Source organism: Narcine bancroftii, chromosome 7 (assembly GCF_036971445.1).
Source record: "Narcine bancroftii isolate sNarBan1 chromosome 7, sNarBan1.hap1, whole genome shotgun sequence".
In the NCBI taxonomy this organism is placed as follows: Eukaryota; Metazoa; Chordata; class Chondrichthyes; order Torpediniformes; family Narcinidae; genus Narcine; species Narcine bancroftii.
The window spans coordinates 160,881,408-162,034,840 of record NC_091475.1 but is presented as its reverse complement, the minus strand read 5'-3'; the positions used below and the strand labels follow the sequence as shown (position 1 = coordinate 162,034,840).

Sequence of the window (1,153,433 nt, the reverse complement as noted above, 5' to 3'; positions counted from 1 at the left end):
GACTAGTGGGTCTGCTTTGATACTCATGTGCTTTTTCAGCTGGACCAGTCCTGGTGTCATTAGCCATGCTGGAAGAGTGATGCCCAATGCGGATTTCCTTGGGAATGAAAACATAAACTCGTGAGGAGTCACATTGGTTGAGGTGCAGAGAAGCAACTTTATGGAGTGGAGTTCGATGGGCAGAATCTCTTGCCAGCATGAGTCTGGAAGGCCTTTAGACCAGAGGGCTAGCTGTACAGCCTTCCAGACCACGGTGTTCTCCTTTTCAACTTGTCCATTTCCCTGGGGGTTGTAGCTAGTCATCCAGCTTGAGGTGATGCCTCTTGCGAGCAGGTATTGGTATACCTCTTTGAGTGCAGAGATCTGATGACTGTGGTGGTGGAGGTGTCTGGACAGGGGATAGCGGATGGAAAACACTCATAACGTTAAGAAAGTACACATATCTGTTAGTAGAAGGTAGGGGCCCCCTTGAAATCGACGCTGAGTAATTCGAAGGGGCGGGAAGCTTTTATCAGGTGGTAGAAGTGCGGTTTGCACTCAGTGCAGACCTGGCATGACCTGGTCATCTCCTTTACGTCTTCGATAGAGAATGGCAGGTTGCATGCCTTGATGAAATGGGTCATGCAGGTGATGCCCAGGATGACAGAGCTCGTTGTGAAGTGACCACAACTGGCTGATATGTGCAGCAACACAGCTTCCTCGGGATAGGGCACCTGGAGGCTCGTTGAGTGGACCAGGCCTATACACTATCTCATAGTTATAGGTGGAGAGTTTGATCCTCCACCTCCTGATCTTGTCATTCTTGTCATTCGTTATTGAACATGAAAGCTACAGATCGCTGATCAGTGAGCAGAGTGAATTTCCTGCCAGCCAGATAGTGCCTCCAGTGCCTGATGGCCTCCACAACGGCCTGAGCCTCCTTTTCCTCAGACAGGTTTTGGAGCTCGTGGCCTTGTATGATGTGAGAAAAGAAAGCTACTGGCCTGCCTGCCTGGTTAAGGGTCACGGCCAGAGCTACGTCAGAGGCATTGCTCTTCACCTGGAATGGTGCATTTTCATCCACTTTCGCAATATAGCTTCTGACGTAGTTAAAAGCCATCTGGGCTTCAGCCGACAATAGGAAGGAGTTGGATTTTAAGAGGGGGCAGTCCTTGTCTGAGGTACCCACTGGGTGTAGTATGAGAAGAAGCCCAGTCACCTCCTTAGCGCCTTCATGGTCCACAGGATAGGAAGGTCTAAGAGGGGGCTCATACGCTCGGGGTCTAGGCCAATGACACCGTTCTCCACCACATAGCCCAGGATAGCTAGGCATTTGGTCCTGAACACGCACTTACTGGCATTGCATGTGAGGTTCAGGGATTTGGCTATGTGGAGACATTTCTGGAGATTGGCGTCGTGTTCCTCCAGATCATGTCCGCAAATTGTGATGTTTTCGAGGTAAGGGAAGGTAGCCTTTAGCCCATACTTGTCCGTCTGCCTCTGGAAGACCGAGACTCCATTCGTAATGCCGAAAGGGATCCTCAGGAACTGATAAAGCTGTCCGTCTGCCTCAAATGCAGTCTAGGGACAGTCCTTGGAACAGATTGGTAACTGGTGATATGCAGCTTTCAGGTCGATTGTCAAATAGACCTGGTACTGTGCAATTTCATTCACCATGCCCAAGATTTGGGGGAGGGGGTATACATCCAGGAATGTGAAGTTATTAATAGTTTGGCTATAGTCAATCACTAGCCTGGGCTTTTCTCACCCTCTAACAACTACTACCTGGGCTCTCCATGAGCTGTTACTGGGCTCAATTTTTTTTTCCTTAAGCAGCCGCTGTGTTTCTGTTCTAATAAATTCTCTGTCCCCTGCACTGCTCTTTGTGGCTATCAGCTTACAGTCAGGGGTTAGGTTCTGAAACAAGGGGGGGGGGGAAGGGGGTTCAATATTCAGCGTGGAGAGACTGCATGTAGTGTCTGGTTTTGGGACCTTCTGTTTTGCACCGAGATTGGAGGAAGTGGTCACACTTTTAAGGTGGCACAGGAAGTCTAGCCCCAACAAGACATGACAAACATTTCAATATATACAGTTGGAACTAGCAAAATTCCCCCCCTTTTACTGTCAAGTTGTGACAGATTATTGATATATTTTTGGGAGATAAATTGGGGCAGTTTTTTTAGTGTAGGTTACATACAAACACTTTCAAACAGATCTTATTCAAAATACTGGAGCTCTGTTCATGCTAGACAGGTTGGTACTGAGCTTTTGCAAAAGCTTTGGAGAGTGCCCAAGAGACTTCACTAATGGATTGTTGTTTATAAAAAGGCAACTGATGAAAGAACTTGTTGGACACGCAGGCTGTCTGGAGTGGAACTTGGTGTTCTAAGAGTGTCATGTGGTTTTGCAAGCAGAGAGGGTCAAACAGGTTTCTCTCAGAGAGAGAGAGAGAGAGAGGGAATTGAGTTCTGCAGTGCTACAGTCAGCAGCAACAGCTGGGACTGGAACAGGACAAGCTGGAAAGCTTGTGGAAAACCCCATTTGAAAGACAGGTTGTGAGTGTTTAGTTCAAGGTCAAAGCCCTTGTGGTTCATGCAAGAGGAGAGGACTGGCTGCTTAATGTTTCACTTGGAATAAGAGAAACAAAAAGGAACTCTGTGGTGACCTGAAAGAAAGAGGTTATCATCTGGAGAACCCTGATGGGGTGTTTCTTTGGCAAGACACTAAAATGGCTGTTTATAAGGAATCAGTTGCGGGGGTCCAGCAAACAACAAATCTCTCTCTGAGAACCGAAAAGAATCTTCCTGAGCAATAACCATTTACCTTTCGAGCACCAAAGCCTGGTGAACTTCATAAATGATCAATTCTGTGCACAGTATAAGAATTGCCTGCAACCAGTAAACTTGGAGGAATGAGAAGAGAGATTAGACTGTGAATCAAATAACTTTTCTGAACTTGTACACACATTACATACATGTGAACTTAGAATTAGAAGGGGATTAAGTTAGGTTAGTTAAAAATAATAAGTTAAAGTTTGATCCTGTTTTCATGTTTAAAGATAATTAAAAGCAATTTTTGTTTAAATTAAGTAACCATTTGTCTTGGTGAATATCTATTGCTGCTGGGTTTTGGGTTCCTCTGGACTCATAACAGGGGCCTCTGGGGACAGGGGGTCAACCTGGAGTATGTCTGGCTTCAATAGGGCTTCCATTCCACCTTCAAAAGTAGGTTAATAAAATTGTGACATGTTCATTCGTACTCAGAGAATTGTGTGGAGCACAAACTCACTTTTATTAACTTACAACAAATGGCCAATATTTAGAGTTCAGGTGAATCTGGGGTAAGGCGGGAAAACATGGTTTATATCAGGACTGACGGGGGTGGGGGGGGGGAGCCAAGAGGAAGGGTCGGCCATCAACTTTACACATAGACAGTGAATTCCAGTTCACTGCACAACCTTACCTCACTGGGAGCACTTCCTCACACTCTGCTCGCTGAAGCCTCTTGAGCCAAAGCCTCGAAGTCGCACTTCTTCTCTACACCACTCACTCATTGGGCCACTCCTTGCTAGCTGTTCCTTTAACTAACTCACCATTTATTGGTCATTGTCAATTAACTCAATTTCCCAATTACTCAATTGGAAAAGCTAAAGTCCTGACCCAGCACCCTTTATAAACTGTCCTAAAATCTACTTACCAACCCGACACACTCGACCCAACATTAATCATCCTTATAAAAGTAGAAGATCCAGTACTAAAGGTACTTACAATAAGAGGATTACAGCAAGAAGCATTTTGGTACAAAAATTATCCCACATTTACAGGCAAGTGACAGGGTAGGCAAATATGAAGTCTAATAATATGCTATACTCTTCTCATTCAATGCTTCATTTTTCATAACTAATCTAAACAGAGTTTTAACTTCATGCAATGTGACATGCAACCAGTAGCAGGAATGGTATCCTTCCCCCGCTGGAATTTGGGTTTGCCAACTTGTGGAAAGGCACACACAATCACATGCATGTATCCACGATATCACATATGCATCTGAAGACTATTGGAGTGTTCCTGCCTGCCCCTGGTTATGCATATCCCTAACATCAAGGGACTACCTAACTCCTTACAGATTAATAGCTGGATTACTCCTTTTTAACATGAAATATTTGAAAGACTCAGTGGTCAAGCAGCAACAGAACGAGAAACTGGTGTCACTCCAGCTTCATATTTCCAGCAGTTTTTTTTAAATTTCTTCTGAGCAAAACAGGAATAGAAGCTGAGCAGCATGGTTAGCACAATTTTATTCCAGCACCAGTAACCAATGTTCAAATTCTGTGCTGTCTGTAAAGAGTTTGTACATTCTCCCCATGTCTGTGTGGGTTTCCTCTTGGTGCTCCTGTTTCCTCCCATCCTTCAAAAGCGTATGGGGATTGTAAGCTCATTAGTGTATTTGGGGGGCATGGGCTCATGGGCCAGAAGGGCTTGGAACCATGCTGCATTTCTAAATTTATTATCCATCAAACATTGTAGCATTTTGAATTCCATTGGATTGCAGATAGAGGTACCGTGCAATAAATAAATGGCTGAAGCTGTGCGCAAAGCTCTGTTCCTGTTTTGTGTTGAGTCTATCTATGGACCTTAACATTGAGTATAGGCTTTTTGGAAGCCCATGTAGTGTACCAAGCATTGGATTGATTACATTCATTCCCCTTTCTGTAATTTAACCCATCTTGAAAATTGAAAGAAAACCCTGCAGCAGGCCGGGGACCATTTTTTGAAAGTAAAAACAAATTGAAGTTTCAGTTCTTTAGAAGACTTTCAACTTGAAATGTTAATTCTATTTCTCATTCCACAGGTATTGCCTCTCCTGTAGGTGCTTGCACAGTTTTGCTTTTTTGTTTTTATGGAAGTTCTGAATTGAATCTTCTGGTCTGGAGCAGAATTAGCATTCTATATCATGCTTGGTTAAACTCGTATCCATGTTAACTGTTCTTCCTGCCCCTCTGCCTGGCATCAGACCATTTTCCATTCCCCCCAATCGCACAAGCAACTCCCCTTTTGGGAACCTGGAACAAATAGTGAAAAGGTGTCTTGGGTAAACTTATACCTCTCATTTTATTCATTTTAGATTGGTCACAGTGTTTGAGCTACCGAAAGAAAATAGACACACACACACCGAGAGCAGTTCAGTTTGTACAAGTCTTTATAACTAAATCGAAAGCTGAATTCACACTACAACATGCAAGCCCTTCCCAATTATACTTATCAATGCCTGGACTTGTCCCAACTGCCAAAGCGAGGCGACGACTGCACACTTGTAGTAGGTTGTCTGGGCACCGGTAGCAGCTTCTCCACCTCCCTGGACTGGGATGTTGGTTGGAATCTTGAAGTTCTTCTTCTTGCTGAGAGATGTTGCCACCTCTTGGAGAGTCTCAAACTTCAGCAGTGGGACCATGGCTTATATTACCCAAAAGTTGTTTACTTCAGACCTTATCTCTTTGAACAAATGATTTAATTATGTTCAAGGTCTCCTAACAGACTGCAACCAACAAAAGACATCTCTGGACCTCATGGTGGAAGTTGAATAATGTCTACTGATTCATAAGCATCCCTGGACCCCATAGTGGAATTTAGATTATGTCTTCTGATGCAACTGCATCCCTTCTCGCAGAAGCTGGTCTAAATCCTCCATTACACAAGGTTTGGGTTGTGGTGAGGCAAGAAGATATTATACAAACCATATGTTTTCATCCTTTCTGTGCTCTCAATCAGAAGTGATTGAGGGATGCAGAAGAAATGGGATGAGACAAGATGGATTAGGCACTCAGATCATTTCATCATTGCTTCAACATTCATCAACCATGACATTGTGACGATCCTACTCATGAAAATCAGCAATACACCAGTGTCAAAAATTATAGATGCATTTCTTCTCCATTTCACTGAAGTTGCCTTGTATTGTTGGCTTTCTTTGCCTGCAAGAATGAATAGCACTGAGCCTTGATCAAGTGACTTGACCAGCAAAGTTGAATAAGTATGAACTGTGAATATGAGGTTTCCAGCAGTGCCCTGTGTATGAAAAGGTGAGTCATAGGTTCATGCTGCTTCTACGGAAATCTAGTCATCATAATGAGCCCATGCTGAACATGTTACTTATTTGCACAAATCTGATTTTATTCTCCCATATTCCAATCAATTCCCCTTGGATTTCACCTACACACCAGGAGGAAATTTACAGTTGTCAATTAACCTATCATCTGCACATCTTTGAAAATGTGGGAGGAAATCTGATTCATCCATCACATTCTGAAAGCCTTCCTGCACCATTGTTGGTGAATAACGAATAGTGATGAGTCAGAATATAGAATAGAGATTGAGAATCTGATTAGGTTGTGCCAGAATAATAATCTTGCTCCAAATGTCATCAAAACCAAGGAGGTGATTGTGGACTTTTGGAGTGGGGGGCGGGGGCCAAGGGATGACATAGCTGTCTTTTGGTGGGGCAGCAGTGGAGAGGATCAGTATCTTCAAGTTGCTGGGAGCGCATATGTCAGAGGACTTCTCCCGGAGCCAGTACATCCAGGCAACCATGAAGAAATTATACAACCACTTCTATTTTCTGAGAAGTTTATGGAGATTCGGCATGTCATTGAATATCCTGTCGAACTTCAAAATGTGTAATGTGAAAAGGGTACTAACTGGTTGCACGATGGCTTGGTTTGGAAACTCGAGTGCCCAGGAATGCAGAATATGGTAAAGCTAGGAAAGTCCATCATGGGCACTGACTTCACATCCATGGAAGACATCCATGAAAGAAGACAGGCAATATCATAAAGTGAATATAGAGCCCTTCGTTAAGGTCAGGTTCTCGCTTAAAATGTTGCTTACCTTTTACTTCTTGTTGATGCAGTGACCTGCTGAGTTTCTCCAACATGTCTGCATATTGCACTTGACCCCAGTGTCTGTAGACTCTCTTGCTTAACTCTTTTCTGCACTATTGCAATTATTAAAATTTATCCATCCTATTATATTCATTATCTTTTTCTTAAGACATATTGTGGTAATTTTAATTTATACTATTGCAGATGTGTACCTCTTGTGTGGCTGCAGCAAGTAAGAATTGTGGTGCTATACATTGTACTTGTACATATGACAATAACTCTCATATTCATTATCAGAAAACATTGGTTCACAAGCTCTCAAATATTCAATCATTCTTCAATCTATGACCGCAAAAATTTCATTCAGAAGGAAATTCTGTCACCACTTGAAGCTACATTGCACCTATCTTCTCTTTAATGGCTGAAGGCTCTGTTTAAGCAGCTGCAATACCAGACGCCTGGCTGTAGCCAGCAGCCAAAGAAAATGACACGAGTTGTATGCAGTTATTATTTAAAACAGCAGGCAGCAAGAAATTATCATGATATCAGCTTTTATTGGAACTGATATGAGTTAATCATGCACTGTGATCTCTAAGCTCGTTTTCCTGTCTTATTCACTTCCTCTCTGGTTCCATTCTTCTAATTATCTATAGGTGTTTTTATGCTGGGCCTCTGCTTCAAGACCAGCTCCATCTGCAAAGAAAAGTTTAAACTTACCTTTTTATGGAGTAGCCCGAAAAGCCTGTTCCAGTGATGCTTTTGTGAGGAGCAGCACCTTGTCACATATGGAGGCAGGATGAGTGGTGTGGTAGCGTCGCCCCTTTGCCGTGAGGTCTAACATATACGCCGATCAATGGCCATCTTCAGTACCTATAATCCTCCCATGCAGCTGGAACTGCTCTGGGAAACTCAGAGCTGTTCCAGCTGCGTGGGGGATTATAGGTAATGAAGACGGCCATTGATAATTCTTCTGCCCAAGCTGCCAGACATTCAGGTCCCAGAGACTCAAGTATTAGTTATCATTGCCGCACCTGACGTCAACTGAAATAAAAGACTGAGATTGGAGTTTTATCATCGGTGTGTTCCCCCACAGCATACCCATGAATCACCTCCTACTCAGGGAAGTATCTCTGATATCTTTTCACCCAAGATCATCCTTTCTAACTAAAGTTTGAGCAAGGCTCTGTCTCTGCCTAACACATTGTGCGCCTGCCATCCTGATTTGTTCTCACTTCTCCATCTCCATGCATCCATCTTTGGCTCTTGCTGTGCTCCTCCATTTGTCTGCATTCTCTACACCTGTCATGAGGAGTCTTGAACATTATGTTCAGATGCGAATTTGAGCACAGAGGGTTGGTGACATTGCTCATCACAGCCTCACCAGATCTGCCCTTCTCTCCATGTTTGATATTATTGGAGGTATTCTTGGGTTGCTGTATCTTGGTCCAAACTGAGCGGAGGAGTATTGGAAAATGTATGCAGTGTTCAATCAATATGTAGCAGTTTCCAGAAAACAAGACTGCATCGGTTCCATCTTCTATTGGGTCCTGGGTTATCGGCTGATGCCGACATCACAACATTAATTTAACTTTATTCCAAATATTAAGCAAATGCTTCAATATTGGAGCATCTCTATCCATTGTTATTAATTTTGGTTCCCATTTATAAATGAACTCTTCAGATATAGTTTCTCCAATTTTATTTAATTCAATTTCCACCCCCAGCCAGCCGCTTGCAGTGGCAGTACATTTATGAAGCGAGGTGGAATGCTCCGCCAACCGCTGACACTAGGATGAAGAGCGATCAGAGTCGACACCTTGAAGCCACTCACGGAGCATTTATGATGGTAAGTTCTGCAACATAAGGGCAGAGAATCTCCACCTTTAGTCACATTTTTAATTCTATAGAAGGGCCTTATGGAAAAAGGATTGCTGTTCTCCCAGTAGCTCTCACAGTCCTGGATTCAATCCATAGTGAAAATAAATTAATTAATTTTAGCTGGGACAAGAGCATTGATAGAAAAACTGATCTACACGTCCAGATATACAGTATCTTATACTCCCTCCAGCACATCAACATGATCTCCCGGACAACTTCAGACAACAATAAGAGGGTATGCAAAATCATTGAGGACCCCTTCCACCCTGCACACAGTATCTTTCAGCTGTTCCAATTGAGAAAGAGATGCAGAGTATCTCTGAGAAACAGCTTCCCAAGGGCAGTGAGAATGCTGAACAACCAAAGGAACTGCTCACACTAACCATCCGAAACTCTCGTATTTATGAAACAATATTTATTTGTATCTATGAATATTTGTCCTGCATATGTATTGTTTGTCTGTATGTGTGTTATGTCTGGTTGTGTGTCAGTGTGTTTTATACTGAGGATCGGAGAACACTATTTCATTGGGTTGTACTTGTGCAAGCAGATGATCATAAACGCGATTTGACTTGACTTATAAATGTGGAATTGTGGCAGTTGTAAGTTGTATGTTATGGACATGTTGAAATAAGATGAATTACAAGACCACACCTCAAGTTTCAGCCAGAGAAGAGCAAAAGCATTTATTGACATACTGTCAGGCTTTTTTTTTAAACTTTATTTAAAATGTTATGACATGAATAAAATAAAAATTACATTTAAAGAAATAATAAAAAATAAGATAATAAAAATTAGAATACTACATCATTAAACTACACAAATTAACCCCCCCCCAATAATTATAACACAACATTAATCATCGAATTTAAAATTAGTCCAACCCTCCCCCAAAATAAAGAGTGAAGAATTAATTAACAATGTTGTAAATAAAATAGAAAAAAACCCACTTACAAAAAAAGGATAAAACTTGACACAAAAAAATTACTAACAACAAAAAAAATCAATATTAAAATAATACCCTTAAACATATATTTAAATCAAACATAATACATGTATTTAACAAATGAAATCCACTTTAAAACTAAGTTCAAATATTAAAATCATATATCAACCACATATCTGTTATACAAAAAATCATAATTAATAATACATTAATTTCCATTAATACCAAGTTTCCTTTATAATTCATCGAGAGAACAAAAACATCCCTTAGAAAAACAATCAGATAAACTTTTTATTCCCTTCCCCTCCCCTTATATATAAAAAAAAGAAAAAAAAGAAAAAAAAGTTCAAACTCTTATAAAATTCTCCATATTCTTCATTTATAACATCTTCAAAATTCTCTATCGAAATTAACTTAATTTTATTAAACTCTTCTCCCTCAATGTATTTGTACTTAATTTTCTTCTTTTTCTTCTTATCACCTTTCCCCTTATCTTCCTCTTCATCTAATTCAACATCCTCAATTTTTGACTTATTATCTTCTGTGACATCATCCTGTTAAAAAAGAAAGAAAAAAGAGAACCCCCCCAAAAAAAAGAAAAAAAAGGAGAGAAAAAAACCTCCTAATTCCCTCTCAATTACAATCAGAAAACAAAAAGAGTTTAAAAAAAATTATTTATTTAAAAAAAAATTTTTAAAAAAACCTTCACTTCTTAACCCAAAAATTAAAAAGAAAAAAAAACAGGTCGGAGGTCACAACTACCTCCTCCTGTTTAAACCACCCAAAGTGGTAACTCCTCCAAAAAATTGGGTGTGAGATAACTCACAGGTAGCTGATGACTTCTGGAAACTAGTGCCCACCCAGTTCCCTCTCCCAACTCCCATTTCATTAAACTATCATCATTATTTAAACTATTTAAACTCTTCTCAAAAAAAAGATAAAAGATTTATTTTTTTAAATCAACGTTACCACTTCGGTCACCATTGCTTCCATTTCTTTTAAAAATCTGGATCCCACCTTACATCTCTACTCTCTTTGGAGACCTTGAAGGACTACATCGTTCCTGAAACTGCATGAATGGTAGAGACTGAGCAAAGTCCATAACCTCTTTAGGATTGTCAAAGAACTTTGGCTAATTTCCATCCTAAAAAATCTTCAGTACCGCAGAATACCTGAATGTTGCCTTATGTCTTTTTTTCCACAACCGTTCTTTCACAGAATTAAATTTGCGTCGTTGTAACATAATTTCTTGACTCAAATCTTGATAGAAGAAAACAGGATTATTCTGAACCATCAAAGGAGATCTATTTTGCTGGGCATTTCTAATAGCTGTACGTAAAATTGTCTCTCTGTCACAATAGTTTAAACAACGGATCAAAACAGATCTTGGATTCTGTCCTGAAAAAGATTTTCTTCTTTAAAACTCTATAAGCACCAGTATTAAACCTTCAGGGAATTTATCCTGTCCTAACACTCGTGGAATCCAATCAGTAAAAAATTTTCTTGGATCTGGTCCTTCTATGCCTTCTGGCAAACCAACAATTTTCACGTTGTTCCATCTAGATTGATTCTCCAAATAATCAACCTTTTTTGCTAAATTTTTATTTTGGATCTGCAATGTTTCAATTATTCTATTTTCATCTTGCAGTTGATCCTGTGCATCGACTAAACCTTGATCACACATTTCAAATCTTTCAATGGTTTCAAGCTTAAAAGCTCCATTAATGACTTCCGCCATCGCATTAATCTTAGAAATAAACAGGTTCACAAAATTAGCTAAGTGACTCGATACAGAATATATCTTATCTTCAAGATCCTTAACAGACATTTCAACAGAAGTAGATTCAGGCATAATGGGGTCTTGCTGTTCCTTAGAGACCACGGGATCTTCTGTCCCTTCCCTTAATTTAGTATCTTTTCTAGCAGTTTGACTTCGTATAAAAATCCCTCTCAAAGTCCCCCCAGCAATGCCAGGAGACTGAAGATCAGAGTTATCTTTAAGCCAAATCTCTTTAATCATCTTCACTGAATCGATGTCTGGAAAAACCGTTGTAATTGAAGATGCATTTTGCAGCGCCACCACTGTAGCAGTTGAATGACAGCTCTTTAACTCTCCAGCTGGTGGCGCTCCAGCTGATTCAACTGTCAAAGTCTGAGTAACAGCACTCACAGTGGCCGTTGTGTGAAATACTGGCACCCGTCCAGCTCTTTGGTCTGAAAGCTGTTGAATGCGACCTTCAAAGAGCCTCACCGGCTTAAAACGGAGTTTCAATGCCGAATTCTGTACGTCTTCCTCTGGATCCATTCTACACTGAGTCCTGGCTTCTTGTAAACAAGTAGGCTCAGACAATTTCGGAAAATGTAGTTTTTTAACAGTCTGTTGATGTTTTCTTTTACCTTTTGTTTTGCATATAAACCATTAGGCACTAATCCAACACCTCTTATTATTTATAAACTTTTAAAAGAACTTTAATGGGCACTTAAAGACAAAACAATAAATCAGAGTCAGGAGAGGTCTGGAAGGCACGTCTGTTCCCTACGCCATCTTGCCACGCCCCCGACATACTGTCAGGCTTGATGTAGATAAACAACAAGTGATTTGGCGTCATGACATCTGGGATACGTACTATCTCATGATATTCACGATGAGTAGGCCAGGGCTTCTCCGTAGACCTCCGGGTGCTGCTGAGTCACTATGCCTCGTGGCTGTAGTAGCTGGTTGCCAGTAGATAGGAGCATGTTGTGTCTAGCTGTCATGAGTTTGGGGCTGTTAGTGGTGGTTCTGCTAACTCCCCCCCCCCCCCCCTCCCCCCAGCGTACTACTTCAGAATCATAAAATAGATGCTGATCTTATGGCCACAGGCTTGGTCAAATTGTATTTTCAGGAAAACCTTAAACAGGATTGAGGTAGAGGAGGAACCGCAGAGTTCAGCATAAATGGAGCAAAGCATAGGGAGTAAAGCACATGATATCCACCAAATTGCCTGATCTGCCAAATAGTTCCAACACTCTCTGATTTAATTCCACATTTTCAGCTTCTGCAATCGCATTGCAGTTACCGAACTAGCATCTGGAGGCCTGGATAATTAATTCAGAGAAAATGTTCAGTCCCACAAGAGCAGGGAAATTTAAATTCAAGTAATTAATCTGCAGTAAGATGGTTGCATGAAACCACCAGATTGCCATAGCATCATGATTCAGGAATATCCTCCAGGGAAGGAAGTATGCCTTGCTTATTGATCTGGCATTTATGTGGTGGACTTAACTATTGTCAGTTCATGGACAACAAGGAATGGACAATGAGTGAACAAAGAGAAGCTGAAGGGACTCAGTAGGTCATGGAGCAGTCATAGAGAGAAATGGTCAATTAATGTTTCAGATGGAGACCCTTTACTGAGATTTTATTGAGTCTCAATAAAGGGAACTGATCCAAAATGCTGACTGGCCATTTCTCTCTATGGATGTTGCCTGATCTCCTGAGTCCCTCCAGCTTCCGCTGGTTCACTAAAAAATCCAGCATTGGCAATTTTTGTATTTCTCATATGGGCACATAGCATCACCATTAATATTATCTGGCACAGTGCGAATGAATAATACAAAATAGCTAGTCAAAGTTCTATAGGCAGATGGAAAATGTGGAAAGATGTTCAACCATGAGATTACAGAAATGGGAACGGTCATAGGCAAGAGAGAGAGCTAAAGTGGGATATAAAGACATTGAGAAGCACTAAATTTGACATCAAAGTACAATTACTAAAGATATCAAAGACAGGAGTGCTAGACAAATCTGAGAATGTTGTTGAACATCTAGTCCCTTCATTACTCTTTCAAAAACATATTACCTGCTATTAACACCCTCTCAAGGATGGTTGAATGCTATTATGCTGTAAGCAAAGGAGGTTACATTTTGGGTTTGTTTATCATTTCCTAAAATTTAATTGTCTCTGGTGCCAGAAGAAAACCTGAACTCAAAAGTGGATGGGATGCTAAATGAGTGGAAATCTTTCACAATCACTACTTTACCCTTCAGGTTTATGCATTTTACATTAATTAATCAAACAAACATGATTTCTTGGAAAATCTACTCACATTTCTACAACATGCACAAAATATTAAATTTTTTTTTAAAGAAAGAACTAGTCAATGGTACATTTTACTCAAAGCAATACATTCTTTTGATAAAAAGTTGTACAATATTATGTGCAAAACATTAACAGGAAATTGAAAAGACATTTTGCTAAATGGATATCCTGATTACATTGAATCTTGTCTTCCTTATCAGCTGCTATTATTCATGCAGAATGCTATAATTTCTTTTTGATATCAACTACACTTTATTTAGTTTCAAGTCTTCCTCTAATTTAGTTTTCAATTACTACAATCAACAGTCTCTAAGTTAGGGGATATATTCACCGTGTGAAACATGATAGGCTGCAGATGCTGTGATTGTAGTCTTCTTCTTTGGCTTGGCTTCGCGGACGAAGATTAATGGAGGGGTAATGTCCATGTCAGCTGCAGGCTCGTTTGTGGCTGACAAGTCCGATGCAGGACAGGCAGACACGGTTGCTGCGGTTGCAAGGGGAAATTGGTGGGTTGGGGTTTGGTGTTGGGATTTTCCTCCTTTGTCTTTTGTCAGTGAGGTGGGCTCTGCGGTCTTCTTCAAAGGAGGTTGCTGCCCGCCGAACTGTGAGGCGCCAAGATGCACGGTTTGAGGCGATATCAGCCCACTGGTGGTGGTCAATGTGGCAGGCACCAAGAGATTTCTTTAGGCAGTCCTTGTACCTCTTCTTTGGTGCACCTCTGTCTCGGTGGCCAGTGGAGAGCTCGCCATATAACATGATCTTGGGAATGCGATGGTCCTCCATTCTGGAGACGTGACTTACCCAGCGCAGTTGGATCTTCAGCAGCATGAATTCGATGCCGTCGGCCTCTGCCATCTCGAGTACTTCGATGTTGGTGATGAAGTCGCTCCAATGAATGTTGAGGATGGAGCGGAGACAACGCTGATGGAAGCGTTCTAGGAGCCGTAGGTGATGTCAGTAGAGGACCCATGATTTAAACACACCAAAATGCTTCAGGAACTCAGCTGGTCTTTCAGCATCTAAAAGAGACAAAGATATATTGCGGATGAAAAGGCAATAGTAGGATACAACAGAAAGTTCAGAATTCAAACAATGGGGGAGGAATCCAAACCAACAAAACGTGTTAATTGAATCTGATAAGGGACTAGAGAGAAATTATTATGTCTGCAAAAGAACACAGTAAAAGGTGAGACAACAGAGGAATTGGAAGGTGGGGGGCAGAGGAGGGTTAACAAAAGCCAGAGAAGTCGGATATTAATGATATTCGGTTGGAGGTGTTGTTCCTCAAATTTACAGGTGCTCACAGTCTGGTAGTGCATGAGACCATGTACAGACATGTTGGCAAGGGAATAGGATGGAGAATTAAAATGGGTGGCCACTGGGAGATCCATGCTAGTAAGGCAGACTTCCAAGTGAATCAACATTTCACTTGTCAATCTGCAGGGGTCATCTACTGTATCTGGTGCTCCCACTATGGTCTCCTCTACGTTGGAGAGACTGGATGCAGACTGGGAGATCGCTATGTTGAGCTTTGTCTACCACAATAGCGTGTATCTCCTTGTGGCTATCCATTTCAATTCTCCATCCCATTCCCTTGCCAATATGTCTGTCCATGTTTTCATGCACTGAGACAACCCATAAATTGGACGATCAAGAATGGATACCGAAAATATTTGGAGAAGAACATTTTGAGGATAAGATTTTAATTGAGAGAGCTCATAGAGCCTTGAGATCAAAACCAGGTCCTAACCAGAGATCTTGATCTATCCTGATTAGATTTTTAAACTACCTGGATAGAGATAGAATTCTTGGTTTAGCGATGAGAAGAGCTAGAGAGCATGGAGCTTTAAGTTATGAAGGGGATAAGATTTTTAAAAATCCAGATTTGAGTCAAACTCTCCTGAAGAAAAGAAGAGATTTAAACCTGATTAAGAAGGTTCTATATGATAAAGGTTTTAGATTTGTTCTCCGCTATCCAGTTATTCTGAAAGTAGTTTTACCAAAGCTGCAGAATATGTTTTTTTACAAGTCATATACTGGCTAAAGAGTATGTGAAGAGCTTGTCTAAAATTCAAGTAACAAAAGATGTTGATTTGTTGCAATAAATCTGATGTATAAGAGAACGGGTGTTATTCCCCTTTTTTTCTTTTACTTTTTTTTCTTCTCCTTGATGGATAGAGAAATCTCATATTGGGAAGAATTAGTTGAATATAAAAGATTTTTTCCTGCGGGTGTCAGGGGATGTGTTCATTGATTTCTGGTGGCTGCATGTATTTTCATGCTTTGACCATGATCCGTAAAATGGAGGATGGTAATGCTAGCATCTCTAGCATTTTGGAAGGGATTTTTGTTTTATCTTTCTTTTTTTGTAATAATCATTTATGATGTGCTTACTTTGAATAATACTGATGTCTTTGGATTGCAGATACTGACGTTCAGGACCAAATTAATTTGTGAGAATTCTTCCTGGATAGGAACTTTCTAAAATTTACAGATAACAAAAAATAAATAAAGCATTTAAGATTATGAGTTTCAATATTAATGGAAGTAATGGAACAATAAAAAGAAATAAAATTTTGTCTTATATTAAGAAATTAGGAGTAGATATCACTTTTTTTACAAGAGGCTCATTTAATTTAAAAAGAACATTTGTAATTAAGAAGAGATTGGGTAGATCAGATGTTTTTTTCTTCATATATTTCTAAAGCTGGAGGAGTAGCAATTTTATTTAAGATAAATTTACCTCATGAACCCTACCTGTGTTGTAAGCTAATAAAAGCATTAGTTCTCCCTCCAGTCGAGTGTAAACTTTTATCTACACTATAATTTTATTAGCTACAAACAAGGATGGAGGCGTTATTCAAGCCCAGTATGCTGTTGATAGACCCGTCCGTCCGTCACCCCCATCCCCCAATGTGGCTGAGGAGTTTGCATATTGGCTAGACTGCTTCCAGGCCTACCTGAACATGATCAGGGACGTCTTCCACACAGACGAGCTCTGGAGGTGGGCACTCATCTCAAGGGTAGGGACAAAGTGGTACGCAGTCGTCTGAGGCTGCCCAATGTACGCAGGGATCCACTCGCGGTACATGAGGCAGCGACTGCTCAAATCAGGAAGGAAGAACCTTGCTAGCCATGTCGAGCTGGCCAAATCACTGAAACAGGCCAGTTTTGAGAACGACCACCTGGAGGCCAGCTAACTTGCGCTCTCAGGTAAGCACCTCCAAGGTCCGGCAGCTCCTGCTCTAACATCTGTCGCTTTCCAAGACCGGGAGTGCTTTTTCTGAGGCGAGGGACAGCACCCCTATGCCTGCTGCCCAGCCAAAGACTCGGCATGCTCCAGCTGTGGGAGAAAGGGCCATTGGACGAGGGTCTGCCATGCAAAGGGAGGTCTGGGGAAGTCCACAGCCTGTACCGCTCTTGGATCCAATTCCAGCCCCAAATCATCTACCCCGGAGATTGCCTGCTGTGCAACCCACTGCCTACAGAATGGCGCATAAAGGCTCGGCAGCCATCTTTCAGTGTCCCGATTTCAAATTCAGCGCCATTATCATCATCAGAGAAGGAAGGAGGGTGGCCATCTTGCCGTGCCACGAGGTCAGCACCATCTTACCTGCACAGGTCAACTTAGGACAGAGGGGGCCACTCGAGGGAAGAACACGACGTCTCCAGCAACCTGGCATCGCTGGTCATCGACCGGAATAGACATCACCAACTTAACAACTCACTGGTAACGGTGAAGGTAAACGGATATTAAACCAAGTGCCCGATTAACACAGGCTGCATTGAAAGTTTCATAGACTCACGGACTGTGCAAAAATATAACTTAAAAATGTACCCCTCTAATTACCAAATCTTCCTAATGTCCCAGTCCCATTTGACAAATGTACAGAAATATTGTATAGTTCATCTGTCATTTGAAGGTGGGGGGGCAGTTTTGGAAATTTCGCATGAATTGTGTGCTCCAGTATTTTGATGGGTCTGGACTTCCTGTGTCACCTTAAAGGCGTGACGTTGGAGTTTTCTGGTTCCCTTCCCCTGGTAACGGTTCGGAACAGAAGGCCCTCAAAACCAGAACCCACGCAGTCTCTCCACACTGAACATCGACCCCCCCCCCCACCTCTGTTCCCAAATCTGTCTGCCAACTGTGTAAGCCCATCGCCACCAAGAGCAGGAGGTACAGCACAGCAGAAAGAGAGTTTATAAAGATGGAGACCCAGCGCCTGCTGGAGGAGGAGATCATCGAACCCAGCATCAGCCTGTGGAGAGCACAAGTGGTGGTAGTAAAGGGGGAAAACAAGTCCAGGTTAGTGATTGACCATATCAAATAATTAACAAATACACATTCCTGGACATAACCCCTCCCTTGCATTTTGGATATGGTGAACAATATCACGCAGTATCGGGTCTATTCGACCATCGACCTGAAAGAGCTGCCTATCACCAGCTCCCAATCTGTTCCGAGGACCGCCCATTCACAGCATTTGAGGCTAACAATCGACTCTATCAGTTCTGGAGGGTCCCTTTTGGTATTACCAATGGGCTGTTTATTTTCCAGCAGCAGATGGACAGGATGGTGGACGAGTACAGGTTGAAGGCTACTTTCCCCTACCTTGACAGTGCCACAATCTGTGGCCACACCATGGAAGACCATGATGCCAATCTCCAGAGTCTTCTCCATGTGGCGAGAGCCCTCAATCTCCCCTACAATTCTGACAAATGTGTATTCAGGACTCCATGACTGGCTATCCTTGGCTATGTGGTGGAGAATGGCATAATTGACCCCGACCCTGATAGGATTGCCCCTGTTAGAGCTTCCCCTCCCCAGAGCTACAAAGGCTTTGAGGAGCTGCCTGGGGTTTTTCTCATATTATGCCCAGTGGGTCCCTCAATGCGCCGACAAGGTTTGTCCCCTTTTAAATGCCACCACTTTCCCCCTTTCAGCCAAAGCCCAGGCGGCTTTTAATTTCCTCCAAAGTTACATTGCAAAAGCCGCCATGCACGCGATGGTCGAGAATGTACCTTTCCAAATGGAAAGTGACGCTTCGGGCGTAGCCCTGGCTGCTACTCTCAATCAGACGGACAGACCAGTTGCCTTTTTCTCACGGATACTTCAAGGCCACGAGGTCCGGAACCCATCTGTGGAAAAGGAGCCTCAGGCCGTAAGGCATTGGAGGCATTATCTGTCTGGTGGAAGATTTTCACTCTTCACAGACCAGCACTCTGTCACATTCATGTTCAGCAATGCTAAGAGGGGCAAAATCAAGAATGACAAAATTGCTAGGTGGAGAATCGAACTCTCCACCTACGGTTTTGACATCTCCTACTGGCCAGGGACCTTTAATTACCCTCCAGATGCCTTGTCCAGGGGATGCAGTGCCTCCACACACACTGGTCAACTGCGGATCATACACAATGAGCTCTTCCATCCAGGGGTCACCCACATGGCTCATTTTGTTAAGTACCACAATTTGCCCTACTCAATACAAGACGTCAGGGAAATGACCAGGTCATGCCAGGTCTGCGCTGAGTGCAAGCCGCACTTTCCTCACCCAGCGAAATCACACCTGATTAAATCATCCAGGTCCTTCGAATGGCTCAGCGTCGATTTTAAGGGACTTCTCCCCTCCACGAATGGGAACACCTACTTTCTCTTGGTCATCGAAGAGTACTCCCATTTCCCATTCGCCATCCCATGCCCAGACACATCCGCCTCATCCGTTATGAAGGCCCTAGACTCTATTTTCACCCTGCTCGGGTATCCCGGCTATATTCATAGCAACCGGGGCTCAGCCTTCATGAGTGACAAGCTGCGACAGTACCTGCTGGTGAAATTAGTTTAAACCCTTCCTAACAGCTATATTAAACCTGCCTGCCAGGATATTAGTCTCTTTTGAGTTCAGATTTAACCTATCCTTTTTATATAGGTGGTATACCTATATCTATATCGTATACTTAGCCCTTTTCTAAGAGTAGAGCAGAGGGCTCTGAACACAACCCTGTAGTAATCTGGTGCTGCTGGATATTGTGGAGGAGACTGGGGTGTGGAGGTGAGGATATCCGGGATCCATTTGCACAGTAGGGTATTGGTGCCCTGATCTTGGACTTTGCTGATTAGTTTTGCAGAGATGATGATGTCGATGATATTGATTGCCAAACTGTAGTCGATAAAGAGCATCCTGATACTGTATATGCGTTAGCTGCCTTTGTTCCTCTAAAGTGGGTACAAATCAAATTTTTATTGTGACAGGATAGAACTAGTTGCTATTTGGTGAACATTGCATGTAATGCTTCAAAGGCAAAGAAAATAGTAATGCTGAATGAATTCTATCAGTCATTAGTGGCTGCATTCCCTGCAGAGAGAAGGAGAGCATTCCTTACTGCATTGGGGGCTGCCACTTAGTGTGTTATTGGGAGAAGATCAATCTTTTTTTTTGCAAGATCATCAATCAAAATTATTAACTGTATCTCCCAATTGATGGTGTCTGGCCTGGTGAATATTTCTGGTATTTTCACATATTAGAGTGTTCTTTATTGTCTCTAAGGCTGTACTCATAGAGGCAATTTTTTAAAAAAACAACCTTCAATGCATTTAAAGCTGTAGGGAGCCTTTCTTGTAATGCTTTGTAGATGATGGAAAATCTTTGTGATGCCAAGAGTTGAGTCATTCGCTACAATGTTCACAGTCCCTGGCATGCTGCAGCAGCCATACTATTATAGGGTCTAGTCCAGCTCAGTTTCTGGTCAATGACGATCACCAGGATGTTGCTGAGTAATAATGGGCAAATCAAGGTCATGGGAAAATGGCAAGGCTTCCTGTTAACGGAGAATGTCATGGCCATGAGATCATAGAAATAGGTTGGCTGATCGGCACTTTATGTCTGTTCCAATTCACAATTAGATAATGACTGGCCTTTTACTTCAGCAACACTTTCCTATGTCAAAGATTAGTATAGATTGTCCTCCTTTTGGAGTTTGGAATCAGATCTGCCCAGTGGAGCCAACTAAGCATCATTATTGCTTCAATGATGGGGATGTTGGACTGGGAAAGGAAGATGATGGTAGTACATGGATCTTTTCAGTAGGTTGGAGAATTCAGGGGGCAGCAGCAGGTATCCAAGAAGCATAAAGAAGGGCAGGGATCATTTCTGTCCTGTAGACCATGTGTTTTGTTTTGTCTGATGTTTTGATCTTCAAACACACTTTTCCTCTCGCAGTCAAAGGCTGCTGTGCACTAAAACCAAGAGCGAATTTATCAAGGGAAACCAAAACAATAATTAAGACTATAAGATATAGGAGCAGAAAAAAGCCATTTTGCCCATCAAGTTCACTCCACCATTCCATCATGATCTGATCCATTCTCCCACTCAACTCAACTCCCCTCCTTTCACCCCTTTGATATTCTGACTATTTATATACCTATCAATCTCTACCTTAAATACACCCAATGACTTGGGCCTCCACAAGTGCCTGTAGAAGCAAATTTGAGAGGTGCACCATTCTCTATTTAAAGAAATTCCTTAGCATCTCTGTTTTAAATGGATGTCCTTCAATCCTGAATTTGTGCCCTCTTGTCTTAGACTCTCCTACAACTGGAAACAAATTTTCCACATTCAAAATACTTCTATGAGGTCCCCCCTCATTCTTCCGAACTCTTGGAATACAATCCAAGAGTCATCAAATATTCCTCATATTGCCAATCCCTTCATCCCAGGAATCATTCTTGGGAATCTTCTCAGAACCCTGTCCAATGCCAGCACATAATTTCTTAAATAAGGAGTCCAAAATTGTACTCCATGATCCAACTGAGGCCTCACCATGCTTTATAAAGCCTTAATATTCATAACCCTTCCCTTATATCCTAATCCTCTAGACATGAATGCCAACATTGCATTTGCCTTCTTTTTCATCAACTCAAACTGAAGGTTAATCTTAGGGTATCCTGCACAAGGACTCTCAAGTCCCTTTGCACTTCTGAATTTTGAATTTTCTCCCCATCCAAATAATAGTCCATCCTTTTATTCCTTTTACCATACACTTTCCAACGTTGTATTTAATTTTCCACTTCTTTGTCCATTCTCCTGATCTCTCTACAGCCTCTCCATTTCCTCCTCACTGCCTGGCCCTCCACCTGTCTTTGTATCATTTTATGTTTGGTTGTTTTCCTGTATGTTTTGCATCGAGACTGGAGAATGCTGTTCACCAGGTTGTACTTGTGTAATCTAATGTTAATAAGCTTGAGCATAGTATTTAAAGTTAAAGTGAAGTACATTTTAATTGTAACTATCTCTCCATATTCTACCTGCCATCCTGCAAAACAAATTATATTCACCCTCTTCTCACTAAACTGCTTTCGATGCATATGTGTTAGAAGTATTTTAATTTATAATGTAGAAATGAAAGCTGACAGCTTCTGATAAGTTAAGATTTCAAAATACCTACTCATCCTCAATCCACCCTGCCTTGGGTATTAAATTATCCTATATTCATTTTAAATTCAGATTTTTAGGAAAGATTCAGATACGATGAACTTCTGAAAGCTTACTAATATATTACCATGAACTATTTATTTAAATGCAGAAAAGTATTCTATTGTGTTCCTTTAATTGATTGGCACTGCCATCTGGTGGTTGAAATCAATATAGTTTGGCTTATGCTCTGACTGTGTGGAGTTTGCACATTCTCCTTGTGACTACCAGTTTCCTGAAATCCAAACATAGATTGGGAAACACAGTCAGTAAAAGGCCAGGATGGCTTAGTATTTATGCATTGTGTTCAGGATTGCTTTTTGCAGCAATACGTTGAGACGCCAACTAGAGGGGGAGTGGTTTTAGATGTGTTGTTTTGGAATGCAGTGGGTCAGGTGACGGAGGTAAGTGTTGGAGAGAACTTCAGATGCAGTGATCATGGGTCCATTAGCTTTAGCTTAATGGTGGAAAGGGATAGGTCAGGTCTGAGGTTGAATTTCTTTGAGTGGGGGAAGTCAGATTTGGAGAAATGAGAAGGGATTTGCTGTGAGTTGTGTGGGCTGATCTTTTTGCCGGAAAGGATGTAGAGAATATTTGGGGGGCATTTAGGGGTGAGATTTTGAGAGTACAGGATCTTTATGTTCCAGTCAGGCCGAGGGTCGAAGTTCGAGGGAGCCCTGGTTTTCTAATGAAATTAAGAAGTTGGTTCAGGACAAGAGGGAGGGCTATACCAAATATAAAAAAAACAAGGGATTGAAGAGATGTATGGTCATTACTTAGATTGCAGGAAGAACCTTAAGAGGGAAATTAGAAAGACAAAAAGAAGGTATGAGGGGTCCATAGCTAATAAGGCAAAGGTGAATCCTAAGGGTTTTTACAGATATGTGAACAATAAAAGGAGGGTTAAGGATAGAACAGGCCCACTGGATGATGGAACTGATGAACTATGTCAGGAACTGTATGAGATGGGAGAAATATTGAACAATTTTTTCTCGTTCATATTCATGAGAGAAAGGGACATTGGGCTATACGAGATAAGAGAGGCAAAGGGCTTAGTTATGGAAAGGATAGGGATTAGTAAAGTGAGAGTTTTGGAGCTTCTAGGGTCAATTAAGGTGGATGTCTCCTGGTCCTGATGGGATTTTTCCCAGGACTTTAAGGGAGGTCAGGGAACAAATAGCGGGGGCACTGACAGTGATTTTTTCAAAGATCACTGGAGGAGGGGGTGGTACCACAGGATTGGAGGATTGCAAATGTTCCATTGTTCAAAAAAGGCAGTAGGTGTAGGTCAAGTTATTATCGGCCAGTAAGTTTGACTTCAGTGGTGGGGAAGGTTATGGAGGGTATGAAAGGTTAATAAGGAAGGTTCAGTCACTAGGAATTAGTGGAGAGATTGTGACATGGGTTCAGAGGTGCCTGGGTGATAGACAGCAGAGAATCATGGTGGACAACTGTAAGTCAGGTTGGAAGCCTGTGACAAGTGGGGTGCCTCAGGGATCGGTGCTGGGTCTCTTGATGTTAATCATTTATATTAATGATTTAGAGGAGGGTGTGGTTAACTGGGTAAGCAAATATGCAGATTATATGAAAATAGTGGAAGTGATGGATAGTGAGGTAGATTTTCTTGGATTACAGAAGGATTTGGTTTGTTTGGAAGAGTGGGCTGAAAGATGGCAGATGGAATTCAATGTAGACAAGTGTGAGGTATTGCATTTCAGTAAAAATAACCAGAATAGGACATATACAGTTAAGGGAAGGGCATTGAGGCACGCAGAGGAGCAAAGGGACCTGGGGGTTATGGAACAGAGTCACTGATGGTGGATTCCCATGTAGACAGGGTGGTTAAGAAGGCATATGGTATGCTGGCCTTCATAAATCATAGTATAGAGTATAGGTGCTAGGAAGTGATGCTGCAGCTGTTTAAGGCATTGGTGAGGCCAGGTTTGGAGTACTGTGCTCAGTTCTGGTCTCCAAATTATAGAAAGATATAGATAAGGTGGAGAGGGTGCAGAGAAGGTTTACAAGGATGTTGCCTGGCTTACAGCATCTGGATTACAGGGAGAGTTTAAGGAGATTGGGACTTTATTCATTGGAACGTAGACGACTGAGAGGGGACTTGATAGAGGTATTTAAAATTATGAAAGGAATAGATAGACTAGACATAAACAGACTCTTTCCCCTGAGGGCAGGGGAGGTTGGAACAAGAGGCCATGAGTTAAGGGTAAGGGGGCTACACTTTAGGAGAAAATTAGGGGTGGCTTTTTCACTCAGCGAGTGGTGGCAGAATGGAATGAGCTTCCGAATGAGATAGTTGCGTCAGGGTCCCTTCTGTCATTGAAGAGAAGGTTGGATGTGTACATGGAGTGAGGGGGTTGGAGGGTTATGGGCGGTGGGCGGGAGGTTTCAGCTAGTGGAGTTGTTCTAGTGAACTGGTGCGGACTCGAAAGGCCGGCACGGCCTGTTTCCGCGCCGTAAACGGTTATATAGTTACTCTGAGAAATGTGCTGGTTGGGAGGTTATGGTAAGCTACTTTCGGTGTTGATGGGCAAGTGGGAAAATAGCTTCTAGGGAATGGGATTGATGAGAACTGAGTCAAAATATAGCCTCCTTATAAGATATTTGAAGAATGAATGTTTAATTGTTTTACTAATTTTGAGGTCATGGTTAAGCAAAAAATATCAGTGCCTGTTGTAATTGCTATGTGTTTCAGTCTAATAACATGATTTCTTCCAGTGTGATTTACTGCAGTAATTAGTGGGTTGGTGTCAGCCATTAAGAGTCAGTTTTAGTGAACTTTATTCAATTGATTTGAAACTAAAGTATTTATGAAGTCATGTTGGGCACTGCACTGAAATTTTAAGCTCTCTTTACACTACATCCACGTGTAAACCCTGTTATAACAACAGAAAATAGGTATTGTAGATTATAATTCTCTATGATAAATGTATCAAAATATTATAGATTTTAAAATAGTTTACAATTTTTAAAAACCTTTATTGTTAATATTCTTCCTTATTCAAGTATGTATTTTTAAATCTTTTATATAATGCTCTGTAAAATGTCTGGATAATTAACTAAATATCATTATTTTAATATGCTGATTTCCTGTAACTGTCTATAACGTGATATGCTGCTCACAAGCCACATGATTGCTGTAAAATATCATAGATCCTGATGTATAAATGCCTGAGAGCAAATAATGTCCAAGTCTCAGAAATCATGATTAGACCTTTGTTGCAGCTTTCCTTCAGGGTTGGAAATAAATACCATCACTTCCCTGCTGATCAGAACATCCTGTCATATTTGTTCATCCAAGTAAAGTACAATATCATGTAAATATATGGGCAACAACAATGAAATAGAGAGTTTGTATTCCAAGCAGTCGGTTTTGTAATTTTCAACATCATGAAGCTGTGTCATCTGCATATGCTGCAAGAAATACAAGTTGAAGAATAAAATTGTGCTTATTAGTCTACTTTTCACATACATTTCATAAGAATGAAATTCTAATCTCTATCACAGATTTTGTTGGTGATTTATGAATTCTGAAAGGTGTATTTCCATGGCTCAAATTGCCATAACAGGGGGTCGCCTGTACAGTATCAATGCGGGACATGGTTGCAGAATTTTCCATAAACATTATTCCTTTTAAAGTCAAGGCATTTTCCAATTTCTTGCAAACTTAGCTAAGCACAAGATGGATGATGAGCAAGAAGTTTTTTTAGTGAACCTATTCTAGTTTTGACTCACGATTTTTCAATTCTAAGCTATGGCTTCTTGGAAAGGTCATAATGTTTTCAATTGGAAAAACAAACAATCTTTATTTGATCCCTTTGTTTCCATGATCTTTTTTTTTTGTGCTATCAAAGAGGAAGATACACTCACAATTCTAATTAAATGCAAAATACAGCTGTTCTGCAGACATTTTTACTGTTGGTCCCTGGAAACATACTTGTTGTAACACTGCCAAAAAAAATTAGTTACCTTTCTTAATATCTCTTTTTTTGACTCAGTATCCATTTAAACCTGTCGAGACGTTTTCTTCGATAAAGATATAATATAAAAGCAAGTTCTATAAATTATAAAATCAATAATAACCTTCATTCCACATCACACATTATCAATTTCAAATTCAGAATTAGGTAATCCTTCAGACTAAGAAACACAGCGACAGAAAGAAAAATAATATTTTAAGTGCCTAATATACTTTATGAATAACATATGTGCATGTAAGCTGATTTAAAACAATAATCCGTCTCATAAGTTTGAATGACATAGAAACTCCTCAGGCTAATGCTCACTCTTTGATTTATGATGTTATCTGAAACCTCAGATTGGATTACAGCCTAATAAATCACTTGTTCTTCGTCATTATCTTGTAATTATGTATTAGGACGAGTTGATACATGAAAAATATTTATCAATACAGTTCCTGCAATTTCACCAGTCACCCAATGGAATAATCTCTACTGATTACAGATGTTTTGAAGCATTATCCACTAATTACTTTAAGATGCAAATAGTAATTTGAGGGATTCTAAAAATTAGGCAATTGGAAAAAGGTATATAGAATAAATAACCTGACTTTATTACATATTTGTACTTTTACTTGGCTCTTTTATCCAATGGATCTTCATTATTTTCTCTGAAGTGTCCCAAAATTGCTTTTAATAAATATTTTATGTCAAGTTCAATAATTACTGCAATCTCATGGTAATTGTTTTTTGTACTTAAAAATATGTTTGTTTCATTACTTGACTTAACATGATTTAATTTAGTCCAATTCTACAAAACCTTGTACTTTGAAACTCTCTAAAAATAGCTTGGGTTGAGGTAGCAGTTGCATTTGTTGTGTGTTAAACTAGTTCTTCGTCATTATTAAATCTATTAACAACACAACCACACTTGCAATGTGTGACAAATTAGATGTAATACTGAAGCAGACAAAGATCATCTTCTTACACAGGGCCTCATCTGTTAAATCCTCATATACAAGTACATATGCTTTTTACATTAATTGTCTAGAGTGGAATACTACCACGTATATTGAATTACTAATCTAGTAAAATCAATTTCACTATTCCTTCTCAATTCCACACCCTCTTGTATCAGACCACTCAGATCCAGCAGTTAATTACTCATGCAAGCAGTTAATGCTCACATGAACTTTGGACATTTGCTCGTGTTACTGTTTTGGCAGTTGTGCTGCTATATCATTCATCATTAATTCAAAAATATGAAAGATAGCCTCAAATGGATTCAAATATAGCTCCAGCTGGTTTGATTGCTAAAACAGCTCGTCCAGACGACTGCAATTCACTTAATCTTGTTAAATTGTTGGTGGAAAAAATTGTGCATTTTAGTCTCTTTGCTTTTTCACAAAGGCTTAACCATAAAATATTGCCACCATTATTAATAGAACAATTACAATGTTGATAATTTTTTTATTTTTCTATTATGCTTTCCTAAAGAAGGTTAAAGTGCAGCACAGTCCCTTTTTAATAGATCTCACTGAAGAGCAGTGCGAGTGAAAGTGATGCTTCTTGCAGCAATTTAAACCCTTGCTTTTGCAGTGTTTGACAAGCTATAATAGGTCAGAACTTCCTAGTGATGATGCGTAATTTCATCCTCACCACTAATCTACAAAAAAGTCTGTTTACTTTTGCAACTTTCTGATTCACCTGACTGCAATGTGCCAAATTCAATTCTTCCCCCATGCAATAATATTAAATATAAATGAAGACAGCTCCAAGAAAAGTGCAGAGAACAAAACAAAGGACTCTACATCACCTTTGTTGACCTCACCAAAGCCTTCGACACCGTGAGCAGGAAAGGGCTTTGGCAAATACTAGAGCGCATCGGATGTCCCCCAAAGTTCCTCAACATGATTATCCAACTGCACGAAAACCAACAAGGTCGGGTCAGATACAGCAATGAGCTCTCTGAACCCTTCTCCATTAACAATGGCGTGAAGCAAGGCTGTGTTCTCGCACCAACCCTCTTTTCAATCTTCTTCAGCATGATGCTGAACCAAGCCATGAAAGACCCCAACAATGAAGACGCTGTTTACATCCGGTACCGCACGGATGGCAGTCTCTTCAATCTGAGGCGCCTGCAAGCTCACACCAAGACACAAGAGAAACTTGTCCGTGAACTACTCTTTGCAGATGATGCCGCTTTAGTTGCCCATTCAGAGCCAGCTCTTCAGCGCTTGACGTCCTGCTTTGCGGAAACTGCCAAAATGTTTGGCCTGGAAGTCAGCCTGAAGAAAACTGAGGTCCTCCATCAGCCAGCTCCCCACCATGACTACCAGCCCCCCCACATCTCCATTGGGCACACAAAACTCAAAACGGTCAACCAGTTTACCTATCTCGGCTGCACCATTTCATCAGATGCAAGGATCGACAATGAGATAGACAACAGACTCGCCAAGGCAAATAGCGCCTTTGGAAGACTACACAAAAGAGTCTGGAAAAACAACCAACTGAAAAACCTCACAAAGATAAGCGTATACAGAGCCGTTGTCATACCCACACTCCTGTTCGGCTCCGAATCATGGGTTCTCTACCGGCACCACCTACGGCTCCTAGAACGCTTCCACCAGCGTTGTCTCCGCTACATCCTCAACATCCATTGGAGCGCTTACACCCCTAACGTCGAAGTACTCGAGATGGCAGAGGTCGACAGCATCGAGTCCACGCTGCTGAAGATCCAGCTGCGCTGGATGGGTCACGTCTCCAGAATGGAGGACCATCGCCTTCCCAAGATCGTATTATATGGCGAGCTCTCCACTGGCCACCGTGACAGAGGTGCACCAAAGAAAAGGTACAAGGACTGCCTAAAGAAATCTCTTGGTGCCTGCCACATTGACCACCGCCAGTGGGCTGATAACGCCTCAAACCGTGCATCTTGGCGCCTCACAGTTTGGCGGGCAGCAACCTCCTTTGAAGAAGACCGCAGAGCCCACCTCACTGACAAAAGGCAAAGGAGGAAAAACCCAACACCCAACCCCAACCAACCAATTTTCCCTTGCAACCGCTGCAATCATGTCTGCCTGTCCCGCATCGGACTTGTCAGCCACAAACGAGCCTGCAGCTGACGTGGACTTTTTACCCCCTCCATAAATCTTCGTCCGCGAAGACAAGCCAAAGAAAAGAAATGAAGTACGCAAGCCATTCTTAATGGGAGCCATATAGCCATAGCACATTGTGGCAGTGGGGGGAGGGGAGCATGGACTGAAATCCATGTAAAGTGTAAAGGAGGCATGGAAACTGAATGGATTAAACATTTTTGAGGGAAGGAAAGGACTCTGTTGCTAGGCTTTGATATATAGTTGCTAAACAGCACAAATTTTTTAAAGGTGGGAGACATTTGGAGGCCGCCTAGAATGACGCAGATGAATGTGGAAAATAAACTGTTTTCAGAGCATTGCTTACTTCAACATGATTGTGATTGACTGATATGGAACTAGCCTTGGCTATGATTTGCCCTCCATGTATTTTTCCTCTTTTATTTTATTTTTCCTCTTTTGTTTTATCTCCTTCATTTCCAGGAACTAAACGTGCAGGCGTAAAAGTTTTGCTCCATATTTCTCATGTTCATACGTGGCCTCATAACCCTTCAAGTTTTCATGATGCATAGTGTAGGGTTAAGAACTTCAAATACCTGGTTGTCCACATCACAGATAATCTGTTCTGGACCTCTGTGTCAATGCAATCATGAAAAAGGCTTGCCAGAGGCTATACTTTGTGAGATGTTTGAGAAGACTTGGTATGTCACTGAAAATTCTCGAAAATTTCTACAGGTCTACCGTGGAGAGCACTCTGGCTGGTTGCATCACTGTCTGGTACAGAGGTGCCAATACTCACGACAAGAAAAACTTCAGAGGTTGGTTAACTCAACCTGCAAAATCATGGGCACCAGACTTCACTCCATTCAGGACATCTACATGAGGCAGCATCTTAAAAAAGCAGCCTCTATCCTCAAAGACCACCATCACCCAGGACATACCCTCTTCACTCTGCTACCATCGGGAAAAAGGTACAGGAGCCTAAAGACAAACACTCAGCGGCACAAGGACAGCTTCTTTCCCTCTGCCATCAGATTCCTGAATTGTCAATGAACTAAAGACACTGCCTTACTTTGACTTTTCGTGCACTATTTTTATTTATTGTTGTAAGGTGGTTTATATGAATGTTTGAACTGTGATGCTCTCACAAAACAATGAATTTTGTGACTTGTTCATGACAATAAATTCTGATTCTGAATATATGTGTCCTTCTGCTAAGAGGATATGCATTGTTCATTATTTTCCATAAAATTTAAGCCAACATTTAAGCTAACCCTTGCAAGAGTGCTTTTGTTTTGTAATAGTTAATTTTTGCTATTTTCTGAAATAACTTTACCCATGAGTTTCTCAGCTCAACTTCAAGAAAATTTAGAGAGAAGGCCAACGTTCAAACAGATGATTATTGAAATGTCACAAAAATTAGAAAAGGGTCTTCTTGCATCATACACTTTAGTGGTTGTCATCACACACCAGAAAAAAGTTATCTTCTTTCTTCTTCCACTTTGGCTTGGCTTCGCGGATGAAGATTTATGGATGGGTAATGTCCACGTCAGCTGCAGGCTCGTTTGTGGCTGACAAGTCCGATGCGGGACAGGCAGACACGGTTGCAGCGGTTGCAAGGGAAAATTGGTTGGTTGGGGTTGGGTGTTGGGTTTTTCCTCCTTTGTCTTTTGTCAGTGAGGTGGGCTCTGCGGTCTTCTTCAAAGGAGGTTGCTGCTCGCCGAACTGTGAGGCGCCAAGATGCACGGTTTGAGGCGATATCAGCCCACTGGTGGTGGTCAATATGGCAGGCACCAAGAGATTTCCTTAGGCAGTCCTTGTATCTTTTCTTTGGTGCACCTCTGTCATGGTGGCCAGTGGAGAGCTCACCATATAACATGATCTTGGGAAGGCGATGGTCCTCCATTCTGGAGACGTGACCTCCCCAACGCAGTTGGATCTTCAGCAGCGTGGATTCGATGCTGTCGGCCTCTGCCATTTTGAGTACTTCGATGTTAGGGATGAAGTCGCTCCAATGAATGTTGAGGATGGAGCAGAGACAACGCTGGTGGAAGCGTTCTAGGAGCCGTAGGTGATGCCAGTAGAGGACCCATGATTCGGAGCCGAACAGGAGTGTGGGTATGACAACGGCTCTGTATACGCTAATCTTTGTGAGGTTTTTCAGTTGGTTGTTTTTCCAGATTCTTTTGTGTAGTCTTCCAAAGGCACTATTTGCCTTGGCGAGTCTGTTGTCTATCTCGTTGTCGATCCTTGCATCCGATGAAATGGTGCAGCCGAGATAGGTAAACTAGTTGACCGTTTTGAGTGTTGTGTGCCCGTTGGAGATGTGGGGGGGCTGGTAGTCATGGTGGGGAGCTGGCTGATGGAGGACCTCAGTTTTCTTCAGACTGACTTCCAGGCCAAACATTTTGGCAGTTTCCGCAAAACAGGACGTCAGGCGCTGAAGAGCTGGCAAAGAAGTGAGCTGCCCACCAGGCTCACCTTGCAAAGCCATCCTGGCCAGAGAAGAAATGAGCCTTCCGTCGCGAATGCAGCCATTTTCAGTGCAAACTCTGGGAGATCCAAAATGAGTAGTGGCCTAGCCTCGCCAAACGAACCCAGCTCAGCACGGACATTGGCGACTTCTGGGGTTTTTACGAGGCTCTAAAGGTTGTGTACGGCCCCTCACCCCAAGTCCAAAGCCCGCTGCGCAGCTCAGACGGTAAAATCCTCCTCAGCAACAAGATCTCCATCCTCAACCGATGGTCAGAACACTTCCAATCTCTTTTCAGTGCCAACCGCTCAGTCCAAGAATCCGCCCTGCTCCAGCTCCCTCAACAGCCCCTAAGGCTAGAGCTGGATGAGGTCCTCACCCGGGAAGAGACATATAAGGCAATTGAACAACTGAAAAGTGGCAAAGCAGCAGGTATGGATGGAATCCCCCTAGAGGTCTGGAAGGCTGGCGGCAAAATTCTGCATGCCAAACTGCATGAGTTTTTCAAACTCTGCTGGGACCAAGGAAAGCTGCCTCAGGATCTTCGTGATGCCATCATCATCACCCTGTACAAAAACAAAGGCGAGAAATCAGACTGCTCAAACTACAGGGGAATCACGCTGCTCTCCATTGCAGGCAAAATCTTCGCTAGGATTTTCCTAAATAGAATAATACCTAGTGTCGCCGAAAATGTTCTCCCAGAATCACAGTGCAGCTTTCGCGCAAACAGAGGAACTACTGACATCGTCTTTGCCCTCAGACAGCTCCAAGAAAAGTGCAGAGAACAAAACAAAGGACTCTACATCACCTTTGTTGACCTCACCAAAGCCTTCGACACCGTGAGCAGGAAAAGGCTTTGGCAAATACTAGAGCGCCTCGGATGCCCCCCAAAGTTCCTCAACATGGTTATCCAACTGCACGAAAACCACCAAGGTCAGGTCAGATACAGCAATGAGCTCTCTGAACCCTTCTCCATTAACAATGGCATGAAGCAAGGCTGCGTTCTCGCACCAACCCTCTTTTCAATCTTCTTCAGCATGATGCTGAACCAAGCCATGAAAGACCTCAACAATGAAGACGCTGTTTACATCCGGTACCACACGGATGGCAGTCTCTTCAATCTGAGGCACCTTCAAGCTCACACCAAGACACAAGATCAACTTGTCCGCGAACTACTCTTTGCAGACGAGGCCGCTTTAGTTGCCCATTCAGTTAAATTTTGCTATTTTCTGAAATAACTTTACCCATGAGTTTCTCAGCTCAACTTCAAGAAAATTTAGAGAGAAGGCCAACGTTCAAACAGATGATTATTGAAATGTCACAGAAATTAGAAAAGGGTCTTCTTGCATCATACACTTTAGTGGTTGTCATCACACACTAGAAAAAAGTTATACCTTCATCTTTATTGTTCATTAGAAGAAGATAGTGGTTAAAACCTAGAAGGATGTTTAGATGCTTCAGTTAATTGTCATAAAGACTGTAAACTTTATAAAATCACATTCAGAGCAACTGTGTGAAGAAAATGATAAGCATTTCCAGATGTTGTGCTGCATATCAAGATGAGGTGGCTGTCCAAAGAAAATTGTCTTCATTTTGTTGCTCCCTGGGACAAAATTGTTTCCTTTTTTATCATAACAACATAAAGAAAAACTCATTGATGCAAGGTTGAACATTTTCATCTGGAAGATGTTTTTGACTGACTACATTTATTGAATAAGACCTTTAAAGGTGTTGTGAGAATGTGGCTGCTTTCCAAGCTTTACTCAACTTAATTGTATAGTTACAGTCTGAAAATGAGAAATAAAAACTGCTTAGCTCATACAACACATTCCACACAAGTGGATTTAAACTAATTCTTCTATACCAATAGAAATAGTATGAAAACAAAGCTAATAGAACGGCAGCAGTTGGAATTTTAAAAAGGGTGTGGCAGCAGCTAGAAGCTGATTGGAGCAAGAGAGGTCAGGTGACCTGAGGAAAAGCAGCCACCAGGATCAACTAAATATAAAATGTTCATTAGCAATTAAAGAATAACTTTGTAATATTACATTCTTCCCTCCTAAAAAAAACACTTGCAATATCAAGCAACACTTTACCTTACTAGTCCCATCCATATCGATTGGGAGGTTTTGGTACACGACCAGATCTTCTTAGTTCTTATGGAGCTACTGTTTCATCATCCTCAACACTATGGCATGTCATATCTTCCTCCTACTCTAGTATAGGTACCACCAGATTTCTTTGATCTTGTTCCACAATAGAAGATGGACTGGGTTTCTGGACAGACACAGTAGACTCCTGTCCATCTGGGTACCTGATGTTTGCATATGTTGGATTACTGTCAGGGAGATCAACTTGATCTACAAGTGGTTTGTTCTTGTTACCCCTCACAAACCTTCTTAGTCGTGTGGGTCCAGGGGTCATTAACCAGGAGGGCAGTGAATTCCCATGGGATGAGCAGTGTTGGAATGCAAACAAAAATATTCATGGGAGGTAGTATTTGTTACTGTACACAACAGTGATCTTTGAGATGGTAGCACCTCAGAAAGCACCAGTTCCAAATGCTTCTCGGGTAAGTTACGTGATCTAGGGGCCAAAACCTTTCCACAAGACCACATTGAATGCAAAAAAGTCCATTTTTATTTCATACATCGAAAGTTGAATAATTAGGATTAAGTTTATTTAACTTATGTGGAGTATCATACAATTGATGAAGAAAATTATATTGAACCATTTGATATCTAACATTTACTGTATTTGTAACACTTTCATAACATAATTTTGACCAAATCTCCTCCTGAATTTGTATATTTAAATCTTTCTCCCATCACCATCAGTTGAATCTTGTTCGAAAACCATGAATCCATTTGACATAATAAGCAAACATCCCAAGGGGATGGCAAGTTTTCTGGCGGAGAAGGCTCTTATGGTGGGTGGTCTCTCAGGATCTAGCTTAGTGACGCCATTCCCCACCCAGTATCTAAGGACATTAATGGAATTTACAGACTCCACAATCTGTGAATCGTTAACTTTTAGGTGCCTCTGACTGATGGTCTTTAGGAATTTATTTCGATTTTGATCATGCCCCTCTTATGTGTTATCAAGGTAAGGGAAGGCACAGAAGAAACATTTCTGTTTTGTATTATAAGTGGCAGCCACAGCTGGTTTCTCAAGAGCAACTGGAAGGTTATCAGGTAGCACTGCTAAAGAATCCTTCTCATATACCTGCGGTACCTGTGGTGGTTCAGGGTTCACTGCAGCTGTATGGGCCGCTTAGGTAGCATTATTGTGTTGAACTACATCTAAAGCAGAAGCTTGGTTATAAGCAGACTGTAAGTCCAGTGTTTTGCTTTCCAAGAGATGCTGGCATATTGCAGGTGAGGCAATCCCAGCGATGAACGTCTCACGCATTGCCTTGTTTCCACACTGCTCCGCACTATGATCTCGAAAATTACAGTTTCTTTTTAACATTTCCAACTCCCTGAAGAAATTATTTCCTGGCTTCTGCTGCCTGGTAGCCAGTAAATGCCTGTCAAAAACCTCACTGGCAGTCTTCACATATAAACCGTCCAACTTAGAGATAGCTAAGTCAAAATTTTCACATCCTTCTCCTTCTATGCATTCAAAAATGTGGCAGCTCACATAGCCTAATAGTGTTCTGTACTTTTTCGGTATCTTGTTCCTTTAGTCGTTGATGTAGTTCATGAAAATCGTACGCCAGTGTAGCCACTCCTTGGCAGCTGTCAGTGAGCTGGGGTCGATGTCTAAGTTCTTGGGCCTCCAAGCCATCTCCATGCTTGGATAATTAAGTTGAGTAAATTTGAGAAATATAAACTTTGTGGCTGATTTCCAAGCTTTACTCAATTTAATTGTATAGTTACAGTCTGAAAACGAGAAATAAAAACTACTTAGCTCATACAACACATTCCACATGTGGATTTAAACAAATTCTTCCATACCATATACAATCAAAATAGTACACTAGCAGTTAGAATTTTAATAAGGACGAGACAGCAGCTAGAAGCTGATTGGAGCAACAGGGGACAGACAGGTGACCTGAGGAGGAGCGGCAACCAGAATCAACTAAATATAAAATGCAAGTTCATTAACAATTAAAGAATAACTTTGTAATATTACATTGTAAGGAGGCCATTGTTTCTTTCATTAAAAAGCTCAAAGTCTTTTGAAGCAATGTCAGACATCATGAATTTTTACAATTTCCAAATCTGAACAAGAATGCAAAGGCACTGAAGGACAATGACATTAGTATTTATGTGAAACACCTAAAGGAAATACACACAGATCTGCAGGTACAATTTCTTTTCTTCTTTGGCTTGGCTTCGCGGACGAAGATTTATGGAGGGGGTAAAAAGTCCACGTCAGCTGCAGGCTCGTTTGTGGCTGACCAGTCCGATGCGGGACAGGCAGACACGATTGCAGCGGTTGCAAGGGAAAATTGGTTGGTTGGGGTTGGGTGTTGGGTTTTTCCTCCTTTGCCTTTTGTCAGTGAGGTGGGCTCTGCGGTCTTCTTCAAAGGAGGCTGCTGCCCGCCAAACTGTGAGGCGCCAAGATGCACGGTTTGAGGCGTTATCAGCCCACTGGCGGTGGTCAATGTGGCAGGCACCAAGAGATTTCTTTAGGCAGTCCTTGTACCTTTTCTTTGGTGCACCTCTGTCACGGTGGCCAGTGGAGAGCTCGCCATATAATACGATCTTGGGAAGGCGATGGTCCTCCATTCTGGAGACGTGACCCATCCAGCGCAGCTGGATCTTCAGCAGCGTGGACTCGATGCTGTCGACCTCTGCCATCTCGAGTACCTCGACGTTAGGGGCGTGAGCGCTCCAATGGATGTTGAGGATGGAGCGGAGACAACGCTGGTGGAAGCGTTCTAGGAGCCGTAGGTGGTGCCGGTAGAGGACCCATGATTCGGAGCCGAACAGGAGTGTGGGTATGACAACGGCTCTGTATACGCTTATCTTTGTGAGGTTTTTCAGTTGGTTGTTTTTCCAGACTCTTTTGTGTAGTCTTCCAAAGGCGCTATTTGCCTTGGCGAGTCTGTTGTCTATCTCATTGTCGATCCTTGCATCTGATGAAATGGTGCAGCCGAGATAGGTAAACTGGTTGACCGTTTTGAGTTTTGTGTGCCCGATGGAGATGTGGGGGGGCTGGTAGTCATGGTGGGGAGCTGGCTGATGGAGGACCTCAGTTTTCTTCAGGCTGACTTCCAGGCCAAACATTTTGGCAGTTTCCGCAAAGCAGGACGTCAAGCGCTGAAGAGCTGGCTCTGAATGGGCAACTAAAGCGGCATCATCTGCAAAGAGTAGTTCACGGACAAGTTTCTCTTGTGTCTTGGTGTGAGCTTGCAGGCGCCTCAGATTGAAGAGACTGCCATCCGTGCGGTACCGGATGTAAACAGCGTCTTCATTGTTGGGGTCTTTCATGGCTTGGTTCAGCATCATGCTGAAGAAGATTGAAAAGAGGGTTGGTGCGAGAACACAGCCTTGCTTCACGCCATTGTTAATGGAGAAGGGTTCAGAGAGCTCATTGCTGTATCTGACCCGACCTTGTTGGTTTTCGTGCAGTTGGATAATCATGTTGAGGAACTTTGGGGGACATCCGATGCGCTCTAGTATTTGCCAAAGCCCTTTCCTGCTCACGGTGTCGAAGGCTTTGGTGAGGTCAACAAAGGTGATGTAGAGTCCTTTGTTTTGTTCTCTGCACTTTTCTTGGAGCTGTCTGAGGGCAAAGACCATGTCAGTGGTTCCTCTGTTTGCGCGAAAGCCGCACTGTGATTCTGGGAGAATATTCTCAGCGACACTAGGTATTATTCTATTTAGTAGAATCCTAGCGAAGATTTTGCCTGCAATGGAGAGCAACGTGATTCCCCTGTAGTTTGAGCAGTCTGATTTCTCGCCTTTGTTTTTGTACAGGGTGATGATGGTGGCATCACGAAGATCCTGAGGCAGTTTACCTTGGTCCCAACAAAGCTTGAAAAACTCATGCAGTTTGGCATGCAGAGTTTTGCCGCCAGCCTTCCAGACTTCTGGGGGGATTCCATCCATACCTGCTGCTTTGCCACTTTTCAGTTGTTCGATTGCCTTATATGTCTCATCCAGGGTGGGAACCTCATCCAGCTCTAGCCTTAGGGGCTGTTGAGGGAGCTGGAGCAGGGCGGAATCTTGGACTGAGCGGTTGGTACTGAAAAGAGATTGGAAGTGTTCTGACCATCGGTTGAGGATGGAGATCTTGTCGCTGAGGAGGACTTTGCCGTCTGAGCTGCGCAGCGGGCTTTGGACTTGGGGTGAGGGGCCGTACACAGCCTTTAGAGCCTCGTAGAAACCCCTGAAGTCGCCAATGTCCGCGCTGAGCTGTGTTCGTTTGGCGAGGCTAGTCCACCACTCATTTTGGATCTCCCGGAGTTTGCGCTGAAGATGGCTGCATGCGCGACGGAAGGCTTGTTTCTTCTCTGGACAGGACGGCTTTGTAAGGTGAGCCTGGTGGGCAGCTCGCTTCTTTGCCAGCAGCTCCTGGATTTCCTGGCTGTTTTCGTCAAACCAGTCCTTGTTTTTCCTGGAGGAGAAGCCCAGTACCTCTTCAGTGGATTGCAGTATGGTAGCCTTCAACTGATCCCAGAGGGTTTCAGGGGACGGGTCCGTGAGGCGGGTTGCAACGTCGAGCTTTGCTTTGAGGTTTGCCTGGAAGTTTCCTCTCGCTTCGTCTGACTGCAGTTTTCCAACATTGAACCTCTTTCTGGGGGCTTTATTGTTCCTGGGCTTTGGCTTGAAGTGAAGGTTGAGCTTGCAGCGAACCAGCCGGTGGTCAGTGTGGCATTCCGCGCTAGGCATGACCCTGGTGTGGAGCACATCTTGTTTGTCACTTTCTCGCACCAGGATGTAGTCCAGGAGGTGCCAGTGTTTGGATCGGGGATGCATCCAGGTGGTCTTAAGGCTGTCCCTCTGCTGAAAAAGGGTGTTTGTAATGACAAGCCGCTGTTCTGCGCAGAGCTCCAACAGGAGGCGCCCATTGTCGTTGCACTTGCCGACGCCATGCTTGCCCAGGATTCCTGGCCAGGTTTCTGAGTCTTTGCCGACACGAGCGTTGAAGTCGCCCAGGATGACAACCTTGTCGGCTGTAGGGGTACGTTGGATGAGGTTGCGCAGGTCGGTGTAGAACTTGTTCTTTTCTGCTGGTTCCGCCTGGAGGGTTGGAGCATAGACACTGATGAGGGTGATGTGACGCTTGTTTTGAAGTGGGAGTCGCATGGACATGATTCGGTCCGAGAGGCCTGTCGGAAGGTTTTCGAGTTTGGAGGCAATGAAGCTCTTGACCATGAAGCCTACACCAGATAGGCGTCGTTCATCCGAAGGCTTGCCAGACCAGTAGAGTGTGTAGCCCGCGCCGCGTTCTTGGAGGCTGCCTACATCTGCCAGGCGGACTTCACTGAGAGCGGCTATGTCGATGTCAAGTCTGAGGAGTTCATGTGCAATGAGGGCAGACCGACGTTCAGGTCGGTGGCTGTCAGTCTTGTCTAGCATGGTTCTGATGTTCCAGCATGCTAGCTTGAGTTTGTGAGCATCTTTTGAGGGGGAGGACGTGGAGGGGGAGGACGTGGAGGGGGAGGACGTGGAGGGGGAGGACGTGGAGGGGGAGGACGTGGAGGGGGAGGACGTGGAGGGGGAGGACGTGGAGGGGGAGGACGTGGAGGGGGAGGACGTGGACAGGGAGGACGTGGAGGGGGAGGACGTGGAGGGGGAGGACGTGGACCTGTCCTCGGGCCTGCGCAAAGGAGCTTTTAGGTGGAGTGCAGTGCGCGCAGTACTGGCCCCACCCTTTACACCCATGGTTCGTGTGCCGTGGCCAAGCAAGCTGGGACGTGGCAGCGAGGTCCTTGGGTCGTAGGTTTTATATCGGAGTGGCCTTCTCCTATGCAGGTTTCTTACCCGGGCTGGAGGGGCCTGCCTCCCCTCCTAGGTCGGTCCATACTGCCCGGACCGGGGCCGAGGCCGCCGCAGTTCACCCTGTGCCTGGACTGGGGCCACCGCCTCCCACTCCCTGCCCGGACCGGGGCCTCCGCCTGCCTCACTCGACCGAGGCCGGGGCCGCCGTCTCCCCCTTGCTCCTGCCCGTATCGGGGCCGCCGCCGTCTACCCTTCGCCCGGACCGGGGCCGGGGCCGCTGCTGCTCTCCCTGTGCCCGGACTGGGGCCGCCGTCTCCCCCTTGCTCCTGCCCGTATCGGGGCAGCAGAATAGAGCAGCAGCGGCCCCGGCCCCGGCCCCGGCCCGGGCGAAGGGTAGAGGTACAATTTAATGTCCTGTTAAACCTCAATATCCCATATTGAATATTTAGATTGTTACATCATAGACCAGCAACAATAGAAATTCACCGAGAGTTATTTTTAAAACAACATTTTATTAATAATTACTAATAATACATCTTTTTTAAACTTAACCCCAATTATGCGCAAATATGTGTGTGTGTGTGTGTGTGTGTGTGTGTGTGTGTATGTTACCCAAACCATTACAGCTTTGGCACAATTCTGTTAAGTCAATTCCGAAAGTTCAATCTTAGAAATCCTGTGTTGAAACTCAGAACTTTTATATTGATGTTCCAAAGTAATTGTGAAGTAGATGAGATACTGAGTGATCAAACTGCCTTTAATTCACAAATCCTTGTCAAGTTGTTTCCAGAGAATTTTTTTTTAATACGAATGATTGTCACAACTCTTCTCTTTCTTGCACAGGGGATACAAAACAAGTGACTTCTACGATGCTTCCAAAAACCCAGGCAAGGGTCAGACGAAATGACCATCAGAATAGTCATGATCCAATGAAGCAATACTCCTGCTTCTTTTACCCAGATATGGGTCAATCAAAGTGACCTTTACAATGGTCACAGTGGATCATTGTTTCCCCTGACAAGGAGAAACAGCAGAAGTGTCCATCTCAAACAAAGTCACTTCATTACTCTGTTTTTCCAGATGACTTGCTTGATTGCAGCTTCTTCAAGTGTTTCAAACACAGGAGTCATAATCATATGACTTTTAAATGTCCCATCTGGTTTTTTTTGAATAAACAATCACTGTTCTTTTGTTCTTCCAAAACATTAACTTTCTTTTGGACTGGATGATGGCAGGCTGTCTGGAAAATGTCATGAACTCTGTGAGTGTTTTCAGCCTGAATCAACCCCCAAAGTAAACACTCACTAAAAAACAGATGCTTGCAACATGATCCATTTGAGTAACAACCCACTGACGTTGACGTAGAAATTCAGGAAAGTTTGATTGATCAGAGTGATATACTTGCATGCTGTCAGTTCGATTAATTTAAAAAGATATTTGGGTGAATAGTAATATGCTGAATAGATTTCCAAAACAACAAGACCAAAATATTTTTCATTGCTTTGTAGTGGCGCTATGGCAGCACTACAACTCCCAGAAAGCATAGAACCAGCCATATGATGTCAGTGTGTGATGACATCAGCATGTGTCAAGTGCACGATTCAGACTTTTAAAAGGTTGTGTAGGCGATTAAATGTAAATTCATTTGATTCACTCTAAAAGCGCCTTTTTTGGTTATTTTGTTGTGTTCACTGCAATTCCAGTGGCCACAATTGGTGACTGCGAAGAATCCAAAAACATATTTTTGGACAAACATGGACTCTGCAGCCATTGCTGTGAAACTTCCACCTTTCTGGACAGCTGAGGCTGAACTATTGTTCCAAAAAGCTCAAGCACAATTTCACCTTCGCAAAGTCAAATTGGACACCATCTGGTCAGTGCCCTGGACCAGGCCACTGCTAAAAGTGTTAGCGACTTCCTATGGGATCCACCACATACCGCAAGTATAACACTTTAAAAACACTTTTATTTTATGTATATGTTATGTCCAGTAGGGAAAGGGCAGCCAAGCTACTACATCTCAATGGGTTGGGAGACTGCGCCCCTTCAGAACTAATAGATGAAATGCTGTTCCTGTCAGCTGGTGAAAGACCCAATATGTTATTCAAGCAGCTCTTTTTAGAGTGAATGCCAGATGATTTTAGGCTCTTGTTATCCAAGTTTTTATTTGAAGACCCAAGGGCTATAGTGGTGGAGATAGACATTCCATGGCTGATTAAAAAACACAGCAAGGAAAGACGTCTGCGCAACCAACCCCTCCGATATTGACCCCGTGTCACACTCTAGTGCTCTTAGCACATCGTTCCCTATAAGCAGGCGATGCCCCAAAACAAGCAAGCAGCCTGTGGACACCTCGTCTTCGTGTTATTATCACGTGTTGGGGAGTAAATGCCCGCAAATGCCTTCCACCCTGCTCGTTTGCAGGAAACACCCAGGCAAGCCGTTAGTAAGGGCTTCGGCAATTGGCAAGAAACTTGAAAGCCTACGTTATGCAGGAGACCAATTGTCTCAGCAAAAATTTCTGGTGGACACAGGTTCAGAAGTTAGTGCACTTCCACCCACCAGTTTTGACACACGCCATCCTACCCCAGACCTACAACAGCTCCAACATTCCAACCTTTATCACCAAGAAGATGAATGTCAAGTTCAAGAATCATCTCTACACTTGGCCATTTATTAAAGCAGCAGTATCCCAGCCTTTCCTTGGCGCAGATTTTCTTTGGGCTCATTCATTCCTCATCAACTTAAAATGGCGTTGGCTAATATATGGAACTACTTTTCAGGCTATTCCTCTGGCAGACACCTATGCCTCTCCTTTGCGCCTCCAAATATTAAATAAAACAGTAGATGAATTTTCCAAGCTGTTGGAAGATTTCCCTGATATTACTTCTCTACAATTTTCTGCCTCCACTGCAAAGCACAGTGTTTCTGCATTTGTATGAAGGGCCCACCTACCCATGCTAAAGCATGCTGCTTGCTTCCAGAGAAGCTGCGTTTAGCTAAGGAAGAGTTTGTCAAGATGGAGGAACTAGGCATAATTCATAGGTCTGACAGTCCCTGGGCATCTCCATTACATATGGTCCCGAAACACAATGGAGGTTGGCGACCTTGTGGAGATTACAGGCGGCCTAATGACGCCACCCTCCCAGATCGTTTTCCGATACCTCATATGCAGGATTTCTCAGCTAATTTGCATGGAGCGAAGATCTTCTCCAAAATAGACGGTGTGTGGCCATCACCAAGTACCAGTAGAGCCAGAAGACATTCCAAAAACAGCAATAATTACCCCGTTTGGGTTGTTTGAATTTTTACGAATGCCATTCAGATTAAAGAATGCTGCTCAAACTTTTCAACGGGTGATGGATGCTTTAGGATGGGGTATGACCAATGTCTTTATTTACCTTGATGACATTTTAGTGGCCAGCATGACCAAAGAGGGACATTTGGAACATCTTTGTACACTTTTTATTCGTTTTCAAGAATTTGAACTGACCATCAATCCAGATAAATGCATTTTTGGACAAGAAATGACTGATTTCTTGGTGCATAGGATTACTCAGGAAGGCGTGCCTCAACTGTCATCCAAAGTTGAGGCCATTACCAATACTCAAGGCCTGCTATGGTTAAAAGCCTGCAGAAATTCTTGGGAATGGTAAATTTTTATCATTGGTTTCTTCCGGGAGCAGCTCATATCACAAATCCTCTTTTCAATTTACTGTCTGGAAATGCCATAACCGTCCATTAGACTGAAGGGGGAAACAGTCTTTCACTATTGACAGACTTAAACCAGTTCATGTGGACAAGTCTTCCCCACTGCAGAAGCCAACAGTCTATTGCAGAGGCCGACAACCTAAACTACAGACAAATCTTTCTGCCAGTTCTAGGGGGGAGTGGGGGGTGTGTTTAGCAGCAATGTGGCAGCATGACAACTCCCAGAAAGCATTGAACCAGCCATGTGACATCTATGCGTGATGATGTCAATGTGTGTCTGTCGAGTGCATGATTCAGGCTCTTAAAAGGTTGCGTGGGTAATGAAGAGTAAATCCATTTGATTCAATCTAAAAATGCCTTGTAAGATTATTTTGTCATGTCCACTATGATTCAATTGGCCACAGCTTGATATTACAACAAGAGGTGAGCTTCGATCATCAGTCTCCAGTTTGGAGCCTGACATCAAAAAAACTTGCACAGGAACATCAAGCACAAGGATTTCACCAACATTTGAATTTTATAAGAATTATTTTATACAGTTATTTTTACTAAGTCTTCACATTCTCAAGATTATTCTTAAGGTTCCCTAATGCCTCACTGTGTACAAACCATTGTGCTCTAAGAAGCTATTTTTTGGTCATATGTGTGTTTATGTTTTCTTCTTTTCCACATGTTTAATAAGAATGATTTCCTATTTGTTTCTTTGCTCTGGAATCACAAACCACAGTTGATATGCTCAGAGTCAAAGCATTATTTTATTTTCACCTCGCATAACATAGATTTTGTTTTCTGTTTTTTAGGTAGTCAGTCGAAGAGAAGCACAGAAGAAACAAACTAAATTTGATTGCTTCACAGGGAAGGGGGCCCATAAAATTTAAGTAGAGTTCTAAAGGGGCCATAGCCAAACAAAGGTCATTAATGCTTGTTTTTTTAATAATTGTATTAAATAAATGTTATATGCAGGGAAGAAAATAAATTTTGCCTCAGTAGTATTAAGGAAGATTAGCTTCTGGTGTCAATGACTTTAATAAACCATGAGAAAATGATAGAATGAGAAGCAACAGAAATTAGAAATGTAATTATTAAGTGCTTATAGGACCACATACCTTTACTGAGACAATCAGAAAGAATGTACCTTGGATGTACCTTTGATTTTAGAAGTTCAGTATATTATCTTTAAATTTCAGTTGAATGCATTTATACTTCAAAATGTCAGTTCCCTGCAGTTATGGAATGATGGGCTTTTTATGCTTGAGCACAGCAAATTTACATTTGGAATGTGAATATGAAAGTAAAACATATTGTTCCCCATAACTTTCAGAAGCAAGGTGCTGAAGGCTATTCAATTACATTTTGAGATACAAAATGAGGGCAAATATATTGGTCAGGAGATGAGAACATAACAACATTAAGAAATAGGAGCAAGAGTGGCCATTCAGCCTGTAGAGTCAACAAAATGATGGGTGATCTGACCATGGACTCAACTCCATATACCCAACTGTTCCCCTATAACCCTTAATTCCCTAATATGCAAAAATCTATGCATCTGAAATGTATTTAATAAGGCAGCCTCTGTAAAGTTTAAAACTTTGTGTTTTTGCTTCTTAGCAATTTTGTGCCTATCCCTTTAAGGAATAAGCATTTATTGTACAGTTACTATGACATCATATGTCATAATATCCATGCAGTCTCGGAGATTGCACTCTCATTCTTCGAAGAACCATGGAAGATATGTGAGTTCGAAATATTTTTCTTTGAATTCATCTTAATTCATCTTATTATTGTCTTAATCATTTCTTATTGTCTTAATCATCTCTTATTATCATTTTATATCATTACTTTTTTAAAATATAGCCAAATGTTTTGTTTATTCATCTTTATGAAAATCTTGATGGAAAGTTATGCAAAATGTTTATCTGTTTATATCAATGAATTAAAACTACATAAAGCTGCATCTACAAAGTTTGGTTTATTGGAGTGATAAGATATTAATTTGGAATATTGTCCTTACATTTCTCTGAAGATGAAAAATCTTTAAATTGTAAATAATAAAACATAGAAAGGATCATCTATATTATTATTCAAAGAAAAGTGATAAAATTGTGAACTTTGTTTGGAAATTTGTCTGAGAGAATTTACAACCAGATTTAAAATCAAAAAGTATTCAAGCTTTAATGAGGTTCCGTATCTGTGAGAATATATCTACCATGCATGTCTGATTGTGCAGTTTAAAATTCAAACTAAGAATGTTTGACTGAAAGTCACCTGTAACCTTGGAAAGGAGATAAAGAGCTCTGGTTTGCAGGAAGCCTAGAAATGTTTTGAAAAGTGTAAAAACAACTGATAAGAAAAGTTGTGTGAAGAAACACAGAGACAGAGACAGCCAGAGAAATCCTCTTAAAGGGACTATGGAAGATATGAATTTGTTTACAATTCCAAGGAACCAGATAAGCCAGGAAAGAAGAAAGACTGCAGTGTGAAGAATCCAAGATGGAGGAGAAGAAATCTCATCAGACTAAAGACCTCGAGCAAGCACCTCCTCTCAAAGAACTGTTTAATCATGAATTGAGCCAGCAAGCTGGACTGAGAATGCTTGGTGAAAGATTGGAGCCACCCACCATAGAAGAAGTGGCTTCAACTACCAAGCTAGAAGAGGACCAGGATAAGGTACTGCAGACCTCATTCGCTGATGTAGAGGTTAGAGGAACTGGAACAGATGAATGTACATTGCAAAGCCACACTGGTGCTGTACCAATTGAAATGTTGTAGATAGAGACTCAATCATTGGTATCTGAATGTTCAAATGTGAATCCTAATGATAGTATTTCCAAGATTATGAGCACTGGAAGATCTTCAAAGTCTTCAAAGGCATCTAGAGCAAGTACAGATTTGTGTGCTTCAAACATATCAACTCTGCATGCTAGGAAGCGAACAGACTTGGCTACTATCTGTGCACAACATGAGTGGTTTGAGAAAAGATGCTTTAGAAGATATGGAAGTTGAAATGAAGAATCAGCAAGAACAAAAAAGATTATTGAATAGTCAAAAGAAAAGACTAGAGCTTGAGGAACAACATGCGATGAATATGGCCAGAGTAAAAACATTAGCTCAGGCATCTGCAAGATCTATCACTCTAAGTGAAATACCCAAAGGGCTAGCACCTAACATTCCAGCAGATCAATGGGTACCGCAGCCACAAGAAATGAGTCTACTCAAGCAAGGAGCTATGGGTGGCGCTGCAAGTGCTCAAATGACAATGACCAACCCTGTGGGAAGGGCTAGCGACATTTAATCTTTTCTGAGTGCACAATATAGGGATCTTCCTGAAAGGAGAATATTTCAAAAAGGTACAACCATGCGAATTGATCATACTCAACAATTGATGTCTCTTCGTGTTGCCGAAGAACCAGCAACAAGTTAAGGAACCCCACTAATGCCATCAGTTATATACCAAGGAACCCCATCAATGCCATCACTTGCAACTCAAGGTCCTACGCCTATGGCACCAGTTCAAGTTCAGCCAGCTTCATTCGCAAAAAGATAACAAGTCATAAGCCATGCTCGTGCTATGTTAGCGCAGCAACAAGGTTCATGTGGTTTACCTAAGAAGGTATCTAATGTTCATAAAATCCTTTGAACATCACATTGAAATACTGGAGGACAGGTGAACAAACTAGTCAAAAGTTGCCAATATATGGATCCAGACTAAGACAATCTTTAAAAGGAAAAAAGAATTATTGCATCATCATTATGGCAATGAACATAAAATTGCAAGGGCCCACATCGACAAGATTCTTTCTTGGTCAGCGATAAAATCAGAGGATGCAAAGGCTTTATACAAGCATATGCACTCTTTCTGAGAGGATACTGTAATTCAATGGGAAGTAGTATACATTTGCAAGAGCTGAATTTGCTTGCTGATTTGTCGATTTTTATAAACAAATGACCCTATAAGCTGAAGGACTTCGGGAGAACCAAAGTTGCGGAGCTTAAAATGATTCCTGGAAGGGACACCACTTTTGAGGATGTTGTACTATTCTTGGAATGGCATGTATATGTTAACATCATACCAGTATTTAGAGATATTAAAGATACTTCAATAGTTCCTAAAAATGTAAAGAAGTCTAAATCATCATTTCAACAGAAACCAAAGGGAATTACCTTTGTTACTGCTGTGTCAAATACAAGCACAAGAAAGAACAAGGAAACAATGGAAAAAGATCTGACTGTTCATGAAAGCTGTTTGTATTGCAAAGATAAGCATGCTTTAGAAAAATGTTCACAATTGGAGAAAAAGTTGTATGACAAGAAAATAACCTTTTTAAAAAAGAATGGGATATGTTTTGGTTGCTTGTGTAAAGGCCACATCAACAAAACTTGTAACAAGTGACTCAGTTGTGATATATGCAGTTGAAAGCATCCCAAGTTACTGCATACTCAATTCAGTGAAGTTGAGAAGGATGTCAAACAATCTGAATCCAAGACTAAAGACACGCTTCAACTTTGGTTCAGACAAAGCTCTTTCAATAGTTCCTGTACAGGTTAAACTAAAAAAGGAAGCTTCATGCAGAAGACCTATGCATTTCTTGATCCAGGAAGTACGACATCATTTTGTACTGTTGAGTTAATTAATAAACTTAATCTTCATGGTAAAAGATCACAAATCTTGTTGAAGACAATGAATGATGAAAAGAACATCAAAACTAATATAGTTTCAGGGTTACAAATTGTTGGATTGAATAGCAATGAATTTTGCGATCTCCAAAGTGTATATACTCAGAAGACTATGCTTGTGAATAAGGGGAATATTCTCTATCAGGATGATATCAAACATGGGATCATTTAAAGGATGTTTGCTTACCCAAGATTGATGCCAGATGTTAATTGGATTAGATATACCAAAATCTCTTGAACCTCCAGAAGTAATAAGGAGTCAAAATGATGGACCTTATGCCATTAAAACATTGCTTGGATGGACAATTAATGGACTATTAGGAGGAAAAATGAATAATAATCTGGAGCTGTCGAATGTAAATGTCAACAGAATTTCAGTTGTCAAACTTAACTTAATTATCTATGGGAACAACAGTTTAAAAATGATTTTCCCAAAAGTCTCAGATATTCAAGATATTCAAAGGAGGATAAGCAGTTTTTGGATTTAGTTTCAAATTCTGTTAAACATGTTTATGGTCATTGCTGTATAGCATTACCTTTGAAGAAATTAGATATTTGTATGCCATGCAATAAAATAATTGCATAACAGCATATGCTAAATTTGAAGACAAAATTCAAGAGAAATTCTTCATTTCAGTTGGAATATACCAATGAAATGTTGGACATGATAACCAAGGGTTATGTGGAAAAGGTATCAGAAGATATCTTGGAACGTAAACATGGTAGAAAATGGTATTTACCTTTTCATGGAGTTATACATCCACAAAAGGAGAAACCACATGTAGTATGTGATTGTGGAGCATCATTTTAAGGAGTTCAATTGAATTATCAACTTTTACAAGGTACTTTGATAAGATTTTGTGAAGAGCTTATTGTAATTGCTGCAGATATTGAAGCGATGTTTCATCGTGAAAGTACCATCAGAAGATCGTGATTTTCTATGATTGTTATGGTTGCCTAATTGCAATTACAGTAAAGATATGATTGAATACAGAATGACAGTTCATCTATTTAGAGCAACTTCGTCACTGAGTTGTGCAAATTTTGCTCTCAGGAAATGTGCTGAAGATAATGAGCAATTTAGTTCTCAAGTTATAAGCATCATCAGAAATAATTTCTATGTTGATGATTGTCTTATTTCAGTGTTTTCAGAAAAAGAAGCAATACATCTTTATCATGAATTAAAAGAGATGTGTAAAGATTTTTTTCCTTACAAAATGATGGATTAGCGACAGTCGAGATGTGATGGCTGTTATTCCTGAGACAGGAAGAGCAAAGGAATTAAAACATCTTGACTTGGATTGTGACGTTCTACCTGTCAAAAGAATTCTGAGAGTGCAATGGTGTGTTCAATCTGGTGTTTTCAAATTCAAAATTGTTTTGAAAGAACGGCCTTTAACAAGAAGTATTCTTTCGATCATAAGCTCAATATATGATCCTTTGAGAATATTGGCATCAGCCAAGAAAATTTGTATGTGTTAATACTATACCAGATTCCATCACACAAGCTTGGATGAATCTAAAAATGTTAGAGAGTTTTGAAGTCGACAGATGTTTTAAACCAAGACTTTGGAATTGCCACATTTATTCAGTTACACCATTTTGCTGATGCAAGCGAAGGTGGTTTTGGTCCTGTCAATCATTTAATACTGCAAAATAATCAAGAGCAAATACATTGTGGATTTGTAATGGGAAAAGCCAGAGTGGCTCCATTAAAGCCAGTCACCGTACCTAGAATGGAATTGACTGCCGCTACTATGGCGAGCAAAATGAACACTGTGTTAAGAAAATTACAGATTGAGTTAACAGGTTCTATGTTTTGGACTGATAGTACATCAGTGCTTAAATACATTAATAACAAAACCATGAGGTTTTGTACCTTTGTGACTAACAGAATTAATGAGATTGAAAAGGTTTTGCATGTTAATCAATCGAGATATGTTAAAACAGTGGATAATCCATCTGACATGGCTTCACGAGGATCAAAAATTCAATCATTTCTGAAAAGAGCCCATACTTGGGTGTTTGATCCTTGATTTCTTTTGCAATCTCAAGAAGGTTGGCTGCAAATTCCAGAAGAGTTAAACGAATTTTCAGTAGAGGATCCAGAAATCCAAAACACTAATGTGAAATCTTTTCAAATATCTACTGAAAAAGATCCAATTTTTCGATGAATTTGCTATCATTCTTCATGGTTTAGTTTGAAAAGGTAATAGCATGGATTCTTAGATTAAAAACTGTTTTTACATTATAGCAAAAAAGAAAGTCTGGTCTCAGAAGAGCTGTTACATAACAGTTAATGAATTGGCGAATGCTGAATTAGAGATCATTTGTTTTTGTTAGAAAAAGGCATATAATGATATCAAAATTGAAGAAGAATCTGAATATTACAAAAGCAAGTAGGGTTAACAAGCTAAATCCTATTCTGGTAAATGATTAGGAGGAAGATTGGAAAAAGCAATAATGCCAGAAGAAATGAAAGATCCAATGATATTAGCTAAGGAATTTCCTATTTCTGATTTGGTTGTTCAACATGTACATGATAAAAAAGGTCATGGTGGTTGTAATCACGTGCTGTCAGAATTGCGCCAGAAATATCGGATATTCGGTGCTTCGAGATTGATCAAAAGAATTATATCAAAATGTATTAATTATTGACATGTAAATGCTAAACCTGGACAACAAATGGTAGATTTATTTTGGAGAAGATGGATAAAAGAATATCTTTCATTATTACCAGAAAGACAAAAATAGTCTAAAGCTAAACACAATCTTGTATGTGGAGACACTGTAATTAGCATGGACAATTCAGCACCAAGAAATTCTTGGCTGCTGGGGAGAATTGTGGATACAGGTCCGGACAAAAAATGTTTTGTTCGGCAAGTGCGGATTAAAACCAAGACTGGTTACTTAAATCGACCTATTAATAAAATCTGTATTTTACAAGAATCAGAATGTTTTGATTTCTAATCTTATACTTAACATATTTACTTTTGTATCTGTGATAGTAATTATTATGTATTAGTCATTAATGACTATTATAATAATTAGGGACCAGAATGTAAAGGTTAAAACCTTGTGTTTTTGCTTCTTCGTAATTTTGTGCCTGTCTCTTTAAGGAATAAGAATTATTTGTAGTGTTACTATAGTTACTATGATGTCACATGTCATAATATCCGTGCAGTCTTGGAGCTTACATTCTCGTTCTTCAAAGAATGTGAGCTCAAAATACTTTTCTTTTAATTCATTTTAATTCATCTTATTATCATCTTAATCATCTTATCATCATTATTGTTTTATATTGTTATGTTTTTTTTAATATAGCCAAATGCTTTGTTTGTTCATAGTTATGAAAATCTTGATGCAAAGTTATGTAAAATGTTTATCCATTTATATCAATGAATTAAAGCTACATAAAACTGCATCTACAAAGTTTGGTTTACTGGAGTGATAAGATAGAAATTCAGAATATCGACCTTGCGTTTCTTTGAAGATGTCCCGTCTTGAAATTGGAAAATAATAAAACATGGAAAGTGTCGTCTATAGGCTCCACTGCTTCTTTGAACAGATGAATCAAAAAGAATTGACCATTTTCTTCAGTGTCAACACAAACTATACTGGAATGGTATCTGCTATGATTGTTCTATACATAGTAATGCCTCACATTACACATTAACATGCTGAAAAGAAAGCTTCTCATGTCATTGGAGATTATGGAGGTAAACATGAAAAAATAGTGGTGTGGTATACCACTGTATGTATGTTTAGCTGTCTGGACACGCCCTACGGCTAAATGCATCTGTGACTCCTCCCACAGATTCCTCAGTAAAGGTGAGTGTCCTGTAGCCCCCTCCCAAGTTCAGGACAGTTCCTCCATTCTATTGCTAATAGAAGCCTATCAGTTTGACATAATTTCTAGTCTTTTGGAGTTATTGATGGTGCATCAAATGGCACTGCCCAAACTGCAGAAGAGCAGCAAGCAGACACACAGTGCTGCTTCGCAGGGTCCTACTGCCCAGTCCTAATGCTGAAAGCACTTTATGAGCTTTAAACGGCCATTTAAAATCCTGCAACCACAAGGACTGTAAACAAGTTAGCGGCTCTGGTGTTGGGCAGCAAACAAGGGGTTGTAAGCTCTGGGGAAGCAGTAAACTGCCAAGGGCACCAGAATCAAGGAGAACACCCCTCCCCATTGAGAAGGGGAAGCATAGGAGATGACCCTACAGGACGGGGTGCACGCCAGCAGACCAGCTAGGGGTTCAGCTGTTGAAGGGCCTACACTGGTTGCAGGCAGTTAGTAACTTGTTAAAAGTTTAGATGTATTGTCAAAGTACATACAGAGAGTCACATTCAACCCTGAGATTCTTTTTCCTGCAGGCCAGGGAGAATTTCTACTCGTCGGCCGTGCAACTGTACTCAAGAAAAGATATGTACACAAAAGAGAGAAATGCACACAAAGAAAGCAATGTAAACAAACTGACCGTGCAATCCTGAAAATAAATATTCAATAATACATAATATGCAAATGAAGACTCCTTAAATGAGTCTCTGATTAGTTTATTGTTGTAGAATCTGATGGTGGAGGGGGTAACACCTGCTCCTGAACTTAGCGGTACAAGTTTTGTGGCAACTATAATCTCTCCCTTGATGTCAACAGAGAGAACAGGGCATGTCCTGGGTGATGTGGATCCTTAATTATAGCTGCTGCTCTCTAACGACAGCGTTCCATGTAGATGCGCTCGATGGTGGGGAAAGTTTTGCCTCTTATGAGCTGGGCTGTGTCCACTACATTTTGCAGGGTTTTCTACTCAGAGGTATTGGTGCCCCCATACTATGCGTTGATGCAGCCATTCAGCATACGTTCTACTACACATGTGTAATCGTTTGCCAAGGTTTTTGATGATATCCCAAACCTGATGTGTTTTCTTCACAATGGCATTATTATGATGGATCCAGGAAATGTCTTCTAAAATAGTCCTCCCCAGGAATTTAGATTTACTCGCCCTCTCCACCTCTGATCCCCCAATGAAAATTGAATTTTACACCTCTAATTTTCCCCTCCAAAAGTCCACAATCAGCACTTTGGTTTTGGTGGCATTGAGTGCAAGGATGCTGTTAGTACACATGCAGCCAAGTTTTCAATCTCCCTCTTGTATGATGACTCATCACCCCTTTTTATGTAACCCACTACAGTGGTATCATCAGTAAATTTGTAGATGGTGTTATTGTTATACTGAGGCACACGGTCATAAGTATAAAGCAAGTAGAGCCGGGACTAAGAACAATGCCCTGTGGTGCTCCAGAACTGTTAGAGATTGTGGAGGGGATGTTCATAAAAATCCTCACTGAGATGTGGAAGTGAGGAAATCCAGGATCCTATTACATAATGGGATATTGATGCCCATATCTTGTGAAACTAATCCTTCTTCTACTGATAAGAGCTTTTAAATATGAGATACACTTAAAGCTTACTTAAGAGGACAAATAATCTCTTATACAAAAATTCTTGCAAGAACATGCTAGAGATGGATAGTTTAGAGAAAGATAAAACGAAACTGGAAAAAGAACGGGGTTAGTAGAAAAATATAGATTATTAGAGAATAAAAAATTGAGATATAACACATCACAAAGGTATAAGGTATAGAATAGAAAAAAATTGTATTATAAACTAAATTAAAATATTATGAATTGGGGAATGGACATATAAAATTTTATCTTGGCAAAGGAGTTATCTAAGATGATAAATGCAATAAAAACAAAAACAGAGGCTGATATTCATATCATCAAAAAATACTTTTTTTAGAAAATATATGAAACTATATAAATCAGAATTATTAGGAGATGAAAATTGGATGGATGAATTTTTTACAAATATTGAACTTCCAAAATTAGAAGATAGAGAACAGGTTGATTTGGATGCTCCTTTCACAAGAGAAGAAATTGAGAGAGCTTTGGGCATTTTAAAAGCTAAAAAATCTCCAGGGAGGATAGGTTTTCTCCTGAGTTCTGCAGACAATTTAAAGATTTATTGATGCCTGTTATGATGGATGTATTGGACTGGGCGGGGGGGGACCCAGACCCTCCCAGAATCCTTATCAACTGCTATAATTAGTGTTTCTGAAAAAAGTAGAGACCCATCATATAGACCAATTTCACTTCTGAATGCTTGTTATAAAATATTGGCAAGGCATGAGCTAATAGATTGGGACAATATTTACCAAAATTAATCCGGTGGGAATTGTTAAAGGAAGACATTCTTCAAATAGTCTGGGTAGACTATTTAACATAATACATATGGCAAAATCAAAATTGAATCCAATAAAAAGTCTCCCTAGATGCAGAAAAAGCATTCGACCATTTAGAATGGTCACTTTTTATTTAAAACATTGAACAAATTTAGTATATGCAGAAAATTTATAAATTGGATATAACTCTTCATCATAATAATCAGATGTCAGCAGGTTTTCCCTTGAGTAGATCGAGTAGACAGAGGTTTCCTGTCCCCAGCGCTTTTATCCTTGCAATTGAACCACTGGTGAAGATTATAAGAACTCCAGATATTAAGGGCTTCAAAGTTGGACAGCCAAGAACATAAAATTAGTTTATTTCCTGATGAGGTGCTATTATAGATGTCTGACCCAGCTGAATCTTTGATAATATTACAAACAATATTGGAAAAATATGGAAGAGTATCAGGTTATAAAATAAACATGGACAAGAGTGAGATAATGCCACTGAAGAATTTTGATTATGGAAGATATCAAAAAGATAGTAGATTTAAATGGAAGATAGATGGAATCAAATATTTAGGAATAATGACAGATAATAATTACAGAACATATAAATTTAATTACACTTCCCTTTTAGAAAAATAGAGAAATATTTACAGAAATGGAAAGACTTGCCGATTACTTTAGTGGGAAGAGTAAATTGTATTCAAATTGAAGGTGATGCCAAGATTATATTATCTATTTCAATTGTTACCTATTGCACTACCTAAAAATTTCTTTAAATTATTGAATAATTGCATAAGGCAATTCCTATGGAATAACAAAATGCTGCAAATTTTATTGGAAAATCTAACATGGGATTATAAACTTGGAGTACTAAGACTTCCGGATTTTAAGGGGTATTATTAATCAGCACAAGCAGGATTTTTTATCATTCTTCTTTAAAGAAGAGTTCCCCCTTGTTGGATCCAAATGGGATTGAATTCAATAGACAAGGGGACAGCGAAGGACTTTATTTACAAGTGGAATGTTAAGTTAAGAACAAAAAATACAGATAACCCATATGATTAGAATATGGCATGAAATAAATGAGTGTATTGGAAAAGAAGCAGGGTTGTCACTAAGAACACCATTATGTAAAAATGTGTTACTGCCTAGGAATCTGGATAACAAAATATTGAATTCATGGTATGATAAATGAATAAGATATATTGATGACTGTTATGGGAGGGCTCTCTTATGATTTTTGAACAATTAAGAAATAAATATGGAGTAGCGAATGGGGCTTTCTTTTGTTTTCTCCAGCTAAGATCATTCCTAAGAGAAAGATCGCTCCACCTGAAATTAGTGAAATGGAATGATCGATTTGGCTGGGGAATACATCTAAATCCATAAGCAAGATGTACTACGCTCTCCAGAATGGAAATGCAAAACCAGGTTTACAGAGATCAAGAGAGAGATGGGAGTCAGATCTTAGTGAGGGAATAATGGAAAGATGTTGGTCTGATTGGTGTTTGGATAGCATGACATCAATTATAAATGCAAGAAAGATCTCTGGATTTTTTTGGTATGTTGCTTTTTGTGATTTTATTTAATACCTGATTTAGATCTTCCCATAACTTTTCCACTTTCTCACATCCCAAATTGGATGTACTGTTGTTCCCGTATCCTTCTTACAGTGAAAACATCTATCTGATACTGTTGGGTCCCATTTATTTAACTTTTGGGACATGATATATAGCCTGTGTAACCAATTATATTGTATCATGTGTAACCTCGTGTTTATTGTATTTCTCATAGTTCCAGAGCAAAGCTTTTCCCATATTTCATTTTTTATCTTTATGTTTAGATCTTGTTCCCACTTTTGTTTGGGTTTACAGCTTATTTCATCATTCTCTTTCTCTTGCAGCTTGATGTACATGTTTGTTATTAATTTTTTAATTATCATTGTGTCTGTAATCACATATTCAAAGCTGCATATTCTTCTAAGTAATATAAGAAGTAAAGAATTAGGCCTCAAACTGGATGAAGCACAAAAAAGATTTATTATGATAGCCTTAGCTGTAGCAAAAAAATGTATAATGTCAACCTGGAAATCAGAAGAGAGCCTAAGAGTACAGCAATGGTACACAGGAATGAATAAATGTATTCCATTGGAAAAAATAACATATAATTAAAAAAATAAAGTCACATTATTTGTACAAATTTGGGAACCATACATGGAACACAACAGAGAGGGCCTACCACGGACCTCCACCCCCTAAAATGATAGAATGAGAAGAAGACAAAATGAACTGACCCGGTGTGTAAAAGTAGATGACACAATTTTCTTGTTTATTTTCATTGTGTGATGACATTGTTTAATGGGTTTATTGTATTGTATATGTTGAATGTTTAGTGGGTTGGGAGTAGGGTGGGAAGGAGGGAGGGAAGGGGGGGAAAAGGGGAGAAAATTACACTGTGTATATTCAAGAGGGAAATGTTTGTGTGTATTTTGGTTAATATGGTTCATAGTGTGAAAAATAAAAAATTATAAATGCAAGATACAGATTAGTGTAATATAATTTCCTACACCAATTGTATCTCATACCACAGAAGTTGCATAAGCCTAAATCTGAACTATGGGAGATGTGTTTTAGGTGTGGGATGGAAATAGGAACTTTTTCACATGCTATGTTATTGTGTGTGAAGGTGAAACCTTTCTGGAAGGATATAACTGAAATATTAACATAGGTGGCCTTCATGGGTGACCTGGAACTTTATCTTTTGGGTGACTTGATTGAAATAAGCAATGAATTAAATAAATCCCAATTTTCATTTGTTAAAATAGCCTTAGCAGTGATTAAGAAATGTGTGGCAATTATTTTGAAATCCAACTCCCCTCTACATATAGCACAATGGACTGTTGAGATAAATAGTAGCATACCTATGGAAAAAATTACATATAACTTAAAGAACAAATATATATTTATCAAGATATGGCAACCATATTTGGATCATTAAGGGGCCCAATTATAACTATAATAATAAAAATAGTATAAATGCAAGTGACTTCCCAATTGAATTTTTGATGGTTAACATAAATGTGAGGCCTGATTGTGAGTGGATTTATATTGTGAAAAGGGAGGGGGAGGGAGCTGTTTTGCTTTGTTTGTTTTTTGTAAGAAAAAGTTTTATATACATATAACACACACACATTTTGATATTGGAGAGTTTAATGTTTATATTTATGGAAAAAATAAAATATTTTTTAAAATGGGCATGGTCTTCTCATGTAAAATGAAGCATCTGCTCAATGATGCCCATCCTGTGGAAGCCCCAATTTATGCATTGGATTGAAAATGATCAGAATAAGTGAGAGGATTCATCGCAACCAATCGCTTGCACAGTATAACACTACATTGGTCGCATCCAGTTGCTGTGAAGTGATTGATGAATGGAGCTTTCATCACTGAAATTTCAATTCTATCCATGTGTACCTTGAAATGGTGAATTAGATTAATGGGTTGAAATAGATCTCACTTGGAGTTCATTCATTCTTATCACTTGAGTGTGGGCTTCATTGGTGTGAAACATTGGAAGTCATTACGTTTCCCTACCTTTTGCATACCGTTTTGATAAAAAAAATATTGTGATGCCAGCTGTGTTGGCTGCAACAGTGAATTGCTACCATTCTCTGGAGGAAAGTTTCTTATGCAAAGATCAGAATTATTTTCAAGCAAGGTGCCACTCATGCCATTCAAGTGGTTGGATCAGAAATTCATTCACTGATGTATTGTAATCATGTAGGTGTTCATGTAAAGCAATACGGGAGGAAATATTATGCATCAGCTGTCCATTTCTAGCTGATAATTAGTATAATATGTCTGTGCTAATGACTGTTACAAGGAATCATTATCTGTGCTTGACTTGAAGATGATTTTGCATTCTGCTTAGAAGCATCTTTCTCTGAGGGAATTCCTTAATCTACATTAGCTCACAGGGAGTGGGCCAATGATGTCCACGTGCACATGGTCAAATCAGCATTATGCCAGGTTGAGGAGGGGCCTTGTTGTATCTGTGCACTTTGGTGCACTGGCAGTCCAAACAAGACTTAGCCCATAGAGTTACGTCATGGCGGAGGCCGTGCCACATAAACCTGTCAGACAGCAGGTGGACCGTGGACCTTATGGAAGGATGTGACAGGCCGTGAATTTGATTGAACACCCGCTGCCACCAGGACACGGGTGGGATGGGTCTGGGGAAACCTATGGACATGTCGCATAGTAAAGTCCCGGTGAAGGAAATAAATTGCTGACCTTCAGGTTGATGATGGCAGTCCAGTAGGCCTGGACATCAGCATCCTCTGCTTGGTCTTTGGCCAGTTGAGCAACATCAAGTCCTCCTGAGATAGCAGAGATGGCTGGTCTGGACAGCACATCAGCCACAACATTGGACTTGCCTGTGACTCTGAAATGTATGAGAGATGTTGTTGTGGCCTCACCGACCATGGGTCTGAGACCTTGCTTAGTGCATGAGTGAGTGGTTTGTGGTCTGTGTAGGTGACAAAAACCCTTCCTTCTAACATGTATTGCCAGGTACAGGGGTCAACAGTTCGCGGTCAAACATGCTTTATTTGAGTTCTAGTGTCCAGATATGTTTGCTGAAGAAGGCCGGGGGATGCCACTGTTCATCGACCCACTGATCAAGCACTGCGCTGACCACTCTGTCTGATGCGTCTGTTGTAAGGGCTTGGGGAGAGAAAGAATTTGGATGGGCCAAAGATGTGGCCTCCACTAGTGCCACTTTAGTTGCCTGGAATGCTTCAATGGTTTTGTGTGTCCACTGGAGTGCCTTGACACCACGTTTGATGAGGTTGAATAGGGGTTCCATGAGGGTGACTGCTCCTGGGAGGAAACGATGATAAAAATTCACTATCCCTAGGAATTCCTGTAGGCCTTTGATGGTGCTCGGCCTGGAGAATCGCTGGATGGCTTCTAGCCTATTCGTCAGCTGTGTGGTTTGTGTGCCCATTCGCTAACGCCACCATTTCGTGCATGAACCAGAGTGGTTCCTATTGCCCAGGCCTTGCATATTCAGGATGCTGCAGCGTGCTCGTGCCAGCTGAGTTCCAGAGAATCGAGGAGGAAACGCCAGAATTGTTTGTGCTAACGCTCCATTGGAGGATTTTGGAGCTTATTTAGCTGTGGTAGCAGCATCCAGGGTGCTCACATGCCAGAACTTGTTGTCCTCTGAGACAATGCCTCTGACCTGGAACTGTGACTCAGCCAGTTGTAACCAATTCCTGGGTTGATTTGCCCAGAAGGGTGGAAAATGCACGCCCACAGCATTTGTTGCAGCCCTTGTAACTATAGTGATAGCAGCATCCTGCATTTTGTCATGTTCAAGGTGGGTTCCAAAGACAGGGTCATCACTGTAGTGGTTACTACTGAAATGAAGTACATCCACACAGCATGAAGGTGAACCAGTAACTGAACTTTATTTGAATCTCTCGTGCTGCTTTAATGGGATGGCCCACTTCCTGTCTGGGACGCACTGGTCGAAGGGAGTGACATCAGCACGTTGTGGAATCACTGCTTGACCAATGATGCACAACCAGGAAGGGGCGACCTCTCCCGGGCAATGCGTGCCACCAAACACAGGCTTCTCTTGAGAAGAAAAGGGAGACCCACACCATTTTGTCTCAACAGACAGGGGCACCAATTTGGCCCATCTAACCACATGGTCACTCAGCCCACTACACCATTATCAAATTTACTTTGACAATATCCTCTTGAGATGTTCCACATTTCTATAACTGTTTACACAAGAAAGTGTTTCCTAATTTCTCTCCTGAATTCCCTAGCTCAGATTTAAGTTATGTGAAATGAAGTTTATTTATATGTTCCATACTATTCTTTATTCCAAGAAATGGTCTCACCGTTAGTGTAATGGTGGCACAGGTAATATAGTGGTTAGTGCAGCACTATTACAACATAAGCAACCAGGTTCAAATATGGCATTGTCTATAAGGAGTTTGTATGTTCTCCCCATATCTGCATGGTTTTCTCCAGGTGCTCCTGTTTCCTCTACCCTTCAAAAACATATGGGCCTTGTAGGTGCATTGATGTACTGGAGTATGGACTTGTGGGCCAGAAGGGTCTGTAACCATGCTGTTTGTCTAAATGATATATTAAAAATTAAAATACAAGTCTACTTTATGTAACTATCCCTCATTACCTTAACTTTGGAATCGTGAATGGTCTTGTGTTCCAAAACATATATTCTCAGGCTAATATAGTCTTTCTATTGTGTGGTGCAATAGTTGTGGACAATACTCTTTGTTGTGGTCTCACTAGAACTGTATGTCAAGTAGGTTTGACACTTTCTGTGATCTTTTTATGGCTCTATTAAAACCAATAATTCTATAATCCTTGTTATTAACTCTGGAACAGCCCACAACTAATGTCCATGCAATTTGAACTTTATGGGGGAAAATGTTTACATATTTATCTTAATTTCTAGTACAGATTCTATCACCAATGTGTATATGTACAGATTGTAGTGTAGGATTACTGTGATTGGCTGAGAGCGTAGCCACACCTACTGGCAAGTCTTAAAGGATTTCTCCTCGACAGACCAGGTTATTCTGGACTGGTCGACCTACTTGTGATATGCTCCAGTCTTTTAGTTAATAAAAGCCTTGGTTTGGATCAACAAGTCTTTGGTTCTTTTGACGCGCACTACAGCTACATGAAACATCAGGTACAGACTGTATTTTTCCAAGATATTGCAAGAAGACAAAGGTAACTTCTAAGCTTCTCTTCATTACCAAACGTTTTCTTAATGGCTGTATCCCTACTCTCACTATCGTCACCTCCAGGAAGCGCAAGGACCACAACCACTACGTTACTGAGATGGAGAGTATTAATTCATCTATTTGAACTACTTCAGCTCAGACAACATGCTAAATTTCTTTCAAGATTCTGCCTGCTCTCTGTGTCTCCTGCCTCCTCTCATGCCTAATTTATTTTTCTAAATTGACCATTAACATTGATGGTTTTCTCTCCCGTGGTTCTGTCCTATTTCTCCTGCACATCTAGTAAAGTCATAACTCTTCTCAAAATCTAACCTGATATTCATACAACTTACCACCCCACATCCAAACTTACTTTTCTCTCCAGAGCACACAGCCACCTCTCATCTGTGCTATTTGTAAAGTCCCATTTAGATTTTCAGTCTACTACACCCCTGAAACAGTCTATATTAAAGTCACAAAATACATCCTATATGATGGAACATGATATCATTCCTTAACCTTTGACCCAGATGATCACATTTCTCCAATGCTAACTCTACAGTGGCCAGTTTGTTACATTCCTATCCAGATAGGCGCTTGCACAGAATAACCTGCAGTTCCTTCACTTTCCACTAACTCACCAACTGGGAAGTTGACTCCTTTACTACATTACATGCTCAATGACAACACACTCCCCACCACTTCCCTCAGACCTTTAATTACCCAGGTTATGGTGTCCTATTGGTTCAGTAGAATATCCAGTAGATGACATTGAAAATGGCGGCTGGTGTGGACCCATGGAGAGCGAGGAGCAGGGATACAGTGCTCCTGCGCGGTCCAACTGCTCAGTCAACTGCTGTCAGCTCCACACAGGCTTTGAACGGCCCATTAAACAAGCCAATGACTGTTTTATTTAAAATCCCGCAACCGGTGTGCCTGTAGTCAAGATAGCAGCTCCTCTGATGGCAGCAGCCATGAGGAGTTGCAGACTTCAGGGGAGTGGAGAACTGGCACAGGGCACCAGAAAATGGGAGATCACCCCACGTCTGAGAAGGAGAAGCAGAGATGACCCACAGGACAACAAACACAGAAGGCAGACTGGTGTGGGGGCTCTGTAGCTGAAAGATCAACACATGCGGCGGGCTGCTGGTGATGGGATGAGGAACTCACGGAGGCTATGGACTCCTGGAGACTGTTGTTGGGAGACTCGCGCCAGGCTGCGCACTGGTGGAGACTGGCACAAAACTGGCTAAAGGGATACCCGGTGTTGGAACCGGGATGCAAGGGGATGCCGAAGAAGCTGAAGAGTTCCTGACTGTGTCAGAGGTTCAGATCTGGTGCTCAGGTTGCCAATGGTTTGGGCTGGACCTTGTGTGTCTGCAGAAGGCGCGGAGGTTGCAGAAGTGTTGGAAGCAAATCTATGGACACTGGGTGATTCTGGGGGGACTCTCTTTTTCTGACTATAAGAGGTGCTTCAGGCAATTTCTGTCGATTGCGAATTCTGTCAGAATTCCCAAGAGCCAGTCTCCAGCACCCTGTAGCCCAGGGGTCTCAAACTCAATTTACCCGGGGGCCGCTGGAGGTAGAGTCTGGGTGAGGCTGGGCCGCATCAGGTTTTCCACAAGAAAAGCTCTTACAAAAACATTCCAATGTTATCAAATGTCTTTATTTTTATTTTTTAACACAAAATAAGATGAAAAAATAAATAAATTAACAAAGAAAAAAAATAAAATCAATCAGTAATAAATAAATAAAATGAAAATAATAATAATGGAAATAATAATAATACAGCAGATATAGAAGACTGAAGAAACCACATATAGTTGCTGACTGGAGAAATGTAATTATTATTATTCAGATTCAAATGTCTGTATTAACAGTTCTTTAACCTTTAACTTTCTGAACATGAATGGAACATTGAACATAAACTGTTATGAACATGTCTTCTTCTGCCTACTTCTTACTGCTAGAGATCTGGCAGCACTTCCTCTCACAAAGCCGAGCCACATTTGGCTTAAGGGAGGAGGCAGTTGCGACCCTCAGTAGGGCTTGAGGATGATCATCAGTAAGTCTGGACCTGTCCTTGAACTTATTGAAGTTCAAGGTAGAGAAGAGCTTTTCGCACAAGTATGTGCTCCCAAAAAGACACATGGTCTGCTTGAACATTCGGGAAAGCTCAGGGAAGCTGGGGGGCAATTCTCTCAAAAATTGTCCAAGCTTGTCTGCTTTTCCACTCACCTCCCTGAACTTGGTTTTGAGTTCAGAGTTGCACTGCAGGTCAATGAGCTCCATTTGAAGCACAGGAGGGGCATCTTGCACATCAAAGAAGGGGTCCACAAAAATTTGAAATGTGTCTCTGTTTCAGTGTTTAGCCGATGCGTCTTTTCTGCTTCCTTTTCTGTCCCGCTGAGCAACAACTTCCCGGTTCAGACTGGACGCTGAAGCGCGTGAAGCGGGAGCGGCCACAGAAATTGCGCATGTGCCGCGTGCATATAATGACATATAGAAAATGCTCACAAATATGCTTATATTCACAATAAGCCCAGCCGATGTCCCGCCCCCGAGAGCAATATTGGTAGGTTCGTTCAGCTCCGCACACAACACTGAAAAGTGCCAATCATATCAAACTCGCGGGCCGCACTAACATTAAACTTTCATATTAAGGCGGGGCCACAAACTATCGTCCCGCGGGCCGCAAGCTTGAGACCCCTGCTGTAGCCCATCCGGATTCCCCAGCCACAAGTTGCCTGCAGCTTGTGTGGGTCACTCAGCCATTGAGCCCCTCACTGGTCAGCTTCCGTGATGAATCTCCGGTGCTTCTAAAGAGAAGCAAATGAAAGCTTTGTGTCCTTAATAAATGCTGCTCAACTTGGGAAGTATTTACAACATTTTCCATTTTTAATCACTTATTTGATTTAGAATTTCATTTAACTTTCTTAAAATTCTTGGCCTTGTAGAAGCTGGGCAGCTCAAATAGTGTTGCTGCCTTGATGTACTGACACCCAGGTCTGATTTTCTGTCCTCCCTTGCTGAAAGCATGAAGTGTGCTGTTTGCACACTCACTGGGACTCTGGATTCTAACATGCTACTTAAACAGGAAGCTTTAAGGGCCTATCAGAGAAAATGGGCTGGAGAAATAAGGGTTGGCGTAGGCTCAATGACTTCCTTCAAAATTATAATGGCGCAGAACAGTCCAACTCAGGAACTTGTTATATTGAACGTGATGTGTAAATCAAACTAGAATCCTGCTGGTTATACTTTTGTGCCTCTGGAAGGTTCTTAAATACTACTATTGTACAGTATCTGCTTCCACCACCTCTCCTGGCAGCTCTTTCCAGACACATACCATTCCGCGTCTAAAGTTTTAAACCTCTAAACTTCATTTTCTATCTCCACTGAACCTGGCACTGTCGACGCCGCCTTCACATTTGGTCGTTGTGAACCAAGTAGATTGGACGCTATTAAGGTTAACATGAAGGGCCTTTGTCCCGTGCGAACGCTGCAGGCGACTTCGGGCAAGCGCGCGAACACCTGAACAGAGCGGCGCTCCGGACGAAGGCAAGGCGCGCGAACACGGGAGCAGGGCCGACCCCGCGCAGGCGTACGAACACGGGAACAGGGCGGGCGCTGCGACCCCGCGCAGGCGCGCGGACACGGGAACAGGGCGGGCGCGGCTACCCCGCGCAGGCGCGTGGACACGGCTCAGATTGAGCGTGGGAGACCATTCGAGTGGATGGCCGCCGCGAAGGCGGGTTCGCGGCCTGCATGGCCCGCTGGTAACGAATTCTGGGTGTTGGCGGTGGAGCGATACTTGCTGAAGGAGGCCGGCCTCTCCCGATACGACGTCACTCTCTGTGGCGGAGTGCTCACCGAAAGGGCGCCACTGAAATGCCTGCTCGCCCCACGATTGAACCGTTTGGTGCAGAGGAATGATCTGCGTTCGGGCTGTCGCCTCAGGGTGGCGAAGCTGCGGATGCGGGTGGATGGTGTGAGGGTGTTGGATGAAGTGGAGGTGCTGGAGGCTCGCTCCCCTCCCCCACTCCTGAGGACAGCTCGGCTCTTGCCCTGTCCTTTGCTCAGACCCTCAAGCCATTATATGCCACTTTGGGAGGAAAGTGACTATTATGGGGAGGAGTGGATTGGACAAACGAGCAGCCAAGAACAAAGCCTCTTGGAAGGTGTGCGCGTTATTTCCATTTAAAATCCCACAATGGGGTCAATCCAAATTGACCTCATTAAAACATGTAACTATTTCATTTCCATGCAGTTCGTTTGCTTAGAAATTGAATTTTCGTGCAAATGAATACATGCTAATAGACCCTGGTGAATTAACTACTAGGTGGGCCCTGCCCCCTGCTCCCTGCCCCCTGCTCCCCCCCCTCTGTTGAATAGAATCAATTGAAATTGTTTTATTTATTAGACTTTGGGCATGATGCCATCACAAATTCTAAACTTATCTACCAGGTATGTGCTGGAAATACACCAGTGGTGTTTGGTTGGAGGAGGACAAACTTAATTAAAATCAAACAAAACTTTACAGAAGCCATTTGCTAGCGCTGAATAATTTGAAAAGTCTGTTAGTTATGGAAGGATAAGTAAAATCAGTTCTTAAAAAAAAAAGTCTGCAAAATAACACAGGAGAAGGGAAAGTCTTTTTTAAAAAAAAGTAAACCTCTGCTGCAGGAGGCAGCATTGATTGACAGGTAGCATTGGGACCTGTGGAGCCTGAATTGATAGATGGGACTGAGACCCCCGCTGCTGATTGACAAATGAACATGGTACTTTTTTGTAAGCCTTGATTGACAGTGGACCCAGGACTAATGCAAGCCCATATTGACAAGTGGCTTTGTTGGTGTGCAACTGGTTGTGACGGGTGCCCTTATTTTCTGGGCCCCAAAGCTTCAGCCTACTCAGTCTTATGGTTAATCCACCACTGCTAATGAAATAGCAGTTAACTTGGTCCATTGCAAACAATGATGAAATTTACTAAAATCTCATTTTGGTGATGATAACTTACTTGGTTTGCACCCAGAAATGTGTCCAAATGGGACTTGCATGTCTTCTAAGCAGACCAGACTTCATTGAATGAAGCTTCAAACAATTTGATAAACATCAATCTGAGCAGTGTGTCATCTTTCAAAGACAAATCTCTGAGACGGCCAGTCACCAGCAATATACAACAGGTGGGATAAAGGAGATCCTAGATTCATTCAAAGGAATGTGAAAGCCTTATCAAAGAAATTGTTATTTGCTGGGAGAGAGATCTTTTGGAAAAGGGATGGATAAAACCAAGACCCAGCAGAACAAATAGGCAGGAGTTGTTTCCGGGTGTCAAAATCCCCATTCATTTGAGGAGCTTCCTCACAAGATATGTCAGATTAAAAAGCAAAACAAGAAATAAAATTCTATAACTCTGATGCAAAAACAGAATGTTGGAAATATCAGAGGAGAAAAGCAAACAATGTTTGTCATAATATAATGGTCTTTCATTGGCACCTGCCAATTTTGATACAGCTTGCAAAGCTTAATTTTGAACCAATTAAATTCAAGGCTAAACACTGAGTCAAAATGTTGCTCATGCTTACATTGGACTTAATTGTGGAAGTCTAAGAAGTCAAAGAGGTCACTGTGAAAGTAGGGTGGAAAACTAAAGGGATAATCAAGTGGAAAAGACAACTTTGCAGACTGAATGAAGGTGTTCTGCAAAGCAAGAACCTATCATATGTTTGATGTCTCCATTGCAGAGGAGATCATATGAGCACTGCGTACAATGTAACCCTTTGGAAGAAATGCAGACAAATAGTGCTTTATCTGAAAGTTATATTTGGCCCTGGGTGGTGAAAAGATGTAAAAAGCCAAGTGGTTTTTTTTGTCTGGTAAAGACAAAAGAGTGAAGTAGGAAGTTGTGGAAGAAATGGTCCCTTCAGAATATTGAAAGAGGAGGGGAAAATGTATCTTGGCCCTGGAACATGTAAAGATGTGGAGGGTGATCCATTAATAGTGTAGTGGGCAAGGGCAATCCTAACTATGTGTCTGAAAAGAAGGCACAAGAGCAAAAGAAGAGTCATAGTTAACAAAAGGTGGGATAGATATGCTTTCAATAACTCAAAAGACTGGAGTTACAGAACAATAGGTTTTTATTTACAATAAACTTGAAGGTCATCCTGTGCTGTGACCCAGTCTTTCTAAGGAGGGGTTATGGTGTTGGAGCCTTTATACAGGGTCAAGAGGGAGGAGCCACGGGTACAGTCACAGAACAGGTTGGAGCCAGATAAATGAGTGTACAGCAGTTCACAGAAAATTTGGAAAACTAGTGCACTGGTGGAAGTCTTGTTCATCCTACCTGGAAGACTGGCAGGTATGATGAGAAGAAAGAACAAAAGCTGGTTGTTTGAAATGCAAAGTTGCAGTTTCAGGAAATCTATAATTTAAAAAAAAAAGCCCTGGAGCAATAATCTCATCTTCCAGTGGATTATTTATAAATAGAGCTATGCAAAATGGGAAAATGGAATGAATCCTTGGAAGACGTGATAGGAGATGTAGTTAAATAGCTGTGGGTGTAGAGGCTTGTAACAGACATTACCTTTATTTTGTTTGCATTTTTTGATCGATTCTTTGCTTAGTTGATGTAGTTGGATAATATACTAGCAAGAGGATCAGGCTGATAGAAGGCAGATCTTCTATTTTGGGGAGATGCTGGCCACAAAAAGATCAGGATAGTCCATCTCCCTGAAGATTAATGTGTGGTTCATGGAAAAATGGCACTGTTCATCCTGAAATTCTGTGATAATCCATAACCAGCAAATAGGAAATAGAAATATTCCCTATGAGGAAAAAACCAGCAAATAGGAAATAGAAATATTCCCTATGAGGAAAAAAGTCTTCATTATTGATTGGGGTCTTTATGGGCAAGAGTGCAATAAATGGTTGCCGGTGTTGATGGAAAGCCAACAATGCTGGCAATTACAAATGTCAAAGGTGCCACATATCCTTCATTGAGATCAAAGTTGATGAAATATTCTCTGAATACATTTCCAGGATGAACTCTCTGATAAGCCTGTGAGTAGAAAATTTGAATAGATGGCAGAGGTAAGTTGTGGTCATTTTGAAAGATTCTATTGTAAGGAAGTTGAGAGCCAATGTGACCTTCACCCCGATGCAAAGTCAGGCCTGAGAATGATTTTGAAGGTATCTCAGTGATTATAATTTCAAAATATGTTCATTTGAGGGATCCAGGTAGAATGGAGTATCTCAGAAGTGCGTTTTTGCAGATAAGCTATCCTTGCCTTCTGCCCCAAAGTCCCTGATTGCCCTTGTTCTCCCAAAGCTATCAGTAATGTATTCTTGCCAGTGATGTCACCATTCAGGCACTTATTGAATGAATATGTTGGCAATTAATAGTGCGGGAAAAAAAATCATGATTTGTTATAGAATGTTTAAGAATCATACAGACAGACATTTCAAAAGGGAAGACATGGAAGGTTACGGTCCACATGTGGGAAACTGGAATAGTGATGATGGGCAAAAGTTGGCATGGCAAGAGCTGAAGGCCTTATTTCCATGCTGACTTGTTGAAGATACAGAAGCCAGCCTGCACAAATCAATCTACAAATAATGAGGGACAAGGTAATCTATTGTTTTTGTGACCTTAATTGTAGTGAACATAAGAGGGATAACTGCCTTCATCTTCAAAACAATGTTATGAAATCTTTCATGCTCTTCTAAGAGGTAAGATAGGGTCACATGCTTAACATATTTATAAAATGGATTCCAATTGTGCAGCACTTTGACAATGTAGTGCTAGGTTTTCACCCTAGATGATGACTAGGCTGCTGGAATGACACAACTCACTCAAATCCTGGAATTAAATTTGAACTCCAACTTTGATGTAGAGATGAGATTGGAAACAACAAACTTGTGACATTTAGCAATATGACTTAAAGCTTAAAAAAAAGTAAAGAATAAAAAGGAGAGTTCAGGCAAGGAGTTTCAGTTAGAAATATAAAAGACATATTTAAGAATGGGAGATGTGGAAAGAAGAGAACCAGTAGATATGTAAGAGACCATACTTAGAGAAATATAAATGTTTGCAGGGCGGGTTTTTAAGAGAGAATGGTGGAGCTGGGTGGATGTATCAGAAGAAATTGACACCATTTCAAATAAGCTGAAAGCAAATGTGCGCAGGAGAGCATTGAGATGGTCAAATCAGGAATTTGAAAACAAAATGAGCACAGCAGCAGATTTGCAGAGGTGGTTGATGAGAAGGAAGTTGTTGAGAATATTAGACCTGATCTTTGGATCAAAGCCAAATAATTTCATAACTCTTAACTGTTGCTCATTTCAGATAAGGTAGAAGGTTGAATTAGCAGCAAGAGTCGGGAAAAAAATTGCAGCAATGCCAACTAATGACTTCCCATGATCACCTGAGAAAATTGTATTAATTTCAATTCATCTATTGAACATTACTGATTTTTTGAGAAGATGTGGCAAGCTGTCTTTTTAAAGCACTAAAGTCAATCGAGTTAATGTATTTTTACAGTACAATGGGGTAGAGAGTACCAGAATTTGAACCAAGCAACAATGACAGAATAGTGATTTACTTCCAAGTCTGGATGGAGAATGACTTACAGGGAAATCGACAAATTATATTGTTTCCAACCCCTGTAATTTGATGAAATGGCCTTATGTTAATTAAGCAGTCTGGCAACATTAAATGTTTGGGATGATAGTGAGTAGGGAGAATTGAATATAGATATAGAAGACAATTCTCTGTCTTAGAAATTCTTGACATGTATTTTTAGGACCCTCAAATTAACTCTCTTATTAACTGACTTAAATTAAGTGTGGGTGTTGGTACTGTGTTGAAGCTGTCAATTTTTATTCTAATCAAACAAGTCATAAATACAGGACATGATTGTATAAATATGCCATGTCGTTTTTCAACACTGATATTGTCAGCTCACACATATTTATGAGTAAATCTAGATTTCTTCTTTTATAAATTTACGACATACAGGTCTGAGAACAATCACATTAAAGGAATTGGTGTTTGCCTACAGAGGAGGATTGAAATTGGCTCCACTGTTGGTGAGAATAATGTATAAATCCAAATTACGGCATTATGGAAAAACTGCCAAGAACATTGATTGGCCTTATCTGGTAAAGCCTTATTATGATTTCTTCTTTGATGTAAAGAACAACTTTATTTAAGGACCAAGTCTTCTAAGTTTAAGATTGCAGACATCTGCAAGGAATGATGTTGACAATTCTGACAAAACAACAAATTAATAATAATATTTGTAGTACAGTATATGGTATCAATCCCACCCTGCAAAAAAGTAATATATGAGATGTTTCACATGTGAGGAAGGGTATTTCATTAATTAAGCATGTACTTATTTGCTTGTAGTTCTTACGTGTTGGTTGATATCACCTGATATATTATCACCTCACAGCTTCAGGGACTAGTTTTGATCCTGACCTTGGGTGGCATCTTTGTGGTGTTTGCAAGTTGTCCCTGTGATTGCATGCTTTTTCCAGTTTGCTAATATATCCCAATGTTATATACAGAGGAAACTTGGGACTATTTTATGCTGGAGCATGAACACTGCAAGACTGTAAGAGCCACATCACACTTGAGTAGTGAGCATGTTCAATGAGACACTGTAAGAACCACATCACACTGAGTGGTGAGCATGCTCAGTGTGACAGGTTATGAATACATGACCAGTACTGATGTAAGTAAAGTTTTGTGCTCCTAAACTTTCAAGCTTTTCTTAGTGTTTATTAAGACCTCGGATGGTACAACCAAGGACATGGTGGCAGCAGTGGGATTGATAGAAACCTACACCATATAGAAAAAAAAATCCCTATAAACTAAAATAAACACGAAGAGAAGGAAACAAAGAAAAAACACCATTACCTGATTACCAGAGCTGGAGAAGAAAATGGCGGCAGTAGCAGCGTTACACCCAGTAATGGACGAGGTGTAATAGAGGCTTTTTAAAAGTTCAAGCAGAAGTGCAATCTGGTATTCAAAAGTCTCCTCAAGGGAATCACACCAGAGGAAAAGGTTAGTTACATCTTTGGACAGGGGAGAGAGAGGACTAGACCTGTTTAATAGCTGGGAGCTGGCTGAAGAGGAAGAAAATAACCCAGAAAGGATATTAGAAAAACTTTCCTCTCTGGAACCGAAATCCAACCATAGAATAAAGCTTTATGAGTTCCAGGGATCAAACCAAGAGCCTGATAAGTCAATAGATAATTTCCCCACAAGGCTAAAGAACATGGGAGCAAAATGCAAGTTCAAAGAAGTAGAGGAGAGAATAGTAGACCAACTAATTTGGGGAAGCATTCATTCCGAAGTGCAGAAAGCTCTCAGGAAAAAGACAGCTTGAAACTAGTAGACGCAGCTAGATCCTTCAAGGCCACAAGGAGGCAAATGCAATCCCTCTCCATGCAGGCCAACATGCAGCACAGAGAAGAAGGGTTGATGCCATAAAATGCACGCAAAGAAAGTTGCAGACATCAAAGAACTGCAGGAGGTGCGGCAGAATACACCCCTTCGATGACTGCAAGAAATGTCCCGCGTATGTTTCGAAGTGCAGGACCTGTGGGAAGGTCAATCACTGGGAAAAGATGTGTAGGTCTGACATGAAAAGAGAGAGAAACCAAGAATACAGAAGGAAAGTACACCACATCGAGAGAAGTGACAACAGTGACTCCGATTCACTAACGCTCGGCATCGAAACAATACTCCTCCATGAGACGTCCAAGATAGGGAAGGGAGAAAAAAATGAATGACACATCACGATCCAAGTAAAAAGAAAGATCAGAAACAAACCAATGATATTCAACTTGAAAATAAAGTTGGATACAGGATCACAAAGCAATGTCCTCCCACTTAGAGGAAGGCACACTAGAAGCTGTAAATGTCACGCTCACAGCCTATGGTGACCCCGGAAAAATCCAAATAAAAGGTAAACATTAAGGAAAGAGCATCATATGCACATTCTTTGTGGTTGAAGCCGATGGTCCAGCAACCTAGGCCTGAATAGTTGTCAAAAATTACAGCTAATCTTGGTAAACAATGAGATCAGGGAGAAGAAAATGTCCAAGAGGATCAACACCGACACCCTGCTTGAGCCACGCCCTCCGATCACAAATAAGTCCGAGCTCATGGACATATACCTTGAATGTTTTGATGACACAGTCAGGTGCTTTGGGAACTTTGAATACCACATTGCTATAGACCCAAAATACAAACCAATAATCCATACTCCACAGAAGGTGCCAATAGAGCTGAAACAAAAGCTAAAGCAGGAGATGGAAGAAATGGAATGAAAAGTAGTAGAGCCAACTGACTGGGTAAACTCTATAGTAGTAAAAGAAAAACTGAATGGTGGCCTAAGAATATGTCTGGACCCCAAATACTTAAACCAAGCAATCAAAAAAGGGCACTATCCAATACCAGTGCTGGAAGACATCACTTCTGAACTCACGGGATCCAAAATCTTCGGTAAGCTCGATGCCAAGAATGGATATTGGAATGTGAAGCTGGATGAAAAATCAACACTGCTAACAACATTCAACACTTCATTCAGCCAGTATTAGTTCCTGCCCCTACCTTTTGGCCTAAAGGTGAGCCAAGATATCTTCCAGCAAAAGATAGATGAGACCTACAAGGGAAGCAAGGGCACTGTCAGCATTGCAGATGACATCCAAATCTTTGGCAGAGATGGGAAAATCCACAATTTTTACCTACATGAGGCCATAGAGAGAACAAAAGGGGCCAGCATCAAACTTAATGCAGACAACTGCATCATTAAGGTGGAGGAGTGCCACTTCTTCAGAATGGTGAACACACCTGAAGGGGTCAGGCCAAGCCCAGAGAAGGTAACAGCCAGTGCTGAAATGGAACACCCAAAGGACATAAAGGAACTAAGAAGCTTCCTCGGCCTGGTCCAAAATATGAGTTCCTTCACCCCACACATGTCAGACCACACAGCCAACCTCAGAGAGTTGCTGAAAGAGGATGTGGAGTTTCAGTGATCACCATCGCATCAGCGAGATTTCGACAAGCTTAAGGAAGTGGTCTGCAGAGAAGTAGAACTGAGCTACTATGACAGGAAAAAAAACTGTCACATTACAAGTAGACACTTCCATCAGAGGCCTTGGGGCAGCATTGGTTCAGGAAGGAAAACCGATAGCCTTTGCTTCAAAAGCCCTGACAACAGCAGAGACCCAGAATGCCAATATTGAAAGGGAACTGTTGGCAATCGTATATGATGCAAAAAATTCCTCTATGGGAGACAGTTTGTGGTAGAGAGTGATCATCTCTCACTGGAACACATCCAGAAAATTAACCTAAGCAAGGCACCAACCAGACGACAGAGGCTACTCCTCCGGCTCCAATGTTATGACTTTACCTTGAAGTATAGGCCAGGGAAGGAAATGGTGCTTGCTGATGCTTTGTCACATCTTTCCCCAAATGAAAAATATAAAATGAAAGATATGGAGATCAAGATACATCACCTTGTCAGGGTAACCAATAACAAACTAAACCAGATTAAAGAAGAAACAGAAAAGGATGAGGAACTGCAGCTGCTTCTCCCAACAGGTGATACAGGGATGGTCAGAAAGGATAAAACAGGTACAGCCTACAATACGCCAGTATTGGTCTATCAGTGATGACATATCCCTGGAGAACGGTGTGGAGATCAAGAATCTGGTTGTGTGGTGCCAGGACAACAATCTTGCTTTCAATTTCAGTAAGATTCCACCTGCATTGAATTCGCCCATCGTTATTGAATGAAGATCTACTGGGACCAGTGCCTGAAGAGGGCGCACAAAATCAGTGAACCGGTGCCTGTTTCCGCTCTGTAAATGGTTATATGGTTACTGCTGGCAGGGTCTCGGCTGATAACACCAGAAACAATGAAAAAATAAATTCTCCTGAAAATACACCAAGGCCACATGGGATTGGAGAAATGCAAATTTAGAGCAAAGTCAGCAGTTTACTGGATAGGCATGTACAAGGACATTGAAAACATGGTGGCTACATGTCTGGCATGCCAGAAATACACAACAAAAAGAAGAGCTGATACCTGCGGAAATACCCGCCAGGCCATGGGACACAGTGGGAGCAGACCTGTTCACAGAAAACCAAGAATGGTATCTGATGGTGTCCTGCTACTACTCCAAATTCCCGTTCATCAGGAAAGTGAAGGACCTGAAAGCATCGACCATCACTATTGCAGCACGTGTGCCCTTCACAGAATAGGGGATACCCAAATAAATGATTCGTGACAATGGGACCCGATTTACATCGCGAGAATTCAGAGAAATGGCTGCTGAATATGGGTTCACCATCACTACTTCATCACCACATTACCCCAAGGGTCATGGATTCATTGAAAGGCACGTACAGACAGTTTAACCCACTCTCCCAAAGTGCCGAGAGACAAAAGGAAATCTCTTTCTCGCTCTTCTGTTACTGCGAACAACACTCCTGAGGGCCGACTTGAAATCCCCGGTAGAGCTTCTGAATGGCAGAAAGTACAAGACAACCCTATCAAGCAAAATCCATCCACCAGACGATCAAGAGGAAACAAGAAGAAAGTTGACTAACATACAAGAGGAAAGTCATCAACGTTATAATAAACATGCACAAACACTACCAGAACTCTTCAGAGGGCAGCATGTGCATGTTCAAGAGCCAGTGATAAAAACCTGGAGTCCAGCAAAGATTGTTAGAGAAGCTGAGACACCAAGGTCATATATCATTAAGACAGAATCAGGCAGGCAGCTGACACAAAACAGGACCCACATTTGCCCAACACCAGATCTGACATGGAAAGTGCCAGAAGCACCAGCAGCTTCTAAAAATCCAACAACTTGTGAGGGAATACGAGTAGAAACCCCAACCAACAACACCGTAAGAACTGAACAGCGAGCAACAGGAGAACGGAGGCAAACAACACCACTACCCACAAGCACACTAACACCACCAAACCAAAGAGATGCAACAAGGTCTACGTGGTAGAGAAGCAACATCCTATCACCAGTGCGATTCCGCTGAAAATAATATAGAACTGCAATTGTGTAATTAGAATAATTATTTCTTAATGGCAAGTGCAGGTAAAGAAGCAGTAACAATTTATTTTTATTAAATTTTAAATCTTAATAAATCTTTTAATTTTTAATACATTTTTTAAAGAAGATGGGATGTTATATACAGAGGAAACTTGGGACTTTTATGCTGGAGCATGAACACTGCAAGACTGTAAGAGCAGCATCACACTGAGTGGTGAGCATGTTCAGTGTGACAGTGTATGAATACATGACCAGTACTGATGTAAGTAAAGTTTTGTGCTCTTAAACTGACAAGCTTTTCTTAGTGTTTATAAAAACCTCCGATGATACAACCGAGAAAATAACACCCAAAGATGTATGATTGATAGATTAATTGTTGGCTGAGCATTTCCTTGAGTGTACGTGGGTAGCAGAGGAATTGAGAGTTAACAGAAAATGAGAGCGATCAGGTGATAGGAAAACAATTGGAGGAATATGAATATAATTATGACTGACAAAAATAGAAGTTGCAATTCAATCAGTGCATGATTATCAGTGTGTTATGGTGTTTGAAGTAAAATACAAGTGAAGTACATTTGTGTTTCATGTAGATGAGATGGATCTACATTGAAGACGATGGGTGAATTGTCAATGTGTAGCGTCTGACCTTTTGTGGCCACTCAATTCCAAACAACTTTAAGTTTTGCTTATTGCAACCAAAGTGGAGGCATCTGAACTTCATGCAGCCAGTCCCAAGGCCTATCCTTGGATGCATTCATGATATTTTGACAATTCAGTGCTATCAAAAGCCTTTTTAAAATAGTCCTGTTAATAAGAATCATTTAAAAAAAATCAATCAAATATATTTAAATAATTTATAAAAATAATACAAAATAGAATAAAAATTGAAAAGCCTTAAATCAACAAAAATATTAGAAATACATAAACAAAGTAACAGCAAGCAAACCACTTGTCTACACTTGGTCTTTATTCAAAGACAGAGACCCTACTCAAATGTTGAGGTAGCACCAGTTATGCTGGTCAAACCCTGAAGTAAAGCTAAGCATCCTTCTGGTTGTAATCACTGGAGAGGGAAGTCTGACCAAGCTCATCATTGACATTTGTGTTTTAATGCATAGACACAGGAATGAAATGGAGGATATTACCTACAGTTCTCTGTGGTACAGCAGAATGTCAGCCCAATTTCTACATCCTATGTATGTAATGTTTTCATTAGATTCATTAGATTTAAACATCTGCATAAATTGCATAGAAAAGTTTTCAGATGATGAATACCAGGGTAAAAAAAAAAATGGCAGAGTTTTAGGGAGTAAATCTATTGATTTCTAGGGTTTTCAAGTTCTTATTATCATCTCAGATGAAACTTTCGTCAGACCACAGTGCACACACGTGCGTGTGCACACAATGCACAGAACATAACCACATTTCTACTTAAATATATTATTAAAATAAATATATAAATATTTTGGAATGCTATGCTGATTTACAGGATATTGTTCATCAATTTCACTGCCCGTGGGAAGAAACTTTTTCCCAACCTGGCAGCCCTGATTTTGATGCTCCTGACCCTCCTCGATACTAGTGAGTCAAAGATACTATGTGCTGAATGGAAAGTCTTCTCTCGTTCTTTGAGCAATAATATTTCTTCCAACAACTTTCATTAATAAAGTACATATAATCCAGCAGAACTTCCAAAGGCACTTTATAAGGACATTGACAAAGATAAATTGACATTGAGAGTATATTTGAGAAGTCTGAGTGCATATGTGAAGTCATATCTTAAATGTGTAGATACTATAGAGCTGTGGAGAAAATATTCCTGAGTTGGGATCTTAATGCTTGTGAACAAATATTTGTCTTTTTAAATGGAATGAAGTCTTGACCAGGAGGGAATACTAAATTAATATTCTAAGAATTTAGTTCAGTACTTGTTTTAATTTGTTTATATATGTCTGAATGATGACTGTTTATATTGAAATTTTAAAATTGTATAGGACTATTTTGACATTTGATGCTTTTGTTCTGTCTTCATACATTTTTTTTGTTCTCATGAAGCTTTTAGGACATTTTCAAATATTGATGGATGAGGGGCAGCATGCACTGCATGATATTATTGATGTTGTTTTAATTTTCTCTTTATGAGATGTTTTATTCTTTAGGCACACTTTGAAGTTGGTGACTCTTCTGGTATGACATCAATGGTTCTGTGGAACTCACTGTGCCCAAGATTTTTCAGGAGTTTAGAAGTTGGCACTGTAATATTTGTGCAACAGTATGCAGTGAAGGATGCATATCAAAAGAGAACTCAGCCTTTTTCATACTATCCAGACTTAACAATTTACAATGAAATAGGTAATGTGATAATGTTATATTTATAATAATAAAATGTAGGGTATTTAAGGAAAATTTTCTTTGTTTTCAAATGGACGATATTGTGTCATTAGAATGCAATTGATTGAAAGTGATGTGACCATTGCATAACTGTTGAATGCTCTTCTCCCACACGAAGTAAAACTTGCTAAGTCTTTCATGATGTCAGTGTGACTGATTGGAGCTTATGAAAATGACAATAAAATTACAGATGTTAGAAATCTGACATAAGGGGAGTCTCCTACTGGCAGAGCATGGAGTAAGTTGCGTTTAGGCACTGCTACAACCTTTTTAACTATATCTCACTTTTGAACAGCCATGTGACTTTTTTTTGAAAAAAAGAAAGAGGACTTTCTGTTCAACTTCTGAAGATGTCCGTTGCAAGAAGTGGTGTACCTTTTGCGGAAGGCAAGAAGGGGAAAAATAGAAAGAAGGATGAAGAATCAAAGTACACCAATGACTAGAGTGGAAGCTGCCAACTTGAGTTGAAAGAGACTCATATTCAGATTTTAGACATTAAAAAGGATCTTGAAGGTTTGAATGACAGAGTGGAAAAACTGAAAAAAATACCTGATTTACATAGTAACCAATTCAAAGAAGTTAGCATGAATTTAAAGGAAGTTACAGTATTGTTGGAGAAATACAGACAAAAATATATTGATTTGGAAAGCAGGAATCAAAGATTGAATTTGAGAATCTTTGGTCTGCCAGAAAACCTGGATTCGGACAAGGAGGCAGTTCTCCGTGAAGCTTGAAAGCATAGGACTATAGAATATATAAAGGATCTGCTATTCGCTTCGTGGACGATTACCTGCAAGAAGTTAATGAATGAGGAAAATGCAAAGAAATAATGGCTGAGTTCTTCAAACAACAATGCAGACCTTCCCTCTGCTTTCCTGTGTGTTTGAAGATCTTTTCAAAGGATGATCAACCTATGTAGTTGAATTTCCTGGAGGCTGGATGGAAGTTCCTCCGAGAAAAATGTTCTTTCCATCCAACCTGTTTGATCTGTTATAATTAATATGCTGGTACTGTTAAATAGATCGGACTGCATGTTGCTCGGTGCTGATTTGAATTGAGCTATTTCATTTAATATAACCTTTCTTATTTCTTTTTTTAATTCTGTATAATTCTTTTCTCTTTATCCCTTCTTTGGTGTTATTTACAATTAATGTAATGTGTCATGTAAGTTTTTTTTAGAATTGGTTCTTTACCATTTAATTAAATTACTTTATTCTTTATGAAAGTATAGAGAGTCATTTTATAAAGGCAGAACATTCTTCTATTTTTTTTAAATTTTCAGACAGCTGTGGTTATCATTCCAATGTTTATGAATACCAATCTGAAAATTGTTTAGTTTCTGTGTCCATCCAGTTGGACCCAAGGGCACACATAAGCTGACTGCTGTAATCAAGGGCATACTGCCTTTGACCTTGTAACTAGTTGTTGCCAAAGAATGGAATAGACAGGAATATTTCAGTTTTATTTCAGATTGTAAAATATACACATTTTTAACCCTTACAGATATAGATTGATAGGTATCTGAATAGACAAGTGTTTAAAAAGGTTATGGGAAGAAGGCAGGGAGTTGGACTGAGTGGCAGAATGCATCAGCTAGTGTTGGAAAGGCAGAGCAGATTTGACAGGCTGAAATAGCCTACTGTTCTTGTGTATCTTATGTTGAGAAAGGTCCTGTTTATGTACAAGATATTGAATGTTAACATAGGAGTGCAAAAAGCAATCATTGAACTAGATTATTTTTTTCTTTATGTAAGTTTATAGAATCATATTAAAATGGCGGAATACTCTTCTAAAGGCTGTGAGAGTCAGAATTAAATATAATTTTGGAGGCTTGCCAGTTTCAGACTGGGGATTAGATTATGTGTAGGTTAGCATGCAGCTCCATTGCAGAACTGTTCAGCAGTGTGTTGAGCGATAGGGCTTTGCTAGGTTAGTTTTATTGTAGCTGTGAGAGTTCAGTCTTAAATATAAATCTTTTCAATATTTTGGTATTTGCCATTTTTTTGGTTCCTCTTTTGAATGTGGTCTATGCATGCGCAAAAATTTTTACTTTTACAATTTTTAAATAAACTTTTAAATGGATGTTAAAAAATTATAAAATTATAACTTTGTTGAACCATCCAATTAAATGAAAAAAAATATTTTTAAACGTTTAAAATGTTTCAAGCTGATATTATCTTTGCACAAGAAATGCACATTCGCAAAAAGATTGGTTTTTAAAGTGCTAGAGAAGTCTACAATTTCATTTCTTGTCTCAGATTAAAGTTAAAGGTGTATCTATCTTTATTGACTCTAAAGTTTCCTTTGTGTATTTTAAAATAATTATGGATCCCATGGCGAGATTTTTAATATTTGCAGGTACACTGATAAAAAAGTAGCCTTGGTTAACATATATGTTCCTAATGTTGACGATCCAGATTATTTAAGAAGATATTTGTTTCTTTACTGAATCTAAATAAATATAAAATGATTATGGGTGGAGATTTTAACTGATGTCTTAATCCAATGTTTGATAGGTCTTCCTCTAATCAGATGCTTCCTAATAAATCTGCTACTTTTATTAATTCTTTTTTGATTGATTATGGATTGGTTGATAATGAATGCTTTTACATCTTAAGAATGAAGATCCTTTTTTCCCCCCTCATGTTTATCATAGTTATTCTAGGATTGATTATTTCTTTATTGATATTCATCTGGTTCCCTTTGTAATGGACTATGTATATGATGCAATCACGCACCCTTGAAACTCTTTAAATTTTCTGATGTCATTTCCAGAGCTCAGCAGTGGCAGTTCAATTTGACTTTACTTCGAGATGAGAAGTTTGTAGACTTTATTAAGGAATAAACTTCTCTTTTTTAACAAATTCAACTGAAGGAATGTCGAGCCTAACTGGGATACATTTAAGGCATACCTGCGAGGACAAGTAATTTCTTATTCAGCAGGGTTAAGAAAATGTACTAAAGAACAGTTGTTATTACTGAATAAAAAAATTAAAGAAGTTGATAGAGAATACTTGAAGAAACCTAATATGGATTTCAATAAGGAAAGAGTATATCTCCAAATGCAATATGATTTATTATTTACATACCCTATCGAGAGAATTATTTAAATCAAAAAGCTAGTTTTAAGTACATGGAAATAAATTAGGTAAATTATTAGCTGGACAATTAAAGGCAGCGATGGCTGAAAGACAGATTCCTAAAATTTCTAAAGGAGATGGCAATATTGTCATGATTAAATATCGATCATGATTAAATTAATAAGGCATTTCAGGATTTCAATTCTGATCTATGTGAATCTCAGTTTCCTGATAATACCATAAGTATGGATAGATCCTGCAATGAATTTCTTCTAATGATCAACTTTTATTGGAAGCTCCAATTTCAGAAATGGACATTTTTAAAGCTATTTCCTCTCTTCAATCCGGCAAAACCCCCAGATCCAAATGGTTCTACTGTTGAGTTTTTTTAAATGCTTTGCTAACATACTAATGCCACGGTTGTGTAGGGTGTTTAAAAATTCTGTATCTCTTGGAACTTTGCACATTAGGGTTAGGACATTTTATGAAGCATCAATTTTGTTAATTCCTAAAAAAGATAAAGACTTTTAGATTCTGCTTTCTATAGACCAATATTGTTGTTGAATGTGATTCCAAAATTGAGTAAGGAATAATATTGTTCAATATATTATATGTTGCATTAAGTATTGAAATAGATTGATGTTTCTGTTTTTACTATAAGACTCTGTATTCTACTCTCCTCATGTATTGTTTACTTATAATATGTTTAATAAAAAGAAAGAAACCTGATATAAGAATAGAAAGTACTAAAAATTATCTTCAGGCAGCATCTCTGGAAAGAGCAAGAGAGATGACATTTCAGATCAAAGGACCTTTGTCGTGTTCTTATGAAAGGCTTTTGAACTGTAAGATTAACTCTGTATTTCTTTGTATGAACGCTGCCTTACTGGTCAGTTGTTTCTAGATTTTTTTTTTTGCTTTTATTATGAAAGATCTTGTATCTTTCTAACCATATATATCATTTTATGGAATTTTAGAGGTTGGTAACTTTCATTTATTTTCTGCTGGTAAGAAAGACTTAACGCCCAAACCTCTTGTATTGATTTCTTGTTTTGTGCACCACTTTCATTTGAAATAAAAGGAATAACATGCTTCTAGATTACTTAAAAGAAATATAAATGTTAATACCACAGAAATAGTCCTGAATCATATTCTGTCAGACCTCTTTGAACCCATCATTGGATTTAACTGCTGATTTTGGAGAGAAGGAAAGCCCTCATAAGCCACATCCCAGCTTTGATGTGCAAATCCTTATTTTCTTGAAATAGTTTGAAAAATAATGCTATTAGAAGATTAAAAAATACAATTCCCAATATAATTGACTGAATAGTACTTCCAAATCATGGATCTTTACGTAGGCTCACAAACAAGATCAATTTCTAAATTTTAACTTATAATAACAGAGTTGTCAGCAAAATATCAACAGCAAGTCATTGATTTTGGGGAGGTGACTCCTTCAATTAATTTTTAATGAAGGCATGAGAGGACAATTCACTGCATAAATGCTCTTTTAAATGTATTAGTTTTAATCATTAATGCTCTATCATTAATTTTGGTTACTCAGAATTTCAGTTACTGAGGAAAAATAATAATTTAAAAAAAGAATGAGTGGCAACAATACAATCACATTTTTTAAACTAACATAAAGATTATTAACTAACATAAAGGAAAAGTTTATAGGAGAATAGAAATACTAAATCAAATATGGGAAAACATGAAATTAGTTATATGTACTCTGACAATAAATCTGAACTTTAAACTAATTTCATGTTTTCCCATATTTGATTTAGCCAATTATCATTTAATATTATATAGTTTTCCATTTCTGTTTGCTTTTCAGAAATTTCTTTGAACGCTTCAAACCCTGGAGTTTGTATTAAAGTTATTCCACGAAAACAAGTTAAGCATGAGTGGGAACTTCCTGATGTCAAGTATCAGTTTATTACAAGGTGAACCACCATTGCAATTTTCTTACTCACAATTTATTAATAGAGAAGATATGTTTTTATTGATCTAAAATATGAATTAAAATAAATTTTATTCTTTGCCCACTACTCCATTTTTAATTGACTTGAGTCAGTATAATTTGAGCAAATTTAAGAGTTTCAGTTAACATAATTTTTTAAAATCAGAAACAATTTTATTTATTCAAATAATTTCTCGTACTCATAGTGAAAAACAATAGTTGATAGATCCTCATGTTGTAGTGTGGAGGATCATGTAATCTCTCCATTGGTAACAAAATCAGAAGCCACCACATCTGTCAATCAGTCAAGACTACCCATGCTGAGCACTCACCTTGTAATTGGCCTTTTTGAAAAAACGCACATGTCGCCACTGGCTTCGTTAATCACCTGCCCCATTTTGGGCATACCTGTGCCGCACTGACTTGTAGAGGAGATAAAGCCTAACACGTGGAGCATTCTTTTCCCTGAGGAACGAAACCCAGCTCCTCTCCAAGTCAGGAGCCAGAGTCGACTTTGGGGAATCAATACCAAGATCTGTGCCAGGAATGGGTCCAGGGCTTTTGTAGAGCACACTAACATACCATCGCTTTACTGTGTTTCTTTCTAACTGTTACGAGCCCAAAGGACCCCAAAACCCAGCAGCAATAGACATTCACCAAGACAAGTGGCTTTCAAAACAAAAGTTATTTTTAATCAATAGAATCAAACATTAACTTAACTCTATACTTAACTAACCCAAATTAACCCCCTTCTAATTCTAAGCGTACTTGTATGCAATGTGTATAAATTCAAGAAAAGTTATTTGGTTCACAGTTCAATCTCACTTCTCCTTCTACCAAGTTCTCTGGTTGCAGGCAATCACCATACTATGCACAGAATTTAACATGTATAAAGTTCACCAGGCTTGGGGCTTGAAAGGTAAATGTTTACCGCTCAGGAAGGTTCTTGTAGGGTTTACAGAGAGAGATATTTGTTGCTCCAAGATTTCCACAACTGAGATACCACCACTAGTCACCTCAGGGTCTTGCTGATGAAACTTGCCCCATCAGGGTCTTCTAGATGGTAACCTCTTTCTTCAAGCTACTACAGAGTTCCATTCCTTCCTCTATTTCAAGAGAAACATCAGACAGATAGCACTTCCAGCCATCTACTGCTCTGGAACTTGGTTGAATCAGTTTCAAGCAGTTTTCCCTGGATTGCACTTTTCAATTACTTGTCAGTGTCCCACACACTGACTGACTGACTGAACTGTTTACTCTCTCTCCCAACTGAAACTCCAAAAAGAGCATGTGACTCATGTCTTGCAAAACCCCCACCTTCCTGAGCAAAACAACAGGAGTTCTTTCTTCTGCTCCCATCTGATAAACAAAATCCAGGAGTGACCTTTCTGTGAGCACTTTGCAGAAAGGGTACTGATAGACAGCATGACTCCAGCAAGACAATTGGGAGTAAATTGGGCAGCACGGACTTGTGGGCTGAAATGGCTGCTACGGTGCTGTATGTCTAAATTTAATTTTTTTTAAAAACATAAATTTAAAAATCATTTGAGAGACTGGGAAAGAGTTGAATTCAGATGCACCTGGGTGATCAAATGACTGAAAATATTTGGTTATGTAAGCAAACAGTTAGGATAGCAAAATATATAGTTCCCTTTATTTCAGAGGTTGGTTTATTAAAGTCATTAACAAATATTTAGAGGCATGGTGAGGCCACATCCAGAGATTGGACTGCAGTTTGGTTCCCTAACTTAAGAAAGCTTCTTGACATTGCTCTGAGATGTGACCAAAATTTGAGTAGATTTTGGCCTATTACCCCATTATTTAGAAGAATAACAGTTCACTTTTTGAAACAATTCTTGAGGGATTTGAGAGCGGATGTTGAGAGGATGCTTCTCTTTTTGGGGATCTAGTTTCAGAGTAAAGAGGTAGCCATTTAGGACAGAGTAATGGAGTATTTTCAATACTAACTGGAGATATCTCTGGATGCTATCTTGTTGAGATAGTTCTTTGGATGAAAATGCTGCAGGAAGATAGAGTTGAAGTTGATGATCAGCCATTGAATATCAGAGAAACATAAAACTGTTACTGTTTCTTTGTTAATTCCTTGCATTGTACTTAATTTCTTTTCATAAAGTCTTTTCATTATTTTCTAATTGGCATTTGAGAAAAAATTAAAATAAATTACAAGGATGCCTAGAATTGATTTTGAATGATCCATTCAGATATGTAGTTAATATATTTGACATTGATATTTGCTTTAAAACTTGACCAACAAATTTTGACAGGAACCAATGTAAAACAACATTTTCTGCAATTGACTTATTTCAAGTTGTCACCTTTATTTATCGTTCATACCATGTTCGCACGGTAAAGACGAAATATTGTTTCTCCAGGACCCTGGAGCATATTTACATAAATATAAGTTAAAATATAAGTTAAACACATTAAATATTAAGACGTATACTGCAAGAGTCTCCGGTACCAAGGTATTCTATGCATATATGTTCTGGGAATTCAGGAGTCCGATGACCTGGGGGGGGGGGGGGATAAACTGTTGTCCAATCTGAATGTATGGGCCCTAGTGCTAGAATACTTCCTACGAGATGGCAGAAGGGTGAACAGTTTACTTGAGGGGTGTGTGGAGTCCTTCACAATGTTTATTGCCCTTTCACCTGCAATGAGTGTTGTAAATGTCCTTCATGGTAGGAAGAAAGCCCCCAATGATCTTTTTCACTGACTTCACTATTCTCCACAGGGTCTTGCAGTCCTAGGAGGTGCTGCTACAAAACCAGATGGTGATGCAGTTGCACAGGATGCTCTCGATACATCCTCTGTAGAATGTAGTGAGGATGGGGAGTGGGAGATGAATTTTCCTCAGCCTTTTCAGGAAGTAGAGGCGCTGTTGAGCTTTTTTGGCTATGGAATTGGTGTTAAGGGACCAGGTGAGATTCTCCACCAAGTGCACTCCAAGGAACTTGATACTCTTTATGTCCTCAATGGTGGAGCCATCAATGATCAGCGGAGCAAGGTTCTTCTGGACCCTCCTGAAGTTGACAACCATCTTTTATTTTTTTAGTATTCAGATACAGGTTGTTGGCTCTGCACCAGCCCGTTAGTAAGCTACCATCCTTTCAGATATTTCTATTTTAACTTTACAAAAAAAAAACATGTCTGTTATGTATGTTATAACTAATTCTAACTATAAAGCAATATCTTTTTCTCAGGGATAGGCTTGACACTGTGCCTGATGGTTACATTTGTGATGTAATTGGCCTTGTCACCTTCGTTGGAAGATGTGAAAGAATCAAAAAAGCAGGTAATGTGTGCACAATGCTCATTAAAGAATGATAGTTTATTGTCACATATGTTATTCAATGTGCATATGCACCAAAATTCTTGGTGCAGCCAAATGGGTAAAAAATTATATAATAGTAAATTAATTGAATTAAATTAAAAGAGACAATATATACATAAAATAGATAAATACTATTCTTTTTGTTAAATCTTCCTTTCACAGTGAAAGGATAGATTGGACTGGGATGAGAGATTCTATTTAAACACATGTATGGGCTTATGAAGAAATGTTGCAGAAGATGGATACTCCTATACATGCTATCTTATACAGTAGAAGTTATTTTTATTAACTAGGGTGTCTTTTCAGGAGGTACAAATATCAATAGTCTTACACAAGCATGTGCAAAACCCTTGGACTTTGATCTTGAAAATACAGTAGTTCTTTGAGTTCACAATAGAAAAAAAAGCTGTACTGTATTTTTGACATTATTCAGGCAAGCACATTAACAATTACCTTTCATGCCAAGAACACAAAGAGTTTATCGGAATTGTCAAAACCATCAGCCATCAAGATATCATAGTACCATAATCTATACATAATTTTCAATTGTATACTTCATTTTCTGGTAGATAATTAATGATTAAGAATTATAGAACTTCCATGGAAGGGAAATTTGCAGCATCAAGATCTTGGCAATATTTGACACCAAGAAATTTTAGTGTTTTAGCACTAGTTACATTTTAAAATCTTCATTGGTTGTGGATAAATGGTAGGAAAGTGGATTTGAGAGGAAAAATGTACCAGTCACACTTTGAATGGTGGAGCAGCTTTGATGGACTAAATGACTTATTCTGCATCTATATCTTATGGACGTTATGGTCTTTATCGTTGATCAGCAAAATCAAGTGCATTTTGGTTTTGTGGATTCAAATTTTCCAACAACCCAACAAAGTACCTTAAACAGTTTGAGGCCCACCATCATAGCCCCCTTCCGAGATGGAGTAAGTGACCCAGGTATTGTAATTGACTACACAATTAACATTCATTAAAAACCTATTAATTAATTTTAAAGTATGATAATGACATTCTTTTCTGTAATCCCTATTATCCAATTTTTGATGTAATCAGTTCTACTAAACTTGGTTCTTTTCCAGCTCCATTCCTGTCCATTTGAGCACTTCCTTGGTGATACCTGCCTTGATTAATTCCCTAATTGAGTTTACAATACATCATGTCAACGATTGATGTCCCATTATCTAATAGACCAACATAAACTGACATATTGTTTAAGTATCCACATTACTTCATGAATAGTTTAAAAGCCAAAACTATGAGGGTTCATAATGTACCTACCTAATTCAGTTTCACAGTTGAAATATTTGCATTTGGGTTATGAAAGAATCCTCATTATAATTTTTTTTAATATAAACTAATTGGGAAATTTTTGCCAAATAGGTCTTTGTTGTTTTCAATAGATACTAAAATGTTTATCTATATACGCTAATCTTTGTGAGGTTTTTCAGTTGGTTGCTTTTCCAGACTCTTTTGTGTAGTCTTCCAAAGACGCTATTTGCCTTGGCGAGTCTGTTGTCTCTTTCGTTGTCGATCCTTGCATCTGATGAAAAGGTGCAGCCGAGATAGGTAAACTGGTTGACCGTTTTGAGTTTTGTGTGCCCGATGGAGATGGGGGGGCTGGTAGTCATGGTGGGGAGCTGGCTGATGGAGGACCTCAGTTTTCTTCAGGCTGACTTCCAGGCCAAACATAACCACACTCCTGTTCGGCTCCGAATCATGGGTCCTCTACCAGCATCACCTACGGCTCCTAGAACGCTTCCACCAGCGTTGTCTCCGCTCCATTCTCAACATTCATTGGAGCGATTTCATCACCAACATCGAAGTACTCGAGTTGGCAGAGGCCGACATCATCGAATCCACACTGCTGAAGATCCAACTGCGCTGGGTAGGTCACGTCTCCAGAATGGAGGACCATCGCCTTCCCAAGATTGTGTTATATGCCGAGCTCTCCACTGGCCACCGAGACAGAGGTGCATCAAAGAAGAGGTACAAGGACTGCCTAAAGAAATCTCTTGGTGCCTGCCACATTGACCACTGCCAGTGGCCTGATATCGCCTCAAACCGTGCATCTTGGCGCCTCACAGTTCGGGGGCAGCAACCTCCTTTGAAGAAGACCGCAGAGCCCACTTCACTGACAAAAGACAAAGGTGGAAAAACCCAACACCCAACCCCAACCAACCAATTTTCCCTTGCAACCGCTGCAACCGTGTCTGCCTGTCCCGCATCGGACTTGTCAGCCACAAACGAGTCTGCAGCTGACGTGGACATTACCCCTCCATTAATCTTCGTCCGCGAAGCCAAGCCAAAGAAGAAGAAAATGTTTATGTTGAATCAACTTTGAAGATATGAATGAAAAACTGCAATTTTTATACTACATTTGACTGAATGAATTTCTCATTGGTAAATTCTCATTTTATGTCACTTTAATTAGCTGCAGATGGTCCACTGCACTTATGTATACTATATGCATAAAATTGGTTTATTTGGATTAATAATTACCACATAAGCATATCTAATATCAAGCTTCAACCATCTGAAATCTTGGAGATCTAAATTAGTAGAACAGTCTTAAAGTGTGTTTCCAGTGAATGAGATTTTATCCTCTTAAAGTTGTGCCATTTTGAATCAATCCACTTGGATATATTTTATATGAAAGAAAAAAAAGTTTAAATTGTATTTATTTTTCAAATGGTGTACATTGTAATCCTTATATTTTAATCTGATGCTGAGTTTCTGCTTTTACTTGAGGCAGGGGCTGTTTGGTTGCTTTGAGTTTAGCTTCAATCAAAATAAATTGGTGTGTGATAGAAACCAAACCTTTATGTAGCATTGGAGTGGCATTTTCTTTCTTCATAATCAATTTTCATTCATCTGTGGCATATGGAAGATAAATATAATTTGAAACATGAATGATGTCAAAAGCTAAGTTCAGATTTATTGTCAGAGTACATACATTGACATCACATACAACCCTGAGATTCTTTTTCCCTCTGGGCCAGGCAGAATTTCTACTTATTAGTAGTTCCAAAAAACTACTCGAAAAGATATGGGTACGAAAAAGAGAAATGTGACATATAATGTAAAAATTATCTTTCTGGAATTAGAAACATGCAAATTTCAATGATTTTTTTTCATTAATTGTTTTTTCCTAATAGAATGCGGTGATGAATTTTGGGTTCGACGATTTGTTGAAATGGTGGATGAAACTAGTGCAGAACCATTTATTCTGGAGCTTTATTGTACTTCCCAACCAGAAATTTACCAACGGCTTCATCCAGGTAGTGAATTTTGAAAATGTTTCTCCAAAGTATCATATTTTTATTACAATATGTATGCAGAGTAAATTCACAGAGTCTGTTGCAGTGTGCACAAAATGTAATACTCCAACCTATTGCTGAAAAATTATTTTAATTACAGTGCGTATATTTTAGATATTTTTAATTGATTCTTTAAAGGTACTCTTAATGGCTTGAATTTTGTGATAATAATGACAGAAAAACTGCATGAAACAGTAACTTGGATATATGCACACATGGTTTTATATGGAAATCCCAAAATTGCTTTCAGTACACCTCTGAAGTCTGTGTCTGTTTGCAAAGTCATTTAACTGAAGTTTGAGGTGCATCATTATATAAGAAATAAGACTCAAGTTAGAGACATTAAAATTATACTCTATCCACCCTGATGAGTGCAGCCTAATGACTAGGGACCTCTCAAGATGCACTGTGATTTGATTGCTTGGCCTTCGGTTCAGCTAAGAAACACTCCACGTGCAGAAGTGAACACCTGGAGAACATTCCAACTTGAGCTTAATGACAAATTAGATTCATACCATTTAAGTGGACGTATGTGATTTCTCCAAGAGAATGATTTTACTTGTGAACATAATGTTTGTGCACCACAATGAATTGATGATGACACAAACATCGCCTCTCCTGGTTTTTCCTGATGCCAGTTTTTGGTCAGCACGATGGAGGGTGTAGCCCTTGGGCTGTAGTGCCATGTCCAGAATGTCTGCATTTAGCCTTGTTTCTAAAAACACATCACACAGCACTCCCTGATGCCTCTCTGATGTTGAAGACTGGCTTGGAGTTCATCGTTTGTACTCCAAGGATCGTACATTGGCCAGGAGGATGGAAGGGAGCGGAAGCCTCAGGGCTTGCGTCTCAGCTTAACATGTAGCCACCCCCCCCCCCGCCCCTGCGTCCATGTGGTCAGGTCTTCTTTACATGGCCCATAGGTCCACTGCTGGTAATTCCTGCAATGTTTAAATGGTCCTTTAAATCTCCTGCAGTGTTTAAATGTACTGAATGTCAGCTGTTTGCAACTCTCGTGGTTTAAGTGGCCCGGCTGTTTAAAGGCCCTGCGTTCTGACGGAGACTGCCAATTCTTTTAATTCTGAGGTCTGCCAGAGTTCTTAGGATACCCTTATTAACAGATAAGTTTGATTTTGTGTTTCTGGTTCTGTGCTTGTATTTTAGTAGTTCTGAGCAGGAATATTTGATAATTATTGTCAGAGCTGCATGTAAAGAGTCGCCACTGTAAGGTGCCATCTTTAGATCCTATCAGTGAATTCATGTCATCATCAATTCATCATGGTGCACAGACGTGACGGTCATGTCCCAGTTCTGCTTCCCCAACATGGAACATCTGGTGATCAAGTGCCACCCAATCTACCTGCCGAGGGAGTTCACTATCATCATCCTCGTCACCGTGTACATTCCACCTCAGGCTAACATCAGACTGGCACAGGAGAGACTGAGCACTGTGATCAACAGCCATCCTGATGCCTTCCCGATCATTGTAGGGGACTTCAATCTGGCCAAACTGAAGAAGTCTCTGACAAACTACCACCAACACATCACATGGAAGACCAGGGGAGCCAACACACTCGACCACTTCTACACCACTATGAGGGACGCCTTCCGAGTCATGCCATGACCACACTTCGGCAAGTCTGATCTACTCCCAGCATACAAGCAGAGACTGAGGACCACAGCATCAGTTGTGAAGATGGTGATAGTATGGTTGAGGGAGGCAGAGGAATGTGCAGGACTGCCTTGAATCGGACTCTTAACATATCAAGAACTCATCCATAGACTTGAATGAATATGCAACAGGTGTCACCAACTGCATCAAGACCTGCATGGATGAGTGTGTGCCCATGTGCACATACTGGGTGTTTCCCTACCAGAAGCCTTGGTTGAATTAAAGGATTCACAACCTGCTGAGGACAAGAACAAGGGTGTTTAAGGCAGGGGAGCAAGATTTCTACAAGAAGGCCATTTCTGAGGCAAAGTGGCAATTCCGGAGGAAGCTAGAGACAGAAACAGACAGCTATGGCAGGAGTGCAGGCCATTACAGCCGACAAATCAAGTATGAACACCATAGATGGCTGTGATGCTTCATTACCTGATGACCTAAACACCTATGCCCACTTTGAGAAGAAGAACCAGAAGAAGAAGTGCCTACTAGAATCCCTGCAAAGGGTGAGGACTCTGTGATATCTGTCTCTGAGGTCGATGTTAGAACATCATTCAAGAATGTAAACCCTCACAAGGCATCAGGCCCTGATGGCATACCTGGCAGGGTACTGCACCAACCAACTTGCAGGAATGCTCACAGACATTTTCAACCTTCTTCAAAAGAGCATCAATTATCCTGGTGCCCAAGGTGAGGGCTGCCTCAACAACTATCATCCAGTAGCACTAACTTTTACTGTGATGAAATGCTTTGAGAGGCTGGTCATGGCCAGAATTAACACGTTCCAAAGCAAAAATCCAGATCCGCTGCAATTTGTCTATTGTCACAATCACTCCATAGCAGATGCAATATTGCTGGCTCTCCACTTAGTTCTGGATCACCTTGAAAACAGCAATTCATACATACGACTGCTCTTCATAGACTACAGGTTGGCCTTCAGTACCATTATTCCCTCAGTGCTGGTCATGAAGCTACAAACTGTACACCTCAGAACCCCCTTGGATCCTTGACTTTCTCATCAGAAGACTACAGTCAGTACGAATCGGAAACAATGTCTCCTCCTCACTGATTAACATTGCAGGCACACCCCAAGGATGCGAGCTTAGCCCACTGCACTACTCATTATACACCCATGATTATGTGGCACAATTCCAATGCTATCTACCACTTTGCCAATTACACTACAGTTCTTGGCAGAATCACAAACAGCAATGAGAAAGTGTACCGGAGGGAGATAGATCAGCTCATTGAGTGGCGCTCAACATTAGCAAAACCAAGGAGATGATTGTGGAAGTCAGGGGAACATAACCCACTCCTCATCGAGTGCTCAGTAGTGGAGAGGGTCAAGAACTTCAAATTCCTGGGTGTTAACATCTCCAAGGATCTGTCCTGGAACCTCCATATTGATGCAATCATGAAGAAGGCCTGCCAGCAGCTATACTTTGTGAGGTGCTTCAGTAGATTTGGTATGTCAATGAGGTCTCTCGAAAACTTCTACAGTTATACTATGGAGAGCATACTGGCTGGTTGTATCACTGTCTGATATGGAGACACCAAATCTCAAAACAAGAAAAAACTCCAGAGGGTTGTTAACTCAGCCTGCAACATCACAGGCACCAGACTTCGCTTCATCAAGGACATCGACATGAGGTGGTATCTTAAAAAAGCAGCCTCTATCCTCAAAGAACCCCACCACCCAGGCCATGCTCTCTTCACCCATCTACCATCGAGAAGGAGTTACAGGAGCCTAAAGACGAGCACTCAATGGTACAGGAACAGCTTTTTCCCTTCTGCCATCAGATTCCTGAATGATCAATGAACCAAAAACACTGCCTTACTTTTTGTGCACTAGTATTCTTAATTCTTTAGATACTATAGTTGTAAGATGGTTCCTAATGTGAAAATTTGCATTGTGATGTGATGCTGCTGCTAAACACTGAATTTCATGACTTGTTCATGACAATAAATTCTGATGCTGAATTTTAGTGTTAGTGTTAGAAAGGTACTCTCATGGGTTTTGAATGGTTGCACAGTGAATTGTTTTTTAAAGTGCAATTTTATTGATGTGCTACAGCTGGGAGTTTAGCTCGCACAAGAATTTGATGCAAAGGGTAGTAGTTTTTTGTACTTATGTTATTTGTTGAAGTTTCAGACAGTTATTTAAAAGTGGTATAAGTTGATATGTTGCTGTGATTGATGGTTGCAGACATGGAGATTTGCAGCAATTTAATTTAACAATGAAGCAGTAAAAGTCTACAGCTTGAAACTTGTTCATCTTCAATTTCTAGCTCTGAATGTTATCAACTATTTTTCTATTCAAATGCTGTATTCCCACTTCTGTATTTATTTAAGATTTTCATCATCCCTATTTTGTTTTGTCAAATACAACCATATATAACAATTACAGCACGGAAACAGGCCAATTTGGCCCTTCTAGTCCGCACTGATCCAAGTACCCTCCTCTAATCCCACCTACCAGCACTCTGCCCATATCCCTCCATCCCCCTCCCATCCATATACTTATCCAACTCTTTCTTAAATTACAAAATTGACCCTGCCTCCACCACCTTTCCTGGAAGCCCATTCCACACAATAACCACTCTCTGAGTAAAGAAGTTCCCCCTCATGTTACTCCTAAACCCTTGCCCGTCAACTCTCAACCCATGACCTCTTGTATCCATCTCTCCTACTCTCAATGGGAAAAGTCTTTCCACATCAACTCTATCTATCCCTCTCATTATCTTAAACACCTCTATTAAATCCCCTCTCAGCCTTCTACATTCCAAGGAATAAAGACCTAATTTTCTCAATCTTTCCTTGTATTCCAGATGCTGAATCCCAGGCAACATTTTTGTAAATCTTCTCTGCACTCTCTCTATCTTGTTAATATCCTTCCTATAAATCAGTGACCAGAACTACACACAGTACATTATTCCTAGATCTTTCTGCTCCACTGCATTCTTTAGTGGCCTCCCATTTACCACATATGTCCTATTCTGATTCTTCTTACCAAAATGAAGCACCTCACACTTATCAGCATTAAACTCCATCTGCCATCTTTCTGCCCACTCCTCTAAGCAGTTTAAATCCCTCTGCAATCTTTGAAAACCCTCTTCATCATCCACAATTCCCCCTATTTTAGTATCATCTGCATATTTACTAATCCAATTTACCACCCCATCCTCCAGATCATTAATATATATGACAAACAGCAACGGTCCCAATACCAAACCCTGAGGTTCACCACTTGTCACCGGCCTCCATCCTGACAAACAATTATCTCCTACTACTCTCTGGCACCTTCCTTCCAGCCCACTGTTGAATCCATTTGACTATCTCCAAATTAATACCCAAGGACTTAGCCTTCCTAACTAATCTCACATATGGAACCCTATCGAAGGCCTTACTGAAGTCCATATAGATAACATCCACTGCTCTACCCTCATCAACATTCCTAGTCACCTCTTCAAAAAATTCAACAAGATTGGTCAAAACACGACCTTCCATGCACACATCCATGTTGAGTGTCCCTGATCAGACCCTGTCCCTCCACAGATGTCAAACTTACAGGCCAGTAATTGCTAGGCTTGCTCCTCAAACCTTTTTTAAACAAAGGAATGACATACGCAACACGCCAATCCACTATAGTCTCCATAATATCCCCTTTGCTTCCTTTACCCTGCACAGTTCAATATCCTTCTCAGCAAATACTGAGGAAAATAAATTGTTCAAGACCTCCCCATCTCTTTTGTCTCCACACACATTTGTCCTTTCTGATTCTCTATTGGACCAATTTTATCTCTCACTTTCCTTTTGCTATTTACATATTTATAGAAACCCTTTGGATTTATTTTCACCCTGCTTGCTATAGCAACCTCATACCTTCTTTTAGCTTTTCTAATTTATTTCTTAAGATTCTTTTTACATTCAATATAGTACCCAAACATCTTTTTTCCTTGTTTCTTATATTTATTGTAGTATTCCCTCTTTTTTCGAACCAAGTTTCCAATATCCCTTGAGAACCATGGCTCTCTCAAACTTTTGACCTGACCTTTCAACCTAACAGGTTTATAAAGATTTTGTACTCTTAAAACCTCTCCTTTAAAAGACCCTCCATTTCTCTATTACATCCTTCCCAGAAAACAAATTGTCCCAACCCACCCCTTGTAAATCCTTTCGCATCTCCTCAAACCTAGCTTTTCCCCACTCAAAAACCACAACTCTGGGCCCAGACCTATCCTTTTCCATAATTGCCTTGAAGCTAATGGCACTATGATCACTAGACCCGAAGTGCTCCCCCACACATACCTCTGTCACCTGACCCATCTCATTCCCCAACAGTAAATCCAACACAGCTCCCTCTCTAGTTGGTACCTTCCCGTATTGATGTAAAAAGCTATCCTGCACACATTTTACAAACTCCTACCCATCAAGCCCTTTCACGGAATGGGTTTCCCAATCAATATTCGGAAAATTAAAATGCCCCACAATCACTACCCTGTGCTTATTACAAATATCTGCTATCTCCCTAGTAATTTGTTCCTCTAATTCAAGTTCCCCATTCGGTGGTCTATAATACACCCCTATAATTGTAGCTTCCCCTTTCCCATTCCTCAATTCCACCCAAATAGCCTCCCTGGACGAGCCTTCTATTCTATCGCAACTAAGCTCCGCTGTAATATTTTCTCTAACAAATAGTTCAACCCTACCCCATCTTGCCCCCCTGGTTCTATCACACCTAAAGCAACTAAATCCAGGAATATTTAGCTGCCAGCCACATCCCTCCTGTAACCATGTTTCACTAATCACTACCATGTCAGACTTCCAAGTGTCAATCCATACCTTCAGCTCATCCACCTTCCTTACAATGCTCCTAGCATTAAAATATATGCATTTTAGAGATCTCCCACTTTTTACTTCCTGTAGGCCCCGATCTTTACCAACAGCTCTCTTATGATCTTTTGCAATCGACCTCTGTCCAACTTCGTATAGAGCATCCCCCTTTTCTATCACCTGCCTTTCCCCCCCAAACACTGTCTACAAGCTTTCTCTGATCGCACTCTAACCTTCTCCTTGCTGTTCTCCTTCATTTGGTTCCCTCCCCCCAGCCATTCTAGTTTAAAGTCTCCTGAGTAACCCTAGCAAACGTCCTTGCCAGAATCCTGGTCCCCCTGGGGTTCAAATGCAACCCGTCCTTGTTGTACAGGTCACACCTACCCCAAAAATGGTCCAAGTGATCCACAAACTTGAATCCCTGCCCTTTGCTCCACCCCTTCAGCCACGCGTTCATCCTCCATCTCATTCTATTCCTGCTCTCACTGTTATGTGGCACAGGCAGTAATCCCGTGATTACTCCCTTCACGGTCCTTCTTTTTAACTCTCTACCTAACTCCCTGTACTCACTTTTCAGGACCTCTTCTCTATTCCTCCCTCTGTCATTGGTACCTACATGTACCACGACTTCTGTCTCATCTCCCTCCCCCTTTAGGATGTCCTGGACTCGAGCAGCAACATCCCGGACCATGGCACCAAGGAGGCAAACCACCATCCATTTCTCCTTGTTCTATCCACAGAATCCCCTGTCTGAACTCCTGACTATCGAGTCCCCTTTGACTATTGCCCTCTTCTTCCTTTCCCTACCCTTCTGAGCCTCAGAGGCCAACCCAGTGTCAGAGGCACAGCCACTGACGCTTTCCCCAGCTGGGCTGTTTCCCCCAACAGTACCCAAAGAGGAGTACTTTAATTACTTTAAGTACTTTAATTACAGTACTTACCTCTCCTCCTGCCGACCTCGTGCTCCTCCGACTCCTCGACACACAAGGCCCAACCACCGGTACAAGTTTATGTACTTACCTCTCTGTCCGTCACTCCTCGACCCGCCTCTGTGATCTGATTGAAAGTAATATACTTTTTAAAAATTTGGTACCATTTTATGAAGTATCTTGATGGTTTATTCTAAAATATACTAAAAGTTTAATAAATTTTTTTTGTGTTTTTAGTAACTTTTTTGGTGTGCTGTCAGATGAGAGTTGTCAAGAACAAATTTAACAACACTACCTATTTAACTTCATCCTATGAGACACAAATTTATATCACAGGTAAATAGTATTCAAATAAAACTCTTTTGTACTTTGGTTTTAAAACTATTGGACTGTGGTTCTGATCTGTAATTTAAAAGCATTTTAGAACGGTAGAGTATTGTAGCACAGAACAGGCCCTTCTGTCCAACTTGTTCATGCTGATCAAGTTGCCTACCTAAGTTAATCCCTTTTGCCTCTATTTGACCCTTATCCCTCTAAGACAGTGGTTCTCAACATTTTTCTTTCCACTCACATACCACTTTAAATATTCCCTATGCCATAGTTGCTCTGTGATTAATAAGGGATTACTTAAGGTGGTATGTGAATGGAAAGAAAAAGTTTGAAAATCACTGTTTTAATTGTACCTAATTGACTCATTATGTGCATGGTTTCATAACTCTAAAGCAAATGGGTCTATGACAGTTTTTCTCAAACAAAATATTTCAGTAACAATTAGGTCTAGAGCAGTGATTCCCTTCCCTTCCCACTCACATACCACCTTAAGCAATCCCTTACTAATCATAGAGCATTTATGGCATAGAGATTACTTAAAGTGGTATGTGAGTGGAAAGAAAAAGGTTGAGAACCACTGCTCTCAATGTTGTAATTGTACCCACCTTTTTCCCTTCCTCTGGCAGCTCATTTCCACACCCATCATCCTTTATGTGAAAACATTACTTCTCAGTTCCCTTTTAAACCTGACCTAAAATTTACACCACCTAGTTTTTGACATCCCTACCTTGAGATAAAGACTATGACAAATTACTTTATCTATACCTCTCATGATTTTACATACCTCCATAAGTGAGATAGATCTTTACAATGAAAATGTAGCTCTGGTGACTCAGGTTTGACTCTGACCTTTGGTGATGTCTGTGTGGAATTTGCTTGTTCTCCTTGTAATCATATGGGTTTCTATGTGGGTTTCCCCGGGTGTTTTGTGTTTTTCCTACCTATTCTTTATTTTTAAAATATTTTTATTGAGTTTAATAGCTGAAACCCTGTGTATGTGATCTTCTAATTAATAGCATAAAACAGGTCATAATCACATACACATTATCCAAAATTAGTATTGAATGAAAAATAGATCAGATACAATTGAAAATCCCTTATATAAAAAAAGTATTTTTATTTTATTCTGTGTTATGATCCATAATAATCCGCACTTAAACTCATCGTTATCTAATTATCTCTACTAACAAAAAATAAATAAGAAAATAAAGGATAAGAAAATAAAGGAAAACAAATCTTTCCTCCTCTTATGGAAACCGCCGGTGGATCATTAGAGGATTGGAAATAGGCAATTTGTATGTGAGACAAAATAAATTTGAGGGAAATAAGTAGGAGAATGGGGACTGGCATTGATTTGAGACATAATTATAGTATTTCCAAAGCATAGTTCATAAAATAATGACTAAGATTCCAATCTCGAGGCAACTCCCAGATTACAGAAAGAATGTGATTTTTCCGTAATGTTCCAAAAATGCGAGTTGAAAAAAATATCTCAAATTTTTGGGTTGTGATTTGTGATCTGTGAGAGTAACATGAATAGCTTAATGTGGCAGTTGTCTGTATTATTTTTCTGGTACTGCCTTCAGCGTTTTAAATGTGAATTCCTGCGCCACCTTCTATTTGTTTTATTACTTCCCTGCAAATGTAACTTTAAATTTAATACATCTTGCAAAAATTGCCTCAAGTTTTCTAACCCTTGTTTCACTATAAATCCATCTGGCTAATTTGGATGTTATTTTCTTTTCTGCTTATGTATTCTAATTCTGATTTTATTCCAATTTCTGCTTTATTATTTTATTGAAGAAAATAGTGCCCTGATAAATAAAGATAATGCAGACAGAGAAAATCTTACTCTGTTCTTTTGATTGAACATGGATGAAACATTTTTATTCAAATCAGACATGTTAGTAAAATTTTTCAGATAGAAATTATACTTTAATTAATTTGTAAAAAATACTGAATGCAGGTTATCACAAGGGAAGACCATACACAACCAATACCACAGTCAAAAGATTTCTTCAGTGGGCAAAATCACAGCATGAAAAAGATTTTCTGAAAAAATCTCTGATTGGAGGATATTATTCTTTTCCTCCACTCCCCTCAAGCTTTCAAGTCTACTGTCAAAATATGAAAGGTATAGTTAGAAAGTTGAAACTTTGTAATAAGGTTCATTGATAACTGAAAAAAATCTTTGTGCTTCTGAATTCAGAGTTCAGATTTATTGTCAGAATACATACATATACCACATTAAGATTCCTTTTTCCTGCGGGTGTGGAAGAATTACCACTAATTGGTTGTGCAAAAATAAACTGTACACGGTGTAAACAGATAATGAATGTAAACAAACTGTGCAATACAAAGAGAACAAAAAGAAAATCAATAAATCCTTAAATGAGTCCCTGATTGATCTTATCATTGAGGAGTCTGATGGTGAAAGGGTAGCAGCTCTTCCTGAACCTGGTGGTGTGAGTCTTGTGGCACCTGTACCTCTTTCCTGATGGCAGCAGCGAGACCAGAGTGTGTGCTGGGTAGTGTGGGTCTTTGATGATTGCTGGTGCTCTCCAACAGCAGTGTTCCCTGTAGATGTACTCAATAGTGGGGAGAGTTTTGCCTGTGTGGTCCTGGGCTATATCCACCACCTTTTGGAGGACTTTACGCTCAGCGATATTTGTATCCCCATACCAGACTGTGATACAGCTGGTCAGTACAGTTTTCACCACACCTCTAGAAATTTTCCAGAGTTTCTGGTGTCATACCAAACCTCCGCAAACTCCTGAGGAAAGAGAGGCGTTGACGTGCTTTCTTCACAATGCCATTTGTGTGCTGGGTCCAGGAAAGATCTTCTGAGTTATGTTAGGTCTGCTTTGTTCATGAATGAGTGAGTCAGACACCAGACTGAGTCGAAATCAAGGTTCTTTGTTCTTTATTACCGGATTGTAACACTTGCAACTAACAGTGTTAGTTGGAGAAGGCGCATTCTGCCGTTATCAGCAAGTGGTGTTTTTTTTATACATCAGGATACGTACTTAGTAAATTTAATACCATTACATTGTCCAATGAATAAACTGTTGCTATCCTTCTCTGTTAGTCTGCTGCACATCATTCTTGTTAGTGCAAAGCTTATCTTGAGTTTACAAGGTCACATCTGCATTCTGTTACTCCTTAGTACTGGGTGACTCCTTCTCCGGTCCCATCTCATGATGTTTTTACCTTACAGTTAGTAACTCGCAAGAATTTCTCACTCTCACCACCTCTGATCTCCAATGATCACTGGATTGTAAACCTCTGGCTTTTCTTTCCTGAAGTCAACATTCAGCTCCTTAGTTTTCGTGACACTGAGTGCAAAGTTGTTGTTGGCGCACCATTCACCCAAGTTTTCAGTCTCCATCCTATATGCTGACTCATCCCCCTTCCTTTATAAAACCCACTACCGTGGTATCGTCGGCAAATTTGTACATGGTGTTATTGTCGTACTGAGCCACACAGTCATAGGTGTAAAGTGAGAAGAGCTGGGGACTAAGAACCCAATCCTGTGGTGCTCCAGCACTGATGGAGATTGTGGAGGAGATGTTCTTACCATGCTTCACTGATTATGGTCTGGAGATGAGGAAATCCATGATCCAATTACAAATTGGGGTGTTAATTCCCAGGTCTTGGGAGTTCCTTCTATGAAGCATCAAAGAGAATTTGTCTCACACTAATAACTGTACCCAGATCCCTAACCAACTTGTTCCAGGTGCATGACACCATATTCTGTCAGTAAAGATTTGTGATGAGAATAAATGTGGATTACTTGGTACATCTCTGGAGCCATCTCCCTGCTACATCAGATAATTTTCATAAAATCCACGCTGCGTTCAATTCATTTGCATTGCCTTTGCCACTTGAACAACCAGAACTCAGGATATGCTAACCAGCAGTGATGTGCTTTCCAATATGTTTCAGACACCATGGGCAGTTTAAGTAGGCACTTCAAAGCACTGGGAAAATACCACCAACATTCTTCTTTAAAATCTTCCAAATCTACGAGCAGACTGGGCAAACTATTGTCCATGCTCTCTCCCAGACTACATCCCCAATCTCGTGGCTCTGCTTATACTTAACCAGCTTTGATGAGCAGGCCTCTCATCACAATAAGTGATTTGTTGAAGAAAAGAGAAAATGATTCACTGTTATGCCAAAAACCTTGAACAAATGTAACATCCTCAGCACAAGTTACTTCAGAATTTCATTACAAAATGAAAATGACAAATGGTTTCAATTTGAATAACATTGCGTAAAATTAATTTAGTATACTACATTAATATTTCTGTATTTAATATTGGCATTTTATAATAACTGGAAGCAATAATTATATTATTATTTCTTAAAATTTATATTTGTTCTAATCATTATTGGTGTCATTATGTTTTCAGAAAATTATTAACCATTTTTTCTGAAATTTCATATTTTTCTCTGCAAAAATGTAAGTTAAACTACAAGTATCCACAAGACTGTCTAATCATAATGTATTGTCATATACACACTGATGATTGCATTTCTGAAACACAGGCAAGTTTAAGGAAATGTACTTTTTGCAAAACTAGTTTTTTTTCCTAGCTCATGAATTCTGAAAGGAAATATTTTGGTTTATTATACATTTTTGAACAACGTTGAGTTTAGTCATTAAATCTAAACTGATAGTTTTAAAAATGCATTTATTGTTGCAAACCACACAGGTTATTTTTTAAATTTCAATGTATTGCTTCATAAATTAGAGTAATGAGATTTCTTTTTCAACACAGCAGAGGTCAATTTCATCACATTGCATGAGTTCAAAGAGAAAATAGAAAGGTTGTATTACAGAGAGCATAAAAATATAGTAATTCAAGGAATCATCACTGCTGTCAGATATATTACTCATACATCTTCAAATGAAAATTTAATGCACAAGAAATACATTCAGGTAGGAGCTAAATTTATAACTGCATTCCTTATTCCCTTTCTAATTGCCTTTTTGATTTGTCAGACAAAATCCCATTCATGTTTTCTTGTTCTTTGTAATCTTTCTGATTATTTTGCATTGATTCAGCATGACATGCCATGTTTCTCGGACTCTATGATCATCAAAACAATGCTGGAGACCTGAAATTAAAAAAAAAGGCTGGAAACATTTTGCACAACAGTCTTTCTATTTACAAAAGAGATAAAGAGTTACTTTTTCAAATCTGACTTTCATCAAATTGATGATACCTACATGTTTCTACCATGATCAAGTATGAAAACTCAATTACAAATGCTGAGATGTCTTCACCTTGTGCTCTACTCGTGTATAGTTCTAAAAAGATAATTCTTCATGGCATCATTAGGTGCTTTCAAATTGCAGCATCTGGGTAGCCCTCCTGGGACCCAGGTGCAATTACTGGGTCGTGGATGCAGGATGCACCTTTTAAATCGCATCCAGACGCACCTGATAATTCACTAACCCAGCAATTTCAGGGGGATCCTGCCCCTGCGATGATGTGGTGAGTGACCTGTCACATAGTCAGTTCCCTTTCTGTTTTAAAATACTCCTAAACACCCCACCCCCAGCTGTCAGTCCCCCCCCCCCACAGTGATGTGCCGCTGCTGTGAAGGAGGTGGGTTGCTGCAGTGACGTGCTGCTCTGGTTCATGGTGACGGATCAATGCGGGAGTGCAAGAGAAATAGCTGTCTTCTTTACCCATAATCCCACATGCCTCAGGAACAGCTCTGCGCCAGAGCGGCATACGCAGCAAATCATGTTTACCACCTGTCTTGGGTAAACTTATACCTCTCATTTTGTTCATTTTAGATTGGTCACAGTGTTTGAGCTACCGAAAGAAAATAGACACACACACCGAGAGCAATTCAGTTTATACAAATGTTTATTACTAATTCAAAAGCTGATTTCACACTACAATATGCAAGCCCTTCCCAACTATACTTATCAACGCTTGGACTGGTCCCAACTGCCGAAGCGAGGCAACGACTGCACACTTGTAGTAGGTTGTCAGGGCGCTGGTAGCAGCTTCTCCACCTCCCCCGACCGGGACGTTGCTCGGACTCTGGTTGTTCTTCCTTCTTGACAAGGGGTGTTCCCACCCCTCGGAGAATCTAAACTTCAGCAGCAGGACCACAGGCTTATATACCCCAAAAACAATTAATCATGCGCCTACTCCTTCTAATATTTGTCAGTCAAAATCAAAACTGAACATTACATTCTACAATTTAGAAGATTAATTATTATGGAACCAGGATGTTATAATTTCCTGGTTTATCTCGTAGATACAAAGACTTATTAAAACTTCTCGAGCAAGACAGGTTGTGACCAATTCGTCAATTTCAGAGTGTTGCATTTGACAACTGCTTTCCCTGGGCCTCACAGTGGAATTCCATTTCAAAGTGTATCTTCAGATAAGTCCCCATGGCTGAGTTTAATTACATCTGCTAGTTCTGAAAGTAAGGTGACCTGCGTGTGGACCCAGTGTCGTCAGTTCCACATAAGCAAAAAGCATCTGGGTACATGGTTTTAATCCTCCATTACACCACCCCCCCCCCCCCCCGCCCAGTCCCGATCACGGCAGCAACCACTCCCTTCCACCCACCTCCTATTCACAGCAGCAGCACATTGTGGCCTCTCCCCCTCCCTCCCCCCCCCCCCATTCGCATCAGCGGCACTTCAGCCAGGGGTTTCACTGTGACGCACGCATGCAAGCACTGACATCACCAGAGTAACCAGGTCGGCCATTTCCCCTAGGTCCCCTGACCACCTCTGAGGTAGGTCTGGGATTTGGTTGGGTTTTGACTGGGTTGACCTGGTTAGACTCTTTCAAATTGCCTGGTTAACCCCATTTTACATGACAGTTTGAAAGGCTTCATGCTTTGATAAGAGATAATTTTGGAAGAGATATGAAGTGACCTGAATTAACAAAGTTTGAGTTTTTGATTTCGCAAACATTTCTTCTGATATATTCTTCTGATATCTAAGCTTTGTTACAAGATAATATGAATAAGCCAGATTTAAATCTAAAAATAAATGGGAAGAAGATTTATGATATACCTCAAGATGGGGGTGACTAAACTACTTAATGTAAGATATAGTTTAGTTAATTATAATTTCTTACATCAATTGTATTTGTCTCCTGAGAAATTGAAAAGATATGGATTGAGTAATTCGGATTAATGTTTTAGATGTGGATTACACACTGGAACATTTTTACATACAGTTTGGCTTTGTGATAAAGTTCAACCTTTTTGGGAAAAAATTAGAATGCTTTTTGAAAAATTATTTAAGATTAAACTGCCATTAGACCCAGAATTCTTTTTTGGTTTATACTGTATCTGACTGGTTTGGGGTTGGACAAGTTTCAGATGGCTTTTGTTCGTCTAGCATTGGCAGTAGCCCGGAAATGTATTGCGATTACTTGGAAAGATAATGTAGATCTGAATATAGTCCACTGGCATAATGAATTGAGATCTTGTATTTATATGGAAAAAAAACGTAAAATTTGCATGATAATTATTCCTTTTTTGTTCAGATGTCGTCTCCTTATTTGGAATATATGGGTTTAGAAATAGCTTAAATTTTTTTGTTATAAGTTTGAGATATTATACAGTTTATGTATGTAATTAATTTACTTTTTTTTGCTCCCCTTACGGGGCTTGCTGAGGGTGGGAGGGAGGGGTGTGTGGATTTATATTGTTTGTTTATTTTGTTATTATTTTTATGTAATTTGAAAATTAAATAAAGTTTTTAAAAAAAAAACAATTTGAAAGGGCCTGTTGAGTGACATGACAGATGATTTGGATGAAAGTAGTCCCTTTTGGGTGATCACACTTACACTTCCTTTCTTTTTAATATATTTTTATTGGCATTTAATATATAAACAATTGAACAATACAATTATACACTGGGCAATACATATAAAAATAAGAAGATTTCAAATATGAACATAATTCAAGGACCAATGCCCATTAGTAATAGTGTAGTAAAATATAACATCAAACAAAAAAGAAAAAAAAAATCAACGCAAAAGAAAGAGAAATAAAGGAAAGAAAGGAAAAATAAAGTTTTTCAAATGAATTATAAATTACTTTTTTTTAAATAAAAGAAAAGATATTCAATTGTCTTTCCTTCTCATTCTGTCAGAATTGTTATCAAAAGTTATATTATTCATGGTTGAGCAAAGCCATTATCAGTTATCCAGCTTAAAAAAGAAAAGAAAAAAATTGAAACCTTAGCTAATTATAAAAAAAGGAGGGTGGGGAAGGACCCCCTTCCCCATCTATAGCTCAAAACCCCTACCACTAAGCAAGGTTAGGAAATAATACATGGAACTCAACAGCACAGCACCAAAGCATGTTGGCCACCCTAACGCTTCAGATTATGGTAATAGTCCATAAATGTGCCCCATATCTTTTGAAAGTTAATTTTTTAACCTTTAATAGCATATCTAATTTTTACACTGCCAATTTGATGTTCTGTAGCCTATTCTGCCTATGTCTATAATAGAAACATTTGGTACAACCATCTCAGTGTGAATAGATTATGTATTCTATATGGGCTACAAGTACATGCCAAAATGAAGATAAATTTGGTTAGAATTTTAATAGGCCAGATCTTCTGCTGAAACTACTGATGTTCATTGGACCACAGTGTTTCTTCCTTGAGTACAATCTTTCTATAGGAGGTCAGATTCCAGTTGATTGGCAATGTCCTTCACAATATGGGTCCTCTCTGATATCTCCATGTTGCAATGGAGGAACAGTCAGCCGCATATGCAGCAAGGTGGATATTATCCCATCCATCTGAAGACCATGCTAATGCTGGACTTCGGTACTTCTGCTGAGAAACCTTGGTAAGCCCTCGCCTACATGTTGACATCAGAGCAGAAGATCTGTCCCCAAATGTCTAATGTCATTATTTAATGGTGTTTTTTAAATGCTGATCATCTGTTTTGACTGCTGCAATGTATTAACTACATACAGCCTGTAAACACTAAAAATTCTGCCAACATGGAATCCAGAGACTCATCCACTGAATATAGACATTCTGCTAATAACCAAGTAGCAGAACAGGAATACTTCTGTAATTTCCGTGACACATTTCAAACTTTCAACCAAATATTGGAGTCCGAGGAAGAAGTATTGACATTTGGAAGAAAACTGTACAATCTAAGGTAATTTACTTTTATTTCCTTCAGCAGATGTTGAACTTAACACCAGGAGTAAAAGCAGAATGTGGCCAAAAGACCCCTTGAGCCAGTTCTATCATTCACTGGGAAATTGGATAAACACAACAACAATTTTCCCTTTCCCAATGTGTCCCCAGATAGTTTGACTAATTTAGTGCTTGAAAATAAATTCCTCTTAGTCTTAAATAGTCAAAGATTTATAATCCTTGAAGGGAAGAGATTTAACCTCATCATATATCCAAAGAACAGTTCTGGACTCTTCAATTAGGAAAAACAATTTCTTATGATCTAGCCAGAAAAACCACCTCAGAATTTTATAGATTTCAATATATCTTTGAAATGTTTGTTTTATAATAATTGGGGCAAGATTTAGGAGGTGATCCAGAAATTGTTATGTTTTATGTCTTTTAATTTATTTATTGGCTTCACACTCATACAGCATGATCTTATTCTTTGTGTTAGCTCTTTCATGAGTTATAACAACTAGATTGTTCCCCTCTATCCATTTTCATATTTTTTTCTATCATCAAAAATATACGTGAACAACATGGGCAATGCACTTATAGTCATGGATGTAGGAAATAGTTTCTCTCTGTTCTGGGGTGGCATGGTTAGCCTAGCAGCACAAAGCTATTGCAATGCCAATGACCTAGGTTTGATGCTGTCAATGTCTATAAAGAGTTTGTATGTTCTCCCTGTGACTACATGGGTTTCCTCTGAGTGTTCCAGTTTCCTCTCTCCCTCCAAAAATGTATGGGATTTATAGGTTAATTGATGTATTTGAGCAGCACAGGGCTTATGGCTGGAAAGGCCTTTTACATGCTGCATTGCTAAAATTAAAATTTACGAAATTAAAATCTCCCTGACTACCCACAATTTGACCCATCACCTGCCAGCCTTTGATCCTCTCCCAGCCTCCACCCCATCTTCTATATGACTGTTTTCTCTGTTCTTGCTACTCCTAATAAAAATTTTTTGCCTCAAATCGTCAACTATCTATTGTTGTCTATGAATGCTGTTTGACCCACTGAGTTCCTCCAGCGCTTTGTGTGTTGTACCACTTCATCGACTATTTTTCTTTTTGTTCCCTCCACTTGAAGACCCTCCTTTTGCATTTCTTTTGTAATATTTATCATTTTAAATATATTTAACAATCAATAATCATACAAAATACAAAACATCAAGAGAACCTCTCCTTTCACTCCTTCCCTTCTATATGTTCTGTTAAACAGAAAGAATGAAGAAAATTGAAACACAAAAAAAACCTTCCCATTGTCAGTGTGTACATTAAAACATTTGGGTTATGACAATACCACAGTGTAAAATATTTACAGAGGTTTACTGGCTAGCCAGTAGTGCTCATAAAATTATATTGGTACCAATGAGGTATATATATCTATATGCTCAAAATAAGGCTGCCAGATTTTAAGGAAAGTGTAATATCCCTTCTTGAGTCTGTGACCTTTTCAAGTGGGATGTAGCTATTCATCTCCGAAGATTACCTATCCACGAATAGATGGGAGTCAGACTTCCATGTTACAGTGATGCACTTCCTGGCCACATACAAGACAATTTCTGTGAATTTAATTTGAGAATTAGTTAGTACTAGTTCAATATAATTTTTTACATCAGTTATACCTTACACCACAAAAATTGAATAGAATGATAACAGATCAATGTTTTAAGCATGGTGAGGAGGTGGGAACTTTCTTGCATTCAACCTGGTCATGTCCCAAGGTGAGACCTTTTTGGGTGGACTTCGGGAATATTTTACAGCAGATTACAGGTGTTGTATTTCCACAAAACCCAGATTTATTTTAATGGGGAAATAGAGAAGAAACAAGACCCAAGTTATAATTATCAATATAACAATTGGAATTTGTTAAAATTGCATTAGCAGTAGCAAGGAAATGTATTATGGTTCGCTGGAAATCAGATTCATATTTGGGAATGGGAAGATAGAATGCAGAAATTCAATGTTGTATTCCCTTGAAGAAAATTACATATAATTTGAGAAGTAAATATATATTTTTGCAAATTTGCAAACTTTAGGTATAAATATGTAGTAGTGTTCTTCCTGTTCCTCGAGACTGGTGTTAATCCTCTCTAAATTAATTACTATACAACTCCAATTGTCAAAAATCAGATTCTCTGAAATCTTAAATTATCTGAAATTTTTTAAATTTCGGTTAAATGAGGTTATCCAAAACAAATCAGAAATCCTCATTTATCTGAAATTTTTCAGAGCTGAACTGACAGGGGATGTCAGGCTGCCAGAGGCAGCAGGGATGTCAGACTCCCAATGGCATCGGTGACTTTGAGCTCTCAGCAGGAGCAGGGACCTTGGGCTCCTGGCAGGAGAGGGGATGTTGGGCTGCTGATGGCAATGGGGATGCTGGGCTGCCAGCAGCAGCGCAGACTTCGGACTCCCGGCGGCAGGAGCAGGAACCTCGGTGGGGAGGTGTTAGTGATCAGCGGTGGCTAGCATTTTGTTGGTGAGAATTAAACTTTATTTTAATGCTTAAAAGCCTTCCCTTGTTGTTTAAACACTTTTACAAGTGATTTGCCGTTGCTGCTGGGCTGTTTTTTAAAAAATGTCCACTTGTCCGAAAAAACCGTTTATCCAAAATAGGCCTGGTCCTGACTATTTCGGATAATCTGAGTTATACTGTATATAGAAATTATTTTGGAATTCTGTGTGTTGGATGGCAATTCTCTGAGAAATCCTTGAAGTTTTTTCTTTTTCTTTTTTTCTATATTTGCAATATTATATTTTTCTTATATTAATTTCTTTGGGGTTGGGGTTTAGTGGGGAGGGTGTGGGGAGGTAATTATAACCATCATGTGGTGATTGTAACTTTTTCTTATATTTCTATTGTTATTTATTAACTACATGTGTGGAAAAATCTTTTAAATAAAATTTAAAAAAGAGCATTAGTTAGTGATCTGCCAACCGTGGTAAAGTTCTGCAGAAGACAAAGCTCTGGATATACTAGGAAGGTGACTCCCATGATCTTGGTTAGGGTGTCACAGAGGTCATACCAGAAGGGCCTCACCTTTGAGCAAAGCCAGGTAGAATGTAAAAAGGAACCAATCACTACATCATACCTAAAAACACATCTCTGATAATTAGAGTTTATATTGGTGTAATTTCTGGGGTGAGGTTCAGTTGATGGAGAAAATTATTATGGACCAGTCTATACCTGGCATTGATAGTGGCCAACAAACTTCCCTTAAATAAATCTGACCAGAGTTGTTTATCAATTGTTCTCTGACTCCCACCTCACCCTAGATTTATGCAAACCTGGCTTTGAGCTCTCACTCATCAATTAAAAAATACAGTACATTTTAGAAATAATATACATGTCATTTATGGAGTAGTTTCTCCTTTTCAGTGAATCCAGTAGAGTAATTTCAGGGCCCAAAATGGCCCTAAAGTAGAATTGTAAACCAAGGGTATCAAAAAAGGTCTCATTGGACAAGTAATATTTTTTCTTCAGCTGTTGAAATTACATGAAAATTCCCTTTACATAATAAACCTCCAGATGTTGTATCCCCTTATGATGCCAGGTTTCCAAAATTTTATTGTTCAAAGTCATGAGTTTGTGGTGGCGTCACGTCGATGGAGTAGTGGCCAGAGAAGAATAGCCCTCAGCAGAGAAAAGAAAAAAAACAAAGCTGGACAGAAAAAAACATGAAGGCCTGAAAGATAAACCAAGAAAACCCAAGAGATGGCACCAGAAAAGGAAAAGACCAGAGAGACAGATAAAGAAGAAGACAGGAAAACAGCAGAAAGAAAAGAGGTAGGCCTTACCTTAAAAAAGAATGTTCGATCCCCAAAGCTGTTGGACGCCCAGCTGGGCAACGGCCCTCCTCAAGTCGAACTACAAAAAATGGCTCACTTAGCCTCAAAAAGATGCGTAGTACAAATGACAAAAAAGACACTGATGAGGGGGGGGGGGGGGGAGCCAAGCAACGAGACAAAAACAAACTGTCAGAAAGGTGGCAGATGACATCGTGGCAAGAAGAGATGAACAGAAGACAAAAGAAGGAGTTAGAGAAGAAGAAGATAACTTACACAGAAAAGAGGAAAATAAAAAAGATAAACAGTTAATGGATAGAGAATACTTTGATGAGCAAATGAAGACATTTTAACAACAGAATTTAACACAATAAAAATAAAAATGGAAATAGCCGAAGATAGAATCCAAAAACTTCAACTGGCCATAGCAGATATAAGAAAAAGAACAGATGAAGTGGACGAAAGTCAGAAAGCTGTAGAATTAGAAATGAATGAACTAAAAGAAAATCTGAAAGATAGAAACAAAGAAATTAAAGAGATACAAGATCAGTTAATTCAAGGAACTACAAGACAAAATGGAAATTGAAAGAGCAGATAGAACATCGGCACACACAAGAGAAAAAAATAGAGTGGGCAAAGGATAAAGTAAAAGAAAATAAACAATCTCTGGAATATAAAGGACAAAAAATATTTTCATACCCAGACATTAGCTTCAAGCTCTTAAAGAAATGGAAAGAATTTAACTTGACAAAGCAGATACAATATATAATTTTATAAAGGATATAATTTTAATCTACGATATCCAGCAATATTAAAAGTATTTATTCCAGGGGAAAGAAATAGACTGTTCTCAGATCCGAAAGATGCCCAGCACTTTGCTGAATAACTGCCAAACAGACACGAAATGAGAAGTATTAAAAAAAGACTATCAAAACAATGTATAGAGATTAATTGTAAAGATAATAATGTAAATTTTGCCGACACGAGCGTTGAAGTCGCCCAGGATGACAACCTTGTCGGCTGTAGGGGTACGTTGGATGAGGTTGCGCAGGTCGGTGTAGAACTTGTTCTTTTCTGCTGGTTCCGCCTGGAGGGTTGGAGCATAGACACTGATGAGGGTGATGTGACGCTTGTTTTGAAGTGGGAGTCGCATGGACATGATTCGGTCCGAGAGGCCTGTCGGAAGGTTTTCGAGTTTGGAGGCAATGAAGCTCTTGACCATGAAGCCGACACCAGATAGGCGTCGTTCATCCGAAGGCTTGCCAGACCAGTAGAGTGTGTAGCCCGCGCCGCGTTCTTGGAGGCTGCCTACATCTGCCAGGCGGACTTCACTGAGAGCGGCTATGTCGATGTCAAGTCTGAGGAGTTCATGTGTAATGAGGGCAGACCGACGTTCAGGTCGGTGGCTGTCAGCCTTGTCTAGCATGGTTCTGATGTTCCAGCATGCTAGCTTGAGTTTGTGAGCATCTTTTGAGGGGGAGGACGTGGAGGGGGAGGACGTGGAGGGGGAGGACGTGGAGGGGGAGGACGTGGAGGGGGAGGACGTGGAGGGGGAGGACGTGGAGGGGGAGGATGTGGACCTGTCCTCGGGCCTGCGCAAAGGAGCTTTTAGGTGGAGTGCAGTGCGCGCAGTACTGGCCCCACCCTTTACACCCATGGTTCGTGTGCCGTGGCCAAGCAAGCTGGGACGTGGCAGCGAGGTCCTTGGGTCGTAGGTTTTATATCGGAGTGGCCTTCTCCTATGCAGGTTTCTTACCCGGGCTGGAGAGGCCTGCCTCCCCTCCTAGGTCGGTCCATACTGCCCGGGCCGGGGCCGAGGCCGCCGCAGTTCACCCTGTGCCTGGATTGGGGCCGCCGCCTCCCACTCTCTGCCCGGATCGGGGCCTTCGCCTGCCCCACTCGACCGAGGCCGGGGCCGCTGTCTCCCCCTTGCTCCTGCCCATATTGTGGCCGCCGCCGTCTACCCTTCGCCTGGACCGGGGCCGGGGCCGCTGCTGCTCTCCCTGTGCCTGGACTGGGGCCGCCACCTCCCACTGCCTGCCCGGACCGGGGCCTCCGCCTGCCTCACTCGACCGAGGCCGGGGCCGCCGTCTCCCCCTTGCTCCTGCCCGTATCGGGGCCGCCGCCGTCTACCCTTCGCCCGGACCGGGGCCGGGGCCGCTGCTGCTCTCCCTGTGCCTGGACTGGGGCCGCCGCCTCCCACTCCCTGCCCGGGCCGGGGCCTCCGCCTGCCTCACTCGACCGAGGCCGGGGCCGCCGTCTCCCCCTTGCTCCTGCCCGTATCGGGGCCGCCGCCGTCTACCCTTTGCCCGGACCGGGGCCGGGGCCACTGCTGCTCTCCCTGTGCCTGGACTGGGGCCGCCGCCTCCCACTCCCTGCCCGGACCGGGGCCTCCGCCTGCCTCACTCGACCGAGGCCGGGGCCGCCGTCTCCCCCTTGCTCCTGCCCGTATCGGGGCCGCCGCCGTCTACCCTTCGCCTGGACCGGGGCCGGGGCCGCTGCTGCTCTCCCTGTGCCTGGACTGGGCACAGGGAAACACAGAAACCTGGCCAGGAATCCTGGGCAAGCATGGCGTCGGCAAGTGCAACGACAATGGGCGCCTCCTGTTGGAGCTCTGCGCAGAACAGCGACTTGTCATTACAAACACCCTTTTTCAGCAGAGGGACAGCCTTAAGACCACCTGGATGCATCCCCGATCCAAACACTGGCACCTCCTGGACTACATCCTGGTGCGAGAAAGTGACAAACAAGATATGCTCCACACCAGGGTCATGCCTAGCGCGGAATGCCACACTGACCACCGGCTGGTTCGCTGCAAGCTCAACCTTCACTTCAAGCCAAATCCCAGGAACATTAAAGCCCCCAGAAAGAGGTTCAATGTTGGAAACCTGCAGTCAGACGAAGCGAGAGGAAACTTCCAGGCAAACCTCAAAGCAAAGCTCGACGTTGCAACCCGCCTCACGGACCCGTCCCCTGAAACCCTCTGGGATCAGTTGAAGACTACCATACTGCAATCCACTGAAGAGGTACTGGGCTTCTCCTCCAGGAAAAACAAGGACTGGTTTGACGAAAACAGCCAGGAAATCCAGGAGCTGCTGGCAAAGAAGCGAGCTGCCCACCAGGCTCACCTTACAAAGCCGTCCTGTCCAGAGAAGAAACAAGCCTTCCGTCGCGCATGCAGCCATCTTCAGCGCAAACTCCGGGAGATCCAAAATGAGTGGTGGACTAGCCTCGCCAAACGAACACAGCTCAGCGCGGACATTGGCAACTTCAGGGGTTTCTACGAGGCTCTAAAGGCTGTGTACGGCCCCTCACCCCAAGTCCAAAGCCCGCTGCGCAGCTCAGACGGCAAAGTCCTCCTCAGCGACAAGATCTCCATCCTCAACCGATGGTCAGAACACTTCCAATCTCTTTTCAGTGCCAACCGCTCAGTCCAAGATTCCGCCCTGCTCCAGCTCCCTCAACAGCCCCTAAGGCTAGAGCTGGATGAGGTTCCCACCCTGGATGAGACATATAAGGCAATCGAACAACTGAAAAGTGGCAAAGCAGCAAGTATGGATGGAATCCCCCCAGAAGTCTGGAAGGCTGGCGGCAAAACTCTGCATGCCAAACTGCATGAGTTTTTCAAGCTTTGTTGGCACCAAGGTAAACTGCCTCAGGATCTTCGTGATGCCACCATCATCACCCTGTACAAAAACAAAGGTGAGAAATCAGACTGCTCAAACTACAGGGGAATCACGTTGCTCTCCATTGCAGGCAAAATCTTCGCTAGGATTCTACTAAATAGAATAATACCTAGTGTCGCCGAGAATATTCTCCCAGAATCACAGTGCGGCTTTCGCGCAAACAGAGGAACCACTGACATGGTCTTTGCCCTCAGACAGCTCCAAGAAAAGTGCAGAGAACAAAACAAAGGACTCTACATCACCTTTGTTGACCTCACCAAAGCCTTCGACACCGTGAGCAGGAAAGGGCTTTGGCAAATACTAGAGCGCATCGGATGTCCCCCAAAGTTCCTCAACATGATTATCCAACTGCACGAAAACCAACAAGGTCGGGTCAGATACAGCAATGAGCTCTCTGAACCCTTCTCCATTAACAATGGCGTGAAGCAAGGCTGTGTTCTGGCACCAACCCTCTTTTCAATCTTCTTCAGCATGATGCTGAACCAAGCCATGAAAGACCCCAACAATGAAGACGCTGTTTACATCCGGTACCGCACGGATGGCAGTCTCTTCAGTCTGAGGCGCCTGCAAGCTCACACCAAGACACAAGAGAAACTTGTCCGTGAACTACTCTTTGCAGATGATGCCGCTTTAGTTGCCCATTCAGAGCCAGCTCTTCAGCGCTTGACGTCCTGCTTTGCGGAAACTGCCAAAATGTTTGGCCTGGAAGTCAGCCTGAAGAAAACTGAGGTCCTCCATCAGCCAGCTCCCCACCATGACTACCAGCCCCCCCACATCTCCATCGGGCACACAAAACTCAAAACGGTCAACCAGTTTACCTATCTCGGCTGCACCATTTCATCAGATGCAAGGATCGACAATGAGATAGACAACAGACTCGCCAAGGCAAATAGCGCCTTTGGAAGACTACACAAAAGAGTCTGGAAAAACAACCAACTGAAAAACCTCACAAAGATAAGCGTATACAGAGCCGTTGTCATACCCACACTCCTGTTCGGCTCCGAATCATGGGTCCTCTACCGGCACCACCTACGGCTCCTAGAACGCTTCCACCAGCGTTGTCTCCGCTCCATCCTCAACATCCATTGGAGCGCTTACACCCCTAACGTCGAAGTACTCGAGATGGCAGAGGTCGACAGCATCGAGTCCACGCTGCTGAAGATCCAGCTGCGCTGGATGGGTCACGTCTCCAGAATGGAGGACCATCGCCTTCCCAAGATCGTGTTATATGGCGAGCTCTCCACTGGCCACCGTGACAGAGGTGCACCAAAGAAAAGATACAAGGACTGCCTAAAGAAATCTCTTGGTGCCTGCCACATTGACCACCGCCAGTGGGCTGATAACGCCTCAAACCGTGCATCTTGGCGCCTCACAGTTTGGCGGGCAGCAACCTCCTTTGAAGAAGACCGCAGAGCCCACCTCACTGACAAAAGGCAAAGGAGGAAAAACCCAACACCCAACCCCAACCAACCAATTTTCCCTTGCAACCGCTGCAATCGTGTCTGCCTGTCCCGCATCGGACTTGTCAGCCACAAACGAGCCTGCAGCTGACGTGGACTTTTTACCCCCTCCATAAATCTTCGTCCGCGAAGCCAAGCCAAAGAATAATGTAAATATAAAGTTGAAGTTTGAAAAAGATAGAATGGGGAAAAAAGATAAGAAAAAAAAAGGGAAAAAATAAAAGCTTTGTTACATTTTTGAAAAATATAGTGTTTCTTTGGGGGGGGGCTAGGGAGAGGAAAAGAACTGCTACTGCAAAACCTGTTGACACCTGCGGTTATTACCGCAACCCAAATAGATAAGGGAATTGTGGTTGTCTGGCAAGATGCCAAAGACAACCCTATACAGGGGGGACTTCCATTATTTTGGATGGGAATATTTTGTGTTAATTTTAGTAGGGTTTCTAGGATAATTTGTTTTTTAACCTTGTTGTCGTGTATTGAGATGTGCAAAAATTTTTTTTTAAATTGGGAAAAAAAAGAGATGGAAGTGTTGAGACGAGAGAGAATTGAAAAAAGAGGTAAAGATGGGTACATTAAATTTCATGACTGTAAATATTAATGGAATACACACAAATTAAAAGGAAGAGGTTACTGACATTACTTAAAAAAAGAAAAAAATCATCATTGCTTTTATGCAAGAAACACACGTAACCAAGATAGAACACAGTAAATTGAAGAGGGACTGGGTAGGCCATGTAGTGGCATCATCATACAATTCAAAATCCAGGGGAGTAGCTATATTTGTCAACAAAAATCTACTAATCAGCATAAAATAAATAATGACAGATCCAGCAGGTAGATATGTAATGACAAAGTGCCAGATTTATTCTGAATTTTGGAATTTACTAAACATCTATGCACCTAACAAAGAAGACCAGCTATTCATGCAAAACATCTTCCTAATGATAGCAGATACACATCTTGCTTGGAGGAGATTTCAACTTCAACTTGAACCCAATGATGGACAAAACTGTGAAGACAATTAACAATAAAAATAAAGTAACTAAATTTACACTAAAAGCAATGGAGGATATGAAACTAATCGATATATGGAGGAAACAACACCAAAAAGAGAGAGAATATTCACACGACTCAAATAGACATAAGACCTATTCAAGAATAGGCATGTTTTTGTTATCAGCACAGATCCAAGTAAGAGTATAAAAAACAGAATATAAAGCAAGATTTTTATCAGATCACTCTCCCCTGTTGTTAACAATTGAATTGGAGGATACCTCACCAAAGACATATAGATGGAGATTAAATCCTACACTGTTAAAAAGACAAGGTTTCAAAGAATATATTGAACAACATATTAAAATATACTTTGAGATAAATATGGAATCAGTAAAAGATAAATTCATTTTATGAGATGCAATGAAGGCCTTTATTAGAGAACAAATAATTAGCTACACAACTAAAATTAAAAAGGAATATAATCAGGAAGTAGAACAGTTGGAAAAAGCGATAATAATCATAGAAAAGGTATTAGTGGAAAGAGAAGATACAGAGAAAAAGAGAGAACTGGCAGAGAAAAAATTAAAATATGAAACATTACAAACATATAAAGTAGAGAACAATATAATGAAAATAAATCAAAAACATTATGAACTGGGAGTGAAAACACAAAATATTGGCCTTGCAACTTAAAACAGAACAAGCTCAAAGAACCATTTTATCAACAAGAAAAGACAATAACCAGATCACATATAATCCATTGGCGATTAATGAAAATTTAAAAAGATACTATAAACAATGATACCAAACTGAAAATAAAGGAAAAAATGACAAAATTGATGAATTTTTATCTAACATTGAGCTACCACATCTACAAATAGAAGAACAAAATAAATTGACAGAACCTTTTAAGTCTGAAGGAATACAAGATATATTAATAAAACTACCAAACAATAAAACACCAGGTGAAGATGGATTCCCTATAGAGTTTTATAAAGTTTTTAAGGATCTATTAATCCCTCACCTCCTAGAAGTAATAAATCAAGTAGAAGAGACCCAAAACTTACCAGAATCATGTTCTTTTTTTCTTTGGCTTGGCTTCGCAGACAAAGATTTATGGAGGGGTATGTCCACATCTGCTGCAGGCTCGTTGGTGACTGACAAGTCCGATGCGGGACAGGCAGGCATGGTTTCAGCAGTTGCAAGGGAAAATTGGTTGGTTGGGGTTGGGTGTTGGGTTTTTCCTCCTTTGTCTTTTGTCAGTGAGGTGGGTTCTGCGGTCTTCTTCAAAGGAGGTTGCTGCCCACTGAACTGTGAGGTGCCAAGATGCACGGTTGGAGGTGATATCAGCCCACTGGCGATGGTCAATGTGGCAGGCACCAAGAGATTTCTTTAAACAGTCCTTGTACCTCTTCTTTGGTGCACCTCTGTCTTAGTGGCCAGTGGAGAGCTCGCCATATAACACTATCTTGGGAAGGCGATGGTCCTCCGTTCTGGAGATGTGACCCACCCAGTGCAGTTGGGTCTTCAGCAGCGTGGATTCGATGCTTGCGGACTCTGCCAGCTCGAGTACTTCAATGTTGGTGATGAAGTCACTCCAATGAATGTTGAGGATGGAGTGGAGACAGCACTGATGGAAGCGTTCTAGGAGGACCCATGATTCAGAGCTGAACAGGAGCATGGGTATGACAACAGCTCTGTACACACTGATCTTTGTGTGTTTCTTCAGGTGGTTGTTTTTCCAGACTCTTTTGTGTAGTCTTCCAAAGGTGCTATTTGCCTTGGCGAGTCTGTTGTCTATCTCGTTGTCGATCCTTTCATCAGATGAAATGGTGCAGCCGAGGTAGGTAAACTGGTTGACCGTTTTGAGTTCTGTGTGCCCGATGAAGATGTGGGGGGGCTGGTAGTCATGGTGGGGAGCTGGCTGATGGAGGACCTCAGTTTTCTTCAGGCTGACTTCCAGGCCAAACATTTTGGCAGTTTCCACAAATCAGGACGTCATGCGCTGGAGAGCTGGCTCTGAATGGGCAACTAAAGCGGCATCATCTCCAAAGAGTAGTTCACAGACAAGTTGCTCTTGTATCTTGGTGTGAGCTTGCAGGCGCCTCAGATTGAATAGACTGCCATCCATGCGGTCATGTCAAACAGCAATAATTATAGTAATCCCAAAAGTGGGAAAAGATCCGCTATTGCCATCATCATACAGACCAATATCATTATTGAATACAGATTATAAATTAATAGCAAAATTACTAGAAAACAGACTGAATGACTGTGTACCGAAACTAGTAAGGCATGACCAAACTGGATTTGTTTAAAAAAAAGATGATCAGTTTATAATGTTTGTAAACTTATTAATTTAATTCATGCAGCACAAATAAATAAAATGCCAATGGTAGCTGCTACGTTAGACACAGAGAAAGCCTTCGATAGGGTAGAGTGGAACTATTTGTTTAAAGTGTTACAGAAATTTAAGCTACCGGAAAAATTTATTAACTGCATTATATAATGGACCGTTAGCAAAGGTAGTAATAAATGGATATGTCTCAGATCACTTTAAATTAAGCAGGATAATGCCCATTATCCCCGTCACTGTTCACTTTAGTTATTGAATCACTAGCAGAGTTGATAAGGAAGGAAGGAAACTATGATAAAAGGAATACAAATAAAAGAGAAAGAATATAAAATCAGCCTATTTGCAGATGACATCATAGTATATTTAACAGAACCAGATAAGTCAATAAAAAAACTACATATTTAACTGAAAGAATATGGAGAGATATCAGGGTGCAAGATTAACGCCAATAAAAGCGAAGTGATGCCATTGAACAAAATTGATTATTCAGAATTTTTAAAAGAAACTCTTTATAAATGGCAATCACAGGCGATACGTTACCTTTGTATCAAAACAAACTAAACATTTATACAAATTAAACTATGAACCACTAATTAAAAAAATACAGGAAGACTTAGAGAATTGGAAATAACTACCGTTAACTTTAATAGGAAGAGTAAACTGTTTTAAGATTAATGTGTTCCCTCAAGTGCAATATCTATTTGAAATGTTACCAATTCCCCTGAGAGAGAAAGTTTTTGCAAAACTGAAGAATAAAGTAAGGAAATTTTTATGGAAAGGTAAGAAATCAAGAATAGCGCTAGAAAAATTAACAAGGAGTTACAAAAAAGCAGGGTTACAGCTACCAAACTTCAAAAATTACTACAGGGTGGCACAGTTAAGGTACTTATCAGATTTTTATCAGAGGAGAAATACTGGACTGGACTAAGATTGAATTAGACAAATTGGGAGAAAATATCCTGGAACACATACTTTATAAATGGGATGAAAAATTGGTGCAATATAGCAATTCACCAGTACTACATCACATACTTAAATTATGGAAAAGAATACACCTGGAAGAAAAAAAAGATTAATTATCAAGTAGCAAAAATGATATTAACACAAAACCCATTAATCCCCTTTACAATAGACAATTTATTTTTCAAGGAATGGGATAGAAAAGGAATCAAGAAAATAGAAGATTGCTTTTTGGGAAATAATTTATTAACATTTGAGCAATTAAAAGATAAATATGGAATAACATATAGTTACATTGCATTACAATGTTTACATATTACCAATTGAAAACTTATCTAAAAGATATACTGGGAAATAGTTTGAGATTACCAGAAAGTAGCAACTATGAATATTTAATCACAGACACAATGATAATTATAAAAAATTATTACAAACTTGTACATCAAATTGCAATATAAAGAAGAAGATGAAATAAAGTATAAACCAAAACAAAATTGGGGAAAAGATTTAAACAGAAAGATAAAGAATGAAACATGGGTGAAGTTATGTAGAGGAACATTGAGGAACACGATAAATAGTAGATTATGTATGATTCAATATAACTGGCTACACAGATTATACATTACTCCTCAGAAATTAAAAGAATGGTACCCAACAGCATCGGATAGATGTTTTCATTGCAAACGAGATTGGATCAACATTACATGCAATTTGGACATGCTCAAAAGTAAAAACTTTCTGGAAAGATTTAAACCTAATATTAAACAAAATCACAAAAAATAATATACCAAAAGATCCAAAAAATTTTCTGTTAAATAATATAAGAGACAAAAATTAGGACTAAAATTAGACAAAGCCCAAATAAAATTAATTATGATAGCATTAGCAGTAGCAAAAAAATGTTATGACAACCCGGAAAATGGAAACAAACCTTAAAATACAACAGTGGTTTACAGAAATAAACCAGTATGTTCCATTAGAAAAAAATTACATACTATCTGAAAGACAAGTGTATATTATTTGAGCAAATTTGGGAACCATACATAAAATATGTCGGAGAATGCCAACCACAAACCTCCATCTCTTAAAGCAACATAATTATAAGCATAATAAGATTTAAACATGCGGAAGTATTTTTCTTTTTTGTTTTTTTGTTATTTCTTTCTTTTATGTTTTTATAATTTATTGATTTTTGATGAAGGGTGGGGAAGGGGAGAGAGGAAGGAGGGGGAAAAGAAAAAAAATGTCACTATATATTGATGATGATCATTTGTGGATGTTGTTGTTGATATGAATCATAGTACAAAAAATAAAACATTAAAAATAAGTCATGAGTTTAAGTTTATTCTGTCTTAAAGGTGTCCTCAGTGACAATTCTCTTTACAGTCCAGAGCCTCCGTTCATCACTGTTTGCATTTTTGCTCTGATTCTCAACTACACCAATAGTACTTGTAGCTTCTAGACAATGGGAGCCACTGAAGCTCCTCCCTGATTGAACTTGCAGTTCTCTTATTTGATTGAGTTGAAATCGTGACATTACATCTTATCAGAATACTAAATCTCCGCCTAACTAGAATATGACTGTTGTTGGGTAAAATATCTTGAAAACATTCAATTACAATAAATCCAAATGAAATTCAGCTCCTGGTTCCTCAAACTCCAAACACTTCTAGCAGATATTGTTATCAGGAAACATTCTGATCTCGTGCTCCAATTTCAGTACCTCCCCTTCATTACCTACTCAGTTTAACCTCATATTTACACAATTAAAATGTCATGAATGTAATTTACACATTTTGAACATTAATTCAACTAAAAGGAGAAACTCCATCATCCCCTTCCCCCTATAATAACTTCACACTGTTTAGTTCAAACTGATACACTGTCTTAGCAATGCCTTGTATTATTTAAGAATTGGAGAAGTTAAGACACCTCTGTACTTGAATTACTTTAATAATAGCCTGATGAGGAATGCACTTCTGAGATTTCAGTTTATTATTGTTGAACTCTCCTTTTAATTTTTTTCCAATAATTACATATCATGTAAACAATTGATTTGATATTTTCTTGAACATACTTAATTTTGTGAAAACTAACTGGTTCACATTACTGATTATAGATCAATGAAAAAAGAATATTTTCAAAGTTATGCCTTGGAAACTACTGCTCAAGATCAAAATTTATTATCCAGTAGTGAAGAAACAGAGGATGAATATTTTACTGCTGATGAAGGTTTGTTTCATCATGGGCTTCTCTCCTTGATTAATGGGCTTTCTTCCAGGGAAGGTGGGTCCGATAAATAGTTTGCATCTGAACCGGAGGGGGCTAAGATCCTTGCAGAAAGGTTTACTTGTGCTGTGTGGGGTGGGGTTTAAACCAGACTTGCAGAGAGATGGGAACCAGAATGCCAGAACAGATAGTGGAGTGGAGGAGATAAATGATGTTAAGACTGGATATTCAGACAAAAAAATCAAAGGGTTGTGCCCAGTAGAAATAATCTTCTCATGTGCATCTATTTCAATTTAGGAAAGGGAGACGAGCTTACAGGATTGTCATGGGGAATTATGATATTGGGGCCATGAGTGAAACTTGGTTGCAGGAGGGGCAAAACTGGCAGCTCAATGTTCCAGGATTCTGTTTCAGACACAATAGAATGGGAAGGAAGGAGTGGCATTGCTTGTCAGAGAAAATATCACAGCTCTGCTCAGACAGAACAGACCAGAGGGCTCGACAACTGAGGCTATATGGGTGGAGCTGAGGAATGGGAATGGTATGACCACATTAATGAGGTTGTATTATAGACCACCTAAAAGCAAGAATTTGGGGAGCAAATCTGCAGAGATAACAGATAGATGCAGGAAACAGAAAGTTGTGATAGTAGGTGATTTTAACTTTCCGCATATTGACTGTGACTCCCAAAATGTAAAAGAGGTGGATGGCTAAGAATTTGTTAAATGTGTTCAGAAAAATTTTCAAAATCAATGTATCGAAGTACCAAATGGAGAGAGTGCAACACTAGATCCTATTAGTGAATGGAGCATGACAGGTGGCAGAAGTATGCAAAAGGGGAATACTTTGGGTCCAGTGACCATAATGCCATTAGTTTTGAGATAATTATGGCTAAGGATAGGCCTAGTCCTCAGGTTAAGATTCTAAGTTGGACAAAGGCCAATTGTGAGGAAATGAGAAAGAGTATTAAAAAGTGTGGATTGGGCTTGGTTATTTTTTGGCAAGGATGTACTAGATAAGTGGAAGCCCTACAAAGGCAAAATTTTGAGAGTACAGAGTTTGTATATTCCTGTAAGGATTAAAGGAAAAGTTCAAAGATAAAAGGAACTGTGATTTTAAAGGAATGTTGGAGATCTGGTTAAGAAGGTATATTAGCAGATAAAAGCAACAGGAGGTACTTGAGGGGTATAAAAATTCAGGAAAAAGTCGAGGGAAATTAGGAGGCTAAAAGACATAGTACATGGAATTGCTTTGGCAGATTAGGTGAATGAAAATCCAATATGTTTTTTGTCGTGCAAGAAAATTGAATTTTTGGTCACCTAACTACAGGAAAGATATCAATAAAATTGAAAGAGTGCAAAGATTTACTAGGATGTGGCTGGGACACAAGGAACTGAGTTACAAGGAAAGGTTAATCAGGTTAGGACTCTATTCCCTGCAGTGTAGAAGAATGAGGGGAGATTTGTTAGAGGTATACAAAATTATGATGGGTATAGATAGAGTAAATGCAAGTTGGCTTTTTTCCACTGAGGTTGGGTGAGATACAAACCTGAGGACATGGATTGAGTGTAAAAGTGGAGAGGTTTAGGAGGAGCATCAGGGGGGATTTCTTCACACATAGAGTGGTGGGAATATGGAATGAGTTGACAGATGAAGTAGTGAATTACGGGCTTAAATTTAACATTTAAGAAAAATTTGGACAGGTACATGGATGGGAGGGTATGGAGGGATTTGGAATAAGTGCAGGGGCAGAATAATAGTACGGCATAGACTAGAGGGAGAGAAGGCCTTGATTTCTGAATTTTAATGTTCTATGGTTCTATAAATGCATCTGATGTTACCAAGCAGGTACTATTGTAAAAAAAATAACTACAATAGTATACATCAAATTACCCCAATACAGAAAGAGGTAATCAGTATAAATGATAGATAAGAAATTTTCAGTTACAGTTACTGCAAGAGAAAAATATTCAGTAAACGATATTGTATGATCTTGCAGATAGTAGTACCAGAGTAATTTATGGTTAGAGTAGTAAAGGGAGGTTCAAGAGCCTGATAGTTGTTGCAACAAAAAGCTGTTCTTGAATCGGGAGGGGCTGGACTTCAGCATCCTGTACCTCTTTCCTGAAGGTAGAAGCAAGAAGTTGTGTCCAGGATGATGGGGTCCTTCTTGAGGCAGTGCCTGGATCATTCTGGATAAATAGCAAAGTATACACCACCACCAATAAATTCACATGGTGTAAAATTCTGATTTTTAAAAGAAAATCATTAATCCTTTTGGTAATGGACTGGTCCGGGTAAGCAGTTGTTCTGAATTGTATTTATTAAGGTTAACTATCATGCTCACTTGCCTATGAGATTGATTCTGAATACAGATATCCAGACAAGATGTGAAACATAGCTATAAGAGGCTAATAATTAAATTTAGATGTGCAGCACGATAACAGGCCCTTCCAGCCCACGAGCCCATGCCATCCAAATTAACGTACAACCCCCGTATATTTTGAAAGGTGGGAGGAAACCGGAACACCCGGAGGAAACCTACACAGACAGGCACAGAAAACATACAAACTCTGCAGACGCACCAGATTTGAACCCAGTTTGTTGGCGCTGTAATAGCATTGCACTAAATGTTATGCTAACCGTGCTGCCAAATTATTATGATTATTATTATTAACAATACTGAAAGAAAGGGCATTCTATAATTTACCATATCTATCCAATCTTGTATTTTAATGTATCCAATACTCTAGTATTTATAAAGCCTCAGAGCAAATGAAAACAGAATATTCTGGAAATACTATATCAGACAGTATCTAATACCAGTTGAGTATTTACATTAACTGCATTTGCTGCATAAAAGCAACCAAGGATGGGGAATGAAATGAAAACAATTAGAGCTTTCCTGAACAACCTTAAAATCCATTCTCACTGGTTGCATCATTGCCTGCTTGGAGGTGACAATGCAAAGGACAGGAAAAAGCTACAGAGGGTTGTAAACACGGCCAGTGCCATCATGGTCACTGATATTCACTCCATTAAGGCCATCTTTAAGAGGCAGTGTCTCAAGAAAGCAGCCAAAGGCCCTCACCACCCAGGTCATGCCCTCTTCTCACTCCTACCATCAGGTAGGAAGTACAGGAACTTGAAGACACTTGCCCAATGTTACAAAAACAGCTTCTTCTCTTCCACCATCTGATTTCTGAATGGATAATGAACCTATAGACATCACCTCACTTTTTTTCTCTTTTTGCTCTAGTTTTTCATTTTTAATATTTTATTTACGGAATTGTAATTTATAGCAATTTTTCACCTATAATCCACAATACTGCTGCTGCAAAACAATACATTTCATGACATGTTCATAACAATAAACCCAATTCTAGTTTTGAAACACACAAGTATGTAAATAGAACCAGGTGTAAATAGTTCTTCCCGATTACAACAATTATCATTACTAATAATTGTAAACTAACAAGAATGTAAATTTGCATATTATTAGAAAATTTGATAGGTAAACAAACAAAACAGCAGGATTAGTGATGATTATTGGAGGCAGACTTCCCATGGATTAAAGCATTTGTAAACATGACCATTGCTTTTTATTCATGACTGTTGATTTGGCAGTTCGTTGAGAGCAGGATTAATTTTAGTGTTACTTTAGGTGCTTGTGGCATTTTAATTTCAGGAGGAAATATATTTACTTATTTTATGTTGGAACTAATTAACTTTACTGTTACTTTCTAGTTCAATTAAATTATTCAGTATTTGTGCTTTTGAATGACTGATCAGTATAATTTATGATACAAGGTTGAATTACAATTTTTCCACTTTTTTCAAAAATGGAATACATTTTCACCAGTATTGCAGATACTTTGATGCACCAGACAAAGTGAAATATTTTGTCATATTAAGAAATAAGCCCTAAAGCATGTTGGTTTTAGTTTTTTTATCTATTTAAACTTTCCATTAAATTGTAGATTTCCCTGAAATGGATGATGATGCAAGATCCAAACCTTTAGATTGCACTTGGGAAAGTTCGAAGTGGTCTGAGATTAAACGTCATTTGAAAGAGTTTTTATCATTTGGTCAACTGCTTCATGAAAGTTGCCCTCAAAAGTTTGATTATGCAAAGAAGGAAGCAATAATGAGCCAACATAATCTCCATCCATCAAGATTTGACTCATATCAACTTGATTCCAACAGCAGTGATGGGAAGTTCACAACAACTGCTTGGACTCATTGTTATTACACAGTAACCATTGTTGGTATGTATTTAAGGTTGTAATCGGGAAGAACTATTTACACCTGGTTTTATTTAACATACTTGTGTCACCTTTGACAGATCTAAATCAGGAAGTTGCAATGGACGTTGTATTTCTACCATTGGGAATTGACAAGATCTTCAGTAATGCTGCAAGGATTAGCAATTTTATCTCTATCCTTTCTGGTGATTGTACTTCAGAAACCCCATCTTTAAATGGTAATGTGAATTCTAGCATCCCTTGTTAAAATTACATAAATTATGGATCACACATTAGTGGGGTACAAATCAATTCTATTTCTTAATAATTGTTCGACTGTCGAACATGTTTCCAAGAATATAATTGAAAGATTATACTTAATGCCAACCTATATCAGTAATTATGTTATAATAACATTGCAACACCTGCTTGATACTAATCATATCAATTAATTCCATCTTTATATTAACTATTCTGTTGGAATTAATAATTTGTTTTAAAGTGTCAGAAACAAAAATTATATTAATTGTAGAATTTTTATTAAGCATTTCTTTGAATTCTTCAAAATTATTAATTTCTCTAATGAGAGATACCTGATGCTTAGTGATATGTGAGTTATCTATGTTATATGTTTTATTGTAGTTGTCTTTTAACATGTTGATGAGTTAATTAATTTCTTTCTTGTCGAATCATGGAAACAGGATCGGAGCTAGAAGGAAAACACTTTTGGTGCGTTTTGGATGTCTACCATCATGGGAATGATCAAACGGAGGTTATTTTAAACAGAGCATACAAAAAAGAATAATTTATTTCAAAACAAACAAATTCACTTTTATCTGGTGCTTGCCTAAAGCAGTAGGATATTTTGAAGTACTCCTGAAGGAATACAAACAAATAAATGGTGTAAGTGATGGGTAAAAAGTTGACTATTTAAAGAAAAATGTTTGTCTTAAGTACACATTTTAAAAAGTTAAAATTTTCAAAAACTACAATTTGCTGTCATTACTCTTACGTGTTTACATTTTTTGTGAGTGGCTTAAGAATTATTGAGCCAGATAATATAAGTTTAAAAATAATGGGTTTTAAATGTTCTTGTCTATTAATTCAGTTTGCAAGTTAATAAATTTTGTTAGTGGTTTTACAGATAATTCATAAAATTAATAAAAATAGAGACAATTTTGCTGATTTACCAACTCCCTTTTTCAAATATCACATTGCTTGCTGAATATGTGGCATGTGCAAGCACAGACTTAGAATACTGATTACTTTTCAAAAGAAGCCAAATCTGTGCTTGCAAACAGGAACAGAAATATGTGTGAATATTTGTTATTTCTCACTGACTGTTGTGGCCAATTGTACCACTCTAAGTGTTTCACAGCTCACATAAGTTGTCCACATCGAATGATGATCTATTCTCGATCTTTCTATTCTTGTCATATTCAAATAAGCAACATGTGGTCCAATAATTTTGTAAGCCAGAAGATTTTATGAAAAGATTGGAAGTAAATTTTCTGCATTAATGTTAATTGAATAACATGTAGAAGTGAAATTATAATTTGCAATTCACCGAGAAGTATAAATGACTGGCTTCAGAAGCTCTTGCGTAATCCGTATCTTGGAAGGTATGATGAATTGACCCTTTTTATCAGTTAACTTTTATGCCCATTTGTTGAAGTACATCTCAACTATTTAATTAACAGACTAATTGTTGAAAATACATGATACAATGAGATAAAGGTGGATGACTCACAGCAAAAAAATCTACTATTTAGCAAAGTCAATTGACTCAGAAAATAAAGTTTTAGAAAAACTGCAGCTGCTTCATCCAACAATAAAAGCAGAGTAATTTCTTAAGAAAATGTGGAAAATACATGCTTATGTGTATAAAATCAATCTCTGTTATGAGCACAAAGCAAAATGAGTAGAAAATTTACGTACATTGTCTGGCTGCAACATTGTCACTAAATGCAACCTATAATTTGAAATAAATAATGCCAAGTAAATTAATATTTCACTTCTGCAGAAATAATTTTAAAAATTTGTTTTGAAAGATCCCATTTTATAAATCTAAATTCCATGATCCATTAATTTCTTGCATCTTAAAATTGTGGGATAAGTCCTCTATACTGCTGTAAGAGAACAAAGGTAATTTAGGATGACACTCAGCTTTTACTCTTTCCTCATTCTCCGTCATGGGTCTTCCTGATAGCTGCAAAATTTATACCAGGTATAGTGCAATATTTCAATAAATATATGCCAGTAGTTCTGTTTTCCATTCTTTTGTGTTTGAGATCACCCAACATAACCTTTATTTTTCTGGCATAAAAATTTGTGAAGATTGATGGATAACATTGCCTATTGCTTTCTACATTCTTTCCGATAAAAACATGATTGTTAATTTATATTTATGTATGTTTATTTTAAAATTATAATTTCTACATTGTAAATAATAGAATTTAATGTACATTAACAAATGGTACATTAAATATTGTGAAAACTTAAATTGCGAAATATATTGAAATTGAAAATGTCATGTTAAATGCAAATAATCTGAGCTTATGTTTATTTTAAAATATAATAAATTGTGCTGTAACTCAGCAGTATGTTTAAATTGTTAGCTGTCATTTAAAATTTTATTTAATTTGTGACCAAAACTCCATCTATTCCATTTTATTGCAGAATAAGAATATACAGAACTAAACATAGGAGAAAAGATAATAAATTAGTATTTTTGATTTTCATAATGATTTTCCTTTTCAAATGATTTAAAATAAAGGAAAATAATTGTATGCTTTTCCTTCCTCAAAAATAATATAATGGCTCAAAAGTGAAGTGATTGGCATAGGGTTATGTACAGTAATAACTTCTTAAGCAGATGCAGTGAACTGATTAGTTATTTTTCTAATTTGTGTTTTTATTCTATAAGTTATTAGATAGACAAGACTAGAGCCATGCAATGCAGTAACAGGCCCAACGTGCATGCCAAAGAACATGATCTCCAGCTTTAGTCCAATTTGCATGCATCAGAATCATAGTTCTCCAAGCCCATCTCATTCATGTAGCTATCCAAGTAAAGGAAGCTAATATACCTCCCTAAGAACTTTGTGTGGCAGTTTGTTCAAATGCTCACCAGCCTCTGAGTAAAGAACTGTTCTCTCACATCCCTTCTGAATACCATTACCCTCACATTATGGTTATGCCCTCTCATCTTAGATTCTCCCACTCCAGGAAGCAAGCTGTGACTATTCACCTTATCTATGCCCCTCATTATTTTATTGATCTTGATAATATCCCTTCTCAATCTCTCACAATTACTTAACTTCCATAATCCTGGCAACAACTTTGTAAACCTTTCCAAATTTATACTTTCCTTCCTCAAGCTGGATGCCCAAAATTGCACACAGTATTCCAAGTGTACCCTCACCAACATCTTGTTCACCTTGAATGTAATGCCCTAAATTTTAATTTTTTCCACCCGAAAAATGTATTGTATTAAAAACAATTATGTTCATATTCCCCAGATGTTTATTTTTCCTCTTTTTTTACATAAAAGAAACAAATATATACATAAATGTTCACATAATGTGAGGGACCCAGAGGACCCCAAAAGCAATAGAAATTCACCAAGACAAATGATTACTTAAACAAAAGTCACTTTTAATTTTCTTTAAACATAAAAACAGGATCAAACTTTAACTTATTACTTTTAACTTAACCTAATTTAACCCCCTTCTAATTCTAAGCGCACGTGTATGTAATGTGTGTGTAAATTCAGAAAAGTTCTTTGATTCACAGTCCAATCTCACTTCTCACTCCTCCTATCAAACTGCCTTCAGACAGATTGCAGTACTAGACCCAATCTTCTGAGTCCATTCATCTGTTGCTTTCCAAAACAATAATCCATTACTCCACAGCATATCCTATTAACACCTACTTGTGAAGTCCTTCAGCAAAGCAGTTTCCATTGTCTTTCACAAAGGCATTGGGAGCCTGGACTGTCTGGCTTGAGCAAAGCTCTGGCATTTTAAATGAGATCTGTGTTGTGAACTGTTTGTGTTTGTTTGTGGCCTATACTAAAAAAACCCACAATTTATCTCCTTTAAAACATATCTATATACAATATAAAATATAACATAATCTGTCACAGTTCACCTGGAGACCCCATTTCCTGATCTCCTTGGCACCTTTGCTGACAGTATCATCAGTACATATTACTGATTGTACTAGTACAACCATCACAGTTAGACATTTATTCTATAAGCACTTGTAATCCAGGGAAATAATGCATAAAGTGTTGCCATTTATAGAAAATTTTCCAGTTGACCCTTATAATATTACATTGATTTTGTCCAGTTTTATAAAGAAACAAATGACCCTAATCAAGGACACCTATCAGACCTCCAGTGCAACAAGATTAGATGCTTGGCTAATAAGGATGTAAACGCTATTACTTCTTTCTGTAGAGAATTTGGGAGTTGTCAGAGATTCCAAATATTACAGTTAACAGGCAAGGTTTAAAATTAACATCAAATATTTTGTATAATGTGCTAAAGATTCCACTCCAGAATGCCTGTATTTTGCAGCACTGATAAAACGTGACTTGGGTGGCAAGGTGAGCCATTATACCTATTGCATTTGTCCTCTATTTCAGGATAAATGTTTGCCATTTGGACTCTGTGCAGCACCTTAAACTGAATAAGTTCCAACTGAGGGCAGGAGGTGGTAGAGTGGATTCTACCAATAGCCTCTTCCCACAGTTTCTCTTCAATTCCCATTTCCAATTCTTGATCCCATTCTGTCTTTATTTTGGAAAGTGATTGTCTTTTGATTGACAAAAAAGAACTATAAATTTTAGAAATTATCGCTCTCCCTCCTAAGTTAACTGATACTAACTCTTCCCAGGGTTGTTTGGCAGGTAACTGAGGGAAGTTTGAGAAAGACTTTAAATATAATGTTGAATCTGGAAGTAGTGAAATAAGTGTTTTGATGGTAAGCCAAAGATGGTGTGACAAAGAAGTGAAGTTGGTAAACACTCCATCTGCATAAAAGTCTTGAAGACATTTGATACCTTGAGTTTGACATATATTAAAAAAGGGATTAGTAACTCATGGTGAGAATAAGTGATTGCTTTTTAAAGGACCCTGAACTGATACAACTGCCCACTTAAAATGGCATCTCATTTGTACCAAATTTTAAATATATTGAGCACAACTGGATTGTCAGTGTGGTTGGAAGCTTTTATAGGCAATGAAGAGTATACCACTGCAGCTCAAGAAAATGATTTCAAAATGACCCCTGTTTACACCAGGAGAGCTCAGGGGAATGAACCCATTAACATAGGTTATGTGTTAATGTAAAATTGGAAATGGGGAAGAGCGAGTCCTCCATCAATCTTACAATTTTGCAATAATTCTTTCCAAACCCCTGGAGATTTCCCATTCCAAATGAAGGAGGACATTATTTTATCCAGAGAGGTAAAAAAAATCTTGGAAGAAAGAAGAGAATAAAGTAAAGTAATCTTTGTATTATATTCATTTTAACTACATTAATTCTGCCCATTAATGACAAGGGCGAATTGCCCTAGCTCTTAAAAAAAAACTGATTTCAACTGGTCACTAAGATAAGTAAATATTTTTATTTGGTTGGAAAATGTGCATGTGCTGTTCACACCTAGGTACTTGAAATCAGACCATCCAAACCAAAAAGATGGGTCGAATTGATTAAGGTGCAGAGCTGCTGTGTTGATGGGGTAACATTTGTTCATTTGAAGATTCAATTTATAACCTGCAAGAGAGCCAAACTATTCCAAAATGGATAGAATAGAAGAGATGCTTCTCTGTGGATCTGTTACAAACAGCAGCAAACCATCTGTATATAATGCAATTCTATTTTCCAGTCCATTTTGGACAATCCATTTAAAAGTAGAGGAAGACTGTAACATAATTAATAATTGTTATATAGTCAGGATAATGTGAACTATTTTGTAACCACATAAGAGTACACCCTTCTCACTGTAGTAACTGTAGTGCATCACTGTGGGGCGTATGTTTATGTATATCAGTGTATGTGAGCAGTTTCCTGAAATGATGGAAGGCATCAATAAGTAAAGTCTCTTATTATTTGTATCTTGCATCTCTAAGTTATTTAAGAAGCCTCCCAAGTAACACGGAGACAACAATAATAGTTCAATTGCAATGGTGAAAATAAGAGATAATGGACATCCTTGATGAGTACCACATTCCAATGCAAAATAATCGGAGTGAATATTGTTTGTCTGAACAGATGCTTGAGGTGCAGTATATATAAGAGAAATCCAAGAGATAAATTTGTTACAAAATCCAAGTTTATTTAATACTGCAAAAACATACTTCAAAGTTACCCTATCAAAGGCTTTTCAGCATCTAGTGAACTCACAATTTACGGGTACATTGTAGAGTGTTTAGAGTACATCTCCCCAATATTCTATCTTCCCCAATAATGTCTTTAATTTTTCTTAGGTTATGGATTCTTTTTCACCCATGAGTTGCATTTTTACAGACTGTAGCTCCAATTTGAGGGCAGCTAAATTCTCTCTAATATGTGTCCTTATCTCCATTTTAATAGTCTTTACAATGCTTTTGCAAAGTGCAGCTAACACTTCTAGCTTTAACACCTCAATGTCAATTACCAGTTATTCCTAGTAGGATGATGAACTGCCTGGTGAGACAGAATCAGACAAGGTTGAGACTTCAGTCTGCAGGGTAGTGCCTTTATGCCTTCTTGTTAGGCATTTCAAATCTTCAAAATTCACAGCTATTACTACAACACATTGCCAATTATAAACGAATGGTAGAACACTACCTAAATTTTTAAAAGAGCTATGTACCTGCACCACTAGATCCTTCTGCTCCATAGCGTTGTTCAGGATACTGCCATTGATATAGTAAGTCCTGCATTGGTTCAATTTACCAAAATGCAGCATCTTACATTTTTCTGCATTGAACTGCATTTGCCTTTCTTTAGCGCAGTTCCCTGCCAGAGACACTCCACGGGTCACAATTCTCCAGTCTGAAAAACACTTGACTAAAACTTGTCAACATTTGGATGGTCAGGGTATTATTAATATAGATTTTAGTAAAAGTGTTTGATAACAGCCCTCTACAATGACTGACCCCTATCAAAGTCAATTTTTTTATCCATTTGCCAAGTTGGCCTATCCATGTGCCCTACCCTTCCATATCATATGGGACCTAGATGTTTGTCAACCCCATTACCACTCATTATTTTTACTTCCTTCACTGGTGGTATGGTACTTTGTGTAGTGCATTGGAGGTTTGATTTCATGTGAACTATTAGATTTTTTTTCTATCATGAATTACCTGATTTAAGAGAAGATATTTGAAAGTCCTATTGTCTGGGAAACTGAAATGTGAATGCTACTCAGTCCAACACCCACTACCTCACCTATTTCCCCCCCCCCCCCACCTCTACAAAAACAGAAAATGCCTATGACATTATTTGCAGAGTGAGTATTCCAGCTCGCTCAAGGAGAAAGTTTACCTGCTGTTTTCTTGGAAAGTGTTACTTCAGTATTCTAAGGCTCTGGGAAAGTCATCCCTATTGAAAGGCTTGTATGCATTTTGTATCTGATAAGTACTACACAAAATACTTCTGAATTTTTGAAATGGAATTGCAGCTAAAGATACTGAAGGAACATCCTGGACACCAGCATTAATTTACTATATAAAATGATCACCAAAAGTTTCTACACATTAATTGCTCGTGAAATTATATGAAGCTTTGGGTTCTTAGGGATTACTATAGATTATTCCGCACTTCTGTGAAAAATCTGCCACTCTACAGTTACTAGCTTGTTGCATTTTATTTGATTTGAAAAATAAACATGATGTGACTTGTATCAAGAGAATACCAGTTAGATAGATAAATAACCTTTATTGTCGATTCAAATGACATCAAGGCACTTACTCCGAATCATCTCTTACTTCTTAAATCTAAACCTCTGGGTCAATTTCAGAAAGAAGATATTTATGCCAGATGAAGATAAAGACTCAATCAGCAGAACCTGAATGTTCAGAGGTGAATCCTGATGATAGTATTTCCAGAGTTCTGTGTGTAGGAAGATCTTCAAGGACATCTAGCACAAGTACAGATTTGCATGGTTCAAGCTATGCATACCAAGGCACAAGCAGACTTGACTACTATTGAGACACAATGTGAGAGGTTGGAGAAAAGACCTGCTCGAGAAGATAAAGAAGCTGAAATAATGAATCAGCAAGAAGAATGAAAAAGATTATTGAAGAGAGAAAAGAAAAAACTAAATCTAGAAGAACAATATGCTATGAAGATGGCCAATGTAAAAACATTAGCTCAGGCTTCTGCAAGATCTATCACTCAAAGTAAAATACCCAAAGGGGTATCACCTAACATTCCAGCAGGTCAATGTGTACCCCAACCACAAGAAGTGAGTGTACTTAAACAAGGAGCCATGGGTGTCGATGACTAACCCTGTGGAAAGGGCTAGCAACATTCTATCTTTTCCAAGCGCACAATTTATGAATCTTATTAGGTACATTGTATTGGAAGAGAGATTGGTATGAATTTACCAATGAAATTGATCATTCCCAGCTCTCAATATGCCTTTTTTTTGTCAGTGGGTCTGGGCATCTCTAAAATTGCTTTCACCTTGCACTTGTCTGACTCCACACCTGCCTCTGACAGTTTAACTCCCAGAAAGGTGATTTCTTTCACACTAAACTGACATTTTTCTCTGTTAAATCCACACTCCTGGATGTATTGTAGCACTTTGATGAGCCTCTCATCGTATTGTTTTTGTGTGGATCCCCATGTCATCCGCACATACATGTACCCCATTTATGCCTTCAGTTATGTACTCCATTGTCCTGTGGAACACATCCAGAGCTGAGGAAATTCCAAGACATCCTCAGACAGGAGCATCGGCCAAACAATGTATTAAATGTCCAGTATATTGTACCATCATCATGCAGTTTTATTTGCCAGAATTCCTGGGATGCATCCAATTTAGTGAAAGACTTTGCACTGGACATCTCACAAGTAATTTCATCCCTGGTTGGAATCTGATAATGTTGCCTCTTTATATTGGTATTCCAGACTTTTGTGTCCATGCACATATGCAGGTCGCCATTCTTCTTTTTGACACACACCATTGAATTCACCTGTTCTTTGGGCTTCTCCACTTTCTTTATGACCCCTAGTGCCTTCATTTGGTTGAGTTCCTGTTTCAGCTTTTCTTTTAGTGGCACTAAAAGAACCCACCCTAAGGACATGAACTACTGGCTGCATGTCCTCTTTTAATTGTATCTTATAGGAGAATGGTAGAACTCCAAACCCCTTGAAAATGTTGGGAAATTGATCCAGTATTTCCTCTACACCCTCTTGACTGGTAAGTTTTTACAAGTATTGTCACCAAGCAGTGAATAATGTCCATCTGGGACTACTGTGAACCTGAGGTGGTGCTCTTTATCTTTAACTTTCACCTTGTGTTTACATGTACTCGTTGTGTGAATGCTCTGTGCCTTGTAGACATTGAGCAGAACAGGATTTTCAGGAATGTATGGCTTTATCTTCATTGCTCTGATGCCGCGCTCAAAATCAAATTGACTTTTGACCCCGTATCTAACTTGAAAGGAATATTTATTCCATTTGTATACAAAGACACAATCCATTTATCCTGCTCAACACTGTTCACTTCCTGCACCACCATGCCCATGAAAAGTGTATCACTGAGAGCAGTTTCTATTGTGTGTACAGTGTCTTCTATAGTGTGTCCACTTTTACTTCTGTTTAGTTTCCCTTTGGAAAAACATTGCTTTACGTAGTGATTCTGCCCTTTGCTCTTGTTACAGACTTTTCCATAAGCTGGGCATTGCTTTGGCACATGTTTAGTGTCGTATCATTTACAATTGAATGTTTCTCCATCTTTTTGTTGTTTCCTGTATCTCATTCTTTTGTTAGTGTGTATGTCCAGACACTGTGGCTATGCCTATGCTTTCATTTCCACTGGCTTTTACACTATCACTGAAGTTTTTCCATGTGCTGCAGAGCTAATTACTGGCATGGTATATCTTCATAGTTCCAGCTAAGGTCAGCTCTGTCTCTTGCAGCAACCTCTCTTTCACTTTCTTATCAATAACCCCAAACACATTTGATCGTAGCGATCCAAAATTCCATGTTCTTGCTTTTAATTTTGTTTGTTAAAAAAGTATCAAAGCTCTCTCCCTGTACCTGTGTGCACAAATGAAATACGTACCTCTCAAAGGTTTCATTTTACTTTGGTAATCAGTGTTCTTCAAACATCTCGATAACCTTGACAAATTTGCTCTGGTCTTCTGCCTTGGCAAAAACAAATATTTTGAAAACCTCTAGAGCTTAAGGTCCGACCATGGTAAGTAGTAGTGCAATCTTCTGTGTATCTGGGTTGGTATCGATTCCAATGGCAGTTTTATTTTCCACCATTTTGCAGACCAGAAATTCAGAGCTGGTAGTGGATTCTACAATTTATGGCACATACCCTTATATCTGAAGGGTGGCTCTACAACATATAGTCAATTTTTAAATAAGGACAAATTTTATCTTCAGGGATCTGGAGACTAATTTTTTGAATGTAATAAATGTAAAGGTACTGCATTTATATAGTTTACAATGGTTTATTCCTAAAAGGTTTTGTTTTGTTCCATTCAGATGCTTAATTGTTTTTAAAGTTTAGCGTGTTCCACTCAATTGTTCTGATCACCAGTATCGTGACTGAGAACAGGAAAGCATTGACAGTTCCAAGAAAAGTGGCATGGAGCGATCAGAGTGGCCAAGGGCTGCTATTCTGAACTTGTCAAGTGGTGAGTCCAGACATTTGAGATATACATTCAGAGAAATAAATGTAATTTGTTCCACATTGGCTATTTTTTTCACTCAAAAGATTCAGGTGTCAAATTAACTGGATGTTCTTCAAAAACATTCGTTTGATGAAATCCATGAGAAATGATGGGTCAACCATTTGTATTTTTAAATAACAATAATTTTTAAAATAATGATTTAAAATATTTTTTTATTGGGGACAAAACCCAAACTGTCAGCAAATTGAGCTATAATGTTAACATTGCTGGTTTTTAATTGTTCCTTTATATACAAAAGTCCAAATGGGTATGTACAACAAATCAAGAAATGATCTGTACATTGTGAAATATCTTGGTATAGATCATGAGATATGTCTCCCCATATAAAACATTTTTATTTCAAATGAACAAAATGACCTCGTATCGATGTGGTTTATGATCATTAAACTATCACGAAAGACAGAGTGACAGGCCTGTCTTAAAGAGTATCATTTTGGTTTAGCTTTGGATGGAAAATTTAATAGCCAAAAGATGTTCCAAAAGACAGTCATACTCATAACCCTATTGAAAACTGAAGACTTTACGGTTACAGAATTAGCATATGCGTGAAGCATTATTGAGAATGTTGAAGTCACTGTGCACCTCTCATTATCTGAAGTGTTCTAAATCTGTGAAAAGACCCATACATTCATGATTTATAGTGGATACCATAGAAATGAAGAGAGTCTGCATATACTTCCAGAGTCATTGGTTTCACTGTTTCACTTCTCTTCAGACCATTATAAAAGGTGCAGTTTTGACTAAAGAGGTGAAAATGACCAAGTTGCCATTGCAGAAAAATAAATGGAGTAGGAAAATTCAGACATGAATTTACTCATCTTAAAATAGTCTGGTGCCACTCTCATTAAATCTCTTTGGATGTTTGAATGAGACCATTGTGCATAACCCAGAAATGCAGATACATAATGTTTTATCCAAAACGCTTGAGAGCTGAAATTTTTTTGGAATTCTGAATTTTATGGATAATAGAATAATAGTAATGGTGGAACATTAAGTAATTGTAGACATTTTCAACCTCTCAATACGGCAGTCAGAGGTTCCCACCTGTTTCAAAAGGGTATCAATCATCCTGGTACCCAAGAAGAGTAGTGTGAGCTGCCTCAGTGACTACTGCCCAATAGCATGAACTGTTACTGTGATTAAATGCTTTGAGAGGCTGGTTATGGCCAGGATTAACATGTACCTAAGCAAAGATCTAGGCTGGCTGCAATTTGCCTATCCTCACAATCGCTCCACACTAGATGCAATATCGCTGTCTCTACTCTCAGCTCTGGATCACTTCAAAAACAGCAATTCATGCATATGGCTACTTTTCATCGACTACAGCTCAACGTTTAATACCATTATTCCCTCAGTGCTGGTCAAGAAGGTACAAACTCCAGGCCTCTGATCCTCCCTCTGCAACTGGATCCTTGACTTTCTAATCAGAAGACCACAGTCAGTATGAATCGGAACCAATGTCTCCTCCTCAGTGATTATCAACATAGGCACACTCCAAGGATATGTGCTTCGCCCACTGCTCTACTCATTAAACACTCAATACTGTGGCCAGGCACAATTCCAATGCTATCTACAAGTTTGCCGATTACAACACAGTTGTCAGCAGAATCACAAATGGCAACGAGGAAGCATCCAGGAGGGAGATAGATCAGCTCGTTGAATGGTGTAATGTCAACAAACCTGCTCTCAAGGTCAGAAAAACCAGAGATGATTGTGGACTTCAGGAACACGACCCAGTCCTCATTGAGGGACCAGTAGTGGAGAGGGTCAAGAACTTCAAATTCCTGGGGGTCAACATCTCCGAGGATCTGTCCTGAAGCCTTTATATTGATGCAATCATGAAGAAGGCTCACCAGTGACTATACTTTGTGAGGAGATTCGGAATGTCACTGAAGATTCTTGTAAACTTCCACAGGTGTACCATGGAGAGTATTCCGGCTGTTTTCATCACTGCCTGATATGAAGGCACCAACTCTCAGGACAAGAATAAACTCCAGAGGGTTGTTAACTCAGCCTGCAACAACACAGGCACATGACTTCACTCCATTGAGGACATCTACATGAAGCGGTATCTTAAAAAAGATCTATCTTCAAAGACCACCACAATCCAGGTCGTGGCCTCTTCACTCTGCTAGCATTGGGAAAAAGGTACAGGAGCCTAAAGACCAGCACTCAACGGCACAAGGACAGCTTCTACCCCACTGCCATCAGATGCATCGATGTCATGCCTAGATAGGGCATCGGCCAGGGCATTTGCTTTTCCTCAGATGTGCCATAAGCCTGATGAAAATTTTAAGATGAAGTCCAAGTGCTGAATCTCTCTGGGCAAGTAGAGATATGTGCTTGTACTCATGGTATGCGTAAGAGGCTAGTGGTCTGTATAAATGGTGAAAGCATTCCAGTAAAAATCAGTCTATGCCCAATTCTTGCACATGGTTGAATTCTGATTTTGCGATTTTAAGATGGTCCAGTGGTAATCTACGAGCCCACGCTACCACCGCAGAACCCTGAGTCTCTATATGATGAGTTACTGTATCTTAAACATCTGTATCAAGTCAAGTTTATTGTCATCTGATTGTACAAGTACAACCAATGAAACAGCGTTCTCTGGTCCTCAGTGCAAAAACATTCAGACACACAACCAGACTTAACACACCTACAGACAAATAATACATATATAGGACAAGTATTATATCTATAAAAATAAATAAATAGATATTGTTTTGTAGAAATGAGAGTCTTGGATGGTTAGTGTGAGCAGTTCCTTTGGTCGTTCAGCATTCTCACTGTCCACAAGAAGAATCTGCTTCTCAGCTTGGTGGTGCTGGCTCTGATACTCCTGTATCTCTTCCCCGACAAGAGCAGCTGAAAGATGCTGTGTGAAAGGTGGAAAGGGTCCTCAATAATTTTGTGTGGCCTCTTCAGAAAACGATCCAGGTCGATCAGGTCCATGGTGGGGGGGGGGGGGGGGGGGGAATTGAGTCTCCAGTGATCCTTTCTGCCACTCTTATGGTCCTGTGGATTGACCTCCAATCCATTTCTCTGCAACACCATACCACACTGTGATGCAGCCGGCCAGGATAGAGCTCCCGTACATGGTTGACATAGTGATGGCTGGAAACCTTGCCCACATCAGTTGCCTCTACTGCCGGGTCTGGTCATTTCCTGGCTGCCATTTGTAGAAGTCGTAAGGTGGCTGACAGGACCAGGCAGCGGTACCAAATCTCCAGTGCTTCCAAGAAATACTCTGTCCATTGCCTCTGCCCTGTCCTTGACCACCATGATTCCACCAGGTCAACGGAAGAAATTCTATTGCATGCCCAAAACGTGGAGCTGCGTAGTCAATGCTGGTATTTGCTGCTCCAACTCATTTAAATTTGATTGATAAGGTGCTAGTGCTTCACCAGGCACAGTAAGCAGTTGTCCCAGATCTATTTGCTCCTGTTGACTAGTAGAAGAAGCTAATCCTTTCTTCCATGCAGAGGTTATGGACATAATGAAGTTGGCACGATCCGCCAACTGATCGAGGGTAGACATTTGAAAGACCCTCACCAAATGTTCTTGGATGTGATGAGGTAAACATCAAAGGAACCTCTGTTTCCAAAAATCACCTTCAACAGGGTTTGTTCCAGCTCGCCTGTGCCACCTCCTCAACATCTGTGACAGTTGTCTATCATATAGGCAACAGAGAGAGCGTAAAAACTCCTTACGGACAGTGCAGGATTTGAACTCAAGTCCCGATTGTTGGTGCTGTAAAGGCGTTTTTGCTAACCGCTACACCAACTGTGCTACTGAAGTGAGTAGCAACAGGGCCACAAATTATTTTGTTATCTCATAAGACAATGACACATTGCTCTACACTCTATGTTACTCCATCCACTTCACTTGACCTTGCATGTCTACTCTGACAAACCATTCTCCAAATGGCCACCTTTGGAAGTGTACACCCAATTCTTCCAGACTCTGCAGTGCTACACATTCCAATGCCTACACTCATAACTAGCAACCAACCTCATCTTTATGTAACATTGTGCTTTTAGTTCATTGATTCTCCCAGTTCATACTTTCCACCTATCCAAAATACTCCTTGGCAGTCACTAAAGGGGCTCACCTGAACCTGCTTGTAGTAAAGAGCATGTCAAGATGTAGCAGTTAGGAATACCTCCTCATAGCTGTAGGTTTAATCGTAACTGCCAAAGCTGTTTGTGTGGAGTTAGCATGTTCTCCCTGTGACAGCATGGGTTTTGTTTGGGTGTTCCAGTTTCCTTTCATACCCCCAAGACATGAAATCTGTAAATTGGTCTGAGTATAGGCTGGAAGCTGGAGAATTAGAAGGGGTTTGATGGTCACATGAGAGAGAATATATTACTGAGAACTAAGTGGAGAGATGACAGCAAGAGGATTTATCTTTTGTAAGATAGCATAAGCTCAATGTGCTGAATCACCTCCTACATCATAAGAGTATATGGCCATAATATAAAGCACAATTGTGAGACAGAAACCAGGCCTCCCTCTCCAACCATTTCTCCTGTACACATGTGGAAGAGGATGTGTTGAAGCATGATAAGAGTTCCTGTGAGATTTGGTCTTAGAGAGTCCTGGTGATAGAATACAATATTAGCCAGCCATCTTGCATGCGCAGAACTTATTTACTATATACATGCATGTAATAGTCAAATTCTGTGACCCAATTTTAGGGTAAAATTTAAGGGGTTGGCTATTACACGCACACTACATATGGCCGCAGTAAGTACCTGCTTCATCCGAGGTGTTGGGAGTTCCGATGGGTTGGTGGGCAGCTGGGTCCAGGTGGTATGTCCACATTCAAGGCATCAGGAGCTCGGAGAGGCAGGCAGGCAGTTGGGAGTTTGGGTGCTTGGATGGTTGGGCGGCCGGAGCCGAGACAAGAGTCTGCAGTTGGGGCGTCAGATGCTCCGATGGGTGGGCGGCTGGGGCCAAAAATAAGGGGGCCACTCTTATACATAATATATGGAAAATACCAGATTTTTGGGCCAAAGGAGAGTCGACTACTACACGCATATATAGGGTATGTGGAAACGAAAGAAGCAATAGTTAAAGTACAATTGCAAAACTAATAATAACCAAAAACGATGTTATCTTGGCAGGTCTAATTCACACCTTTAACTTCCATCAATGCTTTCATTCAGCAACTACTACTTGTAATGAGAGGAAGATGAGGAAGTTATTTAATCTGGAGATGCATTGTGACTGCAGTCATCCTCACCTTGCATCATTTCACATATTCAATAGTGAAATCCTTTGAGCAGCCCATTGCATGTGGAAAATAATGAGAAAAACAGATCAGTAATTCCACAGGATGTTTATGTAATGTTAGGATTTTAAATTGAATTTATTTTGTTTCATAATTTCTTAACACCCCACTTTCTGGTCTTCCATATTTTTGGGTGTGATCAGACCACCTGATGTGTTTTTAAGCATATAATTAGATTGTTGAAAATGTACTTATAGAGGTTCCCTTCATTGTCAGGACCTGTGGACTAATGTTGGCATGTTTAATGTCACGTACTATTTTTTCAGTAGAAAAAGCAAAGCCTACAGATAGCAACAGCCTCTGTAAATATCTAATATCACTTTCCACAACTTTTTGAGTATCTTAACTTAATGACATTCAGATATGTAATAAAAGGTTAGAGAGAAACACAAAATTATGCATCCGCTGTGATTGTAATAAAAACACAGAAATGCTGGAGGAACTCAGCTGATCTCGCAATGTCTGTAGGAGGTAAAGATGTATTACCAACTTTTTGGGCCTGAGCCCTTCTTCAAGGTATGGCAAAAAGCTGGCAAGTACTTAAGTAAAAGAAATAGCAGGGGGAAGAGTACAGACCAACAGACAAGAGACAATTGAATATGGAGAAGAAGATGGAAGGAGAGAAGTTGAGAATGGGGGATGGGGGGTTGGCTCTAAAGGAGACAGAGGGAAAAGGAAAGAGAGGGAAAGAGAGTGTGCTACAGGTAAGGAGACATGAGGGGGGGGAAGGGCTAACGGAAACTGAAGAAGTCAATGTTAATGCCATCCAGTTGGAGGGTGCCCAGACAGAGTAAGAGGCATTGTTCCTCCAATTTGCGGGTGGTCTCAGTCTGGCAGTGCAGGAGACCATGAACAGACATGCCAGCAAGGGAATGGAGAGGGGAATTGAAATGGGTGTCCATTGGGAGATGTCCACTATTGCGGTGGACAGAGCCATGGTGTTCAATGAAGTGATCTCCCAGTCTGCGTCCAGTCCTTCCGATGGAGAGGAGACCACAGAGGGAGTGCCAATTGCCGTATATGACCTCTGCAGGTGCACAAGTGAAGTGTCTGCCTCGTCCACTCCTCCTTTCCCAACATCCGCCCCCTTGGCACGTACCCGTGCAACTGCAGGACATCCTCCATTTGTGGCCTCACTTCCTCCCTCACCAACAATCCTTCTTTGACTCCACCATTTGTTTTCACATTGCAATCCCACCTGCACCTTGCTTTGATTTAATCCCTTAATTATACTTACATACTCTCAATTCTGAATAAAAGTCTGTGACTAATCTGACAAATATTAAGATGGGGAAACATCAAAGCTGTAGATGCTGGAATCTTAAGCACATTAAAAAAACTGCTGGAACAACTCTGCATGTCAGACAGTATTCATGTGTAGAAATGATCAGTTCACTTTCCAGGTCTGAACCCTTTATTAAGACTAAGATAAAAATAGGTGAAATTACATGTTAAAAGGTTGGATAGAAAATGGTGGAGGAAACCAGAGGTGATAGGGTATGGGACAGAAGATGTAAAATGTGGAGAAACAGAGGCAGAAAGCATGAGGAAGAGAAGGAGCGGGTCAGGAAAGAAAATAACTATAGGAGTAAGTAAAGAAGAAATGGGAACAGTGGAATGATATGGGGCAGGGATTACCTAAAATTAGAAAAACCATTGTTCATGGTCTTCGGTTTAAGGCTGTCAAGAAGGAATCTGATCTGTTTTTATTCATTTACATTGAGCCTCACCCAAAAAATGGACAAGATTAGGGACTGACGTGTCAATGTATGAATGGTTTAGAGACTTTAAATGGTTGGCTGCAGAAATCTAAAGTTTAGACCCATCACAGAGCACAGGTGTTCATCAGAACAGTTGCCCAATCTGTTTGTTTCCACTAATGTAGAGAAGACTTTTCAGATGTCTGTTATGCAGTATATTTCCACAACATGTTTTCAATATTGGCAGATTTTTAAATTTAAAAAGCCATTCCAACTATTGTTGCAACAATGAGAAAAGATCAGGCCATCTTGATACAGCAGCTTCAGTACACCTGCAAGTGATAGATTTGCATCTGTAATTTCAAATCAAATATTAGTTTGCACAATGGTTTCATCAAATGATGAAAAATTATGTATAAGACGCGTCATTCCATCTTTTTTAAAAAATACCAAGTTAAGTTAAATCCAATTTTTATATTTACAATTTAAAAATTACTTGACTTATACCAGAAAACACCAGCATTGTTTGACGAGATGTTTATATTGTATTTTCTTATCGGCTACTTGAACATTTTTATCTGTGAAGGTTAGAGTAATCCTCGTAGCCTCATTTATCAGTTTTACCTGGAATATTGTAACCACAATGGATCAAATCCAATAAACGCTGCAACTTTTAGAAAGGTATGAAATACACTGCTCGAAAAGAGATATTGTTAGGCCTCACAGTTCAGCGGGCAGCAACCTCCTTTGAAGAAGACCGCAGAGCCCACCTCACTGACAAAAGACAAAGGAGGAAAAACCCAACACCCAACCCCAACCAACCAATTTTCCCTTGCAGCCGCTGCAACCGTGTCTGCCTGTCCCACATCGGACTTGTCAGCCACAAACGAGCCTGCAGCTGACGTGGACATTATCCCTCCATAAATCTTCGTCTGCGAAGCCAAGCCAAAGAAGAAAGGAGAAGAAATGGTAGAAAATTATTGATCAAACCTTATAAAACACCAACCAAAAATGTTCAGGTTTCAGATTTATATACAAGGCATCATGTAAACAAAAAATGTAAAAAAAAAGCTGTGCAATATAGAGAGAAAAAAATGAATAAAGTCCAAAAGTAAGAGTCCTTAAATTAATCCCTTATTGAGTTTGTTGTTGAGGAGTCTAATGGTGAAGGGGTAACAGCTGTTCCTGAACCTGATGTTACAAGCCTTATGGCAACTATAGCTCTTTCATGATAGTAGCTGTGAGAACAGAATGTGTGCTGGGTGGTGAGGATCCTTGATGATTATTGCTGCTCTCTGACTGTAGCATTCCCTTTAGACATTTTCAATGGTGGGGAAGATTTTGCCTGTGATGTCTTGGGCTGTGTCCACTAACTTTTGCAGAGATTTATGCTCAGTGGTATTGGTGTCTCATGATGCAGCCGGTCAGCACACTTTCTATCACACATTTGTAGAAATTTTCCAGGGTTTCCAATGTCATACCAAACGACCACAAACCCATGAGGAAGTAGAATCACTCATGTGCTTTCTTCACGATGCCATTATTGTGTTGGGTCCAGTAAAGATCCTCCAAGATAGTGAGTCCTGTTTCAAGCCCAGAGGACCCCAAAACCCAGCAGCAACAGAAATTCACCAAGACAAATGGTTACTTAAACAAAAATTGTTTTTAATTATCTTTAAATATGATCAAACTCTATCTTATTACTATTAACTCATTTAACCCCCTTCTAATTCTTAGCGCACGTGTATGTAATGTGTGCGTAAGTTTCTTAGCCAATCTTTTCCTGTTTCTTGTTATCTTTCACTTACTTGATTTTATTCCTGGAACTATCTTCTACATTCTCTCAACACCACAGAGTCATCAGGTCTCAGTGCTGCTTAATGTTTCTCAGCAGTTGTCAACAGGATTCATTATCTCCCATTTCTGGCCCAATCCATTCATAGCTCTTAAATTTATTTGCCATGAGATACCAAGCACAAGGAGGAAGGTTTCTTCTGTAAATAGACTAACAGGTAATCTCTAACATTCATACAGCTATGTAAAAATCACAATTTTCGGAGTATAGGATTAGAGGGAAGAGCAATATCAATTAACACCAAGCAATGGCGGAGCAGGCTCGAAGGGTTGAATGACCTACTCCTGCTCCTATCTTCTATGTTTCTATGTTAAGGGCAATGCCACTGTTGTGGGAGTTTATTCCAGAGCCTGATTGCTGTGGAGAAGAAACTGTCTTCAAGTCTGTTTTCACACATGAGCCCTCTCTCCAAGGGGAGAGGGAGAAGAGAGTGTGTTGGGGTTTGATGGGTCTTTAAGTATGTTGGCTGCCTTTCCATGGAGCAGATGGTTTGCATTACATTGAGGGCTGCATTCACTGCCTTCGGTTTTTGAGCAGAGCAGCTCCTATACTGTGATGCATTCAGTAAGAATGTTTTCAATTTATCACCTGTAGAAGTTGTTGAGGGATGGGTTAGTCCACAACAAAAGTAGAGGCATTAGTGAACTTTCTTGACCATTGCATCAACATCCTTGACCCAGGTCAGATCATTGGAGGTATTTAACCCCATAAATTTGAACTCCAACACCATTAATGTGGACCAAGATGTGGACTCTGCCCCTTCTCCTGAAGTTAAATATCATCTCCTTCATCTTACTGACAATGTGAGAGAGGATGTTATCTTAGTACCATGCCACTAGACTTTCAATCTCTTTCCTGTGTTCTATTTCATCATTATTCGATACATGGCCCACTACTGTGTTGTTATCAGAAAGTTTGAAGATGGAGTTGGAAAGGTATTTAGCTGTACATTCTTTGGTGTAGTAGGGGACAGTACATATGATTGAAGACCATCATTGTTGGAGGAGGTGTTGTTATCCACCTTCACTCACTGCAGTCTGTTATACAGGAAGTTAAGGATTCAGTTACCAACTGGGGTGCTGAGGACTAGATCCCAAAGTTTGAGAAGGAATTTGCTTGGGATTAGAGCAGTGGTTCTCAACCTTTTTCTTTCCACTCACATACCACTTTAAGTATTCCCTATGCCATAGGAGCTCTGTGATTAGTAAGGGATTGCTTAAGGTGATATGTGGGTGGAAAGAAAAAGTTTGAAAACCACTGTTTTAATCATACCTAATTGACTTGTACTGTGCATGGTTTCATAACTCCAAAGGAAATGGACCAATATCAATTTTTCTGAAGCAAAATATTTCAATAACAATTGGGTCTGGAGCAGTGGTTCTCAACCTTCCCTTCCCACTCACATACCACCTTTAGCAATCCTTTACTAATTACAGAGTACCAATGGCATAGAGATTACTTAAAGTGTTATGTGAGTGGAAAGAAAAAGGTTGGGAACTACTGGATTTTGGTATTGAAATCAGAGCTGTTATTTACAAACACTTTCTCTCTCTCCTTTATTATCATAATTCATTCTCAAATTCCACAGTTTTACATTTTATCATTGCTTTACTCCTGCCACTTTATCTGCAGTTCTCACTATTAAGTGTTGTTTCTCCATTTGTCACTGCACTGTCTCAACTCTCACTGTTTCTTTCTCTACTTTATCTTGCCCTTCTATTCATGGCTCTCACTGTCTTCTGTATCCTCATGCTGGGTCTCATTATCTCCTACTAACTTCCTCTCATTATTTTAACCTTGCGAATCCTCACTCAGCTCCCATGCCAACACATCCTTTGAAGTTTGATCTCCTCTCGATTTTCACTATTCATTATTTCTTTCTCTCTTTGGCACCAAAGTAGAAGATCCCAAAGCTTCATTCCCAGATGAACTCAATGCCTTATATGTCCAATTCAACAAGAACAAGAGCCACTACTTGTGCAGTGCCATGTCCTCTGATGAACACATGAGTACAGTGTCGTAAATCAATCGGAACATACACTGCAGGTGACGGCTGCCACTTAGGAGTAGGTTGTAGTAATCTCATGTTTTCCAAAAGACAATCAACATAACTAGATGGATCATAGAGTGTTGTTCCTGGACTCGGATTCACAAACTCACCTAGCAAGGTTAATGTATTGCCATACACTAGCTCTGCCGCAAAACATCCAAGAGCTGCCTTAACAGCAGTACGCACTCACTCCAAGGAGAACCATGGGCAAAAGCTCATTCCAAGTAGATCCATCACCACCTGCTGTTAATGCTGCCTCCAACTGTCAATGGAAACATTCCACAAGGCTGTTGGCCTGCCATAGTGCAAATAGGGGTAGTGCCAGAAGATCAGTGAGAGCTTGGAACAACTCCAACTCAAACTGAGACCCTTGATCCATTGTAATAGTGGCTGGAACACCGAAAGATGGAATCCAGTGATCCACGAAAGCCCTGGCAACCATCTCTGCATAGATATCAGTGATAGGAATGGCTTTCTGCCACCTGGTAATCCGGTCTTCACACATGAGCATTTATCTATATCCCCGAGATGGTGCAAGCAGGCCTATCAAGTCTAGGTGCACGAGCTGGAAATGGGAATCTAGAACAACAAAATACCCCAGCTTGGATTTCGTGTATCTGAAGACTTCAGACCATTGACATGGCAAGCAGGTCCTTGCTCATAATGCAAGATCCCATTTAACATGATGCCAGGTAAAACATTCCGTAACTAGTTTGATGAATGCTCTTCTACCAGATTGGAGATATTAAAAAATCTCCCTCCTCATGGTTGCCAGTACAAAAGGCCTTGACATTCCTGTGGAAAAATCGCAAACTATCTACTGTATTCACCTGATTCATCCAGGGTCACATCTTGAAGATGGAGACCAGAGTTGATTTGACAATACCGGATGAGATCGGGATCAGTATGCTGTGCACAAGCCATGGCAGTGAAATCAATGGCAGTAGTTGTATATAAGGCATCAATATCTCGCCTCAACAGGGTGTCAACTACGGCATTCACTTTTCCTTGGATATATGCCCATTGAAAGTTGCAGGATGAAGTCCAAGTGCCGAATCTCTCTGGGCTAGTAGAGATGTGTGTTTGTACTCGCAGTATGTTTAAGAGGCTGGTAGTCTGTATAAATGGTGAAAGGATGACTTTTGAATAAAAATTGGAAATATTTCACTGCAAGATGGCCAAGAATTTTTGACCAAGCGTACTATACTTTGCCTGAGCCAGTGATAGCTTGGCTGAAAAAAATGTCAGAACTACCAATTGTCCATGGACTCATTGTTTTGACGCTGCTCCTGCAGCACCAACAGATTCATCTGTGGAACGAGAGAGCAAGGTGTTGGGCTTTTGATGTACAACCATCATGGCATTCACAAGTGCAGTCTTCACATCGTTGAAAGCACACACAGTATCATCTCCCAAAGTTAATGGTCTTTTAGACATGGACTTATTGGATCTTTTTAGTAGTTCATTAAGGGGTAACAGAGATGCTGAAGCATTTGGCAGGAATCAGCGATAAAAATTCATCATGTCAAAAAAAAAATTCTCAACTGACCAAACATAACAAGTGTAGGAAATTCTGAAATCTCTTGCATTTTCAATTCATTGGGAAAAATACCATGTTGCGTAACTCTATGTCCTAAAAATATAAGATCGGCAGTGCCAAAAACGTATTTACTGGAATTGATCACAATCCCAAACTCATCAAGGCTCTGAAACAATGGGATAAGGTGGCGCTTGTGCTCCTCTTCATCCACACTTGCGACCAGAATATCATCAATGTAAAGAAACCCAAAATTGAGGACGGAGAGTACGTGGTCCATAAACCGCTGGAATGTCTGAGTTGCAGTCCATAGACCAAAGGACATCTGCAGAAACTCATATGCGCCGTAAGGGGTATTTACTGCCGTCTTCGTGACATCAGAATGTACAGCTGGAATCTAATAGTAAGCACGTACTAGATCTATTTTCACAAATACATGTTTGCCTTGGAGGTTTGCTGAAAAGTCTTGTAAATTGGGGATGTCGTATCGTTCAGGCATGGTAGAATTGTTCAGGGCATGATAATCACTACAAAGCCACCAATCCCCGAACATTTCTTTGGAACCATATACAAAGATGAAACCCAGCAGCTGTCAGATCTGCGGACTATGCTAAGTCATCCTCCACTTCACAGGCAATCTGCTCTGGAAGATGCTCCACAAGTAAACCATACTTTGTCTTCTGACTTGTCACACTGAGGGCGCGCTTCTAGGATCATGAACCATGCTGGTGCCTTATTAATAAAAAGGGGGGAATCTTTAGTTTGACCTCCCCAACTGCTCCTGGAAGGGGTTTATCCTTATCACTATCCATTTCAAATTAGAAGATATGGGGAACTCACGGGTTCACCACTTGTAACAGCAGATTATCCTCTTTGCTCCTTTGTCCTGACTCCGAACGCTGCTCTACTCCAGGATGAGAACTGTGGGCGTCATTGGAGGACTACACTTAGAGCAGGACCATTGTGCTGTGTGGGAATACTTAGCATTGAATGTGCCCCATTGGAACAGGAATCAGGAGTGCATATTGAAGTCCCTGTAAAGTAATAGCAGGCTAGTTAGTGCATGGGTGTGAGAGAGATTGTAAGCAGCCATTGGTATCGAAATCACTGTGTCTGATGTGAGTGCCTACATTGTTTAAAGTGAATATTTAGTATTGATCTCTACCCCTTTGGACCAGGAAATTGGAGTACAGATTGAAGTCCTTGAATAGTAAGAGTGTGCTAGTTACTGAATATTACTCTACTATGCACCAGTGTTTCCTTGACAGATATAAACAAAACTAGTTAAGGTAATAACATGAGAGAGGGAGAGGGAGAGAGAGAGAGAGAAAGTAGCCACTGGTATCAGAGGTCACTGTATTCGATGTGACTGCTTATTTAAAGTACCAAGTTGTTTTCTGTCTTCTGCATTACTATTTTCTCATATATGCAATAAAGATCATCCTTTGTTTTTTTAGCCTGTGCCTGAACATGTTTCTGTGAACCCACTGGACCTGATTTGAATTGCTGAAAATCATTAGTTTGTCTAATTTTAAACTATTCTCCAAATTAGAAAACATCATAACAATAATTGAGACTGAGTGAAAGGGTACCAGGTGTCGTAACTGAGATACAAGAGGGTTCCAAGGGAGCTGAGGCCTTCCTGATCATGTTATATCTTTGGATATGGAACTTGGGTTGCCGATGGCTTGGACTGAAGTCCGTGTGGCTGCAGAGGCTGCAGAGATGCTGGAGGCAAATCCATGGACACTCAGTGACTCTGGAGGGACACTCTTTTCTATTCTTTCTCTGAATATAAGGGCATTGGGCAATTTCTCCTGATGGCAAACCTTTGTCTGCCTTATGGTAGACTAAATTAAATTTTTTATAAAATTACATTCTCTGTTTTATTACATGAAATAAATGGATCTTGAAAAATAATCTTGAATCTTGTGCTAAAATGTGCATGAACATATATAAAATTCCAGCCAATCCTTTATTATCGAAACAAATACTGCATTAGACCCATTCATAGTTTCCATCTATTAAAAAACATGTACTTATATTGATGCTTTTTTTCACATAAACTACTTAAGTCTTTGCATGCAGCCTTTCCTGTTCCTCAGATTCTGGGAGATCTGCTATCAGGATTCTGTCTTATTTACTTCTGACTAGAAAAGTGTCAGACAATAGGCAGATGTAACTGGAACTTTTCTCTTTCTTTCTCCAGTCCCTCAAATAATTGCAACATTTAATTAGAAATTTACATGGAACATAGAAATCTATAGCACCGTACAGGCCCCTCGGCCCACAATGTTGTGCCAACATGATAAATGACTCTGCCAACTGCCTAGAATTTCCCTATGACATAACCCTCCATTTTTTCTGTTCCATGTACCTATCTAATAGTCTCTTAAAAGAGCCTGTCGTATCTGCCTCCACCACTGTTAATGGCAGCACATTCCATGCACCCATTTACCTTTTGCATCCCTCCACCACCCCCCCCCCCGTACATACTCCTAAGTTATACCCCCTGGTGACAGCAATTTCAGACCGAGATAAAAGCCTCTCGTCATTTTGTACAATTTGTTCAGATCACCACTCATCCTCCTCCAATCCAAAGAGAAGAGATTTATTTCACTCAACCTATCTTAATAAGGCATGCTTTCTAAACCTGACAATATCCTTGTAAATCTTCTCTGCACCCTCTCTACACCATCCACCTATTTCCTGTAATGAGGAGACCAGAACTGAACATAATATTCCAAGTGGGATCTAACCAAGATTCCCTCTATATATAATTTGTGAGCTAAAAAGCAATGTACTACAATTTGACAATTAAAAGTGAATGTTGCGGTATCAACAACTAGTCTCACATTTCAGACCCTCCTAGTTAAAAGGTGAACCTGCTCTAATTTTGTATTTATTTAATTTGATTATATCTGCCCAGGTAATTTTTTAGATTAATAAGATATATATTCAAAGCAATATTTTAAGGCTTTATTGTCCTCATATTACTTTGTTCAATATTTTTTGCCCCATCATCAAAGTCTTCTTTCTTTTCTTTGGCTTGGCTTCGCAGACGAAGATTTATGGAGGGGTAAATGTCCACGTCAGCTGCAGGCTCGTTTGTGGTTGACAAGTCCGATGTGGGACAGGCAGACACGGTTGCAGCGGTTGCAGGGGAAAATTGGTTGGTTGGGGTTGGGTGCTGGGTTTTTCCTCCTTTGTCTTTTGTCAGTGAGGTGGGCTCTCATCAAAGTATATTGTAAGTAAATGTTTCATGTGCAATAGTCTCAAAGTTATTAATAATATTAATATTTTCCCTAATATTGACTGGCACCTCCTTACTGCAAGAGGGATAGACAGGGCAGAATTTGTCATGTGTGTTCAAGAAAGATTCCTGACACAGCATGTGGATAAGCTGATGAGAGGAGAGTCCATACTACATCCAGTACTGAGTTATGAACCTGGTCAGGTGACAGACCTCTCCATGAGGGAGTATTTTGGTGATAGTGACCACAACTTCTTGACCATTCTGGAATTCAATGACACTTGAAATCTCCTCCTCTCATTAACCAATTCTATCTTGAGCCTCATTTGACCCATATTCTCCACTCTGACCTCCAGTCTGTGCCAGTTTCTAATAGATTTCTTCAATAATCAAAGAAATTTAAATTATCAAAAAATCTAAATTAAAAAAAAAAGTTCATCTGAACCATAAGATCTGTGATTTCAATGTTAGGGCAATCCCATTCCCTCACTAACCTTTTGTCACCGATTCCCTCACACGTGTTTATTAAAACCTTAACCCTCTCCCTGATTTTCCCTCTCAGAGCCAATTAACTTGCCAATTTAGGATGATATCCATTGGTTTCTGCATTGAGGTATTTTATAAATGTACACTTTTAGTCATCATCCTCTCCCTCCATTGGTTGAGGTCCAGATTTGAGTTGTACTCAGATCAAGATCTGATTTTTCTCTTTTTGATCCAAGATTATTATAGTTAGTTGCAGCACTCTATCTGCTATCCTGCTTGATATAACTAGCTTAATATATATTAAGAGCTAGACTTAGGAACCTCCTGATCTGTTTGGTTCTGCTACTAACCTGATAAAATAAGTAACTGTGAGAGATCACTTGTCTATTTTGACTACCTCAATAAGTAATCAGTAAAAATTACAACTGTAGAGACTATTATTGAAAGAAGCAAGTTCATGGTCTGGATTGAGATACATTTCCATTTTCTATTGCTCTCCATAAAGAGCTCCTATGAGTTCAGATAAACATTGTACAAAGATTTGTGTAATATTGCATATGGTGCAATTTTAAAGATTAAATAGAATCTTAATACTTACATGTCATTTTGCTACCACTTTTCCTTTTATAAAGTGTTTTAAAAGTTGCACATATATTTATCTGACATCACTTTTAAATTTTTCAGCAGTAAATGTTTATCAATAGATTACAAAGAACTTGTATTTGCAATCTCGCAAAGGTAACATGCACATAATACAGAGAATACTTTATTTGTGAGTGGAGGGAGAATAAATATAAAACAATTTTTTTAAAGTATAGCTTTTCAAATCCTTTCAATTCAATGTGTTATTTAAGTAGAATTTTTCTTCTGTTCCTTTGTTACATTTTCTTTCTCCTTTCAATTTTTACAAATCTTGCAGTAAATATTGAGCAGACAGAGAAACAATTTTCTTTTCATCACCATTAGTTGTTCAATAGCACAAGGTAGCCACATGCAAATTGTTTCCAAACCTCATCTTGTTGAAATACTCTGAACTGTTATTTCAAGGTGCAGACTGTTGGATTACATTGGGTCCAATGATTCCCCATCTGGTGAAATTTGCCCCTAACTGTGCAATCACACAGAGCAGGAGAAAGCTGAGGAATTCCCTCAGGGTAATAGAAAGAATGACTGCTCTTGCATCCACTTCCATCAGACTAGTAAGACTTTGAAAAAACAAAAGAATGGGTGAGGAGAACATCCATTGAAAGAGAAAAGATCGAATAATATTTTGGATGCAAGTCTTCCTCCTTCCAGCCTCATAGATTATATCATAAATATATGCAGATTTTATTTGCTGCTCTGCGGCAGAGTGTTTGTGAATTTCCCTGTCATCTCTTCAGAAATGTATATGGACCCTTGGAAAAACATTGAGGGAACAAGTGGTGCAAAGATGATGACTGGGTAATGGCTGTGCAAAGGGAAATTGTTTGGGAGCCATGGGTGATCATATTCTGTCAATACACTGCTCCACACAAAAGGAGTGCAGTTCCCAAGTGAGAAGATGGTGACCCTCCTCCAGGCTGGAACTGTCCAAGAGAGGAAGATTGAGAGATCGTCAGCATACAGGCAAAGTTCATGCCAATGCAGCTGATGGCTTCTGTTAAACTCTCATGGAGAATCCAATATTTAACAGAAGGAAAGATTCATTTCTAGGGTTAATCAATTACTTGCAGGTGTGCAGATGACTGAATGTTGGAGGGCTGATTGCAGTTAGTTAATAGGTTTTTTTTTCAGAATTCTTGAGAATTTGGTCCAGAGTATTGACTTCAAGAATTTCCAGAATTCTATTGTTCCTATAAATAGTGCCCATTCCATAATGAGTGCACCACACTAAGAAGAATGAAAATATTGTGTGCTCACTAAGGCAACCTGCCAGTTTTGCTAAATTGACATTATATAAAAAGGGTAATATTAAGAAAATGAACATTCCATATTAAAGGTTCCAGATTTTTTGGAAATTTTTAATTACCTTTTTATTCTAGAGTATGCATACAGTTCAATCACACAATGGTTAGCACTTAAAGGTTGATTTTCAACCTGTCATCAGTCAAGGATTGTTGAATATCCTCAACAAGTCCACAGAAACATTCAACCATTCACTGGAAGAAGGAGGCAATAGTTTTGAATGGAAATGTAAGTCTGTGGTTTTTGTTTGATTCCTCAAATAGGGGTTGACATGCAATTTATAACATTTTGTGCTTAATAGTAAAATGAAGTAGAATGGAATAGTTCAGTTGAAGTCACATGAGAGATTGTAGATGTTGGAATCTGGAGCAAAAAATAATCTACCAGAGAAACTGATAGATCACCTACTTATTTGCAGTGACTGTATTACAAAAAATCTATTTGTAAAGAAGAATTAATTTGAAAAACTTAAAATTATGAATTTCACCTTTGCTTTCAAAATTAATTTGAGAATTCCTTTTTTTTTAAACTTTATTTAAGATTTTATAACATGAATAACATATAGGATTACATTAAAAAAAATTAAGAATAAAATAATAAAATTACAATACAGTATCAGTAATCTAAATAAACTATACCCTCCCCAATAATTATTACACATTAATAACCCAACTCAAATTAGTCCAACCCCCCCTTTCCCCCCAAAATAAAGAGTGAAGAATTAATAAAGTTAATAATATGTGAGAAAAAAACCCACTTACAAAAAAAAAACATAACCGATTAAAATACTAACAAAAAGAAAAGTAATTAATACTAAAATATCAGACTTAAAAAACATATTTAAATTAAACTTAAATGCATATATTTTACAAACGGGGTTAAGATGAAACATATATTTAACTCAAACTTAATATAAAAAATTAGTAAAGTTAGTAACATTATCTATCAAAAATTCTTAAACAATAATCAATTCTTAAAAAAAAATTGTAGCATGAAAAAAAAACTTTCTCTATAGAGATAAACATTCACCAAATATCAACTAACTTCACATCTATCATCATATTAGTCACATAAACCACCATCTTAAAACAAAATTCAAACCTCATTAAGCATTGTACAATTCAATTTTAGTACTCTTCCACCATTTTTCCCTTTTACTCTTGAATAGTTATCCAATAAAAGCTCCAATACCACATTTAAATATCCCCAATCATTACGTTAAAATTCAGATATCCAAATAATAAAAACACATCTACAACAAAATCTATATCTTCAACAAATGGAGCATAAACCACAAACAAAATTCAAGCCTCATTAAGAATTGTACAATTCAATTTATAACTTTCACCATTATTCCCTTCATTCTATAACTAAAATAGCAAAATAATATACACCAGAATTACCACTCCTTTCACCTTAAAGTTAAAGAAAAAATATTAAAAAAACTTATCCATCCCATTCACATTTAAATTTCAAATATTCCTTATCTACTGAATAAACTTTACAAAAAAAACCATATCAATTTTTAGTTTTTTAAACAATCAAATACTTTCTTATGCTTTTTTTTTATATTAAACAAAAAAAAACCCCTTCACTCTTTAATTTAATAATACAAAAAAAAGGAAAAAAAACGGGTAGGAGGTTAAAAATACCCCCTCCCGTCTAAACCGCGCAATGCGGTAACTCCCCCAAAAAAATGGGTGTGAGATAACTCACACATAGCAGATGACTTTCAGGAAATAGTGCCTATCCAGTTCTCTCCCTCAACTCTCACTTCATCTTAAACTAACATCATCATTATTTAATATTCCTTTTTTTAAAAAAAAACATTAGAAAAAAAAAGGACAACTCTTCTTTTAATCAGCTCCAACTGCCGAGTCACCATTACAACCATTCCTTCTTGGAGCACGGCTCTTTTCTTCTATCTCTTGTCTCCTTAGAGATCGCGGCGGACTATGTCTCTGTTGAAACTGAGTAATTGGCAGCTCTTGAGCAAATGCTATAGCTTCCTTTGGAGAATCAAAGAACTTTGGTTGTCAACCATCTTGAAAAACCTTCAAAACAGCTGGATATCTAAAGGTTGCCTTGTAACCTTTCTTCCACAACAGCTCTTTAGCAGGATTGAATTCCCGTCGTTGGAACATAACTTCTTGACTCAAATCCGTATAGAAGAAAACTCGATTATTTTGAATCATCAAGGGTGATTTTCTCTGTTGTGCATTTCTAATAGCCACTCGTAAAATTATTTCTCTGTCGTAATAATTCAAGCAACGAACCAAAACAGGTCTTGGACTTTGACCTGAAATAGGTCTTCTACGCAAGGCTCTGTGAGCACGTTCCAGTATTATACCTTCCGGGAAATGTTCTTGACCCAGCACCTGTGGAATCCATTCAGTAAAAAATTTTCTTGGGTCTGGTCCCTCCATACCTTCCGGCAAACCAATAATCTTTATATTGTTCCATCTGGATTGGTTTTCCAAATAATCAATCTTTTTCACCAAACTTTTATTTTGAGTTTGTAAATCTTCGACCCTTTTGGTCACATCAAAAACTTGATCCCGTATTTCGTCTATATCTTCTTCACACGAATTAAATTTATCTCTCACTTTAAGCTTAAAAGCTCCAAACTCAGCCATCTGTTGAGAATGTATTTTCACCAGAGTATTAAACCTAGTACCAAGTTCAGTCATAATCTTGGATAATCCCTGCATTGTATAAGATAATTTAGATTCAAGATTCACAAGTCGTTCATTCATAACATTGCCGTCAGATGCTACTGCACATGTGCGAACCTGAGTAACTCTTTGTTCTAAAGGCTGTTTGGCGCCCTCTTTAGGGGGCTCTACCAATGTAACATTGATCTCTACATCCGAAAGCTGTACCTCTCTCCTGGGATCCATTTCAGGCTGAGTCCCAATGTTTTTTCTGTAGGTAGGCTCCAAAACCTGAACTTTTAGAAAATGTAGTTTTTTGATGATCTGTTGTCGTTTTTTTTTTGCTCTTTTTCACCAATTGTACTGTCAGTTAAATTAACAGCACTGAAGTTATCTAAACTTTTAAAGAATTTTAACGGGCATTTCTAGACAAAACAATAAGATAGAGTCAGGAGAGGACTGGAAGGCACGTCTGATCCTTACGCCATCTTGCCACGCCCCCCTTAATTTGAGAATTCCTTTGAGAGATCATTTTCTTGCCTTGTCTGCCTCATTACAATCCTTGGAACTCATCAATTTCCCATCGATATTCTATTTATAAAACAAAGGTGTCAGGGTTCAATTATTGTCACATAATACTACATTTAGAATGTAACCTACATGAAATTCTGAGCAACTTCACTCAAAAGCACATCAGCAATGCCCACGTGTACATTAAGGACACACCTTTCTCTCATCTTCGTAATGCTCTCTAAATTGTTTTGGTGCTTGTCCAATGTACAAAATTGGATGAGGAAATATTTCTATTGACTAACTATTTGGTAGTCTTTGATCTTAGCTGCCAACACAAACACTCTCATTATCCTGCTCTCGGGCAGCAGTCTCAACTGAACCAGGTTGTTCATAACTGGCTTTATATTTTATCCAGAGATTTGCCATGAATTCAATTTCCGCATCACCACTAAAGCTGCTTATTTCCACCTTTGCAATATTCCTGAACTCCAGCCTGCTTCATCTTCTCTATTTGTGTTACTTTTCATCTTTATGCATTCCATCCCAACCCTTTTTGTTCTCTCCTATGTTAACTTCAGATCATCCAAGTAACTGCTGCTTTAGTCCAAAATAATGTCAATTCCTATTCATCTATCACTTTTGCCATAGAGAGGGACATACTTGTACAATGCCTCAAATTTGAAAAGAAAAGACTAGTTCCCGTTTCAAAATCTGTCCATAGACTCACTCCTCTTTAATCCCCTCCTGCATTAGCACTCTCTAAGGTGCTCTGTGAAACTGGCTTTTTAATCATTCCTGAATGTAATTATTCCAACCTTGGCAACTGACCATTCAATTGTTAAACCTCTCATCTCTAAAATATCCTTTCTAAAGCTTTCTCTTTCTCTTCACTTCTTTAAGATGCACCTCAAAGCCAATCATTTCAGCAAAACCTTTGGTATATTACCTTAACATTTCCTTAAGTAACTCCCAGAAGTATCATGGCATATTAAAGTCACTACATATATTCAAGTTATTATTTTGTTGCCGGTGCTTGTTTTGGTACACTGCTCAGTGTGGCTGCATTGAATTTTTATTGGTACTTGTCACATTTCAGTACTTTTATCTAACTTTTCATGGAAAAAGATAGTTTTCAAATGTTGGTCTTTAAAAAATAATGAATTCTTAAGCACCATCTTCACCCAGTTGGACATGCTACCCCGGACAGCCGACTTTGTCAATAAGGTCTAGCAATATAGAGTTTTTTCGACCATTGACTTCAAGTCGGCTTACCATCAACTTCCCCTCCGCCCGAGCAGGATTCGAGGCCGACGGCAAACTATTCCACTTCCTGCGGGTGCCTTTTGGTGTGACTAATGGTGTCTCTGATTTTCAGAGGGTTACGGACCAGATGGTGGAGGAGCACAGACTGATGGCAACGTTCTCATATCTTGACAATGTCACTGTCTGCAGCCACGACCAGCAGGACCATGACGCTAACCTCGCCAAGTTCTTACATACGGCCAAGTCCCTCAACTTGACATACAACAAGGACGTGCGTGTTTAATACAGATCTCCTGGCCCTTCTTGGATGCGTCGTGGCACATGGTGTCATTGCCCCAGACCCTGATCGCATGCGACCCTTCATGGAACTCCCAGTCCCAAACACCCTGAAGGCACTGAAGAGGTGCCTGGGGCTGTTTTCCTACTATGCACAATGGGTGCCCAATTACGCTGATAAGGCCCATCCCTGATTAAGTCCACAACTTTCCCGTTATCAGCGGAAGCCCAGGCTGCATTTCACCAGATCCGAGAAGACATCACAAAGGCCACAATGCATGCTGAGGTTGAGAGCAATGCCTCTGACTTCGCACTGGCCACCACACTTAACCAGGCAGGCAGGCCTGTAGCGTTTTTTTCCCACACCCTGCATGGTCCCGAAGTACAGCAGTCCTCCGTCGAGAAGGAGGCACAAGCAATCATTGAGGCAGTGCGCCAATGGCAAAATTACCTGGCCAGTAAAAGATTTACCCTGCTGACAGACCAGAGGGCAGTGGCCTTCATGTTCAATACAAAACAGCAGAGTAAAATCAAAAATGACAAGATTCTTAGTTGGAGAATCAGGTTATCCACCTATAATCGCGATTTCTTATATAAGCCGGGCAAACTCAACAATCCCCCAGATGCCTTATCCTGAGGAAAGTGCGCCAGCGTACATCTCGACCATCTCCAGGCCCTTCACAACAATCTGTACCATTTTCGGAACCTCCTGTACTCCATTGAGGACGTCCAGTCCATGACCAGACGCTGCCAGATCTGCGCCAAATGTAAGTCGTAGTTCTACCGGCCAGAAAAGGCACACCTCATTAAGGCCACATGCCCCTTTGAATGACTCAGCATCGATTTCAAGGGCCCCTCCCAACTTCCAATAGGAACGCTTACTTCCTGACGGTGGTGGATGAATTCTTCAGGTTCCCCTTTGGTATTCCCTGCCCGGATATGACCTCGATGATGGTTATTAAGGCGCTGCGCAGCATCTTCACCTTGTTCGGGTACCCTGACTATATTCATAGCGACCGGGGGTCCTAGTTCATGAGCGAGGAGCTGCGACAGTACTTCCTAGCCAGAGGCATAGCCACCAGCAGGACCACCAGCTATAACCCCAGGGGTAATGGCCAGGTGGAAAGGGAGAATGCCACTGTCTGGAAGGCGTTGCTCCTAGCTCTCATGTCTAAGAAGATGCCAGTGTCCTGCTGGCAGGACATTTTGCCCAAGACTCTCCACGCCATCCAATCATTGCTATGCACCACTACTAACACCACCCCGCATGAACGCCTCTTTCTTTCCCTAGGAGATCGGCGAATGGTTCATCCATCCCTCTTTGGTTGGCAACCCCAGGGCCAGTCCTGCTACAGAAGCACATCAGGGGTCATAAGATGGACCCACTGGTGGAAGCTGTGCACCTCATTCATGCTAACCCCCAATAAGCGTTCGTGAGGTATTCTGTTGGCCACAAGGACACTGTACCAATCTGAGACCTGGCGAGGGCCAGAGACCCTGAAATGGCCCTGGAGGCCACCGACCAGACTGCGGATCGGATCGCATTGCACAGGAGCACAACTCTGGAGTCCACGCCGCCTGTCTCACCACCGGACTTCCAGGAGTCTACCCCCCGTGAGGCAGCGGACCTCCCATCCCCCCAGGAGTCCCCCGCCAGCACTCCAACCCTGACGGTTCCCACCTTGGACTCTCCTGCAATGGCCTCCTCTCCGGAGGAGCAATGCACAGACATGCTGGCTCCTCGGTGATCTGGCAGAAGAAGGAAGTCGCCAGTGTAACTAAACCTCTAGTGTGAGGGAGCGTCCACCTTTCCATCCATTCCCCCCCCCCCCCTTTTTATCCTTCTCTCTCTCATGATTGTTCCCGGTGGTTTCTATTTAAAAAGAGGGGGTGAATGTAATGATATGTTTGTATGTACAGGCTGGCCCGCCCTCCTGATGACATCCACTCCTAGACTCCTCCCTGGACTCCTCCCATGTGACCCAGGCCATAAAGGTCGAGTCCTCTCTTCCGCTCCTCATTTTCCCTAGCCTTGACCCAGGCCATAGGTAATAAAGCCTATTGTTCCCCTCAGTCTTTGTCTCTGTAATTATTGAGGCAACTGGTAGCGCCCAACAGAGGGGTCAGGGACTGGATGAGTGAGAGGTCAGTGACAGGATCAGTGAGGTCAGGGATTGGATCAGTGAGGGGACAGGGATTGGATCAGTGAGGGGTCAGAGACTGGATCAGTGAGGGGTCAGTGACAGGATCAGTGAAGGGTCAGGGACTGGATCAGTGAGATCAGGGACTGGATCAGTGAGGGGTCAGTGATGGGATCAGTGAGGGGTCAGGGACAGTAGTATATAAAAAAAATACAGAAAATATCTGTGTCTGAATAAGTACAAAAATAAAATTTTTCCTCAACGCACGGTTTAGATTATGTACCTGACCTTTCTTGCCAAACAGTTATACACTAATGCAAAGGTGTACATGAGTAGAAACTGTGTGTGTTTTGATTAAGTGGTGCTGACTATCTCTGTGGATAGGCCTGAGAAATGTCCAATTTTCTGAATATTTTTGATCCATAATTTTACAGTGGACAATGGATATTAATAATCATCTATAAATTGATTTGTAACGATTCATATCTCCAAATGACTCCACACCTGCACTGCACTGTGTCAGCCTCAGGCACAACTCTGATCTACGTTACGTGACTCACTGCCAAGTTTTCAGGAGTACATCCTTCTGTTTTGGTCTAGCCACTTTTTTTTTCAACCTCGCTCTTACGAGCTCCAGAGACCAGTCTAGACTTGCTCTGGGATGACTTTTCAGGTGGTCTGTTATGAATTTGTGCATTGCAGATTTCCAACAATGTGTCACAATGGGATTATGAAAGCCAGTGTTGAAAACGGTCTTCCAAACTATCATTGGTTTTCTCAGCAAATTTTTTTTTTAATTAAATTTAGTCTATTCAGAGTTTTTTGCAGCTATATTTCCTGTCTGTTGTATGGCATTCCAGTTTACCAAAATAGGTACTTAGTTTGATATAAGTAAAAACACAGAAATGCTAGAGGAACTAAAAGGGTCTTGCAGCGCACATAGGAAGTAAAACATATAAAAGCTACATTTTGGGTCTGAGCCCTTCTTCATGGTATGAGTAAAGAGTAAGCAGGTGCCTGAATTAGTTTGTAGCTGTTTCCATCAATGATATCTGTCTAAACTTTCTAAAATAAATGTCTTGACTCTACTGAATTCAGTTATCATTTGAATTGCCACTGAACTTTTGTTACTTGCTACCTTGGATCGGCAGGTGGTTGAACTGTGAGGGATCTGCTCACTGCCACACAGGAGCAGATTAATGTCCTTGTGCAACAGCTATGAACAGCCCATGGTTCTCCAGAAGGGAGGGTTGGTACATGGGGGCACGAACAGAGATGCTCCACATTGCTATCCTACAAGAGAAGAGAGATGACATGCAGTTCCTCTCCCATTCATGTTCATCATATTGCACAGGCAGCTGTTTCTATTGAGAAGAGTGAAACACCAGGGACCAGACATCTGTGATTCAGAGCCTGTCAGCCAGGTCACCTCTGGATCTGGAAGTTGATACAATGGTAGACTGGTCTGAGTGCTAGCCAATCACTGGTCCATTGTTGAGCCAATCCCTGCCAGGCTGCCTAGTGTACATATTCAAGTATTGATGGATTAGTTCATGAACAGACCAATGTCACCTCCCACCACATACTCCAACATAGCATGCTAGCTCTGTGGACAGCCCCAACCCAGATTTCTCCTTTAATTGGCCTTGAGAAACAGCCTGGAGGTGGTGATAAAATTTCAAAGCTCAAGTAAAGGATAGTGAAATCCGAAGGCATTGGGTATGAATAGTTCTGAACACACCAAAACCTTCAACATCTATCCTCATTTCTGGAACATCCTTCTACAAATATATTTGATACTGCTGAGGCACTACTGTTATTATTACAAACAATGTGTATCTCACCTGGAATGATTGCTAAAGGAGTGCTGGCAGTGAAGTCACCATCAAGACATCCATGGAATGAATAATCAATAATCAAACCTGAAACTATGAGCTGAAGCAGAATTAATTTTGAAAGGTGTTTGGGCAGCTACTGAGGGTTGGTATCCCAAAGTCTGCTGAATGCATATGCTAGTTAACAATGAAACAGTAGGAAGTTGTACTGTCTGATTACTGTTCAAACACTTCAGATTATGTCAGCAAGAGGGGAAATGTATGGTGTGTGACTTGTAATATTATTAGCTGCACAACTGATGCTGGTAATGCACAGAAGTGTCTTAGCCAGTTTCCTGACTGGCATGGTTCCACCTGGATATTATCAACACTGCAATTTACTTCTGGTAAAATCACTTTTATATGCAATTTGTGCAAAAAAAAAACCCAAGCTCTGAATGATTTTCCTTCCAGCCTTTTGCATCTTCAAGCATGTCCTCCAGGGTTACAAAACAGATACACCACATGATACTCCTGTCCAACAGGACCACAATATGTCCACACACATGGATACATAACAAAAATAAAATATGCCACACAGGGGAGGCCTTCAAAGTGATGAAGATTGTCAATTCAGCTCTTTCTGTAAATAGGTATTTACCATTGCTTTTAGCAGTCTGAGAATCATTTATTTTAAAGGGAAATTAATTTCTATTGCCCAACACTTAGTTGCACAATAACGCAGAGATTAATTAATATTGCTTGAACCTGGTGTTTGTGTTCTTTCCACTTTCTTGTTCAGTCAAGCTGACAGCTGGGGATTTAACGTCAACAAGGAGAGGAGAGAGAAATAGAATTACCATTAATAACACTAACTAACAGCTCCCCTATGTTATTTTATATTACTGGGGAGTAGCATCCAGTCCCTAATCCCTTACTGATCCAGTCACTTCTCTTTCTGGTACATTTGCTGAACCTCTGTTGCTCTTTTCCAATCACCTAAATGATTTCCATAAAATGAAGTGTCCATAATATCAGGCAGCATGTGGAGACAGAAAGAGAATGCATAATTGCCTCACTGTCCTTCATTCAACCAGATGCACATAAATAGATAGTAATAGTTTTAGCTTGTGAATATTAAGCGCAAATATTGCATTTTATACAGTTTCTCTCCAGATCACTACCAAACAGCAACAACGATTGTACAATGAGCTGTTGCAGGAACTCTGGGATCAGGCAGCTTCCATGGGCAGAAATGGTCTGTGAACGTTTTGGGTCAAGACCCTTTATCGAGACTAAAGCAAAAATGGGGTGATGTGTGAAGGAGGAAAGGATCTGGGGATGGGCCCAGAGATGATAGGAGATTGGATAGAAGGTGGACCAAACACTTGTATTCTGTTTGTGAGTCTAAGCTTGAACTTCCTGCAGCCAACCATTTCAACTCGCCTCATTATTCCCACAAACATGTCTGTCCTCAGCCTCATCCATTGTCAGGGTGCTGCCAGACATAAACTTGTACAAAATCATATTCCTCTTGGACAGCCTTAAATCTAACAGCATGAACTTCCATTTTGGATAATCGTCCCTTGGCCACCTCAATCTACTTTTCTCTATAACCTTCCCAATGATCTCCCCTTCTGCCTGTCTCTCCTCCTCCTGACTTTCTGTCCAATACCCTTTTACCTCTGGGCCCCTCCTAAGCTTCTTTACATTCTCATACACATAATAACACTGCCTTTTTACTTTGGACTGAATAAAGGGTCCCACCCTGAAACATTGACTGATCATTTCTTCCATGGATGCTGCCTGGCTCATTGAGTTCCTCCAGCATCTCATTGTTTACTCAAGGTTCCAGCATCTACAGTTTTCATGTTTCAGCAACAAGAATATAATGGTTTCCTCATTTGAACTACAGGAGATAATCACTGGTGTTTTATTGCGCTTAATACCATTGCTTACCGAGTACATGAAATTATTTTGCAATCATTATCTGCCTTGGAGATTTAATAACGGTGAAGTTTCCATAATAAGGTAACTTCCTGCTGTTAATTTTAATTTCTGCACCACACAGACCTTTTTGCAAGTGATCCCATATGAGTACAATCCTCACTCAACAATTGAATAACTTTCAGGGGGTCCACATTAAAATGATTGCTGGTTTGCTGGATTAGGAACAAGCGTCTGGGATACATTATGTAAACTTGCTATTGTTTGCACCAGAGAGGTTTAGACCATTGTCTAAATCAGCAGCTGGGGAGAATCAACACATTGCAATTTGTTACGGTAGGTTTTGATTCTTCTTTTGCACTAACACCTGAGCAATGTGTTCCCCACATCACACTGCCTTAACAAAGGATATTGAGTTATAAATTGGAGTGCATGGTGTTAGGCCTTTATGCCTGAGTGTGTATGATGTCACTCATATCAGCATGATGACATCATTCATTCATATACTGTGTATCATGGGGAACCATTTTAGCTCTGCATTAAAGAATGAATGAAGTACCACGTCTCAGTGTGCAGTGTTTGTCCTTGAAACATCAAATACATAACACGTGGCTTGCTCAGTGCAGAGTGAGGGGCACATCTGTGGCTCAGTGTTTAAAGGAGTCTGTAAGGAGTGGAGACATTTAAAAGTATTGGGCTGCGTAGAGTTTTGTTCTGTCAAATATTTGAATTAGCACAAGTATGGCAACTACCTGGCCTGAATCAGAGCCTCTGAGGATGGTCAGAAAGAAATATCCGGTGGTTCATATCTCTCATGCACACAGAATGTTGGACAGCAAAAAAAGTGAATTGCACAGAACTAGAGAAGGTAGTCATTGAATGACTAATATTTAAACATATTTTATGATAATTATAGCCAAATGAAAACAGCTAAATATTTAAATTGCAAACAATATTTTAAACTTCAATTTATATAACTTTGGTTTTTAATTCATCTAGTATTTCTGAAATACTTATCTCAAAAAAAACTACTAACCACTGATCTGACCACCTACCAATAATATTTCCATTTGATGTGAAAAGGAAAAAAATGCGACTTTAGCAACAATGGGCCTGATAAATCATTTGGCCTGCTGCACATGAAGTGGATCAAGGATTTTGTTCTGCTTTCGTTTCTGCTTTTGACATTGCCGAAGGAACTTGGGAAAATTGAATTTGTGCTTTACCAAGAGAATATCGATACCAAGAGAAATTCAGCAGGTCACACAGCATTCAGAGGAAGGAAAGATACACAACCAACATTTCAGGCCTGAGCCTTTTGACAAGGTATGAGCACAATGCAGGCTGGCACCAGAATAAAAAATGTAGGGGAGGAGGAGGAGCGCAGGCCAACAGGCAGGAAGGAGATCATAGCCAGATATGGATGAATGAGTGGGAGGGCAAAAGAGAAAGAGGTAGGGAGAGGGAGAGGGGATATCTCTGAAAGGAGTGCTGGAGAAACTCAGCAGGTTATGAAGGCAAAAGTAGAGTAAAAGTCTGAAAATATAGATGCCAAAAATATGGACCACCCGAGAATCTGAAATTTACGCCAATTTTTCTTCAGAGTCCACTGCAATTTTTTTTGCATTTTCCATTGTACAGCTATTTGATTTGGCAAAACCATTGTGCTGTCCATTCTAAACTTAAATATACATACACATGCTTGTGCTATCTGCTCTGGTTTATAAAATGGATTTTTAAGTCTGAAAATTAGTTATTGAAAATCATTTACTTTCACCTCAGAAATAAAAGGCAAGCTTAAACAATTTAGTTCAACTTCTTCTCATTGCAGGTTTTGATAGTCTATTGGCGTTATTGGATACTGCAGCAGATATGGATGTTTACTTTCAGTGTGTGTCCACCCTTGTGCATCACTTTGTGTTTCAGGTAAGTTATTTGCTAGATATAGCATTATCCTCATGCTATTTATTTGGTGGTTTTTATTGGTCTTATAAATTTATTTTAGTCCCTTATATCTGAACATTTGAATGTAAATACTGCATTATTTATCACCCATTCCATTAATAAAAAATACACTTTATTTTTCAAGAGACTTAGTTGAAGGATGCAGTGCTACACAAATGTATTAAATCTTGTAAATTTCCTTTCATTTTCCAGCATTTGTAGTACTCGCTCTGTAAAATTTGTACTTATATTTTCTTAAAGACATAAGAAAATAACTGGTAAAGCTGCCTTTGCAAAAAGATGTCCTTTTTGGCCACGAAGCTTAGTTGCCAAATAACATCCTGAATCTGCTGGTGAGTTTTGAGATAGAAGGATGTTGAATGGCTTAGAAATTAATAAAAAGTTGCAGATAATTCTTGGTTTGTTTTGGAGGTGGGGGGGATTGTTGCAGTGAGGTGATGGTGATGCAAGGGTGGGGAAGGAGGAAGTGGATTGCATGTGTCAGGCACAAGCCCCCACAGCATACTAACTCATCCTGGCAAACTGCCAACTGATTCTGAATGGAGCTTACATCAAGAAATAGGTACCAGTTATATTCAGAATATAAACAGACAGCTAATAGTTATGAATGCATGTTATATAGTCAGGATAATGTGAACTATATAAGAATACACCCTTTTCACTGTAGTAACTGTAGTGCACCACTGTGGGGCATATATGTGTGTGTGTGTGTGTGTGTGTGTGTGTGTGTGTGTGTGTGTGTGTGTGTGTGTGTGTGTGTGTGTGTGTGTGTGAGAGAGAGAGAGAGAACAGTTTCCTGAGATGATGGAAGGCATCAGTAAATAAAGTCTCTTTTGTTATTTGAATCTAGCATCTCTAAGTTATTTAAGAAGCCTCCCAAGTAACACAGAGACATAACAGTGCATTGCTCTCTTTCAGCTGAATTTGTTCTTCACACATATTATTTTAATGGTAAACCCAAAATAACATAAAGGAAAATGAAAAAGATATGACACAAGAGCACATTATCTCCACCACAACCTACTTCATTTATCTTAATCATTCAACTATTAGTACAGATTTTTTTTCTTTCTTCTATTTAGAAGGGGTTTAACTATATCTGTGAACCTATATGTTGCAGATAAGGTTGCCACACCCTAACAAATGTGTCATATTTTCTCCTTAAATTGTACGTAATTTTTTTCCAGGGGAATACAACTCTGTATCTCCATATTCCACTGTATAATGTTTAGTTGGGAGTCAGACTTCCATGTACATTTCCTGGCTACTGACAAGGTGACCTTCATAAACTGAATTTGGTATCTGTAGTTAAAACTCACATTTCCCAGAAGGTACAATTCCAGATCCTGTGGAAAATCCAACTTTGTAATTTTTTTTCAGAATGTCCCCCAGGTCCTCCCAGAAGGATCTCACCTTTGTACACAGCCATGTTGAGTGGATAAAGATTCCAATCTCCACACCACTTATGAAGCACATTTCCAAAATTTCTAGTTTAGATTTATGTCATTCTTGTGGTGTGAGGTACAATTGATGCAGAAAATTGTATTGCACCAATGTGTAGCTGGCATTAATAACTGTTGTCATGCTGTCCAAACATCAATGTGACCAGCACCGCTCGTGGATTGTTGTGCCCATGTCCATCTCCCATCTTTCCCTTGACTTGTGTAAGCCCGGCTTTGGACCCTCACTTTCGAATAGGAGATACATCAAAGGGATGAACTTACAACTTTCGAGTTAGAATCTCCATGTCACTATACACAGGCAAGCCCATAATCGTTCCCAAATTATCTATTAAGAAAGATCTTAGCTGGAGATAGCAGAAGAAAGTTTTATTGGACAAATCATATGTATTTCTTAGTTGTTTGAGTGACCTAAGATGCCCTTGCTCATAACAATCCTCGATTACACCTGATCCCCTTCTGGCACCAGGTGTCCAGGATTTTATTATCCAGAGTCATTAATGTATTATTTCCATTCACTCTTGCAGATTTACAAAAAGGTAAATACTGTTTCTAAACTTTTTTTGAAATAATCGATTTAATTGTAATTTTTTTTATTGATACAGCACGGTAGAAGGCCATTCTGGCACATGAAATCCGGGCAGCCCGATAACACCCAATTACCCTATCAAACCCATACATTTCTGGAGGATGGGAGAACACTGGAGCGCCCAGATAAAACCCATGGAGGCCATGGGGAGAATGTACAAACTCCTTACAGATAGCACCGGATTCGAACCTGGGTTTGCTGGCAATGAAACAGCATTTCACTCACTGCTTTGCTAACTGTTTATCGCCTTAACTAAACTTTATCTTAATGAATAATGTCTACAAATCAAACAGGTAATTCGTTTACAACATATGAAAGTGCATTTGGAGAAGGTCCTTGAAATTTAAAATAGGCAAGCACCCATAAATGATTAAATGTAAAGATCACATTGCTGGTTAAACACAGAATAATGTACAATTTTCAATATATAGATAGGAATATTGATGTCAGTGATAAGATATTCTTAAAGTGTAATGATTAAAGTAAAAATATTTTTATTATTCATCAATAAACATTTAAGAAACAAATGCAATTTTTAAACTATATTGTAAATTTATAGTTGTTACAGCAATTAAAATTACAATTGTTTAGAAACAAATATTTCCAAGACTGTATGACTACACAATTCAAACAAAATACACACACACACACACACACACACACACACACACACACACACACACACACTATATATTAGGATCTTGTATAGTACAGAAATATGTGATGAGAAGTGGCAATTTTCTAAAGAATCTTATGCAATAGGATATTTGCACTTGGTGAATCTTCTCATTTCTGAGTACCTGACTCATGTCCTTTGGTCCGACATGGAAGAGGAGATTGAAAAGTCAGTACCAGAAAGCAGAGATCATCTCTCACGTAGCACAGTTCAGTACCGTGGCTTGGAATCTGTTCTCAGAAATGTTTCAGCACCGTCCAAATCCCTCAATACAAAATTAGAACAAAAAAGTGAAAAAGATATGCAAGATAACACCATCAAACCTTTGGGATTTAAAGTTGATACTTCGACTGGCCACAAGGTAAATTTAACCTAATTAATAAAGGACTGAGTTTCTCATTGTTAATAATACTGGACAGCCGCTTTTGCTGAATGCACTCATGCAGTTAAACACCAATCTCCAGAAACTAACAAAGATGTACAGCCAAAGCAAAAACATGTCACTGTCTGATTCCTCATTGTGTGGTATTAAACAGCATGTCATTCCTTTATTGACGTCATAGATTAGAAATGAACTTGCCTCTAAAAGATAGTTATGACAAGTAAATTGTGTCATCACTTCAACTTTTAATTAATCCAAGAAATTTTTAAAATGAATCGAATACTATTATAATTAATGTCATTCATCTTTACCTTTCCATCAGTTCCAATTTTACCATTGCCTTCATGCTATATGTGGGTTTGAATATACAGTAAATCCCCCAGTATCTGGCACTTATAGGGATTGGGGGATGCTGAATAAGTATGTTTTCTGGCTGCTTGAGACTTTCTCTTATAATACACCTGCATTAAGAATAAACAGTTTAAAAGACTATATTGTTCTTACACTGAACAAACTTCACTTGTATGAATATATAAACTTAAAAGCATTTTACTTTATTTTCAGTCACATCCTTTGAAAAGATTTAACCGTTGCTGCATCTGCAGGTTCCTCCCCCTCCACAGAGCCATGCGAAAGATGAACAATAACTTTATAGATAATTAACTCCCATCCCTCAAGTTTACAGAAAAAGCCTATGATTGGGATGATTACTAAGCAGAGATAAAGAGACATTTTAAAAGAGTCACACCAACGGCAAGTGGCATCAACCACCTCTTAATCTGGGGCGATGCCATTTTATTCAAACACAGCTTTATTCAAACTTTATTCAAACAGCACCTGTGAGCAAATTATGCCAAGGCTGAATATTTGCTCCCATCTTCACTAAAGGTTTCTGTGTTACTTCAGAAAATGTTTATTTTTACAATTTTAAACGTGTATTTTTACCTATTATTTTATTCTTACTTACTTTAATTTTTAAAAATTATTTTCCTCAATTTTTATGTCAGTTGCGTGAGGCTGCCAGTTGCTTGAATTCCAGATAGTGGGGGTTTTACTGTATAATATAGGATGAGTTAGCTTTCTTCAGCCAAAAACTGGGAATACGGTTTTCAGTGTATTCCTCCTGCAAATCTTAATGCTCATCCATCACTATCAGTTTGAAGGTTCACAACTTTGGCATGTTTTTAACCCGGGCTCTCTCTCCTGGCTCATACCTCAATCACTTGAGGGTGTTTTTTTTTTCAAAATCTGTAATGTTGCATGCATCAGTATCAACCTTTGAAACATTCACCAACCTGAAGATCCAACTATTTCAAATGGTTTCCTGGCCACTCTCCCTTATCGTAAATTTAAACAAATTTAAAAACATTTTCCAAATTTTATCCCATGCCAAGTTGCACATACCCATTATTCTGGTGTCAATTAATCTGCAATGCATCTTGCTTCCCTGTGATCCAAAATTGAAATACCCATTCTTGTACTTATAGTCTTACAAGCCCTTAACTCTTTATTTCAATACAAAATTCCAGTTCTAAAACATTTTCTTGTGGTCACCTCCTGATACAAACCCATTCCCTGTACTTTACCCTTATCAGTTGTATCATTTTCCTTCCTAAATCTCTTGATTTCTCTCCATCTTTGTTACCTTTTTAAATTAAAATTCAGAACCACAGAACACTACAGCATGGACACAGGCCCTTTCAACCATCTACCCTATGCTGAACTATTATTCTGCCAAGTCCCAGTCATCAGTCATCCCTCCTAATATTTCTTGCTTTGGCTCATCAGCTTATTTTTTCGCCTATGCTTTTTAGAAGTGCTTTAGGGCATTGGCTTGCAGGTCCTACTCAATGGGAAGTTTAAATATGGTGGTTCTGTGTGTCAGTGATTCACTATATAAATAGGCAAATGGAGGGCAGAAATTCAATGGATTATGGATTTTTTAAAAAGGCACAATTCATTCTGCTGTCACTACTTGTAAAGATCAAAAGAATGCTTAAAAAAGTTCTGATGCTTAAAAGCATGTGATTATTTCTAGCAGTTAATTCCAGCTTCGGTTGAAGATGATCCAAGCATCCTTAAGCTGAATCTGTCACTGGGGAAGAAAGCAGTTGTCACATTAAAGAAAGGTCAGATATTTGAAATCCACATGTTCAGGATGCAGCAACTGTTTGTTCCTGATATGCAAAGATAAATTACGTTCAAAGAAGATTTTCAAAGCACCAAAATAATATTGCAGGAAGAAGATTTGCTCAGGATTGCTGAGATTCAGTTATAACTTTATAAATTACAGTAAGGTGTGAATGTAATCATCTCTAGAGATCTAACTTTAAAAAATATATACCATTGTTAACTTTATGTAATATAATTTACAAATGTTTGCTTGTTTGGTCAGAAATAGAGTTGAGGCATGGGGAACTGGACAGGAAGAAGATATTACAATACAATTCAGTACATAAGATTTATACGATTCAGAATAAGGAGTAAACTGTTCAGGCATGTTGCAGTTTATCATTGATCTGCCCAAAAGTAGAACTTTCAAATGGGAGCTTTTTTTCCAATTCAGACGGAGTGTAAACAAAGGGATCATATAGCATGTTAAAGAAAAAAACAATAAACATAACATAAATAAACTCTTCATTATTATTTTTAGTTATCTTAATAAGGATTGATTGTTAACAGTGAAAATTAGAACCTATTCGGTAAATGGCACCACTTTTTGTCACCAAAATAATGAGATAGTACAAAATAAAAGTTCTAGTTTGTGTTGAATTAAGTGGTTCAAGCCATGGGAGAAAAATCAACTATAATTCCTATTCTTCGGACTTGTGCATTGCTGGATATCAGATATAATGATAATGAGTTTATTGTCATACACACAAGTATAATGTACATACACAACAAATTTTTTACTTGCTGCAGCCAAACAGGTATACTTAAAAAAAAATGTACATTGCAACTGTACAGAAAGATAAATATAAAAGATAGATTGATAATAAATATTCTCAGTTGTTCAAGAAAAGGAAGAGGTGTTTCAATAGTGCAGATAGATCTTTTTGTGTTCCACAAGTAGTTTGTGGTTAGGGTAGTACAGCGAGGTTCAAGAACCTGAGAGCCTTTGAAAAAGATCTGTTCTTGAATCTAGCGATCTTCTGTATCTTCTTCCTGAGGTGAGGAAGGGTTGCGACCAGAGTGATGCATAAAGACAACTGAGCTTATTTTGATATCATCCAATATTTTTTCAAGCACTTATCGATGAAGAATGAGCACCTGACAATGTAATAATGGAGTTACCTGGCCAGAGAAATATCCCTCCAGACTATTAACTCTGATCCTCTGTTACAGGTGTTGCCAGGCCTGCAGAATATTCCCATCATCAGTTGTATTTTACTTTGGAATAAGGATATCCCATTCAGGCTGCAGAGTATCTTCTACTGTCATCTATTCCTCCCTTCTTCCACTATCCCTTAGTTATTTTGATTAACAATGGTACATCAAGGACAGATTTAAAATTAATGATTGACCTGCTATTAATTAATATTTGTGTAAAGGAATTCTAAATGTACCATACTTTGTATGTAAAGGCTTTACACTGAGATTTTGACTCTCTCGACATTGTTAGAAACCCCAAGATGGGGAAGTGGTTTATCTCTTCCAGTTCCTTTTAATAGATCAAAAATTTCAATCAAAACAATTCCCAATTTTCTAATGTCCACAGACTATTACTGCAGCCTGAGTACTTCCTCCTCACAACTTAGCCATTGAATTCCAAATATCTTTCAAATAAAGCTATGCTATATGGCCAGAATTGAACAGGGCTTTTCAGGCACAGTCAAACCAGGGCCTTGCAAAGCAAGAGCTTAACTTCAAACCCTTTGGATTTTAGTCTTTTAGAGGGACAGGCCAATATTTCATTAGACCTTTAGATCTTGTTGATCAGTCCATGATATTTTAATAGATTTTGTTGCAAGTATGTCTGCTCCATATGGACCACCACAGTTTCTATTTTTATAGCAGTTAGAAGGTATTCAATCTTGTCCAATGGCAAATGGATTTCCTGACAATTATTGAAATCAAAATCCCATGATTTCACATTCATACTTTCTACTAATGGTATTTTAAAACTTCCATTGGCAGTTTACATCAACACCGATCTTTAAACCAATAACAAATTTGAATATGTGGCTTCCTATCCCACTCTTTACATAATTAATAAATATAGTGATCAGTTTAAGTACCAACACAGCTCAATTCTGGATATGGAGTCAAATCGATCAAGGCAGCTACTTGCCAATTTATCTTCTTTCTTATTGGAGTGCATTCAAATGTCCAACCTAATTAAATCATCTGCCCTCAATTCAGGAGGTTCAACTTTTGCTAACATTCCTGGTGATAGGCTTCACTGAGTACCTGCTGGTGGTAATGAATCGGAGCCACAGATAATCCCATACCTACTACTTACGTCACGTCTGCAACAAAAAAAATCAGTGCTGAATTGTTCAAGATGCCCTTATTTTTAATTGTAGACTTCAGATGATTGACAGGGCAATCATTAGTGGATTAAGAATTTAAAGGCTAGTGATGCCAGATGAATCACTAAACCACAGTGGCTACAAAATGTTGACCACTTTGGCTCTGACCACCCCAATAGTGGCTACCCATTTCAGATCCCCATCCTATTCCCTTCCAGACATGTCCACCCATGGTCTCATGCATTGCCAGACTGAGACCACCTGCAATTTAGAGGAACAACCTCTCTGGGCACCCTCCAACCGGAGGGCATTAACATAAACTTCTCTGGCTTCGGTTAAACTTCCCCACTCCCCTCTTCCCCCATTGCCTTTCCCCCAGCTCGGTCTTTCTCTCTCCCCTTTTCCCTCTGTCTCCTTTCACAGAGTCAAAATCCTCTAATGGAAATTCTTTCCTTATCATATCCAATGAGCACCTTTTGACTTTTGATCTGGATTCCTCCCCTCCCATTCTTCCCCCTATCTCTCTTGGTCTTTATTGAAAGGCCCGTCTGCTTTTTGCTTAAACCTTAATGTTGGTAATTTACCTTTACCTGCTACAGACGCTGCAAAACTGGCTGAGTTCTTCCCACATTTCAAAATTCCATTTATTATCATAGTAATAAAACAGTGTCATATTACATGAACTTTTTTTTGCCTGCTGCAAGCCAGATAGATTCACCACCAGCAGGAATTACCTAAGCGCATCTTACAGTCTGACGTAGTCTGAGAAGAGCAAAAGAGAGTTTCCACCCCCCACCGAGTCACTGAGTGTCCATAGATGTGCCTCCAGTCACCACAGCAACACAGAGTCCAGTCCAAATCATTGCCAGGTACCCATCCATCCAGTTCAAGTCAGTCTCCAGCAGTCTACAGTACAGCAAGAGTCTCCCGACAGCAGTCTCCAGCAGCCCACAGCTTCCATGGGTTCTTCATCTTGAGTCGCCAGCAGCACGCCGCATGCACTGGTCCCTCAGCCGCAGAGCCCCCTCACGGGTCCGTCCAAGTGGTCACTTCCTCCGCTTCTCCTTCTCAGACAGTGCATGTGACACACAGTAAATAGATTGAGTGGATGAGACTGAGTCACTGATCTACAGGCTTTTATTCACAATGGGCAAGGACCTTATCCTGTGCCATGACGAACTTTATACCAGGTCAAAAGAGGGAGGGGCTGCGGATACAGTCACAGGACGGGGCGGAGCCAGGTAATCCGGAATTCAATACAGTTCAGCAGCTCACAGGGTGGGATCGTCGCATCCTTTGGTACTCTGCTCCAGTCTGCCATCTTGGGCGCAGGATTTCTAATAAAACCACCGTCGTTAGGAGCCGACCGGGCGGCTGGACCCGCGGGAGCGCTCCGTCTCCGCTCCCCGCGGGGTTGTGTGTTTTTGATACAATACTTCGTCCTGTCACACAAAAGAATCGTCCTAAATCCGATCTGTTTTTTTGCATTTTCGAACCAGAAAGGAATAATCTCATTACATTAAAACTATGCCCATTCACTCTATTTCCGATAAAGGAATCTGTCCTCGTTCTCAGGGAAGGGAGAGCTCATTTAATTTTGCAGTTGGGTGCCAAATAGATTGTTTGCCAACAAATGGCAACAAAATGCAAGAAAGATTTTGGCGAGCACACTTCAATTAAGACAGTTCTCCAAGGGGAATTCTTACTCATTCTGGGGTCGAGGCGCTACCTGCTGGAAGCGGGGCGAGCGCGTCTTGATTCACCACCAGATGGTGGTGCCTTGAAGTCGAGCGGTGCCGGGAGAGAAGCTGCACTTTATCGAGGAGCTGTTTACCAGCAGGCGGGAGCCATGGCCGCGTTGTCCCCGTTTGCCCTGGTCCTGCTGGCTTGGCTGGTGCACCACTGCCGCGGCTATGTGATCGTCAACTCCGTGTCCTGGGCAGTCACGAACCAGGAGGAGACGGTGTCCAGCGAGGACGAGGAGGAGGAGGAGGATGGGGACGGGGACGTGCTGCCCAACCGGCTCTTCCAGAGCAGTCGCGGCGGCCACATCTGGAAAGCCTCCTACCCAGCCGCCGTCTACCGACAGCAGCAGGATGGCATGGGGGAGTCCCGGGCCGCGGCCAGGCTCCAGAGTCCCAGGGAGGTGCTCGGCTTCCCCTCCAGGATGTTCTCCTACCGCAGGGACGCGCTGGGTGTGAAGGGCGTGGAACAGACCCCTCCCGAGCCGCCCCGGCAGGGGAAAGCGCGGATCGCCCGCCGCCTGCTCCACTCAAGTAGCTGGGGCTTCTTGGCCACTCTCTCCGCTCTGGACAAGGTACACCCGCCCCTTCTGCACTCTTTCGGGCTGCCCGGTTCGAAATGAAACCGACATTTCTCTTAGAATGCAAAGTTGGGAAACTGAAAGATTGTTTCTTCCCCTTGAAAAATGATAAGTGAGCCAGTTGAGCCCTATTATCCAGTTGGCCCAAAAAACCTCAACATAACGGGTTCTTACAGCGCGGTTCCCAGTCGAATTATGCGCAAATGGGGGAGAAAAACCTGTTGTCATTCTAATTATGGAAGGCTGAATTACACTGATACATGGGGGGGATAATGTTATGGCAACACGTCCGCAAAAGAAACGGGAATGTTCTCACTGGAGAAGGAATAGAAGGGGCGTTTATCGTTTTATACCAGGGAATCGGGGGGGGGGGGGGGTGGGGGTTCACTTCCAGCTGATTTGGTGTGTTCAGAAATATATATATTATTGGCCGGCTCATTCCTTTAACGTGTGGTTATAATGATCTGAGAGCAACCTGTTGGGGGATGTGGAATTGAATGCAGCCCTTCAACACTCGTTTCTGGCTGATGAGAACGTTGTGGGGTTGAAGAAAGAAGTGGGTAAAGAACAGTGTTTGGACTGTTTGTTGGACCATTACCGTATATTTCTGCGTACAAGTCTTGAAACCCTCAAAAATGGGGAGGGGGGGGGGTCGACATACGCCAGATACGCTTTTGAGACCTTAAATTAAACTTTTAAAAACTGCTCAAGGTCGATTTGGCGTATTATAATATGACCCTGCAAACACCTCCCCACTATAACCCACCCAGACATTCTACAATCGAAGAGCCTGCCGCTGCTGCTCGGGAACCACCACCGAGGATGCTTGGGCAGTGAGGCGACTTCTTTGATGCAAACGTCATCTGATGTGGAGAATTTGGCTGTAGCTAATGCTGAAGACTTAGACCCACTGGCATCTTTCTGGCCAGAAGCAAAGGTGGTTGTTTTTTTTTTAGTTGCTTGCTTAATTTACAGATTTGTTACTTGGCGATTGGGGTCTGTAACAAAGTTTGGGTTATTTCTGGGATGCCCAGACACCAATCTCTGGCATGTTCCTTGCAGAAAATTGGCGGATTGACTTGTTCGCCAATATATGATAAAACCATGAAAATGAGACTGAAAATGGGGACCCAACTTAACCTGAAGGTCGACTTGTATGCTGAAATATACGGTAGTTATATTGACTGTGGAACAAATGGTCTGTTGGCAGGAAGGACTAAAGAAAGAACCTGGGTCTGTCATATATGAGAACGGGTATGTTGCTGCATGCTCCAGCTAGTTTCCCAGATAGAATCAGAATTTATTGTTATGAATGTGTCGTGACATTTATTGTTTTGCAGTAGCATTGTGCAAAAATTGCTATAAATGACTTTTTAAAAATAAATGAATGGGTGCAAAAGTGAGGTTAGTGCCTGTAGTTCAATGTCCTTTCAGGGATATGATGGCAGAGGGGAAGAAGCTGTTTTTGTACTGTTGGGTCTTTGTCTTCAGGCTCCTGTTCCTTCTTCCTGATGGTAGCAGTTAGATGAGGGCATGGCCTGGGTGGTGAGGGTCCCTGATAATAGAAGCTGCTCTCTTGAAACACTGCCTCTTTAATGGATTGAAGACTAATGCCCATGACGGTGCTGGCCAAGTTTACAATTCCCTGTAGCCTTTCCCTTTCCTGTGCATTGGTACCTCAATACCAGATAGTGATGCAACCAGTCAGAATGTTCTCCACAGTATCCCTGTAGAAATTTGCAAGAGTCTTTGGTGACATACTGAATCTCCTCAAACTCCTAACCAAGTATAGCCTTGATGAGCCTTCTTCAAGATTACACTAACATGAGGGCCCCCAGGAGAGATCTTCAGAAATGTCCCAGGAATTTAAAGTTCTTTACCCTTTCCACTGCTGACCCCTTGAGTTGTAGAAGAACATAACTAAAGCATAAATAGGCCATTTGGTACTTTGATTAATGATGTTTTATTTTGTTCACTTTCTTAGTGCTCCCCAACTTTCTTAATGACCATGCCTATCAAGTATTTGTAAGGGACCCCAATTATGTTATTATATGGAGGAGCTGGCATGTAAGGCCAAATTTCACACTCCTGCCTTTGTTTCTTGTGTTTTTTTGTTTCTTATGTTATTTCGGCCCATGAGCTCATGCTGCCCAATTACACCTAATTGACCTACAACCCCTGATATGTTTTGAACGCAGGGAGGGAACCAGAGCACCCAGAGGAAACCCACACAGACGTGGAGAAAATGTACATATTCGTTGCGGACAGCGTGGGATTCAAACCCCGGTCCAGATCGCTGGTGCTGTAACAGCTTTGCGCTGACTGCTACACAAACTGTGTCACCTTGTGGTTTAGAAAATGTTCAAACATTTACAAGATTATATTTTCTTTATCTCTTAGCTTGAGCTCCAACCTGAACTTCAACGGAGCAAACAGTCTGTATCATTTACTGTCCGTCCCTCCAAAGATCTAAGTTGTTTCAGTAATTTAGGTCCTTTGGCTTGGCTTCACAGACGAAGATTTATGGAGGGGTAATGTCCACGTCAGCTGCAGGGTCGTTTGTGGCTGACCAGTCTGATGCAGGACAGCCAGACACGATTGCAGCAGTTGCAAGGGAAAATTGGTTGGTTGGGTTTTTCCTCCTTTGTCTTTTATAAGTGAGGTTGGCTCTGCGGTCTTCTTCTAAAGAGGTTGCTGCCCGCCGAACTGTGAGGCGCCAAGATGCACGGTTTGAGGCGATATCAGCCCACTGGCGGTGGTCAATGTGGCAGGCACCAAGAGATTTCTTTAGGTAGTCCTTGTACCTCTTCTTTGGTGCACCTCTGTCTCGGTGGCCAGTGGAGAGCTCACCATACAACATGATCTTGGGAAGGTGATGGTCCTCCATTCTGGAGACATGACCTACCCAGCGCAGTGGGGTCTTCAGCAGCGTGGATTCGATGTTGTCGGCCTCTGCCATCTCGAGTACTTCGATTTTGGTGATGAAGTCGCTCCAATGAATGTTGAGGATGGAGCGGAGACAACGCTGGTGGAAGCGTTCTAGGAGCCGTAGGTGATGCCGGTAGAGGACCCATGATTCGGAGCCAAACAGGAGTGTGGGTATGACAATGGCTCTGTATTCGCTAATCTTTGTGAGGTTTTTCAGTTGGTTGTTTTTCCAGACTCTTTTGTGTAGTCTTCCAAAGGCGCTATTTGCCTTGGCGAGTCTGTTGTCTATCGGATCCTTGCATCCGATGAAATGGTGCAGCCGAGATAGGTAAACTGGTTGACCGTTTTGAGTTTTGTGTGCCCGATGGAGATGTGGGGGGGCTGGTAGTCATGGTGGAGAGCTGGCTGATGGAGGACCTCAGTTTTCTTCAGGCTGACTTCCAGGCCAAACATTTTGGCAGTTTCCGCAAAACAGGACATCAAGCGCTGAAGAGCTGGCTCAGAATGGGCAACTAAAGCGGCATCGTCTGCAAAGAGTAGTTCACGGACGAGTTGCTCTTGTGTCTTGGTATGAGCTTGCAGGTGCCTCAGATTGAAGAGACTGCCATCCGTGCGGTACCGGATGTAAACAGCGTCTTCATTGTTGAGGTCTTTCATGGCTTGTTTCAGCATCATGCTGAAGAAGATTGAAAAGAGGGTTGGTGCGAGAACGCAGTCTTGCTTCACGCCATTGTTAATGGAAAAGGGTTCAGAGAGCTCATTGCTGTATCTGACCTGAACTTGTTGGCTTTCGTGCAGTTGGATAACCATGTTGAGGAACTTTGGGGGGCATCCGAGGTGCTCTAGTATTTGCCAAAGCCCTTTCCTACTCACGGTGTCGAAGGCTTTGGTGAGGTCAACAAAGGTGATGTAGAGTCCTTTGTTTTGTTCTCTGCACTTTTCTTGGAGCTGTCTGAGGGCAAAGACCATGTCAGTAGTTCCTCTGTTTGCGCGAAAGCCGCACTGTGATTCTGGGAGAACATTTTCGGCGACACGAGATATTATTCTATTTAGGAGAATCCTAGCGAAGATTTTGCCTGCAATGGAGAGCAGCATGATTCCCCTGTAGTTTGAGCAGTCTGATTTCTCGCCTTTGTTTTTGTACAGGGTGATGATGATGGCATCACGAAGGTCCTGAGGCAACTTTCCTTGGTCCCAGCAGAGCTTGAAAAACTCATGCAGTTTGGCATGCAGAATTTTGCCGCCAGCCTTCCAGACCTCTTGGGGATTCCATCCATGCATGCTGCTTTGCCATTTTTCAGTTGTTCAACTGCCTTATATGTCTCTTCCCGGGTGAGGACCTCATCCAGCTCTAGCCTTAAGGGCTGTTGAGGGAGCTGGAGCAGGGCGGATTCTTGGACTGAGCGGTTGGCACTGAAAAGAGATTGGAAGTGTTCTGACCATCGGTTGAGGATGGAGATCTTGTCGCTGAGGAGGACTTTGCCATCTGAGCTGCGCAGCGGGCTTTGGACTTGGGGTGAGGGGCCGTACACAGCCTTTAGAGCCTCGTAAAAACCCCTGAAGTCGCCAATGTCCGCGCTGAGCTGGGTTCGTTTGGCGAGGCTATTCCACCACTCATTTTGGATCTCCCGGAGTTTGTGCTGAAGATGGCTGCATGCGCGACGAAAGGCTCGTTTCTTCTCTGGCCAGGACGGCTTTGCAAGGTGAGCCTGGTGGGCAGCTCGCTTCTTTGCCAGCAGCTCCTGGATTTCCTGGTTGTTTTCGTCGAACCAGTCCTTGTTCTTCCTGGAGGAGAAGCCCAGTATCTCTTCAATGGATTGCAGTATGGCAGTCTTCAGCTGATCCCAGAGGGTTTCAGGGGACGAGTCCGTGAGGCGGATTGCATCCTCTAGCTTTGCTTTGAGGTTTGCCTGGAAATTTCTTCTCACTTCGTCTGACTGCAAGTTTCCAACATTGAACCTCTTTCTGGGGGCTTTACTGTTCCTGGATTTTGGCTTGAAGTGAGGGTTGAGCTTGCAGCGAACAAGCCGGTGGTCAGTGTGGCATTCCACGCTGGGCATGATCCTGGTGTGGAGCACATCTCGTTTGTCTCTTTCTCGCACCAGGACGTGGTCCAGGAGGTGCCAGTGTTTGGATCGGGGATGCATCCAGGTAGTCTTCAGGCTGTCCCTCTGCTGAAAAAGGGTGTTTGTAATGACAAACCGCTGTTCTGCGCAGAGCTCCAACAGGAGGCACCCGTTGTCATTGCACTTGCCGACACCATGCTTGGCCAGGTTTCTGAGTCTTTGCTGACGCGAGCATTGAAGTTGCCAAGGATGACAACCTTGTCAGCTGTAGGGGTGCGTTGAATGAGGTTGCGCAGATCAGTGTAGAACTTGTCCTTTTCTGCTGGTTCCGCCTGGAGGGTTGGAGCATAGACACTGATGAGGGTGATGCGACGCTTGTTTTGAAGGGGGAGTGGCATGGACATGATCCGGTCCGAGTGGCCTGTCGGAAGGTTTTCGAGTTTGGAGGCAATGGAATTCTTGACCATGAAGCCTACACCAGATAGGCATCATTCATCCATAGGCTTGCCAGACCAGTAAAGTGTGTAGCCCGTGCCGCGTTCTTGGAGGCTGCCTACATCTGCAAGGCGGACTTCACTGAGAGCGGCTATGTCGATGTGAAGTCTGAGGAGTTCTTGTGCGATGAGGGCAGTAATTTAGGTATAGCAAGTTTAAACACTATGCTGGAAAAACTCAGCAGGTCAAAGAGTGTACTTTCTATAGCAAAGATAAAGATACATAGCCAAGGTTTTGGGCTTGAGCCCTTCATCAAGGGATGAATAAAAAGTAGGCAGGTGCCTGAACAAAATAGTGGGGAATGGGTAGGGAGAAGGTTCACAGTTTCACGAGCAAGAGGTAACTGATGGAAAAGGAGGGAGACACAACAGCCAACAGGGGAGGGAGAATGGCCTTGGGAATGGAGGAGGCAGGGGCGAAGAGCTGGAGGAAAGGGGACAGAGGGATGGGGAAGAGAGGGAGAATGGGGAGTGGGCTAGCAGAAACAGGAGAAGTCATTGATCATGCTATCTAGTTGGAGAGTGCCCAGACAGAATACAAGGTATTGCTCCTCCAATTTATGGGTTGCCTTGGTTTGCCAGTGCATGAGGCCATGGACAAACCTGTCAATCTGAGAGTGGGACATAGAATTGAAGTGGCTGGTCATTGGGAGAACCCTGTCATTGATGCAGTAGAGCAAAGGTGCTCAGTGAAGTGATCTCCCAGTCTACATCCAGTTTCCCTGATGTAGTGCAATAAATATTGGTCCAACCTTACTAACTTGTAACCTTTGGCTCCAAGAATATTTTTATCCTCAACAACGGTGAAGTCGAGCACATGAGTGCTGAAGAGCAGGCTGAAACATTTGCAACTATGTTCAACCAGAAGTGATACTTCTCAGCTTCCTTTTGAGATTGATTTTTAGTTAATTTTGTGGCGGCATGCCACTAGGTAGGTGAACCGGCCCCACTTGTAATCCATGCGGCGGGGCAGCCGACCAAAATGGCGCCATCGGGGGTTTCCCCTTCTCAGCACGGGCTCAGAAGCCCACGCTGGGGGACCACGTGATGCCCGAGTGACGTCGGCGCCCCCCAGCGCGGTTCTCAGCGCAGGGAGTATAAGTCCAGCCTGGCAGGCAGCAATAAACCAGTTTTCTGCTCACTGAGCGCAACCCATCTGGTTGTGTGTTCTTTCAATAGCAGTGTAGCTGCCGCTACAATTTCATACTATTACATGAAGGCTGTTCTGAGACCACTGAATGCATCGAATGCATGGAAACAGGTAACATCCTGGCTGTAGCACTGAAAACTTGCACTCAGGAACTATCTTTGTTCTGGCCAAGTTGTTCCAATGCTGGCATCTCCCTGACAATGTGGAACACGTCCCAGGCATGTCCTGTTCATAAAAAAGTAGGACAATTCTAATGCAATCCAGGCCTTCAACCCCACCCCAATTAGTTAAGTCAAACATTAACAGTTATAAGAAGTGTCCCTAACAGTGCTATCAAGCAGCACTTGCATGTCAAATAACTACTCAATGCTGACCTTTTTTTTCATTTTGTCAAGGTCACTCAGCTCCAGACCTCATCACAGCTAAGGTTCACACATAGACCCAATGAGCTGAATTCCAGAGGTGGGGTGAGAGTAACTTCCATTGAAATCTGGGCAACATTTGACTGCATGTGATATCACTGAGCCCTGGTTAAAGTCAAGCCAATAAGCATCAGAAAGAGAACAGTCTGGTAGTCTTCATATCAGGGAAAATTAGAGTGTATTAAATGACAGTTAATAATCCCAGCCCAGGATATTGCTGCAGCAACTGAACGCAATCATCTTCACCTTCTTCATCAATGATCTTTCTTCTATCCTAGTTAGGTGCAGATGTTTTCTGATAATGGCACAATGTTTCAGTCCACTTGCAACAACTTGACAAATGAGTACAGGCAGCAAGATTGAAAAGAACATTCATGCATGCACTGTCCACAGAAGTCCACAAAATACTGTCTACAACAAAGGAGACTAATCACAAGTTTTATGACATTAGCATTGCTGACAACATCCCGAGAATTACCATTGACCAGAAACTGATTAGCCAGCCAAAGCTTGAGCAGGCAGAAGCTTGGCATCCTGCAGTAAAAGACTCACCTCCAATAACATTATGCCTTTCCACCATCAACATGTCATGAATCAGGGAGTGAGATGACTCCTCGCCACTTGCCTGGATAAGTGTAACTTGCAAAAGTGCATAAAACTCAACACCATCCTGGACAAATGATTAGCACATCATCCATCACTTGAAACTTTCATCCCCTCCTTCACTGTGGCTGCAACATACATCATGCAAAAATATGCATTGTTAATCCAACTTCCTAAATCTGTGACTTCTATCACCATGAAATACCAGGCTGGTTGGAGCATTAATGCATCACCACCTGCAGATTCCCCTACAAATCTAACCATCCTGCCTTGGAAAAGTATAAGCCAAAATTCTGGAAGATTTAACCTCAAGGTAATAGTGGGTTACACTATTACCTTGAAGAATCAACTGACTGAATCTAGTGCTGATTCCAAGCCCAGGTCTCATATTCTTTTTTTTAAACTTGAGTGTGAAATTGTACAGTGTTCCAGGTCCAATTTTAAATAAAGCCTTTTACAATTATACCAAGATGTCTTATTCTCCAACATTCTTGAAGAATGGTCTATGTACGAGGTCATGTGATGGTGAGAGTCAAAGCGCTCCCAGACCTAGATCAGAAAACAGCATTAAAAAATCCAAAATCCAGGACAAAAAAAAGAGAAAAAATATCCTGTCTGAATACAAGAAGAAGATGAGGAACTTCAATCAACGAAAAAAAGGAAAAATACAGTGAGGAAATGGGTGGCCCGACAAGGATCCAAGGCAAGTGGAGATGCCTCGTGGTGAGAGTAGTGGCAGTGCCGACCCGAGAGACATCAAGGAGGATGCAACCCCCCTGACCTCAGCACCAATGGGAGTTTCAGGCTGTGCCTAGAGTGGAGGAACGGTCCTGAGTGGCAAAGAAGGCAGTAAGAGTCTTGGAGCAGGTGATCAGGAGTGAAGGAGGACAACTGCCTCTCCCTTACAGCTCATGAGTTTGCATGCCAAGCAGTGATTTCCCCGACAGTCAGAGTCCGCTAGCGGTGTGTCAAGTCAGGGTGCACCAGGCTTGAGTGGAGCCAGCGTGAGCTTGGGCCTAACGAGTTCCTACGAGGATGCGGAGGAGGTCGACCGGGACAGCTATCACGGCAATCGCGAGGGCTATCAAGTCAAAGATGAGGGTCGGAGGGGCGACAGTAATGGCAGCGGCCGAGTGTGTGAGGGACCCAGCCACGAGGCCAGGAGAAGCTGGAAGGCCGGGCTGCTACAGAAAACAGAAAAGGGAGGAGGAGGGCCCGGAGCCCTCTTTAAGAGACATTTTACAGACTCTGACCCAAATGGAAAATAGGTTAGGGAAGGTAGTGGACAGAAGGGCCAGAGACATGTCAGAATAATTGGACCGGATGGAGGGTCCCTGGTGAATATAACCGGCAGGGTAACAGAGGTAGAGGAGAGAATGGGGGCAGGGGAGGATAAATTGCCACAATGGAGCAAGAAATTAAAGCTCTCCTTAAAGAGATGAAGTATGGGGGAAGTTGGACTTTCTGGAGAAGTTCACAAAAAGCTGCAACATTAAAATAGTGGGATTGAAAGAAGACACCGGTGGTGGGGGGGGGGGGGGCGAGTTCTTAACTAAATTAATCCCTGAAGCACTAGGAAAGGAGGTGCTGGGAACCCTCATTAAAATAGAAAGAGCCTTTAGGCCCCCAGTCCCTAAGCCAGGACTGGGACAAAGACCCCGGTCAATCATTATAAAGTTAAAATATCTTCAAGATCAAGAGAAAATATTAGGGGTGGCAGCAAAAGGGACAATTCAGAGGGGAGCTCCCTTGGAGTACAGGGGGTCGAAAGTGTTCTTTTATCTAGATATTTGTGTAGCTCTGCTCAAGAAGCAGAAAGACTTTGAACCAGTTAAGCGATTGGCAAAGCAAAAGGGCTATGGTTCTGTTTTACATCATCCCACTACCTTGAAAATTATGTTGCGGGCGGGGGGGGGGGGAATTTTTTACAGAAAAAGAGAAAGCGCATCAGTTTATAAATATCCTGCCAGCACTACATGGTGGACCAGGTGGGAAAGAATAAAAGGGGCAATAAGACTTTAAAATTATTAAAACTGATAGATTGGAAGACTTGGATTTCTGTGTAATATAAAGAATGGGTTTTTGGCTGTTTTCTGATTTTTTTTAAAAATGACGATAAAAGATGTTATATGTAAGAATCTGGGAGGTTCTGGGACTTGACAGGTGGAAGGTGCTGAGGGTGAGAATGGAGAGTCATGATGACTGCATGGTAAGAGATAATGGCGGTGAGAGGAGGAGAGTGACCAGCAGAGGTGTGAGTGGAGGGTGGTTGAGACTCTTATGATGTGTGTGGTGTGTGTTCCCTTTTATTATTTGGAGGGGTATGGTTGTGAGCAGGTATGTACATTGTGGTGTTGTGGGAGAATGAATATGTGGTGTCTTTCACACCCCCCCCCCCCCAGGGCCTGTTGTAGTTTGGATGGAGTGGAGCAAAGGGCAGATGGAAAGAGATTGGGTCTGCAAGGGGAGTGGCAGTGGAGATGGAGGGAAAACATTTAGGGAGGGAGCCCTGGTGTAATGGCTAAAAGTGTAAAGTATGCTACTTTAAATGTTAATGGCTTAAATGGAAAGGTGAAACGAAAAAGGGTCTTGGCACACTTTTAAAAAAATGGGGATAGATCTGGCCTTCCTCCAAGAGATGCATTTAACAAAGTGGGAGCATCAGAAGCTAAAAAGGGGATGGGTGGTCAGGTCATATTCTCCTCATTTGGTTTAAAGGTAAGGGGGGTAGCAATTCTAGTGGGAAAGAGTGTTCTGGTGCAGAGGGTGATTACAGACAAAACGGGAAGATTTGTTCTGGTGCACTGTCAGATATATTCAGAATTCTGGACCCTAGTGAATATCCCCAATTATGATGTTGAAAAATTTACACAGGACATTTCCCTACGACTGGCAGAGGCAAATGAAAATATTCTAATGGGGCTGAGTTTAATCTTTGTCTGGATCCGGTGCTGGATAAATCCACAAAATGAATAACTCAGACTAGAGCAGTGAAAGCCACCATTAGATTACTCATTTTATTGAAAGCAACATGATTTCTGCTCTAAAATAGAATTTTTTTTGGATTCAGCCCATATAGAGGGTCGGATCATGGAAGCTGAGTATGGGGCAAGGCTTCTCTTGGACCATTTCCTCTCTGGTTTTGACTATAGAAATGCCAGATAAGCAGGACATAGTATACAGATGGCATCTTAATACTGTTTTTGAAAAAGCCGGAGTTTTGTAGTTTCATAAAAGTCGAAATAGCTGTTTTGTGAGGCCAACTGCCCCTCTACTCCAGATAAATTCCTTGTGTGGGACACCCTTAAGGCATACTTGAGGGGCCAGATAATTGGGTACACAAAGACGGTCAAGAAAAATTATATGAAGGAGGTGGAGGAATTAGAAAAGGTCATTACCCAATTAGAGAAAGATTTTCAGAAATGAGGCTCAGAGGACCATGATAGAGCTCTTACAAACAAGAAATTGGAATATAATATGCTTCAGACGTATAGTATGGAGAAGGCCCTTACGAGGTCGAGGCAAAAGTATTATGAGTTGGGGAAAGAGCTCATAAGGTCCTTACTTGGCAGTTAAGGGCAGAACAAGCCTCTAGAACAATCAATGCAATACAAACAGGTAATGGCCAGATCTTGTATAAATCAAAGGAAATTAATGAGTCCTTCAGACAATTTTATGAAGGATTGTATAAATCTGAATTGCCTGGGGATTCTAATCAAATGGACAAGTTTTTGGCCAGATTAGATCTCCTAAATTTAAGTCTGGAGGAGCAGGAGGGACTAGACCTTCCTCTTACAGAGGAAGAGCTGGGGAAAGCATTGAGTGCACTACAAGCTGGCAAGTCTCTGGGGGAGGACAGATTCCCACTTTGTGTTCTATCGAGAATTTAGGATTTACTAATGCCTCTGCATATGGAGGTGATAAAGCAGGCAAGGGAGACACGGACCCCCCCCCCCGGAATCTTTTGCAACGGCGATAGTTATGGCGATCTTAAAGAAGGGTAAAGATCCACTTTTGCCGCCTTCTTATAGACCAATCTCCCTGCTGAATGCTAATTATAAGATGGCCCTGGCAAATAGATTGGCATTTCATTTACCGAAATTAAGAAATAAAGACCAGGCAGGCTTTCTGCAGGAGAGGCAAGTAGCGAATAATATTGGCAGACTGTTGAGTGTAATGATCTGGCACAAATCAGAAATGAGAAGGGATTGGCTGTTTCCTTGGATGCAGAGAAGGCTTTTGATAGGCAGGAGTGGGAATTTTTATTTCAAATGCTGAAGAAGGTGAGGTTAGGGCCAACTTTTTGAAATTGGACTAGGGTGCTATACCATGCACCCAAGGCAAAGGTTATGACCAATGGACAAATCTCTTCAGCTTTACTAATTACCAGATCTAGTAGACAAGGGTGCCCGCTATCACCGGCTCTCCTTGTGCTAGCAATGGACCCACTGGCTCAGGCCATTCGCCAGGATCCAGACATTATATAGTGGGCCAGGAGGAGCAAAAAAATCAACTTATTTGCTTATGACTTGCTGATCTATCTGACAGACCCTGTGGCTTATTTGCCTCGATTGCATGTGGTATCGGAGAACTATGGGAAATTCTCTGGATATAAGATCAATTGGGAGAAAATATGAGGTGATGCCAATCACTGAGGGGAATTATAGCCAACAAAGAAAATAGCAATTTAAAGTGGCCACAGGAGGGGATCAAATACCCTACAAAGGTATTAGTCCCCCTCCAGTTCGGATGCAAACGTCCCATCAAAACAGGTCCCACTTCCCTTAGAAGAGAGCCCAATGATTCAGAAACCTGACGGCCTCCCTCCTGCTCTATGTCTTTAGGTATGTGTTAAGCTGCCTTATCTTCCTATTTCTAACCTCATTAGCATGGGTAGCAATCTTGAGATCTCAACCCTGGAGATCCTTCCTGAATGCTCCGTGCAGGACCTCCTCACCCTTCTGACCCATATCATTGGTACCTATATGGACCACAACATCTGGCTGCCCACTCTCCTTCCTCAGAATACCATGAATTCAATCTGAGATATCTTGGACCCTGGCACCAGGGAGGCAACATACAATCTCTTTCACATAACTTCCTATCTATTAATATTGATGACAACTTGAATAATTTGTACAAGTTAAATTATGCCCCCTTCCTGGAGAGAGTCGAGGAGGATTTAAATAGATGGATGCCTCTGCCCATAACATTAGTGGGCAAAGTTAATAGCATCAAAATGAATGTGTTGCCAAGATTCCAGTATCTTTTTCAGACATTGCCTGTGCCGTTGCCCCACGGTTTCTTTAAATAGCTGCTACACACGGTCGGAATGTTTGTCTGGAATGGTAAGGTGGCAAGGATCTCTATGGAAAAATTAACATGCGACTATAGTCTAGGTGGATTGAGGATTTCAGACTTTTAAAAAATATATTATTGGGCAGCCCAGTCGAGATATATCACCTCTCTCTTCCAGGGAGGAGATGTACCATCCTGGGCACAAATTGATCTGCACCTGGTGGGCGAGAATATGGCAGAGGAATTTATTTGTAAATGGGATGCTAAATTACAGTCAGGAAAGAAAGGCAGCCCCACATTAAAACAATAATTAATATCTGGAACAAAATTAATCAATATTTGAAAGTGGGGCTGTCTCCAAAAACGCCCCTGACTCCTAATAAATTAATACCACTAACGGAAGGTAATAAGATCCTGGACACCTGGCGCTGTAATGGCATCAGGTGCATAGAGGATCTTTTTACGGGATGTATTGGGTCCAAGTATGGCCCTACCTTGGTGCAATGCCATAGAGACCATGATTTGAAGGGGGAATGGAAATAAATTCCATTTCTGCAATGTATTTCCTGCTCCAGTCGGATGGACCCAAGAAAATAGCAATTTAAAGTTCTCCATAGATTGAGAGAAAGATGGGAGTCGGACTTGGGTATTATAATTGAGGAGGGATGCTGGTCTGACTTAGGCCGGGACAGCATGACCACGGTCATCAATGTAAGGTACAGGTTGGTGGATACAATTTCTTGCACCAGCTGTATCTAATGCCGCAGAAAATAAACAGGTCAAAACCTGAAATCCTGGACCAATGCTTCAGTTGCTGCATGGCGACTGGGACGTTCGTGCACACGACCTGGTCATGTGCCAAGTGTTAGGTCTGCTTTGTTCATGAATGAGTGAGACAAACACCAGGCTGAGTCGAAATCAGGGTTCTTTGTTCTTTATTACCGGATTGTAACACTTGCGACTAACCATGTTAGTCGGAGAATGCATTCTGCCGTTATCAGCAAAATGGTGATTTTTTATACCCTTGGATATGTGCTTAGAACATCATCATATCATTACTTGTCCAATGACTAAAACTGTTGCTATCCTTTCCCTGCTAGCTTCCTGCCTCTCAATCCATCAATGTCTCTCTTATCTTGTAAGTACAAGGATGCATTCACATCTTGTTACAGCCCTGCACATTCCCATCTCATGATGTTTTACCTAACAGGAGTACAAGGACACCTCCCCTTCTTGTTACAGCCCTGTACAGGGTAACTCCTTACACATTCCCATCTCATGATGTTTTACCTTACAATCCCTCCTTTGTCCTCTTTAGAGGACAATCTCGCCCTGACTATGCTACCACCGCGTTACATTAGTTCGCCTATTATTGCCAAGCTCTATACGGGTTCTGTTCACAGGGCAGTTCGGCTGGTGGGCGAGGGCTCCCCCAACCCTCCTTTGCGTACACCCCCCATCCGTCACCCCGATCCCATTGCCCGTTTACAAGTTTCATCCCATTTGCCCCCAAGCAAAAACTAGCTAACCCCCCGTGCATTAGTAAATTCCCAAGTTAACATATGGTCTACAATCTAATTCATAATACTTGTTCTACAATCTGATTAATAATGTTTGTGTTACAATCAATGTTATAATATTTGTTCTACAATCAAGGTTATAATATTTAGGTTACAAGCAAGGTTAAAATTATATGTGTAACAATCTAATTCACACAAGGTGAGGTCCTTTTGGAAAGAACTAGGCTAAGTCCTAGAGAAAATTATAGGTAAACAATTCCCACAGGACCTAGAGTTGTTCCTGTTGGGAAACATAATGGACATAAGGCTTACAATGAAGCTATCCAGATTTCAAACCCAATTTGTGTTAATCGCATTGGCAGTGGCCAAGAAGTACATTGCGGCTACCTGGAAGTTCAACTCATTTCTTAGTATCAAACGATGGAATATGGAAATGCAGAGCTGTGTTCCCCTGGAGAAGGTAACTTATAATTTGAGAAACAAATAAGACACTTTTCAAAGAATTTGGCAGCTGTACATAGGCATATGGTGGTGATTGATTCCCCCATTCCCTGCCATGGTGTCCTCTTCCTTGCACTAATCCCGATCAAGGAAAGCCATATATATATATATATCGGCCCATCGATCGTCCACTGAACAGTGACAATCCCTGTTCCCTAATTATTATTTATTATCCTGGTGTAAAGTTTTCTGTTGTTGTCAAAGTCTGAATGAGCTGTCCTGTGTTAGACGTGGGGAGACTGGAAAAGACGCGAGCTGGTGTATGCAGTCAATAATGAGAATGGAGTGTATGTAAATTTGAATATGAGCTGCCAGGATGGCACTAACAATGTATATGGCTGTACTAGCTTGTGTGAAAGTATAAATAAAATATTTTTAAAAAAGAATGGTCTATGTACCTTTGCTTTCATGTGGTTTGTGATCCAATGGACCAGTGCCTTGTTATTAAGAAATGTTCTGTTTTTTTCTATTTTCTAAAGTGGATAACCTTGTATTTTCTCACATTTTACTCCATCTGCCTCTTGCACACTTTTTTAACATGTCCATATCCATTTGTGGCTCTATCGAGTTCAACAATTGAAGACAATGGCACAGTTGATTGGGTCTTCAAGTTCAAGACAAAAGGGTTGAAAAAGGAGAGACTCAGCAGATAGCAGTTGATTGGACAATTGAGTTCAACAATCAAAGTCAGGTGACCCAAACATCACTATAAAAGTGAGAGACTTTCTAGCAGTGGGGTCATTGAGAGAGAAGGGGCTGAGTCAGAGTGGCAAGGCTTTGGCTGAAGGGGCTTCAGGGAGAAGAGGCTGAGGTGTGGGAGTTGAAGTAAGAAAGAGCCACACTGTTTGAAGAACAAGAAGGATTCAGCATATATTTTTTCCCTCTGGACATAAACAGTGGGAATGGCAGCCAGGACAGGGGAATGCTCCTCTTGCAGAATGTGGGTTGTCAGGGAAGCCAGCAGTATCCATGACTACTTCATCTGTGAGGAGTGCATCCAGCTGCAGCTTCTGACAAACCGAGTTAGGGAATTGGAGCTGGAGTTGGATGAACTCTGGTTTATTTGTAAGGCAGAGGGGATGATAGACATGATCATACCAAGGAGAAGGGTAGATGGTTGATAGTCAGGAGAGGGAAGGGGAACAGATAGGCAGTGCAGGGCACCCCTGTGGCCATTCCCCTCAATAATAAGTATACTATTTTGGATACTGTTGGGTGAGGGGGGCTACCAGGGACAAGCCACAGCGATTGGATCTCTGACATGGAGTCAGGTCCTGCAGCTGAGAAGGGAGGAGAAGAGGCAAGCTGTAGTGATAGGGGATTCCATAGTTAGGGGGATAGATAGGAGCTTATGTGAAAGAGATTGAGTATCCCGGATGGTATGTTGCCTCCCTGGTGCCAGGGTCCAAGATATCTCAGATTGAATTCATAGTATTCTGAGGAAGGAGGGTGGGCAGCCAGATGTTGTGGTCCATATAGGTACCAATGATATGGGTCAGAAGGGTGAGGAGGTCCTGCAAGGAGCATTCAGGAAGGACCTACAGGGTTGAGATCTCAAGATTGCTACCCATGTCCCATGCTAATGAGGTTAGAAATAAGAAGATAAGGTAGCTTAACACATACCTAAAGACATAGAGCAGGAGGGAGACCTTCAGGTTTCTGAATCATTGGGCTCTCTTCTAGGGGAAGTGGGACCTGTTCCGATGGGACGTTTGCATCCGAACTGGAGGGGGACTAATATCTTTGTGGGAAGGTTTGCTAGTGCTGCTCCAATGGATTTAAAGTAGTTTTTCAGGGGGATGGGAACCAGCGTGCCAGAGTAGATAGAGAAGGGGAAAAGATGATGTTAAAATTGCATGCACCGTTAGAATTCAACAGGTTGTATGTGGTGGAAATGTTTTCAGGTGCATCTATTTCAATGCAAGGAGTATTGTAAGAAAGGCAGACCAGCTTAGAGTGTGGATTGGCACATGGAATTATGTCATTGTGACCATTAGTGAAATTTGGTTGCAGGAGGGGCAGGACTGGCAGCTCAATGTTCTGGGCTTCTGTGGCTTTTAGGCACGATAGAATTGGGTGGGGGGGGGGTGGAATAAAGCAGGAGAAGTGACTTGTCAGGGAAAATATCACAGCTGAGCTCAAGCAGGACAGACCAGAGGGCTTGTCTACTGAGGCTACATGGGTGGAGCTGAGGAACAGGAAAGGTATGTATGACCACATTCATGGGGTTGTATTATAGACCATACAATCGTCAACAAGAATTGAAATCAGTAGAGAGATAGCAGACAGCTACAGGAAACACAATTTTGTGATAGTCGGAGATTTTAACTTTCCACATATTGACTGGGACTTCCATACTGTAAAAGGGCTGAATGGCTTGGAATTTGTCAAATGTGTTCAGGAATGTTTCCTAAATCATTATATAGAGGTACCAGCTAGAAAGAGTGCAATACTGGATCACCTATTAGGGAATGAGAGAGGTCAGCTGACAAAAGTATGTGTAGGGGAATATTTTGGGTCAAGTGATCATAATGCTATTAGTTTCATTTATGGAGAAGGATAAGTCTGGGCCTCGGGTAGAGATTCTAAATTGGAGAAAGGATCTAGAATGTGTGGATTGGGATATGTTGTTTTTGGACAATTTTGAGAGCACAGAATTTGTATGTTCCTATCTGGATTAAAGACAAGGTTAGAAGGCACAGGCAACCTTGATTTTTTAGGGATATTGGGCATCTGGTATGGAAGCGGTGTATAGCAGATATGAGCAACATGGAGCAAATGAGGTGTTTGAGTATTTATTTAAATGCAAGAAAAACCTCAGAAGAAATCTGGAAGGCTAAAAGAAGATGTGAGGTTGCTTTGGCAGACAATGTGAAGGAAAGTCCTTGGGGTTTCTACAGGCATTTTAAGAGTAAAAGGATGGTAAGGGACAAAATTGGTCAGCTTTGGATGAGGCCAAAAGAGATGGGGGGGATCTTAAATGTTTTTTTTCATCAGTATTCACTCAGGAAATGGGAATACAGCCATGGGAACTAAAAGGAAAACTTAGCCCATGGAACCTACACAGAATAAAGGTGGGGGGGGGGGGGGTGAGGAGAGTGCTTGCTGTCTTAAAGCAAATAAGGGTGGTTACATCCCCAAGGCCAAACAAGATATTCCCTCAGGGCTCAGGAAGAAATATTTAAAATGTCCTTCGTCATAGGTGTGGTGCCGGAGGATTGGAGGGTAGCTCACATTGTTCTTTTGTTTTAAAAAAGGTCTCAAAAATAACCCTGGAAATTATAGGCTGGTGACCCTGATGTCGGTAGTGGTAAATTATTGGAAAGTGTTTTAAGAGATTGGATATACAATTATTTGGATAGCCATAAACTGATACTCACTATGGCTTTGTGCATGGTAGGTTTATGGATGTTATCTTCATGGACTTTAGGAAGGCCTTTGACAAGGCTCCACACTGGAGATTAGTCAGAAAGGTTCAGACGCTAGGTATTCATGGTGATGTTGTGGACTGGATTCGACAATGGCTGGATGGAAGAAGATAGTGAGTAGTGGTGGATGATTGCTTCTCAGACTGGAGGCCTGTGACTAGAAGTGTGCCTGGGACCATTGTTACTTGTCATCTATATCAATGATATGGATGGTAATGTGGTAAATTGTATCAGCAAATTTAGATGACACTAAGATTGGAGGCATTGTGGTAGGTGAAGGTTTTCATAGCTTGCATTGGAATCTGGACCAGGTGGAAAAATAGGCTGCAAAATGGCAGATGAAATTTAATGCAGACAAGTGAAAGGTGTTGCATTTTGGAAGGACAACCCATAAAAGGGCATACACAGTAAATGATAGGGCACTCAGGAGTGGGTTAGAGGGATCTGGGAATACAGGTGGATAAGGTTGTCAAGAGAGCTTTTGGCATCTTGGCCTTCATAAATCAAATTATTGAATTTAGGAGTTGGTATTTTATGGTAAAGTGTATAAGGCATTGGTGAGGCCAAATTTGGAGTATTGTGTGCAATTTTGGTCACCTATCTATGTATATGAAAGGCCACAATAAGATAGAAAAGAGTTCAGAGAAGATTTACCAGGATGTTGCTTGGACTTCAGGAACTGAGTCACATGGAAAGGTTAGGACTTTATTCCCTGGAGTGTAGAAGAATGAGGGGAGATTTGATAGATGTATTTAAAATTGAGAGGGATACACAGAGTAAATGTAGATAGGCTTTTTCCACTGAGGGTAGGAGAGATACAAACCAGAGGACGTGAGGAAATGTTTAGGGGGAAAGTGAGGGGAACCTCTTCATGCAGAGAGTGGTGGAAGTGTGGATTGAGCTGCCAACTGAAGTGGTGAATTCAGGCTCAACTTTAACATTTAAGAATAATTTGGATGGGTATGAACTAGATACAGTTCAAAGGGACTAGGCAAAAAAAGGTTCAGAACAGAATAGAAGGGCTGAATGGACCTGTTTCAATGCTGTAGTGTTCTATGGTTTACATAACAATTTTCCACTTAATTTTCTATTATCAGTAAGCATGAAATATATCAGGTCAATTCCAGGAAATTGTTCAGGCTTAATCCCTGTAGTTTCTTCAAGAATTTCTCTTTAATAATATTAGTTTCTTCAAATTCTTTACTATATCATTATACTCTTGGTTCGCCACCACAAGGTCTTTTTATGCTTTTTCAATATATTGTGCATGCCAAATAATTATAATTTATTTATTTCCCACCACAGATTTTCCAACCTTTGCTTCTGCACTTTCAATCTTTTTTTATCTTTCCTGATATTCTATTCTTTCTCTCGTGTATTTTTTGATTCTCAGTTACTTGTACTAAAATTCTCAAACATAACACATTTCTTGGCAACATTTTACTCCCTTCCTTTCACCTTTTTCCATTAGCCAACCATCTTTCTCCTCGCCTTATTTTTTCAATTAAATGAACTTTAATTGAGGATTATAAAATATTTCTTTAAATGTTTGCCATTATTTAGGAGGCAAGTGGAATGTAACTGGGTAACTACCTTGGAGGCAGAAGGAAGGAAAGGGAATAAGCAGGCAGAGCAGGGTATCCCTATGGCCTTTCACCTCAGCAAAAAGTATACCCCTTTGGATACTGGTGGGGGGGGTGGCAAAGAATTACACTACCCCCCCTTTCCCCCACCCCCAAAGTAGGCAGGTAGCAGCAGTCAACCATTAGCACCATAGTAGGCTCTGAGCCTCAGAAGGGGAAGTGTGAAGTCAGGTAGACCATTACTTGTAGGGGGCAGACAATCAGTGGAAGAGATGGGAGACTCCAGGATAGTGTGTTGCCTCCTGGGTGCTTGGCTCCAGGATGTCTCTGACTGGGTGCAGAATACTGTTAAGGGTGATGTGATCATCCAGAGGTAATGGTACCAATGACATAAGTAGGAGGAAGGTAAATTTAGGGAGTTGGGACCTTCAAGGAGATAATCTTCGGATTATTCCCAGTTCCATGAGCTAGGGAAGGTCAAAACAGGAAGATGGTGCAGACAAATGTGTGGCTGAAGGAATGGCACAGGGGGCAGGATCATTGGAATCTTTTCTGGGGAAGAGAGACAGGTTGCACCTGAACTCTAGTGGAACCAATCAGTCACTTTATTGTCATTTTCATTCTCCAAAGCATAAAAATGAATCTGCATTTCCCCGAACGGTGCCCATAAACACGTCCCAAACCAAAAACAATCTCACCAAACAAGACAGCACATGCACACCACTCAGCCTATCACAAAAGCCTCTGTGAATCTACACATTGACATCATGAGCAAGCAAAACTGCAAGCATGACACCAGACAGAACATATAACCAAGTCCTAACCACTTTACCTGCCCAAAAAGCTGCTGTAAATCTACGCGCAGCCGTAAGAACACACTAAACAACACAAAATTCACAAGGGACCCCAGTTAACAACTAACATCCCTTGTTACTGCAGTGACTACAATACAACAATCAATAGGACCTGACAACAACCTTGATACCACAACATAGTGGTAGGCAAGATCTTAAACGTCCACTATTTCCAGTACTGATCTGCCATCCAGTCAATTGACCCCAGAGTTCTGCAGAGTTCAGTGACTTTGCGCCATTGTCCAGAAGGGGAAACCCCCACACTGTGTTCATGATGGCCAACGTTGCCACCAACTCCCTCCAACACTACCTTCCTAAGTGCCTGCCATGACCGGTAGTCCCATCACCCGCTTAGCCGACCTCACCATCACACTCCTCCTTTGATTTCTGTGATATTCTCTAGTCCTCTCAGCCACAGCTTTCCATGAGAGCCTGCATGCAAGGGGTCCCAACTCCCGTCCCTCAAAGCTCCAAAGCTGGTCGTTTTGCCACTGTTTTATGAACTCATCCTCTGCCAGCTGCACCTCACACCACATCCATTGCCTCAGCTGCAGATGCCACTCAACACTGAGGACTAGAGGCTTGCTACTGCAGCAGTGAGCCAGTTCATTAGCAGGGTCCGTGGACCCCGGTGCTGTTGTTGGGTTCAATGTGTTCCTCAACGCTGCAGTTGTCGAATCCTCCTGTTTGTCATTTGTGCCCAGCTCTCAGACCCCACTTCGAGTTGCTCGTGCTGCTACCATCTTGGACCAATATTTTGGCAGGGAGGTTTGCTTGTAGTTTTCTAAAGTTGGGGGGGGGGGGGGGGGAGAGAGTATTTAACCTGGATTCACAAGGGTGTGTGAACCAAAGTGAAGAAGGGGTTGGCACACAAGTTGAGACAGCTGGTAGGGAGTTTGTGCGGAAGGACAGGCAGATAGGCCAAAATTGCAGCATTGAGAATGCATTGCAATACCACAAGGACACAGAAAAAAATATAACAAATAAAGGGCTAAAGGTTTTGTATTTAAATTCTCACAGCATAAGAAATAAAGTTGATGACCTTGTAGCAGAGCTACAGGTTGGTCGGAATGATGTGGCCATCGTAAAGTTGTGACTAAAGGATGGATGTCATTGAGAGCTGAATATTCAAGGATACCCAGTGTATTGAAAGGATGGGGAAATGAATAGAGGGGCCTGTGTGGTTCTGTTAGTAAGGAACAAGATGAAATCATTAGAAAGAGGTGACATCGTTAGAAGATATGGAATAATTGTAGGTTGAGTTAAGAAACGGCAAGGGTAAAATGACACTGTTAGTTGTTATATACAGACCTCCAAACAGTAGCTGGAAAGTGGACAACAAATTGCAACAGCAAGGAGAAAAGATGTGTCAGAGGGGCAATGTTTTGGTAGTCATGGGGGATTTTACCATGCTAGTAGATTGGGAAAACCATGTTGGGATTGGATCTCAAGAGGGAGATTTTGTCAAAGCATATGAGATGGCTTTTTAGAGCAGCTTGTTGATGAACTCGCGAGGGGATCGGCTATACTGGATTGGGTGTTGTGTAATGTAGCAGAAGTGATTAGAGATCTTAGAGGAAAGGAACCATTGGGGGCAGTGATCACAATATGATAAGAGTTCAATTTGAGATTTAACAGGGAGAAACTAAGGTCAGATTTGTCAGTATTTCAGTGGAGTAAAAGAAATTACAGTGGTGTGAGAGGGGAACGGGCCAAAGTAGATTGGAAGGGGGCATGAATTGGGAGGATGGCAGAGCAGAAATGGCTGGAGTTTATGCAAGAAATGGGGAAGGTGCAAGATGAATGTATACCAAATAAGATGAAATATATGAATGGAAAAATGTCACAATTGTGGCTGACAATTTTTTAAAATTTTTGGATAAATGAGGATGTCGGAGAATTTCATTTCGGATAATCAGAGTTGTGCTGTAAATGGGCAATTTTTAAAAATTGAGAGAAAATTGAAAATACACAGATGTAAAGGGACCTAAACTTGCATGTTGAGACAGTGGTGAAAAAGGCAAATGCAGTACTGGCATCGATTTCAAGAGGAATAGAATATAAGAGCAGGAATGTGGTATTGAGGCTTTATAAGGCCCTGGTAAGACCTCATTTGGAGTATTGTGAGAAGTTTTGGTCTCCTCATTTAAGAAAAGATGTTCTGACTTTGGAGAGATTCAAATGAAGTTCACGAGGATGATTTTGGGAATGAAAGGGTTATCATATGAGGAGCGTTTGGCCTGTGTTCATTGGAGTTTAGGAGAATGAGGGGGGAATCTCATGGAAACATTTCAAACGTTGAAAGGCATGGCCAGAGATGTGGAAATGTTGTTTCCTATAGTGGGAGAGTCTAGGACAAGAGGGCTCAACCTCAGGATTCAACAACATCCTTTAGAATAGATGCTAGGAATTTCTTCAGATAGAGGATAGTAAATCTATGAAATTTTTGCCCCAGGTCATTGGGGGTATTAAAGTCAGCAATTGATAGGTTCTTGATTAAAATGATTATTGGTAGAATGTTGGGCATTAGGGTTGAGTGGGAAATGGACCAGCTCATCATTGAATGGTGGGGCAAACTCAATAGGATGAATAGCCTATTTCTGCTCCTCTGTCTTATGGCCTTATACTTATTTTTTCTAAAGAACTGTTACTATTTTAATAGAGAGATAAATGATGCATGGGAGGATCAGATTTGTCCTGCAGATTATTCGTCCTTAAAAGTTAAGTAAAGCAAGATTTTGGACAAAACCTTTGTAGTACATAATGTTATGGGCCCAGAGGACCCCAAAACCCAGCAGCAATAGAAATTCACAAGACAAATAGTTACTTAAACAAAAGTTGCTTTTAATTACCTTTATACATGAAAACGGGGTCAAACTTTAACTTATTATTATTAACTTAACCCCTTTCTAATTCTAAGCGCACGTGTATGCAATGTGTATATAAGTTCAGAAAAGTTCTTTAATTCACAGTTCAATCTCACTTCTCACTCCTCCAAGTTCATTGGTTGTAGGCAATTCTTATACTGTGCACAGCATTTAACATTTATGAAGTTCACCAGACTTTGGTGCTTGAAAGGCAAATGATTAGCACTCAGGAAGGTTCTTGTTGGTTTTCAGAGAGAGATTTGTTGTTCGCTGGACACAAACTGATTTCTTCTAATCAGCCAGGCCAGTGTCTTGCCAAAGAAACTTGCCCCATCAGGGTTTTCCAGGTGATAACCTTTCTTTCAGGTCACTACAGAGTTCTTTTTTTGTTTCCCTTATTTCAAGTGAAACGTTATGCAGCCAGTCCTCTCCTTTTGTATGGACCATAAGGGCTTTGACCAAGCAGAACTAAGAATTCACAACCTGTCTTCAAAATGGGGTTTTTCCACAAGCATGCCAGCTTGTCCTGTTCCAGTCCCAGCTGCTGCTGCTGAATTGTAGAACTGAATTCTCTCTCTCTCTCTCTCTCTCTCTCTCTCTCTCTCTCTCTCTCTCTCTCTCTCTCTCTCTTTCTCTCTCTTTCTGTGTGAAAACCACATGACCCACATAAAACGGCCAACTGCACTCAGATAGACTGTGGCTCCGGACCTAATCTTCCGAGTTCGTTCATCTGTTGCTTTCCAAAACAATAATCCATTTCTCCAAGCATGTTCAATTAACACCTACTTGTGAAGTCCTTATAGGTACCTAGAGCAGAGCTCTGGCATTTTAAATGAGATCTATTTTGAAGTGTTTGTATATGACCTACACTTAAAAAAAAAACCTGCCACAATTTATCTCCTTTAAAACAATATAAAATATAACATAATCTGTCACAATGTATTATTTTATTTTATCCTGGTTCATACCAGTATAAAAGAATTATTTTATGTGATTACTTAAAATCATTCCATTGAACTGTGAAATGTCAGGCTGTGTAAATTCTTCAGAACAGCTATTTTGCTGTTTGCAGTGCTCAGTTATAATGCTTGTTATATCTGGCTTTATTTTGAATCTACTCAATGTCCAATTAATTGTTTCATAGCATAGAGCATTCTGAATTATATTTTTCAAAATGTATTGTGTCAGATAGATTTTTTCAACTTTACTTTTTTATTATTTTCATATTTTCCTCTGCTTTGGACCTGTCCATGAGGCACGTCAGCCCATTTTTATGATCTTTGGCAAAGTAATTGCAGTTAGTGCTGGCAATGAAGAAAGCAGCACCATCTACTTACACAGTGTTCATTATTCCTTTTCCATCACCCATTGTTGTCAGGCCTCAGTTCATAATGAGCCCCAGTGTTGCGCTGAACAGACAATTACGTTGGAGAATTGTCACACAACAGGTCAGGGTGGAAAAGGATAATTGTGAATAAAAGTATTAATCACCTAAAAGGCAATTAAAGTGGAAATAAAATAGAAAGATATGATTCTGACATAAAAATAAACTAAGAATAAAACTGAAGTTTTATTTACTAGTATGTGGATTGTAAATACTGTTTCTGGTTTATTAATTATGGGTAATATTCAGTGAAAGGTTCACTTGGATCACTGCAACAAAGCATAATATTTTATGGTGGGACAAGTTCTTAAATAGGTCCTTTCATACCATTTCAAGTGGTTTCTCTTGATTCTGTTGGAGAAAGCTATGTATGCAGGAGGACAGGATCGCTGATCGTAACTTGGGGTTTCTGCCTTGAACTCTACTTTCTGATTAAATATGAAGTTACCAACATCTTAGTGGCATAATGAAGGCAAATATAAATAGTTTATGCCGTCATTACATTGGCCAATTCTGGACCTTTTTGACCCTGAACTTATCCCACTCTGGAAACTCGAGATTCCATTTTCTATAAGCAGAATACTGTACACAAAAGTCTTTTCCCTTCATTTGCCCTGCATAGGCACACAAAGAGGTGCCATCAATACAGCATCACTCTCTAGATAAGAAAGTGAATCACGTGTCTGTGGATCCTGCTGTCATCTTCTGCACTTCCCTAACCTCTGTAGCTGTACAGTCTCTTGTCCTATCCAGCAGCGAATCTGAGCTCAGGACATCCATGTCACTCTCTGAGTCCTGGTTCTGTACCCCTGACACATTAGAAAGAAATCTGCACCTGATGCCCTCAGGAGCTCTGCTTGCCATTGACACTTTCATGATTCCTGAACCCAGTAACTGGTTACCAGCAGTCTGTGGACGTTGTGAGTCCATCGACCACAAACCCTGACCTGGAATTTGTACTCTATTGTAGGGTCCTCTCTGAGGGAGGAGGTAATCTCTCATTCCGGTGCTCTATTTCAATCTGCTCCTTCTTCAGAGCCCATAACCATCAAAGTCTAGGTTGCCAAATGTGGCCACCACCATCTTGGACATGATCCTCTGAGGATGTCAATATGAAAAAAAACATCGTCAGCCCTGTTCCACAGGCAGTTTAAACCTGCAAGGGTCATCGAGTGGGACAGCTTGGAAATGAGACCCTGTGGAGAAGCGTGAAAAGGCCATGGTTTTGCTCCTGGTCCTCCTGGGTCCCATCAGCTGCAGCACTGCAATTATTGCAGCACTGCCATCTTGATACGAACTTGGCCGAAGGTGCAGTGTTCAAGGAAGACACAATGGCACAACCAGTGGAGCTGTTGCCTTGTAGTTCTAGCAATCCAGATCTCCTCTGTGGTGTTTGCACATTCTCTCTGTAATCATAGGAGTTTCCCTGGATGCTTTTCCAACCCTAGGATGTCTGGGTCAGTAAACTAATTGGCTCCGTAAATTGCCTCTAGTGTGTAGGTTAATGGTTGAATCGAGGATAGCTGATGGGAATGCATGGAGAGTGGGTTACAAAAAACACTAGAAAGCAATGGTAATGCTCTGAGCTGGCATGGACACGAACGGGCAAAATGCTGTCCCTCTATCGAACATCAAACATTACAGCACAGTTCAGGCTCTTCAGCCCATGTTGTGTTGACATATGTAAACCTGCTTCACAACAATCTCATTTTTGCCTAGCTCACAGCCATAAACCTATTTTCCTTACACACATGTGCCTATCTAAGAGTCTTTTGAATGTTCCTTTTGTACCAGCCTCCACCACATCTGGCAGTCTTTCAGGCACTCGTTTATATATTTTTTAAAAACTTACCTCTGATGTCTTCCCCTAAATTTTCCTCCACTCCTCCTGAAACAGGTATCATAAGAAATTATGGAAATGTAGAGGTGCCAGTTTTCAGGTGAGGTGTTTGTTAATTATCCCGTGTTGATGCTTCAAATAAGAGGGAGAGCTATACTTAGCATGCATGATCTTCAAACACCAGTTCAGAACTGACTGGACATAATCCCTCTGTTGTTTGTGGGAACTTGTGGTTGTCAATTTCCTGTCTCTCAACAGGAATGAAACCTGAAAAGTACTTTAAGATGACCTAAAGTTATGAAAGGAATCGGATAGGATGAGTTTTTATTGAATAAAACAAAGTGCCAAGGGTCCAGTTATTCCGTACAAGTCCACAAGGAGGTACATGAGAGCCATCACTATCATTTTTTTCCTGGGGAAAGTGTATAGAAAACTTGCAACTTCAAACTCTCAGCATGAAGTATTATTGCCATAAACACATACTGCATTTGTGCTGAATCATCACTATTCTGTACAGCAAAATGGATAAATAAGTAATCATTTATTTGCAGGTTCATTCAGCAGTTTAAAAAAAAAGACAAATGCAATGTTAGCATTCATTTCAAGAGAACTAGAATATAAAAGCAAAGCTGTACTGCTGAGGCTTTATAAGACGTTGGTCAGACTACAGACATTAGGAATATTGTGAGTACTTTTCAGCCCCATATCTAAGGAAGGATGTGCTGGCATTGGAGAAGGTCCAGAAGAGGTTTACTAAAATGATTCTGGGGATGATAAGGAATGAATAAGGGATGAGATGAGGAACTCGCTGGAGTTTAGAAAGATGTGGGTGGATCTCATTGAAAATTTGCGAGTATTGAAAGGCCTTGATAGAGTGGACACGGAGAAGATGTTTCCAGTAGTGGGAGAGTCTTGGACCAGAAAGCGCAGCCTCAGAATAGGAGGGAATCCCTTTAGAACAGATGGTGGTGAATCTATGGAATTCATTGCCACAGCCAGCTGTGGGTGCCAAATCATTGGGTATATTTAAAGCAGAGGCGGATAGGTCATTGATGGGTGTCAAGGGTTATGGGGAAAAGGCAGGAGAGTGGGGTTGAGAGGAAAAATACATCAGCCATGATTCAAATGTCAGAGCAGACTCAATGGACTGAATGGCCTCATCCAACTCCTTCATCTTATGGTCTAATATAAACGAGGGTGATTGGATCTAATATTTTCAGCTTCATGCATAATTATGCAGCGAGAATTAAACATTAAGGACTTTCTGCGTACTTCACTTCCAAACTATCCTTCTGCTTACCCATCTAATATGATAGACACCCCTTTTCAGGTGTATCCACTTCAAAAAGGTTAATAGCTACAATATATAATTGGTTACTTGTGACCGACATCCAATGATAAAATTAAAGGTGCTTGGGATTTGAAATTTCAATAATTGCTTCCGGGCGATCTATTTTTCAACTAGTAAATACTTCATCAATTTGTGCCCGTCATTCTTTGATTCGGTTCAAGGTGGTACATCAGGCACATATGTCTAAAGATAACTTGGCCTGTAAACTCGAGATTGGTGCTAAGTTGAGGTAGCCACTTTAACTCGTATGTTATGGTCATGTTCAAAACTAGATCATTTCTGGAAAGGTGTCTTTGAAACCCTAACAAAGGTTCTAGGATGAGAATTACAACCAAATCTATTAACATCTCGTTTTGGAATCATACAAGTGGAGACTGGATATGTGCCTGTTCCTGCACAGCAAATAATTGCCTTTTCATCATTATTAGCTAAAAAAGCCTTAAATGGAAGGATCCCAACCCACCTACTCTACTTCATTGGCTCGCTGCTGTCAGGTCAGATTTAAGTTTGGAGAAAATTAGGAGTCAGACATTTGATACATCTTTTAAATTTGAAGAAGTTTGGCATCCACTTATTCAATATTTCCATATAGTTTCAGAATCATAATTTTGATTTTAACCAGAAAACCCTTTGTTTTCCTACTTTACTCCGAGAATGGTCTGCCCAGTCCCTTTTTCTTTTATGTTTGGATTAGTTAGAGGGGATTTTATAATAATTTTTTTTATAATTCTTTTTTTTTCTTTTGATTTTACAAGAAAATAAATTTATGGATAATATATATTTGTTAAATATAAATGTTCTTTTTCTTATACGCTTGTAAATACATGAATGTAATGTCACTCTCGCCCTTGTCCATGTTCGATATAACTCAATGAACAGACAGGAAAAGAAAGAAAGGGAAATGCACATGCAGTATTACATGGCAGACTAACATCAGAATTGTAAATCTATATTTTGCAGAAAAAGTCCTGACCCTTGATATTGCCCTTTCCTCTCCTGTCATTTGAATGTTTGTTGTATTCATGATATCCATGGGCATTTTTTATGAGCATTGTTCATGTTTCAAATTAAATATTACACGTATAAAGCATTGGTATGCTTGGTTAGATCTGAATTCATGGCTAGGTGTTCATTCAACGCTGGTTGCTATTTATTTTGTTATGACCTTGGGGTGCATTGTTTAAACATGTTACTGACAGCCACGTGGGGTCTGTGCATCAGACTTGTCAGTCACCAACGAGCCTGCAGCAGACGTGGACATACCCCTCCATAAATCTTCGTCCGTGAAGCCAAGCCAAAGAAAAGAAAGAAGTCCTTTCTAGAAAACTATAAGTATTCCTTTGTGAAATATTGTAATTAGTTCTTCAGATTATTATCTTTCATCCCTCCAGTGTTATGTACAGCTGGCTACTATCCATTTGAAAACCTGGTACTATTAGCAGCGTATCAACAGTATGCCATTTATTTTCAATGATTTCTGGCGAGTTAACTGAATGGTTGAAAAAAAATGATTGATTTCCTCAAACATTAACAGTGCCTATTTGTAATCATTTTCTTTGTATTATGTATTAAAGTACCAAAAGCATTCTATGACTTAGATGATCAAGATGGCGGCGCTGCCAGAGCCACTGTAGTAGCAGTGCTGACACTGCTGCGGACCTGAGGGGAACGAGATAGTGGCAATGCAGCGCTCCTGTGGGGTCCAGCCTCTCAGTCAACTGCCGTCAGCTCCGAACGGGCTTTGATCGGCCCATTGAGGAAGCCAACAGGGTTTTTTTTTTAAATCCAGCGACTGCGGGTCTGCGTCCAAGATGGCAGCGCCTATTGATCAGCGGCATCTGGGGAAGCAGAGGGCTGGTGCAGGGCACCAGAGGATAGGAAGACCTCGTCCTGTCTGAGAGAGAGGAGTGGAGGAGATGACCCATGGGGACAGTGACCATGGTGGCAGAACAGTGAGGAGGCTCTGCGGCTCAGGGACCAGTGCATGCGGTGGGCCGCTGACAACTCAAGGCAAGGAACCCATGGAAGCTGTGGGCTGCTGGATTCTGGCTTGAGCTGGCTGGAAGGGTACCAGGTATCGGAACCAGAATGAGGAAGTGCTGAGGGCACTGAAGAGTCCCTGACTGTGTCAGAGTTCGGATCTGGAGCTTGGGTTGCTAATGGGTTAGACTAGACTCTGTGTGGCTGCTGGGGTTGCAGAAGCGCTGAAGATGAATCTACAGACACTCAGGGTGGGGGGGGTGGGGGGGAAGAATACACTTTTGCTTCTCTCTCTGACTGTAAGCGGCGTTTAGGCAATTCCATCCAGCAGGCAGAAATTTCATGTAATATGACACTGTTTATTACCATGATAATAAATAGAATATTTAATCTTGTCAAAGCCTCTGATAATAAACAAGCCCACATGTGGGAAGAAACACTATCATTAACCAGGCAAGCAGAAAAATTGTGGCGTTCTGTTAAATACAAAATCACAAAGCACAACTTGCTGGCACAATAATGTAAAACAAAGGCTTTAAAAGGTCATGTTAAGAAGAACTGTCTGATGACTAACGGAGTAGATTTTTATCTTTGGTTTGTTTCCTGGCAAGAGAATAACAGGGAGAGAGGTTTCTGGTAATTTCAGGAGTGGAAGGGAAGTCTGGAGCTTGAACGGCTTGGCTGTTCCTGCCGCTCCATGCCAACAAGGAAGTTAAGTGTGTTAGCTGATCTTGGGTCCAATCCGCATCAGTTACCTTGGTTGTGGTCAGCTGACCATGGAACCTCAACTCTTCAACTATATAAGAAGCACAAGAGAATGCAGTTGCAGGAATCTGGAGCATAAATCAAACTGCTGGAGGAACTCAATGTGTCGAGCAGCATCTTTGGAAGCAAAGGGGTAGTCGGTACTTTGGGTATGTCCTGATGTAGGGTCACATCCAAAACACCAACTCTCCTTTGGTCTCCATTGAGTTCCTCCATCAGTTTGTTTTTCTATCAAATATATCTATGCAAATGGCAAAAGCTTCACATTCTACCTCAAACCTGCAAACAGAAATAAGCGTGGATATCCGTGATTTTAACTTTGTCTTTGCTCTGTTTTCATCAATTGATAAGCTCCAACATGTGGAATTAGCCTGACCTCCTGTTTACAAGCTGGGTCCTTTGTGTTGCCTAACACTCACCACAAATGCATTAGGCAGAGAGTCCTACAGCTTTTTTTGTTATTCTTTTGTAATATGTTGTCCTTTGTGTGAATGCATTTAGAATCATTGATAGTAATCTTCAGGAATTGCTATTTTGGCCTCTTAAAAGGCTGCAGTCTTTGTGATTATGGTGTCGGTAAGGAATTCCAGCGATGATTAGAGATAAATGGAGAATTCAAGTTGAAGTATCTAAAAGGGGAACATGCAGGTATTGATGTTACCATGGCATTGTGCTCTTATGCTTCTTGGTAGAGATTGTAGGAAAGGGAGGTATTATTAAAATAACCTGGTGAATTGCTGTAATGCAGACTGTAGTCAATACAGATAGCAATGATGTTGTGCACAGTGTATATTGAGTCCTGTGGCAGGGAAAAGTTGTGGATGATATTGAGCTCCTAGTGTCCTGTTACAGCTATATCATTCCAGAGAAATTGGCAGTTTTCCATGATTGACAGATGAGCCAATGGAGCTGTTAAGATGGGTCAGCAGATAAGCTACTCATCACATGCTACTCCATTTGATTTGCTCGGGTAGTCATGATTTTGATAGGCCCAATCTTTATAAAGAAACCACTGCACCCCCTGAATTTGGTGGGATGGTGCTGTTCACTCTGAGCTTTTGTTTAGTAAAGGTACTTATTACGTGCCACTTGAAGTGCATGTACTCTTGTAAGGTGGTTGTGATATTGGAGGCATTTCCAGAACTAGTGCTAAGTGCACCTTATTCAGTATTTCCAAATATTACAGTCTTGAAATGGCTGGAAACTCCTGTTTATGATGATAAAGATCATAGGAAAAGACTGATTATAATCATGCCCTTTTTATGTCTCAGTTGGGGAAAAAATCCAGCAATGACTTAACCTGTGATTGGCACCTGCTTTTTGTCCACATCCTTCATAATTGGAATGATGTAGGAGCAAATTAGGCCATTCAGCCCATCAAGACTGCTCTGCCATTCAAATCACAGCTGATGCATTTTTCCTCTCAACTCCATTTTCCTTCCTTCTCCCCATAACCTTTGACATTCTTACTAATGAAAAATATAGATGGTCACTGTGATCCTTGGGTTATTCGATTGTTTATTTTTGCCCTTTTATCACTACTGTAACTGACACTTAATCTGCAGATAAACTACTTACTAAATTTGACACATTTGAACTCTATCCAACAGTTCTGTCTCAAAAATACCTTTGCATACCTTGTGTGAAACAGGGTTGATCTCCAAGTTAATGGTGAACATGGATTGATCATTGTGTTGTAATTTAACAATTTGTATTGATGCTTACTGTATATATTTGTGTAATTGCTGATACCATTAAATAATCAACCCCCTTTTACTTTTTGGCCCAAAAATCGGGTGTTTTTGGATGACTTTTGTAAATATTGACCCCCCCCCTTATTTTTTGCCATGACCACCTGCCCACCTGAGCTCTTGACACTCTGACAGCAGACCTTCACCCAGACGCTTGCCTACCGGAGCTATCAGCACTCTGGCCACCCGCCCATCAGAGCTCCCGAATGCCCTGACAGCATACTCTCACCCTGGTAATCCATCCATCAGAACTCCTGACGCTCCGGCCACTCACCCATCTGAGCTCTCAACTGCAAACCCTCACCCTGGCTGCCCGCCCTTCTGAACTCCAGACACCCTGGCCGCTGCCCGTCTGGGCTCCCCACGCCCTGACCGGGGACTTGCCACCTGGACCCAGCTATCCAAGCTCCCAATGCGTTGACTGAATCAGGTACTTACAAGATCAAAAGTTTGACCCACGTAAAAGTCAACACCTCAACCCATTTTTTGGCCTGAAAAAATGGTCCAAAAAAATTTGACGATTACACGAGTATATATGGTACTTATTTCTTAATGACAAACTACAGGTTGCAAAATCTTTTATTGGCCTGGTTTGTTCAGGATGTTACTGATAATTTCTAATTACAGTAAAATTCCAATAATCTGGCATCCTTGGGACTTTGGAACAAAAACAACCCCCAACCCACCCCCCCCCCCCCCCGCATTCTTTTGTCTTTATACAGTTCATCTTCCCTTTCCAATATGTGTCCTGATACAGGGACTTTGCCCAAAACGTCAGCAATTACCCCAGAGGAGCTGCTCAACCTGCTGAGATCCTCCAGCAGTTTGTTTTTTGGCTTCAGATTCCAGCATCAGCAGGTCTCTTATGCTTCCAACTTTGGGATTTTCATGGTGCCAAATTAGCAAATTTTCAAGCATATTGGTTATTGATTCTGTTAATAATCCAAACATACTTTTGCTTCACTTTATGCAATATTATAATACATTTTCCAGTGAACTCAGTGAGCTTAAAGGAAATATGCAAGAACTGCTGACCATTAATTCGGCCACAAACCCGTCATGCCCTGGACCCCTTTCTCCGAGTGCATACCCTGCTTACGCTCTGGACCTTTGACTTTAAACGCACACCCTGCTTACGCTCTGGACCTTTGACTTTAAACGCACACCCTGCTTACGCTCTGGATCTTTGACTTTAAAAGCACACCCTGCTTACGCTCTGGACCTTTGACTTTAAACGCACACCCTGCTTACGCTCTGGATCTTTGACTTTAAACGCACACCCTGCTTACGCTCTGGACCTTTGACTTTAAACGCACACCCTGCTTACGCTCTGGACCTTTGACTTTAAACGCACACCCTGCTTACGCTCTGGACCTTTGACTTTAAATGCACACCCTGCTTACGCTCTGGATCTTTGACTTTAAAAGCACACCCTGCTTACGCTCTGGACCTTTGACTTTAAACGCACACCCTGCTTATGCTCTGGACCTTTGACTTTAAACGCACACCCTGCTTACGCTCTGGATCTTTGACTTTAAAAGCACACCCTGCTTACGCTCTGGACCTTTGACTTTAAATGCACACCCTGCTTACGCTCTGGACCTTTGACTTTAAACACACACCCTGCTTACGCTCTGGACCTTTGACTTTAAACGCACACCCTGCTTGCGCTCTGGACCTGTGTCTCTAAACGCACACCCTGCTTACGCTCTGGACCTGTGTCTCTAAACGCACACCCTGCTTGCGCTCTAGACTGCTGGCTCTCCTTCTGGACAAATGAGTGAGCCAGTTAATGGACCTTCAGTTAATGGACCAATAGTCAAATGCTGGATTATCGGAGTTTTACTGTACAAAATGTCGAAGTGTACAATGTCACAAAACTGTACAGTCCAAATAAACAAAAGTAATAGGAGACTACGAGAGACTTCAGATGCAGGAATCTGGAGCAAAAACAATCTGCTGGAGGGACTCTGTTCCCGATGTGGCCTCTACATCAGTGAGACCAAGCGCATATTATGCAGAGCATCTGCAATCTGTTTGCAATGGCCATTCCGTGCTCTCAAGTTGCAAGCTATTTTAATTCTCCTTTCAATTTCCTGGCCCTCCCTGCATTGACCTGCTTATCCTTGGCTGCCTTCACCACCAGAGTGAGGTTCCAGCGTAAAGTGGAGGAACAATTTCTCATATTCTGTCTGGGCAGCCTACAATTTCAAATAACAAGTCCCTCTCTTGTCTTTCAAGCTGCTTCCATTCTCTCCCCCCTCCCCATTTTTGACCCCTTTCCCACACATCCCCTTACAACAACAACAACAACAACACCACCCCCAACATCGATTTTCATTGCCCTGCACCTGTGGTTCCACCCTCTTCCACTTCCACTTCACTGACAGAACTACCCTCTCCCCTTCATTTTCATCTGGTCATATTTGTACTTCACCTCCCCAGTGGGTTTCGTTTCATCACCATTTTCACCTTATCAGATTCATGCACTGGTCGACTTTGTATCAACATTTCACCTCTCTCCAGTCATGTTCAATTTCACCCTCATCTTTCTCCACCTGACCTTCTCTCTCCCTTTTTTGTGGCACCTGCCAACCAAATCCCACCACTTCCCCATCTGTCCATCATTCTACACCCCTTCCTGGTTTACCACTCACCTTTGTTCAGCCGCTCCCACCCTGTCCTCACTATCTTGGCACTCTCTCCTCTGCAGTCTCAATCTTGATGAGGGGTTCCAACCTGAAGCATTTTCTCCACTGTTGCTGCCTGACCTACTGAGCTGTTCTAGCAGATTACACTGGACAAAGTTTTTTTTTCCAAAAGGTTTGCTTCCTCAAAAGGCATCGGAAACAAAGATTATTTCAGATTTGCTGTATCACATATGAAGTTGGAGAAGTGTCAAATTAACTTAAATTGAGCATGTTTAATCGCATAATGTACCCCCTCTGAGCCAAACTCTCAGGTTGAATTCGCATGTTGCACAACAATTGTGAGGAGCTCAGGGTTTGTCTTGGTCACAAATTTTACAACCAAAGTAGAGCTCACAGGTTTTCTTAATAAGTGCTGCATCTTTGAGCCTTAACCATAAAATTGTCACAAATGTAATAGAATGGATCACAGCTGTTGCATCATTGACAAGACATTTCTGCTGTATTGAATCTTCCTGAAGAAAATAAATGCTATTGCCTGAAGAACATGTGCATAAACATGCCTTCAATCTGTATCAATGTAATGCACAGCCTCTGAATATGTGAGCTGTTTTTATAGCCTGTATACATCTATCCTGACTAAGCATGCCCCAGCCTAAGGCAATAGTACCTGCACAGGGTGTATGCCCAGGCATGTTTGGACTAACCAAATCAGCTTGCTTTGTGGGCAATATATGACTTAAAATATGACAGGAAATTACAAAAATAGGTTTTATCTAAAAACATAGTACATGATAGAAAGATTTTAAGGTGATTTCTGTGATCACCAGCCTAAAATCCATAAAATAGACCCAAAGTGTTCATAAAGCAAAATTTTCATTGTCTAGTGTTAATTTTTGAAATGATATAGCATGCTACAAATTGGCCATCCTTCCATCGTCATTGAAACTAAATTATGAATGGAGTTGAATTTTACTGAGAAACAACCAAATAAGTCAAAATCATTGCTGCATCTTCAATCATAAATGCCTCATGTTCACTAATGTTTTCTGCAGCTTGGATCTGGATAGAGCCATATGTATGACCAGCTGTCCAATCCACTGACAACCCAAAGCTCTTGTTATGAGCACAGGGGAAAGAAAACATGCACCACCATCCTCTCACAAGCTGTTTATAGATGAAATTTGGATAGTTTCATAACCTTGATTATGGCCTGAGTTTTCTGAAAAACTTAACTAAATAATGATCATGACTTTGTTGTCATGCACATAAATACAATGTACATATGGCCAAAAGTCTTGCTGGCAGTCAAATAGGTACTTGGTTTAAAAAAAAATCTCAAATGGTTTGTATTAAATTACCATATGGAAAGATAATTATTATAAAAGATGGATAATGAATATTCACAATTACAGTCGTGGGGAAAAATAGATTTTAATAGTGCAGACAAGTCTCAGTGGAGTAGAGTAGTTTATGATTTGGGTGATGAGGAGATTCAAGAGCCATTAGATTAAAAAAAAATGTTTTGAACCAAGAGGTGCTAGACTTCAGGCTTGTGGTGCAACCACTGTATAGCTATTATGTATGTAGTATATGAGCTGCCCTGCCCTCTGCACCTGTGACTCCTCCCTCCCCAGAAATCCCAATAAAGGCTGATACGCCCAAACTCCTCCCTCAGTACCTGTCTCGGAACCAGGTCAGCAACTTGTAAGATGTGTTGATGTCTCAAGGTGATTATACCCTTTTAATTACAACTCTCAGTCTAATGTGGTTGATCGATAGTGCTACAAGGCTTCTGTACCTTCTTTCCAAAGTTAACAGCAAGAAGAGGTTGTGACCAAGGTGATGGGGGTCCCTCATGATGTTGGCTGCCGTCTTCAGGCAGGGCCTCACATAGGTGTCTTCAATGGATGGGAGGATAGAGCCTTTGAAGTTTGCTACTTTCTGCATTCCTACACACTCTAATTACCATACCAGGCTATGATGTAGCCAACCAGTATTCTGTCCATGCTACACCTGTAGAAGTTTGATAGAATATTTGATGACATGCCAAATCTCCTCCAACTTCTTAGAAAGTAGAGGCGTTGATGTGCCTTCTTCATCGTTGCCTTGATGTGTTGGGTTCAGCCGAGGTCCTCTGATATGTAGACTCTCAAGAACTTGAAGGTATTAATCGTCCCCACCTCCGTTCTTTCAATACGGATGGGTGTGTGGTACTACCCCTTTCTAAAATCCAGAGTAACCTCCTTGGCCTTGTTGGCACGTGGTTGTTCTGGTGCCATCCAACCATATTTTTGGTTTTCATCCTGTATTCTAACTTATTCAATTAGGCTCAGTCCAGCCATTCATACGAAGAAGAAGTATAGTATTAATAGTGCAAAAAGACACAAATATCTCATAGTTTACTCCTAGTTTTCATCTTTGCTCCTTCCTCCTGAAATGAAGAGCTGAGGTTTGATATGTATGAGGTAGAAGAGCAAAAGCAGGATTTTCCTTTCTGGGAGCTTTGCACCTGAGGCTGACTTGCCTTCAAACCACATGACTCGGGTATATTTTCCATCCTAAATTTGCTAATCAGTGAAGTTGCTATTTTTATGCTGCTTGTGTTTATGCTCTCTTGTCCTCCCACTCACGATTTCTCTATTCCCATGCCACAGAAGGGAAATGCACAAGAGGTTAGTGCATGTGTTCAAAGCTGCAGGAGGTACTAACTACGTCACACAATTAACAGTCACCGCCTCTGTTTCCCTGAAATTTCAGGAAAACAGTGCGTCATGTCATTTGGCATGCAGTGGAAGCTGAATGTTGCTGGCTTTTGTACAGGGTTGTGTACTTCTGTCAGAATTGTCTAGACTGGCTGGTGTTCAAGTCACATCACAAGCGAATGAATTTTGACAATATAAATCACATTCTCTCTTCTGTGTTTTTCTGCTCTGGAGCACACCAGGTTCAGTAGAGCATTGAAGGCTTTTATCCGTTTCCCCCACCAATAAATTTTGCCTCTCAAAGATAGCTAAGAGGTTGGGGCTCAATCTGCTTAGCAACTATTTAACTTTGTCCAGAGCAAGAGTGCAGATGTGAACAGCTGTTGCAAGAGTTTAACTAACACATTTCTGGAAGTGAAACACAGAAGTCTGTGGTCACTGTGATTGAAGTAAAAACATAAATGCTGGAGGAACTCGGCAGGTTTTGCAGAGTCCATAGGATACTAGAAGTGCCTGGCTCTTCGTTTCATGTTTATAGATGACACTATACAAGCTGGTACCCAATATCTGTATAGTTTTAGAAAGCAACTTCACCTCCTAAATCAGATACGATGTTAAGCTATATTTTCCTTTTTGACAGGAAGGAAGCACATTCTCCAAAGGATTCCCTTGCTCCATCTTTGATCTGAAACATGATTCTGTTTCACTCCCTGTAGATGCTGTCTGACTTGCTTAGTGTTTGTAGCCTTTTCTTTTTCTACCACCTCCTCATTTAGGACTTCTCATTAGCAATAAACCCTCAAAGAAAAGAAAACAAACAAGGGTTATAACGGCATTTGAAGACGTGTATTTCACAATGCAATTTCAAGTATTAAAGCAAGAATTGTCAGACATGTGACATAATTGTCAGAAATTCTGCTCTTTGCTAAAAAAATGAAGATTCCTTTTGTAGATCCATATGTTTCCACAGCTTACAGGCTTCACTTGCTTCTCCTGTCACCTTAACCTTACCCTGCTTGTTATTTTTGGTATTTTGGCTGGGGGTAAATGAAAGGAAAATGGTCCGATCCTGATGTGGAGCACGCAAGGAAGAGGTTTGTGTGTGTGTGGAAAAACTGTTGGTGCCATTGCATTATGGTGAATTCTACGTGATACAGCAAATCTGAAATTATCTTTGGTTTCAGCTTGAAGTTGTCTATTGTAATGTTCACTTTTTTTCAGGAAGAAAACCTTTTGAAAAAAATTGTCCAGTGTAATCAGTGTAAGAGCCTTGCCAATAAGCATGGGTGATCACGGCTCTCCATCCATCACAGTCTATGACCCTCAGAATTATATTTGTTGCCTCCCCTGTTCTCTTTCAGTGAGGGCTCCATCTTTAAGCTGAGACCGTAGTCGATTTTGAATTCATGATGATACAAGGGAAAAATACTGAGTGGTTTCCCGTTGCCTTTTTCAGTTGCAGTGTCCATACTGGACGGGTAACCCTGTCCATATATCTGCAGATTCATCTGCCCCGCGTTTTTAGTTTTACAACCATAAATTCTGATTTGTAGAATCTGCTTGTAAAAACCATCCACCAACTGCAATCCAGTGCTTCACGTGACCATGATTGGGAGGTTAAACAAGTAGTACACCTTGCCCAAAGGTGATCTGCAGGCTATCGGATGGAAGAAGCACCTACACCATCTCCTCTTGCTGAGCAATTGTGCAGCACCGACACAGAAATCACATAAATACATTTTAAAATAAATATAAATGAATATTTTGGAATTTTATACTCAGTTGCAGGATACTGTTCATCAATCTCAGTCTGTAAGAAGAAGCTATTTCCTTACCTGGCAGTCCTGATTTTGAGGCTCTAGATCCTTCTAGATGGTAGTAGGTAAAAAAAAAAGCGCTGTGTTGATGATCCTCTGTATTGACTTCTGGTCCGATGCTTTGCAGCTACCATAGCACACAATGAATCAGCTAGACGTGACATTCTCGATTGTACTCCTGTCAAATGTCGTCAAGATGGGGGCCAGTAGCCTTGTCCTCCTCAACCTCCTTTGAAAGTGTAGGCACTGCTGTGCCTTCCTGATTAAAGAGATGTTGAATCTCTGTAAAGTGCTTTGGAAATCTTTCTTCATTGATGACATAAAAGTAAGTTGCTATTTGTCATTTGTACTGATGAAGTAGAGTTATGGTGAGACATGTCCTGCACCAGGTGCCTGGCAATCAAGGATAAAAAAGTTACTGCAGTGTTGACTGAAGAATTAATAGTTTTTATGTATGTAACATGAATGAAAACTTATTTTTAGATCAAAAGTCTGCCATTTGGAAACATTTTTTTGATAAGCGATGGCTCTGAAGGCAACAGTACTGGTGTTCCATTCTTCCACATCAGCCAAGCAGACAGAACAGTTGCAGATTTGATGAATAATCCCATTGCTTCTTTAACATTGTCAGAGGCTGAGCCAAATTACTGCAGGTATGTCCATCTCTTTTCTGTTGTACAGACATAAATATATGTTGAACTAACAGGATAAACTTGTCTTTCTTTTTAAAAATCCCAATCGAGACATTTTTCTTCAGGAACAGGAAAGAGAGTCAACTAACTTTCTAGAACTTTGAGAGCCATCAGCATGGATCTAATACTACCACAATTACGAGAAAATCTTCTGGTTAACTCTTAAATGCTTTCAGATTTATCTTGCAAAATAGAGCTGGGAAATGAGGGAGAGCCATGCTCAAAATCAAAGAGTTAGTTTAAGAAGTAAAATGTTGTTGCAGTCACAGTTCAACTGTTACGAATATCTCTTTAACCTGTATTAAGCAGGTTGAGTGGACTTGTTAAAGAGGGAGTGGAATGGCTTCATTTGTTCGAGGTTTTGGGAAGATTTAACTTGGGTCCTGGATTTATCTCTTGGCTCAAACTAATTTACCAAGCTTCTGCTGTGGCGGTTATTACTAATAACAATAAATCTTCTTATTTTAGGTTACATTGGGGTACACATCAAGCTTGACCTCTTAGTCCCTTATTATTCAACCTAGCTTTTGAACCCTTGGTAATTGCACTAAGAGATTCTACAAATATCCATGGTATCCAGAAAGGGGAGAGAGTATATAAGGTTTCATTATATGCAGATAATTTGTTGGTATTTATCTCCGATCCTAAAAAAAATTGATTCCTTCTATTATCTTTGCTTATTATATTTGGTATTTTTTTCAGGCTATAAATTGAATTAAAAGTGAACTTTTTCCTATTAGTAATCATTTACATTTATATGTTCAATGACCTTTTAAAGTTGTTAAAAATCGATTTACATATCATGGTATAAAAATTACAAAACACTTTAAGGATTTATACAAAAATATAATTATCTCCCTTTGATTGATTATGCTAAATAAATATTATCAAAATGGTCATCATTAAAATGATAATCTTACCAAAGTTCTTGTATACATTTCAAGCTATCCCAACTTTCATCCCTGAAGTATTCTTTGATAAATTAGATTCTAAAATATCATCTTGTATATGGAATAATAAAAGTCCTAGGTTGGCTAAACCATTACTACAGAAAACAAAAAGGGATGGTGGTCTGGAATAACCAAATTTCCAGTTTTATTACTGGGCAATTAATATATGATACATTACATTATGGACTCGCTATTCTGAGATGCATGATTGCCCTTTATGGGTGGAATTGGAGAAGAATTTGGTTAGAGGATACTCTATCTTCTCTTTTAGGTACTTCTCACCACTTTGCATTAGTTAAAGTATATAAACAAGATATTAAATCAATTCTCAGGCATACATTAAAGATTTGGTTTCAATTTTGCAAGTTTTTTTGATTTAAATAATTTTGTTCTGTCCAGTAAAATTTATTCCAATTATTTTTAAGATCTCATCTGACCAAGCTTTTGCCCTATGGAAAGATGACCTTTCTTGATATGTTTTAAGGAAATTGTTTAATGTAATTTGATCAATTAGCTGAAAAGTTCCATTTGCCTTAAATGCAACTTCTTAAATATTTTCAAATTAGGAGTTTTCTACACTCTACAATTTTCCATTTGCCTTTTCAACTAATTTGATTGATACTCTTCTTCAATTAAATTCTCCTGAAAAGGATTGATAGCTAATATTTATAACAGCTTAATTTACATCCTATATCCAATGATAAAATTAAAGGGACTTGGGAACTGGAATTTGAGCAGCCACTTTCTGATGATTTATGGGAAAGAATTTTTCAACTTGTCAATACTTCTTCAGTTTGTGTCCATCACTCTTTGATTTAGTTCAAGGTAGTGCATAGGGCACATATGTTAAAGGACAGATTGGCCCATATTTTTCCTAATATAAGTCCTATTTGTGATGTTTTGGTCCTGTACTAAGTTGGATCATTTTTGGCAAGGTGTTTTTGAAATTTTAGCCAAACCTACTCACAGCTATTTTTAGGATCACAGTATTGGGATCAGGCTTTACACCTGCTTCAGCCCAAAGCCTTTTCAACATTCATGGCAAGGAGAGCTATACTACTCAAATGGAAAGGTTGCAGTCTGTCTACTTTATTCAATGGCTTTCCTCCATTATGTCTGCTTAGATTTAGAAAAAATTAGAAGTCGGACATTTGATACTACCTTCAACTTTGAAAAAATCTGGCAACCATTTATTCAATATGTTCATATGACTCAAACTAATAAACAAAATTGAACCATCCAGTTTGTTTTTCTTCCAAGTGTGTTGGGTTTACTCAGAAAGAATCTCTTTTTTACCTACTTTAAAATTACTCTCAGAATGGATTGACCAGTTTTTTTTTGTTTGTTTTTTAATTTATTTTTCATCGGAGTTAGATTTTTTTGTTTTATGCATTAACTTTTTATTACTTAATGTAACTATCAATATATTGGAAATATTGAATTAATTTGAAAATGCTTGATTGTTATATTCAAGAACAATGTATATTACTTTTTCCCTTATTATTCTGTACATTGTTTTTTTCCATTTTGTGGAAAATGAATTTAAAAATTTAAAAAAGAAAGAAATCTATCAACTTCTGCTTTAAATCTACCCAGTGACTTGGCCTATGCAACCATCTGTGACAATGAATTACACAGATTCACCACCTTCTAGCTGAAGAACCTTCTCCTCCTCTGTGTTCTGGTTTATTCTGAGGCTGTGCTCTCTGGTCCAAGACTCTTCAACCATTGGAAACAGCTTCTCCAGGTCCACTGTATTCAGCCCTTTTAAGTTTCAATAGGTTTTGACAAAATCCACCCCTCATCCTCCTAAACTCCAGTGAGTACAGGCCCAGAGCCAACAAATGTTAACCCTCTTATCCCTGGGATCATACTCCTAAACCTTCTCAGGATCCTCTCCAACATCAGCTCCTCCTTCCTTAGATATGGTGCCCAAAACTGCTCACAATACTCCAAATGTAGTCTGACCAATGCTTTGTAAAACCTCAGCATTACATCTTTGCTTTTGTATTCTCGTCTTCTCTGAATGAATCCTATCATTAATTTGCCTTCCTTACGACTGACTCAACCTCCAAGTTAACCTTTAGAGATTTCTGCATTAGAGCCCCCAAATCCCTTTGGTCTTCTGCTTTCTGAATTTTCTCCCCATTTAGAAAATTGTCTACTTCTACCAAACTGCATGGCCATACACTTCCCTATTCTATATTCCATCTGCCTCTTCTTTACCCATTTCCCAACCTATCCAAATCCCTCTGTAGTCTCCATTTCCTCAACAGTACCTGCCCATCCACAAATCTGCAGATCATCCGCAAAACTTGGCCACCATACCATCAATTCCGTCATCTACGTCATTTGCTTACAGTGTAAAAAGTTGCTGACTCAACATTGGCCTCTGCAGAATTGTACAGCCAACTCGAAAAAGCCCCCTTATTCCCATCCATTGCCTTCTGCCAGTCAGCCAATCTTGTATCCATGCTGGTATCTTTCTCATAATGTCTTGTTTACTAGCCTTGTGTGAATCTGCACATGACTATTGATATCTTTAAAACCAGCTCAGAGTTGGAACTAATTATCAGAATTATGATTAAATAAAATCCATTTGCCTCCTTCTAAAAAACACGTTTTGAAGTGTTTGTACCGATTTCCCTATTCCCCTTGAGAGATTAATCAGACTTCCTTTTACAATTCATTCTGATGTTGATGCCATTTCTCCATTGTATCTTCCTCTTGTGATTAATTCATATAATTGCTTGGACCCCTTAATTACTTGAGGAGAGAACTTGAGTCAACAGGTCATGGTGAACAACTTAATAATTAGCACATTGTGTGAATTAAAAGGACAAGGCAAGGAAATCATCACTGCCCACTGTTTCCTTTGTAAATGTTATTGCATTAAGAATGTTTGCAATAGCAGCAGAAGGTGTGACTTTGCCCCAACTCCCAGCTCATCCCTGGCCCATTTCCACCTCCCAGCCTATCCTCAACCTAATCATAGCCCTCATTTCAATTGTGGCTGGTGGCAGTGCCGAATTAATTTAGTAGTATTAAGCTACGGGTCCCACGCTAAATGCTTACAAGCTACCAATTCCGATTTGGTGTATTGCTATACTACGATACTGCCTTCAAATTTTATGAATGACAGGTTAGCAATTTTAGCCAATTATCACCTTTAATTGGGGTTATTATTTTAATACAGTAATTAATGTTTGTCGTATTATCTGGCTTTTCAGAAAATGAAAATATTTAATTACTTGACTATGCAATATTTATATTTTTAAAATTTGTATATTTTTAAAATTTGGGGCCCCTTTATAACATAGGCTACAAGACCTGCACTAATTTAATCCGGCTCTGGCTTGTAGTTGGCTCTAGCCAATCATGGCACCTGGGTGTACCTGGAATTCTCTGATCTGGCTCATCCTAGTTGGTTCATGGCTCAGGGAGCCCGGGGGGGTACTTTAAACCTCACTCTCTCCCAGAGGACAACAATTTACCTTTGATTTCCCCTCTTCATTCCATTTCACACACATCCATCCCAAGCAACCACATTTCCTTTATTGGGAACCTGAGCCCTTTAATAGTGCTCACCCCATGGGAATGGCAAATGCTGTGATGATGAATGTACCTGAAAGTATATTGATTTATTAAAGCAAATATGTATCAATTTCATGATTTTTAATTTTTTTGGTTATGTCCGATCTGCCATTAAGGAAAATATTGGCATCAGTTCAATAATAGTAATGCTGTAGGATATCTGTGGTTGATATTCCTGTTCCTCAAATGACAGAGTAGATAATGATTTCAAGGAGATGTAAATGTATTTTTTGGTTTAATTGAACAGGAATTTGGTGAGAAAATAATCATAAGGTGCAATAAACCTGCTTTTAATTACATTTATAGAGTATAATATATCAGAAACCATACCTTCCTCTTTTGGTGCCATTAAATTGAATTGAGTTGTTTGTTACCATGAGCGTGGAGATACAGTTTAAAAAAAACTTTTGTTTTATGTGCTACTCAGGCAAGTCAACCAGTGCTATAAATTTTAGTTTAGTTTAAAACCACACAATAAAACACATAATTAAAGATCACAAGAGGAAGATGCAATGGAGGAATGGCAGCCCATGCTGAAGTACAACAGTTGCCTTGATCTAAGAAATCCACCATGATCTTACTGAACGACAAGGCAGATATGAGGACGGGGTGTGGCAAGATGGCGTAGAGGACAGACGTGCAATCCCACCCTTCCTCAGCTAGTTTTTTAAGTACCCGTTTTTAAAGCTTATAAAAGTGATTAAGAATTATATTTTTTAAAATTTTTTGGAACATTAGTGGGTTATAATGGCGACTAATGTTAAAGAAAACCACAAACTCAATTGCAGAAGTGTAGAGCTCGTCGAAAGAACCAAAGACTTGTTGATTCAAACCAAGGCTTTTATTAGCAAAAGACAGGAGCTCTTCACAGGTGGCCGACCAGTCCGGAATGATCCGACCTGGCTAGGGACACAACCCTTTAAGGCCCAGACAGTAGGCGTGGCTTAGCTCTCAGCCAATTGCTGTAAGCACAGTCTAGATACTGTAACTATATACATTGATGATAGATCTGTACTATCACAAGAAGAAACTACCTTTTAAGAGTGCTGAAGAATTGAACCTGCTTAACTGAAGCCACGGAGTCAATTTTGGGAGTTCCTAAGGCACAGAGGACCCCTGCCTGATTGAGTACGACACCGGCTCCGATCCTGCTGATGGCGCTGGCTCGACAACGAGCTCTGTTGGTGCTGAACTGCGCGCCCGATGGTGACTTGGTCAAGAGAGGAGCCCGTGAGCCCATGCTGCTGTCAGGTGGGCCGGGGATGCACAGAGTGGTGTTGGAAGCCGCACCTGTGCAGTCCCTGGCCTTATCGGGCATGCGCGGTGCCTCTAGGGTTCGGGAGTTGCTGGATCGGGTGTGGGCTGTGGGGGGGGCCCGAGCAGTGGCGTTCCAACATGGTCGGGGTGCCGTTGTCAGGTGTTCAGACCCGCAGCTGCACCGACCGGAAAGAGACCGACGACATCTGAAGAGGAAGAAGACTTAACTTTACTGGGTAGCACGCAGGAGCAACTGGAAGTGGAAACTAGAGAAGGTAGGCCTCAAAAAGAGGCACTGGAATCTGGAATGGAATCTATGTGTGCTGTTTTGGAAGAGATTGCTTATCAAATGAATAATATGTTTAAACAAATGACTCAAGGATTTTTGGAAGTGACAACTAAAACGAATACTATGTCTGAAGATATGACGGCAGTTAAGAGTGATGTTAATAAATGTATCAAATCAGTGGATACAGTGCATTCCTTTAAAAAAAAATTGAAACAGCTTTTTTTGAATGTAAAAATCAGGTTGAACGTAATAAGGAAAAAATGGAGAAAGTGGAAGATTCTTTTGTGGATTGGGGAATTCAGAAGAAGGAATTATTTTAAAAAATTGATTCACTGGAAAATCAAAGTTGAAGAAATCATGTGAAGATTGTCGGTCCTCCAAAAGATATTGAAGGTCCCGATCCAATAATTTTTTTTAAGAAATGGATTCCCGAGATGTTGGGCAAGGAGTTTTTTTTGGAAGGCCTAGAGTTGGACCGGGCACATAGAGCATTGTGGAAGAAACCTTTTCCAGGACAACCGCCAAGAGCAGTTTTAATTCGTTGTCTGAAATATCAGGATAGAGAAATGATACTACGGTTGGCAGTGCAGAAGGCACAACAAAGTCAAACTCCAATAATGATTCAAAATAACAGTTTTTTTATGCAGATCTGAGTCAGGAGATTATTAGACAACATCAGGAATTCAATTCAGCTAAAGAAGTGTTGTGGCGGAAAGGTTACAAATTTGCTTTTCGTTATCCTGCAGTGTTAAAAGTCTTTTATGGTCATTTTCAATCTCAATTTTTTGAAAATGACCATGATGCATTAATTTTTGCTAATTCACTACCAGAGTTGTGAGGAAATGGTCGATTTTCGCCACCGTTGCCTAAAAGAAAGAGAAATGGAAATGGGAATGGGAAGAATGGGAGAAATGGGAAGAATGGAAAGAAAGAAGTGTTAACTCAAAGTCTTATTGACGTTGAAGACCCGGAACAATCATTGAGATTGGAGTCAATGGGTTGAATATATTGATTATATTTGATTATGTTGATGTAAATAATGTATCTCTGGTGGGGGTGGTGGGGTGGATGGCACTGAAATCTTTGATAGTCATCTGCCACTAGTGGGGTTCACCACACCCAGTTTTTTTAGGGCATTACTACATTTGGGTAGTTTTTGTTAATAACAAATTTTTGTTTTGGAATTTTAAAAAAAATTTTTAAAAATATTTAGGGGCGGGATAGTGATTTTAAGATATTATAAGGGGAGCGATTTGTAGAGAGTGATTATATTGTTAATTCATAGGGATGCCTAATCTGAAATTTGCAACTTTTAATGTTCAGGGGTTAATTAACCCGATTAAGTGAAAATGAGTTTTGGCTTATATTAAGAAAATGAAAATTGATATTGCTTTTTTGCAAGAAACACATTTGACTGAAAAATAACATCTCAAATTGAAGAGAGATTGGGTTGGTCATGTTTTTTTCTTTATTTAATTCCAAGGCAAGAGGTGTAGCGATTTTAATTCATAAGAATTTGCCTTTTGAATTACAATCTATGGAAGGAAATGCTGGGAGGGTTTTAAGGGTGAATTGTAAAATTTTTGCTGGATCTTGGACTTTGCTTAATGTTTATGCACCTAACGTAGATGATGAGCTTTTTTATTTCTGATGCTTTTTTGTTGTTAAATCAGGCTAATGAAAATATTTTAGTTGGGGGAAATTTCAATTGTGTTTTGGATCCTTTATTAGATAGATCTCCAAAAAGTATAAAGAAATCAAAGATGGTGATACAAATTGGAGCCTTGATGAAAGACTTAAATTTGGTGGATATTTGGAGAAGGGTCAATCCTACGGAGAAGGATCTTTCCTTTTATTCTTTTTGACATGATTCATTTTCTAGAATAGATTTTCTTTTAGTATCGGCACATTTACAAGGAAGAGTATTGCAGGCGGAATATAAAAGTAGGGTTATATCAGACCATTCTTTATTATTTTTTTCTTGTGTAAGTTCAGAAGTGCTACGTTCATCTTGTAGATGGAGATTTAATACAATGTTGTTGAAAAAAACAGAGTTTGTTACCTTTATTAAAGAACAGATCACTTTGTCTTGACTGAGAATGACAATTCTGTAGATTGTCATTTTGTGTTATGGGATGCACTAAAAGCTAATTTAGGAGGGCAGATTATTAGTTACACTTCTAAAGTTAAGAAACAGTATATGACAGAGAGTTTAGAATTGAGGAAGGAATTTCAGAAAGATGTGACAGAAGATAAGAAAGTGGTTTTGGCTAATTTGAAATTATGTTATAACATATTGCAAACTTATCAATTTGAGCATTTAATTAATTGATATAAGCAGCGTTATTATGAGTTAGGTGAGAGAGCACATAAGGTGCTTGCATTGCAGTTAAAGACAGAACAGGTTTCACGGATTATTAATGCTGTTAAAAAGAATTCAATGGTTACCTATAAACCTCAGGAAATTAATGACCAGTTTTATTCATTTTATCAAAAATTATATACTTCTGAGGGGAAAACAGGACAGTGGTGTTATTGAATTTTATTTATCTAAATTAACATTACCAGCATTAAAGGAGGAAGATGTTGTGGAATTGGAAGTACCGTTTACAGAATTTGAGATTAAGGAAGCTATACAGGAGATGCCAAATGGAAAGTCACTGGGGGACGACGGGTTTTCTGTGGAATTTTACAAAATTTTGTATGAAGATTTATCATCTGTGTTTGAGGATGTATTACAACAAGTAATTGAAGAGCATGAGTTGCTGGAATCTTGCTCCAGTGCTTTAATTACTGTAATTCCAAAAAAAAGATCGAGATCCATTGCAATTGTCTTCATATAGAACTATTTCTCTACTGAATGTAGATTATAAAATTATAGCAAAAGTGTTAGCAAATCGACTTGCTAAGTATTTACCTAAATTGATACATATTGATCAAACAAGTTTTATTAAGAATAGAAATGCATCAGATAATATTCTTCGATTGATTACTTTGGTCAATGCATATCGACAGCAGCCCAACCAATCCTTCTATACCAACCCATGATAGGGTTGAATGGGAATTTTTATTTCAGGTGTTGGAGAAGTTTAAATTTGGCCCTTTTTTATTGGTTGGGTTAAAGCTTTATATACAAGCCTGATTGCCAGAGTGGTGACAAATGGTCAAGTTTCATTACCGTTCAAATTGACACGTTCAACTCGACAAGGGTGTCCATTGTCACCAGCCTTGTTTGCATTGGCTATTGAACTGTTAGCTCAAACAATAAGAGAGAATGAACAGATAAGAGGGATGAGAGTTATTGATGATGAATATAAGATTAATTTATTTGCAGATGCTGTTTTGATATATTTGACAGACCCAGAATGATATTGCCGCATCAGCAGGAATGTTTATTGCAATATGGAACATTATCTGGATATAGGTTAATTGGGATAAGAGTGAATTTTTGCCAGTTGGAGAAGGAGATTATTCAGAATATAAAGATATTATAAAATTGAAATGGTCTGATAAAATTAAATATTTGGGAATAATTGTAAATGCTGATCATCAATCTTTATATAAGTTAAATTATGTTCCTTTACTAAAAAAGATTAAAGCAGATTTAATTAAATGGAAAGATCTCCCGTTAACTTTAATTGGTTGTTAATTGTATTAAGATGAATATTTTTCCTCATATTCAATATTTATTTCAGTCAATACCATGTCCTCTTTTAAAGTGATTTTTTCAGCATTTAAATAAAGCCGTGAGAGAATTTTTATGGAAAGGTAAATTATCGTGGGTAGCATTACATAAACTTACTTGGAAGTATGCATTAGGTGGGCTTCAATTACCTCATTTTCAAAATTATAATGAAGCAGCCCAGTTGAAATTTATTAGTAGATTGATGGATTTGGACCAACCCCCAAGTTGGGAGAAAGTTGAGATAGCTTGCATTTCTGAAATTGAGGTGCATCAATTTATATACAATGGAATATAATATGCTGATATTAAAGCATTTATTAAAGGTGTGGACTAAAAGAAATAAGATTTTAGGATCAAAAGATAAAATGTCAATTTTAACCCCATTATATAATAATCAGCTTATTCCTTTTTCAATATTTAATAAATATTTAAAGATTTGGGATTTTAAGGGTATAAAGACATAGCAGGATTGTTTTGTAGAAGGGCAGCTTCTTTCCTTTAATCAATTGAGGGAATGTTTTGATATTGCTGAAAATTCTTTGTTGGTTTACTATCAACTTCGAGCCCTGGTGAAAGACATGTATGGTAGAGAGATGACTTTACCTGTATTGACGGAATTTGAATCTTTGAATCCTTCTATACCAAAAAAGGGATATATTTCTGTTATGTATCAAGTGTTACAAGACAATATGGATAAACCGGAATGGGAGAAGTCTAAGCTTAAGTGGGAAAATAATTTAGCTTTTGTTTTTCCTGAAGATTATTGGGCAGCTATGTGCTACGACAGTGCAACTAAATTGACAAATGTATGGTATGGAATGGTTAATTATTTTTTACATCAGTTATATTTAACTCCAGAGAAATTGAAAAATGATGGTTTTAGTAACTCGGATTCTTGTTTTAGATGTGGTGTATGTACTGGTACTTTTTTACATGCTTTTTGGTTTTGTGTTCATGTACAACCATTTTGGGAAGAAATGAAGTTAATTTTGGAAAAATTATATAACATTAAGTTACCATTAGATCCATCTATTTTTTTAATGGGTTACATGGTCCCTTTAAAGGGACAAGGGCTGGATAAATTTCAGATTGAATTTGTACATTTAGTACCGTCTGTAGCTCACAAATGTGTAGCAAGTACATGGAAAGATAACACAGTGATTAATATAACACGATGGCATAGTGAATTGAAAGCTTGTATTGTTATGGAAAAAATTACATACAATTTGCATGATAATTACTCTTTTTTTTGTTAATAAGTGGTTACCGTATTTGGAATATATGCATTTAGATGTACTTTGAGGTATTATATATTTTTCCTTTTTTTTTAGCTCTCCCTAAGAGAGCTGGCTGATGGGGTGGGATGAGTATAATTTTTTTTCTCTTTTTTTGTGCTTATGTTTTTCTTTTTATAAATATATATATATATATATACATATATATATATATATATATATATATATATAAAATTACTTATATTGGACTGTATATTATTTTTATATTAATGATTTTCTTAAATAAATAGTTTTTTTTATAAAAAGGCAGATATGAGGACCCAAATAGCCCACTTCTGCTTTTGGTTTTCTTCTGATAAATTGGTCTGATAAATACGAGGCATTTGATGCCAGAAAATAAGATTTTTTTTTGTGTATGGTGGTCCTTCATGAGGATGTTTAGAATCAAATCTATATGAGTGAAGGAATGTTTGCAGGATTCAATGTGAGATTGGCTGAGGCAATGTTTTGTACTGGGCAAGCTGCTTCTTTGTGACGAGAGGTTGGTTTGAAAACATATACTTAACCAGAAAACAAAGTTTTTGAGGAGGGATCTGGCATCATTGGAAGGTAACTTGATGTACTGGGTTGAATATGATGACTTTGACGTTCAGCTGCAGAAAACATATCAAAGACATTATGTTGAATAAACAGAGAGAGAGAGAGATCTGGAGTTAGAGCAGAATGCTATTTATCTACAAATTGAAGATACTGTGTAACTACAAATGATGTTGTGAAAGGGAACTGTTTAAGAGTGGAAGCTGAAGAGGTCATGAAAGAATGTTGGGTTGACATTGGAGGTGATGTGGGGAATGGGAAGTGATTTCATTCCAAGATATATTGTGGTTGTACCTGTCACTCTTTTGAAAAAGCAATCTGTTGTAATGAACGGAGGCAAGGCTCTGGAGGAACATCGAACATCATAACCTCGCAAAACAATTTTACCTGTAACCTTGGTTATATTCATGGAAACCAGCTTGGAAGGTCTGAAAAGGGGAGTTTTAGGAGAGATGAGTGGGGGGGAAAAAAACATGTTGAATGGATGTTGGAATAAATGCATTAATAACTAGGAGCTGTGAAGCTGATTCTGCATTTTACAGGAAGGCATGACAGTGCCTCAGAGGGAGGCATTGGCAATTGCTGCAAATATGGGCGACCAGAATTAAGCAGAAAATGAGAGAGGGGGAGAGGATGAGAGAGAATGATCTCAATGCTGCAGAATGCCAAGGCTGAGGGAAATTTTACAGTAAAAGTGAATGTAAAAGGTGCAGAGCTGCATCAGTCTGACGTTTGCAGCCAAGCCATTCCATAGAGGCAGAAGTACACTGAAGGATGAAAGGCAATAGTAGGTGCAGGAAATAAGTAAAAATCAGCTAAGTGGAGATACTGAGCTGGAAGGGACTCAGCCGAACTGTGTTGCCCATGAAATAATTGGATATTTTTAACCCAAAAAGGCCTGGTATATATTTAGAAATGCAGCATGGTAACAGGCCCTTCTGGCCCACAAACCACACCTCCCAATTAGATCCATGTGACCAATTAACCCACTAACTCATTTATCTAATTTGTGAACTGTCTGAACGTGATGAAGTAAGGGCAGGCCAGTAGAATTTACACTGTATATGAATTGGTGTTAATTTAAAGACAATCAAAAGTCCAGTGTTTATTGGATTCAGAATGATAATCTAATGAAGCAAAACGAGTTAGTCCATTGCAAGTAGGTGAATCTACAAGGTATTTTGTTGTTCATTCACTTATGATATCTAATCTGTGCAGACAAAATCTCATTAATCCTGAGGATCCAAGATGCAACAGACTGACTCTTACAGGCCAAATGGTGACTGTACCCTCTGATGAAATAGAATTTGCAAAGCAAGCCATGTTTTCAAGGTTTGTCATTTTATCATTCATGTGTGAACTAGTATCTCTCACATGCACCTCATTTAAGTAGAAAATCAGAGTGGCAGGGACTGCATGCACATTGACAGATTGTTTCAATGACACTATATACCATTAAGAATGATGGTATATACCACTCCTTCATCCCGCTCCCATCGATCCACCTAAAACTTGCTAGCTTGTGCCCCTCTCCCTTCCCCTTCCACCTTCTTACTCAGGCATCTGCCTGATTGTCAGCTCAGGCTTTTCGTGGATTCTACATGACCTGCTGAGTTTTTCCAAAATTGATGTATCACTTTGTGCATCTAATTAGCATTTTCAAAGTATAAGTGATTGAGAAATAACAAAAATTAATACTGTGCATTTTCGTTCTTTGTTTATTCTTTATTTTCTTGGTTCTTACAAGGCACAGGCAGTTTTGCTGACAGATTAAGAGAAACACAGCAATTTACAACATGCATTTAATGATAAGATGGTCAACTAAGTTAACAGTGGAATCCTCTGAGAAGGCAAAACGACTAAAGTATTTAAACATAAGTATACTTGTGGCAGGACAGTTAAGGATGAGAGAATGTTCTGTAGTGAATGTAATATTGAAACTTTTTCTGTTTGTACTAACAGGCATCCAGTGATGAAGAAATGGCCTCCAGGACACAACTGGGTCTTTATGAAAATGAATATTCAACAGGCGTGGCTCCAGAACTGGATTGGAGGGGTTGCCATGATCCAAGTCGAAGATTACTTCAAAGCCAACCCAATGAGTATTAAATAGTTTGTAAAAGAGCATATCTAAGATAATAAAATTTCCATTACAGTTTTTGCAGATGCCCATTTTGAAACTTTAGGTAATTTTTCCCCCTATAGGCATAACCAGTTGAGTATGGAAGGCACAATTAATTAAAATATTTATTATTTTCAATCGCCAATTGTCCCGGTGTAGGTGGTGATTAACCTATATAAACCACGGTGTAATTCATGTGGTGAAGAAGGTACAACTATCGTCCTGTTAAGAAATTCCAAGAATTTGAAGGACTTGTGACATGGTGTAAAATGGAAACTTTACTACTTCTTCCCAGTATTTCTTGCTTCTGCCATTAGTGACCACATTGGTGTGCTAGCCTGTGCTGCAAGGAATGTGTTAACATACCTCAAACTTGAATCGTCTTAATATCCTGTGTAAGATTGTGCTTTGAAACTGCCAAATTTACTTGCAGTACATTCTGCAAGTTTTCTGTGGGATTTCAGATTTTCTTCCTTGAGATGAATCCACTGCGGCATGGAACCTTCAGAATTTAATTACAGAATATTGTGGCTTGCTTTATTGGTGTTAGTAGGTATTGACAGTACTGCTGGCTTCAAAATATAAAATTTCAGGGCAGAACATTCATTAGTTGGTTGCAGCAATTTATGATTGCTAAATTGCTATTGAATATAACCTTGAATTTTGACATTATTGTTATATAATGGACTATGCGGTCCTAGCAATCTATTTGTTGGTGATGTATAACATGTTCCGATGAGAGAATGTTCTGTAAGGTACTTGGTATTTGGAAGGTTCAACTGTTTGTGCCAGCAGACATCAATTGCTGAACAACTAGCTTCAGGCGAGCCATTACGTGAAGCCCTCATCCAAAAACTTCAAATTTGCAGAGTGCACCCTTCAGCTGCAGCCGTTATGTTGAATAATCTATGGTAAATCATAATAATTTGGAATAAAATGACATGTTTCACATTTATAATTTGGAATAAAACTGCATGTATCACATTAAGCAGTTTAATATTAATGTATTATTTAATTATGCCTACAAAATGTATTAGAAGGAAAATTTTCATGATTGTACTTCTTCAGTGCACGAAAGGCACACAAATAGTTCCCTGAACGTAAATAATGGTTAAAGCATCATTGAAAGGAGTTAGTTTTCTTTCTTTGCATTCTTCAAGGGTTAACTAAGCCTTGGAAGTTAATTACAGGTGCTCCCCTACTTACAATAGTCTGACTTACGATTTTTTTAATGTTATGATGGTTCGAATCTGTACTTCCAACTTCGAATTCTGATGTGTTCCCACACTTGTGATATGCGAATATGAGAGTGAAATTGATAACCCTGTTGCTTCATCATCCAGCAATTAATTTTAGTTCAATGCTTCAAACATTCTTCATGCCAAGTGTGCATTAATGGTTTTTTTCAGTGTGGAATAAAGGTATTCAAAACTTAATTATAAAAAATGGTAGGTGCAGCATTCTTTATTGACGTATGATTTTTCAGCTGACGATGGGCTTGCCGGCATGCCACCCATTGTAAGTTGAGGAGAAGTTGAATAGATATTTTCAAGTTACACCAGTGGAACTTTGTGAGAATGTTTCAATATTTCTTTAGCGTTTGAATCCGCTATATTTTTTATTACATAACTATGTCTCTCTCTGTCGTGATTCTTATAAACTCCGGTAACTGCATTCAGCCAATCCAGCCCTTACTCCAGCCAAATTTCTGTAATGGCCACAACATCATAGTTCCACATTCTGATCCATGCTTTAAGTTTAATCCTAATACACCTAGCATTGAAATAGACACATTTCAACCCCCTTAACTGGCTACATTTATGTTTTTTCCCTTGTCTGTCCTTCCTCACAAACTCAGAACATCATGCTTTTGTCCTTCTACCCTAATCTCCGCACACACATTCTGATTCCAACCCCCACAAAACTCGTTTAAACCCTCTTCAACAGCTCTAGCAAACCTACCCACAGGTTATTGGTCTCCCTCCAATTCAGGTGCAGCCCGTCCTTTTTGTACAGGTCAAACCTCGCCTAGAAGAGATCCCAATGATCCAGAAATCTGAACCCCTGTCTCCTGCACCAACTCTGCAGCCCATACATTCATCTGCCACACTTTTCTTGTTCCTACCCTCTCTGGCACGTGGCACAGGCACCAATCCCGAGATCCTACTTTTTAACCTTTCCTAACTCCCTATATTCTATCTTCAGGACATCATCCCCACTCCTCTCTATGTAATTGGTCCCCACGTAGACCATGACATCTGGCTGCTCACCCTCCCCCTCCAAAATGCTATGATCTCGATCAGAGACATCCATGACCCTGGCACCTAGGAGCCAACATACCATCCAAGAGCCTCAATCTCACTCACCAAACCTCCTATCTGCTCTCCTAACCAACAAGACCCTAATTACCATAGCTCTCCTCTTATCCCTCCTTCGCTTCTGAGCCACCCCCTTCCCCCAGAGACATGACCACTGTGAATTGTCCCCAGTAGATTGTCCCCCACCAATAGTATACTTATTGTTGAGGGGAATGGCCTCAGGGGTTCTCTGCACTATCTGCCTATTCCTCTTCCCTCTCCTAACAATTATCCAGTACCTGTCTCCTGACTTTTAGGGGCAAATGTCTCCCTGAAGCTCCTATGTCACTGCCTTGGCCTCTCAAAGTATCCTGAGTTCATCCAGCTCCCTAACACAGCCTCCCAGGAGCTGCAGCTTGATGCACCTCTTGCAGATGTAATCATCAGGGACAAATTTAGCTGTCCCAGATTTCTCACATCCTGCAATTGGAGCACTCAATTGCCCTAACTGCTGACTCAATTAATTCCTCACAATTTAAATTCAAAGGTCTTATCTCTCCCTCCCTATCTCCCTCCCCCCCCCCCCCCCCCCCCAGTATCGCCACTGCACCTTTTGGATTAACTACCACTCTTTGCCCTAATACGCTCCTGAGGAGGTGAAAACCCAAAGAAAAAACCAGTGGCCAATTTCAGGAAAATCTTTGGGAAATTCCTCCCCAACAGCAATCAAGCAAAGCTCCAGAAGATCACTGAAATTTGTGATACATTACCAGCAAGACTTATTCTAATAACTAGCATCAAATTCCCTCTGGACACCAAAGAGCAGATTAGCAGTCAGACCTTGGAATGGTGCAGGAAATAAAGGGTTGTAGTTATGGGTGATTTCAACTTCCCTAATATTGATTGGCACCTCCTGACTGTAAGAGGGATGGATGGGGTTGAATTTATTAGGTGCTTTGAGGAATTCCTGACAGAGTATGTGGACCTGCCGACGAGAGGAGATCTAGTTCTGGGTAATGAACCTGGTCAGGTGGCGGACCTCTCGGTGGGGGAGCATTTTGCTGAGAGTGAGAGTGGTATAGCTATGGAAAAGGATAAAAACAGACAAAATAGGGAAGTGCTTAACTGGGGGGAGGGCTAATTATGAAAGCACAGAAGTAATGTGGAGGAAGTTTACTAACCACTTGTGCTGGGTTCAAGATGGGTTTCTACCACTGGGACAAGGAAAAGATGGGAGGAAAAGGGAGCCATAGCTGTCAAAAAAGGTGAGGCAACTAGTCAAAAGGAAGAAGGAAGTATATGTTAGATACAGGAAGCAGAAACTAGGAAGAGCTCATGAGAAATATACAGTTGCAGGAAGGAGCTTAAGAAAGGACTTAGGAGAGCTCGAAGGGGTCATGAGAAAGCTTTGTCACGTAAAATTAAGGAGAGCCCCAAGGCTTTGCACGCATATGTGAAGAACAGAAGGATGAAGAGAATGAGGGTGGGGCCGCTAAAGGAGGCAACACGTGCCTGGAGACTGAGAAGGTTGGGGAGGTCCTAAATGAATACTTTGCTTCAGTATCCATGAGAGAGAAGGACCTTGATCACGGTGAGGTTGAAATTGAACAGGCCTGTGTGCTGGACAATGTTGAGATTAAGAAAGCGGAAATGTTGGACCTTCTTATAAACATCAAGATTGATGTCTCTGGTGCCGGACACAATTTACCCCAGGCTGCTATGGGAAGTGAAAGAAGAGATAGCTGGGACAGTAGTGACGATCTTTGAATCTGCTTTGGCTGTGGTGAGGTGCTGGAGGATTGGAGAATTGCAAATGTAGTCCCCTTATTTAAAAAACGTAATAGGGAGTATCCTGGGAATTATAGACTGGTTTGCTTGCATCAGTTATGTGCCACCTTTAGAGATGAATCTTAAGGATAGGATTTATGAGCATTTGGAGAAGTACAGTCTCATCAAGAATAGTCAGCATGGCTTTGTGAAGTGAAGGTCGTGCCTCACGAGACTAATTGAGTTTTTTGAGGAGGTAACAAAAGAAATTGATGAGAGTAGGGTGGTAGATGTGTAAATGGATTTTAGCAAGGCATTTGACAAGGTCCCCATGAGAGACTCATCCAAAATCTCATGAGGCACGGGATCAGTGGAACCTTGGGTAAGTGGACAAAATATTTGCTTGCAGAAAGAAAGCAGAGAGTAGTAGTGGAAGGAAAGTGATCTTCCTGGAGGTTAGTGACTAGTGGAGTGCCGCAGGGATCTGTTCTGGGATCTCTGCTCTTTGATATTTTTATAAATAACCTGGATGAAGAGGTGGAAGGATGGGTCAGTCAGTTTGTGGATGATACGAAGGTTGGAGAAGTTATGGGTGGAGCTGAAGATTTTCAAAGGTTACAAGAGGATATAGACAGGATGTAGAGTTGGGCAGAAAAGTGGCAGATGATGTTCAATCTGGATAAGTATGAGGTGATGCATTTTGGAAGGACAAACCAAAAGGCTGAGTACAGGGTTAATGGTCAATTACTTAAGAGTGTGGATGAACAGAGGGACCTTGGGGTCCAAATCCATGCATCCCTCAAGGTTGCCACACAGGTTGATAGGATAGTTAAGAAGACTTATAGGATGTTAGCCTTCATTAATAGGGGGATTGAATTCAGGAGTGGAGAGGTCATGTTGCAACTCTACAAATCTCTGGTGAGACCACACTTGGAATATTGTGTTTGGTTCTGGTAACTTCATTATAGGAAGGATGTGGAAGCTATGGAGGGGGTGCAGAGGAGATTTACCAGGATGTTTCCTGAATTGGAAAACAAATTTTATGAGGAAAGGTGAGCAGAGCTGGGACTTTTCTCTTTGGCGTGTAGAAGGATGAGAGGAGATTTAATAGAGATCTACAAGATTATAGGGTGGACAGCCACCGCCTGTTTCCCAGGGCAGGAATAGCAAACACCAGAGGGCATGTGTACAAAGTTAGGGGAGGTAAGTTTAGGGGAGACATCAGGGGTAAGTTTTTTTACACAGAGTGTTTTGGATGCCTGGAATTCCTTGCCTGGGATGGTGATGGAGCCTGGAGCATTAGGGCCATTTAAGAGACACTTAAACAGGCACATGGATGAAGGAAAAATGGAGGGTTACAGGGTAGGGTAGGTTTAGTACTTTTTTTTAGGAAGGGATATATGGGTTAGCACAACATTAAGAGCCAAAGGGCCTGTAGCGTTCTATGTATGTGGGTAATGATGATACTGTTAATGTTAAAAAAATATTGTACATCATTTTACAACATCTTCCTTAGCAGTACAACTTGAAACTTACAGAAAAATCGAAACAGTAGATACTGAAGTATCTACATATGAAAGGTGCAAGTGAGATGTTGCCAGTTGTTTAGAAAACCAACTGAAAATTTTAAATTGTAAAGTATTTATGTTGTTACCAATATGTCATTGTAGAAATTTTTTTTCTCTTTTCAAGTTGTTCATTGATCTACTCATGAAAAATAACTCGGGATATATTTTATTTTATCACTAAAGAAGAGCTGATATTTTTGTAGGAAAGAACATGGGACAACAATTTTTTCTCAAACCATATTCCTAATCCAGAATGTGATAACATCAATGCTTGCATGGTCAAGATAGAGAAAATAGTTCTATTGAGATAAATGCAAGGAGCTTTCTGTTTTTTTTAAAATCATGGTCTCCTAGTTTTAATTGTGCACTCCCACTTCTGCTGTTGAACACTGTAAGGAGTGTCCATTGCTTTCTTATATTAACACTGATCCTTTGATGCTTGAACATCTAATTATAAGCACAAGTTAAGAATAGTCTTGCAACAGAACTAACCAGCTAAAGGCCAAGGAATATACAAATGTTTCAGTGTAAAAATGTTATCTGTAAATTTATGGTCTTTTGAAGAACTCTGATTCTGGGAGTTCAGCTGAACTGCATTACTGTACAACTGTGAACCAAGAACAAAATACTTTTATTGTACCATGATACAATTATATGCTTGATCTTAAAAGGAATTATGCCTCAAGAGATTATCCTTATCAGTTATGAATTCACAGTTGGATAAAAGTTGATTTTCATTTTGCCCAAGTCATTGCTTCGAAGACAGAGATCAGAATAGAAGAACAAATTCTAAATTATTAGCCCATATAGAATGGAAACAGACCCTTCACTCAACTCATCCATATCAACTAGGTTGCCCATCCAAAATAATCCCACGCATGAAAAAAAGGAAAATATATCTTTAAAAAGTTAAATATGAACAAATAAATAAAGTTCTTCATTTGGAATAGAAAGCAAAGAATTAAAGGAATGTATATTTAAATATATTAAATTCAAATTTTAAATATAAATTTGGACATGCAGACCACAAGCCTGTGCCACCCAATTGACCTACTACCCTGATACATTTTGAACAGTGGGAGGAAACTGGAGCACCCAGAGGAAATCCATGCAGGCACTGGAAGAAAGAGAGCACGGGATTCAGAACCCGGTCCCAATCGCTGGCATTGTAACAGCATTGCACTAACTATGTTTTTTTTCCATAATCCTTTGTCTTTATGAAAGCATAGAACTGTTCTTTTGAAAGCATAATTAAATTGATTCTTCCCTTGTTGCAAAAACAAAAACCTTGTAACTCAGCTGAATGTGATAATCAGAAATTAAAAAAAAAAAGAAATCTGAGATAATAAAGAGGTGGTCTGTAATACAGATGGCCTGTAATTTTTACTTGCTACAGCCAAACAGGTATGTAAAAGACACTGCCAATACTAGTATAAATTAATTCATCACAATATGCCAAGTCCAAAGAAGAGATAAAAAATATAAAAGTATACATAAATAAATATTCACAGTCACAGTTAGTGCAAGAGTTTAGGGAGAAGATTAGAGGGAACTTCTTCACACAGAGAGTGGTGGAGTGTGGAACGACCTGCCAGGTGAAATGGTGAATGTGGGCTCAGTTTTACCATTTAAGAATTTGGACAGGTACGTGAATGAGAGGGGTATGGAGGCCTATGGACTGGGCACAGGTTAGTAGGACAAGGCAAAGTAATAGTTCAGCACAGACTAGAAGGTCCTGTTTCTGTGTTGTACTGTTCTATGGATCTAAGAAAAAAAAGTAGTTTCAATAGTGCAGATAGATCTTTGGTGGTCCCGGAGTAGTTTAGGGTTAGGATCAGAGTAGTATGGGGTCATTCAAGAGCCTGATATCTGTTGGGGAAAAAAACTGTTCTTGAATCTAGAGATGCTAAACCTCAGGCTTCTGTACTTCCTGCCTGAAGATATCAACGAGAGGTTGTGACAATGGTAATGGGGGCCTTTTACAATTTTGTTTGCCTTCTTGAGGCAACGTCTGACAGAGAAGTCTTCAATGGACAGGAGGTCAGGCCTCGTGATGCATTTAACTAGGTTGGCCACATTCTGCAGCCTTCTGTGTTCCTGAGCACTCAAGTTTCCAACTCGTGTTGTGACCATACTTTCCAAATAGTATTTGACGAATGGCCAAATCTCCTTAAAAGGTAGAGGTGATGGTGTGCCTCATTGGGCGCAGGAAAAACCCTCTCCAGTGCTGTCCTGTCAATAAAGACAGGCCTGTGATTCCTAGGCCTCCCCCATAATCTCCTTGGTCTTGTTGACATTTGGAGCAAGATTATTATTCTGGCACTACCCAACCAGATTCTCAATCTCCATCCTCTATTCTGACTCATCATTACCCACTATTCTGCTAACAATAGTGGTGTTGTCAGAGAATTTCTGGAATGTGTTGGAGGCAAACTCAGCTATGAAGTTGTGAAAGTAGCAGGATTCAAGCAGGAGATGAAGCACAAAGCCTTGGGGTGCTCCTGCTTTGATGGTCAGCGAGGATAAAATTGATGTTGCCAACCTGCACTGATTGGAGTCTGCAAATTAGAAAATTGAGATTCTCATTGTAGAGGGACAAACAGTCCAGATCCTTCAGTTTGATTATTAATTTTGTTGAGATGATGGTATTAAATGCTGAGCTGTAGTCAATGAACAGTCTGACATAGGTTTTCTTATGGTCTGGGTGATCTAACACAGAATGGAGGGCCAGCAAGATGGGATCTTCTGTTGACCTGTTGTAATGAGGGCGGGTTATAGTGGATCCAGGTTGTTCCTGAGATAGGTGTTGATTTGGTCCAGACCAACTTCTCAGAGCACTTCATCACAATACATGAGGTGTCACATTGCTTTTCACCCTCTGCAGGGACCACTCCCTCTGAGACTCCCTCGTCCCCTCCTCACTCCCACTAGTTACCTCTTTGGTACCAATCCCTGTAACTGCAGGAGGTACTACACTTATGCCCACTCCTCTTCCCTCACCACCATTCAGGGCACCAAATAGTCCTTCCAAGCGAAGCAACACTTCACTTGTGAACCTGCAGGGGTCATCTACTGCATCTGGTGCTTCTATTGTGGTCTCCTCTACGTCAGAGAGACAGGATGCACACTGGGAGATCGCATCATTGAGCACATCAGCTCTGTCCCACTGGCCACCCATTTCAATTTTCCCACCGCATGAACTGCCAGGCTGAGACCATCTGCCAATTGGAGGAAAAACATCTTCCATCTATAAGCCATTGACTATGACTTCTCTGGTTTACATTAGAACTTCCCTCTGCCACAACCCCCCCCCTCCCCCCCCATCTTCTTCCTGTTGTCTCCTCTTGCTCTGTTTCTCTTTTCCCTTTTCCCTGTCTCCTTTCACAGAGCCAAAATCAATTTTCACCTTTCCTCTTATCACATACAATTAAATTTTGTTTGTTGGTGTGTATCGTACCCCTCCCATTCTACACCCTTTTGTTTCCCGGCCTTCAATTTGGATGCCTGTCTTTTTGTCACATACCTTGTGGAAGTGTTTTGACTGGTTTAATGAATGTCCTTTTGAAGTAGGTGGAGACTTCAGACCATAACAGCAAGGAGTTGAAAATGTCTGCAAACACCCTAGCCAGCTGGTTCATGCAGGTTTTAAGGACATGGGAGGTACACCATTTGGGCTGGATCCTTTCTGAAGATTCACGGTCTTGAAGGGTGAATATAAACTCTTTAAGTCCTCTGACAACAAGATTTGGAAAATTCACAAACCGTGAACTGTGTAATTTCATAATTTCTCCCTTTCAGAGATGGGAGAATTTAAAATTGGGAATTAAACAAATATAGGGTAATTTTTGTCTAGCCTCATGGAGGATTCACATATAACCGTCAAGACAAATTGGAGATTCCAGAGTGCCATAAAAATGACAAATTATTGTTGAATTAGGTGTCCAGCCTATTGGTTTTGTGGAATGAGTGGGTGGTGAAAGTAATGGTAAAATAAGAATGAGAATAATTTAATATGAAACATCAGAGTGAATTCTTGGGGAGAAGTGGAAAAAGAATGATAATGATTATAAAAGGGTAAATAGTTACTTCCATAATCCTGATAGAGATGACTTGGTGGAGGGGCATTTTGAGATCATGGGAGATTTAATGAACAGTGAATAGAAAGAATGTGAGAAATGTCTCCTCGTCACCCATTCTCCCCTCCCCCCCCCCCCCCCCCTTCCAACCTCAGCTCTCATTTTATTGGGGAAGTATTTAATCCCAAAATGGATTGCAATTAACTATTCAAATATTTTGATCCTCTCAATTTTAACAGATCTCTCTCCCCACCACTCCCCCCCCCCCACCCCAGTCACCAGCTATATTGTTTTTTTCTTTGTTTTTAATTAATGTGGATATTCTGGGTATGGCTGGCAAGGCCAATGTTTAGTTTCTACCCCAATTGACCTTGAGAAATGGTGTTACCTTCTCAATCTGCTTCAGCCTTCTGATGAAGGAATTCTCACTTAGTTGAGGGGTGCATAACGATTAATGCAAGCTTTTTATATCAATGTCCATTCAGTGCTCAATTTATTCATTGCAAGTTCATGCAGGACTTAATTAAATTTTAATTAGTCCCTGAGGAGAGGAAGTGTAGTTTGATAGTGAAATGCTCTGAGTACATGATCTTTACTCCACGAAAACTTCATCATTATGATATGAATTATGACCTGGGGTCAATCTTGTATCTGAAAAAAATAACTTAAATACTGTTTCTTTTGATCTCTTCTCATCCTTTTAAATATGAAAGTGGGTCTGGTGATTTTTCATAGTAGATTAGGAATGTATTACCTGGACCATTGGAGAATGAAGGGAGATTCGATAGAGGTGTACAAAATTCGGAGGGGTATAGATCAGAATCAGAATTCAGAAAAGATATTGAACCAGATGGAGGAAGGTAATGAAGAGGGATGGGTGGAAAGAAAAGAGATTGGGGGAAAAAAGCAGGGTTGTAGGTTTTCAAAAAATGGAAAATTCAAGGTTCATATCATTGAGTTGTGGGTTATCCAAGCAGAATATTCCATGACAGTGGAGAAGGCCAAGGGTAGACAAGTTGGTGTGGGAATGGAAAGGGGAAATTCAAAATGACAATTGCAGAGACCAGGTGTGCAGTAAATTGTTACCTAATCTATACTTGATTGCTCCAATATACTGGAGGCCATATTGTGAGTACTGAATACAATAGACCGGGTTGTAGGTGTATCTCTGCATTACCTCAAGAGGTGTTTTGGTCCCTGGATGGTGGTGAGGGAGTGTTATATGTGGATTAAGGATGATCATGGGACCTCCCTGTCTGCAGCCTAGTTGGAAGTTGCATCACCTGGCAATCAAGGTTGGACTCCACCCAACCATTAGCGCACACCTTACCATTGGCTCATTTGAATGATGTAGCATCATCATTGGCCAGGCGGCCAGCTCAGGACCATATAAATTCTTACACATCCTACAGTTCAATCTCTCTGCTCCTTCGTCCTGACTACGAATGCTGCTCCAAGCCAGGAAGCTTAACTGGACATTGTTGGCGGAGTCATTCGTAGGGTGTGCACTACAGTTAGAGCAGGACCATGCTATTGTTTGGTATTACTTTGCATTGAGCTGCCCCCACCCTGTTGATACAGGGAACTGGGAGTGATCGTTTAAGTCCCTGTCTTGTTAGAGTGTGTTACTAACTGTGTATTACTTAACACTGAGCCGCACCCCAAGGTACGTAGTCGGGAGTGCCCGCTGAAGCCCTTGTCTATGAGTTTGTACAAGTGTAGAAGAGTACGGTAGGGTAAGCAGCCAATGGTATCAAGGACCCTTTCACCCAGCCAATGTGCCTGCATACACCATTACAGTATTTAAGTCTCATACCATGTAGAGGAATAGGCTACTACCAGTATCAGAATCCAACCTGGATCCAATGTGAATGGCTATAGTTATTGAGTAGTTGAGTAATTAAGTATTGTTTGATGTCTTACCCTGTTTGATTCCCGTGTGTACAAAAAAGTTACCTTTGATTGTAACACTTGTGTTCAAGCTTCTCGCTTTGTGAATCCACCAAACCTGATACTATTCCCAATACAACAGGGAAGGGGGTGCAGAGACAAGTGTGGCATCTCATAGGAAGAAGTGCCAGGGGACGGTGTATGAGAAGGGAGAAGCAAAGCAGGGAGAGGTCCCTGTGGAAGCCAGAAAGGGGAGGAGAGGGCCATATGTGACTGGTGGTGGCATCCCTTTACCTCACAGATGCTGGTTGGCATGCTAAATTCTTCCAACAATTCATTTTTGCTTCATATTCCAGCATCTGCAGTCTCTTGTATCTCTTGATTCTTCACTGCCATCTGAATACAGAAGCAATCATTGCCTATGACATTCATTTCCAATGAATGTATAATTTTTTTTAAAAAATGAGTCATTGTGCCTCATAGCATAAATTGAATGATTCAGCCCTTTCAGAATCTTGGGTAGTGACTATAATATGTCCTTAACTTCTGTCCAAGCATGTGAGAACGATTTCACAATTCATATCAGTATGTTTTGACAAGACATAGAAAACATGCTGGAAACTGTAATAAAACTGTAATCACTTGAGAATTTTGAATTGGGAAATCCGAAACTCATTTATCTCCTACAAATTGAAGTCTTCTAGGTAAAGAATTAATCCATGTAAGTAACAAACAGTACTCAAGAAAATATCACTGAATGGTAAATGGGATTACTTTAATTTCAAACACTGAGAATAGGGCATAAATTCAGACTGAACATGGATGATCCCCATTGTTTCTTCCTCCCCTCATTTTAAGCACTCATTGAAAGCCAAATTTGTTGCAGCTAATGGAATAAGAACCTTTAGAAGGTGGATCCTGTAAAATCTTCTGGCCTAGACCATATAATTTTATGTGCCCTTAAAACCTGGGCAAACCAACTGGTTGGAATTTTTACATACATTTTCAACCTCTCACTATAACAGTAAGGCTCCCCACCACAGCAATTGCACTATGATGAAGTGCTTTGCAAGGTCAAATCCTGTCTCAGGATGGAGTTGAACCCTCTTCATTTCGCCTCTCAACAGATGAATGGTATTCACATCTTATTGGCACTCCACTCTGTGGTAGATCACCTGGACCACAAGAACACTTATGGCAGGCTGAACCTCATTGACTACAGCTCAGTGCTCAATACCATCAGGCCAGCAAAACTTATGGCCAAACTAAAAGGAGTTTGTGAAACTGGTTGGGTGGTGCCAGAACAACAGACTTGGTCTCAATGTCACCAAGACCCAGGAAGCAAAGTGACCATGTCTGCATTGATAAGAGGTATCAATGTAGATAGAGAGGGTTAGTTTCCTGGAAACCCATCAGACCTCTCCTGGAGCCAACTCATTGAGGCTTCCTTGAAAAAGGCACACAAATGCCTAGACTTTTTAAGAAATCTGAAGAGATTTAGCATGGTGTGGAATACTCTATTAAACTTTTACAGTTGCACTGAGGAAAGTAAACTGATAGGTTGCATGGTAGGGTAGGGGTGGTTGTAGGGTTGCATCATAGTCTAGTTTCCCAGGAATGCAGAAGGCTGTAGAAAGTGGAAAACACAACCAAGTCAATCACAAGATCCAACCTCCTATCCATTGAAGGCAGCAATGTGAGGTGCTGTCTCAGGAAGCAGCCAACATCATAAAGGACCCTCATCACAACCTCTTCTCACTGTTACCTTTGGGTAAATGATACAAAAGCCCGAAGATCAGCATCTCCAGGTTCAAGAACAGTTTCTTTCCAATGACCATCAGGATCTTGAAACCTCCCTTTGTCACATTAATTATGGCCTATTGCAACATCACCACAGGCCTGTTTTTCTCCTGCACTGTGATGACCAGGAATATTTATTAACTATCTTTTCTTTGAATTTATTATCTATTTTTAATTAAACATATACTATTGTATTTTTCATGAAGTGTCCGTTCAACTGTAGCAAGTAAGAATTTTGCTGCAAATGTACAATGTACTACGTATAATGCAATACATATAATTATCTAAAGTTAATGAAATAGCAAGTGATATTCTTGTACAAATGGCAAGTGCTGATGACAGAAAATTGCTAGTTAGGATTCTTGGGCTCCACATTGCTGAGTTCTGGGTTTTTTTGCAGGTTTTTTGTTGCCTTTGTGGTTTATTGAGAATTAAGTTCTCTATGTTGTGTTGTGATTATGGTGGGGGGGGGGGTGGTTAGTTAGATTTAGGTTAGGTTACTAATGTTGTATTGTAATTTTATTATTTTATTTTTTATCTTTTCTTTAAATGTAATTTTTCTCTTTATTCTTGTGATAAAATCTTTAAATAAAGAGAATTAAGTTCTCTCAGTGACACATTATATATTGTTCCGATAAAACATCACTGATGCCACAATTATTATTCATAGGAAGTCTTCAACAACGCTTTTTGATACAAATGATTAATTTTTGGTCTTCGTCATTCTTTCTAAAGGAACTCTATTAAAGAAGAATGCCGACAATTCTGCCGTGCAATAGCTCATGGTCGTGAAAGCGAAGTGATCCCCCAATCCCTACCTCCTCTGTTCCTCCCTTCTCTCCCACTCCTTGCCCACCCCCTATTCATTGCTGTGAATCGGAGAAAACCTCGAGTTTTTAATTTAATAATGGGCTTCTTTTCGCCATCTGGGTAATGACTCAGATTCAGTCCCCAGATGGCTGCTGCCAACCCCGGTCAGTGGAGCTAGGTCAATTATCCAAGAAAAACGCGAAATGATCCGCCCCATCAAGTTGAAAAAACACACACACACACACACACACACACAGATGCTGGAGAAACTTGATGAAGGGCTCAAGCCCGAAATGTTGGTGATATATCTTTACCGTTGCTACATCAAGGCACTGTTTGACCTGCTGAGTTTCACTTAACCACGGTGTCAGCAGAATCCTGTGTTTTACCCCCGCCCCACCAAGTTAATTCACAAATAACCATTCCCAATCGGGTCTATGATGTCATTGTGAAAGCGAATGTTGCAGTTTTCCAAACATTGTAACAGTTGAATAACCTTCACCAAATACTTGGTGATGTCATTTGTCTGTGAACCAATGGTGACTCCTGGGACCGGCTGTTCTTCTCGTCGTGAAAGGATGGCAACACCAGCTTTATTACCATGACGTTCTTTGAATTCAAAAAAGGAACAGAACGCAATTCTGAACGATTCTCCTTGATGCTACTTTAAACACGACAGAGGAAGAAGCGACGATCGATTTCCTTGCTGCTCTGGGAGCATCGGTCCGGGTTAAATTCTAGAGGCATGTAGCAGATGTTTTCTGCAACTTGCAGCGAGTGTCATTCCTCGCCTGATCGGTCCCTGACGTCAGGTTAGCGAGTGTCAACATCAACAGGTAGGCAAACTGCAACAGGAAGAGTCAGCAGGAAGGAATGAAGTCTCGAGGCGGAGTGCAGCAAAGTCACCAGTGAAAGACGGGGCTGCGGCGACCCAAAGTGGTGCACTCAGAGTGGGGTCAAGCCTCGGCCTCGCACAGAGACGCCCAGGCGAGCGGCCAGCGAGTGGGGGAAGATCAGGCCCCCGTGGAGCCGAGCCGCTCCGAGGAGAGTGTGGACCCTGAAGGTCGGGGTTGCACAGACCAGGAGACTGACGCTCATCTCACGGGACCGCCGTGCAGAGGCGCCCAGCCGCAGCTCGGAGCACGGACTCGCCAGCGACGATGGGACGACGGGCGGCCGGCTTCGGCTCCTGGCTGCGCTTGCCGTGGCTCCTGCTCCTGCTCCTGGGACCGGTGTTGGGCTCCAAGCTCGAGTGGTTCACGGCCTTTGTCGGCACCGCTTACCTGGACCCCGACACCAACGTGACCGTATCAGCCAGCAGCGAGAGCGGCAGGTGGGAGCTGAGGGTGCGGGGCAGGGATTCCGAGGGAGGGGGATGACACCGGGGGGGGGTGGGGGGGGGGAGTGACACCGGGGGGAGGAGTGGGGGGGGAGTGACACCGGGGGGAGGAGGGGGGGAGTGACACCGGGGGGAGGAGGGGAGAGTGACACCGGGGGGAGGAGTGGGGGGGGGAGTGACACCGGGGGGAGGGGGGTGGGAGTGACACCGGGGGGAGGAGGGGGGGAGTGACACCGGGGGGGGAGGGGGGGGAGTGACACCGGGGGGGAGGGGGGGAGTGACACCGGGGGGGGGGAGGGGGGGAGTGACACCGGGGGGGGGGAGGGGGGGGAGTGACACCGGGGGGGGAGGGGGGGGGAGTGACACCGGGGGGGGGAGTGACACCGAGGGGGGGGAGTGACACCGGGGGGGGGGAGGGGGGGGGAGTGACACCGGGGGGGGAGGGGGGGGAGAGTGACACGGGGGGGAGGGAGGGGGGGAGTGACACCGGGGGGGGGGGAGGGGAGGAGTGACACTGGGGGGGAGGAGGGGGGAGGGAGTGACACTGGGGGCTTGGAAAAGGTTTGGGAGGTGTCAACGTGACATTAAATAAACCAACCTTGAGAGGTAATTAAGGTTTGTTATTCTTTTTTCTCAAGGTATGGTGATAGTTCTCCGAAAGATAGTGTTCAAGGAGTGATTGGCATACCCAGGAACAGTCGGGATCAGCTGGGATGTGACACCAACACTGAATATTTTATCCCAAGATCAGGGGAACCATGGATAGCTCTGGTAGCCAGAGGGAATTGTACTTTTAAGGAAAAGATTTTAAATGCTGCAAAAGAAATGGCATCTGCTGTTGTGATTTACAATTTTCTTGGAACTGGAAATGCAACAGTCACCATGAACCACATTGGTAAGTTGTGTTGTACCATGATCATTTGTGCAAAAGGCGAAGTAGAAATGACTAAATTTTCTTTCTTTACTGTTAATGCAATGGTGCAAATTTGTTACCAAAGGAATTTAGATAATTGAACATGTTGCCACTTGAATGGATTTGCTTTTGTTGGTAATGTGTGTTAGCTACAGGAACTGTTACAACCTAACAATTAAACTGTTCAAAATCGCTAGAATTTTCATCACCAACGTTGAAGAGGTTGACAGAACCATAATTCTGTTTAAAGATGGGATGTTTTCTAACAAAAAATTGGACAATTTCCTTATATTAAAAGTGGGATATTTACTTTAGAACAAATAAATAGGTTCTTGTATTTTTTAGGTTGTGAAGTGTATGTAATATAATTTTTCCCTTTCGTACCTGAGATTATATATTTAACACGTGGTACAGTTGTCCAGCAGTTTGTGTGGAGTTGGGACTTTTTCTCTGTGACTACGTGGGCATCCTCTGGGTTTTTCCATTTTCCCCATGTCAGAAAACTTAAGAACTATGGATAGGGTTCCGGTGAAATATGATCTGTGGTATATCCCATTAATCAGTTTCTAGTCTTAATTTCTGAATAGGTGTAGTTCAGTTTTTCTGGCCAAATAACTTTGTACATTTAGGTCATTTGTATTAATATATGTATTTTACCTTTGAATAATTTCTGTTCAGAAGTTTTATTTACCAGAATTGTGTGAATAAGATCTTGGGGACAAACTGCAAAAGCTCCATGTGGATAAGATTTACATTGTGTGAAAGACAGAGGATGTGCATCTTTGTGCTCTATTAAAAGGAAGAACTGATAAATTATGATTTATCAGTTGAAGGTTTTGACTTTGCTTTCACTAATAAATGAAAGCATATTAAACTTGGAGAAAGGAAAGGGAAATGCTGTGACTCAGTTCGCAGAAGACCAGTAAATCTTTGAAGCTAACTAACTAATTTGTTGCTAATTTGACCTGATTCATGAAGACTGACTGAGGAGGTCTCTTTTGCCAATTATAAATAATAATGTTATTTATAATAACTTTCAAAAGAATTCTACTTGAGATGAAGAATGCTTAGGGGCAAACAATGTTAAGAGTGGGAACTGAAGTCTCTTCTCAACTTTGAGAAAATATAAGGTGAAGGAAGAGGGAGATAAATGGAGGTAAATGTCGATTGCCAATTGCTTTGCACGGATGCAACAAGACCTGCTGAGTCTCTCCAGCAATTTTATGTACTGAAGGTAGAGGGAGGGTGTGTGGTTAGAAGGTGATTGGGAATGCAATAGTGAGCAATAAGATTTCTCCATTCTCTTAATCCCAAATTCTGGTGCTTGTGGCTTCTTCTCCTATCCTGCCCTGTTTTATTTTGCATCACTTCATACCACAGAAGGAAGAAAAAAAGACAAAAGAAAAATATTGTAGAATAATTGAATGCAGTGGGCATCTGACAAAGGAGAAAAAGTAGAGAACATTAAGATAGCAGGAAGAAAATTGCAATTTTATAGCACATTTAATGTAGTAAAACATCAGAAGGTGCTTCACTATAATTTCTGAGCACATGACATATATGATCAGAATTTTAGCGCTTAAGGTTGGGCATATAATAGCTAAGTGATTAAAATTTAGGGAGGCCAGTTTTGGTAAAATGTGGCTTTTTTTGTAGATTTGAAGTTTTACAAATTATTCTGTATCAGTTTATTTAGGTGATCAGCGCAGCAAACTCTACTAGGAACATCTCACTGGAAACAAGGTGGATTGTTTCCAATTTTTAAAAATGATTATTGTCTGTGTGTGAATATTTGGCTCAGTTTATTTCTGAACAGGTTATCCATGTTGGTTGGAAAAATTGAATGTTGGAATTCAACACAATATAACAGAAATGTGTGGTTCTCAATAAAACTAGTTTAATGGATCTAATGTGTTTGACAACATTGACCTTTACAAATGCAAATAGTTAGGTATGTATGTAAAAGTTGCACAAATTGCTGTGATAATCAGATATTTGTTTTGGGTATCAGTGCTTGTTGAAAAATGATTGCTGACTAGAATACCGAGATAACTCCTTTCTGACCCACCCCCACACAACTACATGACAGGCAGAAAGTGTCCAATCTTATTTCTCAAATGAAATAACTTCTGGACTTTAGTACTGAGTTGGAATGTTAACTTGGATTGCATGTTTAGGAGAAAGTATATGGAAAAGCAAAGGGCAACTAATCTATCTATTCTGCTTGTATAACATTATAAATAATCTTTCATAAGAATCATTTAGTACACGGGTATAAATTTAAAAAAAATTAAATTTAGACATACAGCACAGTAACAGGCCCTTCCGGCCTATAAGCCCATGCTGCCCAATTAACCTACAGCCCCCATACGTTTTGAAGGGTGGGAGGAAACCAGAGCACCATGGAATAAACCTACACAGACACAGGGAGAACGTACAAACTCCATGCAGACAGCATGTGATTGGAACCCTGGTCGCTGGAGCTGCAACAGCGTTGCACTAATCCTGCCAGCCCCATTTCTGTAGTAAACATTCAAGGTAATCAACCCAAATACAAAATCAATTTGCCCCTACAAATCACATCCACTAGCTTTACAGAGATACAGTGCCATCATTATATTTGGGACAGTTTGCTTTACAGGTGTTTGTGAGTACTTGGGCATATTTAATTGCTTTATTGGTACAGGTGTAAAAGATTTAGGCTTGATCCTAAGCTTTTGATCATGTTTGGAGTCTGTAGTTGCCATTTTTCAACATGAGGACCAGAGTTGGGACAATGAAAGTCAAAGAAGCCATTGAGGCTGGAAAAGCAAGAATAAAACATTAAAAGGCATCACCCAAACCTTAGGATTAACCAACATCAACAGATTGGAACATAATTGAGAAGAAAGAGTGTACTGGTGGGCTCAGTAATCGCAAAGGAGCTGCTTGGCCAAGAAAGATCTCCAATGCTGATGACTGTAGAATTCTCATCATAAGGAAGAAATATCCCCAAACATCTGTCCAACAGATTAGAAGCACTCTTCAGGAGGTAAGTGTGGACGTATCAATGACTACTGTGTGCAGAATACTTCATGAATACAGAGACTATACTGCAAGATGCAAATTAGTGGTTAGCTACACAAACAGGATGGCCAGATTACAGTTGGCCAAGAAGTATTTAAAAGAGCCTGCAGAATTCTGTAAAAATGTTCTTGTGGACAGATGAGACCAAGATTAACCTGTACCAGGATGAAGTCAAGAACAAAGTGTGGAGGTGTAAAGGAACTGCCCAAGATCCAAAGCATTACACCCATCTAAAAACCATGGCGGTGGAGGTGTTATGGCCTGGGCATGTGTGGCTGCCACAGGTTCTGGTGTACTTATCTTCATTGATGATGTAACTGCTGATGGGAGTAGCAAAAGTAATTCTGAGGTGTATAGAAACATCTGCTCAAATTTGTGCTAATGCCTCTAAACTCATTGGACAGCACTTAATTCTACAGCAAGACAATGGTCCTAAACGTAATGCTAAAGCAACAAAGGAGTTCAACGCTAAAAACTGGACAATTCTTGAATGGCCAAGTCAGTCACCTGATTTAAATCCAATTGAGCATGCCTTCTATATGCTGAAGAGAAAAGTGAAAGGGACAAGCCCCCAAAACAAGAAAAGCTGAAGACCAGTCCAGTAGAGGCCTGGCAGAGCATCACCAGAGAAGATGCACAGCACCTGGCGATATGTATGAGTCACAGACTTCAAGCAGTCATTGCATGCAAGGGATATGCAACAAATTACTAAAACAACAGGAGTACTTTAATAAGCATAGCAATTCTATGTCCCAAATATTACAGTGCCCTGAACTGAGGGGACTATGTATAAAAAGTGCTGTAATTTCTACATGATCAAACCAAAATATATACAAATAACCTTGAATAAAATCTGGAATGTGTACTTTAATCATGTGAATTTTTTTATTACAAATTAAAAACTGTTGTGCACAAGGGAAAATAAAGGAAAAAAATTGTCTTTTCCCATATATTATGGAGGCACTATATGTTCTTCAATTACACATTTAGGAGTATTTGATCTTCAGGACTTATTCCTCTGTTATTATGTAACTTTAATCTTTTGGAAGAATTGTTTTTTTTCATTTACGAACATGTATTTGAATGCTTCTGCATTAAATACTTTGTGGCAAAATATTATTTATTCAATCCCTGTTAAAACTGTCACCCCATTCTCTAAGAATGAAACTAAAATGTATATTTACATTGTGTAGCAAGGTTACTCCAGGCAATCTTTTCTATTTTTTTAATTTGTAATTCAAATGCCAAGATGATGCAGTTGCTTTACTTTGAGCTATGTTTAAATACCAGTGAAACAAAGAAAGTTATTAAGGTATTTTTTTAAATGCAGAAAAAAATGTTATAGCAAGTATAAATTTAAAATTGAAAGGATTTCTAAATCCCAACCCCAAGCTCCCAATTACACCCTTGTGACTAATCAACCTACTAACCCCTTGTGTCTTTTGTAAAGTGGGAGGAAACCCACATGGTCACGTGAAAACATACAAACTCCTCACAGGCAGTGACGGATTCGACCCTGGGTCGTTGGTGCTGTAATAGTGTCATGCTAACTGCTACACTAATCATGTATCCTCTGTGTCGACAGTTTCTGCCTACATCCCAAAGGTGTGTGTTGCTAATTTAATTGGCCATTTTAAATTGTCCCTAGTGTATAGACGAGTTGATAAGAATGTGGGGAGAATGAACAAAAATGTAAAATGTGTCTTTCTTAGTTAGCGGGAACTGCAGGGTACATTCCATACTGTGTATCTTTCTTTGACTTGAATCTTGGAGAATTCATCAATAAGAATAAAAGACCACGAGGTCAGCAACATGAAAAGCCTATGTTGAAATCTAACAGTGTAAATTTGTGACAACCATTACCTTAATTCAGCTCACTCCATGAGAGCTGGTCAATCCAAAGCTTTGTTGACTATCTTCAATGCTACACCATAACTAGTATCCATGGTCCAACATTTATATTCCTTCCCCTGGCAATGTTTAAGATTTTAATTTTCTATTTGGATATCTTTGGTCTGAATGCTTCTGCAGCCTTGGAACCTTTCCAGAATTTGGCTAAAACTTGTCCTTTCTGACACTGTTGGCATTTGTGCCTTTAGCAGTCAATTATTTTCTACCGGCACCACCTACGGCTCCTAGAACGCTTCCACCAGCGTTGTCTCCGCTCCATCCTCAACATCCATTGGAGCGCTCACACCCCTAACGTCGAGGTACCCGAGATGGCAGAGGTCGACAGCATCGAGTCCACGCTGCTGAAGATCCAGCTGCGCTGGATGAGTCACGTCTCCAGAATGGAGGACCATCGCCTTCCCAAGATCGTATTATATGGCGAGCTCTCCACTGGCCACCGTGACAGAGGTGCACCAAAGAAAAGGTACAAGGACTGCCTAAAGAAATCTCTTGGTGCCTGCCACATTGACCACCGCCAGTGGGCTGATAACGCCTCAAACCGTGCATCTTGGCGCCTCACAGTTTGGCGGGCAGCAGCCTCCTTTGAAGAAGACCGCAGAGCCCACCTCACTGACAAAAGGCAAAGGAGGAAAAACCCAACACCCAACCCCAACCAACCAATTTTCCCCTGCAACCGCTGCAACCGTGTCTGCCTGTCCCGCATCGGACTGGTCAGCCACAAACGAGCCTGCAGCTGACGTGGACTTTTTACCCCCTCCATAAATCTTCGTCCGCGAAGCCAAGCCAAAGATTTTCTTTTAAGGACACGACTAAAGTCTTTTGACCAACTCCACTCTCTTGTGTTGAATATCCATTTTTGTTTTTGGTAATTACATCTCTAAAATTGGTAAAAGCTATTATTTTAACTTTAACAGAATTAAGGTCTTGTTTTATATACCCAGTGTCTTGAGGTGCCTGTAGTAGGTAGACCTGCTTTCAGAAGCCAATAGGAAAGTAGGGATAATTTGCTATCAGTCAGGGTGAACTGAAGTTGATGTAAGGTCATGCTGACAATCATGGTAAAATCTGGGCAGGAACCCGATCCTGTTGGTCAAACAAATTTGGTTCTAATCCATTGCTCTTCCAGTGTGCAATTGACCAGTCATATAATGAAACTTAATGTTTCTCTGCTATCAGAAGGTTTGAAAACCAATGCCAAAAGAAAGACAGAATATACTGACTATCAGAATTTGTCATGAGCAAGTCACAAAATTGGTTGTTTTGCAGCAGCCTTCATACAGTGCCAACATTTATATAAACCACCTTACAAAATAAATGAAAAAAATAGCGCAAGATAAAGATAAAGGAAGGCTTTATCAATAAATTTCTGACACCGTTTTTACTTGCACTTAAATGCCATTTTATAAAGCACCTAAATGTTTAATGGGCTTTGTTAGTTTCTGCTGACCAGATATATTCAGTGAGTGGTTTGTAATCCATATCTCTTTTGAAATTTTTATAAATAGACATTATGCATTTTGTGTGTGTGTGTGTGTACTGTATATCCAAAGTTCACATTGAACAAAACCTCTCTTTGTACTGTTTAAAACATGTTTGTCATTTTGTTGCCTGTTGCTTGTCCATCTCACCATTTTATTCTCACTCAGCACCAATGTTTGTAAAATTTCTTCTGATTAAAATAACCAACCAATTTCCCAGACAACAACTAACTGTAAGATAAGGTAGAATTCATTGAGTAGTAAGGATTTTGAGGAACATTTTAAGATTAAGGAAGATTTGATTCAGATCTTGTGAAGATCTTCCTGCGGACTGAAGATCTATCAGTGTCTAATGAATAGGCTCTGCTCAATGAGCATATAACAAGGTAAACTAGGCAGTAGACTATTTCTTAGAAGTGTTGTGAAAGGCTTTTGTTTTTGTTCAGCTTTGTGATTGGTATAAATTTTGAAGTATTCCCAGTGAAGAGTCATTAATGTGAAACATTGACTGCTTCTCTCTCCAGGGATGCTGCCTGACCTACTGAGTATTTTCAGCCTTTTATTTGTTTCCCATATATTCTGCTACCTCATTATTCAATATATTGGTAGCAGGAAAACCATTCTGTTAATCACCATTTTGTTTATGATCAAGCCAATGTTTAATCTTACTCTTCAAAAGTACTGTAGATCTAGTGAAAATAAGTTTTTTTTTATCATCTGATTATACAAATACAACCCAACAAAACCAAGTTCTCCGGTGTTCAGTGCAAAACACTGCAAATACACAGACAGACATAATACACATACAGACAAATTATGCAAATGCACAGTATATATAAATATTGAAATAAATAAATATTATAGTAGAGTTACAGATGGTTCATCAGTTGTGCAGCATTCTCATTGCTTGTGGGAAGAAGCTGTTTCTCAGCCTGGTGGTTCTGGCTCTGATACTCCTCTATCTCTTTCCCAACAGGAGCAGCTAGAAATGCTGTGTGCGGGCTGGTAGGGGTCCTTGCTGATTTTGCAAGCCTTCTTTAGTCAATGATACCGATTAAATCACAGCAATGGGGGGAGGGAGGCTCCAGTGATCCTCTCTGTTGCTCTTATGGACCTTTGGATTGTCTACTAATCTGATGCTCTACAGTACCCTGAGGCAGCTGGCCAGGATGCTCTCAATAAAGCTTCTGCAGAAAGTTGACAGGATGGTGGCTGGTAGCCTTGTCGCCTTAGTCTTCTCAGGATGAGCAGTTGCTGATATGCCTTCCAGACAAATGAGGAGACGTTGTGTGTCCAGGACAAGTCACTTCTTAAGTGGACTCCAAGTAACTTGGTGCTCTCTACTCTCTCCATTTCCCAAGCTATTAATGTTTTGTGGAGCGTGGTCCTCCTGGTCCACAGTCGTTTCCTTCATCTAATTCATGTTGAAACTCAGGTTGTTATTCATGCACCATTCTCTCCTCCGGTGGTGAAATGGGCATGCTGTTGAAAACGTGAATTCAAATTTCTCAGCTGAGTGGTTGAGTTTGATCTCTGACCTCTAATATCAGAATCTAGATTACCAATGCAATAATTTTACAAATGTTCCATTTCAAAACTATGTAAGATCAAACAACTATTTGAATATTAATGTTGAAACAGAAATAGGTTGTTTTAGGATGACATTGCATTAACATGTTTATGATTTTAAAAGTAATTCAGTAGCCACCAAAATATTAAACTTCTGATAGAATGTGACGATATTTTGAAGATAGATTTCTTTAGATTTAGAGTGAGATATTGATCAACTGAGTTGATCCAGTTTAAAAAAAAGCAGAATGAAATTGTTTTGATATTCTGATGAAAGCAAATTCAAGAATATTCCAGAGCTCTAGTTTTCTTTCTAATTTTTAAAACTTTATTAGAAATCCATTGATTTCACCCTCTATGCAATAAAATGGATACAAATAAAGATTTTAAATAAAGCAGTTTATTTTAGAGCAGAGGTTTTCAAATTTTTTTTTTCCACTCACATACCACTTTAAGTAATCCCTATGCCATCGGTGCTGACACGATGTAAGTGGAAAGAAAAAGTTTGAAAACCACTGTTTTAATCGTATCTAAATGACTTGTTATGTGCAACGTTTCATAATTCCAAAGGAAATGGACAAATGACAATTTTTCTCAAATAAAATATTTCAGTAACAATTAGGTCTAGAGCAGTGATTCTCAGCCTTCTTCTCACTCACATCCCACCTTAAGCAATCCCTTACTAATCACAGAGCACTTATGGCGTAGGGATTGCCGAAGGTGGAACGTGAGTTTGGGAGGGGGGGGGGGGGGGTAGTTTGAAAACCACTCGTTTAGTCAGCAAAAAAGAAAACCAGACAATGTCAATTTACTAGGTTTTGTTTTACAAACTACAATAAATGGAACTCATGCCAAAACTTCTGTCAGCAGCTCTATACCCCCTTTTTCACTGGCATCCCAGTTAATTGGCTGTGCCATGACCCAGGATAGGAAGCTCTTTGTGCTGTTTCCACCCTTAACTGGGACACTAATTGCTTTTCCACTGAACACAACTCATCCCCGGGGATCAGAGTATTCGACCTTCAACTGGAAACAGGTGACTTTCTGTGGTCCTTTTTCCACTGTTTTATCAGCATGCCGGCGTCAGCAAAGAGGGATATGAGTAGGGGTAGAGGCAGTTAATCCCAGGCATGGAATGATCTCATTTGATGTTGGCGTTTGAACAGTGTTCCTTTACCATTGGATCCTGTGTAGTGCGATCAATGACCACTCACAGAAATGAAGAAAGGCCCAAAGGCTTTATTGATCTAAAGATCCAAGCTGCTGGCTCAAGTCCGAGGGCAGGTATGAGGGAGGAGACTAGAGTTCTTGGCCTTTATTAGGGGTCTTAAGAGGAGGGGCTACAGTTCACCAGGCCATCTCAGTGGGGAACATGTCCACAATACCATGTTCCACCACATTCACCCCTCCTTTTTAGATAGAGTCCAGCAGGGTGATGTGGGGCACTGTCTTTATAGTCCATGAGTTGCACTGCAATGTTCACAGGTTTAGTCCCTTCAGTGGTTTTACCTGTCGTTGGGACCTCTGCAGTCCTGCTGGCTGTTTTTCTTGCTCTGGTGGCCCAATAGCTCGATCATTGAGTTGGCTGTTGGGGGGGTTGAGACATGTCAGTGTCTCCCATGTCTGTGGGAGTTGGGGGGGGTGGTTAGTCGTAACCGAGGGGGGGAACCTCCAGTGGGGGGAAGCATTTAGGGGGTCGTGTTGGGAGTGGTCCCCCATAGTCCTCATCCCGGGTGGTCCCCCTAAGTCCTCAACCTTGGTGGTCCCCAGGGCCAGCTGATCGCTGCCCAAGGGAATCGGGTGCACCTCCTGCGCTGGAATTCCCTCTTATGCCAGGTACAGAATGGACACTATGTCGACCCGTCCCTATGAGTATCTTACCAGTACATACTGGGGGTTTGTATGCAGGAGGTCCACTTCCTCCACTAGTGGCTCCACCTTGTGGGTCCTAACGTGTTTCTGGAGGAGCACTGGTCCAGGGACATCAGCCAGACTGGCTACATGCTTCCTGACGTCGACCTCCTAAGGAAGGAGAAAAATCTTTCATGGGGCTTTGCATTTGTAGCCTTACAGTGTTGGGACCTGGTGGGATGCAGCGCTTCTGGGAGAACCTCTTGCTATTGGGACACATTCATCCCTTTCGCCTTTATGGCCAAGAGGACTGCCCTCCAAATGGGGCCGTTTTCCCTCTCCACCTGGCCATTCCCTCGGGGGTTGGAGCTGGTGGTTCTATTTGTCGCTATGTCCCTGGAGAGGAAGTAACGTCGCAGCTCCTCACTAATGAACACTGAACCCCACTCACCATGCATGTACGCGGGGTACCCGAACAGAGTGAATATGGTGTGGAGTGCTTTAATGACTGTGGCTGTGGTCATGTCTGGGCAGGGAATGGTGAATGGGAAGTGTGAGTATTAGTCCATAATGTTCAGGAAATAGCTGTTGATTTGTGGATGGGAGGGTCCCCTTGAAGTCTATGCTGAGGCGTTCAAAGGGGCGTTTAATGAGGTGGGCTCTTTCTGGCTGTTAAACTGCGGCTTGCATTCCGCACAGACTGGGCAATTGTGTGTGGGCCATCACGAAGTGGTAGAGTCTGTGACCCCGGGATGGCAGAGCCTATCATGGAGGTGATCTATTTGCACCCTGGACAGTGCATCGGGCATCTTGTTGAGCTTACCCGGCTGGTACAAAATCTCATAATTATAAATGGACAGCTCAGTTCTCCATTGCATGATCTTGTCATTCTTAATTTTGCCCCACTGTTTGATATTAAACATAAAGGAGACAGCTCTCTGGTCTGTCAGCAAGGTGAATGGCCTGCCGGCTAAGTAGAGCCTCCAATGGAGCACAGCCTCCACTATAGCCTGTGCCTCCTTCTCCATTGCAGAGTGTCTGTGATTGGGGCCCTCCAGGGTGCACAAAAAAAATGCCACTGGCCTGCCTGCCTGGTTCAGTGTGGCAGCCAGGGCGAGGTCAGAGGCATCACTCTCCGTTGGGAAAGGGACGGACTTGTCGATGGCGTGCATTCCTGCCTTGATGATCTCATCCCTGATGCTCTTGAAAGCCTTATGGACCTCTGCCAATGGAGGAAAGGTCATGGTTTTTATCAGGGGTTGGGCCTTGTCAGCATAGTTGGGGACCCATTGTGCATAATACGAAAAGAGTTCCAGGCACCTTTTTAAAGTCTTGGGGTTCTGTGGTAGAGGTAATTCCAGGAGAGGGCGCATGCACTCAAGGTCGGGGGCAATCACACCATGCTCCACCTCGTACCCCAGGATCACCTGCCACTCCACGCTGAACACACACTTCTTCTGGTTGTATGTTAGGTTGAGGGCTTTTGAAGTGGTCAGGAGCCTCCACATGTTGTTGTTGTGTTCTTTCTGGTCATGGCTTCATATAGTGACATTATCCAAGTATGGGTAAGTGGCTTTTAACCCATTGTCGTCTACCACGCTGTCCATTTCCCTTTGGAACACCGACACCCTGTTTGTGAGGCCGAAAGGGACCTGTAAAAATTGGTGCAATTGACTGTTAGCCTCAAAAACTGTGTAGGGCTGGTCCTTTGAGTGGTTAGGGATTTAACGGTATGCTGACTTGAGATCTATGGTTGAGAAGACCCTATATTTTGCGATCTCATTCACCATATCATCAATTCGGGGCAGGGGGTAGGCATCCAATAGGGTGATGGTTTGACTGTAGTCAATCGCCATCTGGTTCTTCTCTGCCCCCTTTACCACCAGCACCTGTGCCCTCCATGGACTATTACTGGGCTCTATTATGCCCTCCCTCAGCAACCGTTCCACCTTGGACTTAATGAATCCCCTGTCCTCCGGGCTGTACTTGTTTACTCTCAGTGGCCACCGGCCTATAGTCTGTTGTGAGATTTTTGAAAAATTGGGGGGGAGAGACCTATAGGGTGGCCAGGCCACAGGTGGGTAGCACTGCCCAGCCTCCTGGTGCATGATTGGGCCTCTCTATAAAGGGGGGGGGGGTGGGCGGGACCTCCCTGAACTGGTTGTTCGTGACTGTGAGTGGGGGATGGGGGCTGTTGAACTGTATCAGAACCCCTTTCAGCTGGCACTGGAAATCCAGTCCCAAAATGATGGGGGCGCAGAGATGGGGCACCACCAGCAGTCTGAAATTTTTATATTTTGTCTCCCTCACGGTTAAGTTCACGGATCACTTCCCGTGGATTTCTGTCGAGAGGAACTCTGAGGCGAACGCTACCCGACACTTCACAGAGGACATGGTCAGGGAGTAGCGTTCAGTGGTGCCTGGGTGTATGAAACTCTCAGTGCTCCTCATGTCGAACAGGCAACCCATGGAGTGACCGTTTACCTCTATGTCCATCATGGCACATCCCAGCTGGTGTGGTTGATTCTGGTCCAAGATGATCGAGGCTAATGTTGGTTTGCTGTCTGACTCGCTGTTGCCGTGTCGTTAAATTGGCGGCCACCAAGATGACCGCCTGGGAGATCATGAGGATGGCCACCCCCAAGAAACGACGCAGTGGAGCCTGGAAGCAAAGTCGGCAGTGATGTCCCTCCTTGTATGATGTGGGCCCGGAAGTTCTGCCAACTAGAAGTAATGACTTGAGCTGCTTGATCCAAAATGGCGTTGCGGGATGTGGGCTTCACGTGGCGCTGCTCACAGGAGGCTTGGATCGGCATACCTTTTGTGCCGGCAGTTCGAGCAGGTCGTGCTTTGTGCAGGACAGTACTTTTGTGGATGCTTGCTCTGGCCACAGTAGTTGCACCTTGTGTGCTCGGCAGTTGCAGCGGCAGTCAGAGGTGATGGCATCGCTCATTCAGTGTATCTGTGGGCCACATGTGCCATGGTGTAGGCCTCTGTGTTCTTCTGGGCCATCTCCATGGCCCGGGCCATCTCCAAGACCTGTAGGGACCAATCGCTCTTCTCCAGGAGTCGTTCATGGATGTGTTGGCAGTGGAACCCAGCGACCAGCCCATCGTGGATGACCTCCTCCTGGTACACAGCCACCATCATGTCTCAGCACCCACAGTCTTGTCCCAGCTCTTGTCGACTGACTCACCTGGGCCTTGGCTTCAGGAGCCAAGCTGGAAGCGCGCGTACATTGAGTTCCTCGGCGCCCCATACTGCTGCCAGAGCAAGGCCATCGCCTCTTCATAGTCTGTGCAATCGCAGATCAGTTGCTATGTGGGATGGCCTACTGCTGCAAATAGTAGGTCATACTCGTCGCTGTCTGCTGTGATTTCATGGCACCTCATGTAGGCCTTCAACCAATGTAGCCACATGTCAAATTTCATGGAGGCCTCTGGATCCTTTGGGTCGATCTCCAGCTTCTCCAACTGAATCGCTTTGTCCATGGTGCTTAAAATTTTAGATCAATAAATTGTAGCGAGATCAATGACCACTCACAGACATGAAGTAAGGCCCAAAGGCTTTATTGATCTAAAGATCCAAGCATGCCTCTGCATGCAGCTGGCTCAAGTTCAAGGGTAGGTATGAGGGAGGAGAATAGGTTCTCAGCCTTTATTAGGGGTCTTAAGTGGGGGGGGGGGGGGGGCTACCAGTTCAGCAGGCGGGCCAGCCTGCCCAGTTCTGTGGGGAATGTGCCCTCAATACATATTTCCCCACACCCTTCCCAATAAATTCCCAGTTAATTCCTGGGACAGTGGAAAAGGGGGCTAATAAAAGGGCAGCAATTTGTCCAGTAACCAGCAGCAAATGGAGATTAATTACATGATACAAATTATGAGTGAACTAAACTCTCATAATTTCCACTTGAGATGCATTTATGGTGAGATTTAGCTGATCATTTTTATTCTTGCTGGAAATAATGGCATCACTATGAGTACGCTTTTTACTTGCTGCTCACTGTCTTTCTCTACCTTGTTTTTGCAGGGTTCTAGAAATAGCAATCCCCTTTGAAAAATAAGCCATAAACCAATTTCTATTTCAATAGAAATGGTGAAAGTTTCAAAAGTAACAGATATTAGAGCAAGGAAGTAGGGATGGTGTGAAGGGAGAGGAATGAAAGAGCAGATCTGTGATTAAGCTGGAAGCAGGTGGGATGGAATTCTCTCCTGCTCAAGTGTGCAATCAAAACAAACCCAGGAGGCCATCCTAACCTTGATCAACAATGGAGTCAAAGGATATTTTTCTTTTTTCTTTTAGTTAGAAACTGGTCTAGTTTTTGCTTGAAGCAATTCATTGTTTTCATAGGAGCTGGAAACCTGTTTAACAGGTTCTCTATTCTCTGTTTAAGTATTCCTTTAACACCTCATCTGATTCTGCTATTTTATGGCTATAAAATGGCTTCTGACCCTTCCTATTTAAACAGATAATCTGCAAAAATAAAACCTTGCCCCTTTAATCAACTAATCAAATCATTCTTAGTTTTATCTGTAACCAAAATAGCTTAAACTAGGAAGTTATCAACTTTCCTTGCTTTGGGAACACAGAGCTCTGAATCCCGAATAAATATTTTACATCCAAAAATGATGCAGTTTGTTATAACAAATTGTCCTGTAAATGAATGATAGAACTCTAAATGCTGTAGCTAAAGTACTGTCATAACATCATATAATTAAATGCCCCTCCCAGCTATAAATATGTTGCTTGTGAATGATCTCTCAATATAAAATCTGTATTTTTAAATTTGTCTCTTCCACCTGTCATATTTTTAAGTCAGTGTGGAAATGTATTTTGGCTATGGTTCTCCACATAGCTGTATTTGACTGGAAATATAGCCATAATAATTTTAACAGAACAAGATTGGTGGGATTGTGGATAGTGAAGAAAGTTGGCGGGGATTACAGTGAAATCGAGATGAATGGAGAAAATGGGCCAAGGAATAGTAGATGGAATTTAATTCTGGCAAGTGTAAGGTGTTGCATTTTGGTAGGTTAAACCTGGACAGGACTTGTCCAGCAAGTAGTAGGGCTCTGGCGAGCATAATTGAACAGACAAATTTAGGAATACTGGTACATAATTCCATGAAAATAACAACACAGGTAGACAAAGAAGTGAAGAAGGCTATTGGTACACATTCATCATAAGGGGTCTGATTAGTAGCCGTGCACAAGAGTGACCTAATGGCATGGAGTGCCTTGGGGAGGGCCTCTTGCCAGTAGTCAACAGACCAGCCTTTGGATCTCAGGGCCAGGAGGACTGCCTTCCAGATCACTCCATTTATGTGTTCCACTGCCCATTGCCCCTCGGGTTGTAACTAGTCGTACGACCTGGGCATATGGCTTCTGGGACCTGATGCTGAGCAGGTACCGGACATAGACCACGTTTGTCGGAGGCTTGTACATGCTCTCCAGGACAGCCATTGCAGGTTCATAGTCCGTGCAGTCCTTGATGGCCTGGAAAGCGCATGGGCCTAGCTTGGTGTGGAGCACATGGTGTTGATCACCTCAATCTTGTGCTTCCAGATCTCAAAACGTGCCTGTGCACCTGGGTGTTGGGAGGTTGATCTCCAGGCTCCCAATCGTCAGAAACTTCTCCATGGTCTCCCTTTAAAATTTTTACTGGAATAAATTGTGGTGCACTGAGGTAGCAGCAAGCAAGCACAAGCTCAAGACTGTAGAACAGTAAAATTCTGAATACCAGTTCAAGCCTTGGTAGCTCCCCATGTGACTGGCTCAGGAGGGGCTGGCTCAGGTTTATATTCAGGTCAGCTGATTGAGAGCTGACCAGGTGGAGTCAGCCCCTTAGGTGGTCTTCCTGCAGGTACGGAGATCGTCCCCTGCAGTAGACTGGTGGTCATATCACCACAATCCTGAGTGGTGGTGAGGGAGGAGGTGTGAACACAAGTGTTATATTTCTTGTGGTCACATGGGTGGAACTAAGGGGACTATTAGTGGGAAGGGATGAGTGGACGAGGGAGAGAGCAATCACTGCAGAAAGCAGAGAGGCGAGGAGCAGGGAAGATGTGTTTGGTGGTAGGGTAACATAGGCGATGAACATCAATTCTCAAGTTTCCATTAAACCCCTCTTCGAGTCTCTCTCATTCCATATCCCTCTGTCTTCTTTCCTCCAGTTTCTCACCCTCTTCCTTTCCCTCTCTAGACAGAGCACAACCTATTCCTCTATCACTTTTTCTTCTATCCTATTTTTTCTCTTCTACCCTCCCACCTATATCAGCGTGACTTCTTGCCTGTACCCATTCTCCACCTCCTTCATCTGTACTCATCTCACCCCACTCTTTTATTCAGATATCTGCCTGTATTTTGCTCATATTTCCTATAGATGTCTGAGTATCTACAGAACTGTTGTGTATTGCACTATAGGTCCTATTCCTGTGCTATAAAACTGACAAAGTAAAATACCATTGATGTTAGAAATATGAAATATCTGGGATACAAGATAATGGGATTATATCAGTGAGGGAGAAAAGGGTTTCAAATAAATGTCCTTTGGAAAAAAATGGGGGTAGAGAAAGAGCAATGTGATGGCGGAATGGGGTTCCAGTGGTAGCAGGGAGCAGTGTGATGGGATATGGTCTTCCAGTGGTAGGAGAGAGCCGTGTGATGGAGATATGGTGTTCCAGTTGTAGTTGACTGTGGGTGGAAATTATAGTAATGCAAGTGGGTAGAATTGGAGGAACACAAATTTTAAAGGCTTGTCGGATATTACAAGAAGATGAAAATTTTGAAATTAAGGTGTTGGCAAACATGACAGTTTAAAAGTAAACACTGTTTCAATCTTTGCAGACTAGAGGTGGTGTAAGATAATGAGATCAAACTGAGTGGTGTTGGAGAGTACATAGAGCCTGATGTTTGTGATAACCTTGACCGGTGAAATGTGAAGGAGAGAGTGCAGATGTTGAATATATATCTTATGGGGTTCTTAACGTTGGTGTGGGGGTCAACTGAATGATGAGGTTTGCTGGAGTGTTCAGATAGATTGGTTTGAATTTGTAGTCCTGGAGAAATTATAGATTGGTTTTGTTTACTAGAAAGAAAGCTCAATAATTGAGTTCACATTTTTACAACGTAAATAAGCAGTAATGACAGTTCTGAGCCCTGCCTCATTACAGTTTATGCAAAAATTGCACTTTCAATAGTGTCCTGAAAAGGCACTTTATGCAAATGAATTTAGGAACAGAACAGGCTCTTTAGCCCATGATATTGTGCTGATCTATTATAAACCTACCCCAGAATAATCTAACCTTCCCTGGGCTGTGCTTGCATTACAAATGTAAATTCTTCTTACAAATGCACTGTTATATTGAATAGGTTTTGTTTTGAACCTAGTTTGTCATGTGTGGTGAATTTCAGTTTATTTTATTGTTAACCTTGAACTGTACTTTAAACCATCCTGATGATAAACAGTGATGTATAAATGAGTTTAATCTTTATTCTGGACATTTGGCACTGTTCAATTAACCCATAAAGTTCCAATTGGAGATTACAGTCATTTTTATGGAACTATGTATCTGTACCCTTAAGACTCTGTTTTCCTCAACATTCTCCAGGGCATTACTATTCACTATGTCAATCTTGCCCTAGTTTAACTGACCAAATGCAACACTTCGCATTTGCCCAAGTTAAAATGGATCTGCTGTTCCTTAGCATACTTTCCCAGTTTATGGAGATCCTGTTGTAATCTTGGATATCATTATTCATTGTTCACTGTACCACTGATTTTGGTGGCGTGCACATTTACTATGCTAACTACATGAACATCCAAGTTGTTAATGTAGATGACAATCAACAATAGACCCAGTACTGATTCCTGTCACACATCACTGGTTACAGGTCTCCAGTCTGGGTAACAATCCTCCATTGTCACCTTCTGTATTTTATCATCAAGCCAATTGTGTATCCAGTTGGCCAGTTTTACCTCAATCGCCATCACTAGACACATATTCAGCTTTCCACCTTCCTCAGGGACTGCTCCCTCTGTGACTCCAGAATCCACTCCTCCCTTCTCACCAATCATTCCCTTGAGGCCTATCCCTGTGACCGTAGGAGATGTTCTACTTGTGCCCACACCTCCTCCCTCACCACAATTTGGGGCCCCAAACAATCCTTCCAAATGAAGCAACATTTCACTTGTGAATCTGCAGTGGTCATCTACTGCATCCAGTGTGGTCTCCTCTACATTGGAGAGATTGTTCACTGTTATGAGGCCAGAGGACCCCAAAACCCAGCAGCAATAGATATTCACCAAGACACATGGTTACTTAAACAAAAGTTGTGTTTAATTATCTTTAAACATGAAAACAGGATTACACTTTAACTTTTTATTATTAACTAACCTAACAATCCCCTTCTAATTCTAAGTGCACGTGTATGTAATGCGTACGTAAATTCAGAAAAATTCTTTGATTCACAGTCCAATCTCACTTCTCATTCCTCCAAGTTTATTGGATGCAGGCAATTCTTATACCGTGCACAGAATTTAACATTTATGAAGTTCACCAGGCTTTGGTGCTTGAAAGGTAAATGGTTAGTACTCAGGAAGGTTCTTGTCAATTTTCAGAGAGAGATTTGTTGTTCACTGGACATCCACAACGGATTCCTCTTAATCAGCCACGTCAGTATCTTGTCAAAGAAACTTGCCCCATCAGGGATATCCACATGGTAACCTCCTTCTTCTTTCAGGTCATCACAGAGTTCCTTTTAGTTTCCTTTATTTCAAGTGAAATATTAGGCAGCCAGTCCTCTCTTCTTGTATGGACTACAAGGGTTTTGACCAAGTTGAACTAAACACTCACAACCCGTCTTCCAAATGGGTTTTTTCACAAGCTTGCCAGATTGTCCTGTTCCAGTCCCACCTGCTGCTGCTGACTGTAAAACTGCAGAACTAAATTCTCTCTCTCTCTCTCTCTCTCTCTCTCTCTCTCTCTCTCTCTCTCTCTCTCTCTCTCTCTCTCTCTCACATACACACACACATAGAGAAAGTATGTCTTTATCTCCTCTAGACAATGAAAAGACCAACTGGGTTCCTCCAGTATTTTGGTGTGTTTTTCCTCATCTGCAAATGAAATATACACTTGATCAGGTCCTGGGGTTCTATCTATCTTCATTTATTTTAAGAGCTCCAGCAGCTCTTGTTCTGTAATGTGTACTCTCTTTAAGGCCTCAATTATTTACTTCCCTGTTTTTCTCTACAGTAAATGCAGATGTAAAATTTATTTTTAGGACTTTGCCCATCTCCAGTGTCTCCACACATATGACCTTGTTGTTCTTTAAGGGGCCCGATTCACTGCCTAGTTATTCTGTGCCTTAATATTCTTGTAGAATCTCTTAGTGTTCTTGTTAACCTTGTTTTCTAAAGTCATCTTGTACTCACTTACATCCACAATTGCAAAATTGAAGTTGGGAGGAAAACTCCAGAGTGTGCCTTGTGAGAGCCCAATGATGTGTTAAGCAAGCCAGTTTGCAGTTTAGTCCATTACTGTTACTTAAGGGAGTTGATGTTGGTTCAGTGCATGCTTGTTAAATTTATGATCATGTGGGTGGAACATGGACAAGTTTTTTAGTTTTGCTGCAAAGAAAGTGAAGCCATCACCGTCAGCAGCGAAATAAAATCTGTTATCTTTGAAACTGATATTCTGGTCTTTGGAAAGAGTTGATATATTGGAACTTACTGAGATTGCCTTTACTTGTAGTTTTTGTTTTTTCCCACTATTATGGGAAGATCAACTCTGTAATTAAGAAGCATGATCTATTAAGGACAGTAACAAAAACTTCCATTTATAAAGCCCCTTTTAATACAAGTAGAAGATTGAGTAGAGGGTAGCGTTTAGGGCACAGAGGAAGATAGGTTGGTTGAGAGTGAGAATTTCAGAACTCTTTCAGGTCTGAAAGGCTGTGTGGATTTTTCTTGCCCATTAGAGAATTAAGCTGTGTTCCTCAGGGTAGTATTGGGCTAGATACATTTGTTACCTGCATCAGACTGCCTCTCCTCATCCCTTTTGCTCTATCCAAGAAAGAAAGTCATGAAGTTTATTATCATCTACTGTGCATTTACAACCAAACGAAACAGCATTTCTACAGAAGATGGCGCGCACAAAAGTCAGTACATAATAATCACATATATACAAAATGAATATATCTAAATATTTTGGAATTACTTATTCGATTAGAGGATACTGTTTATGAATCTCTCAGCCTGCTATTTCCTAGCCTGGCAGTCCTGATTTTGATCTCGAACTTCCTACCTAATGGTAGTGAGGGTTCTCAATAATTTTTTTTAACCCTATTTGAGCAATTCTCCAAGTGAATGTCATCAGTAGAGGAAAGGGATACCCCAGTGATCTTCTCTGATGTTAAAATCATCCTGCGCATTGACATCTCGTCCGATGCTTTGCAGCTATTATACCACACAGTGATGCAGCCAGGTAGGGTACTCTCAACTTTGCTCCTGTAAAATATTGTCGAGATTGGGGGCTGGTTTCCTTGCTCTCCTCAAATTCCTTGAGAAGTAGAGGTGCTGCTGTGCTTTCCTGACTAATTACGAGGTGGTGTGGGTCGTGGATATGCACACCAAGGAGCTTTGTGATCTCCACGATGGAGCCATTGATGTGTAATAGAGAGTGGTCAATCTTCAGCCTCCGTTGGTCCACAATCATCTCCCTTGTCTTTCCCATTTTGAGATTCGGCTTGTTGTTCTCGAAGCATTTTACGAGCTTCCCATCCTCCTCTCTGTAATCCGACTCATCATTTGTGGCCAATGAGGCCAATTACTGTTTGAACTGAATCTGGCAGGCAGTGCAGTCATGAGGCTCGTAACAACTGAAATCTGCTTCTAATTATATTTTCCCAGAAGAGATGGCCCAAAACATCTGCTGTCTGTAACCTGGCTTGCAAACTTTGCCGAGGACAAGGAACACCTCCCATCCTGTGGCTTTAGAGGGTGCTGTTTCCATGAGCATCTTTTAAAATTCCTTGGGTGATATCTGTTAGAACAATCTGTTACAGTTGCCTTAGTTGGGAAGGAAAATAAATATGAAAGGGAGCAATTTAGGTTTACTGAATTAAGTGGGATAAATGCATTGTCCAAGGAAGAGTGAATGGGGAGAAAAAAAGCCTATATGCTCAAGTTTAGATGTTGGAACATTTGAAACGAAAATTAGCTTAATGGGGTTAATTCAGAGTCTGATGGAACAGGGGATCACTGTGTTGGGATAAGAAACCACCAATTTCTTCACCAGACCGAGGAAATTGGGGGAACTGAGATGGGATGAACACGTGGAATTGAAATGGAATGTCAGCTGTGATTTTCTAGAATGGCTAAATAAATTTGTCGAATGTTTTTGACGTGTTCTTGTGATCCAGCAGAAAACACATGTCAGCAAAGGATTTTTTTTAAAATGCACATGCTGGAAATCTAAAATAAAATTGGAAAGTGCTCGAAATGCTGAGCAGGTCAGGCTACAAATATGGTAAAGGAAATAAAGTTAAGGTTCAGTTTAAAGGTCCTTTGTCAGAAAGGGGTTATTATGTGTTGGGAGGGTGGTTGATATCATTAATAAAGTGAAGCTGGGGTGACAATGAGGATAAATCTAACCAGGCTATGTGTTCAATGAGCGAATGGACTCAGTTGGAGAGTAGAATATCGACGAAAGACCAAGACAAGAGACTGCAGATGTTTAAAAAATGCAGAGCAATTGGATGTGCCTGGCAAGTTAGGCTAAGCATGTTGTACATGCCAGAGAGATGGGGAGGTTGGTGGGGTGGGGCGGGGGGGGGAGGGGGGAGAAACAAGGTAAAAGCTGAGATAATATCACAAATGAATGATTGATGTAGAGGCCTTGGACTAGAGGCAACTCTTATTTAGACATGTTATGACCATTAAGATGCTGGCAGTGATACATTTATCCCGGTAGGAAGATGCCATCAAGATGTAGATTGCACATAACTGCACGGGATGCATTGTTCAGTTATCTAGAGCAACAACAAAATTGTTGTCAATGCTACCATTATTTAATTTACTATTCAGATATTTGGAAAAACATATGGTAAACCTAAGATACCCTTTGAACTTTGACTAATTACCACAAATTATAACTGCAATGTAAGCAATATTGCAGTTTGCATAATCTTGTGAAAACAACTAAAAGCCAGGACTTTCCCCTTGAAGTGGAATGCTCTTTCCTGCATCCATTTCAAATCCACTTAAAAGATGACTTTCTCCTGTCTGTGGACGAATACCTTAGAGAAACTATAATTGATCATTTGCTCAAATATTTGTCATCAGTGGGCTCAGTCCAATATCTCAAGCTTCTGTTGAAAGAGGCCAATGTTGCATCTGCCTTGTTGTTTCCTTGTCATGTGATGGAGAACACCAAGTGATTGATCTTGGTGATCTTTTAGGCCAAGACAACATCTCCTGTCATTGATCAGAGGGATTTTAAAGACAGCTGTGAGAACTTTGGCTTTAGAACCTGGAAAAAGGGTGCGATGTTAATTGAACATTACTCCTATTAGGGGATCTCTACTTCTATGAAGGAAATGTTACCACTACAGGTTAAATTTGGAACTGTCAATGGGGACACTTTCAAAATTTTATTTATAGTTTTCGGGTCCTCCTTTTTCCTTCCTCCCTCCCCCTGTTATTCACTTTCCCTCCCATTCAACCCAAACCAAAGCATAAAAAAATTAGTTATTAAAAATATTAATATGAATATATAAGGAAGGAAATCCAGCAGGATTTCCAAATTGTTTCCTTGTTCTCCATGTTTCAAAGGTTGTGAGATCCAATTGTTCCTTTGAGAAAGGCTCTGGGAAGGCCAATCACACCTGCGTTTCAACGTGCCGCAGGTATGGTTGTCATACCTCAATGAATGTGCCATATCTCCCCTTTGTATAAGTAATTTTCTCCAGAGAAACACAGCTCTGCATCTCCATGCTCCATCTTGCTCTGCTTAGCTGAGAGTTAGATTTCCAAGTAACCATTATCCATTTCTCGGCCACTGCCAAGTGACCTTCACAAATTGAATTTGATGTTTAGACCATCTTGGACACACATCCATAATGTCTCCCAGCAGGAACAAGGTGGGTCCTACAGATATTCCACCCCTGTGATTTTTGTTTTCAAAATGTTCCCTAATTCAAGGGTCTCACCCTGGCCCATAGCCATGTCAAATGCACAAAAGTTCATGTCTCTACGCCACATCTAAAGCACGTCTGAAATTTCCAGTTTGACCTTATGTAATCTTTGCTGCGTGAGATATGACTGGTGCAAAAAGTTGTATCGCGCCAGTCTATTTGGCATTAATAACCATCTTTATGCTGTCCTGTCAAAGGTGGGACCAGCATTGTTCAGAAATTGTTGTTCCCAAATCTGACTCCCATCTTTGCCTCACCTTATGGAGGCCCAGATTCAGGGTCTCATTTTGGAACAGCAGATAGCCAAAATAAATTTATGTGTGATCACCCTTTGAATTAGAGCCTCCACATCACTACACTGTGGCAGGGCCATAGATGGACCTAATCTGTCCCTCAAAAAAGATATTAATTAAAGATAGAAGAAAGTTTTGTTTGATAAGTCAAATTTATTTTTTAGTTGTTCAAATTACATGAGCTGTTCCTTCTCGTAGCAGTCCTCGACACATCTGATTCCTTTCTGGCACCAGGTGTCCAGGATTTTATTACACATAGTCATAGGGTTTAATTTATTCTGGGTAGGGGTGTTTTTGAGGACAACCCTATTTTTAACCCAACAATCTGGTTTACTTTTTGCCACGTTCGAATTAAGTGCTTTAGTATCGGGTTGTCTGTTTTTTGCGTTATTAATTTTGTATCCCATTTGTAAATAACGTCTCCTGCTATCTCCTCCCCTACTGTGATTAAACCAATTTGTGCCCAGGAGGGTAAACTGTCCACCTCAAAGAACAAGGTAATAAACCTTGCCTGAGCCACCCAGTAATATTAAAAATCCTGGAGCCTCATCCCTTCAAGGCTATAGTCCCAGGCCAATTTGTCCATGGAGACTCTAGCTACTTTGTTCTTCCACAAGAATTGTCTGACACATCTGCCAAGCATTATGAAAAAGAACTCCGGAGCAGTGGTATGGGCAAAGATTGAAAGAGGTATTGTAGACTTGACATCACTTTAATTTTAATACAGTTAACCCTGCCCATCAACGTGATAGGCAGGTGCATCCACCTGCGTAAGCCCTCCTTGATGTTTCCAAGTAGGGGAAGATGATTCATTTTATATAAATTTTGTAAATTCTTATCTATCTATATTCCTAAATATTCCATCCCCCTTTGTAGCCACTTAAACTTGCTCTCCCATTGGTGTTTCTCGTACTCCCCATCTGTTAGTGGAATTATTTCACTCTTATCATTATTAATTTCATATCCCAAAATTTTGCCATAGATCTCCAGTATAGTCCGCAACCTGGCCAATGACCCTGTTGGCTCTGTCAAATATATCAAAACATCATCTGTGAACAAATTAATTTTATTGTTCTTTCTGACCCACTCTAAACCCTGGATCACAGGGAATGGCTTCTGCTAATGGTTCAAATACCAATGCGAATAAAGCAGGGGATAGCGGACAACCCTGTCTACTCGATGTGGTCAGTGGGAAGGCTGAAAATATCTGCCCATTAGTGATAACTTTGGCCTTGGGTTTGTTGTACAATGCTTTAACCCGATTTATGAATGAATGTCCAAATCCAAATTTCTCCAGCACTTTCACCAAAAAAATCCTACTCCAGTCTATCAAAGGCTTTCTCAGCGTCAAGTGATACAGCTATACTTGGATCTGGCCTTGACTGTGCCAGGTTATTATATTAAGTAACTTACTTATATTGTCTGCCGATTGTCTTTTCTGTATGAACCTCACCTGATCCAGATTTACTAATTTTGGCAAGTACTGAGCCAATTTACTTGCCAAAGCTTTAGCTATTATTTTGTAATCCATGTTCAAAAGTGAGATTGGTCTATAGGAGAACATCTTTAGTGGGTCCTTATCCTTTTTGGAAATTACCATAATTATTGCCATCGAAAAAGACTCCGAGGGGGTATTGGACTCAGCCACCTGTTCCACCACATCCATAAATAGTGGCATTAACAAGTTCCTGAATTCTAAATAGAACTCGGGAAGGAATCCATCATCCCCTAGGGATCTATTGGGCTGCAGTGAGCTCAATGCTTTTATTATTTCTTCCTCTGAGAATGGTGTATCTGACCCCTCTCGCTCCTCACATGCTCGGTTAGATAATTCCAAGTTTGACAAGAATTATTTCATTTTGTCCAAATCCCCCCTTCAACTCAGATTTATATAATTCTGTGTAGAATTGTCTAAACACTTCATTTATTTCTTTTGGTTTATAAGAAATCTTGTCTGGCCCTGTTTGAATTGCATTGATTAGTCTTGTGGATTCCTCTGCCCTCATTTGCCAGAGCAATACCTTATGGTCTCTTTCCCCCAGCTCATAGTACCTTTGCTTAGATTTTAATATTGCTTTTTCCATTTTGTATGTTTGCAAAGTGTTGTACTTGAGCTTTTCATTTATTAATGTTCTGTACATTCCCTCAGAGCTGAACTTTGGTAGTCCTTTTCCAATTGAGTTAATTCTTGTTCCAATTCATTGACCTCCCTGATGTTCTCTCTTTTAATAGTTTTAATGTATCCAATTGCTTGCCATCTCAGATAGGCTTTTAATGTATCCCATAACAAAAATATATTGGCAGTGGAGGCACAGTTAGTCTAGCAGAAAATTTCTATTTGAGCTTTAACATAACTGCAAAACTCTGGGGATTTTTTTCTCACTAGCAACAGATTAAGATGCCACCTGTACACTGTGGCTTGTTTATCTGGTATGACCATAGAGTCAAAGGTGAATGATCTGATAGTAGCCTAGCCGTATATTCAGTTTCTACAATTCTATCCTCCAGCTGACCCGAGGCAAGAAACAAGTCAATTCTGGTGTAATAATCATGTTGTTTCAAGTAGAAAGGATAATCCCTCTCCCTCAGGTGCCATCGTCTCCAAGTATTCACCAGATTTACTCTTCCATGAAAACCAGAGTTGATTTTACCGCCCTAGCTCGTCATTTTCTTGGCTAATTTATCCATTGCCAGATCCAGGCAAAAGTTGAAATCCCCTCCAATTAAGACATTTTCCTGCCCTTCCGCTAATTGCTAGAAGACATTTTGTATAAACTTTTCGTCGTCAAAATTAGGGGCATATATGTTCATGAGTGTCCAGGATTTGGAATATATTTGACAATGTACCATTACAAATCTACCCATAGGGTCTATGACCGTGCTTTTGTCCTTTACCGGGACATTTTCCCTATTAAAATAGCTTCTCCCTTGACCTTGAAACTAAAGGAGAATGCTATCACTTGTCCCACCCAGGTTCTTTAAAATTTTGATGTTCACTATTGTAAGGTGGGTCTCTTGTAGGAAAGCCACATCCACCTTCATTTTTTTAAAAACATGTGCCAAGACTCTCTTCCCCTTCACTGTCCATTTAAGCCATTAACATTAAAGCTCAAGAACTTGATTGTTTCATCCATTGCCCCAGCACTTTTTCCTTTGATTGCTTCCCCCCACCCCACTCCTCTCTTACTGGATACTTTCCTCTTGCCCAATCCATAGTGCTTTTTCTTTTCATCCTGCCAGCCAAATATAAAATAAATCCTAAAAAAAAAAGACAAAATGTAAAATTCCCAACAAATAATATATGACCTTTACCCCTTCCCCCCCCCCACCCCAGATGTAATACTAGTTTCCCCCATGACACCAGCACAAAGCCTCTTGGTGCTACTGCCCTTTTCATCCAGGGGTGTGCCCAATGCACCCATCTTCTACACTCTCACCTACTTAGTCGCCCCGGAGCTCGCAACAAACTTTTTTTCCCCCTTCTCTCTTTTTTAAAAAGAAAAAACGTTTACTTTTGTTAAACCTGTATAGCATTTGGTTCAATTATTTTTACATTATTGACAGCCATGGCTTGAAGCCCCTTCTCTCCCCAACTCCCTTGGGGATATTTTTTGGATGAGGGGCAAAGTATTTACATATTTCAGTGCTTCTCTGGCCTCAATGAAAAATGTTATCCCTTCTGTGGTCAGGAATATTTTCAGGGTCGCTGGATACAATAAGGTTAATCCAATTCCTTCATGCCTTTATGTTTCCCTAACCAGATCAAATGCCTTATGTTTTTTAAGGAGCACTGTGGTGATGTCTGGATAAAAGAGGACTTTGCTGCCCCTCTCCTTTGCTCCAAGGCCACTGCCCGTAAGATCTTTTCCTTCTCCTGGAAGGTAGCCAATCTAATCAGGACAGAGCAGAGTTTCTGTCCCAGACCTGGTATTTAAGCCCCCCCCCCCCAACTCTGTCTCTTCCCACTATTTTTGGGATCCATTCCCTAAAGAGTGTTATTGAATCCCTCCCTTCTATCTCCTATTCCACTCCCATAATTTTTGTTATTTCTTTTGCTAAGATTCTTAAGGGAGTTTCATCAGTCCCATATTTTTTATTTCTCCCTTGCCCAGGTTTCCCTGTTATTTTCCAATCTCTCCATTCTTTCCACTCTTTCCTCTACAATAGTCACCCTTCCTGATAATTCTCCCATAGCTTTCCTAACTTTTCCCAACTCCAATGACAGGTTTCTTAAAACTTTTTCTGTTTTCTGAAGCCTCTATTACAGTTTCCATCATCACCTTAATGTTTTTTCATAAAAGGTTCCAGTTCTTCTTTTCCTCTCTGCTTTGTTTTTTTTTCTCCTGTCTATCTGCATGGTCAGGTTGTACATTTCATCTGCGCTGCTTCCCGTGCTACTGCTGCCCGACACCATCACCACTGGATTGGAATCACTGTCGCTGGAGAATCGCTGCTGCACCTGGGATTTTCCCCTCTCTGCAGGTGAAGGTTAAGTCTATGGTGCTACTTGCACCTTTTCTTGTCTGTAGTTCTTTTGGGGCTAAGCTTTCCTTCGCCCTTGCATGGGTCTCTGCATTGGCGGTGCCCTCGGCCATCTTTCCCCTCTGCGTGGAGGGTTCGCCCAACGGCGTGGGCATCTTTTCTTTTGCCGCAGCATTCATGTTTTCTTCCCAGCCAGCCTGCCTGCTTCCTCGGGGATCCCAGGAGGTGGCCTCAGCGGCCTGTCTGCCTGTGGAGTGGGTCACGGCTCCACCTTCCTCCCCTGGGGGCTTTGAGTAGTTTCTAGAGCTTTTGCTGACACAGGGCTATACTCAGGGCCGCTTCCACCATCACCGTTACTGTCGTTGACCATCCTTCTGTCATTGAGACCATCACTGCCGACGCAGCTCCCCTCTCCACTCTCGCCACTACCTCGCCAGCTCTTTCGCACCACAGGGGTAACGGGTGTGGCCTCCTCTTCACCTCCACTCTCTGTCCATACCTGTTGCAAACTACTGGGTTCGACCTGATGCATTGGTACCAACTCCACCTTCAAGATAGCCATACCAGTGCCTGGGCCCGCCATTAGACAAGACCTGCTGCCTTCCAACCCTGAGGGTCCTCCAGGTAGGATGTTGGTTTTCAACTCTCACCTCCCACCATTTCCCTCACCACGATGCTGGCTCTCTTGGCGGTTGTTAGATGTCTGGGCTGTTTTCCTTCTTGCCCATTCTTCTGACTTTAATCCTTCTACCAGGCACTTTTACCGTTTTCTTCCATGTGTTTTTATCCACATTCGTGCTGGAGCTCCGATGAACCCGACTACCCTCTCCACTGCATCACGTGACCCCGCTCTCAATGGGGACATTTTGCTTTCTGGTGAAGTAACTATATACTCCTTTCATATCCACAATGAAGAAAAAGCTCTCCTAACAATATTTATAAGCAATATAGACTTCCTGTTGGGGAGACCTCAGGCAGTCTGGTTTGGTAACAGCACCTTCCAAGACCATCACACTGAGCATTAGGGCCCCCCAGGGCTGTGTGCTTAGTCCACTGCTGTTCATTCTGCTGGCCCACGACTGTGCAGCTAAACACAGCTCGAACCATATCACCAAGTTCACAGACAATACGACTGTGGTGGGCCTAATCAGTAAGGATGATGAGTCAGCATACAGAGATGAGGTGTAGCTGTTAACATGGTGCAGAGCCAACAGCCTGTATCTGAATGTTTATAAAAACAAGAGAGATGGTTGTTGACTTCAGGAGGGCCCGGGGAGATCATGCTTCACTAATCATTGTCGGTTCCACCACTGAGGTCATCAACAGTATCAAGTTCCTTGGAGTGAACTTGGTGGAGAACCTCACCTGGTCCCTTAACACTGGCTCCATAGCCAAGAAATCCCAGCTGTGCCTCTACTTTCCTGTGAAGGCTGAGGAAAGTTCATCTCCCACCCTCCATCCTCGCTATATTCTACAGAAGATGTATTGAGAGCATCCTGTTTAACTGCATCATGCCTGGTTTGGAAGCTGCACCACCTCATACCTTGGAAAAGATCATGGGGGGGAGGGGTGTGGCTCTCTTCCGACTATGAAGGACATCTACCACACTCGATGCAGGACTCCACACATCACTTGTGTAAACTGTTCTCCCTTCAGCCGTCTGGTAGGAGGTACCGTAGCACTCAGGCTCTTGCATCCAGATTGGGCAATAGCTTTTTCCCCCAAGCCATCAGGCTCCTGAATTCCCAGAACATTTGTGGATGGGGTACCATTGACAGTGTGTCTTAATATTTTAAATGTGTTAAACTTCTATTCTAACTTATATTTATGTAAATATGCTCCAAGATCCTGGAGAAATACTATCTCATTTTTACTGTTCAAGCATGGTAAGAACAATAAATAAAGGTAACTCATAATCAGAAATATCTGTTCCTTGACATCCTTGGAAACAGTCTCCTCACAGGTTTGATGTTTGCATGTTGGCGTCACTGATCTGAATCCCTCATTTCTGTAGATAAGGTACATCTTCTGCTGGGAAGTTGCCATTATTCTAGCCCACTGCCTGCTCCTTCATTTCTCCTGCTCTGCAATGAATCCTGCTATGCTGCATATATTTCTTTAACACGATAATTCAGCCAGGAAATATAACATTGATCTAATGCAGGGTTCGTAGGAAGATAACAAATGTTTTAAGAAGGGTTAGATGAAGGCTTGGCAAGATCAAGCTTCAATGACTGCTGTGCATTTGTGTTCTACTACTTATATTATTTTCATCGTTAACCAGTGGGGCTTTTCATTTTCTTTTTCTCAACTTCACCTTTGTTAACGTTCAGCTCCACTTTTATCATGGTAGATGATAAAGCTGAAAAGAATAACTGAGCTTTGCTGCTGCTTCAGGGGATTGCCATGACAACTGCATAAGTATGCACCCAGTCGACTGCCAACGGCCCTCTGATGTTGGCAACTTTGGAGAACTGATTTAATTTGCCACTTTCACCCTACTCAAATGACTCAAAAATCCCTTCTTAGTCATTTGTTTACAAAAGTGGGTGCCATAAATTATGAAATACCAAGATATTGGCCCTCCTATTTCCAGTGTATTCCAAAGAATGGCTTGTGAAGCTGTTAGTTTTAAAGAATGGCATTTACATCCCCAGTGAAATAAATGGATCAATATTTTACTGTGGTGTCTTTGGTGTGCTTTTTTGCCTCTTGCTAAGTTATTGTGCAAATTTTGCAGTGAAATATGATGCAGTCCTGAGCAACTTTGAGACCTTCCCATTTTATAGCTCTTCCATTGCTTCTCACAGTTGCTTCCGTTAGGTTGCTTATCCCCACGTGGTAGATGTTGACTTACTAAAACCTTGTTGCAAAAGTCCTAATCTCTCGTTTTATGTGTCAATTCTTCCTCATTTTCAAATGAGCTTTTGATTTAGATACAAGACAGTAAAAGGCCCTTCTGGCCCATGAGCCTGCACCAAATAGACCCATGCGACTAATTAAGCAACTAACTCTTGTGTGTGTCTTTGGAACCTGGGAGGGAATCTGAGCACTCAGAGGAAAAACACCTGGTCACGGGGAGAATGTACAAACACCTTTCAGACAGCAATGGATTTGAAACTGGGTGGTTGTTGCTGTAATCATGTTGCACTAATCGCGCAACCCCATTATTTAAAATTTCACCCCCTCTCGCGTGCTCTGCCCTACTTTGTCTGCACCAATCCCAACTCGCTATCAAACCTGCAGACAAGGGTGGCACACTGACATCTATCTTGTTAAAGCTGAACAAAAGCTCTCAGACACCTCCTCTTACTTGTGCCTTCAACAGGAACCCACCAAATAGCATCAAGCCACCGTCCCGTACACCATCTCTGACCTCATTACTTGTGGTCATCTCCCTTCCATGGCCGACCTGCCTGGTTTTTCCTCCTGCCCAAACCTAATTGACCCAAGGACCCATTGTTTCCATGGGCTCCTGCCCAACTGAAGAGGCTTCTACCTACCCCAACTTCATTTTGTCCCCAGTCCAGTCCCTTTCCACCTACATCTGCCATAATTCACATGCCCCCATCATATCAACAAATTCTAGTTCCCTGAACTTGACCACCTCATCTTAATCATGGACATCCAATCACTTCACATCACCATCCCCCATATCGAAGGCCTCAAACCTCTTTGTTTCTTCCTCAACAACAGACCCAACCAGTCCCCTTCCACCCCAACCTGGCTGGAAGAACTTGTTCTCACTTCAATAACTTCTCCTTTAACTCATCCCACTTTCTCTAAATCAAAGGGGTAGCCATGGAGCCATGGGTACCCACATGCTACATATCTACACAGGTAAGGCTCCTCAACTCTTTCTCTGCAATATTGGTGAGTACATTGGTGCTGCCTCATGCACCTCTGACCTCATCAACTTTATCCAATTTGCTGCCAACTTCCACCCCAATCTCAAATGTATTTGGTTCATCGCTCTCCCCTTTCTCAACCTTTCTGTTTCCATCTTAGGACACAAATTCTCGACTTTTTTGTTTTGCAAACCAACTAACTTCCACAATGTCCTCGAATACACTTCACACCCTGTCCCATGTAATAATTCTATTCCTTTGTGCAATTCCTCTGACTCCATCACATCTTCTCCCAGGACAAGATCTTCTACTCAAGATCATCCGAGATGTCCTACTTTTAAATTAAAAAAAAGTGGTTTCCCTTTCACTACCAACAAGTGGGCTCTCACCAACGTATCCTCCATTACCTGCATATCTGCCCTAGCTCCCTCCACACCCAGATGCAGCAAAGACAGGATTCCCCTTGTCCTTACCTACCAGGCTCCTCGTCCAACATATCTGTAATTTCTGCCTTCTGCAACATGATTTCACCACTGAACACATCTTCCCTTTTCCCCTCTCTGCTTCCCGCAGGAACCCCTGCCCCCATTCAGTGGTCAGGAACTGGTACCCAGCCTTGGATGCTGTCTCCATGATGCCCTCATCCCTTCCAACCAATTGCTCCCTTGGTACCTACCATGTGACCGCAGGAAGTGCTACACTTGCACCCACACCTCCTCTCTCACCACCATTTGGGACACCAAGTCAATAACCAAGTGAAACAACATGTGAATTTGCAGGGGTCATCCATTGTTTCTATTGTGGCCTCTTCCTCATGGGATAGACTGGATGCAGGTTGGAAGATTACTTCATTGAGCACCTTCAGTTTGTCTGCAATTCCCTGCCATCCCCATGCTGATAAATATGTCCATGGTCATCTGTCCATGGTCATCTGTCCATGGTCATCTGTCCATGGTCATCTGTCCATGGTCATCTGTCCATGGTCATCTGTCCATGGTCATCTGTCCATGGTCATCTGTCCATGGTCATCTGTCCATGGTCATCTGTCCATGGTCATCTGTCCATGGTCAACTGTCCATGGTCATCTGTCCATGGTCAACTGTCCATGGTCATCTGTCCATGGTCATCTGTCCATGGTCATCTGTCCATGGTCTAATGCACTGTCTAACCCTAACCTGCAGATTGGAGGAACAACCCCTTGTTTTCCATCTGGGAACCCACCAACCAGATGGCATTAACGTTGACTTCTTTGGTTGCCATTGCCATTCCACTCCCTGTCTCTCTTGCTCTTTATCTTGTCTCACACTCTTTCTCTATCTCTGTCTCCTTTCCTCCAGTTCTGCATTCACAGAGCTTTGCCTCCCCCACCCCCCCCCCCCCATCAATCCAATCAATTCTCAGTTTTTCTCTCTTATTCTCCCATCTATGCTGTTGGCCTTAGCTCCACCCACTGCCTCTTCTGCCCTCATCCTTCCAGCCTTTTTATTCAGGTGCCTGCCTGCTTTTTTCTCATGTCTTGACAAAGTCCCCAGGCCTTCTTATCAGGCCAAATGATATGGTTGTACATCTTTGCCTCCCATGGATATTGCAGGTCTTGCTGAGTTTCTCTTGCACTTTTGTGTATTTACTACAATCACAGTATCTGCAGACATTCTTGTTTCGCCACAATTGTCCTTTTATGGCTGTTATTTCAGTTTTAAAAATATTGGTACATTTATGCTACTTGCCCAGCTGCCGCCAGCAATTTTCATCCATTCTAAGTGTTTCAAAACTTTTAGTTCTCCCGTGCCACATGGTAGTTGGGTGGGTAAACACTTGAACAGCTCCTGTTATATAGGATGGGAAGGACCTTGGGGTAATATCACTTCTCCAAGCTGTATCCTTTTTTACTGTGATAGTCATAACAGAATTTTATCATGTTAGCAAATGCATCTGCTTGGATGAAAATCCATATTTAATGTTGTTAATTCTTTTATTTATTTTTCTTTTAGGATTCTTTCTGTCTAGTCATTTTCCTTTATTCTAACCTTGTATTTAGATAGTGCCTGTCGTCAATGTTTATTCCGTTTTCTTTGTTTTCAGGAACTAGAAATATTGTTGCCCTCATGATTGGCAACTCGAAAGGATTGGAAATACTGGAGCTAGTCCGTCGAGGTATCCCAGTGATAATGTCTATAACAGTTGGGTCCCACCATGTGGAGGAATGGATGAGTTCTCAATCAGTTGTGTTCGTTATTATTGCATTCATTACAATGATGGTAATCTCCTTAGCTTGGCTCATCTTCTACTACATTCAAAGATTTTTGTATGCAGGATCACCATTTTCAAGCCAGGTAAATATTTATTAATTATAATTAAAAGTGCTTTAAAATCCTTTTTAATTAATTCAAAAGATTCAGCTTTGGGTTTCATGTGTGTTTATTAAAATATGACCAGTTAGTGGTATTCCTGGTGACTACTTTGATGTTTTCAGATTTTTATTTTAATTAATGTTAAAGAAATTTGGGGAGTTAATGCACTATGTTTTGTAGAAAGATGCACGTTTCCAGCTGCCTTGTAGAGGTGAGATAGGAAATGAATGTTAGGGCTGAGAATTTGGTGCCAATCCACTGGGCATTTACACTATTGCTGCTTCACTTGGAGTTGGAGCTGAACTCGTCCAGGTACATGTAGAATGGTCCTACGTGTCATCTGCAAAGAAAAGCGTTCCAAAACATAGCCATTGTCGTAAACTTGTAGTTCACAGCATTTGCGTGGTTGATCTACTTACCGGTAAGTCTGTGGTCAGTGGCGATCTAGCAGTATTAAAGGAGAGGATTTGATGGTTCAGGCAAGGCGGTTAGACTTTCTTTAATTGGGAATTCTTATTGTGTCTTATGAATGCAACTTGTCACTTAGCAACCAAACCTGGCTGCTTCATTATCTGAGCAAATGTGAATGGGATGAACATTTTGGTTTGTCATGATATTGAGTCATTTGCACATGATTCGAAATGAATGTTTAAAATGTTACTCTTCTTTTACTCCTAGGCAAGGAAGGTCAATGAAATGAAATTGGGCTTGTGTTTTATCACACACCTGCCAAATGCTGTGCAAATATGGCCTTTGACAGCTTTTTTAAAAATGCATTTTCAGTTTTAGTTTGGCTTTCTTTAAATCAACTCCCTACATGCAAATATGGCAATTAGTGTAATTTTCATGGGTGTTGGTGGGTGGTAAAAGTCTGTTCACTCATTTTCTTTAGGTATTTAGAACATTTCTATTTTATTATCGCTGTAAAATGATGAATGCCTTGAATTTTTATCTAATCTGCTGTGATTCAGAAAGAACTTGAAACTCCACTTTATTTAATTATGTTGCAGTTTTCCATAACTTTTAAGCCTTTTGATTTGGAAGAAATAGGATAATTCAAGATTCCCGAGAAATGGCAAGAAAATACTATGATCGTTTGAATTACACAACTGGAATGTCTCAACTCTAATCCAGAAGCAAAGTTCTGCAGATACTGGAAATATAAAATAAGAAGAGAAATGCTTGGATAATGCAGCAGATTAGAAGCATCTTTGGAAAGAAAGAATGTTTAAAAGTTATTTTATTTCTGACATTACCCAGTGTTATTAAAGATTATGAACCAGAAATGTTGACTTGTATATCTCACCACAGATGCTACCTGACCTGATCAATACTCAGTTTTTATTTCATTAGAAATATAACACAACACGGAGAAGTTTTAAGGGGGAACTAGAGAGGAGTGAAACACTAACTCAAACCCTTGTTAAAGCTTGAATGCCAGTTAGGAAATGATGTTTGAGAGTTCAACCTTTGTAGTCTCAAGAGACCATCCCTCCAGGAACCCCCTTGTCCATTCATCCTTTCCCACAAATCATCCCCTCCATACCTACCCTAGTGAGGTGGTCTAGACCCAGTTCAACCAGAAGAGTTTAACTGATTGATTATCCCATTTGTGCAAACAGCAAGGCATCAGGAATAAATGAACTAAAATTAGAGAGTTCCAACTTTCTGGCTCAAACTGGAAACAGAAAATGACTGTATCCGTTGGCACCCCATTTAAACATGTCCCAGAACATGCTAGCAAAGCTCATTTAACATGTGGGTAATAATCCCTGGGTAGCTCCTCTAAATCATTTGTTTTTGTGGGGGTTTTTAAAAAAATCTGTCCACCCCACCCCATAGTCCTTTTGTGCATTTGGTTTTCTCAGCACCAGTCGCTTTCAGGTTGTGATGTAGTCCTGAAACAGATGTTAGGTGAACTCTCTTTTGATATGCCTAGGGCCTAGCATCTGTTTCAGTTGTGGGTCCAGGCAACTAATATGAAGGGTGGCACATTTCTAGTGCAGTATTGCAGTGTGGGGCATGTCTTTTTTTTAAACATGGATGAGCAAAATCAGCAGAATTAACATGGTTGGGATTTGGCACATGGTCTCCAAAGTTCAAAATTATATTTGTCTCAATACTGCCTTGTTTATTTTTAAATCTAAGTAAACATAATGGTGATTTGAAGCTTGTAGACCATCAGCCAGAGAATGATGATGAATGTAGACCCATCAATCTGCTATGGATATTCGGCTTATCATTTACTTAAAATATTATTTGTCTAGAACCTGATTAATGTGATGGGTATGAAAGAAATCTGTTCATTGCTTTAATAATAATCAATATAAAGATGACAGTCTTATTTTTTCTGTCTATTACAGAGCAAAAAGAACAAGAATAACAGGAAAGAAGCCAGAAAGGCTATCAATAAGCTTCAGCTTCACACTGTCAGGCGTGGAGATAGGGTAAGGCGTGATGGAGAATTAGAGTTCCTTCACTACAACAGGTGCTCTCAACCTGCAAGTAGTTTGGGGTTTAAATGTTTATCACTTTCAGTATTTTTATCTAATTATTATCAAAACATTGAGATATTAATTTTAAAACTCCACTTCCCACATTGAATCTCAATGTTCCTTGTTTTCTGTGCTACATCTTTGGCATTTTCTCTGCAGTAGCTAGTCGTACTTTGTTGTTTGTTATTGTGAGATACAATGATCCAATCTTCAGATCCCATTGAGAAGAGTGGTGTGTTTTATTACCATGGCTTGGACCATTCTTATCCATTATAACATTTCTGCAGCTTTTTTTTATTTAAATCCCAACCTATCTGAAACCACTGATTCCTTTTTTCTTAGTAATTCCCCATGGCCATATCTAACCTCAGTTGAAGAGAGAAAGCTCTCCACTTCTAAAGCTAATCATTGATTCAAGATTATTCAGGAATGCAAAGGTTGCTTTTCTTAAATATAAACCACTGTAAACTACCTTCCAAAAACTGAAGCGAAGAACTATTTTATTGTTTCATTAAAAATCAAAACTATTTGTTTCGCTGTACCTGCCATTTCCACTCTGTTTTCTCTGTTTTGTTGCTGGTTTGTCATAGAGTCCTTCATTTCTAGCCAAGTTCTAGTCTTCTCCAGCTTGTCCATAACACTCACCACCTGTTTACTTGAATATAGTCCACATTGATTACACACAACTTTCCTTCTTGGACAAATGTAGCTTGATATTTTAAATAGTACTATTCATCCCACTCTCATTCATCCAGATATTCCTCTTGTCACTGAAACAGACATCCTTAACCTTGTGATTGTTGCCCATCTCTGTGCTCCCTCTTTCTTCAGTTGAATGCATTAATGTGTGTCTTTTCCTCAAGCTGGTGTTTAATCCCTTTTAATCTAATTTCTGACCAGCAGTAGTTTTGAAACTGCCCTTTTTCAAAATCACACTCCATTCTTTGAAAATGTCTATGATAAACTATCCCTGTATACTGCTTAATCTCTCTGCATCTTTCACTAAATCCTATCTAAAGACCCCTTTATTGTCCAGATGTGCTTTTGGTTGACACCATTCATTTTTATCGAGTTCAGGCTAAAGAATAGCCAACAATAGCCTCTTTTCTAATTGTTGAGCTGCCACGAGAGTTACTGAAGAATCCTTCTTTGGTCCTTTTTTTTAAAATTACTTGGTGGTTATCGTTCGAAGACTCAAGATCAGATTTCATGTGTCCACTGATGCCACAAAGCTCTATTTCAAACCGCCTTATCAGACAACACTACTCCATAGAAATGACTAAGGGGTTTTGACCTCAGCGGTTTTTGACCTCAATTGTTTCTTTTTGCACAAGGGAGATCTGACTTGCTACATGAGCAATTCCTGTATTTTCTTTTTTTTTGTTTTAGTTTTCCAGCATTAGCAGCTTTTTTTTCTTCAATTAGTTGAAAATAAATTTCTTGCAACTAAATACCAGGAATTGAATTTAGTTGCAAAAATATGATTTTCAACTCCTTTTTGAAAGCCATTGTCTTTGTTCTCAGCACTGAGTCAGACCAAACCCAATTTTTTTGTTTGGATTAGAAATGTTTGAATTTCATTCATTGTTTGCATTGTTCACAGCATTGCCTCCCTCAGCTCCTGATTCAGGTCATCTGCAGCTGAAAACCTCTCCTCCATGTTTATGCTCCTCTTGGAAATGACTGTTCCACTGTCCTTCAGATTCATTTTCATTAATCCTTTGTAAATCAGCTCTTCCAAAATTGTAGCCTCTTTACTTTGTTCTAAGTCTTAACTACTCATTACACTTTGTACTTTCATCTACAATTGATCCCATTTCAACCACTGTATTAGATTCAAAACAAATCATTCTTCTGTCCCACTTTTGATCCTTCCCCCTTACCAGTGGCTTTCAAGCTGCCCCCTTAAACTCACATACTATAAATAATTCCTATGCCATAAGTGCTCTGTGATTAGTAAGTGTTTACATATGTGGTATGTGAGTGGGAAGGGAAGATTGAGAACCACTGCTCTAGACCCAATTGTTACTGAAATATTTTTCTCGAGAAAAATTGTCATTGGCCCATCTCCTTTGGAGTTATGAATCTGTGCACATAATAAGTCAATTGGGTACAATTAAAACAAGGGTTTTCAAACTTTTGATGGAAAGACACTCACATACTACCTTAAGCACATGGCATAGGGATTGCATAAGGTGGAATGTGAGTTTGGGGGGCAGTTTGAAAACCACATAATCCATAAGTTTTGCAAGTCTGAGGTATATCACACATTTTAATCACCCTTCAATTTGAAGCTGTGTTTTTTTTGGCTGTCTTTCTCCTGAAGCACTCAATCTTTGTCATTGTAAAAATGATCCTGAAAACCTTCAAGATCCGTTTATTGTCATGTGTAATATTACATTTTCTGTATTATTACAATTTTTTTTGCCTGCCATAAGCAGTCTGTATTAGTATTGTCTTGTGCCGCTTGCAGTATGAGAGAAAGAGAAATAAAAGAGAGCCCCCCCCCCTCCGAGACATTGATTATCCAAGGATTTCCTCCAGCATTCCCACAACTTCTGCAGCCTCACAGAACCTTGTTCGATCCATTGACCACATGAGCTCCAGATCCCAACGTCTGCTACGATCATGAAGCCTTCAGCGCCTGAGGTCCTTTGGGTCCCCTTCTTGCTTTCAGCCAGCAATCTACAACCTGTGCAGGTCCCTCAGTCACTGAGGCCCATGTTGGTTTGCTGCTGTAGTCACTTTCACTGTAGGGCAGTTCCCTCCACTTCTTCTTCTCAACAGCGGGTGTTCTCCTTGTTTCTGCTGCCCTTCACTGGTCTGCTGCTCCCCTCGTCTGCAATCCCTTTTGGCCACAGCTGCATAGGCACTGTCATCTTGGGCACAGACTGCAGTTCCAAGATTTTAATTAAAAACACCATTAGGTCCTTTAACTGGCTGTTTAAAGCCTGTATGGAGCCATTGACATTTGGACCAGGCAGTTGGACCCTGCAGAGTAGCTCCACATCCTCCCTCCTGGGTGCACACCAGTGGCAGAGTTGTAAGCATATGATCGAATATTTCCTACGGTTAGATATTAGATCTTTATTTTATAATACTCATCGAGGTGCCTTTTGGATATTTTATTACATTGGAGGTACTGTGTCAAAGGATGTTGTTGAATCTGAGTCCAGTGTAAACACTCATCCAAAATGATACATGAAACTGTTATGAGCCCAGAGGACCCCAAAACCCAGCAGCAATAGGTATTCACCAAGACAAATGGTTACTTAAACAAAAGTTGCTTTTAATTATCTTTAAACATGAAAACAGAATCACACTTTAACTTATCATGATTGACTTAACTAACCTAACTTAACCCCCTTCTAATTCTAAGTGCACATGTATGTAATGTGTGTGTAAGTTCAGAAAAGTTCTTTGATTCACAGTCTAATCTCACTTTTCATTCCTCCAAGTTCACTGGTTGCAGGCAATTCTTATACTGTGCACAGAATTTAACAATTATAAAGTTCACCAGGCTTTGGTGCTTGAAAGGTAAATGGTTACCACTCAGGAAGGTTCTTGTCGGTTTTCAGAGAGAGATTTGTAGTTCCAGGACAAAAGCTGATTCCTTGTAACCAGCCACTTCAGTGTCTTGCCAAAGAAACTTGCCCCATCAGGGTTTTCCGGATGATAAACTCTTTCTTTCAGGTCACCTCAGAGTTCCTTTTTGTTTCTCTTATTTCAAGTGAAACATTAGGCAGCCAGTCCTCTCTTTTTGCATGAACCACAAGGGCTTTGATCAAGCTGAACTAAGCACTCACAACCAATCTTCCAAATGGGGTTTCCACAAGCTTGCCAACTTGTCCTGTTTCTCTCTCTCTCTCTCTCTCTCTCTCTCTCTCTCTCTCTCTCTCTCTCTCTCTCTCTCTCTCTCTCTCTCTCTCACATACACACACACATAGAGAAAGTCTGTTTTTCTCTCTATGCTTGCAAAATCACATGACCCTCTTAGAACAGCAAGTTCCACTCCAGACAGCCTGCGGCTCTGATGAGTTCTTTCATCTGTTTCCTTTTTGTAAACAACAGTCCATTAGTGAAGTCTCATGACACTCGCCAAAGCTTTTGCAAAGGCTCTTGGCGCCAGACTGTTTAGCATGACCAGAGCTCCAGTATTTTAAATAAGATCTGTTTTAAAGTGTTTGTATGTGACCTAACCTAAAAAAGCTTTCCCAATTTATCTCCCAAAAACTATCAATAATCTGTCACAAAACCTATTCATTTTTTTGCTTTCTGAAACACAAAATGTAAATGTCAAACACCAAATCTTATTTTTCAGTCTAGCCCTGACCTCTCTTCACTTTCTCAGTTTTGATGATGTAGATCTTCTTGCCTCTGTTGCGGTTGTGGAAATTTGAAGTGTATGTTCTGGGCGGAGAAATGGGAGACAATAATTTGCACTAAATGAACAGGCTCTGCAAGATGTGGATGGCCAAAATAGCCTGAGTTCAAAGCTCCCAAGTCTAAGTGGAAAAAACGTTATTAAAAGCATTCACCATTTAAGTTTTAGGAGTATCAGAAAGATTGTTTTTACAACATTAATATGGCTAACATCCTTACATTTGTGGGTGCCACGACATAGAAAGGACCAGAAAGCCATAAGGAGTGTGCAGCACTAATCCACCAGAATTCTATCAGAGATGGGAATATAGAAATGCTGAAAAGGCAGGTTTTAAAATGGCATGGAAGCAAGACAACATTGTCCTGGAAGGTACTAATCTTTGATTTTTTTTTTTTGCAGCAGGTTTGATGATCCTGCTACTTTTTTATTTAACTGTTAAATGTTGTATATCCATGTTTTCAATTCTGATTTGAACTTGAAACTGTTATCAACGTAATTTACTTCCTCTTTCACTGAATCCTTTCTCTCTGCTCCTCTCATGCCAAAACATATTTATTCATTTTGCACTTCCAAATATGATATTAGTTATGGATCAATATGTGTAGCAGTTTGCCCTGCTCTTTCACTTCTAAAATATTCTGATATGTATTTAAGATCAACACTCTGTTCAAATCTTCCACTTCAATCTTTTCCAAAACACCTTTTCTCAGGTTGTCATTGCTGTCAAGGTGACCAGTCAGATGACTCCCAATTTTACTGACTTAGCCCCTTGCCTCTGCTTTCTTTTGAAAGTCTGGTTCTGAAAATGGTTTTTATTTTTGTGTGAGCAATACAACATACTCTGGTGGTGTTTAAAGTGAAATTCATGCATATTATTTTGTTCTTGCACCTTTCCTTGAGGGATACAAGTTCATCAGAATGTGTAATGAGAAATCAGGCCAAAATTGGGCACATTGCTTTATTAATATCTTCTGTGCAAAGGAGTAATTTGTGTAAACTTCACAGGCAGCTCTTTTATGAAATCTACTGGATGTTGGACAGGTTGTAAGTCTGGGCCTCCCTATTTGGATTTGGTCATTTGCAGTGGAGGGTGGAATGCTCCTGGCTCTGCAGAAAGTTTTCATGATTTTTAAAAATGTAGCTTTCATTGGTTGGCACTGAAGAAATCATTGGATCAGCCTTGCCACCAGCTTTGTCCACCGTGAACAAATGTTCACAACTCCTTTAACAGCATGGAGCCCTGGTATGATCATTGGAGACCCAATATCTGTTTAAGGCAAACACTTGGAGCATTTTAAACATTGTCTGTTGTTCAATGTAGTGTTTTTTTTTTGTTTTTTTTTTAATTTTTTTTATTTTTCACACCATAAATCACATTAGCCATGATATACACTATTTCTTTTCACACATATACAGTGACTTTTTCTCCCCCCCCCCCCTTTCCTCCCAAACCATCCCCCCACCCCCCCCTCATCCATTTTAGGTATACAATCTAGGTTGCATTAAGCCAGTCAGACAATGTTGTCATTCAACAAAATTACACCAGAAATTCTACTGAGTCCATTCTTTTCTTTCCTTCTCCTTCCATCAACTTAGGTAATGTTTGTCCCCGGTAGGTTTTCGCTATTGTATTTAATGTAAGGCTCCTATACTTGTTCGAATATTTCAATATTATTTCTTAACCAATATGTTATTTTTTCTAATGGAATACATTTATTCATTTAAATTTGGTAGTTTCTTCCTTTTAATTTGGTTATGTGTTCCATTAATATTTAAAGACATATAGTTCAGCGTAGCCCTTTTATATTTTGTTTATCTTCTCTTTCCGTTTTTCCATCATTACCTTTCCTCCTTTTCCATTTCTGTTTTCTTATTTTCAACTCTTTATAAGACAACATTCCTACAACATCTAACATTTTCCTTATTCTCCTATTTCTATCTTATTTATCCCCAATCTCCCCTTCACCTCCTGAGTTGTCCTTTATCCCTTGTCGGACAACCACATCTCCCCTCTGCATTTGGATTTGCGAATCCACTCGCAAGCGTCAACTGATTTTGCAGTGACCGCTATTTCCCCCCACCCCGCCTCCCCCAGAAAAGATTTCACTTTTCATATGTCACAAAGGTCCCTCTTTTAATTCCCTCCTTATTCTCTCTATTCCATTACCTTCCCTTATTAATTCTTGTCTATACTATATATATTTTCCTCTAAGTACAGATACATTCATGTATGCTCATTGTCTCTATTCACTCTTATACCTCTTTACCTGCATACATATCAATCGTGATCATTTTTACTCTCATTACCCGTCTTCATCCCTCAGTCTATTTTTGTCTTTACCCACATACATATCAGTCGTGATCATTTTAACTCTCATTACCCGTCTTCCTCCCTCAGTCTATTTTTGTAATTGTTCTGCAAATTTTCGTGCTTCTTCTGGATCCGAGAATAGTCTGTTTTGTTGTCCTGGAATAAATATTTTCAATACCGCTGGATGCTTTAGTATAAATTTATACCCTTTCTTCCATAAAATCGCCTTTGCTGTATTGAACTCTTTTCTCTTCTTTAGGAGTTCAAAACTTATATCTGGATAAATGAAGATTTTTTGCCCTTTATACTCCAGTGGTTTGTTGCCCTCTCTTACTTTTTCCATTGTCTTCTCCAGTACCTTTTCTCTTGTAGTATATCTTAGGAATTTTACTACAATAGATCTTGGTTTTTGTTGTGGTTGTGGTTTAGAGGCCAATACTCTATGTGCCCTTTCTATTTCCATTTCATGCTGTAGTTCTGGACATCCTAGGGTCTTAGGGATCCACTCTTTTATAAACTCCCTCATATTCTTGCCTTCTTCATCTTCCTTAAGGCCCACTATCTTTATGTTATTTCTTCTGTTATGGTTTTCCATTGTATCTATTTTTTGAGCTAGTAGTTCTTGTGTCTCTTTAGTTTTTTTATTAGATTTCTCCAATTTCTTTTTTAAGTCTTCTACCTCCATTTCTGCTGCTACTGCCCGCTCTTCCATCTTGTCCATTTTTTTTCCCATTTCTGTTAAGGTCATCTCCATTTTAATTATTTTCTCCTCTGTGTTGTTTATTCTTTTTCTTAAATCCTTAAATTCCTGTGTTTGCCATTCTTTAAATGACTCCATGTATCCTTTAATAAGAGCAAGTATATCCTTTACCTTGCCTATCTTTTCTTCTTCTATTTCACCATACTCTTCCTCTTCTTCTTCCTCTGGGTTGACCATCTGTTGTTTCTTTGTTGCCCTTTCCTCCTCTTCTATCTTGTTTCTATTGTCTTCTGTGGTCTCTTCTTGCTGCAGGTGTTCTGCAGCTGTCGTTGCCGGCTGTGGAGATCGACTCCCCAGCTGGTCCCCCCTCCCGTCGGTGTGTTTTTTTTCATTCGCATCGCGCATGCGCGAAACTTCGCGCATGCGCGGTTGCGCACTTTTGCTCGGCTCTGCGAGCCATTTTTGTAGTCCATTATTTACCGACCTGAGGGAGCGGGTTTCTCTCTCCGCAGCGGGCCTCTTCGGACAGGTAAGGCCTTCACCTTTTTCCTCCTTTGTCTTCTCTTCCTCTCTTCTTACCGTTGCTTTCGACTTTTCTTTTTTTTGTCGCCATCTTCTTTCCACCTTTATACTCACTTTTCTGTAACTTTTATTTCTGTGCCTTTGTGTTTTCTCTTGTTTTTCCCGACTTTTCTGGAGAGGGCTGGAGTTCACCGTCCGGCCACTACTCCATCGCGTGACTCCTCCCCGTTCAATGTAGTGTTGATGACGCCCTAAATCGAAACCAATTTCTATTCCAGTATTCTTCCGGAAAAATTCAGTGGTACCATTGATGTCCACTGTAAATGGCTAATGGTGGTACAGTTAGCTCAGCAGTTAGCGCAGCAGTTAGCGCAACGCTGTTACAGCACCAGCGATCGGGACCAGGTTTCGAAACCCTCGCTCTCTGTAAAGAGTTTGTACGTTCTCCCTATGTCTGAGCCGGTTTTCCCAGGGGGCTCTGGTTTCCTCCTACCCTTCAAAAATGTACTGGGCGGCATGAGCTTGTGGGGTGAAAGGGCTTTTTCTAAATTTTAAAAATATAATTTTTAAAAATGTATTTTTGCTGAACAATTTTTATGATTGCCCATGGGTCAATTATAAGTCAAACCCTGCCCACCCATCTAATGCGTGTTAAAATGGAAAATGTGGCAAAACAACCCAACTAACAATTAAAATCAAATCACAATGTTTTCTGCTTACATATTTGTGAATCATATTTGCTGTTTTGAGTTTCCAGTTAATAAAATATCAATTTTTATCTCTATCAAAGCTTTGCTTAATATTACATTGGTTAGTGTGGTTCATCTCCATTTCAAATTGCCAGTAGAGCTTGTGCCTTTATTTAACTTTATACTTTAATTCTTGTTAGGAAATTAATTTGGACATTGAAGGCTGCGCTGTTTGCATTGAAGGGTACAGATACCGAGATGTTGTACGAATTCTCCCATGCAAGTATGACACCTTTGTGTTATTGTTATACATTGTGAATATTTTAACTTGAAAGAACATCTAGGAATATAATTTCTAGATATAAAGCTGATGATTACTTCAAATTTTATAGAAAGATAAAGAATTTTGGAAGTATTTTCCTGTCTCCTTCAATTTGCTACAAAATAAATATGCTTTTGACATGAGGAAATAGATTATTGTTGAGCCACAGTGATCACTTTAAATAAAGTAGAAAATAAATCAGGCTTTAGAAATAGTTCCTTTGTAGCAGAAAACCTTGTTCGCCATCCTAAAAGGGACCAGTGATGACCTACTTTCAACTTGCTTAGATGAATTCATCTCAAACAACCCTCAAAAAAAAACTTAAAATCATACAGGACTAATATGCTGCTTGACTGTGATTTCATCCACTTCCCTAAAAGTTTATTTCCTCCAGTTTTGGCACATTTTGACCATAGTGTTGGTTATAGAATGGTGCATCATAGTAACTGGCTTAGGGCAGGTACATGGGAACACTTCTAATTTCTTCCATGTTACATGCCATCATAAATTGTAAATAACAGAACACCGTGATTAAACTTATTATTTGGAGAATGTGTATTAATTCTCCAGATAGTGTTTACAAGATTTGGAATGCTATAATTTTCAATGAAAAGTTTGTGAAAAGCCATCATAAAGGTTTTGAGCTTTTCTTAACTTGCAGTGTGTGTCAAGCATGGAAAAGATCAATAAGGTTAATGTCCTTCCCAAGGAAAGAATATTCCTTTTTTTTCTCTCTCTTGCCTATTGCTTAAAAAAATATCGTGTAGATCCTCTTTAGGATGATCAAGTTACACAAATAGCGTTACAAGCTACACTTTGTCAAAATTTGAACTATTCTAACACTTCACACCAATCTGTAAGGACGGTTGTTAAAAAAGAAGTTCCAAATTCATAGATTTTTTAAAAATTTATGTGAACAAAGATAACAGAATTTGACTACATGCAATAATCATGAACTAGTTCCAAAAACAACTTTACAAAAAAAAACTGGCAAGCTGGTGTTTTAGCACCTACTGAAATCAATTCATGATTTTGTTCCTATCCTACAGACATGTATTCCATAGAATGTGCATTGATCCGTGGCTTCTTGAGCATCGTACCTGTCCAATGTGTAAGCTGGATGTCATTAAAGCACTTGGTTTTATGGTAAGTGATGGAAAAAAAAACACAGGATAGAGGAATTAGTTTTCAATTAACACAAAATAATGTTATTTGTAACTAATTAAATAAATATTTTAAGAATTTGTTTTAGGTCTCTTATCTCAGAATCAGAAAGTATGGGTTTAAACCGTACTTTACAGAGTTACCATTTTATACTGACATTTGCACACTCTGCTGAGTTACAGCTACACTGCAACAAAAAAAAAATCTATTTAAAGACGTTCAGACTGAAGGACTGTGTCCAGTGTTCGGTATCTGGACCCTTGTTTTTGTAATGTACTTAATGATTTGAAAAAAGGATGATTATTGCTAGGTGAGTAAGTTTGCTGATGCCATAGTGGACATGCTATGGTGGACATGCTATGGTGGACAGTGAAGAAGATGACTTGAGTTTACAATGGGATCCAGATCAGCTGGGGAATTGGGCCATCTGATTCAACTCTGTGAAGATTGAGGTGCTGTATTTGGGTAAATCAACCAGTGCTAACAACAGAATAAGTCTTGCTGTGGTGTTATGGAGTAGCGGGACCTTTAGGGTGCATATACATAGCTCTTTAAAAATGGCAGCTCAGGTAGACAACATTATGAAGAGAGCCCCTGGGGAAGCTTGCCTTTGTTGGTTATAGAATTGAATACAAATGTTCGGTTGTCATGTTGGACTATTGTGTGCAGTTTTGCTTGTCCAGCTATAGGAAGGATATTATAATGTTGGAAAGGGTACCAAAGTGGATTACGAAGTTGTTTCCAGGATTATGGAAGTTGAGTTATGAGAGAATGGAAAATATAGTGCTTCCTTTGAGAAATATTTGGATAATTACATGAATGGGAGGGAATTGGAGGGTTTTGGACCTAAGGCAACCAAGTGAGACTAAAGCAGGAGGGCTGTTTTCAGCATGGATGAACTGGGTCTGTAATCTTGTTTCTGTGCTGGGGGAGGTCAGACCTCTACAAAAAGGATGAACTGTACCTTAACTAGAAAGGGACCAATATCCTGGCAGGAGCTATTGGGGAGGGTTTAAACTAGCTTTGCAGGGAGAGGGAAATCATAATAAGAGCAAAGAGAATAGGATAGCAGCGAGTCAGGGAGTTATATCAGAGGAAGGAATTAATGACATAATGACATCAAGGAAAGCCAGGTGAGCAGACAGGAGATAGAGCTGTTCAACAGGAATACAGCTCATATGTCATCGATAACAGGCTTACGGACACTATACTTAAATGCATGTAGCATCAGAAACAAAGTGAATGACCTGGTTGCTCAGATTCAACTAAAAAGGTATGATATTGTGGCCATTACTTAAATGTGGCTCAATGAGGCATGTGATTGGAAGCTCAATATCCAAGGATACACAGTCTATAGGAAAGGTAGGCAGGAGGATAGAGGTGGAGGGGTGGCTCTTGTGATAAGTAATGACATTAAACCAATAGAAAGAAGGGACATAGGGTCTAAAGTGGTAGAATCAGTATGGGTTGAATTAAGAAATGCCAAGGGTAAAAAGATTATTTTAGCAGTTATATACAGGCCCCCAAATAGCAGCCGGGAAGAGGACTATGAGAAACAGTTAAAAGGATAACATCAAATTAATTATTGGAGATTTTGATATGGCAGGGGATTGGGAAGGATAGGAATTTACTGGATCACAGTAGTGAGAGTTTGTAGAAAACCTAAGAGATGGAGTTTTTGAACAGCTTGTTGAGAAGCCCACCAGGGGATCCGCAGTTCTAGATTGGGTCATGTGAATGAACCTGAGGTCGTTAGGGAGTTAAAGGTCTTAGAACCTCTAGGAAGCAGTGACCACAACATGGTCAAATTCGATTTCAAATTTGAAAAGGAAAAAAGGTTATTGGATGTATCAGTTTTTCAGAGGAATAAAGGAAATTATAGTGGTGTGAGGAAAGAACTGGCCCAAGTTGACTGGAAAAAGCAAACTAATGGAGAAACAGAGCAGGATTGGAAGATATTTTTGCAAATATTAAAAAGAATACAGGATAGATATATTCCTAGAAAAAGGGAAGTTATCAAAAGAAAGATGGTATCAATGTGGCTAACAAAAGAAGTTAAGGCTAAGATAAAAGCAAAGGGGAGGACATATAATGAGGCAAAACTAGTGGGAAATCAGAGGACTGGGATTCCTTTAAAAACTTACAGAAAAAAATAAAGAAAGTCATACAGAAAGAAAAGATGAGTTATGAAAGGAGATTGGCAAACACTATAAAAAAGAAACTGAGTTTTTAAAATATATAAAGAATAAAAGAGAGACACGTGTTGACATAGAACTGATAGAAAATGATGTTGGGGAAATTATAATGGGTTACAAAGATATGGCAGAAGAATTAAATCAATATTTTACATCTGTTTTCACAGTGGAAGACATTAGTAATATCCATGACAGACAAAAGCTTCAGGGAATAGAGTTGGAATCAGTTAAAATTACTAAAGAAATTGTGCTAGGTAAATTGAATAGATTAAAGACAGATAAATCTCCCAGACTGGATGAAGTACACCTGTGGGTTTTGAAAGAGGTAGCTTTGGAGATTGTAGATCCATTGGTGGCAATCTTCCAGAAATCATTAGTCCCTGGCGTGGTTCTGGGGAATTGGAAGATTGCAAATGTGGTTCTATTGTACAAGGAAGGTGGTAGGCAGATAAAAGGAAACTATAGACCTATAAGTCTGATGTCGGTGGTTGAGAAGATATTAGAGTCAATACCTGGAAATGATGACAGGATAGGTCCCAGTCAGCATGGTTTTTTAAAGGGTAGATCATGTTTAACTAATCTATTGGAGTTTTTTGAAGAAATCTCAGGTAGGATAGATGAAGGGGAGGCTGTGGATGTTATTTACTTGTATTTTCAAAAGGCTTTTGATAAGGTGCCACATGCTAGGCTGATAAATAAAATGAAGGCCCATGGAATTGGATAGAAAGCAAAGGGTTGAAAATAAGGGATACTGTTTAGAATGGCTGCCTGTAACAAGTGGTGTTCCGCAGGGGTTGGTCTTGGGCCGCTGTGTTTACAATTTATATTAATGATTTGGATTGTGAACTAAATAGTTTTGTGGCCAAATTTGTGGATGACACCAAGATAGGTGGTGGAGCAGGAACCGTTAAAGAAACCGTAAAATTGCAGAGGGATATAAATAGATTGGGAGACTGGGCAAAAATATGGCAGATGAAGTACAATGTTGTAAAGTGTTCGATATAAACAGGCAGAGTATTATCTGGATGGGGAGAAAATTCAGTCCTCGGAGGTGCAAAGAGATCTGGGTGTCCTTGTGCAGAGTAATCTAAAAGTTAATGCCCAGGTGGGATTGGTAGTGAAGAAGGCAAATGCTGAAGGAGTCACATGATGCAGTAGTGGCCAGTAGGGTAAAACTAGCCCTCTCCAGAAAAAAAGAAAAAAAAGTCAAGAAAAGACAAAGTTCAACAAATATAAAATAGAAGATAAAGTTGCAGAGAAGAGAAAAAAGATGGCACCCAAGAAGGAAAAAGTAAAAACAATGGGAAAAAAAGAAAAGGCACCAGAAAAGAAAGAAGTACGCCTTACCTGCACGAAGGAACAGGGGGCCGTGGTGGCGAAGAACATCCGTTCTCCGAGGTTGGAGCCAGCCCTGCGGAGTCGTGACCCCCCAACCGTTGGACTGCAAAAATGGCTCTCTGAGCCAAACAAAAGTGCGCAAATGCGCATGCGTGAGGAGTTGCGCATGAGCAGTGCGCAATCAAAGCTAAAAGAAAACACCGACGGGAGCGGGGCTCAGCCGAGGAGCGGGCAACCACAGCGCGACCAGCTGAGGGATGCCCGACACCAGGGCTCTCAGCTGGAAGATGAGGAAGGTGGCAGGAGAGGGAGTGAGGTACCAGGCGAGAAAGAAAGTCGACAGGGTGAACGGCAAGAGGAGCAGCAGCAGGAGGCCCGACAGATGAGCAGCCCAGAAGGGGAGGACCAACAGCAAGAGGCCCAGCAAGAAGAGGCCCAACAAAGTGATACAAGCAACTCATCAGGAAAATCAGAAGAGACACAGATACAAAGAGGAGAAGAAGAAGACACAAACACAGGTACAGACACAGAAGAAGAAGACCAAAATCTTCACAGAGAAAATATAAGGTAAAACAGATGGACAGAATAGAGATAAAGCTTTTGTTGAAGAACAAATGAGAGCATTAAAAGAATGGTTGTCATTAGAATTTAGTGCAATTAAAATAAAAATGAAAAGAACAGAAGATAAAATGCAAAGATTAGAACTAGTCATGACAGAAATAGGGAAAAGAGTAGAGAGTGTGGAAGAGCGGAGAACGGCTGTAGAAATGGAAGTAAACGACTTGAGGAAAATTGGAAGAAAGTGACAAAAAAATTAAAGAGACACAAGAGTTGTTATCTCAGAAAATTGGTATGTTGGAAAATTATTGTAGGCGAAACAACATAAAAATTGTGGGCCTGAAGGAAGATGAAGAAGGCACAGACATGAAGGAATTTATAAAAGGATGAATCCCGAAGGTCCTAGGAAGGACAGAAATGCAGGAAGAAACGGAAATAGAAAGGGCACACAGAGCACTAGCTCCGAAACTGCAGATGCATTAAAAACCAAGATCCATCTTCGTAAAATTTTTGAGATATACCACAAGAGAAAATATACTGGAGCGGGCAAGGAACAAAATTAGAGAAGATAATAAACCATTGGAATACAAGGGTCAAAAAATATTTTTTTTACCCAGATATAAGTTTTGAACTCTTAAAGAAGAGGAAGGAGTTTAATACAGCAAAATCGATCCTATGGAAAAAAAGGTTATAAATTCATGTTAAGACATCCAGCTGTGCTTAAAATATTTATACCCAGGGAGCAAAATAGACTGTCCTCGGATCCAGAAAAAGCACAAGAATTTGCAGAGCGTTTGCAGCAGAAGGAGAGGTGAAGAGATGTAATAAGAATGAAGAACGGTGATAAAATATATATAAAGATGTAAAAACAATGTATATGTAAAGAACTAAAGAAGGAAAAGAGAAGGGAAGGAAGGAAGTAAGGGGGAAAAAAGGGAGAGTTTTGTTATATGTGTAAAAACAAAAGTTTTTTGGGGGGAGAGAATAACCATCACTGTGAAATCAGTTGACGCTTGCGAACAAGATCACAATCCAAATGGAAAGGGGAGTTGTGGTTTTCCGGCAAGGGATAAGGAGCAACTCAGCATATGGGGTTAAGGTAATATTGGGTGTGGGAATTGTTGGAGTATTTTGTGTTTTAAATGTGTTGTCATACATTGAGTTGAAAAAGGGAAAACTGAGAGATGAAAATGGGAAAAAGGGGGATGGAGGTGGTGAGGAAGCGGAAAAGAGGTGTAAACAAGATATAAGATGGCCACGTTGAACTATATGACTATAAAAATTAATGGAATACATAACCAAATTAAAAGGAAGAGGCTGTCATCTCGACTTGGTCTGAAGGTTCTCTTTTTGTTTCTTCACATTGGTTAAAACCTGTCTCTTGGATCTTCATTTTGATCCATTTTTAATCAGATATATTATTAGAAGAAAAACCTTTTTGTAATAAAATTTTATTGCTGACTACAATATTTACTTCTGTGCTAGATGGATGGATGTGAAAACGTTGAAGTAGTTATACCAGAGTCGGTACCTGACAACATTCAAGATGATAATTCAAACAATCCTTCACAAGAAGGAGCAAATGCTGAAACAAACACATTCCCTGGCTCTCCAACCTTGGAGACTTTACAGCATGATGATAGGCTAATGGAAGAGGATGAAGCTGTAGCCTTAATTGGTATGTATATTTGTTCAAATTTTCTGAGTGCAATAACATTAATCCTCAAGCAGTCTCTCATAGACTATATAAAACTTTGGGTGAGGAAGTAGAGAGATCTAAATAATATGGTTGATAGTTGCTTGGTGGTAGCTATGGCTTGACATGGATCTAGTAGCATTTCCAGCATGACTAGAGATGTGCCATTTGGGAATCCTGTTGTTTTCTTTTTGTTCATCTTCCATCATCCTTTGCAGCTTCTAGAGCAGACAATCTCAGCGGGGGTCATACAGCCCCTGCTGGGGGCCACAGCACATGTAAGAGGGGGGGCCTCCACAGACTGATATCCTAATTTTTTTTATGTAGTTGGTTGGAAGAACTAAGCTTGATTGCTAGTCAGGAAAGGGGGCCCATAAACTTTGAGCAGAATCCTAAGGGGATCTTGGCCAAAAAAGGATGAGAATGGCTGATTTAGTGGACAATACACACAACATCTTTTGTCTCAGCAATTTTTTAGCTTGGATAGATGTTTGACCTCTCCTCTGAATGATCTGATAAAAATAAAGCCGTAGGAACTCTTCTTGTTTTTCATGCAGTCTTTATCTCACAGATCAATGTCTCATTTAATTTAAGCTTCTACACATTATCTATCAGTTCCATTTGAGTTCAGGGTTGTAATTTTAGTGCAAGATGCTGTAAAATGGGTAATTGTGAATTGGCAGCATCGAGACCATTGTGATTTTTTGCTGAAGCAAAATTGTATATATCAATGTAGGTCAATGTGTACATGTAATGCACACAGAGAATATGCCCCAACCCCGTTGTAATCAGCAATAGGTTTGCTTACAGAATATGTGGATTCTAATATGGCTCATGTTTTTACAAAAGAAAGATTTGCTTAAAACAATTTTTCTTTCCAGAAGCAAATGTAGAAAATCAAATAAATAGTGACGATTCATCTTGCCCTATTGGATGTTCAGAATCCAGATGAACATTTCTGAAGAAAGCAAATTGCAAAATTATGTTCTTGGAAGAGAAATGAAAAAAAATTGTATACAGTTTGATGTGTGCAACAAAATAATAGGTTATGTATTTTAATTCATTGCTTTGCATTTCTGACTGGTTAAAATAACCATGACTGTATAGAGAAACTATGGATAATTCTTATGAGTTTGTGAAATGTGTTGATTTGCTAACACATGGGACTCCTGTTTGTACACAACAAAATTCCTGTTCTTCCACATTTTAGAAGATAAGGTACTTGGTTAAGTGCCTTTGGCAAATTCTTTGTTTGTGACGCTAAATTTAGTTTTAATTTAATGCAATACAGGTCTATTTTGTTTTCTTTTCTCTTGTTCAGCCTATAAAGTATATTTGTAAATATGCTTCTTTGATTAGCACATGTTCAGTGGATTTGTATTGCCATTTTGTGAGGAATGACTGTCTGGAGAGTAATTTGTAAGCAATTTTCAGATTGTGATATCGTTGATGATCTTTAACTGGACTAGTAATGAATAATATTTCAGGGTATTAATCTGTTGTACTAGCTATCCCCTCTACCTTTCCACAGTAGTTATTGATAAAATATTTGAAGCAGCTGTTCCATTTTGTGCTAATTTGATTGCAACTGCAGCAATGTGAGTTCATTGAAGAGCACTAAAATATTGAATAATTAAACAGCTATTTGTTAATCATTTAATTATCACAATTGCCATAAAAGACCACAAATAGAATTGGATTGAAATATGTTTTGGCTATGCTTTACTTCATTTTGAATTACCTGCACTTCAGAATTTTTTACAAATCTACTGGTAATACTTTTCATGATCATTCAAATTCATCTCAGTGTCATGAAGCAGTGGTGCAGATTTATCAATATAAAGACACTGGTCATTATCGTAATACTGTGTCAACTTTGATTCAGGACAGAAATTGAAATTGGCAATATTTTATAATTATGCCAAACAGTCAAATCTTGTATTACTTTGTTTTATGGTAACAGAGCAATAAAGCCACGTGCCTTATGCCAACAATATTATAACAATAAGCTGCATTATACATGATATATAAAGTATGATATATAAGATGTATCATTCTTGCATTCTCTTACACAGTGGTTTTGGTTAGTAATTTGCAAAAATGCATTAATTGGGAAAAAAATTAAGTAATTTTAAAACAATTCTAACATAACTATGTAAAGCAAAATAGGCATTAATGCATGCCTGTGCTTTTACAAGATTTAAATTTCAACCTGTTCAATGCAGATTATGATTTGCTTGCATTTTATTTTTAATGGGTAGCCAAGATAAGAATGAAGTTCTAGAAGTCTTGAGTGTAATATTTTCTTTTACAGTAAATTAAATGTTAACAATACTTTCTAACTTTCTTTCAAACAAGATGCAATTTGTGGTGAAAAGCTTAGCATGAGGCTACGTTCCTGTAGTTCCTTTCATGAAATTTGCTTCAGTCTTCCATTTCATGGGTGTCTGACTGCGACTGTTTAAAATGTTTCTTGTAAAAGTTCGAAGGTCAACTTGCGATGTATATTTTTTTAAGGTTTAGGGTTTCAGAGGCCAGTCCCTTAGCGAAATTGTATACATGCAATAAACACACTTTGAACAGTAATTTTTATTGTGCTTTTCAATTAGTGTTTTAATGATATTCAGTTACTCAAATTTCAAGTTATTAAGGGCAAATATAAATTCAAGCCTAACTTTTAATTTCTTCATTTATTTTCTAATTTTAACATTTTATCCTTCAGGCACACAGCATTATAGAACACGAATTACACTCTTCGTAATATTCTTGCTGTTTTACTGTTTGCATTTGGAAAGGTAATTCCAAATGGGCAGAATTGAATGACCCAATACATGCCTTTAACTTCCATCAGTGTTATAAAATAATTAATTAGATGAATCTTAGATATTTTTATCTGTTTGAGGCAGTTTCATTCTTCCTTGCAGTCATTCCTCCTCACCCTCATTGCTGCTGTCCCCTTTCTCCTATCATCCCCTGCCTTTGTCAATTCCCCCACCTCCCACACTTTTTTTCAGATGGTTACTGGAATTTTCTCATATGTTGATGAAGGGCTCAAGTTTGAAACATCGGTTATGTATCTTTATCTTTGCTACATAAAAGACACTGTTTGACCTGCATTTTGTTTTTTATTATAATTAAAACTTTGATTGAAAAGTACATTTAAGGCTGAAATTTTCTCTCTACTTACAAAATCTACTATTTTCAGTCCACTCATTAAAACAAGGATCACAAAATAACAAATCCAGAATTTTTTTTAAAAACATACGCTTTGCATTCAGTGGGACTACTTGAGCAGAATGGTGTCTTGGATATTACTCCTTCCTCCTTTAAAACTGCTGGTGAGATCATGCCGTCTTGTAGAATGCAGAGATCAATTTGACAAGGATCTACAAATTTGGGAACTGTACATCATCAAGTTACAATAAGTACATGAAAGATGAGAATTCAGATGCTCTAATCTGGATTTGGATGTTCTACTGATTTAACATCTGTTTTTCTGGGGTTTTTTTTTCTCCCATTTATGGCCAAAACTTGAATGTGTAACATTTTTAAGAGACAAAAACTTGATTTTGCTACTAATCTGATGACTGGTTGTGAGAATCAGTGAAGGGGTCTTTTCTTTCTGATTAGAATGTAGTTGCTTCATTGGGAATATTATTTTTCATCACTGTTAAGTGAGATTGAATAGTTTCCCATTCAGACTTTCATCGAGAATGGTCAGCTGACAATCTTAAGTTTACCATGCCCACCCCCCCCCCCCAGCCCACAAACACCACCCCAAAGAAAATTTAGTTCCAATTACACAAAAAAAATACATGGAAGATATAAGATATTTTGGTTAAAGTAACCTAACCACCTTGATAGTTTCAAGTTTTCAAAGTAGCATGTTATTTATTAACTATTTGCATCAACTGTATTTAAATAATTTAAAGTGTAATTTATTTTTAATCATTCCTTTGTTCTTAAATGATGTCTGAACATTTCAGCAAATATAACTTTTAGCATTGGCTTTTCTGTGAACTGTGCCCAATAAACAACTTTTGTAATTCACCCCAAGCTATTGTTTACAATCCAAAGTGGTTTAACTTGTAAATTTCTGACTTTCCTGTGACACAGAGCAGTCGATCTGTGGTTTGTGACAGTAGGATTTTTTTAAGAGTTTTAAAAATGCAGTGTAAAGGCAGAGATTCTCTACCCTCATGCTCCAGGAGTGGCTCTAAGACGCCGACTCCATCCAATTCTTCCAAGGGGTAATCCCAGCGGGGGCTCGCTTCTGGCTGGGGGTGGGTGGGGGTGAGGTGATGACGTCGCGATGATTCCGTTAGCCTGCAACCCAGGATCTAACAAGGCGAGGCTAAACAGTTTGAGTCAGACAGAACCCTGAGTCATTCCAGCAGACATTTGTCTAATGAGCCTCCCTTGAGGTTGTTGCTCCCTGTCCTAGTTGTCCCCCCGCCCATCTTCACGGGGGAGTTCACCTCCTCTCGGGGATGCACGGCTGGATGTCAGTTTTGTCCTGGGTCTCGAACGATCCCCCTCCCCATTCTCTCCCTGCCCCATCAGTCCCCCCAGATGTGAACTCTGGAGTCAGGGGTCGGAGGAGGAAATGGATGGCCAGGCCGAAGAGGAGCACTCTGTCAGCTTCACATGCTGGAGAGGGTGCGCCAGGCACAGGGGAGAGCTGGCACACATCCCCAGGGACCGCAGGCACTCGCTCTCCAGTCCTGGCTGGTGGTGGTTGACCTATGTATATGCTTTCCCCCTCCTTCCAACCAACCAGCCTAAATAATGTTGGGGGTGCCTCCCTCTCTCTCTCCCATCCCTGATAGAGCTCTGCAGTCGGGGGTTGGTGAGAAAATGTGCTAGTTTTGCCTCTCTCCCTCTCTAACGACCCCTATTCCCTGCCCCCTCCCTTCTTCCTCCCTCCAAAAGTCCCCAAGAGAGAGCTCTGCAGTTGGGGTTCGGTGAGAGGGTGCGCTAGTTCACGGATCCCGCGGTCCTTGAACAACCCCCTCCCCTTATTCCCTGCCGGGCAGAAGCATGACCAATGGCCGACTTCGTTACCCATAATTCCCCACGCAGCTGGTTTCCCACAGCGGTTCCAGCTGCGTGGGGAATTATGGGTAACAAAGACAACCATTGGTTGCCGTGTCTCTATGCCGTCATGTTGACGAGTAGCGCCACGGTAATAGTCACCCCACCACCTCCAGCGGCTCTGGAGGCCGCCGCTCCACATTAAAGCGATCCTGGAGCCACCTTCGGCTGCTCTATAAAAAGGTAAGTTCCGATTTTTCTCCGCAGATGGAAGCAGAGGCCCTCCCTAAAAATACCCATTGACTGCCCTGCTTCCACTGGACATCACCGCTGGATCTCAAACAAGGCTACCATTTCTACCTCTGCTTCTGTGTATTGTAGCAGACTTCTAATGTCCAAGAAACAATTATCCTCGGGTGAAGAAAGAATTAAAAGTATCACTTTTTAAAATGACCCCAACACCATGTTATTTCTAACCTCTATTGATCAAATTCTTAGAGATGCCTACAATATTCAAACACAGTGAAATAAAGAATATATTTGCCACTCTTTGGATTGGATCTCAATTTTAATTGTATTTATATGGGACTTGACAGCCACTGAGTCTGACAGCTTGGCTTGGTGTTGAAAAGAGGGAGCTGCTGTCTTGGTACACTGCCCATCCAATGGATCATATTAGTAATCATGTGTGTTTTTCTTGGAATTTGGTTTTCATTTCAGCAACACTGAGTTTGGATCCTTAATGCTATTGGTTTCTTCATTGTTGCAAGAGAAACTATTTTATTTCAGTTTCTTGGACCTCAAAGATGAGAATATAGAACAAATCTTGGAAATGAGGTAAGAAGCTGTGTTCTGACTCCTCACCCCTCAATTTTTGTATTCAGTTTTCTAAGAGTTGGATGAGGCTAACTTGAATTGTTCATCATGACTTGCCCTTAAGCAGAATCTAATCACTGGACTCTTGAGTGGTAATTATGCATAGTAGTTTTCCCGTTGTAATGCAGAATGCTACAGTCCTTTGATCCAAAACTGCTGAAAGAATGGCAATATATTTCCACATTAGCATAGAACCCTGACACGTTGTTTGCCTTTTTTATAACTACTTAATGTACTGTCGAAACTGGCTCAGCATATTGATACGGTAAAGCTTGGGGGTAGAAGACTGTGCAGACATGGTGGGTCAGTTTCCAGGGAGATCGGGGGGGGGGGGCGCGCGCATGGTAGCACTGTAAAGGCCCTTTTATAGAGTTTTTAAAAGGTGACCATAAAAGCGGAGATTCTCCGCCCTTACATCGCAAAATTTACCAGTGTAAATGGTCCAAGGCGCCAACTCCAATCCCTCTTCAACCTTGTGTCAGTGCATCATAAATGTACTGCCACTGTGAGGAGCAAGAAGGCAGCCAGGAGCCGGAAGCCCAGTGGGGAGGAGAGTCTGAGCCCACAGAGCCAGAGGGCGAAGGGACCCAGGTGCTGAGGAGTGGAGACGGAGAAGGAGAACTGGGGGGTCTGGAGGGCAGTGCCAGGCAGAAGTGCTGGAAGAATGGCATCTTTATTACCCATAATCTCCCACAAAGCTGGAACCGCTCTGGTAATGGGTGGTGTTATGGCACCACTTGCCCTGTCTCCATAAGCTCCGGAGGGTGCTACGAGGTGCCTTTTAGGGCTGCTCCATAAAAAGATGTTCAAATTTTTCTCCATGCCTTGAGGCAATGGCCTGGCCTTAAAAACACCATAAGGCAGCTTTGAGACTGTACTGGAGCTGTTTCAGGAAGGCAGCAACCTGCAATGGCATTGTGAACATTGAGTACAAGTTTAGTGGCTAGGCCCTTTCAAACTGCCATGTAAAATGGGATTAACCAGGCAATTTGCATGGTCAGCTACTCAGGTACATGGTGATTTGAAAGGGTCCAGCGAGTCCCTGACCTTCCTCAGAGGTGGTCAGGGAACCCAGTAAAACTTACCCAGGCATCCTGCTATGGTGGTTTGAAAGGGGAAATGGCTGACCCTGTTGCTCTAGTGATGTCAGTGCTTGTGTGTGTGCATCACTGGGAACCCCCTGCCTGAAGTGCTGCTGCTGTGAAAAGGTGGGGGGGGGGGGGGGGGTGAACAGGGGAGAGTGGTTGCTGACTCATATTGGGGGGAGAGTAGTTGCTTCTGGAATTGGGGGGTGGGGGGGCACGATGTGCTGCACCGTGAACACGGCTCCGGTTCGCGATAGCTCAACACGGGAGTGCGGGAGCAATGGCTGTCTTCCTTACCGTAATCCCCCACGCTGCTGGAACAGAGCGATGAAGCAGTTTCAGTGATTTGGGGGATTATGGGTAAGGAAGACAACCATTATTTACTCCCATGTTGAGCCATCAACGCAAACTGGAGCGGCAAATCGTGGCAGCAACCCCTTCCATTCACAGCAGAAGCATGTCGCTTGTGGGGGAGGGGTGACCGATTTTTATATAGGTTTGGTAGTTAAAATTGGAGATATAACCAAACCCTTAACGATAGTAGAATTGTATTTGGAACACAGTGTTTCAGGGTGTCAGAAGCAAAGCTGAAACAGTTTTGATGATGTCTTTAACCAATGCTCACATGTGGCAAGGGATTAAGACCAACAGATCACAAGTTAACCTTCCGAGTTAGAACAGAGAACACCGTTGCATGATACTTTTTGGGCAACTACTGCCTTTAGTTATCGAATTATGAAAACTAAGTTTTCTTAAGCTGTTTCTGCATTAAGACTTCATTAGAAGCTCGTGATGCACAAGTCATTGCAGAAATGGAAGTAACTGATTAAATATCACACACAGATAGAGTGAAGGTATATTGCTTAGTTCATCCCAATACTCGTGACAAGTGTGCTTTATGATAGCATCAACACAATGCATGTTACTTTCAAAATGTATTGAATTACTGACTGACGGCTGATACTTCCAGTTAGTTGTGATTTATCAGGTAGGTCTGGCTGCAACTTGAAAAGTGCATCCTGGACCCACAACCCAGTAATCACACCAGGGTGCTGCAATTTGAAAGCACCTAATGACTACAAATGTATTGATGTCACCAAGATCAAATGTTTCACAACCTGGGATAAACAGAAACTATAGTTGGATGCAAAGGTCCAAGGATTTCTACTTGTTATACTGCCTTCAGGACAGGGTGTAGGATGGCACTAAGATCAGCCAGGGCTGAACTCTCCCATGTAACCTGGAAGGCAAAGCACAAGTACAGACAAAAGATCCATGTTCAGCTGTGCAACACTGGTGACATGAGGCACATGTGGCAAGGGATTAAGACTAACAGATCACAAGTTAACCTTGCGAGTTAGAACAGAGAACACTACAGCACAGTACAGGCCTTTCGGCCATCAATGTTGTGGTGAACCATATATTCCTTAAAAAAGTGCTAAACAATCTCTACCACTTAACTTTTTCTTTCATCCATGAGCCAGTCCAAGAGTCTCTTAAAACCCCCCCTAATGTTTCAACTTCCACCAACATCCCTGGCAAGGCATTCCCACAACTCTGTGTAGTTTTAAAAAAACACTTCCCCCTAATGTCTCCCCTAAACTTCCCTCCCTTCACTTTGTACATATGTCCTCTGGTGTTTGCTATTCCTGCCCTGAGAAACAGGTGCTGGCTGTCCATCCTATCTCTGCCTCTCATAATCTTGCAGACCTCTATCAAGACTCCTGTCATCCTTCCACAAAGTCCCAGCTCTGCCAACTTGCCTCATAAAACTTGTTTTCCAATCCAGACACCATCCTAGTAAATCTCCTCTGCACCATCTCCATAGCTTCCACATCCTTCCTATAATGAGGCGACCAGAACTGAATACAATACTCCGTATGGTCTTACCAGAGATTTGTAGAGATGCAACACTCAATGCCCCTATTAATGAAGTCTAACATCCCATAGGCCTTCTTAATTATCCTATCTAACTGCAGATACCTTGAGAGATGGATGAGCTTTCACCCAGAGGTCCCTCTGTTCATCCACATGCTTAAGAAACCTACCATTTACCCCATACTCAGCCTTCTGGTTTTTCCTTCCAAAATGTATCTCCTCACACTTATCCAGATTGAACTCCACCCAACTCCGCATGTTGTCTATATCCTCTTGTAACCTTCAGCTCCATCTACAACTCACCCGCAAATTTACTCACACATCCTTCTGGGCAGACTGAACATCTAAGCACGATTTGACAAGAACAGAACGACAATGAATACAGGTCCATTGCCCCCTGCATAGCCACAGCCAAGGTGAGGAGAACCCTATCCAAGGTGAATCCATACAAGGCGGCAGGACCAGGCAATATACCTGGTCAGATACTAAAGGACTGTGCAGACCAATTGACGGAGGTCTTCACGGAAATATTCAACACCTCACTGCAGCAGTCCACGTCCCACAGGATTCAAGTCAGTCACCATTATCCCGGTACCCAGGAGGGTGACAAGAACAGGCTTCAATAACTCCACCATCATGAAATGCTTTGAGCGTATGGTGATGGAACTCATCAAAGCACACCTCCCAGAGATTCTGGATCCATTTCATATTACTTACATCATCAGTGGCAGTTGGCACCACTCCCAATGAAGGCAAGTATGTAACAATACAACCATCCAAATACTTTGTCTGTCCCTTCACAGGGAAGCTCACTACAATTAGAGCAATTATGGATTAGTAACGAATGCCCAGATCCAAAAAAAATTAGAATACAAGCACAATTCCAAAAACCACTAATGAATATGATTTGCAGTCCGTCTGCACTTTCCCATCTTCTGCAATTTCCCTAAAGCTGGCCCTTTAGTTGATAGGTGAAACACCAAAAGGAACATGAGCAAATGCAACATGACACCCTGAAAATTAGATTAACAGTTCCTATCCCTCACTACAAATATCAAAAAGAAACTACACAGTACTTCATGTTTCAGCATTTTAATTAAAATAAACTTTTATAATCAATATCCATTAAGTTTCAATTTAAACATAGTTCATTCTTTTAGTTTTTTTGCACTTTCAGTCATTTGATGTGATAACCTGCATCATGTTTATACATAGTGTCAAGAAATGAAATAAACTGGTATTCTTTTAAAGTATATCCTACCCCAAATTAAATAGAAGTCAAAGGGAGGTTCTTTTTGATAACTACCTTCCCACAATGTGACCAAGATGTATATCAGCATCAGTCTGTATACTTGTATAACAAGAAAATAAATCTGGTCCCATTTAGGCAACTTGCTGGTTGAGAAAGGTGTACAGTTTTGAAGCAAAACTACTGGTAGTTATTTTTCTCAGTTGTGCACTGAAATCACAAAATTCCAATGCATTTCCATCTCAAGTTGTGAATCTTGGCTTCCTTTATTTTGATGATTTTGCTTCTGGAGGATTTTCTCCAGTATCCAGTGTTTTCAATAACCTAAATAGGCCAGCTGCTTCCCGTATTCGGCTAAACTCGATGCAGAAGGCCTGCACTTCAATGAACAAGTCCTGGACGTTGATTATTTTGTTTCTGATTAAAGACTGGAGGAAGACACATACAAGACGCACCAAGCGGTTCTAAAAGATAATGAGTAAATTTAGCCTTGTCACACAACTTTTCACATCTGAGCAATACAATTGATCTGTTAAGTTAAAAAAAACCACAATTACAATTGATGTTACTTGTCCAAAAAGCAATCTAGATTCTTTGGGCAAAATCTATCATGAGTAGGTGTACTCATCATTCTTTCTAGGCAAGCAGTGATTCAGTGGAGCCAAGAGAAATTTGACCCAATAATGGCCCAATTATTTGTCTCCTTGTAATTGGATTTCAAATCTGACTTTAGTTTCATTCCTTTGTTTCTCTAGCCTTGTAGTACATCTGTGCTTAATTTTGATTATCTGATAACACTGACTGCTTTATCTTTGATAGTTGCCTGGAATTTATCTGCCTGAAAGTGCTCATTTCTGTGTCTTGTTAAGCCACTCAGTCCCAAATTTTCAATGGGGTAATATTTGACAATTGCAAGACAATTACTACATCTGTAGTTGTGAAATAAATATAATGTTGGATTTGTGGTAGAAGCCAAAGACTTGTAGTAGAGGATTGCCTCTCTGACTGGAAGCCTGTGATTAGTGGCGTGCCTCAGGGATAGATGCTGGGTCCATTGTCATTTGTAATCTATGTCAGCTATCTGGATTATAATGTGGTAAATTGAATCAGCAACTTAAACTAAGATTGAGGTGTGGTGGAGAACAAGGTAAGATTTCAAAGCTTAGACTGGGATCTGGACCAGTTGGAAAAATGGCTGTAAAACAGCAGATAGAATTTAATGCAGAGAGGTTTGGGAGGATGAACCAGGGTAGGACTTACCTGGTACACAGAAGGGAACTGCAGAGTGCACAGAACAGGGATCTGAAATACAGATCCATAGCATTGCAGGAAGATAGGGTTGTAAAGACAATATTTTAGTACATTTGCCTTTGTAAATCAAAGTATTGAGTACAAGAGTTGGGATATTAACAATAAGAACACTGTTTTGACTAATGTCTTGGTGGGGGGGGGGGGGGGGCGGTGCGGTGTAGAGAACGACCTACCCCAGGGATATCATAGTGGTCAGGTTACTGGCACAGAATCTGACCCTTCAGCTCAGAAAGGAATGAGAGTGGGGTTAAAAAAAAAAAAAAGAATTGCAGTGATGGGGGAAATTCAATAGTTACGGGAACACATAGGAGGTTCTGTGGACAAGATTGAGATTCAGGACGATATATTGCCTCCATTGCCAGGGTCAGGAACTTCTCAGGTAGGGGGCACAGCATTCTCAAGCAGGAGAGGAGTTCAGCAACTAGATGATTTTGTGGTCCACGTTGGTATCAATGACATAGATAGGAAAAGGGACAAGATCCTGAAGAGGGAAATATACAGAGTTACGTGAGAGGCTAAAGAGCAGGACCTCAAGTGTGGTAATCTCTGGATTGCTCCTTGTGCCATTGAGGGTAGAAATAGGAAGTTATGGCAGATGAATGTGCAACTGAAGAGTTGGACCATGAGTTCAGATTCATACATCATTGGGATCTCTTCTGGGGATGATATGACCTGTACAAAAAGGACAGGTTGTATCTGAACTGGAGTGGAATCAATATTCTGATGGGCAAGTTTGCTAGAGCAGTTAGGGAGGATTTAAACTAGTGGAGCAGAGGATGGGTTGTGAGGAAGGTAGTCAATATGGCAAAATTGCAAGCCCAAGATTAAGGATTTAACTTGAGGAACTTTGGAAACAAAATTGAAAAGGTTGGTGAATACAGCATTGAAGATCTTGTATTTAAATACCTGCAGTGCAAGAAATTGATGATCAAGTAGCACAGCTGGAAGTAGGCAGGTACAAGTCATGGCTAAAAGATCACAATTGGGAACTAAATTTCCATGGATATACATAGTGCATCAGAAGGACAGGAAAGTGATCAGAGAAGGAATTAAACCTTTGGAAAGAGGCATTGGATCAGAAGATATAGAATCCCTGTGAGTAGAATTAAGAAACTGAAAGGGTAAATAGAGCCTGATAGGAGTTGTTTACAGGCCTCCAAACAGTAGCCAGGATGTGGCATGCAAACTACAGAGGAAGACAGAGAAGAGATACAAACAGGGCAATGATACAAAAGTCATGAAGGATTTCAATATGCAGCAAATTGATTGGGAGAACCAAATTGGTGCTGGATCTCAAGAGAAGGAATTTATAGAATGCCCTCAGGATGGCTTTTGAGAGCAGCTTATGGCTGCGCCAAGCAGGAAAAATGGAATTCTGCATTGGGAATCGTGTGATGAACCAGAGTTGATAAGGGAGCTTAAGAGAACCCTTAGGAGGCAGAGATCACACGATGATAGAATTTGCCCTGCAGTTTGAGAAGGAGAAAATAAAATTAGATGTGTCAGTATGCCAGTGGAATACATAGGAATAAGATAGGAACTGGCCAAAGATGATTGGAAAGGCACACTAGCAGGGAGGACAGCAGAGCAGCAATGACTGGAGTTTCTGTGAGAAATAAGGAAGGTCAGGACAGGTATATTCTAAAAAATAAATATTTGAATGAAAACTGTGGCAGATAAGAGATGTCAAAGCCAAAGCAAAAGGGCATACAAGGAAGCAAAAAATAGTGGGAGGATGGAGGACTGGGAAGTTTTTGCAAGATTACAGAAGGCAATTAAGGTGGTCATTGTGAAGGAAAAGATAACTCTGAAAGGAAGTCAGCAAATAATATTCAAGGATATTAAAAGCTTTAAGTATATTAAGGTGAGAGTAGATATAGGTCCTACAGAAAATGATGCTGGAGAAAATGTCATGGGAAACAAGGATATGGCAGAAGAACTGAACAAGTTCAGTCTTCACTGTGGAAGCTTTGGCAGCATACCAGACTTTTAAGGGTGTCAGGGAAGAGAGGTAAATGCTGTCACGATTACCAAAGAGAAGGTTCTTGGAAAGCTGAATGGTCTAGGAGGTATATTAATCTCCTGAACCCGATGGAATGCACCCTCAGGTCCTGAACTATAGAGATTGTGGAAGGATTAATGAGCATCCAAGAATCAATAGATTCTGCCATGGTTCCTAAGGACTGGAAAATTGCAAAGGTCACTCCGCTATTTAAAAAGGGAGGGAGGCAGCAGAAATGAAATTATAGACCCTTTAGCCTAACATCAGTGGTTGGGAAGTTGTTGGGAATCAATTGTCAAGGATGAAGTTACAAAGTACTTGAAGGTGCAAGATAGGCCAAAGTTAGCAGTTTCCTCGAGGAAAAATTCTACCTGACAAACTTTCTGCAACTTTTTGAGGAAACCACAAGCATGCTGGACAATGGATGTTATATTTTCAGATTTTCAAAAGTCATTGACAAGAATTACAGGAAAGACACGAGTATAGATAGAGCATTGGCTGATCAACAGAAAACAGAGTGAGAATAAAGGGATCCCATTCGGGTTGGCTACTGGTTACCAGTGGTGTTCCACAGTGGTCACTATTGGGGCCACTTTTTAAGTTGTACATTAATGATTCAGATTGCAGAATAAATGGCTTTGTGGCTAAGTTTGCTAAAGGATACAAAGACAGAGAAGGTAGTGAAGAAGCAACTGAGAGCTGCAAAAAGACAGATTAAGAGAATGGGCAAAGAAGTGGCAAATAAAATACATACAGTGTATGGTCATGCCCTTTAGTAAAAAGAATAAAAGGGCTATTATTTGAATGGGGATACAAGTCAAAATTTTGAGGTGCAAAGGGACTTGAGTTCTGCAGGATATCCTAAAGATTAACTTCCAGGTTGAGTTGGTGGTGAAGAAGGCAAACACAATGTTGGCATTCCTATCCAGAAGAATAGGATACAAGACAATGATGTGATCTTGAAGGTTTACAAGGCACTGATAAGACTTCACTTTGAGTACAGGGTACAGTTTTGAGCTCCTTGTTTAAGAAAGGATGTGCTGATATTGGAGAGGGTTCTGAGAAGATTCATAAGAATGATTTTTAGAATGAAGGGATTAGCATATGAGGAAAATTTGAATGTTGAAGGGTCGGGACAGAGTAAATATGTCAAAGTTATCTTCCATGGTTGGTGGAGGGGGGGGTGGTCCAGGACACGGAGGCACAACTTCAGGATTGAAGGACACCCATTTAAAACAGAAAATCAGAGGGATTTCTTTAGCCTGAGAGTGGTTAACCTTGGAAATTTGCTATCATGGGAGGCTGTGGAGGCCAAGCTGTTAGGTATATGCAAGGCAGAGATTGATATGTATCTGAATAGTTGGGGAAAAAAAAGGGTTATGGGGAGTAGGGCTGAGTGGATCAGCTCATGCTCTAATGGCATACTTCTGCTCCTATGTCTAATGGTCTAAGACATTGGTGAGGCCAAATTTGAAGTATTATGTGCAATTTCAGTCACCCAAATACAGGAAGCATGTCCACAAGATTGAAAGAGTGGGCATAAAACTTACAAGGACTTAATAAAGGTCTTAACATCCATTGCCAGGACTTGAAGAGTTGAGTTATAGATAAAGGTTGAATGGGTTAGAACTTTACTCGCTGGAACATCAGAGAATAAGGTGAGATTTGATACAAAGTTATGAGGGGCATAAATAGGGTACACGTTTTTCTGCCAGAGTTGGTTGAGACAAGAATTAGAGAACATAGGTTAAGGGTGAAAGGTGAACTGTTTAAGGGGAACATCTTCATTCAGAGGGTGGTGAGTGCAGAACAACTTGCCAGCTGAAGTGAAGAATGCGGTTTTGATTTTGACCTTTAAAAGGGTGGCTCAGTTAGTATAGCAGTTAGTACAACACTATTATAGCATCAGCGGTCAGGACAGGGGTTCGCATCTGTGGTGTCTGTAAGGAGTTTTTACATTCTTCCCCGTGTCTGCGAAGCTTTCCTCCATGTGATCCGGTTTCCTCCCACTGTTCAAAATGTACCAGGGTATATGTCAATCAGGTGTAATTGGGTGGCAATGGCTCATGGGTCAAAAGGACCTGTTACCATGCTACACGTCTAAATTTTTTAAATAATTAAAAATGGGATGGAGGTATGTTGATGGACTGAGGTGAAATGGTTCAGTGCAGATTAAATTGGCCAATGGACATGTTTGTATGACGTAGTGTTCTGTGGTTCTTTGAAGCTGCAACGTTTTGAAAATTATTGAGATCAAGCAAGATTATGAACCCAGGAAGTGGAAGTTGTTTGCTGTGTCTGATCAATTGGAATTGGGGTCCTGGAGATAAACAGGAGACTGCAGATGCTAGAATTTGAAGCTAAACACAATCTGCTGGAAGAACTCAGCAGGTCAAGCAGCAGGAGAAAAGGATTGGTTAGTCCCTTTGAGACTCAAAAAAGGGTTTTGATGCAAAACATTGACCATTCTTTTTCTCCCACTGATGCTGCTCGACTGAGAGTTCCTCCAGCATATAGTGTTTAAAATTGATGACCTAGTCACCACAAATTAGAGAGTGGAAAAAGAAACAAAATCATACAAAGGACTGGAATTCCCTGCCTTAGAGCACTATCTGTTCAGTATATTTAGATATCAATCAGCAGATCACTAACAAGATCAAGGCCTACCTCTGCTTCCATTTATTTGATACCTTGGAATACTCTGCTAGGTAAGGAATACCAAAATGTTTTTTTTTTGCTGTTGGACAAAGGGGAAGGGAGAAGTGTCAGTTGCAGAAAGGAACATGGAAAATTAAAAATTGGTCAGTCCATATGAAAAACTGGAAGGTCAGAGGCAAGACTGAAAATCTGCAATCTTAAACCCTCATCAACCATGCAGACCAAGTACCAGTTTCAGTCTTGGTCAAAGGGGAAGCAGCAGAAATAATTCTATACTATACCCCTTGATATATGTTTCAAAACTGGTCAATCCTGATGGACTGCACTTTAATACACAGGATAAATATAATTTACAAAGGAGTACGCATTATTAGAGGGGAAAATATCAATGAAGTAATGCACAAACAAATTCATTACCTGCATGTATTTATCCTTTATCTGTTCACAAGTGGAAATACAGTTTGAAATATAGAGGTGAATAAATTCTGGAGGAAGATCAACAGCTGTGGTTAGCCTACAAAGAAAAAAAATATGAATCAGTTTCAAAACCTGTGACATTGTATTACATGAACTGCTGGTCAATTTTCAGTCCAGTGGTAGTAATGAACATGTTTAATATCAGCAAGAGAAGAATAGATTTAAGTAATCTTTACCACAGTCAAACCTGGGCACATGCAGTTTGGCAATATGAACTAAAGAATTTAAGCACTTTTAACATCGACATACGAGAGTGTTAAAATTTAAAGGGCTGATCATTCCGAATATCAACCTCCAGCATCAAATGAATTCCTGCTGGGAATGGATCACACAAGAACTGAGAATGACAGAGTTGAACAAGAAGTCATTAAGACAAAGTCCTTACAGCACAAACGATCCATCAAGAAACTCTAGGCTCACACATATTGAAGAATGTTAAGAATAATTCTCTCTAATATGCAAGTGTCTTAAGTAGAGCAGTGCTAAGAAAGGACAGAACTCACCTATTTACAACTTCCATTGAATGAAGAGACATATCCATATTTACAAGTACAGAGAAATATTCTGTAATCTGGCTCGACTGCATTAGCTTCAGTAACATCTCTATTGCCACCAAGGGGTTATTTTCTACCAAATCAGGCAGTTTGACAGGAGTCAGTCCAATGTGGTAAACTAGCTTTGGATCTTTTTCCAATTCACCAAGGAGCTACCACAAAAGAAACAAAAGTAAAATAACATTGTTACTTAGAAGTAGTATTGTAATGTGCCAATCTGCAGAGACGGTGTCAATGTAATTAATACAACTGAGTTAGAACTAGATTTAATACATGCATAAATTATCATTTCAGAAGTGGAGAGTTACAAAATTCTAAAATTTGCAAATTAAACAGTTAATCATGTATAGAGAATGGGAGAAACATCCTCGATGCAAAGTTCAAATCGTCTCAAGTAGTTTACTGCAATTATTCTGAAAAGAGTTAAATTTCAGTGTAATTTTGCATCAATCGAGAAACTATTCTTAAAATAACAGTATTAAGTAAATTCTAAATATTGCAGATACTTATAATATCAGTAGTCATCCTTCAATTCTAGTCTCTTATCTTAATTCTACTTCTCCAATATTGCCACCTTGCTTCAGCAACCTAGATGCCAAACTCCTGATTTCTCTCCAACTCTCTCTGCCATAGGTGCTCTGTGTTTAGTAAGGGATTATTTAGGGTGATATATTAGCAGAAAGAAAAAGATTGAGAACCACTGGTGTAGATGGATTTAGACAAGATGCAGAGTTGGATGGAAAAGTGGCAGATGGGGTTCTATCAGGTAAAGTGTGAAGTGATGCATTCTTGGAAGTCAAACTTGAAGTTTACGGTTAATGGTAGGATTTTTAACAGTGTAGAAGAACACAGGGACCTTGGGGTCCAAATCCATAGATCTCTCAAGGTTCCCACGCAGGTTGATAAGAGTCATTAAGAAGGCTTATGATATGCTGGCCTTCATTAGTTGAGGGATTGATTTCAAGAGTTGACATGTAATGTTGCAGCTCTATAAAACTCTGGTTAGACCACTTTTGGAATATTGTATTTCTTTCTTGTAACCTCATTACAGAAAGGATGTAGAAGCTATGGAGAGGGTGCAGAGATTTACCAGGATGTTGCCTGGATTGGAGAACACATCTTAAGAGGCAAGGTTAGCAGATCTAAGGCTTTTCATTTCAGAGCCAAGAAGGATGAGAGGCAGAGATAGGATGAACATCTAGCACCTTTTTCCTAGGGTGAGAATAGCAAACAACAGAGGACATCTGTACCAAGCGAGGGACAGAAAGTTCAGGGGAGACATCAAGGGCAAGTTTTTTTTTTTGTTTTTTGTTTTGCAGTCATGGTTGCCTGGAATGTGTTGCCAGGTTGATGAAGGAGGCTGGTACAATGGGGACATTAAGAAAAACTTAGATACATGGATGAAAGAAAATTAGAGGGTTATGAGATAGGGAAGGTTCAGTTTTTTTTTGAGTAGGTTCATCTAGGTCAGCACATCATGATGGACTGAAGGGCCTGCACAGAGCTGTAATGTTCGACGAGAAGAGTTTCTTGACTTTACTCCTGAAAGCCCTGATCCTTTCCCCAAGCCAAAATACTTTTCCTATCTACTTCATTAATTTGCTCTAATGTGAAGAAATTTTGCTCAAATGACCTCTTAACCACCTAAATCTGTTGTGTAATTTTAAGTATTGAAGTTCCGATAGTACTCTGATAAATTTATATTGCACTCTAAAGTCAATACACACTCTCTCAGATGTAGATTTGAGAAAAGGGCACAAGGATTGTGCTACAGTCACCAATTAAGCATAATTTAAATGCACTAAGGTTCTTTCTTCACCATCTTTACTGACATTAGGATCCAAATCCCAAACATTCTGGTTAAAAAAAAAACCCCACACCTATTCCACTTTATCCATTACTGTAATCAAAAATCTCCTGGATTTTGAACTCTCTAAGGGAATTGTGTCCTTTCTTAAGCTGCTCCTTGAAATCTCATTTAAATTATTTCTGGTCCAAAGAAAATAACCTCATTTTAGCCAATCTTTGCTCTACACTTAAATGTGCTAAAATGCATACAATTCCATACTATTTCCATTTCAGAGCTTTATATATTTGATCAAAACACAATCTTTATTGCAACCTACATCAAACTTCCACCCAATTAACTAGTTATTCTTGCAACATGAAAACGTGCAAAATCCCACTGCTAGTCCACATTTTTTTTGCATCTGTATATCCATTTTCTCATTCTGTCTGCTAAAAGGCCCTCTATTATCTTGTTTCACTACATTTAACATTAGATTGACCTTGCCAATATTTTTAATGCATTTCCTGATTTCCTTTTTAATTTCACTCTTGCATTTTCAATATTCCGCCGGTGTTCTACCATTGAGCTAGTAGCATCCCACATATTTACCTTACACCCCTTATCCTACCTGATGTGTTTTTCAATATTTAGAAGAGTTCAGATTTGGGAACTCCAAGCTTTTTCTTAGTGGTAATAGTTAAATTTCTATTCCTTAATTATTTTCCTCTGCTCTTATATCAACTTGTCTTCTGGGAACTATTTTAACTCCATTTTGGTAAGTCATCTATCAGCCTGGAAAATATTGCTTTAACCCAATCAAGAAATTCACTACTTTTCAAATTCAACCTCGACTGCTTACTACAATAACTTGAAGTAGGAATCCAGCCCAAAGCGTTGGCTATACATCTTTATCTCCTATGGAGTTCCTCCAGGATTTCTGTGTTTTTACTACAATCACAATGTCTGCAGCCTTTCGTATTTTACCCCAATCTATGCAAATCTCATAAAAGCCTACATTAAAAACATTTTATCATCTGGTCATTAGATGTCTTTTACTAGCATTGGAAGTCAGAGCTGCAATTTCATAACAAGGAGTATCGGAGATGGATATTAACAATCATCAAAATGATCTACCTGTTTTATTTGCAATTACCTGTGTTTGTTGCTGTGCAGATAAGGGACTCTTGAAAGCCTTTGCCATGATGCGTTTAATTTCCACCCCAGTGCTGTTTTTAATACACATGGTTTTATCCCATTGGATTGTGTGATCAGGTTCTGTTGGGTTCAGCCAAGCTAGCTCATCTTCACAAACATGAAGTGGAGGAGCAGGTCGAATAAACTCTGGCCGAAAATGGCCTTAAAAGGGAAAAGGAGTTTGATTAATTTAACAATTCCACTGGAACAAAACTTGATCAGAAAAACATTAACCTGAAATTTCCTGGGATTTACAATGTGTGGAACTCCTAGCACTTTCCATGTTATACTAAATTTATGATCATCTTGTAATAGAGACAAAACATTCAAGTATGAAACTTCCTGAGGGTCCTCGCTACCTCTTTTCTGACGACAGTATGTTACTGGACTCCTTCGATGGGGTACCAACTTCCTGCCATTCTACTAATTGTTCCCCTAACTTTGAGTAATATTTATATTCCAGAAAAATGAAAAATATCCTTTTTTTTTTTTAAAAAAACAATCCATTTAACAAGTTAAATGAAAGCATTGCTACTCTTAAGTTTTTCTGTTCTCTGCCTAGGTTTCTTTTCTTTCCAACTGTAACTATAAGGGAGATATGGACCGTCACACAACTAGTTTAATACACCAAAGTGCATAATCGAGGAGTGTTGCAGATTGAAAGACTGACTGCCCTGGAATGTGGACAATTTCTCATATGTTAACACAAGTAAAATCCCCTGGGATCAAGCAATTTATATAACTAATACTGGATTCCAAAATATTTTTGCCATAAAGAAGTGGCCACGAGCATGGAAATGTAGCCAAACTACTCTTCAAATGTTCTTTTTATTGTCACATAAAAATACATTAAACAATGTAACACCTTGGGGAAAAAGATTCAAGAATAATATTGATAAAAATTGTGCTCTGATAATTTGACATTAATGTCAGATTTATTGGTACAATACAATTTTATGCACCAATTATACCTTACACCACAAAAAAAACACGGTTTAAAATCTAAAATTCCAGCCTCGTGTTTTAGGTTTGGTATAGAGATTGGAACATTTATACATTCAACCTGGCTATGCTTGAAAGTAAAATCATTTTGGTGTGACTTGGCAGAAATTTTGACAAAAATTATAAAGTGGATTTTCCATTGGAAAACTATTTATTGAACAGTTCTTGGTATAAAACTATCAAAATATCAAATACAGCTCGTAGGATTGCACTAGTGGCAGCCAGGAAATGTACAGCTATTACATGGAAGTCCAACTCCCCCCGACTTATTACTCGCTGGAATATGGAAATGAAAACTTGTGCCCCCTGGAAAAGATAACATAATCTTAGAAAGAAATATGACGTGTTTGTTAAAATATGGCAACCTTATTGACTTACAGATATAATTAACTTCCTCGAAAAGGTTTAAATAATAGTTAGGTTAATAGCATTGAATTCCTGAAGATCAAGATTATGGACTAATTAAAGAAGGCATGTTCAAACACCCTTTTTTTAATGTTAGCAGTTGTGAGGGGGGGGTGGTGAGATTTGGGCAATCATATGAGACTCTGTAATTTTAAAATACTATTTATATGATGTATGTAATAATGTTCCGAGTCTTGGGAAAAATTTAAAGAAAAAAAATTCAAAAAATATGCTTCAACTTTTGTCTGCTTCAAGACAGAGTCGCCATGAGCACTGCCCGGCACCCCTAATAGGAGAAAGTGTAGTCGATGGGAGTCTCTTCAGAGACAATGATCGTCCATTGATTTGTCTTCAGTGCTCCTACAGGCTCTATTTCAAACCACTGGCAACCTGAACTCCGATCCAAACCTCGGATATGATCAGGAAGCCTTCAGGACCCAAGGCCCTTGCCCTCAGCACCCCTTTGAATCCCAATTGTGACATCTGGTTTCCTGTAGCCTGTGTGGGATCTTCGACTCCAAGTCGCCAACTACCCGTAGCACGTATAGATCTTCAGTTGCTGAGCCCTCGTTGATCTGCAGCCGTGATCACTGTTCTGTCGGGTCAACTCCCATGCTTCTGCTGCTCAGTGGCAGATGTTCTGCCTATTTCTGGTGCCCTGCGCCAGCTGCTGCTCCCCCAAAGTCTGCAACCCCTCGTGGTATGCTGCCCAGCACAGGTGATGCCATCTTAGGCACAGACCCCATGGTTGCAGGATTTTAAAAAAACAGTAACAGGCCTTTTAAAGCTTATGCTTACTTTCCAGATACTATAGTGTTACATCTGGCAGGAGGATTCGATGACCTCCTCTTTTATGATGTTGCCCATTTTTGAAATTAATACTAACCTTGTTCTACAACAAACTGCATGATGTTCAGTGCCAAGCAATTTACCAAAACAAAAGCTAGCAAAACAAATTAATTGAAAGGACTGGACTAAATGAGTTCTAATTTTGCAAATGAAAGTCAAATATTCTAAATCTTTCCTTGGATATCAATTTAAAAGCACCTACTTTCTATAGGTGGCCTTGGTCCACTCACTAAAGCCTCTATGATTTGAGTTGCTACAGAACTATCAAATCCAGAGTTAGAAGAGTCTGGATCAGGATCAGGGAGTATGCTTGGAAAACTAGCTTTGCTCTGTGTTGGTAATTCAGACTGACGCTCTGCAGAAAGAATAAAAAAAAAATTAGACCCAAATTGATTCAAGGAACACCATATTATACCTTACAGAAATCAACTAAAACTGATCAGCCTTTAAGCATAGGATTTGTTTTGCACAGGCTCCATCATTAAAAACCAGTTCCTATTGGGCAATTCTTCTGTCCTTGCATTGGAATAAGTGATTGGGGTTGACTTTATGCATACAATTCATATTTAACAAGCCTCAATTTAATTTTTCTGGAGACATTGTCTTTGCTACATTGGGAGAAATTGTAGTAGTTTCCATCAAGCTTGCTTTTGCTGCAATTTAAAGATTATTCTCATGAGTAAACTCCATCTCTAGTAAACTATCAACTGAGAAGGAAGTCATGAGCTCTGCCTCCATAGCCTATTGACAACTTTGTCTGTTCTTCATAATACATACAGACTTTCCTGACCCTGAATCCTTTGTCAATTCTGCTTTTTTTGTTTCAGATGGGAATTAACATTGTCATATTTGAATGTTGAAGGGCAATGAAATTACAGCCAAACCCCAAGTATCCAGCACCTATGGGGATTAGTAGATGCCTGATAAGTGAATTTGCTGGTTGCTTGAGACTGCATGTTGATGGATTGGCAAACTGACCTCTTGGTGTGCCAATTATATTTTTTCCACTTATTTATTTTCTGCGAGTTTTTTTTTGCCAGTTGCTTGAATTCCAGATAACAGGGATTTTATTATATTTTGAAATTTTGTTGAGTAGCTGAACAGAGACAGTAATTAATACAATAAACCAGCTCAATAGCAATTTGTATTGCTATGTCTCAAAATGTATTCAAAGTGATTCTAGCTATTTATATTGAAAGAGTATACATCAACTTCAATAATCGCATCACATGATAACAGCAGACTACATTTGTTAGTTGCATTAAGTGTTCACCATCAAAATTTAGTACTTGTGATTTGCAAAATCCTCAGGTGAATGTAATTTGAATGTATAATTATCTCACTCACCTGCTAAGGCCAGTTGCAAGCCACTAATGTCTACAGACTGAGGCAGGTTACCGACATCCATACATGCAATCTGACGAGGAGTCTTTTTAAACAGTTCTCTTGGAGGAGCCAGCATTAATTGAGATAGGAAAAACTTCTCTGGAGGTGTGATAGGTGGCAGAAAACCTATTGAACAAAATAAAGATTCAGATTTGAATTTAACAGACAACTATTTTTTTTTTATTTTCAACACGGGAGAAGCCATTTAAACCTAAGCTGTCCCTAATGTTATTAAACATTACCAATTCCAAACCATGAAAAATCAAATACTATGCCAATGAAATTGAAAGTCTAGTGGTACGGTACCAAGACAACAACCTCTCAATGAGAACAAGACGAAAATGATGATTATGGACTTCAGAAGAAGTCCACACCTGCCAACATTAATGGCACAGAAGTTGAAAGAATAGATAGCTTCCAGTTCTTGGAAATAAATAACTCAATGATCTGACCTGGGACAAGCACATCAAGGGAGCATACTGTAATTACTAAAAAAAGAAAGGAAGCTTGGTATGAGCCCCCTGTCCCCCAACAACATCTGGAGGTGCATCATTAAAAGCATACTTTATGGATGTATCTCTGCATGGTATGGAAGCTACAAAATATAGTGAATGTAGAATAAAACCTTCCCTTTCTCCATAGGCTCCATCTACAACTGCCTTGGAATAGCATCCACTTCCTTGAAGACCCATCACACCCTGGACAATTTATTTTTTCTTCTCCCATTAAGAAAGTTTAAGAGAGTGAAAACAAACCAACAGGCCTAAAGACAGTTTCTTTCCTGCAGACATCAGGCTCCTGAATAAAATGCTCTCAAGCTGTGCTAATTGATGTTACTTATCATTGTATTCCCATGCTCTATAAATTGTGCTCTGTACATGGCTGTATGTAATACTCGAGATAATCTGTTGGTTTGTAAACAGATGAACCCTTCTCAATGGACAAGATATTTTGTGACAACAAACCACAAGTTCTGAAAATAGATTTGAGATTTATGTTGTGCACCTTTCATTTCATTTTCATGCTTAAGAATTTTAAGTGCCTACAGGAATTTTCTAGAATATAGCATCTCTAAGTGAATGAACTTTGACTCATTTTTCCAAAGTGTATTATATGTACTCATTCCTAACTGAAAATAAACATCAAGCAACTAGTCCCTAGTTAACTGCAACTGCAGAATCCATTTTATCATTCTGTGAAGGGACAGTTATCAAACAATTTACAATACGAAAGCCCATGGTGAAAGCCTGTTTTCCCCTGCCTCATTGATTTATAGTATCAAAAGTAAAAAAAGAACTCAACCAGGAGAATGCAAAAGAGGTCGGAGAGCTATTGCAAGGCATCATCCATTACATAGACCTTCATCTAATATTAATTATTTAAATGCAACTTGTCTTTCGAATATGTGGAAATTTGTTCAATTTCCAACTGAACCACTGCTGTAATGAGAGAAACAAATTTTACTATTTAATCTCAAATATGTGGAAATTTGTTCAATTTCCAACTGAACCACTGCTGTAATGAGAGAAACAAATTTTACTATTTAATCTCAAATATGTGGAAATTTATTCAATTTCCAACTGAACCACTGCTGTAATGAGAGAAACAAGTCTTACTATTTAATCCTAAATATCACCCGAATGTTCATTGACTCACTGCAATTTCTAGGATTCTGAAAAAAAGAAAACACTATTTTTTTTCCCCCCACTTAAAATTAGAGCTCACTTAAAATTAGACTGGATTGAACATACAATAATTTGGCTTCCACATGACTTTGGTGCTACACTGGCAGATTTTCCACACTACTGGATATTATTCCTGTTAAAACCACCAACTCAATTTTACTTCACTATGTTGGATATGGCACAATAATACAATTTTCAAATGAACCCGAGCATGGCCCCAGTGAGTTTAAAAGCAGTATTAACATTTCCCAATCTTTCATGATTTAAGCCACACTGAACATTTACTTTATCCAAAGCAGGTCCTTCCACAATGTATTCCATCTATCATACAGTGGCCTCTCTGCAACATCATAGTTACAAACTTTCCCAAATAGCAGCAAACTTGGAAATGACCATTATGCTGTGACTAGATAGAGCACAAATGGTAGCCACTATTTATCACTCTGGCAAGCCGATCCGTCCTCCCTTTCTCTCACACAGAGAACCTTTGACTTCCTTTCATCTTCCTCTTCCCCTGCCAAGGCTACTTCCTTGCCTGTCTCCCGCTCCATCCCCATACTAGGCAACTTCTCTCCCTCTAACAACTGCTATCCCCTTTTCATCAGAATCAAAATTTGTTGTCATGAACAAGTCATGAAATTTAGTGTTCTGTGGCAACAACATCGTGCAAACATTCATATCACAACCATCTTACAATATTAGTATAAAAAAATTAAAATAGTGCACGAAAAGTAAGACAGTGTCTTTGGTTCATTGATTATACAGCAGGGAAGAAGCTGTCCTCATGCCATTGAATGCTCATCTTTAGGCTCCTGTACCTTTTTCCCCAATGGTAACAGAGTGAAGAGGGCATAGCCTGGGTGGTGGGGGTCTTTGAGGATAGAGGCTGCTTTTTTAAGACACAACCTCATGTAGAAGTGCTCGATGGAGTGAAGTCTGGTGCCTGTGATGTTGCAGGCCGAGTTAATAACCCTCTGGAGTTTATTCTTGTACTAAGAGTTGGTGCCTCCATACCAGGCAGTGAATCAACCAGCTCTCCACAGCACCTGTAGAAGTTTACGAGAATCTTCCGTGACATACCAAATCTCCTCAGACACCTCACAAAATTTAGCTGATGGCGAACTTCTTTTGTGATTCCATCAACGTGGAGACTCCAGGACATATCCTCAGAAATGTTTGTTTCATGCAGGGTAACCACGACAAGCCTTTATTGTGACCCCGAGGTCAACACTGGTATGCTGCATCTCATGTATGGCAAGCCACTGATGCAAAAAGCCTAATCCCAACATCCCCCTCATTTTTTTTTCCAAAACTAAAAGTTATTTGCTAATTGGCTTGCCTTTTCCAGTTATACATCAAGATATGAACATTAACATGAATTATCATTATTTTTTCCAAGTCTTTAAATCTCCAGAGTCCATAGAAAACTAATAATTTCACTGTTTAGTTGCTATTATTGTTCTTTTACGAGTTCAATGATTTAAAGTGAATTTGTTGAAAAATGACAATTCTCAATATTTTACAAAATCCTTGAATTCTGCTGGTGGTTTGATGGTTCTCATGCGTGTTGTAACTGGTCGTCGTGGTGTTGATGCTCACTGGTCCCTTGTGCATCCTGTGGTTGTTGTTGCTGTTGCTCATGTGGTTTCTGATTGCGACGACAATGTGCATATTGACTCTGTGGCAGCAGTTGTAGGCACTGTTGCTACTGATGTTGCACCTGATGTTGATGGAGTTGCCTGCGTACACACACCTCCATCAAGGTGGCTACCTGTCCTGTCTAGGTTCTCTGCGGCTGCTTCATAGGTTGATCTGATGTGCTTTAAATTTCAGCGATGCAGTTTCCCCATTGACTTTTATCAAATATGACCAAGGTGACACTTTTTTCTTATACAGCTCAAGCTTCTATGCAAGATGTTCTTTCCAACAACTTTGAACACCTGCTTCTACCACTTCAAGTTCTCATAGTTGCTTTGTTGACCTGTCGTAATGTGATTTTGTCTTTCTATTTTTCTCTCCCTTCTTCCTTGTGCACTCCCTTCACAACTTTTGGCTTCAGGAATTGTTTTGTCGTTGGTAACATTGTCCGTGTTTGACATGACATTAATCTCTGCACTGGACTGCTGTGCATTCCATTCGAGGACCGCTTTGTGCACATCTGTTCCTGACTGAGCACATTACTGTAATCAAGTGTAATCAAATGGTTTTTTTACCATTCAGTGTGAATAGTTCCGTTCCCACTTTCATCCATGGTCTGTCTGGGATTGCATGCGTCTGGAGGTGTTCCTTTGCTTGATGGGCTTGAAACTCATTACAAGCACTGCACTGCCTGATGTTATCTCTTACCTCATGACTCATGTTGGGCCAGAATATGATGTCTCTAGCCTTCCTCAGGCTTGTCTCGATTCCTTAGTGGCTTGCATGGACACGTGGCACAATTTAATCTGCTTAGGGACTGTGATTCTCATACCCTTGTAGAGTATGCCATCATGAGTTGTAATCTCATCCCTGTACGCTCAAAACTCATGTATGGGGTCTGGTGCGTTGTTGACTATATCTGGCCAACCTCTCTTCGCCACATCTTTGAGTACTTGTAGTGTTTCATCCCTTTGTCATTTCTTTAATTTGCTGAAGGCTCTTGTCAGTCAGCTTGAGCATCGAAGCTGGGTTTATTTCCTCAATTTCTCTCATCGTTTTACTGTGATGACTCATTGCAAGGATCTCAAATCTGTACCATCTTCTGTTTTCTTCAGTGGTAAAGCTGACCTAAATAACATGTTTGCTAAGTACATGAACTTTCCTGGTTTGTACTTCACATCTAGGTTGTACTTCTGTAACTTTAGCAACATCCTTTGTAGGTGTTTGGGTGCTGCTAGTTGAGGTTTCATGAAGATTGTTTGCAGCGGTTTGTGGTCTGTTTCCACAGTGATCTTCTCTTTGCCAAACAAGTACTGGTTGAAGTATTCACATGCAAAAACAATTGCCAGACTTTCCTTTTCTATCTAGGCATAGTTTCTCTCTGTCTGTTAATGTCCTTGATGCAAATGCAACTGGTTGAGAGCATTGCATAAGAGTTGCTCCTAGTGCTGTTTCACAGGCATCACACTGTAGCATCACTTCATCGTGTACATCATATTTCTTCAGCACTGGTACAGTGGTGACCAGGTGCTTGATACAGTTGTAGGCTGACTCTTGTTCTGTGCCCCAAAACCATTTCATGTCCTTCTCCGTCAATTTTCTCAGTGGATCACATTCCAACGACAGGTTGGGCAAGAACTTTGCAAGATAGTTCACAAAGCCTACAAACCATTGAACAGCCTGGACATCTGAGGGTTGCTCCATCTCTAGTACAGCTCAGACCTTCTTAGGATCTGGACAAAGTCCTTCAGCAGTAAATACATGGCCATGTACTTCACTTCAGTCTTCCTGAGCTGCATCTTGTTCAGCTTCAGATTCACCTGACGTGCTCTCTCTAGCAGTCTGATGAGGTTCTTGTCATGATTGGTAATGGCTTTATCCAACATATCTCCACATCCATACACCAAGAGATCATCAACTATACCCTCAAAACCTGGCAGATCCTGGAACTACTTCATGCTGTCTCCGTTGATACACCTCAGGAGCAGTGGAGATGCCAAATGGCATGCACAACCATTTGTAGCGTCCAAATGGTGTCCAAAATATCAAGTAGCTACTGGTCTCATCGAATTTTATCTGCCAGTATCTGTCTTTGGCATCAAGGATTATGAACACCTTTGATTTGGTGAGCTGGGGCAGAATTTCTTCTATAGTTGGCATTAGGTAGTGAGACCTTCTGAGTGCCTAATTGAGGTCTTTAGGATCAAGGCATATCCTAAGCTTTACAGGTTTCCTCACAGCAACCATGCTACTGATCCATTCAGTAAGAGTAGTAACCTTCTGTATCACTCCCTTATCCTCTAGCTCTTTGATTTTCTCTTTCAGGCCGGTCTTGAGCTGCTGGCACTCTTTGAGGTAGATGCTGAGCAGGCTTGACACTCTTGTCAACCTCCAAATGGTATTCATCAGGGAGACACCCAAGTCTAGGGAATACATCCTTGTAATCTCATAGGATTTCATCTCTAGTGAGTGGATTTTCCTGCACCTCGGTTACATGGACTTGTGGTACATTGCATGTGACTAGTCCAAGACACTCACTTGCTTGTGCAGACAGCAAACTAGGGTGTCCAGAATCCACCACCTAGAATCTCACCTTGCATTTGTGTCCCATTGCAATGCATGTACAAATCATGTTGCCCCCTAGGTTGTATCAACTCTCCACCAAATGGCCTCAGCTTGACCTTGGATGTTTGCAAGTCTGGATCTCCATTTTGCATCACCTCACACATGTCTTCAAAATTCATGACACTGCAAGTGGATCCAGTGTTTGTCTGGCACTTTATTTGTCAATGGTGAGATTTGTCTGCTGTCACATCTGCTTGGACAATCCACTTCAGGCCTTGTGTGTTTACACACAATATCCATGGTGTATAACAATTCATCACTATCATCGTCAGTTTGCTCATCTGGCACCACACACTTCTGGCAAAATGATTGTTCTTTTTACATTTTGTATACTGTTTACCCCATGCTGGGCAAGCTTCACTCTCTTTCTGACCTGTCTTGTCTCCTTTCTGCGACAAGCTAGTTTTGCTCTGCTGTCTCCCACTATACTTGTGGTTTTCTCATGTTTTCCATAATTATTCAATGAATGAACTATTTGTCTTGCTCACTGAGCCCTCTATGCTCTTAAGTTGCCCTTTAGTGACTTCTGCACTCCTCCGCATGTCGATTGCTTTCTGCAGTATAAGGTTATCCTCCCTCAACAAGCGGGAGCTCACAGCTGGATCCTTTGTGCCTAGCACAATCCTGTCTCTCATTAAATCTTCCTTCAACATTCCAAACTCACACTACTCAGCCAGTTTCCTCAGCACTTTCACATATTGATCTATGGTTTCATTTTCATGCTGGTCACGAGTGTTGAATGCACACCGCTCATATATGACATTTGTAGCAGGTTCAAAGTGTTCCTTCAATTTCTTGAGTGTTTCTGCACATTTCCTTTATTTCCTCACTTGTTATGTCTCACGTAGTGTAAACTCTGTAGCACTCTTTCCCCATGAGAGATAACAAGGTAGCTTCTCTAATGTGATTTGTCTTCTTGCCTAGCTCTGTTGCTATTTCATAGTTCTCATACTGGGACTGGAAAAATGTCCAATTCCCTCTCCAATTCCCTTTCATTTCCATGGCTGCTGGTACTGGAAAATGTACAGATACCGTGGCTTATCAATCAGTAACTATCTGTGAAGAACTATAGCTCTAGTGTACTTTTCTGACAAAAGAAATTGACCTGGCTCCCGTGTTTACAAGTGTGAGCACACACGGGTAAAAAGACTTCAGTGGCTACTTTCTCATTACACTAACCCCAATTGTCCGCGGGAGTGCGGCCTGACTATAGCAGGTCACTTTTGTCATCAAAATACACAATTTCAAACTCTGTCTTTCCACTGAGCAATTGTTCATCATATCTTCATCTTGAGCACTAGCTGGTTTACAGTCTCGAATCATGGAAATAATCCACTCTTTTGCTAAGCTTTTACATCTGACACCATATTTTGTGCAGTGTAACCACGACAAGCCTTTATTATCATAATGAGACCCCTGAGGTCAACACTGGTATGCTGTATCTCATTATAGTGTATGTTTGGCAAGCCACTGGTGCAAAAAGCCTAATCTCAATAATCAAGACACCCAGGAATTTGAAGTTCTTGACCATCTCCACTACTGAGCCCTCCATAAGGACTGGGTCATGTTCCCCTGACTTCCTTCTGAAGTCTACAATAATTTCCTTGGTTTTGCTGACGTTCCAGTCCAAGGTTGTTAGTCATTACACCATCGAAGGAGCTGATCCATCTCCCTCCTGTCCAGCTCCTCATTGTCATTTGTGTTTCTGCCGACAACTGTGATAAACTTGTCGATAGCATTAGAATTGTGCCTGGCCACTGCCCTTCAGACTTTGCAGTATTCACCTCGTCCTCAACACCACCCCCCCCCTCCCCAAAAAAGCATCCACATCCCCTTTTTGTCCCTTCCCGGACCCCTTCACTAGCCAACCACCTCCACACCCTGTTCCTTTTAATCTCCCTCCATAGACCCTCTTCCTTCCCCATCTTCCAGCTTGTACCCACACAACTTTGGACACTATCAGGGCCGTGGCAGCGCCCACTTACCAAGCAGCGGCCTGTCCTGCTCCTCGGCCGCCGGGCCCGCGTTCAGCAGGTGCGCGAAGACAGCGGCGAAGGGGTTGGCGGCCAGCGGCTCGGTCCGGTACATCTCCCAGAGCAGGTAGAGGGCGGTGAGACGCTGCTGAGGGCTCGGTAGCAGGTCGGGCTGCTGCAGCAACATGACGAGCGTGGATCCGAGGCGGAAGTGGTCGTGCTTGCCGAAGTAATGGTGGAAGGCGGTGGACAGGCCTTCGAACGTGTTGCTTGTCGCCTCCTCACATATTATGCCGATCAGGCTGCTAAGCTCCTTAGGAGCCAGCGTCATGGTCACCAAGGGCGGGAAAGCCCGTTGCCTTCACCGACCCAAACCATCCAACAATCGGAATGAATTCAGCAGTCGGCGCGTAGGCCGCAAGAACTGCCGCAAAACACCCACTTAAACCCAGAAGCGGCTGGGTTTGCGCGGCACTGTCGCAAAGCACAGCCGTCGGCGATCCCGGACTGCGCCCACCGTCCCGGTGCGTCGACCTCGCGCACACTTTTTGTCTCCTCCTCCCGGCGCGCTCTCTTCCACACGCTCCCCGCGCACGCTCTCCCCCCCCCCTCCCCGCGCGCGCTCTCCCCCCCCCTCCCCGCGCGCGCTCTCCCCCCCCCCCTCCCCGCGCGCGCTCTCCCCCCCCCTCCCCGCGCGCGCTCTCCCCCCCCCCCCTCCCCGCGCGCGCTCTCCCCCCCCCTCCCCGCGCGCGCTCTCCCCCCCCCTCCCCGCGCGCGCCCTTGCCCCTCCTCCCCGCGCGCGCCCTTGCCCCTCCTCCCCGCGCGCGCCCTTGCCCCTCCTCCCCGCGCGCGCCCTTGCCCCACCTCCCCGCGCGCGTCCTTCCCCTCCTCCCCGCGCGCTCTTCCCCCTTCCCATGCGCTCTTCCCCCTTTCCCACGCATTCCCTCCCCTTCCCCGCACGCTCCCTTCCCCCTCCTCCCCACATTCCCTTCCCCCCAACCCCGCACTCCCTTCCCCCTCCTCCCTACGCGCTCCCTTCCCCCTCCTTCCCGCACGCTCCCTTCCCCTCCTCCCTGCGCACGCTCTCCCCCCCCAACCCCTCCCCGCGCGCGCCCTTCCCCCTCCTTCCCGCATTCCCTTCCCCCTCCTCCCCTGCACTACCTTCCCCCTCCTCCCCACGCACTCCCTTTCCCTCCTCCCCGTGCACTCCCTTTCCCTCCTCCCCGCGCGTTCCCTTCCCCTGTTCCCCGCGCGCTCCCTTCCCCTCCTCCCCGCGTGCTCTTCCCCCTTCCCATGCGCTCTTCCCCCTTTCCCACGCACTCCCTCCCCCTTCCCCGCGCGCTCCCTTCCCCCTCCTCCCCGCATTCCCTTCCCCCTCCTCCCCGCGCACTCTCTTCCCCCCTCCCCGCGCACTCTCTTCCCCCCTCCCCGCGCACTCTCTTCCCCCCTCCCCGCGCACTCTCTTCCCCCCCTCCCCGCGCACTCTCTTCCCCCCCTCCCCGCGCACTCTCTTCCCCCCCTCCCCGCGCACTCTCTTCCCCCCTCCCCGCGCACTCTCTTCCCCTCCCCGTGCGCTCTCCTCAACCCCTCGCGCGCTCTCTTCCCGTGCACTCTCTCACCCGTGATCTCCTTTGCACTCTTTCCACTGTGCGCTCTTCCTTTGCACCGCCTTGCGTGCCATTCCTTCCCCCCTGCTACCTCGGGTCCAGTGTGCTTCCCTCGAAATCAGGTCTGTTCTCCATCTCTTTCTTCAAAATTGGAGCAGATTAAGACAGAGACAGCTGATCAATCACTTAGGGTGAGTTAGACAGAAGGAAGAATACATTGGGGTACAGAATAATACCTATTTATAAAACATCACAACACAGTACAGGCCTTTTGGCCCTCTTTGTGCCTACCAAAAAAATGCTAAACCCTTCTTACCACATAACCCTTTATTTTTCTTTCATCCATGTGCGCGTCTAAAAGCATAAACTAAAAGCAGAAAGGGTAGGAAAATATTTCTCTTTTCATATCGACTTCCTGACCTGATGAACGTATTCAACATTTTCTGAGTGGTTTTCACATTTCCTCCATCTGCACTTGCTTTCTCTCAACATTTACAATGGATACCTTTGCCTGTCTTTGATCACCTGCCTGTCCAAATGCTAATTGATCGAAATCAATTTCCAGAAATTGCACCTCTGTGCTTCATTCAGCCTGACCATTTAGTCACCAAACATTTTTTTCTGGTCCATAGTTAAATTTCACACATTTATGGCTCATGACCTGGTTGATTTAGTAGCATCTAGTGTGAGTATCATGTGTATTTCTGCAAAGGCTGAGGAAAGTCCATCTCCCACCCCTCCATCCTCACTCCATTCTACGGAGGATGTATTGAGAGCCTCCTGTGCCACTGCATCACTGCCTGGTTTGGAAGCTGTATCACCTTGGACTGCAAGACCCTGCAAAGGTCAGTGGAAAAGATCATTGTGGGACTCTCTTGTAGGACGTCTACAATACTCATTGCATCAATTCAAAAATTATCTCAATGAAAATAATAACTTGTAACAACATGATAAAAAATGATGCAATAATTTTTTCTATTTTCTCCCCAATCCTACCCCCCAAGAAAGAAAAGCACCTAAATCTGTACATTAATCATTATTATCATAATTAATATTTACTATTTTTATTAATTATTAGCTGAGAGGGGCAGGTAAAGTGGATGATGTGGATGGGCTTTTATTCACGAAATCCATATACAATTCCCAAATCATATAAAAAATCCCAATCTGATTCCTTAAGCTAAAAGTAATTTTTTCTAATGGTATACAATTTCACATTTCAGTATTCCGGCTATCTATTGTAAGAAAATTCTCTATTTTCCACATTATTGCTACACATTTCTCTGCTGTCACTATTGCTATACTCAGAAAATTTTCTTGCTATTTATCCAACTTCAATTTTGTATCTGCTTCATATATATTTCCAAGTAAAAATATTCTCAGATCTTTTTGTATCTTTATCTTCATAATTTGTCCTAATAATATACTCAAATCCTTCCAGAACCTTTCCACTTTTACACAGGACCAAACTGAATGTAAAAAAAGTCCCTATTTCCTTATTATATCAGAAACACTTATCATAATAATTGGAATTAAGTCCATTAATTTAAATGGAGTATAATATTATTGATGTAGAAAATTATATTGAACCATTTGATATCTAATCGTACTTGTCACACTCTCTTGACACAATCGAGACCATATTTCCTCTTGAGTTTGTATATTTAAATCTTTTTCCCTTCATTGTTTTGATTTATATCATTTTTCCCCATAATATCTTGCAATTTTATATACACATTAGTAATAAATTTCTTAATAAATGTATCTGTAATGAAATATTTATATTGAATTTATTCCAAAAGTCTCAAATTCGCACTCAATTTCTATTTTAAATAAGACAAATTGATAATATGCAAAAATTGTATTATTTTGTATGACATATTTCTCTTTTAATTGTTCAAAAGTCAAAAAAAATCCTGAAAAACAATCTTTTATCCTTTACTGTATCAATTATTCAAAGTAAAAACAATAAGCTGATTTTGTCTTTACATCACTTTGGGTATTTGATAATCTTAAATTCCTCTCTCCACATGGATCCCATTCCATATCTTCAATAAATGCTTTAAGATCGTTGCTTCTATTTTCCCTTTCAACAATTCCACTTATACAAAAATTACTCTGGGATAATTTCTCCAATTTTATTCATTTTATTCATTTCAATCTGAACTCAAGCTGTTTTCTCACCAATTTGATAAGAGGAGGACAAAAAATTTAATTGAGCTACTTTACAATAATTTTAAAAATTTGGTAATCTTAGTCCTCCTTGTTCAAATTTCAAAGTTAATTTTTCCAAAGCAATTCTTGGCATTTTACCTTTCCAGATAAATTCTCGTATATTTTTATTCAAACTCCGGAAAAAAAAATTCCGAAATAGAAATGCGTAATGATTGAAACAAATATTGTTTTCTTGGAAAAATATTCATTTTAATACAATTTACCCATCCTATTAAAGTTATGGTAAATCTTTCGAAGTCTTTAAATCCTCGTTTATCTTTTTTAATAGCAGTAAATTTATCAGAGTACAGGAGAATGAGAGGAGGTCTCATAGAGGCATTTTGTATTTTGAAAGGTTTAGATAGGGTGGATGCGGGTAAGATGTTTCCCTTGGTGGGTGAATCGAGGACAAGGAGTCATAGTCTGAAAATTAGAGGGTCGTGGATCTGTGGAAATCACTGCCGCATACAGCAGTGGAAGCCAGATCACTGGGAGTACTTAAAAAAGAAATAGACAATTATATCTTTAGTGACAGGATCAAGGGATATGGGGAAAAGGCCGGAAATTGGAAATAGTGTAGAGTAGATTACGGAACTTACTCGATGGGCCTAGTGGCCTGCTTCTATTCCTTTGTGATTTTGTAAATAATTTAACTTAAATAAATTATTTGTGGCGGACCGAGTAGCCGCACAGCTGGACAGGCAGAATCACTGCACCAAGCGACCAGCACAGAATGGTGCGGGCTCCCCTTCTTTGCCCAGGAGAAGCCCACGTTTTCAGACCGGTGTGGTTGATGAAGCGCATTGCTTCCCTGCTGGCATGTTGCCAGAGAGACTGACTCTGCAGCAAGCTAACTTCACTCCCCTTTGTGAGGTGAGCTGACATCTCTCCCCTTTATAAAGCGCACCTACATCACTCCCCTTAATAAAGCTCACTGACATCACTCCCCTTTATGAAGCACATTGACATCACCCCCCTTTATGAAGCACGTTGACATCACTCCCCTTTATGTAGTGCGCTGGCATCACTCCCCTCTATGAAGCGCACTGACATCATTCCCCTTTATGAAGCACGCTGACATCACTCCCCTTTATGTAGTGCGCTAGCATCACTCCCCTTTATGAAGTGCACAATTGTTTAAAACAAAAAACAGTTCGTAGTTGACTCTTTTTCTGCTAAGCTGTGTTTCTTGAGCTCTGCAGTTAGTACCACTAAATTGTTGACCCTGACGGGTGCTCAACGTCTTTTGAGCCCCAACAGTGAAACATAGTGAGAAAGCCTACAGAATGGATGCCACTACTGTGCTGCACGTGGTGGCTGTGAAACTGCCCACCTTCTGGCAAGCAGTCGCCTCATTAGATGAAGATTCTGCAGCCAAAGGTAGATGATTTTATCAACCACCCGCCTGAGGAGGATAATACAGTGCTATTAAGGCACACTTCCTCGCGACTTTCAGCATGACTGACCTGAAAAGAGGCACACCCTTACTTCACCTCGATGATTTAGGGGTCAGAAGGCCATCAGAACTGATGAATGAAATGCTTGCATTAGCAAACAACCATTTCAACTGCTTAATGTTCAAGGCAGCCTTCTTAGAACAGCTCCTCGTGACATTGGCCTGCTGCTCTCTTCTGCTGACTTCTCCAAACCAAGGGAAGTGGTGAGGGAGGCAGACAGACTTTACAGAATACCGCAGCCTCCCGTGGCAAAGTTTCAACAGGTCACCTTGGACAGTCAGGTCAATGCAGCCGCCAGTTCTATGGCACTCCACCAGCTACCAAGGAATAAAAAAACCATTGGAGAATAGTGAATGGTGTTTCTACACAGAAAATGGGGCAGGAATGTGTGCAGTTACGTGGTTGACTCCCAGGGAAATGATAATGCCAACCGCCACTGATGGCCTTGGCGGTTGGTGACCAGTCCAGCCTGTTATATGCCACTGATCAGTGCTCGCAATGCAAACTGCTAGTCGACACTGGAGCTCAGCTCAGTATCTTCTTGCCACTCTCATGAGTGGGAATCTCAAGAGCCTCAAGTGGACGATTGCCACCAATGGCACTACAATTAGCAGTTATGGTACCAAGTCAATACAATTGGGATTAGGCGATACACCTTACTGCTGGACTTTCACACTAATGGCCTCAGGACTGCCCATTTTTGGAGTGGACTTCCTGAGGGCACATGACTTGTTGGTAGACATGAAAGGGTGCCGTTTGATCCACGCCATCACATTCCACACATGCCCACTTTCTTCAGGTCATCAGCTGGCAGAACTGCTATGTGTGCAAACCCTCACCACCGATGATTTTGTGAACATTAGCAGAGTTTCCTGAACTACTTACACCAGATCTCCATTTAGTCTCTCCATGTCATGGAGTTCAGCACTATATAAGCACCACTGGTCCTCCCCTACATCCAAGGCATGCAGACTCTCCCCTGACTGGCTACTACAGGCCATAAAAAGAGTTCAAAGCAATGAAGGAAGTAGGCATTATCCAAAGGTCTGATAGTCCTTAGACATCGCCACTCCATATGGTGCCCAAAGCATCCGGCCGTCTAAGACCTTGTGGAGATTACTGATGCCTCAATGGCACAACTGTGCAGGATAGGTATCCAATACCACACATTCAAGATTTTGCCACCAACCTCCATGGCAAATGTATTTTCTCGAAGGTAGACTTAGTAAAAGGTTATCACCAAATCCCTGTCCACCCAGAGGACATCCCTAAAGTGGCCATTATTACTGCATTTAGTCTATTTGAGTTTCTAAGGATGACTTTCAGCCTTAAGAACGCAGCTCAGACATTCCAATGTTTAATGGATGCCATCACAAAAGATTTGCCTTTCCTTTTCGTCTACCTCGATTACATCTTAGTGACCAGCGAGTCAACACAAGAGCACAGACAACACCTGTGACATTTGTTCCAGAGGCTTTGGGAGTTAGGCCTTTCTATCAACCTTGCATTTGGCAAACACGCAATTGACTTTTAGGGACACAGGATTTTGAACGCAGGCACAACCCCGCTTCCTGACGAAGTATCAGCCATTTGGGCCTTCCCAAAGCCCACTACAGTCAAAGGGCTACAAGAATTCCTGTGAATGGTTAACTTTTATAACAGGTTCATCCCAGCAGCTGCCAGGATCATGATGCCCTTGTTCCACATCCTCACTTGCAAATCTAAAAAACTGCTCTGGACTACAAAGGCCATAGAAGCATTTGACAAAGCAAAAGAGGTGCTTTCAAATGTAACCATGTTGGCCCACCCCCATATGCATGCTCCACTTGCGGTCATGTCAGACACATCGGACATCCCCGTGGGGGCAGTCCTAGAACAGAAAATCAGTGGTCACTGGCAACCCCTGGCATTTTTCAGCCGCCACCCTCACTCTCCCGAATTAAAGTACAGCATTTTCGACCGGGAGTTGTTAGCGCTTTATCTGGCCATCAAATATTTCATATATTTTTTCGAAGGCAGGCATTTTTATGCATTTACTGACCATAAGCCTCTAACATTTGCCCTTGCCTATATTTCTGAATTTACCTCTGATATGCGCCATTTGTCCGGTAAAGACAATGTTGGATCTGATGCCTTGTCCAGGAGAGAGGTCAATGCGATTACAGGAGGGTTGGATCTCCAGGCTCTCACAATAGCCCAACAAAAGGACCAGGAGGTACAAGCTATTATGGACCTGTTCTTAGCCGATGTACCATTGGTCCCTGACCAGGTGAACATACTTTGTGATTCTTCAACCAGCCACCCACGACCAATCATCCCACTGTCTTGGCAGAGGAAACTTTTCAACCACATTTAAGGCCTGTCCCATCCATCTGTCGAGCTTATGTCCTCAGAGTATGTCTGGCATGGCTTAAGGAAGCAGGTCACTCAATGGGCACAAACATGCCTCTCCTGGCAGGCAGCTAAGGTCCAATGGCACACCCGAGCACCGCTTCAACAATTTCCACCTCAAAGGTTTCAGCATGTACACATAGACATTGTGGGCCCACTGCCCATGTCTAGAGGTCAATAGTATATACTAACAATAGTTGACTGATTTACCTGCTGGCCAGAAGTGACACCAGTGATGGACATCATGGCTGAAATGTGTGCTCAGACCTTTCTCTCAATCTGGGTTGCTTGATTCGGAATACCGGTCCATCTAACCTCTGACTCAGGAACTCAGTTTACTTCAAACTTGTGGGCAAACCTGGTGATACTTTGTGGTACACAATTACACCATACTATGGCATACCACCCACAGGCTAATGGGGTAGTGGAACATGTCCAACGGTATCTGAAACAAGCCTTGCAGGCAAGACTTAATGGGCCTCAGTGGACAGATGAGTTACCGTGGGGGTGCTGTGGGTATTAAAACGGCACCTAAGGATGACCTGGTGACCTCCAGCAGAATTAGTTTATGGCGCTCCACTCCTAGTACCGGCAGACATCACTCCTTCTCCAGCCAAAGATAGATCCTCGGTTACAGAGGAATTACAAGAACTAAGAAACAAGATGGGTACCCTGGCTCCGGTTCCAGCAATTCGTCATGGATCACCACCGACACACATTCCTGCTGCTCTCAACTCTACTTCTTATGTCTTTGTTCAACGTCCATCCCACGCTACACTCCTGCAGCAACCTTACGAGGGGCCTTATAAAGTGCTGCAGCACAATGGATCTATGGTGCTATTGGACATTGGTGGTTGACCAGAACCTTTTACACAAAACAGACTGAAGCCTACATACATGGACATTGTTGAACCTGTGCATGTCCCACCTCCCAAGTGCTGAGGACGCCCTCCTAAAATACCCAAATTTGTGACATTGCAGCGGTGCAATGATTCTTGGGGGGGGGGTGATGTGGTGGACAAGCAGCGCACAGCTGGACGGGCAGAATCGCTGCACTGAACAACCAGCACAGAATGATGTGGGCTTCCCTTCTTTTCCCAGGAGAAGTCCACGTTTGCAGACCCATGTGAGTTGATGAAGCGCATTATTTCCCTGCTGGCATGTTGGCAGAGACCCTGACTTTGCAGCGAGCTAACTTCACTCCCCTTTGTGAGGCGCACTGACATCATGCCCCTTTATGAAGCAGGCAGACATCACTCCCCTTTATGAAGTGGGCAGACATCACTCCCCTTTATGAAGCAGGCAGGCATCAGTTCCCTTTATGAAGCGCACTGACATCTCTCCTCTATGAAGCGTGCTGATGTCACTCCTTTTATAAGACGCATAATAGTTTAAAATTTAAAAAAACAGTTGGAAGTTAAACTCCTCTGGTAAACTGTGTTTCTTGAGCTCTGCAGTTAGTATCACTAAATATTTAAATTTCTATCAATTTTTATTTCTAAATATTTAATTGCTTTATTTTTTTACTTTGCGTATAATGTCAATCATAGGCATCACTTCACTTTTATCAACATTAACTTTATAACCAGATACAAATTCGTACTCTGCTAATCTTACATTTAATTTATTCAATGATATTTCTGGTCTTGTTAAATACACTATAACATCATATGTGAACAAACTAATTTTATGTTCTTTATTATCTATCACAAAACCTTTAATTTCTTTATCTTGTGACAGATTATGTATATAGATATGTTTTTGAGAGATAAATTGTGGAAGATTTTTTAGTGTAGGTCACATACAAACACTTTAAAACAGATCTTATTTAAAATACTGGAGCTCTGTTCATGCTAGACATATCGGCATCAAGAGCCTTTGCAAAAGCTTTGGATAGTGCCCAAGAGAGTTTGCTAATAAGATTATTGTTTACAAAAAGGCAACAGATGAAAGAACTTGTCGGAGCTGCAGACTGTCTGGAATGGAACTTGCTTTTCTAGGAGGGTCATGTTTTGCAAGCAGGGAAAGTAAAACAGGCTTTCTCTCAGAGAGAGAGAGAGAGAGAGAGAGATCAGTTCTGCAGTTTTACAGTCAACAGCAGCTGGGACTGAAACAGGACAAGCTGGCAAGCTTGTGGAAACCCCCATTTGTCAGATTGAAGACGGGTTGTGATTGCTTAGTTCAGCCTGGTCAAAGCCCTTGTGGTTCATACAAGAGAGGACTGGCTGCCTAATGTTTCACTTGAAATAAGAGAAACAAAAAGGAACTCTGTGGTGATCTGAAAAAAAGAGGTTATTATCTGGAAAACACTGATGGGGCAAGTTTCAACGGCAAGACACTGAAGTGGCTGATTAAAAAGGAATCAGTTGTGGGTGTCCAGCATATAACAAATCTCTCTCTGAAAACTGACAAGAATCTTCCTGAGCGATAACCATTTACCTTTCAAGCACCAAAGCCTGGTGAATTTCATAAATGTTAAATTCTGTGCACAGAATAAGAATTGTCTGTAACCAGTGAACTTGAGGAATGAGAAGTGAGATTGGACTGTGAATGAAAGAACTTTTCTGAACTTACACACACATTACACATGCCTTAGAATTAGAAGGGGGTTAAGTTAGGTTAGTTAAGTTAATAGTAATAAGCAACCTTTTCAAAAAGCTGAAAATAGGTATCTATATCTCCCTCATCAAAAGGAGGCACTAGATTTACCACTCTACTAGGCACAAACCTCTCCCCAGGAGTTACAGCTTCAGCTTTCTTACTTTCCTCCCTCTCAATTGTCATCTTCTCTAATTTAATCTGTCTTTTAGCTAACTCTAACTCATTCATCCTCTGTTTTTCAGCTTCCTCTGACTGATATTGTTGTCTCTGCAACACAAAATTACGTTTCTCCCTTTCCGCTTGCACCCTCAATTTTTCTCTTTCTTCTTCCATCCTCAATTTTTCCATTTCCAATTGCAACTCACCAGATCTATCCTCTGGAAAATCTTCTAAGTCCTTTTGAACAAATTTGCCCTCATCTATATAATATTTCACTTTAATCCTCTGAATTTGTACTTTCCTCATCCAATATTTAACTTAAGTCAGTTTTAATGCCTTAGAAATAACCATCAGTTCCTCTTTTCTCTTGCTTTTCAGCTCTGCAAGTGATGGTTCTGACAAAAACATCCATTGCTGCTGTTTTCCACACTCAAGCTTTAAATTAGCTTGAAAAAAAAAACCAATTGAGTAATAACCCACAAAACTCGTGTTCAATCGACTGGACAATCCCCATAAAATGTTACGAGCCCAAAGGACCCCAAAACCCAGCAGCAATAGACATTCACCAAGACAAGTGGCTTTCAAAACAAAAGTTATTTTTAATCAAACATGAAAAAAATAATCAAACTTTAACTTAACTCTATACTTATACTATATACTAACCCAAATTACCCCCTTCTAATTCTAAGCGCACGTGTATGTAATGTGTGTGTAAATTCAAGAAAAGTTCTTTGGTTCACAGTTCAATCTCACTTCTCCTTCTTCCAAGTTCTCTGGTTGTAGGCAATCACCATACTATGCACAGAATTTAACATGTATAAAGTTCACCAGGCTTGGTGCTTGAAAGGTAAATGTTTACTGCTCAGGAAGGTTCTTGTAGGGTTTGCAGAGAGAGATATTTGTTGCTCCAAGATTTCCACAACTGAAGTACCACCACTAGTCACCTCAGGGTCTCGCTGATTAAACTTGCCCCATCAGGTCTTCTAGATGGTAACCTCTTTCTTCAAGCTACCACAGAGTTCCATTCCTTCCTCTATTTCAAGAGAATCATCAGACAGACAACACTCTCAGCCATCTACTGCTCTGGAACTTGCTTTCATCAGTTTCAAACAGTTTTCCCTGGATTGCACTTTTCAGTTACTTGTCAGTGTCCCACACACTGACTGACTGACTGACCGACTGAGCTGTTAACTCAACTCTCTCTCTTTTCTAACTTAAATTCCAAAGAGAGCATGTGACTCATGTCTTGCAAAACCCCCATCTTCTCCAGCAAACAACAGGAGTTCTTTCTTCTGCGCCATCTGTTGTTATCTGAGGTAAACAATCCAGAATTGACCTTTCTGTGAGCACTTTGCAGAAAGGGTACTGATAGACAGCATGACTCCAGCAAGACAATGGTCAAGCATTTTATGACATCAGTTCAATTAACACCTACTTGTGAAAGGTGCTTACCTTCTCCAGAGATCTTGCAATGTGAATTCTTCAGTCTTTCAAATAAGATATGTTTTAAAATGTGCGCATGTATGTGACCTACTCTAAATCTTCTAAATTTCCCCCAAATATTAATATTGTTACACAATGCAAACAAAAAATGGTGATAATGGACATCCTTGCCTAGAAGATCTTTCTAATATAAAAGGTTTTGATACTTGTCTATTTGTAACCACTTTAGCTTTTGGTTGATATATAATGCTTTTATCCAATTTATAAAAGTATTTGGAATCCCAAATATATTTAATACTCTAAATAAAAATTCCCATTCCAATCTATCAAATGTTTTTTCTGCATCTAATGCAATCACTACTACAGGGTTCTTTCCATTCTGTGCTACATTTATCAAACTCATAAATGTAACTATATTGTCTGCTGCTTGACTTTTTAATAAAAACCAGTTTGGTCCATATTTATTCATTTTGGTAAATATTTAGCTAATTGACTAGTAATTTAGATACAATTTTTTAAAAGATTCTGGCAAGTCATGCTCCTCTTGCATTTGATCTAATACACCCATTAATACAGGAATTAATAATTCCTTAAATTCTTTATAAAATTCCAGTGGGAACCCATCTTCTCCTGGAGCTTTATTGTTCTATAGTGTCATCAAAGTCTCATAAACTTCTATCTTGAGTTCTCTTGCCTAATTCATAGTACTTCTGACGTGTCCTCATTATATCCCTTTCTACCCTATAAGATTACCATTTTTTTGATTCCAATAATCTTTTTTTCTCATTTTTTTCTCTAATTTCAATATTTCTTTTTCTAACTGGTCAACCTCTTTCATAAATTCTTTCTTTATAGTAGGAGTGCAACTTATTATTTGGTATCTTAAATATGCCTTTATAATGTTCCATATTATAAACTTACTCGTTACTGAATTGCCATTAGTTTCAAGAAATTTTTTTATCTGTTGTCTCATAAAGTAACAAAAATCTTTCTTCTTCAATAATGTTATATTAAATCTCCACCTATAACCTATCTTTTGTTCTTCCTCTAGTGAAACTGAAAGAATTAAAGGTGAATGGTCAAATAGAACTCACACTAGATAGTCAATCTTTTGTACTCTAAATTGAAGCTGTGCAGAAGCTATAAACATATCTATTTGTGAATATGTTTTATGTCAAAAAGAATAAAAGAAATAATCCCTTTCATTTAGATGAATTCTTCTCCAAGTATCCACTAATTCCATATCTTTCATTAAACCTATTGCAATTTTGGCTACTTTACTTTTCATCATTTTATTACCTGACCTATTCAATTTTGGGTCAAAGGTGAAATTAAAATTTCCTCCTAATGAAATTTTCCCTTTAGCATTTGATGATTGCATTAATATATCTGAATAAATTTTCTATCATCTACATTAGGTGCATATACATTCATTAAAGTCCATTGTTCTGAATAAATGTGACAATGAACCATTACATACCTTCCCACTATATCTATAGTAGAATCCAATATTTTTACTGGTAAATTTTTATTTATCAATATTGCTTTGCCTCTAACTTTTGAATTAAATGAAGATGCCAATATGATTTCAACCCAGTCTCTTTTCAATTTTTCATTCTCTCTTTCCATCAAATGTGTTTCTTGTAAAAAAGCAATATCAACTTTTGCTTTTTGCATATATATTAATAATTTTTCCCATTTTATTTGATTCTGTATCCCATTAATATTAATACTAATAAAGTTCAATTTTCCCGCCATCGATTACCTTTTTATAATGGTCTTGATTAATTTAGGTGTACAGGAAAAGAAAAAAAGGAAACTAGAAAAGGATAGAACAGCCCCCCAACCAAGGTACACAATGTTAGTATAGCATCTTTAAAACCCTGATCTATTTGAGTTGTGGTCGAAACCACACCAGGACTCATTACTCAGCAGCAGTTTGCTCCATACTCCCAACTAACTCACTCCAAGTGCAATACAGTCTCCTGTTGCATTATGTCTACACATTCTTAGCCATTTATGGATCTGTTAAATATATAGATCACTTACAGATTAAAACCCTTCACCCCATTAATCTCTCTCAAATATTTTTACTGTAATTACAAATGAAACCATTCAGTGATATGTTTCATTCAAGTGTCTCCCACTACTTGTCTCTTTCTTTCAGGCAATAAATATGCAAACACCTTTGCCTCATTAGGCTCTGTAAAAAAACTTTTTCCCATCTGGGACAAAAACCTTCAAAACTGCTGGATACTGTTACGAGCCAAAAGGACCCCAAAACCCAGCAGCAATAGATATTCACCAAGACAAATGGTTACTTAAACAAAAGTTGCTTTTAATTATCTTTAAACATGAAAACAGAATTACACTTTAACTTATCACTATTAACTTACCTTACCTAACTTAATTCCCTTCTAATTCTAAGCGCATGTATGTGTAATATGTGTGTAAGTTCAGAAAAGTTCTTTGGTTCACAGTCCAATCTCGCCTCTCATTCCTCCAAGTTCACTGGTTGCAGGCAATTCTTATACTGTGCACAGAATTTAACATGTATAAAGTTCGCCAGGCTTTGGTGCTCGAAATGCAAATGGTTACCGCTCAGGAAGGTTCTTGTTGGTTTTCAGAGAGAGATATGTGTTGTATCAGGACATCCACAAGTGAGGTACTTCAATCAGTCACCTCAGTGTCTTGCTGATGAAACTTGCCCCATCAGGGCTCTACAGATGATAATCTCTTTCTTTCAGGTCACTACAGAGTTCCTTTCTGTTTCACTTATTCCAAGTGAAACATTAGACAACCAGTCCGCTCCTCTTGCATGGACCACAAGACTGTGACTAGGCCATCTTCCACACTGGAACTTCTTACCAGCCTTTCCTATTTCAATTGGCTGACACTGCTCCCTCCCTCTCTCTCACACACACACTGAGACTGATCCAGCCTGTTTGACTCTCTGCTTGCAAAACCACATGACCCTCTTACAACAGCAAAACTGTCCTGCAGTCAATAATGGCTCCAGTCTGCTCTTTCATCTGTTGTCTTGGTAAACAATAATCCATTAGTGACATCTCTGGAGCACTCTTCAAAGCTCTTGCAAAAAGGTGTGAGAAGCCACTATGTCTCCAGTATTTCAAATAAAATCTGTTTTAAAGTGTTTGCATGTGACCTACTCTAACAAACCTTTCCCAGTTTATCTCCCAATATATACTGTCACAATACCTTAAGACAAAGGCATAACCTTTCTTCCATAACACATTTTTAACTGCATTGAATTCTTTCCTCTTTTTTAACAAATCAAAACTTAAATCTTATGTCCATTATAAATTAATGGTGACTTTCTTTCGCTTGTTTAGCCACCATTTCCAGAATCTTCTCTATCACTTAATAATGCAAAAGTCATTTTGTGTTTTACTTAACTTTTAAATGAATACTGGATTTCATGAATGTGATTAACATTCAAGCAGCAAGATCAACATATATTCTTTAAAAGATATAATAAATTTTAAAACCTTTATATTTTGAAATAATTAAATGAATAAAAGTATTTATATTTTTAGGGATAGCTAACGAGCAATTATGTCTGATGTAATTTAATAGTTGACTGTGACCTGATAGTAGGAGATAATTACAAGTCAATTTACAGCAAAACTAATTTATATCTGTCCAAATTAATTTTTAATTTAAATGTAATTTTAGAGATACAGGACAGTAGTAGGCCATTCCAGCCCACAAGCTCGTACCACCCAAATACAATAATTAACCTACAATCTTCATACATTTTTGGAGGATAGGAGGAAACCCACGTAGTCATAGGGAGAATTTATAAACTCCTTACAGACAATGCTGGATTCAAACCTGGGTCACTGACACTGTATTATCAAATTAATTGGTTATTATTTTAATATTTTAAATGTTATTAATTAATTCTAGAGAAGGATGCCTGACAACTGACAACTTCAAGACTTTTGCATGTGCAGAAGCGTCAGGTTAGAATCAATTTTACGGTAAATGCCAAAAAATATAGGGCTCTAGAGGCCTGTGGCCATTGCTGCAGGCCGACACAGAAGACGCCGTTCGAACATGGCAATCAAGCAGGCTGGACGAGGCATCAGCATGGTTCCCATAGGCCTCTGCAAAACAGACTCAGCCACCCAATCACCAGCGACGGATCACGAAAGGGCCATTCGGCACCCAGGGTGGTACCTGTCGAAAGCAAAACGGGCCGATCCAGCAAATCACCGCCGGTGGGTCATGAGGACACCAGACATCAGAGCCTGAAGGAACATGCCAAGACCTTCGGTGACATGGCATGTCAGGGTTAGCCTGACGATATAAAAGAGAGCAGACAGCTCATTAAATCAGTGGCAACTGCACTCCTTGTGTGTGTCTTATTTCCTGGGCTATAACCTCGAGACACACCACAGCGGTGACTCCAACTGGTCCAAACTGCATTTTTGAATCCAACGCTGGGTATTGAAGTGAAATGGAACCTTCAATCAACGCTGTCTCCTGATGCTGCCGAGCTTCTGGACATTGCAGCCACAGGTGCGGTTCCAGCAAGCTGAGGCACAGTTTGCTATTCGCCGGATCTCCACCGATGACATGCTACTACCATGTAGTAAGCACCTTTGACTACAATACTGCTGCCCAGATCATTGACTTCCTTCAGCAAGCCCCAGAGCAAGGAAAGTATGTGGCCATCAAGGAGCTACTAACCTGCACTTTCGAGCTCTCAAGGCACGAACGTATAACCCGGCTATTGCATGTGGATGGTTTAGGGGACTGGGCCCCTTCTGCCCACATGAGCAACATGCTCTCTCTCAACAATGACCACACCTCTTGCCTGCTGTTTCAGCATAATTTTCTGGAGTAGCTTCCTAAAGACATCCAGCTGCTCATCGCAGAAGAGGATTTCGAGGACCCCAGAAAGGTAGCTGCCTGAGCGACGTGCTATGGGTGGCAGAGAGACACCTGCGGTATGCTGGAACAGGTGACGACGCCTTGACAACCACAACCAGCCAGGAAGCCCAGCAACTGACCGACCGCCAAGGTAACAGACCCCACCAGTGAGCTATACTGTTTTTAATCATGAACGCTGGGGTTCAGAATCTCCCCCCCTCCCCCCGCATGTTCCTGGGAAACGCAAGACCCAGCTATTGTTGATGACTGCCACAGCTGGCCTACGTCAAAGCCTGCTTCATATACGAGACTCCTTAACGGGCTGCCAGTCCTAGTCAACACTGGGGCTGAAGTCAGTGTCCTTACCCCCTCCACCTCCAATGCCCACAGCTGAAGGATGGGACAAGAATTAAAGGCTGCCAGTAACTCAAACATACTATGATGTGCTGCAGTGCGAACAAACAAGTTCAAACTAGGAAGGTTGTATTACAGGCTTTAATTAGCTTAAAACTGGCACACAAGGTTCAGTATCCCTTCTGGCTCCATGTACGCTACTGCCTACACAAGGGTCGATGTGAGCCTTTATATGGGGCCGGTGATTGGCAGGGAGTAGGTGGAGCCTGCCTCCCAGGTTTCTTCCTTGGAGGTATAGGGGTTGCCCCTGCAATAGGCAGGTAGGAATGCAGACAGGCACAGGCAGTCATAGCCCAGTGGTTGTATCACCACATTCACTCCCTTCTTAAAATGAGTCCCGGGGCGGGGTGGGGGGGGAAGGAAAAACAGAGTCCAGCAATGCCTTCATGCCGAATGTCCGCTTGATACAGAATAGTTGGATGAGAAAAACAGATTTTCAAATTCAGGCAATCTAGTGATCACTGTTGCCTTTGGGACTGTCGCAGTACAGGGTAAATGGTCAATGGGGAGAGGGCTACCTGAAGATTGGCTGGGCGAGGGGTGGTCAGGGCAGCCAGCATAGCGGACAGGGTGATGCATGGCAGTGAGGGGGAGTAGGTCTGGGGTGGATCCGCAGGCAGCAGGGTCCGTGGTTGGTGGTGGGCGGGTGGAGGATATTGGCTCTGGGAGGGTTCTGGAGAAGCCTTGGATGGAGTCCCGCCAGTGCCAGATCCTGAATTGAGACTATGTCCTTGTATCTATTGGGGTACGGCAAGTAGGCGTAATGTGGGTTGGCATGGAGGAGGTGCACCTGCTCGACCAGGAGATCAGGTTTGTGAGTCCTCACCTATCCCAGAAATATCAGCCATGCCAGCAGTGAGACTCCTGTTGCTGACTTCCTGGGGAAGGAAAAGAGGCATCCATGAGGGGTCTGATTGGTAGCCGTACATAAGAGTGACCATATGGCATGGAGCGCCTCAGGAAGCCCCTCCTGCCAGTAGTTGGTGGACCATACTTTTGACCTCAGGGCAAGGAAGACTGCCTTCCAGATTATCCTGTTTCTCCATTTTACCTGCCTGTTGCCCCTGGAGTTGTTGCCACTCGTGTGACTAAATGCAATGCCCCTCATCGCCCAAGTACTGGTGCAGCTTCTCACTCATGAAGCTAGACCCCTGGTCAATATGGATGAATGCTGGGTATCCAAACATGGTAAAAATATGCACCAGTGTCTTGATAACAGAGGTATCGGGGCAAGGGATGGGAAACGGGAGTATTTGTCTATAATTGAGAGCAAATAAACGTTTTGTGGAAGGTAGTGGCCCCTTAAAGTCAATGCTGAGTCGCTCAAAGGGCCAAGTGGCCTTTATTACTTGGGCCTGTGATAGGAGGAAGAAGCGCACAGACCTGGCAGGACTCAGTAATGGTCTGAACTTCCTAGACAGTGAAGGGGAGATTTTGGGATTTCACGAAATGGAACAGGCATGTGACGCCCAGGTGGCAAAGGGTGTCATGCAGCGCTTGAAGTTGATTGGACTGTGCGCTGGTGCACAGGGCATCGGGGGAGTCATTGAGCTTCCCCAGCTTATAATGGATGTCGTAGCTGTAAGTGGGCAGCTTAACTCTTCAATCCAAGATATTGTTGTTTTTTTGATCTTGTTTCTGTGGGTGGTGCTGAATATGAATGCCACTGCATGGTGGTCTGTGAGAACAGTGAACTGCCTGCCTGCCAGGTATTGACACCAGTGGCGGATTGCTTCCACAATTGCCTGGGCCTCCTTTTTGATGGAGGAGTGCCCAAGCTCTGAGCCAAGGAGGGTTCAGGAGAAAAAGGCCACTGGTCTTTCCCCTTGGTTGAGGGTGGCAGAGAAGGCAAGGTCAGAGGCATTGCACTCCACCTGGAATGGGGTGTTTTCGTTCACGGCATGCATTGTGGTGTTGGCAATATCCTTTCTGATGTGGGCGAAAGCCGCTTGCACCTCGACGGGGAGGTGGAAGGTGGTGACTTGAGCCAATGGATGGACCTTGTCTGAGAACTGGGGGACCCACTGGGAATAGAAAACAACCCTAGAAACCTGTACAGGGCCTTGAGTGTGTAGGGAAGGGGAAGTTCCATCAGAGGTCACATGCATTCAGGGTCGGGACTGATGACACCATGTTCAACAATGCACCCATGGATGGCGAAGTGGTGCTGAACACACACTTCTCCCTATTGTAGGTGAGATTTAATTCCCCTGCCATCCAGAGGAATTTCTCCAGGTTAGCATTGTGGTCCTGCTGGTCATGACCACAGATTTTGACATTGTCCAGGTATGGGAAAGTCGTTCTTGGATCATATGATCCATCTCTCTCTGGAACACAGAGTCTCCATTTATGGCCCCAAAAGGGACCAGGCAGAACTGGTAAAGGTGCCCGTCAGCCTCAAGGTGGTATAGGGCTTATCCTGTGCATGGATAGGGACTTTAGGTCAATGGTGGAGAAAACTCTGTACTGGGTTATCTCATTGACCATGTCGTCAATTTTGGGCAGTGGGCAGGTGTCCAGCTGGGTATACCGGTGGATGGTCTGACCATAGTCAATGACCATCCTCGATTTACTGCCCCCTTTGACCATCAGGACCTGGGGTTGCTGGGGGCGGGTGCTGGGTTTCATTACCCCTTCTGCCAGAATAGATTGCATCTCGGCCTTGATGAAGGCCCTGCTGGCTGCTCAGTAACGCCTGCTCTTGGCCGCAATGGGCTTGCAGTGTGGCATTAGGTGGTTGAAGAGGGAGGGAGGGCTACCCATAGGGTGGACAGTCTGCAGGTGGGGCAGGGGCGGGGGCGGTCACTAGGTTTGGTGTTGTGGACGGAGAGAGTTGTGAGTGGGCCACCAAAAGCTCGAGTGACACTAGAGATGGCACTAGAAATCTAGTCCCAGGATAACCGGGGCACAGATCTTTGGCATGACCAGGAGACTGAACCCTTTGTATGTTTCCCCTCCCACAGACACATTTACAGAATAGCTCCTCAGCACAGTGATGGAGTAGTCCTGGGATGCAAAAGCAATGGAAAAGTTCACTGGCTTTACTTTGAGTATATGGACCATGCGCGGATGCACAAAGCTCTCCGTACTACTGTTATCGAAGAGGCATTTTATTATCTTCCCATTGACAGCAATGTCCATCATTGAGCACCCGAGTCCTTGGGGATGTTGTCTGAAAACATGAAGGACATTAGGACTGACTCGGGGTCCGTCGCTGCTCCAAGCTGGTGGTGACAAGTAGATGTTAATATGTGCAGGCTTCATCATCTGATGCATAGCATGTGCCGGTGTGGGGTGTGACAAGTGCACTGTCCGGGGCTGTTTGTGCGCACACATGTTGACTGCGTTGCTGGATTGGCGGGGTTGAAATGACATGTTTGGTGTGGACGGAAGTCAGCTGGTCAAGATGGGAGCACCCGTAGGGAGCACATGGCGGCAACATGGTTTGACAGCTGAGCTGGAGGTGATGTCATTGGTGTGGGTGGAAGGGACAGGTGGAGCAATGGGACTGCCTGATAATCGCATGTGGAGGCGCCCAGAGGATCAAGGGGGGCTTCTGACTGATCATGGAGGACCACAGCGCTCCCAGTAGGTTTGGAGAGGCACACTTTGTCAAAGTAGCCTTTTTCACTGCATCGGGAGAAATGCGAGTTCCTCGTGGGGCAGTTCTCTCGGGAGTGTCTGTCGGTCCCACACCAGGTCCCACAGTGCTTACAGTGGTGGGATGCCTCGGCGGTGGTGATCATTTCTCCACAGTAGGGCCCCATAGCAGCAGCGGTCATCTGCATCAGCCAGGTCTAGGGAGGCGGCAGGCGAGCATCGAAGGCTGGATGAGTCACTCCATTTCCCCAGTGGTCGCCCTGGTCTCGGTCATCCACGGGGACCATTGCCCCAAGATAAGCCTCTAATGTCTCACCTGGTTGTTGTAGCTTGATGCTAAGCAGGTACCTGGAGTGAAGTATGTTCGCTGGAGGCTGGTAGATGCTTTCCAGTATGGCCATTGCCGTTTGTACTCGGCGTCATCACAGATCGCCTGGAATGAGAGCGGGCCCAGTTTTGTGCACCATGAATCTCTTTTGGTCTGAATTGATGTCCTCAGCCTGAGTGCAGATGATTGCCCCGACTGCATGCTTCCAGATCTCAAATTGGGCTGGAGTTTTCAAGCATAGGGTGTCGATGCTGAGAAACTTCTCCATGGTTCTTTTAAATTTAAGCTAATGGTGATGTGCTGCAGTGTGAACAAACAAGCTCAAATTATGAAGATTGTACTACAGGCTTTAATTAGCTTAAAACTTGCACACAAGGTTCAGATTCCCTTCATGTTCTCTATTGCCTACCCAAGGGTCGGCATGAGCCTTTATATGGGGCTGGTGATTGGCAGGGAGTAGGTGGAGCCAGCCTCCCAGCTTACCTCCCTGCAGGTACAGTGGATTTCCCCTTGCAGTAGGCAAGTAGGAATGCAAACAGGTGCAAGCAGTCACAGACTGTCCGGTGGTTGTAGTTCCACACATATGCACCATTGACACCTGCATCATTCCCTTTCATCTCAGCAACTGCCATTTTATCTGGAGGTTCACTTTGCCATCCATTCGAAGCCACTCCTGGGGGCCGATTTCCTCCGAGCCAACTCTCTACTGGTGAATATAAGGGATGGAGGCTGGTACACTCAAAGACTTTCCAGTCCTTTTCACTCGTTGCCACTCGACTCACGGCGCCACACCTGCATTCTGCAACTCCTGCTGACAATGCATTTGCGCGCATTATTGCATTTCTTTCCAGAAAGTGCCACATTACAACACCCAAACATGGGGTGCAGGACCAAATCCTCACTAAAGGACCTCCCCTCCAAGCAAGGGTGTGCTGCCTTCCACCTGAGAAACTTAACCTGGCAAGGGAGGAGCTTGGAATTTGACAATGATCTGACAGTCCATGGTCCTCACTGCTCCATATGGTGCCCAAATCATCAGGAGGGTGGAGACTACCAATGCCTCAATGATGCCACCACGCCCGAAAGGTCCCCGGTCCCCTGCATACGAGACTTTACCACTAACCTTTAGGGGGCTCAGATATTCTTGAAAATTGACTTAATTATGGGGCTATCATCAAATCCCGGTCCACCTGGATGATATCCCCAAGATCGCCCCCTTTGGACCTTTTGAGTTCCTCCGGATGCCTTTCGGATTAAAAAAAATCCAGCTCAAACCTTCCAGATGTTAATGGACGCAGTGGGCCGGGATCTCAAATTTGTTTCATCTATTTCTTTTTTTAAATGTTATTTTCCATATGCATAAATTAAGCATTCACCAAAAGATACGGTACATTAAAATTGATACACAAAATTTTCTTTTTCTTCCCCACTCCCTCCCTCCCTTAATCCACCCCACTAGATAGAAAAAGTACTATTAACTTAACTTAACCCCCTTCTAATTCTAAGCACACATGTATGTAATGTGTATAAGTTCAGAAAAGTTCTTTGATTCACAGTCCAATCTCACTTCTCACTCCTCCAAGTTCACCGGTATCAGGCAACTCTTATACTATCACAGAATTAAGCATTTATGAATATTCTCCAAGCTCTGGCACTTAAAGGTAATTGGTTACCACTCAGAAAGGTTCTTGTTGGGTTCAGAGAGAGATTTGTTGCTCGTTAGGCACACACAAACTAATTGGCATCCAATCAGCCACTTCAGTGTCTTGCCGAAGAAACTTGGCCCATTAGGGTTTTCCAAATTATAACCTGTTCTTCTGCAGGTCACCACAGAGTTCCTTTTGATTCCTTTATTTTAGGTGAAACACTCTAGCCAGCCATTTCCTCTTGTATGAACCACAAGGGTTTTCAACAGGCTGAACTCAGAACTCACAACCCTCTTCAAAATGGGGTTTCAACAAGCTGCCAAAAGTCATTGGACTGGCAGTTCTGCTTATATTCTCTCCCCACTGCTGACGACAGGAGTGACATCACAGCAGTGCCAGCCTCAGATTGGTTGGCATTCCCACCTTTGCTCGTTGTTTCCCGCCGTGTGGGTTGTAACCTGGGACAAAGGTCATTGGCCCCCGCAGGGTCTGCGCGGTTACCGCATTCGTTGGCCATCTTGTGTAACAGGCCGTGTCCCGGTTAGTGGGCCAATACAATACCTATCTAATTGAGCAAGTATAAAATGCACAGGCATCAAGGGCTGCCATTTAATCTTATGCAGCAGAGCCTGGTCTCCAGTTACATTGGTCTCCCGTGCTACTGGATGGAAACTTTAGTCAGTCAAGATCACAAGGCAGTTAGTAAGCTCACTTAAACCATACACACTCTATGTTATGAAGTTCAAAACATGAAATATCAGGACCTTTATGGATATTCCCCATAGTTACAAACCTAAATGCCTCTCTCCTCTCATAGCTCAGGACCATAGATCCTTTGAAAATGACATTGCTGTGAGTGAGACACATGGATAGACAATGCACTCTCTTCAGAAAAGGTAAACCAGAAAGAGAATGGTATCTTCAAAGAGTGCAGATTCCAGGATGGACTAAAAGCCTTGAAAAGGCCTGACTCTTGAGAATCGCAAGACCAGGACTGGTTAAAGTAGAAAAGGAGCATTTGGAATGGTAATAAGAATATGACTCCGTGGATTGGGTGCACATTAGTTGTGTGAATAGAAGGAGCCAAACTACTCTGTCTCCATCCCAGGAGACAAATTTCTCCACAGATTTTTTTCTACAAACCTCCCAACTCCCACAGTTACCTCCACTACACTCTCTGTCCCCGTAAAGATTCCAGTCTTTTCTCTCAATTCCTCCATCTTCATCACAACTGCTCCCGGAATAAGGTCTTCTATTCCAGAACATCCACCATGTTCTTCAAAAAAGTGGCATCCCCTCTACCACCATCAACATAGCCCTTACCCACATCTCTTCTATTTCCCACACTTCTGCCCTGGCTCCCTCCACTTACAACAAAGACAGGATTTCCCTTGTCTTCACATTCCAGAAGCTTCTGCATCCAATATATTATCCACTGCCTTTTCTGCCACCTACAATTTGATCCTAACACCAGTCACATCTTCCCCTCTCCTGCTTCTCTGTTTTCCACAATTCCCTAGCCCACTCATCCCTTCCCACTAATTACTCCCTTGGCACTTCCCTTGTAACCATAAGAAATGTTACATTTGCACTCTCACAGCATTCGGGGCCCCAAACAGTCCTTCCAAGTGAGGCAACATTTCACCTGTGAATCTGCAGGGGTCATTTACTGTATCTGGTACTCCTGTTGTGGCATCCACATGAGAGCCTGGGAAATCATTTCATTGAACACCTTCACTCTGTCTTCTGCAATAATGGGGACTTCCCTGTAGCTAACCATTTAATTCCACACCCCCTCCCAATCAACATGTCTGCCCATGGCCTCATGCACTGCCAAACAGAGATTACATTCAAATTGGAGGAACAACATCTAATATTCTGTCTCCACACTCTCCAACCAGATGTCATCAACATCAACTTCTCCAGTTTCTGTTGAATCCTTCCCCCAAGTCTCTCTCTCTTTCCCAATCCCTCTGTCTCCTTTTCTCCAGCCCCCCACCCACTTTCCTCTCCATTCAGAGGGCCATCCCTCCCTGTTGTCAGATTTTTCTCCTGCCCTCCCCACCCACTTCCCTCTCTATTCAGAGGGCCGTCCCTCCCTTTTATCAGATTTTTCTCCTGCCCTCCCACCGATATACACCTATGACCTTACTTGCTCCTTCCTCCCTTTTTTATCCAGTTGCCTGCCTGTTTTTGCTCATTGACGAAGGGCCAGGCCCAAAACACTGGTTCCCCTTCTCTTCCTGTGGATGCTAGATGACTTGCTGAGTTCCTCCAGCACTCTTGTGTATTGCACTACGATCCCAGATTTTCTTGTTTAACCTTACCCACCCACTCTATCCATGGAAAAGTCTGTGATTTCACGATGTGTCTCCTCAAAACTGGAGTGGATGCAGTTCATCCTTGATGATAAAGGGCATTACCAGAAAACCACAATGTACTATTTTTTTTAAAAAGTGTGGGGATTAAACAAGAGAAACAAACAGCAGAGGGCAGCAGTAAACTAGGTCCCTTGAAATAAGGCAGATGCTGGGAGTAGCAAAGAAAATGCTGGAAAACTCAGCAGGCCAGAGAGCATCCATGGGTAGAAATGGTCACTCAATGGGTCAGGTCTGAACCCTTTAGCAAGATTAAGATGTAAAGGTGAACGGAGATATATTGAGGAAAAAAGCTGAGTCGGGGCCCAGAAGTGATAAGGCATAGATGTGAAATGATAGGTAGAAGTAGAGACCATTAGGTAGGTTGGTGGCGTAGGGAGGTGGTGTGGGAAGGGGAAATAAAAAAGAAGGGGGAAAAGTTCAGGTGTAGGTAAAGGAGCTCCTCCCTCCCAACCCATGCTTTCACCCCTAAGCACTTCCTGCTGTAATTGCAGAACATGCAAAATTTGTCCCTACATCTCTGCCCTTATTTTTATCCAGCGCAACAAATAGACCTTCCAGGTAAGGCACATCGTCCAACCAGATCTACTTCATTGGGCGTACTCAGTGAGGCCTCCTGAGACCAAAAGCAGGTTGGGCACTTGCTTGACACCCACGTTTTGTTTGTGAGTCTAAACTTGAGATTTCTGGAGCAAACCATTTCAGCTCCCCAACCATTCCTGCAGTGACACTTCTGTCCTAGATCTCATCCAGGATGAGGCCAAATGTAAAGAACAACACATCATATTCCTCCTGGGCAACATGAACATTGATTATTTAAATTTTAGTTAATCCCACCCACATCCTTTATTTAAAGAAAACCCTAGACATACGAGCCCATGCTGCCCAAATACCCTGATTGACTTTCAACCCCTGTATGTTTTGAAGGGTGGAAAGAAACAGAGTGCCTGGAGGAAACCCACTCAGACATGGGAATAATGTACAAACTCCTTACTGACCCCGCTAGATTCGAACCCAGGTTGCTGGCGCTGTGGCAGCATTGCACTTCCACTGCACTAGCCGTGCTCCCCATCTGGTTCCACTTTCCAGCTCTTCTTTACATACTCCTGTCCTTACTTTTCCCTCCATCTTTAACTTTTCTTCCACCTCCCTTCTTAGTGGTTTCTCCTTCTACACATCTCTCCATATCTCAGACGTTTTACGCCCTATCACCTTTGGTTCCCCCAACCAATTTCATTCCCCTTTAGATTAGCAATTTCTCTTTTTCATTTTGATAAAGGGTCCTGCCCCAAAACATTGACTGACCATTGCTACCCATGGATGCTGTCTGACCTGCTGAGTTCTTCCAGTAATTCTCAATTTTACTATCTATTATCTCTATCCAAAGATGACGGACAGGCTGCCTTCAGGACAGTAAATCTCAGGAAAGCAACCGGTCTGGCGGACTACCTGGCCAAGTACTGAAAAGCTGTGCTAACCAAAAGTCAAGGTTTTCATTGATATCTTCAATATCGCACTCCGACAGATCTGTTTTAAACAGGCCTCAAACAAACCCGTGCCCAAGAAGAGTGTGGTAAATGACTGCCGACCAGTGGCGCTCACATCCGCAGTGATGAAGTGTTATGAGATGCTGGTGTTGAAGCATATCTGAAGCTGTCTGAGCAGCAACATAGATCCAATCCAGTTTGTCAACTGCAGCAACAGATCTACAGCAGATGCAACAGATCTACAGCAGATGCCATCTCACAGTCAAATAAAATCTACATGGAATGCTACCATTGGACAGCAGCAGCAATCATCAAGTATGCACACCATCCAGCGCCCACTCTGTTTTCAGTGATGCCATTGTGAAAGAGGTATAGATGCCACAAGACTCACACCACCAGGTTCAGGAACAGCTGCTACCTCTCCACCATCAGATTTCTAAACAACAGACTCAAAGAATCATTTAAGGATTTTTATTTTGCACATTATTACTGAATTTTTTTTTTCTGTATTTGTTTACATTTTTCTCAGTTTACATTTTTCTCTTTTGTGTCTTTTTCTTGAGTATAATTTACACCACCAATAAGTAGAAAGAATGTCAGGGCTGTACATAAGTCATGTATGTACTCTGACAATAAATTTGAACTTGACTTGCTTGCTCAAGATTGCACAATCTGCAATGTTTATGTTTCTCCATTGGGAGCAGTAAAACTACTTTAAGATTAATGTTACCTTCAAAACCTGGCACCTTGTAATTATGGCAAATATAAATTTTCCTCTTCATGGATTATTTTATCCACCTCACCAGTCTGAAGATCAGAGCTTTTCTTTCCCCAAAAATCTATTTTATTCACAAATTATTTACAATACAAGAAAACTGTTCAAAACTTTTTACATCGAGGTGTCAATCCTATAAATACATTCTAATCATGGACATTTTACATTCTTCTCCCCATACTCTGCGACAGCAGAGCTGCTGCTTTCTCTGATGGTCAGTGTGTTGAGACGGCTTGATGAAACGTTCTGGCCCAGAACATTGATAATTCTCCTTCTCCCACTGATGTTCAACCTGCTGAGTTCCTTGAGCAGATTATTTTTTTGCTCCAGGTTCCAGCATATCCAGTATTGCTCGGCAGATAACCTGCCTTAAGATGCAAATAGTGACAAATAGCTACAGTAAGGATGATTGTAATCAAACTTTTTAGCATTGATTTTAAACTCATAATTTATAAATAAATTCCTCCATGAACTACAATCTTGTGGAGAATAAGCTCTGAGGTCCAGGAGATGGAGCCCTATAATGATCACACCAATCCTAAGCACCATTCAGAGAATGAATCATTTACTGGCTAAGACTTTCATGTGCTCTGAACTTTATTACTCATACCTATTCTCAACACATACTCTACCTAATTTTTAACTTTCTCCAGACAAGAAGATTAATAATTTAACATGTCTCTTATCAAACTATTGGAGGCTCATTTTGATTTTCATTTTCAGCCTTGGCAAAGCAGTAGTGGAGGGAAAACAGTGTAAAGATGTAGAAAAGTTAAATAACTGACTTAAAAATGTGGGCAAATTAAGAAGAGCAAAACTTTTTAAAATAACCTCTGGAGCAACAAAACTGCTACTTTTATTTAAGTAAATCTAATAAAGGGATCTTTAGCTATCCATTTGATGCTCTTTGGCAGAACAATAAAGTGGCATGCATAGCAGCAGTGGTGTATCTAGGTAAAGTGGCACCCTAGGGCAAGCACTGACATTGCGCCCCCTCACCCATTAAAAAACTGCACAAAAGAAACATACACACCAACCGTGCCACCCGATATATATGAACAGATGATCAGGTACTGTCACAGGGTGGCCAGCAGGGCCATCAGCGTGCATTCAGGGCAGACTGTGTCAGCCCCACCGGCAGCCTGCTGACTGCCGCTGCCCGGCCTCTGGCATCTCATCCTTCAGCCTTCGGGGCCACTTTTCGGTGCCAGCAGCTCAATGAGGGATCAATGGGCAAAATGGCTGTCTTCCCTATCCATAATCCCCCATGCAGCTGGAACCGCTCTGCATTTCCCTGGCTGGCCCCGGCACAGGCAGAGTGGTTCCAGCTGCGTGGGGATTATGGGTAGGGAAGATGGTAATTTTGCCCATTGAGCTTCCCCCAGCGGCCACTTGAATGCTGGAATGGCCCCAAAGCGGCTTGATGAGATGCTAGCCCACAGCAACACTCCAGGATGCTCAAGACAGCCCCAGCAGCCCCTGAGATGGAGATTCATTATTGGGCTATGGATTTAAATATTGAATGGGTAAGGCAAGGACAGTGGCGTCCTCCTGCAAGTGGTGCCCTGGTTCTGTGCCCAACCTGCCATACCCTAGATTTGCCTATGCATAGCAGATCTTAGTGGACTGGTTGTTCCATGGCAGGCGGCAAATGACTAAACTGCTCTTTAGACTATTCCTCAACTTAAGGAGCATATGGCTGCAATGACCTTGTTTGTGTTTAATGGGGCAGGGTGGTTGAATTGAAGCCAGGAATGCCTGCTGTTGATTCAGTGATAAAGTGATGGTTCTTTCTGCATAGGTCTGTCTATCTGGATAGTGACCCAAGACTAGCTGCCGACCATTAACTCCTGTTTATCAGAATGGGCAACGTGGTGGGCGTTTCAATTTTTTGTAAATGGGAAGGTTGATATCAGGCATTGTTTTCCAACTGAAGGAAATATTTGAAAGCAGACAATAACAGCTTCCACAACAGCTACATGGATTATCAAAATAGAATAATGTAGATTTATGTACATACTTATAAATGTCAATAAAATATGGGGAGAGACAAAATGAGCTGTTTTTCCTGGAGACAAATGAATTAGATCATCTGAAATCAGGATTTACATGCAGTATTTAACTTCTATTCTCACTGCTTTTAATGATCTATTTGGGCATGAGCTATATTTGGGTGATTCACATTGATGTCTGCCATAAGAAATTAAACGTAATATTGATACTTTAGGAGATATTCTTCTGAGAGAAAAAAAAATTCTCAACAGAGTCACGAAAGCCATTTGTGTATAGTTGTACATTTAATGTGGATATCCTTCTCTCTCTCTTAGTACCATGATTTTTCAACCATTAAATTATTTAGTGAAAAAATAATGAGATCCTGCTCATATTCCTTTTAATACTTCCTGGTTTGAACATGGCAATGAACATTTACTCGACTGAGATTGAATAGAAGGCATTTCCCCTACTTTTTTATAAAATTCCTTGTGGTGTAGATTCTGTAGACAATTGGAAATCGTTTCAAACGTATTTAAAGAACAGATGTCCTTACACTGCTTACCTTCATAAAATAAGCAGCTTTGTTAGAAAGTGGTTAAGTGTGTCATCCGTTTATTTTCTGAATTTTCTCCTTGCACGTTGAGCTCTCGAACGCTTGCAGACTATGGGTCAGGAAGTGGAGGACCCAGTTGCAGAGTGGGATTGCTGATTCCCATGTTTTGGAATTTTGGGAAGAGTTGTAAGCGACTATGGCATTGAAGGCAGAATTGTAATCAATAAACAGGAGTTGGACACAGGTATCCTTGTCCAGATGTTCCAAGGTAGAGTGCAGGGCCAGGAAGATGGTATCGACTATGGATGTTTTAAAACGCCACCAAATTGCAGTGGACAGGATTGGCTGGGAGGCTGCAGTTAATGTGAGCCATGGGTAACCTTTTGAAGCACCTCATCACGATGAAAGAGCCACCGCTGTCTAATAGTTGAGGTGCCTGCCTGCTTTCACATACCTGATGAAAGGCCCAGGCCCGAGATACTGGTTACCCTATACATCCTAGGGATGCTGCTTTTCTCCAGCACGATTGTTTATTGCACTGAATTCCAGCATCTGCAGACTTTCTTGTTTAACTTGTCTTTGCTTTTCTTCAGTACTGGGATAATAGTGGTCTTCTTAAAGCAGGTGAGAACTTCAGCTAGTAATAGTAAGAAATAGATGTGCAAGAGAGAGTGGAGAATATATTTATTATACTGGGGCTACTGAGAACAGATAAGATTTATAAGATGTAGTAGGCCCCGAATGGTGTACATAGAAGAATAGTGTTCTCATTAGTGATTCATGGAATACAGATTTAATATTACGGTCAAAAAAAAATTAAAGGGATGTGAGAGTTTATTTTAACGTAAGCATTGTTTTGATCAGGAGTTCTCTGCCATTAAGTATGAAAGAAAGAGCATTTTGAAAGGGAATTTGATAAGAGCGGTAAAGATTAATTTGGAGAGCAGTAGAGAAATGAATAGGGATGGACTGACAGGAAAGCTCCCCAAGAAGCCAACATAGAACTTAACATTAAAAAACCCTACAGATATTAGAAATCTGAAAACAAAAAGAAAAATACGCAAATACTCAGCAGGTGTAATAGCATCAAATCGTCTCTATCAGTGTGGTTACAATTGTATATTTTTATGATTCTTTCATTTGTAAGGATTGAATTTTCCTATTATTGTATTTGGTTTAGTTCAGAGTGTTTTTAGTTATAATCATTATGTTACAAAGTCAGGCATATTCAGTTATGTAAAGGTATTAAATGCTTTTATATTCAAAATAAGTCAAGTTTATTGGCATCTGATTGTACAGGTACAACCCGACGAAACAGCGTTCTCTGGTCCTCAGTGCAAACCACACAGACACTCAACCAGGCATAACACACATACAGACAAATAATACATATGCAGGACAAGTATTGCAGCTATAAAAATAAATAAATAAACATTTCTTGGTACAAACGAGAGTCTTGATGGTTAGTGTGAGCAGTTCATTGGGTCGTTTAGCATTCTCACTGCTTGTAGGAAGAAGCTGCTTCTCAGCCTGGTGGTGCTGGCTTTGATACTCCTGTATCTCTTCCCCGACAGGAGCAGCTGAAAGATGCTGTGTACAGGGTGGAAGGGATCCTTAATGATTTTGCCTGCCCTCTACAGACAACAATCCTGTCATTGGTTGGTGGTGGGTTGGGTGGGGGGGGGGAGAGTGAGAGACTCCAGCCCTGCCCTCTTCATTCTTCTCAGAAGTGCAGTCGCTTTTGCACCTTCCTGACAAGTGAGGAGATGTTGAGTGTCCATGATAGGTCACTGGTTAAGTGACCTCCAAGGAAGTTGGTGGTCTCCACTCTCTCTTCACTACAGAGTTGTTGATGGGTAGTGGAAGGTGGTCATTCCTGGTCCTCCTGAAGTCTACGATCATCTCTTTTGTCTTCTCCACGTTGAGACAGGTTGTTACTCTCACACCATTTCATGAGATTTTCCACCTCTTCTCTGTAGTGCAACTCATTGTTGTTACAAATGAAGCCAAATTCTGTTGTGTCATCTGCAAATTTGATTACTCTGTTGGAGCTGGATCTGGCGATGCAGTCGTGGGTCAGTAATGTAAATAAGAGCGGACTGAGCATACAGTCCTGAGGTCCACCAATGCTCAGTGTGATGGTGCTTGGTATTCTGCCACTGACTGAGACAGACAGGTTTTTCTATTAGGAAGTCAAGGATCCAGTTACAGAGAGGGGTGTTGAGTCCCAGCAAGGACAGCTTCTCCACCAGCCTCTGGGGAATGATCATATTAAACGCTGAGCTGAAGTCAATGAACAGCAGCCTGGCATATGAAGTATCGTTCTCTATGTGGACCAGGATGGAATGAAGTGACAAGGGGGATCGACAAGAAATTTATTTCAGCAATGTATTACCTGTTCCAGTCAGAAGGACCTAAACCAGGCCTTCATAGGTCGAGAGAAAGATGGGAGTCAGACTTGGGCATTAAAATTGGTGAGAGGTGCTGGTCTGATCTGTGCCAGGAAAGCATGACCACAGTCATCAATGCAAGGTACAGGCTGGTCCAGTATAACTTTTTGCACCAGTTGTAGATAACTCCACAGAAAATCAATAGATCAAAACCAGAACTCCTGGATCAATGCTTTAGGTGCGGTGTTGTAACCGGGACATTCGTGCATGCAACCTGGTCATGTGCCAAGGTGAGGTCCTTTTGGGTGGATCTAGGCCAAGTCCTGAAGAAAATTATAGGTAAACAGTTCCCTCAAGACCCAGAGTTGTTCCTTTTGGGAAATATATTGGACATAAGGCTTACAATTAAGCTGTCCAAATTTCAAATCCAATTTGTGTTAATCGCATTGGCACTGGCCAGGAAGTCTATTGCGGTGACTTGGAAGTCCGACTCTAATCTTAGTATTGGGCGATGGAACAAGGAAATGCAAAGTTGCGTTCCCCTGGAGAAAATAACTTACATCTGAGAAACAAGTACAGCACCTTTCGGAAGATTTGGCAGCCATACATGCACTACATAGGTGCATGGAAGTGATTGTTCTACTGTTCCCTGCTGTGGCTCCATCTCTCCCGCGCTGATTCTGATCAAGGAAAGTCAAGAATGAGCACCGACCCGGAAGCCTTCTGTTGAGCCGTGATAGTCCCTGTTTCTTTTTTCATTTATTTTTATCATTTGTATTCTTATTCATTTCCTTAATGTTAATGTGTGTTATTATTATTGACATTGTAGTATGAATGAATTGTTTAGTTTTATAGGTGGGTGAAGGAGGTGGGTAAAGACGCAGGCTTGTATATACGGTCATAGAGAAAAGGACGAGATTGTGAACCGCTATCATTGGCAGGACATGGTATACGACTGTACAGGCCTGTGTGAAAAACTATAAATAAAATATTTTTTTAAAGTGACAAGGCTATAGCATCGTCTGTGGAATAGTTTCTTCCATAGGTAAATTGAAATGAATCTAGCACTTCTGGGAGATGAGCTTTGATGTATTCCATCATCAGACGCTCTCTTCTTTGGTTTGGCTTCGCGGACGAAGATTTATGGAGGGGGTAAATGTCCACGTCAGCTGCAGGCTCGTTTGTGGCTGACAAGTCCGATGCGGGACAGGCAGACACAGTTGCAGCGGTTGCAGGGGAAAATTGGTTGGTTGGGGTTGGGTGTTGGGTTTTTCCTCCTTTGCCTTTTGTCAGTGAGGTGGGCTCTGTGGTCTTCTTCAAAGGAGGTTGCTGCCCGCCGAACTGTGAGGTGCCAAGATGCACGGTTTGAGGCGATATCAGCCCACTGGTGGTGGTCAATGTGGCAGGCACCAAGAGATTTCTTTAGGCAGTCCTTGTACCTTTTCTTTGGTGCACCTCTGTCACGGTGGCCAGTGGAGAGCTCGCCATATAACACGATCTTGGGAAGGCGATGGTCCTCCATTCTGGAGATGTGACCCACCCAGTGCAGCTGGATCTTCAGCAGCGTGGACTCGATGCTGTCGACCTCTGCCATCTCGAGTACTTCGACGTTAGGGATGAAAGTGCTCCAATGGATGTTGAGGATGGAGCGGAGACAACGCTGGTGGAAGCGTTCTAGGAGCCGTAGGTGGTGCCGGTAGAGGACCCATGATTCGGAGCCGAACAGGAGTGTGGGTATGACAACGGCTCTGTATTCGCTTATCTTTATGAGGTTTTTCAGTTGGTTGTTTTTCCAGACTCTTTTGTGTAGTCTTCCAAAGGCGCTATTTGCCTTGGCGAGTCTGTTGTCTATCTCGTTCTAAGGATTTCATAAAGGTGGAGGTCTGTGCCACAGGGTGGTAGTCATTGAGGCTTGTAATTGTCGCCCTCTTGGGTACTCGGAAGATGGTGGCTAAGTAAGTTGCAACTAAATTGCTTTTTCCAATAAATAATTTATTCACATTGAACATCATCCATTGTCTCCTCCAAGGGTTTTACCATGAATTGTATTCCAGAGTTATCCAGTCATGTTTTTGACAGTACATATTCAAAGGCATACCTGATAAGTGTACAGTAAGTGAACAATATCTTCATTTTAAATATCTCATTCTTAAAGTAAAGTGCATGGTTAATATTACAATATATATTGCAAAACAGAGTTTTATCAATGTACAAAATAAAACTAACATTTTATTTGAGACTTTGGGATACTGTTTCAGATTATATTGTGTTTGTATTGTATATAGATATAATTTTGGGAGATAAATTAGGGCAGGTTTTTTTTAGTGTAGGTCACATACAAACACTTCAAAACAAATCTAATTTAAAATACTGGAACTCTGCTCAAGCCAGACAGGGCGGCTCCTGGGGGCCTTTGCAAAAAATTTAGGGAGTACCCAAGAGACTTCACTAATGGATTGTTGTTTTGAAAAGCAACAGATGAAAGAAATCGGAGGAGTAGTTCGGAGCTGCAGGCTGTCTGGGAGTGCAACTTGCTGTTCTAAGAGGGTCATGTGGTTTTTGCAAGCAGAGAGAGTTGAACAGCTTTTTGTGTGTGTGTGTGTGTGTGTGTGTGTGTGTGTGTGTGTGTGTGCGTGTGTGTGTGTGTGTGTAAGAGAGAGAGCGAGATCAGTTCTGCAGTGCTACAGTCAGCAGCAGCAGCTGGGACTGGAACAGGACAAGCTGGCAAGCTTGTGGAAAACCCCATTTGGAAGATAGGTTGTGAGTGCTTAGTTCATTCTGGTCAAAGCCCTTGTGGTTCATGCAAGAGGAGAGGACTGGCTGCTTAATGTTTCATTTAAAATAAGAGAAACAAAAAGGAACTCTGTGGTGACCTGAAAGAAAGAGGTTATCATCTGGAGAACCCTGATGGGGCACATTTCTTTGGCAAGACACTGATGGGGCTGATTAAAAGGGATCAGTTTGAGTCCAGGAACAACAAATCTCTTTCTGAAAACTGACAAGAACCTTCCTGAGCACAAAAGCCCAGTGAACTTCATGAATGTTAAATTCTGTGCACAGTATAAGAATTGCCTGCAACCAATGAACTTGGAGGAATGAGAAGTGAGATTGGACTGTGAATCAAAGAACTTTTATGAACTTACACACAGATTACATACATGTGAGCATAGACTTGGAAGAGGGTTAAGTTAGGTTAGTTAATAGTGATGTTAAAATGTGATCCTGTTTTCATGTTTAAAGGTAATTAAAAGCAACTTTTGTTTAAGTAACCATTGTCTTGGTAAATATCTATTGCTACTGGGTTTTGGGGTCCTCTGAGCTCATAACAATACTAATTGTAAAGAGTAAAACCCAAAAATGGAAAACCATTTGACATCACTGAAACAAAAAAAACCCTCAGTCATATGAAGTTCGAATGTCATGCAATGTCCAATTCTTCCACTTCACTAAATGCCTCAGGCCTGATTTTTCCATCATCAGTTTTAATGGGCAGAAAATGGGGAATGCTGCAAACTTTTCCATTGATCCAATTCTTTGATAATTGCACTGGATGTTGATGCTTGGGGAATAAAGCACTGAGGTATTACCATCTACGTTCAATTATCTTAGAAAGGTTACATAAGTTAACATGTCAGAAAAGTTACCAAGGAAGAGTTATACTAATCTTACTTTCCAATGGAATGCAAAAACGTGGGTGCTTTAACAATTACAAAACAATTTTTTTTATGGACAGAAAAGGGAAGTAAATAAGTTCCTTAATTTAGTAAAAAAAATGGAAGTGATTCATTTATATAGTAACTTCTGTAGGATAGAGTCCATTGCACAAAAAAGTGCAAAATATAGATTTTGCTGATAATGGGGTGTTGGGGATAGAGAGGTGATGTGCATGAATTATTCTGCTTTTTCAGTTTTGAACTGGTCTCAAGATGAAGATATTTTTCTGAAACTAGTGACATATCAAACCACTTCGTATAAATTACCTTTCTTAATAAAAATCTTCAGACATATGGCAGGTTTTCTTCGAGAATGTTCCATTGCAAAAAGGACATCATGATGCCCAGATAAAATACAACTTCATGTCTATTTTAGAATCCATAAATTTGACAATAAAACCAAATCATATACAAAGAGCTTCTTCCTGTAAGGCTGATGAATGGTATCCTGGAACCTTGCATCCTTTACAAATTAAATGAGTAAATTACTCTGGTATATTTATACTTTTATGTATATATGTGATTATTTTATGCTGTGTATTATGTTCATATGTGTATGCAATGTGGTCTGGAGAAAACTGCTTTGTCTGGTTGTATATGTCGAGTCAGATGATAATAAATGAACTCAAGTAATAAGAAAATCTCACATATAATGAGACATGCATGTCAATTGATCCCAGATTAGTGGAGAAGCTATCCTCATTAGGACTCAACACCCTCTCTGTAATTGGATCCTGGACTTCCTAACGGAATTCATGATGCCCAAATAAAATGCAACTTCAAGCCTATCTTTTAGAATCCATCAAATTGACAGAAAAAAAACCAAAGCCAAAAACAGTTTGACCAGGTCAGGACCAGAATATTGAGCACCATCATGCTGAGAACAGGCGCACCTCAGAGCTGTTGCTTTGTTCATGCTACTGACCCATGACTGCATCACCAGATTGAGCTCCAACAGTGTCATCAAGTTTGTAGATAACACAACAGTAGTTGGCCTCATCTGAATCACACTACAGAGTGGAAAATCTTATGGACAAGACAAAGGAGATGATCGTGGAATTCAGCAGGATGACCAGGAATGACCACACTCCACTACCCATCAACAACTCTATAGAAGAGAGAGTGGAGACCACCAAGTTCCTTGGAATTCACTTAACTAGTGATCTATCATGGACACCCAGCATCTTCTCATTTGTCGCAACAGTGACTGCACTTTCTGAGAAGTCTGAAGTGGTTAAGGCTACCAGCCACCATTATGTCAACCTTGTACAGGAGCTCTATCGAGAGCATCCTGGCCGGCTGCATCACAGTGTGGCACGGTTGCTGCAGAGAAATGGATTGGACCATAAGAGTGGCAGAGAGGATCACTGGAGTCTCCCTATCCCTCATCGGGATCGTTGTCTGATGAGGCCATGCAAAATCATTGAGGACCCCTTCCACCCTGCACACAGCATCTTTCAGCTACTCCTGTTGGGGAAGAGATACAGGAGGATCAAAGCCAGCACCACCAGGCTGAGGAGCAGCTTCTTCCCACGGGCAGTGAGAATGCTGAACGACCCAAGAGCTGCTCACAATCAAGACTTTTATTTGTACAAAATAATATTTATTTATTTTTCTAGATATAATACTTGTCCTGCATTTGTCTGTATGTGTGTTATGTCTAGTTGTGTGTCTGCATGTTTTTGCACCAATAACCTGAGAACGCTGTTTCTTTGGGTGTATTTGTACAATCAGATGCTAATAAACTTGACTTGACTTGAAATTGCCCACTGGTTTTTAATTCAGATTACTTACGCTTGCCAAGCCTCTTTATTTGCCCTGAAGACGTTCAGAATTAAATAATTTGTGACATCTAGCAAGGACTATTTCCTCTTCTTATAGTCTTTGATGTTGTGGAGCAATGATCCTCGTCTAATGCTTCTTCTTCATTGACTGCTTTAATGGGAGCATCTTCTCTTGGTTGCACAATCACCTGTCAAAGAAAAGGTAAGCAGATCAGTAATAGGTTTTCTCATTCCTTGGCATTTACCACCAGAGCAATCCTTGTGCCACACCTCTTTATAGCTCAAAGACGTGCTACCCTTGACAGCATAATTCACATGAATGGGGTCAACATTCATATTTCCCTATCCACACAGTTCTATCTCACCTTCACCAGTCTTAATCTCTGCCAATTACTTTCTTTGATACATCTGCTGCTAAAATTCCTATCAATACCTCCTATACCTTGATATCTAATGTTCCTAATGTACTTTTGATTGATCTCTAAATCTTTACCTGCTAAAACCTCAATGCAAGCAAAACTGCATGTCTTCTGACCTGTATTCACTCATCATTCTTATCCTATCATCCTGTCTTCAAAACCTCTAATGCCTAATTCCCATAATCATATTTAAATCCTTTAATAACCTATGTGGCCTTACCCTGCTCTGCAATTCTGTGTTCCTTTGATTGTTTGCCTTTCTCCTCTACTGGTGGTCATCTTCAACTACTTCACCACTGATATCTTCTGGATGCCCACCTTTAATCAAGCCTTTGATGGCTGTTCCAATATTTGCTTTAGGTAGGGATCCATTTCTTTACTTTCCAGAAATACCTTGGGATATAAATGCTTGTGCTGTGGTTCCCCTCTGGAAGCATGAAATGAAAAGACTTAACCTTTCATGAAATGAGCACTGCATTTGTCAGTTCCATTATGCTTGGTGAGAAGAGTGCAATAACAAAACCACAAAAAGGAAAGTATTTTTAATAATGGTAATGAAGCATTTTGCTGTCAGTTCAGCTTCAATTCACTTTATTGGATCATGTCATAAAGGCAAAAAATAAATCAACAGATAGTTTCAAAAAGCAATTACATAATGGTTTATTCATTATAATATTGTTGATCATGACATGTTTATTTAATCTTTATGGCAGAGGGAAACTTGCATTTATCTTGTACAAGAATCAGAGACAGGATAGAAAGTTGTAGCATTGAGCACTGACAGGAAGATACAAGAATTTTTATGGCACACAAATCCACTGGATTTGTTCATTTTGCCCACAGATATCAAAGTCATCAATAATGTCATGCATTTTGCAAAAAGCCTTTGAAAGCCAAGGCAGATATACTCTGGCAAATTAATGGTTATAAGAATCCCCATAAGTAATGAAACATTAGTAAGAATGAATTACAGTGCCATGAAGGATGCAGCAAATAATTGTGTGCAGATATTCAATGGATAAATGCTGAGATTTATTAAGGAAGCAACTGACCTAGAATCCACTAGAATGTTCCACAGAAGAATCCCTGGCCTGGGTGAACTTAGTGCTCAAATGACTAAGATTTTAAAATTAGGTTTTGAAATTTCACATGGCTGTCCAGACATGTTCGATTTCTAACTTTTCCTTGATCTGATAAAAGGCCATTGCTCTGAAAATGTAACATGCTTCTCCTTAAATAAGTTGCTTGATCTGATGAGTATTTCTGGTACATTGTTTTTTATATCACTATTCAATTTTTAATGATATAGATATGCATGTGAGTAGATATAAGACAACGGTGACATTATGCCTGGTACCAATGTTTCCCGTTGGTAACTAGCCTGCAAAAAATTGTATGTTGAGACTTTTGTGAATAATGGGACTTTGAGGAGGTAGGAGGTTAAAATTGATTTGTATTGGATTGTTTCCTAGTAAAGACTCAGCAACTTAAGGCAAGAAGGAAAAATAAGATATTCACCATACTAAAAATTGTTAAATAGAATAATGAAACAGTTCAATATATGGATATGAGTCTGTCCAGGAGAAATCCTTTTTTAATAATTTTTTATTTTTCACACTGAACCATATCAACCAAAATATATACAAATGTTTCTCACTAAATATACATATACAGTGGCATTTTCTCCCCCTTTTTCCCCCCTACCCTCCCTCCCCCCCTTCCCACCCCCCCCTCCAAGACCAATAAATATTCAACATATACAATACAATAAAACCATAAAACAATGTCTTCACACAATGAAAAATAAACAAGAAAAATGCATCATCTGCTTTTACACACCGAATCAAATCGTTTTGTCTTCTTATCATTTTAGCGGTGGAGGTCCGAGGCAAGCTCTCCCTGTTATGTTCTATGTATGGTTCCCAAATTTGTTCAAATAATGTGAGTTTATTTTTTAAATTATATGTTATTTTTTTCTCTTTCCACAAGAATTTCCTCATTATTCTCTTTAGTTCCTTAAAGAATTTTTCTGTCAAGGGAATTGATAATGTTTGAAATAGGTATTTTATCTTTGGGAACACGTTCATTTTAATGCAGTTTACCCTCCCTATCAACGTTAGTGGTAATTCTTTCCATTGTTCTAAGTCTTCCTGCAATTTCTTTATTAGTGGCCGATAATTTAGTTTGTACAAGTGGCTTAAGTTATTATCTAACCTGATCCCTAGGTATCGGATTGCTTGTGCTTGCCATTTAAATGGTGATTCTTTTTTAAATTCTGTATAGTCTGTGTTACACATTGGCATCACTTCACTTTTATTTGCATTGATCTTGTACCCCGATATTTCTCCATATTCCTTCAATTTCTTATGTAATTCTTTTATTGATATTTCTGGTTCTGTTAGGTATACTATAATGTCATCTGCAAATAAGCTGATTTTATACTCCTTCTCCTTTTTTTATATCCCTTTTATTTTATTTTCTGTTCTTATCAGTTCTGCCAATGGTTCTATTGCTAAGGCGAACAATGAGGGGATAATGGACGTCCCTGTTGTAATGGAAGATTTAAACTGTGATTTTTACTTTTGCAGCCTTTGCTTCTGCAAGGCTGAGAACCTGCTTGTGTTTTCGAATCAGCAGACATAAGCTAAATTCCACCGAGGGGCCAGAGATGCAGTTATCTGACGAAAGGACATCTGTGTACCAAGAACATTTAATCTTCCTGCTTGTTTTGGTCACAGACTGTCAGAGGCCTAGCCTTGATGCAAAATAAACCATTGTATTCAAAGTGATATGCTGAAAATTACGTTATTCGATAGAAGCCTAGCATACTAGCTTGCTCACTTATCTTTCTTACTGTGCTGGGAATAGGTGCTTGGGTAAGCAGTTTTTGGGTAATATAAGCCATGGTCCTGCTGCTGAAGTTTGAGACTTTCTGAGAGGTGGCAACATCTCTCAGCAAGAAGAACTTCTAGAGTCCAGCCAACGTCCTGGTCGGGGGAGGTGGAGAAGCTGCTACCAGGGCCCTGACAACCTACTACAAGTGTGTAGTCGTTGCCTCGCTTTGGCAGTTGGGACCAGTCCAAGCGTTGATAAGTATAGTTGGGAAGGGCTTGCATATTGTATTTTGAAATCAGCTTTTGAATTTGTAATAAGCATTTGTATAATCTGAACTGCTCTCGATGTGTGTGTCTATTTTCTTTCGGTAGCTCAAACACTGTGACCAATCTAAAACGAATAAAATGAGAGGTATACGTTTACCCAAGACACCTGTCTAGTTGACCAACTTAATTTAAATTGGCTCAATACATATCCATTTACTGTTACCTTCGCCAACAGTCCATTATACAATGCTTTAATCCAATTAATATATTTTCCTGGTAGATTGAACCTCTGTAATACTTTAAATAAATAGTTCCACTCTACTCTGTCAAAGGCTTTTCCTGCATCTAAAGCACACATGTCAAACTCTGGCCCGCGGGCCAAATTTGGCCCGCAAGATCATTTCAAAAATGTATTAGAGGTGGCCCGCCCTGCAGCGAGAGCCGATGCTGTTTTTTGGTAATGTCACCCCCACCATCCTCCCCATTCATTGCACATCCTTCCCCATTGTAACACGAGAAATTGTAACACGAGAAGTCTGTCGATGTCATCAGCCGACAAGCCAGTTGGAAGGCTCCCCGCACAACCAGTCACTTCTCCCACCTGTCGAGCGGTGCGGCGGATTGGCGAGTGCCTGTGATTGCCTGTCGGCGCGACGGGCATGGGAGGCTGCGCATGGCACCCGGGCGGCGCAAGCCCCGCGCAACTGGCACCGGACGGCCCTTCCACAGTGTGAGCGCACTTCTCCCGGTCGCCACGGCCTTCAGCGCTTGCACCCGCGCGGACCCCAGGGACGGCTGGTTCGGCCCTGCACGTGAAGAGAGAGATGGTGGCTGTCCGCAAAGGCTGATCGGCAGCGCGCTGGGCCTGAGTGGGTGGGTAAGCAGGAGTGGGCAGAGGGTGTAGGTGAGGAGTAATAGGCAGGGGAAGTTATGGTGGTGCGAGGGGAAGTTAGAGGGAAGGATGAGTAGAAGGAGGGGTGGATAGGGAAGAGGTAAAAGGGGAGGGGCAGGGCGAGTAGGGGAGGGGTGATTAGAGGGTGAGAGATGGGTAGAGGGAGGAACAGGTTGAGGGGAGAGGCAGTAGAGGGGAGAGGCAGTAGAGGGGCGTGTATAGGATGGGGTGGGTAGAGGTTGGGTAAAGGACTGGTCAGGTAGAGGGATGGTGGGTCGAGGGTGAATAGAGGCCTAGAGCCTGAGGAGTGAGCAGGAAATGCTGAGTCCTGATGCAGGCCAAAATGGACACAGCCTATGAATGCTGACTACATCTCCACAGGGACCAAATATGTTTCCCTCAGGTCAAGCAAAGGGTGAACTTGAGCTACCTACTCCTGACCTGTAACATTATCTTCCTAAAGTTATATCCTAAAGTTTAACATTACATATGTTGAAAGAAGAGAAAACATGCAGATGTTGAAAATTTTCAATAAATATTTAGTTCGGCCCTCGACTTAGTCCAAGTTTTTAATTTTGGCCCTCCGTGAATTTGAGTTTGACATCCCTGATCTAAAGCAACAGCCACAGTTGGCTTCTTATTTCCTTGTACTGCATAAATTAGATTAATAAGTTCACAGACATTATCTGCTGTTCGTCTTTCCTGAATAAATCCAGTTTGATCTTGTTTTACTATTTTTGCTACTATTATCGGCCAATCTGTTTGCTAATAATTTTGCCATTATCTTATAATATAAGTAGAGATATTGATCTATATGATGCTGGTGTTAATGGATCCTTCCCCATCTTTGGTATTACTGTAATTATTGGTGTCTTACATGAATCTGGCAAGTTTTGCGTTTCTTCTATTTGGTTCATTACTTCCAGGAGAGGAGAAATTAATAACTCTTTAAATATTTTATAGAATTCACTTGGAAATCCATCCTCCCCTGGCGTTTTATTGTTTGGCAGCTTTTTTAATATATCCTGTACTTCCTCCATTTCAAATGGTTTTATCAGTTTGTTTTGTTCTTCTTGCAATTTTGGCAGTTCAATTTTAGCTAAAAACTCTTCTATTTTTTCGTCTTTCCCCTCATTCTCAGTTTGGTATAATTGTTCATAAAATTCCTTAAAGTTTTCATTAATCTCTATTGGGTTATATGTAATTTGTTTGTCCTTTTTCCTTGATGCCAATACAGTTCTTTTAGCTTGTTCTGTTTTAAGTTGCAAGGTTAATATTTTATGTGTTTTTTCTCTCAGTTCGTAATATTTTTGCTTTGTTTTCATTATGTTCTTCTCCATCTTATATGTTTGTAATGTTTCGTATTTTATTTTTTGTCCACCAATTCTCTCTTTTTCGTTATATTATCCCTTTTTACTAGTTCTTTTTCTGTACTTACTATCTCCCTTTCTAACTGCTCTGTTTCCCAATTGTAGTCCTTTTTTCATCTTAGTTACATAACTTATTATCTGCCCTCTAATGAAGGCTTTCATTGCGTCCCATAATATAAATTTGTCTTTCACTGATTCCATGTTTATTTTAAAATATGTTTTAAATTGGTGTTCAATAAACTCTCTAAATTCCTGCCTTTTAAGTAGCATGGAGTTTAACCTCCATCTATATGTTCTTGGTGGGATGTCTTCCAGTTCTATTACTAATAACACGAGTGAATGATCAGATTGTAGTCTAGCTTTATACTCAGTTTTCCTAAGTCTCCCTTGAATATGGGCTGACAACAAAAACATATCAATCCTTGAGTATGTTTTATGCCTACTTGAATAATATGAATATTCCTTCTCTCTTGGGTGTTGCCTCCTCCATATATCCATAAGTTTAATTTCCTGCATTGATTTAACCATAAATTTGGCTACTTTATTCTTTCTGCTTGACTTTTGTCCAGTTTTATCTAACATTGGATCCAAATTAAGGGTAAATTCCCCTCCTATCAATATATTTCCTTGTGTATTTGCACTCTTCAAAAAAAATATCCTGCATAAACTTTTGATCCTCCTCATTAGGTGCATATATATTGAGCAAATTCCGAGTATATCTGACACTTTATCATTGCATACCTTCCTGCTGGATCTATTATTTCCTGATCTATTTTGATTGGTACATTTTTGTTAACTAATATGGCTACACCTCTATCTTTTGAATTATATGATGCTGCCGCTACGTATCCTACCCAGTCTCTCTTTAATTTGTAATGTTCCCCTTCAGTTAGATGCATTTCCTGCACAAATGCTATATCTATTTTTTTCTTTTTTCATTAAATTTAATAGCCCCTTCCTTTTAATTTGGTTATTTATTCCATTAATGTTTAAAGTCATATAGTTTAACGTGGCCATCTTATATCTTGTTTACATCTCTTTTCAGCTTCCTCACCACCTCCATCCCCCTTTTCCCCATTTTCATCTCAGTTTTCCCTTCGTCCAACTGAAATCTTGACATCAATGATATTTGAATTAATAGCAGTCTTGTAATAAATCAGACCAAAGAGAGCATTCAGATAAAGAAAACAACAAAGCTTTGACACTTAAGGGTATAAACTTAGCTGCAAAAAAATTAGGTGCTGGAGGAACTCAAAAGGACAGGCTTCATCTACAGAGACAAAGGAATAGCCAACACTTTGGGTTGACACACTTTATCAGGTCAGAGAGTATAAACGGCATATAGCCAGAGTAAAGAGGTGAGGTCGAGGAATGAGGCAGGAGCTGGCAAGCATTATGTGCATCCAAGTGAGGAGGGGTTGATGGACAAATGGAGCCATGTGGAAGAAGTGTGGGGATTGAGACAGAGGTTTGGTGATGATAAATAGAGACAACAAACAGCTGAATATTATAGAATCTGATAAGAAAAGAAAATGATAAGTGGAAACAGATAAGGGAGGGATGGATGTTGGGACAGGGAGCCCAGAGGGCTGAGGGTCTGTGTGATGGATGGATGGAAACAGATTGGAGAGAGGAGCAAGAAACTGGGTAACAGGAGGCTGGCTTTGGGAAAAAAAAGGATGTGTTTGTGAGGACCAGGGTGGATCAGAAGGGGAAAGAAAGGAGAGAGAATGGAGGGTGTGCAGGTTACCTGGAATCAGAGAATTCAATGTTTAGTATTTAAGCCATTTTAAAAACCAAAACAATTCAATTCAATTTATTTATTGTCATAGTAATAAAACAGGCCATATTACATGAAATACCTTGCCACATAAGGATTAAAATGCTTTCCTGGATGCTGAACCATATGAAGGCTTCACAATGTGGACAACACAGTAGAATCACTGTCTCACAGCTTCAGAGACCTGATTCAATACTGAATTTAGGCCCCATCTGTGAACTATGACCAGATATGTTTTTCTCTGGGTGCTCTGGTTTCCCCCATCGCCTAAAGATGTGTGAATTGATAGGTTAACTAGCCACTGTAAATTGTCCTTGAGTGTAGGTGAGTGGTAAAATCTGAAGGAAATTGATTGGAATGTGTGATTAATGATTAGTGGGTGATGGTTAGGGTGCTGAAGGACCTGTTTCAGTACTGTATGTTTCTGTAACTCTGTTGGGTTACAGAAACATACAGCTCTTTCCCCCATATGTTTTTTTTTATGTAGGCCTCTGTGAATATAGACTGGATGCACACATTTGCATCCTCAAACTGGTTGATTCCAGCTTTAACACTGGTTCTGAGTTCAGTTTAAGGTGTCCATTGATCAACAGGAGACCAACTCTTAAAACATTGTAATATTGTACTTTGGCAGATGTGTCCAAAAGACAAGGCACAAGTCTCAGAGTAAAAAAAAATAGGTGATTGGCACTTGCCATGCGTTGGGAAAGCAGAAGCATAGTTTTAGATGACCTCATGTTTTTGCAAGGTGAGAAAAGGAAGGCATGCCAGAATTGCATTGGAATAGTCCAGTCCAGTTATGTTACAGAGCTCAAAGTGGGAGTCTGAGTCTTGACATAGATTTATAGTCCAAGGAACAGAATTTATATGATGAGGTCTAATTGCATATCCAGCATAAGGCACCTTCAACTGTGGAGGTATTTATGACATGGGAATAGTGTAATTCTTCTGGATAAAACTGAACCATAGAACCACAGAAGGTCACAGCACAGAAAACAGATCCTTCCATCCTTCTTATCTGTGCTGAACTATTTTGCCTAGTTTCACTGACCTGCACCCAGAACATATCCCTCCATACCCTTGTGACCATGTACTTCTCCAAATGTTATTAAATGTTAAAATAGAGACTGTATTCACTTCTTCACCACTTTGTGTGAAGTAATTCTCCCTCATTTCTCCTCTAAACTTCTCCACTTTCACCCTTAAACCGTGTCCTCTGATTTGTATCTCATCTAACCTCAGTGGGAAAAACAAACCTAACTTGCATTCCTGGGCAGCATGGTTAGCAGTTAGTGCAATGCTATTACAGTGCCAGCGATTGCTATCTATACGGAGTTTGTTTGTCTCCCAGCGTCTGTGTGGATTTTCCCCAGGGGCTCCGGTTTCCTCCCACCATTTGAAACGTACCAGAAGTTATAGATTAATTGGGTGGCATGGGATTGTGGGCTGAAATGGCCTGTTACTGTGTTGTCTGTCTAAATTTAATTTTTTAAAAAATTACTGTCTATATCCATCATAATTTTATACAGAACTGATTTCAAACTCTTCTTTATCTTATTTTGTCTATAGAGGAATTCCTATTGAAAACACTTTGAAATGAAAATAGGAGTGAGTGAGAGGTAGTTTATCCCTGCCACAACACAGAAGACCATCTTACTTTTCAGGTCCATTCCAACTCTCCTTGAAGCAGTCCCATCCCTTCTTTTTGTGCTACTGCAATTTAATTTCCTTCACGCTTGAATAAACTTCCCTTTGATTCTTTTCCCGCTTGGCCATCCAGAAAGACAATTTACAAATAGCAAATGAACCTCCCAACATATTTTTAGAATGTGGGTGGATCTGGAGCATCCTGGAGAAACCCGCACAATCACAGAGGAACCCCGAGTCCCAGGGGCTACGAGGAAACACCAATAACTGCTATACCACCTGTGCCACCAAATCTGTATCTGCGGAAGAGCAAAGAGAAAAATGATGAAGAGTTGGTCAAGAAACGCAAACTGCGTGTTTTGGGTCAGGAGTACATGTAATGTAGTTAAATAATCTGCAACTCTTGTGACACGGATGATATTTATGTCCAATGTACTGAAGAAAAGACTCACATAAGGAAACAAACATCATCTCTGTCGACCTTCCCTCGTCGATTAACCACATTGCTATTGTTTCCTTTGTCTACTGCTCTCTCTCTCTGGGTCACCTGTTTTACAAGCATATTTGAGGGAAGGAGGGAGCCTGGATTTCGGGATTTTGTCTTTGTTTCTTCGTTGTTGTAGGATTTAAATTCTGCAACTCCTTCCCCAGCACCTTGGAAGGGTCTTCTTTCCAACGCCGAAAGAAGGCAATTTTACTGCCAACATCTGAAGATCTGAGCAATAAATCCTGATTTTACCCGTGACGCCTGAATTAAAAAAGAAAATGCAAGCTTCCGTAACAAAATTATTGGGCATATCCCATCGTAGACTGAGAATGAATGATCAAAGGAGGAATTTTATTGTTCCAATAATTGGAAAATAAAATCTCTCTTTAGACATGAGACAGAGGGGGGTTCAGGAACCGAGGCGACCACACAGCCTTTTGCAGCTGGGAGGCATTTCAATTTTGCAACGTGACTTCATTCTCATGGATCGTGCGGGATAAACGAGCAGTGCACAGAGCGGAGCCACGAACAACGCTCCGGAGGTCCGAATGGTGGCCCATTCCTGGGTGGGACTTCCTCCGATCGAGCCGGAAGACTCCAAACACCGAGAGAAATCCGGAAATTGGAGGTGAAATCCGAGCAAGCGAGCCTCGGGAAGGTGCGCTGTGGTTCAGGTGCAACGCACAAGGCGTTGGGTCCATGTCAGCAGGTTCGAGCTGTTGCGCTGATCACCCGAGAGGGGACACCCACAAAAGGAGGGTGTTTCTATCTATTTCTCATGTCCGCCTGAGGGATTCATTATGTGGCTGAAGCCTGAAGAGGTGCTGTTGAAAAATGCGCTCAAGCTCTGGGTGACGGACAAATCCAATGCTTATTTCATTCTGCAGCGCAGACGGAGACAGGGCGACAGCGGCGGCAAACTCTCGGGTAAGAGAGAGAGAGAGAGAGAGAGCGAGCGAGAGAGAGAGGGGGGAGAGGAGGAGGGGGGAGAGGAGGGGGGGGGAGAGGAGGGAGGGAGGGGGGGGAGAGGAGGGAGGGAGGGGGGGGAGAGGAGGGAGGGAGGGAGGGAGGGAGGGGGGGGAGAGGAGGGAGGGGGGGGGAGAGGAGGGAGGGGGGGGAGAGGAGGGAGGGGGGGGAGAGGAGGGAGGGGGGGAGAGGGAGGGAGGAGGAGGGGGGGGAGAGGAGGGAGGGAGGGGGGGGAGAGGAGGGAGGGAGGGGGGGGAGAGGAGGGAGGGAGGGGGGGAGAGGAGGGAGGGAGGGGGGGAGAGGAGGGAGGGAGGGGGGGGAGAGGAGGGAGGGAGGGGGGGGAGAGGGAGGGAGGGGAGAGGAGGGAGGGAGGGGGGGAGAGGAGGGAGGGAGGGGGGGGAGAGGAGGGAGGGAGGGGGGGGAGAGGAGGGAGGGAGGGGGGGGGAGAGGAGGGAGGGAGGGGGGGGAGAGGAGGGAGGGAGGGGGGGGAGAGGAGGGAGGGAGGGGGGGAGAGGCGGGAGGGAGGGGGGGAGAGGAGGGGGGGGAGAGGAGGGAGGGAGGGGGGGAGAGGAGGGAGGGAGGGGGGGAGAGGAGGGGGGGGGGAGAGGAGGGAGGGGGGGAGAGGAGGAGGAGGGAGAGGAGGGAGGGAGGGAGGGAGAGGAGGGAGGGAGGAGAGGAGGGAGGGAGGGAGAGGAGGGAGGGAGGGAGAGGAGGGAGGGAGGGAGGGGGAGAGGAGGGAGGGAGGGAGGGGGAGAGGGGGAGGGAGGGAGGGGGAGAGGAGGAGGGAGGGAGGGGGAGAGGAGGGAGGGAGGGAGGGGGAGAGGAGGGAGGAGGGAGGGGGAGAGGAGGGAGGGAGGGAGGGGGAGAGGAGGGGAGGGAGGGAGGGAGGGGGAGAGGAGGGAGGGAGGGAGGGAGGGAGGGGGAGAGGAGGGAGGGAGGGAGGAGGGAGGGGGGAGAGGAGGGAGGGAGGGAGGGAGGGGGAGAGGAGGGAGGGAGGGAGGGAGGGGGAGAGGAGGGAGGGAGGGAGGGAGGGGGAGAGGAGGAGGGAGGAGGGAGGGGGAGAGGAGGGAGGGAGGGAGGGAGGGGGAGAGGAGGGAGGGAGGGAGGGAGGGGGAGAGAGAGGGAGGAGGGAGGGGAGAGGAGGGAGGGAGGGAGGGAGGGGGAGAGGAGGGAGGGAGGGAGGGAGGGGGAGAGGAGGGAGGGAGGGAGGGAGGGGGAGAGGAGGGAGGGAGGGAGGGAGGGGGAGAGGAGGGAGGGAGGGAGGGAGGGGGGAGGAGGGAGGGAGGGAGGGGGGGGGAGAGGAGGGAGGGAGGGGGGGGGGAGAGGAGGGAGGGAGGGAGGGGGGGGGAGAGGAGGGAGGAGGGAGGGGGGGGAGAGGAGGAGGGAGGGAGGGGGGGGGGGAGGGAGGGAGGGTGGGGGGGGGAGAGGAGGGAGGGAGGGAGGGGGGGTGAGAGGAGGGAGGGAGGGAGGGGGAGAGGAGGGAGGGGGGGTGAGGGAGGGGGAGAGGTGGGAGGGGGAGAGGAGGGAGGGGGTGAGGAGGAGGGGGAGAGGAGGGTGGGGTGAGGAGGGAGGGGGAGAGGAGGGAGGGGGAGAGGAGGGATGGGGAGAGGAGGGAGGGGGAGAGGAGGGAGGGGGAGTGGAGGGAGGGGGGAGGGAGGGAGGAGGGGGAGGGAGGGTGGGGGAGGAGGAGGGGGGGGAGTGGTGGGTGGGGGAGGGAGGGGGGGGGAGGAGGGAGGGGTGAGGAGGGAGGGGGAGAGGGGGAGGGGGAGAGGAGGGTGGGGGAGAGGAGGGAGGGGGAGAGGTGGGAGGGGAGAGGAGGGAGGGGGAGAGGAGGGAGGGGGAGAGGAGGGAGGGGGAGGGGAGGGAGGGGGAGGGGAGGGTGGGGGAGGGGAGGGAGGGGGAGGGGGGGAGGGGGTGGGGAGGGGGGGAGGGGAGGGAGGGGGAGGGGTGGGGGGGTGGGGAGGGAGGGGGAGGGGAGGGTGGGGAGGGGAGGGTGGGGGAGGGGTGGGGGGGGAGGGGTGGGAGGGGGGAGGGAGGGAGGGGGAGGGGAGGGAGGGGGAGGGGAGGGAGGGGGAGGGGGGGTGGGGAGGGGTGGGTGGGGTGGGGGGAGGGAGGGGAGGGAGGGGGGAGGGAGGGAGGGGAGGGAGGGGAGGGGAGGGGGGGGGGAGGGTGGGGAGGGGAGGGAGGGGGGGTGGGAGGGGAGGGGAGGGGTGGGGGAGGGTGGGGGAGGGGTGGGGGGGGTGGGGAGGGAGGGGGAGGGAGGGAGGGGGAGGGGAGGGAGGGGGAGGGGAGGGAGGGGGAGGGGAGGGAGGGGGAGGGGAGGGGGGGGAGGGGGGAGGGGGGGGAGGTGGGGGGGGGAGGTGGGAGGGGGGGAGGAGGGAGGGGGGGAGGAGGGAGGGAGGGAGGAGGGGGGGAGGGAGGAGGAGGGAGGGAGGAGGGGGGAGGGAGGAGGGGGGAGGGAGAGAGGAGGGGGAGGGAGGGAGGGGGAGGAGGGGAGGGAGGGAGGGAGGGGGAGAGGAGGGAGGGAGGGAGGAGGGGGGAGAGGAGGGAGGGAGGGAGGGAGGGGGAACTCTCCTTCTTTGAAGCCTACGTAACCGTGCAGATGTTTCTCCCTCGGCGACAAGAGCAGCGTCTGCCTGACTTGGACTGGCGGTCAGCCCTATTGTGCTTTGTTTGGGTTCTTGTTGCTTCGCCGGCTTATCTGGGCTAAATACTATTTTTAAAACAATCTGAACGTAAAAGCACGATGCTGGAGAAACTCGGCAGGTCTAACAGTGGAGCAGAACTTGAACCCTTGGTCAAGGTCTGAGCAGAATGGGGGCAGGAGCCCGTTCCTCCATCTCCGCGCTTGAAAGGAACTGCGGAGTTTCTCCAACGCGCTGCCAGCCGATTGTCGCCTTTTCCCACTTGGATTTGCATGTAACCCATAACTAAATTGAGGTATGCACTTTTGAGGGCCGTGTGGCGCTGCTCACGATTTTGGACGTGAGCCGGGTTAAGTGTTCGAGCGGCGTCCACCACCTGGCACAGAATAACACCGCTGGACTCCATCCAGCTCCGTTGTTCACCTGGGTCAGCCAAGCGCCAGCTTTTTTTTTTGGGGGGGGGTTCTCTGCAGTATCTTTTTATGTCGTGCGGCGTTGTGTGTTCGTGAGAGAGGGGTTGTTAAACAGGGTTTAAACTTTGGGGTTTTATTTTTGGTTAATGGTTTGGTTTATTTTCTTGAAAATCACAGCCACGTCTATGATGTAGTGGCTTTCTTCAGTCTTCAGCCTGGCAACTTGGGCAACTGGGGTCTCTTAAATTACGGCTGTAAACGTGATGTGTTTTTTGAATTGAATTGATTTAATCTTTCCAACACTACATCTGCGTTCATTCTACAATTCTTTGGCTTGGCTTCGCAGGCGAAGATTTATGGAGGGGTAAATGTCCACGTCAGCTGCGGGCTCGTTGGTGTCCCGATGCGGGACAGGCAGACACGGTTGCAAGGGAAAATTGGTGTGTTGGGTTTTTCCTCCTTTATCTTTTGTCAGTGAGGTGGGCTCTGCGGTCTTCTTCAAAGGAGGTTGCTGCCCGCCGAACTGTGAGGCGCCAAGATGCACGGTTTGAGGCGATGTCAGCCCACTGGCGGTGGTCAATGTGGCAGGCACCAAGAGATTTCTTTAGGCAGTCCTTGTACCTTTTCTTTGGTGCACCTCTGTCACGGTGGCCAGTGGAGAGCTCGCCATATAGCACGATCTTGGGAAGGCAGTGGTCCTCCGTTCTGGAGACGTGACCTACCCAGCGCAGTTGGATCTTCAGCAGCGTGGATTCGATGCTGTCGGCCTCTGCCATCTCGAGTACTTCGATGTTGGAGATGAAGTCACTCCAATGAATGTTGAGGATGGAGCGGAGACCACGCTGGTGGAAGCATTCTAGGAGCCGTAGGTGATCCCAACCAACTGAAACAACCAACCAACCAACATTTAAAAACTGTTTAAATTAATTAAAATATTTATGGAATTTTGAATGCATAACATTGAATATTATCATTTTAAATTGCTCAATCCTGCACATAACATTGCTGCCTCTGGGTAGAATAATGGATGGGTTGGATTTCAGAAGTGGGGAAGGTTGAATACAAATTGTGTTTAGATATTGGACTAGTTTTGGTCTAGCTGTTGATCACATAGTCTGGTTTGTGTCTGAGTTTAAAACCTTGCGTCGACCTGCAATTTTTAGATTTGTGAGGTTAAATTGTTTACTGAGGTAGGAAAAGGTGCATTCTATCTTGTCCGTGCATTGGATGAGGGAAAAAAATGTGTGGGGAGAAGATGGTCCACTTTTCATCCAACTTTGCTGCTTTACAAAGGTTGTGAATTCTAATTTGTTGTAGGCTCCCTCGTCCAGTTTTTCTACTAATCCATTGCAAATACAGAATGGGACCCATCCTTGCAAGAATCCACCAATTCCAGTTCATGAATCATTGCTCAGTTTACCTGCAACATCATTGCTGAATTTCTTTGATCAAGTATACATTTTTTTTTAAAAGTAGTGGGTTCTGATGAAATGCATAATAAGATTGTGTCTGTGACCATCTGGTTCCTCCTCCACTCAACTGCAGTTTTTTTTTTGGAGCAATGTCACTCTGAGTAGGTGTGTTATTGCCTTTCTATCTGGAGATGAAGAATGACCTTCAGTGATCCCTTTGGAATGACCTCTGATAATGAGTTTATTGACATACATCTTGTGCAATGTACATATCCACAGAAATTCTTGCTGGAGCCAAACAAGTATTTAATTTTTTTAAAGAAATTATAATGGTGTATGCTCAATTAAATGAAGGAATAATAAATGAAAAGATAACATTCACAGTTACCATATACAATATAAAATGGGGTTACAATAATGCAGCCAGTCCATGTAGTGTCAGAGTAATCCATGATTAGTGTTACAAGGGGGAATTTCAAGAGCCTGATGCTTGTTGGAAAGAAACTGTTCTTTGTTCTTGCTCTATCCAATTTTCAACTATGTGCCATCAATTCATTTGACCATCTGGCTGCACCATTTATGATGCCATTCCTTAGACTCCTCAACAAGATTTAATGCCTTGTTAATTCAACGACACCATCACCTTGATCTCTTCACTTGGTTTTCATTTTGTTGTTGAACTGTTTAAAAATGCAATCCTGAATTAACTTTAAACTTTTAAAACTTTTTTCCAGTTAAAGATTGGCTGATTACTTCCCATTGTTGTTGCTATAAATGGTTCCCTACTCTGAATTAATTGCCACAGTTGACCTATTCCTCTATCTGTTCATAGCCTTCATCTCATTAGATTTTGTGCTTCCAATCTATCGCTCTGCCTGATTTCTTCTACCTCTATGACTTGTTTTTTTTTGGGGGGGGGGGTCTGGTTTAGTTAGGCTATCTCATTTGTTGCTGAAACCTTTGTTCCTACCCACATTCCCACAACTCTTCTGACTGGCCTCCCTTCTTCCACCCACTGTCAACGAGCATCTTGGAAATTCTGCTGCATGTGTTCTATTTCACATGCCTGTTCTTGTTGTCTTGTTCTTGACCTTGATCCTTAATTTTCTCGAATCCCAGAAGGAATTGGAGAAATTTCTCCACATGTCATTTTTAGAAATGCTTTCCTTGAAACCAACTTTTTTTGGTCACCTATCTTGCACACATTAGTAGCAAAGTGCCACTATTGGATATCAATATCTTGAGGAATGTGCATTAGAATTCTTCACTGAATTAGTCCTGAAATAAACTTGTGGCAATGACTCCAAAACTATATTTTACGATGGGTTTCAAAGCAGTTTTGGTGCACAAGATCTTTGGCATTCAAGGGATCTTTTCAAGTCATAATTGTGTCCAGCTATCACTTTGTATGATGGTATTAAATTTTGCAAATTTTGAAGACCAGGTGACTCTACAAGGACCCTCACAAAACATCCTTTATTTTTTGTTCTGTCAAATCTGTGCTGCCCAGAGAATATATTTATTCACTAATGCCTTTTGTGTGCACCTGCTCATTGTCTGGCTTGGTAATCTCTCTTTTATTCTTCCAGGATAATTGTTATGTGAGGTACTTGTGCTCTCTCAATTTGAAGCCTAGCTTCCATCCTCTGATCAAATTCATTTTTTAAAGAGTTTAATTGCTATTTAAATTGCTATCACTCTTTAAGATATCGGATATCTGATATTATGACACAATAACTGAACTCTTAATTCGGCAGCTAAATTGTCTTGATTCTATTGATGAAACTTTTTGGGACAACATTTAAAATTTGAGTTTTTATTTGTAAATGTTTAATTTTTGCATGGTGCAAAAGTGTCTGGCTGCAGTGGTTTCACCAACCTTTTTCTTTCCACTCACATACCACTTTAAGTAATCCCTATGCCATCAGTGCTCTGTGATTAGTAAAGGATTGCTTAAGGTGGTATGTGAGAGGGAAGGTTGAGAACCACTGCTCTAGACCCAATTGTTACTGAAATATTTTGCTTGAGAAAAATTGTCATTGGCCCATTTCCTTTGGACTTAAGAAACCAAGCACATAACGAGTCAATTAGGTACGATTAAAACAGTGGTTTTCAAACTTTTTCTTTTCATTTTCTTTCCACCTTAAGCAATCCCTATGCCATAAATGCTATGATTAGCAAGGGATTACTTAAGGTGGAAAGAAAATGTTTGGAAAACATTTGGGGTATAGTTACCTAATTGAATTTCATGATTGGTATGAATTTACTATGGTGAAATCTATTTGGTTTATTTTAGTGCTAAAGGAAATCCTTTTAAAAATCTAATGATCACTCCCTAGAATGCACAGAATTATTATTATTTTTTAAAAAGCTTGCCTTTAGCAGGGGGTGGGAGAGAGGAGAAATTATAATTCAGAGAATAAATTCCTAATTTCCCTGCTCCTTTTTAATATTGTAAGTAATTATTGATAAATTAATCTTATTGCTTCTGTCATTTAACTACTCATTAAAAGGCTTTGAATACAATCATGCATTTTCAATAATCCCTCTTTTTTTAAAAAAAAATGAATGTTTTGGCAGTTTTATGAAAGGATAACAAAACTGTCATTTTCCAAAGCCAACTTTTTAAAATTTGTATTTTATTGTCTTTACCAGAGGCAGTTGCATCATATGATTGTGCACTCACCTTTTGACTCGTGGGCCATGACTTTTACCATGTCCCTCTGAAACTTAAGCATGTAATTTACATTTCAGAACCATATTCGGAATAGAGCATTTTTCCAAATGTTGTTGAATGGGCACTTTTTGTACCAAGAGACTTTGACGGTGTTGTTTTAACCTGTATTTGTCCTCTTTGTGTGTTTTCTTCCTCTCACTTTCACCATATTCCAAACACACACTCTACCTCCACAATCCCATTGGCTTAGAGTTGAATTTCACTCCTCAACTTAATGGCCATCTACCATTTAATTTTACATCATGGCCTTAATGGTTTAATTTTTTTGATTCCTTCTTTCCCTCCCTGCCTTGTTCACCATGGTGTAGGTGTGTGTGTGTGTATGGAGATAAAAATTTTACTTAAGCCTTTTTTTAAAAAAAAAATGCTAGATGATTTTGGCTACTGACATGGATGAATCAAGTGACCTGGTTTGCTCTTAACTTTTTTTTGTTGATTGAATAAAACACAGGTTTTGTGACTTATTTTTGTAGTCTCTTAAACTTGATGACTGGAAAATCATTCCTTTCAACTTGAATAATTAAAAAAAAAATTTTGGTTATGTGCTTTTTAAAGACCACGTATAATGTAAACATAAGTCAGGAAGGAATTTTGACAATGGCAGGGGGAGAATTGCAGCTGACTCCCTCTATGCTGGTAGTTTACAGTCCTAATTTGTTTGCTTCAGAGGATCAGTTGTGAAAATGTTTTAACTTAACCATGCATAAATATCCAAATTCTGATGCTTTTAGTAACATATGAAGACACCAGAAGTTTTTATTTGGAACAATGAAAGTTCTGCTTGGCTTGCTATCCACAGGGACAGCAAAGGAATAATTACTTCATTTTAAAATACAAGGAATTACGATTTGATATTTTGTTTAACAGCATTATTAACAATGATTTTGCAGCTTTGTCTGTCCTGAAGACTCTGAAGGGCATAAACAGAGAATTTTTATTGACATCGCTTGCTTTTTACTGTTATTTGGGTAACAGTCAGTTATTTTAAAACCTCTGTTCCATAGATCGGTTAAGAGGCCACAATGTTCTATTAAACAAACTGCATAAAACCCTCATTTGGTAATACAGCTTCTTGATGTACAAAAATATGGTTGGCAATCAGTTGCTCTGTTAGAGGAACAAGTTTTGGTTTCGAAATTCAATTGTGGCTTATGTTGCACGTGATGACTGAATTAAAAATGATATAGTGAGAAGCCGTACAATGTTCAGTTTTAAAGTGCCTCCCTTCACTGGCATTATTCTTGCCCTGGAGTCAAGATCTTGGTTCAAATTCCTCTGCAGGAACTTTAGCAAGGACACAAGATTGACACTCACTGCACTCTTGGATTATTTTAAGCCTACTCTGCTCTCCAAATGGAAGTGAAAGGAACAATGGCACCTTTTTGAGGAAGAACAAGAGAATTATTTCTGTTGTCTGGGTCGTATCCTTTTTTTAAAACAAAAAGAGACCATTATCTGGTTTCTGTTTCACTTTGTAGTTAATAGCTACCAATTTGCACAACAAAACATTCTACAATGCAACAAAATTTCATTTAACTGTAGTTTGGGATGCTCAGAGGAGAATAGGAAAGATGTATAAAATGAAAGACTTGATTTTTTTTTAAATTTATTTATTAAGAAAACAACATGGCTGATGTTTTCCAGTTCTCTAGTTTCACTCAATCCTCAGCGAAGTTTCTTGAGTATTGTCAGCAAACGCAATCACGTTTGAATAAAACAATTGTGCTGATCTATCATTTGGAATATTTTCCATAAGTTTTTTATTGTCTGACACAGTAGTAATGCTATTTACCAATAAATCATATAGGCTGCTTGTAGCAGTCTAAAATTCAGTAGGTTTATTTATTGGAGACCAACTTTAACAGGATAGGGGTCTGTGTCAATGTGTGTTAACTAGGGAGGGGTGAAAGATGATGGACACATGGAGAGGTGGAGGCAATTGACTGGCAGATGCCATTACAAAGGGTGAAAGATGAGGAAAAAAGTTCAGCTGAAGGAAGATGAGTTGCACAGTGTGAAGTTGGAGACACTTCGAGGGAGGAGATAAATGGAAACCAAGATTGCCAATGCTGGGATCTGGTATAATGGAAACCATTAGGGGAGAAGTGAAAGGTGATGGACCAGGTTAAACTAAAGTAAGGAGGGAGAAGAGGGAAATTCCTCTTGGTTAAATGTGGGTAGAGGAAAGAACCAAAGGGAGAGGCAGATGAGAAGGGGAAGATGTATGTAGCTCTGAGGCAAAATTCCTGAGCATCTCCTCCAGACTTGTCTGCTGCTTGTCTGATTTGGAGGAAGTATCTGTGTTTTGTCTGCAGTGGCCATATTGAGCTTCAGGTTGCTTGCTATTTCAATTTGCCTTTCCATTCCCACACTGACTTGTCCATACGTGGCCTTCTCTACTGCCAGAGTAAGAGCCAATGTAAACAAGACCTTCTATTCTGCCCGGGCAGTCTACAGCTTAATTATTTAAATTTTTTTAAAATTTAATGCTCGTGTTATGAATCCCCTCTCTCTTCAGAGCTAATGCTGTTCTTTCCCCTTCCATCCAGTCATTCTCATCCCTCTTTCCCTCTGGTTACATAACCTTTGCCTGCATTTCAGCAACTGGAAGTTTTCATCTGTATCACCAACTTTAGTTCCATCTGTCTTTCACTTCTCCTCTAAATACAGGTATATAAGATTTTGGCTAGACTGTACTTGGAATAAGATGTGCAATTCTGGTCCTTCCTTTACAAGAAGGATGTGGAGGCTTTGGAATGGTACAGAAGAAATTCACCAGATGTGGCCTGGTTTGGAGAGTGAGTTATGGGGAGAGATTACACAAACTTTGGTGGCTTTTTTTTCCCTGGAGTGTAGGAGGCTATGGAGACCTAATAGAGGTGAATAAAATTATGAAAAGCAGCGATTGAATGGACAGTCAAAATCTTTTCCTCAAGACAAAAGCATCTCACACTAGAACACTTGCATTAAGGTGAGGGAGGAAAATTAAGGGAAATGGGAGATGGGGGGGGGGGGGGGGGTTGGTGGGGTAAATATTTTAGTGTAATTTGTGCCTGAAACAGGCTGTCAGAAATCATGTTGGAAGCAGATACAATAGCAGCATTTAAGGATATTTTTTCTAGCTAATCATGAATATTAAGTGGATATTTGGATATCTTTCAGGCACAAACACCAGATTTTATTTTCATTTAGAATCTTATTCGGCACACAAATGTGGATTGAAGGCCTGTTCCTGCGCTCTACTGTGGGCTTGTGTTATATTGCTATTGTCACCTTATCTGGCCTGATTCCAACATTGTTGGCTTTTTCTCCATTTATCACCCTCCTCTAGCTATCTCCAACACCACATTGTATGATTTGTCTTCCTTCACCCCTCCCATCTCTGTCCTTATTTTACTAGTTATGACTCCTCTATCTCAATGAAGGGTTATGACATGATAAATCAACCATTTCCTTTTCTCCGAATGATGGTGCCCTAATCTTCCTTCAGTAGATATATTTCAGTTTTGCTCTAGATTCTAACATCTGCAATTTCTGGAGAGGTAGGTTAGGAGCAGTTGCTAAAAGGGAACATCTGACAAGTTGGAGGAGTTTGAAAGCAAGTTGTAACAGTCTGGAATCAGCATATCTCAATAAGGGTTAGAAGTAAAGGTGGTAAGCTTTGGGGAATTTTGATTAATGATTGGATAAAGAGGAATCACATGTCCTATATAGGAAATTAGTACAGGTAGTCCCTGAAGCTGCAGTTCGTCAGCTCGAGGAAGGAGAACACAGTCTGCCATTTTAAGTTGGATCATGTTGTCTCCCTTGATGCCTACTTCAAGAAGTTGATTCCAGTAGTTTTATATGCATAGAAAGGTAAAAATGTATACTAAGACAAACATTTGACGAACTGATGCTAATTAAGATCTGTTTGTATTTGTTCTGACTTGCTTACAAATTTGACTTGAAGACAGACTTGGGAAACTGATCTTGTTTGTAACCTGGGGACTATCTGTATTGAATGAAGTAAAAGGGTTATGGGAGAGAAATTGGGTTGGGGCGGGGGGGTGGGTGGGGAGGGGAAGGAAGTGACTGTGAAATAACCTTGGCAAGTAGGACTAAGGATCTTTTAAAAATTTACAATTAAATGAGAATAAAGAAGGTGGCTAAGGGGGGAACAAAATAACCCGGGGCCAGAAGAGTAATCTTTCTAAAACCAAGAGATATGAGGAAAATTCTAAATCGCTACTCCTCATCTGTATTTAGAAAGAGGACATGGAGCTGAAGAATTAAGGGAAAAGTCTGATATTTTGGACCCTGTCTGGATCAGGAAGGAGGGTGGTTTAAATATTGGAGCACATTAAGATAGAGAAGTCCCCAGGCCCTCACTGAAACCAAGAGAGGAGATTGATAGGGCTTTGAGAGGCTTTGTGTCTTTTGTTCGCTATGGTGTGGGGTGGTACCAGAACATTAGAAACCAGTTATTGCTTCCTTGTCAAGAAAGGGAAAGTAGGGATAAGCATGGAAACCAAAACAAATCTGGTAAAGTAGCAGACAGCAAAGCTTCTCTCCCAGAGGAACTCAACGGCTTGTACACCTGATTTGATGACCGTAACAGTGAAGACCCACCCCTCTGCACCCCCACGTCCCCTGATGATCCCAACCTGTCATTGTCTGAGGTTGACGTATGTGCTGCCTTCAGGAAAATTGATCTGAGTAAAGCATCCAGCCCGGATGGAGTACCTGGCTGAGTATTAAAAATCGATGCTGACCAACTATCTTCAATAGCTCAGGATGTGGTACCCCCCCCACTCTGTTTCAAACAGACATCAATCATTCTGGTACCCAAGAAGAGTGCAGTAACCTGCCTCAAAGACTATCGACCAGTAGCATTTACATCAACAGTGATGAAATGCTTTGAAAACCTGGTGATGAAACATATTAGCTCCTGTCGGAGCAGTGACATGGATGGATTCCAGTTCACCTATCATTAGTAACAGTTCTACGGTGGATGCCATCTCACTAGTTCTACACAAAGCCCTGGAACACTTGGACAGCAAAGATGCATACATTAGAATGTTCTTTATCGACTACAATGTGGCATTTAACAACAAAGCTGATCAGCAAACTCCAAGACCTGTGAGTTCACACCCCACTGTGTAAATGCATAATTGATTTCCTCCCCTCCAGACCACAATCAGTGAAGATTGGTAAGAACATCTCCTCCACAATTTCTATCAGTACTGGAGCACAGCAGGGCTGTGTTCTTAATCCCCTGCTCTACTCACTTTACACCTACGACTGTGTGGCTTGGTAGGATAATAATACCATCTGCAAATTTAACAACTATACCACAGTAGTGGGTTGTATAAAGGAAGGGGCTAAGTCAGCATACAGGATGGAGATTGAAAACCTGGCTGAATGGTGCACCAACAATAACCTTGCACTCAGTGTCACCAAAACTAATGAGCTGATTGTATCCCTCTGGTGTTCCTTTCCTGAAGTCAACAATCTAGTGATCATTGTGAGATTAGAGGTAGAGAAGGTGATTAAGTTTTTGGGGGTCACGATCTCTGAGGATCTTTCCTGGACCCAACACACCAATGGCATTATGAAGAAAGCACATCAGCACCTCTACTTCCTCAGGAGTTTGCAGAGGTTTGGTATGACATCAGAAACCTTGGCAAATTTCTACAGAAGTGTGGTAGAAAATGTGCTGACTGGCTGCATCACCAATATCCCTGAGTGATATTGGCAGCACCAATATCCCTGAGTGTAAAGCCTTCCAATAGGTAGTGGTCACAGCCCAGGACATCACAAGCAAAAACCCTCCCCATTATTGAGTACATCTGCAGGGACAGCTGCTGTTGGAGAGGAGCAGCAATTATCAAAGACCCTCACCACACAGCACTGTTCGTGCTGCTACCATCAGGAAAGAGGTATAGGTGCCACAAGACTCTCACCACCAGGATCAGGAACAGCTGCTACACCTCCACCCTCAGACTCCTCAACGATCAACTCCAACTCATTTAAGGACTCTTACTTGTGCACTTTATTGATTTTATTTTTCTTTTTTTCTCTGTATTAGTTTGTTTACATTCATTATCTGTTCACTTTGTTTACATGTTTTATGCTGTGTACAGTTTATTGCACTACCTGTAAGTGGCAATTCTGCGGTGCCTGTAAGTGGCAATTCTGCGGTGCCTGTAAGTGGCAATTCTGCGGTGCCTGTAAGTGGCAATTCTGCGGTGCCTGTAAGTGGCAATTCTGCGGTGCCTGTAAGTGGCAATTCTGCGGTGCCTGTAAGTGGCAATTCTGCGGTGCCTGTAAGTGGCAATTCTGCCACTTCCTGGAGGAAAGGAGAATCTCCGGGTTGTATGTGATGTCATGTACGTGCTCTGAGAATAAATCTGAAACTCTGCAGTGATCCTTGCAGCAGCACGGGTTAAAGATTTTGACAGATGGGATATATTCATTTAAAAAGGCAGGGACTGATTAGGAGGGGTCAGCACAGTTTTGAGCAGGGAAAATCGTCTCTTATAATTTGAGGAGGCTATGAAGAAAATTAAAATTGGTGGCAAGGAAAATGTAGTTTACATGGACTTCACCAAGGTCTTCAACAAGAACCTGTGTGGTAGGCTGGTCCAGAAGGTTAAGGCACAAAGGATTTGAAGTATGTTGACAAACTGGATCCAAAATTGGCTTTGTGACAAGAGGTAGAAGTTGATGGTGAATGGGGGATTTCCTGATTGGAGATCTGTAAGTAGTGCACTTTTAGGTTGGTGCTAGGCTCTTTTTATTTGTAATTATATACTGAGTAATGACATTTATTATACTGTATACATCTGTACAATTTACAGTTGCGCTAAAATTATCGCTTGCTGCAGCCAAACTGGTATGCAAGATATGCCAGCTATAGAATGCATTAAATTGTCACAATGTGACAATACATAAAAAGGTAATAAATATTAAAGAACAGGTGAATAAATATTCAGTTCCAATTAGTGCAATGGGAAAAAATTGACCACCTCAATAGTGCAAATAGATTTTATTGTCTTCCTAGACTGGTTTATTAAAAAAAGGGTAATACAGGGAGGTTGAGAGTCTGATCTTTGTTGGACTAAAAACTGTTCTTGAACCTAGAGGTGGTGGATTTCAAACTTCCATATCTTCTGCTTGAAGGTTAGAGTGAGAAGTTGTGACCGGGGGTGGGGGGGGGGGTTTCATTTATGCTGTTAGGCTGCCTTCTTGAGGCAATGAATGCATCATGTGTTGTATTCAGTGGAAGGGAAGTTGTTGCCTGCTGGACCTTTCAGAGATCCTGAGCACCAGTGTCCAAAGCAGGCCCTGATGCCACCATTCTGTGTACTTCCTTGGTACACTAGTGAAAATTGGAATATTTGACAGCTATCCAAATTTCCTGAGACTTGTTAGACAGTTGAGGATTTGGTGTATACTGCCTTTCAGTTGCTTCAATGTGTTAACTCCAGGAGAAGTCTTCCAATATGTGTATTTCTAGGAACTTAAACTCTCCTCTGCTGTCCTGCTAATGAATGCAAATGTGGTCTCCTGACCTCCTTTCTAAAGCCCACAATAAATCACTCAATTGTTATTTGCATGGAGTTTGGTAGGCAGCTTTCAGCACCTCCAAAAACAGGAATTAGTGTCTGGAATGCTTAGCTCTTCAAAGGTGTACAAAAAAACGATCTTGCCTGACTTTATTCAAATATTCCTCCACTTACTACGAACATGCATAATGCTATTTAAATCTTTGGGTTATGTCTTTAATTTCTTTGTAATGGTAAGATAGTCTATGTCGAAGTGTAAATTACTCCAAAGCATTTTGCCCAGACTTCTTGCAAATTTTTTTTTTCAGGATGGTTTTTTTTTTGTAAATCAAGAAATGCCTGTTAATTGAATAGTTCCAGAAGATGCCAACTTGCCAGGAATAGCTTGGGACTAGTTAAAGCACTTTTAACAAACTATGATTTTAAATAATTGTTTTGAAACTGGATACTTCATTGTAGTGTCACATTACTTAGAACTGTTGGTGATTTAAGACATTAAATACTTCAATACTTTCTCTCGCTAACTTTGAATCCAAGCTTTCTCTGGTTTGTTTTGTGTTCTGTTCCAGATTTTATGTTCATTATGTGAACTTGTACTTCTGGTTCAAACTGATTTTTTTTCCACTCTATGATTTGGTTAAAACCTTGTCCATTTAAACAAAGGTGGATGCCCTGTGCTGGTCACTGAACTTGTAGTCTGAAAGGAACTAGCAACGCAAAAGCAGATGGGGTGTCCATCTGTTTGAATGTTATCTGTCATTTTGTTGCTAGGTTCAACTTTTATTCACTTTTGGGAAGAGAGATGATTGGTATACAAGTAATGTGAAGGAAAACATCGGTAATATATCTTTGCAACCATGGACGCTGCGAGACTGGCTGAATTCCTCCAGCATTTTGTGTTTATTATCTACTGGATCGGCTCAGCATAAAAGTCCTTGCTTTGTAATAAAGTAATATTTTCCTGAAAATATGGTGATCCATGATTAAGATTAAATTCTTGACTTGGTCTCTGTATTTTTGTAAAATTCATATGGGGTGAGGAGGTCCCAGAACAACAAATACTGTAGTGTACTTTTCCCAGCCAGCTTTTACTGCAATTAGTTCATTTGAGAATTAACATTAACTTGTGATAGTTTGTGGGTTTCAGATTTAAAAATTGCTTTGCAGACTGAACGGGTTTGTACTGGCTTGTACATTTTTAGCCAAAAAGATGAAATTACTGATCTAAGTGAACAAGCCAAAGCCAGTGTTGGATGACTTGATGTATAATTCCAGTGCCTTTTTTTTTCAATTTGTATAAATGAAATGCTATCAACAAAACAAATACTCTTGCTTTCCTGGTATCTGGCCCTGGTTAATGAAGCAAAGTAGGGTCTGGCAGAGTTTCAGCAATTTAATTGGGTAATACAATTATAAGAAGAATGTTACAAGCTTTGGCTCGTGTATTACTCGATACACCTGAAAGTTTCCACCCTACCTGTCAATAGTGGGTAATTTTAGAGCATGATTATTGAAATTTTAAGGACAGTTCAATTTTTAATCAACCTTCTATTGTATATAATTTTAAGTACAGTGCAACTTCGATTATCCAAAATGGCCAGGACCGGGCCTATGTTTGGATAAACTTTTTTTTTTGGAGAAGTGGTTTTTAAAATACCCCAGTAGCAACAGCAAATCACTTGTATCAGTGTTTCAACAACAAGGGAGTTTTTAAATGTTTAAAATGTTTAATTCTCATAAAAAACTCCCCACCGAGTCCCTGCTTCTGCCCGGGAGCCTGAGGTTCCCAATCAGTTCAGTTGCGAAAATTTATTTGGATAAATGAGAATTTCTGATTTGTTTTCGACATCCTCATTTATCTGAAATGTAACAAATTTTTAGATAAATGAGGATTTCAGATCATCAGAGTTGCCCTGTAACTGAAATTAATATATAGGACCTGGTGAGTTCTGTCGTGATCTGTTGCTCAGTAAATTTTAAGAAACTTTTTGTCTATTAATACTGTGTACCTCTACAGAGCTGCCTCAAAATCAAAAGCAATTACGGAGACACAAATTCTCACAAGCAGCTGATTCATTTTGGTGGTGACTAGATGCTGGTGCAATTTTTTTTGAGCCAGGTGTTTTGTCCCCCAGGTAGCTTTATCTTTGGCTTGGCTTCGCGGACGAAGATTTATGGAGGGGGTAAAAGTCCACGTCAGCTGCAGGCTCGCTTGTGGCTGACAAGTCCGATGCGGGACAGACAGACACGGTTGCAGCGGTTGCAAGGGAAAATTGGTTGGTTGGGGTTGGGTGTTGGGTTTTTCCTCCTTTGTCTTTTGTCAGTGAGGTAGCTTTATAATCTGGGCAAAACAACAGTAGAAATCAAGAGCCACAAAAATGAAGGAAATTTACCAGGATCCTACATCTGACTATTTCGAATAAATACCAACTTTTCTTTTTATTAATCTGTGCCATTCTTTCTGATATTTTGAACATTATTGTTTTTCAAGATCTTTTCATTGTAGATCTACACTTGGCATGGGAGGGGGGAATACTACATACTGTGTTGAGGTGTTTATCAAACCTCTACTTTTGGCCTTTTAGTAATGTGGCACAAGCTCTACAAAAGCCAGCTTGGAGTTTGTATCCCAAACAGTTGTTGTATTTGAAATTAAAGCGTGATGTTGGGAACAATAGGTTAGCTGCTTTGTCTCAAAAATGGCTAACTCTCACCATCTCTCCCTGCCACACCCACATGAAGCTTTTGCTGCTTATCATTATAAGCACAGATGGGGGTGGGGGCAAGTCTTAACCAGAAGACTGAGGTCTGGTCTGATGTTGACCGAAGGATCAGACACCATTTGGAGTGTCAATTGAGGCGCATGGGACATTTATCTTTCTCCAGGCTAGTCCATATTTTTTCCCTTATCTTTGGTGATACTGCTTTCATATTTCCCCAAACATGTTCTGATGACCCTGTCTCCCTCTGCCTACCAATCTGCTGCCTGGTGCATTTCTTCAACATTAATTGTATGATGATGGTAGATTAAGGACCAATGTGAAATCCTATGCATGCCTGTATGTTATAGAGAGATGAAAGATTTGATTCTTGAGTCTGATTAAACCAGGAGATACCAGATGCCAAGCAATGTTTAGAATTCTATTCCAAAGTTTTCAGAGAAATGAAAGCAAAATCAAACTTAACCTGCTCTTTTCTGCTGAAAAGAGCATTTAACCACTAATTATTATCCTATGTGCCATCTTGTTGATGAAATGCAATTGTGTTGGAGGATTGTTCCCAGAAGATGAGGTTGCTTGATTTTTAAATGATCTTCAGTTAAGAAAACTGTGATGCAAGTGCAAAAAAAATTCTAAAATGGTATCTTTATTGGGGGGTGGGGGGAAGGGGGGAAGTGGAATTCAAAAATCTGTCTTTTGTCAGCACTCTTGAGCAAGTTGCTGTTTGGAATTGTAGCTTGCATTAGTAGGTTAAGTGTCTGTACATTTGTATCTTATTTGGGTATTAGAAAAACATTTGTTAACAAAGTACAATTTCTTGTAAGTTTGAGTTTCTGCTGTTTTACAGAGCAGAACCATTTGATTTCTAACTACAAGGTTACTGAAATATTTTTAATTTGAAATATTTCAGAAACCTTGTAGTTAGAAATCAAGTTCCAAACAGCAACTTTTTCAATCCAATGCAAGCAGTCAAAGCACTTTGCCTTATTAATAGTGGAACACCACTCTGTATCGACTTGCCATGTATGCAGAGTGATTCAGTTTATATTTTTAGATCAAGAGAAGCAATGAAGCATATTTAGATCAAACGTGTAGTGTAAAACTCTAAGAAGTGAATATTCTAATTCTAGCAACGAGCCTCATTGTATCTCTGCAGCTTTATATTCAAGGTTATTTTATTGTCATGTTACAAAACAGAAAAGGTAATATTACATGAAATTTCCTTTATTCTACCATAAGGCAGACAAAGATTTGCTATCAGCAAACATTTCTCACCTCCCCTTACAGCTAGAGAAAGAGAAGCAAAAGAGTCATCTTCTCACCACCCCCTGCCCCCAGATCACTGAATGGCTATGACTTTGCCTTTAATGCTTCTGCAGCCACACAGCCCTCCAGCACACCTGACACAATCAGGAAGCCTCCAGCATACTGCACATCCAGGTTTTGATACCTGGTACCCCTTCAGTCAGTCTTCAGCAGTCTGCAACTTGGTGTGAGCCCTTTTACCACCATCTCCTGCAGCCTAAGTGGGATCCTCTCCTCGAGTCGCCAACAGTCCGCTGCCTGCATGTTCTTCAGCCTCAACCCCTCATTGGTCCGCTGCCAAGGTTGCCAGCCCGTGGATCGTGTCCTCTGCTTCTTCTCAAACGGAGATTGATCTCCCTGTTTTCTGTGCCCTATGCCGGTTTCCTGCTCCCATGGAGCGTGCAACCCCTTGTGGCTGCAGCTGATTATGGGTGCCGCCATCTTGGCATAGACCTTGAGGTTGTGGGATTTTGCACATTTGGACAGTGTGTTCAATGCTCACTGCGGAAGGGAAAACTATGAAGAACATTCTTGATGCCCCACGACTCCTGATGTCTCTGCCCTCCGTTTCTGAGGTTAAGGCAAGCAGAACCTTCAGCAAGGTGAATCTCATTGTCAGGATCAATGTACTACCTGCTGTGTCATTTTAAACCTATGCGAATCAACTGGCAGCCAACATCATGCTGGTCACCACCTCTAGGTTCAAGAACAGTGTCTTTCCAACAGCTATCAGGCTCTTGAAACTCCCTTTATTAGACTCATCGTAGACTGATCTAACACTACACAAGGACTGTCTGAACTATTGCAAAGTTTCTTTTTGTTTAACTATTTTTAATTCAAATTATGTATATTTATTGTGGTGTACCTGTTCAGCTGAATTTCAATGTATGCGTTGCACAATGGAGGTGACTTTAACCCCATTATTGTCTGAAATTTGGAGTTTTGCTCTCCAAACTGAGGGAAATGATTTGTTATTTTCTGCAACAACCTTTTGAACTAAGTGCAGAGGGACAAAGCTAAGACTAGACAGAAAGCCATCTGGTAAAATAAAGTTGGTACAGGGTACCTGGACTCCCTCTGTTCAAACTCAGAGCTAAGTGGTCTATTCCTGATCCCATATTTTGAACAAATAAAATTTTCCAAATTTATTTGAACCCTGTGATAAACTGTGATATTGCAAACTGTGATATTCTAGTCATGCATTTCCCTTGAAATAGGTCTTTGTCACAAACAGAATAGGTAGAGTAAAATCCATGGTAGTTGGCACCTATGGGGATTGGCAGATGCTGAATAAGTGAATTTGCTGGTTGCTTGAGATGGCATGTTGCATGGATTGGCAAACTGACAAGGAGTGCCAATTTTAAACTTTTTTGTTTTTTTTCTTATTTATTGTCTGCAATTTTTCTTTTGGTTGGTTGTTTAAATTCTGGATAGTGCTTGAATGAAATAAATTCTTCTGTGTTTTCCTTCCATCAGGTTTGTATTTGGGGAGGAACACTTTTTTACATTATGGTTCATGATGGAGATGTTTGTTCTTTCACTGTAAATCTGGTATTGATCTCTGTATCCTGTGTGTTTCTGTGCTATTGGACCCTGACTGAATCCTATTTTGGCAGGTTTTTGTGGTAGTTCATTACATCTGCATGAACCAGAGCTGTTTATTTTAATCCAAGGGATGTGGACTTCTCTGGCATTTATTGTCAGCTGTGACTTTTGGATTTCTCCCTTTCTTCCCAGACAAGTCAGCCAAGCATGGTTTTAAAAATAATTTAAAATCTGTTTGTGCAAAGAAAAACTGGTGTTTTTTTTTAACAACATTGAAACAGACAAGACAGATTTTGGAGAAAAAGCCCAAGTTTATTATTATTCTGAATCTAAAAGGAAGATATTTGGATTCATCATCTCAATGAAACTGGTTTGAGTTTTTGTCCAGAGCAAACTGTAGTGTCACTGAATTCTCTTTCTGCAAATGGCCTCACTGATATTAAAGCTGGTTGATGCATCCCAGCTAAATCTAGAAGCTGCCATGTACACTATCCTTTAGCGATTATGCACCTTTTAAGCTTTTGATCTTTTTGCTAACTCCCATTAGCTTTCTCAGTCCAGATTCAACCCAGTATGAAGGTCCTAACCATTGCAAATGTTGGCTTCTGAAGGAATCTTTTTAATTTTATTCAACCATTCTCTCAAGTGTGTGTGTAATTAGGACTACAAAAATCAAGAAAATTTAATTTGCAAAAACAATGAAATTTTCGCTTTTACAAGTTGTAGAGGATTTGAATCCTTTAGTTGCAATTGCTAATTTGTTTATAATGTTTCAATAGTTGAATATCCTTGACTGAAATATCTTTCCTACCTGAAAGAAAAGCAGTGCTCTTAAAAAGTCAGGCGATATCAGAAGAGAGAAATGGCCGTTATGGGTTCATGCCCTCTCAATTGTGCGTGGATGTTCAATTTTTACCTGTAGTGAATGTTGCCACTAGGTTATTTGGCAAAGGATGTTCTGTTTTTATTCTCCGCTTGTTTGGCCAATGAACTTTATGAAGCAGTGGCTGAACTGCATAATTTTCCGCCAGTTTTCTTCCACTTATTTTCCTGCATGGTGTTCCAATTTTTTTTCCAAATCCTAAAGATGTGCTGATAAATTACGTGTTTTGAGTAGGTGAGTGACAAAAGCCCCTTGAGGGAAATTTGATGATCATGCGAGAGAACAAGCAGCAGGGGGATAAAGAGGAACAGGCCTACAGGTCCTCCCCATTAGTGCAAAGCTTGTGTTCCTGAGAAGTCAGATATCAGATTTATTGTCAGAGTACATGCATGACATCGGGGGTGGGTGGGTGGGGGTGGGGGTGGGGGGGGGGGGGGAGAACCCTGAGATTCTCCTCTCTTGGAGGCAAGGCAGAATTACCCTTAATTGGTAGTGCAAAAAAATACTGTACACCGTAGAAACATGCAAACAAATAAATGAACTGTGACTAGATAATGAATATTCATAAACTGACTGATTTTCCTTTTGTTTCTCTCTATTGAATAATCAATAAAGTGCACAAGCAAGGGTTCTTAAATGAGTCCCTGATTGAGTTTATTGTTGAGGAGACTGATGGTGGAGGGGTAGCAGCTGTTCCTGAGCCTTGTGGTGTGAGTCTTGTGGCGCCTATACCTCCTTCCTGGTGGCCACAGCAAGGACAGAACGTGTGCTGGGTGGTGGGGGTCTTTGATGATTGCTGCTGTCCTCTGACAGCAGTGTTCCCTGTAGATGGACTTCCCCGTGATTGAATACTTTTCTCCCCTCCCCCTACAAGTCAAAAATTAACATTTTCTCGGTCATGGAAAAGAAGTGGTGTTGAAATAACAAACAAAATCATTAATTTGAAGCCTGTCGCAGCAGATATGTTTAAATGAGCAGGAGGAGTACCAGCAGAGGCAATGATAATTATGGTGCTTGCCCATAAGATCTTTTTGGCACAAATTACACTTGACAACAAATTTTTTGGAAGGTTTCTTGAGGGGGGAAAAAACTGGGGATTATGATAGACTTCAAGCTGAATGCAAAGCCAATTTCAGATTTGCTGTATCACGTAGGAAGTTGGGGAAACATTAATTTTTTTATTGAATTTAGCCTGTTTAATCATATAATGATACTGACACATTGCGTTAGTTCAACTGACAAAAATATTTTGACGCTGATTTTCATTTTGTACTCAGCATCTGATGCTTTTCATGTCAATGTCCAACAGTAGTCACCCAGCACTGATAGATTCCAGTTACTTTGATCCCACTTTTCCATGGTTGGAATGCCCTGGTGAAAACTTTCACCATGTTTGTCATTCAATGCACGAAGATCAGCAGGGAAAAGGTCCAAGTCTGAATGCAGAAAATGAATTTTCAATAACATGTTGCACTTGATGGTTTTGTGTGCTTGAAGCATGTTTAAAAATGACAGGAAATCACAAAATAGGTTGTACCTTTAAAATAAAAATGGACACGATAGGAAAACTTTAAGGTGATTTTCATGATCAGCATTCCAAAATCCCTAAAATACACCAAAAGTGTTTAGGAGGGAAAAAAGTGTCCAGTGTTATTCAATGTCCTTCAAAAGTTTGAAGTCTCTACGATGAACCTCCATGAAAAAGTACAATTTGACAGCTTTGTTTTCACTGAGACACTTTGTACATGTTTAAGCTCATTCTTCTAATGGAGAATTTGAATAAAGTCAGATTTCCATGTTGAGTCTTCTGCAATGCCGGAGTCTCTGTAATGGGATTTCTCTGCTGGGAGTTAGCATGGTCTAAATCGATTTGAAATGATGGACTCCTATGCTGTCGCAAACTTGAGGAAAATGGCTCTTGGACAGTTCTTTTATCTTTCTAAGTCTAGTTTCTCTGTAAACGGGACCTGTAGTTTATCTTGTACAATGACACTTCATATCTTTAGTGAAAACTATCTCTTGAGGCAAATTTCTGCCTATTGGTAACTGTACACAGTGTACTCAATAAAAGGATGTGTCAACAAAAAGGAGAAATATTTATTCAGTAATAAATGTGCAAAGTAAGAATCCTGAGTCTCGGAGTCTGATGGTGGAGGGGTAACTATTCCTGAACCCGTTGGTATGAGCCTTGTAGCACTACACCTCTTAACTGATGGCAGCAGTGAGAACAGAGGTTGTCCTGGGTGGTGTGGATCCTCGATGATTGCTGCTGCTGCTCTCTGACAGCTGCATATCATGTAGATTCCCTCGACGGTGAAGAGAGTTTTGCCTGTGATGTACTGGCCTGTGTCCCCTACCTTTTGCAGGGCTTTCTGCTCAGAGGTATTGGTGTCCTTGTACCAGACTGTGATGTAGCCGGTCAGCACATTTTTTTTTACCCCACATCTACAAAGGTTTGCCAAGATTTCCAGTGTTTTAGCAAATCTCTGAACTCCTGAAGAAGTAGAGATGCAGTAGGCTTGTTGCTGCAGTAGGCAAATTGGAACATATCCACATCACTGATAAAACAAGAGCTGATGTGTTTTAAGGCTGATATTGAAACACCATCACGGTGGATCTGAGTGCTGGTTGGTAGTCATTTAGGCAGGTTGCCACACTCTTCTTCGGCACTGGTACAATTGAAGCCTGTTTGAAATAGATAGGTACCATGCCCTGTCAGAGTGAGATGTTGAAGATGTCTGTGAATGTATTAGTAATTGGCCGGTGCAGGTTTTCTGGAACAGATTCCATCTGAACTGGATGCTTTCCTTGGATTCCTTCTCCTGAAGGTAGCCTGGATGTCCTCTTCAGATACTGACAGTAGAGAATCAGTAGAGGACATGGGGTGCACAGTGGCTCTTCCTTGTTCTGGTGGTCAAATCAAGTGTAGAAGGCTGATTCATCTTTATCTGGGAGGGAAGCTTTGGTGTCTCCTACTGACTGGATTTGGTTATGTAGCAGGTTATATTATGTGGGCCCTGTCCCAGTTGTTGGTTACCCTTCATTGTTTCCATTTTTGTCTGGAATCTTCACCACCCAGGAGATGGCTTTACATAGGTTTTAACTACTCCATATGTCATGTTCTGGAGGAGAATGAATGTTGGGGAGGGGGGGGCGGGGTGCGGGGTTGATGTTAATAACATCTGCCATTCTAATGTAGATGCCAAGAGCATTGCTTTTATGACATCAAGCGTCATTAGCCGCCAGTGATGCTTGGTGCATGCTAGTGATGCCAGACGGGGTGGGGGCGGGTCTGACAGAGGGCGATGTGCATGATCATATGGGGGGGCATGTTACCTTGCATGGGGGAGCAATGCATGTAGATGCCCCTCCTTGGCACTGACCTTGAGGATGAGTCAATTAAAAGACAAATTAAGGTTTTAAATAAAAATCCAAACTAACAGTTTTTGAAATATCGGCAGCTTTGCCCATCTTTTTGTATTACGAAGGAAGACTGCAACTTTATAATTTTAAAGTCTGGAAGCAGATGTGGTGTTTGCTAAATGTAAAGACGTTGTGGTGGCCCGCGCACAGAGACTCTGACTGTTTTGCAGTAGCATCATAATGCAAACATTTATAGAAACTGCCTTTACAAAGTAAATAAAAACCGTGCAAGAAAAAGACAAAGTAAGGCCATGTCTGTGGAAGCTCTCCTTGTGGAGCTGAGTGCAGGTACTTGACTTAATACAATGATTTGTATCTCTTTCCCCCATATTTTCCTGCCACTGCTTTTTTTAAAATTATTTGTTTCTGCAGATAAAATGTGTTGAATAGGTTGCAATTTAAACATCTAATTGACTGTGACATATTTATGAACCCTGTGCATGTAATCATTTGGGACATGTTTTAAAAAAAAAAAGAAATTTTCTGCTGATCAGCTTCACAAAAGGTAGTTATTTGGATTTGTTGAAGAAAGCATTGCCTAATTTTTCATTATTTTTTTTTAAAAGCTACCTTTATATTTAATAATGAAGGCTGGAAAGGATTTCAAAGGATGCAAGAGGATAATTATTTCAGTTTACATGGCCATGAAACTGCTTTATTGAATAAGAATCTAGCCAATTTTTGAGTCTGGCTGAACAATTCAATCAGTGTTGTGAGCAGAATCCCAAAATGAAAGGCTGTGCTGAAGATGGAGAAAATGAATCAATTGATCTTATTGTACTGTTTCTTCCCCTTCACCATCTGCATTGGATTAACATCAGAGAATGAATAATCATCTGATTCTTTTATTGAGAATGTTGCATGATATTGATCAGAAGTGGGAACCAGATCTATTTCTTTTGTCTGCCTCCCTTTTTCTTCAGCTAGCCAAATCTTGATGGGCAAAGAACATTTTAATATGCAATCACTTGAATGTGGGGAAATGCAGCAGCTAAATTGTACACAACCAGCTTCCTACAACCGACAATTAAAATCCAGTTTGTGCATTGGTTTAAGTATAGGTGACCAATGCCCTTTCTTCACTTCTCCTACTGACTACAAAATAATAACTAGAAATTAAATCCATTCTGAGAAGTTAAGCACGAGTGCCAAAGTGGAGTTCATTATGTTACAATGTTTTATGGGTTTACAGTTTCAATTTCAAAGTAAATATTTTGAAACTCTGAGATTTTGTAAGTGTTCATCTTTTGAGGAAGTAGATTTAGCCCTCAAGCCGGTGCCACCCAATTTGCCAACAACTTTGTTTTGAAGGGTGAGAGAAACCGGAGCATCCAGTGTAATCCACGCAGAATTTGGACCCCGATCACTAGCTGGAGATAAGGAATTGTCAGTGAGTCTGAGCACTCACTCATTAATTGCTTCAGGAGTGTGGGTGACAGTGTCTTGTTGAACTATTGTATGTGGTAAAGTATGAGTATTTTGTTTGTGAGTTTGAGTGCATCTCTTTTAATACAATAGAAACATGCCATCTTGACTAAAATGTGTTTCTAAACGTACAAAAATGACCAGACTAATTATCATATTTTTGCCATTGTGGGTAGGATTATAAAAACAACGGTGAAATGCAGCATTGATTAATTTTAGAAATTGCAAAGGATGAAAAGAGTTGCAGATATTTTGGGTTCTTTTCCTCATCAAAAATATCAAAGGAGTGAATTGATTTAAAAACATTCAAGGTTGTGGTGAGTTGGGAATGGTTCATTGCAGTTGCTTGATGAATGAAGTAACAGGCATCAAACTGACTTGACCACCCAGAACTGTAGGCTACTTTAATGTAGATTTATTTGTGGAAATTATTAATTGAAGGATACTGGGATAGTTGTATCCAAAGAAAGATTGCACTGGTATAGTGCCCTTCATGGCCTGAGACTTAGAACTGTTTTTGTAGTTCTTCTATTATCACTGAATAATGTAAAAGGAATAATTAATGAAGGTTGTAGGAAGCAAGCAAGCAGCCCCTGATTACATTTAGTGGCTTCTGCAGATAAAGCACTAATGCAGACCTGGTTCTGTATTTTGTGCTGTAACATTCCATGAACAGGGAGATGCATTTTTTTTAGTAAAGTTACAATTTTAAGAAATTGGGCCTAGTGTCTGGAAGAAGCTGGTGACTCCAGAAAATGGGAAGGAACAAACTTTTTCTTATAAAACACAACAACCCTTCCCTCCCACCCCTTTAACAGAATAAATCTGTTCACTGTCAGGGCTTACAGTTGGGTTTTAAAAAAAATAATCTTTTGGGATGGTCACATTTTTATAATAGTAGCACCTTTTTAATTTGGGCTCTTGTATAATCCAAATATGGTTGCCATATTTTTATAAATATGTTATATTTGTTCTTTTGATTTTTTTTTTGCTCCATAAGTATGCAACTGTTCATCTGCTTTTCATCATGCTATCTGTCGAGGGGAGTGGAATTTCCAAGTAATTGCATATATTTCTTAGTCACAGCTAAAGCTATTTTAACAAATGAAATTTGGAATTTAGTTCGTTGTTTATTTTTTTCAATAAAGTTGCCCATCCACGAAGGCCATCCCTGTTATCCTTGTTAATATTTCAGTAATATCCTGCCAGAAAGGTCTCACCTTCACACTTGACCACGTAGCGTGTACAAACATTCCTATTTCTATTCCATATCTAAAACTTATCTCTGATATTTCTTATTTTGATTTGTATTTTGTGGTGTGAGGTATAATTGGTGTAGAAAATTCCATTGTACTAATCCATATCTTGCATTTATAATTGGTGTCATGCTATCCAAACACCAATCAGACCAGCATCTTTCCATTACTTTAACTCCTAAATCTGACTTCTCTCTCTGTCTCTCTGTGTTTGAAGGGCAAAGTACATCTTACATATAAATTTAGGTGTGTTCCCCAGCCAAATTGTTCATTCCATCTCTAATTTTAGGTGGGGCCAAGTTTGGTCCCCATCTTTCTCTGAGAATGATCTTAAGCAGAAGAATGTCCCATTAGCTTAATTGTTCAAAAGACACGAGTTCCTTCCATATAACAATCATCAACACCTCTTATTCCTTTGTCATTACCATTAATTCAATATTTTGTTACCCTGATTCATAGGCAGTAGTACATTTTTACATAATGGAATCCTTGGTGATATACCTGCCTTTTTTTTCCCTGATGCATTCATTTATTTCTTGCTATATTCTAATCATGTGTATTAATATAGGGTTATCCATTTTTTGTTATTGACTTAACATTCCACTTATAAATAAGGTCCTTCATTGTCTCCTCTTATTGAATTCAGTGCTATTTGAATCCACAAAGGGGGACTGCTTTCTTCAAAGAAGGATGATAAAAATTCTTGCTTGAGCTGATAGATAATACTGCTTAAAATCTGGAAGTATAAGTCCTCCCAGTTTGTAGTCCCATGTTAACCTTTCCAGTGCAATTCTTTGTAATTTGTTATTCCATAGGAATTGTCTTGTACAATTATGTAATAATTTAAATACATTTTTATTTAGTACAACAGGTAACAATTGAAAGGATACATTTACCTTCATTTTGATACAATTTAACCTTCCAATTGGCAGATCTTTCCATTTTTGTAAACCTTTGTTTTTTTTCTAAAAGAGGAATATAATTAAGCTTATATAAATTCTTTAAATTATCTGTCCTTATTTCTAGTATTTAATTCTATCTTTCATCCATTTAAATCTACAGGGGACTGAAGACTTGGTTGTAACTCTAGTTTGGTCGTAAGTCAGGGAGTGGAGACTTCGGGCTTCCGCCAGGAGTGGGGACACTGTACAAAGTACTTTTAATGCAAAATATGTACTTGTACAGTAGTTTTAATAAATATTTTTTAAATTGTATGGGTGGGTTGGGAGTAGAGGGCTACCTGTACTTGGTATGTTTTATAATCAAAATTCTGTAACAACAATATTTCACTCTTGTCCATATTTATTTTGTATCCTGATATTCTTCCATATTTTTGTAATTTTGTTTGTAATCTTATTAATGATTCATCTGGGTCAGACGTGTACAATTAGCACAGCATCAGCAAATAAACTGATGTCATGTTCTTCCTGTCCAACTTTGAAGCCCCTAATATCCAGATCTATTATAATCAATAGCTAGGATGAATAATGTTGGTGACAGGACACTACTGTCTACTCAATCTACTCAAGGGAAAAATAGATGACATTTGGTTATTTGTTATAATTTTAGCTTGTGGCTTATGGTGTTTTTATTCAATTTATAAATTTTCTACCTATACCAAATTTTTCCAGCATTTTGTATAAGAAAGACCATTTTAGTCAGTCGAATTCCTTTTCTGCATCTAAAGAAACAGTTATGTTTGGATTCAACCTTCATTTTGCCATGTATATTGTATTGAATAATCTACCTGGACTATTTGAAGAAGGTCTTCCTTTAACAAATCCCACCTGATCTGGATGTATTAATTTTGATAAATAGTCACCCAATCTATTGGCTAGAGCCTTTGCTAGAATTTTATAATCTGTATTCAGGAGTGATATTGATCTGTATGATGAGGTTTTTAGTGGGTCTCTACCTTTCTTCGGTAGCACTGTAATTAGAGCAGTTGAAGAAGTTCCCAGGAGGGTTTGAGTCTCCACCACCTGATCCATCAACAGAGGCATCAAAAAATCTTTAAATTGCCTTTCGAATTCAGGAGGGAACCATCTTCCCCTGGGGACTTTTTAAGCTTGTAAAGTACCTGGAGCTTTCTGTATTTTTTTTTCCCCTTGTGAAAGTTGCATCTAAGTCGTCTTTTTCTCTGTCTTCTAAATTAAGAAATTCAACATTTGTTTAAAAATTCTTCCATCATGTCTTCATCTCCTACTAAATCTGATTTGAATAGTATTGTCTAAAAGTATTATTTATTTCTTTTTCATTATATGTTATAGTGTCAGCTTCTGATCTATTGCATTTATCATCCTGGATGACTCCTGCGCTTTAAGCTGCCAAGATAACTTTTTATGTGCCTGTTCTCCTAGTTCATATTATTTTTGTTTAGTTTTTAATATTTTTCTGTTCTATATGTTGGTAATGTATTATATTGTAACTTTTTGTTCTCTAATATTCTATATTTTGTGCTCCTGATATCTGATATTCTTTTTCCAATTTTGTTGTATCCTTTTATAGACCTTAATCTCTCATATATTCTCTCAAAATTTTTAGTACAAGAAACAATTTGTCTCCTCAAATAACCTTTTAGTGTATCCCAAATTAGAAAACTATTGTCAGTAGAAGGAAGATTGTTTTCACAATGGTCTCTTAATAAATTCACAAAAATCCTTCTTTAATAATGTAGCATTAAGATACCATCTATTCATATTTTCTTGCCTTTCCAGTTCCATAATAGTTAACATTAATGGCGACTGGTCTTATAAAAGACTTGCCAAATACTCTGTTTTTACCACTCTACTTTGTAACTGGGGAGTCATTAAAAATGGGTCATTCCTTGTATGTAAATCATGTACCCTTGAGTAGAATGAATAATCCCTTTCTAAAGGGTTGAGCCACCTCCATATATCAATTAAAGTCCTTCATAAATGATAGTGTTGTTTTTGCAGCTTTCACCCTTGTTATTGTTCTCATTGATTGATCCAATATTGGATCTAAACAAAAATTGAAATCTCCTCCAATCAATATATCTGGTCTTTCCCCCTGAATTTTTAAAAAGATATCCTTCATAAATATTTTATCATCATAGTTTGGGATGTAAATGTTCATAAACATCCATGATTCTGCATATGTTTTGCAATGTGCCATTACAAATCTTCCAGTTTGATCCGTTAATGTCTCTTCTATTATTATTGGTATATTTTTGTTAATTAAAATCGCTACAACTCTTGCTTTTGATGCAAATAAAGACTATATTTCTTGCCCCGCCCATCCTCTTTATAAGTTTGCATATTCCAATTTGGTAAGATGTTTCTTGTAAAAAGACTATATCTGCCTTTAATTTTTTTTTTAAGTATGCCAAGACCTGTTTTCTCTTCATCCCATTAATTCAATAACATTAAAACTAATAGATTTTAATGTTCCATCCATATTCTTCTTTAAAACAATATTTTTGAATGGTACAATCTCTTTGACTCTTTAAATAATAAAATGATCCTTCCCCTTTAAGAAAAACAATGTCCTTGCCCTGATGGTGACGTATACGCAGAGCCCCGAAAGCCCATTGAATATCCTGAGGAAGAAGAACCCCTCTCTTTAGCACTTTTTTTTTTTTTTGCTACTACTTTCCTGGCACCATTCTTTCCCCTGAGACTGGAGTTTCCACCCTGCTACCACTGTCCCTTGATTTTTTTTTTTCTTTTACTGAGCTTTCTGTGAACATTTCTATACACTTTTAAACAATAAATATGAGATGGTCTAACAAAAATTAAAAAAACAACTTTTATTTAGTTCCATTAGAAATATTTTCACAATCTTCTCCCTCAGCAACCTTGATCTTTAAAGCAAATTTTGTAGAACATCTTCCACCTCGTTCTTGAGCTTGAAAAATTGCTCATTCTCTTCCACTACTTATACCCTCAAAGTCGTGGGATATATCCTTGAGTATTTCAAGTTGTCTTTTCACATCTTCAAATTCTTTTCTTTGTTTAATCAAAGGTCAGCCAAATTCTTGAAAAAATAGTACATTTTCATGAATGACCTCGGGCGGGCCATTATTCTTCTTCGAGTAATCATATGCTACTCCCAAAAGTAGCTTAAAAGTCTCCCCAGAATTGGTCTTGCTCTCTGGTTGCTGGTTCTTCTGTTATGAGTGTTTGGTGAGCTCTCTCAATATTCAGTTTTTCTCCAAATTTGTCTTCTCACAACACTTGTGGGATCCATTTTTGTAAAAGGTTCACAGCTCTCTTCCCTCTATTCCTTCCTTTGTCTAATAATTTGGACATTATTCTGTTGACTAAAATTCTCCATGTGGTCAATTTTTCCAAGTAGTCCTTGTTTATCCAACTTCCATTCTTTGGCTTTTTTACAAAACCTCAAGTTTTTCATGGATTTTCGTCAATTCACTCTCTGCTTGACCCATTTTGTCCATTAGGTAATCAACAATGGCTTTTTATTTTGGTCATTTTCCCTGACATATCGCTCATCACCATTTCAACACTTAAGAATCGGTTACTCAAATACTCAAATTTTTTTTCCAGGATGACGCTCAATTCTTGACATGACTCCCCAGTTTTTTTCTGCTGGTCCCATCGCCATTTTTTTTGTACTGTTCCCTTTCACCTGATGTTCCTAGTTGAATAGGAGCTGCTTCAATTTTTGTTCTCTGCTGCCTTGGCTTCTTCTTGTTAGTTTTATCCATTTTTGTTGAAAAACATCTTGATTTTTCAAGTTTTGACCATCTATTTATTACTCTTCACAGAGAGCTCAACCAAAACTTAAGTCCTTTGCCTGGCCACATTTCCCAAATGGGAAGGAACTTGAAAATAATTGGTTGAAGAACCACCAAGTCCCCCTGTGATTCCATAATACATTTGTGGGGAAATGATCAAAGGACATTTAGGAGGTGATTCACTCTCCAAAATTCAGCTTCTCAGAGCTTTCTATCCTTTTGTGGTTTGTGGATAACAATGAGTTGGAAAATCTAGACCAACATTTCACTCAGGATGAGCAGCCAAGATCGATAATTTCTTTGAAACAAGTAAAACTTGTGGAAATGGCAACTTGCCAAATTGAGTTGTGGCTTTGTGGGACCAGATTAGCCCAGAACCGCCGGGAATGTGCAACCTAATGCAGCCTGCTGGCAGTGTGTCAGAATCTAGGGGAGGATTTCATTTCCCATCTCAGCAAGTGAAAAGGGGAGAAAGTAAGATCTGAAATCGCATATTCATTCCCATAATGTTATGAGGATTTTTGCAAAAGGCCCTTCCTTCCCAAATGGGTCTAGTCACCTCAGAAAATGATTTATGAAGTCGGGGGTCATTAAGAAGGTGGAGTGCATCACTAAGGTAAGGCAGAAATGACAGTGTGGGAGTGAGGCTTCCTCTCGATTATAAGAATCTGGCTTGATTGCAGATACAAGGTGCTTGTTACTTTGGCACAGTGTGGTTAATTTCCCAATCGATTCTGGACTCATCGTTGAAGGTACTTTCTAATTTATCGGGTGATAACAAATTTAATCGTGTGCAGAATCTTGACGTGTGGTTGGGAGGGAGAGATGGGTGGCATGGTCATTGTCGTGTTAAGCACAATGCCGTTTCAGCACCAGCGATCCAGGTTAGAATCCATCCCAGTATGTAAGGAGTTTGTATGTTTCCCCAGTGTCTGCGTGGGTTTCCTCTCAATGATTGGATTTCTCTTTCTCTTTCCCCCCTCCCCCCCAGATTCCAAAGACTTGGTCACATATAATCATATAACCATTTACGGAGTGGATATGGGTGTATTTCAGCAGCGTGGGCTAGAAAGGACTATTACTGTGTTATCTATTTTTTAAAAAGAGCATGTTTGTGATTGTTCCATCTGGCTCTCATTTCAGAGGAGTTTCATAATGGTGAAGTCTAACTTGAGGTTTAAACAGAAAGGTCTGTGGATGCTGCAGAACTAGTGCAATGCACAAAGGTGTTGGAGGAACTCAGCAGGTCATGCAGCATCCCTACTGTATGACCTGGAGAATGACTCTGGCCTGAAATGTCGACAGCCCATTACTTTCCATGGATGCTGTCTGACTTGCTGAGTTCCTTCAGCACTTGTGCATTGTTGAAGTATCACAGTGTTCCATTTTGTAGTTGGTCTAATGTGTTCTTTCCAACAAGTTTAGTGAAGTTGAACAACCTTGGCAAAGTTAACTAATAGTGGTATGCAAAGAATGCTCTCAAGCCTTTTGGAGAGACAGACTGTGGAGGAAGAAGACAGGTACATCCTGTATGATGGTTAACTAAGAAGTTTTTCAAAATCTTGTTCAAGCAGGCACCCAGACCTTCCTTAACTGGTGTGAGAAGGATCTTGCTGGTCAGATGATCCTTGCACAGCAGGTGTTTTAGATTGACTGCACACTGTGTTAGTGGTGACTGTGCTAGGGATGTGACTGCCATCCATCTACTTCTGGAATATGAATTTGCTGAGAAGTTCTGAAAAGTGATTTAATAGGCTTTGACGAGATTTATCCCAAACAGCTGCATTAACACAGGACTCTGGTGCTCTCTGGGGTGTTCCCAGGGACATTTGCTCAGATGAATATAAACTGCTGGTGGAAGGTGGCCTTTGTTCTGCTAGGTTTTGCAGTAAAATGAGCTGTTCATGACAGAGTACTAGATTGAGAACTCCCATTTAAGAAGGTCTGACACTGTTGTAGAAGAAGAGGTTGGAATTCATGGAGAATCTTGAACTATTTGCTCAAAATGCACTTGAAGGAAAACTGATGTCACTGAGAATGTATGTATTTGATTTGATGTATTTGCAAATTCCTGAAATAAAAATTCTGTTAATGTTGTCATATCTGCTTTCATCCATCACAAAGTAAAATTTCTTACTATTTCATTAGCCTGTCTTCAGTTTTTAACTTTAATTTGCAGTTTTTAAGCAAGTTCTGGCTTTATCATTGTAAATATTGATATAGGTTGTATGCCATGCAGTGGGAATTTGGTGAAATCCTCTAGATAAGACATTAGTTTCATAGGGTTAACTTGCTGCCAAGATCCAGAGTGTTTTATTTCAGGAGATGAAGCATATACCTCCCCTCTACTTTGATTTGAGAAGCTGATGCAGTTTAATCTCCAGTTTAAATTTGGATATGCTGCATGGTAACAGACCCTTTTGGGTACATGAGTTTGTGCCACCAAATTAACCTACAACCCCGGTACATTTTGATGGATGGGAGGAAACCCACACAGACGTGTGAGAACATACAAATTCCTTACAGGCAGTGCCGGATTTGAGTCCCAATAGTGTTGAAACAGCCTTGTGCTAACCATGCTGCCCTATTTTAATTTAAATTTAATCTTTGATTATTATTTTTATTTAAAAATTTAAATTGTAAATTTTATATTAAAAAAACCCACTATTTGTTCTGACATGAGGAGGCCCTCCTGATTGGAATGTTTCGGCAAGATTTTTATTTAAAAAAAAAAATGTCAAGCATTGATAAAATGGCTTCAATTGACTTGGAGAGGTATCTGTTGTGTCAATTATTCGCATTTCTGCTGTAATCATGTTGAATTGGTTACCACAGTGGGAGTTCTTGTTCTGGCTAATTACAACTATCCTGCCGTTCAGTAAGATCTTGTTGATTTTTTTTTAACCTTGGTTCCACATTCCTGCAATGTATCTTGATTTTTAATAGTAGCTCATGATCTATCTGATTAATTACCAAGTTGGGCATTCCTCCCGCTATCTGTTTTTAATAGAATGACCTGGCCCAGTGATCGAGCTTCAACCAACCTGGGATGGTGCATGCAAATAATTGATTGCTTGTTTTTCTTAATGTCCTGATCTCTTTTTGTCCTTTTGCACAAAGCCTGGAGTGGCATAGTCAGAGGGTGATATGGTTAGCGCAATGCTATTTACAGCGGCAACAACTGGGTTTGAATCAGACGCTGTCTTGAGAGTTTGTACATTCTCCCTGTGTCTGTGAGGTTTTCCTCTCACCCCTCAAAACCTATGAGGGGTTGTCGATTAATGTTTTTATTTAGCAGCAAGGGGTCGTGGGCTGGAAGGGTCTGTTACCGTGCTGAATGTCTCAAAGTTAAATCTAAGTTTAAAAATGATTGTTTAACAATTCAAGAAAGGAATGTTAGATGACAGACAAACGATAACAATCAGAACATGGATTTCAGTTAGTTTGGTACCAAGCTCCTTGGCTATGTTTGAATAAAATAATAATAGTCATGTATGGAAATGGATGATCCACGTCGATGAACGGGTGTTTACAGTGGAAATGAGGCTTTATTTCATATGTGCAGAATTAATTCTCAGTAGCAGAACTGTTTGCAAAAAAATTTCAGATCCTAATTCCCATAAACTTTTTCCCTTGATCCATTGAAATGGTATAAATCACCTCTATTCAACTGTACTCGTGATGTAAAACACCTCCTGATTCTGACTTGTTTCTTTGATTTTTTTGTGTAAGTATTAGAATATTTTTGATCTAATATTTGTGTCCAGTTTTTCTGATTTGTGACACCATATTTGGCCGAGGCCCTTGGGAAAGAGAACCAGTTATTTTCAATGATTTTCTCTCTCTGTCTCTCTCTCTCTCTCTTTTTCTGGACTTTGATTTTTATCAAGGTTTTCAAAGTTCAATGCAGTATGAATTGTCTCACCAGAATCCGTGTCTGCACTTGAGTTAATTTTAAGAAGGAAATGCATGTACTAGGAAGGCTTCAATCTGGGAGCCTTGGGATTTTTTTTGGCCAATCGCATGGTTTAGTTTGAATATATTAGCAGCATGATGTCCTGATCTTGGTTTCAATTCTACTTGTTCTGGTTTTGATGGTCTTGCAATATTGATTCTTGCTGGCTCTTATTGCATGCTATTTTATAAATTAAAAGCATATTATTTTATAAATTTAAAAAAAAAAAAAATCTTTTTGGTGATATTTTCTTCCTGATCATCAGTAATAAGGTGTATTTGAATGAAAGACCAAAATAGTTTAAGGAGTGGCAGGCCTTTTAAATGTTTTTGTGGGCCTAGTGTTCCTATTGGGATGAAGAATCTTGTGGCTCTGCTTTGTAACAATGTAACTGTGGCTGGAGTACTGTTTGTAGGTGGAGCTTGAAGACTTCAACAGGTCCTCCATAATATGCAAAAATCTAATTTTATGCAGATAATCCCATTTATAAAGATTTTCAAGCTCATGATATTCACTTCCGGATGCAGTATATATTCCATTAGTTTAATTATAGTAGTGTTAGAATAGCCCATTCAATGAAACAAAAATATGGCAAGTGTGAGTAGAGCACTAAGAAAGGCATAGCGATTAGTAAACAGATGGGTTCTAGCTTGCAGGCAAATTGGTTTGTGTGTTCTCAGCAATAGAACCCAATGACTGCCAGTAAACTGTAAAACTCAGGCTGGTGTATATAAAGCCTCTTAATACATTGCTTTTTTTTATACCTTGACAAAGGGCTTGGGCCCGAAACATTGATTAGATGCATTGCTTCCCATAGACTCTGCATAAACCTGCTGAGTTTCACCAGCTTTCTTAGTGTGCTGTGCTACAATCACAGCAAATGCAGACTTTCTTAATTAATGTCTTTAATTAAATTTTTTTTAAAAAATGGTCAAGTTTATTGTGCTATTACTGGTGAAGTGAGAAGGGGTTATCAACAAACAGTCCAGCAAGTCAACTAACCTTCCTATAGCTGTGTAAAGAAGAAGAGCAAGAATACAATTGCAGAGTACATAGCAAGGACATTATGAGAGCATTGCATTCAGGAACCTGATGGCTGTGGGGAAACCTGATGCTGTGATTTTTTTTTTTTTTAATCCCACTTCTCCCAGTGGAAGAAGAGTGTGCGTCTGAGGTAAGACTGGTCCTTTAGTATGTTGGTTGCCTTTCCTCTGAAGCACGAGATCCAGGGGGAGGGAACTTGTGTAATGTTCTGAGCTTGGGTAGAGCAGCCCTAGTAGGATGCTTTTGACGATGAACCTGCAGAAGATGAGGGACATGGGGGAACATGCCAAAAATCTTTCCTTCTAAGGAAATTGAGATGTTAGTGTCCTTTCTTGACCACCAGATCAACATGGTTAGTCCAGTTGAGGCCACTGAAGTTGTTTACTTCTGAGAAATTGAAGCTATCTTCTTTCTCCACTTCAGTATAATTTGATGTGGGCACTTATCTTTCTCACCACCCCGCTTTCCTATCTTCTTCCTCCCCCACCATGTATATGATCAGCTCTGCTTCTTTGTGTCTCTGACTTGTCTTGATATTAAGACTGTCTATCTCCTTCCTGTATTCCTCCTCTTCATTATTTGACATTTGGCTTAAACTGGTGTCACCAATGAACTTAAAGATTGAGTCTTTGGCTGTACAGTCTTGGGTGTAGAGGAGGGAGTATAGTAGAATGCTAAGTACACATCCTTGAGTAAGTCGATAGGTGTTTTCATGCTGGGCCTCTGCTTCAAGGCCGGCTGCAGAGGCGGATAAAAATTTTAAACTTGCCTGTTCACGGAGCTTCCCTAAAACGCTGCTCCAGTGCCACCTCTATGCAGAGCGGTGCGTTGTCCAGAGCTGCTGTAGGCAGCTGTGTTTTCCAAAATGGTTCCAGCTACATGGAGGATTATGGGTAGGGAAGATGGCCATTGCTCTGCTGCGTATTAAGCCACTGGTGCTGATGAATGGCCCAGTGAAGTGCTGGTGGGGCAGTCTCAGCCCGCACCGGCCACCCCGATGCCCACTGCCGGCCCTGAGGGGGTCAGGGAGAAGAGTGAGTGATATGGGTCGTGGGCTGACAACGTCACCATGACATCATCAGCCTGCCCCAAGCCAGCCGCTTGTAGCTGGGTGGAAGAGTGCAGCACTCCGCTGCTGACCCTTGCCCTGAGAGGGATTGCAGTTGGTGCCTTGGAGCCAGCCAGACTGCATTCATGGAGGCAAGTCTCCCAACATGAGGCAGAGAATCTCCACCTTTACATTCAGAGTTTTTTTTTTACTGTGTGAAAGGGCCTAATGTTAAATGTGATAAAGGAGATGATGTTGCTCATCTGCAGTGATTGGCCTCTGTTCGATTGGAAGTCAGGGATCCCATACTTGGGGGTTGAGTTTGCTGGGGACTATTGTATTGTCTTTGTAATCAATGAAGTTAAATTGTAGTGTTAGAGAACCATTCAAAGGGAGTTTGAGCATTGGGGCCTTAGTGATTTTAAATAGATCATTAGGAGCAGGACCAGATGAGCCAGTTGCTGGGCCATCAGTACTCTGAATAATAGGACAGCAGATTGTTGGATTTCGCTGGGGTGCTCTTGCAATTAAGTCGTTACCACTTTTTATTTCTGTGTAGATACTATTTTAATGCATTTATGAAACTGAGAGAATAGAGGAAGGGCAGCATCTATCTTGTCTGTCATGTTCAGAGGCTGTGTGATAAATTGTCATCTATAACCTTCGATCTAATTCTCTCAGTAATGTGAAGTAGTTTAGCTCTTTTTTTATTTAAATTGTGAAGTATGAAATTCTGTCATTACAAATGTAAAGCATCAATGTGACTCTAGTGGGATTTAATGAATTTTGTGATGGAACTTGTCGTTCATTTATCCTGTTGATATACAGTGTCTGAAAACTCCGTGTATAATGAACAAAGCCACCAGTTTTGTGCTAATCTTTCTTCTGGCAAGGATGGAGAAACAAAGTTGGGCAGCATTATTCGAAGCCCAGGTTGTGTGATTTTTATCTATTTGAAATTGTTGGGTATTTTTTGTATAGATCCTGACAGAAAAATACTTGAATTTTTTTAAGATGTTGATTGATGAGATTTAATACATTTTTGTTTGTTCTAAGGTCTGCTGGTGGGTGCTTTAGATGCTGTGCTTGACTCCAATGCCCGTGTTGCACCATTCCGCATTTTACATCAGATGCCAGGATCACAAGTATACTGGGTCATTGCCTGTGGTATGTTACACATGTGTGAAACTTAAATTGCGAGCAAATGGTGTGGAAAGAATTGTATTACCATATTAATGTACTCAAGAGAGGTCTCAATTAAAGACCCTGAAGTCCTGATTATGATTCTGTGTCTTTCTCGAGGGGTCTTTCCTGCTACAATCTCCCAAAATATGGGAACAGTGACCTCCAACCTCCTTTCATATATTATCCTGCACAACGAATTTCCAATACAGATGCTGCTTTCACTGGGTTAAATGAGAACTTTAATGTATGCTTAACCATTTTTGGAAAGCAAATGAATTGTTGAAAGTTGATGACAATTACTGTCATTTGGATTGAAGGTGCAAGGTCGTATTTAGTTTCAGTTGCAAAGTTATGAACAGGTGGGTGTTCATAAACAAATGATCTTATTGATGAAAATTTGTTGCTCAGACATTGCACACTAATTGGGAAGCAGTTCTCCAGAGAAACACCGTTTCAAAACTCTGGCAACTGCTTTTATTTCTTGTTTTCCTTCCAGGGTTTCCCTGGCTGAATTGACAATAATGAGGTTTGCTTGTCCCAATGAGATTTATCAATACAAGCATGTCTACTCTGGTTATCTGAGGAAGCCCATTGGAAGAACGTTTGGACTTTATTTTGTGCTAGTTGTCTCTTGCCTCATGTCCAGTGTTAATTTTTATATTGTGTGATGTTAATTTGTATATTGTGTGATGTACAAGTGCACAACAATTGTTGCTGCGGCCAAATATGTGCTTCATGGGGGGGGGGGGGGGGAACAGTAAATATTAAATTGATAATAAATGCAAAGATAGAATGATAAATATTCCATTACAATAATACAAGAAAAGAACAGTGGCCTTGCATTAGTGGAGACCATTCTTTTGTGGTGTTGTAACAGTGTATGTTTACTGTAACAAGGGGATGTTAAAGTGATCCATATCAGAATTTTGGGGGATTTTTAAATTTCACTGTCTTCTGATGTATTAAAGTAAAAATGTAAATTTAAAAAAAAAGCTTTAAATTTCCACTATTTTTTGTACATTTCTCTGAAAGGAGCCACAATGGAAGAAATTCATCCACACTGGGAATGGCTAGAACAGAATCTTCTGCACACTCTTGCTGTATTTGACAATAAAGATGATGTTATCAATTTTGTTCATGGTAAAATAAAGGTAAGAATAAACCAGTAAGACTGTATGCAGTTAAATCATTTGGCTCTCCTCTGGGTTGTGGGTGGTAGGAGAAGAGGTATCAATTGCATTTTTCATTGTGTAACACAATGTAAAAAAAACTACCTACTCTGACATTCCACAATTATGCAGGGCTCCAATTTTAAACCATACAAAAAGGATAATTTACTCAGTGTAATGTTAAAGGGGGAAAAAAAAGTTTTAATGGAGAGCAATTGAAGATTATTTAGATGGTTAGCATTTTTGTATCAGCACTATTTGGGGTAGAGGAGACAGGTTTCCCAGAATGAGGGGAAAGATTTATTAGTTCCTGACTCACTCAGAGAAGTGTGTGCAGGAAAAAGGTGATAGCTTTGTTTAGATAATTTTCAGTTTAAGTTGTATTCTCAGGAGCAATGCAAGGTTCTTGCAATGCACAACATTGTACATGGTACTTGCTCAAAAGCAACTGAATATCATCATGAAAATGCATTTATAGGATAACAAAAGTTCACATTATTCTGCCAAATGCTGTTACTTTGCATGTGAATATTTTTATTGATCTGACATTGCGGGTGGCCTGCCTCTGGGTCACGTTTTTCCCCATGGTGGCACTGGCAGAGTGTTCAGTTGTGGAGTTCATCAGGGCAGTCTCTTTTGGCTTGGACAACTTGTTGTATTTACAGGGGTTCCTTGAGAGGTGGTGAAAAGCTACCTCAAGATGACGACTGTCTGTGTTATTGGGGTTTTGGATTTTAACAAAGTTGATCTTGAAATACATGCAACTTTAAATAAAAGAAAGTTCCAATCCTAATATATTTTTTTAAAAAAGCTCAGTTCATCCACATGCTCAATAGAAATAATTAAAAGCACAACTGCCCACCTATCTCTCTGGGAGGCAGCATCTCTCATTTCAGTGGGGACTTCTGAGTTTAATCAGACGTTTGCTTGGGTAGAGTGTTTAACAACCTGAAAGCTGGGAAATCTGGGGTTACTGATGTTCTCCTTGATGAACCCATTGGAGCAATGTGGGCAGAGCAGGAAAAAGGGGCTACTGTCAATTTATACTGGCGTTGGCAAGGAAAATCAGGACCTTTTGAATGTATATATTGGGAAGTCTGCCACTGGGAGGGGGGGTGGGGGAAACCTGGTCCATTTTGTGACTCAAGCCCATTTCACACTTGCATCCCAGTAAATTGGTCGTTCAGTGTTCTGAGATAGGAATGGGGGTTTGGCCTTTTACACGAGACCACTCCTAACTGGGACACTGAACGCTTTCACACTTGCAAGGGTTTATCCCCGGCTTTTGGTCTGTTATACCTTTAATAGGAAGTGCCTGCAATGCAATTGCCCATTTCACACTTGCCTGATCTTCATGCTGGTGTCTGCAGACGCCAAGGGTTGTACTAGGGGTCGAGACCGGCATCATCTGATGGCATTGAGCAGATTTTGATTTCACACTTGCCTCTTTAAAGGCCGATTGGCATTCGATTCCTGGGATCCAAAGGGTTTCAATAAGTACATTAAAATAAATCCAAAGGATTTAGTGAGAAGTCAGAGGAAATGGGGGAAATTGTGAATGATTTCTTTGCCTCGGTATTCACTAGGGAAAAAAATATTGAACCAGTTGAGGTAAAGAAAAATAGTGGGTAGGTAATGAAGCATACAAGGATAACCGAGGAGGTAGTGATGGCTGTGTTGAAAAAGATAAAGGTGGATAAATCTCTGGGACCGGACAAAATATTCCCAAGGACACTCAGGGAGGCTAGTGGACAGATAGTGGGGCCATTAACAGAGATATTTAGGATGTCACTGGCCACGGGGGTGCCAAAGGATTGGAGGGTGACGCATGTGGTTCCGCAGTTTAAGAAAGGGTCTAAATGTAAACCTGGGAATTATAGGCTCGTGAGTCTGACGTCTGTGGTGGGCAAGTTGATAGAAAGTGTTGTGAGGGATGGTATTTACAAATATTTGGAGGTACAGGGATTGCTAGGGAGTAATCAGCATGGTTTTGTCAGGGGTAGATCATACTTGACAAACATGATTGAGTTTTTTGAGGGGGTTACAAAAAAAGGTTGATGAAGGGAAAGCTGTGGATGTTGTCTATTTAGACTTTAGTAAAGCTTTTGACAAAGTTCCCCACAGGAGGTTAGCAAAAAAGATGGAGGCATTAGGTATAAATGAGGAGGTAGTGAAATGGATTCAGCAATGGTTGGATGGGAGGTGTCAGAGAGTAGTGGTAGAAAATTGTTTGTCCAATTGGAGGCCGGTGACTAGTGGAGTTCCTCAGGGATCGGTCCTCGGTCCATTATTGTTTGTTATATATATTAACGATCTGGAAGTAGGGGTGGAGAATTGGATAAGCAAGTTTGCGGATGATACAAAAATTGTTGGTGTTGTGGACAGTGAGGAAGATTACCGTAGATTAAAAGGTGATTTATGAAGGCTGGAGGTGTGGGCTGAGAAATGGCTGATGGAATTTAATACAGATAAGTGTGAGGTGTTACATTTTGGAAAGGCAAATCTAAATAGGTCATATGCATTAAATGGTAGGCTATTGAGATGTGCAGAGCAACAAAGGGATTTAGGAGTTGTGGTAAATAGTACCCTCAAAGCTGATACTCAGGTAGATGGTGTGGTGAAGAAGGCATTTGGAATGTTGGCCTTCATAAATCGGAGTATTGAATTCAAGAGTAGGGAGGTTATGATGAAATTGTACAAGGCATTGGTGAGGCCAAATTTGGAGTACTGTGTACAGTTTTGGTCACCAAATTATAGGAAAGATGTAAACAAAATAGAGAGAGTGCAGAGAAGGTTCATGAGAATGTTACAGGATTTCAAGGTTTGAGTTACAGGGAAAGGTTGTGCAGACTGGGGCTTTTTTCTCTGGAGCGTAGAAGATTGAGAGGGGACTTGATAGAGGTGTTTAAGATTTTAAAAGGGACAGACAGTAAACGTGGATAGGCTTCTTCAATTAAGAGTGGGGGAGATTCAAACTAGAGGGCATGGTTTAAAATTGAAGGGGGAAAATTATAAGGGGAACATGAGGGGAAATTTCTTTACGCAGAGGGTGGTGGGGATGTGGAATGAGCTTCCGACAGACGTGGTCAAGGCGGGATCATTGGTTACATTTAAAGAAAGACTGGATAGTTACATGGATAAGAGAGGACTGGAGGGGTATTGACCGGGTGCTGGTCAGTGGGACTAGGAGGGTGGTGATTTGTTATGGCATGGACTAGTAGGGCTGAACTGGCCTGTTCTGTGCTGTAAGTGGTTATATGGTTATAAGTGTGGAAGGTGCTTCAAATTGGGCAATGCTGGCACATAATGTCAAACTATTGTTTGTTTATTTAAGGTTGTGGTTTTCAGCTCAAACTGTGTTGTAGAATTTCGACTTGATGATCCAGTTGAATGTAATTAAACTACTGAAAGATTGTGAACTGTACTTGCAAATTTAAAAAAGAAGTTTCCATTTTCCATTCTGGCTGTATGCTTATACTGGTTTGAAACAATTTCTGTGAGTTTTAAAATTTCAGGGAAGTCTCAGCAGAACTGGCATGCAGCCAGCAAATCTTGACTGCAGTTGACCAATTCCCAACCAAAACCAGAACTAATTTTGTTTCAATAAATATAGTATTTCATTTAGATTTCAGATTTATTGTCCGAGTACCTACATGACATCATATATAATCCTGAGATTCTTTTTTCCTGTAGGTGGGTCAGAATTAGTAGTGCAAAAAAATAAACTGCAGTGTCAATATCTAAACAATCAAAAGAACTGTAAACTGATAACAAATGTAAACAAACTGCAACACAGGGAGAGCAAAGAAAATCAATAAAGTGCACAAGTAAGAGTCCTTAAATGAATCCCTGATTGCGTTTGTTGCAGAAGAGTCTGATGGTGGAGGGGCAGCAGCTGTTCCTGAACCTGATGGTGTGAGTCTCGTTGCACCTATACCTCTTCCCTGATGGCAGCAGTGAGAATAAAGTGTGTGCTGAGTGGTGAGGGTCTTTGATGATTGTTGCTGCCCTGCGATGGCAGCATTCCCTGTATATGCACTCAATAGTGGGGAGGGTATTGTATTGCCTGTAATGTTCTGGGCAGAGTCCACTACCTTTTGGAGGGCCTTACACTTGGATATTGGTGTTTCCATACCAGACTATGATGCAGCCAGTCAACACGCATTTCTAAATACCTCTGTAGAAATCTGCTAGGGTTTCCAATGTCATACCAAACCTCCGCAAACTCCTGAGGAAGTAGAAGTGCTGATGTGCTTTCTTCATGATGCCATTGGTGTGTTGGGTCCAGGAAGATCCTCCAAGATGGTGACTCCCAAGAACCTAAATGTGCTCATGCTCTCCACCTCTTTTTTTTTCCCCCCCATTAACCTCTGGCTTTCCTTTTCTGAAGTCAACAATCAGCTTATCATATTTTATAGCTAACAAATGGCTTGTTCAGTGACCAAAGTTAGAATACCAGAATAAGAGGAAGTGGAAATGTACAGTTTCCTTTGGCATTTGGCTATGTTGAAACACGAGTCTATAAATCTTTTTGGTTAGGGCCTCATTGCAGAAGAAACCAGGAGCAAATTGGCAGAACAAGAGGAAGACCCTGAGAAATTCCGGGAGGCTTTGGTAAAATTTGAGACTAGATTTAATTTCCCAGACTTGGAGAAACTGGTGACCAATTATTCGTGTTGTTGTTGGAAAGGCCGGGTTCCTCGACAAGGTTGGATTTACCTCAGCATCAACCACCTCTGTTTCTATTCATTTCTACTTGGTAAAGAAGGTAAGAATAAATGAATAATGCATGCAAGTTGACTGCAAGGGAAACTTTGCTGATTTTACTGTTTTTGTATGTCTTTTATCAGAAGACAAGATTACATTTGTAGAAAGAATAAAATGCCATTTCAGCATTCAATTATTTGTCTCAACACCTAATATCCACCAAGTATCTTTTCTCTACTGTATCTTGAAGTACACTGGAAGCAAATAATAACCTAGTGATACACATCTCCAAGCACTCTTCCACACTCATTGAAGGAAAAGTGAAAAATATCATCATTTGGGGCATCACATTTGCTCAGTGATGTAGTGAAGGATTCATTTCGAAGGATGGGGTGGTCAGTATTTTACATTTCTCTTGAGAGCTAGGAAACTTTAATGGTTAAGAGATCCTAAGAAGATTCAGTTGTCTAACTGATAAAATATTGTTGAATTAATTTTTTTTACCCCTAATTGATATTCTGTTTAATTGTAAAAGTGATAAGACCATAAGAAATGGGAACAAAACTAGAATATTCAGCCCATTGAGTCTGCTCTGCTGTTCAGTCATGAACTGATCCATTTTCCTACTCAGTCCCACTGCCTGGCCTAAACCTTTTGAAGCCGGGGCTAATCAAGAACCTATCAATCTCTCCCTTAAGTATACCCAATGATTTGGCTTGTGCAACAAATTCCACAGATTAACCACTAAGTGACATCATAGTTATGGAAAACTATATTCTGTTTTCAAAAATGTTGTTTTGGTACTATTTCTGTTGGATGTAATTGCCAATGTTCGTCAACTCTAGTTTGGTAGAGTTCTGATTTATCATTGTTCTTTCTCCCTTGCAGTCCAGTTCATGAATTTTGGATTGATGGGCTATTTGGTCAACACATTTCAAGGCACTTTAATTTTGGAGATGCAATCAGAATTGTATGAATTTGTGATGTAGTATTAACTTGTGATGTAATATTATTTGCCAAATTCCTATTTCTGTGACATTTTGGAGGAACCAGCTGAAATACCTAGGCTGAGAATGATACTGAACACCATTTGTACCAAAAACATTTGCATGTTCCTCTTTAGTAAAGGAAACAGGAATTGGGTTGGAACTATAATCATATTTGTGGGAGAGAGTCTGAAAGCTGGGAAGTCGGGGTTGAGTATGAGAGTCGGCCACTGTTGATCATGGGGTTTGGGGAGGAGGATTGATGGTGGAAGGTGGGTGTGAGAGCCTCCTCAGTGCTCAAGAGAGGTGGTTTTTAGTTTTGTTAGCAGCTCTGTGAATAGATGAAGTCTAGAGAGAGTAGTATTGGGAGTGGGGACATTTACAGGACCCAGTTCCCTGATGGCTAGTGGCAGAAGACTATGGTGATTCACCACAAAGTCTTTGGCTGGGATATGAGGAGATGACTCTACCCCCTGGGTTGCTGATGTCCACTTGCATGTGGAAAGTCCCCTTTCAGTAGTGCTGAAAATAGCTCAAGAGCAGGAAGCAAAGTGATGTAAGACATTGAGAATACCCAGCACTAAACATTAGGTACTGTTATAGAAGAGAAATGGAGTGCTTGCTCCACACCAAAGGATGGGGGAGGGGGAGGGTGGTGAGGGAGGGAGAGCAGAACTGGATAAGCTGCTAAAGAATTTAATTTTCAATATTTGATGGCTATTACATTTATGATTTATTTTTTGGAGGAGGAGAAATATTACAAGATTAATTCATAATCCTTTCCTCAAATTCCAAAAGTAATGGCATGCATGCCTTAAAAAAAAATCAAATTATAATCTGACAGGAAATGACTTGCAGTAATGGATTGGGGAAGAGACTGACATGGTGTTAGTGTTTTGTATTCTGAGTTTGGGTAATTCACATCAGGAAGTACGGTAATTTGTCATCCACAGTTTGTACGAATGCAGTTAAGAATGCTTTTAATGTGCTTGGCAGTTTAAATTTTTGGTTCAATGCGTGAAAAAGAAATTGCATTTTCCCTTTGATTACTCATTCCAGGCACAGTTGCTGGAATATACTTTTTAGAAGGCATAGCAATGATTTTGCTATAAATGAGCACAGTGGATATTTTGTCCCATGTTTGCAGAAAAATTAATCAAATTTTGTATTATTACTTAAAATTAATATTGAGTAATGAACCAGTATTACCTTGATTAGAAAACTGGTTTGCAAATGAGAGGCAAAATGTCTGCCTCATTCACAAACCGTTCTTTGACCAATTTTGAGTTGTCAGTCCAGTAGTTGAGCATGTTTGTACTGCTTAAAAGTATAATGCTTAACCATCCATGTTGTGTGACCTTTTTTGAAAAACCTTTTTGTTTCTGTCATGATTGTCTTGAAGAGGAGGTTTTTAAAACTACTCTTCTTGCCCTTGCTATCTATATAAGCTGGCTAAGATTTAACCAAGTTAGCTCTTGGTGATTTTTCTATTTCTGTTGATGATTTGGGTTTCTGACAGAAATCAACAGTTGTATTGGCAAGATGTTTTTGTGGATTACATTTATTTTCCATTCATTAACAAATTTGCTTGAAATTCTTCTTGTGGTTTACTTTCTAACTTTAAAATGTCAGCATTTATGACTAATGTTTTCCACAGTGAAATTTGGCTTGTAGATTTTCCTGAGTTTGGCCCATTCGCTCATTTCCCAAACTTTTTGCTCTTTGGATCTGAAGGCTGACCTTTGTTGGTCAACTCCATATTGGATTTGAACAGCAGTGCTCTGAGCAGCAACACTTCTTTAAATCATTTAGTTGGATGCTGTGGAGGATCAAGTGCTCCTGAGCTGGGAAAACTTTGGACAGTGAAGCCTCCCTCTGCCCCACCCCCAGCTTTACCAGCTATTAAAGCTTTTTTGATGCTTTTAAATGTCCTTTAAATGATTAAAAATAATACATTTTAAAGATTCTTAATTACTGACAAAATGCCACAAAATAGCCTGATTCCTCGGTGGTCTCACTCAATCTTTGACACCATTGCCTTTTGCCAAATGTTTTGGCCCAACCTTTAGGGTTTAAGGAAGGTTTTAAAGGGAAAAGAGTGCAACAAATAAGTGGAGTCTTTACAGAAATTATTCCAGGTGTGAAACGTGAGTGTCTGAAGGACTGCAGGATAGTGCAGAAGAGGCTACAGCCCAATAAACAGCTCTTGGGATAGGGATACTTGGCACCGGAAGTGATCATAATGTTTGGAAGAAAAGATCAGATGGAAAGATTTAAACACTGTATGAGGCTATTAACTTGAAAATGTTGGTGTCAGAGATGACCAGAGTTTGTGTGGAAATGTATTCCAGCACTTTGGGTGAAGAAAGTGGCTGAATACAAGTCTGCAGTTGTTGCTTCCCACTTTCCACCATTGTTAAACTCCAGAGCATAGACTGGAGGCCAATTACCAAAAAATAAAAGGATGAGTTGCATCCCTATGGAGAAGTGTTTTGTTTCCATCATTTATTTGTTGGTGGATAAGACTTCATGAAGCATTGTGGGGCAAACACTTTTCAAATGCATCAATGCTTTTAGCTCAATATTGATACAGAATTGTATTTAATTCCTTTATAAAATACAGGGAAATCATGTTGTCAGTTTGTTTACTTTTAAAGATTGCCTGTAAGCTACAGTCCTGATATAATGCTTTGTTATTTCAGTGAAACTAGTTATCCCTTGGGCCGATGTGAAAAAATTAGAAAGAACCTCCAACACACTTATCACTGAAATAATCCGAATCACAACTCCAAGTAAAGAGCGTGATTTCTCCATGTTCCTGAACATTGATGAAACTTTCAGGCTCATGGAGCTGCTGGCAGATGTGACAATTCGAAGATTGCTTGACAATGAGGCATTTGAATTGGATCCATCTCTACAAGAACCTACACAAATTACAAAAAAGTAAGAAATAAATGGAAATTGATTTTAACTAAATGCAAAATCTGTATCTGTATTTTGTTTCAATTGTGTAAAATGTACAGCAGTTTTGTTACTATCAGTTATCTGACTATTTTTATTAATTTAAGATTGTGTTGGGAGTGGCACGGTTGGAGTAGTGATTAGTGCAGCACTGTTAAAGCGCCAGAGACTTGGTTTCGAATCCCACGCTGCCTGTAATGAGTTTGTATGTTCTCGCCTTGTCTGCATGGATTTTTTTTCCCCAGAAACTCTGGTTTTTCTCCCACCCTTCAAAACATACCAGGGATGTAGGGATGGGCAGCTTGGGCTTGTGGGATGAAAGGGCCTGTTACTTTGCTGTATAATTAAAATTTATATTTGCATAAATTTGCATGATCATTGAATAATTTGTCTGAAAAATGTGCTGCTTGTTATTGCTGGTGTAACAGTACTGGAAGAACTGATATTACGAGCTCTCGTTTTAGTAAAATGGAATTATCACTAAGGGATAGTATAAATAGGAGGAACTGAATGGTCAGTTAACATTTGCCTTTTCACTCAAGCACCATCACAACATAAGTAATAGCCCAGCGACAATTCAATACATTGGAAGAACTGAGGGAAGGCTTGCCACAGACTGTTCAATTCAACACATTTGCAAAGACATTGTGATTTTGCAGAGGAGAACTATTCTGACAGCTGAAGAGAAAACCGCTCTCAAGGCCAGCCACTTTGTGGAGATCAGAAAGCATGCTCTGTGAATGACTGGGCCTTTTTGGTGGATTGACCTGTGCCAGGAAGGTCTTTTGGAAACCATACTTCATTTTGAGTGTGACTAACAGCGAAGGTCACTTGGAGAGACTGGTTCCAGGGTCTTGGAAGCTTCTTGGAGGCTGCCCAGTTTGACTCTTGCCTACAAAAGGACCAGGAATGTTATGACCACAGTTCATGTGGATGGGCCTTTCTTTAAAGGCAATGCAAGGAGAATTCGTGAGACTGTTGCCGCCACAACTCCATGCTTCCCCATCAGTTCATCATTAATCCTGGACATCAAATTTCAAAAGCCTATGCTTCAACACTAAATTTAAAAGACAGATCTCTGAAGTAAGTATATAGATTTTGGGAGGACAATAATGGATTGGGTACCAGGCACATAGAGACATATGCGCACAGAGATGCACATGCACACACAGTGTTAAAGATGGTTTAAGAGTAAGAATAAAATTATTATTTTAAAATCAAACACTGTCTGGCTCATTGTCTATTTCTACTTATTATGCATGGTTCGTAACACCAAAATAATCTATGGATTTACCTTGTAACTTGTTCAATTTCTGGGATTTGCAAGTAATGGCAGGCCAGCGTTTACTGCCCATCATTCATTGCCCTTGAAGGTGGTAACGAGTCACAACCTTGAACTGCGGCAGTCACGTTGCATTGTGCTGTTGAGTTGGGAGTTCCAGGATTTAGTGTTGGTGACATCGAAGAGCTAGCAATGTTTTCAAATCAGGATGGTGTGTGATGTGGAGAGCCAGAAGGTGCTAGTGTTCCCAGTCCTTGCTGGCTTGTGGGTAGAGGCTGCAGGTTCAGGAGATTGTCATTGTAGCATAGGTGAATAATTGGAGTGAATTTTTGAGATGGTGCACACTGTAGCTACTATGCCAGTGGTGGATAGAATGAATGTGTGGTGGGTTAACAGACTGCTTTGAACCGGCACTGTCAAGCTTTGTGCTATTGGAGCTATGCTTATCCAGCTATTCCATCACACACATGACTTGAGCCTGGGTATCAGGAAGAGAGTCACATGTTGTAGGATGCCTAGCCTTTTGCCTTGTTGTCAGTCTCTTTGTGTTAATGGTCACTGATGACGCTACACGTCTTCATCTCAGACTCGTTGGAAGGACTTGAAGATAGTAATGCCATTGAATATCAAGAGTGGGTGGTTTAACCCTTTAAAGAAAGGTATTGCTCAGCATTTTGGCAGCATGAATGCCATTTGACAGCTTATCAGACTACAGCTGAATGTTGTCCAGGTCCTGCTGCCAGGTAGGATGCTTAAGAGATGCGACCATCTTACTTTGTGGTAGAGGAGGACATTTTATTAAGTAGCTGCAAATGGTTGTACTTAAGCCACTGCCCTGAGTACCTCCTGCTGTGAGGTTCAGGGACTAGGATAATTGACCACCATACATCTCAGTACAACTTCATCTGATGAAATGATCTGCATTGACTTCTAAATTTACCATGATTCCTTGATGATGAACTCTGTCAAATGCCCACTTATTGTCAAGTGTATGCTTTGCCTCTGTCATTTTTGCTCTTATCAATGTTTGTACCAAAGCTAGAGGTCTGGAGTGGTTCTGGCAAAACCTAAACTGGAGATGGATGAGCAGGTTACTGGGAATCCATGCTGGGTGATAAAGTTATCGATGATATCTGCCATTGCTTTGGTGATTGAGTAGAACAAGTTGTAAATGTGTATGTTATTGGTCAGGCTGCCGTTTATTGTTCAGCTTGTTGTTACCTTTGAAAAAATGTAAGGAGTATCAAGAAGTGCTTGCTAATTTGAAGCAATAGTTGAAGGATATGTGGAATAGCGATCTTTTTAAACCAGTGTCAATAGCAGTAAAGCAACTATATTGTTAAAGTTGACTTCTGACAAGGCAATGTCCTTGGATTGGTTTTTTCCCCCAGCTTTTTTTGGGGATGCAGCATCATTTTTCAAGGTGAGAGTTGCATCTGTCATGGGTCATCAAACCTTCTGGAATGAAGTCTTCCTCTGCAAAAAGGAATACATCTGCAGCATGCTTCCTTTGACCATCTGGTTGGCCTTTTTATTTGGAGACTAATTGGTTGGTGATTATTTCACTAAACATCTTGCTGTATTGTGCCATCTCCTTCCAGTTCAGTGATGTTGGTTGAACATCACCATTGTGGGTGATGATGGATGATGTCAGAGGATGAAATTGAAGAAGAGGGATGTGGAATGGATGATATTTGATTACTTAAAAAAAAAATGTACTGCAGGGGATGCAGTCAATTCTGAATATTTAACTTGATTTGTTACCTTGTATATAGTCTCTGTTTGGAAATGATCACCTGATGCAAGTTCCTTGGATGCCTGTAATTTGCAAGTTTATTGTACTTCGTTTGAATAGGTTACAAAGTAGGACAAGTTGAAATGAATTGTTGGCATGGTATCTAATTAGATCCACTACAAAGCATGTGTTTTAGGTAATAATTACAGTAGATAGCTTGCAATAATGGTTTATAGCCACAAACATGCAATAAAACAAAAGCTGCACTAGTCCCAATGGAACTTTGCCCATTTCAGGGTGGCTGGATCCGTTGCTAAGCAGCAACTGAAGAAGTATATTAACAAGCTATAGTAAAGCTCAAATGGTTGCAACAGAGAGAGAAGGAGCTCTATTTCTGCCAGAGAGATGTTAATATACTTCTTCAGTTGCTGCTTAGCAACGGATCCAGCCGCCCTGAAATGGGCAAAGTTCCATTGGAACTAGTGCAGCTTTTGTCTTGTGCAACAGGAGGTTCATTTGAAGTGTTTGTCAAGGAGTGGCTGCAGTAATCTGGGAAAGTAAAACTGTTCCATGGAGCAAAAAAGATACAATCTTGAATGGTTCATCACAGTGATGTGTTTTGAGAGGCTGATGTTGAAGCATATCAGCTCTAGTCTGAGCAGTGACATGGATCCATTCCCATTTGCCTACTGCAGCAACAGGTCCATGGCAGATGCCATCTCACTGGCTCTACACACTGTCCTGGAACACCTGGACAGCAAAGATAAATACATCAGAATGCTCTTTATTGTCTACAATTTGGCATTCAATAGAATCATCCCCTCAAAACTGATTATCAAACTCCAAGATCTGGGGCTCAGTACCACACCTCACCTCCAGACCACAGTATGAGGATTGGTAAGTAAATTGGGTGGGACGGACTAGTGGGCCGAGATGGCCTGTTACCAGGCAGTATGTCTAAATTTTGGCCATGGCCAGTCTCTCAAAGCATTTCATCACAGTAGAAGTTAGTGCTACTGGGCAGTAGTCGTTGAGGCAGCTTACACGACTCTTCTTGACGCCCTCTGACTGCAGCAATGAGAGTTGAAAATGCCCGTGAACACTCCGGCTGGTTGGTTGGTGCAGATTTTCAATACCCTGCCAGGTATGCCGTGAGTGCCTGATACCTTGAATGATGTTCTTATGTCACCCTCCAAGACAGATATCATAGGGTCCTCAGCCTTTTCATGGATTCTAGTAGCACTGTTTGGTTCTACTTCTCAAAATGGGCATAGGTGTTCAGCTCATTGGGTAGTGAGGCATCACAGCCATCTATAGTGTTCACCCTCACTTTCTAGGTTGTAATGGCCTGCACTCCCTGCCATATCTTGATAAGTATTTGTGTCTAGCTTAAATGCCCTTGTTCTTGCCCTCAGCAGGTTGAAAATTCTCTGATTCATCCAGGCTTCTGGTTGGGGAATATCCAGTATTTGCACGTGGGCACAAGCTCATCCATACAGGTCTTGATGAAGTCGGTGACACCTGTTGCATATTCATCCAAGTTTGTGGACGAATTCTTGAATATATTTCAGTCCATCGATTCAAAGCAGTCCTGCAGACGCTCCTCCGCCTCTCTCTATCATATTTTAGCTGTCTTCACGACTGGTGCTGTGGCCTTCAGTCTCTGCTTGTACACCGGGAATAGAACTACAGCCAAGTGATCAGACTTGCGGCTCGGTATGTGTTTTTCATGGTGGTGTAGCAGTAGTCGAGTGCGTTGGTTCCCCTGGACCCACATGTGATGTGCTGGTGGTAGTTTGTCAGATTTCTTCAGGTTGGCCTGATTTAAGGCATCTGGATGTGATGACTCATGGCTGTTTATCACAGTGCTCAGTCCCTTCAGTGTTAGGATGATGGCAGTGAACTCCCTCGGCAGGAAGAATGAGTGACACTTGATTGCCAGATGTTCCAGGTCGGGGGAGCAGGGCTGGGACATAACCATCATGTCTGTGCACCACGATGAATTGATGATAACACAAACATTGCCTCCCCTGGTTTTTCCAGGTCAGCACGATGGAGAGTATAGGCCTTGGGCTGCAGCGCCAGGTTTGAAATGTCTGCGTTTAGCTATGTTTCTGTAAAGTACATCATGCAGTACTCCCTGATGTTGAAGTATGGCTTGGAGTTCATCAAGTTTGTTGGACAGGTCGGGTCTTCTTTATCTAGGCCGTGGGTTGGCTGCTGGTAGTTCCAGCAGTGTTTGACTGGTCCATGCGCTGTCCCTTTAAGTCCTCAGATGTTTAAATGTGCTGAATGCCTGCTGTTTGCGACTCCTGTGAAGTTTAAATGGCCCGTTCTCTGGCTGTTTAAAACTCCCATGGTGGTGGTGTAGTACTTGTGTGAGCTGTTTAAAGGTCCCTCCCGATGGAGACTGCAGGTTCAGGTGCATTGATGTTGTCGGCTGAGTATGATTTTACGTTTCTCTTTTTTTAAAAGTTCTGAACAGGAATATTTGGTTATTCCCATTAGAGCTGCACACAGAGTCGCTGCTGTAAGGCGCCATCTTGGAGGGAGAAATATGACAACATAACCACTCTTCTCCCTCTCTTAGTGGTCCGTGGAGGGGGCCTCTAGTACAAGTACAACCCTTCATAGTGACTGCACCTTTCTTATTTCTGAGCTCTACCCATATTGCTTAGCAAGCAGATGGAATCTAATAAGTGTTCATCCCAGGGAGGATTATAGACATGTGTACCTAGATGCAGTGATAGGGTGCAATACACACAAGTGCCATAGAAATTCAGCAAGTCACAGACCATCCAGAGGAAGTAAAAGATAACCAATGTTTCAGGCCTGAGCCCTTTGTTTGCGAGCAGACAAGTAGACATCCCATACAAAGTACAGGCTGTACCTCTTTAATCTAGCAATGTTGGGACCTGGCCATTGCCAGACCACAGCAAATGCTGGAAAACAGAAATGGACCCCTAAAGGAACACTTATTAGCACTAGCACCATCTTCTGCACCTCTTGGTCTCTTGTGTGTCATCCTGAAGGACTAAAATACAGCTATTAACAGGACTGTATTACCAAAACCCTTGGCTGCAGTGTAAACAGATATTAGTGCCTTAGTGCTGCTAACTACCCTGGTGGCAAATCCATAAACTAATGGCAGCAGATTCAAATGCACCAGACTACAGGAGTTTCCGAACCACAGAGCGCCAGATTAGAGAAATTATGCTATTCCAACACCAGCAACCTGGGTTGGAATCCAGCACTGTCTGTAAGGAGTTTGTATGTTTTCCATGACCTGCGTGGGTTTTCCCTGGGTGCTCTGGTTTCCTCCCACCCTCCAAAACATGAGGGGTTGGTATGTAAGTTGGATGATACTTGTTTCAATGGCTGGAATGGGCTTCTACCATGCTATATTGTTTAAAAAAAATTAAGTAAAACAGTTCAAAGTGACAGAGTTACTGAGAGATCAGTTGGTATGAGCAAAGGTCACATAATTTTGAGTCATACAGGAAACAGGCCCTTTGGCCCAACTTGCTCGTGTTGACCAAAATGTCCCACCCACACTAGTCCCACCTGCCTGCTATTTTGGGGTTCACTCAGGAATCTGACAATGGCAATAAAGAAACAGTCCTTTAATCTGGTGATACATTATCTCTTATTTGTGAATCTCCCTCAGGGGAGAAGAGTGAAGAGAGTGTGGCAAGGATGGGATGAGCTTTTTAATCTGTTGGCTACTTTTCCAAGTCTGTGGGAGCTATAGATGGAGTTGATGGAGGGGAGTGGGATGTTTATGATGGCCTGAGCCATGTTACAATCCTCTGCAGTTTCTTAGGGTGAACAGTTCCTGTGCCATGCAGTGATGTTCCCAAATGGGATGTTTTCAATGATGAATGGATTTATAACTGTTTTGTTTATTTTACCCTAGGGATCTTGAAGCTAGGATCCAGACCGAGTATTTCCGGGCTTGTTTCAGACTTCCTCGTGTAGAAAAATTGGACAAGATAGTGAGCTGTTTCCTGTGGACACCTTATAGCCAGTGCCATACTGCTGGGAAGTTGTATACTTCTAAAAATTACATCTGCTTTGCAAGCAAAGAGGAAGGCAACTGCAATGTAATCATTCCACTTCAAGAGGTATTGACCAAGCACTGTAGTCCTTAATGTCTTGGTCACCTTTGTTTTTAATTTATAATTGGATAACCTTTTGGCAGATCAGTCAGAAATATGTTAAGTAAATAACAACACCCCTTTTTAATTCCTGAAATCAAATCAATATACTGCTCATTGCGAAGACTTTTGTTTAGAAAATAAATCTTTTATCTTTTGATCTGTAGGATGGATCACTGTTGGCATAGGTAACCCTCCTGAAACTCAGCCTGTTTGCATGCAACTTAGTCTGATGAGAGTCTTGCTTTCCCTTTATAGCCCAAAGAGGTTTTTCTGTAGTCCCAAGCACTCTTACAACATCTAGCATCAGAAGTAAATTTGTTTGGAAACATGTATTCTCTGCACAACTCTCCTCTGGAGAAATGTGCATTAATCAATCTTTTTTAAAATAAAAAAAATAGCCTTGATCTCCTTCTGAGTTTGAGATATTTTGGTTCCTTCATTGCAAATTCCTCCCACCCTTCCACAAGAACAGAGGTTTGGGGGATTTGGGTAGCACCGACTTGTGGTGAGACTGTGCTGTCTATCTAAATTAAATTAAAAATCACAGTGAAGTTTATTTGTTCCCTTGCCACCACTTCCAGCTTCTAACTTGAAAATGGAAAATTATTGGTTGATTGTTGTGAAGTGCTTTAATTAGCTTGAAAGGAACTGTTTAATCTTGCAATAACTTGTGGTTTCTGCAGTCAACATATTTGTTTTTTTTTAATTGACAGGTAGTTACTGTGGAGAAAATGGAGGACACTAGTCTTCTCCCCAATCCAATCATTGTTGCTGTTAAAAGCAAGAGGGTGTTTCAGTTTACAGAGATTGAAAATAGAGAGCACTTGGTGGAGCAGCTAAGCAAGCAGCTTCAACATTTAAGAGGGGAAAACCCCAGAGGTCTTGAATCATCTGGAATCGAAATGGTATCGTTAACCTTCATTGCATTTGATAGTTTTAGTTTGAATCAAGTAACATATTTTTCATCTGAAATAAAAACTTCTTCACAAGTATAAACTGTTCTATTTTTTTTAAAAAAGAACAATCAAATGCCCCATACAAAACTGGCTGGTTTCTATTGCTCAAGTATGTACAGTGCTACCATGGAGTGTGATAGAGCTTTGGAGATCAGAGAGGGGCAGGTGAGGCTTTCTTTCCAGGACGAGGGAAAAACAGAAATCATTTGGGACTAGTGGAAGCTGTGGCCATGTGTATATTGGAGTTTGCTTACATTGTTGCTCTTCCTATCTCTGGCATGTATTCTCTTGTGCTTCCTTGTGCACTCTTAATGCTTGTTTGTGTGACTGTTTCCTCCCCTACCTTATCAAATCAAAAGTTTTATTCTGGCTCCAAGTGAAGAATGAACATGTATGAATTCCACCAAAATTTATGGAACTGGACACAATCCATTTATACAAAAAAAAACCACATGATGAAAAATAAAGATTAGCTTTCAGAACTTTGTACCTTTAAAAGCACTTAAATTTGTCCTGCGAAAGTTGAAGGGGATAATTCAATGAAGTACAATTTTAGTCCATCCGTGCGGTACCGGATGTAAACAGCGTCTTCATTGTTGGGGTCTTTCATGGCTTGGTTCAGCATCATGTTGAAGAAGATTGTATTATATGGCGAGCTCTCCACTGGCCACCGTGACAGAGGTGCACCAAAGAAAAGGTACAAGGACTGCCTAAAGAAATCTCTTGGTGCCTGCCACATTGACCACCGCCAGTGGGCTGATAACGCCTCAAACCGTGCATCTTGGCGCCTCACAGTTTGGCGGGCAGCAACCTCCTTTGAAGAAGACCGCAGAGCCCACCTCACTGACAAAAGGCAAAGGAGGAAAAACCCAACACCCAACCCCAACCAACCAATTTTCCCTTGCAACCGCTGCAATCGTGTCTGCCTGTCCCGCATCGGACTTGTCAGCCACAAACGAGCCTGCAGCTGACGTGGACTTTTTTACCCCCTCCATAAATCTTCGTCCGCGAAGCCAAGCCAAAGAAGAAAAAAAAGACAATTTTAGTGTGTACTGTACATTCAGGAAAATTATTAATTTGAAATTAAAATATGATGCTCAAGTGACCACGCAAGTGTGGTTTATTTAAGTTCAACTTTGGAAGCACCGTGGGAAGGCTGTCTGTTGAATGCATGCAGCAGCTGGAGACTTTTCTCTTAAGCACATTATTATATTATTTTAATTAACTAAAAGGTGTATTTCATGGCAGCAAAATTGCTGACAACAGAAGGCAATGGAAATCCTACTTGAAAGTCATTTTGGAAATGTGTGAAGAACAGGAAAATCATTCGTAACTAATTTATGGAAACATTCATAATTCTATGGTGGCACTGGTAGGTGAGAGTTCTTCAATACACTGATTTTTATTAATTGGCAAAGACCTAAATCTTGCAGTTTTGAGATGATAGTCAAATCATCTTTACTTTCCAGAATTTTAAATGGTTTAGACCAAATTCAGTTCCTATAAAATACTATGGGGGGGGGGGGGGGGGGACTTTTTTTCTTTTCTCCATTGGAAATTCTCTTCATGCTAAAGTTTTGGATACTAAAAATAAAATTGGCTTATAAGAATAGAATGGTTTCCCTGCTAGAAGAAGAATTTGAGATATTCACACTGATTATATGAGATCTTCCTATCTTGGACAAGATTCTCCATAGGGTCAGAACTTTGCTTATTTACTGAGAGCGCTCAAAGTGAAGGGAATGTTCCAGCCAGACCACGGGAAGAAATCATTCTCTAGACATGAAGAATCTTATATCATCACAAGGGAAATTGTGTGGGTGCCCAGTAGCATTGGATTGTAGTTGCAGCACTCAACTACTGTGAGTGATGTGGCAGCCATGGTCACCAATGCTAAAGTCAGGGAGGCCTTCCAGTGGGTAAAACACACAGGAAACGACTGACCCAGATGATGACCGGGTTGTGTCCTGAGAGCTGCGCAGATGCACTGACAGAAATATTCACAGATAGATTTAATCTCTCCCTGCAACAGGCCGAAGACCACTCTTACTTCAAAAAAGCCACCATCATATCAGTACCAAAGAAGAGTATTAAAAACTATCTTCAATGACTACCAACCAGTGGCTGTGATGTTCACCATGATGTGCTTTGAGAGTGGTCATGGCTCGCATCTGTTCTTGTCTACTAACCAGCCTTGACCCAATTCAATTTGAAGATGCTATCTCCCTAGCTTTCAACTTTGCCCGAATGCTTGAATGTCTTCAGTCTCATAGACCCCAATAAACTGATTTCCAAACTTGGGGATCATGACCTCAGCATCCCCCTCTGCAACTGGATCCTTGACTTCCTGTCCAATAGACCACAATCATTAAAGATGGGTAATGACCTCTCCACAATTAAGCTCAACAATGGCACTCCTGGATGATGTATACTCAGACCCCTACTATACTCTTTCTTTTCTTCTTTGGCTTGGCTTCGCGGACGAAGATTTATGGAGGGAGTAAAAGTCCACGTCAGCTGCAGGCTCGTTTGTGGCTGACAAGTCCGATGCGGGACAGGCAGACACGGTTGCAGCGGCTGCAGGGGAAAATTGGTTGGTTGGGGTTGGGTGTTGGGTTTTTCCTCCTTTGCCTTTTGTCATGACTAAATACCATAGAAACCATAAACTATTACTGCACAGAAACAGGCCCATCTTATCTGTGCCTATCCATTTTTCCTGTCTCACCCAGTGTTCTTTTCCCCCTAAATTTTTCCCCACGTTCTGTAGTTTGTATTTCACCTACCCTCAGTGAAAAAAAGCCTACCTACATTTACTCTGTCTACACCCCCCCCCTCATAATTTTAAATATCTCTATCATAAAGTCCTAACCTGTTTAACCTTTCCCTGTAACTCCATTCCTGAAGTCTGGGCAACATCCGATAAAATCTTCTCTGCACTCTAATTTCCTGTAGTTGGGTGACCAAAATTGCACATGATACTCCAAATCTGGCTTCACTAATGTTTTGTACTTTACCATAAATCCTAACTCCTATACTTAATACTTTTATTTATGAAGGCCAATATGCCAAAAGCTCTTTACAGCCACATCTAGCTGTAAATGCCATTTTCAGGGAATTATGTGTCTATTCCTAGATTTCTCTGTTCTGCCACACTCTTTAGAGCTCTACCATTTAGCATATATGCCCTTTCTTCATTTGTCCTTCCAAATGCAACATGTCGCATTTAACAGCATTAAATTCCATCTGCAATTTTGTAGTCAATTTTCACAGCTGGTCCAGATCCCTCTGCAAGTATTGAAAGCCTTCCACACTGTTCATGACATCTCCAGTCTTTGCATCTACTGCAAACTTGCTGATCCAGTTTACAACATTATCATCCAGATCATTAATATAGTTGACAAATAACAGTCGTTCTAGCACTCATCCCTGTGGAACACCACTAGTCACAGGCCTCCAGTCTGAGAAGCAATAATCCATCACTACCTAGCTTCTTCTATCTAGCCAATGTCGAACCCAGTTTACTACCACCTCACCATGAATACTGAGCGTCTGACAAGGTCCTACATGGGAGATTAGACAGGAAGTTTCAAAGGCCTTACTAAAGTCCACATAGACAACATCCACAACCTTTCCTTCATCACAGTCCTGGTAACCTCAACTAAAAACTAAGGTTGGGTTGAACACGACTTAACACACACAGAGCCATGCTGACTATCCTTAATCTGTCTTTAGCTATCTAAATACTTGTATGTCAAATCTCTTAGAATGCCTTCCAATAATTTACCTATTACTGATATCAGGCTCATTGGCCTATAATTTCCAGGGTTACTATTGGAGCTTTTTTAAACACCAGAACAATGAGCTACCTTCCAATCCTCTGGCACCACATCCATGACTAAGGTCATTTAAAATATTTGTGCCAGAACCCCTGCAATTTTTACACTAACCTTCCTCAAGGTCTGAAGGAATAGCTTGTCAAGCCCTGGGGATTTATTGATCCTTATTTGCTTTAAGACAGCAAACACCTTCTCCTCTTTAATCCAATGGTTCTCAACCTTTTTCTTTCCACTCACATGCCACTTTAAATAATCCCAATGCCATCGGTGCTCTGTAATTAGTAAGGGATTGCTTAAGGTTGTATGTGAGTGGGAAGGGAAGGTTGCGAACCACTGCTCTAGACCCAATTGTTACTGAAATATTCTGCTTGAGGAAAATTGTCATTGGCCCATTTCCTTTGGAGTTATGAAACTGTGCACAGAACAAGTCAATTAGGTAGGATTAAAACAGTGGTTTTCAATTTTTTTCTTTCCACCTAGATACCACCTTAAGCAATTACTTACTTATCACAGAGCACCTCTGGCATATGGAATATTTAAAGTGGAATGTGAATGGAAATTTTAAAAAAAGTTGAGAACCACTGGGGTATATTAAGAGCAAAAGGGGATAGCAAGGAATCTTCAAGATCAGAGTAGTTGTCTATATATGGAGCCAAAAGAGATGTAGGAGATCTTAAATAGGTTTTTTGCATCAGTGTTTACTCGTGAAACTGAAGCAATGGGAGCCCAGAAGATTGAGCTGCCAGTCCTGTCCCTCCTACAACTAAGTTTCACTAATGGCTATAATGTCATAATTCCATGTGCAAATCCATACTCTAAGATCATCTACCTTTCCCACAATGCTGCTTGCATTGAAATAGATGCACCCAAGTATATTTCCACCATATACAAATCCTTGACTTCTAATGTTACAAGCAATTTTCATATAGTCTTTTCCCTCCTCCACTCTGGTTCCCACCAACCTGCAAATCTAGTTTAAACCCACCCCCCTGAACTGCACTAGAAAACCTGCTTGGAAGGACATTAGTCCCCCTCCAGTTCAGACGCAAACTGTCCAACCAGAACCATGTCCTACCCTCCCCGGAAGGGAGCCCAATGATCAAGAAACACAAAGTCCTCCCTGCTACACCATGATTTTAGCTGTGTGTAGAAAGTTTCATGAATCAATGTTGAACAAGTGGTTTGTGTTTCCTGGGCCTTAAAAACAATATTAATAACTCTCTGTTCTCCTTCATTTTCTTTAAGTTCACTAAAGGCTTTAGAATGTTGATTTCAAGTACCATCCTCAAATTTGCCAACAGTAGTGGGATCATGTGATGAAACAGTATGTAGGAAACAGATTGAAAGTCTTGTAACACGGTCAAGATAATCACCTCCCTCTCAACATCGATAAGATGGCGAGGGGGCAGGTTCCATGTGTCTGTCCATATTAATGGTACTGAAGTTGAAAGAGTAGATGACTTCAAAGTTCTTGGGTTAATTAGAGACATTTATTTCTAACTGGAGATGAGCACCTTAAGACAATCAAGAAGGGACACCAACACCTCTACTTTCTTAGACTAAGGAAATTTGGTATGGCCCTCTTGTCCCTTTAAAAACTTCTACAGATGCAATATCAGAAACACACTTGATGCATTGCAGTGTGGTATTGGAGCTGCTCTGCTCAAGATCAGAAGCTGCATCAAGTAGTGAATTTAGCTCAGATGTTGAAATCTTCCCTCTCCTTCTTGGTCTCCACCTGCATTTCCTGCAACCTAGTAAAGGCAGCTAACATAACAGAAAGATCCATCATACCCTCAACATGAACTCCTTTCCTTCTTCCCTTTGGAGAGAAGGTTTCAGAGTGGGGAGCACACACCAGGCTTAAAGACATGCTTAAAATCCCTGTAGCTAAGAGGGTCCTGAATGAACCCCATAACAGTGTTTTCCTGCTGCCTTATTGAGGCTAATAGAGCTTTTCAGTGTAATCCTATATTTTGTAAATTGTGCTCTTTACATTGCTTCTCTGTTCATTAAAAAAATACATCTATCAAAACATCAAGTGTGTTACTTGAAACTTCTATAGTATCCAAGTTCAAATTTATTATCATCTGATTGTACCAGTACTCAGCTTTAAGTCATTAAAATTTAAGCAAACCAAAGGTCAGTAGGTTACCAAGGTTGAAAATAATTGGTTAGACAAGTTTAATTAGAAAATAAGGTCAAGCTATGAAGGCCAGCAGTTTCAATATTATAACGTCCAGGGAACGTGTGTTTGAATAAAAAACCTAATATTGCTAAACGATAAACAGGAGAGCTCTAGGAAGGACATTAGTCGTCAATCTCAAGAAAATACAAATGTGTTGCAAAGGAAAATAGAAATATTGAAGATGAATCTCTCCTGGACTGAGATTTTTGTTATCCTGTCTGAGTATAATATTAAAAATTTATGTGGAATGAAGTTGAGCAAATTCTGATTATGTGGCACATGTTAAAAATGGGCCATGAAATTCTGAAACATCATCAACCTTTAAGTATTGAATCCGTTTATCTTTCCACAGATTCTGCTGGACTTGCTGAGGATATCAAACATTTTCAGTTTTTATTTCATATTCAATATCTGCTTTTTTTGCCCTGTTAATCCACTTTGGTTAATTATTTTAATACTTGACAGAATCTCTCACCCATTTCATCTTCCCCTACATCATATCCAGTTGTAATTATCTAGCTCCCAATTATGCATTTGTACTATTGACTTGAACTAATAAATCCAAAAAGTAGGTTTTCAGTGTTTTAAACACTTTTTTAAATTAGTTCCACCAATTGGAAAGCTCTGTCCACTGTCCTCTAATTTTTCTCAAATCTTCCAAAATGCTTGTGATGTGACACTTGAATCCAGCCTTCATTGTATAACTTTTTTTTCTTGGGCCTGGAGATCAGTTAAAGAAATAAGGCCATGTAATTTAGTTTTATTTCAGTTATTTGTAGAATATTCCACTGGGTGACAAATGTAACAGAAGTTCACCATTGGAAAATTCACAAAACATCTACCAAACAGTTGAGATGCTGACCCACGACTGCATAGCCAGTACCAGCTCCAACTGTGTCAAGTTTGCAGATGATACAGCAGTAGTTGGGCCTCATCAGCAACAGCAATGAGTTGCACTACAGAAAGGTGGTGGGAAATCCCGTGAAATGGTGCGAGAGTAACAAATTCTATTCTGCATCTTAAGTTTATTGTCATCTGATGGTACAAATACAACCCAACGAAACAGCATTTAAAGTGGACAAGACAAAGGAGATGGTCCTGGATTTCAAGAGGACTAGCAATGACCACCCTCCACTACACATCAACAACTCTGTTGTTGAAAAAGTGGAGAACACCAGAATCCTTGAAGTTCACTTAACTAGTGACCTATTGTGGACACTCAACATCTCACTTGTCAGGAAGGTGCAACAGCGACTACACTTCATGAGATGATTGAAGCAGGCAAGGCAACTGGCCACCGTTACATCAACCTTCTATAGGAGCTCAATTGAGAGGATCCTGGCCAACTGCATCACAGTGTGATACGGTTGCTGCAGGGAAATGGATCGGAGGTCAATCCACAGAACTATAAAAGTGACAGAAAGGATCACTGGAGTCTCCATTCTACCATCTCTTTCCCGCCCCCCCCCCCCCCCCCCCCCCAAAAGAAGTGATCTACCAGGATTGTTATCTGGAGGTCGTGCAAAATCATTGAGGACCCCTTCCACCTTGCACATAGCAACTTTCAGCTGCTCTCATCAGGAAAGTGATACAGGAGTATCAAAGCCAGCACCTCCAGGCTGAGGAACAGCTTCTTCCTCCGGGAGTGAAAATGCTGAATGACCAAAGAAATTGCTCACAGTAAACATCCGAGACTCTCATATGCACAAAGCAATATTTATTTATTTATTTTTATAGCTATAATACTTGTCCTGCATATGTATTATTTATCCATATGTGTGTTCATATCTGGTTGTGTGTCTGCACTTTTTGCACCGAGAACCGGAGAATGCTGTTTCGTTAGGTTGTACTTGTACAAATCAGATGACAATAAACTTGAGATGCAGAATAGAATTTGCTTTCGTGGAATTAATATGGGAGGGAGGAAAAGTAAACAATACAAAATTGTGTTTTTTTTTCATCTTGCGATTCTGCATAGATGTTGCAGCTTGTTATGGAAAATTACAATACAGACCTTTTCTTAGGGATGCTTCCCTCTCCCTGAGGTAACACGATTCATCAGTATTTCAACTGATTAGAGGGCTCTGAATATCAGTTGGTAATAATACCAACTGTAATCTAAAAAATTCGAGTGAAATGTAGGTCTCATGAAATTTCAGGTTTACCTTTGTGTTTAATTTTAATTATGTTCTTGCAAGAATTGGAACTTGTTTGACAGCTTTAAACTATATTTCAAAAGAAAATGGCTCAAGTTTTCTCCAGCTATAGATTCTGGGGAAAAAATACCTTCAAGCAAAAGCATTGCTTGGAAACATTTTCAGCCCTTCTTTCTCTTTTGACTTGAACTTTTTCATGTAGTAACAGTAATTGTGAAATGTATTAATTCATGTTCTTCAGAAAAATTGTCATTGTGGCCATATAACCATTTACAGAGCGGAAACAGGCCATGTTGGCCTTCGAGTCCGCACCGGTTCACTGATTTTGTGCGCCCTCTTCAGGCAATGGTATTGTACAGCCTCCTATCCCTCTTCAACCCCCACCTTCTTTTAGATTGAAATTGTAGTAAATGCTGATGCAAATCTTCAGCTATGGGCTTGCTTTAATAATGGAACTTGCTGTGATTTAAACAATTTGATGCACCATTCATCAGGATCTTCAACTCATTATTCAAATCAGATTGGGGGAAAAAATGATCAAAGCAATCTAAATTTTAAGAATGAGTAAAGGTCTCTTTTCATCTTTTGTTTTAAACCTCTAATTCAAATGTGAAAGTATGATGTTCTGTGCATACTAAATGAAATGCCTGGGGTTGAATGCAAAATATTTTTACAGAATCATGATTCAATGGGTAAAACATTGACAATTATTTTTGTGTGAAGTATTGACAATAAACAAATTCACAATGTTTAACTGTTACAAAGCCAAAGCTCTTGGGAGATGCTTGTGCTGCCCAGCTTCAAGTGGAGCAGAGCAGATCAATTGTAAGTTCCTGACTTCTGCCTATCTCACTTACCCACTAAGTACAGAACTTGCTGTTCATTGGAACAATTTGTTCCTCTGTGGCACTGAAACGATTGCTAATCTACTCCCTGGGCCATGCTCTTTGTTCTAATGTAGCCCAGCTGAAGTCTCCCCAATGTTTTAGCCATAGTTGGCTGAGTGCAGTTTTCTCACTCACAAAAAGTATTTGGAGATTTACATCCTCAGACTAACCATCAACACCTCTGAATGTTGGATGTTCAATAATACTTTTAGTTACATTAAAACAAAGGGTGAACACTTTAAAAACATTGAAACCAAATAAAAAGTACATTTTGCTGCTACCAGCAGCTGATTTTTCCCCATTAATTTCAATTTGGTTGCTCATCTTGCACTTGGCTTAACAGAACAGAAGCAAGAAGTTGCAATCTGAAGAATGAAATCCTGTGGAAATTCATGTTGTTGGACTCCATGATATATGAGCAGATGGTAAACTAGACAAAACCATGGTTTCTGGTCCTGGTGTAGGGGGAAAAAAAGCAATTTTCCACTGGAAAATAGTGCTAGTATGGATAATGAAGGAGCCATCCATTATTTTTTTACTGCAAAATTTGTGCCATTTGCAAGCAAACCAAGACCAGTTTCAGATGTGATTGTATGAAATGAGCATTTTGATAGTAGCTCAATATTAATTAAATTCCAATCTGCTGCAGGTGTCTGCAGATGCTTTAGGATGTACCAAAGCACTCTGTACCGGTAGTACAGTGCTCGATTCCCTTGTGGACTCTTCAAATATCAAAAAAGAACCAAGACATTCATTGAATTCAGAGGCTCTTATGGCACTGTTTCACCTGACTGAAACTGAGGGTACAGATGCCACTCTGGTATGTACACAAGATTCAGTTCATTCTTTTCATTTTAATTTGTGCATCTTTCCTCCTGACAATTTTTCTTTTGAATATAAATTTGGCTTCTGGAAGGTTATAATCTCTGACGGCTCCTGTTATTGTCTTGTTTATTTTAGATGATAATATCCATGATTTGTGCAATAATACTGGACAACAATTTTTTTTCCCCAAAAAGTTTCCTCCAAAACAAGAATTGGGGATTATAATAGACAACTTGAAGCTGAACACAAAGATAACTTCATATTTGCTGTATCATGTAGGAAGTTTGAGAAACATTTAACTTTTATTGAATTTAGCATGTTTAATGATCCTGACACATTGAGTTAGTTCAACTGTCCTAAAAATGCTTTGCCGCTGATTTTCATTTGTACTCAGCATCTGATGCCTCTTGTGCCAGTGTCAAACAATAGTTGGCCAGCTTTGATGGTTTCCAGTTGCCCTGATGCTGCTTTTCCATGGTCACAATGTCATGGTGAAATCTTTCACCAGTTCGTCACTAGCTGAACCAAGATCGGCAAAGTCCCAAGTGCGAATGCAGAAAATGAATTTCCAATGAAATGTTGTACTTCATGGCTTTGTATACTTGAAGCACATTGTCATTCAATTGGAAGTAGTTTGGTGCTTTGTACTTGCAAATAAAATTCTCAACATCATCTTTAAATGTCTTCCATACTATTCCAGGCCTAAGACATATTTGCATGGCACCTGGACTGAGTGCATGCCCAGGCATGCTTGGACTGACCAATACAGCTTGCTTTGTGGGCAATATACTAATAGACTTGAAATATGCAGGAAATCACAAAATAGGTTATAACTTAAAATAAAAAGTATCTGATAAGAAATTTTTAAGGTGATTTTTGTGATCAGCTGCCCAAAATCCATAAAATACACCCAAAGTTTTCAGGAAGCAATATCTTTGTTGTCCAGTGTAATATATGAATATCTTGCCTGTAGGACCTTGTATAATTAGAAAAAGTGGAAGAATTGCCTTGCCATTGTTTTATTTAAACATAGTAGTAGGTGGTTGAAGTGGAGAATGAAGAGAAGATCATTTGTTTTTAAATCTGCCTATATTCCCAAAGATTATAACTGTAAAATTTTTGACACATCCTGACAATTTTTTGTGAGAGGGGTATTTTAAACAAGGCAACAATATCTTTAATCTTTTTTCCATTTGGTTGGGCAGGTTAGCAATCCTGTCATGGCTTTTCTAATTAATGGTAGATTGGTATTTTTAGGGAATGGACGAAGTTAAAAAACGATTATGGTATGATCATTTTGTGGAATATGGTCGCTCAGTCAGTATGTTTCGGACTGAGAAGATAAGGAAACTGGTTGCAATGGGAATTCCAGAATGTCTTAGAGGAGAACTCTGGCTTCTCTTTTCAGGTGAGTATTCAGAATGGTTTTTACCAACAGTGATCAGCTTTGGAAGAATCCAGTTTGGCTCAAAAATAATGCTTTTCACTTGACAAAGAAAATTGGCCGTTTTGTACAGCAAGGGAGTAATGTGTTATGGCCATTGCCATCTGAAAGTAAATAACCAACTGGCAGTTCAGATAGTAGGGAAAGGTCGCATGATACTTCCAACAAAGAGTAGGGAATTTTGAGCTCACCCAAGAAATGTATTCAATCCATCAACTTTAGATTAACTAGATAGTTATCTTGCTGTTATTTATAGGACCATGCACAATGAAAATTATAATTTGCCTATAGAATAACAATGACTTAATTCCAACAACAAATTCATTGGTTGAGAAGTTATTTTGAGGTCACAAAATACAATGTGCAATAGAAATCCACAAATCTGGTTGCCCGAAATCAGGACCACCTAAGAAACCAGATTTTCAAAAACTCAAACTTTTTAAATTTAGCGTGCTTTTACGACAGTGCATAAGCGCCACAGATGGACAGCGGCAACAAGCGACCACAGTTCCTGTAGCAACCTTGGATGCATTTAATTGGGCCTTCAGATTTTTCACAGCCATCGTGCATTCTATAACATCTAATGTTGTCTCCCCAAAATCACATCCTTGTGTCCCTTCACATCATCAACCATTGATTACACTTGCTTAACTTGGAAGCTTTAGTAAAATCATAATGGCCTGCTTTGCTACTTTTTTTTGTTTAAGTTTTAATCTCAAGTGACACATGCCCATTCAGTTGGTCAAGAAGCAATTTCTTGTATTGGAACTAATTTCTCACTGCACTAAACATGTCATGGAAAGGCAGATCCATTCTCAGCCTACAATGAGACAGCCACATTCATCTTGTACTTCATGCTTTTGATCATAAAACCAAAAATGTTTTGTGCTTGTAGTTCTATTTAGGTGCATTTGCACTTTTGAGAATTTGTATTTTTGAACCTTGGACTTCATTTGTTTACATATACATTCTTCAGCTAATTATATTTGAATATTTACCTTTTTTGACTGTTCTTCCCAAAAGCAATTTCCCCACATTTGAATCTGTAAAATCTCACTCTATGCTTTTTTTCCACTAAACTGTCATTTTTTTTCAATTGATCGTCATCCTTTTTCTCCACCCTTTAGATATGTATTTGATCTAATATTGATCAGTTAACTAACTTTTCTGTGCAAATCCATTTGTTAAAATGATACTAAACCTTGCCTTTATTGTTATGCTTCTTTTACCTGAGATTTCATTGTTAAATAGAAAATGATAATTCAGCTGGTGAGATTAGCGTGGTTGGGACATTTTGGTTAAAATGGACAAATTGGGTTCAAGGGCCTGGTTCCATACTGTGTATGAATTTAAATACTTAACTGCTTTTTTTGGCATCTCTCCCATTGTACCAATAATTAAAACCGCTCTCCCAGTACCAAATGGAATAATACTTTTGTCCACGTTGGATTGGAAATCTGATCTAGAAAATGTATTGGATTTAATCTTCAAAATAATCTCCCAATTTTCATTATCTTTATTCTGATTTGTTTTGTATAGTTCATCCTGGAAATTGTTGTAACTATCTCAATTCCAAATAAATCTATTTTTTTTCCTTCATTCAATTTGTTGGTGGAAAAATGTCACTATCCTAATAGTGTTAGCAGATCAATTTTTAAAGTTGTATTAAAGCATGCAAAAAGATCAACAACATTGTGTTAACATCTAAATACATTTGTGCCAGGGTATTCATTTGGTTTACTCTGATTACATAAACAATCTTGCTTTATATTTGTCCATGTACGATGTAACTGGTAAAGTCAAATTTTATGTTGCACTTTTATATACAGATGCTGTGACTGATTTGGCTACACATCCAGATTACTATGCTCATCTGGTGGATGAATCTATGGGCAAATGTTGCATGGCAACTGAGGAGATTGAACGCGATTTGCATCGTTCTCTGCCTGAACACCCAGCATTTCAGAGTGACACTGGAATTGCAGCGTTAAGAAGAGTACTGACGGCATATGCATACAGAAACCCGAAGATAGGTTATTGCCAGGTAGATGCTGTTCAAATTTACTAAAAGGAAATAGTAAGAATACTAACTCCCATTTATTGTCTTGGGAGAATGTTTGGAAAATGATTAAAATGAACCAAATAAATGCAAATAACACTTCAGACTTCTTTTGAATATAGAACCTCAATGCTAAATTTTTAAATGAGCATCAACACTACACTTTATCAACAAACTTTAAGCTTCCTTTTAAAGATATTCATGATGCATAAAATAACTAGTGTTTCCTTTAGAAAAAAATATTATGAATAGGTATATGTTCCAATGAAAATATTTTCTTTTGTCTGGAGATTTCTAAAACATCAACTTTTCCAGCCTAAGGTACCGTTCAATTGTGCTGTGTAAAATGAGTGTAGGATTTCCATTAAACATTGGAATTTTAGAAATAATATATGGAGAAAAACTGGGTTTTTTTGACTTGCTTGCCTTTTAAATTCCACTAAATGTTTAATATTTTTGATTGTAGTACCTCCTAATTTGTCATTATAATATTTGGGTTATCAGATTACTACCTTGCCTCTAAAGCATTTTTTTATCTTTATCCACAGTCTATGAATATTCTGACCTCTGTTCTATTATTATATGCCAAGGAGGAAGAAGCCTTTTGGTTACTGGTAGCTGTCTGTGAGAGGATGCTCCCAGATTATTTCAACCGTAGAGTTATTGGTAAATCTGTTTCTCAAAGATCACATGTTTATGGCTGTCTTCTAGACATGGCAAATACAGGTCACAACTGTTTTAGCTAAAGTAATTTTCATTAGAACTTGTATTGGTTCTGAGAAAACATTCACATTTGAGTGTGTAAATTTATATTGGGGACCCTCTTCAGCAGATTACTGGTCTGCAGCTCAGTTTGATGGAATAGGCAGTCTCTAGGACCTAATCGCTAGCACATCTTGAACTTTAATTTTGCCTGTGCGTGCTTAGAAGTCTAAGATTGGCTGAAGCACACCTCAAGCACCACAATTTGGGCTTTTGCAAGTTCAGTCTTGTGAAAAACTTTACTGGATTTGGCAAAATGAAATCATATCCTGCTTTGCAAAAAGTCGCTAATTTATTCTATTTGAAGATGATGAGAGATGTTCAAGTCCATGGAAATAATCTATAATTAAACAATGTTTACCCTTGTTCGTGCTTCCTAAAAGGACTCCGTATTATAAATTCCCACATCCATGTGTACGTCTGAGTCGTTTACTCATACTATAATTGTACAATTTCTCCACATTTTCTGCCTCTTTACAGAGGACTCTGCTTCAGCCAACCATCCTTTCTGAATTCCCAATTTTTGGGGGGTTTTGGTTTTGAACTATAAATAACATCAAAAGTATTGTGTAATTTTGACATAAAAATTGGAATTAAATTTTGGCTGCAGACTCTCTTCTGTTCTTCACCATTGAAGATACTAATCAATTTCCTGTGAGATATCTGAATTTAATTATTGCCCATAAAAATGAACTCCTTTATTATGACACTTTTCACTTTAATGTAACAATTTGTTATCTAAAGATAAAAGGGTAAAGGTTCCATTATTGTCACATAATACTACATTTAGAATGTAACATACATGAAATTCTTTAACTTTTGTCTGCCACTTTCTCCAGTGCCCCTCACAGAAACCTACAGTTGCTGGGGGTATCCCCTCCAGGTACTGACCTGCTTAGCAGTTGAGATCAGACAATCCCAGGCGTATTCAGACTATTGGGTGCTGCATCTATATTTTAAATACTTTTTTTTCCATTCATATTATGCTTTCAGTATTATTCAATGAATAATACACGATCTTGGGAATTGTGGATATTGGAAAGAATGTAACTTTATTAATATTTGAAAGGTTATGGTTTATTTGCACCTCTGCTCTCTGTAATCAACCTTCCAATGCAAGCCAGTGTATAGCATTAAAATATTGGGTAGTTATTTGAGAAAATGTGAGCCAGAAAAGCTTGTCTCTTCAACATTATTTTAGTTTGATGTATAGTTTTGAAATAAAAGGAGAAAATGCTTGCATTAATGGAGAAAAGCAGTTAAAGTCTCAAGTTGAGGGCCTTGCATCAGAACTCGAGGTTTTTTTTCAAAAAAAGACAAGCAAAATAATGTCAGAGAGGTACATTAGCTTTCACAAGGTTGGCATTCCTGGAAGAAAAATGAACCTGATTTCCATGGAGTAGTTGTGGCAGATTTAGTTGATTATTGATGGACAGATGAAGTGTCACATGGTTTCTTCTTATTGGTTAACTATGAAGTAACATTAATCTTCTGTTGTCTAAATGTAGATAGATGTGAAATTTTGTTTGCATGTATGATGGGCCATATGTTCTGTTGATTAAAAGTAATGACGCATTTAGGTTGTTGAATTAATGATGCTTTTGAAATTGAGAACCATAATATCAAGAGTCCATTTTTGCTTTTGTTAATTTCCAAATGTAAATTTGTTTTTCAGCCTTGTTTTACCACTTTGTTACTCACCTTGTGCTGTTTTGTTCTCCAGGTGCACAGGTTGATCAAGCAATATTTGAAGAATTTATAAAAGAGAACATTCCAGAACTAGCTGAACATATGACAGCCTTGTCTGGTTTAGCATCCATTTCCCTTTCCTGGTTCCTCACACTCTTCCTCAGTATTATACCCCTGGAGAGTGCACTAAATGTGGTTGACTGCTTTTTTTACGATGGAATAAAGGTTATCTTCCAGGTGGGGTTGGCCATTCTAGATGCCAACACCCAACAACTCTGTCGCTGCCAAGATGATGGACAGGCCTTAATAATCCTTAGCAGGTTTGCATTTGTTCTTCAATTGTAGTATTGTAAGTTGTAATATAGTTTTTGTTTTAAATGTATCTTCAGTATATTAAATTATTACTTTCTTGCAGGTTTCTTGATCATATCACAAACACAGAGAGCCCTTTGCTTCAAATTTCTCAGCAACCTATTTCAAGTGATGATAAAGAACCTATTCAGCAGATGGAGATATCTGATCTAATAAGGGATTCTTATGAGGTGAACTGTTGGTGCTTTATAGTTATGAGGTCTGCAGTATTAAAGAGAGGTGATGATTAAAGGACCAATGGCAGAACTGAAGGCCAGTTGGCCAAGTGCAATTGTCCCACATCTCTTTTATTCATAGAGAGTGTGGTGCTGGGAATGGATAGTAGTCTAGGTAAAGCAAAATATTCACACCTGTAGCAGTAGTACTTGCACTGTCATGTCTTTTGTACTAATCAAGTTAATATTGGAAATGAAGGCATTCCTGTTTTCAATATTTTATTGTCAATGTTCATCTACAAAAAAAGATTTGGAAATAATGCATCCACATGGAAAATAAAGTTCCCTGTGCTGTGCCTGCCCCTACACTCTACAGGTCGAGCATCAAAAAGATATTTTGAACTTTTTTGTTCTCTCATTTTTGGTAATTGCTGTTCAATAGCCTTTAAGTGAGCTTACCAATTTAATTTCAACTAGTATCTGAAATCTTTGCCTCCACTTCACCAGCCTCCGCATCCAACATATCATTCTCCATCATTTCCACCACCTACTACGTGATCCCACCAACTAAAACATTTTCCTTCTCCCCTCTCCACCTTCTGCAGGGACTCCTCTCTTGCCACTAATTGCTGCCTTGGCATCTACCCATTTGACTGCAGGAGGCGCTCCACTTGTGTCTATACCTCTTCCCTTACCATCATTCAGGGCCCCAATCAATCCTTCCAAGTGAAGCAACACTTCATTTTTGAACCTGCTGGGGTCATCTACTGGATCTGGTGCTCCTGTTGTGGTCTCTACATTGGAGATTGGACACAGACTGGGAGATCACTTTGCTGAGAACCTCTGCTCTATCCGCCGCAATGGTGCGGATCTCCCAGTGGCCACCCATTTCATTTCCCTGTCCCGTTCCCTTGCTGACATGTCTTTCTATGGTCTAGTGCACTGACAGACTGAGACCACCTATAAGTTGTGGAACAACACCTCGTATTATGACTGGGCACCCACCAACTGGATGGCATTAACATCAACTTCACTGGTTTTTGTTAACCCATCCCCCATCATTCTGTTGCTCTCTGTCTCGCTCTCTCTGTCTCTGTGTCTCCTTTACCCCTCGTGAAACAACCCCATCCCCCAATTAGTCCTCAGCTTTTCTCTCTTCTGTCCTCTTGTCCTATCCAATTAACACCATGGTTCTGTCCTCCCTTTCCCATTCTCCCCTTTTCCCAAGCCTTTTAATACAGACTGTCTGCTATTTACTAGTACCTGGAGGAAGGGCTTGGGGCCAAAAAAAATCAATAATATCTTTACCTCCTATGGATGCTGCGAAACCTGCTGAGTTCTACCCGCATTTCTGTGTTTTTACTACAATCTGCAGACTTCTGTGTTTCACTCTGAATTCAGATTTCCCAAACACTTTTTTCCATTGTGCAGATGACAGACTTTAGAATTGGTGACCAGGTTCCAAACATGAGAAACCTGCACTATGGAGCCCAATTCCTCAGGTTGATTCCACAATAATGTTTATTTGTTTATTTGCTGTTAATTAGAGCATAGAAATGTTATCAGAATGCTATTAATGATTCATGATATCACCTGGCTGTAGAGTGATGGATTGATAATTTATGCATATGCCAGAATGTGCTGACATTTTATAAAGTAATTTTATAAAGTAGACCTGTAGTAGGTAGCAATACAAATTCAATTTGTGATGTAGTTGGCTAGCTTCTAAGAGATCTCTGGGCCACTTCACAGATGCATTCTTTTAGAACAGATGCCATTTTTATATTCTTTTGTACATTTTGCAAATGTTTGAACATGAAGATCAAATTCTGATTGCAAGTTGGTTATATGACTATACTTGGATACACTAAGCCAACATCAGATAATCTTTTTGTTCACTTGGCTATTCCTAGTGTTTCACGTGGAGGATATACCCACACTTGACTAGCCTTAAGGGCAATCTTGTATTAGTTGATAAACTTACTTTCTCCTTAACCTTGGTGAATTCTGGAAAATTTTAGCTACAAAATATTAGCTATAAATATTGCTGGTATGCGACCACTAGCTCGGCACTAAAACTCTACTCTACAAAGCCCCTGAATTTGGTGTTATCTTTATGATTTTAGTTTTGAGTTTAGTTCATTTTGTAGCTGACAAATCTTGTCCAGGGCTCATTGGGTTAGGGTAAGCAAACTATATTTAGAAAGCAAATGGTCTGTCTACCTTCTCCAGTTTATCTTTTGTAACCTTATTAATTTGATATTTATCTCTGCAAAGTTAAGGTTATTGTAGTCCCAGACATTCCTTTGGGATTGTGGATGGCTTGCTTCCACTCCATTTCTAAAGTAACTGGCGAGGCTTGCATGGGACTGTAGACACTCCCATAGATGAGGTAGGCTTGGGTATGCAGGGAGGTAGCACTCTCCTTCTCCCGTTGCCCTTCCATGTTTTTCTGATGTACGACCTCCAAGTTCTTCATGGCCGCATGAATGCTCTTTCAGTTTGATCCCAACGAGTCAGTGGAGATGGTGCAATTTTTTTGAGATTATGAGAATCTTCTTGAATCTTTTTCTATTCTCTAATAATGTCTTGCATTAACAAAATTCAGAATAAGAGCTGACTGAGTTCAAGTGGGCTTTGGGTACTAGGGAGGATGCTGATGTTGGTTTCTTTATCCTTTATAGATTTGGAGGGAGTGTTAATATCCTAGTTCCTTGAGACAGTTCATGTTATTACTGCGTGTTACATTCTCTTAAATTTGCTTTTCTTAAATATTCAGAAATTCGGAGATATTCATGTGGGACAAATTGAGCAAATGCGCTGCAGACATAGAATAAGGGTTTTACAGAATTTGGAAGATACCACTAAAGAAAATGTGGTAAGTTTGGGGGAACATTTGACTTTTTTTCTTTCCCAATAATTGCATCAGTAATAATTGTCTAAAGTAAATTATAATAAAGTGCATGTTTAAATTTTATAGTTTTGCCAAAATTGTTAGCAATTTTATCTGTGGTTTCTTATTAAAGCTCTATGTTATCATGCAAAGTGTTGATTCAATTAATTTTTTGTAGAATTACTTTATTTAACATGAAACAAAATGTCAGCAAAAATTAAAAATGCCTTTAGTTCAAACACATATTTTATATAATTTTATTTATAGATTATTTAAAAGTGGTATAATGCACCTGACTGTAAGTTAAGGGTCTTCTTGCAGTGCAACACACAATATTTTGGCCTTTCAAACTTGTTCAAAATGATACTAACCAGCAAATAATTTTTAGTTTATTAAAGTTTTTGTATTCTATGCCATCTACTGCATACTGATGTAAATGCCGACCAGTTTTTAAACTATTTGAGACACTAATAGCATTGTGCATTACAAACTAATTCTTTTTTCTGGTCCAGATTCATTAATATAATATAGTGCGCTACAGCCAGCAGGATATCAATGTAGATTTTTTTGTTTATGGAGTTCACAAAAACTCATTATCAAGCTGTAAATGCTTGTCAGAAGCTAATTGCTAGCCCATAGTGATTAATATTGACAATTAGCTTGAAAATAGAATTTTCTTTTCAATAATTGTGCAGCTTTGCAATGAGGTTTTTTCAATCACCTCTCAAGTGTATTACTGATACACAGGGAAAGATGGTTACTAACTAGTGTCTTGTCACGATGTGCTAGAAATTGAAAGGCACATAATTAAGAAATTCTAATAATCATTAACCTACCAGATTAGAGTGCAGGTTTAAGCTTATCTAGTAGAGCTACTAAAAAATCTACATTGGTTAAGTGCATTGGGGTTCACGTCTGAGAATTTGAATCAGTTGAAGGGATTGAATATTTTCAATTCTGCATCTGTCATAAAATATTGGTTTTCACTTCATTAGCTTTGCAGCCAAAGTGAATTATTGTAATATTAATGTCTCTTTTGCAGCTCAGAGTTGTGGCACCCGATGTTTCATTTACTATTGAAGAGCTTGGAGAACTCTATGACCTATTTAAGGTAAATTTGTTAATGAGCATTTTAATGTGCATTTGGGGTTAGTTTCCGAGTCCAGTCTTCAAAAATTAAATTGTAGGAGACAAAGCAATTGTCATTTATAAAACATTGCAAACGTGGTCGATGGACTTGCAAAATAGACTCAAACATTGACTTTTAAATAACTCAAGAGTTAGAAATTGCTTTCTTAGGTTTTAGATGAGTGAGATGCAGTTGCCATGGCTGCGTATCTCCATTGACTAGGATTGACCTGACCTCAGCTGCTGTCAAAGGTTTGCACATTCTCCCTGAGTCTGTTTCTATTGGTGCTCCAGTTTCCCCTCATCTCCTCCCAGGGCACCTGGCCAGTTCCGTTAGCTCCTGTAAATTACCACTTTGCAGAAAAATCAGGGGGGCTGAGGAAGGAGTTCATCATGTATTGGAACCTCTAAATTATAAACAGTTAGTAAGGTGCAAATTAAATCTGGTGAGAAAACGGAAGATGGTAAAAATGTATAACAAGTCAGGTAGCAGCTGTTTTAAAATCACCCAGAATGTTGCTGATGTTTCTCTTTCCACAAGTGCTCTGAGACTTGTGGTATTTCCAGCATTTTCCAGAGTTCTGCAACTCGTGTGGATTTTCATTTATTGTTGATTCTGGTAAAGTGCTGCTAAGTTCCATGATGAACTCTGCCAATGGTACAATGTTGGCATCAAGAGGATATTGGAGATCTAGGGATATCTATTGTCCTTGCATGCGCACGTAGATATCGCCTGTTCATTTCTCTCATCGGGAGAATGTGGGAACAATTTTACTCGATTTTCTGGTATTGCAGGGAAAATGTGTGAGCAGACTTGGTTGGGATTGGATTTACTGACATATCAGACCAACACTTAGAAAACAGCAACTGAGAGGAGTCACGGGATGGAGTAGTGGCCGGACGGTGAACTCCAGCCCTCTCCAGAAAAGTCGGGAAAAACAAGAGAAAATACAAAGGCACAGAAATAAAAGTTAAAGAAAAGTGAGTATAAAGGTGGAAAGAAGATGGCGACAAAAAAAGAAAAATCAAAATCAACGGTAAGAAGAGAAGAAGAAAAGACAACGGAGGAAGAAGGAGAAGGCCTTACCTGTCCGAAGAGGCCCGCTGTGGAGAGAGAAACCCCGCTTCCTCAGGTCGGTAGAAATAGGACTACAAAAATGGCTCGCTGAGCCGAGTAAAAGTGCGCAACCGCGCATGAAAAAAAACACACCGACGGGAGGGGGGACCAGCTGGGGAGTCGATCTTCACAGCCGGCAACGACAGCTGCAGAACACCTGCAGCAAGAAGAGACCACAGAAGACAATGGAAACAAGAAAGAAGAGAAGAAAAGGGCAACAAAGAAACAACAGATGGCCAACCCAGAGGAAGAAGAAGAGGAAGAGTACAGTGAAATAGAAGAAGAAGGGAAAGGCAAGATAAAGGATATACTTTCTCTTGTTAGAGGATACATGGAGTCATTTAAAGAATGGCAAACACAGGAATTTAATAATTTAAGAAGAATAAACAACACAGAAGAGAAAATGAATAAAATAGATATGACCTTAACAGAAATGGGAAAGAAAATGGACAAGATGGAAGAGCGGGCAGTAGCAGCAGAAATGGAGGTAGAAGACTTAAAAAAGAAATTGGAGGAATCTAATAAAAAAAACTAAAGAGACACAAGAACTACTAGCTCAAAAAATAGATATAATGGAAAATTATAACAGAAGAAATGACATAAAGATAGTGGGCCTTAAGGAAGATGAAGAAGGCAAGAATATGAGGGAGTTTATAAAAGATTGGATCCCTAAGACCCTAGGATGTCCAGAACTACAGCAAGAAATGGAAATAGAAAGGGCACATAGAGCATTGGCCTCTAAACCACAACCACAACAAAAACCAAGATCTATTTTAGTAAAATTCCTAAGATATACTACAAGAGAAAAGGTACTGGAGAAGACAATGGAAAAAGTAAGAGAGGGCAACAAACCACTGGAGTATAAAGGGCAAAAAATCTTCATTTATCCAGATATAAGTTTTGAACTCCTAAAGAAGAGAAAAGAGTTCAAAACAGCAAAGGCGATTTTATGGAAGAAAGGATATAAATTTATACTAAAGCATCCAGCGGTATTGAAAATATTTATTCCAGGACAACAAAACAGACTATTCTCGGATCCAGAAGAAGCACGAAAATTTGCAGAACAATTACAAAAATAGACTGAAGGATGAAGACGGGTAATGAGAGTAAAAATGATCACGATTGATATGTATGTGGGTAAAGACAAAAATAGACTGAGGGATGAAGATGGGTAATGAGAGTAAAAATGATCACGATTGATATGTATGCGAGTAAAGAGGTATAAGAGTGAATAGAGACAATGTGCATACGTGAATGCATCTGTACTTAGAGGAAAATATAGATAGTATAGACAAGAATTAATAAGGGAAGGTAATGGAATAGAGAGAATAAGGAGGGAATTAAAAGAGTGACCTTTGTTACATATGAAAAGTGAAATCTTTTCTGGGGGGGCTGGGTGGGGGGAAATAGCAGTCACTGCAAAATCAGTTGACGCTTGCGAGTAGATTCGCAAACCCAAATGGAGAGGGGAGATGTGGTTGTCCGACAAGGGATAAAGGACAACTCAGGAGGGGAAGGGGAGATTGGGGATAAAGAAGATATAAATTTGAGAATAAGGAAAATGTTGGATGTTGTAGGAATGTTTTATAAAGAGTTGAAAATAAGAAAACAGAAAGGGAAAAGGAGGAAAGGTAATGATGGAAAAACGGAAAGAGAAGATAAACAAAATATAAAATGGCTACGCTGAACTATATGACTTTAAATATTAATGGAATACATAACCAAATTAAAAGGAAGAAACTACTAAATTTACTGAAAAAGGAAAAAATTGATATAGCATTCGTCCAAGAAACACACTTAACTGAATTGGAGCACAAGAAATTAAAGAGAGATTGGGTAGGACATGTAACAGCAGCATCGTATAATTCAAAAGCAAGAGGAGTGGCTATATTAATTAGTAAAAATGTGCCATTTAAAATAGAAGAGGAAATAATAGATCCAGCAGGGAGATATGTTATGATAAAATGTCAGGTATATTCGAGTTTTGGAATCTACTTAATGTATATTCACCTAACGAAGAAGATCAAAAGTTTATGCAAGATATCTTTTTGAAGGTAGCTAATACGCAAGGGAACATACTAATAGGAGGGGATTTCAACCTGAATTTGGATCCAAATATGGATAAAACGGGGAAAAAAATTAACAGGAAGAACAAAGTAACCAAATTTATAATTAAATCAATGCAAGAAATGAAACTTTTGGATATATGGAGGAAACAAAACCCAAAAGAAAAGGAATACTCATACTACTCGGCTAGACATAAAACATACTCAAGAATAGACCTATTTTTGTTATCAGCTAGTATGCAGGATAGAGTAAGAAAAACAGAATATAAAGCGAGAATGCTATCGGACCATTCACCCTTAATATTGACAGTAAAGCTAGAGGACATCCCTCCAAGAATGTATAGATGGAGATTAAACCCCATGCTACTTAAAAGACAGGATTTTAGAGAATTTATTGAAAAACAATTAAAAAGGTATTTTGAAGTAAATACGGAATCAGTGGAAGATAAGTTTATACTATGGGACGCAATGAAAGCATTCATTAGAGGGCAAATAATAAGTTATGTAACCAAGATGAAGAAGGACTATAATCAGGAAACAGAGCAGTTGGAAAGGGAAATAGTAAACATAGAAAAAAAATTAGCAATGAAGGAAGATACAACTAAAAGAAGAGAATTGGCGGATAAAAAAATAAAATATGAAACATTACAAACATATAAGGTAGAGAAGAATATAATGAAGACAAAACAGAAATATTATGAACTAGGTGAAAAAACGCACAAAATCCTAGCATGGCAGCTTAAGACAGAAGAAGCTAAGAAAATGGTATTGGCATCAAGGAAAAAAGACAAACAAATTACATATAATCCAAAAGAAATTAAGGAAAACTTTAGAGAATTCTATGAACAATTATACCGAACTGAAAACGAAGGGAAAGAAGGGAAAATAGATGAATATTTGACTAAAATTGAACTACCAAAACTACAAATAGAGGAACAAAATAAATTAACAGAACCATTTGGAACAGTAGAAATACAAGAGATAATAAAAAAATTACCAAATAATAAGACACCAGGAGAGGATGGATTTCCAATAGAATTCTACAAAACATTTAAAGACTTATTAATACCACCCCTCCTGGATGTAATCAACCAGATTGATGAAACACAAAGCTTACCAGATTCATGTAAAACAGCAATAATTACAGTAATACTAAAACAAGGGAAAGATCCACTCTCACCAGTGTCATATAGACCAATATCTTTGCTAAACACAGATTATAAGATAATAGCTAAACTATTAGCAAACAGATTAGCAGAACAGGTACCGAAAATGGTAAATTTAGACCAAACTGGATTTATCAAAAAAAGACGCACAACAGACAATATTTGTAAATTTATTAACTTAATTCATGCAGTAGAAGGAAATAAAGCACCTACAGTAGCAGTTGCTTTAGATGCAGAGAAGGCCTTCGACAGAGTAGAATGGAATTATTTGTTCAAAGTATTGCAAAAATTCAGTTTACCGGAGAAGTATATTAACTGGATTAAAGCATTATATAAGGGACCGTTAGCGAAAGTGACAGTAAATGGACATGTATCAAAGCAATTTAACTTAAGCAGGTCAACGCGGCAGGGATGCCCACTATCACCTTTATTGTTTGTGCTAGCTATAGAACCACTAGCAGAATTGATAAGAATAGATAATAATATAAAAGGAATAAAAATAAAAGACAGGGAATATAAAATCAGTCTATTTGCGGATGATGTTATAGTGTACTTAACAGAATCAGAACTATCAATAAAAGAATTATATAAGAAATTGAAGGAATATGGAGAAGTGTCGGGTTACAAGATAAACGTAAATAAAAGTGAAGCAATGCCTATGAATAATGCGGATTTCTCAAAATTTAAGAAGGAATCTCCATTCAGATGGCAAATGCAGGCAATAAGATACCTAGGTGTACAAATAAACAAAAATCTAGGCCAATTATATAAACTCAATTACAATCCACTAATGAAAAAATTACAGGACGATTTAGAGCATTGGAAAGATCTACCACTAACACTGATAGGAAGGATAAACTGTATTAAAATGAACATTTTTCCAAGGATATTATACTTATTTCAGGCATTGCCAATACAACTGACAGAAAAATTCTTCAAAGAGTTAAAGAAAATAATAAGGAAATTTTTATGGAGGGGGGGAAACCGAGGATAGCACTAGATAAATTAACAGAATGGTATAAACAAGGAGGCTTACAATTGCCAAACTTCAAAAATTATTATAGAGCCGCAGAATTAAGATACCTATCAGATTTTTATCAAACAAGGGAAAAACCAGACTGGACGAGATTTGAATTAGATAAAATAGGGGAAAAGATACCTGAACACATATTATATAAATGGGTCAAAAAATTGGTACAACATAGAACTTCTCCAGTACTACATCATCTCCTCAATATTTGGAAGAAGATTCATGTAGAAAGAAATAAAACAAATTATCAATTACCAAAACTAATATTGACGCAAAATAAGCTACTCCCTTTTACAATAGATCACCTTTCCTTTCGAGAATGGGGGAAAAAAAAGGGATTAAAAGAATAGAAAATTGTTTTTCAGGAAGTAGATTCTTATCCTTTGAACAAATGAAAGATAAGTACAATATAACTGGAGATACAGCACTGGCATATTACCAACTGAGATCCTACTTGAAGGATAAATTAGGAAGCAATTTGAGTTTACCAGAGGGAAGTAACCTTGAATATGTGATTACAGATACAATGTTAATCAAAAGATTTATAACAAATATGTATATTAAACTGCAAGAAAAGGAGAATGAGGAAACAAATGGTAAAACTAAACAAAAATGGGAACAAGATTTAAATATAAAGATAAAAAAGGAAGTATGGGAGAAATTGTTCTGGAACGATGAGAAATACAATAAATACGAGGCTACGTATGATACAATATAATTGGTTACACAGACTATACATTACACCGCAAAAGTTAAATAAATGGGACCCAACAGTATCTGATAGATGTTTTCGATGTAAAAAAAGAAATGGGAACAATAATTCATGCAATCTGGACATGTGAGAGAGTAGAAAAATTTTGGGATGATCTCAATCAGATATTAAATAAAATAACAGAAAACAATATACCAAAGAATCCAGAGATCTTTATCCTAAGTAACATAAAAAACAAAGAATTTGGAATTGATTTGGAGGATGCACAAAAAAGATTTGTTAAGATAGCCCTAGCCGTAGCAAAAAAATGTATTATGTCAACCTGGAAATTGGAAGATAATTTGAAAATACAACAATGGTATATAGAAATGAATAAATGTATTCCATTAGAAAAAATAACATATAGTTTAAGAAATAATATTGAAATATTCGAACAAATATGGGAGCCTTACATTAAATACAATAGCGAAAACCTACCGGGGACAAACATTACCTAAGTTGATGGAAAGAGAAGGAAAGAAAAGAATGGACTCAGTAGAATTTCTGGTGTATTTTTGTTGAATGACAACATTGTCTGACTGGTTTAATGCAACCTAGATTGTATACCTAAAATGGATGGGGGGGGGGGGGTGGGGGGTGGCCTGGGAGGAGGGAGGAGAAAAAGTCACTGTATATGTGCGAAAAAGAAAGTGTATATCATGGCTAATGTGATTTATGGTGTGAAAAATAAAAATTTTTTAAAAAAAAACACAGCAACTGAGAAGGGTGGACAATGAATGAAAAACTCTGGATGTGAAGGGGCAAAAAAAGAAATCCCATTGCAATATTTAGTGAGGAATAAAGTAAGGTTTTAATCCCTGTGTAAAATTAAAATCTATTTTAAATTTAAACATAATCCTGATATGTCATTTTTTTTTTAAATCTAGCGAGAGCATCTTTTAAGCTGTTACTGGGGTGGAAATGGTTCGACAGCCCTGCACCATGATCCCAGCCTCCCATACTTGGAACAATATCGAATAAGCAGTTTCCAATTTGGCAGCCTTTTCTCCCTTCTGAGTCCATGGACCTGGGGTGCTCACACTAGTGATCTAGCCCAGAGGGCATTTCGACTTTTAGATGAAAATGCAGATTCTCTCATCGACTTTAAAGAACTGGTCATCTGCTTGGGTAAATACGTTTTCATTTTCTTTTGTGCAAAATTGTTGATGTAGATTTGTATACACGGTTTAGTACAAATTCAGGATTTTTGATATTTACAAAATAAGTCGCAAAAAAACTAAATTCCAATTTTTTTTACATAGATTTAATGTACTACGGTGACTTCAGTGAAAATCTCAGACTCTTGTACAGACTCCATGTTCCACCAGGTAAAGCAATCCTTGAGTAAAGCACAGAAAAATGAATTGTGCTTAATTGAAAGAGTTGACTTATTCTTGGTTCATTTCTGTTTGGGATCTGATTTTTGTACGTGATGCATGACTTGTATCAATGGTGCCTATATTTAAAAACCGTTATTGTTTGTAAATATACCAGGTAGTGAATGGTATCCCATGTTTGACTCTATAAATGTGCAGAAACTTTGTGCTTCCATTTTTGCCTGTACAATTTCATTAACTCCTCACCTCTGCCCTTCCTAACATTGAATTTTAGTCTAATTCTTATCCATTCATAGACTCTACATTCCTTATTTTATATCCTCATTAATTCATACAATTTTATTCCCAGCCCTGTCGATCATTTAGTTCTGAACTTTGGCTTTTGGTGTAACCAACCTTACCCAATTCCCACTCAACTTCTTGCATTTGTACCTTCTGCTACTTGTCTATGTTGTGGAATGGAATTCCTAAAAATTTGCATAAGCTTTAAAGTGGCCAAAACTTGGGCGCCTTGTCCTGCCTTTAGGTTATTAAATGTTAGAATTGGATTACTGTGATGTTAGGATTTTTATTTTATGTGTACGCACACACCTCTTGTACAATATTTATAAATGTGCTCTACTTGTTTCTGTGGATGTGTATTATTTGTGCCACAGTAAAAATTAATTATAACAGTTGCTATACCTCGGCAATTCAGTTGAATTAGTGTGGCTTGTATTTTTTTGAGGTTAGAGGTTAGGAGATAGTTCAGCAAACATGTGGCTGTCATTTTGTGTCCAAATTCCTTATTTGTCTTGTGGTTTGGCACCTCATTTTTTTTCTTCACCAGAGATGAGGGTCAAGTAGCTCCATTACTAATCAAGCACTTAGACAGCTGAAAAACTTAACACCATTTTATCTACATGAATATTTTAAGGAAACTGCAATATATATTTTTCTTTACTAAATTCTCTTTGAGCCATCTTGCATATAATAAATCCATTAAATAAATTACTGTGGGTATTAAAAGGCAAAGTGAAGTATTCAATTTGCAAAATGCACTGCAAACCAATTCTCTTAATGAGGTCTTCAAATAATTTATTTGTATTTAAGGTTTGTTACGTTACAAGGATTTGTATGGTTTGATCATTTGAAATGGTCTTTTTTTTAAGCTTGCAGTAATGAAGACACATCAAGCTTTTCTCCACTGAGAACTACATTCATTTCAAGTATTCAATTGGATTATTTTGACAAATCAAATAGCAAGTATACTTTTACTCTTTTCTTTGCCGTGTCCCCGAACAGTCAATTCTGTGAATGTATGAATTGGGAGCAAGAGTTTGAACAAGGCCTCTCCAGCATGCTATGCCTTGTAACTTGATAATCTAGAGCACTGAGTATAGAAGTTGGGAGGTCATGTTACAGTTGTACAAGACATCGGAGAGGCCCTATTTGGAGTATGGTGTTCAATTTTGGTCCCCGTACTGCAGGAAAGATTTGTAAGGATGTTGCAAGGAGTGGGGAGGGGGCTGAGTTGTAGGGAGATGTTGAGCAGACTAGGCTTTATTCCTTGGAAGTAGGAAGATTGGTGTGATCTCAGAGGTGTTCAAAATCATGAGGAATAGACCAGGTGAATGCAGTTTTTTTTGCCCAAAATAGGGGAATTGGAAACCAGAGGACATGGGTTTAGGTGAGGTTGGAGAGAATTAATAGGAACTTGAGGGCAAACATTTTTTACATAGAGGGTGGAGGGAGCATGGAACAGGCTGCCAGAGGAGGTGGTTGAAGCAGGTACTATTGCAGGGGTGGCCAAACTTGCTTAACATAACAGCCACATACCATAAACTTCAGATGTTTGAGAGCCGTAGCAATCATGCGATCGCAAGCCACCCCCACTAACACTAAATGGCATGTAAGGTATTGCCGCAAGCTGCACAGTACATGTCAAAGAGCCACATGTGGCTCGCGAGATGCGGTTTGGCCACCCCTGTACTATTGCAACCTGTAAGAAAACATTGGATACATGGATAGAATACTTTTAAAGGGATATTGGCCAAATGCAGGCAGGTGGGAGTAAGTGGGACATTTGACTGATCTGTGCAAGTTGGGTTGAAGGGGCTGTTTCCATGCTGTATGACTCCATGTTTCTCAACTTTATTGAAAATCCTAGCAGTAATTCTTGGATGATTTAAAAAAAAATCTTTCTACCAACAGTATTTTCTATCTCTTGATAACCTGTAAACTAATCAAATCGTTTGTAACCTATAGACCAGGGAATAAAAATAAGGTTAGCCTAATCTCACCACATAAATTAACTTGTTTTGGAAGTCTATGTTGCATTCCACCACATGTTCAATCTCCAATCCCAAACTATGGTGTCCAGAACAGTTTGAGTTCCTAGTGTGATCTAGCATGGGCTTAATAAACTTGAGCATCATTTACCATTCCAGGTGTAAATTTTATAACAGTTTTCCATACCTGTTCATGATCTATTTCATTAATCTGTTTCTTGAGGACTCCACTTTTTCTAGCATTATCTACAAACAATCTTGGATTACCGAAATTGAGATCCGTCTGCAATTTTGCCCTTTCACCCAATTTAACAATTCAATTTTCATTGCATATATCAACTGTCACAGATGCATTAAAATGTGGTTTATTTTGTAGTGAATAACTGTGCACTAGCGCACATCATTCTGACACACCACAGATCATTTTTATTCATTAAACGGATGTGGGCTTTTTTTTTGTAGGCTAAACAACATTTAATTGCCCATCCCAAATTTCCTTCGAGGAGACTGTAGTGAGCTGTTATCCATGAATTATGGCCGTAATCCAGTGCTGTTAAACTGGGAGTTCCAGGATTTTGGCCCTTCAATTGTGAAGCTTTGGCGATGTATTCCAAGTTAGGGTGGTATGTAATGTAGAGGGCAACTTGCAACTGATGGTGTTCCCTTGCTTTTGTTGCCTGCATCTTAGTAGCTAGCAGATAGTAAGGAGTTTAAATTGGTTGCTTCTGTGCATCCTTTAGACCAGTGGTTTTCAAACTTTTTCTTTCCACTCACATACCATCTTAAGTAATCCCTATTAGTGCTGATTAGTAAGGGATTACTTAACATGGTATGTAAGTGGAGGAAAAAGGTTGAGAATCACTACGCTAGACTCAATTGTTACTGAAATATTTTGCTTGTGAAAAATTGTCATTGGCCCATTTCCTTTGGAGTCATGAAACCGTGCACATAACGAGTCAATTAGGCATGATTAAAACAGTCGTTTTCTTTCCCCCCCACATACCACCTTAAGTAATTCCTTTCTAATCACAGAGCACTAATAGCATAGGAATTACTTAAGGTGGTATGTTGGTAGAAAGGAAAAAAGCTTGAAAACCACTGCTTTAGGTGGTACAAATTGCTGCCACGTGATATACTGAGTGAGGATGGGCTGCTATATTCTGCATGGCGTCAAGCTCCTTGAGTGTTGTTCCTCTCATCGAGACAACTGGAGTGTCCCATCACACTAGTGACTTAAAGAGCAGTTGAAAAATCAGTCTCGGAAGAATCCTGGCATTATCCATTTTCCCTGCTGACTCTTTACAGCTTCTCATTTTTTGAGTCTTTGCAGATGGTGTTCAGGCTTTGATGAATTTGGAGGTTAGTTTCTTGCCATGATTCATGCCCTCAAATTGCTCTTGGAGCCATATTGTATTCATGCCCACTCCATTTTGGTCTCTGGCCAGTGATAACTCCCAAGATCATGGGTTGTGGAGGGGAGGGAGGGGGTGTTCCAATGATGTATGCACTGAACATCAGGGATAGCAACTCGACTTTTGCTTGGATATATCATCATTGCATGGCACCTGACAACATAGTCCTCTATATTAGCCTTGATCATTCCTGTTGCTCAGTTCCCTTGCATAGCTCATGAAATTGAAAATAAATTAATACTTTTGCTGCACTCCATGAGAGATGCCTTCAGGTGGCTCATGAAAGTACTTGTGTTCAGACATTGTCCTAGATATTATTGTAATTACCTCTTAAATTTGGTCATTTATTACATATCAACTATTCATCAACTCCTGAGCTAACTTCAGTCCAATCAGCTCAGGATTTAAAGGATAGTTGAAATTTAATAAACCTAATTTTAAAACCTTAAAGATTGAATTTACATGTTTCATGTTAGCGTAACTATTCCCTGCTGTTCTCCTAGCCTCTTAAATAGCAGTGACCTGAGAAATGATTTCTGAATAGAGAATGCAATTAAAATAAGACATTTCAAATGTTGACAATTGCTTTAAAACCCTGGTTTAAAAATTGGATTCCGTGTCATTATTTCCTCCATTCCTGTATTTTCCTTGTGTTACTTTATGTGGTGAGATTAGGCTAACCTTACCTTTATTCCCTGTGCTATCTGATTTAGCATTAATTTTCTCCGAATGCTTGCATTCTCCTCTCATTTAAAATACTGGTGTGAAGCAGACATGTCCACCATTTTCTAGGAGGTGGATATTGAATATCCTTCATCTGTTGACAATTGCCAATGAGGTGAACAAGATCCACAGCTGAAACTTTAAAAATTGTTGGTGTAGAGAATGGATATGCTGCTAAATTTATGGTTTTTGCTCCTTAATTATGGGTATATCCTCCAAAAGCTGAAGCAATTGACCATCAACACCAGTTGAAAAAAATGCTTGAAGATTTAGTTAAGAGCAAAGAAGCCACAAAAGATCTTCCTCTGATGAACCAGGTATGTACATTTTTTAAAAAGATTACTCGTAAGGAAACAAAATTGGAAATGGTAACTATCCAAAAGAGCGTGTATTTAGGGTGTACAATTGACATTTGTTTTCTAGCCATTTTTTGTTTTTATTTTTTTTGCTTATTTTCCTTTTTTGATCCCGAAAATACATTTTTTGTTTATTCTCTTGTAGAACTATATTATTACACTAATTTCAAGCCGTTCCTCGTGATACCATTTTGGCACTGAATTTATCCTACCTGGTCAGATTTCCGATCCATTCAAATATTCTTCCTGCTCCTTCATCTATGTCTAATGTACTTACCACTGCAGTAATTTGCACAATAAACCAAATTATAAATGGAAGTCTGCATTGTTAATTCCCTGCAAACGTGCTCTCGTCTATGAATTTTTGGACACCTCAGTGAAATTACATGGTCTAGGGCTGGATCAATTTTTGCTATGTTCTGATCTTGGTAGTTTTAACTTGTACGATCAGCCCATCTAACCATGTTCTGAAATGCATGTTAAAAATGTCTGGAGCAAACCACCCACATCATTACCCTAAACTCTTGGTCACCTCCATTTTGATTGTGAGAATAAAGCAAAAATGTATTGCTGGGGCCATCCAAATTTGAAAAACCACTCTTTTTTGCACCATGCCCCTCATTATTTGAACCGACACAAAGGTGTGTTTCCAGATGAATATTATTAGAAACTACATATTCAATCACCTTGTCCTGCTTTTCGGGAATGGCAGAGCATTTCAGTACAGAAACTGGCCCTTCAGCCCTTCTAGTCTTTCCTGAACCTTTTGTCTAGTCCCACTGACTTGCACCCAGTCCATAGCCCTCCATGCCTCTCCCATCCATGTACCTGTCCAAATTCTTCTTAAATGTTAAAATTGAGCCCACATTCACCTCTTCGGTTGGCAGCTCGTTGCATATTCCCATCGCTTTCTGTGTGAAAAAGTTCCCCCTAAACTTTTACCCTTTCATTCTTAACTCGTGTCCTCTGGTTTACATCTCACCTACCCTCAGTGGAAAAAGCCTATCTACATTTACTCTGTCTATCCCCCCTCATCTATCAAATCTCCCCTCATTCTTCTGAGCTCCAGGGAATAAAGTCGTAACCTGTTTAACCTTTTCCTGTGACCAAGTTCCTGAAGCCTGGGCAACATCCTTGTAAATCTTCTCTGCACTCTTTCTATCTTATTGATACCTTTCCTGTAGTTAGGTGACCAAAACTGCACAGTACTCTAAATTTAGCCTCATCAATGTCTTGTACATCTTTACCATAACATCTCAACTCGAATACTCAAAACTTTGATTTATGAAGGCCAATATGCCAAAAGCTCTCTTTATGACCCTATCTGTGATGCCACTTTCAGGGACTTATGTATTTGTATTCGCAGATCCCTCTGTTCTGTTGAACTCTCCAGTTCCCTACCACTTACCATGTACGTCCTTTCTTGATTTCTCCTTCCAAAATGTAACACTTCACACTTGTCTGCATTGAATTCCATCTGCCATTTTTCCAACTGGTCGAGATCCCTAGAACCATATAACAATTATAGCCACCTAACACTACTGACCTACACGCAACCTGTAACCCTCTAATCCTTTCCTGTCCATATACATATCTACCTTCTCCTTAAATGGTAATATCAAGCCTGCTGCCACCACTTTGTCTGGATGCTCGTTCCACACCCACCACTGAAAAAAGTCCACTCCTCATGTTTCCTCTAAACTTTTTCCCCCTAACTTTCAACTCATGTCCTCCCATTTGCATCCCCCCCATTCTTAAAGAAAAAAGCCTCTCCATGTCAACTCTATCTATACCCCTAATTTTAAATAGCTCAAACAAATCCCCTCTCAACTTTCTACACTCAAAGGTTAAACACATTTAGTTCTTTATTCTTTAATCTATAACATAAATCCTGTAACCCTGGCAACATTCTCTCCAATTTGTTGATATTCTTCCTATACTTTGGTGATGTTTGTACATTTTTGAATAAATTCATGTTTTGTAGGTTTCTTTAAAATTGCTGTTTACATCAATTTGCGATTTATTAATTCAGAATACTTAATTTCACACTTGGGTGTTTTATTATTTTGCTCCTCTGTTCAATGCAATCTGTTCAACTATCAAATTTAGACTGACCATCTCTGACACCCATTTTTCAGTCGATGGAAATTAAGTTTTGTTTTACTGTGATGTTTTAGATTTGGTATAAAATGTATCTGATTTTCTGCAGAGAGAGTTCATCCAGTTTTGCAAGTCTTTGTACAGTATGTTTCGAGAAGACCCGGAGGAGAACAATCTTTATCAAGCCATTGCAACTGTCACTACTCTTCTACTTCAGATTGGGGAAGTAGGACAAAGACTACACAGTTCAAGCAGCTTGTCCGAACTGCCAAGTTCTGAAAAATCGGAGATGCTGACACCAACAGGTGGGACAGATGCTGTTTTTGAAGAGGACATACACTGTAATAATCCACTGTCACAGCCTGGAGTAGATGACTGGAATGTGTCTTTTGAGCAAATTTTGGCTTCCTTGTTGACTGAGCAATGCCTTGTGAACTTTTTTGAAAAACCAGTAACTATAAAAAGTAAACTTCTACATGCTGAGGCAAATCAGTACCAACAGAGAATGAATCTGACTATCCATTAACCAAATGGATTTGTTTCAGCGCTGGCAGCTGAAATTTAAGATGTTTATAATAAAACCATGTTGGGTGTGATGTCAAATTTGCTGATAGTTTGTGCATTTTTGAATAAATTCATTTTTTGTATGTTTGGTCTACTTGTGATTTCAAATTTGTAGCTCTATTAAACAATCAACCAGGCAGAAAGTCAAGTTACTGTTTATTCTTTTAAACCAGTTGAGTTTCAGTTTTCATCAACATTGACTGTCTGTAAACCTGCAAAGCAAAATGTATGCATGTCAGATATCCAAGTGAAGGTGTCAAGCTCTAACTAAATCATCAATTGTAGCTTATCTAGTGCACAATTTGTCACTGCTTTTGCTTGCTTAGGACTTGTTAACCAGTAAAGAGCATTACTGGCCTGCCGTTCAATAAAATTACCTGCACCATGTTGATGATACAAAATAGTACAAGAATAAAAAGCTGGTTCAAAGACTTGTTACCTTGTTACTGGTGATAATACACTCTATTTTAGTTAAAACATGACAATTTAATAGTGATGGGAGAAAAAAAAAATCACAAACAGTTTTTTCAGGAAGACAAGGTCACAACATTGGTAAGTGAATTCTATTCAATCAACTATAGCAATTGAGGTAAGGAATTAGAGTATTAAAGAATTAATTTACAGGAAGACACTCTGACATTTCTAATTCTAAACAAAGATTAGATTGTAATCCGTCTGTAACCTGAATGTGAACTAAAACTTGTATTCTGACTACAAGTTTTGGTGAGCTAATTATCAATTTGCTCTTAAAATTTAAAAATTGTTGAGTAACTGCAGGGATTTTTTAAAAATAAAAGCTCCGAATTACCCTGACAACACGAGAGCCAAGATGTTATTCTGCAGTAAGTGGCTGGAAAGGGGTAAAAAAAAATATGCCAAATTAAATGTTTCTATTTTGTAAACATCTTACCTTTGTATGATGTGACAGGAACATAGGTTACCAATGTGTAGAGTTTGTTTGGAGAGTCCTCATCCTCATTCCGTTTTCTAGATAAACGCACACGAATTCGATAGGGAACATTCCTGGAAAAAACACCATTTTGTATTAGCATTCAAGCTTTGGAAAAACAAACAATTTGAAGATCATAATAATTCAAGGCTTCAGCTATCAATTAATAATAAATGTACTTTAATCCTAAACTGCAAATGGAATAGGGCATTTCATTCTCACTCGGTGAGATTTAAAAACACAATACCAGAAGAACTCTACTGGTTAAGTGACATCTGAAACAAGTTTTTCTCCAAAGACGCTGCTTGGCCAAGTGGTTTTGTCATTTGTTTTTAACATCTGCTTTTTTGCTTGGGATTCAAGTTTAAATAAACCAAACAGTACTTTGACATTCCAAATACCTGGAGTAATTTGCAGTTGATGTGTTAAGAATTGAAGTACCAATTGCACCACTGCAAACGTTATAAAGTTAACCTCTCCCTACAAAAGTACATACTGCATCAGAATAAGATCATTTCTTTACAAATGTGGCATAAAATATAATCATCTTGGGGAATACACTATATAATGAAGATCCAGTTTCTGATTTGATCATCTGAAGAGTAGTTGATCCCAAATTCAATTCATTAAATTGAAGAGGAAACCTAAGACAAAGAAGTGGAATTAGACCATTTGTCTCATTGATCCCCTGCCATTCCATTATGACTGATTTACTATCCTTTGCAACCCTTAATTCTCTTATCACGAAACCATCTATCCCAGTGGTTCTCAACCTTTTTCTTTTCACTCACATACCACTTTAAATATGCCATAGGTGCTCTGTGATGAGTAAGGGATTGCTTATGGTGGTATGTAGGAGGAAGGAAAGTTTGAAAATGACTGTTTTAATCGTACGTAATTGTCTTGTGATGTGCATGGTTTCATAACTCCAAGGGAAATGGGCCAATGACAATTTTTCTCAAGCAAAATATTTCAGTAACAATTGAGTCGAGTAGTGATTCTCAACTTTCCCTTCCCACCCACATCCCATACTCATCACAGAGCACCGATGGCATAGGGAATATTTAAAGTGGTATGTGAGTGGAAAGAAAAGGTTGAGAACCACTGACCTATCCTATCTTAACACTACCCACAGGGATTCTATATCTTCTGCTCTTAGGTCTCCTCTTTCCAAGGATTTACCAACCCTTCCTGCCGATACACTGTGTCTCCTTGGATGTTTCATCCCAGCTGTGATTTTCTTTCAGAGATACCCACCTATAGTCTCCATTTCCAGTTGCACCACCACATGATCGACACTATTCTTTGTATCGCATGTATTTAAATACAAAACTTTCAGTCCCACATTCATCACCCTTTTCAATTTTGTCTCCAGAGTACAAATTAAATTCTTATCCTTAGTCTACAATTCCCCAGCCGAACTAAGGGATGATTCTAATTTCAATTCAACAGTTACCACATCAATTAGTAGAGCCCACCTACAAGCACACAAATTTGGTCATTGCCTTTCCTAAATCAGTTTATAGCCATATCAGTCACTATTGAAATAATGAAATGTAGAAAGCCAATTTTCATACAGCAAATGTCTACAATTAAATAGCTATTAATCAGGTGATCTCTTTGTGGCAGTTAACTGAGGGACATTATGTCTACTGAGGAGAAACAACTAAGTTTTAACCCAAAAACCTAGGGCAAATTTTAAAAAAATAGTAAAATTCTTACATTGGCACTGCGGAAACAGCAGTTTTGTACTATTGAACACAGTAACATTTCAGTGAAGCCAATATGTTTTAAGGGAGCATAGGCAACAAAACCAGGTAAGTTTAAAGGAATTGAGGTAACCTAAGCGAATAGCTAGGGCAATACCAAAGCCAAGCCCTGAAGAGTAGAAATGAAGACAGGACCTGGAGAGGTAGGTGCAGATTATCATAATTTTAATGTGAAGAGGCAGTATGCAAAAGCACGGAGAATCCAGGCATAACCAAAGCAAACAAACATGTAAGTGTTTCTGATGGATTGCAGTGCAAAAAAAATCCAGTGAAGAAAGGAGGTCTTTCTATGCAAACAATGATGTGCTATAGACAGAATCTAGGGGCAGCTAAATGAGAGCAGCTGATAACTGGCATGTGGCAATTGTTTAAGGACCAACAAATTATAATACAGGAACACCACATTCCAATGCTAAGGAAGAGCAAGGTCAAGGAACCTTGAACAATGAGAAAGGCCATCAACTTAGTCAAGAAGAAAAAGGAAGCATATGCTAGGTTCTAAAAACTACAATCAGACAGAGCCCCAGAGATATAGGAAAACCAAAAGTGACCATGAATTATCATTGGGAAGAAGGATTAAGGAAAAAAAAAATCCAATGCATTTTGTAGAACATCGAACAATACAGCACCTTTGATGTTGTGCCAACCCATATATCCCTTACTTAAAAAAACTACTAAACCTTCCCTACCCCATAACCCTCTATTTTTCTTTCATCCATGTGTCTAAGAGTCTTTTAAATGCCCCTAATGTTTCAGCCTCCACCACAATCCCTGGCAAAGCATTCCAGGCACCCACAACTCTGTGTAAAAAAAAAACTTACCCTTGATGTCTCCCCTAAACTTCCCTCCCTTAACTTTGTACACATGTCCTCCTGTATTTGTGGATGCTGCCCTTAGAAAGATTCTATGCTTCTCATAATCTTGTAGATCTCTATCAGGTCTCATCTCATCCTTCTACGCTCCAAAAAATCCCAGCTCTGCTAACCTTGACTCATAAGACTTGTTTCCCAATCCAGGCAACATCCTGGTAAATCTCCTCTGGACGCTCTCCATTGCTTCCACATCCTTCCTATAATGAGGTGACCAGAAATGAACACAATAGTCTTTAGTGAGACCACAATAAGTGTGGTTTTACCAAAGATTTGTAGAATTGTAACACTACCCCAATAATGAATCCAAGCATCCCATAAACCTTAACTATCCTTATCAACCTATGTGGCGACCTTGAGCAATGGATTTGCACCCCAGGGTCCCTCTGTTCATCCACACTGTTAAGTAACCAACTATTAAGCCTGTACTCAGCCGCCTGGCTTGTCATTCCAAAATGCATCAACTCACACCTATTCAGATTGAAATCCATCTGTAACTTTTCTGCCCAACTCTCCATCCTGTCTATATCATCTTGTAATCTTCAAGAGCCTTGAGCTCCATCAACAACTCCTCCAAACCGTGTCATCCACAAACTTACTGACACACCCATCCACCTCTTCATCCAGGTCATTTATAAAAATCACAGATTCCTGCGACACTCCACTAATCACCGACTTCCAGGCAGAACACTTCCACTACTACTCTGCTTTCTTTCAACAAGCCAATTTTTTTATCCATACAGCTAATTTTCCACTGATTCTGTAACTCAATACTTTCTGGAGTCTCTCATGGGGTACCTTGTCAAATGCCTTGCTAAAATCTACGTTGATCACATTTACCCCATACCCTCATCAGTTTCTTGTTACCTCCTCAAAATCTCAGTAAGGCTTGTGAGGCATGACCTTCCCTTCACAATGCCATGCTGACTATCCTTGAGAAGACTGTACTTCTCCAAATGCTCAAAGATCCTATTAAGAATCATCTCCATTTGTTTACACACCACTAATGCAAGACTCACTGGTCTATAATGCCCAGGATTCTCCAATCCTCCAGCACCTGCCCTGCGGTCAAAGAGGATTCAAAGATCATTGTTACTGATCCAATTATCTCTTCTCTCACTTGCTACAGCAGCCTGGGGTATATTGCACCCAGCCCTGGGGACTTATCAATCTTCCACTTCCTTAATCTCCACATACTCCAGCATACAGGCCCGTTCAATTTTGATCTCACCATGATCAAGGTTCTTTTCTCTTGTGAATACTGACACAAAGATTTCATTTAGGACCTCCTCAACCTCCTCCAGGTCCAGGCACATGTTGCCTCCCTTATTCTTTGACAGCCTCACCTTCATTCTCGTCACCGTTCTGTTCTTCACATACGCATAGAATGTCTTGGTGTTCTCCTTAATTCTACATACATACCAAGACTTTCTCTTAAGCTCCTTCCTGATTACCACATACTTCTCATGTGCTCTTCCTGGTTTCCTTCTTCCTTTATCTAATGTATGCTTCCTCCTTCCTCTTGACTAGCTGCCTGACCTGTTGCGTCAGCCATGGGTTCCTTTTTCCTACCATCTTTTCCCTGCCCTGAACCCAGCAAATTAAACATCCAGTGTCCAATCTATTCTCGCTAGTTCCTGCATAATTAGCTCTTCCCCAGTTAATCACTTTCCCAGTTTGATTTTTTATGTACTTTTCCATGGCTATGCTGAAGCTAAGGGAGTTGTGGTCACTCCACCCCCCCCCCCCCCCCCCCCCCACTGAGAGATCTTCCACCTGACCAGTTTCATTCCCCAGAACTAGATTCAGTATGGCCTCACATTTCGTCAGCCGGTCCACATACGTGTCAGGAATCCTCCTTGTACACACCTGACAAATTCAGCTTTATCAATCCCTCTTGCAGTCAGTTGGTGCCAGTCAATATTAGGGAAGTTGAAATCACCCATAAGTACAGCCCTGTAGTTCCAGTACAATTCCAAAATCTGCCTGCTTATCTGCTCTTCAGAATCCCGAGGGCAATATCAGCCCTTTAGACTACTCCCAGCAGTGCTAGCTCCTTTCCTATTTTTGACTTCCATCCACACTGACTCATTGGACACTCCCTCTGCAGCGTCTTCCCTTTCTATAGCTGTGATACTATCCCTGCCCAGTAATGCTACTCCCCCCACCATTTTCTACCTCCCATACAATTCCTAACACCTAAACCCAGGTACCTGCATCAGTCAATCTTGCCCTTCCTCCAGCCAAGTTTCAGTAATGGGCACAATATTGTAATTCCACATACTGATCCATGCTCTGGTTCAACCCCATTATTCCTAATACTCCTAGCAGTGAAATACACATTTCAACCCCTCTGACTGGCTACCTTTATCATTTCTCCCCTGCCTGTCCTTCACCCACTCAGAGCACATAACATCATGCTTTGGTCCTTCAACCCTAATCTCTGCCCTCACATTCTGATATCTACCCCTCTGCCAAATGAGTTTAAATCCTCCCCCAAGCTCTAACAACCTACCCACCCGGATATTTGATTCCCACCCCCCACCCCAAAACAGTTCAGAAGCAGCCTGACCTTTTTGTACAGGTCAGACCTTCCCCAAGAGATCCCAATGATCCACAAATCTGAACCCCTGCCCCCAACACCAACTCTTTCACCACCCATTCATCTGCCACAACTTCCTGTTCCTACCCTCTCTGGCGTGTGACACAGGCAGCAATCCTGAGATTACCACCCTTGAGATTCTGCTTTTTAAATTGTTTCCTAACTTCCCAATATTCCTTTTTCAGAACCTCATCACTACTCCTATCTATGTCATTGGTCCCCATGTGGACCACAACATCTGGCTGCTTGCCCTCCCCCTCCAGAATGCTGTGAACTCAAATCAGAGACGTCTCTGACCCTGGCACCTGGGAGGCAACATACCATCTGGGAGCCTCGATCTTGTTCACAGAACCTCCTATCCACTTGTCTAACCAACAAATCCTCAATCACCATCACTCTACTTTTCCCCCATCTTCCCTTCTGAGCCAGGGTGCCAGCATCTGTGCCAAAGACGTGACCACCTCCACTTGTCCCTGGTAGGTCACCTACCAAACCCCAACAGTATCTAAAACTGTATGCTTGTTGTACATTTACATTAAAAACAAGAGGATGTCAAGGAAGAGGATAGGACTGCTTGCGGACAAAAGAGGGAATTTATGCTGACTCAAGAGCAAGTGGGCAATAAAGGACAGAAATAGTGATAGGAAACAATGTGGAGATGCTTGTCATTAGAGGTCAAGAAAGAAGCAACTGAAGATTGATGGGGCCTTGACAAAGATGTTTACATCCTCATTAGTGACAGGACTGGAGAGTGGCTAATATTCTACCTTTGCTCAAGTGAAAAAGGTTATTCCTGGAAATTATAGGCCAGTAAACCTCACATCAATGGGAGGGAAACTATAGGAAAGGATGTGCATATTTGGAAAGATCATAAGATTAAGGGGTCACGTTTTACCAATTTGATTGAGATTTTTGAGATGGTGTAAGTCAGTGGATGTTAACTAAATGGACAAGGCATTTGACAAGCTTCCTCATTGTAGACTGCTTCAGAAAGTGCAGTTGCGTGGGATTCATGGCAAGTTATTAGTTTGAATACAAAACTGGCTGGCTCATAGAAGACAGAGGGCAACAGTGGAAGACTATTATACAGGTTGGAGGCCTGCAGTGTTCTGCAGGGACTGGTGTTGTGTCCTTTGTTGTCTGCGATATACTGTATATAAATGACTTGAATGAAAAAGGTGAGCGCTTAGTAAATTTGCAGATGATACAAAGATTAGTGGAGTTGTAAAGGGCTATCAAATACAAGGTATAGATCAAAAAGATTGATCAATTACAGAGCAATTGTAGATGGAGTTTAATTCTGACAAGTATGAGGTGTTGCACTTTGGGAGGTCAAATGTAAGGGGATTAAAACCATTGATCTTAGACATGTCTAAAGGTCCAAATCCATAGCTCATTAAAAGCAACCATACAAGTAGGTTTGGTGGTAAAGAAGGTGTATGGTATGAGTATAAACTTTGGTTAGGCTGCACTTGTGAATACTGAGTGCAATTCTGAATTCTGGTTGCCCCATTCCAAGGAAGTGGAGGCTTTTAACAGAGAGCAGAAGGCATTCACTAGGATGTTGCCTGGTTGAGAGGGTATGAGTTATGGACAAACTCGGAGCCTAGAAAACTGAGAGACAACCATTTATCATTATAGAATCATGACAATCAGTGATAGAACAGACAGCCAGAATCTTTTCCCCTGGGCAAATGTGCAAATAGGAGTGTTGGGGGAGGGTTTGAGAGAAATGAGCAAGACGGTTAACTTTACAGAGAATGGTAGGTGTCTAGAACAGTTAGCAGAGTAGTTGTGGCAGCAGATACAACAGTAGCTTTCAGGAGGCAGCTGGGTTGATACACAAACTCGAAGGGAATGGAGGGATACTTACCAGGTGCAAGTAGTGCACTTTTATTTTGATTTCAACATCATCTTTAGCACAGACACTAGGGCCATAAGGCCTGCTACTGTGCTGTCCTACGTTCAAATTACATATATTGTGTCATCAAAAGCAAGGGCAAAGAAGCATATACAATCAATCCTCAACTTATGGCATCTGTACATGAAACCAAAAAAAATATCAAAAACATAAAATTACAGTAGCCGGATACCACAGCACGCACCCAACTGCGGGAAACCAGAGGTCAACATATGTCCAACTTACAGCCATTTCAAGATCTGACCGATCTATCAGAACAGAACATTGACATATGTCAGGGAATGGCTGTATAGCCATAGATACAAAATAGACAGTCTCAAAAATTGAGGATTGAACATTTGTTTCTCAGACAGCGAAGTAGATAAAAAGTGGAATTTCCATTGACCAAGTACCGAACCACAACCCCTCTAACCTACATGAATGATTTATCTGAGTAACAATGCATTAATCTGCTGGATTTAAGACCAGAATCCAAATCACCCCAAACATGAGAAAAATCAAGCCACCACAAACTGAGAAATGATGTTAACTTGTCACTGACCTCACACCCTTGGCCCACACAGCCTTGTTTAGACGAGTATCTATGCGGACGTCAGGAGTGCCCATTTCCTTCACAGCAAATTTTCGAATCTCCTTAATAGCACGTGGAGCACGTCTCTTAAAACCACTTTAAAATAAAAATTTAAGTTGTTAGTTTGTGAAACATCATAGAACATTACAGCACAGAAACAGGCCCCTTTGGCCCTTCTAATCTGTGCCAAACATTATTCTGCCTAGTCTCACTGACCTGCATGCAGTCCATAATGCCTCCAATCTTAGTGTCATCTGCCTGAAAACAACTTATTCCATTCCATGCATTCTAGATCCTTCCTCATTTCCTCAAAACTGGCCTTTTCCAATTTAGAACCTCAACCAGAGGCCCAGACCTATCCTCCATAATTAATTTGAAACTAATGGCATTATGTGACGTGCCCACGTTATTGAGACTCCCAATTTGAAAGTAAAATCAAATACACTGCAACTATTTAATCCCCACTCTATTCAAACTCTTCACCGTTCATGATTTTTTAAACAAATTTCTGAAATAACTGCGTTAAAAAAAGGCATTAATTCAGCAAATTCTCAGATTCATTTTCAAAACAGCAGGTATCATTGGTATTACATATATATGGCAAACAGAGCACAGGAATGCCATAGGAACCACCACCCCAACCCCATCCAAATAGCACCCATCTTGCCAAGTAGTGCCCTTGCCCAACTTGCATCCAATCCCCAAGCAGTAATCAGGGATGCAGTTCTGCCAGACCTCAGCAGAGTGCCGCTCCGGCACCTCTGTAAAATAAGCCTAGAGGCAAAATAAACAAATGGGGAATTTAACAGCAGCTGCATACAGGGGATTTTATGAAAGTAGAGGATGGGGAGAGGAGTTATGGTGAGATTGTGGATGAAAAGAGGATTTAATCTGATGCGGGATTTTAACGTGGGTTTTGCATTGTCTAATAGACGGTGTCAGTACAAGGATTATTAGTCCACATAGAGAGGTGTGAGGGACTAGGATTAAATATATACAAGAGTGAAAAAAAAATTGAGAACACTGTTCAAATTTGCTCTGAACCCTCAAATATGAAATTCAGGAACCGGGCTATTTGAAGGCATCACAACCCAAGCCTGCACCACCCTAGGCTGGCTGCTCCTGGGGAAGGGTATAGGACCATATGGTTGGGTTCACACAAGAAATTTGTACCTGAGACTCTTTAGATGAGGAATAAACACTGTGGGCCGTCGACAAGGGGTGGAAATGTCGGGCTCATCTTAAAAATTAGTTTCAGTAGGAAGATAACTTTCGTGATGGATAACATTGAACTGTGCAATGCAGGGTTGCCCACGCTAATGTCGTTGCTTTGAGCCAGGTGCCATGCTATTGTTTGTTGTTGGTCTTTGTACACAGCAACATTCTCTCGTCTCTACTCAAACCTTACTCCCTACAATACTTTCAGTACGTGCTTTCAAGCTGCCTTGTAAAATGGGGTTAACCCTACTCACAAGGCAGCTTGAAAGGATCCGACCCAGTCAATGAGCTCCAAAATCAACCGGATCCCTGCCCTACCTCAGAGGTAGTCAGGGAACCCAGTTATACTTACCTGGGTCTCGACCACCAGCAGCTTGAAAACAAAAATGGCTGACCCACTTACTCCTGTGACGTCAGAACTTGTGTGCTGGCATCACAGGGAAACCCCGGGTGAAGTGCCTGCCATGATGGGGGAGAGGGGGAAGAGAGAGGAGTCGCTGCCACGTTGGGGGGGGGGGGGGGGTGGGCCACAATTGGGGGTAGTGAGGTCGATGATGCGGGAGAATGCCACAATTGGCGGGGGCAGAAGGATTGGCTGCCACGAGGGCGAGGTTGATTGGGGTGACGGACAGCCGGTGGGGGCAGGATCCTCCTCAAATTGCTGGGTTGGCTATTTAATGGGTCCACCACCCCCCCCCCAGCAACTTAAAAGGTGCTGGAAGCACCTTTGCCCCACTAATTGCACCTGGGTCCCAGGAGGGCCACCCAGGTGCTGCATCTTAAAAGCACCATGACTGACTGGCAAGCAGGTCCACCACTCTTCGGGTTAAAAAAAGGGGAAATCATTTTAAAAACGCAGAAAATGACTTTTAAAAACACGGAAAATTCACGTACCCGTTAAAATTGAAAAGAAATACAGTTTTTAAGGCAGAGTTCGGTAAGAGTTTTATAATTAAGGGGAATTATGGTGGTTAAACAAAATCCCTCGTTTCTTTGACGGGCCCGAAACGTTTTTTTTCTAACAGATGCGATCGGAGTGTTTGCAGAATTTTGATTCCTTTAATTTGGTTCCTTTTGACTTACATGCCATGGATCCGCTTGTGCACATTTATTGTATATTCGCGGGTAACCACCTCGTTAATAGCAGAACGGCCTTTCTTTTTCTCGCCACCTTTCTTTGCCGGAGCCATCTGCGGACAGAACAGGATCGATTAGGCGGAGGATTAAAACTCGTGTTCAATTTCAGCGGGATCCGCATCACCGCGGGGCCGGCCTTGCGGCCGAACCGAGCCTGGCGCCCTTTCCCCGGCCTAGGCCCCAGAGCTGCCGCAGACCCAGGAATGCAATCGTCCGCCAGGCGGGAGGAAATGGGGCCCGAGACCGAGGCCCTTGTTCCATGGATCCGTTCTGCCCACATGACCGTGAAGGTGCGAGCGTTCTGGCGGCCAGATGCATGTAGATTGTCACAGCTCCTACTTACTCTGCCGAGGGAAGGTCGGAAAAGGAAGGCGGCCTCGGGCGGGCGGGTGGGGAGAGGAATGTTAAGAAGCACTTCCGGGGCAGAAGGGTTAAGAAGCGCGTCCGGGGCGTTGATTGAGAAGCACTTCCGGGGCAGCAGCGCCCATGTTCGCCCTCCCTCCATTTCTCCCTTCACTGAACACGGTGATGAAACGTTTTCCCCCCCAGAGTGACCCGAGGGCCCCAGCCCGGTGCAAGGGCTCCCTGAGGAAGGATCGCAGTCTGGGATCTGTCCGCTGCCGGGCTGGTGGGGGAAGCCCCTCAACCCGCTGAAGGGGAGGAACCACGGCACTGGCAATGCTGCAGAATGAACACACAAATAGGACTAGGGATGGTGAAAGTCTGCACTTGTTCGCCTTTGTGTCTTCTTTTCTTTCTTTGGCTTGGCTTCGCGGACGAAGATTTATGGAGGGGGTAAAAAGTCCACGTCAGCTGCAGGCTCGTTTGTGGCTGACCAGTCCGATGCGGGACAGGCAGACACGATTGCAGCGGTTGCAAGGGAAAATTGGTTGGTTGGGGTTGGGTGTTGGGTTTTTCCTCCTTTGCCTTTTGTCAGTGAGGTGGGCTCTGCGGTCTTCTTCAAAGGAGGCTGCTGCCCGCCAAACTGTGAGGCGCCAAGATGCACGGTTTGAGGCGTTATCAGCCCACTGGCGGTGGTCAATATGGCAGGCACCAAGAGATTTCTTTAGGCAGTCCTTGTACCTTTTCTTTGGTGCACCTCTGTCACGGTGGCCAGTGGAGAGCTCGCCATATAATACGATCTTGGGAAGGCGATGGTCCTCCATTCTGGAGACGTGACCCATCCAGCGCAGCTGGATCTTCAGCAGCGTGGACTCGATGCTGTCGACCTCTGCCATCTCGAGTACCTCGACGTTAGGGGTGTGAGCGCTCCAATGGATGTTGAGGATGGAGCGGAGACAACGCTGGTGGAAGCGTTCTAGGAGCCGTAGGTGGTGCCGTTAGAGGACCCATGATTCGGAGCCGAACAGGAGTGTGGGTATGACAACGGCTCTGTATACGCTTATCTTTGTGAGGTTTTTCAGTTGGTTGTTTTTCCAGACTCTTTTGTGTAGTCTTCCAAAGGCGCTATTTGCCTTGGCGAGTCTGTTGTCTATCTCATTGTCGATCCTTGCATCTGATGAAATGGTGCAGCCGAGATAGGTAAACTGGTTGACCGTTTTGAGTTTTGTGTGCCCGATGGAGATGTGGGGGGGCTGGTAGTCATGGTGGGGAGCTGGCTGATGGAGGACCTCAGTTTTCTTCAGGCTGACTTCCAGGCCAAACATTTTGGCAGTTTCCGCAAAGCAGGACGTCAAGCGCTGAAGAGCTGGCTCTGAATGGGCAACTAAAGCGGCATCATCTGCAAAGAGTAGTTCACGGACAAGTTTCTCTTGTGTCTTGGTGTGAGCTTGCAGGCGCCTCAGATTGAAGAGACTGCCATCCGTGCGGTACCGGATGTAAACAGCGTCTTCATTGTTGGGGTCTTTCATGGCTTGGTTCAGCATCATGCTGAAGAAGATTGAAAAGAGGGTTGGTGCGAGAACACAGCCTTGCTTCACGCCATTGTTAATGGAGAAGGGTTCAGAGAGCTCATCGGATGTCCCCCAAAGTTCCTCAACATGATTATCCAACTGCACGAAAACCAACAAGGTCGGGTCAGATACAGCAATGAGCTCGCCTTTGTGTACACAATGTGAAAAGGCCTTGCACTCTGTGTGTGTGTGGACACACGCCCACTCCATACAGTCCTCTCCCATAATGTTTGGGACAAAGACCATTTCCCCCCCCCCCCACTTTATTTGCCCCTGTTTTAAATTTGTGATAAAAAATTCACATGTAATTAGAGTGTGTATTCCAGGTTTTATTTAAGGTTAATGGTAGGCATTTTGGTTTGATCAAGTAGAAATTACAGCACTTTTTATCCATTATCCCCTAATTTCCTGGCACCATAATGTTTGGGATGTTTGCGAATACTCAGGTATGTTTAATTGTTTCATTGGTGCAGAGACCTAGGCTTACTTCTAAACTTTTGATGGCCTTTGGAGACTGTAGTTTCAACACGAGGATCAGAATTGTGGCAATGAAAGTCAAAGAAGCCATTACAGGGCTGAAAAACAAGAATCAAGGGGCATTGCCCAAACTTTAGGATTATCAAAATCAACTGTTTGGAATATCATTAAGAGCTCAAGGGGGGAAACCGAGGATAGCACTAGATAAATTAACAGAATGGTATAAACAAGGAGGCTTACAACTGCCAAACTTTAAAAATTATTATAGAGCCGCACAATTAAGATACTTATCAGATTTTTATCAAGCAACGGAAAAGCCAGATTGGACTAGATTAGAATTAGATAAAATAGGGGAAAAGATAACTGAACACATATTATATAAATGGGATGAAAAATTGGTACAACGTAGGAGTTCTCCAGTATTACATTATCTACTCAATATTTGGAAAAAGATTCATGTAGAAAGGAATAAAACAAATTACCAATTACCAAAACTAATACTGACGCAAAATAAGTTACTCCCTTTTACAATAGATAACCTTTCCTTTAGAGAATGGGAGAAAAAAGGGATCAAAAGAATAGAAAATTGTTTTTCAGGAAATAGATTATTATCCTTTGAACAAATGAAAGATAAATACAATATAACTCAAGATACAGTGCTGGCATATTACCAATTGAGATCCTACTTGAAGGACAAATTAGGAAGCAGTCTGAGGTTACCAGAGGGAAGTAACTTTGAATATGTGATTACAGATACAATGATAATCAAAAGATTTATAACAAATATGTATATTAAACTGCAAGAAAAGGAGAATGAGGAAACAAATGGTAAAACTAAACAAAAATGGGAACAAGATTTAAATATAAAGATAAAAAAGGAAACATGGGAGAAGTTATGTTCTGGAACGATGAGAAATACAATAAATACGAGGTTACGTATGATACAATATAACTGGATACACAGGCTATACATTACACCTCAAAAGTTAAATAAATGGGACCCAACAGTATCTGACAGATGTTTTCGATGTAAAAAAGAAATGGGAACCACAATTCATGCAATCTGGACATGTGAGAAAGTAGAAAAATTTTGGGAAGATCTAAACCAAATATTAAATAAAATTACAGAAAACAATATACCAAAAAATCCAGAGATCTTCCTCCTAAGTAACATAAAAAACAAAGAATTTGGAATTGATTTGGATGGTGCACAAAAAAGATTTGTTAAGATAGCTCTAGCCGTAGCAAAAAAATGTATTATGTCAACCTGGAAAATGGAAGATAATTTGAAAATACAACAATGGTATATAGAAATGAATAAATGTATTCCATTAGAAAAAATAACATATAGTTTAAAAAATAATATTGAAATATTTGAACAAATATGGGAGCCTTACATGAAACACAATAGAGAAAACCTACCGGGGACATTCACTACCTAAATTAACGAAAGGAGAAGGAAATGAAAAGAATTGACTCAGTGGAATTTCTTGTTTATTTTTATTGAATGACAACATTGTTTGACTGGTTTAATGTATCTTAGATTTTGTACTTTAAATGGATGGGGGGGGGGAGGTAGGGAGGGTGGGATGGGAGGAGGGAGGGGGGGGAGAAAATGACACTGTATATATTTGAAAAGGAAAATGTATGTACCTTGGTCAATGTGGTTTATGGTGTGAAAAATAAAAAATTAAAAAAAAAAGAGCTCAGTAATTGCAAAAGGACTGATATTACAAGGAAGACCATTGCTTATGACAGAAGAATTCTCATCATAATGAAGAAAAATTCCCTAACTTGTGTCTGACAGATCAGAAACATTCTTTATATGTGTATATGTATGCACATCTGTATTAAAAATAAGGAAAAAAATCGCAGCACTGCCGCTCGTGTGGACCTGTGGGGAGCGGAGACACAGCTTTCCCACAGGGTCCAACTGCCCAGTTCCACTGCCCTCAGTTCTGTACAGGCTTTGAACGGCCTATTAAGGGAGCCAACTGTGGGGTCTGGACCCAAGATGGCAGTATTTATGATCGGCAGCAGCCAAAAGGGATTCCACACTCCAGGGAAGTGGAGGACTGACGCAAGGCACCAGAAAATAGAGGGACCACCCTCCCTCCACCCATCTGAGAAGAAGAAGCAGAGGAGATGACCCATGAGATAGTGACCATGGCGTCAGACCAGTGAGGGGTTCTGTGTCTGAAGAACCCACATAAGCAATGGACTGCTGGTGACTTGAGGTGAGGAACCCACGGAGCCTGTGGGCTGCTGATACTGGCTTGAAACTGGGTGAAGAGGTACTAGGACTCGGAACTGGGATGTGTGAGAGTGCCGAAGGCATTGAAGGATTCCTAATGGAATCAGAGGTTTGAGTCTGGAGCTCAGGTTGCTGATGGTTTGGACTGGGCTCTGTGTGGCTGCAGGAGTGCTGGAGGTGATGTAATAGAATATATATTTGGTAAAATTAGAGTAGGTTACATACATACACACATTTTAAAACAGATCTTATTTGAAATACTGAAGAATTCATATTTAGTGAACTTTACAGAAACTATGGAGAATGCTATGCACATTTCACAAGTAGGTGCTCATTGAAATGAAGTCATAAAATGAATAGACCATTGTTTTGGACTGGAGCCACTCTGGCTGTTTGCAAGTATCTTTAGTGCTCACAGAAAGGTCACTTCTGAGTTTTGTTTACCTAAAGCAACAGATGGGAGCAGAAGGATATAACTCTGTGGCAAGTGAGAGAGTCACATGGGCTGTCTAGCAGTTTCAGTTGAAGAGAGAGAGGTGAAACAAGCTCTCTCAGCTAGTGTGTATGACACTGAAAGCAGCTGAACAGTGCAAGCCAGGAAGCTTGTTGGAACTGAAGTAAAGCTCCAGAGTGGCGGATGACTGGAAGTGCTATCTCTCTGATATTTTTCTTGGAATAAGAGGAACAGAAAGGAACTATGTGTAGCCTGAAAGAAACAGGTTATCATTTGGAGAACCCTGATGGGGCAAGTTTCATCAGCAAGACATTGAGGTGACTAATGGTGGTACCTCAGTTGTGGAAAACCTGGAACAACAAATCTCTCTGCAAACCTCCAAAGAACCTTCCTGAGCGGTAAACATTTACCAAACCCTGGTGAACTTTATACATGTTAAATTCTGTGCACACTATAAGAATTGCCTACAACCAGTGAACTTGGAAGAATGAGAAGTGAGATTGAACTGTGAACCAAAGAACTTTTCTTAAATTTACACACATTACATACATATGCACTTAGAATTAGAAGGGGGTTAAGGTTAGTTAAGTTAATAGAGATAAGTTAAAGTTTGATTCTGCTTTCATGTTTAAAGATAATAAAAACAATTTTTGTTTAAATATCTACTTGTCTTGGTGAATGTTTATTGCTGCTGGGTTTTGGGGTCCTTTGGGCTCCATAGACTCTCGGTGACTGAGAGGACTCTTTTGCTTCTCTGACAGAAAGAGGCGCTTATGGTAATTTCTGCCAATGGCAAATCTGTCTGCTGTACAACAGGCAAAAGCAATTTTGTGTGGGTGTGTCATTGACTACTGTCCGCAGAAGACTTCATGAAAAAAGATTCAGAGGCTACACTGCAAGATACAAACCACTAGTTAGCTACAGACAGAATGGCCAGATTACAGTTTGCCAAGAAGTATTTAAAAGAGCCTGCAGAATTCTGGAAAAAGGTCTTGTGGACAGATGAGACCAAGATTAACCTATACCAGGGTGATGGCAAGAGCAAAGTGTGGAGGTGTAAAGAAACTGCCCAAGATGCCATGGTTTACATCTGTATTTCTGTTCACAACTGGTGATTATCGTAGCAGTTAGCACAATGATCCAGTGATCGGGATGGGTTCAAATCCCGCACTATCTAAGGAGTTTGTATGGCCTCTCTGTGTTTGCATGGGTTTTTACTGATGCCTCAGATTTCCTCCCACCCTTCAAAAGGTACCGGGCGTTGTAGGTAAATTGGGCGTAGTAGGGCGGCATGGACTCATGAGCTGAATGGGCCTGTCTCTGTGCTATATGTCTACATTTTTTAAATTAAAATTTAATTAAAAATTTTAATTTAACTCTGATCCTCATGTTGTAATCAAAAGCTTAGAAACAAGCCTAGCTCTCTTATACCTGCACCAATGAAGCAATTAAATATACCTGAGTACTCACAAACACCTGTGAAGCCAAATATTATGGTACCCTGAAAAGAGGGGTCTATGTATAAAAAGGGCTGTAATTTCTACATGATCAAATGTCTACAAATATCCTTGAATAAAATCTGGAATGCACACTTTAATTATATGTGATTGTTTTGATTACAAATTTAAAACTGGAGCACAGAAGCAAATAAAAGAAAAATTGTCTTTGTCCCAAACATTGGGGGGGAGGGTGTCAACACACAGACACACACTGCAAGGTCATTTCACATTTGTGTACACAAAGGGGAACAGTGTAGTCTTTTTCCATTCATAGTTATATTTATTTCTATATTCTGCAGCATTACAGATTTAGAGCACCATTCCCACTACTGTGGCCCCCATCGGGGTTCCTCCCCTTCAGTTGTTTGAAGGGCTTCCCCTACTAATCTTTGGCCCTCAGTGCCCAGTAGCAGAAAGATCCCAGAATGTGATCCTTCCTCAGGGAGCTCTTGCATTGGCTGCATAAAGTTGGTGTCCTAGAATGAGCAGTCATTCTCCAGATCTGGGGTACATTGAATCACAGCACTCGGTGAACAGAGAACATACTGACTAGAATAATACCAGGAATGAAATGGTTAGTATAGGAGGAATGAGGGTTGGCTCTTGGTTTGTACTCTTGTTGGAGTAGAGAAGGATAAGGGGAGCCCTCATAGAGGCATTTCGAATGCAGTACGGCCTGGACAGAAAATGTGGCAAGGATGTTTCCCATGGCAGGGGATTTTAGGACAAGAAATCACAATTTCAGGATTAGAATGGTGCCAGTTTAAAACAGAGTAGCGGAAACATTTCTTTAGACAGAGGGTCGTGAGCCTGTGGAACTTGTTGCCACAGGCAGCTGTGAAAGCAAGGTCATTGGGAGCATTTAAGGCCGAGATTGACAGGTATTTGATTAGGGCATCAAAGGTTATGAGGAGAAAGCCAGGGAGTTGGGGCTGAATGGGTGGATTTCAGCTCATGATTAGAATGGTGGAGCAAATATCTGATTTGTGCACATGCAAATGCAAGTATACTGTATATTGTGAAAATGTGCATAAATTTACACAGCTATCCTTTTTGGCATTGTTATCAATGATTACCATTTATTATAAAATGATCACTGACAAAAATGAAACGATTTTATGCATTTTATACAAAATTAGACTAAAATCCACATTTGTTCCAAATCATCATTTATACAGAAATAACTCATATATTACATTATCTGTATGTAGACAATTCCTTTTTCATATTTTACTTAAAGAATTTTATGTAACAAATACAGGTTTAACAAAACATACAAATCAGAAAAAGTGCATGTTTCTGAAAATTATACAGCACAAGGTAAACAATTTTCTTTTAAATATCCAGTGTAGGAGAATTGGTACTTTTTAATCATGAATTGTTACATTAAATAAAAATTAAAACATCCCAAAGGCTGGAGAGATTTGGCCAAAGTATATGTCCTTAAATGTGCTAATTTTTCAATTTACCACAGGAAATTGTAAAAGTTAATGTTCAATTCATAACATGAGGGTCACATACCAAACAAAAGCTAAGTTTATGCATAGGGAATATTTTCATAATACTTGGATCCTCTTTTGCTAAAGTTTGCAATGAATTAACAAAATTTAGAAAGAGGAATCAATGATTAATTACCTCTATCTCTGGATTTGTAATAAATTCCTGATATTAGAAGTTGTGAAATTTGTGTATGATTATACATTGAAAATCCTGGCACACGCTGCCTTAAGGTTGAAAGAACAAGTAAAAAGCACCAGAATTTCTGAAATGTTTTGCTAAGAAGCAAAAGTCTTTTCGAGTTCCTGTTATAAAATTATCATCATTATGTAGAAAAATGCAACCACTGTACTATAGTTGGACCATGCTAATGAGCCAAGGAACAAACTCAATCATTTCAACAAATTCAGAATACTGCTTGTTTCACCACATTAACAAGCAGCAGGATGCAGCCACCTTAAAGCTGAGAATGACAACAATCAATCATATACTGTAATTGTGACCATAATTCCAAACTAAATGAATCTTTCAAGAGTGTCATTCCATTTCCATTTTCTAGGAATAGAAATGTATTTAAAGCATATTATAATGGTACATTTGAAACTTTATATTTTAACATTTTTTATTGTACCTTACCATTGAAGTCAGTAACAATTCAGCACATTACCTGCTGATTCATTCAACCAAAAGATTGAACATTGCTTTTCAAGGTCTTAATATATAATTGTCTTCGTCGTTGAGAGACTGGTAGGTAAGTTAAACATTTGATGATTCAGAGAGGTGCTGCACATGTGGTCTTTGCTGAGGTTGTGAATGGTATCCCATAATATCCTGTTGCTGTGAATAAGAAGGAAGTAAGAACAGTTCTGATTGTTCACCTTGCAGGGAACCGATTGCTTGTGCCCGTTTGAAAAATTGAATCAAATTGTTGATTACTAGATGTGCAGTTAAGCCCTTTTATAATTGTACTAACATATAAGCACATCCTTTATATAAGAAGTTTTTTTAAAACACCATATCTTATATGCCACTTCAGAAAAAGTCATAAAGCAATAGATCACTATTCAATCATCTTTAAAATATAAAAGATAATAAATGCTGGTTGAAATCAATTATTATCAAAATGAAACCCAAGTCAGATGTTATAAAAGGCTTACAGCCTTGTGTAATCATTTCATCTGAAGCACAGAGTGAAACATGAAAGTCTGCAGACACTGTGATTGTAGCAATCTGAAGCACATTTTTTTAACCTAAAATTTGCTCCGATTAATGGATAGGAAGGGCTTTGAAGGATATGGACCATATGAAGGCAAATGGGACTAGCTCAGAATGCCCATGTAGGAATTTGGCTGAAGGCCCCGTTCTGTGCACAATGACTGTGGTTTCTATGACAAAGCTTCATTAGTGCAAATCAAGGGTTCATAGCTTGAAATGGTGCTTGACCTTTGTATCAGAGGTAAGTAACAGAACAGAATAGCAAAAAGGGATCCAAAACTTGTCTGGGACAACACAAGTGATCAAACTTTTAAGCCAGGATACAGTTTTGCTTGTCTCAGCTACAAGATCTTCATTGGTAACTTACCTGTAGATAGTGTTGTTGCATAGTTTGCTGAGGGAGGGGTGGCTGTGGTATAGAAAATCCAGGAGCTGTTATTATTTGACCCATAAGAACTGTATTGGAGACCACTGGCACACTATTTCTCACAGGCGGTGTTGCCAAATTTTGTGGGAGCTCCTGGCCTTGTGAATATCTGTTAGATACATTTATGGAAAAGGTATCACGATCAATAAAATAACAGCTAAGTGACAAGTTCAACTTAAATACTGAAAAATTCACCAAATAGATAAAACAGTATTATGAAGCCATTTCAGACAGCAAATACTGATAATGAACCTGTTATCTAGGAGTTATATAGCATGGAAACAGACCCATAGGACCAGCTTGTCCACAATAAATCCCTCTTGCTTTAGTCCCACTAGCCTGCATTAGGCCTATACCTCTGCAATGCAATGTCCTCCCCTTTATGTAATTGGGGTAGGTCAGGCAGCACGAACCCAAATGAGTTTTATAAGGAGGTTACAAAGGAAAATGATGAAGGTAGGGGAGCAAAAGTGGTGTATTTGTATTTTAATAATGCATCTGAAAGGTCCCCCATGGTATACTGATTGATAAAGTTATGAGGCATGGTGCTGTGTGGATTTAGAATTAGCTTGTTTGGAGAAAGCAGAGGGTATTAGTGGATGGAACATATTCTGCCTGGAGGTCAATCAGTATTGGAGTTCTGCAGAAATCTGTTTGGGGACCCCTGCTCTATGTGATTTTTATAAATTACCTGGATGAGGAAGTTGAGGGATGGGACAGTAAGTTTGCAGATGTCACAAAAGTTGGAGGTGCTGTGGATAGTGCAGAAGGTTGTTGTAGATTGCAGGATAGAGACAGGATGCACAGTTGGGTGGAAAAGCGGCAGATGAAGTTCAATTTGGATAAATGTGAAGTACAGGTACACAATACTTTATCCGGACATCTAAAATCTGGAAAGCCCCAAAAACTGGCAAGTGGGGAGAGAGACGGCAGCGCGAGTCAGATGGGCGAGGAAGAGAGACCAGCAACACGAGTCAGGCGGGCAAGTTGGGCGGGCGGGGAGGGAAACAGCAGCGCGCCTGGAAGTGGGTGGGAGTGGATACGGCAGCACAATTCGGGTGGGCTTATATCTGGCTTTCTGAAATCAGGGAAAATCCAAAATTCAGAACACACTGTCCCCCAAGGGTTCCAGATAAAGGATTGTGTACTTGTAATGCATTTTGGAACGTCAAACTTGAAGAAAATGTACATGGTTAATGGCAGGATTCTTATCACTGTCAGAATTTGGGGTCCAAATTCATAGACCTCTCAAGGTTTCTGTGCAGGTCGATAGTGTAGGTAAGAAGGCTTTTGGTATGCCGGCCTTTATTAGTTGGGGGATTAAGTTCAAGAGTCATGAGGTAATGTTGCAGCTCTATGAAGCTCTGGTTAGACCACACGTGGAAGGATGTGGAAGATATGGAGAGGATGCACATGAAATTTACCAGGATGTTATGTTATGAGGCAAGGTTAGCAGAGCTAGTGCTTTCTCTTTGGATTGAAGAAGGATGAGAAGTGACTGGAGGTCTACAAGATTATGAGAGGCATGGATACAGTGGACACTCAATGCCTTTTTCCCAGGGCAGAAGTAACGAAGACCAGAGGATATCTGTACAAAGTGAGGGGAGGAAAGTTTAAGAGAGACGTCAAGGTTGTTTTTTTTTTTACATAGAGAGTAGTGGGTGCCAGAAATATGTTGCCTGGGGTTGTGGTGGAGGCTGGTACAATTGAGATATTTAAAAGACTCTGACAAGCACATGGATGAGATAGGAAAGGTTTAGTTTTATTGGGTGGTCAGCACAACATTGTGGGCCAAAGGGCCTGTACTGTGCTGTAATGTTCTATGCTCAATCCCTGAAGTACTTCACTGATGTCTGAAAAACTGCCCTCTACAACCACTGACCCAGTTGTTATCCATTTGGCTGGTTAGCCTCCTATTTCATGTCCCCTAACCTTCTACACCATTTAAATTTAGCCATACAGCCACTAACGGGCCATTTTGGCCCATAAGTCCATGTTGCCCAATGTACACCTAATTAACCAATACCCTCGGTACACTTTGAACGGTGCGAGGAAACCAGAGCCCCCGGAGAAAACCCACACAGACATGGGGAGAACATACAAATTCCTTACAGACAGTACGGGGCTCAAACCCCAGTCCGATCCCAATTGCTGGCACTCTAAAGGCTTCGTGCTAACTGCTACACCAACCATGCCATATGCTTTACTAATAAAAAGTAGTGAACGGCTGTGCGCTCATTAATCTGGCTCCACCACGTTCTGTGACTGTACGTGTAGCTGTTCTCTCTTGACCCTGTTTTAAGGCTCCAACACCATAAACCCTCCCCAGAAAGCCTGGGTCATTTCACAGGATGACCTTCAAGTTTATTGTAAATAAAAGCCTATAGTCTTTTGAGTTATTGATAGTGCATCAGTAGGCCATTGCTAACCAATCTTGTAGAGTTTTTCATGGAGGTTTCCAGGAAAGTTAATGAAGGAAAGGGAGTAGATGTTGTCTACATGGACTTCAGTAAGGCTATTAACAAGGTCCTGCATGGAAGGTTGGTCAAGAAACTTCAATTGCTTGGTATTCAGGATGAGGTAGTAATTAAATTAGGGGCATTGGCTTTGCAGGAAAAGCCAGACAGAGGTAGTAGGTGATTGCTTGTATGACTTGAGGCCTGTGACTAATGGTTTGCCTCAGGGATGGGTGCTGGGTCCATAGTTATTTGTCATCTACATCAATGATGTAGATGATAATGTGATAAATTCAGCAAATTTGCAGATGACAAAAGAATGGGAGTGTAAAGGTGTTTAAAGCTTGCAGTGGGATCGGGACCGGCTGGAAAAGTGGCCTGCAAAAAGGCAGATGGAATTTGATACAGACAAGTGTGGAGTGATGCACTTTGGGAGGACAAACCAGATAGGACTTATACAGTAAACGGTAGGACACTGAATTGTAGTGGAACAGAATGATCTGGGAATACAAATACACAATTCCTTGAAAGTGGTGTCACAAGTACCAGTAGATAAGGTCGTAAATTGAGCTTTTGGCACATTGGCCTTGATAAATCAAAGTAGTGAGTACAGGAGTGAGATGTTGAAGTTTGAAAAGGCATTGATGAGGCTTAATTTGGAGGCTTATGTGCAGTTTTGGACACCTACTTACAGGAAAGATATCAATAAGATTGAAAGAGGGCAGAGAAAATTTACATGTTTGTTGCTAGGACGTGAGGAGTTAAGTTATGGGGAAACGATTTAAAAGGTTAAGGCTTTACTCCCTGGAACGTCAGAGAATAAAGGGAGATTTGATAGAGGTGCACAAAGTTATGAAGGTAAATGCAAGCAGGCTCTTTCAACTTGAGTAAGGAACAGGGGGACATGGGTTAAATGTGAAAGATTTAAGATGAACATTCAGGGGAACTTCTCTAAGAGGATGCTGAGAGCATGGAATAAGCTTCTAGCAGGTTTGATTTCAATATTTAAGAGAAATTTAGATTAATCCAGGTGCTTTGGTTTTCTCCCATGTTCCTTGACATATAGGGTTAGTAGCTAATTGGTCACATGGGTGACACGGGCTCATGGGACAGAAGGACCTGTTACCATGCTGTATTTCTTAATTAATAGAGGAAAAAAAAGAATGATTTGGCAAGGAAAAGGTGAGCCAAAGGGCCTGTTTCTGTGCCGTAAGGTTCTATTTTCCATTTTCTAATCCTCCAGAAAATCTCCTTTCCTCAGAAATGGTTTAAAAATGTCATTCCAAGGCCTCAACAATTTTCTTCCTGCCTTTCCACAATGTTCTGGAATACAGCTAGTCTGGGCCCGGAGATGTATCCACCTTGATGCGATCAAAGCCTGCTAACACCTCTTCATCACTGATACAGACATGTCATCAGCTATCTTTAATTACCTCGCACCCTTCCCACTCCTGGTTACCCTGCTCCATAATAAACATATTCACAAAGTATCTTCCCAATTCCCTCTGGCTCTACAGATAGATGCCCTTCCTGATCCTGTTGTCAAAGATGGATCCTCCAGCCCATCCTCCAGTCCATCCTTTGTTTTCTTGTGCCCTCGCCATCTCTATTTACTTTGCATTCTGGTCACTTCTCATTTAAACACATTCCTGCCTTTCATCCTTCTAAAAGACTTTTGTATTCTCTTCTCTGCTCATTCCTACACTCTCCCACTTACTTAAATCAATTGAATGATACACTTTGATTTTACAAAGCCCAAATTGTCGACCATCATGGTATTCAGATTTCCTTTATTTGGGATGGCACAGTTTGTATTGAGGTGACACAGTTAGTGTAGTTGTTAGCACAACTCTATTAAAGTACCAGCAACCTGGGTTTGAATCTGGTGTGTCTATAAGGACGTTTTCATCCTGTCTACCTGGGTTTCCACCACATTCCAAAGGTGTATGGGGCAGTAGGTTAATTAGACACATGGTGTATTTGCGCAGTGCAAGCTCATGGGCTGAAAAGACCTGTTACTGTGCTGTATCACTAATTTTTAAAAAATTTAAAATATATTATCAATCAAAATCAAACTAGAAGTTTCTAGAAATATTGGAGTTCATAGCTAAAGTCCTTTCAACCAGATTGTCACATTTAAAAAAAGTCACAGACTTACAACACAAGGTTTAGCCAAGAAGAGAACTGTGACATTTAAATTTGACGTACTTAGCTTGTTGTTCGGTGGTACTGAACTCAGTTGGTTGTCTTGTATGGCATGTAATGGGCATCATTGGTTGAATAGGTTGACTGAGTAGCATTCTTTAAAAAAGAAACAATCATTGTCATTTCCTAGGTTTTCTAGCTAGACTTTCTAGTTCACATATATTAATAGATTGAGAGTTGCAAACATACATCATGTTCTCAAATATTCACTCTGGTATAGAAACTAAGATCAATCAAGCTAAAATAAGTTTGATGGAACTGAGACCACATGTTGCAGCTAGTGTTTTTAGATGCTGTTTATAATTATGTTGCCAATTGTGGAAGAAAAATTAGTAAAGAAAGTTTTAGTGGATGACAAAAAGTTAAAAGTAAGCTGTGCACTGCCACTTTAAGTCTATTAGTCATTACAAGGACGTTCAGTATGTTAAGATGTGCGCTGTTGAATAAGCCAGTAGACCCTCCAGATCCCACCAAAGACTGAATTGTTTCTTTTTGAATCAACCAATGACAATCGCTTTCCTCCTTATATGGAGGACGCTCTCGGAGTTTCAGTGTGACACGTGTTTATTGTTTGTACCTTTGTAGAAATTAACCCGGCTGGTCCGTGCTCAGCAGAGCAGCCCCAGTATTTTTATGGGAATGCTCTCCAAGATGTCTTGAAAATAAAAGACCCCTTCTGAAGCAATTCCCTGGTGCCTCGGCCAAGTTATTCCGTTATAAAACACTATTTCTCCGCAACACCAATGATACGTCATAGAGTAAATTTAAGGAATGAGAAACAGTTAATATTTTGGCTCTGTGACCCTTCATCAGTGCTCTGTAGATTTTCAAGTTTGTTATATCTCATAAATGCATATACAGTGCCCTCGATGTTTGGGACAAAGACACTTTATTTTCCCCTATGCTCCACAGTTTTAAATTTGTGATCAAACAATTCACATGTGATTAAAGTGCACATTCCTGATTTTATTTAAAGTTTTTTGTATAATTTATGCTTTATATATAGTTCCCCCATTTTTAGGCCACCATCGTGTTTGGGACATTTGGCTTCACAGGTGTATGAAGTCTGAGGACTCCAAAGGTTTTCAACATGAGGACCAGAGCTGTGCCAATGAAAGTCAAAGAAGCCATTATGAGGCTGGAAAACGAGAAGAAAATAGTAAGAGACATTGCCCAAGCCTTAGGATTCCCAAAATCAACTGTTTGGAACATCATTAAGAAGAAAGAGCATGCTAGTGAGCTCAGTAATCGCAAAAGGCCTCGTCAGCCAAGGAAGACCCCCACTGCTGATGGCAGAAGAATTTTTATCATAATGAAGAAAAATCCCCAAACGCCTGTCCGACAGATCAGAAATATTCTTCAGGAGGCAGGTGTGGATGTGTCAATTGTGCTCAGAAGACTTAATGAACAGAAATACAGAGGCTACAATGCAAGATCAAAACTACTAGTTATCCTCAGAAACAGGATGGCCAGATTACAGTTGGCCAAGAAGTGTCTTGTGGACAGATGAGACCAAGATTAACCTGTATCAAAGTGATGGCAAGAGCAAAATGTGGAGGCATAAAGGAACTGCCCAAGATTCCAAACATTCCACTTCATCTGTGAAACATGGTGGTGGGGGTATTATGGACTGGGCATGTACGGCTCCCACAGGTACTGGTGCACTTATATTTGTTGATGATGTAACTGCTGATGGCAGTAGCAAAATGAATTTTGAAGTGTATAGAAACATCTTATCTGATGAAGTTCAAGCCAAAGCCTCCAAACCCATTGGATAGCGCCTCATCCTACAGCAGGACAATGATCCCAAACATACTGCAAAAGCAACAAAGGAGTTTTTCAAAGCTAAAAACAAGAGAATTCTTGAATGGCCAAGTTAATTACCAAATCTAAATCGAATTGAGCATGCATTCCATACGTTGAAGAGAAAATGTAAGGAGAAAAGCCCCCGAAACAAGCAGGAACTAAAGATGGCTCCAGTAGAGGCCTGGCAAAGCATTACCATTGATGATACTGAGCAGCTGGTAACCCTAACCTTAATGATCTATGAATCACAGGATTCAAGCAGTCATTGCATGTAAGGGATGTGCAACAAAGTTCTAATAAATATGGGTTATGGAATGAGAGCAGGTCAGTGGGACTAGGGAGATGATGATCAGCACAGACTAGAGGGGCCAAATAGTCTGTTTTCTGTGCTGTAGCATTCTATGGTTCTAATATACATACCATTGCTACATCTCAAATATTATGGTGCCCTGAAATGAGGGGACCATGTATAAAAAGCACTGTAATTTCTACATGGTGAAACCAAAATGTACAAAAATAATCACAATTAAAATTTGGAATGTAAATTTTAATCACATATGAATCAATTGATTACAAATGTGAAACTGTGGAGCAAATAAAGGAAAAAGTGTCTTTTGTCCCAAACATTATGGAGGGCATTGTAATTGGAAGCGTGAATGAGAATCACTTATTTTCTGACATTCACATTTGGTTCAGAAAGTTGTTAGGAATGGTGAGAGTTTTAATATTTAATACAACAAAGGTAAAGCAATAATTCGAAGACAATACTCCCCAGATTTTATGTCAGAAAAATTCTGCCTCAGTTTTGTTCACAAAATTAGGAATGTGGGTTATGTGTCTGAATGCAACTGCAAAATTAACTTTTTAAATCTTATTTTCAACTATTTATTCTTGCATGATTTTTCTGGTCAAGAGTATATGATGTCAATTTTACCACTGCAGTTACATTATGTAAGCAATTAGCATAAAGTTCAGTAGTGCACTTTTACTGGCAATGTGCCAGATTAGAATGAAAGAATTAATCTCTGCTGTGAGGATACTTAAATACTCCTGCATAGCAGTATGAACTCTGCCAATTAATCCTTCACAGACAAAATTCAGTTAGTTTAATGAACACACTGAAATGCAACACACACTCTTGTTGACCTGCTATGATAATTGACCCTGAACATAGTAACAACGGCATATCACAAATTTGAATAAATCAATTTAAATTTACTTCATAAAATGCAAATCAGGCAGCAAATATTAATGGAAAGGCAACAGGAAATCGCTCAGACTTGCTCTTAATCATGATTCTCTTAAAATTATCTGAATAGTTTTTGCTGAAACCCAATCCTGCAATTAAAAAAGTACCAAGGATTGAAGAATAAAATTTGAAGTCACTGTCTTCTTTGAACTAAATTGAAAATGTGACTTCTCAATCAGTTGATAAAGTGGAGAGAATTGTATAAATTTATCACGCATATACCCAATAACCCTAATTTTGAGTAGCAAATAATCTAATCACCTTCTGCCTTTCATTAGACTTATTTTCGGGTTTCAGTTTCGTACTGCAAATTACTGATTGCAATGCAGTGAGAGAAACTGGGCATCAAAGGCTTAAATGAATTGGAAAAATAACTACATCTTAATTCAGGAGAAGAAACAAGAAGAAAATTAGTGTAGCTTTATTTCAATGATAAGAATTAAAGAAAAGGAATGAAAAATTGGTTTGAGATAAAAACATGGCAAAGTTATTAAAGAGATTACATTTGGTGTTTTAAGTATTGTTATGAGCCCAGAGGACCCCAAAACCCAGCAGCAACAGAAATTTACCAAGACAAATGGTGACTTAAACAAAAGTTGCTTTTAATTATCTTTAAACACAAAGACAGGATCAAACTTTAACTTAGCCTAACTTAATCTCCTTCTAATTCTAAGTGCACGTGTATGTAATGTGTGTGTATGTTCAGAAAAGTTACTTGATTTCATTCTCAATTCTCACTCCTCCAAGTTCACTGGTATCGGGCAATTCTTTTACTGTGCACAGAATTCAACATTTATAAAGTTCACCAGGCTTTGGTGCTTGAAAGGTAAATGGTTACCACTCAGGAAGGTTCTTGTCAGTTTTCAGAGAGAGATTTGTTGCTCATTGGTCACAAACTGATTCCTTCCAATCAGCCATGTCAGTGTCTTGCTGAAGAAACCTGCTCCATCGAGGTTTTCCAGATGATAACCTCTTTGTTTCAGGTCACCACAGAGTTCATTTTTTGTTACCCTTATTTCAAGTGAAACATTATTCAGCCAGTCCTTTCCTCTTGTATGGACCAGAGGGGCTTTGAACAGGCTGAACTAAGAACTCACAACCCATCTTCAAATTGGTGTTTTTCTACAAGCTTGCCATGTTTTGGTCCCAGCTTCTGCTGTTGAACTTTAAAACTGTATTCTCTCTCTCTCACACACACACACACACACACACACACAAAACCAAAACCCTCTTAGAACAGCAACCTGCATTCAGACCACAGCACTGGACCCAATCTTCTGAGTTCATTCATCTGTTACTTTCCAAAACAATAATCCAATACTTGGTTCGTCATGGGGTCTTTCAAGCCATGAAAGACCCCAACAATGAAGACGCTGTTTACATCCGGTACCGCACGGATGGCAGTCTCTTCAATCTGAGGCGCCTGCAAGCTCACACCAAGACACAAGAGAAACTTGTCCGTGAACTACTCTTTGCAGATGATGCCGCTTTAGTTGCCCATTCAGAGCCAGCTCTTCAGCGCTTGACGTCCTGCTTTGCGGAAACTGCCAAAATGTTTGGCCTGGAAGTCAGCCTGAAGAAAACTGAGGTCCTCCATCAGCCAGCTCCCCACCATGACTACCAGCCCCCCCACATCTCCATCGGGCACACAAAACTCAAAACGGTCAACCAGTTTACCTATCTCGGCTGCACCATTTCATCAGATGCAAGGATCGACAATGAGATAGACAACAGACTCGCCAAGGCAAATAGCGCCTTTGGAAGACTACACAAAAGAGTCTGGAAAAACAACCAACTGAAAAACCTCACAAAGATAAGCGTATACAGAGCCGTTGTCATACCCACACTCCTGTTCGGCTCCGAATCATGGGTCCTCTACCGGCACCACCTACGGCTCCTAGAACGCTTCCACCAGCGTTGTCTCCGCTCCATCCTCAACATCCATTGGAGCGCTCACACCCCTAACGTCGAGGTACTCGAGATGGCAGAGGTCGACAGCATCGAGTCCACGCTGCTGAAGATCCAGCTGCGCTGGATGGGTCACGTCTCCAGAATGGAGGACCATCGCCTTCCCAAGATCGTATTATATGGCGAGCTCTCCACTGGCCACCGTGACAGAGGTGCACCAAAGAAAAGGTACAAGGACTGCCTAAAGAAATCTCTTGGTGCCTGCCACATTGACCACCGCCAGTGGGCTGATAACGCCTCAAACCGTGCATCTTGGCGCCTCACAGTTTGGCGGGCAGCAGCCTCCTTTGAAGAAGACCGCAGAGCCCACCTCACTGACAAAAGGCAAAGGAGGAAAAACCCAACACCCAACCCCAACCAACCAATTTTCCCTTGCAACCGCTGCAATCGTGTCTGCCTGTCCCGCATCGGACTGGTCAGCCACAAACGAGCCTGCAGCTGACGTGGACTTTTTACCCCCTCCATAAATCTTCGTCCGCGAAGCCAAGCCAAAGTGAAGTGAAGTGAAAGTGAATCCAATACTCCAATTAACACCTACGTGTGAAGTCCTTATAGGCAGTCTTCAACGTTTTTGCAAAGGCACCCGAGCCTGGACTGTCTGGCTTGAGCAGAGCTCTGGCATTTTAAATGAGATCTGTTTTGAAGTGTTTGTATGTGACCCTCGCTAAAAAAAAACCTGCCACAATTTATCTCCTTTTAAAACATATCTATATATAATATAAAATATATAAAAGCAGCAGGTATGGATGGAATCCCCCCAGAAGTCTGGAAGGCTGGCGGCAAAACTCTGCATGCCAAACTGCATGAGTTTTTCAAGCTTTCTTGGGACCAAGGTAAACTGCCTCAGGATCTTCGTGATGCCACCATCATCACCCTGTACAAAAACAAAGGCGAGAAATCAGACTGCTCAAACTACAGGGGAATCACGTTGCTCTCCATTGCAGGCAAAATCTTCGCTAGGATTCTACTAAATAGAATAATACCTAGTGTCGCTGAGAATATTCTCCCAGAATCACAGTGCGGCTTTTGCGCTAACAGAGGAACCACTGACATGGTCTTTGCCCTCAGACTGCTCCAAGAAAAGTGTAGAGAACAAAACAAAGGACTCTACATCACCTTTGTTGACCTCACCAAAGCCTTCGACACCGTGAGCAGGAAAGGGCTTTGGCAAATACTAGAGCGCATCGGATGTCCCCCAAAGTTCCTCAACATGATTATCCAACTGCACGAAAACCAACAAGGTCGGGTCAGATACAGCAATGAGCTCTCTGAACCCTTCTCCATTAACAATGGCGTGAAGCAAGGCTGTGTTCTCGCACCAACCCTCTTTTCAATCTTCTTCAGCATGATGCTGAACCAAGCCATGAAAGACCCCAACAATGAAGACGCTGTTTACATCCGGTACCGCACGGATGGCAGTCTCTTCAATCTGAGGCGCCTGCAAGCTCACACCAAGACACAAGAGAAACTTGTCCGTGAACTACTCTTTGCAGATGATGCCGCTTTAGTTGCCCATTCAGAGCCAGCTCTTCAGCGCTTGACGTCCTGCTTTGCGGAAACTGCCAAAATGTTTGGCCTGGAAGTCAGCCTGAAGAAAACTGAGGTCCTCCATCAGCCAGCTCCCCACCATGACTACCAGCCCCCCCACATCTCCATCGGGCACACAAAACTCAAAACGGTCAACCAGTTTACCTATCTCGGCTGCACCATTTCATCAGATGCAAGGATCGACAATGAGATAGACAACAGACTCGCCAAGGCAAATAGCGCCTTTGGAAGACTACACAAAAGAGTCTGGAAAAACAACCAACTGAAAAACCTCACAAAGATAAGCGTATACAGAGCTGTTGTCATACCCACACTCCTGTTCGGCTCCGAATCATGGGTCCTCTACCGGCACCACCTACGGCTCCTAGAACGCTTCCACCAGCGTTGTCTCCGCTCCATCCTCAACATCCATTGGAGCGCTCACACCCCTAACGTCGAGGTACTCGAGATGGCAGAGGTCGACAGCATCGAGTCCACGCTGCTGAAGATCCAGCTGCGCTGGATGGGTCACGTCTCCAGAATGGAGGACCATCGCCTTCCCAAGATCGTATTATATGGCGAGCTCTCCACTGGCCACCGTGACAGAGGTGCACCAAAGAAAAGGTACAAGGACTGCCTAAAGAAATCTCTTGGTGCCTGCCACATTGACCACCGCCAGTGGGCTGATAACGCCTCAAACCGTGCATCTTGGCGCCTCACAGTTTGGCGGGCAGCAGCCTCCTTTGAAGAAGACCGCAGAGCCCACCTCACTGACAAAAGGCAAAGGAGGAAAAACCCAACACCCAACCCCAACCAACCAATTTTCCCTTGCAACCGCTGCAATCGTGTCTGCCTGTCCCGCATCGGACTGGTCAGCCACAAACGAGCCTGCAGCTGACGTGGACTTTTTACCCCCTCCATAAATCTTCGTCCGCGAAGCCAAGCCAAAGAAAGAAAAAAAAATATATAAAATAATCTGTCACAGTATCTCTAACAATACATGAAGAGATAACATTGCACATGTTTAACTGTTTAGTTTCTTGTGTGAAAAGTCAATGGGCAATTGAGGTTTTTTTTAAAAAGTTAAACATCTGTCTTTACATGAGATTAGGCCTATGGTAGCAGGAAAATGGTGTAGTGACTTCTTCAATTGCTTCCTCTCCATAAAGCCTGCATTTCCCTCCCTCCAGCCCTACTATGACAGCTCTTCTGCCGAACTAATTTCTTAGAATCACTTGTGGGGACATTGATGGGATGGAAGTGGAGAGTGTTAGTATCTTCAATTTCCTGGTGCCAGCACAGGGGCAACCATTACCTCTATTTTCTAAGAATTCAGAAGAGACTTGGCACCTTGCTGAATAATTAATCAAACTGCTACAGTTGGACAGTAGAAAGTATACTGACTGGTTCCTTTACAGCCTGGTTTAGTAATTTGAATGTCCAGGAATGCAGAAGGCAGCAAATATAGCCAGGTCCATCACAGGCTCTGTTCTCCTATCTATATGAGGCACTGCCTCAAGAAGGCAACCAACATCATAAAGGGCCCCATCACCCTGGTCACAATCTCACTCACTACTACATTCTGCATAAGGTGCCTGAAGATAAGTATCTCTAGGTTTGAATAGTTTCTTTCCAACAACAATCAGGTTCTTGAATCTTCCCTTGTTTACACTGTTTCATCATCACAAAAGGACTGTTGCACTATTACATTCACTTTTTCTTGCACTAGGTTAACTGTAAATGTTTATTGTCTCTTTTTAAAGCAACTTGTGTAAATTAATGTGGTCTTTATTTCAATGAAGGACCTGTTTAGCCACAGCAAGTAAGAATTTCAGGGCATATGTATATTGTACATTCATGATTCATTGAGAGTAATTCATGAAAACAATTACTTTTTACCTTAAGTGCCCATCTTGACTAAAGTTGGCACTTGAATGGCCAATCGTGCCACTTTTCTGGACTGTCATTGTGGGAGCCTGAGAAATCATCATTGCAGTGCTCAAGTGCACTGCCAGACCACCAGATGATTGGTTAGATAGGGAAGTATGTATGATCTGTCCCCCATGCAACCTTTTAACATCCTGTAAAAAAAAAACATTTAGAAGGTATTAAATATTTTGTCAGAAGAGTCTATTTCCACTGACATCACTAGGGGGGTGTGCGAACCACACTGGGCGACACCAAAATGTAGTGTGTTTCAGCAGAAATTTATTATTTTTGTATAAAAAATATCCCTATAGTTAGTTAAAACAACAAAAAACATTTTTTGTAAGCCCAGCTTACATGTATCAATATACCGGTACCTACAAGGCTAAAACTCTATGCTAATTTACTTTTTGAATATTCTAATGCGCTCCGGTCAGAGCTGTCATTATTACCCAATTATAACGATGTTCTGAATCACGTGATTTCGTCTGCACGCGCTGTTGTTTTTCTTGCTGCTGGTGTTTGTATAGTCGCTGCTTTTGTCAATTTTTCTGGTGTTTTAGCTACAATATTGTGGTCATTAGTATTTGTGAACCTATATCAATATTTTTTTGAGAATGAAGTAGGAATTAAAGGAAAAGAAGGAGAAAAATCAAATGTTTCCACTCAGTTACTAATTATGTTGTAACTAATGATGTTGCAATTCAACGTCAAAAGATTTTACAAAACAATTTTGTTGTTAGTATTCATAATCTAAGAAATATTATATCTAAGCAATTTACAAATATATTTATCACATATATTATCTATATTTTATTTTTATTTTGAATTCTATTATTTTCGTACCAAATTTTCACTTTAACCACATGAAACTATGCAAATGTAAATACATTTAGGCTGTGCATATGAAATTGTAATTTAAAGGTGTAATTTTAATTTTGCTAGTTGTTTATCTCACTACTGTGGCCATTACATTCAGTGATATATGGGAATTACAATTTACTAGTAACATTAGTGCAAAAAACATTACTAAGGATTCTGTACGGGAGGAGGTCCATGGTGGGGAGTGGGGGTGACACCATGAGTTACCACACTGGATGACATCAACCCTAGTGACACCACTGACCTGGCTATTTCATTCCTAGTATCTCACAGTTACACTTTAGTAGCCCAACTCTCTCTAAAATTGAAACTCCTTAGCTTGCTCTGCTGCATTTGAATACACTAATGCTCTCCACTGTAAATTTACCAAAATTGAGTGTCTGCTCATGTGCATACCCATTCCAATGAAAATCTCAAAAACCAGACTCACTCCGACAGGTGTATAAATGTGCATTTTCCAGACAGGATTCTTCCACTTTATCATTTTGTCCTTCCTTACCATTGCTTTCTTATTTTTTGAGTGTTTACTTTTTTCCCTGTTTATCTGTAATAAAGATGCCAAATTACTGGTACCTGAACCTGTTTGGTGTGAGGATCTTGGTCTTGGACCATCACACCTATTTGTCGCTGCTTTTGCTGCTCTGACTCTTGGTGCTGTGATGAACCAAAACTGATGGACACTGGTTGTTGTAGGAATACCTGCAAGAGATAAAAGATAAATTAAACAAAATATTTCAAGCCTTTAGTGACATGTTTGAATTTCTGCTGCAGCATTTGAGGGACAAGATGCACTTCAAGAGCATTTGTGAACCTGCACTCAATTACTTCTGAGAAACTGGGAAAATGAGCTTCAAATGTGCAGTTCCTAATGGTGCCCAGAGTGCCTCAAGCTGAGCTGCTGGTGCATTTTTGCTGGTAGGAATCATGAGAAACAAGTCAGAGCCCTTGCTATAGCAGTGTTGCACTAAATCCATGACGCAACTATGCTTCCGTAATTATTTTGTAAGTAATCTATGGTGAAAAAAGTCTATGTTGATAAAAAAAATATCAAACACCCTCGGTGCAATCTGCACACAAGTCGTCAGAAATTAGTCTAGTTTCCAGGCAGAAGTGTCAGGGTTCACAGACTGAAGTAACGCACTGAAGTCTGACTGTAAGAAGCGCTTAGGCAATTCCTGCCGGTGACGAATCTGTCTACAGCAGGCAAAAGGAAATTTCATGTAATTTGACACTGTTTTATTACTATGATAATAAATTGAATTGAATCTTGATTCCATATCTGAGCCTCAAAATGTCCAGAATTGGGAGAGAAATTAACTTTGTTTCAAGGATTATGCATCTTGCACTAATTTTTATCCTTGATTAGCAGAAGCTTCTTTTGCCTCTTAGTAGACTTCAATTCAAGCCAATACTGACAGGTTGCTGAAGTTTTGTCTTTCATCTGTGATGTTAAATTTAATTCCCATAAGTGTTCAGAAGTGAATGCAAAAGATCCATGACACACCTTTAAATAAAATCTGAAGACTCTCTAATGTCCTGGCTGTTATTTATCCCCCAACTAAAAATAGTCTGTGAAAAGCTTTAGGACAATCCAAAGTCTGGAAAGACAACACAGGATTGAAAGTCTTAGGTTTTAAAGTCAATGTTAAATAAATCCACTTTCTAATGAAAGTCAGCTTCTCCGATGCCCTTATTAGGGTGTAAATGAACCCTAACAACATAATTTTAGCAGACAGGATACTGCACTAATTTCAACCTGAAATTTGCAAACAGGATCCAATAATTTCAAGTGGACAGACTATTTCTTCATCCATTTGCATTCTCCTCACTTATTTAATTTTTTAATAATTGCTGGCTGTCTAGGTGAATTCACAATTTGCTCTTTTCTCTAGTGCTCACTTTATCATGTGTTGATTTCTCAATGCCAAAACTACAATTAAGACCCTTGAAGATATCTTTAATTAATATACAAAACGTTATGGCATCTGGCTTTTTAATTCACTATCTCTGAAGACCCCACAATAAATTGGTACTCTTGAACGAGGACATTTGGGGCCAAACTCTCAAAGGTTCATGGGAGAAACTTTCCTGACATTTCATTTGGAATGTTAATACATCCATGTTTTTCCAGCCTTTCTCCTTTTTAACAGAAATTGGACAGTGAAGTGCACAGGAAAGCTTTTACCCCTCTCCAACCTTCATACCAAAACTAATTACTCCAATGTATTATTCAAATTATTATTATTATTTTCTTTTATAATGTGAATGAAACTTGGAATTTGAAGCAGTTAAAACAGATAGGAAATTTACCATGTATCCAATGATATATTTCACAATATAAATGAAGAATTTGTGTGCATTTTCACCTGTAAGTTTGAGTTATCCACCATACACAATTGTTCCTGAATCTTTTGGAGTTCTTCTTGCTGCCACATGATATTTGCTTGGAGAATGCGCGTGCGTTGCTCTAATTGGTCCTTGAGAGATCGGATCACATCAAACTGTGCTGAGAACTGGTGCAATTAACAATATATGCATTATTTAAAAATGTTCATTATTAAATCTTGTAGGCAATCATATCAATAAATACAATTCTTAATCCAGTCAGAAATGAGTCAGAAATATGCACATATAACTATTATTTTCTCAGGTCAAGATATGAGCTCAAGAAAGTGCAGATCACAAGAAGGTATTTTTGTTGGTCTGCATGGGAGAAACACAAAATTATATAGGGGGCCAAAAATTCAGTAATTCAACATGCAAAATTCAACTGCAGTGAAATTTTCAACCTCCGTCTGTAAACTGACTGCTTTTATTTACCTGCAGAACCAACACATGTTGCTGTTCCCATTCTCCTGAAACTCTTCCTTTAAAAGAACAAACACTTAAACCTCATTCTTTGTCCTCATTGAGATTGATGACTTCCTGCAACTGTAATTTCAGCTTCACCCCTTGCCTTGTTAACTTTGCCAATGTAGGTCAGGATCACGGTCACTATCTCAGCTTCCTGACCTCAGAACCATTTCAGGCTGCTGCCACATCTTAGTTTGGTGCTCACTGCTACATTTGACATACAGGGTCTGTAGTCATACTTTTATGAAGGCATTCTACCTGCATCCTGCCAGGAGAGCCAGGTTGTGATAGCACCTGGTAAAAAGCACAGCCTCCTGCAGGTAGATTTCTTCACCACTCTGCCCAATTCCATCTGAGACCCTGGGAGAAGCAACTCTATCCAGTGACAGAGGACTGTTGCCTGTGGAGTGGTAGAACAATTGTTTACAGAAGTATACCTGCTACGCTACATGGTGACAGCTGTGAGAACCTGCAATCAAATCAATTGTGAAAGTGGAAAACAGGAAGTTTATGATCTTAAGCAAAATCATTTACTTACTAACTATATAATTCCATATCAGATCTAAAGAAAAGTGATCAAAAGCAAGTTCGAGATCGAGATCTGGTGCTCCTGGTGTGGCCTTCTGTTCACTGGCGAGACCCGACGCAGACTAGGAGACCGTTTCATTGAGCACCTACACTTTGTCCACCTGAGGAAATGGGATCTCCCAATGGCCACACATTTCAATCCTACATCCCATTTCCAGACTGATATGTCCATCCAGGGCCTCCTCTTCTGTCGAGGAGGCCACACTCAGGTTGGAGGAGCAACACCTTATATTCCATCTTGGTAGCCTTCAACTTGATGGCGTGAACATTAATTTCTCCAACTTCTATTAAACCCCTATCCCTTTTCCTTTATTCTTCCATCTCACCCCATCCTACCTCTCTCTTTCTTTTCCCCTCACAATTTCTCCTTACCAATTCTTCACATACCTCTTAACCTCCCCTCCCTCTCTATTTCTTCTTGGCACTCCATGCATTCCTTCCTTCAGCCTATCACAGATCCCCCCATTCTCTCCCTTGAGCCAATCACTAATCTCCCCCTCCTCCATCCCCTTTTCAAATCTCTGAATATTCCTTTCTTCACCAATCTTGACCAACCCAAAACGTTGACTTACTGCTTCTACTAGATCCTGCCTGGCCTGCTGTGTTCTTCCAGCATTTGTGTATTTTCATTTTAGAGATCAAGAGACGTTTGGATATCACAAAATTAAGATATATAGAGTTAGTGTTGAAAAGTAGTGCTCTTGTAATCTTATCTGATCTTATCACATCAGAGCAGGGACTGTAAGAGTGAAAACACAATGATGGAGAAACTCAGCAGGTCAAACAGCATTCTACACGCATAAAGATACATATCCAGTTTTTTGGCCCCGAACCCTTCATCAGGGACTGAATTTGTTACTCCTGCTTCTTATTCTCATGTTCATCACACACATTTGAGACACCAATAGTGGCTAAATAGTTAATTTGAAATTGATAAGGAAGTATGTAATCTGATTATTTGCTCATGCAAGGAACATGGAACATAAGGGTTCAAGAAAACATGAATAAGAAGCTTGCAAGAATTAATGTAAGCAATTTTTGTGAATGATTTGATTCTTTTTTTTGTCTAAGAGTGTGGTGGAAGATACGAACAAAGATGCATACAAATGAAAATACATTCACACATTTAAAGAAAATGTATTTATTTGCTAACCTGTGTCATTGAGGAAGGCTGGGAGACTACTGTAGCTTGGGGCAACAACGGCTGCAAAAGTAAATTAGGAGATGGATTTGATGTTAATAACAATCTGGATTGAATCAGTTTGATTTTCAATAGCAAGCAAGAGACAGCCCAATTTCATCAGAATCAGTAATGAATTTTCTGTGAGGGCACCTTGTGTTACTCAGAGTTAATATTTTGCAGTAAGTGGGGTAACAGAAATGGTTAGAAAATCATCTGATCAATTACCTAGATAATAGAATATAATAAAATAAAAATAAAACAATGCTTATTTGCATTTGTAGTCTCAACTTTCCACACTACAACCATTTTTATTCCCATTTTGCAAAAGAATCATGACTTACATAATGTAAATGTCAACTGTAATGGTTACAATGTGGAAAAACTATGTGCTGCACAATTCTCAGATCAGATACAACACATCTTTTTAAATAGCATATCACTATGACCAGGTTTTATGCTGGTAAATTGGACAACAATTTCAGACATAGGCACAGACTAAACATGGAACCAGGAAGTTGTCCAAACTGCTCCTTAAGCTTGAACATCACAAATTATTTTTTAAAAAGAACATTCAAACATATGAAGGGCACAGATTTGGGTAATAAATCTTTTGTGCTAAAATGGCCAGTTTTAGGTTGAAGCAGAAACAAAGTAAGGAAAAACTTTCCTCAATCAAATTCTCACAAGGAAGGTAACTAATGTTTTAACTTTCATTTTTTCGGTTTTTCAGTCCCAAGCCCACTGGTCAGGCCTTAGTTATTGCCCATCCCTAATTTACTTTGAGGTGGTGAGCAGGGAAAGGAACTGAATAACAAGATTTCTCTTTCTCCACCTTAACCTGCACATCACACACACCTATTCCCCTTCCCTCCATACCATTTGCACCTGTGCACCATGCTCTGATATATGGTTCCACCCAGCTCCTTCCTTCAACAGCATTTTCCCTCCCCTTTCCTGGCTCCATCTGCCTTTTTTTCCCATCTCCCACTCTTCTTCATCAATCTCCCAACTCCACGCTTCCTACTCTTGCACCTGGCTCTAGCTGTCCATCATCCTACATCCTTCTTTGGCCAATTTACCACTTACTGACCCCTTCCCATCTCCTCTTTAATGTTGCTAGTTTCCCTCTCCTTTCTGAAACAGGGTTTGAACTCAAAATGTGCTGACCCGCCAGGTCCCTCCAGGTTTTTTTGCGCTAGATTCCAGCATATTCAATCTCTTATGTCTTGTATTTCATCATACTCCTGATTTGTCTCTTGCAGATGTTGGGAAGGCTTTGGCACATCAGGAGATAAGTTCTTGCTAACATGTGGCCTGCTTTTCTAGCCATAGTATTTATGTCCCTAGTCCAGTTGAACATCTAGGCAATAGTAACAACCTGGATGTTAATGAGGGCAATTCAGTCACTGTAATACCACAGAATGACTCCTGTTAGAGATGGCCAATACCTGGCACTCTTGTAGGTCAAATATTACTTGCCAACTTATTGGCATATTGCCCAATCGTTACTGCACAAAGATGCAGACTATTTCATTTGACAATTTGCAAATGGAATTGAATATTATGCAAGCAGTGATCTTTTTGACCTCATGACCATTTTTGATCTCATGACAGAATGAAGATCACTGATAATATAGTTGAAAATTTTCAGATCTCTCTGGCTCACAAACATGACAGTTTGCCAGCCACACACTATCTGACTTCCCAGCCTTTCGGGATGGAACCTTATTTCTAGCCAGTTGCTCTGTACAAGGTTATCAGGAACCTGCTTCAAACAAACAAACTGAATAATCCTAACTGAAGCTTACAATGTTTAAATCAGGAAATTAAATGGAATTTTTAATGCAATGTAAAGCCATGTACAGAAAGCAAAAGGCAAGGCTGAAAGATGGAAAGAGAGAAGTTTAATACTGAATGCACTCCGCAGATTAAGCAGAATCAGTTATTCTGAAGGGTCCTTGACCTGAAGCATCAACTCTGCTTCTCTTCCCACTGATGTTGCTTGGCCTTCGGTATGTTTCCATTATATTCTGTTACAATACAGAAATGTGCTGAAGGAACTCAGCAGGTTATGCAGCATCCATGGAAAGTATTAGACAGTCAACGTTTTGGGCCTGAACCTTTCCCAGCATCTGCAGACTCTTGGTTTACCTATCATTTTTTATTTATTAATATTTTATGTTTTGTAATACAACTAATGCATCAACAAGTTCTGCTGCTTAATTATGGCAAATCCCCACCTGGTCAGTGACATTCGGATGCTCCAGTATTCCTGGATCATGTTGTACTACTGGGGGTGTCTGCAGGACCATTGCACTAGGCTCTGATAGCACTTTGCTCTGGGTTGCTGAGAAAGGAATTAGACACCACATTTAAATTACATACAGTGGTAATACACACACAGCCCTGTGGTTCTTGCTCACTCTAAAGGATATGCTGGATGGTGGTATCAGAGACACTCCAAACCCTGTCTCAATCATTTGCCCGGCATTGCACACCACATTGGGGAAAGGAGGCAGAATTGGGCGCAGGATTAGGACCATTAGTGAGGGAAGATCCTTGTGAGGGAACTGGAGAGTTAAGGAGTTGTGACGCCATGAGAGTTTGGGGATTAGGCCCATAAGGGATGAGACATTGGGGCATTGACCAGAGTGTTGTGGGTGTGTCATGGTCTTTGTGGGGTTAGGGTCAGACAAGGTGTTGGGAAATCAATGCAGAAGGGTTATGGGAGTTCATACAATTCCAACCTGTCACTATGCTATGAAAACCCAGAGGAGGCCAACAACGGTCATTGCCAGGTGACACAGTCTAATTTCTCCTCCACTAATTTACAAGAAATGCAGCATAGGAACTAAAACTGTTAGTGTTTAATGCACAAGCGCAACAGATACCAGAAAGTAACCACCTGAATTTCTTAAACGATGGAAAATGAGCAGAAAGTGGTTGCTTCACAAGAGGAAAACATGAAAGTCTGCAGACACCATGGTTGAAGTAAAAACACCATGCTGGAGAAACTCAGCAAAGATAAGGATACATGACCATCATTTCAGGCTGGAGCCTTTCATCAAGGTATGCGAAAATATAGGCAGGCACCTGAACAAAGTGGTGGGGGGAAGAGCCCTTCCCCCTCCACCACCGCCCCACCACCACCACAATAATTTTGTTCAGGCATCTGCCTATATTTTCAAATACCTTGAAGGGCTCAAGCCCGAAATGTTGGTTATGTATCTTTATTATATTCCAGAAGAGGTGGTTACAGCAGTCAATTTTGTCATATAAGAAAAAGTTCCAAAGGTGCATAGATATAAGGGGATTGGAGGGTTATGGGCAGGGTGCAGGTAAGTGGAACTAGAGGAGATCACTTAAATCGGTATGGACTAGAGGGGCCGAGATGGCCTGTTTCCATACTGTAATTGTTATATGGTCATATAAAGTACGCTGTTTGACCTGCTGAGTTTGTGATTTTGCACCACAAATCAATTTGTTACAAGTTTAATTTTAATCTTGTACTGCTGGAATAAACACTGCTTTGTGATATGATTTTTGGGCAAATTTGTAAATGAAAGGCACAGGGAGCGCAGCAGTTGGCGCAACACTATTACAGCGCTAGTGACCTGGGTTTAAATCCAATGCTGGATGTAAGGAGTTTTTATGGCCTTGCCACAAGCACGAGTTTCCTCAGGGTGCTCTGGTTTCCTCCCACGTTCCAAAGATGTACAAGTTGGTAGATTAATTGGCCTCATGTGCTGTAAATTTTAAAAAATCTAACATTTTAAATATTAAATTTAAAAATATGACATTAATAAATCAATAGATAGCCAAGACCAGAAAGATATCAAAATCATCTGTTTTGAACCACTTTATAAATTTTGATATGCATATTTTAAGGTAAAAAACATTACTCTAGAAAATTCCCAAATGACAGAAGAAAATAACACCTACATGCAGATTCTGACATCGAGGTATGAGATGATTTACATGAGGTCTGAGATACAGAGGAAGGTGATGGGCTGCCAGTGAGCACTTCAAAAGCTTTAAGGTGTTGCTGCATGTCGAGTCTTGACTCAGGCGCCTGCACAGAATGACAGTAGAAAGTACTACAGGTGTGGAGAAGTAATTGTTTCCATAACTGCAAGAGCCAGGATAATAGCATTTTTTTCATTTATACATAGAATGTGGGTCAGCATTTAATGCTCATCCCGAAAATGCCTTTGAACAGGTTGTGGCAAACCACCAGTGTTCGGTATGATATTCTGGAATTTTGACTCAGTATCATTGAAGATAATACAGTAAAATCTCTGTTATCAGGCATTCAAGCAACCGAGAGCTCCAAGCAACTAGCAAAAAAAAATTGCAGAAAATAAATAGATATAAAATACAAAAGTTTAAAATTGGTGACCCCACCAGCCCCCCTCCCCCCCCACACCAGTGGTTAGTTTACCAATCATGCTGTCTCGAGTAACTGGGAAATTCACTTATCCAGCATCTATCAATCCCCATAGGTGGAGGTTTTACTGTAGATCCAAGTCAGCAAGCTAAGTAATTTGGAGGGTAAGTTGCAGGCAGCATTATTTCATATGCTTATTTTCCAAGGCAGACATTGCAGTTATGGGACCTTTTTCAATTAATTCATGAATAAAATTAAATGTCCAACACAGCATTAATATATGATATATGTCAGCATATAAAACAGATATGCAGAATTGTGAAATGGTTCAGCATTGCTATTACCTTAAGTGTTGAAGAAGCATCATCCTCTGCAGGGGTATCATCCACAGTGATACCTTGTCGGCGCTGTGCTCGAACCTCAGCATAGCTGTTACAATTTTAAAGTGTATACAATAGTAACCATAAAATGAAAATAACAGTGAACGTATTTATATATTTATTCTCAGGGTTATCTTTCATTTAAACTAATATTCCATTTTGACAGTTTTTATTCATCGATAGGAAATGAATATCACTGGCAAGGCCAGCATTTACAGTTCACACTTAATTGTCCTTGAGAAAGTCATGGTAAGACATCCTTTTCAATGGCTGTGATGAGTGTACTGCCACAATATTTTTGGGTGGAGATTTCCAGCATACAGACCCAGGAATGAACAAAGGAACATTGAAATGTATTGAAGACAGGATGTTGTGTGGGATAGATTGCATAACTTGGCTGTGGATAGGGCATTAAACTAAACTGTTGGGGGTGGAGGGGTGGTTCAGTAGATTGGAAAAATATGCACAAAGTAGGAGAGGTTATTGAAGTATCCAGAAAAAAGGGCAGAAAGTTTAGAAAGGGATATGAATTTAACCTCAAACAACATGGAGACAAATGTGGGCTGAAAGTATTGCATTTATATACATGCAGCATATGAAACAAGGTAGATGAGCTTAGAGCCCAGTTAGACATTGGTAAATATGACATTGTGTGCATAACAGAAACATAGCTGAAGGAGGATGACAGCTGGAAGCTAACCATCCAAGGAATCACATCCCATTGAAAAGGCAGCGGGTAGAGAGAGGGGATAGGCTGGTTCTGTTTGTAAAATCAAAATCAAATTCTGGGCAAGAAGGGACAGAAGATCAGAAGATGGAGGATCATTATGGGTAGAGTTGAGAAACTGCAAAGGTAAAACGAGCCTGATGGGCATTTCACACAGGCCTCTGAATACCAGCCAGCATGTACGTGGGGTTCAAATTACACAGGAGTCACATTGGTCATGGGGGGACTTCAACATGCAGGTAAACTGGAAAAATCAGGTTGGGACTGGAACCCAAGGAGTTTGTTCAATGCCTATGAAATGGCTTTTTAGAGCAGCTTATGGTTGAGCCCATAGGGAAAAGGCAATTCTGTGTTTGGTGCTGTGCAATGAACCAAATTTGATGAAGAATCTTAAGGTAAAGGACCCCTTAGGAGGTCCTTATGATAGAATTCACTCTGCAATTTGAGAGGGAGAAGCTAAAATCAGTTGTGTTAGTATTTCAGTTGAATAAAGGTAACTGCAGAGGCATGAAAGAGGAGCTGCTCAAAGTTGAATGGAAGAAGACCTGAGCAGGGATGATGGTAGAGCAGCAATGGCAGGAGTTCTGGGAATAACTTGGAGGATGAATGGTCGCTTCAACCCAAATAAGAAGCAGCATTCTCAAGGGAGGATGAGGCAATCATGGCTGACAAGGAAAGGCAAAGACAGTATAAAAGCAAGAGTATTGCAAACATAAGGGTGAACCCAGAGGATTGGGTTTTAACAATCAACAGAAGGCAACTAAAAAAGCAATAAAGGGAGAACAGATAAAATATGAATGTAAGCTAATCAATAATATAAAAGAGGATAAAAAGTTTCTTCAGATACATGTAAAGTGAAAGAGAGGCAAGAGTGAATATCAGTCTACTGAAATATGATGCTGGAGAAGTGGTAACATGGACCAAAGAAATGCAGATGAACTGAATAGGTGTTTTGTGCCAGTCTTCACTGTGGAAGACACCAGCACAAGCCAGAAGTTCGAGAGACACAGGAGCAGAGGTGAGTGCAGTCACTATTGATAAGGACAAGATGCTTGGATAAGCTGAAGGGTCTGAAGGTGGATGCCATCTGGATTGGATGGCCAACCCCCCAGGTTTCTGAAAAAGGTAGCTGTAGAGATTATGGTTGAATTAGTAGTGATCTTTCAAGAATCACTAGAATCAGAAATAGTTGCAAATGTCACTCCACTCTTTAAGAAGGGAGAGAGTAAAAGACAAGAAATTAAAGGCCAGTTCGACTGACTTCAGGGGTTGATAAGATTCTAGAATCCATTAATAAGGATGAGGCTTTGGGATACTTGAAAGAAGAGAGGCTGAAGTCAGAGCTGCTGGTGATAGAGGTGTTCCTCATTGGTCAGTGGTGTCTGCTATTTTTCTCATCTTACGTTAATGATTTGCAGTTAAATTGCTGATTTTACAAAAGTAGATAGAGGGGTAGGGTGTGTTGAGGAAGCAGGGAGTTTGCATTGTTCTGGATGCTGGGCTCATTCATCCTTAGATAATAAAACATTATCTTTTATAAATGTGAATATAGATTTTGGTTATTTTGACATTTTAATTATCTTTAATTTTTTAAATAAAGAATGATATACACTGATTCAACGAAAATGAGGTTTTCCTGTAGTCTTTTCATCTTGTATGAACATGTTTAGTCCTTACAGAAAGTTCCTAAGTACTGTAAAAAAACCCAGTGTTTATGATTTCAGTGGGAAGACTTCATGAATACTTTATTATTTTATGAACACAATTATCACACATTCCAATCTATACTTTATATATACCTCACTAATGTGTGCTTGCATACAATGAACTCAGGTTTGGAGTTCCACTGATGATAAGTAATGTAGTAGTGAGTTTGGAGCCAGATCCACTGTTGCCCTTTCGTTAGGAATCGATAACAGCAAGACTTTCCTTTTCCAAACTGCATCACTGGAGAAAATAAAAGGCACGTTTCCCACAAGATGGAAAAAAAAAGAAAAATGCTATTATTTTACAGATCCAGGACAAGTCAATACAGATTCTTTAAAACAGGTGCATTTTACAATACTTCAAAGGCTAGATAAGTCTGATTAGGATAACTCTTAATTTGTTTCTTTATTAGAAAAAGGAAAAGATATAATTCTATATAACAGCAGTAAAAACAGATGTTTTATAAAACTATAATTTTCTGATCTCTATTTAAACCTGATACTGTAGTTTAATTCATCTTCACTAAAATATTTATATTGTTGCACGTTTAGCAGATTTAATTTCCAATGAAGAGGAGAGTTTTTAGAAAAGATTCTTATAATTACACGCAACTACTGGTATTTAAAAACAAAATCTAATTTAAAAAAAAAATCATATTCCAAGTCTGAAACTGTTCTGCTGGGATTTAAAGTCACATTTACCAGGTTATTTGTTCAGATCTCCTAATTACAGGATGTACTTACATAAGGAAGTGATCCAGAACAAGCTGACTAAAAAAAAATAGGAATAACAACTCTATGTCTGGAAATTGATGCAAAGAAAATAATGTAATTGAAAGAATTTGCAATCTTGGTCTACATTTTATTTCAATAGCAACCAAAGAGAAATAAAATCTGAAATTACTCAGAATGTCAGTCATTAGAATGAGTAGCTTGAAAGGTGCTGTGTGGGGAGTGGTACAGGTGCTCACTGATTTTGTGTGAACCTGCAGCCGCCTGCGGCCTGCAACAGCAAATGGTCGTCGAACACAATGATCAGGTAGACAGCATGCAGGATGAGACACCTGCTCCTGTAGACCGCAGGAATAGTGGTTGAATTGACCAATCACCACCAGTGGATCACAGGGGGTCCAATCTCGCACCGTGCATCCAGGACAGTCAATCAGCAGCTGGCCCCACTCAAGCCACGTCCCCGATGGTGACGTGGCTGGCTGCCTATAAAAGGCAGAGTTTCAGCCCGATAAAGCCAATGTCGATTACTCTCCCTTGGTGTGCAAGTCTTCTTTCAACCTCGAGCTATAATCATAGCGACCCTGCTACAGTGGTGACCCTGATTGGTCCAAATGGCGTTTTGGACCCAACGATGGAGGAACAGCCTACAATCAATGCCATAGCATTGAAGCTGCTGGGCTTCTGGACATCACAACCAATGAGTTACTAACCCCAATATACCGACAATGAATTTGCTAGAGTCTTAGTGGAATTCACCTCCATCACTACACCCAATTTCAACTCGGTGGAACAGCAATGTGGGGGTGAGACATCAAATTATTATGGAGGGTCCTCCCCTCCATGCCAGGGCACGGCGTCTCCTCCCCCCCAACGAGAAACTCAACCTGACTAGAGGAGAGTTTCAAAAGATGGAGGAACTTGGCATTGTGCAGTGCTCTGATAGCCCATGGGCCTCCCCTCTCCATATGGTACCTAAGGCAGCTGGAGGTTGGAGGCCGGGCGGAGACTACCGCCGCCTAAATGAGGCCACCACGCCTGACAGGTATCCTGTGCTCCATATCCAGGACTTCACCTCTAATCTGCAAGGGACACAGATATTCTCTAAAGTGGACCTTATCAAGGGTTATCATGAGATCCCAGTTCACCCTGATGACATTCCCAAACCTGTCATCATAACCCCATTGGACTGTTTGAATTCCTCTGCATGCCATTTGGACTGAAAAATGCAGCTCAGACTTTCCAGAGGTTGATGGACGCAGTGGGCTTGGATCTGCACTTCGCCTTCGTCTACCTCAATGACATTTTAATAGCCAGTCATAACTGCACCAAGCACGCCACCCACTTAAGACTATTGTTGTCAAGGTTAATTGAGTTCGGTTTAACCATCAATTCAGCCAAGTGTCAGTTTGGCCAAGAGACAGTTTGGTCAAGAGACAATTGGTTTCCTGGGCCATTGCATTGACCAACATGGGGCCAGGCTGTTACCCACCAAAGTGGATGCTATTTGTTCCTTCCCCAGACCATCGACTGTGAAAGGACTGGAGGAGTTCACAGGTAAGGTCAATTTTTATCATCACTTCATACCTGTAGCGACTTGCATCCTGAGTCCTCTATCTTCCCTCATGGCTTAGCCCAGTAAAGACATTCAATGGTTACAGGAGGCTTTCCATGCCACCAAAGATGCCCTTCTTGTGCATCCAAGGACAGATGCCCCAAATGCCTTTATGGTAGACGCCTCCAGCACAGCAGTCGGGGGTGTACTTGAGCAACTAGTTAATGGACAGTGGCAGCCACTGGCCTTTTTCAATAAACATCTCTGGCCACCAGAGCTCAAGTACAGGGATTTTGATAGGGAGCTGTTAGCCTTATACCTGGCAATTCAGCATTTCCATTACTTCCTGGAGGGTAGGAAGTTCAAAATTTACACAGACCACATATCACTTACCTTTGCTTTCAGCAAGATGTCAGACCTAACAGACATTGCACATATCGCTGGCAAGTCCATTGTGGTGGCCAATGCCCTATCCTATCCAGCTATTCTGGCGGTGGACGACCCTGCCCTGGGTATCAACTGCATGGCCCTGGCAGATATGCAGCAGGCAGACCCTGACATACTGGCATACTGGACAGCACTTACCGGACTGCAACTAGAGGACAATCAGATCGCTCCAGGTAACTGCACGCTGCTCTGCGACACCTCGACTGGTAAACTGCACCCTGTCATTCCGGTCGCATGGAGGAGATGAGTTTTCAATTCGGTCCACAATTTGGCTCACCCTGCTATCAGGTCTACAGTTAGAATGGTGGCCAACTGGTATGTCTGGCACAGCCTTCATAAAGAGGTAATTCAGTGGGCCAAAACATGTATTCAGTGCCAGGCAACCAAGGTCCAGACCCACATTAAAGCTCCTCCACAACCTTTCGAACCAGCATGTTGCTGTTTCAGCCACGTGCATATAGACATTGTGGGGCCCCTACCTGTATCTATTGACTAAGGTCGACCAGATGACTAGATGGCCAGAGGCAGTGCCGCTACCTGAAATCTCTTCGGAGACATGTGAATGGACATTAATGAACACCTGGGTGGCCCGCTTTGGGGTCCCCGAACACTTAAAATCTGACAGGGGGCCCAAATTATTTCCAGCTTGTGGACCACCTTAGTAAATACCCTGGGAACTCAACTCCACCACACCACCTGCAGGCCAATGGATTGGTGGAGAGGTTCCACAGGCACCTGAAGACAGCTCTGATGGCCCAGCTCACTGGACCGAAATGGGGAACGAACTCCCTGCTAGACATCTGCAATGCCCCGAAAGAGGATCTCAAGACACTCTCTGCCAAGTTGGTCTATGACGTGCCCCTAGTCATCCCGGGCAAATTCGTGGTGGCTTCTGAGGACTTGGGGGAGCTCCCAGCAGCCAAATTGAATTGACTGCACAAGAGCCTGGGCTCACTGGCCCCATTAAAGCCCAGAGCTCACAGGCAAGCCAGCACCTTTGTCCCAAAGAACTTTGCAGACTGTCACTAAGTATTGATCTGATGCGGGGCCCACCGGCCACCTCTTCAATGGCCTTATGAAGGGCCATACCGCATCATCAGGCATAACGGCTCCACCTACGTGTTGGACAACGATGGCAGGGAAGAGATCTTCATGGTTGACCGGCTGAAACCATCCCACTTAGACATTAACCAACCAGTCACTTGCCCGACCCCATGGCACAGGTGTCGGCCACCAAACGACAGTGTCCTGATCGCCGGTTTTGGGGGGTGGCCAACACAGCTCAGCAGGCCAACACAGCAAACAGCCGTAGAACATGACAATGGGGTAGATAGCACTCAAGATGAGATGTCCGCTCCCATAGCCCACAGGAATAGTGGTTGAATCGACCAATAACTGCCAGAGGATCGCAGGGGGTCCAATCTGGGCCCGTGCATCCAGGACAGGCAATCAGCAGCCAGCCTCGCTCAAGCCATGCCCAGTGATGACAGCTCAATAAAGCCAGTGTTGATTACATTCCCTTGGTGTGCAAGTCTTCTTTCAATCTCGAGCTATAACCCATTATACCTCGAGCTATAACTGTAGCAACCTCGCTACAAACCCTCTTCAGACAATGATCCCAGTAGATCACATCATGGGGAGGGGGAGGGGAGACCCCAGTGATCCTTTCTGCCACTCCTATAGTCCTGTGTATTAACCTCCGATCTGATGCTATACAGCAACTGTATTACACTGTCATGCAGCCAGCCAGGATGCTCTCAGTCGAGCTCCTGGAGATAGTTGACAGGATGGTGGCCTTTCCCGCCTCAGCCTTTTCAGGAAGTGCATTTGCTGTTGTTCTTTCTAACAAGTGAGATGTTGTGTGTCTAGGGATAGGTCACTTTTTAAGTGGACTCCAAAGAACTTGGTGTTCTCTACGCTCTTCTCTGCTGACCTATTTATGTGCAGTAGAAAGTGGTTTTCCCTGGTCCTCCTGAAGTCCACAATCATCTCCTTTGTCCTGTTGAGACTCCGGTTGTTTTCCACACCATTTCACTTGATTTTTCACCTCTTCTCTGTATTAGGACTCATCATTGTTGGTGACGAGGCCAACTACTGTTGTGTCATCTGCAAACCTGATGACACTATTGGAGCTGAATCTGGCCATGCAGTCATGGGTCAGTAGCGTGAACGGGAGCGAGATACGCACACAGCCCTGAATTGCGCCAGTGCTCAACATGACGATGCTTGAAGTTCTGCTGCTACTGACCTAGACATACTGTGGTCTTTCGTTAGGAAGTCCAGAAAGAAGTTACAGAGTGGGGTGTTGAGTCCCAGTGAGGACTAGTTCTCCATGAGATTCCGGGGTACGACTGTATTAAAAGCTGAGCTGAAGTCAATGAACAGCAGCCTGATGTAGATGCATCATTCACCAGGTGAGCTAGTATGGAGTGGAAAGACAAGGCCATGGCATCACGTGTTTTTTTTTTCTTTCATCTTCAGGTTTTTCATATTTCATCTGTCGAGCCCTATTTACAAAGCCTCAATTTACACCTTCAATACCTATTTTCAACTGATGCCACTTCCATGTATCATTCCATTCTTCCTGACTGAACCCTCCCTTCTTTCTCTGCCCCTTCTTCTTTTTTTCTTTAATTTCTAACTTTTTCCTGTCCTGATAATCTGCTAAATTACCAATTTTTCACCCCACAGGTTTAGATTGACTTGCAGATAACTTTCAACACTTCCTGTTTTTGTTTCAGACTTAAAACTTTTCTTATATTTTGAAGATGACAGAAATCCTTGATTTCCCTTTCTCTATTACAGATCAGTTTTTATAATTAATAAAATCAATTGCAGCAAGTAATGCCACTGTATTGTACTCATTGTTGAAGAGTTTCTTTTATTAGGTTTGAAGCAATGTTATTGTTATAATTTCAAAAGAATAATTTTTTGAGTGGTAATTAGGTCGGTGTATGCTCTACCCATGGAATAATTGGGATGAGTGGCGGCATCTAACTCTTCCTGAGGCCAAGTAATTGTGGAATACTTCCCCAGAGAGAGAGAGAAAAAAGTGTTTATATATTAAATAAAAGACGAGCGAGAAATTTAACCAACGCTGCACTCTTTTTTAGGAGTGGCATTCATGAAATAAAACGACTGCATTGTAAAAGTATTTTCTGCGCAATACTCCCTGTATTTCCTTTTAGAGTGGCTTTTTAGTGCAAGCATAGAATCAGTGGTTAGCGTGTACCTCCAAGCTCAAACCAAAGTCAAATACTATTGTCTGCTGTTTAGAACATGGTGTTCACTCCTACCTTGAAGATTTGAAGACTAATTTGAATTTTACTCTGACATGTGTGACATTTTTTCTTCAAATTCTTTCCCTTAGATTTTTAGATTTGAAATCATGGCATTATATTCTGTTTCAAATTCGAAGTCTAACACAATTGATTAATCCATTGTATTCAATATGATACATACATTGTTGATGGCACCTTGATAACTGTTCCAGATCATCTGCATGGTAATAATCATAACCTGAAGTACCCAGGACTTCAAATGGCAAGTAACCTATGATTGGTGCAGCCCTGTTATAAAGAGAAAATGGTTACAAAGTATCAGTATTACTTGAAGTGTAGCTGCCAACCAAACAAAGGAGAATCCCTGGAAATGAAGCAGACTGACTATGACTTAAATTAGATTTCAATGTTATTGATAAGCCTCCCTTGAGAAGATACATGCATTCAACTGGTGACTCTTCACCCACATGATGTCCATCCACGACTGCAAGCTCACCTCCCTTGAGCAGACCTCTCCTGTACTACATTCACCACAGGATCCACGTGTTCAACCATTGATTCTACACCCACCTGGCTCCTATCAAGAATTGGAAGCTCGCCTCCCTTGAGGCTACAGCCTCTGCAATCCTCAGTGTAGGTTCCCATCTCAGCCCCAGCGGTCTACCCTTCGGAGATTTCCACGCCTCCTCCACTGACTCCAGCCCTGACCCTGGTCGCCTACCCACCAATGCTCCTGATACCTCGGCCGCCTAGTGAACCCTGGTCCTGGCTGCCCACTTAAAGGAGCTCCCAACGTGATGGCCATGAACTCTAGCCCTGGCCATGGTCGCCTGCTTACCAGAGATCCCAAAACTGTGGCCACTGACTCCAGCCCTGACCCTGGCTGCCTACTCTCCAGAAATCCTGACACTATGGCCGCCCCCTGGAACCCTGGCCGCCTACCCAACATAACTCCCAATGCCATGGCTGCAAACTCCAAACGTAGCTCCGGCTGCCTACTCACCGGAGCTCCCGATGCCATGACTGCAAACTCCAACCTTGGCCCTGGCCGCCCAACCAATGGAGCTCCCAACACCGTGGCCGCCAACTCGAACCCTAGCCTGGCTACCCATCAGAGCTCCCGACACTATGGCCTCCAACTCCAGCATTGACCCCTGCCACCTACCTGCAGGAGGTCCTGACACTTCAGCCGCTGATTCTCACCTGGGCCCCAGCCGCCCTCAGGCCGGAGCTTCCCACACTGACTTCCACCATATGGCTGTCAACATGGACTCCCACTGTGGTCCCAACCTGATGGATCCCATTTGCTCATCTCCACTACTATTCCTTACCCTTCCTTTATCCCCTTATACCTCTCCCTACTCTACCCCCATCTCCCCCTCACAACTCCCCTCTTCTTCTCAACCCTGATCTTAAATTTTAAATTAAAAAAAATGTAAAATGAGACATTTCAGCCCACATGTCCCTGCCACCCAATTTTCCCCCAATTAACCTGCACCCCCAGTACATTTTGAATGGTGGGAGGAAAATCCATGCAGATGCAGGGAGAATGTACAAATTCCTTACAGACAGCACAGGATTCAAACCCCGATCCCTGGCGTTGTAAAGGCTATGTGCTAACCATTACACAAACCGTGCTGCCCATCACCAACCATGTCAATTCTGTGTCACATTCCCATACTCACATCTGTCTATGGCCTCATGTGCTGTCCCACCATGATCAGCTGTAAAGTGGAGGAACAATGCCCGGTTTTCCATCTGGGCACTCTCCAGCTGGATGGCATTAACATTGACTTTTCTGGTTTCTGCTAACCTGCTCTCCTTTGCCCCCTTCCTTTACTTCCCTCTGTCAGCTCTCCACCCCTTTCCCTCTCTACTCACCTAGCCATCCACCCTTCCCTTGCTCGCTGCTGTCCCCTCCCTCCATTCTCCACCTATCTCCTCCTGCCTTTGCAACCACACCTCCCCCCTTAAGCTTTTAATCGGACACCTGCCATCATTTTTCCATACCTTGATGGAGGGCTCAAATGCGAAATATCAGTTATATATTTTTATCTTTGCTTTATAAACCTACCGACTTTTTCCATCCAAGTCATTTATGAAAAAAACCACAAAGAGCAGGGAGTCCCAGAGCAGATCCTCATGGAACACAATTGGTCAATGACCTCTGGGCCGAATATGCTCCATCAACCACCACCCTCTGTGAGCAAGTCAATTGTGAATCCACACACATTTCCATGGATCACACGCCCCAGGTCTTTCTGGATGAGTCTACTATGGGGAACCTTATCAAATGCATCACTAGAATCCATATACACCTTATCCACTGCACCACATAATCCAAGCAAATCATATTTTGAATGGTTAAAGAGGATTTCTGGTAGCATGGAACTATTATCAGGAGCTTGCATAATTAAATTTCCATTATTTTGCCTTTCTTTCATCCATATCCTCACCAAACATTGTACATTGTGGATAAGAACCCAGTTGCTAACCCAAATGTTTATAAGTGAAGAGATATTACTGTAGTTTTCAGATTAGGGTGTAAAGGCAAGTTGGATAAATCATACATTATCTTTCATAAGTTATTGATATGATTTCTAAGAACTAATGGGAACACCATTTGCATTCCCACTGTTCAGAACTATCCATCTTTGCCATATTTTGATCTCTATATGGAATGACCACCAAATTGACTGGCATTAATTAAGAAAGACTGTATTAACAACACACACAAAATCACTTGAAAAGAGAGAACAGAGAGAAACTAAGTTTTCTGACAGTCTTTTGTAGTATTTGCCAACTTGATTACAACTGAGCAAAACTCATTAAATATAACCAGAAAGGAAGCAAGAGTGAAAACATCAAGAAGCTTGACTAATTGTCACCACTGATAAATGCAGGCTTCAGTAAATTTAAGATGCCAGACATCAATTGTAAGGAAAATGCTACAATGTGTTATTAACAAAGTGTTAACAGATCTCTTATCAACTGTCATCAACTTTGAGGATCTAACCGGCAAATAAGGAAAGCTGTGGAACTTGTGCTTTTCAGTTTCAGATGTCCTTTAATTAGATAACAGAGATTATAGGGCAAAATTAAAGCTCTAGGGTTTGAAGAGAATGTATTAGTGCAGACTGAGGACTGGACAGAAAACAGGTCATTTTTGGGCTGGGAGACTGTAATTATAAGGATGCTGCAATGATTAGTGTTGGGATTCTGACTGTTCACCATCTTACCATTCATTTAGATGAGAATATATGTAACAACATATTCATATTTGCCGATCATACAAAGTTGGTAGCAATGTGAGATGTGAGGAAGATCCAGGAAGTCTTCAAAGGGATATAGGCTGGCCAAATCAGTGGTGGATTAACTATTAGGCTGAGTAGGCTGAAGCCTACACACCAACATAACCATTTGTCAATATGGGCTCGTGTTAGTCCTGGGTCCACCCATCAATCAAGGCTCCAAAATGCCAAACCAGACTCAGGAAACCTGGGGCACCTGGTCTTTTGAAAAGTGACTAGGACGAACATCACAGAACACCAAACAGCATAGCAAACAGTTTCATGGCCGCCAGAAATACTCAGGAACCCCATGGTGAAAATGCACATTATCTCCACTGAAGGAGCTGAAGGCCCAGTCGCGACTCATAAGTAACTTAAGGAACATGCGTGGTGCTCTCCAACACACCAACCCTGCATAGGTGAAGCCGGTGACTGTAGGCCAGAGTCAGCCATTGCTAGGGAGACGCATGCAGTGGTCCCTGGAAGCTGGCGGCAGCAGCATTAAGATTTGCGGCATGTGCAGGGGGGGGGGGGGGCTCTGAAATACCGGTGTCCAACCAGTCACCTGTGGAAATAAGTGAACAGTGGTTGAATGGGAGGTGTGTAGCTGGTGGTGTCTGACCAGTGGCCGTACTGCTAAATGAGGGGCCAGTAGTGAGTGGAGCCTAGGTGGCCAGGCCCTTGCTGGAGACTGAGGGTCAGCAGGGGGGGATTACACCACAGCAGGGATATAACCATATAACCATATAACCACTTACAGCACAGAACAGGCCAGTTCGGCCCTACTAGACAATGCCGTAGCAAATCTCCACCCTCCTAGTCCCACTGACCAGCACCCGGTCCATACCCCTCTAGTCCCCTCCTATCCATGTAACGATCCAGTCTTCCCTTAAATGTAACCAATGATCCCGCCTCGACCACGTCTGCCGGAAGCTCATTCCACATCCCCACCACCCTCTGCGTAAAGAAATTTCCCCTCGTGTTCCCCTTATAATTTTCCCCCTTCAATCTTAAACCATGTCCTCTAGTTTGAATCTCCACCTTTCTTAATTGAAAAAGCCTACCACATTTACTCTGTCCCTTTTAAAATCTTAAACAACTCTATCAAGTCCCCTCTCAATCTTCTACACTCCAGAGAAAAAAGCCCCAGTCTGCACAACCTTTCCCTGTAACTCAGACCCTGAAATCCTGTCAACATTCTCGTGAACCTTCTCTGCACTCTCTCTATTTTGTTTATAATTCCTATAATTTGGTGACCAAAACTGTACACAGTACTCCAATATGGCCTCACCAATGCCTTGTACAATTTCATCATAACCTCCCTACTCTTGAATTCAATACTCCGATTTATGAAGGCCAACATTCCAAATGCCTTCTTCACCACACCATCTACCTGAGTATCAGCCTTGAGGGTACTATTTACCATAACTCCTAAATCCCTTTGTTGCTCTGCACTCCTCAATTGTCTACCATTCAATGTATATGACCTATTTAAATTTGCCTTTCCAAAATGTAGCACCTCACATTTATCTGTATTAAATTCCATCAGCCATTTCTCAGCCCACACCTTTTAATCCCCTTTTAAATCACCTTTTAATCTACGGTAATCTACCTCACTGTCCACAACACCACCAATCTTTGTGTCATCCGCAAACTTGCTTATCCAATTCTCCACCCCTACATCCAGATCGTTAATATATATAACAAATAATAGTGGACCCAGGACCGAACCCTGAGGAACTCCACTAGTCACCGGCCTCCAATTGGACAAACAATTTTCTACCACTACTCTCTGACACCTCCCATCCAACCACTGCTGAATCCATTTCACTACCTCTTTATTTATACCTAATGCCTCCACCTTTTTTCCTAACCTCCTGTGGGGAACTTTGTCAAAAGCTTTACTAAAGTCCAAATAGACAACATCCACAGCTTTCCCTTCATCAACCTTTTTTGTAACCCCCTCGAAGATCTCAATCAGGTTTGTCAAGCATGATCTACCCCTGACAAAACCATGCTGATTACTCCCTATCAATCCCTGTACCTCCAAAAATTTGTAAATAGCATCCCTCAGAACACTTTCCATCAACTTGCCCACCACAGACGTCAGACTTACAGGCCTATAATTCCCAGGTTTGCATTTGGACCCTTTCTTAAACAGAGGAACCACATGCGCCACCCTCCGATCCTTTGGATCAAGGGGCGGCGGGGGCAGCTCAGTCTTGTAGTGGGGACCAAGGGGTGCCGGGGGTAGCTCAGGCCTGTGAGAGGGCAAAGTTGGGGGGGGAGGGGGTCTTACTAAAGTTCGGCCTAGGGCTTGGGTAGAAGTTAATCCACTACTGGGCCAAATGAATGGGCAAGGATATGACAAATAACAAATCAAAGTACTTTTTGAATAGCAAGAGATTATATTATTGTTAGTGCAGAGCATGTTCTTATGTGTGAAAGTCAACATTGCAAATATAGCAATTATAAAGAAAAATGAATGAAATTGAAAAATACAAAATTCTTCTGGGATTTTATAGACAAGATATGCAGGTTAATACCTCAGAATAAAAAGTCAGCCATTCAGGGAAAAGACAAGAAGAAAAGTTTTCACCCAGAGGTAGTTGTCCCTTTGAAATAGTTTCCCCAATGAATCTCATTGTCACCTCAAATTAATGATCTAACTAGCCCTATCCCCTCATTTCTGGTACAATATTGGAGAATTTTTACTGAACCCTTCCTTTGGCCTTAACATCCTTCCTAAAGTGTAATTAGCAGAATATATCAGACTAGACCTAACTATTGTGGTGAAGATATAGCTTATCTTCCTTAATGTTGTAATGTATATCTTTCTTTTAAATGCCAAGGATAACATCATGATCTTGCCTTCAAAGACAGTATTCAACACCCCTAGTCTCTATTCCTACACATCTACTAAAATTCTATAATTTTATAACAACATTATGATTATTATTTGGTTTAGATCTCAGCAAAATGTAAACATACAGTACAAAGGAAATAAAACTTCCTCTGTAAGGATATTCACAGTATTATTTTTCCTTCCAGGAATACAGCACAAACAAATTGTTTCCAGATCTATTTTTGGACAATAATGAAATTGGTTAGAATAAAAATGTCTCACTTACCTGTGGTCCAGAAATAAAAATTTCCATTCCAAGCTATGCCGAGAAGAAAATTCTTCTGAAGGTTCTTCAATAATGCACATCTCCTATTTTGGGATAAAGTAGAGCAAATATGGTTCAGAGTGATTAGTTGTTAGATCTTTTTCAAATATTCAGAATACACCTAGAAGATAATGTCAAATAAAGATGATTATTGTTACGTAGTACACACTGCTTTATTGCTTAGATTTACAAGAATAAATGTACCAGCTTTGGAGGCACAGTAGGTGATCCATAAGGTTTTTAGATGTAGCATTGACTACTTAAATTTTTTCCACATAATCACAGATAATGTAACACATAAGGATGTTATTAGGCCCATTGTCAATGTGCCGATATTTTATTCTGGCATCTGACTGATATTCCACATTCCCGATGAAGGGCTCAGACCTGAATGGCCTTTTACTTCCTATGGAACTTGCATGACCCTTTGTGTTTCCCCAGCACTTGCAGCATCTGCAGATTTTCTTGTTTACCTCGATGTGTAGATTCAAGTTATCATGTTATATTGGTAACATGACCATCTCCATGAAAGACTGATGCAAAGCATTCATTAATATCTGAACTAGCCAAAATATTTCTTTTTTGACCCTCTCCTTACTTTGACATGATTAGTTCCATGTGGTTCAATTCAATTTTAAACTGTTAACAAGTTCTCATTGATATTTCTATCATCTGATGAATCAATTATTCTAATATATGAATCACTCTCCCCACTCTCCCTTCTTTTTCTTGGACCTGCTCATGCTCTTGGTCTTCAAATGCATCTCTAATTTTTTTTTGGATCCAGTGCAGAGAACAATCGCTGAGTTTGCTGGCCGGCTAGATGTACTCACCTTTATGAACTGAGGTGTTGCTAAACGAACAGTTGCTACAAAACACATCCGTACAGCTACCGTTGTTTGGAATGTCCTTTGAACTGCACCATCAAAACCATTACAAGAAGAGCTAGGCACTAAAATGAAAAAAAGTGAAAGATGATTTCCAACTATGGGTATACCAGAATGATATCAATGATTTTTCAATATAAACGATTCAAAGACTTAACTATAAAGCAGTAGAGATTAATCTGCATCAAAATATATGTATCGCTAAGGCACTCTGCCTTATTTTTTTGTTCCCTGAGCCTGTCAAATTTAAGCATTATGATAGATTTAAATAATGACCTGTGAATTGTTAAGTAACCACAAACTAATTTTTATTTTAAAAGGCATACTCATAGAATATATATATTAAAAATAGAATAATATGTACAATGGATAAAAATAGTATTTTATAGTATTTAGTTGACTTCAGTTTGACCATGAAGTCATAATATATGTTAGAGAAATAAAACTTAAGATGTCTTTTTATAAGTTAAAGTGGACTCCGTTTGCTAATTATATGCATTTAAGTTTGATTTAAATATATGATATTTTAGTATTGACAATTTTTTTTGTTGTTAGAATTTTTTTTTAGGTTAAGTTTTATCTCTTTTTTTGAAAGTGGGTATTTTTTTCCATATATAATATTGTTAATTTTATTAACTCTTCACTTTTTATTTGGGGGGGGGGGGAGGGTTGGACTAATTTTAAGTTAGACTATTAATATTGTGTTACAATTAACGGGGGGGGGGTTATTTTGTGTAGTTTTCTGATGTAATATTGTAATCATACCATTTTAATTTTTTTTAAATTTTTTTAAAATGTAATTCTCTATTGTATTCATGTTATAAAATTTTAAATAAAGTCTTCAAAAAAAAGAGAAATAAAACTTAATTAAATCTTTCACATTTCATTGGTCAGTTTCTCATAAATACTAAACAAGATCAACTTCTTTACTTGAATATGTGATTCCAGAACACAAAATTTATCTTTGCCTGGTGGATATTTGTAATTTTTTTGGGGTGGGGAGGAAGAGAGCAGAACTGCTGTTTATTGTACCAGGCTTTGTGCAGTTTCATATCCAAAGCTTTCCTGATTTTGCCTAGCAATTGCTGTCTGTTCAATATTGCAAACTCGTATGAATTACCGCATGATAAAAAAGTAAGACATAAATAAATAAATGAAATGCAGTGCTTTCTAAGCCAACTACAAGACAAAATTGCATTTATGTACTTCAGAAAAATATGGACTTAGCCCTTCCTGATAATCTAGTAAATCATGTTAGTTAATTTGTTGTATTGACAATTAAATTTTTTAAAAATTTAGACATGTTGCACAGTAACAGGCCCTTCCTGGCCAATTACACCCAAATGACCTATTGACCCTAGTGAAGGCTGGGAGGAAGCCAGAGCACCTGGAGGAAACCCATGCAGACACAGGGAGAATGTACAAACTCCTTACAGACAGCACCAGATTCGAGCCCGGGTTGCAGATGCTAACTGCTACCCATGCCACCCCTATTTCATTTATTGTTAGATTTTACTTATTAAATATGCAACAAAGACAATCTCTCTCATATATCTATACCTTAACATGAAGAGCATAAACCTGGCAGCTGGAATAATATGTTTGATCTAGAGTGGATAGCGTTATGTTTCAGACCAGCGGCAATAGAAATTCACCAAGATACTGTTATTGTTTTTATTTTAAAACAACATATTTATTAATAACTACTACTAATATAACATGTTAATTACCTTAACCCCAACTATGTATGAATATACTTATGTGTCAGTATTTGTGTGTGTGTGTGAGATACCCAAACCATTACAGCATAGGTACAATTCTGGAAAGTCAGTCCAAAGTTCAGTCTTCAAAATCCTGTATTGAAACACAGACTCTTAAACTGATGCACAGAAGTAATCACAAAGGAGGTGGGAGAGACTGGGTGACTGGACTGCTGAAAACTCACAAATCCTTGTTGAGTTTCTTGCTGAGAAATATCCTCTCGGATGAAAGGTTGTCACAATTCCCCTTTTCCTTGACAAGGGGAAACAAAACTTGTGACTTCCACTAAGCTTCCAAAAACATTGGCACAGGTCAGTTTTTGGTCACAGTCTGGTTCAATAAGTCCCCTTCAAAATTACCTTTCCTTTGTTCACGGTGGGGTTCAATAATTCTCCTGATAGGGAGAATCAGCCAAATTGTTTATTTCATACAGAATCACTCAGCAGTGTTCATGAGATGGTTGCTGATCACAAACTCTGCTGTTCCTTTAAATGTTTCTCTCACATGTCTCTCTCTCTCCCCACCTGTCCCTGGATAAAACAACAAATGTTCTCTCTCTCTTCCTCCAGAGGATAAACTTTGGGCACAGTCTGTACCTGATTGTTGCCACTCAGTTCTTGCCACAGTTGTGAATGGTTGCAGCTGGTACTAACCCTTAAAGTGACAGTCCCTAAATTAAATGGGAGCTCGTAATAATAGACAGTCTGTAATAACAGTCTGTGGCCCGATTTTGAGTTGCACCAGTAAAATTTTATAATAGGAAAGGGAAACTGAGGCAGGTACCAAATCTCAGTTACAGGGTTCAACCCAGACAGAATTGTAGGTGGAAGACCAGATTAAGTTGCTAATCTCAAATCCAGAATGCACCTTATTAAAGGAATATAATTTATTTGGAAAACAGGATTCACTCATTCCTTTCTTCAGGATACCTAACCATGTGATGATCCTACCTCTATTCTCTGTTGCATTTTTGATAACCTCTAGGCTATGAAGGTAGAAAATAAAAGAAAATCTACTTTTATCTACCCTAATTTTTGCAAAGTAAGTAAATGTAGGTGTGGGCAGAATTAACCAATCTAAGCCATGCTTTCCAGAGAGATCAGACTGCTGCCATTAGCTTCTGGTCTCCTTCCTGAAAAAGGAGCCCTACCAGAATCTGTGAAATGATTCCAAGCATGAATCATTAGTTGCTGGAGGGGGAGGGAGAAAGAAAACACATCAATCTCCTAACTTTCTGAGTACTTCCAAAGTTTTCTTTTTCACTTCCCTCTCTAGGACAAGGATATTTTTATTTTGGATTAAAATAAACCTTTAGTACTGTAGTTGTTTTGCAAATGTTACATAATTGGTGAAGGATTTTTCATGGTTCCTCTGACTGGAGCTTGAAACATAGTTGTGTAAATTTGTATTTAGCCAAATTTTCTGCCCAACAAGTATAAAATTCATCTAATTTGTGATCCCCATTTTTTTTAGTAATTCCTATATTTATATCTCCATTACATAGTTTGCTTTCTGTGGTGCACACAATAATTACGTCGATGTGATGGAGTAACTAAAGGGCTTTAGTTACCAAAACCTGAACATTATTGATACACTACTTGGCCAGATTCCAGGTACAGGAGCAAGAGGGGGCAAGTCTGGGCACACCAGGCTTTATTGGGAAATTCCAGGAGGAGCCAAGGGAGGAGTTAGGGAAGGTCAGGTAGGTTGGACTGGCTACAGTGACCACACTGGAGGTAAAATACACATATTTTTATCTTCTAACATCCAATATCGATTAAAAAAAAGAAAACAAATACTTTCTTCCCTGTTAATATTCTACTTTAATTATCTATGCTCTGTACACTTCTAGTTTGACAATATGTTCGACATTTAACTGTAGTTCTGTGCAAGATACGTCAAAATTCAACTTAATTTTGTTCATTGCAAAATTTCTCTGAGCAGAATATCAAGCATATAAATGATTTAGCTTATTGATTATTACCAATTAGTTCTTTCTTTTTAAACCACTGCTCTATTTATTGTGCACAAATTCTGTGTTTTGCAAACTAATCATTGTTTTTATTCTCATAAATAACAATTGAAGACAAGTCTCAACACTTACCATTGTCGTAAGACTGAAAGCTTCCCACAAATCTTAGATATTCATAGGTAGGAGGTTCCTTTGGGTCTAATGTTCCCCGTAGGAGATGACAAGAAAACTCAAAGTAGTTCTCAGCTTTAAATAGAAGAAAATATTGCTCAAATCCAAGTTACATAAATGCAATTTCGAGGTCCTAAATTATCATTGTGTAGCCAGTGCACAATGTGAGCTTTTCATTTCCGATGGAGGGAGCATTAGGGATAGCTCTGCAATTTGTCACAGAACTTAGAGGTCTTCATTTACTTTTTAGTACTGTGGTGATATGTAATTACACCACTAGGCCACTAGGGGTCATCCCGGTGACCTTGTATGTAAAGCAGTCCAGGGCTACAGTCTAGCCTTCCAGGTTCGTCTTGCAGAGAGACAAGACCTTAGTGTACATATTAGTTTATTAAAGCTGTCTTATACTTGCACTGCTGGTGTTGTTATTGTCAGTACAATTAGTCACCCCCCCTTAAAAAAATTGTTATTCCCCCACCCCGACCCCATCCTCCTTCCCTTGTTTGTAAGTTCATAAGTCCAAAATTTTTTGAGGCTTCCGCTGCCTTCTGGACCTCCTCAGTAGTGGTATAAGGGTGGGGAGGTCAGTCTGCCTTTCGACCTTTCTTGGTGGAGGTGTGGGAGTGGGAAGTACTAGATGTGGCTGTGTGGGCTGGGGATCCTCTTGTATGGGATTAGGTCCTGACATCAAGTCTAGGATGGTGATATTTTATGGGCCGGGTGTACCCAGGGTCCTGATTTCTGGGGTGGGTGGTATAGTCCTCTGGGGTGACTCGATGTACAACTGTTCTAGTGACTAATTGTACTGACAATAACCACACCAGCAGTGCGAGTATAAGACAGCTTTAATAAACTAATATGTACACTAAGAGGTCTTATCTCTCTGCAAGACGAACCTGGAAGGCTAGACTGTAGCTCTGGACTGCTTTATATACAAGGTCACCAGAATGACCCCTGGTGACCTAGTGGTGTAATTACACATCAGCACAAGTACCTTAGTCTATCCAATTGTTACTTTGTAAAGATTCATTCATGTTCATAATTTGTATGTTATTTTTCTTTTTTTTCTGCTATTCTCATTTTCCCTTGATAACATCATCAAGCATGAAGACTTTGGTAGCACATTCAACCCCAGATCTATTAGTAAATGGAATATTGGCTGAGATGAAATTTGCTGCTACTTGTACTTAATATCAACAAGTCACTAAATACGGCTACAAGTAACAATATAATTCTGTCTCCAGTTCTCGCTGTTTACCCATTCCCACCCAAATGTATGTAATGGACACTTCACTCTAAGCTCAGTCTGAATTGATTTGGGTACCTGATCATGAACTGAAAAATTATTCTCCACCCAGTTATCGACAAGAAATTTTGGGCCAGAAGTCAGTCCTTGATCATTTGCCCTCAATGTGCCACACATTAGAGAAATTCAAAATTCAGATCTGTAAAATTCAATGAATCTCAAAACCAGAATGCAATCTGCTTGATGATATTAAATTGAACATTTAGGGCAAATGACTGAAGATGAGCTTAAAACCATTTCTTCGACCTCAGAAGTGCTCCCTTTCCAGTTTTCAATTTCACAACTAATGGAACCTCAATTGATAGCATCACACCATCAGGAGGCTGTTGTATGCTTGGCCTACATCCCTGTAAACCGTTCTGATCCATGTATCTGCCTCATTACCTTTTGAACGTGATAATTGTCTCTATTTCTACCATTTCCTCTGGCAGCTCATTCCATATACCCACCAGTATCTGTGTTAAGAGGGTTCCCCTCAGGTCCCTTTTAAATCATTCTCGTCTCACCTTAAACCTAAGCCCTCCAGTTTTAGACTCATCGACACTTGGATGAAGGTTGCGACTATTTACCTTATGTCTGTCCCTCATGATTTTATAAATATCTATAAGATCCCCCAGTCAGCCTCCTATGCTCCAGGAAGAAAAGTCCCATCTTATCCAGATTCTCCTTAAAATTCAAATCTACTGTGCAGCAACATCCTTGTGACACTTTTTTTGCACCCTTTCTATCTTCAGGTCATCTTTCTTATAGCTGGGAGACCAAAACTGCACATAATTCTCCAAATCTAGTCTCACTAATATCTTGTACAATTGTAACATGATGTCCCTGCCCATGTATTCAATACCCTGACCAACGAAAGTAAATGCGCCAAGGACCTCTTTAATACCCTATTACCTGCAATGACCACTTTCATGGAACTATGTACCTATACTTCCAAGACTCTTATGTTCTACAACACTGCCCAGGGCCCTGTCATTCATCATGGATGTTATGTCCTTGTTTAACCAGCAAAGTGCAACACCTCACACTAGTTGATTTGACATTCCTTTGCCCATTTTCCAGTTCATCTAGATCAGTGGTTTTCAAACTTTTTTCTTTCCACTCACAATTCACTAAATAATCCCTATGGCATAAGTGTGATTAGTAAAGGATTACTTAAGGTGGTATGTGAGTGGGAAGGGAAGGTTGAGAACCACTACTCTAGACCCAATTGCTACTGAAACACTGTATTTTGCTTGAGAAAAATTGTAATTGGCCCATTTCCTTTGGAGTTATGAAACTGTCCACATAACGAATCAATTAGGTACAATTAAAACAGTGGTTTTGAAACTTTTTCTTTCCACACACATACCACCTTAAATAATCCCTTACTAATCACAGAGCACCCATGGCATAGGGAATATTTAAAGTGGTATGTGAGTGGAAAGAAAACATTTGAAAATCACTTATCTGGATCCCGTTGAATTCTTAGATTACCTACTTCACTGTACAACTAGTTTTCATGTTATCACCAAACTTCTTTGCCTTGGCTTCGCAGACAAAGATTTATGGAGGGGTAATGTCCACGTCAGCTGCAGGCTCGTTTGTGGCTGACAAGTCCAATGCGGGACAGGCAGACACGGTTGCAGCGGTTGCAAAGGAAAATTGTTGGGTGTTGGGTTTTTCCTCCTTTGTCTTTTGTCAGTGAAGTGGGCTCTGCGGTCTTCTTTGAAGGAGGTTGCTGCTCGCCGAAATGTGAGGCGCCAAGATGCACGGTTTGAGGCGATATCTGCCCACTGGCGGTGGTCAATGTGGCAGGCACTAAGAGATTTCTTTAGGCAGTCCTTGTACCTCTTCTTTGGTGCTCCTCTGTCTCGGTGGCCAGTGGAGAGCTCGCCATATAACACGATCTTGGGAAGGCGATGGTCCTCCATTCTGGAGACGTGACCTACCCAGCGCAGTTTGATCTTCAGCAGCGTGGATTCGATGCTGTCGGCCTCTGCCATCTCGAGTACTTCGATGTTGGTGATGAAGTCATTCCAATAAATGTTGAGGATGGAGCGGAGACAACGCTGGTGGAAGCTTTCTAGGAGCCGTAGGTGATGCCGGTAGAGGACCCATGATTTGGAGCCGAACAGGAGTGTGGGTATGACACCAAACTTACTAACCATGCTAACTACATTGTCATCCGTAATTAACACAGATGACACTGGACTCAGCACCAATCCCCGTGGCAGTCCACTGGTCACAGGCCTCCAATCTGAGTAACAACCCTTCAATACTAACCCTTGCCTCCCTCCAACAAGCTGATTCTTTATCCATTGGCCAGCTCAAGCAACCTTAGTTTCTGGACCAGCCAAACAGGTGGAACCTTGTCAAAGTCCATGAAGATAACATCTGATTTCCCAAGCAAAAAACCATTCTCTTAGAATCCCCTCCAGTAACTTAACCACAACTGACATTAAGCTCACTCACCTGTAATGCCCTGGCTTATCCTTATCCTTACAGCCACCAAATCTTATAGCACCCCACCCATGCTGATTAAAAATGCGAACGTCTCCAACAAGATTCCCTGCAATTTCTACCTTACCTTCCCATATCTCAGGATGCACTTAATCTGGCCCCAGGAATGTATCTACCGTTATACATTGTAAGATGTCTAACATCCATCTTCTGTTATGTGAATTCTTTTCAAGACATCACTATTTACCACCCCCAAGTTGCCTTGTCTCCACTTCTTTCTTCACTATAAATACAGATTAGAAATACTCTTTTAGGACCTCACCCACCTTCTGTGGCTCCACAAATATATAACTTTGTTGATCTTTAAGGGACCCTGATCTTTTCCAAATTACTCTTCAGAATCGCTAAGGATTCTCCTTAACCTTAGCTGCCAGATCTAATTTTTGAGATACTAAATACTTATGCCACAATAAATAGATTTCAGGAATGTAATCATTTTATGACTATCCCCATCCTACTTCAGAGACACACACTTAGTAAAATAGCCAATGCTGCATCCTCTATTTCTCTAATTCTGCAAACATTGTTCATTCCATTACCTGCATGACCAAGGTTACCAATTAACACAATGTCTGCTTTCTGGAATTAGAGCACCCATGACCCCCACCCCTCCCCCAATCATTTCAGCTTTGTGTTATCAAAAGACACAAATATACATCTGTGTATCCGTCACTTTTCTCTCACCCTGGTTTTATTTCTATGTAACCATTTTCATCTCTGGGAAATTTAATTTAGTGAATGTGATACAAATACAAGTCACCATCAAAGGGCTTGCCATAGAAATAAGGGTTATGTCATCATTATGTACAAAGAAACTCACTATTTAAGTAGTCGGGCAATATGGTGTCTGTTTCCAAAGTATGAGAGGACAGCAATTTATATATTTCTCTGCGCTCCTGCTCTGGGAGGAAGTTTAATAAATTCTGATTGATGATATCAGACTAGAAGAAAGAAAATGCACACAATCATTGTTAATAAAATAATAACATTACTTGAAAACTGTTATTACTTGACGTTTTTCTTTGTTGAATGTGTCATCTGTGTTCAAAAAGTACTTACTTGAATTTGAAATAATTTATAACCATAGGACTGAAGGAAGATAATGGTGTACATTATGTAAAATGGATAAATTAAGTAAATATGGGCCAGTTAATTCAACTTATGTGGTGGAAAGTTATTGGAATATATTCACAGGAAATGTATAAATTGTTACAGAGTTCTGTGTTGTGTATTGGCTTATGTGTTGTGTGGTTTTGTGTTGGAAAGTGACAGTTTGCCTTTAAGAGCCAAGGTGAAGGTGGACTGCTGAGAGAGTGGGAGACGGACTGGGCATGTGCAGAAGATGATCTAGAAATTTCTGGACTTGGAAGACAAACCACCACTGGGTGTGGCTGTGAAGTGGAAGGAGGCCCAAGCAGAGTCATTGTCTGGGAGGCAGTTTAGAATGTTGGGCATTTTAAAAGGGATGAACATTCCGAAGGCAGCCAGAAGGATCCGGACCAAGTCATTTTTCCTCTCTCTGCAAGCAACAAAAGAAGACAACTTTGAATTTTGTGCTCTCTCTCTCTCTCTCAAAGATCTTTTGGCTTCAGTTTACCAAACAAACTGAATTTTGTTTATGATCTTTGCTTTGGTTGAGATCGAAGTTTTGTGAGTCTTGAATGTTTTGTGTCTAAGTTTTTCTGTGGGCTGGTTGGAAATATAACTTAGACTTTAATTACATATGTTATACTTAGGGTGGGGAATTTATTAGTTTTACACTGTTATAGAAATTTGCATAGTAACCAGTGGGCATTGTTATAAAAGGGGGGGATTTTGAATTAAAGTTTGAAGGTGAATTTTTGTTAGTCTTTACCCCTGAGTTATATGCCTTCTTTGTGGTTGCTGGTTTGATCTTGTAACATAATTTGGGGGTATCATCCAGGATCAAACCAATTTGGGAGCTTTAGGGGCGATTGACTTGTGCTTAGTTATCAGTCGTCTGAGTTTTACTCAACCTCCAGCTTGAAATTAAAAATAAATGGTGAGTGTATAAATCACCAGAAGAAAAACCAACAACAATGAATATTGACCAGTTCATAGCTAACCCTTCAGTGGTTAATTTAAAAATGGCTAAAAAATATAACTGATGGTTATAGTTGGCAAGTTAAAACTTCTTACAGTAAGAACTGGGGTGAAAAAAAGGAAATTGCCCGAAAGATTGTTAAACACTATGTAGGAAAGGGGGTATTTGAAGAAGCTGCATTAGAACAGTTTCCAAAGGAGAAAACTTCAGAGGAAGTAAAGTTGGCTTTGAGAAAACTAAAGTTAGAGGAAAAATGAGCGGCAGAAAGGAAAGCCAAATGGGAAGCAGTAAGGCAGGTAGAAGTGGAGGAGAGAGAGAAAGAATGGAAGCATGAGCTAGAACTAGCTAAATTAAAGCTGACCCTAACACAAAGAGAGGGAGAAGCCCAAAACCCACGTGCTGGTCAGGAGGAGAAGTTTCTGGTCAGTAGAGAAGTGAGGTTAGTTCCTCCATTTGAGGAAGCTGAAATAGACCAGTATTTTCAAGATTTTGAGAAAGTAGTTGTAAATTTAAAATGGCCACCAGACTAGTGGTCATTCCTGCTACAAAGTGTTCTTAAAGGGAAAGCCCAACAGGTGTATTCATGTCTCACGGTACAACAAGCAGCTGATTACGAATTTGTAAAGCAGGCTATACTCTGATCTTATGAACTAGTCCCAGGGGCTTATAGACAAAAGTTCAGGAGTTTAAAAAAAGCAGCAACCCAATCTTACCTGGATTTTGCTTATAGGAAAGTTGTATGTTTTGATCAGTGGTGTGCCACAACGAAAGTAGAAAATAACTTTGATTTATTGAGGGAAATTATTCTGATTGAGGAGATTAAAAATTGTGTTCCTGACGATATTCAAGTGTACTTGGCAGAGAAAAATATAAGAACTTGGCAAGAATTGGCTAAATTCGCAGAGGAATATGCTTTAACCCACAAGCCTAAGTGGACACCAGGGAAAACCTTTCAAAGGAATACTGCTAATAATCCAAGTAGAGTAGAAAGAAAATCTAGAAGTAAGAATGGAAGAGAAATGAATGAAGGAAATTTTTTCAAGTGTTATTTGCCACTATTGTAAGAAGCCAGGGCACATAATTGTCCTGTACTGAAAAGGAAGAAAGAGAAAGGGGTGGTACCAACTGCCTGTGTTCAGAGTGAGAAAGTTAGGGATATTTTTTAAACCATTCATGACTGAAGGTTTCATTTGGTTAAAGAAGGATCTAATCAAGTGCCAGTTAAAATCCTGCCCGATCGTTTGTATTAAGCAATGTTTTGAATTTTCGTGAGGAGACCGATACTGGAGATGTGAATTTAATTAAACGCATTGGTGGTGAAGCAGAGCCTATCCTTTTGCATAGAATAGTGATGAAATCAGACTTAGTTAATGGCCCAGTTACAATAGGGATAAGATCAAGTCTGCTGGTGGATGGAGTTTCTCTTTTGTTAGGGAATGATTTAGCAGAGGTTAAAGTCATACCTGCTGTGAAACTCCCAAGTAAGCCATTGGTTTATGAGTCTAAAAATGATTTAGAAATCTACTCTGCATGTGCCATTACTAGAGCCATGTCTAGAAAAAAGGTAGAGGTAGAGAAAGTCTGTGATGATCCTGTAGTGGAGGCAAGCATTGAGGACAAACATAAGGATCCAGCTTTGCTGTTGTCAAGAGAAGAATTAATAGCTAGCAAAAAGCATGATCCTGATCTTGCTGGGTTAAGAGATAAGATTCTGTCTAACCAGGAAATTGAAACTGTGCCAGTAGGTTACTTTGTTCAGGATGGAATATTGATGAGAAAGTGGAGACCACAAGTGATACCTGCCAGTGAAAACTGGGCAGTAATAAGGCAAGATGTAATTCCCAAAACTTATAGGAATGAAATATTAAAGTTGGTTCACAGTACACCTTTAGTGAAGAAGATGGTAGAAAAGATAAGGGAACAGTTTTATTAGCCGAAATTAAGAAAGGATGTTGTGAACTTTTGTAGAACTTGTCAACTGGTGGGCAAGCCTAATCAAGGACCACCAGTGGCACCTTTACAACCCATCCCTGCTTTCGGGAAGCCCTTCTCAAAAGTGATAGTGGATTGTGTTGGCCCATTGCCAAAAACCAAAGCAGGAAATGAATATTTGTTAACACTCATGTGCACAGCTTCAAGGTTTCCAGAGGCTATTCCTCTGAGAAACATTAAAGCAAAGATGATTGTGAAGGCTATGCTAAAATTTTTCACACTGTTTGGTCTACCAAGGTAAATTCAATCAGACCAAGGGAGTAATTTCATGTCTGGAATATTTCAACAGGTGGTGTATGAATTGGGAGCCCATCAAATTCTGTCATCTGCCTATCATCCTAAAAGTCAAGGGGCCTTGGAAAGGTTCCATTTAACTGTGAAAAATACGATGAGGGCTTATTGCATGGAAAATAAAAAGGATTGGGATGAAGGAATCCATTTGTTATTGTTTGCTGTTAGAGAGGCAACTCAAGTCTCTTGGCTTTAATCCATTTGAGTTGGTGTTTGGTCATGAAGTCAGGGTCCATTACTATTGTTGAAGGAACAGTGGATACATAATGATATACAATCAAATCTGTTGGATTATGTTTTCAAATTTAAAAACAGATTACATCAGGCTTGCGAGATGACAAGGAAAAATTTAAAAACTGCTCAGGGAAAAATTAGGGACAGTAAACCTGGTGACAAAGTATTGGTTTTGTTTCCAATGCAGTCAAACCCTTCGAGAACTCAGTTTTCAGGACCATATAAGGTAAAATCAAAAATTAGCCAGGTCACCTAATTGAGATGCCACAGAGAGACACAGATCTGTCATGTGAACATGCTTAAACCTTACTTTGAGAAAATGACTGAGGAGGAGACTAGGATTCCAACCAAGGTGCTAATTATAGAGGAAAGTAAGGAGGAGATAAGTTTCGTGGAAGGTCATGGAGCACAGAAAGTGATAAGCCCCAGGCTGGAAAATTCTATAGTTTTGCAAAACTTAGACACCAAGTTAATGCATTTGACTAAATCAGAAAGGGAAGACGACAACTTTGAATTTTGTGTGCTCTCTCTCTCTCTCTCACAAAGATCTTTTGGCTTCAGTTTACCAAACAAACTGAATTTTGTTTATGATCTTTGCTTCGGTTGAGATCGAAGTTTTGTGAGTCTTGAGTGTTTTGTGTTTGTTTTGTGTCCAAGTTTTTTTGTGGGCTGATTGGAAATATAACTTAGACTTTAATTACATATGTTATATTTAGGCTGGGGAATTTATTGGTTTTACACAGTTATAGAAATTTGCATAGTAACCAGTGGGCATTGTTATAAAAGGGGGGATTTTGAATTAAAGTTTGAAGGTGAATTTTTGTTAATAAAGTTATTGTTCATCTTTACCCCTGTGTTACATGCCTTCTTTGTGGTTGCTGGTTTGATCTTGTAACAAAACCTTTCTAATCAGAAACCATCAGCAAGGATTTATTTAGGGTACATAATATCTGACTAACTTGACTAAATTATTTGAGGAGTTAACCAGAGGGTTGATGAGGGCAATGCATTTGATGCAACTTACATGGAGATGACTTTCAGGGCTATAAACCAAGTGCTACCAGGTGGGATTAGGTTGAGAGCTATTTTTTGAACAATGATGTCTCCAAAAGTGATTTATTTTGCAATGATTAAGGACAGGATATATCGAGATTCTGAAATTTAAATATCTAAATTCTGAAAATTGCTAGGGAATCTTAATAAGTAACTACTTTAAAACAATAAAAAAAAACAATGCTGTAAATACTCAGCAGGTCAGGTTGCATCAGGAGAGAGATAAAGTAACTTAACATTTTTAGTCAATATTTTAACTTTTTTTTTCCTCCCCATGAATTTAGTATTTCTAGCAATTTCTGTTTTATTTCAAATTCTCAGCATCTGTAATATTTTGTTTATGAAATACTTCTAAATTTTGGTCAGAGTAGTCAATTAAAATTGTATACATTTTTGCATCTGGAATATATTACTCTATAAACGTGACGCTTTCCAAAATATTTCAACTTAAGTTTGTTATTTTTTAAAAAAGGAGTTTCAAAACTCTTGTTTTATTTTTAAAATAGAGATGGTGTAGCGAGGTTGCTATAGCAGGTTATAGCTCTCGCTTATAGCCCTAAGGCTGTAGCTCGAATCTGCAGAAGAAAGACACACACACCAGTAGAATGTATTCGACATTGAGTTTATTCAGTGGCAGTTCTGCCTTTTATAATCAGCTCGGCCATGACACCACCGGGGTGTGGCTTGAGTGGGTTGGCTGCTGATTGGTTATCTCAGATGCCTGGGCCCCGATTGGCTCCCCCCTGCAATCCACCAGCGGTGATTGGCCACTTTCACCGCTCTGCTGGTGGCCTATGTAAATGGGTGTTTCTGCCTGCACGATGCTTTGCTCATCGCCATGTTCGACGGCCATTTCCTCTGTCGGCCCGAGGCACAGGCCACAGGCCACACACAACCCCCCCTTCCTCCCAGAACCAGCGGTCGGGGCTCCATTTTTAGAAAGCCGACCTCTGCGACATAGGGTTAGGTGAGTGATGGGTTGGTCAAAGTCCAAGTAGGCCGGTTTCAACCGGTTGAGTGTGAAAGTCTCTTCCTTGCTACCAATTTCCAAAACACAGGTGGAGCTGTTGTGTCTGAGGACATGGTATGGCCCCTCTTAAGGCCGCTGTAGAGGTGGTCAGTGAGCCCTGCACTGAACAAACACACATTTATAGTCAGTAAAGTTCTTTGGGAAATAGGTGCAGGGTTGGCCATGGGGTCTAGGTTTAGTGGGGTCCAGGGTACCTAGGCGCTCACATAGTTGGGACAATGTGGTCACCAGGTTTCCCCCAAGTCCTCAGGGGCCATCACGAATTCACCTGGTATAACTGGGGGTGCGTCATAGGCTAACTCGGCAGTGGATTCTTCGAGGTCCTCCTTGAGTGTGATGCGGATGCCTAACAGAACCCAAGGGAGTTCGTTGGCCCATTAGATCCAGTAAGGCGTGTCATTAAGGCTGTTTTAAGGTGTCTGTGGAACCAATCCACCAAAGCATTGGCCTGTGGGTGATATGCCGTTGTGTGGTGAAATTGGGTCACAAGGCCGTGGGCTTAGGTGGTCCACAGACTGGAAGTGAATTGGGCCCCTCTGTCCAATGTAAGGTGTTTGGGGACCCAGAAACACACTACCCAAGTGTTGAGTAAAGGCTATCCGCATGTTTCGGTGGAAGCCTCTGATAGTGGAACTGCCTCTGGCCATCCGGTCAACAATTGTGAGAAGGTAACATGCACCCCTGGATATGGGTAAGGGCCCCACAATGTCAATGGGCATGTGGCTGAAGCGGCAACATGCTGGCTTGAATGTCTGTGGTGGAGCTTTGATACAAGTCTGGAATTTGGATGACTAGTCCTGAGTACAGGTCCTGGCCCACAGGGAGACCTCTTTGCGGAGGCCGTCCCAGACATACCTGTTCTCCACCATGTTGACTGTTGTCCTGATGGCGGGGTGAGCCAAGTTGTGGACTGAAACGGAATATAGATATGTTTTTGGAACATAAATTGGGGCAGAGTTTGTTAGTGTAGGTCACATACAAACACTTTAAAACAGATCTTATTTAAAATACTGGAGCTCTGCTAATGCTAGAAAATTTGGGGCCTCAGAACCTTTGCAAAAGCTTTGGAGCATGCTCAAGAAATTTCACTAATGGACTGTTGTTTACAAAAAGGCAACAGATAAAAGAACTTGTCAGAGCTGCATTCTGTCTGGAAGGGAACTTGCTGTTCTAAGAGGGTCATGTGGTTTTTCAAGCAGAGAGAGTTAAACAGTGTGTGTGTATGTGTGTGTGTGTGAGAGAGAGAGAGAGACACACACACACACACAGAGATCAGTTCTACAGTAATACAGTCAGTTACCGCAGCTGGGACTGGAACAGGACAACCTGGCAAGCTTGTGGAAAACCCCATTTGGAAGAGAGGTTGTGAGTTCTTAGTTCAGCCTGTCAAAGCCCTTGTGGTTCATGCAAGAGGAGAGGACTGGCTGTTTAATTTTTCACTTGGAATAAGAAAAACAAAAAGATAATCTTTGGTGACCTGAAAGAAAATTACATACACATGCGCTTAGAATTAGAAGGGAGTTAAGTTAGGTTAGTTAAGTCAATAATGCTAAGTTAAAGTGTGATTCTGTGTTCATGTTTAAAGATCATTAAAAGCAACTTTTATTTAAGTAACCATTTGTCTTGGTGAATATCTATTGCTGCTAGGTTTTTGGGTTCTCTGGGCTCGTAACAACATGAAATACATTAGTGTTCAATAAAATCTGTTAACTTTGTACTACTCACAGGTAAGTGCCCAAGTAGAGGTGTGATGCTATCAGAAACATAAATTATATTTCCATCTGTTGTTAAAGCTATGAAGAATCCATCCAATGCCTGCAGTATGGAAAACAAAGAAATGAACTAGTATTTTCCAACAAAACTGACTACATATGTATATTTAAAAAATTATGAGATTGTCTATTGAAGAGCAACTCTACAAAAAAACATATATATTGCTGCAGATCTGATATGTTGTACATTGATAGCCTTTTTCTTTTAAATTAAATGCTTGATATATTTTATTTTTCTAGATTATATTTAGTGATGCCTCTGTGTATCTCATAGTACAAATCTGCAACATTCGACGAGCTCGTGGGATATTATAATTATTCTTTGAATTCAGCCTAGTGTCAGGCCTGACCAGAAAGAGGCAGGTAAGGAAGTAAATGGAATTGGTTAAACAAGGAAGTCTGCAGATACTGGGGTCAAGTGTAATACACTAATGCGCTGTATAATCTCAGCAGATCACGCAGATGTACAAATGTGCTGGAGAAATTCAGCAGGTTACACAGATACACAAATGTGCTGGAGAAACTGTGTGACTTGCTGAGGTTCTCCAGCACATTTGTATATTGCAAATGGAAATAGTACAGGCCTCAATACTTAATTCACATTGCATGTTCATGCAGTCCTGAAAATACTTCATGTCAACATCATTAAATGTATAAAGTAAATGTTAGATTAAAACATATAAAGCAGTTAAATGAATGCTGGTCTAGAAAGAAGTACCTCTAACATCAGTTGTGTGAATTCTTCATTGCTCAGAAACGAAGGCTTCCAATTATGTTGGATTATACTTGTTTCTGTCTGTGCTGAAGTCTCTAAAAAGGAAATCAATCAGCTTTAGTATTTTAACGTAACATTTATATTAACCCTGATGCAGTATATTTTTTTACTTTAAATGTTCACACTGCTATTGATGTTCACATCCACAAATGACTAAATATTCAATAAAATTATCTGTAAAATGGATTACATACTGCACCTAATTCATGACAAACACACAAGTGGTTCCTGATATCCTTTCTCCTGAAATTATGGTAGTGTTATGGATATTGTAATTAAAAATCATTCTAAGAACAGAATGTCCATATTTTAAACTGATACACACAAACTAATTTTAAAATGTATTTAATTCCAAGTTTCACCTTGAATATAATTCACAGAATAGCAATTAAAAGATATGCTATGAATCAGCAGCGTAAACAGTTATGATATGTTCTGAAATTTTGCTGCTCAGCACAATGCCTGAGGGCTCTCATCAGAAACATTAGAGGTGAATGAGTCAATGTGTTCAGTAAAGGTTGGCAAACTGCTTTTGGATTATCCTTGCATTATCTATGAATTAAGAGCAAATGAGAACATGACTGATCTTCTACCTTACCTCCATTTTCCTGAATTATATGCAAATCCCTTAAGATTTAGAAATCTAATAAAACATAGAACAGTACAGGGCAGGAACAGGCCTTTCGGCCCACAATGTTTGTACTAAACACGGCTAAGTTAAACTAAATATCTTCTCCCTGCATATGATTTATAGCCCTCCATTCCTTTCATATTCATACATCTACTAAAAGCTTTTTTAATACTACTATTGCTTCCACCACCCCTTCTGGCAGCCTGGTTCAAACACCTACCATTGTCTGTGCAAAACAATTTGCCCCACACACCTCCTTTAACCAATGATCTGTGCTTTGAATGAATTGAATGGCTGGGCCTCTGCAGATTTCAAAGGTAAAGAATTTCAAATATGCATCATTCCCTGATTGAAGAAATTTCTCCTCATCTGTTTTCAATAATCTTATTCTGACGCGATAACTTCCTGTTTCTAGTCCCCTCAGCCTTATGAGAATCGAAGAGTTCCACTAAACTCTAGATAATATAGGCCCAGTCTACTCATTCATTCCCCGTAAAGCAAATGCACCATCAAAGGATCTAATCTGGTGAACTGTCTTTGCCCTTCCTTTATTACAAGCATCAAAATGGCAATCAAAATAGTGCACAATACTCAAAGTATTATTACATCTTTACTCCTGTGCTCAAATCTAATAAAAGCCAGTGTATAATTTAGCTTACTAATTACTCGCTATACTTGCATTCAATGAGCTGTGTATAAAAACTAAGATTCCCTTGATTTCCCTTTTATCTCAATCTAACAAATAGTTTTTCTGCTTAGTACACCAGAATGTATGTTCTCATATTTCTCTACATTTTATTCCAACTGTCAGGTTCTCACCCTTCAATCCCCTTGAAACCTCTATACAATCTCCTCTCTACTCACAATCCCTTTCAATTTTGTATCAACAGAAAATTTGGAAATCTAACATACAGCATCCTCAACCAAATGGTAGATTTAGACCATGAATGGCTGTGGCCCAAGCACCAATCCCTGCAGTACTTACCACTTACCCAAGAGAAGATGAGAAGAGTGGTGGCTTCAAAAGTTTCAAAAACAAGTCGAACATTAACTTTGGACACACCAGTTTGAACTTACCATTATGTTTTTGTAAAAAGTTAATTGTTTTCTGGAGCACGGTAGACTTATCCAGCTTACGAATACTGCCTGGAAGCATGACACTGAGTTCTTTAATGAGGACATTGAACTGATCACGTCTTTTTTTCTCAGATTTGTTACGTGAAGCCCTTAAGTTAAAATACAAAGTAAAATTTGGCATCAGGTTGTACAAAGGATCAATAAAATAATTTATATACAAGCAGAAACAATGCCTGCTTTCTCAAATCTTGTTAATCCTGATTACAGGACCCACACCAGCTGTACTTGTATAAATCAATTTGTAGTTTAGACTTAAAACATGTATTAATTCCCTTTTTAACAATTTCTAATGGGTTCAGCACCTGCGTTTGATGGGCTTCCAGGTGCCATCTTTAGAACATCTAAAGCAATATTGTATCAAACACATCTCCGCCTTGCTCTAAAATGTTTTCAGTGAACACTTACAAAATATTTTGAGAAATAATTCAACTAAAGTAGAAATCTATACACAGCATAAGTCAAGGAAGGTCCCCTGAAGTAAAATATCAGAATCTGATCATTTAAAAAAGCAGTATGATGTAAAATATATTTACTCATGGGACTGATATTCAGAATCAAAATTTATTGTCATGAACAAGTCACGAAATTCAGTATTTTGTGGTAGCATTATAGTGCAAACATACATATTATAAACCATCTTACAACGATAAATATAAAAAAATAAAAATAATAGTGCATGAAAAGTAAGGCAGTGTCTTTGGTTCATTGATTATTCAGGAATCCAATGACAGTGGGGAAGAAGCTGTCCTTTATGCCGCTGAATGCTCGTCTTTAGGCTCCTGTACATTTTTTCCGATGGTAGCAGAGTGAAGAGGGCATGGCCTGGATGGTGGGGGCCTTTGAGGATAGAGGCCCATTTTTTAAGACACCGCCTCATGTAGATGACCCCTATGGAGTGAAGTCTGGTGCCTGTGATGTCGTAGGGCAAGTTAACAACCCTCAGGAGTTTTTTCTATCATTATATTGAAAATGTACATGCATGAATAACTGTATACAAAGATTGCTTTTAAATTTAAGATTAAAATATTTGAGGGTAAATTCAATGAGTGTACAGTGCCAGAGAGCAATGATCAAAATGAAGGCTGGAGAAGCAATGCTGAAGTGAAGTGATCTATTCTCCCTTTAATTGAGTGCAAGTTCTCATTGGCTAAAGTCACTAAACTCCTAAGATCATCCCACGCCCATCATGTTCCAAAGGTGTATATATGCTAACCCCTTTCCCCAGAGATAGCTGATATTAATTCACAGTTATACATGTAGATGTAAAAATCACTCAACCTGGAGGCTTTAGCTTGAAAATTAATATTATTCATTTTTTAGTAACTCCTCACCCCAAGGTAAACTTCACCTCTCTATTCATACACTCATTCTTGACACAAATGTGCAACTGACCTAATTATTGTCAAACTTTAACTTGCTGTATTTCCAAGTATTTTTTGTACCTGCCTGAGGGTCTTGCAGATTCTTTTAGTTAATATAATATTTCTTTCTTCAATCATAGGATATGGGTTCTGCCATGAAGGGCAGAATTTATTGCCCAATCTGCATAGTGTTTGAATTGAATGGTTTGCGAGGCCCTTTCAGGGAACATTTAATGACCAGCCTCAATCCTTTATCCAAAACATCAACAGTGCATGGCAGATTCTTCTAAAGAAGAAACACAAGTGAATACAGATGATGGAATCGAGAGCAAAAAGCAAACTATTAGAGGAACTCAGTGGGTAAAGCAGGATCAATGAGAGAAAAAAAAATTATTAACCAACCCTTGGTCGGTCTGAATCTGAAATCTTGACAATCCTTTTTCTCCCACTGATGCTGCTCAATGTGCTGAGTTCCTCCTGTCGTAGTGAAAATAATATAGACCCATTATCGACTATAATGCCTTACAGGATCATATAGATAGGTTATCGATTGTAATGGCTGACATGTTGCACAGGACCATGAGGGAGTAAAAAACAGTAATGGTGGAATAGACTGAGCATATTTGAACTCAACCTAAGAGTATTGACTTTATTTGACCTCAGGATTCGACATTGGCGACGAGGATGAACTGAGCTTCTTGATATTTAGCTACACAGGAGAAAATATGGCATTTGGAGGAATTGAAGCCAAACATTTGTTTCCATTAGACCCGACTGGAGAAGCAAGCATAGTTAGTGCTCTCTAGGTGGCTTGGTATGAGGAGTTTGATTCCTAGGCCGACAGCTTGGGACTGTTTGTCAGTGAAGCTCAAGCAGAGGAGGGCTCTACTTTTGCATACAGCTGGGGCTCCAGTGCGGGAGATTTTCAAGATGCTGGCCGACATGGGGAACAAAGCTGATTATAACAGGGCTGTTGACGCCTTGAAAAAGCATTTTGTTATGGAATCAAATGCCACATTCCAACGCCATGTCTTTGGACAGATCAAACAGAGGGCCATGGAAAGCATTGCTCAATTGGTCACATGACTCAGGAAGGTGGCTGAAGGTTGCAATTATGGAGCAGGTTTGGAAAACCAGATTCAAGATCAGGTGGTACAAAGTTGTACATCAAACCACTTGAGACGCAAGTTGTTGGAGAAAGGTGCAACACTAACACTGACAGAAACATCGACAATAGCAGCATCATTTGAAGCAGTGGAAACTCAGTTTCAGACCATGAAATTGGATGGTCCCCCAGATGGACGTGATGGCGCAGTTTCTGGTCAAGTTCATAAGATATTTACTGCCACAAGCAAAGGACAGGAACATGGTAAGCACAATAGTCATTCGGAATGTGGTTGGGAATGTTATTGATGTAGCAATATCGGACATTTTGGCAAGGATTTGTACTATCCGGCCAGGGGTCAAGTGTGCAGAATCTGTGGTAGAAAAGGCCATTTTGCCAAGACATGCAGAGCCCCACCACAGGCAAGAGGTGAATCTGGACACACAAATAATTGTGGAGGAAGAAGGGGGATGAGAGGCGAACGTAGGCCGAGGGACAAACAAAATGTACGTCATATTGAAAAGGGCTCACGTGAATGTGAACGTACACGTGATGTCGATCAGGAAAAACAAACTGAGACATCAGTTTAATGGCTTTTGCCATTAACAATAAAGGTGCAAATACAAAGGTGCCAAAAATGATTAGAGGAGTGAAGGTTGACGTCATGGTGGACAGAGGGAGTGATACCAACATCATAGACAGAGTATTGTGGGAGGAACTGAAAAAGAAAAAGATAAAATGTACAACCAGAAGATGTGAGAAAAAGTTGTTTCCATACACCTCATCAAAGCCACTTCAAACAATTGGATGCTTTACAGCAGAGGTGCAGGTGGATATCCAGAGTAATTTTACACCACCTACCACGATGGTAGAGTTTGTTGTCATAGAAGAATGAGGGAAACCTCTACTGAGTAGGGAGATGGCGCAGGCAATGGGTGGCCTGAACTCAGTGTAATCCTATATTGATCTGAAGAAGGAATCCCGGTCAGTTTTTGAAGGATTTGGAAAACTAAGGAACAGCCAGATCAAACTACAACCCATGAGAAGGACACTGTTTTGGCTGAGGGAGAAAGTAGAAGCAAAAATACATGAACTTATCCAACAAGACATAATTGAACCAGTGGAGGAGCCAACACCTTGGGTCAGTCCAGTCGTTGTAGTCTTGAAACCTAATGGAGAGATCAGACTATGTATTGATATGAAGAGACCCAACGAAGCAGTAGTGAGGTAAAGGCACCCCATTCTTACAGTGGATGAAGTCCTACAGGAACTATCAATGACCAAAGTCTTCTCGAAGTTGGATTTGAAATGGGGTTTCCACCAGCTAGAACTAGAGCCAGAGTCAAGAAAGATCACTGCATTCATCATACATTGTGGATTGTTTAGATACAAGAGGTTACTATTTGGTGTAAACACTTCTCTAGAGATCTATCAACATGAAATCCACAAAGTGATCCAAGGAGTTCCAGGCACAGCTCGCATCTCAGATGATATCAATCCATGGGGCCACACGTGAGGAACATGATGAGAGACTAAGACAAACATTAACCCAGTTGAGAGATGCTAGATTGACAGTGAATGCAGACAAATGTTTGCTGGGTGTATCCAAGATGGTGTTCATGGGTCACAAGCTGACTAGTGAAGGGATCAATCCAACTGAAGATAAAATCAAGGCAGTTGCAGAGGTTCGAGAGCCAAGGAATGCAACAGAAGTGAGGAGCTTCCTGGGCCTAGTGAACCTTTGTACAAGGTTCATACTAAATCTAGCAACTATTACAGAATCACTGAGGAGGCCAACAAGGAAAAATACTCACTTTGTTTTCGGACCCGACCAAAGGAAGGCATTTCAGAAATTGAAAAGAAGCTGATGAGTGCACATACATTGGGATATTTTGATCCAAAGGCTCAGACACAAGTCATAGCTGATGCTAGCCCAGTGGGACTAGGAGCAGTCCTAGTTCAGAAGCAAGGGGAACAATGAGGATGATTGCATATGCAAGCAAGTCACTTACTGATGTTGAAAGACGTTATTCACAGACAGAGAAGGAGGCCCTGGGACTCGTATGGGCCTGCGAACATTTCCATGCTTATCTATGTGGCATAGATTTCCAGCTCTTAACTGATCACAGACCACTAGAAGCCATTTATTCTCTGAGATCGAAGCCATGTGCTAGAATTGAAAGATGGATCCTGAGACTACAATATCACTACAAGGTGATTTATGTAGCAAGGAAAAACAATATTGTGGACTCACTATCAAAGTTGCTGAAAGACAATGGGGTAAATCACTCAATGCTTGAGATGGAGGCTGAATTATTCGTGAGATTTGTTGCAGTGAATGCTACACCATGAGTAGTACAAACCTGAAAGATCGAGGAAGAATCGTTCATGGACCCAGAACTGATGGACATTAGGGATCAGATCAACATCGCTGACTGGAACAGCTGTCAAAATAAAACCTATGTGGCCATCAGAGATGAGATGTGTACTCACGGGAAACCCATTTATTATTCCACAAAAATTGAGAGGGAGGATGATAGCTCTGGCTATCGAGGGACATTAGGAGTTGTTGGGACAAAACAAAACCTCCGTACAAACATTTGGTGGCCAGGAATGGAAAAAGATGTGGAAAAATATGCGAGATTATGTCATGTGTGTCAGGTGACAAACAGACCTAACCCACCTGAACCAATACGAAGCACACTACTACCAGCGGGACCATGGGAGGATATTGCAGTAGACTTCATGGGCCCATTTTCAACTGGAGAGTCGATTATGGTGGTTGTCATCTATTACAGGAGATATTATGAAATCAAACACAGCAGAAAAGACTATCGCAGCACTGAGGGGAATCTTTGCCCCAGACATGGCTTACCAGTAACTTTGCATTCAGACAATGGACCTCAATTCATATCAGAGATATTCCAAGAATTCATGAAAACCATCAGTGTACACCACCACAAGGTTACACCAAAATGGCCACAGGCCAATGGAGAAGTTGAATGTCAGAATCAGTCACTGGAGAAAAGAATGAGAATCGCTCAAGCAGAAGGCAAGGACTGGAAAGAAGCTCTTTTGACCTATGTAGCAGCATACAGAGCGATACCACATAGTACCACAGGAAAATGTCCAGCAGAACTCTTGTTTAGAAGAAAGATCAGAACCAAAATACCACTGGTTGTTGACATAGTGAATGATCAGGAAGTGGAAGACCACGATGCTGAAAGAAAAGGGGAAACACAACTGTATGCGGACATGAAAAGGAATGCCAGGCCTTCAGATGTAATACCAGGGGATGAGGTGCTGGTGAGGAAAGAAAGTCAGAATAAAATGGATGCACCGTTTATTCCCCAACCATATATTGTGGTGTCCAGAGAAGGAAATCAGGTGACGGTCCAGTCACCAGAAGGTGTTACTTACGACAGAAACACATCACATGAGAAAAAGTATTACCGTCGCAACGCTCCAGTGATGTCGACGCCAGACGAAACTGTGAGAGAGCAGAGCCGAGATGACCAGCTTGATGGACCTGGAATGAACAAGCTGGAAAGAGAAACTTCTGGAAACCAGCATCAAGGCAGTAGACAAACTGAGCAGGACATCGCGGTCAGCAGTCCAGAAGTGGGCCAGACAATACCAGGAGATCATCCGCAACATCAGCGACGACCACCTAGATTTCAAGACTTCATCATGCAATAACGTGGAGAACTTTGTATTTTATAGTTTGGAAACCTGTGCTTTGTAAATCATCCAGGAAAATATGTGATTTGGAAATTGAAGTTGATATTGGTATTGAAAATAATCAGTATTGAAAGTTGACTGTTTTCAAAGTAGTTTAAGCATTATTCATTTATTGATGATCCTTTTATTTGATAAGGGAGAGATATCATAGTGATAAATAATATAGTTCGGTTATCGACTATAATGCCTTGCAGGATAATATAGATTGGTTATCAATTGTATTGGCTGGCATGTTGCACAGGACCACGAGGAAGTGAAAAAAACAGTAATAGTGGAATAAGGACTGAGCATATTTGAACTCAACCTAAGAGTGTTGACTTCACTTGACCTCAGGATTCGACACCTCCAGAATACTGATTTTTGCTCTGTAGAGAGTTTGTTTTGTATAAGATTGTTTGTGGCAGTATGCAAGCATTTCCTTATGGAATAACAATGCTTTCCTGTTCAGAATTTGATAAGAATACCATTGTCTATACTCTGTGTTTAGATTTTAATAAAGTATGTCAAATTAGGTAATAGTTTAGTTCAAACTTATCACTGCATTACCTCAAATGGCTTGTCATTCCTTCAACAGAAAAAAAAATCAGAAATGCTCAACGAGACAGGCTTCTGATAAAAGGTCATGGACAAGAAATGTAGTCTTTTTTTTCTTCACTCTCTGATGTTGCCTGTCTATTATATATGTTGGGTATTTGGAGAATTTTCTGGTTTTATTTCTGTTTTGGTATGGTTTCTGTAGGTATTCCATCAAACCATGTGCTCCGTGGAAAATATCAACAAAATAATTTTTTGGTACAAAGTAATTTTCCGGTCAACAAATATTAATTGTTTATGAAGTATTCAATGAGAATCAGTCGGAGATTACGTCTACGGATTGATTAGCATTAATTCATTAACAAATGCAAAAAGAAAATGGAATGATATGGTGTTCTCTCTTTTTATTTAATCCTTTTGTTGTGATTAAAGGTACTAATTAAGAATACAAAAGCCCTTGTGAGGAATGTTAAAATTGAGCCAATAGTATTGCAGACAAGCAATTTTAAACCAGGAGATCAACAATTTTGCTGTTGTTAAAAACTCCTCTCTCTGAGGATACTTCTGTCCAGTAATTCAAAGCTAGAGGCTCTAAATCTTGTTCATGCACATTCCTAATTCACATAATAAATATATGCAAAGACTATTATGTCTATTTCATTGTCTCAATGAAGGAGATCATTTCCAAACATAATTTCTGGCACTTGCAATATGATCCCACTTCCAGACACCTCTTCCCCTCTCCTCCCCTCTCTGCCTTCCATAGAGACCCCTCCCTCATGTACTCATCCCTCCCCACCTATCACCTCCCACTGGCACCTTACCCTGTAGCCACAGGAAGTGAAACACCTGCGTCCACAACTCCTCCCTCATCACACTTTGGGGCCCCAAACAAGCCTTTCAAGTGAAGCAAGACTTCATTTGTGTATCTGCAGGAGTGACCTACTGCATCCAATGGTAAGTTTGTAGCCTTTTCTACATTGGAGAGACTGGGCGCAGACTGGGAGATCACTTCGCTGAACACCTTCGTTCTGTCCACATCAGTGACAGGGATCTACAGTGGCCAACCAATTCTGTGTCCCACTCCCATACTCACATGTCTGTCCATGGCCTCAAGTACTATCCCACCAAGAAAATGGAGGAACAACACCTGATTTTCTGTCTGGGCACCCTCCAGCCAGATGTCAATAACATTGACTTCTTCAGTTTCTGCTAACCTAACCTCCATTCTCCCTCCCTTCTCTTTCCCTTGTCTTCTTTCCCTTAGCCCCTTTCCTCTCTTTTCACCAAGCCAGCCCTCCTCCCCCTGCTTGCTGCTGTGCCCTCCTTCCCTTCTCCACCTATGATCTCCTGCCTTTGGGACCATGCTCCTCCCCCCACCCCTCCTCCCTTTACCTTTTCGTTCAGATGCCTGCTGACATTTTTCCCTATTTTGATGAAGGGTTTGATCTTCTGATTTTCTCCAACATTGTTTTTACTTCAACCACAGTGTCTGCAGACCTTTTTCTTTTATTTCTTTTTATTTTCACTTCCAAACACACAACCTCACTTTCAACTTGCTCCTATCAGTTTAAAACAGCAAATAGCAGCTCTTACAACGTTGTTATCAATTTAGCAAGACGTATACTTTAAAAGGTGATGGAGCCACAAATGTTGTTATTACAAAAAACTTGCTTTTTTCTAAGAGTAGTGGAACTGGGATAATATGAATGCTATGGGTGTAAAAGAGGTAGAGGTAAGAGAGAAGGGTGAGTACATCACAATAATGCTTAGATAGGATATTGCTGGGGCATCATCCATATGTAGATGGAACTGAGGAATAAAAGGGGGGTGATCAAGTTGTTGAGATTGACTACAGACCTGTCAATAGTCAACAGGAATTAGAGGATGAAATATGTGGGGAGAAATACAGAAAACTGCAAGAATAAAAGGGTCTAATAATAGAGTGCTAATAAAAGGGTATTTAACTGTTCAAATATCTACTGGGAGTGCTATAGTGCAATGGGCTTAATTGGGGTAGCATCTGTTAAGCATGCTTAGGAAAGTTTTCTCAACCAATATGTGGAAGGCCCTACTACCGGGGAGGGGGGGAGGGTCAATGGTTGACCTCCTCTGAGAAATAAAGCTTGACAAGTGACTGAAAGAACCTGTGCATTGCATAGAATGAACTTCAGAAGTACATTCCTTCATCTTGCCGATATATTGTCTTTCTATTCTGCTCTCATTTGAGAGAAAAACTATTTGTCTCTATTACTTTTTCTTTACTTCATTCTGTATTGTAACCACTCGCTAAATAAAGAAGGTTCACGGATATCTTTATGGATTTATAAGTTGTTATTTTATGTTTATAACCTCTAATTTATTTTATTCTGCCTTTAGTATGTTGTAAGATAGAAATAACCTTTGTAATCAGTTTAGAATAGTGATATTATACACTTCCAAACTTTGTGATACATGCAAGTAACATGGTTAAAAATCCTTAGTGTACTCATGGTTAATGTGTTAAACAGCAGAACACATGATTGTTGTACTGATGTGCAATTTGCAATTACAAGAAAGATGTTGAGGCTTAAGGAAAGAGTATAGAAGATGTTTACCAGAATGTTAGCAGGATGTTGCCTGGTTTAGAGAGTATGAGTTATGGGGAGAGATTGGACAAACTTGAGCGGTTTTCTCTGGAACATAGGAGGCTGAGGGGAATGCTGATGGAGCTACAGGTTGACTGCCCTTTCTCCAAAATCCTCCAAAATTCAAAACTTTTTCCGTCCGTGGTCTCATAAGGTAATATGTAATAGAGTTCAGAAATGCCGATCGGAGAACGGGATGTAGCGGACAAAAGTAGTGCATTATTGAGTGTAGATTTATCAATCTATGTCTACTTCAGTTAATTTGTGCATATGTAAATACTTGTATTGTAATGTGAATGCATGTATCTTTAAGTCTGAGTGAAATTAGTGCATTTTTTTAATGGTGTTCCAAAATCTGATAAAATCCAAAATCTGAAACACTTCTGGTTCCATGCATTCAACCTGTACAATAAAATCATGAAAAGCATTGATAGAGTGGACAGTCAATCTTTTCCCCAGGATGAAAGCATCACATACTAGAAGACATGCATTATGTGATGGGAGCAAGTTTAAGGGAGATGTACAGGGCAAATATTTTTACACAGAGAGTGGGAAGGGCCTGGAATGGGCTGCCAGGAATAGTGGTAGTAGAAACAGAAACAACTGTAGCCAATGAGAGTAAAACGTGAATGGGATCTGTTTCCATGAATAATGTTTACAGCTTGTTTTTGTTACTAATTGTGTAATAAAATACTTTTATTTAGCATACTAATATATCTTTGTGTTCCAATACTCAGCCATCTATTTTTTAGTTATTGGGAATGTTCAAAAAATTTTTTCGAACAATTAATTCAAGATCAACCATTTCATTTCAATATCCCTATTAAGTATAATTTATTTGGTGATACTGCCATTCTGTTTCCTGATTCGGTCATCCATTCAAATGGTTATTTTGGTAAGAGAGAGATAAAAACAAAAATGTACAAAACTACTCCAACTGAATTTTGAAGCAGAACAGATCAAAGTACAATGTTTATTTTTTTCGTTTTATTCCATTAAAATAATCACATAAAATCTCACCTCTTTGCTTTGTCTTTGTCATCTTCATCCATTAGTTCTTCTACAAAATGGTCCCTATAAAACAAATATCTTTTTATTATCCTTCTCTAAAAATGCAGATTAAAATAGAATGTTGATTTGCTTTTAAATATTTACATAAAGGAATGTTGGGAACATTTTAGATCATTGTCACTTTCCAAAGATCAGGTCCAGCTATTGCACAATGTTATCAACCAAGCCACTCAGATTCTATTGCAAGTTGAGCTCCACCAACTCTATCGAATCGAAGGTGCACATGGTGTTAGGTTTCAGCTTTGATGGAGATTATTGATAGTAAGTTGCATGGTACAGTACATGGGGCTGGTAGCATGGCTGCTGTAGGAATCACTTATTCTTGAGAAAATGTGTGAGATAATTGAACGATGCAACAATAGTACCTGTCCTTGGGAACTGATGCTTTACATAATCTCAATTATATTATTTCTTTGCTACTTAACTACCCCCTTCAGAAAAGAGGATATTTCTCCACCTTTCCTTCTCAGGCTTCCAAAGCCACATCACAAAATCATGGCACCTCATTTTGCCCAAGCTCCAAAAATATATGGAGTAACTTCTATTACCATTTCAAAATACAATGCACCTTCCCTTAAATCAGTACATGTCTGTTATGCATTTAGACCTTTGCACCTACTTTCTAACACAATCCAACATTTTATTGTGCTAACTCAGAGATTTCTACAATAGGACTTTGAAATACAAGTAAACATTTTACCATTTTTCTCTTTATTTGTCTCTAATATTTTAACTGTCTCCAATTAAATGTCTGCTAATTATGAAGGAAATTATGAAAGTATTATCCTAATGATAGTAGTTCTATTTTCTGTCATGTGCTGAATAGCAGATTTTCTTTAATTTCATTTATTTGGCCTTTGCATTTAAATGTTCAGCTCATATTGTTGACACTGTTTTATGTTCCAGATAATTTTCTCCTTTTGTTTTCTTTACACAAAATTATCTTTTATGCAGATTACTTTTCAAACAAATCCACTTAGTGGTCAGCTATTTGAAAATGTACAAGCAATCTTGAAATTTCCCTATACCTAGAGAAAAAAAAACTTTGCATGTCTCTTTGTTTTCTGTATTTAATTTGATCTTTCAACATTGAAATCTGGTTAATTATAAGTTTTGTTTTTCTCTATTGTACACCAAGCACAAACCAATTTCACCATACCCTCATCACCCTTTCTTTATTTCCTAATTTTCTCCCCCTTTTTCCCCTCAAAAATGGGGGGGGGGGTCGCATTATACATGGAAAGCATTATACATGAATACTTACTGTAATTGCAAGACATTTTCTTGCTACCGCTAATATTAATTTAACAATTTTCAATTAATAAATTGATAGTTTCAATTTAGGAGTTGCACCTTCAATATTTCCCAATAAATCAGGACTTAGCGGAAAAGCAAAAAGTTACGTAAAGTCACCCAAAAAAGGTCTCACTTTGAGACAAGACCACATTGAATGTATAAAAGATCCTACATCTTCACCACACCTAAAACATTGAATAATTTAATTAAAAAAAGGAAATTAAAAAAGGAATGTGGCATAAATTCTGTGCTTTTCTTAAGAAAGAATTGTTTGGATTATTTGGTGTTTGTTTGATGGATCCTGTCTTATAGTAAATAAACTGGCAAAAGGTTTTGCACAGGTGAACAAGATAAGCATTGATTCTACTGTGAAGGTCAGCTTGTCTAATATGAAAGTGCAAATCAGGATAATTTCCCCATAAACTTCCATCTTCCCATAAACTTTATTGGGTTGAACTTAGTGTAGAAAAAGTGTTGGACCCATCTTATTATTTGAATAATTTTGCATAAGCCAAGGTATTTCTACATCCTATATGCAGCACTTTTTAATTTCATCAGAATATCCTGTTATGAGCCCAGAGGATTCCAAAACCCAGCAGCAATAGAAATTCACCAAGACAAATAGTTACTTAAACAAAAGTTACTTTTAATTATCTTCAAACATGAAAACAGGATCAAACTTTTACTTATTACAATAAACTTAACTTAACCCCCTTCTAATTCTAAGCGCACATGCATATAATCTGTGAAAGTTCAATAAAAGTTATTTGATTCACAGTCCAATCTCACTTTTCACTCCTCCAAGTTCACCGGTATCAGGCAATTCTTATACTGTGCACAGAATTTAACATTTATGAATTTCACCAGCTTTGGTGCTTGAAAGGTAAATGGTTAACACTCAGGAAGGTTCTTGTCAGTTTTCAGAGAGAGATTTGTTGCTCATTGGACACCCACAACTGATTCCTTCTGATCAGCCACTTCAGAGTCTTGCCAAAGAAACTTGCCACATCAGGGTTTTCCAGATGATAACCTCTTTCTTTCAGGTCACCACAGAGTTCCTTTCTGTTTCCCTTATTTCAAGTGAAACATTATACAGCCAGTCATCTCCTCTTGTATGGACCTCAAGGGCTTTGGCCAGGCTGAACTAAGAACTCACAATCCGTCCTCAAAATGGAGTTTTTCCACAAGCTTGCCAGCTTGTCATGTTCCAGTCCTAGCTGTGGCTGGTGAAATGTAGAACTGAATTCTCTCTCTTTCTCTCACTCAGAGAAAACCACACGACCCTCTTGGAACTACCAACTCGGTCAGACTGTGGCTCTGGACCTAATCTCCTGAGTTTGTTCTTCTGTTGCTTTCCAAAACAATAATCCATTACTCCACAGCATGTCCAATTAATACCTACTTGTGAAGTCCTTATAGGCATTCTTCAAAGTTTTTGCAAAGGCACCGGAGCCTGGACTGTCTGGCTTGAGAAGAGCTCCAGCATTTTAACTAAGATCTGTTTTGAAGTGTTTGCGTCTGTATGTGACCTAAACTAAAAACCCTGCCACAATTTATCTCCTTTAAAACATATCTATATACAATGTAAAATATAACATAATCTGACACATTCCTAAAAAAAAATTAGGTCAATAGCATGCTTCTGAAATGTGTACTAAGAGCTATAACACAGGGAAACAAAAGTTCAGATTTATTGTCAGAGTACACACATCACATACAACCTTGAGATTCTTTTTCCTGCAGGCCATGCAGAATTTCTACTTGATGGTAGTGTAACAAACAATGCTCAAGAAAAGATGCATACACACAAGAGAGAAATGTAAACAATGAAATGAGTGCAAGTAAACTGACAGTGCAATACAGAAAATAAATATTCAATAATAAATAATGTACAAAATAAGAGTCCTTAAATTAATCTTTGACTGAGTTTGGTTTTGTTTTGGAGTCTGATGGTGGAAGGGTAGCAACTGTTCCTGAAGATGATGAAACCAGTCTCACCTATACCTCTTTCCTGATGGTAACAACGAGAACAGAGCATGTTCTGGGTGATGCAGATCCTTGATGATCGCTACTGCTCTCCGATGGCAGTGTTCCATGTAGATTTTCTTGATGGAGGGGAGAGTTTTGCCTGTAATGTACTGGGCTGTGTACATCACCTTTAGCAGGGCTTTCCATTCCAAGGTATTGGTGCCCCCTACCATTGGGACATAGAAGATGAGTCATTGCTTTGTGCTTTGCTCATAATCTGCAAACTAACATCTGCTTTTTTACCAACTTTTTGTCAGTTATTTGTAATGAAGGTTTCCTCAAACTCAATTCCATATCTCGTCTGTGATTAACCAATGCAAAGGCACACATATTTAAATTTTTTTAAACATGTATTATTTTTAAGAGTAACGCCTTGGTAATTTGGCACATCTTACTCAACACAAATGGAAATAAATTTATTGCAAAAATAATCATTACAATTAATTACTTAAATGTTTACAATTTTGAACTCTTTGCTAGTTATATTACAGTAGTAGAATTAGACGATATTTAAAAAATAACCTTTATTGTCTTTTCAGACAAAAAAATTCAATTATTCCAACCTTTCGAGGCATGGAAGTAGGTCCTTCAGTTCACCACATACATGCCGACCAACGTACTTATCCATGTAAATCCCACTTGCCTGCATTCATTCTATATTTCTCTGCACTTTGCTCATTCAAGTATTCAGATGTCTTTTAAATGTTGTTACCTTTCCTGTTTCCATTATATCCCCGGCTGCTCATTCCAGATGTCAACTATTGTGTATGAACAAAGCAACACTGACTACCTTTGATCAATCCCTGATATTCCACCTGCAAATTAATAGGATGTTTCCATTAACTTCCTTAGCCCTCTGTCCTCCATTGCCCTCTCTGATATTAGACAGCAAGTTGACAGAAAGGTTAGAAAAGGTTCATCAGGATGTTGCTTGGATTCAAGAATATTAGCTAAAAGGAGAGGCTTACAAATTTAGATTGTTTTCTCTGAAGCATCAGATGCTCAAGAATAGATGAAAAGTATATAAAATGATGAGAGGCATTGATGGGGTTAGTAGTCAGTGTCTTTGTCCCTGGGTGGAAATGTCAAGCACTTTGGGAGGGTTGCAGGGACCTTTTCAAGCTTGTACTAAAATTATTCAGGTCAGAAATATGAATGAAAGTAGCCCACATAAACTTTGCTCCTGGAAGAAAGCTCTTTCAAATGGTGTGGAGATAAACCATTGGGTGTTGTCGTTCTTGTTTGATGTTATTCTCCTGTTTATTCACTTATTTCTCATTCGATTAACATTGTACAACTTATCAATGTACAAGATTTATCCTGGCATTTCTGGCCTCTAAAATTCGAAGAACTTAATTAGATCACGCGATAGTGACTTGACCTCCAGTTTGAGACACTTTACCAAAGAAAATTTTTTCAGAGAATTGTGCAAGTTTCTCTCTAAGAATGTAGTTCAAATGTGTCCAATCCTTTAAGTAACTCTTCTGAAGGTGCCTTCAGCATTAGTAAAAAAATATTATTCCATGAGAGGACAGTTCCAGTCATTATTTAGTCCAAAGTTCAAGTTTATTTATCATCTTAATGCACACAATCAGACAAAGCAGTGTTTCCTTTGGCCATGGTACACACACATCTTCTTCTTTGGCTTGGCTTCGCGGACGAAGATTTATGGAGGGGTAATGTCCACGTCAGCTGCAGGCTCGTTTGTGGCTGACAAGTCCGATGCGGGACAAGCAGACACGGTTGCAGCGGTTGCAGGGGAAAATTGGTTGGTTGGGGTTGGGTGTTGGGTTTTTCCTCCTTTGCCTTTTGTCAGTGAGGTGGGCTCTGCGGTCTTCTTCAAAGGAGGTTGCTGCCCGCCGAACTGTGAGGCGCCAAGATGCACGGTTTGAGGCGATATCAGCCCACTGGCGGTGGTCAATGTGGCAGGCACCAAGAGATTTCTTTAGGCAGTCCTTGTACCTTTTCTTTGGTGCACCTCTGTTACGGTGGCCAGTGGAGACCTCGCCATATAACACGATCTTGGGAAGGCGATGGTCCTCCATTCTGGAGACGTGACCCACCCAGCGCAACTGGATCTTCAGCAGCGTGGACTCGATGCTGTCGACCTCTGCCATCTCGAGTACTTCGACGTTAGGGATGAAAGCGCTCCAATGAATGTTGAGGATGGAGTGGAGTCAACGCTGGTGGAAGCGTTCTAGGAGCCGTAGGTGATGCCGGTAGAGGACCCATGATTCGGAGCCGAACAGGAGTGTGGGTATGACAACCACGCTTATCTTTGTGAGGTTTTTCAGTTGGTCCAAAGGCGCTATTTGCCTTGGCGAGTCTGTTGTCTATCTCGTTGTCAACGAGATAACGAGACAACGAGATACACACACATACAGCATATAATAATCACATACATCCATAAAAATATACAAAATAATACAGTATTTTAGCAGCTACTATGGTAGAGCTACTAAAGAAATACAAACACACGCCAAAGTAGTCAACTCAAGACTGATTTATTCAGGGTTTACAGGTTTTTTTAATATACTGTGTGTCCTGGGCTCCATAGGACAATGTGGGATGTCACTACGAGTTTGCTGCTGATCCACAGGACCGGCAGGTTTAAATTTAGCCTTCTAAGTGTCCTGCGTTTTCCAGCAGGAGACTCAATGGCTCAACGTGCCGTTCCTCGGGACTCAATATCCCTCGCATGCGGTCCATTAGGTGAGTAGGCAGACGTCCACATTAGGGTTCCGCAGAACTGTGTCGGCGACAGTTCACATTGCCGTGCTGTGCACCCGCTTGGCCCGCTACACGGCCGCTACAGTATGTATAAATATTTACTTGCTTGATTTATAAGAGACCCAAGATTACAGAATTCTGCACATCATTCCCACAGCTGTGGGAAGAAGTTATTCCCAAGCTTGATAGTCCTGATACCACTGTTAAATCTTTTATGTACTCCTCCCAAAGACTCCATATTCTTCCTGTCGTGGGGCAACCAGAATTGTACATAATACTCCACGTGCAGCCTAACCAAAGTTTTACATAGTTGCGATCCTTAATCCTCCAACCAATGAATGCAAGCAAGCTTGCTATATCCCTTCTTTACTATCTGTCTTCTTGCATGGCTATTTTCACAAATCTATGGACTTGGACCCTCTTTGTACATCAATGCTGTTAAGGGTCCTGTCATTAACTGTATACTTTCTCCTTACATTTGGCCTTCCGAAGTACACCACCACCCATTTGGTTGGAGGAACTCTACCATTTCTCCACCCTTATCTGTAACTAATCTATATCCTGCTGTATCCTTTTATAGCCCTCTGCATGGTTCACAACTCCACCAATCTTTATGTCACCTGAAAACTTACTAATCCAACCATCTACATTTTCATCCAAGTCATTTATATATGTATCGCAAAAAATAATATAATCATTTTGTACTCATTCATTTATTTCTCTCTTGACTGTAAACGTTAATTTAGCCAAATATAAGAGTAAACTCAGGACATGTTTGACAAGAACTTTATTATTATAAATAGGATGGGCTTTGAGTGCAGGCAAATGGGGTGAGCCCAGAATGCCAACTTGATTGGTCTGAACGAGTTAGGTTGAAGAGCACCTTCCTTGCCCTCTGTGATTTCATATTTCCTAGCATAAAACTATCTAAAGTGCATTGAGGATTAAAACTCTGAATGTTATGGACTCATAGAATAGAAACACAAAGGAATTTAGGACAATTGTATGAAAAACTAATATAGGTCATATTAAATTGTCATTCAACAAAAATGAACACTGAATCTGAACCACCACAAAGTACAATATAAGTAGGATTTTGTTTTCAAGTGAATGTATTGTAACTTGAAACATTCAATGAAAGTTTCTATTTAGTAATCTTGAGTCATCTAGTGAGTTATATTGATTGCAGAAATAAACACAAAACCCACAAGTCAATTCGAAGAAGAATCTGGCAGGAGATGGCTGCAGTTCACCTCCTGGATTGGTAATCGCCACAAAGGAACAGAGCTGAAAATAATTTTGTGATCTGCACATCATAGTTGAAATCTGTAGAGGAAATCCTCACAGAAGTATTTTATATACAAGTCATTTGTCAGGTAATACTTCTGTACCGCCTACAAAAGTAATCAAGTCGGAATTCATTCATTGGTCATTGAGAGTAGGGGATCACCTGATTTGTACTGGTGAATTTTCTTTTGCAGGGTCCTTATGAAAATAATCTTTATGGAGTTCTTTATTTTCCATGCAGGCAATGCCATCTCATTGACTCACCTGGATGAAGAGGCTGTTAATGTTTACCATGGACAACACTCTGTAGCTACACTTGCCTTCTGCTCATATTGCTCTCCAAGCTGCTTCCTATGGCTCTCAGGCTCTGGGCTCCTTGTTCCTCTTGCACCAGCAATGGCTGTTGTCATTGATTGGCCTGGTTGGGCGTTGACTGGATGTGTACTGCATGCAATCTCTCACTGATACAAGGGAAAATAATAATTTTCATGAAATCTATCATGATTTTTGTTTCAACCCTGGATCATTTTATCTGTGCTCAGCAATTGGAGTTAGAGTGTGCATTCCTGAGGGTAGCCAAGGATGTAGAATGTGGCCCTTAGCCTTCCAAGACCTATTTCTTGTGATGAATGTACAACCTGCATATTAAGAACAGGAAATATATTGAACGTTGAGTGGGTGGGGAGGGGGGGTGAAGGAGGGAGGGAAGGGATGGGGGAAAAGGGGAGAAAATGACACTGTGTATATTCAAGAGGGAAATGTTTGTGTGTATTTTGGTCAGTATGGTTCATAGTGTGAAATTTTTTTTTAAAAACAGGAAATATTTCCATTCCCTCTAATGTTATTCAGTTTCCTCTGCTCTATTGTCCCTCTCGCAACCACTTACATCATCCTAAACTCAGGTTCCCATAAATATCAATAATAGATACAAAGTAGTAAATGTTGGCTTAATCTCAGAAATTCATGTTGCCAGTAATTAAGTATTATAACACATACATAAACCAAAAAACCAAAGACCTTTACAAATCTAGCTAAGTAAATGCTATCTTTAACAACAAAACTACTCACACTTATGTGGTAATGAGAAAAGATTTAGTTTCTTGGATAACATTCTTTTTTATTGCCATTTCATTATCAAAGGATGATATATTTAGCTCTTAAACTATTCCTTATCAATCATATAACTACAAATATACGCAGCAAAATGTGTGACTTCTAGCTGAATCCTAATGCCCTAAATTTAAAATTCAATCACTAACTTTCACTCTCCCTATTCCAACAATGTCCTCCATGCTCATGACTTCCCATTTCACTAACTCTGATCTCTATCCATGCCCCTTGCTAATTTCTGCGGAGAGTTCAGCCATCCCAGGCTCACCCCCTAGATGCCATTCACTCACTTGGGGGCCTAGATGGAATCCTTTCTCCTCATCCAGAGCCAGTGACTACCCTTTACACTGCTTGTTGATGTATCTTTCCTCGCACACCCAACTCCTGGAGTAGCCTTCATGTCGATGTGGCTACAAATCCTCTGTAGACTACTTCAATTGGTCAGACCCTTGCCTTACAGCCACGTTATTGCACATCTGCCGCAAGATCGCCAAACGTCATTTTCTTGCACTCATAGGCCTCCTCCACTGCATCCTCCCTGTTAGCTCAATAATGTAAATGAGATGGAGTGAGGCTGACCACAACACAAGGTCTGGTCTGAGGATGGTTTCTATGATTTCATTTAGAAGCAGAACCTTTGGCCTAAGTCTGCCGCCATCTTCCAATCACATGACCTGCTAATCGCCAAAAAGTCTGATCTTGATGTGGAAATTCTGGCTTCACCCTCATCTTCCTGGACAATTGCTGTTAACGCCCAGTGGGATGAAGGAGGAGGTAAAGAGTTAACACCCATCTGCCGATTTTCCAGCATTGCTGCAAGACACTGTAGCGCCTGGTTGTGACGTCAGGTGTATTGGTCTTGAATGAGGCTGGTCTTGCAACAATCATCATCAAAAGTACATTTGACCCCATTGTATTCAACTCAAATGAAATATTGGACCTGATTTTTTTTTTTAATCACTATTCATTTGGTGAAGGTCATGTTTGCTCCAGTTCCATCCTTGAGTATCCACTACAATATCTATTCCAATAGTGGTGGAGTTGCCCTTATCTGGCATTTCTTGCAATAGTTCAGATCACCAGCAGTTCCTATTTGGAACCAACACATGAGCCTGTCATAACAATAGATTGTACAATTTGTGATTTTCAATTCATGCCAGTGTAATGCACTGTTAATATTAACAATTCTACAATTAAATGAATGCACAAAAGACCTAATCACTTCAGCCCTAATCAATCATGTGTAGAAGAATTTTTTTTTGAAGGATGAAAATTTCAGGGTAAAAATGCAACATACTCTGAAGAGAAATATCATCTTTTGTTACTCTTTTCTCTCCCAGGATCATATGTAATTCATATAAGTTATAATTTTGCTCGTTAAGTCCACACTTAAGGTTCTATAAAGGGTATATTAACTTAGACATTTGGATTTGAAGAACTGTTTGGAATATAAGCAGTGATCTAATAGAAATTAAAAATGTAAGAGCAATTTGCAACTCTCTATCACGGGAGTTCTAGTTATTATTGTGAATCTCAGTGCGACAGAAGAAAGGGAAGCTGATGAATGACTCACAAAAAAATGCAAACCATCAAGTACATCAACTGCATTGAAGTCACAGTCTAATGCCCATGCACAATGTATGATGAATGCGTAATGAAGCTTGGTTCACAAAGACATCAAGCTATACTGCAGAGCTAAAGACCATCAGGATCTTCAGTGTTTATGCCACAAGAATCTTCTAAGCCTCTATTTTCTCATGTATTGTTACATTATGGAGGATCATAACTAGAGCAGTATGCAATTTCATGAAATGTATTCAATGTTATTCCATTGTTATTTGTTTGACAATATGGTAAAGTCATGTTCATCTGCCCATATGTTCATCATATACAAGACAACAAAAGCACTATAAATGCATTGACAATATAGTTCATTGAAGTGTACAAGACCAGCATAAAACAACTTAAATTATAATTTCACTCTCTTCCACAAGCATCTAGGCGTTTCTCCTCACGTGCTGAAGAAGATGAACAATATTATAACCCAACCTGCAAATCTGCTATTCTGTGTGGAATGGGACAGCTTGGTGAGCTGTGGCTCCAACAAACGGCACTACTATTCCAAACACTGAACAAGACTGCAATTAAAATATTGAGATAATATTTATTCATCTGTGAGGAAGCTAAGAAAATACATCTGTGATCATCTTGTCAGTAAATACTGATAAATGTTCAGCTGCCAAGCATCCTATTCAGATGTATCTAGTTAACTTTCCTCAATTGAATCATATGTCATGATGTTTAACAACCAAATGTGACACAAGGAAACCAGATGGGAAAATATTTTTAAAGAAAATCTGTTGCATGCATCTATTCTTAACAAATAAATGCAGTGCAGCTAAAAGTAACTGAGAGCAATGTATTTCTTTCCTTCCCTTTAATGATTAGATTAATCTTGAAATAGTTTACATATATTTATTGTTTTATCCGTACACCCAAGAAAAGCAGAAGTACTTCTAGCTGTAATTTTATTTTATGTCAAGCATGGAGATGTTTAGACCAAGTCAAATTGTTAATGATACTTTCATCTAAACACTTAAATCACTCTGCCATCTTCATCTCTACACCATTCACACAAACCAGGGAATTCGATCCAGCATAAAGCATCTGAGATGAAAGATAAAACTACCACAGAAAATGTCCACCATAGCATTTTGTGAAATATGCATGCCAAAATCAAAGTTGAAAAAACACAAGCGCGTGTGCAAAAGCCCAATGGGATCAGTTGTCCTATTCCAATGAAACCAAGCCTGATCCAATTTGTAAGGGAACAATCACCTACAAAAATCAGTGAAAGAACCAAGCAGGTCGAGCACCCATTCATTCCGAAAAGACAACAAACTAGGATGTAAAATAGGAGACGCACAAGAAATTGCAGGTGATGCAACTGGAGCAAAAAACAACCTGGTGTAGAAACTCACTGGGTCGAGCAGCATCAGTGGAAGAAAAGAAACATCCACTATTCATTAATCATTCTTTAGTTCTGATCACAGTGAATTAACATAATAATTTTGCAGAAATAAAAATAAAAATTGAGGAACATAAACATTATTCAGACACATATAGTACATTCACAAAATGGAAGTTATTGTTCGATCATCATCTACAACCACACTTTAAAAAAAAATGCTTAGCCAAATAAAAGTACATTGCTTGGGCAATACTATAATAAAGCAAATTAAGTTGTGTGAATGCAAACATAAGTCACGCTGTTAAATTGGATGAAAAAGGAAAGATGACTAAAATTAAATGGTTTGATTTTTAAATATCAAAAAGACAAAGTTTCAGGCTTTTAGCTATTTACACAACTTTACACAACACCTCAACTCAGAAAAAGGGAAATGTGTTGTTCCCAAAAAATGTACAATGTAAAAGTTGAAAGTTCTTCCTCTTCTAGAAAGCAATTATGCATGCAGGGTAAAAAGTGTAAATTAATCCACTAGAAACCAATGGAAGAGAATTAACAAGAGACAAGAAGTTGATCAAATATGGTACCTATAAGAAAAATTACGGGTTTATAAAGTGGAGACGGCAAAGCTCTTGGATGCTTTTTTTAAAACTTATTCTTAAGACACTCTGTTCATACTGCATGCTAAAAACAGGAAGTGAAAACAACTTGAAATTCACTGAATATTGTAGTTCCAAAATTAAAAGGCAATATGCCAATAAATCAAAAGAGCTATGTAGTACTGAACTGCAGCATTAAATATACCCCTGGTATCCGGCACCTATGGGGATTGGATAAGTGAATTTTCCAGTTGCTCAAGACCGCGTATTGTGTGATTGGTGAACTAATGACAAGGCACACCATTTTTAAACCTATTTATTTTCCACAATTTTTTTGATAGTTGCTTGAATTCCAGATTACAGGGGTCTTACTTTATCTATTTAAGATTAAGATTGTGATTTTGTTGAATGGCAGAGGACTTTCCAAAAGAAGAATTGGGGCAGTCAGAAGGAAAATTTCTGGAAAATACATGATCAGACCTTGTCTGTTGAAGATTACATTCCTGGATTATGAGTCTGCTTCATGTGATACACTAATTAGCTGAACCAGTTCCAAAGCTTTTTTTTTAAAACCAGAAGATTAATTTTTAAATTGACAAAAAGTTTCACTTTGGTTTTGATATTTGATTCTGAACCTACCTGCTGGAGAATATTTGCTGCACAATGTGAAATGTGACTTGTCATGTTGGGAAGGATGGCACTGCTTTCAGTGGAAGGCTGCAGGGTATATGCACCCTTGAGTTAGAAGTCTTGACTTTAGATTACAACATACTATTGAGTGGTAGTCAGGGTTGGCTGATTTACAAGCCATGGGGACAGCTCTGTTGAAATGGGAGTAATGAGTTTAAAACCACTGACATCCCAAGAGAAAGTGATTGTTGCTCGATCAAACCACTGCTACTTCTACTAGCATCACAAATTATTGAAAATCATTATCATGTTGCAAATTCTTTGACAGCAGGTAGTCTGAACTTGCATGGCTGCAAGCTGACTTTGAACTCTTGTAGGAGACATCAAATCCTCCAATTCAGCCTAAATACATTGAGATACTTGTGCTAGAATGGAAGCTAGGTTTCATTCATCAGAGGCTGTATGCATAAAAAAAAGAACTCAGTGGGTAGAACAGCAACAGTGGGAGAAAATGAAAGGTCATCATTTCAGGTCAGAACCTGACAATAAAGACCCACTAATACCGTTTGAACTAGTAGGTTTCTCCAGCAAATTGCTCCAGCCTCCAGCATCTGCAGTCTCTTGCGACTCTGAGGCTGCATTGGATCTGCAGATTTTCAAATGGAACTAGCCATCAAGTCTATTTCAAAAGATTATCTCCAAAGACTGCTTGCTCCCTATGATTTCAGTGACCAGATCGGCATCAACTTGAATTAGATTCCTTCGAGATATTTGGTATACACACATTTGCAGGCAGGTCTGTCAAATGCCAAGAGTTTCATTAAACCATAAGCCAGTTTTTGGCAGGTGCCTGACCTACCATAAAAGGACCAAAAATAGGACTCTCTGAGAAGCTATTATCTAGAGTTCCATGTTATCTTACCCTTCTTATTTCTCCCTGAGCCTAAAAATTTTGACATATCCATCCACTTCTAATCTGACTTCTAAGATGTGTGACTTTAAGGAATCTGAACTGGTGGCTACAACATCAGATCAAATGATAGATTCCTTTATTTTCACTCTCTTGCTCGCATGTACTATCTTCTCAAATGAGGCTTACTGGCTCTCTGAAAGGGAAAAGTCTTATGGTTAAGGGTGAGGGGATGGGCAGTAGTGAGGCGTGAATGCAGTGTTTAATCATAAAAGATCTGCTGAAGGGAGAGGGGAATTTGTAAAGGTTATTAGTTCTGAATATATCATCATCTTCAATAATCTGCAACACCTCTGGTTAGGTCTTATGAATGTTGGCTCAGGTCCTGACAGTATAAGTTCTCAGTAGTTGTCTTTCTTTGGCTTGGCTTCGCGGACGAAGATTTATGGAGGGGGTAAAAAGTCCACGTCAGCTGCAGGCTCATTTGTGGCTGACAAGTCCGATGCGGGACAGGCAGACACGATTGCAGCGGTTGCAAGGGAAAATTGGTTGGTTGGGGTTGGGTGTTGGGTTTTTCCTCCTTTGCCTTTTGTCAGTGAGGTGTCAGTAGTTGTGCATTGGTGTTATACTCTCAACAATTGAATGTGACATGGAATTCTTTGATTTACTCTCAGTAGACTTCCAACTTCCTTGCAGGTAGGGGACCTGTATAGATTTCTTCACATTGCCTATGAAGACCCACAGCGCTGCATTAAAAAATCTAGCCGCCAACTTTAACCTGTGTTCAGCAATGGTTTCCAGAAAGATGGAATGACTTCCACCACTAGTTCACTCACCTAACACCTTCCCTTTAAGAGTCACAGGTGGCTTTAAATATTAGCAGCAGGTTTGAACTGACACTAACCACTCATGAAATTTGTCTTGATGGATGACATGGCTCTGTCAATGAAGAGGACAGTGAGAAACTCGCACAAATATTTATACACCATCATTTTTCAAAGCCTCATATTCTGCATATTTCGAAGCATTTAAAAAAAACGAGTTAAAATCAATTGCAATTTATAATGATTTTTCAAACACTTGCAAGTTTGAAAGCTTTTAAGCCATTGAAAACATTACAGTAACCTCAACTGATGTCTAGTTCCTACCTTTCTTCCTCCCAGCCATGAAGTCTCATTCTAATGGACAAGCTCACACATCATGGGCTAAGTGTCAAATATGCCATGAGAGGACTTTCGCTGCGTGTTCACTGGGGGCAGGGGTGGTGTCACCGCAGGCTTGCGCATCCCTTGGAGTTCACAGGCGGAGCAAAGCTGGCAAAATGCTGGTAGAGTGTCAGCAGCAATTCCTCACTGCAAGTGGCACAAAGTTCAGTGCATCATTCTGGTACTTAGAAATTGCTGGCATTTCCCAGAAGTTCCAGTCTAAAATGTCTGTCTTTTAATCAACAAAGAAAAAGCAGAATCATTGGTACCACGGCCTTTAGGTCTACATTTTATTTTTATGACTCCCATCTCATAGTTTCCACCTGACACACTTGATAAAAAGACCATAATATAACCTATCCTAGAGTGGGTTGTGTGCAAGCGCAGCGAAAAGACTGAGACAACAGGCTGTGAGCTTGTGCTTTATGTGAATCCCGTGCTGCAGCCTTTAAGGCTGTGCCTGGCCCACACCCCCACCCCCCCCAATCGTGCTGATGCAAGCAGCCACGTGCTCTTCCGGTCTGGACCAGAAGTGAAAGTACTGTGACAGCATCTTTGCCACGGCTGCCACTCTGACCACGTGTGACAAGCAGGGCCTGTTCGCCACTACAACTATGTGCGTTGCCACACAACCCCCCTTCAGAACTGGCACCGATGGGTCTCATGATGCGTCGATGGTGAGGTCTGCTCCCTCTGTGGCCGACTTCTATGTACTGGTGGGTGAACCTTTACTGGTTCTGACAAGTCGAGGTGGGCTGGTTTCAAGCCTTGCCCCTGATGTTGAGCGTAAAGGTGGATGCATTCCTTTGGAGGACCTTGCAGGGTCTCTCATAGGGACACTGGAGGGGCATCCTGTGCCTGCCCCTTCGCATGAACACATAGTCACAGGAGGAGAAGTCTGCGGGGTAGTTGAAAGGTGGCTGACAGTGTTGTGATGGTGGCGGTGGTGCGAGCGAGCCAAATTTGTCTCACAGTCTCCCCGGCACGACTGTGGTGTCGGTAGTTTGACCAGGTGCTGAAGGAAGGAACTGGTCCGGGACTGCAAGGGTCTCGCCATAGACTAGCTCAGCTGAGGAAGCTTGGAGGTCGTCCTTATGAGCTGTGCATATCCCCAGGAAAACCCAGGGTAGTTTGTCAACCCAGTTGGCCACCTCAAGCTGTGCCATCACTGCTGATTTCAGGTGCTGATGGAAATGCCTGAGGGTGCAATGTAGTTGGGTGGCCAGGAGTTTAGAGAGTGTGTTCCACAGGGTAGAGGTGAATTGGGTTCCTCAGTCAGTCGTTATGTGTACTGGGACACCAAAACAGGAGACCCAGGTGGAGAGGAAAACCCTAGTGCAAGTACCAGGAGGGGAATGGCCTCTGGCCATCGAGTGAACCTGTCTACCACTGTGAGCAGGTAGCAACAACCTCGGGAAACTGGCAAGGGGCCAACTACATCGAGGTGGATGTGTTGGAACCCGCGGGTTGGAGTGTCAAACTGCTGGACATGGGGTTTGGTGTGTCACTGGACCTTTGCAGTCTGGCAGTCCATGCAGGTTTTTTGCCCACTCTGTAATCTGCTTACGTAGGCCACACCAGATAAACCGGGAGGATACCAGCTGCATTGTCGTTTGGATGGAGGGAAGGGACAAGCCATGTATCAAGTTGAAAATCTTTCTCCATTGGGTGGGGACTAGCGTTCGGGGTTGGCCCGTAGAGACATCGCAAAGTCCAGTTGGAGGTCCTGGAGCTGCAGTCCCAACCGCTGTCCCAAAGCTGGGCATCTCAGGGTCGTCCTGCAGGGCTTGAGGCAGGTCATGGTAATCAATGCCTTCCAAGAAGGCGTGGACTGCTGGCCTGTAGAGTGCGTCAGCCACAACGTTTGTTTGCCTGAGAGATGGCAGATGAAGGTGGTGAATTCAGAGACATAGGATAAGTGCCTCTGTTGGCAGGTGGACTATGGGTCAGAGGACTTTGAGAAGACGAAAATGAGCGGCTTGTGGTCTGTGTGGCACTGAAAGGCCACCCTTCCAGGAAGTAGTGGAAATGGCGGTCGGCCAGATAGAGGGCTAGCAGCTCTCTGTCAAATACACTGTACTTCAGTTCAGGCAATGACTGAAGAAGGTGAGAGGTCTCCATGAGTTGTAAATGAACTGCTCCAGGAGAGCACATACCACCATGTCAGACGCGTCGACTGTGAGGGCCATAGGTACGTCCATCTGTGGGTGAACTAGCATCATCATGTTAGCCAGAGCCTCCTTGGTCTCTTTAAAAGCGTTGTGAGCTTCGTCTGTCCACGCAAGCTCCTTTGTGGAGCCTGACATTAAGGCGAAGAGAGGGCGCATAATCTTGACGGCCACGGGAATGAACCTGTTGTAAAAATCAGCATGCCCATGAATTCTTGCAGTCCCTTCAATGGCGTTGGTTTGGTGAACTACTGTAATAGCCTCCACCTTGTCAGGCAGAAGAGTGGGCACCATCTTTGGTAATTTTGTGGCCCAAAAAGTCAGTCTCCTCGAGGCTGAACTGGCACTTCGCCGGGTTAATGGTGAGGCCGAACTTAGCAAGTCAGTTAGATAGCAGGATGTAGGGATAGCTAACGAGGAGGCAACTGTATTAGCCATGTGGAACCTCTACAGAGGTGTCCTGGGTGGACAGTTCATTGGATGTGCCAAGGGGCACGGTCTGGAAAGTCTCTGCATGGACTAATCGTCTGCCTGGAGGTCCACAAGTAGGGAGTGTGTCCACAGGAAATCTGGGCCTAACAGAGGTTTGTCCACTGAAGTCAGCGTGAAGGACAAATTGAAGGTGGTGTCGCTGAAATGCACAGGAATTCGCCCCTTGCCAAAAGTTTTAATGGCAGGCAATATTGTTGGCAGCCGCAGGGAGGGACCGTGAGGTCTTGTGCATGTCTCGAGCGACATAGGGGGAATGACACTTATCTCTGCCCCCATGTTTGCGAGGAACCTGCAGCCAAGATCCTGTCCCAGACGTGGAGAAGGCTGTTCGGTCAGTCAGCCGCCACAGCCACTAACGGCAGCTGGCCCCGTCATTTGCTGAAAACGAGCATGGCTGTCGGCACTTGCGTGCTGCTGCCCCCCAACACTGATGGTAGAAGCACCATTTTGGATCAGGCCTTGCTGTTTTCTGGCAGAGAGGGGCCTGTTCAAGTGGTGGACTGGACTTGGGTGTTGTCCTTAGTGGCAGCCGTGTAACGTGATTGACTGAGTCTATGATCTCTCACATGGAACTGTAGAGAACATCTGCTCGTGCCACAACCTAGCACAGGTAGCTGAAATCCGTGTCAGCCAATAGAAGTCTGATGTCTTCAGGCATCTGCTTGACAAATGCCTGCTCGAACATAAGGCAGGACTTGTGCCCTTCCACCAGTGTGAGCATTTCATCCATGAGGGCAGACGGGGTCTTATCGCCTAGGCCGTCCAAGTGAAGGAGCCTTGCAGCTCTCTTGCGTCGTGAAAGTCCGTTCATGCTAATGAGGAGATTTTTAAGAGCCATGCATTTACCTTCCTCTGGCGGCACCTGGATGAGGTCATCAACCCATAAGGTAGCTTCCTGGTTGAGCGAGCTGACAACGTAGATGTATCTCGTCAAAATGGAACTGGGCCTCCACTTCGCCAAACCAAGTGTGGAGCCTGTTCGTCCAGAAAGTTGGCAGCTTCAACACAACGGTGCCTACAGCTGTGGGGTCCATTGTGCCAAGTCTTCAGGATGTAGAGACTCGTCAGGGTCACCAGTGTAGCAGGTTGTGAGCGACTGAGACAACAGGCTGTGAGCTCGTTTAACACAACTGCTTTACTTTGAATCCCACGCTGCAGCCTTTAAGGCTCCGGAGCTAATGTTATGCTGATACAAACATGCACACGCTCTTCCAGTCTGGACTGGAAGCGAAGGTCTCACAACTCCATCTTTGTCATGGCTGCCCCGCTGACTGCGCATGACAAGCGGGACCAGTTCACCACTACAACTATGTACATCGCCACAATCCTCTAATCATATTGGAATAATCAAAACAATTTTTAAATGAATAAAGTGCTTAATGTTCAATATAACAAAAGAAATATTTAAATCTCAATGTCAGGGATTACATTTTTATCAAGATTGTTTCTGTTGATAGCTTATCAATAAATCAACACAGGAGCTATTCATTCTTTCATTCAGTCTTTTTAAATATTTATTTTAATTTTTTACAGACTCAAAGCAATTTCAACAATTGATACAATCTTTTTCAACATTCATGGAACGCACAGAGTCTGTGTTTTGTTTTCCCACCCCCTTGCAAGTGGGGTTCAGAGCCCCCACTGAAAACCTAATTAACTAAATAACCCAAGAAAGGAATAAAAGGGAAAAAAACTAAAACAAACTAAAAAGGAGCTAAAAAGAAAGCACGCATATTGCTATGTTTCTTTCATTTGGTCTTTTTGACAAACAGGAAGGCAGCATGAAGTCAGTGCCTGCAGAAAGAAAGTTATCCAACATGCAAAATATTCATAAAGTGACTTTTGCTTTACACAGTATTTTGTACTGATAACAAAAATAAAATAAATATAATGGCCCAGCCTTCACCAATAAGTTGCCAACTATCCCATTAATTCACTGCTCAAAATATCTTCCTTAAGTCTCTGTTATTCCTTAATGTTTGTAATTTAAACATCATTTTTAATTTCATGCAGTGTTGCAGGAACACTGTGAGGTAACCTGGGAAAGATACAGATATACAAATCCTAAACGATTAAGAGCAGTAAAAGGCTTTGCGGCAAATAAAGTGAAAGTATGATTGTTTCAATTATTCTATAGTAATAAAATTTAGATTTTTTTTCTTATATATTTACGTGTGTGTGTGTGTGTGTGTGTGTGTGTGTGTGTGTGTGTGTGTGTGTGTGTGTGTGTGTGTGTGCACATACACACACAGAAAGGCAGATACACACACACACACCTTAATAATGTTTGGGACAGACACTTTTTTTCCTTTATTTGCCTTTGTGCTCCACAGTTTTAAATTTGTAATCAAACCATTCACATGTATGTTCAATTACTTAATTGGTGCAGGTATAAGAGAGCAAGGGTTACTTCTAAGCTTTTGATCACCTTAGTTGCCATTTTTTAACACAAGGACCAGAGTTGTGCCAATGAAAGTCAAATAAGCCATTATAAGACTGAAAAACAAGAATAGAACACAACAGACATCGCCCAAACCTTAGGATCACTATAATCAACAGTTTTGAACATCAGAAAGAAGAAAGCATATTGGTGAGCTCGGTAATCACAATGAGTCTGATAGGCCAAGGAAGATCACCAATGCTGATCAAAAGAAGTCACCTTAATTTATCGTTCAGACCATAACTACTAATGCAATGCACAATAAAGACAAGGTAGCGTTTCTACAGCACCACGGAGCAGATTTACATAAATAGGAATTAAAAACCATGATATACTAGTACACATGTGTTCTAGGAATTGAGGAACCTGAGGGCTTGTGGGTAAAAACTGTTGCACAATTTAGATGTGTGGGCCCGAATGCTGCAGTACCTCCTTCCAGATGACAAAAGGGAGAAAAGTTTACAAGAGGGGTATGTGGAGTCCTTCACTTTATTTGCCTTTCCCATACATTGTGTCTTGTAAATGTAGGAAGAGAGACCTCAATGATCTTCTCTGCTGATGTCACGATCAATAATTTAAGTTTAGACATCTGTATTCTATGTACCACCTTAAATTGTAATTGCACAAAATGAAGAACCATTGATCAAACACAGAGTGAGTACATCAATCCTCATCTGAGAATGTTATATTGAGATCACGCTCCCAATCATTTTTAAACCTAGCCATTGAGGCTGATCTTAAATCCAATAAATCATTATAAATACATGATGTCAATCCACTGTGAACAAACTATAATTCAAAAAATATATCAAGAATATTTGAATCTGCAGTTTAAGGAAAATCATGTAGTTTAGACAAAACAAAATGCCTAATTTGCAAATAACTAAAAAAATGTCTATTAGCGAGATTAAATTTAACTGACAATTGTTCAAAAGAGGCAGTTATCTCGAATAAATAAATCTTTATAACTTTTAATGCCTAGTCGCACCATTCCTTAAAGCCTGCATCTAAAACAGAGGGAGGAAAAAGATGGTTATCTATAATAGGACTCGTCAATGAAAAACTGTTATAACCAAAAAATTTCTTAAATTGAGCACATATTCTCAACCTATTTCTCATTATCAGATGATGTGTCATTTTAGAAAATGAAAATGGTAAAACGGAACCTAAAATTGAACTTCGATGATTTCCTGGAAAACTTCAGTTCCATTTCTACCCAGGGGCTACTGAAAGCCAAGTCTTTTCTGAAGAATGAAATGTGGGTGTCAGGGCCTCAATTTCTTCTACAGCCTTAAAAGGAGTGGCCCTAAAATCCTGAAAAATTAAGAAGAAAATTTTACCAGAAGACCCTGAAATCAAAAGTAAGACTGCAAAGGCTGTTCAGAAAATGTCTGAACAAATGGATTCAGTGACCTGCTTAATCCATTACTTCTCAATCTGGAATAGTTTAAAAAAAGGACAACGGTATGGATGCTCAGATTTAAAAGATGGTTTTTAAATTGTAGCAGAGAGACAGGTAATCTTGAGATGCAAGAAAAGGGACATCTCACAGTTAAAAAATTGATTAACGCTGAGATGGAGATAATCTGCTTTTGCCAGAGGAAGAGATTTGCAGATGAAATTTCAAATCTGAAAAAAGGAAAGAATGTCAAGAGGACAAGTCACATTTGTAAACTCAGTCCTATACACGAGAATGGTGTTTTAAGTGTCGATGGGCACCTTTAGTAGGGCAGCAATGCCAGGAGAAATGAGACATCCTGTCATAATGGCCAAAGATTTTTACATTTCAAATCTTCAACATATTCATAAAGAGATAGATCATGGTGGTTACAACAACCATGTAGTCTCCAGACTATGAGAAAAATATTGGATTTGTGGTGCCACTAGATTAAGCAGAAAGATCGTAATGAAATGTGTCATTTGTCAGTGTGTCAATACTTCTTCTGGACAACAGATGATGGCAGATTTGCCTCTGGACAGGGTCTCTCCAGATGAACCAACAATTCACATATGTTGGAGTCTATTATTCTGGACCCTTTGAAGTGAACCATGCAAGGAGTGTTGTGATGCGCTATGGTATTAGTTTCACATGTTTAGCCATAAGAGCAATTCACATCGAAGTGGCATCATCACTTGATGCAGATTCTTTCATTAATGCCCTTCGGCATTTTATCGCCAGATATGGACAAGTGAAGGAACTACAATCTGACAATGGTACTAATTTTGTGGGAGCTAGCATGAGTTAGGGGAAGCAATCGTAAACTGGAATCAGATTTGAATCAACAATGAACTAGTTCGGAAAGATAGTAATTGGTTCTTCAATCCCCCTACTGGATCACTCCATGGAGGTGTATGGGAAAGGTTGATTAGATCAGTGTGAAAAGTTTTCATTTCTATTGTGGATGGACAAAATCTTAATGAAAAAGGTCTTCAGACAGTTCTATGCGAAGTTGAAACCATCCTCAATAGTTGTCCAACTATTAAAACTTCAACAGATCCAAATTTTCTTTTGCTTCTTAAAGGTAAACCTTTGTTGCCACCAGGACAGTTTCAGAGGAATACATATATGTGCACTGCAGGTGGAAACAGGTACAATTTATATCAGATTTGTTCTGGAAAAGATGGGCAAAAGAATATCTTCCACAATTGCAGGAACGACAGAAATGGTCCAAGATTAGACGCAATTTCATGACTGGGGATGTTGTGATCATCATGGACCATTCAGTGCCTCACAATTCCTGGTTGATGGGGAGGATTGTTGATAATATCCAGAACAAAAGAGGATTTGCACATCAACTTTGGATTAAGACTAAAACTGGTTTCGATCATTTACCAAAATCTGTCTTTTACAAGAAGCAGAAAGCTTTGATAATTAACTGTCACTTTCTTTCAAATATTTAACCAATATATACTAATATGTTTGATTTTTTCTTTGTAATGGTAATTATTTTTTTAGATATAATAATTAGGGGTTGGTATTGTAAGGGTTAAAATGCAAATTGTAAGCAGATTCTGCAAAGAGTCTGTGTAGACATTGGTTACATTCTTTGAGTGTCTCCATAGAAATATATTCTTAAGCCAAGGTCTCTCTCTCTCTCTGTGTTTTAAGAAAAACAGTCAGTTTTGATCTCTTTTTGTTCTGTGAAAATGGATGGGCTTGAAATGGTACAAAAACTTTTATTGATCATTTCAAGTATTGTTTAAGCATCATTTAATCATGGTTTGAGTAGCGTATGACAAAGTTCTAATAATGTAGTAACCTATATAATGTGTAATAAACTGTGGAAAACTCTACTCAACTTTGGTACGGATAATTTTTGAACAAGTCATGAACAACCACACAACATTCTAGTCTCTCCAGGCATTTATAAAGGAAGATAGTTGCGACAGTTAGTGTGAGAGGTTCCTTTGGTCATTCAGCATTCTCACTGCCAAGAGTACATACAAATTGTGGAAGATATTATATACCTCTTCTGTACCTTTTAGCCCAAAATGCTCATGATTCCTTTGGGTTCTACATATATTCTAACTTTAGAGATACAGCATGGTAATGGGCCCTTTGAACCCTGAAGCCCAAAAGCACACATGACCAATTAACCTACTAACCCTGTATGACTTTACTGCATGGGAAGAAACTTGGGCACCCAGAGGAAACCCACGTGGGCAGGGACAGAACATACAAATTCCTTATAGACAATGGCAGATTCAAACTTGGGTTGCTGGTACTGCTGCACTAACCATGTGGACCTGAGGTCAATACCAATTAAATCCTCAGCATAAAAGGTGTGTTTTTCTCACAAGCACTATCCAGCAGTTGCTCCTACCAATATTTTTATGAAAAGATCCAACTACAACTGAGGGTTTGACAATTCTAAAGTCAAAGAGCAGATGGTTAGAACTACATTTGAAAACCTAAGTGCTGTGTCCAGCAGAAATGCCATTCAGAATCCAGACAGGTCAGTAAGTGGTGGCCCTATCCTTTGCTTCAAACATTGCAGATCCTCACCTAGAGTTTATTTTGTAGCCTTTAAAATGATTCCCAACATGGAATGTTCCAGGAAAGAGCACAGATTTATTCATTGATGGAAATCTCTGGTTGGTGATCATTAGATCTTGTTTAAGCTGACACATGAAACTTTACAAGTCTGAGGAAAATGACGAGGAATTCCAGGGCCATTCTTAACTGCGTCTTATGGGGTTTGTGGGACAGGATTTGCAGAGACTATCAGATTGCAGTCTGGGGTGTTGACACAACTGCCCAATCCTGTCAGCATGAATGTCAGATTTTTGCAATCTTGTCTACGTGACCATTCTCACAATTCAAGCACATCATGGGTGTTCACAAGGAGGACTCTGCAAAGTCAAATCAGTTAAATGTGTCTTTAATGAACATAATTCATTTCCAGACTGATAACACTTCTAAATACACTTTTATTTTACTGTAATGGTTTACAATACTGAATACCTTGATATACTGTTTCAGAACCCATTTGAGGATTGGTCACTTTGTGGTGAATCAATCGTCTAGGGGCCAGACAAGTAACAATGACACACTTTCTTCCTTTCAGGAATATGGTGAACTAGATGAGTCAGAAATATCATTGTTAACATCACTGATGGTCCCTTTTTATCAGGATTATTTAATTAAACAAATTTACATCTGGTTAATTAAATACCCCAGCTGCTTCCATGGCATCTGAATTCATGATACAGAATAATTAATCCAGGACTTTTGATTACAACAATGATGGTATCATTTATTTATAATAAAGATATCACATGCAATAAACAAAGCATTTACTATATATAGTTGCTCAACTTTTATTTTCTGCAGCTGTGGTTGAACAGTTGTGTAAAATAATGTGATGCTTTCCTACCTATGAGATATTGGCACCTCTTCAAATATTAAAATGTTATCTGTGGTGTATAAACTATGTTCATTTCACAATAATTTCAAGTATGATGATATATTTTGTAAAAATATAATTTTAGTAATAACAAGACAATTAAAGGTTTCCCTTGTCTAAACATAATTCTTCATTCTGACTCATCCTTGGTGACTGTTAATCTTTGAATATATTTCCCTTGCCAATATTCTTCTCTGTAGTTCCCTTATGAAGTTAGTACAATACTGCCATACAATTCCTTGAGAACCTCTTTTCCAATACCAATATAATAAATACTAGCAGTGGAATGATATTTAACACCAGAGGCATCAAAGTCAACCCCAATCCTGTTCGCACTGGACTTCCACAAACATGTTGTTACCAACAGAAGGCACTGGTATCCTTAATAAATTACCACTTTAAAATGTCAAACCAGATGTATTACATCTATTAGGCAATTGAGGTCCCAATTTCCCAAATCTTTGCAATACAAACACATTATGATTTAAAAAAGTGTTCTTATACGAAACAATGCAAAGATGTGCATTTTCCTTTCCTCAGTACTTGAATTTTAATTAATGTTGTGTTTCAAAGAGATAGAAAATTAGATCATTTTCTTTTCCTTATGCTTCCATAGTGCCTTAGAATAATTTATAGTGTTCACTGCACTTTAGGTCGTAAGTTTAATTGTCACAAAATACCGAGTACACTGAGAAGGGTTGTGTGTGAGCAAACCAGCAGATTATCTCTAACATTACATACAGCCACCAGGTATAGAGCACAATTTACAGAGTATAGAATAGCAAATAAAGAGAAGGTTAATTAGCACCAATTAATATTAAAGTGCTGTAATAGGGTTCATTCAGGAGCCTGATAGCTGCAGGGATGAAATTATTCAAGCCTGTTGGTGCATTTTTCTCACTCTTAAGCATTCTCCCTAATGGGAAGATGGAAAAGAAGGCATGTCAGGGTTGGGATGTGACTTTCCTAGACAGCAGAAGATGTAGTTGGCATCTATGGAAGGAGGGAAGTTTGCACTACGTTTTGAGCTACATTCACTGCTTTCTATAGTTTATTTCGATCTGAAGTAGAATAGCTCCCAAACCATGCTGTGATGCATCTAGTAAGTATGTTTTCAATAGTGCACTTGTAGAACTTGTTTAGGGCCAGGGGAACATGCCAAACTTCCTCAATCTTCTAAGAAAGTAGACACATTGGTGTTCTCTCTTGATCATTACATTAATGTGCTTGTCCCAAGTCAGGTTACTGGGATATTTTTTCCTTAAAATTTGAAGGTGTCTACTCTTTCAACATCAGCGCCAATAATGTGGACAGGGGTGTGGACTCTGTCTCCTCACTAGAAGTCAATAATTATCTCCTTCATTTTATTGATATTGATTAAGGTGCTATTTGGCGTCATGCTATTAGACTTTCAATTTTTTTCCTGCATTCAAAATGACTAGTCAACACCTGGCCGACTAATAGTGTTGGAAAGATATTAGCTGTATAGTCATGGGTATAGATTGCTTAAGATGGGATGTGAGTGGGAATCGAAGGTTGACAATCACTGCTCTAGAAATATTTTGCTTGAGAAAAATTGTCATTGGCCCATTTCCTTTGGAGTTATGAAACCATGCACATAACGAGTCAATTAGGTACAATTAAAACAAGTGATTTTCAAATGTTTTCTTTCCACCCACATACCACCTTAAGCAATCCCAGAGCACCTATGGCATAGGGAATACTTAAAGTGGTATGTGAGTGGAAAGAATAAGGTTGAGAACCACTGGTGTAGAGGGAGTCCTGTAGAGGGTGAAACACGAAAGTCTGCAGACACTGTGATTGTAGTAAAACACGCACACCAATGTGCTGGAGGAACCCAGCTGGTCTTTCAGCATCCATAGGAGACAAAGGTATATTGCCGATATTTCAGGTTGGAGCCCTTCTTCAAGAAATAAGCAAAAAAGCAGGAAATATAAGAATATACACAGTGCTGGCTGGAGAAGGAGTCCAGACAAAAGGTGTTAATTGGATATGATAAAGAGAGAGGTGAGACAAAGAAAAGGGAGAGAGAGACAGAGCTGGGGGAAGACAAGACGGAAGAAGTGAGGGGGGTTTTAATGAAAGGCAGAGAAGTCAATATTAATGCCACCCGGTTGGAGGATGCCCAGTCGAAAGATGAGGTGTTTTTCCTCCAATTTGCAGATGGTCTCAGTCTGGCAGTGCTCAAGACCTTAGACAGATATGTCAGCAAGGGATTGGGATGGGGAATTGAAATGGGTAGGGCACTGGGAGATCCACATTATTGCGGTGGACAAAGCCAAGGTGCACAACAAAGTGATCTCCCAGTCTGTACCCAGTCTTTCCAGTGTAGAGAAGACCATAATGGAAGCACTGTTGTGTTCTGAGTACACATCATTGAGGAGCACGGGTGTTAAGTGTGATCATGAAGGAAATGTTGTAACCCATCTGTACTGATTCCAGTCTGTTAGATATTAAGTCAAGGATAGAGTTGCAGAGAATGGCACCGAAGTCTAAATTCTGAAGCTTGGAAATGAGTTTGCTGGGGACAGTATATTGAAGTCGGAGCTGTAGTCTAACATTGGTCCTTGGCAGCCAAGTGTTCTACAAGTGAGTATAGAGCCAGGGAGATGGAATCGGCAGTGGATCAGTTTGGTCAATAGGCAAACTGAAGTGGGTCAAGGGTGGCAGGTACACTAGAGTTGATGTGAGCCATGATTAGCCTCTCAAAGCACTTCATGATGCAATCAAAACCGTTGGTTGGTAGTAATTCAGGCCTGTTGGTCTGATTTTCTTCAATACTGGTTTGATGGTGAGTTCTTGAAGCAAGTGGGACTTTGTTGTGGGGAGAGATTAAAGAGGTCTGTGACTATGTCCACCAGTTCACCTGGGCAGCTCTCAGGACACCGTTTGGTTTGATCGTTTTCTATAGGTTCACCACTGGAAGGCCATCCTGACTTCAGCAATAGTGAGAGAGAAACACATAAAAGTCTGCAGATGCAGTGATTATAGTAAAAACACAGAAATGCTGGAGGAGCTCAGCAGGTCTTGCAGCATCCATAGGAGGCAAAGATAAATTACCGACATTTCAGGCCTGAGCCCTTCTTCAATGTATGGAAAACACAACATTGACCTTGGGTGTAACATCACTTGTATTAAATGATGTGGATATCACCTCCCTGTTCGAAGCGAGTGTGGAACATCTTTCACTCATCAGGGAGTATTGTGCTGTTGAACGCTGTGCTACTCGGCTTTGATTTTTATTCTATAAAAATGTGCATTCCCTCTCATAGTCACCGGTGTGTGTGTCAAGCCTGGTGCAGTACCTTCTCAACTTCTCATATAGTCTATTGGAGCTCGTATTTGGATTTTTTTTTGTAAAGAACAGGTATCCTGACTTGAATGCCACTAACCTTGCCTTCAGCTGCAAGTTGACATCCCAGTTCATCCATTGGGAAATAATTTTATCATCTTCTTGTTCACACCATCTTCTATGCACTTACTGATGAAGGTGATGATGGTGGCAGTAGATTCATTGAGGCTGCTTGCTGAATGCTTGAAATCGGACTGGTCTACCCACACGAAGCTGTCACGTAGGATGTCATCTGCATCCTCAGGCCATTGCGGAACAAATTTCACCATCAGGCCCTCCCTCTTCAGCTTCTGCTTGTACGTGAGAAGCATCAGCACAGCCCTATGATCAGACTTGCTGAGTGTTGGCGTGGGATGGAATGGTAGGCCTTCTTTATGGATATGTGGCAGTGGTCCAGGATGTTGGGACTTCTGGTCAAGGAGGAGACATGCTGGTGGAGTTTAAGCTGGATGCTCTTGAGGGCGGCCTGGTTGAAGTCCCCAGAAATTTTGAATGGTATAAATAAGTGAAGCAAGTCAATTGCCCTTAGAGTTTGCTTCACTGCTCATCAATCACAGCTGATCTCAGCAGGATCTAATATATCTCTCGGTTTCTTCAATGATCTCTGCTTTGGAATGAATGCAAAGACTGAACTTCTATAGCAGCCTACATGGAAAATTCACAAGTATAACCACAATGAGTTACGATATTTCTCCTGAACTCAGACCTAAGTGGCTTACTCACTTTTCTCAGTGTTCCCTTGTCCTAGATTTCTCAGGCAAGGGAAAAATCCTCATTTTATCCAGCCTGCTAAACCCCTTAGCAATATTGTAAGATTCAAAGATCTCCTCTTATTCTTTAAACTCAAAAGAAAAGTCGACTTAACTATTCCTTGTGCAGAAAACTGGTCATTCCTGAAACTAATTTAGTAAATCTTTGCTGCCCTCCCCCATAACAAGTACATCTTTTTGTTGGCAAGGAGATCAAAACTCCAAGTCCAGACTCAATTGCACTAAGACTTAATCCTGTAATCAAACCTTGTTGCTTGGTTTCTTTGAACATAAACAATATCTAACCTTTCACCAGTTAACAAATACTCTTTTTTTCCTGTGATAAAACTTCAAAGTGGACAACAACATATTTTTCCTCTTATATTCCATATATAACATTCTTGCTCACTCATTTAGTTTGCCCACTCACCAAAACATCTTAACGCACCCTCCTTCATACTCACAATCCCACCCAATTTAGTATCATCAACAACCTTTAAAAATGACATATGACAACATGAAGTCTCATTGCAAGAAGATGCAGTCCAATTTTGGAAGCACACTTTATTATGCACCAGTCAGGTTCTGCTGAGTGGTAATGCAGTATTGCACTTTGCTCAACATTAAGGTTTTAACTTACAGAAATACAGGTAGGTTAGAAAGTCTTCAAATAAGGAAAAAATAAGGCAAAGCGCAAAAGTAACCCCAGAATGTTCTTTTCACTGAAAAGTTTACTGAGGATCCACAAGTCCCTACGTTTGATTTGTGCGCCAAAACCTTCTTTCATTCTCCACCTTCTATCAACAAGTAGCCAAGCATATCTTGTCCAATCCTTAGCACTAACCTTTGCCTTCTTATCTATATATTAAAAGGCCGCAGAGCAAGACTAGAAAGTGCAATCAATCAGCAATTTTGTGAGTTTAGAGAGCTGAAACATGATTTCCTAACATTGTGTAAAATGGTACTTGAAAATTTTGTTTCCTCTTCACAGAATTTCTTTCTGGTGAACTTCTGAGATTGCAATGGAAGAAATAGGCTGTTCAGATTTCTGTTCTGAACCCAGAGATCCCAGTCATACAGCACTGAAAACACACTGAAATTGGCAACTGAAAATTGCCAAAAGTTTAACTTCTCGATGCCAATCAACCTTTAGACATGGCTTGGGGGTGTGCAAGGAAATTAGAGCACTCAAGGAAAATGAACATACAAATTCCATACATACCAGACCCAAGGTCAGGGTTGAACCCAATCCTCTGGAGTTGAGGGGTATCAGCATTACCTACACCTCCAAGTCGACATAGATGAATATTGAACACAAATATGGCTCCAACAAAATTCTGCCACTAAATTGCTTTGACGTTCACATCGCCCCATACTAATCAAATAGCCTGAGCAGATAGAATAAGGGGTAACCACAACTCTATTTCAGACAACCCTAGAGGAGATGCCAGCAGACGTTAAAAAAAAAGAGATGAGCTATGGTCAAGGATTCTGCAGTCCATGGATCAAGAAGGAATAAGACATTACAGATGCATCAACAAACATCATTAGACCATTGTCCCTTGGTCAATAACAGATCATTTCCCAGGGTGATACCCCTCTCACCACCCTCCTCTCAACTTCATCAGCTTCCAGCCTTTTGAATTCCAGTCCCACACTGACTATTTCTATCTCTTGTTCAAAATCTATAAGCAGCATTATCCAGACAGACCCATTGTTTCAGCTTGCTCTCATCTTCCAACCTTGACTCCATCAATGTCCTCAGACCAATGCATTCCCACCAACAACAATGAAACCTGATGCCCTCCCCCCCATCTTGATAGTTCCAATTCCCTGATCCCACTGGTTTATCTTTCTCCAATCTGTCTCTATACAGAGCAGAATGGAGTGTCGACACTCTGCTTCTTGCTTGAAAAAAAGACCAGCAAGTTCCCTTCCACCAACACACCCACTGACTGACTGAACTATTCCTCACCAAGAACTTTTCTTTTAACTTCACTTAATTCTATTACTCCTTAATTATTTTTCAAGTGCATCACCAACTGCATTTAATTACCTGTTTTCTGCACTCATGGAACTCCAAACATGTCATTGTTTGCTGCTAATTTCAACCCTGCTCCAACCTTCAAATGATCCATTGCTGACTCTTTCTTGATCTCTCCATCTCATGGTTAGCAATAAGCATCACTTTCAAACCTACAAACTCCCACAACTATCTAAACAATACTTCCCCCTATCTCCTTCCATTCTCCAAGTTTCATTCTTATTGTTACATTTTCTATGATGATGGTTCATTCTGAATTTAGGTTTTCCTTTACCATTGACAGGACCGTTGACTACATCTTATTTATTCCTCTGTTTTCGCCTCCTGGACAGAGCAAGAATAGGATTCCTGTGATCCTCGTTCTCCAGCCTACCAACCTCCATATTTAATGGATCATTCTTCACAATTACCATCAGGCTACATGATTCCACCACCAGACATATGTTCCCCTCCCCTTTCCTTTCAGAATTGTAAAGGAAACATTTCATTAGCAAATCCAGTTTTCCAGATTCAATATCAAATTCTGCAACCGCAGATAATCAGATCTGGCTATTTCTATTATATGTTGTCCATCTGCATTATCAGCTCAGTTTCTCTCTCTGAATTAATACAATCGGGCACTTCCTAAATCGCACCATTCCATATTCCTTTGTCTGTTCTCTCATATTCTAACTGCCGTCATTTCATAATTTCAGTTCCTTTTTTCTTTCTCTATCTGCTCCCATTTACCCATCAACTGGATAACCTCAACCACCCACCTCCAAGGCAACCCCAGCCAAAATAATCGTAAATATATCCTCTCGTCCTCACCTTTCACCCCATTCGGTGCATCATTCTCCATCATTTTTGAGAAGCATTTGCAATCTCCCATGCAACTCCAGAAATATCTCCCACTCCATCTCCTCTACGGCTTTAAAGTAACTTACATGCCCTCTTCCAGTTCTGACCAGTGGTCTACAACCTGAAACACTGATTCTGCTTTTCTTTATACAGATGTTGCCTGGACTGCTGGCTGCTTTCACTATTTTCATATTTATTTTAGACTTCCAACATTTACAGTGTTTTGATTTTCAACCCAATTTTAGTTTCACTGTGTAAAGGCACAATTCTTCTGGAGTTAAATGGAAAGTGAGAAAATATACAATAGAAATTTGGATGCCATGCTTAGTCATTAGAATAATGAGGAGGCATCACACTTCCTGTTGAAAAGATACAAGTTCAATTGGCAGGAGATTGCCACTGAATTTGGCAGAAGGGTGCTTGCTGCTCCTGGACTCGGTGCCACAAGCAAATTAAGAATCTCAGCAGATAAGGAAAGAGAAACTAAGAACTAATTATGTTAATGCTGTGGAATGCAAACTCTGCATGAAATTTTGCATTCCTAACCAATGGTAGCCATATATATTCCAAACCACTAGGCCATTGAATTCTGAAAGATCTGTGATGATGTATACAATGCCATTTTGTAAATAGTCCAAACAATCTTTAAGATATGGAATGTTATAGGAATGAGAATAAATATACCACAAAAATAATTTACTAAAATGAGGAAGATAACCACAAAAATACCCAATTTTACTGATACTTAATAGAAAATGCATCAATAGATTAGTAATGGCATAATCACTATGTTACATTACATTACAGTAGTTTCTCCTGGGTACATATCTTTAGTGTGTTCCATTGATCTAGGAAGTGGAGAACAAATATCTACTTCCAATATCTCTACACAAATAAATAAAATTACTTTTGTCAAATTATGTTACTATCACTGAATAATGCTTTAAATAAAATATAAAATCTATTTCAAATGGCCCATACACCCCATCTTCTTCCCTCTTCTAAACAATATTCTACTAAAGCTACAATGGCTCACAAGCTTCTAAAGTAAATATTATGTATCATGGGTGGCTTGCACGCTCAGCATTGTAACTAAGCCAATAATATCCTAAAAGATATTCAAACAGAATTTAACATGCCTATCACTAAATTGTAAATAAGATTTGCCATATTCCCCGTTTTTTGCTTAGAAATTAAATGCTGCAATCCTGAGCTGCCCTAACTGAAATAATCTTATCCAAATTAAGCATACCTTTTGAATGGTATATTCTCTTCTGCTTAGCTTGCAGTAAACAGCTGGTCAATGAGGCATATTTTGTGATGCACAGCATATTCTGAGAGGCTACACCAATCTCTTATGAAAGAACAGTGATGCCCTTTGCATCCATCGCTTTTTGACCTGGCTTTAGAACCCATAGCTATTGCTTTTTGAGAATCTAATAATATTACTGGCATTTTAAGGAAGGGCCAGCCCAAAAAGTTTCACTTAAAGCTGATGATTTTATTTATTTCTTTTTCAATATTTTTATTAACATTGAAATTTCACATCTAAAAATACAGAGTACGTACAGATACATTACACTTAAATCATATCATTTCATCCAAGGTACCCCACATTTTAATCAAACAGATTATATTGAATTGATATTTTATTATAAAAAGGCTAAACTGGCCCAAAAAAAGACAGAATTCTTATCAGAGTGATAAATAACCTCATTAGTCAACAGTTCTACCTTCATAATCAATCAAAGATTATAAAAGTAACTCAGAAAAGATCCCCACAGTGTTTGAAAATTTTTAAATGAGCTTTCAAATCGGAATTTGAGCATCTAATCTTCTCTAAACTTAAATATGACATGACGTCACGTAGCCATTGAGCATAATTAGGTGTTGTAATGAACCTCCATCTGAGCAACACCACCCACATAGCCATTAGAGAAATAAAAGCTGATCCATGCAGCTCAGATGCCATTAAAGTTACCGCATGGCTCTTTGGGTTTCTTTGGACTCTAATTCTGTTACAAAATTTTCTCTCATCTCTCTTCTTGGATCCTCACTTCCTATATCTTTAAATAAATTAACTAATAATCCGATGGTTAAAATTACTTTGAGGATCTGGATACAATTTAGAAAACATTTTCTTTTTTTAGTCCTATTATTTCTTTAAACCTTACATAATTGATGTAACTTTTAAAGAACGGTTTAGATTTGGCATTAACTGTTTTAAAGATTTATTTGTCAAGGGGAAATTTTACTTCCTCTGAACAACTTTCAGTTAAATACAGACTACCAAATACTCATTTTTTTTGTTACCTATAGATTAGAGATTATTTACAATCTCAATTACATACATTTCCTTAGAAGACCAATAAGAATTTAATTGATGTTATTTACAACCTTTCTATAATGGTTCAATATCTAACATTTATGATTTGTTGTTGGGAATAAGAAAGGCTCCCTCAGGTAAATTAATAAAGCCTGGGAACAGGACCTATAGCTTTTAATTTCTCAAGAAACTTAGAATGTAATTGTCAAATTGGTTAATACCTCCTCTTTAGGTGCCTGCCACTCTATCCTACAATTTAAAGTAGTCCATAGGACTCATATGTCCAAAGTCAAACTCTCTCATTTTTATGCAGATGTAACTTGTTGTGATAAATGCAACAATGGAGATTCCTCATTAATTTATATGTTCTGGACATGTCAGAGTCTTGAGAAATATTGGAACAAAGTATTTAAAACTTTCTCAGGACTTTTTAAAAGTTAATTTTAAACTTAATCGCTTAATTGCTTTATTTGGTATTGTTGGAGAGAGTGACACAACTTTAACAGCATCTGACCTGCATGTATTAGGTTTTATTTCTCCTATGGCTAGGCAGGCAGGCTGTGTTGCTCAGATAGAGGGACATCACCCCACCTATTTATGCTCAATGGTTACATGACATCGTGTCATGCTTAAATTTAGAGAACAATAGATGCTCAATTTCTGATTCGAATTCAACTTTTCAACACCATGGGAACCCTTTTTCAATTACTTTCATAATTTTGATTTGTTACGAAGGTAGAACTGTTGACTAATGAGGTAATTTATCTCCCTGATAAGAATTCTGTCCTTTTTGGCCAAACAGCTTCTTTCTTGGTAGTGGGTTTAGATTTTCCCTTATTATAATGCAATAATATATCAATACAATATAATCTGTTTGATTAAAATGTGGGGTCCCTTGAATGAAATGATATGATTTGAGTGTCATGTATCTTTCTGTCTTTTAACATTTATGATTTGTTGTTGGGAATAAGAAAGGCTCCCTCAGGTAAACTAATAAAGCCTGGGAACAGGACCTGTATCTGTAAATCTGTAAGTCCTCTGTATTTTTGGATATGACATTTCCATGTGAATAAAAATATTGCAAACAGCATCAATTGCATTACAGAGATGGTGATTGGAGGGGACCATGTCCAAAGTTCAACACAGGTTGGAGATATTTTTATATCTTGGAATAGAACGGTGCAATTCAAGAATAAGGAAGGACATCATAATTTATGGACACGGACGTAATTTGATTGAAAGTGATATTGTACTACGCCCAATTTATGGAAACAAGCTCATTTAAAAACAATGGCGTACATTTCAGAAGTCGGATGCAGCTGCCAATACAAGGGATGGACTCGACAGTAAGATGATTAAACACGGCTTTTGAAAATACAACGATTCATTTTATGCGATTCTCGCAATACTGCTTCGGGGTTTGGGGGAGCAATAATGTGCGCCAAGGATAAAGTTGCGCGCAGCGCATCAGGTCATTGCTCATTCAAAAAAAAAATCAGGGACCACCAACCAATTATGAATTCTGCCTGTTCAAAGTTGTTACAGACACTCAATGTATAACCGAAGGAGCAGATCATGTTCTCCACACCACCATTTCACTGATGGAGCGCTGGATCACATTAAGCCGCGAAAAAAAATATATAAAAGAGCCTTTCGAGTCGGCGGGGCTGAACCTTGAGTTGTTTATCTCTTGGACATTTGGGGTGCAGACACCGACGGTGCGAGAGAGGGCGAGTGAAGGGGTGAGTGGCTGAGGGTTACCTCCTGCCCGTTCCTGACACCTGCCGTGTGACTCCACCGGGTCGGCTCGCCGCTGCTGTCAGGTGAAGCGATCGGCACTCAGTCCCGAGGCAGCCACGGGCGCTCCCGGCTCAGCGCTCGACCCGCTCTCCTACCCGGTTTCTTCTCGTGGAATCTCATGTTGCAAACGCATCTCCAGGCATAGAACTAAACCTGAGCAACGAAAACAGTGAGATCGGCAGACTTGCCCAGCAATAGAGGCACTACTGAACGGCAGCAGCGCTTTTAAAAAGATTATATAATCAATGCAGTCCTCTCTCTCCTCATTATCAAGTGACCGAGAAAAAAAACTCTTAACAGAAAGGATAAATAAACATTAAATAGGTCGGGGAGATTTGCTCCCCTTTTGTTTTCCTCGGAAATCGGCTTGTAATTTTACTTGTTCCCCCGTCGGTGAAACCACATCTCCACAAACTGGGAGAGGAGGAAATGATCCACTGACCTAAATATTTTTACAAACATCTGTGACCTTTTTCTGGCTCCTGTGGGAGGAGACAGGCACCGGTCCAAGGAGCGGAGCCAAGAGAACGCTGCGGCGGGGAGGTGAGGTTCCTGCGGCGGGGGCTGGGAGGCATTGGCCATGCCTGGCACGTCGGAGCGCTGGCCTCCCGTGCGAGCGTCGCCCGAGCCGCCGTGCCGAACCATGAGTTCATGAGCAAGTTGCGGCTGCCCACTTCAGCGGGAAGTCCGCGTGGGCCGACGATCGTGGTACTGGCGAGCGAGGGCGACACCCTCCTCTTGGTTCACTCCGAGCTGACAGTGCGTTGACGCTGGTGCACGATGAAGTGCGGGGGGGTGGGGGGGTTTTTTCCTCCCTCTCTCTCTTTTGGAAAGTAGGTCAGTAACTTCGATGCTCGGTCTTCTTCCGTCATTGCGCTGAAATTAGACACTCGTTATGTAAGATGTTACGACGCTTCGATATACGGCCTGACGAAGCCCCTTGCGGGGGTGAAGTGTGCGCTGCCCGTGGGTCGCAGCCATGCTGGGAAAAGGGTCAACGGCCTAGTAATGGGGTGGTTCCCCCCCCCCACCCCCACCCCCAAAAGGCACCATGCAATTGAAAATCGCATTAAAGTGGGACAAAGTAATTTTGAGGGGGTGGTTGAATTAAAAACACCAGCAGGTCAAACCGCCCACCTGATGTAGCGAAGGTTATGTATCTTTGCTACATTTGATACATAGTTCCGAAAGGTTGCTGGTCTTGAGTACCAGGGCCGGTTTTGGAAGTTCTCCATGTTGTACCAGTGCAGTGCAGTGTCCCAAATTTATCTCCAGCGCCAGTGTAAGACACTGAATGGGGGGGAACACAGGTGCTGTTCAACAATACAGCCAACTTCGAATAAAGCTGAAGATACAAGGAACGATCGTCGTAAATGCACTCGCAGCTCGTTCTGTTCAAGCAGACCCTTGCATTTTGCTGCAACCCGTTCTGCTCTGCACATCCCATCGGTCTAGTCAGGCATGCAAATGCTGATTTCCCATTCACCCACCGGGATCATAGCAGCACGACTCTCAACTTTTATGTCCTCCGGATCACCTGCTGACACCTGACAGTTTTTTGACCTCTGCCACTTTATGAAGCTCATTGACACCTTCTCCTCCAGGAGTCCAGGTTTCATCTCCTTCACCCCACAGATACATACTGCCCTCAGGCATTTATCACACTGTGGATCTCCCCAAAATCCAGGTATTCAGAGAAAGGGCAGGCAACTTCCTTGCAGCAACAGCTAGCTGCAGCCCAGTAAAAGAACAGCTAGGATAGCCGACTGTCCTTATTAGAACGGATGTCATATTCTTAAATGGAAAATTGACTACCCTTGTAACAAACCATTATTCTGCAAAGGGAAATGGCAAGAGGAGAAAATGGAGTCTCTCTCTCTCTCTCATGCACACATTCTACATGTTGCATACAAGAAGGATCATTATTAATTATATTTGGTACCACCACCTGCAGAAAAGGGCGAGACAGGGTGCAAAAAAAATGCCCTTTTTTTAAAATACATCAATCAGCACAGGGCCTTTGGACAACAATGCCCTGAACATGATGCCAAATTAAACTAAAACTGCTGCTTGCACATGATACATATCCATCTATTCCTTGCATATTCATGTGTCAATCTAGAAACCTCTTGAACATGACTATTGTATTTGTTTCCACCACTATCCTAACACTCCATTTTAAACACCTACTACTCTTATTGGAAAAACATTCCCCACATATCTTCCCCTCCTCACCTTAAACACGCCTTTTCTAGTATTTGACATCTTTGCCCTATGAATAAGATTTTGTCTATCCTATCTAACCATCATTTTATGCTTATCAGTTCTCCTCTCACCAACAATGCTCCAGAAAAAAAAAAATTTGTCCAGTCTCTTCTTACACCTCTTGAACTCTAATCCAGGCCCTTTCCAAAGCCTCGGTATCCTTCATGTAATGGGGAAGCACAAAAGTAAAATAGCATACAGAAATGAGCAGAACTACATACCTTTTTTTCTACAAGAGCTAAAAAGAAATCCAATAGTTTCCTTATTATTGAATTACTCAATTCAGAAATACCAAAGACAAGCACAGAAACCTTAAGTTAGGAGATGGAAGGAATATTTTATGATCTGAAAACTTTGAGCCACTTCATAATCCACTAATTCAAGATAAATGTCTAAACTATTTAACCAAAATCAAATATTAATTGCCATTGAAGCAGCAAGATTAATTATACTGCAAATGCTATGATGTTGGAAATTGAACAATTGCCAGATAAAATATTTAAAATTATTTACATTGAATATAATTGTTTTTAAATAACTCCAAAATGCCAACGATTAATAATATGTCACTACTGTTAGAAATGGTTGTAGAGGTTTGTTGGGAGTCAAAAGATTGTGTTATTTTGGGGATGATGGTTTCTCCACCGAAACAATTTTAATGAAACCCTAGATTCTTCAAGCCAATGAGACTAACTCACCAGAACGTGTTCACTAAGTGCGATGGTAGGGGACAATGAATAACAGTTCCAGATACTGACTGAAGTAATTCATGGAAAGACAGGGCCAACCCTGGATAGTACTGAGCCAACAGAGTCACAACAGGGAAGTAGGCCACTTGGTCTGTCATGTCCATACTGGGTTTATGTCCTATTCCTCACAGATTTGAAAATTCCTTCCTTTCAGATACGCACTCATTTCCCTTTTAAACACAGCAACTACACCCAAGAGTTATCAGAGTTCATACACACTTGCTACATTCAAAATTATTCTCTTCATGTCAGTTTTGGTAGTTTTCTCCAATACCTTCATTCTAAATTCCATGGTTCATTCTCTTTGTTAATGGGTACCATTTCTCCCTCTACTCTCTCCATTTCCTTCACAATAATGAATACTACATTCCCCTTGATACTTCCTATAGTCTGTTAAAACACAACGCAGGTTAACTAATCTGGGTGATTTACTGCTACAGTTGTGATGGTTCCTGGAACAGCTGATTACTATCAGTACTAAGAAAGACAAGCTTTGATTTTTCACTCAAGGGTAAGATCTGAAATTTCCCATTTGGGCAGTTGTAATTGTTAGAATGCTCTTTGATATTAATAAACTGTTCAACAATATTAGTACCAATACTTCCAGGCATCCTCTATCCCTGTTTTTTTTGAAACATCTTCCACATCTCCTTTAAACTTCTTCCTTCTCACCTTAAACTCATGCCCTCTGATAGTGATCATATTTTCTATATCTATGCCTCCTATATTCATCTATCTGGTCACTTTTCAGCCTCAGACATTCCACAGAAAACAATCCAGGTTTGTCCAAACTCTTCTTATAGCTTATATATTCCAATCCAGACAAAGTCCTGGTGAACCTTTTCCATTCCCTCTCCAAAGGCTTCTCTCATGTGAATACTATATGCTTTGTATAGTGTGGAGACTTGAATTGTACACAACACTCAAAATATGTCCTAATCAAAATTTTATACAGCTGCACATGACCTGTCAACATTTGACACTCAGTGACCAAACCGATAAGGCATAAGTTCTAAAGCACCCTATTTACTAGTGTTGGAACTTTCAGGGAGCTATGGACTTGCACTCCAAGATCTCTCTGTATAATCAATGCTCTTAAGGGCTCTGTCTTTTAGTGTATACTTTTTTCTTGTTTTTGACTTCCCTTATTAAATGCCATCTCCCACCCCTGCCCAAATTTCCAACTCTGCTGCTGTATCCTCTAACATAGTCCCCTCATTTTAAGGCACCATAATATTTGGGACACAGCCATGATATGTATATTAAGTAGTACTTTGTACCCCATCCCATGCATACAATGACTGCTTGAAGTCTATGATTCATAGACATCATCAGGTGCTAAGCATCTTCTCTGGTGGTGCTATGCCATGCTTCTATTGCAGCCGTCTTCAGATCCTGCTTTTCTCTGGGTCTTGTCTGGTTAGGTTTTCTGTTCAGCATAAGTAAGGGGTGCTAAATTGGATTTAAATCAGGTGACTGACTTGTTCATTCAAGAATTCTCCAGTTTTTAGGTTTGAAAACCTCCTTTGTTGCTTTAGCAGAATGTTTGGAATCATTGTCTTGCTGTAGGATGAAGCGCAATTCATCTGCCTGAACCGGAGCAGATGAGATTTTTCTATATACCTCAGAATTCATTTTGCTACTGCCATCGGAAATTGTATCATCAATGAAGATAAAGTGTGCCATTACCTGTGGCAGCCATACATGCCCAGGCCATAACACCCTCGTCACCATGTCTCACAGATGAGGTGGTATGCTTTGGATCTTGGGAAGTTCCTTTACGTCTCCACACTGCTCTTGTCACTCTGATGCAGGTTAATCTTGGTCTCATCTGTCCACCAGATCATTTTCCAGTATTCTGCAGGCTCTTTTAAATACTTCTTGCCAAACTGTAATGTGGCTAACTAGTGGTTTGCATCTTGCAGTGTTGTCTCTATATTTCTGTTCATGAAGTCTTTTGTGGACAGTAGCTATTGACTCATCCACACCTGCCTCCTAAAGAGAGTTTCTGATCTGTCGGACAGGCATTTGGGGATTTTTCTTCATTATGATGAGAATTCTTCTGTCATCAGCAATGGAGTTCTTCCTTGGCTTCCAAGTCCCTTTGCAATTACAGAGCTCTTTCTTCTTAATGATGTTCCAAACTATTGATTTCAGTAATCTTAAAATTTAGACAATGTCTCTTTCTGTTTTATTCTTGTTTTTCAGCCCCCTAATGGCTTCTTTGACTTTCATTGGATCAACTCTGGTCCTCATGTTGAAAAATAGCAACCAGAGATTCCAAAAACCATCAAAAGCTTAGAAGGAAGCCTAGCTCTCTTATACCTGCACCAATGAAGCTATTAAACATACCTGAGTAATCACAAACACTTTGTGATTACAAACATTATGATGCTCTGAAAAGTGCTGTAATTTCTACATGGTCAAACCAAAATGTATACAAATAACCTTGAATAAAAACTGGAATGTCCATTTTAATCACATGAAAACTGTTTGATTACAAATATAAAACTGTGGAGCACAAAGGCAAATAAAGGAAAAAGTGTCTTTGTGCCAAACATTATGTAGGGCACTGTACGTTTTTAAAAAAAGCAGTCACAGCATTGATCCTTGCAAATCACCACTCATCATTCCCCTCCAATCAGAAAAAAAACAAAATTTTAGACACAAAATTTGCTTGGTCATCAAACTTATCAACTCAATCCTCTTATCCAGCCTAACATGAGGAATCTTGTCAAATGGTTTACGAAAGTCCATGAAGCCAAAGTCCACTGTCCTTCCCTTGTCAAACATCCTTGTCACCTGCTCCAACAATTCAATCAAAATTATGGGACATGATCTTCCCTGCATAAAACCCTGTTGATTATGCCTAACAAGTTTGAAATGTGAATCATCTTGCCCCCAAGAATCTTCTCCAATAATTTCCCTGCCACTGATGTAAGGCTCACTGGCCAGTAATTTATTGTGTAATTCCTGTTGCCCTTCTTAAAAAGGCATCTTGGATCTTGCCTGTGGCTAAACTGATACACAATCTCTGTCAAGGCTCCAGCAATCTCTCCCTTTGCCTCCCTCAGAATCCTGGGATAAATTCCATCAGGCCCCGCGGATTTTTCCACCTTAATATTTTTCAAGAGATGCCACACTTCTTCTTTCCAAATATCAACATGCTCGAGAATATCAGCACACCCTTTCCTTATCATGCCATCATCCATGACCTTCTTGCTGAATACCAATTCACCTATTTCCACTTGCTAACTTTCCAACAGAGATAGGTTTGTTTGTGGAACTCAGCAAGAGTTGATTACTAACTTAATATTATTTTACCTTAAAATATAATGCAGTTTAAAACTGGGTGAGACATCCAATATTCATTCTAATTAGCATCTCATGTTATCCATATCCAGACAATGTTATGGATATGATCATGTTAATGCACTGGTTAAGTTGCAAGACTAGTATCTAGGAATCTGATTATTGATCTGGAAACATGAGTTTGAACCCAAGATAGAATATGGAGAAATAAAATTCAAGTAATTAAATAAAGAAATGATTGAATTAAGAATCTAATATTAGTAATGGGGATTGTAACATTTAATTAGATTATCATAACAGTTCATCTGATTCCCTCATATTTTGCCAGGATGGAAATCCATCATCCTTACTGTGGTATTTATGTGAACTGAACATGTAATACTTGGTTTTTGACCAGACTGGACTGAACATGTAAAAGGGTTGACATGGATCTCCAATTGTAAATGTGTACAATTTATAGTAAATAGTAATATTTAACTATGAAATGCATAGTATTAAACTTGCATTTCCTTCTTTTCTTCAGGAAATTTGGCTCCTCTTTCTCCACCTCTCCCCCCTTTTCTTCAGTAGATTTTGGCTAAATTGGCTTTTGTTAATATTTTGACTAGATCCTTCATGGGAAGCTGGTCCAAAGGATTAAATCACACAGGATACATGGTGAGTTGGTTCTTAAAGCCCTCATTCACATTACCTCTGTCAATTTGGGACTAAAATTTGACACCTCTCTCCGTTTCAGGAGACAGACTATTCATGAACATTCATTACAAACCCAGACTTCCACAGGTACTTGAACTACCCCTACCACTCTGACTTTTGTACGAGCGCCAGACCTTTCTCTCAGTTTCCTCATTTGCATCTCTTCACAAGATGACACTTTCCACTCCAGGTCATCCAAAATGTTCTCCTCTTCTGGAAATGGAGCTTCCCCAGACTATGGCCCATCTCCTCCATATTAACGTGTGCACCAATGCAGACAACTTTAACAGTCCTCTAAATTGGACAATTAGGAATAGGCAACAAATGCCAGCCTTGACAGCAATATCTACATCTCAAACAAATAAAACCTTTAACTATGTGCTTGCTAAGATTTAAAATAAAAACAGCAAACAGGCAAGACGGAATCATTTAAGTAATGTCAAGAGGGAGTAACTATCTGTACGATGACCAAACATTTATTCAAATATATTATACAGCAGCTATAATAGCAAAACTTTAAGATCAGTTTCTTTCATTGGTATCCCTGCCATAGACTAAGTACTGACCTGAGCACATTGCAATTATACTGAAGTAAACTACAGATCTACTTTAACAGCTAATCACCAAGGAGAACAGTAATAATGTTATGGGTATTCTAATACTGTTTTTCTTACAATAATACTGGGTCAGTATATTTGAATTTCTTTTTGCAAGATTCCCATTGCTAAGATTCTACCTAAACTTCAGAATGAATTTCAAAAGTGGTCACCAACTATTTTTTAAACCTGGACGTGCTCCTCCCTTGTGCAATCCCTCTCAATCTTGTCAGGAGCACTACACCCAATGTTGTTGCCCAAATTATGCAGTGGAGGTCCAGTAAAGCAGGTCAACAGTCTCCACCAAACTGCAATTGGTAGAACCTTAACTAGAATTTGGGGTCATAGCCCCAAAATTCAGGGAAGTGCATTCAAGAGAGAAATGAAGAAGAACTGCTTCTTCCAGACTCTAGTGGATCTGTGAAATTATCTGTCCAAGATAGTAGTGGAGGCTGCCTCATTGACTGTATTTAAGACTCAAATTTTTGAAGAATAGGAGAATTAATCTTAGGAACAGATGGGGAAAGTGAAGCTGAGCTAAATCACCCATGATTTTATTGGATGGTAGAGTAAGCTCAAGGTGCCAGTTGGTCCTATGTCCTATTATAGGATTACAGTACTTTAATATTACCCTTTATTATCCTCTCAAAAATAACTAAATGATTGTCACTTAGGGCTTGAAAAACAATGAGATACAGAACTTTGGATATATTGGGAAGTAAAACAGATGTGTCAGAGAAAGCAAAAAAAAGACAAAGGAGGAGAAATAGGCTATTCAGCCCATCAAATCTTCCTCTTACTCAGTCTCACTGTCCAGCCTTCTCCCATAACCTTTGATGCCCTGTCCTGACCACACACTTTCTGACATTGTATTTCATTTGCCACTTCTCTCCCGATTCTCCTAATCTGTCTAAGTCCTTCTGCACCTTCCCTGTTTCCTCAACACTACGTTTTCCTCCACCTACCTTTGTGTCATCTGTCCATAATCTGCCATTCATTCCATAATTTAAATCATTGGTAGAGTTAAAAAAAAGCAGTCCAATAAATCTTTGTGTCATCTGTCCATAATCTGCCAATCATTCCATAATTTAAATCATTGGTAAAGTTAAAAAAAAGCAGTCCAATAACAACCCCTGTGAACACCACTAGGAATTGGCAGCCAACCAGAATATGATCCCTAAATTCTGACTCTGCTTCCGCCTCAATCAGCCAATGCTCTACCCATGCTAGTACTGTATGTTACCTGTAATATCACGGGCTTTTACCTTGTTAAGTAACCTCGTGTGGCACCTTGTGAAAATCTAAATGCACAACATCCACTGAATCTTCCTTATCTAGCCTGCTCATCAGTTCTTCAAAAAATTCCAACAGGTTTGTCTAATAAGATTTTCCCTTTAGGAAACCAACTACTCTGTAACCTCATCCTTGACAATCAACCCCTATATCTTCCCAACCACTGACATCGAGTTAACTTTTAATTTCCTTTCTGCTGCCTCCCTCTCTTCTTGAATAGTGGGGTAACATTTGCAATTTTCCTATCCTCTGGGTCCATACCAGAATCTATTGATTCCTGAAAGATCATTTCCAATGCCTCCACAATCTCTACCTCTACTTCTTTCAGAATCTAAGCACGCAATCCATCTGTTCGGGGAGACTTGTACACCATTAGACCATTCAGCTTTCTGAGCTCCTTCTCCTTTGAAATAGTAATTGCACTCACTACCCTTCCCTGATACTCTTGGATATCCGGCACACTGGTAATGTCTTCCACAGTGAAGGGTGATATAAAATACTCATTTAGTTCCTTTGCCATCTCCTTGTCTCCATTTAAATAAACATAAATATTGGAACAATGATAATGAGGTTAAGCCTTGCCCTTTTCATTGATGTTACAAGGACAAATAAGAAAATAAGTATGTAATGCTATTATAGGTGGGTAAAAGGGCAGGAATAATAGTTGCAATCATTCTCCAATATTTGCTTCCAGTTATTGTGAATTGACTCATTATATCATGTTATAGTGAATTGACTCATTATATCATGTTATAGTAAGGCTAAGATCTATAATTCAGTTAAAAAAAATTGATGCAGATGTTCTTGGCAAGGGCATCATGAACTATATTACTTTCAGACAAATTATGAATGAAATTAAGGGTACCAAGATCATGCATTATTGGGTACAGTTTCAGATTATAGCAAGAAAGAGGATAAATTTGGAGGATGGGCATATGTGTATCAGTGGAAAAATCAAAGCAAAAATCAATTCAAAAAGGTTTATGTAAATATTATTACAGCCTAGAATGTGCTACAACTGGACCATGCTTCAGATTCACCTCCTGTGTGATAATGATGTTGTGGGGCTCTTCTATCCACTGAGAGGAGAATGTGTCTGGGGCGTAATGGGTTTTTCAGTATGCTGGCTGCCTTTCCTAGGTAGCAGGAGATGTAGATGAAGTCCATGGAGAGCAGGGAGGATTTCATTATATTCTAAGCTGCATTTACTACCTTCTATAGCTTCTTCTGCCTAAAGAAATCTCTTGGTGCCTGCCACATTGACCACCGCCAGTGGGCTGATATCGCCTCAAACCGTGCATCTTGGCGCCTCACAGTTCGGCAGGCAGCAACCTCCTTTGAAGGAGACCGCAGAGCCCACCTCACTGACAAAAGACAAAGGAGGAAAAACCCAACACCCAACCCCAACCAACCAATTTTCCCTTGCAACCACTGCAACCGTGTCTGCCTGTCCCGCATCGGACTTGTCAGCCACAAATGAGCCTGCAGCTGACGTGGACATTACCCCTCCATAAATCTTCATCCGCGAAGCCAAGCCAAAGAGAAGAGCTTCTTCCAATCTTGAGCTGAGCAATTCCCAAGCCATCCTGTGATGCAACCAACAAGTACGTTTCCAATGGTTTTTTATTATCATACACAAAACTGCAATTTACACACTGAAATTCTTGTTTGTTACAGGTACACAATCCTTTATCTGAATATCTAAAATCCGGAAAGTTCCAAAACCCAGCATTTTTTTCCTGGTGCTGGTACAGCAGAGGGAGAGAAAGAGAGAGAGACAGCAGCATGACTTGGGCGGGGAGGGGGAAGAGAGAGAGAGAGAGACGGCAGTGCGACTCGGGTGGGCGGGAGGGAGGGAGATGCCAGCGCGACTGGAAGGAGATGGGGGGTGGATACGGCAGCACAATTCGGGGGGGCTTAAATCTGGGGCAGCTGGCTTTTGTTCTGAAATCCGGAAAAACTCCGAAATTCGGAACACACTGTTCCCCAAAGGTTCCGGATAAAGGATTATGTACCTGCACTGCCAAACAGGCATTTTTCCATAAGAAAAAACTACAATAGTATACATTAAATTGTAGTTTGTTTAAACAAGAAAGAATTTGGTGCACATGCGCATTTTATTTGTGTATGACAATAAACTCATTCTTATGAAATAAATCAGACTTTAATAAGTTACCACTCAAGTTTTTAAATATTTTTAATTCAAAATTTACACTCCCTCTTAAAGTATCGTCTGATAATGATGGTTCATGGCAGATTCTGACTTCACATAGGAAACAAAACAGACACAATCCTGTCAACACCCTAATCAGAAACTTTACCCCACTTTACTCAACTAATCTTCTTCGGAATCACTGTCCTTTGTTGGAGCACTTGTCCTGATGGCTGACATCATTCTATCTTCAATTTTTTGTCTTGGGTTTTCCTCCAGTTCAGTTTTGATCGCACCAGAACGTGACAGCTTCCATTCCAGTTCTTCAATGAAAATGAAACATGAGAAAAAAGGACAAAAGAAAAATAATTAGTGTATTACTTAATTTAAAAATGCTCACCACCACCCAACAACTCTCGTTCATAATTAATAAAGCATAAAGAGCAATAAATTACATTACAAGTTCTAGTTGGGGCCACATTACAGTCATTGTATGCAGCACCATACATGGTGCAATACTTCATCCAATAATGTATCTGATTCTTTAAAGTTAACACATCTGAAAGTGGATTTACTGTAACTAAAATTCAGATTCACAGGAAAGATTGAAAGTCCAGTGGCATGGTGCCAAGATAACTTCTCTGAACTTCAGTAAGACGAAGGAAATGATTATTAACATCAGCAGAATCCTGGAATCGGATATTTTAGCGCATTTTGGTGACAGACATTTTGGCAAAAAAACAAGACTTTTGTAGCCCTTGGACATTTTGGTGTCCAGTTTGACGGTAGATATTTTGGTGCTCACATTTGGCGACAGACATGGCATTTAAATTATTATAATTTTCATTAAATATAATAAATATTAAGCATTGATTATATTACAAGTCCAGAGGACACCAAAACCCAGCAGCAATAGAAATTCACCAAGACAAATAGTTATTTAAAGAAAATTAAAATCCACTTTTGTTTAAACATAAAAACAGGATCAAACTTTAACTTATTACTATTAACTTAACCTAACTTAACCCCCTTCTAATTCCAAGCACATGTTTATGTAATGTGTATATATTCAGGAAAGTTCTTTGATTTACAGTCCAATCTCACTTCTCACTCCTCCAAGTTCACCGGCATCAGGCAATTCTTATACTGTGCACAGAATTTAACATTTATGAATTTTCACCAGGCTCTGTTGCTTCCAGGTAAATGGTTATATCGCTCAGTAAGGTTCTCGTTGGTTTCAGAGAGAGATTTGTTGTTTGTTGGACACACACAATCTGATTTCCCACGATCAGTACTTCATTTTCTTGCTGAAGAAACTTATCCTATCATGGGTTTTCCAAATGATAATCCCTTCTTTCAGGTCACCACAGAGTTCCTCTTGTTTCCCTTATTTCAGGAGAAACACTCAAGCCAGCCATTTCCTCTTGTAAGGATCAAAAGGGTTTTTAACAGGCTGAACTCAGAATCCATCTTCAAAATGGGGTTTTAACAAGCCTGCCAGCTTGTAATGTTACAGCCTTAAAAGCTACTGTAGAACTCAGTTTTTTTTTCTCTCTCTTTTTCTCTCTCTAACAAGAAATCTTGTTAGTTCTATCCTCTCTCTCTGCTTGTAAAAACCAGAACTTCTTTCAGGGCTAACCCAACCCTTGAAACATCTTTATCAGCACTTTGAACCTGGTCTGTTTATTTGTACCTGCTTTTTGAAATTCCTTCCAAAACAGTTCAATTGTCTTTTGCAAAGCCACTGGTGCTTGCATGTCTCACTTTCAGCAAAGCTCTTGCATTTTAAATGAAATGTGAAGTGTAAGTATCTGTTTATGAAGTGGTCTACATTAAACTCCCACAATCTCTTTTAAATTCATTAATATATATCATGTAAAATATAATATACCCTGTAACAATTAAAATATTTTCTTGACAATGGGGAACAGGAGGGCTGGGGGAACCGTGGGCAGGCAGAGGGGACTGGGAGTGGAGGGTGATCAAGGATCATGAAGGGGGGGGGGGGGGGGGGAAAAAAAAAAATCGGTGTCCAGTCCCCTGTCCCAGGAGAACCTGCCTCCGCTACCCCAAAAGACCTCAGCAACAGGTTCCCTCCCACCATCTGCGGCCATCTCTAGTACCCATAGGGACATGTTAGTAAGCTTGACATGGTCCAGAGTGCAGGGTCCAGCATGACAGCCCAAAGCACTGCTCCTCACATAAGTGAATAACCTAACCTAACCTAGCCTAACCGTTAGCACCAAAATGTCCAGCTCCAAACTGTGGGTGGCAAAAATGTCCAGCACCAAACTGTGGGTGGCAAAATGTCCAGCACCAAACTGTGGGTGGCAAAATGTCCAGCACCAAACTGTGGGTGGCAAAATATCCTTCAGAGTCCACACCCATGTCCACATTAATGGGAATGAAGTTAGAAGAGTAGATAGCTTTAAGTGTTTAGAAATTAATATCCCCAATGATCTAAAGTGGGACAAACACATCAACAGGATGATCAAGCAAGCGCACCAATGCCTCTACTTTTTTTTTTAAGAAGACTAAGGAAGTTCCACATGTGCCCCCCTCCATCTGTCCTTCAGCACCTTCTTCTACATGTGCACCACTGAAAGCAGACCTACCAATGCAGCTCAGCATGGTATGGGAGCTGCTTTGCTCAAGATCAAAAGGAACGACAGAAAGACGTGAATGCAGCTCCAGAACAAAGTGGCAACTTTCTGTCTTCCTTACGATAGACAAAGTTAAAGAATTTCAAGTTACATGCAAGTTACATTCTAAATGTAACACAAATTTTACTTCCCTCTACTGTGATATCTATATCTCTTGGTACCTAAGATCGACCTATCAAGCCCCAGATGGACTCACTTTTTTCTCCACCCATTAAGAGTGTGAAAATACGCACCAAACGAGATTTAATCACTGCAGTCTTCTGAATGAACTTCATGACAGTGATCTCATGGTGCACTTGTTTAGTCCCAAAATGACCCTCACTTTCATTGTAATCCTGTATTTTGTAAATTGCAATACTCTTAAATATCACTGGCTCTACACTCTGTTCGGTATCACCTCAAAAACACCAATTCATACATACAGCTGCTCTTCATAGACTACAGCTCAGCCTTCACTCAAGAAGCTACAAACTCTGGGCTTCTGTACCCCTGTCTGCAACTGGATCCTTGACTTCCTCATTGTCCACTGCTCTACTCTTTATACACCCATGACTGTGTGGCCAAACACAATTCCAATTCCATCTACAAGTTTGCTGATGTCACTACAGTTGTCGGCAGAATCACAAACGGCAAAGAGGAAGCATACAGGAGGGAGACAGATCAGCTCGTTGAATGGTGTAACAACAATCTTGCACTCAACATTAGCAAAACCAAAGAGGATTGTGGACTTCAGAAGGACATCAGGGAACACGACCCAGTCCTCATCGAGGGCTCAGTAATGGAGAGGGTCAAGAACTTCAAATTCCTGGGTGATAACATCTCCAAGGATCTGTTCTGGAGCCGCCAGCGGCTATATTTTGTGAGGCCTCTGAGGAGATTTGATATGTCATCAAAAACACTCAAACATCTACAGGTGTACAGTGGAACTCCTTTATAACGTGATAAACGCTGTACTTACCTTTATAATTTAGATAAACACAATAAACTCTGTATGTATCTTTTATCATTTACACGCGCCACTTCTAAACATCCGCTGCGCCACAGAGTGGCCATCCCTGGTACTGCAACTTTTAAAATGGCTCACTTAATGGCCTATCTCAAAGAACTGAATGTGGATATTGTCAAGAGTCCTATAACTCATTGCATTATATCCGAATTTGCATTAAATTGGGGTTCCACTGTAGCATGGAGTGTATTCTGGCTGGTTGCATCGCTGCCTGGGACGGAGGCAACAATTCTCAGGACAAGAATAAACTCCAGAGGGTTGTTAACTCAGATTGCAACATTACAGGCACTAGACTTCACTCCATCAAGGATGTGAGGTGGTGATTTAAAAAAGCAGCCTCTATCCTCAAAGACCCCCACCACCCAGGCCACGCCCTCTTCACTTTGCCACCATTGGGAAAAAGGTACTGGAGCCTAAAGATGAGCATAAGGAGTAGCTTCTTCCCCACTGCCATCAGATTCCTGAATAATCAATGAACCAAAGACACTGGGTTACTTTTTGTGCACTAATATTGTTTTTTTTTAAATTTATAGTAATGTTGTAAGATGGTTATATGAATGTTTGCTCTATGTTGCTGCCACAAAACACCAAATTTTGTGACTTGTTCATGACAATAAATTTCGAATTCTGAAATTATGCCCTATGAATGAATGGCTGTAATATCATGTTCAAGATAATCAGTTAGTCTGTTCGAAAAAGGACTTTTCTCACTGGATGAGGTATTTTGTGACAAATAAACTTAGACTTCAATCACAGGTGTATTCAAGATACTATGCTTCTAAAATCATGTTCTCATTGCAGCCAAGATCCAAATTAAATTTCATACATTAGATCAGTTTTGATTCTCACACTTTATCTCGAGCAGCCCTGGATTGCAGTTACACTTCATCTTTCACTGCATTTGGATTTTCAACAAACAACTTCTCTTCTTCCTTTTAAATAGGTCTTGAATTTTAATATCTCCCTGGGATTCTCTCCCCTTTATTTTTCTTTTAACTTCATCTTTTCTCCTAGTCTACCCTTCCTATATTTGTCATTATGCCTCTTGATCCAGCCTGCTCAGATTCTGAATCATTGGTGTATAGCAGAGGCTCCAACTTCATCCTGGTATGTCCTACCTGGTAGGAATTTGATTTCTTCTTCTGCTACTTTCACTTCTTTGTCCATTTCTTTGGATATAAATCTTCAACCCTTTCTCTTGTGTCCAGAATTCCCAATATATCTGAACCCCTAATTCTCATATCTTACTCTGTCTGGATTTAACAGCCAATTGATATTTGTCATCTCAATTTTTCCACCACACTTAATCTAAGATACTCCCTTCTGCTCACTAATGACTGATGCCAATATAGTCATCAAACCTATCAACAAGGACCATTGTTGTTGTGGAATTTTACCTCTCTGGCGTATCCTCATAATCTGGGCCAGGCAGTCACTAAATTCATTTATTCAGATCATTCCTAGACAGTCATCAGCCTCATGGTCCCTCAAACCCATAGAGACCCTTTTTCAATATTTTTATTAACATTGAAATTTCAGATTCAAAAGTATACAGAGTTCATAATTGTCAAAATTAAAAAAGATACATTACACTTAAATCATATAACTTCATCCAAGGTACCCCACATTTTAATCAAAAAGATTATATTGTATTGATATTATATTATTTTATCATATATAAAAAAAAAGGAAAATCTAAACCCACTACTAAGAAAGAAGCTGGCCAAAAAAGACATAAATCTTATCAGAGTGATGAATTACCTCATTTGTCCACACTTCTACCTTAATTACAAATCAAAGATTGTAAAAGTAATTCAAAAAGGGTCCCCACAGTGTTTGAACATTTATATTCAAATCGGATGTGCTATCCTAGAAGATCCATCTGCTCTTGTTACACAGAATTTTTCCCCTTTGTAGAGTCCCTGCCCAATTTTGCTAATGACCTCTGATGCCCTCCTATACCAAGTTTCCAGTTTTCTGGCCCCAATCAGTTCATCTCAGTCATGGACATCCAGTCCCTCTATATCTCTAATCTACACCAGGAAGGCCTAAGAGCACTTTACTTTCTTGAACAGAGGTGTAATTGGTCTCCCTTTATCATTCCTTTGTTAAACTTGTTCTTATAACCACCCACTTCGTTAAAGTCAAAGAAAGGCTAAGGAAGATTCCACCCTCTGAAACGTTTTTCCCACCATTCCTCTCATAGTGTTCCAAAAGATATTATTCCCTGCACTAACTCTCTGGTCTACTCTTCTATCTCCATCAACTATTTCTTTCTCTCAGCACCGTCCTACACATCTGGTGGAGATGCCACACTTGCCTCTTTAACTCTTCCCTTTGAAATTTCAAGAAGCCAAGCAGTCCTTCCATGTGATGCACAAATTCACTTGTACATCTTCCAACTTAGTGTTGAGAAAAACAGGAAATAATCAGTCTAACAATGGGTCCCAATGAAAAATGTTGACCAATTATTTCTATCCATGGATGCTCCCTGACCTGCTAAGTTTGTCCGGCTTCTCTTTGTTCACTCAACATTCCAACATCTGCAGCTTTTGTGATTTTCCAGCAATCAAAGTTGAATAGTGATCGTCATATACTTGAGAAGTCTCAACAAGTTTTACAACCAATTATTTGCTGAAGTGCAGACATTGCTGAATGATTAAAATTCAGAAACCAACTTACATCAAATAGATTTTCACAAACAATAAGCATCAATTGAGCAGAAATATTGACCATTACCCTGAAATAAACTACACGATATACAATGTTGGTTTATTGTAAAGCAATAAGCAAATGATGTTTACTCTGTATGTATACAACAAGGGTTCGGAGAGCTCATTGCTGTATCTGACCCGACCTTGTTAGTTTTCGTGCAGTTGGATAACCATGTTGAGGAACTTTGGGGGCATCCGAGGCGCTCTAGTATTTGCCAAAGCCCTTTCCTGCTCACGGTGTCAAAGGCTTTGGTGAGGTCAACAAAGGTGATGTAGAGTCCTTTGTTTTGTTCTCTGCACTTTTCTTGGAGCTGTCTGAGGGCAAAGACCATGTCAGTAGTTCCTCTGTTTGCGCGAAAGCCACAATGTGATTCTGGGAGGACATTTTCAGCGACACTAGGTATTAGTCTATTAAGGAGAATCCTAGCGAAGATTTTGCCTGCAATGGAGAGCAGCATGATTCCCCTGTAGTTTGAGCAGTCTGATTTCTCGCCTTTGTTTTTGTACAGGGTGATGATGATGGCATCACGAAGGTCCTGAGGCAGCTTTCCTTGGTCCCAGCAGACCATGAAAAACTCATGCAGTTTGGTATGCAGAGCTTTGCCACCAGCCTTCCAGTCCTCTGGGGGGGGATTCCATCCATACCTGCTGCTTTACCACTTTTTAGTTGTTCAATTGCCTTATATATCTCTTCCCGGGTAAGGACCTCATCCAGCTCTAGCTCCCTCAAGGGTTGTTGAGGGAGCTGGAGAAGGGCGGATTCTTGGACTGAGCGGTTGGCACTGAAAAGGGATTGGAAGTGTTCTGACCATCGATTGAGGATGGAGATCTTGTCGCTGAGGAGGACTTTGCCATCTGAGTTGCGCAGAGGGCTTTGGACTTGGGGTGAGGGGCCCTACACCACCTTTAGTGTCTCATAAAAACCCCTGAAGTCGCCAATGTCGGCGCTAAGCTGGGTTCGTTTGGCGAGACTAGTCCACCACTCATTTTGGTCGGGTCAGATGCAGCAATGAGCTCCCCGAACCCTTCTCCCTTGACAACAGCGTGAAGCAAGGCTGCGTCCTCGCACCAACCCTCTTTACTATCTTCTTCAGCATGATGCTGAAACAAGCCAATAAAGACCTCAACAATGAAGACGGTGTTTACATCCGGTACCGCACGGATGGCAGTCTCTTCAATCTGAGGCGCCTGCAAGCTCACACCAAGACACAAGAGAAACTTGTCCGTGAACTACTCTTTGCAGACGATGCCGCTTTAGTTCCCACTCAGAGCCAGCTCTCCAGCGCATGATGTCCTGTTTTGCGGAAACTGCCAAAATGTTTGGCCTGGAAGTCAGCTTGAAGAAAACTGAGGTCCTCCATCAGCCAGCTCCCCACCATGACCATCAGCCCCCCCACATCCCCATCGGGCACACTGAACTCAAAACGGTCAACCAGTTTACCTACCTCGGCTACACCATTTCATCTGGTGCAAGGATCGACAAAGAGATAGTCAACAGACTCGGCAAGGCAAATAGCGCCTTTGGAAGACTACAGAAAAGAGTCTGGAAAAACAACCACCTGAAGAAACACACAAAGATCAGTGTGTACAGAGCCTTTGTCATACCCACGCTCCTGTTCGGCTCCGAATCATGGGTCCTCTACCGGCTTCACCTACGGCTCCTAGAACGCTTCCATCAGCGCTGTCTCCGCTCCATCCTCAACATTCATTGGAATAACTTCATCACCAACATCGAAGTACTCGAGCTGGCAGAGTTCACAAGCATTGAATCCATGCTGCTGAAGACCCAACTGCGGTGGGTGGGTCACGTCTCCACAATGGAGGACCATTGCCTTCCCAAGATTGTGTTATGTGGCAAGCTCTCCACTGGCCACCAAGACAGAGGTGCACCAAAGAAGAGGTACAAGGACTGCCTAAAGAAAGCTCTTGGTGCCTGCCACATTGACCACCGCCAGTGGGCTGATATCGCCTCCAACCGTGCATCTTGGCGCTTCACAGTTCAGCGGGCAGCAACCTCCTTTGAAGAAGACCGCAGAGCCCACCTCACTGACAAAAGACAAAGGAGGAAAAACCTAACACCCAACCCCAACCAACCAATTTTCCCTTGCAACCACTGCAACCGTGCCTGCCTGTCCCGCATCGGACTTGTCAGCCACAAACGAGCCTGCAGCTGACGTGGACATTTACCCCCTCCATAAATCTTCGTCCGCGAAGCCAAACCAAAGACACAACCAGATGAAACAGCATTTCTCTGGAAATTATATATGCCCCATAAAATTAGAATAGATCTGATATAGTTGAAGTGCAAAAGTAGTGGATGGACAGGATATTGCAAAAAGATAAGAGTGATGGAGACACACATAAGAAGGGTGGAAATAATCAGAAATACTCCCAAAATGAAAAATGACATCTTTTTTGCAATTTACAATTCAGATTTTAAGGCAAAATGGTAAAATCTACAATGAATATGAAAAGTGCTTGGAATGAATGATGAGGGTTGAAATTTAATATTGTGTTCAGCATCGCACATAAATTATACTGTGTTAGCTAAAGATGTCTCTCTCTAGGTTTCTAGTGTAGTGATGACTGAATGGAATGTTCCAGTCCCATTTGCATTTGACAAACCTTTCCTGGAACAATCTCTACTCTTCAGAGTGATGAAATCAATCTATGGAAGTTACATTACTCCCCTTCTTCCAACATTTTGGCAATTATGCCAGGCAGATAACTTAAAATTCAGAAAGTCAAATGTTGTTGATTAATATTTTAGATTGAAATGTTTACAAAGAGCTCACAAATTTCATCAAAAGAGAAGCCACATAACTCAGTTATTAAAGAGCAAAAGATAAACATGGGGAACTGAAGCTGCATAAATCACTTACCATCTTTTGTTAAATTCATGCCTCCAAATACTAGAGGTCCAACATACTGTGCCTTGATATTGCCATCTTGATAAACAAAGACTGTTGGAAGGTTTCTGTCTGGATAGTTGGGTATACAGGTTGTGGATATAGCTTTAATAAATTTAGTCTCTGGGAACTTTCTTGCCAGTTCATTTAGATGCCTATTTATCAAGGCACAAATAGGTATCCTGGTAGATACAAAAAAAAACATTATCAGAGAACATCAAAACCATATGTTTGCATGTTATGGTAAGAGTTCACATTTTAGTCAAGGACATGAGCTAAAGGAGAGGGGGTGGGGAGTGAGTGAGTGAGAGTGTGTAAAGAAATGCAAGAGTTGATTGATTGTGATGCCAATGAGTAATTTGTGTTGAGCCAAAATGATTTTTATTGCATAACGTTCAAATATCTATAATATATACAGGTTAAACACTGCATGTACAGGTTTTAAAGAGTGTGTCTCCTCATGACATATCCACTATGCAAATTACAAGCTCAGACAATTATTTGTAAGGGGCAGCATGATTAGCGTGGTACTATAACAGTACCAGCGAGCCGTATTCGAATCCAACACTGTAAGGAGTTTGTATGTTCTCCCCATGACCTGTGTAAGTTTTCCCTGGGTTGTATGGGATTGTAGGTTAATTGGATGTAATTGGGCGTCATGGGTTTCAGAGGCCAGAATCAGCTTTTACTGTGTTGTAAATAAAAAAAAACAAAAATATTCTGTCCACAACATTTATACCATACAACTGAAAGGAATAGGCTTCTATAACTAAAGGTTGTACACTAACAATTGTGGCTGTGTGGTGCAGCAGGTACTATTTATTATTTGTAATTTAGGGGTCTGCTGTATGAAATACAGAGGTCTTAAATAAATGTAATTTCTTTTTCACTGCCTTCTCAGTTCAGCAGTAATTAGAAATCTAAATACCAAAAAAAATCTTAAAAATAAATAAAAACATGTAAATCTCACCCTTGCTTGTAAAGGTGTAGTATTACCCACAGATCATCACCAGCTTTAGTTACTTCCTGTACATATTCTGGTCCAGATATTTCTAAAACTTCTCCAAACACTTTTTTCATCTGCTTTGCCTTCCATTCAGCTAGTCTTTGTTGCCTAGAAAAAATTAAATCGGGAGTTATCCACTTAATCATTCAGGGTTAGTAGAAAAAGAAATACCCAAACAACAAACTACATGTGATATTTAAAACTGGACAGTTAGGTCTGTCAAGTTCAAGTTTATTTATCATCTGACTGTATCAGTGTAACCTGACGAAAAAGCATTCTCTAATCCATGGTACAAAACAGTGCAAACACGCATATGGACAAATGATACGTGAACTCAGAACCTACATACATCATTGAAATAAATAATATTAATAAATAGTGCAGACTCGGGGAGTTGTTTTGAAGCTGTTCCTCAGCCTGGTTCTAACACAAGAAGCTACAATGAAGATTTGAGCAGTTCTGATACAGCAACCACATTACTCCATTAATTCCCAATGCAAATGCAACTTAGTCTTCAATACTGGTGACCCATTTCAAACTAGGTTTTCTTCTTTTTTGTCTGTTAACCAACCTAGGGCTTCCTATTACTTGGCTTATCCACTGGATCTTTCTTTTAAGTATGGATTTGTATTACAATTCAGTCTTGCATAGATTAATTAATTTTTGTGCAGTGCCAGATGCAAGTAGTGGGGTTCTGAAACACGGCCTTTCAAAAGTCTCAATTTAATGAATTGCTGATTAATCCATTGTGATTTTCATTAGGTTTTGCTTCAAGTTCTGCTCATTATGTGTTATTTTCTGATGTAGCAGCTGCTGTAATGGTTGCAACAAAATAATGAAAGTCTGTTGCTTCCTTTAACTTCCTCACTGTTAAAGTGTTATAATTTTTTAAGTGGGAATTATGCTACTGCTCTCCTCCACACAAAATTTCCAAATCATCTCTAAAGTAATACAGATTTTGTACTTTGCTTAAGCTTGAATGCAACTCCACTTAACAAAAGCCATTCTCAAAATTTAAGTACTACAAGAGGAGACTGAAAATCTGAACTGCTTGGGGATTGGGTTGATCCAGATGTTCAGATTCTCAGGCAGGAATTTTAAAATTAAAATTTAAGGCAGAATAAAGAAGAGATGAACTGGTACTGTTAAGTTTTGATAGTTTATTCATCAGCAAATACAGCATGTGAGATCATAGTCCATTACAATTGCACTCTATTGTGTTGCTGCTTGTGTGTCATCTGTGGGGCTTACACATGCTTGCAAACACACAGAAGTCCATTAAATTTTTAAAGTTTGAGTGTTTTTGAAAAGTCTGAATTCTCAGGTGGCCCAGATTTCATTATTTTCAACCTCCAAACTATCTTTTCCAATGCAAAACCTATGATAGGTTTAAACATGGTGACAGAAGGCAGCCTAACTGTGCTGGATTGTTCTTTAATGTTAGCAAACAGGACACCACAATATGTACTATGGCAGAATTTTATAATGCAAAACTTCTGATACGCTTACCTGTACTTGTCTATAAAACATATCGCCGTATTTTACATAACTCTAAGAAATTGTGTTTGTTGGGTTATCAAAAATACTTTCAGAATTATATTGTCTCTGAAATCAACTTCCAGTTAAGTGAAACTGCAAAATTCTGTTTCCAGCAGATAAAACCAAAAAGAGAACAACTTTTCACTCACCTTACCCTCAGCTGAAGCTTTTAAACTTAATTTTTTTTAATTTTAAATTATATTAAAAAGTTGCTACACCATTTAAAAGAGAATTAAATCACCATTACCCTGATAGCCAAATATGAGCCAAAATTTAAGCAAAGAAAAACAGACAATAAACTATAATGCGGTTTGTTGGTTTATAGAAGGAAAATAGACTTTCAATTTCATAGTCTTTTCACCACTTCAGGACATCCCAAACACTCAATCAATGGCTGGGACACTGGGAATCACTCTCGTTCTTTTTTCAACTAACACCTCAAGATCCTTTATGTCCACCTGAGAGGGGAGTTAAAGTCTAAGTTTAACAACTCATCCAAATGATGCAGACTGCAGTGCTCCATCAGTATTGCAATTGCATTACCTTGAAATGAATATTTAAATTTTCAAAACAGAAAAGAGCTAATAAAATCATACCCACAAGAGGTCCTAATTTGAAATAGTTCTTTAAAAATAATTGCTATTTCCTGAACCATGCAATATCCATAAACCACAAATATCGAAGGCAAACAATCAAAGTAGAGATTAAACACTGGAACATTACCTTAGTTTCCAGTGCTAACTTGATGCACTGAAATTTGCTGGACTCATTAAATGACAGATCTGCACCTTCCTATAATTTTGATCATCATGTGGTTTACCTGTACATCTCAATGGCTCTTTCATCTTCCTCACCAAATTCATCCTCATTCTCCTCCAGCTCATCCAGCGTCATGTCCTCATATCTTTTAACTAAAGAAAAGGGCTCATAAGCTGAACATGCTGTGAACAACAAGGCATTTAAAAAGAAAATCTGACAAGCCAGTTAGCATACATAATCGACCATTTTCTTTGCAAACAAAAGTGGCAAACTTTGTCATTCATATAGGGAGCATTGATGCCATATTATCGTTCAACAAAGTGTATTAAACAATGCATAGTTACTTGGTTGCTTGTAAAGTTAAGCCAGCTATACCTCAAGTTCTGCATGAGCAAATTTCATTCTTTTACTTCAGACTTCAATTTGAATCAGTCTCTCCAGACCACTGGCAGTGTTCAAAGTTCAGATTTATTGTCAGAGTACATACATGACACCGCATACAACCCCGAGATTCATTTTACTGCAGCCTAGGCCGAATTTCTACTTATCAGTAGTGGAAAAAACTGCACTCAAGAAAAGATGATACTGTACAAGAGAAATGTAAACAAAAAGATATGTAAACAAACTGACTGTGCAATACAGAGAACCATATGCAGCGATGTGTTAAATTGAGCAATCTCCCATTGGAGTGGTACAAGGTTGACAGGAACATGTGGTCCTAACATGGAATATACTTATCACAAAATTTGTAAGATAGAAGTCTAGGGAGAAAATTATGAAATTCATATTGGCACAAGGATGTCCAAGGTTAGAATGAAAGTGCTTCTAGAAATGGAATACCACATATGCCAGTGTACAAGATAATTAGTGTATAAAACAATCCCCTGAAGTTCCACCTAAAATCTAGGTTTTGAGCTATACTAGCTGTACAAGACTAACCCAAGTCTGGCACTTACTGATGACCAGTGGAGTGATGCTGCTAGGCACATTTAATATACTAATTCACAATATTTTAAAAGCAAATTACCCAGTAAAGGTTTAAATTTATTGGCATATTTTACCAATAGCTCAGTGGTTAGAACATTGGTCTTGTAAACAGGGGTAGCAAGTTCATTCCTCACTGGGGTCTCTTTCCTGTGAGGGGCATTTGACAAAGTAGCAACTTTCTGACTTCCTTATGATAGACAAAGTTAAAGAATTTCATGCAAGTTACATTCTAAATGTAATACGTGACAATAATGGAACCTTTACCTTTAAAACAAACTACTATCAATTCCTTTAACAAGCCGGTTAAAGCCTATATAGAGCTGATGGTAGTTGGACTGGGCAGATGGACCCCACAGGGGAGCACTGAGACTTCGCTGTTAAGATTTAGATTTTATACTTGACGTACAAGATGATCCTGTGTTTTTGGGGTGGAATTTTTAAAGTTCACGGACTATCATATACGTCGGCATATACAGTAGGATGTTCATTTCATGGCACTGATATTCTTTGTCTGAATATGTTAATAATCAATTCAATGATCTATTTAGATCATTTCATTTGGTCTGTGGTTTAGATAAATGCACAAAAACAATGACAAAAAATGACTTTTAAAAAAAATATACATCCTAAAACATTTTGTTATCACGAGGGTGCTATTGTTCAGGTTTGGCAATTGGAATACTTCTCTGGCCATTCCATTTGTTTATATCTACACATTAGGCAAAGGAGAAGTCAAATTAATACATTTCTAGGAGTGCATAATTAGTGATGTTTCACACACACAAAATGTGATGCCACTGGAAAATTGTGCATAAAAATAGTACTTTAAAATACATTGCTAGGATTCGAGAGAGCAAGGATAGATTTCCTTTCTTGAAGGACATTATTTAATTAGATTTTTACAACAATCTGGTAGTCACAGTCATTATTTAAATATTAACTTTTTTTGCTATGTTTAATTAATTAAATTGGACACAGAAAGGCAGAGGAAGGGAAATCCAGCCCCACCACTTCCCCAAAGAGAGGACACACTGAAGAAAATGGAAAAGGTCCATTCAGGGAGAAGATGGTGACATCAGAGGGGTAAAGTCAGTAGATCTAATTTTGCAAAACATAACAGAAGCAGCCAAGAAAGAAACCTGACACAGGTTAGAGCAAGGCAAGAAATGAGACATAATTAACTGGATTTAAAATTGCTTAACTGTTTGTGGTGAGATTTGAATTTATATCACCAGATCAGACCAAACCTCAGATTACCTCAGTTTGTTGTCTGGCAAATGGTTAAAAAAAAGGACTGATTTGACATTATGTTGAGGTTATGGTTTAGGCAAAAGTAGTACAATTTTGACATTAAAAATGAATTATTTTTTTCTTTTAATGTACATCCTAAAAAGTGAGGTTAACACAACTATGCTTTGGTGATACCTCTTCAAAACATTTTGACACAAAAGCTCATAGCACCAGTCAGAACCTTATTAAATTATGGAAAATTAATATGCAATTATCAGTTGTAATACTGATCCAGATCTTGCTATGACCAGCTGTGCCAAATAGATCTACTCGCATTCAGCCATTTAAATGGCAGCAAGTTGCAGGGTTCTGTGTTTGTTCTGACAAAGCTAAATGCCTGAGACTTGCTGTCAGATTCAGAAGACTGAATGTCTTTCACTCTATCACAGAATACAGTATTATTGTAAATTGCCCAGCAATAAGTTGGTGATATTGTCACTGATGGATGATCAATGGGGATTGCAAGAAGAAAAGGGGAAAGCATTTTTTTCCCCCAAATGGGTTAATTTTTAAATATGTTTTAGTTTGTTTAATCCTTAGCAATGTCTATAACTAGTAAATTCCTGCCCCTGACTTTGCCAGCTGGCAAGTGAGTGCTAGAGCATTTCACTGTGCCTCAAAGGCCCTGTCATCATTGAAATCAGGCCGCTGGACTCCAGGATGCAGATGGTCAGTGAGATTGGTTGTTTGCATCCAGACTAGTACCCACAGGCATGGATACACTGCTGACATAGATTTGAGATTAAAAGGTAAAGGTTCCATTATTGTCACATAATATTACATTTAGAATGTAACAGACATGAAATTCTTTAACTCTTGTCAACCGTAAGGGAGACAGAGAGTTGCCACAACACCTGGTGTTCCTGGCGGTTTCCCCTCCAAATACTGGACAGTCCTGTGCCTGCTTAGCTTCAGAGATCAGACAATCCCAGGTGTATTCAGGCTAAAAGAACTGGTTATATAAATTGTGGCCAAATAAATTAGATCTTTACTTACCAACTGACTGCTGAATCAACTCTTCCTCCAGTGCCTCAATTTCTTTATTTGGATCCTCCTTAGGAAGAAGAATGCCTTTTTTCCGTAAAATATCATTCCACTCAGTGTCTGCATTTGGATCCTGAAGAAAAAAAAAATAAAGACAAACCAGGATGTTTAGGAATAAGTAGCACTTGAAGAGAAACACAAGTTTGAAGTAAGCTTTGCTGAGATAGACATGCTGAGGTTCAGGACAGAGCCTCTGGGTTCCCATTTTCTGAGGCTGACAAGAACAGAACCTTCAGCAGGCATTCACCCAGACAGTATACCTGACAGCATCATTAAAACATCTTCAACCTCTTGCTACAATGATCAGAGGATCCCGACTGCTTCAAAAGGACTTCTATCATTCCAAGACGAAGGTGACCTCTCTCAATGACTAATCGGCCCGTGGCACTGATGTATATTGTAATGAAGTATTATGAGCTCCCATTTCATTTTAGTGTGGTTGTCACTTTAAGGGTTAACAAATCAAGCTGCAACCCATGCACAGCTTTGGAGAGACTGGAGTGGCAACAACTCGAACAGTCTGTGCCAACTTCGCTACTTTTGAAGAGAAGAGAGGAAATGTGTTGCTTTTCCAGGGACACAGGTGGAGAATGTTATGTGAGTGAAAAACATTAAAGGAACAGCACACCTGGTGAGCAGCAGCCATTTTTAAAGGAACTCTGTGCTGAAGAGGCTGTGTAGTGATGGGCAATTTGCTTGATTCTCCTTGTCATGGGAATTATTGAACCACACAATGACCAAAGAAAAGGTCACTTTGATTCACCCATGCCTGGATTTTAGAACCTTTGTGTAAGTCACACGTTTCGGTTCTCCTTCGAAGGAAAAAGGGGAGTTATGACAAACACTCATCTGAAAGGACCCAAATTCTGGAAAAAACTCAACAAGGATTTCTGAGTTTTCAGCGGTCCAGTCACTCAGTCTCTCGCACCTTCACTGTAATTACTTCTGGGCATTAGTTTAAAAGCTTGAGTTTCAACACATGATTTCCAAGACAAAACTGAACTAACTTTCCAGAATTGTGCTTAAGCTGTAATGGTCTGGATTTTCCACACAAGTATATTTGCACATAGTTGGGGGTTAAGTTTAGATAAGTTAATTACGGTGTTATTAGTAATTACTAATAAATATATTATTTTTAAAATAACACTGTCTTGGTGAATTTCTGTTGCTACTGGTCTGTAACATAACAGAAGTGTATTCAGAGGTTAGTTTTGGAGCGCATCAACTCCTATCTCAGGAAGAACCGGGACCCACTTTAAGTCACCTATCACACAACAGGTCAACAAACACCATCTTGATGACCCTCTACTCTGCATCAGATCACCTGGACCGCAGGAACACCTACATCAGATCGTTGTTCAGTGACTTCACCTCAGCATTTAACACCGTCACGTCAGCAAGACTAATGACCAAGCTAAAGGATCAGGGACTCTGTCCATCCTTCTACAACTGGATCCTTGACTTCCTCATTGGCAGACGCCAATCAGTGTGAATCGGCAACATCACCTCTGCTGTGTACTTAGTCCCCTCCTCTACACCCTGTATACTCATGACTGCTTAGCCACATACAGCTCCAAGTCAATCCATAAATTTGTTGACACTGTTGTTGGCCGAATAACCAGAAAATTATGACAAAGGATTCTCAACTCCTCGGAGCCTTTCCACCATCTAGGGGGCCCAACAAAGTGTCCAATGGAATACTCAACATTATTTCATCATCAACCAATTAGTCTCCACTCCAATGCTGGTATACACTGCAGTCACGATGCATCATCTATAACATCATATCCTAACCCAATGGTTCTCAAGCTTTTTCTTTCCACTCACATACCACTTTAAGTATTCCCTATACCATAGGTGCTCTGCGATTAGTAAGGGATTGCTTAAGGTGGTATGTGGGTGGAAAGAAAAAGTTTGAAAACCACTGTTTTAATCGTACCTAATTGACTTGTTATGTGCAGTTTCATAACTCCAAAGGAAATGGGCCAATGACAATTTTTCTCAAGCAAAATATTTCAGTAACAATTGAGTCTAGAGCAGTGATTGTCATCCTTCCCTTCCCACCCACATCCCATGTTAAGCAATCCCTTACTAATCACAGAGCACCAATGGCATAGGGAGTACTTAAAGTTGTACGTGAGTGGAAAGAACCACTGCCCTAACCTCTATCCCCAAGATGGAAGCAGTTATTGAAGTGCCCTGTCACCTCCAAGCTTCATTTCAAGTCACTCACACACAATAGTTGAAAATGTGCTGGTATTCCTTCACCTCTGGGTCAAAGCTGGGGAATTCCTTACCTACCCCACAAACAAAAAAAAAAATCAACAGTTCACGGTGGTAGCATTCTTTATGAACAATTAGAGATGAGGAGTAAATGTTGGCCTCACCTGTGACGACTACATTCCTTGAATGGATTTTAAGAATCTGATATTTACCCCAAATTTTACTTGTCAGATTTAAATACATTAATTACATCTAATTGGTCTGTTGCTACTTACTTTCTCACATGATTTTCCAATATAGAATTTAACAATTTTGAAAATCAAATTTTCTGCTGGATCATCATCCTCTTGCTTTCTGTTCAATAAATAATTCTCAATCGATGTTATTATAATACCTCACAACTCCATGTGCTTTAAACTGGTTGACTACCCTTCTGTGCAGGGCCTTAACAAACGTCATCCAAAAATCTAAACACACCAGACAAACAGGAGACTGTAGATGCTGGAATTTGAGTCAAACACAACCTGGTGGAGGAACTCAGCAGTTCGAGCACCATTTATCTGGTATTTAACAACTGGAATACTCATTCAACCAGCAAAAATTTCTAAGAACATTAAGCAATTTCATAAAATCTTATCAAACAATGTAAATTGGATTCTGATGTGATTTGTAAATGTGTTCTGTCCTGTCATCTTACGCACAGCATACTGCCCTCAATCTCTCAAGAGTGTTTACATGTAGCTGGTTCCAATTGTGTTTCCAAAACTACTGTCTTTTCCCATCTATTGACTATGTCAGTCAGTCCTGGCAATGTATTCATATCGAAATGGAAAATGGAAATGTGTAATAAATTGGAAAAAAAGATGAAAAATGTAATATTTGTATGAAAGAATTCATTATCAGTTCCTCAACATTTAATGACATTAAATTGGGGTGCAGAGATGAGTTCTTCCCAAGCTGAGAGAGTGCTAAAAGTATTGCAAACCAACACAAAATGCACAAAATGAAGCCTGACAATATTGACTGCACTTTATATGACCTTTTTAAAAAAAGAGTTCAGACAGTGCATACATCTTGGAGCAGAATTGCAATGTGAAACATTGTTATATAAAAGAGTAAGTTGATGACATAGTTTGTCAGTTTATTTAAATGTTTATCCATTGACAACTGGTGTGTGATGTACAGTAATGTTTATATCAAGCAATTCTAACACAACTGACATATTTGAACAACCAGCACCCTTATTCTCCATTGATGCTAGACGGCTGAGAGTATTTTTATTTGGATCTAAACACAATTTACAGGAAGAAGTCAGTAGGTTGAGCACCCGAAACACTTCATCAAGAACTGGAGTAGTTGGTGTTCAGTGACTACAATAGCCGATTTCAGGTGCTCGGACGCAGATAATGCGCCGGCAGGCATGGCTGGGTGAGTACAGCTGGGATGTTCAGGTGGCCGCGGAGAAGACGCCTTTCTGTCACCTGAATCTGCCGGCTGAAGAAGAGCCGCATCCGAGCGAGCGCCGGCTCCTGTGGACTGTGGCTGTAGTCCCGCTGCTGCTTTCGGGTGCAACGGGGGATTCTCCGAGCTGGAGAATATACCTACAGGAGGAGGGTCAGGTAAGTGCTCCTTCTGGCCACCCAACAGCTGCATTGGGGTAGAATAGGCGGCTTTACAGTCGGGTATTCTGGCCACCTGAAAGCAGCTAATGTGTACTAGTGCTGGAGGGGATGCTTCATCAAGTCTCGGTCTGTGTCTCCAGATAAATGAGAGTTTAGTTTACTGTACAAGATATCCAGTGATCCTTCTTCATCTGTTCTACAAGTTACATCTTCAAAGAATTTCAGCAGATGAACCAAACAAGATTTTTCTTTTATAATTCCTTAGCAAATTGATCAATCTTATGAGTTGTTTCACCTGGATGTTCTATTATAGAATTTTCCCCAAATACAGACACAAGGCTAATAGGTAGGTAGATCCCAGTTTCTCTATTCTACCTTTCCTAAATAGTAGGTAACATTTGTTACCCTTCAAACCATTTCCAGATTGCATGGAAGCTTGGAAGTGAACATGAAGCTGTTCACTATTCTGTGAAAAACTCTTTCGAAATTCTGAGATGCAGATCAGTGAATTCTTAGTCTATTTCTGTTTTTATTCTCACTAACTTTCCTAACACTTATTTCCTATAGTTTTTCATTTTTTGCTCGATCTTTGTTTTTCCTGGCATTTCAGGTATCATTTTGTCTTCCTTCTTCTAGGAAGACAGACACAAATTGCAATAAAACCTTACAAAATGGTTCATCAAATTGACACCAAACACCCAAAGTGCCAGTGGCACTTCTGCCATTGAAGAGAGATGAAGTGGCATCTCAACATTTTTTATTCTCTCTGTATTTACGTTCATTATCTGTTTACAGTTCATTATTTGTTAACGTGTACGTTGCGAACCTTTTTTTACACTATCAATAAGTGGTAATTCCTTATTGCCTTGCCTGCAGGAAAAAGGAATCTCAAGGTTGTATGTGATGTCATGTATTTACTCTGACATTAAACCGGAAATCTTTTTTTTAAATATTTTATTTAAAGTATTAAACCATGATGCATATAATCAAAAAATAATACATATAGTCAATGGAAAAAAAAATATTTATATATGTTGCATTTCCTGGTGGATCACACTGCCAAAGGGCAATGCAAAATTTACCATTTACAATAGACAATGACTAAGTCCTTCAATAAAAGATGCCAATTGACCAGTTTTGGGCAATAAAAATGTAGCTGCATTAATTATCAAATGACACTGTCATCTGTGAACTGCTGACTGGGCAAAAGACATCAAATTCCAAGAATTTCAAAACTTATGGAATGCTGAATTTCTTATTGTCTTCAAGCACTATGCCCATGAAAATTTATTTCATTGCGACTGTCACAAAATACAATAGGAGCTGAACTTTGGGATATCCATGGCAGTGGAACAGAACACATTGGTGCATTGAAATTTGCACCAATGGAGTAGCCCCACTGACTCACAATCAAGTAATAGGACAAGAGTGATGGAAGTTGCACTGAACACTCAAGCAACAGAGTGCTTCATTCATAGAAATATCAGCACAGTTGTTTTGGCACATCCCTAGCTTCTGCATCAAAAGTAACTGATGTGAGCAATGGTATCAATCTCAGTCTCCAAAAAGAAATAATATAATTCAACCCAAATTCAACCCTCCAAATATTATGGATCTACATAAAAATAAATCAAGGGATATGTGATGCTTTCCCTTCAGTAAACACTGTGCTATCAGTAATGGTGGCAAATTGTTGAAGGCATCAGGTGGCTAAGGCATGAAGTTACAATTTCAAAAATTAACATAATCCAATTCCTAAATAAGTTAAAACACAATGCCAGAGAAATTCAGCAGGTCAAAAAGCATACTTTATATAGCAAAAATAAAAATAGATAAGCAACATTTCAGACCTGAACTCTTCTTCAAGGTTAGATTTGGAATCCCTTCTCTCACCAAAAAAGTTTTTAAAAAAGTCCAAAAAAGCTGAAATGATTTTTTTAAAAAGCAGAAAGAAAAGCTGTCGGAAGGCCTAGAGAACAACACAGAAGGCAACCAAAGGATAAAACTATTTTTCAAGAAATCGAGCAAGAAAAGGACACAGATAAAGAAGAGACCTTCCTTGAAGAAGGATCCTGGAGCTGCCTGGAAGGTAGGAGCCTGTGGAGACAAGCCTGGAGCTGGGGAGACCTTGGACATCGCTGTACAAATGTAGATGATGGTAAATTTATACAAGATGTTTTTATGCAATTATCAAATGCCAAGGGAAAAGATATACTGGAGATTTTAATTTTGCTTTAGACCCTAAAGTGGATAGATCAGGAGATAAAATTACGAAAAATAGAGTAGCAAAAATAGTCATAGATTTAATGAAAGGTATGGATTTATTTGTTTCAATATAAAACATTCACAAATAGATATGTTTCTAATTTCTACACAATTTCATCATAGAGTACAAAGGGTGGAATATAAAGCATGAGTTTTATCGGATCATTCACCTTTAATTTTGTCAATTTTATTAGAAGAGCCAAATATAGGCTATGGATGGAGGTTAAATACAACCTTATTGAAGAAAAAAGAATTTTGTGATTATATGAGACAGCAGATAAAAAAATTTCTTGAAACCAAAAAAGGCTCAGTAACAAGTAAGTTTACAATATGGGATTCTATGAAGGCATATTTAAGAGGTCAAATAATAAGTTATACTTCAAAAGTAAAGAAAGAATACAAGAAAGAAGTAGACCAGTCAGATAGAGAAATAATGAAATTGGAGAAGGAAATACAAATCCAAAAAGATGAGAAGAGAAAACTGTTAGAGTCTAAAAAAATTATATAATGCAATACTGACTTGTAGAATGGAAAAAGATAAAATGAGATCACAAAAAAAATACTATGAGTTGGGTGAAAGGGCGCATAAAGTCTTAGCATGGCAATTAAAAACAGAACAAATTTCTAGAACAATAACCCCAATTAAAAAACCTACAGGCCACATGACTTACAAACCACAGGAAATAAACTATAATTTTAAGGAATTTTATGCTAAACTTTATCATTCAGAATCTTTGAAAGATAACAAAATAAAAGAGTATTTGAGACAAGTTAAATTACCTGTATTAAAAGATGAAGAAAAGTTAAGGTGGTCTAATCATTTTTCTGAAACAGAAATTTATGAGACCCTAATGTCTTTACAGAATAATAAAGCACTGGGTGAGGATGGTTTTCCACAAAAGTTTTATAAAGAGTTTAAGGAGTTATTAATACTTGTCCGTGAACTACTCTTTGCAGACGATGCCGCTTTAGTTGCCCATTCAGAGCCAGCTCTTCAGCGCTTGATGTCCTGTTTTGCGGAAACTGCCAAAACGTTTGGCCTGGAAGTCAGCCTGAAGAAAACTGAGGTCCTCCATCAGCCAGCTCCCCACCATGAATACCAGCACCCCCACATCTCCATCAGGCACACAAAACTCAAAACGGTCAACCAGTTTACCTATCTCGGCTGCACCATTTCATCAGATGCAAGGATCGACAACAAGATAGATAACAGACTCGCCAAGGCAAATAGCGCCTTTGGAAGACTACACAAGAGTCTGGAAAAACAACCAACTGAAAAACCTCACAAAGATTAACGTATACAGAGCCGTTGTCATACCCACACTGCTGTTCGGCTCTGAATCATGGGTCCTCTACTGGCATCACCTACGGCTCCTAGAACGCTTCCACCAGCGTTGTTTCCGCTCCATCCTCAATATTCATTGAGGCGACTTCATCACCAAGATCAAAGTACTCGAGATGGCAGAGGCCGACAGCATCGAATCCACGCTGCTGAAGATCCAACTGCGCTGGGTAGGTCACGTCTCCAGAATGGAGGACCATCGCCTTCCCAAGATCGTGTTATATGGCGAGCTCTCCACTGGCCACCAAGACAGAGGTGCAACAAAGAAGAGGTACAAGGACTGCCTAAAGAAATCTCTTGGTGCCTGCCACATTGACCACCGCCAGTGGGCTGATATCGCCTCAAACCGTGCATGTTGGCACCTCACAGTTCGGTGGGCAGCAACCTCCTTGGAAGAAGACCGCAGAGCCCACCTCACTGACAAAAGACAAAGGAGGAAAAACCCAACACCCAACCCCAACCAACCAATTTTCCCTTGCAACCACTGCAATCGTGTCTGCCTGTCCCGCATCGGACTTGTCAGCCACAAATGAGCCTACAGCTGACATGGACATTACCCCTCCATAAATCTTTGTCCACGAAGCCAAGCCAAAGATTAATGGAGATATTAGACCAAATGAAAGAGGTACATGATTTGCCAGAATAATTTAAAACAGCATTAATAACAGTAATTATGAAGGGAAAGATTGTTTACAATCTTCTTCATATAGACCTATATCACTATTAATAGAGATCATAAAAATTGTATCAAAATTATTAAGCTAATAGGTTAGTTTAATTTTTACCAAAATTAATAAATATGGATCAAACTGGTTTTATCAAAAATAAAAGAGCAGTGGACAATATAGTTAAATTTTTAACTTTGATAAATATAACACAAAATAGAAAGATCCCAGCAGTGGAGGTTGCATTAGATGCAGAGAAAGCATTTGACACACTTAATGCTTTTGGAATCCCAAATACTTCTATAAATTGGATAAAGGTATTATATGGCCAGCCAAAAGCAAAAAAGTGATTACGAATAAACAAATAATCAAAACTTTTTTTGTTAAAAAGATCTTCTTGACAAGGTTGCCCTTTCTATTTCATTTAGCAATACAACCATTAGCAGAAATAATTAGAATTGATAGAGAAGTTAAGGGATTTGAAATAGGTAATAAAGAACGTAAAATTAGCCTATTTGCAAATGATGTTATAGTATATTTAATCAGACCAGAAAATGTCATTAAATAAGTTGAACGAGAGATTAAAAGAGTACGGATTAATATTGGTTATGAAGTTAATGTTGATAAAAGTGAGGTGATGCCTATGGTAGATATGAACTATTCTCAGTGTAAAAGATTGATAAAATTTAAGTGGCAAAATTATGCAATCAAATATTTAGGAATAAAAATTAATAGAAATATAAATAATTTGTTTAAGTTGAATTATTTACTATTATTAAAAAAGATGGAAGAAGACTTGAAAAGATGGATAGATTTACCAATAACGCTAACAGGATGGGTGAATTGTATTAAAATGAACATTTTTCCAAGAATACAATATTTATTTCAATTGTTACGCATTCATGTACCCGAATCATTTTTTCGAAGTTTGAATAAAATGATATGAGAAATTATTTGGAAAGGTAAAATGTCAAGAGTTGATCTAGAAAAATAGATGTGAAAAATTGTTCAGGGTGGACTAAGATGACCAAATTTTAAGAATTATTTTAAAGCAGCTCAATTGAAATTCTTGTCCTCCTGTTAGCAAAGGGGTGAAAAAGCAGCTTGGGTTCAGATTGAAATGAATAACATTGTAGAATCTATCCCAGAACAAATTTTATATAAATAGAATAGTGAGTTGTTTAAAGGGATTAAGGGAACATTAATTTTAAAACATATATTTAAAATATGAAATGAAATTCTTATGGAGAGAGGACTTAGAAATTATCAAATTATCAACCACCAAAAATATTGTTAAAATCAAATCAACTTCTTTCTTTTACTTTGAATAATCCTTTATTTGATAATTGGTTCAGTAAAGGTTTACAGAGGATAGAAGATTGTTTCTTAGGATCATTCTTTTTAACTTTTGAACAATTAAAAGATAAATATAATATACAAAATAATACAATCTTTGCATATTATCAGTTAAAATTGTATTGAAAAAGAAATTGGGAACAGATTTGAGGCTTCCAAAACAAAGTTAATTTGAAGGTATTCTTTTATGACCAACAAATTTATTACCAATATGTCTATAAAATTACAAGAAACTACAAGGAAAAAAGAATTTATATAAATCAAAAATGCAATGGGAGAAAGATTTAAACATACAAATTCAAGAGAAAATGTGGTCAAAACTGTCAAGAAAGTGTTATGAATATAGTTAATGCCAGATACCAAATGATCCAATATAATTTTATCCATCAATTATATTATACTCCACAAAAAAATTAAATGGACTTAATTCTAATTACTCCGATAAGTGTTTTCAATGTACAGAAGAAATATGGACTTTTTTTTAAAAACATACGGTATAGTCTTATGAAAAAGTGCAAAGGTTTTGGAACAATTTGAGTGTTTTACAAGGACAAATTATGAAGATAACGATACCAAAGGATCCAAGAATATTTTTACTTGGGAATATATATGAAAAGCATGTAAAGTTGAAATTGGATAAATGTCAAGAGAAATTTTTAAGTATAGCAATAGCGACTGCAAAGATATGTATAGCAATAACATGGAAAACTGAAAATGTAGTATTATTAAGTAGATGGCATAGTGAAATGGAAAATTGTATACCTTTAGAAAAAATATCAGTTTAAGGAATCGGGTCGAAAATTTTTATAATATTTGGAAACCATATATGGATTTTATGAATAAATTTCCATCCACCTCTTCTACCTTACCCACCCCTCTCAGTTAGAGGTTATAATAATAATCAATGAATATGTATACAGTGATTTAAAATTTGAGAATGTTTTTGGGAGATAAATTGGTAAAATTAGAGTAGGTTACATACATACAGATCTGTATCTTTAATACAGATCTTATTTGAATTACTGAAGAATTCATATTCAGTGACTTTACAGAAACTATGCACATTTCACAAGTCGGTGCTAATTGTCATGAAATGAATGGACTGGAGTCAGGTCATCTGTGTTGGATATTTCTGACCTCTCTGCAAAGTGCTCACTCAAAGGTCAATGTGAGATTTGTTTACCTAAAACAACAGATGGGAGCAGAAGACTAACTCCTGCAGGAGAAGAAGGAGGGGGTTTTGCAAGTGAGAGAGAGAAGGACGTGTGGCTGGCAGTTGGAATCTCAGATAGAGAGAGACACACACAGCTGAAACAGTGTCAGCTTGTTAGAACTGAAATAGAAGCTCCAGAGTGGCGGATGGCTGGAAGTGCTATCTGTCTGATGTTTCTCTTGCGATGTGAAACAGAAAGGAACTCTGTGATAGCCTGAAAGAAAGAGGTCATCATCAGGAGCATCCTGATGGGGCAAGTTTCATCAGCAAGACTAATGGTGTTACCTCAGTTGTGGAAATCCTGGAACACACATATCTCTCTCTGCAAACCTACAAAGAACCTTCCTGAGCAGTAAACATTTCACTTTCAAGCACCAAAGCCTGGTGAACTTCATAAATGTTAAATTCTGTGCACAGTATAAGAATTGCCTGCAACCAATGAACTTGGAAGAATGAGAAGTGAGATTGAACTGTGAACCAAAACACTTTTCTTAAATTCACACACACATTACATACATGTGCGCTTAGAATTAGAAGGGGGTTAATTTGGGTTAGTTAAGTTAATAATGATAAGTTAAAGTTTGATTCTGTTTTCATGTTTAAAGGTAATTAAAAACAATTTTTGTGTAAGTAACCATTTGTTGTTGTGAATATCTATTGCTGCTGGGTTTTGGGGTCCTTTGGGCTCGTAACAATACGCTAACAAAATAAATAAATAAATATATTAATAGGTGATCTTTCCTTTTCTTTCTTTGGGAGGGAGGGGAGTTGGGGAGAAATTTTTTAAAATTCTTTCTATTGTTATCATCACACATGAGTAAGTGATTGATGTTATATTATTGAATTTTTTGTTTCTATACAATGATAAATAAAATTTTCAAAAAAGAGAGGGATGGCACAACAGCTAACAGGGGAAGGTTCTGGGGGTGGAGAGCTGAAGGAAAGGGGGTGGAGAGCTGAAGGAAAGGGGGTGGAGAGCTGAAGGAAAGGGGGTGGAGAGCTGAAGGAAAGGGGGTGGAGAGCTGAAGGAAAGGGGGTGGAGAGCTGAAGGAAAGGGGGTGGAGAGCTGAAGGAAAGGGGGTGGAGAGCTGAAGGAAAGGGGGTGGAGTGCTGAAGGAAAGGGGGTGGAGTGCTGAAGGAAAGGGGGTGGAGAGCTGAAGGAAAGGGGGTGGAGAGCTGAAGGAAAGGGGGTGGAGAGCTGAAGGAAAGGGGGTGGAGAGCTGAAGGAAAGGGGGTGGAGTGCTGAAGGAAAGGGGGTGGAGAGCTGAAGGAAAGGGGGTGGAGAGCTGAAGGAAAGGGGGTGGAGAGCTGAAGGAAAGGGGGTAGAGAGCTGAAGGAAAGGGGGTAGAGAGCTGAAGGAAAGGGGGTGGAGAGCTGAAGGAAAGGGGGTGGAGAGCTGAAGGAAAGGGGGTGGAGAGCTGAAGGAAAGGGGGTGGAGAGCTGAAGGAAAGGGGGTGGAGAGCTGAAGGAAAGGGGGTGGAGAGCTGAAGGAAAGGGGGTGGAGAGCTGAAGGAAAGGGGGTGGAGAGCTGAAGGAAAGGGGGTGGAGAGCTGAAGGAAAGGGGGTAGAGAGCTGAAGGAAAGGGGGTAGAGAGCTGAAGGAAAGGGGGTAGAGAGCTGAAGGAAAGGGGGTGGAGAGCTGAAGGAAAGGGGGTGGAGAGCTGAAGGAAAGGGGGTGGAGAGCTGAAGGAAAGGGGGTGGAGAGCTGAAGGAAAGGGGGTGGAGCTGAAGGAAAGGGGTGGAGAGCTGAAGGAAAGGGGTGGAGAGCTGAAGGAAAGGGGTGGAGAGCTGAAGGAAAGGGGTGGAGAGCTGAAGGAAAGGGGTGGAGAGCTGAAGGAAAGGGGTGGAGAGCTGAAGGAAAGGGGGTGGAGAGCTGAAGGAAAGGGGGTGGAGAGCTGAAGGAAAGGGGGTGGAGAGCTGAAGGAAAGGGGGTGGAGAGCTGAAGGAAAGGGGGTGGAGAGCTGAAGGAAAGGGGGTGGAGAGCTGAAGGAAAGGGGGTGGAGAGCTGAAGGAAAGGGGGTGGAGAGCTGAAGGAAAGGGGGTGGAGAGCTGAAGGAAAGGGGGTGGAGAGCTGAAGGAAAGGGGGTGGAGAGCTGAAGGAAAGGGGGTGGAGAGCTGAAGGAAAGGGGGTGGAGAGCTGAAGGAAAGGGGGTGGAGAGCTGAAGGAAAGGGGGTGGAGAGCTGAAGGAAAGGGGGTGGAGAGCTGAAGGAAAGGGGGTGGAGAGCTGAAGGAAAGGGGGTGGAGAGCTGAAGGAAAGGGGGTGGAGAGCTGAAGGATAGGGGTGGAGAGCTGAAGGATAGGGGTGGAGAGCTGAAGGAAAGGGGTGGAGAGCTGAAGGAAAGGGGTGGAGAGCTGAAGGAAAGGGGTGGAGAGCTGAAGGAAAGGGGTGGAAAGCTGAAGGAAAGGAGACAGAGAGATAGGGAGAAAAGGGAGTGGGCTAGCAGAAATCAGGGAAATTGATGTTAATTCCATTCTAGTTAGAGGTTTCCCAGATGGAATATTAGGTGTTGCTCTTCCAATTTATGGGTGGCCTTGGTTTGGCAGTACAGGAGGCTGTGGACAGACACATCAGTGCAGGAGTAGGGTGCAGAATTGAAACAGTTGGCCACAGAGCAATCCCTGTCATTGACACGGACAGAGCAAAAGTGCTAAGTGAAGCGATCTTCCAGTCTGCATCCAGTCTCTCTGATGTAGGGAAGGCTACAATGGGTGCACCCAATGCAGTAAATGATCCCGCAGATTCACAAGTCTTAAATGTTATTACAGAATATCCAGAACTCACTGAATTAATATGCGATAGTACAGATTCTATCACCAATGTGTATATGCACAGATTGTAGTGTAGGATGACTGTGATTGGCTAAGAGTGTAGCCACACCTACTGGCAGGTCTTAAATGATTGCTCCAAGCCAAACCAGGTCATTCTGAACTGGTCGACCTACTTGTGATATGCTCCAGTCTTTTAGTTAATTAAAGCCTTGGTTTGGATCAACAAGTCTTTGGTTCTTTCGACGACAACTACATAACAGTTAAAATCTTACTGCCATTCCACTCCACCGACTCCACAAAAGTGGCAGCAACTGCAACTAAAAGCTTCATCTCAGAACTTTCTTCTATAATATTAAATTTCAGATTGCTTTTGCTCCAGGTCTTAAACATGAGTGGAGGTTCATTAAATCCCAATGCACATGTTTTCACTTCATTTTTAGCCTACGTGCTGTTAAAAACACAGCGGGCATGATGTTCGAAAGAAATCCTCATCTTGTTGGGGGCGGGGGGGTGGGGCAGCAGGTCTGGGACGTCCAGCAAGTAAGTAACTCCTTCTGTTGTGTCCGCGAGTTTGGGCTTTTCAGCCTGAAGACGTGTCCTCAGAAACAGGACAACCACTTAGTGCATAACATTCTCGAGAATTCGCGTCAATTTTGCCATGCACAGTTGAAAATAAATCGCAAAGAAAGTTACTGACCTGCATGCTACTTGATTACTACCGTCACACTCCCCAGACCAGACAGGCACTTCTTCCGGGTGGCACCTTCGCTGATGTCCCGGAGCTCGCTCGCTCGCTACAACTTGTCCCCAGCCAGATCCACTCCGACCATAGCAACTTTTCAAGTGAAAAGCTCGTGGTGGTGCAGGGATTTCTTTTGGCGTTGCACATTTCCGACGCTCCCTGTCATTGACAACATTTCCTAATCAGGCAATAGCGGAACGAGTTATTTCTTTTACTGCCCTGTGTCCGACAGTTACAGAGGGTAGGCAGCAGGGCACTGAGAGTCACCCATTCCCAGCAGTTTATCGGGTTGGAAGTGGATGCTCAGCTCCAGTGTGTATTAAAGACATATTCCACCATTGGACCGTGTATGTGAAAAATCTGAAATCAGAATCGTATTTTAAAGGAATAATTTGTGATTTTATAAATAGGATTGCACTATTTCGATTTGCTCCTGACTTGGGCAGAGGTGATGCATCGAGTCACAATATTCTCTTTGGTGAGTCTGTATATAAATTGGTAAGAGCTATCAGGGACTTCAACAAATCAGCTAACATGCTTGGAGGGAAAGGCCAGATGTTGGGATTCAATATAAAATGCATTGCCAGAGATGGTGGAGGCTCGTAAAATAGGGACATTTAAAAGACCGGTCAACTGGCTCCTGGATAACAAGAAAAATTGAGGGTTATGGTTGTGAGATAGGGAAGGCTTAGATTGTCGCCACAATATCATGGGCCAAAAGGCCTGTACCATACTGTAATGTTCTAAAATGTTAACCATTTCTGATCCTATCTGACCCACCAAGTTCTGAGAACCATAGAATATGACATCTCAGAAACAGACCCTTTACCCCATCTAGTCTGTGCTGACAATTCCACCTAGTGCCTATGACCTGCATCTAGACCACATTCCCTTACCATCCACATGCCTATCCAAATATTTCTTAAATGTCTAAATTGAGCCCTCCTTCACCACTTCAGGTGGCAGCTCGTTCCACACTTTCACCACTCTGCGTGAAGAAGTTCCCCCCTCAAGTTCCTTTTAAACATTTAATCTCTCATTCCCATCTCACTTACCCTAAGAGGAAAAAACCTACTTGCATTTACTCTTTACATACCACTCATATCCTACAAGTTTGTTTTTGCAATGGTTTTTAAGTCAGTGGTCAATTTTGGTCTTTACCCAGCCTGAAACATGAACTTTTTCCTCTGCAGATATGGATTACCTAGCCTACGGAGTAGTGCCAGCTTTTCTGTTTTGATGTCAGTGCATAGACTAATGGGAAATAAAAGTTGACACAGCTTCCAACATTTTGCTGATAATTGACAGTAGACTGATGGATGATTAGTCCTGATGTAGGACAAGGGATAAGAGACAGAAGTTACAGGCATGCACTCATACTTAGGAGGTAGGAGGAAGGTAGTTGGGTAATAGTAAGCAGAGGGAAAGGGGACAGGCAGGCAGTGCAGGGTACCACTGTAGCCATTCCCTCAGCAACAAATATACCCCTTTTGATACTGCTGAGGGGGTTGACCTATCTGGGCCAGGCAGCAGCCAAACCAAAAGCACTGTGGTTGACTCGGAGCCTTAAAAGGGAAGGCTGAAGTCAAATAGAGCGATTGTCATATGGAACTCGATAGGCAGGGGGAACAGATAGGAAATTCCGTAGCCACAAAAGAGATTCCAGGATAGTGTGTTGCCTCCCAGGTGCTTGGATCCAGGATGTCTCTGTGTGGGTGAAGAATATTCTCAAGGGGAGGGTGATGTGCCAGAGGTTGTGGTACATATTGGCATCAATGACATGAGTGAGGGAGAGGTCCTGCAAAGTAAGTGCAGGGAGTTAGGAAGAAACTAAAGAGCAGGACCTCCAAAGTAGTAGTCTCAAGATTACTCCTGGTGCCACCGGGAGTCAGAACAGGAAGATAGCGAGACAAAAAGGGGTACGATTTCAAATTCTCGGATCATTGGAATCTTTTCTGGGGAAGGGGTGACCTGTACAAGTGGGTCGGGTTGCACCTGAATTTGAGGGGGAACCAATATGCTAGCAGAGAGGTTTGCTAATGCTATTGTGTGTGTGTGGTGGGGGGGGAAGAGTCTAAACTAGATTTGCAGATGGATAGGAACTAAAGTGAAGAAGCAGAGGAAGAGGGAATTGGTGCACAAGCAGGAACAGCTGGTAGAGAATTTGAGTGGAAGGCCAGGTAGATAGGGCAAAATTGCAGTCATCGGGATGCATTGCAATTCAACGGGGACACAGAGTCAAATGTAGCAAAGAAAGAGATACGGGTTTTGTATTTAAATTCATGCAGTAGAAGAAATGGATGACTTTGTAATACAGCTACAGATTGGCACGTATGATGTTTTGGCCACCATGGAGTCATGGCTAAAGGATGGATGTCATTGGGAACTGAATATCCAAGGGTACACAGTGTATCAAAAGGTTAGGCAGGTAAGCAGAGGGGGAGGTGTGGCTCTGTTGGTAAGGAACAACATTAAATCATTAGAAAAACATGACATAGGATCAGAAGATATAGAATCATTGTGGGTTAAAAAATGGCAAGGGTAAAAACACCCTGATGGCTGTTATTTCCAGACCTCCAAGCAATAGTGGGATGGGAGATTTTAACAAGTAAGTAGATTGGGAAAACCAGGTTAGGCTGGATCTTGAGAGATTTTGTAAAAATCCTACAGGATGGCATTTTAGAGCAGCTTGCTGATGAGCTCAAGAGGGGATTTGCTTGGGTGTTGTGTAATGCACCAGAGGTATGAGAGACCATAGGGTAAAGGAAACAGGGGGTAATGATCACAATACGATTGAGTTCAATTTGATACTAATGAAAAACTAAAGTCAGATGTGTTGGTAATTCAGTGGAGTAAAGTGAATTACAGTGGCATGAGAGCAGAACTGGCCAAAGTAGATTGAAAGAGGGCACTAGTAGGAAAGACAGCAGAGCAGCAATGGATGGGGTTTCTGCAAGAAATGGAGAAGGTGCAAGATAAAAAAAGAGGAAATAATCAATGGAAAAATGTCACAACTATGGCTGACAAGGGAATCAAAGCCAAAGTAAAAGCAAAAGAGAGGGCTTACAAGCAAGCAAAAATTAGTAGGGAGATAGAGAATTGGGAAGTTTTAAAAAATTTGGAGAATGTAACTAAAAACTCATAAGGAGGGAAAAGATGAAGTATGAAAGTAGGCTAGCAAATAATACAAAATTTGATACCAAACCTTCTTCAAGTATATAAAGAGTAAAAGAGAAGTGAAAGTAGATATAAAACCACAAGAAAATGAGTTTTTTGCATTAATCGTCAATGAGATATAGTGGATGGAAATAGACCAGCAATGATTATCTTCCATCATGACTGGTGCAAGGGGACCCAAGTGACTAATACTCAGAAGTTACAAATGAGGCAAGATCTTAATGATCTTTAAAACTAGAGGCTCAATGAGTTATCATATATTTTGTCATATCATTTGATGCCATTTTATGGTATATCCAGTGTATAAGTCGACTGCCATTTTTTGGGCTGTCCGTGCCTCCCAGGAACAACCCAATTTTTTTTTAATAAACACCCTAATCACAAGTAACAAAGCTGTAAATTAAATAAGTTAAAAAAAAAAACCTCAGCCTACCAGGCAGGAGTGGCAACGGTGACCTCAGGGTCCCAGGTAGGAGTGGTTATGGCGGCACCCAGTGGTGGGGAGGTATCAGGGAGTGGCAGCGCCAACAGTGGGAAGGTGCTTCCAGCATCGACATATGCCAAATTTACGTCAATCTGTTTTTTTTTAACAGTGAATTTAAGGTCTCAAGAGTAGATCAGGTGTACAAGTTGACCCCCCCCCCCCACCCCTTTTTGAGAAATTTTTAAGGGTTTCATGACTCGACACACACTGAAATATACAGTAGTTTAAATTTCCCTCTCTCTCAAAGCTAGCAGGGATAATGTCCATCATAAATCTCAAATGGTATCAGGGAAGGGGAGTGAATGCAGTTCCTATTTCAAGGGAGAAGGTGCTCAGGAACCTGAATGCTCTAGTGGATAAGTCTCCCAGGTGGATTGTATTCTTGGGTCCTGAAAGTAGTAGTGGTAGAGTTTGTGGAGGCATTGGTAATGATCTTTCAGAAATCAATAGATTCTGGCATGGTAACAAAGGACTGGAAAATCGCAAATGTCACCAGGGCTGGTGCTGCCATTATATGAACTAGGCAGCCGTCTAGTTCACAGACCACAGGGGGTCACAGTCAGGGTCTTGGACATGTTCAGCTCAAGTGCCTCAACCAACACGCAATGATCAGGTAAGGCTTGAATTTTTTTTTTTGGAGGCACTGAATGGTGAGTGAGGGGCTCAGGGGTGGCAATGGGATAACGGCTCCCTGGGGGAAGGGGTGCAAATTCCCTTGCTTGGCTCTGACCACATTGGCTCGTTGGAACCCAGAGTGACCCACCCTCTCTCCCTGCATCCGCTCCCCCCACCCCGGTCTCTGCTTCACCCACCCCCCCCCCCCCCCGTGGTCCCTGCTCTGTTCTCCCCCTTCCCGGACCCCATCCCCAACCCCATTCCCCTCCCAGGTCCCCAGTCCTCCCTCCCCTGGACCCTGCTCCTTCTTCCCTGGACCGCTCTCCCCAGATCAAACAGCGCCCTGAGGAACTCATTCATGGACTCACCGGGTTGCTATCTCCACATGGCCAGCCGGTACCACGAGTACACTTGGTTCACTTGGGGTAGATAGAGATTGCGGTGTTCAGCCATAGCCTCCGCGTAGATCGTGCAGTTCCAGATCGCCAGGTACGCTCGGTGGCCCACTCTAGCTTTCAGGACCTTGAGTTTCTTCTCATCAGAGTTCACCAGGCCAACTGCGACTTCAAAGAAGTTTGTGATGCAGGTGATCCACTGCTCGTACCATTCAGCAACTCTGAGAGTCTGTGGATCGATTTAGAGTCTGTCTGGTCTCAGCAGCTTGTCTGTCCCATGTGGAAAATGAATGTGTATTAAATTGATACACACTATCAATGACTCCAAAGACTGAGTGAGGAACGATAGGCTTCAATACACATTAGATTTCAGCTGGCCCAACTCCATGTGCTTGAATGAATGGAAGGGGGCAGGGAGGTCCGTCTTTATGGCCAGGTCACAGGATTGAATCATTAATGGGTGGGCCAGCCACTTATACACAGGACAGCACAGAACAGTATATACATATCACCATACATACTACCACCCACTCATTTTCTCCACTCTCAAAAATGCTGAGGCATTTCATACTCCTCAAGCAGAGGTCTTTTCAAACATGGGTAAAGCCTTGGGCTTCATCCATTATAAAACATCAAGCCTCCAGTTCAAGAGAGCTTCACGTCGGCAAGTTAATCCATCAGTTAGCTATGTAGGTCAAATTTGACTTTGGATCCTTAGTTTGGGTACTCTAGTCCAGTTTAAAACCATGTCATAATATTCTAGAAGGTATTTGCTTGGTATACTTAATCCCCTTCTATTGTGATAATAGTATAGGTGTAGTAGCATTGTAGGAAGGGGATAGCTTGCACTGATTCATAAATTGCAGATATCCTTGATATGAGAATCAGAGAAATCTAAAAGTTTGCTAGTAAAGTGACTGATCCACGTGAACAATATCAAAAAGGAGCAAACAAATTCTGTATCGATATTTGACTAAAGAGAACTTTTTAAATAGACAAGTTCTATCACTAATTTCAGACATTACACAATAACAGATGCTGTATGAAATATTTATTATTCACAGTAGAAAGTACATCACTAGTTTTATGATTCATAATTACAACACTGTGATTTGAAACAAAGTATCTGAACTTGTAGTTTATCATCTGTAGTTGATACTTAGAGACTTGGCAGGATGGGGGTTGATTGCAGCTTGTAACTACTCACTTCTTCCTGAATAGATTTTTTTTTAAATATGTAAAACAAAACCCTTGTATATGAATTATATTTTTGTATAATGCATCAAAACTTCAGATCATCTTATAGAAAAGGCACAAGTAACAAATCCTTTTCAGTTGATATTAGTACATCTTAGCATTAGTTTTCAGATTGATCTAGACTAATATGAAAATATATCCCAAGGTTTGCTAGAAATTGAAATTGTTTTTACCTTTAATATAATTTTATTGATTTGTACCAAAATTGAAACTATTTGTCGTTACATTTGCTGGACAATGAAATAGTCAACTCAAATTTGTTCCCTCTCAGCACCTCAGAACAATGGTATTACTTTTCATTTCAGTCTCTCCCTTCTTTCATCTAATCTTCCATAAAAAATATTTAGATTATTCTCCCATGAAAATTAAAAGCTGTATTATACATACATTTCAGGTGCATCACGAGTATACATATAGATTTCTTCCATTAAGAGGCTGGAATCAAAAGTATGTGCAAAATATGCAACAAAATTACTAAAGAAACACAGGTAATTAAAAATGACATTAGTGCACTGTATATTAATCACATTATGTTTTAACTGTACAATGGTGATGACAAACTTATACAAAATTGAAATAATATCTTTCCAGAGCTACACAGCAAATTCATATTACTATATATTCACAAATTTGCTTAGTAAAAACATTAAACCCATTATATCATTTAGAAGAATTGTGTATCTACCTTTTTGTTGAATTCGGTTTGTGCAAGCTGTTTTTTCTGAAAAGCAAGATTTTTTTAAAATCAGTAAGAGCCCTTAATTGTGAAGGTAAAGGTTCCATTATTGTCACATAATTCTACATTTAGAATGTAATAAACATTAAATTCTTTAACTTTTGTCTACCGTAAGACAGAGTTGCCACATTGTCCAGCGCAATTGTTTCTGGATATTGCCAATGTGGCTTAGAAATCTTATTTATAACCTTCCCTCACCTGTAGAACATTTGCTCAAACCCCTTTTTCCATATTTTACAGGGAAATGTTGTATTTTTCCTTTTCCTGTGGAATATGGAAAGAAGGGGGATTAGGGAATTCAGTTTCACAAGTCTGTGAACAATAACCAAAATGACTAAGCTGTGGACATGTACATCTATCACATTATTGGATTTTATGGTATGAAACAAGTCAAATAAAAGTGGATACAATGCTATATGCAAAAACTATAAGAATGAACTGAAATGTTCTGAGTAGCTTTTAAGGTAATGGAAGTTATGGGAAAATGCAAAATCTTTTATTGTGCTGTGCTTAATTTGTTTAATGATTGATATATTTAAACATGAGATATAGTGGATGGAAATGGACCAGCAATGATTATCTTCCATCATGACAAGGGGACCCAAGTGACTAGTACCCAGAAGTTACAAATGAGGCAAGATCCTAATGATCTTTAAAACTAGAGGCTCAATGAGTTATCATATATTTTGTCGTATAAGTTGATGCCATTTTATGGTATATCCAGTGTATAAGTCGACCGCCATTCTTTGGGCTGTCCGTGCCTCCCAGGAACAACCCAATTTTTTTTTTTAATAAACACCCCAATCACAAGTAACAAAGCTGTAAATTAAATAAGTTTAAAAAAAAACCTCAGCCTACCAGGCAGGAGTGGCAACGGTGACCTCAGGGTCCCAGGTAGGAGTGGTTATGGCGGCACCCAGTGGTGGGGAGGTGTCAGGGAGTGGCAGCGCCAGCAGTGGGGAGGTGCTTCCAGCATCGACATATGCCAAATTTACGTCAATCTGGGTTTTTTTAACAGTGAATTTAAGGTCTCAAGAGTAGATCAGGTGTACAAGTCGACCCCCCCCCCACCCCTTTTTGAGAAATTTTTAAGGGTTTCATGACTCGACACACACTGAAATATACAGTAGTTTAAATTTCCCTCTCTCTCAAAGCTAGCAGGGATAATGTCCATCATAAATTAAGTTTAGGGTTGAGTTTCCTGCAAAAAGGAAGAGGAAGAGACAAGGATGGACCGAGGATTATGTCTTAGAAGTAGACTTCTCTTTCTGGCTGCATAATGTCTTTAATTAACCTGTACTGATGACACCACAATTTTAGTCATATTTCAGCTTGCTCACTTGACCTCTGGAAAGTTAAATTATCATATGATGATGTCCAATTGGGACATTTAAATTAAATTAGGCCCTACTTTTTTTATTGCAGAAGTTTCAAATGTTTAAGAAATGGTGAAGATGACCTGAAGAAATGGTCAATGCCTTAGATGGATTTTAATTGCAGGGCCAGTCTAAATATATTACTTACTTATAGTTAGATGACATGTCAGAAGAGAACAACATGAAGAAGCTAGAAGGGTAGGGAAGGAAACCCTTTGAAGGAATAGGGTGAGCTCAGAGAATTCCCAGTGAGAAAATGCTGTTGACTTAGTGGGTAGACTAGAAGAGGTGACATTGCCCAAAGATAAATTTGGAAGCTTTAAACACAGAAAGATGTTCTTCAGACCACCAAGTCTGAGCTGACATCAGTAACTCATTTACACTTATCTTTTTATCAATCCCATTCTCATCCCCTCTCCAGCTCATCTACACTCTAGGTTCAATTTACAACTATCACTCCATTTGATCCATCAACCCACAGGTCTTAAGGATCTGAGAGAACACTGAAGCATTGGATGAAACAACAGTCATAGGGAGAACACATCATAGTACATAGCTTGAGGGAACTTTGGAGGCTTCATTAAGAGCAAATGATCTGATAACTCTATGTCCCAAGTTTCCTTTTTGGAGAAATATCCACCCCACAGGATAGGAAGTCAAAGATTTCAGCAATGCATTTGGCAATGGACCAGAATGAAAGAAATACTGCTGGATTGATTAAGACTCTACGCCCTACTCCACTGATGCAGGTGGATGTTCCTAGCCAGCATTTACCCCTTATTCAACAACACAATTAGTACCTGCTTTTTTAATTGTCTGCAGCTTCTTGCAAAATTAACATTTCATTTTCCCCTATAATACGAATAAATCAATCAAAACAGATTGCATTTTTTTGTAATTAAATTAGAGGAAAACATCTGAAGACTTGTCACAGGATGCTCATAGATAAGATGCAAAATCAAGACTATGTATTTTGGGACAGGTAGCTGGAAGGGCTAGTCTGGAAAGTAGCTTAAAACAGATGTTTCAGAGAATCAGAGAAAAGTTGGGATCTATGTACCTGTAGCTGAATTTATGATTCTAAAGCTTTGAGGTAAAGAAAGTAATCGTTTCAAAAGGGGTCAGAGTTAGAGAAACAGTTCCCACCACCAAAAAAGATAAAGAAGTGATGTAGAATACGAAGTCTTAAGAGTGAGAATGAATCTTTCTGAGATGCTTAGAAGGTTAGAGAGTGAGAGAGATTTAGAGTGAACAAATGAGAGAAAGTTTTGAAAAGAGAACCTTAGAAAGATTTAGAGAGAAAACGTGAATCTTGGAGAGTAAGAGGGAGAAAAGTTGGAGCCTATTAAACTTAGACACGAGTGTTAAACTGCAAAGAAAATCATTAATGGAAAAGAGACCAAAATTAAAGAAATACAGAATTGACATAAACTAAAAGGAATAAAGGAATTCACAGAGAGAAAAAGAAGATTTTAGCGCAATAATTTTAAATTTGAGGCATTGCTTTGGGAGTCAATATTGGACAATAACAGGGAGATAGGAAAATGGGATTTGAATTAATTGCATGAGTAACTTTGTATAGTTGTGTGAAGAGTGCGTGAAATAGGGTGTTTTATTTTTATTTTTAATGAGAACAATGGGAAAATGGTTGTTAAAACTTCTTTACCTAGTGCAGTGGAGAAAGAAAATCAAACCAAGGTCAAGCCATCTAGCAAGATTGCACATGATGAGCGAGGATCTGAGGCTGTAAGGTTTGAGTGGATTCTTGATCATGACATGATTAAATTGATCATATGGAATAATGTAGTAATTACTTTTTAAATTACTATTTGTTGTATAATATCCAACTCTATTAAATATTAATGTAAGTTAATAAAATGAAACTATTCAATTTAACCAGATTAAATTAATCTGAATGGATAGCCTTTGGTTATAATGCAAACATCTCATATTTCAAAGATAAAATAAAGATAAATTGTAATGTGAGAATAATATTCATGACATCAACCCAGTCCTCATTTAGTATAGTTAAAAGTACAAAATAAGTCGATAATTTTATTTTGGAGACACATGAGAATCCAGTTCCTCAAGGATGAACTTTTGTTTTACTTAGTTATCTATCATTTGGTAAGAGTACTGTGGAATAGTTCCTAGTCTCAGTTCAGTGGTAATTGTAACTCATCATTAACAACAGAGTTAAATCCGAAGCATACATATAGAGTATGAACGAGCCGAATCACAATAAAAAAGGCCAATTTGATTAACTGGCTTGGCTTTCTATCCTGAAAGCCTGAACATTGCTGATGAAAACACCTTGTCTCTCAAAAAGATAACTGATTACACATAAACCTTTTTGCAATTAGCAGTTAGCGTAAAGCTTTTACAAAGCCAGCGACCCAGGTTCGAATCCGGCGCTGACTATAAACAGTTTGTATGTTCTCCCCATGTCTGTGTGGGTTCCTCTGGCTGCTCTAGTTTCCTCCCTCCCTTCAAAACGTATGGGGTTGGAGGTTAATTAAGGTATTTGGGTGGCACGGGCTTGTGGGCCAAATGGGCCTATTACTGTGCTGTATGTCCAAATATAAAAAAAATTTAAATTTAATTTAGAATGCAATTCTCAAGTTATTGCTTGTCAGATAAGGATTGTTAGATCATTCCATTTTGCCTTTTATTGCCTTTTCTTAATCTTTTCTAGTGTCTTCTTTAGCATAAAAATGGTATATGCTGTCCATTCTTTCCTTGGCTCGACTCTCCTCTTTTGTCACAAGCGGAGATTATAACATTGAAACCAGTCAACCAGAGGTTGAAAACATGGCATAGTGTCATGTGTTCATGACCTATAAAATTTCCTTCCCAACATCTTCCAATTCAAACTATTTATAATTCCTAAAGTGTGGTTTTTTTTTCAAAAAAACTTGCCAAAAAAAAAGACTTGAAATACACAAGTTTTATTATACATAATTCTTTGTGTAGTCAGTAAAAATGAACAGAATGAATTAGGTCATCATAAAACACTGAATGCTGGCTGCACCCAAAGGGATTTTATAAACAATTGTAGTAAAGTGGACTGACTATAAGAGATATCTGTTTTATTCAAATCATTTTCTATTACGACTCATCTGTTACAATTACAATGTTTAATACCATATTTTGGGCAGGTATAGGAAAAGCTTAGCAAGACATAGGCCAAATGCAAGCAATGGGGCTGGTGTCAGAAAAGCTTCCTGGTCAGCAAGGGCATCAGGCTGAAGGGTGTGATTCTGTGCTGCATAATTTCGTAACTCCATCTGAACTTTAGGGCAAACAAGTTTAGATCAGTTGACTAAAGTTTTAAAAAAATCAATTTTGTTTGGCACATCAGCAGATTAAATATACCATTAATTATTTCAATTGTAAAAAAAAACCCTAATGACATGAAAGAATCTGGTCTTGAGCAATCCAGCTCGTTGTTAAGATTTCAAAAACTCTACAATTTCCACACAAGTGAATTCAGTTATAAAATGTTGGACTCATCATGAAGTATTCTCTTCCAGAGAAAATAATTTTAATCTTCCATAAAAAGCTAAAACAACAACAGCTATATTGTATTTAAATTAGATGCAAAATTGAAATCATAAATTCTTCTTTCACCCTATTATATCCAAATTTCCTTCATTGTCATGTAATAATACAGAAGATTATAGTGACCCACGAACAATGTCGCGACCCTGCTCATAAAATGGCCAGTGAACAGGACAATCACAAGGGCCCCACAGGGACTAATGGCCGTCATCTCGTGTAACCTCCTAGATGGCAGGAAACAGCAAGAACGCCGGCCAGTCGGAGGCCGACGCTATGATGACATCACTCTGTCAACAGAGGCAGGGAGTGAATATAAACTGAGCTGGCAGAGCAATACATCAGTCTTTGGCTTCGACTCTACTGTGTGTGTGTCATTCTTACTCCACACTTTGCGTAGCGCACACGCTACATTGATGACCCTGACAGGTCCAACCGGCAGTTGGACCCAAAGATGATGGACCAAGTAGCTCTCCATGCAGTCTCACTCAAACTGCCATCATTCTGGGTGTTGCAGCCACACGTGTGGTTCCAACAGGCTGAGGCCCAGTTCCACCTTCAACAGATTTCCACCAACAACATCTGCTATTACCACGTAGTGACCTCGCTCAACCAGGACATGGCAGCGAGTGTTGTCGATTTCCTACAACACCCTCCAAAGCAAGGCAAATACAGTGCCCTCAAAGAACTACTAACCCACACTCTTAGGTCATCAAGGCACAAGCGCGCCGCCATTGCTGCACTTGGACAGTTTGGGAGTCGGCCCCATCCGTCCTCAAGAGCAGATTTTCTTGGAGCAGCTGCCTGAGGATATCCGACTCTTTCTCGCTGATGAGGACTTCAGCGATCCAAGGAAAGTGGCAGCCTGGGCAAATGAGCTCTTGAGAGCAAAGAAACAAAATGGCACCTCGGTGGAATAGATCGCCAAGCCCTGGCCCCAGCCTGCAACAAGGCGACAAAAGATGGAGAGGCAAGTGAAACCCCCACCCATCCATATTGTTATTACCATCAACAATGGGGTATGGGGGCCCATCGATGCTGCCCACCTTGCACGTTTCCAGGAAACACCAGGGACAACTGTCGTTAAAAATTACGACGGTTGGCCAATGTGACAGCCTCCTCCACATGTGGGACTCTCTGTCAGGAAGGTGGTTCCTTGTGGATACTGTGCTGAAATAAGTGTCCTCTTCCCCCAGAGCCTACAACATCTGGAACGCAAAGTTGGACCTGGCACTGAGGGCAGCGAACAACAACTCTATATGAACTTACGGTACCTGCACCATCCCCTTATGATTTGCTGGCCACTGATTTAAGTGGACTTCTACTGTTGTGGCAGTGGCGCAACCACTCCTGGGAGCCGATTTCCTGTGCGCCCACTGCCTGATGGTGGTCTTAAAAAGGCGACGTTTGGTGCATGCCAGAACTTTTCAAACGATGCCTCTGGGAAAAGCATACTACCAGCTCCCCACCTCGACTCCATCACACTGTCCAACAACGCCTATACACGCATCCTGGCGAAATTCCCCACAATCGTGATATCATAATTCTCCTCTGTGGAAAAAAGTACAAGATAAGGCACCACATCCTTATTGAAGGCCCCTTGGTCCATGCCAGGACGCACCACCTTCCCCCGAAAAACCTGCCCTCACTAAAGAGGAATTTAAGAATTTGGGGATAGTACAGCAGTTAAGACAGTCCCCGGGCATCCCCCCTGCACATGGTCCCGAAGGCAGCAGGAGGGTGGAGGCCATGTGGTGATTACTGACACCTCAATGAGGCCATCACACTGGACAGATATCCCATGCCCCATATCCAAGATTTTACCACCATCTTACAAGGGGCACAGGTGTTTTCACAGGTCAATTTAATCAGGGGTTATCATCAAATCACAGTGCACCTCAAGAATATATCCAAAACTACCACAATCACCTTTTTCAGCCTGTTCAAATTCATGAGGATGCCCTTCAGGCTGAAGAACGCTGCTCAGACTTGGTGGGCAGGGACCTCCCATTTGCATTAATCTACCTAGACGATATCCTTATTGCCAGCTGCAACCATTCAGTGCACACGGCCCAGTTCAGACAACTATTCACCCACCTGCAGGAGTTTTGGCTGACCATCAACCCCACGAAGTGTCAGTTCAGGCAGGACATAATTGACTTCCTAGGGCCTTGGACTGACAAGGGTGAAACCACTGCCTGAGAAGGTGTAGGCTGTTATGCGGTTCAGAAAACCTTTGTAGCGCGTCAAATGACTCAGACTGGTTGACTCAAATCAAGGCTTTTATTAACAAAAGACTGGAGCTTAGTACATCGAGGTTGACCAGTTCAGACTGACCTGGGTCTGGTTAGGAGCAAACCTTTATGACCTGCCAGAAGGCATGGCTACAGCTCTCAGTCAATTACTATCACTATATGTAAATATATACAAATATATACATTGGTGATAGTATCCCATACTATCACATTCACCCCTTCTTTAAGAACTGACCCCGGGGTGAGTAAAAAGAGAGGGGTAATGCATGCAGGTTTCACGTCTGTAGCGGTCGGGTGGCCTGATTGTCCGACGTGATTGCCATGGCACCAAGATCGAAGTAGCTGGCAGAGTATCATCGCTGGGGTCCCTGAGTGTGGGTGCAGTTTTGCCTAGTCCACAGTTATCGTTGGCCGTAGGCTGGTCCAGTTTATTGCCATCGTCATCCGTGAGGTGCTGCTGGTCCCACTGTCCCAGCATGTAACCTAGGGGACGATTGGAGGGAGGTTGGGGTTAGAACGTGACAATGTTAGACCCAGCTTGGGCCAGGTTCCTTACCGAGACCATGTCTTCCCGTCCGTCTGGGTACTCGATATAAGCGTAGTGCGGGTTTGCATGTAACAGCATTACCCGGTCGACAAGGGGGTAATTTTTCAAGCACCAGACATGATGTCTCAGCAGGACAGGTCCAGGGACCATCAGCCAAGCTAGTGTGGTCATTCCCGATTCCATCTTCTGTGGGAATGAGAACATATGTTCGTGCAGGGTAGCATTGGTGGCAGTGTATAACAGGGACCTGATGGACTGTAGGGAATTTGGGAGGACGTCCTGCCAGCAAGTGGTGGGGAGGCCTTTAGACCAGAGGGAAAGCATGCTTGCTTTCCAGACAGTGGCATTCCCCCTTTCGACCTGCCCGTAATCATGCGGGTTGTAGCTAGTGGTCCTGCTAGAAGCAATACCTCGCTCCAGAAGGTACTGCCTCAGCTCCGCACTCATAAATGAGGACCCCCAGTCACTGTGGATGTAACTGGGGTGCCAGAAAATTGCGAAGATGCTGTGCAGTGCATTTATGACTGAGGTCATGACCAGGCAGGGAATAGCGAACGGGAAGCGGAAGTTCTCGTTGATCACCGTGAAAATGTAGGTGTTACGGTTCGTTGATGGTTGGGGCCACTTGAAGTCCACACTGAGACTTTCGAAGGGCCAGGTGGCTTTAATGAAGTGGGTCTTCTCGGGCCGGAAGAAGTTAGGCTTGCACTCAGCATATACTGGGCAGGCTCGGGTCATGGAGCGGATCTCCTCAACCGTATAGGGCAGGTTGCGGGCCTTTACAAAGTGTGGAAACCTGGTGACCCCCAGATGACAGAGCTCCTCATGGAGTCTCTGCAGCCTGTCCAGTTGTACACTGGCGTATATCCCACGAGAAAGGGCATTGGGCGGGTCATTGAGTTTGCCAGGCCAGTACAAAATGTCGTAGTTGAAGGTAGAGAGTTCAATTCTCCACCTGGCAATCTTGTCAATTTTGATCTTATCCCACTGGTTGCTGCTAAACAGAAATTAGACCGTGCGTTGGTTGGTCAGCAGTGTAAAGCACTTGCCAGTGAGGTAGTGTCTCCAATGACTACGATGGCCTGGGGCTCCTCCTCAACAGAGGAGTGTCGGGTTTCTGGGCCCTAGAGGGTCCTAGAAAAGAAGGTGACAGGCCTACCGGCCTGGTTTAAGGTGGCTGCCAGTGCAAAGTTGGATGCATCGCTCTCTACCTGGAAAGATATCAATATTTCTATGGCGTGCAGAGTAGCCACGGCGATGTCCGACTTAATGTGGTTGAAAGCCGCTCTGGCTTCCGCTGACAAGGGGAAGGAGATGGACTTAATTAGTGGTTGAGCCTTGTCAGCGTACTCTGGGACCCATTGGGGGCAATAGAAAAAAATAGGTGATTTTGGGTCTGTCGTCATCGCCATGCCCCGGCGCACTGAGTGAAAGGTGCGGTCAATGAGCAGCCTCCTGCCCCTCACGTCCACCAGCAGACCATGAACCCTTAGGAAGTCAGCCCCTAACAGCCCCACCAAGGCAGGGACAAACCTCCAAGTGAACTTTTCAACCCTGATCTGTATCTGTGCCCTAAGGGTGACATAGGTCTTGATTGCGGAACCAATGACAGCCCACAGGGTTGGACCGGGGTCCGGGTTAGAGTTTCCAGCACTGTAGGGGGAAGGATGCTCAGCTCGGCCCCTATATCCACTAGGAACCAGCAGCCCGTGGACTTGTCAGTAACGTAAAGGAGGCTGTTCACGTGGCCAACCGTGACAGCCATCAACGGTGGCTGATGGTACTTGTGGGCTTTCACTCCCCAGCACTGGTGATAAAAGCACCTTGTTGACTGGGTTTCCTCCGGCTTGTGCTTATGGGTATCCTACGGATGGCGGGGCCCCAGCTTGGAGACTTGGCTGAAGGCTGCCTTATTCTCTTGTTTTGCATGCCAGAGGGCATCTGCCTGGGCTGCGGCCTTGCGGGGGTCGGAAAAGTCTTCTTCGGACAGATGGAGCTGGATATCTTTTGGCATCTGTTCAAGGAATATCTGGTGGAAGAGGAAACACGGCTCATGATCCTCCACCAGGGCCAGCATTTCATCCATGAGGGCTGAAGGGCTGCAATTCCCCAACCCATCCAGGTGTAAGAGCCTGGAAGCACGCTGCTGGGGAGTGAGGCCAAATTTCCCCAGGAGTAGATTTTTGAGGGCGGTATACTGGCCCACTGCTGGTGGACAGTGAATGATGTCGTCCACCCTCACCGCCATGTCCTGGTCCAGGGCGTCCACAGCTTGGTAAAATTTTGTGGTGTCAGATGAGATGTTGCGGAGGTGGAATTGTGTCTCTGCCTTCCCAAACCACGTCCGTGGGTGATGAGGTCTGAAGTGGGGGGGAAGTCTGAGGGCTACAGCATTCACCTCGGCTGCGTCCATCGTTTGCTGGGTCCAGATTGACGTCTGGGCCCGTCGGGGTCACCACTGTGGCGGTTGCAGGAGCTGAAGGAAATCACTGCTACCACACCAATGGTCGTTAACGACTGTTTTTATTCAAATTCAGCGCACCCCTTTAAGGGCAGCATGAGCTCAGTCACCTGGTTCATTGTGACATCATAATCGCTGCCCAGGCCGAACGCTGGAAGGGATGCTGGAGTCAGAGAGAAACGTCTGATGACAGCATTTCCCCATGGCTGCCCCACCATGTGGCGATTATGCGGGGGCGGTTCGCCGCTACAAGAAGTAATATTACAAGAAATGGCCTTCTGCTTGCCATAAGGCAGACAAAGAGTTGCCATTATGTCACCTAGTGTCCCTTACAATGAGGGAGAAAGAGAAGCACAAGAGAATCCCTTTAGAGCTACGAGTGTCCATGGATTTGCCTCCTGTGCTCCCGTAGTTTCTATATAATTTATGTTATAGTATTGGCCTGTTTTCTCCTGGAATGATGTGCCTAAATTTAAAACCATGATGCTGTAATTGTCATCAAAACGCAGAAATGCTGCAGGAATTCAACTCTTCTCACAGTTGAGTAAGGGATCAGGCCCAAAACGTCAATAATGTATCTCTACCTCCTAGACATATTTAAAACCGTGCTTTCACAGAAATAGGCCTAACTTCAAGTAGAAGCCTACAAAAATAAGACCTAAAAATAAGGTCATGTAAATTAAATATTTAAATATGGCCAGGTGATTGAGGTAATTGCTCACTTCAAATTCTAGCCTTCATATTCAAATCTCTGCATCTTTGGAGATAATGGAGATGTATAGTCATAGATCAGAAGCAGACCCATTGCCCACTGAATTTGTGCAAACTACCAAGTATTTATTTAATTTAGTTTAATCTAATTTGTAATTTAAAGCCAAAATTGAAGGGACACAACATTCAGTCACTGGTGGCCTTTGTATTTTTAGCACCACTGTTAAATCAGACTTTGTTCTCAATTATAATGAATACAATACAGCTTCGTAGAAATATCAAGCATAGTCTTATTAGTCGTAAGCTATGTGACAAAAAATGGTATACTGTGAATTTGGACAGAAAGGATCAAGACACATATAATGAAGTTAACAATTTAGTTGAAAAAGAAGATGCATACTGTCCATTTTCCTTTCCATAAGTTTTGGAGCAAGATGCAGTAAGGGATGAAGGGCTGTAATCTACAACAAAAAGAACAATTATACAGGAAACTAATAGAGCAACACTTCCAGAAAATCTAAATTCCACACTATTTTGGTTAAAAATAAACTTCTGGTTACTTTTAACCCAATGATAGATTCTATAATGCATTCTATTGAAATCTAACATATTTGAATTTAAACTCCAGTTTTTGATTTTAAATATTTTAAAATTGTGAAAATACATTCTTAAACTTCTCAAAACTATATTTATTTTTGCTGTTGATTATAAAATAGCACTGGAGAGTGAAACAAAGTAATTCCTTTGAGAAGAAGCTATTGACAATGTAAGAAAACTTGTATTGGAATAATATCCATAATAAGCCATGTTTACATACCAACATAGTTACGTCTCAACTGAAAATACTTACTGTATTTTTTAGATGTGGTGTGTGTGCTTTGGAGTAATGAAACAAAAACTGCAGAGAAAAACAAGACTTTAATAATATTCTGTCAGACAAACTAAATTGACCAATTTAATCTTTCAGACAAAGTATACTTACTCTTTTATACATAGCCTCGCTGTCATCATTCTGGGGGTGGGGGGGTGAAACAGTGGTAAGTGTTTGGTAATTGAATTTGTAACTGTAATATTTATGAGAATTTTAGAATTAAAGGGAAAATATGCAAAGATTAAAGAAAATTTGAGTGACAGAACTTCAAATAATTATGCCAAATACTCACCTCATTTCTTGGCATATTTTGTAGGATGTCATTGCAAAAGTCTGCTACAAATTTAGTCATCTGAAATAGAAATAAATATTTGTAATTAAAATAAGCATATTGTGATAATTCTATTGTTCCAATGTTGTTTTGGTTTTGTGGTCTCTCATTCCTTTTACCTAAAAGGTTGAGTATTTGAATATTATAAGTGAATGTATCACTGCTATTGAAAACTGAGCTTGCAAGTCAATGATTTCTGGATAAAAAAGACCAATTAAACATTCTAAAATCATACAGGATTTGTAGGTTAATTGGTATATTTGAGCTAAAAGGACTTGTTACCATGCTGCACCTCCAACTGAAAACATATTTAAAAATTAATAAATGAATGATACCTGGAATTTTTCCAGTCTGAACAGTGAGACTTTGATTCATTTCCCTATTTAAATACAAACCTAGGTCAGTTGTAAAGGGTAATAAAAATCCATCGATCTAGCAAGAGTAGTCCATTTAAAATGTTAGTAACTGATGCCATCTGAAATCTCTTTGTTTCTAACCTTGGCAGTGTTTTTTTTCCAAGGAGTCTATTACAACTTGGGAAGTAAATGTGACATTTAGTGTAATAGTGTTCAAGTAAAAAAAAAATCAAAAGCCGACTTGAATCTGACCCAGACTTGCACCCTCTGAATTACAACCTTTGATATACCTGACCAACACCAAAAACCTAGTCAGGCCTTGTTGGGCTTTGTTTGAATAGCCAGGGTCTATATTAGAAAATACTGAGGGACAAGTGCTGAAACAATAGGTCATTCTGCAGGACAATTTGGCTTGTGGATTAAGGAGGAAGTTGAAGTGAATTGCATGTGGGTATGATCTGCAGAGGAATTGTGATTCGTGACTTCAAGGGAGAATCATTCTGTATAGTGGTGCAGAAAGAAGATGTCTGAGACCTAGTTGTCATTGTGTTCAAATGGCAGTCATTTTTCCAAACAGGAAATCCACCATCTGATTACTAGATGATATAATATTGAGGATGGGTACCAAGTATTCCTCCCTACACTTGTGGTCTATGGGACCTAAACTGGTATCTTAGCCACCTCAGAATTCACAGAACTGAAGAGGAAGCAGGTTATCCATGAAATGAGGGCCTGGATTAGAGTAAGAGAGAAACTACTGATTAGAAATAAAATATCCTGATTGTACTGTGTTACATTTTCAACCAAGAATAATTCACCATCCGAAAAGCTTTTTAAATTCACATCAATGTTTACAAGAGATAAAGTTGAGACTGTTATTTTACCTGAGGCAGTATCTGAAGTGCTCTCAAGTGAGTGAAACACCAATCTAAATTCTGTAGAGGAGAAATCAAAATCACATTTAAATTATATTGCAGAGCCCTGGAGAATGTAATTTATTGGTGAAGTTAGGCAATATTAAATCTAGCATCCACTAAACATTAACTTAAGACAGTAATATTACCTCTCCCATATTGTTGTCCCACTCTTTGGAATAATTTTCAAATTGATGTGGAGTCCCTGTCAACAGGAACAAATAAATACAACATACGTTAATGACCCAAAGAATGTGCATTAATTGAAAATATAACCATACTTGGGACATGGAATGGGAATGTGTGTTATTATCCTTTATTAAAGAAAATATTAGAAGCAAAATTTACCTCATAGATAAGAAGCTTTCATTGGATTCTATAATAAATTTTGTCAGAGTCCAGGAGAATTGGACTGGGAACTGTTGAAGATAATATGGCAAATAAATGGGAATATTTTCTAGGGTGAGACTAATTCATTTTTTGGATATTAAGGAAACCCAAAAGGGTGGAGATTAAGTGGCAAAGCCAATCTATTGAATCAACAATGGAATATACAGGAAATATTCAACAGCTCAGGCAGGATGTGTGGAAAAGAAAACAAGTTAATGTTTTTAGTTGAAGACCTTTCTTCAGAATAAGGGAAGATAATATCATTTTAAATTGCAGGGAAGATGGAGGAAGAATGGATGGGTTAACAAGAATTACCCACTTAGAACTACTTTGGGGCTTCTTGTTTATCTACTTCTAATGGATACAAGTTCAAAAATTGCACTACTTGCATTAGGAATATTTTGTATGGTGAGTAACTTTAAAATGCTCATCTTCAGAAGACTTAGAATGTCACAGACATCAGTGAAAACAAATCTCAGAAGCTGAGTATGATACACATGCATGTTTAGCACTACCAGAGGACCAATTTATATGCAAGAATTTTGGATCCTTTTCGTAGTTTAATATCTTAAGACCACAAGATCATAAGACATAGAAGCGGAAATAGGCAATTTAACCCATCAAATCTGCCCACCATTTAATCATGAACTGATCCATTTTCCCACAGCTCCAAAACCTCTAATGTTCTGTCTATCAAGAACATATCAATCTCTGCCTTCATTACACCCAATGACTTGTCCTTCACAACTACCTGTGGGAACAAATTCCATAGAATCACCACCCTCTGGTGAAAGAAATTTCTCTATATCTCTGTTCTAAGAAAGCAACCTTCAATCCTGAAGTTGTGCCCTCATGTCCTAGACTCTCCCACCATGGGGAACTACCTTTCTACATCTACTCTGACCATGCCTTTCAACATTCAAAATGTTTCAATGAGATCCCCTTTCATTCTCCAAAATTCCGATGAATACAGGCCAAGGGCCATCAAATGCCCCACATATGATAATCCTTTAATTTCCAGAATCATCCTAGTGAACCTCCTCTGAACCTCTCCAATGTCAGCTCATCCTTTTTTCAAATGAGGAGCCTAAAACTGTTCTCAATACTCCAAGTGAGGCCTCACTAGTACCTTAAAAAGCCTCAACATCACATCTCTGCTCTTGTATTTTATTCCTCTTGAAATGAATGCCAGCATTGCATTTCCCTTCTTCACCTCTGACTTAACCTGCAGGTTGACCTTCAGGCTGCGCAAGGACTCCCAGGTCCCTTTGCATCTGGGTATTTTCAATATTCTTCCCATTTAAAAAAAAGTGTGCCCTTTTATTTCTTCTAACAAAATGCATGACCATACACTTTCTGACATTGTATTTATTTCATTTGCCACTCCCCTGCCCATTCTCCTAATCTAAGTCCTTCTGTACCTCCATTTCCTCATCACTACATGCTCTTCCACCTACCCTCATATCATGTGACATTTGACCTTAAAGCCATTCATTCCATCATAAAACGTGGCCCCAAGACTGACTACTGTGGCAACAGGCAGCCAATCAGAATATGATCCCTATAATCTGACTCTCTGCTTCCTGCCAATCAGCCAATGCTCTACCCTGTTAGACCATGGGCTCTTATCTTGTTAAGTAGCCTCATGTGCGCCACATGAATATTTTGTATGGTGAGTAACTTTAAAATGCTCATCTTCAGAAGACTTAGAAAGTCCTCTTCCAAAGGACTTCTAAACATCTAAATGCTCCATATCCACTGTATCTCCTTTATCTATCCTGCTTGTTGCTTCTTCAAAGAATTCTAATAGATGTGTCAAACAAGATAGTTCATTAAGGAAATGATTCTAGCTTTGGTCTATCTTGTTATGTGCCTCCAAGTACTCTGTAACTTCATTCTTGACAATTGGTTCCAACATCTTCCCAACCACTGATGTCAGGCTAACTGGCCTATAATTTTCTTTCTGCTACCTAACTCCTTTCTTGAATAGTGAGTGACTCCTTTCTTGAATAGTGGGTGACATTTTTCTAATTTGAAAGATGACCTCTTTAACAGTATAACAACTGGTGCATGGAACTACTGTTGGGCCACTCATACGGGATGAGTGATACCAAAGAGATCACAGCTGATGCTCACAATAATTATTACAATATTTAAATAAGTACACTATGACATTTGAGAAAAAGTAATAAATGCATTTTTTGTTAAATTGATCCACTGACATGAAAATCTACTTGGAACAGGTGCTAGAATGATTCAAAATACTGCAGACTCTGTATTGGACTGCAGACTACAGCAATTTGACATCAATGTGGTTGTCTGGTAAGTGGCATTTTTTAAAAGTACTGCCAGAATGATTGTTACAGATACAATTATTCCAAAAGATAACAGCTGGGCCCTCTCACATGGATCCACACACAACACTTTGAGATGTTCGAAATATGTCTCCGTGCTTCACAGCTTTGGCAGACTATGCACTGCACCTCACATCTCCTGGTTAAGAGCTACAAACCTTTTTCAGTGGCTTGGACCCTCAAATTCAACTGCAGCATGCAATCCTTATGCCCAGACTCCTGGGTTGTTGAGCCCACAAGCAACCATTTGTGGAGACCTCCTCTAATATGAGCTGTTGCCTGCACAGGTTACATTTATAACAAGGTATCATTAAAGACACATCTCTTATCTTACTCCACTGTCTCTGCAGTTTCAAGGCTCTAAATGCCCAAGTTAAAAGGGAGAAAAGTTAGCTAGTGGTTTTCCAAATAAGGAAGGAATAAATGAATGAGAGAGAGCTCAGAAAATACCAAGTTTAGGTTTGAATAAACCATTGTGACATCTTCTCCAAAGCTTTGACCATGTAGAGAGAGGAGGATATGTATGTTTTTGTATGATTGCAGGAAAGTGAACGTAAATGAGGGAGGGCATCTAGAGTTGTGATTACTGAGGGTGTAAATATTAGACATGTGAGCAGAGTGCACAAGCTCAGCATTTTAAAACAATGACCATGAAAGTATTGAACAACTGGCATTACATTCATGTACCAAATAGTAGATTTGCAAAATTGATATATACTGTGATCTCTAGTGACATATTGTGTTTCCTGGCCAGTAGGGTTAAAAGAGATCCAAACTTCTGCCTTTTTCCTGCAGCAGGAACATCCAGGCAGCTTATTGGTACTGCCACAGTTCTGCAGCCATTTACCTCTTCCAAAGATGTTTTCTTCCCCAGGCTAACAATCAAAGAGGCTGCAGAGAGATTTAGATAGATAAGGAGAATGGGCAAAGAAGTGATAAATAAAGTGTACAGTCATGCACTTTGGTAGAAGAAATAAAGGGCCAACTATTACTTGGATGGGGAAAAAATTCAAAATTCCAAGGTGCAAAGGGACTTGGGGTCCTTGTGCAGGATACTCTGAAGGTTAACCTCCTGGTTAGGTTGGTGGTGAAGGAGGCGAATCCATTTTCAGAATTCATATCTCGAGGAATAGGACATAAGAACAGGGATATGATGTTAAGGCTTTATAAGGCAATGGTGAGGCCTCATTTGGAGTATAGGGTACAGTTTTGGGCTCCTGATTTAGGAAAGGAAGTGCTGGCATTGGAAAGGGTTCAGAAAAGTTCCGCAAGAATGATTCCTGGAATGAAGGGATTAGCATACAAAGAATATTTGTCAGCACTTGGACTGTATTCCTTGGAGTTCAGAAGAATGAGGAAGGACCACATAGAAGCATTTTGAATGTTGAAATCCCTGGACAGTAAATGTGGCAAAGTTGTTTCCCATGGTAGGGGAGTCCAGGACAAGAGTGCACAACTTCGGGATTGAAAGGTGTCCATTTAAAACAGGTGTGGAAAAATTTCTGTAGCCAGAGAGTGGTGAACCTCTGGATTTTGCATGGATGGCTGTGGAGGCCAGATCATTGAGTCTATTTAAAGCAGAGGATGATAGGTATCTGAATAGTCAGGGAATCAAAGATCATGGGAAGAAGGCAGGGGAGTGGAGCTGAGGGGGAAAATGGATCAACTCACGATGGAATAACAGAGCGGACTCAATGCATGTTCTGCTTCTGACCCATATCTTATGGTCTTATAGTAGTGTCAGAGACACAACTGATATCTCTTCTCAACTTTCCACCACCTGACAAATTACAAATCACCTATCAGCATTGCAGGAAATGCATATCAAATACCTGAGGAGTAAGAATATTTGGTATTGGAAGTAGCTTCATAAACAGGTAGAAACCACCACCCCCCCCCCCCCCCACCCCGCCAAAATTTTATTAAAGTGCTAATCTCAGTTATATGTTCAAATCCTAATTTGGTATTGAACTCTATCCCATTGGCACTGTGAGAATTTTATCACTGGGAAAGTGTGACTTTTAATTGTTTCTGTTATATTAGAAAGAGAAAATTATATTATGTAACTCTTTGAGCTGCAATAGTTACAGTCACTGTAGGCAATAAAAACTCAAAAAAAGCAGCATAAGTAATATTTTCAGAGTATGAGCATTCCTGATTTGTTTACAACTAGAGATACACATCTTAAAACATTTATGAATATACCATGATAATTTTAGTGAATGTGTGGGCAAAGAAATGGAGAACATTTATTTAAATCATTTCCAAATTCATAATTAAATTTGTGGAAAATGACTGCCCTTTATATTTGACTATGCCATAATAATGTTATCCAAAATAACTTATTGAAAACAAGTTTTTCCAATTTATTGAATGGGGCAAATGACTGACAAACACTTCAAGACCTGGGCCTTTACAACAACAACCCACTTTTAAATGTCCTTGTTTGCACACAAGAAGGAACAATGTGTCTTTGATGGATCATCTTTCATCTTACCTGTCCAATGGTGAAAATGGATTTTTGGTCATCTGAGTGTCTGACAAGGAGTTGAAGCCTACCATGTGGTAAAATAGGTCAGTAAATCGAATGCATATTTTCAGACTTTTGTCTGATAGCTTACTCATTTATCTTGTCTAATTTCAAACATTTCACTTTTAGTCAATTTTGCCTTCACAATCACTAATGACAAGCAACTCAGAGAGCAATATAGCCATCATTGCTTGTGGATTATTATTATGTTGAGGAGTTATACATAATGATATGAAGTTCATGACACCATTTTGGATATCCATTTTATGGTCTATGTTTTAAAAATAGGTAGAATTCAATTTAGATTCGTATATGGGAAATATTTAAAGGGAATCTGAGGGGAAAGTTTTTCCACACAGATGATGTTCAGAATATGAACCAACCTACCACAGGAGATGATAGAGACAGACACATTACAACATTTAAAATATATTTGGATGGGTTTAATACAATCATTCCCCAGAGAGTGGTGGAGAAGCTGTCCTCACTAGGACTCAATACCCCTCTCTGCAACTGGATCCTGGACTTCCTAACAGAAAGCCCACAATCTGTCCACATCAGTAGCGGAATATTGAGCACCGTCACGCTAAGTACTGGTGCACCTCAGGGCTGTGTCCTCAGCCCGCTCCTGTTCATGCGCCTGACCCACGATTGCATCACCAGAACCAGCTCCAACGGTGTCATTATGTTTGCAGATGACACAACAGTAGTTGGCCTCATCAGCAACAACGATGAGTCGCACTAAAAAGAGGTGGAAAATCTCTTGAAATGGTGCAAGAGTAACAATCTGAGTCTCAACATGGACAAGATGAAAGAGATGATCATAGATTTCAGGAGGACCAGCAACAACCACCCTCCACTACACAGTAACAACTCTGTAGTAGAAAAAGTGGAGAGCACCAAGTTCAGTGGAGGTCACTTAACTTGTGACCTATTTAGAGAGCAAACTGGGTCAAGTGTAGACAAGAGGGATTTAATGTGGATAGAAGACTGCAGATCCTGGAATCAAGACCAAAACAAAAGCAAGCTGTCAGAAGAGCACAGTGAATCAAGCAGCAAAGGGGTATCAAGACTCCTCTTTTGCCTCCACAGACTCAGAGTTCCTCCAGAAGAATGTGTTTTCCTGTTTTTAGCTTAGATTGGCCCCTTGATCGGCTTGGGAGAGTTAGATAGAAGGGCTTGTTTCCATGTATGACACTATGAATCTCTGCGTTGGCACAGCCTTCCACAATTTGAAGGTGTATACAGAAACAGGCACAATCGTAGAACTGGAAAGGTAATCTTTCAACCTGCATCATTGTTTGGATGGACGGGAAACTCATATCCTGATGCCTTCCAATCCAGTATGAAGCCAGTGGATTCCCATCGGACATGTAATATCTACAATTAATCGCCTCACGCTGAAACTTCGGATCAAGCAACTTTTCAAGATCAAAGTCCCTCAAAACTTATTCATGGCATGCAACCTGATCATCGATTGAACTTTTAATGCCAAACAACGTCTGATAAGAGTGCAATAGTCTGTTCGGACCCAGCTTTCCTGCGCTGAGAATAACTGTGCCGAAACATTCATAAAGATTTGATTTTAACCACGAACATTGTTTTATTAATCCTAAACGACAATACAATCACCCACTTGAACCATAATTTTGAGAGCAACGCTATTAATCTATAAAGAGATTGATGTGGGGGAGTAAGTACATTAACACATCAGCACAACGCAAAAGTCTGGATGGTTGAAAATGTGACCGTAGATTCTGCTACAACTCAAATCCTTGCGCGCCCTTCGCAAAGTAAGCTTATTTTCTGCGAATGCGTGAAACGTTTGCTTTAGGATTAATCTGCAATTTTTTTCAAAAAATCTCGACTGTTTTACCACGTCCTTAAAATGTAATTGCAACTTTAAAAGTGACGCACCTGAACTGATGGGTGAAGTTCTCAGACAGCAGAGGACGAGGACAACGTGCATTTGAGAGCTACTCTTCATTTTGACCATTTGTCCCGATGGCCCTGGGGTTATCGCCTTTGTTTTTACTCACAGTAGTGGTGTGACTGTGGACAAGATGCGAGAAATCGTCAATTTATAGTATTTCGTTTCCTGCACGAAGGCGCCTAATGAACGCTCAGTGGGCATCCCAATTGGTGCATAAATGTCACATTGCTTTCTTATTTATAAAGCAATATTCCCGCTAATCCCCGGCGCACTTCGAAAAGTCTTTGCTTAAAAAGTTAATAAGATTAGAAATAAATCTATCATTTTACTACTCAGAGGGGAGTTTAATCAAATATCACAAAAAAACTGAACTTCTATGAGTCACAGAAGATTGTTGTATCAATGATGTGTTTCTACTACAAAGCGAGTGATATTGTTTTATTCTACACTCGCATCCGACCGGAAAGAAACAACGTAACATGTTTAATGTTAATTATAGGACAACATGCGGAGTGAACACCGGTAAAAGGTAAATGAATTATTTAATTTGATAGGGCTAAAAGAGAACATAATTCATTTACAGCTACGTTCAAGATACGTCCAGGGTTCCAGAATTCGAGGAAGGTCAAAAATATCATATTAATCATCTTCAATTACAAAGCCACGGCAAAGGACCAAGTGGTAAAGCAGGAATGAACACCAGTGGGTGACATCAGAAAGAAGACCACGAGATCTATCTAGGGGGTTTAAATCAGTTAACAATTTTAAGAAGAACATCCGATTAAGGTGGGCAGAGGAAATGAACGGATGCCTCATCTGTTTTCAGAAAAAACTGTTATTTTGGGCCAGTGGTGAAAAAAAGGAAGTAAGTTTTAGTCAAGCAATACTTCAAAGAAAGTTAATGAGTCAGACAGCTGATAAGTCCCGAAGGTTTGTGATCTACATCCTTGAATTTTGAAAGAGGTGTGCAAGGGAAAAAAATGAATGCTCAGGTTATCATCTTCCAGAATGTTAGAGTTTCTGAAATGTCAGAAATGCAGGTCAGATGGCCACAAATGTGACCCCCCACTACTTATGAAAGAAGGCACTGAGAAAGTAGAGGACTGGTGATCTGATGTTTATAATTTTAAAAAATACCACATCAACACATTTAGAAAATAAGAATACACTGGAAAACAGTCAACATGGATATGTGAAAGGTGAATCACTTTTGACATCTATTAAAAGAGTTCTTTGAGGATGCATCTTGTAGAAAAGCATATATTTGCAGAAAACTTTGGAAAAGGTCCAAATGTTAGAGCATGTGGGATAGTATAAAAATGTGGACTGAGAATTGGTTAAAAGAAGAAAACAAAGAATAAATGGATCTTTCCCAGGTTGGCAGATATGAGCTAGGACCTCAGCTACTTACAATCTAAATGTGGTTTGACCAGATGGATTAAAAAGAATGTTTACAAGTCTGCTGTTGACAAAATAAAGTGGGAATTTGAAGAGAGATGAGAATCCAAAGAGGCTTCAAGGAGATGTGGAAAAGCTAAGTGAATGGGCCAGATAGAGTACAAAAATAAGAGGTTGTAATTTGCTGGACAAAAAAAATAAACTGATTACATGTTAATAGTGGAAGATACCTGTTGATTGCGGCAAGGCATTTATACACTATCATGGACAACAACACAAAGTTGGGCAGAATAGCAGGCAATAACACATCTCTCCCCATTCAGCACAATGCATTCCACACTCCCTAAGTAAATCAACAATACCTAAAATTACAACCTCAGGCATACCCAAGGTTTCTGTCACAGATGTCAGATTGGACTTCCTGAGAATGAACCTATGGAAAGTGATAAGCCTGGTGGTGGGATTATTCACATAGAAACATAGAAAGTATCCTCTCCAGAACTGCTCCATCCAAGACTTCAAAATATTGTGGAGAATTGTGAATGCAGCTCAGGCTACTGTACAAACCAATCTCTCCTCCATCAACACTTCTGGTTGCTTCAGGAAAGCAGCTAAACCAATTAAAAGACCCATCCCATCTTGGTCACAATCTCTTCTCCCTTCCATTAGGAAGAGCATAGATTAGTGTGAAAACACACACCACAACATGGATGGATGATTTCTTATTTGGCATTACAAGATTATTGAATGGATCTCTCATTGGTAAAATATGCTCCCCTTGAACTATTTTAACCAAAACTTTGTTGTATGTGCTGAACTTTGTCTTGATAACACTAAACCCTGAACTCTTTGACTGTAACAAGACACCATGTAATTTTATTATTACAATAACTCCTGTATTTCAATACAAGTTGATTTGCCGAGATTGCACACAAAACAAAGTGTTTCACTGTCTCTTGGCATATAGGATAATTCAATTCAATTCCTTTTTCTTTCTTATATTCTTTTCATTTTGAGCTATGTGAGGAATTAACTTTGTTGCATAATTACCTTTGATTCCAGGTTTCAGGGTCAATACTCCAAATACCGTATTAGAAAATAATTGTTTAAAGTTGGGAAATCATTCCATATGAAAATTTGTTAATTTTAATTTGTTATAATGCTGGAATAACATTTCAAGTAATATGATTCCAATCAATTTGAAAGATGACTGCATTCTTCATGTGAGTCAAATTCTGACTCAAGATTTCAGAAGGTAAGAATATCATCTTTTATGTAATCAGAACATTTACACGGAAACTACTCAACTCAGACTGGCAGTTAAAATATAAATGTACTAAAGTTAATTTTTCCCAGATCCTCAAAACTGGAAGAGCATAAGAACAGAAGATTGTCACAGATCTTGATCCCATAACTGTGGAGCGTGTCACTCATTATATATTGCTATTCAGTATCACTGTTATTTTCTGTGAATAAGTACTTAGTCCCTTTGGACTTTATATGATGAACATCTTGTTGCAGTTATAACTTATTCTTATTTAATATCCTGATCAATGGAGAGCAGGATAATAAACACTGTTAGAAAATTAAAAATTATACTTGTAAAAGAAAATAAAAACAGTGTGCCATATTTAATTATAGACTGTTGAATCTTCACATGGAATGTAAAAAAATGTTCAATGTACAGACCTAAAACAGGACCTAATTATCTTGCTTATGAGCTTTGGCAAAAAGTACCACTCTTGTTGACAAAGCAAGGGAGAGCAAAATATAAAACTACAGGCCATGTTTCTTTGGTTAAATGATCCCGTCTTTAAATTGAGTAAGAAATAGTTAGTCATTTATGTAAACTGAATGCAATATAATTTGTTCTTTTTTTGTAAAAAGGGGAATAATTTTTGACACATTTTCTACAGTTCAAGGCTTTGACAAACAGTATCAAATGAGGGGAATCTGTGGATCTAGTGTATTGAGATTTGCAGAAGCCATTTAAGAAACTGAAAAAGGGGGAAGTGTAATAAAATGAATTGTAGAGTGTTTTTTACACAGTGGACACAGTGGACGGAGGTGGAATAAATTGTCTTTTTCATTCTGGAAAGTCATATCTTCTTGTGTGCACTCAATTACTTATTTCCTTTGTTAATGACATTGAAGAATGACAGACTGTAAGACAACCAAAGAATTGCTGGAGGTATTCAGCAGGTCAGGCAGCATCCATGAGTAGAAATTGTCAATCAATGGATGCTATCTGTCCTGCTGAGTTCCTCTGTCACTTCTTTGCTTGCTGAAGATTACAGCATCTGCAGTCTTTGTGTTTCTCTGCTTTTCTAGACTGTAAAGCATGTAAGTTTGTTGATAATTAGAAAATAGTTGGGAGGATATGTTATGAAGAGAATATGTGGACAGTGCAATAGAATATAGTTAAGGAATCAGGTGTAAAATTGGCAAATAGATTTTAATGTAGGTAAGTAGGAGGAATTAAAAGGCAGATGATTATCTAAATGGAGAGAGGTTGCAAATGAGTGCAGTAAAGAAGAATCTATGTGTTTTTGTGCAAGGAGCATCATAATACAACAAGTAATTAAGAAAGCCAATGATATAATGACCTTTATTGCTCATGGGTGAGAGTTTCAAGTTAGAGAAGTATTATTAGAATTGTACCATTTGGTGGTGAGGTGAGATCATTGAGAAGGTAACTACAAAGGAGGTAGATAAAGTTTTAAAATTTCTCAGAATTGAGGCCTATGTTGAACTGACAAAGAAGAGTTCTGGAGGCTTGAGATTATGGCAAACAAGAATTTGTTTAAACAGATGTATCTGCCTGTAGAACAGTGTGAAAACTCAGCCAGATTTTATATCTTACACTACATTTTTTCCCCTGAAATTGAATTGTTTTGATGGTTGTGGTTTCTACAGTACCACTCTGATTAACTGAAATCAGATTCTCCAAAATCTTCAGTTATCCGAAATGATTTAAAAATTTTGGATAAATATCTGAAACAATCCTCATTTATCCAAAAAAATTTTTTTAGAGCTGAACTAACTGGGACATCGGACTCCCAGTGGTATTTTATATACCAAAGGGTATTTTATATGGCCAGATGGGGAACTAATCTGTTGCAAAACCAACAAAAAACAATAACAGAGTTTCTTTCAAACCTGCTTTGAAAATGAGATTATTTAATCCATATTTCACACATCAGGAGCTGTAGTTAGAGACAAAACACAAGTCAAAATTTTCAAAGAATGCAAAGATGACAATTTGACTCCTCAAAGATTGTGTGGTGGTTTCCTCTACTATCACATAATGAAGTATTGGCAACAGCTCCATTGTTAAGGATGAAGTTGGGGATGGTTGTTTCCCTCATTGTCTTTCGCAGACCCAGTTGACTTTTGGGACTCTGATGCTACTCTTTATCCTATCAGTGGTGTCACGACAAATAATGGATGAAAAATATTTGAATACTTACCACCCACCATCCTTTCTCAGTTGGTAAACTAGTAAAGAATTAAAATTTTTGTGTGCCAAATCTAGAAGGTCGGTATCCTTGCCTTCTATGAAAAATATTCACGCATTTTACTTGGGTTGTCCAACTAAAATTGCTGTTAGATCCAGTGACATTGTGGGGATCTGATATGTATATTGAATAAAGGCTCACCCTTGACTTTGGGTGATAAATACCTGTCATCTCACCAGTAAGCTACATTTAGAAATGATCAGTTGTTGTGATCCATGAAGGAAAAGTAATTTGGGCAATTTTAGTTGTTTAACTGGCTGGTTTACTTTAAGCTGATGGGATAAAAATCACTCATATCCACTCCTCCATTGTTTCATGGGAACATAGAAGGGATACAGTCTTTACAACTCAATGCAAACTTCAGTTTAATGACATGGAGGTGAATCTTATTCAGAAAGAATTAGATCTTTTTGCAAGAACTACAGGAGAGAGTATTAATACTGAAATTAGAACAAGGTTGGAATGGCTAAATGTAACAGTTTGAATTAGTTTAAGTTCTTTAAGACCATCCCAGGAAATTAACCAGCAAGAGAAAAAAATGTTAGTTCCTTTCCAATAGCTCTGAGCTCAGCAGCATCGAAGCATAGCCAGCAGAGCTGCTGCCTCAGAGTTCCAGTCACTGGGGTTCAATCCTGATCTCTCTTGCTGTGCTGCATTTGCAAGTTCTCCTTGTGACCCCATGGTTTCCTTCAGGTGCTCCAGTTTCCTACCAAATCAAACATTTTTAAAGTTCAAACTAGTAATTTAATTGGTCCCTGTAAATTGCCTCAGGCCTGTGGGTGAGTAGTAGAACCTTGGAGAAGTTGATGGGTATGTAGGAAGAATAAAATTGTGTTATTCGCAGATTGAGTGTAAAAGGGTGCTTCATTATCGACTTAGACTTGGCAGGCCATTTGCCGTATGTATCCATGACTAATCTAGTTACCATGACCACACAAGTGAAGCTGCTGAACTTCACATTCCATGATTTCATAAGAATTAAAAATTAAAAAAAGAAAATATCACTGAACAATAATTTTTTCCCAAAATATTATGATAGAAAAATTGAAGCTGAACACAAAGGTTATTTTAGATTTGATGTATCACGTAGGAAGTTGGTGAAACATTATATCAACTTTTATTGAATTTAGCATGTTTAATTGCATAATGATGCTATCACATTGAGTTAGTTCTCTACAGTAAGTCCAGGTACGATCTGCAGAAGGCTATCTCTGAAACCAAGTGGCAATTCCAGAGGAATCTAGAGACAGAGACTGATACACACCAGTTATGGCAGGGAATGCAGGCCCTTACAGTGTACAAAGTGGGGCAAACACCATAGATGGCTGTGATGCTTCATTACCCAATAATCTGAACACCTTCTGTGCCAGCTTTGAGAAGGAGAGCCCAACAGTGCCTATGAGAATCACTACATAGGCTGAGGATCCTGTGATATTTTCTCTGAGGCCGACATCGGAACATCATTCAAGAGGATATTTCCAACCTCTCATTGCTGCAGTCAGAGATTCCCACCTACTTCAAAAGGGCATCAATCTTCTGGTGCCCAAGAAGAGAAGAGTGACTATTGTCCAGTAGCACCTCAATGACTATCGCCCAGTAGCACTAACATCTACTGTGATGAAATGCTTTGAGAGGTTGGTCATGGCCAGAATTAACATGTACCTAAGTAAAGGTCTGGACCCACTGCGATTCACCTATTATCACAATCGCTCCACAGCAGACGTAATGTCAATGGCTCCCTACTTAGCTCTGGATCACCTCAAAAATAGTAACTCATACATATGGCTACTCTTCATAGACTACAGCTCAGCCTTTAACATCATTATTTCCTCAGTGCTGGTCAAGAAGTTTCAAACCCTGGGACTCTCTACCCCCCTCTGCAACAGGATCGTTGACTTCCTCCTTGGAAGATCACAGTCAGTATGAATTAGAAATAAGGTCGTGTCCTCACTGACGATCAACACAGGTGCACCTCAAGGATACGTGTTTAGCCCACCACTCTACTCACTCTACACCCATGACTGTGTGGCAGGCACAATTCCAATGCTATCTACAAATTTGCCGATGACACCACAGTTATTGGCAGAATCAGAAACAGCAACAAGGAAGCCTACAGGAGGGAGATAGGTCAGCTTGTTGAGTGGACAACTGTGCACTCAATGTAAGCTAAACAAAGATGATTGTGGACTTCAGATGGAAGTCAGGAAAAAATGATCAGTCCTCATCGAGGGGTCAGTAGTGGAGAGGGTCAAGAACATCAAATTTCTGGGTGTCAAAAACGCCAATCCCCTGGTGGGCTTATCAACAAGTTGCTCCAAAAAGCCATCCCATAGGATTTCTACAAACTCTCTCTCCTGAGATCCAGTACCTTTCTGTCTTTCCCAATCCCCTTTCATGTTAAAATCCCCCATAATTATTTTGACATTTTCCTTCTGACATGCTTTTTCTATTTCCAGCTGTAAATCTTATTCCACTTCCTGGCTGCTGGGGACCTGTATATTACTGAACTGCTGATAGGATCCTTTTACCCTTGCCATTTCTTAATTCAACCCATAAGGATTCTGCCAATTCTGACCTTATGTCCCTTCTTTCTAGTGATTTAATATCATTACTTACCATCAGGGCCATGCCATCCCCTCTACCTACCTGCCTATCTTTCCTGTACACTGTGTACCCTTGGACATTCAGCTCCCAATCACATCCATCATTAAGCCATGTCTCGGTGATGGCCACAATGTCATATCTTTTATGTGCTCCTCCCCATTCTTTTCCACACAGAGTTTGTCGTCTGCATGTCACATTTACACCTGACCTAGCATTTCTGTTCATCTCATGTAAGTGAAATTCATCCCTTTTAACCTTACAATTCCAGCATGCTTGGTGTGTGGTGTAATTCCAACAACACAACCTCCTTGAAATGCAGTTTAGGCAGAATCGGTCGAGAAATAAAGATAAACAGGGTCAGATTTAAATATTTCACAATATATTGTAAAATGGACCTAAGATTATAAAGTTAAATTCCTCCAATGTTATTGAATGGTTTATCATTATTACTCCAAAAAATTTTTTTTTGCATAGAAAATCCACTAAGAATCTTCTTAAGTGGCATGCAACATTTGAAAGGAAGAGAAAATTTTAAAAATAGTGCAATCTGAAATAAAAACAGAAAATGCAGGACACACTCAAGGTCAGGCAGCATCTGTAAAAGGAGAAACAGAGTTAATAATACAGATCAAAACCCCTTTGGAAGAATGGAGAAAGAGAAAAAACTCTGATTACTCAATTATTCAGGAGCCTAAGAAGAGAGTGGTAACCTTCCTAAATTACTATCGACCAGAGGCACTCACATCTACAGTGATGAAGTGTTTTGAGAGGAATAGTACTGAAGCATATCAGGTCCTGACTGAGCAGCAACATGGATCAATTCCAATTTGCCTACCGTAGCAACAGGTTTTTGGCAGATGCCATCTCACTGGCTCGACACACAACCCTGAAACACCTAGACAGCCAAGCTGCATACATCAGGATGTACCAATAAGGAGAAATTCTGCCTCGCCTGCTGGATCAAAAATCTCAGGGTTATATGTGATGTCATTTATGTACCCTAACAGTAAATTTGAACTTGAACCTACCTGAATGTAGCCTCCCAGACTGTTACCAGAGCCCAATGTAAGCATGAGGAACAGCACCACATTTTCCTTCTGGGCATTGTACAGATTGCCAGACTCAAGGTTGAATTCAACAACAGATACTTCAATTTCTCTTTGCATTGAAGTTGGTCTGTCCTGCAATAAGTCATCTATTTGTAATATTAACCCCATTTTCTTCTCTCCACTTGTACAGCCTGGCCCATTGGGCATTGCCCAGGACTGCATTTCATAATGTTTTTATTCCTTTGTTGTACTCCAGGAACCAGTTTGTATATTACAACAAAGAAATCGATATTGCATGTGCATAAATGGCACAAGTCACTAATAAATAAGAAACTGTGTTAAAAGGAACTGTGAATAAATTGCTGGAGTTGCAAAATGACAGTAATTTGATCACAAATGGACAAAATAATAGAAACAGTCCATATCTAAAATAAAGTAGCATTTTATCATTGTTATTAATTATACAATGCTAAAAAAGTGAGAATGGCCTTGACTCTCTTCATTATTTTCAGTGAACTTGTTAACTTTGTTCCATTAGGATGAGAATTGTAACTAAGGAAGAGGGTCTGACTGCAAGCAGTATCTGGAAACCAGCATGTAATGAGTCATGATTCAAAGTGGGCGATGATGTGAGCAGATGGAGGAATAATGGAAAGATTAACAGTGAAACTTTCTCCTACTGTTGGCATTATTCCCTGACATCATAGTCAAGAAAAACTATTTCTTTATGGGACGTGCAATTCAACCATGGCAATAAATTACAGTCTGATCCTAAGAAAGTTAACATGCTAATCCAAATATGTTCAATTATTCATCATGAAGGAACATTTCATATGATTTGCCACAACCTTCATCTCGTTTTCTTGTATGTCCAGAAGTGCTTCATATGGACACTCCCACTACCTCTAAGTGCAAAGTATAGTATAATGTTGTGGCTAAAGACACATGCTGAAATCCATTTTAGATTCAGGCATCCCTTGTCTGAGTTGGATCACCTGCTTACTTTATTCCTTTTACTATTATTAGGGTGAAAGTTAAAAGTTTTGCCATCATTACTACTGTAAAATCTGGGCTTGAATCTTGTGCCTTTTCCAAACACATTAAAATATAATGTTGATGTAGGTTTAGTTGTTTTAAACATGTGCCATTTAATCTTGGATTACACTGTTAGAGGGACATTGTGTGTTTATGAACAACTGTTAATCAACGTTCCTTTTCTCAATGGAGGACTAATATTAAAATTCAAGCAAAAATAAATATGTCCAAATTGGATAAGCCTGCCAACAAAAGCTGACATAGTGCTGAAGTTGTGCATCTTGATATCACTTGAGAATATTTAGGGTGGAGAAACCGCATGGTGTGAGCAAATGTAGGTTCTTGGGAGTCACTATCTTGGAAGGTCTTTCCTGGAACTAACACACCAATGGCATCATGAAGAAAGCCTCTACTTCCTCAGGAGTTTGCGGAGGAGCTATTGGAGTTGTTCAAGTGAACCGGTACGGACTTGAAGGGCCGACATGGCCTGTTTCCGTGCTGTAAACGGTTATATGGTTATAAGGTTAATAAATACGATTTCCAACCATTCTGGATCAGATCACCATTATGAGTTTTTCACTGTTTCTTTTATTTGTATCCTTAGTTCCCTTTTAGATTTTGATAGACCATCTTCAAAATTAGACTATTTGATGTGGAAATGAGAAACAAAAAACTCCAATCCAAAGTTATAAAAGTGGATCAAAAACCATGAAGCACCTGGCAGGTTACTCACTATGTGCATGAAAGTAGACAATACTCTCATATCAGTTTTTGACTTTTTCTCCATAAAGATTATTTTTCTGACTCAGAACATCTGGTTACTGGGCAGTAGTGATCTCTGTATCATTCCCTTTTAACTGTTGCCAAAATTTGGATGATTGACTATAAGGATTCCAAGACACAGGAAAATATCATCAGTGCTGTCTCTTCAAAATCCTCCAAATTTCATGGAAGGGTTATGAGAAGAGATTAGGAACAGGTTCAAGGATGTGCTCAAAGCTTCCTTGGAGAAGTGTGACATCTCCTGTGACTCTTGTGAACTTTGGCAAATAACTGCTCAAAATGGAGAAGGGATATTCAGAATGTTATTGTGAAACTTCAGGGGGTTGCATTAGGAGCCCACCCTTGGCAATGGAAGAAGCATACCACCTTACAAACTGCCCACCTGCTTTGTGATGTTTCTTTTATTGTAATAAAGAAACTTAAGTTCTTTTAAAATGATTATTCTTTATTAGCTAAAGATCTCAGTCAGGACCGTGTGGTGGCATCCATCATGAATCTAACTGAAACTGCCACAAACTAATCTCCAACTCCCTGTAGTTGTCTGGAGGATCTCTAGCACTCTATCACTACTTGCATGGCCTGTCAGCCTTCTCCTGGAGGAATCTTGATCTCAAGGGGCTCCCTAACAAGAATGATGAATTTTCTTTTGACTAGATTAATATCACACACACATTTCAAAAGCTTTTTAAAATAATTCTCCTTTCCTTTGTGAAGATAGACTGAGAGGGAAGGAATGCTGACCTCCGCTGTGACTATACCTTTTAATCAACATTTTCAATACTTTGAAAGTGTGGCACAGTTGGTCGAACTGCTGCTTTCAGATTTCCAAATTTCAACAATCACTCATCTTCCTTTGTTTCTCAGTCTTCCATTTGACAGGATATATTTTATTTCTACCGATTCTTTGATACTAGTTTATTTCATTGAGATCAGTGCTAAATTGGATTGAAACCACAGGAAAATCCTGAATTGCTTCAGAAAGATTGATCTTATCCAATTCTGTTAACCTTTGCTTCCTTCTGTGTGGTTAATTCTTGACCTGTACTTGGTGTCAACTGAATAAATGAGAAATCCTGCTCAATTATCAAGAAGTCCATCATTCACATCTATGAAAAGAAGACTATTTAATCTTAAGATTTTGAGGTGAATATTTTAAACTGATAAAGGTTTTTATTGCCAACTTTGGCCAATCTGTGTTCGCCCCAGACAAATAATATCAAGGAACAGCTTTATTTGTGGTGCTTTCTTCTGTGAAAGGTGTGGCCTTTCTTGACTTTTTTGTTCTCTGAGGCTTGATCTTTCTTTGACAGGGAACAAAAAAAAAGGCTGGAGGGAATAGATTCAATGCATCACCATCAGAAGGAGATTATGTAGCGTGCTGGATGCGAGCGAGTGAACAGACTGGAGACACAGACTGCGAGCTCTGAAGTCGCAGCAGGAATGTTTATTTAAACTTTGCGCACAAGCTTTTCTGCGGACCCCACGTACGTTCTGCCGCTTGCGTCACGTTGGCACAAGCCAACTTCCATCATGGAGTGGAAGAGCGTCGCTATCTCTGCCGCCACTGCCCCGCTGACTGGGTGGAACAAATGGGACTGCTTCATCGCAGCAGATTTGTGTGTCACCACAACCAGGCAATTATGTTCTCGTCAGATAAGATTAATGCTTTGCCAAATAGTTCCATTTTGATCTGATTCCAAACATTTTGTTATCTAACTCATTCATTCCAGAAGTGACGACACCCTAACCTTTCCATTTCAGTTGCTATTTACGTACAACATGGTAGTAGCCAATGCCGGCCATTGAAACCCCTGCTGCCCAATTACACCCAATGAATCTACTAACCCCATAAGTTTCTGGAGGGTGGAAGCACGAGCAACTGGGGGAAATCTTTGGTACCATGTACTCTTCAAATGAAACTCATTGCATCTTCAAGGAACAGTGTTATCTTTCTCTCCAGCACTCTGAAAATCTTTGGCTTTATCAGTGACTTTAATAACTTCATTCATCAACTCTTCTTTTCATCACTTTGATTATAATAGGAGATTCTGATGATATGGGATGGACATATCATCATGAGGAAGAAAAAGCTGAGATGAGTGAGGGATGGAGACCTTGTCTAAAAGAGAAATCTGGATCCTCGGATGGTGCCTCATGATTCTTCTCTTTGGATGTCCGACTCTGCATTTCAGGATTGCATAGTCTGTCTCAGCAATTCATTAGCTTTTATGGTTTATTCTCTACCATTTGATGTGGTGATCAGATCAGCTGTGTAATCATCTATTTAACCTCTAAATATGCTTCAAGTTTTGTATCTACACTCCTTCTAATAGAACGGTACATACTATTCCAATTCAGATTTCAGATTTTTTGTCAGAGTACATAGTTGGCATCACATACAACCCTGAGATTCTTTTACACCAGGTGAGGCAGAATTACCACTTATTGGTAGTGCAAAAAGATTGACTCAACATACACATTTAAACAAACAAAGAAATGTAAGCAAACTGACTTAAATGAGTCCCTGATTGAGTTTGTTGTTGAGGAGTCTGATGGAGGAGGGGTAGCAGCCATTCCTGAAGCTGGTGGCATGAGTCTTATGACACCAATGCCTTTTTCTTGATAACAGTGAGAACAGAGTGTGTGCTGAATGGTGGGGATCCTTGAAGATTGCTACTGCTCTCCAATGGCAACGTTCCCTGTAAATGTTCTTGATGGTGGGGAGGGTTTTACCCATGATGTCCTGGGCTGTGTCCACTACCTTTATCGGGGCTTTATGCTCAGGGGTATTCATGTCCCAATACCAGACTGACGCAGCTGTCTTTCCACCACACTTTCCACACTTTAGCACACTTTCCACCAAACATCTGTAGTTTCCGATGTCTTACCAGACTTCTACAAACTCCTGAGGAAGTAGAGGCACTGATGTGCTTTCTTCATGATGCCATTTGTGTGTTAGATCTAGGAAAGATCCTCAAAGATAGTGACTCCCAAGAATTTAAATTTACTCACTCTCTCCAACTCTGATCCCCCAGTGATCACTCTGGTTTTCCCTTCCTGAAGTCAACAATCAACTCCTCAATTTTGATGACATTGAGTGCGAGGCTGTTGTTGGTGCACCATTCAGCCAAGTTTTCAATCTCCCTCCTGTACGCTGATTCATCACCCTTCTTATACAACCCACTACTGCAGTATCATCAGCAAATTTGTTGATGGTCTTACCGAGTCATACAGTCATAGGTCTATAGTGAGTAGAGCAGTGAGCAAAGAACACAGCCCTGTAGTTCTCCTGTAATGATGGAGATTGTGGAGGAGATGTTCTTACCTCTCTTCACTGATTGTGGTCTGGAGGTGAGGAAATCCAGGATCAAATTACACCATGGGGTGTTGAGTCCCAGATCTTAGCATTTGCTGATCAATTTTGTGGGTATGATAGTGTTAAATGCTGAACGGTAATCAATAAAGAGCATTCTGGTGTATGGATCTTTGCTGTCCAGGTGTTCCAGGGCTTTATGTAAAGCCAATGAGATGGCATCTGCCATAGACCTGTGGCTACAATAGGTGAATTAGAACAGATCCATGTTGCCGCTCAGACAGGACCTGATATGCTTCAATACCATTCTCTCAAAACACTTCATCACTATTGATGTGAGTGCCTCTGGTCGATAGTCATTTAGGCAGGTTACCACACTCTTCCTGGGCACTGGTACAATTGATGCCTCTTTGAAATAGGTTGGTAACACACCCTGCCAGAAATGTTGAAGATATCCGCGAATACATAGGGAAGTTGGTCAGCACAGATTATTAATACTCAGCCAGATACTCCATCAGGATCAAATGCTTTCCTTGGATTCACTCTCCTGGAGGTGGCCCACATAACATCCTCGGATACAGAGGGGAGAGGATCATCAGGGAACATGGAAGTGTGCAGTGGTGGTTCTTCCTTGTTCTTGTGGTCAAGTCAGGCATAGAAAGCATTGAGTTCATCTGAAAGAGAAGCTTTGCTGTCTGCTACTGCACTGGATTTTGGTTTGTAGCGGGTTATATCATTTAGTCCCTGCCATAGTTGTCAGGTATAGCTTGTGGTTTCCATTTTCATCCAGAAACTTCATCTCACCTGGGACATGGCTTTCCAAAGGTCAAACTGCTCCTTCTGTGACTTAAATGCCTGTGATCTGTCCCTCAGCAGGTTCCAGATTTTATTGTTCATCCAGGGCTTCTGGATGGGGAAATTTGCCTTCTGAATCATTAGCTGCATGTTGTCTTCCAGGGATTGGTGTATAATATTCTGCTGTAACAAGTCGTGTGATACAGAGAAATTATCATTTATATGAATGGCTGAGATGAAGTTGCTAAATATGTGATAGGCTCTATCAATAACTCCAAAGGTGTGGAGTGAGGGTTAAAAGTTCTAGAGGTTCAGCCGTTCGGGTGGTCTCCTTTGCCTCTGTGACTGGCACAGTTCTGTCAGTGGTATAATGGCTCTATTGCCGGTCATGTGTCCTGAGGCTGGGGAGGGAGGGGTGGTTCTGTCGGATCATTGACCTGACCTGAGTCCCTGACAGGGGCAGTATGGGTGGAGGTAGGACCTGGGTTGAAGGAGGTGAGGAGTAGTCAGGGGTCTCTGGCATGCACTAGATTCCAGACGGGGACTGTGCCTCATGGCTGTATGGGCATGGGCTTATAGTCTGGGGTCAGGTTCTCAAACAGCGATGGTAGGGGTATGCAGAGGGTGGAGAGACTCCAGGCAGGGGCTGGCTGCGGGTCTGTGGGCTGGGGGTTGTATACAATGATGGGCCCCCTGACGTCATCATGGCACTCCTAAACTGGCTTTGGAAGTCCAGCCCCAGAAGGATCAGTGCCCAGAGCTGAGGCATTAACAGTAAATGGAAATTGTCATAAACTTCACCCCGCACTGTTAATGATGCAACACAACACCCACAGACCTCGGGAGATTGGTCCTTTGCGGCCATTGATATCATGCAGCTCGTTGAGAGAGAGAGAGAGTCTACTTCTATTTCTGATGAAGAATGGTCAGATTTATGTTTGGAGAGTGTTACAAAATTAGTTAATGTGTGTTATAGTTTAGTTAATTATAATTTTTTACATCAGTTATATTTAATCCCTGAAAAATTAAATAGATATGGTTTGAATGATTCAGATATGTGTTTTCGATGCAGGGATCAGATAGGTACTTTTGTTCATTCATTGTGGGATTGTGTGAAAGTTAAACCTTTTTGGGAAAAGATAATTAAATTTTTGTGAGATTTATTTCAAATAGAATTGTATGTGGATTCATGGTTGTGTTTATTAGGTTATATGAATCCATTAACAGCGCGTTTAGATAAATCTCGAATAGCATTTATTCGATTGAGTTTGGCAGTGGCTAGGAAATGTATAGCAGTAACTTGGAAAAATGATGTCAAGTTAAAGATACAAAGATGCATAATAAAATTCAATTAAGATTACGTATAGAGAAAATTACACATAATTTACAAAATAATTACCCTTTTTTTGAGAAAATGTGGACTCCATATTTGGAATGTATTAATTTAGAGGTTCGGTAAAAAAATTTTAATTCTAGTTTTGTGTGGGGAATTGGTATATTGCAATTCAACCCACTATGATTTTGTATTTTATATAAAAAAATTTTGTATGTAATTTAAGCTTGGGGGGGAGGGTAGTTAGGGGTGGGATGGGGATGGGGGGTGGGGGGGGGTTATAGGGGACAGTTTAATTTTGTTTTCTTGTATTTTATTCTGTGTTCAATATTTGTATTTTGCAAAATTTTAAATAAACTTCAAAAAAAAGAGAGAGAGAGAGTTTGTCAGCAGTGTCTGGGTGGATAAAGCTTTCAGTGCTTCCACTGTCAAACAGGCAGTTAGTTCATTTTCCATTTACCTCAATTTCCATCATCGAGTGGGTGACTGGGTGAGGGCTGCCCTGATCTGAGATGATGGACACTAGTACTGGGTCACCATCGCTGTCAGGGGTGGAGGGGGGGTGGGGGCGCTGTTTCAGTACGATGGCGACCCTTGCATTGGGAAAGGTGGATGAAAAACGTTGAAGTGACATTGTTGACAATGCCAGAAGTGGAGACGGGTAAGATGGTGACCCCCGGGTCGTGCACGCAGTCGAGCTGTTCGAGGCTTATTATCGTTGCAGGAGAAAGTGAAGTCGGGTTCGATGGGTGACTCCCAGAGGTGCACTGGTGCTGCTCGGTAGGGAAGGTTTTGACTTCCACACTCTCTCCTATCGTTCTTTCTTCCCTCATCCCGAGCAGGTGGCTTCTCTCACTGGGCAGCGTCACTGGGGGGTGTTTCTGCTGGCCTCAGAAGTAGCACTTCAGGTGCTCGACTGTGGTGGCAGGAGTGGTGGGGTTGGGGGCCTCCCTGAATGGAAACAGTCTGTGATGCCGTGTCCCAAAATGTCTGTGCCTATGGCCAGCATGTAGAGGGCCGATTGTTGGCAGCGATGGTTTCAGAGTTGCGGTGGGCTAAATCTAAGATATAGGAACATAGGAACATAGGAAGTAGGAACAGGAGTAGGCCAAAAATGGCCCATCGAGCCTGCTCCGCCATTCAATATGATCATGGCTGATCTAATTTATGACCTAACTCCACCTACCTGCCTTCTCCCCATGTCCCCTAATTCCTCTATCATGTAAAAATTTATCTAACCAAATTTTAAATATGTTTGATGAGGCAGCCTCAACCACTTCCCTGGTTAGAGAATTCCAAACATTCACTACTCTCTGGGAAAAACTATTTTTCCTCATCTCTGTCCTAAATCTACTCCCCCGAATCTTGAGACTGTGTCCTCTCATTTTAGTTTCCCCGGCCAGCTCAAAAAACCTTCCTACATCTATCCTATCCATACCCTTCATAATCCTATATGTTTCTATAAGATCTCCTCTCATTCTTCTGAACTCGAGTGAATACAATCCTAGATGATTTAATTTTTCATCATAAGTCAACCCCTTCATCCCAGGGATCAACCGAGTAAACCTCCTCTGGAGGCTGGAGGGCTCTCTGCAATGGAAGCCTGTCTTCCTTTAGCGGTCACTGGTGGATGTAGTCGGACCTCACCCCAGCCATGCAGGTGCCCCAGATCAGCACTTCCACACACTTGTGTGCCAATACTGGGGCAGGGATATTGGCCCTGCATTCTCGCCCCAGATTATGCAGGTCCTGAAAGAAATCATCCAGAGTCTCACTAGTTTGCTATGTTTTCAAGGCCAGGGGGCACGGTGAGTAGACTTCTTTTACCCATGGTCTGTAGAGGTTGCGGAGCTTGGTCATTGCTGCAGAGTAAGTCATCCAGTCCCTGATCACCACATCCACATGGCAGCCAACCCTCGCTCGCAGTAACTTGAGTTTCTTCTCGTCAGAGCTCATGAGGTCCTCAGAAGCTTCCAGGACATCAGTGAAGCACTCGATCCACTGCTTGTACTGCTCTGGGGTTCCAGGCATCTGTGGGTCGAGGTCTAGTCTGTCGGGTCGCTGCAGTTTGTCCATCCCGTATGGAAGATTTAAAGTATAATAAATTGATACGCTCTATCAATAAGCCGTAGAGTGAGGAACGATAGGCTTTATTATACTTTAGACTTGTAGCTAGCCTGATTTCAAGTGCTCGACTGAGGACAGGGAGAGGTCAACTTTTATTCCAAGGTCACAAGAGGAGTTACCAGAAAGAGAGTCAATTGTGGGGAAGGGGCCAACTATCCATCAGCAGTTACATATTCGTATCACCATACCATGCGTACAGAAACATACATTGGAGACCAGATAGTAAAATATACAGATAAAGTGCATCACGCAATCTGTTGGAGAGACTCAGTGGGTTTACCCACTGGATTCCTCCAGCAGATTGTGCATTTCTCCAGATTCCGCATTCTATAGATCCTCATGTGTCTCCATACTGACAAAAGGAGAATCATGAGGAAAATATGAAATTATTCATTTTGGCAGCAAAAATTAAAAAGAAGCATAATATCTCAATGGTGAGAAATGGCAGTCCTGAGATGGCTCTGCATACACTTGTTCATGATGTGAACATTACAGCACAGTTCAGGACCTTCAGCCCAAAATGTTGTGCTGACCTCTATTATCCAACTCAAAAAATCTAAATCACCCATAACCCTCTATTTTTCTTGCATCCATGTGCCTATCTGTCTTTTAAATTTCCTTGATGTAGCAGCCTCCACCACCATTCCAGGTACCCACTACTCTGTGTAAAAAATCTTACCTCTAACTTCTCCCTTAAACTTTCAGAATAAGAATTTATTGTAATGAACAAGTCACAAATTTCATTGTTTTGTGAGAGCATCACAGTACAAACATTCATATAAACAACCTTACAAAAAAAAATAAAAATACTGCACAAAAAAAATCAAAGTACAGCAGTGTCTTTGGTTCAGTGATTATTCAGGAATCTAATTGCAGTGGGGAAGAAGCTGTCCTTGTGCCACTGAGTGCTCATCTTTGGGCTCCTGTACCTTTTACCTGATGGTAGAAGAGGGTATTACCTGGTTGGTGGGGGAACTTTTTTTAAGACACCGCCTCATGTAAAGTTCTTGATGGAGTTAAGGCTGGTTCCTGTGACATTGCAGGCTGAGTTAACAATCGTCTGGAGGTTTTTCTTGTCCTGAGCTTTGGCAACTCCATTCCAGACAGTGATGCAGCCTGCCAGAATACTCTCCACGGAACACTTTTAGAAGTTTGCAAGAGTCTTCGGTGACATAAAAATCTCCTCAAACATCTTATAAAGTATAGCCAGTGACGAGCCTTCCTCATGATTACATTGAATGGAGGCTCAGGGACAGATCCTTGGTGATGATGCTACCCAGGAATTGTTCCTTCATCTTTTCAGATATCTTCTGGAATTCGGTAGTCTTGACCTTGTCAATAGATGTTGGCTATCCTCTCATGGACATGCAGACCTCTCCTAAGTCACCTCTCATTCTTCTTTGCTTCAAAGAGAAAAACCCTTGCTCCGTTAACCTTGCCTCATAAGACATGTTCTCCAATCCAGGTAGCACCCTGGCAAATCTCCTTTAAATCCTCTCCATAGCTTCCACATCCTTGATGTAAAGGGGCAACCACAACAGAACACAACATCCGTACTGTGGTGTAACCAGAGTTTATGGAGCTGCAATATTACTTCATGGCTCTTAATCTTAATCTCTCCAACTAATGAATGAGAGCATACTATAAGCCTGCTTAACTACCCTATCAATATGCAAGGCAAACCTGAGCGATCTATGGATTTGTACCCCAAGGTCCATATGTTTGTCTACACTGTTAAGAATCCTGCCATTAACCACGTAGTTCAACCTTCCAAAATGCATCACTTCGTGTTTATCCAATTGAACTCCATCTGGCAACTCTGTCAATGTCCTGTTGTTATCTACAACAACCTTCTACACTAAGCACAACTCCTCCAACCTTTGCGTCATCTGCAAACCTACTGACTCATCCTTCCACTTCTTCATTCAGGTCATTTATAAAAATCACAAAGAGCAGGGGTCCCAGAACAAATACCACACGATGCAGGCGGAAAGCAATAAACATCGTGAAAGACTCCATGTATCTCGTATACAAACTGTTCTCCCTCTGCCATCTGGCAGAAAGTATCGAAGCACTTGAGCTCTTGTGTGTTGGTTTCCTCTCCACCCTCTCCCCGGTCAAAGACATTAGAAATCACAGTCGATTTTGGAGACTTCCAATTAACACATCTACACGTTCTTAAAGCTTGTTGGTAATTGGAACTCTTGTTAACTCAAGTTCCTGAGAAAGCAGTTAACAGTATGGTCACTTCATTATTGTTAAATCTCATCCTGTACTTAAAATGAAGCTGTTTTGTGTAAATGACCCTCATTTGAATACTCTCCTCTTGGCCTACTTCTATATTCTAGATTAATTTCAATGCCAATTTTCAAAGAGTTTGTCTAGAAATTAGATTTAATTTGATTTGAATGTGCTAAACTTGTGCTGCATGAGGTACCTTATGTCCAATCAGACTCTCAGCAGTATACCGTGATAATGGTTGCTAATTGGTAGCTTCATGAAAAACTCTTTGTCACAATATCACCAAAAAGGGTATCAGAACTTCAAGGAACTCTTTATCTCACCCACAGAACAGCCAAATTAAAGGTTGCCGTGGTGACAAGAGGGAATGCTGAGTGCAGGAGGTGCCAAGGATACTGAGAGAGAGAGTCTCTCTCTATGCGATCTAATAATCAATGGGATAGGATCTAACAGAGTGGCCCTGATGCAAATGGAGTTCAATTGGTGATGGAACAAATATGATTATCACTTAAAACAAGGCTGGAAGATGCTGCCATGAATGTCCAAATGGAAACCTTTTAGCTGACATTTCATTGTGATATACTCCAATATTTGTGAATGTTCAAAAAGATTGTACGATGGTTCCAACTTCTCCACTTTAGTTTAGAAGGAAGGAAACATGTGGTAGTCATAGCTCTGATACAGTTGCCTAACTTTTTATCTGGGATTCTGAAAACCGGCAACCTCCAAAAAACGGAACTTTCTCAGCAATGAAAACACCCGACCACCTCACTCCAAGACCCCGCGGCCCGCCAGTACCCATCCCCAGCCATCTGTCCGTCCATCTACCCCCCTCCCACCATCTAACTCCTGATGCACCTGCAGGGGAGCAGTGCTGCCAAGCCCAGAGTTCACTTGCAGAGGTGGCTGGCAACTGCTCAATGTGGGAGCCACAGCTGTCTTTCTTACCCATAATCCCCCACGCAGCTGGAACCACTCTGCCAGTGCCAGAGCAGTTCCAGTTGTATGGGGGATTATGGGTAAGGAAGACAGCCATTGTTCCCGCATTGAGCCGGCAGCTGGCCGCAGCCTGCTTCTCTCCCACCGCTGAGAGTCACTGTTCCACTGAAGGTAAGAGGGGGCAGGGACAGCGACGCTGGCTGAGCCAGTTTTACTTTAAAAAAATTTTAATGCAAGTGATAGTCACATATTCAGCTGCTCTTTTGCCAAACTAAAGAAACATTTTATTTTATAAAATAGAAGAACTTGACAACAATTATATTTACAAACACGTACAAATAAATATGCCTCATAAAGCACATGAAGAGCTGCACAATCACAGAGGATCCTGGCACACAGCCCTTCGTTTTATCTAGTGCTTCTTGATCTATTCATGACTAGAATTAGCTTTACAATGTGCTTTCAGATTGCAACATTGGGTAGCCCTCCTGGGACCCAGGTGCAATTACAAATCGCAGCCAGACCTCCCTGATAAATCACCAACCCACCCCTGTGATGATATGGTGAGTGATGCATCATGTAGTCAGTTCCCCTTTGAATTTTAAAGTTCTCTTAAACGCCCCCTGTCAGTCACCCCACCCACCCGTCAGTTGCTCACCCCCATCAGTCAGTTCCCCCCCAGCATTGTCAGTCACCCACCCCCATCAATCGCCCATCCCCCAGCGATGTGTTGCTGCTGTGAACGGGGGCGGGGAGTGGTTGCTGCTGCAACATGCCACTCCAGTTTGCGGTGACGGCTCAATGCGGGATTGCAGGAGCAATGGCTGTGTGGCTTACCCATAATCCCACATGGCCATCTTCCTTACCCATAATCCCCCAAGCTGCTGGAACTTCTCTGGTGATGGCTCCCACACTCCCGCATTGAGCTATCGCTGAGAACCAGAGTGGCGTTCGTGGCAGTGGCACATCACATCTCCCCCCCATTCACGACAGTAACCACTCCCCTCCATTCGCGGCAGCGGCACCCCCCCCCCCGAACATGGCACCCGCGACACTTCAATATTGCACGATTGCGAGTAGAATCATCAGGAGTGCTGGTTTGGATGGGTTTGCCTTGACTGCTGGCACGCTTACCATACTTCTGCTTCCTTACACAAAGTTTCCAATGGTCTCCCTCCCAGGTTCCTGTGGTCGGCTACAGCCTAGTCTTAAGGCTCGCTGCTGCCAGTAAGTTCCATTCACTCAACAAGCATCAAACCATGAATATCAAACCATACAGACAGGTTACAATATTCTATTTGATGAACTATTTTGTGGAAATCTTATTTCCAAATTTTATGTTCTCTTTTCTTCAACAGATAATCTTATAGAAAACAGACATGGTGAAAATAATCAATCATTTGAAACATCATGAGGTGCAGCAAGCTATAACTGAGCAAATTGACATGTAGTGCAATTGATGTTTTCATGAAACTCAATGAATTTTTTGGAGTTTTCTGATACATTTTAATCTTGATACATTTCACATTTCACCTTTACTTAATTTAAATTAAATTAACTCAACTTCTCACTCAATTGGGTGAGAAGTTATCAAATTCTGAACTCCATCTAGTCAAGGTTGCTTGTTGTGGCAAATCTGTGTGGTGGGCACAACCTTCATAATCCTAAATCACAAGTTTTACTTTTAAGAGCAAATGAATTTAGTTTCTCAATAATTATATCATCGGATTATGACAATGGCTGTTATGCCTGAGAATAGTAGCATTACAAAATCACAACCATTAATTAAACGATCTAGAGAGGATAATAGAGTTATAAAAGTTCACAGTAGGGAAACATGCTGATCAAGTCTCTCCAAGCAAGTCTAATTAGTCTATATCCATCGAAACCTGCTTTAACTTCTTTTAAATTTTACAATTGTATACATTTCATCACTTCCTCTGGCAGCTTACATGAGATATGCACAACCTTCCATATGAATAAGGTGCCCTTCACCTTATTCCTTCCCATCTCACCTTAAATCTATGCCCTTTCAGTTTTAATTCCCTTGCAGTAAGACAAAGGTTGACTTCTTGTGGGTTGTGCGCAAGCACAGCGAAAGAACTGAGACAGCAGGCTGTGAGCTCATTTAGCACAACTGATTTACTTTGAAGTTCGCACTGTGGCCTTTAAGGCTGTTCCAAGCCCCACCCCTCATGTCCCAGAACCTAGATCATGCTGACGAAGAAAAGGACCCGCAACATCATCTTTGCCACAGCTGCCCCATTGACTAAGTGTGACAAGTGGGGTCAGCTCGCTGCTGCAATTACATGTGCTGCCACAGACTATTTATTTTATCTATGCCTCTTGTGACTTTATAATCCTCTATAATATTCCCCCACATCCTCCTAGGGTTCAGGGGGAAAGATCCAAGCCTATCCACCTTCTTCTTATAATTCAAGCCCATTATTCCAGCAATATTCCAGATTAATACTTTTCCTTTTGCTGGATGACCAAAACTGCGTACAATACTCAAAGTGTAATCGCACCGACATCTTGTACAGTTGTAACATGACATCCCTACTCCTGTAGTCAGTGCCCTGACCAATGAAGGCAAGCATTTCACCACCGTCCTCCTTCCTTGTTTGTAAGTTCATAAGTCCAAAATTTTTCATGGCTTCCGTTACCTTCTGGACCTCCTCGGTAGTGGTATAGGGGTGGGGAGTGCGGTCTGCCTTTCGGCCTTTCTTGGTGGAGATGTGGGAGTGGGAAGTACTGGTTGGTCATGTGGCCGTGTGGGCTGGGGATCCTCTTGTATGGGATTAGGTCCTGCCATCGAGTCTAGGGTGGTGATATTTTGTGGGGTGGACGTACCCAAGGTCCTGATTTCCAGAGTGGGTGGTATAGTCCTCTGGAGTGACTCAATAGATGACTGTTCTAGTGACTGCTGCTGCGCTCCTTGTTGATCCGTAGACATCTGTGTTTCCTTTGCATTGTTCACTTATCTGGCCGGCGTGAGATCCCTGGTGGCCACTGAGTCTTCTCTTCCATCTGGGAATGTGACGAAGGTGTACTGAGGGTTCGCGTGCCTCAACTCTACTTGATCCATCAGCAGGTCCGCTTTGTGGGGTCTGCAGTGCTTCCGGAGGAGAACAGGTCCCTGTGTCATCATCCATTTAGGCAACACTGTGCCCATTTTGTGAAAGAAAAGATATGTTCATGTGGGGTCATGCTAGTGGCAGTACACAACAAAGAACATATAGCGTGTAGGGTTTCTGGCAACACTTCTTTCCATCCAGTAACAGGCAGGTCTTTTGCTTTTAAAGTCAAGAAGACTGTTTTCCAGATAGTGGCATTTTCCCTTTCGACTTGTCCATTCCCCTGGGATTGTAACCTGTAGTGTGGTTGGTAACAATCCCTCTCTCGTGCAGGTACTGCTGTACTTCTGCACTCATGAATGCAGCACCCCTGTCTGTGTGTATGTAGTTCAGGTACCCAAATATGCTGAAGATGCGTTGGAGGCATTTTATAGCAGTGGCTTCTGATACATCAGAACTCGGGATTGCGAAGGGGAAACGGGAATATTCATCTATTACGTTTAGGAAATAGACATTTCTATTATTGGAGGGGAGCGGGCCTTTAAAATCAAGGCTGAGGTGCTCTAAAGGTTTGGTAGCTTTTATCAGGGTGGCTTTGTTTGGCCGGTAAAATTGCGGTTTGCATTCCGTACAGATGGGGAAGCTCTTGTTCACTGACCTCACCTCCATTGAAAATGGAAGGTTTTGGGTTTTAATGAAGTGAAACAGTCTAATGACCCCCCCGGGTGGCCCAGCTCATTGTGCAAGTTCTGCAACTGGGACGTGTGGTTAAGGATGGCAGAAGTGCCTCTGGACAGCGTGTCCGGGGGCTCGTTGAGTCTTCCGAGGCGGTGTAGAATGTTGTACTTAAATGTAGACAATTCTATCTGCCAGCGCAGGATTTTGTTGTTCTTAATTCTCCCCTGTTCTGGTTATCAAACATAAAAGCCACAGACCGTTGGTCCGCGACGAGGGTGAAGTGCTTGCATGCCAGATAATGTGGCCAGTGCCTTACTGCTTCCACAATGGCTAGGGCCTCCTTCTTTACTGCTGAGTGTCTCACTTCTGACCCCTGTAGGGTTCGCGAGAAAAAGGCCACTGGTCATCCATCTTGGTTTAGGGTGGCTGCCAGAGCCACATTGGATGCATCCGTTTCTACTTGAAACGGAATTGACTCATCTATGGACTGCATGGTAGCTTTAGCGATATGATCCCTAATGTCCCTGAATGCTCTGGTGGCTGCTGGGCACAGTGGGAAAACTGAGGCTTTTATAAGTGGGCAGGCCCTGTCAGCTTAGTTGGGGATCCTTTGGGCATAGTAAGCAAACAGCCCCAAACACCTTTTTAGTGCTTTCAGCATGTGTGGCACTGGGAGGTCGAGGAGAGGGCGCATACGGGCTGGGTCTGGGCTGATTTCCCCGTTCTGCACTATGTAGCCCAGGATTGGCAACTTCCTGGTGCTAAAGACGCATTTGTCCCTGTTGTACGTTAAGTTCCTTTTCTCGGCTGCCTGGAAGAAGTGTTTTAAATTCACGTCATGATCCTCCTGAGTGTGGCCACAGATTGTCACGTTGTCTAAGTAGAGGAAAACTGCTTTCAGTTGGAACTCATCTACTATTCGGTCCATATCTCTCTGAAACAGGGACACTCCATTGGTGACACCAAAGGGAAAATGCAGAAATTGATACAGCCTGCCGTCTGCCTCAAATGCCGTGTAAATACGGTCGCTGTTTCTAATGGGCAGTTGGTGGTATGCTGCTTTCAGGTCTATGGTGGGGAACACCTTATACTGCGCAATGTTGTTGACCATGTCTGCTACGCGTGGCAGAGGATAGGCATCTAGTTGTGTAAATTCGTTGATTGTCTGGCTGTAATCCACTACCATGCGCAGTTTTTCTCCTGACTTTACTACAACCACCTGGGCTCTCCAGGGGCTGGTGCTCTGCTCTATGATGCCTTCCTGTAGTAGCCTGCGGATCTATGTCCTAATGAAGGCTCTATCCCTCAGGCTGTACCTCCTCCTCTTTGTGGCTATTGGTGTGCATTCTGGGGTCAGGTGTGTGAACAGTGGCGGGGGTTCTATGTTCAGGACAGACAGGCTGCAGTGTTGTTTCTTCGTAAAGCGAGGTGGGGGGCTGAGGCACTATCGTAATGTTTTCTAACTGGTACTGAAAATCTAACCCCAATAGTACCAGGCCACAGAGGTGAGGGAGTACTAGTAATTTGAACCCTTCGTATTTTGTGCCTTGGATTTCTAGAGTAACCCTGCAAAACTGTTTTACCTGTCGCAAGGCTGCTGGCTGCTAACAGGATCTGGTACTCACTCGGGCATGTAGGGAGGGCAAGGTGGTTGACTAACCCCTAGTCAATAAAACTTTCAGTGCTTCCACTATCTATTAAGCAACTTACCCTCAACATCATTAATTTTGATGCACACAGTGGCGTCAGATAAATTGTATGGACTTGCCTGATTCATGTGTAGGGAAGCAAGTCTGGCGGGTCCTTCCATCCGATAGTACTCGGCGTCATATTTATCTTCTGAAGACTGTGTCCTCTGCTCTGTAGCATTTGTCCAAGATGGCTGGCTGCACATGCCATTCTTCTTCTTCTGTTTGTCTGTGGAGAAAGAAGAGCTTTCCCGCCTCTCATTAGCATGAGAATGGGCCTTGGCAGTGGCCCTGGGGCTTCCGCAGACTTTTGGATAATGCCCACATTTTCCACAGTTGGAACAGACATTTTCTCTGGCAGGGCAGAGGGTTCTGGGGTGCTTTCTTTGTCCACAAAAAAAGCACTTTGGACCCTCAAGATGTGCTGCTGGTACTGTGAATTCCTGTGAGGCAGCATACTTTTCTTTTCGTGGGGCTAGAGAGTCCAGCAGTGTGACGTTTGTCCAAGCCCCAGGGTCCTGTGAGTACTCCTCCAATTCTTTCCTGGTGCTTTCTAAAGCTTCTGCAATAGTCTCTGCCTCATCTAGCCCCACCATTCCTTTCTACAGCAATCAATGTCTCGTCTCAGTGGACCATTTGCCCGCAACAATTCTATCCCTAATAAGGTCCTCCGCATACTCCTGAGCTGACACTGCTTTAAAGTTGTAGCCTCTCGCCAGGTCTTTCAGAGAGAGTATAAAGTATCTGGCAGACTCCCCTACTTGTTGTGACCTGGTCATGAGTCTGTACCGGGAGTGGAGTTCACTATGCCCCTTACTGTAATGCCTCTGTAAAATGCTCATTGCCTCTTGGTAGGACCTGGCATCCTGTATAAGGGAGTAGGGGTGGTCTCCCAGCTGGGCTAACAGCAGCATTAATAGCTCTTTATCCAATGCCTCAGCACCCTCTACGTAATTCAGAAAGCATCTCTGCCAGCGGCCGAAGTGCATGCCGGCTCCGAGATTTCTGGGGTCGAGCTCCAGCCTGTCTGGTCACAGCACATGGCTAAGCCGCAGTCTCTGGACCCTTAGGTGTAGCAAGGGTGGACCCTGGGGTACTGGGAGCTGCTGGTAGAGCCTCTGTGGGGCTTGTGTCTGCTGGAGGAGTAACCTGGGTGCTTGGGGCTGTTGGCTGAGTCTCTGGCTTTGGAACATTTGCAGCGGGCTTAGGGGGGATCCCAGTGGTAGCGGCAGGACTCCGTGGTACTGGGGAAACTGCTGCTGGGGGAGTGATGGTAGCGGTGTCTGCTTTCCCTGACTCTAGAGTGGTTGGAAATTCTACACATATGTGGTGATCAGGAGCACGACTTGTGGAGATCCTTCCACCCGCACTTGTGGCCCCTTTCTGATCAGACCGGGGTTTAGGGTCAGCGGTGCCTATACCAGTGAACCCAAGGGCAGGCAGGGCTCTTGGCCGTTTCTTACCTGCCCTATCGTACTTCTGTGATCTTCCCTGCATTCCACCATGATTCCAATACAGTGGGTTCCTCGCCGTCTCTGTTCTCGGAAGCATGTATGTTAGTCGTCCCCGGATTCCATTCCTCAGGAAGAGTCTCCAGGTGGTCGGGAATGCGCGTTGGAGCAGAAGCAGCTTCCATCCTAGTAGCTATCATATTACTTTATTAAATTGTACTGACAATAACCACAACAGCAGTGCGAGTATAAGACAGCTTTAATAAACTAATATGTACACTAAGAGGTCTTGTCTCTCTGCAAGACGAACCTGGAAGGCTGGACTGGAGCTCTGGACTGCTTTATATACAAGGTCACTGGGATTACCCCTGGTGACCTAGTGGTGTAATTACATATCACCACATCAACATCTCTGAAGATCTGTCCTGAAGCCTCCAAATTGATGTAATCATGAAGAAGACATGCCAGCAGCTATACTTTGTGAGGAGTTTAAGGAGATTTGGCGTGTCACCAAAAATTCTTGCAAATTTCTACAAGTGTACCGTGGAGAGCATTCTGACTGCATCATTGTCTGAGTATGGTGTGCCATTGCACAGGATAGGTAAACACTACAGAGAGTTGTGAACTCGGTCTGCGCCATCATGGGCATCAGTTTTCACTCCATCGAGGGCATCTACAAGAAGTGGTGTCTTAAGAATGCAGCCTCTACTCTTAAGGACCTTCACCACCCAGGCCATGCCTTCTTCACACTGCTCCTATCAGGAAGGAGTTACAGGAGCCTGAACATGAATACCCAGTGGCACAAAACCAAATTCTTCCCCTCTGCCATATGATTTCTGAATGGACGATGAACTACAGACACCACCTCACTTTCCCTTCTTTTGCACTAATTTATTTTTCAAATGTAATTTTTATAGCAATATTTGTACCTGTAATGCTGCCACAAACATGTCCATGAAAATAAATTCTGATAATAATAATATGATTTTTCAACAAAGATACAATCGTTTCATGCATAAATACACACAAAGTGTTCCAGCTAGAGATAATAGAGAAATTAAAGATAGTATTAAATCTAAAGAAAAGGCTTATAGAATTGTCAGAATAAAGTAAAATTGAGGAATAGTTCACAAAGGATGAGCAATAAACTGATAAAAGGAAACAGAGAACATGCAAGTAAAGTAACAAAAGAATGACAGTAGGAACTTCTACAGGTAAAGATTATGAAGCAAAAATGGAACTCGCAGACAGGTTTAGGAGAATTTTATAATTAGAATACTGGAAGGACCATTAAAACAAACAAAAAAATCTTGTGCCTGTCATCACAGAAAAACTAAAAACCTTCACGAAATACTGGATGGTGGCGCAGCGTGATGGTGCAGGTGGGAGACGTGAGGATACGTCTCTTCCAGGAGAACTAATTAATAAGAGACTTTTTAAAAAATTTCTTATAAGTTTGATCTTTATTAAGCTTTGGGAACCTACCTGCAATTTTTTCAATATGGCTTCAGGGAAGGGAAAGGCACAGATTATAAAGAAAACAGCTGTAAAGGAGGTGAAAAGAAATTGGAAGAAATCAGGCCTACCTCGATGTTGGAGTCTTGAGCTCAAGTTTCTCCTTGATTGACTCAAGCTGCAACAGCCTGTATGTAAGTGACAGCGGCGCCAACCCTCTGGCGAGATGGAGAAGATGGCGCCACTGTCCAGAAGAGAACAATCAATCTGCAGCTCCTTCAGGATCAATTGTGCATGCATGAAAGTTTGCACATGCACGGAACTGAACAAGCTGTTTTCTATGGGGAGCAGCTGAATCGACTAAAGCTGCTGTGAGCAGTGTTCCCTTACAGACTCAGCCTCTTGTGGAATCGGAGGCAAAGTCTGAAACTCGTAGGAGTGATTTGAAAGAAGATGAAGACAACGAAGAAGAAGAATTGCTACAAATTGAAGATATGCAGGTTAAGGTTCCTGAAGCTAGAAGTCAAGACATGGGCAGCCAAGTACAGATTTCTATATTAAATCATCTGCAATTACTGAGTAAGAAGATGAATAAGCAATTTGTATCTGTAAGATGTGATGCCAATGCACAGTTTGAATATGTTAAAGGAGAAATGAAAAATATTAAGGAAGAAATTAAAAAAATATACTTAGTGGTTTCAAAGTTAAAATTCAAGTTCAAAAGATTGAAGAAAATATGCAAATTACCAGAATGAAGTGGTATATTGCACAAATATAGTTAATAAAATTGAAGATTTTATTACTGTTTGGGGTGTTGAGAAGCAACAATTTTTGCAAAAAATGTATGTATTAGAAACTCACAGTCATAGAAATAATGTGAAGATTGTTGGGCTGGTTGAAGATTTCGAAGGTTTTAATGCTGTACAATTCTTTCAAAAATGGATTCCAGAAGTTTTGGGTCCTGAGAATTTTCTGAAAGGAATTGAATTGGATAGAGCACGCAGAACTAATAGAAAGAAATCATTACCAGGAGAAGCCCCACAGTCTATTTTGATTACCGTAAATATTTGAGTATAATGCAAAAAATTTTGTACGAAATTTGAACTCAAAGTGGGAAGGGGGGGTTGCATTATACACAGGGGTAAAAAAAATTTTTTTAATTTCTGCCACGTTTACCGATAAGTAAGATTATCAGCAGCCGCCTACATTGACTGATTTACCACATGATTTTGTTTACATTGGTGGTACATGGTCACATAACACCAAGATTTTTTTTAAAACACACCGATTACTCGCTTACATAAACGGATGTTAAACGGGAAAATAACAATTATTCTAGATACACGCATTTTACTGTTGTTCTAACTTCTATCCATGATGTATTCTCCTGGAACAAAGAGAAAATGCAGTGCTTTTGATGCATCAATTAAACTGAAAGTGATCAAGTTTGCAGAAAGCAAAAACAACTGTGCAGCCTCCAGAGAATGTGGCATTGCTGAGAGTAACATCAGGCTTTGGAGGAAGCAGAAATCAGACATAGCCCAGTTGCCCATGACCAAACGTGCTCGTAGGGGAAAGCAGGCTCTGTATCCAGATCTGGAGAAGGCACTGGTTGACTGGGTAGAAAGGCGGAGAAAGGATGGCTACATTGTCACCTGTTTCCATATCCAGCTTCAAGCTAGAAAACTGCAGAAAGATTGCAAATATGGAGTGAGTGACACATTTAAGGTGTCAAATGCTTGGTGTCAGAGGTTTATGAAGAGGCACTCCCTGGCCATTCGACAGAGAACCAAGACATCACAGAAGCTTCCCAGTGACTTAGATGACAAGATCAATATTTTTCACAATTTTGTGATCAAGTTAAGGACAGAGCATGACTTTGACATGAATAATATCGGCATGGATGAAATTCCCTTGTGTTTTGATATGCCTGGTAACAGAACTATTGACAAAGTGGGTAGTAAGACGGTTTATGTAAGGATGACAGGTCATGAAAGGACCCATTTCACTGTAGTTTTGTGCTGTTTAGCTGATGGGTCCAAGTTACAGCCAATGGTGATCTTTAAGCATAAGACCATTGCAAAAGGAGAAAAGTTCCCACCAGGCATTCTTGTACACTGCCATCCCAAAGGGTAGATGGATGAAAAGGGCATCAAACTAACTGTGGTTAGAGAAGGTTTGGAATAGAAGACTTGGATCTCTTTTAAAGAAACCGTCAATGTTAGTGTGGGACCAGTTTCAAGCCCATCTGGCAGAACCAGTAAAGAAGCAGCTCAAGTGATTCAAGACACACCAAGCTGTTATTCCTGATGGCTTGACAAGTGTACTGCAACCCCTTGATGTCGTGCTTAATAAGCCATTTAAGGACCATGTTAGAAAAGATTGGATTTCCTGGATGGCCTCAGACCAAGTGGAGAAAAGAGCAGGGAGAAATCTCAAGAAACCAGGCCTATCCACTTGGGTGAAGCAGGCCTGGGATTCACTTCCAAGTAATATGGTCTCTCTGAGTTTTTTTAAAGACAAGAATCAGCAACAAAATGAATGGGACTGAAGATGATGTTTTATGGGACAATGCAAGTTTTATGGGACAATGCAAGTACCATCACTACTTCAGACTATGAACATGAATCTGAAGATGAAATAACAGACACAACTGGCTGGGACACAGATGAGAAGATCAACAGAGAAGAATGGGAACCATTTCTAGGAGCATCTGATGACGATGAGTCTGATTTGGATGGATTTTAAATAATGTTTTTCTTTTTATTTACATATATATTTTGAACAATAAATTGATTATGTTACTATGATAATTTTGTAATTTCATTCAGCACAACACCACTTTTCTTCCACAATGGAGTGCAGTAATGATAATGCCATTCAAAACAACCTGTCAAAGTGGGACTTCCATTTTGATTTTGGGCCAATAAAAAGGGGGGTAAAATACACAAGTCGCATTATACACAAAATAATGAATATTTATGGTATATGTTTACGTTACCAAGATAAAGAAATGATGTTGCGAGTGGCTGTCCAGAATGTCTGAAAATATTAGGGCACATTAATGGTGGCTCAGAAAAGAGTGTTTTTCTATGCAGATTTAAATATGACAGTAGTTAAAAAAACGAAAAAGAATTTAATCTTGCTAAATCATTTCTGTGTAAAAAGATATAAATTTTCATTTTGACATCCAAGTATTTTTTGGGGAAAATCAACCATGGTTCTTTGCAAATGACATCAAATCTTTGGAATTTGCAAATTCTCTTCCAACCATTAAATAAGTTCAATGAACTTATACAGAATTTGGGTGCTCAACAATCTTCTTTAATTCAACAAATTTATTGGATCAGTCTGAGATGTTTCAAGCCACAGGGAAAATACACAAAGATACAGAGCTTGATGATAATCAAGTGAATAAAGACCTAAAAAATTAACTATTTCTTATAAAATTTATGTAAGGAATATTCTTACCCAGGGTGGGGAGAGGGCCGAAATCGTTCCTTATCCTTCTATAGCCATGTGCCACCTTATGTCGAGACCCACTTCCCATATAATTGAGGGGGATAGTGCTGGTTTTTTTTTGCAGTTTTTTTTTTCTTTTTGGGGTTCTTTTCAGTTTTTTTCCTTCTTTCTTTTTCTTGAAATAGTCAGATACAATTGCGATTTTCGTGATGCTCAGGGCCTAGGGGAAAGATTGAGGAGAGTTTTGAATCTTCAATGCAAGTATAAAATGGCTAGTAATGGAGTATTAAATTTTGTAAGTTTCAATATAAATGGGCTTAATAACCAATTTTAAAAAAAAATGATGTTAGCTTATACAAAAAAATTGAAAGTCAATATTACTTTTATACAAGAAACTCACTTAACAGAGAAAGGACATTAGAAATTACAAGGAGATCAAGTAGGTCAAGTAATAGCTTCAACTTTTAATTCTAAAGCAAGAGGAATTGTGATATTGATTAAAAAGACTTTACCTGTTAAAATTAAAAAGGTGATTACAGATCCTGTGGGAAGATTTGTTTTGATTCATTGTCAAATTTATTCTGAAATGTGGAAACTTATGAGTATTTATGCACTAAATGTGGACGATGAAGGTTTTATTCAAAGTACTATTATGCACTTAGCTGATGCTCATGAGAAAGTTTTGTTAGGAGATTTTAATTGTTACCTTGATCTGATATTGGATAAGTCAGTAAGATCAGTTGTAAAATCTAAAGCGGCATAGATGATTTTGGATTTAATTAAAATCTAAATTTGATAGAATAAATCTGAAGGAAAGGGATTATCCTTTTTATTCATATAGACATGACTCTTATTCAAGAATAGATTTATTTTTAATTTCAACACAACTGCAAGGAAGAATTATGTTTACCGATTATAAAGCTAGAATTTTATCTGATCATTCTCCACTTTTGATGTCACGTTTAGTCCCTGAGAAAGAAGAATCGATTTATAGATAGAGATTTAATTCTACTTTGTTGAAGGGCAAATTGATACAACAATTTTGAAACATATACTTAAAGTATGGAATACAAGTCAAAAGAGGAATGAAGAATTATCAGTTGGCTAGAATGAAATTAAAACAAAATCATTTGATTCCTTTTATGGTTAATAATGTTTCTTTTAACATTTGATATAATTGTGGAATAAAAAGAATAAAGGATTGTTTTTTGTTTTTTTTTAACTTTTGACCAATTGAAAGATAACTATAATATACCAAATAATACTTTTTTTTCTTATTATCATCTTAAATCATATTTAAAAAGAAAGTTAAGAACAACCTTTAGATTATTTGAACAAAGTCAATTTGAATACTTAATAACTGATGCATTTAATCAAAAGATTTATTACTAATATTTATATAAAATTGCAAGAGATTATGCAGAAAAAGGATCTATTTAGATCTCAATTGAGATTTAAATATACAAATTCAAGAAGTATGATCAAAAATTTTAAAATCATGATAGTGTAACTAATACAATTAATGTTAGATTCTAAATGGTACAATTTAATTTTTTGCATCAATTATATTATACTTCATATAAATTACATGGAATTAATTCAAATTGTTCTGTTCAATGATTTAGAAGTGGGAATCTTTTTACATGCAGTTTGGCAATGTGAAAAAGTAGAAGAAATTTTGGAAAGATATAAGTATTTTATTGGGACGAATTATGTAGATGCAAGTTTTGAAAGATTCCAAAATATTTTTATTAGGAGATATTTTTGATTTGAAGTTAGATATTTATCAAAAGAATTTTTTAAGAGTAGCAATAGCAAAGAAATGTATAGCTGTAACATGGAAATTAGACAATAACATGGGATTGAATAAATGGCAAATGGAGTTACAAAATTGTATGCCATTAGAAACAATAATGAATAATTTACAGAATCATCCAAAAAAATTTGATAAGATTTGGAAACCTTATATGGATTTTATTGTTATGTCTTCATCTATAGTGTCCATCACTCCCGCTCCAAATCACCTGAATTAATTCAAGGTACACGATCATTACGTAAATTTGAAATTTAACTAATCAATGAAGGATATATGATTATCACCCAGGCTTTCTTTTCTTCCATCTTTCCTACTTTTTTGGGGAAGGAGGAAGAGGGTAAGAGAGTAAATATGATAATATGTATTCTTTTGCATTTTTGTTTTTTATTATTTTGTATGATATGGATAAATACTGTATTTGTGTTGATGCAAATGAAAAATAAAATTGACAAAAAAAGAGTAGATTTTTATGATTTTATGAGGAAAACATTCAAGATTTTTTAGAGATAACTTCTAATTCAGTGGATTGGGATGCTTTGAAGGCATATTTGAGGGATTAGATAACATTATATGGCAAAAATTAAGAAAGATTATATGAAAGATTGATCATTTGGAAAAGGAAATAGAAGTTTTAGAAAAAAATATTTACAAACCAAGGCTTCTGACAAGAAAAGGAAAAATTTAATAACAAAACACTTCATTATAATATTGATTCAGACTTATAGAATAGAAAAATTAATTGAGCAAATTAAACAAAGGTATTATGAATTAGGAGAACTCAAGGTTTTATCTTGGTAGTTAAAAAAGGAACAAACTTCTAGAACAATTAATGTTATTAAAAAGAATTCTAAGAAGATTACTTATAACCCTCAAGAAATCAATGATTTATTTAAATATTTCTTTTTCATTTATATAGATCTCAATTTATTTGTGAAGACAGAAAACTGAGATTTTTAAAATCTCAAATAAATTTATCTAGTTTGAATGATAAGGATCAAAGAGATTTAGATGCTCCTTTTACGGCAAGAGAAATTAATGAGTTATTATGTTCGCTGAAGAGTGGGGTTGCTTCCTATCTAAATTTTTAAATAAATTTTGGGGCCTTTTAATAGCCCCTTTTATGGAGATGTTGAATCAAGTGGCAGAATCCCATTCTTTGCCAGAATCTTTTTCAAATGCAATTATTAGTTATACCAAAAAAGTAGAGATTTGTTAAAGTCTGCTCCTATAGACCTATATCATTATTGAATGCCAATTTAAAAATAATTGCTAACATTTTAGCAAATAGATTAGCTAAATACTTACCAAATTTAATTCATTTAGATCAAACAGAGTTTGTTTAAAAGTGTCATTCTGATGATAATTTTTCTAGATTGATTACTTTAAATCATTTGGCCCAAAAAAGGGGTGACTTAGCTGTAGCAGTGGCATTAGATGCAGAAAAAGCTTTTGATAGGTTAGAATAGATTTTTCTGTACAAAGTATTGGAAAAGTTTGGTTATGGACCAGTATATATTAATTGGATTAAAACTTTATATAAAAATGCATCTGCAAAGATGGCGACTATTGGACTTTTTAAAAATTTTACTAGATCAACTATCTCCTGCTTTGTTTATTTTACCAATAGAACCTTTTTTTATTTTTTATTTTTCACCCTATGAACCATATCAATCAAAATACACACAAACATTTCCCTCTTGAATATACACAGTGGCATTTTCTCCCCTTTTCTCCCCCCTACCTTTCCTCCCTCCTTCCCACCCCCCTCCAAACCCATTAAACTTTCAACATATACAATACAATAAAACCATTAAACAATGTCATCACACAATGAAAATAAACAAGAAAATTGTGTCATCTACTTTTATACACTGGATCAGGTCATTTTGTCTTCTTCTCATTTTATCATTTTAGGGGGTGGAGGTCCGCGGTAAGCCCTCTCTGTTGTGTTCCATGTATGGTTCCCAAATTTGTTCAAATAATGTGACTTTATTTTTTAAATTATATGTTATTTTTTCCAATGGGATACATTTATTCATTTCTATGTATCATTGCTGTGCTCTCAGACTCTCTTCTGATTTCCAAGTTGACATTATACATTTTTTTTGCTACAGCTAAGGCTATCATAATAAATCTTTTTTGCGCTTCATCCAGTTTGAGGCCTAATTCTTTACTTCTTATATTACTTAGAAGAAAGATCTCTGGATTTTTTGGTATGTTGCTTTTTGTGATTTTATTTAATACCTGATTTAGATCTTCCCAAAACTTTTTCACTTTCTCACATGCCCAAATTGCATGTACTTTTGTTCTGGTTTCCTTACAGTGAAAACATCTGTCTGATAATGTTGGATCCCATTTATTTAACTTTGGGGGCATGATATATAGCCTGTGTAACCAATCATATTGTATCATGCATAACCTCATGTTTATTATATTTTAATAGTTCCAGAGCATAACTTTTGCCATATTTCATTTTTTATCTTTATGTTTAAATATTTTTCCCACTTTTGTTTGGGTTTATAGCCTATTTCATAATTTTCCTTCTCTTGCAGCTTGATGTACATGTTTGTAATAAATCTTTTTATTATAGTTGTTTCTATAATCACATATTCAAAGCTGCTTCCTTCTGGTAATTTCAATCTACTTCCCAATTTGTCCTTTAAGTCGGTTTTCAGTTGGTGGTATGCAAACATTATTCCATGAGTTATTCCATATTTGTACTTCATTTGTTCAAATGACAATAAATTATTTCCCAAAAAAGTTTTCTATTCTTTTGATTTCTTTTCACTCCCATTCTCTAAAGGAAAGGTTATCTATTGTGAAAGAGATTAGTTGATTGACCAATAGAACTTTTATCACAATTAAAAGTATAAAGATTAATCAAGAAGAATATAAATCTGTTTGCTGATGAAGTTTTGATTTATTTGGCAGACCGTATAAATTTGTTGCATCAATTACCTACAAGATTGGAAAAATATGGTGAAGTATCTGGGTATAAGATTAATTGGGATAAAATGAAATTTTGCCCTTAGTTAAAGGTGTGTTATGAGCCCAAAGGACCCCAAAATCCAGCAGCCATAGACATTCACCAACACAAGTAGTTACTTAAACATATTTGTTTTTAATTATCTTTAAACATGAAAATAGAATCAAACTTTAACATCTTTATACTTAACTAACCTTAACCCCCTTCTAATTCTTAGCGCATGTGTATGTAATGTGTATGTAAATTTAAGAAAAGTTCTTTGTTTCACAGTTCACTCTCACTTCTCCTTCTTCCAAGTTCTCTGGTTGCAGGTAATTCTTATACTGTGCGTAGAATTTAACAGGTATAAAGTTCACCAGGCTTTGGTGCTTGAAAGGTAAATGTTTACTGCTCAGGAAGGTTCTTGTAGGGTTTGCAGAGAGAGATTTGTTGTTCCAGGATTTGAATAACCATTAGTCACCTCAATGTCTTGCTGATGAAACTTGCCCATCAGGGTTCTCCAGATGATAACCTCTTTCTTTCAGGCTATCACAGATTTCCTTTTTATTCCCCTTGTTCCAAGAGAAACATCAAACAGATAGCACGTTCAGCCATCCACTGGAGCTTTCTGTTTCAACAATCTTCCTGGCTTGCACTGTTCAGCTGCTTTCAGTGTCACACACACATTAGCTGAGAGAGCTTGTTGAGCTTGTCTCCTCTCTCTCTCTCTTCAACTGCCAGAAAGCCTAAGTGACTCTCTCACTTGCAAAACCCCCCACCTTCTTCAGCAAACCACAGGAGTTCTCCCTCTTGGTCAAGCTGTTGTCTTAGGTAAACAAAATCAGGAGTGACCTTTCTGTGAGCACTCTGTAGGTTCTTGCAAACAACCAGTTTGTCTCCTCCAAGACATTGGAATTTTCATTTCATGATGTCATTTCAATTAGCATCTCCTTGTGAAATGTGCATATCATTCTCCATAGTTTTTGCAATGTTCCTGAATATGAATTCTTCAGTATTTCAAATAAGATCTATTTTAAAATGTGTGTATGTACATAACCCACTAATCTTTCCAAATTCCTCCCAATTTTTATCCATTACAGGTGATTATACTCAATGTAAAAAAAGTCATGCAATTTAGGTGGTCAAATGTCAGGATTAAATATTTAGGTATTAAGGTTGATAATGATTTATATAAATTAAACTATTTACCATTACTTAATAAAATTAAAGAGGATTTGAATAAGTTGAATGATTTACCTACAACTTTAGTAGGTAGAGTTAATTGTATTAAGATTAATTTTTTTTCCTTGAATTCAGTATATTTTTCAATCAATTCCTCAGAAATGTTTTAAAGACTTGAATACATGTGTTAGAATGTTTTTATGGAAAGGGAAAATGGCAAGGGTTTCTTTGGAAATTTGAATTGGGAAGTTTACAACTTCATCATTTTAGAAATTATTATAAGGCAGCTCAATTGAGATTTATTAATATAGATAAATTGCCAGCTTGGGTTAATATAGAATTTAGTAAAATATAGAAATTAATAAACAGGATTTTATTTATAAATGGAATTCATAATTATAGGTGGGAAATAGAGATACTCCCGTTTTAAAACATTTAATTGAATTTTGGAATAAAATTGATTATAAAATAGGTGTGAAAGGTTTAATCTCTTAAAAAAATTCAAAATAAACATTCCTTTTTCCATGGACAATCAATTTCTGAGGACTTGAATGCAATAGGTGCACAAAGAATAGAAGATTGTTTTGAAGATGGAAGATTTATTACTTTTGCATGAATGAAAAATAAATTTAATGTGCCAAATAATACTTTATTTTGTTACTATCAAGTGAAGGCTTTTTTGATTTATAAGATTGGTCCTACTCTGATGTTATCTACTCAGAGTGAACTGGAATTATTGATTCGTAATACAAAAATAAATTTATTTCTGTAATGTATGATTTATTTTTTTAAAAGCCCCTAAAATAGGTTTCATGCAATTATGTAGGGATAATATGACAAAAATCATTAATGTTAGATACAGATTAGTTCAATATAATTTTTTGCATCAGTTATACTTAACTCCTCAAAAATTATCAGATTTATGTTTTCGATTTTATGTGCTCCAGAAGTTAGATCTTTTTTGTATTCAGTTTGGGAATGTCCTAAAGTTAAACAATTTTGTTTGGAAGTTGGGAATTTTTTGGAATGACAAATTCTATTTACAAAATAGATATCAGGTATTTTGGAAGATTCGGTGCCCATATTTACATTGATGTAGGTATAAATGTTTAATAAGATCTCTGTAAACTCCCTTTTGGTAACCCCGGCACCATTATATTATTAAAACTTTGTTATTTATTTTCTTGACATTCTCCAGTCCTTTTTGTTTCTTTTTTTTTCCTTTTGGGGGGGAGGGTGTGGGAGGGAGGGATGGGGGGGGGATTTTTCTATACCACATGTATAACTTTTGAAAATATGTTATTGAAAGAAATGTATTTACTGTGTGGTTTAAAAATTATTAAATAAAATATTAAATAAATATTGGAGAACGTGTCCAATGCAAATGAAATGCATAAAAGAAATTAATTAGTAAAATAAATGACCAAGAAAGCTAATGGGCCTGTCAAATGACAAATCCCAAGAAAATTATGACCTATACCTCAAAGTTTTGAACTAAGTGACAGCTTCAAAAATTCCACAAAATTTGGAAAAGGTTCCTGCAGATTGGAAAGTAGCAAATATAACCCTGCTATTTAGCAAAGTACTAAGAAAACAAAAAACACCAAAGAACTGTGAACCTATAATCTAATATTTAATGATGTCAAATTATAGAATGATTGAGCTGACTCAACATGGATTTATGAAAGGGAACTCTTCTATTGGAGCTCTTCTATTGGAGCTCTTCTATTGGAGCTCTTCTATTGGAGCTCTTCTATTGGAGCTCTTTGAGGATGAATTTGGATGGAGTCGAATTATTGGAGTATATTTGGATTTGCAACAGGCTTGTGATAGGGTCTTACACAGGAGGTTGCAGAACACTGAACTAAGGTAATATATCAGATTAGATAGAGTATTGCTGAACAGATAGTAAACATGGAGTAGGAATAAACAGGCTCCACACAGGCTGTCAGAAAATGCCAGATGGATACCTTAAAGATCAGTGCTTGGGCTGCAATTATTCACAATCTAAAATCAATGATTTGGCTGAGAGTCCAAATAGAACATTTCTAAGTTGGCCAATAATATTAAACTAAGTGAGAATTTGAGTGGCAACATGAATGAAAAGAACCCTCAAGATGATACAGATAAACCAAATGATTTAACAACAGCATGGCAAATATGTACAACTTTAAAAAATAAGTTAACCACTTTAGTAGAAAAAAAGATGCAATGCTGAGCACTTTTTAAAAACTGCTGAGTGCGAAAGGGACCTGGATGTCCTTTCACATATCAGTGAAAATGAACGTGTTTTCAGTAGGTGCAGCAGCTGATGAGCTAGACAAATAGTACATTAATTAGCCTTAATTTTTAGAGGATTTGAGTAGAAGAAGAAAGATTTTAAATGTATAAGAACTTGGTGAGAAGACATCTGGAGTATTGTGTACCCAGAGAAGGACATACATATCATAAAGGGAAGGTAGCAAAGATGTGTGGGGAAAAAGAAAAGATGCGGGTGAGGACTGAATTAAAGGAAGTAAAATCTCAGGTGACTTGGTTTGGAAATCCTCATCCTAGGAGTAGATGCGGCAGAGATGGAGGAATTGAGAGAATAGAGTCATTATAAGAGCAGGGTGGAAAGAGGTGTAGTCAAGGTAACTGTCGGAGTTAATGGGATTATAAATGATGTGTGTAGATAGTTCAATTCCGAAATGGGAACAGAGAGATTGAGAAAGGGGAGAGAATTACCATAGATGGACCAAGTGAATTTGAGGTCAGGGTGGAAGTTGGCAGCAAAGTGGATGAAGTTGTCAAGCTTATCGTGGCAGCACTAATGTACTCATCAGTGTAATGGAGGAAGAGTTAAGGAGCCTTCTCTGTGTAATCTTGTAGTATAAAAAGTTCCACTATCCAACTAAAGACAGGAATAGCTGGGAACAATCCAAGTACCCAAAAGGAGGTTCAAGAGCCTGAAAGTTGTGAGGAAAAAAAGATCGTGAACCTAGAGGTGCTGACTTTGGGCTTCTGTACAATCTGCCTGAAAATAGCAACAAGAAGAGAATGTGACCAGGGATCCCTCATGATTTTGGTTTCTTTCATGAGACAGCATCTCATATAGATTCCTTAAATGGAGGGGAGGACAGTGCCAGTGATGGACAGTCAGAGTGTGATGGTAAATTAAAGGTGATAGGCTACCATGCTCAGGGTCACTTCTGAAGATGGAGCACAGTTACTTGTCAAAGTGATTATGTAATCTGCATTAGTTTTTCCACTGTACACAGGGCCACATTGTGAAACTGCAGTGCTTTAGAACTGCAGTTTTCAGTCCTGTCTGGACCCAGAGTTGCACATGAAGGTCTCAGGCCCTAAGTGTTGATTACCCTTTACTTCCTAGAGATGCTGAATGCCCTGATGAATTTCTCTAGAACTTTTGTCTACAGTATTGCACTGAAATCCAAACATCTGCAGACTTTCCTGTTTGTCTCCTCTACATCAAAGAGACTGGGCGCAGACTGGGACATTGATTCATTGAGCATCTCAGCTCTGTCTGCTGCAATAGCGTATATCTCCCAGTGGCCACCCATTTCTGACATGTCTGTCCATGGACTTGCGTATAAGACCTCTCACAAATTGGAAGAACAACTCCTCATCTTCCATCTGGCCACCCTCTAACCAGAAGGCATTAACATCAACTTCTCCAATTTCCATTAAATGAACCCCCCCCTCCATTCTTCTTCTTCCCCCATCATTTTCTCCCAGCTGCCTGTCTGTCTCTTTTTTCTTCCCTTTCCTTCGGTCATCTTTCAGAGCCAAAAATTTGGCTGTTGGTCTGGACACTATCTTCTGTCATTCCTTAGTCTTTTTTCACTACAGCATAGTACAGGCCCTTCAGGCCTCGATGTTGTGCTGACTTTTTCTATTCCTACCCAAATTTCTTTTTTAAAAACCAAACCCTTCCTACCCCATAACCCTCTTTATTTCTTTCTCTGAAATGCCTTGAATGTTTCAGCCTCAAAAAGATAAAGACAACTGATTGTGCCTCTTACAGGCCAACATCATTATTAAATGTAGGGTCTAAAATCTTTTCTAAAATTTTAGCCAACAGATTAGAGAATATTCTACCTAAAGTTAAATCTAAGGATCAAGCTGGGTTCATTAATAGGTATATTCATTTTAATATTTGAAGATTATTTAATATTATTCACTCTTCTCCATCTGAAAAACCTGAATACGTTGTATCCCTCGATGCTGAAAAAGCATTCGATAGAGTGGAATAGCCCTACTTATTTGAGATCTTAATATGATTAATTTTGGTCTGGAATTTTTTTTGAATATTTTATTTCAAATGTTTAAAGCCACAATACAGTCAATTAATAATAAATTATATATACACAAAAATACATGTGGTATATGATCTAATCCCCCCTCCTTCCCCACTACCCCCCTGCCTTCCAACCCAAAAACCCCAAAGAAAGAAAGAGAGCAGGAGTGTTAAATCATTGCTAACACAATGAAATGCCTTGGATCAGAGTAACACCACAACATTTTAAGCTCATATAATCCAAACAAAGGCTCCATACTTTCTGAAAAAAGATAATTATCTCTTAAATTATATGTTATTTTTGCCAATGGAATACATGATCTCAATTCTATATGCCATCTTTGCAAACTCAAATCAATCTCATTTTTCCAAGTAATGACTATACATTTTCTTGCTACAGCTATTGCTAGTCATAAAAACAGAGTTTGATATATAGTCAACCTCAATTTCAAACTCAATATTTTAACATTGCCTAATACAAATAATGTTGGATCCATCAGTAATTTAAAACTTTCTCTAGAAATTCCTTAAGTCATATCCAAAAGGATTTAACACTATCACATAGCCAAGTCAAATGTAAAAAATAACTTAATTCCTTACAATATCTAAAGCATTTAATTATATCTCTTCAATTTTTGAGGGGTTAAATACAACTGATGTATAAAATTATAATGAAATAATCTATATCTCACATTAACAATTTTAGACATACTATCCTTACATATAGTTCTTATTCAATTAAATGTCTCAAAATAGATGATTATTAATAACAGTATTCCATTTATAAATAAATTGTGCCATATTTTCCTCATCAACTTTAATTAACTCAATATTAGCCCATATTAATGGATTATCCAAATCAAACATTCAATTAATAAACCTCAGTTGTGCTGCTTTAAAATAATTTTGAAAATTCAGGAGTTGTAAACCTCCCAATTCACACTTCCAAGTTAATTTCTGTAAGTATACTCTAACCATTTTACCTTTCCACAAAAAAATCCCAATTATAGAATTCAAATCTTTTTTAAAATTCGGAGGAACTTTACAAGGAATAGATTGAAAAAGATATTGAATTCTAGGAAAAATATTCATCTTAATACAATTAACTCTACCTATTAATGTTATAGGTAAATCTTTCCATCTATTTAAGTCATCTAATTTTATGAAATAAAGGTAAATAGTTTAATTTATATAAATGATCTAAATCCTTATCAATTCTAGTACCTAAATATCTAATTTGATCTGATCATTTAAATTGAACAATTTTCTTACAATGAATATAATCACCATCAATCAATGGCATAATCTCACTTTTATCCCAATTAATTTTATAACATGATATTTTCTCCATATTGTCTCAATCTTTCATATAATGATTTTAATGAATTTTGTGGTTCTGTTAAATAAATCAAAAGATCATCAGCAAATAAATTAATCTTCAGAATTAACTCTAATACTCTTAATATTACCATCCTGTCTTATCAATTGTGCTAAATGTTCAATAGCTAATGCAAACAATGCTGGGACAAAGGGCATCCTTGTCTAATAGATCTCTCTAATAAAAACGATGATGATGTTTGGCCATTTGTCACCACTCTGACAGAAAGATTTTTATATAAAGATTCAATCCAACTAATAAACATTGGTCCAAAATTTTTCCAATACTTTAAATAAAATCTCCACTCTAACTCATTGAATGCCTTTTCGGCATTTAATGCTAAGGCCATTGTTGAGTTGCATTTTTTCTGAGAAATATGAATCAAACTAATTAATTTTGCAATATTATCTGCAGAGTAATGATTTTTAATAAATCCAGTCTGGTCCAAATGAATTATGTTTGGTAAATACTTCGCGAATCTATTTGCTCAAACCTTAGCTACAAACTTATAATCAACATTTAACAAAGAAATGGGTCTATAAGATCCAGTATTTAACAGATCTCTATCTTCTTGAAAATAGCTGTAATAATTGCCTTGGGGAACCTCCATTGCTTGTTTTAACATGTCCATTAATAAAGGCATTAATAAATCTTGAAACCTTTTGTCGAATTCCAACGTAAATCCAACTTCAGCAGAGGATTTACCATTCGGCATTAACTTAAGTGCATTTATAATTTCTCTTAAAGTAAAAGGAGAGTCCAACTCGTCATGTTCTCGAGTATTTAAAAAAGGTAACTGAAGCTCAGCTAAAAAGTTATTAATTTTGACATTATCATTTTCAGACTCAGATGAATACAGTTTCATACAAAATTCCTTAAAAGCATCATTTATATCTTGAGGTTGGTATGTAATATTTGAATATTTTCTAATAGCATTAATTGTTCTAGAAATGTGTTCTGTCTTTAATTGCCACACCAATACTTTATGGGCTCTCTCCCATAATTCATAATATTTTTGTCTAGTTCTTTATAATAATTTCTCTGTTTTATAAGTCTGTAATGAATTTCAAGGCATTTTTTTATTTATTAATTGTATCTCTTTGATCTCTGTTGAATCCTCTTCTATATCTTTTTCTAAATTTTCTGTCTCCTTCTCTAATTTATCAACTTGACTAGAATACCATTTCTTAATCTTAGTTGAAAAGCTAATAATTTGTCCTCTTAGATATGCTTTTAATGCATCCCACAAAATAAATTTACTATCAACCTAATCTGCACTTATTTTCAAATATTGTTGTATTTGATCTATTACAAAATTACAAAACTCAACATTTCTTAAAAATAAAGAATTAAATCTCCATCTATATGTGGTATCTATTTTTTCAGGACCTATACATGATATTAACAAAAGGAATGATCTGACAACGTTCTACTTTTTTATTCATCCGATATTATACATCCTTGCAATTGAGCTGACAATAAAAAAAACTATTCTAGAATAAGAATCCTATCGAAAATAATAAAATAAGTAATCCTTCTCCTTAGGATTCAATCTTCTCCAAATAGCAACCAAATTCATTTCTTTTCTTGTGCATGCACTCACACAATTACGACTCAGAGACGTGATGCTTTCTCATCCTTTAATTCTATTAGAGTAACATGGCTACTGAGACACAGGGTTATATATATGGCAGGGTGACATCAGGATATCCAGCAGAGGGCGGGCTTATACCCTACACTCCCCCCATCCCCCCATGCTGACTGGGTCCCTTCGAACTAATAAGATTACAACAGGCCCAGGACTACAAATTAAAATTAAAATAATCTCATGAGTAATTATAATTATAAAAGGGAAAGTATTTAATAATAATCAGGGCACAGAGTCCTTGAAGTGTTCAGGTGGTCTTCCTCTTTTGAACTGCCTTGGCTTGGTTTGCTGTGCTGGTCTTTGCTCGGGACCCATATATAGTCGGGTCGGCGGCCAAGTTGGCGGCAACTGCCCATCTTTGCTGACCAGTGGAAACTGCCTGCCTTCACTGCCCTCCTATCTGTGTGTCTCAGTTAGACTCCTTGGCTCTGCAACCATTTCTGCCCCCCCTTACTCAGCCCGAAAGGGTGGGATGATCAGGGAAGGCCACAGCAGGTCTGGTTCCACCTCCTCCAGCTCATGAGGCAGTTCATGGACCTTATTGTTAGTCAATGCTCGCAATTGGTCAATGTGTCGCTTACACAATCGGTCCCCCACTAGAACAGAGTATGAGCAGGGGCTCAATTTTTGTAAGATTAGTCCTACCACCCATGGGTCTTTATATTGTCTATAATCTTGTACCAGAACTCTCTCGCCCACTTACAGTGTTCTTGGTGAGCTCTGTAGTGATGCTGTTTTTTTTTTACATTCGGAGACCCAGATCTGGATGAACTGTGGTCAGCCTGATCTGCAGGTTGTAGTCAAATATTAGTTCTGCTGGGGTGCAGTTTGTGGTAGAATGCGGCGTGTTTCTGTATCCCAAGAGGAAATCTGCAATTTTGTGTGTCCAGGAGGCATTTAGAAATTTCATGTTTTCATTGTTGTTTTGAATGTTTGTACAAAACCTTCTGCCTCCCCATTAGTATTTGGGTGATAGGGTTTGGACAAAATATGTCTGATATTGTTGACACGCATAAATTTTAAAAAATGTTCTTATGTAAATTGAGGCCCATTGTCCATAACTAATTCATGAGGCAATCCATAAGTAGCAAAGATAGATTGTAGACAATCAATTGTGGGATCTGCTTTGGTGTTTTTCAGCTGTGAAACTACTGGTCACTTGGAGTGTGCATCCACAGCTAATAGGAAAGTCTCACCCATGAATGGTCCAGCGAAGTCTACATGAATTCAGTGCCAGGGTTTGGATGGCCATTTCCATGGGTTAGTTTTGGCTTGCGGCATTTTTGGCTGCATTGACTGGCATACTTTGCATTCTCCTACTGTTGTTTTAATGTCTCTGTCTATGGAGGGCCACCAGACATGCATCCAGGCCAGTACCTTCATTCGTACCATTCCCGGATGGTTGTGGTGCAATTCTGATAACATGGTAGTTTTCCATTTGGATGGAATAATTGTAAGGGTACCCCATAGTAAACATCCTTCTTCAACTTACAGTTCATGGCGGCTTGTGTGGTAAGGTTTTAGATCTTCTGGAATGACTTCAGATTTGGGCCACCCATTAAGGGTGAAGAATAGGATCTTGCCTCTTTTTGGGTTTTCTTTCCTATCATCTGGGCTGTAATGGGCAGTTATTAAGGTTGTTTTTGGATGATGGCTGCTGCCTCTGCTGTCCATTTAATAATTTCTTCTCATTGTTCTGTCTCAGGTAGCGGCATGCATGATAAGGCATCTGCATACCTATTGAGTGTTCCTAGTTTATGTTTTATATCATAGTTGTACGCCACTAGTAGCATGGTCCATCTTTGAATTCTGGCTGCAGCTAATACTGGTATACCCTTGTGTGGCCCCAGGATTAAACTAAGAAGTTTGATGTCTGTGATCAAGGTGAATTTTCTTCTGTAAAGATATTGGTAGAATTTTTTTTTAAACACCAAAAATGATTCCCAATCCTTCTTTTTCTAGTTGGGCGTAATTGTGTTCACTTGTGGTTAATGTTCGCGAAGCATATGCTACTGGTTGCTCACCTTTTTCTGTGATTTGGGATAGTACCACCCTAGTCCCACTGGTGAAGCATCCACAGCTAGTGTAACTTCTTTACTAGGATTTTAGTGGATCAGCACCTTATTTGTTGACGTTAGTATTTCCTTTAGTTGATCGGCTGTGTTCTTAGTTTCTGTGTTCCAATACCATATTTGATCTTTCTTGGTTCAGTGGGTGGAATAGTGTAGACATATTAGGGATATGTTTTTGGTAGTAATTAACAAGTCCCATGAAGGACTGTAATTCAGATTTGTTGGTTGGATATGGGGCCTTGCGAATAGCTTCTGTTCCTGCTGGATTCATTCGCACCCCCTTGTCAATTGTAAACCAAAAAACACACATTCGTCCTTTCGTAATCGTATATTAGCCTGTAGTAGTCTGGTTAAAAACTTTTCAAAGGTTTGTAAGTGTTCACTGTCATTTCAGCCCGTGATGATATCATGTAGATAACCCCCAACTGAAAGTCCATGTGGTAATTTGTCCATTGTTACTTGAAAAATTGCAGGTAATGCTGAAATTCCATAAGGCATGTGTTTATAGGTGAATAGTCCAGATGGGTATTGATGGTTGCATATTCCCTTGATTTTTTTTGTCCAATTCTATCTGCTGATATGCCTGTGACAAATCTAGTTTTGTGAATTTTTGCCCTCCATTTAGTCCTTGGAACAATTCTTCTGCCTTGAGCATTGGGTGTTCGGGTATTTTGAGTGATGGATTGATGGTGATTTTGTAATCGCAACAAATGAGAATTTCACCATTGGCTTTTCGTATAGGTACGATAGGTGCTGCCAAATCACTGTATTGTATTGGTTCTAATATGTCTTCATGTTTTAGTCTGTTTAATTCAGCCTCAATTTTCCCTTTCATAGCAAATGGGACTCTTCTGGCTTTGAAGAATTTTGGTTCTGCATTATCTTTTAATTGCAGTTTGGCTTGAACACCTTTGATTTTCCTCAATTCTTGTTGGTCGAGTTCTGGCTGGGAAGTATCCGTGTGGTTTACATTTAGTATTGAACTGATTTCCAGCCAGTCTAGGGGAATGTGTTGTAGCCAGTTTCTTCTGAAAAGTTCTGGTCCCTGGGTATCTATGATGTAGAGAGAGTGTATTTGGTTGCTGTTGTTTGTATTGTACTTGGACCATACATTTTCCAAACACTGATTCTGTCTCCTGTAACAGACCTTAAAGTTATTTCAGTTGTTTTTACTGGGAGGTGTGGTAACAAGCATTCCTTTACAAGTAACAGCATTAGGGACACCTCTGTCCCTGTCTAACTCTATCTTCAGGGGGTGTCCGTTTATTTTTAGCTGCATAAAGATTGCTGTCCGTTTATTCCTCGGATGTGTAATATCTCAAGAGCTGAAATTTCAGGAGCTTGAAAGTCAACCATTGGGCTGTCATCATCATCGTGGCTAGGTTGCCTCTCTCTCTCTCTCTCTCTCTCTCTCTCTCTCTCTCTGCAATTGTTTTGACAACCTCAATAACTGCCCATTAAAGCCCAGATGGTAGGAAAGAAAACCCAAAAAGAGGCAAGATCCTATTCTTCACCCTTAATGGGTGGCCCAAATCTGAAGTCAGTGTTTTTGGAGATTTATCTAATAATGGATCTAAACAGCAATTCAAATCTCCACAAATCATTACATGTTCACATGCTTGCACCAAATTAAAGAAAGGAATCTTGGATAAATTTCTCGTCATCTACATTTGGAGCATAAATATTCTTAAGTGTTCAAAACTCCGAATAGATTTTACAATGTACAACAAGAAATCTACCAACTAAGTCACTAATAACTGCTTCTAATTTAAAAGATAACTGATTAACCAAGATATCAATACCTCTTGCTTTTGAATTAAAAGAAGCTAGATAGCAACACCAAGATAGCAACACCTCTTGCTTTTGAATTAAAAGAAGCTATAACTTGGCCAATATCTTTTTAACTTTTGATACTCTTTCTCAGTCAAATGTGTCTCTTGTAAAAAAGCAATATCTACTTTATTTTTTTTATATAGGCCAAAACCCTCTTTCTCTTGATTGGATTATTGAGCCTGTTAACATTAAATGTTGCAAAATTCAAATTAGTCGGCAACATATTTAATACTGTAAATGTCAAACTCCCACCGCACGCAATGATGGGGCTCCGATCCATGGCTATTCTGCATAATAAGATACATTTCCTTAATAGAAAAGAAAGAAGTCCTAAAAAAGAAAAGAAAAAACATCGCTAAAAGCAGTACTACCTCTCTCCCCCCCTCTCTATTTTATGGGAAGTGATCAATGCCAACAACTTCTGAAGGAGAGATAAACAAAACCACCTCCCCCGAACAGAATAAAAAAACAATAATCAAAAATATGATAAGCTGCTTGCAAGTCTCTATTAAGTTAATCATCATCAGTATCAATTTCAATTAGCTTGTGACATTCCATCTTCTGTGAACTATTCTTCCTCTTTTCTTGCGCCGGCTTTGGTTGTTGAAAAAAAACTGGTCTTGACTCCCCTTCTGTTTATTTTCAGGCAATGAGTTAGCAAATAGATGAGCATCAGCTTCATCAGCAAAGAAATGCGATTGAAATTCTCCATTAAAAAAATCCTTGAATGTAGCAGGATATCTAAAATGGAATTTATAATCCTTTTTTCCATAACACAGCCTTTGCAGGATTAAATTCCTTGAGACGTTTAATAATAGTTTGACTCAGATCTGCATTAAAAAATCTATTATTCCCGACCAACAAAGGGGTCTGATGTTTTCTCGCATTTTGTACTGCAAATCTCAAAATTATTTCTTTATCTTGATAGCGCAAACACCTAATTAAAATAGAGCATGGCGGATGACCAGGAAAAGGTTTCTTCCTAATTGCTCTATCCAACTCCAAACCATTCGGAAGATATTCTTTTCCCAAAACATCAGGAATCCATTTCTGAAAAAACTGTACTGGATCTGAGCCTTCAAAATCTTCAGGCAAACCCACAATCTTCACATTATTTCTACGGCTTTGATTTTACAAATCATCAATTTTTTTTAAAGTCATCTCTTTAACTTCCCAAACAGTAAAAGACTCCTCAGGTTTAACAACTATTTCTTTTCATTGCTGTACGTCATCATAACAATCTTGAAAATCTTGAAATTTAATCTGCATTTTTTCTACCTCTTCGCACATTTTGAAACATCAATCTAATGGTTAACATTTCTTCTTTCATACTACTAAATCTTGTTTCAAACTTGTCTTTCATAGACATGGCTCATTTGAGTTGATAATGTCTGAATTTGTTTAGATAATGTATCTAATTGACAACTTGATGAAGGGCTCAAGCCCAAAACGATGATAATGTATCTTTGCTACATAAAGGCACTATTTGACCTGCTGAGTTTCTCCAGCATTTGTGTGTTTTTTCACTTTACCACGGTGTCAACAGAATCCTGTGTTTTACCCCTATCTAATTGACTAGATGGATCCACATAAGGGGTTGCAGGTCCAATTTTACTTTCAGCATATTGAGATGAGGGCTTACTCTAATACAAGACCGTCTCCTCCTCCTCTGTTACCGGTAAGGTATCTTTTTCTGCAGTCCTGACAATTTCTTCTTCTTCTTCCTCCGACAATGTGAATGTTTGTTTGACCAGTCTGTGGGGTCTAGGCCTCTCCCTCGGCAGTCCACAGGCATGTGTGATTGATCCTGCAATTCAAGAGGTTGAAGCTGTCACTTCTTAGCTCCAGTGCCATCTTCCTTGGTACCCTGGGGAGGTGGTGCTGGAAGTACCTGGATCTTCGTCGGAGATTAACGCGATGAACTCGAAGGAAGAGGAATCAAGTCTCCAGCCTCCATTTCCAAGGTAGGCCCTAGTTCTTCTGTACTTGCTGCTTGCTTTGAAGTAGTTTTTTCCCCACTGTTTGTACTTTAGCTTTCCTCAGAGTTGCTGTTATTACTGATTTAAAAGGATTTTAATGTTGTTGTTTTCAAAAAGAATTCTTGAAAAAAAATTGGGTTTTAAGAGGTTCTGTCAGGAGAGGTGTCTTCTCACGTCTCACACCTACGCCATAATGCCACGACTTCCCCCCCCTCCCCCACTGGGATTTATTTATTCAATTAAAATGATTTATTGAGATCAAATAGTTGTGGTTATTACTAATAATTGGAAGTCTCTTTATTTTAGGTTGTTTAGGGGCACTCTTTGTTATTTAATTTGGCTCTGGAGCCTTTAGTTATTGCCCCTCGAGGCTCCATTGACATTCAAGGTATCAAGAGGAGTGATACAATGCACAAGGTTTTATTATATGTGGACGATTTATTAGCTTATATTTCTGACCCTAAGAAATCTATTCCTTTTATGCTGTCCTTACTTTCTGAATTTGGTAGTTTTTCAGGATACAAATTAAATATTTATAAGAGTGAACTTTTTCCTATTAATAATCTGGAGTATCTATACGATCAAATACCCTTTAAAATTGATAAGAACCAATTTAAGGATCTGTACAAATATAATTATCTCCTCTTGATAGAATATACAAAGCACGCTTTCCAGATGGTCTCCAATGGTATTATCATTAGTTGGTCATATTAACACAATTAGTGATAAATTTACCAAAGTTTTTAAATATACTTTTCGAGCACTACCTTCCTTCACCCCCAAAATATTTTTTGACAAGGTAGACTCTAAGATATCTTCTTACATTTGGAATAATAAAAATCCTAGATTGAGCAAGCCTTTATTGCAGAAACAGAAGAAAGACAGAGGAATGGCTCTCCCTAGTTTTATATTTTCTTATTGGGCTATTAATATCTGATGTATTACCATTTGGATTTATGGGAAGATTTGGAGAGGAATTCGGTTAGGGGTATTTTTGGCCTCATTGCTGGGAGCTCCTTTACCCTTTGTGTTATGCAAAATTAATAGACGAGATCTTAACCCAGTTTCTAAGCATATAGTAAGGATTTGGATCCAGTTTTGTAAATTTTTTGGGTTTTAATAATTTTATCCAGTAAAATATTTTAATATATTTTTTAAAGCATCATTGATTGATCAGACATTTTCAATATGGAAAACTAAAATAACCTTTTCAGATCTATTTGCAGGAGAGAGCTTAATATCTTTCAATCAGTTAACAGACAAATATGATTAGAGCAAGGCACAATTTTTTAGGTATTTCCAAATTAAGGACTTTCTGCGTGCTTTACTTACAAACTATCCTTCTGCTTACCCATCTAATATGATAGACACCTTTTTTCAGGTGTATCCACTTCAAAAAGGGTTAATAGCTACAATATATAATTGGTTCTTAACTTGAGACTGATACCAATGATAAAATTAAAGGTGCTTGGGAATTGGAATTCCAATAATTGCTTCCGGACGATCAACAGAATCATATTTTTTGACTAGTAAATACTTCCTCAATTTGTGCCTCTCAAACCTTGATTCAGTTCAAGGTGGGTCATTGGGCACAGATGTCTAAAGATAAGTTGACCCATATTTTTCCCCAATGTAACCCGACTTGTGATAGGTTCAAAATTGAGGTAGCCACTTTAATTCATATGTTCTGGTCATGTTCAAAACTAGATAATTTCTGGAAATGTGTCTTGGAAACAAATGTTCTAAGATTAGAATTACAACCAAATCTATTAACAGCTATTTTTGAAATCATACCAACGCAGATTGGACCTGTTTCCTAATACTCTTGTAGATAGGCCTGTTTTCTTATACCTTGAATGTAATGCAACTCTCCTCTTGTATACAGGTTTGATATAACTCAATAAACAGATTGGAAAAGGAATGTTTCAACCTCCACCCCTGCAAGGCATTCCAGGCACCCACAACTCTATGCACAAAACACCCCTAATATGTCCCCTCAACTTTTCTCCCCTCACTTTATTCACGTCCTCTCGCGTTTGTTATTCCCGTCCTGGGAAGAAGGTAAAAGTTCCCTTATTGTCACCTAATACTACATTTAGAATGTAACACACTTGAGATTCTTTAACTTTGTCTGCTGGAAGGGAAGACAGAGTCGCCGCTTTGTCAAGCGCCTCTGCCCACCTTATCCATGCCTCTCAAGATGATTTCTAGTCTCTTGCTCACACTTTGGGGAAGGGCTCGGGCCTGGATCGTCGGTGCTCTCGGGTTATCTCCTGCGGACGCTGCGAGACCGGCTGAATTCCTCCAGCGTTTCTGTGCGTTTTCACCACAATCACCGCGTCCGCAGGGTCTCCCGTTTCACTTGCGCACAAGGTGCTGCCCAGGAAGGCTGCAGTGCCGGCTCCGTCCACGAGGTGGCTCGGAGCTGCCGTTCCATTCCTGTCCAGTAGAGGACGCTTCGAGTCCTGGGAAGAAAGTGTGCAGATGGTGGTGGGATCGAGGGCTGCGCTAACCTGGTGGGTCCCGCTGCTTCCCGAGGATCGAGAACCAACCTTCTGAGCCCTCCGTCCTGACAGAGTGGTGGAGGCCAGTTTGATGCTGACAGCCCCTTCCTCGGGCTGCTGTTGAGGGGGTAGGGAGTTCCATGGCCGAATCCCGGGTCTCACCCACTCCCACCGTTGAGGGGCCTGGCGTGGCGGCCGGGCTGGGGAATCGCCGCTTCTGCCGACGGTGGTGGTGGTGGTGGTGGTGGGGGGGGGGGGAGAACCCGCTCGGCTGCCGGCGGTGGGCGGGGGCGATCTCCTGGGCCGCTGGGGAAGGAGGTCCCGCCCTGCTTCAGCTGATGGGGAGAGAGAGATGGAGGTCAGCGCTTCTGCCGCTGGGTGGCAGCCGTGAGTGGGGTGGGGGGGAGGGGGTGGGGCCGCCGGCGGAGGGGGTTAAATGTTCACCGAGCGGCCTTCAAGTCTGCCGAGTGGCGGGGCGGAGGTCGCTGCGTGGGCCTGGGGACGGTTGTAATCAAGTCGTGGTACCAGGGTGTCGGGTGACGGTGAATAGAGGACAATTTCAGTCTGGAAACCTGGCTTTGTTCATTGTTTGGATGGGATTTGGGAGGCGATTTTATTTTGATGAAAGGACTTCCACATACCCATTTTGTGGATCGATCTTAAAGGTCCATGAAACAGGTCAATGTGCCGAGCGGCGGGAAAAAAACATTTCTGGACAAAATGTAAGTAACAAATATGTTCCTTCAATGTTTGATCGAGGTCTGCACACTCTTTGCCCCCACACATGAACCTTCTTTACACGGGAAAGTGTTATCCTGGCGCTCTGAGGAGCTGAAGGTAATCACAGCCACCATGTTGAGGGTCGTTAACGACCGTTTTTATTCAAATTCAGCGCGCCCCGATCATGAGCTCAATCACCTGGTCCATTGTGACGTCATAATCGCTGCCCAGGAGGGTGCCCGCTGGAAGGGAGGCTGGAGTCAGAGAGAACACCTGACACCAGAAAGCCTGGCCATCAGGATGGACTTTAAGTGGCAATGGAACCTCTCTACCAACCCGTTAGACTGTGGTAGGCTGTGGTGTGGTGCAGTGTTATCCCTAAAAGCCTCACCAGCTCCAACCATAGGGCGGAGGTAGATTGAGCACCCCTGTCACTCGTAATCTGCGCCGGCACGCCGAAACGAGCGATCCATTAGCTGACCAGGGCTCTAGCGCACGTCTATGCCGCTGCTTCCGGGACTGGGATGGCTTCTGGCCACCTGGTAGCTCTGTCCACTATGGTGAGCAGGTACCGCGACTCCCTGGGCACCAACAAGGGGCCCACGACAATAATGTGGATATGTTGGAACCTTCGTGGTGCCGGGTCGAAATGTTGGTCAGGGGCCTGCGTGTGCCTGTGGACTTTGGCGGTCTGGCATCGGACACAGTTGTGGGCTAATGCTGCGACCTCCTTGAGACCATGCCAGATGAATCGCTGAGCCACCATGCAGACGGTAGTCTTTACTGAGGGGTAGTCCTGTAGAACTACCGGGCATGGTGAGCCTGTGAAGGTATCGCAGAGCAGCCACTGGGCGGAATCGGGGAGGCGGATATCCTCAAGCTGGAGCCCTGATACTGTGGTGCGGAGAGCCTGGGTTTCGGCATCGCATTGTTGGGCCTGTGCGAGCTGTGCGTAGTCGAGATTGGGAGCTAGCGTGCTGATGGCCGGGTGGGAGAGCGCGTCAGCGACTACATTGTCCTTACCCACCCTGTGCCAAATGTCCATTGTGAATTCCGAGACACAGGACAGGTTGCGCTGTTGCGTGGCTGACCACGGATCCTTGGCCATTGATAGTGCTTGGGTGAGGGGCTTGTGGTCAGTAGAGACGGTAAAAGTCCTGCCCTCTAGGAAATATTGAAAATGGCGGAAGGTCGTGTGGGCCCGTCCAGGTCACCAATGTGGTGCTCTGAGGAGCTGAAGTAAATCACAGCCACCACACTGATGGTCATTAATGACTGTTTTTATTCAAATTCAGTGCCCCCCCCCCCACCAAGGGCAGCATGAGCTCAGTTACCTGGTGCATTCTGATGTCATAGTTGGTGCCCAGGGTGCATGCTGGAAGAGATGCTGGAGTCAAGAAGAAACCCCTAATGACGCCATCTCCTAATGTCTGCCCCGCCATGTGGCAACACAAGCGGGACTGGTTCGCCATTAGGCTTTGCGCCACCACACGATTACCTATACACTACCCGCCTCTGGAAGCCAGGCTTGCTTGTTTATACAGAACAGCAGAAAACCTGGGTGGGTGAGTCCTTTTACAATGTCACACCTAAATGCTGGAGGAACTAAGTTCCAGCATTTCAGAGTTTTTACTGTAATCTCAGCATCTGCAGCCTATCATGTTTCTTTTAGTGTGACATTGTGTTGAGAAAAAGATTCAGTGGGTTGGATCCAAGGGTTTGCAATCACAACCCCAAGCAGGCCTTTCGAGTGAAACAACACTTGTGTATCCACAGATGCATCCAGTGCTCCCTTTGTGGCCTTCTCTACAACTGAGAGACTGGGTGCAGATTGGGAGATCGCTTCACTGAGCATCTTCCCTCCGTTCGCACCAGTGACAGAATCCTCCCAGTCGCCAACCATTTCAGTTTTGTGTCACACTCCCATACTCGCATGTCTGTCCATGGCCTTATGTCCTGTCCCACCAAGACCACCAGTAAGTTGGAGGAACAATACCTGATTTTCTGTCTGGGCACTCTCCAGCCAATGACATTAACATAGACTTTTCTGGTTTCTGCTGACCTGCTCTTCTCTCTTCCCTCCCCCACCCCCCACCCTTGCTGCTGTTCCTTACCTTCTCCACCTATTGCCTCCTGCCTTTGTGACCATGCCTCCCCTCTACTCTTATTTTTCGGATGCCTGATAACATTTTACCATATCTTGATGAAGGGCTCAAGCCCTAAACAACAGTTATGTATTTTTTAATCTTTGCGATGTAAAGGATACTTTTGACTTGCTGAGTTTCTCCACCATTGTGTTTTTACTCAACCACAATGTCTACAGATTTTTGTGTTTTACTTCTGAGCATTGTTATGGCGTTAATTCAGGAGTTTGAAGGCTGCAGGGAAGAAACTGTCTTTAAGCCTGTTGGTGCGTGCTTTCACATTCCTAAGACTTCATCCCCAATGGGAGGATGGAGAATAGGTCTGGGACATGATAGCTCTTTCAACTTTATAATAATCTGACTACATTTTATTATCTGACAAAGCAGTGTTTCCCAAGACCACAATGAACACACATACAGACATGATACATGATTATACATTGTGTGAAAAATGTATATATAAAAATATAATATAAAATAAAATGTATAAATATTCTGAAACAATGTACTTTTGTTGATGAGACCCAAGGTTACAGGAGATTCATCAATCTCTCAACATGTAGGAAAAAGCTAATTTCTAGCCTGGCAATCCAATTTTGATTCTCCAGTACCTATTACCTGATGGTAGTAGGTCAAAGATACGGTGTGATGGACAGAAGAGATCCTCAATAATTTCATTATGTTGTCTGCCTTTTTTTAAGCACTGGATGAGTTAAATGAAGACCATAGAGAGGAGAGAAGCATTTGTTATGCTCTGAGATGCATTAATTACCTTTTGTAGCATCTTACAACCTTGAGCAGATCAGCTCCGTACAATGCTGTAATACATCAAAGGAACATTGTCAAACAAAGCTTGTGAAGGGATAATTGTTAATTTGAGCAACTGGACAAACTAAAAAGTATTACATATCTTAATGTTGGAAAAAAGCAGGGAGGGAAGGGATTTGGGCAAGAAACTGATGATTAAATCATTGACTGTTGAGTACATAAAGTGATAACGTGGGGTTATGAGGAGGGCAGCATTAGAAGAATGCTAGGGAAATGAAAATCACAGATGTAGAGGCTGCAGAGAAGTTTGAAAATAAATTCAAAATTAAGGCTGCTTATTTTTAAGTCATTGTATGTAAGCAAGATCAAGAATGGCACTTGGTGAACATTTGGTCTCAGTGGGAAAACCTCAGAAGATGGGGCGTGTCACGGCTATGTCAAACCTAGTGCAGTTGAATGATAGAGTAGTTGGTGCTTTTATCTATCAGCTTCAGCGATATGTTTGATCGTGACATTGAGTTTTCTCTCTCTTTGGAGTTTGTAACTTTTCCCTGCATGGATTCTCTTCCCCTTCTCCCATAACTGTGCACTGATTTCCTCCCACACACCAAAGCAATATATGTTAGTAGTTATATTGGCTCCTGTAAATTACCCTGAACATTGGGGTCTGGCAGAAGAATAGGCCCATGGAAGGGGTGAAGTTGATGATGATACAAGAGGATATGTGGGATTAGTGCAGATGTGTGATCAGTGTAAACGAAGTGGACCGAAGGTTCTGTTTCTATGTGGAATGATTCTCACTCTAATTATGTGGATTCAAGTTTCAGCAAGTAATGAGAAGCAGAATGAGACAATTACAGAGGTTGAAGGAGCAGTATTTATTATATTGTGGATGTCTTAACTGTCGTTTGGAACGCTTCCAATGATCTGAGGTAGTAGCTTTAATTTCTGTACATTTTGTAAATAAATTGATTAATGTTTGTTGATTGGTTGCGTGTGTAGTAATTTATATTAGCTGTGCAGAACAAGCATGCTTTTGCTCACAAAAGAAAATTTGAGTTTTACTGTTAACTTTGGGTTTAAGAAATGTTAATATTCCAGTTAGGTTACATTGGATGTATTAAAGCCACTTTTGCTTTTATAACTATTTACAAGGTTTTGTATGTGTGATTATTGGGATGTGATCATATTTTTGATCATTTCTTCTGGTCTGAGGTTGAGATTGTATTTTGTCTGGTTCTGTTGTGAGGCTTCTTGTAGTGGTCTTGTACTAATGGACTCATAAAGTTGTGCATGTGGGAATTCTCTATAAACCCGAGGCAATCCGAATCTACTATTTTATCCTATTCACCCATCAATGCGAGGCTTGCTTGCAATAATATTGACCTGAATCATGGTTTTTCCACCAGGTTTAACCAAAAATATAAAACTTGGAAAGCTTGTGGTTTTAACCAATAAAATACTGTGCTTACAAAGGAAGAAACTGTTGAATTTTTGTTCTCAAAATACATGTTTTGCCTGCTAACCACTCTTATTTGCCTGTATGATGACTGATCAGAGGCATGATGATAGTGGAGAAAATTAAAGAGTGAAAGTCTCGGCAGAAAACTTCAGGTGTATTTGGTTGCATGAAAAAAACGAATTGTTTATTGTCACATGTACGGAGCATGTAAATGCTGTTTTGTGTGTGAAAGGGGGAAATTAACTTGTAGAGCAGGTATTTCAATAAAGACAAATAAATAGTATAGGAAGTAGTGTTACAATAAGTCAAATAGTGCAGGATGCAGATAAAAATACAAAAACAATGCAAGGTATAGAGAAAAGTACAGTGTAAAAACAAAGCAAGTGCATCATCTTTTGGCAGTGAGATCCACTTAGCAGTCTGATAACAGCAGGAAAGAAACTACTTAAGTCTGCAAGTTCATGTCTCAAACGCATCTCCTGACTGGGGAGAGAATAAGGTACGACTGTAGTGGGATGTGTCCTTTAAAATGTTAGCAACTTTCTGAAGACAGCAAAAGGAATAGACATAGTTGGTGGAGGGGAGATTGATTTGTGTGTTGCAGTTCCTTGCAATTTTAGGCAGAGCAGTTCCCTTACTGAGCTGTGCTGCATCCAGACAAGAAGCTTTCTGTGGTACGTCTGAAAATGTTAGGAGACTTTGGGGTTATCCTGAATTTCCTCAGGCTTCTGGGAAACTATTCTTTGGTGGATAACAATTTTGTCAAAGTTGTTCCATGAGAGGGAATGTTGCCATGTGTAGAAAAGCCAAGGAGGTATAGCTTTAGTAAAATAAAATCAATGAGGCATTGTGACGAATACGATGACATTTGTGGCTTAACTCATATTGTGAAAGGTTACAGAGTAGGCTCCCTTCAATTCGCATGCAAGAAAAGATTTTCTCATTCAGGGGTCAGTAAAAGGGCAATAGAAGAGTGATAGACTTCTAGATATTTAAAGAAATGAAGGAATGGGGTCCATGCAGGAAATTGGCCCTAAAATAAGCTAATTTTACTGAATGGTGCAGCAGACACAAGGGGCTAAACGCCCATAACTGCTAGTGCTTTTGTGTTCTTATTTTTGATTTTCTGCAGACCAAAGAGATCAAAGGATAAACTATCCATTAACTGAAGTACTGTAATTACAAATATAAACTGATTCTAGCAGAACACTAGTCAAAACAGGAAAAAAGGCCCACGGACAGAACCGGAAATAAAAAGCCAATAACCTACAATAACATTTGATTCTCAGCCTAAGAACTGGCAGAAGAAAGAAAGGAAGTTAGCATATCGGGATGGGTAGAACATCTCTACTAAGATGAAAGCAAATGATTTTATGGAGCAGTTTGGATCAGATTATGCTGCTTTAGACTTTGTCATGTGTTTATAATAGTGAGGGTGTGGTGACATGCCCAGGATCTATTATCAGTTTGAAATCTTATCTCTCGTCCCTCACTGAGTGCCCTGGTTTAGCTTTCAATGGCAAAGCAGTACTGGTAAACAAGATTCATTTATTGTCATGTAATAGTACAGAACATGTCAGATAATATGAAATTGCCTTCTGCCTGCCTTAAGGCAGAGGAAGGGTCGACATTAGTGTTGCCCGATGCCCCTTTGAGTAAAAGATGAAAAAAAGCAATAGAGTCCCTTCAGAGTCACTGAGTGTCTGGGATTCACCTCCAGTGCTCCCACAGCCCCTGCAGCCACACAGACTCTAGTTGGCAACCCGAGCTCCAGATCCAAACCAACACAGTCAAAAATACTTCATTGCCTGAGGCCCTTTGGGAGCCCTTCTTGCCCTCAGCACACTCTCCATATCTGGCTCCTGTGAGCCAGTCTCCAGCAGCCCATAGACTTTATGGATCCCCTGACCACAAGTTACCAACAACTGCAGCCTCTGTGGGTCCCCAGACCATAGGTCTCCCAGAGCCTATGTGGGCCCCTCAGTTGCTGAGCCACAGCTGTGGTCACCATCCTGTCAGGTTATCTCCCCTCTTCTCAACAGGGTGGGAGGGAGTTGGGGGGGGGGGCAGAGAAGGGGGGGTTGTTCTCCCCTTTACTGGTGCCCTGCGCCAGTGTGCACCTCCTCTGGAGTCTGCAACCCCTCATGGCTGCTGCCGAGCACAGATGCTGCCATCTTGGGCACAAACCCTGTGGTAGCAGATTTTAAAATAAAGCCTCCTTTAACGGGCTATTTAAAGCCTGTACAGAGCCATTGGCATTAAGACTTGACAGTTGAACCCTTTGGAACATTGCTGTGTCTCCGCTGCACTCTCGCATCTGTACCAACAGCAGCACTACCATTTTTTTTTTGTCGTACTTCACCTTGTTTCCAGCTCCCCACACATTATATGTTGGGGGTTGTTGGCAAAGATTTCTTCAATGTGTCTTTTCCAGAATGAAAGTCTGTAGTGGCTTCTATTTATCATACCGGCAACTTGTTTGAAATAATTCATAAATGTATTAACAAAAGCAAAATAATCTAAATTATTTAGTGAAAGGTATATTTTGATGAGAGAGCTAATGGACTAAAGATATATAGTTCAATGATTTTAACATCTTTCTTTGGTTTCCAATTTAATCTTGTGAACTTGTGTGTTAATATTCCATGACGTCCTGCTTTTTTTTATCAGTTTAAAGCAAAGAAAAAGTAGTGTTTAGTTGAATAATTGTTTTTAATTGCATTATGTTTGCAAATAACTTATTTTATTGCCTAGGTTTGAAAAGCTACATTCAGTTGAAACAAAACATTGCAAGTATACTTTTTAATCAACTTCTGAAAACCTTGTATTGAGGATATGAAAAATACTCTTAATTTTCAATCATTTTGTTTTATTTGGCAGAACACACACAAGCAATGGCTTATGTCTGAAAACATGCGGCACCGATGTTTGCTACTGGTTGTATGTGGATGGGTATTTTTCACGTTGCTGTTTGTCTTGTTTATCAAAGATAAAGGTATTAACTTATCATTTTCAGTCTTTGAGATTTAATTTGTGTTATTTCTTTAATAATGTAACAATATATGTACTATCATGAAATACATGTCACCATTTCTGTAGATCTAATTAAGAAAATTGTATGGTTATTTGGTGTTTGCTCCCAACCTACTTTTACATTTTCTGCACTGCTAGTGAGTTAGGAATGGCAGAATAAGATAGTTGGTTGTATGGCTGGAGAAGTAGTACAGGTAGGAAACCGTGATTCTTGTGGCACTCAATATATTTTAGGCTGAGTGAAACATGAATGTCTAGACTCTGTGATTGTGGTAAAAACATACTGAAATATTGGTGGGACTCAGCAGTCTTTCAGTGTACACTGAAGATAAAGATATATTGCCAACATTTTGGGCCTAAGCCCTTCTTGAAGGAATAAGCAGAATGAGGAAAAAACAGGAAATCTCAGAGTAGAGACAGTGTTGTCTGGGGGAGGAGTTAAGATCAACAAAAGTTAATAAGGGGAGAACTGAGAATTGATTATGTGTGTGTGAAAGGAAACTGGGTAAAAGGAGAAAGACAGAGCTGGGGGGAAGGCGACAGGATAAGTGGGGGAAGGTTCATTGAAAGCCAGAGAATTCAATATTAATGCCATCCAGTCGAGTGGTGCCTATTCAAATATTGAGGTGGTGTTCCTCCAATTTGTGGGTGGTCTCAGTCTGGCAGTGCATGAGACCATGGACAAATGTGACAGCAAGGAATGGGATGAGGAATTGAAATGGGTGACCATAAGGAGATCCATGCTATTGCAGCAGACAGAATCGAGATGCACAACAGTCTGCATCCATTCTCTCCAATGTAGAGACGACAACAACGGGAGCACTGGATGCAGTAGATGATGCCTGCAGATTCACAAGTGAAATGTTGCTTCATTTGGAAGGACTGTTTGGGGCTCCGAATGGTGGTGAGGGGGGAGGTGTGGGTGAAAGAGGATCATTTCCTGTGGTCGAGAGGATGGGTACCAAAGGGATGATTGGTGGAGAGGGAGGAGTGGACAAGAGAGACATGGAGGGGGTGCTTCCTGTGGAAGGTGAAGAGGGGAATATATGTCTTGTTGGTGGGATCACATAGTAGGTGGCAGAAATGGCAGAGGTACACGTGTTGGATGTGGATCTGGTGGGGTGGTAGGTAAAGACGAGAGGAATTCTGAGGAATGCAGAGGGGGCCAGGGCAAATGTGCGGATTATGGGGGATATGTGGGTGAGTGCCAAGTTGATGATAGTAGAGGGAAAGCCACATTGAAGGAGGAGAACATCTCTGATGATCTGGCCTGAAAGTCCTTGGCCTGGGTGCAGATGCGATGAAGGAATTGAGAGAATGGAATGGAATCCTTACAGGAGACAGGGTAGCTCTGGGAGTTGGTGGATTTGAAGAAGATGTCTGTTGAGAGTTTGTTTCCTGAGATGGAGACAGAGAGTTCAAAGAAAGAGAGTGTTGCTAGAGATGAAACAAGTGAATTTGTGGTCGGGGTGGAAGTTGGCAGCAAAGTAGATGACGTTGATCAGTTCACCAGCACCAAAGTAATCGTCATTGTAGTATGGTCCTTGCTGTGTAGGCTTGTGGCATGGATTACTCCACATAGCCAACAAAAAGGCAAACATAGCTGGGGCCCATGCGGGTACCAGTGATTACCCCTTTAACATAGAGGAAGTGGGTTGAGTCGAAGTAGAAATTGTTGAGGGTGAGGACAGGTTCTTCCAGCTGGAGGAGGGTGATGGTGGAGGGGGGCTGGTTGGATCTATTGTCCAGAAAGAAGCAAAAGGCTTTGAGGCCTTCGGATTGAGGGATGGAGGTGTATAAGGAATGGATGTCCATGGAAAAAAATAAGGCAATCGAGTTCTGGGAACTGGAAGTTGTTGAAGTGATGGAGGGCATGTGAAAAGTCCCGGATATAGGTTAGGAGGGGTGAGGGGGAATGAAACAGATGAGGTAAATGGAGACCAATTTGGTGAGGCTGGAGCACATAGACATGATGGGTCTGTCAGGTCAATTGGGTTTGTAGACCTTGGGTTGGAGGCACAGTTGGAGTCCAAGCCAGGGAGGTTACTGGAAGTGATGAGTTCCAAGAAGGTGCATTTTAGAGGTTTGATGAATTTTAGTGGGGTCCTGTTGGAGGGGTAAGTAAGAAAAGGTGTTTGAGAGTTATTGTCTAGCTTTGGCCAGTTAGAGGTCAGTACACTAGATGACAACAGCACCATCCTTGTCGATGGGTTTGGTGGTGAAGTTTGGATTGGAGCAGAGAGAGTTGAGGGTCAAACTGAAGTGCCAGTTGATGAAGTAGACAAAGACGATGTGGTCAAACAATAATCATGGCTTTTATTAGCAGAAACTCGTGGTACAATAATGAAAGACAATAAGTGTATATACAGTTATACCCAAGGGGAGTGTCCTTAACAGTAGAGATAATGTACAGCCAATATTAGTACAGCAAGGCTCGCCAGAGGGGAGATGGGCAGCTTGGCAGACATTCACCACAGTCTCCCCCCGGCAGAAGAAGGGTTAGAATCAAAAGGACAGCTGCTAGGAAAGACTGAAGCAAGCGATACATGGATGCTATGTTTGGCATTGAGAATATTCTAACAGCCAAAATACGGCAGTATCTAGCAAGCAATTGAAATATAATGAGATGTTTAATGAATATGTCAGCCTATCAGGTTGTTTATGAATTCTGGTGCTTCTTCTCAAAACAGGTGGCTCCTTTGCAACCTTGGGAACTGGTACAGGTCCTGGGTCTGTAGTGTGGGAAGGACTGACTTCTGGACCCGGTCCAGAATCGCCAGCGTGAGGCAGTGGAGCCTCAGCATGGCCATCTGAAAGCTTACTAAGGGTCACAGGCTGGGGGTGGGGGGGGATGAGTCCAACCTCTCAGGCTCACTCTGAGTAGGGGTGCGAGGAAGGGGCGAACTAGGCGAGGCCAGATCCCAGTACTCCTGGGAATTTAACATGAGCGTAGTTGGGGTTAGTATGCAGTAGCTGAACTGGTTGGACTAGCGGGTCTGTTTTACGCATCCGAGCATGACTCTTCAGCAGCACAGTTCCAGGCTCAGATAAACAAGCTGGCCAGTCCATCACAGTTCCTGATATCCTAGGAAAGGCAAACACACGTTCATGAGGTGTTTGATTTGTTGCAGTACACAATAAAGACCGAATAGAATGTAGTGTCTCAGGCAGCATCTCCTGCCACCGGGTAACAGGGTAACCATGTGTTTTTAAAGCAAGATTAACAGACTTCCAGACTGTAGCATTAGACCTTACAACCTGCCCATTGCCCTGCGGGTTGTAGCTCGTGGTACGGCTGGTGGCAATCCCCTTTTGTAGCAGGGCTCGCCACAGTTCAGCGCTCATGAATGCTAAGCCCTTATTGGTATGAATGTAATTGGGAAAACCAAAAATGCTGAAAATCTGTCAAGTGACTTAATGACAGACGCTGACGAGACGTCAGGGCAGGGTATCGCAAAGGGAAACCTGGAATATTCGTCAATTACAGTAAGGAAATATACATTTTTGTTGTTGGAAGGTAACGGCCCTTTAAAATCTAAGCTAATCCTCTCAAAAGGTTGGGTTGCCTTGATGAGAGTGGCCTCCGGAGCTTTGAAGTATTGCGGTTTGCATCCTGCACAAACAGGACAGCTTTTAGTCAGTTTCCTGACTTCTTCCAGGGAGTAAGGAAGGTTGTTAGCCCTTATGTAGTGGAAGAATCTCATGACTCCTGGGTGGCACAGTCTCCTATGGATCTCTTTTAGCCCCTCCAGCTGAGCACCAGCAGTAGATCGTGACAATGCGTCAGAGGGATCATTTAACCTGTCCAGTCTGTACTGGATCTCATAATTATAAGTTGAGAGCTCTATTCGCCAGTGTGCCATCTTATCGTTCTTTGATTTTACTTTTGTGTTTAGTACTGAACATGTAAGCTACAGATTTCTGATCAGTGACAAGAGTAAATTTTCTGCCTGCTATAAAGTGTCTCCAGTAGCGAACAGCTTCAATAATAGCCTGGGCTTCTTTTTCAATGGCAGGATGTTTAAATTCAGGTCCACGTAATGTGCGGGAGAAGAATGCCACAAGTCTGCCCTTTTGATTAAGGGTTCCTGCCAAGGCACAATCTGAGGCATTGGTTTCCACTTGGAATGGGACATCCTCCTCAATGGACAAGAGTGCAGCTTTGGCAATATCAGCTTTAATTCTCTCGAAAGCCTTCAAGGCCATTGGAGAGAGAGAGAGAGAAAGGAAAAGATTTAGTGTCAAACAGAGGGCGTGCCTTCGTGACGTAGTCCCAAACCCATTGCAGTAGTAGGAAAAGAATCCCATACACCTTTTTGTTTTAACTTTATTTATTCGCTCAAAAAACAAATAATATATGACATATGCAACAATTAAACATAAACATGAATGTTTTTTTTATATCTGTGCTTCCCTTCAGCCAACTCTTCTATGGAGAGCCAGAAAAAAAGAAAGAATATTAAAGAAAAAGTTAAATATACATATTAAAATCTAATCAATATAAATTGAAATGTAAATATTCTGAGTATAACAGCCACTTGTTAATAAAAAAAATTATAATTATCATGCAAAACATACGTAATTTTTTCCATTATTAAACAATATTTCTCATTGTGCCATCTATTAATATCAATCATATTTATATCTTTCCACGTACTAGCAATACACTTTTTCGCTACGGATAAAGCTAAATATACAAAAGCAAGCTGAAACTTATCTAATCCCAAACCTTTCAAATGTTGCAAACTACCCAATAAAAATACTGTTGGATCTAAAACTATTTTAATCTTATACAGGTATTCTAAAAACAATTGAATTTTCTTCCAAAAAGATTGTATTATGTTTACATAACCAAACAGCATGAAAAAAAGTTCCAACCGTATCACCACATCTAAAACACAAATCTGATTCATGAAAACCATATTTTTTTTAATTTTTCAGGTGTCAAATATAATTGATGTAAAAAAAAATGTAATTAATCATTGCATAACGTGCATTTATCAATCTAGCTACACTGTCATAACTGATATCTAACCAATCATGTTCAGAAAAAATAAAACCAATATCCGCTTCCCATTTAATTTTTGCTCTATCCCAACCCTTTTTATCCATACCATCCTGTAATATTTGATACATAGATGAAATATAACCCTTCTCTAGTACCTTCATAAGAAAAGTCTCAAATTTAGTCATTTTAGATAAAATCATATCTCTACCAAACATACATTTCACCAAAGATCGAATTTGATAATAAAGAAGTAAAGAGTTCTTATCAATACCAAAACCTTCCCTCATCTGATTAAAAGATAAAAACTTACCCTCTTTAAAACAATCTCCCAAATTTTTCACACCTTTAAATCTCCAATGCAATAAACTTTGATTATGTATAGAAAAAGAAATAAGTTGATTATTATACAACGGAGTCCAAGCCGATAATTTACCCCTAGAGCCTGTCATTTTATTTTTCTTTATCCATATCTTCATTAAATGTTTTAGTATAGGCATATTATATTGTTGTAACAAATTTATATTCCATCTAAACAAAAATTGATGTATTTCAAATTCAGAAATACTTGCCATCTCAATTTTAGCCCAACTAGGAGGCCGTACCAAATCCATCAAATAACTATTAAGTTGGGCTGCTTCATAATAATTTTGAAAATGTGGTAAACGTAATCCCCCTAACTCGTATTTCCGTTAATTTATTCAAAGTTACTCTCGAAAATTTATCTCTCCATAAAAACTCCCTAACCATTTTATTCAAATCTCAAAAAAAAAATTTTATCAGGTAAATACGGAATAGATTGAAACAAATATTGCATACGCGGAAAGTTATTCATCCTTATATTTATCCTACCCATTAAATTAATAGGTAAATCTTTCCATTTAATCAAATCAGTTTTAATTTTTTTTTCATTAACGGAGCATAATTTAATTTATATAAAGATTGCTAATTAACATTCAAAATTATACCCAGATATTTAATTCGATCAGTCCACTTCAAATTAATAATGTTCTTATAAACTGAATAATCCCCTTCACTTACCGGTAATATTTCACTGTTATCCCACCCATACACCTTTTAAGGGCTTTTGCTGAGTCTTGGGGTGGGGTCGGGCGGATTTCTCCCTTGCAGACAATGTAGCGCAGAATGGGTAGCTCTATTGCGTTGAACATACATTTGCCCTCATTAAATGTACGGTTGAGTTCTTTAGCTGTTGCTAAAAATTTCTTGAAGTTGTTGTCATGCTCAGCCTCTGTTTTCCCACAGATAGTGACGTTATCCAGATAGGGGAACTTACCCTGTAACTCATATGTCCTAATAGTCTTATCCATTTCCCTCTGAAACACAGACACACCATTAGTGACCCCAAAAGGTACCCTTCTAAACAGATATATCCCCCTCTATCACCCTCAAAAGCCGTAAAGGGCCGTTCCCTTTTCTTAATGGGGATTTGGTGATAAGCTGCTTTGAAGTCAATAGAGGAGTACACTTTGTATTGCGCTATCTGATTAATCATTTCAATGATGCGTGGCAGGGGGTAAGGAGGCATCCAGTTAGTGTAACGGTTGATTGTCTGGCTGTAGTCAATGGCCAGTCATCTCTTTGTGTGATTTTTCACAACACTACTTAGGCCCTGCATGGACTCTTGCTAAGTTCAATTACTCCCTCTTTAAGCAGTCTCTGGGTCTCCGCTTTGATAAACTCACGATCCTCTTTGCTGTAAGGATGGCTTAGTGGCAATCGGCTGACACTCGGGATAAATCACTGAAAAGGGAAGGAGCTTTGATCTTTAATGCGGACAGACCGCAGTAACTAGCTCAGGGGATGGTAAGTGTGGGTAGTGGCCCACCGAAATTAAACACTACATTGTTCATCTGAGATTGAATATCTAACCCCAGTAACGCAGGGGCACAGAGATCTGGCATAATGAAGAGCCATACATCAGCAAGGCAATGTCCCTGCAAATTTAAAGTAACTTTACACTTGTCCCTTACAGTTTTTGTAAGTTCACTACAAGCCATCGATATATTTTGGTTCGCTGGATATCTCCGGAAATTTAAGGCTCTGGCAACTTTTTCGTGGATATAGCTGTCAGTACTCCCCGAGTCTATTAGGCAATCAAGAGTCTCACCATTCACCTCCCCCTTCATAGTCGACAGTTCCAGTCCGTAACATCCCCCAAGCTTTACAGTCAATTGAGCTATCACAGGGGATCTCACCGTGCCGTCACTTGAAGTCAATTCAGCCTGCTCGTCTGAAGATTCCACCTTTTCACAGTTGTCTTCCATTCCTGCAGCTCCAGGACGCATTTTCTTGGTGCTTCTCTTTTTCTTCTTATCAGTGGGAGTACTTTTCGGCTTACACGCTTTAGCGAAGTGGCCGATTTTCCCACAATAGCTGCAGGTAGCAAATCGAGCCGGGCACTTCTGTCTGGGATGCCAGCTCTTATCACAGAAGTAGCATTTTTCAGCAGTTTGTCCTTTTTTTTCCTTCGGGATTCCAGCACTCCTGGATGTTTCCTTTTCGGTTTCTAGCATTTCACTGGACTGCATGGCACTTCTCAGTGTTTTGACTAGAGTGACTGCCCGGTCATAGGTTAAGGGCTCCGTCTCCAGCAGCCTCTGTCGGATGTAACTGGAATCGATTCCGTTGACAAAAGCATCCAGCTTCAACGGATTGCGGTGTTGTTGCACATTGACTGCCCTGACATCACATTCATTTGCCAGTGAGTCGAGAGCCATTGCATAGGCAGCATCACTTTCCCTGGGTTTCTGGCGTCTAGTCGGCAACTGGTGTCGAGCAAGCACCACATTCCGTGGCCCTGCATAGTAAGCAGTCAGACATTCCCAGGCTATAGCCAGAGTGGTAGCTCCTTGCGTTACGGCGAAAGGGACTTCACCCAGCAGAGAGTTCAGGTGGCCCCCACGGTATTGCCTCATCGACCACGTTGTTTTGAGCCATGTAGTAATCAAAACAAGCAATCGAGTGGTTGAAAATTTCTCTGGCCCTCAGGGCAGACTGGTCGATAATCAGCCGCTCTGGCTTGAGTGCTGCATCCATTTCTGCTAATAAAATTGAGGTGCCAGTTGATGAAGTAGACAAAGACGATGTGGTCAAACAATAATCATGGCTTTTATTAGTAGAAACTCGTGGTACAATAATGAAAGACAATAAGTGCATATACAGTTATACCCAAGGGGAATGTCCTTAACAGTAGAGATAATGCACAGCCAATGTTAGTACAGCAAGGCTCGCCAGAGGGGAGAGACAGGCAGCTTGGCAGACATTCACCACACAGGCGTTCAGAAGATGTGAGATTGGGATGAGTGAAGAGAGTAGTGTAGTCAATACAGTTGATGTTATGGTGGTAGTTGGAAATATAAAGGTCCAAAACAGGCAGAAGACTGGAATGAGGAGTCTAGGAGGAGGAAGATTTAAAGTGGGAGAAAGGATCTGTAGTGCGGGGTGGCGAATCATGGTTGAGGAAGTAGGCATGGAGATGGAGCTGACGGAAGAAGAGTTCAGCATCATGGCATCACAGAGCTAGTTGAGGTGTGGGCGAAGGGGTACAAAGGTGAGGCCTCTACTGAGAACAGAGCATTCAGTCTCTGAGGGAGAAGATTGAAGGGGATAGTGAAGACAAGCAGGGGTTAGGGTGAGGTTCAGTGGGGTGGAGGATGTCAGGGAGGGAAGGAGGATGGGCTGGAGGTATATTAATATCCATAAGGTTTTGAATTCTTCTGTGGTTTTGTTGCCTTGAACAATAACTTTGAATTGTCTATCAATTATCCATAGATAATTGCCTTTATTTAGCTTGTTATAATGAAAATGGTCTTATTTAATTCTTTTTAGTTTTATTTCCCATTCTATTCACCATGTGAATGGTGCACTCTTTCCAAATATATTTAGAAATCAGATTATATTGCCTTAGCAGCCTTCCACAGTTTTTAAAAAAAATTATCTTTAAATTTGCTAAAAGTGGATAAACAGATTGAAGGACAAACATGAATCACAATTAGCATGTTGCGCTGAGAAAAACATTCCGTTACTTCCAATGTTAAATGATGCTGACATCAAATATATAAAAACAAAATTAGCTTGCATATCACTACAGCTTTTTGATTTTTTTTAGGCCTGTGCGTATTCAATGCTCAAAGATAACACCGTCAATTTGCACAAGTTGTAACAAAATTATTGAGTCATACTCCCTGAACTGTATCAATGGTGCTGAGGTGCAATTGGTCGAGAGCTTTATGATTGTAGGTGTAACTTTTAAATTTAGACAAAGAGCATGGAACATGCTTTTTTGCCCCATGAGTCTGTGCTGCCTAAATACACCCAATTAACCCACAACCCTGGTACATTTGAACGCTGGGAGGAAACTGGAGCCCCTGGGGAAAACCCACACAGACACGGGGAGAACATACAAATCCCTTGGATAGCACGGGATTCAAACTCCGGCCCTGATTACTGGCACTGTAACAGTGTTGTGCTAACTGCTATGCTAACCATGCTGCCCAAATAATTATTATAATAATAATATTCTGTTCTGGTCCCATTATCCTTGATGATACAACCAAGAAAGTGCACAAATATTTCCACTTCCTTAGAAACCTAAAGAAATTTAGCCTGTGCCCAGTGTCTCTTTCCAATTGTTTTTTAATGCACATAGAAAATATGCTATCCAGGTGCATTACAGCTTAGTATGGGACTATTCTGCCTGAAACTGCAAAAGGAATTGCAGAGAGCTTTGAGTGCATCTCAGGCCATCATGCAAACCAATTTCCCTCCATTGACTGTCTACACTTCCTGCTGCCTCAGGAAAACAGCCAACATCTTAAAAGACCCATCCATCCAAATCAGACAGTCTTCATCTCCTACCTTTTGGGCAGAAGATGTGTGAGTTTGAAAAGGTGTATTGACATATTCAAGTAGTTTCTTCCTTATTTCCTCAGACTATTGAATTTTCTTTTGCATTACCTGTTGCACCTAAGTAATTGTCAACTTGCCTTGATAACACAAAGCAAAGTTTGAACTGTATCTTGGTATACATGACAATAAACTTCATTTGAAAACCCATAAGCTGATATAGAACACCTAAAGTGATTGGTAATAATATTTTTCTTGACCAATTGCACTGTCCTGAGATATCTGAGTTGAATGTTGTGTTTTACAGAGTATGGTACTAAATCACAAACATTCGATTATACCGTGACCACATACATTGAGAGACTAAAGCTTCAAGAAGAATCTTTGCTAACTTATAAGAAGGTAAGATGAGTAGCTCCCTTTTTATTTTGGGGGGGACTTTAAATCACAGAAGCTTATCATGGAGCTTTCACAGCTATCAGCTTCATTGAAATTATTGTACTTCAAAGAAAAGTAAGAACCATTTATTTCAGTATTTATATTTTGGGAACTATTTGTTTTTTCATTTATATTTCCATCCATTATATAGAGAGATAGATCTTTGTTTGGAACAGGTGAAGAACGCAAGAGAACCAGATTATAGATGAAGGAATGAACCAATAATAAAATCTAGAAAATAAATTGTTTTAGATTCAAGTTAACTTGAGGAACAATTAATCTGGATTTGTTTAAAACAAAGAAAATTTAAATGGGCAAGTAACCAAAAGTGATAGGTAATAGTTTGGTACTATGGACTCTAGGTTCTCAAGGTAGGTTGAACAAAGAGATTCACAAATCACCAAATTTGTACCTAACAATTCTTGGCTTGGCCTAATAAAAATGAAGACTTCTGAAGGGAAGACACCATTTTTCTACTGTGCATAAAGCTGTAGACAGTGTGTACAATAGAATAGATTAACATCTATTTAAAAGTGATTTTTAAAATGTGTTGGGATATTCATTGGAAATAACATCTAATATTCTAGTAAAGCTAATAGTCGAGGATTGCCAACATCCTGAGCATCAGGTATTTACGATTAGACTGGAAGGAAAAATAAATAAATTTTCTAGTCAGGACCTTAAGAATTGAGATGTTAGTGTATGGAACAAAAAAATGAGCAACAACAAATGATATTTGTGCCACAACAGTGAAATTCCTTGATGTAGTAAGTAATTAGACTACAACAATTATGTTGATTTTTGTGAGCCTAGAGCCACATGAAGAGAAATTAAAAATTTGAACAGGCCTTAGCTAGTATGTGAATATTTAGCTCTACCATCATTCGAATAAGCAGTTTAATATTGAATGCAAAAAGAATAGGCAGAGTTGTATTATTTAAAATCTCTGGCCAGAAAAGTACTGTACAGCTCTTGATTATCGAAAATGATTGGGACCAGACCTATTTCAAATAAATGACTTTTTTGGATCTGGCCATTTTTTTTTTTTTAAAGCCCATTAGCAATAGCAAATCACTTGTATCAACAACAAACAAGGGAAGGCTTTTAAGCATTAAAATAATGTTAATTCTCACCAAAAAAGTACTGGCCGCTGCTGATCACCATGACCTCCCAACTGCCGCCACCAATTCCTCACACATCCCCACCAATCCATGACACATCCCCATCACTGCTGCCAATCCCTGAGGAGGCTTCCTGAGCTGGTGGAACACGCACTGGTGAGCTGACGGACTCCTGTCTCCCCGTAGGCTTGTCCTGGAAGTGGCTGCACCAGCTTTGCGTCCTGGTTCTTGAGCCCAACACCGATCCAGTCTTTGCCTGCGCACATTCCTCCTCCCAACCGCCGCCACTGATCACCGACACCTCCCCACCGAGGTCCCCTCTCCTGCCCGGGAGCCCGAGGCTCTGCTCCTGCTCAGGAGGATGTTCTCCTTGATGATGCCAGATCCAGGGTTTCTTCTGACCACTTGTGGCTGGGAGACAATGGCACACATTTTGAGTGGAAGAATTGGAGAGAAATGTCAATTGGAGTAGGTAAAGAAGAAATGGAAAGAGAAACAAGGACAATTGTTCTAATTTCATGTTGGGTGAATTTTTTTTCAACCTGTGAGGTCATTTGGCTCTGAAAAAAATTTTTGGTTAACTCAGGATTTCTGCTTGTTTTGGATATCCTTATTTATCCAAAACTTTTCGGAGGTGAGCAGGCGTCCCGGATCCAAAAAATTTTTGGATAAATGAGGATTTTGGATAATCGGAGTTGTACTGTACTTTTATTTATTTAAACTCTTAAAGTTAGTGATATGAAGTTTAAGATCTCCTCCTCTTAAAAGGTGTGGAGTTACCCAAAACACCATCATCTCTCTCATGATGGAGGAGTATGAGAGGAGAAGTAAGTGACCTGAAATTATATGGTAGATAAAACAATGCTGGTTATTTGTGATTCTGAGACCAAGGCTGCCCACAAATTGGACACCACCACCTATGTTCCATTCCGGCAGTCTCCCACTGAATGGCATTAACATTGAATTCTCTGGTTTCTGTTTGGTCCCCCTGGATCTCTCTCTCTATTCCTCTGTCTCCTTTCCTCCAACTCACTGCCCTCTTTTAGACTGAAGGCTGTCAGGCTGTGAGAGTGGTGGAGGTGCATCCCTGGACATTCAGTGACTATTGGGGGGGATGGGGGGGGAGGAGCTTTCTCTTGCTTCTCTTTCTCTGATGTAAGAGGTGCTGGGCAATTTCTGCTGATGGTGAATCTGCCTGCCTTTCGTGTAATATTACTTTCTCTGTTTTATTACATGACAATAGAAGAATCTTGAATCTATAATACCGACGTTTCCATGTAGAATTGCTGGTATTTCTGCAGAAGATTTTGGCCATTTTTAATAGTTGTTTATTCCAGGATTAAATAATATTAAGAATAACCCAAGTTTTTGTTTGGAATATCAGTAGATCAAAAGATTGCAATTTTATGTGGATGACATTCTAGCAAATGTTTACCAGTTGCAAGAATGATAAGCAAAACCTAATAGGAAAGTTTCTAGGAAAAATTATGATTTACAGTAACATATAAAACAACAAACTGGAGGGGTTGTTTAAGCAGTTTATGGAGTTTAAATTTTTTTTAATTGGGTGATCACATCTTATTCTTGTGACAAAGATAGGCAAGTTAAGATTAAGGAGATTAGATACATGGTTTGACAGATGGTGTTTATAGAGGCTTTGAGATTGTTAAAGTATTGCATGTGTTTTAGAGTTGAAGAAATTGTAACTTAATGGACCACACAAATTGAACAGGTAAGACTGAGCTGGGAAATGTCAGAAGTTTGGTGTAGGTGCTACATGTGTTGATGTATTCAGAAGTCATGTATAAACATGCAAGTTCCATGCGTACTCAGCACTGGTGTTTACCAACTCTATGCTTGAAATGACAAAAATGGAAAGTTCCTGTGAATACCATTTATTTTAATAATTTAATTGAATTTTAAAGTGTTAGTAAAACTAAAATATATCCAGAGCCCCAGACAAGTTTGATAGTTGGCTGAATCTGGAAGAACAAGTTGGTTGCCATTCAGGATTGGGACATTTTCAGGCAGCAAATTGATGCTGGCTCCAAAAAAAAGTTCAAATTTATAATTACCATGTTGGGCAACAACAAACCAGGATAGAGTTGCAGTTGGCAGTAAATTCTGACTTGGTGACCTCATTTTGAGGGCTGAGGAGAATTTTGTGCTATTACCAAAAGGACTGAGAAATCCTAAACTGTAGAGTGTTATAAAAGATGAGTATAATGAAGTGATCAAATTCAAGGTGAAGAGTGGAAAAGTATGGTCAAATTTACCAATTGGCTGATAGGAAAAAGGTCATGAAAGGAAAAAAGGTTTTATAAAAACAATATGAAAAGGAAAAAATAGCTTTGAAGTTCTGATATACAAACATGCGCATGTGTGTGCATGCATTTATAGATATCCCCACTTTTGCTTACATATAAGAGTAAGTGGGTAATCTTTAAAAGATTAGGTCCCATTAGGGACCAAAGGGGAAGTCTGCAATCTATGTGTGGAGACAGAACGCGTAGATGAGGTCTTAAGTGAATATTTATCTGTATGGAACTAAGGAAAAGAACATTATAATTTAATTCATTGGGGGGGAATGGGGGGCAGTATTTTTTTAAAATTAGTATCAAAATGGTAAAACCATGTCTTAGCCAACTTGAATAAATCCTCGGGGTCTGTTTAAATGTATCCCTGGCTGCTATTTGGAAGCAAGGAAGAAGGTTGCTGAAACCTTGTCTGAATTTTAAATCTTCATTGGCCACAATGAGGAGCCAAATGACTGAAAGGCAGTAGGGCCCTCATTCAGAAAGAACAGCAGGCATAAGCTAACTTAGTCAAACACAATGGTTGGGATGTTCTTTGGGGAGGGTGGTGGGGGGAAATAGGGTCAGCATTTATCTTAATTAGAAAGACTGGAATTAATCAAGATAGTCATCGTGGTTTTATTGGGGGAGATTCTGGCTGACCAATTTAATTGAATTTTTGAAAGAGTTGACTATGAGAGCAGCTTGATTCATGTAGTCTACATGGTCTTCAGAAATGGTCATTCATGGAAGACCTGCTGAAAAGCTTTGAGCTCTTGCAATCTTGGATAAGTTGGTAAATTGGATCCAAAGTTGGCTTGGTTAAAGGAGGCAAAGGATGAAGGTGGAGAGTTGTTTGTGATTGAAAGCCTGTGACCAGTGGTGCACCATAGAGTTATAAGTTAACAATTTGAACATGGATGTCAGAGATATAATTAGTAAGTGTGCAGATGACACAGAAATCTGTATTGTGAATATTGTGGAGGATAATTATTGGCTACAGGATAATTGTGATCATTTGGTAAAATGAGCTCAGCAATAACAAGTGGAATTTAATCCTGGCGAGTGTAGGATATATCACAATAAATGGTAAGGCTCTAGGAAGAATTGAAAAACAGAGACCTTGATGTGCAATTCCAAGGATGCTGATGCATCACAGGTAGATAAGATGGTGAACAAGTTACATAGGATACTTCAAGTTCAGCTTTATTGTCACATGCCAAGATGCAAGGATAAAGTTTGTTTTGTAATCAGTCTAGATAGTCACCTCGTATATAGTACAGTAAGAAAGACACAGTATTGTGTGCAGAGTTACAGAGAGATCAGTTGGTACAAAACAAAGGCAACACAATGTTACTATTAAGAGATTTGTTCAGGTGTTTGATTATATACTGTCAGAGAAAATAATCTTTTTCTTATCCCATTTGTCTTCTTCATAATCCCCTTTTTCTTCCTCCCTCTTTTCTGTTATTCACATCTTTTAGAACATTCATCTCTACTTCCAGTTTCTCCTTTGCCTAAAATCCACCTCAACCCCAAATTTTATTTTCCCTTTTGCACACTATTATGATCCATGTAATGGTTGCACAGGCTGATGTTCTCAAATTTTCTTCCTCCATTCATTAGGAGACACTCTCTGCTCCACCATCCTCCTACCCGATGAGATTACATTGGTGAAATCAATGGATGAAAGATTGCTGGTATCAAAACAAAAATTGTGTTTTTCTTTCAGCCAACTGAAAGTCCATTAAATGAAGTGGATTCACACTGGGATGCAGTACATATTGAACGGCTGAGTCTTCTTGAGAATGTGTGCAAAAATACTTCTTTAAAGAATCTGACACATTCTTCTATAACTAAGTTTGTCTTGGACCGTATATTTGTGTGCGATAAACACAAAATCTTGTTCTGCCAAACCCCAAAAGTTGGTAATACACAGTGGAAGAAAGTTCTTATTGTTTTAAATGGTAATTATGGAGTTTTTTAATATATATACTATTTGATGTCCAGGTGCCTAATCTTTTATACAGAATTCTAAAAACCGACGACCTTCAGAAACCAGTATTTTCTTTGGTAGATGACATTATACATAAGTAACATTAATTTCCTGTAATAAATTCTCCGTTTTCAGACCCCCCCCCCCTCAAGTCCCCATTATCCCTGCCCCTGTGGGCGCCTTCTTTCACCTTCGGTAGAAAGGTGACTCTCGGCCCCAGTACCCAGTGGGAGAGAAGCAAGCGGCGGCTGGCTCAATGCGGGAGCGATGGACGTTTTCCTTATCCATAATTTCCCCCCACGCAGCTGGAACCACTCTGCCAGTGCCAGAGGAGTTACAGCTGCATGGGGGGGATTATGGGTAACAAAGACAGCTATTGCTCCTGCATTGAGCTGTTGCCGCGATCCAGCGAGGCGCTGTGTAAACTCCAGGCTTGGCAGCACTGGACCCCTGGATGGGGGTGGGCGACGGATGGTGCTCTGCTGCCGGGGTTTGCCTGAGGGCCAGCCTGACAAGCTGGTGGAGTGTCTGAAAGTTGCTGCCACTTGGCTCCACCACCCTGATGGCCCATTCCTCCTGCAGCTCTGTATCTCGTACCCTGCTCAGCTGCTGATTCTGAATAGCCAACACTGACTGACTTTTTGGCCAAGCTCCCAGGCCACCCTGTCACCTCTGACCTCCACCTGACTGATGCACTGGTTGAGAGCCTCCATATGCGCATGTTGAACCCCCCTCAACGCTCACATTGGCCTAAGGTGCAAAATAATCTGGCTCTGGCACTGGCCTCGTGTGGGTGGTCAATGGATGGCCGGGATGGTGGTGGGGAAACGGACAGTCAGAGTGGGCGGGGATGGACAGTTGGGGTCAATGGGTGGCGGGGGTTAGGTGTGAAGCATTTGCTTAAAAGGGCAAAAATCAAAATTATTCCAAAATCCAGAAGATTCCAAACAATGTCAGGTGTCCGGTTCTGACGATCCTGAATAAAAGGTTAGGCACCTGAATTTCTGTATTTGGATATATCTGAGTATTTTGGAAATAGAAAGATAAACAAAATTGCTTTAGAAATTTAATTTTATTTAGTTTGTAACTTGATAAAGATTAATTCTTTTTGCAAAATGTCATTTTAAGGTCTAGTTCAGAAACAGGACCTTTGGTCTGGCTTGTCCATGCTGGCCAAACTAATCCATTTATGTACAAGGTGTGCCTGGTTTAACTTACCAAAATGCACCTCTACACATTAGTCTGCAATAAATTCCATATGCCATTCCTTGGCCCACTTTCCTGATTGATTGATATTCTGTTTTAATTTTAGTTAACCACCTTAACTATATTACTAATTTATCTTTCTTTGGCTTGGCTTCGCGGACGAAGATTTATGGAGGGGTAAATGTCCATGTCAGCTGCAGGCTCGTTTGTGGCTGACAAGTCCGATGCGGGACAGGCAGACATGGTTGCAGCGGTTGCAGGGGAAAATTGGTTGGTTGGGGTTTAGTGTTGGGTTTTTCCTCCTTTGTCTTTTGTCAGTGAGGTGGGCTCTGCGGTCTTCTTCAAAGGAGGTTACTGCCTGCCGAACTATGAGGCGCCAAGATGCACGGTTTGAGGCGATATCAGCCCACTAATTTATATTCTCATCCAAATTGTTAATAAAGAAGACAAACAACAGCGAATCCCTGTGGTAAGCCAATAATCATAAGCATCCATCTGCTTATCAACTCTCCGCTACCACCACCAAACCAAATTCTTTTTCAGTTCACACTCTCACCCAGGGTCCCATGTAGTCTCACCTTCTGAGATAGCTTACAATGAGGGATCTTGTCAAAGGCCTTGTCAAAGACTGTACTGCCCTGCTCTCGTAAGTTCTGTTAATCACCACATCAAAATCATTCACCACTCATCACTTATTTGGACTCTGAGTGATTTTAAGATTTTTTTTTAAAATTATGATATTTAATTAATAGGTTGAACTTTCCCAAAAAGTAATAACACTAAAATTGCCAATAACTGTTAACCAATAGGTTAACAGGTTCTTTGTTTCAAATGATAATTTAAATAGTTTGTGTGAGAAATGTTGAGATTGATTTAGTAGACCATGTACATTATATAATTTCTAGGATAATGTTATGCAGGTGCTTATCCTTTCATCTGAGATCCTTAGGACACTTGGTATTTGGATTACTCAGGATTATGGAATTAAAATGGTGGTGGTACTTATTCACGCAAAACATGTCCTTTTTATGGAGCAACACCATATTGAAGCTGGTTCAACAAGCAGTGGCTGCCTTCATTTCCCATAATTCCCCATGCAACTGGAACTGATCTGGGAAATGCAGAGCAGTTTCAGCTGCATGGGGGATTCTGGGTAACGAAGACTGCCATTTAAAAGAAAAAGAGGCTCATCCTGTCAGTCTCTGCCATACCTTTGTCTACCTCCATGCCTGCTCGCCGCCCGAGTCACATTCTTACTGTCTCCCCGCTCGCTGCCCGAGCGCATTCTCTCCTTGCTTTCTCCCCATTTGCTGCCCGAGTTGCGCTGCCGTTCTCTCCTCGCTCACAGCCTGAGCCACATTCTCTCCTTGCTCTCACCCTGCCCGAGCTATGTTCTCTCCCCGCTTGCCACCCGAGCTGCATTCTCTCCTCGCTAACCCACCCGAGTTGTGCTGCTACTCTCTCCCTACTCGCCCACCCGAGTCGTGCTGCTGCTTTCTCCCCGTTCGCCCGCCTGAGTCACACTGCTGCTCACTTGATGCCCAAGTCGCATTCTTCACTCTTCCCGCTTGCTGCCCGAGCTGTGTTTACTTCACACTCTGTAGAACACCTGAAAATACATACACATGCAGTAAAAAAGATTTCAGTTTTCGGAGATTTTCAGTTTTTGGAATCATGGATAAAGGGATTAATGATCTGTATCTGAGTCGGTACCTTGTCTTCCTGTTTGAAACAATTTCTGAGAAGGAAACTTACCTTTAAGAAGATCATCAATCTGTTTAGAAGTTTATAATGAATACAGGTAGAGTACCCCTTATCCAAATACTTGAAATCCAAAAGAATCCAAAATTGGAAACTTTTTTCGTCTGTGGTCCCATAAGGTAATACATAATGTGTAATAGAGTTCAAAAATCCTGATCAGAGGATCAGATGTAGTAAATTAATCATTATCTGTTTTAATATCAAATATATCTTGGACTTAGTGAACCCAAATTAAATCTCTGATAGCCATCAGATAAACTCCCTTGTGCTAAGTCCACAGGAAGCAATATCGTTCAGAGGGCAGCACGTACATTGATAAGTTTTGATTTTGTTATGATCTGGTTTAGTAGCTTTTGGGAGACTGAATGTTGTCAGTGGGTTCATAAAGTTTTTTTATATCGCATGTTAATCATCAGCGTAAAAGCCCCCTTAATAACTTGCATGAGCATTTCATATTTTCAACTTCATACTTGAGTTCTGATGAGGCATGGTTTCAAAAACTAACTACATGCCGGGGTCTCTATGTGAGGGAAAGGTCAGTTACAACTGCGAAAAGCGTAAGCTTTCACATCCAATGCCAGCAAGTGGAGACAAGTTAAAGGTTGCTTTAGTTTTATTTTAAAGAAATTGGACTCAGAAGAATTCTTGTTCAATGCAAATTTTCCCTGTATGAACTATATTTCTCCTTCAGTTGTCAAAGTTTGGGGAATGTCATTTTCACTGACACCTTTTCTTTTTAAATATTTATTTTGTTTGTTTGTTTTTCCATAAATATACATAGAAAACTCTCCAATATTAAATATATATACACACACACACACATTCTCTAAACTTTTTCTTACAAAAAAACCCAAAACCCCATCCCTCCTCCCTTAAATAAATCCACACACCACCAGGGTTCACATTTATGTTGACCATCAAAAAATTCTATAAGGGGAAGTCACTTGCTAAAGCAGCATTGATTATTATCCTTTTTATTATTTTATTTATAATTACAATTGGGTCCCAATATTATCCAAATATAGCTGCCATATCTTAATAACTATGTCATATTTATTCTTTAAGTTGTAGCCTGCAGCTGACGTGGACATTTACCCCCTCCATAAATCTTCGTCCGCGAAGCCAATCCAAAGAGAGAGAGAATTTTTTTCCATAGGCATGCAACTATTCATCTCAGCAGTCCATTGTGCTATATGTAGAGAGGAGTCGGATTTCCAAATAATGGCAATACATTTCTTAGCCACTGCTATGGTTATTTTAACAAATGAAATTTTAATTAAGATAAACATCCAGGTCACCCCTGTTATCCTTGTTAATATTTCAATAATATCCTGCCAGAAAGGTCTCACCTTTACACATGACCGTGTAGCATGTAAAAATGTTCCTATTTCTATTCTGCACCTAAAACACATCTGATATTTCAGATTTTGATTTATGCAACATCTGTGGTGTGAGGTATAATTGGTGTAGGAAATTATATTGCACTAATCCGTATTTTGCATTTATAATTGATGACATGCTATCCAAACACTAGTCAGGCAAACATCATTCCATTATTGTAACACCTAGATCTGACTCCTATCTTGATCTCTAAACCTGGTTTTGCACTTTTATTCTGAAGAGCATAGAAATTTTTAGTTATGAATTTAGGTGTATTCCCCAGCCAAATTGTTCATTCCAATTCACTAATTTCAAGTGGGACCAAACTTGGCCCCCATCTTTTTCTTAGGAATGATCTTAGCTGGAGAAAACAAATTCCCAAGAGATACTCTGTATTTATTTATTAATTATTCAAAATACACGAGATTCCCCCAAATAACAATCATCAATATATCTTATTACTTTATCATTCCATGAATTTAATATTTTGTTACCCAGATTCATAGGCAGCAATACATAGCCGTTGTCATACCCACACTCCTGTTCGGCTCCGAATCATGGGTCCTCTACCGGCACCACCTACGGCTCCTAGAACGCTTCCACCAGCGTTGTCTCCGCTCCATCCTCAACATCCATTGGAGCGCTTTCATCCCTAACGTCGAAGTACTCGAGATGGCAGAGGTCGACAGCATCGAGTCCACGCTGCTGAAGATCCAGCTGCGCTGGATGGGTCACGTCTCCAGAATGGAGGACCATCGCCTTCCCAAGATCGTGTTATATGGCGAGCTCTCCACTGGCCACCGTGACAGAGGTGCACCAAAGAAAAGGTACAAGGACTGCCTAAAGAAGTCTCTTGGTGCCTGCCACATTGACCACCGCCAGTGGGCTGATAACGCCTCAAACCGTGCATCTTGGCGCCTCACAGTTTGGCGGGCAGCAACCTCCTTTGAAGAAGACCACAGAGCCCACCTCAGTGACAAAAGGCAAAGGAGGAAAAACCCAATACCCAACCCCAACCAACCAATTTTCCCCTGCAACCGCTGCAACCGTGTCTGCCTGTCCCGCATCGGACTTGTCAGCCACAAACGAGCCTGCAGCTGACGTGGACTTTTTACCCCCTCCATAAATCTTCGTCCGCGAAGCCAAGCCAAAGAAAAAAAAGAGAAAAAGAATACCTGCTTTTTCCAATACACTCATTTATTTCTTGCCATATTCTAATCATATGTATTAATATAGAGCTATCTGTCACTTATTCCACTTATAAATAAAGTCCTCTGTTTCTTCTTATTGAATTCATTCCCATTCAGATCCAAGAAGGGGAACTGTCTTCTTCAAAAGTGAATAATAAAAATCTTGCCTGTGCAGATAAATAGTATTTTTTAAAAGTCCAGGTCTAAGTCCTCCCTATTTATCATCCCATGTTATATGTTTTCTAAAAGAGGAGTGTAATTAAATTTATATAAGTTGTGTAAATTATGTCTGTCATTATTCCTAAATATTTGATTCCATCTGTCTTCCATTTAGATCTGCTACCTTTTTGATATCTTTCATAATCAAAAATTTTCAATGGCATTATCTCATTCTTGTCCATATTTATTTTATAACCTGATATTCTTCCATATTTTTCTAATGTTGTTCGTAATTTTATCAAGGATTCAGCCGGGTCAGACATATATAATAGCACCTCGTCAGCAAATAAACTAATTTTAAGTTCTTCCTGTCCAACTGAAGCCCTTAATAGCTGGATCTTATGATCTCTGCCAATAGCTAGGATAAAAAGCTCCAAAGACAGAGGATACCCCTATCTACTCATGGGAAAAACCAATGACATCTGATTGTTATAATTTTGGCTTATGGTTTATAATAGAGTTTTTATCCAATTTATACATTTTCTGCCAAAAAGAACTTCCATATTTTAAAAAAGACCATTCTAACTGATCAAATGCTGTTTCTGCATCTAGGGAGATGGTTATACTTGGATTCAACTTTGATTTTGCCATATGTATTAAATAGTTTACCTAGACTATTTGAAGAATGTCTTCCTTTGACAAATCGCACCTGATCTGTATGTATTAATTTTGGTAGATATTGTCCCAATCTATTAGCTAGTGTCTTTGCCAATATTTTATAATCAGCATTCAAGAGTGATATAGGTGGATATGATGAAGTTTTTAATGGGTCTCTATCTTTCTTCAGTAGCACTGTAATTATGGTAGTTGAGAAATATTCCGAGAGGGTTTCCCCTTCATAAGAGGTATCAATAAATCTTTAAATTGTCCCCCAGAGATTTGTTAGCTTATAAAGTACCCAAGACTTTCTCAATTTCTTCTCTTGTGAAAGAGGCATCTAAATCAATTCATTTTTTTATCTTCTAATTTTGGAAGTTCAATATTTATTTAAAATTCATTCATCTTATTTTTTTCTCCTAATAATTCTGATTTGTATAGTTTCATATAATGGTGTCTAAAAATATTATTTATTTATTTTTGATTAGATATCCGCCTCTGTTTTTATTGCATTTATCATTCTAGATGACTCCTCTGCCTTTAACTGCCAAGATAAAACTTTATGCGCCCGTTCTCCAAATTCATACTTTTTAACCTCTAATAATCTATATTTTTCTTCTAACCTTGTTCTCTAATATTCTTTTACCAATTTTGTTATATCTTTCTCTAGTCCATCCAGCTCTAGAATATTCTCTCAAAATTTTTCTCTAAGAAATATTTTGTCCTCTTTAAGTAAGTTTTAAGCATATCCCATATTTTTAAAAAAAAACTATCATCAGTAGCAGAAAGGTTAGTTTCACAGAATAGTTCAATCTGTCTCTTAATAAACTCACAAAAGCTCTTCCTTTTTAATGGTGTGGCATTGAGATGCTATCTGTACACATTTCATTGTTTTTCCATTAATGGCCTGATAAAAATCTCACCAAATATTCTGTTTTTACCACTCTACTTTTTAACTGGGCAGACATTAAAAATAAATCAATCCTTGTATGTGAATATGTACCCTTGAGTAAAAGGAATAGTCTCTTTCTACAGGGTTAAGCTGCCTCCATTTATCAATCAAATTTAAATCTCAAAAATGATTGTGTCATTTTTGCAGTTTTTGCCCTTGTTATTGTTCTGGCTGATTTATCCAATGTTGGATCTAGACAGAAATTGAAGTCTCCTTCGACCAGTATATTTTTTATTTTCTCTGCTGTTTTTTTTTAAAAAAATTCATAAAGGCTTCATCATAATTTGGTGCATAGATGTTCATAAACGTCCATGATTCTGCATTAATTTTACAATGTACCATTACAAATCTTCCAGCATGGTCAGTCAGTGTCTCTTCTATTATTATTGATATATTTTTTAATTGGAATCGCTACTCCTTTTGCTTTTGATCCAAATGTAGACAATATTTCTTGTCCCACCCATCCTCTTTTTAATGTAACATGTTCTGATTTGGTAAGATGTATTTCTTGTATTAAGACTAATAAATTTTAATGTTCTATCCTTACTGATTTTTTTTAAACAAAAATTGTTGAACAATAAAACCTTTTCAATTGTTTAAATAATAGTGATCTTTCCCCTTTAAAAAAACACATACAATGTCCCTTCCCTGATGGTGACGTAAACAAGAAACACTGAAAGCCTGTGGAAAAAGTCCACGAGATCTCTCAAGGTTAAAGGACCCCTCCTTTAGCACCATCTTTTATAGATACTCCTCTCCAGGTGCCTTTCTCCCCCTTAGAATGGAATCTTTTCACTGACACCCTTATGGTGACCTTGGATGTATTTGCAATTGGACGTTACTCGATGGAGCGTAATTGGAGGTATGGCTGTATTGTAATGTGAATCTTTAAGTCTGAGTGAATTAGTGCATTTTTTAAATGGTGTTCCAAAATCTAAAATGCTTCTGGTCCCGTGCATTTCAGATAAGGTGGATCGACCTGTATAAAGGAAATCTTGCCTTCATTCTCAAAACTGCTTTCAGATGTGAACATATTTAATGTATTGTTACAGAGCTCTCTCCTCTGGACTAGTTAAGAGAAAATATTTGATGATATAACTATTAAAGACAAAAAAATACAGTAATCAGCTAGAAATCATATTGCTTTTTAAGAGCTTAATTATGAAAAAAATCTTCACTTCACCTGTACTGATAAAAATACTAGAAAGTTGATATGATAATTTGTTTAATGTACTGTACTTTTCACTTCATATCACTTTGAATATTGTTTTTTTTTGAGCCATCTTAAAAATTGTGGCAAGCCATTTAATGAACTGGAGCTAGATTTCTTGTTGAAGCCATAAATTTTGGTTTTAGAATTTTCTCTTGCAATGGTCATGACTCTGCTGAGATTTTAAGTAGATCCAGGTCTTGTAATTGCTGAGCCCTCAAGTTATTAATTTTGATACTTTGTGGACCAAATTCTCTATGATTGTGCACCAACTATGACTAATGTGCATCTGCCCCTAACTAAACCCCATTTATTCTGCTCACTATCTGCTTACTTTAGCTTATCATAATCTCAGATGTCACATACAATTATATACATCTCATGGGCATATTTATCTTTGCTCCATTACTCTGAAAAGTAAATTGATATGAAAATCAAGGATATATTTAAGTGGAAAATAAATTTGGCCAAATGTGTATTTTGTTCTTTCCTGTAAATGCACTACAATGTGTTCAGTGTAACTACTTAACAATATTCCTGTCCATGGAATTAGGATTACTAAATTTTGGAAGAAATTTTGATATATTTCTCCCCAATACAGGAGAATATAAATTCATTGAGGACATCCCTGAGTCTTTGATCCATAATCATGAGAAGAATGGTCTACCTCGCTTATCATCGTACAGTCCATCAGAAGTATCAGAAAGGTTAGAGAAAACCTGTTTTGTGTTTTTGTACAAAATGAATCCTGTTGAAATTGAGTTTGACTTTTTATTAAATATATTAAATACATCTCCACCAATGGAATGTCCAATATAACATTCATACTTTCTTTGGAATACAGTATTTTTAAATGTATTTTAGTGGCACACTGGAAGAATTCTAACCTTTTTGGTATTGTTTCTTTCAGATTGAATACATACTTCAAATTCTTCATCGTTAGGGATCCATTTGAAAGGCTTACTTCTGCATTCAAAGACAAGTTTCTAAAGAATCCTCGATTTGAGCCATGGTACAAATATAAAATTGCTCCAGCAATTATTCAAAAGTATAGGAGGAATCGAACAGAGACTAAAGGAATCCAATTTGATGATTTTATCCGCTATTTAGGTGATCCTAACCACAAGTGGCTTGATGTTAAAATAGGAGAATCTATTATTCATTGGGCGACTTATGTTGAGCTTTGTGCACCTTGTGAAATCAAGTATGATGTCATTGGACATCACGAAACACTGGAAAAGGATGCTCCGTACATAATAAAGAAAGCAGGAATAAATCATTTGGTATCCTATCCTCAGATTCCACCTGGTATTACCGCATACAATAGAACTAAGATTGATAAATATTTTACAGGAATTAGCAAGCGCGATGTAAAACGCCTTGCAGCTCGTTTCCGAGGAGATTTCAAACTTTTTGGTTATGCTGAACCTGATTTTTTGCTAAATTGATGTACTTTATTGTGCCTGTGTGGTGGTACTGTGAATATTTATATTTCTTTTGGGGGGGGGGGGGGGTTCTTGTTATACAGTTTAATGCTATCACCAGCAAAGGTCAATGAAATCACTGAATGAAGGAAAGCCTGAAATCCCTCAACAGTTTAATCCGTGCATGATCTTTAAAAGTAGACAAGCAGTAGTTTGAATGCATGGAGCCCAATGTTGCCAAAATGTAATCAGAATATTTCCATAGATAAGGACAGTAAAAGTCAATTGAATTACTAAGCAAAACATTAGCTGTAAGATATTCCTTTGTTAATTGATACCTATGCTGCACTGTCTTGGTCACAAGTTCAGTCACAGATAGTGAAAAAATATTTAATATAGTCGGATGGAGATATTGTTGCTTAGAAAGTCTTAATACAAAAGATAAAATATGTGGACATTTAATTCTGCAGTATTAATTTTCAAATACATCCATGCCTCAATTTTATTAATTTTGTACATTTTCTGAACTTGATTTCAATTCTTTGCACCTCTGACTATCCCACTTACCAGTTATAGGCAGGAAATAAAAAGGTTTTAAGGAATTGGTGAGAACGTTCTATTTGCCATTGAAAGTTGTGATTTTCTTTTTATAAACCAATGAATATCCAGCATATGTGTGGTGGAAATTCAGAGAAACTGTCCAAATGTGCAGAAAGCAAATCTGGAATAAGTAAGCATTAAGTAGCTCACTGGCTAAACTGTTAAACGATTGATAGTTATAAACATTTTAACTTTATCTGCTGATAAATGCACTATATAATTATGAAATTAATTTCATAAAATGGACTTGTTTATAAACCTATTTAGGAAGTACTTGAATTTCTGTTCATGATGACTCTGTTATTTAAAAATGCTGGTTGCATTTATTAAATAACAATTTAATAACTCTCTGTAAATACATTCAAAGTTCCAAAAATTCGATTCAAAACTTTGTTCTAGCCTGTGATGTCAAGGCATTGTAATTTTTCTGCTGAAAATGCATGAATTTTGTATCTTTAACATGTGTTGTAATACATAATTGTTAAAAATTTTCTATGAAAAAAAACTGCTAATTTCCAGCTCTTTATCTTTGCTTCTCTTCACTTATACCACTTTTGTATCTTCCACTTTCCAGAAACAATCACCACCCTTTCTCCAACGTTGTTTATAATTTGCTTTCTATTTAACAATCTTTATGATCCTAACCCCTTCCCACCCCCCGCATTTGTATAACTTAACAATTCAATTAGTTTTTAGAACTCTCTACAACTCCAGCATGCTGTGCATATTTGTTGCCTTTTGCTCTATCATGATGGCATCGGCTTCATCCAGCTTGACACTTGGGTTTCTAATCATCTATATAATCTTCACTTCTGTTTTCTAATAAAGTTATACCCCAAAATCCACATCTTTGATCAATATCTTCTCTGACTGAACTCCAATTAGGTTGTTTGATTTGGAGTACTTTGGAACATTTTAGAAGTGCAAAATAAGTACAAGTAAATATTGTTAGAAAGTGTAACTCTGTTCTACTGAACTAACCTCAAAATGGTGTGAAGAATGGGTGGCAGAGGAATGCTCAGGCAAAACAATTTTTAAGTGAAAGTTTCATGTCATATTATTTGTACATTTTCAGAAACAATTATTAGTATTTGGTTACATTGTGCATAACAATACATTTTGCAGGTTAAATATTAGTCTTCCAGAATTTTTTAATGTAACATTAAAAATAACTTTCACGCTTTGTTTTCTACGATAGTATTTTCAAAATGTTGATGAATTAAATAATTACTGCCATACTGTAATTAGAAAGATAATTAAGGTGTAATCTACAACTCTGATTCTAAACTATTAAGAAGATAACATTTTGAAAATGCTTAAAATATTCAGTAGGATATGATTTGTATGTCCACCATCTGAATTATTTTATGAACATTTCTTTTTTTTTTAAGACTTTCTGCTCTTTTGGTGCTTGCCGTCTCACATCTACCTGTGGAATAGTTATTTCACTCCTTTTAGGCAAGTTAAACTTTACTCTTGAATAAATAGGTTACTTACTGAAAACCAAAATAAACTTTGAACTTGATATAGTTAATAATTTGCATAAGTGACTTTGCGCTTAATCTTTAAGTAGCAAACAAGTATTAGTCAAGATTTGTGAAATGTAATTTCTTCAATAAATAATTTTATATTACCAGATAAAATTACTGAATGATTGAGAATATATGGTACTTACATTGCATAGGTGATAAGAACTAAAATCTTAGTTTAAAAGTAAATTCCAGTTGAAGGCCTAACACTATAGAGAAGAGGGTGTTAATTTAGGGTGTACTCGTATACATTCATTTTTAAAATGTACCTGGTCAAAGGAATGCAATTCTCAAATTAATTTTGCTTTCTGTGCAAGTAATTTGTTCGTTTTACCCTTAAGCAAATCATTTTCTTTTTATAAAAATTCTAGATTCAGCGCTTTGGGGCACTGGCTTACATGAATGTTAATTATACATTCCATTTGTATTTGCACTAACTTTGGTTTGATTGTAATTCTTAATTTTCAGATTTAAAACTGTCTAATAAATGCCTACTGAAACTTGTTCTGTGACTTGTAATGCTGTCCAATCATTCTATAGACTGTTACAAAGAATAAATAATTGTATATTTCCCCCAAAATTAAGAAATTAATTTGAATTGTATTTAAAAGAATCATACAAAGACATGGTTTATTTTAAAGTCTAAGATGTTTCGGTTTTCATTTTTATTTGCAATTTCTTCTGCTTCACTATTAGTAGCTAATACTGGGACAACCAAGATTTATCTTCCTGAACAATTTTGGGTGTATTTTTGGGGTGTTGATCACGAAAATCACCTTAATGTTTTCCTATCACGTAATTTTTTTTTAGATACAACGTATTTTTGTGATTTCCTGTAATATTTTAAGTCTACTTCAAGCAAACAAAACCGTAAAGTGCAACATATCACAGAAAATTCATTTTCTGCATTTGCCCTTGGACTTCTTCCCTGCTGAACTTGGTACAGTCAGTGACGAACATGGTGAAAGGTGTCACCAGGACATTGTGAACATGGAAAAGCGGTATCAGGGTAACTGGAATCCCTCAACAAGAGAGGCAGCAGATGCTGAGTGCAATCGAAAATCAGCGACAAACATTTTTAGGTCAGTTGAACTAATGCAATGTGTCAGCATTATTTTGCAATTAAATATGCTAGATTTAATAAAAGTTAATTAATGTTTCTCTAACTTCCTGTGTTACAGCAATTGTGAAATTATCTGTGTTCAGTTTGAAGTTTCCTATCTTAATCCTCAATTTATTTTCATGAAGCAAACCTTTTGAAAAAAATTATCTAGTGTAATTTTTTCAGCATGGCTTTCTGAAGGGGAAGGTCATGCCTCACAAGCCTAATTGAGGAGGTAACAAAAGAAATTGATGAATATGCATAGATTTTATGCATTTGACAAGGTCCCCCATGAGAGTCTAGTTCAAAAAGTCATGAGGTATGGGTTTCATGAAACCTTGGCTGTGTGGTTTCAGAATTGGCTTGCCTGTCAGAGTAGTGGGCAGGAAGTATTCTGCCTGGAGGTCAGTAACTAGTGGAGTTCTGTAGGGATCTCTTTTGGAACCCCCTGTTCTGTGATTTTTATAAATGACCTAGATGAGGAATCAGAAGATTCAAGGAGTTGTGGATAGTGCTGAAGGTTGTTGTAGTTTACAAAAGGATATCGACAAGATACAGAGTTGGGCTGAAAAGTGGCAGATAGAGTTCAATCTGGATAAGTTTGAGGTGATGCATTTTGGAAGGTCAAACCTGAAGGCTGAGTACAGGGTTAATGGTCAGATACTTGAACAGAGAGACCATGGAGTCCAAATCCATAATTCTCTCAAGGTTGCTGTGCAGGTTGGTAGGATAGTTAAGAAGATCTATGGGATCTTTGATATGAGGGCTTCATTAGTCAGGGAATTGAGTTCAAGAGTCAAAGGACATGTTACAACTCAACAAATCTCTGGTGTATTGTGATCAGTTCTGGTCACCTCATTATAGGAAGAATGTGGAAGCTATGGAGAGGGTGCACAGAAGACTTACCATGATGTTGCCTGGATTTGAAAATAAGTCTTATGAGGCAAGGTTAGCAGAGCATGGACTTTTTTCTTTAGAATGAAGAAGGATGAGAGGTTACTGAATAGAGGTCTACAAAATTCTGACAGCCAGCACCTTTTTCCCAGGGCAGGAGTAGCAAACACCAGAGGACATCAGTACTGTGGTGATATGTAATTACACCACTAGATTACCAGGGGTCAACCCGGTGACCTTGTTTATAAAGCAGTCCAGAACTACAGTCTAGCCTTCCAGGTTTGTCTTGCAGAAAGACAATACCTCTTAGTATACATATTAGTTTATTAAAACTATCTTATACTTGCCCTGCTGGTGTGGGCCTGCATTGTAATATTCTGTTTTATGAATCCAGCAGAGCCACTACCTTATCACCCAATTGACGGCTTTAATCCTGACTTGGGTGCTGCCTTGTGATTGTTGCTCATTCTTCGTGTATTCACAGGCTTCATCCGGATACTCCCAATTCGTATCGGAACCCAAAAGCATACATGATGGTAGGTTATCTCTAACATACAAATGTTTTCTAAGATTCGGGGAAGCAAAATGGGAATGTAGAGAGAGCAAAATTGGATTATTATAGCAGAGTTGGGCAAATGGGTGCTTTCAAGCACCAAATGGATTTTTAAAATTGATTATTGTACCTTTCGGGTATGAGCTGGTACTTGTTCAAAATATTACAGTAATTCTTTATCACGTGCCAGCGTGGTCTGAGAAAGAGAGATGCGATCTTCCTCTACTGTTGGCATAAACAAATTCAAATTTCACGTCAAACATATGTACGGTGTCTGCATACTTTTGTGTTTTACTAAAATTTCACATTATTCGTTTTTGATTCTTTGGCATTCATGTGATTAGTCGCTTCTCTTTAAAAGTTGCAGCATTGACGTAATCCATTTGTAATTGTTAACATTGAGAAGTTGAGTAGTTTGGGAAGCGAGTGCTCTGTGAACAATTCACATTTTGAGTTCTGGACTCTAGAGGTTTATGTCCTTGTCTTCTTCCTTGTATCACTCAGTAAATGAAACATCATCCTGACAAACACTTCCCTCCTTTCCCCCTCCCCTCCTCCTCCCCCCCTCCCTCCTCCTCCTCCCCCCCCTCCCTCCTCCTCCTCCCCCTCCCTCCTCCTCCTCCTCCCCTCCCTCCTCCTCCTCCCCCCTCCCTCCTCCTCCCCCCCTCCCTCCTCCTCCTCCCCTCCCTCCTCCTCCCCCCTCCTCCTCCCCTCCCTCCTCCTCCCCTCCCTCCTCCTCCCCTCCCTCCTCCTCCCCTCCCTCCTCCTCCCCTCCCTCCTCCTCCCCCCCTCCCTCCTCCTCCTCCTCCTCCCCCCCTCCTCCCTCCTCCTCCTCCTCCCTGCTGCTGTCCCCTCCTTCCTCTCTCCACTTACCATCTCCTGCCTTGCCACCCCCTCCTACTCTTTTGTTGGTTATGCTACATAAAGGACACCGTTTGACCTGCTGAGCTTCTCCTGCATTTTGTGTTTTTACTTCAACCACGGTGGCCACAGAATTCTGTGCTTTGCTTTAGACTGGTGTATCTTTGAGTCCCCAGCCCGCTGTTGTTTGCAGAGTAACTGCTTATGTAACAGCCCGTAACCCAATGGTTGTCGGGGGGCGGTGGCCGTACTCCGTGTCCCGGGACGTATCGCTGCGGAGCCAGGCCTGTGAGTGCAGACGCTGTGGGCAATGGAGGGGCCGGGTAGTGCGAGCGAGATGCTGCAGCTGGCCGATGAGGCTTTCCGGGCGAGGAACTACGAGCTGGCGGCTGACATTTACGAGTGCCAGTTGCTGGAGCTGGGCCCTGACCGGCGACTCTACCTGCGAAGGGCTGACGCTCTGTGCCGCAGCGACCGGTTCAGTGAGGCCCTGGACTCCTACCAGAAGGCGGCGGATCTGGGCCGACTCCAGCCCGAGGACGTGCAGCACCTCCTGGACACCATCGCCGCCAACATCCGCAGCAAGGAGATGGTGAGGGGCGTCAAGACGGAGGCTCCGGGCCAGCCCAGGGCGAGCAGCAGTACTTGCCCGGACCCGGTGTCCGGGGGCGGCGACGAGGAAGAGGACGCTCCCCCGGCCCTGCTGAGATGCCGCCGGTGCCTGCGGCTGCTCTTCGAGCCCGTATCGCTGCCGTGCGGACATACCTGCTGCCGGCGGTGCCTGGGCCAGGCGGCAGCGCGGTGTGGACTCTGCAAACACCCCACTGGCGTGCAACCTGGGGCCGCCGCCTCTCCAGCCTCCACCGTCACTAGCTTCCGGCCCAGTATTGTTCTCTGTCACTTGATGGAGAAGTGGTTCCCGAACGAGAATCGGGCTCGGCGGTTGCAGGTCGAAGCTGACGGGCTCCACCAGCGCGGCGACTACCTGGGCGCTCTGCAACTGACCGAGCAGGCGCTCTCCTTGGGTAAGAGGCAGAAACCAATTCAGATTTATTGTCAGAGCACATTCTTAACATCACATCCAATCCTGACATTCAAGAATTACCACTTATTGGCTGTGCAAAAATAACTCTATACAACCTGCAAATGTAAACAAGCTGTGCAATACAAAAAAAAATCAATATACGTTCAAAAGTCCTTAAATGATTGAGGAGTATGATGGTGGAGGGGTAGCAGCTGTTCCTGAATCCGGTGGGCCAAGTCTTGTGGCCTCTTTCCTGATGGTTGTAGCGACTACAGACCGTGCGCTGGGTGGTGCGGATCATGAATGATTGCTGATGCTCTCAGTTTTCTGAAGATATTCTCGTTGGTGGTATGTCCTGGGCTGTGTCTATTGCCTTTTGCAGGGCTTGACGCTCAGGGTTATTGGCATCCCTGTACCAGACCGTGATGCAGCCAGTCAGCACACTTTCCACCACACATCTGTAGAAATTTGCCAGGGTTTGTGAGAGGGTCAAGAACTTCACATTCCTGGGTGACAACAGCTCTGAGGATCTGTCCTGGAGCCTCCATGTTGATGCAATCACAAAGAAGGCTCACCAGCGGCTATACTTTGTGAAGTGTGTGAGGAGATTCGATATGTCATTGACAACATAAGGCGGAATTTTAAAAAATCAGCTTCTATTCTCAAAGACCCCCACCACCCAGGCCATGCCCTCTTCACTCTGCTACCATGGGGAAAAAGATACAGGAGCCTAAAGATGAGCACTCAATGGCACAAGGACAGCTTCTTCCCTACTGCCATCAGATTCCTGAATAATCAATGAGCCAAAGACATTACCTTACTTTTATTTCTTTTTCAATCTTTCTATTAACATTTTGTAATAAGGAGATTAGAAATAACATAATTAAAATCGCATGGCCAAGTCTTCGTAGTATGTGTCATATATAATATCCAAAGAATGAAAATGTGACATATTAGAAATAATTCCACAAAAAAGGCTTGCTTTTTGTGCACTATTATTTTGATTTTTTTTTATACATAGCCATGTTGTAAATTGGTTATATTAGATGCTGCTGCAAAACACCTAACTTCAAAACTTGATAGTGACAATGAAGTCTGATTCTATTATCATACCAAACCTCTGCAAATTCCTGAGGAAGTAGAGGCATTGACGTGCTCACTTCATAACGCCATGAGTATGTTGGATCCAGGAAAGATCCTTTGAAATAGTGACTCCCAAGAACTTTGCTCAATCTCTCCACCTCTGATCCCCCAGTGATCACTGGATCATACAGCCCAATCAATGTGTTATGGGCAAGGAAATTACAAGCTGAGTGACCACATCCTTCCCTCTAGCTTGCTTTTCATGTCTACCCAAGATGAACTCGTTAATATAGTCACAAACTATTCTTTAATATTTCATGCATTATTTTAAACCAACATTTTGGAAATGAATGCTGGTGCTCGAGCGATTTGAGTTTCGGTGTCTTGTGATCTGAGGCGAGTGCTAACCACACTAATTCAGAGTTAATTTTGTGACCGTTGTTATTTAACATGTTTTTTTGTCAAATGTTGGGTATTTTATTAACAGATCGGAGTATTAATAGTAATTATGATTTGTGGCCACTTCTGAGTCCATAGGTTCTAGTTCCATTCCTGCTGAGCATTAGAGCCCATTTGTTCCCTCGGTTCATATAAAAGATCACATGGCACTGCTAGCCAGGAAATTCTCCCAACAATTCTGTTTTGGACAATATTTATTTCTCAATTTACATGTATAAAAACTAAAAACTCTATCATATTGTTGTTTGTGGGAACTTGTTGACTGTTTCAAAAATAATTGGTTGAAAAATGTCCTGAAATGTGATTGGCAAATTAAATTTTTTTCTTTACATTGTTGGGGGTGGGTTAAGACTATTTGTTACATTGACTTTCAATCTTTCAGGGTTTATAAATGCAATTCTTTTTAGACATTTATATTGTTTCCACTGAAAACAAAAAATCTTCAGATGGTGGTTGGAATAACAGGAATATGAGGTCCACTGCTTTAAAGTAATTTAAGATTTAAAATCAGAATATTATTTTTCTCCAGGAATGTACGTTTTAAGTTGAAAGGTATTACATAACTAGTTTTGGACCAAGTGGTGACTTTTTTTCTTCACAAAAATAATTTTCTGCCTCTGTAATTAGTTTTGTGCAGTATTAACTTACAAGAACAGAACTAAATTATTTAGATCTTGGATCCTGTTTTACCAGTTTAATTAGGTCATGCATATAACTCTATCCATGTCTTTTTGCCCTGACAAAATTACATATCGGTACATTAATATTTTAAATTAACTAAGCTTCAACGTTTATCAAGGTTATCTTCAATCATTGGATCCATATTCATTTTCTGTTCAAGGCTTGTCTCCAATTCCGTATAGGCACATATTTATGAAAAAGTTTGTACAGAACCTAGTTGAATGCATTTGAGAGTAAATTTTAAAAATTTACAGGTATTCTTATAAACCACGTTGAATTACTGGTAGCTTTTGCTGCCCACACATATTTGAAGTCTTTGAACTAGAATTTAAAATGACACTGATCATCTAGCATATTTGCATATATTATTTGGATCTACATTACAGGAGAGGGAAAAGGAATTTGCCAATTTGAAATATTTTAGCTTGAGCAAGAGTTACAGGTTTTCATTTGATGCAAGTATGTCTAGACTTTGAACAATTATGTTTTTGTACTGGGTAGTCCTTAAGTTTAAAATTCCAATTGAGAAATATTTTTTGCCCTGCATTTTGACTGTAAAATAATTTAAAATGTACATTTATACAGCATCTTTACCTGTGGAAAATGTCCCAAGCTACTTCTTGCAGTATTATCAGGGCAATGTTTTAATGACATTTATATAAACACAGCCTATCCATGATCCTGTCTCAACTACCTCCTTCAGCAGTCCATTCCATTCACCCTCTGCCCTTTGTGTGTATAAAATAAAATTACCACTCAGTTTCCTTTTAAATCTCTTCTCTTCCCCCCCCCCACCTTAAATCTTGACCTCTACTCTGAGCAAAAGACTCTCTCTGTTCAACTGATTTGTTCCTTTCATGATTTTCTATACCTCTGAGATCATCTGTCATCCTCCTGAAACCAAGGAGTCTATATGAGGTGAGCTATTGCAGATGGATTTGCTATGATTTTGTTCTGAAGTATGAATTTGCTTGCCTTCTGTTGTTTAAAACCAAAGTGTTTTCTCAGATTATTGTGAATTTTATTCACAAATATTGAACAGAAAACTATTTATCCCTAGGCACAATAGTCGTGAAATAGGATTTGGTAGCTTGTTTGTTCTGAATTTGCATTCTAAACGAATTGATTTAAAAGTCCGGAGACAGGGTCATACAAACTCTGTCATGTCTTTGTATACTGTGTATACTCTGTGCAATATAGCACACGTGATGTTTTGCTAAAACTGATTGTAAATTAGGGAGAAAAACAGAGGAAAGGTTTTTGATTGGATGGGAAGTAAGAGTCTTTGAGAAGCATGATAGTGTAAAGCAGTGGTTTTCAAACTTTTTCTTTCCATTCAAATACCACCTTAAGTAATCCCAATGTCATAGGTCAGGGGTGGCCAACCTTTTAATTTTTAATTTAGGCAAACAGCATTGTAACAGGCCATTTTGGACCACGAGTCTGTGCTGCCCAATCAGCCTACACCCCCTGGTACGTAACCGTGGGTCAAAATGGCCTGTTACCGTGCTGTATGTCTAAAGTAAAAGTTAAAAAGTTGGGCACTGTAATGGAAGATTTAAACTGTGTTTCTTACTTTTGCAGTCTTTGCTTTTGCAAGGCTGAGAACTTGCCTGTTTTTTTAGAATTAGTAGACACATCTGGTTTACACAATGAGGCCCAGGCAGCATATTTAGTACACACATCTAAATTCCACCATGGGGCCCAGGATGCAGTTGAATAGGAAGACATATCTAGTTTACACTTATGAGGCCCAGAGATCCAGTTTTCTTTTGTTGGTCGCAGACTGTCAGGAGACTTTGAAGATAATTAAACCATTTGTTCAAAGAGATAGGATTTGAAGTAAACAACTTTTGGGTAATATAAGCCCTGGTCCCACTGCTGGAGGGAGAAACTCTGGAAGAGGTGGCTACATCTCTCAGCAAGAAGAACTTCAAGAGTCCAGCTAACGTCCCGGTCGAGGGAGGTAGAGAAGCTGCTACCGGCGCCCCGACAACCTACTACAAGTGTGCAGTCGTTGCCTCGCTTCGGCAATTGGGACCAGTCCAGGTGTTGATAAGTATAATTGGGAAGGGCTTGCATATTGTAGTGCGAATTCAGCTTTAGATTTAGTAATAAAGACTTGTATAAACTGAACTGCTCTCGGTGTGTGTGTCTCTATTTTCTTTCGGTAGCTCAAACACTGTGACCAATCTAAAATGAACAAAATGAGAGGTATAAGTTTACCCAAGACAGGCAACCCTAGTGCTCTGTGATTAGTAAGGGACGACTTAAGGTGAATGGAAAGAAAAAGTTTGAAAACCACTGTTCTAATTGTACCTAATTGACTTATTATGTGCATCATTTCATAACTCCAAAGGAAATGGGCCAATGACAATTTTTCTCAAGCAAAATATTTCAGTAACAATTGAGTTGAGAGCATTGGAATTACTTAAAGTGGTATGTGAGTGGAAAGAAAAAGTGGTGTAAAGCAAAATAAGTGGTAATTATGAGAAGTTTATTCTTAAAAACATGTTTGGTTAGGTTTTAAAGCCAATAGCAAAGCTGTTGATAGCATGGAAAAGTTTTTTTTTAAACTATGATTATCCCTAGATGTTAATTGGCCATTAAATTGTTTTGTGTTCTTGTTAATGGATTGTATTATTTTGATATAATTTGCAAATTTTGATCTGCCCCATTATGAAGATTATTAGTATCTGAACTTTTCTCTTTCCTTGTTCTGCACCATTGCTGATTTTTGTAAGACTTGTCAATTTTTTTTATTTAATTGTAGTCTGTTAAGTTACATGGGGCATTTTGCTCTATCACAATTAAATTTTTAAAAATGTAGATATTTAATATCTACGTTTTTAAATCCAAAATAACATTACTAATTTCACCAAAAACTGCAACTGTGCAAAGAGCAAGACATTTAAAAAAAATTTAGCTGCAAATTGTTCTGTGAAATGCTTTGCCTTGAATATAAACCATTAACTGCAGGAACAGTCGCTTTGGCTAATATATCTGTGCTGAATGTGATGCCCAGGTTTAAAACTTTATTGCTTGTGTTTGATGTGTATCCTCTGTTCCTTGCTTACTCATGTGTTTATCTAAACTCCACCACTCCTGGCAACTGTTCCAAGAGCCCTTCAGCTGTGCTCTAGAGAAAGCAACCTAAGTTTGCCCAACCTCTCTTCGTAGCTTATGCCCTCTAATCCAGGTAATATTCTGGTAAATATCTTCTGAACTCTTTTCCAGGTATCCACATCCTTGCATCCAATACTCTCAAGTTCAACGTAACCAAAGTTTTATGTAGCTGAAACATAACCTCCTTATTTATATGCTCAAGGCACTATCCAATGAACCCAAGGATTCCATATGCCTACTTTAGCACCCTATCTATTTGCATTGCTAATTTCAAGGATCTATGGACCTGAAACCCCCCCCCAGATTCCACTGCACATCAATGCTTTTAATAGTCCTGCTGTTAATTGTAGAGGTTCACCTTACATTTGACCTCCCAAAGAGCAACACGTCTCTCTTGTCCACATTAAATTTCATTTGCTATTTCCCTGCCCATATGTGTAACTGATCTATATCCTTCTATATTCTTTGATAGTTCTCCACACTGTCCACAACTTCACCAACCTTTGTGTTATCTTTAATCTTACTAACCCTATTTGTTCAACCATGTAATTTCTGTATATCACAAATAACACTAATCCAGACAGTATTCCACTGGTCACAAGCCTTCAGATAGAATGTCACCCTTCCAGAGCAATCCTCTGTCTTCTATTAGCCAACCAATTCCAAATCTGAACTATCAATTCATCATGGATCCCATGCATCTGTAACATCTAAACCCTTATTTTACTCTCTGAGAATTCCATATTGGACAATTACCATTTAGAAAAGGCGTTTTGTTAAAATTAAACTGAGTTTGCAGTTTTCTTTGCCTTAATGCCCAGCATCTTTACTGAGCATGAATGAATGTATTTTCATGGTAATATTATAAAATGGAAATAGAAACAGAAACTGAGAGGTTTAATACTTAAGAGCATATTCAGCAAAATTAACAACAGTTGGTAAAGATGTCTTTTTGCATCTCCTTTGAAATTAGCAGTGGAATAAAAGTTTAAAGTTGATGTTTCCTTAGTTGTCTTCTCCTTTGGCTTGGCTTCGCGGACGAAGATTTATGGAGGGGTAATGTCCACGTCAGCTGCAGGCTCGATTGTGGCTGACAAGACCGATGCGGGACAGGCAGACACAGTTGCAGGGGAAAATTGGTTGGTTGGGGTTGGGTGTTGGGTTTTTCCTCCTTTGTCTTTTGTTAGTGAGGTGGGCTCTGCGGTCTTCTTCAAAGGAGGTTGCTGCCTGCCGAACTGTGAGGCGCCAAGATGCACGGTTTGAGGCGATATCAGCCCACTGGTGGTGGTCAATGTGGCAGGCACCAAGAGATTTCTTTAGGCAGTCTTTGTACCTCTTCTTTGGTGCACCTCTCACGGTGGCCAGTGGAGAGCTCGCCATATAACACGATCTTGGGAAGGCGATGGTCCTCCATTCTGGAGACGTGACATACCCAGCGCAGTTGGATCTTCAGCAGCGTGGATTCGATGCTGTCAGCTTCTGCCATCTCGAGTACTTCGATGTTAGGGATGAAGTCGCTCCAATGAATGTTGAGGATGGAGCGGAGACAACGCTGGTGGAAGTGTTCTAGGAGCCGTAGGTGATGCCGGTAGAGGACCCATGATTCGGAGCCGAACAGGAGTGTGGGTATGACAATGGCTCTGTATACGCTAATCTTTGTGAGGTTTTTCAGTTGGGTGTTATTCCAGTCTCTTTTATGTAGTCTTCCAAAGGCGCTATTTGCCTTGGTGAGTCTGTTGTCTATCTCGTTGTCGATCCTTGCATCCGATGAAATGGTGCAGCCAAGATAGATAAACTGGTTGACTGTTTTGAGTTTTGTGTGCCAGATGGAGATGTGGGGGGGCTGGTAGTCATGGTGGGGAGCTGGCTGATGGAGGATCTCAGTTTTCTTCAGGCTGACTTCCAGGCCAAACATTTTGGCAGTTTCCGCAAAACAGGACGTCAAGCGCTGAAGAGCTGGCTCTGAATGGGCAACTAAAACTGCATCGTCTGCAAAGAGTAGTTCACGGACAAGTTGCTCTTGTGTCTTGGTGTGAGCTTGCAGGCGCCTCAGATTGAAGAGACTGCCATCCGTACGGTACCGGATGTAAACAGCGTCTTCATTGTTGAGGTCTTTCATGGCTTGTTTCAGCGTCATGCTGAAGAAGATTGAAAAATAGCAAAAGCAGGATTAATTATGTTTGGAATCGAGCAAATTCCTTGTGGCTTAGTGATTAGAATTCCATGCAAAGAGGAAACCTAATTCATGCCTTCTCAATTTTAGACAATGTGGACCTTGATTTGTCAATTCAATCTTATTTGCGTACAATATTCATCTTCACTTGTTCTGAAACTTGACTTGATTGCCTTGTTGATTGATAAATTTGCTGTGGACTGGCACAAGATTCCTGAAATGGGGAGAACACCCCAGTAGAGAAGGAAAAGCAGAGGAGACGACCCTAGAGGACTGTGACAGACCAGTGAGGGGCTTGATGGCTGATGGACCTATGCAGGCTTCAGGCTGCTGGAAACTAGGAATTGAATATCAGAGCCAGAATTCAAGAGGGTGTTGAGGGCAAAGAAGGGCTTCCAAAGGGCCTTGGGTGCTGAAGGCTTCCAGATAGTGTTAGGGTTGGATCGGGAACATGGATTGCCAATGGCTGATTGGAAGAAGAAGCTGTGTATCACAATAAAAGTGAGAATCTGTATCATAAAGCAGTCATTGTCAGAGAGGGCTGAGTCAGAGTGGTAAGGCTTTGGCTCAACAGGTTTCGATGAGAACAAATAAGAGGTAAGGGATAGTAGAAGTTGAAGTAAGAAAGGGCCACATTATTTAAGGAACAAAAAGGTTCAGCAGTTAGACATAGGTAAGGGGAGGTTTTAGATATCATATCTTCCATTCCTTTTGTGATTAAACAGTGGGAGTGGCAGCCAAGTCAGGGGAACGTGAGTTGTCAGGGAAACCAGCAGTATCCCTGACGACTTCCATCTGCGAGAGGTGCATCCAGCTGCAGCTCTTGACAAACTGAATTAAGGAATTGGAGCTGGAGTTGGATGAACTCAGGATTATTTGGGAGGCAATGGGGATGATAGATAAGAGTTACAAGGACACTGTCACACCTAGGAGGCAGGAGGAGGGTAGATGGGTGACAGGAGAGGGAAGGGGAACAGAGAGTCAGTGCAGGTATACTATTTTGGATATTATTGGGGGGGGGGGGTGGAAACAACCTACCAGGGACAAGCCACAGTGATCAGGTCTCTGGCACAGAGTCTGGTCCTGTGGCTAAGAAGGGAAGGGAACAGAAAAAGTGAGCTGTAGTGATAGGGGTTTCTATAGTTAGGGGGACAGATAAGAGGTTCTGTGGAAAAGGCCAAGTATCCTGGATGGTATGTTGCCTACCTGGTAGCAGGGACTGAAATATCTCCGATCAAATTCACGGCGAGCTGTTGGTGACTCGAGGCAAGGAACTCGAGCAGGTGGCGGGCTGCTGGTGACTGGGGTCAAGGGACTCGTATCATGCTGCAGATTGCTTAAGACTGGCTGAAGGGGTACCAGGTATTGGAACAGGAATGTGAGAGGGTGCTGGAGGGTTCCTGATCTTGTTGGAGGTTTGCACCTGAAGCTCAGGATGCTGATGGTTTGGACTAAAGCAGTGGTTTTCAACCTTTTTCTTTCCACTCACATACCACTTTAAGTATTCCCTATGCCATAGATGCTCTGTGATTAGTAAGGGATTGCTTAAGGTGGTATGTGGGTGGAAAGAAAGGTTTGAAAATCACTGTTTTAATCCTACCTGATTGACTCATTATGTGTACTGTTTCATAACTCCAAAGGAAATTGGCCAATGACAATTTTTCTCAAACAAAATATTTCAGTAACAATTGGATCTAGAACAGTGATTTTTAACCTTCCCTTCCCACTCACATACCACCTTAAGCAATCCCTTACTAATCACAGAGCACCGATGACATAGGGATTACTTAAAGGTTGAGAACCACTGGACTAAAGGCTGTGTGGCTGCAGTGGCACTGGAGGCAAATGCATAGACTCCCAATGACTCTAAGGGGACTGTCTTTCTCTGACTGTAAGGCACAATGGGCAATATCTGCTGATGGCAAATCTTTGTCAGAATAATAAGATGATATTGTTGAGCATATTTAATATTAATACTGAACTAATTTTTGTAAGTGAATTTTATTCTTTATTTATTTCCTCAGTGCCCCATGACTACTTGATACTATGTAAACGTGCAGAGCTTCATGTAATGCTTGGAAAATATGAAGAAGCACTTTGTGATGGAGATGTAGCATGTACACTTAAACCTCTGAAGAAAAAGGTAGGCATTGTGTTCTGTAATGATGCAAAACTTGTATTTTTGAAAGGTTGGGTTAGCAATATTCACAACATATTTTTTGTTCTGTATCTATTTTCATGATAGGGGCATTTTTGGAAAGCTGAAGCTCTTGCCCAAATGAGTAGAATTGAAGAAGCTTTAAAAGAATATCTATACTGCATTGCTCTGAGACCAGACTGGAAAGCTGTAAAACTAAAAGCACAAAAGGTAATTTATTTGTGACCATGCCTTTCCGCCAAATTATGTTCTTGAATGGCTACATGCAAACTTTTTCAACCCAATGAAACAGCATTTTTCGGTCCTCGGTACAGTCATGCAGATACACAACCAGATGTAACATGTATATAAAAAATAAATAAATATTGTTTAGTAAATATTAGAGTCTTGGATGGTTAGAGTGAGCAGCTCCTTTGGTTGTTCAGCATTCTCATTGCCCGCCGATAGTCCTGTATCTCTTTCCTGGCGGGAGTAGCGGAAAGATGCTGTGTGCAGGGTAGAAGGGGTCCTCAATGATTTTGCGTGCCTTCATCAGACAATGATCTGAATAGATCACATCGATGAGGGGAGAGAAGCCCCAGTGATCCTCTCTGTCATTCTTACGGTCTAATTATCTACAGCAACTGTGCCACACTGTGATGCAGCTGGCCAGGACGTTCTCGATTGAGCTCCTGTAGAAGGTTGACAAGATAGTGGCCAGTAGTCTTGCCTATTTCAGTCTTCTCCAGAAGTGCAGTTGCTGTTGCACCTTCCTGACAAATGATGGGTTGTTTGTCCACAATAGGTTACTAGTTAAGTGGAATCTAAGGAACTTGGTGCTTTCTACTCAACTACTGAGCTATTGATGTGTGGTGGAGGTTGGTCATTCCTAGTCCTCCTGATGTCCTTGATCATCTCCTTCAACTTGACCATGTTGAGACTCAGGTTGTTATTCTCGCACCATATCATGAGATTTTCCACCTCTTCTCTGTAATGGGACTCATCATTGTTGCTGATGAGGCCAACGACTGTTGTGCCATCTTCAAACTTGATGAGTCTGTTGGAGCTGGATCTGGCAATGCAATTGTGGGTCAGTGTCGTGAACAGGAAAGGGCTGTGCTCACAGCCCTGTGGTGCACCTGTACTCAGTGTGATGGTCCTCAACGTTCTGTTACCAACCTGGGCAGACTGCGGACTTTCTGTTAGGATGTCCAGAATCCAAAAACAGAGAGGGGTGTTGAGTCCCATTGAGGACAGCTTCTCCACCAGCCTCTGGAGAATGGTCGTATTAAACGCTGAGATGAAGTTGATGAACAGTAGCCTGGCAAATGAGCCATCATTCTCTAGGTGGGTCAGGATAGAGTGGAGTGTATAAGGCTATAGCATCATCAGTGGACAAATCATAATCATTTGATAAATAGATGAATGACTCATATCCAAAAGCTTTGACGTGTTTACTTGTTCATTGAGGTTCATTTTATAATTTGTGAGATATTTGTTTTCATTTCCTTGTAGATCTTGTGTGATATTTTTGCACCTGTTGTGGAAAATATGGAGGATGCTCTACTAACCAATGTGCGAGTGCAGTCTTCTTCAATCAGACCCAAGCCGACCTTTCTCAGCACTTTTAGTTCTGCAACTTTTGTCAAAGATCGTACAGCTGCTGAACCTTTTGAGGTATATAATACCTTAAAATGTGTTAAGCATTTTGTTTAAGTGCAAGACAAACACATTAAGTTCAGAGCAAACCAATAAACTGGATCTTGATTACTGTGGCTATTCAAGTTCATATCCTTGGTTCACACTAATAGTGACCCTCCCAGTTTCACTTCTTAATTACAAATGGGAAACTAAATGTTGCATAATTGAGGGGGGTGGGGGAAGATGCAACAGTGTACCTGCTGACCAAATTGAGCATGTGATAGCTTGTACAATGACTAGCGGATAAAATCATGGACTTTGAGAGTGGAGATAAAACCCAAGTATAGAGATTCTATTATACTTAGAAAATCTTGAGAAGGAGAATTGTTTTGTCAATGAATAATATGCAAAAGAGTCTTGATTTTTGTTTGGAAATCAACTTGTTAACTCAGTTATGTGAACGTGAGGAATGTCACTGTGTGAAGTGTATTCTTTTTCTCTTTGCCAGTCTTTGATGAAAATGAACAAAATTGTAACCCAGGAACCAAATGAATCAAATCAAACACTGAAAAATTCCAATAATGAAAACTTTCTGCCAGTTGAGGCAACAGCACTCTCTAGCTCAATTGACAACAGCCAAAAGAGAAAGCTATCCAGTGAGACAGAGTTCTGTGGAAGCTTCAAAATGCTCAGCAAAATGGCTAAAAAAGGTTTGATATTTGGATTTTTAAATAAATTGAAATTTTCAGTACTATTTACCCCCCCCACCTCAATTCTCACTGATGAATGGTAAGTAATTGTTATACTATAGTATGATATAAACATAACAATTCAAGTGCAGTAGACACTAAATACATGAACAATGCAATTTTTTTTCATAATCAAATTTTTCATTATCTAAATTAAACTGATGTTTTAGCTACCCCTGATCATTATTTAATCTTACCTGTAATCTTACCATCAAGTTTAACCTGTACCTCTAGGAGAAAACGATTGTACTTGTTCTGTGTATTTTTTTCATTTAAAAAGCTGTTCTTTTCTCTCAGATAAATTTGCGTCATTGACATTTAACGAGTTTAGCCCACCAGTGGAACTTTCCAATAAGCTTGTGGATCCATCTGACTTTGAATGTTCTCTTTGTATGAGGTACTTACATTTCAAATCTTTTCCAAATCTGGACATTGAATTAATGAGAAATTAGCTTTTTGATATGCACAAAAATGAAAATTCCTGGTGTAATTTTAAATCTTTCACTCACTTGAAAAATTTTAAATGCAAGCAGCAAAGTTTAAGTTTAATTTGGTGTCGTGTTTGGCACAGACATACGGGCTGAAGAGCCTGTCTCTTCTGTTCCATCTTCATGAAGGACAACTGCAGTTCAAGAATGCAGCTGTCACATTTTTAAAGCAGGCAACTAGGAATTGGAAATAAAATTAGTAGGGCAGCATGGTTACTGTAGTAGTTAGCTCAATGCTGTTACAGCGCCAGCAACTAGGGTTCGAATCCTGTACTGTCTGTAAAGAGTTTTTATATTCTCCCAATGTCTGTGTGGGTTTCCTCTGGGTGCTCTTGTTTCCTTCCACCCTTCGAAACATCCTGGGGGTGGAGGTCAATTGGGCGTAATTGGACGGCACAGGCTTGAAAGGGCCTATTACTGTGCTGTATGTTTGTCTAAATTTACATTTAAAAATTAAATTGAGCCTTGAAAATAATAATAAATTTCATTAAGAATTAAAAATCTCTTGTGTTGTTTTTCACTTGATGCTCTAATCCAAAGGATCATCCATGTTGTCTAATCCTGCAGACTCTTCTTGACTTGGGTGTGGGAAGCTGTAAGTGGTCAATTGAGATTGTGATGGTTCTCTTTGTTTTGTGCCAAGGGATCTAAAAATGTGATCCAAATTCGTAATTCTTTCTTCCTTTGTTACTTTCAACTGAGCTGGATATAGATTATATTTCATAGCCCAAGATATGTGGATCAATTTAAGGCCAAATGCCAAATCTGGGACCGTTTCTCCAATTTATTGAATTCCATCTAATAATAAGAAGTTCGGGCAGTTTGATACCACCTGACCTTTTGAGTGCTTCACTTTTCTCATTATTACTCAAGATTCCAGCATCCTACAGTTCTTGTGCTTCTCCATCTAATAATCTGTGGCCTTTAAGTAATGATAGTTTCTCATAAATCAGTGTCATTCGCCATTTAATTACTGATAGATTCCATATTTTAGGAAACACGTATGGATTTCAATCATGAGAATTTAGAACTAATGGGAACACAGTATGCAGAAGCCATGACATAATTTTCAGTTAATCTTTTATCCATCTTTTCATTTCACGATCTTAAACCTTGAAGTGAACCTATTGAGAATGTATATTTTTAGTTTAGAGATTCTGTTGTCTATACGGTCTGAATATTCAAGCATTTTTGTTTTGTTGTGTAAATGGCCAGGATACTGCACAACATACTGCTCTCAAGGGATTTCAGAAAATGATGCCACTTCGATATCTGAAATTTCTGAGCATTTATGAAACAGAGGTGCTTGTACTTGCATGAAGTTTGCTTTTTTTTTTCTCCCCACCCTCCAGGTTGTTCTTTGAACCTATCACCACTTCCTGTGGGCACACATTCTGTTTGAGGTGTTTAGAACGCTGTCTGGATCATAATTCCAGATGTCCACTTTGTAAAGAAAATGTAGCTGAGGTGAGTGACCAAAATTCAATGATACTTGTATTTTGATAGAAACCAGATTGCATTCTACTGGTTGTGGTTTATTAATTATAATAAGGAGTTCAAGAATTTTATCTTCTGCTACACCCATGACCAAACTCTCCAAGATCTGCTCACCTATCTTTGATGGTTGGAGACCAACATTGTTAAGCCACATCTCAGTTTTAAGCTTCTCTCCTTGGTTTCAGATCCTTGTATGGGTGTGTCCAATCTCTGACCTTCCCAGTCCTTTAGAATATTTTTTGTTGTCATTTCTTTGTATTTTCAGAATTTGTCATGTGTAAGGAGATGCATTAAAAAACACTATTTTGTGCACTGGCCAGTCAAATCAACCGATTAAATAATTTGGCTGTTTTCCTGAAGCAGTGGGAAGTGCAAGACAGAGTTGATAAGGGAGGCTTCTTCTTTAATTCTGGCCTCTTGATTATCTCTAAATTTAATTGTTCTAACATTCACTGGCATCACTAGGGGGTGCGGACTGCACTGGGTGACACCATCAGAGGAGGTGAATCCAAAATGACTGTCTATAAAATTTTTGTGCAGTATTTCAGCAGGTTTATTACTTTTTATTTCAAAAATCACTGTAGTTAGCTATAACAACAAAAGCATTTTTTGTAAGCCCAGCTTTCATGTATCAAAATACCTACAAGGATAAAATTCTATGCTAATTTACTTTTCGAACCTTCTAACGTGCTCCAGTCAGAGGTGCCGCAACCCCTCCCTCCCTCCCACCCCGGACATATAAAGAACAGACTTTTTCTTCTCCATTCCTTCCACCCATTTGCTCTTGACTTATTAAAAAGATGAAGCCAAATACAACATGGTGGCCACCAAGGCCTGCTCTCACGAGAGGTTGGCTACCCCTGCCATAGGCACTATTTTCCATAGATACGCTCCTGGGGGTGAAACTATGAGTTACTGCACTGGGTGACACCAACCCTAGTGACGTCACTGCCAACACTGGCAGTGCCTTAAAGCTAAGATGCTGTACTTTGGTTTCCAGAAGGAAGCATACATTAGATACTAGAAGCAGAAAACAGGAAGAGGTCATGAGAAATATATGGTAATCAGGAAGGAGCTTAAGAAAGGATTTGGGAGAGCTCAAAGGGGGATTAAGGAAAACATTCTATGCTTCTGTGAAGAACAGAAGAGTGACAAGAATGAAGGTGGGGCCACTAAAGGATAAAGAAGGCAACAAGTGCCTGGAGGCAGAGAAGGTTGAGGAGGTCCAAAATGAATACTTTGTTTCAGTATTCACAAGAGAAAAGGACCTTGGTCAGGATAAGGTTGAAATAGAACAGGCTTATGTGCTGGACGATGTTGAGATTAAGGAAGAGGAAGTGTATCTTTTTAAAAACATTAAAATTGATAGGTCCCCGGGGCTGGATGCGATATACACAGTTTGCTATGGGAAATAAGGGAATGGTGTTGAATGCTGAAACATTGGGGGCATTTAAGAGACTCATAGACAGGCACATGGATGGAAGACAAATAGAGAGTAATTGGGTAGGAGGATTTAGTAGATTTTCTTAAGGAATGGAATGGTCAGCCCAACATCAAGGGCTGAAGGGTCTGTCCTGCGCTGTAGTGTTCTTTGCATTCCTTTTCCAGTTTTATGATGCTCCTTAAGACTTCCCTCATTTACCATTGACCTTTTCCACTGTAGAAATGTATGGAGTAGATATATAAATTAGTCTTGATCACATGACCTTGAAGCCCTTTATATATTTGGACAGTTCTAGTTTGCAAGATAGTTGAAAAGTATTGTGAAGATGAGAAATAGAAGTGAATTTTATCTGAAACCTCATCTCTTAAATGTCAATCTTCATTAAAAATTAACTGGAAAGTTGACAGGTTTTTGTGCGAAATTGCCATCTGATTTATTGAAGATCAAAATTGTATCTCCTAATTTTAAACTATTTCAACAATCACCTCCAGTACTAAAAGCCTTTTGGAATTTTCTTATTTATTGAGGTGATTTTTGTGTAACATTTTTACAGTAAGCATATCTTTATTTATTTAGACTTAATGTTAAGTTTTTTTTCTGTTACAGTATTTGATAACGAGGACTTTTTGTAAGACACTCTTAATAGAAGAACTGATTGCTCGGTACTTGCCTGATGAATTAAAAGAGAGAAAGAAATTTCATGAAGAAGAAATGAAAGAGCTGTCCAAGTACGTGAAATTTAATACATGGCTTGGAATATTAGATCAGATGTGTATTTTATTTTTCTTTCCCTTGTAGGTGGATTTAAAAATAAAAATATTATCTTGAAAAACATTCCAGCGGTAACAGTAGAGATTCTAGGAAATGTTCCATTAGTTAACAAATTCAGTAATTTTTTGAGTTTTCTGCTTAACTCTACAGAACCGCTTGCAAAAAGTTTAATAGTGAGTTTACCCCATCGAGGCAATGACCATTGTGAATTTTATAACTTAAATTTTATAATTTTAAGGATACAGCACGATAATGAGCGCTTCCGACTCATGAGCATGCACCTTCCAAATACACCCACGTGACCAATCTACTTTCTAAAGCCGTATGGCTGTGGAATGTATGAGGAAACCGGAGCATCTGGAGGAAACACTTGGGGAGAATCAGAAACAGGAAGGAGGCAATCACTGCATTGGGAGTAGTATATAGGCCCCCAAATACCCCTCAGGACACTTGAGAAGCAGATTTTGAAATGGTGCACAAATAACAGGGTCGTTGTTATGGAAGATTTCAACTTCCCACATATTGACTGGCACCTCCTTACTGCAAGAGGGATAGATGGGGCAGAATTGTCAAGTCTGTCTAAGATGTGGACAAGTTGATTAGAGCAGAGGCCATACTGGATTTAGTACTGGATAATGAACTTGGTCAATAGACCTCTCTGTAGGGGAGCATTTAGGTGAAAGTGACCACAACTCCTTGACCTTTAGCATAGCAATGGACAAGGATAGGAATAGACAGAATGGAAAAGTGTTTAATTTGGGATGCGATTTAGGCAGGAACTGGGGAGAGTGAATTAGAAACAGATGTTCTTGAGGGGAACTCTCAGAAGAAATGTGGAGTATGTTTAGGGACCACTTGTGCAGGGCTCTGGGTCGGTTTATCTGAGACAGGGAAAAGATGGTAGGATAAGGAAACTGTGGTTGACAAAAGAGGTAAGGCAGCTGGTTAAGTGGAAGAAGGAAGCATGCAGAAGGTTTAGGAAGGGCTCATGAGAATTGTATGGTGGCCAGGAAGGAACTAAAGATAGGAGAGGTAGAAGGGAGACCAAGAATGCTATACATACTCCAAGAATAGAAAGATGATGAGACTGAAAGATGGGCTGGTTAAAGATAAAAGAAGCAACATGTGCCTAGAGGCAGAGGTGGTAAGGGAGATGCTAAGTGAATACTTTAATTCAGTATTCACCAGAGAGAGGGACCCTGAACAGTATGAAGTCAGGATAGAACAAATTTGTGTGCTGGAGCATGTTGAGGTTAAGAGGAAGTGCTGGATCTTCTTGAAAATATCAGGATTGATCAAGATATACCCCAGGTTACTACATTTCAAGGTTCCCACCTGCTTCAAAAGGGCATCATGGTGCCCATGAAGAGCAGAGGGAGTTGTCTCAATGACTATTGTCCAGTAGCCCTCACATCTACTGAGATGAAATGCTTCGAGAGGTTGATCATGACCAGAATTAATACGTACCTAAGTAAAGATCTGGTCCTACTGCAATACACCTACCATCAGAATCGCTTCACAGCAGATGCAGTATCACTGACACTCCACTCAGCTTTGAATCACCTAGACAACAGCAACACATACACCTGGTTACTCTTCATCAACTACAGCTCAGCCTTCAACACCATCATTCCCTCATTACGGGCCCCTGCAACTGGATCCTTGACTTCCTCATTGGAAAACCACTGTCAGTACGAATTGCAAACAACATTGTCTCATCACTGATAATCAACACAGATTTCCCTCAAGGATGCATGCTTAACCTACTGCTCTACTCAATCTATACCCATGACTGTGTGGCTAGACAAAATTCAAATGCCTTTCACAAATTTGACAAGGATACCATGGTCGACAGCAATATCACTGATGACAATGAGGAAGCGTACAAAAGGGAGATAGATCAGCTAGTTGAGTGGTGTCACAACAACCTTGCACTTAATGTTAACAAAATCAAGTAGTTGTGGACTTCAAGAGGAAATCAGGAGAACACAAATCAGTTCTCATAGAGAGGTCAGCAGTGGAGAACTTAAAATTCCTAGGTGTCATTATCTCTGAGGATCTGTTCTGAAACCTCCACATCAATACAATCATGAAGTAGTTTTGCCAGCAGGTTATGTTTCGTAAGGAGATTTGGTTATGTCACCAAAGACTTGAAAATTTCTACAGGTATGGGGTGTATTGTGGAGAGCATTTTGACTGTTCGCATCTCCGTCTGATGTGGAATTGCCAATGCACAGGAGAGGAAAAAAATCTCCAGTGTTATTAACTTGGCCAGTGACATCATGGGCATCAGTCTTCACTCCATTTAGGACATTTAAGAGCTGGTGTCTTAAGAAAGCACCCTCTATCTTCTAGGACCTTCACCACCCAGGGCATCCTCTCATTGCAACAATGAGGAAGACGACAACCCAGTGGCACAAGCTTTTTCCCCTCTGTCGTCAGATTTCTGAATAGACATTGAACCACAGGCACTACCTCACTTTATTCTATTTTCTAGCACTGTTTACTTATTTTTAAAACATAATTTATAGCTCTATAATGCTGTCACAAAACAAATTTCTTGGACATGTTCATGATAATAAATTCTGATTCTGAGAAACTGAGGGAAGACATTGCTGGGGCTTTGGCAATGATCTTGGCATCCTCCTTGGCTATAGTGGAGGTATCGGATGATTTGAGAATGATAAATATGGTCCCTTTGTTTAAAAATGTTAATGGAAAGAATTCTGGGAATTAAAGATCAATAATTCATGTGTCAGTGTGAGCAAACTATTGGAGAGGTGTCTTGGGGACAGGATTTATAAGCATTTGGAAAAGTATAGTCTTCTCAGGGGTAGTCAGTACGGCTTTGTGAGGGGATAACTGTGCCTCATGAGCCTAATTGAGTTTTTTGAGAAAGTAATAAAAGAAATTGGTAGATGTGGTGTATATGGATTTTAGTAATACATTTGACAAGGTTCCCATGGTAGGCATTCAAAAAGTTATGAGGCACAGGATCCATGGAACCTTGGTTGTGTGGATTCAGAATTGGCTTGCCTGCAGAAAGCAGAGGATAGTACTAGATGGAACTTATTCTGCCTGGAGGTCAGTGACTAGTGAAGTTTCACAGGAATCTATTCTGGAACCACTACACTTTGTGATTTTTATAAATGACCTGGATGAAAATGGATCAATAAGTTTGCAGCTGACACAAAGGTTGGAGGTGTTATAGCAAGGAGGCAGAATTGGGTGGAAAGCTGGTAGATGGAGTTAAATCTGGGTAAGTATGAAGTGATGCATTTTGGATGGTAAAACTTGAAGGGAGAGTTCATAGCTAATGGCAGGATTTTTAACAGGGTGGGATTTTGGAGTCCTAATAGGGTAGTTAAGAAGGCTTATGGTATGCTGGCCTTCATTACTCAGGGGATTGAGTTCAAGAGTCATTAAGTAATGTTGCAGTTCCATAAAACTCTGGTTATACCACACTTGGAATATTGCATTCAGTTCTGGTTGCATCAGAGGAAGGATGTGGAAGGTATGGAGAGGGTTAAGGTTAACAGATAGTTGTAAAATCTATAATACAGGTGTGCGCCGCTTAACGTCTGATCGGGCAACATTCGACTGCAAATACTTTCGTGTTCCAATAGGGTTATAATGGAGTTCAGTCAGAAATCCTGATTGGAGAATGCAAGAACGGGACGTAGTGGACGTAACTGGAATTGAGGCAAGGGAAAAGGAAACCGTAGAAGGAGAAGAACAGATGCAGAAGAGGTTTGCTGTTCAGGGGTTAGCCGAATTCTTTGCAGACCATAACAGCTTGCTGAAGAGATAGACCCAAAAACTGAAAGCTTTTCACATAGAGAGGAATGCTCATGCAGTGTTTACTGCATATAAAGAAATTTATGAAGGGAAGAAAGAGCAAATTAGGCAAACAACACTGGAGAAGTCAACCCTCCCCAAGAAGTGCCGTCAGGCATTACAGAGTGACAGTTCATCAATGGAAGTTATTCGACCTAAAACTCCTTGGTGGAACACTATGAGGAGGTTGCGAACAGTGATCTTGATGATCTTACTCCTCTTCATTAAATTGTGTGTGATTATAGACTAATAAAGTGTTTACATAAAAGTTTTAAAAGTGTTTAAAAAATTAAAGTTTAATTTATCGTAAGTTCAATATCCCATATAGTTTTGCTAAGTGTATACAGTAATATGGTGTTTGCACAATGTCTACTTCGCATAACGCCCAGTTTCACAGAATGTATCGTGGACTTTAAGTAGCGCATACCACTTCTTAACCTGTAACCTTTGTGGAAAGTAATTCCTTGTTTTTTTCCAGACTGGCCAATGTGACTACAAGCTAGTGAGCCTTTCTTTCCTTGAAGTTAGAAAATAATTGGGGATGGCTAAAGAGAAGTCCACATCCAGTGAATGAATAAAAATACCTTAAGATGGAGCTTCCATCAGTGATGCAAAGCACAAGGAAAGTTTCTTGAGATTAGTGGCATGAATAGCTTGCTGACACTAATTTCTGGGGCATATACAGTAATTCATACAACCAAGATTTGTAAAATCATAAAAATTCAGTTGAAAATCTCTCCTCCCAAGTTCACCAAAGACTGTTCAGAGATTGGAGTAGTGCCAAGAGTGGTACATCCCAGTTTGCTTAAAAAAAAATCAATGGCATCAAATTTTCCATTTTGGGACAGGAATGATTGTCGTTTGGAAGGATATGAATCAGTAAATACAATCAACATGGATCCTTTAAAAGCCAAAAACAGATGGATCCTTGAATGAATATCTGACGTCAACAGATTATCATTTCATTGTTGTATTTAGAGGGGAATTGCCATGATCAAATGTAGCAGCAAAGCACAAGAAGCAAAATTACTTAACTGTATGTTTACCAATTGCTTCAAATTGTGCTATAAAGGTGTGTAAGCCTCTCTGAAGCAGAGTGTCCTCCCAACTAAAAAATTCCTGAGTAGTACATTGAAGAGTGTAAAGAATTCATTCTCTGAATTGATCTTGTACTAAATTACATGGATCTTGTAAAATTTTAACATTAGGTTGTATAATATATATGAAATAAAAATTGTGGTCATGGCAAGCCTATCTAAGATATTCAGGGTTTTTTGCACCCTATTGAACTCCATTTTGTAGGAGAAATGTTGGAGGTTAAGGATGCATTACAGATACTGCAGGGTTCTGCTTTGTTTGGGAAAAATAAGAGACAGTTTAAAAAAAAAAACAACTTTCTGGGTATTCATGGAAATTGAAAATGTAACAGGACAGGGTATATAGGTACAGTTTGTTTTCAATAGTTCATTGTTCAAGTATAAATGGCACTAAGTGCCAAAGATTCAACGTAAAGATCTGAAGATACTTCAGGAATTTGCTTCTAGGATTAAATTTCAACGTTAAAATTGGCAAGGGTATAAGGAAGGAGAGATGTCAAAGGAATTAAGGAAACAAAGCAGGTCAATGAGTTTTTTTTCCTCTTGGAGACCATCTAGTGTTGATTTTGAGTGACCGCAGATGATAGAATCTGGAACAAAAAATGAGCTGCTGGAGAAACTCAACAGGTTAGACAGCCCTTGCCACATACGCTCTGTTTCCCACCATTTACCAACTATCTCTCCACTACTCCAGATGAAAGAACTCAGCCAGTAATGTCAATGGTCCATTACCCTCCACAGATGCTGCCTGACTTGCTGAGTTTCTCCATTGCTCGTTTTTTTGCTTGGTGCAGAACTCTTTTTTTGTTTTGCTCAGTTTAATTTTAAAATTAAAAAAGCTGTACCACTGTTGGATAATAATGGCACTTTAACACTTGCAAATAAGAACTGAATTTCTGCATTAGACTCCTCAACAATGAACTCAATAAGAGGCTGATTTAAGGACACTTACTTTTGGACTTTGTTGTTTTTTTTTTCTCTCTCTGTATTGCAAGTTTGTTTTTATTTCTTCATTTGTTTTCCTGTGTATATATCTTATTGAGTACAGTTTGTGCACTTCCAATCAGTGGTAATTTTGCCTCACCCACAGGAAAAAGAATCTCAAGCTTGTATGTGAAGTAATGTATGTACTCTGACAGTAAATCTGAACTTCTAAATATTGTCAGCCACTGAATGCCCAATAAAATGTTGGTTAATCTGGTCTTTTTTACCCAATACTCCTACAATTAAATTACTAACAAAGCAAGTGAACATTAAGTGAATGCACATTTATTTTCTTTTGTAGCCTCACCGAAGATGTTCCAATTTTTGTCTGCACCATGAGCTTCCCAACTATTCCATGTCCTCTTCATGTTTTTGAACCACGTTATCGATTAATGATTCGCAGGTGTATGGAAACGGGCACCAAGCAATTTGGAATGTGCATTGGCAATGAGCTTAAGGGGTATGTGCAAAGATAATCTGAATATATACATGAGTGCAATACTTGGCTCAGTGCTTTCCCTATTAATTTTTTTAGAAATGAATCAAGAGTTATTTCAGAAAAATTACTTTTGAGACTGGAAAACCCTACTTCATTCCTTTTGAACACTGACCAGCATTTAATACTCAAACAATGAAGATTGTATGATGACTTAACTTTTGCTTTCCGATCTTGCTGTCTGCATTTTGGCAGCTACATCTGCCAACAATTTATCAAAGACCACACGTCAAAAATAATTTTGATAGAGCTGCATGTTTCAATGTTCAACATGTATATATTGACCCTGCCAAAATAATACCACTCGGCTAATGTGGTATTACATCGGAAACCCTGGTAAATTTCTACAGATGTGTGGTAGAAAGTGTGCTGACTGGCTGCATCAGAGGTATGGGGACACCAACATCCCCGAGCATAAAGCCCTGCAAAAGGAAGTGGATATAGACCAGGACATCACAGGCAAAACACTCCCCACCATCGAGAAATATCTACGGGGAAGCTGCCACTGGAGAGCAGTAGCAATCATCCAGTACACGCTCTGTTCTTGTTGCTACCATCAGGAAAGGGATACAGGTGCTGCAAGACTCTCACCACCAGGTTTAGGAACAGCTGCTCCCCCTCCACCATCAGGCTCTTCAACAACAAACTCAATCGGGGACTCATTTAAGCCCACTTACTTGCGCATTTTATTTTTTTTCTCCCTGTTCTGTACAGTTCATTGTTTACATTTCTTTATTTGTCTACATGTGTACCTAGTGTACAGTTTTTTTTTGCACTGCCAATAAGTGGTAATTCTGCCTTGCCCACAGGAAAAAGAGTCTCAGGGTTGTGTGTGATGTCATGTATGTAAGTCTGACAATAAATCTGAACTGAGTTCAGAGATGGAAGAAATACAGAGCGAGAGTAAGGATTTTTTTTAAAATTTTTTATTTTTCACACCATAAACCACATTGACCATGATACATACATTTTCCTTTTCAAATATATAGTGTCATTTTCTCCTCCCTCCTCCCATCCCACCCTCCCTACCTCCCTCCCCATCCATTTAAAGTACAAAATCTAAGATACATTAAACCAGTCAAACAATGTTGTCATTCAATAAAAATAAACAAGAAATTCCACTGAGTCAATTCTTTTCATTTCCTTCTCCTTTCGTTAATTTAGGTAGTGAATGTCCCCGGTAGGTTTTCTCGATTGTGTTTCATGTAAGGCTCCCATATTTGTTCAAATATTTCAATATTATTTCTTAAACTATATGTTATTTTTTCTAATGGAATACATTTATTCATTTCTATATACCATTGTTGTATTTTCAAATTATCTTCCAATTTCCAGGTTGATATAATACATTTTTTTGCTACGGCTAGAGCTATCTTAACAAATCTTTTTTGTGCACCATCCAAATCAATTCCAAATTCTTTGTTTTTTATGTTACTTAGGAGGAAGATCTCTGGATTTTTTGGTATATTGTTTTCTGTAATTTTATTTAATATTTGGTTTAGATCTTCCCAAAATTTTTCTACTTTCTCACATGTCCAGATTGCATGAATTGTTGTTCCCATTTCTTTTTTACATCGAAAACATCTATCAGATACTGTTGGGTCCCTTTTATTTAACTTTTGAGGTGTAATGTATAGCCTGTGTATCCAGTTATATTGTATCATACGTAACCTCGTATTTATTGTATTTCTCATCGTTCCAGAACATAATTTCTCCCATGTTTCCTTTTTTATCTTTATATTTAAATCTTGTTCCCATTTTTGTTTAGTTTTTCATTTGTTTCCTCATTCTCCTTTTATTGCAGTTTAATATACATATTTGTTATAAATCTTTTGATTATCATTGTATCTGTAATCACATATTCAAAGTTACTTCCCTCTGGTAACCTCAGACTGCTTCCTAATTTGTCCTTCAAGTAGGATCTCAACTGGTAATATGCCAGCACTGTATCTTGAGTTATATTGTATTTATCTTTCATTTGTTCAAAGGATAATAATCTATTTCCTGAAAAACAATTTTCTATTCTTTTGATCCTTTTTTTCTCCCATTCTCTAAAGGAAAGGTTATCTATTGTAAAAGGGAGCAACTTATTTTGCGTCGATATTAGTTTTGGTAATTGGTAATTTGTTTTATTCCTTTCTACATGAATCTTTTTCCAAATATTGAGTAGACGATGTAATACTGGAGAACTCCTATGTTGTACCAATTTTTCATCTCATTTATATATGTGTTCAGGTATCTTTTCCCCTATTTTATCTAATTCTAATCTAGTCCAATCTGGCTTTTCCCTTGTTTGATAAAAATCTGATAGGTATCTTAATTGTGCGGCTCTATAATAATTTTTAAAGTTTGGCAGTTGTAAGCCTCCTTGTTTATACCATTCTGTTAATTTATCTAGTGCTATCCTCGGTTTCCCCCCTTTCCATAAAAATTTTCTTATTATTTTCTTTAACTCCTTGAAGAATTTCTCTGTCAAGTGTATTGGCAATGCCTGAAATAGGTATAATATCCTTGGGAAAATGTTCATTTTAATACAGTTTATCCTTCCTATTAGTGTTAATGGTAAATCTTTCCAATGCTCTAAATCGTCCTGTAATTTTTTCATTAGTGGATAATAATTGAGTTTATATAGATGGCTGAGATTTTTATTTATTTGTATACCTAGGTATCTTATTGCTTGCATTTGCCATCTGAATAGTGATTCCTTCTTAAATTTTGAGAAATCCGCATTATTCATTGGCATTGCTTCACTTTTATTTACGTAACCCGACACTTCTCCATATTCCTTCAATTTCTTATATAATTCTTTTATTGATAGTTCTGGTTCTGTTAAGTATACTATAACATCATCCGCAAATAAACTGATTTTATATTCCTTGTCTTTTATTTTTATCCCTTTTATATTATTTTCTGTTCTTATCAATTCTGCTAGTGGTTCCATAACTAACACGAACAAGAAGGGTGATAGTGGGCATCCCTGCCTTGTTGACCTGCTTAAGTTAAATTGCTTTGATATATATCCATTCACTGTCACTTTCGCCAATGGCCCCTTATATAATGCTTTAATCCAATTAATATATTTATCTGGTAAACTGAATTTTTGTAGTACTTTGAATAAATAATTCCATTCTACTCTGTCAAAGGCCTTCTCTGCATCTAAAGCAACTGCTACTGTTGGCGCTTTACTCCCTTCTACTGCATGAATTAAGTTAATAAATTTACAAATATTGTCTGTTGTGTGTCTTTTTTTAATAAATCCAGTTTGGTCTAGATTTACCATTTTAGGTACATACTCTGCTAATCTGTTTACTAATAGTTTAGTTATTATCTTATAATCTGTGTTAAGTAATGATATTGGTCTATATGACACTGGTGCGAGTGGATCTTTCCCTTGCTTTAGTATTACTGTAATTATTGCTGTTTTACATGAATCTGGTAAGCTTTGTGTTTTATCAATCTGGTTGATTACTTCCAGGAGGGGAGGAATTAATAAATCTTTAAATGTTTTATAGAATTCTATTGGGAATCCATCCTCTCCTGGTGTTTTATTATTTGGTAATTTTTTTATTATCTCTTGTATTTCTACTATTTCAAATGGTTCTGTTAATTTATTTTGTTCCTCTATTTGTAATTTTGGTAGTTCAATTTTAGTTAAAAATTCATCTATTTTCCCTTCTTTCCCTTCGTTTTCAGTTTGGTATAATTGTTCATAGAATTCTCTAAAGTTTTCCTTGATCTCCGTTGGATTATATGTGATTTGTTTGTCTTTTTTCCTTGATGCCAATACCATTTTCTTAGCTTGTTCTGTCTTAAGCTGCCATGCTAGAATTTTGTGCGTTTTTTCCCCTAATTCATAATATTTCTGTTTTGTCTTCATTATGTTCTTCTCCACCTTATTTGTTTGTAGTGTTTCATATTTTATTTTTTTATCTGCCAATTCTCTTCTTTTAGTTGTATCTTCCTTCATTGCTAATTCTTTTTCTATATTTACTATTTCCCTTTCCAACTGCTCTGTTTCCTGATTATAGTCCTTCTTCATCTTGGTTACATAACTTATTATTTGCCCTCTAATGAACGCTTTCATTGCATCCCATAGTATAAACTTATCTTTCACTGATTCCGTATTTATTTCAAAGTACATTTTAATTTGTCTTTCAATGAATTCTCTAAAATCCTGCCTTTTAAGTAGCATGGAGTTTAATCTCCATCTATACATTCTTGGAGGGATGTCCTCTAACTCTATTGTCAATATCAAGGGTGAATGGTCCGATAATATTCTAGCTTTATATTGTTTTTCTTACTCTATCTTGCATACGAGCTGATAACAAAAATAGGTCTATTCTTGAGTATGTTTTATGTCCACCCGAGTAATATGAATATTCCTTTTCATTTGGGTGTTGTTTCCTCCATATATCCAAAAGTTGTATTTCTTCCATCGATTTAATTATAAATTTGGTTACTTTGTTCTTTCTGTTAATTTTTTTCCCAGTTTTGTCCATATTTGAATCCAAGTTCAGGTTGAAATCCCCTCCTATTAATATGTTCCCTTGTGTATCTGCTATCTTCAAAAAAATGTCTTGCATAAACTTTTGATCTTCTTCGTTAGGTGAATATACATTGAGTAGATTCCAAAACTCCGAATATATCTGACATTTTATCATTACATATCTCCCTGCTGGATCTATTATTCCCTCTTCTATTTTAATTGGCACATTTTTACTAATTAATATAGCTACTCCTCTTGCTTTTGAATTATACGACGATGCTGTTACGTGTCCTACCTAATCTCTCTTTAATTTCTTGTGCTCCAATTCAGTTAAATGTGTTTCTTGCACAAATGCTATATCAATTTTTTCTTTTTTATGTAAATTTAGCAGTTTCTTCCTTTTAATTTGGTTATGTATTCCGTTAATATTTAAAGTCATATAATTCAGCGCAGCCATTTCATACTTTGTTTATCTTCCCTTTCCGTTTCTTCATCATCACCTTTCCTTCTTATCCATTTCTGCTTTCTTGTTTTGAACACTTTATAAGACAACATTTCTAAAACATCAAACATTTTCCTTATTCTCTTATTTAAAACTTCTTTAACCCCATTCTCCCCTCCCCCTCCTGAGTTGCACTTTATCTCTTGTCGGGCAACCACATCTCCCCTCTCCATTTGGATTTGCGAATTCACTCGAAAATGTCAACTGATTTTGTAGTGACCGTAACTCCTCCCCACCCAGCCCCTCCCAGAAAAGATTTCAATTTTCATATGTAACAAAGGTCACTCTTTTAATTCCCTCCTTATTCCCTCTATTCCCTTTCCCTCCCTTATTAATTCTTGTCTGTACTCTATATATTTTCCTCTAAATACGGATACATTCATGTATACACACTATATATATATATATATATATATATATATATATACACATATACCCCTTTACACACATACATATAGTTCGTGGTCATTTTTACTCTCATTACATGTCTTCATCTCTCTGCTTGTTTTGTAGTTGTTCTGCAAATTTCCTTGCTTCCTCTGGATCTGAGAATAGTCTGTTTTGTTGCCCTGGAATAACTATTTTAAGTACCGCTGGGTACTTTAATATAAATTTATATCCTTTTTTCCATAAGATCATTTTTCCTGTATTGAACTCCTTCCTCTTCTTCAGGAGTTCAAAACTTGTGTCTGGATAGAAAAAAAATTTTTGACCTTTATATTCCAGTGGCTTTTTGTCTTCTCTTACTTTCTTCATTGCTTTCTCCAATATATTTTCTCTTGTATATCTTAAGAATTTTACTAAAATGGATCTTGGTTTTTGCTGCGGTTGTGGTTTCGGGGCTAAAGTTCTATGTGCCCTCTCTATTTCCATTTCTTCCTGTAATTCTGGTCTTCCTAGGACCCTGGGGATCCAATCTTTTATAAATTATCTCATATTCTTGCCTTCTTCATCTTCCTTAAGGCCCACTATCTTTATATTATTTCTTCTATTATAGTTTTCTATTATATTTATCTTCTGAGCTAACAGCTCATGTGCCTCTTTAACTTTTCTATTAGATTCTTCTAATTTCTCTTTTAATTCCTCTACTTCCATTTCTACAATTGTTTCTCGTTCTTCCATATTTTCACTCTTTTTCCTATCTCTGACATGGCCATTTCCATTTTATTCATTTTTTCTTCTGCTTTCTTAATTCTTCTTTTTATCTCATTAAATTCTTGTAATTGCCATTCTTTCACTGATTCCATATATTCTTTAAAAAAAGATACATCCATTGTCTTGCCTTTCTCTTCTTCTTCCACTTCTTTCTGTTCTTCTTCCTCTGGATTGACCATCTGTTGTTTCCTTGTTTTCTTTTTACCCTCTTCTTTCTTGTTGTCGTTATTGTCTGTGTTCTGCACCTGCTGCTGTGCTGCAGGTGTCTCTCTCAGCTGTGGAGATCGACTCCGCAGCTGTTCCCCCCTCCCGTCAGTGTGTTTTTTTTCATGCGCGGTTGCGCACTTTTATTCGGCTCTGTGAGCCATTTTTGTAGTCCCGAGCCCGGGACTTCCACTGACTTGAGGGAGCGGGCTTCTCTCTCCGCGGCGGGCCTCTTCGGACAGGTAAGGCCTTTACCTTCTTCTTCCGACATTCTTTCTTCCTCTTTTCTTCCCGTTGTTTTTGACTTTTCTCTCTTCGCTGCCATTTTCTTCTCACCTTTATTTTTACTTTATTATAAATTTTAATCTTGTACCTTTGTGCTTTGTGTGTTTTTTTTTAACTTTTCGGGAGAGGGCTGGAATTCCCTGACCGGCCACTACTCCATCACGTGACTCCCAGCGAGAGTAAGGATTGAAGCAAAATATAGATATGGGCCTAATATACAATGATATGTTCCTGGTTTTTCAACAATATTTTAACGATACAGCACAGAGGAAGCCAATTCTTTCTCCTGTTACCCACGCTGCCCAATTATCCTATGAACCCTGTCTGTTTTGGAGGATGGAAGGAAACTGGAGCATCCGGAGAAAACTCTCACAGCTCATGGGGAAAATACAAATTCCAGGCAGCACTGGATTCGAGCACGAGTCACTGGTGCTATAATTGTGTTGTGTTAGCCACTTTGTTAACCAAGCTGCCCAAGTTGTGGTGATGCCATTCTCCTTCCATTATGATAGCTCAACTATTCACTCTATGTGAAGACATTGCTAGAAGAAAGTATGGACTTGGAAATTGACTTTTGGATTCAAAGGGAAGTTAAATTTGGATTTACTACATGAAATATGTGGTGCAAATGATGTTTTAACCATTTTAAATTGTGATTCCATAGTCTTTAGTTTTTGACCACACCATCCATCAAGGAAATGGGAACATTTTTCTTTTTCTTTTGTTTATAAATTAACACTCATATGGGTGTTCCATTTTTTTTATTTGCAATATCAAACAATGATTTTCTACATTTGTACATATTTTTGTTTAGGTTTGCTGATTACGGCTGCATGCTGGAAATTAGGGATGTGAAGTTTTTTCCTGATGGTCGTTCTATAGTTGATACAATTGGAAAGCGTCGATTTAAAGTTTTACAGCATGGTCAGCGAGATGGTTATAATACAGCCAACATTGAATACCTAGAAGATGAGCAGGTAAATGTTAGAAGTTTTCTGTATTTTTTTTTCTGCTTCCTGAGTCTTGTTGCAATCAACATTTCAATTGCAGGTTTGAAAATATTTTTACAAGTTTCAGTTTGCCTAAACTCCTGAAAGCAGTTAAAGAAAAAAGGTGATGCTTTCCATTTTGTTTGACCTCTGATGTAATTTAGTAGTGCAGTGGAAGTTTTATCAATTTTCATAGGAGATTGGTCAGATGGTGTTTGGCAGCACTGAACCAGGTTCTACAAACCAATACAGGCCAGAGAACATGTTGCCAGAGATATAATCATTCATACAAAATGTCAGCAGGATCTGGCCACTTGAACATGGCTAACCCAATAATGACCCTTCTACTCACTATAACTGTCAGTCGAGCCTTGTATGTGAGGATGCCTTATCTTGATTGGAACAGAACAAGCCCTGCTCAGAAACTAGCTAAATAATTTTTTAAAAGCTTTATGCCTAGTGTCAAGCCTGTCAAGAACTTTGAATTCTCTGGACTCTCCCAGGCATTGAATTGAATGTCTTGCTTATTAAATTAAAACAGACCAATTAAATATTTAATCAGACTCATTGAAGAGTGTAAATTAATATTTTCCCTTCCCTTTAGACATACAGCACAGTAAGAGGCCCTTCTGGCCTACAAGCCTTATGCTGCCCAATTAACCAACAATCCCAGTACATTTTGAACGGTGGAGGGAACCAGAATGCCAGAACAGACTTGGGGAGAATGTATAAACTCCTTAGACAGCGCCAGATTTAAACCTAGGATGCTGGTGCTGTAGTACCCTTGTGCTGAAAATTTTAAAAACATATTTGGGGGCCTGAGATAATTTTTTTGATCTGGAGGCTTGTCTTTGTGGACCGGGCCTGATCTAGGAAGATTATATCTTGAATCAGTGGAAGACTTTTAACAAAAGTTATTTTGGATTAAACCTATCATTAAAGTTGTGTGTCCTTTTGCATGTTCAGTCAGTTGTGCTGGCATTTCTTCCCCAAATGTATTTTACAATTTTTCAATCAAGATTTAAAGACTGGTGTTCTCAATAATTGAAGTCAGTGCCATCTGAGTTTAAAATTTTGGAATGCAGGAGGAATGACTCTGATTCCTACAATCACAGAAGATTTGCTCCAAAAAACAAATTTTAGTGTTTTCTTTTAAAAGTTATTAGAAGAACAGCAATTTTGGAGACATTAATGCACAACAGAAAGCTATTGATTTTACCTCTTAGAACTTTTTGTTGCTTGTTGGAACTGATGAACTAAGGAAACAAAAACTATAATTAATGTACAATATGAATAAATGACAAACAAGTTTTTGAAACTGGAATTTGCTGCTATGAGAGTTTCAATATTGTTGCTGGTTATATGTTTTAAAATGTTAACTAGCAATTTGATATTGTGAAATATTTAATTGCAATAATACCAAAATCTTTTTTTCTCTCCTGAGTTTCCTTTTAAATAATTTATTTTTCTGCTTCTGACAGGTGGAAGGGGAAGAGTATAATGAACTTGTCTCTCTGTCTAACTCAGTGTATGGCCAAGCAGTCATTTGGTTTAAATCACTTAAGGATGGTATGAGAACTCAGATAGTGAACCATTTCGGACCAATGCCAGGAAAAGAACAACTACCTCAGGTAACTAGGATTGTACAAAAATACTGCAGGTTCAATTAAGCTGATGATGATATTGGAACTTGACTATTGTGATGTGATGTAGTTATTGGCTCCAAAACAAGATCTTTCATGCAGTGGATGGATCCCTAAAATTGAAAATATAATAGGTTTTCCAATCAATTGGACAGGATTTTTTTTAAATGGGCAACTTAAGCCTCACTAATAGCATCGGACAACAAATTTTTTCATAAGGTTAGCTTCCTGAAAAAAAATTTGGGGATTATGATAGACAACTTAAAGCTGAGCGCAAAGATAATTTCAGATTTGCTATATCACATAGGAAGTCGGAGAAACAGTAAATGAACTTTTATTGAATTTAGGAGGTTTAATCGCATAATGATGCTGATACATTGCATTAGTTCAACTAACCTAAAAATGTTTTGTTGCTGATCTTCGTTTGCACTCAGCATCTGATGCCTCTAGTGTCAGAGTCCAACAATAGTCGGCCAGCACTGAGGGATTCCAGTTGCCCTGATACAGCCTTTGCATGGTTGAGACCTTTCACCATGTTCATCACTGACTGCACCAAGATCAGTAGGGAAGACGTCCAAGTGCGGATGCAGAAAATGAATTTTCAATGACATGTTGCACTTCATGGTTTTGCTCGAAGTTGATTTAAAATATGACAAGAAATCACAAGTATAAGTTATACTTAGATTATTTGAAATGGTCAGGACTGGGCCTATTTCAGATAAACGATTTTTTTCAGTGAATCGGTCATTTTTTTTTTAAAACAGCCCAGTAGCAATGGCAAATCACTTGTAACAGTTTTTAAATAACAACAAAGGAAGGCTTTTTAAGCATTAAAATAACGTTTAATTCTCACCAAAAAAAAATGCTGGCCACCGCCGATCACCAACACTTCCCCACTGAGGCCCCGCTCGTGCCTGGAGCCTGAGGGTCCCGCTCCTGCCCAGGAGTCTGAGGTCCCTGCTACTGCCGCCAGGAGCTCGAGGTCCGCTGTGCCACCACCAGGAGCCTGACATCCCCAGTCAGTTCGGCTCTGAAAATTTTTGGATAAATGAGGATTTCTGATTTGTTTCAGATATCCTCATTTGAAATTTTGGATAACTGAGGATTTTGGAGAATCCTATTTCAGATAACCAGTTGTACTATATCTTAAAAAAAAAAGTACGTGATAGGAAAAATTGAAGGTGGTTTTTTTATCATTAACCCAAAATCCATAAAATAACACGAGAAGCGTTCAGGAAACAAAATCTTCTTTGTCCAGTGTCGTCAATCAGTTTCTGTCTTCTGGCAGACAATTGATGTATTGTTGTGTCTGATGCAGTTTGGTGTCCTCTACCTGTGGTACCCTTTGAGGAGGCAAGGAGCAACATGGTTCTTCAAACAAATTGTGGAAACCCCACAAAATCAGAGAGATTAAAAAAGCAAGTATAAATTAGTTTTGCTCATCTACAGAAAACAGGTGAGGATGCATGAGATTTCATGAGAGAGGGGATGCAAATTTTTAAGTGTTACATTGTCAGGAGGCCATAGTTGTTAACTATTACCCAGCCATGCAGTGAAAAGTTCACAAACTTTACCAAAGCTGCAGAGTTTATTCCATTATATTAACAGGATGAGGTAAATCTTCCGATTCCAAGATTGCCAGACCTCTGCACTTGGACCACTTTTTTTGCATGGTTCTAAAAACAGAAAGCTCTGCACTGGGGGTTCCTGAGTACATGTGGCCAGCTGTCCTCCTGGAATGATTAACAACCATGTGACCTATCCACTCACCTACATGATATTTGCTAACACTCCAAAGAGCTCAATATTTTTTTAAGTTATAAAACTTAAAGCATTAACATGTCTGAACATAGGATCATCCACAAACTCTAGTTTTCAAAGCAAATCTTTCTTTTTACTTAAAGTAACATAAATGAATTTCAGTGAACTGACTTTTAACTGATCTTTTTTTAAATTCTTATCTCTCTCCTCACAGCCATTTGAAACTATTGATTTGAATGGAGCTGTTATACCTATGGCAAGTCTAAGCCAGTAATGGGTTCACTGGACAGATTTCCTAGCCTGTGAGTCAATGGGCTAAAAGTTGGAGCAGAAGGCTAAACTCCTTCCTGCTGAAGGATTAAATGCTCGTGTCTGAGTGCATCTGTCAGCTTTTAAATGAAAGATCCAGGGCAAACTCTGTGCCAGCAACTTCTAAATCTCTGCATTGAACTGTGCATGTGCAGATACAGGTGCCTAACCTTTTATCCGGAATTCTGAAAACCGAAAACCGGCTCTTTTTACGGTAGTTGACATCTGCTCCTCAAAGATGGAGTTTGGCACCAAACGTGACTCGACGCAACCCTAGCTCAACTCCCGTATAGCTCAACTCGTATTCTGCTACTTTATAAGCACCTTTGAATTGCCTATACTGATGCTCTACCAACGTCGTAGCGCTTTCAGTCGGCTCGGCGGCAGCTCAGTGGCTGTTATTACTACCCATAATCCTCACCCACACACAGCTGAAACTGCTGTACCAGCGCAGGGGAACCAAAGAGGGGCTGTTCTCCTGGTGCTGGAACAGTGGGGGGCAGGGCGAGAGAAAGAGATGGCAGTGAGACTTGGGTGGGCGAGTGAGGGAGGAGAGATGACAGCACGATTCGAGCAGGCAAGGGAAGGGGAGAGACATCAGCATGACTCTGGCAGGCAAGGGGGAGAAAGACGGCTGTGCGGCTTGGGAGAGACGCATAACTCGGGAAGACGATGGAGGGGGGAGAGGTGGCAGCGCGACTCAGGCAGGTGGGGAGAGAGACGGCTGTGATTCGGGCGAGGGAGGGAAGAGAGACAGCAGTGCGATTTGGGTAGGTGAGAGAGGAGAGATGGCAGGGTGACAGGTGGGTGAGGGGGAGACGTGGCAGTGACTCAGGTGGGTGAAGGGAGAGATGGCCGTGTGACTCGGGCGGGCAAGGGGGAGAGAGACGGCCGTGCGACTCGGGCGGGCGGGCGGGCAAGGGGGAGAGAGACGGCCGCGCGACTCGGGCAGGCGGGCGGGCGGGCAGGCGGGCGGGCAAGGGGGAGAGAGACGGCCGCGCGACTCGGGCGGGCGAGGGGGAGAGAGACGGCCGCGCGACTCGGGCGGGCGAGGGGGAGAGACGGCCACGCGGCTCGGGCGGGCGGGAGAGATGGCAGCACCACTTGGAAGGGGATGTGAGTGTATACGGCAGCACCACTTGGAAGGGGATGTGAGTGTATACGGCAGCACAACTTGAGTGGGTGGGAGGGGAGAGATGGCAGCACAACTTGAGTGGGTGGGAGGGGAGAGATGGCAGCACAACTTGAGTGGGTGGGAGGGGAGAGATGGCAGCACAACTTGAGTGGGTGGGAGGGGAGAGATGGCAGCACAACTTGAGTGGGTGGGAGGGGAGAGATGGCAGCACAACTTGAGTGGGTGGGAGGGGAGAGATGGCAGCACAACTTGAGTGGGTGGGAGGGGAGAGATGGCAGCACAACTTGAGTGGGTGGGAGGGGAGAGATGGCAGCACAACTTGAGTGGGTGGGAGGGGAGAGATGGCAGCACAACTTGAGTGGGTGGGAGGGGAGAGATGGCAGCACAACTTGAGTGGGTGGGAGGGGAGAGATGGCAGCACAACTTGAGTGGGTGGGAGGGGAGAGATGGCAGCACAACTTGAGTGGGTGGTGGGGGAGAGATGGCAGCACAACTTGTGAGGGGATGGGGTAGATGCAGCAGCGTGACTTGGGCGGGTTAGAGAGATGGCAGAATGACTCAGGAGGGGGTGGGGGTAGATGTGGCAGCGCGACTCGGGTGGATGGGTGGGGGGGAGAGATGGCAGCACAACTCGTGAGGGGATGGGATGGATGCAGCAGTGCTGCTTGGGCGAACTTAAAGCGAAGAAAATCAAAATGATTCAAAAATCCGGAAGATTCCGAACAATGGTAGGTGTCTGGTCCAGGCTAAAAGGTTAGGCTACTGAAGCAGATTCTGCTGTCTTCTTTCCACCATAACAACAAAGAATTTAATTTCTGCACTATCCCAGATCAAACCTTTTGACCTTGAGCAGAATAAGAGTAAATAAAAGAAACAAAACTATCCAGCCAAACAATTCTTGCCCTCAGCCTACTTTGGTGAAGTCCATCGTACAGATGGCTAATAACAGAGAGTAGGATTTCACAGTTGTAAAAACAAATAAAATTTCAAGCAGTTTTTAAAAAGTAAAGAGTTTGTGGATGACCTGCCTAATGTTCTGAAGATCCATATTTAAAGATAATATTAATTTCAGACTCCAGCAAAGGTTTGTAAAATATTGGTTATGCTGCCTTGAGAAGATAAGGTAGATACCATAGATGGGGTGTGAAACTAAGAGGCTTCAAGGATAAAATGCAAATGCATTAAATCTGTTTTTAATTGCAGTCAAGTCAAGATGCTCCTGCCTGGTGCTGGTGGCTGTTAGCCGTATTACCTCTGGAAAGTCGCGCTCAGCTAGAGGTTCTATCAATGACCTCGCTCAAAAACCGCCTTCTTGCTATTCGCTCTGTATTGGTATTTGTGACTCGAAAACAGTTCCGATCTTTGTGATAATGGTTTGATGAGATTTATAGCTGCCTTTCAAATTTTTTTTCCATTTTGCCTGAGGGGAGAAGACGTATGATAGCAATAATATGTCATACCTTGTGGTCTGTTGTTGTGTCAGGGTTATTTATGTCTGTCCAATATGAGCATTACCAGAGAGCAGTGTTATTTGAAACTCATTCCAGTTCTCACTTGTAGTTGTAGTCAAGGGCCTTTCCAAAAGATGATTGGACTTGGACTTAGAGTGGAACAACTTGATACAATTTTCTATTCCATCATCGGCACATAGGTGCTGAAGTCAGCTTTGCCAAGTCAGAAGGGAATTGATTGAGATATCATCTGTTCTATACTGGACCATGTTTTTGAATTGGGAGAACTAGATTGTTGGAAAGTAAAATTTCATTACTAGAAGCTTTTAAAAAGGTTTAATTGATTTTATTCTCTCAGGTAAGACTGTTTCCAAGTTGAATTATTCAGTACACACAGGCAAATTGTGAGGCTCATGATAGTAGATTAGAGTGATTCTGTCTCTAATATTTTCCTCCACCAAATCCTTTGCCTAATTATTTGTAAAGTTAACATTTGGAGGTTTTGGAAGAAAGCTGTCATTTTATTGCATAACTTCAGAAATGGAATTACAATTAGTTTTATATTACGTAGGTGGCAGATTTAGCATCCATTTTCTGTCATTAGTTATCATGGAATAATGGTTTTATTTTAAAAGCAGTACAATTTCACGGAATCATAGAACATTACAGTACAGAAAGTGGGACTTCAGCCCTTCTAGTTTGTGATGAACTATGCTGCCTCATCCCACCGGCCTGTACCCTTCCTACCCTCCCATCCATGTACATGTCCATATTTTTCTTAAATGATAAAATTGACCACTTCTGATGGCAACTCGTTACATACTCCTGCCACTCTCTGTGTGGAAAAAAATTCCCCCTAATGTTGCCCCTAAACTTCTGCTCTTTTAGCTTAACCCATGTCCTCTAGTTTGTATCTTACCTCACCTCAATGGAAAAAAAAAGCCTACTTGGATTTATTCTATCTATACCCCTCATAATTTTGTATACCCCTATCAAATCTCCCCTCATTCTTCTACACTTCATGGAATAAGTCTTAACCTGTAACTCAGTTCCTCGCATCCTGGGAACATCCTAGTGAATCTTCAATTTTATTGACCTCTTTCCTGTAGATGACCAAATTTGGCCTAACCAATGTCTTGTACTTCTGTCATTCTTTCGTTCTGATTGTATGCAGATTGCTGGCAGTAGATCTGCTATCTTTCTGCCACTTTCTTTTCCATTTTTAATTATCACTGAAACATGACGTCAACTCTTGGGTTAAAATTTCTGAGCTTTAAGAGTAATTATTAAAAATTTGCTTTAACTGGTACTATTTGATGTGTTGTAAATTTTTAATCCATACCATAAATGAAACCAGTTTTTTTTAATTGTCTTGTAGAATTGTACTGTTCACCATTCAGAATTTATTCTAATTTCTAACATTTTATCAACTTACCTGTTAAAAATGTTGCTCATTTGTAATGTATTTGAAAACCCCATTGTTGCTGTGGATTGTTATCAAAGTTTGCAAAGTGCCATTTTACGATGTTTTTATTTTGCAATATTCGCAAATTTATAGAAATACAACTGCTGAATGACTACAATTTTTAATGCATTTTCAAACTCTAAGTCAGCCTGAACACAGTAAGTTTTTGCATTCATTGAAGTTGAAACCAAAAAGAGCTAGAATATATATTTGTTACAAGAGTATGGCTCATTGAAAAGCCTTGTTGAAGTAAAGTCAATTTTGATTTGATTTGTACTTTCCTCTGACCTTATTGTAACTTTTGTGAAATGTATAGACAGATGCAGCATTTGTTTTGTAATACAGGTAGTCCTCAATTTACGACCTATGTGAGTTATGTCCACCCGCACGTACAAACGAAATTTAAAAAAAAACTCTGTGCATATGTTGAGATTCTTCATTAAACGTTCATTTGTTGAAAATTTTTTTGAAAAATTACTTTAATACCTTGTTAAAACATGAATCCAATTTACGACCAATCCAAGTTGTGACCAATCCTTCAATCCCAATTACGTTCGTAACTTGAGGACTAGCTGTAGTAGAAAACGCTTACATGACTAATTTTAAACTGTTACTTTGGATCATAAAATATACAAACTCCCATTCTTGATTTTGCACAAAATTTTTGAAGTTAAACAGATATAAAAGCTAATACCATGTTGCAATTCGTAACAGATGAATGAAGAGGAGTTTCAGCAACTAAAATATACCAATGCAAACCCAGACCAGTTTACATTCAGATTATTGATGCACATTGTTTGCTACCTCATTGAATAGGTGACCCAGGTTCAAATCCAGCAGAGTCTTTGAGGAGTTTGTATGTTCTCCCTGTATCTGCATGAGTTTGCTTCAGGTGCTCCAGTTTCCTCCCACCCATCAAAAACGTATGAGAATTGTAGGTTAATTGGTGAATTTGGGGGGCGTGGGTTTGTGAACTGATAGGGCCTGTTATTGTGCTGTAGGTCTAAAAAAAATTGTAAATTGTACTTTAACCTGAAACTGACAAACTTTTATGATTTTATTTTTAGGGTCTGAACAAAGTATTTTCATTAAAATGTCAGCTGACCAGAGGCCTTTGAAATCTAGTCTGGGTTAGAAATTTGTCCTCTAACTCTTGGCACTAAATCAGTAACAAAGTAGCAGTTCTGCATCACAAATCTACCAAACTTTAAACTTAGTACAAGCAACCAAGGACTAATTTCTGGCCAAGATCATTTTATTCATTGTTAAAATTTGTTTGTCATTCTACACTTTTTGTCCATGATTCAAAAGTGTTTAATAAAAAATGCTGGAATTTCTTGTGTAAATAGGAATTATACAAAATATATTTATTTGGATTTAAAAACTGTCTTAAATGCGTCTTTTGTCACTGTTTTGCATAATTGACATCCTCAATATTTTCCATTCTTTCCAAGAGGAAGTACAACTTTTTTTTAGTTCCAAAATTAGTTTTGGTTTTAGTTAAACTTTGTATTGAAAGAAAGCGGTACAACCACTTTCATGATGAGATTAGTTTGCCTTTGGGCCATTAAAAATGGATTCCTGTGCTATCCATGAGATTTAATACAGTGAAATTGTTTACCCTTACCATTTATAGAAAATTGCAATGAAAAAGTAGACTTGGCCCAAATAGTATGGTGATCAAATGTTAATTATCAATCTTTTTTTATTTTTCACACTATGAACCCTACTGACCAAAATACACACAAACATTTCCCTCTTGAATATACACAGTGTCATTTTCTCCCCTTTCCCCCCTTCCCTCCCCACCCACTCAACGTTCAACATATATGATACATTAAACAATGAATTATCAATCTTTGAAAAGTGCATGATTCATGACCATGCCTGTAGGAAAACAAGGATTCAACTTGGTTGTTCAATGATTGTGTAGCAATGGATCACATTTGAAAGTTTATCAAACATTTGCATCTTCAAATGTAATCCCTAATCAGCTCAAAAATATTTTGAAAATCTATAAAATTAAAAAAGCTGAGTTTTTTTTTAAAGTATTAATGTTGGAGGCACCATTATGAAGTTAGTCAAAAGTTGACCAATATTTTTAATTTGTTCATTGGTAAAGCTGGAAATGATGGTATTAATTGCCCACACCTGTGTTGTCAGACTTGAAGTACTGTATATTACTGTACTGAAAGCTGAAGGTTGAAGAGGGACATGGAGTTCAAAGTGCAAAATCTCTGGACACTGCACCTGCACTGTTCTTTTGCTCCTAAAAATGCCACTGTACTTATTGATGTAAGTGATCGACTTTTACATGGGCCCTTCACAAAGGGAAATGTTGGGCAGCAGAATTAGTTGAGAGGGAAACTTTGTTTTGTGGTTGTTTCATCTACAATAGCCTATTCTTTCCTACGCCTTTGTGAAGACAAGTCAATGATGGGGAGCTTGACCTGTAAATATGCAATGTATGTCTAGCATTTTCTGCAAAGCGTCTTGAAGAATAACCTTAGTTCTGGGATGGAGGAAACAAAAGGTGTACTATGGAACAGTCTCAGTTCCAATGAACATAGATCGCTAGATAAGCTCTTCTCGGCTATTGATAGGGTGGGTTTTTGGGCACCTGAGCCAGAAGGGTCTTGACTACACCATGGGTCCAAGCATATCACAGTCATTAATTAGTTGCTGAATCTCCCGAGTTCTTTCCACCTACAGTACCATCTTTAGGTCTTGGTGGTACTTTTTCTTTCCCCTTGAAGTGTGATGCTGGCTTTTACAGTCCTGAAAGACTTGTGTTTGTGTTTAATTAGCTTCTGGATTTCCTGCCGATGATGAAACGAAGTCTTCAGAGTTGCTAATTATAATGGACATCAGCATTGTTCAGTTATTGTGAGTGTTCATTGGATGGTGACGGTGGGAGTTGTCATAATAAAAGATATTGTGCCTTAAACAATCTTGGAAGAGCCCTCGAAACCACCAACCTTTTTGCTGCCCCTATTTTTCTTGGGGTCAAGTTGGCAGGATAGGTTTAAGCAATGATTTTGGGCACTTGTCCTTGATGGAAACTATGGTAGTGGCACAGGATTTTTCTATAGCGTGAGGATTAAATCTGAGCCCGTCTAAGTTTATTGTCATCTGATTGCAAATGTACAACCCAATGAAACAGCTTTCTCTGGGGTTCGGCTCAAAACATGCAGTTACAAAACCAGGCATAACACACATACAGACAAACAATACACATGCAAGACAAGCATTCATATATACAATAAATAAATATTTGTGAATATGAGAGGCCTGGATGGTTAGTGAAAGCAGTTCCTTTGGTTGTTCAGCATTCTCAGTGCCTGTGGGAAGAAGCTGTTCCTCAGCCTGGTGGTGCTGGCTCTATTATTCCTGTATCTCTTTCCTAAAGGGAGCAGTTAAAAGATATAGTGTGAAGGATGGAAGGTGCGCTTTTAACCAGATACACTTGGATCTAGCAACCATCCTGCAACAGAGCTTGTAATAACAGAGGACTGCAGCTTAAACAAAACTTTTAAAAAAAATACCCAGGAGCATCTCAGTCAATATGGATGCAAGCCCAGGGAAGAACTCACTCAGCCTATTTCGGGTAGCATCAATTGGCCAACTGATTTTCCTCTTGTACTCTTTTTAGCATATCACAGCTCCCTGTAGTATGGTGACCAGAAGGATCCAAGTACTTTACCTTGGAGAGGTTTTACACAGATCCAAAATCATCTGTTCTAATATTTTATGTCAGCCAATAAAAGCATTTATCCTGCATACCTTATCGAACTGCCCTGCTACCTTTAAAAATATGTGATGTGCACTTTGAAACCTTCTGCCCAGTTACATTACGGAGAGTTCTTTCATTTACTGGGCTCTTACTTTCTCTCCTAAATGCATTATTGTATTGATACACGACTCTAATGAAGGGTAAATGCAATTGAGTGCTTTGTGTGTTTATTGTTCACCTCTGATAATTCAGTCACTGTCCTCTGAATGAACCTCTGATGCGTATTTTGTGACTTGAATAGTAACATCAATGTGCAACACGTTGACAATAATGCAGATTTTTAATTGTGTATATAATTCAGGGCACCGGAGACCTTCAACATTGGACTGTCTTAACTGGACGGTTGTTGCCCTGACATATGATAATTAGGACGCATTACCACAGCAGGCTCGTCAGAGGTATTAATATTCCTGAGGGTACAACAATCCTTGTGGAACACAGGGATCTGTTCCTAGAATTAACTAGAAACTGATTTCTCCATAAGTCAGCAATGTCCATTTTCTATAATAATCTGTATTGAATTGCTCAATCTATATACCCTTGTAATAATTATTTTGTTTCAACCTATAATTAAATAGAATATGTATTGTATCAATCATTATGGAATAACATGAAATATTATTCAAGTCCAGCAATGAGAATAATTTTTTTAAATGTATAGGAGAATTGGTGAGTCAGATCATGAGAAGTCAAGATATTCTTAATCTATTTATTTTATCTTTTATTGGAAATGAAGTCCTCATTCACACCTCTTCCTTAATCAATCTGTTCTCCCTGCCAGTGCCCACTAGAACCCTTCAAATTTCTCTCTGTCCAGTCTTACTCCATTCAAAAATCTTGCCTCTGCTGCTCCCTCCCTCTAGATCACCTTCAGAACCACTTCTTTAAACTTCTTGTGATTTTCTTGTGAAATATAAAGTGTTCGCAATCACTACTCTGGAGACAAAGTCTTGGAGAACAGGTTCAGCTTTATTTCGAGTCTGCAGAGTCGGGCGTCCCTGGTCTGGAGACACACTGGAGATTCAGAATCATCACTCCTTTGTACAGTCCCGCGCTCAATATCACCCCACCTTCATTTACCTTCTTTCAATCAGAATCCCAATACATTACAACATTCTCCTTCTCCCTTCCATCAATCCAGGGATCACTCAGTTCCTCTTCATACATCAATCACATGTTAGTTCATTCCCTCCTTAGGGGCGTCTAATATTCATGTCTCTATTAAGCAAGCGGTGTACTAGCTATAGACTATCTTAGGTCACTGTACCAGCCTGAACCAGATCCTTGTATCCTTGGGGCTCGAGATAAGAAGGGGCCCACTAGCTAGTACTGTCTACTCTCAAACTGTAATCTACATACTTTGCATTCCATCCTATTTCACAGAACGGTGGGAGTTTAATCACTTCCAACCATTTTTCACATCCTTTATCTCTATTCAGCTCCTGAACAATTTCCCTTCACTTTCCTTTCCCTATCCCAACCATAGATTTGCCTGTATCACCTCCCATTTGACCCTATCTTCTCCCAATAATTTTTACCTTCCCATCTGCATATCCTGCTTCTTACCTCTCTCGCTATGACTGCTTCAGGGTAGTGGGAAATTACAGAGGAAATGTGTTTAATTATGTGCAAAGCTGATTGTACCTTAACAACAGTTTGAGTTCTGTGCAGGTTAGCTGTCTAACTTGTATGGCAGAACCAGGGCACTTGCCCTAACATTGTGTGCGTTAATGGAGACTAATTTCATAGTATAGGTTATGTCAGTTCATGGACAATATTGTCCCTGTAATGCTCATACCCCTTTAAGGAGGCTTCATGTGACTATTTGATGGCTTATCTTCAAACAGAATTTGTTGTTGGAAAGTTCCTGAAACAGAGGCTGGAAAAGAAGCAACCAAAAGGATGCCACATGGCTTCAAAAACATACTAAGTGAATTCCCTTAACAGAGAAATTCTTCAATGAACTAAAGAGAATAAGAAGGAAATTCTTATGGAAAGGGAAGAAACCAAGGATAGAGCTAGATAAATTAACAGAATGGTACAAACAAGGTGGTTTGCAGCTACCAAACTTTAAAAATTATTATAGAGCAGCACAATTAAGGTATCTATCAGATTTTTATCAAACAAGGGAAAAACCAGATTGGTCCAAGATGGAGCTAGATAAATAGGGGAGAAGGTACCAGAACATATACTTTATAAGTGGAATGAAAAACTGGTGCAACATTTACTCAACATATGAAGAAGAATCACGTAGAAGGGAAAAAAACAAATCACCAACTACCAAAATTATTATTGACGCAAAATCAACTAATCCCTTTCACAATAGATAACCTTTCCTTTAGAGAATGGGAGAGAAAAGGAATTAAAAGAATATAAAATTGTTTTTTGGGGAATAATTTATTATCATTTGAACAAATGAAGTACAAATATGGAATAACTCATGTTGCAATGTTTGCATACCACCAACTGAAAACCAACTTAAAGGACAAATTGGGAAGTAGATTGAAATTACCAGAAGGAAGCAGCTTTGAATATGTGATTACAGAAACAACTATAATAAAAAGATTTATAACAAACATGTACATCGAGCTGCAAGAGAAAGAAAATTATGAAATAAGCTATAAACCCAAACAGAAGTGGGAAAAAGATTTAAACATAAAGATAAAAAATGAAATAAGGGAAAAGTTATGCTCTGGAACTATGAAAAATATAATAAATATGAGGTTACACATGATACAATATAATTGGTTACACAGGCAATATATCACACCCCAAAAGTTAAATAAATGGGATCCAATATTATCAGATGTTTTCACTGTAAGAAGGAAACGGGAAGAACAGTACATGCAATTTGGGCATGTGAGAAAGTGAAAAAGTTTTGGGAAGATCTCAATCAGGTATGAAATAAAATCACAAAAAGCAACATACCAAAAAATCCAGAGATCTTTCTTCTAAGTAATATAAGAAGTAAAGAATTAGGCCTCAAACTGGATGAAGCGCAAAAAAGATTTATTATGATAGCCTTAGCTGCAGCAAAAAAATGTATAATGTCAACTTGGAAATCAGAAGAGAGCCTAAGAGTACAGCAATGGTACATAAAAATGAATAAATGTATTCCATTGGAAAAAATAACATAATTTTTTTAAAAGTCACTTTATTTGAACAAATTTGGGAACCGTACATGGAACACAACAGAGAGGGCCTACCACGGACCTCCACCCCCTAAAATGATAGAATGAGAAGAAGACAAAATGACCTTATCCAGTGTGTAAAAGTAGATGACACAATTTTCTTGTTTATTTTCATTGTGTGATGACATTGTTTAATGGGTTTATTGTATTGAATATGTTGAACATTTAATGGGTTTGGAGGGGGGTGGGAAGGAGGGAGGGAGAAAAAAAGGGGAGAAAATGCCACTGTGTATATTCAAGAGGGAAATGTTTGTGTGTATTTTGATTAATATGGTTCATAGTGTGAAAAATTTTAAAAATTAAAAAAAACATACTAAATGAATGACACCCTCCCTGATAATGTTAGTGCCTTGTTAAGGTACCGGCAGAAAGACTGCCCTCTAACCAAACTGAACAGATAACCTGAAAATATGTGAGAAAAACCTGCAAAACCCCCTTCTTTCATTAAGCTTGCTTTAAGTCCATGTATAATACTTTTTTACTTAAATAGACAAAATGCTTTCAAAATACCATTAGAATTCTGATTTTTATGCATGGATTTTTATATTCCAGCTCTATTTATGCTACACTTGGAGTAATATGTTCAGGTATGAGAATAATCCTTAGGTATCTGTATTGCCCTTGAGGTAATACTGCAACATTTCCGGGACTCCAATAAATATATTATTAGAAAAGATTACTCAAAATGGAAATTAGAAGATCAAGGGATAATTAAACAAAGTTTTCAAAATATAAAGGGAAATTAATGAGGTGTGTGGATAGAAGCTACTTCTTATGACCTGGAATTTAGGCTGCAAAATCAGCCCCAGTGCTTTCAGGAGGCATTCGTAAAATGCAAAGAAGAGTAAATATTTTGAATTCTCTCATGAAAACCAGTTGATGCCTGCTCAACTGTTAATTTTAAATCAAAGATGAACAGAGCCATGTAAACCAAGGTAGTATGCAAATAGCAGGTAAACAAAGCTGAGTCACAGAGCAGCCACCATTTCAAATTATATTTCCTTAGGAATGGTACTTAAAGAGGGCTCAGAGAATCAATGAGGACCTTTACTGTCTAGCCTGCAGTATCTTTAAGAGACTACCTTCAAGGAAGAGGTACAAGAGCATAAAAATGATGACTGCCAGCCTGTGAAACAGCTTCTTCCCACAGGCAGTGCAACTGTTGAACAATTCTAGAAGCCTGTAAATTAATTTTATATACAGTAGGTATATTTTGGATCACTATACATGTCATCTGTGTGTGCACTATGGACTGGAGATAGGCTGGTTCGTCAGTTGTAAATGTACAATCAATGAAAATAAACGAACTCGAAGCGAGCCATTCAGTCTGTCAAATTGACACTGGTTTCCAGAGTATCGGGTCTCATTCCCTCTTTTAAAACAGCAATGATATTTTTAAATGGAAGTACGTGCTCAAGAGACTAATTGTCCTATTCCTAGTGTTCTTTTGTTTGTAAAGGCTGAAGATTTTTAAATAGCTTGTTTTAAAACTCCTGTGTAATCTATTTTGAGAATTTTTAGAATTTTATGAAGACCATGTGGTGTGAAGAAGCCATCATGCTTATTTTTTAAATGTATTTCTTTTTAGCTCCCACGTATTTTCTCATGTGGCAGAAATTCTCTACCAGTGAGGGGGGTGAGACTGTTGGCTTGTGACTTTATATCTTCCAGCAATTAATCAGAAAGAAATGACAGCTTTCATCCCTGCTGTATGTGCTCTGTTCCTTCTCAAGGCTGATAGGCTAATTTACTTTAACTCATTCCTTTTCCAGATCCTTGTTGGCTCTGATTCTCAACTGTCAGAGGTCATGCCAGTCCTGAGTTTTGCACTCTCTTGTGCACTTCTTGTGCAATCGTCACTGAAAATGGGTACATATTTTAAATAATTGAAGACTTTTAAGCCTAGAATTGGATCGCATGATGTTCAATTTTTTGGGTGATATTGCTATCTGTTTTGAAAGAATGCACTTACTAAGTCTTGACAGCCTTTTGAGGTAGACAATTCTGAAGGTTCGCCACCTCTGAGGGAAGAAACTTCTCCTCTCAGTCCTTAGCAGCCTGACCCCAAATTCTAAAACACTGCCCCATGGTTCTGGATGGCTTTGATGGGAAAACATCCTCCTTGCATCCAACCTGCCAAGCTCTTTGAGAATTTTGTCACTTTCAATGACACTTAATCTCATTCTTTGAAACTTCAGAGGCTTCAGACCCAGTCTATACAATTTATCTTCAGACACAAAATACATCATCCCTAGAGCCAGTCTAGCTCATTTTCACTGCACCATCTTCATGGTAAATTTTCTGAGGTGAGGACACGAAAACTATATACTAAGTATAGTCTTAACTAATAAGGTAATAATTCCTTATTCCTCTAAGCAAGTCCTCTCGTAATAATTTCACTAACTTGTGTACGAAGACAGATGGACATAAACACAACCAAATCTCTCACTGTTTAACAAATATTCTGTTTTTCAATGTGCTCCACATAACAGAAAAGCAGAATATTTTTCCATATTCTATTTAATCTGACATATTCTCATCACTAGTGTAATGTGTCCATGTCCTTTTGCTCTCTGTTCTCATAATCCCATATCAATTTGAATCTTCAGAAAACACATGAATATGACATTTGGTCCCCTCAACCAAATCATTTGTATAGATTGTGAATTCCTGGGACTTAAACACGCATCTGTACTATATTCCATCAGTCACAATCTGCCAACCCAAGAACAACCCATTTTTCCATTATTTGCTTTTCATTGATGCCAATTCTTAATCCATGTATTACCCCCATCTCCAATCTTGCTCTAACCGTGTTAACCTGCCTCAAGATGCACTACACCCAATTTCTATTGAACTAGTCACATCCCTAATAAATTCTATTTGGTTAATCAAAGATCATTTGCTTTCTTAAGTTAATGTTGGCTCTATTATTACATCTTTCATTATGGATTCCAGCATTTTCACACTCACAAGTTTGATGTTTTCTGTCTTCGTCCTTTCTTAAATAGCATGGTCATATTTGCTACCGTCCATCCACAGGAACAATTCCAGAATCTGTAGGATTTTTAAGACAATAATTAAAGCATTCACTATTTTTAAAGCCATCTATTTAAAAACACTGGGAAGTAAATCATCAGCCCTTTCATGCTCATCAACTTCTGTACAATTAGTTTTTAATTAATACTTGATTACTTCAGTTTCTCATTCTCACTTGTCTGTCATCTTCTATTTCTGCCCATAAAAACAGAGAGGTCCACATATAAGTCGCTCTCAGCTTCTTGGTTTCAGACATGTTATGGCTGCTGACCTGCCATGTTACACAGCTTGCTATCTTGCAACATTAACAAATTATCCAAACTCCATACATAATAAAGGAAGTCTTTTATTTTTCATTCAGCCCAAAAGAGCAGTTATGGGTATTTTCTAACATTGTAGACCTCCCAAAGTGCAGCCACTCATCAACTGCAGACACATCCTTGCAACCTCTGGCCCAGCTGGAGCATATGCTTTATGAATATGTCTTTCGAAGTCTTTCTTTTACCCCTTGGGCCTCCTAATGCCCCACTCCCATTTAGTTATCCTCACAATATTTTTTTTTCAAAAATTAATCTTTATTCACCGTAAAATTTCATACAAAAGAAAATGGTGCATTCTTTTGCATTAGTGTCACATACAGATACATTCTAATATCGTACATTATTACATTAATTCAACATTACATTAACTTGCTATGTAGCACTGTTGCCAACGCTGTAGCCCAGTGGTTCTCAACCTTTCTCGGTCTAAGGTCCACCTGGATTCTGGCCTAATATGCCATGGCCCACATGGCAATGACTGAGCAATATTTTCAAGTCAAAGGCAGCTCAGTAAGAAACCCATCTTTCTTTAATTTAAATGAATTTATTTAACATTTTTAAAGAACATAAAACACTGCACATAAAACCCCTCAATCAAAATCAGAGCTCAAGCCACTTCAATGAGATGGCTGTTCCTGAAATTTCTTCACCAGTTACCACATCCTTGGTTCTGTGGTAGATAATGCACACCTGAGATCAGAATCAGTCTGAATCTGTCTTGTGTGGAGGTCTGACAGGAACTGTGACTAAGTGCTGCTTGAATTGAGAGATGGCCAGTTGACCTCAGAGGCAGATTGCTCGTAGCCCCTCCAAGAGGACTGAGAAATTACCTCGGACCCACCCTAACCTCACTGGGTTGGGAGGTCTCCATGGTCCACATGGATACATGTTGTGGCCCACCAGTGGGGCATGGCCCACTGGTTGGGAAGCAATGCTGCAGCCCTTTGAATACATTTATTCAAAGGGATCAAGCCCCCCGAGGTTGAAGAAGGGTTGCTTGAATTGCTTTATTGTTTAGGTGGTTGCTGTTAAAGTTACACTTGGGAGATGGAGGGATGGGTGGGGAAAAAAGAGCAAACAAGGGAGTACGATTGATGCTCAATATTTCTAAAGGTAGGAATTGGCCTTATTGTGAATCGAGGAGTGATTCAACAAGAGAGCAGTAAATATCTTGTTAATGTATCTTTTCTCCAATGGTTTTGCTATGATTTGACAAATGATTAATTTTGTTGATGTGCTTAGAGCCAGAGGCACCACTTGAAACTAAGCACACCAATTGCAGAAGGTGTGATACTTCTCTACATCTCCCCTCTCACTTCCATCCATGGACTTAAACTACCCTTCCCGTTAAGGCAAAGTTTCACAAGCACCTCCTTAATACTGGTGAGACCAAACGCATACGAGGCAACTGTTTTGCTGAGCACCTCCACACTGTTCACGTGCAGTAGCTGGATCCTCAATTTACAGTGCTCTTAATTCCCCTCTCCATTCTCACACAGACCATTTCTTGACTTCCTCCATTGCCAGGGTGAAGCCAAACACAAATGTGAAGAACAAAAGCTCCCATTATGCCTGGGACGTCTATCACCCAACGACATGAACAATTAATTCTCCAATTTTGTAAACTGCTGCCTTTGGTCCCTTTCTCTCTTCCCATCATTCACCTAGGTTCTCTCATAAACACCCTTTTTTCCAACAAACCCCTTCCCCTTTTTTTTCACCTGCACATTAACCACACACCTATCCCTGGTTCCCAACTCACATCCCCTGTACATTAAAATCATAGAATACTACAGCACAGAAATAAGCCTTTTGACTCACCTAGTCTGTGTAAAACTATTATTCTGCCCAGTCCCATTGACCTGCACCCCGACCGTACCTCTCTCATCCATGGATCTGTCTAAATTCTTCTTAAGTGTTAAAAATGAGCCCACATTCACCACCTCAACTGGCAGCTTGATCTACACCCTCACCACTCTCTGTGTGAAGAGGTTTCCCCTCATGTTCCCCCCAAACTTTTCCCCTTTCACTCAGTGGAAAAAAAGCCTATCTACATTTACTCTATCTCCCTCATAATTTTAAATACCTCTTATCAAATCTCCCTTCATTCCTCTAAGCTCCAAGGAGTAAAGTCCTAACGTGTTTAATCTTTCCCTGTAACTCTTGTTCTTGTCTCATCTAACAAGAACAAGAACGACATTTCATTAGGTTGTACTGGTACTATCGGATGGTAAATAAACTTGAAGTTGAACTTGAAAAAGCATGCTTGCATTGACACTATCTATACCCCTCATAAATCTGTATACCTGTAAAAGCCAGTATTCATAATTACACAATTGAAGGGGGTTGGGGGAGATAGGGGGAGCAAATGTTTGTCAGATTTTATTTCAGCAATGTCTCCTCTTTAGAGCAATGTGTTGAGCCTTATTTTTAACAGAAGATGTGAGTCTGGATTTTGGCATATAGTTAATAAGAGTTTCATCTTTAAATTATGTTTTAAGTGAAGTCACGGCAACATCTGTCCACCTTTTCAACCAATGCTCTCTATGCGACAAAGGCTTATGTCAATAGGAGGAAGAACTGAATGTTGAGATGTAATAAATAAGTCTTTTCGAACACAATGCTAGATAGAAGCCTAACAAATAATTAATTTTAATGGTTACATTCAATGACATCACAAAATTAAGGTCCCCATACAATGATTTTGAAAAATTACACCAATACATATCCTGTCTTTCAGGTGACGCAAGAATAGTCAAGGGCCATCTCATTCTGCCATGAATGGTTTATTAAAATCATTTATCAGTTTCCATCTTACCAAAACCTGGCTCTCAGGAGTCTTTTTTTCCACTAAAAGATGATGAATATTTATTATAAAATTGTTCCCAATGTGACAGAATACTGACTGACAAAGGAACTGACGTATTTTCTGTCATTACACATTAAATGTGATAACAAATGGAATACATTCAACGTTATTTTCTCTTTCAGTCAAGTTTCTATTCTGAAAGCTTGGCTTATGTAAGATTGGCTCAATCACTATTTCTGCCTTCATCATGTACATGTGATACATCTATGCACTGGGGTGCAAATTTCTTGCTATCAAAATTTATTATCACCAGTTGCAAATAAATTTAAATTCTGTTATTCCCCAAACTGGCAGGTTTTGATTGTTTTGGTTTCTTTTCTATTAGAAATATTAAACAGCATTTTCACTTAGTAGTTGCAGTGTTTTAATTAATGTGGTCCTCATCACCCCTTTACCCCATCCAGGAAATAATATATCAACAGAGAGCATTCTGTCTGGTTGCAGCACTGTCTGGTATGGAGGAGCCAATGCACAGGACAAGAAAAAAAAGGCTACAGAGAGTTGTGAACTTGGCCAATGCCATCATGGGCATCAGTGTCCACTTCATCAAGGACATCCACAAGAGGTGGTATCTTTAAAAAGTAGCCTCTAACCTCAAGGACCCTCACCACTCAGGCCATGGTCTCTTCATACTGTTGTCACCAGGAAGGAGATGAAGGAGCTAAAAGACATGCACCCAACAGCACAAGGACAATGAACCACACACACTACCTCACCTTATTTTTCTTTGTTGCATTAATTAAATTATTTTTTAAATGTAATTTTATAGCAATATTTGCACTGTAATGCTGTCACAAAACAAAGAATGTTGTGACATGTTGCTGACAATAAATGTTGATACCGATCAATGTTCATGGAAGCTGTTAAGGTAAAGGAGAGAGTGATATTGTAAGATGGCAGGCTATGGATAGCAGCACCTATAGATGAGGCACCAATGCTCAACAATGGCCATGAGAGGTTGCAGACTCTGGGTGAGCAGCAGACCAGCGCACCAGCACAGGGCACCAGAAATTGAGAAGGAGAAACAGCGGAGATGACCCTACAATCTACAGCAACAGACCAGCGAGGGGTTCAGCAGCTGAAGGGCCCACGCATGATGCAGATGGTCAGTGACTTGCAGTCGAGGGACTCATGGAACTGGGATTCATGATGATGCTGAAGGCAAGAAGGCGTCCGAAGGACCTCAGGAGCTGAAGGCTTCCTTATCTTGCCGAAGCTTTGGACTGGAACTCTGGTTTCCGATGGATTGAACAGGGGCCTGTGCAGTGGCAGAGACTGTGGGAGTGCTGGAGGTGAATCCACGGACACTCAGTATCTCTGAAGGAACTCTCTTTTGCTTCTCTTTCTCTCTGGGCACCAGGCAATACGAATGGTGATTCTTTGCCTTACAGCAGGCAGAAGACAATTTTATGTAATTTTACAAGTTCTGCATTATTACATGACAAAAGGAATCTTGAAGAATTAGGAGGGATAGTGCAAAACAGCCAATATTTTTCATTTGCTGGTCTTTTGATGCTGTTCTCTGATTGTTTCCATTTTCATTCATACCAAATCTATCAAGTACGAGGCCAAATACTGCTGTATCCTGTGTAATATATCACTATAGTAAAAACACAAAATTGCTGGAGGAACTCAGGTCTTGCAATGTCCATAAGAGATAAAGAAATTTTACTAACGTTTTGGATCTGGGCCCTTCTTTAAGGTACCATTTGTAAAGAGCCCAAAGGACTCCAAAACCAGCAGCATCAGAAACTCACCAAGAGAATGGCTACTTAAACAAAACTGGTTTTATTTTCTTAATGCATAATAATATCTATATTTATTACTATTAACTTAACTCCCTTCTAATTCTAAGCGCACGTGAATGTAATGTTTGTGTTCAGGAAAGTTCTTTTTCACTGTCCAGTCATTCATTGTTCACTTCTCCAAGTTTGCTGGTATCAGGCAATCTTCCATACTGTGCACAGAATTAAACATTCATTATATTCATCAGTCTCTGGTGCTTTAACTTGTTACTAATCAGGAAGGATTTTATTGGTTTCAGAGAAATATTTGTTGTTCGTTGGACACACACAGAAACTGATCTCCTTCAATCAGCAACTGAAGTGTCTTACTGAAGGAACTTTCCTCCTCTTGGGTTTTTCCAAAAGATAACCTCTTCTTCAAGGTTACCACAAAGAGTTCTTTTTCCCTTATTTTGGGAGAAATACAATAACCAGCCACAACCTCTGTAATTGACTACGGAGATTTAGAATAGGCTGAACTCAAAACCTATCTTGAAATGCAGTCGTGCAGTAGGTCTGCCAACTTGCAGCCTTCACCACACACAACTGCTGCAGAATACTCTCAGTCCCTCAAAAGAATGGATGTTTTTTCTCTGTTTGCAAAAACACATGCCCCTCCTAGGGCAACAAACTTCAACCAGAAATTTACAACTCTGGCACCAGTCTAACAGCAAAAGGTCTCTATGTTCTTGAGTCTGGACACTGTTTAAACCTGCTGGTGTGGTGGCGCACAATACGACGCAGGCGAACTGGCTCCGTATGTGATGACTGCAGTAGCAGAGCAGCCACATTAAGATGGGGCCGTTGGGTTCAGGGATTCCTCGTGGCCTCGGCCACAGTGCACACCCTTTCGGCTATGTCATGACATCACAGCCGACGTGGTGACGTGGCGCAGGCTCGCCCTTAAAGAGCAGCGCGCGAGTTTCAAATAAACAGTTGAACCTGGGACTCACCTCGACTTGTGGTTTCTTTCAATCGTGTAGCTACCGCTACACTGGTCCATTAACACCTACTTATGAAACTCTCACAAGCACTCTCCATTGTCTCTGCAAAGCCAACTAGAAACATGAAGTCTACTCTTGCTTAGCTCTAGTATGGCAAATTAGATGTTTATTTGTGAAATATGACCTAATAACTAAACCTCAACCTTTTAAGATATATTTTATCATAATTTTAGTAACTTATTCCTTAGCACCATACCTAGAAGAGGGGCTCAGGCCTGAAATGTTGGTTATTTTTCTTTACCTCCCATGGATGTTGCGAGACTTACTGAATTCCTCCAGCATTTATGATGCTTTTATTACAATCATTCTAATATATCATTCTAATTTGTTAAATGATCTCCTATAAACTGCAATATTTCCATTTATGAAGTACACAGAACAACATTAGTGTTTTTTTTGTGTATTGTGGCATTTTTTAGTTTCAGAACAGCACCTCTTTCTTGAACTATTGCATCTGCAAGCCTGGCGCCCACTCTTGGAGGGACAAGAACAATGCAAGCAGCACTCTTTCAGATGCTGCTGATCCAATAATGGTTGTTGAAATTATAGAGAGGCGGCTGGAAACTACACATGGGGGTTGGGGTTTGGACAGGTTTATGAAAGGCAGCAGCCATTGAAAGTATCATACCTTACTAGTTATGTATCTCTGAAAAGGGGCCACGGGGACTCTTCAGGATTTTGATCAGGTACTGTAAGTGAGGACAATGGAAGGAGCAGACCACACGAATACAGCGTGGACAAGCCTGCAATTCCACCAAATCCCCGAGTCTGTTCTTTCTGATACAGGAGTATGGAATTTACTGACCTAGGCATTGCATCAGATTAGGAGATGTGGCAGGGAATGTTAGCAGCACACTGGAGTGATCTTGAGATTTGTAAACTGAGACCAACTTCCCTGGCAAAACAGGCTTAACACAGGTGAACCTGTATTTGAAATTGCAGAAGTTACAAAGAATACAGGGAAGGAAAAGTAGAATAGGATTCTGAAAATAGTAATCACAATGTGCTTTAAGATTATGATAGAGATAAAAAAAACAAAGAAAGAAAAACACCTAAATCTATACATTTAATTATTACCATAATTAACATAGCTTCTAACTCTTAATTATTAATTATTAACTGAGAGGAGTGGGAATGTGGAGGATGTGGATGGACTTTTATTCACAAAATCCATATATGGTTCCCACATCTTATAAAAACTCTCGATCTGATTCTTCAAACGATAAGTTATGTTTTTCTAATGGTATACAATTTAGCATTTCAATATTCCATCTATTGTTACAAAATTCTCAGCTTTCAAAGTTATTTCTTCGCTGCCACTATTGCTATACTCAAAAGTTTTATTTGATATTTGTCCAACTTCATTTTCGTATCTGCTTCATATATATTACCAAACATAAATATTCTCGGATCTTTTTGTATTTTTATCTTCATAATTTGTCCTAATAATATACTCAAATCCTTCCAAAATTCTTCCGCTTTTGCACAAGACCAGACTGAATGTAAAAGAAGTCCCTATTACCTTATTACATCGAAAACACTTATCAGAATGGTTGGGGTTAAGACCATTTAATTTATAAGGAGTATAGTATGACAATGACAATTGTCATACCCACACTCCTGTTCGGCTCCGAATCATGGGTCCTTTACCGGCATCACCTACGGCTCCTAAAACGCTTCCACCAGCGTTGTCTCCGCTCCATCCTCAACATTCATTGGAGCGACTTCATCTCCAATATCGAAGTACTCGAGATGGCAGAGGCTGACAGCATCGAATCCACGCTGCTGAAGATCCAACTGCGTTGGGTAGGTCACGTCTCCAGAATGGAGGACCATCGCCTTCCCAAGATCGTGTTATATGGCGAGCTCTCCACTGGCCACCGAGACAGAGGTGCACCAAAGAAGAGGTACAAGGACTGCCTAAAGAAAGCTCTTTGTGCCTGCCTCATTGACCACCGCCAGTGGGCTGATCTCGCCTCAAACCGTGCATCTTGGCGTCTCACAGTTTGGCGGGCAGCAACCTCCTTTGAAGAAGACCGCAGAGCCCACCTCACTGACAAAAGACAAAGGAGGAAAAACCCAACACCCAACCCCAACCACCAATTTTCCCTTGCAACCATGTCTGCCTGTCCCACATCGGACTTGTCAGCCACAAACGAGCCTGCAGCTGACGTGGACATTACCCCTCCATAAATCTTCGTCCGCGAAGCCAAGCCAAAGAAAAGAAGAAGTATAGTTGATGTAGAAAATTGTATTGAACCATTTGATATCTGGCATTACTCTTGAACATATTTCTTCTTGAATTTGTATATTTAAATCTTTTTCCCATATTTGTTTAGATTTATATAAATCCTTTTTCCCCCATAGTATCATGCAATTTTAAGTACATATTGGTAATAAATCTTTCAATAAATTTCTGAATAAATGTTCCAGAAGTCTTAAATTCATACCTAATATTTTGTATGTCATATTTCTCTTTCAATTGTTCAAAAGTTAAAAAAATCAATCTTTTACCCTCCGTATACCTTTACATACCAACTATAAAAGTAAAAGGAATGTATTGATTTTGTCTTAACATCATTTTAGGTATTTGATAATTATTAATTCCTCTCTCTACATGGATTCCACTCCATATCTTCAATTAATGTTTTAAAATTGGTACTTCTGTTTTCCCTTTTAGTAATTCACCATTCCATTTTCTTTCTTTCTTTTCTCAGAGGTAGGAGGGAGGGGGGTGGGGAGAAAAGAGAAAAAAAAAGTATAATTTTGTTATATTATTTTTATTGAGTTAATATTTGTATTGATGCAAATGATAAATAAAATTTTAAAAAAATATAAAAGATTATGATAGACATGAATATGTCTGACAAAAATCAGATTCATTAATTAGAGAAAAGTTGACTTGTGAACTGAGAAAAGAAAGGGAATATAAAATGGGAAACTGTGTTGGCAATGACGGACAGCAATAATAGTGCAAAGTGTACAGGAAGATATATTGCCCCCTCCCCCCCCCCCCAAGGGAAAATAAACTAAACAGTCATGAAACTCAATGGATGAACAATGATTTGCTTGTGTTAAATACAGGATATTTTTAAAAAGGGATTCAGAGAGAAATCACAGACCTAATCAGAAAAGCAAAGAACAGCTATGAAATTAAACTGTCAGGGCTCATTAAATAGTACAACATGTTGAAAGTATCAACAAGGGCGTGGAATTTGAATTAGGCTGTTAAGAGTTATGACAAAAATCAAGTATGATGAAACAAAGAAACGTTATATCATTGTTCACCTGGGAGATTAAGCAAAACATTCAAAGATAGGTCAAAAAGAAAAGAATGTTTAATGGGGATATATTAAATAACCATATATGGTTAGTGAATTCAGAGGATGGGATAGGTACCAGAATGGTTACCAATCTGAAAGATTTTCTCTTTTTCTCTCCACAGATACATCTGACCTTATGAATATTTCCAGTATATACTGTTAATATTATCAGAAGTCTAGTTTGTGGCAGTTCTTCTTTAAGATGACTAGCATTTTTAAGCAATGTTCCTCATTTATTTTAATAAATGCATATTAGCTTGTGTACATTCTTATTATAAGATTAATGTATTTTGCTGTTGTGCCTGATGCTTTAAATTACAATACTTTCATTACCAAATTGATTGTTTTGCAACTATTTTGTTTCCAGTCACAAAGATGGTAAGATTAATGTAGTGGTTAGTGCAACACTGTTACAGTGCCAGCAACCAGGGTTTGAATCCGGTGGTCTGTAATGAGTTTGTACATTCTCCCCATGTCTGCATGGGTTTCCTCCGGGTGTTCCAGTTTCCTTCCGTTGCTCAAAACGTACCAAGGTTGTAAGTCAATCAGGTGTAATAAGGCGGCATGGGCTTGTGGGCTGAAATGTTAACGTGCTGTATGTCTAAATTTAAAATGTAAAAAAAATTAGTATGTAACACAGAAGCTGTTAGGTTTGGAATTTATTTTCAGAAGAAAGATCAGGGAACGGCAGATATGATTGTACCTTATTTAATATGGGCACCTTTTCCTAAGAGCATCAATTAATGCTCAGATATTCCCAGGCACAAGGTAACAAACTACGGTGCCACACTAACATACCAGCAACACAAGACACCAGATCTGCTTTTCCTGCAGATGTTTAATGACCGAGGCCACCACTGGTGAAGCACATTCGCCTTATTGTTTAGGTATGTCAACCATATCGACATTAAAGTGATGTTTAAAAGAATTTTATCTTTGTTTGTTCATTGGTTGTCAGGTACACCAGCATCTATAGGCCATCTCTAAGTTCAAGAGTGAACTCTCTTTGGCTTGGCTTCGCGGACGAAGATTTATGGAGGGGGTAAAAAGTCCACGTCAGCTGCAGGCTCGTTTGTGGCTGACAAGTCCGATGCGGGACAGGCAGACACGGTTGCAGCGGTTGCAGGGGAAAATTGGTTGGTTGGGGTTGGGTGTTGGGTTTTTCCTCCTTTGCCTTTTGTCAGTAAGGTGGGCTCTGCGGTCTTCTTCAAAGGAGGTTGCTGCCCGCCAAACTGTGAGGCGCCAAGATGCACGGTTTGAGGCGTTATCAGCCCACTGGCGGTGGTCAATGTGGCAGGCACCAAGAGATTTCTTTAGGCAGTCCTTGTACCTTTTCTTTGGTGCACCTCTGTCACGGTGGCCAGTGGAGAGCTCGCCATATAACATGATCTTGGGAAGGTGATGGTCCTCCATTCTGGAGACGTGACCTACCCAACGCAGTTGGATCTTCAGCAGCATGGACTCGATGCTGTCGACCTCTGCCATCTCGAGTACTTCGACGTTAGGGATGAAAGCGCTCCAATGGATGTTGAGGATGGAGCGGAGACAACGCTGGTGGAAGCGTTCTAGGAGCCGTAGGTGGTGAACTATAATAAACCAAAAAATGCTGGAAACACCGTTGGTCAGGCAGCATATTTTTAATAAACTTAATTCATGATTTTATAAAATCCTACAAGAAGGAAAATAGTGCAAAGTATTTTTACATTCTTAGTGTCATATTGCCATTTAGTTTATACATTTTGTTCCTATACATTGTAGTGTTAGACAATCATTATATTGCATTATTGTCACTAGTGTGGCACCCTGGAGTGAATACACCGATGCACCATCAATCACTCAGGAGACTATTGTGAAGAAACCAATAGGCTTTCATTCACTGGAGAATGTAGCATATCCCTACTGTTCAGCTGTCTTGCACAGAGTTGAAGGGGGCTGTGGAACAGCTACCTTTATACAGGAGCCTGTGGGGAGGGGCCACAGGTACAACTGGCCAATAGGCATGCTTCACCAGATAATTATACATTACAGTGGTTTACCACAACACCCTTCAGTTCCCCCATTGGGTTCAGCCTCTCAATTCCCAAAAGCAGGACTCAAAATTGTGGTTCTTCCCTACAAAGCTGTTGCATTGACTGTACCAAGATTCAGCGTGTCCCTCAGCACGTTCCCCTGCAGCCTGGAATGTGCCAGTCGGCAGCAATCCCTCAATGACATCTCGGTGTGCCATAAATGGTAGACCCAAGGTAATTTTTCACCAGGTAGATGATCATCCAGGAGTTCTGCCTGTCTCCCTCCACATGCATCCCTGGGAACAGCCTGGGGACAGTCCTCTGTCACGCTGCTGCTGGGGATGAATCATGACAAGGACCCTCGCATCCTTCTTCACTTAGCAAATCCAAATCTTTGTGGAAATCAGGGTCGGCCTGGTATAGACTGATCAATGTTAATTTACCATAAAAATTCTATATGAAGTCACTTGCATTTCTACTACAGCAGCATCTATTATTGTCCTTTTTATTATAGATGTTCTAATTATAATTGAGTCCCTATATGATTCAAATATGGCTGTCATATCTTAATAAATATGTTGTATTTATTCTTTAAGTTGTATGTAGTTTTTCCATAGGTATGCAACTATTCATCTCAGTAGTCCATCGTGCTATATGTAGAGGAGAGTCAGATTTCCAAGTGATTGCAATATATTTCTTAGCTAAGGATATTAAAACAAATGAAATTTAGTATTTAGTTAGTTTATTGCTTATTTCAATAAAGTTGACCAAAAGATAAAGCTCCGTGAAGGCCACCCCTGTTATCCTTGTTAATATTTCAGTAATATCCTGCCATAAAGGTCTCACCTTCACACACAACCACGTTCCTATTTCTGCCCCATACCTAAAACACACCTCTAATATTTCAGATTTTGATTTATGCAACTTATGTGGTGTGAGGTATAATTGGTGGAGGAAATTATATTGCACTAATCCATATCTTGCATTTATAATTGATGACATGCTATCCAAACACCAATCAGACCAACATCTTTCCATTACTGTAACACCTCGATCTGACTCCTATCTCGCTCTCGATTTCTGTAAACCTGGTTTTGCACTTTCATTCTGGAGAGTAAAGTACATCTTAGTTATAAATTTTGGAGTATTCCCCAGCCAAATCACTCGTTCCATTTCACTAATTTCAACTGGGGCTAAGTCTGGCTCCCATCTTTCTCTTAAGAACGACCTTAACTGAAAAAAACAGATAACGTCTCATTAGCTACTCCATACTTATTTTTTAATTGTTCAAAAGACAAGAGATCTCTCCAGATAACAGTCATCAATATATCTTACTCCTTCGTCATACCATGAATGTAATATTTTGTTACCCAGATTTATAGGCAGCAGTACATTTTTATATAATGGTATTTTGTTTTGAATATTTTATTTATGATTTTCCAGACTTAAACTCAGTTATCAACATTGTCAATGTTAACATTAACAATATCAATGCCAGTTGAAAGTTACAAATGTCAATTTTATATAAAATTTTTTCCCTGTTGGAGTTCAAACTTTATTCTTCCCTCCCTCCCTCCCCTAATACCCTCCACATTTAACACCTAATACTCAACTCATTACACACAATTACACATAACACAGGACATTCACAACAAAGGTATAAAATATACATCAGGGGTTTATTACTTCTCATGACTTTTCCTGGTTGAAATGGGATGGACCCCTCCACTGCTCCCCTCACTAACTGAGGGTCTGACGGGGAGGGAAAGTAAGGCAGTGAGGCATGACAGTCCTCCCTATAATTGAGCTCCTATGGAATTTAGGTATGGTTGCCAAATTTTTATGAAAGAGTCATATATTTTTCTTAAGTTGTAAGTGATTTTCTCCAGGGGAACACAGCTTTGCATTTCTCTACTCCAGCGCGCAATACTCAAGCAGGAGTCAGCCTTCCAGGTAACCGCTGTGCACTTCCTGGCCACTGCCAATGTGATCATTAGGAATTGAATTTGAAATTTGGTCAGGTTCATCTTATGTCCATTATGTTTCCCAACAGCATAAGTCTGGGTCCTCTGGGAACTCTTTACTTGTAATTTTTTTCAGGGTTTGACCCAGTTCCACCCAGAAAGGTCTCACCTTGGTACGTGTCCAGGTTGCATGCAGGAAGATTCCTATCTCAATGCCACATCTGGAGCATTGGCCTGATCATTCTGACTTTTGTAGCATCAGCGTGGTCGGTGCAGTGGCAGGGGTCGGCCGCCCGGCGCCGCTGTCGCCGGTGCCGTGGCAGGGGTCGGTCGGCCGCCCGGCGCCGCTGTCGCCGGTGCCGTGGCAGGGTTCGGCCGCCCGGCGTCGCTGTGGCCGGTGCCGTGGCAGGGGTCGGCCGCCCGGCGCCGCTGTCGCCGGTGCCGTGGCAGGGGTCGGCCGCCCGGCGTCGCTGTGGCCGGTGCCGTGGCAGGGGTCGGCCGCCCGGCGTCGCTGTGGCCGGTGCCGTGGCAGGGGGTCGGCCGCCCGGCGTCGCTGTGGCCGGTGGCAGGGGTCGGCCGCCCGGCGTCGCTGTGGCCGGTGCAGTGGCAGGGGTCGGCCGCCCGGCGTCGCTGTGGCCGGTGCAGTGGCAGGGGTCGGCCGCCCGGCGCCGCTGTGGCCGGTGCAGTGGCAGGGTTCGGCCGCCCGGCGCCGCTGTGGCGGCCTGTGTGCGGAGCCGGTCGGGAGTCGGGGTGGGGTGAAGTGGAGCGCTGCTGCCGGGAATGGAGGCAGCGCGGAGCCGGGGACTGCATTGAGAGAGAGGGCCAGGCGACAGTCCAAGCGAGAGGCGACGGCAGCACCCAGTGGTCGGAGGGCCGCCGGTAGCCGGGATTGGGGATGAAGACGGTGCCGTGAGGTGAGGGTTCGCTGGTTACGTGATCGCCACTGGTCGGTGGCTCCGGGGGGCCGCGGGCGCCTGCTCACTTCCCCCGCCCGGCCGACCCCTCTCCGCTGGGCCGCCGGCCTCAGCACCCCGCGCCGTGGCTGAAGCCCCAGTATGGGTGAACAGGAGCTCCGGCGCAGACACAACAGAGCGGCGGGCCCCCGCCCCCCGCCCCCTCCGGGGAAGCCTCCGCCACGGGCAGCCCTGCCAGCGGGCGGGGTGTGGTGGCCGCCGCCGCCGAGCCGTGAGGAGGTGCCGGGATGACCCCGGTGTCCCTCCTCCGTCTGGGGGCACTCGGGCGGAACGGTGAGGGGCGGGAGGCCGGGGCTCCCGGGTCACAGCCCGGCCTGCATCGGGCAATCTCCCCCCGATTCCTCCCCTCAAGCTGCGCGTAAAGTTTCTCCCGAGTCCGTCCCCCCTTCAGCCGTCCAGTCAACCCACTTGTTCACTCGTGCAAAGACCCTTCTATTGTGAGAAGAACGCGTGACGCTTCTAAACACCAGTTTATATTGATAAGAACCACGACTGAACTAATGCTGGTGGCATCACGTCGAGGGAAGAGGGCGCATAGTCCAGCAGTGATTGATTTCAGCTGTAACATTAGACCAGGAGCTTGTTCTTGGGACAGATATTGAGAAGTGATTTGTGTCACCACATTGACAAGAAAGAGATTTACCAAGATTATTATTTTTTTGCCAAGGCTGGAAAATTGCAGCTTCAGGAAAGATCGGATAGACTCGGTGTGTTTTCTTTGGAACAGAATAAGCGAAGAGGGGATATAATTAAAATGAAGAGGGCTGAACTGATGTAAATAGGAAAGACCTATTCCTGCAGCTCAAGGATGAGAAAGCAGGAGCATTTTAATTGATACAATCCCCCCACCACAGTGATATTAATAGGAATCTGGAACTTGATGCGCGAAAGGCTGAAACACTCACCTCGTTTAACATAAATATATTGCACATCTTTGGTTGTGTCCTTGAAATGTCAGGACCTGCAGAGCCATAGCTGCAAAATGGGGTTGGTTTAGGCTAAGCACTTGCTCCATTTGGCGCAGTTACAATGGGCCAAACTACCTTTTGTATTATAAATATTCCATGATGGAGGTGCACTGTTTCACAGTGGGTTGAGATATGAAGCAGAGAGAAGATTTTACCAGAGATGCAAAGACGAGGGGAAGCACTAAAAGTTAAGGGGAAGTTGGTTGTAAGAAAAACATTTTTATGTAAATAATCTGGTGGTCACTAAATGTCTTCACAGATGTGACAGAATTACTTAGGATTTTCTAAAGGGTACTCGTGAAGTGCTTGAAAGAAAGTTATTTTCAGGCCTGTTGGTATATAGTAGGGCAAATGGGATGAAGTAGGTGGTATGGGCTTATGGCCGGGCGGCCGACCCCTGCCACTGCACCGACCGCGCTGATGCTACAAAAGTCAGAATGATCAGGCCAATGCTCCAGATGTGGCATTGAGATAGGAATCTTCCTGCATGCAACCTGGACACGTACCAAGGTGAGACCTTTCTGGGTGGAACTGGGTCAAACCCTGAAAAAAAATTACAAGTAAAGAGTTCCCAGAGGACCCAGACTTATGCTGTTGGGAAACATAATGGACATAAGATGAACCTGACCAAATTTCAAATTCAGTTCATAATGATCACATTGTTCGAACAATTCTGTGATCCTGTGATTCCATACTGTATGTTTCTTTCAATCCTTTCATCTCCAATTTGCAGCACACCTCCTGACCGCTCTGTGATGATTTTTGCATATTTACTGTGTGCTACCAAGAAGCAGTGAGAATTACTTTACTACATTGACATCTGAGTAAGAAATCATTGGGACCATTGTTAGTGATCAGATTTGGTGATATATATACAATTTAAATAAGAAATGGCCTCAGAGGTTGATCTATAATTCTTTGTTCCCATTACAGAAGGAATACAGGTATAATTATCCTGTTTTACAAATATTCGCTTTATGTAAATTTGCTTTTATGAAGAAACCTATGTTCACTATCTGAAAGAAATTTGAATGGGTCTTTGCTTTTACGAAAATAGGTTTCAATATTAGTGAATGGGTTCTCGTTTGTGCCTTTTCGGCTTATGAAAGGTTTCCTAGGAACACTCTAGTACAGCAAGGTATACCTGTATTGGAAAGTTTAATTAAAATGTCACATACATCTGCCTTTTTCTAGTTTTTCTGCCTTTTTCTTGCACTATTTTATTTATTTTGAAATGTGGTTTATATAAATGCGCTGTGCTCTCTGTTGTACGTGGCCATATCTTCATTTCCTGACAGCTCCAAGAAAATGTGAAGGGAGCACTATGTGACCTTTTTTGATCCCATGGTAGTCTTTAACTCTGAAATTATAAAGAGATGGTGGAAAGTCCTCTTCAAACTTGTTGCCCTTACTTCATATGTCTTCTAACGAGTGGATCCCATAGACAAAGGAAAAGAAAAGCCATGTCACTGCTCCAATCCTCTGCTCGATCTTTCTTACTGCAAGGTTGCACATCATTGCACTTCCTATCCAACTATTTTCCCACTGGAATAGAGCTATGATGCAAAAGTGAAAGGGAATCAATTGAACTTCACTATAATCTTGGTCAATGAGCTGCAGCACAGCTGATACTAGTTTACTTATCCATTCAAATGCTTAGCTCCAGATCGTTGAGGACTTTGTTCATTGAAATTAACATAAAAATGGGTTTTATAGTGAACATCTGCAAAACAAAGATACACCACTCACTGCCCCTTGCTACACAGCATCACCCCGCACCCCGCCCCCCCCCCACATCGTCTCACGACGAAATACTGAAAACCATGGATGGGTCCCATTATTTTGAGGCAACCACTTAATAAAGGCAGGGTTCAGATACCAAATTAACCCCAGAGTCTAATGCGCCAGTGGAATCTTTGGCCTTCTGAAGAAAAGTGCTTTGAGATCAAGATGCAAATTCAAATCCAGAGCCCATCAAGTAACAGTTTCTTCCCTCGTATATATCTCAAACTTGTTCTATCCCCAGCAAGTGCAAGATACTGGAGAGAGACTACCAAAATTACTATCACCACATTCTCCAAATCCAGAAGCTGAATCAGAATTTATTGTCATGAACAAGTCATGAAATTCGGTGTTTTGTGGCAGCGTCATAGAGCAAACATTCATATTAAGCCATCTTACAAAATTATTATAAATTTTTTTTAAAGTAGTGAATGAAAAGTAAACCACTAGGCACTTTCAGATAGACCAAACATTCGTTTGTAAAGGCAGAGGTTCTTTGCCCTTACGGCTAAAGACACACTTTCCCGAATGCTCCATGGCTGGCTCCGAGGTGCCGATTCCAACTCTTCTTGCAGAAGGATAATTAGCGGAATGCTGCGCTCCACCACCTGACCTGAATATACAGCCGCTGCAAATGGCTGGTTAGGGGTGGGCTGATGATGCCATCAGCCCAAGACCCATTTCCGCACTCACCTCTCTCCCTCCAAGGCAGGGGCAGCGGGGGGTAGTCGGGACAGTGAGGGGCAGCGGGGACAGTCAGGGCAGCAGTGCATTGAGTGGGAATTGTCAGTGGGGGCCGTCGGGGCAGTGGGAGCTGTCAACGGGAAACATCGGGCCAGCGGGAACTGTCAGCGGGGGTCGTCGGGGGAGCGGGAGCTGTCAGAAGGGGCCAGCGGGGCAGTGGGGGCTGGCGGGGCAGTGAGAGTCCTCAGAGCAGCAGGGACCAATGGGGCAGTGGGAGCAGGCAGGGCTGTTCTCTGCGGCTCAAAACACGGCAGAGCAATGGCAGTCTTCCCTACCCTTAATCCCCCACCCAGCTGGAACTGTTCTGGGAACCACAGAGCGGTTCCAGTTGCATGGGGGATTATGGGTAGGAAAAACGGCCATTGCTCTGCTGCGTATTTATGACGGGTGATGCTACGGCACCAGTCACCCCACCTCCATTGGATCCAGTGGGCATTACGAGGCGCCTCTGGATATGAATGGACTGCTGTCTGAAAGGTAAGTTCTTAGTGTTCCATCTGCTCCTGGAGTTGGCCTCAAGGTGGAGGCTTGAAATAAAATGGCCTAGTGCCTTTGGTTCATTGATTATTCATGAATCTGATGGCAGCAGAGAAGAAGCTGTCCTTGTGCCGCTGAGTGCTCATCTTCAGGCTCCTGTACCTTTTTCCCAATGGTAGCAGAGTGAAGAGGACATGGCCTGGGTGGTGGAGGATAGAGGCTGCTTTTTTAAGACACCATCTCATGTAGATGTAGTCAATGAAGTGAAGTCTGGTGCCTGTGCAGGTCAAGTTTTTTTTTTGGAATATTTTATTTGTTTTAAGAAAATGCAGAATATATGACTCAATTAATACAATAACAATAATACGTTGAATAGAAAATCATAGAAAAACATTCATAAGGTTTGAAAAAAAAAGGAAAGGAGTGTCCCTCTTCTCCCAGTGCCCTCTCCCCAAATTTGAAAGAAAAGGGAATAGAGGGAGATAACAAGGAAAGAAAATAGAAAAGAAAAAGCAACAGGGGCAAGGTTTGACATCTCAGAGTCACATCATTTAAAAAATTTTTGATTTCTAATAAGGAATATACTGTTGACAAATATCAAAATAAATTATACAATCTGGACATTTAAGTAATCTAAATAAGGTTGCCAAATTTTGATGAACATACTATATCTATTCCTATGACCATAAGTAATCTTCTCAAGGGGAATACAACTTTGCACTTCCATGTTCCAACAATCAATGTGAAGTAGGGAACCGGATTTCCATATTACTGTTGTACATTTCCTGGCTATTGACAACACAATTTTAATAAATTTAGATTTACTTCTGGAGAAGTTAACTTTTATAACTGCCAAATTCCCCAGAAAAACAATTCCAGGTCTAGAGGGAAGTTCACCCCTACAATTTTTGTCAACACTTCCCCTAATTCTATCCAAAAGGGTCTTAATTTTGTGCATAACCAGGTGGAAGGTAAAAAAGGTACCAACATCTATACCACACCTAAAACAGCTATCAGAAAATTTGGGTTTATGTTTATGTATCTTTTGAGGTGTGAGAGATAATTGGTGCAGAAAATTATAATCAATTTTCTATATCTGGAATTAATAAGGAAGTCATACTATCTACACATAGATCTGACCAGCATTGTGCATCGATTACCATGCCCAAATCCAATTCTCATCTCTTCCTTGATTTATATAGTCCAGATTTTGGCTTTGATCTTGGATCAGAGCATGTATATATTAGAGATAAATTTGGTTGCATTCCCCTTTCAAATTAGAATTTCCATGTCTGAGCACATTGGTAGGACCATTAATGGTCTTGATTTTTCCCTCAAAAAGGATTGCAATTGGAGATGGCAGAAGAATGTGTTGTTGGGTAAATTATATTTATTTTAAAGTCCCTTAAAAGACATAAACTGCCTCTGTTGATCATAACAATCTTCAATGCACCTGATATCATGTTGGTACCAGGTAGCCAAGATTCTATTACCCAAAGTCATGCGTATTAAACTGTTTTGAGATAGTAGCGTCTTTGAGGATAATCCCTCCTTTAATCCCACAAATTTTAAAATGTTATCCCAAATATAAATTGTTTCAATAATGGGTTATTTGTTCCTTTTAATTAATTTAAAATTCCATTGATATATAAATCCTTCTGCCATCTCCTCTCCTACCATGTGTAAGCCGATTATAGGCCAGGATGGAATCGCCTCATTAAAAAAAATCAGGAACAACTCAAATTTGTGCAGCTAAATAATATTTTTAAGGATCCGGTCATTTTAACCCTCCCAATTGAGAATGCCAGGTCAATTTATCCTTGGAAATTCTAGAAACTTTACTTGACCAAAGGAATGAATGATTATGTCCATTAAGAAATTTTTAAAAATTATTAGGTAGTGGGATAGGTTAGGATTGAAAAAAAAGCCTCAGCATAATCTTAATTTTTACACAATTTACACAATAATGCAGGCCCTCCTCAATTTTCCGCAGCAAGGGAAATAATTAAGCTATATATTCAAATTAGTACTAAATTTAATCCCCCATATACCTCACATTGGCTTTGGCCCAATTAAACTGACTGCCACATTGATAATGGGTATAGTCTCCTGTGCCTAAAGATAAAATCTCACTCTTGTCCCAGTTTAGTTTATGTCCAGAGAATTATCCAGTATGGTCTTAAGTCTAACCAGAGAGCAGGCTGGGTCAGTCAAATATATTAATGTATCATCAGCAAATAAATTTATTTTATATTCTTCCTGCTCCTTTATGTCTAGATCCCGCCTGACAACTTCAACCAATGGCTCTATTACCATAACAAATTCAGATGGAGATAATGGACAACCTTGTCTACTTGATATATTTAATGAAAAGACTGATGAAACCTGTCCATTAGTAATTATTTTAGCTTTTGATTGATGGTAAAGTGCTCTTATCCAATTAATAAATATTTGGGCTAAACCAAATTTCTCCATTGTTTTAAATAAAATATCCCATTCAAGCCTATCAAAAGCCTTTTCAGCATCCAAAGCCACAACTAAACTCGGGACCTCCTTTGTCTTGGCTAAATGTAATATAGTAAATAATCTGTCGATATTATCTGATGGTTGTCTATTTTTAATAAATCCTGATTAATGTGGATGTCCTTGATGGAGTGAAGTCTGGTACCTATGATGTTGCAAACTGAGTTAACAACCCTATGGAGTTTATTCTTGTCCTGAGAATTGGTTCCTCCATACCAGGCAGAGATGTAACCAGCCAGAATGCTCTTCACAGCATACCTATTTATAAATTTATAAATTGTGCGCTATAGCGCTACCAACTTTCCCACGTTGTCTATTTTTAATAAATCCTGATTAATGTGGATGTCCTTGATGGAGTGAAGTCTGGTACCTATGATGTTGCAAACTGAGTTAACAACCCTCTGGAGTTTATTCTTGTCCTGAGAATTGGTTCCTCCATACCAGGCAGAGATGTAACCAGCCAGAATGCTCTTCACAGCATACCTATAGAAGTTTTCGAGATTTTTCAGTGACATACCAAATCTCCTCAGGCACCTCACAAAGTATAGCTGCTGGTGAGCCTTCTTTGTGATTACATCAACATGGAGGTTCCAGGACAGATCCTTGAAGATGATGACACCCAGGAATTTGAAGTTCTTGACCCTCTCCACTACTGAGCCCTCGATGAAGATTGGGCCATATTCCCCTGACTTCCTTCTGAAGTCCACAATCATCTCCTTGGTTGTGCTAACATTGAGTGCAAGGTTGTTGTCATTAGACCATTCAGTGAGCTAATCTATCTCGCTCCTGTATGTTTCCTCATTGCTATTTGTGATTCTGCCAACAACTATGGTGTCATCGGCAAACTTGTAGATAGCATTGGAATTGTGCCTGACTACACAGTCATGTGTAGAGCAGTGGGCTAAGCACGCATCCTTAGGGTGCGCCTGGGTTGATAATCAGTGAGGAGGAGACGTTGCTTCCAATTCGTACTGACTGTGTCTGTGACCAATGATAGAATTAGGAAACGATGTCATTGTTTTCTCCCAAGCCAACCTCCACAGCATCAAGCTATAGCCCCTTTCACATTTGCATCCCACTAAATTGGCCATTTAGTGTCCTGGGATAGGAATGGGGTTTGCTTTTCACACTTGACTACTCCTAACTGGGACAGTGAACGCTTTCACACTGCAAGGAGTCATCCCCAGGGTTAAAAAAAACCCATCTACTGGTCATGTCATGACACGTTGAGCGATGGTGGACCTACCCCAAATCCTGATCAATGTATTATGATCTTATATTTGAACAAAATTAATCATGCCTAATTATAACATAATTAAGCTTTATGTACAACACAATATGAGCTCTTCAGCTCCTGTTGTCATTGTGCTGACTTATATACACCTTTATAAGGGACCGTGGTAAAGTGCTAGCAATGAATAGCAACAGCAGACAAATTTTAAACAGGGTGGGAAAGTTGGTAGCACTTTAGTGCTCAATTTATATAGCATGGGAAAGTTGGTAGCACTTTAGCACTCAATTTATATAGCGTGGGAAAGTTGGAAGCGCTGCATAAAATTTATAAATGCTGTGGGGGAAAATTGATGGCGGACCTGCCTTCCCAGAATTCCATGTGGCAGAGAAAGGGCTATATGACTGGCTGCAGCAACCGAGCATTTATGGAGGGGTTTCACTGCTGCACAGCATTCTGGGAAGTGAGGCCCGCATTGCTTTTTCCCCACAGTCTTTATAAATTGTGCGCTATAGCGCTACCAACTTTCCCACGTTGTTTAAAAATTGTCCGCTATTGCTGTTTATGGCTATTTATTTCCTCTCTCTTCCGTTGTGACTTTCCCACGGCAAAGTTTATATCTTCATTTTAATGTTTTCTTCCTTCACGTTCTTGGACTCATGCAAAAACTTGGGAAATTTCAATCCCACAATGCATTTATCTGTTTCACACTTGCCTGTTTGCAATGCCGGTGTCTGCAGACGCTGGGGATTGTACTAGGGGTCGAGGCTGTCAATCCCCAGCGTGAGATGATGTCATCTGACGCTGGCGTTGAGCTGATTTTGCTTTCACACTTGGCACTTTAAAGGTTGATTGGCAGTTAATTCCTGGGATCACTTGCAAGTGTGAAAGGGGCTTATAATATTTATCCAGTTCTGAAGGAAGCTGCACATTTTGCATGCTTGACAGACATTCAAGCCAGACCTCCAACTTGACATGACAGTGATAGAAGGACAGAGGAAATTCGTCAAAGACGTAATGTCCTGATCAATTTGATTGAATCTCTAGTCTGCATCCAATTGAAAATGGAGGAAAACATTGCTAGGAGCATGCAGGAACCCTGTACAACCTGTGGAAGGAGCAACCCTTCTGATCCGTGAAGATCCTGCAGATGTCACTGGGTTTCATCAACCACCTGAAAACCCACAGACTTGACAAGGAAGAAAATCATCCTCAAGTCCAAAGAATCTGTGAAGCAAAGATAACTTTTCTTTGAAGGAAAATTATTCCATCTTGATTCAATTTTCATTTTAGTTGGTCTGTTTATTTTAAAATGAGGTAAAAATGTCTAAGACACAATTGCAGAGATGTATGAAACACATTAAAATGGAAGCGACTGGATTATCCACTCAAGCTCCTAACCTGTGCCACATGAAGAGCTGATAGTTTTTATAATGTCTTCATATTTGGTTAATTAGAAGTAAGCTCCAAATTAACACAGTTATATAGCACTACCTTTATTATTTTTCATTTTCTAACCATAGTTTTAATGTTTGAAGCTGAATGCTTGAAAATAATATGGTCATTCTAACTTCCCCTGAAGTATCTGTTCATGATTAGAGTTTAATGCAGACACACTGGATATGTTTGAAGGTGAATATTTTATATAACTGTTTGACTTTGTTTCAACTTAGAAGCAGTTTCATTGAACACTGAAAATGTCTTTCTGTGAACGATACAAACATTGGGATGGGGAGAAAGAGTGTTAATGACTTGATGGAGCAGTAATGATGGTAATGATGTACAAGCCTTGTTACTTTAGAGAAAATGTAAAGTTTTTATGGCTAAGAAGTTTTATGACAAGCTTGTATTTAATTTTTGAACATTACTGGAATTATGGAAGAGTGGAATAAACTCCAAGTAATTAAATGCAGATATTTCTATACACAAATTGCATGTGAGCTTGTGTGCTGCTTATCAGCGCTGTGTGCTCAGCCTGCTCCTGTTTGCGCTACTGACCCACGACTGCATTGCCAGCTCCAGCTCCAACCGTGTGCAGATGATGCAACAGTATTTGGCTTCATCAACAATAATGATGATTTTCACTACAGAAAAGAGGTGGAAAATCTCGTGAAATGATGTGAGAGTAACAACCTGAGTCTTAACGTGGACAGAATGAAGGAGTTGATCGTGGACTTCAGAAGGACCAGGAATGACCACCCTCCACTACACATCAACAACTCTGTAGTCGAGAGAGTGGAGAGCACTAAGTTCCTTGGAGTTCATTTAACTTGTGACCTATCGGGGACACTCAACATCTCCTCACTTGTCAGGAAGGTGCAACAGAGACTGCATTTCCTGAGAAGATTGAAGCAGGCAAGGCTATTGGCCACCATTATGTCAGCCTTCTATAGGAGCTCTATCGAGAGTATCCTGGCCAGCTGCATCACAGTGTAGTATGGTTGCTGCAGAGAAATGGATTGGAGGTCAATCGACAGGACAATAAGAATGGCAGAGAGTCTCCCTTCCCCCTAACCCACCCCACCCCCCCAATCGATGTGATCTACTGGGATCGATGTCCGAAGAGGGCACACAAAATCATTGAGGACCCCTTCTATCTGCACATACATCTTTCAGCTGCGCCTATCGGGGAAAAGATATGTGAGTATCAGAGCCAGCACCACCAGGCTGAGGAACAGCTTCTTCCCAAGGGCAGTGAGATGCTGAATGACCAAAGGAACTGCTCACACTAACCATCCAAGACTCTCATTTGTGCAAAACAATATTATTTATTTATTTTTATAGATTAAAAATACTTGTCCTGCATATGTACTATTTGTCTGTATGCAGGACAAGTATATCTGGTTGTGTGTCTGCATGTTTTGCACTGAGAACTTTTAGTTTCAATGGGTTGTACTTGTGCAATCAGATGACAATAAACTTGACTTATGAGTTGATGAATTGTATCTCACCTGACCAAATGTCAGGAATCAGGTGTTTGTACATTGTAATCTTTGGCAGGTAAGCATTTCTTGCAATCCATCAATGTTTTGCCTGGCAGCTTGTAAAAATATACACAGCATTAGGCTTTGAGAGGACAGATGCAAGAAATCAGAAAGGTAAATAACAACTTTGCTCTACTGTACCCCATAAAAGGAAATAATCTTCCTTGGATTCTGATGTGCAGAGTATAAGTGAGTTTGGATGTATTGGTAATAACTTCAGTAAACCTCAACTGATCATATGTTGCATATGCATGAAATGTCTGTCATTTCTCAATAGAAGCTAAAAAGTATGGTGCTTTGCTGTCCAGCTGAGAGATGGGATGTTATGGATGGTAATATGTTGAAGAGGAGGAGGAGAGAGGGAAGATTACAGGGTTGACATACACACTGTGTGGCCCTAGGAGTGGATTCAAACCAAGGGACAATAGCTTCTGACTCACACTAATGACCTGCACTCACTGCTCCGCTAAATGCATAGAGCAGAATTGCAGATTAAAATTTGGGTTCTGTCACATTTGCAAATTCATAATTGACAGATTGACAAAAAGGCATTATTTAATTGATGTTGCTCATAGTAGCTTTAGTTGTCACTGACAGTGGATTTATGCAATTTACGATGACTTCTGAATTTTTATGAGTGACCCTCTGAAGTGTTTCAGATTATTGCTGTAGCGTAGCTTATAAAAGAAAGGTGCGCAAGACTATTATAGAGTTGCATGTATGCCATCTTGATGAATGAATTGTGAGGCGCTCAAGGTAACATGTATATTCAGCTGGTAAGACCTTATAAGGAAGCACACAAGTAGATCTTCCACATGGGTCTTCTGGCAAATATATTATTATTAAGAATAATTTATTCCTAAGTGTGGGCCAAAGCGCTACTTTTCAAAAGAATAGCCCAAGGTCACAGTGGTACAGATGTTAGAGCTGTCACTCACAGTTTCCATGACTTAAGTTCAATTTTCACCTCAGTGTTGATTGTGTAGAGTTTGTAAACTCTCCCCTGACCACTCTTGTTGGGCTGCATGCTAGGTGTAGCGGTTAGCACAACATTACAACAAAAGTACCAGTGACCCACGTTTGAAGTTGGCATTGCAAGTTCTTCCCTGACTTGTGTGGGATTTCCCTGTGTGCTCCAGTTTCCTCCCAACTTCCAAAAAAATGTGGGGTTAGTAAGTTAATTGGGTGTAATTGGGCATGAGTTTCAGTGGTTGGAATCGGCTTCTACAGTGTGGTAAATACAATAAAATAAAATATGGATTTCTCCAGGTGATCAGTTTTCCAACCATGTTTCACATTCCCTGTAGGTTGGTAAGTTAATTGGCCGATGTAAATTGTCATTCGGGGGAGGAGTTGATTGGCATATAGGGGGAATAAATTGGAAGTAGTGTACTTAGATGCTGGACTGTTAGCATCGATCTGATGGGTTGAAGGGCCTGTTTCCATGCTGTATGGCCAGATTGTATGGTAGCCCATTAATTTCAGATTTCCAGGTTCTCAGTGCCCCCTCTTTCACACCCCTCCCTTACAATAATTGGGAGAAATTGGCTGCTGGGAGAAAGGCAAACATTGTTTTTACTTGATTTAAATTAGTTTAAGTAGGCATCTGTGTTTTCTGTCTTTTTAAAAAAAAGTGTAAAGAACATTTGCAAAATGTAAGTTTATTTTTTTTCAATGTCACAACTGTTTTTGTCTGTAATTGGATTTGATCAGGTAGCAAGTCATTTTAAAACTGTTCTATCACATGCCTAGCAGAAGAGTTACAGGCCTGGACTACTCTGCAAAGATCAACAGTTGCAGGGCAATGCAAAATTATCAAACTTCTTTGATTTACAACATTTTATTCCTAATCACATAACTATTTCACCCCTGACCTTTTTTGTCAATGATGACGAGACAAACTGCCACTAGGAGTCTCCAGTCTGACTTACATCTTGGTAACAGCACTGTCTCTGCTGCAAGCTTCAGTTGGTCTTATTTTAATCTTCACTCAGCTAATATTAATTAGAGAGTGGGCATAAACAGTTTGGCCTAAACTTGGTATCTATGTTGAGAGCGTGAAACTGATCTAATCCTGATTCTAAACTTTGCCAACTTTTGTTGCATTCATGTTTAAAGGTTGCAGAACTACCATAAAACTAAGAGCTGCAGGAAATTTTGCCTATTTATTAAAAAGTTGCAGTGGTACCTCACGTGGTCTTATAGGCTGGTCCATCCATAATGTATAGAATCTTGAACTCTCCAACTTATCCATTCCAAGTTCATCTCCCATTCCACTGACTGCTCCACTTGCAGTCCAGCTCTACCCAATGCTGGTGTTCAGAATCAGTTTCCCCTATTCCTCCCTTGTCAATTATCCAGCCTTTCCTTTCAACATTTCCTTCCTATCTCATATCCTACCACCTTCCTCCACACCTCTCTCCTTTCCTTAAGGCTCCCTTCCTATCTACCACTTTTATTCTCCCTAGCACCTTCTTGTGATTCCACCTTCAACTTCTCCCCTTCTGATGCTTCATGGTCTGCCTCAACATAGATCATATCGTGGGTGAAGAGGTACAAAGATGACCCCTTTGCCAGTCTCTAAACCTCTCCTTTTGGATACCCCTCTCCAGCAACCATTGTGCTCTTGACCTTATTTACAACTGTCCACAGAACATGACCACTTAGACTTCTCCACCTTCTGCCTCGCCCACTCTTAGCACCCATGAACATGCTGTCCTCCACTCACTCTGTACTAACTCCAACTTTTTACCATTAAATCAGCAGACAAGGGAGGTGTGTGGTGGAGTGGCAAACTGACTTGTACCTTGTGGCGGCCAGACAGCAGCTCTTAGACACTTTCTCATATCTGCTCCTAGAATAGGACATCTCTAATAATTATCAGGAAATTATCATCAAGAACTTTATTGATTCAGGTGATTTCCCTGTCGTTCCCTCCAGTTTGATAGTTTCCCAACCTTGCATCACCCACTTCTATCTCATACCTAATATTCACAAGCAGGATCACCCTGGCAGACTCCTTGTTTCTGCCTACCTCTGTCCTACCAAATTCAACTTCTCATACCTTGATACTATCTTGTCTGTCCTCTCCTGTTCCTTTCCACCCAAGTCTGTGACACTACTAGTCTTTAGGTTTGGAAAACTCAATTTCCAGCTGACTCATCTTCACCATGAATGTACAATTTTTATATCCATTTCCCTATCAGAAAGGCCTCTGCCCTCTGCTTCTTTAATGCAATGCATTAACAGAGACATTTTGGGGTCAAGATCTGTAGATCCCCAAGTTCCAACGAAAGTTGATAGGGTGATTAAAAAGGCATATGGTGTATTAACCTTCATTAGTCAGGGGGTTTGAGTTCAAGAGTAGCACTATCTTCTATTGTGATGAAATGCTTTGAGAGGCTGGTCATGGCCAGAATGAACATGTATCTAAGTAAAGCTCTGGACCCACTGCAATTCGCCAATCTTCACAATCGCTCTAAGGCAGAAGCAATATCGCTGGCTTTTCACTCAACTCTGGATCACCTCAGAAACAACAATTCATACATACGGGTGCTCTTCATAGACTACAACTCGGCCTTCAATACCATTATTCCCTCAGTGTTGGTCAAGAAGCTACAAACTCTTGGCCTCTATACTCCATCTCTGCAACTGGATCCTTGACTTTCTCATTGGAAGATCACAATCAGGACGAATTGGAAACAATGTTTCTTCCTCATTGATTATTAACATAGGCAAACTCCAAGGATGTGTGCTTAGCCCATTGCTCTACTCGTCATATGCCCATGACTATGTGGCCAGGCACAAATCTAATACCATCTACAAATTTGCCAATGACACCATAGTTGAGGAAAGGTACAGGAGGTAGATAGATCAGCTTGTTCAATGGTGTAATGACAACAACCTTGCGCACAGTGTCAGCAAAACCAAGGAGGTTATTGTGGACTTCAGAAGGAAGTCAAGGGAACATGGCCAATCCTCATTGAGGGCTTAGTAGTGGAGAAGGTCAAGAACTTCATATTCCTGGGTGTCATCATCTCTGAGGATCTGTCCTGGAGGTTCCATGTTGATGCAATGGCCAAGAATGCTCACCAACAGCTAAACTTTGTAAGGTGTCTGAGGTGGTTTGGTATGTCACCAAAGACACTCGTTAATTTCTATAGATGTACTGTGGAGAGCATTCTGGCTGGTTGTATCACTGCCTGGTATGGAGGCACCAACTCTCAGGACAAGAATAAACTCGGCCTGCGACATCACAGGCACCAGACTTGACTCCATTGACGACATGAGGCGGTGACTTAAAAAAGTAATCTCTAACCTCAAAGACCCCCACCACCCAGGCCATGCTCTCTTCACTCTGCTATCATCGGGGAAAAGGTATAGGAGCCTAAAGATGAGCACTCAGCGACACAAGGACAGCTTCTTCCCCACTGCCATCAGATTCCTGAATAATCAATGAACCAAAGACATGGCCTTAGTTTTTGTGGACTATTATTGTTTTTTTTTATATAGTGATGCTGCCCCAGAGCACCTAATTTCATGACTTGTACATAACAATAAATCCTGATTCTGATTCTGAAGAGCCTTGAGATGATGTTGGAGCTCGATAAAACTCTGGTTAGAACATACTTGGAGTATTGGATTCATTTCTGCTTATCTCATAATAAGAAGGAGAGGGTTCAGAGAGTTACCAAAATGGAGATCATGTCATATGAAGCAAAGTTGACAAAGCTTGGGTTTTTTCTCTTTGGAGTGAAGGAGGATGAGAAGTGACTTAACAGAGGTATACAAGGTTATAAGGGGCTTAGATATAGTGGACAGCCAATATCTTTGTTACAATAACAAATACCAGATGACAGATGAGAGAGGTAATTAAAAAAAAAAATCAGAGTGGTGGATGCTGGTAAAATAGGAACATTCAAATTACTTTTAGATAGGCCCAAGGTAAATAGGGGATCTTGGGAAGATAGGGAAGATCTTGGGAAGATAGGGAAGGATTAGATTGTTGAGGAGTAGGTATCCATAAGTCAGCACAACATCATGGACTGAAGGGCCTTTACAATGCTGTAATATTTTATGTTCTACCAATACACCTCTCCGCTTGGTGGAACAACCCATAACAACTTCTACAACCCATTTCTTCAAGATACAGGATATGCCTGCCTTTTTGTTGAACAGTTCTTGTTTCAATGTTACTCAGGTATCACTCTCTTACTTTTTCTCTGCTACATTAGTGATTGCATTGGTGCTACTTCTTGTACTCATGCAGATTTCAACAATTTTCATTAACTTCACTGCTAATACCAGCCTACCCTTAAATTTACTTGGACTGCTTGTAACACCTCTCTCCCTTTTCTGGATCTCCATCTCAGATGACAAATCTGCAGACATCTATTTCAAACTCACTGATACTCACAGCTACTAGCCCTATCCCTTTTCCCATCCTGCTTCTTATAAAGGTGCTATCCCTTTTTTCAATTCCACCACCTCTGCTGCATGTATTGCAAAGATAAGGCCTTCCATTCCAGGGCATCCAAAATGTCCTCTTCAAGAAATATGACTGACCTCCCCCCCCCCCCCCCCCCATCGCCCCCACCCCACCCCCAACCAGCTGTCATTATCTGCATCTCCCCCATTTCATTGAACATTGAATTATCCAATTTTTGGTAACCCTCCATCTGCTTCCACTGTTTCCATCATTCCTTTACATGGTCCTGTTCTCACTTCTCTCTCTAACTTCCCTGGTCCATCATCAACTCCCTGTGGTCTCCTCCCCTATCTGTCTCTCACCTCTTCCTCCCCCCCACTTTTCTGTCCAGTACCCTATCACCTCAGTCCCTCCCCAGTCACATCTCCCTCTTTCACTCCCTTATAAATATCTCCCCTTCCTATTTTAGTCTCTATAAAGGGTTCTGAGCTGAAATGATGACTAACCATTTCTATTCATGAATGTTGTATGACCTGCTGAATCTCTGCAGCTTCTCTTTGTTTTGTTTGCAATGTTTGCCAGTATCAGGTTATCATGTTCATCACAATTGGTGTATATTCTCAACTTGGGTCAACTAGACTTCCACCCCGTGTACAAAAGGAGTGGAATGCTCCATGTTGTGAACATTGCAGGTGCTGACATTTGGTTTATTTGGTGTTCATAGAACACGGAATTTAGGAGGCTTGCCAAGATTACAATAGTGAGGTTAACCCAGATTTTGCTTACAAATATTGAATGTAACCTGTATTTACCTGTTTAAATGCGCATCTGAAACTTCCATGTATGGCACAGTCAAATATTGCAATTTTGAACTTAGCAGAAATGAATGTCATATCAGTCAGGATGCAGAGGAAATTGATGATCTAGTTTATGATTTGCAAATGGATAATAAATAATTAGGAATCAGAATATTATTGCTTAATTTGGTGTCAATTGCAGGCAATGGACTTGGTGCCAGCAAGAACTAATTCAATGAGTACAGAAATTAAGAATAATTGGTGACAACAGCAATCAGACAGGGGCTTTCTGAGATACCTTTTAAAACCTATATTAAATAAATCTTGCCATATTTTTTCTATTTAATCCTTTAGTATACTTGTTCTTTCTCTTAAGCTGCAATGTTATTTTGGCAGTCCTGGTGATTGGTACTTCTGCAAAAGATTCTTTTAAACTTGTCTTTCATTGTCTGATCCTGTGAGATCCCAGATTGCATTCTGTTTTATTATGCTTCTAATTGATGGAATGTAAATGCTTATTGGAAGATTCAGGTAAGAAGCTGATCTGCATGCGAGGAAAAAAAAGCCTTCCAATTTTCTTTTGGCATTGGAACAATTTTCACTGGCTTGGCCATTTTTTTTAAATCTTGAATGACTGTAGCTTTTGCGAGTCAACAAGTATAAACACAGCTCATAAATAAAGTCTTGTATGGAACATTGAAAAACAAATTCTGATGTTGCACACTAGCCAATAGTTTTTTTTATTTGCACATTGAGTTGAATGGATATACAGAATCAGGAAAATACATTTTCAATTGGGTCTTTGTTGATTTTGTAACTCTGCTGATGTGATAAATGCTGTCAGTGTAATCTTAATGAGCTTTACAAGCTGCAGGCTACTGGGATTTACTAAAAGATAGTGTTCATGAAGCAGAGCGTGTAGCAGTAGGAGCAATTTGTAAAATCAGATGTTTTTCAGAAAAGATCATGAAAAGCACAAAGATTCTGCAAAGTTGTTCTCTACTGTACCATTTTTTTCTTTCCCCTGATACCCATGTATTACAAAAAATATTGCAGAAATATTTCATTATTTGCTAAACATTACAACTCCAATTATCCAAAATGGTCGGAACCGGGCCTATTTCGGTTAAATGTTTTTTTCGGAGAACTGGTCATTTTTAAAAAAACATCCCAGTAACAATAGCAAATCACTTGTACAGTGTTTCTTTGGCTTGGCTTCGCGGACGAAGATTTATGGAGGGGGTAAAAAAGTCCACGTCAGCTGCAGGCTCGTTTGTGGCTGACCAGTCCGATGCGGGACAGGCAGACACGATTGCAGCGGTTGCAAGGGAAAATTGGTTGGTTGGGGTTGGGTGTTGGGTTTTTCCTCCTTTGCCTTTTGTCAGTGAGGTGGGCTCTGCGGTCTTCTTCAAAGGAGGCTGCTGCCCGCCAAACTGTGAGGCGCCAAGATGCACGGTTTGAGGCGTTATCAGCCCACTGGCGGTGGTCAATGTGGCAGGCACCAAGAGATTTCTTTAGGCAGTCCTTGTACCTTTTCTTTGGTGCACCTCTGTCACGGTGGCCAGTGGAGAGCTCGCCATATAATACGATCTTGGGAAGGCAATGGTCCTCCATTCTGGAGACGTGACCCATCCAGCGCAGCTGGATCTTCAGCAGCGTGGACTCGATGCTGTCGACCTCTGCCATCTCGAGTACCTCGACGTTAGGGGTGTGAGCGCTCCAATGGATGTTGAGGATGGAGCGGAGACAACGCTGGTGGAAGCGTTCTAGGAGCCGTAGGTGGTGCCGGTAGAGGACCCATGATTCGGAGCCGAACAGGAGTGTGGGTATGACAACGGCTCTGTATACGCTTATCTTTGTGAGGTTTTTCAGTTGGTTGTTTTTCCAGACTCTTTTGTGTAGTCTTCCAAAGGCGCTATTTGCCTTGGCGAGTCTGTTGTCTATCTCATTGTCGATCCTTGCATCTGATGAAATGGTGCAGCCGAGATAGGTAAACTGGTTGACCGTTTTGAGTTTTGTGTGCCCGATGGAGATGTGGGGGGGCTGGTAGTCATGGTGGGGAGCTGGCTGATGGAGGACCTCAGTTTTCTTCAGGCTGACTTCCAGGCCAAACATTTTGGCAGTTTCCGCAAAGCAGGACGTCAAGCGCTGAAGAGCTGGCTCTGAATGGGCAACTAAAGCGGCATCATCTGCAAAGAGTAGTTCACGGACAAGTTTCTCTTGTACAGTGTTTAAACAACAAACAAGGGAAGGCTTTTTAAGCATTAAAATAATGTTTAATTCTCACCCAAAAACTGCTGGCCACCGCCGATCACCAACACCTCCCCATCGAGGCCCCGCTCATGCTGAGAGCCTGAGGTTTGCTGCTGCCGCCACCAGGAGCCCGCTGACCCCGGTCAGTTCAGCTCCAAAAATATTTTGGATAAATGAAGATTTCTAATTTGTTTTGGATATCCTCATTTATCTGAAATTTCGGAGAATCCAATTTTGGATAATTGAAGTTGTACTGTATTACTGAAGATTCAAACAAGATGAGCAGCCACAATAATATTGAGAACTACAGATTACAACTCCCAACAGATACATTTGAGAAATAGATGTGAGTATTCTGAAAACTCATACTTTTGAACTTTCAGATCTGAATTGTTTTTTTTTCTTTTCAATTCATTGGCCAAATCCATGGAACCTTCCTGAATATGTACTCCCCTCAAAGTCTGCTGAATATGCTTAGTATGTATTGAATAAATACTATTCAGAGCTAAAAATGATTTAGAGTACTGTATTTTTAAGCACATTATGCACACATTATATGCATTTTTTTCACAAACCAGGTAATCCACTGTATGTTAAATGCATGTGCGCGGATACAAGAATTTTTTACATGTTGAATATAAAAGTGAACTTAATTGAGCAGCCACTGGTTCTAAATTAATTTTTTTTAAATCGCTTGAATTTAAAATAACCATATAATATCTTGTGATAGTACAGGATACTATCACCAATGTATATTTGCATATATTTGCTTATAGTTGTTGTGATTGGCTGAAAGTCATAGCCACGCCTACTGGCAGGTCATAAAAGGCTGTTCCTAACCAGACCCAGGTCAGTCTGGACTGGTCGACCACACTGTAATACACTCCAGTCTTTTGCTGATTAAAGCCTTGGTTTGAACTAACAAGTCTTTGGATCATTCGACGCGCTGCACATCTTAAATAACAAGTATAAAAGTTTAAAAAAAAACTTAACTAAAATAATGATGTCATTTATTAGACTTCTTTATTATCGTCCGTAACCCCTTCAAATCCTTCAAAGTCAGATTGTTCACTCTCTTCATTAAAATATGTGAGGACAGCCTACAACCATTCTTTCATGATTGTAGTTGATACTGACACGTCATCGCTGTCGCTGCTTTTGTCAACCATGGTGAAATCATCATCTTATGTTGGTTTTTCTGAATCCACTACGTATAGTTTTGGTGTTATCATACGCTTTGTCAACCCATTTGCAAACTTCAGTATAGGTTATTCTTTTCAACTATCCGGCTAGGTGAATTCAGGAGTGCCGTTCTGCATCCATTCATTCCATTCTGATCAGATGAATGTCTTGTGAATGGATGATTAACAGAAATATCAAGTGGCTGCAGTTTACATGTTAACCCTCCTGGAATTACTGCAATGTCGGTGCCAACAGAATTTATAGACGTTTGTGTTGAATCTTCTTTGTGAGCTGACATGGAATAAATATATTTGAAAAAAAACAACCTGATTTTGACCTATTACACCTTTCCACCCACAGTTTCTTAACATTGACATTCATTCAACCTTTCTTGTTACAGTACACAATCACAGTATTGGGGATTTTTTTCTCGTGCTACTCTTTTAAATATGATAATTGGCTTCAGTTTAGCATCACTTACAGTCCAGCCAAGGACTACAGTAAAGCATGACCTTTTATGCTCGGTTGTGGTTATGGCCACAGTTTTGGTTTCAGAAGCAGGGATGTCAAAGTCCATGTTAATGACATCTGCAGGTGTGATTTTATGTTCACAAATTTAATTGGCGATGAAGCTGCGAAAATCAATGATTTTATTTGGTTCCCAATCTTCTGGAAGTTATTGACGTACAGTTGTTCTAGTTCTCACTGACAATCCATTTCACTTCATAAACTTTGATATCCAGGGGAACCCCGTCTTGAAATCCAGGATGCCTCTTTCACATGCCAGTAATCTTGCTTTCATCTGAATTGCAAATGTAGATACAGCCTGATTTTGTTCTCTACAACTAAGAACCCATTCCTTCAAGTCACACTCTAACTGGGGTTATTTAGCTTTCAGGCCATGATAGTTCTGGATTCATTTCTCAAGCTCATCTTTCTCTTTCCTCCATTCACGAATGGATGATTCGCCAACCTTGAACTCTCTTGCTGCCACTTTCTTGCTCTGGTAACAACATTCACTCCGAAATTAGCGGAATAAGATTTGCATTTGACTCCTCACATTGTCAAAATGATCGGTACTCTAGATCTCAAAGGTAGCACTAAATGCAAGGGCCTTTTATACTGATTAGGCTAGATCGAATTCAGATGATAGCAATACAGGTTGATGATGTTATATGCGTATGTGTTGCTTTGTTTTTTTGCGATTTTGATATGACCTATTATGAAGGTGCTGGACAGGACTACTACACCCATGCGTTATATGCATGTGTGTGGAATATGTGTGTGCATGCTCTATGAAAATAGTTTAAGATTTTGTGCACGTTATATGTGTGTATGCATTAGATGAGTGAAAATACGGTAAATCAAAGACCTCCAACATTTGAGCAGATGATATCAAGAAAGTGTTCAGTTATAATGTATTCCTGGTGCTGGGAGGGAAAGCAATTTCAAAAGCAATAGAATTATAACCTACCACTTCACTAGCCTCTGCATTCAGCATGTCATCCTCTGCCATTTCTGCCACCTGCTGCTTGATCCTGTGGCCACTGGGATCACAGTGGATGCGACAAAATAACCACACAAGGCGTTTTTAGAGTGAATCAAACAGATTTACTCTTCATCACTCACACAACTTTTTTAAAGGCCGAATTATGCACTGATGCCATCACGCACTGATGTCACATGGCCAGTTCGATGCCTTCTGCAAGTCAATTTTCCTATGATCTCCCTTAGCTTGCTCAACAGTTCTTTAGGGGTTGGAACGGTAGGGGACAAACTTCCCTGGAACTACTAATGGTGCGCCGTACATGAGCTCCACATATGAAGCTTGGAGGTCCTCCTTTGGAGTTGTTCTAATGTCCAGTAATACCCAGGGCAGCTCAACTGCCCAGTTCAGGCCCTCTAACCAAGCCATCAAGGCTGACTTAAGATGTTGATGAAATCTTTTCTCATTGGTTTGGGGATGATGGGCATTCGTATGATGAATTATTGCACTGAGCAAGCGAGACAAGGCCGTCCACAGCGAAGAAGTACATCGTGGTCCTCTATCCGATAAACCAAAACGAGACACCCAGGAACTGAGGAACACCTGAGCACAAGTGTCTGCAGTAGCAATCACCATAGGCACTGCCTCAGACCACCGCATAAACCTGCCTATTACTGTAAAGAGATAATGGAAAAACAGGAAGCGGATCAACAGTGTCCATGTGGACATGAGCAAAACGCTGAACAACCACTGAGAAGGACTGCAGTAGTGCCTTAGTGTGCCTCTGAACTTTTGCTTTTTGGCAGGCAATGCAGGAACTCGCCATTTGTGTAATGTCTTTTTTTAAGACTGTGCCACACGAACCTGTCCGAAATCATACAAATGATCGATCTAATCGATGGATGCGAGAGACCATGCACAGAGTTGAATACTCAATGCTTCCATGGTGCCGGAACTACTGGGTGTGGGTGTCCTGTTGATATATCACAGAGGAGTAGTTTGCCAATAACTCTAAACTGGACATTTTTCATGATAAGCATTCGTCTCATGGTCATGTTCTTGGGCTATGGCCAAAGCTGTGTAATTAATACCTTCATCTACAGACAAAACCTTGAGTGGAGCAGAGCGGGAAAATGAATCAGCTACCACATTGTCTTTTCTGGAAATATGTAGTGTTTTTGTGGAAAATTCTGAAATGAATGATAATTGCTATTGTTGTCATGCTGATCAGGGCTCTGTGACCTTGGAAAATGCAAATGTTAAGGGCTTGTGGTCGATGTACATAGTAAAATTTCTGCCCGCCCAAAAGTAATGAAAGTGTCAAATAGACAAGTAAAGGGTCAAAAGCTCCTTATCAAAAACACTGTATTTCTTCTCTGCTTCACAAAGATGGCGGCTGAAAAAAAGCAAATGGTTTCCATTGCCCATTGACGTATTGATGAAGTGCACCTCCTACAGCCATACTGGAAGCGTCTGGAAGTGGCTGCATTTAAAACTGGGTAGCTGAGCACAGTGGTATGAGGCAGCAAATCTTTCATCTTCAAGAAGGCATTGTTTTCTTCTTCAGTCCATTGGATGGTTCTGACGTTTCTGTACAGTAAATCGAAAAGGGGCTTCATGATATGAGCTGCTCCTGGAAGAAACTGACGGTAAAAATTTACCATTCCCAAGAATTTCTGCAGGCTTTTAACTAATGGCCTCAACTTTGGATGGCAGTGGAGTTACACCTTCCTGAGTAATCCTATGCTCCAAGAAATCAATCATTGCATGTCCAAAAATGCATTTATCTGGATTGATGGTCAGTCCTAAGTTTTGAAGATGAGTAAAAAGTGTACGAAGATGTTCCAAATGTTCTTCCTTGGGTCCCTCTGGCCACTAAAATGTTGTCGAGGTAAATAAAGACATTGGTCATACCACATCCTAAAGCATCCATCACCCATTGAAATGATTGAGCGGCGTTCTTTAATCCGAATGGTATTAGTAAAAATTCAAACAACCCAAACGGGTTGCTGTTTTGGAATATCTTCTGGCTCTACTGGTTCTTGGTGATACCATGCACCAAGTCTATTTTGGGGAAGATCTTCGCTCAATGCAAATTAGCTGAGAAATTCTGAATATGAGGTATCGGATAATGATCCAGAATGGTGGCATCATTAAGCTGCCTGTAATCTCCACAAGGTCGCAAACCTCCATTGTGCTTTGGGACCATATGTTATGGAGATGTTCAGGTACTGTCAGACCTACGAATTATGCCTAGTTCTTCCATCTTGGCAAACTATTCCATAGCTAAACACAGCTTCTTTGGAGGCAAGTGGTGTGCATGGATAGGAGGGCCCTTAGTACAAATGCGATGAGTAACATCGTGCTTTTCAGTGGAGGCAGAAAATTGTCAAGTAGTAATTTCAGGGAAAAGTTCCAACAGCTTGGAGAATTCATCTACTGGTTTACTTAATTTTTGGAAGTGCAAAGCAGAGGTATAGGCATCTGCCAGAGGAATAGTCTAAAAAGTAGTTCCATCTATTAGCTGATGCCCTTTTAAGTCAATGAGGAATGAATGAGCCAAAAGAAAATCTGCACCAAGCAAAGGTTGGGAAACTGCTGCTATAATTAAATGGCCAAGTGTAGAAATAATTCTCGAACTTGACATTCATCTTTCTGGTGTCAAAGGTCAGAATGTTGGAACTGTTAACTGCTTGTAGTTGCGGGTCCGGGGTAGGATGCAATGTGTCAAAACTTGTGGGTGGAAATACACTAACTTCTGAACCCATGTCTACCAGAAATTTTCACTGGTACAACTGGTCCCATACATACAGTAGGCTTAGGTTTCTCGCCAATCACCGAAGCCCTTACTGTCAGTTGGCCTGGGCAGTTCCCGCAAATGATCAGGGTGGATTAAACTGTTCTACATGGATATCTGTAGCGCAGCCCAAATCAATGGGTGGGAAACCAGCTTCCCCATTAAGTCTGGAGTCAGGCAAGGTTGCCTACTCTCTCCAGTTTTATTTGTGCGATGTGTAGAGCCCTTGGCTGAGTCCACCAGGAAGATCAAGGGATGGTCTCCCTGTACATGGACAATGTCACCATATTTTGTTCGGACATGATTGGTTCGAAGATTGATCAGCATTTACAGCGGTTTTGAGTCTGCATTGAGCACCAGGATAAACTAGAAGAAGAGCAAGGCAGTTATCTTTGGTAACTGATCTGACTGGTCCACTCTCCCCTTCTGACTACTTGAAGCTGTTGGGGATCTGGTTTGGAGAGATTGGAAAGGTCCACCAGAAATTGGGTCTGTAGGCGCGATGCTCCCTTTCAATAACAGTGAAGAATCTGGTCATCCTGCTCTAGGTGTACCTGATGTGACCCTCATCCTGCTGACTGCCTTTGTGTATGGCTATATGAGGCTGTGCATGGAACCAAAATCAAATGCTATGTGCTGAGGTTCTACCTGTCCCAGGTAATATGAAGGAAGGACCTGGCCCTGTTGCCACACAATGTGCCAGTCAGCTGGACTTTGCCACACTACCTACAGTGAAACCCCGATTTTATGCAAATTTGGATATAACATGATGAGTCCTTAGTCACATGCTGATTACAGTAGGCCCTCCTATCTGTGGGGGATTGGTTCTAGGACCCCCTGCGGATACCAAAATCCGCGAATGCTCAAGTCCATTATTATACAGGGATAAATTAAGCAAGCAAGTGATCCCAGCAGGAGCGGGGATGTTGGGCTCCCAGTAGGAGTTGCGATATTGGGCTCCTGGCAGGAGCGGTGATGTCGGGCTCCCGGCAGGAGTGAGGCCGTTGGGCTCCTGGCAGGAGTGGGGCCATTGGGCTCCTGGCAAGAGTAGGGCCATTGGGCTCCTGGCAAGAGTGGGGCCATTGGGCTCCTGGCAAAAGTGGAGCCATTGGCCTCCTGGCAAGAGTGGGGGTATTGGGCTTCTGGCAGGAACAGGGGCGTCAGGCTCCTTGACAAGAGTGGGGACCTTGAGAAAGACACAGCAGTTCCAAACACAGAGGCACTCGGGTTTATACTCAGACTCTCCGATACTTCAAACACAAGTACAGTGGATCATTGGGTCAGGTAAGTGTGTCCTCGTATAGCAGAGAGATTCAAAACACTACAATACAGAAGTGTCTCAACTCAGCAAGGGTTGAGTTCACCCAATTCCCACTTGTTACTCTGACCGCCTACAGGGCAGCGTTGTAAGTGCTCTCTCTGCAAGTGTAGTTTTTGATATTTTGAAATACATTTAAACATGCTGCTGAGCTGCATTAAGCTGGGGGCATTCAGCGTCTTTATTATTTTCCTGCTGGCAAAATTTCAACTGTAACAACAATGATTTAATGAAACCCTGATTTAGCATAACCCCGCTTTTCTCGCGATGAGATTTTATGGATCCCAACGACTGCATTATAATGGCCCATCAGGCAGTGATCAGCATGGAACATCCTGCAGACACTGAGAAACAAGGACTTGATGAACACTGTGGGGTGGTTCCTGGACCAGACCATCCAGCTCATCTGATGGAATACCTCATCATCAGTGCTTACATACAAGCACCTGGACTTGGCCTAGCTAGTGGTGGAAGGAGCCTTCCCAGTCAGATCCTTCCAGTACTACTGAAACATCAACCTCAATGCATATTGTCTTTGAGACAACTGAGGTGGAGTGGAGACAGTTGCCCACTTCTTCGCAGAATACAGATTGACTCGGTGTGTGTGGAGAAGGATGCAAAGGTTCTTGCCACAGTTCATTCCCAACAGCTGTGTAATAGAGGACGTTCTGATTTACGGGCTGTTCCCAGGGGCTCAGGCAGAGTCAGACATCCAGAATTGCTGGAAGACCATCAACTTGGTGAAAGACGCACTTTGCTCTGCCCAAAACTTTTCAGCACACAGAGAGGTTGGTGCAGGAATGCTGCAGATTGTTATATTCCAGGCTGCTGCAGTAAGTGCTGTGGACATACTAAGGCTTGACGCAGCTAACACAAGGGCGCTGTGGAGAAGGACTACAGTCTATAGTCCTTTCATTGCCAGGCATTGAGGGCTTAGACTCAGGGGAAGACCCTTAAATAACAGAGTGGGGAGTAATGACAAGATGCCTCAGTGATGGTAATAGTGCCAAATAGAAATTATTGTGACAATGTGTGGTGAAGGAAATGTATAGATACAAAACTAAGGGTGGGAGGAGCCTTTGAACTCTTTTCCTTTTTAAATAATTTTTAATCAATAAAGTCTATTTTTGGTTTAAAAATTGGTTCTATATCTTTACCTCCTATAAACACTGCAAGAGGTTGAGTTCCTCCAATATTTTTGTGTTTCATGACTACAATCACAGCATCTGCAGTCTTTGGTGTTTCGTGATTACAATCACAGCATCTGCAGTCTTTGGTGTTTCATGATTACAATCACAGCATCTGCAGACGTTCGTGTTTCGCTCTTTTCACCTTAGATGCTGATGTTTTGAGACAAATTTTGAGGATTTTCTGTTTTCAGTGGAAAATTGTATTTATTTTTTGGAAACAAATTCTGGACTTCTGTTTCTCTGAAGCATCTTAATATGTTTGAGCAATGTAAGTTATCTTTTGTATTGGTAATTTTTTTCATTCAAATGAATTGACAAATGATTACAGCTTTGATTGCACCTTTGTTGCAGTCGTCTGCAATTCTTTTAATGTTGCAGACATGGTTGGCGTAGGAGCAGCATGGTTGGTGTAGTGGTTAGCTCAACACCATTACAGCGCCACCAATTAGGATCAGGGTTCGAATTCCACACTAACTGGAAGAAATGGGTCTGTGTGGGTTTTCCTCGGGTGCTCCGGTTTCCTCCCACCATTTAAAACGTATTGGGGTGTAGGTTAATTGGATGTAAATGGAAAGCGCGGACTTGTGGGCTGAAATGGCCTGTTATCTTGCTGTATGTCTAAAAAATTAAAAATTGCTTATGTTTTTGTCCTTTAATTGTGCATAATTGTACTTGTATTCTATTTTCATATAATATAAACTCAAGCCAAAATGTTCTAACCCCAAAAATTTGATATTATTATCTCAGAGGACCTACTATGAGCCGTGGAGGATGGAGAAAACGTGCCAGCGAAGGGGATGGCTGGAGAGACTGGGTATGTTAACCATAAATTTGTTTGTAATATTCAGTTCTTCTATTTGTAAGTTTATCATTTGTTTTAATTTGCATTGAATCACTAGAATTCAAGTGCATAACATTTTACATTTGAGTTCAACACAAAAGGAATGAGGCAATGATAAAGCTACCCTCTTCTGACAGTCAATCCCCATTTATTCATTCTAATATTGTAAATGGACATTTGAAAGCCCAACAACATTGCTCAAAGAGAGATTTCCAGATGTCAAAGGTACATCTTCTCACCTGATAACAAAAGTCTTGAGGAAAGGCTCAGGCTCGAAACGTATGTTATGTATATTTATCTCCTGTGGACACTGCAAGACCTGCTGAGTTCCTCCAGCAATTTTGTGTTTTTACTACAATTGCAGTGTCTGCAGACTTCATGTTTCACACATTCTCCTCCTCTCCTGTTTACACAATATATTTGAGCTGGATTAATTTGGGTCTTTTGCATTGGTTTTCCTTTTACTTCAGATAATAATTTGCTTAAACTGCACTATTATTTCCTCTGTTTGCACTACATTTAAGCATAGCCTAATACTTACTTAAATTATTCAAGCATAAAGCTAAGCAAATTATTGTGTCACAAAAATATATGTATAATCTTTTATTAAGGATTTATTTTTATAAATAATGAATCAACAGAAAATTAACAAAATAAGATAATGAAGAACTCCCAGCTCTCTGCAAACTAAAATGTGTTTCAGTAACGTATCAGTGTAACTCGGTGAAACTGAAGTCTTATTAATGGTCCTAACTTGCTCCTAGGGTGGTTACATGGCAGCAAAGATAGACAAGCTAGAAAAGCAGTTCAAAACAGAATCTTCACTTCAACAAGAAAATGAAGGGACAGCATCTTGCATTTTCAAAGGTGTTGCAATTTATGTCAATGGTTACACAGGTATGTTTGTGTATTTTTTTAAATATAGGCTCAAGCAAATATCTTTCAGAAAATTATGTCTAATCTGAACATACCACGTTATATTAGTTGGGTTGACAATTGATTGGTATTATGAATTGGAATACATTTCAACCATATATTTGTCAGAAAAAGGTAAAGGTGTCTAGACACAAAATTCTATATGGGCCCTGATTTTCTTCAAGTTTAAATGAAATGTTCTGTTTTAGAACCAACAGCTGATGAACTCCGAAGGCTTATGATGCTGCATGGTGGCCAGTATCATCTGTACTACTCAAGGTCTAAAACTACACACATTATTGCCACTAACTTACCAAATGCAAAAATAAAAGAACTAAAGGAAGAAAAGGTTGTTCGGCCTAACTGGATCACCGACAGGTCAGTAAAATGCAATAGTTATTACTGTCATGCTTTGGGTAGAAAGGAAATGGCATCCATAATGTTTATGATTCTCTACTTTATGTTGTTCATAATTTGGCTGCAATATAACTCTAACCTGTATGTAAGCTCCTAAATGTTTAATAGAATTTGTTGATTTCAACCAAAAGTTGAGAATTAATGCCAAATGTTTAATGCAAAAAAAAAATGCAAATTCAATGTATATTTTTCAATCTTTGGCCATATCTTCTACCACATTTAGTATATTTTATTAGTATCATAAATTATTTTATTCTTGCTGTACATTCTTTTTGTTGTACTTTCCTCATAGAGAGATTTCCAGATGTCAAAGGTACATCTTCTCACCTGATAACAAAAGTCTTGAGGAAAGACTAAATTTGTGTTATCTGTTTACCTTGAAATTTGTGGGTTGATATTTGGGTGACCCATACATTTTAAAGGCACAACCCTCAAATTGCATTAAGGTATTTTGCATGTTACTTTGAAAAAAATAGCAATAATTTGTAGCTGCAATCTATGGTTAGAGAGGAAATCAAATCCTACCCTAGGAAGGACCTAAAACCACTTCCATTCACAACAGGTCAACAGCGAATGCCATCTTGCAGCATCTCCACTCAATGTTGTTCATTGACTGCAGCTTGACACTCAACACAATCATACCAGCAAAGAAAGCTAATAATCAGACTCTCCAGGATCTGAGACTCTGTTCATCCTTTGCAATTGGATCCTTGAATTCCTCATTGGCAGACCCTAACCAGTGCTGATTAACAACACCTCCTCCTCACTGACCATCAACAAAGGCCCTTCAAGACTGCATACTCAGAGGAGAAGTCACGTGATGGAGTAGTGGCCGGTCGGGAAAACCAGCCCACTCCAGGTAAATAGGAAAAAAAGTTAGGAAAAAGCAAAGGATAACAAAAATATAATGTACAAGAAATAGAAGATAAACATACAGAGAAGAGAAAGAAGATGGCTTCCAAGAAGGAGAAAGTAAGAACAACTGGAAAAAAAGAAGTAAAAAAGTCGCCGGAGAAGAAAGAAGAAGGCCTTACCTGGAGGAAGGAACAGGACGCTGTGGTGTCGAGGAGTGCCTGACCCTCGAGGTCAGTCCCTGCCCTACAGAGTCACGACCCACCAGCCGGTGCACTACAAAAATGGCTCTCAGAGCCAAACAAAAGTGCGCAATCAAAGGAGAAAGAGGACACCGGCGGGAGGGGGGCTCAGCAGAGGAGCGGGCTGTCACAGACCGAGCAGCTGAGGGTCGCCCGACACCAGGGCTCTCAACTGGAGGATAAGGAAGACAGCAGAAGAGGGTGCGACAAAACAGAAGTGGAAGACAGATGGAGGGAAGATCGACAAGAAGACCAATGTCAGGAAGCACAACAGACGAGCAGCCCAGGAGGGGAGGAACAGTAACAAGAGGCCCAGCAAGAAGAGGCCCGACAAAGAGATACAAGCAGCTCATCAGGAAAAACAGAAGAGACACAGAAAGAAGAGAAGAAGAAGACACAAACACAGATACAGACACAGAAGAAGAGGAAGAAGAAGACCAAGATCTTCACAGAGAAATAGAAGGTAAAACTGATGGACAAAGGGAAATAAAAGGTAAAAATGATGAACAGAATATAGTCTTTTTTGAAGAACAAATGGGATCACTAAAAGAATGGTTTTCATTAGAGTTTAATGCAATTAAAAGGAAAATGAAAAGAACAGAAGATAAGATGCAAAGGTTAGAACTGGTAATGACAGAAATAGGGAAAAGAGTAGAGAGTGTGAAAGAGCAGGAAACGGCTGTAGAAATGGAAGTGAATGACTTGGAAGAAAGTGACAAAAAAAATTAAAGAGACACAAGAGTTGTTATCTCAGAAAATTGATATGTTAGAAAATTATATTAGGTGAAACAACATAAAAATAGTGGGCTTGAAGGAGGGTGAAGAAGGCACAGACATGAAGGAATTTATAAAAGGATGGATCCCGAAGGTCCTGGGAATGAAAGAAATGCAGGAAGAAATGGAAATAGAAAGGGCACACAGATCATTAGCTCCAAAACCATAGACACATCAAAAACCAAGATCCATCTTAGTAACATTTTTGAGATACACGACAAGAGAAAATATACTGGAACAGGCAAGGAATAAAATTAGAGAAGATAATAAACCATTGGAATACAAGGGTCAAAAAATATTTTTTTACCCAGACATAAGTTTTGAACTCTTAGAGGAGGAAGGAATTTAATACAGCGAAATCAACTTTATGGAAAAAAGGTTAGAAATTCATATTAAGACATCCATCCGTGCTTAAAATATTTATACCCAGGGAGCAAAACAGACTGTTCTTGGATCCAGACAAAGCGCAAGAATTCACAGAACGTTTGCAAAACAGGAGAAGAGATGAAGAGATGTAACAAGAATGAAGAACGGTGATAAAGTATATATAAAGATGTAAAAACAATGTATATGTAAAGAACTAAAGAGGGAAAAGAGAAGGGAAGGAAGGGAGTAAGGGGGAAAAAAGAGAGAGCTTTGTTATATGTTTTTTTTTAAAGTGTTTTCTGGAGAGGGCTGGACGGGGAATAACCGTCACTTCAAAATCAGTTGACGCTGCGAACAAGATCGCAATCCAAATGAAAAGGGGAGTTGTGGTTGCCCGGCAAGGGGCATGGGGCAACTCAGAGAGGGGGGGGGACTTTTGGGGTTAAGGTATTAGTGCATGTGGAAACTGCAGGGTTACTTTATGTCTTAAATGTGTTGTCGTACATTAATTGTAATAAGAGAAAACTAAGAGATGAAAATGGGGAAAAGAGGGATGGAGGTGGCAAAGAGGTGGAAAAGAGATGTATGCAAGATATAAGATGGCCATGTTGAACTATATGACTATAAACATTAATGGAATACATAACCAAATTAAAAGGAAGAGGCTACTAAATTTATTGAAGAAGGAAAAAAATAGATATAGCATTTGTGCAGGAAATGCATTTAACTGAAGTAGAACATAACAAACTAAAGAGAGACTGGGTAGGACAAGTAACGGCAGCATCCTATAATTCAAAAGCTAGAGGTGTAGCCATACTAGTTGACAAAAATGTACCAATCAAAATAGAGGAGGAAATAATAGATCCGGCAGGGAGGTATCCAATGATAAAGTGTCAGATATACTCAGAATTTTGGAATTTGCTCAATAAAAATGCACCTAACGAGGAGGATCAAAAGTTTATGCAGGATATTATTTTGAAGATTTCAGACACACAAGGAAATATATTGATAGGAGGGGATTTTAACCTTAATTTGGACCCAATGTTAGATAAAACTGGTCAAAAGACAAGTAAAAAGAATAAATTAGCCAAATTTATAGTTAAATCAATGCAGGAAATGAAAATTAAGGATATATGGAGGAGGCAACACCCAAGAGAGAAGGAATTTTCATATTATTCGAGTAGGCACAAAACTTACTCAAGGATTGATATGTTTTTGTTGTCAGCCCATATTCAAGGGAGAGTTAGGAAAACTGAGTATAAAGCTAGACTACTATCAGATCATTCATCCCTGTTATTAGCAATAGAACTGGAGGACATCCCACCAAGAACATATAGATGGAGGTTAAACTCCATGCTACTTAAAAGACAGGAATTTAGGGAGTTTATTGAACGCCAAATTAAAACATATTTTGAAATAAACACAGGATCAGTGAAAGACAAATTTATATCATGGGATGCAATTAAAGCCTTCATTAGAGGGCAGATAATAAGTTATGTGACCAAGATGAAAAAGGATTACAATCGGGAAATAGAGCAGTTGGAAAGGGAGATAGTAAGTACAGAAAAGGAATTAGTAAAAAGGGATGATATAATGAAAAGGAGAGAATTGGCAGACAAAAAAATTAAATACAAAACATTACAAACATACAAGGTGGAGAAGAACATATGAAAACAAAGCAAAAGTATTACAAACTGGGAGAAAAATCACATAAAATATTAGCATAGCAATTTTAAACAGAACAAGATAAAAGAAGGAAAAAAGGACAAACAAATTACATATAATCCAACAGAGATTAATGAAAGCTTTAAGGAATTTTATGAACAATTGTGTCAAACTGAGAATGAGGGGAAAGATGCTAAAATTGAACTGCCAAAATTGCAAGAAGAGGAACAAAACAAACTAATAAAACCATTTGAAATAGAGGAAGTACAGGATATATTAAAAAAGCTGCCGAACAATAAAACACCAGGAGAGGATGGATTTCCAATAGAATTTTATAAAACATTTAAAGAGTTATTAATTCCTCCTCTCCTGGAAGTAATGAACTAGATAGAAGAAACACAAAACTTGCCAGATTCATGTAAGACAGCAATAATTACAGTAATACCAAAGATGGGGAAGGATCCATTAACACCAGCATCATATTGACCAATATCTCTACTTAACTCAGATTATAAGATAATAGCAAAATTATTAGCAAACAGATTGGCCGATTGTGTACCTAAAATAGATCAAACTGGATTTATTAAGAAAAGACGAACAGCGGACAATGTCTGTAAACTTATTAATCTAATCCACGCAGTTCATGGAAATAAGAAACCAACAGTGGCTGTTGCTTTAGACGTAGAAAAAAGCCTTTGACAGTGTAGAGAGGAATTATTTATTTAAAGTATTACAGAAGTTCAATCTACCAGAAAAGTATATAAATTGGATTAAAACATTGTATCATGGACCGTTGGCGAAGATAACAGTAAATGGATATGTATCGAGTCACTTTAAGTAGGTCAACTAAACAAGGATGTCCACTATCCCCCTCATTGTTCGCCTTAGCAATAGAACCTTTGGCAGAACTGATAAGAATAGAAAATAAAATAAAAGGGATAAAAATAAAGGAGAAGGAGTATAAAATCAGCTTGTTGGAAGATGACATCATAGTATACCTAACAGAACCAGAGGTATCAGTAAAAGAATCACATAAGAAATTGAAGGAATATGGAGAAATATCGGGGTACAAGATCAATGCAAATAAAAGTGAAGTGATGCCAATGAGTAACGCAACTATACAGAATTTAAAAAAGAATCACTATTTAAATGGCAAGCACAAGCAATCCGATACCTATGTATCAGATTAGATAATAACTTAAACTACTTGTACAAACTAAATTATCAGCCACTAATAAAGAAATTGCAGGTTAAAATTTAAGTTAAAATTTGGAAACTCCAGTGCCCAAGAATGCAGAAGACTGCAGAAAAAGCCTAGCCAGGTCCATCACAGGTACTGAACTCCCATCCATTGAAGACATCTAGGAAGGCAGTCAATATTATGAAGGATCTCCATCGCATTGGTCATAATTCTTCAGGCAGAAGGAAGGAACCCTGAATTCCAGCACCTCTATTTTCAAGAGCTGTTTTTTTCCCCAAGTTATCAGGTATTGAATCTCCCAATATGGAGCGTCGGGAGCTTGGATGGGCGGTTGGTGGAAATGTGGGTCCGCAGGGGCATGGCGTGATGGCATAGGGAGAAGACGTGAAAAAACATCTCCCCCTGGCAGAACAATTAAAAACCTGATTTTAAAGTTTTTAAACTTTTTTAGAAAATATGAATATCTTGCAGATATATCCTGAAAGCAATTATGAGGAAAACAAAAGTATAAGTAGTTTAAAAAAAATGACTTCTAAACAGCTATCAAGTACAGAAGAACTTAGTCCTATCTTTGAAGTGGAGCCTCCAGAGTCGATTCTTCCTCACCCAAGGCCGCAACAGCAGTCCCTGGGTAAGATCCATTCAATTCCAGCACCAACTTCACGCAGCGTTGAAGAAGATAGCGCCGGTGCCCAAAGATGTCCTCCGGATCACGAGGAGCAATCGTGCATGTGCGAGGTTCCACGCATGCACTTTATATCGAGTGCGACCCAAGCTGTGGGGGAACCCAACTTCTCTTGGCCCAGTGATGCTTGGCTGATGGGAGGGTGGGATCCAAACCTGCAGTTGGGCTGAAATGCCATCTGTATCGACAGAGGAGGAAGAAGGCGACATTGGAGGGGGACTGGAAGAAGAATAAATTTATCCAGGTATGGAGGAGGAAGAGACTGTTATGTACAAGGGTAGGCCCATATCCAAACAGTTTTCAACAAAGTTTAAATCTGATCCTCAGTATTCAGATCCGCCATCACAAGTTGATACATCTAAACAGATAGGAAATTTGGCAACTCAGATGGGTCAGGGTTTTTCATCTATGAAGGAGTAACTTACTGATATGAAGGGGGAAATATCATCTATTAAGTTGAATGTGGCAAAGTGTGTGAAAATGGTGGATAAGGTACAAGATAAATTTAAGAAGATTGAAGAAGATTTTCATGACTGTAAGGTTGATGTGGAACAATGTAAAGAAAAGATGGGTCAGATGGAGGAGTCATTCACTGTTTAGGAAATTCAGAGAAATGATTTATTGAAGAAAATTGGTGCGTTGGAGAATCAAAGTCGAAGGAATAATGTTAAAATTGTTGGACTTCCAGAAGATTTTGGTTCAAAATTTTCAGAAGGGGATTCCTGAAGTTTTGGGGAAAGAATATTTTCCGAATGGTTTGGAATTGGAGAGAGCTCACCCAAAAGGAAGGAAACCTCTTCCAGGTCAAGCTCCACGTTCTATCCTGATTAGATGTTTACGCTATCCACATTATAGTTGTAGTTCAAAATGTGAGAAGTAATCAAGGCCCCTTGGTGGTTAAGAAGCTGTTATTAAACGTCGTAAAGAATTTAATTCTACTAAAGCTGTTTTGTGGAAGAAAGGATACAAATTTGTTTTTCAATATCCTACTGTACTTAAAGTTTTTTATGGAGACTTTCAATCTCAGTTCTTTAGTGACGATGCTGAAGCTCTCACATTTTCTAATTCTCTACTGGATAATAAACAGATGAAAAGTCAAGAAAGTTTTTCCCAACAGTCTGTTCCAGTTCAGAAGGGGAAGAATGGAAGGTGAGAGGAGGAATCTCAGCAGTTGATTGATATTGACATCAACGATGATCAAGTGAATAGAGATCTACAGGAGGCGTATCATACCTGAAATGATTTGTTGAATATTTTTTTTTGTTCTGTTCGGTGGTGGTGGTGGGGGGGGTTTGACTACTGATCCTTCTGAAGTCGTTGGCCACCTTGTAGCATTGGTCACTCCTGCATAATTGAGGGGGGTACAGTATTAATGTTTTGTGGGGATTTTTTATATATGGGGTTTCTTTCTTTTTTCTTTTGAGGAGATTATTTACTCTTTTTTGTGTGGTTGCCATGGAGAGCAGTTTCATCATGTGTGGTAAGGTGGTTTTTGAAATGAATTGTAATGATGGCTAATGTAAATTTTTATACTTTTATTGTTAACGGGCTTAATAATCTGATTGAAAGAAAAAGAGTATTGGCGTATATTAAAAAATTGAAGGTTAATGTTGCATTTTTGCAAGAAACACATTTGACTGAGAAGGAACATCAGAAATTGAAAAGAGATTGGGTTGGACAAGTTATAGTGTCTTTGTTTAATTCAAAAGCAAGAGGAGTAGCTATTTTGACTAATAAAAAATTATCTTTTAAATTGGAATCAGTTATTGAGTCAGTTGGTAGACTTAATTGTTAATTGTACATTTTTTTCTGAGTCTCAGACATTAATGAATGTTTATGCTCCTAATATAGAGGATGGGAAATTTATGTTCGATTCGTTTCTGAATCTAAATCAAGCATATGAAAAAATTATGATAGGAGGTGATTTTAATTGTTGTTTGGATTCATTATTAGATAAATCTCCAAAATCAGTAGTTAGGACTAAAATGACTAAACAATTGATGGTGTTAATGAAAGATATGAATTTAGTAGATAAATGGAAGAGGTTAAATCCTTAAAGAGAAAGATATTTTGTTTTATTCACTTTGTTATGATTCTATTTCTAAAATAGATTTACTTTTGATATCAGCACAATTGCAAGGCCAGGTATTGAAGGCCGAATATAAGAGTAGGATTTTGTCTGATCATTTTTTTGTTATTAATAACATGTATTAGTTCATAGAGAATTGACAATATATATCGTTGGAGATGTAATTCTTTGTTGTTGAAAAATGTTGAATTTTGTAATTTTATAAGAGATCAAATGCAGCTTTTTTTGAAAATAAATATAGATTCAATTAATAGTAAATCTGCTTATGGGATGCTTTAAAAGCATATTTGAAGGATCAGATTATTAGTTTTACTGCTAAAATTAAGAAACATGTAGCTGATGCAATTAAATTAGAGAAGGAGATAGAAATTTTAGAAAAATATTTACAGCAAAATTCAATGGAAATTAAGAAAATACGTTTAACTAGTATGAAGTTACGTTAAAATTCATTACAAACATAAATTTGAGAAATTATTACAGAGAACTAGACAAAGGTATTATGAATTAGGGGAAAGAGCTCATAAAGTATTAACTTGGCAGTTAAAAATGGAATGAGCTTTCAGAACAATAAATGCTATTAGACATGAATCAATGATTACATACAAACCTAAAAAAATTAATGATGTGTTGAGAAATTTTTGAGAAATTGTATACTTCTGAAGTAGTGGAGGATGAGGTTAAAATTGATAATTTTTTATCTGAGTTGGATTTACCTTTTTTGAGTGGTAAGGATATTAAAGATCTGGATTCTTCTTTTACTGCTAAAGAAGTAATAGATGCACTTCGATCTATGCCAAATGGGAAGTCTCCAGGGAATAATGGTTTTACTTCTGAATTTTATTTAAAAATTTCAGGACTTATTAATTCCTTTATTGATAGAAGTATTAAAACAGGTGACTGAGGTTCATTCTTTTCCAGATTCTTTTTCTCAAGCAATTATTACAGTTATCCTGAAGAAAAAATTTCATCATTAAATGTTGATTATAAAATTGTAGTGAAAGTTCTGACTAATACATTGGCTAAATATTTACCAGATTTAATTCATTTAGATCAGGTGGATTTTATTAAAAATTGTTATTTGGCAGATAATATTGTGAAGTTGATTTCTTTAATTAATGTTTCTCAGGAGGGATCCAACCTACCAATGGTTATTTTGTTGGATGCAGAAAAGACCTTTGATGGAGTAGAGTGGAGTTTTTTTATTTAAAGTTTAAGAGAAATTTAAATTTGGCCCCTTTTTTATTGGTTGGATTAAGGCCTACTGTTAGATTTGTGACAAATGGACAGTTATCTTTACCTTTTATGTTGACCAAATTGATAGACAAGGCTGCCCTTTGTCACCAACTCTATATGCATTAGATATTGAACCTTTGTCTCAGGTGATTAGACAAGATAGTAATATTAAAGGTATTAAGGTGAAATCTGATGAATTTAAAATGAACTTGTTTGCAGATGATATTTTGATATATTTAACTGAACCTCAGAATTCTTTGAGGAGGTTACATGACAGATTGGAGCAGTATGGTGATATATCAAGTTATAAAATTAATTGGGAAAAGAGAAGATTATGTCCTTAGCTGAAATGGATTATTCCTCATTTAGACATATTGTGAAATTTAAATGGTCGGATCACTTTAAGTATTTAGGTGTTAAGATAGATTGTAATTATAGTCATTTATATGAATTAAATTATTTGCCGTTATTGTCTAAAATTAAATATGATTTGAATCGATGGAAAGATTCACTGATTACATTAATAGGAAGAGTTAATTGTATTAAAATGAATATTTTTCCTCAAATTCAGTATTTATTTCAATGTATTCCTTGTAAGATTCCTCAAAAATTTTTTTAAGTATTTAAATGCATTGGTGAGGAAATTTTAATGGAAGGATAAAATGGTAAGGGTATTGTTACATAAATTAACTTGGAAATATGAATTAGGAGGTCTGCAACTTCCTAATTTTTAAAATTATTATTATGCAGCACAATTGAAATTTATTAATAGGATGTTTGAAATAGATAAACCTTTGATATGGGCTAATATTGAATTATCTCAAATTGGTGAGAAGAAGATGAATCAGTTTATTTATAGATGGAATCCTAAGTTATTGAGCAGTTATAATTTACCTGTTTTGAAACACTTGATTTATGGTATTAAAAAAAATGAAGTCATAGGTACTCAAGGACAAGATTTCAGGTAAAACTCCATTGTATCAAAATAGGTTTTTTCCGTTTACACTTAATAATCAACTTTTGAAGTTATGGGATCAAAAGGATATTAAATTGGTGCAAGATTGTTATGAAGCAGAATATTTTATTTCTTTTCAAGGAATGAAAGAGAAATATGATACATTTTCAAATACTCTTTTTTTCTTATCAAATTAAAGCTTTATTGTTGGATAATTTTGGGCATACTTTACGGTTACCAAGATAGTCTAAGTTTGAAATTTTACTTACTGAGGTTGGTAAGAAGGGATTTATATCTGAGGTATATGCTTTATTATAGAATAAAAAGGCTTAAGCTGAATATACATGAATCTAGATTGAAATGGGAGAAAGATTTAGGTATATATTTCTCAAGATGATTGGATGAATTTATGTAGGGATAATATGACTATAATTGTAAATGTAAGGTATTGATTAGGTCGGAGCATTGAAAGCTTGGATGGGCAGGTGGCTGAGGTGAGGGTCAGAGTGTCGGGAGCTCAAATGGGTAGGCAGCCAAGGTTAGGGTTCGCATTTGGGTCTTCAGGAGCTTAGATGGATGGGCAGCCAAGGCGAAGATCCAAGGTCGAGTCATTGGGAGCTCAGATGGGTGAGTTGCCGAAGTGAGGATCCACAGTCGGTGTGTCGGGAGCTTCAGGGGGCAGACAGCCAGGACCAAAAATAGAGGGGTCGACTTTTACGTGCGATATGTGGAAAATACCAGATTTTTGGAACACAAATTGGTGGTTGACATTTACACGGTATTGACTTTTACATGCGTACATATGGTAGATGGACTATATTCCACGTGGATCTGTTCTGGGACCCTTGCTCTTTGTGATTTTTGTGAATAACTTGAATGAGGAAGTGGAGTCGTGAGTTAGTTTGCAGATGACACATAGGTTAAAAGTGTATTGGATCATGAGAAGGTTGTCATAGGTTACAAAGGGATATAGACAGGTTAGAGAAATGGGTGGAGAAGTGGCAAGAGGAGTTCAGTTTGGAAAAGTATGAAACTGACATTTTGGAAGAGTGAAATTGAAGGCAGAGAACATGGTTAATGACAGAATTCTTAGCAGTGTGGAGGAAGAGAGCAATCTTGGGGTCCAAGTCCATAGATCCCTCAAGGTTGCCACGCAAATTCAAAGGGTGGTTAAGAAGGTGTATGAAGTTCTGGTTGTCATTAGGCAAGGGCTTGCGTTCAAGAGCCACAAGTATTGTTGCAGCTCTATAAAGTTCTGCTTAGATCACAGAAAATACTGTGTTCATTCTAGTTGCCTCGTTATAAGAATGTGAAAGCTTTTGACAGGAGATTTACCAAGATGCTGCCTGCATTGGAGATCAATGTTGAGTTAGCTAGTGCTCTTCTCTTTGGAGTGATAGAGGATGAGAGGTGACTTAATAAAGGTGTATGAGATTATGAGAGGCTGTAGAGCTGGACACAGCCAAGAAAAACTCAGCCACCACGTTGAAAGTCGTTAACGACTGTTTTATTCAAATTCAGCGCGTGCCCCTTTAAGGCCAATGTGAGCTCAGTCACCGCTTGCGTGGTGACGTCATAATTGCTGCCTCAGGCGCGCGCTGGTTAGGAGACTTGAGGCAGGGAGAAACCCTGATGGCGCCATCTACCCAAGCTGCCCCGCCACGTGGCGTTACACGCAGGGCCGGTTCACCATGAGAGAGAGCGCTGCCACACAACACCCCCTAGAACCAGCTACGCATCCCGCTGCTTAGTCGGGCGGCCCCGGCGTTTGGCAATGCCGTTTGCACCAGTCGTGATAGGTCCAAGTGCGCCGTCTACAAACGGTCCACGGTGAAAAGTTCATCTTTAACCTCTATGTCCAAAGTGAAAGTCCTGCCGGACCGCTGGAGGACCTTGTATGGACCTTCGTAGGGGTGTTGCAAGGGTGCCATATGTGGGCCACTTTGAACAAATACGAATTAAATCGAGTCCAGCTCTTTGAGACGATGTGTAGGCCGGGCGCCGTGATGCGAGGGAGGCGGAGGGGCTAGCGAGGATAGTTTCTTATGGAGATCCGCCAAAAGGTTCGTGTGCTTGGACATGACGTTGAGTTCTGGGCCAAAGAATTTACCAGGCAGCGAGAACGGTGCGCCGTCGACCAGTTCCGCAGAAGACTCCTGTAGGTCCTCCTTGGGTGCTGTTCTGATGCTGAGGAGGACCCAGGGCAGTCCGTCTGCCCACCCTGGGCTGGTGAGGTGAGCCATGAGGCTGGATTTCAGATGACGATGAAACCTCTCCACCAAACTATTTGCTTGTGGGTGGTAGGCTGTGATGTGGTGGAGTTTAACCCCCAGGAGGTTCGCCAGCTGAACCCAGAGTGCAGAGGTGAACTGGGCACCCCTGTCACTGGTTATGTGCGCCGGGACTACGAATCTAGCGATCCAATGGCTGACTAGGTACCTGGCGCATGTTTCTGTGGAAGCCTCTTTGATAGGAACGACCTCTGGCCGATCGACTATTGTGAGAAGGTGGCGCGCTTCTCTGGACACAGGCAGGGGGCCTACGACATCGACGTGGATGTGCTGAAATCTTCGCACCGCTGGGTTGAATTGCTGGATTGGGCCCTGCATATGCCAGTCAACCTTGGAGGTCTGGTACCTGGTGCAGCTCCTCTCCATCTCGTCCACCTCATTTTTGTGCCCGTGCCACAGAAACTGCTCTGCCACCATTTGCATCGAAGTCTTCACCGAAGGGTGGGTTAGGTCGTGGACTAAACTGCAAAACCTCGACCTCCACTGTGGTGGGACTACTGGGTGTGGCGAGCCGGTGGAGGCATTGCAGAGCAGCGTGTCTGGGCAGTGGGGCAACTGAATGTCCCGGAACTCAAGGCCAGAGATGACAGTCCAGAGAGCCTGTGTCTCTGTGTCCAGCTTCTGGGCCTGTACCAATTGTATGTAGTCAAGGCTGGGGGCGAGAAAGTGCATCCGCCACGGCGTTGTCTTTGCCTCCTCTGTGCTGGATGTTGGTGGTGAGCTCTGACACATAGGAGAGGTGGCGTTGCTGGCAAGCCAACCACGGATCTTTGGCCATTGCAAGTGCCTGTGTCAGGGGCTTGTGGTCCGTGAACACTGTGAAGGGTCTGCCCTCCAGAAAGTATTGAAAGTGGCGGATGGTGAGGTATAGCGTTAGGAGCTCCCGGTCGAAAGCGCTGTACTTCAGCTCCAGCGGGCGCAGCTGTTTGCTAAAGAAGGCCAGCGGGATCTACTGCTCGAGTACGCCCCCTACTGCTGTGGCTGAGGCTTCCATCGAGAGCGCCATGTGTGCCTCCGGGTGTGGGTGCACCAATAGAGTTGCGTTGGTGAGGGCCTCCTTTGTTGCTGCAAAAGCAGTCATTGCCTCTTCTGACCAGGTCAGGACTTTCTCCTTAGCAGTGATCAATGTGAATAGCTGTTGTATGGTGTGGGCGGCGCCGGGGTGAACCGATGATAAAAATTTACCATTCCCACAAACTCCTGCAGGCCTTTGAGGGTGGTTCACTTGGAGAACCGCTGGACGGCCGCGACCTTCTCTGGCGCTGGGGCAACACCTGCTGCTGAGATGGTGTGCCCTAGAAACTGCAGCATCTGCTTGCCACATTGACCATGAGGCCAAACTCCGCCAGTTGGGCAAACGGGGTACAGAGATGGGCCTTGTGCTCTTCGCGGTTGCGGCTGGTAAGAAGGATATCATCCAGATAGATAGTCCAAGTCCCTACCCACTGCATCCACGAGGCGCTGAAAAGTCTGGGCCACGTTCTTGAGGCCGAAAGGCATACGCAGGAATTCAAAGGGGCCAAAGTGGGTGATGATTGCCTTCTTGCCGAAGTCCTTGGGGTCGACCGGGATCTGATGATACTCCCGCACCAGATCGACCTTGGAGAAGACTTGCGTGTCGTGGAGATTGGCCGAGAAGTCTTGAATGTGTGGAACCGGGTACCTGTCTGGAGTGGTTGTGTCATTCAAATGCCGGTAACCACCACAGGGTCTCCTGCCCCTGGAGGATTTGGGGACCATGTGGAGAGTGGATGCCTAGGCATTGTCCGAGCGATGGACAATCCTCAACTCCTGCAGCCAGGAAAACTCCTCTTTTGCCAGCTGCAACTTCTCAGGCGGAAGTCGTCTGGGCTTGGTGTGCAGTGGGGGGGGCTGCGTGGAGATATGGTGGTATACCCCGTGCTGGGGTAAGGTTGCACTGAAATGTTCCTCAGTTGAAACTGCGCCTCCGCCTGCCTGAACCACATACATGGACAATGGGTCCAGAAGGGGGGAAGTTTGATGGCAACGGCATTTATCTCTGCTGAATCCATGTTCTTGAGACAGAGAGGCATCTGGGCTCAACGGAGTCACCAATGTAGAGCTGGACACAGCCAAGAAAGACTTAGCCACCATGCTGAAAGTCGTTAATGACTGTTTTATTCAAATTCAGCGCGCACCCATTTAAGGGCAGTGTGAGTTCAGTCACCGCGTGCGTGGCGACGTCATAATCGCTGCCCCAGGCACGCGCTGGTCAGGAGACTTGAGGCAGGAAGAAACCCTGATGGCGCCGTCTACCCAAGGCTGCCCCGCCACGTGGCGTTACATGCGGAGCTGGTTCACCATTAGAGAGAGCGCTGCCACAAGGCATTGATAGAATAGATTTTTTTCCCACAGTGGTAATGGCCAATACCAGAGGACATCCATTCCAGGTGGATGGAGGAAAGTCCAGGGGCTATGTCAGAGGTAGGTTTTTTTTGCACGGAGTAGTGGGTGCCTGGGCACTTTGTCAGGGCTTGAGGTTGAGGCTGATACAATAGGGGCATTTAAAAGACTCTTGAATAGGCACTTGGATGTAAGAAAGTGGAGGGTTATGAGGTATTGGGAGAGAAGGATTAGATGATCATAGAGTAGATTAGAATGGCATAATGTCATGGGCTAAAGTGTCTGTACTGTGCTATGTTCAAAAATGAAGATCAAACTAAAACTTTCAGAATTAATATAAATATTGAAGTTCTAGTTTGTTCCTTATTTTCTGCATAAAGATCTACAGTAATTTCAAGTGAACCACATTCAGTTGCACTTGTAGAGCAAAAGCAAGCAGTATTTCTGAAATTAGTTACACAAATAATCTTCCATTTAGCTTATAACATGAATGGAATATGCATTTTGATTACCACTTGTATAATGTGTCTGTATGAAATTATTTAAATTTTTCATTAAAAATTATGTATAAAATTAATGTGATCTCACTTTCAAATTCTCTCTTCAGTGATGCTGATTAATTCATTTTAAAGTAAAAATATGACCGATTATTCTCCATCCTTGTTCTAATCAACCTCAATGGCATACCTGAATCCTTATATCAAAAGATCATTTCCTATCACATCAGAGACTTGTGTATTTTCTATGTCATTCACTGGTCTCATAAAAAGGAAAAATAATTTCAATTCAACAAAAAACTGATTTAAAGATCCATAATTCTCATATTTTGTGGAATTTTGTAATTGTGTTCAGATTAGCTGCAAAGTTTTATAGAAATGGTATAAAACTATTATCTGCTGTTTTAGTTAAATAAAATTGAAAGTTAATTTAACCATTTGCAAAGATATAAAGGTTCAGAATAATTTCTATTTTTGACTGAAAATAATATTTTGCTAGGCCTTGTCCCCAGCCTTTTAATTCTGGCATCTGCCTGCTTTTTACTCATGCCTAGAAGCAGGTCTTAGGCCTGAAATGTCTGTTATATATCTTTACCTCTTATGGATGCTGCGAGTCCGGCTGAATTTCTCCATTATTTTTACTACAATCACAGCGTCTGCAGACTTTTGTTTTTCACTCCTTTTTCGTGTATTTGTCTTTAAGTAAGCACTTCAAATTGTGTCAAATAATCGTTTTTGACAATTCTTCTCTGCATGCATAATAATTTGCCACTACCTTGTATTATGCATAATAATTTGCCACTGTTAAATGCTCACAGTTTGATTTTTGGTTTGGTTTTCTTTGCAGTATAAAAGTTGGGTGCCTCCTTTCTTACGTTCCTTATCAACTCTATGCCAAGCAGTCAAATGTCCAGAAAGGATTGAACTTCACTGTGAATAAACCTGACGAACCTACACCTGGCCCGAGCAATATTTACAAACTTAATAGAAAAGTGTGAGTAATTTCAGTAGTTTAAAATCTTGGTTGAAACTTGTAATTTTCTTTTTGGTTAGTTTGGACTCATTTTGGGCTTTATGATTGTTGAGTTTCGCAAACAAACTGAAGACTGATAAAGTTGATGGTTTTTCAGAAAGATTCCAGCTGCTTCTAGGTAGAAGTTCCAATTGCAGTACTATAACCGAGGAAAAAAAACTGGGTTGCAATTTGCGACATTTAATCAGTAATTTCATCAAATCCTCAATCTAATTTAGTGGTTTAATTAGAATTTTTAAAAATCTCAAGTATGTAAACAAAACATTTATTTGAGTAGATAAAAAATTTCTGGTGGAACTCAACAGGTCAGACATCATCCATGGGTTGAAATTCTCAGTCAATGTTTCAGGTCTGAACCCTTTATCGGTGATATTGCACACAAAAAGGGGAACAAAACTGGAGAGGGGCCTAAGAGGACAGAAGGAGTGGGAGGTAGAATGATTATTCTAGGAAAAATTAGACTAATTATTAGGAAAAGAAAAGTTAGAGAGATAAAGTACAAGAGTAGGTAAAAGATGGAAAGAGTTGAATCAGATCAAGGTAAGGCTTACCTAAAATTAGAAATATCAATGTTCATGTCATTAAGTTTAAGCTATCCATGGGGAATATGATGTGTTGTTCCTCAAGTGTACAATTAGCCTTGCCCTGACAACTGATGAGGCCAAGAACCCACATGTCACTGTAGGAGTTGTTGGAAGAATTAAAATGATTGACTACAGGAAGCTCAAATTTAGACCCACAAAGTAGTGTTTGTTGAAACATTTACCATTTATCTGTGTTTGGTCTCACTGATGTAGAGGATGTCACACCGAAGAAGTATATTAAGTGGGATTAGTGCAGGTTAAGCTCTCCCTCACCAAGAAGGTTTGTGGCCCCGGGTAGAAGTGAGGGTGGAGATTTAGCGACAAGTTTTACACTTCCTGCAGATGCAACAGGAAGTGCCTGAGTCTGTGGGTCTAAACTTAATTGTAACAAAGATCATCCATCCTGTGCCCTCTTAGTCTGCAACACTTAGCTGTACCATCTTCCTCCATCACCTCTCCACACTGTCCAGCAGGGTTATTACTGCACTCACTTCATACATGGTCAACCTGTCCAGTTATTGCCATAGAATTAAAAACAACTACCGCTGTTACCTCTAGTGTTTTCCTGAGGATCTGTCCTTGGCCACCCTCTATTTCTCAAATGCATGAGTCATCATTATTTTTCCCATAATTTCTGATTGTTATAAATTTAAATTTAGACATACAGCCATTTCAGCCCATGAGTTTCTGCTGCCCAAATTACCTACACCCCCAGTACATTTAATTGGTACCCTATTAACCTACACCCCCCAATATATTTCAAATGGTAGGAGGGAACTGGAGCCCCCGGGGAAAACCTACACAGATACGGGGAGAACCTACAAACTCCTTGCAGACAGCGCGGGATTCAAATCCAGGTCCTGATCACTGACGCTGTAACCGCTACGCCAACCATGGCACCCCAAAGTGCAAAAATATGGGTCACTGAGTTAACAGAGATGATGTATTATTTTTACAGAACAAAAAATATGAATCATTTCTGTTTTTTTAGAAAAAGTATAACCAATAACCAAGAGAATGTGGAACACAAGGAAAATGGAAACCAAATCAACAGTGGAATGAATGGATGGGATAAAAGCAGTGAAGATTTTGAACTAATGGAATTGGAGCCTGTTTTTCCTAATGTAAACCACAATGGAGTTCATAGTTGTAGAGACCATTTTTCTGTTTATAACACCAGTGAGCCCAATTCTAATAGTGCCTTAAAAACACAAGATTATTTAAAACCTTGCAGTGATACTTTGTGGGAAAAAGAACCTGGAACACCTGAAACATTGGAAGAAGAAAGTGATGACTGTGAAACAGATTTTAAAAACTGTGAAGAGCATTTGGCTGAAGGCAGTAGTTTGCTGTCTAATTGCACAAGGACTTCTTCAAATTCTTCATTGAACGAATGCTTCAAAATAAATGGGGCTAACCAATCTGCCATTCAAGGGATAGCAAGAATGTCAAATACTTCCGAGCCTTCGCCTACCAAGGGATCTTTCCATTGGTCATCTAAACCTGCAGACCCAAGTTTTATATCTGAGTTTTATGCCCATTCAAGACTGCATCACATAGCAATGTGGAAGTGTGAGTTTACAGAATATGTGAACAGACTTCAAAAACAAAATAGTGGTATGTACCCAGGCAGAGAGAAACTAAAAAGAATCAATCTGGAAAAGTTTCAGAAAAATCCTTGTAGCACCAACCATTTGGGTAAGATTCTACTGAGTTGTTTTACATTTTTAGGCTGTACACATTTTCTTTTCATTTGCATGAAATTTCCTTTCTGAAAGTTTTTTCTGAAGGGAACGATTAAGATTTCCATTCAGTAATTTAAACAAAAGGTTCCAGTAAATGAAATAGTTTTAATAATGCACTTAGAAATGTTTTAAGTATGTGCCACCTCTCTTACTGGAAAATGGATGTATTATTAAGCCGAGAAATTTCTGTGCTCATGAAGGGTACAGAGTACATTGGTGAGGCTCGAGGTGTGCTGATATTGGGGCAAATTTCTTTGAAACTGATGGACAGAGGCAAGAGGCAGAAGGTTTAACCTTGGGATAAAGTGAGAAAACAAAGGTGCCTATAGTGCAAAAGAATTGATAGCCAGGTTGAATCTTTTTGACATGATTCAATAATTGGCCAGGTTCTGATATTAATGACCAAAAGGAGGTGAGGTGCCTCAGATTTTCATCTGTTTACTGTAGGGTCAGAAGGAGCACTTCTCTAATCTCCATATTCAGCTAAATAAAGTTGAGAAACTTACCTTGTTATATGTGTTCTTTGATTTAAATTTTTTTAAATGTTGCTTGTTGGTCCATATGTAGGCCTGAAGTCAATTTAACAACCTTTCATGAGCTCCGTCGGGTCAAAACAATCGTCCATTGTGGTCCACCAGACAGATGGTTGGCTCCTTATTTGCATATAAAGGGATTAAAGCCATGTCAATAAGTGGCCTTAAGAAATAGGATAAATAGACACTTCTGCTCATTTAATATTTAATTTTAATGACCCTGTCCTTACTGTCTAATATGTTGAATGGCCAGGTGACCATGTAGCATTTGCTCTATGTACTGTTTTTCTCCACAGGCACTGTGAATCTTCCCAGACACATGAGCTGCATAATGCACATCGACATGGACTGTTTCTTCGTATCAGTGGCCATTCGTGATCATCCAGAAATGAAGGGTTTGTAAATGTTAAAATCTATTTTCATCAATTGTTCCACCAATAAGATACAATATTTATATTGCTGTGACTTTAAACTGAGCATGGAGATAGATTCTTAGGCATTTTATACTTGCATTTAAAACAAAAAGATGTCCAAGGAGAGGATGGAAACATTCAAGAACAAAGGAGGGAATTTATGCTTAGAGTTAGGTGCTAAGTGAGTACTTTGTATTGGTATTTACCAAGAAGGATAAGTATAGTGATAGGGAGCAGAATGTGGATTCTGGACTAGGACTTCCTTCAAAAACCTATGAGACTTGTAGGTCAATTGAGTGAAATTGGGTGGTACTGGCTAATGGGGCTTCTTACTGTGCTGTATGTCTAAATTTAAAAATAAAAATAAAAAAAATGTAATGGAAAAACCAGTCTGTCCGGGTCAGTAGCAGAATGACGAGCACCGTCGCGCTGAGCACTGGCACACCTCATGGCTGTGTGCTCAGCCTATCCTTTTCACGTTATTGACCCATGACTGCATCGCCGGATCCAATTCCAACAGTGTCATCAAGATTGCAGATAATACAGCAGTAGCTGGCCTCATCAACAACAACAATGAGTTGCACTGCAGAAAAAAGGTAGAAAATGTATAATGTGGTGGGAGAGTAACAATCTGAGTCTCAACGTGGACAAGAAGAAGGAAGTATTCGTGGACTTCAGGAGGACCAGAGATGACCACCCTCCACTACACATCAATAACTCGCTAGTAGAGTAAATATTTACCATGTTCCTTGGAATCCACTTAACTAGTGACCTATTATGGGCACACAACTTCTCACTCGTTAGAAGGGCACAACGGTGACTGCACTTCCTGAGAAGACTGAAGTGGGCAAGTCTACCGACCACCATCATGTCAATCTTTAACAGGAGCACTATTTGGAGCCGGCTGCATCACGGCGTGGTATGGTTGTTGTTGAGAAATGGATTAGCGGTCAATCCACAGGGACCAGAAAGACAGCAGAGAGGATTACTGGAGTCTCCCTCCCCCACCCCGCTTCCCCAAAGACGGGATCTATCAGGATCCTGTCTAAAGAGGGCACACAAAATTGTTGAGGATCCCCACCACACTGCACACAGCATCTTTCAACTACTTCCATAGGGAAAGAGATACTGGAGTATCAGAGCTCGCACCACCAGGCTGAGAAACAGCTTCTCGCCCAGGCAGTGAGAATGCTGAATGACCAAACGAACTGCCCGTATTAACCATCTGAGACTCTTATATTCATTAAACAATATTTATTTATTTATTTGTCTGTATGAATACTTGTCCTGCATCTATATTATTTACATGAATGTGTGTTATTTACATGGTTGTGTGTCTGTATGTTTTCCACCGAGAACCAAATGCTGTTTTGTTGGGTTGTACTTGTGTAATCAGATGGTAATAAACTTGACTTGAATTGTATGTAAGGGATTTTTGAGATCAAGAAAGAAGTAATATTGGGTCTTTTGTGCAGCACAAAGATGGATGAGGTCCCTGGGTCTGATGGCATATATCCCCGGTTATTAAAAAAGGCAGTTAAGACATTGCTGGATATTGACAAAGATCTTTTCTAGTGACTGGAGAGGCTCCAGAGGACTGGAGAGTAGCTAATATATTACTTTTGTTCAAGAGTGGAAAAAAAGATAATCCAGGCAAATACAGAATTTAGAAAGGAATCCATTTGACTTGTATTGAGTTAAAGTGATTGTCTTAGGCCAGTTTGATAATGACCATCTCAGGGCAAGTCACTAAGACTCTTGAACTATTTAAGCAATGTGTGTAGTTCACAACAAGTAGATTGGGAATATCTGTATGAATAGATTAGAACTGATTCATTGCAAAAATTTGCTTTCAGTGTTTTCTCTTGAGCAGAAGAATGAGTATAGTTTCATTGTGAAAAATAAAATAAAGGCAAGAACAAAGCTTTTCTATTTCTATCGTCCAGGAAAGCCAGTAGCTGTTACCCACAACAGAGGCCGTGGTCATGTGAATGTCCGACCAAATGCTAACCCACAGTTTGAAATGCAATATTACCAGAAGAAGATGGTAAATGACAGGATGGGTAAGGATTTATAGTTGCTATAATATGTATTTATCTTCTTTCTTTGGCTTGGCTTTGCGGACGAAGATTAATGGAGGGGGTAAATGTCCACGTCAGCTGCAGGCTCGTTTGTGGCTGACAAGTCCGATGCGGGACAGGCAGACACGGTTGCAGCGGTTGCAGGGGAAAATTGGTGGGTTGGGGTTGGGTGTTGGGTTTTTCCTCCTTTGTCTTTTGTCAGTGAGGTGGGCTCTGCGGTCTTCTTCAAAGGAGGTTGCTGCCCGCCGAACTGTGAGGTGCCAAGATGCACGGTTTGAGGTGATATCAGCCCACTGGCGGTGGTCAATGTGGCAGGCACCAAGAGATTTCTTTAGGCAGTCCTTGTACCTCTTCTTTGGTGCACCTCTGTCACGGTGGCCAGTGGAGAGCTCGCCATATAACACGATCTTGGGAAGGCGAAGGTCCTCCATTCTGGAGACGTGACCTACCCAGCGCAGTTGTATCTTCAGCAGCGTGGATTCGATGCCTTCGGCCTCTGCCATTTCGAGTACTTCGATGTTAGGGATGAAGTCGCTCCAATGAATGTTGAGGATGGAGCGGAGACAACGCTACTGGTCAACAATGACTTGGCTTTCTGAACACTTGTGGGTGTATTTTATAAATTTAGTGCTGCTGGTCACAAAAATCACCTTAAATTCTCTTATCATTTGCATTTTTTTAGATATAACCTATTTTTTTGATTTCCTGTCATATTTTAAAACTACTAATATATTGCTCACAAAACAAGCTGTTTTGGTCAGTCCAAGTATGCTTGGCCATGCAGACAGGCTATAAAAGCAGCTCACATATACTGTATAGATCCTGTTGCATTACATTGATATAGATTGAATGCAAGTTGGTCCACATGTTCTTCAGGCAATGGCATATGAGTGTACTTAACAATAGGATTTATTGACTTCAGGAAGATTCAATACAGTCATGTGTCGCTTAATGTCCATGATATGTTTTGTGAAATAGGACGTAATGCAATTTGGACATTGTGCAAATACTATATGGGATACTGTAGAGTACCTGTCTTGACTAAATAGCCAAGATACAGTACACATATGGTACTGTATTTCAGCTAATGTATCTGGCTGTGAATCTGGCCCTTGGCCTCGGACAGTCCCAGTTCAGCTCTTTCCTTCCAAAGTCAGGTCATATATAATTTGTGCCTCAGGACTTTAATCTCCCCATTAATGGATATTGATTTTCTTTTCTGCATTTACCACCTCACAAGGTGTCTCTGTTTATGTTCAGCTTCATTGTGGAAGTCAGCCCGCGCCTCTGAAATGAAATCAGACGAAAAAGAATACACAACAAAAATATCTCTTCAAAGCATGCAGGTCAAAAGAAGTCAAATTTCTATACATCATTCTTAGTGCAGAAGAGCAAAAGCTGACTACATCACAAACAACTTCTATTGTTAACTATTCCATTCCCAAGACACCTAAGCAGATACAGACTTTCTTGGATTAGTTAACTTTTGCAGACAATGGATCTCTAACATGGCTATTTATACTAAAGAATTATTGCCACTTGCTTCAGTAAATGCACCACAGAAACTTAGATTATCCACCCAACAATTAAATGCATTTGAAGATCTAAAAAAAAGCACTTCATACTCAGCCAGCCTTAGGACAACCTCACTATGACCGTCCTTTTCAATTGCATGTGACAATCTCTCAAGGTTACTCAGTATCACTCGCAAGCCAGTGGCTTACTACTCTATTAAATTGGATCCAGTAGCGAAAGGTTTGCTTCCATGTACACAGATTTTAGCATCTTTGCATGAGTGTGTATCTGCAGCAGCTAATCTTTCCCTGCAACAGCCTGTACAAGTCTACGGCACTCTACAACATCATCGTCCATCAAGAACAGAAGATGTTTCGGAGGGGGTATGGTTTGCATCACCTTATGTGGTAGGAAACACCAACTGTCAACCTGTCTCTATCTCTTTAAAGCCTGATACACAGCTAGCGGCCATACCACAATATCCTCTGAAACTAGAAGCGACCACAGGAATTCGAGAACTTGTGAAATCTCTATTGCATCAAGGAATTTTGGTGCCATGTCAATCTCCTTGCAACACTCACATCTTTCTGGTTCCTAAGCCGGGACATACTGAATGGCGACTGGTACAGGATCTGCAAGCTATTAATGACATAGTTATGCCTATGCACCCTATTGTGCCAAATCCTGCCAACTACGCCGATGTGGAAGTCAGCCTACGACTCTGAAATGAAATCAGACTGCAAAAGAAAGCAGCAAAAATATCTCTTCAAAGCCTGCAGGTTTTATTATAAATGTTTAATTTGTATGTGGGAAGTGAGGATGACTAGTCAAGAGATGTCTCAAGCAGACATCTTTCTGAGGTCTCAGCTCTCACTTCAAAGATAAAGATGGTTGCTTCTATATTTATACAATTTCAAATGAGTAAGGGGCAGAACGACCCTCACTCTTAATGTTACATCATTCTATAAATGAAAAACTGGTTTCACAGCTCTGACACCTGACTTTTTGGTGTTTACTTTTCATAAGACAAAATAGAATATGTTATGGTTTGAGATTGCCCCGAAAAATACAAAATTAATGACATTATGTGAACTTCATCTTTGCTTTTCATTGTATCTGTCCTTGCAGTGTCTGCACAATTGGTGCCTGTTCTCAAAGCATGTTTGCAAAGTCTGACTGTTTTCAGCCATCTTATGTCACACTAAAGGTTTGTCAGCCTTCTTGCGTTAAAAGCAAAAGCTTTAGCATTGAGATACAAGTCAAAAGCATTAAAATGCAAGTGAGATATAAGTCATTCTTCAAAACAGCAATTCACCCGCCACCGCCACACAGAACCATATCATTCAGCAGTCCTACTTGAACTCGCTGACCAGCTAGCTGTAGTGGCCTGCATTCTGCCCTTATACCTTGAAGCCTCCCCTTTCCATGTCCCTGTTTAAGTGCCTTTTGAACCATACAGTTGACCCAGATTCTGGCACTTACTCTGGCAGCTCATTCCATGTACGTCTATGATGTCCCAAGCAGAGACATCTATGTGGTTTGACGTTGCCCAAACGGACGTTATGTGGCGCATGACTGTACAGCAGAAATGTCTCATCAGTGTAACAACAGCTACAATACATTCTGTTACTTTTGTGGCGAGTATATGCTTAATGCTAAATTCAATAGTTATTTTAATGTTTCTCCAACTTTCTATGTGATTCAGCAAATCTGAAATTATCTTTGTGCTCACCTGAAGTTGTAGATCGTAATCTCCAATTTTTTTCAGGAGGCAAATTTTTTGAAAAAAATTGGAGAGTGTAATTGTTCATGAACTCATCACCTAATTGATCCAGAACTCTCACCCATTTGGAAACATTTTTGTGTCTACTGCAAGGGCAAAATACATGAATAGGTCAGGTCATAATTTGCATGATCTCTTGTGTCCATTGAAAATCAGCCAATATATATTACAAGTGAAGATTCACCATTGTTCATTTTTTAAACTTCTGAACAAATTACATTTAAACAACACCTTCATTATGCTCTGTATCCTGGTGTAGCTCACTTAATAGAACTGCTCTTACATTCACTTTCTTTTCCTTCACCCTTCTCCAAATGAGCTATGAATAAAGGGAGATTAAAAAAAAAGACATTGTTAAGAATTTATGATGATCCATTCATTAAATATACTAACCCTACATCAAGGCAGATTCCACGCAGTGTGTAAAAAAGAAATGCTGCATGACCCTGTGGGAAAAATTTAATTTAAAAGTATTGAAATTTATGTTACAAAATTCGCTTTGGGTGTTTGAGGCTAAATATGGTGTATCACTGGATGTTGTTGGAGAACAGAACAAATGACTTCATTAGTGCGGTAATATTAACAGAAAATGATTAATGCTGATGTGAAATGTTTATTTATATTACTACTTTTGCATCTTGTATATTAAATTATTTTAAATAAACACAATAAAAGAGAGAAATGAGAAAAATAAGTGCAAGATTTATAGTGTTAATTTATTTGCTTTCATAGAAGTGAAAAAAATGCCTGATAATGGCAACACCTGGGAGAATCCAAATCCTGCCTCTGTGAATGGTACAAACATGGATCTGATGGTTTTATCAATGGCAGAAATTGCATCCTGTAGTTATGAAGCCAGGTAAATAAAAGAGGTCTGATTTTTGAGATTGTTCTAAAATGGAAAATCCCATTTTGTGTGGTGTTTGTTGCACTTGATTTATTTAACTCTTGTTTATTGTCACTACAGATACTTTATAAATGTTGTGATAAATTCCAGAGTTATTTATAGAAGTCCCAGCTGCTAACATTAAATCTGAACCTGCGGCAGTAGTTTGGCAATGATCCAGTGGGATATCCTGAGAGTGATCAAAAACATGTAATTAGCTCGACAGTCAGTTCAGGAAAAGAAGCTGTTCTGCTTCTGACTCAGTGGACTAGCTATTTATTTGGTTGCCTGCATTGACTGACATCCACTTGGACTTTGAATTTGGCTTGAAAAAAATTGAACAGTGGAATATGTTTCCTTCCAAAATCTTGCATTTAATTTGATCAATGAGATGTGCTATGAATTTTGAATGTATTTTTTTTTTGTCATTCCTTGGCAGACAGACTGGTATTAAGAATGGCATGTTTTTTGGGCAAGCAAAACAGTTATGCCCTGATCTTCAGGCTGTCAGCTACAATTTCAAAGCTTACAAAGAAGTGGCATCAATTATGTATGAAACCTTGGCGAGGTAAGTTCACTTATTGCATACAAAATTAATGCAATAAAAATAACATTGCATTGATATATGTAATAAAAAGTAATCTAAATAACTAAAGCAAGAAAGAATGTACTAAGTTTACTGTAGTTAATTATTTTCTGTGCACTTCTGTAAAAGTACCTACTTCTGATCTAGATCATTTGTAAGTACCTTACAGATACTTTCCTTTCTGGTTAATATGGAAAACTATACTAAATTTCAACTACCTGCCTGTCCATATGCAGTAGGCTACAGTTTAAAGCAAAACAATAAAGGACAACCCGTCCTGAACTTGTAAAGTGCTCCATTCAACACACAAGCAAAGGCACACCCCGGACACACTCTCTTCTCCCTCTTCCCATCGGGGAAAAGACTTAAGACTGTGAAAACATGCACTACAAACTTTAATACTTTTTTCTCTCTGTAGGCATTAGGCTCCTGACTGAACCCCATAAAAATGCTCTTGTGCTGTCCTTGCTTGGTCTTCCTTTTAATTGTAATTCTATACTGTAAATTATGAACTTTACCTGACTATGTAATGTCAGAGATAACCTGTTGGTCTTTCTGCAGCAGAATCTATACAAATAAACAAAGTTAAACAAAGCTACATATTGTAAAGTTGGTTCATGTTTGATGACTTCAGTTTTTTTGAATATATTGGGATCAAATTGTAGCATGTGCAAAATTTATTTAAATCTTCAATACCTCTTGGTTCGGGGCACTACTTGTGCATCTTTACAGGCATATAAATGTAAACAAATTTTGTGCATATGATAATAAAGGAACCTTAAACTTGGCTCATGAGGAAATAAAACTGGTAAAAAGTCAATTAATATATAAAATTGAAATTAAATGATTGGAATTGTTCTTTTCTTTGGCTTGGCTTCGCGGACGAAGATTTATGGAGGGGGTAAAAAGTCCACGTCAGCTGCAGGCTCGTTTGTGGCTGACAAGTCCGATGCGGGACAGGCAGACACGATTGCAGCGGTTGCAAGGGAAAATTGGTTGGTTGGGGTTGGGTGTTGGGTTTTTCCTCCTTTGCCTTTTGTCAGTGAGGTGGGCTCTGCGGTCTTCTTCAAAGGAGGTTGCTGCCCGCCAAACTGTGAGGCGCCAAGATGCACGGTTTGAGGCGTTATCAGCCCACTGGCGGTGGTCAATGTGGCAGGCACCAAGAAATTTCTTTAGGCAGTCCTTGTACCTTTTCTTTGGTGCACCTCTGTCACGGTGGCCAGTGGAGAGCTCGCCATATAATACGATCTTGGGAAGGCGATGGTCCTCCATTCTGGAGACGTGACCCATCCAGCGCAGCTGGATCTTCAGCAGCGTGGACTCGATGCTGTCGACCTCTGCCTTCTCGAGTACTTCGACGTTAGGGGTGTAAGCGCTCCAATGGATGTTGAGGATGGAGCGGAGACAACGCTGGTGGAAGCGTTCTAGGAGCCGTAGGTGGTGCCGGTAGAGGACCCATGATTCGGAGCCGAACAGGAGTGTGGGTATGACAACGGCTCTGTATACGCTTATCTTTGTGAGGTTTTTCAGTTGGTTGTTTTTCCAGACTCTTTTGTGTAGTCTTCCAAAGGCGCTATTTGCCTTGGCGAGTCTGTTGTCTATCTCATTGTCGATCCTTGCATCTGATGAAATGGTGCAGCCGAGATAGGTAAACTGGTTGACCGTTTTGAGTTTTGTGTGCCCGATGGAGATGTGGGGGGGCTGGTAGTCATGGTGGGGAGCTGGCTGATGGAGGACCTCAGTTTTCTTCAGGCTGACTTCCAGGCCAAACATTTTGGCAGTTTCCGCAAAGCAGGACGTCAAGCGCTGAAGAGCTGGCTCTGAATGGGCAACTAAAGCGGCATCATCTGCAAAGAGTAGTTCACGGACAAGTTTCTCTTGTGTCTTGGTGTGAGCTTGCAGGCGCCTCAGATTGAAGAGACTGCCATCCGTGCGGTACCGGATGTAAACAGCGTCTTCATTGTTGGGGTCTTTCATGGCTTGGTTCAGCATCATGCTGAAGAAGATTGAAAAGAGGGTTGGTGCGAGAACACAGCCTTGCTTCACGCCATTGTTAATGGAGAAGGGTTCAGAGAGCTCATTGCTGTATCTGACCCGACCTTGTTGGTTTTCGTGCAGTTGGATAATCATGTTGAGGAACTTTGGGGGACATCCGATGCGCTCTAGTATTTGCCAAAGCCCTTTCCTGCTCACGGTGTCGAAGGCTTTGGTGAGGTCAGATTATGGCTAATCTGCATTTCTACCATCATCCTTCTTAATTGCCTATCTCGATACCATCACAGCAAAATATTGTCTCTCTGTTTTGAAATTGCCAACTGACATTGCTTTCACCTTTATCAAGAAAGATTATTTTAATTAATGTTTATGTGAAGAGGAGCCTCCTGAAATGACAGGGAGAGATTAGATAGTCTTGGTCTATATTCCTGATAATGTAGGAGATTGAGAGGTGATCTTATAATGAGGGCAAAGATAAAGTAAATGCTCACAGACTTATCCCAAGGTAGTTAATTCAAGAACTAGAGGGTATAGGTTTAAGGTAAAGGGAAAGATTTAGGAGGGACCTGAGAGTCAGCTTTTTCACTCACAGAGGGTTCATATGTGGAATAAGCTGCCAGTGTAAACTAGAAGCAGACATGATTACAACATTCAAAAGACATTTGGACAGATTATTAGATAGGAAGATGTAGAAGGATATGGACAAAATGTAGGCAAATGAGACTAATCTAGAATGCTAACTTGGTTGGTTCTGCCCAAAACCCTAACTCAACAGCTAACAAAATGAACAAGTGTTACAAGCCCAGAGGACACCAAAACCCAGCAGCAATAGATATTCACCAAAACAAATGGTTACTTAAACAAAAGTTGCTTTTAATTATATTTAAACATGAAAACAGAATCACACTTTAACTTAACTAACCGAACTTAACCCCCTTCTAATTCTAATTGCAGGTGATGTAATGTGTGTGTAAGTTCAGAAAGTTTGTTTGGTTCGCAGTCCAATCTAACTTCTCATTCCTCCAAGTTCACTGGTTGCAGGCAGTTCTTATACTGTGCACAGAATTTAATATTTATAAAGTTCACTAGACTTTGGTGCTTGAAAGGTAAATGGTTACCGCTCAGGAAGGTTCTTGTCAGTTTTCAGAGAGAGATTTGTTGTACATTTACTTCCATCAGCCACTTCAGTGTCTTGCTGAAGAAACTTGCCCCGTCAGGGTTCTCCAGATGATAACCTCTTTCTTTTAGGTCACCACAGAGTTTCCTCTATTCCAAGTGAAACATTAGACAGCCAGTCCTCCCCTCTTGCATGAACCATGAGGGCTTTGACCAGACCGTCTTCCAAATAGCTTTCCACAAGCTTGCCAGCTTGTCCTGTTCCAGTCTCAGCTGCTTCTGCCAGCTGTAACGCTGTGTAAAATCTCTCTCTCTTTCTTTCTGAGAGAAAGCCTGTTTGACTCTCTCTGCTTTCAAAACCACATGACCCTCTTAGAACAACGTTCTCTTCCAGACAATCTGCGGCTCCAACAAGATCTTTCATCTGTTGCCTTTTGTAAATAACAATCCATTAGTGAAGTCTCTTGAGCACACTTCAAAGCTCTTGCAAAAGCTGTGGAACTGATATGTCTAGCATGGGGCAGAGCTCCAGTATTTTAAACAAGATCTGTTTTAAAGTGTTTATATGTGACCTACTTTAACGAACCTTCCCCAATTTATCTCCCAAAAACATTTCTGTATACTTGTCACACAAGGAAGTGAGAGAGGGTAAATTAGTGAGAATAAGCATCATGTGATATTTTTGGCATAATGCATAATACAGAAATATGCAGTTGATGAAATGATGTTGAAGAGTGTGAATGAACAAATTTCATTTGTGTAACTCCCAGAAAGTGAATGTGGGTTGGTTAAACAATGCAGGAATCTGGCTTTGGCGGTTTTAAGAATAGGCATAAATTAAGTATTTATATGTTTGATTTGGCCATAATCAATGTCCTACAGGTATGTTTGGTTTATTGCTTTGATGAATGTATTCGACTGATTATTAACTGTTACCAATTCTCCAAGTGCAGGAAAGAGTATTTTCTTCTTATGTACTCTATTAAGTATTGCCTTTGATCATTATAGAACTTCCATTATAGAGCAACCAATCTTAAATATTTTGTGTAGTTCTTGTTGGAATAAAAAAAATACAGCAGCCAATCTATAAATAACAAGTATACACAAAGAATAGTGAGATAAACTGTTTCTTTAAAAATATAGTGAACATACAGAGCAAAAAAAAAACCCAATGCCAAGGCTGAAAAATTAGAGTTAACCAGAAGTTGTGGCATATTAAGACCATGAGCGTTAACCTTAACTTGACAGCACAACATTTAAGATTGAGAGAATGTTATTGATTTTGGACAACTTCCTGAGAACACCCAAACGTGGCACTCCATTGAATGGTACACTTGTTAGAATCCTTTGTTTTCCATATGAGAATTCCATGGCCCATTGGCTTTTCAATGATACACGGGATTCAAAGAGAAGCATTGAACTTTCTCCAGTGTCCCCGTCAACTGTCATTGTTAAAAAATATTATTTCTACATTAAGCTCTGAAGGTATAATTCTAGGGATTAATTTTACGGGATTCAAAGAGAAGCATTGAACTTTCTCCAGTGTCCCCGTCAACTGTCATTGTTAAAAAATATTATTTCTACATTAAGCTCTGAAGGTATAATTCTTGGGATTAATTTTAAGTTAAATGCCGCTCAATGCCTTTGCCTTAAGTTTTTGTTTTATCTAGCTCATCCCTATTTTATTTGTTGTTTTATTTCACAGCAAGGTCAAAACTGAGTCAATCCATCTTTAATATTTTTGTGGATAGAATTCATTGATATCTGCTGTGAGATTTGAACTCTTTAAGTAAAAAGTGACTACTTTGGAAACCAATTATTTTTAAAATACTGGAATCATCTTTAATAGAAATTTAACTGAATTTGAAAGACAGGCTTCCCCTGACTTCCCAATTCCTTCCATGATCTTCAACATGTAACTCAGCAGTGTGATAGATTGCTCTACTTTAGACTTAAAAAAAAGGCAGATACCAACCAGAGAAAAATAGCTTGCTCAGTTGCCTCTCTATTCAGCACCACCTCTACAGCTGGCACATTATAGCTGTGGTATGTTGTGAAATATAGAAATTTGACAAATATTTTCCAGAGCCCATAAACTGCAACTGAGAAAGATGATGGTAACTACTACTTTCCCTCAAAGTTGCATGCTAACCTTACTTAAACACCACTGGTGCTGGCAGAGTGTTTCCAGCTGCATGAGGAATTATGGGTAATAAAGACGCCCATTGCTCCCGCATTGAGCCGTCTCCACGATCCGGTGCAGTGCTCTGTAAAGTCTGGGCTCAGCACCACTGCATCCCTGCAGCCATGTCGGGAGTTAGATTAGGGGGTTGAGGGGGGCCACAGACAGTGCTGCACTGCCAGGGTGTGACTGAGCCAGCCCAACAAGCTGGTAAAGTGCCTGTAAGCCCCTGACTCTTGGCTCCACTGCCACGACAGCCCGCTCCTTCTGCAGCTCTGCACCTCATGTCTGACTTTCTGTCCCACTTGGCCGCTGGCTCAGAGCAGCCGATGCTGGCCACCTTTTGGTCCGAACTCCTCAGCCACCCCATCGCCTCTGACCTCCACCTGACCAACATGTTGGTCAAGAACCTCCCGTACGGTGCACGTTGACCCCTCCTACCCCGCACTCAGCCTGATCTAGGCTGCAAAATACTCTGGCACTGACCCTTGGGGAGGGGGGTGCGTCGGACAGATGGGGGAATGGACGGTGGGGGCTAGGTGCGAAGCATTTGCTTAAAGGGACTGAAATGATTCCGGAATAATGGCATGTGTCCAGTCCCAAGATCCCGGATAAAAGGTTAGGCACCTGTAGCCAAATATAGGGCCAGACCTATCACAAGTATCACAAGGCAGGTGGAAGTGGCTCATTGATCCTGTTTTTTAACTATCAGTAATTTGACCGAGCTCATTGAACTCGTACATTGACTTCCGAATTTCCAGATAATTTCTATAGAACTATAATTGGAGCACAGTTGTCTTTTTGCAGCTTTAATCACATTGTAATTTTTAGAGCTGATCACAATCGATCAAGTTCTTAGTGAAAAATGAACATAATCTTTTAACTTGTATAAAACTGGAAATTGCTGGAAATACTCGGCAGGTCAGGCACTATCTTTGGAGAGAAAAACTGATTGACATCTCTGGCCACTGACCCTTCACCACTGGATAGAGTGGAAACAAGTGTTTTTTCAGTTGCAGAGAGGAGGCAAGTACCTGAATTGCTGAGCATTTCCCACGTTCTGTTTATATTTCAGATGTCAGCATCTACAAACTTTTGATCTGACTTGTAGAACTTTATATGGATTTTAAGAAATGAATGGAATACAAGCTTAATTATTGTAAAAAATTTCAGGACTTTTCACAATGTCATCTTTGTTTTGATTTAAACATGTTTTCAGTTTAACTGAAATCGAAGTAACCAATCAACTCATGAAGTGCTTCATCACCTTTGCGTGTGCATGAACAAACATGTCCATTGAATTCCTTTGAAATATTTTAGCCCATGGAATATAGGAAGTATGTTAGCAATTAGTAATATTATGTGACTATAAGTGGTATAATTAATATTTTGAAAATTGTGTTTGTCAGGGAAATTTAAATATATTTTCTCCATTCTCCATCTATCTCGAGTTACTACACAGTGGTTCTAGATTGCTAAGAATTGAATTCAGACTTCAACATTTCATGATCAAAGGAAATTTGCATTCCAACTGATATTGGTGGCCAGAGGGTTTTTCCCAAGGCTGCAATATGTTTTTCACATGGAGGTAGTGGCAGGTATCATAGGATCATTTAGGAGACTATTAGGTAGGTACAGGGAACTGAGAAAAATGGAGGGTTATGCAGTAGAGAAATTCTAGGCAGTTTTGAGAGGTTATTCGGTTATGTTCCATAACCATGATTTCAGCATTAAAACATAAACACATGCTCTTATCTTTTAAAAAACCTCTGCAGTGTATGTACTAAATGCATTTCTCTTGTCTGTATTTAGCTATACAAATAATATCGAAGCTGTCAGCTGTGATGAAGCTCTTGTAGACATATCAGCAATTTGTGCAGAAACTGGTTTGACACCTGATGAGATAGCAACTATTATTCGTTCAGAGATTAAGGAAAAAACACACTGTACTGCATCAGTTGGAATGGGTATGTATCTAGGAACCAGAAATTAGACCTTTAAACTTTTCATTGTGGTCTTTTACATATTTTCATAGATTCTCATTTCCAGTTAGAAAGATTATTTCACATTCCCAGATGTCCAAATTGATTTCATCCATCCCTTTGGAGCTCACAGACTTGCATTTTACCAGTGTTGCAAATTTAAAATGTTCAGCTTTATGTTAAAAAAATCTTCTTCCCTTCTTTCTGTGAAAGCATGTCAAACTCTAGAATTCACCAAGGCGTCACAACTCAACAGTTCTGGTCCTTTATGAATTCGTGCATCTTTAAAACTTTGTTGGCAGCCATTGAGATCCCATACTTTGAACTTCCCTTCTTAAATCCCATCCTTTCTGATATTAAATTATATTCTGGATAATTGGGTTTTGCCAGGATTGCTCCACTCCAGAACACATTATAGCCATGGTCCAAATATGGAGTAAGTAGCTGAATCGAGGAGGTGAAGCAAAAGTGGGTTGCCTTTGACATCAAGGTGCAACCGCTACAGGAGCTACCTCATGGTGCCAGAGACCTAGATTCAACCTTGATCCTGTGGTGTCCGTGTGGAGTTTGTATGCTCTCCTTGTGACTGTGTGGGTTTTCCCCGGGTGCTTCATTTTCATCCTATATCCCCAGGATGTGTGGCTTGGAGGGTTAATTGCTCAAATTCCCATTAGTGTGTGGAGGGTGGAATTGATGGAATGTCAAATAAGATGTATTGGTCACACAGGAACACAAGATTTGTGGGTCTTGTTTGTATACATTTTGAATTTCATTGGTCTCAGCTAGAAAGTACATTTAAGAACAGCAGAAGATTTGAATTACTGATATGACCTGCAATAAAAATCTCTTGGATTATGCATTAGTTAGGTAAAGGTCTCAGGGAAGAATTGGAGCCGCCAAAATCAAACTGCAAAAAAAAACAATCAAACAAAATAAATTGATATATTTCATAGAGGAGAGAATACTGAGAAAATAGGCCAAAAAATGAAGTTCTATTTGGAGTCATACTGATGCTACTGTTATGCACTGATATAGGATCGAACATTCTGCTGGCCAGAATGGCCACTCGCAAGGCCAAACCGGATGGGCAGTATTATTTAAAACCAGAGGAGGTGGATGATTTTATCAAAGATCAACTTGTAAGCAGTCTACCAGGTAAATCAGATTAATACACATTGGTAATTGACATTAGATGAAAATGAAGTGGAAACTTCAGTATTTTTATGTAATGCCTCTCATGATATGAATTGTGATTCATAACAGTGATTTTGAAGGTGCAACAGTCAATTTACAAATGACAACTTGCATTTAGACAAATTTAAACAAAATGTACTGTATATATAAGAAATATTGAATGAACCACACTGCTGGGATTATTCAGCTCCAATGTAAAGAGACACTTTGATCTGAAACATTAACAGTTTCTACCTCCAGAGATAGTTTTTAACCCATTTATATTGTATTTCTAGAACAGGGCAGCACAGTACAGGCCCTTTGGCCTATGATGTTGTGCTAATCCATATAAACCTACTTCACATCAATCTACTCCTTTCCTCCCTCATAGCTTGTATTTCTCCATTTTTTCAGACATCTAAGTGCTACATTGGAGTCTTTTAAATGTCTCCATTGTATCAGGCTTCACTACCAGCCCTGGCAATTCATTCCTGGTCCCCATCACTCACCATATATTTTTTTAAAAACTTATCCCGCCATCTCCCCTAAACTGTCAGCTTCTCACTTTAAATAGATGTCTTTTGGTCTTGGACATTGTTGCCCGGTAAAAGAGGCTAGCTGCCCACCTGATCTCTGTCTCTCATAATCTTATGTACTTCTATTAATATGCTTCTCATCCTCTGTTGCTCCAAAGAAAAAGGCCTAGTTTATTTGACCTTTCTTCACAAGACATGTTCTCTTCTCAAGTAACATTCTGGTAAATCTCCTCCGCAATCTCTTTAAAACCTCCATAGTTTTTCTAAAATGAGGTGACCAAAACTGAACACCATACTCTTAAGAGTGGTCTAACCAGTTTTTTTTATAGAACTACAACATTACCTCACAGACCTTGAACTCAATCCCCTGACTAGTGAAAGCCAATACACCCTCTCAACTTGTGTGGCAACCTTGAGGGACCTTGGGACTTGGATCCCAAGATCCCTCTCATTCTGCTAAGAATCTAGCCATTTACCACATACTCTCCTTTTAAGTTGATCTTCCAGAGTGTATCACTTCACACTTACCTGGATTGAACTTCATCTGCCATTGCTACACCCTGTCTATATCCTATTGTAACCTATGGCAGCCTTCTACACTATCTGCAATAGCCCAAACTTTCGTGCCATCTACAAACTTAAAGACCCACCCATCTACTTATTCACCTATCTCATTTATGTAAATCACCAAAAGCGGGGGTCCCAGAACAGATCCTTGGTTTTTTAAGATATTTTAGTTTTGATTTTTCAAGACTCGCACAAATCCAAAACAACAATACAATTTTTCTCAACAATTATATATTACATTCAAAGTCCATCCCCCTTCCCTTGCCTCCCATACCACAAGGAAAAGATTATGTAAATTAAACATAAAGAACCAAAAATCTGTAGAGTCACAGACCCTAGAACAATCCTTGTTGAACAAAACTAGTCACTGACCTACAGACAGACCACAATATGTTGTGATTTCAAGGAGTAAAACATCCCAAGTCAATTTTATAGTGTTATCTAACAAAATTCAACACCCAGCTAAATAAGTGATTATTAAAGACAGGTGAACCAGAGTTTGGTTATATTGCTACCCAATTAATTTTATTTTCTGCTCACAGTTTTCCTGTAGAAACATAATATATTTAATAAAATTGTATATTAAAAGTCTTATTTTTTGAAAAGGCCATTTGCAAGTATGATTTCATTTAAATATAATCAGATCTGACACCAGATGAGTCTTGTATTATGATATTAAATTCTTGTTTCTTGTCATCATTTTCCTTTTCTTACATAAATTTATATGTTGTTACTGTTATATTTAGGAGTTGGAAGGGCATTAGAATGCAAAATGGCATCACTTGGTGTTAAAACATGTGGTGAGCTGCAGGAGATTTTGTTGCCAAAACTTCAAAAGGAATTTGGGCCCAAAACAGGCCAAATGCTTTACCGATTTTGTCGAGGCCTAGATGATAGGCCAGTCCAAACAGAAAAAGAACGAAAATCTGTATCTGCAGAGATCAATTATGGAATTCGGTTTAGTCAGGTAAGCTATTAGTTCATATTTTTAAGAGCTTACAATCTGTTCACATTAATAGGAAATTTCTATATGTCTAATCTTTAGCGTCATTCAAACCTTTGGCCCCTGTTAAGTATATCTAATTTGAAATTAGTAACAATAGCATCAAATATTTAATTCAAAGTCAAATTAAAATTTATATTCTTATACCAGTTCACCATCATTGCACTACTGATCAGAATATCATGTGAAACAGGATTGGTTAGTCAATTATGCACATGTTTAAATCGCTTGGAAATTTCTTAAAGACAAATGAATAAAAAAAAGTGAACACTGCATGTATGACGTTATTGCCCATGAAAACTATTTTTCCATTGAGTTCTTAATCATGATTTTTCTTTATTGAACCCCTCAAAAAAAATTAAAGCATAATCTCTGCTGTTTAAATCATGCCAAGTAGTATCTTGCCACTGAATTAGCATCTAATTTAAAACATGTCTTGAGAAACACAAGTACTCTTAGAACTTCCTTATTTTAATCTTCATGGGTAAATATTTGACCACTTTCCTGAAATGGCACAGCTAAAATTATCTTGTTCAGTCAGAATCACAAAATTTTACTTTGCTCACTAATTAAATTGAAAGTTATCTTGTAGAATTGTCCACAAGTTGTCTATAACTTGATATTAAGCTGCTCATTTACTTTCCAAGACTTAAGAAACAGGCCTGGAGATGTTAAAATGGCAGAATAGAATACAGTGATAAAAATCTAATGCCAGCATATTCTGGAAACCACAATAAGATAAAATTCCAGAAGCACTTTGCAGGTCAGGTTACATCTGGAAAAAAAGATGTTGCCTGACCTACTGTGTATTTCCATCATTTCTGTTTTAATTTTGGGCCATGGATTTTTTTATGTGAGATTTGAACCTTGCCATTGGTTGGGATAGAGATTACAACATTATATAATTAGATTCAGTTAGAGTAGGAAGAATAAAATGGAGCCCTGAGGTGTGGAGTTTCTCTCACAAATAGAATAGAATTAACAATAACACATTGAAAATTTTTTTTAGTGTATGCATCCTTGAATATGTAACAAGTCATAAAACATTGTAATAGTCTTCATAGAATGTAGTCTGAAGTGGGAATGGGATGAAACTTTTCATTGACATGTATATGAGTAGCGTAGTGATTAGCACCGCCTTTACAGTGCCAGCGATTGGGACTGGGGTTCGAATTCCTTGCTCACTGGAAGGAGTTTGTACTTTCTCCCGTGTAGGTTTACCCTAGGGACTTCGGTTCCCTCCCACCGTTCAAAACGTACCGGGGATGGGGTGGGTTTAGGTTAATTGGGTATAAATTGGACGGCACAAACTCGTGGGCAGAAATGTACCGTTACCGTGCTGTATGTCTTAAGTTAAAGTGAGAACTACATTTATTTGTTGACTAGGAGTCCTTGTGCATATTAGAGCTGGTCTTTTACATTTACATTTTGATGAAAATAATGTCTTTACTTAAAACTACACTCAAAATAAAATGTTTATTCCTATGATTATCAAACTATGTACTATGATTATCAACCTTTTTTGAGATTTTCTGGCAAGATCAAGTTGGAAAATAGTAAACAAGTTTGAGCACGTATTAGGTTTTCAGAAAATAGTGAACAAGTTTGAGCGCGTATTAGGTTTTCAGATATTGTCTTGTTGTTCCCTCCTGCAGACTATAGAAGCAGAAGTATTTCTTCTCAATCTCGCAGGGGAAATTCAGCGGCGTCTGGAAATGTCTGGAATGCAAGGGAAGCGTCTGACTCTTAAAGTAATGGTGAGAAAACCTGGCGCACCTGCAGAATCAGCTAAATTTGGTGGGCATGGAATCTGTGACAATATTACTAGGTATGTTGAATTGTAAATAGTTTTCTTAAAAGTAACAGAATATGAAACAAGGATATTTTCAAAGATTAGCAAAGGCCATTCTTTTCTCCTCCACTGCACCTGTCTAAAGGTATCGTGGTTTAAAACATGAGTATAAGGCAGACTTCAAAACATAATCATTATTAAATTTTAACCTTTCTTGTTAAACATTTTGGTTATTAATATTATGGTCATTACTACTGCACTTACAGGTGGCAATAGTTTTATTATATTCTGACACATCAAGCTTTCTTTTGATTTTTTTTGTAATTAACAACTAAAACAAAATTATAGAACCTAGTGGATACATGATTAAGTTGGCTATGAAGACAGAACTTTAATAAAGTTGAGATTATTGTGAAAAGTCAAGCTGAAGTCAGCATAGATCCCTGATTTCATTTTGTGACCAAGTTCATAAAAATAGCTTAAAAGTTTTTTTCTAATCTATAATTTCTTACATTATTGGTTCCAGACTCATTGTGTTTTGTGATGGTAATTTATGAACATGTTACTGTTACAAATAGGATTAGTAATGTATGAAAGTGCATGTATGAAAGTGCAGTTCCTACAAAGTTTCACAAGCAATGGCTGAAATTATTTTTTCAATTAGCTGTTGAGGGGATTTTGTTTTCATCACGTCATTACATCCTTTTTGTAATAACTTGATGAATTGGATGCAGTTAATATTACTCTGATTGTATGTCAAAATGCAGCTGTACAGTATCCAAGTTAAACCTCACCGAGGGTTCTGTGATCAAATCACAATAGTCTGAATAAGGATCTTGTTTCAGTTGTTCAATGTATCCAACTAATATAGAGCATTAAAGATACAGAAATGCAAAAAGAATTCAGGAGGTCTTGCAGCGTCCATAGGAGGCAAAACTATAACCAACATTTTGGGACGGAGCCCTTCTTCAGGTATGAGATAAAGTCAGCAGATTCCTGAATAAAAAGGCTGGGGGAGAAGAGAAGAAAGGGCAGGGGGAGGAGCACAGACCAACAGACAAAAGGTGATAATTGGACGGACAGAAAAAGTGAGAATTGATCAGGAGAAGGGGTAGATGGAGAAAAGGATACATGGAGAAAGGGAAAGAGAGAGAAGGGAAAGCTAGAGGAAATGAGAAATAAGGATGGGGAAGGGGAGAGATGAGGGAAGGTGCTAATGGAAACTGGAGAAGTTAATGTAAATGGCATCTGGTTGGAAGGAGTCATTGGATATAAGGCATTTTTCCTCCAATTTGTCAGTGATCTCAATTTGGCAGTGCATGAGACCATGTACAGACATGGAAATGGGGCAGGGAATTGAAAAGGATTGCCACTGGGAGATCCTTGCTATTGTGGCAGACAGAGCTAAACAAAGTGATCTCTCCCAGTTTGAGCCCAGTCTTGTTGATGTACAGGATACTACAATGGGATGCATTAGATGACTCCTGCAGATTCATAAGTGAGGTGTTGCTTGGGGCCCTGAATGGTGTGAGGGAGGAGGTTTGGGTGCAAGTGAAGCATCTTCTGTGGTCACAGGGGTAGGTGCCCAGAGGGACAATTAATGGGGAGGGAGGACTGGATAAGGGAATATATCTTTACCTCCTCTGAAAGCTGCAAGATTGGTGGTGAAACTGGAATTTGTTGCCACAGATGGCTATGGAGGGTAAGTCATTAGGGATATTTAAGATGGAGGTTGATGCATTCTTGATCAGGAAAGGAATCAAGGGTTACGGGGAGAAGGCTATAGAATGAGATTGAAAAAGATAGTAATGAGGCAACCAGAACTGAACACAATATTCCAGGTGTGGTCCAACCAAAGTATTATAAAGCTGCAATTTACCTCTCGACTCTTGAACAATCCCCCAATGAATAAAGGCCATCAGAAGCACACCAGAAGCCTTCTGAAATAACTTATCAACTTGCACGGCATCCTTGAGAGAGTTATGGATTTAGACTCCGGGGTCCCTTTGTTTTTCCACACTGTTAAGAATCCTGCTATTAACCATGTACTCTGCCTTTAAGTTTGAGCTTCCTAAATGCTTGACTTCACACTATCTGGAATGAACTCCATCCACCAATTTTCTGCCCAACTCTGCATCCTGTCTATATCCTGTTGTAACCTACAACAACTTTCTATACTATTCACATCATCCCCAACCTTCGTGTCATCTGCAAACTTACTGACCCATCCCTCTACTTCTTCATCCAGGTCATTTATAAAATTCACAAAGAGCAGTGGTCCAAGAACTGATCCCCATGGAACTCCACAAGTAACTGACCTCCAGTCAGAATACATTCCATTACTACCATCTGCTTTCTGCAGGCAAGCTAATTCTTTTTAAAAAATTTTATTTCTTGCACTATGAATCATATCAATAACCACATTCACAAATGATCATCACTAATATATACACAGTGACATTTCTTCTTTCTTTCCCCCTTTCATCCTTCCCCCCTCCCCACCCCCTTCAAAAACCAATAAATAATAGAACATATACAACAAAGAAATAATAAAAAGCAAAGAAGTTGTATCGTCCACTTTTACATATTTAAATCTTTTCGTGCTCATAATCATGTCATTTTAAGAGATGGAGGTTTGTGGTCGGCATTCTCTTGACATATTTTATGTATGGTTCCCAAATTTCTTCGAATAATGTATATTTGTCTTTCAGATTGTATGAAATTTTTTTCTAATGGAATACACTTGTTCATTTCTGTATACCCCTGTTGTATTTTAAGGCTTGCTTCCATTTTCCAAGTTGTCATAATACACTTTTTTGCTACTGCAAGCGCTATCATAATAAATCTTTTTTGGGCTCTGTCTAATTTTAGTCCTAATTTTTTGTCTCTTATATTATTTAACAGAAAAGATTTTTGGATCTTTTGGTATTTTTTTTTGTGATTTTGTTTAATATTAGATTTAGATCTTCCCGGAAAGTTTTCACTTTTGTACATGTCCAAATTGCATGTAATGTTGATCCAGTCTATTGTTTACAGCGAAAATATCTATCCGATGCTGTTGGGTACCACTCTTTTAATTTCTGAGGAGTAATGTTTAATCTATGTAGCCAGTTATATACATAATCTAGTATTTATCGTGTTCCTCATTGTTCCTATACATAATTCCTCCCATGTTTCATTCTTTATCTCTGTTTAAATCTTTTTCCCATCTTTGTTTCGGTTTATACTTTGTATCCAATATCATTATTGAATACAGATTATAAATTAATAGCAAAATTACTAGCAAACAGACTGAATGACTGTGTACAGAAACTAGTAAGGCAAGACCAAACTGGATTTGTTAAAAAAAGATGGCCAGCTGATAATGTTTGTAAACTTATCAATTTAATTCATATAGCACAAATAAATAAAATGCCAACGGTAGCTGTTACGCTAGACGCAAAGAAAGTCTTCGACAGGGTAGAGTGAATTATTTATTTAAAGTGTTACAAAAATTTAAACTACCGGAAAAATTTATTAACTGGATTAGAGCATTATATAATGGACCGTTAGCAAAGGTAGTAATAAATGGATATGTATCATATCACTTTAAATTAAGCAGGTCAAGAAGACAGATGCCCATTGTCCCCTTCACTCTTCGCTTTGGTTATAGAACCATTGGCGGAGTTGATAAGGAAGGAAACTGTGATAAAAGGAATAAAAATAAAAGAGAAAATATATCAATCAGCCTATTTGCAAACGACATCATAGTATATTTAACAGAGCCAGATAGATCAGGCAAGCCAATTCTGAATCCACACAGCCAAGGTTCCTTGGATCCCATGCCTCATTATTTTCTGAATGAGTCTGCCATGGAGAATTTTGTTAAATGCCTTCTAAAATCCTTATACTCCACATCTATTGTTTTACCTTCATCACTTTCTTTTGTTACTTCCTCAAAAACCTCAATCAGGCTCACGAAGCATGACCTCCCCTCACAAAGCTGTTCAGCTACCTCTTTCAGAACACTCGGGTGTAGTTATAACCATATAACAATTACAGCACAGAAACAGGCCATCTCGGCCCTTTAGCCGCACCAATTCAAGAGAACTCCACTAGTTCCATCTACCTGTTCCCTGCCCATAACTCTCCAATCCCCTCACATCCATGTACTCATCCAACCTTCTCTTAAATGACAAAATTGATCCTGCTGCAACCACCTCTGCCGGAAGGTCATTCCACTCAGGCACTACTCTCTGAGTGAAGAAGTTTCCCTTCATGTTACTTCTTGCCCCCTAACTTATGACCCCTTGTTCTAATCTCACCTACCCTCAAGGGGAAGAGCCTATTCACATCTACTCTGTCTATCCCCCTTGTAATTTTAAATACCCCTATAAAATCCCCCCTCAACCTTCTACTCTCCAATGAATAAAGACCCAGTCTACTCAATCTTTTTGTATTCTAGATACTGCAATCCAGGCAACATTTTAGTAAATCTTCTCTGCACCCTCTTCACCCTCTCCAGCTGGTTAAGGTGATTTATCCACCTTCAGATCTTTCAACTTTACTAGCACCTTCTCCTTGGTAATACCAACTTCTGCACCTTGACACTCTTGAACTCTGGCACACTGATGGTGTCTTCCACAGTGAATACAAATGCAAGATATTTACCAAGTTTGTCCACCATTTCTTTGTTCCCCCATTACTCTTGTTGCCAATAGATTGAATAGAGGTCTGTGCGTCTGTAGAAGCTACGGGAGCACTGGAGGGGAATCTATGGACATTCAGTGCCTCTGAAGGGCCACTCTTTAGCTTCTCCTTCTCTCTCTTACTGTAAAGGGTGCTGAATAAGCAATAGAAATGGCGATTCTTTGCCTTGCAGCAGGAAGAAAGCAATTTCAAGTAATATTAACTTTTCTGTATTATTACATGACAATCTGAAATCACTATCTCCTCAGTGGCATTTTCCAATGGTCCATTGTCCACCCCATCTCTCTTTTGCTCTGTATGTACGTGAAGAAACTTTTCACATCCTCTTTTATGTTGCTGGTTATTTAATCTTTTTTTTCTCCATATTGCTTGTTTTAGGTGTCTCTGTTGGCTTTAAAAGATTCCCAATCCTCTGTTTTTTTTTAATTTTTTAACCTCTATGGATTTCCTTTTCCTGTATTTGCCAATGTCACCAAAATATACTGTACCACTTCATGCTCTCTGCTACTATACATTTCTGTTATCTGTCTTTTGTATTACAGTCAACCCAAAAGATGCTAAGAAAAATAGCTGTGTCCTTAAAGTTGTCAGTATCTTTTATGTTTCTTCATTATCAAAATATTTTACATTTACACTTAGTTTTTTTTTTGAAAATTTTATTTATCATTTGTATCAATACAAAGTATAAATTCAATAATATAGTAACTTAATAAACCACACAAAATAATACAATAAATTTTTAATTTTCTACCCAACCCCCTCCCCCCAAAAGAAAGAAAAAAAGAGGAAGAAAAAAGAAAAGAAAAAGAAAGAACACCTACTTCTACATATATATTATTAGCATATATAATATTCATTGACTTTTTTTATAATTACTAACCGAGAGGGGTGGGCAAACTGAAGGATGTGGATGGACTTTTATTCATAAAATCCATATATGGTTCCCATATTTTATAAAAGTTTCCAATTTGATTCCTTAAACTATAAGTAATTTTTTTCTCAAGGTATACAATTTTGCATTTCAGTATGGCATGTCTCTTTTTACCAAACTCAGTTTTCCACGTTACTACATTTTCTTTGCTGTCGCTACAGCTATATTTAAAAATTTTTATTGATATTTATCCAATTTCAATTTTATATCTTCATATATATTCCCAAGTAAAACTATTCTTGGGTCTTTTCATATCTTTATCTTCATAATTTGTCCAAACAATATACTCAAATCTTTCCAAAATTGTTCCACTTTCACACAAGACCAGACCGAATGTAAAAAAGGTCCATATTTCCTTATTACATTGAAAACATTTATTTGGATAATTAGAATTAAGTCCATTCTTTTTATGAGGAGTATAATATAATTGATGAAGAAATTTATATTGAACCTTTTGATATCTAGCATTAACTGTATTTGTAACACTCTCTTGACATAATTTTGACCATATTTCCTCTTGGATTTGTATATTTAAATCTTTCTCTCATCATAATTTTGATATGTATAAATCTTTATTTTTTTTAGTTTCCTGTAATTTTATATTCAAATCAGTAATAAATTTCTTAATAATAAATGTATCTGTAATTATACATTCAAATTGACTGTTCCATGAGTCTCAAATCTGTTCCTAATTTCTTTTTTAAATATGATTTTAATTGATAATATGCAAAAAAATTTATTATTTTGTATATTTATCTTTTAATTGTTAAAAGTTAAAAAGAAAGATCCCAAAAAAACAATATTTTATCCTCTGTATACCTTTACTATACCAATTATCAAATAAAGAATTATTCAAAGTGAAAGGAATAAGTTGATTTTGTTTCACAACATTTTAGGTAATTGATAGTTTTTAATCCCTCTCTACTTTTGAATCCCATTCCCCCATATTTTCAACATACGTTTTAAAATTGGTACTTCCATTTTTCCTTTAAGCAATTCACTGTTCCATTTATACAAAATTTGTTCTGGGATAGTTTCTTCAATCTTATTCATTTCAATCTGAACCCAAGCTGTTTTCTCACCTATTTGATAATAGGAGGGCTAAAATCTTAATTGAGCTGCTTTATAATAATTTTTAAAATTTGGTAATCTTAGTTCTCCCTGTTCAAATTTCCATGTTAATTTTTCAAGACCAATTCTTGACATTTTACCTTTCCAAATAAATTCTCGTATAATTTTATTCAAAATCCGAATGAACATTTCTGGCACATGAATGGGTAATGATTGAAATAAATAATCTATTCTTGGAAAAATATTCATCTTAATACAATTCACCCATCCTATTAATGTTATTGGTAAATCTTTCCATCTTCTCAGATCTTCTATCTTTTTTAATAGCAGTGAGTAATTTAACTTATATTTTATATTTTTGTCAATTTTTATACCTAAATATTTAATTGCTTCTTTTTTGCCACTTGAATTTTGTCAATCTCTTACATTGTGAATAATCCATATTGACCATAGGCATCACCTCACTTTTATCAACATTAACTTTATAACCTGATACTAATCCATATTCTATTAATCTCATATTCAACTTATTCATCGATATTTATGGTCTTATTAAATGTACTATAACATCATCTGCAAACAAACTGATTTTATGCTCTTTATTAACTCTCATATCCCTTAATTTCTTTATCACTTCTAATTATTTCTGCCAACAGCTCTATTGCAAATGCAAATAAAAAAGGTGACAATGGACAACCTTGTCTAGATGACCTTTCTAACAAAAAAAGTTTTGATGTTTGTCTATTCATAACCACTTTTGCTTTTGGCAGATCATATAATGCTTTTATCCAATGTACAAAAGTATTTGGAATCCCAAATATATTAAGTACTTTAAACAAAAAAAAATTCCACTCCCATCTATCAAATGCTTTCTCTGCTAACACAACCATTACTGCTGGTATCTTTCTATTTTGTGCTGCTTTTATCAAACTTAAGAATTTAACTATATTATCTGCTGCTCTTCTATTTTTAATAAAACCAGTTTGATCCATATTTATTAATTTTGGTAAAAATTTAGCTAACCGATTAGCTAATAATTTTAATACAATTTTATAATCTGTATTCAGTAGTGATAGAGGTCTATATGAAGAAGTCAATCCTTCCTTTACTTTGGAATTACTGTTATTAACACTGTTTTGATAGATCCTGGTAGGTAATGTACTTCTTTCATTTAATCTAATACCCCCATTAATACAGGTACTAACAATTCCTCAAATTTATAAAATTCTGATGTAAAACCATGTTCACCTGGTGCTTTATTATTCTGTAATGACATTAAGGTCTCATAAACTTGTATTTCAGAAAAAAAGTACAAGATAATTCTAATTTTTCATCTTCATCTAACATAGGCAATTTAACTTGTCACAAATACTCTTCTATTTTATTATCATCTTTCAAAGATTCTGATTGATAAAGTTTGACATAAAATTACTTAAAATTATCATTTATTTCCTGCATTTTAAAAGTAACTTGACCAGTACTTTTCTCAGTAGGGATTACTGTTCTAGAAACTTGCTCTGCTTTTAATTGCCATGCTAGTAGTTTATGAGCTCTTCCACCTAGTTCATAATATTTTGGTTGTGACATCATTATATCTCTTCCCATTCTGTAAGTTTTTGTTGTATTAAATCTTAATTTTTTTGATTCTAACAATATTATTTTCTTCTCATTTTTTGCACTTGTATTTCCTTCTCTAATTTCATTATTCTCTCTCAAACTGATTCACTTCTTTCATATTCCTTCTTTACTTTTGAACTATAACTTATTATTTGACCTCTTAGATATGCCTTCATAGAATTCCATATTATAAACTTATTCATTACTGAATCATTGTTAATTTCAAGAAAAAAAAATGTTGTCTCATAAAGTCGCAAAATTCTTTTTTCTTCGGTAATGTATTTAATCTTTTGTTCCTCCTCCAACACAATTGACAAAATTAAAGGTGAATGATCAAATAGAATGTGCTTGATATTCAACCTTTGCACTCTAGATTGAAATTGTGCAGAAATTAAAAACATATCTATTTGTGAATATGTTTTATGCCAAAAACAATAATCTCTTTCACTTGGGTGAATTCTTCTCCAAATATCCACTAATCCCATGTCTTTCATTAAATCTTTTGCTATTTTAGCCTCTTTATTTTTCATAATTTTATCACTTGACCTATCCAGTTTAGGGTCCAAAGTAAAATTAAAATCTCCTCCTGATATAATTTTTCCCTTGGCATTTGATAATTGCATAAAAATATCTTGTACAAATTTACCATCATCTACATTGAGTGCACATACATTCATTGAAGTCCATTGTTCAGAATAAATCTGACAATTTTCCATAACATATCTTCATGCTATATCTACAATCTGCCTAAAGAAATCTCTTGGTGCCTGCCACATTGACCACCACCAGTGGGCTGATAACGCCTCAAACCGTGCATCTTGGCGCCTCATAGTTTGGCGGGCAGCAACCTCCTTTGAAGAAGACCGCAGAGCCCACCTCACTGACAAAAGGCAAAGGAGGAAAAACCCAACACCCAACCCCAACCAACCAATTTTCCCCTGCAGCCGCTGCAACCGTGTCTGCCTGTCCCGCATCGGACTTGTCAGCCACAAACGAGCCTGCAGCTGACGTGGACTTTTACCCCCTCCATAAATCTTCGTCCGCGAAGCCAAGCCAAAGATCTACAATTGTGTACAATATTTTCACTAGTAAATTTTTATTTATCAACATTGTTCCACCTCTAGCTTTTGAATTAAGTGAGGACGCCATTACAATTCATATCCAATTTCTTTTTAATTTTTCATGTTCTTTTTCTGTCAAATGTGTCACTTGTAAAAAGGCAATGCTTATTTTTGTGTTTTTCATATACACTAATAATTCTTTCCACTTCATTTGATTCTGTATCCCATTAATATTAATACTAATAAAATTCAATTTTCCACCCATCAGATCTCCACTAAATCTATTAACCATCCATCTTTCCACTCTCATCCCTCTCATTTTTTCAACACTAATATTATATTTCTAAATGTTCTTGATATATTTAGGTGTATTGAGAAAAAGAAAAGAAAGAAAACCAGAAAAAGATAGAACCCCCCCCCCCAAAGGCGTACATTATTGAAAAAATGCGTTTAAAACCCTGATCTATATGAGTTGCATTTAAAACCACACCAGCACTCATGATTCCATAGAAGTTAGTCCTTCACTCCCAACTAATTCTCTCGAATTACTATACTGTCCCTTGTTTTATTAGATCTATATAATCTTTACCATTTACAAATGTTTACTTGTTTATAGATCCTCCAGGTTAAAACTTTCCTCCCTAGTAATCTCTCTCAACAAGTTTTTTTTAACATTTCCTTTTACCCTCTCTACATTATTACCATCATCATTCAGTATTATCTCTCATTTTAAATGTCACTCACTACTTGTCACTCTTTCTCATTGGGTTCCGTAAAGAATCTATTTTTCCCATCAAGAACAAAAACTTTCAATATGGCCAGATACCTTAGGACAAAGGCATAGCCGTTCTTCCATAAGACATTTTTAACAGTGTTGAATTTTTCAACAAATCAAAACCTATATCAGGGTCAAAGAAGATCTTATTTCCATTGTAAATTAATGGTGATTGTCTTTTTTCGCTTGTTTCGCCGCCAGTTCCAAGATCCTTTCTCTCACTTCATAACAAAGCAATTTAACTAATATCGCACGTGGACTTTGATCTGGTTGTGGCTTTGGCCGTAACACTCTATGTCTTTCAATCTCAATATCTTCTTGAAATTCAGTTACCCCCAAAGACTGTGGAATCTAATATTGCAAAAACTTCTTCATATCCTGACCTTTATCGCCTTCTTTAAGTCCAACAATTTTTATATTATTTCTTCTACTAAAATTTTATAAAATGTCAATTTTTTCATTTCGTTGATCTATTGTTTCAGCTGCTTCAGCTTGAATTTTTTTCATCTGTTCTTTAACATTTTGCATTTTAAATTCATTTCCTCTAATTTTTTCTTATACAACTTCAAATTTCTTATCTATTTGCTGCATCATTCTTTCCACCTTCTTTGTAAAATTCTTATTTTCGACTATACTCTCATTATACTTTTTAAGTTCTGCTGTTAATTGCACCAAAGATTGTTGAAAATTTTCCATGTATTTCTTCATTTCAGCTGTAAGTATATGTCTCTGTCTTTTTAGTCATAACTCCTTGTTCTAAATGTAATTCCCGTTCTTCTTGGTTTTCATCCTGATCACTGGAGCTGGAGGCACTTCCTGGGCTTTTTTTAAAATTGCCATAGTTCTTTTCTGTGCTCTGCGCATGCGTGACACCTCACGCATGCACGGAGTCACTTCTTCTCCCTGTAGCAGATGGCCATTGTCGGGTGAGACCTTGAACAGCAATGTCCAAGGTCTCCCCAGCTCCAGGCTTATCTCCACAGACTCCGGACAGTTCCAGGATCCTTCTTCAAGGTAGGCCTCACTTCCTTATCTGTCTCTTTCTCTTGTTCAGCTTCTTGTGGAGTTACAGCTGTTTTTTTCTTTCTTTGGTGACATCTTGTGTTGTTTATTGGATCTTCAGACAAATTTATCTTTTTTTTAAACTTCTTCCACCTTTATTAACATTTTAAAAAAACTTTTTCGGAGAGAGAAGGGATTCACAGTGTAACCCCGCGTCATCACGTGGTACGCTCCCCCAGGCTTAATACGTTTGCCAAATTCTCAAGTATCTTTATTTTTTGTAAACTAGTCTTTAAAATGTGAAAGAGAATGAGATACTCAAAATTATATTCCATCAGATTCACTCAGTTCAATGCAAGTGATGCATTTGAATCCTCAGAAACAATGTTTATTTTTTGATATGCAAATCAAAGCTGATTTTCATTGAATTCCCAAGTAATAAATTATTCATCATTACCTTTACCTTGCAGCACTAAAATGTTAACTATAGAGAATGACTGCAATCATATTTTAGAATAAACTTCCTGCTGACAGCAGTGCAACAAACTGATTTTAATGTAGTTTTTGATCATGATACAGAAGTTTTCAGGAGCTTTGTTTGGAATTTGCATTTGGATTGAGTCATTTATGCAATCAGATCAAATTCTGAAAACATTTTTATTTTTATGCATTTCAAGAGGATTTATATTAAATTTATATCAATTTAAACATGGAAGTCTAAGAAAATAGACTTAACATTTGATTCTCACAAATACAGTACAACTCCAATTATCTGAAATTGGATTCTCCAAAATCCTCATTTATACAAAATTTTTTTTGGAAATGAACTGACCTCACAGGTTGAAAAAAAAATTCACCCGACATGAAATTAGAACGATGATTATCCTTGTTTCAGGTAACTCCCTCCCCTCTTTCCATTTCTTCTTTACCTTCCCCTGTTGACTTTTCTCTCCAACTCTTCCTCTCAAACTGTATATCCCAGCCACAAGCAGTCGGAAGAATCCCTTGTCCTGGCGTCATCAAGGAGAGTGGCCTCCTGGGCAGGAAGGGGGACCTCAGTCTCCCAGGAGGAACGGGACCTCGGGCTCAGTGGCATTCCCTCCCCTCCTATCCTCTTCCCTCCCTCCCTCCTCGGCATACCAGATACCGACACCAACTCCAAATTTTCCCCTTGGCCTACTTCCCTGGTGTGCGGAAGGCCTAGGAGAGGATTTGGAGTCGGGACTCCGGAGTTGGGTGCTCTGGTAACTGGGGAGATGGGATCCCGCCGCCTCGCCAATGAGTGTTCCACTGGCCCGGGAAGCCTTCCGGGGGATCAGCGGCAGCAGTTGCTTCTTGTCAGGGATTGATAGCAGTGGTTGGGTGATCTCGGTGATCAGCAGCTGTGTGGGGTTTGTCTCAATGATTAGCAGTAGCCAACATTTTATTGGTGAGAATTAAACATTATTTTAATGCTTAAAAAGCCTTTCCTTGTTGTTTTTAAAACACTGATACAAGTGATTTCCTGTGGCTACTGGGCTGTTTTTTTTTAAATGACCAGGTCTCCAAAAAAAATGTTTATCCGACATAGGCCCAGTCCTGACCATTTCGGATAATTGGAATTGTACTGTAGTATTTTATTATGTTATGTGCCTAAATGTGCTCCAGTCTTCATTATCATCTTAACAAATGCCTTCACATTTGAATTTTGCAGAAGTGTGACTTTAGACCGCGCAACAGGCAACGTAAAAGTAATAAGAAGAGAAGTACTGAACATGTTTCATATGATGAAGCTGAATGTGACAGATATGAGAGGGGTAAGTTAAAATTTCTTTCTTAAAATTGATCATAATTTATGGAATTCAATGCCACCATGATAAAATCAAAACTGTAAATTATTTTGTTGCTCTTTAATTGAATCCGCAATGGGCTTTGGGGATACAGAAATTATGAAAGAGCACATAATTTTGGGGGCTGCTGCCAGTCTCCAGAATTCAAACAAAAAGAACAGTGTAAGTGCCATATTTTAAAGTAATATTTAATCCATCTTAATTACCATTTTCAGCCCTTTGCACCACGACAGAAAGAATTTTTGGACATTTGAGAGAGGGTAGAATAGATTTTCTGAGGGAGTGACAGTTATTAGATAACAAGTTAATGGAGAGAATGGAGATGTTGGAATTGGCTGAAGCAAACACAGAATTGGTTGATGCAGGTACCAGGGTTTAGATGTTTTAAAGGGGATAGGGTTAGGGTTAGGTAACAAAAGTGGGAGGGGGAGTAGCATCAGGGATAGTATTATAACAGCAGGAAAGGAGGAAGTTGTGGAAGGATTGCCCACTGAGTTAGTGTGGGAAGAGATCAGAAATGGTAAGGAAGTGATCACTGCATAGGACCCCCCAAATAGCTCTTAGTTCACTGAGGAGCAGATAAGTAGGCAGTTTTTGATGTGGTGTTGTTGTTGTTATGGGAGACTTCAACTTCCAAAAATTGATTGACACCTTCTTACTGCAAGAGCGATAATGGGGCAGAATTTGTCATGTGTGTCAAGAAGGATTCCTTTCACAGTGAGGAGACCAGTTGACTGGAGGAGTGGCCATGCTGGATCTAGTACTGGGTAATGAACCTCGTCACATAACAGATCTCTCGGTGGGGGATCATTTCAGTGCAAGTGACCATGACTTCCTGACTTGTAGCACAGCTATGGACAAGGATAAAAGCAGACAAAATGATAAAGTGTTTAATTGGGGAAGGTCTAATTATGATGGAATTAGACAGGAAATGAGGAGAGTAAATTGGTAACAGATCTTCTCAGGGAAAAGCACAGGAGAAATGTGGTGGATGTTTAGGAACCACATGTGTAAATAAAAATAACTTTTTGACTTATGAAATAAAATTTATAGTGGTATATACATTTTAAAGTTTATTAACTATGATTTATATCATTCAAAAATTGTTCAATGATACAGGGGGACAGCAGGCCAGAAAGGAAAAAAAAATTGAAAAATAAATTAGATAACAGTTTCAATTTTGATATTACTAAGCAACCATAATTTATATTAATTACTGAAAATGTATTAAAGAATTAAAGGATAGACATTGAAATGCTAATGCAGTTTTAAAAATATGTTCTATTCATTTATGTCTTAGATTCTAGGTATTTTAAAATCTGTGTAAATTTAAATATGCTTGCAGTTGTACAATATATGATATTGTTAAACTCTAAAATGTGAATAAAATATGTAACAGATTATTTTAATTGTATGAAGATATTTTTGAATAAAGCACATTTTTAAAAATTTTAGGTTGGAATTCAGATGCATCAGTTAATCCCAGATACCAAAACTTCACTTAATTCCTTCTCTTCATTTGTATGGAGTAACTCTACTGGTGGGACATCATGTCCAAAGGTGGATCTGTTACAGTCATCAAAGAAAGCAGTGGAATCCAGACTTTCAGAAGGTTAGCAAATATGAAAAATTATTGACCCCTACTGTAGAACAAATTCACAAAAAAGGAAGGAGGGGCAGAAAAATGATAGAAAATGCTGGAGATCAGAAGGATTAGCCAAAAAAGAAGGAAGAGTAAAGAAAACTTGTATTGCAAATTTGCAGTGAGAGTTAATATGGGGAGAAAAAAATGGGTAAAGGGCCATATAAAAATAGATAAATATATATATGCTGCTTTCTCTATTGCAGATGTATGCTCACATCATCTATGTTTGGGGTAAATAATTATATTGTATAAACACTTACGGGCATTGATACACAATTGTTTGAAAGTATTCAAGATTTATCATGTAATAGTACAGAACATGTAATATTACATGAAATTGTCTTCTGCCTGCACAAGGGCAGACAAAGGGCTGCCATTAGCCTGTTACATCTTACCATAAGAGAGAAAGAGAACCAAAAAGAGAGTCCCTTCAGTCACCGAGTGCCTGTGGATTCACCTCCAGTGCTTCTGCAGCCAAAGAGGCTCCTGTTCAATTCATCAGCAATCAGGAAGCCTTCAGCGCCTGAGGCCTTTCGGGGGCCTTTCTTGCCCTCAGCACTGTCTTGAATTCTGGCTCCAGTGCCTGGTTCCCTTGAGCATTAGGGTTCCCATAAGAGTGCAAATAGACAAAGCATTAGTTGTCAATTATGTTTGGGGTTTGTAAATCAGAGTACAAGAGTAAAGAGATTATAAATCTGTAGAAAACACTGGTAGAGTCTCAGTTTTAACACTAAAGGTAGATTTTGACATCAAATCAGAAGTTATTTTCGCAGAATTTTCAATATCGATTCATTACAATAATGTCAAGGATGGTAGTTCTATGCTAATATAGATAAACAAAATATCGAGATTTCATTCCTACTAAACAGCTTAAGAGTTGATAGAAATTCTTAAACTGATCATTTTCATAAAGGATTGAGAATTATTATGTCATTTTTGTTGAATATTACTGAGAAGTTGATAATTTAAAATGATCAGCAAAGAGATATTATGGAGGTTCTCAGTAGTGACTGTGGAATGTTTTGTGATAGTGGATGGTTCAGGTAAAAGTATTGCATTCAGTGAGAGAAAATTGAGCAAATATTTAACCCTGAGAACTATTATGAAATAATTTGAGCTGGTTGACATGCACTGGAGTGTATTTTCAATCTATTGAATGACTTCCTCCATGTACTGCAGTATGGCTCTCTTACCTCATTTCTGAATTTGTCCATTCCTTTGCTGACCTTGCATGCAAAATGTCAATGTTGCAAAGTCGCAAAAATGAGCTCATTGTTAATTAAACACTTTGTCTATTCCAAGATCAGAATTGTATTTTCAAATCCAGTAATATTAGCACCTTCCTCATGGAGTAATTGAGTTGTGCACCCATATAGTACTTTAAGAAATTGCATGAATTCCAGAGAGTCATATACAATAATATTTGTTATGGCCTTGACAATGTAAAGTAAATACAGGTACGCAATCCTTTATCCAGACATCTAAAATCCAGAAAGCTCCAAAATTCGGCAAGTGGGGAGAGAGACAGACAGCACGAGTCAGGTGGGTGAGGGGGAAAGACTGGCAGCTTTATGAGATCATGCAATTACATTTTTGCATTTCAATTGTTTCTCCAGTATTCCATTTAAAAAGAAACGTCTGGATTTCTAAAGGTGATCCTTTTTAATTAGCCTCTCAGAAGTACAGGTACCCATGTCAAACAAATCATGTGCTCACATTTTCCACACGATGCCAGATGTAGCAAAGAAAATACCCAAGATATCTGATGTCCAGATCTATGCCACTGATAACTTCAGTATTTTGGAATTACAAACAATATGGTGCAATGCATTTTTTTCCCCCACAAAGTCTTTGGTGCTCAATCAACACTTGAGCATCTCTGGATGTTAGCAAATATAGTCTTTCATAAGGATTTGCATTTTATTATTTCTATATCTGCAATATGAGAATGGATGCATTTAAAAAATAAATGTTGTTCTTCACACATCTATTATTTGACTGAGGCCAAAAAATTGTGTATTTCTGTTTCATTGCCAACTACAATATGTTGTGACTTTGAAAAGAGTAAGATGAGTTCATCTCAATACTTGTGAAAATGTAATTCTCAGCATCAATTATTCAATGAGTGAGTGAATATTAGGTTTCAAAATTGCTATTTGAAGGATTGTACTATTTTAACAGCATTGTATCATGGAAATATTTATGAATTAAGACTTATTCTGTTCTGTCGTTCATTTTGATTAATTTATGGCATAAATGTAGTTGCAGTATGTTTATGGATTTTCATTTTTATTTTATTATGCTTTGTTAGAAAATATTCTCAGATAATTTAAAGGGAAGTTGTTCACTCAGTTCACCATTCCGGATTACCTGATAGGCAAGAGCATTTTCTGAGGCCATTGCGCAATCATCTGTGAAAACTAGAAGGCATTAAGTGCTGTTACTTTTCACACTTGTCAGTTGTACATAATTATCATGTACAATACTCATTTCACCACTCCCTTTGTTGTATCTTCTTACATTTATGTACAGATGCAGTTTCTGGAAGAAAAAAGGTGCCAACAACTGGAATGTCTCCATTGATGTCATCGAATACAATTCTCAGTGCTTCAGAAAACTCATTAAAAGCCAGTGAAATGCTTATTTCTGAAAACACACCTGCCTGTAGGGATAGAGCTGACATCAGTATTGAAGTGCCATCCCCTTCTCAGGTAATGTACAAATATTTGTTACTACAGCATCTTTAACAGCAACTACATAAAACACTTTTGAATGATTTGTTTATATCTATTTAAAACATTGTTTCAAAGATTATCAATAGAGCAGAAAAGAACAAATCTATTGTGATGTTTTTCCATTTGAGAATATTGTTAACGTACATTAGTAAATTTATTGTAGTGTACAATTGTCGTTCACAGTGTATTTAAACTATTAGTAATACTTGAACAGCACTGGAATCAATGGAGTTCAATTGCAGCCTTAGACAGACACTTTGATACACAGATTTTGTATTAAAAAAAGCTGTTTGGTAAGGTCATTTGTTTACCTCTTTGGTGAAGGCCTTAATCTGAAACGAGAACTGTTCGTTTAGATTAGTCATTCCCAAAGTGGTAGTGCTGCCCCTCCCTCCCCCCTCCCCCACCCAAGGGGGCGGTGAGGAAAAAGGGCACGGTCCAAACCTTATTCACTCTGCTGAAAAGTTTAATGAAGAAACCAGTGCAGTAATTTTCTGGAATCACAGTCTCTGGGTGGCAGTAGAGAGCAAAGTAAATGGCGACAAGGAGGTCTCACGAGAATTGGCCTTGGTGGCTGCCATGTTGTATTTGGTTTCAGTCTTTTAATAAGTTGAGAGAGAATGGGAAGAGGAGGAAGGGTGGACGGAACGAGGGAGGTGCCGAGCACAGGGCTCTTGGGAGTGAAAGGCCTGGAGCGAAAGGAGTTGGCCCCAGGAGAGAGGCCCACAGGCGGTGTCGGCTGAGGAATAAGAGGTTGGAGGTGAAGGTGGTGAGTGGGCGAGGGAGAAGAAAGAGATGTGTGTTTGTTGTATGTGTGGGGGTGGGGAGCATTAGGGATGTGGTCTGGGAGCCAAGGGGAGGGCAGCCTGAAAATGTTTGGGAACCACTGATTTAGATTCTCACCCCCTGTTTTCTTCTTGACCAGTTGACTTTCTACAGATTGTTATGTCCTGGAGCAAAAAAACCCATCTGCAGCCTCTTGTGTTTCAAATCTCTTTAGTTCTTTAAATTTTGTGAACTTTGAAGAGAATGAAAAGAAACTCCTTTCATCATCACTTTAATGAAAAAGCCAAGACCTTTTCAAAGATTGGAATTTGTTAAGTTGATTATGTCATTTTCTTCTCTCAGTTTCAGGAAAAGAAACTGAGGGAAACTCATTTTATCTTGTTGTTCTGGACAAGTTTATTCTAGTTCTTATTTATGGCACCCTACCAAATGGAAACATTGATAGAAGGCCCATTCCAGCTCATTTTTTTTTAGTGCTTGTCAAAAGCATTGTGATGTATTTATTCTTAAGTGTCTCTATCATGTACTTTGGCCTGAAAATGCATTGGAGTGAGGAAAAAGGAAAACTCCCTTGGTACATTCTCTTTTTCCCTTTTTAAAACATTTTTATTGATTTTCTACACACAAAAAACCAAGCCAGTACATAATTTATATGGAATGCAAAATGTAATTAAGAAATTGCACAAATGTTGCATCGCATCCATAATAACATAGCGAAAGCAAATAGACAAAGACAAAAAAAAAATCAAATGTTAATCAAAACCCCATCTCCCTAGCAATGTTTCATGGCAAAAAGAAACAACAATAAAATTCACTCCTAAAAGTGAATGGAAAAAGCCAACAAAACTCAGAATATAAATATATCTAAAGATTGTGATAATAATTCAAAAATAGTCCCCACAACATTTGGAATTTTATGCTAGAATTATTGATTGTATATTGAATCATTTCTAAACTTTAACAAAACATGAGTAGGTGGGAGGTGCCCTTCAACCTAAGTAATACAGCACGTCTCACCAAAGGAGAAGTAAAAGTCAAGATACAATATTTATTTGGAGTCAACAAAACTTCATCTTCTGTTGTAACAAAAAGAGTTACCAAAAGATTCGGTTCTAACTTTCTATCCAAGATTAAAGATAAAGTTTGGAAAACCTCCTTCCAGTACTGATCAAGACTAGGACAGGACCAGAACATGTGAATTAAAGAGGCCTTCTCTCTTTTGCATTTATCACAACACAAGTATACCTCTGAATAAATATGAGATAGTTTGACTTTGGAAATATAGGCCCTGTGTACAACCTTAAATTGTTATAAACAATGGCAGGCACATAACAACGTAGTATTGACTAACCTTAAGATAAATACCAGATCTCTTCCAACATGGACAAATTCAAATTTTGTTCCAAGTGTTTTTAATTTTAAGCATTGGGGCCTGCCCAAGGTCAGCCATTTCACCATAAATAAAGAAAACTAAACCTTTATGTGAAGGTTGTAAACTAAAAAAACGTATCCACAACAATCACAACTGGTACCCTGGGAAAATCAGGCATTTGAGATCGAAGAAAATGTCTGATTTGCAAATATTTTTGTTTTTATTAATATTTGGTAAATTGTACTTTTCAGAGAGTTGTTGAAATGATGCAAAACTATTATCAACAAAAAGATCTCCGAAATGCTCAATACGCTTTCTATGCCAAATTGGAAAAGCAAAATCTTGCAGAGCTTGTACATTCTCCAAGTGACATTTTTTTTGCAAACTTTGAGTAAAAAATGCAACAAAATATTTAACTGTTTTCAACAAGTCTTTTCTATTTCCGTATCTGGTACCCCTTTTCACAGACTTCCAACACTGGTCACCAGATTGCGATCAGTAGTAGTAATCTTCTTCAACATTGTGAGAAATTCTGAGGCTAAATGTAACAGCCTAATTTCAAACCAGATGAGTGCATCTCTAAAAACAGTCTTGGACATAATGTACACAAGAACTTTTGCAGAATTCATTATACTTCTGTACACCTTTTACACTGGAAGTCAGGTAGAAATTTGGTGTATAGAACACTGAAGTATAAATGTATTTTTCTATTCTTTGGTGGTGAAATGTTGTCAAAGTTTCAGTTTAAAAAGAAAATCAAATAATTTTCAATTCATGTACTGTATTTGAAGTGCTTAATTCTTGACTCAATGTTTTGTGAAATTTTGACCGTGATTTATGGTTTTATTAAAAATGTTTTATTACTCTTGGATACTGATATCTTAGCCACTAAGTAGTTTTCCACTAAAAATTTGAGAACTTCAGAAAATTTGGTCAGATAATCATTTTTTAAAAGTGTAATATGATATTTTTTATCTTTTTTAGATAGATCCTACCGTTTTGGCAGCACTCCCTCCAGACATAAGAGAGCAGGTGGAGCAAACATTCTCAGCTCGACAGCAGCCCGGTTTTACTGATATCCGTGTGAAAGAATCAGTGAGAGGCATTGCCACTGGACATGTACCTGGGTCAATGGGGACATTAATACTTGAGTTGCCAGGAGCTCCTGAACCAAGCAGTTCTGCTGGAATGATTGTAGCCCTTCCAGCTTTTTCACAGGTAAGATGAGATGAAAGCTTATTGTTATTACATAAGTACAATGTACTGATGCATTGAAATTATTTCTTGCTGCAGTCAAATAGGTACATTAGGACACCAACGACAATAGTGTAAATTAAATTAGCTCAAATTGCCAAGACAGGAAAAGGGGTAATAAATATTCATAGTCTCAGTTAATGCAAGAAGTGATTTTTCAATAATGCAGACAGATCTTTTGGTAGTACAGGAGTAGTGGTGTGGGGGGGGGAAGAATGGTTTTTGAAGTGAAAGGTGGTGGAGTTCAAGCTTTTCTACTTTTTGAATGTAGCAGTGAGAATCGGTTGTGACTCAAGTGAAGGTGTTCATTTATAATCTTGACTGCATTTTTGAGCAGCATCTCACACATAAATGTCTTCAATGGATCGGAAGTCAATGCCCATGATGAACCTGGCCAAGTCTGCCACTTTCTGCAGCCTTCAGCTCTCCTGGGAATTTGAGTTTCCAAACCATGTCATGATGCAACAAGCCATTATACTTACCGCAGTACACTTGTGAAAGTTTGGTTGAGTATTTGACAATATCCCAAATCTACTCAGACTTTTTAGAAATGGAGGCGGCGGTGTGGCTTCTTCACAGTTGCCTCTATGTGCTGGCTCCAGGAGAGGTCCTCTGTTGTGTTGGCTCCCAGGAACTTGAAGATACTAACCCTGTCCACTCCTGTCCCATCAATATAGAAAGGTGCATGGACCCTTAACCTTCACTTCCTAAAGTCCCCCATAAATTCTTTAGTTTTGCTGACGTTGAGAAGTAGGTTGTGGTGGGGGGCGTGGCAAGATGGCGTAAGGATCAGACGTGCCTTCCAGTCCTCTCCTGACTCTATCTTATTGTTTTGTCTAGAAATGCCCGTTAAAATTCTTTAAAAGTTTAGATAATTTCAGTGCTGTTAATTTAACTTATGATGGTACAATTGGTGGAAAAGAGCAAAAAAAAAATGACAACAGATCATCAAAAAACTACATTTTCCAAAAGTTCAAGTTTTGGAGCCTACCTACAGGAAAGACACCGGGACTCAGCGTGAAATGGATCCCAGGAGAGAGGTACAGTGTTCGGATGTAGAGCTCTATGTTACATCGGTAGAGCCCCCTAAAGAGGGCGCCAAACAGCCTTTAGAACAAAGAGTTACTCAAAGGCATTTGTCAACTGTAGAGGTGGCGCTGCAAACTGCATCTTTTGAGATAGAAGAACCTATACAACTTGATGTACTGGGAGAACTTAATACATTATGGACTGGGGAAAACCCCGGCCAGTGTCCTCCAGTCATTGCTGGAGAGGCTGTGGCTGGGGTTTCCACGCGCAGTCATACTACAAGGAAGGCAACCAGAATGAAGGAAGGAACAGAAGATCCTTTGGTTATGCAGAATAAGCAGGAATCTGTTGAGCCAAAATCTCTTCCAATTGAAAAGATTTTTGTGAATCTTGAATCTAAATTATCTTATACAATGCAGGGATTATCCAAGATTATGACTGAACTTGGTACTAGGTTTTCTGGTGAAAATACATTCTCAACAGATGGCTGAGTTTGGAGCTTTTAAGCTTGAAGTGAGAGATAAATTTAATTCATGTGAAGAAGATATAGACGAAATACGGGATCAAGTTTTTGATGTGACCAAAATGGTCGAAGACTTACAAACTCAAAATAAAAATTTGGTGAAAAAGATTGATTATTTGGAAAACCAATCCAGACGGAACAACATAAAGATTATTGGTTTGCCGGAAGGTATGGAGGGACCAGACCCAAGAAAATTTTTTACTGAATGGATTCCGGAGGTGCTGGGTCAAGAACATTTTCCGGAAGGTATAATACTGGAACGTGCTCACAGAGCCTTGCGTAGAAGACCTATTTCAGGTCAAAGTCCAAGACCTGTTTTGGTTCGTTGCTTGAATTATTATGACAGAGAAATAATTTTACGAGTGGGTATTAGAAATGCACGACAGAGAAAATCACCCTTGATGATTCAAAATAATCGAGTTTTTTTCTATGCGGATTTGAGTCAAGAAGTTATGTTCCAACGACGGGAATTCAATCCTGCTAAAGAGTTGTTGTGGAAGAAAGGTTACAAGGCAACCTTTAGATATCCAGCTGTTTTGAAGGTTTTCCAAGATGGTTGCCAACCAAAGTTCTTTGATTCTCCAAAGGAAGCTATAGCATTTGCTCAAGAGCTGCCAATTACTCAGTTTCAACAGAGACATAGTATGCCGCGATCTCTAAGGAGACAAGAGATGGAAGAAAAGAGCCGTGCTCCAAGAAGGAATGGTTGTAATGGTGACTCGGCAGTAGGAGCTGATTAAAAGAAGAGTTGTCCTTTTTTTTTCCTAATGTTTTTTTTAAAAAAGGGATATTAAATAATGATGATGTTAGTTTAAGATGAAGTGAGAGTTGGGAGAGAGAACTGGATAGGCACTATTTCCTGAAAGTCATCTGCTACGTGTGAGTTATCTCACACCCATTTTTTTGGGGGGAGTTACCGCATTGCGCGGTTTAGACGGGAGGGGGTATTTTTAACCTCCTACCCGTTTTTTTTCCTTTTTTTTTGTATTATTAGATTAAAGAGTGAAGGGGTTTTTTTTTGTTTAAATATTAAAAAAAAGCATAAGAAAGTATTTGATTGTTTAAAAAACTAAAAATTGATGTGGTTTTTTTTGTAAAATTTATTCAGTAGATAAGGAATATCTGAAATTTAAATGTAAATGGGATGGATAAGTTTTTTTTATATTTTTTTCTTTAACTTTAAGGTGAAAGGAGTGGTAATTCTGGTGTATATTATTTTGCTATTTTAGTTATAGAACGAAGGGAATAATGGTGAAAGTTATAAATTGAATTGTACAATTCTTAATGAGGCTTGAATTTTGTTTGTGGTTTATGCTCCATTTGTTGAAGATATAGATTTCGTTGTAGATGTGTTTTTATTATTTGGATATCTGAATTTTAACGTAATGATTGGGGATATTTAAATGTGGTATTGGAGCTTTTATTGGATAACTATTCAAGAGTAAAAGGGAAAAATGGTGGAAGAGTACTAAAATTGAATTGTACAATGCTTAATGAGGTTTGAATTTTGTTTTAAGATGGTGGTTTATATGACTAATATGATGATAGATGTGAAGTTGGTTGATATTTGGTGAAGGTTTATCTCTATAGAGAAAGTTTTTTTTCATCTTTTTTTTCATGCTTCAATTTTTTTTTAAGAATTGATTATTGTTGAAGAATTTTTGATAGATAATGTTACTAACTTTACTAATTTTTTATATTAAGTTTGAGTTAAATATATGTTTCATCTTAACTCCGTTTGTTAAATATATGCATTTAAGTTTGATTTAAATATGTTTTTTAAGTCTGATATCTTAGTATTAATTACTTTTCTTTTTGTTAGTATTTTAATCGGTTATGTTTTTGTTTTTTTTTGTAAGTGGGTTTTTTTCTCACATATGTTATTAACTTTATTAATTCTTCACTCTTTATTTTGGGGGGAAAGGGGGGTTGGACTAATTTGAGTTGGGTTATTAATGTGTAATAATTATTGGGGAGGGTATAGTTTATTTAGATTACTGACACTGTATTGTAATTTTATTATTTTATTCTTAATTTTTTTTAATGTAATCCTATATGTTATTCATGTTATAAAATCTTAAATAAAGTTTAAAAAAAAAGAAGTAGGTTGTGGTCCTGGCATCTTATGTTATTGCTGTACCTAAGCTTTTTGAAAAATTTTAATACAGAAATTGCTCAATATATGTAAATGGCCAAATCTTCACCAAACTAATGAGATTTATTATTCAGATTGTTTTGTTTTCAGGTTGATCCTGAGGTTTTTGCTGCTCTTCCCCCTGATGTACAAGAAGAACTAAAGTCAGCTTATGATCAAAGACATCGTCAAGGTGAGAAGACTCGTCAAACTAGTGTCTTTTATAATACTGATTATAGCAAAGTCTGTTAATATTTTAATTTATTTTTTCAAATACTGGCATGTTAAAATGTAATTTTACATGTTTGCCTTCATTGAATAGAACATTATAGATGATGAACACAAAAGGGAGAAATGAATGACATTTCAGATGAAGTTGGCCAAAAGGAGGATATAAAGTTACATAATTGTCACTCATATTTATGAAACAATATATGTGAACATTGGAAAATACAAGTTAATAAGATTTACCTGATCTGTGAATTTATAGGCAGGTTTGAAATATTATTATGGACTAAGTTAACACCTTTTGCTGCTACTAATCCAGATTCAAATCTAAGGAACCTTCAAATCTAAGCTACGTCGAGTGTGGAAGGAAGACACTCGCACGAGGAGTCGAAATCAAAGACTGTTTTATTGCACTGGCAGCTCTGCTTCTATGGGCCCCAGCGCTGATGTCAGGGCCCCGCATTATTGGAGCACCGACCTCGGGTCGGCCGGTGTTCACGCCGGAGTTCCCTGACTTCTCACCTGGGACGACAGCTGATGACACCCCCAGGTCCACGTGGTCACCATGTTCATCGGTCATTTTGTGGGCAAGTTCGTATCTCCATGCATGGGCTACTACACGATTCTCCTCCCCCCCCCACCCCCGAACCAGCAACTGGGCCATTGTCCATAGCCTTTGGTGGCCTGTCCTTGCTTCGTGGGGGTTTGAGTGAAGACCAGCTTGTCACAGTCCTGATATGTCGGTTTTAGGCGGTCAATGGTAAAGGTTTCCTCTTTACCGCCGATGTCAAGGATGAAGGTGGAACCATTGTCTCTAATGACCTTGTAGGACCCCTCATGGGGTCATTATAATGGTGGTCTGTGAGCGTCCCTTCTCATAAACACATACCAGCAAGTCCTTAAGTCATTCAGGATGCTATGCTTGGGCTGGCCATGCAGTGGGGGTTGCCACAGGACCAAGGACCCCATCTTCTGCCGCAGGCTCTCGAGGTTCACTGCAGGGTCTTCCGGACGTTTATCAGGGGCCAGGAATTCCCTGGGGATGATTAAAGGCATGCCGTAAACCATCTCCACCACCAAGGCATTAAAGTCCTCCTTTGGCACGGTACGGATTCCCAGCAGGACCCAAGACAGTTTGTCCACCCAGTTGGGACTCTTGATCCGGGTCATCAAGGCTGCCTTGAGGGGACTGTGTTCCACCAACCCGTTGGCCTGCGGGTGATAAGCCATGGTATAGTGGAGCTGCCTTTGCAGAAAGTTAGACAGCACTTCCCAGAGCCCGGAGCTGAATAGTGCTCTCCTTCCAAGGTAAGATGCTCTTGGACCCCGAATCAGGACACCTATGTGTCAATGAGTGTCCTGGCACAGGTTTCTGTGGTGGTATCAGCCAGCGAGTCTTACTGCCAGGTACAGCACTAACATCTCCCGGTCGAAAGCACTATATTAGACTTCTGAGGGCCAGAGGTGCCTGCTGAAAAAGGCCAGGGATTGCCACTGGCCCTTGATGAGTTGTTCTAGCACGGCCCCCTACCTCTGTGCTGGAGGCATCAACGGTTAGAGCTGCAGTGGCTCTAGACTGGGATGGAGCAGGAGGGTGGCATTGGCTAGTGCGTCTGGCACTCTGGAACATCCTGGAGGATTTCTCGACCTAAGCACGGTATGAACCTGTGGTAAAACTTTATCATATCGGTGAATTCCTGCAGTCCTTTCACCGTGTGTGGCTTAGCGAAGTGCCAGACCACCTCAACCTTCTTGGTGAAGGGTGTAGCCCCTTGCCTGTTAATTCTGTGCTTCAGGAAGTCAATGGTGTCCAGACTGAACTGACACTTAATGGGGTTGATGATCAGCCCGAACTCACTCAGCCGGGTGCACAGCATGGACTTTGCGACTGCGGCTGGTGATGAGAATATCGTCAAAATAGATGAATGTAAATTGGAGATCCCAGCCCACTGCGTCGATTAGCCACTGGAAAGTTTGTGCCACATTCTTTAGACCAAAGGGCATGTGGAGAAATTCGAACAAACCAAAGGGGGTTATCATTGCAGTATGGAGAACGTCTTGGAGGTGAACTTGGATTTGGTGGTACTCCTGGATCCTGTGCAGGTTGGCGGCAAAGTCTTGGATGTGAGGCATGGGATATCTGATGGGCATGGTGGCCTCAGTAAGGTGGCGGTAATCCCCACATGATCTCCAACCCCCTGCTGATTTAGGCACCATGTGAAGGGGAGAGGCCCAGGGACTGTCAGAGTGGTGCCTAATGCCTCGCTCCTCCATCTTTTTGAACTCCTTCTTCACCAGGCTGAGTTTCTCATGCAGGAGTCAGCGTGCCTTGGCATGGAGCAGGGGGTCCTTGGTTAATATGTGGTGCCTTACCCCGTGCTTTGAGTCTGCCGTGGAGAACTGCAGCACCACTATCGAGGGGAACTCCGCCAGGATGCAGGCAAATTCAGTGTCCGAGAGTGTTATAGAGTCAAGGTGGGGGGGTGGGGGGGGGGGTGGGTAGCTTGGCTTTCCCCAGAGGCCAAGTCTGAAAGGGTCTGGCGTGCACCAAGTGTCGTCCCTTGAGGTTGACCAGCAAGCAGTGGACACGAAGGAAGTCGGCCCCAGGAGTGGTTGCGCCACTGCCACGAGGGTGAAGGTCCATATAAAGGGGCTGTTTCCGAAACAAAGCAGGATGCTGTGAATCTTGAAATTTGAATGCAGGAGCTGTTGGCTGTCCTGTGTTGGGCCCTGCTTGCTGCAGCGGGTGTTGAGGCCTTCATGGGGTAGGACGCTTATCTCGGTGCATGTATCGACCAGGAAACACCTGCCCGACAGTGTGTCCCAGACATGGAGGAGCCTATCACGTGGGTGAACCGCTGCAGCCATCAAGGATGGTTGGGTAGGGCATTTCACGAAAACCCGGAGGGTGAGCGGCATCGCCGGGCCCCCACACCCCATCACTGGAGGTGGTAACATAGCTGCCCCTGGGTGTTCATTTGCCTCTCCGCTGGCCTTGATCTACTCAGAGGCTGTTCATGGGGCTTGATGATGTGATGTATGACAGCACTGGCACACTTCTTCGTTCTGCAGATGATGTCCGCCTGGGCAGCGACCCTCTGAGGGTTGCTGAAGTCCGGGTCTGTGAGAAAGAGCCTTATATCCTCCGGCAGCTGCTCCAGGAAGATCTGCTCGAAGAGCAGGCAAGGCTTGTGGTCCTTAGTTAATGCGAGGATCTCGCTCATTAGGGCAGACAGGGCCCTGTACCCAGTCCGTCCATGTACAGCAATCAGGCAGGAAAGCCCGAAAGTGTGGGTTAGTAGCTCTTTGAGGGCTGCACATTTGCCTTCCTCTGGAGGCTGCCGTAGGAAATTTACAATCCTTGCCCCTGTGTCCTGATCGAGGGCAGTCATGACCTAGAAGTAGCGGGTGTCATCAGCAGTGATCCAGCAAAGCTGGAACTGGGCCTCAGCCTACTTGAACCACACATGTGGCTGTGACATCCAGAACATCAGGAGCCTGGGAGAGACTGCATGGATGGTCCCTGGCTCTGTTTGATCCATCATCTTTGGGTCTAACTGCGGTTGGAGCTGTCAGGGTCACCAATGAGTGTGGAAAGAAGACATACACACGAGTGTGGAAGAAAGATACACACACGAGGAGTTGAAATCAAAAACTGCTTTATTGCACCGTGGCAGCTCTGCTTTTATGGGCCCCTGGCGCTGACCTCAGGACCTCGTGTCATCGGAGCGCTGACCTTAGGTCACCCCACTAGAGTTCCCTGTCTTCCCGCCATGTGGAGGTCACTTGGGACAACTGCTGGTGTCACCCCCAGGTCCGCACAGTCACCGAGTTCATCGGCCATATTGCGGGGCGGTTCGTGTCTCCGTGCACAGGGCACTACAAGCCGAAATTTTAAAAGTTGTGAACCTATTTGAATCAAAATTTTTAACTTTCCAAACTGTTCACGGACATGCGATCATTCCCTACCTGTCATTCTCTGGAGACAGAGTTACAATTACTAATAAATATAATTTGCAGGTTAGAATAACTTGCCAATATTTCTTTATTCTTGTGATCCAACAGTGAACAGCATTCTTTTTAACTAGTTGTCTTGTTTGGAGTGGCCTTTCCACAGCATTACCTGCTAATTATTCAGTCATTCTCTTGGGTTATACCTTCATATTTTCCCTTAAAATTATATTCAATAAAATTATTGATTACTGAAAGAAACATTGAATGAATTGTATGTGACAGTTGAGCAGTATTAAATATTTGCGGTAGCAGTGTTGATAATGATTAGACGTGGGGCTATCCCTTTCTCTATTTAGATATCCTGATCCAAACTGTGAAGCTACAAGGGGACAGCAGTAAGGGTTCACAGGGACCTCTGGGGAGGATTTGGAGTGAGATTTTTTTTTTGGTAATATTATTCAATAAGGTTCCAGATGGCAGTCACAATCCACTGCTTTATGCAAGAGACAACTGAATACGTGAGCCCATGAATGCAGTTTGGCTGCATTCTCGATAGAGGCTCATATGCACTAAGTTCGTTAATTTTGCAAATGAAGGATGCAAGTCGATAATTGTCCAGAAAATGTGAAGGAAGCAAAGTAGCAATTGTTCAATGTGGTGATGTGTTTAGATGGTGGGGTACATACTTGTAAAGGTTAGGAATTTTGCAGTGTGAAGAAATAGGATATAAATTACATTTTTGAATGAGAGAGGGGCAGGGAAAGATACTAATTTATAAAATGGTTGATTATTTGTTTCTGGAGGATTGTGCAAAAATGATTATCATAAAGAATATGATATACTCTTTCTTACTATTTTAGGCATGAAAAATCATTTGCTACAGTTAAAGAACCCTCTTCCAGAAAAATCAAAAAAGCGGTTTCGAAAGAAGAATCATACTAGTCCTATTAAACCTTTGAGTCCTCTTAAAAATAAGTTAATAGCCAGTCCACATAAAGTATTGCCTGACTTGATCCGACATGAACAACAAATAAAAGAAAATTTTCAGGTAATAATATTATGTACACCAAAGCTGGTTCTATAGTAAATTATGTCTACTTTTAAACTTACTGAAAAAATTGTTTTGATATAGGAAAGTAATTTTGTCTTGCAGATAAAGATGCTATATCCATCCTTTTTTTGGAATATTTTATTTTTGTTTTATTTTCCATAAATATATGTAGTCAACTCTCCAATATCAAAGTATATTCTTACAAAAAATAAACAAAACAAAACAACCCCCCTCTCCCTGCACACCGTAATAAAATTCCACACACTGTCAGGGCTCACATATATGTTAACCATAAAAAAAATTCTATATGGGCAAGTCATTTGTATTTATACTACAGCAGAATCTATTAGTCCTTTTTATTATTGTAGTTATAATTGAGGCCCTATATGATCCAAATATGGCTCCCATATCTTAATAACTATGTCATAATTGTTCTTTAAGTTATATGTAATATATAGGTAATCATAGGTATGCAACTATTCATCTCCACAATCCATTGTGCTATATATAGAAGAGAGTCGGATTTCCAAGTAATTGCAATACATTTCTTAGCCACTGCTTAGGCTATTTTAACAAATGAAATTTGGAATTTAGTTAATTTATTGCTTATTTCAATAAAGTTACCGCTGAAGACCACCCTGTTTTCTTTGTTAATATTTTGGTAATATCCTTCCAAAAAGGTCTCGCCTTCACACATGATCATGGAGGATATAAAAAATTTCCTATTTCTGTCCCATATCTAAAGCGCACCTCAAACATTTCAGATTTTGATTTATGTAACTTCAATTATATTCTGAGAGATATAATTGGTGTATGAAATTATATTGAACCAATCCGTATCTTGCATTTATAATTGATGTCATGCTATCCAAACACCAATCAGACCAACATTATCCATTATTGCAACACCTAGATCTGAGTCCCATCTTTCTCTCGATCTCTGTAAACCTGATTTTGCATTTTCATTCTGAAGAGCATAAAACATCTTGGTTATAAGTTTAGTTGTATTCCCCAGCCAAACCGCTCATTCTATTTCACTGATTTCAGGTGGGGCCAAACTTGGTCCCCATCTTTCTCTTAGGAATAATCTTAGCTGGAGAAAACAATAAAAGTCCTATTAGTTTCTCCATATTTATTTTTAATCAAAAGACACAAGAGATCCCTCTATATGACAGTCATCATTCCTTTGTCATACCAGGAATTTAATATTTTGCACCCAGATTCATGAGCAGGAACACATTTTTACATAATGGTGTTCTTAGTGATATCCCACTCATTTATTTCTTGCCACATTCTCATCATATGTATTAATACAGGGTTATCCATTTTTTTTGTCATCAACTTAACATTCCACTTATAAATAGTGTCCTTCACTGTTCCCCCCCCCCCCCCCCCCACTTTTATTGAATTCAATCCCATTTGGATCCAAGAAGGGAGACTGTCTTTTTCAAAGAAGCATGATAAAAATATAGCTTGTGCTGATTAATAATACTTCTTCAAATCCAGAATCTGAAGTCCTCCCAGTTTATAATCCCATGTTATCTTTTCCAATGAAATTCTCAGCACTTTGTTATTCCATAGGAATTGCCTTATAAAATTATTCAATAATTCAAAGAAATTTCTAGGTAGCACAATAGCCAGCAATTGAAAGAGATACTGTAATCTTGGCATCACCTTCATTTTAATACAATTTACTCTTCCCACTAAAGTCTTTCTACTTCTGTAAATCTTCTCTTTTTTCTAAAAGAGTGTAAATAAACATATATTCTGTAAATTATTTTTGTCATTATTCCTAAATATTTGATTCCATCTGTCTTCCATTTAAATATACCTTTTTGATATCTTTCATAATCAAAATTCATCAATGGCAGTATCTCACTCTTATGCATATTTAATTTATAACTTGATACTATTCCATCTTTTTCTAATGTGGTTTGTAATTTTACCAAAGACTCAGCCGGGCCAGACGTATATAATAGCACATAATTAGCAAATAAGCTAATTTTATGTTCTTCCTGTCCAACTTTGAAGCCCTTAATATCTGGAACACTTCTTATAATCTCTACCAGCAGTTTAATCACAAGGATAAAAAGCACTGGGGACAGAGGATATCCCTGTCTACTCGATCTACTCAAGGGAAAAACCACTGATAGCTGATTATTAATTATAATTTTGGCTTGTGGTTTATGATAAAGAGTTTTTAGTCTGATTTATAAATGTTCTGTCTAAACAAATTTTTCCAGTGTCTTAAATAGAAAAGACTATTCTAAATAGTTGAATGCTTTTTCTGCATCAAGGGAAACTTATACTTGGATTCAACTTTGATTTTGACATATTCCTTTAACAAATCTCACCAGATCTTTATGTATTTTGGTAGATATTGCCGCAGTCTATTATTTTGCGCCACTGCCAATATCTTATAATCAGCATTCAGAAGTAATATAGGCCTGTATGATGAAGTTTTTAATGGGTCTCTACTTTTCTTCAATAGCATTGTAATTATAGGAGTTGATAAAGATTCCGGGAGAGTCTGGGTCCCCGTTGCCCACTCCTATACATCCATCATAAGGGGTATCAGCAAGTCTTTAATTGTCTATAGAACCCATCCTCCCTGTAGACTTATTAGCTTGCAAAGTATCCAAAGTTTTCTCAATTTCTTCTGTTATGAAAGGGGCATCTAAATCAACCCATTCTCTATCTTCTAATTTTGGAAGTTCAATATTTGCTAAAAGTTTGTCCATCTCATTTTCATCTCCTAATAATACTGATTTATAGAGTTTTGTACGTTATTGTTTAAAAATTTTTTTTTGGATTATATGTTATAACATTGGCCTCTGTTTTTATTGCATTTGTCGTCCTAGATGACTCCTATGCCTTTACCTGCCAAGATAGAACTTTGTGCCCATACTTCTAATTCATAATATTTTTCTTTAGTTTTTAATATAGTTTTTTTTCTGTTCTATATGTTTGTAATGTGTCATATATCTGTTTTTAATTCTCTAATAGTCTATATTTTTCTTGTGACCCCAATTTTTGACATTCTTTTTCCAGTTTTGTTATATATTTCTCTGTCCATATTCTCTCTTAAGATCTTTTTGTATAAGGAATAATTTATCCTCTTAAGTAAGCGTTAAGCATATCCCATATTAATAAGCTATTATCAGTGGAAGAAACATTAGTTTCACATAATAGTTCTATCTGTCTCTTAATAAACTCACAAAAGTCTTTCCTTCTCAACAGTGTGGCAGTGGGACGCCATCTATACACACTTTCTTGATTTTCTGTTATCGCAATAGTTTAAGTTAATGGTGAATGATCTGATAAAAGTCTTGCCAAATATTCCATTTTTACCACACTACTTTTTAACTGTGCTGACTTTAAAAACAAATCAGTCCTTGTATGTGAATCATGTACCCTTGAGTAGGACGAATAGTCTCCTTCAACAGGGTTAAGTTGCCTACATATATCAATCAAATTTAAATCCTTCATAAATTATAGTGTCTCTTTTGTCCTTGTTATCATTCTGGCTGAGTTATCCAATATTTGATCTAAACAGAAATTAAAATCTCCTCTGACCAGTATATTTTGTCTTCCCTCTGCTGTTTTTAAAAAGGTATCCTTCATCTTCTATGGTTCTGCATAAATTTTACAATGTGCCATTACAAATCTTCTGGTTTGGTCAGTCAATGCCTCTTCTATTATTATTGATATATTTTTATTAATTAAATTGACTATTCTTGTTTTTGAGCCAAATGAAGGCTATATTACTTGTGCTACCCATCCTCTTTTTAATGTAACATGTTCCAATTAGAAAAACTACATCTACCTTAGATTTTTTTAGGTGTGCCAAGACCTGCTTTCTATTCACCATCCCATTTATTGCATTAAATTTAAAACTAAAACTTGTAACATTCAATCCATAATGATTTTTAAACAAATACTGTTTAACAATAAAACTTTTTGATTGTTTAAATAATAGTTATCTTTCCCCTTTAAAAAACATATAAATGTCCTGGCCCTGATGATGACATAAACAGGAGACCCCGAAAGCCCGCGAATAAGCCCACAGAATCTTTTGAGGAAGAAGAGCCCCTCCCTTTAATGCCATCTTTTAGAGATACTCCTCTCCTCTGGGGCCATTCTCCCCCTTAGACTGGAGTCTCCACCTTGCTACTACTTTTCCCAAGTTTTTGCTCTTTCCTGAGTTTTCTGTGATCATTTCAATAAAATAAGCTAACAATACAAGATGGTTTAAAAATACAACTTTTATTTAGTCCCATTGTAAACATTCTTCAGAGTCTTTCTTTGGTGACCTTGCACTGTGAAAGAGGAATCACTGAAAGTATTCAAGACCAAAATAGTTTTTTGGACTAAAGAAAAGTTAGGAACTATGGAACCAAAAAGTGGAGCTGAAACCAAGGTTACACAGGTGCTATTTACTTCCTCCTGGTTACGTTATTGCATTTCAGATATAAAGCCCAATGAACTAGTTGGTTGATTTGGATGCACTTCAAAAAAAATAGTTTGCAGATAGTATAGATGATTTTTTAAAGAAGCTTGGTAAAACTAGGAGTTGGATTTGGGAATAATGATCGATGAAGAGTGTTGGTCAGATTTATGTAGGGAAAGTGTAACATTGGTGATCAACACCAGACTAAGAATGTCACAATATAATTTCTTACATGAATTATATCTCCCACCACGAAAATTGCATAAAGCAAAATCAGAGATGTCGAAAATGTGCTTCAGGTGTGGGTTAGAAATTGGTACCTTTATACATTCCACATGGACCCTTTTGGTTGGATTGATCTAATATATTAATATATTAACTAGGGTTACGATTGTCTCAGTCAATTGTAAAATTCAAATATCTGAGATCTGATCCCCTCCGCTCGATCCGAAGCTGTATTTATTGGGAAACCTAGAGGACGTGGGCAGAACATTAACTAAAGTTCAAATTAAATTTGTAGATATTGTCCTGTCAGTTGCCAAAAAAATTGCATTGCAATCACCTGGGACCATCATACGATGGTCGATGGAGATGCACACTGCGTGCCCATGGAGAAAATAACATATAATTTAAGAAATAAATACGATACTTTTGCAAAAATATGACAGCCTTATCTGGAGCACTTTTGTGCGCAGCTATAACAACAGCCCACAGTTCTAAAAAGCTAACAAAATACATAAAGACAACAGCAATGAAGCACCTCAAGGAGTGGAAGTAGATTAGAAAGACTGCTGGTATGCTAATTTTTTCTTTTTCTTTTTACCATTTTTTTGTCACTTTAATTGATTTAGTTGATTAATTTTCAAAGTTTTGGGGGAGGGAAGGAAATTGTAAATAAGCTGATACAGTATTTGTATCTGAGAAATGAATTATCCTGAAAGAAAGTGTAAATATGTTAAAAAGGATAATTTTTTTCAGATATGATACTATATTTTGGAAAAATTGAAAAATAAAATTTGCATAAAAAAGAATCTTGGTAAAACTATTTTGTCCATTAGTAGAAGTGAGAGTACTGTTCTAATTACAGTAGAATCCCTGGTATCTGGAATTCAAACAACCAGCAACCCAACCAACCGGCAAAATAAAAAAGAGGCAATAAATGTATATACGTTAAAAAATAAGAATAAATAGAAATGTAAATAAAAATTTTAACATTGTAAAAGTAAATGTTCTCCAAAGCAACCCATAACCAACATTCAGCCAGTGGAGCACCTTGGTTGTCTCCCACCAGCAGCAGCTGTTTGAATAAAATTGTGTTTGAATAAAATGGCGCCGCCCAAGATGAAGAGCCAGCTGATGCCGCTCTCTGGTGGGGCAACTCTCCCAAAGTGTCTCCCTATCCCTGCCTAGTAAGATTCTTTATTAGTATTAAGTCTATTAGTAAGGCTTTATCTGTAAACTTGGAGGAGAGGGGATTAATTATGATGGCAGCACAGTGCAGCGGTTAGCGCAACACTGTTAAAGTGCCAAACTACCGGGGGTTTAAATTTAAATTTTTTAAGTTATAGGAATTGCTTGATTAAAATGAACTTTACATAATTAAGACCTACAATACATTTTTTGAAATTATTTCACATTTTCCAGTCTTTTGTCTTTTAAACAGTTTATTCTTTTATTTTTTATAAATTCTATTTTTCATTTGCGTCAAAACATGTACATATTTATCCATGACATAAGAACAATAAAAAAACTATGACACAAAAATGATAGATTTTATATATTATCTCCCCCCCCCACCCACCCCCTCCCTTCCCAAAAAAGTAGGGAAAAAAAGAAAAGCATGCCTAATTAACTAATATATTTTAATTAATTAATTTCAGTTTACATAACAATCTAACCATGGGTTGGATGGGGGGTGGTGGAAAACTGCCTATTCTTAATCCAGGTGCATTAATTAGACATTGTAAGATTATGTCTCAGTCAATTGTAAAATTCAAATATCTGGGATCTGATCCCCTTAGATGCTGGATACCAGGGATTTTACTGTATACCTTTACTAATGTAGCTTAATTCTACACATTATGATTCTAAACTAACGATACCATTGTGCTTCCAGGTGTTGGTTTAGCTGCTGCACCATTTCCATTCTCAAAAAGAAATATCAGTTATTTAAGAAACTGTGAGCTGTTATTCCAACTAACCAGTTTTGATTTGTTTACAGGGTGATCCTGTTGCTTCCACATCTGACCATCAGGCCAATGTATCCTCACGTCATGAAATTTGTGCTGACTCAGTGTGTCTGAGAGCTAACCTTGCTGGAGCCTATGAACTGAAAGATATAAAATCACTTCTAAAAGAATGGGTTACAACCATTGGAGGTATGTCTAAAATGACAATAGCATCCTAAAGACTTGAGCCAAAGTTTAGTTTTCAAATCAAAATGATCACAAAATAATACAAAATAGGAAAGTGCTTATTTTGTAAGTAAAATCTCCCAAAGGTGTTTCATACATGCAGAGTCAAATAAACTTTGATATTTAACCACATAGCTTACAAATATTAATACAGATAATAGAAAAATAACTTCCAAGATTTAAAAGTGCACATGAAAAGTTGAGGGAGAAGCAGAAAGGTGGAGAAATTTAAGACATCAGGTGTTTTAGGTCTGCGGCAATTGAAGTACAGGTATGCACCGCTTAACCTCCTTTGGCAACGTCTATGGTCCCATAAGGTTATAATAGAGTTCAGAAATCCCAATCAGAGAACGGGTTGTAGTGGATGTAACTGGACGTAGCAAATGCAAACGCTTCCCACACGCAACATATATATCTCATGTCTTTTGTGTACAAAGGCCTATGTATTTAGGTACTGTGCTTTCTATCTATCGTGGCTCCCAAATGCAGCAAAACCAGTGCTAGTGAGACAGCAATGAGAGGCAAAGGAGAAGTATCATTTGGAAGTAAAGAAAAAGGTTATTAAACAACACAAAGGTGGAAAACGGTGAATGCTATTGCTCACGATTTAGACATGTCACACTCAACGATTGTGATGATCCTCAAAACAAAGTAAAAATTCTCCACGCTGTTAAAAGATCGGCTCTACTGAAAGTTACAAGGCTAACGAAAATGTGAGAGGGACCTATATCAGAGATGGAGAAATTGCTAATGACGTGGATTGAGGACTAAGCACAACAGCGAGTCCCTCTCAGCACATTAAAGATCACTGCTAAGGCACGAAGCTTGTTCCAGGTGCTTAAAGAAAAAGCAGCCCCGGACTACGAGTTTAATGTGCTAGGACTGGGTGGTTCAGGCACTTCAAATAATGTTTTTCACTGCTTAATGTGAAAGTGAGTGGTGAGTCTGTGAGTGCTGATGCGAAGGCAGCAGAAGAATTTGTTGAAACCTGAGATAAACTAATTGTAGAGGGAGGTTATTTGCCTTATTCTGGTAGCGAAGCCAAGTCAATGCGAGACTTTAAGGCTTTTAAAGACAGTTGTTAGGAGGCAATGTTGCTGGCTACAAGTTAAAGCCATTTCTTAATTGGCACAATAAAAACCCCAGGGCTTTCAAGAACATTAACAAACACACCTTACCAGTTTATTACAGGAGCAATAAAAAAAAGTCCTGGCTGACACAAATGCTGTTTCAGGATGCTCTTCTCAATTACTGTGCCAGTGAAATGGAGAAGTACTGCTTGGAGGAAGGCATACCTTTCAAGATTTTGCTAATTGTAGACAATGCTCCAGACACCCCTCTTTCATTGGTGATTTCCATTCCAATATCAATGTGGTCCTCCCACCAAACATCACCCCTATAATCCAGCCAATGAACCAAGGGGTTATTGCAGCCTACAAGGCTTACTACCTGAGGAGGACCTTGACTCAGGCTGTTGCTGCAATTGATGAGACTGGCAAGACACTGAAGCAGTTCTGGAAGGAGTACAACATTTTTCAGTGCATAAAGAACCTTGCTTGGGCCTGAGATGATATGACCAAAGAGTGCATGAATGGCATATGGAAAACAAATCTGAAGCAGTATATGCATGTAAGGGATTTGCAAAAGATGATGAGATTACAAGGATTAATAGAGCTGTTGTCGACATGGTAAACAACAACCTGAACCTGGATATAGATGATGAGGACATTGAAGACCTCCTAGAGGTGGTTCCTGAGGAACTAGCAAATGAAGAGCTGATGGAGCAGGAGCGAATAGCTGAAGAAGAAGCAAGGGAAAAGGATATTGCAGAAGGTAAAGAACACATGCAGAAGAGGTTCACTGTTAAGGGGTTAGCCAAATTCTTTGCAGACCGTAACAGCTTGCTGACTGAAAGCTTTTCACTCATAGAGTGGAATCCTCATGCAATGTTCGCTGCATATTAAGAAATTTATGAAGAAAAAGAAAACTAGGCAAACAACACTGGCCATATTCCTGAAAAAGTCAAGACCTCCCCAAGAAGAGTCTCAGTCAGGTCTTCAGGCATCACAGAGTGACAGTTCATCAGTGGAGGTTATTCTATCTGAAACTCTTCCAATGGAACACTGTGAGATAGTTGAGAACAGTGATATGGATGATCCTGATCCTCTCTGTTAAATTGTGTGTGAAAAAGACTAAGAAAATATTTAATTTAGTGTAAGTTCAGTATCCCATAGAGGTTTGCTCAGTTTGTATGGTAATATGATGTTCCCACAACATTCGCATCACATAATGCCCAATTTCACAAAATGCATCGTGGACATTAAGCATTAACCTGTTTGCTCCACTGGTTCCCTGACACCTCTGATTTTAGTTTCTCCCCTTCAAACTGCAGGGTGAATTCTATCATATTATGATCACTGGATTCCCTTACTTTTATCAACTCTGGTTCATTACTCAAGACCCAATCCAGAATTACTATTTCTCTGGTTGGCTCAGCCACAAGCTGGTCTAAGAAGCCATCTTGTAGGCATTCTACAAATGTTCTCTCTTGCGATCCAGTCACAACCTGATTTTCCAAATCTACTTGCATGTTAAAATCCCCCATGACTACTATAACATTGCTTATCTGATACACCTTCACTGGTAGTGAAAATACTTGGAAAAAAATTCCAAGGAGAGGATTAATGATCACTTGGAAAGTTAGGGATTAATCAGGCACACAACATGACGTATCCTATTTGATCAATTTGATTGAATTCTTTGAAGAGATCAAACTGTGTTGATGAAGGCAGGTTTACATGGGCTTAAGCAGGGTGACTCACGGGAGAGAAGGGTAGAGGGGAATCTTTCAGGGGGTAGTGGCATAGCCGGAGTTGGAGGGGGGAGGGAGCGACTGCTCCCCCTTGAGCACATTTTTTCCAAAGTGCACCTGTTTTTGAACTGTGAGACCATGGCATCAGTTCAAAAACAGGTACCACTATCTGCCCTGTCATCTCCTTGTTAGTGCTCCCTGCTGATTGGACTGTTAGCTTCCGTGGATCGCATGCCATGCATGTGTAAATTGAGTAAACACAAGGCACAAAAAGAATTCAATGTTTGAACAGTAAATCGAAGAGGGAGATCCCGAGAAGCGAAAGCTGTAAGTAAAATGTTTATTTTATTTAGAAACAGGATTGATTTGTAAACTGTGCCCCACAGTTCAAGAAGGCCAAGGGGAGGGTTTGCAGTTGGCATTGGGAGCTCCGGTGACTGGAGTTCCTGAACCCCAACTCCAAACCCTTCCCTTGGCCTACACCAGAGCTCCCAAAACTCAAGTCCCAACTCCAAACCCTCCCCTTTCTCTCGGCCTACCACACACGCACACCACAGTTCGGTGTGCGTGTGCAGTAGTAGGCCAAACCCTATAATTTTAAATCAAACATTAAAATAACTTTAATCAAAAAGAGATTGTTTTTACACTGGGGACGTAGGTAAATAATGAATGGAGTGGATTTTCATTATAAAATTAATTAAAATGTAAAATATGTGTGATTTTATTAAGTAATAGCTAATTTTAAATGCGGTCATCGCTTCAATAGTTGAAATTATTGGCGACTCATTCCATTTGCATGGGATGTGATCAATTAAATGCAGAGCCTGCCTGTGTTCAGAAAGTGGCTGTACATTTCGCTCTCTCTCCATCCCAACGCTCTGTCATCCCACTTGGGGTGGTAGCGAATACAGGGAGGTGGAAAATGCTAATAAGGCAGATGGTCTCCGAGCTCACTGGAGGGGGAGGGAGAAAGATAGAGAAAGTTGAAAGGAGCAGGGAAAGGTGGGGGGGGGGGGGGTGTCGAGGCTGTACCAGTCTGCACAAGCACCATATTTAGCACCCTCCAAGCAAAAGATGGGAGAGATCAGAAAGTCTCTCCCCACACCATGACCAACCTGAAGCACAAACACACATAAATACTCACAGCACAGAGCTTCATGGTCGGCAGAAGCAAAGGTTGCCTGCCTTTGACCTCCAGTTTAAGAGAGTGTGTGCGCGTATAGCTGTGGTTGTGATATCTTTTTATGTGTTCTTGCTCCTGTGAGGGGGAGGGAGGGCTTACTCAGCCTAGGGCCCAGGTGGTAATTAATTTGCCACTAAATAGGGGGAAATGGCCAAAGACAGATGTGATGGGAGGTGAGGGCCAGGATGTAATGGAAAGAGATCATACTTAACTTTATGGTTTAAAGATGAATAAATCCCTGGTTCTGATGGAATGCATCTCAGGGTACTGAAAGAAATGGCAGAAGTTATAGTGGAGGCTTTGGTGATAATTTACCAAAATTCTCTGGATCTGGGCAGGTCCTAGTGGATTGGAAGACAATGAATGTCACGCCACTATTCAAAAAGGGATGTCAGCAAAAGGCAGGGAAATATAGGCCAGTTAGTTTTAACATATATAGTTGGGAAATGCTTGAAGCTATCATTAAAGAAGAAATAGCGAGTCATCTGGAGTGAAATGGATTCAGCAAAAGCAGACCTTTGAGGATATAGCAAGTCAAAAATAGATAGAGGGGAGCAAATGGAAATGGTTTACCTGGATTTCCAGAAGCTGTTCAATAAGGTGCTGCATAAAAGACTTGTACAGAAGATGAGGATGCATGGAATAGGGCGTAATGCATTAGTATGGATAGAGGATTGGTTAACTAATAGAAAACAGAGAGTTGGGGTACTTGGATATTTTTCAGGTTGGCAATCAGTGGTGAGCATGGTGCAGTGAGGTTGGTGCTAGGCCCATAACTGTTCACAGTATATGTAAATGATCTGGAAGAGGGGACAGAGTGTAGCGTATCTAAGTTTATTTATGACACTAAATTGAGTGGAAAAGCAAATGTGCAGAGGATATGGAGACTCTGCAAAGAGATATAGAGAGGTTAAATGAGTGGGTAAGGGCCTGGCAGATGGAGTACAATTTTGGCAAATGTGAGGTTATCCACTTTGAAATGAAAAATGGAAGATCAGATTATTATTTAAATGGAAAGCCATTGCAGCATGCTGTCATGCAGAAGGACTTGGGAGTACTTGTGCATGAATCACAAAAGGTTGGTTTGCAGGTGCAGCAAGCTATCACGAAGGCAAATGGAATGTTGGTCTTCATTGTTAAATGAATTGAATTTAAGAATAGAGAGGTTATGCTGCAACTGTACAAAGTACTGGTGAGACCACATCTGGAGTACTGCATGCAGTTCTGGTCTCCTTACTTGAGAAAGGATGTACTGGCTTTGGAGGCGATATACAGGATGTTCACCAGATTGAATTCAGGGATTAAAGGGTTGGCCTGTGAGGAGAGATTGAATCGTCTGGGACTATACTTATTGGAATTTAGAAGAATTAGAGGGGATCTTATCGAAACATATAAAATTATGAAAGTTAAGTTGTTCCAATGGTGGTGGAATCCAGAACTAGAGTACATAACCTCAAGATTCAGGGTAGTAAATTTAGGACAGAGATGAGGAGGAATTGTTTTTCCCAGAATCTGTGGAATTCACTGCCCATTGAAGCAGTGGAGGAAACCACAGTAAATATATTGAAGACAAGGTTCGATAGATTTCTACCTAGTAGGGGAATTAAGGATATGGGGAAAAGGCAGAGAGGTGGAGATCACCCATAATCACATTGAATGGCGAATCAGGCTTGATGGGCACGACAGTCTACTTTTCTTCTCCTTTTTTTTAATGTTCTTATCAGTATGTTCATAGATTGATGAAGGTGGTATGCAGATGGACAATGTGATAAGGAAGGCATAGAGAATACTGTATATCATTGGGGCAGTGAAGACAGAAGTAGGAAGGTTAGGTTCCAACCATATAAAATCCTGGTAGGATGTCAGCTGGAGTACAGTGGTAAACTAGAGAGTGCAGATGGTGGAAAACTGCAGCAACACACAGAATGCTGGGGAGCTCAGCAAGTCAGGCATTGTCATGGAAAACACAAGATAGTTGGCGTAATGGGCCAAAACCTTTTTATCAGGAATCCTCATCCTGATTCTTGAAATGAGGATTAACTTTTGCCTTCCATGGATGCTGCCTTTCCCACTGAGTTCCTCCAGTATTCAGTATGTTTCAGATGGAGTACAGCGTGCTGTTCTGGTCAAAGCAATATATGAAGGATATGGTAGCACTGGAGAGGGTGCAGAAGAGATTCACCAGGATATTGCCTGGATGGAGCAGTTCAGTTACTGAGAAGAAACTAGGTGTGTTCACTTTGGAGTGAAAGAGATTAAGATAGGATAGAGAGTGGGTTATGAGTGCCTAACTTAATGAACACCTGGATACAAAAATGAGCCATTGTACTATTAAATTTCAGAAATCTGTTGTACATGTATTCATTCTTCTGAATAGAAAGCTCATTTTGTCTCTCTCCACTGTCTGTCATTTTTCTCTGTCGGTCATGCGCTTTTGATGCCCTTCATTACAATACTATGGAATAATGATTGCTATTCCAAATGATTTTTGTGTATTTTCTGACTTATGTACATGGTCATTTGCAAAGCCTGACCTGTTTACCTGGAAATAGCTTATATAGAAATTTATGAAGGGTCTAGATAGGGTAGACTGCAGAAAACTTTTCACCAAATCAAGAGACAAGAGGACAAACTTTTAGGGGAAGGTGAGAGAGATTCAAAGGATATATGAGGAGGACCTTTTTCACCCAGAGAGTAAAGATGAGTCATTGACAGGAATTTAGTATCCAGATGAACATTTGAATTTCTTGGCACAGAGGTTAATAGGGTTAATAATCTTTTGTACTCAAAACATTTTTTTTTTAGCTACTGCACTTTTAAGATCCTCATGTCAGTTGAGCTAATGATGCATGACACTCCTGAATGTTTAATATTCATCACAACATTAAGATAACAGTCCTATTCAATATATAATGCTGTGCCTTCAAGTCGCTTCCACAAAATTTATCCTGCAACTCTGTATGTGGCTGACCACAGCTTTAGCTCACTGAATTGTAACATTGATGACTGAAATTCTTTACATGACATTTTTAGATGTGAAATTGCAGTAGAATTATTAAGATTTTAGAATTTTTTTCAAAGTGGTGCAAACTATTCATTTTATGAAATTACTGTTTTAAATTTTAAAATATATTTACAGCACAGTAGAACCCAATTCCAGCCATTTAAATCAATGCCACCCAATACACCCAAATGCACCCTGTACATTTTGGAGGATGGGAGGAAACCCACGCAGACATGGGGAGAACTTAGATTCAAACCTGGGTCACTGGCACAGTAATAGCATCATGCTAAATGTCACACTAACCATTTCAAGTTGCAGCCACAGTTGCTTCAGAGAATTAATATGTGTCTTGGACATGTAATGGGTATTTTAGAGAAAAAGATGATACATTGCCTTTTGCAAAGAAAATCCTGAATTTGAACATGGATTTCTGTCGACTCTGATTTCTCCATTTCTTTTCCTGTAGAGCCGGTGGAAGAGGATATTCTGCAGGTTGTTAAGTATTGCACTGATCTCATTGAAGAAAAAGACCTGGAAAAATTGGATCTTGTCATTAAGTACATGAAAAGGTAATACATTTATCTGTCAAGATACGTTGTTTATTGTAATTTCCAGCTCGTTTATGTTTAAAAACCTTTTTCTGCTTTTTGTTGAACTTTGTATTTAAATAGTATTTACTTGCTGTTTTATTATCAGCTAGAGTTTGATTGGTGATTTATGTAATGTTGCTCTGACAGTAACATAAATTTTTAAACTTGTTAAATATAGTGGGAAAACAAGTTTCTATTTCATAAATTATGATCTCCCCGATTTGAGGTTTTTTTGGCTCTGTAATTAAATTTGATCGAAAGTTAAATTATTTATTATGAGCCATTTATGTTCTAGTTCATATCCCCCCTCCCTCCCCCCCCCAGTAAAGCACAGGATTGTCAGTCAGAAAATTTGAATTATTCAGGCTTCTCACGCAGTTTTTTATTCTTTGGCTCAGTTTGAAAGGATTGGAAGAAATTAGAGCAGGATGATTTTTTCTGAATTTAGGCACAATTTGTTTGGCTCAAATACTTGCTGCAGTAATTAAAGCTAGATGCAGATTCATACATCTGATATTCTTCATAAAAATAGATTAGATTCAACTTCAGGAAAACCTATTGGCCACATGGATTCTTGACTATACTAAGTTTTCTTTCCATTTTCTCAAATCATGTAATTGTGAAACAAATGGGCCTTCTTCGATCTTGGAAAGATGCTGCGCTGCAGTCCATCTCATATAGAAGATATCAGGCTTAACAATGCTGTAAAACTGATTGATTTTGTTTGCAGATAATGAATTGCGGAGAAGCTCAGCAGTTCAGACTGCATCCATTGGACCATTTCTACCAATGGATGCTGTCTGACTTGCTCCGTTCCTCCAGCAAGTCTTTGTCTGCTCAAGATCCTAGCATCAGCATCTTTTCTAATTTTCTCAATTGTTCAATTTCGAGCTCCTGATTCATTGTACCAGTGCCAGGTAAGTAGCTGATGTTCTATTTGCAATGATTTTGTAATTTGGACTTTTTCCAGTTTTGTGCATACTCATACCAAATAAACATTGGTTTCAATGACAGACCTAATTTCACCTGAACGTCCAAAAATGTAGAGCTTTTTCCCAACACCATGGGCAGGATTCATATATAGGTCCTAGATTTGTAAATCCATTCTTTTGAAAATTTTCCTGATATTTCTGATCTTTTGATATGGTTGTTCTGGAAGCTGAGAGAGCAGATTGGCTTCATAGGAGAAAGCAGAGGGTCATGCTGGAAGGTTGCTTTTCAGACTGTAGGCCCATGACTAGTGGTGTGCCAGAGGGTCCGATACTGGGACCATTGCTGTTTGTCATCATATCAATGATTTTAATGAAAATTTAGATGCCATGGTTAGCAAGTCTGCAGATGACACTAAAGAATCCAGTATTGTAGCGAAGACAGTTGCAGCAAGATCTTGATTGGTTGGGCAGAGGAATGGTTGATGGAATTTAATGCAGAGAAATATGAATTGTTGCATTTTGTAAGATCTGACATGGGTAGGACCTATACAGTGAATAGTAGGGATCTGGAGAGTGATGTAGAACAGAGGAATCTAGGGGTACAGTTACAGAGTGGTATCACAGGTTTAGGCTGGCCAAAAAGGCTTTTAGCAGATCAACCTTCATTAGAGTACTGAAGTTGGGAAGACATATTGCAGTTGTGTAAAATATTGGTGAGGCTCCATGGGGACCAGTGTTTTCAATTCTGAAGAACATGCAGAGAAGATATACGAAGATGTTGCCAGATCTCTGGGGCCTAAGCTATCGGGAGCCCAGGAAGATGATTGGCGTTCTCAAAGTGATATAGATTGAATAAAATAAATCTCTGAGTTCTCCCAGAGGATACGGGTAACTTTTTGTTAACCAGGGTGGTGAATGTAAGGAATGGGCTGCCAGAGGATGTGGTAGAAGCAACTTCTAAGAAAAATGGATAGATACAGTTTGGATAGGTTTAGTGCAGTGGTTTTCAAACTTTTTCTTTCCACTCACATACCACCTTATGTATTCCCTGTGCCATAGGTGCTCTGTGATTAGTAAGTGATTACTCAAGATGGTATGTGTGGAAAGAAAAAGTTTGAAAATCACTGTTTTAATCATATCTCATTGACTCATTATGTGTACGGTTTCATAACTCCAAAAGAAATGGGCAAATAACAATTTTTCTTAAGCAAAATATTTCAGTAACAATTGGGTCTAGAGCAGTGATGCTCAACTTTCCCTTCTCACTCACATAAGCTATCCCTTACTATTCACAGAGCACCAATGGCATAGGGATTACTTAAAGTGGTATGTGAGTGGAAACAAAGTTTGAAAACCACTGGTTTAGAGGGAGATGGACCATGACCAGGCAGGTGGGGCTTGTGTCAATATTTTTGTCAATAAGTTAGGCCAAAGGGCCGGTTTCCATGATATATGATTACGAATAACAAATATGTTGCTTCCTCTGTTCATTTTAAAGCCATTTGGAATTCTACGTGGCGCTTTCCTCTGTTGAGATGATACATGAGGGAGTTTATTCACAAATACTCTTGCTTACGGCACCATTGTTTTTCCTTACTAATGTTTGGATAAAAATGTTTAAATTGCTGTCTGCCAGCATTTGTTGTTAATACATTTTAGAAATCCCAATGTGCCAAGTAATTTATAGTAAATCTAAATTGTTCTAATATTTGATGATGCTTCATAATTAACATTTTTGTTAAATCATCACTCACTGACTGCTAAGATGACCTTTCCTGATAACCTCTGTGATCACTGTTGGCATTGATCAGGGTGAATAAGATTCAGTCTATTGCTTTCATAAATTACTGATCAGTTTACCAGTTATCCAACTGATAATCCCAAATCAGCCCAGTAATTCATCTGATCAGACCTGATCCTTACATTCATTTCCAATTCTTTACTTGTATTTATCTCATCACTTTTATACTCTTATGGCTTGTCATCTGTATCTTGTGGACTTTTCCACATAATATTTTATTTTGTTGAACATTTCTGTCGTTGATATTGTAATTTATTTCTCCGGTCCACTCTTCAGTTACCAATTGCCTGATTAGTGCTGCTGAAGTAATTGCTTTTCGATTTGAATAAAGGATGTCATAACCATTTCCCCCAACATATCAAATGGTGGTGCTTGGTTAATTCTGTCCAGATTTATATACAGTACCCTCTTCAAATTGGACACATCACCATGTTCAGACTGCAGTACTCTATACTGAAAATTGACTAGTAGTAGTTCTAAATGTAACTTGGCTTTAGAAAAGCAAATTACATGTTCATTTCTCTGTTTGGGTTTTCTTGTGATTCAGATAAACCTTTATCAGCATCTCAGGAAAAAGTCTTAGATCTTACTACCATTGATAGCCAGACAAGCTATTTAATTGAAATGGAAAGGAGATTCATCCCCTACTCATACAGTGGTGATATGATGTAATGTCCTTTTTAAGTTTAGAGAAAATCAAGATATAATATTAAAAATAGAAAGTTTCAGTTTCAGAAATGATGGGCCCCATTCTTAGAATTTTATTTTATAATTAGAAGAATTAATAATTACTATATGTTCCGGTGATTCTTTGAGTGTTCTCTGGGAGTCACCATTGATTCCACATTATTAATGATTTTTTTTTCATTACTGACATATAAATTAACCTCGGCTAGATTAGATTAGTTTCCTACTTTTTTGGGTTTTTCTTTTATCCATTTTTTTCCCCTTCTGTGTGCATTTACTTGTATACAAATGAATCATTATGTAATTGTCATTTATTTATGTATGCTTATCTGCTAAACTCAATAAAATATTTAAAAAAGAATTGTTACTGATGTCTTACAATGTTTTCAGCGGATGGCTATTCTGGTTCCTTTGCATATCTGACTTCTGTGAATCCTCCTTCCCACTGTTCTTTCACTATTGTTACATCTGCTAGCTCCTTTAAGGAGAAAGCCAGATACTTTAACTCATTCCTCTCTGGTCTAATTCACCATGATTAGAGTGAAGAAACTTCCTTTCTGTTCCCTTATTATGACCAACATTAACATTTATGATTGCAAATTCTGTGCAATTTTTTGGTGCTGACTGTATTACATTTGTTATTCTCAAGGGAGTGCCTTCAAACTTACTCTTGTCGTATGCCATTAATCTTCAATGGGCTTGCATTTACTGAAAGCTTGCGCCATAGTAATGGTGCATCTACAGCTACATCATTATTATCATTTTGCAGAAATTCCAGGAAATTATGCGTAAGTGACTCCTGCCATTATGTATGCCACACGCTAATCTTGCTGCCACTGTTGTACTGCTCCAAAGAGACTTTTGCTGAGATGGTTAAACAGCTAATTATTATAGTACTACTGCCCTTACCTTCCATTAAAATTAATGTTAGCTTCAAGTTTGCTGACGTATGATAGAAAGGCCTTGGAAGATCCAGAACCGGAATAATATTTTAGTTGGGATTTACTGAAGGTTGAACACTTTCGCGAGGATCTTTATTGAAAACTTACATTACTATTGAATTGTTTATATTTTGACAGCCAATCATTTTCGCCTTAGACTTTTCCAAATTATTTGACATGTATTTCCAAATAAAGGTCCTGCATCATTCACCAGCAAAACAATCTTTAACTTTCACATCGCTTTATTCATGGTACATTTATTGACTCCTTCCCTGTAAAAAAAATGTTTCCTACCTTATGCATTTACTTCCTCTTTGTTCATTCATCTGTTTATTAATGACCATCCATTTACATCACCCTATTCTGTGGCAATTCCATATTATATATCTTAAGTATTCCTTTGGGGGAAAAAATATTCTTTACCTTCATAAGTATTTTGTGCTCAATCAAAACTTTAAACAGGTTATGAAGCCTTTGAAGCAAAGGAGTTGTTTCTTATTCACAAGGTTTGCTATTTTCCGCAAGTTAAACGAGCAGTCTCCTCCTTTCACCTTTGGTGACTGCATCCTTCGTTCTTTCCTATTTATTATTGGCCTCTCTCCTACATTCAACTTTAAAGGAAAGCAAACTGCTAAAACTTCAATTACATTGGTTTACTTTTCCATACCAAAGATTTCTTCCCTTTGTAACTTCATATTAAAGGTCAAGTCTGTGAATTCTGCTTGCATATCTGGGAAGGCTGCTGGACTTTAGCACTTGGTATGCAAGAAAAATAATGCATGCTACTGCTCTGGTCTGTAATTGATACAGCTGAGCTTTTCATTCCTTTTGAAATCCAAATTGTGCAAACTATAGTCTTAAATCATGATCTCTCATTTTCATTCTTATGGTTCAAAATGCTGCCTGCTGCACGGAATTTTGAAACTTCATGGTTTCAGAAATGTAAACTAACTTATTGTACTTAAAAAGTACAGCTTACATTGTTTAGACATAAAATAAACATGGGTAAAATTTCAGATATTGTTGTATGACTAATGATAAGAAAATGAACTCAGCAGATCTATCCAGACTGTGAGGTAGGTGCCCATGGTAATCACTGGTATTGCAGCTTTGGATCTGTCATGACACCAATGCAAATAGAGCATTGATTTATACACTACCTCAGCTTTCAGAGTTGCAATAATAAGGTTACCATGCATTAACCATTCTAGCCAAAGTGGCAGTGGATCACTACTTTCCTATAAAGTTTGACCTTGAATAATTTTGTAAACTGTATTGACAAGTTCTGCCCTTTTAACTGTAGGTAGCTTTTTCAGTAGGGAGAGGGAGAGTGGGAACAAATCCATACTCTGGTTTTGGCAGAATATTGTGAATTGTATTAAATATTTTATGTCATCTATAATTTGATGCATGCATTGCAGTCATTTTTAATGTGTTTTTTTTTTGCCTCTGGATGCTGCATAATTGTTTTTGGCTATTGTTACCACAATAATGGAAGGAATTATAGTTTACTGTTCTTTGACAGGCTAATCCATCAATCAGCAGACTCCCTGTGGAACATGGCTTTTGACTTCATTCTTGACAACGTTCAGGTTGTAATGCAACAAATCTACGGCAGCATGTTAAAATTTACATGAAAAGACGTAATGATATTTTTAAAAATCTGTAAAATATTGGAGCCTGGAGCTCTCATCTTGTGCCATAAAACCTTTGTGAAGCTCTTAAAATTTGCATGGTAGAAACGCATTGTGTTTTTATGATACATTTCTGAAAATGAAAAAAAACATTTTGTAGTTTTTTTTTCTTGGCAAAAATTGTGTACCAAATTCTTGTTGGAGTTGCATGTAAATAATTGTTGTAAAAAGTATGTATGTAGAATACATTGTGTTTACAAGATTGTTGTTTACAAACAGTTTGTTTTTTAGTGGTTTAATTCTATTTAATAAAAAAGTTTGTTGTGAATTCATACCATTTTTCTACTCCCATCCAAATTTTTAAATAATTTGAAATACTGTAATTGTCCATTAAAAGACACCAATACTGATGCTGTATTTCTGGTAGTAAGTGGCCAATGAAATTATTTGCCATTTTGATCTTTTCTTCTAATTTAGCAGCCAGGTGTCCTACCCACTATTTATTTTCTAACCATGTGAAAAATGTGCTCATTGCTTTTGCAATATATTATTGTTGGATTTGCTACATTTAAGTAGCAAGTCAAAGGTAAGTGTGACTGTGAAACACTAGTATCATTCCCATCAGTTCTTGGATATCTTGGCAAAATGAGTTTTCCTTCCCTATCTCAAGTATTTAGTCAACTACAGTTCTTTTTGCTTAGCCTCAGTGAGCCAGTAGTTTATCAGGTACAAAACCATGCACTGTGATTTGTGTCCATTTAAATAATTTTGAAACCCACTACAGATGCATATCAGAGACACCAATTTCTGCAACATTCAACAAATACATCAGATGGATAAACAATTAACATCAAAATTCAGTTCCTGGCCAATCTCATGGATGATTCTCAGCTACTTTGATCTGGCTGTGTATTTTACACACCTGAAATACACCTTCTATATCAAGCTCTGTTGTGGAAAGATATTGCCAGTAGAAAAAGAAACAAGGATCTGTTCAAAACCTTCAATGTCCTCTCAAATTCCTGGGAACTCTCGCCCATTGATCACTCAAAGAGGAAATGTTCAGGACTGCATTGAGAACGGAGAACCATGCATCAGGATCACACAACTATAGCACCGTACAAATTATCAGCCTATCTTCCCCCCCTTCCCCATTAGGGGTTCACACTTTGAACATTCCAAACCCATAAAACCAAAGTGGAAGTGAATCGTCCTCTGTCTTAAGGGACTATCTAAGGTAGCTCCTCTCTATTGTACACTAACCATTTCTACCACAAGAAATGCTGTCCTAATATATTTAAGCAAATGATAATATGCAAATACAGAAAATTAAATGTTATTGTTTCATGAACATACCAAAAGTTTTTTTTTACTGATTTTGAATATTTTACATTATAAGTTTGTATAGAGATACTCAGTAAGCTCTTCCAGTCCATGAGCCTACACTGCCCAAATACACCTGTGTGGCCAATTAAACTACTAATCCATACATCTTTGGAATGTGGGAGGAATCCAGAGCACCTGGAGGAATCTCATGCGGACTTGTGGAGAACGCACAGACCCCTTATAGACAGCGGCAGATCAAGCTCAGGTGGCTAGCGCAGTCAGAGCAATTCCCTAACTTCTACGCAAAATGCATCATGCTTTCAAGTGAGAAAAACATAATTATTAATGTGCTTCAATGAGTATTGGGGGCATGTTGGAGGAGGAGGAATGCAGTGTCTAGCACTGGACAACAAATTTTTTCCAAAAGATTTGCTTTCAGAGAAAAAAAATAGGGATTTTGATTGACAACTTCAAGCTGAACACAAGTTAATTTCAGATTTGCTGTATCACATAGGAAGTTGGAGAAACATTAAATTAACTTCAATTTAGCATGTTTACTTACATAATGATGCTGACACATTGCGTTAGTTCAACTGACCTAAAAAATATTTTTGTTTGTCCTCAGCATCTGATGCCTCTCACGACAGTGTCTAACATTAGTTGGTCAGCATTGATGGATTCCAGTTGTCCTGATACCACTTTTCCATGATTGCAATGTCCTGGTGAAACCTTTCACCATGTTTGTCACTGACTGCATGAAGATCAGCAGGAATGAGGTCTAAGTATGAATGCAGAAAATTAATTTTCGATGACACATTGCATTTTATGGTTTTGTCTGCTTGAGTAGTCTTAAAATATGACAGGAAACCACAAAAGTAGGTTATATCTAAAAAAAAACAGTACGTGATACAAAATTAAAGTTATTTTTGTGATCAACAGCCCAAAAGTGTTCAGCATGTAATCAATCCCTGAACCTTTTCTGGCCTCACACATACATGTAGATGCAATATTGGTAAACTTTGAAAACACTAATCGAAATTTAACCTGCACACCATTAGATAAGAAACATGACAACGTCTACTGCAAAATAACACAAGGCTATCTAAATAAAACACCAAGATACTAATAGTACTTCCTTTGTGCTCCAAAAGTTGTGCCCCAACACCCACTTAGCTGTATCAAACAACAACATAAAAAGTTGAAATTCAGTACCAGACTGGTAAAGGAGTTGAGGGAAGTCCTGCAAAGGAGGACTGAATCAAAAGCTGCCACATATACTACATATGCAAGATCCCAGAGCCAGATAATGATGATTTGGCCTGATAATGGCAAATGGAGTTGAAGGAAGAGGTGTTCAATGCATCAAGATCAGCCAGATGACATTCCACCAAGAACGTATAGATGGAGATTAAACTCCATGCTACTTAAAAGACAGGGTTTTAGAGAATTAATTGAGCGACAAATTAAAAGGTACTTTGAAATAAATACGGAATCAGTGAAAGATAAATTTATACTATGGATGCAATGAAAGTGTTCATCAGAGGGCAGATCAACTAAGATGAAGAAGGATTACAATCGGGAAATAGAACAGCTGGAAAGGGAAATACCAAGTACAGAAAAAGAATTAGCCACAAGGGAAGATACAACAAAAAGAAGAGAATTGTTGGACAAAAAAATAAAATATGAAACACTACAAACATACAAGGTGGAGAAGAACGCAATGAAGACAAAATAGAAGTATTATGAGCTAGGAGAAAAAACACAAAACACTAGATTGGCAGCTTAAGACAGAACAAACTAAAAGAATGGTATTGTCATCAAGGAAAAAGGACAAACAAATTACATATAACCCAACGGAGATCAATGAAAACTTCAAGGATTTCTACAATCAACTATATCGAACTGAGAACGAAGGGAAAGAAGACAAAATAGATGAGTTTCTCGCTAAAATTGAACTACCGAATTGCAAGAAGAGGAGCAAAATAAATTAATAAAATCATTTGAAATAGAGGAAATACAGGATATATCAAAAAAAAACTACCAAACAATAAAACGCAGGGAGAGGATGGACTCCGAATAGAATTCTATAAAACATTTAAAGACTTATTAATTCCTCCTCTCCTGGAAGTAATGAACCAGATTGAAGAAACACAAAACATGTCAGATTCATGCAAAACAGCATTAATTATAGTAATACCAAAGACGGGGAAAGATCCACTAACACCAGCATCGTATAGACCAATATCTCTACTCAACACAGATTATAAGATAATAGCTAAAGTATTAGCAAACAGATTAGCCGACTGTGTACCAAAAATAGTAAAACTAGAACAAACTGGATTTATTAAGAAAAGACGAACAACGGACAATATCTGTAAGTTCATTAACTTAATCCATGCATTACAAGGAAACAAGATGCCAACAGTGGCGGTTGCCTTAAACGCAGAGAAAGCCTTTGACAGACTGGAATGGAATTATTTATTCAAAGTACTACAGAGGTTCAACCTACCAGAGAAATATATTAATTGGATTAAAGCATTATATAAGGGACCACTGGCGAAGGTGACAGTATATCAAACCAATTTAAATTAAGCAGGTCAACTAGGCAGGGATGTCCACTATCTCCCTCACTGTTCGCGTTAGTTATAGAACCACTGGCAGAACTGATAAGAACATAAAATAAAATAAGAGGGATAAAAATAAAAGAGAAGGAATATAAAATCAGTCTATTTGCAGATGATGTCATAGTATACTTAACAGAACCAGAAATATCAATAAAAGAATTACATAAGAAATTGAAGGAATATGGAAAAGTATTGGGGTACAAGATCAACACAAATAAAAGTGAAGTAATGCCAATGAATAATGCGGATTTCACAAAGTTTTAGAAAGAATCACCATTTAGATGGCAAACACAAGCAATTCGATACCTAGGTATTCAACTAGATAATAATCTACGCCATCTATACAAACTAAATTATCAGCCATTAATGAAGAAATTACAAGACGACTTAGAACATTGGAAAGATTTACCACTAACACTGATAGGAAGGGTAAATTGCATTAAAATGAATATCTTCCCATGGATACAATACCTATTCCAATTGTTACGAATTCACCTAACAGAAAAATTCTTCAAGGAGCTAAAGAAAATAATAAGAAAATTCTTATGGAAAGGGGGGAAACCGAGGATAGCGCGAGATAAATTAACAGAATGGTATAAACAAGGGGGCTTACAGCTACCAAACTTTAAGAATTATTATAGAACAGCACAATTAAGATACCTATCAGATTTTTATCAAACAAGGGAAAAACCAGATTGGACCAGATTAGAGCTAGATAAAATAGGGGAGAAGGTACCTGAACATATACGATATAAGTGGGATGAAAAGCTGGTGCAACATGGGAATTCACCAGTACTGCACCATCTGCTCAACATTTGGAAGATTCACGTAGAAAGGAAAAAAAAAAATCAACTACCAAAATGAATATTGATGCAAAATCAACTAATCCCCTTCACAATAGATAACCTTTCCTTTAGAGAATGGGAGAGAAAAGGGATTAAAAGAATAGAAAATTGTTTTTCGGGAAATGAATTATTATCTTTTGAACAAATGAAGTGCAAATATGGTATAACTCACGGTACAGTGTTTGCATACCACCAACTGAAATCCTACTTGAAGAACAAATTGGGAAGCAGGCTGAGGTTACCAGAAGGAAGCAATTTCGAATATGTGATTACAGACACAATGATAATTAAAAGATTTATAACACACATGTACATCAAACTGCAAGAGAAAGAGAACGAGGAAACAAGTTGTAAACCAAACAAAAATGGGAACAAGATCTAAACATAAAGATAAAGAATGAAACATGGGAAAAGCTTTGCTCCGGAACTATGAGAAATACAATAAACACGAGGTTACGCATGATACAATATAATTGGTTACACAGGCTATACACCACGCCCCAGAAGTTAAATAAATGGGACCCAACAGTATCACACAGATGTTTTCGCTGTAAGAAGGAAACGGGAACAACAGTACATGCAATTTGGGCATGTGAGAAAGTGGAAAAGTGTTGGGAAGATCTAAATCAGGTATTAAATAAAATCACAAAAAGCAACATACCAAAAAATCCAGAGATCTTTCTTCTAAGTAATATAAGAAGTAAAGAACTTGGACTCGATTTGGATGGAGCACAAAAAAGATTTATTATGATAGTCTTAGCTGTAGCAAAAAATGTATTATGTCAACCTGGAAATTAGAAGATAACCTGAGAATACAGCAATGGTACATAGAAATGAATAAATGTATTCCATTGGAAAAAATAACATATAATTTAAGAAATAACATTACAGTATTCGAACAAATTTGGGAACCGTACATGGAACACAACAGAGAAGTCCTACCGCGGACCTCCACCACCTAAAATGACGGAGAAGACGAAATGTACTGACCCAGTATGTAAAAGTAATGACACAAATTTCTTGTTTATTTTCATTGTGTGATGATATTGTTTAATGGGTTTAATGTATCATATATGTTGAACATTGAGTGGGTGGGGAGGGGGTGTGAAGGAGGGAGGGAAGGGAGGGGGGAAAGGGAAGAAAATGACACTGTGTATATTTAAGAGGGAAATGTTTGTGTGTATTTTGGTCAGTATGGTTCATAGTGTGAAAAATTTAAAAAAAATTAAAAAAAGATCAGCCAGATGAATGAGTGTCAGTGGAAGGTATGTGTAAGTCTCCATTCATGGAAGAAGTGGAAAATCCTCCCAACTTCTTGGTCTGGGATACAGGAGTAGAGGGATTGTATGCTCATAGATTTTATATATAAATGGGTTGCTAAATTAATAACTGGTTAGAGAGAAACACCTTTGTTAATTTTTAGTAATATTTAATAAATATTTCGTATAAGATCAATAGTTATTGGAACAAGGTGGTGGTGGTGGTGGTGGTGGGGGGGGGGGGGGGGTGGTGTGGCTCATCTCCTAAAAATTTTCTGACTCATAACAAGCTTATACCATGTACAATGGTATATCAAAAGTTTGAAATCTGGACCTGTAAAGGTATCAGGTATATTGAACATTGTTATGAGCAGAAACAAATGATGTAATTTGAACAATTAAAAAATAAATATGGAATTCCTAATAATACACTTTCCTGCTATTTTCAAATAAGAGCATAACTAAGGGATCATTTTGGCCCACCAATGTTTTTATGAGCATAACTATGGGATTATTTTGACTCACCAATGTTTTTACCAAACTGTAATGATTTAGAGATGATGATTCAAAAGGGAAATAGAAAGAATTTTACTTCAAATGGGAACCCCCAAAGAGAGGGTTCATAAGTCAAGATAGAGATGGGAAATCAGATTTAAATGTAAGAATAGATGAAGAAACCTGGTCTGAACTATGTTGGGATAGCATGACTAATATGATAAATGTAAGATATAGATCAGTACAACTTGCACAGGGTATGTTCCACAAGTACAATTTTTTTTGCATCACACCACAAAAATTAAACAAATTAAATTCAAATCCTTCAGATCGATGTTTTAGATGAGGTGAGGTGGTCATGTTCTAAAGTAAGACCTTTTTGGGTAGATTTAGGAAATTTCTTAGAGCAAATTACAGGAACTCAATTTCCACAAAACCAAGATTTACTTTTAATAGGAAACATTACAGGGCTGAGATAGAATTTGTTAAAATTGCACTGGCAGTGGCCAGAAAATGTGTAGGTGTTGTATGGAAGTCTGATTCACATCTAGGTATGGTTTGCTGGACACAGAAATATATCGTTGTATTCCCCTGGAGAAGATTCCCTACAACTTAAGAAATAAGTATGACATATTTTTACAAATTTGGCACCCAGATTTACAAAATTCAGGTGTAAATTTTTTAATAAGTTCTTCCCAACCCTCAAGACCAGCATTGATCTTCTCCAAAGAAAACTAAATAAAATATGAATTTGTGAGACATGGAGTGTGTGTTACTTTTCAGCGATCCAATTTGTTTTTCTTTTCTTTCTTTACTATCTTCTTATCTTTGTCTTGCTTTTCTATACTTTCATTCTTTTTCTTTGGGGGGGGGACTGGGTTAATACCATCATGAAGTAAATATCGAATGAACTTTTATACTTCTATTTTTAATTTTGTAATTGACTTCCTGTTTGGTTAAAAATATAATTTTTTTAAAATCCTGATACAAAATTTAAGATAATTCATTAGCCATCAGCATCTACTTGCACTGAAAGAGACAGAAATTCTCACAAAGACTATTTGAAAAATATTGATATGATGGAATGGAAAAGTAAAATGAATTCAAAGAGAAAGATTTAAAAGTTGAAGCCAAAGGCAAATTAATGTATGGGCACTTTACAGCCACAACATCCCAAAGCACTTGACAGACATAATGTACATTTGAAGTCCCTGCTGTAAATCTAGGAACAGCAGCCAACTTGCGCAGGGTATGTTCCACAAGCACAAATGATAAAATATTATTTTAGTGATGTGATTTAGAGGATAAAGATTACAATTTAAAGCAATATTAGGTTAGCCATATTGTATAATAACTGGAATCTATTATTACTTGTCAAGGCACAAAACTAAGCTTGAACTTTTTAAAATGCATAAAACATGCACAAAATTGTGCACATTTCCTACCATAGGAAAAAAAATGATTAACATTTCAGGCTCTTTTTGAATTTCAAAAGTCTCTGTCTGCAAACCCAATCGCTGTATTTTTTAAGATCAAATTTAAAATAAAGCTGTAGGAGAGAAAAAAATTAGAATTCAAGAATTAATAGAAAACAGAGCAGAAATTAGGATGGAGCAGAAAAAGTTGGTCTCTTTTAATTCATTTTACTTTTCCATTCCATTATATCAATTTTTTTCAATTTATCTTTGTGAGGATTTCTGTCTCTTTCAGTGCAAGTAGATGCTGATGGCTGGTGAACTATCTTAAACCTTGTATCAGGATTTTTAAAAAATTAATTTCAAAATTAAACAATGTAAAGTAAATAGACAAACTTGCTTCATTCAGAAATTGCAGTCAGCTTATTATTTTATAATGATTCATTCCAGGATTATGAAAATATTAAGTCACTGCAAACTTTGAATCAATGTTCCTATTGGTTTCTTTTATATAAACAAGCATACAAAGCTTCATTCAAAGATGAGAAAAGCATGAAGGGGAAATTTAAAGACATACAGTAGCTATCCAATAATAATCATGGTACATGGAATCTATATCTGGATCACTAATTTGCACTAATCACGTCCAGCCTGTTAATACATCAACCAATGTTTTGAGACATACTCAAATACAATCAACAACCAGTTTCAACTGCTTTAAGTCAGTCTGTCAGAAGTTCCCCACATCACCACAGTTACAATGCAGTTGGGAATTCAGTACCATTAATATGAAGATAGAATTGCACTCAGCCATGACTGTCCCCAAAAAATAATGCACCTTGTCAATCTCAAACTAAAAGAATGGCTAAGGACAGAAGTACCAGAGGATGGCTAATGGTCAAATAACCTTTCTAGGAATGATTTGTGGTGTGGAGGGGGGTTTGTTAAGCAAAATCTTTCAAAGAGCTGGAATACATCCAGTAATTATTTTGTACCCTTTGAAGCTCTGCTTTCTTCTGTGCATATTTTTAGTCAGCCATTATAGACTCTTCTTGTTTTGTCAAAAATTACCCTACTTCTATCAATCAATTATACTCATTTTTTGAATGATACATCATCAAAAGTACAAATGTCATCATCTTCAGCTTTATTTGTGATTTTAGCATTGAAAGTTTACAGTATGGGTCACACAACCATCAACTGTACAAACAATAAAAGGTTGCTCAATGTTTTATTTTCACAATGCAGATGGAATTCTCCTAATACCTAATTCTCTATAAAAGTTCATAGGCACCAAAGCAAAGTATGCATAATGAAGTGACTGAGAAAATGAGTTTCTGGATCAAAGAAAAGCCCTCTATATCCCATTTTTTTTTTGACAAAAAGGCTGTACACTGCTTCTGCATTTTAGCTCACGGGATTCAAACACTTCATTCAATATTTCACACAGTTAAAATGATTGGGGAGCACTGCTTTCAAGTTCCATGTAATAAAAGGGAAGATTTGAAAATAGCAACTGGTATTGAAGTTAAGGGAGGGGCAGGAAAAATAAACAGGCACGTTGAGAATTGTAGGAATATGTAAAACTGATCACTGTCAAACCAGTGCAAGTGTTTTGGTTTGTCATGGAAAACGTTTACTATCTATTACCACTTTTTACTCTGGATACTGGCTCTTTGCCCTCCAGCGTGGCTTATCACGAGGTCTTGTTTAAGTACAGACCTTAAATCACACTCAGTCCTCCCTTCGCTGAAGTTTTGAAATGAAAACAACCTGCATTAGTTAGATAATTTCAAATACTTTCTTCAGTTCCACGATGAGCTGCCAATCAGACTTCTGCATCTCATCTCTGAACCAATCTTTCAAGGCATCAATGGATTGGCGGCTAATCTGTAATACAAAATACTAGAATCAGAATTTATTGTCATGAACAAGTCATGAAATTGAGTGTTTGCAGCATCACTAGTGCAGACATTCATATGTGAACCATCTTACAACATTACGATAAAAATAAATAAAAATAGTGGTGTCTTCAGGAATCTGAAGACAAAAAAATAAACACTGGACAAAAACAAATGATTTTGAGTCGCTCCGAATTATCAATACTTTTGTAGCCTCCACTTTCATCTGTCGGTCTTACCCCACCATACTGGGACTCCCATAATTGCACTTAAATTTATGGGGATGTCATGGTACAATTTTCTCTCACATTTATATTTGTCATCACTGTACCAAATCTGTATCATTTGTAGTACCACAGAATAAGCTGCTATTTTTAATATTATTTTTAACATGATGCTAGAACTTCAAACTCAAATATTTATGAATCCAGCTACTGGCTTAATCAAGAGCTATTTGTTTAGACTTGATTGAATCCAGAGTTAGCTTCCCTCATCTCATGTGCATTAGTTACAACAGTGACATACAACTGTTCTCCTAAAATATCTTAATCTAAAGCTTGACACATTTTCCTTTCAGATGCAGAACAAATTTGTTGTTTCCTAGAATCTTTGTCTAATTAGCTGCATTATCTATTTTGATAAAATTATGCTTTATGTACTATTCACCGCAAACTTTCTTTATCCCATTGAAAACAAAATACAAATTCAAAACAATGGTTTTATATAGCATTTAATTTCTTGGAAGCACCTCTAGTACTTTTAATTGTTACTTATTCCTCCAAACCCATTCTTATTTGTGTATATATCTAGTTTATTAAAATATCAGTCAGTATTTTGTGTGCTGAGACAATGTGCAAGTACATTTTTTTCTGACAAGTAAGTTTTGATATTTACAGCTTTTTGTCTTCACTTAGGCATTAATTTCTACTTTTGAACACAATATTTTTGAATTTACAGCATATTTCAAATACTGTAAAACCCCAGGTATCTTACACCTCCAGAAATTGGTTGCTTGAAACTGTATGTTGCATGAATGGAGAAGTAACAGCGAGGCACACCAATTTTAAATTTCCATAGTTTATTAAAAATCAAGATCACAAGATACAAAAGTAGGGCAATCGGCCTGTCGGGTCTGCTCTGCCATTTAATCGTGAGTCGACCCTGATCATTCAGCCCCTCTCCCTGACCTCACCCATAACCCTTGATGCCCTGACTAATCAATTTCTGTCTTATATAGACCGACGATCACGCTTCCACTGCCTCCTATGGCAACAAGTTCCTCTGGCTAAAGAAATTTCTCTAGATTTCTGTTTCAAATTGACGCTCTTTTATCCTGAAATTGTGGCCTCTTGTCCTAGACTCCCCTACCATGGGAAACAACTTTGCCATATCTACTCTCTCCAGGCCTATCAGGATTCGAAATGTTTCTTTTAGGTTCCCCCTCATCCTTCTGTACTCTAACGAGATCAGTCCAAGCCCACAAACATTCTGTTGCAGTCACTTACTTACCTTCAATCGGGTGCAGTGCTGGCTGCTCCTCATGACATAAGCGACACGACGGATGAGAGTAATAGTGCGCATGTGTGGGTGTGTTAAGCATCAATATACGGGTGATAAATTTCAGATGCAGGAAGTGGAGGAGCAGTGAGCCATTAAGAAGGTCAGAGGAGTTTAGCTGGGTATTGCTTGGGGAGTTGAAGAATGCAATGTTATGTCTAGTGAATAAATGTCAGTTGACTTCACGGTGTGCTGAAAGAAACGAGTGAGTGTATTCTTTATTTGTTTGTAAGCTGTGGTAAATTAGTGTCGCAACAGTTCCTCATAAGTATGCTTTTCATACCTGTTATCATTCTAGTAAACAAGTAACCTGTTATGTTACGCAATTTTCTTTTTTGTCAGTTGCCTGAATTCGGATAACAGGGGTTTTACTAACTATCCCGATCAATCCTCTGAAGCTAGAACAGATTTCCTTGAAATAATGAAGCAAAATCCAAGAACTTTACTAATTGTGTTGATAAACATCTTCATATTAACTGAACAGTCATATCAATTTTCTTTAAAATTAGTAAAGTTTAAAATTAATTATACAACAGATAACATTTTAGAATAGAATATATGGAATATTTTATTTAGTTGCATGTCACTGTTGTTAAATCACAAAGAATACTTCTCCTACATTAATTACTTAATCCTTCCTGTATTCTTCAATATCCACTATATTCTGTTTTAGCCCTGACCTTCTCATAGCCACATCTTAGAGATGCTTATCCATACTATATTTCACCAAACATACAATAAAATCATATGGTCAGTTCCCCTTGTATTAGTCACAGATGGATTTTTGTCTTTTGAATGGTAAATTTACATTATTCTCATCTGTTATTCAATTGCTTATTTATCCTTAAACTCAGGTTTATATGACTTTGTATAAATAAAAGTATTTTAACCTGAATCTGTGAATGTTATTCATCCAATTTGTTCCTTTACTCCACATTTATACAATAAATATTTGGATTACACATTATCTTGTTCTTCTGCTTTTGTTACAGTGAAATATTTCTTATTTCTCTCTTCTTGTTTAATTATTTTAACATCCTTTTGTCTCCCTCTTAAATTACAATGGCTAACACTATACTTTTACCTACAATATATTTTAGAACCATTTCCCCAGGCTCCCCATCCTAAACAAGATAGCTGTGAATATTTTTTTTTTGTATTTATTATCTATTTTTAATTCAATTAGGATTTTTTTTAAATCAAGTATCCATTCAGCTGCAGCATGTACATGTCAATAAACTCATCATTATCCAACAAGGGAGGGTTGGAGAATCCAATCTGTCAACTCTCAAGTGCTGGTCACCATTAATGGTCTGCACTCACTGTACCAGCCGGTTCAGCCCTAAACCTTGCATCTCTGCACTCAGCATCCACATCACTCATCGCAGCCTGCCCAAAGCCAGCCCTCACAGATAGTAGTTCATTCCACACCCAATTACCCAGCAAGACCAAGTTTGACCGATTCATTGCTGTTGGAATGCCAGCAGAGAGTTAAGCCCTCAAACAGGTTTTTCACAAAGCAACATACAAGAGCAGCTTGCACCAGGTTCCTGGCTGCCAGTAATGACCACTTTTAGTGCCAAATGTACCAGAATTCAGGATTTTTCCCTCAGAACAAGGTTATTAACTAGGGTACTCATGTAGGTTTATTCCTAATTTCATACATTTCACTTCCTGCACTCCTCATCATTCAATTTCTTTTGGTTTAAAATCTTCAGGTGGAATAAAGCAGCTTTTCTTACTTCCGCCCTTTCTACTATCTACCCAATGCTCCCCTCAATCGTACCTATGCATTTTAAGACAGCAAGTACATACAACATTTGCAGGCAACAAACCAAGACCAACCCAGAAGATAAACAGACGCTTAATTTCACACTGTTGTCCACCAGATTTGTGACCAACATTCTGTATGTTTTAAGAGAGAGCAAAGGCAGGAGCTGGAATCAGCAAGGCACCAGACATTATTGTATAGCACCAGGACCCCGAGAAAGAATAACACAGGTGTTAACTCAGAAGGCAAAGAAATTCTACTAAAGGTAATCAAGATTTAAATAAGCTACAAGAAGGTGGCTGATGGGAGTATTTAATAAAAATGTTTGACAATTTAAGTAAGCAGAAAGTTTGAGTTTACCTCAGGAAGGAGGAGTCCAGCACATCCTAGGGCAAGGTCTTGTTCCGAGCACATCCTTCCTCAGATGAAACCAATGCTGCCCGATGTACTGAATTCCTCTAACAGTTTTTTTTTTGTTTAATTATTGTACCTATGGATCTAACAATGGTTCAGGAAAGCTTATAATACTCCTTTCCCTGAGTACTATGCAGTGAAGCACAAACTGCTGCCATCAACACAGTGCTTCACCACATAGTGCACAATGATTTATGGAAAAAGGATTAATCAGTTCTTGTGTGTCTGCTATCAAATCCTGAATGGAGTTGAAGAGTTCCCCAGGAGTCCAGTAATTGGTCATGCAATGTTGTGATACTACATTAGAAAATAACAATGACTACAAAATCTGCTGTTCATTGTCAATATCAAGATAACAATATTCATGCTCTTGATCTTGACAAGATGCTGCAGTTCTAAACCAATACACTAGCCCCAGATATTCTCCAGGTCATCCTCCGATGGAAATCAGCAGTTTTCCATCATTATTCATTCCGTAGTTATGATAATGCCCTGCACAGGCACAGGTCAGGCTGCATATTGAAGGATGCACCAAAAGAATAAGAGTGATTAGTTAAATTTTGTACGTAAAATGCCACAACAGTGGCAAAGAAGTCAGGAATACAACTTGAAAAGGTTCTGGGAAAAACTGATCACTTCAAAGATCCCTACATTAGCATTAGACTCATGGTCTGTTCATTGTCTGCTCTTTTCCACTTCTGGTTTTCGTCATGTTAAGAGTTGAAATGCCACGATGCAACACAAAATCATCTAGAAATCTTCACTGTCTCTTGACTGGCAAGAATGAAATGAAGTGTCTTCTCTGTGAATAGAGCAGCTGAATGAACTTCTTTACACAACAGTAAACAAGTATTACCAAATAGATATTGGGTACTATGGTTTATATTTTTTATGGACTTTACTGGAATTGTGTACCTGACCTGTCCCCCAGTTATAATGTACAACAGCAAAAATATTAAGGTTATTTATCTATTCTCTAGGTCATTGAAAGAAGCCTTCTTGCACAACACTTTAAAAAAAAAGACATGCTCACTGCAAAACAATCATACCTTACTGACAAGGAAGTCTGTAGCTTCAAAGTGCCGTCCATACATTTTTGGAGATTCTCCAGGTATAGGTTCTATTTTAACACATACTTCCTGACCTTTCCGGGCAACATCTACTTGTTTATGATTCACTTCTATACTGGTGACAACTCCAATATCGATAAACTGGAAAAAGGATAAGTAGTTAATCAGCTTCTGCAGCAGATAGGATAACAACAGAAGGGTCTACTCACAATTGTAATAAGGTGCACAAGCAAAGGCTTTCTTGACCTCTGATGGTATTAAATAATGCATCATTAATTCACACTGAGCCCTCTTGTTAAATAATTAAGAAAATGAAATTCATCATTTTTTTTCAACTTAAATGTATTAAGATGTAGAACTTGTCTAAACTTACATTTTTTGAGGGAACGCATATTGGAGTGCCTTGCTTCAGAAGGCCAGCTTCTATTGCAACTCCCATTACAATTGGATCACGAGAATTAAATATGAATTGAGGAATAATTCGCAGTTTTGAAGGAAATACTGCTATATGCCTTAAAAGGAAATTTCAGATATGTTAAAAATACAAGAGTAAGGTGGCTAAAGATCAAACTTACAAAAATATTTCTTGCATGAAAATTCTCAGTTGCAAATATTCAAGTCAATGTGTATCCTGGCAAACAAAAATATTGTCCACATTTCATAGTAAAAAAATTCCCCTTAAAAAATACACAACCCTCATGGTAGAAGTGATCATAAAATGCTTGTTTACATATAAGAAGGTAATATTTGCATAATCAGAATTAGAATGTATTGTCATGAACAAGTCATGAAATTCGGTGTTCTTGGTATAACGTTTAATTGTCGTGAACTTACTTGAATTCTTCTTGCTTTTGTTTTTTGTAATCTTGTCTGTATTTTGTGAAAGCATCAAATAAATGGTAGATAATTTCTGCACTGAAGATTCTAACTCCAAGTGAATCAGCAAGCTCCTGGGAATCACGTTCAATCTTCACATCAAAAGCAAGAATCACTGAATACCTTCAAAGACAGTGAAATTAAACTTACACCAATACATTATACAATACTGAACATCAGCAGATAACACAAAAATTCAACTCCGCAGTTTAACTTGAAAGGGAATTAATATTCATGTCAAGTCATCAAAGGGTGGTACCAGTGAGTGTAGTGATTAGCGCAACCTGGTTACAGCATCAGTGATCAGGACCGAGGTTCAAATCCCAGACTGTCTCTTTAGAGTTTATACATTTTCCCTGTGTCTACGTGGGTTTCCTCCCACCATTCAGAATGACCAGGAGTTGTAGGTCAATTGGGTGTAATTGGGTGGCATGAGCTTGTGAGCTGATAGGGCCTGTTTATTTAAGTCTAAATAAAAATTAAAAATAAAATATCATTGAACCTCCTCCTATTGACCATAGTTGCTCTATTTCCCACTCTATCCCCATTCAACCACATTTCTATTAATTTGACCTTCTCTGCACAAAGATTCATAATCTTAAACTTGTAGCAAATAAATTTCCTCAAGTTCTAAGTTTATATTCCTATATTTGAATTTGAACATGAAAAAAAAATTCCCCTCCTGTTTACTCTAATTTACTTCCTTCCAAATGTCACCATGGCAAAATATCAAGGCCAACCAATCTTCCTGTCAGGCACAGGTCAAAATCTAATTTAGTCTCCAAATTAAGTCTTTAAAGTTATTTACAGATGCAATTGTACTTGTTTGAACTTGTGTCATAACATGCAATTCATTCCAAGATCCAAATCCTAATACAGTAAAATCACCATTATCCGCCATTCAATTAACCGGCAAAAAAGTTGAGGAAATAAATAATTTTTTTTAGAAAATAAGAATAAATAAAGTTAAAATTAAAGTTTAAATAAAAGTTTAAAATTATAAAAGTCAATGTTCTCTGAAGCAATATACAACTCCTTGGGAGCAAACATTCAGCCAGTGGATCGTCCTGGTTGTGGTCCCGCCCACAGCAGCTGTTTGAATAAAGATGTGTTTGAATAAAATGGTCGTGCCCAGGATGCTGCTCGCCACTGGGGAAACTCTCCCAAAGTGTCTCCCTATCCCTGCCTGGAACGAGTCTTTATCTTTATTTGCATATTATTGAGTATATTAGTAAGGCTTTATCTGTAAATTTGGGGGAGGGGGGGTTAATTATGACCGTGGCGCAGTCAGCACCATGCTGTTACAGAGCCAACAACTGGGGTACAAATTTAAAGGAAGATGCGTCAAGGGCCTGACCAGGACACTTGCATGGAGGTGAGTCAGGTTGTGCTGAGGATCTAACTGGGACACTGGTGTGAAGGTGAGACACGTTGTGCCAAGTGTCTGACCAGGACATAAGGATGAAGAGCTGGTCAATGCTGCTCGCTGATGGGGCAAATCTCCCAAAGTGTCTCCCTATCCCTGCCTAGTAAGAGTCTATGTCTATATTAGTATGAGGTGTATTAGTAAGGCTTTGTCTGTAAATGTGGGGGCAGGGGTAGGTTAATTATGACGCTGGCACAGTTATTGTAGAGGCTAGCACACCTCTGTTATAGCGCCAGTGACCTGGGTTCAAATTTATGGGAATTACTTGATTAAAGTGAACTTTATATCATTAAAGACTGATTTTTTTTCTTTTAATTACTTTGTATTTTACACTCTTCTCTTTTAAATGTTTTTTTTTCCTTAATGCAGGTGTATTAGGCATTGTAAGAGTGAGTCTCAGTCAACCGGAAAATTCAGATTTCTGGCATCCGTGATCCCATAGGTACTGGATAAAGGGAATTTTACTAGACTTGATTTGTTGTGACATGAAAAGAGAGGTCAAGGTCAAATCCTTATTAAGATTTCAGTAGAGGAAAAAGCCTCATCAACCACCACAGTAGAGCTTGTGGGAAGACTAGCTGGGTTACAGCCATATGGATTCACTGGAAAACATCAACATTATAGGCAATCAAGTTTTGCCATTACAGCCGATTAAATTAGTAGACAGAAGAAAAAGGCAGTTCCTATAATTTGGGAGACCTAAAAGGGAATAAGCACTTGATATATTCATTTATTCAATACACCTGTTTTGTACTGTTAAATTACAATGGGGTCTGATATAACATACTTTCATTTCTCATGAACAAGATAAACCTTGAAGAGTCACGTGATGGAGTAGTGGCCGGTAGGAGAATACCAGCCCTCTCCAGAAAAGAAGGAAAAAAGTAAAGAAAAAGCAAAGCCACAGACACACAAACCACAACAAATAAAAAAATGAAGGTGTGGAGGAAATGGCACCAAAGAAAGAAAAGCCAAAAACAATGGGAAGAAAAGAAGAAGGAAAGACGTCGGAAGAGAAAGGTGAAGGCCTTACCTGTACGAAGAAGCAGGGACATGCCGTGGAAAGAGGAGCCCATTCCCTGAGGTCAGTGGAAACCCCGAAGGGTCGCGATCCACTGAACGCAGGACTACAAGGATGGCTCACGGAGCCAAACAGAGGTGCACAACCGCGCATGCGCGATTGATGCACACGACAAAGACAACACCGACGGGATGGGGGACCAGCTGAGAAAGACCCGACAGCAGGGCTCCCAGCGGGAAGATATAGAAAATAACGGGAATGGGAGGGAGGAGAATGAAAAAAGGAAATCAGAGACACAGCAGATGACCAGCCTAAAAGGAAGAGGACCAACATCAAGACACCATTAAAAAAAATACCCAGCAAACTGAGATAAACAGCCCAACAAGAAAGTCAGAAGAGAAACAGATATAAGGAAGAGAGGTAGAGGACACAGGTCCTGGAGTGGACACAGGGGAAGAGGAGGGAGAACATCAAGCTCTGCACAGAGAAATAGAAGATAAAGGGAATGGACTGTACATAGATAGAAAAATTTTTGAAGAATATATGGAAGCAGTAAAAGAATGGCAGACACGAGAATTTAATGAAATAAAAAGAAGAATAAAAGGTACAGAAGAAAAAGTGAGTAGATTAGAGATGGTTGTGACAGAAATAGGGAAAAGAGTAGACAAGGTGGAAGAACGAGAAACAGCTGTAGAAATGGAAGTGGACGACTTAAAAAGGAAATCGGAAGAATCTGATAAAAAAGTTAAAGAAACACAGGAGTTGTTAGCTCAGAAGATGGATATAATGGAAAACTATATAGGAGAAACAATATAAAGATAATGGGCCTTAAGGAAGATGAAGAAGGCAAAGATATGAAAGAATTTATAAAAGAATGGATCCTCAGGTCCTAGGAATGCCAGAAATACAGGAAGGAATGGAAATAGAAAGGGCACACAGAACATTAGCCCCAAAACCACAGCCACAACAAAAACCAAGATCCATTCTAGTAAAATTCCTGAGATATACAAGAGAAAATATATTGGAGAAGGCAATAAAAAAAAATGAAAGACAAAAAGCCACTGGAATACAAAGGTCAAAAAAATTTTTTCTACCCAGACATAAGTTTTGAGCTCCTGAAGAAGAGGAAGGAGTTTAACGCAGCAAAATCGATCCTATGGAAAAAAGGCTATAAATTTATGTTAAGATATCCAGAGGTGCTTAAAATAGTTAACCCAGGGCAGCAAAGCAGACTGTTCTCGGATCCGGAGAAAGCACGAGAATTTACAGAATGCCTGCAAAACAGACAGAGAGATGAAGAGATGTAACAAGAACAAGAATGACGACAAACTTCATATAAAGAAGAAAAATAATGTATAAGTAAGAATAAGAAGGGGAAGAAAGGGAAGAAAGGAAGTAAGGAGGGAATTAAGAGGGTGAGCTTTGTTATATGTGAAGATAAAAGTCTTTTCTGGAGGGGGCTGGGTGGGAGTGAATAACAGTCACTGCGAAATCAGTTGACGCTTGCGAGCGCGTTCGCAATCCAAATGGAGAGGGGAGTTGTGGTTGCCCGGCAAGGGACAGGGTCAACTCAGAGATGGGGGGACGGACATTTGGGTTAAGGGAATTTTAGATGTGGGAATAGTGGAAATATTTTATGTTTTAGAAGTGTTGTCTTACTGTGTGTTCAAAAAAAAAACAGAAATGGATAAGGAGGAAAGGTAGTGATGAGGAAGCGGAAATGAGAGGTAAACAAAGTATGAAATGGCCATGTTGAACTATATGGCTATAAATATTAATGGAATACATAACCAAATCAAAAGGAAGAGGCTATTAAATTTACTGAAGAAAGAAAAAATTGATATAGCATTCGTGCTAGAAACACATCTAACGGAAGTGGAACACAAGAAATTAAGGAGAGACTGGGTAGGGCATGTAACGGCAGCATATATTAATCAATAAAAATGTACCAATAAAAATAGAGGAGAAAATAATAGATCCAGCAGGGAGGTATGTAATGATAAAGTGTCAGATATATTCAGAATTTTGGAATTTGCTCAATGTATATGCACCTAATGAAGAGGATCAAAAATTTATGCAAGTTATCTTTTTGAAGATTGCAGATACGCAGAGGAATATACTGATAGGAGGGGACTTTAACCTTAATTTGGACTCAAAGATGGATAAAACTGGAAAGAAGACTAGCAGAAAGAACAAAGTAACCAAATTTATGGTTAAATCGATGCAGGAAATGTAACTTTTGGATATATGGAGGAGACAACACCCAAAGGAGAAGGAATACTCATATTATTCGGGTAAACATAAAACATACTCAAGGATAGACCTGTTCCTGTTGTCAGCCCACATCCAAGGGAGAGTTAGGAAAACGGAATATAAAGCTAGATTGTTATCGGATCACTCACCCCCGTTATTAGCAATAGAGCTGGAGGACATCCCACCGAGAACGTATAGATGGAGATTAAACTCCATGCTACTTAAAAGACAGGATTTTAGAGAATTAATTGAGTGACAAATTAAAATGTACTTTGAATTAAATACGAAATCAGTGAAAGATAAATTTATACTATGGGATGCAATGAAAGTGTTCATCAGATGGCAGTTAATAAGATGAAGAAGGACTACAATCGGGAAAGAGAACAGCTGGAAAGGGAAATAGCAAGTACAGAAAAAGAATTAGTAACAAGGGAAGATGCAACAAAAAGAAGAGAATTGGCAGACAAAAAAATAAAATATGAAACACTACAAACATACAAAGTGGAGAAGAACATAATGAAGACAAAACAGAAGTATTATGAGCTAGGAGAAAAAACACACAAAATACTAGCTTGGCAGCTTAAGACAGAACAAACTAAAAGAACGGTATTGGCATCAAGGAAAAAGGACAAACAAATTACATATAACCCAACGGAGATCAATGAAAACTTCAAGGAATTCTACAAGCAACTATATTGAACTGAGAACGAAGGGAAAGAAGACAAAATAGATGAGTTTCTAGCTAAAATTGAACTACCGAAATTGCAAGAAGAGGAGCAAAATAAATTAATAAAATCATTTGAAATAGAGGAAATACAGGATATATTAAAAAAATCTACCAAACAAGGGAGAGGATGGATTCCGAATAGAATTCTATAAAACATTTAAAGACTTATTAATTCCTCCTCTCCTGGAAGTAATGAACCAGATTGAAGAAACACAAAACATGTCAGATTCATGCAAAACAGCAATAATTACAGTAATACCAAAGACGGGGAAAGATCCACTAACGCCAGCATTGTATAGACCAATATCTCTACTTAATTCAGATTATAAGGTAATAGCTAAACTATTAGCAAACAGATTGGCTGACTGTGTACCAAAAATAGTAAAACTAGAACAAACCGGATTTATTAAGAAAAGACGAACAACGGACAATATCTGTAAGTTCATTAACTTCATCCATGCATTACAAGGAAACAAGACGCCAAGAGTGGCAGTTGCCTTAGACGCAGAGAAAGCCTTTGACAGAGTAGAATGGAATTATTTATTCAAAGTACTACAGAGGTTCAACCTACCAGAGAAATATATTAATTGGATTAAAGCATTATATAAGGGACCATTGCCGAAGGTGACAGTAAATGGATATATATCAAGCCAATTTAAATTAAGCAGATCAACTAGGCAAGGATGTCCACTATCTCCCTCACTGTTCACGTTAGCTATAGAACCACTGGCAGAACTGATAAGAACATAAAATAAAATTAGAGGGATAAAAATAAAAGAGAAGGAATATAAAATCAGTCTATTTGCAGATGACGTCATAGTATACTTAACAGAACCAGAAATATCAATAAAAGAATTACATAAGAAATTGAAGGAATATGGAGATGTATCAGGGTACAAGATCAACGCAAATAAAAGTGAAGCAATGCCAATGAATAATGCGGATTTCACAAATTTGAGAAAGAATCACCATTTAGATGGCAAACACAAGCAATTCGATACCTAGGTATACAATTAGATAATAATCTAGGCCATCTATACAACTAAATTATCAGCCATTAATGAAGAAATTACAAGACGACTTAGAACATTGGAAAGACTTACCACTAACACTGATAGGAAGGGTAAATTGCATTAAAATAAATATCTTCCCAAGGAAACAATACCTATTTCAATCTTTACCAATTCACCTAACAGAGAAATTCTTCAAGGAGCTAAAGAAAATAATAAGGAAATTCTTATGGAAAGGGGGGAAACTGAGGATAGCGCAAGATAAATTAACAGAATAGTACAAACAAGGGGGCTTACAGCTACCAAACTTTAAGAATTATTATATAGCAGCACAATTAAGATACCTATCAGATTTTTATCAAACAAGAGAAAAACCAGATTGGACCAGATTAGAGCTAGATAAAATAGGGGAGAAGGTACCTGAACATATACTATATAAGTGGGATGAAAAGCCGGTGCAACATAGGAATTCACCAGTACTGCACCATCTGCTCAACATTTGGAAGAAGATTCACGTAGAAAGGAATAAAACAAATTATCAACTACCAAAAATAATATTGATGCAAAATCAACTAATCCCTTTCACAATAGATAACCTTTCCTTTAGAGAATGGGAAAGAAAAGGGATCAAAAGAATAGAAAATTGTTTTTCAGGAAATAAATGATCTTTTGAACAAATGAAGGGCGAATATGGTATAACTCACGGTACAATGCTTGCATACCACCAACTGAAAGCCTACTTGAAGGGCAAATTGGGAAGCAGACTGAGGTTACCAGAAGCAAGCAATTTTGAATATGTGATTACAGACTCAATGATAATTAAAAGATTTATAACAAACATGTATATCAAACTGCAATAGAAAGAGAACGAGGAAACAAGCTGTAAACCCAAACAAAAATGGGAACAAGATCTAAACATAAAGATAAAGAATGAAACATGGGAAAAGCTATGCTCCGGAACTACGAGAAATACAATAAACACGAGGTTACGCATGATACAATATAATTGGTTACACAGGCAATACACCACGCCCCAAAAGTTAAATAAATGGGACCCAACAGTATCACACAGATGTTTGTAAGAAGGAAACAGGAACAACAATACATGCAATTTGGGCATGTGAGAAAGTGGAAAAGTTTTGGGAAGATCTAAACCTGGTATTAAATAAAATCACAAAAAGCAACATACCAAAAAATCCAGAGATCTTTCTTCTAAGTAATATAAGAAGTAAAGAACTTGGACTTGATTTGGATGGAGCACAAAAAATATTTATTATGATAGCCTTAGCTATAGCAAAAAAAATGTATTATGTCAACCTGGAAATTAGAAGATAGCCGGAGAATACAGCAATGGTACATAGAAATGAATAAATGTATTCCATTGGAAAAAATAACATATAATTTAAGAAATAATATCACAGTATTCGAACAAATTTTGGAACCGTACATGGAACACAACAGAGAAGTCCTACCGCGGACCTCCACCGCCTAAAATGACAGAAGGAGAAGAAGACGAAATGAACTGACCCAGTACGTAAAAGTAGAAGACACAAATTTCTTGTTTATTTTCATTGTGTGATGACATTGTTTAATGGGTTTAATGTATCATATAGGTTGAACGTTGAGTGGGTGGGGAGGGGGGGTGTGAAGGAGGGAGGGAGGGGAGTGGGAAAAAGGGGAGAAAATGACACTGTGTATATTCAAGAGGGAAATGTTTGTGTGTATTTTGGATGGTATAGTTCATAGTGTGAAAGATAAAAAATGTTTAAAAAAAACAAGATAAACCTTTGGAACACAAAAATAATCAAGTCACTTTGGTGAGAAATCTTTTAGAATCAATAATAAGAACTCCAAGGTTGAATCAATAAAGGACAGCCAGCGAGCTTCATGGCCTTATTGAAACATGAAAAATTTGGATTGAGTTTGGCAGGAGATGTAGAGGCGTTTCACCTGGATGGCTATTAAGAACCAGGGAACACAGCGTTTAAAATCTTGAAAGCGATGGAGGCTTATTCACTGATTATCTTTTACAGAGAGGTTAATAGATTTTTAGATATGAAGGAAATAAAGGGATATGCCATCAATGCAGAAATTGGTGCTACAGTAAAAGATTAAATATAATTTTATGCTCTGATAGGAAAGGTGACAAGGGCCAAATGGCATACTTCTGCTATTTCTAATAGTCTATTATAAACTATTAATCAGACTACAACCAGAATACCACTTCCATTTCAGGCAATCTAACTTTGGGAAGAAGCTGAGGAAACACTGTCAGAATGACCCTGGAGATGAGGAATTACAGCAAGGTTAGGCTGGAGATATTAGGAATATTTTGTTTGGAGCAAAGAAGGTTAAGAGAAGATTTGGTCATCACTGCAACAAACAGAGAAGTACCCAGGACCTGGGAACATAATTTTCTTAAAAAAAGAATTTCAAGTTTGTTCTGGATATATGCAGATGTGTGACATCATAACAGCATTGTATTGTGGGGCTGCAGGGAACCATTTTAGTTTTGGAATAAAGATGAACAAAGCACACACATCTCCTTGTGCTAGTGTATACAAGGGCGAAATGCACAACAAACAGGCAATGAGGATAAAAATGAAAACTATTCCACACTTAATGTGAAGAAGACTAGAAGGTGGAAAGGTAAAAATGGAGCCACATGGGCTCGGAACAAAGACAAAGAGAACAAAGAAGAAGGATTAAAATGGCAGAAGGATGTTTTGGAGAATACAAAGAATCAGAAAACTGATATATGTTCTGTCTAGATCATAATGCAAGAGATACAGATGTCTACAGAAGGAAACAGGCACTGTTTCTTAGCGAGGTGGGGAGCAGGATATACAGCTTGATGAAATTTTTCTTGATTTGTGCGCCATGGTCAGAGAGCACCTATCTCTGTCACCAGTAGAGATCGCAGAAAGAAACAAATTTTATACCAGATGCTGCATTGAGTACACTGGGTGAAAAGTGTAATTTTGAAGATTTCTTGGATGAGCCTTTAAGAGACATGTTGGTTATAGATTTGGCTGACTGCAACACCCAATAACGATTGCTGAGCAAGAAAGATTTAAACATTAAATCTGTGTATGATACAGCATTAAATTTCAAAATGGCCAACCAAAACATGGATATTATACAAGGGGACACATGTATCATACACGTGTGGGACAAGTAAACTGCCGAGGATGCTTCCGCTGGAGAAAGAGCAACCACAGCCCTAATAACTGTTATTTCAAAAGAGCCAGATGTCATCTATGTGACAAGAAGGGACACATCAAATCCAAAATGTCCAAAAAGAGAAAAGAAAATCACCAAAGAAGAAAAATCAGAAACCAAGATACAAAAAAGTCATCTAAAGTGAAAAACATTGTGGAGAATGACAAAAAAACCCACGCTCAATGAGCAGCAATGAACCAGACAGTGTTTAATTTTAAAACACTCATTTTATTTATAATTCTTAAATTATAGTTTTAATTTTTAAACTATCCTAACACTAAATCTATTCCCAGCTACATGTAGGTATACTTGTGTGTCTATGTGTCTGTCTGTGACCATTACAGTCCAGGCCAAAATCTAGAAACTTACTTCAAAGTTCACTCTTTCAAATTCAGTGTCGAAGCGTAGGCCTTTGAAATTTGAGGCCCAGTATTAATGTTGAACTGATGGGAAGACTGCAGTTGTGGCTACTACAGACTCATGAATTCTTCTTGCGTTGCCTTTCAAGAAATGTCCATCCACATGAACTGTGGTCATAACACTCCTGGTCCTTTTGTAGGCAAGACTCGAACTGGGTGGCCTCCATGAAGCTTCCAAGACCCTGGCACCGGTCTCTCCAAGTTACTTCACTGCTAGTCCCACTTATAATGAAGCAGTCTCTCCAAGTGACCTCCACTGTTGGGTCACAATGAAAATGAAACACTTTGCTTCCCAAAAAAGACCATCCTGGCACAGGTCAATCCACCGAAAAGGCCCAGTCATTCACAGAACATGCTTTGTTCTGAATTCCACAAAATGGCTGGCCACAAGAGCTGCTTCAAAAAGCTGCTTTCTCTTCAGCAGCCAGAATGGTTCTACCTTACAAAATCACAATGTCTTTGCAAATGTATCAAATCTGGAACAGACTGTGACAGTTCTCCCAATGAATCGAATTATCACTGGGCTGTGACTTGTGTTGTGCTTGTGTGAAATGTTAAATGTTAACTCTGACCATTCAGATCCTCCTGTCTATACTATCCCTAACAGTGATAATCCTATTTTACTAAAAGTGAGCTCGTAATACCTCCCCCAACAAAGAAAAATTTGAGCTGTAAGAGCAACATTTTTTTTAACTACAATCGACATTAAATAATTATTTCATTATTGTTACATACAAATAACATTCTTTTAGAAGCATATACAAGTAACAAGTTTCTTTCTGCTGCAAAACAATGCAAACTTAACATCTGGAAAGGCAATTAGCAATTACATTATCTTTGCCCTAAATGTAAATTATACTCTTGCAGAATTAAACTCCAGTTTAATAATCTTCGATTTTTGTTTTTCAATTTACTTAAGAACGTCAAGAAATTAAGGTCAGTATCCACAATAATTGATCTTTGAGCTGTGCAAATATAAACATCGAAGTGCTACAAAGCCAGTGCAAGGGATAATAGTTCTTTTTCTAGGATAGAATAATTTTTTGATGTTCATTGAATTTTTTGAAAAAGTAAGCCACTGATCAATACTATTATAATCATTCTTTTGGAATAACACTGCTCCTGCAGCCTCTTCACTCGCATGCCACGGCTGAATAAAATGGTTTGTCCAAATCGGGGGATTTTAAAACTGGCACAATGTGTCCTTTAAATTCTCTAAAGCTTTCTGACAAGATTTTGTCCACACAAATTTCTCTCCCTTCTTCAGAAGACGGGTTAAAGGAAGAGCAATTTCTGCAAAATTCTTGCAAAACTTCCTATAATATTCTGTCATTCCTAAAAACATTCTCACTGCTTCTTGCCATTGGGAATTGGGAATTCAGAAATTGCCTGCACTTTTGTTTGAATAGGCGCAGCTTTTCCCTGACCAACTATGTCCTAAGTATGTCACAGGAGCATGTCCAAATTCACTTGTTTACTTCTTGCAAATAGTTTCTTCATTTCCATCAGATGTTCTTCGCATGTGTCACTTTTTTGTAACCAAGTCATCATTAAAACTTGGGATTACAGAATTTATCATCCTTTGAAACATCGCTGGGGCATTTTTCAAGCCAAAAGGTAGCACATTATACTCATACAAGCCTGATGGTCTCACAAATGTGGAAATATCCCTTCCTCTTTCGGTTAGTGGCATGCAGCAATGACCCTATCACCTTAGAAAGAAATTTAGCTTTCCCAATTTTATCAATACAATCATCAATTCTGGGAATGGGATAAACTTCTGTTTTGGTTACCGGATTAACCTTTCTATAATCTGTCTAAAATTTTACTAAAATGGAGCTCGTAATAAGTGATTCTGAGGAAGACCAGTCAATGGAAGTAATGCATATTCACAATGTAATAGATAAGAAATCAGAAATTTTTGTCCACGTTCAAATTAACAACAACCCTATTTGGATGGAGCTGGACATGGGGACAGCGGTGTCCTTAATACCAAAATCGCTAAAACGACTACTACCCAATCTTAAAATGAATCAGTTTGACATGGTGTTGAAGACAGTCAAAGGGGAGAGTGTAAAAAGTGCTAGGGAAATGTAAAGTAAACATCGTATATAAGGGACAAACATCTAAAGGATTAACATTTTACATCGTGGACACAAAGGGACCTGCGTTGTTTGGAAGAGAGTGGTTGTCACACATCAAATTAGATTGGAAGGTTATTGGGACAGTGATGAAGGTGTATACTGAGGCTGAGCCAACATCAAAGCTGGAGCAAGTACTTCAAAAGTATCAAACAGTTTTTGAAAAGGGTCGAGGAAAATTCTAAGGTGTCCATGCCAGATTACAATTGAAATCTGATTTTGCATCCAAATTCTACAAGCCAAGGCCGGTATCTTTTGTGATAAAAGATTGAATTGGAACTCAACAGATTGTAAAACTAAGGAATAATTGAAAAGTGATTGGGCCACCTATCATGCCAGTCAGAAAACCCAATGGTGAAATTCAATATTTGTGGTGATTACAAAGTAACCATTAACCAAGCTCTGCAAATACTGGAACATCCCATTCCCAGAAGAATTATTCAAAGCACTGAATTGGGGGGAAAAAATTCACAAAATTGGATTTATCACAAGCATACCAGGAAATCAAATTGGACTTTGAATCAAAGAAGTATGAGACAATAAACATTCACTTGGGATTGTTCACTTACACTAGAATGCCATACAGAACATTGGAAGCACCAGCAATATTTCAAATGGTTATGGACAAATTATTACATGGATTAAACATTGGTTGCTACTGTTTTGTGCGGTGTAACCATGACAAGCCTTTATTATATCATGACCCCTGAGGTCAACACTGGTATGCTACATCTCATTACAATGTATGTATGGCAAGCCACTGGTGCAAAAAAGCTTAATCCCAACATCCCCCTCTTCATTTCTTTTTCAAAACCAAAAGCTATTTGCCAATTGGCTTGCATCTTTTCCAGTTATACATCAAGATATGAACATTAACATGAATTATCATTATTTTTTCCAAGTCTTTAAATCTCCAGAGTCCATAGAAAACTAATAATTTCACTGTTTAGTTGCTATTATTGTTCTTTTACGAGTTCAATGATTTAAAGTGAATTTGTTGAAAAATGACAATTCTCAATATTTTACAAAATCCTTGAATTGTGCTGGTGGTTTGATGGTTCTCATGCGTGTTGTAACTGGTCGTCGTGGTGTTGATGCTCACTGGTCCCTTGTGCATCCTGTGGTTGTTGTTGCTGTTGCTCATGTGGTTTCTGATTGCGACGACAATGTGCATATTGACTCTGTGGCAGCAGTTGTAGGCACTGTTGCTACTGATGTTGCACCTGATGTTGATGGAGTTGCCTGCGTACGCACACCTCCATCAAGGTGGCTATCTGTCCTGTCTAGGTCCTCTGCGGCTGCTTCATATGTCAGTCTGATTGACCTTTACCAAATACAACCAAGGCAACACTTTTTTTCCATACACAGTCCAAGCTGCCACGTAGGATGTCCTTTACCTCTGAACACCTGCACTCTGACAGCCTCTCTCACTTTTAGTTCTCATGGTTGCTTTGTTGACCCGTTGTACTGCGATTTTCTCTTTCTATTTTTCTCTCCCTTCTTCCTCTGCACTCCTTTCACAACTTTTGGCTTCATTTGTTGTTTTGACGTTGGTAATGGCTGTGCATTCCTTCTGCAGCAGTATTTCTCCATTCGAGGATCGCCTTGTGCACTTCTGTTCCTGACTGAGCACATTATTTCTTGATTGTTTTGGCAATCTTCACAGCTGACTCTGCCTTACTGTTGGATTGCAGATCATGTTGTGTGTTGTATTTCCCACTCGTCCATGAAGCACTGAAACTCATCACTGGTGAATTGTGGTCTGTTCTCATTCACTAATTCATCCGGGATACTATTGTGGCTGAAATGTGATTTGAGACACACAATAATGTCTGCACTTGTAGTTGACTCCATCTCATCTACTTCCCAGTAGTAATCAACTGTGATCAAATGGTTTTTTCCATTCAGTGTGAATAGTTCCGTTCCTACTTTCATCCATGGTCCGTCTGGGATTGCACGAGTCTGGAGAGGTTCCTTTGCTTGATGGGCTTGAAACTCATTACAAGCACTTGTAATTAACCTGATGTTATCGCTTATCTCACGACTCATGTTGGGCCAGAATATGACATCTCTAGCCTTCCTCAGACTTTACCTGATTCCTTGGTGGCTTACATGGACTGGTTGCACCATCTGTCTTCTAATCTGCTGAGGAACTATGACTCTCATACCCTTGTAGAGTATGCCATCATGGGTTGTAATCTCATCCCTGTATGCCAAATATTCATGCATGGCATCTGGTGCTTTGTTGACTGTATCTGGCCAACCTCTCATCACTACATATTTGAGTACTTGTAGTGTTTCATCTCTTTCAGTCATTTCTTTCCACTTGCTGAAGGCTCTTGAAAGTCAGCTTGAGCATCGAAGCTGGGTTCATTTCCTCAATTTCTCTCATTGTTTTACTGTGATGACTCATGGCAAAGATCTCAAATCTGTGCCATCTTCTGCTTTCTTCAGTGGTAGAGCTGGCCTCAATAATATGTCTGCTAGGTACACGAGTTTTCCTTGTTTGTACTTCTGTAACTTTAGCAACATCCTTTGTAGGTGTTTGGGTGCTGCTAAGAGAGGTTTCATGAAGATGGTTTGCAGCGGTTTGTAGTCTGTTTCCACAGTGATCTTCCATTTTCCAAACAAGAACTAGTTGAATGTTCATACAAATCCATCAAATCGAGCCGAGCTACAATCATTCTTGGGTTTAGTTAACCATTATCCCCAACATGTGAACACAGTGCAACTCACTTAACCAATTATTAAAAAAAGACCAGAAATTGTGCTGGAATGCAGAGATAAATAAACCGTTCAATTGATTAAAAGAACAGCTGACCTCAAGCGATAATGTTCTCAGTCACTTCTTTATTTGGGTTGTAGTGGACAACTGTTGATGCTTCGCCAGTAGCTGTATTGGGTGTTGTATTGTCACAGAAAAGGGAGAACAACCTGTGCATTATGCTTCACGCTCTTTGATGCCTTGTGAATGTAATTATGCACAACTTGAAAAAGAAGGACTGGCCATAATTTTTGGTCTCAAGTGATTTCACCAGTACTTGTATGGTAAAAAGTTCACTTTGGTGACAGACAGCAAACCACTCAACTTAATTTTAGGCCCTAAAAAAGGCATTTCAGTGCTAGCAGCGACAAGAATTCAAAGGTGGGCAATGGTGCTCGCAGCATACAGATATGACTTAAAACATAAACCAGCAAAGGAAAACAGCCATGTTGATGCATTATCATTACTTACCCCTACTGGAGATTGATAAGGGAGAAGAGATAACTGATCGGCAGAGTTGACAGCTATTAATAAAGAATGCTTTGTGTGGTTGGGGAGTGTTGTGGATATACGCAGGTGCGTGACATCATAACAGCATTGTATTGTGCGCTGAAGGGAACTATTTTAGTTTTGCAATAAAGAATGAACAAAGCACACATGCGCTAGTTTATTTTATAAGGGAGGGGGGGAAATTAGTTGGTATGGAGCAAAGGCAGCATCATTTTACAATTTGTCCTTGAATCTGGTGGTGCATGATTTTAAACTTGTGATTCTTACTCATGGTAGAGAGGGTTGAACAGTGTTGGAATGGGATGAATCTTTTAACAAGTTGGTTGCTTTTCCAAGGCAGTGGAAGTCAATGGAGAGGAGAGGGGTGTGTGTGATGGCCTAAGCCAAGTTGACAACTCTCTGCAATTTCTTGTGGTCTTGTGTGTGGTGCATCTGAGGAAGTTGTTAGGGCATGCTCATGATCCCAAATTTCCTCAAGCTTCTGAGGCTCTGATGCAATTATTTTGGCAATTGCATCAATGTGGGTGGACCACGACAAGTCACTAAAGATGCTAACGCTTTAAAAACTTAAAAGCAGGCTACTATCTCCACCACACCACTCATCAGGGAGTGAATGATGATCCTCTCCTTGGTCTTGCCAATACTGAGAGAAAGGTTGTTGTCCTGGCATCAAGCCACTAGTCCCTCTATCTCTCTTCTGTACTCTGACTCGTTGTTATAGATCCTGGCTATGACAGGATGTCGTCCACAAATTTATAGATGTTTGGCTATGCAGTCATGGATGCATGCGAGTACAGTAGGGAGCTAAGCACGCAGACCTACTGGGCCTTAGTGTTGAGGATGATTGTGAAGGAGGTGTTGTCACCAATCCTCACTAACTGCAGCCTGCAGGATAAAAGTTATGGATCCAATTGGGGGATGCATTTTTTTTTTGCTGTTGCATTGAAGGATACACGGATGAAAAATACAAGGGGGTTTTCCTTGGATGCTGCACAACTTGAGTTTTTCCAGCACTTTTGTGTATTCCACTACAATCCCAGCATTTATGTTTATCCGCAAGGGGAAAAATGTTTTTATAAAAAAGTTATGAACTGGAATTTACTGCTTTACTGCAGGACACAAAATTAATCACTGCCTCGAAAAGGAATAGGGCCATGAGAGAAAATAACTGGATGACCTCATAGAAAGGTTGGAGAAAAAAAGATTAATGGGATTGATCTGATAGGACCTGACATGAACTCAGAGATATATGGCCTTATCCTATCCCAAAACTGTTCCATGATTTGATAAATCAGGGTTGTCTCTTCATTATTGGTTACAATGATATCCTGAGTGTGTGTAACCAAATTTCTTTTGTTCTAACTTTTACAAAATATTGGTCAAACCATCACCATCTTGACTTATTGAAAATAAAACAATGTTCATTCAACACTTACTGAGGATCATGTTCAAGCATAGCTGAGGATTTCATCACATCTTTTTTATGGACAGGTCCAATGTTAATTCCAGCATACTGAAAAAGAAATCAGTTTAGTTTTTTTTAAATATAAACTCACGTTAAATCAGTTAAATCTAGAGAAAAACTGATAAAGTAGCATTTTGATTAATTCAATGGACAAGAATCCAAAGGCTGAATCATTGTTCTGGAGACAAAAGTCTGAAGTCTGATAAGGCAAACGAGGCACTTAAATTCAAACAATTAAATAAATCTGTCTTTAAAAAAATGTGGCTCTCTCCTGTCTTTTTTTTTTAAATCAGTTTTTTTATCAGTTTTCAAACTCATATAGTGATCAACGTTCTTCAAAACTTGGTCATCATTTACTCGATTTGGATGGAGCACAAAAAAGATTTATTATGATAGCCTTAGCTGTAGCAAAAAAATGTATTATGACAACCTGGAAATTAGAAGATAGCCGGAGAATACAGCAATGGTACATAGAAATGAATAAATGTATTCCATTGGAAAAAATAACATACAATTTAAGAAATAACATCACAGTATTCGAACAAATTTGGGAACCGTACATGGAACACAACAGAGAAGTCCTACCGCGGACCTCCACCACCTAAAATGACAGGAGAAGAAAACAAAATGAACTGACCCAGTATGTAAAAGTAGAAGACACAAATTTCTTGTTTATTTTCATTGTGTGATGACATTGTTTAATGGGTTTAATGTATCATATAGGTTGAATGTTGAGTGGGTGGGGAGGGGGGGTATGAAGGAGGGAGGGAAGGAAGGGAGGGGGGAAAAGGGGAGAAAATGACACTGTATATTCAAGAGGGGAATGTTTGTGTGTATTTTGGTCAGTATGGTTCATAGTGTGAAAAATAAAAAATTTAAAAAATTTCTGTACAAGGTTCACCACTGAGTCTGAACCCTTTTTCTACCTCTCCCTCCCCCCTCATCACCCACAACAGAACACAAAATATACCACATTCAAGACACTCACAACATAAATCAGGGATAAGCGGATTTGTTTTACATCCTGGTGGCCTGTGACCCAACCAATATCCTATCCATGGCTTTTTTTTCCAGATTGGGATAGGATTTGCTCAGCTGCTAGGAAGGACATCCCACTCTATAGCTGTGCACCTATGAAATTTATGTACGGTTTCCAAATTTTAAGGAAGGTACTGTGCTTTTCTCTGAGATTGTAGATAATCTTCTCCAGGGGAACACAGCTCTGCATTTCTGCATTCCAGTGCGCAATGCTCAAGCTGGAGTCGGACTTCCAGGTAACTGCTATGCACTTCCTGGCCACTGCCAATACAAGCATAACAAAATGGATTTGAAATTTGGACAGCTTCATTGTAAGACTTATGTCCATCATATTTCTCAACAGGAACAACTCTGGATCCAGTTGGAATTCTTTGCCTTCGATTTTCCCCAGGGCTTCGCCCAGGTCTACCCAAAAGTGCCTCACCTTGGTACATGTCCAGGTTGCGTGCACGCAAGTTCCTGTCACAATGCCACACCTGAAGCATTGGTCTGAAATTTCTGATTTTGTTCTGTTCAATTTTTGCAATATTGGATATAGCTGGTGAAGAAAGTTGTACTGCACCAGCCTGTACCATGCATTAATGATTGCCGTTATGCTGATCCGATACAGGTCCGACCAACATTGTTCATCAATTCCAAGTCTGACTCGCACCCCTGCCTTGACTTGTGAAGGCCTGGTTTCGCCCCCCCCCCTGTCTGAAGTAAGAAATACATTGTTGAAGTAAACTTTATGTATTCCCTTTTCGAATCGGGGTCTCTATGTCACTGCACCCTAGTTGGACCTAATTTTCCTTTAGAAAAGATCTTATTTGTAGATAGCAGTAGAATGTCCTATTTGATAAACCATATCTATTTCTGAGTTGCTCAAATGACATTAGCTGCTCCTGCTCATAACAGTCCTCAATGCACCAGATGCCATTATAGTGCCAAGTGTCTAGGATCTTGTTACCCACAGTCCATGGGAGCAGTTTATTCAGAGTCAGGGGTGTTTTTGGAGACAGCCCCAGTTTGAGCCTTTACGTTGATTAATTTTGTTCCAAATTAGAATTACTTGTTTTAATATGGGGCTGCCTTTCTTTTCTGATAGCAATTTTGATTCCACTTGTAAATAAATTTCTCTGCTACCTTCTCCCCCACCACGTGCAGATCAATTTGTGCCCATGATGGTACACCTCCTCCCTCAAAGAGTGAGGCTGGGCTGCCCAATAATATTTCTTGAGGTCTGGCAATCGGAATCCGTCAGGACTGAAATCCCAAGTTAATTTCTCCATAGAGTCCCAGGCCACCTTACCATTCCATAAAAATCGTCGCCCATTAACGTCTTCCTGAGCAAGGGCAACAGCAAACAAAAGTATAAATTATCAGATGACATTTAAATGTCTAATACATACTGGCACATTTGACTGTCGAAGGAATTCTAAGAGTGCTTCTAAAGAACCCAATGTGGAAGCTTGTACATAAACACCCTTCTCTTCCAGTTTAATAGAATTCAGTGTTTGCTTCAGTTCATGTTCTAGTTCATCCTGTTAACAACACAAGGCCATTATATGTCAGTCATATTTCTTCCATTGAATGCACCAAGATAAAGATGACTGAAAGTACAAATTTACACCTTAACCAAAAAAATTACTAACATATCTCTAATTTCTTGGAAACTTTTACTATAATAGTTAAGCTTTTTTCCAACTTCTATTCTCAAATGCCTTTTTATTTCAAAGGATATCAATTTACAAGGTAAAATCTGAATGTTTCGTCTTGAAGGAAATAGGGTAAACACACCTGTCAATTCACTGGTTGCTTTCAGAACAGATAATTATGAAATTAGTCATAATGAACATCACAAACTGGGGATTTGATAAAAGGCTCGAAGAGGCTCCATTGAGATTTGCTAGCTATCCTCCTCTCCATTTCAAACAGGGAAGTAACAGATGATTGTGAGGTAATATTGCAGTAATCTGGCCTGGGATTCTGCAGCTGCATTCACCATGGAAGTTAATTGTAGAACATCAGGGGAAGAGGGGTTGACTGCCACAAAACTCCTCACCAACTATGGATAATATAAGCGTGATCACATTTATTTGAAGGAGCTCACTCAAATAAAGAAAGCAAGTGCAGGAGTCTTCTTTTAGCTGGAACTTCATTTTTTTTTTAAATAACATTTTTTAAACTATTTTAATCAACACAAATTAAACATGATAGACAATCAGACGACTGAATGATGCTTAGATATGGAGGGTCAGCTCGTTTCCATAGCAGGTTAGTCAGATAGATGGGGGTCCGACTTCATAGAACCATAGAATACTATAGTACAGAAACAGGCCCTTCGACCATTCTAGACTGTGCCAAATGATTTTTCTGCCTCGTTCCATTAATCTGCATATGGACCATATCTCTCCATATCCCTCCTGGCTATGTACCTGTCCAGATTTTTCTTAAATGTCAAAACTGAGCCTGCATTTACCAATTCATTTGGCAGCTTGTTCTACCCTTCCACCACCCTCTGCGTGAAGAAGTTTCCCCCTAATGTTCCCTTTAAACTTTTCTCTTTTCACCCTTTTTAACTCACCTAACATCAGAATTTAAAAAAAAATCCAACTTAATTAAACATCTTGGCAATAAGGTTCCAAAAAAAGATGACTAATCCATAAGCAAAATTAAGGTACAGAACTAAATATTTAGCATTTTAATACATGGGAGTAGCCAATTTTAAAGATAGTTGATTTGAGAATTAAAACTACCTCAGAAAATTAAACAAACCAAGCTCACAAACACAATGGCAAGAATTCGTCAGACATTTCCAACACAGGAGAACATAATGTGTGTTCTCTGTTAGTTTTTTGGCATTTAACACGTGTTACAAATTTTAAAATTTAATTTGAACTATTATATCAGTTGTGAGTTGATATGTTGTTGTGACAATTAGAATCTTTCATTATAATGTGTTTATTAAGAGATTTTAATAAGTTCTTAAAATTTAAGGAAATTAATTTGTAAAATATCTACCATAATAAAAACTGGAGAATTCTCAGCAGGCCAAGAGGCATGAAAGGAGATAAATGAAGAGAGAGACAAATGTAGATTAAAAAGGAATAAATCTCATGCTGGAACTTTGAAATACAAAGTACTGCATCTGGAGGACGTTTTATGTAAAATAGAATACTGGAACTACAGACAAGTCAGGCAACACCTATGGAGAGAGAAAAATTTAACTTCAATTTAGAAGTTGATAACCTTACATCAGAATGCTCAGATGGGCCAAATGTTCTGTTCTTCAATCTTACATTGGTTTTCATTGGCAATCCAAGTAGTAAGAGTGGGAATGGCATGAATAATTAAAGTAACTAAATACTTTATAATGTTCCAACCGGGCAAGACTCAACAAGGAATTCAACAATTTCAGATAAATCGCCCCTCCAGGTTATCAGAAAAAAGCTAATCTGATGGAGGTTCATCAATAAAATAATATTTCTCTGCACATTTGCTACCTTGCCTGCTAGGTATTTCCAGTATGTTCTTTGATTTCAAACTTACAACTGGAAAATTTTCCACTTCGCCATTCTGGCTCTTTTGTCTTTTTCCTCTCCATTCATCTTGCCCCTTTCAACCTACTTCAGGTTAGCTGCGATTATCAAACCTTCACCACCTTCTCTCAGGGAGTTGCATGAACCTCCTGAACTCTATCCTATAATGAACATTCCTTTTGCTCTTTCTAACCATGTTCCTTGTCGGCAACTTAAAACTTTGAAAACTTTGAAAAAAATTTGAAACTTTTCCTACTTTTGATGAAAGCCCTGAAACATCAACTCCATTTCTCTCTCCAATAATGTCCATTGACCATTTATAACCATACATCCATATAAACACTTACAGCACAGAACAGGCCAGTTCGGCCCTACTAGTCCATGCCGTAGCAAATCCCCACCCTCCTAGTCCCACTGACCAGCACCCGGTCCATACCCCTCTAGTCCCATCCTATCCATGTAACGATCCAGTCTTTCCTTAAATGTAACCAATGATCCCGCCTCGACCACGTCTGCCGGAAGCTCATTCCACATCCCCACCACCTTCTGCGTAAAGAAATTTCCCCTCATGTTCCCCTTATAATTTTCCCCCTTCAATCTTAAACCATGTCCTCTAGTTTGAATCTCGCCCTTTCTTAATTGAAAAAGCCTATCCACATTTACTCTGTCTGTCCCTTTTAAAATCTTAAACACCTCTATCAAGTCCCCTCTCAATCTTCTACGCTCCAGAGAAAAAAGCCCCAGTCTGCACAACCTTTCCCTGTAACTCAGACCCTGAAATCCTGTCAACATTCTCGTGAACCTTCTCTGCACTCCCTCTATTTTGTTTATATCTTTCCTATAATTTGGTGACCAAAACTGTACACAGTACTCCAAATTTGGCCTCACCAATGCCTTGTACAATTTCATCATAACCTCCCTACTCTTGAATTCAATACTCCGATTTATGAAGGCCAACATTCCAAATGCCTTCTTCACCACACCATCTACCTGAGTATCAGCCTTGAGGGTACTATTTACCATATCTCCTAAATCCCTTTGTTGCTCTGCACTCCTCAATTGTCTACCATTCAATGTATATGACCTATTTAAATTTGCCTTTCCAAAATGCAGCACCTCACATTTATCTGTATTAAATTCCATCAGCCATTTCTCAGCCCACACCTCCAGCCTTCATAAATCACCTTTTAATCTACTGTAATCTACCTCACTGTCCACAACACCACCAATCTTTGTGTCATCCGCAAACTTGCTTATCCAATTTTCTACCCCCACATCCAGATCGTTAATATATATAACAAATAATAGTGGACCCAGGACCGAACCCTGAGGAACTCCACTAGTCACCGGCCTCCAATTGGACAAACAATTTTCTACCACTACTCTCTGACACCTTCCATCCAACCACTGCTGAATCCATTTCACTACCTCCTTATTTATACCTAATGCCTCCACCTTTTTTCCTAACCTCCTGTGGGGAACTTTGTCAAAAGCTTTACTAAAGTCCAAATAGACAACATCCACAACTTTCCCTTCATCAACCTTTTTTGTAACCCCCTCGAAGAACTCAATCAGGTTTGTCAAGCATGATCTACCCCTGACAAAACCATGCTGATTACTCCCTATCAATCCTTGTACCTCCAAAAATTTGTAAATAGCATCCCTCAGAACACTTTCCATCAACTTGCCCACCACAGACGTCAGACTTACAGGCCAAAAATTTCCAGGTTTGCATTTGGACCCTTTCTTAAACAGAGGAACCACATGCGCCACCCTCCAATCCTTTGGTACCACCCCCGTGGCCAGTGACATCCTAAATATCTCTGTTAATGGCCCCACTAACTGTCCACTAGCCTCCCTGAGTGTCCTAGGGAATATTTTGTCCGGTCCGGGAGATTTATCCACCTTTATCTTTTTTAACACAGCCATCACTACCTCCTCGGTTATCCTTATATGCTTCATGACCTCCCCACTATTTTTCTTTACTTCAACTGGTTCAACATTTTTTTCCCTAGTGAATACCGAGGCAAAGAAATCATTCAAAATTTCCCCCATTTCCTCAGACTTCTCACTCAGCCTACCTTCGCTATCTACAAGGGGTCCAATTTTATCTCTCACTAATCTTTTACTTTTAATGTACTAATAGAAACACTTTGGATTTATTTCTACTCTGTCAGCCAAAGCCTCTTCATGCCTTTTTTTGGCCTTTCTAATTTCTTTCTTAAGATTCCTTCTACACTCCTTGTAGTCCTCCTTCAACTTCTCAGCTCCCTGCTCTTTATACCTCTTGTACACCTCCCTTTTTCTCCTAACCAAATTTCCAATATTCCTCGAAAACCAAGCCTCCCTATGACTTCCAGCCTTTCCTTTGATCCAGACTGGGACATAACTACTCTGTACCCTCAAAATTTCTTTTTTGAATATCCTCCATTTTTCATTAACATCCTTACCTGAAAATATCCTGTCCCACTCAATACTCCCCAAATCCCTTCTTATTCCTATGAAATTTGCTCTTTTCCAATCCAGAACCTCAACTTTAGGCCTCTCCTTGCTCTTCCTTAAAACTACCCTAAAACTAACAGAATTATGGTCACTAGACCCAATTGGTTCTCCAACATTAATGTCTGCTACCCGACCTAGCTCGTTCCCTAACAGGAGATCCAATATTACACCATCCCGAGTCGGTTCTTCTACTAACTGATTTAGAAAACAATCCTGAACACATTTAACGAACTCCAGCCCATCCAGCCCTCTAACCGTATGGGTATCCCAATCAATGTGTGGGAAGTTAAAATCTCCCATGATCACTACCCTATGATTTTCACACATATACGTTATCTCCCTACAAATTTGTTCCTCTAATTCCCTTGGCCCCATTTGGTGGTCTGTAATACACCCCTATTAGCACCCTCTTGCCTCCTCCACCCCTCAATTCCACCCAAACAGCCTCACTGGTCGATCCCTCCATACCATCCTGCCACCTCACGGCAGTAATGTCCTCCCTAACAAGCAGAGCAACTCCTCCTCCTTTTTTTTTACCCCCTGATCTATCACATCTAAAACAAATGTATCCCGGAACATTAAGTTGCCAGTCCTGCCCCTCCTGTAGCCAGGTCTCACTAATTGCCACAATATCGTGACCCCAAGTATCTATCCATGCTCTCAGCTCATCTACCTTGTTCACTATGCTTCTTGCATTAAAATATATGCATCTCAGAGAATGACCCTCACATATATTATCTTTTTTACCTTCTACCCTAATCTCCATCCTACCTTTGTTATCTTTTTTATTCCTAGCTAGGTGGCCATACTCCCTGGACACTGCTCTCACCCTCTGTTCCCCACCCCCCTGCCAAACTAGTTTTAACCTACCCCCACAGCTCTAGCAAATCTACTTGCCAGCACATTGCTCCCCTCCAGTTCAAGTGGAGTCCGTCCCTCTTGTACAGGTCCGACCTTCCCCAGAAGAGATCCCAATGATCCAGAAATCTTATCCCTTGCCCCCTGCACCATCTCTTTAGCCACGCATTCATCCTCCTATTTCTACCCTCACTAGCTTGTGGCACGGGCAGCAATCCAGAGATTACTACCTTGGAGATCCTGTTTTTTAACTTCCTACCTAATTCTACATAATCCTGTTTCAGGACCTCATCCCCACTTCTAACTAAGTCATTGGTCCCCACATGGACCACGACTTCTGGCTGTTCTCCTTCCCCTTGCAGAATGCTATGTACTCGATCAGAGATATCCCTGACCCTGGCACCAGGGAGGCAACATACCAACCTGGATCCCCAATCTCGTCCCACAAACCTTCTATCTGTCCCTCTGACTAATGAGTCCCCAACTACAAGAATCCTATTCTTATCCTTCTTTCCCTTCTGAACCTCAGGGGCAGCCCCTGTGCCAGATACCTGACCCCCATGACTTGTCCCTGATAGGCTGTTTCCCCCCCCAACGGTATCCAAAGCTGAATACACGTTGCTGAGGGGCACTTCCACAGGGGTACTCTGCACTGGCGCTCTCCCTCCTTTCCTCACAGTCACCCAATTCCCTGACTCCTGCCTTCTAGGGGTGACTGTCTCCCTGTAACTCCTCTCTATCACTGCCTCTGCTTCCCTTATGATCCTCAGTTCATCCAATTGCAGCTCAAGCTCCCTAACACGGTCACTCATTATATGCAATTGGATGCACCTTTTGCAGGTGTAGTCATCAGGAACAGCTGTGCAGTCTCTGACTTCCCACATCCCACAATTGGAGCACTTAACTACCCCAACTGACTCCATTTCCTCCTTTCTTGCTATAATACCCTTTACTAATAAGCTCCTTCTTAGCCCCTGCTCACCGAAGTCCCTCGAACCAAAGTCCCCACTCCCTCACTGCGCCGCTCCTCGCTGGCCGCTCCCTCCTTTTCTACTCCTTTTATTTGCCCCTTACCAATTAACCCCAATTAACTCCTGGCTCCTCCTCCTCCTCTCACCCGACACCAGGCACTGACTCACTGTCTCCTTCGACCCAACATTTTCAGAATTTACAGTATACCTTCACATAATAGCAGTTAATAGAAATTTGCCTTAACTGAATTCACAAATCAATTCCAATAAAATTAGATATGAAATAAAAATTTACTCTTTTGGAATTCATCTTAAAAAAAAACCCAACAAAATGTACACAGAGAATAATTACAGGTTGGAGGACACTTCGAGATCAGATTTGGAAAATGACAAGCAATTTCTTCCATTGATCCTCATATACTTTATTGAAAATGTAAAACCCATTTCCAGTTTATTGATACAGGTACACAATCCTTTATCCGGAACCCTTGGGGGACAGTGTGTTCCGAATTTTGGATTTTTCCAGATTTCAGAAAGCCAGATTTAAACCCACCCGAATTGTGCTGCTGTATCCACCTCCACCCCCTTCCAGTTGCGCTGCCATCTCCCCCCCCTTGCCTGCCCAACTCACGCTGCCAGTCTCCCCCCTCGCGCGCCCGAGTTGTGCTGCCGGTCTCTCCCTCTTGCCCGAGTCGCTTTGCTGGTCTCTCCCCTGCCCGACTTGCGCTGCCGGTCTCTCCCCCGCCCGACTTGCGCTGCCGGTCTCTCCCCCGCCCGACTTGCGCTGCCGGTCTCTCCCCCGCCCGACTTGCGCTGCCGGTCTCTCCCTCGCCCGACTCGCGCTGCCGGTCTCCCCCCTCCAATCACCTGACTCGCACTGCCATCTCTCTTCCCACTTTCTGGATTTTGGAGCTTTCCGGATTTTAGATGTCCAGATAAAGGATTGTGTACCTGTACAACGATATATTTTCTGCCTACAATCCAATCAGAATTCCCTTGCCTATGGATCATGAAACCTTGTTGAGAGAAAAATACACCAGAGGAACACAAATCCACTCATAACAGAGGATTCAATGAGGGGGAGAAAAAGGATTAGTGTTACGAAAACCTTATATGGACAGTTTTTTTAATATTAAACCAATCTCTCTCTGGCAAGGGGATACAATGAGTTTTCTTTTCAAAATTGCAGGGTTGTCAAGTAACCAAAATTCAGACCTTTAGAACAGCAATTTCATCTTCCTTGTGTGCTATCAGTACTGGTAAACCTGCAAGGGATTTTTCCAGATCTTTTCCAAGAACTTTCACACCTTGTGCAGCCCAGACTTCCTTTTGCTTTTCATATTGATTCTGAAAAAAAAAATCACAAACAGGCCTCAAAAATCATTAAAAAGCAATTTAATAAACATGTTTCTTTCTGACAGGTTCACTTGTATTGAAAGCTACATGCAAGAACTGTAATTGTAGCTGAAAATATGAGTGCTGCACATCTAAATAAAAAAATAATTTAAAATTAAAAAAATAATAAATTTAAAAGTTAAAGTAAATAAAAATTATAAATTTAATTAACATTAAAATGAAAATAAAAAGAAAAAATTTAAAAAATTAAACTCTATAAAGAGCTCAAGCCTGAAACGTTGGTTATATATCTTTGCTTCATAAAGAATGCTGGGTGACTTGCTGAGTTTCTCCAGCAATGATCGTTAAATTACAATCACAGCTTCTGTAGACTTCCTTTTAAATGCTCTAAATTTGTGCCCCAATCATCCTGGAATTACATTTTGAATGTCATGCATTTAAGGTGATGGGGGGGGGGGGTGTGTGGAGGGGAGATTTATAGGAAATTGGCAAGGTAAGACTTTTTTTAAATATAGAGGGTAAGTGGTAAGTATCTGGAACAAATTGCCAGGAGTAGTGGTTGAAGTTCCTGTTTAATTTGGCATCATATTTGGCACTAACATCATGAGCTGAAGGGTCTGTTCCTATATTGTTCGATGTCTCTTTTCTTAGCTTGATTTCCTTTCTTTCTTAGCCAATTTTTCTTCAAACTTCAAATAATACCAATTTAAAATAAAGATCTTTCATGACCAGAAAAGGTCTATCCCAGTTAATTTTTTCATTCCCCAATAAGTATTCACTTAACTTTTAATATGATGGATTCTGAAATTTAACGTCTACTTTATCAAGTTCATATATCATTCGCTTGCACAAGTACAACCTGACAAAACTGGGTTCTCCGGTCTTGCTGCAAAACGTGCAAACACAAAGTCTGACGTACCAAATGTAAAGACAAGCAATATATATGCAGGACAAACATACATATACAAAAATAAATAGTAGAGTCTCTGATTGTTAGCATGAGCAGTTCATTTAATCGTTCAACAATCACACTGCCCATGGGAAGAAACCATTTCTGGCACTGATACTCCTGTGTCTCATCTCTTTCCCAATAGGAGTAGCTGCGAGATGCTGTGTGTGGAATGGCAGAGGTCCTCAACAATTTTGCACGCCCTCTTCAGATAATGATCCCGGTAGATCACATCGATGAAGGTGATCCTCTCTGCCACTCTTATAGTCCTGTGGATTGACCTCAGATGCACTTCTTTACTGCAACTGCACTGTGATGCAGCTGGTCAGGACTCTCTCGATGGAGCTCCTGTAGAAGGTAAACTAGATGGCAGCCAGTAGCCTTGCCCGCTTCAGTCTTCTCAGAAAGTGCAGTCACCGTTGCGCCTTCCTGACAAGTGAGCAGATGTTGTTGTGACAAGGATAGGTCACTTGTTAAGTAGACTCCGAGAAACATGGTGCTCTCTACTCTCTCCACCACTGAATGATTAAAGTGTACTGGAGGGTGGTCATTCCTGGTCCTCCTGAAGTCCACGATCTCCTCCTTCATCTTGTCTACATTGAAAGTCAGGTTGTTACTCTCTCATTATTTCACAAGATTTTCCATCTCTTCTCCATAGTGCGACTCATTGTTGGTGATTAGGCCAACTACTGTTGTGTCATCTGCAAATTTGATGACACTTGGTGCTAGATCTGGCAATGTAGTTGTGGGTCAGTGGTGTGAACAGAAACAGGCTGAGCACACAGTCTTGAGGTGCACCAGTGCTCAGTGTAATGGTGCTTGATATTCTGCTGCTGACCTGGACAGACTGTGGTCTTTCCGTTAGGAAGTCCAGAATCAAGTTACAGAGAGGGGTGTTGAGTCCCAGTAAGGACAGCTTCTCCATCAACCTCTGGGAATGATCATATTAAACGCTGAGCTGAGGTCGATGAACAGGAGCTTGGCATTCGTGGCGTCATTCTCCAGAATGGGTCAAAATGGAGTAGAGGGGCAAGGCTACAGCATCCTCAATGGAACGGTTTCTTCAATGGGTGAATTGAAATGGGTCCAGTGTCTCTGGGAGGTGCACTTTTATGCGTTCCATCATCAGACGCTCAAAGCATTTCAAAATGGTGCAGGTTAGTGCCACAGGGCGGTAGTCATTGAGGCATATTACTGTGTTTCCTTTGATACAGGAATGGTGGCTGTCTTGAAACCCATAATGACGATGGACTGCTGCAGTGAGGATTTGAAGATGTCCATAAAAACCTCCATCAATTGGTTTGTGCAGTACTCCAGTACCCAACCAGGTATGTTGTCTGGTCTCGCTATTTTATATGGGTTAACCTCGTATAGAGTTCTCCTCAGCTAGGCTGGGGCCCTATTCATTAGGGGTCTTTTGGTATCTTGTTTTTTGTAATTTGATCTAGTATGGAATTTAAATCCTCCCAAAAGGGTTTCACTTTTGCACATGTCCAAATTGAATGTACCATTGTATCAATTTCTTGTTTACAGTGAAAGCATTTATCAGATACTGTCGGGTTCCATTCTTTTAATTTTTGGGGTGTAACGTGAAGCCAATTATATTGTATCATTCGACACCAAGCATTTATTGTACTTTTCATGGTGCCTGCACATAATTCCTTTCAAGTTTCATTATTTATTTGTAAGTTTAAATAATTTTCCCAACAGCGTTTGGGTCCGTATATTGCCTAATCTTTTCCTTTGTTTTGTAATTTAATATATATATTTGTAATAAACTTTTTAATTATCATAGTGTCCGTGATTATATATTCAAAGCTATTACCCTCTGGCAACCTTAGATCATTTCCCAGCTTTTCTTTTAAGTATCTTTTTAATTGATAGGATGAAAATATTGAACCATGCAATATTCCATATTTATCTTTTAGTTGTTCAAATGTCAGTAGGTTATTGCCCAGAAAAGTTTTTTATTCTTGTTATTCCTTTTCTTGACCATTCCTTAAAATATATATTATTCATTGTGAAAGGTATTAATTGCTTTTGTGTTAGCAACATATTTGGTATTTGATATTTATTAACTTTTGCTCTAAATGTATCCTATTTCATTTTTTTTAATATATGGTGTCGTGTTGGTAGACTGTTATGTGGCACTAACTTCTCATTTCACTTGTAAAGTATATGTTCTAAAACACTTTCCCCTAGTTTATATCGTTCCAGTCAAAGCCAGGCTGGCTTTTCTACTACCTTATAAAAATCCGACAAGAATCTTAATTGGGCAGCCCAATAGTAGTTTTTTAAATTTGGCAACTGTAATCCCCCTTGTTTATATGTCCCTATCAGCTTTTCCAAGGCTATTCTTGGTTTCTTACCTTTCCATAGAAATTTTCTTATCAATTTATTCAATTTTTGAAAAAATTCCCATTACAGGAATAGGTAGTGTTTGAAATAAATATTGTAACTGTGGAAATATATTCATTTTGATACAGTTTACTCTCCCTATTAGAGTTATCAGCAAGTCTTTCCATTTCTCCAAGTCCTCTTGTATGTTTTTTTCATTAGTTTAAACAAATGATTTAAATTATTATTTATTCTGATGCCTAAATAAGGTATTGCCTGTACATACCATTTAAAAGGGGATTCTTTTTGACATTGTTATAGTTCACTGTATTCATTGGCATTACTTCACTTTTATCAGTGTTAGCGTTGTACCTTGAAATTACCCCATATACTTTTAATTTGATATGTAACCTCTATTGATTCTTTGGGATGGTTAAATGCACTATAATGCCATCTGCAAATAAACTAATTTTAAATTCTTTCTCTTTAATTCTTATTCCCTTTATCATTCTATCTTTTATAATTTCTGCCAATGTTTCTATTATCAAGGCATAAAGAGAAGGTGATAATGGGCATCCCTGTCTTGACCTACTCAATTTGAAATAATCTGAAATATAACCACTCTTGCCTTAGGATTATTATATAGAGCTTTGATCCTATATATATTTTTCTGGTAATTTAAATTTCTGAAATAAAGAGAAAGCTCCATTCCACCCTATCAAAGGCCTTCTCTGAATCTAGAACTACTGCCACTGCTGGTTCTTTATTTTCTTGTGCCATATGTATCAGATTGATAAATTTACATACATTATCTGCTGCCCTTCTATTCTCAATAGATTCTGATTGATCAGATTTCTCCAACTGCGGTAAACAATTTGCTAATCTATTTGCTAGTAATTTTGCGATTAATTTATAATCAGTATTTAATAAGGAAATTGGTCTGTATGAAGATGGTGACAATGGGACTTTCCTCGTTTTCAGAATTACTGTGATTATTGCCATCTTACAAGATTCAGGTAAACTCTGAGTACCTTCCCCCTGTTTTATTACATCTAAAAAGGGTGGAATTAATAAATGATTAAAGTTTCGTAAAATTCTGTGGGGAATTAGTCTTCACCTGGTGCTTTATTATTTGGTAGATTCATTAATGTGTTGTATACTTATGTAACTGTCAGGGGATTTGCTAATTTACCTTGTTCTTCTGTATCTAACTGGGGTAACTCAACATCTGTCAAAAATTTATGTTTTTCCTTTCTCTTCTCTAGGATCTCTGATTGGTAATAATTGCTTATAAAAACTCCTGAAATTTTCACTAATCTTTTGTGGTTTATATGAAATCTGATTATTTCCTTTCCTTGTTGCTGTAATAGTTTTTGTTACTTGCTCTGTCTTCAACTGCCAAGCCAAGATTTTGTAGGTTTTCTCTCTTAATTCATAACATCTTTGTTTTGCTTTCATTGTTTTTTTACACTTGGTATGTTTTTAACTCATCATATTTCAATTTCTCTGTCAATTGTCTTTTTTTCTCTTTATCTTCTCCTTTCATTAAATCTTTTTCTAAATTTACTGTATCCTTTTCTAATTTTTCTATTTCTTGGTAATGTTTGTTTTTGATTTTAGTTGTACAACTTATGGTTTGCCCTCTAATAAAGGCTTTCATTGCATCCCATAATATAAATTTATCTGTTACAGAATTTGCGTTCATAACAAAATATATTTTAATTTGTTGCTCTATAAATTGCCTAAAATCTTTTTTTTTTTAAGCAAGATGGGGTTAAGTCTTCATCTATATCCTTTAACTGGAGTATCCTCCAGAGCAATTGTTAGGCATAAGGGCGAGTGATCTGATAACAATCTTGCTTTATACTCAACATCTTGGACTCTTTGGGTTGAAAGTAAAAACATATCAATCCTGGAGTAAGTCTTATATCTGTTAGAATAATACGAGTTACCTCTATCTTTTGGGTGTTGTTTTCTCCATATGTCTATTATATTCACATCTTGCATGGAACTTACTGTAAATTTAGCTGTTTTACTCTTTTGTGTATTTTTCCAAGTTTTATCTAATAACTGATCCAAGCTAAAAATTAAAATGTCTTCCCAATAAGATATGTCCTGATGTATCTGCTAATTGTAAAAAAAATCTGGCATAAATTTCTGATCATCCTCATTGGATGATTGAATAAGTTCCAGGATCCTAAGTAGATCTGGCACACTATCATAACATACATCCCAGCTGGGTCTGTAACTTCTTTTTCTATTTTAATAGAAAATTTTTAAAAATTAAGATAGCCACCTCCCCCCCCCGCCTTTGAGTTGTAAGATGATGCTGCCACATGACCTACCATTCTCTCTGCAATTTAAGATGTTCTTCTTTTGTTAAATGTTTCCTGTACAAATGCCATATCTATTTATTCCTTTTTTAGTGATGTCAATTATCTTTTTCTCTTGATTTGATTATGTGTTCCATTAATATTAATAGTCATAAACTTCAATTATTCATTCTGTTAGCCAGTGTATTCATCTATTTATTTATTTATTTGTTTACATACCTCCCTTTCAGACCTCCAACTCTCTTTCTCCCACATTTCAAAAATTTACATATCTTTCTATACATCATGACACAAACACGCTGAAAAAATTAAAAATCAAAAAAAAACTAAGCAACTGAAAAAAAAGAGAAACCACCCCCCCTTAATGAGTTGCCCTTGCTGACCTGCAGGACAACCACAACTTTACAGACTGTGGTATAAACCATAATTGTCAACTGATTTTGCAGCCATACCGTCCCTCCTCAGCCCTTTCCCAGAGAAGTTATAGCATATTTTCTAAACATTTAAAAAACCTCTCATATAATCCAACTATTAATCAACCAGTTAACCTCCAAATATATTTACAGATATATTGTCTTTAACTGTCTCTTAGTTCTGTTGATTACTCTTTTCCTCATTGAATATTTGTCAGTTGTTCAATGAAGTCTCGAGCTTTCCTTGGGTCATCAAACAGTCTATTTTGTCCACCAAGGATAAATATTTTTAACACTGCTGGGTGCCACAAGACAACATTGTAACCTCTTCTCTGTAATATATCTTTTATTGGGTTAAATTCCTTGCATTTCTTTAACAGTTCAAAACTTGTATCAAGGTAGAAAAATATTTTATTCCCATTATGTTTCAATAGACCTTTAATTTCTTTTGTTCTTCTGGCTGCCAGTCCTAATATTTTTTCCCTTGTCGGATACTTTAATAACTTGACCAAGATGGAACGTGGTCTTTGTTGGACCTGTGGCTTCAGTGCCAAAGCTCTGTGAACTCTTTCAATTTCTATTTCTTCCTGAAGTTCTTCCGTCTCCAGAACTTGTGTAATCCATTGTTTTAGAAATCCTTTTATGTCCGTGTAATGCACATCGAAAGAACCAAAGACTTGTTGATCCAAACCAAGGCTTTTATTAACTAAAACACTGGAGCATATCACAAGTAGGTCGACCAGTCCAGAATGACCTGGTCTGGCTAGGAGCAATCCTTCAAGACCTGCCAGTAGGTGTGGCTACACTCTCAGCCAATCACAATCATCCTACACTACCATCTGTACACATGTACATATACACATTGGTGATTGAATCTGTACTATCACAGTCCGTATCTTCCACACCTTCTTTCAGGCCCACTATTTTAATATTATTACCTCAACTAACATTTTCAAGAATGTCAATTTTCTGGGCCAATAAATCTTGTGTCTTTGTGACCTCTTTATGCCTTTCTTCCGCTGTTTCCTTTAAGACAGTCATGTCCATTTCCACACCTACTTCTTCACATTGTTTTTTCATATCCCTTATTACAATTTCCATATGTTGAATTTTAATATCTGCTTCTAGTACACATTCTCTATTAACTCTGATTTGTGACATTAATGTTTCCATTATCACTCTCATCTGATTGTCAAAGTAGATATATTGTTTGTTTTTGGCTTTTACCTTTAATTTTCTTCTGTATCTTCCTTGTCTCTTCCAAGCCTTCTATCTCATGCTCCACGTCTTCACTTCATGTAGAGTCCGTTTCCAGGGCCATTCCTCCTGCTTTACTTGCTGTTGGGTTTGCAGGAGCTTGCTGTTGATGACTGCTTTCTTCAGTGTCCTGAATTGAGTGTGTTCAGCGCATGCACGACTCCTCGTGCATGCACATTAGCATTCCACTTTCTTTTTCGGACAGACATTGCTGGAGCTCGCCCTGCGATTTCTCACCCCAACGCTGCTCAGCTGCCAGCTTTGCAGCTCGGGCTACCTTACCCAGGAGAGCTCCCGGTTCCAGTGTGCAGGCAAGGCCTTCTTTTTTGTTTTCTAGTGATTTCTTCGGCTCTTCTTTGCTGATCTCTTTCTTTCTTCGGAGCCATTTTATTTCTTTTGTTTTAATGTTTATGTCTTGTTTCCTGTATTTTTTAAGTTGCAACTTTTTTTCCCCCATTTTTTGAGTTATTCTCTGGGGAGGGCTGGTTTCACTCGGCCTGCCATTACTCCATCACGTGACACCCCTGACACAGAGCTTTCTTCAGTGTCAGCCTTTTCTTCTCATCGAACCATGCATAGAAGGTTGTCTTGTGATCTGTTAAGGTCTTAATCCCTTGCCAAATGTGCCTTGTGTCACCAGTGTTGCATAGCAGTCTATGGATCTTTTCTGCTCAATTCGGAAGGCAAAGCGTGGGAATGCAGATTTTGAGTTCTGTCCTGGCTGAAATTAGGGCCATCCTGACTCCTGTCCTGAAAGCAGCATCATGAGCTCTGAGAAGTGCCCCGACCTCTGCATCCAACCATGATTTCTGGTTATCCCTGGTTGTGAAGCATTTGATCTTGGTAACATCCTCAATAAACTCAATGATCAAGCCAGCCACTAAGCTTGTGTACTCCTCGATTTTTATACGATCTTTGTAGGTGACTGCCTTCCTGAAATAGCTCCATTCTATGGTCTCAAATCACTCTTTAGCACTGCTGGGCCACCACCTCCAATTGGCCATGTCCTTCTTCACAGTGCTTCCTTTAATTCTAAACACTCTGATAGCCAGAGAACACCACAGCACAGAAAACAGGCCATTTGGCCCTTCTTGTCTGTGCCAATAACATCATTCCACTAATCCTATTGACCTGCACCCAGTCCAAAACCCTCCAGATCTTTCCGATCCATGTATCTATCAGATTTATTCTTAAAACTCAAGAGTAAGCCTGCATTTACATCAGATGGCAGCTCATTCCACTATCTAAGTTCCCCCTAATGTTTCCCCTAAACCTTTCCTCTTTCACCCTAAAGTCATGTCCTCTTGAATTTATCTCTAATAATCTAACTGGAAAGATCTAACTTGCATTTACTCTGTCTATACCCCTCATAATTTTGTAAACCTCTATCAAATCTCCCCTCATTCTTTTATGCTCCAAGGAATAAAGTCCTAACCTGTTTAATCTTTCCCTCTAACTCAACTCCTGAAGACCTGGTAGCATCCTAATAAATATCTGCACTCTTTCAGTCTTACTGATATCCTTCCTGTAATTAGGCAACCAGAACTGCACACAATACTCCAAATTTGGCCTCACCAATGGCTTATACAATCTCATCATAACATCCCAACTCCTGCACTCAATAGTTTGATTTATGAAGGCCAAGATGCCAAACCCTGTGATGCCACTTTGTATCTGAAATTATGTATCTGTATTCCCAGATGCCTTTGGTCCTCCAAAATACAACATTAAATTTCACCTGCCATATTCTGGCCCATTTTTCCAGTTGGTCAAGATCACTTTGCAAGCTTTGAAAGCCTTCCTCATTGTCCAGAATACCTCCAATCTTAGTGTCATCAGCAAATTTGCTGATCCAATTTACCACATTATCATCCAGTTCACTGATATAGACAACAAACAACATTGGTCCCAGCACAATTTGCTAATCTATTTGCAATAGATTTATTTGCAATAGTCACACCTCTAGTCACAGGCCTCCAGTCTGAGAAGCAATCATCTGACTTCTCACCACTCTCTGACTTCTCCCATACAACCAATTTTGAATCTCATTTACAACCTCTCCATGGATACCTTGTGTCTGAACCTTCTGAACTAACCTCCCATGTGAAACCTTGTCAAAGGCCTAATTAAAGTCCATGTAGACAACATCCGCAGCCTTTCCTTCATCTACTTTCTTGGTAACTTCCTCGAAAAACTCTATGAGATTCATTAAATATGACCAACCATGCATAAAGCCATGCTGACTACCCTTAATCTGCCCTTAACTGTCCAAATACTTGTATATCCGATCTCTCAGAACACCCTCCAATAATTTATCTACTATTGACATCAGACTCACCAAGCTGTAATTTCCTGGTTTATTTTTGGAGCCTGTTTTAAAACAACAGAACAACATGAGCTACCTCCAATCTTCCGGTATCTCACTCAAGGCTAAGGGCATTTTAAATATTTCTGCTAGGGACCCTGTAATTTCTACTCTAATCTCCCTTCAGGTCCAAGGGAATATCATGCCAGGGCCAGGGGATTTATCTACCTTTGTTCGCTGTAAGTCAGCAAGCACTTCCTTCTTTTTAATCTCTATATGTTCCATGACACTATTGCTGGTTTCCCTTCCTTCCAATATACTATGCCAGTTTCCTCAGTAAATATTGATTAAAAATCTGTTTAAGATCTCCCCATCTTGTGAGGCTCCACACATCAACAACCCCCACTCTGATCTTCTAGGGGACCAATTTTGTCCCTTACTATCCTTTTAGTGTTAATATATTTGTAGAAACCTTTTGGGTTTACCTTTATATTATGTACCAATGCAACCTTATGTCCTATTTTCTTTCTTGAGGTATTTTTTAAAAATAGTCCTCAAGTTCCTCATTTGCTCCATGTTGCCTGTACCTGCTATATACCTCTTTCCTCTTCCGAACCAGATCCCCAATATCCCTCGAAAACCAAAGTTCCCAAAACTTTCTAACCTTGCCTTTGATCCTGACAGGAACATATAAACTCTGTTCTCTCAAAATTCCTCTTTTGAAGATCCTCCACTTTACCTCGCACATCCTTGCCAGAAAATAAATCTATCTCAATCTATGCATTCAAGATCCTTTCTCATTTCCTCAAAATCTCATCATGATCAATACACGCATTTTCTTTGGAGGGTGTTGTTAGTTGGACTGTTATGAAAATTACATGCAATAAATATTTCTCTTTATTGTGCTAATTGGATGTGAAAAAGTAGAAATTAATTTTAATTAATTGGGCAACTAACAGAAGAAAGCATCTTTGTTATTTAGCAAACATAAAATTCACTCATACTGAAATTAGAAGTGTTAAGCACAGACAAGTATAGATATTGTTCTCAGCACAATATCAAAATAGACTGGGCTTTGATCAAATTTATTTCAATCGATTTTGAAAATGAGAGGGAAAATTTGGTGTTTTGTAGGGATGGTGCTTCAGAGACCTTTCAACATGATTTTGTATGGGTTAATACAACCATAAAACTATCACAAAGATAAGCGAATACAGAGCCGTTGTCATACCCACACTCCTGTTCGGCTCCAAATCATGGGTCCTCTACCGGCATCACCTACGGCTCCTAGAACGCTTCCACCAGCGTTGTCTCCGCTCCATCCTCAACATCCATTGGAGCGCTTTCATCCCTAACGTCGAAGTACTCGAGATGGCAGAGGTCGACAACATCGAGTCCACGCTGCTGAAGATCCAGCTGCGCTGGGTGGGTCACGTCTCCAGAATGGAGGACCATCGCCTTCCCAAGATCGTGTTCTATGGCGAGCTCTCCACTGGCCACCGTGACAGAGGTGCACCAAAGAAGAGGTACAAGGACTGCCTAAAGAAATCTCTTGGTGCCTGCCCCATTGACCACTGCCAGTGGGCTGATCTCGCCTCAAACCGTGCATCTTGGCGCCTCACAGTTCAGCGGGCAGCAACCTCCTTTGAAGAAGACCGCAGAGCCCACCTCACTGACAAAAGGCAAAGGAGGAAAAACCCAACACCCAACCCCAACCCACCAATTTTCCCCTGCAGCCGCTGCAACCGTGTCTGCCTGTCCCGCATCGGACTTGTCAGCCACAAACGAGCCTGCAGCTGACGTGGACTTTTACCCCCTCCATAAATCTTCGTCCGCAAAGCCAAGCCAAAGAAAGAAAACTATATAACTAAATGTTACAGTGCTACTACTCATATGTGCAAGTTTTTAAAAAATCAGTAGCAGTATTAAATACTGTACACATATTATTTTCCATACCTTCACTCTCAATTCTTTGAGAGGTGGTGGTAACAGAAGACCTCTAATCTGTGTAACTATAGGACCCTCCACACCAGGAACAATAAGAGTATCACCTTCCTTCATATAACCATTGATTAAAATCACATCGATTGTTGTCCCCATTCCAGGAAGAGCTTTTACCTAGAGGGTGCAAAGGAGACATTAAATTTACTGTTTATAATATCTATTACACACTTTTGCCATTCAACAAGTTCTGGATCAGATGGATGCCAATAATCCCATGTCAGTATTTTCGAATAAGTACTGGTAATTCCTCCCAGTGTCCTCACCAATATACATTCTTCAACCAACATGTTGACAATTCATTTGACACTATTACAATGCTATCTGTGGTACCTTATGAGACATGAATAATCAGTTATGTTAATTGCACAAGATCAGTGACAACCCTTACAGATTTTCAGAAAGAATATGATCATAATAAAGAATTAAAATGACTTTACACTGAAGTTATTATAACTTTGATTCAGTATGCTAGTGAGAAGATAAATTTATACCGCATAAATGATTCAAGAACTACATGTACAATGAAATGTTATCCAGATTGAATATAAACAAAAATGAATAGGAATTCAATTCCTGGTCTTAGGAATCTAACCATTACAACACTATCACACCTCAATATCTTCAGTTTAATTGAGTGTGAAGTATTGTAAACAAAAATACCCCATGGGCAAAACAGGAATGCACTTGGTGAGAGTACACAGAGTCGGCAACAGCAGGTTAAAATTTAACATTCTAGTCAAGGGGCAGGCAACCTTTTGCTATGCATGGGCCAGATGTCTGTCAGTGGTTGAACAGAGGGCCACAATGATGCTACCAGTAATTAAAACAATAGTAATTTCAATTATTTCCTGCCCAGGGTCTCTTGGCTAATGGCATAACCAGGTGACGCCATTTTTAAATTCAAGATGGTGGCGCACCTGGTTATGTCATTAGCCAAGAGAACCTGGGCAAGAAATTACGCAACAATAGAAGGTAAAAATTACTGCTGCGTTTCTTCTGCATAAAATACTTTTTTAAGCTTGCTTTACCTCAGCAATCGATCCACTGTGAGGCAAGGATTAATCCAGCTAGTACCAGGGCAGTTTCTTTCCAAATTTCCCCCTCCTTCTCTCTGCTTACTTGAAGCTCGGCCTTCTCCTCTTCCCATCGCTCTTTCTCCATCTCAAAATGCACCCACTCATGCTGAATGAAATGCAAAACTCTTGGCTTGGTTCAGGTTCACCGTGGTTTTCTGAGGCAATTTTCTCCAGTGCCACTGGAGCTGGGCTTGGACAGCCTGCATTTCTGCTCGCCAGAGCCGGGCTCGGACAGCCCGCTTTGCCGCTCGCCAGAGCCGGGCTCGGACAGCTGCCTGGCCATCCATACTACTGCTTGTCCCCTGCCAAATAGTAGGAGCCCCATTGCTTGGCTGCGATGTGTGCACGCACTGACGGGTGGCAACACAGGGAAAGACATTTGTATTGGGTTGTGGGCCAGATAAATTTGGATTGTGGGCCAGATCCTCTCTGCAGGCTGCATCAAGGCACCCAAGAGCTGTCTCTGGCTTTACCTTTTACAGGTGGACCACCAAAGAAATGGTGCTGTTCCATTAACTGCAGTGATTTTTCCAACTTATTTTTTAACCACAAAAGTTAAATTTGGAAACATCCTACTGAAATAGTTTGCTTTTTAAAGTTTATCATAGGCCTTAAATACCTACCTCCATAACTTGAGCTCTTAATTCCAAAGAATATGATAATCTCTTTGCAAGCATAGTCTGAGTTAGTTCCACCAACAGTGCAATAAGATTTCCCATACCATCTCCAGTGTGAGCTGATGTTGGTATTAATGACAGAAATGTGCGTGGATCCTTGTTCTCAAAGAATAATGCAGCATTCAGACCCTATAAGACAAAATTTTACACTATAAAAGAGTTTAGATATTAGAAAGGAAAAATTTCACGAGAACTAAATAGGAAACAGAAGAAAATCAAAACACTTCAAAATGATGTAGGGCTCTTATAGTATTGGTCAGTGTGCTGTAACATTTGATTTTTTTTTTAATTGCCAACACTGTTAAGGGAAGGGGTGGAGAGTCAAAAAGCTGTGGGTTTTTTTGGGAAGTGGATCCCAAATATCCTGGGGCTGAAGGACGACCCCATTATAATCGAAGGGCCCACCGAACCTCCGGTCCCTGACCAGGGCCAAACCAATACCCATACCTAGTCCTAATAAGACTGCTTAAATATCAGGAGAGAGAAATTATATTACACATGGCCAGGGAACGCGATGGACCATTGAGAAATGCAGGGGATAGAATCAGTTTTTTTCCCTGACCTAAGCACGGCATTGGTTAAGAAAAGAATTTGATGCAACAAAAAGAATTTTACAAGCCAAAAAGATTGTATGTGTCTTATTATATCTGGTGACATTCCAATTGGATATGCTGGGGGTGGGGGGAGTGAGAAAATATCTAAAAGATCCTCAAGAAGCAATGGAGTTGGCGTAGAAAATAAAAGGACACAAAAGGATGATGGAAAAGCAAGAAAATTAGACCAAGGGACAAAGAATAAAAGGGATACGGACAATTATGAGATATCCTTTTTCTTGGTGTTTTTTGTATGACGTAAAGAGCAGTAAATGGAGCAGGATATAAAATTTAAATGATATAATGTAGCTAGTGAAAACAAGGATAACGATGCAGATAATGTAAATACATAAGGAGCATGAGCAAGGACTGTTAAAAGCTTCAATGAAAGTGGCAAGTGTACCTGGTTTGAAGGGGAATAATGGCATCAAAGGGATAGCCATTGGCTCCAAAATAAAAGGGAAGGAATTTTGTACTTATAAAGTGTATTTTTTTTTGTTTTTTTTCCTTTTCTGTTTGAGTTTTTGTTCCAGTGGAACCGCTAATGCAAAAGAAAAAAAAAAATCTGACAGGAGGCATGCACACTGCTGTGGAAAAATATATATGGACAACCAGAGACATAAATTCAGACACCAATGAATAAGGTATTAAAATTTGTCAGTATTAATATAAACAAATTGAATGGACCTATTAAAAGAAAACAGGCCTTGGCACACATCAAGAAATTACAGACAGATATAGTGTTTGTACAGGAAACACATCTCACAAAACAAGAACATATCAAATTGAAGAGAGATTGGGTGGGACAAGTAATTTCGTCTTTCTACAACTCCAAGGTGAGGAGGGGTAGCCATTTTAATTCATAAAAATATTCCATTGGTGGTGAACGATGTAGTGATGGATCAGAATGGACGTTATCTAATAGCACATTGTCAGATCTATTCTGATGAAGCTTTATGCACCAAATACAGACAATAATTTATTTATACAAAAGATCTTTATCAAAATAGCCGGAGGGCAAACTAAGATCTTAATTGGAGGAGATTTCCATTTTTGTCTCGAGCCCATATTAGATAAATCTACACAGACAGTGACCTCAGAGAAGGCAGATTAAAATGGCCTTACTTATTCAAAGTAATAGAAAAATTTGGATTGGGACAAATATACATTACAAACCACAAACAATGATTATTACAAACCACAAACAACGATTATTACAAACCACAAACAACGATTATTACAAACCACAAACAACGATTATTACAAACCACAAACAACGATTATTACAAACCACAAACAACGATTATTACAAACCACAAACAACGATTATTACAAACCACAACAATTATTACAAACCACAAACAACGATTATTACAAACCACAAACAACGATTATTACAATGGACAAATCTCGTTGACATTTCCCTTAAATAGGTCGATCAGACAGAGTTATTTGCTGTCTCCTGGATGGTTTATATTGGCTATTGAATCATTAGCAGAATACATTAGAAAAGACCCGAACATTAGGGGGTTCAAGGTGGATCAAGCTGAGCACAAAATAAACTTATTTGCAGACAATGTGCTGTTGTATATGATGAAACCAGCTGAATCTCTGCTAAATTACAGGCCACCCTGGAAGAATTAGTATAATTTCTGGATATAAAGTAAACTGGGGAATAAGTGAGATCATGCTCATAACTAATTCGGATTGTGGGAGATATAAACAAGGGAGTTGATTTAAATGGCAGACGATTAGTATAAATATACCAAGGGATAATGATAGATAGAGACCTGGGAAACATAAATTAAATTACATCTCCCCCCATTTCTTGCAAAAATCAAAGACAATTTAAATAGATGGAGAAGCCTGCTCATCACTCTGATGGGCAGGGTGAACTGTATCAAAATGAAGGTGTTGCCAAGGCTGCAATATCTTTTTCAGTCCATCCCTATTTACCTTAAAATTTTTAAGACTCTGAATTGTAATATAAGAACTTTTTTTTGGAATGGCAAAGTCTCCAGGATCTCCATGGACAAATTGACATGAGATTGGTTGGGGAGAGGGGTGGGGGAGGGACACTATAATCAGATTTTAGGAAATACTACTACTTAGCAGCCAAGTCGAGGTTCCTTACATCTTTATTTGAAGGTGATCCACCAAAATGCATTAACATAAGACTACAAAGTATAGGGGAGAAGGTGGCAAACAATTTCATCTATAAGACAAATACCAAATTAATAAGTCCAACTCGGGGGGAGAGAGAGCAACGTGACTCGGGTGGGTGAAGGAGAGAGAGAGACGCCAGCGCGACTGGAAGGGGGTGGATATGGCAACACAATTCGGGTGGGCTTAAATCTGGGGTAGCTGGCTTTTGTTCTGAAATCCGGAAAAATCCAAAATTCGGAACACATTGTCCCCCCAAGGGTTCCGGATAAAGGATTGTGTACCTGTATCGCCAAAAGCACCCTTGATACGCATTGAGTTGATGCCTATGAACTTAGCAATAAAATTTTGGATATTTGGTATTGAAAGGGGATCCGAAATATTGAGAACCGCTATGAAAATAGACAACTTGTGTCCTTCAAACAAATGAAGGATAAATACGATTTGCTAATGGAACCTTTCACTATTTTCTCCAGTTAAGATCCTTCCTGAGGGAAAAATGGGGCCCCACAATGACCCCACCTGAAGGGAACAAGGGTTACTTTGACTGGGAGGCACTCCTAAATTTATATCCAGAGTATATTTTGTGCTTCAAAATGAGAGCCCAAAACAGGCCTACAAAGATTAAGGGTGAGATGGGAGTTGAACTTGGGAATAACGACCGATAAAGAGTATTGGTCAGATTTACGTTGGCAAAGTGTAACATCAGTGATCAATGCTAGACGAAGATTGGAACAATACAATTTCTTATCCCAATTATACCTCACACCACAAAAATTACACAAAGGAAAACCAAGGATATCAGAAATGTGCTTTAGGTGTGATTGAGAAATTGGTATTTTTATACACTCTACATGGACTTGCATGAAGGTGAGACCCTTTTGGCTTGAATTATCTAACATATTAGCCACAATTACGGGAGTAGACCTTGCTGGATTGGGAGTTGTATTTATTGAGAAATTTGGAGGACCCGGGCAGAAAATTAACAAAATTCCAAAATAAGTTCATAGGCATTGCCCTGTCAGTAGCAAAAAAATGTATTCCGATCTTCTGGAAGTCTGACTCCCCCTGCTCATCACTCAGTGGTCCATGGAGATGCACAATTGTGTGCCCATGGAGAAAATTTAAGAAATATATGTGACAATTTTGCCAAAATATGGCAACTTTACCTCGAGCACTTTGGTGCCCAGTTATAATAATAGCCCACAGGTCATAAAAGTCTGATAAAACATGTAAAGACAACAGCAGTGAAGCACCTCAAAGAGTGAAAGTAGATTAGAAAGACTGGCGAGTACTGGATTTTTCATTTTTCTTTTATTATTTTCTGTCTCTTTAATTATTTTGTTTTCTTTTGATGTTTGGGGAGAGGGAAGGGCATTACAAGTAAATGACATTATATCTGAAACTCAGAAGCAATTTGTCCTAAGAAATGTGTAAGTATGTTAAAAATTACTGTTTTCAAAAGTGATATTATGTTGATTTTGAAAAATGAAAAATAAAATTTTCAAAAAAAATTATCAACTCCGAGTTCAAAGGTAATATTTTTTTCCCTTGTCCTAGATTGTTCTGAAGTGGCATTGATCTCTGCATTCTTACCACTAACAATGATACAGGTGGAGAATTTCACTATTTGAATTAGTGATGAGGGAATTGCAACATACATTCATGCTGGGTAATTTTGCAATTCAGGGGAACACCGTGAGTTACTCATAGGTCGGGGAGGAGAGTTTTAAAAGAAGCGCTCAAGAGTCTTGGAACTTTAGCAAACTAATCAAATTGCAAGGAGAGAGAGTTACACAAAGGTCAGGCAAAAAAAAAGCTTAAAAAAGGAGAGTTTGCGGGGAATCGGCACTTAGTGAACCAATCAAATTGTGATACATTAGCAGGAAATACAAAAGTAAAGCACACACAAGTAGAGTGCCCATTGTTGGAGTGGCTAATGTGTGACTGGTAAGTTTGAGGCTTTGGCTTATGGGGCTTCGGCGAGGAGAGGACATATCACAGATACAGGCAAGATCTTTTCCTAGTAATCTGGAGTAGGTAGTGAAGATTGTAGCTAGGGCAGTGGTATACTCCATTTACAGGAAATTGGAAATATTGGGCAGCATGTTTCCCTGCTGACTACAACTGCAAGAAGTACATCTAACTCCTCACAAATCACGTTAGGAAACTGGACCTGGATGAACTCTAGATCATTCAGGTGGCAGACGGGTGAGAGAAGCTGTAAAGAGACAGCCATACCCAAGAGCAGTGATGCAGTGGTAAATTTTTAGGTGCCGGAGCTCATCAAAATGGCATCGAGATTTGCTGAATCTCGAGAGTGGGGGGTGGGAGGGCTGTCGAGAACAGGAGCAGGTACCTGGGTGACTGTTAGATGGAAGGGGAATAGACTGTCAGCCGAAAGCACTCCTGTGGCCGTTCCATTCAACAATAAGTATACTGTGCTGGATACCGTTGAGGGGGACAATTTACCAGGGACAAATCGTAGAGGTCAAGTCTCTGGCACTGAATCTGGTCCTTCAGCTTAGAAGGGAAGGGGGGAGAAGAGGAGTGCTTTAGTGATTGGGGATTCAATAGTTAGGGGAACAGATAGGACATTCTGTGAACAAGATCAAGACTCTCGGATGATATGTTGCCTCCCAGGTGCTAGGGTCAGGGACGTCACAGATTAAGTTCACAACATTCAAAAGTGGTAGGGTGAGCAGCCAGATGTTGTGGTCCACATTGGTACCAATGACATAGATAGGAAAAGGGATGAGGTCCTGAAAGGGGAATATAGAGAGTTAGGAAGGAAACTAAAAAGCAGGACGTCAAGGGTGGTAATTTCTGGATTACTTCCTGTGCACGCGACAGTGAGGGCAAGAAGTTATGGCAGATGAATGCATAGCTGAAGAGTTGTTGCAGAGGTCAGGGGTTAAGATTCGTGGATCATTAAAATCTCTTCTGGGAAAGACATAACCTGCACAAAAAGGACGAGTTGCTCCTGAGTGGGAGAGAGGACTAATATCCTGGCAGGGCAGGTTTGCTAGAGCTGTTGGGCAGGGTTTAAACTAGTTGGGCAAGCAGATGGGAACTAGACAAAAGATACTGAAGAGATGCACTGTGTAGCAACTTTAGGGTAAATAGACCCTGATGAGAGTTGTTTACAGGCTTCCGAATAGTAGCCAGAGAGGTAGAGAAGGCATGCAAAAGGGGCAATGTTACAAAAGTCATGGAGGATTTCAATATGCAAATTGATTAGGAAAACCAGGTCAGTGCTGGATCCCAAGAAAAGGAATTTATTGAATGTCTCCAGGATGCTTTCTTAATACAGCTTTTGGCTGAGTTGACAAAGAAAATGGCAATTCTGGATTGGGTATTGTGTAATGAACCAGAGTTGATAAGGGAGCTGAAAGTGAAGGTAGTGATCATAATATGATAGAATTTGTCCTGCAGTTTGAGAGGGAGAAACTAAAAACAGATGAGTCAGTAGAGGAAATGGCCAAAGTTGATTGAAAGGCACACTGGCAGGGAGGACGCCAGAGCAGCAATGGCTGGAGCTTCTGCAAGAAATAAGGAAGGTGCGAGACAGGCATATTCCAAAGAAGAATAAATACCTGAATGGTAAACTGACAACTGTGGCTGACAAGAGAAATCAAAGCCAAAGTAAAAGAAAGGACACGTAACAGCAATTCATACATACAGCTGCTCTTTATAGACTACAGGTCAGCCTTCAATACCGTTATTCCCTCAATGCTGGTCAAAAGGTCTGGGCCTCTGTACCACACTCTGCAACTGGATCCTTGATTTTCTCATTGGAAAACCACTATCAGTATGAATTGGAAACAACATCTCCTCCTCACTGATTGTCAACAGAAGCACACCCCAAGGATGCATGCTTAGCCCAATCGCAACCTTTTTCTTTCCACTCACATACCACTTTAAGTACTCCCTAAGCCATCGGTGCTCTGATTTTAGTAAGGGATTACTTAAGGTGGTATTTGGGTGGGAAGAAAAAAATTTGAAAACCACTGTTTTAATTGTACCTAATGTACGTTATGTGTGTGTTTTCATAAGTCCAAAGGAAATGGGCCAATGACAATTTTTCTCAAGCAAAATATTTCAGTAACAATTGGGTCTAGAGCAGTGATTCTCAACTTTCCCTTCCCACTCACATACCACCTTAAGCAATCCCTTACTAATCACAGAGCACCGATGGCACAGGGATTATTTAAAGTGGTATGTGAGTGGAAAGAAAAAGATTGAGAACCACTGCTCTACTCATTATACACCCATGACTGTGTGGCCAGGCACAATTCCAAAGCTATCTACAAATTTGCCGGTGATACCACAGCTGTCAGCAGAATCACAAACAACATTGAGGAAGCGTCCAGGAGAGAGATAGATCAGCTCTTCTGAGTGGTGTCACACCAACAACCTTGTGCTCAACGTTAGCAAAACCAAGGAGATGATTGTGGACTTCAGGAGGAAGTCAAGGGAACATGACCCAGTCCTCATCGAGGGCTCAGTAGTGGAGAGGGTCAGGAAGTTCAAATTCCTGGGTGTCAACATCTCCAAGGATCTGTCCTGGAGACTCCATGTTGATGCAATCACAAAGAAGCCTTGGCAGCATCTATACTTTGTAAGGTGCTTGAGGCAAGAACCGAAGACTCTCGAAAATTTCTACAGCTGTACAGTGGAAACCATTCTGACTGGCTGCATCACTGTCTGATACGGAGGTGCCAAATCTCACAACAAGAAAAAATTGCAGAAGGTATTTAACTTGACCTACAATATCACAGGCGCGAAACTTCACTCTATCGAGGACATCTACACGAGGCAGTGTCTTAAAAAAGCACCCTCTATCCTCAAAGTCTCCCACCACCAGGCCATGCCCTCTTCACTCTGCTACCATCAGGAAAGAAGGTGAGCACTCAGCAGCACAGGGACAGTTTCTTCCCCACTGCCATCAGATTCCTGAATAATCAATGAACCAAAGACACTGCTTTACTTTTCATGAACTACTTTTTAAAAGATATTTATTGTAAGATGGTTTATAACATGAATATTTGCACCATGATCCTGTCACAGAAAACTTAATTTCGTGACTTGTTCTTGACAATAAATTCTGTTACAAGGAAGATAAAATTAGTGGCAAGAAACAGGAATGAAAACCTTTTAAAAGCTGACAGAAGGCAACTGAGAAGGTCAAAAGAAAAATATAAACTTTGTAAGGAAGCTAACAAATAACATCAAAAAGGATACCAAAAGATCTTTTTAAGTATATGAAGAGTTTTTAAAAAAAGCCAAGAGTAGATATAGGACCGATAGAAAATGACACTGGCGAAATTGTAATGGGAGACAAGGAAATGGCAGAGGAACTGAGTGAGTATTTTACATCAATCTTCACCTTGGAAGACATTAGCAGTATATGGGACTTTCAAGGATGTCAGGGAAGAGAGGTGAATGCAGTCACGATGACCAAAGAGAAGGTGCTTGGGAAGATGAGTCTCCCAAACCAGGTGGAAGGCATCCTGGAGTTCTGTGGAGGCATTAGTAATGATTTCCAAGAATCAATAAACTTTGAGATGATGGACTTGAAATTTGTAAAGGTCACTACCATTTAAAAAGAGAGAGAGGCAACAGAAAGAAAGTTATAGACCTGTTAGTCCAACATCAGTGGTTGGGAAGCTGTTGGGAGTCAAATGTAAAGAATGAAGTTATAGAGTACCTGTAAGTGCATGACAAGACAGGCCAAAGTCAGCATGGTTTCCTCGAGGGAAATGTTGCCTAACAAATTTAGTGCATTATTCTGAGGAAATCACAGGCTAGACAAAGGAGATGCAGATATCATATATTTGGATTTTCAAAAGGCCTTTGACAAGGTGCTGCACTTGAGGCCACTTAACAAGTAGAAATACTTAACAAGTGGAATTACAGGAAAGATACTAGCATGGGTCGGGAATTGGCTGACCAGCAGGAAACAGAGTTGGAATAAAGGGATCCTATTCTGGTTGGCTATCGGTTATCAGTGGTGTTTTGCAGGGTTCAGTGTTGGGACCACTCCTTTGTGTGTCATGACAAGGCTTTTTTTCTCTTGTATTCTCTTTGGAAAAAGGGAGTCAACATAAATATCACGGAGACTAGAGGCAGTGGTATGCTCCTCCTGCAGGATGTGGGAGATTGGGGACATAACCAACATCCCTGATGATTACACCAACAGGAACCGTATCTAGCTGCAGCTCCTGGCAGATCAACCTCGAGCAGTTTACAGGAGGATTGCCATGGAGGTCCTTTTCATGTATGCAAAGAATATTGTAGACATGATGTTTAGGAGTTGGACACTTCACTGGTGCAGAAAAAGAGTGGAGTAGGTGTTGATGATGTTGATGAAGAGGTGACATCCGAAACATTGATTACATATCTTTACCTTTGCTAAAAGAAGAATGCTGCATGACTGAGTTTCTCCGGCATTTTTGTGTAAACTGCAATCACAGTGTCTGCAGATTTTCTTGCTCAACTGAGCAGATGTTGAATTTGTTGTGAGATGTGGCCTCCCAGGGAGCACTACTGCAACACCACAGATCATGGCACCACAATGCAAGCTGCTGTACAGAATGAGAGAGAAAAAAAAACTGGAAGAGCAATATCAGTGAGATTCTATCATTGCTTTAGGTGTGGGGGGGGGGGGGAGGGAGGGGTGGTGGTGGTGGTGTGCCAGATGGGTGTTTTTGTGGCCACAAAGGAGACTTGAGATCGATACGTTCCTTGCCTGGTGCTAGGATCAAGGAAGTCTCAGAGCCAGGCTGTAGGACTTTCATATAGAGGATGGAGAACAGCACAGAGGGCATGGCACATGTAGGCACAAATGACATAGATAAGAGAAGAGATGAGGTACTGCAGTGAGGTTCAAGTACCGTGAGCTAAAGAGAATACAATAGGTCAGAGAAATAAGTAGCTAAAGGAATGGTGCAGGAGCATGGGCTTTTGGTTCCTTGATCATTTGGATTGTTTGTGAGTAAGGTGAGACTTGTACAGGTATGACAGGCTACTTTAACAAAAGTGAGACCAATATCCTTGCTGGGAGATGTTTAAACTGAGTTGACAAGAAAATGTGACTTGATCAGATGATCAGATGGTGAGATACAGTTATAGACTATAAAAACAGGCCCTTTGGCCCAACTTGCCCAAGCCAACCAAAATGTCTCACCTACACTAGTCCTGCCTGCCTGCATTTGGCCCCTAACCCTCTAAACCCATCCTATTCCATGTATCCGTCCAATTTCTTTTCTGAAATGTTGCAATAATACTAGCCTTAATCTCCTCCACTGGCAACTCATTCCATACACTTTCCACAGTCTGTCTATGGTGTTATCTCTCAGTTTCCTGTTAACTCTCTCCCCCCCACAACTTCAACCTATGTCCTCCAATTACTGATTCCTAAACTCAGAACAGGATTCTCTATGTTGACCTGATCTATTCCTCTCCAAGTTCCTCATCTAAAGGAGAAAAAGTTGCAAGTCTAGTAGGTAGAAGATGCAAGGACATGAACATCAAGGGATACCAATGGTAAAATGCATCTATTTTAGTGCAAATAGTATAAGCAGATAAACTCAAAGTTTCAGTTCACTCAATAGCTGGGCAACAAAGAAGGGACTGGCAAACAAACCAATAGTCTCAAAGGCAATTTTAAGTGAAGAAAATAAGAATTTGACCTAAAATACAATCCTTGAATAAGACTTTGGAAGTAGTATAAAAGGATTAGTATAAAAGAATTATAGCCTATGAGGAAATAGCAGACAAGTGAGGTTAATTTAAAATCTGAGCCAAATGGCCAACAGTAGAATAACATACAGAATTGTCCCTTTCAATGCTACAACATTTGATACAACAAATAAAGTATTATGATCAGAAAAGTTCTGAAAATAAGTGCAAAAGCCAAAATGTTTCCAGCAAAACCATCCCTACGTTGTCTAAAAAACCATACGAAACATTTATTTATTTATTTATTTAGTTTAAAATCACAAACCTGTTGTGCAAATTCCACAATAGTAGATTTAGCCCTCTCATCAAATTCATCTTTCGTATTCTTTTTCTGCTTCTTCAATGTGGCAACAATGTCTGTATCTGGACTCTTCTTCCAATCATACAATCGGTCAATCTGAATTTATTTTTACAAAAAAAGTTTCAAAAATGAAATATTCATTCAATTGCAATTATGCCATATAATGCCCGTTTAGTACTATTAGTGGTGGAAAAAACTTCCTGACCTGCCAAAATATCTTTAATGTGAAATTCTGCTAGAATTGGGTATTAAATATCAACACGTGGGTACACCAAGTGGTCAGAATGACCTCTCTAGACACACAAAATATAGTGGAGACAAAATGAGTTTCCTTTCACATTACTTCTACTTTGTGGCAACTAGTGGAAGTACTACGTACAATTCCGATTATCTGAAATGGTCAGGAGCGGGCCTATTTCGGAAAAACGGTTTTTTGGAAGAACTGGTCATTTTTTTTTAAAAAAACAGCCCAGTAGCAATAGCAAATCACTTGTAACAGTGTTTAAACAACAACCAACAAGGGAATGCTTTTTAAACATTAAAATGTTGTTTAATTAAAAAATGCTGGCCACTGCCCATCACCGACACCTCCCCACTGAGGACCTGCTCATGCTGGGAGTCCAAGGTCCCCTGCTGTCGCTGCCACCAGGAGCCCAGGATCCACTACTGCCATCTCTGCCGGGAGCCCGACAACCCCAGTCAGTTCGGCTCCAAAAAATATTTTGGATAAATGAGGATTTCTGATTTGTTTTGGATATCTTCATTTACTCAATTTAAAAAAAAATTTCAGACAACAGGATTTGGAGAATCCAATTTTGGATAATCTGAGTTTTACTGTATTTGAAAAGGGAGTAGAAAGGAGATGGTGGGGGGTCATGTAGCATTTCTAATCAGGAATAGAATCACAGCTGCAGAAAGGGAGGACATTGTGGAGGGATTGTCTACAGAGTCGGTGTAAGTACAAGGAAGGGATCGATCACTCTACTGGGAATAGTCTATAGGCCATCAAGAAAACTCAGGACACCGAAGAGCAGATAAATAGAGAGATTTTGGATTGGTGAAGAAATAACAGGATTGGTCTTAAGGGAGACTTCAAGAACAGATGGGGCAGAATTTGTCAGGTGTATCCAAGACAGATTCCTGACACAGTAACATGGACAAACTGACCGGAGGAGAGGCCATACTGGATATAGAACTGGGTAATGGACCTGGTCAGATGATAGACCACAACTTCTTGACTTTTAGCATAGCTATGGACAAAGATAGGAGAAGAAGAAATGGTACAGTGTTTAATTGGGGATGGATAATTATGATGGGATTTTGCAGGAACTTGGAGAGTAAATTGAGAACAGATGTTCTCAGGGAAAAGCATAGAAGTATTGTGGAGGATGTTGGGCAGAAAAGTGGCAGATAGAGGTCAATCCGGATAAATATGAAATGATGCATTTTGGAATGTCGAACTTGAAGGTGGAATACCTGGTTAATGGCAAGATTCTTATCAGAGGGACTTTGGGCTCCAAATCCATATATCACTCAAGGTTGCCGCGCAGGTTGATTGGGTAATTAAGGAAGTTTTCGGTATGCTGGACTTCATTAGTCGGGGGATTGAGTTCAAGAGTCAAGAGGTAATGTTGCAGCTCTAAAAAACTCTGGTTAGATAATACTTGGAGAATTGTGTTTAGTTCTGGTTGCCTCTTTACAGGAAGGATGTGAAAATTTTGGAGAGGGTGCAGAAAGATTTACCAGGATGTTGCCTGGGTTGGAAAATAAGTCATATAATGCAAGGTAAGTAGAGTGAAGGCTTTTCTTTTTGGAATGAAGAAGGATGAGAGGTAACCTAATAAAGTTTATGAGAGGCATGGCTAAGGTGGACAGCCATAGAAATTTACAGCACAAATATTTTTCACAAAAGAAAAATAGGATGAAAAAATAGCCTTCTTTGCCAATTTCATCTTTCCATCCATTAGATGAGGGGAACTGGACTAAATTTCTAAAAAAAACATTTAAATTACAAACAATAAAAATTGTTGTTGGCTTAATTTTTCATTTGTTAAAGTCATCACTCACCTTATTAAGTGCAACAATAAAAGGGCATTTTTTTTCTTTTAGCAAGTTAATGGATTCTATAGTCTGTGGCTCCAATCCATGCATCATATCGACCACCAGGATAGCGATATCACAGAGAGAACTTCCTCTATTTCTCAAGTTACTGCAAGTGGGGAGAAAATAGTGACTTAAATATAGACAATATCTAATTTAGGAATTTAAAGTTTAAAACCTTAAAGGCACACTATGACACAGCTACTAGACCTAACTGCCTCACTGTTCTCTGTGTGAATTTCTTCCAAATGCTCTGGTTTCATGTTAATTAACTGCTTTAAATTACTCCTTTGCGTGGTGGGTGGTAAAAACCAGAGAAGACTCGAATTGATAAAATGTAGGTAAAGCAAATAGGTTATAGAAAGAAGTATTGCGAATGGGGTTGCTCCATTCAAATAGCCTCCTTCCATGTCACCAGGAAATACGAAAGAAATGAAATACAATTGAGTCATGAAGTAAATCAGTATGCAAGAAATAAATTCCACAATACTGTGTTGGATGAATCATTGCTTTAGCAAAAAGGAAAAGTTATTAGAGGCTGAAGATGTTAATTAGAAGACCTTATGGTGAAATTAGGAAAGAAAAATTCAAATTTACTCCAGTGGTAAAGAAGCAAACATCTTATTTAATATTCCTGATGCATCAACAAACACATCATTTGTGTGAAACTTCATGAATACTCAACTCATCATCTCAATTATAGCCTCTCTGTAATCATGAGAGACTTGCAGTATGGTATAGATTAAAGATTAGTTGTGCTAAGAAGATTAACTTAATTTAAGGTAGAAATAAGGTTTTATGGGATATATCTGAAGAATTAGTTTATCAATCTGTTAATATTGTATTGGCCCATGAACCAAGTCATGACCCAGCTCACGAAATGGCCATTGAATGCAGCAATCGCAAGGGTCTCACAGGGACCATTTGCCAACATCCCGTGTGACCTCCCACATGGCAGAAAACAGCAGGCAATGACAGGGATGTCAGCCAGTTGGATGCCAGCACTGCAATGACGTCACTCCTGTCGTCAGAGGCAGGGAGTGAATATGAACAGATTTGGCAGTGCAATAAATCAATCTTTGACCTCGATTGGACTGTGTGTGTGTCGTTTTTACTCCACACTCCACACTTCACGTAGCGTGCACGCAACAATGTTATAATTTTAGTCTGCAATTTAATTTCAACAAACCTCAACTTTACTCTTACCATCAGATCAGAAAAATACTGTTACCTAAATTTTTTTGATTGTCATCTTTCTCTTTCATATTCTTCTGACTGGATTAACAAAACAGATGTCATTCCTTGCATTTGAATGCACTAATATACCAAAACAAACCAGTTAACATCCAACATTGCCAGAATATCAGAGCCAACTCCATTATAAATTTAAAATGGTTATTTTTGTTTTAAAAACAAAGGATACACACTTGCTCATTAAAGGCCAATTTTTGTGTTACTTACATTGGTTTTTTTTTAAAGACCATAACACCTAGATTTGTTTTATGAACAAATAGGTTTACCTGAAGGATTCGTGGCCTGGTGTATCGATGATCAGCATTCCTGGTATTTTAATGTTATCCCTGTCAAACTGAAAGTTAACAAAGTGATTATTTATTTAAATAATTGTTCAGTTACAGATTATTTATAAATTTAATTTATACTATATTTAAGTACCGTAGATTAAATCTGTTCTAATGCTCACTTTTCATGTACTTACATTTTTCACCATCTTAGTTTGCTCCTTGATAGTTTCAAGAGGAACATTGGTTGCACCAATTTGCTGGGTTATACCACCCGCTTCACCATCCTGGACATGGGTATGACGAAGCTAAGGACAGCAAAAAGGACAATATCCATAAGAAGACTACATACATCTCTCATTAAAAATCTTCATATGAAACATGTGTCATCCTCAAACCTTGCTTTTTATTTATTTATCCAAGGAACTATCCCAGTGAACGTTTCACCAATGTGCATTGATGAAAAAAAATTGAGAAACTGAAACTTTGCAAGTGGAGATACTGGAATGCAGATGCAGGAATTCTGAAGCAAAAAGTAAACTCTATACATTGAGCAGCATTTGTTTTGGAGCAGTGGGGTTGGGAGAAGAGGAGAGAAAGTAAACCACATTTCCCATTCTGACTCAAAACATCAACATAGAAGATAGGAGCAGGAGTAGGTCATTCGGCCCTTCGAGCCTTCTCCGCCATTCAATGAGATCATGGCTGATCTTAAAGTTCAGTATCCCGTCCCCGCCTTCTCTCCGTAACCCCTAATTCCCTTATACTGAAGAAATATATCTAATTCCCTTTTAAATATATTCAATGAACCTGCCTCTTCTGCTCTCTGTGGCAATGGATTCCACAGATTTATCACCTTCTGGGTAAAGAAATTCCTCCTCATCTCGGTTCTAAATGGTTTGCCTATTATCCTCGAACCATGGCCCCGGGTTCTGGACTTCCCCCACCATCGGAAACATCCCTTCCACATCCATTCCGTCCAGTCCTGCCAGAATTTTATATGTCTCAATGAGATCCCCTCTCAATCTTCTAAACTCCAGCGAGTACAATTCCAATTTGTGCAATCTTTCCTCACAAGTTATTCCTGCCATTCCAGGTATCAGCCTGGTGAATCGCCTCTGCACTCCCTCCATTGCAAGAACATCCTTCCTCAGATAAGGCGACCAAAACTGCACACAATACTCCAGGTGTGGTCTCACCAAAGCTCTGTACAACTGCAGTAAGGTATCCTTATTCCTATACCCAAATTCTCTTGCTATGAAGGCCAACATACCATTTGCCTTTTTAACCGTCTGCTGTACCTGCATGCTCGCCTTCAGTGACTGGTGCACAAGAACCCCTAGGTCTCTCTACACTTTCCCATCTCTTAATCTATTGCCATTCTGCCCTCCGGTTTGTATTACCTAAGTGGATAACCTCACATTTATCCACATTGTAGTGCACTTGCCATGTATCTGCCCAGTCCCCCAATTTATCCAAATCACACTGGAGCTTCCTGACCCCCTCTTCAGTGCACCCAACCCCTCCTAGCTTTGTGTCATCTGCAAATTTGGAGATATTACATCCAATCCCCTCATCTAGATCATTAATGTAAATTGATAACAGCTGGGGTCCCAGTACAGATCCCTGTGGCACCCCACTGGTTACCGCCTGCCACTCAGAAAATGAGCCGTTTATCCCAACACTCTGTCTTCTATCAGCCAGCCAGTTCTCAATCCACATCAATACCTTTCCCCCAATCCCATGAGCCTTGATTTTGCATGCCAGTCATTTATGTGGAACCTTATCGAAGGCCTTTTGGATTTCTAGGTACACCACATCCACTGGATCTCCCCCATCTATTTTAACTGTCACCATCTCAAAGAATTCCAATAGATTTGTCAAGCACGATTTACCTTTTGCAAGTCCATGTTGAATCTGTACGATCCCTTCTCTGCTAGTCATATGCTCCGCTATTACATTCTTAATAATTCCCATTCCCCCCCAGAGTTGCTGCTTGACCTCCTGAGTTCCTTCACCAGATCAACTTTTAATTGAGAAACTGAGAATATCTATTAAAGTGTTTAATTCAGCATTTCTACTACCAGTGATAAATTTCTAGTGCCCAAAATATGGCTATTAGCAAAATAATGGATAAAATTCCAAGTTTGCTTCTTTCGCAATTGCAATTAAAATTACAACCAAATTTCCCATGAACCTTTGCAACTTTATAACTTCATTTTAACCTGAAAGCCCAACATTTTTCCTGTGCTTGGGCTGATAGGTCTGAGCTTCATAATAAAAGAAAGCAGAGCTCTATTTCTCTGACTGGATTATTAACATTTACCTTGCTGAAGAATATTGATGAAAAAAGAAATGCTCCTAATATAATGAACAGTTTTTTTTTTAAAAAGCCAAATGAAAATGTTTAAATGACTAGAGGTAAAATTTATTGAATATTTATTTCAGAAAGGTGCCAATTTTATAAGTGTGTGCATACGTCCAATCTTCACTCGTTTGAATAGCTGTCGCTGTTCACATTAAGCATTGAGCCTTAGCATCTGCGAGGATCAACAGGCACAATGATGACAAGAGAAATGACAAGGACACAGGCATGTCAGCATAAACACTAGTGAGGGACACCTCAAAACTAATTTGCTCATGCCCATGAGTATTTTAACCAATTCCAGTTACCTAGTTCTACTTGCTTTTCACTTGGTGGGTACCCCAAATGTTGTGATTATGCATACAGTAGATAATTTAGTATTCCCAGCATACAATGTAATTACAAATGTTCCTTAACAGCCTTTCATCAGCCCTAACCTTTGGACTGTATTAATAACATGTTTTTCTTTTGTCCCTACATTAACAGCCAATGTTTTATTTTCAAATCCTCATTTCCTTTTTGTAAATTCTTCTTTGTATCCTATTCTCATCTACACTTCATTTCTTTTCAGCAATTCATTTAGTCTGTCCCTGAACCTCCACCCCTTGAAAATCTAGCATTGTTCATTTCTGATCTTGATTTCCATGCTTTACTTGCAATGAATTTAGTTTAATTCCTTCCAAATTACACTGTGCTCTCTTCCAGGCAATAACTTCATCTTAAGTCATCTCCAGTCTTGCTTCAAAACCAGTCGAATCCAAATGAAACTAGGAGTACTGTGACTACATCAAAATTGTTAATTTTCACTTGTTCATGTCAGGCAACAGGAGTACAATGAGCATGAATGTACTCCACATTCCTGCAAGGATTTATGACAGTCAAAGAAGCAAACTCAGATTTCACTTAGCTACTGCCATTTAATGCATGTCAACTTGACTCTGCAAATGCAGGATCCATTTTACATACCTTATCCAAAATTTTGGTTTTCCCTGTGTCAACGTGACCAAGAACACAAATAACTGGTGCTCTCAATTTTTCAGTATTGGCATTCATGGCGTTTTCTGCTCTGCGTTTCTGAAAGTAAACATATTCAAAACTGAAAGTAAACAACATAACTAGACCATCTTGAATATGCACATGTAATCGCAATTTATTACGAAAATTAACTCGTAGAGTTATAGACACACAAATCACTCTGTCAATTAAATATATTGAGCTGACATGTAACATAGTTTATTTTAAATCTAATCCATACACAAAATATGCACATTATTGGCAAGGCCAGTATTTAATGTCCATTCCTATCTTCCTTTGAGCAGGTAAGCAAACTTGTATTACAGCAAGCCTTATATTGAAGGTAAATCCATTATGTGCCAGAGGGATTATCATAATTTTGACCCATAGACAAAGCAACAGTCAGCATGACACAATAGAGGGAAATATGAAAGTCTGCAGACACCATGATTAGAGTAAAAACGCAGAAATGCTGGAGGAATTCAGATGGTCTTTTTGGCATCCTAAAAAGCAATGCTTTGGGCCTGAGCCCTTTGTGAAGGAATAAGAAGAATGAGCCAGTGCAGGAAGTCTCAAAATTCAACAATGTCTCTGGGGGAAGAATCCAGACCAACACAGATGTCAATTTAATACAAGGGACAAGGTAAGAATTTATCATGTTTGTGCAAGAGGGGGGAGAGGGGGGAGAGGGGGGAGAGGGGGAAGAGGGGGGAGAGGGGGGAGAGGGGGGAGAGGGGGGAGAGGGGGGAGAGGGGGGAGAGGGGGGAGAGGGGGGAGAGGGGGAAGAGGGGGGAGAGGGGGGAGAGGGGGGAGAGGGGGGAGAGGGGGGAGAGGGGGGAGAGGGGGAGAGGGGGGAGAGGGGGGAGAGGGGGGAGAGGGGGGAGAGGGGGGAGAGGGGGGAGAGGGGGGAGAGGGGGGAGAGGGGGGAGAGGGGGGAGAGGGGGGAGAGGGGGGAGAGGGGGGAGAGGGGGGAGAGGGGGGAGAGGGGGGAGAGGGGGGAGAGGGGGGAGAGGGGGGAGAGGGGGGAGAGGGGGGAGAGGGGGGAGAGGGGGGAGAGGGGGGAGAGGGGGGAGAGGGGGGAGAGGGGGGAGAGGGGGGAGAGGGGGGAGAGGGGGGAGAGGGGGGAGAGGGGGGAGAGGGGGGAGAGGGGGGAGAGGGGAGAGGGGAGAGGGGAGAGAGAGAGAGAGCGCGCTGGAGGAAGGTGATGGATTCACGAGATCACAAGACAAAAGAACAGAATCAGGCCACTAGGCCCATCAAGTCTGTTCCATAAATCTACACTAAGTTACTCTACACTAGTTCCAATTTCCAGCCTTTTCCCCATATCCCTTGATACCCTCACTAATAAGATACTTGTCTATTTCTTGTTTAAATACTCCCAGTGATATGGCTTCCACTGCTGTATATAGCAGTGAGTTCCACAGATACATGACCCTCTGGCTAAAGAAGTTCTTCCTAATTTCTGTTTTATATGGATAACTTCTAATTTTCAGACTGACCCCTTGTCCTCAATTCACCCACCAAGGGAAACATCTTACCCACATCCACCCTATCTAAACCTTTCAAAATATGAAATGCCTCTATGAGATCTCCTCTCATTCTCCTATACCCTAATGAATACAACCCAAGAGCTGCCAAATGCTCCTCATACATTAGCCCTTGCATTCCAGGAATTATCCTAGTAAATCTCCTCTGCACCCTCTCCAACAACATCACATCCTTTCTAGGATAAGGGGCCGAAAACTCCACACAGTACTCCAAATAAGGTCCTCTTGAAATGAATGCCAACATAGCATTTGCTTTCTTCACTACCAATTTCACCTGGTCATTCACTTTTAGGTTTCCCTGCACAAGGGCACCCAGGTCCCTTTGCACATCCGCGGTCTGAATTTTCAACTCATCCAAATAGTATTCTGTCTGTTTATTACCACTGCCAAAATGTACAACTGTACATTTCTCTATGTTAGATCTCATCTGCCATAATTTTGCCCAGTCTCTTAATCTGTCTATATCCTTCTGGATCTTTAAAGTTTCTACTACACTTCCTATTCCGCCACCTATCTTGGTGTCTTCCGCAAATTTGGCCACAAATCCAAATCATTAATATAAATTGTAAACAGCAGCGGCCCAAATATCAACCCCTGCGGAACACCACTAGCTACAGACAGTCATCCAGAACGGGATCCCTTAATTCCTTCCTGCCGATCAGCTACTTTGCTATCCAGTTTAATAACTTCCCTGTAATTCCATAAGCCCTCATCTTATTTAGCAGCCTATTATGTGGCACCTTAAGGAAAGCCTTTTGAAAATCTAAATAGATAACATCCACAGCCTCTCCTTTGTCTATCCTACTTGAGATTTCTTCTAAAAACTCCAATAAGTTGGTCAGGCAGGATCTACCCTTTAAAAAACCATGCCAACTTGAATCGATCCTGTCATACATCTCTAGGTATTTCATAACCTCATCCTTGAGGATTGACTCTAATATCTTCCCAACCACCGATGTCAGACTAATAGGCTTATAGTTTCCTTTTCTCTGTCTCCCACCTTTCTTAAATAATGGAACTACATTTGCGACCTTCCAATCCTCTGGAATCTCTCCAGAGTCCATTGATTTCTGGAAGATCATCGCCAATAGATCTACAATCTCCAAAGCTACCTCTTTCAAAACCCGCGGATGCACCTCATCAGGTCTGGGAGATTTATCAATCTTTAATCTGTTTAGTTTGCCTAGCACAATTTCTCTAGTAACCCTAACTGAATCTAACTCTACTCCCTGAAGCCTCTGACTTTCCGGGATATTACTAATATCTTCCACAGTGAAGACAGACGTAAAATATTGATTAAGTTCCTCTGCCATCTCTTTATAACCCATTACAATTTCTCCAGCATAGTTTTCTAACAGTCCTATGTCAACACTTGTCTCTCTTTTATTCTTTATATATTTGAAAAAACTCTTAGTATCTTTTTAAATATTGTTAACTAATCTCCTTTCATAGCTCATCTTTTCTTTCCGAATGACTTTTTTTGTCTCTTTCTGTAAGTGTTAAAAGGAATCCCAGTCTTCTGATTTCCCACTAATTTTAGCTTCCTTGTATGCCCTCTCCTTTGCTTTTATCTTAGCCTTCTCCTCTTTTGTTAGCCACAATGGTACCATCTTACCTTGGACAAATTTCTTTTTCCTTGGAATATATTTATTACTTGCAAAAATAACTACCAATCCTGCTCAGATCCTCCAATTAGTTTGCTTTCCCAGTTTACTTGATCCAGTTCCTTTCACATACCACTGTAATTTCTTTTATTCCACTGAAAAATTGATACATCCGATAATTGTTTTCCTTTTCAAATTTTAAATTAAATTCACCCATGTTATGATCACTACTTCCTAGAGGTTCTATGACCTTTAAATCAGTAATGACCTCGGGTTCATTACATAAGACCCAATCCAGAACTGCAGATCCCTTGGTGGGCTTCTCAACAAGCTGTTCAAAAAAGCCATAGAAACATAGAAAAATAGGTACAGGAGTAGGCCATTTGGCCCTTCAAGCCTACACCACCATTCAATATGATCACAGCTGATCAGTACCCAGTTCCTGCCTTCTCCTCATACCCCTTGATCTCCTTAGCCACAAGGGCCAAATCTAACCTACTCTTAAATATTGACAAGGAACCGGCCTCAACTACTTCCTGTGGCAAAGAATTCCACAGATCTACCACCCTCTGAGAGAAGAATTTTTCCTCATCTCAGTCCTAAAACATTTTCCTCTTATCCTTAAACTGTGACCGCTGGTTCTGTTTTCTCCCCAGCATTGGGAACAACCTACCTGTGTCAAGTCTGACTAATCCCTTAAGAATTTTATGTTTCTATAAGATTCCTCCTCAATCTTCTAAATTCCAGAGAATACAAGCCTAGTCTATCCAACCTTTCTTCATATACAAGTCCTTCCATCCCTGGTATCATTCTAGTGAATCTTCTCTGTATCCCCTCCATGGCGAGTATGTCCTTCCTCAGATAAGGAAACCAAAACTGCACGCATTACTCTAGATGTGGTCTCACCAAGGCCCTGTACAGCTGTAGCAGGATCTCTGTACTCCTGTACTCAAATACCTTTGCTATGAATGCCAACATTGCATTCGCCTTCCTCACCACCTGACAAAGCAACTTTCAATAACTGCTGCACAGCAACACCCAAGTCTCTCTGCATTTCCCCTTTTCCTAAACGGATACCATTTATATAATAGTCCTCTTTCCTGTTCTCATCTTGTAATGGATAAATATTGGGAGGAATTTGTAAGATTTAGAGTAGGTTACATACATACACACATCTTAAAACAGATCTTATTTGAAAGACTGAAGAATTCATATTCAGTAACATTGCAGGATCTTTGGAGAATGTGATGCACATTTCACAAGTAGGTGCTAATTGAAATGACAGGATGAAATGAATAAAGCATTGTTTGGAATTGGAGACAGGCTGGAAGTGCTATCTGTCTGATGTTTCTCTTGGAATAAGAGGAACAGAAAGGAACTCTGTGGTAGCCTGAAAGAAACAGGATACCATCTGGAAAACCCTGATGGGGCAAGTTTCATCAGCGAGACCTTGAGGTGACTAATGGTGGTACCTCAGTTGTGGAAATCCTGGAACAACAAATCTCTCTCTGCAAACCCTACAAGAACCTTCTTGAGCGGTAAACATTTACCTTTTGAGGACCAAAGCCTGGTGAACTTTATACATGTTAAATTCTGTGCACAGTATAAGAATTGCCTGTATCCAGAGAACTTGGAAAAAGGAGACATGAGATTGATCTGTGAACCAAAGAATTTTTCTTAAATTTACACACACATTACATGCACATGCGCTTAGAATTAGAAGGGAGTTAAGGTTAGTTAAGTATAGAGATAAATTAAAGTTTGATTCTATTTTCATGTTTAAAGTTGATTAAAAACAACTTTTGTTTAAGTAAATACTTGTCTTGGTGAATGTCTATTGCTGCTAGGTTTTGGGGTCCTTTGGGCTTGTAACAACCTCCAAAGTGGATAACCTCCACATTATATTGCATCTGCCATGTCTTGGCCCACTCGTCTAACTTGTCCAAATCACTCTGCACTCTCCTATCATCCTCAACACAGCAAACCCCGCTACCCAACTTTGTGTCATCTGCAAATTTTGAGATATTGCTATCTATTCCCACATCTAAGTTGTTGATATATATTGTAAACATCTGTGGCCCCAGCACAGAGCCCTGCGGTATTCCACTAGTCACTGCTGCCATTCCAAAAAGAACCCATTTATACCTGCTCTGCTTCCTGCCCATCAACCAATTCTCTATCCACCTTAATACCATACCTCCTATACCCATGCTTTTTAAGTTTGTACGCTAGTGTTCTGAGCGGAACCTTATCAAATGCCTTACTAAAGTCCAGATATACCACATCCACTGATTCCACCTCCCCCCCCCTCCCTTCCACTCTACTGGTTACATCCTCAAAAAATTCTATTAGATTCGTCAGACATGATTTTCCCTTCACAAAACCATGCTGACTCCGTCCGACGATACCACTTCTTTCCAAATGTACTGCAATTGCATCTTTAATAACTGATTCTAGCACCTTCCTTACAACCGATGTCAGGCTAACTGATCTGTAGTTTCCTGATTTCTCTCTCCCTCCCTTCTTAAAGAGTGGGGTTACGTTGGCCACCCTCCAATCCTCAGGAATTAATCCAGAATCTAAAGAGGTTTGAAAAATTATCACTAATGCATCCACTATTTCCTGGGCTACTTCCTTCAGCACTCTTGGATGCAGACCATCCGGCCCTGGGGATTTATCCTCCTTTAATCCAAGCAATTTAACTAATACAACCTCTCGACTTACAATTATTTCCTTTATACCCTCCCTCACATTAGGTCCCCGATTCTCAACAATTTCCTGAATATTAGTTAAGTCCTTGGCGAAGACAGAACTAAAGTAGTCATTTAGACAGTCTGCCATACCTTTGATCCCCATGATTAACTCACCCATTTCTGTCTGCAATGGACCCACATTTGTCTTGACCAAACCTCTTTCTCTTTAAAAAAAACTCTTACAATCACTTTTTTATGTTCCCTGTCAACTTCCTCTCATAATCTCTTTTACCTTTCCTAATTAATCCTTTTGTCCTCTTCTGTAGAACTCTGAATTTCTCCCAATCATAAGGAATATTATTTTTGTTGGCTAATTTATATGCTGCTTCTTTGGATTTGATACTCTCTTTGATTTCCCTTGTTAGCCACGGATGCGCTACCCTCCTTGATTTATTCTTTTTACAAACTGAGATGCTCATCTGTTGTACTTGCTCAATCTACCCTTAAATGATTGCCATTGCATTTCTACTGTTAGTCTTTTAAGTACCATTTGACAATCTATTTCAGCCAATTCACATCTCATACCATCAAAGTTACCCCTCTTCAAATTCAGAATCTTTGTATCTGAATCAACTCTGTCACATTCCATTGAGGTCACTCTTGCCCAAGGGGTTCTTCACTACAAGATTGTTAATGAACCCTTCTCCATTACTCAGTACCCAGTCTAGAATGGTTGGTTCCATCTCTTAAGTTTTCTACAAACTCTCTCTCCTGGCTTCCAGTATTTTCCTGTCTTTCCCAATCCCCTGCCATGTTAAAATCCTCCATAATTATTTTGATATTATCCTTATGGCATGTCCTTTGTATTTCCTGCTGTAGCTCATTATTCACTTCTCGGTTACTGTTTGGGGGCCTGTATATAACTGCTAATATGGTCTTTTTAACCTTTGACATTTCTTAATTCTATCTCCTTTGACCCTATGTCCCTTCTTTCTATTGATTTAATGTCATTACTTATCTTTAGAGTCACCCCTCCTCCTCTACCCACCTGCCTATCTTTCCTATAAACTGTGTAACCTTGGATATTGAGCTCTAATCACACCCCTCATTGAGCAATGTTTTAGTAATGGCTACAATGTCATACTTTTTCAGTTGAATCTGAGCAACCAGGTCATCCACTTTGTTTCTACTGCTACATGCATTTAAATATCGTGCCCTTAAACCCGATCCCGATATTGTTGGTGGGAAGTCTGGATCGGGTAGACAAAACAGAGTCGAGGTAAGAAGAGACCAATTCAGTCAGGCAGGAGCACATGGACATGATGGGTCTGCCAGAACAATTGTTTTTATGGAACTTGGGTAGGAGGTAGAAACAGGTGTTGCAGGGTTGTGAAACAATAAGGTTTGATGCCGTGTCAGGGAGGTAAACAGAAGCGTTACACAGTGATTTGATGAGTTTTGCTGGGGACCAGTTGGAAGGGTAAGTAAGAGGAGGTGTCTAAGAGTTGTAGTCTGGCTTCGGCCATATAGAGGTCAGTGCGCCAGACCACAACTGTGCCATCCTCGTCTGGAGGTTTGATGGTGAGGTTCGGATTGGTGCAGAGAGAGTGGAGAGCCAGGCATTCTTGAGGGGGTGAGACTGGAATGAGTGAGGAAAAATGTGAAGTCAATACAGTTGATGTCACGACAGCAGTTGGAAATATAAAGGTCCAGAGCAGGCAAAAGACTGGAACGAAGGAGGAGGAAGAATATTAAACCAGGAGAAGGGATCTGTAGTTGGGGGGGGGGGGGGGGGGGGTGGAGAATCATGGTTGTAGAAGTAGCCATGGACACGGAGCCAATGGAAGAAGAGTGCAGCATCATGGTGTGCGCTGAACTCGTTGAGGTGTGGGCAAAGGGGAACAAAGGTGCAGCCTCTACTGAGGACAGTGTTCAGTCTTCGAGAGGGGAAGGACAGAGGGGATGATGAAGACCAGGCAGGGGTTCGGGGGAGATTCAATGGGGTGGAAGGTGTTAGGGAGAGGAGGAGGATGGGGTGGATCAGGTGGAGGGTAGGAAGGGTCCAAGGGAGGGAAGGGAAGTTTGGGAACGTCAGAAGGTGTAGAGCCGTTGCGCTCCTAGAGCCGTTGCGCTCCTAGAGCCGTTGCGCTCCTAGAGCCGTTGCGCTCCTAGAGCCGTTGCGCTCCTAGAGCCGTTGCGCTCCTAGAGCCGTTGCGCTCCTAGAGCCGTTGCGCTCCTAGAGCCGTTGCGCTCCTAGAGCCGTTGCGCTCCTAGAGCCGTTGCGCTCCTAGAGCCGTTGCGCTCCTAGAGCCGTTGCGCTCCTAGAGCCGTTGCGCTCCTAGAGCCGTTGCGCTCCTAGAGCCGTTGCGCTCCTAGAGCCGTTGCGCTCCTAGAGCCGTTGCGCTCCTAGAGCCGTTGCGCTCCTAGAGCCGTTGCGCTCCTAGAGCCGTTGCGCTCCTAGAGCCGTTGCGCTCCTAGAGCCGTTGCGCTCCTAGAGCCGTTGCGCTCCTAGAGCCGTTGCGCTCCTAGAGCCGTTGCGCTCCTAGAGCCGTTGCGCTCCTAGAGCCGTTGCGCTCCTAGAGCCGTTGCGCTCCTAGAGCCGTTGCGCTCCTAGAGCCGTTGCGCTCCTAGAGCCGTTGCGCTCCTAGAGCCGTTGCGCTCCTAGAGCCGTTGCGCTCCTAGAGCCGTTGCGCTCCTAGAGCCGTTGCGCTCCTAGAGCCGTTGCGCTCCTAGAGCCGTTGCGCTCCTAGAGCCGTTGCGCTCCTAGAGCCGTTGCGCTCCTAGAGCCGTTGCGCTCCTAGAGCCGTTGCGCTCCTAGAGCCGTTGCGCTCCTAGAGCCGTTGCGCTCCTAGAGCCGTTGCGCTCCTAGAGCCGTTGCGCTCCTAGAGCCGTTGCGCTCCTAGAGCCGTTGCGCTCCTAGAGCCGTTGCGCTCCTAGAGCCGTTGCGCTCCTAGAGCCGTTGCGCTCCTAGAGCCGTTGCGCTCCTAGAGCCGTTGCGCTCCTAGAGCCGTTGCGCTCCTAGAGCCGTTGCGCTCCTAGAGCCGTTGCGCTCCTAGAGCCGTTGCGCTCCTAGAGCCGTTGCGCTCCTAGAGCCGTTGCGCTCCTAGAGCCGTTGCGCTCCTAGAGCCGTTGCGCTCCTAGAGCCGTTGCGCTCCTAGAGCCGTTGCGCTCCTAGAGCCGTTGCGCTCCTAGAGCCGTTGCGCTCCTAGAGCCGTTGCGCTCCTAGAGCCGTTGCGCTCCTAGAGCCGTTGCGCTCCTAGAGCCGTTGCGCTCCTAGAGCCGTTGCGCTCCTAGAGCCGTTGCGCTCCTAGAGCCGTTGCGCTCCTAGAGCCGTTGCGCTCCTAGAGCCGTTGCGCTCCTAGAGCCGTTGCGCTCCTAGAGCCGTTGCGCTCCTAGAGCCGTTGCGCTCCTAGAGCCGTTGCGCTCCTAGAGCCGTTGCGCTCCTAGAGCCGTTGCGCTCCTAGAGCCGTTGCGCTCCTAGAGCCGTTGCGCTCCTAGAGCCGTTGCGCTCCTAGAGCCGTTGCGCTCCTAGAGCCGTTGCGCTCCTAGAGCCGTTGCGCTCCTAGAGCCGTTGCGCTCCTAGAGCCGTTGCGCTCCTAGAGCCGTTGCGCTCCTAGAGCCGTTGCGCTCCTAGAGCCGTTGCGCTCCTAGAGCCGTTGCGCTCCTAGAGCCGTTGCGCTCCTAGAGCCGTTGCGCTCCTAGAGCCGTTGCGCTCCTAGAGCCGTTGCGCTCCTAGAGCCGTTGCGCTCCTAGAGCCGTTGCGCTCCTAGAGCCGTTGCGCTCCTAGAGCCGTTGCGCTCCTAGAGCCGTTGCGCTCCTAGAGCCGTTGCGCTCCTAGAGCCGTTGCGCTCCTAGAGCCGTTGCGCTCCTAGAGCCGTTGCGCTCCTAGAGCCGTTGCGCTCCTAGAGCCGTTGCGCTCCTAGAGCCGTTGCGCTCCTAGAGCCGTTGCGCTCCTAGAGCCGTTGCGCTCCTAGAGCCGTTGCGCTCCTAGAGCCGTTGCGCTCCTAGAGCCGTTGCGCTCCTAGAGCCGTTGCGCTCCTAGAGCCGTTGCGCTCCTAGAGCCGTTGCGCTCCTAGAGCCGTTGCGCTCCTAGAGCCGTTGCGCTCCTAGAGCCGTTGCGCTCCTAGAGCCGTTGCGCTCCTAGAGCCGTTGCGCTCCTAGAGCCGTTGCGCTCCTAGAGCCGTTGCGCTCCTAGAGCCGTTGCGCTCCTAGAGCCGTTGCGCTCCTAGAGCCGTTGCGCTCCTAGAGCCGTTGCGCTCCTAGAGCCGTTGCGCTCCTAGAGCCGTTGCGCTCCTAGAGCCGTTGCGCTCCTAGAGCCGTTGCGCTCCTAGAGCCGTTGCGCTCCTAGAGCCGTTGCGCTCCTAGAGCCGTTGCGCTCCTAGAGCCGTTGCGCTCCTAGAGCCGTTGCGCTCCTAGAGCCAGAGACCTTTGCGCTCCTAGAGCCAGAGACCTTTGCGCTCCTAGAGCCAGAGACCTTTGCGCTCCTAGAGCCAGAGACCTTTGCGCTCCTAGAGCCAGAGACCTTTGCGCTCCTAGAGCCAGAGACCTTTGCGCTCCTAGAGCCAGAGACCTTTGCGCTCCTAGAGCCAGAGACCTTTGCGCTCCTAGAGCCAGAGACCTTTGCGCTCCTAGAGCCAGAGACCTTTGCGCTCCTAGAGCCAGAGACCTTTGCGCTCCTAGAGCCAGAGACCTTTGCGCTCCTACAGCCAGAGACCTTTGCGCTCCTAGAGCCAGAGACCTTTGCGCTCCTAGAGCCAGAGACCTTTGCGCTCCTAGAGCCAGAGACCTTTGCGCTCCTAGAGCCAGAGACCTTTGCGCTCCTAGAGCCAGAGACCTTTGCGCTCCTAGAGCCAGAGACCTTTGCGCTCCTAGAGCCAGAGACCTTTGCGCTCCTAGAGCCAGAGACCTTTGCGCTCCTAGAGCCAGAGACCTTTGCGCTCCTAGAGCCAGAGACCTTTGCGCTCCTAGAGCCAGAGACCTTTGCGCTCCTAGAGCCAGAGACCTTTGCGCTCCTAGAGCCAGAGACCTTTGCGCTCCTAGAGCCAGTGACCTTGCGCTCCTAGAGCCAGAGACCTTTGCGCTCCTAGAGCCAGAGACCTTTGCGCTCCTAGAGCCAGAGACCTTTGCGCTCCTAGAGCCAGAGACCTTTGTGCTCCTAGAGCCAGAGACCTTTGTGCTCCTAGAGCCAGAGTGGGAGTTTACAATTAAGGCTCGGTGCTCTAAGTCACAGGGGCCAAGGTGGAAATCTGCATCCAAAGCTCAGTTCTAAAGGTCGCCGTGTTCAGGGTGATAATTCATGTTGGAGGCTCGATCCTGTAAGTCACTGAGGCCAAGGCGGAGACTCCTGTCAGGAACTCAGATCCAGTCACCAAGGCGGTAGTCTTCAAGAACGTCAGCTTCCAATCCTTGATGGATGGCTAGCGTGCTTAGAATATGTGGATTCGGTGGAGGATGAAGTGTAGGAGAAGTCCATGGCAGATCATGGTGATTGAAGTATGGAGCAGTGGTAGTGAGAGAACAAGGGTCTGTTGGTACCTGCGCATCGAGCGGTGGGTAGTCCGTAGGATACGATGGGAGAAGCGAAGAGAGCAGGAGTCAATGTAGTGCAGGTACCTGAGATCCTGGTGGGGGCCAAACTGAAAGGCTTGGAACCAGAGCTGGAATCCACATGGCACTATATGGTGGCAGAGGCAAGTAGCCAGGAAAGATACATGGCTGTTAAGAGAGTCTGGGTGAGAACATTGCATTGGAACCTGAGAGCGGCACCGAGTGCAGATGGGGAGCAGTGAGAGAGACTCTCACAAACTCTCTTTGAAGAGAGGAGGCATCCTTGAAGAGATTTTGCAGTGGATCAGCTGAACTGTGTGAAACAGAAAAGTCTGCAGATGCTATAATTGTACAGTAGTAAAAACACAGAAACGCTGGAGGAACTGATAATAGATTCTTGGATTGTTCTGAAAAAGTTGTCAGGATGAGAATTGCATTTTATGGGATGTGCTTGCCAATGGTGAGGCAATCAATAATGGTTATGGTAGTAGATTAGGTGCAAATCAAGTAGCTGCTCTGAAAGCCTTTTATACTGAGCTTTTTGTAATGTTTATGCTGCATTTATCTTGGCAAATATTCCATCACATTCCTAACATGTTTCATGGTTGGGGAATCACCACAAAAAGGGGAACCTGCTGCTGCAAATAACTGAGCTTCTAAGATCATGTAGCCAGTTGCTTTATGCAGCTGAATGAAGCAAGATCCTCAAGATATTAGGACTGTAGAAACATTCAAGCTGATGAATTTCATAGGAAGTTGGGTTGTTAGACTTTTAGTGATGTCATTCTATGGAATGAAGGTTATTTGTATTTATTGAACCATATCTGAAAATTGTCCAGGCATTGCTGCATGAAGCATGGACTGCTTCATTTCCAAGGAGTTGTGTATGGAACAGAAAAGTGTTATTAGCAACCATCCCCACTTCTGTTAGTACATTGGGGGCATCATTTATGTAATACCAAAAGATGTTTGGACCGAACATATTGCCCAAAGAAATTATTGAGCTTTTTTTTAATATAAAGATTGGAGTGATTGCCTTTCCACCTCAAACATTTTCTATGGTATTAGGTACAACTCCAGCCAGTCAAAATATTTTACTTTGACTCTCAGTGACTCAATTCTTTGATACCATACTCAATCAAAAACATTGTACTATTGTCATGAGTGTTCATTCACACATCACCTCTGGCAATTCAGTTCTTCCCTCCATGATTCATTACCTGGTGTGAGTTATTTATTCACCTGCCTTTGCCCGACTAGCCAAAACTAGCATAAAATCTTTGTATCTCAGTTTTGAAATTTTCAATTAATCCAGCATCCACACTTCAAATAAATTCCAGATTTCCACAAACACTTTCATGAAAAATTATTCCTGATAATCTAATGAAGATTAGCATTCATTTTACAGAATTTTAAAAAAGTGATGGAATTCTAAAATAAATTATAGGAAAATAGTCAAGCAGCATCTTTGGAGAAGAAAAGAATGGTATTTCAGTTCAATGATCTTGCCCAAAAACTGAAACAAGTTGTAAGAAATATAAATAGATTTTAAGAAAACAAAGGAAGGGAAAAGTAAGAGGGGTGGAAAGAGTGAAAGTGTAGAACTATGATTGAAGGCAACCATGTCAAATATTAAATGACAAGGCAATGGAGATGGCAATTTAGTTAAAGAAGAAAAAGATTAATCTACTAGAGGGACAAATAGGTATGAGAATTGTAGCAGCTAGTGTCCTTTAAAAAGGGAGCAGAAGTTAAAATCTACTTTATTAATTCAATAGTAAGTCCTAAAGGCATTAAAGTGGCTGATCAATCCATGAGCTCTGTTCCTTAAATTCATATTGAGCTTTGTTAGAAGTTAGGACTTTAAGTAATGCAAATTGTTGTTTAATATAGAATGAGATGGAAGGATGGTGGTCGTATTTCTGATCTGCTTAAGATAATGCAATGCAAAGAAGAGCATGTTGTGGGTAATTGAGGAGTTGTCCAATATGTCATAGAAGAAACTGCCCTGTTGATATGTGAAAGAGGAAGTGGAAGCTGGATTAAGGATTTAACACCATGATCAATTCCTTGATCACTCTTGAAACCTTTTTCCTATAATAACTATCCACACAGTCCAACTCCTTAACTTCCTATTGTTCAGAGTCAGAAACATTCACTTGATAGTATGATTTGCTTTTGTGTATATCAATTGGGTATACAGGCAATCCTTGGGTTAAAAACAAGTTCCGTTACCTAGGTCTGTCTTTAACTCTAATTTGTACTTGAGTAGGAACAACTATATACAGTCCTTATTTAGTATCAGTTAGTCAAATGTTTATCTTAGTATATAGCATATACATTACCTTCCTATACATGTAAAACACAAAAAACACTTCCAAATACACATCTTAAACATAATAATACAGTATGTAATTAATACATAATACAGTACATAATTAGAAGATGATGGCGAGATGGTTAATTTTGGAGAGGATGGAACTGGTGCTGGAGTCAGGGTTTTATTCTGCTGCTGGAGAGGGGGATTACAAACACTTGCATCAGATTTACGCTTTGGAGGCATGGTTAGTTACTCTGTCATTACAAGTGTACAGTAGTTTCAGGGCTTTTGCCCTGGTAGATTTGGTATAAAATACAAATACAGTTCAAGTGTATTAGGATTTGTTTCCACATAAAACTTGGAGGTGGAATCAGATGCAAACCAGAATCTATTAATTTATAGTTGCCTTTAACCCAAGGAGGTAATGAGTCATCAAATTGTTCCTTCAAGAGTCACTTGAAACCAGATGAAATGAGTACAGGTGCAATGTTCGAATCTGTACTTTTCAATTTCGAATCTATTCCCGCACTTGCGATATGTGGTACGCTACTCTATCACGATGCTGGGTGATGGCAGCATCACAGAAAAGTATCGTACAGCATACTCTCGGGATGCTGATTCAACCACGCTCGAACAGGAAGTTGACGACATTCTACTTCCAGCCAGCTTTCAGTTCCTAAGTACAAGTTGCTCGTAAATTGGACATTTTTACCCCAGTGACTGCTTGTATATTTACTGTGCTACTTGATCTATGTTAGGGGAAGCAACTGAAGATTGGGTTACCAGTCCACAACACTTTATTCACATGGATGATGCTAAATATCTGTTGTAGTACTTTCATTCTACACTCTATTTCCTCCAAGACAAGAAAATCTGTCATCTGTACAAAGTCTATTTAACGTGACATAAGAGTCACTAACGCATCAACTCCATTCTAAAATATCCTGGAGATATATATTGGTTCAGGAATAAATGGGAATTAATAATAGTCATCTTAACCACATAACCACTTACAGCACAGAACAGGCCAGTTCGGCCCTACTCGTCCATGCCGTAGCAAATCCCCACCCTCCTACTCCCACTGACCAGCACCCGGTCCATACCCCTCTAGTCCCATCCTATCCATGTAATGATCCAGTCTTGGCAAAGGTGTCCTCAATTTATAAACAAATTTTTTTTTTTAAAATTAAAGCGGTGACAGAAAACTTCCATGCAGCAAGGCATTACCATCCTTGCCTATTGAAAGATGGCTTTCTAACCATTGGAACATTCTAGAATAGAACAGCATAGGACCCTTCAGGTTATACGTCTGAACATAATGCCAAGTTGAAGTAAAACTCTGATGCTTGCATATGATATATATCCCTCAGTGATTATCAGGAATAATCACTAACAACAGGGACTACCTAAAAAACCTCTCAAATGCCTCTACAGTAGCCATTCTCAACCTTTTTTTGGCTATACCCCCTCTGTTTATGGGCCCCCTTCCTTGTGAAGCAGTCATGTTTTGATTTCTTCCATAATTCTATTTACGAGTAAAAAACATAAAAACTCTATATTAAGTGAGACAAAAAGAAAACAACACTTTTACTTAGATGTGCTGTGGGTCCCCATTGAGAATGGCTGCTCTATAGGATCTGTACCATTCACTGACAGCTTATTCCAGCACCCACCACCAAAAATTGTCCTGCACATCTCCTTTAAACTCCCCCAACCCTTCACATTAAATACAAGTCCTCTTGTTCTTGAAAATGTTATCCTGGGACAAAGATTCTGACTACCCACTTTATCAGTCCCTCTCATAATTTGTTAAACTTCCGACATACCTGAGAAAACAATCCAAGTTTGTCCAACTTCTCCTTGTAGCTCACACCCTCTCTTCCGGGCAAATTTCTGGCAAATCTATTCTCTACCATTACCAAAATGTTTGCATCTATCCTATAATTGCATACAATACTCAAAGTGCAGCCTAACAAAAGGTTTATGTCTAAAACACCACTTCCCTACTTTTATATTCAGTGCCCACCCAATGAACCCAAGTATATTATACACTTTACCATCCCACTTGTATGTCCACCCACAAGAATCAATGGATCTGAACCCCAGATCTCTCTGTGCAATGATTTTATGAGACATGTCATTAACTGTATATGTTCCCCTTACATTGGACCTTCCAAAGCGCAACACCTCTCAGTTGTCCCATTTATCTCCATCTGTCATTTCTCTGTCCATATCCATAACTGATCTTTATCTGGCTGTATTCTTTAATAGCCATCTACCCTGTCCACAACTCCACCAATCTTTGGGTTATCTGCAAACTTCAATAGTCAATTCCAAATCCACACCACCAATTCAGTAGATCCCATGCAGCTTTACCTTCTGGATCAGCCTGTAATGATGGACCTTGTCAAAAGCCTTACTAAAGTCTATTTAGACACAAGTCTATGCTTGTCAACCACCTTTGTCACTTCTTCAAGAAAAATTCAATCAGTTTTATAAGACTTTTTTTTTTAAAACACAGAAGTATTACCTCAATACGTCGCTTTGCTTCATCGTATATTCGTTCTTCTTTTGTTCGGCCATCATCTGAATCAGATTCAAGTTCAGAATCGGAGCCATTTTCTTTTGTCATTTTTGGTTTCTCATTCTTTACGGTTTCAGATTCTTTAGCCATTTTCTGTGATGTTGTCCTACTTTCATCAAAACTCCTCTCTTTCTCTTCAGTGTCACTTTCTTCACTTGCACCCTCTTCTTCACTGTCTTCCTCCTCCTCCTCTTCCTCCTCCTCCTCATTCTCTTCATGGTTCTCCACTTCAGCATCTTCTTTTACTTCAATGTGGACTGTTTTCACTTCTAGTTAATTAAATATTTTTCAAACAGTATTAACCAAGGGAACCACTTAACAAAAAAAAAAGACACAATGGAGATATAGCAGTCATTGGGGAAGAAAATAATCTGAAATTACTATTCAAACACCTGGATAGAAAAAGGATAACAGACTGCAAAAGTGATTAAATTAATCACTAACAACAGGGGCTCCATTGTATTTAAATTTATATTAAACATTTTGGGGTAAGCAGAACACAAAGGACACATACCTTTTTCATGTTCGTGATCACTTGCCATAGCTTCCCAATCATCAAGATCAGTATCGTCACTTTTTTCTTCAGGTACTTTTAAAAAAGGTTTGATACAGTCACATCAAAATACTCAAAATTTGTTTCATATTATGTACAATTAGAATTTTGCATAAAATATGATTTTCATTGTACAAAAAAGCTCTGATATTTAATATTTATTATTATTTATTTCTGGTGTTTATTTATGTCTGCATGTTTTGCACCGAGGATCAGAGAATGTTGTTTCATCAGGCTGTAATTGTATAATCAGATGACAATGAACTTGACTTAATAATTTGGAAAAGTATATAGACTTACAAACATTAAAAAATTATGTAAGGAATTACATACAATATTTTCTGTAAATAGAAATCGAAGAGTACTATAAGTACTACTTGTGGTGTTAGATCTGTAACATGTTATGCTTTTTTTTTTAGTGTCCACAATTTAAATCTGTTTTACATTTCTACTCACACAAATTTTCAAATTATAATTACCAAATTTGCATAAGGAAATACTAATCACATAAGCAGATAAATTTTGCATGTTTTCTCCATTTTTTGTTTCAACAATGTTGGTTTGCAACAAATCTTCACATTTGCTCACTAATTCCTTTTACAATAGATGAAAGGGTCATTATTGTGTTGGATCACATGCTCTCATTCCTCGTCATCCAAGAATCATGATGAGGTTCGCCTTTAGCTCACCTTAAATCCCACCATCTTTTAATATCTATGATATCTTCAGAACAATGCCACCAAACACACCTTCGACTCTCCCTATGAGTTGAGATGAGATGCCCTGTTCTTAGCCCAATTCTTCCACTTCATGGAAGTGCAGATACAAATCATACCCTTTATAACTAGCATTTTCCCTTAAGACTGAAATCTAAAAGGTACTATTTTGAGAGGATAGAGCTTTCAAGAGGCAAAGAACTGAAATATACATCTTTAAAAGTATCAAGGGAAGCTGCTGGGGAAAGTGTATGGAATACTTTGTTTTGTAAACATGAATATTGAAGATAAGGACAAAGATGTACAATTAAACCACTGTCCTGTTTAAATAAGCCTCAACTAGTGTGCATATATAATTCAGGACATGAGACCCCAGAAAAGAGTAAAGACAGGGAATGTCAAGATGTCACAGCAATTTGAGAAATGAGGAAAATTGAAGCGTTCCTTCTTTGAGCATAGAAAGCTGAATATAAGTATATATTCAAAGTTAATTGATCATTGAAGGGATCATGTTAAACCAAGATTTCAGTTGGAATGAAAACTGAAATTAACTGGAATTTATTTTTAAAGATACTGAGAAGTCATACAAAATAGTGTGAGTTGATAATTCTATTCAAATAGAATTATCAACTTGGGTGGCACGGTTAGCGATCAGGACAAAAGATTTGAATCCCACGCTCTCTGCAAAGAGTTTGTATGTTCTTCCCATGTCTGCGTAGGCTTTCCCCAGGGTCTCCAGTTTCCTCCCACCCATCAAAAAATGTACTGGGGTTTTCCTGTAAATATTAGTATATAATGAGAAAAAAACTTCCCCCTTTTTCCCCTCAAAAAAAAGGAGGGGGGGGAGGGTCGCATTACAATCGAGAGTAAAATTAATTTTTTTTCTGCAGGCGAGCGGAAGCACCACTCGGGCGGGTGAGGGGATGTTGTGAGAGACGCCAACGCGACTCGTGTGGGTGAGGGGAGTCGTTAGAAACAGCAGTGCGACTCACGCGGGCAGGTGGCTGGAGAGACGGCAGCGTGATTCAGGTGGGTGAGGGGAGGGGGGTCGTATTATACACGTGGGTAAAATTTTCCCCCCTTTTTCCCTTCAAAAATGGGGGGGGGGGAGGGGGTCACATTATATACTAATATTTATGGTAAGTCAATTGGGTGTAATTGGGCAGCATGGGCTCATGGGCTGAAAGGGCCTGTTACCGTGCTGTAAGTATAATTTTTTTTTAATTAAGAATGATTCAGAGATACCAAAAATGTGGAATTAAAAAATAACTGACAATAATGTATCAGTAGAATCACACATCGTATCACTTCACCTCAACACAGCAAATTTATCATTTTCATCCAGTGTTAATTCTGTCCAACTGGGACTCTGCAAAACTTCACTTTTTTAAATACTGTAACCATTTGTTCTTCACTTCAGTACAATTAGTCATGAATCAGTAAGTCAACTACCAGAAAAGCAAGAAACTTATGAATTCAAAATGCTAACCAGCAGAATTAAAATACCAGAGTCTGCAGCATTTCACACATAAATAAAATTACTAACCTATTATAGCTTCTGGAACTATTTCTGGTGCCTCTGTCACCTCTAGTTCTTCAACTTCAAGCACTGGGGTTGGACTGACCTTCAAAGTTTCTATAATAAGAAGAAATATTATATTCCTGCTTTTTGTAGGGCCAGAGAAATAGACTTCTTGAAACAAATGATCACACTGAAACTTCCATGTAAGAAAGCAAAATCAAAACATTTTTCTACTTTAAGAACATTTTGTTTTAAGCAATTCTGTTTCTTATTGACAAGAGAATAATTTTATCTTTCATTCAGAGACAATAAACAAAATTAAGTTATATTCTCATGAAACTACATCAGAGATAGTTACATTATTTTTTGATTGTCTGATTCAATAGCAAATTCCAAATTATATTCACAGCACTATTTAGATATTTGTACAAAAAAAAAGTCAAATGCAAAATTTAACTAGCTAGCTAAATCTCCTGATCAAGAAATGTTTATCTGGTTTAAAATAACAAAGATATTAAAATATGAAATACAAATCAAAAATGATTTTTTTTTGTCTCCATTCTCATGATAACTGTTGAAAAGTTCTCAAAGTTTCAGGAGTTAAGAAACAAAGACCTATATAACTCTGCATTGTTGCAGGACAAAGAATTCAACGCTCATGAATATTAGTAACATTGCTAAATAACAATTACAAAACCAAAGACATAAGGGTTATGTATGTTAGTCAATTGGGTGTATTTGGGTGGCACAGGCTGAAAGGGCCTGTGTGGTGCTCTATATCCAAATTAAATTTAAACAAAATTTGTTTGTAGTGGGGATTTCACTAATATCAGAAGGATGTGCTGGGAGTAGCATTCAGATAACCTAAAATGGGATGCCAACCTAGAGAGCTATTGAATGCAGAGCATCAAAAAAAGGCACAACAGAAATAGCTAAGAGATACCACAACCAATAGATCAAATCAAAATGTGAATGGCAATCAACAATTAAATCAGCCAATGTTAGTTGGGGCTCCAAGAATAGCATCATCTTAAAGATGGTGGCAGCAAGCCATGTCTTTACAACTATGCTGATTCATGTGCAATCACGTTCTTCCAGAAATGTAGAAAAGATTATCCATCAGTGCTTCACTTTGAACTTTGCTAAGGAGTGCAGATCTCGCCACAGTCAAAGAGAACTTGACTATCCTGAATAGCTTCACCAACCATCACCATAAACATTCATCAACTCCACTGCCTACCATATGTGTGTATTGTCTACAAAATTGATAGTTATTCACTTCAGCTACTCCAACAGTGCCTCTCATAAAACATAACAGCACAGTAGAGACCCTTCAGCCTGATACGTTGTGCTGACCTCTATAAACATACTCTGCAACAATCTAATCCTCTTCTCCCTCACATCTATAACCCTCTATTTTTCTTACATCCGTGTTCCTCACTAAGTGTCATTTGAATGCTCCTACTGTACTCACCTCCACCACCACCCCAGCAATGCATTCCAGATACCCACCTCTTAACTATGTAAACAAACATACTTCTGACATCTCCCCTAATCATTCTTCGCCTCACCTTAAACATGTTCTCTGGCATTTGCTGTAGTCACCCCAAGAGAAAGGTGCTAGCAATCCACCCTTTCTGCCTCTCATAAATGTTATACATCTCCAATAAGTCACCTCTCATTCTTCATTGCTCCAAAGAGAAAACCCTTAGCTCAGCCTTGCTTCATAAGACATGGGTTCCCCACCTCTTCCTTTTTCTCTCTGAGGCTGTATACCATTCACACTTGGAAATGCTGAGACCTAGAGCAGATAAAACATTTTAGGAGTATCTTCAATAGTATAATTACAGTGGCACATTCTCAAGACCAATTAAATTGTCATTTCAAATTTTTTTAATGTTCAAGTTAATTAATTGGAATTTAAGTGTTTACGTTAGAACCTTTATTTTTCCAATCAGGATGTATGTAGCACTAAGGCTGCATTTATTGAATATTTCCAAAGAATCTTGAGATAGTCAAGGGCATTCCAATTCACTTGCTGAAGGTATTTCAAGGGTATTGTAATGAAGGAAATCCAAGATTTTGGTGCAAGTAATTTATCCTGAATGATACAGAGTTTCTCAAGTAGAGTTCCAAGAAACAGGCAATCCACTGCAATCCTGCAATCCTGGGAAGTTTGAACGTTAGATACTCATCACAGAATAACTAGGAGCCATAGTATATTTACATCGTTTATTTTGTTGCGATTCTGGTCAATGGTGATCGAGATTTGGCAATGTTAACGTCATTGAATGCCATGAAAGTGGTTAAAGTTTGGTAATAAATATTTTCTGACAGTTATGTCATTATTGTCCAGGATTTGCTGCATGCAGGTGTGCAATTATCAAATTTTATTTATTTTTTTTAAATGAGGAAAGAGGAAAAGAAAATGATAAAGCAGGTAGAAAATGTTGAATTTAGCCTTTTGGACACTTAATCCAGACAACAATGCCCTGGAACTGCAATCCCCTTAACAATCTTATTTTCTGCTAGGTTCAACTGAAGATTTCTTCTGTTTTCAATCACTTCAATTCTACTAAAGCTCCCTGTTGAATATAATGAAGTTCTCCTTTAATTATGTGGGCACTCAAGCTCACCAAAATTAGAATTCAGCTCTTTTATCTATTGCATGGACTAACACATTGAAGAGCCGAGGAGTCCTGAGTGAATCCAAACTGAGAAAAATATCCAACTTCATAGAAGTATCGATGACAATTTCCACCACTTTGCTGTAATTGAGATACTACTGAGAGAAATTATCCAATGTTAATGTATCCTGTTTTTGTTTTGTCATGACAAAGTTGCCACTAAAAGTGTTGATACTCTTGGAGAGCAAGTTTCCATCATTATAGTCCTTGCTTCGTAAGAGACCATGTCATTTGCAGAACTCTTATACACATAGCCATTTTTGATATCATATGGCAAATTATTAGGTTCATAATGATATCTTCAAGAGATGGTTGAAATAGACCTCCAAGTTAGCATGCCTCATAACACTGATTAATGGATCTGCTTCATGACACTTATCAACATGTTTATCTTCTTGTACTTGCATGTTGGAGTCTGCCATCATTGGGGATAGGATTCCTACTGAAGGGTTTCATCCCATCAGTACTTTAAATATGCATAATCATTCACAATTGGATGCTCCGCATTTAAAGAACATTGATCCTGAGTTTGGGGGGGGGGGGGGGTGTATTTTGTTTCACCTGCAGTAAGTATTGTGCTTGTTTAACATTCCCATCGTCTTGTGTTGACCACACTTGCACACACTTTTTAATGTAGCAGGGTGACTCAATTAAGCTTGGTTGGGGGGGGTGGGAAAAATGCGGAAGGGGAAGTAGTTCTCCTAACCTTTTCATGTCCCCAGAGGTTTTGTGGATGATTTTAAAGGTTCAACCAGTTTAGAACAATGCATTGGAATTTTATATTTGAACCGTTTCAAGGTACAAACCAGGAAATAATGCAGGAAGAGAACAACCAGTTTATCTAGCCTAACCCATCCAAATATGGCAAGCTGCACACATCAAACCATTAGACACAAGAGCAGAAATAAGCTATTCAGCCTCTCGAGTCTGTCTCATCATTTAATCATGAGCTGATCCATTTCCTCACTCAGAGCCACTGCCCAGTCTTCTCACCATAACCTTTGATGCTCCAACTAATCAAAAATCTATCAATTTTTGTCTTAAATAAACACAATGACCTGGTGTCCATGACCACCTGTGGCAACAAATTCCACAGATTTATCACCCTCTGGCTGAAGAAATGCCTTTGCATCTCTGTTCCAAGTGGACACCCTTCAATCTTTTATTAAATTTTTTTTTAATTTTTCACACTACGAACCCTACTGACCAAAATACACACAAACATTTCCCTCTTGAATATACACAGTGTCATTTTCTCCCCTTTCCCCCCTCCCTTCCCTCCCTCCTTCACCCCCCCTCCCCACTCACTCAAAGTTCAACATATGATACATTAAACCCATTAAACAATGTCATCACACAATGAAAATAAACAAGAAATCATGAAGTTGTGCCCTCTTGTCCCAAGAGCTCTCACTTGCTCCTCATATAACCCTTTCATTCCCGAAATCATCCCAGTGAATCTCCTTTGACCCTCTACAACACCAGAACTTAAATTATAAAATCTCTTGCAAACTCCAAAGATTAAAAGAAAAATTTAGCATACTGCAAAGATTTAAAAAATTTAGAATAAAAATTCAATGAAACCTCTCACTGAATATCCCACCTGAGCCTCCCACCACCATTGCTCTATTATTCTTATTAAGTAAACTGAAGAGATAGATGCATTAATATAAAATTAACTCACTTGTATTTCATAAATTAAGATGCATTTGACTTTTAGGAGTAACTGCTATATGATTTGTTAGGTATGTGCGATAACCAATTGTGACAAGAGCATATAGACATGTTTTTGGGAGATAAATTGGGAAAGGTTTGTTAGAGTAGGTTACATACAAATACTTTAAAACAGATCTTATTTGAAATACTGGAGCTCTGATAATGCTAGACATGTTTTGAAAGAGCTTTGGAGAGTGCCCAAGAGACTTCACTAATGGATTGTTGTTTACAAAAAGGCAACAGATGAAAGATCTTATTGGAGTCGCAGATTGTCTGGAGCTGTTCGGAGAGGGTGATGTCGTTTTGCAAGCAGAGAGAGTCAAATAGGGTGGGTGGTTGGGTGTGTGAAAGAGAGAGAGATCACTTCTACACTGTTACAACCAGCAACAGCAGCTGGGACTGGAACAGGACAAGGTGGCAAGCTTGTGGAAAACCCCATTTGGAAGATGGGTTCTTATTTCAGCCTGGTCAAAGCCCTTGTGGTTCATGTAAGAGGAGAGGACTGGCTGTCTAATGTTTCACTTGGAATAAGAGAAACAAAATGGAACTCTGTGGTAACCTGAAAGAAAGAGGTTATCATCTGGGAACCCTGACGGGACAAGTTTCATCAGCAAGACACTGGAGTGGCTGATTAAAAAGGAATCAGTTGTGGATGTCCTGGAACAACCAAGCTCTCTCTAAACCAACAAGAATCTTCCTGAGCAGAAACCATTTACCTTTCAAGCACCAAAGCCTGGTGAACTTTATAAATGTTAAATTCTGTGCACAGTATAAGAATTGCCTGCAACCAATGAACTTGGAGGAATGAGAAGTGTGATTGGACTGTGAACCAAATAATTTTTCTGAACTTACACACACACACATTACATACATGTGCACTTAGAATTAGAAGGGGATTATGTTAGGTTAGTTAAGTTTTTAGTTTTTTTTTTATTTTTTATTTTTCACACCATAAACCACAAAGTGTGATCCTGTTTTCATGTTCATAATTAAAAGCAACTTTTGTTTAAGTAACCATTTGTCTTGGTGAATATCTATTGCTGCTGGATTTTGGGGGCCTCTGGGTTTGTAACAAAATACAGTACAACTCCGATTACCCAAAATCAGATTCTCTGAGATCCTCAATTATCCAAAAAAACATTTTTAATTTCAGATCAATGAGGATATCCCAAACAAATCAGAAATCCTCATTCATCCAAAATTCTTTTGGAGCTGAACTGACAGTGGGGATCTCAAGCCTCCTGGTGGCAGTGAGAACCTCAGGCTCCTCTAGCAGGTGGGGAGGTGTCAGTGATGGGCAGTGGCCAGCATTTTTTGGGTGAGAATTAAACATTATTTTAATGCTTTAAAAGCCTTCCGTTGTTGTTTGCTGTTGTATAAACACTGTTACAAGTGATTTGCTGTTGCTATTGGAATGTTTTTTAAAAAATGACCAGTTCTGTACCTATTAAAGGCATGTAAATGGTTCTGAGACCCACAGCAAAATAAATTGCATCGTTTTATAGAAGTGGCTTGATTCATCCAATAATATTAACAACTTTTAAGAGTGAAACAAAGTCTGCAGATGCTTTGATTATAGTTAATACACAAAAGTGATGGAGAAACTCAGGTCCCACAGCATTTATAGGAGACGCAGATATATAACCTATTTTTTTTGGGCCTGAGCCCTTAGTCAAGATACAATTTTACGATGTTTGTCCAACTAAGCACAAACAGCACACCTTTATTTTCTTCTTCTTTGTTTTCTTCTTTGCTCTCCTGCTGTTTTTTCCTTTTCCTTGTATCATAGACAGGTCGTTTCTTTGGCATGGAATCTTTGGATGGCACGTCCACACCTACAAAGACAAAAAATAAATAAATACCATGATAATTATCAATTCACTTGTTCTCTGCTTGTCACTCACATGGTCATCATTTTTTTCTAAATCCACAGCAATCAAAAGAGGAATAAGGAAAATCGATCCTTCAATAAATAAGCAGTTATCAAAAACCTTCAATGTAAGCAGTTATAGGTGAGAATCTGGTACAAGTAAATTCTTCCATTCAATAAGGTGCTTCAATTCAGTTTTTTTTTAATGTTTTTGAGAGATTTTTTCTCCACAAGTTCATTTGAAAGTCTATTTTCCACATGGATCATTTCATGTATAAAAAAAATTAATGATGTAAATTTTTTAAAATCAATTCTGTGATTCTCCAATTTCTGGTAAAATTCTGAATTTAACTTTTCCATTCTCTTAAAATATCTTGCGGAGCTTTCCAAGATCACTTCAAAGAATCCATTAATGGCTTAATGCACAGGTTTGCTAGCCTTCCTTGCAAAATGAGACAACTGATATTAGAGATCAACCTCTTGATTCTTCACAAATTCCACTAATTTTGCAGGCAATCAAGGAAGCTATAGAGGGGCTGGCCATTCATAATAAACAGGCTGTGATCTTTGATATCAACAACTTGTTGTAGTAAATTCTCCTGTGCATCTCATCTCCAATAGCCATGAGATACATCCCTCACTTGGTGCCTTACGACTATTTATAGATTTAAATGTAGGCTTTTCCTACTTTATGCATACCTTGAGCACGAAGAAGTTCAAGTGTAGCCTCTGCTCTTGCTTTGGCATCTTTCTGGGATCTTGACAACAGCTTGCCCTCCTTCTTTAATCGTTCTCTCCTTTCTTTTTCTTTCTGTTTCTTTTTTTCTCTTCGCTCCTGTTCTAATTTCTCCTGAAAATCCAAATGTGGTCTTACATTTAGCAAAATGTGCACTGGTAATATAACCTTGCTAGGTTCAATACAACTACACAATGGAATTTTCCATCTCAGCTCTATCAACAAATGAAATTGATCACAAGCAAATTCTACAAGATACAACCAACTTCAAAAACATCATTGGAAAATGTGTGAACAGGTCACATTCCTAGTTCAACAATAGTTTAGTAAAATGTATATTAGACAACGAAAACATTTTAAGTTTTAAACTGGTATACATTGGATAACATATATAGGAGTTTCATTAATTGAATGCAATTGTGTTGATACCTTGTTCAACATTTTACATTGCTATTCATTCCTCCACTCTACAACTCCTTTCCACATCTATAGCATTAATCCAAAAAGCAAAAAATTGCAAACGATAAAAATAACTGCCAGAAATACTGAGCAGGTGAGGATTGGATTCCCCTGTTCACATCACCTCACCAGCCACCACATTCAACACTTTAACTATAGTTTTTAACACCTTCTATCTGATGTCACCACCAGTCACAACTTGCCCTTGCAGCATTCCGAAGAGACTTATCGCCAGGAATGCTCTGGTTCACCATCAGCAATACCCACTCCCTTCTCAGGACACTTTACTGAGCAACCACAGCAGCTAGCTTTTAACTTTGCCATCCAAGCTCACACACTTTCTTGGTGAAGAATTTGTTCCTCTGATTTGGTATTCTGCATTCAGTATTCACAATGTCATGGCCTCTACAACAGATTTGGTACTCATAGTACAACAACTCTGTTCAGTTTAGCAAGGGTAATCTTCACACTTGTAAGTGTTTTTCATTTAATTTTCCATCTACTTTCTCATTGACCTCTGTTTTTGGTTTCCTACATTGTTCCAAAATGTTCAACACAAGCTCAAAGAACAAGACCTACTTATCCTCTAACTAACACAAGATAGCAACACAGTTGCATTCAATTAATGAAATTCCTGTACAGGTACAGAATTTTTTTATCCGAATCCCTTGGGACTAGACACTTTCAGAATTCGGAATCTTTCAGATAATAGAAACACTGTTACATTAAGTAATGGTGCTGATTTCAGATTTGCACAAAACAAAGACACTCCAACTAAAAGGGTCTCTAGACAGGCAGGGGGTTACGGTGGTGCTGGAAGGGGGGAGCAGTTGCGGCGGCCATCCGAGCTCCCGGCACCCCGACAACGGACCTCGTACCAGCAGTTGGCCAATTGTAGCTCACGATGCCCCAGCCACCCACCTATTGGAGCTCCTGGTGCCCCTTCAGAGGACCCTTGCCCCAGCCATCTCCCCACCAGAGTCCCAACAACCCAGCAGCCCATCTATACGAGCTCCCGGCTGCAGATCCTCTCCCTGGGCACCCGCCCATCTGAATACCTGACGTCCTGGCTGCCCACCTATCTGAACCCATGATGCCCCGGCTACCCATCCATCTGAACTACTGACTGCAGATCCTCGCCCCAACCTACCACCCATCCAAGCTTCCAATTCGGACAGTGGACAGGAGTATTTGTAGCAGTGTTTGGGGGTGGGGGGGGGGGGAAGAGAGCGGGACAGGGGATTGGGGCATCTACGACAAATTGGGTGTTCATATACAGCAAATCGGAGGTGCTGGACTCGGTTTTTCCCGCTGGCACTTTTCAAATAAGGATTCCCTAGCATTCCACTAATTATCGACACAGATCGACATGGGATATTTAAGCACGAGTTAAATGTGGGTTGCATCGTGTCATGTTTGGCGCAAAACGTGAGCTTTGGTGTGCAGGCAACATCTATGGAAAAAACGTTAAGCTTTTGGAATTTTGGATAAAAGATTATGTACCTGTATATGTTATCAAGTGTATACCAGTTGAAAAGTTAAATTATACTGGACAACAAAGATTTTGCTTCCTTAATACTTTTGGGTGTATTTTCTAGATTTTGGGCTGTTGATCATAAAAAATCACCTTAAAATTTTCCTACAACATACCATTTTTTTTTAAACTGTACATACATGTGTAATAGTTGAATTTTGTGGACCAATTTTTAGGGTAAAACTTTGGGGATGAACTATTACACACATACTTCTTTTGACCGTGGTACCTGTGACATTCGGAGCATCGGGAGCTGGGATGGCTAGTCAGCTGGGGCCTGGGTGAGACACAGTGGTCGAGGAGTCAATGTCTGGTGGGGTGGGGACCAGAGCCAAAATTGTGGAGGGGGGGGACTTTTAAACAGATTTAACTATTACATGCTGTAGATATAACCCATTTTTGTGATTTCTTGTCATATTTTTTAGTCTACTAGTATATTTCCCACAAAACAAGCATGTCTGGGCTTGCTCATGCAAATGTTGTCTTAGGCCTGGGCATGCTTAGTCAGAATAGATGCACACAGGCTATTAAAGTAGCTCACATATGCAGATGCTGTGCATTACATTAATATAGATTGAGTGAATGTTGATGCACATGTTCCTCAGGCAATAGCATAGCGAGTGTACGTAACAATAGCATTTATTGTCTTCAGGAAGCTCAATACAGCAGAAATGTCTTGTCAATGTTGCAACAGCTGTGATACATTCTGTTATGTTTATGATGCAACATTACTACACTTATTAAAAAAGCCTATAATAAGACAAACCCTGGGCTCTTCACATTTGTTGTGCAATATGTGCAGTGAATCCAAGAGCTTGGCTCAAAAGTATATATGTGATTAAACATGCTAAATTCAATAAAATTTAATGTAATGTTTCTCCAACTTGCCATGTGATACAGCAAATCTAAAATGTGTTCAGCTTGATGTTGTCTATCATAATACCCAGGAAGCAAACCTTTTGAAAAAAATGCGTTTTCATTGCCCAAAATACATTTTACTGATCTATCATCTGGACTCAGAATTCAACCATTTTGAGTAATCAGCCATTCTAATAAATCTCACATTTCCAACATTCTTCCTATTTTCTCTTCTCTTCCCTGATAACTTCAGTTTTCATTTACCTTTTCCATTTACAACCTCCATCAACACATTTTGCCATTTACTAGCCTTTACTCCCTTTCAGCTAGCAGCATTATTTGTGTCATTCAATCCTTTCTCCACTCCATTGAAATATCTACCTTTATGCTCTTTACTTCCTCCCAATTTCACTGCAACTTAAAATAATTTTCCCCCGTTCTTATGAGGTCCTTTATCTGTTTCTCTTATTCAGATCTTGCCTGACTTGCTGAATACCTTCAGCATTTTGTTTTTTATTAGCTTAATTGATCTCCATGTGCCTGTTCATTTGATAATTTAAGTACATTTTTCACAAATTATTTACCTATAAGCCATGACAAGTATATAATTAATTTTTGCATGTTGCAAGAACTGTGCCATATTTCAAAAGGAACCATACTAAAGTGGTTCTTTGCCATCACATTTTAAAACATTAAACAACTGAGGTGAACACTTGGTTCAAGTTTGATGTCAAAATTTTATTGTCCAAAGCTTACTAACCCTAGGTCTACAGCCCAGAGCCACCATTATCCTCTTCTCATGGTTACCTTCAGGAAAAATTCCAAACCCCTGCACCTCTAAGTTCAGGCAATTTTTTTTTAAAACTACAACAACAAGCTCTTTAACCTTCCCTAATACCCTCATTGTAAACTACTCCAATACCACAAAAAGATGTCTGTACATCTTTTCTTTCACCAACAGTAAATATTTATTATATCTTTCTATCTGGTCATTTGATTTATATTATTGGAGTCATTTTTTTTCCTTGCTTGATGCAGCAAGCAAGAATTTTGGTGTGTATGGCAATAAACTCATTATCATCTCCCATTGTCCATACATTCTGGATCCTGGTAATGAAGATCCAAGATAACATCCAGATATGATGAAACAGACATCAATTAACATTATCAGCAGGTAATGCAGAAACATTTGTCTCCCTTTGTCTTTTCTACTTCAAATTATACCACCATCTTTGAGTCCTAAACCAATAATATCATGAACCTTGACTTTGACGAGGGAAGAATTAAATCAGTTCCAATATCAGTGTTTGATCTGCTGAGTTTCTCCAGCATTGGTTTTTAATTTTACCATTTTCACAGAAGCTGGAGATAGGTTGGTGAATCTCCACTGTACCTTCCTCAGTGCAATCACAACCTTCCTGTAGTCTGGAGATCACAAAAGTGTACAGTATCCAACTGTGTCCTATTTAATGTTTCAAAAAGTAATTTACATATTTGCCTTACTCTTAAATTCTATGCCCCTGCTAATGAAGACAAGTACCCTATATGACTTATTTACAAATTTTTCTACCCATCCTGTTGCCTTCTGGGATCCTAGACATGCTCATTAAGTTCTTCTATTTGATAGTATTTCCTGGATTATACCGTTCATCATATAACATAGCTTTATTCACCTTCCCAAAGTGCATGCTCATGCAATCTTCAAGATTAAATTTCCTCTGCCATTTCTCTGAACAACTTACGAACTCATCAATCATTCTGTGGCCATATTCTATCCTCTTCACTATAATATTTCTTTTATCTGCAAATTTAATAATCACTCCTCCCACTTTCATATCTACTTCACTTATATTAATAAATATTATGCAAAACGATAAGGAAATAGCATCGCATGACACTCCCGAATAAAAAAATTAAAATATATTAACTGGCCATTTACTTTACCATACTGAGGAACTGGAGCACCTAATTAACTTCCAATTAACTATAAGTAAAACACTTCACGACTGAAAGAATAAAGCATTATGTAATGCCTGCGCTTGTGAAAGCTTAACATTTGTGACAATTGCTTATGTTTAGTTTGACATTCAATTGTTCACTGCCTTTTACACAAAAACAAATCTACACAGTTCTACTAAATTTGAAAGAGCATACTTGCTCCAAACGTTTGGCTTCCAATTCTTCTAACCGTCGTAAACGTTCCTCCTCCTCTCTTTTTTGTCTTTCTTCCTCTTCTTTTAACCTTGCAAGTGCTTCTTGCATTGCTTTCACTGTAGCTTTACTGGGACCTGCTTTCTTCTTCTCTTTTTCATCCTTTTCTTTCTTTTTCTTTTTGTCTTTTTTCTTTTTTTCCCCATTATTTTCTTCATCTGTGAATTATAAACAAGGATCATTATTCTGAACAATCCTTCAGTCAATGTGTTCTGTAGATATTAAAAAAGTAGCATTTTGTTTGACTTGATATTTTCAAAATTCACACAGGCACATCGTGCCTGCTCCACCATTCAAATCAAGGGTGATGTATTTTTCCTCTGCCTTTTTCCTTAACCTTTGACATTCATACCAATCAAAAAATTGATAACAGTCCTCCACTTTTTTTCCCCAAAAACATTACTGCTAAAACTAAAGGGCATCACAATTCACCTCTGGTCTTTTCCTTTATTCTTAATTTATAGTTTGGAATCTGCGCATTGCTGCAAGGCCAGCATTTATCCATCATTTCTAATTGCCCTTAAGGAGACAGATCATCGGGAGGAGTCACGTGATGGAGTAGTTGCCGGTCGGGGAACTCCAGCCCCCTCCGGAAAAGTTTAAAAAAAAACAGAGAAAACGCAAAGGCACAAACACGAAAATTAAAATAAAGTGAAAGTAAAGGTGGGAAGAAAATGGCAACGAAGAAAGAAAAGTCGAAAGCAACGGGAAGAAGAGAAGAAGAAAAGATATCGGAAGAAGAAGGTGAAGGCCTTACCTGTCCGAGGAGGCCCGCTGTGGAGAGAGAAGCCCGCTCCCTCAGGTCAGTCGAAGTCCCGAGCTCAGGACTACAAAAATGGCTCGCGGAGCCAAGCAAAAGTGCGCAACCGTGCATGCGCGACTCCTCATGCATGCGCGATGCGCAAGACAAAAAAAAACACTGACGGGAGGGGGGACCAGCTGAGGAGTCAATCTCCACAGCTGAGAATGACAGCCACAGCACAACAACAAGAAGAGAACATAGAAAACAATGTGAACAAGAAAGAGAGTAAAAAGAAATCAAAGAAACAACAGATGACCAACCCAGAGGAAGAAGAAGAGGAAGAACACAGAGAAATGGAAGAAGAAGGGAAGGGCAAGATAATGGATATATTTTTTTTTAAAGAATATATGGAATCAGTAAAAGAATGGCAGTCACAAGAATTTAGTGAAATAAAAAGAAGAATAAAAAGTACAGAAGAAAAAATGAATAGATTAGAGATGGTCATGTCAGATATAGGAAAAAGAGTGGACAAGGTAGAAGAACGAGAAACAGCCGTAGAAATGGAAGTAGAGGACTTAAAAAAGAAATTAGAAGAATCTAATAAAAAAGTTAAAGAGACACAAGAGCTGTGAGCTCAGAAGATAGATATAATGGAAAATTATAATAGAAGAAATAATATAAAGATAGTGGGCCTTAAGGAAGATGAAGAAGGCAAGAATATTAGAGAATTCATAAAAGATTGGATCCCCAGGGTCCTAGGAAGACCAGAATTACAGGAAGAAATGGAAATAGAAAGGGTACATAGAACATTAGCCCCTAAACCACAACCACAACAAAAACCAAGATCCATTTTAGTAAAATTCCTAAGATATACAACAAGAGAAAATATATTGGAGAAAGCAATGGAGAAAATAAGAGAAGACAAAAAGCCACTGGAATACAAAGGTCAAATTTTTTTTTTCTATCCAGATATAAGTTTTGAATTCCTGAAGAAGAGGAAGGAGTTTAATACAGCAAAAGCGATCCTATGGAAAAAAGGATATAAATTTATGCTAAAGTACCCAGCGGTACTTAAAATAGTTATTCCAGGGCAGCAAAACAGACTATTCTCAGATCCGGAGGAAGCACGAAAATTTGCAGAACAACTACAAAACAGACAGAGATGAAGACATGTAACGAGAGCAAAAATGACCACGAACTATATGTATGTGTGTATATATACCCACACTCCTGTTCGGCTCCGAATCATGGGTCCTCTACCGGCACCACCTACGGCTCCTAGAACGCTTCCACCAGCGTTGTCTCCGCTCCATCCTCAACATCCATTGGAGCGCTTTCATCCCTAACGTCGAAGTACTCGAGATGGCAGAGGTCGACAGCATCGAGTCCACGCTGCTGAAGATCCAGCTGCGCTGGATGGGTCACGTCTCCAGAATGGAGGACCATCGCCTTCCCAAGATCGTGTTATATGGCGAGCTCTCCACTGGCCACCGTGACAGAGGTGCACCAAAGAAAAGGTACAAGGACTGCCTAAAGAAATCTTTTGGTGCCTGCCACATTGACCACCGCCAGTGGGCTGATAACGCCTCAAACCGTGCATCTTGGCGCCTCACAGTTTGGCGGGCAGCAACCTACTTTGAAGAAGACCGCAGAGCCCACCTCACTGACAAAAGGGCAAAGGAGGAAAAACCCAACACCCAACCCCAACCAACCAATCTTCCCCTGCAACCGCTGCAACCGTGTCTGCCTGTCCCGCATCGGACTTGTCAGCCACAAACGAGCCTGCAGCTGACGTGGACTTTTTACCCCCTCCATAAATCTTCGTCCGCGAAGCCAAGCCAAAGAATATGTGTGTATGTGTATTTAAAAGAAAATATATAGAGTATAGATAAGAATTAATAAGGGAAAGAAAGGGAAGAGAGGAAGTAAGGAGGGAATTAAGAGAGTGACCTTTGTTGTATATGAAAATTAAGATCTTTTCTGGGAGGGGCTGGGTGGGGAGGAGTTACGGTCACTGCGAAATCAGTTGATGCTTGCGAGTGAATTCGCAAATCCAAATGGAGAGGGGAGATGTGGTTGCCCGACAAGGGATAAAGGGCAACTCAGGAAAGGGAGGGGATAGTGGGGTTAAAGAAATTTTAGATAGGAGAATAAGGGAAATGTTTGATGTTTTAGAAATGTTGTCTTATAAAGTTTTCAAAAAAAGAAAGCAGAAATGGATAAGAAGGAAAGGTGATGATGAGGAAACGGAAAGGAAAGATAAACAAAGTATGAAATGGCTATGTTGAACTATAGGACTTTAAATATTAACAGAATACATAACCAAATCAAAAGGAAGAAACTACTAAATTTACTGAAAAAAGAAAAAATTGATATAGCATTCGTGCAAGAAACACACTTAACTGAAGTGGAGCACAAGAAATTAAAGAGAGATTGGATAGGACATGTAACAGCAGCGTCATATAATTCAAAAGCTAGAGGATTAGCTATATTAATCAGTAAAAATGTACCAATTAAAATAGAAGAGGAAATAATAGATCCAGCAGGGAGATATGTAATGATAAAATGTCAGATGTATTCGGAGTTTTGGAATTTACTCAATGTATATTCACCTAACGAAGAAGATCAAAAATTTATGCAAGATATTTTTTTGAAGATAGCAGACACGCAAGGGAACATACTAATAGGAGAGGATTTCAACCTTAATTTGGATTCAAACATGGATAAAACTGGGAAAAAAAATTAACAGAAAGAACAAAGTAACCAAATTTATAATTAAATCGATGCAAGAAATGCAACTTTTGGATATATGGAGGAAACAACACCCAAAGGAAAAGGAATATTCATATTATTCGGGTAGACATAAAACATACTCAAGAATGGACCTATTCCTGTTATCAGCTCGCATGCAAGACAGAGTTAGGAAAACAGAATATAAAGCTAGACTATTATCGGACCACTCACCCCCGATATTGACAATAGAGTTAGAGGACATCCCTCCAAGATTGTATAGATGGAGATTAAACTCCATGCTACTTAAAAGGCAGGATTTTATAGAATTAATTGAAAGACAAATTAAAATGTACTTTGAAATACATGTACTTTGAAATAAATCGGAATCAGTGAAAGATAAGTTTATACTATGGGACGTAATGAAAGCGTTCATCAGAGGGCAAATAATAAGTTATGTAACCAAGATGAAGAAGGACTACAATCAGGAAACAGAGCAGTTGGAAAGGGAAATAGCAAATATAGAAAAAAAATTAGCAATGAAGGAAGACACAACTAAAAGAAGAGAATTGGCAGATAAAAAAATAAAATATGAAACACTACAAACATACAAGGTGGAGAAGAACATAATGAAGACAAAACAGAAATATTATGAACTAGAAGAAAAAACGCACAAAATTCTAGCGTGGCAGCTTAAGACAGAACAAGCTAAAAGAATGGTATTGGCATCAAGGAAAAAAGACAAACAAATCACATATAATCCAACGGAGATTAATGAAAACTTCAGAGAATTCTACGAACAATTATACCAAACTGAAAACGAAGGGAAAGAAGACAAAATAGATGAATTTTTAACTAAAATTGAACTACCGAAATTACAAATAGAGGAACAAAATAAATTAACAGAACCATTTGAAATAGTAGAAATACAAGATATAATAAAAAACTACCGAATAATAAAACACCAGGAGAGGATAGATTCCCAATAGAATTCTATAAAACATTTAAAGATTTATTAATTCCTCCCCTCCTGGAAGTAATCAAGCAGATTGATAAAACACAAAGCTTACCAGATTCATGCAAAACAGCAATAATTACAGTAATACCAAAGACAGAGAAAGATCCACTCGCACCAGCGTCATATAGACCAATAGCTTTACTTAACACAGATTATAAGATAATAGCTAAACTATTAGCAAACAGGTTAGCCGACTATGTACCAAAAATAGTAAATCTAGACCAAACTGGATTTATTAAAAAAAGACGAACAACAGACAATATTTGTAAATTTATTAACTTAATTCATGCAGTAGAATAAAGCTCCAACAGTAGCGGTTGCTTTAGACGCAGAAAAGGCCTTTGACAGAGTAGAATGGAGTTATTTATTCAAAGTACTACAAAAATTCAGCTTACTAGAGAAATATATTAATTGGATTAAAGCATTATACAAGGGGCCATTGGCGAAAGTGACAGTAAATGGATATATATCAAAACAATTTAACTTAAGCAGATCAACAAGGCAGGGATGCCCACTATCGCCCTTATTGTTTGCGTTAGCCATAGAACCACTAAAATAAAATAAAAGGGATAAAAATAAAAGACAAGGAATATAAAATCAGTTTATTTGCAGATAACATTATAGTATACTTAACAGAACCAGAAATATCAATAAAAGAATTACATAAGAAATTGAAGGAATATGGAGAAGTGTCGGGATACAAGATTAACGCAAATAAAAGTGAAGCAATGCCAATGAATAATGCGGATTTCTCAAAATATAAGAAAGAATCACCATTCAGATGGCAAATGCAAGCAATGCGATACCTAGGTATACAAATAAATAAAAACCTCGGCCATCTATATAAACTCAATTATTATCCACTATTGAAAAAATTACAGGACGACTTAGAGCATTGGAAAGACTTACCACTAACACTAATAGGAAGGATAATCTGTATTAAAATGAACATTTTCCCAAGGATACAATACCTATTTCAGGCATTGCCAATACACTTGACAGAGAAATTCTTCAAGGAGTTAAAGAAAATAATAAGGAAATTTTTATGGAAAGGGGGAAACCAAGGATAGCACTAGATAAATTAACAGAATGGTATAAACAAGGAGGCTTACAACTGCCAAACTTTAAAAATTATTATATAGCAGCACAATTAAGATACCTATCAGATTTTTATCAAACAAGGGAAAAGCCAGATTGGACTAGATTAGAACTAGATAAAATAGGGGAGAAGATACCCGAACATATATTATATAAATGGGATGAAAAATTGGTACAACGTAGGAATTCTCCAGTATTACATCATCTGCTCAATATTTGGAAGAAGATTCATGTAGAAAGGAATAAAACAAATTACCAACTACCAAAACTAATACTGACACAAAATCAGCTAATCCCTTTTACAATAGATAACCTTTCCTTTAGAGAATGGGAGAAAAAAGGGATCAAAAGAATAGAAAATTGTTTTTCAGGAAATAGATTATTATCCTTTGAACAAATGAAGGATAAATATAATATAACTCACGATACAGTGTTGGCATACTACCAACTGAAATCCTACTTGAAGGACAAATTGGGAAGCAGTCTGAGGTTACCAGAGGGAAATAATTTTGAATATGTGATTACAGACACAATGATAATCAAAAAATTTATAACATGTATATTAAACTACAAGAAAAGGAGAACGAGGAAACAAATGGTAAAACTAAACAAAAATGGGAACAAGATCTAAACATAAAGATAAAGAAGGAAACATGGGAGAAGTTATGCTCAGGAACTATGAGAAATACAATAAATACGAGGTTACGTATGATACAATATAACTGGATACACAGGCTATATATTACACCTCAAAAGTTAAATAAATGGGACCCAACAGTATCTGACAGATGTTTTCGCCATAAAAAGGAAATGGGAACAACAATTCATGCAATCTGGACATGTGAGAAAGTGAAAAAATTTTGGGAAGATCTAAACCAGATATTAAATAAAATAACAAAAAGCAATATACCAAAAAACCCAGAGATCTTCCTCCTAAGTAACATAAAAAACAAAGAATTTGGACTTGATTTGGATGGTGCACAAAAAAGATTTGTTAGGATAGCCCTAGCTGTAGCAAAAAAATGTATTATGTCATCCTGGAAATTAAAAAATAACTTGAGAATACAATAATGGTATATAGAAATGAATAAATGTAATCCATTAGAAAAAATAACATATAATTTAAGAAATAATATTACAATATTTGAACAAATATGGGAGCCATACATGAAACATAATAGAGAAAACCTACTGGGGACATCTACCACCTAAAATGACAGAAGGAGAAGAGAATGAAAAGAATTGACTCAGTGGAATTTCTTGTTTATTTTTATTGAGTGACAACATTGTTTGACGGGTTTAATGTATCTTAGATTCTGAACTTTAAATGAATGGGAGGGGAGGTAGGGAGGGTGGGATGGGAAGGGGGGGAGAAAACGACACTGTATATATTTGAAAAGGAAAATGTATGTATCTTGATCAATGTGGTTTATACTGTGAAAAATAAAAAAATTTAAAAAAGAAAAAAAAGGAGGCAGATCATCTACTGCTGCAACCTTCTTGTCAAAGAACCCACATAATGTTATTAGAGAAGAAATTTCATGAATTTGACAAAGCATTGAAGGACTGATGATACATTTTCAAATCAGCATGGTCAGTAATTTAGATGAGAATTTGCAGGTGATATCATTCCCATCTGCTGCCCTCTTGTGATAATGTGGATTTGAAAAGTGCAAACTACTGTATACAAATAATTCAAGTGCACTTTGTAAATTGAACTCATTGCAACCACTATGTAGCATTTAGAGAGGAAATAATAGAGGGTGATTGTGAGATGATAATCGAGTTGATTGTTTTGTCTAGGAAGATGTCAGCTTAAGAGTTGGAATCATATCCATCCAGACAAGTGGGAGCATTCAGTCATGCTCCTGCCTTTTGTTTTGTGGAAGATGGAAAGGTTTTGGGGTGTTCATTCATACAATATTTATTATTCACTCATTACAAGATACTCAACCCTGACTTTTTTTTTTAATTATTTTTGTTGTAAATAAACTTATGTGACAGAAACATTGCTTGCCATTGGCTGAACATTGCCTCAGACACTGTTCTTAAAATTTCTCTGATGATGCATGGCGCAAGCATGATTGATCTCAAACTATATGGGTAACTACTGGAGTATTTTCCACCAGATGCCCAATGACTTCACTTTTACAAAAGCATGATATCAAGGGTAATTACTCTCACCTCAGCTCTGGAATTCCACCCTTTGGCCCACAATCAAAGAAAAGCTTTGATGAAGTCTAGAGCTAAGTGCCCAGGAAAAATCAAAACTGGGCATCAATAAATAGTATTTAACCTGCTTTTCGTGAGCAGGGCATACCTAGCCAATTTTTAATGTTGTTGGTAGATGCCAATGTTTTAACTGTAATGAGACAGCTTGTTCTCTGGCTTTATTGCCCTAGTGTATTCATCTGTCCCTGCTATGATGTGGTGTGAATTAAACTGAAGAATGGTCTCTATAATTGAGGGTTTCTTAAGACGAGGCTGAATTGGATCACATATTTGATACTTTCTGCCTCAACTTGGTTGCAAATGCTTCAATATAGTCTCTCCCAATCACATTCTGGACCCACCTTTGTTAAAGATGGGGATGTTCTTAGAGGTACATCCATTTACCTGTTTAATTATCCACCATCATGATAGGAGATTCCAGTGGGACTCTAACTGTAATTTGATCTGACAGTAAGATTACAGAGCTTTATCACATGCATTGTTTTGCTATTTAGTATACACAACATTTGTTGCAACTTCACTCATTTTTCAGTATACTTAGTGCTGCTCCAAACAGTATCTCCACATTCCTTACTGAACTTGATAACGGTAGAGTGAGAAATTTGCTGGGCCACGACATTATAGATTGGGGAAGTTTACATTTCTGCCTCTGTTAATGGTCCATAGAATACCTAGTTTGGAGCTACTGGATCAGCTTTGGAGTTTATTCCAATTATCATGATGTTAGTATTGCACAACATGCATTAAGTATTTCACAAGATTTAGAATGCCCTTAGAGTGAAGATGGAAATTTTACCTACACAAAAACTATGGTACAGTCATCCACCAAAGTTATCATGGTCAAACGCATCTACTATAGGTAGGTAAGTGAGGACAAGATCAAACAGATCTATCTCTTTCATTGGTTTGCTTTCCATCTGCTGCAGGTCCAAACTGGCAACTATGTACTTCAGGACTCAGCCACCAAAGTCAATATTGGTGTTACCAAGTAATTCTTAATAATGGACAATGAAGTAACCCACCCAGAATACATTCTACATACTTGTTACTTTCAGTGCTTCTTCCAAGTGTGGTTCAACATGAAGGGAGCCTTGATTATATGCTGTGGAAAAACAGTAAGTGCTAATCAGGGAGATTTATTATATCTGTGTGACCCAATGCCATAAGACTTTATGAAGTATAGAATCAGTGTTAAGGATTTCAAGGACTTCTACTTCCTTCCTATAAACCACTGCAATACCATTTCTCCAGAGCCTGTCCTGCCAGTGACCCATGGCATATCTAAGGATTGTGATGGAAGAACTTGGCACACTATCTGTAATGTACAATTGCATGAGTACAACCCTGCCAGGCTGTTGTTCCACTAATCAGTGCATTATGATTTGGGATTATCAGCAGGCTTTGTGCTTGAGAAATCTTGATTCACAAATTTGTCTGAGTTTTGCTTTAAAAATTTGACCAAGAGGATTGAAGAATTGAGGAGGACAGGGAAGAAGACATTGGATTTTTAGCAAGGCCTTTGAAAAGTTACTGCACAGTAGGCTAGTTGGAAGGTTGGATCATATGCGGCCCTGGGTGAGCTAGCAAATTGGATACAAAATTTGCTCAGTAATAGGATGGTAGTGGAGAGCTGATTTTCAGTGTGCAAAGACTAAGAGTGTCACAGGAATCTGTTGGATCTATTGTTGTTCTTCAACAATGCCAATATTTTGATAAAAACATAGTTGGGATGATTAGCAAGTTTGTGGATAACACCAAGTTCAATGTTACAATGGATAGCTATGAGGGCTATTTAGGATTGCAACAGGATTGAGAAAGTGGGCCAAGGAATGGCTGATGGAATTTAACTTGGACATTAACAAAGTGTTGCATTTTGGCAGGTTAAACTACAACAGAACCTGCAGAGAAAATGGCAGAATCCTGGAGAATGCAGAGAGCCCTGAAAGCAGCAAACTAGGTAGACAGGGAAGTGAAGGTGTCAGGGCATTGAATATAGAAACTGGGAGGTCATGTAACAAATATATAAGATGTTGGTGAGACCATACTTGGAGAATTACAAACTGTTCTGGTCGCCTAGCTATAGCAAGGATGTCATTAAGCTAGAAAGATTTACAAGGATATTACTGGAACTGAAGGACATGAGCTATCATGAGGCTAAAAAGCTGTAGTTTTCTTCCCTGAAGCATAGGAGGCTGAAAAACATCTTCACATACAAAATCATGAAGAGCATGGAAAAGATAGAATGTGAAATAGAGAGCATGTGAAATAGAGAGCATAGATTTAAGTTGAGGAGAAAGATTTAAAAGGGAATGGAGAGATAACTTGTAACTGTGTGGTAGCTATGTGAAATATATTTCAAGAATCACTGGAATCAGGAATAGTTCAAGAGGACTGGAAAACTGCAAATGTCACCTGACTCTAAGGGAGAGAGGCAAAAGACAGGAAACTATTAGGTCAGTTAACCTTATTTCAATGGTAAGCAGAATTCTGGAGTCTATTATTAAGGATGCAATTTCAGGCACCTGAAAGCATGAGATAAAATAGGTAAAATTCAGCATTGTTTCCTTCAGGGGAGATCTTGCTTGACAAATCTGTTGTGATTCTTTGAGGAAGTAACTAATAGGACAGAAAAAGAGAATCAGTCGATATTGTTTATTTGGAGTTTCAAAAGGTATTTGACAAGAAGCCACACATAAGGATGCTAAATAAGATAGAAGTACATGATATTACGAGAAAGGTACTCGTGTGGATAGAAGATTGTCTAATGCCAGAAGGCAAAGAGTTGGAATAAAGGGAGGCTTTTCTGGCTGGCTGCCAGGGATATGATATTCTGCAGGGGTCAGTGTTGGGTCCACTACTTTTCATGTTGTATGTAAATTATTTAGGTGATGGAATTAATGACTTTGTAGTCCAGTTTGCGGATGATATGAAAAAAGGGCAGGTATTGCAAAGGAATTTGGACAAGTTGGGAAAATGGGCAAAAAAAAAGGCAGATGGAATACAGTGTTGGGAAATGCATGGTCAAGCATTTCGGTAGAAGGAATAAAGAAGTAGACTATTTTCTAAATTGGGGGAAAACTTGGAAAGCAGAGGTTGAAAGGGATTTAAGAGCCCTCGTGCAGGATCTCCTAAAGGTTAAATTGCAGGTTGAGTCAGCAGTATATTAGCATTCCTTTTGGGAGGTCTGGAATATAAACACCAATATATGATGCACTGGAGTATTCCAAGCAATTTTGGGCCCCACACCTAATGAAGGTTGTGCTGATGTTAGAAAGGGTCCAGAGAAGGTTTAGGAGAATGATCCCAGGAATGAGGGAGGAGCACTGTACTCACTGAAGTTTAGAAGGATGGTTGGGGCTGGGGGGTTGGATCTAATCAAAACTTTCTAAATATTGAAAGTCTGAATGAAGTAGGAGAGATATTTCCAGTGGTGGAGTGTTTGGGACCACAGCGCACAACTTCAGAATAAAAAGTCATCCCTTTAAAACAAAGATGATGAGGTTTATTCAGCCAGAGAATTTGTTGCTAAGGATGGCTGCGGAGGCCAAGTTATTGGATATATTTAAAGCAGAGGTTGATAGATTCATTATTGGTTACAGGAAGAAGGCAGAAGAACATAGGATTGTAAAATATCCAATAACTATACAGCTCACCAACTTCACCTACAGGTTCTGCCCTCTGGGCTCCAACTTCTACAATTCCTTCTGCCACCAAATCTTTTCCACACATTTCTCCACTTTCCAGACCCTCTTTAAAATATACCTCTAACCAAATTTTCAGACTCTCTGCCTAATATTTATTTGGTTTAATATCATTTTTTTTCCAATTTGATTACATTCAGATTGATTTTCTATAATGGTTAATATTCCAATGATTCCATATTAAAATTTGAAGAAGAATGATGGGAGAAATTGATATAAATTGAAAAGGTAGTGAGAGGGCAGACAGCATACAGGTTACGACACATCATCATCCTCTCACATTCATCGATCTAATTTATTTTCTGAATCTCATTTGTTATTTCCAATTTATCTCTCTATAGAGGTTTCCAGTATCTGCCTGCAACTTTTTTTTAAATATTACTTCACGTGCCATTTTGTGTTTGTAACCGATTTATGAACTATCGGGAAAAAAAATACCTTCAGCACCTCCGGTGTTATCAACTCCTTTAGCCTCAGCAATTGGAATAACATTTGCTTTTTCAGCTTCTTTTTTAGAAGCAGATTCAATGGTATCTTTTTGAAGCTCGCTTTCCCTTCTCTGTCGCTCAGCATCGTCCTTCTCTTTCTGTTTTCGAAGCTTGGCTTTTTCCTCTTCCCGCTTCTTGCGTTCCCTTTCTTTCTTTTCTGCTTTTTTTTGAGCAGCTGTTTTCAGTTTAAATGCAGAGTCTCCTGTATCCTCTTCATCACTTTCGCCTTTCTTAAGACCATCACTTTTTTGGTTTTTCTTTTCCTTCTTGTTTTGAGTAAACTCATCAGGCTCTTCGTCACTAAGTTTAAGTGAATTTTCTTGATTTTTTGCTTCAATTTCCTCACTTTCAGAAAAATACAGCTTTTGCAGAAGTTTCTGGTTCTTCTTATTAGTCTTTTTACCCAATTCATCATCATCAGATGGATCAGATTTCTGCTTCTGACCCATGACTTTTCCTAGTCCCATCTCATCATGTTCTATGTCATCATCATCAAAACTTTGGCTTTTCAGATCCTTTTTCTTCTTGTCTTTTCTATTGACTGCTTCAGGTTCAGTATCTTTTTCTTCTTTCTAAAAAATATTTAAATAGAATCAATACAATGTTACAGATCCAAAGGACCCCAAAACCCAGCAGCAATTGAAATTCACCAAAACAAATGGTTACTTAAACAAAAGTTGCTTTTAATTTTCTTTAAATATAAAAACAGGATCAAATTTTAACTTATTACTATTAACTTAACCCCTTCAAATTCTAGGCGCACATGCATGCAATGTGTAGATGATCAGGAAAGTTCTTTGATTTACAATCCAATTTCACTTCTCACTTCTCCAAGTTCACTGGTATCAGGCAATTCTTATGCTGTGCACAGAAATTAATATTTATGAATTTTCATCAATCAGTCTCTCGCTCTCGCTCTCGTTCCGGAGCCAGCTGCGGGTGTGTGCGAAGTGACATTCAGGTGCCTAAAAGGTCCACAGCAGGGAGAGGCGGGTCAGGGTTCTCTGCTTTCAGGTGGCCTCCCAACATCCGCATTCGGGCAGCTTTACATTGGGGTATTCTGGCTTCTGTTTGCAAAACCAAAACTCCTCGTAGGGCTAACCCAATCCTCAAAAGATCTTTATCAGCTCTTGAGCCCAGACTCTTCCATTTGCACCTGCTTTAGAAATTCTTTAGCAAAGCAGTCTCATTGTCTTTGCAAAGGTACTGGTGCTCGAGTGTCCAGCTGAGCAAAGCTCTTGCATTTTAAATCATATCTCTTTTGTGAATTGTTAATGTCTGTTTGTGAAGTGACCTACTCTCTAAACCCCCCCCCCCCACAATCTATTTCTTTTAAAGACATATTTATACATAAAATATTGTAGCAGCCCACTGCCACAGCAATCGGTCCGGCGCTCTGGGTGGTGGGCGCAACCAAAAGCCGGCAGACCATACAGCAGCACTGGCCCCAGCAAACTAATTGGCGCACAAATGGCGAAGGCAGCATAAGGGCCAGTGACAGAAAAATGGCGCTAGTCCCCCATGCACAACCAACAGACAGGGACAGCGCGCAGGAAAAAAGGTATTATGTGGGAATTTACCCATGTGCGGGAAATCCGCTTTTGTGATGCAGGTAGCTTAGTCAGAAAAAGTGGGAAACCCAGGAACGCGAACAATATAAAAGTCAGGCTTGAGCCCCCAATAAACTAGACTTATACCTGACTACACTCCTGTATGTCTCTTTCTTCCAAGCAGCATGCAGCTACAGTCGGTGACCCAACAGTTAAGATGGCATCTAAATCCAATGATGAGCAAGCCGACAGCAGCTCCCACAATCACCTTCAAGCTGCCGACCTTCTGGACAAATCAGCCACGTGTGTGGTTTGACCAGGCTGAGACACAGTTTCAGATCTGACAGATCACAGTGGAGTCCACCCGTTACTATCATGTGGTCAGTGCCCTGAACCAGGACACAGCCAGCTGGGTGGCCAACTTCATCCAAGAGCCCCCTTTAGAAGGCGTCTACACTACCTTAAAGGACTTACTAATTGAGACCTTCAGGCTTTTACTGCGCAAGAGAGGGGCACATCTGCTCCACTGAATGGGCTAGGGGCCTGGCCCCTATCGGCTCTAATGAATAAGATGCTGGCCCTCCTTGGAAAGTATGAGCCCTACATCATGTTTAAGCAGGCATTCCTGGAGCAACTGCCCGAGGACATCAAACTACTTCTGGCAGACTCCGACTTCAGCGACCCACGGAATAATCGCAGCACAAGCAGACATTCTGTGTTAAAAGAAAAGTGCACAGCGTCCGTAGGGCTCGTTGCTATACCCCGCAGCCAGACCCATGCAGATCTGCCAAAGGAACAACAGCCCCAAAGAGGAGGTAATCCCAATGGCAAGTGGAGTTTCTACCACCAGAGATGGGGTTTCGGAGCCCAACGATGCAGACTGCCATGCAAGTTCAAGGGAAATGCCGGGACCAGCCGTTGCTAATGGCCACGACAGCTGGCCAACAAGATAGCCTCTTGTACGTGGGACCGCCAGTCTGGATGGTGATTCCTCATGGACACAGGAGCAAAGGTCAGCGTCCTGCCCCCGTTGAGACAGGACACCAGAAACAGGCAGGTGAGCCCCATGCTGAGGGTTGCCAACAACAGCATGATCAAGACCTATGGTACATGCAAGGTCCAACTGCAGTTGGGAGCCAGCCTCTTCTCGCAGGTGTTCTTGCTGGCCACAGTGGAACAGCCGCTCCTCAGGGCAAGCTTTCTGCATGCCCATAGCCTGCTCATGGACCTTAAGGGTCGGAGATTGGTCCACACAAAGACTTTCTAAACCTTCCCCCTCAAGGACACCAAGCTTCAAACACCCCATCTGGACTCTACACAGCGATCCACAGATAAATACGCCAAAATCTTGGCAGAGCTCCTGGCAGTGCTCAACCCCAATTCTCCATGGCGATGCCCTGACACGGAGTACAACATCACATCTTTACCCAAGGTCCATGCACGAACAAGACTACTTTCCCCGGAGAAGCTCCAGTGGCAAAGGAGGAATTCAAGAAATTGTAAGAGCTTGGCATAGTATGGCAGTTAGGCAGCCCATGGCCTTCTCCCTTGCACATGGTGCCCAAGCCATTGGAGGTTGGAGACCATGCGGCGACTACCGTCATCTCAACAAGGCCACAATGCCAGATTGATACCCCATGCCACACATCCAGGACTTTGTGGCCAACTTGTATGGGGAAAACATCCTTTCCAAAGTGGACCTCATGTGTAGATATCATCAGATCCCCATACACCTCGATGACATCCCTAAGACTGCCATCATCACCCCGTTTGGCCTGTTCGAATTCCTGAGCATGCCATTCAGGTTGAAGAATGTCGCACAGACCTTCTAGCGGCTGATGGATGCGGTGGGCCGAGACCAAGATGGCACCTTCATCTACTTGGACGACATCCTCGTGGCGAGCAGGGACCGACAAGATCACTAGGTGCACCTTCGCAATCTCTACACCAACTGAGTGAATTCGGACTGACGATCGACCCAGCCAAATACCAGTTTGGGTTGGAGACCAAGGAAGGGGCCACACCACTACCCAGCAAGGTGGAGATCATCCGGAAGTTTCCTAGGCCCAACACGACTAGGGGACTACAGGAGTTCGTGGGGATGATCATATTCTACCACAGGTTCATCCCTGTGGCCGCCCGGATCATGTGGCCCTTGTTCACCCAGATGGTGGGCAAGGCAAAGAACATAACGTGGGACGAGGAGTCAGCAGAGGAGGCATTCTTTTTGACGGACCCTAGGGCAGACACCCCAAAGGCCCTGACAGTGAACGCCTCAGGAATGGCGATCGGCTGATATCTGGAGCAGCAGATTGAAGTGAGTTGGCGACCGCTGGCTTTCTTCAGCAAACACCTGCGACCTCTAGAAATGAAGTACAGCACTTTTGACAGAGAGCTGCTGGTGCTGTATTTGGCCATCCACCACTTCAGGAACTTTCACGAGGGTCTTCATAGACCACAAGCCCCTGACTTTTGCTTGGCCAAGATCTCAGACCCCTGGTCAGCCTGCCAGCAGCATCACCCATCTTACATCTCAGTGTACACCACAGATGTAAGGCACATCTTCGGCAAGGATAACGTGGTGGTCAACACTTTGTCCAGACAGTATCCACACGCTATCGAAGGGAGTGGATTTCGTAGCACTGGCAAAGGCACAGAGATGCCCCAGTACAGGACAGCCATATCGGGACTGCAACTCCAGGATATCCCAGTCGGCACTGGTAAACCGCCCTCCCATGTGACGTGGCCACCGGCCAGATCAGACCTATCGTCCCAGCGGCTTGGAGATGATAGGTTTTCAATTCCATCCATAGGCTGGATCACCCATCCATCAGGACCACGGTCTGGCTGGTAGCCAGCAAATATGTATGGCATGGATTATGAAAACAGGTCAGTGAGTGGGCAAAGGCGTGCATACATTCCAAACAGCCAAGGTGCAGCGGCATACTAAGACCCCATCTCAGCACTTTGAGCCCACAGAGCGAAGGTTCAACCACGTCTACTTGGACATGGTGGGACCCCTACCAGTATCCCAGGGTTTCCGCTACCTGTTCACAATGGTCGACCGCTTCACCAGGTGGCTGGAAGCAGTCCCGCTGGCGGACATATCTACAACCTCATGCGCCAGAGCCCTCATCTACTCCTGGATGGCATGGTTCAGTACACCATCCCACATTACATCAGACAGAGGGGCCCAGTTCACCTCCAGCCTGTGGTCCGATCTCTCCAGCCGATGGGGCACCAAGCTGAACCACACAATGGCCTATCACCCACAGTCAAATGGGCTGGTGGAGCACTTCCACAGGCACCTTAAAGCTGCGCTCATAACCAGAATGAAAGGACCTAACTGGGTAGATGAGCTACCATGGGCACTGCTGGGTATCCACACAGCACCCAAGGAGGACCACAACACCTCTTTGGCCAAACTCATCTACTGAGCTCCACTGGTGGTCCCAGGGGTATTCCTAGTCTCCAGGTGGACAGCTGGACTTCACAGCAACTCTCTTCTGTAAACTACGGGAAAGAGTCGGCAACCTGGCCCCAACTCCACCTGCCAGGCACGGACACACGAGGACCAACATACCCAAAGACCTGCAGAACTGAGAATGTTTTCATTCACATGGGCCCCCACTATCCACCACTGCAGAGGCCATTCGAGGGTCCATTCCAGGTCGTCCATAACAATGGAGACATGTTCGAGCTGGAGGTCGGAGGCAAGACAGAGGTCTTCACCATGGACAGGTTAAAGCTGGCACACCTGGACCCAACCAGTGCACCCACTCAAGATGCCAGCACCACATAAAAGAGGCAGGCCACCGAAAATTGCAGAGACACTGCCTCAGGGCACCAAGGACAATACCGCTGGTTTGGAGGGGGGGGGGGTGGTGGTCGTGGTCGTGTAGTGGCCCACCACTGCGGCAATCGGGCTGGTGCTCTGAGCGGAGAGCGCAACCAAAAGCCAGCAGACCGCACAGCAGCACTGGCCCCAGCAAGCGAATTGGCGCACAAATAGCGAAGGCAGCGTAAGGGCCAGCGACCCAAAAATGGTGCTGGTCCTGCTGCATAGCCAATAGACAAGGGCAGTGTGAGGGGAAGTAGGTATTGTTATGTAGGAATGTACCTGCTTTTGTTATGCGGGTCGTTACTTCAGCAAAAAGAGGAAACAGCAGGAACACGAACAGTATAAAAGTCAGGCTTGAGCCCCCAATAAACCACAGCTACACCTGACTACACTTGTGTCTGTGCCTTTCTTCCAAGTAGCATGCAGCTACAATAACCCATAACAAAAAAAAATTGTTTTATTCCAGAAAAGGAAAATTGAAAACTACGCAGCACAATGCAACTCATTTGATAAAACTGCAAGGGGAGGGGTGTGTCAAAATAACACTTTTGGTTAAAATTGTATTTGGTGTAATTGAAGCTTCATTATTTCAAACCTGCAAGTCACATGTTTTTTTTTAACCTATTAATTGCCTTTAATCTACGTCGAAGGAAAATTCAGTGTTTTTACAGAGGTGGTTTGTGGGGGGGGGGGTGGGGGGTAGGTGGAGATGTTGGGGTGGTGGTGTTGGGAAGGGTGTGGAGGGACACAGGAAAAAGGTATGCAATTTTTCTGCAAGTCCACTAAAGCTTAATTTATAACTGAAAATCAAAAATAAAATTACACAAGCTGGATTTCCAAAGAAAAAATGCAGAAAGTACTCAGCACGTTATGCAGCGGGAATGCGAAACAGAGTTAACTTTTCAAGGTGAAGATCATTCATTACAACTGCGAAAAAGAGAGAAAAAAATTTAGTTTTAGATACAGTTAGGGTGGGGTGAGTTGGGCCAAGGGTGTCACAAGGATAAATAGTACATGTGTACAAATATTTTAATATGGATGCAAAACCTAGCTGGTCAACTCTTAAAGATGCATCTCTGAGCAAGTTTCACATCAAGGTTTTGAATGTGCTCGGGGGAGTCACGTGATGGAGTAGTGGCCGGACGGTGAACTCCAGCCCTCTCCAGAAAAGTCGGGAAAAACAAAGGAAAACACAAAGGCACAGAAATAAAAGTTACAGAAAAGTGAGTATAAAGGTGGAAAGAAGATGGCGACAAAAAAAGAAAAATCAAAATCAACGGTAAGAAGAGAGGAAGAGAAGACAACGGAGGAAAAAGGTGAAGGCCTTACCTGTCCGAAGAGGCCCGCTGCGGAGAGAGAAATCCGCTCCCTCAGGTCGGTAAATAATGGACTACAAAAATGGCTCGCTGAGCCGAGTAAAAGTGCGCAACCGCGCATGAAAAAAAACACACCGACGGGAGGGGGGACCAGCTGGGGAGTCAATCTCCACAGCCGGCAACGACAGCTGCAGAACACCTGCAGCAAGAAGAGACCACAGAAGACAATGGAAACAAGAAAGAAGAGAAGAAAAGGGCAACAAAGAAACAACAGATGGCCAACCCAGAGGAAGAAGAAGAGGAAGAGGAAGAGTACAGTGAAATAGAAGAAGAAAAGAAAGGCAAGATAAAGGAGGTACTTTCTCTTATTAAGGGATACATGGAGTCATTTAAAGAATGGCAAACACAGGAATTTAATGATTTAAGAAAAAGAATAAACAACACAGAAGAGAAAATGAATAAAATAGATATGACCTTAACAGAAATGGGAAAGAAAATGGACAAGATGGAAGAGCGGGCAGTAGCAGCAGAAATGGAGGTAGAAGACTTAAAAAAGAAATTGGAGGAATCTAATAAAAAAAATAAAGAGACACAAGAACTACTAGCTCAAAAAATAGATACAATGGAAAATTATAACAGAAGAAATAACATAAAGATAGTGGGCCTTAAGGAAGATGAAGAAGGCAAGAATATGAGGGAGTTTATAAAAGAGTGGATCCCTAAGACCCTAGGATGTCCAGAACTACAGCAAGAAATGGAAATAGAAAGGGCACATAGAGTATTGGCCTCTAAACCACAATCACAACAAAAACCAAGATCTATTGTAGTAAAATTCCTAAGATATACTACAAGAGAAAAGGTACTGGAGAAGACAATGGAAAAAGTAAGAGAGGGCAACAAACCACTGGAGTATAAAGGGCAAAAAATCTTCATTTATCCAGATATAAGTTTTGAACTCCTAAAGAAGAGAAAAGAGTTCAATACAGCAAAGGCGATTTTATGGAAGAAAGGGTATAAATTTATACTAAAGCATCCAGCTGTATTGAAAATATTTATTCCAGGACAACAAAACAGACTATTCTCGGATCCAGAAGAAGCACGAAAATTTGCAGAACAATTACAAAAATAGACTGAGGGATGAAGACGGGTAATGAGAGTAAAAATGATCACGATTGATATGTATGTGGGTAAAGACAAAAATAGACTGAGGGATGAAGACGGGTAATGAGAGTAAAAATGATCACGATTGATATGTATGCGGGTAAAGAGGTATAAGAGTGAATAGAGACAATGTGCATACGTGAATGTATCTGTACTTAGAGGAAAATATAGATAGTATAGACAAGAATTAATAAGGGAAGGTAATGGAATAGAGAGAATAAGGAGGGAATTAAAAGAGTGACCTTTGTGACATATGAAAAGTGAAATCTTTTCTGGGGGGGGCTGGGTGGGGGGAAATAGCGGTCACTGCAAAATCAATTGACGCTTGCGAGTGGATTCGCAAATCCAAATGGAGAGGGGAGATGTGGTTGTCCGACAAGGGATAAAGGACAACTCAGGAGGGGAAGGGGAGATTGGGGATAAAGAAGATAGAAATAGGAGAATAAGGAAAATGTTGGATGTTGTAGGAATGTTGTCTTATAAAGAGTTGAAAATAAGAAAACAGAAATGGAAAAGGAGGAAAGGTAATGATGGAAAAACGGAAAGAGAAGATAAACAAAATATAAAATGGCTACGCTGAACTATATGACTTTAAATATTAATGGAATACATAACCAAATTAAAAGGAAGAAACTACTAAATTTAAATGAATAAATGTATTCCATTAGAAAAAATAACATATAGGCTAAGAAATAATATTGAAATATTCGAACAAGTATGGGAGCCTTACATTAAATACAATAGCGAAAACCTACCGGGGACAAACATTACCTAAGTTGATGGAAGGAGAAGGAAAGAAAAGAATGGACTCAGTAGAATTTCTGGTGTATTTTTGTTGAATGACAACATTGTCTGACTGGCTATATGCAACCTAGATTGTATACCTAAAATGGATGAGAGGGGGGTTGGGGGGGTGGCTTGGGAGGAGGGAGGGGGGGGGGAGAAAAAGTCACTGTATATGTGTGAAAAAGAAATAGTGTATATCATGGCTAATGTGATTTATGGTGTGAAAAATAAAAAATTTAAAAAAAAAAAAGGTTTTGAATGTGCTCCTCTAAAATTATAAATCTTGATCTATGTGGAATCCTTTTATCCTGACAAGTTGCCTACTTTCAGATTACAGCATAACGTCCTATGATTAACCAGTTCCAGGTAGTCCCAGTCAGGTTAGAAGTGACTTTCATGAAAGAAAATGATAAATACATGAAAAAGAACAAAAATACAAGGCCATGGAAAAAAAGCTGGGAGGTGGAGAGTGGTATTAGATCTCTTTTTCTTTGGCTTGGCTTCGCGGACGAAGATTTATGGAGGGGGTAAAAAGTCCACGTCAGCTGCAGGCTCGTTTGTGGCTGACCAGTCCGATGCGGGACAGGCAGACACGATTGCAGCGGTTGCAAGGGAAAATTGGTTGGTTGGGGTTGGGTGTTGGGTTTTTCCTCCTTTGCCTTTTGTCAGTGAGGTGGGCTCTGCGGTCTTCTTCAAAGGAGGCTGCTGCCCGCCAAACTGTGAGGCGCCAAGATGCACGGTTTGAGGCGTTATCAGCCCACTGGCGGTGGTCAATGTGGCAGGCACCAAGAGATTTCTTTAGGCAGTCCTTGTACTTTTTCTTTGGTGCACCTCTGTCACGGTGGCCAGTGGAGAGCTCGCCATATAATACGATCTTGGGAAGGCGATGGTCCTCCATTCTGGAGACGTGACCCATCCAGCGCAGCTGGATCTTCAGCAGCGTGGACTCGATGCTGTCGACCTCTGCCATCTCGAGTACCTCGACGTTAGGGGTGTGAGCGCTCCAATGGATGTTGAGGATGGAGCGGAGACAACGCTGGTGGAAGCGTTCTAGGAGCCGTAGGTGGTGCCGGTAGAGGACCCATGATTCGGAGCCGAACAGGAGTGTGGGTATGACAACGGCTCTGTATACGCTTATCTTTGTGAGGTTTTTCAGTTGGTTGTTTTTCCAGACTCTTTTGTGTAGTCTTCCAAAGGCGCTATTTGCCTTGGCGAGTCTGTTGTCTATCTCATTGTCGATCCTTGCATCTGATGAAATGGTGCAGCCGAGATAGGTAAACTGGTTGACCGTTTTGAGTTTTGTGTGCCCGATGGGTAATGGCCTCCATCTGTGCTTCAACCAATTTGATACAGTGCATTTAAATTGTTCTCTGCTCACAGAATCTGTACAACATGCTCCTCATAGATGGAGACAACCTTCCCCCCCCCTCCAAAAAAAGGCAATGAGAATAGTTTATTTTGGAGTTCAATGCATGCAGGGGATGTAATCAGTGCCAACCAGGTTAGTAGTTACTGCCCACCTTCAACTGCCTTCAAATTTCTGTGGAAAGGATATATGTCATTCAATTCTACAGTATTATTAGACAGAGAATGCTTACATTTTAGCCCTTCAATGAAAGAATGGCAATATATTTCCAAATCCAGATGTGGATTTTGGTAGCCCTGTCAACAGGTCAGTAGGATTCAAGAGTTTGGAAATAGTTGAAGACCTGGCTGGCCACTGCTGTTTATCTTATTGGTCAGACAAACTGAAACCACTCTGCAATGATTGTAGATGGTTTTAAGATTTTGAGAACTCTGCAATCTTCATGATAGATAACGCATAATCTTCCAACACAAAAATTATCAGTGAAGTTTAGTTACATTATTTTTTTTATATCATCGCTGCACATCAGAAAGGTTCAAACAGGAAATATCCAAATCAAAAAGATGAACATTTACTTTTGCTGAAGATTTAGCTGCCTCTTTAGGATCTTTTTTCCCTTGGGGCTCTAGAGACAACTCTTCAAGTTCTTTCAGGATATCATCTTCCCTGGAATGCGAGAACAGAAGGAAAACCAAGATATTTACATAAATGTAAAAATAAAATCACAAAAATACCAAACATCATGACCTGTTTTTGCACTGTAAATGGTTATATGGTTATAAAAGAAAATACAAATTCATATTTACTCAAATTCTTTCTTTTTCTTCTTTTTGCCTCCAGCTTTAGGTTTGGGAGCTCCTGCTCCCTCAATCTCTGCTGCCAAAGCATCAATGTCATCTTTGGCACTGGAAATAAAAATATACAAATTAAAAATCATTCAGGACAGATGCAATGGGATGTGCAGGGGTAAAGCTTTGATTCCATAGATTGATACCAAAATCCAAAAATGTTTAAATTGAGTGATTTTGAAAAAGTAAGTAGGGAGATAATATTGCTTCTGGGCATGCAGTATTCAGAGTCAACTATTCAAAATCCTCTAAATGAGGAAAGTTAAAAAAACATATGGTGTGAAAGACTCTTGTGAATCTTTACTGCACCCTCTCTAGCTTCAGAGTATCTTTCTTTTAGTGTGGTGACCAGAACTGCATACCATTCTCAAAATACTGTCTAATTAATATTTTGTATAACTGTAACATGACACCCCAATAATTCAAATCAACACCATGGCCAAATAAAGACAATCACTCTCTTCACCAGCCTATCTAATGGTGTTGCCACTGTATTAGGTTCAGACACACACATTATAAAAATGACCTCAGCCTGGAGTCGCGTTCATGGCTTACTTTATTTTACCATACACTTAGTGAATATCTACATGCGCGGCTTTTCCCTGCTAGTCCAGAGACTCTCTATCCAAGATGCGGAAGTCCTGATCCATGAAGTCATCGGCATGTTCTATCTCCCACCAATAGTGTTACATCTAAGCCCCCTTATCTGTGGCTTCACCCGGTACAGTTAACTTTACGCATTCTGATACAAATACACATACAACATTTACAATATACAAGTCTTTCTTGACTGGGTGTTTTACAGTCTCTAAGATGTCTTTATTTCTCATCCAGACCTCGTTCTTATTATGCCAGGTGAACTCTGTTTCAGTTGACAGAGTCTCTGAACCTGCCTTTGCAGGAGAATGGCCTTTCCAGCCCATTCTCTTGTTGCTTTTCACCTGGAGACTCTGGTAAGGGAATGAGATGTTGATGATTATTTCTCAGTGTCCCTTGTGGTCCGCTACCCACGTACAACCATGGACTGTGCCACATAGGCTGTGGTCCATGATGCTGTCTTGCATCGGAGATCCACACCTCATCTCCTGTTGCCAGTTTTTCCAGGTCACTTGTTCTGTGTCTCTCATTACACCACTTCACATTCTTACACCTCTTTTCACTCTCCTCATTCTGGAGTTGTAGCAGGTCTGAGAGTTCTGGCTGCATCCTCTCTGGTAGGTTTGGTACAGTCGTGCGAAGGTGATGTCCCATTAGCAATTGGGCTGAACTGTAGCCATTGCTCAGAGGTGTGGCTCTGTACACCAATAGTGCATGGTAAGGGTCTTTTGCTTTCTTGAGCAGGTACTTCACTGTTTGTACTGCTCGCTCTGCCTCACCATTGATTTGTGGATACTTAGGGCTACTGGTCACATGCTTGAACCCGTAATCCGCTGCGAAGGCTTTCATGTTTTGTCCAGAGAACTGTGGACCGTTGTCTCTTACTAACGTCTCTGGAATGCCATGCCATGCAAACATCAATTTTTTTTAATGAAAAATTACATCGGTAGTTCATGTTAGGTTGAGTTGTGCTATTTCTATGAATCTAGAGAAACAGTCCACCACAAATAAGTATGTGGTCTCTCCAAGAGTGAATAAGTCTGCGCCAAGCTTTTGCCATGGCCTGTCAGGGAATTTACTCGGCATCAACAGTTCTCTTACGTTTGTCCTTCCCTGGATGCACTCTCAAGACAATCTTACTTATTTGATTACTCAGACCTGGCCACCACACTGTTTGATTGGCACGTTCCTGGCACTTTACAACCCCCTGGTGGTCCTTGGGTATTTTTTCGTACTTTGTTCCGCATGTTAGCTGGAATAACTAATCTCATAACACGCAGGAGTAATCCTTAGAACAGCCCTCTCTTGCCAGTAGTGTTTGATTGGTCTTTGTAACTGGTTTCTGTCAGGCCAGCCTCCAGTGCAGTATTTCATGACCTGTGCGCACACACTGTCAGCGGATAGTTGCTCTCGGAGCTGTCAGGTATCTGTCGCTTGTTGGGAGGTTTTCCATCACCGTCTCTACATAAATACGGTGTCCTCCATGCGGTCTTTGTCAGCACTCATTGTTCTGTCTTGTAGTGGGGACAGAGAGAGTGTATCCACAGTTGTGAGGTTCTTCCTAGGTGTGTGTGAGATAATGTATGAGTATTTCAACAGCCTCATCCTGAACCTCTGTATCTGTGGCGGCAGCGAATCCAGCGCTTGCCCACCTAGCAGACTCACAAGTGGTTTGTGGTCAGTCTCTAACTTGAACTGTAATCTCAAAATAAAATCATTGAATCTCTTGCAAGCCCAAGTCAGTGCTGATGCCTCTTTTTCCAGCTGAGCGTACTGTTGCTCTGTTTTTGTTAGCGATCTGGAAACATAAGTGACTAGTGACCAATTGTCTCCCTCCTTCTGTAGTAATACTGCTCTCAATCATATATAATGAAGCATCAGCTGATATTTTCAGTTGCCTATTTGGATCAAACAATTGAAATACTGGTGTGGATGATAACTCTCACTTGGGATTACTAAATGTCCTCTGTTGTTCATGTCCCCAGCTCTACTGCTTTTTCTTGGACAACAGATCCCTCAGTGGTTTGTCCTTTTCAGCCAGGTTTGGTATGAACTTCCCTAATTGCTTCACCATGCCAAGGAAACTTCTGAGCTCACTAATGTTTGTCAGCTCCTTCATGTCCTGCGCAGCTCTTGTCTTGTCTGGGTCTGGTCTCATACTATCTGCTGAGATGATGTTCCCCAGAAATTTCAATGCCTTCTTCCAAACTCACACTTTGCAAAGTTGAGAGTGACCCCTGCCTTTCCTGCAAGTTCTAGGACTGTATGGACCCTCACGTCGTGTTGGTCCTTCGTGGTCCCCCAAATTGGGATATCATCCATGTGGCAGACAACTCCTTCCAGGCCTGCGGTAACCTTGGTCACCATTCTGTTCTAGAAGTGTTCAGGGGCAGAGGAGATGCCAAAGGGTAGGCGGTTGAAATAGTAACACCCGAAGGGCGTGTTAAATGTTGTGTAAAGAGCTGACTCTTTGGACAAAGGAATTTGCCAAAGTCTCATGTTCACATCCATCTTGGTAAAATATTGTGCACCAGTGAGTATGCCTAAGGTGTGATCCACCGAAGGAAGTATAAACTTTTCTCTGCACACTGATCCATTCAAGGGTGTGAGTGAACATCTTTATTCTTTTTCTGTGCTATCACCATGCCACAACACCATTCTGTAGGGTCCTCTATGTGGCTGATAACTCCAAGCTTCTCCATTCTTTCAAGCTCTCTCTTCATGAGGAGCAATGGGACCCTTCCAGGTGCTTTCAATGAAAATGGTTTCACATCAGGCTTAAGTTTAATGACATACGGCTTCTGTACTAGCCCAAGTCCATCACAAAGTCTTGTGTATGCCTTCCTGACCTTCTCCTGATCTACAGTGTCCAATCTGGCCACTAGCTGGAGTCTCACCAAAACTGGTCTGCTCAACACCATCACTTGTAGGTCTCTCACCATGTACACTTCTTCTGTGGTGCTCCTCTCTGTGTATGAGAATGTTTCTTTTCCCAATCCCAGGACCATCAATTTCACTCCCCCCCGGACCGTAAAGCGGTTTCTGTGTGTTCCCTAGCTTGCCATCTCTGGGTATAATTGTTTTAAACACCTGCTCAGGAATGGCTATAACATCAGCCTATGTCAATTTTGAAGGTCACTTTGCTGCCTCCTACATTAATGTCAGCCATCCAAAGCTCCTCGCCTGATCCTATTTCTCCAAGGAACAATCTGTCCACATCCTTCGCTACCTCCTTCACCATGTGGGTTGACCGACAGACCTTTCTGTCGTGTCTTCGTTTGCTGCAGTTGTGGCATTCAGCACTCCTGGTTAGGCATGGAAATGCTTGGGGCACGTCTTGTGCTCTACTTTGCTCTGCATCATTGTTTTAACTTTTTGCTGTCCTGGTGTCTGCCCTTTTCCTTTAAATTTCTGCTGTCTTCCTCTCTTAAGTTGCACTGCGTCTACTGCCAGTTTCCTTGCACACATTTCTCACAAGTCAGTTTGCTGCTGCTTTATCGCCTCTGACTGTCAAGCCATTGTGACTGCTTTCATGAGGGGGAGGTCCTTGTCACGTTGCATCTTCTCCGACAGTGACGAATCTCTTAGACCCATTGCTAGACTGTCGCGTCAAAGTTCGTCGTGCAGATCCCCATATTCGCAGTTCTCTGCCAGTGCACACAAGGCTGTAATGAACGCAGCTACTGTGTCTGCAGGCTGCTACACTCTCTTGTTATATTTTGCCCGTTCGTAAATTACTTTCTTCTTAGGCACAAATTAATAATCAAACCCTCTCCGTACTGCACTGTACTGCTGCCGCTGCACACCCGTTAAGTCTAGGCCTTGTAACACATTGTCAGCCTTGTCTCCCACGCAGTATACCTGCATATTGAACCTGGTTAGCTTCAGAGAAATAATTTAAATGACTTGCCAGTCTGAAGTCCTCAAATCTTCTTATCCACTTCTCCCACTCCTGTGGCTTTGAGAAGTCGAAGGGTTCTGGAGAATTTATTGTGAAAGTCACCATTGGAGGAGCTGCCACTCCCTACTGGGGTGCCTCTACATGTTCAGGACCATCCTCCATCTTAGCTCACCTCTTTCACTTTTATTCTTTCACAGCCTGTCCTCTCTGTGCCTCAAAGCTCCACTTCTGACACCATGTTGTGTTGGGTTCAGACACGCTCGTTATAAAAATGACCTTGAGTCCAGAGTCGTGTTTGTAGCTTGCTTTATTTTACCATACACTTAGGGAATATGTACATGCACAGGCTTTTCCCAAGCCTCTCTCCCCAAGATACAGAGGTCCCGCCCTGTGACGTTATCGGCTTGCTTGATGTCCCGCCAATAGTGTTACATCACACTGGTTACGATTACCTTGTATCCCTAGATCATCGTTCAATAACACTATCCAAGGTCTTGCCATTAATTGTGACTGCCTGCCCTGGATTAATTTCCCAAAGTGCATCACTTACAACTTATCCAAGTTAAATTCCATCTGCCATTCCCTTGTCACTTTTCCAATTACGTAGATCCTGTTTTAACCTAAGATAATCTTTTTCATTGTCTATTATACTATTAATTTTGGTGGTATACAATTCTGTAAAGTTGCTAATCATGCCACCTACATTATCATCCAAATCACTAATATATGACAAAGGGAACCCAGCACCAATCCCTGTGACACACCACTGATCATTGGTTTCAATATGAAACACAAACTTCCATCCCTACTCTTTAACTCCTACCAATGTGCCAATTTTGTATTTAAAATTCTAGCTCATCCTGGATCCCAAGTGCTCTAATGACTCAGACCAAACCACCACTCAGGATCTAGTCAACAGCCTTTCTAAAATCCACATTGGCAACATCTACTACCTTACCTTTGTTAAATGTTTTGAGCTCTTCTTCAAAAACTCAATCAAGTTCATGAAACGCATACAAAGGCATGTTAACTATTCTTTGTCAGCCCTTGCCATTTCAAAGATAAATAAATCCTGTCTCTCAGAATTCCATTCAGTAACTTTCTCACTATCGAAGCAAGGCTCACCGGACTGTAATTCCCTGTGCCTGCAACCCCTCTTGAATAAAGACATAATATTAGCCATCCTCTCATAGTACCTCATCTATAACTAACAAAGAATCAATCATTTCTGACAGGATCCCACCAATTTCTTCCCACAACATACTAGGTAACACCTGGTCAGACCGTGGAGACTTCATGTTTATCAACCTTTATGTTCTTCAAGAATACAAACTCCTCTTTCACAGAACTGATACGTTTCAGGATATCATTGTTATTTCCCCTGAACTCAATAGCTGCCTTGTCCTTGTCTACAATAAATGCAGACAAGAAGCCAATCTCCCATGGCTCCACAATAGATAAACACAGTGCTCATCTCTGTTGCTACCCTTTTGCTCTTAATATACTTAGAGCATCTTTATCTACCAGGGATATCTCATATCCTCTTTCTAATTTCCTTCTTAACTGTACTCCTACATGCTGTCAATTTTTTAATCCATTGATGCACGGCTGCTCTGGCATGTCTTGCCAATCCCCAGTAGTTCATAAACTAAATCACGACAGACACCAGAACTCACAAAGATCACGAGCAACAACAAAAAAACTACAAGAGAATTCAGCAGGTCAGGTACCATCAATGGAGAGGAATGAACAGTCCTTATTTTGGTTCGCAATCTAGCCTCAGGATAGGAAGCAGAATTGTTTGCTCCATAAACTGAGTATCTTAGTAGATGATTTCAAGTGACAGACCAGTCCATTACTGTGAGTAGTTTATTGGCCAGAATTGTGGGGGATGTTGATTCACATTTGTTGATCAATAGTCCAAGCCTCTGGCTTACTAGTCTAACAACCTAACATTCTACTGAGTACAAGGTCAAGAAATCGTGTGGCAGCTGTACAAGAGTACGTAAAATTATGGAAGGGATAGATAGGATTGCCAGTTTTTTTCCCAGGATGACAATGTCAAATATCAGAGGGGAGTGAAACAAGAAAGTGTGCAGACACTGTGATTGTAGTAAATACACAAAAGTGCTGAGGAAACTCAGCAGGTCCTACAGCATCCATAAGAGGCAAAGATATATTGTATAACCATCATTTCGAGCCTGAGCCCTTCGCCAAGATATGTACATATGCACTAAAATTTTTATAGCTGCACCCGAACAGGTATGTATGTAAGACACACCAACTACAAATATATAAAATATGCCAAGACAGAAAAAAAGAGATACAAAGTGTTACAAAGTGTGCCTTCACAGAGCAAACTATCAAGACTAGAAAAAAAAGCAAGTCTCCCTTCAGAAACATATTTGTGGATCCCACTACCACCTCTTATGCCACTCCACCACCGCCTGCTAACCTCAGTATCCAGAGCCTCCTACCCAAGAGTAAACCCTAGCTAGAGGCATCCAAGCTGCATCTCCTTGAGTCCAATTCTAAACTGCCAAAGTTTACAAAGCCACCAATGTCGCTTGGGAGCCCTGCTCACCATTAGCACCTTTCAAACCCCTAGACCCAATACCCAACTCCCAGAGACCTGTTGCCAGCAGCTTGTTGGCCTGGTGTTAGGCCTTTGGCCACCATGTCCCAATCTGGAGCATGATCCTCTACAGTGGTTTCCTACTTTGCAGGGCTTGTTCTCCAAGGTTTCTCCTTCCTCCACCAATCTGGTGCTTCCTCAGATCCTGCAACCCTTGATGTCTGGGCTACCACAGGTGGGCTCTTCCATCTTTGATTCAGACTTCAAGGATATCCACAGTAAAGCTGCCGCTGACCAGGGGCCATCAAACGTCACAGCCGGGCAATACAGCGGAGTGCATAAAGGCTGTGGCCCCACTTTCTGCCACTATTTTTTTTTAACCTTTACTTTCTTACTTTCAATGTTTCAAACACCTTGACATCAAATGCACCACCTCCACCGGCAAATGTTGAAAGCCACTCAAAACAAAAATCAGATATAATCTTCCCTTTTGAAACCTTTCTTTAACCAGATGTTTATTTTCAAGTTAGAATTTATGAACCATGGCTGTAACATAACTATAATGTGGGTACGCGTACTGAACTCATTTCAAGATGTTTTCATCTTAAAAGTCATGATTGCGATGTAGACTCCATACACAAAGAAAACATTAAATAAAAAGCACAGGTTATATCTCATGGTGTATCTGTGACCCTTGATAGCCTTTGGGGGAGGAGACATCAGGTCTAAAATCATCAATGATTGGATATAGGTCGTCATTGAAAACTAAATTTTACAACCATCAAGAATCATCGGGTTCATTAAAGGGACGGCCAACTCTCGCACTTCCTCAGAAGGGAGGAACGTTAACTACAATAAGGAACACGCCACCCTGCCTCTCTCCTGCCCGCAGCTCCTGCGTCACCTCGGCGATGGGAATCGGGGCTTGTCCGTACTCCAGCACCCAGGCAACGGCCTACACGATCCGCTCTCTACCCGACTTCGAATAAATAGGGCTATTGCCGTCTGAGCACTCACTTGTCCTCGCTCCTATTTTTCTGCTTCTTCCCCATCTTTTCCGCAGTTTTCTCACTCTGTCACTTTTTAAAAGCCTCTGTCGGACATATGGTCGCTGCGGGCTTTCGCGCATGCGCAGCACGTGTTGACGCACACCCAGGCGCTGGGCTCTGATTGGTCCTCCACTCTTCGGGTCAAGGGGTCAGTGCTTCAGGCGGAGGATGTCGAGTGTGACTTCGTGGGCTGGGATGGACCCTTCGTTCTTTCATTTAGGCTGATTGCTTAAAAATTAAAATACATCCCCTCACAGTAGTATGAATAACAATGTGAGGAAGAAGATGTATGGTGTGGTTTTTTTGGGGGGAGCAAAAAAAAAAATTCCTGTTGTCGAGTCCCAAAGCGAAATGCCGACCATCTCTTTGCCTCTTGAGATCTTCCACCAGCAGGTTTTTTTTTGCTCCAGATTCCAGTCTCTGCCGTCTCTAGCCTTTCCACATTTCATAATCGCCTTCCATTAGGTAAGAGGCAATCTCTATCTGAACGAGTTAAGTCCACCTTTCCCAACCAAGCAACATAAACTTCACAGGTCAAGAAATACCAGTAAGATTCTCTCATTCCCTAAATCTCATTTCAGTTGGTGGTTTACTTATCCTATTGAAAGCTTAATATTAAATATGTGCATTTATTGATTCGTTCATCTATTCTGTAATCTTATATTTAAGCATTTGAATATCTTAAGAATCGATTTTTTTAACCCTTCAGGTATTAAATGATCATTTATTGAACATGCTTAATTGTCCTTAAGAGCTGCTTGAATTCTAGTGGTGATAGTCTTGAATGTGGATTTTATTAACAATCTGTGATAGTGAAGAAATTATAAATAAAAAAAATTCTGTGCATTGAGGTGGAAATATGGGTTATGCTATTGGTAAAGTATTACTGTTGTGTCTTTTTGCTGTATAATGCAGGCTTCAATTATACCTCCAAACTAAACATTGGCTTTGGCATACTATGAGTTTAACCACTGAACCTGGATCTTCAGTATTCGTGCATTTAGAGAGATGATATAACCATATACAGCACAGAACAGGCCAGTTTGGCCCTACTAATCCATGCCGGAACAAATTCCCACCCTCCTAGTCCCACTGACCAGCACCTGGTCCATATCCCTCCAATCCTCTCCCCTCCATGTAATTATCCAGTCTTTCCTTAAATGTAAATAACGTTCCTGCTTCAACCACCTCCGCCGGAAGCTTATTCCACATCCCAACCACCCTTTGCATGAAGAAATTTCCTTTCATGTTCCCCTTATAATTTTCCCCTTTCAATCTCAAACCATGGCCTCTGGTTTGAATATCCCCCAGTCTTAATTGAAAAACCCTATCCACGTTGACTCTCTCTGTCCCTTTTAAAATCTTGAACACCTCCATCAAATCCCCCCTCAATCTTCTACGGTCCAGAGAAAAAAGTCCCAGGCTGCTCAACCTTTCTCTGTAACTCAAACCCTGACATCCTGTCAACATTCTCATGAACCTTCTCTGAACTCTCTCTATTTTGTTTATATCCTTCCTATAATTTGGTGACCAAAACTGCACACAGTATTCCAAATTTGGCCTCACCAATGCTTTGTACAATTTCATCATAACATCCCAACTCTTGAATTCAATTCTCCGATTTATGAAGGCCAACATTCCAAATGCCTTCTTCACCACTCTATCTACCTAAGTATCAACTTTGAGGGTACTGTTTACCATAACTCTTAAATCCCTTTGATGCTCTGCACTCAATTGTCTACCATTCAATGTATATGACCCATTTAGATTTGCCTTTCCAAAATGCAACACTTCACACCTATCCGCATTAAATTCCATCAGCCATTTCTCAGCGATCTGGCTGAATCATTGAAATTTCAGAGCTAGCAACTTCATGTTGTTACTGGTGGGATATCTGATAATGGTGAAGTCAGAAAATAATCTTAATGTCTCAATAATTATCTCAATTTTTAAGATTTATATATACACACACAATGAATATGGTTGAAGCTGGAATAATAAATGTTGACTGCTATTATTCTGATCTGCATTGCACTAGAAGAGTTTACCAAGCATTGAGCAACCCTCTTGACAATTTACTTTTTCAATTAATGTTCCTCAGTGAGGAATTTCTCTAAAAACTAAAAGTTCTGAAAATACTCAGCAGGAATTCAGGCCTGGTTTGTAGAGAGAGAAAAAAATAGAGTAATGTTTCAATAATATTTTATTACAATGACATAGGCAGCAATTGGGTAGAGGGAGTTAAAGTTTTAATCTCTGGATTACTCCCTGTGCCATGAAATAGGGGAGGTCAGAACAGAAAGAAAATGCAGGCAAGTGAGTGGCTGAGGAGATAAGGCAGGGTTTCTTGAATCATTGGAGCCTTTTCTGGGAAAAGGTTGCCCCGGAACTGGAGGGGAACCAATATTCTGTCAGGGAGGTTTGTTAATGCTATTGGACAGGAGGGGAACCAAAGTGAAGAGGAAGGGTCAGTTGGCACACAAGTCGGGACACCTGGTAGGAAGTTTGTATGGAAGGACAGGCAGACAGGACAAAATTGCAACCAGTGGGATGAGTTGCAATACACTAGGGACACTCCCAAAAATAACAAATACACAGCTAAAGCTTTTATATATAAATGCATACAGCATAAGAAATAATGTGGATGACCTTACATTACAGCTACAGATTGGCAGGTATTATGTTGTGACCATCTCAGAGTTGTGACTAAAAGATGGATGTCATTGGGGGCTGAACGTCCAAGGATACAGTGCATCAAAAGGATTGGCAGGTCAGTAGAGATGGCGGCATGAGTCTAATAGTAAGGAATAACATTAAATCATTAGAAAGAGATGAAATAGGATCAGAAGATGGAAAATTGTGCATTGTTAAGAATTTCTTATACCAAAAGTAGACGTTATTCACAATACATTATTTACAATATGAAAACTGTTCAGTCAATTCTTAGTTTCATATGCATATATTTCAATCACTGTATATTATTACTCTCATTTTTATTTACACCATTACCACTACTGTGGCATCTGTTGTCAGAATTGTTTTATCCTTTAAAATGATATAAATTTAATAAATATTCAAAAAAAGCAATGGAAGTCTCCTTCAAAAAAAAACATCTTTCTATCATGTTGCCAATGAATAATTGAAATACTACTGCTTGTGTAATTAAGAAAACTTTTTAATAATCAACATTGCATTGTTCAGCTGTCTCTGTTGCTTCCTCTTCCAGTAGCCTACAAGGCAAAGTGCCCTGACATCTTTTCTTCCACCAAACTTGAATCATTCTATTGTCTTCCCAAATTTTTTGTCACGCCCTCACAATGGCATTGTTGCTCTATCTCTGGAAACTCCTCCTGCTGTGCAATCCTTCCAAATCTGATGCAGTGAAGGACTCTTGAGTATTATTTTTAATGTACAAACTGTACAGATCAGAGTTCCTGATTATTTCACATCTTAATTATCTAGATTAGAGAGTAATCTTTACTGTCTAATCTAATTGAAGATTTAGTGGGAACAGCAACTACAGATGGGATTTTGTCCTGAAATTAGGAGGATGGCAGAACACTAAGAAATAATTTTGGAATAGAGAGACATTGATGCACAGATTCAGATTTATTGTCAGAGTACATACATGACATCACATACAACCCTGAGATTCCTTTTCCCTGCAGGTGCAGCAGAATTACCCTAATTGGTAGTATCGCAACCATAAATCACCACCACAGTTTGATAAGATGTTTAAGGTGGCATACAAGATATTTGCCTTCATTGACCAGAGCATGGAAATCAGAGCAGGGAGGTTATCGGATTATGATACAAAACATTGGTCAGGTTGCTACGTAAATAATGTCTGTAGGTCCAGTTGTTTTACTGCAAGAAATATGCGATTGCATTGAAACATAGTGCCATAGAATATTACAGCCATGAAATAGTCCCTTCCAGATTATGCCAAACTATTTATACTGCCTGGTCTCACTGACCTGCACTCAGTCCATATTCTCTCCATACCCATGTACCTGTCCAATTTTTTTTTTAATGTTAAAAGTGAGCCCACATTCACCACTTCATCTTGTAGCTCGTTCCACACTTCCACCAGATTCAGATTTCAGATTTAGGATTTATTGTCAGAATACATCCATGATATTATATATCACACTGAGATTCTTTTACTGTGGGTGAGGCAGAATTACCACTTATTGGTAGTGCAAAAAAAACTGTACACAGCATATACAAGTAAAGAAATAAAGAACTGTGAACAGATAACAAATGTAAATAAACTGTGCAATATAGAGAGAATTTTTTAAAAATCAGTGAAGTGCAGAGGAATCCTTAAATGAGTCCCTGATAGAGTGTGTTGTTGAGGAGTAGCAGCTGTTCCTGAACCTGTTGGCACGAGTATTGTGGTACCTGCACCTCTTTATTTGGTGATGGCAGCAGCGAGTAGCCAGTTTAGGTTAGTGAAATGTTATTTGTCTTTTATAAATCCATCCTGGCTTTCAATAATTAATTTATACCTCTCTGAGGACCTAGTAATCTTATCTAAATTATTGCTTCTGAAATCTTCCCCATGTTTGAATGTTGGCTGTCATTAGTGTCTTTGAATTGAGATAATTGCTGCATGATTATAAAATGAAATTTACAAGGAAAGTAATTTATTGAAATCAAATGTAAACTGTTATAAATAATGACATTTTTTTTTAAAATTAAGAAAGGTAAGGGAGAAAATTTTGGCACTCTCCCAATGTGAAAGAAATTATTAAATGTTATTATTATAATCTGTTTGCTTTGTATTTATTGTAATCTGAAACTTTATATTTCAAATTATTTGTTTCAATTGGTATTATAGTTCAGAAGTCAATGTTTATATGCAGAAATGACAAACTTATCTAAGATCATCTTCAACATCACAGGCCCTGAAGTTTGTTCTTGTTTGTAGATTCTGTGTATACTTTTAGTTATCTATTTTCTTTCAAAGCTTGTTCATTCGGTATTTACTGATTTGAGAATCAGATGACAGGGAACAAGAGGTGGTTTGTTCCACAATAATGCAAAATATAACACTGCAGATACTGGAATTCTGAAATAAAAACAGTAAATGTAAGAAATACTCAGCAAGTCAGGTGGTCTTTGAAGAGAGAAGAGTTCATAAATTGTCACAAGACCTGTTGTTGATTAAAAGGTGGAGACATCTAATTACTGATGCTGATATGGTTATGTTTGCAGCAGGAAAAAGGAAAGAGAGAGAGAAAAAAAATGTGTTCTCATTCAGATGGGAGCACAGTAGAGAGACTAGGCCTAGCAAAGGTCACTTCCAAGAGCAAATTTAAGAACCACATTTCTATAAGAAAATTGCAAGTCAGCGGGAGAATACCCATCCTACCTCACTAAGGGCATTGAGGACTAAGGACTTTATTTCTACTCAGGATCATGGAATTCTAGGATCTTTTGTGGAAAAAAAAATGTGATTTGGTGCTTTATTTACTGGCAGCATGCATTTGATTTTTAAAAATTTATTATTTATGGTATGTGAGCATTGTTAGCTGTGCCAGCATTTACTTCTCATCCCCAATGGCCAACACTCATTGTTTTGCAAGGCCATTTCAGAAGACTGTTAAGATTCATCCCATTTTCATTTATCATCCATGCAAAATAGGATGGCAGATTTCGTTTTTGAAAGAAATTAGTGAATGGACGAGTCTTTTTGTGATAATCTGGTTGCTACATGAGCACAAGAAACTAATAATAGCTTTTCAATTTTGATTTATCTATTTCTACTTGTATTATTCCATGTAGGGCACTCGGGATATGTGATCATTTAAAACCTTATCAAAGTCCAGCTTTGACATCGTTTGCAATGAGAAGCTCCCGTGCACACGAGGCCCCACACAATGTGAAACAGTTTTCATTAGCAAGAGCTAAAGATAACACCAACTGGTTGGATGCCACAAAATCCTTCAAATGAGATCTTACCTTCAATGTTCAGCAGGCAACCCACTCTGATCATCCTCCTAAGTGATTACCCCAATTATCTCCCCTTCTCACCCCCAGTCACCTCTCAGGCTACCCACCAACCTCACACTCCATGCAGTGCTGATTATGTTTGTAAAACACCCTCACCACCCACTCCCCGATCTTCACACCACAACTGCCCCTCATCCCAGTTCAGAATCAGAATTTAATGTTATGAAATTCATTGTTTTGCGGCAGCATCACAGGTGCAAAATTGCTACAAATTACACTTTAAAAAATAAGGTTATTAATGGTTCATTGACCATTCAGAAATTGGATGGCAGAGGGGAAGAAACTGTTTATGTACCATTGGGTGTTCGTCTTCAGGCTCTAGTACCTCCTTCCTGATGGTAGCAGTGAGAAGAGGGCATGGCCTGTGTCCTTGAGGATAGAGGGTGCTTTCTTGAAATACTACCTCTTGCAGTTGTCCTTAATAGAGTGAAGACTGATGCCCATGATATCACTGGCTGAGTTCTTTTTCTGTCCTGTGCATTGGCACCTCCATATCAGACAGTGATGCAGCCAGTCAGAATACTCTCCATGGTACATCTGTAGAAATTCACAAAAGTCTTTGGTGACATACCAAATCCACTCAAACTCCTCACAATGCTGGCAAGTCTTCTTCATGATTGCATCGACATGAGGCCCCAGGATAGATCTTCAGAGATGTTAACACTCAGGAATTTAAAGTTCTTAACCCTTTCGACTGCTGACCCCATGATGAGAACTGGTTTATGTTCTATTGATTTCTCTCTCCTGAAGTCCACAATGAGTTTCGCTAACATTCAGTGTGAAGTTGTTATGACACCACTCAATCAATTCATCTATCTCACTCCTGTACGCTTCCTCATTGCCCTCTATGATTCTGCTGATGACCATAGTATCATCGGCAAATTTGTAAATGGCATTTGAATTGTACCTAGCCACACAGTCATGGGTGTAGAGTAGTGACTAAGCACACATCCTTGAGATGCACCTATGTTGATTGTCAATGAGGAAGTGATGTTGTTTCCGATTTTTACTGACTGTGGTCTTCCGATGAGGATGTCAAAGAACCAGTTTCAAAGTTTCCATTTACCCCAAATGGCAATCCTCATCCAATCACATCTCCAACTGTCTCCTACCCCACACATCTATCTCCACCTTCCCATCATCTCCACAGCACTCTAACACCCATTCTCCCCAACCCTGATGCCTCTGAGATCCTCTACTCACTCCCAAGTCTATAGCACAATACATTTACAACAAGGTGTAAATTGAGCACAATGTGGTAATGTTATTTCCCCCAATAAATGCCAAATAAGAGTAAGATAATGAATACACCAGCACATATAAGCATTAACACTAAAAATACATGGATATATCTTTCTGAAAGCTGACAAAATTAACTTCTCTCACAGGTCTCAGTGCAGGTAAAACCTTTTGTACATTTGCATATATGCAACATCTGCTCTCTTGTGCAGTGTAGTGCTGAACAGCAGCCTGAGAGAGCCCTGTCCATTGCCGGTTATTGCTCACTTCATGCATGTTACAATTTTTCAGTTTTAATGTTCAGCCTTTCCTGCAGTAAGGCCTCAATTGAGATTGTGTGTCTGTAATATTATTTATTTTATTTTATTCTCCTTGGAAGAAGATTCATGAGTATTTTGAGAAGTGGAGTCAGCATGGGTTACTGAGAGGCAGGTTGTGCCTGTAATGTGTGTCAAAAGAACCAAAGACTTGTTGATCCAAACCAAGACTTTTATTAACTAAAAGACTGGAGCATATCACAAGTAGGTCGACCAGTCCAGAATGACTTGGTCTGGCTAGGAGCAATCCTTTAAGACCTGCCAGTAGGTGTGGCTACACTCTCAGCCAATCACAATCATCCTACACTACCATCTGTACACATGTACATATGCACATTGGTGATTGAATCTGTACTATCACAGTGCCTCATAAGCCTATTGAGTTTTTTGAGGAGTAATAAAGTAAATTGACATCAGTAGAGCAGTGGGATGTAGTGCAAGGCATTGGACAAGGTAGGTTCATCGAGAAAGAAATGAGGCATGGGATCCATGGAAATATGGTTGCATGGATTCAGAATTAGCTGGCCCACAGAAGGAAGGTGATAATAGATGGAAAGTATTTGGACTGGAAGTTGGTTCCACATGGATCTGTTCTGAGACCCTTGCTCACTGATTTAAAAAAAAATAACTTGGATGAGCAAGTGGAGGGTTGGGTTAGAAGCCTGCAGATGATATATTGGAACCGTTGTGGAAAGTGTAGAAGGTTGTTGTAGATTACAATGGAATATTGACAGGATGCAGAATTCGGCAGATGGAGTTCAATCTGCATAAATGTGAAGTGATTTACTTTGAAAGGTCGAACTTGAAGACGGTGTATATGATTAATGACAGATTATGTTATATTTTATATAGTATATAGATATGTTTTAAAGGAGATAAATTGTGGCAGTTTTTTTAGTTAGGTCACACATAAACACTTCAAAACAGATCTCATTTAAAATGTCAGAGCTCTGCTCAAGCCAGACAGTTCAGGCTCTGGGTGCCCTTGCAAAAACTTTGAAGAATGCCAATAAGGACCTCGCAAGTAGATGTTAATTGGACATGCTGTGGAGTAATGGATTATTGTTTTGGAAAGCAACAAATGAACCGAACTTGGAAGATTAGGTCCGGAGCCACAGTCTGAGTGTAATTGGCTGTTCTAAGAGAGTCTTGTGGTTTTATCTGGGTGAGAGACAGAGAGAGAATTCAGTTCTACAGTTCAGCAGCAGCAACTGGGACTGGAACATGATAAGCTTGTAGAAAAAAACCCATTTTGCAGATGGATGGTCAAAGCCTTTGTGGTCCATACAAGAGGAGATGCCTGGCTGTATAATGTTGCACTTGAAATAAGGGAAACAGAAAAGGAAATCTGTGATGACCGGAAAAGAAAGAAGTTATCATCTGGAAAGCCCTGATGGGGCAAGTTTCTTCGGCAAGACACTGAAGTGGCTGATCAGAATGAATCAGTTGTGGGTGTCCAATGAGCAACAAATCTCTCTGAAAACCGACACGAACCTTCCTGAGTAACCATTTACCTTTCAAGAACTTTATAAACGTTAAATTCTGTGCACAGTATAAGAATTGCCTGCATCCAGTGAACTTGGAGGAATGAGAAGTGAGATTGGACTGTGAAACAAAGAATTTTTCTGAACTTACACACACATTACATACACGAGCGCTTAGAATTAGAAGGGGGTTGAGTTAATAGTCGTGTTAAAGTTTGATCCTGTTTTCATGTTTAAAGAAAATTAAAAGTAACTTTTGTTTAAGTTTAAGTCTTGGTGAATTTCTATTTGCTGCTTTCTATAGATACATGAAAAATAGATCGTTATGGGCTGTGAAAGGGGGAAGGGTTAGATTAATGGTGGAGTAGTCATCTACAGTGATGTGCTAATATCACATTTTCATATCAAAGGGCAGCATTTCATATTGGTTGCCAGATGTTGGCGTTGAAAGTGATTAACATTATGTAAAGGGAGATCTTGCAATTTTGGGAAAGTTCGATCTTTCGACAACTGGGTCGATCACGTTAATTAAAATACTCCGGTGGCGACAACCACACGAAGAACCTAAGATGAGACGAGGCGAGCGTATCACGACTTCCCGCGCAGCGGCGTCATGACGCACTTCGCTCCCTCGCTACCATTGGACAGCTGTTGCCAGGGGAGCAGCAGCAGTGACCTTTAACCCGGTGGCAGGCGACGCTGAAGTCGCCAGTGTGGAGTAAAGCTGCGTCAGCGGGAGAGCCGACGAGGACGAGTGTGGTGGTCAGTGTGGTTGCGTGTAGAGAGTGACCCGAGCGATTATGTTTGTGGCCGAATTCTGTGCTGATCTGATGTGTTTTGAAATATGGTCATATGGGAGGGTGAAGGCGCACCAAACAGCGAAGACTGGAGACTGGGCCTGAGGTGTCGGTAATGTCGGACGGCAAGTGTTCGCCAGAATCTGGTTTATTGTCATGGACATGTCACAAAATTTGTTTTGTGGCAGCACTATCGTGATTAACGGTACAAAATTGCTATAGATTATTGTTCCACAGATACAAGATTTAAACAATAAATAATTAGTGCAAAAAATTTGAAAATAGGTGGGTTCATTGTCCGTTCAGAAATCTGATGTCAGAGGGGAAGCTAGGTGTTGGTCTTCAGGTTCCTATACCTCCTTCCTGATGGCAGCAGTAGTAAGAAAAGGGCAACCTCCTTGATGATAGGCTGATTTCTTGAAACACTGTCTCTTAAAAATGACCTTAATGAAATGAAGACTAATGCCCTTTTCTTGTCCTGTGGATTGGCACCTCCATGCCAGACTGTCGTGTTGAGAAGAGTATCAGGTTAGGTGGGTTCACAGAGACATGAGACTGGACAGAAGTGTTACAATCAGACGTAACTTATTAACACACAGGAAACAAATGGGAGAAGGCTTGTCACTTAAGCGATGATATAGACATTCACCTTGGACTTCAGTTGGATTCTGACAATGGTAAACCTATACTCAAACCGCTCACACTCTACGAACAGGGACTCTTTTTCGCTCTCTCTCTCTCTCTAACACACACACGCCTTGGTTTCCTTACTGATAGGTTGTGGCTCTCTGCAAGTATTGATCTATTGCAGTACTACAGCTCATCTTCAGTGTCGTGTGCATAGAGCATTGTCTAGGGTTTGAACCACGAGGGAGAGAGAAAGAATGTGCTGTGTCTTGTATTCAGTACTAATCTGTGTTTCTAGCTAATTATGAGCCTAGGTGATTTAAATTAGTCAACGGCAAGGTGTGCACTAACGGGTGGCCAGAGTCCAACCCTGGTTGACAGGTAATATGACTTCTAAATAAGTTTCAGATTGGGAGGACACATTCCAGGCAGGCAGGGAAGCCACATTTCCTCGATACGTAACACAAGCGGTGAGGCAGTCAGAATAGTCTCCATGGTACAGCTGGAGAAATTTGCAAGAGTTTTTGGTGATGTACTAAATCTCATCAAACTAGTGAAATATAGCTGCTAGTGAGCCTTCTTCATGATTGCATTGACATGATGGCTCCAGGATAGATCTTCAGAGATGATGATACCCAGGAATTTGAAGTGCTCAACCTTTTCTACTGCTGACTTCTCAATAAGGACTGATGTGTGTTCTCCTGGTTTACAATCAGTTCCCTAGTTTTGCTAACATTGATTGCAAGATTGTTGTGACACCACTCAACTAGCTGATCTATCTCACTCCTGGATGCTTCTTCATTGCTGTTTGTGATTCCGCTGACATTGGTGGTGTCATTGGCAAACTTGTAGATGCCTAGCCATGCAGTCATGGGTGTAGAGAGAGTAGAGCTATGGGCTAAACATACATCTTGAGGTGTGCCTTGATTGTCAGTGAGGTGATGTTGTTAACAATTCACACTGACTGGTCCAGTTGCAGAGCGAGGTGCATTTTGGGCCTCGCATTTTCAGACCAGTCAGCTTTTTTTGTTAATGCATTTCCATGCGACATAAACCTGAGGCTCATTTTCAGAATTTTTGATCTATTTTTATGCCTCCCTCTGCTCTTTTCAATTTTTCCATTGATTTGTGAAAGCCTCACCCACTTTGGCCTGAATTTGTCAAACTCCTTTACTGAAGATCAACTGTGACATAAACCTGAATAAAAGGTTTATTTGGTAAATTTACCTTTGTTGTGGAGTCTGAATGGCAAGTTGGTGTCTCTTCATTTATCATTTTTCAGAGTTGCCTCTTTCTGAAATTATTTGCATCATGGTTCATACCTTGTACTCTCCAAACTGTATATATTCATTGTTTTGGGGGCTATTCTTAATACCTGTACACACAATTGAATTGAAATGTTTATTGTCATATTTACTGAGATACAATAAAAAAAAGTTTTGTGTGCCATACAGGCAACTCACAAAATTTCTATGCACTAAGTGCATTTCCTTCAGTCATTACTTTTGTTTTTAAACATTCCTCATCCAGTCTCTGGCCAGCTGGATTTGTGACATCTCTGACACCTGTATCACTTTAATGTTTCTAGGCTCTTGCAGTCTCATTTTTCTTATAAATATTGGGTTTCTGTATACCTCTATTTCCCAGCAGAGATGCCAGAGTACCCTTGATTCTTCCTTGAAAAGAAGTCAAACCAGTCCCCTCTAAATATTTCTTGCTGCCTGGCTAATCTTGCTTAATCACTTATTTCCACAATAAAAGTTGTTGCCATGTGAACCTGCATGAATCCAGTCCTGTCTCTGTGTATGGACATTTTGTTTCAGTCCACTGCTCTTTCTTCTTGGTATTGATGCTATTTGTACTGAGTCCGACATTCAACCCAAATGTAAAATTTCATAATTGTTGCCAATTCCTAACCAACACTCACTTTCACATGGTCTATGGCCAACTCTTCTTTCCTGAGCTCAGTATGTGCCCACTGACTCCAGTGGCTACTTTTATCATGTCTCCTGTTGTACAGGCTCTATCATTCTCTCAGTCGCCCCAATGTTGCTGTATTTATTTGGATAATGTCACATTAATACTGATAATTCCAATGTGTTGACTGACCTTGCTCTTCAGTCATGCATCTCCCTCCACCATATTTGATAGGTCCCTTGTGACCATTTCTTCTCTGCACTTCTGATTTAACCCAGTTTTTCTCCATCCCAAAAGTAGGACAGGGTCCCTCGTGTCTTTGTCTTGCACCCACTCTACATTCATAAACTTCACTGATTATTGACAGCTCCATTATGGCAACACTACCAGATGCCATTGATTCCACTTAACCCATTGCATTTCGAAGGGATCTTTGACTCCATTATAAGAAAATAGAAGCAGGCTATGTCTAATAAAGTTGGAACTTGCACCCCCCCATTCCACACACCTGCTCATCATTCAAGTGATCGTGGCTGATATCAGAATTTACGGTCAGTGACTTATCACAAAATTTTTGCAGCAGCATCTCAGTGCAAACATTTGTATTAACTAGTTTACAAAATAAATAAAAATAGTGCAAAAGAAAGTCAGAGTAAGGCAGTGTCTGTGGTTCATTGTTAATTCAGGAATTTGATGGCAGAGGGGAACCAGCTGTATTTGTGTTGCTGAGTGCTCGTCTTCAGGTACCTTCTTACTGATTGTAGCAGAGTGAAGAGTGGTGGGGGCTCTTGAGGATAGAGGCTGGTTTCTTAAGACGTTGCCTCATGGAGATGTCCTCGATGGAATAAAGTCAGGTGCCCATGATGTCGCAGGCCGAATTTAGAAAAAAAAACTTTTTGGAGTTGTTCCATGTGCTGAGAGTTGGCACCTCCATACCAGACAGTGATGCAGCCGGCCAGTATTCTGTCCATGGTATACCTGTAGAAGTTTTTGAGAGTCTTTTGTAACATACCAAATCTCCTCAAACTCTTCACATGAAGGCGAACCTTCATGATTGCATCCACACGGAGGCTCCAGGATAGATCCTCAGAGATGATAATACCCAAGAATTTGAAGTTCTTGACCCCACTGCTGACCCATGATGTGATCTCTGTGGCATGTACTTTCAATCAACATCCAACTAATAAATGTTACAATGGGAACATGGATGGACTTGAGTCTGCATCCGTCATTCTTATCCAAATTTATTTTGTGCCATTCCAGAGAAATGAGTAGAATTAGTACAGAACCAACTAGGTTAGGGGGTATGAATTAATAATAGTTGCAAATTCAAAGTCACACTAATGTGCCCCAGTATATTAAAAAGCATAACTTTTGAAAAAAGTACCTCAGTCCATTTAAAATGATGTATTTCTATGTGTCTGTAATTGCAGAATAATTTTTGATTCCATAGAACTATCATATTGCAAAAGATCAAGCTGTAATACAGAAAATAAATATTCAATAATAAATAATATGCAAAGGTAGAGTCCTTAAATTGATTGCTTCATTAGGGAAGAAATGGGAAATGATGAGGGAAAGAGGTAACTAATTTCATGAATGCTCTTAAAGGGCAAGAGGTTGTTCAGAGGAGCCCATTGTCCATACAAATCTCTTAAAATTAACGTTGGTGGAACAAACGATTAAGGTGAGAAATAGCGTGTGGCCTTTTGTGGCAACAGGATTGTTTTCCTCCAATTACATACAGATTTGCTGAAATCACATCTGAAATATTGTATTGAGTCTGGTTTCCCTACATGAGGAAGGACATGCTTGTGATGGAGAGACTGCAAAAAAGATACACCAGTTTGATTCTTAGTATGGTGGCTTTGTCATCCGAGGAAGCATGAAGCAGACTGGCTCTCTGGTTTTGAAGAGTGAAAGATACTCTCACTGAAATGTACACATTTCTTCCACAGTTTGACAGTGTTGATGCAGAGCTGATATTTTCTTTGGCTATGGGGTCTAGAATCAAAGGTTACAGTTTCAAAATAGGAGTTCAGCCTTTCAAGACAAAGTGAGAAAAAAGTTTGTTTATTATCATCCAATTTTGTACAAGTACAACTCGACATAATTGCTTTCTCCGGTTCTCAATGTAAGAACATGCAAACATACATCCAGACATAACACAAGTACAACCAATAATACATATACAGTACATATATACATATGTAAAGATAAATAAGTATTGTTTAATAAATACTGGAATAGTCGAATTTTGTGGACCAATTTGTTGGGGAAAATGTAGGGGGTCGACTATTACATGCATACTACTTTGACCACACTAAGTACCTGCGTCAGTCGAGGCATCTGGAGCTCGGATGGGTGGCTGGCCAGCCAGGACTGGGTGGTACCAGTAAGTGCATTGGATGGATGTGGGTGGGTGGGTGACAAGTCCATGTTGAGGGGGTAGTCGGAAGCTCGGATGGGCAGCTGCTTGAGATGAGAGTCCACAGTTGGGGGGCGGGGAGCGGGGGGGGGTGGGAGGGTCGGGAGCTCCAATAGGCCAGGAGTTGAGGTGGATGGGCGGCCAGGGCCTAGGCAAGAGTCATAAGTCTGGGCGTCGGGATAAAAAATAGGAGAGGTCAACCTTAACGTGGTATCGACTATTACATACATATTTGCAGTAGTAGAGTCTTGGAGTGTCTATATGAGCATCAGCATCACTGATGGCAGGTGAACCAACTCTGCGTGTTATGTTCATGATAGCAGAGCAGCCAAGTCAGGATGACAGTGCTGGGGTCTTCTTTTCTGCTGGCTGGGTCAGGTAGGCATGCGCGTGGGGTAACGTCATGACGTAGTTTCTGGCGCGAGGGTGGGACTTACTCATGGCCTTACCAGGTGCAGTGTGGGAAGTTTCAATAAACATCCGGAGTGCAAACTAGCCCAGCCCACTGGTTACTGGTCTCATTCTTCCCGACTTCTTTTAGCTACCTCTACAACAGTTCATTCAGTCGTTAGCAGTCTCACTACCCAAGGGAAGAAGCTGTTTCTCAGCCTAGTGGTTCTGGCTCTGATACTCCTGTATCTCTTTCTCAATGGGAGTAGCTCAAAGATGCTATGTTCAGGGTGGTTGGGGTCCTTAAAGATTTTGGGATACCTCTTCAAACGATGATTCTTGTAGATCACATCAATTGGTGGGGCGGGGGGGAGGGCGGGTACAATGCTCTATAGGAATTGTACCACACTATGATGCAACTGGCCAGGACGCTCTTGATAGACTGTTTGTAGAAAGTTGACAAAATGTGGCCTTGCTCGCCTCAGTCTTCTCGGCAAGTGCATTTGCAATTGCACTTTCCTGACACGCGAGATGCTGTGTATCTGGATACATTACATCCTAATTGGACTTGGAGGAATTTGGTGCTCTCTACTCTCTTCTCTAGCAAACTATTGATGTGTAGTGGAGGGTGGCCATCCCCGGTCCTCCTGAAGTCCAGTCATTTTTTTTTGTCTTGTCCATGATGAGACTTTAGTTATATCACGAGATTTTCCACCTCTTTGTATTTTGAATCATCATTGTTGCTGATGAGGCCAACTACTGTCATCTATAGACTTGATGACTGTGTTGGAGCTGGTTTGCATTCGTGGTCGGTAGCGTGAACCAGAGTGGGTTGAGCACGCAACCCTGAGATGTGCCAGTGCTCAGCGTGATGGTGCCTGATATTCTGCTGCTGATCTGTAAAAAACACTTCCTTATAGTGTGAATTTTCAGAAATCTCTTTCCAAGATGGGTGTGGAGGTTCACTTACTGAATATATTCAAAATAGAATTTCTGATTTTTATAAAAAAAAGGCAAAGGTTATCAGAAAGCTGAGATAATACTGACGGCAGAGAAGCCATAAATTGCTGACTGGCCTACTCTTGATATTTGATATGTACTTAATTTGAAGTTAGTATTTTTAATTGATCTAAAAGTTGTACTGCATTAATTCATGTGTAGAACATATTTAATCAGCATTATGCAGATGATCATTGGAATTTTTGATGAGGAAAATTATTCCTAATAGTTATGTATTTTTACAATTGTGATAAATTTAACCATACCATAGCAATGCCATATATATTTAATTTGTAAAAGCATATTATTTTCCTTTAGGAGTTTTGTAAGATATACTCTTGATTGGTAAGGATGGCAAGTAACCCTTCAATGGCTATGCTTAGTAAAGTCATTGAGCAGCAAATACTGCAAACATCAGAAATAGTGGAACAACATCTAGATACAGAGATTGAAAAATATGAAAAAATGGATGGAGATGAATTGGAGAAACTCCGAGAAAGAAGGCTTGAATCATTGAAAAAAGCACAACATCAGAAACAGGTGGAAATTTTCACAAATTATTTTGATTTTTTTTTGTACTAAGAGGAACTGTTTATTTCACTTTTGCAATAATTAATGCTAAAAAAATTTATAAATTTTACTAATAGTGTTAATAGTATAAAGAAGGAACTATTAAGTAAAATTTGTTCAAGGTAAGTATAATTCATTTTCATAACAGTAAATATTGATTTAAGTACAATTAATTTTTTTTATAGTAAATGGATCACGAGAACAGTCTGTTAAAATTGACTTATTTAAAACTGGTATGATTTTTTATATAGGTAACATTTTTTTTCTAATGCCTTCAATTTGTTTGCAGGAATGGCTTTCAAAGGGCCATGGTGAATATAAAGAAATTCCCAGTGAAAGAGATTTTTTCCAAGAAGTTAAGGAGAGTAAAAATGTGGTTTGCCACTTTTATAGAGATACTACATTTAGGTGAGGATTTAACTTTTCTATCAGAAAATATCAAAGCGGGTGATGTTTGTTGAACTTGGAGAAACAGAGTAATTATAAATCTAATTTAGAGACCATGACTTGTATTTCATTGCATGTATTAAATATATGAAATCCAAATTAAAAAACAATACAACCTTATTTTTCCTCAAAAAACTGAATAACTGTTTCAAGCCCAGAGGACCCCAAAACCCAGCAGCAATAGATATTCACCAAAACAAATGGTTACTTAAACAAAAGTTGCTTTTAACTATCTTTAAACATGAAAACGGAATCACACTTTAACATCACTATTGACTTAACTAACCTAACTTAACCCCCTTCTAATTCCAAGCACATGTGTATGTAATGTGTGTGTAAGTTAAGAAAAGTTCTTTAGTTCACAGTCCAAACTCACTTCTCATTCCTCCAAGTTCACTGGTTGCAGGCAATTCTTATACTGTGCACAGTAACATTTATAAAGTTCACCAGGGTTTGGTGCTTGAAAGATAAATGGTTACCGCTCAGGAAGGTTCTTGTTGGTTTTCAGAGAGAGATTTGTTGTTCCAGGACATCCACAACTGATGAAATTCCATCAGCCACTTCAGTGTCTTGCTGACAAAACTTGCCCCTTCAGGGTTCTCCATATAACTTCTTTCTTTCAGGTGACCACAGAGTTCCTTTTTGTTTCTTTTATTCCAAGTGAAACATTAGACAGCCAGTCCTCTCCTCTTGCATAAATCACAAGGGTTTTGACCAGGCCATCTTCCAAATGGGGCCTTCCAAAAGCTTGCCAGCTTGTCCTGTTGCAGTCCCAGTTGCTTCTGCTGGCTGTAACACTATAAAAATCTCTATGTCTCCCTCTCTCTCAAAGAGAAAGCCTGTTTGAATCTCTCTGCTTGCAAAACCACCTGAACCTCTTAGAACAACTCCAGATAATCTGTGGCTCCATTAGTGAAGTCTCTTGAGCACTCTCCAAAGCTTTTGCAAAAGCTGTGGAGCCGATATGTCTAGCATTAGCAGAGCTCCAGTATTTCAAATAAGATCTGTTTTTAAAGTGTTTGTATGTAACCTATTCTAACAAACCTTTCCCAAATTATCTCCCAAAAACATATCTATATACTGTCACATAACTATACTTTATTTTTCATCTACCTTTATAAATTTGCTGATTCTACACCAGACAATCAAAATTTGTGCACAAAGCAGAAACAATTTTTTGTTGCCTTTTGCTGTATTGTAATGTAGTTGGTATAGTACACCTAATCTTTTAACTCCTGATTATAACCATATAACCACTTACATCACAGAACAGGCCAGTTCGGCCCTACTAGTCCATGCCGTAACAAATTCCCATCCTCCTATTCCCACTGACCAGCACCCGGTCCATACCCCTCCAGTCCTCTCCTCTCCATGTAACTATGCAGTCTATTCTTCTATTCTTAAATGTAACCAATGATCCCGCCTCAACCACGTCTACCGGAAGCTCATTCCACATCCTTACCACCCTTTGCGTAAAGAAATTTCCCCTCATGTTCCCCTTATAATTTTCCCCCTTCAATCTTAAACCATGCCCTCTAGTTTGAATCTCCCCCACTCTTAATTGAAAAAGCCTATCCACATTTACTCTGTCTGTCCCTTTTAAAATCTTAAACACCTCTATCAAGTCCCCCCTCAATCTTCTACGCTCCAGAGAAAAAAGCCCTTGTCTGCACAACTTTTCTCTGTAACTCAAACCTTGAAATCCTGTCAACATTCTCGTGAACCTTCTCTGTACTCTCTCTATTTTGTTTATATCTTTCCTATAATTTGGTGACCAAAAGTGTACACAGTACTCCAAATTCGGCCTCACCAATGCCTTGTACAATTTCATCATAACCTCCCTACTCTTGAATTCAATATTCCGATTTATGAAGGTCAACATTCCAAATGCCTTCTTCACCACACCATCTACCTAAGTATCAGCCTTGAGGGTACTATTTACCATCACTCCTAAATCCCTTTGTTGCTCTGCACATCTCAATAGCCTACCATTTAATGCATATGACCTATTTAGATTTGCCTTTCCAAAATGTAACACCTCATACTTATCTGTATTAAATTCAATCAGCCATTTCTCAGCCCACACCTCCAGCCTTCCTAAATCACCTTTTAATCTACGGTAATCTTCCTCACTGTCCACAACACCACCAATCTTTGTATCATCCGCAAACTTGCTTATCCAATTCTCCACCCCTACTTCCAGATTGTTAATATATATAACAAACAGTAGTGGACCCAGGACCGATCCCTGAGGAACTCCACTAGTCACCGGCCTCCAATTGGACAAACAATTTCCTACCACTACTCTCTGACACCTCCCATCCAACCATTGCTGAATCCATTTCACTACCTCCTTATTTATACTTAATGCCTCCACCTTTTTTCCTAACCTCCTGTGGGGAACTTTGTCAAAAGCTTTACTAAAGTCTAAATAAACAACATCCACAGCTTTCCCTTCATCAACCTTTTTTGTAACCCCCTCGAAAAACTCAATCAGGTTTGTCAAGCATGATCTATCCATGACAAAACCATGCTGATTACTCCCTATCAATCCCTGTACCTCCAAATATTTGTAAATACCATCCCTCAGAACACTTTCCATCAGGTTTACATTTGGACCCTTAAACAGCGGAACCACATGCGCCACCCTCCAATCCTTTGGCACTACCCCTGTGACCAGTGACATCCTAAATATCTCTGTTAATGGCCCCACTATCTGTCCACAAGCCTCCCTGAGTGTCCTTGGGAATATTTTGTCCGGTCCCGGAGATTTATCCACCTTTATCTTTTTCAACACAGCCATCACTACCTCCTCAGTTATCCTTGTATGCTTCATGACCTCCCCACTATTTTTCTTTACTTCAACTGGTTCAATATTTTTTTCCCTAGTGAATACCGAGGCAAAGAAATCATTCAAAATTTCCCCCATTTCCTCTGACTTCTCACTCAGCCTACCTTCGCTATCTACAAGGGGTCCAATTTTATCCCTCACTAATCTTTTACTTTTAATGTACCTATAGAAACCCTTTGGATTTATTTTTACTCTGTCTGCTAAAGCCTCTTCGTGTCTTTTTTTGGCCTTTCTAATTTCTTTCTTAAGATTCCTTCTACACTCCTTGTAGTCCTCCTTCAAACTCTCAGCTCCCTGCTCTTTATACCTCTTGTACACCTCCCTTTTTCTCCTAACCAAATTTCCAATATTCCTTGAAAACCAAGCCTCCCTATGACTTCCAGACTTTCCTTTGATCCTCACTGGGACATAACTACTCTGTACCCTCAAAATTTCTTTTTTGAATTATCTCAATTTTTCATTTACATCCTTACCTGAAAATATCCTGTCCCACTCAATACTCCCCAAATCCCTTCTTATTCCTTCGAAATTTGCTCTTCTCCAATCCAGAACCTCAACTTTATGGTTTCAGTTTAAAAAAAAATAACAATTCCAAATATCTGCAATCTTTAACATAGTTGAAAATATTCCTGTACAATGTATTCTTATATCTGCTGAGTACACGAAGACTAAAGAATAAGATGGCAGTTTTATTAAAAGAAAATCTATAATAATCCCTGAAGCAGCAAGAGATTGTAAAAGAATGGTTGAGCTGCAAGATCAGTTACTGCAGTACTGGAGTAACATGTGAGCAAAGTAAAAAGAAAAAGCTGTAATCATAACTCTTCAGCCTCCCCCTAAATATCTGTAGTAATTAATAACTTGCTTCCTTGTAATTAGAATGCTTCAAGGAATACGAATGAAGTAAAGGGCATCTTCGCACAAGCTCTTTACATTATTTCATTCAAATTATCCATTTTTTTAAAAAGAAATTCCTTTAACATCTGTCATTTTGGATCAAATGCATTAAAATTATTGTGGTGTTTTCACTATATAATGCTTGATTTGAGGTAGTGGCCTACTTTTGATTTTCCTTTTACTGGATTTAATAGATAAACTACACTAGTTCAATTTTCCAACTCTACTGTCATCCAACTCTGCTATCATCCTGTTATGTTCTTGCTCCCCTGTCCCTTTAGCTTTCTATTGAATCACCATTTTGCATTACTTCACATTGTGATGTGTTTTATTTCTCCCCAGTGCTAAATATTTCTGCATTTATAAATGACCAAACATGCACATCAAATTTACATTAATTGTCTTTATTCTCTTGTACAGATGCAAGATAGTAGACAAGCACTTGACTATTCTGGCTAAAAAACATATCGAAACCAAGTTCATTAAATTAAATGCAGAGAAAGCTCCTTTTCTTTCGGAAAAATTACGAATCAAAATAATCCCAACAATGGTTTTGGTAAAAGATGGGAAAACAAAAGATTACATTGTTGGATTTGACGACCTTGGTTGTACAGATAACTTCACTACGGAGACTTTGGAGTGGAGATTGGGTTGTGCTGCCATCATTGATTACAGGTGAGCTTCCTATTTTGTAATTAAGGCCCTTTTCATCTTTAGGAGATTATTTTCAAATCTTGATTGTCTTGGGTAGATTACTGTAATTCTGAATTTGTTATTTTTGAAGAAAATATTCCTGATATATTTGCACTTGCACAAGCTGTTTCTATAATTGGTTGTATAAACTCAGAATTCTGTTTTGTCAAAACTCAATCTTCCCCCACCCCTCCCCCAAACTATGCTTTTTCATTTTAATCCCTCGTCACTTTACAGCCAAATACATTAGACTGAAGCAAAGTTAAACAGGAAAGTCTGCAGATGCTGTAATTGTAGTGAATACACAAAAGTGCTGGAGAAATTCAGCAGATCACTCAGCATCCATAGGAAGCAAAGATATATAACCAACATTTTGTCAAGGTATGAGCAAAAACAGACAGGTGCCTGAATAAAAAGGTTGGGGGGGAAGAAAGAAGGGACAGGGGGAGGAGGAGCACAGGCCAATAGGCAAGAGGTCATGGGGTATTCGACAAATAAGCTGAGAGGTGATGGGGGATGGGTAGCTCTCTGAATAGAGAGATGATTGGGAGCTGGAGGAGACAGGGAGATGTGGGAAGGGCCTAACAGAAGCTAGAGAAATTGATGTTAATACCATCTGGTTGGAGAATCAGAGCCACTGTTGTAATTGGGGTAGCTTACCATTTTGCAGAAATACAGGCTGCAGAAACAGCAAAAAGATGACTGGGTACATCTTTTTGTGTTTGTATAAGGAGAGATAACTTTTGTGATGGATATCTCAGGAAAACTCCATGATCTTTACCAAAAAGTGGAATAGAATATTTTTTTTACATTCATCTGACAAGCCAACCAAAGCTTTGGTTTTACATTTCCTTTTCTCTACCATTTAGATTGTGTGCTGTGAATACGTATGAAATATTAAAGTGCTCTCCTTAACCCAAAGGTGCTAGTTAAGTACAAGTGGGAGACTGTAAGAATGGATTGAAGGCAATATGGGTGGCATAGCTTTGTATCACATTTGTTCAGTTAGATCACTGATATTAATATATAATTTTGACCCATGATACTTTTATTTCATCATTTGCATTCAGTTTGTCTGTGTGGTTATAACCATTTTTCCCCAAGATTTATTATTCCAACATTTGGATAGGTATTCCATCATTCACTTGCCTCTTTCTCATGAGGAGCATTACTTAATTTCATACTGCAGATCTCTTGCGTTGTCACCTGCCTAGAGGATACATAAAATGTAACTGTAATTTTATTTCTCTTCACTAAAATTTCAGCTTGTACATCCAAGAAATGTGAAATATAATTTACTATGGGAGTTTAGAATTCAGCTTTTAAAAAAAAAAGACTAAAATTTGACTTTTTTTCTTCTTAGTGGAAATTTGATGGACCCACCCTTCCAGATGCAAAAAAAATGTGGAAGCATTACAAAGATGGAGAAAAGGACAATTAGAGGAAAGAATGATTCAGATTCAGATGATGATTAGATTAAGTATGTTTCTTGATCTACATTTAATCTTTTTACTCTTGTTAAATTTAAGTCGTTTCAGTCATTTTTAATTTTCATAGACTAATTAAAAAAAAAAGCAAATATTACAATGCGACTTGAAGGATGTTAATTATTAGGCAGATACATAGAATACGGAACTGAATGAAGCTGGAAATTCATATAATTTAACTTCTCTGCTGCATTCATGCTCTTTTCAGGCTGAATTTGGTTCTGTGCAATTCTGAAGGTGACAGACTAGAGTGGAATCTGCAGACTCCCATAAATGGTTGGAGCATTAATTGATTTTGATAATAAGTTTATTGTCAAAATATTTGTACAAATATGCACTGAAATGCTTGCTGCAGCCAAATGGGTACTTCATATTTTTTTTTAAAAATGACATTAGAAAAAGATCAATTCAGTTACTAGAGCAGAGGGGAAAAAAAATGGTGCTATAATAGTGCAGACTGTTCTTTTTGTCGTATTGGAGCAAGGGGAGGCTCAAGATCCTGATGGCCATTCGAAGGAAGCTGTTCAACCTTGAGGTGTGGTCTTCCCAAAAATACCAGTGAGAAGAGGTTGTAACCAGGGTAAAAGTGGCTTTTTATGATATTATCTGACTTCTTGAGGCAGCTCCTCACATAGATGTCTTCAAAGGATGGGAGTTTGAAGCCTGTGATGGACCTGGCTATGTTTGCTACTTTACATAGCCTTCTGCATTGCAGGGCAGTCAAATTCCAAAACTAGATGATAATGCAGTCAGTACACTTTAAAAGTGCACCTACGGAAGTTTGAAATATTTAATGACATACCAAATCTCAGATTTCCTAAACAGCTTAGCCTTATTTTTTATCTTGAAGAAGGCATAACTTGCTGCTGCAGTTGTCTTCAGATATACAGAAGCCCAAGAAAGTGAAGGTGTAACCCTCTCTACCTCCACACCATCAATAGATAGGTACATGGTCCCTCAGTATCCCCTTCCTAAAATCAACAATATGCTCCTTGGTCTTGATGACACTGAGAGCAAGGTTGATGTTCTGGAACCACCCAACCAGATTCTCAATCTCCATTCTGTATTGTGATGCATATTTTGCAGTTAGTTGGCCATTATCAACAGCGTGGTCAGCAAATTTATAGATTGTGTTGGAGCCAAACCTGGCCAAGCAGTCATGAATGTACAAGGAACAGAGGAAGGTATTGAAGGTCAGCAAGGAGGAGGTGATGTTGCTGATCTTTTTCTAGTAGTTTGCCATTTGGTCCCCATATTGTCATGTTAAAGACACTGAAATTACTTGGTAACTTAGACCATAATACAAGATAGGAGCGGTCATTCAGCCCATTTAGTTTACTCGGCCATGCGAATTACGGTTGATGTACTTCACCATGGTTGAAGTAAAAACACAAAGCTGGAGAATCTCAGTAGGTTAAGCTGTGTCCTATAGCAAAGGTAAAAATGTCAATAGATGTCCAAAGAGTAAAGGGGAGGAGGAGGAAGGTGTGGTCACAAAGGCAGGAGGTAATAGATGGAAAAGGGAGGGAGGGGACAGCAACAAGCAAGGGGAAGAGGAATGGCTCGGTGAATAGAGAGGAAAAGGGAGGGAGGAGAGCTGGAAGGGGACGAGAGAAAGAAGAGAGCAGGTTGGCAGAAAATGGAAAGGTCATCTGGCTGGAGAGTGCCAATGAAAAATCAGGTGTTTCTGATTTGGTGGGATGGTACACAAGGCTATGAACAGACATGTGAGTATGGGAGTGTGGCACAGAACTAAAATGTTTGGCTACTGGGAGGTCTCTTGTCACTGTGCAGACGGAGCAAAGGTGCTTCTTTGGGAGAAGCTATCTCCCATTCTGCACCCAGTCTCTCTGATGTAGAGGCCACAAAGGGATTCACGAGTGAAGTATTGCTTCACTTGAAAGGCCTGTTTGGGGCCCTGGACTGTGGTAAAGGAGGTGTGGGCGTAGGTGTGACACCTCCTACGGCCACAGGGGAAGGTGTTGGGGGTGGGGGAGAAAGGGTGAGGATTGGTGGGGAGGGATGAGTACATGAATGGTTCTGACGGAAGGCAGAGAGGGAAAGATTTGTCTGATAGTGGGATCCTGTTGAAACTTCCAGAAATTCCAGAAGATAATGTGCTGGATGCAGAGGCTGGTGGGATGGTAGGCGAGGATAAAGATGACTCTGTTGTGTCTGGGGACAGAAGGGGCCAGAGCAGATGAGCAGGAAATGGAGGAGATATGAGGGCTGAGTTGATGGTGGTGGAGCGAAAGCCACATTTGTGGAAGGTGGGAATCATTTCAGAAGATCTGGACTGTGGAAGGCAGCAGTCATTTCAGAAGACCTGGGCCTGATTTTTTCAACACCCGATTTTCCTTCTGGGCACTTTCCAGCCAGATGGCATTAACATAGACTTTTCTAGTTTCTGCCAACCTGCTCTCCTTTGTCCCTCCTTCCCACTCTCTTCCACCCCTTCCCTCTCTACTCACCTAGCCATCCCTCCTCCCCTTGCTGCTATCCTCTTCCTCCCTTCTCCACCTATTACCTCCTGCCTTTGCGACCATGTCTCCTACCTACTCTTTTGTTCAGATGCCTGCCAGCATTTACCATACCTTGAAGGGCTCAAGCCCGAAATGTCGGTTATGTATTTTTACCTTTGCTATATAAAGGACACTGTTTGACCTGCTGAGTTTCTCCAGCATTGTGTTTTTACTTTACTCAATTGTAACATTGGCACATCAGACTTTAGCTCTCCCTCTCAAAAGTGCAGAATGATTTCTATCATTCTGACTTAGAAACTTGCATACTGCTTAAAATTTCACTTGCACCTTATGTAACATTTAGAGTTGGCTGATTTCTGCATTCTATTTTTTATAAAGCAGAGATCATTCAAAATTCTACCTCACACACTTGACCTACCTTGTCATATTCTCAAATGCAAATTTAAATTGTTAAAAGTGTAGACATACAACATGGTCGCAAGCCCTTCCAACCCATGAGCCCATGCTCCCCAATTACACCCAATTGACCTACAACCCCTGTTCGTTCTAAAGGGTAGGAGGAATCTGGAACACCCAGAGGAAACCCATAGGCAGAACGTACAAACTTACAGACAGTGTTGAATTTAAACAGCGTTGCAGTAACTACACTGTATTTAGAACTGAATTTAGCTCAGGTTAAACAAAACCTTTTTAATAGTTCTCTTTCAAATCTCTCATCCTCAAAACCTACAACATTTAAGCACTCAAATTTTGATTTCACACATTTTAATTGCCAAAGCTTTAACTTGCAGAATTCGCTCCTTAAATCTCTGCCTCACCACCTGCTGGAAGGCCCGCAGAGATGGTGGAATAATCTTGAAACACTATAGTCACAGTCCGTCAGTTGTTTTGGGGGAAAATAATTACATTGACCAAACAGTGGCACATTTCTATGCCCAAACTAAATTAATGAAGCAATTGGGTTTAATTTTAACAGTAGTCACATATGTTCCTTGTTCCCAAGTTTTCTGAATTTGTATCCCAAATTGACATGGTGCAATTTGAATTCAGTTTCTGGATTAGTCTGAGCCATAGTATATCGAGCTCACTCACAAAATGTATACTCTGCATTGTGTTAGTCTGTATATATAATTTATTATTGCTGCAGAACAGACACCTCTGGGCATACAAGGAAATAAATAATCCATTCCTCTTCAATGAAGAACTAGCTACCAATAACTGACTACTCCGTGAAATGCAACACAAACTTAACCAGTAATATTAACCTTGACTTTGCGGAAAACAGTGTTCAATATGGACACTAATTTATCCAACAGATTGTTTTATTCCATTTTAAAGCTCTTCTATCTCAGAACCATTTATTTTTGACTGTTTATTTAATAACCTGACCACAAAAAATTTAGAATTGCTAAAGTGTCTGGACTGTTGATGCTCTGATTTATATGCCTGAAATAAAAGATAATATCTACTCCAGAAAGGAACTATTTGGCTAGAATTCAAATGTTCAATTATTTTACAAAATAGTAATTTTCCTGCTCTGATATGACTAGCTGAATCTCATTCTCTTCAGTTTTTTTCCTCAATACTTAAGTATGAATGTTAGATGGTTTCACCAAATAGTCTTAGCCATCATTGTTTTCTTACACTTTCAACATCCCGCACCTTTTTAAAATAATAAGCTCAATTATGAGAGCAAGTCCAACAGAAAGTCCCAAAGTGCCAGGTTCAGAACATTAATTTGAAACAACTTTTAATAGCTAAAACAGTAGTCAACTTTGCAGATGAAATGTGGTCTGTATCAAAGTAAAATAATGTAGATGTTGAAAACTGAAAATATAAATTCAAGCAGCTCCTGTGAAGAGTTTCAAGTCAATTAACGTTTTAATAAAATGGAAAGGAATCACAAACGAACAAGTTTAAAATAAATGCTGACAAGAAAGCTGGTCAAATGGGGGACAGGACATGATTAAATGGCACCAGCAATAGACCAAAATAAGAATGAAAGGTGTGAATCCAGGAGAAGGAAGACTAGCAAGGTAAGGAAAGGCATGTTGACACAGGATAGTACAACATAATTGATCACCCACATCTCTCATACTCTAGGTATATTCTCCATGAATGCCTGCTACAGAAGAGAAATTGATATGGTTTCATCAGCAAACGATCATTGATAGGCAATACTATTCTTTGCTCTTTGAAGATCAGGGTGAGAGGCTGAATGCATTGTTTATTTCTCATTTTATCTTAATCAATTACTACATAATAACCTGTTTTCCTTTACCCCACATATACTGACAGCTGAAAAGCAGATGCTTGAGAGATTTAGATAATTTTTAAAATAAAATCTTTCATCATACTTCAAATTTTTAGAAACAATTTATTTCACGTAAAGCGAGAAAAAGCAGCAATTTATGATTCATGACTTATTTGGTTCAGTGGTTGAAGATGTCGTCTTATTATCAGTTCCCCGGTGCTCTTCAGGTAAGTGTCAGCAAGTTCCTGTTCTGTTGGTAGCCCTTGTGGTAGTTTCAAAGGTTGCACCCTGGAAATACACAAAACACTGTCACTAAATTTTAGTTAAAATTTAAACTCCAGCCAAAGGAAAATTTCACATACCTTATAAGATGCTTGATGACTTTCAGTTTACTATTAACTGATGGAACATTCTTGTGGATCTGTGGCTGATTTGACTGGTAAGAGAGAATATTTTTAAAAAAGTATGAGTAGAAATAAGAAATTTCTCATGCATTTATGGAAATCTGATTGCACAAACCTGCCTACCTGTCCACTCCAGTAATATGTTAACTTACTCTAGTTCAATGCAATAGTATGCTTTGCTGCACCTAAAGTAGCCACTCCCTAAACGATTTGAAACAGCATTTAAAATCTGCTTCTGGGCAGGGTCAGTTCATTCAATGTAGTTAAGGTGATGTAAATTAAAAGTACTATACCAGTTTATGTTAGCATATACCCAATTAGTAAGCTATTACCTTTCCATAAACATGACCAAACTTTTTTTCAGGTCTCCATCCTTGAAGGATATATTTTGTGTAGCAATTAGGAAATCAGTAATTTTCAGAAAATGAAATTGTTCAATGTATGATTACTAAATTGGTTCCTGCCCTATTTCTCATGCTTTCAAATATTCAATTCTTGGCAGAAATCATAGCTTTCCTGTTAATGCCACATCCCAACTGAAAGATAATTATCTTACCATCAATGAATGCAGGAATAGTTGCATTGAAGATGAATTACAACCAGGAACAAGGACTACAGCATTAAAAAGCCGTGTGTAAAATAAGCCAAGATCTAAACCATATGGATTGAATTTTAGTGGAACAAGGAATGATTGATAATTGCTGAATATGAAAGCAAATATGCACAAAAGTCAACAAACCCAGACATAGAATTTACTGTATTCATCTGAGTGATGCGCTGACAGCTCACCACTAAAGTGTTTTTTTTTAATCTGTGGCTTGGTAACCACCAAAATGAGGGAGGGGGTGGAGGTGGGGGGAAGAACAGGGGCCCTTTTTAACTAAAGCTAAATGGCATCCTGTGTCATAACTATCTGATCCAAATCAATGCCTAAAACAGCAATCCCATCAGTTCTTGCATCTCTCTCTCTTTCTCTGAGGCTTATCAATGGGTCATTTTACCACTTATCTACAGCCAAGGAGTACTTTGCAGTAAAGTTAAGACATGTAGTCAATCAGAGCACCCAGCAGCAACCTTCCACCACCATCCCCCGAACAATGGAGAACATCCAACCTTCCACCACCATCCCCCGAACAATGGAGAACATCCAACCTTCTACCACCATCCCCCCGAACAATGGAGAACATCCAACCTTCCATCCCCCGAACAATGGAGAACATCCAACCTTCCACCACCATCCCCCCGAAGAGTGGAGAACATCCAACCTTCTACCACCATCCCCCCCGAACAATGGAGAACATCCAACCTTCCACCACCATCCCCCCGAAGAGTGGAGAACATCCAACCTTCTACCACCACCCCCCCCGAACAATGGAGAACATCCAACCTTCCACCACCATCCCCCCGAAGAGTGGAGAACATCCAACCTTCTACCACCATCCCCCCCCGAACAATGGAGAACATCCAACCTTCCACCACCATCCCCCCGAAGAGTGGAGAACATCCAACCTTCTACCACCCCCCCCCCCGAACAATGGAGAACATCCAACCTTCCACCACCATCCCTCCGAACAATGGAGAACATCCAACTTTCGTTCAGACAGCACTCAAGATTAGGATTAAACAGATATCCCTGCATCTGAGGGGTAACTATTGGAAGGAAGGACATTCCAGAAAAATTTCAAAGCTGGATTTGAAATACAACCATCGTTCATGCATTAGTATTTGGTCTTCACTTTGGAACTTTCTTAATGAAGACCCTGGCTCAATTTGGCCCATTTTTTAAAAAAATTGAAAAATAGTTGAGTAGAAACATGTTTGTTTTGTGTTCATCCATGAAAAAGACTCATGTGTATTTGGGTTACCTACTTAAATTCTACCAAGGAAAAGTTATTTTAGACCTGGAGAGTGCTGGTTGACCATAATAATTGAAGTTATTACTGTACTTCAATGAACTGGTGTTGAGAGAGTCATCTGACAGTTCAATTTTAAGGAAAACCCTGTGGAGCAAATTAATGGCACTATTCCAGTTAACTAAAAATTGGAAAACATATAGGCTAAAAAATATGTGCATTTACATTATGCTATTGTGCCCATGGAAAAATGACCAAAATGTATGCTATAGCTTAATGAGTGTGAAGGATTCAAAGATTCAAATGATTCAATTGATACAGGGTAACAACAAAACCAACAGAATGCTTTTAAACTTAAATCAACAGCAAAGTCCATATTAATTCCACCTTTCCCATTCTGGTGCCTAAGAATAAGAGTCAGACAATGAAGTTTATGTAGGAAAGAACCATTAGTCTAGTATGTAAATTATTTCTGCTGAAGTATAACCACCACTAGGAACATAATAAATCTGTAATGTGTAACATTTACCCTTTTTACACTAAAAACTGCATTATTGCGGTCTCTGGAAGCCGGCTTGCTTGTTCACACAGAACAGGCTTCGTCAATGAGTCCTTTGACACTGCACAGCAATGTCAGCATCTAGACTGATGTAAAACATGTGCTCTGTTCTGGTGGAATCACTGCCTCTGAGCTCCTATCATCTGGGTTCAATCCAGACATAATCGTTCTTTTTGTAGTATGACATTGTTATATTTTATTGTATATAGATATGTTTTAAAGGAGATAAATTGTGGCAGGTTTTTTTTAAGTGTAGGTCACATACAAACATTTCAAAACAGATCTCATTTAAAATGCCAAAAGTTCTCAAGCCAGATCACCTTTGAAAGAACTTTGAAGGATGCCTATAAGGACTTCACAAGTTGGTGTTAATTGGACATGCTGTGCAGTAATGGATTATAGTTTTGGAAAGCAACAGATGAATGAACTCGGAAGATTAGGTCTGGAGCCACAGTCTGTCTGAGTACAGTTGGCTGTTCTAAGAGGGTCATGTGGTTTTCTGTGAGCAAGAGAGAATTCAATTCTACAGATCAGCAGCAGCAGCAGCTGGGACTGGAACAGGACAAGCTTGTGGAAAAACCCCATTTTGAAGACTGGTTGTGAATCCCATACAAAAGGAGAGGACTGGCTGCATAATGTTTCACTTGAAATAAGGGAAACAAAAAGAAACTCTTAGATACCCTGAATGAAAGGTTATCATCTGGAAAACTCTGATGGGGCAAGTTTCTTTGGCATAACACAGAAGTGGCTGATCTGAAGGAATCAGTTGTGGGTGTCCAACGAGCAACAAACTTCTCACTGAAAACCAACAAGAACCTTCCTGAGAGGTAACCATTTACCTTTGAAGCACCAAAGCTGGGTGAAATTCATAAATGTTAAATTCAGTATAAGAATTGCCTGCAACCAGTGAACTTGGAGGAGTGAGAAGTGAGATTGGACTGTGAATTAAAGAACTTTTCTGAACTTGCACACATTACATACACGTGCACTTAGAATTAGAAGGGGGTTAAGTTAATAGTAGTAAGTTAAAAGTTTGAACCTGTTTTCATGTTTAAAGATAATTAAAAGCAATTTTTGTTTAAGTAACCATTTGTCTTGGTGAAGTTCTGTTGCTGCTGGGTTTTGGGGTCCTCTGGGCCCATAACAGTAGGTTTTATGTTCTCCTGGTGAAAACCTTTGGTTCGGCCATGTACCAAGCCAGTAAGTGGTGGAATCTTGGGGAGCGAGTTTATGGGACTCTGAGCTTGGAGCCTTGAATAATACAATATATGAATAGGCTCCTCGAACAATAATGTATTGTACTGAACAGGAAGCCAAATAAAATGGATCCTTTCTGCTACATTAATTAAGATCTAATACTCACAGCATTATAACTGATCATTGGTGGTTGGTGTGAGAGATTTTGGGATCACATGCTGCACTGGCATGGGGCTGCTCTGTTCAGACATACCATGTCACCTCTGTTCAGTATAGGCATCTGTAACGTTCAACATGCTAGGCTATTTCGCCAAAAGCTACCTATAAAACTGTCCCATGCATGTACACATTGTAATGGCCGATTCATCTTCTAACCAGTATGAAGACATGGCGTGAAACTAGAGCACCCCAAGAACCTACGATCACAGAGAAAATATTAATATTCCATTCTTTGGGCACTGGGCGTTAGCATTGACCCGGGTTGCTGTGAGATCACAGATCTATGTAAATTAACAATCGTAGCCTTTTAATCTAACCCTTTATGTACTCTCTGGAGTTTTCTGCTCCATTGTTTCACTGTTCTGTGCAACCACAGAAATGGCCAAAATACTACAACTGAGAAGCTGCTGGCCCAGAAGCAGTGTTATTTCTTTATAGACGTGATGCACTGTGCAGAAATCTGCGGTGTCTCTTCATCAGGCGGAGTGAGCGAACATCCAAAAGCTTTTGAGGCATTTCACCCCCTTCCCTTGATAAAATATGAATTAAAATATCTGACAATTACCAGTCACTGACATCCTTTATATTTTGTATCTCTTTTATATTCTTTCATTTTTTGCAATTTTTTTTGGAATCCTCTCAATCCAACTCATTGTAAAAATTATGACTTGATGAAACCATTTGGATGAATGACGTTGTCCTATAAACTGAGATGATGTATGCTGATTAATATTGCACTGGATATTAATCTCGTGTCATGCTTTTTTTTGTCCAATTTAAATAGTCCTTATCTTTGTGTAAAAGATCACTGCCCTCTGTGTTTCTTTAGAGAAATACTGCATAGGAAGAACAAATAAAAGTAATATTTGTGTGGTTAGGATAGCACGAATAGCGTGGCAGTTAACTCTATGGTATGAGAGCAATAGCAAGCCAGGTTCGAATCTCATGCCGTATGAAAGGAGTTTGTATGCTCTACCTGTGATTTGATTTGGCTTTCTCTGAGAGATGTGTTTTCCTCCAAAAGGTATAGTCGTATATTAATTATTAGTGTTCACCTTGCAAAGGGACACTTGAGTGTTGGTGCTCGTGGAAATCCCAGGCACGAAGTGTGAGGTGGATAAGTGTAATTTAAGTTACAACAGCAACCTTTAAGAGTGGGAATGGAATTACATTCTCTAGTGCAGATGCTCCTGACCATAGAAGCTAAATAATATTCATTGCTAAACTGTGTTTTGTTTTAATCTATCGTATTTTACCCATATAAACACGTGTTGTATGTGGTTTTTTTTTTTACAAACCAGGTGTCTCTCCCCCCCCCCCCATGTTATAATGCGTCTGCACGCTATACGAGAATATTTTTGCACCTTGAAAGAAAATGTGCACAATTTATAGCAGATGTAGGAAAGTCACACCAGCAGTTTTAGCGACGGTGGAAATGTAATAGCAGCAATGAAAGAACACACACAATTTATAGTGGGAGTAGGAATTAGGTACATACAAAATGGCAAAATTCAAAATTTTTATCTTGGGACTCTCTCTCTCTCTTTAGCCTAAATGCCATGGTATTCTGAGGTACAGGATATTCTGGATAGCACCTTTATAATTATGTATTTTATACAGCCGCTGCAATAAGTTCCCATTGATTATTTTCACACTTGCCTTCCGGGTGGCCGTCCACACAGGAAGGACATTTACACTAAATACCCAAGTTGCAGCAATTTTGTAGCCTGGACGTGGGTTCATGTCGAACGTGATGTAGACCCTGCATGAGTCATACAGCAACCCATTGTTGCAGACAGTTACAGGTTAATTCACTGATTTGGGCGAGGGGGAAAAAATTGTTGCCTATGCTAGTTCTCCTCCACCCCCACCCAAAAATCCAGTGACCATGAGGGAGTTTGCCTCTCCTGCTCCCCTCCTTGTGGGGATGCATGGCTGGACGCCCGTTTTGGGTTGGTTTCTTGTGGCTCCTGGTCGGTGACAGATGAATCACTGCCACTGGATTGCCATAACTGTAATTTTGAACAGGTTCTGTTTTTTTCCCCATTGTTGTGGAGGACCAACAAGCTCTTGGTCTCTGCTGTTCCACAAGAGGGCGATGGCATCCACATTACCCACAATGCCTAGTACTCCAGAAACTACTCCATCTATCTCACTAAAAAAACCACAAACTTCGTGGTTACAGGAAAGTCTGCGATCACTGTGATTGTAATTCCCATTATATATAATTAAATTTACAAAAACCTACAATAAATGTATTGCTATAATTTACCAAAAGTGTTTGTTTTTGATTGATCCCCATCTGTTTTTTAATAATTTAAATTGTCACGATAGGCAACGAAAAGCCCTTATTTACCAGGGGAGTAGTTTCATACGGGGGAAAGAGAGTTTCTGCAACATGGGGGTTCAGGCCATGCCGCAAGCAACGATCCCCCTCCCTCTATTCCCTCCCTCCACCACCAGTCACCCTAAAAAAGAGCTGTGCAGCTCGGGGTGATTGAGACGGAGCACTGGACACTTAACATGAATATTTTAATGATTTTTGAAGTCGATGAATTTGTCATGCCTTTGCGGATCGCCGATAGTTCAGTTTCGATTGCAGGCAGTCTGCAAAAATGTCTAGGGCTGCCGCAGGAAAAAATTCAGAACAAGAATGAGTCTCTCATTTCCGTTCCGAACTTTTTACACAGCCTGTGTTGCAGGAAATTTTTGAAAATTTCCCGTTCCACAGTGGCTGTGTGAAAACCATAAATGTTAATTGCCCAGACCCATCTCCTGAGGGAGGAGATTAACGTATTAAGTGTCTCTGATCTGAGACAACATTAGCACGATTCTGTCCTATGGCATCATTTTAATCTTCATTACATCAAATCAAACCATACATTTCTCAATTCCACACTATTTTTAACAAGATAAGATGTAAATCGAGGGAAATTAATCATGGCAGGTAGTGGAACTACGGAAGGTGTTTTGTTTTATGTCCCAAGTAAATGCAAATTGCTCTTGAGTCAGAATGTAGAATACTACACCCACGCGGTATATGCGCTGAACAGAAACCGTACAATTTTAAAACTATATTAACATCTATATAATAAGCACTTATTTAGAAGAATATATATTTAAAAACTTGCCAGTCATAAAGCAGAAAAAAAGAACCAGAAGGGAAAAAGGTGACAGCTTCAAGTCTCTGCAGTCCGTTGGAGTTCATGAAGCAGTTATGTCAAGAGCTATCAAATTACCTTATTGCCCTGTTGCAGTGTAGGGTGGGTGGAGTTAGTCAATTGATGTTGGCGTCTACTGTAGCCAGAGTAATAAAATACCTTTTCAAATATATATTGTATCATTGCGTTAAAAAATAGTTTATGTAGTTTGCAACTCAAACTGTAATCTGATTGCCAGCAAATGCTGACCAAAACAGCATTTACGTCGCACACATAAGATGCCATCACGACGTCACAGTCCTTTCCCATTTGGACTCAGCAACATGGCTCACCCAGCTTCACCTCTGATACTACCTCACTTGGCAGGTAAAAGCCGGGTCTGAAATGACCCCGCAATCTGCCTTCGATGCATTTACACAGATAGGTTTTGAAAGGCGGATTATACCAGTTGAAGCTGTGAAAAAAGGGTAATTGGGACTGATACTACCAAAGTGCACCAACATCATTGTGCCCAGTAAAATTTATTAAACAGCTGGATTTTTAAGATTAGTAGACTGAAGAATGTTAACTGGAAAGGATCTATTGTAGAGTTGAAATTTCAGGAAAACATTAATCTTTTTAAGAAAGAAGATTGGATGCAGCAGGTCAATAGATTTGAATAGCTGAAAATTGAAAACAAAAATTCAACGTTTGAATGATTCACAGACTAAGGTATCATGAGCAAACACAAGAAATACTGAATACAAAGGAATATTCACCTTATCCAGTCCAAGGTCATGAACAATTTTCTTTTCCCAATATGGACGTCGTTTTGTACATTTTATTCTGGTAATAATATGCAGTTGGTGTGGCTGGTCTGGATCACCATTATATTTTTCATGATCGGCTGGTTTTACTTCAAACATCTACAACCAATAAAATACAAATATAAATTCATATTGATAAATAAAAATTCCAGCACTCTCCCAAACAGATTTAAATCCAAAACTTCAGATTGTGGGTGCATCACAACATGGGATGGGAGCTGCTAATACCCAAGATTGAAAGTTGCAGAAGATGGTGAATAGAGCTCAGAACATCACTTCCTTCCCTCCACTGGCAGCCAATGTGCTGAAGGACCCACCTCACCCCAGATACAAATCCTCTTCCCATCTAGGATGAAGTTTGTGAATGAAATTATGCACCAACTGCTTTAAAGACAGCTTCTTCTCTCTGCAGGCATCAGGCTCTTTAATGGACTCCACAACAGGCTTCCTTTGCCAGGTACGAATTGATTAGTTTCATTGCAACTCCATAAATTGTATTTTCCCCTTCCACTTTCATGGTTCTATGCATCTTAGAGTTGACTTGTTTGGAAGAACCTGTCCCTACTCTCTATATCATGTATAATGCCACAAATTTGAACTAACCCCATTGCAGAATTTCTCTCAGGCATTTCACCAATTTGCTTTTAAAAGTTATCACTGAAGCTTATTTCACATTTTCAAGTAATTCATTGCACTTGAAAGGAAAAAAGGTTCTTCCACATTGACCAACCATTTCCCATATTAAATTTGTGTCCTCTAGTTAGCAACTCGTCTAAATGGTGGGTGAGTTGGAGTTAATGTTTTATCAAAACTCTTCATGATTTTTTCCAAATTTCCCATCTTTTCTGCTCCAAGTAGAACAGGATCAGCTTCTCAACTGACACTATTTCAGCATCTCCACATTAAAAATAAAAAGGTAGTCAAAGGGTTTGAGATAATAAACCCATAAAATACAAGTTACTTATAGCTATTTAGGCTGAAGGCCTCAACATTTTCAAAGTGCAATATCCAAAAATGAATACTATGTTCTAAATGACACACAAATAATTGAACTTTAAAACTGTGGCACAACTTCTATCGTCTCTTAATAAATGGCAAGCTGTCATACACTTTAAACAATCTCCCTAAGATATGTGTGAATGCCACACATACCAAAGTTTTGCTGTTCCCAAACCCGTATTTTTTTTGAATATTTTAATTTTCATAGACTCGTTAAAAAATCTTTTTTAACTTGCATGTAATATACAGAGTCTGTATTTATCCTCCCCCTACCGTCATACAACTGAAAGTATTGTAGCAGGCCAAGCGACCATGCGAGTAAATGGGCCGAATCGCCACAACAGGCAGTTGGTCCAAGATGACGCGGGCTCCCCTTCACTGCTGAGAAGAAGCCCGCGCCTGGGCTAAGGAGCCTTCCACATCCGCGTAGCAGCCCACCAGCTGGAGAGTGAGAACACGACAAAATAACAACACTTTCGGAAGCCAGTGGGTACATCACCGTAAGTGAGTGGGCCAGCGCGGAGACATGGTAAATTCAAACCAATTAAGTCATTCTTTAGTTCACCCTCACACTGTGTGGACGTCTCTTTACTCGATAGCGCTACCACAGCAGTTGCTACAGTACCATCAAAGTAATTACCTCGACAGCAAAACAAAAAACAACCCATATATTCCCCCCTTCTCATTTCCCCCTCCCAGTTTATGTTTACCCCCCCCCCGAGCACCAATAACCAATCTATTGGTGCCAATCCCCCTGCCATTTTGACACATGTCTAATGCACCCATCTATCACTTGTATTTCTCTCCCTTTCCTTGAGTTCCCATATTCATTCTTACCTCTAATATACATTCATCTTTAAACATTAACATGAAAAAAAATACATATCCCCCTTCATATTCCTCACAATTAGATCTTTTCCCTGATTCCCTCTTTTCACCTTATTTACATTTAATCCCGAAGCGGTGGCAGGGTTCTTATAAAATCCATTGCCTCGCTTAGATCCTTAAAAAAACTATTTCCCTTCCTGCCCTTACTATCTTCAGCTTTGCCAGGTGAAGGAAGGTAAACTCATTTCCTTTTTGTTTAAGGCTCTTTTTAACTGGGTCAAATTCACTCTTGCATTTCAATAGCATCATGCTTATGTCTGGGTAGAATAAAACCTTCTCCCCCTCATATTCCACCGAACTCCTTCCTAGCCTTTGCACCCACCACTGTGTGCCCATAAGATCTTCTCTATATCCTGGTAGCTATGGAGTCTTTCCAGGATAGAGCGTGGCCGTCGGTTGTGGGATGGGGGGGTGAGCCCATTCTATTCTTAGATTATTTCCAATTTGTTCCCTCGCCAGTGTATCTGGGATACACTTTTCCAGGAACTCCATCATGTCTCTCCCCTCCTTACCCTCCTTCACCCCCACAATTTTAACTATATTCCTGCTGCTGATATTTTCTAAGGTATCTACTCCCACATCTTTACCCTATCCTTTTCCCATGCATTCATTTCACTCTCTCTTTCTCTCATCCAATCTTTCTTCCACTTTCTCAATTCTCTCTCCCATTTCAGATACCCTTTCTGTCAGGTTTTCCAGCCTTTCTTTGATTGCCCCTGCCCTGCCACCAGTATTTTCAAAGTTCTTTTGTCTGGCCATTGGCCTCCAGTATCTCTCTGGCAAAGGGCATCAGTCCCTTTGCCGCCTTTATCTGTCTTTCACCTCCCTGTAATGTCCTTCTTTTATTCCTTCGTTCTTCCCCCTTCTTCCATTCCTTCATTCTTCCCCCTTCTTCCGACGACTCCACCTTGCTTTCTGACTCCAGGCCATCCTGTCACACTATTTTCCCACCATATCCCCTCTGGTCCTCCAGGCCCAACACCTTGAACGCCCTCCGATGCCTCAGACCCGACCTTTTCACGCCCGCCGGTTGGAGCAGCCTTATCAGTTAAGTCATTCGTTAGTTCAACTTTACTTTTTATTCCTGCCTGCGGGATCTTACTCTCTACTGCCATCAGCATCACTGCTGACTCCCCCTGAACTTGGCTCCACCAACCTCAGGTCTCTGACTCTCCCGCACTCAACAGTGCTCCCATCACTGTCCACTCCTCGACCCGACTCCCTTGAGCTCAGGTCCCTGAACCGTCTGTGCCCGACAGCGCTTCTGTCGTTGCCTGGGTCACTGTCAGTTCCTCCTCGACTAGGCCCCTGTGACCTTGGGCCTCCATGTCTCCTGCGCCCAGCAACGCTCTCACCGCTTCAGTCGTCTCCTTCCCCCAACCCCCTTCGAAATCCAACCTTATCAGGGCCATCCTGTGTCCCCCTCCTGGGCGAGTCCCGTTCCTTCAGGACTCCGTTGTTACTCCCACCGCTGCCGAAGTCATGCTAGGCCCCAGGTCGGCCTTTCCACCTCCACCATGCAGCGAGTCTCCTCCTCCATCCTGTCTCTTTGTTCTTTTTTCCTTTCCCTTCTCACTCTTCTATTCATATTCTTGGTTGTTTTCCTTTTTGGGATCTTTTTATTTTAGGGGATCTTCTTGTATCTATCCTTTATTCTCTGTTCCTTGGGGAGCTCTTGGGTCACCCTACAAGCCCCTTGCCACCATCTTGGATCTCCCCAAACCCGCATTTTTTTAAAAAATCGTTTCGCTTCTTCATTCCTCTTAAGAGATACCACTTCACTGGCTTAAAAACTAATTTGCCATGGATATGCCCATGTCACTAATCTGTGGTCTCCTGAAGTCACTATTTCTTTTCATTTAAGGAAGAACACAATAGTTCCTTTGAGTTTGAGAATGTTTTCACTCCTATTTGGTATAAAACTGGTAAGGAACACTTTGACTTTAATTTTGGTAACAAGTTTTAACTGTATTATCAGTTGCACTTCCCTCCTTAACCATGATTTACCAACAATAAATCTGTCCTAATTTCATTTGTAAGCATATTATTTTCCAAGCACCAATTTCTATCTGCATTGTGCTGACATTTCTCCTAATTGATCTTCCTCTCCTCACCCCAATTCTTCCTAGTGTTCACCACGTATTGCTTCTTTTCCTGCTTTCAGCCTATCCAACATCTTTACTGACCTCAATCTCCTAAAATTACTTCTAGGCACTTAAAACATTTCCCTCATCTTCCTCATCCAGTTATATAAGATTTGCTTTCAACATCAGATGACAAAATACAGTCAACAGTTACAAGAAAATTAAGAGATGACCCAAATAGAAAATAGGTCTGTCAAATCAACAAAAAATAAAATAGGGGAAGACTACATATATTCGTGCAGAAAAATGAAATTATTGTTAATAGGTTATCCATTAAAAACTCTCATTAGTAGACTGGATATGAAAGCTAAAAATCACACTATCACCTTTGCTGGAATGCGAGTTTTCGTAAATTTTAATCGTATCAATCCAGGCCATAATAATGGAAAAGCTTTTGATTCCACTGAATTCTGAAAAAAAAATCAAAACCATTCTTAAAGTTATGTACTACTTCATGCACTCAACATTAGATTCCTAGGTTAATGAAAAAATTCCAAATTAAAAGCATTACCTCTTTGGAAGTATTGCTGGAAGTTACAAAAGCAACCGATTTAGAAAATATTGAAAAAAATGGCAAAATACCTAAATTATAAACAATAATAACAAACTGTACATTTTTTAACTCAGTGGCCATGATCCAATATCTGATCCAATTAAGCCTAGTGTCTAGCTAGGGATATTGATTCTAAAAATCTTAGCAATGGATTATAGGGAATTAGTTGTTTAAATTTAGAAATGCTTATTTCTTACAGTTGTATAACATGGTAATTACTGATCCCCAAATACCACCCTCATAACTGCCCCTCCTCCCAACCTATGGAATATGTTTAGTGCTGCTCTGAAATGAAGTTGCTCAGCTCCAGTTGTATCCTGGCAAATATGGTACTTCATTATGACAGCATCATAAAAAGTAAACAAAGCAGCAATTCTTTATAATGTATGCCATATAAAATCTGCCTTTTAAATAAAAAGTTCCTGTCCTTACACAATGATCTGTGGGACACATCCATGTTCAATTACATTCCAAAGACAACCGAACACCAAGGGAGAGTCCTTATGCATTAATGCAGGCCCATGTATTTTTTGCATGGCAAGAACAATTTGCTATTTACAAAAAGTATACTACAGCCTTTCAAAGTATACTGTCCTTATAAAATTCAGAAAAAAAATCTTAAATTTTAGAAATCTATTCAAATGTGTTTATGAAAAAATTAAAATGCTGGAGAAACATGTAGATATCATTACCTCCTATGGATGTTGCAAGACTTGCTGAGTACCTCCAGCATTTTTGTGTTTTTACTATAATCACAGCATCTGCAATTTTTTTTGCTTTGGCGCAAACTTATTTATGGCATTTTCATAGAATACATTTTTTTCCCCCAATTCATTTCACCTAATTACCTCCTGGTAGGTTTGTCTTTTAACTTAATTAGCCATTACTAGCTTTGCCTTCTCTTCTCTATAAAAGTGTTCAAACTCTTTGTCACCATTCTCTGGATCTACTAGATACGTCCCTAATTTAAAAGTTATTCTAACAAACAGTACCTGACCAAACTTTATCAAATTCATCTCTTCCCATGACCAAGGAATCTACATCTACTTCAACATTTGTATCCAAATGCCTTAATTAGTAAGTTGCTTTAAGAAAAACACTGCTAGTAGCATATTTATTCAAGCTCTATTCCTCACATTGCTAATGCTCAGCAGGGGAGATGAGAGTCCAGGAGAGCTGTAGTGATAGGAATCAAACAATGAGAAGTTGGTGGGCCTGGGCATATCAGGCAGCATCAATCCAGATAGTCAGTTAATGATTTCAGTCAGGACCCTTTTTCAAGACTGCTCCTTTGACCTTGTATGATATGAAACGATGGAAAACAGAAGGTTTTGTGGAAAAGAACAAGACTCCAATATGATATGCTGCCTTCCCAATGTCACAGTCAAGGATGTTTCTGAATGGTTGCAGAACATGGGAATGGGTGAGAAGCTAGAGATTGGTACCAAGGGCATAGGTAGAAAAAGGGATATGGATGAAGAGTAAATATAGAGAGATAGGTAGAAAGCTATAAAGCAGGAATTCAAGGGTTGTAATACAATAGTGAGGATATTGATTGCATGCCTGAAAAGTAGGCGCAGGAGGAAGAATTCAAGTTTTTTTTAAACTGTTGGGAAATCTTCTGGAGCAGAGGTGACTTGTGTAAGAGGGTCAGGTTTCATGTGAACTGCAATGGGACCAGTATAGTTATGGGGAGATTTTCTATAGCTATTTGGGAGGGTTTAAACTTGACCATCAGGAGAGGGGAGGGTGAAACCCAAAATAGTGTGTGGAAAATGAGAACATGGAGGCAAATGTAAAGATTAAAGGGAGGAAGTCCAGTAGGCAGGGGCAGTAAGGGTTGATATACATCTAATAGGCTAAATTGCATTTTTTTTTTTAAAAACACAAGAAGCTGACCAGATGGTATGGATAGGTACATGGGATTGGTTCTTATGGTTATTTCAGAAAAACATTTGAAAAATGGGCAAGACTGCCAACTCTGCTTCAGCCTACAGGGGGTACAGGCATGATCGAGGTGGAGGTAAGAAAGGAGGGAAAATGCTTGTTGATAGGGGAGAACATCATGGCAGAAAGGGTATTCCTGGAGGAAAGTCCTGTGAGAATATATGGGTAGAACAGAAAGAAGTGGGTGATCACTATGGCAGTATTGGACAGTTGGCCACACAATAGAAGAAATTAGAGGAACAATATGTTGGGAAATCACATCTAATAGGAATAATAGGGTTGCAATGGTAAAGCGATATTATTGACTTGGGCTGCCAAAGTGCTAGATTAAATGGAGGAGAAATTGTCATAGGTGTATCTAGGGTATAGCAGCTAGGGCACCTGCCCTGGGCGCCACTTGCGGGGGAAGGGTGGGGGCACTGTCCTCGCCTTGGCCAATATTTGAGTCCCTTGCCCAAAAGTGAATCTCCATGCCAGGGGTGCAATGCTGCCAGGGCACCCTAGAACACCGCTCCATTACCTCGGAGCTGCCCCAGCACCTCGCTCAATGTGGGATCAATGGGCAAAGTGGCCATCTTTCTTACCCATAATTCCCCAAATGCAGAGGGAACTGTTGCTGCCAGTGCCAGCAGCTGGGAAACACAGAGCAGTCCCAGCTGCGTAGATTATGGGTAGGTTCGATCTGCACTTCAATGATCACGAGATGCTGAAGAATTAAGGGTGGCAAAGAATCAGATCCAACTCCCCACAGAAGGACGTGAAACGTCACCATGTTTTGCACACTCGGTCCCCTTGCATGTCCCTGAAGACGGTGCAGATTTTGGAATGATCCCGTGGTCCTCATTAACCTGTCACGGCGGGGATTATTAACCGAGCATTCAGCGCAATTGGTCAGAAGGGAACTCCAGTTGCCGGCAACGTGAGGCCGCAGCATCGCTCGACCCAGCAGACCCTCAAGGAAGGCCACGGTCATTCGTTTCCGTTAACGGGAAGGAGCCGCCCAACGCCCCCCAACCCCAACCCCCCCCAACCCCAACCTCCCCCAACCCCCCTTCTCTCTCTCTCCTCCGCCGCAGAGCAAGGCCTCAACTCCAAAGGAGACATGGCGTAAAAGGCTGCAGCAGACACAATGCTGGAGAGAGCCGGCAGGTCAGATGGCGGCCAAACGTACCGTCAGTCGGCGAACGCTCCGGCCGAGCGCAGCCATCGCCGCCGATTCAGTGCCAACTCGAGGCGGGGAGGGAGGGAATGTTGCGCAGCCGCTGTTCACAGACGGACGCCGGCTCCCCGCCGGCACGTCACTCGCCCCGCCTCCCTCCGGTCCCTGACCCGGTTCCGGGTGGTAGCCGCCCCAGATACGGGCGGGTGAGTGAGAGGGGAGGCTGATGCTGACACTCTGCTTCTCCTTCTTCAGCAGCTCCCCGACCCTCAGACTTATTGCCACCATATTCTGACTCCCGAGCACAGCTCCCGCCCTGGGCCACAGCCTTCCCCTCCCGTCAGCTTGGCCCCTCGCCAAGTAAATATTTACTGACTGTTTGCCAGAATCTGCTTCCTTTACTCCAATCTGCACTACCATGCGATCACATTGCAATATTCCACGCTGTCCTTGACAAAGAGCGAGTAGGAGGCGTTGTCGGAAGCACAAGAACTCCCGGGTTCCGGGTTAAAGTAAGTATGGAGCAGAGGGAAAAGAATGAAACAACGACGCGAGCGAAGCTGAGACCCCCCCCCCCCCCCCCCCCCCGACACCCCGGGTTGAGGGGAAACATGAGAGAGATGGAGAGAAACGAGAGCGAACGATAGGACTCCTAGGGACTGACCCACAAAGTTAACGTCTCGGGTTGGTAGGGGCCTGGTGTACTGGGGAGTGGCCAAGATGTAATATATGGACAAATGAGGATGGGCAAGGTTGGAGGGATGTGAATATTGAATTTTCCAATTTTAGCTATTTCCATCTATCCTTTTCTCCTGTTCTCACTATCCCCCACTCCCTGGTCTCCTCCCCCACCTGTCTCATTCACCTTCATTTGCCCGGTATTCTGTCACCTCCTGGCCTGATCCCCTCCTGGCCCCCTTTTAAGACTATTTCCCCTTCGCACTGGAGTTTCCATAAAGAGTCCATACTCCAAATGTTGACTGATCGTTTCTCTTCATAGATGATGGCTGACCTGCTGAGTCTCTCCAGCTTCTTGTTTGTTCAAGATTCTGTTATGAGCCCAGAGGACCCCAAAACCCAGCAGCAATAGATATTCACCAAGTCAAATGGTTACTTTAACAAAAGTTGCTTTTAATTATATTTAAACATGAAAACAGGATCAAACTTTATCTTATCACTATTAACTAAACTAACCTAACTTAACCCCCTTCTAATTCTAAACACGCATACATGTAATGTGTGTCTAAGTTTAGAAAAGTTCTTTGATTCACAGTCCAATCTCACTTCTCTTTCCTCCAAGTTCGCTGGTTGCAGGCAATTCTTGTACTGTGCACAGAATTTAACATTTATGAAGTTCGCCAAGCTTTGGTGCTAGAAAGGTAAATGGTTACCACTCAGGAAGGTTCTTGTTGGTTTTCAGAGAGAGATTTGTTGTTTGCTAGATACCCACAACTGATTCCTTGTAACCAGCCACTTCAGTGTCTTGCTGAAGAAACTGGCCACCACAGGTCACCACAGAGTTCTTTTTTGTTTCACTTCTTTCAAATGAAAGATTAGGCAGCTGGTCCTCTCCTCTTGCATGAACCACAAGGGTTTTGACCAGGCTGAACTAAGCAGTCACAATCCATCTTTCAAATGGGGGTTTTCCACAAGCTTGTCAGCTTGTCCTGTTCCAGTCCCGGCTGCTGCTGCTGACTGTAAAATGGCAGAACTGAATTATCTCTCTCTCTCTCTCTCTCTCTCTCTCTCTCTGTGAAAGCCTGTTTTACTCTCTGCTTGCAAAACTACATGACCCTCTTAGACCAGCAAGTTCCACTTCAGACAGCTGCGGCTCTGATGAGTTCTTTCATCTCTTGCCTTTTTATAAACAACAATCCGATAGTGTCGTCTCTTGCAAAGGCTCTTGGAGCCAGCCTGTCTAGCATGAGCAGGGCTCCAGTATTTTAATTAAGATCTGTTTTAAAGTGTTTGTATGTGACCTACACTAAAAAAACCTGCCCCAGTTTATCTCCAAAAAACCTATCTATATTCTGTCACAATTCCAACATCTACAGTTTTTGAGATTCAATAATTAGGCATTTAGAATTAATGTGGAGAGAGGGACAAACTGGAGAATATCCAGAGACCTGGATTTTGAAAAGCAATTGTGTTGAACTTTTCTACATTGCTGACACTTCCTACGTTAAACTAACGGCTCTGGGATTTACATAGATTCATGTGGAAATTCTTAACTTACTATTACAGAATTAATGATGCAGACCAAATTACTGCTGTATCTAATGTTCCAAAATTTGTTTCTCAGCTTTAGTTTTCAACACTGTAATAAACTGCTACCCTGATATTTGTAATTTTTTTTCTTATAGAAGTGGTCAGATTGAATCAAGCCTTTCAAAATCATGGCTGACTTATTTTTAAATTAATAACCAATTTAATATTTATTGCCATGTCCTCTAATTGAGTGACACTTATTCCTTGTACCAATACTTGACTTTTACAATGTCTCTGTGGCCAAAAAAGCCAGTATGAATTTATAAGATGTAGTATCTGAAAAAATAGTGAATTATTTGAAGAGGTGAATACAGTATGCTGGAAATGCTATTTATATAGAATGCCAATTGACATTTTACAGTAAAAGGGATACGAAGCTAAGGTTCACTCTAAAGAAATAATGTTAGAAATTAGAACAGTAGGCCAAAAAGGAAATTATTGCAGATGTTGGAAATCTGAAAAAGAGATTGCTGCGAATATCTGCAGGCAATTCTGTTTACTTCTTAACTGATGGTAACATTTCAGGAAATGAGCTTTTGATGCAGTCAGTACCCTGAAACATCATATCCAATAGACCAGAAAAAACAGATTGTTTTTGAGATCAAGTATAAATGGTAGTCCTAATCCATGCCAATTTTTTCTTTGGCTTGGCTTCGCGGATGAAGATTTATGGAGGGGGTAAAAGTCCACGTCAGCTGCAGGCTCGTTTGTGGCTGACAAGTCCGATGCGGGACAGGCAGACACGGTTGCAGCGGCTGCAGGGGAAAATTGGTTGGTTGGGGTTGGGTGTTGGGTTTTTCCTCCTTTGCCTTTTGTCAGTGAGGTGGGCTCTGCGGTCTTCTTCAAAGGAGGTTGCTGCCCGCCAAACTGTGAGGCGCCAAGATGCACGGTTTGAGGCGATATCAGCCCACTGGCGGTGGTCAATGTGGCAGGCACCAAGAGATTTCTTTAGGCAGTCCTTGTACCTTTTCTTTGGTGCACCTCTGTCACGGTGGCCAGTGGAGAGCTCGCCATATAACATGATCTTGGGAAGGCGAAGGTCCTCCATTCTGGAGACGTGACCCATCCAGCGCAGCTGGATCTTCAGCAGCGTGGACTCAATGCTGTCGACCTCTGCCATCTCGAGTACTTCGACGTTAGGGATGAAAGCGCTCCAATGGATGTTGAGGATGGAGCGGAGACAACGCTGGTGGAAGCGTTCTAGGAGCCATAGGTGATGCCGGTAGAGGACCCATGATTCGGAGCCGAACAGGAGTGTGGGTATGACAACGGCTCTGTATACGCTTATCTTTGTGAGGTTTTTCAGTTGGTTGTTTTTCCAGACTCTTTTGTGTAGTCTTCCAAAGGCACTATTTGCCTTGGCGAGTCTGTTGTCTATCTCATTGTCGATCCTTGCATCTGATGAAATGGTGCAGCCGAGATAGGTAAACTGGTTGACCGTTTTGAGTTTTGTGTGCCCGATGGAGATGTGGGGGGGCTGGTAGTCATGGTGGGGAGCTGGCTGATGGAGGACCTCAGTTTTCTTCAGGCTGACTTCCAGGCCAAACATTTTGGCAGTTTCCGCAAAGCACGACGTCAAGCGCTGAAGAGCTGGCTCTGAATGGGCAACTAAAGCGGCATCGTCTGCAAAGAGTAGTTCACGGACAAGTTTCTCTTGTGTCTTGGTGTGAGCTTGCAGGCGCCTCAGATTGAAGAGACTGCCATCCGTGCGGTACCGGATGTAAACAGCGTCTTCATTGTTGGGGTCTTTCATGGCTTGGTTCAGCATCATGCTGAAGAAGATTGAAAAGAGGGTTGGTGCGAGAACACAGGCTTGCTTCACGCCATTGTTAATGGAGAAGGGTTCAGAGAGCTCATTGCTGTATCTGACCCGACCTTGTTGGTTTTCGTGCAGTTGGATAATCATGTTGAGGAACTTTGGGGGACATCCGATGCGCTCTAGTATTTGCCAAAGCCCTTTCCTGCTCACGGTGTCGAAGGCTTTGGTGAGGTCAACAAAGGTGATGTAGAGTCCTTTGTTTTGTTCTCTGCACTTTTCTTGGAGCTGTCTGAGGGCAAAGACCATGTCAGTAGTTCCTCTGTTTGCGCGAAAGCCGCACTGTGATTCTGGGAGAATATTCTCGGCGACACTAGGTATTATTCTATTTAGTAGAATCCTAGCGAAGATTTTGCCTGCAATGGAGAGCAACGTGATTCCCCTGTAGTTTGAGCAGTCTGATTTCTCGCCTTTGTTTTTGTACAGGGTGATGATGGTGGCATCACGAAGATCCTGAGGCAGTTTTCCTTGGTCCCAACAAAGCTTGAAAAACTCATGCAGTTTGGCATGCAGAGTTTTGCCGCCAGCCTTCTGGGGGATTCCATCCATACCTGCTGCTTTGCCACTTTTCAGTTGTTCGATTGCCTTATATGTCTCATCCAGGGTGAGGACCTCATCCAGCTCTAGCCTTAGGGGCTGTTGAGGGAGCTGGAGCAGGGCGGAATCTTGGACTGAGCGGTTGGCACTGAAAAGAGATTGGAAGTGTTCTGACCATCGGTTGAGGATGGTCAGAATAAATCATAATTATTTAGCACAAATGAATACTAATTTATTTTAAAGACTAAGAAAAAATCCAGACTTGATTTGGATAACTCGTTTCCACAGAGCCCTCACAATTATTTTATAATAGATCCCCATCAGTCATCTGGTTTTCCTGGATTGCTCCACATTCCCACTCATGCAACTGCCACAGAATCAGTCTCTACACCAACTCATCACTAATTACTTGGTTGTGTATAGAACCACTATCCCACTTAAGAGATTATTTTAATAAGTTAGTTTTTACTTTCCCCTTCCACATTGTGCATCAAGTATTGCAGCTCTGCAAGTCCTAATGGTGAAACAAAAGTGAGTTTTAAGAAAAATGGAACTTCACCTCCATGGTTTCCTAGCCACCATATTTTATGAAGCTCTTTAAAATATGATATATTGTGATTTCTTAATTGGACCATTGGAAAAGACAATGGTCTGATTGGTCCATTTAATTTGAAGGAATAATACTTTTCATTGGAAAATTTATAAAAACCCTCTCCAGAGTTTTATAATGCTTCCACAAAGTCTTAATTAAATGTACCTGAAGTATGGTGAGCAGTATGGATTTCACACCTTTAATACCACTTTTTACAGTTTGATGTAGGTTTTCATATGAGATTCCCATTTCACCTTTTGGATCGATATTTTTCTTCCTTATCCATTGCTACTCCCTCTCACATTTGCACCATTATCCATTTTGACAATACTTCCTTTAATGTCTGTGCTATTCCCAAATTACGTTTTCTTCTGAATTGCTATATACCCCTTTTACCTACCACACATCATTTTTAGTATTTTAAACATTTTGATTCTCTACAAGTACTGTGACCTGTGAATATTTTCATTTATTCAGTATAATGTATAAAAATTGGGAAGGGACAATCAACATTTAAAATATTAAAGGCAACAGTGTCTTTCCCTTTATGTTAATGAGACAGTCTAGACATGTTTTTACTAAATAGTAGAACTGACTGGATGGCCTAAATATGTTCCTTAATCTAAAGATAGTAAATCCATCTTTATGAAGATGATACGTAACTAACAAATCAGCATTTACTGTATCTTTTCATTTTTTAAAATAAACTTCTGTTAATTGTTATAGACACTGCTGCCATGTCTCAGAGCACATTGGCAGGCATGGAGAACTCAGCTGTAGCCGTGCTAAAGAGGGCTATTGAATTGGACAAAGAATCCCGTTTGCAAGATTCATTAGTTTGTTTTCAGGAAGGCATCCACCTTCTTATGGAAGTCCTGAAAGGTGATAAACCATTTAAAATTCTCTCTGTGATTTAATTTAGTTTCTTCAGGAATTTTGAAATATTATGAGTTCTAGAACATTAAAAAATAATTTTACTTTATTATGTTAATAAGTAACATTTTATGCTATTTGATGATTTAATGGCATGTTTGCAATGTTATGAAATCAAAATAGTACATTGCAGCTTGCACCCTGCAAAATTTCTACAGATTTGTGGTGGAACTTGTGCTGACTGGCTACATCACGGTCTGGGGACACAAATACCCCATCCCGCCCAAGTGTAAAGCCCTGCAAAAGGTAGTGGACACAGCCCAGGACACAGGCAAAACCCTCCCCACCTTCAAGAACATCTACAGGAAACACTTCTGTAGGAGAGCAGCAGCAGCAATCATCAAGGATCCACACCACCCAGCACATGCTCTGGAAAGAGGTATAGGTGCCATAACACTCACATCACAACACTCCCCCTCCACCATTAGACTCAATCAGGGACTCATTTAAGGACTCTTTCTTTTGCACTTCATTGTTTGAAAACCACTGTATTAATTGTACCTAATTGATTCATTATGTGCCAGTTTCATAACTCCAAAAGAAATAGGCCAATGACAATTTTCCTCAAGCAAAATATTTCAGTAACAATTAGATCTAGAACAGTAGTTCACAACCTTTTTTTTTTGCCCACCCACATACCATTGCTCTGGACTCTAGCAGTGTCGTGGAGCCAACCACATCCATAGACATAAATGTCAGTCAATGTTTTATGCAAAAGCAGACTGTGGTTAACACACACTTTGAGAGCTGTCATCCACCTGCTATCAACACCGCATACTATTAAGTTGTATGCATTTTATATGGCTGCACAAATTATATACCAGTCATTTCTTTTATTGCAATATTGCTTGTGAAAACTTTGATCTCACGAGAATATTAATCCTTTAATACTGTTGCAAATGTAAATACTTCTATTATTCTTTAGTGCTGGAAAAAAAGTAAATGTTAATCAGAAAAAAATAAATGGCATACAAGCTAAGTAAATTGAACATGACCATTAATTGAGAATAAGAATAAATGACTTCAAACACTTCTCAACCTTTTGGCTAAGATCAAGTGTAATAAATTACTTCAAGAAAAATACTACAGGCACACAATCCTTTATCCGGGCATCAAAAATTCGGAAAGCTCCAAAAACCGGCATTTTTTTTTTCCCTGGTGCTGGTAGAGTGCAGGGAGGGAGAGAGACAGCAGCGTGACTAGGTTGGGCGAGGGGGAGAGAGATGCCAACATGACTGGAAGGGGGTGGATACGGCAGAACAATTCGGGTGGGCTTAAATCTGGGGCAGCTGGCTTTTGTTCTGAAATCCGGAACACACTGTCCCCCAAGGGTTCCGGATAAAGGATTGTGTACCTATACTTAGACAAGTTGGTTACATGCTCAATAATTGCAATTTATTTTGTATGTTTTAATTTTTCAGTGTACAAAATCTATCTTGGATGTTCCTGAAGTGTATTAGGCTTGAAGGCCTGAGTCTTCAAATTCTGTTTGTTAGCTTGTCTCAACCAAGTAACAACAGAAGCCAAACAATTAGCTGCCACATGTCTTTATTTGGAAGAGGAATACTAATTGCTATTTAAAAGGATTATAAAAGTGATCCCTGCTTTGGAAGGTCTAGGTTTAAAATGAAAGTTGGTTCAGTAATATAACAAAAGAGTCAAATGGTTTTCAACTGTCAATAATGAGTGAGCGTTTGGGTGAGATACCAGAGGATCATAATTCCAATATAGTGCTTTCAAACATGAGTCATCAACTTCAAGAAATCACACAGAAATAGAACCTGAATGCAAAACTGTTTTTACATTCGATGCATTCTCATTGCCAGACTAATTAAGGAATTTGTTTTCATAGCTACAAAGAGTGAAGCAAAAAAAGAGCATTATCGAAAGAACATCGCAAACTACATGGATCGAGCAGAAAAACTTAAAGAACACCTGAATGACCTCAAAGAAAGTAACTATTTTTGCAGTAATGTATTTGTAAGTCCCATATTTGACATATTTTCTCTTGTCACATGTGATCATTTGAATATTTTTGTTTTCATCAATCTGTAGATTCTTCAAATGCTTCAGAAGTTAGAATAGCCAATCAGTTGCTTGATCTGGTACTGTGTTACACTGAAAAGGAAAGTCCCACATTCAGTTCTCAATCCTGGCAGATTTAACAGATCTCCTCTAGAAAGGTACTAAATGAAATTACACTGTCCCCTGGTGAGAGGGGGAGAAAAAAACAATCATGTGGCGGCCTGGAACCGTGGAGATTGGGCCGGCACAATGCGCAGTAATAAACAGGCTTAACTCACTAAGGCGACCCCTAGCATAGCGCCAGGCTGCCCAGCTAACAGCGACACCAGGCTGAGGGAGAAGGGTATTCATATGCAAGAATGTTCCTGTGAGCAGGAATCCCATTTTTGTTATTCATGCGGCTGATGTCAGTCAATCAACCAAACGGCGGGAACGGCAACTGTATAAAAGGAGCATTTCCAGCCTCAATAAAGTCAGACCTTAACCTCCCACACTGCGAGTGTGTGTGTTTCTTCATAGCAGATGCCTACAATTGGTGACCCTGACGGTTTAGACCAGGGGTGTCAAACTCAAATTCACAGAGGGCCAAAATTAAAAGCTTGGACTAAGTTGTGGGCCAAACTAAATATTCATTGAAAATTTTCAACAACATCTGCATGTTTTCTCTTCTTTCAACATATGCAATGTTAAACTTTTTCTTATTAAAATAAATGTTTAATAATAGTTTTGGTTAAACTCTTTCCAGAAGAAGCATTAACAAATGAGAAATAAAATATTCAATAAATAATATTTCTCTATAGCCTTTAAGCTCCTTTTAAATGTATTTTTTTTCACAAGCCAACAAGTCAAAAAAATAACAACTTGCTTCAATGAAAATCCAATCTTTCAACTATGAACAGTCCAAAGTGAACCAAAGAAAATATTAATCCAAGCTTAGCTTGCTACACTGTGATTTACTTTGATGCACCTGGGTCTAAACCAGATACTTGGCATCTCTTCTTAGATGAAAGTTCATCAAACCCTGGGGTCAGAGTTTGCCTCCCACCTGTCTTGAAAGGTCCTGTTTTCTGTTTTTCGTTTGGCCATTTTTCGTAAGGAGTTTATTACACGTGAGTTGGGCGACAGGTCGCAGATGCTAATGAAAGTAGAGAGAGGAGGTGGGGGCGATTAGCGGGCTGACGGGCCGGCGCCAACGCATTTGCAAAGCAATCTGGGATTTGTAGTATTAGCTGTGCATGCGCTATACTGGCGTGGTGGCCATTAGGCCAGCTCTAATACATATTTGATATGATCTTTCGGGCCAAATATAATTATATCACGGACCAAATTTGGCCCGCGGGCCTGAGTTTGACATGTGTGGTTTAGACAGAACCTAAACTCAGCGATGGATAACGAAGCAGTGATCAGTGCAGTTGGCCTCAAGCTCTTGAACATCTAAACAGTTCAATCCAGTATATGGTTCGACTAGGCTGAGGCTCAGTTCTAGATTTGGGACATCACATCTGAGACCACGTGGTTGGTGCACTGGATCCAGAGACTGCAGACAGAGTGGCCAACTTCATCCACAGGCCACCATCGGAAAGCACTTAGACTGTCTTCAAAGAGCTAGTCACCGAGACCTTCAAACTCGCGGCGAGTGAGAGGGGCACGGCTGCTCCACCTGGATGGGCTAGGGGACAGATCCCTGTCAGCGCTCATGAATGAGATCCTGGCCCTCCTTGGAGACCGCGAACCTGGCATCATGAGTGAAGAGGCATTCTTGGAGCAGCTGCCCAAGGATATCCAACTGCTCCTGGCTGACGTGGATTTCAGCGACCCCGGAAAATCGCAGCAAGGGGAGACATTCTGTGGTAACAGAAACAGAAGTGCTCGGCTCCCGTGGGGGTCGTCAACCAGACCAAGGCAGGCCTGGGAAAGGAGCGGCAGGAAAGAGGCAGGGACAAGTCCAAGGAGAGATGGTGTTTCTACTACCAAAGATGGGGCACTAAGGCCCGCCAGTCGCCCTACGAATTTCAGGGAAACGACAAGGCCAGCCATTGCTAATGGCCATGGCTGCTGGGCATCGAGGGAGTCTCCTGTATATATGGGACTGACTGTTCGGAAGATGTTTCTTGGTGGATACAGGAGCAGAGGTCAGTGTGGTACCCCTGACAGGGTTGGACACCAGATGCAGGCAAGCAGACCCCGCATTGAGGCCTGTCAATAACAACAGCATACGGACCTATGGCACTCATAGGGCCGAGCTGCAGTTTGGAGGCAGTCACTTCTTATGGGAGTTCACGCTGGCCATAGCAGACTTCCCTTGGGCCCATTGGAGCAGACTTCCCGTGGGCCCAACGCCTCCTAGTGGACCTTAAGGGCAAGAGACACACAGAGACCTTCCAAACCTTCGCACTAAGGGGTGCGGGCTCCCGGTACTGCACCTGGCCAAACAGCTTGGATGACGAGTTCTCCAAGGTGCTAGCTGTTCCCAGCAATCCTTTCCCCTCAGTTCACGGTGGAGATGCCCCAACACAGCATCAGGCATCGTATCCTTACCAAGGGACCACTGCTCCATGCAAGGGCGAGACGGCTTTCCCCAGAGAATCTCCAACTGGCCATGGAGGAGTTCCGCAAGTTCAAGGAGTTAGTCATCATTTGGCAGTTGGACAGTCCACAGGCTTCTCCCCTGCACATGTGCCTAAAGCATCTGGGGGCTAGAGACCGTGCGGCGACTACCGTCAGCTCAACGAGGCCACCACTCTGGATCGTTACCCTGTGCCGCACATCCAGGACTTTGCGGCAAACCTACATGAAGTGACAACCTTCTCCAAAGTGGACCTAATGCGAGGGTACCACCAAATCGTGGTGCACCCTGACGATATTCAGGCTGTTTGAGTTCCTGAGCATGCCATTTGGGCTCAAGAACGTGGCACAGACTTTCCAGTGATAGTTGGGCCAAGAATTGGATGGCAACTTTCTCTACTTAGGTGACATCCTGCTGGTGAGCAGAACCCGGCAGGAACATTACAACACCTCCAAAACCTCTACAATCGCCTACATGCGTTCGGCCTTACTATCAACCTGGCCAAATGCCAGTTCAGACTAAGCACAATTGACTTCCTGGGCCACAGGATTACCAAAGACGGGGCCACGCCACTACCCAGTAAGGTGAAGGCCATCTGCAACTTCCCGAGGCCTACTATGACCAAAGGACTACAGGAGTTTGTGGGGTTGATCAACTTTTATCACAGGATCATTCCTGCAGCTGCTCGAGAGACAACGACTCCACAAGAGCATTTGTGGAAGCAAAGGAAGTCCTGGCTAATGCTGTGCTCCTGGCCCACCCCATGCCAGATGCACCCACAGCGCTCATGATCGATGCCTCAGGAACAGTGATTGGTGGAGTTCTGGAGCAACAGATAGAAGGAAGTTGGCATCCGCCAGCTTTCTTCAGCAAGCATCTGTGGCCCCCAGAACTAAAGTACAGTGCTTTCGACAGAGAGCTACTGGTGCTGTACTTAGCCCACCACTTCTGGTACTTCCTCGAAGGAAGGGCTTTCACGGACCAAAAGCCACTGATGTTTGCCCTGGCCAAGATCTCCAATCCCTGGTCGGCCCGCCAGCAGAGACACTTGTCTTTCATCTCGGACTACACCACAGATGTGAGGCACATCTTGGGAAAAGACAACGTGGTTGCGGACAACTTGTCAAGACAGAGCATCCACTCTCTGGCCAACGAACTGGACTTCTTGACACTGGTGGAGGCACAGCAGCAGCAGGATGACAAGATACCTCAGTATAGGACTGCCATCACAGGGCTACAGCCTCAAGACATTCAAGTTAGCACAGGTAACGTTACCCTCCTGTGCAATGTGGCCACCAGACAGGTTCGACCTACCATCCCAGAGGCATGGACGCAATGAGTTTTCGACTCCATCCACAGGCTGGCACATCCATCGATCAGGACTATGGTCCGGTTGGTGGCCAGCAAGTATGCATGACATGTATTGTGGAAACAAATCAGCAGGTGGGCCAAGACGTGCATGCAGTGCCAAGCAGCCAAGGTACAGCAGCACACCAAGGTCCCCCCACAGCCTTTCAAGCCAATGAAATTGAGGTTTGACCACATTCACGTGGACATAGTGGGGCCCTTACCAGTCTCACTTCACGGTGGTTAACCACTTCACTCGGTGGCCAGAAGCTATCCCCCTGGCTGACACATCCACCAGGTCCTGCGCCAAGGCATACCTTGTCCTGGGTAGCAAGGTTTGAACTATCACGCCACATAACCTCCAACAGAGGCGTGCAGTTCATCTCCAGCCTGTAGACTGCGTTGGCAACCTGTGGGGCACTCAGCTACACCACACGACAGCATACCACCCGCAGTCCAACGGGATGGTGGAGTGCTTCCGCAGGCTCCCCAAGGCTGCCCTTATGACCACACTCAATGGCCCCAACTGGATGGATGAACTGCCGTGGGCATTGCTGGGCATTCGTACAGCAACAAAAGAAGACCTCCGCACATCCTCTGCCGAGCTCATCTACGGAGCCCCATTCATGGTCCCCGGGGATTTCGTCCCACCAGCCAAAGGTCACAGGAGGATACAACCACCTTCTTGGACAGGCTGCGTGAAAAGATCAGTATCCTGGCTCTGACCCCACCCTCCAGACATGGGAAGGCCAAGTTCAGCATCTCCAAAAGGCCTCAAAGACTGTGAGTACGTGTTCTTGCACAGATAGCCACACCGTCTACTGCTACAGAGGCCCTTGAATGCCTCTTCTGAGTTTTCTACAACAATGGGGCAACCTTCGAACTGGACATCAGTAGCAAACCAGAGATTTTCACCACAGACAGACTCAAGCCGGCACACACGAACCTGACACAACCCGTGGAGACGCCAGAACCTTGACGCAGAGGCGGACTGCCAAAGACATTGGGGACTGCATCCATGGATGCTATGAACTGTAGCACTGGTTCTGGAGGGCGGTTGGGGTCAAGTGGTAGCCTGCAACTGCGGAGATCAAGACGGCACAACGTGCAGTAACAAACAGCAGCATAACTCACTAACGCTACCCCTAGCATAGCGAACCGCCGTGGTTGGAAGCTGCGGCAGTACAAGACTAGCAGCCAGGCTGTGCAGCTAACAGAGCAACACCAGGAATCCCGCGGGCAGGAATCCCATTTTTGTTATTCATGCGGCTGATGTCAGCCAAACGGTGGGATCTCCAGTTGTATAAAAAGGAGAATTGAGGCTGGCCTCAATAAAGTCAGAGCTTAAACTCCCACACTGTGAGTGTGTGTTTGTTTCTTCGTAGCAGATGGCTACAATCGGTCAAATTCTCCATTCAAGATGACTGTGTAGTTACCTTAGCTGGGAAAAACGCATTTTACAATTACAGACAAAATTAAGCTTGGTTGATGCATCTGGACTGGGTTAAAATAACTGTCTGGGCTCACACAGAAACGATGGTATTTTTTTGAGAAAATAAATGTTGTTAAATAAATAGAACACTTGAATTGTGCCTGCTGAAGTAGGAAGTCTAATTATGTCAACAGACTTAATGTATTAGTGATTAATCTGATGTTAAAAATTCTCCCACCTATTTCCTTCCCCCCGTCTCCGCATCACTCCCTCTTGACTTTGTCCCTTACAGCATAAGAATGATGTTTGGAGAATCAGGAATGGATTAACTATCTTTGCATGTGACAGAAAAATTGAAATATTTGAATCCATCTATTATTTGCCTCAGCAATTTCCTGTTGCACTGAGTTCCACATTAACAGAAGGTCATCCAGTCCATCATATCCATGCTTGCAATACCTTCAACCATCATTACCGTCGACTTTCCAGTTTTCAGTCAATGGCTTTGTACTTTAGGCCCATTTATATGCTTATCCTGGTACTTTTATTGAATATTTCCCTTCCACCATCCATAAAACCAGCAAGTTCCAGATCTCCAGAACAAAAATCATCAACACCTCTCCAAACCTTCAACCAATTAATTTCATGTATTTGCCCATTTATTAATCTCTTTACCAAGGGAAATTCAACATTAATGCTCTCATCTGAATCTCATACTTTTGCACATCACAACCAAATCAATTTTCTCCATCTCATTTATTTGAAAGAAAGCAAACCCATTCTTTTCAGTCTACTCTACCTATAATTGTCAAATCTGGGCAAGATCATAAACATCCTTTGTACTCCTATTGCCAAAGAATTTCAATGAAACAATGGACAGGTTACAAGCCTCCCTGTATTCACAAGATCCTTGGTGTGAATCCTTGGCTCAAAAGGCTAAATATTTATATGAACATCTAATATATGTGCCAGTTATATATTCCTGAAATATAGTCTTTTTTTAAAATAAAAGTAGTCCTCCATACACGCTATTACATTCTAATGGCAAAATGCCAGACATTTCTGAAAAATACAATAACAAGTTTGTTTTCAGAAAGCAAGCTCTTTATACTTCCTTTTCAAAGTGAAAACATTTCCCTCTCTCATTACTCAGGAAATGTCTCTAACGAGAGTAAATTTTTGGATGATGAAGCTGGCTGGGATTATGATTTCACCATCTGAGATTCCACATAGTGCAACAAGAGACCTTCAACTAATAGATTACAAAAGACCCCAGGACGAATACAGGCACAACAAGTACTCAATTAAATCTCCCATCTGTCGCATTTGTTCCAAATCAAACCATAACCTATTCAGATTCTTGTTACAACTATAATTTTCAGGTCCTGGCAACATTCTAATGTATTCCAGTGCTATACTGGAAAGATATGATAGCTCTTAAGTGCATGCAATATTGTTCACATGGTACAGTATTATAAAATGTTCTATTATTCCTATTATGAATGTGATTTAGAGCCATTGGAAAGGTGCAAAAGGATTTATTGGAAAAATGTCAACAGTGAGGTTTTACTGTGCCAGTTAGGAAAGATTGATTTAGATGTAGGACTCTTTTCTAATTCCATCTATATCCATCAGAACTCTGCTGTGCCATGGTGTCAGACGGTTGCTCATTAATACTTGCTGGTCTAGAACTGAATATGGACCTGGATTTTCATTCAGGCCCAAAAAGTAGAGCCATACCTAACTGGGTTTCTGCTGCCAGTTTATACTAACTGGGTCCAAAGATCTAGGCCAAATCACATGGGATAGACACCTAACATTGATTGGCACCTAAGAATCTAAACCTTAAGAGGTTCATCCTGAAGACCGTGCTGGCATCAAGGAAGTGGGCAGACAGTCGAGAGTCAAGTTCTTACCTTGAGTGTTCAGTTGGAATCTCCACAGCACTTCTTCTGGTCACCTTGCTTCAGAGGACTTCAGAGTGAACAAATTAATAATGTCAGCTCCTCTCAGGATTCTGTAGCTGTTTGGGATTCCCTTTGCATCCTGTAGCCTGTTACTTTTACTGGCAAACTAACATCCTTTATCAAAGTCACAGTATTTAAAATTCACTTAGATAAATTTTTACATGATAGAGGAATTAGGGGATATGGGGAGAAGGCAGGTAGGTGGAGTTAGGTCATAAATTAGATCAGCCATGATCATATTGAATGGTGGAGCAGGATCGATGGGCCATTTTTGGCCTACTCCTGTTCCTACTTCCTATGTTCCTATGGCAAATTCTCGTTTCCCCAGCCGGGCAACAGAGTGCTGCTTTCAGTTCTGGCCACCAGGTCATTGCTATATCAGAAAGATTTGATAGCTCTTCAATGAGTGCAAAGTTGGGTTGCCAACAGTTCCATTTGGTATTGTAAAATAATTTAGTCTTCATATTATAAGTGACAGAAACGCATTGGAAAATGGCAAGAATGATGCTAGAAGTGAGGTTATACCAATCAGAAAATATTGGATTGAATGTCGGACTCTTTTTTTTCTCTAAAATAAATAAAAGTAACCCAAATGCAAAATAATGAGAGGATTGATAAACATGAAGAGCATTTTTCACTTACAAGCAAAACCAGAACTTGGATCTGCAGATACAAAACAATCACTAATAAATACGATATAAAATTCAAGTACAAGTTATGCTTAGATGGATGTTACATTGATAAGGAATCTAAAAGAAATAGGAAAGTGGTAAGATGAAACAAAAATTTGTTCAAGTAAGAGGAATCAAAAGGCAATTATAAATGAGAATTTTGGATACTAGACGGTTGGTTGTATGTAGTGGGGTTTTAAATGGCTTATCAGGTCCATTTTCATGATATTTATTTGGACTAAAATGCAGAAGCACAATTAGGAAGTTTGCTGATCATCCTAAAATTGGCAGGAAAATATCAACAAGTTGGTTTGATGGGCATAATAGTGACGAATTTAATAAAGTGTGGAGAAGAGCAAGATAATACATTTGAGGAAGGCATAAAAGATAAGAAAATGGAGAAGTAAGGATAAAATACTAAATTTTTTTAAAATTAGAAAAAACATTAATTACCACAAAGTAGTGCCAATTCCAACCATTGAAACCCTTGCTGCCTAATTACACCCAATTAATCTACAACCCCATATGTTTTGGATGGTGGGAGGAAACCAGAGCACCCGGGGAAAACCCACGCATGTTACAGATAGATCATATAATCTCCTTACAGACTGTACCGATTCGAATCCAGGTCATTGGTGCTATAATAACGTCATGGTACAGGAATAAATATAGAAGATGATTAGGTTGGCCACAGGCCACTTGCCTTTATCAGCTGAGACACAAAGTATGATGAATGTGGTCGGTCAAGAACTGCATAAAACAATAGACTGGTATACATTACTGTGGATTTCAGATCTGTTGGCAACCCTACTCTGTACCAGTAACACATTCTTTCACTCCTACACTGTCTATAATACTCTTAACTGCTGCAGTACAAGTTTAACTTCTGTTTTTTTATCCTGTTGCTTTGGTGCTTTTTTTTAATAAAAGACATTTCACTGAAATTAAATAGCATTTTCTGATGAATGGAAGTACGATCCAATATAGAAGAAAGTGAAAGGAAATGTGCATGTTATCTTAAACTGAATAAAGGGTTCAGATTTGTTAATAGCCAATTGCAGTATGGGATTGCAATTACACCAAGACCAGACCAGTTCATAGAACAGACATCCTTTTATAAAGAACATTAATCAATGTTATTGTTGTTATTTCATTTTAATTTTCTGCATGTTTTAAAATCTGAAATCAAATTTGCAGGCTATATTGGTAGTATTTGAACTGGCATTGTCTTATAGTCTAAGTCTCTTGATTAGTAAAATCTCCTCACAAGATGTTAGAAGCTCTATTACTTTATAAAACTTTGGTCTATTTTTTTTTTCCTGATAACAAAACTCTGAATAGGTTTGACTTTATTTTCCTGAACAAGATGGCAAAAGAATTAATTTTAAAAATTAAATAGCTATAAAGAATGAACCTGTGTTCAAAATAGTTGGAGTTATAATGTACAATATTCATGCCTACAAGTGCCATGTTTAAGTTAAACCATTAAGTTTCTATGGTTTAGTACAGCCATTCTTATTGGAGGGTACAGCACATTTAAGTTTGTGGGGGGGGGGGGGGGGTTCCATGAACTGAAATCAAAATATTTTTCATGTAGTTGGTTGGAGAGAAATATGGAAGTAACCCACTAAACTTGACTGTTTCACAGGTAAGGTGGCCCATAAACTTTGAGCATAGACCTAAGGACAAAAAAAAAGTTGAGAATGGCTGTTTTAGTATTTGCTCATAACGACTGGTGTAATTTTAAAGTTCTATCATTGCAAAATACATTCTAAAATTGTGCATCAATTGTAGTCCAAAGCTTGTGATTAAAATATATATTACACAATTGAAGTTTATAATCTTGTACTAATTCAATGTATTTTAGAAGGAAAGTATCACGAACAGATCAAAATTCCAGAAGATGCTACAGGATTTAGTTATGAAAAATTGTTCAAATCATACTTGGATTCATTTGTTACTGAGGTCTGGGTGGAAGATCCATACATTAGACATGTCCATCAGGTAATAATTATCCTACTTGACCTTTCGAAAACTTTGTTGCTTGATTGAATTGTTGTCTTAATTTGTAAATAAGATCACTCATTTTCGTTTAATAACAGTATCCTCCCAGATGCCACTATTTTCATCCCAGATGTGTTAGAAAGGTTGTTTTTGTCTTATCATATTGACTAAACATTGTGTTTATATTGGTAAATGTAGTGGATTTAAATTACTCAATTGCCTTTAAATGAAAGGAGATGAAGGTATTCAGTTGTTGAATACCAGTTCAAATATTCAAATCTGTTGAAATGGAAATAAACTAAGATACTGACGCATGCTACAGGTATTTTTAAATTTAATGGAAAGCAAATTAAACTCTACAACCTACAAAAATTACTAATTTTATGGCATCTTTTTTTTAAGCTGTACAACTTCTTGAGATTCTGTGAGATGCTTATAAAAGGACCTTGCAATGTGAAAACCATCCATCTACTGACTTCACTTGATGTATGTAATTTACAATGAATCATAGTGTTACTGTTGGAAGGCCTTAGATTAAAGCTAGAGTGCTGCAGAGACATTATTTAAAACATTAACAGCAGGATTTTGCAATTCAGTTACTGTGCATGGAGTCATTTTTGGAGTTAAATGTTTATTGATGGTTTTCTTCCATATCATAATTTTAGCTTTGTCGCTCTGCCTTGATATTGTCCAAAGATGAGTTTCATAAGGGTTAATATAAAATTTCAGCTCCGAAGAGTTGCCAGTGAATTAGCTATGGTTTTTTTTTTCAAACATTTGTCAGAAAGCCCAAGAACAAATTTTGTCTTTTCTTTTTTCTTTTTAAAATATTTTTATTAACAATTCAATAAAATGATATGGCCATACACAAACTTAATAATGCATTTTGTTTAACAAAAACATACATGAATTGTAAATCATATCCATAATACATATTCTTAATAATTTAATATCCTTTTTGGAGAAAAAAAAACTAATAATAAAAATAAAATAGAGGAGATGAAACTCAAACCCCTTACCTAACCGCATTGCCAGATACTATATATAATTGGTATTAAAAGAAAAGAGGAGGTAGAAAAAAAATTAATTAAAAGAATGTGTAAAAGATACAAGTCAAACAATTGAATAAAAGTAAAATTATAAAGTAAGATAGTGAGTCATAAATGACCCCCATAACTTCTGGAATCTTGTATCTGAATTATTAATTGAGTAATGAATCTTTTCCATATTCCAACAGGCCATGATGTCACACAACCACTGATTATGGGTAGGCAGGGCAGTATCCTTCCATTTAAGTAAAATCGCACACCTCGCCAATAGAGAAAAAAGAAATAGCTCGACTCTGAACCTTAGGCAAAGAAGAATAATTCCCTCTCATTGTACCGAAGAGGCCCACCAAAGGATTTGGAATTAAATCTATATTGAAATTTTTTGATAAAATATGGAAAATCTCTCTTCAGTATTTTTCCAGTCTCAGACAATTCCAGAACATATGAATTAATGACACCTCTCTGTTCTAACACCTATCACACCAGAGATTTGTATCAGAATAAAAGGGAGACAATTTAGCCTTATACAATGTGCTGAATGTACCACTTTGAATTGTAATAAACAATGGCAAGCATATGATGAAGAGCTATTAGCCAACTTAAGAAATGAGTCCCAATCCATATCCAATATAGTCAAATTTAAATCCTGTTTCCAAGCATTTTTAATTTTAAACTAACAAAGTTTGATTTAAACATAACAATTTCTCATAAATAATATATTAAACCTTTACTAGAAGGCATTAAGCTAAAAAAAACTCATCTACAAAATTTGATTCAGACTCTCTTAGAAAATCAGATACATGTGATTTACAAAAATGCCAGACTTGCAAATATCTAAAAAATTGAGATTTGGGCAAGTTAAATTTAGCAGAAAGCTGTTCAAATGATGCAAAATATCCATCAATGAACAGATCCTTAATGCTTTGAATGCCCTCTCTATTTCATCTCTGAAAAATAGCATCAGGTAAAGAAAGATGGAAAAACGTGATTGGATATGATAGGGCTTGAAAGTGAAATTATGAAATGCAAAATGTTTTCAAAATTGTGCCCAAATTCTCATAGAATATTTAACAACCGGAATATCTATTAACTTGGTTGAAAATGGAAGTGAATAGCCAAGAAGTGCTAAATTAGAAAAATTTTGGGGGGAATTCAGCTCCATTGATAACCATAATGGGTGGTCAGAATGATTATGAAAGAAGGACTAAAACACAAGACTTTGTATCTTGACTGCCCAATAGTAAAATCTAAAATTAGGTAAGCCATTCAACCATCTTTCTTAGGTCTCTGTAGAAAAGCTCCATTAAGGCGAGGATGCTTACCCTTCCATATGTAAGACGATATGGCCAAGACAAGTGAGTAAAACAATTTAGGAACAAATATTGGAACATTGAAAAAGATATTAAAAAATTATGCAAAATATTCATTTTAATAGAATTTAAATGTCCAACTAGAGTTGTAGACAAAGATGACCATTGTGTCGGGGAATGTTTCACTTGTTTCAAATTTTGTCTTTTAACCATGCTTTATCATTAAGCTATCTGAAAGATGGACATCATTCAGAAAAAACTTGATTATAGTTTGCATAACTAATATGAAAGTTGGAGCACCTTGCCTTTTTTTGTATATTAGCTATTCACTAATTTTATAAGGGCATGGATTGGAATCTTAGAGCAGATCATTTTAAGTTCTCAGTTTTGGAGCATGGATGCTGCAAAATTACATAATTATGGAAAAGAGGGAAAACATCTAAAAATGTCAAACTGATTGGATAGTTATTTTGATTCAAAGTCTGATTTATAGGAAGCTTGTAAGAAGTATGACTAATGATATTTCTATAATTGTACAGATTTTCTCAAACTATTTTTTATTTCATCTATTTGATTTTAGAATGGTGCTAACTTGCAGCAGACCAGTAGTCTTGAGGAAATAAAACAATCATTGCAGAGCTATAATGTAACCTTGGAAGTGAACTACTCCTCTTCAATACATGATCGAGAAATCAGGTAACTTAGAACCATTGAACATAGCTCTCCATGAACCTTATTTGTCGAGCTTTTTAGGTGAGAAATTGTGATTTTTTTAAAATTTGCCTGGTTTTACTAATCCTGAATTTACTTAGCTTTCATTCACTGCCCTTAGCATTTTATATTTGAAACAATGGAGCACCCCTTCTGTTTCTGTATTTGCAAAGTAGCTCTTACCGTGAATCCACCAGTAACTAAAAATTTCGTCCATTTCCTTTATTCTAATAAGAATTTGCATTTATTTAGCATTTTGATTGACACAGATAATGATACAATGTTATGCAATGTTATCTGAAATGAGAAGGTGGTGGAATTTAGATACTGAAAGAACTCAGCAGATCAGGCAGCATCCATGGAGAGAAATAGTAAGTCAACATTGTGCCTCTGACCCTTTATGCAATGGAAATAAATTCTTTAATAATTTTCATAAAAGGATTATGAACGAGGAGAAAAAGATTGATGGGTTTGGTAGGAAGAGTTAAAAGTAATGGACTTGCTCAAAAGTGATGGGCTTAGTCTTTCTACAGTAGAGTCTGATAAGTATTATGTATCTACAAAGACTTGGCTACTATGATTCAACCTGTAATCCAATTAAAAGCCATAACACTGTATAGAAGGCATTAACAACCATCAAACTAGCTGGCATTGTATACAATAGGCTTTAAAATCTCAGAACAGGAAAATAGAGACACTATTTTTATTTTAATCAATCACTCTTATCAGGTCATTTTATTAAATTATCTAAACTAACTATATTTAATTAAATATCTAAACATCTAAAGATATATTAAAAATACACAGATTGTCAAGCACCTTTGTGGAATGAGAAACAATTAACTTTTCAAATTGATCACATGTAAGCAAAACATTCTGATTCTTTCTGCAGTCAGTTTTTCAGGTTTAAATAGACCAAGGCCCTTGAATGAAAGTTACGTTAAAGTCTTCCAGTGTATATCAAAACTATTTATAGTCTGATATAGTCTGATCAATCTGTAACATTAATATGTTACAACAATAATGTTATATTAATACATTGACTTTAAGTAGATTTCTCCACATTAAGTAGATTTTCCATTTCTTTACAGGGTAATAGCTAGACTTAATCCACATACTGTTCCCAATTATTGATCAGACAAATGGAATTCAATAAGCCCCAAATATGAATTGTGGAAATATAAAATTACTTCAATGGAATGAGAATGATCTATGTACATCTTACTTTCCAACTGTAAAGTACATCTCTTTTACAGTGGATGTTTTAATGTTCTTTGTGCAAATTATTTTATGGTTATAATTTTGTCAACCTTATTAAATCTTTTTTTTAAAACATAAGAATTCTGTCATTGTAACAATTTTTATCCCTGTCAGGTTCAACAATGGATGGATGATCAAGATTGGAAGAGGACTAGATTACTTCAAAAAAACACAGGTTTGTTTCTTGCAGAAGAAGCACTGTTCCGTGAGACCACATTAATTTAACTCCAAATGAATGATTTTATTTCTTCATGAATATTAATGAAATATTAGCAAAAGGTAGAAGGTGGTCCAGTCATCTGGGCTGACTACCATCTTTCAAACACTTGTCACATATTTTAATACAAAATGATTAAAAACCGGCTTCCAGAATCCTTTACTTTGGTTGTGGGATGCAAAAATTCGTATTTGGTCAGCACAGAACGACAAATACCAATATTCTTCAGAGGTGTTGGTCAGTGAGAAGAGAAGGCAGTCAAGGGAAATTATAAGCCTTGTTTACAATACAGTCAAAGCCTTTTTTTTAATTTAGTTGACTGATTAAAAATCTGTATTGCTTTCGTGGCTGTTTATTTACGGTAGTTTTTTAAAATTTATTTAAATTTGGTGAGAAAGATCATTCAAAACAATTTATGGTTTGCAAATTTTGCTCTGCTAAAGTTACCTTTTGATGGCAATTTAAGTTATTCCTGTGTGGATTGATGACTCATTGCCAATAATAAAATATTTCTCTCTGATGCAAAGCTGTGCTTTCTATGTGCACCTTTTATGCCATTCTGATGTACTAAGTATACTCTAATGAGAGGAGAATTAATATGAAACAATTAATACTTTAGTATAAATAAACCACTGAAAGAACTCAGCAGGTCATGTAGCATCTGTGAAGCTACTTTATTTCAGTACCAGTAGATTGAAAAGGCTGTACTTGCTTTATGCGTCAATAAAAGTTAATAAATAATAAACATATAAAATCCCCTGATGGGGAAATTATTAAACAATATCTATTCCATTTCCAAGACCTGATTTCTGGAAGTTACATCTTCCAGTATTCACGGACATATGGGAATCAAAGACTTTACAACACAAAGGATATCAACTATTTTCCTGGTTACCAAGTGTACAAATTGATATGTAATTTTTTTAAATGACTGGCATCAACTTTTACCCAAGATCATTCACTTTTTGAAAAATCTAAAATAATTGTTATTTTAAATCTTGAATGCAGAGTTATCAAACATCCTAAAATGTGTAAATTTAAAAATTTTAATGAGTGCACTTGTGCATCTGACACATCAACTCCAAAAAGAATAAAGCAATGGAAGTACAAAAGAGAAAGGGAGGAAAGAATAGCATCGAAGAGGAGGGAAAATAAAAATAAAGACAAACTAACATTCATCAAGTTACAGGTGTAATAAAGATTTGGTTAAAATCTATATATAACAAAGTTTATGAAAGCAACTTTAAAACTTGCTGGATAAATGGCAGAAAAAAAATATCTATCAAGTGGTCATTATAATTTATGCAGTTAACAACCAGTTCTTTAAAAATCTGTAAAATATTGTAAGTTTCATTTTTTTTTTAAATGACATAAATGATGTTTCAAATCATGTTGGTGTTTCCAGGGCCGATTTTCCATTGGTTACTGTGATTTTGACCTGAGACAGTGTCATGAAACTACAGTGGATATTTTCCATACCAGGCATACAAAGAGTTCATAATCGGAAGAATGATCATACTGATTTTTTTTAGTATTATTTTATGAAACTGATGTTTAAAAAATTTTAAGTATTTTGTAATAATTAAGTTACATCATTTGAATACAGCTGCACTAAACATGTTTTCTCATCAAAAAATAAACTGAAAATGCTAAACATAAGAATTTTACAGGTTTTGTATGTTTAATATTGTGCTGTACATTTGATAACAGTTTGGCCTAATAGCTCTTTGTACATGAACTCTGTGCAGGACCAGTTTTGTAGAGAACAAGCAATTTTAATAACAGGTAGCAGATTACAATAATGTTAGAAATTGATCACATACTTTTCATCATCATTGCATTTGATGTACATTCTCATGTCAGCTTTACCCAACTTATACCATAAAAAATTAAATACATATCATATTAAATACATGCAGTATTTAACAAGTGTTATTAATGTCACAAATTATAATTTACAAAGGTTGGATTGACAAAGGATTTTTAATTGACCTATATTCTACTTGCCATCCAAGATTGCTGTTTTATCAGTTTAATTTTCTGTATCTTGATTTCTAATAGTAACAAGCAATCATAATATTTACATTAAGGGAATGAAAGAAAATGAAATTTCACTGTGGACTCTTTATGGTCAAAAGTTAAATTGGAATTTGAAATGTCACCATCATCAAAAACATTTTTATCAATGAGTTAATGGTTAAATCTTCAACATATGCAAAAGTAAATTATTTAAAACAGGCTAAGAAAATACATATTCACAATTTTAAAAGTGTCTACTGAGTTAAAGTTGGATAAAGAGACCTGTATCTATCAATATATGTCAAGACAGGAATAGTTTAAACAAGGGCTGAATTTTTAAGTAGCAAAAAGCAACGATGTCACACAAAATTTAAGTGGTGATTGAAAGATTAAGTTTAATTCAAGCTGCTAATACTTTAACAATGATTAAGTAAATTTTCTACTGGAACAAAAAAGTACTACATCAGCTGGGAGTAACCCAGCAGGTCATTAAGTTAGAAGAGGCATTAATTACCACAACAATGACCATATTATTAAAGCCTGATATAGATTCTGGACAGAATATGCAAAAGCAATTCTAATCAAAAAGAAGAAACAAACTTTCCATGCAGGAAAACTTCAGAGTCAGTTCCACAAATGGAGAAAAAGCAGAACAGCCCAGAGGTAAGCCTTTAAAGGCAGAGCAAAAAAGATCTGCTCATCTGTAGAACAATACATGGCATGTTATTTTGATCTCTATGAATTGAATCTTCATCTTTATGGGCAAAGATACATAAGCATAATGAGGCCCAATAAAGGCAATGACTTTCAAATTACACCGGGTTAAATGTAAATATAAATAAGGGATAAAAGAGGGAATCGGGGAATGATGAACTATAAATATTGTAATTGTGATGATTATAATTCATAATGTTACTGTTTAAAGATGATTGTCTATTTCAAGTAAAGAATTAATATGGGGAACTCCAGTTAAGATGGGAAGGCTAAGCAGTAGATGGGTACACTGGGCACTTTTCAAAATGGCGGGAGAAAGGAGGAGGTGGGGGGGTGGGAGGGTTTGGGGTATTTCATATTTCTTTTGAATTGTTGGTTTGAGTTTTTTTTTTAAAGTTTGCCATAATTTTGTTTCAAGCACGGACATCTGCCCCAGAGTTGGCAGAAAATAGGGACGAATGATAAGTGTTAAACGACAGGAAGGAAGGGGAGGGCAAGGATATTGGGAAAACCCTGAGGTAATGGAATAGATTAATTCCCCCACCTTAAAAAAGGTATAAGGTAACACCCTGTCACACTAAGACGAGAGTAAGAATACGGAACAGGGACCGAGCACATATGACATGGTTTTCTTTCCCTTTCAGGATTTTGGTTCTCTTTTGGGTTTTTTTCCAGTTTTTTTTCTCTTTTTGGAGGCATTTTCATCATTATTTCTTTTTTCTTTTTTGTGTTTTGGTAAAGGTCGTAGGCCTCAGGAGGACTGGTATTGAGATAAACTTTTCAAGTATATTTGTAGTGATCGGCGGGGATAAATTCAGACTCTATGTGTGTGTGTCTAAACCAGGCCCACACACATTCTGCAGAATCTCTTCTGCATTCTAAATCCACCCAACCACTGGCATTGCAAAAACTTCTGTTAGACCCACTTCCTGCTTCTTCAACAATTTCTCAGTTTTCCAGACCATCTCATGAACATTTTAATGATGTTCTTTGCTAAAACACTATTCCTGTTCCTTTCACAACTGCTATATTTATTCTTCATCTTCAAAACAAATTCAACTCATCTATCCCATGAACCATTGGCCTATGGAACAATATAACACAATACAGTGGCCTCAGTCCATGATGTTGTGCCAATCTATTTCAATCTATTCCACATAGATCTAACCCTTCCCTCCTTCACAGCCTATAACTGTCCATCTCTAAACTTTCCTCTTTATGGTTCCCAAAGTAATGTGTTTCTTAGTATATTGCCATCAAGCTCAAAGTGTCTTAACAATTTTGATTGAACTGACAAAACTAGGACACCTCAGACCAACATGGAAGATTACAACTTGTATGAGGATGAGGTTATAGAGTACCTAGAGGTGCATGAAAAGATAGGCCCAAGTCAACATGGCTTCCTTAAAGGAAAATCATGCTAGACAAACCTATTGCAATTTTTTTGAAGAGATCACAAGTAGGAAAGACAGGGGAGATGCAGTGGATGTTGTGTACTTGGACTTTCGAAAGGCCTTCGACAAGGTGCCACATATGAGGCTATTAAACAAGATGAGAGTCATGGAATTAGGTAGAGCATTGGTTGATCGACAGGAAACAGAGAGTGAGAATAAAGGAGACTATTTCTGGTTAGCAACTGGATACCAGTGATGTTGTTCGGGGGTCAGTGTTGGGAGCATTTCTTTTTATGTTGTATATAAACTATTTGGATTATGGAATAGATGGCTATGGATAAATTTTCAAGCAAAATAGGTGGTAGCGCGGGTGGTGCTGAGGATATGGAAAAGCTGCAGATAGACTTGGATAGATTAGGTGGGTGGGCAAAGAGATGGCAGATGAAGTATAATGTTGTAAAGTGTACTGTCATACACTTTAGTAGAAGAAATAGATAGGGGTGAAAATCCAAAATTCAGAGGTGCAAGAGGACTTGGAAGTCTTCATGCAGGATACCCTAAAGGTTAACTTCCAGGTTCAGTTGGTGATGAAGAAGGCAAATGCAATATTAGGATTCATTTCTAGAGGAATAGCTTATAAGGGATTTAATATTGAGACTCTATAGGCCACTGGTGAGACCTCATTTGGTGTACTGTGTACAATTTTGGACATCTTATTTGAGAAAAGACGTGCTGGTGTTGAAGAGGGTTCAGAGAAGGTTTACTAGAATACCAGGAATGAAAGGGTTAGCATACGAGGAAAGTTTGTTGGCTCTTGGACTGAACTCATTGCAGTGCAAAAGGATAAGGGGGGACCTCATGGAGACATTTAGAATGCTGAATATGTCCTGCATATGTATTGTTTGTCTGTATGTGAGTTACGTCTGGTTGTATGTTGCATGTTTTGCACCGAGGACCAAAGAACGCTGTTTCATGGGATTGTATTTGAACAGTCAGATGACAATAAACTTGACTTGAAAGGTTCTAGACAGAGTAGTTGCGGCAAGGTTATTCCCCACGGAGGGGGAGTCTATGACAAGAGGGCACAGCTTCAGGATAAAAGGGCATCAATTTAAAATAGAGATGTGGAAAAACTTTAGCCAGAGGATCGTGAGTCTGGGGAACATTTTGCCACAAGCATCTGTGGAAGCAAATTTATTGGGTGTATTTAAGGTAATTGATTAGTCAGGACATCAAGAGTTACAAGGAGAAGGCCAAGGAGAGGGGCTGACTGATGGCCTACTTTTATTCCTATATCTTGTATGATCCTTCATGGTTCTCCCTGACAGCAGTTTTATTTTGCAAAACCACTCTTCTGCTACTGAGTTCCACTTGATTAATGCAGCAGACATTGGTTTCAAAGTAGCTTCCAGGTCTCCTGTATTGGTCTGCACCATTCTTTATTAATATAGGCAGATGATTATTACCAATTATGGTGTTGATGGTATTTCTCTCTTTGGTAAACACTGATCTATTAATTCTGTCCACTATTCTAGCCAGTATCTCAATCTCAATTATTGTTTTTATTAAAGTAGATTTTTATATACCTTAATTACTTAATTGATAACATGAATCAACATTTTTTCTGAATGTCTAAATTGCATTTTCACAAGCTAATTTTAATATTTGTTGCAATTATTAATTAAAACATTTAGTTTTATAACAAAATTTATTTCCAACTACTGATCAGTCATAATAATGTTTCATTACATTTCCCTTCAAAATTATTTTCATTAAATCACAACTGCTAATTTTGTGTTCTTGTTACAAATCCATTATCCATCTGGTTGTGTATCGATCACATTTTATGTTTACACCTTATTTGATAAATGTAACTTGTAAATGTAACTTGATTCTGGAATGAATGTTCAGTCAGTATATATCTGGAAAATTGTCCTGTCCCTAGTTTTATTTTGAAGACTATACAGAGTGTGCATATGTTAAGTAATGTACATTTATTCACCACAAATTAGGAAAACTACTTTGTGACTAAACCTTGGGTTTTTTTTGCAATTCTTCTGTTGAAGCATGATACTTACCATGGAGGTCAAATAAAATAATGGGTAACATTTGTTTTAAAATTAAAACAATTGAGCATTATCACAGTATTCTTTTTATGGCGATACATTTCTTGTTAAAAATCCATTGCAAAAGTATTTATACACTACTACAGTAATTGTAAAAGCTGGGGCAAAAATAAATTGTTGGAATTTGCAATATTATCATAAAATAAACTATCACTCAAATTACATTGTTAAGCTCTTATAATTCAAAGCATTTCAATAATGCAACAACCTTGAACTTAAAGTGCCATACAGTTTAGGAGAAAAATAATTTAAGGCCTTAACTGTTATACAGTAATAAATATTTCACTGCTAATATTTTAAGACATTTTTTATTTATATCGAACTAAACGTAGTACCTTATAGTTCATAAAGTCAGAGGAATCTGGTTGTAGTGAATCTACATGGAATCCATCACTCATTGCTGTTTTAAGCACTTCCTCGACAAACAATTGAAAATTGTTAACTTGCTCATTTGTAGGCACAATCCAAAGTCGTCTTAAATTTTGTCTTGTGTATTCATCTTCAGGCAGCACTGCCACATGTCCAACCCACTGCAGTGTTAAATGGTGCGGATCCTTTTTCTCATAACCAATTGGCAAGAGTCTGCCACTAACAAAGTAACAAAACTTGGAACTCAAATGCTTCAAGAATTCAGCCGATGTGCAAAATATGTTGGCATCAAAGACCTCTGTGCTACACGAGGTTAGGTTGTACATTTGTGGGGCTGGTTTAACAGTAAAATAAACAGTCTGCAGTCTCTGGTCCAGAGTAATATTGAGCATTGCATTCCTTTCTGCATTGGCATTTTCAGATTCTCTCTGCTGCAAAGCCTCAATTAAAGGCTGGATCTGGTAAAAATCAGCTTCTCTCTTCAAAAGCCCAACTTCTTGAAAATCATCTGGTAGATCAAGGTTTGATGTGCGCAAAAAATTTAGAATATATCGAAATATTTTCCCATCTCTGTCAATGAAGTAATTACCATGTTGATCACTAGTTGAGGGCATTTTCCCACTGAACATTACACCCAGCATCGAGTCAGGGTAACGTGTTAAAGTTGCGAGAGAACTGGTGTACAATTTTCCTCCTACATTTAAAGTTATTGGATCAGACATGTTGAAATGGTACTGTAATCTTAATTCTTTATAATCTGTTACATAAAAGGGAGACAAAAAGAGAAATAAAGATTTTATGAAACAGTACCTCATACAAAGGTCCAAAATAACTCCACACTTAACAGAAGTACTGTGTCTAACCTCAGTACAAATGCTTTGTTGTAAATGAATTTCAATTGCATATTTTTATTTTCTTTGTTTCAAACCCAATCACATGTTGCACGTTTTGTGATTCTATTTTTTCACCAACATACCTGGAATGAGAAGGGATTTGCTTTTTATAGCGCCATAATATGCGGCCAGTAATGAATATTGCTTCTTATTTTGGATACAATGCTGATGTTACTGAATAATTATCTCAAGGAGAAAATCTGGGGAGGTGGGAATATTGTAGAGTTGGTTGATGTAACATTGTGAGTCAATGTGTTGGGGATTTCTTTTTTAAAATCTCATCACAGGTGTTGGAAGAAAATAATAGAGAAAATTGTGATCAGATTTGAAACGTACCAGGGGTGTAGATCAATTGGGTGTAAATTGGGGGCACAGACTCGTGGGCTAAAATAGCCTGTTACTGCGCTGTGTCTCTAAATTAAAAATTAAATTACATACAAAGGCATAATAAATTTAGTACAGAGACACAAATTACTGCAGTTGCTGGAATCTGGATCAAAAACCTAAACTATTGGAAGAATTCAACAGGTTGAGTAGCATCTGTGAAGGTTGAAGTTTTGAGATGGCAACCTGCGTGCAAAGTCTCAATTTGAGATGCTGATCAACAATTCTGTTGTCTGTTTTAATTATTCACCTATTGCTATCTGCAGAATTAGAATGAAGAAAAGGGAATGGGAGTTAGTAAGGCTGGATCTTGTTTTGAAATGCATCTTGCACACCATGGTCGTCACTTGATCAAAGTCAAACCAAACTAATTCACAACACAAGTTTTTACAAAAAGACCAGCTAAATGAGGCATAGTATAAAGAGAAATTGTAGATAAGTATTATCCAGCAACTGTAGAATCTTGTTTGAAAAATGGCCTTCGTTAGGTGATATTGAAGGTTACTTCAGACAAATGGGGACAATATGCCTACTCTTAAAGGAAATGCATTGGATTTTTTGTTTTGGAATTTTGGTTTTGCTGGAACAGATTGTACTGGTATTTAGCAATAAGTTTAAAACTGAGGCCACAATTAAAAGATGAAAT

The 1,153,433-nt window shown here is 40.0% G+C and overlaps 17 protein-coding genes and 10 long non-coding RNA genes across 83 annotated transcripts; 15 read left to right on the top strand and 12 right to left on the bottom strand.

The window, feature by feature from the left end:
* The first annotated feature begins 64,723 nt into the window (after window positions 1-64,723).
* On the top strand, window positions 64,724-128,424 carry LOC138739297 (RPA-related protein RADX-like). Of its 9 annotated transcripts, none has more exons than XM_069891072.1 (16): window positions 64,765-64,839; window positions 66,096-66,246; window positions 70,080-70,150; window positions 75,285-75,419; window positions 77,317-77,509; window positions 82,469-82,577; window positions 85,819-85,910; window positions 89,120-89,242; window positions 96,947-97,045; window positions 99,006-99,173; window positions 101,824-101,984; window positions 106,028-106,218; window positions 121,616-121,728; window positions 125,706-125,993; window positions 126,071-126,208; window positions 126,671-128,421. In XM_069891072.1, the coding sequence occupies exons 4-16, from the start codon at window positions 75,378-75,380 to the stop codon at window positions 126,772-126,774; spliced, it is 1,821 nt and encodes a 606-aa protein (XP_069747173.1). In that variant the 5' UTR covers window positions 64,765-64,839; window positions 66,096-66,246; window positions 70,080-70,150; window positions 75,285-75,377; the 3' UTR covers window positions 126,775-128,421. The 9 variants fall into 9 exon arrangements, with proteins under 9 accessions (XP_069747166.1, XP_069747165.1, XP_069747164.1 ...); XM_069891070.1 differs by having other exon boundaries at window positions 75,282-75,419; XM_069891068.1 differs by lacking the exon at window positions 75,285-75,419 and having other exon boundaries at window positions 70,080-70,222.
* A 48,366-nt stretch (window positions 128,425-176,790) lies between these two features.
* creg2 (cellular repressor of E1A-stimulated genes 2) lies at window positions 176,791-233,315 on the top strand. Its single transcript, XM_069891062.1, has 4 exons — window positions 176,791-177,487; window positions 217,932-218,101; window positions 230,966-231,079; window positions 231,710-233,315. Exons 1-4 carry the CDS (start codon window positions 176,804-176,806, stop codon window positions 231,858-231,860), a joined length of 1,119 nt encoding a protein of 372 aa, XP_069747163.1. The 5' UTR covers window positions 176,791-176,803; the 3' UTR covers window positions 231,861-233,315.
* Window positions 231,485-247,447, bottom strand: LOC138739296 (uncharacterized). The gene is made up of 3 exons (XR_011342150.1): window positions 246,392-247,447; window positions 243,762-243,863; window positions 231,485-232,775 (listed from the first exon to the last, which is right to left on the bottom strand). It is a non-coding gene; the product is annotated as an uncharacterized lncRNA (long non-coding RNA).
* Window positions 246,598-303,331, top strand: LOC138739294 (E3 ubiquitin-protein ligase RNF149-like). 2 transcript variants are annotated; one of them, XM_069891059.1, is made up of 9 exons: window positions 246,598-247,410; window positions 248,055-248,311; window positions 282,103-282,353; window positions 284,735-284,818; window positions 289,491-289,619; window positions 293,673-293,755; window positions 294,844-294,940; window positions 300,535-300,727; window positions 301,627-303,331. In XM_069891059.1, the coding sequence occupies exons 1-9, from the start codon at window positions 247,238-247,240 to the stop codon at window positions 301,695-301,697; spliced, it is 1,338 nt and encodes a 445-aa protein (XP_069747160.1). In that variant the 5' UTR covers window positions 246,598-247,237; the 3' UTR covers window positions 301,698-303,331. The 2 variants fall into 2 exon arrangements, with proteins under 2 accessions (XP_069747160.1, XP_069747162.1); XM_069891061.1 differs by lacking the exon at window positions 289,491-289,619 and having other exon boundaries at window positions 246,602-247,410.
* Window positions 303,332-306,328: 2,997 nt separating this feature from the next.
* Window positions 306,329-307,815, bottom strand: LOC138739290 (uncharacterized). The gene is made up of 2 exons (XR_011342146.1): window positions 307,741-307,815; window positions 306,329-306,811 (listed from the first exon to the last, which is right to left on the bottom strand). It is a non-coding gene; the product is annotated as an uncharacterized lncRNA (long non-coding RNA).
* On the top strand, window positions 306,385-325,574 carry LOC138739291 (uncharacterized). The gene is made up of 2 exons (XR_011342147.1): window positions 306,385-306,616; window positions 325,137-325,574. It is a non-coding gene; the product is annotated as an uncharacterized lncRNA (long non-coding RNA).
* cnot11 (CCR4-NOT transcription complex, subunit 11) lies at window positions 310,695-332,995 on the bottom strand. 2 transcript variants are annotated; one of them, XM_069891056.1, is made up of 7 exons: window positions 332,428-332,994; window positions 324,456-324,620; window positions 323,311-323,463; window positions 320,812-321,014; window positions 317,819-318,021; window positions 317,256-317,352; window positions 310,695-311,331 (listed from the first exon to the last, which is right to left on the bottom strand). In XM_069891056.1, the coding sequence occupies exons 1-7, from the start codon at window positions 332,744-332,746 to the stop codon at window positions 311,134-311,136; spliced, it is 1,338 nt and encodes a 445-aa protein (XP_069747157.1). In that variant the 5' UTR covers window positions 332,747-332,994; the 3' UTR covers window positions 310,695-311,133. The 2 variants fall into 2 exon arrangements, with proteins under 2 accessions (XP_069747157.1, XP_069747158.1); XM_069891057.1 differs by lacking the exon at window positions 323,311-323,463 and having other exon boundaries at window positions 332,428-332,995.
* Window positions 332,996-341,468: 8,473 nt separating this feature from the next.
* On the top strand, window positions 341,469-348,660 carry LOC138739292 (uncharacterized). Its single transcript, XR_011342148.1, has 2 exons — window positions 341,469-341,540; window positions 348,218-348,660. It is a non-coding gene; the product is annotated as an uncharacterized lncRNA (long non-coding RNA).
* Window positions 348,661-349,246: 586 nt separating this feature from the next.
* LOC138739293 (uncharacterized) lies at window positions 349,247-361,869 on the top strand. Its single transcript, XR_011342149.1, has 2 exons — window positions 349,247-349,337; window positions 358,940-361,869. It is a non-coding gene; the product is annotated as an uncharacterized lncRNA (long non-coding RNA).
* Window positions 361,870-380,435: 18,566 nt separating this feature from the next.
* LOC138739287 (TBC1 domain family member 8-like) lies at window positions 380,436-473,850 on the top strand. Of its 3 annotated transcripts, none has more exons than XM_069891053.1 (21): window positions 380,436-380,872; window positions 419,821-419,925; window positions 420,049-420,159; window positions 421,210-421,328; window positions 425,886-426,114; window positions 429,742-429,982; window positions 436,934-437,141; window positions 437,891-438,082; window positions 447,850-448,020; window positions 449,283-449,433; window positions 451,299-451,513; window positions 452,077-452,194; window positions 454,014-454,299; window positions 454,395-454,521; window positions 457,286-457,384; window positions 458,442-458,510; window positions 465,545-465,785; window positions 465,920-465,985; window positions 467,146-467,202; window positions 470,622-470,716; window positions 472,965-473,850. In XM_069891053.1, exons 1-21 carry the CDS (start codon window positions 380,746-380,748, stop codon window positions 473,379-473,381), a joined length of 3,444 nt encoding a protein of 1,147 aa, XP_069747154.1. In that variant the 5' UTR covers window positions 380,436-380,745; the 3' UTR covers window positions 473,382-473,850. The 3 variants fall into 3 exon arrangements, with proteins under 3 accessions (XP_069747154.1, XP_069747153.1, XP_069747155.1); XM_069891052.1 differs by having other exon boundaries at window positions 380,437-380,872; window positions 467,146-467,235; XM_069891054.1 differs by lacking the exon at window positions 419,821-419,925 and having other exon boundaries at window positions 380,439-380,872; window positions 467,146-467,235.
* On the bottom strand, window positions 473,559-484,906 carry rpl31 (ribosomal protein L31). The gene is made up of 5 exons (XM_069891058.1): window positions 484,799-484,906; window positions 484,402-484,508; window positions 482,071-482,196; window positions 474,330-474,442; window positions 473,559-473,631 (listed from the first exon to the last, which is right to left on the bottom strand). The coding sequence occupies exons 2-5, from the start codon at window positions 484,506-484,508 to the stop codon at window positions 473,600-473,602; spliced, it is 378 nt and encodes a 125-aa protein (XP_069747159.1). The 5' UTR covers window positions 484,799-484,906; the 3' UTR covers window positions 473,559-473,599.
* Window positions 484,907-492,203: 7,297 nt separating this feature from the next.
* LOC138739278 (neuronal PAS domain-containing protein 2-like) lies at window positions 492,204-599,279 on the bottom strand. 5 transcript variants are annotated; one of them, XM_069891024.1, is made up of 22 exons: window positions 598,388-599,273; window positions 562,474-562,527; window positions 553,528-553,732; window positions 552,026-552,174; window positions 550,261-550,352; window positions 549,496-549,585; window positions 541,926-542,046; window positions 537,259-537,372; window positions 533,340-533,458; window positions 532,468-532,550; window positions 526,228-526,334; window positions 520,128-520,275; window positions 517,566-517,650; window positions 516,777-516,906; window positions 515,075-515,181; window positions 512,805-512,855; window positions 510,577-510,723; window positions 508,784-508,909; window positions 507,302-507,483; window positions 498,856-498,948; window positions 494,132-494,300; window positions 492,204-493,386 (listed from the first exon to the last, which is right to left on the bottom strand). In XM_069891024.1, the coding sequence occupies exons 4-22, from the start codon at window positions 552,102-552,104 to the stop codon at window positions 493,306-493,308; spliced, it is 2,124 nt and encodes a 707-aa protein (XP_069747125.1). In that variant the 5' UTR covers window positions 552,105-552,174; window positions 553,528-553,732; window positions 562,474-562,527; window positions 598,388-599,273; the 3' UTR covers window positions 492,204-493,305. The 5 variants fall into 5 exon arrangements, with proteins under 5 accessions (XP_069747125.1, XP_069747123.1, XP_069747126.1 ...); XM_069891022.1 differs by lacking the exon at window positions 553,528-553,732; XM_069891025.1 differs by lacking the exons at window positions 552,026-552,174; window positions 553,528-553,732; window positions 562,474-562,527; window positions 598,388-599,273 and adding an exon at window positions 548,626-548,680 and having other exon boundaries at window positions 550,261-550,351.
* On the top strand, window positions 542,594-552,243 carry LOC138739284 (uncharacterized). Its single transcript, XR_011342143.1, has 3 exons — window positions 542,594-542,755; window positions 549,783-549,905; window positions 551,839-552,243. It is a non-coding gene; the product is annotated as an uncharacterized lncRNA (long non-coding RNA).
* Window positions 599,192-609,175, top strand: LOC138739285 (uncharacterized). Its single transcript, XR_011342144.1, has 3 exons — window positions 599,192-599,263; window positions 605,361-605,409; window positions 608,559-609,175. It is a non-coding gene; the product is annotated as an uncharacterized lncRNA (long non-coding RNA).
* Window positions 609,176-609,516: 341 nt separating this feature from the next.
* pdcl3 (phosducin-like 3) lies at window positions 609,517-639,649 on the bottom strand. The gene is made up of 6 exons (XM_069891041.1): window positions 639,559-639,649; window positions 625,359-625,479; window positions 622,147-622,237; window positions 619,752-619,895; window positions 618,755-618,963; window positions 609,517-609,812 (listed from the first exon to the last, which is right to left on the bottom strand). The coding sequence occupies exons 1-6, from the start codon at window positions 639,562-639,564 to the stop codon at window positions 609,673-609,675; spliced, it is 711 nt and encodes a 236-aa protein (XP_069747142.1). The 5' UTR covers window positions 639,565-639,649; the 3' UTR covers window positions 609,517-609,672.
* Window positions 639,650-639,679: 30 nt separating this feature from the next.
* On the bottom strand, window positions 639,680-723,460 carry LOC138739281 (neuromedin-S-like). 10 transcript variants are annotated; one of them, XM_069891049.1, is made up of 15 exons: window positions 699,810-699,900; window positions 693,513-695,076; window positions 666,839-666,973; window positions 664,889-664,946; window positions 662,550-662,670; window positions 659,797-659,852; window positions 659,618-659,668; window positions 658,339-658,398; window positions 658,158-658,187; window positions 658,026-658,073; window positions 657,576-657,636; window positions 646,466-646,531; window positions 646,217-646,252; window positions 645,919-645,966; window positions 645,311-645,487 (listed from the first exon to the last, which is right to left on the bottom strand). In XM_069891049.1, the coding sequence occupies exons 5-14, from the start codon at window positions 662,587-662,589 to the stop codon at window positions 645,959-645,961; spliced, it is 456 nt and encodes a 151-aa protein (XP_069747150.1). In that variant the 5' UTR covers window positions 662,590-662,670; window positions 664,889-664,946; window positions 666,839-666,973; window positions 693,513-695,076; window positions 699,810-699,900; the 3' UTR covers window positions 645,311-645,487; window positions 645,919-645,958. The 10 variants fall into 10 exon arrangements, 9 of the variants coding, with proteins under 9 accessions (XP_069747150.1, XP_069747151.1, XP_069747144.1 ...); XM_069891050.1 differs by lacking the exon at window positions 662,550-662,670; XM_069891043.1 differs by lacking the exons at window positions 662,550-662,670; window positions 664,889-664,946; window positions 666,839-666,973; window positions 693,513-695,076 and adding exons at window positions 721,155-721,438; window positions 722,119-723,318 and having other exon boundaries at window positions 699,810-700,020.
* On the top strand, window positions 661,581-712,326 carry LOC138739286 (uncharacterized). Its single transcript, XR_011342145.1, has 3 exons — window positions 661,581-661,709; window positions 662,281-662,359; window positions 712,285-712,326. It is a non-coding gene; the product is annotated as an uncharacterized lncRNA (long non-coding RNA).
* Window positions 721,372-757,899, top strand: chst10 (carbohydrate sulfotransferase 10). 12 transcript variants are annotated; one of them, XM_069891037.1, is made up of 7 exons: window positions 721,372-721,489; window positions 729,326-729,360; window positions 729,452-729,566; window positions 739,786-739,880; window positions 745,064-745,298; window positions 754,444-754,549; window positions 754,753-757,899. In XM_069891037.1, exons 3-7 carry the CDS (start codon window positions 729,473-729,475, stop codon window positions 755,288-755,290), a joined length of 1,068 nt encoding a protein of 355 aa, XP_069747138.1. In that variant the 5' UTR covers window positions 721,372-721,489; window positions 729,326-729,360; window positions 729,452-729,472; the 3' UTR covers window positions 755,291-757,899. The 12 variants fall into 12 exon arrangements, with proteins under 12 accessions (XP_069747138.1, XP_069747140.1, XP_069747139.1 ...); XM_069891038.1 differs by lacking the exon at window positions 721,372-721,489 and adding an exon at window positions 721,498-721,605; XM_069891033.1 differs by lacking the exon at window positions 721,372-721,489 and adding an exon at window positions 722,077-722,199.
* Window positions 757,900-760,830: 2,931 nt separating this feature from the next.
* On the top strand, window positions 760,831-801,261 carry LOC138739277 (LON peptidase N-terminal domain and RING finger protein 2-like). Of its 4 annotated transcripts, XM_069891019.1 has the most exons (13): window positions 760,834-761,830; window positions 771,376-771,494; window positions 771,597-771,719; window positions 773,004-773,165; window positions 773,638-773,839; window positions 774,176-774,275; window positions 775,719-775,833; window positions 777,914-778,035; window positions 784,298-784,456; window positions 791,939-792,101; window positions 793,595-793,744; window positions 795,075-795,174; window positions 798,165-798,251. In XM_069891019.1, the coding sequence occupies exons 1-12, from the start codon at window positions 761,116-761,118 to the stop codon at window positions 795,168-795,170; spliced, it is 2,226 nt and encodes a 741-aa protein (XP_069747120.1). In that variant the 5' UTR covers window positions 760,834-761,115; the 3' UTR covers window positions 795,171-795,174; window positions 798,165-798,251. The 4 variants fall into 4 exon arrangements, with proteins under 4 accessions (XP_069747121.1, XP_069747120.1, XP_069747122.1 ...); XM_069891018.1 differs by lacking the exon at window positions 795,075-795,174 and having other exon boundaries at window positions 760,836-761,830; window positions 798,165-801,261; XM_069891020.1 differs by lacking the exons at window positions 784,298-784,456; window positions 795,075-795,174 and having other exon boundaries at window positions 760,831-761,830; window positions 798,165-801,261.
* Window positions 791,869-823,563, bottom strand: LOC138739283 (uncharacterized). The gene is made up of 4 exons (XR_011342142.1): window positions 823,343-823,563; window positions 809,835-809,918; window positions 793,333-793,369; window positions 791,869-792,086 (listed from the first exon to the last, which is right to left on the bottom strand). It is a non-coding gene; the product is annotated as an uncharacterized lncRNA (long non-coding RNA).
* Window positions 823,564-823,809: 246 nt separating this feature from the next.
* On the top strand, window positions 823,810-948,218 carry rev1 (REV1 DNA directed polymerase). 6 transcript variants are annotated; one of them, XM_069891013.1, is made up of 25 exons: window positions 823,810-824,087; window positions 852,055-852,121; window positions 852,913-853,045; window positions 853,273-853,441; window positions 869,542-869,688; window positions 871,303-872,009; window positions 872,886-872,984; window positions 874,949-875,065; window positions 879,114-879,240; window positions 879,707-879,835; window positions 886,959-887,113; window positions 888,164-888,283; window positions 890,151-890,371; window positions 892,063-892,235; window positions 905,039-905,141; window positions 906,630-906,786; window positions 909,352-909,530; window positions 912,697-912,930; window positions 916,764-916,845; window positions 921,695-921,882; window positions 928,557-928,713; window positions 936,215-936,317; window positions 940,408-940,546; window positions 942,225-942,291; window positions 944,285-944,354. In XM_069891013.1, the coding sequence occupies exons 2-24, from the start codon at window positions 852,065-852,067 to the stop codon at window positions 942,267-942,269; spliced, it is 3,741 nt and encodes a 1,246-aa protein (XP_069747114.1). In that variant the 5' UTR covers window positions 823,810-824,087; window positions 852,055-852,064; the 3' UTR covers window positions 942,270-942,291; window positions 944,285-944,354. The 6 variants fall into 6 exon arrangements, with proteins under 6 accessions (XP_069747114.1, XP_069747113.1, XP_069747115.1 ...); XM_069891012.1 differs by lacking the exon at window positions 944,285-944,354 and having other exon boundaries at window positions 942,225-942,622; XM_069891014.1 differs by lacking the exon at window positions 940,408-940,546 and having other exon boundaries at window positions 823,811-824,087; window positions 944,285-948,218.
* LOC138739276 (uncharacterized) lies at window positions 940,931-945,052 on the bottom strand. Its single transcript, XR_011342137.1, has 3 exons — window positions 944,258-945,052; window positions 943,256-943,401; window positions 940,931-941,097 (listed from the first exon to the last, which is right to left on the bottom strand). It is a non-coding gene; the product is annotated as an uncharacterized lncRNA (long non-coding RNA).
* Window positions 948,219-951,427: 3,209 nt separating the features above from the next.
* eif5b (eukaryotic translation initiation factor 5B) lies at window positions 951,428-1,078,507 on the bottom strand. Of its 3 annotated transcripts, XM_069890995.1 has the most exons (25): window positions 1,078,365-1,078,504; window positions 1,070,233-1,070,331; window positions 1,070,002-1,070,092; window positions 1,059,357-1,059,978; window positions 1,056,260-1,056,319; window positions 1,047,341-1,047,555; window positions 1,042,299-1,042,449; window positions 1,041,451-1,041,564; window positions 1,035,351-1,035,440; window positions 1,033,050-1,033,124; window positions 1,032,482-1,032,804; window positions 1,016,193-1,016,300; window positions 1,013,059-1,013,169; window positions 1,012,862-1,012,929; window positions 1,011,309-1,011,450; window positions 1,009,206-1,009,337; window positions 998,388-998,570; window positions 996,641-996,802; window positions 984,950-985,081; window positions 977,274-977,405; window positions 974,816-974,892; window positions 957,845-958,009; window positions 957,384-957,522; window positions 956,990-957,151; window positions 951,428-952,187 (listed from the first exon to the last, which is right to left on the bottom strand). In XM_069890995.1, exons 1-25 carry the CDS (start codon window positions 1,078,397-1,078,399, stop codon window positions 952,080-952,082), a joined length of 3,696 nt encoding a protein of 1,231 aa, XP_069747096.1. In that variant the 5' UTR covers window positions 1,078,400-1,078,504; the 3' UTR covers window positions 951,428-952,079. The 3 variants fall into 3 exon arrangements, with proteins under 3 accessions (XP_069747096.1, XP_069747098.1, XP_069747099.1); XM_069890997.1 differs by lacking the exon at window positions 1,056,260-1,056,319; XM_069890998.1 differs by lacking the exons at window positions 951,428-952,187; window positions 957,384-957,522 and having other exon boundaries at window positions 957,033-957,151; window positions 1,078,365-1,078,507.
* A 95-nt stretch (window positions 1,078,508-1,078,602) lies between these two features.
* On the top strand, window positions 1,078,603-1,110,196 carry txndc9 (thioredoxin domain containing 9). 7 transcript variants are annotated; one of them, XM_069891009.1, is made up of 7 exons: window positions 1,078,603-1,078,861; window positions 1,081,058-1,081,166; window positions 1,094,931-1,095,152; window positions 1,095,472-1,095,590; window positions 1,099,798-1,100,052; window positions 1,101,434-1,101,550; window positions 1,106,144-1,106,403. In XM_069891009.1, exons 3-6 carry the CDS (start codon window positions 1,094,964-1,094,966, stop codon window positions 1,101,543-1,101,545), a joined length of 675 nt encoding a protein of 224 aa, XP_069747110.1. In that variant the 5' UTR covers window positions 1,078,603-1,078,861; window positions 1,081,058-1,081,166; window positions 1,094,931-1,094,963; the 3' UTR covers window positions 1,101,546-1,101,550; window positions 1,106,144-1,106,403. The 7 variants fall into 7 exon arrangements, with proteins under 7 accessions (XP_069747110.1, XP_069747108.1, XP_069747109.1 ...); XM_069891007.1 differs by lacking the exons at window positions 1,078,603-1,078,861; window positions 1,081,058-1,081,166; window positions 1,106,144-1,106,403 and adding exons at window positions 1,088,110-1,088,216; window positions 1,107,713-1,110,196; XM_069891008.1 differs by lacking the exons at window positions 1,078,603-1,078,861; window positions 1,081,058-1,081,166; window positions 1,106,144-1,106,403 and adding exons at window positions 1,088,110-1,088,216; window positions 1,107,678-1,110,196.
* Window positions 1,106,398-1,122,618, bottom strand: mrpl30 (mitochondrial ribosomal protein L30). Its single transcript, XM_069890999.1, has 5 exons — window positions 1,122,196-1,122,618; window positions 1,118,851-1,118,934; window positions 1,114,446-1,114,592; window positions 1,106,657-1,106,730; window positions 1,106,398-1,106,582 (listed from the first exon to the last, which is right to left on the bottom strand). The coding sequence occupies exons 1-5, from the start codon at window positions 1,122,601-1,122,603 to the stop codon at window positions 1,106,450-1,106,452; spliced, it is 846 nt and encodes a 281-aa protein (XP_069747100.1). The 5' UTR covers window positions 1,122,604-1,122,618; the 3' UTR covers window positions 1,106,398-1,106,449.
* mitd1 (MIT, microtubule interacting and transport, domain containing 1) lies at window positions 1,118,287-1,146,776 on the top strand. 5 transcript variants are annotated; one of them, XM_069891004.1, is made up of 8 exons: window positions 1,118,287-1,118,305; window positions 1,128,123-1,128,278; window positions 1,130,182-1,130,283; window positions 1,140,205-1,140,341; window positions 1,140,744-1,140,827; window positions 1,143,281-1,143,396; window positions 1,144,786-1,144,846; window positions 1,146,294-1,146,774. In XM_069891004.1, the coding sequence occupies exons 2-8, from the start codon at window positions 1,128,134-1,128,136 to the stop codon at window positions 1,146,387-1,146,389; spliced, it is 741 nt and encodes a 246-aa protein (XP_069747105.1). In that variant the 5' UTR covers window positions 1,118,287-1,118,305; window positions 1,128,123-1,128,133; the 3' UTR covers window positions 1,146,390-1,146,774. The 5 variants fall into 5 exon arrangements, with proteins under 5 accessions (XP_069747105.1, XP_069747103.1, XP_069747104.1 ...); XM_069891000.1 differs by lacking the exon at window positions 1,118,287-1,118,305 and adding an exon at window positions 1,122,259-1,122,695 and having other exon boundaries at window positions 1,146,294-1,146,773; XM_069891001.1 differs by lacking the exon at window positions 1,118,287-1,118,305 and adding an exon at window positions 1,122,849-1,122,867.
* Window positions 1,146,777-1,150,749: 3,973 nt separating this feature from the next.
* On the bottom strand, window positions 1,150,750-1,152,263 carry LOC138740073 (BTB/POZ domain-containing protein KCTD21-like). The gene has a single exon (XM_069892498.1). It carries the CDS (start codon window positions 1,152,230-1,152,232, stop codon window positions 1,151,450-1,151,452), a length of 783 nt encoding a protein of 260 aa, XP_069748599.1. The 5' UTR covers window positions 1,152,233-1,152,263; the 3' UTR covers window positions 1,150,750-1,151,449.
* Window positions 1,152,264-1,153,433: the final 1,170 nt, after the last annotated feature.

Bases quoted from the DNA above. Each gene is read 5' to 3' on its own strand.
- LOC138739297 (XM_069891063.1), top strand. From the start codon at position 64,797: ATGGCCGCCGCGAAGGCGGGTTCGCGGCCTGCATGGCCCGCTGGTAAC. The intron at 65,242-70,079 runs GTGTGCGCGTTA...TACGACATACAG, and splicing joins AGAACAAAGCCTCTTGGAAG to GTCTGAGAACAATCACATTA. The intron at 82,578-85,818 runs GTGAACCACCAT...TCTTTTTCTCAG, and splicing joins AAGTATCAGTTTATTACAAG to GGATAGGCTTGACACTGTGC.
- creg2 (XM_069891062.1), top strand. From the start codon at position 176,804: ATGGCAACAAAATGCAAGAAAGATTTTGGCGAGCACACTTCAATTAAG. The intron at 218,102-230,965 runs GTATGTCCATCT...TAATCTGTGCAG, and splicing joins GCTGAGCCAAATTACTGCAG to ACAAAATCTCATTAATCCTG. The intron at 231,080-231,709 runs GTTTGTCATTTT...TTGTACTAACAG, and splicing joins AAGCAAGCCATGTTTTCAAG to GCATCCAGTGATGAAGAAAT.
- LOC138739294 (XM_069891059.1), top strand. From the start codon at position 247,238: ATGGGACGACGGGCGGCCGGCTTCGGCTCCTGGCTGCGCTTGCCGTGG. The intron at 284,819-289,490 runs GTAAGGCGTGAT...GCCACGACATAG, and splicing joins CTGTCAGGCGTGGAGATAGG to AAAGGACCAGAAAGCCATAA. The intron at 293,756-294,843 runs GTATGACACCTT...CCTATCCTACAG, and splicing joins GTACGAATTCTCCCATGCAA to ACATGTATTCCATAGAATGT.
- cnot11 (XM_069891056.1), bottom strand. From the start codon at position 332,746: ATGACGCTGGCTCCTAAGGAGCTTAGCAGCCTGATCGGCATAATATGT. The intron at 318,022-320,811 runs GTAATTGCAAAT...CTTTTGTGGTAG, and splicing joins CTGCACAGCAACAAACACAG to CTCCTTGGTGAATTGGAAAA. The intron at 311,332-317,255 runs GTAATGAATTTG...ATTATCTTTTAG, and splicing joins TAAAGGATAAATACATGCAG to AACCGCTTGGTGCGTCTTGT.
- LOC138739287 (XM_069891052.1), top strand. From the start codon at position 380,746: ATGTGGCTGAAGCCTGAAGAGGTGCTGTTGAAAAATGCGCTCAAGCTC. The intron at 465,986-467,145 runs GTAAAGCAATCC...CTTTTTTTTAAG, and splicing joins CAGACTCCATGTTCCACCAG to CTTGCAGTAATGAAGACACA. The intron at 467,236-470,621 runs GCAAGTATACTT...ATCCTCCAAAAG, and splicing joins TTATTTTGACAAATCAAATA to CTGAAGCAATTGACCATCAA.
- rpl31 (XM_069891058.1), bottom strand. From the start codon at position 484,508: ATGGCTCCGGCAAAGAAAGGTGGCGAGAAAAAGAAAGGCCGTTCTGCT. The intron at 474,443-482,070 runs GTCAGTGACAAG...TGTTTTTTCCAG, and splicing joins GTGTGGGCCAAGGGTGTGAG to GAATGTTCCCTATCGAATTC. The intron at 473,632-474,329 runs GTAAGATGTTTA...TTTGCTTTGCAG, and splicing joins TCCTGTCACATCATACAAAG to GTTTACAGACAGTCAATGTT.
- LOC138739278 (XM_069891022.1), bottom strand. From the start codon at position 562,505: ATGGATGAAGATGACAAAGACAAAGCAAAGAG. The intron at 550,353-552,025 runs GTAAGTTCAAAC...TTTCCTTTTTAG, and splicing joins CTTTTTACAAAAACATAATG to AGACTTCAGCACAGACAGAA. The intron at 507,484-508,783 runs GTACCAGTAATT...TTTTTTTTACAG, and splicing joins CTCACACCAAACAGGTTCAG to GATGTTAAAAGGTTGCATGG.
- pdcl3 (XM_069891041.1), bottom strand. The intron at 618,964-619,751 runs GTGAGATTTACA...TGTATCTACCAG, and splicing joins CTACACCTTTACAAGCAAGG to GATACCTATTTGTGCCTTGA. The intron at 609,813-618,754 runs GTAAGTGATTTA...TTTTCATTGAAG, and splicing joins CATGAATTTAACAAAAGATG to AACTGGAATGGAAGCTGTCA.
- chst10 (XM_069891028.1), top strand. From the start codon at position 722,213: ATGTTCCTTCAATGTTTGATCGAGGTCTGCACACTCTTTGCCCCCACA. The intron at 729,567-739,785 runs GTATTAACTTAT...TGTGTTTTACAG, and splicing joins CTTGTTTATCAAAGATAAAG to AGTATGGTACTAAATCACAA. The intron at 739,881-745,063 runs GTAAGATGAGTA...TTTTTCTTTCAG, and splicing joins CTTTGCTAACTTATAAGAAG to CCAACTGAAAGTCCATTAAA.
- LOC138739281 (XM_069891042.1), bottom strand. From the start codon at position 723,305: ATGGCCAAGGATCCGTGGTCAGCCACGCAACAGCGCAACCTGTCCTGT. The intron at 659,669-659,796 runs GTAATATTACTG...TCTCCTCTACAG, and splicing joins GGGACAACAATATGGGAGAG to AATTTAGATTGGTGTTTCAC. The intron at 658,074-658,157 runs GTAAGTATACTT...TTTTCTCTGCAG, and splicing joins GCGAGGCTATGTATAAAAGA to TTTTTGTTTCATTACTCCAA.
- LOC138739277 (XM_069891018.1), top strand. From the start codon at position 761,116: ATGGAGGGGCCGGGTAGTGCGAGCGAGATGCTGCAGCTGGCCGATGAG. The intron at 784,457-791,938 runs GTATGTGCAAAG...ATTTTTGTTTAG, and splicing joins ATTGGCAATGAGCTTAAGGG to GTTTGCTGATTACGGCTGCA. The intron at 793,745-798,164 runs GTAACTAGGATT...TTTTAATTGCAG, and splicing joins GAAAAGAACAACTACCTCAG to TCAAGTCAAGATGCTCCTGC.
- rev1 (XM_069891013.1), top strand. From the start codon at position 852,065: ATGAGCCGTGGAGGATGGAGAAAACGTGCCAGCGAAGGGGATGGCTGG. The intron at 909,531-912,696 runs GTAATGTACAAA...TATCTTTTTTAG, and splicing joins AAGTGCCATCCCCTTCTCAG to ATAGATCCTACCGTTTTGGC. The intron at 936,318-940,407 runs GTAATACATTTA...GTTATTCTCAAG, and splicing joins GTCATTAAGTACATGAAAAG to GGAGTGCCTTCAAACTTACT.
- eif5b (XM_069890995.1), bottom strand. From the start codon at position 1,078,399: ATGGGGAAGAAGCAGAAAAATAGGAGCGAGGACAA. The intron at 1,012,930-1,013,058 runs GTAAGTACATGA...GTTAACTTTCAG, and splicing joins AAACTAAGATGGTGAAAAAT to TTTGACAGGGATAACATTAA. The intron at 958,010-974,815 runs GTAAGTGTTGAA...CTGTCTTTGAAG, and splicing joins ATGCTTGAACATGATCCTCA to GTATTCAGTGATTCTTGCTT.
- txndc9 (XM_069891007.1), top strand. From the start codon at position 1,094,964: ATGGCAAGTAACCCTTCAATGGCTATGCTTAGTAAAGTCATTGAGCAG. The intron at 1,095,591-1,099,797 runs GTGAGGATTTAA...TCTCTTGTACAG, and splicing joins TATAGAGATACTACATTTAG to ATGCAAGATAGTAGACAAGC. The intron at 1,100,053-1,101,433 runs GTGAGCTTCCTA...TTTTCTTCTTAG, and splicing joins GCTGCCATCATTGATTACAG to TGGAAATTTGATGGACCCAC.
- mrpl30 (XM_069890999.1), bottom strand. From the start codon at position 1,122,603: ATGGTAGTGCAGATTGGAGTAAAGGAAGCAGATTCTGGCAAACAGTCA. The intron at 1,118,935-1,122,195 runs GTACGTTTGGCC...TTTTTTTTTCAG, and splicing joins GGAGCGTTCGCCGACTGACG to AATTCAGTGGAATCAAAAGC. The intron at 1,106,583-1,106,656 runs GTATGTGAAATT...GTGTATTTCCAG, and splicing joins GTCATCAAGCATCTTATAAG to GGTGCAACCTTTGAAACTAC.
- mitd1 (XM_069891004.1), top strand. From the start codon at position 1,128,134: ATGTCTCAGAGCACATTGGCAGGCATGGAGAACTCAGCTGTAGCCGTG. The intron at 1,128,279-1,130,181 runs GTGATAAACCAT...TTGTTTTCATAG, and splicing joins TCTTATGGAAGTCCTGAAAG to CTACAAAGAGTGAAGCAAAA. The intron at 1,143,397-1,144,785 runs GTAACTTAGAAC...TATCCCTGTCAG, and splicing joins ATACATGATCGAGAAATCAG to GTTCAACAATGGATGGATGA.
- LOC138740073 (XM_069892498.1), bottom strand. From the start codon at position 1,152,232: ATGTCTGATCCAATAACTTTAAATGTAGGAGGAAAATTGTACACCAGT.